This window comes from Orcinus orca, chromosome 19 (genome assembly GCF_937001465.1).
Source record: "Orcinus orca chromosome 19, mOrcOrc1.1, whole genome shotgun sequence".
Classification (NCBI taxonomy): Eukaryota; Metazoa; Chordata; class Mammalia; order Artiodactyla; family Delphinidae; genus Orcinus; species Orcinus orca.
This window is the reverse complement of record NC_064577.1, coordinates 12,902,793-14,033,175: the sequence shown is the minus strand read 5'-3', so window position 1 is coordinate 14,033,175 and position 1,130,383 is coordinate 12,902,793. Positions and strand designations below refer to the sequence as shown.

The 1,130,383-nt window shown below is 48.5% G+C and overlaps 13 protein-coding genes, 7 long non-coding RNA genes, 2 other non-coding genes and 1 pseudogene across 60 annotated transcripts; 13 read left to right on the top strand and 10 right to left on the bottom strand.

Moving 5' to 3' along the window:
* Positions 1-35,170: 35,170 nt before the first annotated feature.
* Positions 35,171-61,008, bottom strand: LOC117200350 (uncharacterized). Its single transcript, XR_004481841.2, has 3 exons — positions 60,598-61,008; positions 52,880-53,025; positions 35,171-36,399 (listed from the first exon to the last, which is right to left on the bottom strand). It is a non-coding gene; the product is annotated as an uncharacterized LOC117200350 (long non-coding RNA).
* A 6,480-nt stretch (positions 61,009-67,488) lies between these two features.
* LOC125962120 (uncharacterized) lies at positions 67,489-69,604 on the top strand. The gene is made up of 3 exons (XR_007473561.1): positions 67,489-67,619; positions 67,841-68,117; positions 69,429-69,604. It is a non-coding gene; the product is annotated as an uncharacterized LOC125962120 (long non-coding RNA).
* Positions 69,605-69,860: 256 nt separating this feature from the next.
* On the top strand, positions 69,861-271,180 carry GAS7 (growth arrest specific 7). 22 transcript variants are annotated; one of them, XR_004481848.2, is made up of 16 exons: positions 159,137-161,297; positions 161,497-161,583; positions 190,946-191,066; positions 191,859-191,954; positions 213,376-213,456; positions 224,170-224,255; positions 233,121-233,174; positions 239,954-240,043; positions 243,908-244,023; positions 246,552-246,626; positions 251,420-251,498; positions 258,397-258,525; positions 259,307-259,430; positions 262,942-263,021; positions 263,221-264,440; positions 265,076-265,123. XR_004481848.2 is itself a non-coding variant. In XM_033422858.2 (15 exons), the coding sequence occupies exons 1-15, from the start codon at positions 70,348-70,350 to the stop codon at positions 265,187-265,189; spliced, it is 1,527 nt and encodes a 508-aa protein (XP_033278749.1). In that variant the 5' UTR covers positions 69,872-70,347; the 3' UTR covers positions 265,190-271,180. The 22 variants fall into 22 exon arrangements, 2 of the variants coding, with proteins under 2 accessions (XP_033278749.1, XP_004266889.1); XR_004481842.2 differs by lacking the exons at positions 159,137-161,297; positions 161,497-161,583 and adding an exon at positions 69,861-70,530; XM_033422858.2 differs by lacking the exons at positions 159,137-161,297; positions 161,497-161,583 and adding an exon at positions 69,872-70,530 and having other exon boundaries at positions 264,342-264,440; positions 265,076-271,180.
* LOC117200353 (uncharacterized) lies at positions 71,349-73,286 on the top strand. Its single transcript, XR_004481861.2, has 2 exons — positions 71,349-71,950; positions 72,064-73,286. It is a non-coding gene; the product is annotated as an uncharacterized LOC117200353 (long non-coding RNA).
* Positions 104,199-111,323, top strand: LOC125962125 (uncharacterized). Its single transcript, XR_007473566.1, has 2 exons — positions 104,199-106,967; positions 107,009-111,323. It is a non-coding gene; the product is annotated as an uncharacterized LOC125962125 (long non-coding RNA).
* On the bottom strand, positions 209,303-209,375 carry TRNAL-UAA (transfer RNA leucine (anticodon UAA)). The gene has a single exon. It is a non-coding gene; the product is annotated as a tRNA-Leu (tRNA).
* LOC117200352 (uncharacterized) lies at positions 269,247-281,733 on the bottom strand. 5 transcript variants are annotated; one of them, XR_004481860.2, is made up of 3 exons: positions 281,593-281,733; positions 272,407-274,012; positions 269,247-271,671 (listed from the first exon to the last, which is right to left on the bottom strand). It is a non-coding gene; the product is annotated as an uncharacterized LOC117200352 (long non-coding RNA). The 5 variants fall into 5 exon arrangements; XR_004481852.2 differs by having other exon boundaries at positions 272,407-275,993; positions 281,593-281,731; XR_004481858.2 differs by having other exon boundaries at positions 272,407-274,009; positions 281,593-281,721.
* RCVRN (recoverin) lies at positions 275,374-281,594 on the top strand. Its single transcript, XM_004266842.4, has 3 exons — positions 275,374-275,754; positions 278,149-278,260; positions 281,211-281,594. Exons 1-3 carry the CDS (start codon positions 275,374-275,376, stop codon positions 281,324-281,326), a joined length of 609 nt encoding a protein of 202 aa, XP_004266890.1. The 3' UTR covers positions 281,327-281,594.
* A 4,381-nt stretch (positions 281,734-286,114) lies between the features above and the next one.
* GLP2R (glucagon like peptide 2 receptor) lies at positions 286,115-336,274 on the bottom strand. The gene is made up of 13 exons (XM_004266843.4): positions 335,985-336,274; positions 329,871-329,958; positions 327,829-327,933; positions 324,957-325,078; positions 319,662-319,768; positions 317,570-317,723; positions 314,983-315,142; positions 313,878-313,938; positions 310,628-310,697; positions 300,419-300,507; positions 292,989-293,127; positions 288,863-288,904; positions 286,115-287,852 (listed from the first exon to the last, which is right to left on the bottom strand). The coding sequence occupies exons 1-13, from the start codon at positions 336,171-336,173 to the stop codon at positions 287,517-287,519; spliced, it is 1,662 nt and encodes a 553-aa protein (XP_004266891.1). The 5' UTR covers positions 336,174-336,274; the 3' UTR covers positions 286,115-287,516.
* Positions 336,275-339,830: 3,556 nt separating this feature from the next.
* GSG1L2 (GSG1 like 2) lies at positions 339,831-354,385 on the top strand. Its single transcript, XM_033422593.2, has 5 exons — positions 339,831-340,125; positions 348,601-348,648; positions 349,680-349,832; positions 351,099-351,210; positions 354,089-354,385. Exons 1-5 carry the CDS (start codon positions 339,831-339,833, stop codon positions 354,345-354,347), a joined length of 867 nt encoding a protein of 288 aa, XP_033278484.1. The 3' UTR covers positions 354,348-354,385.
* Positions 354,386-358,769: 4,384 nt separating this feature from the next.
* Positions 358,770-376,646, top strand: DHRS7C (dehydrogenase/reductase 7C). Of its 2 annotated transcripts, none has more exons than XM_049702039.1 (7): positions 358,770-358,896; positions 359,115-359,274; positions 367,390-367,502; positions 369,732-369,942; positions 371,830-371,922; positions 374,997-375,152; positions 376,384-376,646. In XM_049702039.1, the coding sequence occupies exons 2-7, from the start codon at positions 359,121-359,123 to the stop codon at positions 376,590-376,592; spliced, it is 936 nt and encodes a 311-aa protein (XP_049557996.1). In that variant the 5' UTR covers positions 358,770-358,896; positions 359,115-359,120; the 3' UTR covers positions 376,593-376,646. The 2 variants fall into 2 exon arrangements, with proteins under 2 accessions (XP_049557996.1, XP_012387487.1); XM_012532033.3 differs by having other exon boundaries at positions 369,729-369,942.
* Positions 376,647-383,283: 6,637 nt separating this feature from the next.
* Positions 383,284-445,621, bottom strand: USP43 (ubiquitin specific peptidase 43). 2 transcript variants are annotated; one of them, XM_004266846.3, is made up of 15 exons: positions 444,962-445,621; positions 433,570-433,701; positions 425,757-425,860; positions 417,404-417,496; positions 415,337-415,472; positions 413,120-413,255; positions 411,705-411,840; positions 409,463-409,574; positions 405,650-405,753; positions 404,461-404,538; positions 403,539-403,665; positions 403,083-403,434; positions 400,782-400,940; positions 399,657-399,821; positions 383,284-384,997 (listed from the first exon to the last, which is right to left on the bottom strand). In XM_004266846.3, exons 1-15 carry the CDS (start codon positions 445,463-445,465, stop codon positions 383,952-383,954), a joined length of 3,384 nt encoding a protein of 1,127 aa, XP_004266894.1. In that variant the 5' UTR covers positions 445,466-445,621; the 3' UTR covers positions 383,284-383,951. The 2 variants fall into 2 exon arrangements, with proteins under 2 accessions (XP_004266894.1, XP_004266895.1); XM_004266847.3 differs by having other exon boundaries at positions 403,098-403,434.
* A 1,222-nt stretch (positions 445,622-446,843) lies between these two features.
* CFAP52 (cilia and flagella associated protein 52) lies at positions 446,844-483,648 on the bottom strand. Its single transcript, XM_033422859.2, has 14 exons — positions 483,516-483,648; positions 477,207-477,406; positions 476,684-476,820; positions 473,095-473,223; positions 470,455-470,554; positions 469,303-469,419; positions 465,862-465,962; positions 462,986-463,156; positions 458,377-458,525; positions 455,378-455,523; positions 452,597-452,748; positions 452,009-452,111; positions 448,947-449,058; positions 446,844-448,018 (listed from the first exon to the last, which is right to left on the bottom strand). Exons 1-14 carry the CDS (start codon positions 483,592-483,594, stop codon positions 447,843-447,845), a joined length of 1,872 nt encoding a protein of 623 aa, XP_033278750.1. The 5' UTR covers positions 483,595-483,648; the 3' UTR covers positions 446,844-447,842.
* A 680-nt stretch (positions 483,649-484,328) lies between these two features.
* On the top strand, positions 484,329-724,369 carry STX8 (syntaxin 8). 3 transcript variants are annotated; one of them, XM_033422863.2, is made up of 8 exons: positions 484,329-484,465; positions 491,276-491,375; positions 496,564-496,658; positions 505,568-505,678; positions 527,960-528,084; positions 547,356-547,448; positions 628,113-628,214; positions 695,896-700,217. In XM_033422863.2, the coding sequence occupies exons 1-8, from the start codon at positions 484,449-484,451 to the stop codon at positions 695,943-695,945; spliced, it is 693 nt and encodes a 230-aa protein (XP_033278754.1). In that variant the 5' UTR covers positions 484,329-484,448; the 3' UTR covers positions 695,946-700,217. The 3 variants fall into 3 exon arrangements, with proteins under 3 accessions (XP_033278754.1, XP_049557638.1, XP_004266896.1); XM_049701681.1 differs by lacking the exon at positions 695,896-700,217 and adding an exon at positions 703,393-703,427 and having other exon boundaries at positions 484,330-484,465; XM_004266848.3 differs by lacking the exon at positions 695,896-700,217 and adding an exon at positions 724,198-724,369 and having other exon boundaries at positions 484,331-484,465.
* On the bottom strand, positions 538,080-538,928 carry LOC105747853 (ADP-ribosylation factor 1-like; annotated as a pseudogene).
* A 5,267-nt stretch (positions 724,370-729,636) lies between the features above and the next one.
* Positions 729,637-915,483, bottom strand: NTN1 (netrin 1). Its single transcript, XM_004266849.3, has 7 exons — positions 915,146-915,483; positions 913,607-914,688; positions 796,454-796,642; positions 781,518-781,667; positions 778,205-778,258; positions 746,512-746,586; positions 729,637-733,301 (listed from the first exon to the last, which is right to left on the bottom strand). The coding sequence occupies exons 2-7, from the start codon at positions 914,622-914,624 to the stop codon at positions 732,973-732,975; spliced, it is 1,815 nt and encodes a 604-aa protein (XP_004266897.1). The 5' UTR covers positions 914,625-914,688; positions 915,146-915,483; the 3' UTR covers positions 729,637-732,972.
* LOC117200450 (U6 spliceosomal RNA) lies at positions 898,142-898,248 on the bottom strand. The gene has a single exon (XR_004482027.1). It is a non-coding gene; the product is annotated as a U6 spliceosomal RNA (small nuclear RNA).
* Positions 915,484-948,983: 33,500 nt separating the features above from the next.
* On the bottom strand, positions 948,984-953,923 carry LOC125962045 (uncharacterized). The gene is made up of 2 exons (XR_007473344.1): positions 953,744-953,923; positions 948,984-953,306 (listed from the first exon to the last, which is right to left on the bottom strand). It is a non-coding gene; the product is annotated as an uncharacterized LOC125962045 (long non-coding RNA).
* Positions 953,924-953,973: 50 nt separating this feature from the next.
* Positions 953,974-1,031,457, top strand: PIK3R5 (phosphoinositide-3-kinase regulatory subunit 5). 4 transcript variants are annotated; one of them, XR_007473341.1, is made up of 19 exons: positions 953,995-954,152; positions 998,398-998,513; positions 1,000,248-1,000,348; positions 1,002,753-1,002,821; positions 1,003,618-1,003,756; positions 1,018,996-1,019,065; positions 1,021,758-1,021,932; positions 1,022,524-1,022,677; positions 1,023,321-1,023,404; positions 1,023,682-1,024,375; positions 1,024,494-1,024,650; positions 1,024,945-1,025,070; positions 1,025,589-1,025,717; positions 1,025,875-1,025,968; positions 1,026,151-1,026,227; positions 1,028,516-1,028,609; positions 1,028,717-1,028,799; positions 1,029,486-1,029,593; positions 1,029,698-1,029,808. XR_007473341.1 is itself a non-coding variant. In XM_033422864.2 (19 exons), exons 2-19 carry the CDS (start codon positions 998,411-998,413, stop codon positions 1,029,843-1,029,845), a joined length of 2,607 nt encoding a protein of 868 aa, XP_033278755.1. In that variant the 5' UTR covers positions 953,998-954,152; positions 998,398-998,410; the 3' UTR covers positions 1,029,846-1,031,457. The 4 variants fall into 4 exon arrangements, 3 of the variants coding, with proteins under 3 accessions (XP_033278756.1, XP_033278755.1, XP_004266899.1); XM_033422864.2 differs by having other exon boundaries at positions 953,998-954,152; positions 1,025,592-1,025,717; positions 1,029,481-1,029,593; positions 1,029,698-1,031,457; XM_004266851.4 differs by having other exon boundaries at positions 953,998-954,152; positions 1,029,481-1,029,593; positions 1,029,698-1,031,457.
* A 4,734-nt stretch (positions 1,031,458-1,036,191) lies between these two features.
* Positions 1,036,192-1,038,235, top strand: LOC117200268 (uncharacterized). The gene is made up of 2 exons (XR_007473343.1): positions 1,036,192-1,036,860; positions 1,037,720-1,038,235. It is a non-coding gene; the product is annotated as an uncharacterized LOC117200268 (long non-coding RNA).
* Positions 1,038,236-1,038,501: 266 nt separating this feature from the next.
* PIK3R6 (phosphoinositide-3-kinase regulatory subunit 6) lies at positions 1,038,502-1,104,035 on the top strand. Of its 7 annotated transcripts, XR_007473340.1 has the most exons (22): positions 1,038,502-1,041,921; positions 1,042,581-1,042,689; positions 1,054,174-1,054,275; positions 1,063,257-1,063,340; positions 1,063,937-1,064,028; positions 1,064,698-1,064,766; positions 1,065,233-1,065,365; positions 1,065,511-1,065,580; positions 1,066,578-1,066,761; positions 1,071,530-1,071,695; positions 1,073,791-1,073,889; positions 1,074,969-1,075,392; positions 1,075,744-1,075,822; positions 1,076,447-1,076,569; positions 1,079,455-1,079,565; positions 1,080,796-1,080,886; positions 1,081,175-1,081,245; positions 1,081,953-1,082,043; positions 1,083,244-1,083,359; positions 1,087,500-1,087,612; positions 1,093,329-1,093,486; positions 1,096,468-1,104,035. XR_007473340.1 is itself a non-coding variant. In XM_033422867.2 (21 exons), the coding sequence occupies exons 1-21, from the start codon at positions 1,041,757-1,041,759 to the stop codon at positions 1,093,336-1,093,338; spliced, it is 2,502 nt and encodes an 833-aa protein (XP_033278758.1). In that variant the 5' UTR covers positions 1,038,502-1,041,756; the 3' UTR covers positions 1,093,339-1,095,125. The 7 variants fall into 7 exon arrangements, 6 of the variants coding, with proteins under 6 accessions (XP_033278758.1, XP_012387546.2, XP_012387545.2 ...); XM_033422867.2 differs by lacking the exon at positions 1,096,468-1,104,035 and having other exon boundaries at positions 1,093,329-1,095,125; XM_012532092.3 differs by lacking the exons at positions 1,093,329-1,093,486; positions 1,096,468-1,104,035 and adding an exon at positions 1,088,178-1,088,847 and having other exon boundaries at positions 1,038,504-1,041,921; positions 1,083,250-1,083,359.
* MFSD6L (major facilitator superfamily domain containing 6 like) lies at positions 1,091,037-1,093,223 on the top strand. Its single transcript, XM_004267216.4, has one exon. It carries the CDS (start codon positions 1,091,215-1,091,217, stop codon positions 1,093,000-1,093,002), a length of 1,788 nt encoding a protein of 595 aa, XP_004267264.1. The 5' UTR covers positions 1,091,037-1,091,214; the 3' UTR covers positions 1,093,003-1,093,223.
* Positions 1,104,036-1,115,791: 11,756 nt separating the features above from the next.
* On the top strand, positions 1,115,792-1,129,151 carry CCDC42 (coiled-coil domain containing 42). Its single transcript, XM_004266853.2, has 7 exons — positions 1,115,792-1,116,216; positions 1,116,512-1,116,617; positions 1,116,926-1,117,030; positions 1,119,410-1,119,607; positions 1,123,790-1,124,011; positions 1,124,110-1,124,268; positions 1,128,888-1,129,151. Exons 1-7 carry the CDS (start codon positions 1,116,134-1,116,136, stop codon positions 1,128,963-1,128,965), a joined length of 951 nt encoding a protein of 316 aa, XP_004266901.1. The 5' UTR covers positions 1,115,792-1,116,133; the 3' UTR covers positions 1,128,966-1,129,151.
* Positions 1,129,152-1,130,383: the final 1,232 nt, after the last annotated feature.

Sequence of the window (1,130,383 nt, the reverse complement as noted above, 5' to 3'; positions counted from 1 at the left end):
GTCCCCCACCTCCCCACCCTGGGCCCTCAGATCTCCAGCACATCATACTTTCCAGAAGGCCTTGGGCAAGTAAGGGAAAGTCTCTGAGCCTCAACATGGGATAGGAAGTCCTGGAACTTCCTACCTCAGGATGAAGTTGTTGAAAGATTCCTGCGTGGTGCTGCGCAAGAGATTTCCCCAGAAACGCAGTACTGCGCAAATTGGAGATGTTTTACTAACAAGAATGATAATAATAATGAGATCGTTGTTGTTGTTGTTATTATTATCATTCAGCAGTGAAACCTAGCCACCAAACCTGGGCTTCAAGTTCTGGGGCCTGGGAGAACAGAACCTACCCTGACCCACAGGCCTCTTCAAAACAGAGCTTTGCTGCCACCTCCTGGCTACGGAAAGACATGCTTTTCATTTTGCAAATGACCTAGAGATTGCACCCCTGAAGTCTTGACATTAGACGTTCAGAGTCAGAGGTGTCTTTGGGAATCAGGATCATGCCATCCAGGCCCCTGGTTTTGCAGATGAGAAAATTCAGATTCGTGATAGGATCTGGTAACCCCACAGGATGAAGTGTCAGAGCCAGACGCCCAGGTCTCGGGGCTCCCAGACCAGGGCCCCCTCAACTGAGTGTCCGTAGAAGAGGACCCTGCAGAATCTGAGATGGAGGCCTAGGACCGGACAGGCAGCGAGCGGGCCCCAGCGATGGCCCTGGCAGCAGAGGGTGGGACCATGGCCAAGGGTCTTCTCCCAGACCTCACTGCCCTCATCCCAGGAACCACCAGACTGCAAGAGAAGTGTTGGCCCCAGAGTGGAAGGCAGTGGACCTCCACAAACAGCCCCCTGCCCCTAGCAGGGGTGGGTGATCAGACCCCGGGTTTCTCTGGGACGAAGGTGGCCCGTGGAGTTTCCAAAAGTGAGTCTCTTGGCCCTTTTCCTAGGCCCAAGACAAAGAACCAGGGTGTCCACTCCACAGTGAGATACCCAAGTCAAGACCTTTGCCATCTGATCCTTCACACCCCTCCCACCTTTCTCCTGTCCCAAAAGGGGTCGAAACAACGGGTTTCCTTGCCCTCTGGCCTTTGGGTGGATCCAGCCAACAGGGAGCTGAGACAGAAAAGCAGAGGGGAAGGGGAGAGAGAGGCCCTTCATTCCCCGCATCCCTCCCTGCAGGCAAAGGTCCCATTCCCTTCAGGCATCGCACTCCCCAGCCCTCTCTGTGTCCATCTCCAGTGACCGGTCCCCTCACCCTGCTTGCACCTGGAGCTCTGCCCTACCCCTGTGGCCTCCCTAAACCTGCCCACACCTCCCAAAAGAGTCTCTCCCTCAAACACCCCACACATTATGCTGATCTGAGTGTGTCGCCTGCTTCCTGCCGGAGCCCTGGCTGATACACACCCTGCCCTGCACATCTATTGGCCCTCCTATGGAGCGGGGCCAGCTGACCATGCAATGCACCACTACCTCGCTGCGGCCAGCGTACATCTCCAGGTCATAAATCCCACTCGGATCGCTAATGACCCATTCAGTTTCACTGCACACTTCCACTTGACGCAGACCTCCCCTCAAATGAAGCTTTTAGGATTGCATCCAGGTCCATTTTTTTCATTTAAACTCATAGTTCTTAAACCCAGGAAGAAGCAGTCCTTTCCTGCTGAGATCTAAGTGGCATTGGTGGTGTCCTGGAACCAGCCCGTACCGGTTCGCAAGAGCCAATTATAAAACTTTTTAGGAATTCTGTGAACCAGTTCTTAAAATTAAATTTCATAATTCACTTACTATTAAAATTAAATTTTGTAATATTACAATGAGATAAATTACAGATCTTCCTCGACTTACGATGGAGTCACATCCCAGTAAACCCACTGTAAATTGAAAACACTATTAAGTCAAAAATGCATTTAATACATCAAACCTACCAAACATTGTAGCTTAGCCCAGCCCTCCTTGAACGCGGTCAGAACCCTTACATTAGCCTACAGTTGGGGAAAATCATCTAACACAAAGCCTATTCGATAGTAAAGTGTAGACTGTCTCGTGGAATGTATTGAATACGGTACTGAAAGCGAAAAATACAATACTCGTCTGGGTGCAGAATGGCTGTAAGTGTATCAGTTGTTCCCCCTTGTGACTGCATGGCTGCCTAGGAGCTGTGGCTGCTGCCCTGCCAGCATCACCAGAGGATCCGACTGCATTCCACTAGGCCGGGGAAAAGGTCCAAATTCAAACTTCAAAGCACAGTTTCTACTGAATGCATATTGCTTTCCTAAAGTTGAAAAACTGTGAGTCGAACCATCTTAAGTCAGGGAGGACCTGTATACTAAAAACAAAGGTACTAAAAAGTCAATACATATAACTAATTTACTACATTTTGTTATGAGCTATGATTTATGACTATTACATCCGTGTGGTAGAAATACTCTCCAATGGAGTGCTACTTACATCTCTTCCTGTCTCCGCATTCAGTGATGTCACGGGGGATCCTGAACCTGGCCGTGGTGGAAATATTTACACCACGGAAACTGGCAAACAGGTCAATGCAGGGCTTTTTTTATTTGTTAGCTTGTTAAACATTTACCAGCACACCACTAAGTGGAACCCATGAAACCCAAGTAAAAACAAATGTGCAATTCTGTATATAAAGATATTGGAGTATGTAGGGCCAAGCCCACCCTCCATGTTCCCACAGGTCCTACCAGGTCAACTGATTCAAGGCAGCAAATTGAGAGGATTTCTCGGGGCTAAGAACTGCACCCTGCAGAGTGTAGGGAAGTTGGGGAGGACGGGAAGGCAATGTGGACCTTGCCATCCAAGTCCCAATTCCATGGCTACGGCATAGGAACTCATTCAGCTGTGACAGAAGTTCAGCTTCAATGTCTAGGCAAAAAAGAAGATTTATTGGTTCACCTAAATGAAAATTTCAAGGGTAGTCAATCTTCAGGCTGACTGGGCCCACAGACATGCAGTTGGATCTAGGTTTTCAGATGACTTCTTATTTTTCTCTTTCCATCTCTCCATTCTGCTTTCCTCTAAATTAACTTTATTCCCAGGAAGGCTGCCTCTCTGAGATTACAAAATGGCCAGGCTTATATCCTGTATCTTACCATCTTATGCCAGAGCTTCTCTTGCGCAGTAGTTCCTGCAAAAGCCAAAGGGCTGGTTTTCATTGGCTGTAATTGCCCGGATGGTCAGGCCCCTGGTCGGGAGATGGTAGGAGGATGTGAGGCTTTGACTGCTCAGTTCTCAGTCAAGGGGGACCAGCTGCACCCAAACCCCATGAACCCAGAGTCAGGAGGGGTATTTCCTATTCCTCCTACTAGGTCAAGTGCCTATTCCCAGAAGCAGTGTCGGGGGAAAAAGGGCACCGACTCTTCATTACGAGGACTCACGAGCATAGGGCCACGGGCTTTGCTGAGTCTGCTTCTGCTTTCGGAACTGGGCTGCCTTCCCACAGGGTCACTGTGTGGACAAACCCATACAACAGCTGTAAACCCCCTGGCACAAAGTGCGCTTCTAAAATGCCAGTTGGCATTTTCCTTTCTTCCTTACTTATCGCGTTCCCACCAAAGAGGCACCACTGCTGACACAAGTTTCTCAGTCATAGGGTATGTATAGGATCTCTCTTCACTCGCTGTGGTCCCAGCTGGCACGGCAGACACCCCTCGTCCTTCAACACTCTGCTAGAGTGCAACTTCTCGTAACATCACATCATTTCCTCCCCCACCAGTGACCTGAATTCCACTTAGGGCCTCTTACTGCTGACGGGAGAAGGAAAAGCCCGTAGCTCAGAGGCACTGCCCCAAGGCCAGGAGCTTCCTGTCTCACGCGTCGGGAGGGAGAGCTCTGGGTGGAGCCAGACAAAACATCTGGACCCAGATCAGGACACGGCTGGGATCTGGACCCAGGGCCAGCCCACAGCAGGCTGGTGGCACTGCCGGGGCATTGCTCCTTCTGGAGAGCAAGCGGACAACGCATCCAGCCAACAGTGAATTGACGGAGGGCCTATGACATGCCGGGAGCTGTTCTAAGCTCTGGGAACAAAGTGGGGAAATAAATAACAAGCCTTAGAAGTGCCTTCCTCCCAAAGGTATTACAAGTTCACCTCAAACCTCCAGCGCTCCACTGAGCAGCTCCTGACTCTCACCTGCCCCACTTGCCCTCTCGCATTCCTCTCTGGCCCCTTGAATTACTGTAATCATCCACTTCCTGGTTTCTCAGCATCACTAAACTGCCCTCTCTTCAAGGGCCAGCACCCTCTTCATCATCTTAGAATCCTCTAGTGCAGGTGAGGCAGTCCATAGAGGTTGCTGGAAAGGATGAACATTCATAACAGCATTTCCACAATAATAAAATAACTGCAAATAACCTAAAATGCTTAGTAATCGAGGGCTCCCTGAATACCTTATGGGAATAGTTACAACGGCAGCTGACATTAATTGAGCACATTTTATGTGGTAGACGCTGTTTTAAGAAACTGACATGCATCATCTCATTTAATACTTACAAAACTTCTCTGCTACTGGCTCTTATTTTCTCCTCATTTTACAAGTGTGGCTCAGAGAGGTTAAGAATTTGCTTAATGTCACACAGCTAGTAAGTGGTAGGGCCCGAGCTTGCAATCACCACGCTAGTCTAGGATTACTTGGAGGGTTAGGTATCCTTTAAAAGGCAACAGCACAAACAGCATTTGACTACATGAAGATGTAGATATTAACATATTTACTCAAAGAAGTTAAATGAAAGAAGCTTAAGTTAATATATACATGCTGATGACAGCCCTGTGTCAGACAAGCCCACAATCAGGGTGATGAAATGGAGTTTCTCATATCTTTGAGGTTTCATTTTCTATTAAGCTGTGTATAATTTTTTAAAGTTATCTACCTGTGAGTTTTATGTCCTGGGGGCTGGGCAACCTATTCCCTAATTTGATAGACGAATCCTGGCTGAGATGTTAGGACATGAGACTGACTCAGTTCTGCTCCTTCCCAGCAAACAAGGATCTTCTGAAACAAAGCCCTGGCTGAAGGCCGGCTTTGGGGGGGTCCTGAGAGATGGAGGAGGGGGCTTCCAGGCGGTGGGCGTGGGGGATCCTTGTAGAGAGGGTCACAAAAGTGTCAACTTGGTCACAAAAGCGTCCCCTGGGCGCTCAGAAGTGCAGAATCCCAGGCGCTCCCAGATGCAGTGGATCCAAACGTGCCCCTGAACAGGATCTCCAGGTGATCTGTAAGCACATTCAATTTGAGAAGCACAGATCTGGAGCGATTCGACTCTCGTTGTGGTTCAGAGGCCAGTGCCCATCTCTGAACTGTTTGTTAACGGTCTCCCGCAGGATAAGTACAGAAATTGAGAGTGTTTGCAGGCTTCTAAAGCCATGTGACAACTGCAGTGATATCCAATCTCCTGATCCGCGGACCACACTCTGACCATCTTCGGTGTTGCAGAACCAGGGCGATGAGTTGCATCTGGTGTGAGTGGAGGACTCGTCCTGCCCGGTAGGGCTCAGAATCACCAGGAGGGCTTGTTAAAGTGCAGCCAGCTGAGCCCCATCCCAGCATTTCTGATTCATTAGCTCCAGGGTGAGGCCTGGGAGTCTGCATTTCTAACACACCCCCAGACGATGCTGACACTGCTGGTCCTGGGATCACATAGTGAGAAGACAGGTCCCGACCAGTGGGAAAGAGTTACAGGACCCATATTCTTGCTCAAGAGAAAGAAGTAAGTTCCAACAACGTTGTGTAGCGCAGAAACAGGTGAGCTCACTGTTGACGAAATGCTTTAACATTCCTTACTTCCCTTGGACCTCACGATAGCCCTGTGGGCCAAGTTGTTACATTACCATTTCTATTCTAGAGATGGAGGAAACTGACTTGTCCAAGGTCAAGTGGCAGAACAGGTCCACATCACCTGGTGGTTCAGATGGAGCCTGGGTGGGAGTTTGGGTCTGCTGGTTTTAAGACCCCTCCTACCTTAAAGAAACTGGGGCCTCTTCTTTCATGAATTCTAGCCAACTGGCTTCACTGGAGCTCAGGCAGATTTCTCATCCTTTCTTCCCCAGAGCTGAGGCTCTCCTTTCACTGGGGGTCAGGCTCTGGACTAAAGTGCTCAACCACGGTGAGCCTCAGACCCTACAGGGGTGATTGTTGTTAATGGGTTAATTGTGGTTATTTTAGATGAATTAAATATTTTTAAATGCCTCAGTTTTATTTTCTAGCACAGTAAATATCCCTAGATAGGATCCACATAGACAAAAGCCCTTTGGGGTCCTCAATAATTTTTTAAAGTATAAAAAAAGGTCCAGGGACGTCCCTGGTGGCGCAGTGGTTAAGAATCCACCTGCCAACGCAGGGGACATGGGTTCGAGCCCTGGTCCGGGAAGATCACACATGCCGCGGAGCAACTAAGCCCGTGCGCCACAACTACTGAGCCTGCGCTCTAGAACCCACGAGCCACAACTACTGAGCCTGCGTGCCACAACTACTGAAGCCCGCCTGGAGCCCGTGCTCCTCAACAAGAGAAGCCACCGCAGTGAGAAGGCCGTGCACAGCAACGAAGAGTGGCCACCGCTCGCCGCAAACAGAGAATGCCCGTGCGCAGCAACAAAGACCCAACGCAGCCAAAAATTAATTAATTAATCAATTTTTTTAAAAGGTCCAGAGAACAAGACTTTTGAGAATGGCTAGCATAGAACTTTAGCTAAATCTTCAGGGGTCTGTTGAGGACAGAGCTTTGGAAAGGAAAGTAGATTCTCCTTCTACTCCTCTGCCAGCACAACCTCAATCTGCCTCCAGGACAGCAAACCTCCCCAGGATGCAGGACAGGAAGAGGCAAAAGGAACCCTTCTCTCTTGCTTCCTTTCCTGGAATGTGCCCCGCCAGCCTCCCCACTGGTGTCACACCCTGTCCTTCCAAACAAATGCCCCTGGAGGTTCCCGCATCAAGGAAGATGATACTGAGAATGCCTTGGCCAGTGGGAGAAGAGAGGGTTAAAGGGAGGAAGCGGAGCTGGAGAGCGTGGACGACTGTCTGTCCTCCATGCTTCTACACTGATTCTGCTGCTTCTGGACAAACCTCCAAGGAATAGCTTTGAAGTCAAGGTGAATTTCCCTGCTGCACTGGGTGCCTGGGGCTCTACACCTTGGCTTTCTGTAATACCCCATCTCCTCCCCACCCCCAAAAACACACCCATGGGGGCATCTCCCCCAACCATCACATATCTTCAGCCTAAGGAACGACTGACTGGTGTAAATGATCTGTGATCAGCCCATTGCCTCCAGTGTTGCAAAGCCCAGAGAGGATGAGCCACATATGCTCTCCTCCTGGCTGTAAAGGGTTAGTGTAACTCACGAGGGGTGCTCCAGGGCTCTGGAGAGAAACATACAGCAAAATGGTTGTGAGACACTCAAGTCAGGATCCTGTATTTCCTGGCCGTAGACACTCATGGGAGTGAAATATTTAAGGAAGAAATAATTCCAAACTTACCCAAACCCTTCCAGAGGAAGACACACACACACACACACACACACACACACACACACACACACACACACACACACACACACACACACACACACACACACACACACACACCAGCTCATTTTATGAAGTCAGTGTATAAACTTTGATATCAAAACAAAAATTATAGGTTAATCTCAATCATGAACATGAACACCAATGCAAAAAATTCTAAAACATGTATTATCAAACTGAATCCAGCAACATATAAGAAAGATAGTGTATCCTGGGATGAGACTGGGTTTATTCCAGGATTGTAAATTTGATGGAACGTTATAAAATCAATTAGTGTTAACACTCTACATACACAGATTAAAGGAGAAAAATCATATGATCGTTTCAATGCATGTGGGACAGGAAGGGGGCAGGGCACAAGCGTTAAAAGAATGACAGCCATGGAGGACAGACATAAACTGGTTAGAACCTACTAGGACCAAGACAGCGAACAATCTGACTTCCAGGGGACCTTGAGCCTCATTGTATACTCACTGTAATACAACAGCATGCTAAATGACACACCCACCAGCGCCATGACGGTTCCAAGGCTGACCACAAAAGGCCCAAAAGTGGGCGGTGACCCAATTCCCGGAAATCTCTACCCCTTTCCCAAAATAGTTGGAATAATCTTCCCGCTCATTAGCCTATGAAATTTCCGAGCCCATAAAAACTAACAACCTCGTACCCTGGGGCTTCTTGCCTTCTGAGATGGCCCACGCTCTGTCTATGGAGTGTGTATCTCCCTGAATAAACCTTTCACTTTACTATGGCTCACTCTTGAATTCTTTCCTACTCGAAGCCAAGAACGCACACTGCAGCCCATCCCAGGGACTCGCCAGAGACCTGGGACGTGATCATCCTCTTGCACCCCACCACTTTTCCCTGAAACAGGTGCAGAAAAAAAAAGTGTTTGACAAACATTCAACACCCATTTACCATGTTAAGCATGTGCTATTACTAGTGTCCCTCCATATACCTTTTTTTTAAATGCTTCTTCTTAAACTATAAATAAAAGGGAAGGTCCATGATTGTACAACGAGTTTTTATACATGCTTGTAAAAAAAGTCAGACTTAATGGTAAAATATTGAAAGATTTTCCTTTGAGATCAAGAATAAGACATGTAGGGACTTCCCTGGAGGTCCAGTGGTTAAGATACTTCCATTGCAGGGGGCGAGGGTTCCATCCCTGTTTGGGGAATGAGGATCCTGCATGCCACATGGTGTGACCCCCCCCAAAAAATTAGGGAAAACTGGATGAGGGGTATACAGGAATTCTGTACTATCTTTGCAACCTTTCTCTAAATCTAAAATTAATCCAAAATTAAAAGTTTATTTATAAAAATTTAAAAATAAAAATGCAAAAGTAAATTATACTTGTATATTCCAGCACCAAACAGGTAGAAAATGATTTTTTAATTATCCTATTTATAATTGAAATTTAAAAATCAATTTCCTAGCAGCAAATAAAACAAAGCACATACAAGACCTCTACAGAGAAAATTATAGAACTATTAGACCTTAGATCATTAATAACTACTAAAAAAACCCTAAAACAGAGATACAGCATGTTAACTGATGAGAAGACTCCATAGAATAAAGGTATCATTTCCTTCCAAATCAATTTATAGACTCAGTACAATCCAAAGTAAACATTTCTATAGCCTTCCTTCTTTCTTCCTTCCTCCCTCATACCCTTCCTCTCCCCACCCCCCTTCCTTTGCCAGAAGTTAAGAAGTTAATCCATTTTATAAGGAAATGCAAAAGATCAAGAATCTCCAGTGTATTCTTGAAGAAGAAAAAAAAAGTGAAAAGATTTGCTTGCTCTACCAAAAGGGACCCAAGGGGCATAGGAAAGGATGGATTTCTTAAAAAAGAAGCAGTTTAGAGGGCAGACAGCAGAAGCAAGAAGAACTACAATCCTGCAGCCAGTGGAACAAAAACCACATTTACAAAAAGATAGACAAGATGAAAAGGCAGAGGGCTATGTACCAGCTGAAGGAACAAGATAAAACCCCAGAAAAACAACTACATGAAGTGGAGATAGGAAACCTTCCAGAAAAAGAATTCAAAATAATGATAGTGAAGATGATCCAGGACCCTGGAAAAAGAATGGAGGCAAAGATCGGGAAGATGCAAGAAATGTTTAACAAAGACCTAGAAGAATTAAAGAACAAACAAACAGAGATGAACAATACAATAGCTGAAATGAAGACTACACTAGAAGGAATCAATAACAGAATAACTGAGGCAGAAGAACGGATAAGTGACCTGGAAGACAGAATGGTGGAATTCTCTGCTGTGGAACAGAATAAAGAAAAAAAGAATGAAAAGAAATGAAGACAGCCTAAGAGACTTCCGGGACAACATTAAACACAACAACATTCACATTATAGGGGTCCCAGAAGGAGAAGAGAGAGAGAAAGGACCTGAGAAAATATTTGAAGAGATTATAGTCGAAAACTTCCCTAACATGGGAAAGGAAATAGCCACCCAAGTCCAGGAAGCGCAGAGAGTCCCATACAGGACAAACCCAAGGAGAAACACGCCGAGACACATAGTAATCAAATTGGCAAAAATTAAAGACAAAGAAAAATTACTGAAAGCAGTAAGGGGAAAATGACAACATACAAGGGAACTCCCATAAGGTTAACAGCTGATTTCTCAGCAGAAACTCTACAAGCCAGAAGGGAGTGGCATGATATACTTAAAGTGATGAAAGGGAAGAACCTACAACCAAGATTACTCTACCCAGCAAGGATCTCATTCAGATTTGATGGAGAAATCAAAAACTTTACAGACAGGCAAAAGTTAAGAGAATTCAGCACCACCAAACCAGCTCTACAACAAATGCTAAAGGAACTTCTCTAAGTGGGAAACACAAGACAAGAAAAGGACCTACAAAAATAAGCCCAAAACAATTAAGAAAATGGTCATAGGAACATACATATCAATAATTACCTTAAACGTGAATGGATTAAATGCTCCAACCAAAAGACACAGGCTTGCTGGATGGATACAAAAACAAGGCCCATATATATGCTGCTTACAAGACACCCACTTCAGATCTAGGGACACATTCAGACTGAAAGTGAGGAGATGGAAAAAGATAGTCCATGCAAATGGAAATCAAAAGAAAGCTGGAGTAGCAATACTCATATCAGATAAAATGGACTTTAAAATAAAGAATGTTACAAGAGACAAGGAAGGACACTACATAATGATCAAGGGATCAATCCAAGAAGAAGATATAACAATTATAAATATATATGCACCCAACATAGGAGCACCTCAACATATAAGGCAACTGCTAACAGCTATAAAAGAGGAAATCGATAGTAACACAAAAATAGTGGGGGACTTTAACACCTCACTTACACCAATGGACAGATCATCCAAAATGAAAATAAATAAGAAAACAGAAGATTTAAATGACACAATAGACCAGATAGATTTAATTGATATTTATAGGACATTCCATCCAAAAACAGCAGATTACACTTTCTTCTCAAGTGTGCATGGAACATTCTCCAGGATAGATCACATTTTGGGTGACAAATCAACCCTCACTAAATTTATGAAAATTGAAATCATATCAAGCATCTTTTCTGACCACAATGCTATGAGATTAGAAAGGAATTACAGGGGAAAAAACATAAAAAACACAAACACATGGAGTCTAAACAATACGTTACTAAATAACCAAGAGATCACTGAAGAAATCAAAGAGGAAATCAAAAAATACCTAGAGACAAATGACAATGAAAACACGATGATCCAAAACCTACGGGATGCAGCAAAAGCAGTTCTAAGAGGGAAGTTTATAGCTATACAAGCCTACTTCAAGAAACAAGAAAAATCTCAAATAAACAATCTAACCTTACACCTAGAGGAACTAGAGAAAGAAGAACACACAAAATCCAAAGTTAGCAGAAGAAAAGAAATCATAAAGATCAGAGCAGAAATAAATGAAATAGAAACAAAGAAAACAATAGCAAAGATCAATAAAACTAAAAGCTAAAAACAAAATTGATAAACCATTAGCCAGACTCATCAAGAAAAAGAGGGAAATAAAATTAGAAATGAAAAAGGAGAAGTTACAACAGACACCTCAGAAATACAAAGCATCCTAAGAGACTAGTACAAGCAAATCTAAAACGTACAACCTGGAAGAAATGGACAAATTCTTAGAAAGGTATAACCTTCCAAGACTGAACCAGGAAGAAACAGAAAATATGAACAGACCAATCACAAGTAATGAAATTGAAACTGTGATTAAAAATCTTCCAACATGGGCTTCCCTGGTGGCGCAGTGGTTGAGAGTCTGCCTGCCGATGCAGGGGACACGGGTTCGTGCCCCGGTCCGGGAAGATCCCACGTGCCGCGGAGTGGCTGGGCCCGTGAGCCATGGACGCTGAGCCTGCGTGTCCGGAGCCTGTGCTCTGCAACGGGAGAGGCCACAACAGTGAGAGGCCCGCGTACCGCCAAAAAAAAAAAAAAAATGAAATCTTCCAACAAACAAAAGTCCAGGACCAGATGGCTTCACAGGTGAATTCTATCAAACATTTAGAGAAGAGCTAACACCCATCCTTCTCAAACTCTTCCAAAAAATTGAAGAGGGAGGAACACTCCCAAACTCTTACTATGAGGCCACCATCACCCTGATACAAAAACCAGACAAAGATACTACAAAAAAAGAAAATTACAGACCAATATCACTGATGAATATAAATGCAAAAATCCTCAACAAAATACTAGGAAACATAATCCAACAGCACATTAAAAGGATCATACACCATGATCAAGTGGGATTTATCCCAGAGATGCAAGGATTCTTCAATATACACAAATCAATCAATGTGATACACCATATTAACAAATTGAAGAATAAAAACCATATGATCATCTCAATAGATGCAGAAAAAGCTTTTGACAGAATTCAACACCCATTTATGATAAAAACCCTCCAGAAGGTGGGCATAGAGGGAATGTACCTCAACATAATAAAGGCCATATATGACAAACCCACAGCAAACATCATTTTCAATGGTGAAAAACTGAAAGCATTTCCTCTAAGATCAGGAACGAGACAAGGATGTCCACACTCACCACTATTATTCAACGTAGTTTTGGAAGTCCTAGCCACGGCAATCAGAGAAGAAAAAGAAATAAAAAGAATACAAATTGGAAAAGAAGAAGTAAAACTGTCACTGTTTGCAGATGACATGATACTATACATAGAGAGTCCTAAAGATGCCACCAGAAAACTACTAGAGCTAATCAATGAATTTGGTAAAGTTGCAGGATACAAAATTAATGCACAGAGATCTCTTGCATTCCTATACACTAATGATGAAAAATCTGAAAGAAAAATTAAGGAAACACTCTCATTTATCATTGCAACAAAAAGAATAAAATACCTAGGGATAAACCTACCTAGGGAGACAAAAGACCTGTATGCAGAAAACTATAAGACAATGATGAAAGAAATTAAAGATAATACCAACAGATGGAGAGATATACCATGTTCTTGGATCGGAAGAATCAATATTGTGAAAATGACTACACTACTCAAAGCAATCTACAGATTCAATGCAATCCCTATCAAATTACCAATGGCATTTTTTATGGAACTAGAACAAAATATCTTAAAATTTGTATGGAGACACAAAAGACCCCAAATAGCCAAAGCAGTCTTGAGGGAAAGAAACGGAGGTGGAGTAATCCGACTCCCTGACTTCAGACTATACTACAAAGCTACAATAATCAAGACAGTATGGTACTGGCACAAATACAGAAACATAGATCAATGGAACAAGATAGAAAGCCCAGAGATAAACCCACGCACCTATGGTCAATTAATCTATGACAAAGGAAGCAAGGATATACAATGGAGAAAAGACAGTCTCTTCAATAAGTGGTGCTGGGAAAACTGGAAAGCTACATGTAAAAGAATGAAATTAGAACACTCCCTAACACCATACACAAAAATAAACTCAAAATGGATTAGAGACCTAAATGTAAGACCGGACACTATAAAATTCTTAGAGGAAAACATAGGAAGAACACTCTTTGACATAAATCACAGCAAGATCTTTTTTTCTTCTTTTCTTTAGCAAGATCTTTTTTGATCCACCCTGTAGAGTAATGGAAATAAAAACAAAAATTTAAAAATGGGACCTAATGAAACTTCAAAGCTTTTGCACAGCAAAGGAAACCATAAACAAGATGAAAAGATAACCCTCAGAATGGGAGAAAATATTTGCAAGCGAATCAACGGACAAAGGATTAATCTCCAAAATATATAAACAGCTCATGCAGCTAAATATTAAAAAAAGCAAACAACCCAGTCAAAAAATGGGCAGAAGACCTAAAAAGACATTTCTCCAAAGAAGACATACAGATGGCCAAGAAGCACATGAAAAGCTGCTCAACATAACTAATTATTAGAGAAATGCAAATCAAAACTACAGTGAGGTATCACCTCACACCAGTTGGAATGGGCATCATCAGAAAATCTACAAACAACAAATGCTGGAGAGGGTGTGGAGAAAATGGAACCCTCTTGCACTGTTGGTGGGAATGTAAATTGATACAGCCACTATGGAGCACAGTATGGAGGTTCCTTAAAAAACTAAAAATCGAATTACCTTATGACCCAGCAATCCCACTACTGGGCATATACCCAGAGAAAACCATAATTCAAAAAGACACATGCACCCTGATGTTCATTGCAGCACTATTTACAATAGCCAGGTCATGGAAACAACCTAAGTGCCCATCAACAGACGAATGGGTAAAGAAGATGTGGTATATATATACAATGGAATATTACTCAGCCATAAAAAGGAATGAAATTGGGTCATTTGTAGAGACATGGATGGATCTAGAGACTGTCATGCAGAGCGAAGTAAGTCAGAAAGAGAAAAACAAATATCGTATATTAACGCATATATGTGGAACCTAGAAAAATGGTACAGATGAACCGGTTTGCAGGGCAGAAATAGAGACACAGATGTAGAGAACAAACGTATGGACACCAAGCGGGAAAAGCGGCGGGGGGGTGGGGATGGTGGTGTGCTGAATTGGGCGATTGGGATTGACATGTATACACTGATGTGTATAAAATTGATGACTAATAAGAACCTGCTGTATAAAAAAATAAATAAAATAAAATTCAAAAATTAAAAAAAGCAGTTTACTTTTAACAAATAGTATACTATAGAAAATAGCTAAGATTTGAAGGTTCATATGTGCCAGGCGCTGTCCCAAACCTTTTTTGTGTATATACTCATTCAATCCCCACAACAGTTCAAAGAGGTAGTTACTGTTCCTATCCCATGTACCATTATTAGGAATACCACGGAGAACAAGGCCATGGCCGAGGCCCACAGTGGAATCCCCGGTTCCCAAAGGGCTCTGGCTGCCAACGCACTCCAGAGAGACTGGGACACACACTGAGCTCCCCATCTGAGCGCACCTGCTCTACAAACTCTACCTCTAGCGATGGACCCAGAGATACCACCTGGGACCTCTAAGGGCTCGTTTCAGGCTCAAATTGGCCGCAGGCACTCACTCACAAAGCTCCTGCAAGTGTTAGGAGGAAGGTGGGGGGCGACTGAGACGCAGAGAAAAGCTTCCTAGTGAGTTAAGATTCCTACTGGTGCTAAGAACTAACTGGGAATTTCCAGAATATTTCCTTTTGTTTTTTCATCTTTGGCCTCTGTGCCCTTCAGAAGACCCCTAGCATCTAACAAAAGCTGCCACAATTCTGTTTTCAAATGTTATGCACATAAATCATCCCCACCCCCACCCCGTGCACCCGGAGGGTCAAGGAGAAACTGAGCAGAGAGCAGAGGAAGGGCGAGGGCTGCCCTGGGCAGAGTCTAGAAGGCAGTGTGTGTGTGGGGGGCGGGGGGGCAGCGGTGGGGTGCCCGGGGAACGATTACCACGTCTCCTTAATAAAGTCCAACCTTGGGTGGCAGGAGCAGCTGATGTCCAGATCACCCAGTTCATGTCATCAGCTGTTAGAACTTCTGGGGAGGAATGACGACTGAGCTTGTGTGTTTCCAGGCTGGGTTCCCAGCAGTTCTTAAGCCAGGGTTACACCACCCTGGGAGGCTTCCTCACCGCTGCCCGGGCAGAGGAGAGAAGTGACAGCTAAGAGGTCTGGGACTTCGTTTTAAAGTGTGTCTTTAGACTTCACCCTGTACTGAAAAATGTTGGTTGGCCTTGAAACTAAGGAACAAGGGGAAATGGTATATTCCAAAGAGTGTGTGCCCTTCCCTTGCCAAACAACTCCCAAAGGCAATAACGATGATGATGATAATAATAATAATAATATTATTATTTATATTTATTGAGTGCTTTCTATGTCCTACACACTTTTTAAGCTTTCACTCCCCCTTAAGCCCCATGAGGGAGGTACCACTGTGTCCATTTTGTAGGTGCAGAAACAGGTTAAAATTTGCCTAAAGCCACCCTGGGGCCTGGATTTGACCCTGGGGGTGACCCTGGAGCCCACACGCTTCTGGACCTCAGTACCTGGCTCCTCTGATGGAAGGCAGAAAATCCCAGCCTGGTGTGCTCTGCAGCTCTCCGGTCACTCTCCAGACTTGGCTTGAGCCAGACCGTAGGACCCACCTAACGCTCGGGGTCACAATGGGGGCACCCTCAGGGCAGCTGTGGTCCTGCATTCACTGGCTCTCTGTCTTACCCAGAGGTCCTTGGGGCAGGTTCTCCAGGCTGCAGTCAGTCCCCGCGTCTCCCTGTTGCATCTGCACCCCACCTGATGGGCTCTGGGGCCCCAAAGCAGGGGCTCCATGCCCCGACGCTGATCCAGCAGGGTGGTGCTGGCTCATAGAAAGTCATGTGCTGTGACTCGGACACACAGCGACACCCCAGCCTCCCTACCCCAGGGCCTGGCTGCATCGGGTCCCCACGGGGACAATTCTAGCCCTCTGCTCAGGCAGGTGCAAGATCCAGAAGAGATACCGACCATCATTCTGCGTTTGGGGTTAGAGACTGCTCCCCCAACCCCCAATCTCACATACGCACGCACGCACGCACGCACACACACGCACACACACGCACGTGCACACACACACACACGAGTCCCGGAGCTCCTTATTTCCTGTGTACCTGTGGACCACAATCACCTTCCTTGTCCCACAGAAGAACAAAGCCTTTTTAAGCCTTAGTCTGTACAATCCTCACCAGCCTATTTCCAGGCACTTGTGAGAATCCCTTTCATTACCAGCGACTCCTCTTTGCCCTGACAGAGTTTTAAGGCTTTTATTTTAACCACCTTTCTCTCTGCCTGCAGCTGGAGGTGTGCTCCTCAGACCCCTATTGCTTTTCCTGCTTTGCTCTCCCCTCTTTCGTCCTCCCTTTCATGGTGAAGATTGATCTCTGCCCAGTAGGTGTTATGAAGCTCCCTGCTATGGCTCCTTCATCTTCAGCCTGCCTGTCTGCGGTATTTTAATAGAAGCACCCTCTGGGAGGGTCCACCCCTTCTCCCTCCTCAGACCTGGAAAGTTCTTTTCTGATGCCCAATTTCAGTCAATATTGGTCCATCGATTTCTTTTCTTCTATGATGACTTTACCCTCCCAGGGACCAGACTGTCAACCCAGTGAGGATAGGCACCCATCCTGTCATGTTCGAGACTTACATCCCTGGTACCTGGGATAGCGTCAGGCACACAGTAGAGACTCAGTAAATATCTGCAGAATTTCTTCAACCCACCAATCCAACATCCTTAACTACTCAAGTCATATCTCAACATGAATGCCTTCAAGATGGGGAAAAGGAGGGAAAGGTGACATCACGGACCATCTCAACTTGTCTCTTATATAAGGAAGAAAAATTTTCCCAGAAGTCCCAGGTAGACTTCCTCTTCTTCTCATTGGTCCAAACCAGGTCACATGACTACCTCTGGGAAATTCTGTACTTGTTTTTTCTGTTTCTGAAATTGGAGGCAGCAAGAGCAAAACAGGGGGCCAGAAATGGCTTGTGTAGGCAAACAACACTGTCTGCCAGAAAAGCCTTCGCAGAGGAATCACAAGACATTTGAATGAAGATTGCTCAAGCCATTTTAGGCTGGGAAATTTTTAAAAGCTGAGAAGAAAGGCACATTTCAGACTTAGTCCAAACATTTTGACTTAGACCCGAGTTAGACCTGTCTTAGGAAAAACCCTAGGTTGGAAAGCCCCTCTGCTGGAGGAAAAGCCCATGTGTTCAAAATGCATGGCTCCCGGCTCTGGGGCACAGCCAGAAATTCTATTCCAGGAAGCCAGATGATGGGTTACACTGTGGAGTAGGCAGAAATTTGACCATATTATGCTAATAATGCGGCTTCATCAGTAGTTAGGGATCAAAAGCTAGAGGAGGGGGTCAACTCTCATCTCAAGTTGATCACAAAAGCCCATCGACCTTGGACATGATTATGTCAGGAGTAAGGATGGGACTGAGGGACCAAGTCCATTTTCCTCCCATCAAGAATATCCTTTTCCCAAACTGGCTGAACTGTATCCTTTACCCAAGTTACATAAACACTTGTTATGACCATTATTATGGGTCCAAGTGTCTCATTTATGTTGATTCATGGGCCTTTGGGCTCCCACACATGGGAAGTTGGAAAGTGACAATTCAGTCAAAACAGAAGTTTGGCATAATGCAGTAAAAAGGAAAAGAGAAACCCCAAACAAAGTTCTGTGTATGTCTCTGTACATGTGTTTGTGAGAAAACACACCCACACATAATGTTAAAAGGCCACACTGGTGTGATGACATCCTAAGCCCAGGCCTGTCCATGTAGCTCTGACCACATTCAAATGCTTCAATTCAGCAAGTGATTTGAATATCTCCAATGTCTTTCTTTCATCTGGACAAGCTAAACCAAGTTACTTTGTGAAGAGGATAGAATTCATCATCACGCTGCTGTGTTTGGAGATGTTCTTAGTAAACTGAGTGACAGCCTCTGTGACTTGCAGATTTACCCAGCTATTCATCTATTTATCCAGCCACCCAGCCACTTATCCACCTATCTTTCCAACCTAGATATCTATCTATCCACCCATCCATACCACCATCCTTTCATCCAACAAGTACTCATTCATTTCTGTGGGACTTTCGCTATCCTTTCTTCTTCCTGGCCTCGTAGAGATGTACTTTCTCCCTGTTTAGCCTTCACTTTTCACAGGGTATGCCTTTCCCCCTTCCTCATTTTGTGAAATCCCACTGACACTTAAAATCCAGGGTTGATTCTCTTTTGGAAGATGCACCATGGACCTCCACCATAAGCCCACAGTGTTATCTTAATTCTTATGGTAACTGTGTCTTGTATTCCTCTCTTATTATGTAATAGATTACTGCCTTCAACATCTCTGCACTGTTGTATTGCATTGCTCTTGTCTCTTGTGATTGAAACATTCTGTATTATTTTTTATCTCCCCAAGTAAACTGTAAACTCTGTGAGGAGAGAGACTATGGTTTCTACTTCTTTGCCACCTCCCTCCACAGCTGGCCTTTTGCATAACATTATGCAAATTGCAGGCACTCAACAAATATACTTTGATTGGGTGCGCAGTTCGTCTATGAAGTGGGGATAATACTGGTGTTATAGGAATTCTGTGAGGATTAATTGAGACAGTGTATATTAAAGAGCTTCTTAAACAGCAAAGTCCGAAAGACATTATTATTGATGATAATATTGCTTTATTTCTCATAAAAATAATAAAAAGTTAATAGCCATATGTTAAGTTATCTACAAGCTGAATGAATGAGGATGTATTCAACAAACATTTCATTACTACTTATAGAATCTTTAGGTCCTACGCGAGGTACTGGAGCAACAAGGTGGATGGAACATAGTCCCAGGCTTCAAGGAATTCTTACTTTAGCAAAGGAGCAGAAACAGCAGCGCCTGTGGTTGTGTGTGAGGCTGCATAAAGCTCCATTATATAGACACAAAGTGCTCGGAGACACTTAAAATGTTCCTTAATTCTGCCTGGGGCATTAAGAAAAACTTTAAAGAAGAGCTGTCACTTGAGCTGACCCTGGGAGGTGAACAGAAGTCCAGTAGATGAAAAAGAAAAAGAAGAGAAAAAGTAGAGAAAAAGGAAAAGAACATTCTAGGGAAGAAACAGAGTAGAAGTGCCAGGTGTGTTTGGGAAAAGGAAGCAGGATGATCTGATCACAGCCCAAGGACTTTGTGAACCGTGTTAAGGAACATGAACTTGATTCCAAAGACAATGCAAAAACCACAGAGAAGGGCTTCCCTGGTGGCGCAGTGATTGAGAATCTGCCTGCCAATGCAGGGCACGTGGGTTTGAGCCCTGGTCCGGGAAGATCCCACATGCTGCAGAGCAACAAAGCCCGTGCGCCACAACTACTGAGCCTGCGCTCTAGAGCCCGTGAGCCGCAACTACTGAAGCCCACGTGCCTAGAGCCTGTGCTCTGCAACAAGAGAAGCCACCACAATGAGAAGCCCGTGCACCACAACAAAGAGTAACCCCCCCCCCTCGCCGCAATTAGAGAAAGCCCGTGCGCAGCAACAAAAACCCAACACGGCCAAAAATAAATAAATTAAATAAATAAATTTATTTTTAGAAAACCCACAGAGAAGGGAAATGATTAGATTTGTATTCCGGCTAAATGACTATCACTGATAATGCTTTCCGATGCAAATAAAAGAACTCCAATGAAAACTAGCTTAAACAATAAGGACATTTATTATCTCACCTAACTGGAAATTCAAGGATAGGCAGGCTATAGGCATGGTACAATCAGCCCCCCAAAGACCCATGACCTTTCCATGTCTCCACTGTGCAAACTCTAGTTATTGCCTTATTCAGGGGTGGTGGCAAAATGGCCGTTCCTGTAACACATTCAGGCACAAACAAATCCTAAAGCATCCTCCCAGGAGGCACCCCTCCCCACGTCTCACTGGGTCACACGGCGCTGTCAGAGGAGAGAGGCATGTGCTATGCCTGGCTTGCACCAATCATCTGAGCTGGAATGACACTGGAGCATCCACCGTGATGTCTACCACAGAGACCCTGGCTGCCAGCTTGCAGATGGGCTCCAAGGGGAGACTGAAGACAGGGAGACCCACTGAGGGGAGAGTGCAAGATTACTGGACCAGACACCTGGACCAGAGATGTGGCTATGGGCATGGAGGAGGAGGAGAAATTGAAGACACATCTTGCATGTGAAAAAGAACTTGGCAACTCATCGTATGTGGAGCGAGAAACCAGGAGTTGAGAATGCTCCAAGCTTCCAATCTTAGGTGACAATGGGATTAGTGTCCTATTGCCTGAGATGGGTGTCTGGGTGGTGACTTGGCATGTTTCCTACACCAAGGCCTGTCCGAAAAAGACTGAAAGCGTGAGAAAGAAAGACATTCCACTTCTCTCTTTCCCCAAGAATCAGTACAGCGTAGCAGTTGAAGGACTGACTCTGAAGTCATGCCACCTGCTTCCCATAACTTATGAGCTGAGAACCTCAAGTCAACTTTTACTTCCCCATCTGTGAAATGGGTATAATAACGTCTAGCTTGTAGGGTTGTTGTGTCAAGGGCTAAACATAGTCCTGGCATATAAGAGACACCATGGTATAATAGATAAAGGAGGGGACCCGGGTTCAAGCCCTAGTTAGGTCACTCAGTGACTCTATGACCTCAGACGAGTTACTGAACCTCTCTGAACCTCAACTTATTCATCTATAAAATGGGGGAAATACTTGCTCACGGGATTGCTAAGAAAACTGGATTAGAAAAATATATCAAGTGCTCATAGAAAACAAATTTATGGTTACCAAAGAGGAAAGGGCCAGGGGAGGAATAAATTAGGAGGTTGGGATTAATGTATACACACTACTATATATAAAATAGATAACCAACAAGGACCTACTGTATAGTACAAGGAACCGTACTCAATATTTTATAATAATCTATAAGGGAAAAGAATCTGAAAAAGATATATATATATATATATATATATATATATATATATATATATGTATAACTGAATCACTGTGCTATGCACCTGAAACTAACATGACAGTGTAAATCAACTATACTTCAATCAAGAAAGAGAGAGAAAGAAAGGAAAATATGTCAAGTGCTAAAGTGGACTCTGGTGTTTTTTTGGCTGTCCGAATGAGGGGCAGAGTCCTGCAGTAACTAGATACGTAGAACATTCTGGATCTTCCTCTCCGAGCTCCCGTGAAGCTCAAGCATGGCTGGTGACCTAGACTCTGTCAATCCGACGCACAGGCTCCTATGCTTTGAATGAGCAGAGGGAGGGGAACTGAAGCTAGGAAAGAGGAATGGGGTGGAGCTGGGGGACAGTAGTGTGTGAGTAGTAATGGTGCCAGGCCAGAGGGTTCAGCAGTGCAGCCTCTGATCTCTGGAATTCAGTGGTGCTGGCAGCAGGTTTTATTTTCTATTTTCCCAAACCAGTTCTGTGGCACGATTTTTGCTGTTCTTTGACTGCAAAGCCCTGCTTCGTTCCTGCCTATTTGCTCTGTCTGGTTATCTGATCTTTCTGAGAATTCTGTGAATGACCCAGTAGCCTCAAAATAATGTTTTTCCTGCTTTAATCTGTGTCAGTAATTTTCTGTGCTTATAACTAGGAATCCTGACTACACAAGGGCGTAGCGTGATGCCTGGCACGGAAGGGGAATGTCATATTGGTTCTTTTCTCCTTTGGGCTCCTTATTCCCAGCTTCTTTCCTTCCATGCACGTTTTCTTCTAACTACATGATGCTCTGATCAGTGGGGGGGAAACCTCTCCCATGTAAAGAAAACATAGAGTCCCTCTATGCATAATCATTTGCTCCACTAGGTCCCATAAAAGATCATTCCACGGGCTAATAAATCTGGGGTGGAGGGTAGGGGTGAGCAGCAGGGCCAATTCTAAAATTGCCAATTTTAAAATAAAAGGAGTTTGGGGACTTTCCTGACTGTTCAGTGGTTAGGACTCGGTGCTTTCACTGCTGGGGCCCAGGTTCAATCCCTGGTCAGGAAACTAAGATCCCACAAGCTGCACCGTGGCCCCGCCAAAAAAAAAAAAAAAAGATAAAATGAGTTTTAAGGGCAAACATAAACTTGTTCACTAAACCCCAAAACATGACAATAACAGATACCTATGAATGCAGAATTTGAGGACCAAGAAACAGAAGTACTCATTTATATGGCAATGATCTTTTGGACTTCATAAGCTGATGGACCAATTAAGTACCCAGAAGAGGTAGAGTATAACAAAATATTTGGGTTCACGAAAGGTTTGTTTAACTCATGGGTAATGGAACCATATCAGATGGTAAAGAGGACAGTGGGGAGTTTTAAGAAGTACGTCCTTAACATCCTTGGATGAAAACTGCCACTGGTTTCCGCAAACGCCCTCAGTGTGACTCAGAGATAGAATGTTGGGCTGACTGGGTTACTGAGGGACCACAGAACTCATTTAGTCCACAGCACCCCCTTCCCCAGCCGACAGTTATCAGCCAGTGGCCATTCAGGCTCTGCTTAAAGTCCTTCAGTGATGAAGCAAATGGTTAGCCCAGTAAAATGATGTATTGGCGTTAGTTGTTTGGTCCCTAGAATTCATTCTCTCTTCTTATGGAAACAGTGCTCTCCACCCTGCCCCCACCCTGCCTGTCTCTCTGAAATGATCTCTTACCCACTGTATGAGATCTTAGAGGGACTGTCAATGAAGAGACCCTGCCTTTCCCTGGCCAAGCCAGGCTCATCGGACTCTTCCTCCATGAAGTCTAGGTCTTTGCCAAACCTTTAAAGTAGGGGTAGGGGGTGCTAATTTATCCCAACAGTAGTGTCCTGTTGAGGTGTTCCTTCTGTCTAGGATCCTAGACATCTCTTGCTTCTTCCATGTTTCCAAGCCTGCTTCCCCAGGCTTCTCTCCCTGAGACGTTCCAGCCTCCAATATTTTTTTTTTTCCTGCATATGTGTTAACTGGAGTTTGTTTCTATTGTTTGCAACCAAAGAACCCTGATTTAACTCACTGTGGCAACAGTAACATCCATAGCTGTTAGAAAGCTCTTCCTTATTGCAAACGTAACTCTTCCTCTATGCAACTTCTACCCCATTCGGTTTGCTAGAGCAACTGTTTTCTAGAGCAATTGTTTCCTGTTTCTGGAGAAACTTTGAGCCAATATTCTCTGTGGGATGGACATTCAAATATTTGAGGACAATACACTTTCCATTAGTCACCTATTTTCTGGAATATACAGCCCTGATTTCTCAACAGTTACCTGTAGAACAAATTTCCCAAGTCTATCAACATCCTGGTGCCACCCCTCTGGACGCTTAAAATGTGACCCCCATCCAGGGAACATGAAGGGTATACTAGGATCATTATTTATCTCGTTCTTCTCCTTAATTACATAAATGGTCACTTTTTTTTAGCAGCAGAATTACATTGTTGGATTACATTATAATATATATTCAATTAAAACTAATTTTAGGGCTTCCCTGGTGGCACAGTGGTTAAGAATCTGCCTGCCAATGCAGGGGACACGGGTTTGAGCCCTGGTCTGGGAAGATCCCACATGCCACGGAGCAGCTAAGCCCGTGTGCCACAACTACTGAGCCTGCGCTCTAGAGCCTGCAAGCCACAACTACTGAGCCCGCGTGCCGCAACTACTGAAGCCCGCGTGCCTAGAGCCCGTGCTCTGCAACAAGAGAGAAGCCCACGCACCGCAACAAAGAGTAGCCCCTGCTCCCCACAACTAGAGAAAGCTCACATGCAGCAATGCAGAAGACCCAATGCAGCCAAAAATAAATAAATACATAAAAATAAAGTATAGAATCTTTAGGGAAAAAAACCTAATTTTAAAACTCATTACTTCTCCATCATACAAGCAACACATAATCTTTGAAAATGAGAAAATACAAATAAACAAAAGATACATTTAAGAACTCTCACAACCCACCACCCAGGGATAGTCACTAAAAACATATTCTTGTAAAGCTTCCAGAGTATTTTATCTGCTTATTATATTGTCTTTTCTCTCGGTTGTTTAATATTCCAAGTATGGTATATATTTAAATAGTAGCCTCTGAATGGGTTCTGTACAGTTTTGTTTTGTTTGCTATTGTAAACAGTGCTTTGATAAACACTCTTATACATCCATCTCTGTATACTTCTCTGATGACTTCTTTTATTTCTAGCTTTATTGAGACATAAACTGACATACAACATTGTGTGAGGTTAAGGTGTACAACATGTTGATTTGCTGCACTTAAATATTGCAAAATGATTACCACCATGGAATTAGACAACACCTCCATCCCATCACATATTTACCATTTCTTTTTTGTGGGGGGGAACATTTCAGATCTCCTCTCTTAGCAACTTTCAAGTATGTAATACAGTAGCATTAGCTACAATCACCATGCTATACATTAGATCCCCAGAGCTTGTGAATCTTGTAACTGGATTTTTGTACCCTTTAATCAACATCTCCCCATTCCCCATGCCCCCAGCCCCTGGGAACCACCACTCTACTCTGATTCTCTGAGTTCAGTTGTTTTAGATTCTACATGTAAGTGAGATCATACAGTATTTGTCTTTCTCTATCTGACTCATCTCACTTAGCATATCTGATGATTTCTTAATAATTCCTAGAGGTTGAGTTGCTGGGTCAAAAGACATGTGTTTTCTTGTGAGGCTTTTAATTATCTATCAGCAAGTTACCCTCCAGAATCAATGTACATTCCCATCAGCAGATTATAAAAGCCTTTAAGGCTCCTGGAATTTTCTCACGAGAGCCTGCCAAGCCAGGTGTCTGTAAGTAGTCATTGATTTTAAGCTCAATGATATACTGTATTTATACTTCTTTTTTTTTTAATTATTATTTATTTATTTATTTTTGGCTGCGTTTGGTCTTCATTGTTGCACACGGGCTTTCTTTAGTTGCAGCGAGTGGGGGCTACTCTTCATTGCGGTGCATGGGCTTCTCATTGCAATAGCTTCTCTTGTTGCGGAGCACAGGCTCTAGGCATGCGGGCTTCAGTAGTTGTGGCACATGGGCTCAGTAGTTGTGGCTCGCGGGCTCTAGAGCACAGGCTCAGTAGTCGTGGCGCATGGGCTTAGTTGCTCCACGGCACGTGGGATCTTCCCAGACCAGGGCTCGAACCCATGTCTCCTGCATTAGCAGGCGGATTCGTAACCTCTGCGCCACCAGGGAAGCCCTATACTTCTTTAATTGTACTTTATTGACTCTAGTTTCTCCTTCCCCCGTTGAGATGGTTACATTAGAGATTCAGTCTTGTCTCTTGAGCGTCAAATATGAAATCTTGAGATTGAGTCAAGTATGGGATCTCTCATGAATCCTGGTTTTGCATCACCTGCACATCTGACTAATGTCCCTGCTATGGTTTCATCTGAGTTACAGATAACATTGTTGGATAGAACAGAACCAAGGGCTGGGCCCCATGGCAATCTGCTGATATGTCTCCAGCCTGAGAGATAATCATCTACAAACCTATCTAAAAGCTCTGGTGACAGCTTATGTCTCTCCCAGTCTTTCTCAAGGACCCACCCGCAATCCAGCAACTAACGAGGTGATGGCTGGCACGGCAGGATAGGGTTCCAACCCTGCAGTCAGTGTCACTTCTGGTTATACCCAGGGTGTGTCAGTGGTTAAATATTATTAATATCATTCTTGCATCCATGTTCCCACTACCATGATGAAACAGATGCTAGTAGTTTGCCATATTTGTCTCAGCTATCTTTAAATGAGGTGTCTCAAACACAGCTAAAGCCCCACTCCCATGCCCCTCCCATCCCCAAAAGAAGGAGTATATAATTCCTTTGCCTTTTGTACTTTTAGTGCACTTATATGCATCCATAAACAATGCACATTACTGAGGTATTTTTCATTTGAAAATTTTGTATATTGGTGCAGCCACTATGGAAGACAGTACAGAGACGCCTCAAAAAACTAAGAATAGAACTACTGCCTGATCCAGCTATCCCACTTCTGGGTATTTCTCCAAAGAATACAACAACACCCATTTGAAAAGATATATGTGCACCAATGTTCATCACAGCATTGTTTATGATAGCCAAGATAAGGAAACAACTTAAGTGTCCATCAAAGGAATGGATAAAGGAGATGTGGTATATATACACAATGGAATACTATTCAGCCATAAAAAAGATAAAATCCTGCCAGCTGCGACAACACAGTTGGAGCTTGAAGGTATTATGCTAAGTGAACTACGTCAGACAGAGAAAGACAAATACTGTACGATTTCACTTATATGTGGAATCTAAAAAACAAACAAAAATCAAAATAAATGAACAAAACGAATGAAAACAAACACATAAATACAGAGAACAGAATAGTGGTTACCAGATGGGAAGGGGGAGGGGGGAGGGCAAAACAGGTAAAGAAAGTCAACAGTATGGTGACTGATGGTAATGAAAGTTTTGGTGGTAAGCATTCTGTAGAGTACAATGAAGTAGAAATATAAGGCCGTACACATGAAACATATAATGTTATAACGTTACCTCAATAAAAAATAAATTAAAAAAAAAGAATTTGTTGTGCATTTTTCAGTTTGAAGTTTTGTTCTTCTTTCAGAAGACCGGAGCAAAACGATTATCAAGCAGTACTGCTGACACAATGACCTTATCCCTTCTTGCTTCTTTGATTGCTCCAAACATTGGGATAGGATGTAGACACCAGTCATCCCTTTGGTGGGTCAGCATCTGGACCATTTCTCTATGTCTCGAGAACCTCACACCCCATAAATCACAGCACAAAGCAGAGCTGATCATTGCTGTCACCCACTTCCCCAGCCTCTCCTGCAGCAAGGATGTGAGCACATGACCTAGGATCTGCCAATCAGATACATTCCTCTTGGACTTTGAATGCAGAGAATCACCAGCAATTATGGAGAGTGCTTTTCAAACCTTAGTGTCTTCAAGATCACCTAAAAGTCTTGCTGAGATGCAGATGGCTGGGTCCCACCCTGAGAGAGTCTGACTCAGCAGGTCTGGGGTAGAGCCTGAGAATTTGCATTTCTAATGCTCCCAGGACCACGCTAGTTCCTTGAGTTAGAGCAACCTCTACAATGCTGATTGTGGTTCCCAGGGGCGAGTTTGGGTCCCAGGGCAGCAGAACTGACAGTGTACCCAGTATCAGCAGGGGAAGCTGGGCTAGTTCTGCAGTGGGATTTGGAGCATTGTTTCTTGCTGAGCAGCTGCTGACATCGGTCCTCCAGCCCTCCTGGCAATGCTATGAGCTACTCTGGTCCCGTTTAATAGATTGCCTTGCTGCTTAAATTGGCCAGTTAGTTTCTGGTGCTTGCAACTAAGACTGTTAGCTGATCTAGTACCCATTTTATTGTCTTTTAAAACTTCCTTTGAGCCCTAAACCATTCTCAGCTTTAACCTTCCTGACATTCTTCTTCCAGATTTGCACTAACAGTATTGCATCCCTGGAATATATGCCACTTAATTCACCTTTGGTACATGTCTGTTAAAAATTATGATTTTTTCTTGCTTCCAGAATAATGTATCCTTATTGTAAACATATTTGGAAAATACCAAGAAGCTCAAAGAAGCAAATTCACAATTACTTTTAATCCTACCACCAGAGACAACCATTATGAGTGTTTTGTTATATTACTTTCAGTTTTTTCTACGTACACACACTTTTTATATATTTGAGATTATACTGTATACACTGTTCTGTAACTACTTTTTTCATACCAGCAATATAAGTAAACATTTCCCCCATCAAAAAGTATTGCACAACATAATTTGCCACAGGGACACAGCATTCCAGCATACGATGTCCTGTAACTTATTCAACTAACCCTTGCTATTTGACCTGTAGGTTGATCAAAATTGTTTGCGAATATAAATAACACTGCCAACTTCTGATTCAAAATAGCACATGGTGAGCAATTCCGACTATAGCCTCTCCAAATTCTCAAAGTTTCATTCATCCAACAAATATTTCTTGGGTGTGTACCATGTGTCATGCACTGTTCTAGTTGCTGAGGATAAAGAAATGAACAAGATAGACAAAAATCCTTACCTTCATTGTAGCTTTCATTCCAAAGAGATGAACAGTAATAATACTGCATGTCAATAATATACACACGAACATACAATATACTAATAATATACCAACAATAAAATAGTCATGGCAGCTACACTTATTAAACGTTTGCCGTCTGTCAAACATTACGCTAAGCCCTTTCTGGGCAATTAATCCACAGACACTATTATCATCTCCATTTTTCAGAAAAGACCACATGCACTTAAACCTTCTCCTAGCCCACTATTAACACAGGAAGACCTGGTGTTGAATCAGTTAAATCTGACCCCTCCCCAAAGCCTATGATGGGAGCAAGAAGAAGATGCCACCCCACAGAGCTGTGGAATCCCAAGTGAGAGCCTATTTTAATCAAGGAAATGGACCAGGATCTGTACTGATCAAGCCTCACTTCAGCTGTAGACTGGGAAGGACATGGGACCATTGCCCCCATGAGACCACAGGTGATTTGCCTTCTACCTGTTGACGAGCATCAGATCATGTGTTGTTCAGAGCAAATTAAGAGCACAAAACCAGCATGGGGTCCATGAAAAAATACAGAAAGGAATGAAAAAAAATGCATATGCCTCATTAAAGACTTAGAGGAAGTGCAAGGCATTGATAACCAGCCATTGCCGGATCAGTAGGTAGATTCTGGGAGACTTTTTTGCATCCACCAGAGGATACGAGAAGACACGGCCTTTCTGAAATATAGGATCATAAGGAGAAACAGACTCAGGTGAAAAGGCAACAGACTGAGATAAATAAAAGTAGCATTAAAAGGGGGATAAAGGAAGGAGTATAAGGAAACTAAAAACAATAGCAGATTAAAACTCACATCACCACTCCTTTCACAAATGGTAGAACTGACGTTACCAAAAAATTTTTTGAATCAGACAATGCCATATATTGGTGAAGACCTAAAGCAACTGGAATTTTCCCACATTCCTCGTAAGAAAATGTGTAGAACGGAAGATGCACATAGCCTACAACCTGGCAATTCCACTCCCAGGCAGATACACTAGGGTAATGGCTCCAAACCTGCTTTCTAAGACCCAGATGCTCAAGTCAGACCCTGTACCAATTAAATCAGAATATCTTGGGGGGGGGGGCGCGGGAGGTGAGCCACACATCAATAGGTTGTTTTTTTGTTAATTCCCACGTGATTCCAACGTGCAGCCAAGTTTGGGAATGACTACTCTAGAGAAATCCTTGTGTGTGTGTGCAACAGATGACATCTACTAGAACGTTCCCCGCAGCATTGTTTGTAATTGCAAGAATCCAGAAATTTCCCAATGTCCATGGGCAGAATTGACACAATGGGGTGCATTCACACAATGAAACACTACAGCACAGTAAACATTAATTGCAGCCACACCCATTGGTGTGGATGAGTGTCACAAACATTATGCTGGGAAGGGAGGGGAAGCAATTCACAGCAGAGCATATACAACTTGATTGCACTTGCATCAGAAAAAATGCATTAACTAGACAATGTACTGTATAAAGATACGCATGTTTGGGCTTCCCTGGTGGCGCAGTGGTTGAGAGTCCGCCTGCCGATGCAGGGGACACGGGTTCGTGCCCCGGTCTGGGAAGATCCCACATGCCGCGGAGCGGCTGGGCCCGTGAGCCATGGCCGCTGAGCCTGCGCGTCTGGAGCCTGCGCTCTGCAACGGGAGAGGCCACAACAGTGAGAGGCCCGCGTACCGCAAAAACAAACAAACGAACAAACAAAAAACGATACGCATGTTTGTTGTACGACTATAAAGAAATGCAAGGGAACAACCACAAACTTCAGGATAGCGCTTACCAGAGAGGAGGAAAAAGCATCTAAGATACTGGTATTGTTTGATTTCCTAAGCTGATGGTAGTTTATATCTTATATGTATGTTGTGAATATTATTTTGTCTGCTTTAATTATTTGGTTAAATATTTTTTAAAGAATTTTAAAATTTAAAGAGGGGAATATTCATGTGTAGGGACCATCTTGAAAAAAGTTTTCAAAATTCAGAGAAAAAGAACAAAGAAACAAAAAATGATGACAGAAAAGTGTATCTATGGAGGACACCGAATGGCCATAATTATACCTTTTTTTATTATAACACAAAGAAAGTAGAAAGATTTTTTAAAATCCCACCACTTAAAAATGAATTTACGTAAACTTAGATGAGGATAAGAACTCCCAGAACCAGAAACCATGAGGAAAAAGAAAAAGTCTGAAATACAAACAAATGTAAAACAGCATCAAGATTATTGGGTAAATGTGTTGGATTAAATTGGTTGTATCTAACTCTTTGCTCTCAGCCTTGAATGTTCCCTTAAAGAAATCCTTGGAAGTAGAATTACTGACACATAATTGATGTTCAAAAAATAGTTGTTAAAAGCATGAATGGACAGAAAAGAGTCTGTAAAAGTAACATTCATACAGAAGAAAATTCTGTAAAACTATGTCAGAGTTTACTTTTTTTCTTTTCTTTTTTTTTTTTTTTTTTTTGCGGTACGAGAGTCTCTCACTGTTGTGGCCTTTCCCGCTGCGGAGCACAGACTCCGGACGCGCGGGCTCAGTGGCCATGGCTCACGGGCCCAGCCGCTCCGGGGCATGTGGGATCTTCCCGGACCGGGGCACGAACCCGTGTCCCCTGCATCGGCAGGCGGACTCTCAACCGCTGCGCCACCAGGGAAGCCCCAGAGTTTACTTTTGGAGGGTGAACTAAAAGATGACTTTTATCTTCTTTTTCACTTGTCTGTTTTGTTTTTCCTTTTCAACAATGAATACATGTTACTTATCTAATAAAAACAGATTTTATAAGTAGGTGTATCCACGGTAATTGCAGCAAGGACCCCTCCTGGGTCTTTCCTGGAAAAGCTCATGCATGGTGAAAACAACTTGTCTAATTCTAAAAGAACAAGTTAGGGACTTCCCTGGTGGTCCAGTGGGTAGGACTCTGCACTCCCAATGCCGGGGGCCCGGGTTCAAGCCCCGGTAAGGGAACTAGATCCCTCTAGATCCTGCATGCCGCAACTAAAGATCCCACACATGGCAATGAAGATTCCACACGCGGCAACGAAGATCCCGTGTGCTGCAACTAAGACCTGGCATGGCCAAATAAATAAATATTTTTTTAAAATAAATAAATAAAATAAAAGAACAAGTTAAAAGAGAGCTTGATTTCCAGCTAAATTCTCACACTGGATGAACCTCAACATGGTAGCCAGCCTCCCTCCACCCCCAGCATCCCTACCTTCTGGTTTTCTCACCCTTAGGTAGCTCCCCTTCCACACTGTGTGAGGGTTGGTCTATGAGACCAACAGGATATGACGGGAGAGATGGTATGTCACTTCCGAGATTAGGATATAAAAGACACTTCCATCTTGGTCATTCTCTCTCTTTTGGATCAGCTGGTCTGGGGACAGCCAGCTTCCTTGTCGTGAGCAGCTCCGTGGAGAGGCCCATGTGGGAAGGAACTGAACCTCTTGCCAATGGCCATGTGGGTGCGCCATCTTGGAAGTGGCTCCCCCAGCCCCAGTCAAGCCTTCAGGCGATACAGCTCTGGCTGAGATCCTGACTGAAACCACACAAGACCCCTTGATTCAGAACCACCTAGTTAGGCCACACCTGGATTCCAGACCCTCAGAAACTATGTGAGAGAATAACAGTTTGTTGTTTTCAGCTGCTACGTTTTGGGGTCATTTGATCTGCAGCAATGGGTAACCAACGTACCCTTGTAAACTGAGTTAGTAGCTCTCAGCACCAAGGAGAAGTAAGGAAAAGGGTAGGGGGACAAAGGGGGATGAGGACCCTGGACAGAGACACACTGTCGGGCCACAGCCTGTACCAAGCATCACAGCCAGATCCTCCCTGGGACCCCATGTAGGTGGATCCAGCCAAGTGCACAGCCAGCAGTGGATACTGAGGGCCTGGTCGGGCAGAGAAGCATGGCCTGGCACAGAAAGGAGAGGTCCTGCTTCTCCACCTCCCACGGGGACACCCTTGGAGCCGGCTTGAGGGGCTGCCAGGAGGAAGGGAAGGGAGCGTTAATAAACAAAGCTGTCTTAGGCTTCCCAAGCCCAGGACAGGGGCTCTCAACCGAAATGTGATACAAAATAGCAACATCTGAATGTGATGGAATGTTTCCTTGAAACTATTTTAAACTGGAAGCGGCTGGGCAGAATTGATATTTATAAGATTGGGCTAACTTCAGTTTTTCCACTGGTGAGCGTGAATAGGGTTTCTTGAGAAAAAAGGAAGTAAGTTATAAAAATAAAGCCAACCTCACTGGTGCATGGCTAAGTGGGGGCAGTTCAATCAGAGCAGTTCAAGAAATGAACAATGAGACCTGAGGTGTGTACACCGCTTCCTCTTGAGCGTTAAGCTGGTCAAGTGCCCCACGCAGATGTGTGGCGAACTTTCAAGACCTTCCACCATTATCAATGAAGATATTTTAAAAGTGTTTAGAATCTCCTGCCCTTATATTGATAAATACTATTCCTTCTTAGACCAGCTGCCCAATAGAACTTTCTGGGATGATGGACAGCCACTAACCACACGTGCCTATCAAGCCCTTGAAAGGTGGCCAGTGCAACTGAGGGATGGACTTTCAAATTTTATTTCTTTTTTTTTTTTTTTTTGCAGTACGCGGGCCTCTCACTGTTGTGGCCTCTCCTGTTACGGAGCACAGGCTCCGGACGCGCAGGCTCAGTGGCCATGGCTCACGGGCCCAGTCGCTCCGCGGCATGTAGGATCTTCCCGGACCGGGGCACGAACCCGCGTGCCCTGCGTCGGCAGGCGGACTCCCAACCACTGCGCCACCAGGGAAGTCCATCAAATTTTATTTAATTCTAATTAACGCAAATGTAAATAGCCACGTGTGGTTAGTGGTCCTGCATTGACAGTGCAGTTCAAGATGAAGTTGTACACAATTCTTTCTACTGAACTTTTGGAAATCTGGTTTCCTAAATTTCGGGGGCAACTTTATTTGCTACTGCAAACCCCCAAATGACAGGATCACGTTGGTGCAAGGTTTCTGACACTTCCACACCAGCCGCCAATTCCTACTGATGCATCCTCAGAACCAAATTTAGAATAGCATTTACAGTAATGTTTACACCAGGAAATTTTGAGCGCAGACTGAATATCTGATACTATTAAAGAATTACTAAAATTTCATACTGAAATATTTACAGATAAAATGATGTGACATCTGCAATTTGCTTTAGATAATGGAGTGGGGAGTGGATGGAGAAAACAAGGTGGGTTGATAATTGAGGTTTGTTGTTTTTTTTGCTTTTGATTCGTTAATTGTTGGAGCTGGGTGATGGGTTCACGGGCATCCCTTAGATTAGCCTCCTTACTTTTTTTTTTGGAAAACTTTAATAAGAGTTTTTAACAAAATGGGGAAGTGCTCATATTATAATACCCAGTGGAAGGAAGAAAAGCAAGCTATAAAATGATAAATATACAATCAAACGGGGAATTTATATCAATGGAAGAAATACACAGCATAGTGTAGTGGTTAGGATCCGGACGGCTGAGTTCAGATTCTATGATACCCGCTTGGCTCAGGGGAGTTTTTTAGTTTTGCTAAACCTCAATCTCCTCATCTACAAAATGAGGACCGTACAAGCATGGACCTCTTAAAATTGTTGCGGAGGGCTTCCCTGGTGGCGCAGTGGTTGAGAGCCCGCCTGCCGATGCAGGGGACGCGGGTTCGTGCCCTGGTCTGGGAGGATCCCACATGCTGCGGAGCGGCTGGGCCCGTGAGCCATGGCCGCTGAGCCTGCGCGTCCGGAGCCTGTGCTCCGCAACGGGAGAGGCCACACAGTGAAAGGCCCGCGTAACTCAAAAAAAAAAAAGAAAAGAAAAAACAAAATTGTTGCGGAGATTAAATGAGCCTATTTATGAAATACTCAGCCAGCATCTGGCACACGAGTCCCATCCCTTAACACCTGGAAATAGATTTATAAGTGCTTGCTGTTGGACCACCATATTATCCAATTTTTCATAAAAGGGACGTCTTCCTTTTATATTCAAGGGGGAAATTTTTTTTTAAATAAAAGAACATCTTCTATTACTACTCCTGTGTTCTGAGAAACTGTTAGCAAATAATTATATCAAATATTAGCAATAAAGCTAATAAGTTATCAGATGGTCTAAACTTTAGCAAAAGGAGAATTCCAGTTTATGTCTGAATAAGTGGAATTCCCCATGAAAACCCTGTTTTGTGGCCTTTGTGATATGTGTTAGGAAAGCACGTTCTGGAATTTTCCTCTGGTCTGGGTAGGGGGAGGTGAAGTAGGGCCTTGTTCTGTGGTTCTCCTCATCCTGACCCAAAAGCCCTCCTCCCTGACGGACAGACCTTCTTTGCTGATGACGCTACATAATTTTCCCTTTCTATTAGATTTGCCTTTTTTGAGCAATATATATCCTTCCATTGTTACTTTCTATTTAGGAATCCCCTCCAAGCAAAAGTGATGTTTATGAAATTATATTTCTCTTCTTTGGGTACCATGAAAACTTGCCTTATCCATTCCCTGTACTCTTTGCATTAGGAGATAGACATACAGGACCATAAATAAAGTTCTGGCCCAGTTGTCTTTATTTTTGCTCAAGAATAATGGTACTGTCTCTATTACTGTGTTTCTGTCTATATCACAAACGTTATTTTCCATTTTCTCCTATCAGTGGTAGCAAGTCCACAGAAACTACACTAAACCGGGAGGCAGGGCTGGGGGGCTGGGGGAGAGAATATTGGTTCACATAACTGAGAAGTCCAAGGGGTAGGGCTAGCCGCAAACATGGAACTCTATGTTTTCAGGAATTTCTCTCCATCATTAGACTCGGCTTTCCGCTATGTTGACTCCCTTCTCAGATTCATTTAGACAAGGTAGCATTCAGCAGCTCCAGGCTTATAATGTACCATCTCTAAGCGAGAAAGAAAGCATACCTCATTACCAATCATTTGAGCAAAGTCCTGGCGACCACTCTCGCTGATCCAGATCCGGTCATGTAGCCAAGTTCTGAAACAGCCTTTGAGATTGTGATCGACTTTTTCTGGAGCCAAAGGTTGGGATCAACCCTCTTTAGCCACATGAACTGTGAGTTGAGGATGGATGGTTTCCCTTCAAAGATAAAGAAGCTGTTAAGAGAAGATTGCAAACGGCTGCTGAGCAGACAAAAACAGCAGCTGTCCCCTCCACATCCCATGACCATCTTTTTAAATGCCCTTTGATACCATTTGGAAATTTCCTGCCAAACACATTCTTCCCTGTCTTTGTGACACTCTCTGTCCTTTGCCAGGAGCCTCCTATTCCAGTATCTTGGGTTCTTGCCCAGGAAATGAAACCCTCGTCAACACCATCAACATCACCAGCTGTTCACTCCCAGTATCCTCTCCTTTTTCTTCCAAAGTCACAGCCATCAGCTGGATGAAAAAATGGAATACCGCCTGTATACTCAAAACCTTCCAAGTCCTTCTGAGAACTTTAAAACTTCCAGAGACGTATTCCAGATTTCTTTTTATTGCACCATTTATCTGCACATGAATCACAAGAAGTGGGCCAGGGCTGGAGATGCTGAGCAAATATCCCATCACATCTTGTATCTGTGCTCCATCCAGGGAAAATCCTGTGTCTTGTTTCTCCAAGCATGCCACATCTGGTCTCAGAAGGGAGTCACCTTGTTCTGGGAATGCACAAGTTTTTCGGTTTTTATTGTTGTTGTTTTTTCCCACCCAGCTGTGGCTGCTTCTGTACGTATAGAAGGATAGTACCTGGCACGGTGCTGAGGACACACTAGATGTTTCCACTCTTGCCTTTTCCAAGTGCCCTTTTAAAAAAAAAAAAAAGCTGAAGATGGGATTGGGACGGGAATACCGGGGACTTTATCTGTAATATATTTTTCAAGCTAGGTGATTGGGTATGTGAGTGCTCATTGTATTGGGTTGGCCAAAAAGTGCCTTTGGTTTTTAAGTAAAAATAAAAGACAACTTTTTCATTTTCACCAAGAACTTTATTGAACGACATATTCACCATTTTGTTCCACGACCTCCTGCCATTTTTCAGGCAACTTTGTAATTCCATCTTCCCAAAACTTTTAATCTTTTGAGCAAAGAACTTTTCCAGGTGCCTTTTACAGTCTTCCAGGGAATTTGACATTTTTTCCATTAAGAGAATTTTGTAAAGACCGAAATAAATGGAAATCCGAAGGCACAATGTCTGGTGAATACGGCAGATGAATCAGAACTGCCTGGCTAAGTTGTAACAGTTTTCGCCTGGTCATCAAAGAAACACGCGGTCTTGAGTTATCCTGATGGAAGATTATGCGTCTTCTGTTGGCTAATTCTGGACTTTTTTCATCGAGTGCTGCTTTCATTTGGTCTAACTGGGAGCAGTACTTGTTGGAATAAATCATTTGGTTTTCTGGAAGGAGCTCATGATAGAGGACTCCCTTCCAATCCCACCATATACACAATATCACCTTCTTTGGATGAAGACTGGCCTTTGGTGTGGTTCGTGGTGGTTCATTTTGCTTGCCCCACGATCTCTTCCATCCCACTTTACTGTACAGTATCCACTTTTCATTGCCTGTCACAGTTTGTTTTAGAAACAGAACATTTTCATTATGTTTAAGTAGAGAATCGCATGTGGAAATATGGTCAAGAAGGTTTTTTTCGCTTAACTTATGCAGAACCATAACATCAAAGTGATTAACATAACCGAGCCGGTGCAAATGATTTTCAACACTTGATTTGGATATTCTGAGTATGTTTGCTATCTCCCGAGTGGTATAATATTGATTGTCCTCAATTAATGTCTCCATTTGATCGCTATCAACTTCAACTGGTCTACCCAACCATGGAATATTGTCCGGCGAGAAATCTCCAGCACGAAATTTTGCAAACAGTTTTTTTTAAAACAAATTTATTTATTTTATTTATTTACTTTTGGCTGCGTTGGGTCTTCGTTGCTGTGCGCGGGCTTTCTCTAGTTGCAGCGAGCGGGGGGTTACTCTTTGTTGCAATGCGCGGGCTTCTCATTGCGATGGCTTCTCTTGTTGCGGAGCATGGGTTCTAGACACACGGGTCTCAGTAGTTGTGGTGTGTGGGCTCTAGAGCGCAGGCTCAGTAGTTGAGGCGCACGGGCTTAGCTGCTCCATAGCATGTGGGATCTTCCTGGGCCAGGGCTCAAACCCGTGTCCCCTGCATCGACAGATGGATTCTTAACAACTGTGCCAGCAGGGAAGTCCCTGCAAACCACTTTTGACACGTTCGATCAGTCACAGCACCTTCCCCATACACTGCACAAATCTTTTTTTTGCATTTCAGTTGCATTTTTTACCTTTCTTGAAATAATAAAGCATAATGTGCTGAAAACTTTGCTTTTTTTCTTTCATCTCCAATATGAAATGGCTACACAAAAATTCACCAATTTTGATGTCTTTTTTTAAATGCACACTGATATGACAGCTGTCACATACAATCTAACAAAACTGTTTTGAATGAAGTTAAAGATAATGAAGTACTGCTAGAGCCATCTTAATGGAGCAAACTGAACGAACCTTTTGGCCAGCCCAATACTACTGGCTGGTCTTCTGAAATACTTCATAAATTAAAAAATTTGCAGGTTCCAGCTCAAGCTGACAGAACAAAAAGCTAACCTGATCATGTCACTCCCTGATTGGTTCCCCACAGCCCAGAGGATGACATCCAAGGCAAGGGCCGCCCGGCACACAAGGTCCAAGATGTGGCCCAGTCTTCCTTCCTCCCACCTGTGATGGACTGAATGTTTGTGCCCCTGCCCCCATTCATATGTTGAAGCTCTAACTCCCAATGAGGCGGGGCCTTTAGGAAGTGATTAGGGTTAGAGGAGGTCATGAGGGTGGAAATTATGAAATTAGTGATGAAATTACTAATGAAATTAGTGTCCTTATGAGAAGAGGAGGAGAGACCAGAGCTTCGTCTCCCCACCAAGTGAAAACACAACGAGAAGGCGGCCTTCTGTAAGCCAGGAAGAGAGTTCTCACCAGGAACTGAAGCTACAGGCTCCTTGATCGTAGACTTCCCTGCCTCCAGCATTGTGAGAAATGAGTGTCTGTTGTTTAAGCCATGCAGTCTGAGGTGTTTGATTACAGCCACCACTTCAGGATCTTGAAGTACCACGTCCTCTCTTGACTGGGTGCTTTGGCGTCTGTCTCCCTTTTCCCACATGCCTAGCTCCTGTGGACTTACTGTACTTGGTAGAGTAGGCTAACAAAGACCCCAGAATGCAGCGGCTTAAATAATATAAGTTTCCTTTTGTTCAGGTAGCAGTTCTGAGATGAGCAGTCCAGGTGAGTGGGAAGCTCTACTCCCTGTGGTCATTCAGAAACCCAGGTTCCTTCCAGTCTCCACTCTGCCAACCCCCAGGTCCTCAGGTCATCTGCATGCTGGAAGCTGGGTCACCACCACATGTGGATTCCATGTGGTAAAGGAGGAAGAGAGGCTGGAGAAGGAACCCTGAGATATTTTGCAGTCCAGACCCAGAAGTGGGCCACATCATTTCCACTCATGCTATTGGTGATAACATAGTCATGTGACCACAACTAACTGCCGGGGTTGCTGGGAAATGTAGTCCTTAGTTAAGCAGCCATGTGCCTGCCTGTAGTTCTCTGAGGATAGAGTCATGAATGTCAACAAACAATTGAAGTTCAGACCTTGATTCCTCTGAAGAACCTTCTCTACCTGCTGACTTCTCTGTCTAGGTGAGAGGTCCCTCTTGCAAACAGTGTGCTCCATAGCAGCTCTCTCAGTAGTTTCTTACCTCTCAGCTTTTCCCATCTCTCTGCCCCCAGCTGGAGTATGAACACATTGGGTGTGGCTCTGTATCCTCAATGCCTGGCGCTTGCTAGACAGTGAATACATTTTGAGTAAAAGTATGGAGGACAGGATACTTCATTTGCAGGGCCCATTACAAAATGAAAATGTGGAGTTTCCTGTTCCAAAAGGATTAATAATTTGAAGGAAGAAAGCATCAAGCCAAACATGGGGTCCTCCTGAATGCAGGTCCCTGTGCACCTGCACAGGTCCCATGCCCATGAAACCAGCCCTGAAAGTCTGAATAAATAAATGAATTGAGTTGAAGAGCCTGGATCATCCTCCATAAGAAAAGCCACACATCTGTTGTATACTATACAGTGAGTGGAGAAGAATCTAATCACGCTTGTGAATATCAGGAAGTCAACCTTTGCTGTCGAAACTGACTAGAGGTCATCTCAATGGTGAGGGCATATTCCTTGTCATTGGGAGGGTGGGGACACAGCAGCTGGGGGGCTGCCAGCTCCCTAACAATCCAGATGCAGAGCCCCTTGCGTTCTTTTCATCTCCTTTCAGCGAGTCATCGCAGCAGCAGTAGTCATCGTGGTAATTTTCAGAGATTCCTGGGGTTGGGGAGACCTTAGAAGTCATTGCCAAGCAGTTCTCCAGCATCTGCTCAAACACCTCCAGCAACAGGGAACTTCATACCTCCCCAGGCAGCTCCTTCTGTTTTTGACGGCTCTGCGGATGGAGCTCTTCCTACAGGGGAGCCAAAACCTCCGTGCTCGTGACTTCCACGCACTGGCTCAGAGCCACACAGAGGAAGTGTAATATGGCTCCCATGCCCTTCAGGTGTTTAAAGGGCTCTGACGTTCACCTGAAAGCAGGGGTTGCCAACGAGCAGCACAGAGATGGGATATGGGCCGCAGATGTATTGTGTTTGGCCCAGGCGAAGTTAAATATTTGTTTTGGTTAATTGCCAACACTGAAAAATCTGGAGGGCTCATAAAATGGAGAATCCAAGCCTGTAAAACTTGGAAGCTCTGGCAATACCGAGCTCACGATCCCTCAGTCCTACTTGCCCCTAAGGATGCTGAAGAACAGATACTGGGTAGGCAACTGCCACTCTCCACCATGGCCTTTGCTTTGGCTACTTGATATCTGTGCATACGCAGTTGACTTACCTTCAGAGTCCTTATATTGATGGGTATGCTAAGGTGCCCAGCCTCCCTACCCCAGGAGTCACCAGTGAGATGAAAACCCAAGTTTTTAAATTGGTTTCAGGTGTAGTTATTTAAAGAGCCTTTTTTGCCTTTTTTTTTCCTTCCTGCTCAGAATGCAGAGGTGTTGGCTGGTGTTCCAGCAACTACCCTGTGACCATGAGGTAATCTTGAGGATGGAGGCCACATGTAGGAATGTTGAAACAAACAGATAGCAGGATCTTGGTTCAATGACGATTATAGAACTGCCATATCAGCTGTACCTACTTCTGAACTTCTTTTACCGAAAATAAATAAGTAAAAAAACCCAAACATATCTTGCTGAGGCCACTCTTATTTTAAGTAGTTGTTATTAGCAGCTAAACACAGTTCCTACCTGGTATATGATTTGTCATTGTCTTTTTTTTTTTAATTAATTTTTTATTGTGGAAAACTCTCAATATATACCAACAAAGACTAATATCCACATGCAAAAGAATTAATTGGGGGCTTCCCTGGTGGCGCAGTGGTTGAGAGTCCGCCTGCCGATGCAGGGGACACGGGTTCGTGCCCCAGTCCGGGAAGATCCCACATGCCGTGGAGCGGCTGGGCCCGTGAGCCATGGCCGCTGAGCCTGCACGTCTGGAGCCTGTGCTCCGCAACAGGAGAGGCCACAACAGTGAGATGCCCGCGTACCACACACACACACAAAAGAATTAATTGGGCCCCCCTATGTAACATCATATCTAAAAATTAACCCAAAATAGATCATACACCTAAACTTAAGGCTAAAACTATAAAACTCTTAGGAGAAAACATAAAGTAAATCTTTATGAAGTTGGCTCAGGCAATGATTTCCTAGATATCACACAAAAAGCGTAAGCAATAGAAGAAAAAATAAATTGGAATTCATCAAAATTAAAAACTTTTGTGCTTCAAACAACACCCTCAAGAAAGTGGAAAGGCAACCCACAGAATGAGGGGAAATATTTGCAAATTCTTTTCCTGATAAGGGACTTGCCCTCAGAATATATAAAGAACTATTACAATTCAATTAAAAATATTTTTAAAAACACAATTTTAAAATGTGCAAAGCATGTGAATAGACATTTTCCCCAAAGAAGATATACAAATGACTAATAAGCACACGAAAAGATGCTCAACACCATTAGCCATCAGGGAAATGCAAATCAAAACCACAATAAGATACCACTTCACACCCACTAGGATGGCTAGAATCAAAAATAACAAGTGCTGGCAAGGATGTGGAGAAATTGGAACACTTGTGCATCGCTGGTGGGAAAGTAAAATGGTGCAGCTGCTGTGGAAAACAGTCTGGCAGTCCCTCAAGAAGTTAAACATAGAATTACCATATGATCCAGCAATTCTACTCCTAGGTATATATCCAAAAGAATTGACAGCAGAAACTTAGATATTTTTATACCAATATTCAAAGCAGCATTATTCACAATAGCCAAATGGTGAAAATAACCCAAGTGCCCATCAACAGATGAATGGGTAAACAAAATGTGATGTATACATACAATGGAATATTATTCAACAATTAAAAAATGAAGTACAGATACATGCTACAAACGGATGAATCTAGAAAAACCTCATGTTAAGTGAAAGAAGCCAATCATGAAAGACCACATACTGTATGATTCCATTTATATACAATGTCTAGAATAGGCAAATCTATGGAGACAAAATGAAGATTACAGGTTCCCAGGAGCTGGGAAGAAGAGGAAAGGGGAGTGACAGTTAATGGTATGTGATTTCTTTGGGAGTTGATAAAAATGTTCTAAACTTAGACTGTGGTGATGATTACTCAACTCTGTAAACACACTAAAAATCATTGGATTGTACACTTAAAATGGGTGGTTGTATGGTATGTAAATTATAATGTAAATTATAGCTGACTCTTGTTAACTGCATGGCCTTCAGCAACATACTGGATCTTTCTGGATCTCTGATGCTTCATCTGTGAAATGGGAATAATAACCCATCATTTATGTGAGTTGAAAGGATGGCACGAAGATAATTTATAAGGTACCTCGCTCAATGTCTGACATGGAATAGCCACTCAACAGCTGTAGTTCTCACCATGCCTGCCACATTTGTAAATACGAAATTGTGTTAGACCTTCAAGTGGCATCTTCTCAACCATAAAAGATTCAGCTCTTTTTGTTATTGTTGCTTTGATTTTAAGGAATGAACTCATTTTCCTTTCTAAGCGTACGACTTTTATATAATAATGATAATAACAATAATGAACATTTATTGAGTGCTTGCCCTGCAGCAGATACTGTACTAAGGGTTTTTAGTATCTCACTTCATCTTCTCAGCCTCATTGTGAGTTAGGTATTATCTTAGAGAGGAGAAAACTCAGGTTGAAGTCAATATACTCCCCCCAGGGACTTCCCTGGTAGAGCAGTGGTTAAGAATCCGCCTGCCAATGCAGGGGACATGGGTTCGATCCCTGGTCCGGGAAGATCCCACATGCCGTGGAGCAACTAGGCCCGTGCACCACAACTACTGAGCCCGCATGCCACAACTACTGAAGCCTGTGCACCTAGAGCCCATGCTCTGCCACAAGAGAAGCCACCGCAATGAGAAGCCCGCGCACCGCCACGAAGAGTAGTCCCTTCTCGCCGCAACTAGAGAAAGCCCGCACGCAGCAATTAAGACCCAACACAGCCAAAAATAAATAAAATAAAATAAAATAAATAAATTTATAAAAAAGAAAAATTTACTCTCCCAAGGTCTCACAACAAGCAACAGCTGGGCTAGGATGCAAGGCCCACCAGGTTAGTTCCAGAGCCTTTCCTGTGCTGCTTCCCTGTCTGCTCTGAGCCCTGCCTCTAGCTGCCCAATTCCTCTCCTTCCTAAAGAGCATCACTGCTCCCTGGACCCACCAAGGTCTGGGGGCATCATTATCAGGCAGATGGCGTGTAAGAAGCTTCCCGGCTGAGGTAGCCATCACCAAGTTTTACACATTTCCTGCTGCCCTGCGTCATCTCTGCTGCCTGGGCTGCTTGGGGCCAGGGGAATCCTTCCCAACTTGACCCAACACCTCGATTGGAATTCTGATTCCTGCAGATGCCTGATTCCGGTTCACTCCTCTGGTACTGGCCCGTGGCTTTGCCCTAATAACAGTTCCCGAACTGCTTGCCTGGAATGTTGACCCTCCGCCCTCCCTAGACCACCCACGGCCTGACTTTTGTGACCTGTTTGTTGCCTGATTTCAGCTTGACCCCTGCAGTGGGCAGCTTCTGAAATGGCTCCCAAAGTTTCTGCCTCCTGGGACCCACCCAGTGCCTCCTAAGGAAAAGAGCACCGCAAACGTGATGCTCCTGAGATACAAAGGACTGACTCCTGCTCCGCTCACACACACTCTCTCTCCTGCTTGCCCTCTCCGCCTCTCTCCCTTTGTCTCCCTCCCCCTCTTCCTCTCCCTCCCCCCTCCACCCACCCACTGTCTCCCATGTTATAAGCTGCCCTACGGAAAGGCCCTTACGGCAGGGAACTGAGGGGGGCTTCCAGACAGTAGCCGCTGAGGAACTGAGGTCCTTAGTCCAGTAGGCTGGAAAGAACTGAAGCCTGCCAGTGATCATTCACTAGGGAGCCTGGGTGCAGATCCTTCCCCAGTTGAGCCTGAGATGACTTTGGCCTTGGCCAACATCTTGGCTGAAGCCTGTGGGACACCCCGAGCCGGGTGACCCAGCTAAGCCTCACCGGATTCCCAACCCAAAGAAACCAAAAGGTCATGTGTGTCTTGAGTGGCTTCATTTCAGAGTAATTGTCACGGAGCAACGGATTACCAGCCCAACGACTGGCTACTGTCTTCCTGGGTGTGCCCTTCATCCGCACCTTAACATTCCAGCAGCAGATTAAAGGGCTGTACTACACACCCCTCAGAAAAGACTGAAGGGCTTTACACAAGACACACTGGAGCGTAGCCAAGGACCACCCTATGGCCAATCAGTGGGAAATGGGCTTTTTCTTTTAGGGGTGATTCTGCCAATGAGGGATCAAAAATTGGTTCTCGGGAGGTGGAATAATCTTACCTTTTGTATGTGTAAAGCACAGATATGTGTACAATACATAAGCAGACATACAATATATCTGCAGTATTAAAATTTCATGGGGTGGGGGAGGGGTGGTAATGGTAAAAAGGTTGAGAAAACACTGCTTCGGGATGACAAATCTGGCTGCCCTCTGCAGGCTGGGGTGCTGTAGGGAAGAACAAGCACGAGAAAGCGGGACAGAGATTAGGAAAGCCCTAGTAAGAAGCTTCTAGAAGCCTGTTTGGGACCTGCCCCTCCTGCGGGCACTTCTGGCACCCTGCACTTCCCCGTCCCGGAATTTAGCACACTGTTTTCATTTCCTTTTCACTGGTCAATGAATCTGTAGAGGGCATGGGCTGAGCCAGCCCAGGCCTGGCACAAAATAGGAGGTCAAAGAAAGACCTCTGTCCACAGCTGGTAGTGCCCTGGGCTGTCTCTCCCCAGGCTCAGGGGGCTCCGCGTCAGCACCAGCGGCCCTGCTGCTTTCCAGCCCCCGACGCTGGCCGGCCCTGCTGTGCTCTGCTCTGCCCTGGAATGCTGGGCTGGCTTTTATCTCCAGAACAGCTTGGGAAAGAGCTCTCCTCCTCACTGTCCTGCTCCCCGGCCTGGGATCACGCAGGGTTAGAGATGCTTCTTTACGTTTACAGAAGACCTTCTCCCTCAGGGAAGATCCAGGTGCTGTACCCAGAACCTCAGGCTCCGCGGCTGGGTCCTGCTCCTCAGGCCAGGCTCTCACCCTCTCCCCAGGGCCCCGTGGTCTGTGCTAGGCTCTTCCTTCCAAGCCCAGGTCACAGGACCTTCCTGAGCACAGCTAAAGCCCAGGTGTCCCCCAGCTTGCTGTCCCCATCCCTGGAGACGATCTCTCAGCCCCCAGGTAAAGGGATGAGTGCAAATCCATCCCAGGATGAGTCGGGGTCGCTGACCTCACTGACCCGGTGAATCTAACCAGGAGGTCCCCACCCCCCAATGACCGCCACAATTCAAACATGTAAATTCTGGACAATTTCAAAGATCTCATTGCTTTATGGTAATGCTTCATGAACGTGAGCACTTCTAAGATAGATAAATAGGTAATCCAACAACCACATGACAACTCAAACCCACTGGACCTTGAGGTGAGATGAGGAAAAGCAAGATGTTAGAGGTGAGCTGAGCATCCACCTTGGTCCCGCCGTGAAGACTCAATCTGCTCTGACTCAGATCAACGTCTTGGCCCAACACTCATGTGTTGCGTAGCCTTGGGGAAGTTTATTAACTTCTCTGTGCCTCAGTCTCCACATTTATAAAACAAGAATAATAGCAGTTCCTCCTCATAGGGCTGTTGAGAGGATGGAATGAAGTGATGCATGTATCACTTTGAATGATGCCTAGTATACAGCAAGTACTCCATAAATGCTACCTCCATTTAATGGGTCCCCTCATAGTAAGCACGCTCACGTATGTTACAGTGAAAGGCCCAGAATGTGTGTTTCCTACCCCAAAGTTATTTTTCTCTCCTTTTGTCCTTGCTGGTAGAAGTGGCTTCCCATGTTAGCTTTTGGAAATGCGGACATTCATTTCCCCAGATTCCCTCCCAGCAAGAGATAGCCATGGGCCAGTTCTAGGCAATGAGATGAAAAGGGAAATCTGTGGGTTTAAGAAATGTTTCCTCCTTGATAAGAGAGGTGTCTGAATAGATTCCTCTCCTCTCATGCTTTGGATGTTCTGGTGTGAAGATGTGATGCTTGGCACTGAAGCAGCCATCTTGTCACCATGAGGGGAGAGTCACATGGAGAGCAGAGACTTGGACTCAATGCCTGACATCATTGATCCTACCGTGGAACCACCTACCTCCTGCCTTATCTTTGACTAAAACAATTCAAAACCTTTCATTTTAAAGCTGTTATGTCTCACTTTCTGTTATTTACAACCAAAAGTTTCTTACCTGTCTTAAAAGTAGCTTAAGTAGTATCATAAGCTAAGGAATCCTTACAATGTAACTCAATTCTGTGACAGAAGTATTGTTCATGTTTCATAGGTGAAGAAGCTAAAAGCAATGTTGCAGGAGTTTTGAAGATAAATTACCTAACTTAATCCTCATAAAAACTCTGTGAGGCAGGCTTCCCTGGTAGGGCAGTGGTTAAGAATCAGCCTGCCAATGCAGGGGACATGGGTTCGAGCCCTGGTCCGGGAAGATCCCACATGCCATGGAGCAACTAAGCCCGTGCGCCACAACTACCGAGCCTCCGCCCTAGAGCCCGTGAGCCACAACTACTGAGCCTGTGTGCCACAACTACTGAAGCCCACGCGCCTAGAGCCCATGCACCACAACGAAGAGTAGCCCCTGCTCGCTGCAACTAGAGAAAGCCGGCGCACGGCAACGAAGACCCAATGCAGCCAAAAATAAATTAATTAATTAAATTTTAAAAAGTATTAAAAAAAAAAACTGTGAGGCAAGTCTTATCTCTATTGACATCTTCACAAGTTCAGAAGGTTAAAAAATGCCAATTTCATGCAACTAGTAAATGGAAGAGTCAAGACTTAAACCCAGGTCTCTCAAATGTAAATACAACATTCTTCCCAACGTTCCTTGGGGCTATTGCTCAGCACCCAAATCTTTTCGGACATTGTAGTCCACTGCCAGTGCTGAAGAAGTAAAAATTCAGTAACACTGGGACTTCCCTGGTGGTCCAGTGGTTAAAACTCCACGCTCCCAGTGCAGGGGACCCCCCGTTCGATCCCTGGTCAGGGAACTAGATCCCACATGCTGCAACTAAGAGTTCGCATGCTGCAACTAAAGATCCCACAACTAAGACCCGGCGCAGCCAAATAAATAAATAAATATTTTTAAAAAAAATTCAGTAACCCTAATTCAGGTCATGTCAACCTGAACATAATTATGTTCATTGCTTAGAAAGTGCATTTGCTAACTAAATATTAGCCATAATAAAAAAGAACGGTGGCCACAGCTGGATGAAATTCACAGTCCTAAGACCCACATGCCAATGTATATTTCTGTCTTTAGGCTCTTGGTGAATTTATATTCCCAATCCGCACTTCAATTGGTAATTGTCCAGTGTCTGTTCTTTTTAAATCTTTATTATTTTTTATTCTCTCCCAGATGTTGAGTTGAGCGGCAGTGATTTCAGGATTTCAGTGAGAGGTCCAGCTGCCGGGTTTGGGGAGTGTCCATGTTTTGTTTCTTTTCAGTCCTTCAACTTGAATTTATGATGAGGTTTTGATGAATAGTACCCTTCTCTCGGCCCTGCCCTCTTTGCATGTGTCTGAGTCTGCGATATCGTTGGTCTAATTATGCGGATGTGTCTCTTGTTGGAAAATTTATGTGATGACTGTTGCCAAGAACTAGGAACCAGAACCAGGGACTTGTGGTCTAAACATCCCTGATTCCACTCTTGGCAGTATATCCAAAGTGAAGTTGGGGAGACCAGGTAGCTTGTTAACTTAGGGCTTTAGCAGGTTGCGAGTTTGAGAAAGTGTCAGTCCTGCAAAGAACTGCAAACCTATGATGAGAATCAAGGATTTGGAAGGTCAGTCAAGATAGGAGCAAATATAGGAGCAAGATAGGTGCAAATATAGGAGTAAGATAGGTAGAGGGAGAGAAAATGTGGGGTGCGAGGGTGGCTATATTTACTATATTTACATAGATAGGGCTTTATAGTTTGGGCCTTGGTCATCCAGACTGCTGGCACTGTCTAATAAACTTGGCTAAGTTCACTTACCTCTTGGCTTTTTTCCAACTCGATTTTAAGTTCCTTGAAGTCAAGAGCTATTCTAGTGATCTCCTGCTGTATAACAGACCACTCCAATATTCAGCGGCTTAAAATAAAGATAGTCATTTCTATGAGTCAGGAATTCAGGAAGTTCTCAGCTGCGTGGTTCTGGCCTTGGTCTCATGCAATTGCAATCAGACAGTGGCCAGAGCAGCTGGGGGCTGGCTGGGCCTCTCTCTTCAACTAGTCTCAGGGCCTCTCCATCTATGGGACGTTGGCCTTCCTCACAGCATGGCGGCCTCAGGACAGCTGTGCTGCTTATAGCTGAAAACTTCAGAAGTTTCAGAGTTTTCCACACGGGTGGCAGCTGTATTGCTTGTTACGACCTTTCTGCTCTCTCCAGAAGATCCCTCATTATCAGGACTCAATGAGAGAAGTCGCTTTAACAAAATTCACTGTCCCGTTGGTCACACTGGGGGCTGGCATTTGCCTGTGTCTTCTAAATGTTGGGGGTACAGACTGGTATTCTTCTGGGTCCTGGTGAGTGACCCCCTGGGACTGTACCAACATGGGCTACCTGTGAAGTCTTGGGGGGAGGGTAACCCGTCAGTCCAGTGGGTAGTGGCTCAGGCCACAGCTGATGGGGCTGCAACCAGGGACCCTCTGCCTGGGTGGGAACAGAGGTCAGGAGATACGGGGGCGGGGAGATGCTTTTGTATGTACTTGGGAGGTTTTAATTCTCTTCCGTACCAACCACTTCCAATCTCCTTGACTAACACCATCCTAGTCACCTCCACCTGAATGATAACAGCAGCCCCCTAACGGGACCTTCTGCCCCTGTTCCTGTGCCCTACAGCCCACACAGCAGCCAGAACGACCTAGTCGAAAGTAACATCAGCCTCCGCGGAACGCTTTTGTGACTCCCAGTCTACCGGAGTGAAAGCCTTTGGCCTTTAAGTCAGGGGTCCCCAAGCCGGCACCGGTCCGTGGCCTGTTAGGAAGCAGGGCGCCCAGCAGGGGCGAGCGAGCGAAGCTTCATCTGCACTTACAGCCGCTCCCCGTCACTCGCACGACCGCCTGAGCTCCCCCTCCTGTCAGCATTATGGGGAGTTGTACAATTATTTCGTTATATATTACAATGTAATGATCATAGAAATAAACTGCACAATAAATGTAATGCGGTTGAATCATCCCGAAACCATTCCCCTCACCCTCTGTGGAAAAATTGTCTTCCACGAAACCGGTTCCTGGTGGCAAAAAGGTTGGGGACCGCTGCTTTAAGTGGCCTATAAGCCCTGCTTGGTCTGACCTCCCCTGTCTCTATATATGCATCATAATTGGCTTTGTTAAGGGCTCCTTCTCTCTCCCCTCCCCCACCAGACCGTAAACTCCGAGAGGGCAGGGATTTTTGCTTGTTTTGTAAACTGCCTTCGCCACTGTTGCCAGGCAGACGCCCAAGCTCAGTGCTGCCACAGCTTCTGATTTTTCAAGAGAAATGACATATCTGGATTTTTATGTCAAATCTGATGTTTAAGTATTGGCATGTAATAAAATGTTTCAACAACACTGTGCTGGCCAAGTAAATTAGAGCCCTGGATCTCTAATTTATGGTCTCTGGCCTTGTGTAGCGAGGCAGTGGCCAGGTTGGGAAAACATGCTCAGAAAGGACAAGGCACTGAGAAGGTGGGATGGAGAAGGGGTTGGTGGGGATGACAAACAGCCTCAAGAGGCCCCTGGTTGACATGCTCGGAGATGGCCACTAGGGGGGGCTCCCCACTACCTCCCCTCAGATCACACCTGGCCGGTCTCCACCGCCACAGAGGAAACTGTTGATGGAACCCTAACCAGAAAACACTGGCTGGAGGTCCCCAAAGGGAGGCGCAACTGGTGTAACAAGCAAAGTGTTCCATGGCTCTGGGGTCCATGTGGCCAGGTCTGTTCTGTCCTGTGTTGGGACTTCTCTCGGGCCCTCCCTGTACTGGAATTTTTCTGGCTCTTCTTGTTGGATTCCTGCCTCTCCAACCCTAGGTGCCCAGATGCACCTGGACAGTGTCCACCTGCAAAACCAGTCAGGGGCAGGGTGAGGCCGGGTAGGGAAGGGACAGGAAGGTCCCAGTTGGGATTGGCCACAAGCTTCAGTGAACACACTGGGGGGACTCAATGGCCGCTTCATGAACTGACATCAGGGGGCAGGCCGCTTGTCAGGACTCAGGAACCTGGCTCAGGACTCAGGAACCTGGCCCAATGTCCTTCTGTCTCGTAATTACCAACAACCTCACAAGGGACACGGTATCTCCACTTTTGTGGACAAGGACAAGTGACCAGTGAAGTGACAAACCCAAGACCGCACAGCTGTGAGTAGTGGGATTTGATTCAAACCTGGGCCTGCCGGATGCCACCCCACAGCTCTGCCCAGGAGGAAGGCATGAGAGACTCATAAAAGACTCAGACTCCTAGGACTGGAGGGAATTTTAAAGTCTCTGACCTCATCACCCCACTGGACTTGGGATTTTTTTTTAATATTCTAAGTCAGAAAATAAATTTATTTTATTTAAATGCTGTTTGTTATAAACATGATAGTTTGGAGAACATTTATCCAAAAAAATAATAAGGCAAATTCTATATGCTTCCAGTGGTGTTGGGAAAGTTGGACAGCCGCATGTAGATCATTGAAGTTAGAACACACCCTCACACCATATAAAAAAAAAACTCAAAATGGCTTAAAGATTTCAATATAAGACATGACACCATAAAACTCCTAGATGAGAACATAGGCAAAACATTCTCTGACATAAATCATACCAATGTTTTCTTAAGTCAGTCTCCCAAAGCAATAGAAATAAAAGCAAAAATAAACAAATGGTACCTAATTAAACTTGCAAGCTTTTGTACAGCAAAAGGAAACAATAAACAGAATGAAAAGACAACCTACAGACCGGGAGAAAGTATTTGCAAATGATGTGACCAACAAAGGCTTAATTTCCAGAATATACAAACAGCTCCTACAATTCAATAACAACAACAAAAAACAAAACCCAACTGAAAAATGGGCAGAAGACCTAAATAGAAATTTCTCCAAAGAAGTCACACAGATGGCCAATGGGCACATGGAAAGATGCTCAACATCACTAATTATTAGAGAAATGTAAATCAAAACTACAATGAGGTACCACCTCACACCATTCAGAATGCCATCATTAAAAAGTCTACAAATAACAAATGCTGGAGAGGGTGTGGAGAAAAGGGAACCCTCCTACACTGTTGGTGGGAATGTAAGTTGGGGCAGCCACTACGGAAAACATATGGAGGTTCCTTAAAAAACTAAAAATAGAGTTACCATATGATCCAGCAATCCCACTCCTGGGCATATATCTGGACAAAACTATAATTCAAAAAGATACATGCACCCCTATGTTCATAGCAGCACTATTCACAATGGCCACGACATGGAAGCAACCTAAATGCCCATCGACAGATGCATGGATAAAGAAGATGTGGTACATACATACAATGGAATACTACTCAGCCATAAAAAAGAATGGAATCATGCCATTTGCAGCAACATGGATAGACTTAGAAATTATCGTACTAAGTGAAGTAAGTCAGAAAGAGAAAGACAAATACCATATGATATCACTTATATGTGGAATCTAAAATATTACACAAATAAACCTATCTATGCAACTGAAACAGACTCACAGACATAGGGAACAGATTGTGGTTGCCAAGGGGGAGTGCATGGGGGAGGGATGGATTGGGAGTTGGGGATTAGCTGATGCAAACTACTATATATAGAATGAATAGCACAAGGAACTATATTCAATGTCCTGTGATAAACCATAATGGAAAAGAATATGAAAAAGAATGTATAGGGACTTCCCTGGTGGTCCAGTGGTTAAGACAACACACTTCCAACGCAGGGGGCATGGGTTCGATCCCTGGTCAGGGAACAAAGATCCCACATGCAGCTAGGCCAAAAAAAAAAAAAAGGTAGTATATATATGCATAGCTGAATCACTTTGCTGTGCAGCGGAAATTAACACAACAGTGTAAATCAACTATACTTCAGGTAAAAAAAAAATTCTATATGCTTCCTGCATAATTTATAATGAGATCAATCCCCATTAATTATATGTAAATATGTATATAATGTTCAAGCTTCTTTTTTAAAATTTTATTGTTTGAGGCCTATCTTTATTGCTTCTAACTATTGGTCACTAGTGAAAGGTCCCGTGGATAAATCCAGCAAGATGTCCCTCCCCACGTGTCTCTAACCAGCTGGGATCAGAACTTTGTCTCCCTGTAAGCTAGGACCCCAGCCTCTGTACCACTTCATCCTCTTTGCCTGAGGAGGTCTGCTCTGTGTTTGACCAAAGCCCTCAGGGCCCTCCTATCTTCCTGAACAGCACGTCTTTCATTTAAAAGGACCCTGTGTAGGGAAAAGACCCCACCCTGGGATTTGAATCAGGATCGCTGGGAGCCCCAGGAGCTGAGCAGGAAAACGCGGGGTGTCCGGCGCCAGCATCTCTCACTCACCTGGTAAGCCCCAAGAAGGTCAAGGTCAAAGAAAGGTCATCAGGGGAGTTCCCTGGTGGCCTAGTGGTTAGGATTCCAGGCTTTCACTGCCATGGCCAGGGTTCAATCCCTGGTAGGGGAACTGAGATCCCATAAGCCGTGGGGCGCTGCCAGAAAAAAAAAAAAGAAAGGTCATCTTCAGGCCTCTCACCTTTGGGGGGTTTAGAACAAGCTTCTTCCCTGGCAAGGTTCTCAGTCTTTGCTCTGAGGAAGAGCTAATGCCTAACACTGGTCTGGCTTCCTTCTCGCCAGCTGCAGACCGTCAGGCCTCTGCCCCGGAGCTCCCTGGCTCCTCTGGTCAGCTCTTGTCTGCTTGGCCAAAGGAGACGTCACTTGCTGGTGTCACTGGAGTCAGAGCAGTTACAGGCCCGCGCAGATGCAGATGCCCGGAGGGCGGCGGGGGCATGTGAGTGGGGAGCAGGCCGGATGGGATCAAAGCTGATGGAGACAGAGACTGTCCCTCCCACTTGCCTCGCTTGCACACTTTCACTCAACTTGCTGAATTACGGGAGTTCAGTTGATAAAGCCTCCTTCCAGAAAGGCTCCCAAGAGCAAGCTCTCGCTGTGAACGCACTAATCAGATCTCGCGAGAAGCTGTTCCCACACCTTTCCCTTAAACGCCATCATCCCGTGTCGAATTTACTGATTACGCAATAAGAAGATGTCTTCGTTAATTTCACAAGCCAAGCCCGTTAGCCTGCTTCTAGAGCTCATGCTTCCTTGTGAAATCATGAATAGTATCAGTTCCCGTTAATAAATGGACCGCATAAGGAAAATCAAGAATAATTACTGTGTTATTAACATTCGGTGATTAACATTTCAAAAGCAATTTAAATAAATACAGTGCAAGTCTGAGAGGGGGCCCCAAGGTAGGGATCTGTATGGAGCAAAACCACACTCATTGGAACCTGGGAAATTTTAAAGTCCTATTTTTCAGGGTAGCTGTTGCCGAGGTGTGCACCAGGGAATCTGTCCAAGAATCACAGGCTGTGGGGAATGAATGGGTCCAGGGTTGCCCCCACAAGTGTCTCTTCTCCAAAGGCAACAGGAGCCTGGAGACTGTCCTTCCCCCTGTACATCCCTCTCCTCCAGTGTCCTTAGTGAGAGGGAGATGGGAACAGAGAGCAACATCCATTGCAGCAGGTGCAGACCCGCAGGTGGGTGTATGAATTCTGCAGGCAGGAAGCCTCATTTCTTAACTTGCTCTGTTCCAAATTCCTGTGCCACTGTGATAGGCTTAATAATAGCCCCCTTCCCCCCAAAGATAGCCACACCCTGATCCCTGGTGCTTGTGAATATGTTGCCTTGTTTGGGGGGGGGGAAAAAAAGAAGACTTTTTGTTTGTTTTTTGTTTGGCTGAGCCTCGTGGCTTGTGAGATCTTCATTCCCTGACCAGGGGTCAAGTCTCCGCAGTGAAAGCACTGAGTCCTAACCACTGGACGGCCAGGGAATTCCCAAAAGGCTTTGTAGATGTGATGAAATTCAAGATATTTTTTAAATTGAAGTAGAGTTGATTTACAATGTTGTGTTCGTTTCTGGTGTACAGTAAAGTGATTCAGTTATACATGTACATAGATTCTTTTCCATTATGTTTTATTATAGGATATTGAATCGAGTTCCCTGTGCTATACGGCAGGACCTTCTTGTTTATCCTAAATTCAGGATCTTGAGATGGGGAGATTATCCTGGATTATCCAGGTGGGCCCTAAACGCCATCACATGCATCCTTATAAAAGGAGGGGCAGAGGGAGCATTTGCTACACACAGAAGAGGAAGAGGCAATGTGACCAGAGGGGCAGAGATTGGAGTGATGTGGCCAAAAGTCAGGGAATGTCCACAGCCACCAGAGATGGTGGGAGAGGCAAGGAACAGATTCTCCCCTACAGCCTTTGGAGGCCGTGAAACTGGACCAGGCCAGGGAGACTGATTTCAAACTTCTGGCCTCCACTACTGTGAGAGAAAAAAATGTATGTTCTTGTAAGCCACCGAGCTTGTAGTAGTTTGTTACAGCAGCCATGGGAAATGAATAGAGTCACCTTCATGACTTTTGCCAAGTCTGCACACCAATAGTGTAATTGTTTACTAACATTTGTCTTCAAATAAATTCTGAGCTAATAATATAGCTTTCTACTTTCACCTCGTGCTAGAAAAAAATTTCATGAAATCCTAAGTTTGATACTCATAAAATTTTCAGTTTAACATCATTTTAAATGCTCATCCCATGCCCCCTACAATTATCTGTTAAATCACCAGACCACCAGTAGAAGTGCCTCTCACTTATGAAACACTGACCCAGTTCTGCACAGCTTAGGGAGGATTCACGGTGCAGCTGGGCTTTCAAAACTGCTCCGTTAAATTCAAATTTCACTTGAAAATAATCAGAAAAAAGAAAGAATCAGCCCCTTTAAAAATAGAAGCCATTTCTCCAGCAAATTTTCGCAGAGTCAGGTTTTAAAATGCAGAATTTAGCAGAATCTTAAATCATCCTTGGTAGAGTTACTAACATATAGATAACGACCCTTAAAGGAGAGAGCCATAGAGTGTGCCAGCAGGAGGCTGGATCTGATGGCAGCATCTAGCTACCAGGAATCTTGTTTCTCCAGCTCGAACCGGAATTGCCGGTCTCCATGTGTTGCTCTCTCTTCTCTGCCTCGGGACAGAGGGATACGTAGTGAACCAGGAATTGCTGCGCAAGGGAAGGGGCAAGGATTTTTAACGCTGAGGGATGGTAAGGTGGTAGAATTGATAAGGTCCCCAACTGGAGAAGAATATGTCGATTATGGAAGTTTCCCATGACTCAAGCAGGGGAACAGACAGAGCAGGACAATTTCATCACCAAAGTTGGAACTGCCCACATGGGCGTATCTGGGGAGGTCTCCAACTCCAGAAAGAGAGTCGGGCTCATCTAGCTCATGCCTGGGAGTAGATATGGATGGAGAAGCAGTGGGTACTGACAGTTAAATTCTAAACCGGGCCAGTCCTGGATTTGCACCTATATTTCCCCAGTTTTTTTAAAGCATTGTTTCATCACAAGTTGTCATGGCGAGGAGGAAGCAATTCAAATGTGTTTGATGGAAAAGCTGATAAGTGGATAGATTCTCTCTTTCAGTTTATATGCTACTGTTGGGAAAAGTAATCTGAAAATAAAATTCTCCTTTTTAATTCTAAAAGGTCTGTAGTTTAGATCACAAGCCTATCATCCAGGGTTCCACCAGCCAAGCCTAAGGGAAGTCAAGGCCTCTGACCTCACCTAAGGGAGCAGTCACATGTTTCCTCCTTTACAGCCATATCTCAGCACTAATCTGGCCCATCTTCTGATCATTAGCATCACCCCAAGGCTCCAGGAGGAACACTCTCCTTCCTGATTCAGTCAAATGCTGCCTTGGAGCTATGGAAGACCACTGTGATTTTTACCTTCCCGGCATTATCCCTCCTTTTTCTGGCACCAGCATCCAGCACCTCCTCTTGGGAAGACTTCTTTGAAATTGCTGGATGGAGCTGAGCCTGCCCCCTTAGTTTCTAGGGGTGGCCATATATTACAGATTAAGCCAGCCAGCGAGTCCCATCTCCTTGCCCCCAGCGAATGTTCAAGGGAGGGGTCAAAGAGAGTCAGGGTCAGAAGTTTTATTTCAAATACTTGGAGAATCTCCATACCTAGGCTGAACCTGAGAGTCAGTAAGACTGGAGATGCTGGCTGCCATGATGAGAATAAAGAATAAAGTTGACAGAGTTACATCAAATCAAAAGAAAGCAGAGTTAAGATACAGAGAGGTCAGGACGCTGTTTGAGACCCTGGATCCAGCCGTGCCTGAAGCTTCATATCCCTGCATCCTTCATTTATAGAAATCAATACCATACATTCTTCTTTTTTCTTCTTGTTGTTGTTGTTGTTGGATTTTCTGTTATTTACAATCAAAAGTGTCCTGATAAATTGAGACTGGGGCACAAGCTATACCTTTGTAGGAATAGTGCATGTACCTCTCCTAGAGAGGCACACTGCAAAAAGGCATACCTGCCTGCTCAGGCTGGGGCATGGCCAGCCTATCAGGGTTCAGCCTGGATTGCAATCCCCACTTGTCCCACATGCCTGGTGTCCTTGTGCAGGGATTAAGTTGCACAATATACTCGATAGTCCCATGACTCAGAAAGGATTTTCTCCTTGTTGTAGCCAGCCTCCAAGAGGGCCTCCGGTGAGGCTCCCCTCCTGGTATTCACGCCCTTGTATAATCCCTCCCAGCCCCACGTAGGGCTGTGTAACCAATAAGATAGTGTAGAAATAAGATGAATAACTTCTGAAGCTAGGTCACAAATATTACTGCGGCTCTCTCTTACTGGCTCTTGGATCACTCTCTCTGGGGGAAGCCAGCTGCCACGTCATGAAGACACTCAAGCAGCCCTTTGGAGAGGCTCCATGTGTTGAGAACGGAGGCCTCCTGCCAACGGCCACCACCCACTCGTCAACCACATGAGTGAGTCATCTTGGAAGTTAGTCCTCCAGCCTCAGTCAGGCCTTCAGATGATGCAGCCCCTGCTAGTAGCTTTTTTTTTTTTGCCACACCACACAGCTTGTGGGATCTTAGCTCCCCGACCAGGGATTGAACTTAGGTCCACGGCAGTGAAAGCCCAAGTCTTAACCACTGGACCGTCAGGGAATTTCCCCTGCTAGTATCTTGACTGCAGCCTCATGAGCGACCCCAAGCTAGAAGCACCCAGCTCAGCTGCTTCCGAATTCCTGACCCACAGAAACTGTGAGGTAATAGATATTTATCATTGTTTTTTGGGTTTTTTTGGATTTTTTTTATGGTACACGGGCCTCTCACTGTTGTGGCCTCTCCCGTTGTGGAGCACAGGCTCCAGACGCGCAGGCTCAGCGGTCATGGCTCACGGGCCCAACCACTACGCGGCATGTGGGATCTTCCCGGACCAGGGCACGAACCCGCAGCCCCTGCATCGGCAGGCGGACTCCCAACCACTGCGCCACCAGGGAAGCCCCTATCATTGTTTTAAGATGCTACGTTTTGCAGGAATTGGTCCAGAACAATAGGTAACTAGTGCACACTTCCTTATCAGTCTTCTCTTCTCCAATCCATCTCTTCTTCCTGGCTAAATTCCCTGGTTTCTTCACCAGGTTACCCACCACTGCTCCATGCAGCCCTTCAGTCTCATCCTCTTTCTTCAGCTGCGGTTTTCTCTCTACGGATCCCCCTTCGATGCAGCCCCCATGCCCCCCCTCCTCGCCCTCCATCAATCTCTGCCCTCCTCCTCCACCTGAAGAAATGGCTCTTTCTGCTTCCTACATCCCCACTCGTTTTCCTCTTGACAAACATCCTGGCAGCGGTTACGGTTGACAACCCTTGCTCTAAGAAAGTAGATGTGTTCATATATCCCAAGAGACCAGGAAACCTGGGGTTTTGTTTTGAGGCTGCTGTCCCTTCCCTCATTGCCCCATCTTCCCAAAGCACAGAGGGCAAAAAATCTCCCACATCCCCTTCCTGTGGAGAAGTCCAGGCAGCCTGAAAAGCCCTGTGAATTCTAATTTTTCACAGGGCTTTTACAGTGGCAGAAGGGGCTAGGGAGCAGTATGCCATGATCGCCATGGCAACACGCTCCCTGGCGGGTCCTGGGCTGCACTCCCAGGCAGGGGAAGCAGCTCCCAAACGTGTCTGTCACTGTGGGCATCAGAAGGCGAGCTGCCCGGGGAAATAGAAGGGGCGGAGGCAGCAAGGCTTAGCGGGTATCCCATCTCAAGAGGCATAGAGCCAGGTGACAAAGCCAGCAAGTGCAGCACTAGGTGAACAGGTAAGCTTGACCCAGGCCCTAACCGGAGCCCCACGTAGCCAGGTCTCTGTCCTCCCTGCGCTGTCTTCACTCCCTGACGATATGGTCAGTGCTGGGATGCAGGTGACTCCTGCATCTGCAAATAAAGGTCAGCAAAGCCCATCATTCACTGTGCCAGTGGTTCCCAAACTTAGCCGCCCATTGGCATCCCCTGGAGATCTTTACAAAATGCTGATGCCCGGTTCCCAGATACTGGCTTAAAGGGTATGGAGTGCAGCCTGGCCATCAGGATAGTTGAGATCTCCAGGTGAATCTAATATACAGCAAAGGGTGGGAAGCCTTGCACTAAGCCCAGGGTCTCAGCCAGGTCTGTGCATGCGAACCACCAGGGAACTTAAGCATGCACACACCCCAGACCTCAATGATGAAAGTCTCCATAGTTAATCCCAGGTATTGGAATTTGTCACAAGTTCCCAGTGATTCCAGAGAACTGTTGGCATTTCATATCATGAATCCAGCATAACATCAGGCAAAACTTTGTAGAGTGGAGGGTCAACAAGGAATGTGGGAGGAACGGGATGGATTGGAGACTTCCGTGGGCCTCACATTGCCTCTTGGGGGTAGGTCTGCCTGGGGGATGTGGCACTGCAACTGTGAAGTTAAGATTGCTATTTGTATAGACCAAAGATGATCTGGCATTGTTGTTTCTGTGTAGTTCAATCTAATACCAACTCACTAGGAGACAACTGCTTCCAGAGGCTTGGAATCAAAACTGTCCCTTTTTTCAAACCCTCCTACACTGTTGGTGGGAATGTAAATTGGTATAGCTACTATGGAAAACAGTGTGGACGTTCCTCAAGAAACTAAAAAGAGTTACCATATGATCCAGCAATCCCACTTCTGGGTGTATACTCGGAAAAGACAAAAACTCTAATTTGAAAAGATACATGCACCACAATATTCACAGCAGCACTATTGACAGTAGCCAAGACATGGAAGCAACCATTCATCAACGGATGAATGGATAAGAAGATGTGGTACACATATGCAATGGAATACTACTCAGCCACAAAAAGAATGAAATAGTGCCATTTTGCAGCAACATGGATGGACCTAGAGATTATCATACTAAGTGAAGTAAGTTAAACAGAAAAAGACAAATACCATATGATATCACTTATCTGTGGAATCTAAAAAGATAATACCAGTGAACTTATTTACAAAACAGAAACAGACTCTCAGACATAGAAAACAAACTTATGGTTACCAAAGGGGAAAGGGGAGAGGGAGGGAATAATCAGGAACATGGGATTAACATATACACACTACTGGAGCTTCCCTGGTGGCGCAGTGGTTGAGAGTCTGCCTGCCGATGCAGGGGACGCAGGTTCGTGCCCCAGTCTGGGAAGATCCCACATGCCACGGAGCGGCTGGGCCCATGAGCCATGGCCGCTGAGCCTGCGCGTCCGGAGCCTGTGCTCCGCAACGGGAGAGGCCACAACAGTGAGAGGCCCACGTACCACAGAAAAAAAAAAAAACAGATACACACTACTATATAAAACATAAACAACAAAGATTTACCGTATAGCACAGGGAACTATATTCGATATCTTCTAATAACCTATAATGGAAAAGAATCTGAAAATTTGAATCACCTGAAACATTGTAAATCAACTATACTTCAGTTTAAAGAAAAACCCTGTCCCTTTTACTTGCAAACACTTGAAATAACTTGAGATAGTTTAAGCACTGTGGATGAAGGTTGCCATAGATTGAATGTGCCCTCCCAAAATTCATATGTTGAAACCTACCCCTAGTGTGATGGTGTTAGGAGGTGGGGCCTTTGGGAGGTGAGTAGGTCATGAGGATGGAGCCCTCATGAATGGGATTAATGCACTTACCAGAAAGACCCCACAGAGGTGCCTTGTCCCTTCTGCCCTGTGAGGACACAGTGAGAAGACAGCCATCTATGAACAAAGAAGCGGGTCCCTCACCAGACACTGCATCTGCTGACGCCTTGATCTTGGACCTTGGCCTCCAGCACTGCGAGAAATACATTTCTGATTATAAGCCACCCAGTCTAGGTATTCCGTTATAGCAGCCGAAATGGGCTAAGGTAAAGATCATTCTGGAAAGTAGTACACAGTGCCTTGACTTTGGAAATGGAAGGGCTCAGGGTCATTGTCACTCTTACAAAACTTCATATTGGAGAGTGTTTTATAGTTCAGCAGCCACCTTTCAATGCATTTCCTACTTTGGTTTTTCCGAAGGGACTGTAGGATAAGGCAGACGCCTTTTTTCCTGCAGGATAAGGCAGACACAGATGAGGAAACTGAGGCTCTGGCTAGAAGAGCAGAGCCTGGGCTACCATCCCCATCACTTGCTTTTCAAGCTTAGTTCAGGATATGGTTACTCAGCTCTGCCCCCCCCCCCCCCCCCCCCCCCCGCCCCGCTGTCTGTGCTGCCCTGTGTGTTAATGAACGTCCCTCACCAACGTCTTAGAAACACCTCTGGGCTAAGGCACTCTTTATTTTCTTGAGCCTTTTTTAGTGATTCTCCCAGATCCCTCTCCCCGCCAGTGTCAGCTGTCACCTGGCACTTCCTCCCGCTGCCGAGATACTTGTCCCATATACTATGGACTGAAAAACTAGCGAAGGAAAATTAGTTTGTTAGAATTGTTTGGAAACGGTGTGAATACGCACTCACTGAGATTCTGAAGGACTTTCCTAAGAGTTAGGTATATGGAAGAGGCTCGGGGACTGTACCTCCTTTTTTATTATGGAACTTTTCAAACTTATAAAAAAGGAGAGACTAGAATAATGACACCCCACCCCCACCCCCGCTGAAGCAGCCCGCCTTCTACAATTAACATGGTACATGCATTTCTTGCCTTGTTTGTTCAAAATTCCATTTTGCTCAGTTCTTGTTGAATTATGGATTCCTGAAGTATCTGGATATTCCTGTACCATTCTTATCACTTTGAATACCCAGAGAGGACCCCTGTCATGTACCCTTTCATTTCTTAGCTGTCACTCAAGATGCTGGTATGGGCAGGTCTGAAGGGCAGTTTGCTACAAGGTTCTCAGGAAGCAGTTTGAGTCCTGCCCCATCTCCAGGCTGCACCCAGGGTCCTCACAGAGTAGTTCACACTTCTCAGGCTCTGACCTCCAGATGACCACAGGAGAGCATTTGCCTGACTGGGAAATCCTGCTGGGGAAGTCAGGAGGAATGTAAACCTGTGTTCTGTTTCCTCCCCAAGGTTGTTCTGGAAGGAATTTTTATTAGTCTAGAGAGTAAATAAGTATGAATTCCACCTGCTTATGACACCAAGCCTAGAAGTTTCCACACACCACTCTCTGCCTTCTCAAATCCCAAATTTGGGTAAAGTCTCTTCCAGTCTGAACCCAGCCCAGGGCACACTTGCTAGAGATGGACCCTTGACCGAAAACATTCACCAGATGGCCTCCTGTGAGCCAATCCTTCCCATGATTTTCCGAAACAGGTATCACCACCCACCCCATTTCCCACTCCCGCCGTCTGCAGATGAGGAAATGGAGTTTCTGGGAGGTGAAGTCACTTGTCCCAGCCGTGCAATTAGTAAGCAAAAAAGTTGGGACTCGGATGAGCCTAATAATTATAGTCATTGAAGAGACTGTTCCTTTTCTGTTGTGATTAATTCCGAATTTATTTTTAGTCTTCAAAAGAATGGAGACTCGTGGTGGGGTTTTGTTCTGAGCCAGAAACGTGCTATTCCTGACAGTTTTCCCAGGCCAGCCCCCTTTCCCACGAGGAAACCAACAACCAGCAGCGAGGTGCATTTTTTCAAAGCTCAAGATTCCCCAGGGATTTGTGTCCGCCTAAGCGACTTTGGAGAACTATTTTCACACCTTGATAAGAGCGGCAGCACCTCCAAATGAAAACCCCAGCCTCAGCCACGCTGCTAGGGAAAAGGAATTAGGGTCTAGCTTATCTTTGGGGTAAGAGAAGCAGGCTGGATGGTAATCAAAAGCCTATCGTGCGTGCGTGTGTGTGTGTGTGTGTGTGTGTGTGTGTGTGTGTCTGTGTACTTCAAAGGCAGCAGAGACCAGGAGGGGCAGCAGTTCTCAGAAACCTCTCAAATTTCTTTTCTAAGCTTCCAGAGAGCCCAGCCCACATTGGGTGGATTTTTCCAGGCTTCACATATGTTAATAGCCGCCATCGCGTTAGAGGTGGGTCTTGGCCCTGGAGGCTTGCTGTCTCTTTAATGTGGCTTTGCCTCTCTCTGCTGGGCTCCTCCGTGCATATTTTGTTGTTATTTACTCCCAAAGGGGAATATCACTTCCTTACTTCCAGCTGCCGCCAGGGTCCTGTGGGAATGGGGCAGACACTCCCTTGCCACCCACCTGCCAAGGACCGCTATAAAGATGGACTTCTTCTATTTCTAAATGTTATTTTTGGTCCCACAACTTACGATTTCTCTGTGGCCTTTCTTTTCCTCTCTCCTCCCCTTTCTCTTTTCTTCTCTTCATGCTTCTTTTGCAAATGAATTTCACCAGGGAAGCGGGGTCTGGCCAGAGTCTGCTCTGCCTTCAGAGCCTGGTGGGTGGGTGCATGTGGGTGGTGGACGGAGTGAGGGAAAGCAGGGCTGTCTTTTCTCTTCCGTCCTCCCTCCCTGGTCTCTCTCCCCCTCCCCTTCTCGCTTCTATCCCATCCCTTTTCTCTTATTCTATAGCCTCCGTCTCTCCCATTCCCCACAATGGCTTCCTCTCCTCGTTTATCTATGACGTCTCTGCCTTCCATTTTCTGCCTGCCTCTGGCTCCGCTTCTGCTTCCCTCGACATCTTTTTAATTGGTGGTGTCTGGCCAAATAGGATGCAAATGCAAACGCTTCCGACTTATAAATTATAACGTTCTCCAGTGGTACAAAGACTACCTGAAAATGTCCGGCAACCTTAGTGTTAAGGATGGTGTTTCTCAAAGTACGGTGTAAGGACTCCGGTAGAATAATACAGAGGTTTTATTAAAAACACAGATTTCTGGGTCCTATCATAGACCCAGTAAATGAGAATCTCCAGGAATAGGCATCACTTTTAACATGCTCCTCCATGATTCTTTTTTCTTTCTTTCTTTCTTTCTCTCTTTTTTTTTTGTGGGATCTTCCCTTGCGGCATGCGGGATCTTAGTTCCCTGACCAGGGATCAAAACCGGGCCCCCTGCATTGGGAGTGCAGAGTCTTACCCACTGGACCACCAGGGAAGTCCCCTTGGTGATTCTTATACACACTGAAGTTTCAGAATCTCTGGCTGCACCTCTGGCTCAGACTGCACATGGGAGAAGTGGGGCGAGGAGAGATGGAACTCTGAATGCTTTCTCTTCCTTGTAGGCCCAATGCCAGCTTTTTCCCGGATTCCAAGAGAACTGGGCCCATTTATTTTTTTCCAAAGTCATGATTTCAAAATGCTTATTTTCTGTACACTAACTTTCTTTTCCTTCCCAGTGTCTTCTTAAAGCTGATTCTCAAGATCACCGATTCCCAAGAAATGCACAAAACATCTACTACAATGCAGGAAGACAATGTTAGAATCTCTAATTGTGTATAATATATATTTTAATATAACTTTTTTTGTGTGTGTGTGGAACGCGGGCCTCTCACTGTTGTGGCCTCTCCCGTTGCGGAGCACAGGCTCCGGACGCGCAGGCTCAGCGGCCATGGCTCACGGGCCCAGCCGCTCTGCGGCACGTGGGATCTTCCTGGACCGGGGCATGAACCCGCGACCCCTGCATCGGCAGGCGGACTCTCAACCACTGCGCCGCCAGGGAAGCCCCTAATATAACTTTAAAAATGTTAATCTTGTGTATTATAAGGTACATTAGTTTAATGGTTCATGTATTTAATTTATAAATAATAGAAATACATATATTTGGGAGTTTCACTGATAGAGGTGCACAGTCAATAAAGTTTGGAGAACATCGCTCTAGAATCAAGACACTATATATTCTTTGAGGTCAGGGACTATATTATCTTCTTTAACCAACTGTACTGAAGCATAGCGTCCATACAGAAGAGTGCACAGGTAAGTATACAGCCTGGAGAGTAGCCCTGTGTGACCCACACCCAGATCAACCAGGAGCCCAGATCCCCGCCCTCAATACCCGTCCCTCAAATAACGACTCTCCTGACTGCTAGGAATTTCATATAAATGGAATCATGCTATATGTACTCTTTAGTGGGTTTTTTGGCCAACATTGCATCTGTGGGGTTCACTTACCTGTAGCAATAGTTTGTTCATTCTCGAAGTGTAAAGTTTTCCATTGTATAACTGTGTCATCATTTTACCCAGGCTACTGTAGATGGACACTGGGCTGTTTCAGTTTGGGGCTGTTATGAATAGTGCTGCTGTGCACGTTGTATATGTCTTTCCATGAACATATGACCACAGCTCTCAGTTGGCTCTATACCTGGGAGGGGAATGGATGAGTCATAAAGGATGCTCCCTGCAGCTGTGCTAAATATCGCGTTTTCCAACGGGCTCCTCTCAGCGGTGCATGAGCACCCCATGTGCCTCAGAGCCTCATAATACCTGGTATTTTCTATTTTGTTTTTATATTTACCACCTGGTGAGTGTATATTGTTACTTCCTTTCGATTTTGATTTGCTTTTTTTTGATGATTGATGAAGTTGAGCACCTTTTAATGTTATTGGCCACTTGGATGTCTTCTTTCATGAAATGCCTGTTCAAGTCTTTTCCCTTTCCTCTATTGCGTCATCCATCTTTTTCTTCTTGATTGATAGGAACTCTTTATATATGCTCCATACTTGTCTCTCTATCCCAGGCCCAACACACTGTCCATGTGATAGCACAGCCTTAATAGCTCTTCAGGTCGTTGCTGAATAAACTGGCCCATGGGTATGGAAGAGCATCCTTGTTTTGTTTTTTTAATTTTTAAAATATTTATTTATTATTTATTTTGGCTGCTCCGGGTCTTAGTTGTGGCATGAAGACTTCTTAGCTGCGGTATGCATGAGGGATCTAGTTTCCCGACCAGGGATCGAACCCGGGTCCCCTGCATTGGGAGCATGGAGTCCTACCCACTGGACCACGAGGGAAGTCCCAGGGCATCCCTGTTGAATGAATGAGGCCTTTGCATATTTTTGTTTATTTTTTGGTTTATGTTAGCAGCTTTACTGAAGTATAATTTACATACCAAAAAATTTACTTGTTTTAAGTGTACAATTCAATGATTTCTGGAACTGTGCAGAACCATTACCACAGCCCAATTTTAGAAAGAAACCTTCTGCCCCTTTGCTTACTCCCTATTCCCACTTCCATCCTCAGGCAACTGCTAATCTCTTTGCTGTCTCTATAGATTTGCCCTTTCTGGACATTTTACATAAATGCAACCACACAATACTGGCTTCTTTCACTAGGCATGGTGGGCGTCTTTGAGATGCATCCTGTATCAGTACTCCATTCCTTTTTGTGGCTGAGTGAGTAGTCCATTGTACGGGTATACCACATCTCCTCTGTTCATCAGTTGATGGGCATTTGGATGATTTCCACTGTTTGGCTCTTAGAAATAGTGCTGCTGTGGATGTTCCCTGCGAGTTTTTGTGTGGTTGTCTTCATTTCTCTTACGTAGATACCTAGGACTATTGCTGGGTCATACGGTCAAGTTATGTTTAATTTTTTAAGAAATTGAAATCCTTGTATGTCTCTGCCATCCATAGGCTGCGGGTGCAAGGGCATGTGAGACTGTCTCAAGTAGAAAAGAGATATCCACCAGCACATAGCTATCAAGTGCACAGTGTTGAGAGAAAGCGAAGACAAAGGGAGCAAAGCCTGATCTTGGGAGTTCACAGTCTAATCCAGATGTTCTAACACATGTGTTTATAGAGTAACTTGGCAATATGGAAAATCTGAATCTGCACAAAGGTCCAAACTATCTGTGCAAAACGAATTGAGGAAGTACTGAATGCCTACTTTTTGCAATGTTAGGCTTTAGGAGGGATAGACGGAAATTTAAAACAAACATGGTATCCTTCCCCTGAGTTACTAAGCATCTAATCAGTAATGTAAGACTTAGTTATCAAAGAAGTTAGATAATTAGAGATTTAAATACAAGTTCAAGATAATAACAGAAGATTTGGGTGGGGGAGGAAAGCAAGGAGGAAAATAGATAAGGGAGAAACTCATCTTTCCTTCAAGGTCTTGGGAGAAAACAGAAACCCAGAGTGTGTTCCTTTAAAATTTTTGGCATTCCAAAGATGTAAGGGTTTCCACTTCTATTACTGCCCTGGAAATCTTAGTTCAAAAAGAAGTGTTGGATAATAACTAACCAGGACCATTGGGCCAGGTAGATAATAATGACTGCTAATATTTGAGTACTTAATGTGCCAGCCATTGCTCTAAACAGTTTACATTTTTACTCACTCAATCCTCTTAATAACTCTATGATAGAAATACTACTATCATCTTCTAATGATGAGGAAAACGAGGCTCAAAGAGGTTAAGTACATTGCCCAAGGGCACGCAGCTAGAAAATGGCAGAACTGAACTTTGGATACAGGGAGTCCAGAGCCTACACATTTAACCACCTCAAGTCCTATAGTCCAGCTATTGGATTCAGTCTCCAATCACAGATGGGGAAATAGACCCAGAGGTGTCAGGGGATTTATCTGAGATCAGGGACAGGAGTTCCACTGACTGCTAGTGCAGTCTTACTTGTATCGAGAGTGACATTGGGTATCACCAGAGAGTCCTTTAAGATGCTATTTGTGGATGAGCCACAATGCATTTTCTGACTCTGGCAGAGTGGACCAGAGGAAGCAGTGCTCCATGTACAGTAAGCCAGGTCTGACTTCTGCTGTTGACCAGCCATATAATGGTGGGCAAGTCATGCCCTCTGAGCCCAGTTTTTCTACTTGGAAAAAGTAGTACTTGTAGTTTTTTTTTTTTTTTTTTTTTTTTTGTGGTACGCGGGCCTCTCACCGCTGTGGCCTCTCCCGTCGCGGAGCACAGGCTCCGGACGCGCAGGCTCAGCGGCCATGGCTCACAGGCGCAGCCGCTCCGCGGCATGTGGGATCTTCCCGGACCGGGGCACGAACCCGCGTCCCCTGCATTGGCAGGCGGACTCTCAACCACTGCGCCACCAGGGAAGCCCCAGTAGTTGTAGTTTTTCTACACCAGCTCATAGGACTACAGGAATAAAATGAGAGAACTGAAGAAGTTGACAGCCATGATCAATTTTGGTGCTGCAGAACTGTTTGGGGCCGGTCATTTGGAACTGAAGTGTATGGCATGCTGTGTCAGCTGAAATTTCACAAGTCCAGACTGGATCACAGGTTGTTTACAGGTACCCCAGAGGAGTCTGGATTGCAGGAAGGCTCTGGACCAGCCATCCTAACTTGAACTGGGCCATATCATCAGATATGAAACCTCAGGTCAGCCTGCACAAATGCCCCTGATATAGGGCATTTTAGTCCCGTTTAAGACTTTGATTAGGTCAGTTACTTTTTTAAAAAATTAATTTTTTATTTTATTTTATATTTGGTTGCATTTGGTCTTCGTTGCTGTGCGCGGGCTTTCTCCAGCTTCCGTTGCGGTGCGAGGGTTTCTCATTGAGGTGGCTTCTCTTGTTGCAGAGCATGGGCTCTAGGCATGCGGGCTTCAGTAGTTGTGGCACGCAGGCTCAGTAGTTGTGGATCGCGGGCTCCAGAGTGCAGGCTCAGTAGTTGTGGCGCATGGGCTTAGTTGCTCCGTGGCATGTGGAATCTTCCCAGACTAGGGCTTGAACCCGTGTCCCCTGCATTGACAGGCGGATTCTTAACCACTGCACCACCAGGGAAGCCCTGGTCAGTTACTTTTAGTGACTGTTTTCTGTATCAAATTTTGCAGCTCTGCTTTAAGGGACTCTTAGTGGTGACCGTGGTCAAGAGTTTGTTTCCCCATGATTGTAGACAAGCAAGGGTTTGTGAATTTGCAATTGATGGAATATGATAAACAATCTGCGTTTGTCAACTTGCCCATGGCCAGAGGCCAGGCTGAGGCTGCTAGGGCAGACGGCTTAAAGGCAGAATTTGGCTCAACGGTGATTCTCAAAGCTAGGGTGGGCCTGGCCATGAGCATTTAATATTACTCAGGTGACTCTAATGAGAACCACTGATTCAAAGTGTGGAAAGAGATCTTAAGGCTCTCGTAGCCCAGCTGGGCTGGTTTTGTAAAGGGTATCTACGGAAGCACAGTGAGAGATGAGGGTGGGGGAGGTATTGTGGAGGGCCTGAAATGCACAGGCTGAGAAGTCTAAGTTTAATGTAAAAGGTAATAGGGAGCCATGGAAGGTTACTGAGCAGGATGTAAGGGCAGGCAATTAGGAGTATACAGAGAGATTAAAGGGTTCGGCTATTTACAGTGTAGGAAATGGAATTTAAGTTTTCCTATAGAGTAGGCGAACAAAGAAAGCTTTCTTTTACTTCTAGGCCATCAGTTCAAGGTCAGTTTCCTTCAGCACCCAGGTCCACTGGTACCAGCAGAGCAGAAGCTTGTCCCAAATGAATTTTGTAGGTATCTGGCACATTGTGTGGAACGTGGCAGCCTCCCACTAATGTCTGTTGACTGAGTAAACGAGTGTAGACTCCTCAGCCTGGCCCATCTCGATTTCAGGAGAGCTGGTACCCTGGGCCAGCCTCCCCTTTGCACGCACAAGCGACGGGGCCTGCTCCTCTCACCTTCCCCTCTTCTCCTTTTATCCGTAGTGATCTCCTTCCAATTCTACCAACTCGGATTCCGACTCCGTCGCCTCGCCGCTCGGTCCCTCCGGTGTAACCTGCTGCCACCTGGCTTCCCGGCTCAGGCGCCCGGCTTCAAATCTGTCTCTCACCCATTGTCCAGTTTCCGGTGAGTCAAGTTCAACCCCAGGTTCAACCCCTAGTGACGGCCACAAACACATTCCCTCACAGGCACCCTAGAGGAGGCGCCCGCCCACCACCGGCCACGAGGCCTACAAAACGCGTAGAGTGGTGTTTCTATCCCCGTCGCTTTCGGTGGTGCGGGTGTGAGCCGGGAGACCCCTCCCCAGTGACCCGCCCGCTCGGCTAGGGAGCGCCCGGCCCTCAGAGGGCGTGGCCACCCCGGTCCAGCCCCCGCCCAGTCCCGCCCCCTCGCGCCGAGAGAGCCCCCGGCAGGCTACCCGGCCGCCAGCCCCTTCTCCACGTCCGCCGCCACTCCCTCGCCGCGGAGCGGGGCCGAGGGGGATGCTTCGGATCCCACCTCCGCGGGGAGCTGCGCATTTCCGCGCGCCAGGGCGGCCCCGGCTCTGGCCGGCCCTCGCGGCGGCCGCCCGCGTTCCGCGTCCCCGGGAAGTTGTCTCCGGAGCCCGCGGCGCCTGGGTCTCCTCCCCCTGAGCCCCGCCCCCCCCCCCCGGCCCGAGCTGGGAGCCGCGAGCCGCCCGGCCCGGGGGCGTTGCCGCTCGCTCCGAAGCCAGCAAGTCTCAGCTTCCCTGCGCGGGGCGCGCGTCCCCCGCCTAGCCGGGGACCCCCGCGCACCCCCGAGACGGCGCGCGCCCAGAGCGCGGGAGCCCGGAGCGCCGGGCGCCTGGGACCCCGCGGAACCGCTGCCCAGACTGCGGGGCTCGGCAGGGATGCAGGCTGCGCTGTGAGCCCGGGCGCCAAGGCCATGTCCGGCGCCCGCTGCCGGACCCTGTACCCCTTCTCCGGGGAGCGGCACGGCCAGGGGCTGCGCTTCGCCGCGGGCGAGCTCATCACGCTGCTGCAGGTCCCAGACGGCGGCTGGTGGGAAGGCGAGAAGGAGGACGGGCTCCGCGGCTGGTTCCCGGCGAGCTACGTGCAGTTGCTGGAGGTAAGGGGCGAGGGCCGGGGCTGGGAGACCGGCGCGCTCGCATACCTGTTGCCCGCGCCCGGGAGGCCGGAGCCGCCCCTGCCCGAGGGGCGCCCCGTGGGCCGCCGATGCGCGCCCGACCCAGAGCCGCGCGCTCCTGGGGGTGGCGGAGGCGGCGGGCGCCTCTCCGGGCGTGGGCAGCGCGGGGCTCGCCCTCCGCGCGCTCCCCGTGCCGGGCCTCCCGAGTACATCGAGGCCGCCCTGAGGAAGCGAGAACTTGTTGCCAGTGTGAGTTCGGGAGCTGGCGGGAGCGTTCCGGCGGTGGCCGGGGCCGCAGAAGGGTTGCGGCGTCCGGCGGTCCAGGGAAGACGCACGGAGGATGGGGCTGGGGAAAGTGGCACCGCTTGGGCCCCGGAGCCCCGAGCCTGCCGACCCGTGGACGGTCGTCCTGCCGCGGGTCAGCTGCCTGGCCGCCTCCGGGCCGCCCACTTACTGGTCAGCTGAGCCTGGCTAGTCACCAGCCCGAGCCCCGTCAGCAGGCTTGATCCAGGGGTGCTGCAGCCCCCGGCCAGCGCCCCGTCCCCTGGCCCAGCTCCCCGAGGCCAGGGTTCAGAGCCTGAAAAGTGGCCTGTCCTGGTGTTCTGGCCTGGCCCCGGGCTTCACAGGACCTGCTGAGCCAAGTCGGCTGGCTGTTTATCGTCTGGGTGACAGTTGGGAGGCCTCGATGTCCTCTCGTCGCCGAGCTCATGGTCATAGCCTGAGTGGGATTCTAAGTTCCCCAAGTCCTTTGGTGGCTTGCGGGGTGGGCTTTTACAGGGTGTCCCCTTTAGTGAAAGGCTGCGAGTAGACGGAAGTATTCTGGCAAAACTGTCCAAATCATAGAGACTAAACTGATTAATAATTTACCCTCCCCCCCACCTACTTCACAAAGAACAAAGTAGCAAATTTTGACTGAAAATGCTCTGTGCAACTCAAAAAAGACAGAAAGAAAGCTAGATAGAGGTGAAACGGTTATGGGTGAGTTTGCCTGAGAAATATCCTGTGGAAACCTTATCAAAGTAGAGCCTGGCCTCTTAGAGGTACGTGATGTTTCTTTCAGGTCCAGAGAACAAAATCCCTCCTACATGGATTAGTAGCATTTGGCCAAGTTGAGGCTGGAAGGAGCCTTCCTGGGCTGTCAGCTGAGTATATTCGGGCACCTTCGTGGTTCTGTCATTTGAGAGCCTGGCTGCCTAGGAGAGGTTCAGGTGTTCCTCAGCTTTCGTAGTTCCCTTCCTGAGATTCAGGTGTGGAAGAAAGCAAGTGAATTGCTTCTTATGAAGACCCAGAGCCTCCTTGTTTCTAGCCCAGCAGCCCTGGCAGAGACTCCTGTCGTAGAGTCCTCTGGTGGCCACACTTTTCCAGGAAACACTGATGTGGAAATTTGGCTGTTGGATGTCTGGTGAGGAGTGTCCCTGGCTGGACTCAGCCAGCTGTGTGTTGGGTGGGGGGTGAGACTGGTGGGTTTGTCGGCTGTGTTAGCAAGAGTGAAGTGCCTTTGCTTTTTCTTCCCAGGGGGAAAGGGAGCGTGAATCAGACCACCCAGGGGACAAGCAGAATGATCAGCTAGGACAGCTGTGGGTGTGTCAGTCACAGTTCGTGGCATGTGTGTTGCCTAAGGTGCTTTCAGACAAGTACCCGTCTGTGTGAGTAGTACCCCTAGAGGGGCTTACGTTTGTTAAGCACCTGTTAGGCACCAGGCATGGTCCATACAGTGTCACCAATTCCCCAGACAGCCCTGGGAAGGGGGAGGCACTATCCCCATTTTACAGGCAGGCAAACTGAATGTGAGACAGGTGAAGGCAGTTGGCCAGGGAGTAATGCTTGCGTAGCTGGTTAGCAGCTCAGCTGGCTGAATGCTACCCTCTGTGCCTGTGTCTCTTTTAAACCCAGCTGTACCAGAAGGCAAGTAAAGAAAGGGTCTGGATCCCCGTGGGAAAGGGCCAGTGCAGCTCCCGAGGTCCACCTGCCAGTGACCACATCCATAAGGGAGGCAGGGACGCTGGGGCTCCAATGAGGGCAGCTGCTCCTTCCTACCTGGAGCATCTCTCCTGCGAAGCCTGGAGTTTGATTTCGCTCAGAGCCCGCTGCTTTTCCCACAGGTGGAGACAGGAGTGGGCCTGAGCCCCGCGACTCTTTTCAGGGCCAAAGCAGACGCATCTTCCACAGGGAGGATCATAGATCAGGCCCTTTTGTCTGTGGGAACCTCTTCCCTGAGCAGGCTGGACCTCGAGGCTGAGGCTGGGGAGGGATGGAGGAGATGCAGGTAGGGTCCCTTGGAATGGGGTGACTCCCCAGAGACAGGCTGGGTTAGGGGAGAATGCAGAACTCCTGAGGGGGTTGCCGGCGGTGGGCTGGCCAGCATATGGCACTGGAGGAGTGCCAGCCAGGTGTTAGTGCAGAAGCCAGGAGGCCAGAGAAGGGCCCACTTACTAGAGCTGGGAAGCCTCTGCTAGTGGGTGCCTGGCACTGAGCTTGCTGGGGGCATGGAGTTCAGAAGGCCAGGGGAGCTGTCGCAGATACAAGTACAGACAGGAGGGGCTACACCAGACTCCTGCGGCAGGAATGGGATGGTGGGTGTACAACTGAGAATGGCACTGCCAGCATAACCCCCACCCCAGTGCACCGTTTGCTCTCTGGCGGAAAGAGTGATGTCAGGAAACCCCATCTTGGCAAGAGTGTGCTAAAGATTGAGGGCAGTGTGTGCAAAATGCACACGCCCCAAGGATTTCCTCCTTGTTCATGTGAAAAAAGGGGAACTGAGAGGCCCTGGTTTGCAGGAAGCATACCCCGTGGCGGGGAGTTGCGAGCTAACTGAGACGGTCCAAAGATCCACCCTGGTGGCTTGCCCCTGTGGAGAGGCCAGTTTGGTGGAGGTTCTGGTCCTGGCTCCTGGGGAAATCTCTTTGGTCAAGACCCCAAGGAAATGGGGGGACAGGACAGAGCATACTTGGCTTACAGAGGGCGGCCTCCAGGAAAACTTCTGCCAAGCAGAGCTGGGGGGAGCCCTGATGGGCAAGGACTGGCCACAAGGATCCTGCTATTCAGTGAGTGGGGCAGCCTTCCAGAGGGTGCCAGGTGGAGGGGAGCCAGCTCCTCCCAGAGAAGGGAGGAGGCCTAACAGATAAGACCCACAGCTGCCGAGGAGTTATCAAGGCCCTTAGATAAAAGCAGCCAGGAACATCTTTCTTGAGGGTCTGTTCAGCCACGAAGAGGTCAAGGATCTGAGAGAGACGTGGTCTAGGAGGAGCTGAGGTGATGCTCTTCCCTCGAACGAAGAGAAGAAATTAGGGCTCTGGAAGATACTGTCAGGCATCTGCAAAAACCACCAGAGCTTTTGGGAAATAATTCTGGAGGTTAATAAGACTGGAATGCATACACAACAGAGCTTTCCTTGACAGAGGTGCTGTTCTCTGGATCCACGATCTGGCTGCAAGGTCACTTGCAAGGTACTCAAGAGGTACTAACGGAATATGACACTGCCAGCTGAACTAGTCAGCTGCAGAGGGTCACCCTTGCACCTCCTTCTCTTCACCTTCTGTTCTCCCCTTTTGGGTTCAGGTGATTGTGCTGCAGGAGTTTACAAGGTGCGGCTGGGGCAGAGAGATGTGGGGCTGGGGAGGTGGGCTGTGCCGTGGATCATTAAGGGATAATATTTTATCCATTGCTATGTAACAAGCCACCGCAAAACAACCGTTTGTTATTATCTCACACATTTCTGTGGGTTGACGGGGCTCAGCTGGGCGCTTCTTCTGCCGTCGATCTTGGTGTCTCTCATGCATTTGCAGTTAGATGGTGGCCGCAGCTGGGGTCCTGGAGGCTCAGCTGGGCTGGCACCTCCAAAATGGTGTCTTCACTCACATGCCTGGTGCCTTCCATCTGGCCTTTCTCTCTGCGTGGTGTCATCCTCGGGTGCCTTTCTGCATGGCCTTTCTCTTCAGCAGGGCAGTTGGAGTGCTTAACATTCAGGCTTCTTAACACAAAAGTGCAAGTTGCCAGGTCTTCTTAAGGCGTAGGCTCAGAACTGGCGCATCACTTCTACCACATTCCACGGGTAAAGTGAGTCACAGTGTGGGAGGGAGGTGCACACAGGTGTGTATACAGCGAGGCAAGGTTCATTGAGGCTGTCTTGCAGACTAGCTACCTCAGAAGGGTAGGGAGAACACCCTGGGACAGATGATCCATTAGAGAGGAAGCAGCGCCAGGCCAGACCCTCGAGAGAGCCTGGAGTGGGGGTGGGGGGTAGAACGAACAGATTTGGCCATTCTGCTAGGAAATTCTCCATCGCCATCCTTGCAAGTTTTTGTTGTTGTTGTTGTTGTTCGTTTTTGTTTTTAAAGTCGCCAGGGATTTCTTTATAAAGGCCACACAGTAAATGGTGCAGCTGATTTTGAAACTAGATTTTCCTGTCCCTGAAGCCTGGGTCTGTCCCCTGGGCCACCGACAGACCAGCCCAGCTTTTCCAGGGCGGGGCTGTTTGGTGCTGGTTGTTAATGGACAGGGTGCCTCCGAGCTGCCTGACATCTAGTAGATGCTTGATGTGTTATACAAATTGATTTTAATACAGGGCCTTTCTTTCTGTTACGTGGAAATTACCTAAAATGGGCGTGACCTTGTTCCTCACACCCGTATTTTTTAAGGCGGTCGTCAGCTCTTTCACAAAAGGCATAATTAGGGCTGGTGGTTTGCGGAGCATGTAGCTGTGATCGAAAAGATTACGGTGCTTTCTGCCATCTTCACGAAGTCATCCTGCCCTTTGACTTGGGGGCTGTGGCCCGTGTTTGTGGCTCCTGTGCTGTGTGAAACTCTGCCTTTGGCCCATACTCTGTCTGCCTCTGATCCGGAGGGGCGTCCCCCCTCTGCACTGCTCTGTGCTGGTCTGGTCAACTGGCCACCCCTCAGGACTTCAAAGCAGTCGGCCGGGCTTGTTGGAGTCTCTGGATTCGGGGCATCTTCACAAAAGTTCCCTTAGCAACAAGTCGGCAGGAATCCCTGACATCTGTTAACCACCACATGAATCCCTGCAGTCCATTACCAGCTGGAAACATGAATGGGACGCTGACCCGCTTGTACTCTTCCCAGCCTGAAAAAGCCCAGCTTTTATCTGACAGCCTGGTCGACCTCGTCTACGAGGACGGATGCTGGTCCCTACGTGGCCGGTGAAAGAAGAGGTTTGGTAAACCAGGAAGGCTTGGATACCGGTTAGGTGTCGGGATTTTTGTCGGGCCGCTCCAGGGGATGGTGTTCTCCCAGCTGCCCACTTATCACTCCCAGCAGGCAGGCGGCACGTGACAAGCTTTCCACCAGAATGTCAGCACGGGTCCCCCGGTCCTTAATTGCACAATGAGTAGATTCCGCTCTTGCCTACGGCGGCAAGGCTGCTGGGTGGTGTTTGCCCTGTGGAGAGAAGTAGAAATGGTGGCCAGCAGCTCGGCCTGGCTTGTCCTTTGGAGGACCAGAGCATGGGTGACACTGTGTAGGTTCAGTTGCGACAGCTGTGTGAATTGTGCCAGGTTCGTGTAGATTCCTCAGAGGACTCACCCACCTCCTCCCTCCGCATTTAGTGTCTCTCCTGTCTTCCATCTGGTAAAGATCTGTTTTATTAGGTTAACTTCCCGGTTCACTGTATTCCCCTCGGTTCTTGAGCTGGTCTCCAGACTCAGTCCCCAGGGACTTACATGTCCAAGCTAAACTCTTAATCGCTCCCTTCCTTTCACCCTCTTTTTCCCCCACCCTCCAAACCCTTGTGCATGTCGCCACCATCTCTCTACCGCGTCACCTGACTCTGCCCGCCTCTTACCTTTTCTCTCCTGTTCATTCGGGTGGCAAGCCTGGTCTGCTGTCCCTGAGAAACGTTTCTCAGAGCCTTCTCCTTCTTCACCTGCGTTGGCAAACTTTTTCTGTAAAGGGCCAGGAAACATGTTAGGCTTTGCAGGCCAAGAGGCACACTCGCGTTACAGCTGCATCCCTGCGATGTGTAGTGCGCTGCAGGCAGTGAGAAGCCGTGAGAGCGCCCATATGGTCTCTGTCACAGTGGCTCAGCTCTGCCCGCGGAGCACGAAACAGCTAGAGAGGAGCCCCAAACCGACGGGTGTGGTTGTGTTCCGATAAAACTTTATTTATGGACACTGAGGTTTGAATTTGTGCCATGCAATATCCTTCTTCTTTCGCTTTGTTTTCAACCATTTAAAGATGGATAGGCCATTCTTAGCTTATGGGCTGTGTGTAGTTTGCCAGTCCCTGTTCAAAAGTTGATCGTTCATTCAACAACCCCTAATTGAGTGCCGACGATGGGCTGTGAGCACTGCTGGAGGGGAAGCAGTGATAAGACATAGAAAAGACGCTTACCTTTTAGTTGGGGAGATGGTAAACTAGCAAAAAAAAAAAATATATATATATATATGTATGTATACTTTTAAAGTGGTATGGGGCCAATAAAACAGGGTACGGTGACAAACAAGGGGTGTGGGGTGCAGGAAGGGAGGGGTTCCAGAATGGTTAGAGAGCGGGGAGCGAGGACAAGAGAGGTTGGGATGTGACAGGGAGGCAGGTAAGTTGGATGGCTGCCCCCCCGCCCCATATATGTAGCTTGACTTTTCCCTACGAACTTGTATTTTGCATCGCTATCCTGCGTGGCGGAAGAAATGAACTGTCGCATAATTTGAGGTTGCTTGCCTTTCCCCAGGTTTGCATTTATGGTCTGGGGGCTTAACTGCAAAATCATCATTCCAAGGGCCCAGCTGTTCCTTGATGTCCTTTGGGCATCTGCTGAGCTGTGCTCCCCGCGTGGGTCTCTGTCTATCCATACTTTTGCCAGAGACAGTCTCCCGTCTGAAGGGTCCCTCCCTCTCCTCCTCCTCAGCAGTCTTGCGAGGACAAAATTGGAGTGTCATTCTCTGACACTGACTGAAGCTGCTTTTGCCTCCACTGGTGTGTTGGTAAATGTTTAACAATCAGCTTTGGCGGATGGAGGGTGGGAGGTGAAGTGAGAGAAGTTCTGATTTGTCGCGTTTGCCAATTTCTGGGGTGTAAGTACTCCTGCCATGGCTGATTTGAAGCTACCAGTGGCTTCTTTTAATTGAATACATTTGACATGCCATCTTGTGTAAAGTTAAGGTATACAACGTGTTAATTGGATACATGTATATATTGTAATATGATAGCGATATTTAGCACCTCTGTCACATTCCCTAATTATCCTTCCTTTTTAGTGGTTGGTAGCTTTCGGTTTGATTGATAACTTCGCGTGCTCTGATTTGTTTTGGAAAGCTCACCTGGGCTGTAGTGTGGAGGATGGATTTGCAGAGGGTAGGGAGGGAAGCAAGCAGACGAGTTAGGAAGCTGGGAGCAGGCTGGTGGGAGTGGAGGTGCTGAGAGAGAAGTGGATGGAACTGGAATGTATTTTGAGGGTTGAGTCAAAAGGACTTGCTGGTAGATTGACTGGGGAGGGCGAGGGGGCCTCACCTCTGCAGGTGAGTTGTGATGCACTGTCCCTGTGGTATCGTCCTCATCTGTGAATCGCCCATTCTGCCACCAGAGACCTCTTCCTTTAAAAAAAAAAAAGAGGTAAAAGGCAAATTAAAATTGTGAAAAAGTTAATGTCCTTAATGCAGAAAGTTCTTTTACAAGTTATTTTTAAAAGCCCAAAAGGAACACATCAGTACAAGAATGGGCAATGAACTTGGATAGACACTTTATAGTAGAAGATGCAAAGTCATCAGCATATTCAGTCTCACTAGTAGTCAAAGTATTGCACATTTTTTAAAAAGGTAGCTTTAATGAAAAGTGTCAAAATAAAAAAAGAATGAGTATTGGCAAGGGTGTAAGAAAACTGCCGTGTGCTTCCTGGAGTGTAATTTGGCAATATACCTTAAAACCTTAACAGCGTACGTGCCCTCTGATCCAGCAATTCCACATCTAGAAATGTGGATTCAGAAAGCATCTGGTAGGTAAGCGGTAAGCCTCAGAATACCCATTGCAGCCTGTTTCTAATGTAGCTCAACTGGCCACACCCTACCTGCCTACCAAGAGGAACTGGTTAAAATAAGATTCACCTGTTCTTCACACAAGGCCAGCCACGCAAAAGGGGCTCCACAGAATTTTAAGAAGAAAACATTTTTGTCAGTGATGCTAAGTGTTTTCATGGAGTTAGCATGGTTTGGATTTCACCTTATGACAAGGCAAAAAGAGATGGTGTTTCCAAGAATGAATTGCTTTTTAAGAGCAGAGACTGTGTCCCATGCATCCTTTTGTGCAAAGAACAGGTTGAAGGAATACTTGCCTGGCCCAAGGCCACGTTCTTTTAGATATCCTTAGTAACAGCAAATCTTTGTCTTTCGAGGGGTGAATTTGATTTTTTTGGAAACAGCCAAAATTCATTTGGAGCCACGTCTGGTGTGTCTGTATGTGTGACTGTCTGTCTATCACCTTGTTGAGAAAAGGATGTAAAGCAGCTTACCAAAAAGCATACGGTATGGTAAGATAAAAGCATTAGTATGTGGGGAAATCTGGGGAAAGGAGAAAAGAAGATGATGGTTGGAGTCTGAAGAGTGTAGAAGGTAATCGAGTTAAGTAATGCTGTTTGGGATTTAAAAAGAGGTCCTATCCTCAAGTCATGTTGCGTTTAAGCGGATCTCGATGGGGGAGTAACAGAGATGCTCTGAAGATGGCAGTGTTGGGGGCTTACATGCTGTGTCAGTCAGGATGGGTTAGGAAATGCTGCCATAACAAACAGCCCCCAAATCTCAGTTGGTTTGGGGCTGCAGGACCAGGACCCAAGAAGAGGGAGCAGCCACTGTCTGTAATCTTGCTGCTGATCAACAGCACATGGTTCTTAAAGCGTCTTCCCGGAAGTGACACATGGCACTTGTGCTCAGCTCTCATTGATGAAAGCCCAGCCACACCTAACTTCAAGTGGGTGGGGAAATGCGATCCTGCCATGTGCCCAGAAGGAGAGAAGGAGCGAGCTGAATGTATGTGGACAGCTCTGGTGACCACCAGGTGTGTCCTGACTCGGGGATGCCCCGTTCCTGTTCCAGTTCAATCTCAGTATTTTATGGCCATGCCTAGAGTGGTGCTTCTCAAGCTGATTTTGATGCCTCTAGAGCAAGGCTTCTGGACCTTGTTGGAGGCAGATTCTGGCTCAGTAGGTCTGGGGTGAGGCTTGGGACTCTGCAGCAGTCTGATGACTTCAGCCTCAGCAGGTGCCCATGGCTCCTGAGACCAGGATGAGTGCTTACTGTGCTTTCACATCAGCTCCCCCTCCCGCAAGCTCTCCCGGCATCTAGCATGATGCTGGGCACACCAGTGATACTTGGCCTGATCCCAGACTTCCTGTGATTTTTTTTTTTCTTTGCGGTAAATACATCTGTCAACGTTTGGTTCAACAAAAACAAATATTTATAGTTGAGCACCTACTGTGTATGCCAGGCTCTCAGCAAGTCTCAGGGGATAAGTCGAGACCTGGAGCCAAGGTCTTCTCTGGAGTGTGCCTCGGGGATGCGCCAGCCCCTCCGGGTGACTCTGGCAGGTGATTTCTCTAAGAGACTTCAGTTTCACACTTGTTCTGTTGGAATGAAAGCCCTTCCAGACATTCTGCATCCATTGTTCTTTCTCAAATGCCTTCATTCCTCCACCCTTCTCATTCGCTCCTCAGATGCACAGGGAACTCCCGGATTAGTCAACAAAAAAACCAAATTAAGTTGTAAAAACTCTTTAGAGATGATATTTCAAAAATTCTACAGAAATGAGTCCTTGTCCTAATTTAATCATAACAGAGGCTCCTTATTTTAGCAGTGGTTCATGGAAGAGTGTCATTTGTTTTTGATTCACAATATAATGTAGAAATAGAAATAGGAAGTTGGAGGCCACTGTTCTCATTTAGCAAGTGTTTTATTGATAAATAGCTACAAGCCTTTGTGGTGTTTGGAGTGAAAAATAAAACTCTGTTGAGTTTTGGATAATCAAGGACATACTTCACACAAAATCTACTAATCTGGTAGTCAGTCTAATATTTTCGTATTGTAAAGAAGGTCCTGGAAGCCTGGGGCCTCCCGCTTGGTGTGGGCGCATAGAATCTACCTGTACAACATTACCATGTAGGACATTAAGGACAGCACTTCTCACGTATTAAGGTGCATGCAAATCACATAGGGTTCTTGTTAAAATGCAGATTTGGATTCACTGGCTCTGGGGTGGGGCCTGAGACTCTGCATTGTCTACCTAGCTCCCGGGTGATGCTGATACTGCTGGCCTCTGAGCCACAATTTGAGTAGGAAAGCATTTGAGTACCCTAAGGGGTTTTAAAGTTTGCAAGTCATGATTAAAGTCTGGAATTAGATTGGATTTAGTTTACTTTCTTTTTCCTTCACGGATCATGTGAGGCTACACAGGGTCAGGGAAGGAACACAGGTTTTGGAATTAGACCTCATTTGGAGCCTGTTTCATCCGAGAAGAGAGGTATGGAGATGGTAAAAAGGTAGGATGGGGGAGGGTGGTAGCTGGTGTTCCAGTTTGCCCAGAGGGGTCCCTTGATCACAGTTACCGGGGTGGAGGTGGGGCTCAGGCACGTTTTACCATGGCCAGATGAGGAAGAGAGGTTGCGGGCTGAGTGGTGAGTGACATGGGCATGGTAGTAGGCCCAGGGTCTTGACTGCAGTACGAACTTGATGGCAGAGAGAGAGCCTGGGGTGGTCTTGCCGGATACCGACTGTGTTAAGAAAAACATGCAGTGGGGGTGTGGCCACCGCATCTCAAGGCGGTTTATCGGTTCCAAGGGGATGCTAGATGCACTGTGTGGTTTGGTTTGTGGGCTGGAACGTGAGCCCTGCAGCTACCACTGGTGTGCACTGCTCTGACCGTGTTCAGAGACGGGGGCAGAACCAACCCCCCATGTGTGCCGCAGAGCTCAGGGCAAGAGTCTGGCAGCTCTGGGTTCAAATCCTGCCTCAGCCCCTGCTGCCTGGGCGAGTTGCAGAATCTTCCTAAGTTTCCTAGGGTTCCTGTGAGGGGAGCTGGCATCTCGTATACACTCTGTTAGTGGAGTTTACATCCCACATGTTCTAGGGATCATGCCAAGTTGAATGCTGAGAGCCGCTCGTTAACTGGGCTTCCATGGATGGGGTGCTGCTGGGTGAGAGAAACCTCTTTCCCTGGGCCCCTCTGAGATCAAGCACAAGGCTGCCTGGTTGCAGCGCCGTGGTCAAGGCTTTCTGGACTTCCCTGGCCGTCCAGTGGTTAAGACTCCGCGCTTCCAGTGCAAGGGGCATGGGTTCTGTCCCTGGTTGGGGAACTAAAGATCCCACATGCCGTGCGGCACAGCCAAGAAAATTAAAAAAATAAAAAAAGGCTTTCTGACCCATGGGTACAGATCACCTGAGCATCTTACTAAATGCAGATTTGGATTCTGAGGGTCTGGGGTGAGGCCTGAGAGCCTGCATTTCTCAAAAGGTCTGACAAGGAGATGCTGCTGGTTTGGGCCCACACTTTGAGTAGCACAACTGGAGAGCACCTCTGGGGGTGTTTCAGGAACTGCTGCATGATGGTTGCCACTGCTCAGGCTGGGCTAATTAGTCTTAATTGCTTCTTACCTGGGTCAGATGGGCCTCCGGCTGCCCGGACACACCCCGAAGAGGCTCTTATAATGAGAAAAAGGCTGTTTGTCGGGAGAGGTGACATGCAGGAGGTTGCTGAAGGACTTCGACATTCCTTTTCATCTTTGCTGGTCCTGGGCCAAAGGCAAGGTTTGCTTCAAGGGCCTGGCTGGAAATTCTCTTCTGAAAGCGTTGTTATGGGGCTCAGGACAACAGGGCCGGTGTTCTAGGGCTCGGAACCGGAGATGGTGGTTGGTGCCGCCAAGCAGGCGTCCCCCGCAGCCCCTGGGTGGAGCCCTCCGGTCTACACTGTTCTGCACTTGGCCTCTCTCCTCTTGCCTGGATTACTGCCGTGGTCCCTAACAGCAGTGGCTGCTCCTCTGGTCCCCTGGTGATGTCCATTCTCCGTAGTGACGCCACAGTGATTTTTCTGGCCAGTTTGACCACGGAACGCTCCTGCTGAAGACTTTCCTTAGCTTTTTGGTTGCCTTTATGATATAATATGACTTAGCTTTGCTTACAAGGCCCTTTATAACCTGGCCGCTGCCTCCCTCCCCAGCCGTGTTTTTAGCTGTTTTTAGCATTTCTCCGGATGCGTGATGCTGGGAAGTAGGAGCGTCATCTTGTCCATGAGGCTGAAACAGGAGGGAAGGGGGCAGGGCACAACCGTTAAAACAGTGACGCAGCCGTTGAGGATACGACAGAAACTGGTTAGAACCTACTAGGCCCAAGATGGCGGATGATTGACTTCCGATGCTTAGACCTCGAGCCTCATTATGCACTCATTGTAATATTAGCATGTTAAGGACACGCCCACTGGCACCATGGCAGTTTGAGGCCAAAAGTGGGCGGTGCCCCAATTCCTGGAAATCCCCATCCCTTCTCCAAGATAGAATATTCCTCCCGCTCATTAGCATATGAAATTACCCAGCCCATAAAAACTAACAACCCCATACACCCTGGGGCCTGTCTCATGTTCCAGGATGACCCCATTTTTCTGCAACAATCCTGGAATCCTCCAGTGGGACTGTCCTCAGTTTGTGGACAGTCTGGTGTAATGGTGTTCAGAGCTGAGCTGACCTGGGTTTGGGTGCTGGCTGTGTGAGACTTTGGGCCCCCTTGCTTACCTGACCTTGGACCTCAGTTTCCATATCTTTAAGACCCATATCAGAGAGTCGTTGTGAAAGTTAGAATTGTGTCCTTTGTTGTAAATGCTCTGCAGGGAGCCTGGTGTCAAGGTTCCGGATATGCTGGTGGCCACCCATTACTCATCGTCCTTGCCATTATTTTCTTAGTTAAAAAAAAACCTGTTTCCCCTGATCGTCAGTCCAGACCTCTTGGTCACCATTTCTGGTAGAGACTTTGTCTCTCTGGCTCTTGTCACCTCACGTCAGTTTCCATCTTGGTTCTTCCAAGTAAGTCCCTTTCGGTCAGGTTTTGCATCATCACTGAAGGTGTGTTTGCCAGTGGAAGTCACGGCCCTACTGTGGATGGACCCACGGCTTTGTCGTGGTGTATTTCGACCACAGACTTAAGCCAGAAATTCCTTTTTCTGAAATGTCACAGTTGTCTGAATCTCCTCCCATCCAGACCCTCCCTGAGTGTGATAAACCTGCCTGGGTGTGACCAAGATTAGAATCTTAGCTGCAGGTCAGTAATTGAGGGGAATTTTATCTTAGAGCTTGTGGCAGATAAACCCGCCTGTAAAGGCAGATTTTTCTGCAGAAGATTGCATCCTGAGGCCTTGTGGGTAGGGTACTGCTCAGAGTGAGGTGGGGTCACGGCACCCACGGATATTTTCAAGTTGATGTGTTTGTGATGTGGCCGTGGGGCCCTTGATTCCTTCTTTCAGCCCGCCAGCTGCCGAATTTCTGAGCATGGCTGTTGTAGGTTCTTTGGGGGCAGGAGGGGAGCACAGTAGTGGGAAACTCTGCCTGTGCCCCTGTTCCCCTCTGCCCCGGCCCTAGAATCTGACTGTTCATGGTGGCACTTGTAGGGCTTTCTGCTCGTCCTTGTCCGTCCCCCCTGCCCCCCCACCCACCCACCAACAAGGGCACAGAGGAGAAGTCATCTCTCTGGGCTCACGACAGCCCACCCAGAGGAGAGAGCAGGGAGGGTCTCCTGTTTTTGACTCTCTTGTGAAAAGAGGAGACAGTCTGGTCTTCAGGAAAAAAAAAATATTGGTGTGGATCTTTTAAAGGATTCTTCTTGCTACTGAGGCCAGACGACTGAGGCACGTGGATTGGGTATCTGGGATCAGACAGACAGTGAGCTGGGGTTTGGGGGGGTTCCTACGGACGCCGGTGGTGGGACGAGACCTGCTCCGTGTGTGCCCTTAAGGAGCCCTGCGGTGGGCGTGGCTGCGGAGATGCCGCGGGTGTGGAGGGTTTCAGATGGGCTTCCTCTGCTACCCCCAGGAGAAGATGGCCAGAGTAGAAGCGTAGCCGGCTCTCTTCCTCACCTGGGCAGAGTCCCCAGGGGAGCCATGCCGAGCACCTTTGGCAGGTGGGGAGGCCTGCCAGTGGGGCATGTGTGGCGAATAGCCTGGCCAAAGCATCATCGGCCACCCCGGGGGGGTTGTGGAGCCACCTCTGGCCTGAGCCTCTTGCCCTTTGCTCTTGACTATGTCCCCGGCCCAAGAAGATGGCTTGGATGAGGCGTGAATGGGGGCAGGGGGAAGAGAGCTGGCCTGAAGTCTCCAAATCACCCCGACCCGGGGTCACTGGTGCTATAGCTCCTTGGGGGGGTCTGACACAAGTGCTGCCTTCCTGGCTCCACATGCCCTCCGGGGACCATGGTCGGGGGTGGGTGGGGACCTTGATCACCATCCTGTTCAGATGACTCCGGGGATGCCTCCAGGAAACCCTAGCGCTCTGCGGGGAGACGGTTTAAAAAGCCCAGTATCATGGTCCGCTGAATGCCAGCATTCCTCTTTGCCCGTCAGCATGGCTCTGGGAGATGCCAGCGCGAGTGCCAATCTGGTTTGTTTTGGAATTGAGTGCCAGGGGTTGGTTGGGGTGCTTCGTCACTGTAGGTGCCAGGTCTGCTGTATTATTAGTCTTGGGGAGAGGATTCCTCGGAGAAGCAGCAGAAGGTGTAAATTATGCTTCCCTGCAAGTCATCAGGACTCTATATATTCAGCTACAGTGGCAAGTCTCTTGCAGACGAGGACGGATGTGAAATGCAGGCAAGTTGGAAAGGGTCACCGTGGGGACCTGCAGCTGGCATGGTGGATGGTCACAGAGTCACCTGCACTTGGCTTTCCCCTGGTTTGTCGGGGAGAGAGGAGAGGAGGAGTAACAGCTGTCCTCGGAGGGCTGCACCCCAAGGGGCATGGCTGCAGGGAAGCAGTTTGAAGGTGCCTGATACCCCCCTGGCAGTGGACAAGTTTTCCGTTAACCTGCTTCTTAGTATATATTCCTAAGACAGGAATGCCAGGCTAGGGCCAGTGTCCCCTCTCTCCCCTAGCCTTGCGTGACCGTCCGCAGTGAACTCCTAAAACCTGAGTCTGACAGAGCCCTCCGCTGACTCCCTGTTGTCCTGGTGTCAGGATGCTTCTTGAGGGACAAACACGGGCCTTCACAGACCACACCTGGCCTCCCGGCCTGACCTCCTCACTGCCCCTCTGTTGGCAACACACCTCTACACCCTTGTGCCTTTGCGTGGCTGCCCCTCTGTCTGGGGTCCTTTCCCCCTCCTGCCTGCCTGGGGAATGATAAGCCTCCAGAACCGGCCCAAGCGTGGCCTTTGGTCTCTCCCCTGGCGAGCTGGTCCTTCTTCCTTGGCTTCCATAGGGCCTCCCACTGTGATGGCACTGACCACGTTGGGCTGCAGTCACGTCCCTCCTGCACGCTGAACTCCTCCAGGTCAGGAAACCTGCTTCCCAAATCTCTGCTCGTCCTTGTCCATCCCCCCTGCCCCCCCCCCCCACCAACAAGGGCACAGTGCTTGGCGTCCATGAGGTCTGGCTCGGTAACTGTTGGATGGCCGGCTGGATGGATGGATGAACTAAAAGGATGAAGAGAGAGCTTGCCCTAGAGAATTGGGCACATCTTGCTGTGATTTTGGTTCACGGCCTAAGCAGTCTTTCTCTGAAAAGATGTGAATGGCCTTGTCATGGTGTGAGGACTGGGGTCATGGGGAAGGCCCAGGTTAGAAGGCGGATAGCCAGGTCAGCTCAGCACTGAGCAGCAAAGTCAGGCCACTGGATCCTGGAGAACGAGGCACTTTGGGCCACAGGACAGGACACCCCGGAGTGGCAGGGGGAAGGGTGAGCAGGTGTCCTGTGGGCTGGTCCTCTCTGCCCGTCCCGCTTCTCGGCGGGGCTGCCGCAGGGACAGTTAGGTGTAGCTGAGGGCTCTGTGGACAGTGGTCGCGAGGCCTGGGTTCTAATTGTAGGACCCGCACACACTTCTTGGATCTTTGACCTTGAAAATTCGTTAAAAAATCTTTGACTTTCAGTTTCTTCACCTGTGCAAAAGGGAGGTGACACCCGTTCTGCTGCCTCTTAGGTTGGAAGAATCTTCAAGGTGATGGTGGGTGTGAACATGCTTTAAAACTCAGGGTGAGCTGGTGATGCGTGTGAGGCCTGTTATCAGAGGCTACGCAGGAAGTGGTGGTGACGGGGGAGGGTCTGGAGCTCCTGGACCCCGAAGTCCCGACTCTCCCTTTCGGCCTTGTCCCAACCGCTCAGCCCTCTGCTCTTTCTGCACTGGACCCTTTGAACTTTTTTTTTAAAAATAAATTTATTTATTTATTTGTGGCTGTGTTGGGTCTTCGTTGCTGTGCACAATCTTTCTGTAGTTGCGGCGAGCAGGGGCTACTCTTCATGCAGTGCGCAGGCTTCTCATTGCGGTGGCTTCTCTTGTTGCAGAGCATGGGCTCTAAGCATGCGGGCTTCAGTAGTTGTGGCTCGTGGGCTCTAGAGCGCAGGCTCAGTAGTTGTGGCGCACGCGCTTAGTTGCTTCGCGGCATGTGGGATCTTCCTGGACCGGGGATCGAACCCGTGTCCCCTGCGTTGGCAGGCAGATTCTTAACCACTGCGCCACCAGGGAAGCCCCCTTTGAACTTATTTTTGAAGCCACCTCCTCATCCCCTGCTTGGGTGATTAAAAAAACTGTCAGTATTCTTGTCCCAGACAAGCTTTAAGCATTTGGAGTAAGAGCTTCATCAGGTTCATCCCTGTGGCCTTTAATTGGGCCCCTCCGAGGCACCAGCTGTGCGTGTTCTATAGGCCCTGGGGATGTAGCTGAGAATGAGACTGATTGGCGTCTTGTCCAACACTCACGGGTCCCTGTGGTCAGAGGTCTTGTCACCCATGGGGAACCAGGTGAGTGGCTAGGGAGATATGCCCCGAGGAGTGAGGGGCCCTAGGAGGCAGTCCAGGGTGCTGGGAGCACTTGGGACCTGTGATGGGCTGCATTGTTCCCCGCCCCCCCCACCCCAAACTCATATGTTGAAGTCCTAACCTGCAGTATCTCAGAAGATGACTGTATTTGGAGATAGGGTCTTTTAAGAGGTAATAAGTTAAACGAGGTCATTAGAATGTCTTTAGAAGAAGAGGAGGTTAGGACACAGACACACAGGGGAGACCACATGAAGGCCCAGGGAGAAGATGGCTGTCTGCAAGCCAAGGAGAGAGGTCTCAGGAGAAACCAACCCTGCCGACACCTTGATCTTGGACTTCCGGCCTCCCAAACTGGGACACAACAGATTCCTCTTGTCTCTTCAGCCTGTGGTACTTTGTTCTGGCCGCCAGAGACAACTCCTACAGGGCCCTGAACCTGGATTTGGGTGGGAGACTCATTTGTGTAATAAGTTTGGGGTCAAAACCTTGGACACTGTGCTTGTCCCGTTTTTCTCCTTCACACGTGTTCCTTGTGCATACGTTATGTTCCAGATCCTTCAGTAGACTGTGAGCCCCACGAGGGCAGAGCTGCGCTTCTGGTTTGTTCACTGCAGGGCCCCTAAAATCCAGGACAAGTGAGGGTCCACGTAGGCATTGGAACATGTCTTTGGGATGAATTCTGTCTGAAACAATGGCCTGAAGTCAAATTCCTCACTCAGGGCCTAAAAGAATTTTTAGTTAAAATAGCTGGTTTTCCACGTCCAGGTCTCTGCTTGGAGCCCACCCTGTGAGGTGGCTTCCCGCTCTTTCTACAGACTGTGTCCCTTGTCTCTCTAATGTCTACCCAGCCACCAGATGTGATTAAAATGTATTAAAAAATCAGAGAAGAAGAGTTCATTTATCCGTTTTTCTTTACACTTGGTGGGCTGAGCCACATATTATATTAAGCTGGGTCATACCAGCCAATGGGTTTGAGCGCTGTTACCCCCCAGAGGGTTAACTCTGTGAGGCCAGGGATTTGGTCACTGCAGCATCCCTGACACCGATGACAGTGGCTGGCCCAGCGTTGGGGACTTATATTTGGGGAATCAACAGTTGCATCAGTATAAAGTGCGGATAAATAGTAAATGCTCGGCAGTTCCCGGGGGGATCCAGCTAGTTTTTCTGCAGGAACCTCTCCTCCCCCCGCCCACTGCCTCAAAGCCCCTTTCCTCTCTGCTCACTGCTGTTTTTCTTCTCAGGCTGTTGCTGGTGGTTCTTTGTCTGCAGCCCCTGCTTAAGGCGTCTGTTACCTCCTCAGTGTAAGAAGAGATGTCTCCTTTGATACGGCAGAGTTCCCCTGGTCTGACGAGCAGAGAGGGTCCCTGATTTGGAGAAAATCGTGACTTGCCCAAGAATTTCTGACTACTTTCTGTTCTTCCTACTCTGCATCCAGTTTTCTCATTTTTCTTTTCATATTCCCACCTTTTAAAAAAATTGCGATAAAATTCACATACCACGTCACAATTTACCGTTTTAAAGTATACAGTTCAGTGACATTTAATACATTGACAGTGTTGTGCAGCCATCACTGCTGTCCCGTTCCAGAACATTCTTATCACGCCCCAAAGAAACCCCATACCCATTAAGCAGCCATTTCCCATCCCCTCATCAACCCCCCCGCCCCAGCCCCTGACAACTACTCGTCTCTTTTCTGTCTATGGACTTGCCTATTCTAGGAATTTCATATCAGTGGAGCCAAACAACATGTGACCTTTTGTGTCTGGTTTCTTTCACTTAGCATGATGTCTTCGTGGTTCATCCACGTTGTAACAGGCGTCGGGACTTCATTCCTTTTCATGGCTGAATAATATTCTATCGTAAATATTCTACGTATTCTATCGTAAACGTTTGCTTATGCAGTCATCAGCTGATGGGAGTGTGGGTTGTTTCCACGTTTTGGCTGTCGTGCCTAGTACCATTCACTTCTTTTTCTGTCTCCATTTCTACCTCCAAATGCACTTTAGTTTTACATCCAGGCTGCACAGGTTACTGGTGGTGGAAAAAGCACTTGTAAAATGAGAAGGCAGGTTCCTGGTCCTAGCTCTCCTCCATCTCTGAGGTTTTGTCAAGCCCCAAACGTAAGTTTAAGCCCTTCCGAAGCTGCAAAGTTAGATGTCAAGTGAGAGTTACTGACGTTCCTCATTTTTCCTATGATTTTTCTTGCTTTCTGTTTTTCCCTCTGCTTCCTCTTTTCTCTTTTTACTAATGGCTGCCCTTGGATTCCCTTTTCCTTTCTTATCATTTCCTCTTTCTTCAGCTGGCCTGGGGATGTAGCAGGTGGTCTTCTGTCCAGTGCTATACTGGAGATGAGCAGGATGATGGACGTTGTACGGGCACCCTTGGGAAGGGTGGGATGGGTGACAGGGGCAGGCGGTTGGCAGCCCTGGCTGGGTGATGGGGTGAAGTCAGCCACGGCTGGACCTTAGCGGGAGAACGTGGGCCGAGATGGCCCTGCCATCCCCTTGGGCTTGGCTTTAGAGACTTCATTTACAGTCAGTTTTGAGGCCTTTAGCAGTGCAGGAAGTAGCCAGATTGATGGACACTTAAGCAGATATTAGAATCCAAATAAGCAGACCCAAGGGACAGTTGGAGGAAAGCAGCAGATGGAGGTGTTTGCTTTTCTTGGTGTTTTGCTTTGCAAAGGCTACCTCTTCTGCAGTCCTGTGTGTGTTGTTTTCCCAGGTGAAGTTTAAGCTTCTTGAAGGCAAGGGCGATGGCTGTCTTTTATTTCTCCCCCCCTTGTGCTTGCTCACGGTGCTTGCTCACTTATTCTGGACATAAGTAGTATTGAATGTATGTGATAAGAGCTTCATTTGTTTAGTCCTATAATGGTTGCGATGGGCCTTCCACACGGGAGTTCTTGTCTGTCTTTGCAGCAGGCTGGCAAGGTGGATTCCGTTTCTCAAATCCACAGACTTAAGGCTCAGAGAGGTTGAGGAACTTGCTCTGGACACACAGCCAGCTGGAGGAGCAGCGGGGGGCAGGTCCCTTCTTGGGACCAGCGCTCCCCACTGCTTCCCCCTCCCTCGCAGGGGTTTTACAACCATGTGGCAGCACTTATAAAGGGAGATGAGAAATGAATCCTTGTACAGTTGGACCACTTTCATCTTGGAAATCTTTTTTTTTTTTTTTTGACCTCATAGAATTTTCAAGTCCAGAAGAAGTTCTGTGGAAGTTGCAGGTGGCCTTCCCTATTACTCAATCAGTACAGATTCCTCTTTTCTCAACAGACTTCAGAGAAGCTTCAAGGAAAGCTGATTTCCTTCTATCTTGGTGTGTTCCTCATTTGCTAGCAGAGGGTCTGATTTAAAGAACTGTTGTCATTCCTGGTGACAGGCGTGGGGCCAGCTCTGGATGACATTGCCGCTTGGAACTGGGTTCCGGGTTCACTGCCGGAGCTCTGGGTTGGATGAAGTCGCTGAGAAGTCTGGCTCCTACTGGGTCTTGCGGGAGGGACGGGTTGTGCTGGAGTGAGTGAGCCCAGGGAGAGCGTGCCCGGAGGAAATTGGGTCAAGATGTACGGTTTTAACACCTCTGGTTTTCTTCCAAATCAGAAAAGGAAAATATTCTGACTTAAGGCATGAAGGAAGTTTAAGGGTTTTCCATGAATGGAGCTCAGAGCTCCACGGAGCCTAGATTCTTCGTGGCTCAGGTAAAGCTGTGGAGAGAAAAACAGTGCCTGGCAGTTAGGAGGGGCCCTCTGCTTGTCTGGGCCCTCAGCAAATTGCTGAGCTTAGAAAACATATGAACCAGTGGTGTTTGCTGGCTCAGCCACAGAAAGTGCCCACTGGCCTTTGAGTTGTTCAGGGACCTGTGGGTATGTATTGGTGGGGAGGTGGTGTTTTTAAGCTTAGAGACCTTCCCTGAGGTGACAGAACTGCTGGGTATAATAAAAAGGCACTTCCCTCCCGTTGGAACCGTTTGGCACATGAACAAGATAAGTTCATTCATTGACTGAGAGCTGAACACCTCCAGTGTGTAAGGTGCCACATAAAAGCTGGAGATACAGTAGTAAACAAGGCAGCATAGAGTTTACATCCTAGTTGAAGGCAACAGACCATAAACTAAACTGTGTAGTGATTAAGAAGATTTGTAATTGTAAATGGGATGGGCAGGGAAGGTCTTATTAGGAGAGGACGTTTGAGCAAAGGCCTCTGGAAGAGAGAGTAAGAGTGTAGATTTCTGGGAGAAGAGCGTTCTAGCCAGAAGGCGGAGCCAACAGCCAGTGCAAAGGCCCTGTGGCCCGTGCATACTTTCAGTTCAGAGCGGCAAGATCTGTGTGGCTGGGCCAAGCGAGGGTGTGTGGGGGTGGGGTGGGGAGTATTCGAGGGAGGGGTGGGAGGGGCCCAGGGCCGGAGGACCTTGGAGACCCTCAGGAGATCCTAACTTTTACTTCGTGTGCCAGGGGGAGCCACTGAGCAGAGGATTGGTGTGACCTGATTTATTGTTTGCAAGGGTCACTCTGCCGCTTTGTTAAGAATGGATGTGGGGGATGCAGATGGAGTGGGGGGTGAGGTTGAAAGGAGGAGATGAGTAGAGTGATTATCGCAGTAACATAAGTGAGAGGTGATGGTGGCTTTGACCAGGGTAGTACAGTTGGATCTGGGCTGTATTTTGAAGGTAAAACCAATGGGATCTGGTGAGGGATTGGATGTGTAAGGTTTGAAGAGAACTTGAAGATAATTCCAAAGTTTTCGGGTTAAGCAACTGGAAGGAAGGAGCCGGTGCTAAATGAGAAGGTGAGGATTGGCAGACCTGGGTCTTGGGAGAATGTCGGGAGTTCGTTTTGGCGTGTCAAGTTTCAGATTCCTATATAGAGTCAAGTCATGATATTGAGTAGACATTTGGAAAGAGGATGCTCGAGTTCAGGGGTGAAGTTGGCTGCAGTTAAAATTTTGAAGTCTTTCTGGTGTAGGTCTTCAAGCTGCCATACTGGATGAGGTCACCCACGGAGTCCAGTGGATAGAGAAGAGAAGAGGGCCAGGGTTGGAGCCCAGAGGCAACCCAGAGGGGGCGAGGAGGAAACCAACCGCAAAGAAGATGGTTCAGCCACAGGGTGGGTGGGAGGGAAACCAGAAGACCAGAGCAATCTCACTGGGCTCTGAGACAGCAGCTCAGGGTCATTGGGACATCAGGGCTCTCAAGGACTAGACAGCATTAAGGGACACGAGGTACATCCCAAACAGTAGCTGAGATGAGACTTTCAGTTTATAGGATGGTTAGAATTTTCTTCTGGTTTTTGTATCCTTTTGGGATAAGCACAACCGTCTTAGTATGGCTGAAGTCGTATTTGCATTTCCTGTACTCCCAGGCCTCACTGGCGGCCCCATCTACAAATAGTTTGGGGAAGGAACTTTTAATTATTAATTTTTAAAAAATTTTATAGTGTTTAAAAAAGTTAATTTATTTTTTTATTATTTATTTATTTTTGGCTGCACTGGGTCTTAGTTGTGGCACGCGGGATCTTTGTTGTGGCATGCAGTCTTCTTAGTTGTGGCATGTGGGCTTCTTAGTTGCAGCCTGCATGCAGGAACTAGTTCCCCGACCAGGGATCGAACCCGGTCCCCCATGTTGGGAGCACGGAGTCTTACCCACTGGACGACCAGGGAGGTCCCTAATTATTCATTTTTAACCACACAAGTCACATATGAATTAAACTATACATCCACAGTGGGTGGGAGGGAATTGGTTCTTGGACGGCAAGGATGTCCTGGGTCTTACTTGTGGTTTGTGACCCTCCAAAGGGTCACAATACACATACAGACCAACAAGTATAGCTGAAGTGTTAAAGTTTCATGGTGGTGGGGCAGTGATCAGGAAAGACGTCCTCAAAGGTACCTAAGAGAGGGTGATCCTGAAAAAAAGGGTGAGAAACCGAATCAGACTAAGCGCCCCTCCTTTGATGACCTCCCCAGCCCCTTGTGGAAATAGATGCTAATGATTCGTGGGTTTAGTTCCTCTTTTAAAGAACAAGAGTGTATTAGTTCTTTATTTCTTTTTCATTTCCACTCAATAATACATCTTGAAGGTGTTTTCCTGTTGGTACATATACATCAATGGTTATTTATAAAAGCCGTGTGATATTCTGTAGTATGGATATGGTGTAGTTCATTTTATATTTTGTGTTGATGGATATTCAGGGTGTTTCTGAGTTTCTCTTTCCTTCTCCCCCATCCCCGCCTTGTTTTGGCTATTAAAAATACCATTGTAGGGCTTCCCTGGTGGCGCAGTGGTTGAGAGTCCGCCTGCCGACACAGGGGACACGGGTTCGTGCCCCGGTCCAGGAAGATCCCACATGCCGCAGAGCGGCTGGGCCCGTGAGCCATGGCCGCTGAGCCTGCACGTCCGGAGCCTGTGCTCCGCAGTGGGAGAGGCCACAACAGTGAGAGGCCTGTGTACCGCAAAAAAAAAAAAAAAAAAAAATATATATATATATATATATATATATATATATATATATATATATATATATATGCACCATTGTAATGCTCTTTTTTTGGCGGTGCCTCGAAACTTTCAGGATCTCAATTCCCTGACCAGGGATCGAACCCAGGCCCCGGTGTGACAGCACCGAGTCCTAACCACTGGACCGCCAGGGAATCCCGTCGTAGTGCTCATTTTTTGCACGCGTGCGCATTCTTGATGACTCTCGAGGGTAGCGGAAGACGAGGACTTCCTAGGTGTCAGGACCAATGGTCCTCTCACAGGCTGGAGTCTTAGGGACGAGGGATGGAGAAAGGTAAGACTGAACACCCAGCTGGTGTCAGGCTCAGTACCAGGTCCTTGGAGCACGGTGTCTCCTTATAGCTCTGTGACAACCCCAGAAAGAGAGTCTTTTTCATGGCCTACTCTAGTGACGAGAAAACTGAAGCTTAGAAAAGCGAAATATTGATAACTTGTCTAAAGTCTCACAGCAGGTAGTGGAAATGTGAAGACCTGGGGCTGAGCCCCTGCCCATTTCATGGGCTGGCAGGTGAGAAGGACTCTGGGGTCCTTGGGGTCTGTGATCACCTGCCTGGGGGTGCTGCCCAGGCCAGAGCTCATGGGAGGCTGGGTCCTGGCTTTATCAAGATGCTAGTCTTTTTTGTTCAGTCAGGGGTTCCTTATTTTTTCAGAGATGAGAGTGCTTGAAGTTGTTTTTATTGTCTGATGCTTTTCCCTGACTAAGCAGAATAGGCAACATTTTTCTTCAAAAAAAATTAGTTCACCATATATTAAGTTCACCATATTATAAAAGGCTACCAAATATGTACAGTAAAATTCTAAATTTGTGTAAAAAAAGATGTGTGTGGGTATAAAGTCTGAAAGAAGAGTGATCAAAACGTGAGTGATGGTTATTGCTGGCTGAAGGGAATGGATAGTTGCTTTTTGGTCTTTTTCCAATTAGCCCCTCTCCTCAGTTTCCTTCAGATAACGTGTATGGATATCGTAATCGGAGAAACACCTGAAAATTTATGGAAAGAGAAGTGTCCGTATTTCATTAGAAAGGTAAAGGAAGCTATGTTGAAGAGAGATCTGCACCCCCACGTCCATGGAAGCATTATTTGCAGTAACCAAGACACGGAAACAATCTCAGTGTCCATCGATGGATGACTGGATAAGAGAGATGCAAGACAGACAGACAGACACACACACACACAGGAATATTATTTAGCCATAAAAAAGGAAAACCTGCCATTCTCGACAACGTGGATGAGTCTTGAGGGTGTTATGCTAAGTAAAATAAGAGAAAACCACCTACCGTATGATCTCACTTGTGTAGAACTGAGAAGAACAAAGCAAAACCAAAAAACGAAACTCAAAAGGCGATCAGATTTGTGACTATCAGAGGCAGGGGTTGAGGAAGGGGGAATTGGATGAAGGTGGTCCAAGGGTACACACAGTCATTAGATAAGAAGTAGGGATGTAATGTACAACAGGATAACTATGGTTAACACGACTGTATGATAATAAATGAAAGTTGTTAGTAGATCCTGAGTTCTCATCACAAGGAGAAAAATCTTGTTTCTATTTTTTAAGTTCCGTATCTATATGAGATGATGGACGTTCACTAAACTTATGCGATAATCATTTCATGTATGTAGGTCACATCATTATGCTGTACACCTTAAACTTATACAGTGCAATATGTCAATTCGGTCTCAATAAAACTGAAAAAAATTAAAAGGAAGGAAACCAGAGAAAGGAAAAAGGTATGTCCCTACCTTGGTATGGTGCAAACTCTGGTGCCCATTTGCACAGTTTAAATTCTCCCGGGGAGTGAGATGAAGGGGGTCCCTCAGGACCTCAGCCCCTAGAAAGGAGCCATGGCCCTGTGTTCCTGGGTGCTTTTTGCTCTTAGAGCTCTGGGAGGCTGGCTGAGGGCAGAATGGCCTTTCTGTGTGATATTAGGGTGTCTGGAGCCCCTGGGATGGGACAAGGTGAAAGGATGTCTGACCAGGCCCACCTGGGCGTCCTGTTTCCAGGCCTGGATCGCCACCTTGCTGGGGGCTGCAGTGGGAGGAACTGGAGTTCGGGGGCTCTGTGTGGGAAGGGTAAGTGTAGTACGAAGATGCAAGTGGTAGACCCTTTGGTTGTATTTACTTTGGGAGTGCACTTCAATTTTTTTTTTTTTTTTGCGGTACGCGGGCCTCTCACTGCTGTGGGGTTGCAGAGCACAGGCTCCGGACGCGCAGACTCAGCGGTCATGGCTCACGGGCCTAGCTGCTCCGTGGCATGTGGGATCTTCCCGGACCGGGGCACGAACCCGCGTCCCCTGCATCGGCAGGCGGACTCTCAACCACTGCGCCACCAGGGAAGCCCAGGTTTGACTTTTTAAAGGCACTCTTGGCAAAAACTCATCTGGTGGACAAAGCTTGCCGACGTGATGAGCAGGCTATAGAATCTGATGGCAGAAGGCATTGCTAAGTAACGAGGAGGCTGTGGAGGTCAATGGACGAACTGCGTTGGTGCCACAAGGTCTCTTTAGCTGGGTGAGAACAGAGTGTTTTCCTCTCTAATGCATTTTTTTTATACCTGAATTTTTTTTTTTTTTTTTTTTTTTGCGGTACGCGGGCCTCTCACTGTTGTGGCCTCTCCCGTTGCGGAGCACAGGCTCCGGACGCGCAGGCTCAGCAGCCATGGCTCACGGGCGCAGCCGCTCCGCGGCATGTGGGATCCTCCCGGACCGGGGCACGAACCCGCGTCCCCTGCATCGGCAGGCGGACTCTCAACCACTGCGCCACCAGGGAAGCCCAGGTTTGACTTTTTAAAGGCACTCTTGGCAAAAACTCATCTGGTGGACAAAGCTTGCCGACGTGATGAGCAGGCTATAGAATCTGATGGCAGAAGGCATTGCTAAGTAACGAGGAGGCTGTGGAGGTCAATGGACGAACTGCGTTGGTGCCACAAGGTCTCTTTAGCTGGGTGAGAACAGAGTGTTTTCCTCTCTAATGCATTTTTTTTATACCTGAATATTTTTTTTTTTTTTTTTGCGGTACGCGGGCCTCTCACTGTGTGGCCTCTCCCGTTGCGGAGCACAGGCTCCGGACGCGCAGGCTCAGCAGCCATGGCTCACGGGCGCAGCCGCTCCGCGGCATGTGGGATCCTCCCGGACCGGGGCACGAACCCGTGTCCCCTGCATCGGCAGGCGGACTCTCAACCACTGCGCCACCAGGGAAGCCCCGTGAATATTTTTATTTCTTTAAACCTTGTTCTTGTGTATGTTTTCCTATGTAAAATATTTTTTTCCTTGTCCATTTTTTTTACCCATGAAAAAAAGTGGTACTATATACATAACATGAAATGTACTGTTTTCACCTTTTTAAACAGTTCAGTGGCATTAAGTACCTTCACTTGGTCGCACTGCCATCCTCCGCATCCGTCTCCAGAGCTTTTCACCTTGTAAAACTGAAACTCTGTACCTGTTGAACAATAACTCTCCATCCCCCTTCCCCCCCCAGCCCCTGGCAACCACCGGTCTACTTTCTGTTTCTATGAATTTGATTATTCTAGGAACCCCTTATAAGAGGAATCATAGAGTGTTTGTCCTTTTGCGATGGGCTTATTTCACCTAGCATTCTAAAACATTTTTAGTAGGTAAATAATGGTTAAAAAACAAAATTCAGCTGAGTAAATTTGAAAGTCTCATTGGTTTTATTAAACGATTCATAAATTGGGCAGCATCCTGATAGGTAGCAAATAGAAAAGCACTGTGAAGAGCTGTACAAACGGGGAGGTTTTTATAGGCAGGGCGTGCGTAGGACAAGGAAGCCATAAACGAATGAAAAGGGTTGTTTGGGGGCAAGGTCACCATCCTTTGCCGGGAGGGCTGGGGTCTGTCATGCAGATTACCTCCCTGGTGTTGATCAGGAAATTCCAGACTGATTGGTTGAAAATTCTACTCCTGGGAGAGGCTGCAACTCCAGTTAGGTTAGGCATTATGTTTTGGTTTGTTGCCGTGGGGCTTAGCACAAGTGACTCCATTTTGGACCTGTTTCTTTTTCTTTTTAACATCCTTTGTGCTATTCTTTTATACCACCTTGTGGATTCATAGAAAAATACAGATTTGATCAGGTCTGGCTCTGTTTTTTCTTACTTTGTACCTATCGGGAAAAGCAATGTGACAAATGGTCAAAATGGTCAGTGACATGAAAAGATTGAACTTAAAAAAAAAAAAAAATGACCATGGAGCAAACTGGGACCTTTGCAGTTTTTTGAGTTTTTTTTTCTTCTTAAAAAAAAAAAAACAAAAACAGAAGATATGAACTCCCCCAGGATGTTTGTCAAGAGTGCCTCGGAGGGGGACCCCAGGAAACTTGAAGGGTAAATTAAGCCCTTCAAATAAATTTAGGAAATGACACCGAGGCGTGGTTTCACACCATTCATAAAATATGTAGCTCCTTCCTAGAGAGAGAGGATTCATGGGGTTTTTTTTTCCTTCTGAAACAAGTCCCTCCAGCCCTCTGAACACAGACTGTGTCATTCTAACATGGGGCAGCGCCCGCTCCCTTGGCCCGGCTGCCAGAGTAGGGATGGTCCTCGGCCAAGGCGCTGCATCACTTGCATCCCCAGAGGGACCAGAGTGTGCCTGGGGAGTTAGTGCTCAGAGCGGCAGCCCATGAAAGACTCTGCGGGAGACTGGAAGTTGTAGGAGGCCGATGGGCACATTGCCTGCCTGTCTTGGCTTCCTCATCTATCATTGGATGTTTTTGGCTAACCAGAGGGCATATTTGATTTAAATGTGATACTTAGTCACTGAGTGGATTGACAGCTGAAATGTATGAGCCCCTGGGAAACTCAAGTTCAAAGTCTGAGGGCCATGGTAGAATTTTGCTGTGATGCTTGAGTTAGGGAACAAAGATGCCGGTGACTATGTGCATATCTGTTCTTTGTTGTCTCTTGTTCTTATTCCGGTCACAGCACCTCAGTTTGTCTTTGGAGAACCACAGGTGTAGTGGAGGCATAGAAAACAAATGCTTTTGTTGGAGCTGGTGCTACCCGTGAACCCTAAGAGGAGGGACATGTGAACCAGGCTTGACCTGACTTCCCTGGCCATAGTGACCCAGGAGCGGCCATGTGCCCCAGGCTGGCCCAGGGAGATCCCTCTCTCCCTGGGACCTTTTGCTGTTTTGCTACTTGGAACAGCAGCGTCTGAGTCCCCGTTGCCCCGTGTCCTAGTCTGCGCTGGCCGCGGCCTTTGGACTTTTGGTCATTTGGGGGAGTGTGTAGTAGTCTCATGCTGTGTGTTTTATTTTTACCTTTTAAATTTGAACAGTTTCAGTGTTTTATTATGAAAAATTGTAAACGTACCGGAAAGTTGCCAAGAATTTCATAGCGTGCACTCCTGCACCTTCATCTGGAGTCCGCCATTAGCATTTTATTATGTTTGCTTTATCACGTGTCTATCCTTCTGTACATCTGTCAGTCGTATTCTGGGGGGAAAGCATTTCAGGGTAAGCTGAGAACATCAGGACACCTCCCCCTAAACACCTCAGCATACACAGCACTAACCACAGTACAGTGTTGGCCGTTATTTCATTCTTTTGAGGTTTAATTTACCTACCGTCAAGTGCATATATTGTAAGAGTCATTTGTTGAGTTTTGACAACTGCCTATACCTGTGCAGCCCCAGACCCTATCAAGTTACAGAACATGACTGTCACCCAAAGCCCCTTCCCCTTAGTCCCTGCCCCCACCCGCCAGAAGCAACCATGGCTCTGATCTTTTTTTCCACTCTAGAATCTCATTGTGGTTTTCTTTTTTTTTTTCCCGGTACGCGGGCCTCTCACTGTCGTGGCCTCTCCCGTTGCGGAGCACAGGCTCCGGACGCGCAGGCTCAGTGGCCATGGCTCTCGGGCCCAGCCGCTCTGCGGCATGTGGGATCTTCCCGGACCGGGGCATGAACCCGTGTCCCCTGCATCGGCAGGCGGACTCTTAACCACTGCGCCATCAGGGAAGCCCTCACTGTGGTTTTAATTTGCCTCTTCCTGATGACTAATGATGCTGAGCACCTTTTAATACGCTTACGGGACGTTGGGGTTTCCTCTCTTGTAACATGTCTAAGGATGACTTTTAATTTGGTGGGGGGAGGAAGGGATGAGGGAAAGAGCCCAGTTGATTGGCGGGGGTACCAAGAGTATATTCCTGTAACAATATGATTCCAAGGTGTCTGCCATTAATTGAAGGTCGACTCTCATACCCTGTAAGACTTCCCAATGAGGAAATGCTGATACGTTAAAAACTCATCCAAAAAAAAAAAAAAAAAAAAAAACTCATCCAAACATCGGTTAGAGGAGTGAAAATTTGAAGCATGTCCCTCGAAGCCTTCTCTTCTAATCATTTCCAGTTATATAACTTTCCTTCCAATGAGTGTCAGGCTAGCAGGAGGACTCAAAATCATTAGCAGATTCATAAAGAGATTCGACCAGCAGCTGCCAGAGGAAGTGTGGCTCTGATGGTGTCAGACTTGTCCTCATATTGCAAAGCGAGGGTGCTGGTGCAGGGGTGGAGCTTCTCAGGGAAGTTGACAGAAAGGGTTTTTTAAAAAAAAAAATGAATTTCCCTGGTCAGCTCTTGTCCCACGCTTCGTGGGTGAGGACTCTGTTTTGCTGCAGGCTTGTACGCGGTGGGTATTTCCCCCTCTTCCTCCTTGGCCGCGTCTGTCTAATCCTGCAGCTGGGCACATGTGGCCTTGTCACGAAGAGTGGGCTGGACTGGGGGAGAAGTGAGGTCACCCACATCCTCGGTTAGCTTTTCGTTTCTTATCAGCCATCATTTTGTGAAAGCGGTGGTCACCAAAATGTCCCCCAAGGACCCTGTTCTCGGTGGCACTTGTGTCCGAATTGCGCCATGGGAGGGTGTATCCATCAGGGTCTGGAGGGCAAAGAAACATAATTGTGGAGCTCGAGGGGAATTTAAAGAAGGGACTTTTTCCAGAGGTGTTGGTGGGGTTAGGGGATGGTAAAACAGGCCTAGGGGAGGTAAGGGGGAGGGAGCAGTGACAGGAAGCCGGAGAGAGATTTGTAGCTGGAGGGGTGACTGGTGGAAAGATATTACAGCCAACCGCAGCCTGCAGAGAGGGAGCAGGTGGAAATGCCTGGACCTCGCTCTCCTCCTGAACCCTCACCTCCCGCCTGTCTCCGCCACTGGCCGAACCCACTTGTTAACCGGTGGACAAGGGAGTCCTTAGCTGCAGTCCATGCAGGCCGGCCTCCTGGTGCACAGAGCAGGCAGGAGAAGGGCCGGGTGTAGATCCCCAGGGGCAGATGGAGAGTAACCAGCCCAGAGGTGTTTCCAGAACTTTGTCCCATGTTAAAGTGGCAACATGTTTGCTCTCGGTGGAGGGCATTTAAAAACCCTCTTGGAGAATTTGGAAGGGAGCTTTGGCCTAGGAACCGATGTGAGATCAAGTGCAAATACGGGGGGGACGGGTCTTGAACGTAGAGATCCTTCCTCTGCTTGCCTTTAAGTCAGGAAATGGTGGCAGAGGGGCACTGGTGGGCCATGGCGCCAAGGGGCTGGGAGAAGCAGAGGCACCTCGGAGGAACTGTGGGTCTAGGAGGTGGGGGGGAGCCAGAACGAGCTCCTCGGGGTGGAGGTACCTGGGAAGTATGATCGCATCATCAAAAACAGATGGAGAGGGACTTCCCTGGCGGTCCAGTGGTTAAGACTCGGCGCTTTCACCGCAGGGGGCGCCGCTTCAGTCCCTGGTCGGGGAACTTAGATCCCGCAAGCCGCGCGGCGTGGCCGGAAAAACAACAAAACAAAACAAAACACCAAAAAGAGATGGCGAGGAGGGAGGTCGTGGCAGAGCCTAGGGTGTACCGAACGAGAAGGAAAAGTCAACTCAGAGTGGAGAAGCGGCCAGGTCAGAGGTCGAGAACCCGGTCTAGAGGCTGGCTTGTGGAACAAGAAAGACAAGGGCCGGGAGCACAGGCTGTGGAGTGGACAGAGCTTAAGCCAGTTGCTGGTGGGAAAGGTTATTCCCCAGGATCTCGACTCCGGGTGATGCTTATCCATGGCTGTGGAGGATAATGGTTCAGAATGCTGGGTTCTTCTGCCACGTAGCTGTGGGATCATGGGCAGATTACTTAACCTCTCTGTGTCTCAGACTTCTCATCTGGCAATGAGACCCTTATAATACCCATCTCATAGGGTTGTGTTAAAGTTCCAGTGAGTCAGTAGACATAAACCTTAAAATAATACCCGGCACGGAGTCATCAGGTAATTAGTGTTACCTGTTAATACGATTGTCATTTAAAAAATATCGTTGCTCGGGCCCCGTGAATTAAACCAGCATCCCCTGGAGGTGGAGCCTAGGCATCAGCATATTTTTAAAGCTCCCTGGGTGTTTCTAGTGAGTAGCCAGAAACCGTAAGCCACTGCTTTGTGATTTGGTCTTCAGGTTCTCTGTTGTCCCAAAGGCTGCCTCTGAACTGGAAAGGACCGAGTGGAGCAGTTTTGGGGTGGGGGGGTGGGGAAAAGTGGTCCCACCAGAGAGGGGAGAGCGGGAGGAAGCCGTAATCCAAATTGATCCTTCAGATAGCGGTGGGGAGTGAGCCAAGGGAATTGGCTTGAGTTAGCTTCTGTTTGGAGGCTGATCAGTTGTCACGGAGGCGGCTATTTGAAGCTCAGCAGTCATTTACACTTTAGTATGAAAAGGTACTAGGACCTTCTGGCTCTGAATAGGGTGCAGTTGGGGGACAGCTTGAGGGCATGGGTAACAGAAGGAAGAGTGTTGGGGGGAGGGAGGTGGAGGGAGAGGAAAACTTTTTACTGAGATGTTTTTCTCATCTTGAAGAGTCAGTGGTCAGTAGGATTTAGTGGTAGAGGTTCCCTGAAGCTTTGTGGAGATGGGTATTAGGGGGTGTGTGTGTGTATGAGAGAGAGAGAGAGAGACAGACAGACAGACAGACCTGGGTAGGGGTTGACGGTGACTCCACTTTTATGAAAAAATGAACATCTCTTTTCAGCTGTAACGAAGACGTTTTCTAGGTGGGTTGGAGCATCACGGATCGGCAGCATCTTACAGTTGTTAAAAGCCCCGGGAACTCGAGGGGCTCAAACTGGGTTTGAATCCCTGCTTGGTCCCTCTGGCCTGCGGCAGGCTTTTCAAACCTTTCACTGCGTCCACATCCTCATCTGTAAAATGGGCACAATAATATGGGACTTGTGTCATAGAAGAGTGGGGAGCATTAAATAAAGGAGTTAGTCTATGTAAATAATTTAGCAGTTCATAGATTTTCTTCTGTTATCTTTTTTCCTACTGATTTCTTTTGAGAAAGTTCTGAAGGAGTCTAACAAATGACCTCTCTTGTACCCTGGCTCGGCCTGTCTGGCCCTGCTCGCCATCTCCCTGCATCCTGCAAGGAAGGCCCTCCTCCAGGAAGTCTAGCTGCTCATCCAGCCCTCGAGTCTCTCCTTCCTTGGGAAGGAAGTACCTAAGAGGCATCTTCCATACACCGCCCTGAATTGGCACTTTTAAAGCATGTATGTTAAGATAGAGAGGTCCTCACTTGAAGGCAGAAGCTGACTCTCTCCTGTGATTTTTGATATGGTCTCTTGTACCTGGGCAGTGATGTAGGAAGCCCTGAGATTCGAGGAATTTGTACTTGGGTTCACGTCTTGACTGTGTGACCTGACTGAGTCACTCGGTCTAGGTGGGCCTTATTTTGTTAGGTGTAAAGTTAAACTAATAATACTGAGTGCTGTGAGGGTTAAGAGATCAATGTATGGGAAACCACCTCTTCACTGCGAAGTGAAATTACAGAAATCCAGGGTACTGTTACCCATCCTCCTGTATTCCACCAGGATGCCTCAGCCAGTGCTGAGCATGTAATAGTTTCCCAGTAAAATCCTCTTGAGCAGTTGATTGCTTTCCAAAGTGCATTGCTGAAGCTTTTTTTTTTCCCATATTTCTATTTTTTTTTAACATCTTTATTGGAGTATAATTGCTTTACAATGGTGTGTTAGTTTCTGCTGTATAACAAAGTGAATCAGCTATACGTATACATATATCCCCATATCTCCTCCCTCTTGCGTCTCCCTCCCACCCTCCCTATCCCACCCCTCTAGGTGGTCACAAAGCACCGAGCTGATCTCCCCGTGCTATGCGGCTGCTTCCCACTAGCTATCTATTTTACATGTGGTAGTGTATATATGTCCATGCCACTCTCTCACTTCATCCCAGCTTACCCTTCCCACTCCCCCTTTCCTCAAGTCCGTTCTCTACGTCTGCGTCTTTATTCCTGCCCTGCCTCTGGGTTCATCAGAACAATTTTTTTTTTTAGATTCCATATAGATGCGTTAGCATACGGTATTTGTTTTTCTCTTTCTGACTTACTTCACTCTGTATGACAGACTCTAGGTCCATCCACCTAACGACAAATAAATTTCGTTTCTTTTTATGGCTGAGTAATAGTCCTTTGTATATTTGTGCCACATCTGTAGCGTTGGTTTTGATCTGCCTCTCATGATGCCCTTTCTCTCATCTTTTGGGGGGAGTCATCCCTACTCTCCCCCTCACCCGCAACCCTGTAGTCCTGGTGGGGCTTGTCAACCACTGTAGGTTGCTAAGCAGGAGGAAGTTACCAAGGCCCCCTAAACTAGGGAGAGTCCACCCTCAGAGGAGAGCCAATTAGAGGGGAGAGATGGCGCCCTGTTGACATTGTGTGAGCCCCTGGAGCCAGTCATCCCTGAACTCCACCCAGTAACAGGAGCTTATAAGCCCCGTCCCCCCGACGCCCTCCCCATCCTTTTTGGCTTAAACTTGTGGATTACTGAAAGCCCTGGCTCTCTTTTCCTTCCATCCTAGAAGGCAACGATGGTCTCTCTTGTCCCATTAACAAAAGGGAAAGAGAAAGGGTGTTGCAGGTAAAAAGTCAAAACTGGAAGATTTTATTTAACAGGTTTCTACAATATCTTCCTATAATCAAATGCTATGCTGCCACGGAATGATGTAGAAAAATAGGTAATAAGGCAAAGTATCACCAAGGAACAATGAACACGTGTTAGTTTTGCAATCAGAAAACAGTCTAACTGATGCAAAAGAAGTTTTGCATCAGGAAGAGTGCTTTTAAGTCAGGTCTGGAGAACCTCAGAGCCAGCCCTAGCTGATAGGTTTCTTTCTTTCATTTTCTTATTTATCAGACACTCATAGGGCACTTGCTGCGTGCCAGACATTGTTCTAACTCTTTTAATCCTAACAGAGACTTCATGAAGTAGTTTCTACGATTGCCCCCATTTTACAGGTAAGGAAACTGAGGCCTAGGAGTAAAGTGACTTGTCCACGGTCACAGCGGTGCCTGATTGAAGCCCAGCAGCCTCTCCCCCAAGTCATGCTCATCAGTCCCAGGATGCTGCCTTTCACAGTCATTTATTAACTGCTGTCTAAAAGGAGAGAGTTATTATTATTTTTTTAAGTAGTTATTTATTTATTTTCTTTATTTTTTTGGCTTCGTCGGGTCTTAGTTGCGGCACGCGGGATCTTCATTGAGGCATGTGGGATCTTCCGTTGCAGCATGTGGGCTTCTCTTTAGTTGTGGCGCGCAGGCTCCAGGGCACGTGGCCTCTGTAGTTGCAGCACGCAGGCTCTCTCGTTGAGGTGCGTGCGGGCTCAGTAGTTGTGGCGCGCGGGCTTAGTTGCCCCTTGGCATGTGGGATCTTAGTTACCTGACCAGGGATCGAACCCGTGTCCCCTGAATTGGAAGGTGCATTCTTTACCACTGGACCACCAGGGAAGTCCTGAGAAGTTATTTTTTAAAAAGCCCACTACCACCTAGATTGCATTCAATCATTCAGAAGAAGGGTCCTTTCTTCTTAAGGACGTAACCAGTTAAGGGAGAGAAAGAAATAGAAGAAAAACAGAGAAAGGGAAGAAAAGACAGATGCGGGAGGGAGGAGGTGGGAGGGAGAAAGTGAAAGAAAAGGTTAAACGATGCCCAAGTACACGTGGGGTTAGGAGGTTGAAGGTAAGATGACATCAAGTGTATATGTCACACCTGATTTTCTCTTGGGCAGTAGTGAGTAACTCCTGTTAGGGCTGCCCTTTTACATTTTAATGAGTTGACGAAGCACTATTCCTAGCTCTTTGTTTTTATAATATATTTTTAAAATTGAGATATAATTCACATAACACAGAATTCACCCTTTTAAAGTGTGCACTTCAGTGTATATTCACTGTTCAATTCTAGGACATTTCTGTTACCCCAGAAAGAAACCCTGTACCCAATTCATGGTCACCCCCTTCTTCCTCCTTCCCTCACCCCTGGCAACTGTTAGTGTCCTGTCTCTCCCAATTTGCCTGTTCTGAGCGTTTCATATAAATGGAATCGTACACTGTGGCCTTTTGTGTATGGCTTCTTTCACTTAGCATGATGTCTTCAGGGTTCATCCATGTTGTAGCATGTCAGCACTTCTTTCCTTTTTACGACTGAATAATATTCCCTGTGTGAATAGAATACCTTTTATTTATCCATTCATCCGTTGATGGACATTTGGCTTGTTTTTGATTTGGGGCCATTGTGGATAATGCTGCTGTGAACGTTTGTGTACCGGCTTTTGTGTGGACAGCTTTCATTTCTCTTGGGTGTATACTCAGGAGTGGAATCGTGGGGTCACGTGGCGACTCTTTGCTTAACCTTTTGAGGAATTGCCAAACTTTTCCTAGCTCTTTAACCTCTAATCCTTAACTGTCATTTATGGAAGGTTGTAAAAATGTAGCCTGTACTCTGGCTGCAGTGTCCTAAATTCTATGAGATGGGTTATGGTATGCCCTTTAAAATGGCCCCTCTTCCGTTGAAGCTGACATGCCATGTGCCAACCTTCTGCAGCTGGAGGTTGGCTTGTGGGTTCCTCCAGGCCACCTGGGGATGCAGTCTCCTGAGGGAGGATCACCGCTTCCCCCATGGTGATTCGTGACCAGCAATAAAGAGTCATCAGAGGGATGGAGAAGGGCCCAGGTTAACCCAAAGGGTCATCAGAGGGCTGGAGAAGGGCCCAGGTTAACCCAAACTGACAAAGCTACTCCCCATCCCACAAAAGTGACCCCCCAATACCAAGATGCAACTAAGACATTAAAGAAAACCCTAAAACAGGTGATCCTGACTCTTTCCCAAGCTGCTCAGTCAAAAATGCCTGTTCTTGGCAGTACTGTTAAATCCCCTACGTACAAATGAGTTCCGTTCCAAGAGCACATTTGTAAATCCAATCTGTTCGCTAAGTCCAACAAAGTTAACCTAGGTATCCAACGAATACAATGACTATATAGGACTGTACTGTAATAGGTTTATAATACTTTTCACACAAATAATACATAAAAAACAAACATAAATTAAAAATTTCTTTAAAAGTTTTATTTATTTTTGGCTGCATTGGGTCTTCGTTGCTGCGTGTGGGCTTTCTCTAGTTGCGGTGAGCGGGAGCTACTCTATTGTGGTGTGGTGGCTTCTCGTTGCGGAGCACAGGCTGTAGGCGTGCGGGCTCAGTAGTTGTGGCTCGCAGGCTCAGTAGTTGTGGCGCACAGGCTTAGTTGCTCCGCGGCATGTGGGATCTTCCCCGACCAGGGATCGAACCCGTGTCCCCTACGTTAGCAGGCGGATTCTTAACCACTGCACCACCAGGGAAGTCCCAAGATAAAGCATTTTTAATCTTACAGGACGGTACCTTGAGAAGCACAGCAGTGCAGTACAACAGCTGGCGCTTCTCAGCAGTACCAGCTACATCACCACTGCTTTTACGCATGCTAACGGACAACCTGGGCTTGAAATAAAGATGCTGTACTGCTGTACTCTATACAGCGCTGTACAGTAAAGTACACCAAAACACAACCACTTGTAGAGGATGCACGCACATGACGGTGTACGCCAGACACGTGAACTAATTTACGTGATTGGACATGTGAACGCACGTTCGCATCTTTGAAAGTTCGCAACTTGAAGGTTCGTATGTAGGGGACTTACTGTAATTAAGGTTTGCGTGAGCCTTAAGGTCTATCGTGCTCTCACATGTCACTCACGGTGGGTCCTCAGCAGGACCTTGAACTTGGGCGAGCGGTGACTCCTCGCATCCTCCTGATTTTACAGCCCAGGACACGGGAAGCGAGGAATTTGTGATTTGCTCCAGGTTAGGAAGTGGCCGTTAGTCAAGAACAGAGTTAGCATTCAGACCCTTTGACTCAGAGTTCTGTACTCTTTTATTACGAGCTCTTGGCAGTGTTCACACTCATTTTAAAATCTAGATAAAGGTACTCTGTTTTTTTGTTTTTTTTTTTAAAGAATCAAGTTAGAGAGTTTGAGCTTGGTTTGAGGAAGCTTTGATAAAATTCCGGTTGTATCTTTGGCACGAGGGAGAGGGGTGGCCGTGTGTACCCCCAGTCCCATCCCGTGTGTACAAACACAGTTACCCAATATCTTTTTACAAGTTTATTTTCTATGTTTATGTGTGAGGTTTCTTACCCTGCTTGGCTGGTCTCAGTGTCTCACTTTGAGCTCTAAGAGGAAATAGAAGGATGTTCCTGTTATTTTAACTAGCTAGTAAATTCCGAACTGGGAGATAGGTTCAGCTGGGATCAAACACCGTTTACAGAAACTTTCGGGTTGTTTCCTTTTGTCTGAGTGTTTTAAAAATCTACCTAATTGAGGTTGCCTGGGAGTTTTTGCGGGTTTCAGAGACGCAGCTGTATATTTATACTTTGCTGTGATTAAACACAGGCACACATACAGGGCCCTCCCCTCAAAAAAAAAAAAAACAAAAAAAACAAACCTCACTACTTGGCTTTGCCTGAAAGTGGGATAACAACTATTTATTCATGAGCCAAAACCCAGGCACATAGGGGATCTTGCACAAGTAAGATGAGCAGAATACTTTCAAATGTTTTAAATTGAATTGGGAAGGTATGAATAAGTATTTTGCCATTAACACATTAACAAAAAATGTAAACTGGGTGACTAAGCATTTGAAGAGGGCTTTTTGGTTTCCTCCTTACTTGTAGAAATTCTTGACTTAATAGGGAGATCTCAATTTAGCGTGCCCAAAGGAGCATGGATTCTGAAATAGTAGGTCCTAAAATAAGGAATTTTTACTGTCTCACTGTAGGAAAGGAGTGTTCTTTAGGCTGTTACCCCTTGACCGTGATGTAGCCTGTTACATACCGAGGTGGTCAGTTTCCAGCCGGGGTGCATCAAAGCAGAATGGGGCCTTGGAGCCCGTGGGAGGGCCTGGGAGTCTGCATTGCTGGCAAGTTCCTAGTGAGGCTGGTCTGTGGACCCCACTTTGAGTAGCAGGGAATCCACTTTCTGTCTCTTGAGAGGATTTTGCTTTGTAAAACAAGATGTGAAGGTCAGTCACAACGTGGGAGACTTGGCTAGGACCCCATCCTGGGGCATCTGTTCTCGGCTTGACCCGGGAAGTAGGCTGGGATGGGCAAAACATTCCATTTCTTATCCATCCTTTCTATTTAATACGGGTTTTTGTCACAAAGCCTGCTGGTTCAAAGGGCCTGGGGCCCACACTCTGGGCCCCTGCCAGAAAGTCCTGGCTTTAGACCAGCAGGAGCAAGTTCTATCATCGAGGTGACTGCTCTGCCCCACAGAGACAAAATGTGTCTCTCCACCTCACTGAACCCTGGGGCTTTGCTCCAGGGTTATGCTCCTTTGAGGGCTGGGAGATGGCCCTCATTTCTGGGGGTCTTAGAAGGTGTTGCTCTCACACCCCCTCCCTGAGCCCCGGCCACGCACTGACTCCCTGGCTGCTGGTCCTGACCCAGCCACTGTCTGTCCAGCAGCAGGTGTGATGGTGTCCCCGGCAGGAACAGAGGACCCACGGGTGCCTCTCTTCCCCACACCAGGACCAGGCCGCCGATTGGACTGCTACACCTGTAGGAACTCGGAACTTGGTCCTAGGGGCCCTGGGCCCTGCTTCATCTCAATGCCACCTATGTGATAGACCCCCCAGGGCCAGGGCAGGGCTTCAGCGTCTGGTTTTATGGCCTTGAAGGTTTCTTCCAAGCCTCTGCTGCTTCCTCCCTTAACCAAGTTTTCTAATGATCGGATGGGGGGCCCTTCTGGTCTTCGTGCTGCCTGAGCTTCCCTGGGCACCTTTTCCTTGGACTAAGCTGGGCATGGCTTGCTCCAGAGAAACCTGGGAGTTCTGTCATTCTTTCTGCACCCCCTTCCCAGCACTTCTCTGAAATACAGTTTGTTTTCTTTGCTTTGTGAGTGCCTTTGAACTTTCCTTACCAGTACTTGTCCCCATGCCCCTGGCAGATGGCTCTGGACACCAGGGTGTTTGCAGCCTTCAGCTGAGCAAGGCTTTCTGCCAGGGATGGGCTGAGGGTTTTCTTTTGGTCTCCCACCCTCTGCCTGGGGCAACCAGTGTTTCCTGCGCCATCTGGGTGGAATGGCCGTGGAATGGCCAGCCACAGTTGAGAACTCCCTTTCGAGACCTGGCTGTGCATCTCTGGAAAACACACCTGATCTTTGGTACCAAGTGGCTTCTCTTGCTGCAGAGCACGGGCTCTAGGCACGCGGGCTTCAGTGGTTGTGGCTCACAGGCTCTAGAGCACAGGCTCAGTAGTTGTGGCATACGGGCTTAGTTGCTCCGCAGCATGTGGGATCTTCCTGGACCAGGGCTCGAACCTGTGTCCCCTGCATCGGCAGGCGGAGTCTTAACTACTAAGCCACCAGGGAAGTCCGAAGAAGAGTTATTTTTGAAGCCACAGATAGATGTGGAAATTTATCAAATGATGCCTTATAGCATCTCTCAAGATAATCATATTTTAAAAGGTTTTTGAAATATTAATATGATTAATGATATTAATAGATTTTCTAGCAGGACAGTGTTGAAATCAGAACAACTTGCTGGAAAGAGCATAGGACAGAGTGTCTGGAAAGCCGGATTCTGGCTCTAGTTTGGTTCTTGGTTACAAATTTGACCTTGGACCAGCCCATGTGCTTCCTTATTCCCTCTAACAGTATCCCAGCGTTTCCTTCTCTGTCACGTGGGCATAGTTCTGTTTTCCTCCCTTTCTTGCTAGTGAGTTGGAAGGATCGCAGCGGATCAATAGTTCTTTCCTTTACATTTGTTTAAATGCTTTCTCATCTGAACCATGACACAAGTGTAAAATGAGGGGTATCACGATGTTCCTTACTGGGCCATCATCAACCAGGAATTCACGTGTTCATTCACTCATTCCTCCAACAAATATTTATGGAGCAACTGCAAAGTGCTAGGAATTGTTCCAGATGCTGGGAATACAGCCGTCAACGAAGTAGACCAGTTCCCTGCGCAGTAGAGCTGACATCCCAATAAACACACACTTTCACACGTATGTCAGCTGAGTGATACATAATGTGAAGCTCTATGAAGCAGGGGGAGGGGGTGGAGAGTGAGGCAGATTGAGGGGGGAGGTTTACCTTAAGTGGGGTGGTCAGCGAAGACCTCTCTCATTTGAGCAGAGAATGAAATAAAGATGGGGAATGAGCCACCTGGAGATCTGGGGGAGGGATGTGCAAAGGCCCTGAGGACGGTTAGCCGTGCCCATGGAGCCCGAGTTGGGTGAGCTGGTGGGAGAGGGCGAAGATTTGGGGGCTGAGAGGTCGAGGAAGGTCAGATGATGCAGGACCTTGTGGGTCTGTCATAGATGCTCTGTTTTTTTTTTTTAAAGTAAGATGGGATGCCCCTGGGGGGGTGTGGGTGTTGTGAGCTGTGAGTGACATGGTAAGGCTTTCCATCCAAAAGGGTCACTCTGGCTGCCAGTGGAGGACGGATTGAAGCCGGTTGTGAGTCAAGGCCAGCAGACCTGAGGGGATGGAGGCCCAGCCTGGGCTGATACAGCGGAGGCGGTAAGGAGTGTTAGATTTAGCGTCCACGTCAAAGGAGGCGCTGACGGATTTGCTGATGAATGGCGAGCCTCATCTTAGAGACAGCTCCTTGACTTTTCCTGTGAGAAGGAAGTGTGTCAAGCTCCCCTTCTCCAAGACTGGAAATCTGGCCTGTATTTTCCACAGCAGCATTGTGCTGAGTTGGGAGAAACCCCAGCGACTCTCCAAACTTCTGGCTGGACTGAGAGATGAAAATAACCAAGGGGTTCGGACGTCCCCACGAGAAATCCTGTTCTGAGGCCGAGCCCAGAAACACAGGCTACAGTTTGATCGGATCCGTGGAAGAAGCCTCCGCCTCCCGGAGGGAGGTTCCTTTGGAAAGGAAGTTGAGCAAGCTGGTGCCACGCCCCCTGTCACGGTTGGCGGTGGTCACAGGATACTCCGCCACGGGTGACATCGTGATTAATAAAAGACAGACCGCGTTTGGGAGGCATTTGCTTTAATTCAGGGCGTCTAGTCTTCCTGCAGACGTCCCTTTGTGCTGTCCTGTCTGCAGCCACCCCGTGCTGCTCTGGGGCCAAGTTGCTAATTTATGTCCTTGCCCTTTAAACTCTCCCTGCAACTCTGAACCAGAAAAAGTCTCATCTCTCCTCAAATGTTGCGGCTTCAAGTCTTCCCCCATGGTTTTCTGCTAGCGTTCCTTCCTTTGATCTTCTGTTGGAAATTTATTTCCTTCCCAGAGCTGAGGCATCCAGCTCTGAGCAATGCAGACACCACCTCCCGCCTTGGTTGGCGGACACCCCCATCCCCACCACCAGTTCTGAGCCTACATCTTTTGTGCTAATGGGGCATGGAGCTCGGAAGGTGGTACCAGAGCTGTGGGTGGACGGGAAAGAGAATGGCGTCGTGCCTGCACTGCCGGGCTTGTTCCCGCCACGTGGAGACGGGAAAGCACACGTAAAAATGATTGTGAAAGGCCAAGTCGGAAACATAAACAAACATAAACCAGCAGAGCGTGATGGAATGTTCATAGCTTCCCCCCTGCCTTTATTAGTTTAGGAGAAATCTGGCCAGCTCAGTCCCTGGCCTTCATTGTGGAGAACCTATCTGAGCAATGGGCGGAGAGGGACAGAGTTGGAGCAGTCTGGAAGGGTAGTTTTTAGGAAGAAAAGAGAAAGGACTGACCTTGAGGGCTTGTGTATGAGTGTCTGTCAGTCTGTCTGTCTTTTGGAGAAGGAGGTCTGCAGTGGGGAATGACCCAAGCCATGGGGGCGCGGGAGGAATTTAAAGTCCTCTGGAGAAAGTAGGAAGGAGATTCGGGCATTGGCCGCTGCCCGCGAGTCAGATTGAAAGGGAGGGGAGGGGAAGATTTTAAGTTTTGCTACGTGTTGTGAATGAAGCCCTTTTCTTCCTTTAAAAAGAGACTTTAGTAAAGATCAAATTGCTTTTATAACAGTTTTTCGTTGGCTTGGTGATGTTTCTTCCAATGTGATACCACGGGGAGGTCGTGGCTGTGAAGACAAGGGGTTTGATGGTGAGTGGCGGTTATCTGTGTGTGCACGCAAACATGTACATGGATGCACGTACGCAGCGTGGGTGGGGTGGATAATCAGGAATTCAGAATTGCTGGGTTAGATGGTAACTGTGCTTAACCTTCCGAGGAACTGCCAGAGGATTTTCCAAAGCTGGGGCACAGTTTACATTGCTGTCTGTACAGGGTCTTCCCATCCTTGCCAACACTTGTTATTTGCTTCTTTGTTTTTTGGTTTTTGGGGGTTTTTTTTTGGCCACGTTGGGTCTTCGTTGCTGTTCACAGGCTCTTCGTTGCGGCGCGCGGGCTTCTCATTGCGGTGGCTTCTCTTGTTGCGGAGCATGGGCTCTAGGCACGTGGGCTACAGTAGTTGCCGCACCTGGGCTTCAGTAGTTGTGGCTCACGGGCTCTAGAGCGCCGGCTGTGTAGTTGTGGCGCACGGGCTTAGTTGCTCCGCGGCATGTGGGATCTTCCCGGACCAGGGATCGAACCCGTGTCCCCTGCATGGGCAGGCGGATTCTTAACCATTGCGCTAACCACTGCGCCACCAGGGAAGCCCCAACACTTGTTATTATCTATCTTCTAGCGGGTGTGAAGTGGCTTTGATTTGCATTTCCCTGAAGGCTAATGATGTTGAAGATCTTTTCAAGTGCTTATAGGCTGTTCATCTATCTTCTTAGGAGAAAGGTCTTGTCAGAGCCTTTGCCCATTTTCCTCATATTGAGTGAAATAACAAATGTCTTTTTATTATTGAGTTGTATGTGTTCATGTACTCCAGATAAAAGTCCTTTATCAGAGAGACGATTTGCAAAAAGTTTCTTCCATTCTATGGGTTGTCTTTTCCTTTTCTTTGAGAGTGTCCTTTGAAGCACAAAAAGTTTTAATTTTGATGATGTATGTTTTTTCTCCCTTTGTCCCGTGTGCTTTTGTTGTTTAAGAAACTGGCGTCTAACCCAAGGTCATGAAGATTTACACTGTTGTTTTCTTCTATGAGTATGATAGTTGTAGCTCTTACATTTAGAACTTAGATCTTTTTTTTTTTTTTTTTTTTTGCGGTACGTGGGCCTCTCACTGTTGTGGCTTCTCCCGTTGCGGAGCACAGGCTCCGGACGCGCAGGCTCAGCGGCCATGGCTCACGGGCCCAGCCGCTACGCGGCATGTGGGATCTTCCCAGACCGGGGCACGAACCCGTGTCCCCTGCATCGGCAGGTGGACTCTCAACCACTGCGCCACCAGGGAAGCCCACTTAGATCTGTTTTGAGTTAATTTTTGTAAATGGTGAGAGAAAGGCGGCAGCTTCATTCTTTTGCATGTGGCTGTCTTGTCCCAGCACTGTTTGTTGATAAGACTGTCCCGTCTCTGTTTTATGGTCTTGGCACTTTTGTCATCGAGGCATCTTTTAACCATTTTATGTATTGAAGTCATCGGGTAAGGAAATGTCCCATGTCTGTCTCTTGACCCACAGGGAGAAATTAAATCAGTCAAGGATCACTGACATTAAAAGGTGCCTCTTTTGGAATTTTAAACAAGATTTTGATGAAACCTTTCACTGCAAGTGAAAATAGGCAATAGACAGTGCAGTTGAATAAATATGTCATGAAACGCAGAGTTTGTCTTCTGGCCCGGTTAAGGGTGAACAGGGGAAGCACTGGGCCTCGGCGTACTCTGGAATCCCATGGTCTGTGGACCGAAAATCAGAGCTGACTGCATCAAGTGTGGGTCCGTGAGCACGAGGGGCCCCACGTCCTGCCCCGCCCCAGGCCCCCCCAGTTCCTCCTTAGCTACAGGAGGTCAGGGCAGGGACAGCTGGGCAGCCGTCGTCTGGCGGACTCCGCGCAAGTTGTTTCTTGGCCTTGATTTAGGAAGGGGATTAGGGAATTATTTCCTCTGGAAGCCTCCACCGCAGAATGGAATCCTGGAGCGCTGAGGCCTCCGCCTTCCACGTGTGGGCTGGGCGGTGGAGCCGCCCCGGAACTGCGGGTGTGGGCCAGGAGGATGCATGCATGGCCTTGTGGGGACTCGGGGCCCCGGCTTGGGGCAGGGCCAGGTGCAGGGCTCCCAGGCCTGGCCCAGCTCCCTGGAAACTGGACCCGGATCCCCCTCCGGCTCGGCTGTTTCTGGGAGTCCACCCAAGCTGAAGGCCCCAGAGCCGAGGATTAGCTAAGCCCCAGATGTTTAGAACCCTGGCGCAGTGTTTGTGTGTGCTCTGTGGAGAGCTTATGTGGCCCCGGAGGTGGTCCTGGAATCACTCAGATCTTTGTGTGGTTCTCGTGTTTCATCCCCGTTTCTAGGGAGAGGCTCGCGGGTTCCAGGATTTGCTCAGAGCTTTCTGCCCTGGTCCACTCAGCCTGGTGGGAACTTGCCCAATCTCGGGGGGTTTGGGGCAGGGAGACGGAGGCGCAGGTCTTGGAAGGGAATCCGGTCAGAGCTCTGGGCTTAGGGGACTTCTCTGCTCAGGTCCTGTGTTTCCCAGGGTCAGGTTAGTGTCTTTAAAATCAAAGTTCTCAAGTAAGCGGCATGTCCTCCAGCCTGGAGTCTGTCCCTCTGTGAGCTGACAGCTGAAATGCTTTCGGGGGAGTTGGGTGGAGCTGTTGATGATGAGGGTTCTGGAACAAAGAAAAAGTGAGTATTTCATGTAGTACTTCAAGCCCAGGTCTCCTCAAGACCACGCAGCCAGTAGCAAAAGCCCCCCTACCAACCCTCCCCCTGCAGCCCCCAACTGCGGGCTGTGCAGTCCCCCCACCAACCCCAGGCAACCACGAGTCCCCCTGATGTAAGCTGGAGCTGGGTCCAGAAAGGGGATTATGTACAGGGTGGGGGTCACTGCTGCCTTCTTTCCGGGGCTCCCCGAGTTAACCCCAGTGTTCAGAGCAAACAGGTGCCCACGGTCACGGAATGTTGTGTCATCTCGAGCAGGGGTGACAGATTCAGATGTCGGTAGGTCACTAAGCGCCGAGGAATGACGTGCCGTCGGAAACAGCAGCTACAACCAATCGTAGGGAGCGTGTGCCCAGCTGGAAATTTGAAATCACCCCGTTTTGTAATGTTGGTAATTGACTGTAACCGAAAACAACAGCTAGCAACCCAGTGTGTCGGCCAGAACTTAACCAACCTCTGTCTGCTTGCGGCCGTCTCCCTGCAGAAGATGTTGGGTTCTAGGGACAGGGTGACCCGCCCAAGGTTGCCAGGCTGGTCAGGAGCCTGCACTCACCTGGCTCTAGAAGCCCAGGCTCTGGTCTGTGTCTGGCCAATGAGGTTAAGGAAGATCACCCAGCTTAGGAAGGGGCAGGGCTGGGGTTTGAACCCAGAACTGGCTGGCTCTGGCCATGCTGCTCTCACTGGGATGGGAGGTGGGGTCTTTTGGTCCCGGTCACGTTCTCTTCCCAGAGCTCCACCCTGGGCTTGGTCCTGACCCTCAAAACAGGGCTGCTCTTTGACCAGCGAGCGGCTTCCCTGAATTCTGTGGACTTTTCAGGAACAAGAGGAGATCTTGAGGGTGTGTGTGTGTGTGTGTGTGTGTGTGTGTGTGTGTGTGTGTGTGTGTGTGTGTGTATGTATGTGGGGGGCACGTGAATTCTTTCTCCCTCTTCTCCCTCACACCCATTTATTGTTCCTGGGTTTCCTCCCTGAGAACTCCAAGGAAGAGAACTGGAGAGTTGAAAGAGAAAGGAAATAACAGGTACAGCTCGGGTATTGTGTTCTTGTTTTTGTTTTCGTTTTTTTTTAAACCAATTGAAGGTTTGTGGCCCATTGTCAAATGATGGCTAGCATTTTTTAGCAATAAAGTATCTTAAAATTAAGGTATTTTTTTTTAAGATATAATGCCGTTGCACACTTCATAGACTATAGTGTAAACATCTTTTATTCACACTGGAAAACCAAAAAAGAAAATCCTGTGACTCGTTTTATTGCGGTGGTCTGGAACCGGAACCCACCATCTCTCTGAGGTCTGCTTGTACTTTTTTCTGTCTGGGAAGCGGCTCCCCCTTTGCAGGAAAGGCCCGATTAACTGTGCCCTCCCTGAGTCACTGGGTTGGTCACTACTGGCGAGCTGGTGTCCGGGGAACCCGAGCAGTGTCACCTCAGGGCCTGCTGTGGGTTCCCCGCGGCTGAGAGGACTGCTCTGAGATGGAGAGGCGGGTGTCACGTGAGTCCAGGCCACAGACTGGCAGCACCCTCAGCGGGCAGAGCCTGGGAGCTCACCGCGTCCCCCTTGTCCAGGCCCCTCTGGCTTCGTCCGTGATGGGAACTGAGGTGGAACACCAGGGTGGGAAGGGAGTGGGGGGGGGTAGTATTAATAAGTAAAGCAGGGGGGAGGGGCTTCTAAAAGATTTACTAGTTCAGTATTTTCTGGATGTTTCCTAGTCCTTTAAGACTGGTCCAGAGGAAGGCCAAACAGGAGTTAGTCTAAGTTCTCCACCGGCTCCCACCCTCAGCTGACCCCTCACCCACTGGTTTCGTTCCCAGCACCACCCTGGCTCTCCCACCCCCGCCCCCATCACCCTGTCACCATTCACCCCTCTCTTTCATCCTACTGAGAAAGGAAGAACAATCTCCTTGTTCCCCCGCCCCCTTTTCTAAATAAATTTATTTATTTTTGGCTGCTTTGCGTCTTCGTTGCTGTGCACGAGTTTTCTCTAGTTGCGGCGAGCAGGGGCTACTTATCCTTGCAGTGCCCAGGCTTCTCTCTGCGGTGGCTTCCCTTGTTGCGGAGCACGGGCTCTAGGTGCACAGGCTTCAGTAGTTGTGGCTCGCAGACTCTAGGGCACATGGGCTTCAGTAGTTGTGGTGCACGGGCTTAGTTGCTCCGCGGCCTGTGGGATCTTCCCTGACCAGGGCTTGAACCCGTGTCCCCTTCATTGGCAGGCGGATTCTTAACCACTGCACCACCAGGGAAGCCCTTGTTCCCCCCTTTTAATCATATTATATATGCAATTGTGCAACCTGTTTTTTTTTCTTTTCTTTTTTAAGGCATTTAAAAATGTTTTATTTTTATTTTTGGCTGTGTTGGGTCTTCGTTCCTGCGCACGGGCTTTCTCTAGTTGTGGCGAGCGGGGCTACTCTTCCTTGCAGTGCGCAGGCTTCTCATTGCGGTGGCTTCTCTTGTTGCGGAGCACTGGCTCTAGGTGCGCAGGCTTCAGTAGTTGCGGCACGCGGGCTCAGTAGTTGTGGCGCACGGGCTTAGTTGCTCTGCGGCATTTTTTCTTTAAACTTAATATATGTTAAATATCTTTCTGGATGAGTAGATGTATCTAAAGCATTATTTTTAGTGTTCGCTATTAGTTCATCATTTGGATGAACTAGTTATTATTTATAATCCCCTAGTGATGGACACTGAGCTTGCTTCTTTTTCCTTTTTTTTTTGGCTTTTGTTAAAATCACTGAAGCCAACATTCCTAGTGAGGCATCCTCTCCTGGAAAGAAGCATGCTCTGCAGTTACATCTGTGGTGTACATTTTGACCCATTCTATTGTTGCTCTTCAGAAAGGTGGTACCAATTTACAGCCCTTGAAAATGCCCACCACCCCCTTCACTGGCCGAGACTCGGATCTGCAGGCCTAAAGGAGAAACATGTGAAGGAAAATTGGTGGCAATGCGTTCTGGCAACGCCCTCATGCCTGAGATGCCTTCTCCCTCTCCAACACTGCTGCTGCCCATCCCTGCCACTCCCAGGAAGTGGGCTGCTCTAATGCAAAGAGGGCTGGACTTGAAGGCCTAGATCTGAATCCTGGCTCTGTACATAACTGCTTAAGGAACATCTCTTGACTTCTCAGTGACTCTGTTTTCTAATCTTAAAATTGGGAACTCTGGGACTTCCCTGGTGGCACAGTGGTTAAGAATCTGCCTGCCCCTGCAGGGGACACGGGTTCGATCCCTGGTCCGGGAAGATCCCACATGCCGCGGAGCAACTAAGCCTGTGCACCACAACTACTGAAGCCCATGTGCCCTAGAGTCCGCGAGCCACAGCTACTGAAGCCCGTGCACCTAGAGCCCATGCTCCGCAATAAGAGAAGACACTGCAGGGAGAAACCCATGCACTGCAACGAAGAGTAGCCCCCGCTCACCACAACTAGAGAAAGCCTGCGTGCAGCAACAAAGACCCAACGCAGCCAAAAAAAAAAGGGAATAAAAAAAAAGCTGATACTTGCCTTACAGAATTACATACTTAGCACGTAGTGGGTGATGACTAAATATTCATTTCTTTATTTTTAATCATCCTTCAGTTATTTCAGTGCACGTAACTTCTCTTCCATCCCCCTGACCCCTGGTACCTCCCTTGTCACCCTCATCTGTCACTTCATCCACCACGGGGCGCCTTTATACTTGCAGACTTAAGGTATGAGTGGTTTGAGGCTTTGAGTCCATGGTAGTAACCCAGGCTCTTCAGTGGGTTGTTTTTCCGCCCTCAGACACCTAGAAAGTGGGATGAATACGTGTCAAAATCATTGTGTTTCCTTCTGTCAAACTAAAGGGAGGTCTTAATGAGATCTGTTGCCACCTGCAAATGATGTTTTGGGCTAGGTGAGAGAGGGACCCGTATCTGCCGGAACTTGTGCCTGTGTGTGGGGTGCATAGGATATCTGGACCCTTTCCTTTGGGATTCGGTAAGTAACTGTGTCCAGGAGGCTGTGTTTCCCGCTCGGACCCGTCCTGTTGGGTCTCACTTAGGACCCGTGTGTGCAGGTTTCTGAGTCCTGCCGTCGGTGAGGGCCAGTCTGTGCCGGGCTGTACTTTTCCTTGTCCACCTTCGGCCCGGCCTGTCCTTGTCGGAGGCTCGTGCAAGGCCCTGGCACCAGGGGCCAGTTGGAGCCGGGGGCCAAGTGGGGAGCCCTCTCAGGCACAGTGACGGCCCTGTTTCCTCTCCCACCTCGCCGGGGGGGCCCCCCGTTCACTGCAAGGAGAGTCACGCATTCCCCCCTTGAGATAAGAATAGAGCCCGACTGTGCCCCGGGACAGAGTCCAGCTTCTTCACCGGCCCTCTGAGGCCTGGCAAGGGCTCGAGATGGTACTGGCATGAGTGGGCCCTGGCCGCCTGCCCTGCCGGCCCCTTATGCATTGTGTGGCCGGGACACTGGGTGCAGTGTGCGCGCCTGCCCGGCTCCCCGCTCCTCAGAGCCCACTGTCTCCGGGCTCTGCTCAGGATGGAGGGGCTTGGCCTAGAATCAGCTGCCCCAGGGCCCTGCTGTGCCCCTTCCCTTCCCTGGGGCCTAGGACTCCACCCTCCCAGCCTTGAGACCTCCTGTGCCAGACCTGCCTCTTCCTGGAAGGGAGGAGCTGGGCCCAAGGATAGGATCATCAGGAGGGCTGGGCGGGCCCCCCCCCCCCCCCCCCCCCCCCCCGCCGCCCCCGGGCCAAGGGACAGGAAGCAGGAAGCAGCTGGGGGCCACGCCTCCACCTTAGCCCCGCCTGTGTCTGAGGTGGGAGCTGGAACAGCCTCGCGTCAGGCCGACAGCAGGACTGGACCAGGAGCTGTTAACCAGGCGCGGGGCATGGGGTGTCCCCTGGCTCTTCTGTGGTCGTGTTGGGTGATTCCTGGTGTACCTTCTAGTCTTCAGATTCTAAGGCTGGGCTTCTCAAACTGTGGTCCCTGGACCAGCATCACCCCCCAGACCTGCTCAGTCAAAAAGCAGGAGTGGGGCCCCGATGTCTGTGTTGAACATGCTTTCCAGGGAATTCAGTTGCATGCAGGAACCCCAGGACCCCTGCTCAAAATAGTTTTCAGTGCTTTCCGGGATCCAACAGGTGACTCACGAGTGTTGAGGCTGTGGTAACCTGGGGGGCGTAGCCCCATCTAGAGATATTCGGGTAAAGAGATATTAAAATATGTTTAAATATGGAGTCCCCCATTGAACCCTAAAATGATACAGATCTCAGCCTGCACGTTGACACGTATTTCAGTTAATTTTGCAGCATGTCAGGTCGTGTTTGGGTTTTACCGGGTGAGGAAAGCCAAGGCTGATGGCAATCAGTAACTGGTTTGTGCAGAGGAGACGTGGTCGGGAGCCAGGGTTTTCCACTTTGAGCTGGGGGCTTTCCACTCTCCCCCGCCATGGCTGTTGAGCAAACCTTGCCACACAAGTGTTTGGGACGATGCCTCCAGTGAAGGGTGTCTGGGTCCCTATCTCAACACGTGAGGGTTTCTAAGAGGCTTAGGCACTGGCTGTTTCTCCCAGGAGAAGGCACTATTTGTAAGTCTTCAGCGGGAGGGCAGGATGAGGGCTAACACAGCGGCCTGAACTGCTTGCTAAGCACTGTCCTTGGCAGGGTGGGTCTGGGAGAGCCAGACCACCACAGTTCACAGATGGGAAGGCCCACTCTTGGGGTTTGGGTCACACGGCTCATCATTAAGTGGTGTCCCCTGATGTGTTTTCCCTCCGTCTTGCCACCTGCAAGAGCCATGGTGCTGATGGCCTTTGGAGCACGGGGCTTTGATGGTGCTGGTGGAGGGTAGATGTTGTGTGGCTGTTAGCGTGTCACGCCGTGACACGTGCTTTGGGGGGCTTTGTGTCAGGGGCCCACAGAGCTCCAGGCGGCCCTGGGTCCACTGCCTCCCAAGTCCTCCCCTAAGACAATGGGTCTCCGTGGATTCTGAGATGTCTGTGTTGTGCCCTGGGTGGGAGGGTTGCTGAGTTCCTTGCTGGGGTGCTAGAGGCACCCTGGAATCCCCTGGCCTTCTGAGACTTTGATGGAAAGCATGGGGTTGGAGAAGCCTGGGAGAGGCTGACGAGGAATAAGCAAGCAGTGTCAGTGGTACCCGGTTAGATCGTCAGTACTCTCCCTGTACCTATATTTTCTCAACTAATGAACGGGCCTGTGGCCACACAGGTGGATAGGCTGTTTTTTAATTAATTAATTTAAAATTAATTTATTATTTTGGTCCCTGACCAGGGATCAAACCCGAGCCCCCTGTAGTGGAAGTGTGGAGTCTTAACCACTGGACCGCCAGGGACGTCCCGTGGTTAGTTTATTTTAAAACAGATCTGTCCAATCAAAACTATTTAATAATACTGGACAGCATTTATGTAGCACTTGCTATGTTTTCAGGTGCCATTCCAGATGCTGTATCTTTATGTACTCACTCATTTCATCCTTGCAACAAACCTATGAGTACTACCAGGCCCATTGTACCTATGGGGAAACTGAGTCACAGAGAAGTGAAATCATTTCTTCAGGGTCACCCAGTCAGCGACAGGGTTTGTACCCAGACCATCTCTCTCCAGAGCCTGTGATCTGACCCACTGGTTGCTGTACCGATTCTGTACCGGCCTCCCACAGAGGGCCGTGGAGCCCCCGAAGCTCTGTGCAGCTGTGAGGTGTGGAGAGCTCAGAGCATCTCTGCTGAGCGCCATCTTTGTGGTCTGCGGATTGAGTCCTGGTCTAGCTGAACCATTTAGGGGAGACTCAGTAACACGGCAGGAAGGAAAAGTGATGGTGCCCTATCTTCTCCAGTGACCCCCAGTTTTAGAGGGAAATAAGACTGGAGGGTCTGTGGCAGGGCAGAGGGAGTGAGACAGTGGCTGGGCCAGCTCCTGGTGGCTGCTTCTCCCCATTGGTGGCTGTGTCGTCCACCTGGGCCTGGGGCCAGCACTGGTCCAGCTGGCTCACAGCTGGATGCAGAGTGGGAGGAGAGGGAGGGTCCAGACGCCAAAAGACTGTCAGGGATGTGCCTCAGGGGCCAGCCTTGACTTCCCTCCAAACAGGAAGAGCCTTTGTACTCAGCTCGCTTGTAGTTCCCCAGTGGTTAGCGCCACGGATAAGAGAGTTGCACGTTGTGGTCAGAGGCGTGAGCTGCCCAACACCTTTTGCCCCCAGACAGCCCACATGTGACATCCTCCCCTGTCATCCTCTGCTCCCGGGCCGCCGTGGCTCCGGGAGTGAGCACAGCCGGGCGGGAGGAATCAGAACCTGCCTGCCAGAGGTGCTCAGAGCAGAGGGGAGGGCAGGGCTGGCAGGGCCCCCTTGGGGGGTATTGGGGGGGGGGCGGTGCTCCTCGAGAAGATGTTGAGTCTGAAACATGGAACAGACAAGTTCATCCAGAGGCCCTAAAACCAGCCGATTCTTTGGGATGGTGACCGGGCCAGTGTAAGGACAGTCTGTGGGCAGCTTCCAGAGAGACCACTGAGTTGTGCTTTCTCCTAATCCAGGTCATGGTGGTGATGGGGACATGAAGTAGGAGGGAGGAAGTGGGCTGGGGACTTGGACCAAGAATCAGACACTCTTGGGGGGGTCCCCCATTGTGATGGGCGTGCTTGCAGGAATCCTGGGAGATGGTGAGTTTCTGCTTGTTCGTCACCCTTCTGGAATTACTAGCTGTCTTAACTTCTGTCTCCTTGAATAAAATGTATAATAAAATGTAATAAATTGTAAAATAAAACATCTTCATGAGAGCGGGGAGCACATGGGGCTGCCCTAGGGTGAGCACCCAGTGACTGTTGAAGGGAGGGAAGGAAGGAAGGAAGGGACTGAAGAGCGAGAAAGATTGTCCGCTGTGACTTGGAAGCAGTTGTAACATTTCAAACTGTTTAAAATTGCTGCCCACCCTCCCAGTCTACCCTGACCTCCTGGTTCCCCTTGTTCTATTTTTTTTTTTCCTCCATCACCTTCTAATACTCTTTATAGTTTACTTATTTATTGTTTTTATCGTGTGCTCCCCTTACCCCCTTGCTGAAATCAATGCTCCACAAACGCAGGGGTTTTTTCCCCTTTTATTTGGTCACTGCCGTGCCCCAAATGTCTAGAAGCAGCGCCTGACCCTGGGCAGGTCCTCACTAATATTTGTCGAATGAATGAATGGATGAATGGATGAAAGTGCCCAGAAAGGGCCTGGCTTGTGCCGTTGGGCCATGGGAATCCTGCTTGCAATAGATGTTTCAGCACATTGTCCCCTGGGAGGTGCCCCACAGTCTGGGCACCTGCCCTTGACCTGCTTTGTCCTTCTGATTTACTGGGCCCCTCAGGTAGGACCACGCTGATACCGTCCAGCAGCTTGGACACAGGAAGGCTTTCCGGGACTCACGGGCAGGACAGTGAGTGCCCTCGAGGGCCAGGCAGAGACCGACTGGGTAGTGAGGTGAGCTGTCCACAGCGAAGGATCCTGGAGCCTGGCGTTTGACCCCATTCCTGAATCCCGCCCCGCTCCCCCGACCTTCCCCACGACTAGGATTCCCACCCTCTGGGCTGTGAGAAGTAGGAAAATGCCGGATTGAGCAATCGAGGGCTGAGACGCAATCCCTGCTGATGCAGCCTCTGCCTTCTTGTCTCGCAACTGGTGCCCGACCCACAGAATTAATCCGGGTCATCCTGGCTGACTCCACACCCCGGGCTGCCGTGGGGCCCAGGCGCGTCCCATTACTCTCAGGGTCAAGTCCAGACACCAGTTCTCAACCTGGTGGTGGGACCCCGCCCAGACCCCTGGCAGCGCCCCCGCCGCCCCCATGCCTGCCACAGTGAGAGCCTTCAGCTGTGGTCGGCAAGTCCATTTCCAGTCTTTGCTCAGTTTTGCCCTTGACCTCCTGACCCACATCCAGTTGGCATTGCTGTTCAACCTGTCCAAGCCTCACGCCACCCGCAGCCTGTCCAGCTCAGTAAATGGGAAGTCCGTCCCTCCAGCTGCTGTGGCCAAAAACCTTGACACCCCCCCCCACCGCCTTTTGTCTCACGTCCCATGTTCGGTTTGTCAGGTAAACATGTGGGCTTCTCCTTCCAAATTGATTTTTTAAAAACTCCAACCGCTCGTCACCACCCCCACTGCTGTCATCTTGCCCCGAGCCACAGCCACCAGCCCTGTGCCCTTGAACTAGTGCAGTTGCCTCCTGACGGCTCTGCCGGACCCCAGTCTGTTCTTTTCAAATGATAAGTCCGATCGTATCACGCTGCTCCTCAGAACATCCCGATGGGCCCCCACGATGGCAGAGTAAAAGCCGAAGGAGCCCTCACCGCAGCTGACAAGGTGCGACGTGGTCGGGCCCATGACCTCCCTGCCCTTGGGGGCCTCTCCTCCCCTGCACCTCACTCATCCCTCTGCTGCACACCGGCCTCTCTGGCGTTCCTATGGGTGTTCCAGGCATGCTTCCTCCTTAGGGCCTTGGCAGCCCACGTGGCTAAGCCCTGTGGCGGGCTGAGTAATGGTCCCCCAGAGATGTCCGTGTCCTAAGCCACACAGCCTGTGGATGTTGCCTTACGAGGCAAACAGCATTTTGCAGGTGTGATTAAATTAAGGCTCTTCAGAGGAGGAGGTGATCTTGGATTATTCAGGTGGGTCCAGTGTCCGGACAGAGAGTCCTGATAAGAGGGGGGCAGGAGGGTCAGGTCAGGAGTAGATGTGACAGCAAAAGCAAGAGGTGGAGGATGTGAGGAGGGGGCCGCGAGCCAGGGACTTGCGGGCAGCCTCAAGGAGCTGAACGAGGCAGGGAAGCGGATTCTCTTCCAGGGCCTCTCGAAGGAACCAGCCCTGCTAATACCTTGACTGTAGCCCAGTGAAACCCCTTTTTAGACTTCGGACTCCAGAACCAGAAGACAATACATTTGTGTTGTGACTTTAAGCTTCGTAGTTGGTGATAATTTGGTACAGAGCCGCCAGAAACTAACCCACTCTTTGATCTCTTTTGACTCTCTTGCCCTCCTTGTCATGCCCACCCCTTTACACCGCTCTGCTCTTTTTCTCCATCACTTGTCCCCTTCCAACAAAACTGGGTCGTTTACCCGTCTCTCAGGCTGTGTGTGTCTGTACTCACAGGGGGGGTGTAAGTTCCACTACATTACCTAGCGTTGTCAGAGTCTAAGGGACCCCATGGATCTCTAAATGCAACCTCTTATTTCATCAGAGCAAGATGAAGATGGCCTGGAGACGGGGAGGGTCCTGCTGAAAGCTAGGGCATTTCCATGGTAGTTTCTGGAGCCCCCAGGGCTCAGACCTCCTACTGCTCTGTTCTCCAGCTGCGTTATCTCTTTGGGCCTCCTCCTCCCCCACTGCCACACCCAGGGACAGCAGGGCCTCGCCCAGGAGCAGGTGCTTAGAACTTGAAGGTTGGGAATCAGTCTTGGCTGAGGAGTTGGTGGGTGAGGCCATGTCTTACAGGAAGCTGGGAGGTTCTCCCTAGGGAGCAGGGATGGGGAAGCTGATAGGTTTGTCTTGTCCCCAGCAGCTTGTGTGGAGTATGGGGTGTTTGGAAGAAGGAAAGGAAGAAAAGATATGAAACGGTGGTGATGGGCAAGCAGGTAGGGCAAACGTTGTGTGCCCACGATGGGCACCTAGACTTGAGGACCCCAAAACAGCATGGCTCATGGCCAGGGAGAAGCAAAGAAGGATAAGGGCCTGGGATTTGTTTCCCCGGGACACAGCTGCAGGCTGTAAAGGGTGACTGGTTGGCTGTTAGGAAGACTCCTTGCTGCTGTCTCCTCCGGAGAGGACACATTTTGAAACACTTCCTGAGTTGGGGAGGGGAGGTGACATTTGGCCCCCCTCTCCCCAGGCTGCTGATGAAGTGTGGTTGGTGATGAACTTACAGCTGTGCTTTTGCACTGCTCCCCCCCACCCCCACCCCGGGCTCATCCACCCACCAGTCCCGCCGGGGCTCCCCTCCCTCTGCTGAAGGGTGACTCAACCCTGCTCTTGTGCAACGGCCCGGGCTCTCCGAGCAGAGCTGTTTTCCTCCGTGCCATAGCTCCCCTCCTGATTTATGTCTTTCCATTTGGGTTAATGCTTTCCACATTTGTGTCTGAAGATTAGTGTGTGGTTCATGCCTGCAGCCACCGAAACTCCAGTGCCCAGCTTGGGTCTGGCCTGGGGAAAGCGGCCAGCCAGCCAGCCAGCCAGCTTGGAGCTTCACCTGGAGGCCGTTCTGTCTCCAGCAGGAAGAGGGCAGAGGGAGGAGTGCAGCCCTGTGAAGGGCACACGGCGTGGAGGGTGTGAAGAGGTAATTGCCCGAGCCTGTGACTTCCCGTCAGAGAAGCTGCATCGTCTTGGGGAAGTGAGAGGCACAAGTTGTAGGGCGTGGAGAAGCGTTACGTCTGTGGCTTTGGAGGCTGTTGGACAACACATCGTGTGTGTGTGTGTGTGTGTGTGTGTGTGTGTGCGTGTGTGTGTGTGTGCGTGTGTGTGTGTGTTTCATTTTCTCTTCGTGGAACAATAATATTACCTTCGTTGCTATGGTGGTGTTGCAGGCGTGGCTAATTGGACACAGACCCGATTCAGGCTGGTGTCCATAGTGATTATCAGACGCCGCCCTGCAACTTGCTTGCATTTGCTCCCCTAGCGTGAGAGGCTGGCGGGGTATCACTGCCCGGGCAGTGGGCGCCCTGGGGCGGGGTGGAACCCCGGTCGGAAATGGACCCAGAAGCTGGGCTTTAGGCAGGAGCAGAGCTATTCCTGATCATTTCCAAGGCTGGAACACAGCCCGGCTTTGCTGAGGGCCAGGGCTTTGGGAACTCCTCCTCGGAGGCCCGGGACCACAGGGGAGGTGACACCTGCTACCGGGCGAGGGGACAGAGGCGCCCGTGGCACCCGGGGGCTCGAGGCTGCTGTGCAGCTGGTCCCCTGGGCCCACTCACCTGGCAGGTGCTGTCTTCCCACTGAGGTTGTAGCATCCATGCAGAAGGGTGTTCATGCGGTAAGTTTTAAACTCTTTGTCGAGGGTACATATCCGGAAGCGTATCTTTGTTAATTTTACTCTTACTGAATAGGTCACATATAGATGAATTCTGTCATTTATTAGGCACTAAAAAATAGAGAGTGAACGTTGGCCTGCCTCCCGCCCTTTGTCCTCTGCCTCTTAATTCCCTTCCCCAGAGGTGAGCAAGTTACCAGTTTCTTGTGGGTACAGAGGAAATGGTGCAGATATTTGCGACTATACGTGTGCCTTTATTTCCCTTCACACCTGTGCTGGCTTCCTCTCTCTTCTTCACCTTGCTGCCGCTGCTGCTTTTTAAACCCTGTAACAGTGTATCGTGGAGTTTAGTCAATAGAAGGAGTGTCCTCGTTTTTTTTATACCTTCCTGACTCATTTCACGGATGGGCGTATAGGTTGCTTCTCATCTTTTCCTGTTACCTCTGCCCGCTGTGGATACCCTGTGTGTCCATCGTTCTGCACACGGGGGAGTGTCAGGGAAGGATCCGTTCTTGAAGTTGAAAGCCTGGAGCAAAGAGTGTGTTTGTAAATTTGATACAAAGTGCCAGACAGCCTCCAGCGAGACAGATCTATTTATCCTTCCACCAGCTACATCTACGAGCGCCCATTGACCCACAGCCTCGGCAGCACTGTGCACTTTCCAGTTTTTTTTAAATATAAATTTATTTATTTATTTATTTTTCGGCTGAGTTGGGTCTTCGTTGCTGCGCACGGGCTTTTTCTAGTTGCGGCGAGCGGGGGCTACTCTTCGTTGCGGTGCGCGGGCTTCTCATTGCGGTGACTTCTCTTGTTGAGGAGCACGGGCTCTAGGTACGCGGGCTTCAGTAGTTGTGGCATGCAGGCTCAGTAGTTGTGGTGCGTGGGCTTCGTTGCTCCGCCTCATGTGGGATCTTCCTGGACCAGGGCTCAAATCCGTGTCCCCTGCATTGGCAGGCGGATTCTTAGCCGCTGCACCACCAGGGAAGCCCCCCCACTTTCCAGTTTTTAATTTTCTGTATGGAAAAGTTCTGTGTTTTTGCATTCAGTTGATTTCCTCTCCCCATCTCTCCCCCCACGCTATTGCTGCCCTATGGGGATGGTGAGTGGGTACCAGGGTATCCACGGCAGATGAAGGTCTGTCCTGCAGACCCTTCTCTGAGCAGTGGTCCAGCCCCTCTGCAGGCTGGCTGTTCCTTGACGTGCTTTCAGATCTCCAGGGAGGCCTCCTTTTCGACATTTGAATTTTCTGCTCGTGATCACATCACTAGAGTCCATCTCCTACGTGCTGCTCCCCTTACTTTCCCCTGCTTCTTCCCTCTCTAATCTCCATCCTCCCCACCTCACCCCTGCATGGGTCCGATCTCTCGTTTGCAGTTTCCTCAGCTGCTACTTCTCCTTCTCATTTTCCAACGATAGAGTCTTTTCGACAAAGAAGCAGACTTGGACGAAAATCTCTGGACACCACTCCAAGCTGTGCATCTTAGGACGCACGCTCAAGAAAGAATTCCAGGGTAGAATGGGGTGTGGTGGCTGCATTTCTCTCCCCCTTAGGTTTTCTAGTTTGGGGTCTAGAGCTGGAGCCAAGCGTGTTTGGAGAGATGCTCTCAGACAGCATAGTCCAGTAGAACTTTCTGCGATGGTGGAAATGGTCTCTGTGTGTGCCATCCAATACCGTAGCCACTAACATGTGGCTGGTGAGTGCTTGAGTTGTGGCTAGTGTGACTGGGAGGCTGGGTCTTCATTTTAATTTTTATTTGTATTTAAATCCTTATATGTGCCTAGTGGCTACCATATTGGACAGCACAGCTCTAAGCCACACACTTTTCAGGATGAGAATAAGAGTCTAAGAAGAAGAGTGTATCTGCCTAGGTTTCCTCGAGTCAGAATACAACAGCAGTTCTTCCCCAAGATGTTCAAGCTTGGTGACCTATTTCTGAACTTCATGTATTTCCCTTATGGGAAACACCAATGGGGTTAGGCTGCCAGGCGCATCGGGGAAGGTTCCCAAATTCCAACTTGGAATATCGGCCTTCCTTGAGGATGTGCACGGCAGACCCTGAGCTAGGCCTTGTGGACACAGAGATGAACGAAGCGAGCCCGCCCTGTCTGAATGGAGCTTCTTGTGTCTTTCAATAGTGAGTTAAGTAGAAAATCAGGATGCTTACAGAAAAGGAAGTGAATTAGCTTCCTATTGCCACCAACATAGCAGCTTAAAAGAACGCATCCCCTTCCGTAGATCTGAAGAAGTCTGAGATGAGTCACGAGGTTAAAGTCAGTGTCCCAGGGCTGGCTCCTCCTGGGGGATCTGGGGGGAATCCGTTTCTTTCCTTTCGCATCTTGTAACAGCTCCTTCCGTGGCTCATGGCTGCACATCCTGTGACCTTTTCTCCCCGTTTCGGGTTTCACATTGGCTTTGCTTCCCTCTTTGACCTTGTCTCCTTATAAGGACCCTTGTGATTATAGTTAGGGCCCGTACAGATAATCCAGCAAAGCCTTCTCATCCCCAAATCCTTAGTTTAATTACGCCTGGCAAGTCCCTTTTTGCCATATAAGGTGACAGTTGTAGGCTCCAGGGATTAAGATGTGGCTCCATTGGGAGGGGCCATTTCCCAGCCTGCCCCAGGGGGTAGCTTTCAATACTTGAAGGAGAGCAAGTTGGGTCAGAGAAGGTCATTAACACCTGGCCCTTCCCAGGTGTGCCCGATTGGTGGAAATGGACAAGGCTTGAACCATTCCTGTTGAAGATCTGATGTTGTAAATCGGTGTAGCTCACTAGTTACAGTAGCCAAGACATGGAAACCTAAATGCCCATCGACAGATGAATGGATAAAGAAGATGTGGTACATATATACAATGGAATACTACTCAGCCATAAAAAAGAATGAAATAATGCCATTTGCAGCAACATGGATGGACCTAGCGATTATCATACTAAGTGAAGTAAGTCAGGAAGAGAAAGACAAATACCATATGATATCATTTATATGTGGAATCTAAAATAGGACACAAATGAACCTATCTATGAAACGGAAACAGATGCATAGACGTAGAGAACAGACTTGTGGCTGCCAAAGGGGAGAGGGATGAGGGAGGGATGGAGGGGGAGTTTGGGGATTAGCAGATGCAAACTATTATATATAGAATGGACAAACAACAAGGTCCTACTGTACAGCACAGGGAACTATATTCAATATCCTGTGATAAAACATCATGGAAAAAGAATATGAAACAGGATGTTTATATATGTATAACTGAATCACTTTGCTGTATGGCAGAAATTAACACAACACTGTAAATCAACTATACTTCAATAAAATAAATTTTAAAAGAAAAGCAGTGCAGCTTGTATTTTGGTGGGTCTCTGAGTCACCCGGGGAATGTGGGAAAAGGACAGAGGCCCGATCTTATCCTGCTCCCATAAGCCTTGACCTGTGTGCCCTTTATGAGCTCTCCAGGTGACTCTGCCCCTCAGTACAGCTTGAGAAGCGTTGCTCTTAGGAGTCATCTCGGGGATGGTCTGTGTGTGTGTACGTGGAAGGTGGAACGTCTTGTCCTCTGTGCGTGTGTGAGTGCCAAAGCCGGGCTGCAGACAGGAAGTGCTGGAGGAGGCCGGAGAAGGGGCCAGTGTCTGCAGAGCACCCCCACCTGGGCCACACCTGGGAGACAGGAGAAGGTGCAGCCTCACCGAGAAACGGGGAGGGTGCTCCAGGCAGAGGGAGAGACTTGACAGCAGCGCCGAGGTAGGAACCAGCGCATTGCCGCCTTTGGGGACACGGAGGCCGTTTGGAGCCAGAATGGACAGGGACAGGGAATTGATTTGACAGGAGGAGAACTAACATTCCCCTGCAGGTGTTTGCAGGCTCGAGGCAGGGCAGAGGCAGGATTCTGTTTGTAGTACCGTCGGGGTGGCCTGCATGAAGGCCCAGGCTGGGTGGTGGCAGGGAAGGTGGAGAAAAGGTGATTTCGAAGGAAATATGAATGGCATGGGCCTAACAATCAGTTAATACTAATTGGGCAGGTGTGTCGGGCGCTGGAATGCTGTGAGCCAGACGGACAAGGTCCCTGATCTTGGAAGTTTGCTTTGGCGTGAGGAGGCGTGTGGAGTTGAGCAATAAACAGACAAACCCAAATAAACAAGAAGAGCATTAGCCAGTGGTAAATGCTGTGCAGAATTAAATTGGTTCATGTGTGCTTGGGAGTAACTAAACGGTGGCTTCTTTAGATCGGTGCTTGTGGGGGAACCTCCCATTGAAGCCGATGTCTGGATCCAGCCGTGGGAATGAATTGCTGGGGGGAGGGCACTTTGCGCAGAGGTAACAGTGAATGCCAACGCCATAAGGCAGGACCAGACTTTCCCCATCCAAGGAACAGCTCAAACAGTGCTGTCCAAGCTTTTCCGTAGTGATGGAAATGTTCTATATCTGCACTTGTCACACGGCCAGCAGCCCCGTGTGACAACTCAGCACTTGAAAGGTGCCTGGTAAGACTTGGGAACCGAATTTCACATTTTAGTTGTCATTAATTTAAATCTAACCTTAAAGAGCAAGATACGGCTGTGGTCCACACTGCGTCGAATGGCACAGAGCAAGAAAGTTGGTGTGGCTGGAAGGGAAGTGGTATAAGATGATGGAGGATCAGGTAAATAGGAGGCAGACTTTATTGCTTTGTGAATTAGGCGAAATCGTTCGGAGTCCTTTTTGCAAAGAGGAGTACAATTAGGGATTGCGAACTTCATTCCTTCACCTTTGTGAAGGAGTGCTTTTAATTAGATGCTTTTAATTAGAAGGTGATATAACCTGATTAATGTTTTGCAAGTTCGCTCTGGCTACCATGTTGAGAATGGATTGTAGGGGATGGAGAGGGGAAGTCGTAGACCAATTCAAAGACCATGATAATGATATAGGGAGTGGTGGCGGTGCCTTGGGAACAGGGTGGCAGCAGTGGAAACGGAGAAACGTGGGTGGATTCTGGATGAGCTTTGGAGGCAGATTGACAGGAGTTGAGAGGGGCTGGATTGGGAAGGTGGAGAAGCTGACGATCCTAGATTTGGGGCTTAAGCAACAGGGTGGATCATGGTGCCATTTGCTAAAATGCGGCATGGAGAACAGGTTTGGTTTTGCTTTTTTTGGGGGGGGAGCGAGGAAGATGGGCTCTGTTCTGGATCTGTTAGAGATTCTTCCTGAGCATCGGTGTAGCACTGGCAAGTAGCCAGGTGGACATGGGGAAAGGTCAGGGCTAGAGAAGTGCATTTAGGGTCATCAGGAAATAGAGGGTGTATAAAGCTATGGGACAGGAAGGGTCGGGCCACTACAGAGAATAAGCAGATAGGAAAGAAGGGTAGGGGCAGGAGATGGCTGGAACATTTAAGATTGAGCTTAGGGGAAGATCCAGACAGGCAAGTGCCTGAGAAAACGTGAGATGCCATGGGAGCCATGAGAAGTCACAGTTTCCGGAAGGAGGGAACGTTGAATGCTGCTGCCTGGCCAAGGACTGGCCTAGAAGAGTCCAAGGTGCCCTTGGATTTGGTAACAGCATGAAGGTCATTAGTGATACTGGAGATCAGGCTCAGCGGAGTTGGGCTGGAGAGCATCAGGGGTCAGAAAGCAGGGGTCACGACTATAAGTAAGTCTTTCGGTGAAAATATTCGCTGTGATGAGAAGCAGAGGAATAGGCAGGGCCTGGAGGAGTGGGGTCAAAGGATAGATTTCTCTCTCTTTTTAAAAAATTTTATGTGTTTTAAAATTTATATATTTTAAAATTTATTTGATTGAAGTATAGTTGATTTACAACGTTGTGTTAATTTCTGCTGTACAGCAAAGTGGTTCGGCTATATATATACACACATTCTTTTCCATTATGGTTTATCACAGGATACTGAATATAGTTTCCTGTGCCATACAGTAGGACCTTGTTGTTTATCCTCTCTTTTTTTTTTTTAAAGCCAGGTGTTATATGCTGACAGGTAGAAAGCAGGTAGGTTGCCTTTGATAGGAGGAGGGCCTTTCAGCCACTGTAATGGGAGGGCAGGCTAAGAACATGGGTACCGACGTGGGTAGGATGGAGTTTGGGCACTGGGTTGATGAGCAGTTGCTGTCAGATTGCTCTTGTCTTTCACGAGAAAGAGCGAAATCATTGTTTTGAAGATGGAAAACAAATCATTGCGTAACCATGGTAGGGTTGCTAGATGGCTTGACCTATGCTTCTCAAACACCAATGTGCAAATGAATGACCTGGGGATTTGTTAAAATGCAGACTCTGCGTTTCTAACATGCTTCCAGGTGGTGGTGATGCTCCTGGCTTTGGATCCCACTTTGAGTAGCAAGACTCCATAGCACTTCTGCAGTGGGAAGCTTAAGAAGACAATTTCTTATGTGTCCAGGAGATGCCTAAACTGTTCGCTCATTGAATTTACTTTTAGGGCAGAGCAGCAAGGGTTGAGAACCAGTTTGAGATTTGTGACCATTATTTAAAGTGGGTCTTCTCAACATTAGAATTATCTGTAGGACTTAAAAACAAAACACCAGGGCTTCCCTGGTGGCGCGGTGGCTGAGAGTCTGCCTGCTGATGCAGGGGACACGGGTTCGTGCCCCGGTCCGGGAGGATCCCACGTGCCGCGGAGCGGCTGGCCCGTGAGCCATGGCCGCTGAGCCTGCGTGTCCGGAGCCTGTGCTCCGCAGCGGGAGAGGCCACAACAGTGAGAGGCCCGCGTACCGCAAAAACAAACAAACAAAAAAGCCCACCAGAGCCTGGGTATTTTGATTTTGATTGAGATTCTGAATTAATCTGTGTGGGGTGGATCCCAGGCACCCTACGTTTTAAAAGCTCCCCTGGTGATTCTAGCGTTCATCCAGGCTTGAGAAGCATTGATTTAAAATACCAGGTCAAGGGGATGACCATGGGAGTAGGTGGCCAAAGTGGGGTGGTGGCACAATTGCCCTTAGGACGTGTGGGCCCCGTCTATATAAACAACTTGAGTCACCCCAAATCAGCATGCCAAGGCTATTCTAGTCACCTAGTCTTACATAGTCCCACCAGAGAAATTCCACGTCAGCCAGCAGGAGCAATCTGCTCACCAGGCTGTTCTGGAATCTTCATAGAGTCCTGGGATGACTGTATTGGCACACAGTTCAGAGCTCCTGGGTGCATCTGGTCTACCTCATGTATGTGCTTCATGGGTGGGGGGAGGGACACATTTGGGTATGTAGAGGGTGTTGCTCAAAGCTTCTACCAATCCCTGCTAGTCCCAGGCTCCTTAAAAAATTTCGACAAAGGCACTCAAATGGTGGGGTCCCTTGAGCCATACAGCCTGGTCATGAACAAGAGCAGAGGAGAAAAACAGTTCAAAAACTGAGAGCCCAACTTAAAAGATGAAACCTATCATCCAGTTGCCAAAACTCATAACAGGAGTCATGATGGAAGTCAGGAACTAAAGGATCTCTGCATGTGGCAAGGAACTAAACCTAGACAGCCAGCAAGGACCCCAGGTCTGCAAACACCACCCACACGAATGAACTTGGAAGGGGATTCTCTGCCAGCTGAACCTTGAGATGACCACAGCCCTGGGTTGCAGCCTTGTGAGAAACCCCGGGTGAGGCTCAAAGTCTGGGAAAACTGTACCCAGATCCCTGCCCTGCAGGAACTGAGACCACACATTTGTTGTTTGAAGACCCTGAGCTTTGGACTAACTTGGTACGCAGCAGTAAATAACTAGTAGAAGAGATGAAGGCAGTCTCATCAAAACTCTCCATCTCTTGGCTTTACTTTCCTCTGTGTCGGCGTCATTTTCTAGCTTAGTCACCTCTTCAGAAAGATTCTAGAAACTCAGTAACTCCAAGAGAAAAAAGGAAAATCACTGAGCAGCTTTCCAGTGGAGCCTGGGATGACGTAGTTGAGAGGTGGGGTCATGCTAACCACACAGACTGAGGAAGGGACAAGAGTGGTACCCAGAGGAGGATCAAGGTCAGTTGGTTCCAGAGGGTGGAGAATGGAAATCTACCCCCAAATGGTAACTGACGAGATGTGGCAGTGAGGGAATCCTTGATGTGAGCCTGGATGGGATTTGAGGGAACAGATCCAGCTCTCAGGCAGAGAGAGGACCGAATGGTTAGTGTCACCGACATCAAGGGAAAAATCTCAAGGAGCTTGGGGGAATGAGGTCTGGGAAAAGGCGCTGAGAGATGGTGATCCCCGTTTTAACTGCGAGATTTTAACTGTCCATGCCCGCGTGAGGGCATTAAGAAGAGAACACACTGGTGAGGTGCCGGGCAGGCAGGCAGAGACCATTCTTTTGAGAAGTCCAGCGGCAAGATTTTGCTCCTCTGTTAATAGGAGACAAGGTTGCCGGTTGCAGGGCTAGAAATATAATGAAATTAATCACCAAAGGGCAAGGCTGCCAGGAATCATATAAACCACTCCTTTCATCATCTGTTAAACGTGAGTTATTCCCCCCAAGTCTTCTTTTAACCTAAAGTTTCCATTTCTTCCTTCTGAGCCTTCAGAACTCCTGACAAGGAGAGGACTAGTTGGATCCTAGCCACCTCTTTTCTTCTGTCTTTCCTGGTCTCCTGTGAAGGTGATAAGGAGCTGGATTAATAAGAAGGAGAGAAGAGAAACGTCCTGGCCTGTCCCCGTCCCCATGATACGCCTTTTGGTATGAAATGGAGTCTGATCGTGAGTCTGATCACGCTGTCAGATTTGAGCTATGCTTGGTTTGCAAGAGAATAGCTCTGGAAGGAGGATCTAGCAGAGGTCACCACATGGACTGGTCACCCTTAGGTAGTGCATCCAGGGTGACTCATCTTGCAAAAGTCATGAAGACACAGCTTTCTTTTCAAGACCAGGTGTCGTGTGTGTAGGCATGATGGCGCTGTTGTAACTGCCTGGGATGGCTCGCTCCCCTGTTGTATCAGGTGTATCTCATAGGGCAGGCTTGCAGGGTGTTAGAGGAGTCAGCTCCTGTCTGACCCCACGACTTGGCCACCTGAGCAAGAAAACTGAGGGAAAAATGTGTTGGAGGAGAAATTACGAAATGCTGGAATTCGTTCCTCGCGTCCGGCACCCACATGGGGAAAGCTGGCTGTCTCTACCTAATCCACCCCAGGGCAGTGGAAAGATGCCTCTCTCAGGTCACTTGACACTGTGACCCGGTTTAAACTTTTCACCGGCCAGAGAGATTTAAGACAAAGTGCCCACCTGCTCAGGCTGCCCACTTCAGCATGTGTGGTGGAAACCTAGCAGGGCTTTCTGCATCGCCTTTCCTGGAGCTCCGCAGGAATGCATCCTGACTTTGCAGGGGATGGTAGAGCAGGCGCTGTTTGGTAAACAGGGGTGTGGCGGAGGGGGAGGGCTGGACGGGCGGGTCCCCAGCTCCCTCTGCTTTTTCCGATGACTCACAGGCTGCGATGTTGGAAGGGGCCTCTGAGATAGATCGTCTGATCCAGCAGGCTTATTTCACAAGCATGATTTTGGAAACAGGGCTCAGGGAAGGTCCTGGAGAAGTCAGTGGAAGTGGGGGACACGGGACCCATCGCTCACCTCAACGCCCAGGGCCACACTCTGTCCCTCATATAATCTTCTTTGATTATATATATATATGGCAGGGATGGAGTGGGGAATGGAATTCGGTTTTGGACATGTTGAATTTGAGGTGTCAGTGGCCTGTGTCTCTGAAGCAGAATGTGGTTTGTCACATCAGAACCCGAGTGGGGATCTGGGAGTGGTCCACGAGGATGCAGAGGAAGGGCCTCAAGAGGCTGATCTTGGGCACATTGTCTTCCGTTAGTGATTAGCAGCCTGCGGTCCGTGGGCTGTGTTCTCCTTGGTTTCATGGCTGCTGTTCTGGGCTGTCATCCATACCCTGGAAGGGGAGAGGCAGCCCAGAGTTGTCCCACATTTGCAAGCTGGTTTGATGAGCCCACACGCCCATCCCTTAGTCCATGGGTGAAGGACGTGTTCGCACTTCTCTGCAGAGGCAGAGATTAGAGTGATGTGGCCACAAGCCAAGGAATGCCTGCAGCCACCCGGGAGTCTGGAAGAGTCGAGGAATGAAGCCCCCTAGGACCTGCAGGGTAAGTGCAGCCCTGCTGACACCTTGGTTTTGACACAGTGCAACTGATTTCAGACTTCTGGCCTCCAGAATTGTAAGAGGAAAAAAATGGGTGTTGGTTTAAGCTGCCAGGTTTGTGGTTATTTGTTACAGCAGCTGCAAGAGACTAATACAGTGAGCATTTGTCAAAGTCAGCCTGTCAAGATGCCCCTTGGGGGGAAAAGTGATCCCTGGTCAATGAACTTTGAACCGGGAACAAATGAACGTTCATTCATTCGACACTTTTTTTGAGCACCTGTTGCACTTTAGACCCTGTTCTAAGTGCTGGGCATTTATAACACAGTCCCTGCCGACACTGCTTGGATTCTTCTGGGGAAATCAGACAATAGAAAACAAATATGACATAATACCGGGCTAATGAGGTTCTGTTTTCCTCTCAGAGCAGACGGTAACAGGAGTTGCTATTTTCTATGAGGTCAACAGGAAGAGTCGCTGGTTGCTAATATTTGAACAGAGACCCAAATAAAATAAGGCAACAAGCCTGTGGGTGTCTCAGGAGTGTGTGTCCCAGGGGAAGGAAGAGTTGACACACAGGGTCTGGAATAGAGAGGGAGGAGGGGCTTTCACTCTGAGGAAGGTGGGCATCCACTGGAGAGATTTGATTGGAGGCATGACATGATTTTTTTTTTTAAAGATGGAGATAAAATTCACCTAACCTAAAATTAACCATTTTAAACTATGATTCACTGATATTTTAGTGTGTTTGCAGTATTGTGTGACCGCTGCCTCTGCCTAGTTGCAAAACATTTTCGTCACTCCTGAAGGAGACCTCACGTCCATCGGGCAGTCACTGCCCATGACCTCCCAGGCCCCGCTCCCCCAGCCAAGGGCAATCACCCATCTACTCTCGGTCTCTGTGGATTATCTATTGTGACGTGATCTTTGATGGGTTTTTAAGACAAATCATTGTGACTGCTGGGTAGAGAGTGAGTGGGAGGTGGTGGCCCCAATTAAAAACCAGGAGAGCCGTTGGCTGAGAGAGGTGGCTGGGGTGAGCCGTGGCCGAAAGTAGAGGTGGGGAAGGAAGACGGTGTGTAGGCTTGGATTCAGGATGTTACATCATCACTTCAGGCCTCTGAGAAGGCTCGGGCTAATCTGCGTTTGACAGCAGAACCCCATTTCAGATAGCTATTCAACACGTCGCAGGGTCCGAAAAGACGTGATATAGTGGAGACAGTACTGGGTCGGAACTCTGGAGAAGCAGGCTCTGAGGTTGCCGCCTCATAGTTTTAAGACTTCAGGCCTGTCTCACTTCACATGCGGGCATCCTCGTCCAAAAACCGAGGACAGTGAGTAGCTGCCGGACTCCGCAATTCGGTGATTTCTTGCCCAAGGATAGATCACCGATATTTGTGAAGATGCTCCTGCGTCCGGGGAAGGTGGGTGTCTTTGTGTCAGCACACCTGGATTTCTCCCCACCCCGCTGGCTCTGAAAGCCAAGAATAAACAGAGCTGGCGTAATCGAGCAGGAAGGAGGACTTACCGTTCTTAGGCAAATCGAATTTCTATGAATGCGGAAGAGTCAGGTGTTGGAAGCCTGCCTCGTGGCGGGCATCAGGATTTTATGGGACTGTTAGGAGGAGCGGTCCTCTGATGCGGTTGTGTGATGTGCTTGTGTCTCTCCCGGGTGGGAGGCGAGGTGCACAGAGCTGTTCCTAATAATTCTGAAGTTTGCGGGAGATTTACTTTTGTGTAGAAGTGTTTCTTCTGGCCGCGCAGCCTGCGCGGGAATCTTAGTTGCCCACCCAGGGATCGAACCCGCGCCCCCTGCAGTGGAAGCGCAGAGTCTTAACCACTGGACCGCCAGGGAGGTCGCCGCTTTCGTGTATAAATCTGAGCACACTCAAAGTTATCCCCGTTACAGCACACTCTCGCTGGCCTTGCGTTCTGGTATGCGTTCTTTCCTCATTTTCCATGCTGTACGCTTAAAAGCCTTTGCTTTTATTTGGAGCAAAAGTAATAGCATACATGTGGTTAGAAATAAAAATCAAGTAGTACTGGAAGGCCCAGAGTGCAAAGCAGCACACTCACACCCACGCCTCTCCTTTCCAGTCGCCTTTGATTTTTAGTTCTCCTGGCAGCTACTTCCACAATTTTAAATACAATGCTTACGTGTTGTTTCGGAATTTGTTAACTTCTACCGCTATCTGTTGGTTCCCTGTTATGAAGATGAGGGGTTTTTTACACTCTACCTGCCCTTTTCCCAGGTCTTCACTGACGCCTGGGTGGTAGAAGCTACAGCTGGGAAATGGATACCCAGGGATTGCTTTTTAAGGACCTGGTTCAAACGAAGGGTTAAAATGAACAGCCCTATGAAACTCATGGTCTTTTAAGAATTTTTTTTTTTTTAACTGTCTTCTTTCTCTGAACCCCTTGGAGGAATTTCTTTCGGCTTTAGGGTAGGAATGGCGTTTCCCTTGAGCAGGTGGCTTATTTTATCTTAAGGACACAGAAGACCCTTTAGCCAAACACATTTCCCTCTTTGCTCTGGCTGCAAAGCTCTGTGCCAGATTTGCCCCCTACTCTGCCCCACCCCGTGCCAGGAGGTTGGACTGGAGAGGTCCCTGACCTCAGCCAGACGTCATCTCATTTTTTCTGCTCCTGTTTTCTCTGGATCCAACCTGGCGCTCTCGGGGTCTGCATCAGGGAAATGTGGCTTGGGGACTTTCACTAATTCTCTCTGCTCCGCGCCAGCCTCCCAGCCTCTCCCCGCTCTGAAATCAGACCTGCCGAACTTGACCTCCCTCCTCTGGGTTTTGTGCCCACACTGCACTCCCCCCACCCACCCCACCCCGCTGCCAGCATGGGAAGCAACCACTCCAGAAATAGGACACGGGGCGGCCTGCCCTGGGTCATTAAGGGTGATTTACTTCCCTATTAGAGACACCGGGCTGGATGAGGAGTTACCTGGAGTCCCTTCAGTGCGCCGGGCTGAGCATTGTAAAAAGATGCTCGGTAATCAGGGCCGCGTGGAGCCGCCCTCGGCCGGGCTTGTGCTGGTTTAACGAGAGTCGGCCGGAGGCCAAGGAGCTTCGTGTTGGCGCGCTTGGTCCCCTTCTCCTGAACCCTCGTCGCCTCAGCTGAGGGGCTCAGGGTACCAGACTGTTAGAGGCAGGAAGGATGCCAGCAGCTGGGCTGCCTGGGATCTTGGACCCATCTCCATCATCCTTCCGACCCCAACCCACCTCCCTGGTACCCCTAACGGAGCCGCAGTCAGGCTGGCTCAGTCATTTATTCTTCCTTTTTTCTGTCTTTTGAAGCAGCACATCCCTTTCCCCCCTTTAGTCTTACTAAGTTGTAGCTGGTGCGGTTGCCTCTTGACAGTGAGATGGGGTAAAGCCCCAGCAGCCCCCCTGCCCAGCGGGCTTGTCTGCTCCTGGCACAGCCCGTCAGGACTTTATTCCCTCCCCTCCTTCTGGATATACCCCCTAACAGGGGATGCCTTGCTTTCTTTTCAGTTACCTTCTTTTTGTGGTGGGGGGGGTCGCTTTGGCCCCCGATGCTCAGCTTAGTGGGGACCTTAGTTCCCCGACCGGGGATTGAACCTGGGGCCGCGGCAGTGAAAGAGCTGAGTCCTAACCACTGAATGACCAGGGAGCTCCCTCCGTTACTTTCTTAACAGAGGATGCTTAGGGGCCTGTGGATTTCAGAACTGCGAGGACCTCAGAATTTAGCCCTGCTTCCACTTCTGCGCCATAAAGAAAGGGGCCCTCGTGTCCGAGCTCGGTGGGGGCGCGCTGGCTGCCTTCTGAGACGGTAGAGCTCCCTGAGTCAGTCCTCTTTATGGTAATGAAGTCTTCCGAACTGCTTGAGGGAACCCTTCAGAAAGCCCTCTTCCTTCCATCCATCCATCCATCCATCCATCCATCCATCCATCCATCCATCCATCCATCATGATTCAGTGAACCTTCATTGAATTTCTTCAGTGTGCAAGGCATGTCTGATGGGTGCTGTGGGCAGTGTAGACACCCGGTGTGGACACTTGGCCCCCTGTGTCCCAGGAGCTGACGAGCTCATCGCCAAGCTGGGACAAGCAGGTGCCAAACTCCAGTATAAACCTTTTCCGGCAAGTGCCGTTGACATGGTGGGGGTGATGAATGCCCCTCAGGAAACATCCTGGTCCGCATCTTTACCGGTAATCCCATCTTCCGGGGGAGGGCTGCCTGCTTATCAGATATCGGGATAGTTTATGTGTACAGCCCTCCTGGGGAGGCCAGGCCCAGCTTCCTCTGAAATCTGGGTGGGTGGGTGGGTGGGATGTCTCCTTTCTCTGGACTCTCCCTCCCCAATAGATTTTCCTTTTTGGGTTTTCCCCATGCACACCTGAGCCTCTTGATGAACTCTCCTGAAACTAAGTGGGACCATAGGCGTTCTCTTTACGTTTAGAGGGGAAAAAAACCCTTTCATGTAACCCTTCGCTGTATCTGCTGGTGCCCTGTAGAGGTCCTTTGTTAAACTGATAGGGTCATTTTAGTTACTTGGGAGCCACTGAAGGTTTTCCAGGTTGGTCTGGAGGACTCCTTGTAGTTTCTAGGCCTCCTCTTCCTACAGAGACTCTGGCACTGGGATCTCTTTGGAATCTAGGCTGCAGCTCTTAACCCTGCCCCCCTCGCCAGTCTCTCTTATAGTTCAAGTAGCCGTGGTGCATTCCCAGGAGCTAGGTATCTTCGAAGACTCCTTTTCCTCCTTCCTGGAAACGTGTATGACCGAACCCAAGTCAAGCTGAGATCATGCTCGACCCCCAGCAGGATCGCTCAGGCCACCCTTCCGTATCGATTAACAAGTTTTCGTCTGAAATTGGAATTCTGCACCGACCAGCAGTTCTTACTTATTGCAACAGCTTGTGCAACCCAAGTTGATTCACTTTTCTCATCATGTTTAATTCCCGACCCTTGGTTTTAACTGAAACTCTGCTCCCATCCCCCTCTACTTAGAGAGCCCACAACAAACTCAGGTTCCTTACGATAGTTTGGGAGCAGGGACGGTGCCACGTATTGCAGTCACTGCACAAAACCCAAGGAAATGTGATCCCTGCTCTCGGGGCCTCAGAAGGATATGCAGAAACTCTATTTACCCGCCTCCCCCCCCCCCCGCGCCCCACCCCACCCCAAGAGTGTATGCATTCTCAGCTGATTAGCTAATGACTTAGGACTGGGCTCGTACAATGCCAAAACACGTGAGTCAGTCACTTACAGGTATAGACCACAGTGAGCATGCTCCATTGCCATGGGAACGCGAACATGTATCCATCTCAAGGCAGAAAGAATTCGCTTCTGCTCCTCAGGGATGTGGATGTTTCCCACACTGTTCCCCGGGCACGTGTGTTCTCCCTAAGGCTGCAGGGTCCTCTTCAGCCCCGCACCGCATCACCACCACCACCCCATCCATTGTTATGCTCTCCCGGGTGGGTGTCCTGGCCCACTGCATGCGTTGCCTGCCCCCTCCAAACCCCCCGCTACTTTGTGGGTGCAGCCAGCATCCAGTTGTGCCTCTGATGCCTAATCTGAAGTCCCGGTGACCTAACTGTGAAGTAGGAGGTGCAGAAGACTGAGTGTTTCCTTGGGGCGAGGCAGCCTGATGAAATGACAAAGCCAGGCTTTAAAGTTGAACAGAGTTGGCTCAAGTTTTGACACTGTCACTTACGAGCTCTGTAACCTTGGGAAAGTATTTTTCTTCCTCTTTAGCGTCCTCATAGATAAAGTGGGGTAATCCCTACATTACCAGGCTGTGGGAAGGACGAAATTAAAGCATGTCAGAGTGCTTCACGTATCACTCAGTACGTGATCACTTTCTCATGCTATGTCCCAGCAGCCTCGGGGGGTTGAGACATTGCCGCTGAGGATCCTGAGGCATTAGCTGGGTGGCCGCCACGCCCAGGGACATCTTGGAGAATTCAGAACTCTGCGCTGTGGGCCCCGTCTACCTTGCGCCGGTTGGGTGATGTGTCACGTGGGGTTCTTTCAGAAACCGATTCTGGCTGATGTCAGCCGAGTGGAATTTATTGCAAAGATACTGGAAGCTCACAGCATGGACGGGAGGCTGGGGAGACCTCCTGAAAGCAGATAGAAACTGAGATGCTCAGCTGTGTGGAGCCAGGAGGTAGGACTAATAGGAACAATCGTATAAAGCAAACAGAGTGTAGTCAGGTGTGCTTGGTGATGGAGGAGCATCTCCCCAGGTGTCAGCAGAGACCACCTGGAGGCAGACACACCTTTGCCCTGTGAAAGGGGAGGGGCCCCCGAGACCCCTTAGGGCTTGTAGAGGGAGGGTTGGCACCTGGATTAAGAGATGCGCAGGGCTTCCCTGGTGGTGCAGTGGTTGAGAGGCCGCCTTTCAGTGCAGGGGACATGGGTTCGATCCCTGGTCCGGGAGGATCCCACATGCCGTGGAGCAGCTGGGCCCATGCGCCACAACTACTGAGCCTGTGCTCTGGAGCCCGTGAGCCACAACTGCTGAGCCCGCGTGCCACAGCCACTGAAGCCTGCGCGCCTGGAGCCCGTGCTCCGCAACGGGAGAGGCCACTACAGTGAGAGGCCCGCGCACCGCGGCAAGGAGTGGCCCCCACTCGCCGCAACCAGAGAAAAACCCGCACGCAGCAACGAAGATCCAACGCAGCCAGAAACAATAAATAAATAAAATAAAATAATAAAATAAATAAATTTATTTAAAAAAAAAGAGATGCGCAGAGAAAGGGCCTAGTGGGAGAGAGAGAATTCCCTAAAAAAAGGAGTGGGGCTGTTAAGGTACAGGTAAAGGACACTGGGCAGCCTAAGTCTGCAGCAGGGATCTTGGACAAATCTCACTTTGAGCTGCTTTTCTGAAAATGAAAGACTTGAACTTGATAATCTCAAAGGACCGTTGGGTTTCTAATAAGACTGCTCCAATGATGAAATAGACAGCTCTTCCACTGGGAAGGGTTAGGACTTAGCATTAGTCGCCTTCTTAGTTCTTTATTCTCCCCCTGAAACCTCCTGCTCCACAGTATATGCAATTAATGATCAGTACTTTCTAAAATCCACTTAATTTTTAATAAAATCTGTCTACAAAATACAGGAGATTATAACAAATGTATCTACTATCCCTATTTTAAAAATCAACTGTAATTTATATAGTTTACCATAAAGTATATAATTGACCACAAATAAATAAAAGAAAATTTACCATAAGCTATAATTTACCAGAAAGTAAAATGCCCCCATTCTCAGTGTACAGGTTAGTGACTTGACAAATAGATACACCTGTGCAACTGCTACTGTCATCGGTGGACATCTTTACGGGAAGTTCTGTCTTGCCCATTTGCAGTCACTTTCTCTCTCCTCCCACTCATCTCCTCAGGTCACCTCTGATTTCTACCCTATAGATTAGTTTTGCCTATTCTAGGTTTTCATAGAAACGGATCATGCGGTGTGTACCCTTGAATCTGGCCTCTCTTGCACAGGATAACGTCTGAGACTTATCCGTATTGTTGTATCAGTTGTTGATTCCTTTTTATTGTTAAGTAGAATTCCACTGGTTGAGCATACTAGAATTTGCTTATCCATTTGTCAACTGATGGACATTTGGGTGGTTTCCAGCTTTTAGCTGTTACGAGTAATTCTGTGAACATTTGTGTATGAGTCTTTCGGACATGTTTTCATTTCTCTGGTGTAAATACCTAGGAGTGAAATTGTTGGATCATATGGTGAGTGTATGTTTATATAAGAAATGGCAAAACTATTTTCTGCACCTCACTCGTCGCTCACGGCAGCATATGAGCTTTCAATGATCCTAGCTCCTTGCCAACATTTTTTTTTTTGCCATTCTAGTGAGTATGAAGTAGTTTCTCATTGTGCTTTCAGCTTGTATTTTCCTGAGGATTAATGATGTTGAACATTTTTCATGTGCTTATCACTATCTCTGGATTCCACAAGTATCAACACTTGTCAAATGTCAGTCAAAAATAACACAATTACTCGACATTAAAAAAAAAAATCCCTGAGTGTTCCTCCAGTTCTATTCCCCTTTCTCCTTGTCTCCTCGGAGGTAACCACTGTTCTGTTGTTGGTGTATCTTTCCCATGAGCATGTTTAAAACTTTTAAGAGCATGTATGCATCTAAAATAGCATTCACTAATGTCTTGTATATTTTGAAACTTACATGAAATATATTTCTCTTGTTGGGACTGGCTTTCTTCACAGGTGTTTTTGAAGTTTATCCATGTTGGTACATGTACACCTAGTTCATTTCAACTGCCCTGTAGTTTTCTAGCACATGTGTATCTCATAGTTTCTTTCCTGTGGGTGGACATTTTAGACATTTAGAAACAATTGTGCATTTCTCCTTGTGCACCTGTGTGAGTATTCCTCTGGGGCAGATACCTAGAAGGAGAATATCTGGGTATGAGGATGTACCTTCGGATTTTGCCGCTATATTTTCCAAAGAGGTTTTGCAAATATATAGATACTGCTACCCACAGAGTATTACAATATCCACTCCCCTTGCCAACAAGGCACGCTTATTTTTGCCATCTGAACGTGTAAAATATTGCACCTCAGATTTAACTTGTGTTTGCGTTTCCTTCATTGCTGGTGAGGTTGTGTATATTTCCATATGTGTATTTGCCTTTCAGAATTCCTCTCCTGTGAATTTCATGTTCATACTCTGCTCACTTTTCCGTCACGCTGTCTTTTAAGCATTGCTTTTTCGTTTTTTTTAAATGGTATATTTTGTCATGTGTAATTTTTAAATGGTAGTCTAGTCCAACGTATTTATTACTGCATAGACTGTGCTTTTTATTTCTTATTTAGGAAAACTTTATTGAGGGCATAAGACGGTCCTTCCATCCCCAGGATTTGCTAATGTGTATTTAGGATTTTTATACCTGTGCTCTGTGAGGTTAGGTTAGGCTTTGAATTCTTACATTGTTTTCCTTTGAAGATTGGAATCAGGGTATTATAAAAAGGAACTGATGGTTTTTCTCTCTATTTCTGGGAGAGATTGTATTAAGTGTCGCCTTTTCCTTAAAGGTTTGAGAAAACTTTGTCAGTAAAACCACATAAACCCATTATCGTTTTTCTAAGGTAGCTTTTAGGCTGCAGAATCGATTCCTTTGAAGGTTATAGATCTATGCGGGTTTTCTATTTCTGCCTGAGTCAATTTGAAATTTTTAGTTTTTCTGAAAAATGATCAGTGGCAGGAGATAGCAGAAAACCAGGTAGCCCCAGGACTTGTGGGCAAACAGCCCCTTCCACTGATTCAAACTCCGGACACCTGGAAGGTCACTGGAGGAGATCAAAGTGAAAGCACTGCAGCGTTTTGTATTATTCAGAAGGAGAAAAGAGCTATTGATCAACTTTATGCTTGAAGTCAAGTGTACGTGTTAAAAAACGTCAGTGTAACCACCTAAGTAGTATAAATAGACTCTATAAATACCAAGTTTGTGGGGTTGGAGGGAGAATAAAGAAAATGCAATCAATCCGATAGAATGCAAGACAGGAGGGAGCAGAAACTGCAAAGCGAAAAGCCCGGTAAAGAGAAAGCCATGTGGTTATGATGGTCTGTAGGCAGCATTTCCTCCCACGATGCCTTTGCGGACCCCTTGGTGTTTCCCCTTAGCAGCGCACACATCCGTCACTCTGCACTGTGACTGCCTGTCCGCCATCTTTCTCTCTCTGCGGGAGGCACTCTTCTTCCCAGGACCGGGCCGGGTCGTTTATCTTCTGCTTCTCAGTGCCTGACATATAGTAGGTGCCCACTAAGTGTTTGAATGAGCGCAGCAAACAAGTAAATAAATAAGTGAACAGATGGGCAAATAAATCTGGAAAGGTTACTCTATCAGGTTCAGTGGCTGTGGGGAGACATTTTAATCAGCGATCACCTCAGTTGATCTGTGAGTCGGGAACCGAGGAAGTAGCTGCAGCCTTGAATTTGATGGGAAAAAAGTTCAGTGTAAGATGCCTAAACGGAAACCGCCTATAAAGTTAGCTGTCTGTGCGATTGTTACGTGCTTGATCACGTGGTTAGTGCCCTGAGAGGTACCTTGTGCGGCAGTAAAAGAACCTGTGCTGCAGGTGAGAGCTTCTCAAACCTTAACCGGAGCACAGTTCACCTGGGGTGCTTAGCGAACCGCAGATTCAGACGCTGGAGGTCCGGGGAAGGGCCTGGATGCTACGTTTCTAACAAGCTCACCGTTGCTGGTGCGTGGACCACGCTTTATAGAGCGAGGGTCCGTGCTATCATTTTGTCATCTATACCATGGCTTTCCCCCGGGCCTCGGGGATAGCAGACAGACCCTATACTTAGAGAAGAGGCTCAAATGAAAGCCATTCTGACTTCCGGAATTGTTAACCAGCGACTGTGAAAGACCCCAGCCCACGCTGGCAGGGGAGAGGTATTGCTGGCCTCAAACTGTGTTTCACACTCTGCCCCATTTTCCTGTTTCTCAGGCTGAGCCACCTGGCCTGTTTGGACATGTTGCATCCTGGGAAGCTCTCATCTTTGTGATTCACATGTCACTTGTCACTGTTCTCTGACCCTGTCACACTTTGTGCAATCAAAATCCCATTTCCTTGCCTCATTCCCGCGAGCCTTCGCCTTGCTCTCACTTGGGTCCCCGGGCAGGGAGCGTCTCCTGTTACGTCTCCATCGTGCTTCCTGCCCTGGGCAAGACAGGCGCAGCGTCACTCCGTACACCCAGAATCATAATACAGGCTGGCAAACTGTCACATCCCGACACTGGCTTTCTTCTTTTTAGGCCCTGCTTTTTAGAGAAATGGCACAAAACCAGTGGGCAGCGCCCCAGATTGCCTGTAAGCCAGTAATGCGCCAATCCTAGGGCCAGACAGACCACGGGTGCCAGTCCGTCCCCGAGCCGTTGTCCCTGGCTCTCCCCATCACGTCTCAGAAACAGCGCTGGCAAGCGGTCTGCTCTGTTCCTTCCCTTACGTTCATTATCGACTTCTGTGGATCTGGGAGGCTTGTGGACAGAAGGATCATTCTATCAGTGAGTGATGGAACCTGGGGTTTCTGTGGGCTTGGTCTGGCTCCAGGGCTTTACAGAAAGTGTATTTTAAGACAGAAGAACCTCTTCCCCAGCAGGAAAGTCGAAACCTGAATGCCTTTGGGGCTGTCCCCAGACCTTGGGCAGGGGAAGCCTCCCTATGCGCTTTTCCAGCGCACTCCTGGCCCTCAGTAAGCTTCTGCCTTTGGCTTTTCCCAGGATGGGCAGAGGTGATGCAGCCCTGAGAGGACCCGGGGACCACGCCGGCCAGCATTGCTGCTGTGGAATGACTGACGGTCAGAGCAGGGGCGGCTGGTGGGGTCTGCGTGCTGGCTTTGTGTCCCGGGGCCCCAGCCTTTCCTGTTATTAACCTTGGTTGAACAAGCTGTGGGCCGGGTCGTGTCCGATAGCAGCCCCCGTGAGGCAGGTGGTGGCCGTGAAGACAGTCGGGCAGCCCCGTTGTCCGCATGTTAGAATCACCTATGAGCTTGCAGGGCAGCCACCTCCAGGTCTCTCCCCGGGACATCCTGTTTCATGGGCCGGGGGATTACTGGGCATCCAGGTGGCTTTAACGCTTCCAGATGCGGAGTTCCCTGGTGGTTAGGATTCCGGGCTTTCCCTGCCAGGGCCTGGGTTCAATCCCTGGTCGGGGAACTGAGATCCCACAAGCTGCATGGCGTGGCCAAAAAACAAGAAAAAATCTCCCAGATGATTTTCACGGGCAGCCAGGCTGAAAACCACTGCATCAGAGGGCGGCAGGGAAGATGGCAACGTTTATCCTCACCCTGTCAGGCCAACTTCAGTATGGCCTTGTTGAGTTTTCATGAGATGACTTTATTTTTTCATGGGAAATTTCCTGGTTTTTACATGTAGGCCCCTGACCTGCAGGCTGAGCCCTCACCTGTCTGACACAAACACCTGTGGGGCTGGGCTCCACCTGTCGGGCTGTTCTCTGCACACGGGGGTGAGTACGCCCGCCGTCACACACCCTACCTTCGGCCGTTTCCTATTCTGGCTCTTGGCCTCAGACTCAGAGCCCAGCTCCACAGAAATAATGTTCCTGAGGCCAGACCCTGGGCGCTTCCCGCTACCCCACGACAGGCCTGTGGGGTAGGTATGATTTTGATCCCATGTCTCAGATGTGGAAAGTCACTCAGCCAGGGGGATGGTGGAGTCAGGACTCGGGTCTCTTTGTCTCACAAGCCCCAGCTCTCAGCCATCCCACTGCCTTTCTGTGCTTGGGGGTCTCTGATGCCTTCTGGGCTGCCACCCCTGGATGGCTTCTGAGTGAGACCCTCTGCCTCCGACTGTGTGACTCCTTCGAGCCTGTCCGTGGTGGGGCCGGACCAGAGGGTCATTGGGAAAAGGGGAATCTGGATGTAGTCCCCTGTTTGAGATGAATGGCACATTTCCAACTTCTGATTGCTCTTCCCCCATCCCAGATCCACTCCTACATTCCAGATTATGACTTGCCCCTGAGAGTCCCTCTGCCCTTCTCTCCTGGCCTCCTCTTGATTTAGGAAATGGGCCAGAGGGACAGAGTCTTTGCTGGCATTTTCTCTCCCCAAGGTCAGGCCAGCTGAGTGGAGCCCATGGGAGCAGAAACTAGGAATGAGGACGAACAGGGGGCCAGGCTGGGAGCAGAAGGGGCAGCTGACCCAGGTGGATGCCGATGGCGCGTGACTCCAGGGCACAGTGGCCGCAGAGGCCGGAGAGCAAAGGAGCCAATGGGGAGGAAGGAGCTGGAATATCCTGCCTCCAGATGTGGGATCAGGGGTGGGGCACACAGGTAGCAGGGAGCCCCTGCTTCCCTGTTACCTGACAGTGAGCCCGGCAGGGCAGCTTCCTGTAGTGCGTAGGGTAATCGTGTAGCGTTTCCCAAAAGGCTGGGCAAAGGTGGGTCTCAGTGGTCTATGGGCAAGGCTTTCAGTACCATTGAATCAGAAAAGGAGAAGGGTTTTCCTTCTGCAGTGCTCTCAGTTAAGGAGAGTTTCGGGTGGTGCTGGGTGAGAACAGGCCTCAGCAGGTAGTACTGTCTACCTAGGATTGAATAGCATTGCTTGGTTTTTTGGTTGTAATTATTTTTGTGCTGTGGATTTCTGGCAGGTGTTACTCATTTTCCATTCAGAGAATACTCTAAAATTTTCTGAGAAATAAAATGTTTTTGAAAGTAAAAAGAAGCGAGTCAACTAAAAATATTAAGTAAACAAGAGAAACAGTGGTATGATGTCATGCCGAAAACGATAATGTGGTCAGTGAAAGACAGGCTCCCCGGGGAAGCTATAGGGGCAAATAGAGCATTAAAATGGAAACTTGGGCACGTCCTCACATGCGTCTAAGCCATAGTTGATGCCGTTGTAAACCGTGAATATTATATTAAATGAGCTCATGTGTGTCACGTGCTGGGCCCAGTGCCTGACATAGAGCGATAGTAAGTAGTGGTGGTTATTATATGAAGTGTTCATCAACGAGAAATATTGCACTTGGAGGCCGGTGTTCCTGGGAGAAAAGTGCTGTCGGTGAGCACAGGCCAACCATGGACCAGCACACTTTGTAAGGGAGTGAGCTCTCCATCAGCACAAGCGTTTCAGAGACTTGTCGCCTGCCTAGGCGTCCGTGGCAGGAATCTGCCACTGAATGGGCCAGAGACAGCGGGGGAGGTCCCTTCTAAGGAACATTCTATCACTATACCCAGTGTGCAAAGACCGTTCACAGAGCCGGCCTGAGACCGCTCTCTCTTACAAAGCCCGCTTGCGTTGTTGGTCTTTGGCTGACGTCCGGGACCTTGAAGTCAGGGAGGGTTCCCAGCATTCCCCAAATGACAAGGGTGGCTCTTATGGAAACTGCTCTTAAAGACATTGTGGCCTACGCTGGGCACCTGCTTTTCCTTCTGGGAGTCCGGGGTTTTGCTGTGTGTCAGGCAGAGGGTGCCTATGAGACCAGCCCCCCACAGAGCCCCTGGACTCTGAGTCTCTGAGCGTCCCTGGTAGACACACTTCCTACAGCTGTCACAGCTCATTGCTGGAGGAATTCAGTGCATCCCTTGTGGCTGCACTGGGAGGGGACGCCTGGAAGCTTGCGCCCGGTTTCCTCAGGGCTTGGCCCCAGGCACCCTTTCCCTTTATTGCTTTTTCTTGTATCCTTTTGCTGTAATAGATCATGGCTACATACCCAGCGCTAGGAGTCCTCCTAGTGAATGATCAGACCTGGGTGGCCCTGGGAACCCTGACACAGCCGGTCTCTGCCTTCCAGTTGGAGGAGAGCCCAGGCTCCACTGGCCATTTGAGGGAAGGGGTATGGGGGCACTGATGCCGCTGACAGGAAGAGCTGGGCTATCAAGTGTTGGGGGCTGCCCCTCGGGGGTGCTGGTGTGACGTTACTGCGCTTCTCATGTGGCAGCTCAAGAGGTTTGGGAGGAACTGGTGGGTATCTTCACGTGAGGCCTCAGTCTCAACTGTGGGGTGTGTTAAATTCTGAAGGAAAGATCACAGGCCCAGACTAGTTCTTGCAGAAGTGACCACGGTCAAGACCACTGTTTGGTACAGATAGTGTCAGAGACAACACACCCTGGCTCTTCATAAAATGGGAGGTGACCACATCTCGGGGTCAGCATCAAGGTTAAGGGACATTGCTGTCAGCTTCCCTCAGTTACAGAATCAGCGTCTACTACTTGGGGTCTCTCTAAAGACTTACGGGGGGATGGTTTCTTACCTCGGATGAACGTCACCGCAAGCCAGGGCAGAGCAGGGCAGTATCCAAGTTGTACTCTCAAAGAACTGACATGATTGTGGGTAAACAGACATCCTGGCTTGAGGCTGGTGAGGGTGGCCCGGTCCTCTGTGTGGGTCTCCAGGGAGGTATTCAGCCAGAGATAAACTCGGGGGCGGGGGCACTAGTCTGCATGAAGAAGTAAAGGGGAGGCATTCAGTGAGCCGCCCAAGGAGCCAGTCAAAGCGGATCATTGCTGCCCGTGCAGAATGACGGTGACCACACACTCCGTATGTGCTGGTTGTATATGGGTTTCCCCAATAGTCCTTAAAATGAGTACGACACTGTTTAAAAACGGGCCTCTGAGCCCTGCCAGGTCATCTTGGGCACCACCTACGGGGTCATCTTGGGTGTTGGTAGTGTTATGGGAATGCCTACGCTTTGGGGAACCCTACTTTGCCTCATGAGCCAGGTCTGCAGACCGCAACGGAAGCTCAAAAGTCCCTTTTGCTCATCGTGTTTCCCTAGAGATGTGGGCGTGTCCTGACGCAACTCCCCTCGTGGCGGGAGGCTGCTTCCGCTTGTGGTCAGTGGGGGTGGGAGGACCTTCCCCAGCTGCCCGAGCCCTGTTGGGGGCGGGGGAGGCGGGTGGCAGCAGTGGACACCCCACGTGGATCCCGGTCCACCCAGACACCCTTATGGGCGTGGCCAGCCTCTGTTCTCCTGACAGTGGGGCGCGGGGACACCCCAGAGGCAAGGCCCCACCCTTGCCAGGTTCCGTTCTCTCCAGCTGGTGGTCTTTCCCTTCCTTTTCTCTGGTGCTGGGGCCCCCTGGACAACAGGTACAGGCCAGACTCACTGAAGCTGTGAGAAACAGCCCATCTGGACGTGGCTTCCCGTCACACATCATACTCCCTCATTTTACCTCCATCACTCCTGCTTCCGTTACAGAGGGAACCCCTCCCCCCACGCCGCCCCCATCCCTCCTGCTCACTGGGGACATTGGAGAGCACGTGCGGGGTGTCTTCTCATTATCCTCATCTTGCTCTGAGGTCAAGTTGCATTTTACCCTCAAGCAGACAGGCCCCTGACTCCAGCTGCCCCAAATGTCCCTGAACGGACCTCATCCTGGGGGCCTGGCGCTCTGCTCCCTTGCCTGTCTTCTACTCTGACCCTGTTTTAACGACTCTCTGGTTATTTCTTCTCCCAGTGCCACTTGGTCTGCCGAGCAGACCCTGTGAGGCCTCGGAGCTGTGAATGGTGACCTGTCTCATTCGCATTTCCCATAAGGGTCTGACTTGGCCAGACTGGGGGTGGGGTCTGGGGGAGACAGCTGAGAATGGCTCCCAAAGATGTGTCCATGTTCTAATCCCCAGAACCTGGGAACGTTATCTGATTTGGTAAAAGGGTCTTTGCAGATGTGACCAAGTTGCGGATTTTAAGATGAGGAGATTATCCTGGGTTATCCAGATGGCCCTAAATGCAGTCCCAGTTGCCCTCATTAGAGGGAGGCAGAGATTAGGTTAGATTTTGCTCTGCACGGAAGAGGAGGGGTTTGAGCAGAGGCAGAGTGATGTGACCACAAGCCAAGGGAGGCTGGCAGCCACCAGGAACCGGAAGAGGCAAGGGACGGCTTCTCCCTTAGAACCTCCAGAGGGAACGTGGCCCCTGCCAAAACCTTGAATTCAGTGCAGTAATACGGATTTTGGACTCCTGGCCTCCAGAACTGAGAGAGAATATACTGCTGTTGATTTATGCTACCAAGTCTGTGGTAATTTTTTACAGTGGCCATAGGAAACTAGTACAGAGCATCTTTGGAAATGCATATGTCTTTGGGAGAAGGCTTTACCACAGATGCAGGCTGATGGAAGGGGCTGAATCTCTCATACTCTCTGCTTTACGTCGTTTAAATTTTGCTGCTGTTGATATTATGCTCTGGCCTGTGCCGAGAGAATGTTAGGCACGACTCTTTCTATCACATCTTACAGAAATGCCAATCAGATTGGCTTCAGACAAAAAAGAAATTTATAGGTTGGTGTAACTGAAACAGTCCCAGGATGTCAGCTTCAGGCATGGTTTGATCAAGGGGCTTACACAGTGTCAGCAGTCTGATGTCTCCCCTTCCCCCATCCCCATCTCTTCCCTCTGTCCCTCACCAGCTCCTTTTCTGTGTGGCTTCTATTCTCAGGGAGGTTTTGTGGGGTTTTTTCCTGTAGGGTGTCAAGGTGACCATCAGTAGCTTCAGGCTTATAGTCTATATAACACTGCTGCTTCTCTCCAATAATTCCAACCAGAGTTCAGGGATTTAGCCTCTGGGTCACCTGCCCATCCCAGAGCTCTAGTCACTATGGCCAGGGGGATAGCCTAGGCTCCTTGGAGAGGGGAGGGCTACCTGTCCCCACAAGCCGTGATGACAGAGTGGGGGAAAGGTGCACCCCCCAGAAAAAATCAGGGTGCTCTCACCAGATGCAGGGGTGTGTGTAGCTGCGGGACAGGCACACGGAGTGGGTAACTGTCACGAGTTGCTTCTGGCCTCGTCGTTGCTGAGGCTGGGAAGGTGCCGTTGGAGCCCATGGTGGTTTCCAGGCCCCTAGATCACTGCGCTTGGAGATGCCAGGTCATGCCTTTGAGGCTTTCCCTCTGCCACAAGAATCCAAGTGTGAAAAACAGCCCCACACGTTACAGGAGATGGAAAAGCTGACCCCGGAGGCCCCAAAAGGTGGGGGATCCAGTAAGAGAGTGGAGAAGTTGAGAAGGTCTGGGTCCAGCAGCAGCTGCTGCTTGTATTAGAAAATCCCATTATCAAAGCATCTTTGAACTTCTCTTGGCATTTGCATGACTAATGTTCGATCTGGTGAAAGCCGTGCTTGGGAAATGGAAAAGGGAAGCGGGGGTGGGCGCTCCTGCTACAACAGGGCTCTCTGGTCTGTGGAGGGAGGAGACTGACGGTGGGGACTGAACTACAGAGGAACTGCTGTGGCCGCGTGAAAATAGCACTCCCCCTGGCCCCTCTGCACCCCTTGGAGGTGGGAGCCGTGGGCCCCGGGTCTTGAAGGAGGCTTTTGGCCCGGGAGGATGCCCAGCAGTTGAGCTGTGCTGGGCGGTGCTCAGGAAGCTGCCACAGTGAGCAGGTGAGAGGAAAGCTGACTGGCTAAGAGGTCCAGAGCCAGATGTGCAGGTTCAGCCCTCCCTCAGTGTCATGTCTTGTTCATGGTGCGACCTTGGGCTTGTCACCCTGAGAAAGCCTCAGGGCCACCTGGGGTCCAGTCCCGCCAAGCGCTGCCACTTGGGAGCTGTAAATGCATGCCCACCCCTGGGCAGATGGCTGTTTGAAGCTCAGTTTCCTCTCCTGCCTGTTCCCGCCGGGGAATTGCCAAGAAACCATCACCGACTCGCTCTCTGCTGCCTCTTCTTGACCCACTCTGGAAAACCCAGCTAGCAGATGGCCCACGCGGCGGGGCGGAGGTTGCCTTGGCTGGGGCGCATCCTTTCTGGGTGGCCCCTGCCATCTGCAGGGCTGGATGGGGCCCCCCTGCAGCCTCGCCCATGTGGGGGTCCCCCTGGGTACCCACAGGAGCCCAGGGGCTGGAGGGCATTTGGTGTGGGGGTCTGAGCTCTGCAGCGTCGTTAGGAATCCTCATCAGCTGCTGGTGGCTCAGCCCTCCCTGGGGGGGAGGGGAGAGAGGACCTGGGGCTGTGAGCAGCTCTGGTTTGCTGTTTCAGGGATTTCTGAGACCAAACTGCATCCCCGACAGCAAAGCAGAATTAGCCATGTTGTTTGAAGTTATTTACACAAAGAGACTTACATGATCTACGTCCAGTATGTTCCCGTGTGCCTTCAGTGGGCAAGATGTATTTTATTTGTTTTAAAAGCCTGTGTATTTTCTGTGTATCAAAGAAGAATCATTTGAGGATGATTTTGAAATAGTCACAGAAGCTGCTTTAAAATGTTTAACAGGATGGTAACTATTCCTCCTTAATCATGTGTCAGAGCTTCTCTGTGACCTTCAAAAGTCCTACGGTTAGTCTCTCCGTGGAAATAGACTTGAGTCAGGGTCACTGGGAACCAACTAAGACCCGCTCAGTGGTAGGCTGTACCAGGGTTTCGTAGCCTCGGCGCTATTGGCATTTGGGGATGAATCGTTCTTTGTTGTGGGCCAGGGGGTCCTGTTCATTGTAGGATGTGTAGCAACATCCCTGCCTCTACTCACTAGATGCCCCCCACCCAGGTGTCCACGTCCCTGTTCCTGGAACCTGTGAGTGTGTTAGGTCACATGGTCAGGGGGACTCGAGGTTGCAGGTGGAATTAAGATGGCAAATCAGCTGACTTGGAGGTGAGGAGAGTAGCTTGGATTATCCAGGTGGGCCTAGTATAATCACAAGGGTCCTTATCAATGGAAGAGGGAGACAGAAGAGAGAAAACCAGAGATGGCAGCGTGACAGAGACTCGACACACCATGGCTGGCTTTGAAGATGGAGGAAGGGGCCAGGAGCTAAGGAATGCAGGTGGATTCTAGAAGCTAAAAATCAAGACAGGGAAACAGATTCTTCCCTGGAGCCTCCACAAGGAACGTGGTCCCGCGGACACCTTGATATTAGCACAGTGAGATCCATTTCTGAAATACAGAGCTCTAAGAAATTTGTGTTGTCTCAAGCTACTAAGTTTGCGGTCATTTGTTACAGCAGCGATAGGGAACGGGTACACCTGCCCATCTCTCCCACCCCCATTGTGACCACCAGTAAAGGTTTCCAGACATTGGCAGGTGTCCCCTGTGGGACAAAATCGCCCCTGATGCAGAAACACTGGCTATGGGGACCACCATGCTGTTTCCCTAGAAACTGGGCAAGAGTCTCTGTGATGAGAATGAGGCCAGGAGTGGGTGCACCCAGCACGGTTGGCTGTACACCCAGCATGGTTCTCTCTGGGAGGAAGGAACCCGTGGTGTAAAAGGGAGTGGGGGTAGGGGCCACAGCTGCTCCCCCCCACCCCTCCCCGAGGCTCCCGGCGCTGTCACCCATGGCAGAGTGTGCTTGTGCATATTTGTACGATACTAGAAAAGAAGCTGAACTATCTTCAACTGCACCATAAAAGAGACCATAAAAACTCAATAAATGTCAGCCGAAGCAGCGTTGCTCACAGAGTTCTCGGCAAGGAAGGCCAGCACGCCGGGCACCCCTGGCACTGTTTTTGGGTGTCGTGGGCAGGAACGAGAGGCCGGGGAGCTCAGCCCGTGCTGGGGGCCACCAAGCCCGGGCTCTGGGCCAAACACACAGCCCCCAGGTTTCTTCGTCCCAACCCCGATGCTGTAATTCTGTTTGTTTTGCCGACTGTGAAATCCATATGGTTCCGATTTCTTCTTTGTGATCCGTCATCTCTGTGTGGCTTCGGAGCCAGGATCCACGCGAAGCGGCTTTGAAGTTGTTGTTCTGGGGTAAGTGGGACATGCTGCTTTTCCAGGGTTTGATTCGAGCGGTGCTCTAGGAGTTGAGAGTTGGGAGGCGGGCGGCTGGGTCAGAAGGGAGGAGCGTTTGCAGAACCTGCCGGGGATTTGTGCAGCCCAGGGTTGCTCCCTGGTCCTCAGCTGAGGTCACAGGGACGCTTCCTTCCAGGCATCTCAGCTGAAACAGCACGTGAGTCCATGTCAGTTGCCGCCTCGGGGTGGTCAGACAGAGCTGTGGCCCCTGGCTCCTCCGTTCAGGGCAGCTGCTGGCCTGGGGGCAGAGTAAAGGCAGAGGCAGGGAGAGAAGAAAAAAGAGGGAGAAGTCAGTGAACAAGGGGGGATGTGGAGAAAGACATCGCCTGTATCCATGCTTTTCATATTAAAGGGCCAGACGGTTCCATGATGGGCTGGCCTTAGCTGGGTCTAATGGGTGTATGGAGGCCAGTGGTCCCCAGATTTCAGCCTGCATTGGAATCACTCACCCGGAGGGCTTATTAAAACAGATTGCGGGGCCCCACCCCCAGAGTTTCTGATTCAGGAGGGCTGGGGTGAGGCCCAAAAGTTTGTACTTTCCAACAAATTCCCGGCTGCTGCGGGTGCTGACAGTCCAAGGTTGAGAACCGTTGGTCTAGAACAAGAAGAGGATCTTTGTAATTAAAAGGGGTGCTGGGCTTCCCTGTTGGCGCAGTGGTTGAGAGTCCGCCTGCCGATGCAGGGGACGCGGGTTCGTGCCCCGGTCCGGGAGGATCCCACATGCCGCGGAAAGGCTGGGCCCGTGAGCCATGGCCGCTGAGCCTGTGCGTCCGGAGCCTGTGCTCCGCAACGGGAGAGGCCACAACAGTGAGAGGCCCGCGTATCGCAAAAAAAAAGTGGTACCAATAACTAATAATTATCAGGATTTTACAGTTTATTGGTGAGGACCCCACTTTCTTCATTGAAGTGTAGTTGATTTACAATATTATATTAGTTTGGGGTGTACAACACAGTGATTCACTATTTTTATAGATTATATTCCATTTAAGGTTATCACAAAATAATGGCTGTATTTCTCTGTGCTGTACAGTATATCCTTCTTGCTTGTGAGGACCCAACTTTTGATCTGAATAATCCTATGAGGAGATAGTATCATCATTTGTGGTTTTTTTTTTTTTTACTTTTTGAAGGTGAAAATAGCATTTATTTTCATTTTTGTCACACAGTAAAATTGACCTTTTTGGGTGTACAGTTCTGTGAATTTTAACACATATTATAGATTGATGTAACCACCACCTCAACCAGGACATAGAAGAGTTTCATCACCCCAAGATCCTCCCTCCTACCCTCCCTTTGCCTTCACACCCTCCCTGACCCGACCCTTCATGGGTCCTCCATTCCTGTAGCTTTATCTTTTGGAGAATGTCGTATACAGGGAATCATACAGTAGGTAACCTTCTGAGACTGGCTTCTTAATGTAACGTGTACGGGATGGACCCAGGTTGTGGCCTGTGTCCGTAGTGCGTTCCTTTGTGTTGGTAGGTAGTAGTCCATTGCATGGATGTAGCATCGTTTGTTCCTTAATCCCTGTTGATTTCTTTTGGGTTGTTGCCAGTTTGGGGTCTTTATGAATGAAGCTGCTATGGGCATTCGTGTATAAGACTTGGTGTGGACCTGTATTTTCATTCCTTTTGGGTACCTACCTAGGAGTGGGATGGATTACTGGGGCATATGGTAAGTGTATGTTTAACTTCATAGGAAACTACCAAGCTGCTCTCCAGAGTGACTGTACCATTTTGCATTCCCACCAGCAGTGGACGAGGTTTCCAGTTGCTCTGCAACCTCGCTAGCACGTGGTATAGTCCACCTTTTAAATTTTAGTCACTCTAGGTCATGTCTGATTTTGAAATGTGTGAACGAGTCTCAGAAAGGCTCAGAGGGTTGTCTAAGGCCCCTGGGCTCTTGGTGGCTCCTTGAATAACTAAAATCCAAACCTTTCGACTTGACGGCTGTGTACATTCTGGATGATGGCTGTGCTGAACAGGAACGATAGAGGCTTATTCCACGTGGCAGACTAGGAACCAGTAGCTTCTGCGTGAGGTTGGGGGCTGCAGCAACGTCAGGGCATATGTGGCAGGGTTAAGGCATATGCCCAGGGACTAGGGAAACAAGGAAAGTGAAAAAAAGGGAAACGAAAACAGAGAAAAGATGCACATCCTAGAATCACAGAGGTGGGAGGCACTAGGCTACTTCTCCATCCCTTGTCCCTTCTTATTTTTTTATTTCTGTTTTTATTGGAGTATAGTTGATTTACAGTGTTGTGTTAGTTTCAGGTGTACAGCAAAGTGAGTCAGTTAAACATATACATATATCCATTCTTTTTTAGATTCTTCTCCCATCTAGGCCACTACAGAGTATTGAGTAGAGTTCCCGGTGCTATACAGTAGGTCCTTATTAGTTATCTATTGTATAGATAGTAGTATGCTCCCTTATTTTTAAATTGAGGCTCAGAGAGGGAAAGCAGCCTGCCAAATGTCACTCAGCTCACTGGTGCCTCTTGAGTCTTTGCCTGTGGCCAACGGTTGGCAGAAACCCCCTTTGTTTCCAGAAGCATCCTTGGGAGTAACACCAGGGCCACAGGCTGCTTCCCCTTGGCGCTTGAGGAGTAGAGCTTTTGCAAACTGATACGCCTGGTCAGGGTCATCGTACTCCTTCAGTGTCTTGGCCTCAGGTCTGTTCTGGGTAAGGAGTTGGCTTCAGGAAGGAGCTGGTGCAGGGGGCCATGGCCACAGCTGAAACCAGAGCTGGTGACTTAACAGGGAGGAGGTTTATGGAGGACCAGGCCCACCTACCCTCGCGGGGGAAACGGCGCGGCTGTGCTGGAAAGCTGTGGACATGCTTACCCGATTGCAGAATACTTCTGTCGTTTTGAATATCATTTGTTTGGTTGCCACAGCAACGTCAAGTCTCTATTTTAATGCTAACCTGCGTGGCTGCAACTTTCTATATATAAGTGCTGCTCTGCACAGTGAATTAGCTGATGCTACGGGGGAAGCAGCGGATGTGGAAACGGTGGCAGAAGATGACCAGTGGGTCAGCTCTGCAAGAGGAGGGACTGCGGGGCTGAGGTGAGTGGGCGCCCGGGGCGTGGCCGCTGATCCATAGGGCAGGTTGCTCGAAGCTCATTGGAGCAGGGTGAGAGCGGGAAAGGCAGCCCCACACCTGCGGGCGGGAGGGAGGGAGGGAAGCCCTGCTTGGATGGCCTCCTGCTGGGCCGGAGGGTGATTCTTCTGTTTCCCCACGGGTCGCCTCTCCTCACTCCTTCAGTGCGTCTGGGCCGCCCAGGGACCGGAGGCTCCGGAAAGAGGAGCAAGCCACTGGCCAGGGTGGTGTCTGAAGTGAGCTGAGTGCGGAGTGAGTTTTCCTTGTTTCCTTTGACTTGGTTCCCCGGTCTGGATCTTCGCCTCCTCTGTTTTGCCTTTTCTTCCTTCCCAGGTGTGGCTCCCGGTTGGGGCCAGATGGCTTCACATGGTGCAGATAGAATATTCAGGAGAAGCCTGGAAGGACCTTGGGAGTCGGTAGGTTCAGCTCCCCCGGCTCTAGATGAGGGAGAAGCCCAGAGAGGTACACGCTCTGCCAGATGTCACACAGCCAGCCAGAGAGAGAGTGGGACGGGAACCAGGTCCCCAGGGGACTTCTGATTCGGGCCCCTTTGCCTCATGAGGGCATTTGTGTGGTGGGGTCAGGACAGCCGTGGGTGTACACACTAGACGTACGGGGGCTGCAGAGAGGGTGGCCCACTCGGGGGCGCTCCTTTCTTGCGTCCCAAGTTGGAGGGCGTGTAAGGAACACAGGATTATGTAACAGGATCAGAAGCCATGAAGGCTGCTGGAAAGAGCATGGAATTAGAGTCTGGAAAACGGATTCACGTGGATTCAGCCGCTTCCCGTGTGACAACTGTGTCCACTTCACTGAGGCTCAGTTTCCCCACTGAGTCCTGGAATCTCTTCCCCAGCACTGTGGTGGAGGGTCAGTGTCACAGCCAGTGTGAAACCGTCAGCAGCGGCATTTGGGTCCTGATGGGGGTGTGATGCACCCGAGGGCTTCTCTGGAGACTGGGTTTTGGGTGTGCCTTGAAATGCTACAGTTTTATCATCATTTAGAAAAGTCTCAGTCGGGCCCCCTCTTCTATAATATCAAACATTCGACAGTTATTTTAAGTGCACTGGCTCCAAAGACTTGGACCCAGTTTTTTTTTTTTTCCTTCTCTGACGTGCCACGTGACTTTCGGGATCTTAGTTCCCCAACCCGGGATCAGACTCGGGCCCATAGCAGTGAAGGCGCGGAGTCCTAACCGCTGGATGGCTGGGGAATTCCTAACCCTGTTCTTTTTTTTTTTTTTAATTTTTATTGGAGTATAGTTGCTTTACAATGCTGTGTTAGTTTCTGCTGTACAGCAAAGTGCCGAGCCTGTTCTTGAGAAGAGAAAATGTGTACAGTTGGAATCTAGGGCCTGTGTACAGTCTGTGGGGCTGGAAGATTGGAGATGGGGAGCATTCACCCCTGCCTGGGCGGGCCAAGGAAAGTACAAAGGGAAGGGATCTCTTGCAGGAATTTATGATGGAGAATGGGGGGAGGGGTATAAAGGGGGGAGTTTTAAAAACGGAGATCGGGACCAGGTAAAGTGGTGTTTCTTAAAGCAGGAGTCGCCAGCCACAATGTGTCTATAATCCGTATTAAGCAGCGTGGAAAATAGGGTGGGAAAACAGCAGAGTGCGTTGCCCGTGGTAAAGCACGTATTGCTGCGTGAAACTTTTGCTTTGCACGTATATTGGGTTGTGAAGCAAAATGTGCTTTTTACCGTGGGTCAGACTTTCGAAAGCAAAAAGTGACACCTTCTGGCCTAGAGTGGTGACCCAGTGAGCCTGAAATCTCCTGTGGATGGCTGGGGATTTCCTTTCCAAGAGAAAGCTGGAAGGAGAAAGGAAGGGTTCTCGGTGGGGGAGAGCCTCACGCAAGCACCGTTTTGAGAAGCTGGTGTGATGCAGCGTGCAGCTCGGACAGGGACAAGCAGGCTGGCTGGGAAGCGTGAGGTCTGGGGACCAGAGGGGGCATCCCCTTCTCCCAGGGCCTGTGATTCTTGCAGCGACAGCCTGCTCCCCGTGCACCCTCCCCAGCGGTCCCAAAACACACATTCCCCTGCCCTGGAGCCCTACACTGCTCCGGTGAGGGATGGACCCAGCCGTCCTCCCCCCCAGGCACTGTGCTCCAAGGGTGCTGGCTTCCAGCTGCTCAGCACCGGCAGTCCCGTGGGGATCTCTCTGCTCACTGCGGCAGCTGTGTCATCTCACCTTTACACCCCGTGGATGCGCGTCTGTCCTCCGTGGCTGCTGTGCCCGACCCTCTTTCTCCTTGGTTCCCGCTCTGTGCACGGCTTTGCCTCTGACCACCTTCTCTGCCTCCCTGCCCAGCCGGTGGTGCATGCCTCACTCCTTAAGCTATATCAGCTTCCTCACTACCGCCTCCCCTTCCAAACCTTCTCATCAGCTGTTGAGGCACCACTCTTCCATAGACAGAGTAGGACAGACTCTCCAGGGTCCCTTCTGGCCCCCAAACCTTGTCCTATGCTTCCCTTCCAAGGAAGGTTGGACCCAGGCTGGGGCGCTCAGCTCCGGGGTGAGATGGAGTTGGCCACACATTTGCAGCCCTTGGAGGGTGTGTACTGATACCCGGAAGCTGGTATTCAGCTCACCCACCAGGAGATGTTGGTAGTAAGAGGTCTTAGCAAGAGGATAGTTAATAGAGGGTAAAGGTACTGATTGCACTTTTGGTCTAGGACGGTGGTATTCAATTCTTTAACACGAGGGCGCCCTCTCTTCAAATGACTGCTTATGCAGATCCCCAGCAGTTAACGCCAGGAGCTGTACACTGGTGGCCACTGGGAAAAGTCAAGTGCAAAACTGCAGGGGGTTTGGTGGTGGTTTTGTTTTCGTTTTTGCCCATAGCTTCATTTAAAATTTTTTGAGTTGGTTGCCAACCTCTAAAAATGAGCAGATTTCACATTAAAAATTCAGATTTCCAGCTTCTCTGGCAAAAATGAGTAGCTTTGGTGACACTGAGCCCACTGTCCTGCCCGGCAGCAGTATGCTGACGATGAATGGCGGGCTTTCAGTTTGCTACAGTCCCTACCCATCACCAGCATGGAGAGCAGTGATGGAACCGTCGCCAATATTCGCATGATTCGTGATGTCTTTCTTACGGTCCGGAAATATGAAATAGACCCGGTGCCCATGTCTGTGAAAAGAGGGAAAGTGAGAGGGCTGCAGTTTTCAAGAAGACGTTAAAGAATCTCTTTCTGAAAGTGAATTTGTTGGTCTCCTAAAAACTAAGTTTTAAGGACTAGCAGTAGATTTAGAACAGGTGCTGTGTCTTTTTGTTTGTGTGTTTGTTTTTGCCTTGAAATCAGTGGTTCTCAAAGTGTGATGCCTGAACCTGCAGCAGCATCACTTGGGATCTTGTTAGAAACGCAGACTCTTGGGTGCTACCCACACCTGCTGATTCAGAAATGCGGAAGGTGGGGTCTGGCAGTCTGTGTTCTGATGGCCCTTCTGATGCAGCTGAAGGAGCGAAGGCTGAGAACCACTGCTCTGAGGCTCAGAGCACAGACAGGATGCCGGCACCCTCTGTTGTCCCTTTCCATCCTTTTAAGACCCAGAGGGGAGGAAAGGCGGGGACCCTAGCCAAAGGGGAGTTGAGGTTCTCACCCGACACCACTCCAGGCAGACTTCTGTTCACGCTCTGAGGGCTAGAGAAGTACTTCTGGCTACGGGAGCTCAGCAAATTCCAGTTCGTTTTAGTCCAGTGCTTACATCTGTGGGTCCCATCGGTGCAACAGTGGTGGAGGAGCCCTGGTGTCTCTGACAGTCCTGGGGAGATAGATGGTCACCGGGCTCTCTTCCCAGGGGAGCCGCAGTGTGTGACCCTAGCAAACAAGGCCGGGGAATGCATCACACGGAGAGGGACCAGGTTGGCTGCTCAGGCTTATCAAAGATGACCAGGCATTCATGGGCTAGGAGTTCTTAGATGAAAATAATTACCAGTTTTTAACATACTTAGAGGTGAGAGCCAATCACCTATGTACATTTCAGATCTGCCCTTGGTCACTCAGGCTGCTGTAATCATAGATGATCCCTTGGCTTCCGCCTACTTTCTCTCTGGCTAAAGGCTTTAATGACCTCAGTGGACAGTCTAGGTGAGCCAAGAGAGTACATTTCTTCCGAGTGTATTTACTTGGAGGGCCCTAGGCCCGTGAGAGGTTTGTTTCAGAGACCTCGACCAAGCCATTGATGACCTCCCCTGCCCCACCACGCCCCGGCCCATTTAGTTCATTTGTGATTTGGGGGCCCCCTGAGGGCATTTCGGTATGTAAGACCCCTCCCAGTAAAAACTAGATGAACACGCGGGCTGTGCTTCTGCCTCTACCTTCTTGCCTCTCTCTCTTCCTGTCCTCTCACCTTGGGGCCCCGGTGACCCTGGGAAAGTAAGAAACCCGCTTTCTTAATGGGCTGACAGTGCTACTTGGAGACTGAAGGAACTCCACTGATTCAACACATGCTTGTTGGGTATGTTTTCTGTGTCTGGGGACAGATTTGGGTAGGACACTGTTCGTGTTCTCAGGAAGCTCAGGTGAGCGGGGTGTGAGGACCACTCATCACTGGCCCCCGAACAAGAGCAGCTGTGGAGGTACCAGGGGGAGGGCAGGTGGGGCTGGTGGGGCAGGGGGCTGCATCTCCCAGGGAGACAGCAAGAAGTGAGGAGCCTGGCCCACCAGACAGAGCAAGATGGACCCCCATCCCGGCTGGAGCATCGAACCCAGGCTGAGCCTGGGGTCAGGAGCAAAACCATCAGCCTTGGAGACGGAACACCGGGTTCAAACCAGTTCTGTCTTGCTGGTGGTAAGACCTTGGTTTATTCAATTATAAAATAAAAATGATTTGATTATAAAATGAATACTTCTCTCCCAGTGCTCTTGTAAAGGTCCAATAAGCTCCAACAGATACAAGTTACTGGCCCACAATAGACAGAAAGCACTTCAGCAAGGGAGAACCGCGGAAAAGGTTGGGACTAACGGTGAAGTACAGACAGTGGGCATCGGCTTCGGTGGGAAGAAGAAATCCTGTCCTTTGTCCTCGTGATTATCCAACCTCATTTTTAGGAGCTTGAAGTCAGGGGTGGGAGTGTTCTGTTGGGGTGTCTTTGCTGGGGGCAACGATTCAAATGAAGTCACACGCGGGCTGCTTTAGGAAGGTTGCCAGGCTTTGTGTTGGTTGGTTCACGGCTGTTGTGCATGGCTGTGTCTGTGTCTCGGTCTGGTTTGTAGGGGGTCACCAGCTTCCCAGCAGCCCCGGTGGACGTGGATGTTCTCTGGCCCCTTCTGCTGCTCCCCGAAACCCCAGTCTTGCCCACAGAGTGGCCTGATTCCAAGTCACATGCTGTTCCTCTTTCTCCGGTCTGTGTCAGGAAGGTCAGAAGGTGTCACTCTGAGAGGTTAGCCCGCAGGCCATGCAGCACAAGTGACTCAGCCCCGGGGGCCTCAGCTGATGAGTTTCCTAAAGGCTGCTCAGTGATTTAACGGAGATGGGACGGTATGGAGCACAGCTAATACTTACGGAGTTTCTTCCATCATTTCGGCCCTCGTATTTAGTCTTTGCAAGAATTTTGTGCAGTGGGTGGTGGTATTTCCATTTTTACATGTGGAAAAGAAAAAGAGGTTCAAAGCGGTGAAGTGACTTGCCTGAGATTATATGGCTGGTAAGAGGTAGAACCTGTACCTGAACTTCCTCTGCCCTGGCTGAAGGTGAGAAGCTGGGTTTGGAGACAAGCAAAGGGATGTCTGTGGGCATTCGAGTGGCTAGTGGGGCTCGCCTCTTCTGTTTCTAATCCCCGCCCACATCCCTACGCATCGTGCATACCTTATTTTGGGAGCCCCTGCTGCAGAGCAGAGGCTGTGGTTCCTCGAAGCCTCTGGAATCTTCCAGGCCCCCTTGTTGGAATGGAGCTTTGCATTTCAATGAGTGGAAAAAAAATAAGCAGAAGAGGATTTGCCAAAAGAGAAAATCAAGTGCGTTTATGACTCCTTTCTGTGTGCACAGATGTTTCCTCCCTGGGTCACCCCCGCCCCCCTTCGCGGGGGCTCTCTGGCCACAAACAGATGGGAAGTGGCTCATGGTTGAGCTGAGAGCCAGACTTATTGGCCAAGGTCGCCTTGCACGGAGCCTTGTGGGGGTCAGCCTGGGGAGGGGTCCTAAGTGGGGCTTGGTTTCTGCCGTGCCATCTGGCCAGAGCTACTCCTCCAGCCATGGTGGCAACATCAGCACCAAGGTTTAGGGCCAAAGAGTGAGGAGAAGAAGACTCTGCATTAGGACTGGGAGACTTGGTGTCCAACCAACCCCCGTCTGTCTCTGAGCCTCAGTTTCCCCATCTGTAAAATGGCAACATGGGATCAAGTGATCTCTACGGTCCCTTCCATCCCTCATTTTTGTGTCAGCACTGCATTGGTTAAGTTCTTTACTGTTGATCATTTTGTCTTAATTCAATTCGTTTTCCTAAAAATAAAGCCCCCCCCAGTCTCCCTGCCGTTTGAAAGATAATACAATGAACCTTAATCTGATAAACAGTGTTCATTTTAGGGGATGGCAAGTGAAATGGGATATGTCAAGGGGGATTTTATTAGCAAATATTATCTAAATATTTTACATAAGGCTATATTCATGTATTAGCTCCTAATGGAATCCAAGTTAAAGATTGTTTTAAAAGAATGCACTAAAATGAATATGCTCATTATAGAAAACTTGGAAAATACAGAAAAGCAAAAATAAGAAAAAATATTTAGCATGCTTGTTTTTTTTTTTTTTCGGGGCACATTTGTCTACATAATTGGGATCATATGGTATATTTAGAATTGTCCATGCTGATTCAGGGGAAGGGCAGTGTTTACAAATATATTTTTAAAATAAAGAAAAATTAAAATTTTCATTTTTAAAATTAAGAAAGAACTCAGAAATGTAAACGTGATAAAAGAAATACAATGACAACAGCCAGAGGAATCCCACAGCACAAAGATAACTTTTGTTAACATTTTCGTGTGTTTCCTTCGTGCTTGGCCTGGGGCGGGGAGAGCATTATTTTCCATAGTTGAGATCACGCTGCGTACTCTCGTTTCTAAAACAGGAACCACTCTTAGAAGATGATATAAAAGAGGGTTTAGAAGATGTTATAAAGGAGGGTTTTGATGGCAGAAAGCATTGGCTACTGGGCGGTTGATTAGTCTTTCCTGTTTTGAGGGGGTGGGGGGAAGATTGGTTCATTCAGTATGAGTTTTAAATACACAGAAAATCATCACTCAAGTTCTTTGGCAGAAAAAGTGGCCGCTATGATGTTCTGCATAGTGCAGCATTGCTCGCGTGGACAAAGGAAACAAAGACTTTTTGTTCGGTGACTCTCCCAGCACAGAATCCACAAAGCTTGAACAGTCCCTCCACGGTCGGCATGTTCTTGGACAGAAAAGGAAGCAAGAAGTTACAAGTGCGCCCCACACATGGCTGGAGGCTTCGTCTGTACTGGCCTTGGATGTTGCAGGAGAAACGTGTATCCTGGTTCTAGGATGGGAGGGGAGCAGCAGAGGAGGACCCAGGGAAACACTCGGCACCAGACCTCAACCCTAACCCTAACCCCAGGCAGTACTGTTTGCTGGATACCTGAGTTGGGGGAGTGCACTAAGCAATGCATTTATATGGTTACTTCCCCAGCATCATCTTCCTAATTTTGGTTTCTCTCTCAGTGTCTGAACAGTAAGTGCGTGGTCTCTTCACTTGCATGCCTACAAGAACCTTCCTGTTTCTTTCATGTCAAATAGTACTATGACTTGGCTGGATATGTATGTCTTGGATGTCAACCTTTTTGGACAGAAACTCATGTTTGCAGCTCAGCCTGTTCCATCCTTCAGCAGATGTTTATAGACACCCACAAGGATGAACAAGATGATGGCCATGCCCCTGAAGCTTTGACCTCAGTGGCATTTGTCTTCTAGTGCTTTCAGATGGGCGATGCCCAGTGCTGATGAGCTGTGAGCAAAACAAAGTCCCCGCCTCACAGAGCTTTTATTCTAGTGGGAAGTGCTCTCTAGCTATTAGTAGGAGTAGAGGAAAAGTCTGAGGAAGGAGTGATTTCCTAGATAACTTTTCTCTTTGCCTGTTGGTGTGCATGATTTTTTATTATATTTTATTATTTTTGTCATTAATTGTTGATTTTAGTGTATTTGATCTGGTCTTTTCTAATGGAATACTACTTAAACCTACATTGATTCATTATTTCCTTGCTTTTTTTAGTTTGCAATTTGGGGAGATACTTTTTTTTTTTTTTTTTGCGGTATGTGGGCCTCTCACTGTTGTGGCCTCTCCCGTTGCGGAGCACAGGCTCCGGACGCACAGGCTCAGCGGCCATGGCTCATGGGCCCAGCCGCTCCGCGGCATGTGGGAACTTCCCAGACCGGGGCATGAGCCCGTGTCCCCTGCACTGGCAGGTGGACTCTCAACCACTGCGCCACCAGGGAAGCCCTGGGGAGATATTTTTAAGTTTACTCTGTACTTTACTGATTTAACTTTTAATATTTTTATTTATCCACAACTGTTAATGTAGCTTTAAATGAGCAATTTTCATATAATACTGACCTTATCTATTTTCTTCTTTATATCAACCTTTCTCTTTTGCCTGTTTTTTTCCATTACGAATTTTCTGTTCCTCTAAGAGGTCACAACTTCTTACATTCTAGCAGTTTCCTGACATTTTAAATTATATTCTGAATTACTTTCTGAGATGTGCTCTTCCTTTGAGCCTTTAGGATGGTGTTTCCTCACTCATTTCCCATGTGTTCCGCCCCTCCCCCCCGGCTTTTCAAACTCATTTTTTTTTTTTTTTTTTTGCGGTACGTGGGCCTCTCACTGTTGTGGCCTCTCCCGATGTGGAGCACAGGCTCCGGACGCACAGCCTCAGCGGCCATGGCTCACAGGCCCAGCCGCTCCGCGGCATGTGGGATCTTCCCAGACCAGGGCACGAACCTGTGTCCCCTGCATCCGCAGGTGGACTCTCAACCACTGTGCCACCAGGGAAGCCCCAAACTCATTCTTAACAAGGCAGGATCTACGTAGACACTGCATTATACGAGAAGAGTATAGGTCATCTGTCACTGGCTTTGGCACTCTGTGCACTTGGGGGAAGGTTGAGTCCTTTTCACATTTGCTCACCTGTAGGTTCAATGGTACATACATTTCCCAGTCCTGTTCTTGTTTTCAAATCGACTGTCACCGGGTGCATCGTTCTTTTACTGCCTGGCTCGCTGATATTCCGAATGGGTGAAGTGCGTGAGAAATCACAGTTCTCCTGGCCCCATCCCCACTCACTGCTGTCAGGACATTCTCCAGACTTGACCTGTGGGGTCCGTACCTCTCTGAAGGACTGACACCCCTCCCCAGGCCCTGCACCCACCTGCACTGCCCGCTGGCTTGTTTTCCAGGCATCGCTGTGCAGAAGTGGGTGGTAGGGAGGGAGGGGCAGATCTCAGGCTGCTTCTGAGCCACAGGGGCTGGCTGTTTAGTGCTCGGGTGGGTGCAGATCCTGTATCTCACATCGGGGTCTGAGAAGGGCAAAGGTGCCAAGTGCATCTCAAATTAGGCACGGAGAGCAGTGAAGGTGTGAAGTGCTGTTTCCCCTTTCACAATTAGTCTCCGTTTTGTAAAATTTTCTCTGTTTACTCCACTGGCCTTAAAGGTCCTGGAGGGTTTTTCCCTCAGATTCTGATTGTGCACTATTTTTGCTTTTTTTTGTAGCGTGGTAAGTTTTATCTTTTCCTCTTAGTGCCACTCGAACCGGGATTCGACAGAGGTGTCCACAGGGCTACCGCCCGGTGACCCTTTCCACAGGAAGTCCCTCTGCACCCCTTTAACTGTCCTCTTGGATCTCCCCGTGGTGATTCAGGCCCACACTGGGGACCTCATTCCTGCAGTTGTGGATATGTGGTCAGTAACAAATTCAAGTTTGGTTTTCTGGGATTGAAAAAAGAACCTCGTAAACCATTGCCTGATGCTGCGTGATAGTTTTACACATAGCCTGAGACTGTGTTTCTCCAAGTGGGCTGAGTTTACAACTGAGGATATGTGAGATGATCTTAGAACACGTGGAGATAACAGCTTTTAAGTTCCATTTATTTTCGTGTGTAATAGAAAAAAAAAAAACCCAACCCAATCAAATCCATGGTTTCATAGATATTACTGCTTAGGGCCAGGCTTAATTCAAGTTCCCTGTAAGTCAGTTAAAAAACAAGTAAATCATAGTGTGGCTGACGCATGACAGTGGGAAAGTTCTGAGAGCAGAACGTGAGCGACTGAGGTCTGGGCGACGCTGAGGAGGGGATCCCGTAGGTCTGCAACGGGGCCTGTAAGGAGGCTTTTGAAACCAGGTGCCATTTCTGATATGTCCACTTGATCTTGGGACTCTTTTATGATGGGGACACGTAGAAACCTTATGAGGGGCCTTGGCCCCCACCACATTGAGTGCAAGAAACTGGCTACCAGTCACTTCCCAGGGGCCATCGCTCGGCCTGGTGGGCCAGATCTGGCCACTACGTGCATACAGCCCCGTCCCTTTCTTGCTTTCTTCTGAATGGGCATCTCTCTGAATGTCTTCCCCTGCTTCCCTGTGCCTCTTCACACTCCCCAGCCCCTTGTGCGCTTGGGTTCAGATTTCCACGCCCACCGTACTTCCATATTCCTTTCTGAGATTAGTGGGGAAACCTCCCCTCTGTAGTCAGTAAGGATTTCCTTCATTATCTCATGTGGACACTTAACTATGTATTTCTTCTTACGATCCCATCCTCGTTTGCTTCCTGTGACTGATTCTCAGAACCCACCTCCGTTCATTCCCCATCACGTAGTCCCTGAGTATGACTGGTTTGGAGGGGAAACAGATTAAGACCTGGTTTGTTTGTTTGTTTGTTTGTTTGCCTTTAAAAGTACTGAGAGGGGCCCAGGGGGTGCTGCCTGCATGAATGGAGGGCATGGGGGTGGGATGGATTCACTCTCCTGCTAATTGAATGCACCCACCCCCTCCATAGGTTCCACTGTGCATCCTTTCTGCATGAACTCAGCATTGACCTCTAGGATTTCACCACCATCTCCGTGCAGATGCTCCAGCTCTATGTGTCGAGGGCCAGACTCACCCCAGTTGCCCAGTGATCACTTTGAACTTGGATGTGCAGACAACAGACTCCACCACATCCCCGCAAATGGCTCCCACCATAGCTGGAGCGCTGGGCAACGGGTTCTAGCTTCTCTTGTTCCCTTTGGAGTTGACTTTTACTTTCTCTCATTCCCCGCCCCCCCCCCCCCCCCCACGTCTCACCAGTTGCCAAGGCTTATTCTGCTTCTTACTTAGTGTTCTTCTGCTCTGGTCAAGCCCTTTCTTTTCATCCCTGCTGTCGGGCAAATTCTGTATCTTCTGAGGAACTGCCCCTGCCTGTCCCAACTGAAAGGGCTCTGCCCTCAGGACTCTGAAAGCTTGTTGTCTTCCTACTTAGCAGTCGGCATTCCTTGCAGACCCGTCTGTATGGGTATGGTTATCCTTTTTTTTTTTTTTACACTTGTGTTTATGCCTTATCTTCCAAATTTTAGAAGTCAAGTCATATATATAAGACTTGCCTATACCTTCCACAGCGTTCAGGAAAGCGGTCGTTAGTAACTGGATTCGTTATGAAGTTGATTAGTTGTTAGTTGCTGATTGATTGTGTAGCCAAGGGGCTGCGTATCAGGGGGTGGGGCTGCCTTTGAGACCCTGTACCCTGGAGACTGCACGGGCTGGTGAATAATTTTCCCCTTCATTCCTCTGAAGCATTTAGAAGAAGTGAGTCACCGCCATCCCCAGATGTTCTTTCTTAATTATCATTATAAGACAACGGAGGATGAGGTCCCACAGCAAACGTGGCCTATTTTTGGCTGACAGTTTTCAACTCAACTGAAACAAAGAATAATCAGTCGCAGGAGGGTTGGTTGCATCTGACTCCATTCAACTCGGGAAAATGAAGCTTAGTGGAAATGATTGCCAAGTCTTTTTGCTTTTGGATCATGGGTCTCCTGATGTCTTTTGTTTGTCCACGTGGCCCCGTAGTTAGAAACATACCTGTTTTCAGAGACCAAAAAGGAGGTGAACAAGTTGTGCTTTTCCCCAGCCAACTGTAATGATAGAGTACTATCAGTAAAGCAGAACGGAAGTGACTTGTGGATTAGAGCACTAGGATAACCCCAAACAGTAAACCCATTGGAATGTATATGCGAGTCTTAACAAGCCCAGAAATGTTAACTTGGGTGAATCCTAAAGAATAAAACCTCTGCAGTCCTGGTTTGTTTTGCTTTAGTTCAGGTCAGCGCAGATCAGCCTCCTGGATTGTAATGGCCCAGAAAGGCCCCTTGCCATTGGCTGGAGGCCTTACAGAGAACCACCATGGTGGTGATTTCTGTGCTGCCTACAGCAGGGCATTATTGTCTTTGGTCGTATCTACTCGTCTGTGTGCTGCAGGGTCAGAGTGGTGTCAAGGCTGACCGGCCTGAAAACCGTCCCCTCTTTGCTGTTATTAAAAGCAAGAAGTCATGGGCAGTGAAAGCTTCCATCGCCGTTTTAATTCCACAAAACCAGAGGGCCTGAAGATGAGGGTCTTGGCAGTCTAGATGCAGATGAAGTGTTGTTCTCATCTTCTCCTGGGTGGGAGCCCATTTCCAGGAGCAGAGAAGGACCTTGCTGTGTATTCCAGGGCATGGCTGGTCCCACAGCTCAGGGTGTGAGTTTGCACCTGGCATCCCTTCCCGCACCAGGGAGAAGATAACCCAGCAGCCGCTGGAGGACTCTCGCCTCTGGATCCGTACGGTGCTCACTTCTTCTCTTAGTGGCCGCTTTGGGACCATTTTACAACTGTGGATTTAAGCGTATGTAGAGATCTCTGTATAGACTACATTTTTTTTTAATCCATGCATCCAGTGCTGGACACTTGGGTTGTTTCTACCTTTTGGTTATCGTGAATGATGCTGCTATGAACAGGAGTGTACAAATACCTGTTTGAGTCCTTGCTTTTGATTTTCTTGGGTATATACCCGGAAGTGGAATTGCTGGATCGTATGCTAATTCTATGTTTAATTTTTGGAGGAATTGCCTTACTGTTTTTCATAGCATCTGCACCATTTTACTTTCCCATCAGCAGCGCAGAAGGGCTCCAGTTTTTCCACATCCTCGTCAATATCTGTTCTTTTCTGTTTTTTTTTTGATAGTAACCATCCCAATAGGTGTGACGTATTATCTCATTGTGGTTTGAATTTGCATTTCCCTAATGACTAGTGACACATGACATCTTTTCATGTGCTTATTGGCCATTTGTAAATCTTCTTTGGAGAAACGTCCTTTGCCCATTTTAAAATTGGGTTGTTTGTTTTTGTTCTTGAGTCTAAACTTTTTTGTGTCCAGGGAAACTGCAGCACCTACTCTTTCAGCCCCTGCTGTTAGTAACAGCATCAACAGTAAGAACTCGCATCACCCTCGCACTATACTAAGTGTTTACATGGATTGCTTTTTTCCCCTTTAATCCTCACAACAACGTTTTGGGAAAGATAATCTCCATTTTACACTTGAAGAAACTGAAGCTTAGAGGCCTTGCCCTACGTATCACAGTGGTGAACCAGCAAAGCCCTGACCCTGATCTGACTCTGTCCCTAAATGACAGTACTGATGGCCGGGCCCCCACCCAAGGAGCTGGCATTGAAACCTTCCTAGGTAGACACTTCATCCATGCGTTTGAGAGAAGTGATAGTTTATAGGAAACCACGCAGTCCTCAGGACCTCTGTTCCTCCAGGACACCATGTTTACTTCGATGTAAAGAATCAGTTCCTAAAATCCCAAAGGTTTGCAACTGAAAGCAAACCCAGAAATGCAGGTTTAGCACTTCAAGTGCTAAACCTTCAGCTGCCCCGAAAAGCTTTCTTAGCGGAGGGGTGGGATATATTCACCAAGGAGCCAGGTCCGTGCTGAAACTCATTTCCTTGGTGGAGGCAGTGTTGCGCTCAGGGTCCAGTCCTTTCTTCCCGTGAACCTGACAGTTTTGTGATCCCCAGCCTGTTTTCATCTGAGATGCCCGGCGTTGCCTCCTCTATTCCTGCTGTCTGTCCAGGTTTGGAGGTGACGGGGGCTGAGTGAAGGCAGGGGACCCTCACCTTGCCCTTTTGGGGGCAGCAGTTTTCCAGCCCTGGACGAGTCCAGCACAGTGGTTCTTTGGGGGAGCATTCTCCATCCTTTTTATGTTGGTTTTTATCTGGCCTTGGGTTCGCACAGCTGGGGCCGGAGCCGGGGCCAGAGCTGTGACTTTGGGATGGGAAAAAGTTGGCGGAACATTCCCCAGCAGGGCTTGGGCAGGCCCAGGGAGTCCCGCCTAAAATACAGTGGACAAAGGAGCTCTTGTCCACAGCCCTGGGGGTGGAAGGCATCTGGTCAGTGACACAGGCTTGGCCATTGTATGTCGTGACCTCAGCCAACTTTTTTTAGCTGAGGAAGGAGAAAAAGGGAGCGTGCAAAAAAGAAAAAAGAAAGAGAAAGAAAGGAAGAGAGAAAGAGAGAGAAAGGAAAGAAGAAAGAGTGAAAGAGAAGGAAAGAGAGAGAGAGAGACAGAAAGAAAGCCCCCAGATCCTTTGTATCTGGAAAGTCCAGAAGGCGTCGTTGATTTCCCCACAGGAGCTGGAGCAGATTTGGAAGGAACTGTGCAATGTAGTGGGTTCTTTGTGAAAGTACAGCGATGAGAAAAGCCACAGAAACATCCTCCGGGGTGCCCAGAGCCCTGACCCTGGGGTAGCTGTTCGCCTGGGCCTCATTTCCCGCAGAGGGGCCCGTGGAGAGGAAGCTGGCAGGGGCCTGGCCAGCAGCCCGGGCACTGCAGACAGGACCCACGACTCTGAGTTAGCGGCCCCCAAAGAAGATGAGCCCTCCTCCAATGGTAAGAATCGTTCTGCTTACCTGCCAGCGTGTGTGCAGCTCGCCTTTCTCCGCAGGCTCCCGAGATGGCTTTAGCATTTTAAAGAGGCATTTCTGAGAACCCTCTGAGATACGGGCTCCCAACTGCTGAGCTTACAAAGTCTGGTGTGTCGGGGGCACCTTTCCCGGGCCCGAGGCAAGAGGAGGGGAGAAGATGTGGGCTGATGTTGGAGAAACCAGGAAGGGAGGGGGCAAAAGATTGAAAAGGGGATGTTTGTGGAGGGAAAGGGTCTTGGGTCCCCCTCGGTTACCTGGGGAAGCAGTTAAGTTCAGTGTGACGGAGAAGCAGAGTGGTGACGTGTGGGTTTTCCTATGGTGGGGATTGGAGTCCAGATCTGCCTCTCCCAGTAACTTGTCCCACATCCAAAGCTTGGCTTCTACCCACCCACCTACTTTCTACTCCACGGCCCAGTTCCAGATGGGACACTGGATGGTGAAAGCCCATTAAAGGACACAGTTCCCCAGAAGGTTGTTGAGTATCTGCCCAGTTAACCCAGTGTCTGCACTGGGGTTCCAGGCTGGGCTGGATGTTTCTGTCCAGTTCGGTGGTGGCAGCCGTGGCCGCCCTAAAGATGATGGACGCTCTCTGGAGACTTAAGAGGAGAATAGCCTTATTTTGCCAACCGTCCTGCCTCTGGAAGTTAGCCTCCCCCCTTCTTTGGAAAGAGGAACCAAGAGGGGTCAGCTGAGACTTTAGTGACCTCTCTGTTGAGGTTCTGGACAGCTGAAGGAGGTCCAGTTTCTGTGGAAAGTCCCATCTATCTCTGCACAAAACCTTCCTCCAGGACATTCTATCCCACTGGCTGGGTCAAAATCAGCCTCTCTGATTGTGGCGTGGCTTCTGATCGAGGCCTGAACCTATACCAGGAGCAGAGATGGTACTCACCCTCCTGGAGCATCCTCTGACCAGCCAGGTGACCTAGTTCCCAGCTGGGCTTAAAGAGCCTAACGTGCATCTGAATTGCCCAGAGACCTTTCAGACGAAGAGCCCGGCTCTAGGGTGGGGCTTGGGACCCTGCATTTCAAACCAGCTTGCAGAGGACGCCTGGGCTGCCGGTGCAGGGACCACACTGGGATGATGGCTATTGTAAAGGACCCAGACCAATCAATCCAGTGCTGTCAGTTACAGCTGCCCATGAGCTGACTGCAGAGCACTGGGCAGGTCTGGCCCTGGCTGTGGATGGCGGCAGGGAGGTTTACGGGCAAGATGGGATTAGCAAGGAGGTGAACGCTGAGGGGCATTCGGGGAGCGGGGAGGAGCCCGGGAAGGCTCTTGACAGAGGCTAAGGTGTATGGGGTGCGGGCCGTTGGCGGGGTGCAGCGTGAGTGGTGAGCAGAGGCGCTGTGTGCCAGGAGGTCTGGAACTGTTCTTCCGGAGCCTGCCTTGGGTGCAGGGAGAATTCTAACTTCGGATACAGGGAATCCCAGGACGCCAGGTGGATGTCTGGTTCTTGGCAAAACAGAGAGCAACCGTGTGTGGCTCTAGGGGTGACAGGGAAGGGGCGGACACGGGCCAGCAGGACAGAAGACCTCACCAGAACTCCCCATGGTGAGAGGCGGAGGCACTGAGCTCCAAGGTAGCGAGGCAGAAGCCCAGGTGTTTGGGGCCCAGGCAGCGTCCCAGGACCGCTTCTGAATCCCGTGTCTGCACTTGAATGTGCCTTTTTCCCTCCGACAAAAATGGCACGTCCTTAAGAGAGAGATACTAACATCCAGAATCATTGAGCATTAGGCTATACCTTTAAAACAAAAAATAAACATACAAAAAACACAACCCTGGAGACCATCTGGTCCAACTTCCGTATTCTTGAGATGAGGAAATTCTGTACCAGCAGAGATGAAGTATGTTGCTCAAATTCTCACAGCAAGACAGCGGCAGCTCTTGAGTCCGTGTTCTCTGCGTGGTGCCCCAGAGCAGTGGTAGATCCGGAACCGCGATGGCCATGTCCTCAGCTGTCCCATTTGTCTAAGTTTTATAGGCACCAGGAGCTCAGGCTCCAGAAAGGGCAGCTGACTTGGGTTGGTCAGAATCGCACCCCTTCTGACTCATAGAAACAGTACCAGCCCCTCTTAGCCTTAATCTCCCTCCGGTGTTCATGGTTCAGAGCCAACTAGGGATCTCTGGGAACCAGCTCGCAGAGTCAGAAGTCTTTGATTGGAATCACGGGGAGCCCAGGCCGTTGGCACTGCAGAGTAACTGGAATGCGTCTCCATGGTGAGAAGACTGGCCGCCCCGGGTTTCTTGTGGTGCCTGCAGGCCTGCGAGTAGCATCCGTAAAGCTGGATCAGCTGGATCTCGGCCAGAGACTGGCCGTCAGAGACACCCATCTTTGTGCCCTAGCGAGCTCTAGTCTGCCTCCCTTTAAAACGGTACCCACTCCCCACGAGGAAGCCTGCTTTTAGTCCTGGAGCACCTGTGGACAACAGCTGTGTCACCTGTCTTTGAAGTTCCTTTCTGGCGGGCAGGCTGCTTTCCATGAGGTACCCAAGCCTCTGACTTCCCGGGCTAGCAACTTTCAACGCCCTACCTCACTTCTGAGCTTCTTAAATCCATTGTGAACAGAACAGAATGCTTGGGAAATTTGATTATGGGGTTTTCTTCAGAGTCATAACAACTTCTGTAAGTGCCGGGAATGGCATAGGCATTTGGGGGTTTTGCACCTTAATACTAAAGAAAGGCCGTGTTTCTTTTTCCCCTCCCAATACCAAGTGTTGGCAAAACTCTCTTATTCCCAGCCTTTTTCCTCTGCAAAGGGAAATTGGACTCGGAATCATCTAGAGGGGTCTTCACCCTACCAGGAGCTCCCTGGGGAGAGTGTTTCTGGTGAGTGAGTCTCAAAATGTCCTGCAAAAAGCATCTTCTAGGGCAGGATAATTGATAATCATTATGGAGGTAAACTACTGTAGAAAATCTAGGATGCGTTTTTTTGTTTGTCTTTTTTTTCCTCTCCTAGGATGTATCTTGAGCTCCTTTACAACTATGGACATGGTGAAACTTTACCCCAAGTCCTTCCTCTCACAAATAGGGACATTTCAGCCCTAAGGAGGCCAGAGCAGCGGCCTGGAGCAAAAGGGAGGAGAATTCAGTGTTCAGTCTCCCCACAGTGGTTTGAGGTCTAATGCCCACAATTTTTATAATAGTATCCTGGTTTGGGCATAAACTTAATGATCTACAATTTTTGTTAATCACTTCACTGCTGTCTTTCCCACCAATCCTGAGTCTGGCGTGAATGAAGCGGTATCTCTAGACCAAAAGAGTTTCAGACTGCTTCCTCTTTGGACCCCAAAAGAGTTTGGGGGAATCATGCAGGGAAAAAAAGGGTAATGTTTCATGACCGTTTATGTTCCTCGTCAGGAGGTTTCTGCCACCTCTTTATACAGAAGCTGCTTTTGCAAGTTTGCGCTGGTCATTTAAATGCCTCGAAATTTCCCTTGTGGAAGTTTTGGGTTCTGTTATGAAAGACGTGCCTCAGGTTGTGGAACCCCAGTGGTCTTTTTTATATAAATTTATTTAGTTAGTTTTGGCTGCATTGGATCTTCGTTGCTGCGCGCGGGCTTTCTCTAGTTGCGGCGAGCAGGGGCTACTCTTCGTTGCAGTGCGCGGGCTTCTCATTGCAGTGGCTTCTCTTGTTGCGGAGCACGGGCTCTAGGCACGTGGGCTTCAGTAGTTGTGGCACGCGGGCTCAGTAGTTGTAGCTCGTGGGCTCTAGAGCGCAGGCTCAGTAGTTGGGGCGCACAGGCTTAGTTGCTCCGCAGCATGTGGGATCTTCCCGGACCAGGGCTCGAACCCGCGTCCCCTGCATTGGCAGGCGGATTCTTAACCACTGTGCCACCAGGGAAGTCCGCACCCCAGTGTTTGAGGGCTGGCAGCCTTTGGTTTTATAGACGAGGAGACAGACATTCAGAGAGGCAAAGAGGACTGCGTAAATCACAGCTCGTTGCCTGGGAACACAGTCTCTTTAAGCCTAGACCCTTGTGCTTTCTGCCGACACTCCCGATGGAGGTAGGATGTCAGAACAGCCCCTGCTATTTTTATCTGCTAGGGGAGGGGTAGGAGGAAGGGAGCCAACATTCTCAACAGCCCATCAGGAAGCTGAGTCTGAATAAAAATGTCTTTGTTAATCACAAGTGAGCAGAATCTCTTGGGTTTTTCCTGCTCAGAAGCCAGGAGTTGGAACGGGCTGCTGGGAGCTCACTGCCTCTTCCTTTATAGCTCTGAAGCATCAGGATCAGACACACCTGAGAAACAGGACAAAAGTTAGGGGCTTTCTCTGGGGTTCCCCAAGCCCCTCCAGACTCCAAGGTGGGGAAGCAGCTGTGGCTTCCCATCTTACTCCCGGAGCTGTTCTCTGTATTTCAGGAACATCCACGGGAACCCCTTTCCCCCCGTGGCCCTCAACACGGCCATGAGGCCTCTGAGTACCTGCTCCCAACCTCATAAACAGCAAGAGTGACTGTGATATTCAGTGGCATGTTTATGCTGTTTGGTCAATGTGGAGATTCTCCCGGGAGTTGCTGAAGAGAGCGCACCTCTCAGGTCCCTGTCGTGCTGGATGGTGTCACCAGGAAAAGTACCCGCCATCCAGAGTTCCTCGTTCCTTGCATTGTCTCCTCTTAAACCCTGTTAATTGGCCCTTCTGTCTTATATCTGTATGACGGTGCAACAATAACAAAATCTCTTTCCTCCAGGGTTGGTGAAGTGGGGCCCATGCAGGAATGCGTGCCGGGCCCACGTAGAAACCACTTTCCACCCTCTACTGCTTGGCCCCCAGACACTTCAAGGCCATGAAGTGGCCTCTGAACCAGGAGGGTTCATTCATCCAACGCTTTCTTGTCATTCGCAGTATCACTTGCAAAGCTTTTCTTCCATCCTTGCCCCGCTGGAGACCCCGTGGTTTCCAGTTGAGCAAGTTTTCCTGCTAGGGTTGACTTCCTGTATCCCTGCATGGGCTACATTGTAATTGTGTTAATCAAAATTCCTGGTTCACCAGATCACTCCCTTCCTTTTCACGGTCAGAAAATACAGAGTTTATTGTTCTGTGTCCTCTGCCTGTTCAGTCCTAAGAAACGTGCCCAGTGAGTTGACTGGCCCCCAGGGAGGCACTGGGGGGCTTGCTGATGGATATTCAGAGTGGCCAGGACTCTCGCTGACTCTTCAGGTGCCAGACACGCCTGCAGTGCTCAGAGCAGTTCAGCCTCCAGGCCCAGGGCTGACGGCTTTGTGGGTGCCGGGAGAAAACCCCCATGGCACTGATGTCCACCTCTCGGAGTGGATACCAGTGGCAGCCAGGGTGTGAGGCTTCCTCTAGCAGCGTCATGGATGGAGGACAGTGCTGGAGCCAGTGGGGGGATTGCGAAAGGTCGCTGCTACAGGCAAGGAAAAGCAAGGCAGACGCCCATGGAGAACGGGGCTGGCGAGTCCAGGTGCGTCACCCTCTGGCCACTGGTAGATATCACCCTGGGAGCTTCTCGGGGATGGGGTGGGTACAGGTCTGGCGTGATCAAGCGGGGGAGTCCAGCCAGAGGGATGTGAAAGTTACCCCATCCATCCATCCATCCATCCATTCATCTACCTACTCTGAGCAATGAGGCCTGAGGACACTTGGGTATCAGGTTTAGAAGAGTCCTGGGGGCTTTTGCATTTAAGTGATTAGAGCCTGGTTCGGAAATTTCCTTTAAAATGGACTCAAAGACACAACATTGTAAATCAACTATACTTCAGTAAAAAATTATTTTAAAAAAAAAGTAAATGTGGTGCAATAAAATAAAATAAAATGGACTCAGAGAAGCAGCCCTGCCAACCAGGTGATTTCAGTAAGAGGGGTGTGAGTATACTCATGGAGGGTTCTGGCAAAACCTCTGATGAGTCGGCCACATTTACTGAGAAACTCTGCACATAGAGAAGTGGAAGGGAGAAAGACATCCTGCGGCTCTGTGGCTCCTGACTGGTAAAAGCTAGAGGTGAGCCTTATGGTTTGACCCCCTTTCACACGGGGTCCAACCAGAGTGGATCAAGGGAAGCAGAAAAGCTCAGACTCAGGCTGGGCAGCAGTGACAGTCTTCTCTGAGTGCTGAGCCCGGCTCTGGCTTTGAGGGCTTCCAAAGGCAAACAGAGGAACAAATGAGATCTTCTAGAAGCCCTGGGTTCCTGAACTTTCCCTCATCCAGCAAAGTGCTTTGGGCCCACCCTGTCCGCCTTCATGGATTTCAGGGCTCAGGGCTCCCTGTGGAAGAAGGTTTGTGGTCTCCAGGGACCCTTCCCTTCTGCCGTGGTCCCTCTGGCTGGAAACCCGTCCTTCTCTAGAAAATAGAGGAGGGCAAATACCAGATGCCAGAGGATGGTAGCGAATTGCGCAGGTACCTGAAAGTCTTGGCAGGAGGGAGGAGAGGAAGAAGGGGACTTTCTTTATCAGGATGGGAAGGGAGAGTGGGATTCTGCTTCCTTTCTCTCGGTGTCCACACTTTTTTTCTCCTACCTCCTGATCTTTTCTAGTATTTTCTGGAATTTTTGATCTGGGTTTTTATTTATTTATTTTTTTACACTATGTATTGAGAATAGTCACCCTTACACATGTTCTGTAACTAGGTTTACGATGATTATTTACACATTTTTTATAAGCTGCTTTCAGTGTTCAGCCCTGGTCCTTTTTACCTCCAGGCCTTCATTCTTCACCTGTAATTGTTTTAATCTTTCAGGCAGTTGGAGTACATCTTTCAAGCACTTGATTGGTAAATATCCTGAACCCTTGTCCGTAGAGCAGTGTATTTCGATGGATTTCACTCATGAAAGACAGCTGTGGCCACATAGAATGGGCTTAGCATTTTTGACACCCTCCTCCCACTTAAAGGGTTGTAGGACTTTATCCTTTCTTTGCTGTGTAAATGTATTGTTAGAGGGTGTCAGCTTGTTGTTGGGCTTTTAAAACCCATTTTGCCTGGAGCAGTGCGTGACCTTCCTTTGTGTCTCTTCAAGCTGAGGGAAGTTTTCTTCCCCGGGGGCCCCCCCAATCAACCTATGTTTATAGTTTCTTTTCTGCTATGGCTTTTGTTCTAGTTTCTTCTTCAGGAACACCTAGCATCTCTTCTGTTGATTCCGTTTTCATGTTTTCCCATTTCCTTTGCATTCTGGGAAAAAAATTCTTCAGTTTGTTTTGTACATAACTGACTTTTTTTTTCTTTTTACAATACTGATTTTATATTCTATTGCAACCAATGTGGATATTTCTTTTATCACTACCTTTTAAATTTCCCTACAGTTTTGAGCACATCCTGTCCTTTTTTTATATCATTTTTTTAAACCAGCTTGCCTTTTTTCCATTAGTTCGTTCTCTCCTTATGACTTTGGCGTTTGTATAATAGATGCTGTATCTTCCTGTCCTCTTTTGAGGTTGCTAAATGGTTTCCTGGAATTTTTCTTCTGGAGACCAGATGAGCTCATGAGTAGACGTTTGTGCTGCTCCTGAGGCGTCTGGATGCTGTTCCTCAATTTAATTTCTGCACTTCAAGAAACACTGTATTATCTTGTGTCCCCCACCTCCCTGTACTCAAAGTTGAACAGTCCGTTCAGGCACTCCATGAAGAGCTGGGATTTGTTCACAGGTGGGGCACATGCATTGCTTGGACAGCCATTCTCTGTTTACTTGTTTGGGGAAATAGCCTCTCACATCTGTTTGAAGCCCAGTTTCTATTACAATTCCCAGTTTCCATCCATGCATCCATCCATCCAGTATTCTGGGTACTGAGCTGAGACTAAGAACAAGATGGACATGGCCTTGCCTTCCTGAATCTTACACGCTGTTTCTCTGTTGTGTGGCCCCTCCTCCTCCCCCTCCTCTTCCACTGCCCTGTGGCTGGGTCTCCAAATCTCTCACCCCTAGAAGAACATGAAGATGCTGTCAATGCCCATCCTCTTCCTACCAGCCTATGAAACTACTTGGGAGGACTACATTTCCCAGAATGCACTGTGCTGTTGCCATGGGTCCCCTCCTTCCTCCCTAGCTATTTTCTCTCAGTCACTCTCCATGGATAGAAAGGCTGCCAGAGCCACAGAGAACAATACTTTCACCTGTGAGACAGAGGAGAAGTGCTCAGTATTCTTGTGGACACAGACCCTGAGGCTGGCGGCATCGGTGTGGGAAGTGGGGCCCGGCTTCATGCCTTCTCTCTTACCCTGTAGCCAGAGATGATCTTTCCTTGGGTAGCTCTTCCCAGCTCTGTCTGGGAATCTCTCCACCCTGAACAGGTGTCAGCAGAAAGATGTAGGGTGGACGTGACTCTCCAGTCTCCAGCCCCGCTGGGTCTTGGGCTTCTTTTTTTTGGTCTTTTGTTTCTTTGTTTGTCTTAAGTTTATTTATTTTTGGCTACGTTGAGTCTTCATTTTAGGCTTATCTCTAGTTGAGGCGAGCTGGGGCTACCCTTTGTTGCGGTACACGGGCTTCTCATTGTGGTGGCTTCTCTTGTTGTGAAGCACGGGCTCTAGGTGTGCGGGCTTCAGTAGTTGTGGCAGGTGGTCTCAGTAGCTGTGGCACATGGGCTTCAGTAGTTGTGGCTCGCGGGCTCTAGAGCACAGGCTCAGTAGTTGTGGCGCAAGGGCTTAGTTGCTCTGCGGCATGTGGGATCTTCCCGGACCAGGGCTCGAACCCGTGTGCCCTGCATTGGCAGTCGGATTCTTAACCACTGCGCCACCAGGGAAGCCCCAGGTCTTGGGCTTCTTGGTGGCTCCCTTGCAACCCTGTCCCTAGTTGGTTGACCCATATTGAGTGACAGTGGAAGCCGCTTCTGGCCTCCGGGTCGGGGACTGCTCAGCGCGCCCCTGTAACAAACTGGTTCCCGGGGGCTGATGGCTCCCAGGCACACCTGGCCACGCCCTGGCTGCTCCCCGGTGTCCCAGCTGGCTGTGCCGTTGGGAAGGGAGAACTTGCTGGCGAGTTCTTTATGGAGATGCCTTCAGGCGCTGCCAGTCACGGCACCGGACTCATTAGCAGTCATTGCCATGGCAACGGGTCTGCCAGAAAGTGGCTCGTTAGGCTGACAACTTCAGCGCTGTTATATATAGATCTGGGTGGGGGGGAGGGGGGCTGTGAGGGCCGTGGAAATGCCTTTCTTTAGCGCTCCTATTGCTTCTGGGTTTGGGGTGTGAGAAGACGCGGAATGGGGGGACCTTAAAACCGTCCGATCCGGCTGCAAAATCAAGTGTCTGACGGCCCCCCATTACCACCGGCAAGTACCGTTTGCTCACACCTGCGGAAGGTAAGAACCAGGTGCTTCCGGAAGTCTCGTAAGGGGCAAGGAGTCCTGGGTTGAACTTGAAGAAACTGGAGGGCGTCTGAGTGTGGGGTTCGTACTGCCTGGAGGCTGCAGAGGCAAGATAAGATCTCTTAGAATAGTCTGTCTGAAGGGTCTGGGCTACGGGACAGGAGTGTCTTCTTTATAAGTAAGGCAGCCAAACACTGTCTTTTTATAAATTATTAATTTTCTGTTCCCAGTTTTGATCTCAGAAGTGATGTTTTCTCTCCATCCCTCCTTCTAAAGAAAGCTGCAGACCATCTCTTCTGCGTTCATTGAGCATGAGATTTAAGGGTACATGTTAAAAAGCAGCTTTCTAGGCTCAAGGTTGATTGTGGAGTCAGAGCCCCGGAATCTGCTCTTTAACCCACATCGCTGGTGACGGACGGGGTGTCCCAGGGACCACACTTTGAGAAACACCACTGTAGGGGGATTTGTGTTTAATCTCTAGGTGACTTCCCTTTGTCTGCTCTTATTTTCCCCTCCGAGGAGGGGATCAGTAGCCATCATGAAGAGGAAAATTTCTTTGGTTGTGTTGTTCTATGTAGGGAGACAAGGAAGTCAGCCCACAGACGGGGAACGTGACTGGTTGGACGTGGGTGGTGATATTTCTGCACGTCTCCTGGGAAGGCATATGCTCGTTTGGAGACCGTGAGACAGGCAGGAGAAGCAGGCCTGAGTTGCCATCCTCCTTGCCCGGGTGCTGGGATGTCAGGTGGTCCAGGTGAAGATACAGGGCTGATCACAGACAGCTGGGGAGAGAGGAGCTGAGGGTAACTAGGATTTGGGAAACTGGGTAGAAACAAAGCTAATATTTTTAACTGGTTTCACCAATTAATTAACTGTGCAGTGTTGGGTGAGATATTAAACTCTGTGAGTCTCAGATTCTTCCTTTTAAAATGGGAAAAAAATGGCATCTCTGTGGCAGGCTTGTGGTAATGATTAGAGATGAGTTTGTGAAGCACCTGGCCCAGTCCTTGGTGCACTGTAAACATTTGGTGAAAGTCATTATCAATGAGCGCAAATGGGATCTGAGCTCAGATGTTTCTTGAGGACCTTCTAGACTAGGGTTCTGAAGTGGTCTAGAAATTCTTGATGTTCCGTAGGAGATAGGGTGAGTGAGTAGGTGCACACGTGCCTCCATTTTGGGGGCAGAAGAGCCATAGTTTTCTTTAGATTCTCAGAGGATGGGCTGTCATATACAGTTGAAGAGGTTGTTTACTCAACAAGGGGACCCAGATTGGTGGGGGGCGGGGGGAGTCAGGGACAGCTGAAACCCAGCCTTGCACTCAGGGGTCTGGCCCATCTGGGGAAGAGGCAGCGTTTTCTCATTCCCACAAAGCAGTCCTGTGCATGAGGTTAAGAATTTCTTAGTTGGAAGAAACTGGCTTCATCTCCCCCGATTCATACTCCTTCAGCTCATGTTCATTGTAGGTGGGGCCCCCAACCTCACCCCTCACCCCTGCTTCTAGTTCCTATTCCCATGGGAAAGAGCTGCTGAAATGGGGAGAAGCCACAGGACTAGGGAAGGCAAGGGAAGGATTTAAGTTGGAAGGAAACTAATTAGAAGAATAGGTTTGGCAGAGACCTTAATTACTGGGTAGTTACTCACGCTGAATCCTCTTGTTGGCTGTGGGGCAGCTCTCCCAGGAGGCCTGCCCCTCCATGACCACGAGGAATGAGGTAATGGTGGTGGTTTGGGCCTCTTAGATGAGGGCCTGCAGGTGGGAAGGCCAACTGTGTGTGTGTGTGTGTGTGTGTGTGTGTGTGTGTGTGTGTGTGTGTGTGTGTGTGTGTGTGTGTGTGTGTGTGTGTGTGTGTGTGTGTGTTAAAATACACCTAACATAAAATTTACCGTCAGTGACATTTATACCTTCGCAGTTTTGTGCAACCATCACCACTGTCTAGTTCCAGAACATTCTCATCACCCCAGAAAGGAATCCCTGTCCTCATTTCCCCCTCCCTCCAGCCCCTGGCAACCACGAATCTGCTTTCCGTCTCTACGGACTTTTCTGTCCTGGATATTTCCCATCAGTGAGATTGTACGATATGTGGGGTTTTGTGTCCAGCTTACCTCATGCAGCATGATTTCAGGGTTCATCTGTGTTGTAGTGTGTATCAGTACTTCATTCCTTTGCATGGCTGAATATTCCTTTTTATGGACACACCACATTTCGTTGGTCCGTTCATCAGTTGACGGACACTTGGGTTTTTTCTACCTGTCGGTAATTGTAGAAATGCTGCTGTGAACATGTGCGTACCAATTCTGTGTTGGAGTGTTGTTTTCAGTTCTCTTGGGGATGTAGCCAGCTGTCTGCACGTCTTTATTTTTTTTTAATATTTATTTATTTAGTTGGCTGCTCTGGGTCTTAGATGCGGCATGTGGGATCTTCATTGCCTCACGTGGGCTCTTAGTTGTGTCATGCATGTGGGATCTAGTTCCCTGACCAGGGATTGAACCCGGGCCCCCTGCATTGGGAGCGCGGAGTCTTAACCACTGGACCACCAGGGAAGTCCCTGTCCACGTGTCTTTGACTCCTGACTTACTACAGGCCAGCCAACGGGAGGAACTTCTTTCTGGAAGAGGGGAGAAAACAAGGGGACTGTGGCTGCCTGGGGGGCAGGGCGGAGGCAGAACACAGTCAGATGGTGGGCAGAGCGGGGCCCCGTGGCCATGCTGGAGGGGATGTGGAGACCTCTTTGCCACGTTGGCCAAATTAGGAAATTGGCTGAGTTGGCCCGGGTGCCCCCCTCCCCTCTTTCAGCACCTCTTGGCCCTTCTGGGCTCAGCATCAGGGATGCCTCCCCCAGGTACCTTCCAAAGGGTCCTGCGTTTCCCGGACGGGGGAGACCTCAGAGCCATCGTGGCCCCTACCTGGCCATCAGTGTCCTCAGACGGAAACCCGGGCTTCTTCTGACCCTACAGAGTTAGGCAGGTTAACCAGTCATTCTAAAGAGAAGAGCACCATGCAGCTGTGGAGACAGGACAGATGTCACTGGTGCTATTTCACAAGGGGGACCCAGAGGGGCGGAAGGTCCGGTCCACGCTCTCCACCAGCCCAGCTAAGGAGAGGTCTTTTCACCAGAGTATGTGAGTCGGCATCGTGACCCAGTGGCCTCCCCTGCAGGGTCTGTGTTTGCCTTCTAAGCTGAGGAGTCCTGGAAACAGAAACCTCAGAGGAGGGACTGTTAACGGGGACATTTCAGCCGCAGTGATGGGGCGGGTGGGGCGGAGGCCGGGTGTGTGACCCTGAACTTCACGTTATGGGGGGCAGAGGCTGTGTGAAGCCTGGTCTTGCTCCGCCTTGAACGGCCCCCCATTCCGCTGGGAACGCCCATTGGGCACAACTGGTGACAGGCACTGTCCTAGATGGCCAGTTTGTTATTAATCTCCACGGCATCTGCCACAACTGGGCTGATGTTTCACAGATGTGGCAATAGACACAGCTGGTTGAGTCACTTCCCCAGGTCACGTGGCAGCTCAGGGGCCGTGTCAGGATTGAGTGAGCCTGAGGCGGGCTGGTTTTCACGGTGCTTCTGGGTCCCTCTCTCCTCTGCAACCTATTTCTGGCCACGTCCGTCTCTGAGCCTTGGTTAATACCTCTTAACAATGTCTCATTTCTTACCAGGTTATTTAGACAAGCTGTAATCTGGCCTTCCCTTCTTGGATGCTCTAAGTTACCTGAACTCAAGCAGAAGCAACCTGGTTCTATTGATAGAATGTTCCTCTCTTCAGCCAACCTCCTGAGCTCCCCACTCGTATTTTACTCCCAACTCCACTCAGCCAAAATGTCTGTCTCCTGCCTGTGGGATATGTTATCCACACAGACACTGTACTCATCACAGGGCTTGCGTGTGTTTCGACCGCCTTCCAATCTGGAAGAGGCCGGAGCAGTGTCTGGACGCCTAGGTAAACGTGCACAGCGGTGTGCCTGGGCTCAGTGGACATGCTCTGCTGGTGAGGAGGCCTCCTGGCTGCTCTCTGGCCCCTGGTAGTTCTTTTAGAAGCCAGCGCACGGAATCAGAGAGGAGCCGTAAGCTAACAGGTGTGGGAGACAGAAGCGATCGGGGCGTGGGGGAAAGCTTTTAGTTAAATTGTGAAAATTCATAATGAAACATACACCGCCGTTACTCAGAGGGCCATGGGGTGACTGTGTTTACTCGAAGTCCCAGGAGAAGCTAGGATTGATCCCATCCCACTGAGGGTGTGCAGGGCACCGCAGGAAGCAGAAGCACGTGGCTTTGCAGCTTCAGAAAAGCTGAGAGGAGTCTGGGAGCTGTGTGTCTCTACTGCTCACTTTCAATCTCTTATCTTCCTAAGCGGTGGTCATCAGTGATCAGAACCTGCCTCCGTGGGCATGGCTGGGGGATGCTGAGGGCACTTAGGAGCTGACGCGGTTTAATATGTCTGAACAGGGTCCAGCTTTGTTGAGAAATTCACAGCACCTCTCCTCGTGTGGCTGGAATTCTGATTTTAGTCAATGTACTTTCTTCACAAGGAACAGCAATTGTATGACGGGCTAACTTGGACCTTCTTATTTTTCAATGTTCTTTAGCTAACAACTTTTGCTTTTGTGTTTATTGAAGAAAATTTAGATGAGAGAGAGAAGCAGAAAGAAAAGAATAAAAATTCCCCAGAATCCCACCACCACAGATCGCCTCTGTTTTAGCCTTTGTGTCTGCATCTTGTTTTTCTGTTCTATGCTTTTTCTCTGATTTTTTTTTTCAAAGTACTGCCGTGCATAGTTTAAAGAATTAAACCGCACATCAGTGCGTACGATAGAAAGGAAGTCTGTTTCGACTCAGATTCCCAGCTCTCTTTGCGAGAGTGATTTGGACACTTGACTAGAAAAACCCCACCTAGATCGTCATTGATTCCTGGCTTTATTATGGAAGGTTGAACATCTCGCTCTGCTGAGACTTGCATTAATTACTCCTGGTCAGTTCCCACAGCAGGCCCTGGGCCTTGTCTGCTGCTGTATTTGGTGTTCCTGAGGATTTTCAGATTCCACAGTGGGAGCTGGAGAGTGACCCGCCTCCTCCAGGCAGGTGCAGCGACGCTGTGAGTGGTTTTCTGGGGGCCCGGGAGGAGAAAGCCCAGCTCTTGTGTTAACTGACGGGCATCTCCCCCGTCCTCTGGGGGGTGCTGTCCCTTCTGCGGTGGTTCTGAAAATCAAGGGCTGCTCACACCTCACGCTCAGGCAATCCCGGACATTACACCTGCAGCCCGTAACCTCCCCCAGGGAGGCCCGTGGGCCACACGCCCCCGCCAGTGTCGAGCCATTGCAGGGAGACTTCATCTGCCTCTGACTTCCTGGTTGAAAGACAGTTGCAAAAATGCCACATGTGTGTGACCTTCTCTGTCTTCCTCCACAGAAGCCTGGAATGGTCCCCCCTCCACCGGGAGAGGAAAGCCAGACCGTTGTCCTTCCACCGGGCTGGCAGAGCTACTTGTCCCCTCAGGGCCGGCGCTACTATGTCAACACGGCCACCAATGGTGAGTCCCGCTCTGGGCAGCGTCCTGCGCCAGCCCCGGGGTCCTGTCCGCCTGGAGGGGTGGTTCTCTCCTCCCTCCTTCACCTCCTGGGCTTTAGACTTTTCTTCCCAAAATCTACCTCAGAAGCTGCAGGGGAATCTTGCCTTCTTCACAGGGCTGGGTGGCAGGGGGCTGAGCCTGGGTGGGGAAAGCTGCCCTTCAAAGTTGGGGTCATCCTTGGAACCTCACAACCACCCGGCATCTTTGTGGAACCCAGCCTCATGGTCTGGGGCTGTGTTTTCCAAACTGAGATCGCCAGAGGGTCTGCGGTCCACAGCTGGTTTAAATCAAATCAAACAGGTTACGCTACTGCATGATTTGTTGGAACTTGGAATGCGCTGATTGATACCCAAACAAGGGTTATGAGAGTGGGGTTTCCCTAATTACATCACAACATCGCTCTCTCTTCCCTGAAGTATCTCACTGGCTGGAGTTTCTTAGGATGTTTTCTGGGAAATTCTGGGGCTAGTTATGGATTATTTATTCTAACCGGTAGTTAGAGGTTCCCTGTGCATTTCTGAGTTGGGTCAGGACCACATCTCTTTGCCTCCGATTATTGTAGGCCTCCTGAGCCTTCACAACCACTCCAGGATCCTAGCACGTAGGCTGTAGGATGACCTGCAGGAAGGCTGGAGCAGGGTCGTACAAGGAGGAGTGGCGGCATCTATAACAAGGTGGACAGAGCAGTGTACAGGCTGTGGTCTCGGGCTGGGCAGAGCAAAGCCAGCCATCAGCTCTGTCTCTTGACCCCAGGGAAACTGCCACCAGAGAACGGAGAGGATGGAAACACAGAAAGTGAGATTTGGTGGGAATCACAGATGTGTGTGCCAAGGCAGAACGTGGATTCGGGTAGGATTTCGGCACCTCACTTCCCCCACCTGTGCCTACCTGACTTACGGCTACCTCCTGCCTCCCGACAGCACCATTGATATGGTCTATGTTTATGAACCTGCACTTGGCGGGAGCGGGGTGGGGAACTGGTGACAGGAGAGCCAGCTGCTGTCTAGAGGAAGCAACAGAGAAGGCAGCTGACAGCTGCCACTTGGGGCGTCTGGTTTGTTTATATTGCCTGGCAACCTGGCCTTCTGCTCAAGGAGGGGTGTTCTAGTTGAAGAGGTAACCAGGGGTTTCTAGGAAAAGGGAAGCAGAACTATTTCTGACCATTCTAATCAGAAGCTTCCTCACAATAAGCACAGAGCAGCTTTGTACTGTTATCAGACTTTGAAGTTTCGGAGGTGAGTGTGTTTATGGGCAGTGCCCCATCTGTAAAATGCGGAAGTTGGACCAAATGATCCTGAGATCATCAAGAATTCGGCTCCATTCTTGTCCTGAATTAGCCACTCTGTTGCAAAGGGGCAGAAGGGTAAAAGTAGCTTTCTAAAATCTAACTGATTTTTTAAAAATAGCCGTGTAACAAACAGTCCGTTGCTAGTATATGCTCTCATTCATTTAACTAGCCCTCTCTTTAGTAAGGGGATAGTTAAATCCCATTTTATGTTACCAGGCAGTGTGAATTTCCAATAACTTGCATGTCAAAGAATAGGGTTCTTTTTTCAGCCATTTAAAAATGTAAAAGTCGGGCTTCCCTGGTGGCGCAGTGGTTGAGAGTCCGCCTGCCGATGCAGGGGACACGGGTTCGTGCCCTGGTCCGGGAAGATCCCACATGCCGCGGAGTGGCTGGGCCCATGCGCCATGGCCGCTGAGCCTGCGCATCCGGAGCCTGTGCTCCGCAACGGGAGAGGCCCCAACAGTGAGAGGCCCGTGTACTGCAAAAAAAAAAAAAAAAAATGTAAAAGTCGATCTTAGTTAAGGAGTTCCCAAGCTGTATGATGACATGCATGTGTTGGCCCATGGGCCATATTGGTTGCTGTATTCCTGGCTCCTTGGTCTTGCATTCTAGACACATGCCAGCTTTTTTTTTTAATCAATAATCAAACAATTACATTTACTGTGTATATATTATATGTCGAAATGCACTAAATTACCCATAAATAATTTTACTTTGCCTACTCAACAATCCAGTATAACAGTGGTTCTCAATAGGGACAATTTTGCTCACCAGGGGGCAAGTCTGAAAAGAATTTTGATTGTTCCAACTGGGGAATATACTGGCATCTAGTGAGTAGAGGCCAGGGATGCTGATAAATATCCTACAGGGCACTAGACACATGCCAGTTTTATTCATTCGTTGTTTAATTCATTCTTCATCTGGTTGATTGAATTGTTCAGTCAACAAACATGTGTTGGGCCTCACGTATGTTCCAGGCAGAGTGTTGGATGCTGAGGATATAATAATAAAAAAGAAGCAGCCTCAGCCCTCAAATTACTTCTACTAATGGAAGCAGATTTTATTTTTTTTTATTTTTAGTTTTGGCTGTACTTTTATGTTTTTGGCCATATTTTAAACTTTTGATCCAGCTTGCAGGATCTTAGTTCCCTGACCAGGAATCAAACCTGGGCCCTGACAGTGAAAGCGCCAAGTCCAAACCACTGGACCATCAGGGAATTCCCAGAAGCAGATTTTAAATGAGTCCATATTTGATTGCAGTCGAGAGCAGGGCTGTGAAGGAGGAGTCCACAGTGTTTTGAGAGCATGTCCCAGAGAGACCCTGGGAGGTCAGGGGAGACTTCCTGGAGGAGGAGGTTCCCTTCAGCTGAGATGAGAAGCATGACAACAATATCGGTCATGTTTGGAGGGATCATGCAGACCCTGAACATCACGTTAAAGATTTTGCTTTTTAGTTTTAAGGCACTAGGAAGACCAGATATCTTTCTGATTCTCCTCTGGAATCTTAGCCCCATTTTGTTTGGCTGCTGGGCTACTTTGTAAATTTTTTAATCTGACTGCCTTTCTGCAGGAAGGTGCTTATCAGAGCAGCCTCTTGCTCTTCTCACACCCACGTTTATCTGACCCCTGACTCCTGGAAGCATGTGTCTCCTCACAGCCGGGCCAGCTGCACCCACCTTTCCACCCCAACTCTTGGATCGCTGCTGCCCTGGGACTCTGGCCAGAATCACTCGCCACTGTCCAGGAAGCAGACCCCCTTCTCGCAGGCACCGTGAGCCGTTTCTTTCTTCTTCTTTCTGTCTGTCCACCTTGCTTCCAAGCTCTCCTGGTCTCCCTTAATCCCTAATCGCTGCTTTTGCAGAGGGCGCTGGGGTACCATAGACGTGCTGTCCCCGTTTTTTACACCATGTACAAATGTAAGGAGTTGAAAGCCCAATTTACATTTGTATTACCCTGCTCTGGCTAATCTGCTTATTTTCAAATCCGTTTAGGATTTTCTGCATGGGGATTGTTACAGGGCTGCTGTGCTGGGCTGTGGGGTACGAAATCAAACAGGAGGCCATCTCCGCCTTCAGCGACTGCAGGTGTGATGGAGTCAGAAACACGGAAACCCATGAGTGTTTCGGGTGTTAACGTGGAAACCTGCAGGCCCAAGGAAGGGGGTCGCCAGCTTTATCTGGGTGTCAGACAAGTCTTTGAGAGCAGGGATGCGGGGTCCTTGCCTTGGGCGTTTTCAGCTGCAGTGGCAGCACGAGCAGAGGGGAGGCAGCAGGGGGAAGGCTGATGTGGCTGGCGTGGGTGAGGAACAGAGAGGGGGGGACTTGGGGGTCTGATCCACTAAAGACCCCAATGGGGCACCGTGAAGAGTTGGGGCTTTGCCCTGTGGGCGTGGAAAGCGATGGAAGCGCTGGCTTGACATCCTCAGAATATTGCGGCGATATTGCTCGTGCAGCAGAGTGATGGGTTATAGGATGGTGAGCAGGAACCTGACAGGCTCAATGAGAAGAGAAGTAATGAGGTCAGCTCCGTGTCTGTAGTGTGGCCGGAGAGGAGGAGATACGATCTGTCAGACGGGGTGTGGCAGGTCCAGGAAAGAAGAACGCACAGATTCCTTTTCTGCCTTGTGTGCCGGAGCTGTTCAGTGAGAACAGGGAACTTGGGAGGAATGGCTTTGGAAGAAAGAAGATGATTCCACGTTGAGCATACCGTTCCTTGGGGAACATTCAGGGAGAGATGGGCAGTGTATGTTGGACGGATGGGTCTGTGACTCAGGGGTCGTCATCTGGGCTAAAGATGAGGCACTGGGGAGCTGTGTGGGTGCACGGCATGGTGGGCAGAGAGCAGGCTGGGTTACACCCCCACTTGTCCCTTGGTCTGACTCCGTTGTACAGGGACCGACCTGCACAAGCCCAGGTAGCGGCCCAGAACTTGCATTTCATCAGCAGAGAACTGAAATCAGGAGCGTGCAGGAGGTCACCCAGGGCAAGCCTCCAGGGGAAAGAGAGCCCTGCAGAACCACACTTAAGGGAGGGGCAGAGGGGGCTCGGGAAAGAATCGTCAGAGATGTGAGGCTTCCAGGAGCAGGCAGTGTCCTGAATGGCAAAGGAGAAAAGATTGTCAAGACAGACTGAAATACAGGTCAGATTTATGGTGGGGGAGGGGACATTGTAAGTCTTTGGGGAAAGCACACATTATTTAATAAATGGTGTTGGGCCAGATGGCTAACAGGAAATTTTGTTGGGTAAGTTAATGCAATGACACTATTGTTTTCGTAGAAACTCAGCGAGGCCATCAGAGCATGAGACTTTGGGAGGCATCTTCCCCCCACCCATCTCCCCTTATCTCCTCACAGTTTATGGCTCTCTGGGGCATTTTGTCGGGCAGGGTGGTACTGAGCTCAGGCCCCAGGGTTCTGGTATCAGGAAATTGCTTGTGCTGCAGTGCTCGGGTTCTACCCAAAGTTGACACTATTGCCAAAAATGAGAGTGTGTTTAGTTTCTGGTTATTGAGCTATTATCAGTAGCCAGCCTATTCAGGGACCTAAGCTAGTGTTAAGTGGGACCTCTTATTTGCATAACAAATAACTGCATTTCAAGAAAACAGCACAAAGTTGTTTTGTTCCATTTATCATTGGAAGCTCAGATATGCACATTTAATCACTTAACAGCGATAGGGTCAGAGGTATTCAGGTCTTCTTTTTGGAGAGATGCTGGCTTTTTAGATATTATTTAAGATATATTTTTACAATTTGGACCTCGAAGGGATATTTCAAGCCAGTAACGATGGCCAAGCTTAGTTTTGCTTAGTGTATGAGTCAGTATTTTATCTCTTACATAGATTAATCTTTATATACTTTAAATCTGATAGTTTCATTTATCTGTCTTTCATTTCTAAAGAAAGAGGATCATTTGAAGAGGGTGCCTTAGTCCTGTTTCCCCGAGAAAGCAGAGCCTGAGGCAAGGATTAAGTGTTAACACCTTATTTGGGAGGTATAAGCCCAGAATGGTGAGGGTGGGTGAGGGGGAAGAGAGGCAAAGGAAGATGCTGGCTAGCCTTGACAGTGAACTGACAGCCAGCGGGTTGCTCAGCAAGTGTGTTCGCTTCTCTGGAACCAGGTTTGCAGAGAGGAGTCATGCCTTGGAGTAGTCCACGGGAGAGCAGAGGTGTTTTATCTGCTCCCCTCCTTCTCATCTCCTGTTTCCCACTGGCCACGCTTCTCTGCTTGGAGAGCCGTTTCCCCCCACTTTGGGGTGTAGCATCTGACCCCCAGCAGCCTCTTGGAAAGCCTTATTCCACCCCCACAGAGTGATGCTTCAGCCAAGCCCAAGGCGATGGTCAGTGGAGCGTGGGTGAGGTACCCACCAAAATAGGAGGAGGCAGTCGATGGAAACGTGAGGAAGAGCCCAGTGTCTGTCCCAGCCTGGAGGCTCCTGTCCCACTGTGTGCTGGGCTGTGCATCTCTCTCCACTGTCAGGCCTTGATGACTTGATTATTTACAGGGTTTTGGTGGCCGATGACTTTTACTCAGTCATCCTAGGGGGAACCTTACAAATCATTGAACACAGCAGTCGGCAGTCTACAGCCCTTGGGCCAAATTCAGCTTGCAGCCTGTTTCTGTAAATAGAGTTTAATTGGAACACAGGCGTGCTCTTTTCTTTTCTTTTTTTTTTTTAATATATATTTATTTTAATTTTTGGCTGCGTTGGGTCTTTGTTGCTGTGCGGGTCTCGTTGTGGTGAGCGGGGGCTACTCTTCGTTGCGGTGCGTGGGCTTCTCATTGCCGTGGCTTCTCCTGCTGCAGAGCACGGGCTCTAGGCGTGCGGGCTCCAGAGCGCAGGCTCAGTAGTTGTGGCACAGGGGCTTAGTTGCTCTGCAGCATGTGGGATCTTCCCGGACCAGGGCTCGAACCCACGTCCCCTGCATTGGCAGGTGGACTCTTAACCACTGCACCACCAGGGAAGCCCCTCTTTTATTTTCTTATTGCCTAAGGCTGCTATTGCCCAAAGATGGCAGAGTTGAGTGGGGTCCATATAGCTCACAAAACCAAAAATGTTTACTCTCCGGCCTTTAAAAGAAAAAGTTTGATGATCCCCAGCCTAACAGATAGAACCCGTTCATTTTACACACGAGGAAGGGAGTCCCCCATGGGGTAAAGGGACTCAGTCAAAGTTACCTGCCCATTCAAAGACCAAGCTATGCTTGGATCCCCTGTCTTCTAATCTTTTCCTTTTTACCTCAGTATACAGGAGGATGGGCATGGGGGAGGGCAGTGACTTAATTTGCAATAAGGATAACCGAGTTCATGGATTAGTAGCAAAAACAATCCGAGATAACTTTTATTTTTAAGGGAAACACAACTATCTTCTGAGAGCATCAACTGAAACCCAGGAGAGCTGGGAACTGTTTTTAAGCTCTTTTGACAAAGAATTCATATGTATAAATGTTTTATTATGTTTGTGAGCCAAACGTGGAGGATTAAACCAGGATTTGAGCTTTTGGATTCATTTACCAAATAATAGGCACTTTTCTTGATTTCTGGTTTTAATTTTTCTTTAAATGAGTAGATTCCCATCTAACTTTATTACAGCAGGAGCTAATGTGAGTTTCTGGATAAGTTTTCCAGTAGAACCCTTTTTAAAAGCATTCCTTGAGCTTCTCTTTGTTACAAATAATTGGAATACTTGAGAGAGCAGCCCTGATAATTCTCAGTTAATAAAAGTTGCCCTGAGAAACTTCTGCACCCAAAAACATCAGTCTGTTTTCATCTGTCCATCTGTGTTGAACAAATGTGAGACTAAAACGATGCTTTTATTTGGCACATTCAGTTGATTGAAATAGGTGTGTGTGTGTGTTCATGTTTTTTATTTTAGCTGTATTATTTTTCTTTCATGGACTCTTTCTTAATGGGAAGCTGTGAGACCTTAAATCTTACTATTCATCTGTTTCTGTGGGGTTGCGTTTTTCCCTTCCAGAGAATTCATTTTAATCTGTAATATTAAGGCAACACTTTAGTACACAACACATCTCTCATTTCTCAGCAGTTTTTAAGCAGTTTTAAATTCTCCTGGAATTTTGGCAGGTGCCAAGTGGGTTAGAGAGTCATTCACGCTGCCAGGACGTTGAAGTCCCATAAAAATCAAAACACAAAGCAGACGGAATTTTATTGTTTGCTAGTGTTACTTTGAAAAAGACAACTTATTGGTCAACAGTGTAAGAACTTTCCTCATTGGATGTTAGGTGGGGTCTCCAGTTAGCAGCAAGTGGTTCAGATCTGGAATAAAATAGAATGTATGGCATAGGACCCAGCAGTTCCACTCCTAGATATCTACCCAAGAGAACTGAAAACGTGTCCACACAAAAATTTATACATGAATGTTCATAGCAGCATTATTCATGATGGCCAGAAACAACCCAAACGTCCATCAGCGAATGAGTGGATAAACAAAATGTGGTCTGGGAATTCCCTGGCGGTCCAGTGATTAGGACTCCATGCTCTTACCCACGAGGGCCTGCGTTCAATCCCTGGTTGGGGAACTAAGATCCCACAAGCTGCTCGGTGTGAGCCCCCCCCCCCACCAAAATTAATATCCGAAACAAAATGTGGTCTGTCCCTGCAATGGGAAGTTATTCAACGATAAAAAGGAAGCAAGTACTAATGGATACATGCAACATGCATGGGTGAACCTTGAAAATATCGTGCTAAGTGAAAGAAGCCACACACACAAAGCCATATGTTGTGTGATTCCATTTATATGAAATGCTTAGAACAGGCAAATCCATAGACCCAGATAGTAGATTCGTGGTTCCAGGGACTGGGGAGAAGGGGTAACTTCTCACGGGTAAGGGGTGTCCTTTTGAGGTGATGAAAATGTTCTAAAATTAGATAGTGTTGACGGTTGCACATCTCTGTGAATATACTAAAAGCCCCTGTAATGTATGCTTTTAGAGAGTGAGTTTCATGGTATATGAGTTATATCACAATAAAAACAGGCATATAGAGGTAGGTGGGTGAGTTGGTGACTTTCCTGGTGTCCTTCTAGAACAAGTCCTTTGATGCCTCAGTTGGGCATTCCTTCTGCCCGATTCCCAAACTTTGGTGGGCATTGAAGCACATAGGGAGTTTGTTTAAAAATATCGATACACAGGTCCTGCCGCAGACCTACTGAATTGGAATCTACTATTTGGAGCGAGTAAAAATTTCTGCTTTATATCTTTAATTGTTTTCTGATAGTCACCACCTATTTTTGACGTCTAAGGAGACAACCAGATTGATGATGGCATGGTCAGTGGATCAGATATTCTGACGCTGAAGAGTCCATTGAAATCCAGTTTTTCTCTTGTGGACATTCAATGAGAAAATACAATTTTCTTCGAACAAGTAAACGTGCATTATAGTCCCAAGGTTAAATAAATGGTTTATGGTTATATAACCATAAACGGAAGAACGCGGAAGAACGACTTGAAGACAAATAACTCAATCTCACAGTGACAGGATATAGAATGAGAATAAAATACCAAGAAAGGCCCTTCACCTGGCTTGTGTTTATACTCTTGTGTTGTCAGGGTAGCAGACTTGCAGATATCTCTAGCCTTTATTCTTGTCTACATAACAGGATGCAGTGGCAGTTCTTATCATTTCACAGCTTTTGAGTCAATAGCTCAAAAACCATTTTTTTTTGAATCTCAGTATTTTTGCCATTAAAAAAATAAAAGACGTATGAACTCTGGTTTCAACTTTGTTTCTAGCTGCAACTAAGTCAAAGGATTTGGGGCTCCTACTGTTTTCATTTTCCCATTCTCTGTAGCACTCTGACATCTAGACATCTGAACACCATCCTTGCCTTCAAGGAACTTGGAGTCTAGTGAAAGAGTTCTAGGCCTTGGAGATGTAAGAAAGCTGTAAATGTTTTCTTCCTTCATAGTTCTCTTCTCTGGAGAACGTTATCCCGGAATGTCCTAGCTGGCCTCTGCTTTGCTTAGGACATACGTACCAGTGTAGGGTCACCTTGCCCTCATCATCACTTTGCAGAGCCCAGTGGCCTAGTGAGCGTGGTAGGATCGGATTGTATCCAATGACTAATCCAGCCCTGTCACGCTAATCCATCCATATAAAGCGGTAGGATCTTTACCAGGCATTAGATCGACCTGTATTCATTCCAGGCCAAGAAAAGTACAAGGTGATCGTGAGCTGTGTATCCATAAGGAGTGACGTTTGCTTGGGTTGAACTCTGGTGTGTGATGACTGCATTTCTAGGGCAGTTGTAGTGCCTCTGGTGGCGGTGGGGCAAGGCAGGGTCAGGACTTCTAGATCCAGGTGAGCTGTCCTGCAGAGATTCAGGTAGAGTCGATGTCTCACGGGGGATGGTCTTGAGGCCAGAGGCTGTCCACAGAAGGATTTTATTTTGTGTTCACCATCCTTAAAGATGTTGAATGAGTTGCCAACATTGAAAAATTGGGAAATTTTTCATACCCACCCAGATACTTGTCTCCTTTTGAAAAATTGTGAGGTATGGCCGCATGCGACCCGCCTTCCTGCCTGAACGCCACCGGGTGGATCTGAGCAGGTTGCCACCACTCCTGACTTTTCTTCTACTCGAGTCTGCTTCATGCAAGCATCTTACATGTCCAGTGCTTGTGGGGCCTTGAGCTTTGACCTGTGTTTGGACATAGCCTCATGGCTTGACAGCAAGTATTGCAGGGGAAAATTAGCATTAGGCATAAAATCAGGAATCTATTTTATAAATGCACTTGGAAATAAGAGATTATGAAAGGGGACCAGGCAAGAGATGAAAGAATCGGGAGAAAGGACTGACCGGTCCACTTCAGGAAGAACTTTCAGACTCATCCCATACTCTGCCTTATTCCTGGAGCTTTTATGTGCACCCGACCTATTAGTGCAGGAAGCATTGCCGTTTGGGGGCTTCTGTAAAGCCTGTGTGTGTGCGGGGTGGGGGTGGGGCAGTGGGAGCACGTGGCCGCAGCAGGAAGTTGGGGTCCACAGGGAAGGGCGGTCTGGACAGAGATAGCCATCAATGCTGTTTAAAGAGTTGGGTCCCACGGAGTCAGTGGAACTCCTGGCAAAAATGGAAATTATCCATAGGTTATATTCTGATGAGTGAGTGGGCCAGGACCACGTGAATGGATTATCAAGCCACAAATGTTTGCTCAATGCCTTCTCTGTGCCCGTCTCTCATTATGCACTTGGATGGCTCCTTGCAGGGGTGGTGTGGGCGAACACAATGCAAATGGCTTCGAGAACGCCTCCCAGTGGAGATGAGATTGTTAAAGGAGACTTTCCTCGTGGGTTGCAGTCCATTTTCTTTCCTGCCTGAACAGACCTCTGCAGCTCCCTTCCGGCTCTAAAATCCTGTGCAACAGGGAGTTGCCACACCGCCGTGCTCCTCACCCACCACTGCTGGGGAACGTGCCTCGTACGGAGAGCTGGCGTGGCGTCCCGGCGATCAGATCTTCACTGTTGGAGGAAGGTCTTGGAGCTGAGGAACAGCCTTTTTGTAATTTCAGTCCAAGATGGATTCCGGAGTAGGCAGTGCTCTTCCAAGAGGTGTGGGAGGAGGATGGGGTGAGAAGTTAGTGGCGCGGGATGAGTGTTGATTGCGTGCGCTCCCCGGCAGCGGGGTGCTGGGCTGGGCACGGGGCTCTGGGAGCCTCCCCTGAAGGGTCTTGCTGTCCTTGGAAGGTCATGGGCTGGGCCTTGTACCCGGCGGGGCTCCTGGACATTCCTGTGGAGTGATGCGCTGCCCTCTTGCCGGCTGTGCTTATTAGCACCTGTGTGCCCAGCCCGAGAAGAAATAGCCCCTGTAATGGGTGAGAGCAGAGGAAGTTACCGAGCGGTCCAGCACAGGGATGGACTGCGCGAAGAATGTGCTGGAGGGGGGTTCTGCCCCCCGCCCCCTCCCCAGGCATTCAGCCTTAATGGCCCTCATGGGGATCTAATGGGGGTGGGGCGGTCTCGGGGACTGGGGATACTTGGGGTAGGGAGGTCGGAGCAGAAGCAGTTTTCCAACTGGTACAGACGTTTTTCACTGTTTGAACAACCAGTCTGACGGCACTCGTGCTCTGCGTGGCTGCCTGCTGGGACATGTACTAGGGCTGGGGCTTAGTTGTCCCCTGGTCCCTAGTGGTCCAGTTCCTTGCTCCCCCTCTGGGCCCTGCCACAGACCCGGACCCTCTGCTTCTGAATCCCTGGACTCCTCTGTCCAGACTTTCTGGCCCCCAGATCAACTCCATAGGTTAGCGTGACCTCCATCCCTGCCTCCTACTGTTCCCAGCCAGCTGCAGCCTTTTGAACTGTGTCCCCCCCACCCCCCCAAAGGAAGTTTAAGTCCTAACCCCTAGGACCCTTGAATGTGACCTTGGATATAGGGTCTTTGCAGACGATCAGGTTAAGATCCCGGCGCTTGCTGGGCCCTCATCCAATACGTCGGATCCTTACGAAAAGCGTTTTGGACGCAGAGACAGACACACACAGAGGGAAGACGATGTGAAGACAAAGGGAGCCCATCTATGAGCCACGGAATGACCGAGGCCACCAGAAGCCAGGGAAGAGGCCTAGAGCAGATGCTCACAAGCTCTCAGAAGGAAGCAATCTTGCTGACACCTTGGTCTCAGACTTCCAGCCTCCAGAACTGTGACACAATACATTTCTGTCGTAGTCGAAGCTGCCTAGTTCGTGGTATTTTGTTAGGGCAGCCCCAGGAAACCAATACATTTCCCACGCCCAGAGTAACACGCCATTGTGGTCTCTTCGGGCACTGCTAAAACAAACAAGCGGTGTTTTGTCCTCCGCAATGCTGTGGACAGGAGCAATCTGTCATCTGTGTCTCAGAACACCTGGCCTACGGGGCAGTTAGCACCAGCAGCAGGAAGGGTGGCCCGCCTTCCTGTTACGTTGCCAACCTATCGCCAGCCGATCAGCGAATGTGAGGTATGAGCTCCGGCTTAGGATAGCTGCCAGGGTACCAGAACGCCAGTAATTCCAAGAGATGTGCGTGCAGGAAAGCTTTAATACAAGCTGCAGCAAAGAGACACTTGTTTTCTCTTCCCCATTTAAGTGGATTTCCCACTTCTTCTTTTTTTTTCTTTTTTTTAATTGGAGTAGAGTTGATTTACAATGTTGTGTTAGTTTCAGGTGCACAGCAGTGTGAATTGAGACACTTCATGAAGCAGTTGATTTCCCGGTACTTGTGAGGCTTCTCTTGAACATACCAGAGAGGACTTGGCTGGAGGTCATGTTCATCTCCGGTTTAAGCCAGATTCTAGGTGCATTCCCAGCAATCCTGGTCTCGAGCCCCCATCTTGAAAAGAGAAGGATTGGGCTGCTTTGGAAAGCCTTTCAAGCTTTGTATTTCCTAAGGACAGAGCCCTGTGGCCATGCAGACAGGACCCAGCTCCCGGCCACCACCTCCCTCTGTCCCTGATTCCTGCTGCCTGGGGTGCCCTCCACTCTCATGACACACCATTGCATTTAGATATGGAGGGAGATAACTTGTACGCAGGGGTTCTTCCTGAGCAGTGGGATCAGGGAGGATTTTTATGTTCTCTTTTGACTTTGCCGTTTTCCAGTGTTTTCTCCCTTGGACCTGTATTACTTGTACAAGTAGGTAAAATTAGCTTCTCTGAAATAGAGGAGTGGATGGGAGCTGAGCACCAAGGTTCTCTCTTGCTTCGCCTTCCCCAGCACGACATCCCGCCCTCCTCGGTTCCTCTGGAGAGGTGGTCTCGTGTTCTGGGGATCCTTCTGGGGCTGAGATGCACAAACTGGAGCCTGAAAGGCCCCCGGTCTTTTCTCTATGGCACAAAGGAGCATCCAGGGATGCCGGGCCACGTGATCTCTGCCACAGAAGGAGGTGTGTTCTGGGCTGGGAGTCAAGGAGACCCCCATCCCCTCCTCCCCCTCCCTTCTCTTCCTCTCTGCCACGGGTAGAGACTTCACTTGCTTTCTGCTGCCGGTATGTAAAATTAACATGTGCTGATGGGGGAGACACTGCAGAAAAGGTACGGAGAGGACAGAACAGGGGCACAGTCTTGGGAAATAGGACAGAAGGGGCCAGGGAGCACACAGTGCTTTTGGACACCGCGTCCCCACCCAGCTGGCTCAACTCTCGTGCACAGAGCGTGAATTCCTCTTACCAGGTGTGCAAATGCGAAGCCTTCTTAGTTAGCGGGCTTTAGGGATGGAGAGGAAATCCTCAAGAGGCTTGCATAACAGCCCAAACATTTGTGGTCCCAGAGGATTTCTTCTTTGCTCTCTCAGAGCATCTGCCCTGTGGGGTTCACTTTTCTCTCTCCGCATCTCTCGGGCCAACTTGACTATTTGCCGCAGTTTTCAGCCAACAACACCCGTTCAGAGGAAAGGAGGTGAGCAGTGGATGCTTTCAAGTCAGGAGTAATTCGTGGGTTGGTTTGATTGTTGTACCTTTCAAAAAAAAAATTATTTTTTATAGCCCTACCTCCAGCCGCTGGAGGCAGGGTGAACTGTTGCAGAGAATGCTCTTCGTCCTGTCTTTCTCTACGTCTGTTGTTCTCAAAGTGGGGTCCCTGGACCAGCAGCGTCAGTATCACCTGGGAATTTGTTAGAAATGCTGTCTCTCGGGCCCCACCCTGGCCCTCCTGAATCTGACCCTCTGGGGGTGTGCCCTGCAATCTGTGGTTTAACCAGGCCTCGAGGTGATGCTCATATGCTCTAACGTTGCAGGAGGCTGCCTCTGCCCCCAGCATTTTAGCATTTCCCTAATTGGATGAGGCTTTCAGGCTTCTTTGCAGAGAGGGTTTTGTTTGCTTTTTTTTTTTTTAAACTTACTCATGCACTTTCCTAAGGAATCTTGTTTCATTCAGCTCTACCCATTTCTTCCCCATTTTGTGTAGTCTTCTCTACCCGGAATGCCCTTTCTTAATGTTTGAGGAGAGCTCATTTTGCCCAGCATTTCTATACCTGTTTTGCAGTGTTGGTTCTTTGTGCCTCAGGGGCTGGCCGGCCTTCCTCGGGCATCCAGCGGCCTTGGAAGTGCCTTTGCGGCCGCACCTCAGGGAGATGATTGCCTATTCCTATTTCCCAGAATAACCAGAGCTCTTTCTGACAGTTTCCTCTGGCTTGTGAAAAGCAACACTCTCAGTGATCTTGAGCATTATTTATAAAATGTAAAGTCACGCCTTTTACTGGAAAGTCTTCTAAATCTGGATTAGCAGTGCAGAGCCATTGAAGTCCATAAATGCTGAGTTTCTGAGAAAACAAAACAGAAAGGTGACGTATGGGTGGAAAATACCACTTCGTGGGTAGAGAAGCTTCTGAACCGTTGAGCGGTGTGATTTTTTTCCCCGGGAGAGGTTATGGAAGTCCTACTTCAGAAGTCACAATTCAGCCTGGTCACAGAAGGAGATTCCAGATGTGGATCTGATGGCCTTGGGGCTGGCGTTGACCATTACGGGGCAGTGCATGTGGGAGATTGTCCAAGGGCAGGGAGTACCTTGTTATAGGAATAGAAGCCCACCCAAAGTAGCTTATGAAAAAAGGACCTTTATTAGAAGGATATGGGGCATCTCACAGAAGCCCCCGCTTAAGGACCGGAAGGAAAATCAGGCGCGTTGTTTGTCCTGGGTTTCTGGGATCTCCTGATGTCTTATGCCCATTTCTGGGTCTGTTTCATACATATTTTTCTCTGCAGACTTGCCTTTTTTCTTTAGTAGCCGGTTAGCAGAAAATGATCCAGTGGGTGAAAAAAATAGTGTCCTGTCATCTTCATTTGCACTTCTCCAATTTTTTTTTTTTTTTTTTTTTTTTTTTTTGCGGTACACGGGCCTCTCACCGCTGCGGCCGCTGCCGCTGCAGAACACAGGCTCTGGACGCGCAGGCTCAGCGGCCATGGCTCATGGACCCAGCCGCTCCGCAGCATGTGGGATCTTTCCAGACTGGGGCGCGAACCCACGTCCCCTGCATCGACAGGCGGACTCCCAACCACTGCGCCACCGGGGAAGCCCCACTTCTCCAATTTTGAGTGAGAATCAGCATCTTTTCTTCCTTATTGGTCATCTGCAGTTGTTTTCCTGTGACCCACCTGTGTACGTTCCGGGCTCTTTTTGGATTGGGCAGCTTGCTTGATGTCTACTTCATACTGTGTGAAGGGATTTGGTGACCCGTCTGCTCTCCCTGCCCCTTCTATGTCTTTCTGTTGTCTGTTTATCTTTTTATCTACACACACACGCACGCACGCACGCACGCACGCACGCGCGCTCGCTCGCTCACTCACTCACTCATCTTTAAAGTCAGCCATTGGCAATGTAACTAGACTTGCTTCTGACAGTGCTTTGAATTGAGCCTCCATTCATTCCTCAAACATCTATTGAGTGCCTGCTGTACCGGGGACCAGGGAGACAGAGATACATTTATTTGATACAGTCCCAGCCCTTAGAGCACATCTCTGGGAGGATCGGATTTGAAAGCAGGTGTTACAGCTGACTTAGGGTGACCTCATCCAGCTCCCCAGCTGTCAGCTCCCTGAGGGCAGGGATGACGCTGTGAGCTCTCAGAGCCCCTCCCCAGCCTGGTGCCTGTTCACAGGGCTCAGAAAACATAACTGATGTTGGCGGAGAGCACATAGGGCTGTGAGTGTCCCGGGCTTTGATTTGATAAGATTTCCAGCTGAGAACATCCTGATGGCGCTGACCTGTCAGCTCTGTCCCTGCCAACCACCTGGGACCAGGATTGCATAAAACCCTAAGGACTCAGTTGTGCTAAAGGGTTTGTGACAGTCACTGTAATTCATAAGGCTCCCTCAGACTCTAAAATAGATAACAAAGCCACAAGTCAAAGCAGAGGCTCTTGGGGACGGATGTTATGAACCTGATATTTTTAGAACATTGGGGGAGACATGACATTTTGGAGGGTTCCTTAAGTTCCCCTACGTTGCTCTCACACATCTTGCTTCGTACTATGCCTAATCCCGTGTCTGATCGCTCCCCTGGCGTTTTTTTGTCTCATCCAGGTACCTCCCCCTCTGTGGCTGGTTCCCATCATGGTTTACTATGGACTCTACCCGTTTTTCTTACATCTGGTTAACCCCTGAGCCTGCTTGTTAAAATGCTGACTTCTGGGTTCCACCCAAGACCTGCTAAAGCAGAGTCTTCGGGCGCAAGGTCTGGGAATCTGTAGCTTCAGATCGAATGATCCTGAGGAGAGACCAAGTTTGGGAAACAGACCTGGAGCTTTGCTTAATAGCTGTGCTTAGGGTCTGGGTCCTGAGTGTTCAGGCTTTGATGTGATAAGATTTCCTTCTGGGGACCCATCTACAGTTTTCTCAGCCATACAGCAGGGCTTGTAATATCTGTGAGCTGGCAGTCAGCTGCCCATACTTGCTGGCTCAGTGACACGACCCCCTTTTTCCTGTGTTGCATCAGCCCTCATCATTCCCCAGCCCACGTTCAGGGGTTCCCGGTGTGTTTGACCGAGTCCGCACCCTATGAGGAGGTTGGTATGTCGGGGATCCTAAAGGGGTTGAAGGACAGGCTCGGGGTGTTCCAGGTGGACCACCCTCCCTACTAGAATTTCTCTGGGAGCTCCCCACCCTACTCTTGCAGGCCCTTTGTGCCAGCTGGAGCCAGTCCGAAGCTTGACTCAGGCCAATATCCAACGGCCAGGGCACTGACGGGGCTGCTGCTTCATCCATTGGCATCACCAGCCTCTGTATCATCTGTAGAGCGGGCGTCAGGGCCCCTGCCCCGCCTGGATCACAGGGTTGCATAAGGGTTCTGTGGGCTGCTGTGCGGGGACCCCCCTGCAGCTCAGACATGCTAACGAAGACCTTCTAGCATCTCTTCCCCCCAGCCCCCGAGAGGGAGCCGTGCCCTCCCTCTCCCTTTGGGAGCTGTGTTCTGTGAAGACAGGAAGAGGAGGGTGGGGCAGGGAGGCAGCTGGTGGGGTGGAAGTTGGGAAACAGAGAGGAGGAAAGAGGAAGGAAGGAATGCAGAGGGTTTTGTTTCATTCATATTATTAGTGTTGTTGTTTAATGTGTTTGAGGGCTTCCTCTGTCTCCGAGACTGTGCTGGAAGCTGTATGTGCCCACTGACCGTGCATCCCAGGACCACGAGGCTGCAGTCGTGTCATCCCCACTTTACAGTGAGGAAACCGAGGCCGAGTAGTAAGGGGTGGAGCTGGGATTCGAACCTCTGTCTGTGTGACACCTGAGCTCTTAGGAACATCTCTAGGCTGCCTCAGAATATTTGAGGGGTGTTTTAAACACCCGGTCCAGGTTCCTTTCCACTTCTTGCCTTTCTTGTGCCAGTGGAGTCCTGGTGTCCCCAGCTCTCCTCTCCCGCAGTGCTCAGGGGAGCACCCCAGGGCCGTGTGTGCTGCCTGAAGGCTGGGAGTTGGTGGGGTGTTAGCTGCCACCTACTTACCCCCATCCCCACCCCCCAGGCTTGACTCCAGCCAGCATTTCCTGCTGAAGACCTCAGGTCTCCCAGCCTGGGGTCCATGTTTGCTGAAGCTCAGGAAATAGACTAGATTCTGGGGCCAGTGGCCGTGTTGCAACCCTTCTGGGCTGCCTGAGACTCGGTCTGGCCCAGGCTCAGAAGCCCTCCCGCTGGTGATCAGACCTAGACGATCCTGCAGAGCAGTTCATGCCCCTCCAAGAGGGTGTTGTGTTTTTTCGTTTGTTTGTTTAAATGTACAAGGCTATATTTTATTCAGTTAGGTACAGTATTCTACATATCTCCAGTTTCCATGGAATTTGTTAATCCTGTGTTTCAGTTCTTTGATGTCATTTTAAAAATTTTGTACCTGCTTCCTTTTTCAATTTTGACAGAGGTGCTTTAAAGCCCTAGTTTTGGAGGCATGTCCACTTCTTGCGATTGTGAAAGTTTTCTTGGCCACACCACATGGCTTGCAGGATCTTAGTTCCCTGACCAGGGCTCGAACCCGGGCCCTCTGCAGTTTAAGTGCAGAGTCCTAACCACTGGACCGCCAGGGAATTCCCTGCAAAAGAGTGTTTGCGAGGAGCTTTTGCGTCCTTCTGTTTCCACATGCTCTGTCCCTGCCAAGGGCGTCCGGGGTGTGCGTGATCAGGACCCAAGAACCCAGTTCCTCCTAGGCTGGTACCTGTGGTCATTTCACCTGATAGCCAGTGGGGGCAGCAGAGAGCTACTACTCAACCAAGAAAACTGACCAATCACGAGCCAGGAGTCCACTGGTGGGTGGGGCAGAGTGTGGGAAGGGGAGGGGGAAAAGGGTGGGGGACAAGGCTCACAGATTCCCCCAAGGCAGATGAGGTCCAGGGGCTCACTGACTTTCCCAGTGCAAGCTCGTACCTTGCAAAGCATGAAGGATGTAGTTTTAACAAAGGGAAACGAAGTCTACAAGTGACTCTAAAGTTAATAACTCCTGCCTTGCTTACTGTTTTTTAAAAATAATTATAATAATAATTATTCTTATTTTAAGGAAGGGGCGTCTGTGCTCTGAAATCACATTGACATCACTTTCCACCTTTCAACTATACTCTCTCTTTAAAAGTTTTATTCTACGTGGGCAGCCCCTGTAATCCACTGATGGGGAAATGGAAATTTCTGGCTTCTCACATGGGTGGCTAGAATAGCAACCTCCCTTGGTCCGATCTGATCCACGGTCAGCAGTCAGCTCATTTGTGTGTGTATCTGTCTCCCCTGTTTTCAGCGGAAGAGGTTCGAGTTGAGTTAGAGTTGCCTTTAGGAAACAATGTGTTTCTCCTGAATTGGGTTGGACGGTCAGAGGCTTTCCAAGCACCGGTTTCGCTCCTTCTGCTCTGTCCTCACTGGCCCCCACCCCCCGCCCAGAGCCTTTGGGGCCTGCATGGCAGTGACTGTTAGCAGTCTGGGTGGTCACCTGGAATGACCTAGCCCCCCAGGATGGAAGCCCAGAGAATGCAAGGGGGCCTCAATCCAGGGTAGCCTGAGCCCCGAGCTGCCACTTCAGTTTTGCTTTGGCGCTATCGGGGAGCCTGGTGTGCTGTAAATAGATTAGGGAGTCTTTTATTGAAAAAGACCTGGAAATGGTTTCCTGCCTGTGTGTGGTGTGGTCATCTGGGGTGATTTTTCCTGCTGCCGATGAGGTCACTCAGCCAGAGCCCCGGGGGCTCTCTCCAGATGTCCGCCTGGCCTGCCCCAGGCTCACAGTGGCTTTGTATTTTGGACTGACCAGAGCTGGCTAAGACCAGGAGGTGGGCTGGGCAGAACCCTTCAGGCATCTGCATCGTCCCTGATGGAGTCCTGGCGGAGGTTGGATAGAGAGATGCGATACAGGAGAAGAGATTCCCGCCTCTGAGGGCCTGTGAGTGACCCAGGCCAGCGAATACAGGGCAAGGGGCCTTCCTTCGGGCCCCAGCACCTAGAGCGTGGTTCTGACTGCAGGCAGCATCTCCCTGTGATTTCAGAGCCTTCTCCCGCAGTCCGCTGGGAAGGCTGCATGGAGGAAGAGGCGTTTTAGTTGGAACTTGGCAAACGAACACGATCCTGACATCCAGGGATGGTGGGGGCAGGAGGTGGTGAGGGTGTGTAAACAGTCAGAGCAAAGACATGTTCCGAGACCAGCAAGTGAGTTACCTGGGCTGGAGTGAGGTCAGTGGGAGTCAGTCTGGACAGACAGACAAGGTTGCTGTGCTGGAGCCTCGCTGGCGGAGAGGTGGGCGTGGGGATGACAAAGCTTGGACTTTGTTCTCTGTGCCATGTTGGAAAGGAGGCGCAAGGGGTTCTCCAGGTGAGCGCTGACCCTGAGTGGGGAGACACGTTAGGGGTGAGGTGGAGAGGAGGTGAGGAAAGTGATGGAGGGGCACCTCCAGGCCCCGGGAACTGATTGCATGTGGGTGGTGGGACCCGGGAGGAGCTGGTGAAGCCGTGGAGGTTGGTCCCCTGAGCCCCAGGGGGCTGCGTTGGAGGGGAGAGCCTGAGCTGGGAGCTGTGGATGTGGAGACAGCAGTGTGGCCTCCAGGTGGGGCCGATCCAGCGGACGGAAGAGAGGCCTCTTTAGGGAGGAGATGGAGGCTGCAGGCCGCGTCTGGTCTCTGCTGGAGCCCAGCTCACTTTGTAGGAAGGCTTCTTTCTCATCTGAATCCCCCCCCATTTCTACATCCAGCCTCGCTAGTCTGTTTGTTTTATTTAACTCTGATGAGGCACTTACTGTGTGCCCCTGTCATCCAAAGCACCTTCCATGTACTAACCCATGTCATGCTATTACAGCCCTAATTAGGTACCATTTTTATCCCCATTGTACAGTTGAGAAAAACAAAGCACAGGGTTAGATGGCTTCCAGAGGTCACTCAGCTCCTGAGCGGCCAGGCCTAGGATGCTTCCACTGCCCTCGGCCTCTGAGCGGTCTGGTGGTCTTTATATAGATTCTCCAAGTCTTGGTGCTCTCAGCACGAGCCCAAGCGTCCCTCCTCCTCCAGGGATGCTGCCCTCTGGTCACCCCTCCTGGAAGACCCCTCTGCTCTCTTGTTCCTGGTCACATCCTCCCTGCTGCTTGCCTTTTGCTCACCCTCCTTTTTCTCTCCCTTAAGACATGAAGGGACCGTATTACCACCCGACTCCTAGAGCCATAAGATCCTAAAACCCAAACAGTAGATCTTAAGGTTTTGAGACCCCCAATCAAAGCTGGAGGGCAAGAGTATTGGGGCCTAAAGGACCAGTCAGCCCGACCCTTTCATTTTAGGTGAAGAATCGGAGGACCAGAGAAGTAGCGTCACTTGCCCAGGGCTGCACAGCAGATAAGAGTCGGAACTGAGGGCAAACCCCAGTTCTCTCGAATCTTAATTCACAGAAGCCATTGAAAGATTGTGTTCGTTTTTGCTTTAAATATTTGAGACAATTGAATTTTCAGTAAGAGAATTTTGGACTAAATAGTGTCATATCCATATATTGGACTAACTTTAAAAATAACTTGATGCTAAAAGCTTATAAATGGGCATTTGGCATGAACACAACAGCTGCCATTATTGATCTCATTTTACAGAGGTGGAAACCGAGGCACCCAGGGGACGATTAGCTTGGTCAAGGTTAAACTGGTGGTGAGAGGCAGAGCTGGGATTCAAACCCAGACATCTGGCTCTAGACTCACTGCTGCTAATAGATCCTAACCCCTGTGCTATCCGGCCCTTTTAATGGTTTTGGAAAGATACCCACAGAAGTCCATAGGTGAAGAGAATGTACAGTATGATTTTGTTTTGTTCCAAAGATGTACATAGGCCTAGAAAACAAATCAGCACACAGGTGCCCAAATGTTTAGTGACGGCCTCCGAGCTGTGGGACTACGGACGATACTTTTTCTTCTTTGCACTTCTTTCTACATCATCACGTTGTACGTAGTGAGAAAGTATTATTTTTATCACTAGACAATTTTATGAGAAGTCTCTGCTCACAGCAGTGAGATGGGTAGAGTAGCGTTTGGGGGATGATCGTATAGCTGCAATCTTAGCGTTATTTCTGGCTGGATATTGGAAGAGAGAAGTGTTCAATCAGACACAGCAGCTGTAATTCACACGAGATGTGGAGTTGCAGAACCAGGAAGGAAGTCACCCCCAATCACCCAGGTCTCTGTACAGACCCCCGGCCAGGGCTCCTTCCCCTGGGCTTTGGGGTTTCAGATGACAGTGGGCATTTGGGGAGTGATGCCCGGTTGACAGCTGGGGTTCCAGGACGAGGGACCCAAGTGGAGATGCATGAGTTGGCAGCCTCGCAGGAGGAGAGGGGCAATGGGGGCTGTTTCACAGGATTCCACCCAGAAGGCCACCTCCTTTTGGTCCCAGCTGCATGGAGAAGGGTCCCCAGCAGAGAGAAACTTTGTTGTCATGGGAAGGCAGGAGAGGAGATGGATATGGGAGCAGAAGGCGGACCCCTGCTTCCCGGGTTTAGGGAGGGAGGTGGCCCAGTTCTGCTCTGTGACACTCGGAGCTTCTGCCCTAGCAAATTCTCAGCGCGATTGTGTTTTTTTCTTTCTTTGACCAGAGACCACCTGGGAGCGTCCCAGCAGTTCTCCTGGGATTCCAGCCAGCCCTGGCCCTCACAGAAGCTCTCTGCCTCTGACAGGTACCGTCCACGCACTACTTCGGGGCACCCTGGGGGCCGGCTGGGAACCACACACACCTTCAAGGGGGAGGCCACGGCTCTGGAGCCTGGGTCTGAAACCTGGCTGCGGATCGTACGGGCCAAACCTGGGGAGGGGTCTAGAGGGCTTGGAGGCCCCGTAGCCTGTTGCCCCGTGGGATGGCAACACTCTAGTAGTGCCGGCAGCAGCTCTGGTCCCTCTCACTCGCTCTCAGGTGCTCAGGGAGGTGGCGGGGCATGGCTGGGTGAGGTGAAGCGTCAGAGCTCTTAGCTGTCTGCCAGTGTAGGGACCCAAACCGGGGGCAGACTCGGTCCACGTGGTTCCCGAAGGCCTCAAGGAATAGGAGTTAAGGAGGCAGGTGTTTACAGGGCAGCTTTCAAACAGAATGTCTGGAAAGCAAGTGGATTCCTTGCAAGGATATGAGTTCTCCATCAGCGTAGGTAACGAAGCAGAGGTGGTCAAGGTAGACATTCCTATAATAGGTGGAGGGGTTATTACTCTTAGGATACATCTCATTCTGGGATCCCAGGAGGTGGGTTGCAGGACACGCCAGTGGGGAGAACACCTTCTGACTTCTTGTGGATTTGACCTTGCATTAAATGTCACCTCCTCTGAGAAGCCTTCCTTGATGGCTCAATTTACAGTCCTCTCCCGTCACTCTGGATCCCCGCTTCCTGCTGTTGCACTGTCCTCAGAGTACTCCTCCCTGTTGGTTGTCACTCTCCCACCCCAGACTGTAAGCTCCCTGAGGTGGGGACTCTGTCTCTCCTTTTCTTTTGTGGACTCCTCCGTCTCCAAATGGAGCCTGGCCTCAGCTTTGAGTGAATTCACAAACGGGGTGTGTAGACCTGGAATTTGAACATCAGTAGCATTGACAGTGTGGGACAGAGGAGGGGAGGCATGGGCTGGGGGAGGGGGGTTGGGCAAAAGCAGCAGTGACATCCCCTGCTCACGTGGAGGGGAGGGGAGATGAGAGCCCAGTACCCTTCTCGGAACACGAATAATTTACCGAATGCATCACAGGAAACCAAAGGAAGAGCTGAAAGTCGTAAGAGGACTCTTAAACCCTGGATTGGGAAGGGAGCCGTGCCCAGTGTGAGTGGGTCAGGCCTCACCTTTCCCAGTGGGGTGTCTTTCAGTCTCCTCCACCACTGAGAAATCAAGTGGGATCCAAGCACGTTATTTACGGCTGTGAAGATTGCCAGCCACAGAACTCAGAACCCCAGTGGTGGCAGAACAGACCTGGAGAATTAACTGAGGTCTGGGAGAGGGGACTGGGGGGATGCTTCCCACGGAAAGTTCTTCTAGCCTTTTAAAAGTTTTTGTTTATATTTGTGTGTGTGTATATGCATGTATACACACACACACACACACATTTTTTTTTCATTAAATTTTTTAAAAAGGAACCCCCTGTGGTGCAGGGAAATGGGGCATTTCCTCCCGGTTTCCTAGGGAGGCAGCCAGTGCTGCATTCTCAGACCAAGTCCTCAGAAATGGGGCCGTTCGGCCTTCCTAGCTGTCATATGACAATAGCATTTCCTGGCACGCTGCCTTGTCTTTTGTTGCTGTTCTTGTGATTTTTTTTTTTAACAACAGAAATGGTAGTGTGAATAATGTGAGGTGTGGCCCTCTATCCTGGCTGGCTCCAGGCCACCCAGACGCTAGAAGGAAAACCCAGCTGTCTTTTCCGGCCAGAGGGGGTCCACGGAGCAGGACACAGGCAGGGGGAGGCTGGGTCGTGTGAGATGACAGGTGACAATGGCCCAGCCTGCCACCCTGCACGGCTTGCTATACGGGGCTGCTGGGGCTGGTTAGGGAACTTGCCCTCTGGGTCAGCGGGGTCACCTCTCCAAAGCCTGCTGTCACTGTCACTGGACCCAGCAGCATCCTCTTGGTGGGGCCATCCCCCAGAAGGACTGAAAGAAGCTGGCTCAGGTCACCAGCCCAGAGGCCCCGGCGTGACAAATTCCTGCCTTCACGTCTAGCACGAGAGCCACGATAACCCAGCACTGCGCTGGGTGCCGGGACTCTGAGGGGCTGAGAAAGGTGGGAGATGGTGGAGAGGGTCAGATCCGGGGATGAGAATTGCCAAGGTGGCCAAGGCATCGGACAGACTTAGGTGGACCCCCAGGGGCCGAGGGCACCTGCTTCCCATGTCCCTGGGATCCCAAGTCTGTCCATTTCTCTGTGAGAAAGGGCTTTGTAGTCACAGACAGCTGGAAATCCTGTCTGCTCTCTTCCCCTTTGGAGAGCACACATCAGCTCAGAGAAGGTCTGAACTGAAGCCCCCGTTTAACTTGCTTCTGTCCTTGTGTGTGTTTGTCCGCGTCACGCGTACATACTTGTTAAGGCTCCCTGGCTCTGGTTGTCCACTCAGGGGCGATTTTGCCTTCAGGGGACATTCGTGGCTGTCACCAGTGGGGGGAAGAGCTACAGGCATCTAGTGGGTAGAGGCCAGGGATGGTGCCGAACGTCCTACAATGCACGGGACGGCACAGCCCCCCAGTAAAGGGCCGTCCAGCCGCGCTCGTCAGCAGCGCCGGGGTTAGAAGCTCGGTTCTAGAAGGACTCAGAACCTTGGCTCAGCACCGCTCTCTGTCGGATGATGGACGACAACCCGTGACAGTGAGAAGCGGCCGCAAGACATTCAGGACCCCAGCTCGTTGACTCTCAGACCCACGTTTTGTTTCCCAGTTTTAACATCTTGATAATCAATGGTGTATCCTAGTCTAATTGGAAGCATCTTTTTTTTTTTTTTCTCTTTCTCAGCAGTACTTAAAATAAGGGTGCCTCTAACAGTCAGTGATGTCTTAGGTTTGTGAGATTGCAACTCCTTAGACAGGGGCCTCGGGCACACCCCTTCTCCTTGCCAGACCTCACTTTGTCCATTTGTAAATGGGAGGAAGACCACGGCTGAGGTCCTGTCCAGCCCTCCGTGGTTATGATTTGTGGCCCTCTCTACCCTGGGGCATGAACACACATGTCAACTCTCCATCCACCCTCTGGGATGGAAAGCGAAGAGAACCCACCTGTGAGGGTATAGCAGGATCCGAGGTATTTTGACATCATCTTTTCTGGTTTTTGAACTCAACCTTCTGTCTAAAGAATAGAAGAATAACTGTGTTGGTATTTCTCTCTACAGGAGAGCGCTAGAATTTTTCCAGCCATTCTTTCCTTCAGTTTTAGAAGCAGCTTTCAGGAGATTGAATTTTATTGTGGGGAGAGAAATAGACTTGATGAAGACATGAGGTAGCTTCAAAAACTGACTGTCCCCGTCCTTGGGCTCCCGGGGCTGTGGGCACCTTGCCTGGAGACCACTCAGGGCCCTGGATCTCAGCCTCTTTTGTTCCGCTTCTGCTTCCGCAAAGCAACAGTGGTGGACTTGCAAACCTTTTCATTCAAAAAATATGCCAGACATTGTTCTCAGTACTGGGGATACAGCCATAGACAAGCCAGTCCTTGTGTGGTCCCTGCTCCCGGGAACCTACATTCTAGTGGCAGAGTTGGACAAACAGGCAGACATGGAATACGTCAGATGTTCGTTGCATGGGCAGCAGGACAGAGTGTGTGACTGGGGCGTGAGGGATGGCCTCAGTGAGGAAGTGATGTTTCGGTCAAAGCTTTAAAGACACGGAGAAGACAGTATGTGTGTGGGGTGGTGGTGGAGTGTTCTAGGCCAAGGAACAGCTAGTGCAAAGGCCCTGGGGCAGGAGTGACCTTGGCATGTTTGAGAACAGAAAGCAGACCAGTGTGGCTGGGGGGTGGGGGACAAGAGGGAACGTGGTAGGCGATGATGGGAGGGGAGTCAGCAGGGACCAGAGGAAGGGGTTGGGATTTCATTCTGAGCGTGATGGTTGGGATGGGGGTGAGAGTGAAATGCAGTGGAAGTGTCTTGTCTTCCTGGGAAGCTGCCTTCTTGAAGCAGTTGGTTAGCAGTGGTGGGGTTGGGGGTTCCCTGCAAGGAGGTGGCGGGGGGTAGTGGTAAGGACGATGTGGAAGGAAAACTTGACCACATTTATCGACCACAAGCATCCCATATGGTCGTTCCTGAAGATCATGGACAAACAGGTCAAAGAGAACGTGGGCGGGAACCACAAATGAACCCAGCCAAGGCAAGCTTAGGCAGGTCCCCTTTGAGGCGGCAGAGGGGTGGAGGGTTTACCCGTGGGGCTCAGGGTTACTTTTGAGTCGAGCTTCTGGAGAGAGTTGGAAGGGCCACCCGTGAACAGGACCGGTTCGTTCTTCTCAGTGCAGGTCTGTCAGATGCCTGAAGCACAGCCAGCCAGGTTACCAGCTGGGGAGAGAGATCTGGAAACACAGCCAGTGCCCCCACAAATGGGATTCCACTCTCTGCATGTTGGGGTCAGCACTGGGCCCAGGACTTTCCCTACGTGGCTTCCTCTCAGATCACAGTGGGAGCTGTGTTTGTTCAGTAACTTTATTGGAGTCATTTAATGCCAGCTTTCTGGGGAAGGTCTACGTAAGTCAACTTGAAACCCAAACAGAATACCGAAGGCTCTATTCAGCACGTGTTAAAAACCTTCTTTGGGCCGGTTTAACATACACTGTAACAGTAATGATTTATATGGAGAGAAATAGTAACAGACATATGGAAAGAAAATACGAGTGAAAAATGAGGTTCTGGGATTTTCATGTTGTGCGTTACTGGGTAACACCAGGTGACACCATAGACCAGTTCTGTCCCCTAGAACTTTCTGCGTTAACAGAAATGTTCTACATCTATACCATCCAGTGTGGTAGCCACTGACCAGCGGATGTGTCTACTCTGCCTGAGGAATGAATTTTTAATTTTATTTAACTCAGTACTTTTCAAATTTTGGAATAATTTTAGGTTTACAAAAAAATTGTGAAGGCAGTACAGAGAGTTCTTATATACCCTTTACTCAGTTTCTGCTAACGTTAACGTTTTACATCACCGTGGTCCAGTTGTCAAAACTAAGAAATCATTGTGGTACAGTCTTATTAACTAAACTAGATTTCATTCAATTGCATCAATTCTTCCAGTATTGTCCTCCTTCTGTTCTAGGATCCCATCCTGGGTACCACCCTGCATTTAGATTCTATTTAAATTTCACTTGTTAGAATTTGCATAGCGACCTGTGACTAACGGCTGCCCCATCACACCGGGCTGGGCAGGTGTGGAGAGTAAGATCCTTTCTGAGCTTCTGGGCCTGGACGTGCATTAAGTTTGCATTTGTGTTTCCCTTTGGGATGGAGGAAATCTGTCTCAGTTTACTGTGTTCCCCTGGGAGTGGGGACGTCGGGGAAACCTGGGTTCCTAGGCTGGCTTTGCCTGGCCTGGGGCCTGACTCCGCTGAGGGCTCATGATTGGAGAAACAGCCTGCCTCCAGGGAAGCCAGGTCACAGGGGAGTGAGTTCTGATGTCGGTCAGGGAGGGCCTGCCTTTGAGTCTGGAGTCTGTGCAGACAGACAGCTGTGCTTCCCCTGAGCAGAGCTCCCCAGGAAAGGGGCTCCAGAACCCAGGGCCCTCACCCACATACTTTCTTCTCCAGATCAGGAAGCCCCGGCTACTCCCGCATAGGAGCCAACAGGGACTCTCACCTACTGCAGAATTAGCAAGTTACCAGGCTCAGGGTGGCTGCCATGGCCCTCAACTAGGAATCACTGTTGACCCCAGGGAAGGCCATAGGGGGCCGCCTTTCCCTTTAGGAACATGTGCCTGTTGGCTGAGGCCCCAGGGGTCCTTACAAAGGCCTGTTGAACCTTTGACGCCCTGGAGAATAATAGATGCAGGTTTCCAACTCTCCACACCCACCACGCACACAGGTATTGTGAGTTCTCTTTGGGGGAATACAGTTTACATCTTAGACAACCAGGGAGGCAGCAGGGATTGGGTAGCCAGACAGAAATTTCAAGACCAGAAGGGTTTCCAGACCAGAAGACTGTAAATGTAAAACCACTGCCCTGAGCAGACCCCGGCAGGTGCAGCGCACACCTGGGAAGGTGAAGACGACATAGAGCATCCTTCCAAGGCCCCACAGGGCGTGGTGGGGCAGTGAGGTAGAGACGGTGCCTATTGTGCCTTCAGAGATGCCGAGTACAGATCTGGCTGCGGTGTTTGCCTTGGTAGCCTGACTTCAAAACGTGCTTTCCAACAACCCCGGCTGCGTTTCCCAAAGTGGGTTCCACGGTACCCCCTGCTTTTCCCGCCCCCATCTGGGTTCTTTGTCTACGTAAGTGTGGACTACCACACTGCTTCCTTGACTGAGATTCACAGAGCCTGTCAGCATATTTTAAAAGGCCTTCTGTAAAGAGACCAAGTTAAATCTGAGCAGCGGGGGGCATTTGTCCCAGACTCTTTGGGCCGTCAGACTCTGCCCTTTACTGTCACTGCAGAACACTTGTAAGGAACGTCCTGCAGAATTGGTGGTTGTCGCATCACATGCCTGGGGAGGGGCTCCGTTCCGCCAGGCTTAAATGTTGTAGCAGGGAGGGAAGAAGGATTTCCAGAACAAGGGCCCTGGAGCTCCCAGGTTTCTTCGAGTTGAGGAAGGAAGTTACTCGTCTCTTCCAGAGAGAAGGGAGATGAGGCTGGACCCACAGGAGGCAGAAGGAAGGTGCCCAGAGCTGATTTTCTTGTTTGGAAGAAGAAAGTCTTGTCTTTGGAGTTTTTCAGAGAACAGAACCTAGACAGTGGGGCTTGGAGGATGGACTGTCTTACAGGGCGGATTGGAGCTGGGCGATGGGGTCAGAGCTGTAGGGAGGGTGAGGTCTGGGCAGCGAAAGATGCTGGCAACTCTCTGTTGGTCTTCTTATTTTCCGTTTTTTATCCCTCCCGCCCCCAGCAAATGACTTCTCCTTTCTACCAAATATCTGACGCCTTCTCTCATTTTGTATCTCCCAAGCCCTCTCTTTGTCTGTTTAACTGCCCATAAAGAGGAATGAAATGTGTGCGTGTTTTTATATTTGAACTTACTGAAGTTACTAGATAGAGCTTTCTGTTCTCTTTTCTTATCTTAAAAACAGCTGAATTTGGGATTTTACGTTTTTTTCTTGTATCCCCAACTGAATTATGGTCCTTATGATTATGAGTGATCCTTGACCATATTTTATTTTATCTTTTCCCCTGGGAGGCTGGAGGCCTCTACAGCACCTACCTCTGGCCTTGTTAGTTTTGGGTCTCACCCTCAATAAGCTGAGGGCCCAGCGATGTGGGAGTGCCCATTGGGACCATCGTGGGTGAGCTGTAACTGTTCAGATCCCAACAGAGGACTTTTCCAAAGGTGCCGGAACTGTTGAAGTATAAAGTGCAGGGAGACAGGGTGTCAGGGGAGAGCTGCTGTATGGGGAGAAATGGTTGAATGGAAAATTAGTTTTTCTTTCCCAGTAATTGTTTTGACATGAGCGGTAATTAGCCAGCAGCTGACAGACCAGAACTGAAGTGAGAACAAGAGGATGGATTAGGGGCAAATGCCACTGCGTTAGATGGTTCCCAGCAGCCGTTAGCATGGGGGCCGCCAGGATGGGAGAGGCTGCAAATAAGAGAAGGGTGTGTTGAGGGTGCACTTTTTGAGGTGCTGTGGAAGGAGAGGACGGGGGTCGGAAGGGCAGCCTCTGCCCTCAAGAAGATGGGGACCACCCTGGGTTAGAGGGACCCAGCACCATCAAAGGTAGTGACTGGTTCTAAACTAAGGCCTGTTCAGGTAAGAACTTACGTATTCCATTTTCGTAATCAACTGAACTGTGGTCGCATTTTTTTGGTTGTCGATAGATTTTAGGGTCAGGGCGATGCTGGCTTTGTATAATAAACTGGGAAACTCACCAGGTGTTTCTGTACTGTGCAGTCTGGGCCTATGTATTTCTTTGAAGAGTTTGAACCACTTTGCCTGTAAAACCATCTGGGTCTGGTGCCTTTTGGAGGGGAGGTCATTTTTCAAAGGTTTTACTCATTTTGATGTTTCTGGTATCCTTTGAAACCATTTTGATCATTTGAATCGTATGGAAAGTTTTGTATTTATTAGCATAGAATTATAAATAATATGCTCTTACATTAAAAAAAAAACAACTCAAGTCTGTTTGCCGTGCGTATGTTTGCTCTCTAATTCCTGATTCTAAGCATTTGTGTTTCCTCTCACTCTCAAATTAGGCTGATCTGCCTTTTTTAATCACCGTTAGTCTCCACTCCCCCTCACGACTGACCTGCCCTGAACCAGCCAGGGTTGCAAATGTTATCCTGTCTCCTAATTCATTAATTTCTCTTACCATATTTATATCCTTTTCTCATGTTTTCCTTTGATTTATTTTATTGGCTTAAAATTTTTTTTTTTCTAATTTCTTAAGTTGAATGTTTAGTCTGTTTCTTTTTATCCTCTTGGCTTTGGTAATGAAATAATTAAGGCTATGAATGTTCCTCCAAATATAATTCAGGCCCTATCCCATTTGTTTTGATAGGTTCTTCTTCATTATTTTCAAAATATCGTGTAATTATAGTTTTAAATTCCTCTTGGACCTGAGATTATTTAAGAGGGTATTTTCTTAAATTTTCAAGTGTTTGGGAGTCGGGGGGGATGAGGACCTGGTATATTTTGTCCTTTCATTATTAGTATCTACTTTTATTGCTTTCTGGTCAAAGAATGTGCCTTGTGTTATTTAGGCCTTTTGTAATTTATCAGTACTTTATTTGTGGCTTAAATAGGCCCAACACTTTTTTTTTATGTTGCATGGATTCTTGGTAAAAGATATTATCTCTGTTTATAAGGTATGATGTTTACTCCATCTAGTTCAATCAGCCTTTTAAATTAAATTACTAAGATATTCCACATCCTGACTTTTGGCCATGAATCAGTCCTAGACTGAAAGCAGTATATTAAGATTTCCTACTGTTGTCTTTAGGTTCTCCAGCATCTGTGTTTTATCTATTTCAGCGCTATGCTCCTTGATAAGGGAAGTTTCCCCAATGTTTTGCCTGCCTTGTGGGTTGTATATCAGCAGTCTAGTGCCCTTCCTGGCGTGGCCTGTGCTGACCTGAGTAGATTCCCCTCGGCAGCCACAGCTTCTCTGATGCCCTTGGAATCCTGGCCCTCCCTCCTCACCCCCCTTTTCCCTAGAGGATTCCTGGATAGAATCAGCAGTTGAGCAGCCTCTTGAGGGCCCTGGGTGTAGACCAGGAGCATGGCTGGCCACGTGGGGTTAATTTGTTGTTTCTCCTTGTGTCCCTAAAAGCCACTGCCCTGGGGGCCAGCTCTGTGGCCGGTGTTTTGTTATCCTGGTGTGTCTGTACCCACCCTTCTTCCGGAGTGTCCGGCCAACGGGCAGATCGGGAGAAACCCAGCTACCCACAAGAATCTGCTGAGTGCGCCTCTGTTCACAGGTGGCCCTGGATTCTTCGCTGCAACTGGGGGAGAAGGGGGGGCACTCCCCAGCATGAAAAAGGTTCTGCCTGGGGTGACCTTCATACCCCATTGCTTGCCCGCAGCCCTTGCTCTGTGAATGGGTAGGTGGTAGTAATTTCGGCCTCACCTTCACCTCCTCCCTCCCTGCAGGGTGGTGTCAGCAGGAACCACCAAGAGCTGGACATGGGTCTCTGCATCTTTCTCCAGGCCGACCTGCAGTTGTCTGTGTTGTAGCAAATCCTCCAAGCCTGGGGCATGAGGAAGGCATGCTTTCCTGGTGTCCAGAGATCAGTGCAGGCTTGGGGTTCAAGGCCAGGAGATTTAGGAGCCGAAGTGTGGCCTTCCCTCTCTCCAGCCTTCCCCTCTCTGTTCATAAAGTACTCTATAACTTTACAGATCTCTTTGGCAGTTATTGTCTCGTTGGATTTTCATCCCAACAAAGTAGACAGAGACTAGGTAGAACTGTCCCCATTTTACAGATTCAGAAGCTGAGGCTCACGTAACTATATCCGTGAGAGGGCAGTGCCACCTCTGGGAACTGAGGATGCATGGGCTGCGGTGTGTACGTGTGACGTCAGGACCCGGCAGCAGCGTCGGGGGCTTCAAATCAGCCCCGATGGGAGCCTTGAGGCCACAGAAATTGGCAAATGCTTCCCATCCCCCCCTTGAAGGGCAGGTGTATCAGCTCGTGTTGGGAGCATGAGTGAGTGTCATAGGGATAGAGTTTTAGAGGCTTGAATTTTTTTTTTTTTTTTAGACTTTAGGAAAACTGGGACTCGAGAAGGATGTCATATGATCCCCTGGCTATTAAATGGCAAAACCAAATTTCATGGAAACCAGTGAAGCCCGTTCTCTTTCCATTATACTTATGTTACAGTGGGTGAGGGCGAGAAGGTCCTTGGGGGCAGGGCGGGGACAGGATTTGTAGGAAGCTGTGGGTGGGGCCCTCTGACTCTGCAGAGAGATTGGACCCTTGACCAGCACCGGTGACCACAGCTGATGAGGTATTTTCAGCGATGGTTGGACTGTGATGGCCTCGCCTCCTACTAAGCATCTTTCTTTTTCTTCTCTGGTTGGCAAAGAAACTCTGTCCCCCAAGAGATAGGTAGCTGGGCGCTGGGGATTAGAGAGATGCTCTCAGCCCGCCTCCGGCTCAGCAGATACGGATGAGATCCTAAGAGGTGGTCCTGGCCATGCATGACCCCTCAGAACCAGGCAGTGAGGGGGGAGAAGGCGCTGCAGCTGCCCCTGTGGTCCGCAAGGTCGGAGGGGCCTGTCTGTGGCCAGCGCAACATCTGAGCGGTGTTTCTGTCCCCGCAGTGAATGGATACCACACGTCAGGGACCCCAGCGCACCCTCCTGAGACTGCCCACATGAGTGTCCGAAAATCCACCGGTGATTCCCAGGTAAGGGGTCCTGTTCCGGGATGTAGGGGCAGCCACTTAGGCAGGCCCAGGGAGGTGTCATTTAGGATGGGGATGCCCTGGGGGTCCAGGTGGCTACAGCCCAGTCCTGCCCCGGGTAGAAAGTGGTCGGTATCTGGGTCATTCCAGCGTACCGTGATGTGGGAGAGCAGGCGATTGTGGTTGGGTTTTCTGTAGAAGTTGAAGATCGATTTTTCAGTGGTTTTTTGGCTGCACAGATGGCACGAGGGATCTCAGTTCCCTGACCAGGGATCGAAACTGTGCCCCCTGCAGTGGAAGCACAGAGTCCTAACCACCGGACCGCCAGGGAAGTCCCTAGAAGTTGAGGATGGTTTCGATGGGGTGATGGTGATGGGATTATAACTGTTCTTGGGGCAGAAGGTTCCATCCCGCTGTCTGGATTCCTAATACAGAGTCCAGATTTCCCACCGCTTTAAGAACATGGATGAGGCCGGCCATTTTCCTTTTCTGCACGCCCTTTTCCCACCGTCTGACTTCACCCAGGAGGAAACTGAGTCAGACATTTTACCACATTTAATCATCTAACAGAGGGACAGCTACGGTGTGGAAGGACATGGGAGGGTGTTTTTTATTTATTTTTTGTTTGTTTTTTTACATCTTTATTGGAGTATAATTGCTTTACAATGGTGTGTTAGTTCCTGCTTCATAACAAAGTGAATCAGTTATACGTAGGTTCCCATATCTCTTCCCTCTTGCGTCTCCCTCCCTCCCACCAGGAGGGTGTTTTAAGATTCCCAAACTGCGTTCTCATTTGTCATCTCAGCTGACACTTGTGCAAACGCAGGAGGGAGGTGTCAGTACGATTCCCGTGTTACAGATGAGGTCACGGAGTCTCAGACCGGTTAAGCGACTCATGAGGGTTGACACGATTACCAGGTGGTCAGACTGGACTTGATGCCGAGTTCTTCCGGTGTCATTAAGCTGTGTCTGAGGAGCTGAGGACTGGTCTTATGTGGTCCGTCCATGACTTATCCAGAAGATGTCCCTGAGCAGAAGCTTCCAAACCAGCCCTTTCCAGGAGTGAAAATGCCAGGCCCCAAGGATGGTGGTGGTGGTGATGGTGGTGGTGGTGGTGATGATGATGTGATAACAATAGTTGCTTGTTGTCAACAACAGTGGGTTCTCTGTGCCAGTCACTGAAAGAGAGACCTTGTGGTCTGTGACAGCAGGCGGCTTCCGTGTGACACTTAGCTTTAATGCAGGCAAGAAGGTTAAACCTCAGAAACCTAGTTATGTTCTTGTCTCAGGAGGCTGGGCATGGGGCACAGGTCAGTTCAGGTCAAACTCTGGAAGAGAATTGGGACGTCTGGGTGGGCCAAGGCTCCTTCCATGTTGATGGGTTGACGAATCTCCCGGGCCTCGTGTTAGAATGCAGATTCTGATTCAGGAGGTCTGGGGAGGGGCCGGAGGTTCCCTGTTTCTAATGAGCCCCCTGGGTAATGCTGATGCTGGTGGGGGGGGGGCGTGGACCGTGGCAGGACAGGCGAGGATCCGGGCACGGTTAGTCGTGCCAGCACGCGTGTGTCCCCTTCACCCCCTGCTCATGGCACACGTCACAGCCCTGGCTCCGTGTGTTTCCTGCAGAGCCCCCCTCTCAGCACAGCCTCTTTCAGTCCGTTTGAAAGGAAGCTTCTTTGCCACCTAACTATGGAGTGTTTTCTTAAGATGTCAGCCCAAGCTCTGCTGTGGTCTCCCGGCAACTAGAAAAGCTGGTCTACCCAGGGCAAGAATACTGGAAACAACCCCTTCCTCCCCGCACCCACCCCCCATCATTCTTCTCTCGTTCCCTAATGGAGCATGCTCCCCCATCCCGAAATACTGTGGAGCTGTTTCTTAACCATATAAAACAAAATGTATCCTGATACATAGAACCTCCTGGGAAGCCAGTTGGACAGTGTGCTGCCGTAAGCCTTTGGCCCATGAATTTCCTTTCGTGCATCTGTTCTTGGGATACATTCAGGGATTCTGATCTGTGTGTGAGGCTGTTCACTGAAGCATTATTTACAGCCCCGCCCCCTTGGACCCAACCTGATTATCCAACGACAGGGGATGGGTAAAACGGATGATGGCACTGAACGCCGTCCGGCCAGCGAGACCCCGCAGCCGCGAAGACTCCTTCTTCCGAAGAAAATGTCGTGATTCCGGAAAATGCTGAGACATGATATTGAGTGAGAAAAGCAGAACAAAACTGCATGTATGGTCAGTCTTATCTGGGGGGAGGAAACCTATCCACATGTGAAGAAAAAATAAACCCAAACATTGGTGGCGTTCCTGTCCCGTTCTCAACCAGGGGACGTCTGGCAGTGTTTGGAGATATTTTGGTTGTCACTGCTGGGCAGGGGGTCCTACTGGTATCTAGTCAGTAGGGGCCGGGGATGTCACTAAGCATCCCACAAGGCACACGACAGCCTCCACCACAAAGCATTACCCAGGTTGAAAAGATGATTGGTCTAAGGTGATTTTTATTCTCTTTAGACTTTTGGGTGTTTTTTTTTTTTCTTTTTTAAATTTATTTGTTTATTTATTTTTTAACATCTTTATTGGGGTATAATTGCTTTACAATGGTGTGTTAGTTTCTACTTTATAACAAAGTGAATCAGTTATACATATACATATGTTCCCATATCTCTTCCCTCTTGCGTCTCCCTCCCTCCCACCCTCCCTATCCCACTCTAAAATTTCCTAAAATGAACACATTTTACTGTCATAGAAGGCGTTATAAAACAAGGAGTTCGAGGCGAGGTACTGGGGATGCAGGGAAGGTCAGCTCTGGAGACCCAGGCCAGGCCTGGGCACTGCTTCAGGACAGGTGGAGTCCAGTGCACTGTTTTTGGATGATAACATCGCGAGGGGGGAGGTATCATCAAAGTCACGAGAATACACAATGCGGTGCATGGAGAGAGCAGATATGCATTCGTTCACTAGTTCCCCAGCTGTGAAAGCGTTTGCGAACCTACAGAGCTGGCTGTCCTAAAAGGCGCCAGAGGCCAGTCGTAGAAATGGGTTAAGAAGGGTTGATATTTCCAGAGAGCACTACTGACAGATGGTCCCCAGAGTAGATATAGCACACTTCAGCCTGCATAGTATTTACTACCCCATCCCAGGCTGTCAACTATAATTAGTGACAATTCTCACCTAATAATATTGAAAGAAAGGAAGAGTGAATGAAGGAATGAACGGATGAACAAACACATGGCCATTTGAGAGGCAGGGTTGGGGGTGGATCAGGTAGCTTGTCACACCTCTGGTTGTGTTCGTTTTCTGCTACCTGCCCCCTCCTCCAGCAAGCTGATCAGGAAAATTAGAATGTTGGGCAGGTAGGAAGATTATCTAATCTCCATGGAAACCGGGAGTGTCCGTACCCTCGTGGGTGGGACTGATGGCTGGGTGCCCGGCACCCCAGGGGTGGTGCCCACCCAATTCTGGGAGACCCGGAGGGCCAGGCGCAGGTGATGGTGATCTGGTGCCACTCAGTGGAGGTTTGCAAGCCTGCAGCTCCGGGGCGGGCTGCCTGGGGGCTGGATGCACGGGGCCCGCCTGATCGGAGGCTGGGGGATCACAGGCTGAGGACAGTCTTGCTGGCCGTGGCAGAAGCACATCTGAGCCTGTCCCCTGCCCGCCCGCCCGCCCGGGGCTAGGGTGGTGTGAGCCCCCTCTGCTCCCTGTGCAGGTACTGGGAGGGCAAGGAACCTGCCCACCAGAGCCCAGGCCGTTTAGTGACCCACCTTTCAACTGTTTTAGATTCCCATGAACTGCCCCCCAGGAAGGCTATCTTTAGAGACGGGAGAGGAAAGAGAATGGGACTGCGAGCTTGGAAACTTAAGGAACCCGTTGGCGGTGAGATTCTGAGAGCTCATTTACTTAATTGGGCGCTCCCTCCCCTACTTGGTAAAGAGCACATGTTCTATCGAGCATCTGTTTATTTGCGAGGCACTGAGTCATAGACAGATGTAGCCCTTGTCTTTTTTTTAAATTAATTAATTAATTTTTGGCTGCATTGGGTCTTCGTTACTGTGCGCGGGCTTTCTCTAGTTGTGGCGAGTGGGGTGCTACTCTTGGTTGCGGTGTACGGGCTTCTCATGGCGGTGGCTTCTCTTGTTGCGGAGCACGGGCTCTAGGCGTGCGGGCTTCAGTAGTTGCAGCACGCGGGCTCAGTAGTTGCGGTGCACGGGTAGCCGTTGTCTTGATGGAGTTAATAGCTGGGACTGGAGAAAGAGATAAACGTTTATTTCATTTTGGCAATGATAGGGGCTGGAGGGAATGTGTGCTCTGAGGACATGACCAGGTGGTGGTGGAAACATCGAGATGGGCTTTTTAAGAAAAGCTAAGACTGGAAAGATGAGCAAGGGTTTAGCTTGGTGAAGAGGTGGTGGTAGGGGAACAGCATTCCAGGTGGAGGGAACAGCATATGTGGATGCCTAGAGGCAGGATTTCAAAGAAGCCATGGAGTCCGAGTGGGGCTGTGGTTTACTATGTTAGCAGGTGTGGGGAGGGCACAAGAAGAGGCTGGAGGAGTCCTCAAGGCTGTTGTGAGGAGCTTGGGTTTTGTCCTAACAGTGCTGGGAGCCACTGAGAGGTTTCATACTATGTCCCACTTGCTGAGGGTGTGGGACCCAGACTCTTCACAGGGTAAGGAGACAGGGTCAGGAAGACATTGCAGAGTCCAGGGGCTCGCTGAATTGGCTGGGAATGACACACTGCCTTCTCCCAGGCACTGCCTCGTCTGTCACCACCCTCAGTGGGTCCTCACAGTGACAGCAGAGCAGCCCAGGCGAGGCCAGGAAACCAGGCTGGGGAGGGGTTTTTAAAAAGAGGAGAAAAACCTTCTAGAATCATAGGAAAAGGAAATTAAAAAAAAAAACTTCTGTTATGGACACACGTAAACATTTATAAGAGTAGAAGGACTATTTTAATAAAGGACCATGGACCAATCATTTAACTTCAATTATTCAGCCAATCTTGTTTCATTTAAACTCCCATCACAGGACTTCCCTGGTGGTCCAGTGGTAAAGAATCCACCTTCCAAGGCAGGGGACGCGGGTTCGCTCCCTGGTCGGGGAACTGAGCTCCCACATGCCGCGGGGCAGCTAATCCTGTGCGCCGCAACTACTGAGCTCACGTGCCCCGGAGCCCACACGCCACAACTAGAGAGAAAACCTGCATGCCACAACTAGAGAGAAGCCCACGTGCTGCAACTAAGACCCAGTGCAGCCAAAAATTGAAAAAAATCAGTAAAATAAAATAAATAAAATGAATGGGTTATATATTAAAAAAAAATTTTTTTTAAATAAACTCCCATCACCTCTCCCTAACTTCCCACTGGATTCTTTTAAAGCAAATTCCTCACATATTGTTTTAACTGTAAGTATTTCAGAATGTATGTCTAAGGGCGAAGACATAACATAATACCATCAGTACACTTAAGAAAACGTTAGTTCATTAATATCATCCAATATGTATATATTAGATCTGTGGGGTGAACAGGGTCGGGCCATGTGCACATCGTTTCCTAACAGCCTTTGCGCTCGGAGCTTTGAGCATCCCTGATGATTGGGCCTGAGTCTTTGACATTGGGGTTTGCCAGTGGTGGTTTTCCCAGATTGGCTTGTGGGAGCCTCTTTGAGTTGGCGTCTGTGTCCTTTTGTTATGTCACATCATTTGTTAAGCACTTTCTTACCTCCTGGCACAGATGTTCCAGGTCCACCTGGCATTTGGAATTAGCCAATTCTCCAAGGAGCCTGGGTCCCTTTTAGTGGGAAATCATATTAGAAACCACTTCTACCTAGTAGGTGTTCTCACTGTGACTGAGGTGTCGTTCCTTCTGGGGCCTTTCAGTGGAGTGCTACGGAATGTGTGTGTGTGTGAGTGTGTGAGGGATGTGTGTGTGTGTGTGTGTGTGTGTGTGTGTATATATGATAATGTTTATGTATATGACGTTCGAATAATGGACACAGGTCTTCAGCAGCAAACAGAGCGTGAGAGCACCTGGGAGGAGCCTCTGACCCCCGTGTGCAGCTCTGGCTGAAACTGCACAGCTAGGAGAGCAGCGACTGGCACCCACACTTAGAACATCACCCCCACCCCCACATGCTGTTACTTGCACTCCTGTCTTGACCCAGATTATAGGGAGGAGGGTGACCTCTGTGTCCAGCCTCATTCCAGACAGCCTTGGACACAGTGGCCCCCAGATCAGTGTTTGTGGATGACGGAGATGTTTTCTGGCCCCTGCAGAGATACCTGGAAAAACAAGAGATTGTCCCAGGTCTCCAAGTGGAGAGATAGCGGGAGACAAAGAAAAGAGTCATTCAGGTTTGGGGATCAGTTTCCTCTGTTTACTTGCCTTGTGACCCTGGACACCTTAGTGTCTGCAGGCCTCGGCTTCCTCATCTGTAAAATGAAGACGATGCCAGTAACCTGGTGGGGTTGTGGGGACTCAGTGAGATGACGTGTGTTAAATGCCTGCCTCACGGCTGCCTCACAAGGCAGTACTCAGGGCAGGAGCTCTCCCAGTGTATCCTTCCCCCGGAGTTCCCCCCCCTCCTCCCTGGAAGGCTATTGCCAAGGCTGCCAGAGCACTGGTTGCACTTCCTGGGGGGTGTATGGGAGCACTGTGGTGGTCCTGGTGGTGATGATGTGTGTCTATGGTAGGGAGACCCCTGCAAACTGCAGAATCCACCCCAGGGACGTCCCTAGCTGTCCAGTGGTTAAGACTCTACGCTTCCAATGCAGGGGGCATGGGTTTGATCCCTGGTTGGGAACTAAGATCCTACATGCTACGCGGCCAAAAAGAAAAACGAGGGCTTCCCTGGTGGCGCAGTGGTTGAGAGTCCGCCTGCTGATGCAGGGGACACAGGTTCGTGCCCCGGTCCAGGAAGATCCCACATGCCGTGGAGCGGCTGGGCCCGTGAGCCATGGCCGCTGAGCCTGCGCATCCGGAGCCTGTGCTCCGCAATGGGAGAGGCCGCAACAGTGAGAGGCCCGCGTACTGCAAAAACAAACAAACAAAAAACGAATCCATCCCAAAGGTTCTCCTTGCCCATCCCGGGTGTGTATTTGCATGGACGAACCTGTAGGAAGAGCCCAGCACCTGTCTGTTCTCCTTGGAGACTGGTACCTGGGCCCCTGCCGTGCAGCCTCAGTCTGCCTTTCTCGAAGAAAGCCCCATCTTGGCAAGTGTCCTTGGCAGAATTGCTAGTTTGGGAGGGTCCAGGGTGGGCAGGCTGGATGAGTTGATGCATTTAACACGTCTAAGGAAGCGTGACGTTGCCCCAGAACCTGTTGGGTCTGCTAACAGAAGTGCTGTAGTTAGGGGGGCCTCAGTGCAACGACAGAACAGACATCCTCCATGGAGGCCCCCAGACTCTGCCTTAAAGACCCTGGCCCCCGGAGACCTGCCGGATCAGCCGTTCTGGGAGGTGGGTGGGGGGACCCGATGGGGGAGAGCTAATTCTGATGCACTCCAGAGCCTGAGGACCGTTGGTGACAGATGGTGAAACAGGCTCAAGTTAACTTGGCAGGATGTCAAGGCTGGCGAGTTCATCTTCTTGTCTGTGAAACGATGACACGTAAAGGTCCCTTTTAGCTGAACAGTCCGGGGATGTCAGTTTTCATTAGCCTACTTTACTTACCTGCCAAAGTAGGTCTCGTTGGGAACGAGGGACTGAGGGGGGGTTTGGGGGGGGGAGGCAGGGAATGAGGGGACCATGGGCAGGAAATCATCAAGCTTCTTATTTTGCCTGACGAGCAGCTGACCACCCCCCACCCCCAAAACGCTCATCCTGTTGGGTGGTCCAGAGCTGTGCTGGCCTGGGGATGGGGACTGCTGGTTCCCTGAGGCTTGCTGGAGAAGCCTCTTCGTGCTTCTTCTGGGCCTTTCTCTGTAAAGTCCTAGCAGCCACTTCCTTCCCTCCCACTAGAGACAGAATAAGGCCACGAGTCCCAGGACACACATGCGATGCCACTGCAGTGCCTTAGGGGCGAGCCTGCTTCCCAGCTCGACCTGTGGCTCAGGACAGGAGTGGGCATCCCATGTCCTGCTCAGGGACCCTATAGAGTCCCTGACGTAACTGCTGATGGCACAACAAAGACCCAGAATTGACCCTCCCCTTTAGGGTCATAGGCTCTTAGGACCCATGTGGTGTTTTCATCTGGCAATCCTTACTTTCCATTCCAGGACCATCCTAGGTCTGGGGCAAGCTGCTGAGGTCCTGTGGGCTTGGTGGTCCTTGGGACAGTGGTTTTCTTGCTGGCAAAGGGAAGACCCCCAAAGTCCGAATGGAAGCCGAAACAGAGCCCCCCTGCTCTCGGGGTTGGGAAGGTGACATGTCACGGATGTGGCCGAGCACCCCAGGCCACGTTGCACGTATCTGGGGTGTGATATGTCGGCCCCGGGGGATTTGGAATAAGATGTCATGTTCTGAATCCTCAGTGCGAGGAGGTGGTGGCCTTAACTCTCTGCTCCCCGGGTGGATTCTGCCGGTTAAGGCAGCCAGCAGCGTGCAGAACCACTTACCAGCAGAGGGCCGCTGAGGGGTTAGCTCCCCCAGCCACCGACGGGGAGAAGAGGAGGCAGACCTGCTTTGGAGCAGTTTTCTCAGAGCCTGTGCTGGAGGCTTCCTCCAATTCGTTTTCAAGCCGGGGCGCGGGAGGCTCCTGCCTGCCCTCTCCCAGAATATGGTGACTTGGGGGTTAACGGCAGCCGGAGCATCCCCAAACTTCCCCGGCCCGAGGCTTTTAACCAGTCCCTCCACCTTCAGGGAACCCGAATGAAAGAGGATGTCCGATATGGAGGACAGCTTTGACGATATTTCTTGTGTCTCTCCCCAGAACCTGGGATCCTCGTCACCAGGCAAAAAGCAGAGCAAGGAAAACACCATCACGGTAAGCGGCTCCCGCGGAGCGCGCGCATGTTGGGTGGCAAGCTGGGGCTGTCTCTGGTCCATGGCTCGGCTGTTGCCATGGCAATGCGGACCGCTGAATGGAGGCGATGCCCAGCCTGGTACCCGGGAAGTTCCAAAGCTTGGATGTTGCCGAGGGTTCCCCCCTTGCCTCCCCCCGGCCCTTCTTCTGTTGATTTATTTCACTTTTTCTCTTGGGGCAAACACGTGGAAGGATTGTGGTTGGAATGGTGCAGAAGCCATTTTTGCAGGGCAGGCAGGGGAAGGTACGCGTGCAGGAGTGGGTTGGAGGGGGTGGGCTGTGCTCCTCGCAAGTGACATGACGTGTAAATTACAGCCACGGCAGGGTGGCTTTTGTGCAGGGGAACTTCTGGAAGACATCAAAGTTAAAAGGAAGAGAAAGCGCCCTAAGAATAGAGTTCCTGGGAGTTGCTGATGGGGAAGCAGGCCGCCTCTGCCCAGAGCTGCCAGACAGCCTCCCAGGGCTCTTCCAAAAGCCCGCTGAGTCCCCACGCCACCCTGCCTCCGGCTCCACATCAGCCCTGTGCTCGGGGAAGGCGGGCGCTGGACGTCCCTCCCCCTCCAAGTAGAGAAACAACTCGCCCATCCGCTCAGCTAAGAACTTGGAGCTGGGAGACGTGTGGTCCTAGGTGTGCGGTTTCGACCCAAGTGCAGCAGCTCTGGGGCCGCAGATAGGCTCCCTCAGGCTCTGTCACACAGTTCTCGGAGATGGAAGCCAGACGGGGTCCCCTGCCCCGGCTCATGCAGACTGCAGATCCTGCTTTGACGGATTTGGGGAGGAGAAAGCGGCAGGCAAACAATGGCAACAGTCATAATTGCTGCCCCTGTGTGTCCATTTATTAGGCACCAGGAGGGTTCTGAGCACCCATTTCATTCTCCGTTCACTGCGGGGAGGGCAGGTGGTTGGACCAGGGTAGTGTGGGGACTGGGAACTTGGGCTCTGAAGCCAAGGGGGTCAGCACAGCACCCACCAGCTGGGCAGCGACCCGGCCTCTCTGGGTCTCAGTGTCCACATCTGTACAATGGGGAGACGATGGGCATGTGTGCCCTAGGGATGGTGTGGAAAGCACGTAGAACAGCCTGGCACACAGTAGGTGCTCAGTTCACACTAGTCTCCTCATCACCGTGTTTATAGATGAGGAAACTGAGGCACAGGGCAGGACCTGGCACAGAGCAGGGCCTCGCCCAAGGTCACACAGCTGGGAAGCATCAGGACTTGAGACCTGTGCTCTTACCCACCAGCAATGCCCCAGGTGCAAGTTGCCTCCCGAGGATGGGACCAGGCGGCTCAACCCTGGGCCAGCAGCAGCTTCCTTGTTACTGGAGCTGATGGGGAGGGCGTGGACAGGCCCCTGGGGCAGACGTCCTGAGAACACAGTCCTCACGTTCACAGAAAGCCCCAGAGTACTGGGGCAAAGCAGGAGCTCCCAAAGTTCCCTGAAAGATGGAGAAAGAGGGATAAGAAACTGCATTGTAGAAGGAACGTGAATAAGAGAAATGAAAAGTGAAAAGCTGAGTGTTATGCCTCCCATGGGTGATGGAGCCCAGCTCACGAGGTGCGGCCCGGGTCACCGAGGTGCGGCCCGGGTCACCGCTCTGGTCTACCTTTCGGCCGGAGCCTGGGGCTTTGTCAGCGTGGGCGTGGCCCTGGGTCTCCTGGCAACACACCTCCTCCATCCCTGCCTCACTGCCTTCCCTCCTCCTTCCCGCCGCCCTACAGCAGTGCTTCTCATCTGAAGCCTTGGGGATACTTGTTTAAAATGCAGACTCCTCTGTTGGTCACTCTGGGACAAGGCTGGAAAGTTTGTGTTACAACCGACACCCCCGCACCCCGGAGGTTTTAAATAAGCACTCAAGCCTTGGGGACTTTTTGCTGGGAAAACTGAGAAGGGGCACAGAGTGAGTGAGGACCAGAGCCCCGGACTTGCACCTGGGTCTCCTGACTGCCAGCCCGTGCGGCCCTTCTCCTCTCCAGGCTGGAGATGGGCATCCTTGCCGGCCGGCCGACCAGTGGGGCTGCAGAGCTCTGAACCGTGGCTCTTGCCCTTCCACGGAGCAGTCACTCTCCCACTGCGGCCCCTCCCTGAGTCCTGATCCTGCAGAGCTCGTGGCTTCCCTGGAAGGAGATGCTGGGGGGAACGGTGCGGGGAGGCTGGGGCCCAAGCTTCCCTCGCCCCGGTGTGCGGGGATGGGGTGAGCATCCTCTTACCTGGTCTCACCCGGGCAGCAGAGATTTGCAGGCGGCGTCCGAGTCTGGCTCAGTGTGGCCGAGAAGCAAGGACCGAGCTTGGTTCCGACGCTCCAGCTCCCCGACCCGGGCCTGGAGCAAGTTTTGAAGAGGCCGACACGTGGGCTGCTCGTCAGCCGTGGGGCCCCGGGCAGGGCTGGCAGTGAGTGGGCTGCTTGCTTGATTGGAAGTGACGGGCGCTAATGGCAGTTCACAGCCTCGGCACCAATATGATGCGTCAGAATCTGGAGGATTCCAGAAAAGGTGACAGCAGAGCCACCTAGTCACGCTCCTGTCCTAGAAAGAAGAGTCTGGGGACTCCTCTGATCTTCAGTCTGAGCTTCCCGGCATGGCCCGTCTGGGGGCCGCGGGTGGGAGCTCGGGGACGGTGTGAGTGCTTTGAGGGCATTTCTCTTCCGCTTCCACAGGTCCCGACTCTGGCTTTTGCCTCTCTCACCCCCTCCCAGAGTAGCCTCTCCCACCAGGAGGAAATTCAGGGCCCGCTTGGTTGTGAAACCACCTTCTCTTCTATGTTGCAGGCGGCTGTCAGAGAGGAGGGCACATAGCTGCGGCCTCTGCCTCCAGGGAGGCCTCCGTGCTGTGCTGGGGCCGGGGCTTGCGCCGGGCCTCCCCACGCCAGCCCCCTTGGGTGGGTCACACTTGTGTTCAGGGGCTCTTGTGCCATGGCCAGGCGCCTGAGTGGTGGCTGTAGCCCCCGCAAGAGAGTTTCTGAGGGCAGCTCTTGTGGTTCTGCCTGCCCCCATGCAGGCCGGCCCTGGCAGAACCTCTGCTGCTCAGGGGGCCCCCTGGCCGTCAGGGGCAGAGCGGGTGTTACTCCATTTACTGAGGGCTGGAGAGAGCAGAGTTGGTGCCAGAGCGAAGATGCTGTTGCTTGAGGATGGTGAGCTTGGGAGCGAGAGTGGGAGGGGCTCCTGGAACTTCCCCCAAACAGTACATAGTGGGGGCATTCCCCCATCTCCTGCTTCCTGTCCAGCACCCCTTCCTACCTGAGCCCCTGCCTTGGGTGGGGACATGGCATGGCTACGCCTAAGTGTGTTAGAAGGTAGCATGACATAGATTGAGTGTGACGTAGATTACTGGCTTCTGACCCTGGCTCCACCATTATACACAGAGAATTGCAATTACATATTTACTTGTTTGCCTTCTTCATCGGGCTGTAAAACCGTCGAGGGCAGAGACTACACCTTCTATCTCTAGCCTCCATTCATTGTACCAAGAAACATTTCCAGCTCCCATCACATGGCTGTGCTGGGCCAGGTACTAGGGACACAGTGGGGAGGAGGTGGGCTTCCTCCCCTCCTGGGACAGACTGTCTGGCGAAGGAAGATAGATGCTGAATAAGCAGTCACAAGAAATACAAATGCACCTGTGCAAAGTGCTGGGAAGGTCTAGCCTACCGCGTGGCACCAAGTAGCCGTTCAACAAACGTTTGCATGGACCGAGCACATGTTCCATGGCACAACATCGTGGGTGAGGGCTCGAGCCGTCAGCCCAGACTAGAGGCAAATACTTCTGTGATCCTCAGTTAATCAAATGAGACCAGTGTGACCCAGCTTGTGGGGCTGCCGGAAGGATGAAGTGAAGATGTACGCAAAGCTTTTGCAGAAATTCTCCCAGGATGCCTCCCACGATGGGGCCGGTGAGGTGTAGTTCTCGAGACGCCCACCAGGGGGGTGCAGGGCTCTGCCAGGATTCAGGGAAATTCCTATGGGATTGCCGGGGCTGCGAAATCCCAAAACCAGAGTTGACAGGGTTGGAGACGGGCACCCTGGGGCCACTGGCCAGTCCATCCAAGGGCTGGTGTCCTCAGAGAGTGGCAGGAGCCCCGAGAGGGATGAAGCCTTGTCCTCCCCCAAGCTCTCTCCCCCCAGCCCCTCTAGCTTTCACCTTCAGTGGTTGTTATAGGGCCACTTGTGGTACGCCCCTCCCCTGTCTCCTAGACCCCAGACAAGGCACTCTAGAAGACCTTTGTATCCACTTCTGAGTACCTGCCTCCACGATGCTTAATGCCCAGTGTAATGTCATAGTTAACTTATCATTAAATTTGCTTGAAGTTTTCATGGATTACATTATTAAACCAAATAAAGATAGGCTGTGGTCATCATTGTTTGTTGAGGCAAGAATAGCTGGAACGTGAAATAAGGGGTTTGTCAAACTGTGGAATCCAGCCCTGGTTTCCAGAAGGAGGCTCATCTCTGGACAAACTTGGGGGTGTCAGCCCAAAAAGAGGGTTTGGGGAGACCATTGCCTGAGCTAGGCATTGAGAGGCTGGCCACCCCCAAGCAGACTCCTGCAGGCCAGTGATACCTCGGGTGGCTGGGGGCTGGGGCACTGGGAGAAAACATCTCATCCCAGGGGTTCCGTGGGCCTCTACCTTGACCTTGGTGGAATTCCATGCTCCCTGTCTCCAGGGCTCTCGGGGTCATTCCTGGCCCTGATCCTTCCTCCTGTGTCGTCATGCTTCCCTCCAGAGCGGGAATCCCCGCCCTTACGGCGGCCAGATGCCAGTATCTGGGAGGAGGGGGCCCTTCCCTTGGCTGGGATCTCTCCTGTGTTCTCCCCCCAGGAGTGCAAGCGAGGCCTGTGTCCCCGGGAGCCGGCGGGGCCTGGATTTACTTCTAGCCGCCCCCAAGCACCTGAACCAGAGGCCATGGCTGGGGGCCCACGGGCCTGACTTAGCTAGCAGAGGGCTGCTTTGGCTTACAAGGTGTCATCGTTGTTGTTGTTAATAACCATGAATGAGCTGCTAACATTTAAGCGTTGAGACACTTCACGTACAAATCCTGATCTGCTGCTCTCGTGTCATCGCATAAACTGACAACCCTGGGCTCCTCATTCTGGCTTGGCATCAGTTGGCGGGAGCTGAGAGGAATCTGCCCCCTAGTCAGACGTTCGCAGACACCACCCCGCTTCCCGAAGTGGAGGCTGGTCCCCCCACCAGCCCAAGCTTCAGTTTCCATGATGTGCGGGTCCCTCACTTCTCTGCATGGCTGCCTGGCCCTGGAGTCTGTGGCTTGGATTCAGAACCTCAGGGGTGTTCTGCACTGTTCTCGCCGTGAACGTCTGATGGGTCCCACTTCGGCAGATGCTGGGGCTGTGACGAGGGTTAAAGACTGCCAGGGCTCCGGCCTTGCCTTCCCGAGGCCTTGCGGCTCCCAGAACAAATGAGCGGACTCTCTAGGAGCGGATCTGGGGCTTGAAGTGACATCAGCGGGATCAGCGGCGAGGCCACTTCTGCCGAGCAGGGAAAGCCAGGGGCACCGCGATCGTGCTCAGGCAGAAAAGTCTGAGCAGAGCCCAGGGATCTGTGTGCTGCTCTGTCCCGGGCCAGGGCCAGCCCGCCCCAGGCACGCACCCTGGATTATCACTTAAACTCTGTTCGTAGAATATACATCATGAGGTAAAATTCACAAGGTAACTTCTCACCCAGGATGCTCAGCCACTTCATTCCTTTCCCTGGAAGCGAATGATGTTATCAGTTTCCAGAAACATACCAAACGGGTGTCTGTTCATTCCTCCTCTTTTCTTAAATTTTATTTATTTTTTTAAAGTTTTTTTTTTTTTTTTTTTGGCTGCGTTGGGTCTTCGTTGCTGAGCGCGGGCTTTCTCTAGTTGTGTCGAGCGGGGGCTACTCTTCATTGCGGTGCGCAGGCTTCTCATCACGGTGGCTTCTCTTGTTGCGGAGCACGGACTCTAGGCGCGCGGGCTTCAGTGGTTGTGGCTCGCCGACTCTAGAGCGCAGGCTCAGTAGTTGTGGCGCAGGGGCTTCGTTGCTCCGAGGCATGTGGGATCTTCCCGGACCAGGGCTCAAACTTGTGTCCCCTGCATTGGCAGGTGGATTCTTAACCACTGCACCACCAGGGGAGTCCCCTCCTTTTTTTTTTTTTTTTAAATTTAAAAATATTTTTTTACACTAAGATAGCAAACAGTAAATACTAGTCTACCTTTTCTCCCGCCACCCACCCACTTAACACTGTATCCTGTCATTCCTTCCTTATCAGTACAGAAGAACGTTCTTGCCATGTCTTTCACCATGGATAGGATGCCCATACATGACTGTCTCATACTTTTTAACCATTCCCCTGCTGACAGACCGTGGAGTTGCGTTCCAGCCTTTTGCTACTGCAAACCGAGCCGTGATGAAAACGGCGTGCGTATGTCACTGCACCCGTGTGTAGGTATCTGTAGGATAGAATCTTACAAGTGCAGCCTCTGGGTGGAAGGCTGTGGACATTTGCAGTGTTGCTAGCTTCTGTTGCACAGCTCTCTAGACAGTTTGGACTGATTTCAGCCCCTCTGGGGTGGGGGTGAGTGCCGGTTGCCACTCATTTGAAAGGCCGACTGCCAGAGCATCCCAGGACCCCAGCGCATGTTCTCTATCAAGCTAGCCCTGTAGGGGGACCTCTTCAGTGCCGTGTCCTAGGACCCAAGGCTCTCCAGCTTCTCCCAACCCTCCAGCCAAGCCGTGTTCTTCCCTGTTCTGTGTCCTCCAGATAAACTGCGTGACATTTCCTCACCCAGACACGATGCCGGAGCAGCAGCTGCTCAAACCAACCGAATGGAGCTACTGTGACTATTTCTGGGTAAGTGGTGCCTCAGCGTCCCCGCACTGCGGCCCCGGGGACCAGGAGTGGACACCCGGGAGGGGGGCGGTGGCTTGAGCTCAAAGCAGAGCGGCCTCTCCGGGTGAAACCCAACGGGCTGGCAGTCGATTGAGCACTGGAGGCTGGAAACTTAAGTCCCACTTGGAGTCTCGATCATTCCATAAATCTCAGAAAGTCCACAGGGCAATATGGAAACTCCAGGCAGAATGCAGGTAAGCTGGAGGGTCCCCTTGCCGCTCAGTGGTAGCAGGAGACCAGAATCGGCTCCAACCTGGGCTTCAGACCTGCTCTGTCACTCTTTTTTTTTTTTTTTTTTTTTTTCTGTGCGGTACACGGGCCTCTCACTGTTGTGGTCTCTCCCGTTGTGGAGCACAGGCTCCGGACGCGCAGGCGCAGCGGCCATGGCTCACGGGCCCAGCCGCTCCGTGGCATGTGGGATCTTCCCAGACCGGGGCACGAACCCGTGTCCCCTGCATCGGCAGGCGGACTCTCAACCACTGCGCCACCAGGGAAGCCCCTGCTCTGTCACTCTTGTAGGTGACCCTGGACAGTGTTTCTCCTCCTGGACAGCCTCCCTGTTTCCATCAAAGTCACAAGGAGGTTAGGCACAACCTGTAGGGGACTCCAGTTCGAATAATTCTGTGGTTCCAGGCTTTTGCGTATTGCTCCATGGGTACGGAGTTTCAGTTTTGCAAGATGAGAAAGTTCTGGAGGGGGATGGTGGTGATGTTTGCACAACAGTGCACATGTCCTTAATGCCACTGCACTGTGCACTTAAAAATGGTTAAGATGGTAAATTTTGTGTGAAGTTCTCCAAAATTAAGTATCTTTTGACAGATTCAGAGTCCTACTCAGAAACTCTGGGAGTACTCCTGGACATTTTCATTTTAAAATTCACAATGGCTTTTAAAATGAAATCACCCCGTTCTGGAATCAGACAGTGGTGATCGTTGTACGACCTGTGTATATATTAAAAACCAGTGAATTGTACACCTAAAAAAAGTAAACTTCGGCAAAGGCCCCAAGGAACGAGAAATTTAAAAAATCAAAACTTTTTTTTTAACCACCAGTCAGAATGGATTATCTATCCTTTTTTAGATTTGCTAACCAAGTACTAGACAAAAATGCTGTTGTCTTTCTACCAGATCTCTTGCCCTTCAGAAGGTAGCCAAAGATTCCTGTTGCTGTGTTTCTTCCAGATCTTCCGAGATATGTGCAGAGGCAGCAAATATTGTAGAAAGGGCTCTGGCTTTGGCGGCAGGCACACCTCGGGGGCGGGGGTGAGCCCAGGGGTGAGGGTGAGCAGGGAATCCGAGGGTACGAGACCTCGCAGCCTCCATAAGGATGCTGGGTTTTATTCTGTTTGCAGCGGGAAGGTGGTGGAGGGTTTAAGCAGGAATCGGATGTGATCTGATGTGCCTGTGTCGTGTAAGGAGGGCTGTAAACAGGCAGACGTGCCCGTGAACCTGTGGGAGGCCAGGAAAGATGGTGGCAGCTGTGGAGATGGAGGGGAAGAGCTAGGTTGGAGACATCATCCTTAAGCGGGGTGAGTGCAGGAGAGACGTCATCCATAAAGAGGGGAGCAGGAAACAGCATGCGGGGGAGACCAGCTCAAGCGCCGGGAATGGGCACCCTGGGAGCCGGAGGTCAGCGGGTGGCGGATGGTGGGGGATGGTAGGGAGCCGGGGGAGTGGGTCATCCTGCTGCCGGTCAGCATCACCCAGGTCCCATCTTGATTCAAGCCCTCCTGGGACTCTGATACTTACCCCAGGGTTTTATCTCTCGGACCATCAAGGCCTTTTCCCCTCACAGAAATTTTTCTGCTCACACGGTTATTAAAGCCCACTTCCTCGGGCTGGTTTTCCCAGTGTGGGCAAATCACTCAGCACATACATCCTCTCGGGGAGGCAGATTGGGGCTCAGTATTTCAAATAATTTTTCTTTGGCTTTTTCATCAAGATGTAGCATTCATACAATGGAGGGCACACGTCTTAAATGTACTTGGAGTCACTTTTCAATGGCCAGAGCAGCCCCCTTGTGACATGGTGTGCCCCGTGTGGTGATGATCTCCCCGTCAAGAGAGGTATTACAGTGTGGCTCAGAGGGCCCTGGGTCAGGGCAGCTGAGGAAGGGATCCTGCACTGGGAGGGAGTGGGGAGGTAAGTGGCGTTCTCCAGGCGTCACCAGCCCTTTTCCTTTCCCCTCTCGTAAAACAGCTGCTCTAACGGGATGTTAGAGGTGCAATCCATTCTTATTTTAGGGTGAGTGGTGGGAGACACGCCTAGAATTGGAAGGACCTGACCGCTGTGCCCAGTGGCTGAGCTGAGAGAGAGCCCAGGTCTTTCCAGATCCTGAGACAGGGTTCTCACTGATGCTCCTCTTTGTGGTGGCAAAGGACCTATTTTGTTGTTGTTGTTCTTTTGTTGTTTTTTAAATTAATTTATTTTTGGCTGCATTGGGTCTTCGTTGCGGTGCGCGGGCTTCTCATTGCGGTGGCTTCCCTTGTTGCGGAGCACGGGGGGCTCTAGGTACACAGGCTTCAGTAGTTATAGCACGCGGGCTCAGTAATTGTGGCTCACGGGCTCTAGAGCGCAGGCTCAGTAGTTGCGGCACACGGGCTTAGTTGCTCTGCGGCATGTGGGATCTTCCTGGACCAGGGCTCGAACCCGTGTCCCCTGCATTGGCAGGCGGATTCTTAACCACTGCGCCACCAGGGAAGCCCTATTTTGACCTGTTTCCAACTCCTCCCTTGAAGTATCAAAGCATTTGACTCTGGATCCCTGGTGGGAAAGGCTGCCTTGGAGGGGGGACAGCTCTAGGAGTGGCGCCCGCCAGGGTCCAGGAAGGCTCTGAGGGTTGATCTGCAGCCGTAGCTATGGGAACAGATGCTGGTTGCCTGTCTGGCAGGGAAGGCCCTGCTCGGGGAACCAGGGAGGCAGGGAGGGCCGGGGGAGAGCAGGAGAGAGAATCAGGCGTCTTTGAGGAGGGTCAGGCGAAACAAAACAAAAAGCATTTAATTTTGAAATGTTAATCTTTGCTTGCAAAATGAATTGGGTACTAAATTCCCATTTCAATGACTTGGCCATCTTCCCCGAGTCCTGACGTTTCTTTAAAGTAACTAATTTAAATACCATCCACCGAAGACTTGGTATTTGCTGAACACTAGGCTAAGCTGTTTCCATGTGTCATTTGTCCTGCGATGACCGCGTCAGGTGGTTGCCATTATGTCCCCAGTTTCATGGAATGAGCAGCTCAGATTTAAAGTGAGGGAACTTGCTTGGGATTCCCCGGCTGGGATGTCAAGCCTGGAAGCGGGCCCTTTCCCACTGCGGCTGCCCTTCAATCCAGCTTCTCCCCAGAAGTCACTACGATCTTTTATGCATGTGCGTTGGAGGATGCCACTGCCCAGCCAGTGCAAGAGAGGATGGCATGGCTCAGGGCTGGGGGTACCTGCGCCTGAGGTTACACAGTGTCTCCCAGCTTAGTCAAGATGCCAAGACTCCGCAGAGGGTCTAGCCAGCCCCAGCAGCTGCCTGGTGCCTGTGCTCTTGGCCACATACCCTTCCTCCTCTTCTTTCCCAGGTTGTGGGGTTGAGGGGCACGCACATGGGGTGGCGGCAGCGATCAGGGCTTAAGCATCAGAGAGCACGTGGGGACAGGAGCGCCAGGAGAGGCGTGAGCTGGGGCAGCCAATACTCCTGCCCTTGTGCTGCCTCTGGGGCTGAGGACAGGGTTACCAGGCACATCGGGGTCCCTTCTGGGGTCTGTCTTCCCTGCGCTCCATTCCTTCTGGCTCCAGACGCTGATGTCACCTAAATGCTGCTGCTTCTCTTTCCTTCCTAGGCTGATAAGAAGGACCCCCAAGGCAACGGAACCATGGCTGGGTTTGAACTGCTGCTTCAGAAACAGCTGAAGGGCAAACAGATGCAGAAGGAAATGTCAGAGTTCATCCGGGAAAGGTGAGGCCTGGGCCCTCCCAGCTCCGGGGACTGGTGACAGCACCCACCTCGGTCCCTGAGCCCGAGGGAGTGAGCAGCCAGGGTGAGCACTGCACGCCAGCACTGGGCTTGGTTAGCGCTAAGGGGAGCGCAAGACGGGAGTCACAGGCTTATGGCCCTTGGGACACGTCTGGCCAGCAGATGTGTTGCTTTGGCCTGTGTGATGTTTTTAAAGATATGAACCAACAACAGCAAAAAAAAATTGGTGGATGTTACATTAAAGTCTGCATATCTGGCATCTCTGGGGAAAGAAGAAAGTCTGGCTCCATGGCTTTGCATCCCTCATGCAACAATTGGCTGGAGCTGAAGAGCAGCCGCCCCTGTACAGGGAGTGTGTGTTTCCAGTTTGCCACAGTCCCCACTGCTCCCTAATGTCTCCCCACGCAGACTGCTTGGCCCCTTTGCTTATCTACGCATGCGCTGCCCTCATTTGAAGAGCCGTTCCTTAACGTAACAAAAAAGGAGACTGTTACCTTTCAATTCATCTTTGAGCCAAAGCCATGTCCCAGGCCTGGGCATCCAGAAACCCCCACCCTCCCATTCCTTCTTTCAGGGAGCTCAGCCTACTGGGAGAGTCAGATAAGGTCATTACGGTAAGTGCAGGGATTATAATAGTGGTTTGCCTGCCCGTAGATGAAACAATAAATTCAGCCTAATGGAAGTGGGGAGAGCTACAGAGAGAAGTTCCTTCTTCATCTCCCCCCTCCTCAGTCTCTCCAAGTTCTGAGACCGTGTAAAGCACATACCCACACACCTGCACACTCACACAGGTGCACATACCCCGCCGTTCCACATGTGTGCCGTCTGGAGTTTCCAAGGCACACTGGAAATATTGATAGTAAATGGCAATATATTTTTTAAATGTTTCTCTTTTAATTATAGCCACAATAATCAGTAACAATTCTCTGGCATTTTAAGTATCTGTTTTCCTTAGGAGGCCTATTTTCTGTTGGTATAATCAAATCTTTATTTTATGACCCATTAAACCGGTAGGAGATTGAGAGATTCTGTAGCTCAGGTGTGAGAAAACAACGGTAGGAAACAGGCCAAGAGGAAAATGGCTAGAAAACCCTAGCTTAGGGTTTACACTTTAGTAAAGAGGTCGTGTTAACAAATAACTGGAACCTTCCACATGAGAACACTGGTCTTCCCTGGGACAGGTGGACTCCTGTGACTTTTCTCAGTCCACCTGGGGTCTTGTAGAGGGGGACCTTTCAGAGCCGGGAGGGGTGGGAGCTGAGGTGCAGAGGTGAGAGCTGGGCCGGGGCTAGGGAGTGGGGTGGGGGTGGGGGCATGGCAGACATCCGGTAAACCACGTGGCCACAGCTTAGGGGAGTGATGCCGGCGCTGGAGGGGACGGGCCTCGTGCCCGGTGCATGCGGTGGGCATTGATGAGCCTTTGGAGGTTTGAAGCTGAGAGCGTGACATGGTGAGATCTGCTTTCTCCAGAGAACTCCTGGCTGGAGGCTGGCCGTCCATGTCCTCCTGGGGAGGGGAGGGACTAAAGGCTGAGTGGATGGAGAGGAAGTGATGGAGGCAGGCTTGAGAGTATGTGGAGACGGTGGAGCTGGTAGTGAGAGGAGGAGCGAGACTGAGCCTCTCAGCACCGAAGCAGGAAGTGATCATGACTCAGAACACTGCCCTGGGACTCTGTCAGGCCCCCCTTCAGCTCCTGATCAGCCTGGAAGCAAATGCTGCAGCCCTGGGCACAGCTCTGGGGTTTTATTCATTTGCCCAGTGATGGACCAGGGGCCTCTCTGAGGCCCCAGCCCTCTGGCCAGCTCTGGTTGTCACAAGCACAGCTCCTCGGGGGACCACTTAGGCAGTGACTAATACCATGACAACACATTTTACACGGTTGTGCCAGATAATACTGAACGCTCCCCGGAGAGCTGCCTTGAAAGTGTGTCAAGGGCCTGCCTGCCGGAAGCGAAATCCAAGGCAACTTCCCTCTCTGGGGAAGTGGAATCCACCGCAGAGCTGGCCACTGCTGGTTTCCATGGAAATGTCTGCACCCTGCAGGCTTGGAAGTTGGGGGCCCTGGTGTCTGGGAGAACGTAGAGAGGGGTTCTGTTCCTGCTTCGGAGGGGCCGACGCCACCTTGCAGGCTCTCAGCCCAGAGCTCTGGGGCTGGGAGAGGGGGCAGCCGTGGTCCATCATGAGTTACATTTCTTCGTTTAAGTGTTTGCTGTGTGTCCAGCCCTGTGCTAGGCACTGTGCAAATGACCACTCTTCTCCGCACAGCCTAGGACACCGGTGCCTATGCCTCACTTCGCAGATGAGGTTCAGACAGTTTCGTTCATTTATTCATTCAACATGTATTGATTAAGCACCTACTGTGTGTCAGGTGGACAGACAAGAGCCACGTACTCGCAGAGCTTATGGTCTGGCGGGTTCATTTACACGTTCGTTAATAAGTAGCAGGGCTGCAGGTCAGACCCACAGTCTAGTGCTGGGGAGCCGACATGTTGGATTTTCTCCCTTTGCAGGATAAAGATTGAAGAAGAATATGCAAAGAACTTAGCTAAGCTGTCTCAGAACTCCTTGGCTGCCCAGGAGGAGGGGTGAGTAGGGAGGACCGTGATGGGGGTGGGGAAGGAGAGGGGACACTTGGTGGGGGTCCCTTTTCACTGATCGCTGATCGTTGCTGTGGTCCCATAGGGATGGGGAGGTCTCCATAGACCTGGCTGAAGGGGAGTGCCCATGGTTCAAGGTGGGCATTCATGGTTCAAGGGGAACATTCATGGTTCAAAGTGGGCATTCATGGCTCCAGCTGGCCAGCCGTGACTCCAGGTGTGGGCATTCACCCTCAGGGTTGGTACTTGCGTATTATCTACTGTCTAGCGGCCAAGGGCCTCCTGCCAGATGCTGGAGTATGTCAGGACCCCCTCTGCCCTGTCACCTGGTAGCTGGGAACCAGCCTCCAGATGCCAACCCCTGCTCCCCTTTCGCTGAGAGCAGGCTGGTAGGAAACTAGGTGTGACAGGATTCCACACCCAGCCCCCTTGTTTAGAATTCTCTCCTGTGGGCCTGAGGCCCAGGCTCCCCTCCCCCTCCTGCTGTGACAGTCCAGACCTCCTTGGGTGGGACCCGGGCTGGGAGAGGCTCAGCCCCACCCTCCCAGCCACAGAAAGATCCCTAGTTGGGGAAAGACTGTAGCCTTCTCCGCTCTACCTGTTAACAAAGAGTTTCAACCTGTTGGTGGGAATGCAAAATGAGGCAGCTGCTGTGGAAAACAGTTTGGCAGTGCCTCAGAAAACTAAACATAGGGTTACCTTATGATCCAGCAATTCCACTCCTCGGTTTAAATCCCAAAGAATTAAAAGTAGATATGCAAATACATGTACACGCATGTTCATAGCAGCACAGTTCACTACAGCCAAAAGGTGGAAACAACCCAAATGTCCATCAAAGGACGAATGCATAAACACATTGTGGTCTGTCCACGTGGGATATACGGGTATATGATGGAATATTATTCAGCCATAAAAAGGAATGAAGTACTGATCCACATTACTGTGTGGATGAACCTCGAAAACATTATGTTAAGAGAGAGAAGCAAGACACAAAGGTTGCATACTGTATGATCCATTTATATGAAATGTTCAGAATAGACAAATCCACAGAGACAGAATGAAGATGGGTGATTGCCAGGGGCTGGGAGAAAAGGGGACTGGTAACTGTTTAATGGGTACGAGGTTTCCTTCTGGGGTATGTGTTCATCTGCTTGGGCTGCTGTAACAGAATACCGTAGACTGGGTGGCTTAAGCAACAGAAATGTAATTAATCACGGTTCTGGAGGTTGGGGAGTCCAAGGTCAAGGTGCTGGCAGGGTTGGTGTCCGGTGAGAGCTCCCTCTGCGTTGCAGGTGGCTTTTCCTCGGTGAGGAGAGACAAAGAGCTCTCTGGTGTCACTTCTTCCCCACCCGTATGACCTCATTTAACCCTAATTACTTCCTTAGAGACCCCATTTCCAGATAACAGCCACACCGTGGGTTAGAGCTGCAACGTCTGAATTTGGGGAACACATTCAGTCCATCACAGGGTGATAAAAATGTTTTGAAACTAGAGGTGATGGTTGCACAAGATGGCAAATGTAGTAAATGCTTATCCTCTTTAAAGTGGTTAATTTTGTGTTATGTGAATTTCACCTCAATACTGAAACAAATACAGAGTCTCAGGAGGTTAGAGTTGAAAGGTCCCCCGAGGTCCTCTCTCTAGTCCGACCTCCCTCCAGTGCAGCCTCTGTTCGAATCCCTCCTACAAGGGGAAGTGAGCCCCCGGGGATGGAAGACATCCTGTCATGGGATGGCTGTGGTCGTCAGAGAGCTGTGATGTTGAACAAGGCCAAATCTGCCTGCATGGCTTGAATCCTTCAGGCGATGGGGCTTTGCCAACCAAATGTGGCTTTGATTAGGGCCTCTGTGTGGGCTCGCTGTCTAGCCAAGAGGCCGCCTCTGAATGGTTTTCATTGACCCAGCAGGCCACTGGGTGGTCCTGCGCGGCCAGTGTCTCTTCCAGGGACATAAATGAAGTTGCCTCCGGCTTCCTCCTACTCCCTGCACCGGGCCTGAGACCAGGGCAGGAAGGGAGCTTGTCGGGGAATCTCCCCTCCAGCCTGGGCAGGGGGCTTTCCTAAGTACCCCCATGCCCTGCAATGCAGAGCTGCTCTGGAAGAGGCTTCCACCTCCTCAGCCTGAGCTGCTGCCAGGGACACTCCGTCCGGCCAACACGCACAGCATATGCTCCCAGCTGCACGAGCCAGGAGTCGGCCCTCGCCATCATGCCGTACACACGTGCGCCCCCAAACACGGGGCAGCCCGCCACACGCTCACGTTCCAGCATCGGCGCTGCTCACGTGCAACACAGCCAGGAACACATACCCCCCATCTCCCCTGCGAGCACGCACCACCCCCAGACACACGCTCCTTCCGGAGGCGCCTGGACCCGCCCCTACTCACAACCTGCAGCTACACTGTTTTGCATTCACACACAGCTTTGCACGCCAGCCCGTCCACCTGAAACTTTCCAAGCGCGACGCCGGAGCCTAGAAATGTGGGGCAGCCTAGGAAGGTGCGGACGGGGAGACTTGAGTTGTGCTGTGTCCACATTAGATGCCACAGGGTGTGTGCACATTGGTAAATAAACAGCATCAGGTGATTCGTCCTGCCTCCAGTTCTGCGCTCCTGTGGTAGTTGTGACAGTAACATGTGTTTAGATTCGGCTCAGACGGTCAGCTGGAACCGCGTGAGAAATGATATCTCGGGTTTGGGGTTTTGTTTTGTTTTTTCATTAACCTCTTATCAGATGAAAAAGAATCTCTCTTCAGTGAGAGAATTTCTAAATGGCCTTTTTTTCTAGCTTGTGACGTGTCTCCAAGGCGGCTGGAATATTGGGAGGCGAGAGGCCTGCTCGGGGCTGGACCAGCCCAGACAGGCCCAGCTGGGTGTGTGGAGGGACGTCCTCCTACTAACGAGGGCCCAGCCTGGAGGCGGGGCCGAGGACATTGTCCTGAGCGTGAAGCTGTGCTTTCGCCCTTTCCTCCCGATGACCCTCAGATGACAGTCTCAGGCCACTGTCACTGTCCCTGGGCCAGTTACTGACCACGTGCTCTGCTGACAGCAGACTTACAATCTCTCGGCACCACCAGGGCTTCTGGGCTCTCGTGTGTACCTCCTGCTGGCTGGCGATAGCTCAGCTGCGGGGAGAAGCCCCCTGCAGCCCCCTTTCGTCAAACTCCCCCTCCTCCTGGGACTGCTTCCGTAAGCTTGTTGGCTTTCCCTGTAGCTGTGTGATCCATCTTGAGATCGTCTTTGTTTGTGGCATAGGTCAGGGGCGGGATTCCTTTCTTCCCTGTGGATGTACAGTTGTCTCTGGGCCATTTCTTGAAAGGCTTGTCTGTTCTCCATTGAGATACTTGGCACCTTTGCTGCAAGCGCATCGCCTGCATCTGGGCAAGTCTCTTTCTGGACCTGCTGTTCCGATCCCGTATCTGTATGACTATCGTGACCGCTTCCACTCCCTCCTCCCCCCACCCTGGACCCCCCTACCCGTCCGCCCAGTCAGGTAAGGAGCCAGGCCACCCAGTGTGGGCCCAGCCCAGCTCCCGGGAGCTCAGGCCCTTCAGGCCAAGACAAACGCCAGCAGCTTGGATCGCTCCGATTCTCACTCCATCTCTTCTCGGGTGGCCCCCCAGCTGGGATCACCTGAGGGGACCTTTCTTTGCTGCCAAGATAAAATCCATCAGTCATTTCCCATATACAGCCGCCTCGGCCTGAGCCAGCACCATGACCAGACAGGCCCGGACTCTGACCACAGAGATCGGTTCTGTTCTGTCCTGTTGGGTAATTCTCAGCTGCTGGCCGCTCGGCTCACAACCCAGAAGCCTCGCAGCCTGCTGTCTTTGAATCAGCTTTCTGCCCCTCAAGTGTAATGAATTCTCTGGGGGAAGTGGCTTTTTGATGAAATTAAGTCAACGGACCATTCAGCCCGGGTTTACCAGCTGGGTGGAGAGGTCTCGAGCAGACGTGCAGGAGTGTCGTTTTGAAGGTCATCGAGGTTCAGGAATTCCCAATCAGGGAGACGGGAGCGCGGGGGCTGCGTTCAAGAGTCCGGGGGGCTTAGGAGATTCCTTCTACTTGGAACATCTCCTACCAGTGGAAAAGTTACTTAGCTTAGAGGACGTTGCCCTTCTCTGGTCGGCTGTGGGCAGCACCGCGGTTCACAATCCAGAATAGGTACTAGCGGGGGGCCATGCTCCTGAGGATGGTGTTGGTGAGCCTCCTCTGCTGTGTGGGCATCCCTAAGAGGCTCCTAGACCCAGGTGGTCCATCTTTGCCCTCCTTGGAAGTCAGGCCGCTGGAGGTTCGCCCGCAAGCAGGGCTGCGTGGTGCCTTCTGTTTGAGAAGGGCTTCTCCCTGAAAAGGCATCCGTTCTCCTTCCTTGGCTTGCCAGCGGGCGTTTCCAACCCTCAACAGTAAACCAGGGAGGAGCGACAGGAAGGCCGGAGACAGTAATGGGCCAGGTAGTAGGGTCCTCACGGCACTGTACCCCAGCTCCCTCTCACACCTCCCCAGTCCTCTGGGCTTCTGGGTGTTTCCCCAGGCACTCGACTGTCTGCTGCCGTCTATTCTCTCAGGTTGGTTCGGGAGGGCTCCTCTGCTCACATAGGTCGAGGCGTGGCGCTCAGGTTTCTTTTGTGCCTGGCCTCTGCCTCATCGAAGTCCACGGTCTCTTGTGTCGTACGCTCCCCCGGGACTCGGGGTCAAGACCCACCATCCTGTCTCAGGGAGGGCCGTGGCCTCTGACCTGAGGTCGGTGTGGCCTCCCCGAGCCTCATCGACTCCTTGGTGTTGCAGCTCCCTGGGAGAAGCGTGGGCGCAGGTGAAGAAGAGCCTTGCCGACGAGGCCGAAGTTCACCTCAAGTTCTCCGCCAAGGTAAGCCCTCCCTGGGTTGGTCCTACGCACCGATGTGCTGCTGAACGTCTACCAACGGTCTCTCCAGGGTGTGGTGTTGCACAGTTTCCATGGTGTAAACCTCGAGTCGGGAAGAGATGCTACCATTAGACCGTGCTCCCCCTGTACCAACAAAATAGCATCAGTAATCATAGAGCGTGGATAAGAGTCAGATGGAGTTAGGAGGGTATGAGGATATGTATTACCTTTGTTTTTAATATAGTTTGTTAATTTTAAGTTTAGGTCATTTAATTTTTAATACTGGCTGTCTTTAACAACCAACTCACAAAATTCCTCCAAATTTAACGCTGGGCTCTGATGAGCCAGTGCGAGTAACCCCAGCACACCTCTGCGAGGTGAGGGTAGATGCCCCTCAGTTTCTCGGGTGAGCCCCTGAGTGATGAAACTGCACTTTTGTGTTGCTTGGCTTTCAAAGGAATGCATTGGCATTTTCTATCTCTTCTTAGTGTCGGGAGAGACTAGACTATTTCGAAGGGAGAATTTTTTTGTTTTGTTGTGTCTGTTGTTACACAATGTCAGACTAGGTAGCTGACCCTTCTTTCCATTGGTCCAAAAGACTCTAGCATCGTGCCCTCGGACAGTGATGTTTCTCTCCTACTCACTCTGTCTTCAGGACTCAGAGTGGTGCCTGGTACATAGTAGATGTCAATAAATATTTTCTGAAGTTATGACGATCTCCTCTCGACCCCCTAGTCTTTTGAGGCCTACTTTCTGCCAAGATTTCTCCATGTTTCCAAACAACCCTCTCTTCCCCACTCCCTGTCTCCTGTCTCCAAATTCCCTCTCAGGCTCTTAGCTGCTTTCCAGGTGGAAAATAAACCAAGAGTCTAAGGGGGAAATTCACACTAAAGTGTGCGTGACTGATGGGGCCGCCCGCTAGGATGCTTGCCTTCTAAAGGACGAGAGCCCCTGGAGAGGGGCATCATTCCCGGTGACCTTTGCCTACTGGGTCTACGCTCTTTCTTCTGCCCTCCCACAGTCACCAGCCCAAGAGGACACTGGGACAAAGCACTTAAACCCTCTGAACCCACATTTTTTTTTTTTTTTGCGATACGCGGGCCTCTCACTGCTGTGGCCTCTCCCGTTGCGGAGCACAGGCTCCGGACACGCAGGCTCAGCGGCCATGGCTCACGGGCCCAGCCGCTCCGCGGCATGTGGGATCTTCCCGGACCGGGGCACGAACCCGTGTCCCTTGCATCGGCAGGCGGACTCTCAACCACTGCGCCACCAGGGAAGCCCCTGAGCCCACATTTTAACAGCAGGGTGTACACTACCTCCCTTAACATCAGGGTGTAAAGGAGGAGGATGCCACTTGAACGTGGCATCCCACAAAGATGGCTGCCCCTTCCCACGACTTCCGCACTCAGTGCTCCCAGGTCCTATGTCTTTTCTAGCGCTTCTTCCACAACAGTTGCATTTCTGGGCTTAGTGCACTATTGGAAGCCAGGAAACTGACTTTGTATCCAGGTCTCCACCCCACCCCGTGATGGTTCTCCACACGCCGAGGGCAGGATGAGTGACTCGTACGGCTGAGATGTGTGAAGGAGCTTTATAAAGAGCTGGGCTGGGAGGAAAAACAGTGTGTTACCAGCTGCCTGCTCCTGAAGGATGCTGGAGCCCCAAGACTGAGTTGACACCCAGATGTGAGTGAGAATTCCTGGGCCAGCAGTGGCACACTAACCTCAGACACCGACACTTGGCAAGGAACTTGCCTCTCAAGTACTGGGAGAGAAGGGAGCTCCGTGAATGGGTCTCTTTTGAGCCTTGCGTACAAAGCAGGGAGTTGTTTTTAAGCTGTAGATCACGGTAGTGTTCCCTTTAGGTCTCCCTTCTCCCTCCTAGCCCCCAGCAGCTCCAGCTTCTGCGGTGGTGGAAACTTCCGTTGACTGTGAGATGCATGCAGAGGCTGCCACTGTGATGGGACTGGGAGCCGGGTCTGCGAGCTTCTGAAGGGTCGCCTGCCGCAGCCCCAGGAATCCTGGTGGCATTTACTCTCCATCAGCAGGCCGCCTGATTCTCGATCGTTCGTAAGGTGCCCAGCGGGTGACAGAGCACTCCCCCCCGTGCAGTGTTTTCCTCTAATCTTTCCTTTTACTACTGCTGCTCACAGCAGTACGTCTGGTCACCAAACTGGGTGGGTTTTCCCCACACCAACCAATTCCCTGACCCCAGCTGGGGGTCCTACAATTTAATTCAGTTCTGACACTAACTCCCCCAGGGTCAGCATAGGATCCTGCACGTTAAGGACTCAGTGCTACAGGACCAACCCTACTTCAGATGGCTATCATAAGAAGTGGGTCCCCAGGTTACCCACAACTTCTGTCCAACTTGGCTGCAAATCAGGGGTTCCCGTGACCCCCTCCTCAGGTTTGATTATTTGCTAGAAGAGCTCACGAAACTCAGGGGAACACTTATTAGGTTTACCAGTTTATTATATATTAAAGGATAGGATAAAGGCTAGAGATGTGTGTTCACGTCTGAGTGTGTTTACCAGTCCAGAAGCTCTCTGGGCCCTGTGATTGACAGATTGTTATAGAGGTTTCATCACATAGGCAGAATCAATTATTAACTGAATCTCCAGCCCCTCTCCTCTCCCCCTTACCAAGTGATGGGGAGGGGGCTGAAAGTTACAAGCTTCTAATCATGGCTTGGTCTTTGTGGTGACCAGCCCCCGTCCAGGAGCCCAGGCAGAGGCACCTCATTCGAACAAAAGACCCTCCTATCACCCAGGAAATTCCAAGGGATGTAGGAGCTTGGTATCAGGAACAGTGGGTCAGAGACCAAATATTAGACCAAAGGATGCTCCTGGGACCTTTGTTGTTTAGGAAATTGCAAAGGCTCTAGGAACTCCAGCCAGGAGCTGGGGACAAAAAGCAAAATATATATTGGTTATTATATCACAGTATCACGGTGATGTAAGTGTTAGGTGTAGGATATAATTCATCTCCCTCAATTTTATCAGCTACTGTTCAAGACAGCATCTCCGTTTCACAAATGAGAAGGAACAGAGGGGTTAAATCGCAGCCAGTGGTCACACAGCCAAGTGGGCTCAGCTGCTGAGGAAGCAGAGGAGAGGACTGAGTGAATTGCAGCTTTGACCCCCAGACCTTTTCTCCGGGCGGACCAGTGGCATTTAAAACACAGAACCCTGTTCTGAAGAGCACTCTGCCCTCTCTTAAGGACTGTCCAGGGCCGTGCAGTCCGGCCCTCCAAATGCCGGGATGTTTTAATTCAGGGCTGACTTCAGGTAGCTGACGGGAGGCTTCTGAAGAAGGTTCACACAAAATTCACACATAGATGTTTCTCTAAGAATGTCTGCTGCCTCCAGCCCATCGGGCGGTGTCGGTGCCCTCGGGCAGTCATGGTGGCAGCCCAGTGGTTGTGTGACAATTCCTTGAAAAGGCTCCAAAGAGTATCCGTCCGCCCTGGATAATACGGCTCCGTGTGTGCGACATCCATTCTACCGTCTGCTCCAAAAGGCTCGTTGAAAAATTCCACCCCGCATGTTCTGTGTCGGGGGCGAGAGCTCTTTAAGAAACGCAATTTCATTTCAGGAATCGTTTAGGCTTTTCTATTCTCCTAGCTCGAGCCATTGTTCATAGCAACAGGCTGGTAGAGAAACAAGATTGCTATATATAAAGGAATTTATGCCCGCTTCTGGGTGAAGAAGGGAGAACAGAAAAATGCCTTCTGATGGGAGAAAATCTAATCCTGCAATCGAAGCCATGCATTCAGCCAGAAGATTTTGGGGGACACAGTGAGCCTCAGGAGACATGACTTTTATGTCAGTGCCATCACTAACAAGCTTTATGACCTTGGGCAAGTCACTTAGCATCTCTGAGCTTCCGTTTTTTTCATGTGTGAAATGAAGAGGTTGGACCAGATCAGTGACTTGAACCTTACTTGACTGTGACCCACCGTTATACATTTTCCATGGCCACCTGGAGCACACAGGTATCCACCTCCAGATATCCGCATACAGATACACATGTACGTGGCTAAAACAGCTGTTGGTGAAACTACTTATCCTTCTGCCTAAAATGCACTCTGATATTTTCGTGTCTGGGCTATGCTCATCTAAAAGCAGGTCCTGACCCACTAAAATGATTTCACAACTCTTAGTAACCCACTGGACTAGATACAGGCATACCTTGTTTAATATAGCACTTTGCTTTAGTGTGTGTGTAGTTTGTTTTGTTTTGTTTTAACAAATTGAAGGTGTGCGGCGACCCTGCGTTGTCAGGTGATGGTTAGCATTTTTTTTTAGCAATAAGTATTTTAAAAATTAAGGTATGTGCATTTTTTTAAACAAATTTATTTATTTATTTATGGCTGCGTTGGGTCTTCGTTGCCGTGCGTGGGCTTTCTCTAGTTGCAGCGTGCGGGCTTCTCATCGTGGTGGATTCTCTCTCTTGTTGCGGAGCACGGGCTCTAGGCACACAGGCTTCAGTAGTTGTGGCACGGGGGCTCAGTACTTGTGGCTCGTGGGCTCTAGAGTGCAGGCTCAGTAGTTGTAGCACACGGGCTTAGTTGATCCGTGGCATGTGGGATCTTCCCAGACCAGGGCTCGAACCTGTGTCCCCTGCATTGGCAGGCAAATTCTTAACCACTGTGCCACCAGGGAAGACCTGGTATGTGCATTTTTAAGACATAAAGCTATTACACACTTAGCAGACTACAGTATAGCGTACACATCACTTTTATGTGCACTGGGAAACCAAAAAAATCCATGTGACTATTTATTGCAGTCTTCACTTTATTGTGGTGGTCTGGCCCCAAACCCACAATGTCTCCGAGGTCTCCCTGTGGTCTCTGAAATTCCTGCCAACTTGAGTTTTCTCTTACTCTCTTCTGATGAGTGACACGAAAGGAGGAGACAGGAATTCTGAAAGGCAAACCAAACGGCTTCAATAGCCTGTGGCCTCCAGGCCAGGCCAGCTCAAGTTCATGCGGACAAGCTTCCGGGGAGGGCTTCTGCCTCCTGGTTCGCCAGAGATGCTTAAACGTTAAGAATGAGTATAAAAAAACACCCAGCCAACTTTCTTAAAGAAAAAATTAGCCTTATTTTCAAAGTGCTTAAAATACAGAGGGAGAATCCATGGGTCTGCAATCCATGGGGTTGAATGCTTCTGACAGCCAGTAGCACGATGTTTCCAGAATGTCATTTGGAATTGGGGGAGAGCTTGGGTGTGTTGGCAGGATCCTGGGCCCTTCTCCAGACCACAGAATCTGGGGCCAGCGCCCAGGACTCCTGAGTATTGATAAACCTCTGCGAGGTCACTCCTGGGTACATGAAGTCTGGAAATCCCTCAGAAAGAGACCGCGGAGTTACTGGGTCAACAGGCTGAGTTAACCCACGTAGAGCCCCCGCCAGGAGCCGGTTCCCACGGCAGCCAGTGATGCAGCCCCTCCCCCTCCTCCCTCAAAGCCTAACCTGTGTGGGGAAGGTGTTTTCTTGTTCTCAGCAGCGCTCAAGTTCGTGGCATCTTACAAACTGCCACCAGATGGGGATGTTTTCCTGTGCAAGGAAGCTTCCAAGGGCTCAAAAAAATGATAGCGGACGTTACAACCAACAGGAGGAAGAGAAGGGCGTTTGTGCAGGCCGCTCTCTGTTAGTCTTTGAAGGTTGTCCACCAACAAAGCATCGTCTTGTCACCCGGGGCATTGGGCCCTGAAGATCTAAGTAGAGAAGGGTCACCCACTGTGCACCAGCTCCGGCCGGAGGCTGCGGACACAGCAGTGACCAAGCCGGCGTGGCCCCCACCCTCCTAGAGCTCACAGTGATGTGTAATCGGTGCTTTAGGACCAGGAACACGTCTGTCCTTGAGGTCTCTGAGGAAAAGATAATGTAGGAAGAAGGGGCCTGGTGAAGGGGAGGAGGAGAGCGATCACAGAACCCCCGAGGTGGGATGTCGTCCATCCAGGGAAGTTCAGCTCTGCTTCCCAGAGGGGCGGATGGAGGCTGAGGGACCCTGGAAGGCAGATTGAGGGGGCCCAAGGGGGCCAATGGGTGGGGCTCTGAGAGGCTGAGTCGGGGGGGCTCTAGGCTGTGACTTTGACCACAGCAGGTCCACATTTATCTGTTTTCTTATCAGATACGTCTCATGTTCACAGCCCCCCCGCAAAAGTTTTAAGTAAAAGTTCTCCTTGCAAAGAGAGTGGAGTGGGAGAGAGGGAAGGAATGAAAGAGAAGGGAAAAGCTTGAAAACCATCCTCACCCAGCACCTCTCAGAGCATAAAGGACCCTTCTCTGTCCCTGGGGGTGCAAGGCCAGTTCATTCTGGTGCGGTGGGGTTGCGCCAGCCTCCATGCAGAGACCAGCAGGCACAGTTCAGGAAGGGGGGGGGGTGGCCCTGAGCTCCTAACAAGACCTCCTCGACAACCAGACCGTGAGCAGATCCTCTGCGGTCTCAGCACGTGGCACGTAGTAGCTGTCCAATAAGTAGAGCTGCCCCGAGATCACCTGATTAAATGTCGCCCACGCAGCAGTCCCTGTGTTAAGTGCTTGGGGACACAGAGATGGTGGCTTGGGTTCTGCCCCGAGAAAGCTCCCGGGTTGGAAAGAAAGGGAGTCGGACACCTGAGCAAAGCCCTAGGGGAAGCTCTGGGGACTTAGCGCAGGAAGGGGGTGCCCACAAGGGACTCGAAGGCTCCAGGTGCTAACCCGTCCATTGGTGTGAACGCTGGGACATGGCCAGCTGACGTGACTTCCTCGACCGCTACCAGATCAGCAGCCACTTGTCTCTGACCTTCCGGTGGGAAGGCCCCCCATCCTCGCCTGCAGGGTCAGGGGCAGCGCCCCCTCCCTCCACTTGCAGCTGCTGCCCCGGGGTCCTGAGTGTGTCTTCCCCATCGACAGCTTCACAGTGAGGTGGAGAAGCCCCTCATGAACTTCCGCGAGAACTTCAAGAAGGACATGAAGAAGTGTGACCACCACATTGCAGACCTCCGCAAGCAGCTCGCCAGCCGCTATGCCGCGGTGGAGAAGGTGAGGCCCAGGGTGCCAGGGTGGGAGGGTCCTGCTGGAGGGGAGGGGGCTGGGAACCAGCAGGGGCTCCGTGTGCCGAGGCAGAGGTTTGTCCCCCTGTGATAGGATCTGGAGGGGTGGGGAGTATGAAATCCCCCTCCCCCAGCCAAAGGGTAGGTGGGCCGCTTCCCCCCGGTGCTCAGATTCTGAGTGGGAGTGGGCGTGGCTGCACCTGCCGTGGAGGGCATGGGGGCCTCCATCCGGCACATGAGACAAGGTACACCCTGCTTCTGTGGGTCTCGGAGCCTGGATGTGCTGTCGGTCCACATGGGGCCCCTTTGCCTGCGTCTCACCTGGCAGATTCCCTCCTGACGGAATCCCCACCAGCTGCCACCAAAGGGCCCATCCTGCCCCAGAATGGGGAGCCTGGCACTCCCAGCTGCTAAGCACTGCTGGGAAGTGATGTCGGCCTTTGTGGTTCCTGCCACCCCAGAGAAGCTGTGATTTTAGGACCGCTTGGGTCCCCAGGACGTGTGCATGCTCCAGTGAAAACACGCTCTGAGGGCCTTGCTCTAGGCCAAGAGATGGGGATGAGAGGATGCTTTGCAGCCCCCACGTGGTCCCTAACTGTCTGGGTGATGCTGGTCTAGCTGCTTAGCCTGTCGGAGCCACTGTGGCCTCATCCACAAAAGCAGGGAAAAGAAAGGACTCTTACCTAGAAAAGGGGAAGCCAGGCCCCGTGTGCCCCATAGGCCCTTCCTGGCTCTGAGCCCATGAACAGCTTCACGTCCTTGGACCCCAGGCCCGGAAAGCCCTCACGGAGCGGCAGAGAGACCTGGAGATGAAGACCCAGCAGCTGGAGATAAAGCTGAGCAACAAGACGGAGGAGGACATCAAGAAGGCGCGGAGGAAGTCCACACAGGCGGGTGAGTGAGGCACCGTCGCCCGCTGCCCCCGTCCATCCTCACCTGGTCACAGAAACACAGGAGGGGCTGAGAGATGACGTGCCCGTGAACGTGCATCCCACAGGCTGGGGTGGCGGGGGGACTGTGGAGCGGGGAGCAGACCCGGCTGTGTCCAGGCCGTGGCAGGGGACAGGGCTCCCCACACCCTCCCTTTGGGCCAGAGGGCTCCTTCTGGTCCAAGCCCTGGATCTCTGGCCAGGAGGTGGACAGACTCTTCCAGGCACCCGGAATTCAGGGGTCCTGTCGCTGCGTGGAGCTCCTAGGGGGAGTGCAAACCACACCCACCCAAGCTGTCCCACCTCCCCGGGGAGTGATACTCCAAAGGTTCGCCTCTGGTGATGGGCTTCTGCCCCAGAACAGAAGTCAACATTTTGTTTAAAGAAATAACCGTATTTCAGATTTTCAACAAAAGATTTCCTAATGAGTCGGCTTCTGCTTCCACCTAGAGGTAAAAATTAGCTAATGCACAAGGAAGGGGGAGAAAAACCAGTGAGAGACAGTAATCTAAAAAAGAAAATTGTTAAATATTTCTAAAAAACCAGTTTCATGGTGTACAAGGACAAAACGTTTTGCTGTCTGGGATTAAAATGTGTGCTGTGGGACTAGGGTTTGGATTAGATGGTCTCTAAATCCCTTTCACCCCAACTTCTGGTGGACCTGGTATAATTAGTTCATTACAGGATGAAACAGCCACCTTCGTGACATCTAGAAATAAGGCGGTATAAACATGTCATAACAAAATAGCGTAATATAAATACAGCATTTTATATAAAGATCTTTAATGCACAGTGGTATAGTATTGGATGCAGAAACGGAAGCCACAATATACTTGTTGGGAGTAGGAAAGGGAACCCAAGGATGGGAGAGGCACATTTAAATTAGTTTAATTTATTAAACTATTAAAACATAACATTATATTACAAAGACAATATTGCTGCTTCACAAAAAATTTTAATCAACACGTAAGAATATAAAATCTTATTCCCCAGATATAATCACCATCAACACATCCTAGTGTTTTCATTTTTTTTAATGTTTTTTAATATTTAAATTTATAGGGACTTCCCTGGCGGTCCAGTGATTAAGACTCCGTGCGTCCAATGCAGGGGGCCCGGGTTCGATCCCTGGTCGGGGAACTAAGATCCCACGTGCTGCACAGCGCAGCCCAAAAAAAAAAAAAAAAAAAAAAAAAAAATTCATAGACATAAAATCATATGACACTGTGTTCTGAACTTATATTTTAATTGATATATCTTAGAGCTAGCTCTATTCCATCCCCCATAAATTTATTTCCCCATCCATTCATGTACTTTTTAAGTAGTTGAATAGCGTGCAGGTGTATGATCATATCCAGATTTCTTTCATCATTCCCCTAATTGATTTTTATAAGCCTTTTAAATTGTTTCAGAGTTTTTGCCGATGCCAGCGATGCTGTTACTGTAAATGCACCTCAGGGGTGGGGGGAACAGAACCTGCGTATAGACAGTGTAGAGATGGGGTCGGGCTTTCGGGGTCAGAGGCTTGTATCCATGTTGATAGATGTTTCCAAGTTGCTTTCCAGCGAGGGGCGCCCACCAATAGCTCTGTGAACGCCTGTCCCCTAAACTCTTTGACAGCACGGACTGCTCTCAGATTTTGACATCGTAACTATCTGGTGAAAAATAGTATTTTGTTTCTAATTTAATTTACACGCTTTTTGAGAGGAGTTGAGCATTTTAAAACTAGACTTTTATAAATCATCGTGGCTTTTTTTTTTATGATTCATTCATATGCTCTCCCCATTTTTATGTCAAATGGCTGGTCTTGTTCTTATTGATTGATAAGGAAAATGAACTTTTTGTCATTTGAATTGCAAATATTTTTCGTAAGTTTATCTTTTTATTTTGTTCTTTGTGTTTTCTTTTTCTTTTTTTTGGGGGGGGGTGTGTGCTTATTTAATCTTCACTGTGGCTCTATGAAGGTACCATTATTATCCCCGTTTTACAGATTACGAAACTGAGGCACAGGCAGGGTGAATCAACTTGTCCGAGATTGCACGGCTAGTAAACAGTGGAGCTGTGTGACAGCCCAGATCTGGTTCCAGAATCCATGTCCTTAACCTGTACTGTTCAAAAGGGCCTGATTTCAAACCCTTGGGATGCCTAGAGAAGAGACACACCTACCTTCACCTATACTATTTCCTGATGTTGCAGAAGTTCCTGAAGCATGTTGTCAAAATCAGGATCAACAAATAGGGCTTTGGGAGTTTCACATGGTGCTTATAGGGTGACCCCGCCCACGGTCAGGCACCAGCTCTTGGTGGGAATGCATCTGCAATGAAATATCCACTTTCTTCCCTATAGTTCAGTCTTTCTTGGGATCAAGGGCCCAGTCTTGGCCTTGAACCAAGGGAAAAATGAACAGAGCCTTGATTTGGGGTTCTGTTACTCAAGGCTTAGCTCCCAGCTAATGGTGTATGGTTCACTGGGGAGGGGGCCCTGAGCCAGGCCCTGGGTCATGTGGGCATAACTCTGCCCACTTTCTTTCACTTTCATATCTGAACCCACATGAGCAAGGTGATGCCATTATAGGAATCCCTTTGAAGAGTTCATCATTATCTCTGGGTTCACTCATGAGTTTTCCCATCATGAGCAGAGACCACGATGACTTCCTCTCTCTGGCACCCTGTGATGATCAGGAAATTACATGCAGACCAAGCTGTGCTTCTCCAACTGTGATGTGCACAGGGATCACCTGAGGATCTTGTGGAAATAGTTTCTGATTCACTAGGTCTCGGAAACATCCTGAGATTGCATTTTGAGCAAACTCCCAGGGCGTACTGATGCTGCTGGCCCAGGAACTGTGTTCTGTGTAGCAAGGGTCTGGGACGCTGGGACCTTAGTAATGTTGCAATTACTTGCAGTTTGTTAAATAGTTTGTTTCAGATCTCTCTCTTATGAAATAAAATACTATAGAAAGAGCTCATTCCCTTCCCACCCACCCTTTGCTGCTGCATGTACACACATGCGCGCACACACACATGCACACGCACGCACACACACACGCACACACACACACGTGATTTGCAAACTTCCCTTCTTTAACTCTAACTAGTAGCAAGTTGCTTGGGACACATGTTTCAACCAAGCAGGACTCTCCAATGTGAAATGAAACTCCCATCTTTAGAAGAGGAAGCATTTCTTGGGCTCATGATAGAGTTGGGGGTCCTAGGAGTACCCCCCCACCCCTACCATATATATATTCTTACTGAGAAAACCCCTTCCTGAGTTTTGGTGTCTGGAGTCTAGTTCAGATAGACACTCTGAAGCCAGCCTCTCGTAAGGCTGGGTTGCCCCCTTCTCTTGCTCTGTTCATCCTCTCCACCCCGCAACTTTTCCGGTGGCCTCCATCACCCTGGCTGTGGGGTGCAGGTGGGAGAAGGCGGCCATGGTGAGGACAGGACAGAGTATGACAGTGGCCTTGGCCCTTCCAGGAGATGACCTCATGCGCTGTGTGGACCTCTACAACCAGGCCCAGTCCAAGTGGTTTGAAGAGATGGTGACCACCACGTTGGTGAGTGACCAGAGATGCATACGCTTGTCCGTGCAGGGGCGGGCGCTCAGGAATCCCTGGGTGGATGGTGGTGGATGTGCAGGCAGTGGGGTGGAGGTGACCGTGGAGATGGTCATTAGATCTGCTCTAGTGTTGGGACTGAGACCTCAACTCCGGACCAGCCTGTGTGGACTCAGATCCCTGCCCCGGTACTTCCTAGCTGTGTGAACACGGGCGACAATGTGCTCGTGCTGCATCCTCCGAGGGGTCAGCGTCAACCAAGCAGACAGTGGTCGCTTTAGGAAAAATAACCCAGTTGAGTATTTCTGTGAAGTCAGCACCCGCTGAAGGGGGTGAAGCGGCGTTGGCACATGGGTCGTGGGGCCAGATGAGAAAGGAGGCATCATGCCAGGTGCTTACCACACCATCCCGCTGCCCCCAAGCCACCGCCGTCCATCTGTCTGTCCAGCATGAGACTAACCCTCCGCCTTCCCCAGGTGCCAGTCCACCAGAGCAGATTAGAGGCCTCCCCCGGGCACAGTGACCTCGTTTTCCTCCTGGTTAATCTCCTAATTAAACTCCCTGCTTTACTTCCTGTGCCCAGGTTAATCACCTGAACAGTGACCTAGTTGTGCACAGAAGAGCAGCCAGATCTCCTAAATTCCAAAGATGCGGGGCCACCTAGGACCCAAAGGGCAAACACTCCGCGCTTCCCTTTGACAGTGGCCACCCTGCTCCCGGCCCTCCTGGCTCCCTTGACCTGCCCCTCAGCGCTTGGGGTGGACAGAGGAGACGAGGCCGCTCAGCAGAGGCCCGGGGACAAAGCCCCAAGAGTTGGAGGTGCAGAAGCTTCTGCACGTGTTCCATCTCTCCACGCCATCAGGGGCTGGGGCTGGGGCTGGGCCTGCACCGGTGCAGACGCGTGATTAAGGGCACGACAGACCCTGGTGCAAATGCCGCTGCTCCCATAATTCCCTGTCGCTGTGGGCAAGCGATGTTACCTCTGTAGGTGTTCATTCCCTTGTTTGGAGAATGTGGGTAAGAAGAGAACCTCTTACAGTTATGATGAGGACAATTAAGCAGTGCCCGTAAAGCCCTTAGCACCCACCACGCCTGGCAGAACGAGAGTCAGGAGACAGTAACTGCTGTGCCGTCAGCTACACCTTCACTCCCAGATACGGGGTGGGTTCCTCGTCAGACCCCAGAGGGTCAGGCAGGATGGGGGATAAGCAGGCAGCATCTGTGTTTTGTGTATAGGGGGGTGTGGGACCCGCATGGTGGGGAAGGTCCCCAGGTGGAAGGGACACCCCCAGAGGTCTCTGCCGGTTTCCTCCTCTGCAGGAGCTGGAACGGCTGGAGGTGGAGAGGGTGGAGATGATCCGGCAGCATCTGTGCCAGTACACGCAGCTGCGGCACGAGACGGACATGTTCAACCAAAGCGTGAGTTCCCCGGGCCGAGGCCAGCGGGGCCCCTGGGGGGCATGGGGCCAGGGAGAGCCATGGCCCTGTGCCGTGGTGGCAGGTCAAGGAGCTGCTACAGATGAATCTCTCTGGCAGGTGGGCACGGGCTCGGGCCTGTGGGTGACCTCTTGGGATGGACATGTCAGTTACCCTGGATGTCCACGTGAATCCATCCCGAGTGCATCACATAGATGCGTCACGATAGTTAAAATAGCTGGAGATGTCCTTGCCTCCCCTGGCGAATTTCTTACGATGCTGGAACTATTCAAAACCTCTCAAGCCGACGTTCCATTTGACCTGTTCTCAGGTGGTAAATGTGGAGACTGATGGAAGGAGAAACAGGTCACAGACCCTTGGGCCACCTGCCCTTTCATCCACCCTGACGTCTGGAGGGTCACATGCACGAGGGAAAGCAGGGCAGAGGCCAGAGCTTCAGGCCCCCGGGTCTTCCAGCCCCTGCCACATCTGTCCCTCGCACGGGCCTCCCCGGGGCCTCACAGCCCTCTAGGGAGGCTGCTCTGACGGGCACGAGGGTGTAAGCAGCGTGGTTCAGAGGATATGTCCCTGGCTCGGCCGCTGCCTCTGAAGATATCCCTCTTCTCCATCCCTTGCAGACAGTCGAGCCTGTGGACCAACTGCTTCGAAAAGTGGACCCAGCCAAAGACAGGGAGCTGTGGGTCAGGGAGCACAAGACGGGCAACATCCGCCCCGTGGACATGGAGATCTAGACACACGGCCTGGGGGGTCCTGCCGAGGAGGGGCTGGGGTCCCACGCAGAGGAGGTGGCACTCCTGCCGGGGGGGGACCTGCTCCCAAGCGGGGCTGCCCTCCCACCCGCTCTCCTGGTCCACTGAGGAGAGGGGACAGTGAAGCCAGAAGGGCGGCCCGGATGGCCCCATGGGGAGCTCCCCAGTGTTCCCAGGCTGAGAAGATGGATCCACAGCCCTGCCCTTGTCTCCGAGGTTGAAGCCCCCCCAAGTCCCATGCCGTGCTTGCCACTCCGAGAACAAACCGAGGCTGGAACGTTGTGGTCCCTGCTGAGCACCAGAGAGGTCCCCTCCCCACCCAGAGCCAGCTGTGTCACACGCTCACGCCCCTGGAAGCCCCAAGGCCCTTCCTCCAGCCAGCCCGCTTGTCTCCAGGGCTTTGGAAGGGCGGGGGAGAGAGGTCTCTGTCTCCAAGCCAAGTGTCAGGATCAGAATCGTGGATAGAAGGCACCTTTCAGCTCAACAGCCCGCACCCAGAATCCTTTGCAGCAGCCCTCCCTCTTTGTTTTTCCCCATTGCATATTCTGGGAGCCCACATCCTGGCTCTTCTCTGCTACTTTTCATCACTGGGAGTCTTGGGAAGAATGCCTGCCTCCTGTTTTCCCAGACCGACCCTGCCTGCAGAGGTCAGGAGGGAACTACCTCATTCAGCAAATTCGCCCCAAGTTGGAGCATGGAATCGTGTTTCCTATTAGATCGGGCATCAATGTCACGTGCTGTCTCTGGGCAGCCCCGTCCACCCAGCCCACGGCCGCTTCCTCGGGTGAGCTCCCTCTTCCACCCTCGCTTGTCCTGGGGGCTGGGTCAGTCCCATGTTGGAGATGGGTTGGGGCAAGTGTCTATCGCCCCCCAGATGGCCCCACCTGCCTACGCACAGCGGGGTCGGGACCACCGTCTCGTGTATGGCTCTCACTGGCAGGCACTGTGCAGGCATCGCAGACTCTCGTAGCCGCAGTACGTGTCACCAGGCAGTCTGGCACCTTGGCCTCTCAGCTCCTGCACGTTTCAAATCCCCGCACGGAGCCCCTGCTTGGTGCTGCTACCCCCTTGCCCTTTGCCCACCTCCCCATTCCTGGGAGAGCCTGGTCTGAGTGTGACCTGGGAAGCTTTGGCACCGCCATCGGGTCCTCACTCATCACTTTCTCCCTTACGTGTTAAATCTTGAGAATCAGCTCGAGGCCACGGGAGGAAGAAAAGGGCTGAAGGAACCCGCACCCTGAGAACCCATCTTTCCTGTTAATCTTTCCCTTGATTACTTCGGATTCACAGGACTCACGTGTTTCTCGTGAGGGCAGAAGGTAACTCACTGGTCCTTCTCTCTGCCGTCCATGCTGGTAACCGATGACTTGTTATTCTTGACTCTTTTGGCACCTCTGCCTTTTGGGTCACTGTGGCGGCCTCGTAGTTACGGTAGAAAGAGGCCGTATAGCCTAAAGCAAACCAAGCTTTGCCAGTATTTTTATTGAAACATCCCAACCAGAAAGGTCAGCAGGAAGGCCTTCACCAACATGGAGGCCAGCAGGACGGATGTGTGTCTGGCATGGAGAACCGCTCCTGGTCTGAAGTTGGGCCATGACACCAGCTGCCAGTTTGGGGATTTCATTTCTTTGGTTTCTCTGTCAAAGATCGGTGCTAGTAGTAATTGCTTTGTGGCTTAGTAAACTAATTTGTGGGCGATTTCCCGACATTCAAAGCCAACAGCCTTGTCATTGACGCAGATACTTTGAGTGTGATATCGCTCGTTGATTTTGTTTTCTCATCCCCATCTGAGGATTCCGGAGTCTTCTGTGCTTCCCTGGGGCTCTCTTGCCTCTCTCAGGGTAGCCCAAGTTGGCCCCTTGTGGGCCAGTCTATTTTCTGAAGTCATTCTTTCCCCCTCATCCTTTTCCCTCGGTTTCGTTAGCCCTTCCACATCTTTTTTCTTTTTTCTTCCCTCCTTTATTCATTCATCAGGCATTTAGCTGAGCCTGGGCAATGTGCTAAGATCTAGGGACAAGCTATGGCCCTGTCATCCGGGAAGCCCACAGTCTCTTGTTTGGTATAGACTTGTCTTTTCTCCAGGGGTCTTGCAGGTCAGTAACTTTGGCATTCACATACAGGTACTCTCTGCAGAATTTAGGTTTGCAGAGACACTGTCTGTTGTGCTGATAGCTCTTCTTTCATTCGTTCCCTCATTCACTCATTCATTCATTTAATCGGCAGACACTTGGGGCAAGCCAGGCATTGTGCCGGTACTAGAAATGTAGCTGCGTACCAGACAGGCACTCCGCCCCCGGCCCCCCTCTATTCTCCATGTGGAAGGGGGATGTTTTCAGACCTTTCTGGGGAATGAGAAGCTTGCACCCCTTCCACATTTAACCCACTGGGAGCCTGTAATCATAATACAAACTACTGCCATGCGGCATTTACCCAGGGACAGAGAAACCAGGCAGCAACAAGAGTATAATCACCTGGTCCGCCAGACCCTCCATGGCTCATATCCAACTCAAAGTTCAGAGATATGTTTTAAATAATTCTTCTCACTTTACAAAGAGGAAGAATGAAGCCGGAGGACGGCCAGTGAGAGCCGTGAAATGAACAGCGAATTACAAGCAGGGCTGGAGTCCGTATGTTAACAGGGTTCCGCATGTGGGTGAAATCAGAGTTAGGATGAAGAGTCTGGAATACCTAAAAGCGCGCTTCAGAGGGACCCTCGGCCCCGGCGGTGGTTTGGGTTTGGGTTTGGGCTTTGGCGCGTAGGTTATAGGAGGGTCTGCCTGGCTTGATTCAGGGTGAGTCGCCCCAGGCCATCCTTGAGCACATCCGTTGTTCCATTTCTGAGGACAGGTGAGCCTCTTCTACCTGGGAGACACGGGTGCACTTCGTTTTGTCTGTGATAGCCCTGATTTTTTACAAAACAGTCTCTAAAACAAAAGTGAGTTGCCACGAAAACCTCCAGGAAAAGCTACTTGTTCCTCTCCATTTTTTTTTTCTCTTGCTTTTGATCAGTATTGCAAAGCCCTGGCCAGCTGAGCCACAGGGACGGCTGCCCCGAGGTTCTGCCCGTGGAACCGCCTTGGGCCTCCTTTCACTGGGGCTGATTAATGATCGAAGCAAACTCAGGAACCAGGGGTTTGTTTCTGTTCCCTTTGTGAAAACCAATCCATTACGAGATTAGGGGATGGGTGCAGAGAAATCCTGGTGGAGCCAAAGCCCCCTTCTTGGCAGTTCAAGCCATGAAATTCAAAGGACGTCAAAGACCTCAGCTTGTTTAAGTGATTTTACTTCCAGCTGTGAGTGGCCTTGACAAGGAGAGTTTAAACAGGATTCTGCAGACCTGCTGCTGACTATGTAGGTAGGGAAAGCCTCGGACAAATGTTAAGTGGGGCGCAGACCAGCGGCCGGCTTCCTTAGCCGGCATACTGTCTTATTTCCATAAACCTCCCCGCCCCTACAAGTCCCCCTGCCTTTTCTTTTTACAAGTTTATTGAGATCTTTGACGTTTGGTATCGGGGGTTCATTGACATACAGTATAATTCACCCTTTTGAAGTCTACAGTTCAGTGAATTTTGACAAAGGTACACAGCCTTGTAACCAGCACCGAAATCAACGTGGTATTTCCATCACTCCAGAACATCCCCTCAGGCTCCTTTGATGTCCATCCACTCCTCCCACCCCCAGCACCTGGTGACCACTGATGGATTTTCTGACCCTGCAGATTCGCCTTTTCTAGAATGTCGTAGAAGTGGAGCCACACTGCAGTAGCCTTAGAGTCTGGCCTCCGTCACTCGGCCCGTTGCCTCTGCGTCACCTTGTGGCTGGATGTCAGGAGCTTGTCCCCTTATATCTCCAAGTAGCAGTCCGTTGCATGGGTGCATCCTTGCTTTTAAAATGAGTTGTCTGCCCCCGAAGTTCCTGGCCTGGGGTCTTAAGCTCGTTTGCACGGCTACTTTCAGCCAGCGGCGCCCACGAGCGGTTCTTGGGGCTCACGCCTGCGTTTTCGGATCGTTTTAGGTTTTTGACAATGCAGAAAGCTGCTGGGGTCAGGGGGAGGGGGCGGGCAGGGTCTCCACTGCCCTCCATTTCCGCTGGCATCTCAGCTGGTAGTTCTGCTTGCTTCTGGGGACCCTCCCTTCAACTCGCCCAGTCCCTGCCATTTGGTGAGGGTTAGAGGGTGTGGAAGGTGGGTGGAGGGAGCGTGGATGAGAAGACAGGGAGCCCATCACCACCCTCTCCTGGATCTCTGTTCCTTCATCGGCAGACTGAAGGTGTTCGTTCTAGACGGTCTCCCAGGCCTCCTCCAGCTGCTGCGTTCTGTCTCCTCCCCTTGGCACCTCCAGTTTTGTACCCTGTGCCCACGTCATGCCCAATCTGTGTCCCGTCAGCACGGCTGTGCGTGATGTCACCTAACACCCTCATGAGAGGGATACCCAGGCGCTTCTCTGTTCAGACACAAAAACTTACGAGTTTCGTGAGCTGTTGAGAATGAGGTAGTTCCTCCTTGGACCCCTAAAGAAAGCAGAAGCCATTAATTTTCCTCCACCAAGTTTTGACACCATGTCCTGAAAGTCACTTCCAAGGAGCATAAACAGGCATGAAGACACGGCCCCCTCCCTTCAGGTGCTTGTCGCTGCCGGAACTTTGCTCACCTGGCCTGTGCCCTCACTGTACTGGATGGTGGCAGAGAGAGGGCCACACCCAGCTGACACTGGTCAGCTCTGGGCCTGACCCCCAAGGTAAGAACTCCTCCAGGCACATCCTGATCGTGCCCTGCTCAGTGAAAGTTGAGCCCCGGAAGGCAACCAGCACCTCTCCCAGCAAATGGAAGACATTCTTGGGTCCAGGCCAGGTGAAGGTATGGGCCATGGAACCCAAGTCACAGGGCCCCACGCTGCCAGGGACCACGAAAGACTTTCACACCATGAAAGTCATTCCTGTCGGGCCTTTCCTGAAAGTGAGGGACCCAACTCCCCTTTCCTGGTTTGGGTGAGACCGAGACAAGAGACAAAAACCAATGTTCCATTTCCCCTAACCCCCTAGATGCTGGGGCGTGGCTGTTGGGTGCCTTTGTTGGGAGGTGCCTCTGAGGGAAGAGGGGCTGTGATGAACTTGGATCTCTATGTGCTGTTCAGGGGAATTGACCCTTTGTGTCTGAGGGAAATTCCTAATGGGATTGCAGCGGTGGGATGCAGGGGGTCAGGCACATGCGTGCTCTCCTAGGGACAGTGTGACATGGGGATGAGGAAGGAAAGCATATGGTACCAGGGCAAGAGCACCGGACTGGCCCTGCTCTGCTGTCTCATTTGTCCCATAACCTGAAGTTAAGTCACATCCCCTCCCGGGACCCGTGTGTTACCGAGTGGAGTTGCTCCCCATCCGGCGCCACACGCGGCAGCAGACTGGCTCTCGGGACTGTGGCCTCCAGGCAGCCATGTGGACCCAGGGACAGTCATTCAAAGGGACACGAGCCATCCTTGGTGACAGGGGCCCCAAATTTGCATCTCTGCCCTTAGGAAGGAGATGAAGGGGGTGGGCAGCCCTTTCACAAACGAGCACATCAGCAAACCCCATGAAAGTGGAATTTTCTAACAGACTTGCTTGTTTGCTCTGTTTTCTGTAACTTTTGCTAAATACTTTATACATTTTTAACGTTAAACAGCGGTGTCTCCTCCAGCATTCCTCCTCCCAGAATGAATGTGTTTACTCCACACTGTATATCCTCCCATCCCCTGGCTGCCTAGATCAGTAAATAAAATTGATGTACTATAATTTATAAGTAACACTCTTGAAACTCTGATCCCTATGGAGGCTGTAATCCACCCTTCCCACCCTGTCCCCACCCCACCCGAGCCCCGTAATAGCATTTGTGTGTATTAATGCTGAAAAGTTAAATGTTTAAAGGGTTTAAATTTTGAAGGCGTTTGCTATATATAATTGTTCTGCATTATTATAAAGCATTTTCAGGAAGTTAAATGTTCTCTTTTTTTTTTTTCCTTCGGCGCTGTGTGTACACTTGAGATGCTTAGATTCATCCCATGTAAAATAAACTGTCCAGAGACACTGAGTCGTCCCACTGGGCAACCCTCTTCCCTGGAGGGCTGCCACACTCGCCTTTGTACAAATGGGCTCAGCGTTCCTCCCATACTCCCAGGCTTGGTTATAATTTTACCCCCGATGACTTAGCAGAGGGACAAAGGGCACCTGGGCATTGACCCCCCCCCACCCCCCGATGGGTATCACACTGTCAGACCCACACCCCTGGCCCCAGTCCCCTCCCCTGGAGACTTCTGTACCTGTGAACGGAAGAGGCTCCTGGCTGTTATTTCTTCTCTTACCCATCCATCCATCCATCCATCCAATAATTATTGAACACCACTGTATGTCAGACACTGCTCTCAGTACTGGGAACACATCAGTGATGAAAACAGATCAAGAACCCTGACCTCATGGAACTTATTTTCTAGCTGAAAGAGACAGAGTAATGAAATGATACAGTGTGTGTGAAGATGTTAGGTGTTATGGAGAAAGGGCGGGGGGCGGGGATGGGTAGTTTCAGGGGTGAGGGTGGGTGAGTTGCAACATGAAATAGGGTGATTGGGGTGGCCTCACTGAGAAGGTGACATTTGACCAAAGTCGAGGAGACCTGGGACTTTGAAGTCCCTCCCTGGGAGGAAGCCTGGCAGGTAGCTGGGGGAAGCATGTTCCAGGCAGAGGAGGTAGCCCCTGTAAGGGCCGGAGGCACCTAATGGTTTGAGGCCAGTGTGGCTGGAGGGCGGGGCGGGCAGACTCTGCAGAGCTTGGAAGGCCTTGCAAGGCCTAGGACTTTTACTCTGGGGGCGTGGGGTGGTCCAAGCCGGGTAGCGCGTGCAGCCTAATTTCCTTGCTGTGGGGCTCGCTAGGGGGGGTCAGGGGACCAGGGCAGCCATAACTCGGGCAGAGGGGATGGTGCCTGCAGGGGTGGCCACGTGGAGGTGGGGAGAATGCGCAGGTCCTGGCCGTGCCTTGAAAGTGGAGCCAGCACGATTTCGAGCCAGATTGAAGGGGGGGGTGACGGAAACAGAGGCGCTGGTGATGATGCCGAGGATGTCGGTCCAAGCAACCCGAAGGACGGATCGCTACTTACCGCAATGGGGACGCCCTTGGGAGGGGCGTTCCTTCCCATTCTCGGCCTCCCACCCGCCCTCTCCAAAGCCCCTTACCTCTCTGCTTCCTGGCCGGGGTCGAAGGGTCCGCTTGCCGTTCAGCTCACGCAGGGGAAGGTAGAGGAACGGGATGGGAGCTGGGGGACTCCCAGCTTGGGGTGGGACAGGGCCACCCTCTGGGAAGAGCCTGTGTCTTTCAGTGAAGGCCAGGCCGGGAGGGGGAGACACAGAGTCACTGGCCAGAGACGAGGCCTTCTCCCCAGTGGTCTTAGGGGTTTGGGGAGAGTTTATGGCCCCGGCTCAGACTTAACAAATCCGTTCACAATACATCATCCCCAACAACTTGTTTGGCTAAGGAGCATAAACTCTCCCTCTGATAGAAGATGTTTATTCAGGTTTTCAAACAAACCTCCAGGTCATGACCCCTCTCTCAGCAGCATCAACACAGCTGCCTGTGGTCCCCTCCCACGGTTGGGCCTCTCCTGGGCACAGCAACCTGAAGAATGTGGACAGTACCTGCTCCTTCCTCCTTGCCCTTGGGAAGGGCAGAGGGACTGGGGGAGCTCTGGCTGCCTTCTGTGTTAGGCCGGGGCCCTGCCTCCCTACCCGCCTCTTCCGTCGTCATGGCAACCCAGGTCCTCACCTTCAGAAATGCGGCTTCTTGAGCCCTCTGCTCAGGCCTTCTTGAGAAGGGAGGCGGCTGTAATGTCTTGAAAAGAGCCCTCAGTGGGGAGGCTGCCCTGGGCTTTCCTCCTGGCTTCGCCATTTGGCAACTGTGCGACACAGGCAGGTGGCATCCTTTTGGAGCTTGGTTTCTTCCTGTGACATCGGCCTCGCCTCACCTGCAGTCTCGGTGTGGATACCCAGGAGGCACTTCTAATCACCTCTCATGCCAGGTTCAGAGGCCAGGGTGAAGGCCTCTGGCCTCACTTTCATGGCCTGGCTTTTGTTTGTTTGTTTGTTTTTGAGTCCAGTGACTGTCCTGTTTCCAACTGCTCTGGAGAACAAATGCTGCAAGATAGTGAAAGTCTAGACAGAGAGAAAGGGCTCCTTTCAAGAAATGATATGCTGTCACAAACTGATGGGAAAAAATAATGACACACACATACGCACCCCACCCCCTAACATGAAGGCCTCCTGAGAAACACTCTGGACCCGCAGTGGGTGGGGTGGGCAGGAGGGAGAGGCCAGCACATCTGTGCCTGAACTTCCGGGACCTTTCTGAGCAACACCAGGGGAGGCTGGCAGGGGGCTTTCTCCCAGCAGCGGGGACCTGCTTTCCCCTGCCATTAGCCTGTTATGAAATAGGATAAAAACCCCGACTCACCCGCCTAGACGCTGTGGGCTTTGTTCTTTGTAGTTACCACCCCTGGACAAAGAAGAGACATCTCTCCCGTCCAAGACGGCGATTCTGGGGTTCCAGGCGTTACGCCCAGCCAAGCCAGGGCGCCACCGACCTCTCCTTTGGGTGATGCAATTTCAGGTGTAAACCTACTCACGAGGGCTCTTCCCTGTGGCCTGTTCTGCTGACCGAGCTGACCGCAGCGGTGGACGCCTCCCCTGGTGGAGCTCCCTGTCCCCTGCTTGTCCAGTCACTCACTCAACAAGCATGTTGTCTGCCAGCTCCTGGCACCAGGCTTGGTTGCAAACTGATGACCTGCTGCTGAAACGGAGCCACAGATAAGTTATATTTATCCCACCCTATGTTTTTGAAAATTTTTGAAAATTTGGAAATCACTCTTAAAGTTTGGAAATTGCAGATTTCCAATTTTTCCAAATTTCCAAATTGCAATTTTCAAACCTGAAAATCTGATTTCTGGATTTCTTTTGGCTTACCAAAAAATCTAGTAACACCAGGCCATAATCCCATCTGACCACGTTCAAATGGAGTCAAACACCGGCAGCCCCTGCCATGCAGGCGTGGGCCTCACCATGCCTACTGCCTCCCTGACCCCCGGCTTCACTCACACACTCCACTTGCTGGCCCCTGTAAGCAGTTTAGTTTTTGATCCCTGTCATAGAAGAAGAATGGCAAAAACTAACATGCGTTCAGCTCTTACTACGTGCCAGGCTCTATTCTAAATGCATTGCACGTATTAACTCGTTTCAGCCTCACAATAACAGTGGGAGAGATGCTATTATCATGCCTGTTCACTCAAAGAATAGTCACTGAGGGCCCAAACCCGCCAGATACCCTTCTGTCGATGGAGATGCAGCGGGCAACAAAACAGACAGAATCCCCGCCTTCATGGCGCTTTCATTCTGGTGCGATCCCAGGCAGCAGGCAGAATACGTAAACAGTAAGTCAGAAGGTGCACGGGCGATCAAGGAAGAGCAGTCAAGCAGGATAAACAGCCTGACGGTTGGGGTGCTCTTGTTGACAGAATGGTCACTATAGGCCTGGCTGAGAAGGCGGCATTTAAGGAAAGCCGTGAAGGAGGTGAAAGATTAGGGGAAGAGAATTCTAGGCAGAGAGACGTTAAGAAACGCACCTGGGGTCACACAGCTAGTGAATTGCAAAGCTGAGATTTGAACCTGGGCTGCTTCCAGAGCCTGGCTCCTGACCCCTGCATTACAGGGCCATCCCTGTCGCTGAGACCCTCAGATGTAGGGCAGAAGGCAGGCAGGGAACATCGTTGCTCTTAGAGAGCTAGAGCTGGTGGGCTAAGTTGGCGCAGGGATGGGTGAGGGGCAGTGGGAAAGGCCTCGGCTCAAGGCTTTGGCTCTGAAGATTCGGATCACCTGTCCTATCCTCCCAGAAGGCCAAGAGGGATTGACCTCCTGCTGTCAGCTCTTTATTTTAATCTCAGGGGGCTTCCGGGAGCTCATCTCCCCACTCAAGCTCCGGGCCCCTCCTCCCTCCAAGTACAGGGGTGAACCAGCCACAAATCCTCCTAATCCACCAGCATCTCAGGGTGCAACCGCCTCCAGCAGCACCCAGCTAGGCAGCCCGGAGACCCCATTCCTCCCACACACCCACCCACCCAGCGGCAACAGACCGGCTGGGCCCACACCTGCTCACCCATGGGGAACAGCAAAAGCGGAGCCCTGTCCAAGGAGATCCTGGAGGAGCTGCAGCTGAACACCAGGTTCACAGAGGAAGAGCTGAGTACCTGGTACCAGTCCTTCCTGAAGGAGTGCCCCAGTGGCCGCATCACCCGGCAGGAGTTCCAGACCATCTACTCCAAGTTCTTCCCTGACGCCGACCCCAAGGCCTACGCCCAGCACGTGTTCCGCAGCTTCGATGCCAACAGCGATGGCACCTTGGACTTCAAGGAGTATGTCATCGCCCTGCACATGACCAGCATGTGCAAGACCAACCAGAAGCTGGAGTGGGCCTTCTCCCTCTACGATGTAGATGGCAATGGCAGCATCAGCAAGAACGAAGTGCTGGAGATCGTCACGGTCAGTGGCAGCCTCTGCGCTCCCGGCTCAGCTCCCGGCTGGGCTGCACAGGGCTCACCCGGGATCAGGACCCCCTGCTGCTGCTTCCGCACAGGGGGCCCGGCTGGGGGCGGGGCTGGAGGGGGGAGTGGGGACCCGGGCTTTGGGAGTCAGTGGCTCTGACAGCGTGGCCAGGAGGGGTCTCCAATAGACCAGTATTAATAGAGGTCTGGGCGCGTTCCCACAGCTTCACTTTCCTCCTAAAGAAGAAGAATCTGGGTATTTCCTACTATTTACCTTTATTGTTTCCCTCTTTCCCTCCCACCTTCCTTCCTTTCTTCATTAAAATGTCCTTCAAAACCTTCCACAGGACGTACTCAGATTCTTTCACAAGTCATTATATATATAAATATAAATATAAATATAAATATAAATATATATATAGCCCCAGGGCTTGTGGGATCTTAGTTCCCCAACCAGGGATTGAACCCAGGGCCATGGCAGTGGAAGCACGGAGTCCTAACCACTGGACCGCCAAGGAAGTCCCTCACAAGTCATTTTAAAGACACATGTTTCAAATACATTGGCCCAGGATAAGTATATCCGATAAGATTTTTAGATGTCTGAAAAAGAGTTTCATTTAATATATAAGGAATTCATGCAACTTAGAAACCTACACAAAAGAAAATAAAAATCGCCTTTAATTTCATTATCCAGAGAAGACTACTGTCAACATATGGGCATATACCTTTCCAGTCCTCTCTGTAGATTTAAAAATAATTTTAGAACTATGACATATTCACATATGGTTTTTAGTATACTTTTTTCAGCCACTATTTTATTATGAATGTTTTCAATATCAAACTGTTTTTAATAGCTGCTTAGAATTCCATCTTATGGACATGCCATAAAATTATTTAACCATCCCTATATTTTTGGACAATGAAGACGCTTCTGTTTTTTCCTATTATATCATTTCTATTTCCCTTCATTTAGTATCGTTTTACAGGATCTTTTTTTTGGCCCCACTACCCCATGCCACTAGCTTTATTTCTCTAATTCCATTCCTGTTAAGAGAGAGAATGTTTTTCCTATTTTATATAATTTTGGATGCATTTGCAATCCTGCTTTCATTTGCACAGTTCTTCCACCCTTATTAGGAGAAACCATAAATAAAATAGCTAAGCATGCAGCTTGTGGTAAGTGGACTCTGCTTGGCCTCCCATTAGGGGCAGGTGTGTGTGGGAACCTCGCTGGCCTCTGGCTCAGGACAGACGGAGGAGTTAAGGGAGCCACTGCACTTCAGCGCCGGGAACCTCTGAGCTCCGGGCGCTGTGAGCAAGGCTGCTGCCCCGGCTGCCGGGTTTGGTTTCCTTGCTTCTCTTGTTGCGGCACAGGGGCTGAGAGGGCTTCTAAAGCTGCTGACCCCCCAGGGTAATTTCACAGGCGATACTGCCCCTGCCTGGCTGGCTCCCCGATGTCCCCAAGGCCTGGTGGGATCCTAGCAACCTGGAGCTGAAAGGGCACATCGAGACCACCTTGTCCCCTTCCCTGATCACAGGTCGGGAGGCACCTCCTTCTTTGCTGGATATTGTCCATCCAACTCCTTTATTAATGAGACTAGAGGGAGGTGAGACAGATCCTTGAGCTTTAGGCTAAATCTCTCTGTGGATCCCTCCCTGAGCAGGCGGGTAACTGAGGGGCTTCCCGAGACCTTCCCCAGCGCCTCGAACGCTCTCCAAGACATTCCAGAATGGCACGCGATGCAAGTACAGAGGTTCTGGAACCAAACGTGCCTGGGTTAGAATCTCCACTCTTCTGCTTCTGGCTGGGTGACTTCTAACAAGTTAGTTAACTCAGTTTCTTCCTCTGTGAAACGGGGCCAATAACCCCCACCTCATAAACTTGTCATGAGTCTACAGGTAAAAAGCGCCTAGAAAAGTGGCACACGTTAATCACCTGACAAATATTAGCCCTTACAACCAAGGTACCACCTGGACCCAGAAGAGGCCATTTGATATTCTAAAACTTCTGGGGAGTGGGGTTAAAGGTACCAGTTCCCAAACTGCAGCCTCGGGGCTGCTATGGGATTATCACCAGAAAGTTTTTGATTCTTATTATTTTCTTAATAAGATGAAAGTCATATGTCTACAGGGGCAGGAAATTCAAACCGTGCAGAAAGGGACAAAATAAGAAGGGAAAGCCGTCTTCACCCCTCCCCCACATTCCCTGTCCCTTCTGAGGATCTCAGAAGTACAGATGCCCCTTCCCCACCCCCAGGAACTTGGATTCAGTAGGGCGGGCTGGGGCCTGAGCATCTGCATTTTAACCTCTGCTGTGGGGCATCCTGGTAAGCGACATGGGTTCCCCCAGAATTACTCCCTCTCATGGGTTCTCCCTCTTGATTTGGTGTAGGCTATTTTCAAGATGATCAATCCTGAGGATGTGAAGTGTCTTCCGGAAGATGAGAACACCCCGGAGAAGCGAGCTGAGAAGATCTGGGGGTTCTTTGGCAAGAAGGATGATGGTGAATTACTTCTCCTTCCTAGCCTTTGATTTCACAGTCATGGGCTGTGTCCTAGAGATCCCAGCAAGATTGACCCTTCCGAGTCCAGTGCCCACGCAGGACCGAGGACCCCTCCTCCTGCTGCGGGGCTGTCGGAAGGGCTTCTGTGGGGACTTGCGCAGAATGGTCAGTGGGCAGTTGTGGGACCCCTCTGGAGCTGATGGGAAATGGCACCAGATCCCACCGCTCATAAAACTCCATCCCTGCCTGAGATCTCTGGGGGGAGGGGGAAGGCTCTAAATGATGGTGTGCTTTGGAAGAAAAAAACATCTTTTGTTATGACAGGGTTAACCCACGTTGAAGGAATAGTAAAACGTCAAGGCAACAGCCCATTAGCAGTTTGTATGCAAACATGCAAACGGCAAGTTTAGAGGCTTTGCAAAGCAAACCACTTTCTTTTCCAATGGAGTGCCTGTTGTTTTTAGACACTTTGGTTTACTTGTTTACAAAAATGCCTTCTGCACGGTTGGGACAGGGTAAACCTCACTTCAGAATAATCTGAAAGCATGGAGTCCCAAGTAAGTGGGATCCCAATTTACATGGTTTTTCCTTTAGGAAGTTAGTTTGGGTCCCTTGAGAAGCATGGCCAGATGGGATTAGAGTTCAATTAGATTTCAAGAGATTGATGGGGGGAAGGCGTATGAGGGAAAATGAGGAGGGGTCTGGAAGAGGCAGGGATAAGCCATCAGACTGCAAAGCAGATGAAACGTTTATGCGCAGAGGCAAGGAAAGCAGGTTGGGTAAGAAAAGTCTTAGACTGCAGTGCTGGGCTAGGACAGTCTTGGCAAAGCTGAGGGGGTGTCCTCAAGCCCCCTTCTTCCAGGAGCTGGCCTGTCTTGGCTCCCTGCCCTGTTCGGTCTGGCTGGGAGCAGCCTGTGGGGAGTACGGCCTTGCATTGTAAGCGGAGATGGATTCCACAACTGGGCAGTGAGGGCTGCTGGTGCATGAGGCCCATGTCCAACTTGGGAAAGACACAGGAGAGGGGCTGGTGTCAGATGGGGGCTGCAAGCTTGAATGACCACAGGGGCTGTGATGATGAACGAGAGAGAAGTGGACAGAGGCCCTACTAAGTGATAGATAGGGACTGGCGAACAGTGTGGGGCGTGAGGGCCTGTCTGGTCTTACGGCCTCTGGTCAATTGTTGCCACGCTGGAATACAGCGCCACTGGGGCCCCACCATCTGATTTGTTCAGAAGAGAGGCCAGCAATCGAGATGTTTAAAATCCGAAGTGCCTCAATTGATGAAACACTGCGTGGCCCAAACAAATCTGAGGAACCGGTATTGGCCCCTTTTGTGATCTCTGGGGCAGTCTCTTCCCAAGGTTCCCGGGCACAGGCCTGAGCAGGCTGTTCAATAAGGACCCTGCTAATCTGCGGTCTAGGAAGAAGGCAGATTAGCAACCAGATCTTTGACGTTAGGGCCAGAACTAGGGCGAGGCAAGGGAGGTGCCCTGGCACAAAATTTAAGGAGGCACCATTCTCAGGTGCCAGCCCTGTGCTCGCAGGACCCTAAAAGTGAGAGCCTCCTTAAATTCTGGAGGGTAGGCCCCTCCCTTGCCTCACTCAGATGTCACCTCCCCTTTGAGCGCACCTTTTCTGGGACGCAGACTGGTGGCACCTTACCCCACTGGCTCTTTCACCTGCTTCATGACCCCCTTCTGGGTCTGCCATGTGCTGAGTCCCTTGTTCTGCTACGTGCTAAACTGCAAACTGACCCAGGTGAAACTCACAGGGAGGCTGAGACAGTACTGCTACCACGTGATTTGTGTTTTCACATGGCCCATCTGGAGACAACGCCTCACTCCTAGGAGGAGTTTCAAGCTATGTGTGAGGCTGATAGAGCAGCTGGGACTTCTTCTTCTTTTTTTTTTTTTTTATAAATTTATTTATTTATTTTTGGCTGCATTGGTTCTTTGTTGGTGCGCGCGGGCTTTCTCCAGTTGCCGCGAGCGGGGCCTACTATTCATTGCGGTGCCCGGGCTTCTCAAGGCAGTGGCTTCTCTTTGTTGCAGAGCACGGGCTCTAGGTATGCGGGCTTCAGTAGTTGTGGCTCCCGGGCACAGACTCAATAGTTGTGGCGCACGGGCTTAGTTGCTCCGCGGCATGTGGGATCTTCCCGGACCGGGGCTCGAACCCACGTCCCCTGCATTGGCAGGCAGATTCTTAACCACTACACCACCAGGGAAGTCGGCGGCTGGGACTTTAAAACCCAAATGTCACCATCCTGACCTGCACAGGGAACCAGGCTGGATCCTAATCCAGGAAGGATTAAGGTTGCCGGAAAGGCCTGGAACATAAGCCAATGGCGAAACCCAAATAGCTCAGCCAAGCTTTATTGAGCACCTACTACGTGCAGGACTATGAGCATAGCCATGAGCAGGAAGGAACAGCTGCCTCGTTCTAGGGTCATTTCTACAGGTGACTGTCTCCATCAGACACACAGTTTCCTGGGCCAGGGGATATTATCTCACTCCTTTCCACGCCATACCCTGCCCTCTGCCCCCTGCAATGACCTCAGCCCCAAACACAGTGACTCTGGCACAGAGGAAGGGCTTAGTGAGTGCATTTCACTGGATAGAACTGAATTCAATAGCTGGGGACAAGGATCTCTCTTGTCCTAAATGGGAAGGTAGATCACGGATGGCAGAGACGCCTAGGAAAGGATCACCAGCCAATCAGAAGACACACAGCACACTTCCTCGAGGCCCGGCAGTGCCTGAACTTAACCCTCTTGTTGCTGGTTCCTGGGGAGGTCCAGGGGTCCTAGGGTGGAGTCAGGGGTGGGGTTACCCTCCGGGGCACTGAGACTCAGTATTTTCATAATAGATCCATCCGTACTGGGTATGCTGGCCGACGTCAGCTTTATCGCAGCCTATCCTGACTGTAGTAATTTCTTCCCCCCTGTGCACAGATAAACTTACAGAGAAAGAGTTCATCGAGGGAACCCTAGCCAATATGGAAATTCTACGACTGATCCAATTTGAGCCGCAAAAAGTGAAGGAGAAGCTTAAGGAAAAGAAACCCTAACGTCAACTGCTCAGGTCTCCTCCCCGTCCCCCACGCCCCAACGTAAACACGCACGTGCACACGCGCCCCCGGGGGGCGGGAGAGCCTCCAACCCGCAGCACATTAACCCCGCAGCACGGCTTCCTGCCAAACTGAAGCGTCTTTAGCAATTCACCAAGTCCCAACCACTATACCTGCCTGCCTCCCCTCCCCCTGCCCGCCAGCCCAGGCTTCCGCAGTAATCCCAGGATTAGGTCACAGGAGGCCTAAATATCCCCACCCCGTACCGTGTAAGCTCCTTTGTGGATTGTTGGGTAAGCCGGTTCCAATAAATGCAAGAGGAGCCGGGAACATAGCTGACTGGTCATTCTCAAACTGGAAGAAGAAATTTCTGTCGGCTCAGCCTCAAAGACAAGGATGTGTCGCAGCCGTAGGCCAGGGTGCGGGGACTGTGGTGCTGAAGGAGAGACAGCACAGCCCTGTTCTCGTGCAACTCAGGGCGCAGAGGAGACCACAGACCTTTAAGGAGTCGGTTGAGGTGGTGAGGTTACCATGGAGACACGCAAAGCACTGTGGGAAGACAATGGGAGGGGCCGACTTGCCCAGAGATGGGGAAGGTGTTCCTCATGAAGAGGCATTTCAATTAAGACCCAGTGGACTGCCGTGGGGGAAGGGTGGTGGTGGGGAAGCAGTGTGTCTCAGAGACCCTGAGGCAGGAATGAGCTTTTCGAGTTCTAGGGCCCTGAGAAGGCCAGTGTAGCCAGAGAGCAGAGAGGGAGAGCGGATTGTGAGGTAAGCCTCCAAAGCAGACAGGGGCCAGCGCATGCAAGGCCTTCCCTGCAGCCCAGGGGAGGTGAGGGTGGTGGGTACCGTGTGAGGTTTCAAGTAGGAGGGATTTCTGTTTGTAAGAGGACCCTCTGGCAGGGCAGAAATAAATCAGAGGGGCAAGCCCGAGGCCTGGAGATCACACTCTTACAGTCGCCCAGGTGGCCTGGGCCAGGGGAACAGCAGTGGGATGAAGAGAATGGGACCTGCTCGGGAGATATTTAGGAGGTAGAATCCACCTGACTGGTACAGGGGAGGAGGGAGGAGCAAGGATGGCAGCCAGGTTTGTGGCTTGGGTGCCGGGTGAGTGGTGATGTCATCCACCGAGATGGGAAACACCAGGGAGAGATGCTGGTTTCAGGAGATAATGACAAGTTCAGTTTTGATACGCTGCAAGGTGAAGAGAGATGGCCCTGAGGCCCCTATTTTTAGGGACAAGGAAAAGGAGACGCGGAGACGGCAAGCAGGTCGCCCAGGGTCAGCTAATGAGCAGATGCCAGGCCAGCACTGCCCACTGGCCCACACTGCCTTATCAGAGCTCTAGGGCCTGGAACACCTCAGAGCTCCACTGGCGGGTTCTTGAGAGCATTGTGTCCAGTTTTGAAAGTTCATTTATTCTCCAGGCCTAAGTTCCAAGATGAGGTTAGAAAAATGCAGGACATGCAGATGTCCTGGACACTGGAGCAACCTGTGTGCAACGCTCTGAGGCTGGGGCGTCTCCATCTGCTGGTGTGGAGGGATCACCCCAGCTTTAGCAACAGCAATGGCACAATCACCGCCGCCAGAAAGTGCCACTCTTTGTGGAGGGCGAACTGGAGGGTCATCATAACACTTACGGACGGAGCGTTTCCTATGGGCCTGGCATCCTGCTGGAGGCTCGGCATTATTTCACCGATGGAGGTGTTATTATCCCCATAGTGTAGATGAGGACACCAAGGCCACCAAGTAAGAGTAGGATTTGGTACTCAAACAGGAGTCCCTTTGATTACACCAGGCTGCCTCAACAGTTTTCACCTGGACATGACAGGACAGAGAATTCTGGGATTGTACAGCATCGGAGCTGGAAGTGAGAGGGGGCTACACAGCATCTGGTCCAGTGGTTCTGGGGGGAGGACAGTAATAACCTGCCCAAGATACCCCTCCAGTATCAGACATAGCGGGCCACCCAGGAGCCATGTGGGAGGGAGACGAAAGACCCAGGGTGGTCTAGGGACAGAACCAAAGGGCTCAATGCCTCACTCCAGTGCTCTTTCCACACACACTGCCCTCCATGACTCAATCTGGTTGATTGGGGTGTGAAGTTGGGAGCTTTTCACTTCTCTCTGAGGTCAAGGTATCCTTGTCACTTGAGTCTAAAAGGATAGACACTGCATAATAACCTTGTTGGTTTGTGGTTCAACAAGAGACATAAAGGGGCCACTGGACCTTCTGTTGGCCAATGGAGGACCCAAGGGTCATAACCTAATTAGCACATCTTCTGTTAGCTTGGGGTGGCAGGGCCACTTGGGCTGGGATCCTGTACAGCTCTAGGGCACCCTGTGGGGAAGACGCTAAGAGAACTTAGAGGCAGTGTAAAGTCCGACTTGACTGAAGAGAAGAGAAGGAGGTAGGGGTGGTAATGAGCTATGTCATCAAGACTCTTCCAGATGCAAGGAACGGAAGACCCAACACCAGTTGCTGTGGCACAAATATTATTGACTCATATAACTGAAATTCCAGGAGTAGCACCAACTTTAAGGTCAGGCTTAATCCAGGGGCTCCAGCAAGGTCTCAGGGCTCTTCCTCCATCTCCTGGTTCTGCTCACTGCTGTGGAGTCTCCATTGCCAGCCAGGCTTTTCCCCCAAGAGGGCTACCAGCAGATCCAGGCTTACTTCTTTGTGGTTCCAATTTCAGCAAGAAAGAAAAAATGCTTTTTTTGTCAAGAGTCCCAGGACTGTCTTTCACTGGCTCTGATTGGTTCTATGTCCATCCCTGACCCAATATCTGGTGCCAGGAGGATGTCATGCTCAGACTGGCCAAGCAGATTTTCATGCCCATCCTTGGGGCTGAGGATAGAGTTGGAATGACTCAAACTTCAAGGACTGAGAGTGGGAGATGTGTGATTTCCAAAAGGAAAATTTTGGTGCTGTTAGTATAAGAGGGGTGGGTTGTAAAAATAGATGTCCACTATAGAGACTTTGTGGAGGTCACTTCACATCTCTGAACTTCTGCTTCCTCATGTACATGGAAACTCAAGGGCAGAAACAAGCTCGTCAAGAACAATAACCCAAACTGCTCTCACAGGGTCCCAGCCTCTTGTGCAGTGGCCCTTGGGCATTTCTTAGCATCCCCAGGAGGCACCCCAGACAGATTCATCAATAGGTCCCTCAGTGCCAGGTACCATTGCTGCCACTGGTCACATTTCCACCACAGCCAAGGCTACAGTGCTTCTGATGTGTCCAAGCTGTGTGCTGGGCTGCTGGTGTGCTTTCTGGTCCCACCAGCCATCGATGTTTCTAGAAAGTGTTCCAGGTGATTGCAAAGCCAGGATTGAGACCCATGAGGCTGGATCTTTAAGGCAACAGCAAAGTGAATGATCTAGGGAGTGGTCTAGAAGAAGGCAGACACTTGCCTTCCACCCTTTTGACCTCTGACCTCTGCTTCTCTCTCCGACCTCTCTGCCCACTCTTCTCGGTCCCTGAGACAATAGACCACCCAGGTTCCCAGGCTTAATACAGCAGCTCTTTTTCCCACTTCTGGCCAGGAACAGTGCACCAGATTCTCCAGGGGCAGAGACCTTCAGCTCCAGTGTGAAACCAATGTAAAAGAATCAACAAATCAAATTAAATAAACTTATGTTAATCATTAGCAGAACAAGAGCAAGCAGCAGTGTGTGTGTGTGGTGTGTGTGTGTGCCACCTCATGTGTGGAGTGAGCGGGGAGGGCATACTTACAAGTGCTTGAAAAAAAGTTCCTTCTACTAGTGGCCGGGTCCTGGGTAACTGACCCTCGACAGCATCTGATGCTCCCAAGACGCTTCTGTCTCGTCTCCTTTGATGAATGTGTTCTGAACCTGCTCTGAACTGGCTCTGCTGGATACTAGCTGGGAATACGACACGGCCCTGCTTTCTAGGTGCTAATGGGTTGATGAGAAACGGCAGAGATTTTTGCAGAAAGGAAAAAGTAGGACATATATTTTAATGACTGAATTGTGGACAATCTGGACACCAAAAAACAAACCTTTGCTTTGTTACGTACTTGCCTAATGTCATTGCTTCAGTTTCCCCTGTTGCACAGCAGAGCCAGGACTGGGGGGAGGGGAAGATGGGCACCGGCCTCAGGTGCGAAATTGAAGGTAAGCGACAAAAAGCTCAGTGGTCAAGATAAATAATATTTTCATGCAATTGTTTAAAAATGAAAATTAATGTTAAAACGTCCATGATGAGCAAAATATCAAAATTGTATATAGTCAGGACCAGACCCTTTATTTGCATCTCATGGCCTCACTTACTTCACCCTCATCCCAGCCTTGGTTCCAATGAAATGTCATTTTTATAAATGGCCCGTGGGCTGTAGCTTGCAGATTTGACTTTTTTTAATATTGCATTAAAATATTACTTATCTTGACGACTGTGGGTTTTTAGTACTCTCTTAAATTTTGCACCTGAACTGAGGTCTGCTTGCCTCACCCTGGTCTCTGTCCTGCTGCAAAGTGTCCTTGACAATGGAGTTGCCAGGTGAAACACAGGATGTGCAGTGGATTTGGATTTCACGTAAAGTATATCCCGTGGGATATACTTAGACAATAATAATATTCATTTATCCAAAATTCAAATTTAACTGAGAATTGTGGATTTTTTTAACATCTTTATTGGAGTATAATTGCTTTACATTGTTGTGTTAGTTTCTGCTGTATAACAAAGTGAATCAGCTATACGTATACTTATATCCGAATTGTGTATTTTTAATTGCAAAATCTGGCACCCCTACTTGATAAGTATCATATCGCGCCTCCCCCTAATATAAGGCAGGAGGACTTGGTCCCACAGCATAATACCCCGACCACCCACGTACACATACATTTTACACGCTGTAAAAGTGACGCTCCTGAGAACTGACACCCTGTTTCCATAGAACGTTCCTCCCTTGGCCTTCCTCAGCCTCTTGCCTTACAGCTGCAGCCACTGAGCCTGACCCTAATCGCCTGGGCCCTCCTCAGCCTCCAGAAGCACCCTCCACTCAGGGTCTGGGCACAACTGACTCCCCACCTGCAGACCGGGTCCACAGCCCCGGCCCCCTTGGTGCCTCCTCGGCGTAGCCACAGTCCTCTCGTTTCAGCTGGGTCCCCTCCAGCTCTCACATCCAATTCCATACGAGGAGTGGGACTCTTATCAGTGGGGGACTCAGGGCCGGGAGAACAGTGGGCAAACCTCCCAGAGCAGAAGGTACGGCCATCCAGGTATCAACGGCAAACCAAAAATGGCAGAGAACGGTAGGCAAGTAAGGCTTGAAGAAGCCAAGCTCAGACAGGCAGGTGGAACCAGAAAAGTGAGAAAATGACCAACAGCAACTTTCAGAGGGGCCCTGGGTGCTGGGGCCAACCCTCCGAGGAAGGATGGGCTCGTTACAGATCAAACAGAACTGCTGCTGCCCACGGATGAGAACTGAGATGGAGAGAGGGAGGGAAGACTTGACAAGAGAGGAAGAAGAGAGAAGGGAAGGAGAGGGCTCTGGGGGGCAGAGTGCGGTCCACCCTGTCAGAGGAGGGCAGGCGTGTCACAGCTGAACTGCTGAATGCAGGACTCCGGCGGTCTCTCCCGCCAGCGGCCAGCTCAGGGGGACTTCTGGCTGCTGCCCATCCTGCCCCAGGTTTTCAAAATGTGGGCTCGCATCAGAATTACCTGGGATGCTTGTTACACAATTCCCATCGTCGGCCATCGTCCCAGGTGCACCCTCTTAGAATCTCTGCCATGAGTCAGACTGCATTTAAAACACTTCGCAGGTGGTCCTTGGACACACTGAACCCGACTTCAGATAGACACCTTGTACCATGAAGAGTAAAGGAAGGATAGCGGCTGGCCTCTATTTCAAAGCAGACATCTCTCTGTATCCTAGGGCTCCATTCACTCGAATATGGGCCCAGCCCGGAAGGCTGGTGGTGCTCTGGGAAACACACCTGCGGGGGTGATGAGGATGACAGGGCACGCAGCCTCTGTCGCACAGAGCAGGGCAAGCCGGGAAGAGACGTCCAAAGTAGGCGGGGCGACGTCACGTCGGAGTGGGCGGGGTGCGCGGGAAGTGGGCTGACTTTGCACCCGCAAGGTCAGCAACGTACAGCTTGGCCGCCTCCTCCCTCGCCCATCTCAGGAGTCTCCGGGGAGCGGAGCCAGAGAGGTGGGCTCCTGCCTAGATCTCGCTCTCCTCGAGAATCTCCTCCACGGTGTGGACCAGGGTGAAGTCCCCCTCGCTGCTCTCCGACACGCTGCTGCCCCGGGGCCAGGCTGCGTGGCCTTGGCGGGGCAGGGCGCCCGCCACCCGCAGGCCCTCCTCAGTCGAGTGCAGGAGCTGCCCACCGTGGGGCGAGGGCCGCGCCTTCTGCAGCTTGCTGGAGCTAGTCCCCTCCGAGAGCTTCTTGGGACATTTCTCTAGGAATCGGAAGTTCTTCCCCAGGACCCAGGCTCTGCAGCCCGAGTGGTGGGCTAGCAAAAAGCGGGCCCACTGCTTCCGCAGCTCGGCCTTCACCTGCCAGGTGAGAAGAGGGCGGGGTTACTGCCTGGGAGTCACTGAGTCCAGTGTCCACTCAGCAAATGTGTATTGAGTGGCTACTCCGGACCACCCTTGGGAAACCTACCTTCTCACTAGGGGAAACGAACAAAGAGAAGCAGAGCAGATGACAGTGACACCGCGAGGCCTTTAAGCAGGACAGTGGGGTGAGGAGACTAAAATCTGAGCTAGGGTGTTCAGAAAAGGACTGTGTCGAGGTGACATTTGAAACCTGCCTGGTGGATCATGGGTCCCTGCTTGAAGATACAGAAAAGGCAGCAGTGAGCCAGACGGAAGAGGTTTTGATGTCAAGAGGCTTACATTCTAGCGGAAGGAGACAGAAATCCATATTTAAACCTGGGGTGGGGGGAGGGGAAGATGACAGGGAGCCAGAGATTCCACCAACTCCTCAAGTCTGGAGAAAACTGCTCTGGCCTCTTCCCCTCCCCCTTTCAAGCCTCTTTCTGGGGGAGCAGAGAGTTGGTGGGGGGCTCTGCAATAATATTAACAATAAAAATAATCGTTGTTACCATGCATAGGACCTTTACCATGCATCCCTGGGGTATCACTGCAGGGTAGAGACCACTGTTATTCCCATTTTACGGACGAGGAAACTGAGGCTCAAAGAGCCACGGTGACCTGACTAATGCAGATCTCCTACGTGGGTGAGTCATGGCCTGAATGCAGATTTTTGGACTCCAGAGTTACAGCTGGTAACTGTATGACACTTTGATACTCCCAGGGCGGCTCCAGCGGGGCCACGGTTGGGCTCTGGAAAACTCTGGAAAACTCATCCCAATACCTTTCCCCATCGGTCTGAGATGCCTGCTGCTCTCTCGACTGGATGTCTGTGGTACCCATTTGTCCCAGGACGTGCTGGTCACTGCACACCCCCCCATGGCACCATCATGTAAACCGAGCTCTCCAGGGGCAGTAGGATGCCGGCCCCAGCCTCGCAGGGAGCTGGGATGGCAGCGTGGAAAACGTACCTCTCCATTGGAAAAGCAATACTGCAAGGCCACAAGCAGTCCCTGGAATGAAAGGAAGAGGTGGCGTGAAGCTTGACTCAGTAGAAGGTGTGTCTGACGGTTACTTGGCAAGTCCACAGCCCGGCCCTAGTCCTAGTAGCCCCTACAAGAGGCAGGCAGCTACTCGATTGTACTAACTAGAGTCAGTCATAATGAGTACATTAACTCGGATTTCCACGGGGTCTCTTCCTACTTTGACACTCACCACCCACATCAGCCTAGGCGTTTGCTTACACGCTCATAGGTCAATGGTGATTAAACCCTAAAGGTTCTCCATCATTCATTCAATTATATAAATACTGTACAAGGTGACTGTCCCGTTTCTATTTGTCCATAGTGGGCAATGGCTAATTTTTTTTGCCTGATTTGCATCCTTTCCTGACCCTCCCCTACTCCCTGGGCTTCCGGCAGGGCTGCCAATCATTTGGTCCTCATGTTCTAGGAGGGCCATCACCACAATCAACAGCCCAAATGGTCACGTGACCCAAGCAGGCCCAATCCCAGTTCTTTTCAGCAGGAAAGAAGAGAAAGTTGCACCCTCTTCCCTGCTTTTGCCAACTTTATAGTCAAAGTTAGTCTGGAGACACTCAAGGGCATCTTCCCAGCTACGTGGAGAGCACCCGTCTGAGGATAAAGCCAACATAGAGAAAAGCAGAGGCTGGAGATGGTCAGAGACAGATTTTGATGATATTGTTTGAGTACCTGGATCCAGCTATACCTGATCCTGAAATTTTCATTTTTGTGAGATAGTAAATACCCTTTTCTCATGTCAAAATATTTCTTCTGAAAAGATAGATCATTTCATGCCTGGGGTTTACCATCACACTTAGATTAAAATATAATATCCTAACCGCAGGAGGAGCTAAGGTGATGTGGCCTTGTGTCTGTGTCACTGACCTCACCTTGTACCACGCTTCCCCTCAGCTACTATATTCCAGCCACACAGACCTTCTGGGTGCCTTCAGCATCTCAAGCTAATGGATTAGGTTGCTGTACAACTAAGTGGATCAAAACAATAAAGATTTATCGTCTCACATACTTCCTACGGGCCAAGAATCTGGCCATGGCTTAGCTGGGTATTCCCACTCAGGGTCATTCTTCTGGTTGCAGTCAAGTTGTTGGCTGGAACTTCAGGTATCTGAAGGCTTGACTTGCTTCCAAGACAGCTCACATGCCTGGCAAGTTGGTGCTGGTTGTTGGTAGGAAACCTCCATCTCCCTCCATAGAGCTGCTTATGTGTCCTCAGGACGTGGCCGCTGGCTTCACCCAGAGGGCGTGACCCAAGGGAGCCAGGCGGAGGCTGCAACCCTTTTTATGTCCTAGCCTCAAACATCACACACTTTCATGCCCACAATACTCTAATGGTTGCACAGGTCAACCCTATTCACTCAAGTCAGTGAAAGCCAAGAGGCAAAGATGACCAGGGGGCATGTTGGAGACCGGCTATCAGCTCATTTCTTCCTCAGGTCCCGTTGTCACACTTTCTGTTTTCTGGACCATTCTTTCCTCAAATCTCTGCCTAACTGGCTTCTCAAAATTCAGGTCGTAGCTCAAATATCTCCTAAAAGAGAAGTCTTTCCCCACCACTCAATTTTTGGTAGCCGTTCCAGTCACAGTCACAGTTCTCTATTTCATAGTCTTCAGAATATTAATAACCAGAATTGTTCTTCATTTGTCAACTTGGTTATTATCTGTCCCTCCCCGGCCCCTTCCCCCAACCAGAAGACCACCTTTATCTGGTCTTTTCACTGCCAGATATTGGAAGGGGGTGGGCGTGCTTTCGGCGTGCCGGAAGTCTCACAAATGAGTTGGGTGAAATAGGATTCCTCATCACAAGTGTGTCTTTCACTTCATCAGGTCCTTGAGTCATGGTTGGAGGGACATCCTGGAGTCTGGTTGACTCTCATTCTAGATGAAGCGAGTGTGAAGGGAGCGGTCCCACGAACAGATGGCTCTCACTCCGTGTGTCACCACCACTTGGCGGTCTCTCCAAAGACCCCTTGACAGCAGGAGGCTGGTGAAATTCTCTAAGCAACAGGCCCTTGGGAGAGTGAAGGGTCCCCTAAAGCAGCAAGGAAAGGCAGCTGTTGGGTCCAGTGCTAATTTCTATGGCAGAGTCACTAAGATACGACCCACTGAACGTGCACCTGCACACCTGCCCACCCGTGCTCTCACCTCTGCCTGGCGGGCTGGAGGGGAACAGCGTGGGGGTCTTTAGAAGGTGCATGGCCTCTGTCCAGGCACAAGCTCCTAAGTGTGTTTCTAGCTCCATCTGCAGAGCTGCTCTGATTCCTCGCCTTCCTCGGTGGTGCCTGAGCTCAGGCTGCTGCAGGACCAAACGATCAGTGTGGTAGCTGGTCTCCAGAGATGGCCCCAAGGATTTCTCCCCTCCTGGTAGGCATATGTGACCCTTCACATCAAGAGATGGACCATATCTTCCCTCCCCTTGAATCTGGGATGTCCTTGTGACTCCTTCTACCAGCACAATGTGGTAGAAGTGACGTTCTGGGACTCCCGAGCCTTTGCCTTAAGAGGGTTGGAAGTGTCTGCTTCCTCCCTCTTAGGGCATTTGCTCTTGGGATACTCCTAAGAGTCCAGCTGCCATGCTCTGAGATGCACAAGATACGTGGAGAGGCCACATGGAGAACTTAGGTTCCTAATCGATAGCCCCAGCTGAGCTCCCAGCCAACAGCCCGTGTCAACGTCCATCCGTGTGAATGAGCTGTCTTGGATGTTCTGGCCCAGATCAAGCCTTCAGATGTTTGCAGCCCCATTCAAAGATGACATGTATCAAAAGGTTCACCCTGCTGAGTCCAGACAGCCCAGCTTACAGAATCATTCGAGATTAATAACATAGTTTCTGATTCAAGCCATGAAGTTTGGGGGGAGTCTGCTACACAGTAATGGGTGACCCAAACATGCTCCCTTGCCAGGGAGTCTGGTAGGCTAGGATCTGTCCTACAAAGAAATCTGTCCCACAAAGCTCTGCAGGAGCGTCTTATCTTCAGCTGGCCTCGGGTGTGTGAGATCAGCTGATCAAGGGGTCACATGACCGATCAAGTCCTCAGAGGAAAAAAGGCCACCAAATACTACTGACATCACAGCTGTAATTTTTTGTTTTGTTGTTGTTGTTTCTAATTTGGGATTACTTTTTAAAGAAGATTAAGACCAAGCAACATAGGAAACCCAAGTGACTAAACTTTAGCCTTTGAAATCCCCCAAAAGATTGAAGTAAATTAAACATGGTTTCAAAATGAAAAAAAGTTACCAGTGGGCGCTCTGTCTCCATTCAAAGCCACGTGCAATTCAGCTCTAACAGAAGGTAAAAAGAGCCACTGTCCAGTTGCCCCTACCATACCTCAGGCTCTGTCCCCTGGGCCTTTGGTGAGTGTGGGGATTCGATGAAATTTATTTTGACCCAAATAAAGCCACTCCAGCCAGTCTCAGCCACCTGAGCCTCCACAGCTTAGGCTCCAGACATACGAGTGGAGAAGTCATCTAGAAAGTTCAGCCCCAGCAAGCATCCCTGAAGCAGAGGTGAGACATGCCTACTATGTCCTACCTGGATTCTTGACCCCCAGAATCATGAAAAATAATAAAAATTACTGTCGTTTTAATCTGCTAAGTAATGGATGACAATTGAAGCCATGGATAACCAAAACACCCAGGTACCTGAACCACAGGTGGCCTCCTGTTTCTAGTTTCATCCCCCACACACCTGTCAAAGTCCCGAGAGCCTCCTGGTCTCTACTCACTGTTCATTTTGCACAAACTGTACAGAGAACCCAGCAAAAATAGGCGCTTAATAAAAGGCTTCATGCTGACACGGTGAATGTGATTGTGAGTCACACCAACTATTATAGTGCCGGAAACAAACCACTTTTCCCTTCTTAGTCACCGAGTCACACTGGCAGGATTAAAGCAACATTTCCATCTCCACCCCCTTCTAATGCCAAAGCCGATAAATCCTACTGGTAACCAGAGCTCTCTTTCCCTCTTCGGGCTCTCGCAATTTCGAGCGTGTTTGGATCAAGGGCATTTTGTTTTCTCCAAAGCCAAAGGCATCCTTGTTCAGACATCAACTTACGTGGAAGGAGCTCAGAGTCAACTGAATGAAGAGTCGTATGTATCTGGGAAATCCTTCAACTTGATCGTCAGTGATGAAAGAGAAGAGAATCTCATGAACACCCAATAAAGGAATGAGGACCAGCGTGGACTTGGCCAATCTGCAAACAGCAATCAAATACGTGTCACGAAAGCCACCTTGGGAACAGGCAACATTTCCTGCTCTTCTATGCATCGTTTACTGATAAATAGCTGATTTTCCCTTTTGTCTCCTTGGCTACACGCTGAATGCCTTAAGGGCCAGTGTGGTCCTGTCCACTGATGGCATCCCCACACCTGACTCATGGAAGATGCTCAGAAAACATGAATTGGATGAATGAATGAATGAATGGATTCCTCCATATAATGATATACCTACAGATCTTAATGTTTTGTTTGATGGACAGATTTCCATGCACATGGCTGTCACCATAGGACATTACATCCCTTACCAGGTTTGACAAGTTTCCTATTGCCTAGCTAGCAGGTGCCTCTACCTCTTTCTCTATTTGGGACTTCCAGTGTCAGTGCTTTACGGAGCCTGAGAAGAGAAAGAAAATGACTTGCCCAGGGTCACGCAGCCGCTAAGTGGTACCTCGCAGCCTGGAAGTGGGGCTTCTGACCTCACACTCAGGCCTTGCACACTCCAAGCAGGATTTCATCATCTGCCCCAAGCTGCCCCCAACCCTGGTGATAGCAAGGGCAGCAGGAAATGAGAAACTGATCTTCCTCGTACAAAGCCCTGTGTGGAAGCTTGCTGTTGTATATACACTCTACACAAAAAAGACAAACATTCCTTTGTACCGCCCACGTGCAAATGCACAGCTGGGACCCAAACATTCCATACCGCATACTGGTGGTTCCCAAGTGGACAGACTATTAGAATTCCTTACGGAGATTTTAAAATAGATATATTTTTATTGGTTGGCTCTCTCTCTCTATAGCTTCCTGAGCCTCAGTGTCAACCCCCTGAATCAAAACCTCTGGAGGTTGGATTCTGGGAATGAGAATCTTTAAGGGACTCCCACAGGATACTGACAAGCAACCACGTTTGGGAACAACTGCTCTTCACCATTGAGCTGCCTCTTGATTTCAAACTACATTAGCACAGGTGACCTATTCAGGGCATACACAAAGCTACTGTCTGATACACATTGGGAAAAAAAGAGCTTCAATTTGATGATTTTTTTAGCCCAAGTCCTTGTCTTAAAGGGCCAAACTAGGAGAAGTTTCCTCCCCACTGAATAAAAACCCCGTGGAATTAAAGATGTGGAAACAGAGAGGGTCAGCAGCCCCTCACGGGCAGTATCTTCAAGAAGGTTTAACTTTATGCAGGAGAAAGTGCTTACTATGAAACTTGCATCTGTGAGAGTCATTCAGATGCAGTGTTATCAATGAAACAAAAAAACTCACCTTTGTGCCCTAAAAGGACCTAAAGCCTATAACAGTTGAGTAGGAGTCACCAAGGAGAGGGACTCCCCCGGAGCATATGGGCTGAGCGTCCCAGGGCCTCGATGGTCAAGGGGAGGTCAAGGAGTGGGGAGTCTGAGACACAGGCCCTGGTTACGTGGTTCTCCTGAGCCGAGCTCACACCTACTTGCACACCCACACTCACCCGTGCACACTCACTTAGCTGAGCAACATTAAGGTGTTCCCAAGGAGAGACCATTTCAAGAGTTCTGGGTTTTGCTTGTTTGTCTAATTTCCAGGAGTGTTTTAAAACCCTGTAGCTCAGAGGTTGCCAAGTGGCAACCATGGGTTACAGTTGACCTGCAGACAGTCTTTGCTTATGCTAGGTAGTGATTTTTGCTATTGGAGCCATCCTTAAAAAATAAGGTGGGGCTTCCCTGGTGGCGCAGCGGTTGGGGGTCCGCCTGCCGATGTGGGGGACATGGGTTCGTGCGCCAGTCCGGGAAGATCCCACATGCCGCGGAGCGGCTGGGCCCGTGAGCCATGGCCGCTGAGCCTGCGCGCCCAGAGCCTGTGCTCCGCAACAGGAGAGGCCACAGCAGTGAGAGGCCCGCGTACCACAAAAAAAAAAAAGGTGATTTCAAGCAAAGGGGTCCAGATCTTCAGCTTCCTTTGAAAAATGGGGAGATCTGGCCATGCTAGGCCCCAGTTCCTGCTTGGCAATCGTCGGTTACAGCCTTTAGAGGGAACCCGCATTCTCCAACCCAACCAGCCTCCTTGGCCCTTGCAAGCGTGTGAGTCTGCGACCCTTGCTCTGCGCTATATGGGTTTTAATGACACATACTTACACGCAGACCCACGTCTTACCATCAGCTTATTCTTGGGGCCATGCTACTACATTATGCTTTTAAAATAAACTTTTCATTTTGGCATAATGTTAGATCTACAGAAAAGTAGCAAAGATTATGTAGAGAGTACCCACATACCCTTCACTGAGTTTCTCCTAACGTGAAAACCCTCCAGAACCATGGTACCTTCGGCAACGCTAAGAAGCTAATGTTGGCATATGGCCAATAACCATACTCCAGACTTTAACCAGATTTCACCAGTGTTTCCACAAATGTCCTTTTCACATTCCAGAAGCCAAGATCCCACACTTAGGACAGGAGGATTTTTAAGGAATGATCATCTTTTTATGAGGTTTTGGGCCATTTTAATACCTGCCACCTCTCTGGGTGGATGTCAGAAGGAATTTCCCACTCCTCACCTGATTCTCAATTCTCCTTGGACAAAGGACTATTTGCGTCTCTGTTCAGATGAAAATCCATAAATATCTATAGCAGCATCCTCTTATGAACTGTGTTTATGCCTGTTTCTCATCTTCAGTCATTTGTTTATTTAAATGGTTTAGTTTATTGCCGTCGGTTAGCTCTTCAACAGATATTGGGCATCTGCCCTGGACATATGATCAAGCAGGAGGATCTGGGGCCAAAGGCAATGGGACACGGGGCAGAACCTGGGGCCTGGGTTCAAATCCCAGCTCCGCCAATTACTAGCGATGTGGCCTTGGGAAAATTATTTAACCTCTCTCTCTGTAAAAATGAGGATTATACTACTAATAATATCATCTGAAATGTTAAAATAATTATAAAAATATTAGTAGCAATAACTCCTGACAGTGTCATTGTAAGGGTTAAATAACATGGGCCCAACCCTCAGAATAAATGGTACCCGACACATGATGTGCAGTCAATAACATTTAGCTATCACCGTTTTTAAAGCATCTGTCCCTGTCCTCAAAGTTGCTCACAACCTCAGTGACTTGGATTATTTTTCTTCCATTTGTGACATTTTTCTGAAAGTTCTTTCAGAAAGGGGTCTGGGGTTTAGCATGTTAAGAAATGATTCTCCTTTATAAGTTCCGTAAGAGTTCTGCCCCATGCATCACACGGAAAGTTAAGATTGTTTATCTAGGAGGAGAGAGTCACCTCCATGCCGGGAACCACAAAGAACAGAGAACTCCCTCCCAGCTGAGGGTCCACTGGTGTCTGTCCACAATCCAGGGACATTGCTCTTTCTCCAGGCTTGGCTCAGCTGTCCCTGTCCAGACCAGGCAGGCAGCTGGGCTGGTTACAGTTTCCTTCTTGAATGACAGAAGCCGGGGGCTGAGGGCTAGGACTGCAAAAGGTCTCCAGCTCCTAGCCACTTGCCTCTTTGGCAAGGACTAAGTGTGTTTAATTTAAACTTTCCTAAAATATACTCCTCGGGGCGGGGTGGGGGGCGCAAATCTTGAGAACTACATTCTGAAAGTTTTCAAAATCTGGGAGAGTTGTAGGCTGGGCTGTTCCTACCAGTTAGGACAAAATGCATTTGGGCCCCATTGCCCCTTCCTCCTTCCCCCCTAGCAGGGGGCCCTAATGGAAGGGGACGTGGAAGAGGAGAACCTTTCAACGTGGAGGAGGGCAGTGTGAGCTGGGGGCGCTCATGATCCGTTGGGGTGACGGGAAGCAGCCTTCCCAGAACTTAGAAATGAGCAAGTTAGCACTGCTGTGACAAGGAGATGGGCAAATGTGCTTCTCGACGTTGTAGGATTCCCTGGCCCAGAGAGTAAAATAAGGTGGCCTGGGTGTGTCCTAAGAGACAGAGCCCTGACTTTTTGCTAATTAATAAGCATTAGCTAATCAACTGTATTGCACTCTGCATGGAGAAAGAATAAACAGAAAGCACACGGCCAACCAAAATGGCAGGAAAAGTCACAAAGAAGCAGGACGTTCTCAGTACTCATCCGGCCCTGTGGGTGGAGACTCTGGGGAATGAACCTCCCTCTCACCGGGACGGGTGCACCACAGGGCAGTGGTGGTTTCTCAGGCCACCGTCAGTGATCCTTCAACACCAACCCCTTTACTTTGATGACGTGATCACCAAGCAGCATTCTGGTGACGGCTTTGGCTTTCTGGATCTTCTGGTGTCAACTCTACAGGGAGTGCAGGCACTAGCAGGAACGTCCCACTCCCACTTTTCACAGACTCTAAGAATGAATAGTTGTATAGTCTGGTTTGTAGATCAGTCTCTTGTTCAGTTAGACTTAGTTAGACTTAGTTAGACTAAGTTAGAGTTCAGCTAGACTTAGCCCTCCGAAGTCTCAGCCACTTTGGCCACTCACAGCCAAAGTCTCCCCAGGACAGTCCCCAGGTGGTAGACATCAAACTCGCCAAGGTGAGGTGTCTCACGCTGGGAGGCCTCCAGGTAGGCAGGCACCCAGGTTCCTCTTTTCAAGATTTTACCTTGAAGAAGGATGGGGAGGTTTCCAGACAGATCGTTTATGCCAGGCAGGGTTACTCTGTCTCTCCCCAAAATAGCTGTCCTGAATCACTGCTCAGCCATGAAGGTCTCCCCAGTATATTGAGTTACACTTCCGGAGATAATTGCCTCCTAATTGGGTGTGCACACTTCAGGGCTGTACGAGGAAATCCATTTGGTGTTGGAAGAATACATAATAAGAGAGGAGAATAGAAGTTCTGTGTGTGTTACATTTTTATCTATCCTTTATAATTTTCTTTATTTTGGTGTATCACGTATGTAGTAGTTCAGTAAACCATGTATATATATGATGAGTGACATCATTCTTTACTAATAGACACGTGATCAGAAAAGTTTGAAAGGGGCTTCCCTGGTGGCGCAGTGGTTAAGAATCTGCCTGCCAATGCAGGGGACACGGGTTCAAGCCCTGGTCCTGGGAGATCCCACATGCTGCGGAGCAACTAAGCCCATGCGCTGCAACTACTGAACCTGCGCTCTAGAGCCTGCAAGCCACAACTACTGAGTCCGCGCAACACAACTACTGAAGCCCCGTGCCTAGAGCCCACGCTCCTCAGCAAGAGACGCCACCGCAATGAGAAGCCCGCGCACTGCAACAAAGAGTAGCTCCCGCTCGCCACAACTAAAGAAAGCCCGTGCACAGCAACGAAGACCCCAACATAGCCAAAAATTAATTAATTTTTTAAAAAAAGTTTGAGAGCCACCGTCTTGGATAACTCTAGAGAAGAGCCTGGAAAAGAGGCCGTCAAGCTGCTTAGAAACACATTTGCCACGGCTGACCAGAAAGCTCCATGCGTTATTTCACTAGAACATCTGGCCCCGTGGTGCCCCCACTCTGGCTGTGTATCCGAATCTTCTAGGAACTCTCCTGTAAGAAGTCCCTGTGTGGGGCTCCAACCCTCAGTTACTGAACCAAACATCCAGTAGAAGAGCTCACACATCAGGGCTTTTGGCCGGCTGTCTGGTGATGCTTAAAATAGCCAGGATGGAAAACTATCGTAGGGGCCACTGTGGGTCTGACGCTCGGGGATGGCCCCAGCAGTACCTGGTGGGCTTTGGAGGCACAAAATGGCAGGGTTTAGGCTCTCAGTCTGTGTGGAAAGTGGTGCCTTGGCGTTCGTCTGCCCCATTTCTGTCTCCCGGGAGTGCTGTCCTCTGTTGGGTTTCCACGGTGCCTGGTTAGTGAGAGGATTCCCTCCCTAAATGGACCCAGGCAGGGTAGGTGGGAGAAGCCCTGCTCTTGGCCCTGGACCTCCATCCTCACAGAGTGGTGAGAGGCTGAGCCTTGGGAAAAGGGCCAGAGAGCCTGTCAGCCACTTGCAGGCTCGGCCAGAGGCGCCGAGAAAGACGGCGTAGTTCTGTGTGGTCCAGGCCAGCCCAAGTGTCCCAGGGCCAGGGGCAGGTTACGCAACATTAGAGCCAATACCGTGCATATTTGCCTGGTCCTGAATGGTGTGTTTACCCTTCTGGAACTCCCGGGGGTGGTGGGGGTTAGGTTGACAGGATTTGGGGTCTGGACACCCGGGGCAAATACCACGCACCACATCTGATTAGATTGGGACAGGCGTAACTAGGACCTCCTTTAATCCTGATCACAGGCAGAGGATGGGTCTGGGGTGACGCTCCCATGTGACATACTAGAAAGCAGACCCAGGGAGGCCAAGCAACTTGCCCAAGGTCAGTGTGGGGTCAACGCCAGCATCAGCCCCCCGACTCATGTTCCACACCCACATCCCGGTCCTTGGCGAGTTAGAAAGTGTGCTCCTCACAGATGGGGCCCCCATCCTATTCACCTTTTGTTTGAAGCACAGTGCCAAGCGCATTTTAGACATTCATTCAATGTTTGTCAGATAAATGGACAAACGACCTTCCCGGCACACCTGGCTCGGGGCCCGTTCTGGCCTTAGAGAGGGAGAAGCTGAGGTACAGCCACCCTCACTCACACCTCCACCCCTACCACAAGGACTAAAATCTCTACCATGGGAGAGGAGCTCTGGGTTAAAACCCTCTGTCCCCAAGAAGTGCACACGTCCTACAGAAAGCAGAGTACCTGGGAAAGGTGGGAGGGAGCCCTTTCTCTCTCACTCACTCATCATTTGAGTGACAGCAATGCAGAGCTCAATAAACACCCAGGATCTGACTTACTCTGCGATGGGACCGCTGTCACCATGGAAAGCAGAACACGGGATGCAGCAACGGCAAGTCACAAAGAAAGCGTGACTGTGTGAAGAATGTTCCCTTGGACTCCAAAAGTTTGCAGTTGTCTTACTCAAGATCTTACAAATACCCGAATACTTTCTCCTGAGTTACAACATATCCTTTATTCTGTTGCCTCAACTCCTTCCCGAAGGAAGGCAACTGTCAAACTCCCTTTCGTGTGACTCTTTCCTGTCCCCGTAAAGCACCCGTTCTTAGGAGCATTTTAACAGTGTCCTGCTGGGGAATGTGTGTGCCCTTCACTACTCACCACTGACTTCATTTGCACGGGCTCGGAAGGTCCTCATCTTTGGCAAAAGCCCTACATGATCCCACGGCGCCTTTTTCAGAGGGGCTCTTGCTGACACCCTTGTGTCCGGAGATAAACGTACTAATGCAATGTTACCCCCTTCCTGGGACATTAGCCAGAACGGCCAAAAGCGGTAAAAATAATCTTGGGCTCTTGGGTACTGACCTCAGGCCACTCACCTGTATTTATAATCTCTGAAGCACATTTGATGAGCTTTGAGCTTAGAGATGAGAAGCTTGAGGATTTTCAAGAAGATGAAGAAATTGACCTTGAAAAAAACACAGATATGAGTAAGTGATGTGGCTAGGAATATCAAGGTCACCCTGGACCCGCCATCAGATCCTTGTTCAGGGAAATCAGGGGCAGTCCGGTAGTCAGCTGGTCAGGTGGCAAGTGGTCAGGGTAATCCCCACTCTCCCTAAGGCCATCTCAACTGAGAGCCTAGAAAGGACGCTAAAAAGCCACCTAGTTTATTCTTCTGCCTCCAGGAGACCCAACAGCTGTCTGAGAAAGGCAGATGGACATTTACATTATTATTTTTTTAATTTGTTTTGTTAATGTCTTTATTGGAGTATAATTGCTTTACAATGGTGTGTTAGTTTCTGCTTTATAACAGAGTGAATCAGTTATACATATACATATGTTCCCATATCTCCTCCCTCTTGCATCTCCCTCCCTCCCACCCTCCCTATCCCACCCCTCTAGGTGGTCACAAAGCACCGAGCTGATCTCCCTGTGCTATGCAGCTGCTTCCCACTAGCTATCTATTTTACAGTTGGTAGTGTATATATGTCCATGCCACTCTCTCACTTCGTCCCAGCTTACCCTTCCCACTCCTCATGTCCTCAAGTCCGTTCTCTATGTCTGCGTCTTTATTCCTGCCCTGCCCCTAGGTTCATCAGTACCGTTTTTTTTTTTTTTTTTTAAGATTCCACATATAGGTGTTAGCATACGGTATTTGTTTTCCTCTTTCTGACTTCACTCTGTATGACGGACTCTAGGTCCATCCACCTCATTACAGATAACTCAATTTCGTTCCTTTTTATGGCTGAGTAATATTCCATTGTATATATGTGTCACATCTTTATCCATTTATCTGTCGACGGACACTTAGGTTGCTTCCATGTCCTTCCATGTCCTGTCACAGGGCTGCAGTGAACCTTGTGCAGTGGTACGTATATATATATATTTTTTTAATTAATTAATTTATTTATTTTTGTCAGCATTGGGTCTTCGTTCTGTGCACAGGCTTTTTCTAGTTGTGGTGAGCAGGGGCTACTCTTTGTTGTGGTGCGCGGGCTTCTCATTGCAGTGGCTTCTCTTGTTGCGGAGCACGGGCTCCAGGCGCACGGGCTTCAGTAGTTGTAGCACGTGGGCTCAGTAGTTGTGGCTCGCAGGCTCTAGAGCGCAGGCTCAGTAGTTGTGGTGCACAGGCTTAGTTGCCGCACAGCATGTGGGATCTTCCCGGACCAGGGCTCGAACCCACGTCCCTGCCAATCCCCTGCATTGGCAGGTGGATTCTTAAACACTGTGCCACCAGGGAAGCCCTCATGTGTCTTTTTGATTTATGGTTTTCTCAGGGTATTTGCCCAGTAGTGGGATTGCTGGGTCATATGGTAGTTCTATTTTTAGTTTTTTAAGGAACCTCCATACTGTTCTCCATAGTGGCTGTATCAATTTACATTCCCACCAACAGTGCAAGAGGGTTCTCTTTTCTCCACACCCTCTCCAGCATTTATCGTTTGTAGATTTTTTGATGATGGCCATTCTGACCGTTGTGAGGTGATACCTCATTGTGGTTTTTTTTTTTCAAATAGATTTATTTATATCTATTTTATTTATTTGTTTTTGGCTGTGTTGGGTCTTCGTTGCTGCATGTGGGCTTTCTCTAGTTGTGGCGAGCTGGGGCTACTCTTCGTTGTGGTGTGCAGGCTTCTCATTGTGGTGGCTTCTCTTGTTGCAGAGCAGGGACTCTATCTAGGTGCACTGCCTTCAGTAGGTGTGGCACGTGGGCTCAGTAGTTGTGGCTCACAGGCTCTAGAGCGCAGGCTCAGTAGTTGTGGCACACGGGCTTAGTTGCTCCGCAGCATGTGGGATCTTCCCAGACAAGGGATCGAACCCGTGTCCCCTGCGTTGGCAGGCGGATTCTTAACCACTGCGCCATTGGGGAAGCCCCCTCTTTGTGGTTTTGATTTGCATTTCTCTAATGATTAGTCACGTTGAGCATCCTTTCACGTGTTTGTTGGCCATCTGTATGTCTACTCTGGAGAAATGTCTATTTAGGTCTGCTGCCTATTTTTGGATTGGGTTGTTTTTTGGATATTGAGCTGCATAAGCTGCTTGTATATTTTGGAGATTAATCCTTTGTCAGTTGTTTCATTTGCAAATATTTTCTCCCATTCTGAAGGTTGTCTTTTTGTCTTGTTTATGGTTTCCTTTGCTGTGCAAAAGCTTTTAAGTTTCATTAGGTCCCATTTGTTTATTATTTTATTTCCATTACTCTAGGAGGTGGATCAAAAAGGATCTTGCTGTGATTTATGTCATAGAGTGTTCTGCCTATGTTTTCCTCTAACATAGGCAGAAGTGACGGGTCTTACATTTAGGTCTCTAATCCATTTTGAGTTTATTTTTGCGTTTGGTGTTAGGAAGTGTTCTAATTTCATTCTTTTACATGTAGCTGTCCAGTTTTCCCAGCACCACTTATTGAAGAGGCTGTCTTTTCTGCATTGTATATTCTTGCCCCTTTTGCCAAAGATAAGGTGACCATATGTGCGTGGGTTTACCTCTGGGCTTTCTATCCTGTACCACTGATCTACGTTTCTGTTTTTGTGCCAGTACCATACTGTCTGGATTACTGTAGCTTTGCAGTTTTCTGAAGTCAGGGAGCCTGATTCCTCCAGCTCTGTTTTTCTTTCTCAAGGTTGCTTTGGCTATGCAGGGTCTTTTGTGTTTCCATACAAATTATAAAATTTTTTGTTCTAGTTCTGTGAAAAATGCCAGTGGTAATTTGATAGGGATTGCATTGAATCTGCAGATTGCTTTGGGTAGTATAGCCATTTTCACAATATTGATTCTTCCAATCCAAGAACATGGTGTATCTCTCCATCTGTTTGTATCATCTTTGATTTCTTTCATCGGTGTCTTACAGTTTTCTGCATACAGGTCTTTTGCCTCCTGAGGTAGGTTTATGCCTAGGTATTTTATTCTTTTTGTTGCAATGGTGAATGGGAGTGTTTCCTTAATTTCTCTTTCTCCATTATTATTTGTAATTAACAGGTACTGAGTACTTACCATGCCAGGCACTGGGCTAACTTTCCATACATTATTTTGTTTAATCCTCACAACAGCCCTCTGAGGAAGCCACACTATTTTAATGCCATGATACAATGAGAAAACAGAGGCACAGAGGAGACAAGTACTATTCCCAAGCTTGCACAGCTAGTAAGTGGCTGAGCTGGTAATTAATTAAATTCAGATTTGTCTAATTATAACCCTCCCTTCACTTAAACAGAATCCCACACTGCCTCCCACTGTAAAGAACTCCAGGTCTATTGGTGTTGAACTTGAGGACCTGTTGCTGCCACAGAATTCACTGGAAAGCACACGTTCTCTACTCTCTAGATGACTTTCCACAACTGTCATGAACTGGGAAAATTCGACCCTTGATTATCAGCTTTGGTAGAAAATTTAAAATATGTCTGCATAGGGAGGGGCTTCCCTGGTGGCGCAGTGGTTGGGAGTCAGCCTGCCGATGCAGGGGACGCGGGTTCGTGCCCCGGTCCGGGAAGATCCCACATGCCACAGAATGGCTGGGCCCATGAGCCATGGCTGCTGAGCCTGCGCGTCCGGAGCCTGTGCTCCGCAACGGGAGAGGCCACAGTAGTGAGAGGCCTGCGCACCGCAAAAAACAAAAAACAACAACAACAAAAAAATGTCTGCAGATTCTTCGACACTTCTCCCTTCAAAAGGCAGAGCCTAATTCGCCTTTTCTCTCTGGGATGTGAACTAGTTCAGTTATTTGCATGTAATGAAAAGAATATAGTAGGAGTGATGCTGTGAGTTCTGAGGCTAGGTGCTCAAAAGGATGGCTTCCAGCTGGTTCTCTCTCTCTCCCTCTCCCTCTGGGGAAAACCAGCCACCATGTTGTGAGGACGCCCAAGCAGCCCGTGGAGAGACCCATGTGGGGAGATTGAGTCCTCCGACCAACAACCAGCACCACTTGCCAGCCTTAGAAGCTGATCTTCCAGCCCCAGGCTTCAGATGGCTGCAGCCCTGGCCAACCTCTAGACAGCAACCTCATGAGAGGTCATGGACCACTGGAAACGCAGAACAGCAAGTGGTCAAATGTAAGCAGGGCTTGGAGAACGAGAACAGGGTTTATGAGATGTGAGACTGGAGCGGGAGGGAGGGCCAGGTCCTGCAGAGCTTTTCATGGCCACACTAAGGAGTTTGGGTTTTCTTCTGAAAACAGGGATGATGGATTTCAAGCTGGCAAGTGACCTGATCAGATATGCATTTCTGCATTTCAGAAAGCTCATTTTAGCAGCAAGCGTGGAGACTAGATTGAAGGAAGGCAAAGCTGGAGGAAGGGAGACCAACTGGGAGGCAGTTTCAGAGTTCCTGGGGAGGATGATGGAGAGGTGACGTAAAGAGCAGCCCTGGTGGTTCAGCGATGGAGAGGAGATGGATTAGAAATTATTGAGGAGTTTGAGTCAGATGACCTTTGTGACCGGCTGGATGGGAGATCAAAGATGACCCCAAGGTTTCATGGTAGATCTCAATGTGTGGTCGTGCCATTCCCCAAGAGAATGACCACACAGAGAAGGAAGAGCACTGCGGGGACGAGGACCTAGCAGTTTTGGACACAAGAGATGTCCCAAGGCAGTGAGATATTTATGTCTGGAGCTCAGCAAGGAGGTCCCAGTCAGAGCATGGAGCCATTGGAGTTGGTGAGATTGTCCAGGAAGGCTGTGGAGACTGGGAGAAAAAGAGGGTTCTGAGAATTGCCTTGTAATGAAGGGAAAGGTAGAGGAAGTGGAGACATCAGAGGAGGTTATGAAAGAGGAGCCGGGGCAGTCGGAGTGCACCACAAGGACGTGGTTTCCTGGAAGCTCACAATGGGTAGAATTTTAAAAAGGTTTAAGTGCTACCGTAATCTGAAGGCGAAATAAGACCACACTTAGCGACAGGGAGCTCACTTAAGAGAAGCTGCAGGAGACAAGAGACAGTAAGTGTAGACCACATTGAAGAGACTTGACTGCAAAAGGAAGCAGACGGATAGAACAGTAGTTGGCAAGGGCTGCGGAATGGAGATAATGTCTCTCAACTGAATTGTGGGGCTAATAGTGGTTTGGGGGTACAGTTGTTTTTAAAATTGAAAAGACTTCAAAGTGCCTCTATGCAATGGAGAAAGAGCCCATAGGGACGGTGGTTGGGTGGCAATTAATGGAGTCAAGTCTCTGCAGACATTGAACCAGCACAATACTGATGTCCTGGTCTTAACCCACAGATTGAAACACGAGCTGCAGAATCCAACACGTACCTGTTATTACTTGTCTTATTGGCCTCGGGAGAATCAATGCGCAAAGCTAAGAGGGTAGAGTTTCAGGCAAGAGGCTATTCATCCAATCCACAAGCCAGCGGGGATAATGGAGATCGCCAGCCAAAACTATTTAGTAACGGAACACTTAAATACAAACTAAGTGTAACCAAGCAATTTATCCCATTTAATGGGATGTCTGTTTTTCATCACAAAGAGAAAACGCTGTGTCCTTGGCTTAGTGACTTGTTAAACTCAGGCGTTTTTCTTACAAAGCAAGCCTAACACGGGAAAGGCACATATTTCAGTAAATTAATTTCAACCAGGACTGTCTCCTAGGAAATGAAGGCTTGTGATGAGAAGCGTGTAGATTCCCTGTTCTTTGTGTCTTCCAGAGACCAGACAAGAGAAAATGGGCATCAACCACTGGGCTACATGGAGGAAGCACTTCTTCACTGCCATGGAATGGAACACCAGCCTGGTGGACCACGGAACCTCCATCCATCCAGGTGCCCCAGGAGACAGGGGTCGGCAATCACATTTGGATGGGGCTGTTCGTGATTTGTGTTCCAGCAGGAAAGGGGATGAAGGAGGAAATTTTTTTTTTTCCCAGCAAACAGAGGGTTTATTTGCAAGGCGGCCAAGCAAGGAGATAGGAGAACACATCTCAAATCCATCTCCCCAAGGCAAGAAGCTTGGGGTGTTTATATAGGATAACCAATAAAGAAGCAGGGCGGTCTGAGGACTGGGGAGTGCGCAGAAAGGCGACTGGAAAAAGGTACAAAAATCCTCGTTCTGCGCAAGTGTCGGAAATTTTTAAAGAACCCAGCCAACTCCTCTTGGATTCTGTGACCAGATGTGGGGCACGTAGGACCCCAAACATATAAGGCTCCTTTTCAGGTCCTAGAGGATACAGAATGCATATGATCAGATGTACCAATCTTGGTGACATTTCTTTGGCACCACGCCAGCTGCCATGCTCATATCTGGGTCTACAAGTTGGCAGAGGTGGTTGCCGGCACAGTAGGGACTCGGAGGTAGGTCTCGTGTACCCCTAACTCCTCCATCTTCCCACCAAGCCCCTCCTCCCCTAGCCCGCTATATAGACGAAAATGCCTATATTAGAGCTACTCCTTTGGGTTAAAACCCTCCGTCCCCAAGAGCCCTGCTGAAGGGCACATGCACTTAGCCTTAATAAGGGTTCAGTCTGCAAGGAGGAAGAGCTCACCAGGCAATGTAGGGCCGTCAGGTGGGCATCCCAGGCAGAGAGGCAGCGTGTGCAAAGGCACGGGAGGCATGAACATCAGCATGGATTCGGGGGAACTGTGCATTTCTCCATATAAATGGAGCACGGGGTGCTTGTGGTTGGATGGGAATGACAATACGTACCATATGAAGGAGTTTGGAACCACGCCCAAGGGCAGTAATGAGCCATTAAAAAGTCACACGTAGGGGCTTCCCTGGTGGCGCAGTGGTTGAGAATCTGCCTGCTAATGCAGGGGGCACGGGTTCGAGCCCTGGTCTGGGAGGATCCCACATGCCGCGGAGCAACTAGGCCCGTGAGCCACAGCTGCTGAGCCTGCGTGTCTGGAGCCTGTGCTCTGCAACAAGAGGCCGCCATCGTGAGAGGCCTGCGCACCGCGATGAAGAATGGCCCCCGCTTGCCACAACTAGAGAAAGCCTTCACACAGAAACGAAGACCCAACACAGCCAAAAATAAATAAATAACTTAATAAACTCCTACCCCCAACATCTTCTTTAAAAAAAAAAAAAAAAAAAAAAGTCACACGTAGAAGAGAAACAGCCACACATAGCTCGAGAAAGACCACTCTGGCTGCCATACAGAGGATGCATCGCCAGGGGCAGGAATGAGCAAGGGAGGCCAAATAGGAGGCTTTTGCAAAGGTCTGCATGAGAAACCCCAAGGGGCTGAAGAAGAACAATGACAATGGATTGAGGAGAAGGAGAAAGCCTGGAGGGACCTTCAGAGGAAGAACTGACAGGACTTGAAGTCTGGCTGGAGGCTGTAGTGAGGCAGGAGATAGAAGCTAGGAGGGCGCCCGGGTTTCCGGCTTGGGTGCCTGGTAGGTGGATGGTGGTGTCGTCCACCGTGGGGTGAACAGGAGGAAGAGGGGTTGTGGATGGGAGGACAAGGAACCACCCTGAGCTAAGGTGATTGTGGCCATTTCTGTGGAGCTGGCCACGACTGGGAAGGTCCTTTCATCCAAGAGGAAAAGACAGAGCACATTCTCTAGTCCTGGCAGGAGAAAAGGTGGCTCTAGGAACTAGGAAGCACCTGGAGAAACCAGCACACAGGTCAGCCAGCCATGGACAACCAAGCAGCGAGGTCCAGAGCAATTGTTCCAGCCCTGGCCACGGATTAGAATCACTGCCCAGGTACCACCTCCAGAATTTCGGATGAAATCCTCTGGGGTATGAGCCACCACGATGTTTCTAACGCACAGCCAGTTTTGAGAACCGCTGGTGTGTGGGCACAGAGCTTCCTAAACATTACTGTGTACCCAGTGCCCAGGAATCCTGTTACAATGAAGATTCTGATTCTGCAGGTCCGGGGTGGGGCCTGGGAACCTGAATTCAGAACAAGCACTCAGGAGACCACACCTGAGCTTCTCCTTAGAATCCCTAAGCCACATCTGAGACCAATGAAACACAAATCTCGTGCAAGAAGAACTTTTCAAGATACCCAGGTGATCCCAAGAGCAACCAAGATGGAGAACCAGTGATGCAGCCTCTGGAAGACTGCACGCAGGGTAAGCACCAGGGATCCAGCTGGAGCGAGTCTGAACTCCATCCTAGGGAAGGCCATCCTGCTTCATTCTGCCTGGTGCATGAGAACCTTCCAGTGCCCGGGAGTGTGGGTCACAAGCATTTACTGAGTAAGTTTCTGCAGAGCCTGCCGTATGCTTGGGCTGGCCGCCAGGATGCATAAAACACGGGGCTTATGGTGACAGCACACAGGCTTTAGACAAATACTTGCAATAAAACATTGCTGGGGTCAGAGCAGAAGTTGGTACAGGATCTGGGAAGGACACGGAGGAGGGTGTGACCATCTCTACTTTGTGGGGTGGGTGTCCAGGTAGAGTGGCCAGGAGGATGAGATGGCGGAGGGAGGCGGTTCCAACCTGAGGAGGGGCCAAAGCAAGGTACTAACGCGTGAGAAGCCCACAGTCCTCCAGGCATGGGGGCTGGAGGCAGTAAGTATCTGGGGGCAGCTGCGCGATGCTGTGGTTACAAGTGCCGGTGTCACCCGATCAGGCCGCGGTCTGACCCCCACTGACTAACTCTGTGACAGTCTTCAGCATGCTCACCAATAAAAGCAACACAATAGTAGCGCCTGCCTCGTGGGTTTGTTGGGAGATGAAATGAGTTAACACGCACGGAGCGCTCAGAAGAGCAGGTATGTAGGAGGCACTCAATAACTGTCAGCCGGCTGCAGCGGAGGTGGCCAGCCAGGAGCTGCGGCTGGGACCGCAGCGGGGCAGTGTGGCTGGAGAGGAGAGGATGTGGGGAAGGGAGGCATATGGGGTGGGTGAGGCAGGGCAGGAGGCCGCGCTGGGAGTGGGCGTGGTCAGAGGTCACTTTGAGCATCCGCTCTCAGCTGCGTGTGAAAGGACCGGAGGAGACATCCCCAGTAGCACCCAGGCCACCGCTTAGAGCATCTTCACGCTCTTGGTTTTCCTGCCCTTTCTACGAACATCTTCCCCTCCCAGGCACACTCAACGCTCAGGTATGGGCGGAGAGTGCCCTTCAATTATTGACAAATATTGACATTCTTCTCTAAAAATAAGCCTTTTTGCTTTCACGAAACCACAAATGCCAGGTTATTTCCATAAAATGGCAAAAACGGAATGCCCGGCAACCCCTTGGAGAGGAGAGTGGGCGGTGCCTGGCTGGTGGGCGCCCAGGGCTGCTGGCCCTGCGTCCAGGCAGGAAGACCTCCCGCCTCCTCTGGGATCTTTTTTTTTTGCGGTACGCGGGCCTCTCACTATTGTGGCCGCTCCCGTTGCGGAGCACAGGCTCCGGACGTGCAGGCGCAGCGGCCATGGCTCACGGGCCCAGCAGCTCCTCGGCATGTGGGATCTTCCCGGACCGGGACACGAACCCGTGCCCCCTGCATCGGCAGGCGGACTCTCAACCACTGCGCCACCAGGGAAGCCCTCCTCCGGGACCTTGTTGCTCATCCTTCCAACTGTCTGCTATCTCCCTGCCCCTCCCCCGAACTTCTTTGGCAGATGTCTTCCTCACATGCTACGATCTAAAGGAGCTTTAGGACTCCGGCTTGAGCAGTCTCTCTGCACCCCCCAAATTCTGGGCCTTCCACAAGGTCTCAGAGTAGCATCATCTCCTGACTCGAACCCCCATCACAGCTTTGGGTTAATAGCGACTGCATGCTTTCCTCCTCTAAAAGATGCTTCCTTAGTCTCCCCTCCCTCCTGCTGACGGTGGTAAGTCCAAGCCCATAGCTTTGCTGTCCCCGGGCTCGTCCATGCCCGAAGGCTCCTGCATCCCCAGGCTTTGTGCACATCACAGCCGGTTGACATGAGGTCACTGAGCTGATTACGGGTTTCTCTACATAGTTCGAAAACCCAGAGAGTAGGAGGCTTAGAGTGTAAGCCTGGGTTTAGGTACTGAACCAGAACAAGGAGAAGTTTCTCACTTGCTTCTTCTCATTCAACAGATCTTACTCACAGCTCAGCGTCTCCATCTCAAGGGATCTGGCCCAGGTTCATTCTGAACCAGAGAATCTGGCGGGTGGCAGGGGAGGGGACAGGGTCCTCCACAGCGGCTGAGCTCAGAGAGGAGAAAGGGCGGGTGGGACGGTCCTCACCGTTACACAAAGCAGCATGGGTCCCCGAATGATCCACCAGACATTCTTATTCCTGTTGGTTCCCCAGCACCTACGGCAAAGAGCGAGTAAGAGAAGACTTACGTCTGAAACAAGGCTGAAGGTAAAGGGCCTGCACCCTCGGAAGAAGCAGGCTCACACTCAAGACTCACTTGGGATGGGCGAGGGAGGGCCCAAACCCCTTCCTATTAGGTTGATACCGTGGACTTTTTTTTTTTTAACCAGGAAAGTGGTCTTCATGCTAACAGCTTGGTGTGTAGCCTTCCACATTTTTCTCCGTGTTCGTACAAACACGAATTCTTAATTCCACAGGCACACCTCATTTTACTGTGCTTCACTTTATTGCACTTCGCAGATATTGCGTTTTTTGCAAATTGAAGGTTTGTGCAACCCTGCGTCGGGCAAGTCTGTAGGCGCTATCTACCAACGGCATTTGCTCACTTCGTGTCTCTGTGTCACGTTTTGGTAATTCTTGCAATATTTTAAAGCTTTTCATTGTTACTATAATTGTTATGGTGATCTGTGATCAGCGATCTTTGATGTTACTGTGGTAACTGTTTTGGGGTGCCGTGATCTGTGCCCATATGAGATGGTGAACTTAATCCATGTGTGTGTTCTGACTGCACCGCCAACCGGCTGTTCCCCTATCTCTGTCCCTCTCCTCAGGCCTCCCTAATTCCCCGAGACACAGAAATATTGAAATTAGGCCAATTAGTAACCCTACAAAGGCCTCTAAGTGTTCAAGTGAAAGGAAGAGTGACACACATCCCTCATTTTAAATCAAATGTTAGAAATGATTAAGCTTAGCGAGGAAGGCATGTCGAAAGCCGAGATTGGCTGAAAGCTACGGTCCTTGCACCAAACAGTTCTTGAATATTTTTAGCTCACTGCTGGGAGCAACTGCTCAGAAAAAAAAAAAGATTCCTTTCAAAAATATGACTGCTCATTGACAATGCACTGGTGACCCAAGAGCTCTGATGGAGACGGACAATGAAATTAACGTTGTTTTCATGCCTGCTAACACAACATTCATTCTGTAGCCCATGGATCAAGGAGTAATTGTTACTTTTAAGTCTTACTATCTAACAAATACATTTTGTAAGGCTACAGCTGCCTTAGATGCTGACTCCTCTGATGGATCTGGGTAAAGTAAGTTGAAAACCTTCAGGAAAAGATTCACCATTCTAGACGCTATTGAGAACACTCATGATTCATGGGAAGAGGTCAAAAAGAAACATTAACAGGACTGTGGAAGAAGTTGATTCCAACCCTGATGGATGACCTTGAGGGGTTCAAGACTTCAGTGGATGAACTAACTGCAAATGTGGTGGGAATAGCAAGAGAGCTAGAATTAGAAGTGGATCCTGAAGGTGTGACTGAATTGCTGCCATCTCATCATAAAACTAAACCGATGAGGAGTTTTGCTTCTTATGGATGGAGCAAAGGACGTGGTTTTTTTGAGATGGAATCTACTCCTGGTGAAGATGTTGTGAAGATTGTTGGAAAGACAACAAAGGATTTAGAATATTACATAAAATAAGTTGATAAAGCAGCAGCAGGGTTTGAAAGGATTGACTCCAATCTTGAAAGAAGTTCTTCTGTGGATAAGATGCTATCATAGAGCGTGCATGCTACAGAGAAATCGTTCATAAAAGGAAAAATAGATGTGGCAAACGTCATCATTTTGTCCTATTTTAAGAAACTGCTACAGACACTCCAACCTCCAGCAACCACCACTCTGATCAGTCAGCAGCCATCCAGACCCTCCACCAGCAGAAAGATTATGACTCACTGAAGCCTCAGATGATGGTTAGCATTTTTTTAGCAATAAAGTTTTTTTTTGGCTGTTAAAATTACGATAATTTTATATTTATCAATTTGAAAATTCATCCAAAATGACAAATTCTTAAAAAAATGCAAGCTAACAAGACTAACCCAAGAAAGAAAACATGTCTAAAAAACCTATCTACTCCAGAAGTTGTTTGTATAATTAAGTACCTTTACAGAAAATGATTTCCAGGGATACATGGCTTTCCAAGTAAATCCTTCCAAATATTTAGGGAAGAAATAATGGTAATCTTACATAAAAATCTTCCAGGAAACAGAAAAGTATATATTGCTCAAAATATTTATAAGGCCAACATAAGCTTCAGATCAAAACTAAAAAGAATATGACAAGAATAGAATCACAGGCCAGTTTCTCTTTTGAACATGCATGCAAAATGTGTAAACAGAAGCACAAACTGTATCCACGGTATGTAAAACAATCGTATATCACAATCGAAGTAGCTTTATTCTAGTAATGCAAGGTTGGTTTAATGTTCAAACGTGAAACTGATCCCAGGAATGAATTAGAGTGGGAAAAAAAGTCACTTAGAACAGAAGTCTTGGGAATTGCCTGGTGTAGCAATAAAGTATTTTTAATCGAGATTTTTTTTTTTAAGACATAATGCTACTGCACACTTAATAGTATACAGTAGCCCATGGATCAAGGAGTAATTGCTACTTTCAAGTCTTACTGTTTAACAAATAGTTAACAAATACACAGTATAGTGTAAACATAGCTTTCATACGTACTGGGAAACCAAAACATTCACGTGACTCGCTTTATTGAGATATTCACTTGATTGTGATGCCCTGAACTGAACCCACAATATCTCCAAGGTATGTCTGTGTAGGGGATTTTTGGTGGTAACTATTTGGAGGGAAAAAAATGGAATCACTGACACACATTATTCAGCAGCAAGGTTAACGACACGCTGTTGAGGTTTAGTCCCTAAAAACCAAAAGGTACAGAACTAACTTGTTTTTTCAGTAGCTTTACAGTAGTCCACTATATAGGTATGCCACAATTTGTTTGATGATTCCCCTATTGATGGATGTTCAGGGTTTTTTTTGTTTGATTGGTTTTGCCTTTTTCCCCCACTGTGAATGCAATAAGCATCCTTGTACCTATATTTGTTTATACCCAGGGGTCGCTGCTAACCTAAGCAGCCAATTTTTGTACTAATTTGTGCTAATTTTGTGCTTACCTGCATGTGTAACTAAATTAATAGACAAATTTCTACAAGAAAGGTACTTGATTCTTTTATCTACATACTTAAGTGTATCCTGGATGGCCAAAATGGAAGGGAGTGGATATTCTCTTTGGGAAAATAGTATATTTCCTTACATTGGGGCCTATCTGGGAACGGCTAGCTCACGGAAATGTAAAAAGAGGTGAATTACCTACCCTGTGTTCTCCAGCTGAGCGCGGGCGATGCTCCAGGGTACAACGAAGAGCACCGGGAAAGCTGGGAGAAAACACGGAAATGGAGTCAAGGGCTGGCTGACCAAACTTGCCTACTGCCTACACTACCCCGATGGGCCAAGCACAACTGGTTGAAACTTATACAAACCCAAACATCATAGAACTGTGGACTGTGACAGCTGGAGAGGCCTACAGGGGCACAGGGCCATTGACTGTTTGAGAAACCAGGAAGCAGAGAGGAGGACAGATTTGCCACATGTCACAGAGCAGCTTAGAGTAAATCCAAAGACAACTATCAAACCTCCTGAATCACCGGCCAAAGTTATGCCCTCTGAATGCCGCAGCCTCAACGTCCCCAAGAGTTTGTGGCAACAGGGGTTCCAGACCTCATCTTGGAGACTTAGTTGGCACATGGACTGAATGTTTGTATCCCCTCCAAATTCATATGTTGAAGCCCTAACCCCCAACGTGATGACATTTGGAGACGAGACCTTTGGAGGTAATCAGGTTTAGATGAGGTGTGTGTAGTAGGGGTGGTCATCGTGATAGGATTAGTGTCCATATAAGAGGAGACCGGAGAGCTCTCTTTCTCTCTCTCTCGCTCTCTCTCCCCCCACCGTGATGTGAGGCTACAGCAAGAAGACAGCTGTCTGCAAGCCAGGAAGAGGACCTTCATCAGGACTCAACCATCCTGGCACTGTGATCTCACAGTTCCCAGCCTCCAGAAATAAATATCTGTGTTTCAAGCCACAGAGACTATGGTATTTTGTTATGGCAGCCCTAGTAGATGAATACAGTTGGGGACAGGGTAGGAGGAATGTCATCTGATTCTACCAAAACCTTCCCAAGTGTCGAATGTGTGCATTGGGTCTACAGCACTTATGTCTACATGCATGTACACATGTGCATGGGAGTGCGTGCACACTCACACACACACACCCCTCTTTTCAGAGTCTCTTGTGATTGAGAGGTTATCTGTCCCAGAAACCTCGCTCCAGTTGGCCCCTAACTCCAACCAAAAGCTCTATTGGGCTCCCACGTTCTGATAGGTCCCCAGGAGAAGAGGCTGGGGGTTCAGGTCACTCACCCCAACCCACCAGCAGGTATCTGGGCCACAGCCTTCTTTCCGAAAGCACTATGGGCTCCAGGAGCGTGTGGAGGTAAAGGCCTTCAACCAGCAGCCATGAGTAATTGGCACCCACGAAGTAGTGCAGGAGAACCTGGGCCGAGCGGCAGGAAGTGGACACCTGCAGAGGACAGAGCACATGGGGGTGAGTCCAGGCTCCCTTAATATCTGGACCCCACCAGGGTGGAGAAGGGCCTCCACATGCACAGCCCCTCCCTCTGAGCTCCCCTCTCTCCCAAACCCTTGCTGACCATCTCAGAGAGGTTGGCAATAATATAAAAATATGGGGGCTTCATGTAGGTTTTAAAGCCCAGCTTCTTGACATCCAAGATATTTTTAGACAAAGACAAGTAGAATTCATCATCAGCAATTTCTATAAAGAAAGCACTGAAAAAACTTTTTAAACGTTAAAAAAAGAGTGAAGTAAGTCAGAAAGAGAAAAACAAATACCGTATGCTAATACATATGTATGGAATCTAAGAAAAAAAAAAAAGGTCATGAAGTACCTAGGGGTAAGACGGGAATAAAGACACAGACTTACTAGAGCATGGACTTGAGGACATGGGAAGCGGGAAGGGTAAGCTGGGATGTAGTGAGAGAGTGGCATGGACATATATACACTACCAAACGTAAAATAGATAGCTAGTGGGAAGCAGCCGCATAGCACAGGGAGATCAGGTCGGTGCTTTGTGACCACCTAGAGGGGTGGGACAGGGAGGGTGGGAGGCAGACGCAAGAGGGAGGGGATATGGGGATACGTGTATACGTATAGCTGATTCACTTTGTTATAAAGAAGAAACTAACACACCATTGTAAAGCAATTATACTCCAATAAAGATGTTAAAAAAAAAAAGTTTAAAAAGAAGGCACTGAAAGGTATGTCTTCTGATCTCAGTTCAATTAAGCAAGGTATCAATAATTTAAAAATCTTCATATGACTAGAAATGAGGACATAGACTTCTAAATAATTCATGAATCAAAGAAGAAATGATAATAGAAATTAGAAATTATTCCTGAACGGAATGTATGGAGAATACTGCATATCAAAACTTGGGGCATGCAGCTAGGATGAAGTTTACAACTAGAATGAAATTTACCAACTCAAGTGCATTTATTAAGAAAGAAAAAGGCTGAAAGTGACTTACCTTAAATATGTCAAAAATGTTAGAAAAAGAACAGCAAAATAAAGCCAAAGAAAGTGGGAGGAAATAATAAAAATAGCAGAATTCAATGAAATAGAGGACATAAAATAAAGAGAATCAACAATGCCAAAAGTTCGTTCTTTGAAAAGTCCAGTAAAATTGAGAAACTTTAGCAAGGATTATCAAGGGGCAGAAAAGCGAGTGAGGGTACAAATAATCAGTATCAGGAATGAAAAAAGGAATACCACGATAGATGTAACAGACCTTAAAAAGATCTTAAGGGAATATAAACAATATGTCAATAAATTTGAAAAGCTAAATGAAGTAGACAAATTCCTAGAGAAACACATTACTCCAGCTGACACCAGAAGAAACAGAAAATCTGAATGTAATAGTCCTAATTAATCCATAATTAAAAGCCTTGCAATAAAGAAAACTCTGGGCCCAAATGGCTTCACTAGGGTAATCTATCGAACATTTAAGGAAGAAATAATACCGATCTTAAACAAATTCTTCCAGAGAAGTGAGAAAGAGATCATTTGTCTTGAGAAGTCAGCAGAAGCTTTATGCTGATAAAGGCAGTACAAACATACCTCGTGTATTGTACTCTGCCTTACTGGGCTGCTCAGATACTGTGTTTTTTACAAACTGAAGGTTTGTGGCAACCCCATGTTGTCAGATGATGGTTAGCATTTTTTAGCAATGAAGTATTTTTAAATTAAGGGATGTGCATTATGTTTTTAGACACAACGCTATTGCACACTTAACAGACTATAGTATAGTGTACGCATAACTTTTATATGCACCGGGAAACCGAAACATTCATGTGAGTTGCCTTATTGCGATATTTGCTTCACTATAGTGGTCCGGAACCAAACCACAGTATCTGCAGGGCATGCCTGTACAAGAAAAGAAAATTACTCCTGAATGTAGATGAGGAACTGCTAAACAAAACACAGTGTTAAGCAAACAGTCCAGCAGGATGGGAGAGAGATTACTATATGAGGACCTAGCTGGATTTCTTCCAGGAGTGCAAGGTAGTTTGAGAGGTTACTGCATTCATTATTAACAGGATAAAGGAAAAACCAGCTCAACAGATGTAGAAAAGCTTTACTGCCGTGAAACACAGTAATAATTTTAAAAGGTTGATCTGGTCCATTTCTTTTGTCTACAGGTGAAGAGATTTTCCACCCATTGGGTATAACGCAGCCTCTCGGTGACATTTTCTGCTACTGATTTCCTTTACCTGCCCCATTCTCGGGAGGTTGAATTTTTTTTAAGTTAGCTGATGCATCTCTAACCAGAGAGACTGACACCGCTTTACCTCTCTCTTCTGCCCAGCCTCACCTTCTTGCAGTTCCAGTATTGATCCACCAGGTCGAGGCCAACGGTAAGGAAGGACATACCTCTGACACGTAGGACATCCACTGTTTCTCACTGTCGGGCCTCTTAGAGTAAGAGTTGTAGAAGATGACGTCTTTCACCAGCACAGCCAGGGCTCTCAGGATGAAAGAGGCAAACAAGTTCATGTGGATATAGTTGCGTGTGCAGTGGAGTTTTCTGTGCAAGGAGAAAACCGAGTGTCTTCCCTCAGAAAAGAACGGCTCAGACCGACAGGTGTGTGCCTGAAACCTGTGTATCTGCCACTGAGGGGCACAGGTTCCGAGTGTAGTCTCCAGAGCTGGATAGCTGGCTTGAAGGATCTTTCCTCTCTGTGCCTCATTTTCCTCATGTGTAAGATGGAGAAAATCACAGCTATCATCTATAGAATGCTCAACATGCCAGGCTATGTTCCAAGCTACTTGCCTGTGGGTACTTATGGGTATCCTTACTCCTCACAGCTCCCGACATTACAAACGGGGGAACTGAGGCAGAAAGCTTAAGTCCAAAGTCCCAGGGCAGTAAGTGGCAGAGCTGAGATTTAGACCCAGAAACTCTGAGGTCAGTATATGGCTCTCCGAGACTCTACTCCCTGTAAGAACAAGGGCACTCACCACAAAGGGCTACAGGAGGATTCAACCAGTTAATGGGTGAAAAGTGCTCACACAGTACCTGGCACTTAAGAGCTCTCATGACCTCCCTCACCCAGCTGGAGCCTCCTGTGCCGGCTGATGCAAAACTCCGCATCCGCGGTCTCTCTCGCGAAAGGACGCTCCTCCAGCACTGTGCTCTCACAGCCCTGCCTAGGCCCCTGTGCAGCCTATGTCCGTCCAGTCCTGCCTTGCTTTAGACCTATTATTACTTTTTTAGTTTCCAAAAAGATCTGAGCAGGTTCTTGTGTTTTACTATCTATGCATCCCCAAAGCCAGAGACAAAATGGACACGTGGTCAACCCAGGCTCCGCTAAAGTTACTTCCTCCAGGGCCAGGAAGTTATTTTCTCCTGGCCTGGTTCTGGGACTTTGGGAAGGTGAGTGGAGGAGGTCACAGACAGCAGTGGGCACAGGCCGTGGAATTCTCTCCCCTTGTTCAGTAATTGTTCTCCCAGCGGGGTAACTGGTCATGACTCCGCTCTCTGCTCTAGGGCCTCAAGAGCATCATGGGATTGAGGGGTCAGGTGGGGCCAGCCCTGGGCCTCGCAGAGCCCAGGTGGGAGCTGCTCTGGAATTAGCATCCAGGTCTCCAGGGTCCCCATCCAGGCCTCCGCATCTGCGTGGAACGGTCATTCTGCCACATTACACTCCATTGTGTTCCTGAACGGACCAGGACCAGGAGACGGCCTTGGAGGGCTCCCTAGGGGGTCTATAAATATCTCACTTGGGGCGTTTCTAAAAACGTGATTTAGTAAAATGCCTTCAGGTGTTGGATTCTGAAAGACAGTAGAAGGGAGTGAAAATGCTCAGGCTCCGGACCGCCCGGTTGCGATCCTGGCTCCGTCACCTGCCAGCTGTGTGATGGTAGGCGAGTGACGTCATCTCTCCATATTGCAGTTAACTCGCTTATCAAATGGGGTAATAATGAGGCTAATCTCCTAGGATTAAAATTCATCTCAATTCTGATTAGAAAGAAACTTAAATGACTTAATGCATGTCACGTGCTTAGAACAGTGCCTGGCACTAAGGAAGCACTCCAATGATTGACGGCTAATTGGAGTCCGAGGGCCCTGGATTAAAAGCCCAGCTCTCCCGCTCACTACTTTGTTTTTTAATCGCGTCCATAAAAATAATGCATCTGGTAGAGTTGTGGTGAGAAGGGGCTGTGGTAGTAATGGGTGTAACTAGGAATTTAGACCAGGGCTGGGCAGAGGTCATCTACTCCAAGAGGCAAAAGCAGTTAGGAGTCCCAGATTCCAGCCCTAGCTATGCTTTGCGACCTGGACCTCTGAGATCCCTTTCCTTTGCCTACAAAATGGGATGGATGGACTGGAGACTCTCTCGGATCCCGTCCAGCTCTGAGGAGGCATGAAATCATCCAGCCTAGTCTGCTGCCTTCTAAAGGGAGCCAGTGAGCACATGCCTGCGTACCTGTCTGCACACGGGACAGCAGAAGTTCCACTCACCGCAGAAACAAGAGGAGGGTGAGAGCCAGGAAGAGGGAGACGATGGAGAGGGAGTAGCCCACAGTGTACAACAGCTGCAAGGTCGACAGCAAGGCGCGGTGTTCCACCTGAACGCAGAGAAAGAGCAGGTGTGACCGCCAAGCCAGGCAGCTACGGTGTCCAGCCCCCTCTCCATGCCCCGAACCCTAGCAGACCTGTTTATACCACAGCTCTCTGGCACATCTCAGAGTTCGAGGAACCTTCATGAGTGAAGAGCCCACTGGGGGTCTCACCTCCATGGCTGGTCCCACTGCCCAGCAGTGATGCACTGAGATTCACGATATCATAAGAGCATTGTGCCCAGGACAAGAGGACATCTTGGGAATGAGGACAGGTTCTTTGCCCCCAAGCGTGCTGTCCCTAGGGCATCGGGGTCCCTGTCTCTGGAAGACAGGGCCGGGTTTCCATCTGGATGTGTCTCCTTCCTAAAGTAACTTTTCACAGATGATCTCTTTAACAAAGACCCACTTAAACACTGGAATATTTTCCCTGAGTCCCAGGATACCCTGATTGCGAACAGAGGTTAGTTTACTGGCAATTCTGTTATTAAGTGTGATTTTCCAAAGGACATCCCATCTTCTCACTCAATCCACTGTGCACATAGCCATCAAGATTATGTTTCTGAATAAATTTTTGCCCAAGAACCCACAGTAAATACGTATCACCTGCTAGGTTATGCCTAAACTTCTCTGCATAACTCTTTCATCAGCTTTACTGAAGTGTAATTGGGGGACAATAAGCTGCACATATTTAAAGTACAAACCTTGGTGAATTTGGACATGAATATATCTGTGATTTCATCACCACATTCAAGATCATGAACATTTCCATCACCTCCCGAAAGTTTCCTTGTGACCCTTCGTAATTCACCCCCTCTCACTATCCCTTGCCTTTAGAGGGTAGTTTGCATTTTCTAAAATGTTACATAAATGGAATCTTATAAGTATTCTATTTTTTGTCAGGCTTATTTCCCTCAGAATAATTTTTTAGAGATTCATCCATGTCATAGCACGTACCAATAGTTCATTCCTTGGCTATTATCAAAAAGGCAAGAAATAACAAGTGTTGGTGAGAATGTGGAGAGAAGCAAGCCCTCCTACACTGTTGATGGGAATGCAAACTGGTGCAGCCACTATGGAAAACAGTATGGAGATTCCTTCCAAAAATTAAGACTAGAGCTACCATTTGATCCAGCTATCCCACTTCTTGATATTTATCCAAAGAATACAAAAACACTAATTCAAAAAGATATATACACTCTTATGTTCATTACTTACAACAGCATGGAAACACCCTAAGTGCCCAGCAACAGTTGAGTGGCTAAAGAAGGTATGGCAAATATATACAAGGATACTACTCGGCCATAAAGAAGATGAAATCTTGCCATTTGCAAAAACATGGAGGAATCTTGATGGTATTATGGTGAGTGAGATAAGTCAGACAGAGACAGACAAATACTGTGTGATCTCACTCATACGTGGAATATTAAAAAATGAACCAAAACCCAAACCAAAATAAATGATCAAACCAAACAAAAAGAAACACGTATATACAGAGTAGTGGTTACCGGGGGGGGAGGGGCAGGGGGTGGTGAAAAGAGTAAACGGGATCAACTATATGGCAGCGGATGGAAAGTAAATTTTTGGTAGCGAGCACACTGTAGGGTATACAGAAGTAGCAACAGAATGTTGTCTACATGAAACTTAAATAATGTTGTAGACCAATATTAACTCAATAAAGAGTAAATCTAAAATTTTAAAAAATTTAATAGTTTGGGGCTTCCCTGGTGGCGCAGCGGTTGAGAGTTCGCCTGCCAGTGCAGGGGACACGGGTTCGTGCCCCGGTCCGGGGGAATCCTGCATGCCGCAGAGTGGCTGGGCCCGTGAGCCATGGCCACTGAGCCTGCACGTCTGGAGCCTGTGCTCCGCAACGGGAGAGGCCACAACAGTGAGAGGCCCGCGTACCACCAAAAAAAAAAAAAAAAAATTAATAGTTTATTCCTTTTTTATTGCTGAGTAGTATTCCATTGTGAATACACCGCTATTTATTTACGCACTCACCCACTGTTGGACATTCGGACTGTTTTCAGAGTTTGGCTCTCACACATAAAGTTGCTCTGAGAATTTCTGTACAAGTTTTTATGTGGACATGGGTTTTCACTTCTCTCAGATAAATAGCTAGAAATAGAATGATGCGGTAGCATGTTGTACGTTTTAACTTCTCAAGAAACTGCTAAACTGTTTTCTAAATAAGTTGTATCAACTGACATTCCCACCAGAGGGCCAGCTGCTTGAGGGTCTACGACCATTTCCTACAATCAGTCTTTTAAATTTTAATCATTCTAATGGGTGTGTAGCAGTATCTTATGGTGGCTTTATTTGCACTTCTCTAATGATTAATGATTTGAGAATCACTCCGTGTGCTTATTTGCCGTCTGTACATTTTGTTTAGTACAGTATCTGTTCAAATATTCGGCCGTCTTTTTTTTTTTTGCGGTACACGGGCCTCTCACTGTTGCAGCCTCTCCCGTTGTGGAGCACAGGCTCCGGAAGCGCAGGCTCAGCGGCCATGGCTCACGGGCCCAGCCGCTCCGCGGCATGTGGGATCTTCCCGGACCGGGGCACGAACCCGTGTCCCCTGCATCGGCAGGCGGACTCTCAACCACTGCGCCACCAGGGAAGCCCTTGGCCGTCTTTTAAATTGGATTGTTGATCTTAATTTTGAATTGTAAATCTTCTTTATATATTCTAGATATAAATCTGTTAGATACATGTTTTGCCCGTATTTTCTCTCATTTTGTGGCTTGCCTTTTAATTTTTTTAACAGTGCCTTTAAAAGAGCATAAGTTTTTAATTTTGATAAAGTCCAATTTATCAACTTTTTCTTTTACAGTCATTTCCCATTATCTGCGGTTTTGCTCTCTGTGGTTTCAGTTACCTGCTGTCAACCTTCGATCCAAAAATATTAAAGGGAAAATTTCAAAAATGAACAATTCATGAATTTTAAATTGTGCGCCATCCTGAGTAGCGTGGTGAAATCTCACACTGCCCTGCTCTGTCCTTCCTGAGCCACGAATCATCCCTCTGTCCAGCATATCCTGCCCGTTAGTCACTTAGTACCCCTCTTGGTTATTAGCTAGACTTTCTTGGTACAGCAGTGCTTGTGTTCAAGTGACCCTTATTTTACTTAATAGTGGCCCCAAAGAGTAGTGATGCTGGCAGTTCGGATGTGCCAAAGAGAAGCCACAAAGTGCTTCCTTTAAGTGAAAAGATGAAAGCCCTCGAGCTAATAAGGAAAGAAAAAAAAATCATATGCTGAGGTTGCTAAGATCTACAGTAAGAACCAATCTGCTATCAGTGAAATTTTAGAGAATCGTGCTACTCTTGCTGTCACACCTTAAACTGCAAAAGTTACGGCCACAGTGCATGAGCGCACAGTGAAGACGGAAAAGACATAGTGTGTACAATTTTGAGAGACAGAGACACACACACACACACACACACACACACACATACACAATCTCCTTAAAAAAGCACCAGTTAACATGCATAAGGACCCCCAGTGAGTTGTCAGTTGGAAGAACATAACATATCTTGTTTGCCAAAACTCCAAAGGGCATAGATTTACTAACACTAGCCTTTTTTGGGCAAAAATTCAACCCTCTACTAGAAACACAGGTAAACATGGCCAGAAACTTTTTTTTTAAGTATTTGATTTCTTGGAAATATGGCCATTTGCAGAGAGGGGGAGGCAATGCCCGTGTCCTCACTGCTCTAAAAAGAGAAAACTTTACTTCCTGTCTTGGAAAGTGCAGTTTTCCCATCTTGTTTTGCTGTCCCTGTCGGCAGACCTCAGCCCAGAGCAAGCAGCAGGCGCCTCACACCTGCTGGTGAATTCGTTGTCACCACCTCTGTTTCCAGTCTCTCCAGAGTCACCTGGGGAGCTTTCCCACCAGTACTGACACCTAGACCCCCACCACACGCCCACTGACTCAGAATCTGTGAAACCGTTCATTCAATATTTCCTAGGTGCCCACTGTATGTAAAGGCTTTTGTGCACTTTTAGCAGCACTGGGCCAGGGGGTGGCAAGTATTCTGATATAACTCTGACTTTGTCATTGTTCTCAAGCAGCTTCATCCAGGAGGGAAGATAAGAAATATAAACAAAGTGCCCAGTTCACGGCATGCAGTTAGCATGAGTTTGGCGCTGTGAGAAACGTCAAGACACATCCTTGAGATAAGCTGAACCCAACCCAACCACAGGTATGATTTTAATACCTTTAAGAGGTGTGACCTGTCACATGGTCTAGGGAACACGGACTTCTGCCAACTCAAGGAATAAAGTTAAAAAGAGGTTGAGAAAAAATTCCCTGAGGAGGTAGAGGATCTGATGGAAGGTTCTTCATGCCTGATGGGAAGATGTGATAGACAAGAGAGCCAAGGATGGGCCAGTTCCCACTGGGAAGGAACCACAGACACGATATGACGATTTACTGCCCAGCGAACAGGCTGGATCCTGGGGACGGAGCCAGTACTCTTATTTATGTCGTGGTGACGAGGCGTCAGGCTCTCTCCAGAGAACTGTATGTCTATCAACTCTTTCAACCCTCACACGGTACATGCAATAAATACACTCTGCTGGGGATGGACGGGGAAGCAGAGGCACAGAGCAGTGAAGGGTGGGGTATAAGGAGCGAGGGAGCAAAGACTCTGGACGTGAGTCGGGCTGCCAGGCCCTTGGCCTTGAGCTTGTACCCCGGCTGCTAGGTGTGTGTCCCTCAGGACACACTGTCTCCTGCCACCACCAAGTCTACATTCTAGGAGGGGGCGGATGCCAGAGAATTTCAGAGAGTGACAGGTGCTGTAAAGGCTGGGGGGAGTGGTAGAAAGTGACCATGGAGACCGTTCTCCATGGGGTGGCCTTGGAAGACTTCACCTGGAAGGAGACATTGAGCTTGAAACGTGACTAATGGGAAGGAGGCGCCACAGAAGAGCTGGGGAAAGTGTTCCAGGCGGACGGAACGGCAAGCACAGAGGCTGGGGCGCCTTCCCTGGGAGGTTCACATCTCATCCCAGCAGCAGAAGAGATTCTGTGGCTGCCGTCCGGGTTGCTGTTTTGGGTGACGGAGGACCTTCCCAGGTGAGTCTGGGGCAGGTGCACTGGAAGCAGGCTCTTTGTGTGGCCCCTATTGCGGGGACCCCGGCAGAGGCTGGTTCGGGCCCCAGGGCCCGTCCTCACCGAGCCCAGCTGACTCACTTTTTGTTTGAAGCTGTGGTCCTCAGCGCATTCGGAGTTGTCCTGCCAAATATCTGTGGAGTTCTCCAGCGTCTGCCAAGTGCCCTGAGAAAGGCAGTATCTGTAGGCCCTTCCTGAGTGCTCTGAAAGTAAACACAGCTCTGGGGGAAAGGTCAGAACACGCAGCCCGTTCCCCGAGCACGTGGGAAGGCCCTCATCCTCACCGCAAAGCTGTGGAAAATCCCAGGGAAAAGGAATTTTCACTTCCCCTTCTGGGGGCTCACAGCATCCTTGCTGTTTATTTAGGATGGAAAGAAAAACACGGAAGCCTCTACAACCATCTCATAACAAACCATGTTCTGTTAATGTCTGCTGTGTTTACCCGAAGTCCCTGGAGCTGGAACGGTCCCTGGTGACTCAGAGATGTGACAGCCCCCCAAGGTGTGGCCCAGCTGGGAGACGCAGACCTGGGGCTTCCTGATGCCCAGGAGGCCGTGCCGTGAAGAAGAGAGGGCGCTGGACCAAGCCAGCTCTGCCACCTATGAGCTCTGTGGCCTTGGGCAGGGCCTTACCCCTCTCTGTCCCTCCATTCCTGCCTCTGAGACGAGTCTTGACGATTCTACCTCCAATATTTTTCTTTACTCTTTCTTCTTCTTCCCAAGCTCTTGCCTCTGCCTGTATACACATCCTCATAGCCTCTCTTTTTCTGGACCACTGCAGGAGCTTCCCCGATCCCCCTCCATCCCTCAGTTCATCAGCCACAGGCTACCAACGTCATCTCCCCAAACCACAAACCCTACGACGTCCTTCTCGTGCCTTAACGCCTTCTCTGGCTCCACGTAATCTTTATCTACAGAGGGGAGTTTAAAGCCTGGAGCGTAAAGCACGGTTGGCTTCGCGATCAGGCCCCAGCCTCGTGCTCAGTCTTCTGTGCCTGTATACCCTCTCCCTCCTCATATTCGAATGCTCCTGCTCCTCTAATCTCATCCACAGGAGCTCTGCTCCATCTTTTCTTCTCCAAACTCCCCCACTGGTGCCACGTCCTCCTTTGACGTCAGGCGCCCCACTTGGATTCTAAACACTCGATGCACACAGTGTCGAGGGGAAGAGTAACTTCCTACCTTTTGGGACTCACACTCCCTTGAGTACATTTCAGCAGCCCAGGACCCAAATTTTTTTTAAAAGGCCTTTAACTCAACTTCTTTGTAAGTTTGGATTTTTGATCACTTTTTCTCTTAAAGTGGAATCGACCTGTGTTTTTAGCTCTTGGGAAGGAACAGGTAGACCGTAGAGCTGGGCGATGCTGATCCGTTCCATGTGCGCTCAAGGAGTCGCAGACTTTCGGGTCCTTAAAGCCCTGAAGGAATCCAAGGAGTGTGACCTTAGTGGGGCTCGGCCTCAGCTCCCACTTACGAAGCACCTACTGTGTGGTGGACCCAATGTGTGCCTTCCCATTCATGCCTCAAAATGCCCTTAAGAATCCGCTGTTATTCACTTCACTTTACAAGGAAACCACAGCTTAGAGGGCGCTGGGAACTTTCCCAGAGTCTCAGAGTATAAAGTCCTCCCTTAGGGCTCCTGACTTGAGCAAGCTCTTTCCTCCCCACTGAACTGACCCCGCTGGTCCAGCAAACTCTCCAGTATCTTCCCTTCAGCTTCACATCCTCAGGCCTTCTGGGCTGATTCCCACTGAATTTGCCCCAGATGACAGTTCCATAGAACACGCCACTACTGCTCCCATCCAGAAATGCATCTTCCTTCGAAATTCTCTCTCTTTGCACTGGAGGCATCAAAATATTGAAACCAAATTTTAACTGATGTGATGATTTCTTGGGCTGAAATTAAGTACAAAATATCACCATCTTGGCTTCTCAGAAACCCAGTCTCGGGAATTCCCTGGCGGTCCAGTGGTTAGGACTCCATGCTCTCACTGCTGAGGCCCTGGGTTTGATCCCTGGTCGGGGAACTAAGATCCTGCAAGCCGCGCGGTGTGGCCAAAGAGCAAGCCAGCCAGCCATTCTCATTTTGTTTGGCCTGGAACTTCGTAATCACTGATGTTCCTTGAGAATAGCGGCCCGTTCTTAGATTTGAATTGTTTTACTCCCCACCCTGGTTTCACTCCCAACCAGGAGGCTGGGCTGCTGGGGCAGGTGGAGGTGGGTTCTAAGTCATGGTCACTTCAGGGCAAGCTAAGGGTAAAATTCCCCATCCAAGTCCCATGGGGCTGAAAAGCACCAATTCCTCCCAACGCTATTGCAAGGGTAGTCTTTTTTTTTTTTTTTTTTTTTGCGGTACGCGGGCCTCTCACTGTTGCGACCTCTCCCGTTGCGGAGCACAGGCTCCGGACGCGCAGGCTCAGCGGCCATGGCTCACGGGCCCAGCCGCTCCACGGCATGTGGGATCCTCCCGGACCGGGGCACGAACCCGCGTCCCCTGCATCAGCAGGCGGACTCTCAACCACTGCACCACCAGGGAAGCCCCTGCAGGGGTAGTCTTGATGGCCTTCCTCTCCATCTGGGAAGCAAGAACTGCATGGATGTGAGCGTCCCCGTCTTGCCCCACATCTCTTTCTCCTCTCCATGACGATGATAACTCTTACTCTCACTGCAGCAAAGTCTGTGGTAGCCAGACTTGGACTCTCAGCTCTTCAAAGAAAAGAGGACTCTGATATAAACAGAACCTCCAGACACAGAAGACTTGCAGGAAGACAAGAGAAGACGCAGAGAGGAAAAGGAAGATGTGTTACTGACAGCTTAGAAGGAGACCTTTCGTGGGAGAAGCGGGCTGGAGAAAAGAACCTGGTTGGAGACTTCTAACCACCCCTTGGCTGGGCTGCCCAGGACGGACCGGCCATAAAGGAAATGTTAGAAATTGGTAAAATAAGACTTATTACCTTTGCGCCACCAAGGTAAGTATGAAGGGCAGGGAACAGAGACATTTCCTGCAGTGGAATGAGGCCAGCACACATACTGATCAAAGGTCCCGTTACAAACTGTGCCTGCGGAAAGAAGAGGACAAAATAAACTGATGGAGCCCAGAACCCACCTCCCTGGCATCAGAAGCTGGTGTAGGCTGCACAGGGACCAGCAAGGGGCGTCGCACTCTCCAGACAGGTCAAGGATGAGGAACCACGTGGAGAGGACGGGAATGCTTCATGCAGCCCCACACTGGGGCTCTGTCTACCCAACTTGACCCCTGGCAGTGGTCCAGTCTTTTATGTCAATGTGCACGTCACACTGATTTTGGTTTACTTTACATGAGCTGAACTCTCACAGAAACTCAGGGTCAGGAGGACACTTGGATGTTCAGCCAGCATCTTCTGTCCCATAATTAACTAAATCATTGTCAAACCTTCACCAGTTAGATCCCAGAACACCCTTAATATGAAATGTGCAAAATGACCAGTGGATATAAGGGGATTTGCAGGATCCAGGTTCTTGGTCATGTGTACCTGACGCAAGCACTACCTGGTCAGATTTCTCTGTATGAAGATTAATCCAATGATCATTATGACATATTTGGGCACCTCAAGCTCAGGGTATGATTTACATCCTGGCACTTGGCAATGAGATACTACAAACATTAGCCCCACCCTTATGGGCCCCCAGAGTCAAATGAGGGGTTTCAGGCTGGACCCCAAACATCCGTATTGCAAGCTCCTCACTCCTGGTTACCAAGCAACATTTCCTACCATTGGCTCCCTATTAAGCTAGAACTCGGCGGCCACTCAGGTGAAGAGCCAGGTTGCTGGTATCGGGACCCTGCAAATGCAGATCTGCTGGGTTCTGGGCTGGCTCGGGGCACCCTATGGACCTGGTTGCCAGGTGTCAGCACCCAGTGTGTGGGCGCTCACCTGGCTGAGCTGCCCAAAGCGTGGCACCTGATCAGGAGGACCTGCCCTACTTTGACCTCAGAAAGCAATATTCCTCTAGGTGGGAGTGGTTCCTGCAATGAATCAAGCCTTGGTGGCCGCCCACCTGGCTGAAGGAGGGAGGGGGGCATAGCTTGGAGGCTGGGACTGCCTTCAGGTCAGGAAAACGCAGAGAGAGTTTATAGTGTCCTGTCAACCTCCAGGTCCCTGAATGAAATGATCTGAAAGAAGCCAGGAGAACAAGGAGGAGGTAGCTTTCACCCACAGTCCCCAGTCTCAGAGGCAGTGGGCCAAGGCTCCTTATTCCTTTCTTTTCTTCAAAAAAAAAAAAAAAAAAGAATTTGCATGTACCCAAAGAGTCAGCATGTAGGCAGGAGAGGTTGTGGGCTGACCAAACTATTAATATATTAGCTAGAATGCTCTAAACCTAATGTAGACCAGGATAAGAGAAGTGTTAACACCACGGGAGACGGAAGGACACACCCCTCAACACACAGTAGATTCCTGGGTTAATCTACAACAGCGGCTCATGTCATGTGATTAGGTGGTCAGCGTGCTGTGACAGACGGCTTTTATCAAAGATGGCCACACGCATATATATCCCATCTCGCATGCTCTTTTACAATGGAGGCAGGCAGCCTTTCTAACTGTCTGACCCAACTGAACATGGCAGAAGTGACTTCCAAGGCAAGGTCACAAAAGGCAACGTGGCCTCTGGTCATGCTTGTCCTTGCAACCCAGCCACCGTGCTGTGAGGAAGCCCAGGCCATATGGAGAGACCACATGGAAGTGTTCCGGCCAACAGCCCCAGCTTGGTTCCCAGCATCCACCAGCACACATGGGTGTGGACCAGGCTTCAGATGAATCCAACCCCTGGCCTTTGAGTCTCCCAGCTAAACTCCAGATATTGTAGAGCAGACACAAGCCATCTTCAGTGTGCTCTGTCTGAATTCCTGACCCACAGAAACTGTGAGAGATAATTAATCATTGTTATTACCGTTTTAAGCCACTAAGCTTTGGGGCTATTTGTTATACAGCCATAGATAACTGATACATGTACTTACCAGAAGTTTCCTTGAGTAAGTCTCTCAGACACTTCTCTTTGTACTGAGCCCACTTCCGAGTTGTCTCCTCGAGGAGAGATCCCGTAACCTGAGCAGAGAAAACCATGGAGACCCCCAGTTAGCAGCAAGCACAGAGGTGGCCTTGTTATCATCTCACACCACGATTCTCAAACCTTCCCACTGATGAGTCCATAATGGCCTGCACCTCGAAACAATTTCTTTGGTAACTTATGTCCTACCTTCAAGATACATACACACTTCACATGCACTCCATAATCTAATCATATTGGGTTTGAAACAAACACAAAAGATTTTTTTCAGAATCTTCCATGAGCTTGACATTTCAAGAGGACGCAATGTGCCCATCCTGACGTTTCACAACCAACCAGAAGAATGGCTGCATGCTTCTAAGACCCTGTGCATCTCAAAGAGAGGAGCAGCACACTAAGAGGGCTCAACGGGGGTCAGAGAAGAGCCAGAACAATTGCAGGGCCTGTGCTGTCCCGCCCAGGTGGCTGTGGGCCCAGAGTTGAAGACATTGGGTCGCAGATGCTCTGCTACTGTGCCGAGGCTTCGGGACCTTTTTTCTTTCCAACATCCCATAGAACCTTGGATATACAGCATGCATTTTGCGGGGCTTTCCAGATAACTGGGTTGTCTAACAACTTGTAATTGTGTAGCTGAACCATTTGTTTTGGTTTTAAAGGGTCTTTCCCTTCTTCAACTTACTCATTTGAATTGAGAACTTACTGTGTGCCAGGCTTTCCATTAGGAAGGAATTAAGGGGGTGCAAAGATGGGCAAGACACAGTCTCTGCCCTAAAGGACTCAGCGTCTGCTAAAGATACGGCGATTATATGAGCAGCTGGCCTAAGTCAAGTGACCGTCTCACCCTGTCTTCCTCTGCTTCCAAACAGACCCCTCCCCTAGTGGCTCAGTGCTGGCACCATCGTCCTCTCAGCCACAAACCAGAGGCCAGGAGGCGTCCCCCACCTCTCCCCTCCCCCCCACCCCCATATCCACCTATGCACCCGAGTCTGTCCTCCTGCGTTCCTCTCCTGTCCAAGCCGGCCTCCCGTTCCCTTCACCTCCTCACTGGTGCCACATCCCCCCTCCATGCTGTTCCAGGGGGACAGGTCCCCAGGGCCGACCTGAGAACGGGGGGTCCCCTGCCTAGTCTTCCCCTCAGGACCCCTTGACTCAAGAATGAACTTCTCAGCCACACCCATCCCAAGTCTCTCAACCCCCATCCTGCTCTCCCATGACTTGGGATCGTTGCCCTTCCCGTCGGCACCTCCCTTCCACACTCGCTTCCCCTGGCTCACTCCCAGTTCACGTGTCAATGCTCAACTCAAGCTCGTGGCCGCTGGTCCCACTGGGCCACGTCTCTCACTGAAGCCTGGAGCTAGTAACCCTCTGCGGTGCCCCGGGAGCCCACACACAACCCATCACTTTGTACTGTCATCGGCGGGTCACACGTTCATCTTGCTCACTACGCGTATGTTCTTGGAGGGCCGAGCTAGCCCTTCATCTCTGAACACCAACCCTTAGCACAGGGGCTACTGTCCTCTTTCTCCCGTATTTTCTAGCTAAAGAAACAGAGGCTCAGAGATGGGGCGAGGAGGGGGCTGGGATGAATCCAGCAGGGGTTAAACATGTGATCTGTGCTAAGATCACCCAGCAAATCAGTGAGCTTTGTGGCTTTGTCTCCTCTCACAAGGGGTAACAAACTCAGTGCTTTTCTGGGCCAGGTAGGTAACCTGAAAGAATGAGGTGGGACAGGTGATGGTGGGGCTATTGTAAATTGGGGAGACAGTCCACCAAAAGGCATTCAGACACACACACACACACACACACACACACACAGAACGAAACAAACAAACAAACAAAAACCATCTATGAGCCCCACAGGTAGCTAGTTTTCACCTCCTGAGTAATTAGTCCAATCTACCCCCTCCCTCCTCTGCCCACCATGCCCCCCCTGCCCAACCCCATGGCATTCACATTAGGGTCTGTGAGTAGTTGCTTTGCAATTTTTCCAGAGAATCACATAGCCTTTCTGAAAAAGAGCTAGTATGGCCATCATCGGACAAGAGGTGTCCAAACTTTCTCAGCTCTCAGTGCCTTTCGTGTCTCAATAATTTTTCCACAGCATCCCCAGGCCAAAAGAAATATCTAAAGTTCCACTCATTAAGTAGGTAGGCCCGAACAAACTTAGTGCCTGCGGGGGACTGTAAGACGTCTCAGACCTGAGAAGCAGATTGGCCATCACCACCTGTGCTCCTGTCCCACACTGATTTCTGCGCAGTGCTTGCTTTTTATCACAGCAACTGCAAAGAAGCCCAGCTTTGCAAAGATACGTCATCTGAAGGAATGGATAATAATAATGAAGCGCTGCTTCCCTCAAAAAATTAAAATATCTAACAGCACCCCTGCGAGTTCACAGCGGTGCCCTGGGGCACCTTAGCACACAACCTGGGAACCATGGGATTAGCCAATAAGTAGTCATCAGGATGGTAACGATGATGAAATGATTGGCATTTACCCCTTGGTTTCAGTTTCCAGTGAGTTTTAAATCTCCAGTAATAATCTCTCTCTCAGTTATGGCCCAAGAGGCACAATGGAACAAAAGACCACATTGTTTAAAGAAATACACATCCTAATGGGACCATAACTGACTATATTATTTTTACAAATTCCGCAGAGATGTTGATAACAAAATCATCAGCTTCCACGTTCCTCCACGCCACCAAAGAAAGACCCTTTCTTGGACAAAGTGCTGTTTATATCCACCAGGACCCGGCAGAGGAAGAGATAATAAAATCAATTGTAGACGTGAGCTGTCCCTGGGCTAACATTCTCCTATCCCCCTGCTCTTTGCCATGACTAACAGCCAGGGTCAGAAGAAAAAAATAAAACCTAAGAAGCACTGAATCTGGTCAGTCTAGAAGAGCTGGACAGACTCAGATTGTCTTCCCAGGTATCTGTCCTAACGACACCAAGAACACAGGAGGCAAATCCAAGTTCAATCACAGCCAAACCCAAATAAAGTAATGATGAGTGGGTGTTTTCTAACTGGAAAAGTTCAGCTTGATAGCGATTCCTCTTTTCCTTGCACGGGCAACCAGCATCACAACACAGTTGGCTGAGAAGGGAGCAAGGAAAAGGAGGGAAAAGCCACTGCTGACTTGCTTGAAATAAAACTTCTACTATTCTTTGTTACTGAAGGAACAGACTTCACTGTAAATAAAATAAAAATGAACAGACAAGCAAAACGGGGAGAAGATGGAATCTTAATCTTTTTCGTCAGAAATAACCATCTCCTTCCAGACTCTTCTCTCTGCACTCACATACGTCCTTTTTCTTTCTTCTTTCTTTTCTTTTTCATTTTAACCCAAAAGGAAATCATACTGTTTTGTAGCCTTTTTTCCCACTTGAAGATATATTATGACTATATTTCCATTTCAAGACCTACACTTCTAAAACACCATTTTAAGAGCTCCATAATTTTCTGTGGATGAATGTGATATCATTTATTTTTTAAATCCTCTAGCACTGAACATCTACATTGTTTTAGATGTTTGGTAATATAAACGATGCTGTCATGAAAATAGTCTCAGCTAAAAATTTGAGCACATCTTTGTTTTCTTAGGAAAAATTCTTTGAATTGGAACTTCTGGGTCATAGACTATACATTCTTAAAAGGTTTTGACAATGTACTGCCAAACTATCTATCCTAGCCAAAAGAATAATTTTTATTTAAAAATATTCACCTTTTTACACTCTCATCAGCAAAGTATGAAAGTGCCACACATTCACTTCTTAAAGAGCCTTAGAGAGTTTATATTTTTTGATGCCAAAGCAACTGCTAATTAACTGAGTTGTGGGGAGGGGTAGGAGAAGTGAGAAGATAGCACCGTTTCCCAGCTCGAATTTAGAAACTAAACGATCCCGGAGAATTTCTCATTAAGTGAATTTTATGAAGACTTCCAGGCAAAAGCACATTGCGGTCATTTATATCCATGCAGGGCCAGCGTCGACGAGCAAAACTCATCCTGGCGATCTATGCAAAGATGGGTTTTAAGATGGGTAACCAAGAGGAGGGTCTTCAGGATTACATACACACACCACAGGACAGACAGAGGGTAAGAGGTTCTGAAAACAGATGGGGTGGCAGAGGCGGGGAGGGGACACTGCTCACAGGCACGTTATCAATTATGAAAATACCAAGGTGTGGCTTGGTCAGTGTCATAAGCCGGCCTGAGGCACTGCAGATTCTGCTGTTGTCACATAGAAATATTCGTATGTCAACAGCTTCCAAGGAATGCTGGGGATGAAAGAACACAGGACTGCAAATAGATGGGGGTAGGTGCGACGGCTCCACTACTCACAAGCTATACCATTGCAGGTGATTGTGTAACTCCTGTGAATCTTAACTTCCCCATCTGTGAAATGGGTTCAAAGGCTCATTGTGGGAGTTTGGGCAAGATGATTTAGGATAAAATGCCAAGTGCTGCAGGAGAGCTTGGCACCTAATAGACAGTTGACACATGGTTGTGGATAGGAGGTGAACAAAACCAGGCAATTAGCTGAATATACTCCGTTTGAATATGAGGTAGAGAATTGAAGCAAGGGTGAGAGACCTGTATCAACTCTCCCAACAACGGCCCTGCCACTAAGTAAGTCTCGGGGCAGGCGGCAGGCCAGGCCACGTCCCCTCAGGAAGGTTCCGGTCACTCACGAGAGGCAGCCACCATGGCAAGAATCCCATGAAACCACGGTCTGCGCTCACATCTACCATTTGTGAGGGTTTGAAGCCAGCCTCTGGGAGGACTTGGATACAGAGAATTTGGTAGGGGTTTTCTGCCTGTCTGGTTCTGCACCAGCACCAAAGAAAGTCTGATAAGGTGAACACTTATGAGAGCCGGCACCCAGCCCTCCCTCCATGGGAGCAGTAGGCGTTCAGAATTCCGAGGTTGCAAACAGCCTGACTCTGCCCATGGACCAAAGGAAGAAGAGAAGCATTTCTCAAGACACTTCCTTACTCAGGTGAGTGGAACGGAATTTCCTTCACATCACGGCCCGGTATAAAAAAGGAACCTTGAAAAGGGAAGGGGCAAAGGTCTCGTCTCCTTGGATAAGAATAAAACAAACTACCAAGAACGCCCAACTAAAGAAGATAGTTACATACATTATGATACACCCCTGAAGACCTTAAACATCGTGCCATGGAGCTACATTTTCTGATGTAGGAAGAAAGTTTAACCTCCTTGAGACTCAGTTTTCTCATCTGTAAAATGGGGTTAACAGGAGAACCTCCCTCCCCAGGGTTGCTGAGTGCATGAAATGAGATAATAAGGGCCCCGGACCTGGCACCAGACCTGGGGCATAGTAACTGTTTCATGAAAGTGTTAGTTTGTGATATTAGTGTATTTTGTTAAGAAAAAAAGCATATTGCAGGAAAATATTTATAGGATGAGTCTATGTTTGTTTTAAAAAAGCTATATGTAAATAAATGGTAGAAAAATGTCTTAAGGATAAGTCAAAAAATGTGAATGGGGGTGATCTCTGGGTGGTGGGATTACAGTGGTGTGTAGTTTGTATTTATGCTTTTCTGGATTTGGTAAGTTCCTTTTTGTAAAAAATGAGCATTCTGTATTTTTATAATAGGAAGGAAGAAATGAAGGAAGGAAGGAAGGAAGGAAGGGAAAAAAAAAATCCACCTGTTCAATTTAAATAACTCAAACCTGAAAGAATGATGAAAGTGGACAGGAGGAAACATGCAGGAATTCTAAATGCTCTTTGCAGAGTTCATGCTGACATGGGAAAATGCTTATAATATGATGTAAAGGGGAGACCAGGATACAAAATGTTTTCTGCATCCTAATTCCATCTGTGTAAAAAAAAAATGCATAGAAAAAGGATCTGAGGAACGTATGCCAAAATGTGAACAGTGATTACCTCTGAATGCTTGGATTACAGGGGATCGTTATTGTCTCAATACTGTTTTACATTTTCCAAATTGCCTACAAGAGGCCTGAAGTGCTTCTACGGTCAGAAAATACATACAACTGACAATAATAACAGTAACAATAACAATACAAACGGCTCTTACTTGCTTGATGGAAACCAGAAGCAGCAGGGCCAGGAAGGGCCTCGCAGGGGTCCAGAGAGACCGCTTCCCAGGGGAGGGGGGAGGCCTGGCCCCCCGGGTGGCAGGGATGCCCGCGGGCACTGTGTGGGCTCCGGGCAGGGGTCCCACTCTCCTACTCCTGGGCCCTGCCCGCCTCGGTTCCGGCCTCATCTTCCTCGCTGTGCGGTCACAAGTGCTGGCACATTGCTTGAACGGTCCAAGATGTACCACAGGCGGCCTCCTCTTGCATTCCTCTTCCTACGGCGAGAAAATGTTTGCACAAACCCTCTGGACGCCGCCCCAAGAGCGTCTGCCCCAGTCTAGAGCCATCTACCAGATCTCCAAAGTTTCTCATCTGTGACGACTCATCCCCCGCCCCGGCCCCCCCAAAAAGCAAGGAGATTTTTCCCAGACCTCCCCCAAGTCAGCTGTGCTCCTGGGACTTCCTGGACAGAGGCCGCCCAGGAGAAAAGGCAAAGCGGTCAGTGGGTTCCACCCCCCGAAGCCCCGCTCTGTGCACAGGACCAGGGTGGGACCGGCTTGGGTTCCAGCTGCTGAGGACCCGTGGCAGGGAGGATGGGCCCCTAGCCAGTGCTGAGGTGGGCAGCTTTGTGACGGGGACAATTCTTGCTACGGCTTTAAGTTTGCCCAGGTTGGGCTGAGCCCAGCCACAAAGGCAGAGTCTCCTCTGGGCCCTGTTTATGCCAAGACTTCCAGAAAGACAGCTGCCCAGCCCAGGAGATAGCAGCTCCTGACCCAGGGCCTGAAGCAAAACCTCACTCAGCACCTCGAGTTCCTGCTACACAACAGCCAAAGAACATCCTAAAAATTCAAAAATGTGCACGCCTCTGGGTTGCCCCTACTGGTTGTGAGCAAAGGTTGCTCAGTCCACCTGGCAGATCCTTTGTCAGAACCCATGATCCACGACTGCCAACTAACGTGTGTGTCCTTTCTCACCACACCTCATATATATAAAATCTTTTCGCCTGGCATCCTATTTCATTCATCCTCACGATAACCCTGTGGGGGTATGATGATTTCTCCACTTGACAGCTGCAACACTGAGTTTCAGAGAGGTTAGGCGGCTTGCCCAAGGCCACACAGCAAGTAAATGGCAGAGCCAGGACACCCAGGTCTTCTGACCAGTCACCTGACCACAGCTACTTGGTCAGGTGCCATATCTGACCCAAACCCTCTAGGTGAGTTCCTTTTCTCTAGTAGGCTCAGCACTGTGTCTCTGAGAGGCTCTGCTTGGCCCTTCTCACCCTCCCCTCCCTGTCCAGCTCCCGGCAGCCGCTTGCAAGCTCTTTCCAGCCTCCTGAACTGGAGTCCCAGCAGAAGATGTCCTGACTGGATGAAACGCTGGTCAGCAAGAGACAGGAACACCATGTTTCCATTTAGGGATTTCCCCCCCCCCCCATAAGTTGAACCAGAGGAGCTTAACGTGGTTAACTTACCCAAGTGAGTGAATTCTGAACAGTTGGAGAAAAACAAGTGAGTGTCACTTAATGGAAATCTTAAAAAAAGTGGCAAGACTCTAAGTGTCAGAAGTAAAACGCCCGTAATGAACATAGACGCCACCTCCCGCCAGATGGACTCGTATAATGATGTGAACCCTGGCGTCCATGTGTTCCTCTCTTTGGGGCAGCAGAGAAAGGGATGAAGTGACCGAGAGGAGGAAAACTGCTCACGTGATAGCTCTGATCCTGTGTGGGGCAGTAATGCTAGTCTGTAATGCACTTTGCAGACTATCTTCCAAGTTGCCTGCTGGCAAAGACAGTGCCTGTTTGATAAGAATATTCTATCTGACCTCTTTGAACTTTTTCTCAAAAACATCTTTTTTCTGAAGGGACAGGGGTTGGGGGACTGCACACGACGTCCCAACCTGTTGGATGGATGCCATCTAGTGCTATAACGAGGTAACTCCTCTTCCCACAAGACTGGTTGGCAACCAGGACAAACAGACACAGCTCACAGGCTACCCACAGCACAGACCACAGTCCTCTGTCTTTACCAGCAGGAAAGTCCAGACAGAGTAATATGGACCCAAATGACCCTGGCCTTTTTCTCCTACCTGCCCAGGCTGGCATATTCTCCATTATATCTGAGGGTCTTTGGAGGTGTCTAACATGGGATGGAGAACCTGTGTGCTCCAGATGCCATGTGGAAACTTCTGCTACCCTCCTCTGGCCCTCACTGTTTCATCAACGTCCTCTGCCCAAGAAGCAGCTTAAGTCTCCTCGGCAACGCCACTCCTGCAGGGCCCCCTGGGCAAGGGCATGAGTGATAATGAGACAGGAGGGAAGGGGGCAGGGCACAACCGTTAAAAGAATGCCACAGCCTTTGCGCATACAACAAAAACTGGTTAGGACCAAGATGGTGGAAGACTTTACTTCCCGCAGACTTTGAGCCTTATTATACGCTTATTGTAATATATTAGCATGTTAATGACACGCCCACCAGCGCCATGACAGTTCCGAGGCAGATCATAAGAAGCCACAAAGTGGGCAGTGTCCCAATGCAGGGGAAATCCCCACCCCTTCTCCAAGGTACTTAGAATATCCCTCCCACTCATTAGCATATGAAATTACCCGGCCCATAAAAACTAACAACCCCGCACCCCAAGGCCCTCTCACTTTCTGAGAAGGTCCGCATTGCATCCGGTATGTGTATCCCTCTAAACAAACCCGCTTTCATTTCACTCTGTCTTGCTCTCGAATTCTTTCCTGTGCGAAGCCAAGGACCCTAACTTGGCCGCCCATCCCAGGGACTCCCCTGAGACCTGGGATGTGACCATTCTCTCGCCTCCCCCCCCCCCCGCCCCCGCCCTTCTCCTGCAACAATATGCCAGGGCCCCTGCCTGCCAGCTATGGAGGCCCCAGGGTGGTGCTGAATGCACCCATGTGGGGTGCATGCCCCCCTCCCCTCTGCGTAGCACTCAGGCCCTGAAGCAGGCTGCCTAGACCGGAGCGTCTCAGTCCCTGGGCCAGAAGTTGTTCTCCGCAGCAGTCTCTTTCTCTGTAGAGCTGGGCAGGCCTCAGCCCGAGGACCCTGACCAAAGCAAAAGACAAGGGTGGAGCAGTCTCACCCAGACACCCACCCAAACCACCCTGGACCTCCGTCAGAACCCAGCGTCCTTTATAACAGCCACCAAGCGGAAACCAGTCAAGTGTCTATCCATCAGTGGATGAATGGATAAACAAATTGCGGCGTATCCACACCATGGGACATTAATCAGTCTTTAAAAGGAAGGAGATTCTGATACCTGCTACAACACGAGGAACCTTGAGGACATTATGCTACATGAAAAAAGCCAGTTACAAAAGACAAATTCCACGTATAGCTAGAGTGACCAAATTCATAGAGAGTATCGTGGGTGTTGCCAGGGGCTGGGGGTGGAGGGATGGGCAGTTAGCATCTAATGGGGACAGAGTTTCAGTTTCGTGAGATGAAAAGAGCTCTGGAGATTGGTGGCCGAACGCGAATGTACTTAAGTGTGCACTTAAAAACGGTTAACGTGGTGAATTCTGTGTTATGCGTATTTGCACCACAGTTGAGCAAAAACAGAAAACTGGCACCTCCAGCACCTCTCCATCGTGGGCGGGACAGAAGGGCTGACACTGTTAAAGCGGGGGCGTCCCAGCGCTATGCCTCCTCAGGGTACAGGTGCTCAGAGGATGCTGCACGCTGGAGAGCACCGGTTTCCCAGGGGGATGTGAGGGAAGATGTAAGAATGCCAGATGGCGGGCTGAGGAGGGGCAGGTACCATGACAAGGCAGGGGAGGGGGGCCCCACGGCTCATCCTGCCTCTGCACCCCGCATTCGGCCATGGACCGGGCCAGGCGACAGCGGGTACTGGCCCTCCTCCCCGTCTGCCTCGCCCTCGCCTTCTCCCTCACGGCCGTGGGCAGCAGCTACTGGTGCGAGGGGACCCGGCGGGTGGCAAAGCCGCTGTGCCAGGACCATCCGGAGGTGCTGCACTGCATCCACTACAGCAGTGGCAGCAGGGACAACGGGACCCAGGCCGTCCAGTACATTTGGGAGACGGGAGACGACAGGTTCATCTGGCGCAGGTTCCACCTGGGGCTCTGGCAGTCATGCGAGGAGAGCCTCGACAGCACAGGTGAGCACGGCCTGGGGGGCCCGGGGGGACAGGTGCGGGATGGCCACTAGGGCTTGAACCCCAGCTCTGCCGCTGACTACCTGTGTGTCCTCGAGCAAGGCTCTCCACCTCTCTGAGCCCCAGTTTTCTCACCTATAAAACAGGAACAATAGCTGTACCCATCTCTAGAGTTACCATAAAGATGAAATGAACGAATTCACTAAAACACTGCACCTGATACAGGATAAGTGTTTATTACACATTAGCTTTTACCATTTCCTAGTGTCATTCAGTCTCTGGTGAATCTCAAGTGGCCCCCCACCCAACCCTAAACTGCATCCCCGCACGTTTAAGGGGTCTTGGAACAGAAGGTTCTCTTAGGAAACAAACTCATCATCATTGGTGGGAAGGGAATCCCCTGTACGGAGCACATACCAGAAGTAAAACCATGAACAAGTCAGACCTTTATCTCAGGCAACCTTGAAATAACCCCAGCAAAGTAAATATTGTTTTCTCAGCTCGCAAATGAGGAAACTGAGTTTCAAGCTACACAGGAGCAAGCCCTCCACCACCACCATTACTCAGCCCTGATTCGTTGATGTCTTTTGAACTTCAACGGGCTTGACAGGGTGGTGGTGAGGGAAGTGGTGAAGGAAGAGGACAGAGAAGAGGAAAGAGAAAGTTATAATTTGGAGGACGTATTTCAGAGAACAGTGTTTTTACCTCGTGAGCAACCGAGGAAGGAGGAATTCGGCAGCCTGGCTGCAAACCCAACCCCATGCTCGGGGCCAGGATGTTCTTCCCTTCCTGCTGGGAGAACACGGCCCTCAAGGTGGAAAGGAGAGGACCCCACCCCTCAACATGCCCACCCTGACCTCAGCCTTATTACATTACATCCTTGTACAGTTTTTTGCTTTTCCTGAAGTTTCTAATTGCCTTTTCTTTCCCCATACCCGTAGCATTAGTAGTTTATTCCTGAGGTCTAAGTAAAAGGCAACAAGAAGGAACCCTCTAAGATGCTGTGTGCCCCTCCCCATCACTGCCCCCGTGGTCACTGCAGAGGGGCAGTGCCGAGCCTTGCCCTCCCATGTACACAGGCCAGTGCCTGTGGCCTTTGCTCTAAGTGTGGTGAGGACACTGCAGCAGTACAAGGAGCTAAGGCTACTGGCGGGGCTTTCCCCACCTCTCTCCTCTGGGAAGTGCACTCTCTTCCTATCCGTCCACTCTCTCTACCCTCATGGACAGATGCAGGAGGCTCACGGCCCTGCCTCCTGAAGGGTCCTCAAGATAGTCTCAGGTTTGTGGTTTGGAAAATACAATCATCATACCCCTAGGCAAATTGCTTGAGAATTACCATTCCCTTTCCAAGTCCCCATCTGAGGGTCGCCTATTTCTATTTCCACCGCTGCATATAAAGAAAATATCACACCAGCTATCAAATGGTGCACATCACAATCACCCAGGGAGTTTGTAAAAATCCAGATACCCAGCCCTGGACTTTCTGATTCAGCAGATCTGGGATGCGGTCTATAAACCTGCATTCCCTTTAAAAAAATATTTAACCAAGGTAATATTTACACATAGGTAAGAGATCAAATCATTTTGAAAGGCTTCTAAGAAAAACTAACAGTCTCCTGCCGCTTCCTACTTCATAACCTAGTGCTATATCCAGGGGAAACCACTTTTAGCTTAGTTCTTTCTTCTGGTATTTGCCTCTGCATTTCTAAACAATACGCTGATATAGCTATGTTAGATAGTATCTATTAGATGTTAGATAGTATCATGTTAGATAGTATCTATTGACTTCCTGTCATAATAGACAAGGATAAATTTCTCTCACCACCACATCCCATATCTGCCATCCTTCTAATATAGTTATATTGCTATTTTATTTAAATCAACAAACCAATAATTTATTTACACTATACACATATTGTTCATCACAGAATCAAGAAGGGTGCTATCACTACCTTAAACTTCTTATACAGCTTTTTGCTTTTCCTGTAGTTTCTAATTGCCTTTTATTTCCCCATCCTCATAACATTTTTTTTTTTTTTTTTTTTTTTGCAGTACGCGGGCCTCTCACTGTTGTGGCCTCTCCCTTGGCACTTTTGTCAACACACAGAGTGTTTACTACACACACCCCCGTCTTCTCACGGGTCACATGACTGAAAGGTTTTTCGTATATGATCAGGAAGACGTGCTGAATTCTAAGGAGGGTTGATGTTTTCAGTGATTCATGGACAAAGCCAAGGAAAAGTAAAGAATGTATTTCTTGACCCTTTTCTGATTTACGTTTATCTTATATGTTGATGTCAAACCAGAAGGAGGCTTTACCAAGGGCTTCGCTGGGTTTCCTCAACGATTACTCCACACAGGTGCCTTTTAAGGTACTCTTTGTAAAATTAGATGTGTTGATAGTCACACAAATTTGGAAAATGTCGTAGACTACCTTTCCTTCTTGGAAATTCACAATGCACATTAGCACATTAAAATCTCAATAAAGAAACCTGTTTATTCTTACATATCCCAGTGTTTCCTAAAATTAGTTGAGGTAGTAAAAAAAAATGTCTGTGTAGAATAAGGATTAATATCCTGTGAGACTAGTGTTCAGTGGAACACTCTTTGGAAAAGGCTGATCTAGAACATCAGACTCATTTCACAGATGGGAAAACTGAGTTCCAGAGGTAGACAGGCCCCACTGAGGATTGTATAGCTAGATTCTGATAGAGCTACACATGCAACTCAAACTTCTTAACCCTGAGCCCAGACTTTCCCTACAAACCCACAATACCCAAAACTTAACTGAAGGGCAATGGTCTTATAATTGTCAATGAATAAGTTTGTGCCCATCCATCTAAAAAGAATACTCCACTCACACTTTTATATATTTGGGGTTTTTTTCTTTTTATTTCTTTTTTTTTTTTAAAGGCAGACTGCCACGTGCAGCGCCTCATTTGGATGTGTCTGGAGTCTCGGAAGCTTGACTACCCTACGTTCTCCTATAAATGGACCTTGAGAGCTTGTCTGGAGGTTCTAGCAGGGGAGCACAGCTACTCGTATACCCTCGACCAAAGAACGGTCCTCCTCTATCGGGGAAGGTCGTCCTCTTCGACAGAGCGTGCAGCTTCGGGAGGGACACAGATGGAGCGGTGAGGGAGGAAGGGGACGCCCGCCTAGCCAGCCAGATCAGCTGAATGAACGCTGGCGATGAAAGGGGTGACAGAGGTTGCAGCCAGATCGCCCTCACATCCTACGTATTTCTTGATATAATAAGGTCGTCCAGGTAAACCGAGGTCTTTCAATATTGTCATCACTTTATTAAGAAGGAAGAAAGGAGGCCATTGTCCTCAGAACACCTTCCCCCTCCCCAGAAACGTGATCACTGTGCTACAAGATGCCCCGAAAACAAAAAAGGTTAGAATTAAATGTTTACTAGATAATAACTAAAACAGTAGCAAACGTATAAGGAAATAAAGCAAAAGGCCTACATTAGGTTGCCAATAAATGCCTACAGAAGGTGGTAAGGGCTAGCGGGGAATGCCAGTGACCTTGAAGCCTCAGCCTTAGCTGAAGGGGGCACGTCTTGCTCAGCTCAGCCTTACGGGCTTGCGGGCTTATGAGCTCAATGTCATCAGTTCCTCTGGTTGTTCAAGGGGTGCAAGCTATCTGGCTTTCCATGTGAAAACACATTGCCCAGGCCCAAGAAAGCATGGCTGCAGCGGACCGCAGCCTGGGGCCCCCTCGGGGAGATTACTCCGTACAAATTTCTGCTATTTAGTCTAATTTAGCACAAGTGCCTGGGAGAGTTGGGGGCAAAACAAAGGAAAAGACTGCAACTGGAGGTGGATGGAAGGCACCCATCCGGGGCTTTAGAGAGAGGGTCAGGAGAGGTGAGGGGGGCTGAGTAGATCTGGCCGTAAGGACTCCAGCCTGGGGAGGATGTGCAGGAGAGGAGCCTCGGGCTGTCCGGCCACCCCCAGCTCTGCTGCCCCCTGAGGCTTCCTGGATATTTTCCTTCTGAATCATCTCCATCTCCATCCCCCTAAAAGTTGACCCTCCGGGGATCCCCTACCTGGAGTGCTATTTCCGGTCATCCTCTGTTAAGTCACACCGAATAGCTCTGCACCTTCTTCCTAATGCCTTTAAAGAGAGAGAGCATCCTCCGAAGTGAAGATTTAAAACAAAAACTCCTGGTTGGGGCAGCGCTTCGACTAACTGTTCTTTTTCTTGGACGAATGAATTAGTCAACAAAATGTGTTGATTTCCAATACTATGCTGTTCTGCTAAACTCAGAAAGTTCAAGGACAGAGGGACCTGGGCACCCCATAGTGGGTGGGGGCTTGGGGAGAACAGCAGACAGGTTTCCAGAGTCTGTCCCCAGGACTACGACACCATTTCCTAGGCTGGCTGGCTGTACGGCTTGGCTGGTAAACTTCTGTCCAGCTATGTAACACCTGCCTGTCCGGCTTTGTGGGATTTATAAAGATTTTTCCTTTTAATCCTGCTGGGCTTATTCAAAAGGAACATCATTTCTGAGGATTCATATTAATCAAGGGGTCACTGTGGTCTGACCCTTCGCCCAGGCTAAACTCACCCTCCTAAGCTATTGGGAATTCTCTTAATCTCCTTGGCCGGCCTCCATTTTCACTTTGCCCTGCCCCTGGCTCTGTACCTGGCCTCCTCTTTACTCCTGCTGAGATAAGGCAGCCCTCTTCAGAAGACAAGATAGACCCTTAGGCCTCCGTGTATTAAGTATAAAGACAGCAGGTGGTGATGTTGAAAAAGGCACAGGGTCCCGGGTGAGAAAATCCAGTTTCAACTCCTGATTCTACCAACCTGTTTGAGCCTAGCCTCCAAATCTGTAAGCTACGGATATCTGTACTTGCCTTTATCAATAATTAAACACACCAAAAAGTGGAAGGCTGCTCTCAAGATCCTTTCATAACGTTCTCATTGGAGGACTTTGATAAAACCCATTTTGCAGATGAAGAAAGCGAGGCACAGAGAAGTCAAGGAACTTCCTATGATTCCTGACTGGGGCAGACCTGGCATAGAAGCCAGTCCTGTTGGATTTAAATGCCACATTCTGTCCATGATGTCCATCTGCTACTCTCACTCCAGGCCTGGCTCACAGGGTTCTAGTGAGGAGCTGATGAGATGATGTGAAAAAAGGACCCCCATCAGCCCCAAAGTGCCTTGCAAGAGAGCAGGTGCGAGTGTTGAGATTTCCCCAAGGCTGTAGACCTCCCTAGTAGAACTGGGGCGACCAGGACGAATGTTGAGCTACCGTGGCCATAACACTGCTATCAACCGAAAAAAAAAATGCACAACCTAAAAGCTGAGAATTACGTTTTATCTGGGGCATTACTGAGGACTTAAGCCTGGGAGACAGCCTCTCAGAGAGCTCCGAGGGACCATTCCAAGGAGGAAAGGGGGGAGCCAGGATATATAGGAGTTTTTGCAAAAAAACAGGTAATCAAACATCAAAAGATTACTGCTAATTAAAGAAAAACCAGGCATCTCAAGAAAAGGAGCGCAGCACTTTTCTATGTATGGGAAGACGCAAGAGTCTGGGCTTAATGAAATTCTTCCTTTGATGTGCCTCTTCACTATCTAGGGCCAGTATCCCGGTTTTCCGCAACATCCTTTGTTGACTGATACGGCAAGTGACATTCTCTGTCCACACCACTGCTGCCGCCAAAAGCAGAGAATCAACCAGGAAAAATGTCCCCTTGCACAATCCAAAACGGACTTAATGAGAAGGCTGCAGAGGCCAGTGTGGCTGTAGATTGGCAGCTAGCTCCCTGATTCTGTTGCGCTTGGTCCCAGGCGGTGTAAATACGCTCCTTCGGGCCACTTGTTGTGGACAGTTAGGTGACAGATGAATCCCTGCTTCCGAATCAAGCCCAGCAGGGCAGCTCAGCCAGATGGCGGTATCATAAACCCAAACTTTATTTCTCTTCTTCCTATAGCTCGGCAGAGGGGCAACGCAGAAGCATGAAGGAATGAGGCCCAAGGGTACTTGGAGGTTGAGCATGGCAAATCTCAAGGGTTATGGCCTTTGGGCATCTGTACCTTCAAAACCATGCACCTGGCCCTACATAGCATACTTGATGAAGTAGAAGGTGAATGCTGGCTTGCGCTAAGGAAGCAAAAAATGGGTTCTGCATTGGGAAGTCAGCTTGCTGGAGAGAGGACATGAAAGAAGAAGAGAGATTTAGACGTGAGGCTGGAGGAATGGGGGGAGGCTGTATGAGTTCTTGAATAGGAAAGTGATCTGGAATTTTCTCTTCTATAAGAGAAAACATATTTTCTAAAGTCCAAAGATGCTCCTCAACATTACTTCTCTCCCTGAAAACTTCCAGAAAAGTTAGTTGACATGATCTTTGCCCTCAAGGTGCTTACAGTCTAGTAATAAATAATGATTTATGCTAACCATAAGCAAAAAGGCCCCATTAGAACTCATTTTCAATTAATTAATTAATTAATTTATTTTGGCTGTGTTGAGTCTTCATTGCTGCGCGCGGGCTTTCTCTAGTTGCGGCGAGCGGGGGCTCCTCTTCCCGATGCGGTGCGAGGGCTTCTCATGGCAGTGGCTTCTCTTGTTGCGGAGCATGGGCTCTAGGCACACGGGCTTCAGTAGCTGTGGCACGCGGGCTCAGTAGCTGCGGCTCACGGGCTCTAGAGCACAGGGTCGGTAGTTGTGGTGCACAAGGCTTAGTTGCTCCGCGGCATGGGAGATCTTCCCGGACCAGGGCTCGAACCCGTGTCCCCTGCACTGGCAGGCAGATTCTTAACCACTGAGCCACCAGGGAAGTCCCAGAACTCATTTTATTCCATTAAGGTTTAAGTGCACAGTAACTAGGAGAGCAGCCTTCCTACCTAGTATCTCATTTAATCTTCAAAGCAAGGCTAGTGTGGGGACTGTTGAACAGATTTTAGAAATGGGAAAGCCATTCCTTCGAAGAGTTAATGATCTATGCCCCTAACTTCGCCTCTTTTAGCTCCGACCAGCCCAGACTGGGACAGCAGGATGCATCTCCGCTACAGCCGGCTGGGCTGCATTAAATCAGCGACATGGCTGGACCGCACAGGTGGGGCCCCTGCAAGCCCAGTTCTAATGCTGAAAATGCCTCTACCTGTGTCTTCTTTACCATTCCTTCCTCTCAGATGTCCTTGGACCCACTCTTCCTAACTGTGCAGAGAAGAATCAGGCAATTTCCCAGGCTCCTCCCACTCTGCCACCCATGATTCATTTCGGGGCTGAAGTATGGAGAAATTGGCACACCCACCTGGGACAGGATCCCAGAAGGTGATTTGCTGTGGTCTCAATCATCCATCTGTCACTCACCCCCAAACCAGAATTGGGTGACATTCGTCCACTCAGTAGATATTTAAGGACTTAGCTCCTTCAAAGGGACTACACATCAAAAGTAGCAACGCAAGGTTTTCTAGCCGATCTGCGCAACGTGACAGATGATACAGGCAAAGCACACCCCCCAGAGCACAGAAGAAGCCTGGTGGTGGGTTCTGCCCCGTACCTGGTAGACACATAACAACTGCTTCCTTTCGCTTCCCTCCAGAAAGCAAAATGGAGTACGAGTAATTGGCTCACTCTGTAGCAGAGATAGTTCTGATATCTGCTCTAATTCATTTTTTTTTTTTTTTTTTGCTGTACGCGGGCCTCTCACTGCTGTGGCCTCTCCCGTTGCGGAGCACAGGCTCCGGACGCGCAGGCTCAGCGGCCATGGCTCACGGGCCCAGCCGCTCTGCGGCATGTGGGATCCTCCCAGACCGGGGCACAAACCCGCGTCCCCTGCATCGGCAGGCGGACTCTCAACCACTGCGCCACCAGGGAAGCCCTCTAATTCATTTTTTTAATGATTACGAACATTGTCACTTGCCCTCTACCCAGAAAGAAATTATTTCAGACTCATATCATCGTGGATGCTGTTTGGGAAGTCAAGTACCCCTGGTCTAAGGCTTGCAGCATCAGTCCAGATGGGCTAAGTTATGCTATAATAACAGACAAGCCCCAAGTCCCAGCAGTTTAAGCCAACAAATTCACTTCTAGCTCTTGCTGTTTGTACTTTTCAGGTCGGCGAGCAGTGTCTCCTCACTGGAGCCACTCAGGGATCTAGGCAGACAGAGACTCCATCTGGACTTGGGCTTCTGTGACCATGGAAGCAAGAAGATGAGAACCTTTAGACAAAACACGGGCTCTTAAAACTTCTGACCAGAAGTGACCTCCTCCCCCCATTTCCACTCCCAATTCTTGGCCGAAGAAAGGCACATGGCCTAGCCTGGCTTCACTGAAGCAGACCTTTATCATGATCCCCCAGGGAGGTGCACCACCTGTTGGGGAGCAATAAAGCCACACTCCCCAATCCTTGTTCAAAATGACCTGGATATACTCAAGGGATCTAGAAACACAGTTTGCCCCTAATAGTCAAGGTTCACCCTACTTGGGCTTCTGTCCTCTTTTTCTTCTAGGTGAAAAGTGTAGGAGTTTCCAGAGTCTAATACCAGCTGAAGAACGAGGTAAATACCTTCCTCACGTTCTGACCACCAGCCCTCCTCGCACTTTGGACAATTTCTGTGGTTTTGGTTGGGTTGGGGGAAAAGAGGAAAGAGTTATTTACGGTTTTTCTATGAAGTCAAGTCCAAAAGCCAGAACCACTGGCTCTTTTCATGTGCCCTGCAGTCAGTAATGCTAGAAAATGTTAAACCACCAACTTTGCAGAGGAGAGGGGAAGCCCTGATCGGTAGTGTTTGCAACTTTCCAGGGTGTAAACGCTCCCACCATGGCTGATTTCAAGCTACCGATGTGAGGTGACCACAGAACAGGAAAGAGATGAGTCTAGCTCATCACTTCCTATAGCGTTTTTTCTTTTCTATGACACTCATCAAATTTGTACTTACTTTCTTAGTATCTGTTTTCCCAGCTGGAATATAGCTTTTGTGATGGCATGGACCACATCTGTTCCATTCATTGCTGTGTCTACACAGTACCTAACTACCTTACAGGAGGCCTTTTGCAAATAATAGTTTCTCTCCCTGCCCCCTTTATTCACTCCCTTCCACATCCAACGCAGTTTCTTGAAGCTGCAGATGAGGTCCCACCCAAAGGGTAAATCATAGGCTCACACAGAAGCAAATGAGATCCTGGTATCTCGAATCAGGGCTCCTCAATGCTCAGATTCCTTTGCCCACCCTGGTTAAGTGGATCCTCTCCTTTAAAAGACAAAGATAATGTCTTCTGGTGGAATCAAAATAACACTTTAACTTTTGAACTAGGCCATGGGACCTCCAGTATCCCTCAGCTCCCCACATCAGAATTTTGCTTAGTGCTTTTTCCCTTCCAGCTAACAACAATCTTTACAAACTTCTCTTTCAAGCCCCGGGACCCCCCTTTCACTGTCAGCTTTCCAAGACTCTGCAGAGGTATCTGTGGTTTTTCACCCCGCAGTGCTGGTTTTGTATTTTTTGTTTTAGAAGTGAACTAACTCAAAGGACTAAATATCCTAGTACTTCTAAGTTCCCAGCGTCTCTGTCATCCTTACATTTTGCAGGTGTTTTGTGGCTGTGCATTGGGGCTGAGGTCCTGAATATCCTTCTGACGTTGACAAGCGCCATCGTCCTGGGCTCCAGAGTGAGTTATCACCGCTCTGGATTCCACTGGCTCAAGGTGGATGCCTCTGTAGCCATCCTCATGGTGCTTGCAGGTACTTTCCCCAAGCGCATCATCAGAACAGGCAAATTCCCCACAGCCTGCCCCACAGGGAACTGGCAAAGCTCCAGGCTGGCTCTTCCTGTCGCTCGCCCATTCAGCAGGACATCTGGTCCACGGGAGAAGCTACTGAATTAATCCCATTGGTGGAAGCAATGGGTGACTGATGAAACAAAAGGGGGATAGGCACAAATGGAGAATAAAATTTATCAGTATGTCTCTGTCACAACCCTGGGAAGGGTGTCCACTGGCTCTGAGAACAGAGATTGCTTTGTTTAGTACGATGGTTAAGCATGAGTCTGTGGAGAAATCCTCCCTGCGTTCAGATCTCTCCTACTTAATGGCTGTGTGACCCTGGGCAAGTGGCTTAACTTCTGCAAGCTAGCTACCTCAAAAGGCTATGGTGAAGACTAAATAAGAATGCACCTAGTATATAGTAAGTACTCAAAAACATGGTAGCTTGTTAAGAATGATTATCCAAGTTTGGGGTCAATATCCCACTGAAGATGATCCCCAGTTGGTCACTGCCTGCCATACATTTATTAAATAAAAACATAAATGTAATGGGAGTCCCTGAAAAAGAAAGACAAAACAATAGGACAACTAATATGTAAAAGCAAAATTCAAGGAAATTTTCTGGACCAAAGACCAAAATCTGTATATAGAAAACTCCCTCCAAATACCTGACAAAATGACACAGTACATTCAAGTCCTAGACACATCCCACTAAAACTGTTAAAGGAAAAAAAATCCTCTGGCTCTCCAGGCAAAAAGACCAATTCACCTACAAAGGACAGAAAACCACACTGGCAACTGACTTCGGTTCCCACTAATTATTTGCTATGTAAGTCTACTGTGGCCAGAATATATTCAGATTTTTATGCAAAGTTTTTATGTGTCAGCAAACAACCCACATTCTAAAGAATAACATGACAGAACTCGGTAAAGTATGGCTTAAGGCCAAATGTAGCTCAAGGACCTCCCCTGTGTGCTGGGAAAGAGAGGATAGAAAATCGATGTCTCTGAGCATAGTGACACGGGGACATGATAACATAGAAAGATGTGGTCTTGGGAGGGATGACATGGCAAAGGAACCTATACCACTGCGTAGATCGGTGACTCTAAGAGATTAGTGTACATGTAAAACATGAAGGCTGCTTGGACGGGCTCAAGGAGGATGCTAGTGGGCTCTGGACATCCAACTCATGTACTGTAGAGAAACTACATTCTTCACTGTGGCTCACAAGCTTTCCTTGTGCAGGGCTCCTAGCCATGGTGGCCCACATGATGTACACAACCATTTTTCAAATCACTGTGAACGTTGGACCGGAAGATTGGAAGCCTCAGACGTGGGAGTATGGCTGGTCATACTGGTGAGTTGCTGGCCACGGTGCTCAAGCCCCGAAGGACCAGCAGGGAGGCACACAGGTTTTGTAGGACCACTGACCTTGATCATGGTTCTGCCACCTGCTACTCTTGGATTAGTTTCGTAATCTTTCTGTAGCCCAGTTTCCTCATCTGTAAAATGATGTACCTGTCTCAGTGGTGCTTATGGGAATATAAAGAGGTTATGTTTATAAAGTTCTTGGCACAGAGTAAAGTGCTCAAGAAATAGAGGTGGTGCTGTTACTTTCTTCAACACAGCTTAAGGGGAAAAGTCCTGCTATAATTCCTAATAAATACTTCAATGAGGAGAGACCCAGCCCCTGATTCTAACGGAAAGACAGGCCATGACACAGAAGTTCTAGCTCTACCAGAAAGACTCGACCATGTCACACAAGACCACAGGGGTTCTCTTTGATGTGGACCTCCGAATCCTGGCTGCATCTTAAAATATATATATACATATACTTACATTTTCCTCCTCTATAACAACCTCTTGTGTTACTTTCTCTTTGTAAAACAAGTGTCATGTTCAGGGCTCACTCCCTCATCCTACTGTATACCAGCGTTTGGCAAATACATCTATGTTATGACTAACCATAAACTTCATGATTTATTAGATTTTGAACGCTTCTTCATCTTTGAAATCTGAAGAGGTTAATTTTTACAAATGTTTCTCTTTATACCATTTCCTCCACTTGTCACTTTAGCTGTCTCCCTCTGAGCAGGTGCCATTGGTCCCGAGGTGACCTCACCAGCACTGCAGTCAGGAGTACAGCTGCTCTAGAGCTGAGAGGGATGTCAGGTGGGTCAGGATCTGTGGCCAATTTATATTGAGGTCCTACTGCTGTGGATGTAAAAGCAAATCCCAAACATCATAGGAGTTTGAAAAATGGTCTGTTTGTTTCCAATGCCATTTTGTTTCCTATTGCTTTTAATTTCTTAATTTTCAATAAAAGAAATACATACAACTAGTTTTTAAAACTCAAATGGTACTAAACATAACAATCTCTCAGTCCCATCTCTCCCTGCTCTACTCTTCCAACCCACCAAAACCCTCTGTCTTCCTGCTCTGCTCTGGAATGGAGCTGTCGAGTGGAGATTTCCCTTTGCTAGTCCCTTGTTTCCTTGTGTCCTAGGTCCTGTATCATTATCCTAGTTTACAACCACTTTTTTGTGGGAGCACATCCTCCAGTAGCTTCTGAAGAAAGGATTCAATGAGAGAGAAATTATTTTATTCCTTGCATGTCTGGAAATGTATCTTTTCAATGCTCCACCTTGATTGATAGTTTGGTGGTATGTAAAATTCTTTGTTGAAAGTCATTCTCCCTTAGAATTTTGAAGATGTGTCTGTTTCCTTCTAGAATGTATTGCTTCCATCAAGAGTCCAATACCATTCTGATTCATGTTCTATTACAGGTAATCTATTGTTTTCTACTCATGATAATGTACCTTGAAGGGGATCTTCTTTCCGTCACATTCATTCTTCTTTCATGTGCTTGGTGAGCCCTTAAATTTGAATATTCACGTCCTAGAATTCTGAGAATTCTGTCTTTGATTTGTCCATTCCTCAGTCTTCTGCTCTCTTTTCAGAGAATTTTTATGAGTTAGATATCGGGTCTATTGGATTAATTATCTAGATGTTGTTGCACCTCTTATATCTTCTATCTCTTTTTGGTATTTCTGAAAATTTTCTTTCTATTTGTCTCCAACTTTTCTATTGAATTCTTATTTTGAATCTTATTGGACTTTCCAAGATCTTCCTTGTTTTCCAGTTGTTCCTTTTTCATATACCCTGGTATCGCTTTATTGATGCAATATCTTCTCATATTTCTCTGAGGATATTAATCAAAGAGTTTTCTTTTTGTTGCTGTTTTCTTCTCTTCCTCATTTTATCTTTTTCCTTCAGATTCCTTTCTTTCTTTTTGCGGGGGGGGGGGAGGATTGGGGTTTTTTTTGGCCGTGCCCCATGTCATGTGGGATCTTAGTTCCCCAGCCAGGGATCGAACCCTGTGCCCCCTGCATTGGAAGCATGGAGTGTTAACCCCCGGACCACCAGGGAAGTCCCCAGATTCCTTTCTCTTCTGTTTGTTGTTGGGCCTTTCTCCTAGATCTTGGTATCCTTGATTGTCAAGTCATATTTAAGGATGACTGGAAACCCTGGAGTGGGGTTGGAACTTAATAACTGGTAGGGTTTTTGTAGCTGATTGGATATGGGGCATTTATTTTACCTGGGAATTCCACCCCATGAAACATACACACATGTCAGTTTGCAGAGGTTCTCAGCAGCCACTCTTCTGGGTTCTGTGAAAGATGAAAAGTGTAGACTATCAACTCAGAATGCAATAGGCTTCCAGAGGATAGGGATATAAAAATAACCATGCCCAGTGCCAGTGTCCTGGGTTAGAGACAACAACAAAAAGTAATACATATGTCAGCAGATACTATGCTGAGTACTTCCCATGCCCAGTGCCAGTGTCCTGGGTTAGAGACAACAACAAAAAGTAATACATATGTCAGCAGATACTATGCTGAGTACTTCCCATGCCCATGTGAATTCCTCACAACCATCTGGTGTCCAGCATTGCTATCATTCCGGTTTTGCAGATGAGGAAACTGATCCAGAAAGATGAAGTCGCCGCTTCAAGGTCCCACAGTTAGTAAGAGATGGGTACAAACCCACAGTGCAAACTCAGCACAATGACTCCAGAATCGCTTCTCTTAACCATCAACACGTTGCCTACAACAACACATTGGCTGCTCTCTGAGATCCAAATTGGGTAGAACCAGCAGCTAATGTTCCACCCCAGCAGGAAGCCCTGGAATCATAGCCCTACACCCTTTCCTAACTGTGCCTTTTGTCGACAGCCTCGCATGGGGTTCTTTTGCCCTGTGCATGGTGGCATCGGTCACGGCCACGAGCAGATACACGGCAGCCCGCGTGGAACTGGCAGAGAAGAAAAGCGTGCGGAAGGGCAGTCAGCTCTCTCAACACAACTTCCAGGAACCCGAGTCTTCAGAAAGTGTGTGGGAAACAGAAGCTGCTCCCAGCCCCGCTGGGCGTGCCCTCGTCAACATATCTGAGCACCTGCCATCAGATGCCAAAGGCAAGGTGTCCGTGTGCTAGCCAGGGTTCACGGTTGCCAGATCTGTACAGGCAGACAAGCCAGGCACTTATGTCCACAATGAACATCTTTAGAGCGGGCTTCCCAAAGCTGTGGTCCAAGTAAACCTTCCACCTGCCATCTTACCCTTCACTAAACACCTTTGGCTTCAGTTTCTGATTCCTGTTAACATGTCAGTATCTTTAAGTGACATATTTATAGACTATATCAACCATTGATACTCTAGTATAAATGAGCATCTCACGCTTTCCTGAGAGTTTAATAAGGGTGACAAAAAAAAAAAAAGGAACATGTGGGTGCTAAGAGTAAGAGAAGCTGAAGAAAAGGGAAAACAGGCTTTGACTCCAAAGGATGTAAATTTGTTGCCCACACAGTTTTGTTGATAGAAGAGTCCAGAACGTTTTTTCCTTACCTGACACACACAAATTGATAGTATGTGTGACTATCCCATATTTTCTTTTTTGTTTTAATCCAGAAGAAACGAATTTAAAAATTAGTTTTGTGGTATTTTTAAAACATATTTTCTTCTAAACTTTCTAATTTCCACCTACAGGAAAATCAGTCTGGAAGGATAATCAAATGATAAAACAAAATGAGAACGGTTGAATGGAATGACATCTTGTCACAGTTAAGTGGAACAAATGTTTGAATTGGTGTGCTTAAATGAAATTGCCAGGCGCTTCTGCTTCTAAAAATAAACATTGCAAAACATGCAAGTCTTGTGTGAAACAGTGGTGTGCTTCCTAACTTGTTCAGTTACAATTTTACATAAATTTATCTTGTATTTTAAACTAACATGTTATTGAGGCCACAGGTTGTTAGACACAGAATTTGGGTTGTTGAAAAAAAAAAGGACTGTCATATTCTAACAACCCTAAATGCATCTCAGCTTAGACTCATTTTTCAAAAATGTGTTTATGTTTAGTGACTATATCATTTCTGAAAAAAAAAAACCCTGAATGTTTCAAATAAAATCACTCAATCTGCTTATGCTGAACTGTAACATTTAGATTGTCGTAGAATAAGGGACAGTTCAGCTAACTTCTTCACGTTTGGGGCTCCAGTTGAGTACCTGCCTAATGAATGATGGTCCCGTGGAATTTTGTGTTTTGCTGAATCACGCATATCTGAAGGGATAGTAAACGGATTTGCACTGGAATGAGCCCAGTGCAGAGAAGCCGTGCTGAGAGCCTCTGGAGCAGAAGGGTTTGTACCCAGTGACCCCTGCCCTCCACAGTGTACATGTTCTGTTATGTGATTTGTCACCCCTGGGTGTCTGTGGAGGTAAATCCTGTGCCGCTGATGTCTGGGGCTGGGGGAGTCAGTGATCAGCTAGACCCCGGGCAGGGCAGGAGACGCCTGGTTCCCGAAGCTCAGGTCAAAAAACTGATTCTTTGCTACATTCTGAGTTTCCAAGGCCCTCTGCTTCCTTTTATAGATATATATTTTTTAACATCTTTATTGGAGTATAATTGCTTTACAATGGTGTGTTAGTTTCTGCTTTATAGCAAAGGGAATCAGCTATACGTATACATATGTCCCCGTATCTCCCTTTATATTTTTTGTGTTGATTTTATTCAAGTACAACATATATATACAGAAAAGTACCCAAACCCTAAGTGTGCAGCTTAAGGAACTTTTAGACAATGAACACAGCTGTGTAACCATCCCTCAGTTCAAGGTGTCTCATTTCCATCTATCTTTGCTCTTATAAAACAAATTCGGGTGGATTTTAATTCCTCCGTATATTGAAATAATCTGTTTACAGGTCTGTTCCCCTCTTATGAATTATAAATTATTTCTTTGCAACATGAACTGTCCTCTGTACATTCCAGCATCTAAAACAATCGTTGGCAAATAGAACCCCCAATACACATGTGTGTATAGGTATGTGTATACATACACATGTATGTTTATACAAGTATGTGCACACACATTACCTGACTTAGCCCTGGCATCCTTCACCTCTGAATCCTGTCCAGAGTCCTCAGGAATGGGTCTCGATATGCATTAAGGAAAGGCAACAAGGAAAACCAACACAGACTAGGAAAAAATTGTCAGAAAGAAGAGAGAAACCAAAACCATCGGGCACAGCAATGGAACAGAGCCATCCTGGGTGTTGTCCACACGTCACCTCTCATATTCTAACTCTACGCAGTGGTGCAGCGAGGAAGACAATAGCATTAGTATCCTCATTTCCAGATGATGGCCCTGACATTCAGAAGGTTTATGTGTGTGCCTGAGGCTACACACAAGTCAGAAGCAGAACTGGGGTTCAGACTCAGGGCTGTCCAACTTCAGACCCGTCATGCTGCCTTTCTGGAGGCGCAGTGGGAGCCACGTTCTTTTCTCCCCTTCTCCCTCCCTAAGTGAGGCTGTCAGAGGGCAGGGCGCTGGGGCATTTTATGGAGGAGTAAAGGGGTTGTAAACCCTGAGATGAAGTCATGGAGGGAACACTCTTCTCTGATTCACAGATGGATTAGGGCGAGTGCAAGCTACACTCGGCCTGAAACTAGATGTGGTCCAAGTGTGGCTTCTGCGTGGAACCGAGGAGACTGCAGAGGCCCCCGAGGTGAAGGCAGGCTGGGACTAGCTCTGATCCAGACTGTGACTTTCACACCCCAGGTTTCCCAGAATGGTCCCCGACCCCGTAAATGCATTCATACTGGTCTTAGTTCTCAATTCTTGGACTAGAAAATACCATTATTTCAGGGTTAGGTGAAGCTTCAGGCATCTTTCTTTTTTTTTTTTTAATTTTAATTATGCTTTATTATTTGACCTACATGCTATTTATGATTGTATTGATTAATTTTAAATTCTTTTTTCTTTTTTTCTTTTTAAACCCCACATTTGTTTATTTATTTATTTTTTGGCTGTGTTGGGTCTTCGTTTCTGTGCGAGGGCTTTCTCTAGTTGCGGCGAGCGGGGGCCACTCTTCATCGCGGTGCGTGTGCCTCTCACTATCGCGGCCTCTCTTGTTGCGGAGCACAGGCTCCAGACGCGCAGGCTCAGCAGTTGTGGCTCACGGGCCCAGCCGCTCCACGCCATGTGGGATCTTCCCAGACCAGGGCTCGAACCCGTGTCCCCTGCAGCGGCAGTCGGACTCTCAACCACTGCGCCACCAGGGAAGCCCTTGTTTTTTTAATATAGATGATTTAGAATATTGCATTAGTTTCAGGTATACAGCACAGTGATTCAGTTGTGAGTTTTGTTTTTTTTTTTGCAGATGCTATTTCATTTAGGTTGTTACAAGATATCGAACATAATTCCCTGTGCCATGCAGTAAATCCTCGTTGCTTATCTATTTTATGTATGGTAGTTTGTATCTGTTAATCTCATACTCCTAATTTGTCCCTCCCCGCCTCCTTTGGTAATCACAAGTTTGTTTCCTAGGATTGTAAATCTGTATTGTATATACATTCATTTGTATTATTTTTAAATTCCACATATAAGCGGTATCATATGGTATGGGTCTTTGACTTATTTCACTAAGCATAATAATCTCTAGGTCCAGCCATGTTGCTGCAAATGGCAATATTTCTCTCTCTATATATATCACATCTTCTTAAGCCAGCCGCCTGTTAATGGGAAGTTGGTTTGTTTCCACGTCTTGGCTATTGTAAATAGTGCTGCTATGAATTTTGGGGTGCATGTATCTTTTCAAACTAGTGTTTTCATTTTTTTCTAGAAATATACCCAGGAGTGGGATTGCTGGATCACATGGCAGCTCTATTTTTAGTTTTTTAAGGAACCTCCATACTGTTTTCCATAGTAGCTACTATCTCTCTCCATTTCTAATCCTACTAAGTTTCCTTAAGTAATTAAAATATTTAACATTTGGGACACAGTCTTAGTATTCTCAATCACTAAAGAAAATGAGAGTGATCTTCTCAGAGTCTGTTGTTGAGATGCCGTATATTATTTTGTTCTCCCAACAGTCCTGCAAGATGAGCCCGTTGTGCCCATTTTAGAGATGAGGAAGCTAAGGCTCAGAAACGTGGAAGCACTTGACCAAAGAGGAACAGCTCCAAACTGCTCTTTCCCATAGTTCATGTCACACTTCCAAGTGTTTCATTCTGCAACAGGCTCCATTCCGTTTAACAGATTTTCTGTGCTTTTCACCCCCAACCGGAAAGGGAAGGCCAGACGGCTCACTGCCACACCGGTCTGAGCTACATGGAAGCTACCTGATGGGAGGGTTATAGGAAGAGAAGGCGAGGGTGTTCGTGCTGAAATCCCAGGTCCCAATCCCTAATGCCCAGCCCCAAACTGCAGAGGAATCTCTAATAGTGAGGCACCCGGGAGAGCTTTAAAAGGCTTGGCAGGAACTCTGAAATCAGACCCGGCCAGCATGTGTTCCTGAATATCAGAAGAGACACTATATTTACCCCGCAAGCCCTGCAGTGCACAGAGAGCTATAAATAGCCATTAGGGCCCAGGCAAGTGGCCTTAACACATGGCTTTCCTTCCAAAAATGCAGACCCATTTTAATTAAATTTGTAATTAACCTTTGGGAGGGCAGGCCGGATTCCATCTGCTTCTGGAGACACCGTGAGTAAGTCTCTCTTCATTGGCCGTTTGGGGATTAGCGTGCCGGCCAGGTGTTCTAGGAAGCAGCCCTCTGGGAGTCTGCACAGAGCCCGGCTCCCTGGACAGCGGGCTCCGGGCTCGGGGCATGGGCGCAGCCGGCAGCCTCAGGCCTCCCCCTGCCCCGTGTCCCGATCAGAGTCCCTTTGCAGAGCGGATTCCTTCTTCCCATTTTCCCCCAGCACAAGATGGGAGTCCCAGCTGTCCTCATGCTGCCCCTGGTGCTCTTGGGAATCAGCGGCCTCCTCTTCATCTACCAGGAGGTGTCCAACCTGTGGTCCAAGTCAGCCGTGCAGAACAAGGTGGTGGTCATCACCGATGCCATCTCAGGACTGGGCAAGGGTAAGCAACTTTGCCCCCTCTCGTGCCCACTCCTGCCCTGAAGGATGAGAGGCAACAGGGTGGCGTGTGGGTGAGCCCGCTGGGCAGGTCGGGGGTGGATCGAGGCTGTGTTCTCTCCCAGCGTCTGTCACTAACCAGCAAGTGTCTTCTTTCTTGGAGGCTGCAGCTTTCTTGCCTGAGAAGTGAGGGGACTGGAGTATCTGGGGTTGCAAACTCACAGTCTAAGGGCCAAAATCGGTCTGCAGATTTGTTTTGCCTCCAGGGGGGTTTCTAGAAACTTCGAAATGCAAAGCCCTCAGCTGGGGCAGTGAACTGGTGATGAGGCCAAACTTGGGGGTGGGGTTGGAGTCTTGGCTCCCCCACTTACCAGCTGGTGATGCACTGCTCAGCCTTGGGTTTCTCATCTGAAAGCAAGGATACTAATACTTTCTGCCTCATAATGCTGTTGTGATGAGTAAACGAATTCATAGATGGAGAGCACTTAGAACAGCGCCTGGAACTAGAGTGGGCACCTCTCAAGTGTTAGCAACGGTGATAATTATGCAGAACGTGCAAACACCAGTGTGCCACACACCCCACTAATCCCTATTGTCTCACACTCGGCCTGATTCTCTCAACCACATCACCTCCTGGCCTTGAAGGCATTTACGTTTGCAACTCCTGAATTAGATGGTCTCAGAGGGCCCTTCTGCTGGCGGCATGTGTGACATAAGAGATAGTAAATGCCCTTAGGTTTTTAAGATTCTCTCTCATCCCTAACAATGGTAGCGCAGCCCCATGTGTCACATAGTTTGGGTATCATTTTTGCTGTTGTTTTTGTTATTTTTAATCAAATGTCGAACCCACCAGCCAAACACTCATTAGGTCACTCAACCAGTATCTGTTAAGTCCTCTATATCCTGAAATGAGCACTGCCCCTTCCAAAGAGGCCCGCTGGTGGGCTGGGCACCCACTCCCATGGTGCTACCATTACGAGAACATTTGTAACCTCCCATCTGGGAATTCTCCCGGATTCTCCTTCCCCTGGGCACCCCAACAGCAGCCCATCTGCATGCTTCAAGAATGGGTTCCATTTCAGTGGGTGATCGACCTGGGCTCACCACATGAGATAAAAAAGAAACAGTAAGGCAGTAAAACTAGGTTCTTATGTGGCCCCTAGGTGGGTCCCAGAAGCAGTTCCCAAGGAGGATATCCAGAATCACTAGACTCAACACTCACGAGGGACAGGGGGACACAAATTCCATCTTCCACGGGGACAAACCAGGCACACACGTTTGCCAGTCAGACCAGACACAAGACAACAGGGAGTAGTGGGTGCCCTGGGGAAATGGAGCAAAGACACCCACCCAGAGACATGCAGAGTCAGTCTTTGGGGAAGACCGTTCTTCAAGCAGAACACGCCCACCTAGCATCGGGACAGCTGCCAGCCCGAGACCCCTTCATCACCTTCATTCCCTGGCACCTCCATGGCTCCTCCCTTTTGGATGGTCCCTAATGCGCTGATTTCTGGGTCCCACGGCTCCTCACAGAAATACACTACCGTTAGTGGCGTATCTGGGTATTTGTCAGTTGGTCCGGGGCACGGACTCTCTTGGTGAATGATCCATGGGTGTGTGAAAGGCATGTGCATTCTGCTGCTCATGAATGAAGTGAGTTACAAACGTCGATTCGATCCTGTTGGTTGAGAAGGCTGTTCTATAACTGTCCTGACTTTCTGTCTTACTAGACAGGACTTCTATCTATTGCTGAGAGATGTATATTTGGTTTAGTAGTCTTTTTATTTATTTTTAAAAGTCTCATTCTATTATAAGCAAACACTGTACAAATTAGGTGCCCAGGAAATGTATCTCAGGAGCACAATGGCCTTTTCAGAGGAATATGGTCTAGTCTCTGTCATGACTTGTGTCACTGCTCTTTGTCACTGTCTCTTACGGACTCACCCTAGAAAGAAATGCAAAGCAGAAAAACATAAAGTCCGAGTATTTAGAAGTAGCTTGAGAAGCTGGGCATGGGTGACCTTAAAGAAACGCTTAGCCAGGACATGCTGCTGACCACAGCGATTCTGGGTTCAAAGTGCTCCGTTTCTCAGGTCCAAGGCAAGAAAAAAGTGAGGGGCACCAAGCGGATGATGTAGGCTACACACAGCCCACAGTACGTGCCCAGTCCCACAGAACCTGACTGAACTCAGCAGGTAGCTCTGGACAGCATCAAGGAACCCAGTTCCAAGCTGTCTCCTAGGGAAACCAGACAGATAGAGATCAGGACTTCTAACCCTCACCCCAAACCCACACAATTCGGCCAAGTCAGGGATGGGGTCACCTTGGACTCATTGTGTCTGCAGCAAGAGTGACTCTCAAAATACTTAACCACTGTACTTGAACTGTTTCAGAGACCACAGACCCTGCCTATGTTTCATCACCTCTAAGATGCACGGTTTTTCCCCTTTAAACGTTTCTGAAATTGAGCTAATTGTCTCTCAGTCAACGGCATCTTACAATTGTCACGGGCCATCCTTGTGCATTTTAATATCTCTGAAATCAGAAAGCCTCTTGCAGGCGGGTGGCATCTTAGGTTTGAGGAACTATGGAAGTAAGGGCTCCATGTATTAATATGTTTGCTGAGTGAAAAAGAACAAGCCTGGCGTCCACGTGCTTGATACAAGATATAGGTTGTGCTGAGCTGATAAAGAATAAGAACACCTGGGTATTATACCTAATGCCTGGCCTTGCAGAAAGGACCCATTTGGGAGCGCGCCTTTGGGCTGCACCAAAGCAGTCATGCACCACTGGGCTCCAGCCTCCCGGGTCCACCTGGCAAAGGTGAGGTGTCAGCAGAGAAGTGGGGGAAATGGGTGATGGTAGCAAACACCCATGGCTGCCTCTAAGGAGGTCAAGGCCACGGGTTTGGTCTGGCTCCTGGCCACAGACCCTCACCCTGCCCCAGTGGCCAGCCTGTAAGAGTGCCCGTCATCAGGGACAGTAGAGCCCCAACCTGCTCCTTTGTCAGCAGCGGAACAAGGGACCCAGGGGGAATGTCAGCGCTTGGGGTCCCTCCTGGCTTCACCACTCACCAGCGGCGGGGTGGTGGGTGACTCCGCTCCGCTCACTGAACCACGCCCCTCTGGTTTGTGAAACACGACCTCCACGAATGCCCACACCCGGCGCAGCTGCTGCCGCCACTCAGAATTACAGCCCAAACGCGGGGAGGCTAGGCATTCCCCCCCCAGGTGAAGTTTCTTTTAGCGAATTGTGTCATTATAGGAACTACATATATTAAAGAGGATTTTTCAAGAAAAAAGAACCGAAAACACACCCAGAACCCCACCCACTCGGGAACTCTTCATCCCATTTCCTTCCAGCAACTTTATGATGCTGAGATGTATTACCATCAGGGGGCAAGCACACGTTGGGGGGAGGGGTATAGGGAGACAGCCCACCCCGGGCTCTCATGCAGAAGGGAAAGTCTTCCTTTGCATCTTGATTTAAAAAGAAAAAAATCAGACAGTCTCGTAGCTTTTCTGATCACTATTAGATTATACCAAACCCTTTGGTCACGATAAATTCCCAAACATAGCTTTGATTCAGAAACTGCAGTGCCCAGTCCAATACATTGATAAACGTCTCCGTTTTCGTTGAAGTTCAAGTTTCCTTCTCCCTTCCCATACCTGCCCCCAGCTAGGGCGAGTTGCCGGCCAGTTTGCTGCTCTTTCTGACCCCTCTGCGGGTGGGGGTGCAGGAAGGAGAGGAGAGAAGGAAGACAGGAAAAATTCTCAGCTGACTGACACTCTTAGAAGCCGGCTTCGAGCTCCATGCCTGGCACACATTTAAAACCGAGTGGATTCTTTCTCTCATGGGCTCTATTGTGGGTCCTTCAGAGGCGCCCCCTGGGATATTCACCTGCACTTGCCGCGGGGCAGGTGCACTCCCCTTGCTCAGTTCCCGTGCCACCCCTGGTTTGGGGCAGTCTGTGCACGTACGCCCTGTGTTAGAGTCCCACTGCCCTTCTCAGAGGACTTCTTGGGCAGAATTCAAGAGCTCCCAGCCAGCTCATGATTCACCTCTGGTCCAAGTGGTTGTGGTGGATGGGAGGGTCCTTCAGTAAAGAGACCAACCTCTGGGGCAGCCCCAGCTCTCCTCCCTCTGCTCTGGGATAGTTGGTGACACCCATGAGATTCCCCAGGTGCAACTCAGACATCACTCCGGGCTCCCGGCTGCAGGGAACTCACAGTGTGTGTTCAAATGGTCACTCTCTTCTCTCTAGGATGGAGATAAGGGGCAAAAACTCACCTAACGGTGTTCTCTCCACAAACGCCCTCTTTCCAAGTCCCCTCTCTCCTCTGCCTTATCCGTTTGCATCCTATTAGGAGTAAAGGGTATTCATGAAACAGGGTTTCAGTAATTTTCTTTGAAAATCTGCATCTTGGACTGTCACTTTGGAATTTTATATCTGATCTTGGAAATCCCAATTTTAAACCTTGTTACATAATCATAGGTGCAATTTAACAACCAATAATACACAGAGTCAAGTGTTATGGCACTGTGTTAGACACACTGTTTGAATCTTTTTTAAAAAACTTACTATATTGTGAGATTTCCATGTTGGTAGACCCACTTCTGCAACATCAGTTTTAAAGCCTTTGAAATAACTGATATATAGATACACCATCATCTACCTAACCAACATCTCCAACTCTTTATTATTATGATATTGAGATAAATAATATTTTAACTATTCCATGCATTCTTAATTATCTCCTTAGAATAAATGCCCATAAATAAAATAACTGGGCCATGCTTACTTTTAAGGATTCTTTTAATTTTTCTTCCAAAAGACTGTAGCAATATACACTACAACCAGCAGTGAATATGTGATTATTACCAATTTTGTTTTGATTGTCATCTTTTAATTTGCATTTCTTTATTATTGGCATTGAACTTCTATCTTCTGTGTATTAGCTCTTTGTGTTTTTATGAATTGCTTACACATCTCACTAGCCAATTTCTTTATTAGGGCCTTTATTGATTTACAAGAGTTCTTTGTGGATTAAATAAATGAACCCCTTTTCCACCATATGTATTATAAATAGGTTTCCTCAATTTATCTCCCTCTTAATTTTTATTTATGTTTTCTTCTGTAAGGAAGGATTTTTTTTTTAAGGATAAAAACCTGTAAATAATTTGTATTATTTCTTCCTTCAGTTCTGTGCTTAAAAGATTTTTCCCCAAAGCAATATATCTCTATTTTCTTCTAGGTCTTTTATGGTTCTATTTTTACGTTTAGTTATTTAATACATTTGGTATATTGTACTTAGATTTTTTCCCTCTCAAATAGTTATCCAGTGGGCCAAAAACCTCTTTTAAATAATATGTTCTTTTCCCGCTGATTCAACGTGCTAACTTTACCATATGCTAAATTCTTATGAATACTCGGCTCTATTTTCTTTATATAAATTTATTTATTTTATTACTTTTGGCTGCGTTGAGTCTTCATTGATGCGCGCGGGCTTCCTCTAGTTGTGGCGAGCGGGGGCTACTCTTCATTGCGGCGCGCGGGCTTCTCATCGTGGTGGCTTCTCTTGTTGCAGAGCACAGGCTCTAGGCGCGTGGGCTTCAGTAGTTGTGGCTCGCAGGTTCTAGAGCGCAGGCTCATTAGTTGTGGCGCATGGGCTTAGTTGCTCTGCGGCATGTGGGATCTTCTCGGACCAGGGCTTGAACCCGCGTCCCCTGCATTGGCAGGCGGATTCTTAACCACTGCGCCACCAGGGAAGCCCTTGTAATATATTTTAATAACTGATATTCCACTCCCATTATTGTTTATCAAAATGTCCTTTGGTTTCTTGCATATTTATTATTCCAAGTAAAGTGTGTACCTTATTCCAAATAAAGTTTAGGATCTTTCTGTCACTTTCCAAGACATGCTGGGATCTTGATTTACTGCATCGAATTCACTTGGAGATGGACTGACATCTGTAGTGAATTTTGCCAGCCAGAATCATCAGGGACAGCCCTTTTCTCAATAAAACACCTACATTTAGAGAAATCTTCCATTCTCTATGATCCTAACAATTCCAGGTGACATTGTTCACACAGTTATTTCTTTTTTATAAATTTTATTTATTTATTTATTTATGGCTGCATTGGGTCTTTGTTGCTGCGCACAGGCTTTTCTCTAGTTGCAGCGAGCGGGGGCTACTCTTCGTTGTGGTGCGCGGGCTTCTCATTGTGGTGGCTTCTCTTGCTGCAGAGCACAGGCTCTAGGCGCCTGGGCTTCAGTAGTTGTGGCATGAAGGCTCAGTAGTCGTGGCTCGCGGGCTGTAGAGTGCAGGTTCAGTAGTTGTGGCACACGGGCTTAATTGCTCCGCGGCATGTGGGATCTTCCCAGACTAGGGCTCGAACCCGTGTCCCCTGCATTGGCAGACAGATTCTTAACCACTGCGCCACCAGGGAAGCCCCACACAGTTATTTCTTGATTCAAGTTTCCGTCTGTCAGCAGAACTGACCACAGCTTCCCCCGACCACATCTGTTTCTAGACCTCACTGAGACCTCCCCTCCCTAGAGCCTCCTCCTTTCCTTCTCCATCAGCCCCTCCTGCCTTCACTTCTGCTCTCATCTGGCTTAGACTGAATGGTCCAGCACATCAATTGCTCCCTCTCCAATACCACAATTCCCCTGCCCACAATGCCCACTTCTCAACCCCCTGCCAACTGTCCTGTCCAGCTGGCCCCCTTCTCTCCACCTGCTCCAGCTGTGGAGACTTGCAGGAGAAAGTCACACAAACATAAGATCATTTAGAGCCATGGCACACAGGATTTCCAGCCCCTAGTGGGCACCCAGTACTGCCCAGCTACCCTTTGGCATCCCCAGGCAGCCCGGGTCACCAGTGCTTGGTGTAAAAATGGGACAGTAATAGCTACTCCCCTGTAGTAGGTGTTGTTGGTGCCCCTCCTAGATTCCTCCATCCCCAGGTCCTATGAGTGTTGGTGGCCATGGCTCATAGACTTGCCCTCTGCCAGTGGACGCCCTTTGTACCCACCCCCGGAGGGAGGCAGCCCACCATCAGTGACTGGTTGACACACGTGTACAAAAGACAGTCCCCTTGCCTCCAGGTGGGACAGTCTTGCAGCTGGGTTTACAGTCCAGAGCCTTCCTTGGGTCCAGCCAAAGCTAGACTCTATCCTTCCCCTTCCCCTACCCCATGCCCTTACTCCCTGACAGATTTTCTCTGAAGAACACTCTCCCTGAATTAATCCTGGCCGCCTGAATCCCTGTCTTAGATTCTGCTTTTAGGGAACCCAACCTAAGAAACTGCTGCATGGGATGATTGAGAATTAAATGAGCTAATATATGCGGATCCCTTTCAATAGCTACCCAAGCAAGTAAACTGTCAACATCTGTTAGCTTTTATTGTTCTTAAATATCACTGTTATTGCCACATAAGAATAATTGTATCTACCAACAACTTGCCAGTTAAGAACATTGGGTGAGGGATTTCCCTGGCAGGCCAGTGGTTAAAACTCCACACTTCCACCGTAGAGGGCACAGGTTCAATCCCTGGTTGGGGAACTAAGATCTTGCATGCCGTGCGGTATGGCCAAAAAAAAAAGAACACTGGGACATTGAGTGAGTCAGAAATTCGTCCAGAGTAAAACTTACTAGACAGCAGGCAGGTTTCCTTTCTTAATAAAAAGAACCCTGGCTGGAGTATCGACCCACAGAGAAAATGTGGAGGAAACTAGTGACATTTGGTCTGAAAATACATGGCAGCTGTCTCCAATCCCTTCAGATTGAGATATATTTAGAGCTGTGCTTCTGGGGGTCTCGTTTGATGGAGTCATCTTTCTGTCCAGTTTAAGAAAGGATGTCCTAATAATCAGAACTACCCAATGGAGGAGGGGTTATTTCACACCCCTGTGAGATGCCCTTCACAGGAGGCAACCGTGCTGAGGCTGGAAACAAGAAGAAATTCCAGAGGAAGTTGAATGCAATGAGCTCTAAAGGAACTCATGGCTCTAAGGCTTTTGAATTCTTTGAATCCTTGAATTTGTAAGAAGGAGGGGCTCCCCATCAGTGGTTTCACGCACAGCGTGTCCTGTCCTCCTTCCTTCTTCCCCTCAGAGTGTGCTCGGGTGTTCCATACCAGCGGGGCCAGGCTGGTGCTGTGCGGAAAGAACTGGGAGAGGCTTCAGAGTTTACACGATGCCCTGATCAGTGTGGCTGACCCCAGCAAGGTAAGGCCTTCTGGCAGCCGGCATGGGCAACCCCTGGACACCCTTAGCCGTCGTTGCTTGTTACAGGGCAGCTCTTTCGATGAAATTTGGGTGAAATTTTGCTTTGGAGAAATGTAATTTTTTAATGTATTTTTTAAAATTTAATTTTATTTATTTTGGCTGCGTTGGGTCTTTGTTTCTGCACGGGCTTTCTCTAGTTGCGGCGAGCGGGGGCTACTCTTCATTGCCGTGCACGAGCTTCTCATTGCGGTGGTTTCTCTTGTTGCGGAGCCGGGCTCTAGGCGTGCAGGCTTCAGTAGTTGTGGCACATGGGCTCTAGAGCGCAGGCTCAGTAGTTGTGGCGCAGGGGCTTAGTTGCTCCGAGGCATGTGGGATCTTCCTGGATCGGGGATTGAACCCATGTCCCCTGCATTGGCAGGCGGATTCTTAACCACTGCACTACCAGGGAAGTCCTGGGAAAACGTAATCTTGACACAGGTAAGTCTGCCAACTTGGGAGTTGGCTCATTTTGACCCCTCATCGTACCTCTAGCCTCTGAGCCCCACCCCCCCCGCCCATTCTATTTAAGTCAGACTCAAAGAGGATCCAGAAAATATGGTATGTCACAGATATGGGCTCTGTTTATAAACACTCATGGCTGATTTTTTAAATAATACTTCAAATAATATTTCCTTCAAAGAGGGAATTCCCTGGCAGTCCAGTGGTTAGGACTTGGCGCTTTCACTGCCATGGCCCAGGTTCAATCCCTGGTCAGGGAACTAAGATCCCGCAAGCCAAAAAAAAAAATTTTTTTTTCCTTCAAAGAAATCAGGGATGTGAAGTCCCCTTCCATGAAGTTACACAGGAGGTGAATACATTTCAATGCAGCTGGGGTTTTCAAAGCATTTCTGGAGGATTGTTTAAGAAATTGCTTTCAGGGGCTTCCCTGGTGGAGCAGTGGTTAAGAATCCACCTGCCGATGCAGGGGACACGAGTTCGAGCCCTGGTCCGGGAAGATCCCACATGCCGCGGAGCAACAAAGCCCATGTGCCACAACTACTGAGCCCGCGTGCCACAACTACTGAAGCCCGCACGCCTAGAGCCGGTGCTCCGCAACAAGAGAAGCCAAGGCAATGAGAAGCCCGCACACCACAATGAAGAGTAGCCCCCGCTCGCCGCAACTAGAGAAAGCCTGTGCGCAGCAACGAAAACCCAACGCAGCCAAAAATAAATAAATAAATGAATTTATTTGGAAAAAAGAAAAAGACATTGCCTTCATAGAGTTCTCTTCAGGATTTTTTTTTTTTTTTTTGATCTTTTCCCTTGATGTTGAATTTGACTTTGGAAATAGCCAAAAATCATTCAGAACTAACTCTGGTATTTGAGGAGATGGAGCGTCCAGGGTAACACAACGTACTCCAAGGTATGTTTCTTGGGATCTTATTAGGTATTGGTTATTAAGCAGTAAAAATGAGGTTCTGAAGTCAACTGTGTGGGAAATACTGAGTTAGGCCAAGCTTGTCTGACTAATTTCTTTACTGCAGGACTTTTCAGGGCCTTTGCTATGCAAATGTGCATTGTGTTATCTCCAAGAAGAACATATGATAGTCTGCATTTCCCAAGCAAATTTGACCAGGGAACCTTTTTTTAAGGCCGTATCTCAGGGCTAGTGTTTGTCAAACACTGGGATTGCATTCACCATATGGTAAAATCAATTTTTCCATCTGTATCCCTTCTAACCCATGAGAATCCTGATGATATCAAATGTTTAGGGTTGAACACAAATGCCTGGCACATAGATGGTGTTCCAAAAAAATTGTGTTGACTGTATGATTTTGGCCAAAACTTAAACGTGGCTACAAAGTACTGGGCAGATTCTCTTGTGGCTTGGAAGCCAGTTTGAAAGCGATTTCCAAAAAGGAGCTCAGAAGTGTTATAAGAAATGACATCACCAGCAGAATCAATGCATGGCCTCCACTTGGATTTCTCAGGTCCGGCCCCTTGACCAGAAGTTCAGACTTATGACTGCATGTTTGCGTGTTGGGAATGTTGTTGTTGCTCTGGTCCCCAAGGATGCATTTTCTCCATCAATTTCCTTCCTCCCAGAGTCATCTCTGCTTCTTCCTCATCATTTGTTTGCAGTCATTCCATGAGTTCTGAGTTTCAAGATGGGTGGCTCTCAGATTGAAGGGTCCCAAGGTCTGCGGGGATGTACCCACATGTGTCTTGACTCTCTCATTGGTCCAGCAGACATTCACCCCAAAGCTGGTCCTCTTGGATCTCTCGGACATCAGCTGTGTCCAGGACGTGGCCAAAGAGGTCCTGGATTGCTATGGCTGCGTGGACATCCTCATCAACAACGCCAGCATGAAGGTGAAGGGGCCTGCCCATAAGATTTCTCTGGAACTCGACAAAAAGATCATGGATGCCAATTACTTTGGACCCATCACACTGACCAAAGGTCTCGTGAGTTTGACCTTCCCACTGGCTGCTAGAGAGGGGGGCTCTGTTATATTTCCAGACAGTCACCCAACTCTGGACGGAGCCTCCAGCCCCTCTTTCAGAAAAATCCCTGCTTATTTGGTGAAAGCTTTCAGCATCTGACTGTAAATGTTGATGAAAGAAAAGGGATTGTGAAAGTCTCTGACTGGTATATTCCAACCTTCCTCTCCATTAAGCGCCCTCCCCAAGCCCTGCCCTTTTCTCCTCCTTTCTTACTCATATCCATGGCTCCCCCCTCCAATCCCATCCCACATCTCTGGACCATTGTCTTCATCCCCTGCAGATCTTTTTTTTTTTTTGCGGTACGTGGGCCTCTCACTGTTGTGGCCTCTCCCGTTGCGGAGCACAGGCTCCGGACGCGCAGGCTCAGCGGCCATGGCTCACGGGCCCAGCCGCTCCGCGGCATGTGGGATCTTCCCGGACCGGGGCACGAACCCATGTCCCCTGCATAGGCAGGCGGACTCCCAACCACTGCACCACCAGGGAAGCCCCCCGGCAGATCTTTTACTATATCGACCTTGTGGTTGATCTGCTCCTAATCATGACAGTTGGTCCAAGGTTGAAAAGGAGTTTATCTGCAAGAGACCCAGAATACTGTCAATCCCTTTGCAGAAGCAGGAAGGCAGGAGGATGTCTCCCTTTTAAAGGTAAAATGGTGGTTCCTATGTGGAGATTTCTAAGGGTCAAGTTCAAATGCAGACCTGAAGCTGGGGTTAGGGGTGTTGCTAGAGATGACATGGAATAGATCTAAGAGTTGAAGCCCTCCTCCCACCCCAAATAAAGTTTATCCAAGCAGAAGCACAAAAGGGAGAACATAAGCATGGAGAACGTCTACATGTAGGGAGTAGTGTGTTTGGCAAAGGCTGAGAAAGCATGATCTTAGAGCTGCCTTCTCTACGGCCAGAGTCTCCATGATGATGGGATTCTGAGAGCTGTGACAGCTGAAGGGAAAGAAGTACTGGGAGCAGAAAGATGACTCCCCAGAGCTTCTAAGATGATGCCCCAGAGGTTACAGTTTCCTCCAGCCCAGTCGCTGTGGACACACCAAGCAGGCCAGCCAAGGTGTGTCCTTCACTCAACCTCTGAGAGCTCAGGGTCCCTGGCACCACGGTGAGGAATGCAAACTTAAGTCTTCTGATATTTTCTGCCATCTCCCTATTCAATCTGTGCTATTTTTACTCCATATCTTTTTCTAAATTTCCTCATTTATAAGTTAATTCAATTCAGGAGAAAATCTTTACCATAAATTAAAAACCCCTTTCCCTCTCCATCAATACAAGAAAACCTGAAATCAGAACAAAGCAGTAAGTTCTCCCAAGACAAAGGGCTGAGGTCTTTCCTCTCTTTTTTTAAAAAAGATTAGCACATGCAAGAGTAGTATTAAAGACCCATTGGAACCAACTTTCCTACTGGAAGCGATAGGACAGTTGAAAAGGGATTACCTTTCTCACTATTGAAATCAGTGTCACTCCATGCACAGGGATGGGTCATTTCAAATCACCCAGGGACTCCCCTGGGGGTCCAGTGGTTAGGACTCTGCACTTCCACTGCAGGGGGCCTGGGTTCGATCTCTGGTCAGGGAACTAAGATCCTGCATGCCACATGCAGCGAGGCCAAAAAAAATAATAATAAAATAAAATAACCCAGCAATTCCCCAGTCGAGCCCAGCCCACTCTTAGGAAACACTGGATGAGTGGTAACCAGGGTCCATTCCATCTGTGTCCCACTGTAATCTAACTGTCAGGGAGGTAGGGGAGCCCCCCGTGATGAGGGGAAGGGCTCTGCCTGATGCTGTCTGACTCAGTCTCAGATTTGTAACCGTGATTCTTTGTCCTGTGCTTTCCAGCGCTGCTCCCCAACATGATTTCCCGGAGGACCGGACAAATCGTGTTAGTGAATAACATTCAAGGGAAGCTTGGAATCCCATTCCGTACAGCCTGTAAGTTGCTAAGACAAACATGTTTCGTCCTATGTTATGTGTCTTTTTTTTTTTTTTTTTTTTGCGGTACACGGGCCTCTCACTGTTGTGGCCTCTCCCGTTGCGGAGCACGGGCTCCGGACGTGCAGGCTCAGCGGCCATGGCTCACGGGCCCAGCCGCTCCGCGGCATGTGGGATCTTCCCGGACCAGGGCATGAACCCGTGTCCCCTGCATCGGCAGGCGGACTCTCAACCACTGCGCCACCAGGGAAGCCCTGTTATGTGTCTTGTAAGACAAGAGATGTGTGTCTAGGACTAGGCATGGGGTTACATTGGGGAAGAGGGTCCAGAGATAAAAGCATCTGTTGGCTTTTCTTTCATCCCTTCAGCTCCTATTTTTGACCATCTACAGCACACAGGTGGTGACTGTGGGAGATAAAGATAAGCCCTCCCCTCAGCCCCCAGAAGCTCACGTCTCACAGGCGGTCAGGACACGTCCTGGCTGGATACGATCAATGCCAGATCAAGGTCACGCTCCTGACATGGGTGCACAGCCCCAGCTCAGATGCCCCCTTCACTGTAAAGATGCCCCTGGAGAGACAGGAACGATTACAACTGGGAAAGAAAGGAGGGGTGCACATCCCTAAAGGGGAGAGGGATGGAGAGGTTCTGAGGAAGGAGGAAGGAGAAAAGGAAAGGGACACAATTCCAGGGGAGGCGCGAGAGAGAATTCCAAAGGTGAGACTCCTCTAAAAAGTCCAAGGAGGAGAAGGACTTCTCGGTGTATGTTCCTGGGGCCCAACTGGGAAAATTCTGGAGACATTCCCACCTCCCGTGAGGTAGGATGTGGGAGGGTGGGGGAACGTGTCTCATACGTTTCCTTATGGCCCAAAGTACCATGCACGAAGCCGGAGCTGGGTAAGTAAGTGTCTGGTGGGTAGAAAGGTGAGAGGGAGAGAGGAATGAAGAAAGGGTGGGTGGGGTGGCCTGATGTAGTCTTCTGGGGCCACCACAACAAAATACCCCAGGGACTTCCCTGGCGACACCATGGTTAAGACTCCCCGCTCCCAATGCAGGGGGCCTGGGTTCAATCCCTGGTCAGGGAACTAGATCCCACATGCATGACACAGCTAAGGGTTCACAGGCCACAACTAAGGAGTCGGCGAGCCGCAACTAAGGAGCCCACCTGCCACAACTAAGACCTGGTGCAACCAAATAAATAAATAAATATTAAAAGAAAAAAAAAAGACCAGGTGGCTTAAACGACAGAAATGTGTTTTCTCACAGCTCTGCAGGCTGGAAGTCCAAGATCAAAGTGTGGGCAGACTTGATGTTTCCCGAGGCCTCTCTCCATGGCTTGCTGATGGCCTGCTCCCCGGGTCCTCTCATGGTCTTTGTGTGTGGGCACCCCTGCCGTCTCCTGCTCTTCTTATAAGGACACCAGTCCGACTGGATTAGGGCACCACCCTAACAGCCTCATTTTAACTTAATTACCTTTTAAAGGCCCTTATCTCAAAGTACAGCCACAATGTGAGATGCTGGGGTTAGGACTTCAACGTATGAATTTGGGGGTGGGATACAATTCAGCCCATCACATTCCCCTGATAGTGTTTTACTTTCCTTTTCTCGTTTGCATTAGTTAGGCTAAGCTGACGGTGCTGTAAAGACCTTTACTCCTCCTCCGTATAACTGTCTAAATGGGATGGCCCAGCTCAGCGGGCATCACTGTTCCTCACGCGGTCACTCGGGGGCGCAGAGTCGTGCCAAGTCACAGCTTTGCCATCATTTTCCACGTGGTCAAAGCTAGTTCCCACCCCACGTGGGTTCCTGCTGGCAAGAAGAGGGCGTCGTGCCCATACAGCGCTGTTCACATCCTGTTGTAGAGAAGCCAGTCACATGCTTACCCCCTCACTGCAAGGGATGCTGGGAATTGTAGTCCGCCTGTGGGCCCAGGATGGGGCGAAGAGAGCTGGGTCTGCACAGGGCAGTCTTTGCCACGTACCTCATTCCGTCTCTGCCCCAGCCCATCTAGAACCTCACCACTATTCCTCCTACTCACAAACATACATGTCATTTTCAGCAGGTGGATTACTTTCCACTTGCTCGCTGCCTTCATTCATTCAACAAACAGCAATCGAACGCCTAGAACCAGGTGCTGGGGACACAGCAGTGACATGATACAATGTGGTGTGGGCAACACAAGTGGCCCTTTGGCCTCCAACTAACAGGGATAAATTTATTTATTTATTTTTGGTTGCGTTGGGTCTTCATTGCTGCCCATGGGCTTTCTCTAGTTGCGGAGAGCGGGGGCTACTCCTGGTTGTGATGCATGGGCTTCTCACTGCGTGGGCTTCAGTAGTTGTGGCTCCCGGGCTCTAGAGCACAGGCTCAGTAGTTGTGGCGCACGGGCTTAGTTGTTCCGAGGCACGTGGGATCTTCCCGGACCAGGGCTCGAACCCGTGTCCCCTGAATTGGCAGGCGGATTCTTAACCACTGCGCCACCAGGGAAGTCCTAGCTCCTGCATTCTTAACCCTGATGGCCTCAGGACCCTGGAGAAATCACTCTCTCAGGGAATCAGCCTTCCCGGCTGAAATGTTTTATATACATTTTCTCACTTGGATAGGGTGATATTATCCCCACTTTATTTATTTATTTAGCCCATTTTATCGATTTTTAATTTTACTGAAGTATAGTTGATTTACAACGTTGTGTTAGTTTCTGCTGTACCGAAAAGTGATTCAGTTACACATATACATCCTCTTTTTCATATTCTTTTCCATTATGGTTTATCACAGGATACTGAATATAGTTCCCTGTGTATTATGCCCATTTTAAAGATAAGAAAACTGAGCCTCTTTAGGTAAAAATGAGTCACTTGCCCAAAGTCACACAGCGGGCAAGTGGCTAAGTTGTATTCCGTCTCATCTCTGCATCTGTCCACTGCTTCACAAGGGCTCTCTGTTCTCATCTATGAAGTGAGGGGCAGGTGACTGGAGGCCTCTCCCAACGGAGCTTGCAGGGATGTGTGTCCCCAAGGCCCCTGCTGGGAAGCACAGCGGGACCCACGCCCACCCCCGGATGGTTTCTCTTCCAGACGCCGCCGCCAAGCACGCAGCGCTCGGCTTCTTCGACTGCCTGCGGGCCGAGGTGGAGGAATACGACGTCATCGTCAGCACCGTGAGCCCCTCTTTCATCCGCTCCTACCGCGTTCATCCAGGCCAAGGAAACTGGGAGGACTCCATCTGGAAATGTGAGCTTTCAGAGCGAAGCCAGAGGGACAGGGGCCGCGGAGGGCTCTGGAGGAGGGGGGGGTCCAGGGGGGTGTTCCTGAAGCATGAGACTGGGGACGGTGAGGCCCCTGCACCCAGCTAACAGTGGGGAGGGACCCCAAAACTTAGGTCCTGAGGCACCAGGTAGATGGAATCCTAACCTGCAATCAGCAGACCGAAGCCAGGTTGGGCTCCGTCAGTCACAGGCTCTGTGACCTTGGCCACTGGGACTGCCCGCCTCTGGGCCTCAGTTTCCCATGTGGAATAGCCAGGATTTGGTCTTCGAGAACTTCCTGTTCCCCTTGCTCTAGAAGGCAGCACAGAGAAACTCAGAGTCTGGCCCTAACTGCCTGCATGTGAAGTTCGCCTCAGTCACATATTAAGCAACTCCCTTCATCTCTCTGCCTCTGTTTCCCCTTTGGAAAATGAGGGCTAATGGTAATACCTAACTTGTAGACTCATAAGGAAGACTGAAAGTTCCAGCTCATAGAGGGGTTGGAACAGCAACCAGCACACCCTGAGTGGTCTGTAAATGCACCTATCAGTATTCTAGAATGCTCTACACAGAGCAGCTACCCCCTGCCCGAGGCTCTATCTACATTAGGGAATCAAGATGAATCAAGACGTGGGCAAGGGCTTCCCTGGTGGCGCAGTGGGTGAGAGTCCGCCTGCCGATGCAGGGGACACGGGTTCGTGCCCCGGTCCGGGAAGATCCCACATGCCGCGGAGCGGCTGGGCCCGTGAGCCATGGCCGCTAAGCCTGCGCGTCCGGAGCCTGTGCTCCGCAACGGGAGAGGCCACAACAGTGAGAGGGCCGCGTACCGCAAAAAAAAAAAAAAAGACGTGGGCAAGAGGTTCCAGGAGGCTCTGGACAAACACAGCTTCGCAACAACTGTAAACAACAGCCCCTTCATACATCCGGCAGCTTCCTATCTTCTAAGCTCTTTCTCATCCCCTCCGACGGCTCATAACCATCCTGGGATGTTAACGGGGCAGGAGACTGCGCCTCCGTTACAGATGTGGAAGCTGAGGCGCAGCGGGTAAAGTGCCTCCCCAGGGCGCACGGCTAGCAGACGGCAGAGTTGGTCCCGAGACTGGGACTCCAGAAGCGCACACCCGTCCCCATCCCGGGCGGGGGGGGGGGGGGGGGGGGCTCTGACCACACCCCTCCCCCCGAGGCTATAAGCCCTGCCCCTCCTGGGGGCTTTTCAGTCTTTTTCAGGAGACTGACCTACGGTGTGCACCCCGTGGACGTGGCGGAGGAGGTGATGCGCACGGTGAGACGCAAGAAGCAAGAGGTCTTCCTGGCCAACCCCATCCCCAAGGCCGCCGTGTACCTCCGCACCTTCTTCCCTGAGGTTTTTTTTGCCGTGGTGGCCTGTGGGGTGAAGGAGAAACTCAACGTCCCAGAGGAGGGTTAACTGCAGGGGGCCAAAAGGGTCACCCCGCGGGGAATAAAGGCTTCAGGGGCAGTTGCGGGATCCTCCATTCTCTCGGCACTTGGGGCCCCAAACAATTCCCCAACCTGCCCACCACCTGTGGGAGACGTGCAGCATCCCAGTGAGGATGGCCCTGGGCCCCTGGGTGTCTCCCACGTGACTTTCCCAGGACACACTTCCAGAAGCTTCTCGACCCTATAGAGTGACAGCCCGGCAGAAAAACAGGAACCGTAACGGGTCCAACTCCCAAATACTCGCACTCCCACTGTGGCCATCAGCCTGCCGAGGACCTCAGAAAACCACGTCCATTTTACACAAGGGTGACCTGCCCACTCTGCCCCCAGCCACAAAAGCTGAACTTGGCAACTCCTTAGGGCAGCGCTGTGAAACTGAACTTTCTGGAATGAAGGAAATAGTCTATCATCTGCAGTGTCCAGTATGGCAACCAACTAGCCACGTATGGCTGTTGAATACCTATAATGTGGCCTGTGCAACAGAAGTTTCAATTTTATTTAATTTGAATTAATTTCACTTTAAATAGCTGCATGGGGCCAGCGGTTCCCAGGTTGGCAACACAGAAGAGCTGTAATCCTCGGTCCTGGCAGCCTATCAGAATCAGCCCTTTCCCTGGATTTAATTGGTCCAAAGAGGAGCCCAGGCACAGCTGCTTAAGGTGCAACACATCTTGAGAACTTCTGCCCCGGGGCATCCGGCTCATTCAAGCCTCTTCTTACATTCTCAAAGCAAAATTCATTCAAACCTGCCATCCTTGTTGTTGGTGGGTGTTTCTCTTAGTGTTTCTTAAACAAAACAGTTAATGATTCGTGAAATCTTGGAAAGTGTAGGGTACATTGTTTGCACTAATAATTGTACCTGCTGATTCAAACTTTTCTAATATTTACAGATGAAAGAGGGCTCAAATTTCCTCCCTGAACCCAAGCCATTTACGAAATTAACACACACGGTACATGTCTGCATATATATATATATCCCTGAATTTAAAAAGCAAAATGTCCAGGATCACGTGATCACCAGGGAACCCAGGCTACCTCAGGATAAGGCTGCCGGTCGGGATGCGTCACCAGCATTTAGGAGGGACAGCTGAGGCAGGGCAGGCCTAGGGTCAGCAAGATGACCTTCTATGTTATTACTGCTGTCGGGTGTTGGGATGCTAGAGGTGCTTAGGCCAGAATGATGGAGGGTTGGTAGGGGCTGGGAGGTGGGGGACGGACAACGGCATTGGGAAAACGACTGAAATGTGATAGGTGGCCAGAGACAGAGACGTCAGCTTTGGGGCAAGAAGGGCCGCGGGTAGCCAGTCCTGGGGTCGCACCAGGGCTGGGCTCCAGGTCTAGCTTCGCCACGCCCCAGCCCCGGGCCTGGGGTCCTGACCTGCTCTCTTTGGGGCTCTGCCTCCTCTCAGGTTGGAGCGGGGCTGAGGGGACCATCCTTTGGTGGTGGGAGGAGGGGTGGATGGGCAGAGAGGGGCCGCCTCTGGGAAGCATCCACAGGGGCACCAAGCCAAACGCTGGGAAAGCAAAGACTGGAAGACTCCACGGTGGGGGAAGACCTCAGACTCCTGGGATTTCCCCAAAAAAGCCACGTTGAATGATGGCTCAGGAAGAAGGACCTTCGTGTCAGTGGGTCTGCTCCGCTGTCCCTGCAGCCAAACAGGGTCAGAGACCTGCAGGTGGACGCAGCCACAGCAGGACTGAGTGGCTGGCCCCCCAAGCTCCCTTAAGTTGAATTTCCTGTCCGTGGACTTTGGTCTCCCTTTGGATACCCCCTATTGCCTTTAGGATGTCCCTGTGTCCACACAGGCCCGCTTCCCTCTCAGGATGGGGCATCTCACCAGCCTAGCAAATGAGAAAACCTACAACCCTTAGACTGAAACATATGGAAAATTTTATTTAAGTTGCGGGGGGGTGGGGGGGGAAGCATCATGCAATAAGAGGAATGGCCACCAGGTGTCACTGTGGCTCCAAACCTATTTTATAGCTTCCTCCTCGGAACAGAAATCCAGCACAGCACAGCAGTAACAAGCCCACAGAATTGCATGCAATTCATCATCTTCAACGAGCATTCCCCTCCAAGATCCCATCTGGTCTTCACATCAACCCTGAGTCACTGGAACAGCCGACAAATCCATTTCACGATGAGAAAAATGAGGGTGGTCATGCTCTGTGGGATACTCTTGGCAGAACGAGGGCAGCCTGAAGGCGGTTGGTTAGCCCCTTGGGACACAGAAGGACTGGACCTCAGAGGCCAGTGACCGTCCCAGACCACAGAGTGAACCAAACACTGATTCACCCAAGTAACTAGAAAGTCCTGTTTCAGGTATAGTTAGATCTAGGCGTCCAAAGGATGCCACCAGGATTCAGGGTTTTTGTTTGTTTTGTTTGTTCTTTGTTTTGTTTTGCCATTTCTCAACAACATATTCTACTGGGTGGGCTTCATTCTCAACAGGCTCTCCCCATCCTCACGGCAAGATGGACACCAATACCTCCAGGCTCACATCCTATAGACTGAGAAGCCAGATAGAAAAAGATTCCTCTTTCCGCCTAGTTCCAACACCCACCTCGTCATGTAGCCATCTTGAAACCACCACGTGTGTCTGATTGCTCAAGCCTGGGCCACGTGCCCATTCCAGGGCTGGAGAGGTGGGGCAGCTCTGTCTGATGGACAGAGTGGGGAGGGAGTGATTTCCCAAGAGAAAATCAAGATGCTCTTACAACGGGCTTCCCCGGTGGCACAGTGGTTGAGAATCCGCCTGCCAATGCAGGGGACACGGGTTCAATCCCTAGTCTGGGAAGATCCCACATGCCGCGGAGCAACTAAGCTCGTGTGCCACAACTACTGAGCCTGTGCTCTAGAGCCCGTGAGCCACAACTACTGAGCCCGCGTGCCGCAACTACTAAAGCCTGTGTGCCTAGAGCCCGTGCTCCACAATGAGAGAAGCCACTGCAATGAGAAGCCCGCACACCACAACGAAGAGTAGCCTCCACTCGCCGCAACTAGAGAAAAGCCCGCGTGCAGCAATGAAGACCCAACACAGCCAAAAATAAATAAATAATTTTTAAAAAAAAATTAAAAAAAAGATGCTCTTACAAGAAGAAAGGGAGAACACACTTACGGGCAAAACAAGCCTTTCTTTGTAAACACTTATCTCTGGAGAAGACAAGGGAACTTCTGAGCATTTACCACCTACCTGCTACCTTACGAGGAACTTTAACACGTCACCTTACGCAATGCTACCAGCAAGCCTCCAAGACCGATATTAATGGTTCCATTTCTACTGGTGAAGAAAACAGGCTCAGAAAGCTGGGTAGGTAATTAAGCCCAAATCACAGAGCTGGTCAATGGCAGAGCTGGGACGTGGGTGGAGATGGCTGGAGCCCTTGCAGCTGAAGATGACCAATAACCTATCAGTCCCTTTCGTCTTAGAACTGGGTGAGGTTTCCAAATGTAGGGTCAGATCACCCCCACCTTCCTGGTGTACCCTGGTCAACAGTGGTATTGGGGGAACTCTGGGTTGCAAAGTCAGTCAAGGAGTTTCCATTACAAAGGCTGAGGTACAGTGGGGAAGTTTGGTCTGGATTTGGTGGTGCTCTGTTGCCCAAAAGGGAAATGTCCAAGTATATAAACAGTAGAGGAATCTGGAGGATTTAGCAGATGCTTTTGGTGCCCTGTGACCCATCTCCCCACCCCCGTCCCCAGTGTCAGCGGTAGCTATGATGGAAGGCTCCCACACCTGCCAACAGCAATCCAGCTCACCTCTCCACTTCTCTGCCCTGGGGGGCTTTCTCTAAAGCCTGAGGGTCCCTTCAACCCTTGTAGGTGCAGCCTTGAATTGCACAAGAGTTAATGTCCCTGGGGGGGCATTGTTCACCCAGCAGGGGACAGGAGTTGGTGGGCAACGACCCAACCTCTCACACTTCGGAGGACAAATCGGAAGCACCTTAGAAGAAGTGTTTTGCACACACAGCAGGTGCCATCGAAACGTTCGTTAGCTGCAACTATTACATGTTATCTTTTGCAGTAAGAGATGTAATCAAGTCACGGGAGCTTGGTTAACTCACCATCCCTGTGTCTGTTCACGACAGGTGGTGTCCTGCTGACGGGATCTGGAAAGCAGGATGGGGCTAGCATATACCTCTGTTTGTTCCCAGAACTGTAATTCTGTAACTTGTGTGGATTACGATCTCCTCTCCTCTAGATGTTCGATCTCCTCTGGCCCTTGGAGCTTCTGACACGGCCAGTATGACTTCCCAGCCCAAGATTCTGGACTTGTAAACCCCTCCTTCCGCTAGTGGAAGAGAGTGGAGTGGAGGATAAAGCAAAGTAGTCCCAGACCTGGAGGACACGCTGGGAGTCAGGAGGGAGTTATCACCACCAGACCAGGGTCCAGACCTCAGGAGCAGGGAAAGGTCCAGGCAGGGTACCTGGGCTTCCAGAGGAGGATGGGAGACCATTTCTGCCACGCTGAGCTAACTCAATCGCTGGCCATGCTTGTATCTGACTCAATGGCTTTCAACCTGCCTCAAACTCCAATTTACACATGTCCAAGAGCAGCTCTGTAGTTTGAGAAAAGCATCTAAGTATTTCTGCCATGCTGCCTCCTGAAACATCCCTTGACCAGATGGCCACAGCGTACACTCAGATGCACGGTCAAGGTTGGAACCATGCCCCCAATCTGGGCAGAAATCTAACCCAATCTTTTCCCATGCTGTGTTCTCCCAGCCTTCCCTACCAGGTCCCTGTAGACGGGGAAGCAACCTCAGGGAAAGCGTTACCAAGGAACTTCAGGCATCCTTGTTGAAGACGTGGGATGGCAGATATAACTACCAGCGTCTATGTGTAATTGCCTCTTTCTACTCCAAATTCATAGCCTAGGGCAAATGCTCCAATCTGTGGTGTATTACAGAGAAAGCTGCTAACAGTTGGGACCTGCTCATGATATCCAAGGGTATTCGAAAGGGAGAAGCCTGGGGATGCACATCGGAGTCACAACCCAATGCCTTAGGGGACAAAGAAAGTGAGGCTGGGCTTAGGAAGAGCATGGGAGTGAAAGATGACAAATGAGTGTCAACAGAGGAAAAAGAACCAGATACAGCAGGAGGACTCCTAGACTCCCATCCCCCAAGAGGGCACGGACAGCTACGTCTTCCCCAGCATGAGTTAAGACTTGAAGAAAACACGGACTTCTTTTGAAATGCAAGCACGTGGGTCTACTGATACACACATTGCCCTCTGGGGTCAGGTGGCAGGTCCCCCTGCTTTCTCCTTCTGTCATCTCGGTTCCTTCTATCTTGGAACTGTTGCTCAAAATTACGTAGCCTTTTTCATGGGGAATAAAAAAGAACCTCATTCTTCCTCAAGAAAAGAACAGTAGCAGAGACACACCAATGAGTCATGCCGTGTATACGAGGAAAAACTTAATTTTTGGAGTCGGGTGTCTTAAACAAATGGTTCCTATCAGAAAGGAAGTATTTCTAGAAAATGGACTGTTGAACTACAGACTCACCAGTAACCTCACCTGTCACGCCCCAGGGCTGGGATCAGCCTTAGCAGCTGTTTGGTAAGAAGTGAGGGGATATTTGTTAGAAGAGCTACTGAAAAGTGTGCAAAGCTCTAGGCAACAGGGGACAGTCAACCTGAGACAGGCTGGGACCCGGGACCCTCTACTGCAGGGCTTGCACCTGGACAAACGTCTCCTCTAGCAACAGAATACAAAGAAACTATAAGAGACTAAAAATACCTGCACGCAGGCGCAGTTGGGGCAAATTATGAACAAAAGATACAAAAAGGCCAAAACGCGACTGCCACTTCTGAGGGGCGGGGAGGAAAAGCAGGGTCCTGCACATGACCCCTGCACACGGCATCACCAAGCGGGTGGGCAGACCACCCGAGCCGTCGCTCTGGCCTGACCCACTGATCCGCCCCCAGCCTCCCCCATTTAAGGGAGCAGCCCACCCTCCTCGGAGAGTGAGCAGGGGCACCTGTTGCTTGTTTTCGCTCCCTCCTGCTGCTGCACGGGCCCCAATAAAGCCTTGCCTGAACTCCTCCTCTGGCCTCTCATCAACTTCTATTGATGACGGAGTCCAAGGACCCTAGTCGGTAACAAAGGGATGGTCCGTTGAGACGGGCTCAGGCTCTCTAGTCCTTGAAAGTGCATGCCCTCCAGAGAGAGACCTGGGGAGACTTCTACTTCCTTAGAGAACAGCAAATCATTTTAATTAAAAGTACTTAAAATTCTCAGAGACAACTCAATCGATGGCTTTCTGATATCAACAGCAACGAGGTTAGATAACAAACAAGGACCTACCGTATACACCGGGAACTACACTCAGCATTTTGTAGTAACCTATAAGGGGAAAGAATCTAAAAAAGAATATACCTATCTGTCTACCCACCTGTCTGTCACCTGTCCATCTGCGTAACTGAATCACTGGGCTGTACACCTGAAACTAACATGACACTGTAAATCAGCTATACTCCAATGTTAAAAAATGGTTAAATGGTAAAAAAAAAAAAAAGCAATGAGCTAAGTTTATGCAGCAGAAACAAAACAAGATCATTTGTCCAACGTGAATAATTCAGACAGTCATTTGCATGTTCCACAGATGAGCTTTTATTAAAATTGTACATAGATCCCATAGTTAATTTTTTTAAAAAAAAAGAACTTCCTTTTTTCCCAGTATCAAAATAGTTATCTTTTTTAAATACCTTGAAAAACTTTTAATACAATTATTTTGTTATATATTAAATACTTTCCTAAGATCGGAATCATTTCTCTCCCACCTCATATCCTAGAATCCTGCTTTAGGGTCGCTATCCCTTTTTTTTTTTTTTTGGCATCCTTAATGCTTTATCCCCCAGAAGCGTCAAGAGGAAAAGAAGATGTTCCTGTTAAGTCCGCTATTTCCCAAAAAAAAAGTTTAAATAGGAGAAACCAATAACAATATTTGATTTGATACTGAAGATTCTTATTAACGAGGCTTCCTCACAGAGTTATGCTCTATGTTTTGCCCACATCCGATCACTCCTTAGTAAAAGTACTCAGGCCCTGAAATTTAAACAAAACAGCAGTTCTTGCCTCGAAATGGTTATGCTGACCCACTAAAGCCCTCTTGTGGTCTGGTGGCATAAAGGCAGCCAACAAGGTATTTTTGGAGTTAGGTGTTGGAAATCTAGATGCGGAGACCAAAACATTTTTATTTTCAGGGGTCACAAGACAACTGTCTTCCCCAAATCCCACTCTCAACACAGGCTGCCTACAGGTGCAGCTCAGTGCAGAGTCAACGAGGATGCCAGCTCCACACGTCACTGGAACACACACCGTCAGAAGCTGGACTCGGGCAACGTTTTCTTCCGACCTAAGGAGAGTGTGTGGTACTTCACCTTTGGCAAGGTGCCGAAAGAAGTCTGCTCCCCGGGGACACTCCTCTGTGACGTGCCAAGGGCAGTGGCCCTCGGGAGCCTGCCGGCCTTGCGAGGGAGGCGCAGAGAGCTGGGCGCTGACCGGACGTCCCTCTCCAGGGGGCTGGCGGGGCCCCTGGCCAGGCTCTCTCGAATCCTGAGGGATGGAGACGAGCCCCGGGCCCGCTCATTCACAGCTGGGCTCTGCCTGCCACTCACCACCTCTGCCCTGTCACTCTTCCTGCTCTCCCTCTTCCAAAACACAGACCTCAGAAAGGGGAGGGTTCCCTGTGGGAATCTGTCTGTTGCGGGGTCCCTTCTCTCCACGTTAGCCCTCATCTTGCCAAAGGTATTTGGGCAAATGTCTGCACTGTTCCTAGATAATGTCGCAGCGCTGGGAGCCTTCTTGGGGGAGGGTGTTTGGCCACTGCTCCCCGCCAGGCCACTTCCCTTACAGCTTGTGGTCCTTTGGCCCTCCGGCCGGGCTCGTTTCCCGCCGTCCATTGAGGACATCGCTGTGAGGGGCAGGTCACACTGTCTGGGCAGCCTGATATCCTGACTTGCGTTCTCCTTGAGGTTCCTTGCTGCATTCGGGCCATCTGAGTTGCCAGGGACCGTGCAGCGGCCGGGGTGGCCCGAGGGGCAGGGCGCTTCGGCCAGCACTCTGTCGCCGGCTCGCCCACTATCTTCACCCTTAGCAGAGAGGGTGGCGTCTGACTTCTCATCCCCACCAGCAGTGCCCGTCAGCAGCGGCACGATGGACTGGCTCGTGGACCGAGGTCTCCGTCTGGACTCCAAGTACTCTACCAGCTCGACGGAGGCACCCAGGGGTTTCTCCCTGGAGCCAAAAGACCACCGGAGGGGCATGGTCTTGAAGGTCCCCTGCTTGGCTCGGGAAGGGGTGGGCACCTTCATGCTGATGCTGCGGCCTTGGACACCCCGTGCCAAAGGCCTGGACTCCAAGCCTCCTGAAAGAGACACCAAGAGCATCAGTGCCCTAGTATCCCTCCGGCCGCAGTTAAGAGTAGCTGCAAGGCCAGTCTGTCTAACAAGCACTGACCATGCACCTCTGAGGGATCAGGCACTGTCCTGGGTGCTGGAGACACAGCAGTGAACAAGACGTTATGGTTCCTGCCCTCGGGAGCAACACTGTTTGTACCCACTGTTCCACGGAACCCATTTATATATGTGAAGCCACAGGGCAAGCCAGTGCCAACGAAGGTAGCTGCATGCCAGGCAGTGCAGACTCCCGAGAATACTCAGTCTCTGAGGCAGCTAGCCTAAGATTTAACACCATTTTCATTCATCTTTATATATGGCCGTGAAACAGAACGCTCAGCAAAAGTCCCTGCTTTTTCAGGTCAAATTAGGTGCTTGTACTTATCCAGTGCACAAGTCTCAGATATTCTACCTTGGGCTCAAAATAAGAAAAAGAAAAGAAGAGAAAAAGAAAAGTATTGTGTGTTTAATTCTCTCAGAACTGCCAGCTATACCTCCATTGTGTGTTTTGCAACATCTGTATATAGTTAGAAAGATGTTTTTGATCTATATTGCTAAGGGCGAAATAGAGTCTAGAAAAACACAGAGTAATCCAACTTGCAAAAATATATACACACGTATATGTGTAGATGTGTGTGTATATGCATGACGCGTGCATGTGTAAACATACAAAGAAGTATGGAGAAATAAATACTCCATACTTAAATAAATAAAATGAGAAGGTGTAGAGGGAACCATGGGGGTGCCGTGTATTTCTGATTTTCTTCTCAATTCTTTCCTCAATTTCAACATTTCTAAAGGGAACAGACATATACCCAGGTTGTGTATTTTTTTTTAAGACACAGTCAATCAGTTACCCCCAAAAATTCTATTTACAATAGCATCAAAAAGAATAAAATACTTAGGCATTAACTTAACCAAGGAGGTGACTTGTACACTGAAAACTAGAAAACATTGCCAAAAGAAGCGAAAGATGACGTAAATAAATGGAAGCACATCCTGTGTTCCTGGATCGGAAGATTTAATATTGTTAAAATGCCAATATTACCCAAAGCGATCTATGGATTCGATGCAATCCCTATGAAAATCGCCGTGAGGTTTTGAACAGAAACAGAAAAACCCATCCTAAAATTCATATGGAATCTCAAGGGACCCCAAATAGTCAGTCACCAAAAAGACACATACTATATGATTCCACTCCGTGAAGTATTCTGAGCAGCTAAAATCAGAGAGACAGAAAGTATAAAGGTGGCTGGGGAAGGAGGGAATAGGGAGTTGGTGTTTAACAGGTATAGCGTTCCAGATTTACAGATGAAAAGAGTTACAGGGATGGTGGTGGTTACAGGCCACACGACAACGTGAATGTACTTCATACAACTGAACTGTACACTTAAAGATGGTTAAGATGGCAAACAAAGTCTGGTATGTGTTTTGGGGTGTTTTTTTTTTTCTCCCCTGGCTTGTGGGATCTTAGTTCCCCGACCAGGGATCGAACCCGGGAACCTCAGCAATGAAAGAGCAGAGTGCTAACCACTGGACCGGCAGGGAATTCTCTGTTATGTGTATTTTGACACAATTAAAAAGAAAAAAAAAAGTTAAAAAGTCATTGGCCATTGTACCATTAAGACACTTGATTTATGAGATGCCTGCCACCACTGAGAAAGAAATCTTCAGCTGAATCCCACGTGGCACAAGGACAGTCAGCCTGGGTCAAGGGCACCAGCCTCTCCACTCTCATCACGGAGCACGTGTCAGCTTCCAAAACGAGCCAGGACCACAGCCACCAAAGCCAACCTCTGAGCTGTATGGAGAGGGACCGGGGTCCTCGGAGGCACAGGCGGGGGGCTCAGGAGGTCAAAGGAGCAGGTACAAGGGGTCCCCAAGGCGCCAGCAGGGAAAGCGCACAGACGTCAGCCAGTAGAGGTGCCAAGGAGGCGAGGGCGTGGAAGGCCCATCAGCTCCACGAGGCATCTGATAGCATTTCTGAGGTTCCGAGGATCTTGCCTTTCAGGTTTTTCACAGATAATCTTCGGTATTTTTCTTTTTCTTTAAAGTACTTCTTCAGATTAGCCATCCACAGACACAATCTCACCCCAAACACTTTGTAATTCCAGTCCCAACTGACGTCGTTGCTCCATCATTAAATTCCCACACCTTGGAAGGAAAAGAAAAAAAAAAAAAAACCGTTCTGGGGGCTGAGACACGTGGGAAGGTTTTGTTCCTGGTCCACAGCCCTGGGAAGGGCAGAAAAAGAGCAGCTTTGTGTTAGGAGTCACAAAGCGGTGACGTTCAGCCTTTCAGAACGGGAGGCCCAGCCTGCAGCCCGGGCAGCTGGCAGGTGGCTTGGCCACGGCCTTAACCCGCTCTCCATCCTTCTCCCCGGGCACCCAGCACCGGGCGGCAGCTCATGTCACGGGAAACACAGGTGCCCAGCAGCGCCCAGCTCCTCTTGCGCAAGATGCAGTGAGAAAGCACCTTGGCCATCATGATTTTATTTCATGCTGTTTGTTGGATCTGAGAGGGAGCGAGCGCTTTGGCTACGAGGAGAAATGAATGGGAAAGCACCCAAGCAGACGCAGCACTTACTGTTCACCGAGTACCTGGCTTCTGGGGGGGGGGGGGATGGTAAGCCCTTCCCCTGGGGAGCCAGACCTCCAGGGATGCTGGGAGCTAGAGGCAGAGGTGGAGTTCAGAGACCCCTGAGCTATGCTTCCTTTCCCACCATGGAATCCGTGGCCTTGCTCACCCCGAGTCTGGCTTGAGAACCAGGAAGGGCCTAGAAGCTGAAGCCACATTGGGGACATGAATGGTTAAGTGCTTCCTGAGGTTGTATAAGCCCCAGGGCATACACAGGAGCTTCCCGGGTCCCCCAGAGCCCTGCTCACACAGATGGCTCCGGGGCAGCCTGGGAGCCAGACCCCACCACACAGGGGCCCTGGAGCCGGTGGACGCTGCGCTGGGAAATGCCACATCTGCTCCTCTGTGACTTTTTCTCCTGGGCTAATGAAATCGGTCACCGACCCGGCCTCACTATGTGTGCTGTGAGCAGGGGGTGGGGGCTCTTCTCACCATCCTCAGCCCACCTGCAACAGGACAAGACTTTTCCTCGTCCCGTCAAGGGTGTCCCCGACTTATGCACTCAATAAATATTTAATGAGAGCCTACTGGGTGCCAAGGACTGTCTGCAGTGCTGGGGATACAGCTATGGATAAAGTACAATGTGCCTATTCCTTATTGGGCTTGACAAAAAAGCAAAAATACATCCCATGGGATGTAGAGATAAGAGCTAGGATGAAGAAGAAGACAGGGTAAGGGGGAAATAGAGGGTCCTCAGTGAGGAGAGACCTGACAGAAGGGAGGAAGCTGCGTGGAGATCTGGGGATAACAGGTTCCAGGCAGAGGGAGCAGCAAGTGCAAAGGCCCTGAGGCACAGGCAAGCTCGGCAGGTCAGGGAAGCAGCAAAGAGGCCTCCAGGGCTGTAACCAAGGGAGAAAAGGGCCCTAACTAGGGGCCTTCATTTTCTAAGCCCTAACCTGTATTTGCAGACATCTCTGTCTCTGGTTGCACAGTGCAACCTGGGCAAGCTTGACCCCTAAACTTTTCTCGGGTCCCCCAGAAAGTGAGGAGAAGCGGCACAGAACAGCTGAGCCTTGTCCACTTCTGTGACTGAGCTGGCAGGACAAGGCTGGCGAGGGGAAAGGTTGTCTCAGGAGCCAAGGCCACTGCCCCGTCCATCATTCCAAGAACCACGGCCACTCAGGAGAGGGTGGAAGGAAGCCCCGACAGGCAGAAACAGAAAAATAAAAACACACCTAAGGGGGTCTGGCAGTCAGAGAATAAGAATAAACAGAACCAGGGGCTTCCCTGGTGGTGCAGTGGTCGACAATCTGCCTGCTAATGCAGGGGACATGGGTTCGAGCCCTGGTCTGGGAGGATCCCACATGCCGCAGAGCAACTAGGCCCGTGAGCCACAACTACTGAGCCTGCGCGTCTGGAGCCTGTGCTCCACAACAAGAGAGGCTGCGATAGTGAGACGCCCATGCACTGCGATGAAGAGTGGCTCCCGCTTGCCACAACTAGAGAAAGCCCTCGCACAGAAACGAAGACGCAACACAGCAAAAATGAATAAATTAATAAATAAATTTAAAAATAAATACTCCTGTTCTCTGTTTAAAAAAAAAAAAAGAATGAACGGAACCATCAGAACAGGCCCTTTCGAGCCGTTAAAGAAAAAGAGACAAAATAAAACTGTCAAGGAGATTCAAGTGCAGAACAACAGGAGACTGAAGAATGTGACTTCCAGGTTTTAAAATTCAGTAAATGAACTGAAGGCAGGCAGGGTCACTGTTAAGACTCAAATTAGTGGCCTGAAGCAATCTTGAAATTTATGACATTTGGTAAATTTCACAAATTTTATAATTGTGAAAGCAACGTTTCATGCCATAGAGCAAAATGACAAAGCGATAGAAAATCACAGGGAAAAGCTAAGAGACTTGGAGGACAGATCTAGGAGACCCAAGAGGCAAATAATAGGGATCTGAAAAGCAGGCAAGACAATAATTAAACAAAAACAGCATTTCCCTAAAGAAAAGTCTGCATCTGTAGAAGGAGAGGCCTCCACAAGTCCCAGGCAGGTTTGAGGAAAAAACACAGACCCAGGGATATTCTGGGAGAATTTCTAAACTCCAAGGTCAAAGACAGAATTTTAAAAGCTTCTAGCCAGAAAGAACAAGTGACTCTCATGTGAAAAAGAAGAACTTCTCACCTGCAACCCTGGGGCCTCGTAGGCCGTGGGAAAACATCCACAGATGCCCGAAAGAAAAGGACTGCAACCCAAGAGCCCTTCACCAGTCAATCTGCCATTCACTCCCCGGGAAAAGAAAATATTTCTGGCTCTGCAGAGGAAGAGCATGTTATGCATACCTGAAAAGAATTCTGACCAAACACTAAAAATCAGCACCGAGACCTGAAGATAGAAGGTGATGAAAAGAAGACAGACAGCGGTGTCCAGTGCAATCGTGTACCATCCATCCTCGCAGGGGACAGGTGGTCTTAGGATGTGTTACATGAAGTTAAGTTGGTGTGTTTGGGACAGGAAAGGGACAGCAAGAGTAATTCTGATTACAGTCTGGAACAGAGTTGGAAACCATCTCAGCAAAATCTAAGAACTGGGGACTGACGAGGGGGTGCTGTTGAAACAGACCAGAGAGAGCCTGGGAAAGCGTCTCAAAGCTCTCATCTGGGGGGAATGACACGGAAGCATTAAGAGGTCTCATCAGGGAAAAGAGAAAAGGCAGTGATGAAACAGAATGACTCGCAGGAAACAGCAGGCTTCTCGTATCCATATGATAACTGGAAAATGCCTTTGATTTTAAATATAGGGAAGCATGAGGTAAGAATTAACAAGATGGGAAAGAATAGCACTTCCCGCTGAACCACGGGAAAAAAGGGAACACACAGCAACATGATCACATCAGTAAAAATAAGAAAAAAGAATCGGTGATAGAAATATTTTTTTAATGAAATGAATGTATATACACTACTATATATCAAATAGATAACCAACAAGGCCCTACTGTATAGCACAGGGAGCTATATCAATATTTTGTAATAACCTATAAGGGAAAAGAATCCAAAGAAGAATATATATATATATATATATATATATGTATATATATAGGACTTACCTGGTGGCGCAGCGGTTAAGAATCCGCCTGCCAATGTAGGGGACACAGGTTCGAGCCCTGGTCCAGGAAGATCCCATATGCCGCAGAGCAGCTAAGCCCGTGCATCACAACTACTGAGCCTGGGCTCTACAGCCCAAGAGCCACAACTACTGAGCCCATGTGCCACAACTACTGAAGCCCCCGTGCCTAGAGCTCGTGCTCTGCAACAAGAGAAGCCCACGCACTGCAACGAAGAGTAGCCCCCGCTCGCCGCAACTAGAGAAAACCCACCCGCAGCAATGAAGACCCAAAGCAACCAAAAATAAATAAATAAATTTATTTTTTAAAAAAAGAATATATATATATATAACTGAATCACTGTGCTGTGTATACCTGAAACTAACACGATACCGTAAATCAACTTTACTTAAATAAAAAAAAAGTCTCTGAGAAAATGTACAAAAAAATATAAAATGACATGAAATCAAGTTTGGTAGTTGATTTTAAGTATGAATGGACTGAAGTTTCCCTTGTAAGACAGGCTTTGAATTTTTTACATTTAAAAAACAAAACAAAACACAGCAACATACTGTTTCTCAGAAACCACTTAAAACTAACTCAAAAAGAGAGGTTTATAAAGTAAAAGAGAAGGGCAAAATGACACCAGGCAAATGCAAGCAAGAAGAAAGAAAGAAGGGGTGGAATTATGCATCTCAAACAAAGTAGAATTTATGATTAAAAGCATTAAGCAGGGCTTCCCTGGTGGTGCAGTGGTTGAGAGTCCGCCTGCCGATGCAGGGGACACGGGTTCGTGCCCCGGTCTGGGAAGATCCCACATGCCGCGGAGCGGCTGGGCCTGTAAGCCATGACCCCTGAGCCTGTGCGCCCGGAGCCTGTGCTCCGCAAAGGGAGAGGCCACAGCGGTGAGAGGCCCGCATACCGCAAAAAAAAAAAAAAAAAAAAAGATGCTCAACATCGCTAATTATCAGAGAAATGCAAATCAAAACTACATTCTCACCTCACGCTGGTGAGAATGGCCATCGTTAAAAAGTTAATAAATGCTGGAGAGGGTGTGGAGAAAACGGAACCCTCCTTCACTGTTGGTGGGAATGTAAATTGGTGCAGCCACTACGGAGAACAGTATGGAGGTTCCCTTAAAAACTAAAAACAGAACTACCATATCATCCAGCAATTCCACTCCTGGGCATATACCCTGAGTAAAAGCTAATTTGAAAAGATACATGCATCCTTATGTTCACAGCTGCCCTATTTACAATAGTCAAGACATGGAAACAACCTAAATGTCCATCGACGGATGAATGGATAAAGAAGATGTGGTACATATATACAATAGAATACCACTCAGTCATAAAAAAGAATGAAATAATGCCATTTGCAGCAACATGGATGCACCTAGAGATTATCATACTAAGTGAAGTAAGTCAGACAAAGACAACTATCATATGATATCACTTATATGTGAAATCTAAAATATGACACAAATGAACTTATTTACAAAACAGGAACAGACTCACAGACAGACAATGCAAACTTATGGTTACCAAAGGGGAAAGGGGGTAGGGGAGGGATAAATTAGGAGTTTGGGATTAGCAGATACAAACTACTATATATAAAATAAACAACAAGGTCCTACTTTATAGCACAGGGAACTATATTCAGTATCTTATTCTATATTCAATAATGGAAAAGAATATAAAAAAGAACATATATATATGTATATTTAAAACTGAATCACTCTGCTGTACACCAGAAACTAACACAACATTATAAATCAACTGTACATCAATTAAAAAACAAAAAGACATAGGGAAATGGAATGCAACAATCAACCCACCTAATTTAATAAAGCTCACATTCCTCAGAAGACAATGTACCTTATTTTGTGTATACACAGAACACTGACAAAATAACCATCACGCAGTTACTTATCACAAAAAGGGAATCATTTTTGAAAACCACATTTTTGGATCACAGTCCATAAAATTAGACATAAAGAATAAAAGGGTGACCAAAACCTCTTAAATACTTGACACCCAGATAACCTGTAGATCAAAGAGGAAATCAAAACTGAAACAACATACTATTTGGAAAGCACTGAAAAAGAAAAACAAAACCTTGGAGGCTCAATAAAGCCATAGAGGAAATTTACCATCAGGAGCACTGACACCGAAACGCTTTAGTCTCAGGGCTCCTCCTCTGCAAAGGACTTTAGCAATTGTTTCACATGGTCATGTTTTTATAACAATTGAAAAAGTAAGGTATTTCTTTGTCCTTTTTCTTATGGAGCCTCTCCCAATACCCATCCCCAATTACTTAAGTTGCATACCCCACAAAACTTGGATCTGTTTATTTTTGTTTTAAAATACCTTCGTTATTATGAGGTCCCCATAACCAGAGCTACCAGAAGGATGAAGGTGCCAAGCTATCGGTGTTTCTCTACAGGGGACTGCTGGCTTTGGGAAGGACAGGTCTGTACCACATGGTACCATCCCTGGGCATTGCAAGACATTTAGCATCCCTGCCCCCTGGGGACTAAATGCCAATCATGCCCTCTACTCATTTTGACAGTAAAAAAAAGTCTCCCACATACTCGTGGGGAGAGGAATTAGTACCAATCACTGTTGAAAGCCTATGTGCTGGATTTTGATCTGGCCCCGGGCTTAGTATTAACAGCAAAATAAAGCTGGATTTTCAACCATCTCAGAGCTTCTCAAACAGGTTTCAAATCTATCACCATTATATTCAGACTCCAAGAGGGAATGCTCCCTTTGGAAGGGAGGCTCTGGCAGTGTCCAAAAGGAATAGCCTTGAATTTGGAATTTTTTTTTAACATCTTTATTGGAGTATAATTGCTTTACAATGGTGTGTTAGTTTCTGCTTTATAACAAAGTGAATCAGCTATATGCATACATACATCCCCATATCCCCTCCTTCTTGCGTCTTCCTCCCACCCTCCTTATCCCACCCCTCTAGGTGGTCACAAAGCACCGAGCTGATCTCCCTGTGCTATGCGGCTGCTTCCCACTAGCTGTCTATTTTACGTTTGGTAGTGTATATATGTCCATGCCACTCTCTCACTTTGTCCCAGCTTACCCTTCCCCCTCCCCGTATCCTCAAGTCCATTCTCTAGTAGGTCTGTGTCTTTATTCCCGTCTTACCCCTAGGTTCTTCATGACATTTTTTTTCTTAGATTCCATATATATGTGTTAGCATACGGTATTTGTCTTTCTCTTTCTGACTTACTTCACTCTGTATGACAGACTCTAGGTCCATCCACCTCACTACAATAACTCAGTTTCGTTTCTTTTTATGGCTGAGTAATATTCCATTGTATATATGTGCCACATCTTCTTTATCCATTCATCCAATGATAGACACTTAGGTTGTTTCCATCTCCTGGCTATTGTAAATAGAGCTGCAATGAACATTTTGGTACATGACTCTTTTCGAATTATGGTTTTCTCAGGGTATATGCCCAGTAGTGGGATTCCTGGGTCGTATGGTAGTTCTATTTGTAGTTTTTTAAGGAACCTCCATACTGTTCTCCATATTGGCTGTATCAATTCACATTCCCACCAGCAGTGCAAGAGGGTTCCCTTTTCTCCACACCCTCTCCAGCATTTATTGTTTCTAGATTTTTTGATGATGGCCATTCTGACTGGTGTGAGATGATACCTCATTGTAGTTTTGATTTGCATTTCTCTAATGATTAATGATGTTGAGCATTCTTTCATGTGTTTGTTGGCAGTCTGTATATCTTCTTTGGAGAAAGGTCTATTTAGGTCTTCTGACCATTTTTGGATTGGGTTGTTTGTTTTTCTGTTATTGAGCTGCATGAGCTGCTTGTATATTTTGGAGATTAATCCTTTGTCAGTTGCTTCATTTGCAAATACTTTCTCCCATTCTGAGGGTTGTCTTTTGGTCTTGTTTATGGTTTCCTTTGCTGTGCAAAAGCTAAGAGCCACAGAGCCAGGACTCTGGCAGCCGGAGGGAGCGGGTCTATGTGCAGCCCGGTTACTTCCCAGGTGAGCTTGTGACTGGTTACGTCGTTACGTCCGGGGCTCAGCTTTCTCCTTGGTAAAAGGGCTATCATTTCACCTCTCCCAGAGTTCTGAATGAGTAGGTGAGATAAGTAACATGCCTGCAAGGGTCTGGAGGACAGTTATTCTGCAATATTACTTCTCCTCCCATCCCAGCCCTCTCTGTCTCTCTGGGGAGTTTTCTGGAGCTATGCCTGACGCCTGTCTGAGTACCCTGCTGAAAAGTTGGCCATCTTTTGAAGTTGCCTCCTTAAGGGGTGTGAAACACATTTCTTCTTGGGAGAACTGAGAAATGGCCCAAGGTCCTACGCCTCTGGACAGAACTGGGATGAATTTATGAGCTTGTCAGTGGCTCACGCTGATGGGGGATGGACAAGCTGGGGAAGGAATGCCTTTTTTTGTTCACCAGACACTACCCTAAATGTGCAGTCATAAAAATGTGAAGGGAAAAGAAACGCCCAGACAGGGTGAGTCAGAATATAATGCATGAAATAGTACGCCAACACAGAGCGGATTCTAAGGAAACCAGACCGCTGTGATTTGCAGGGGGCAGTGGTGCAATCAGCCTTCTGTCTAATAGTGAGATATGGGTAGCCAAAATGCTGAACGTGGAGGAATAATTCACCAAAATTTGATACATAAACCATAATAACCAGAGGGTTGGAGTCCATGACAATCTAAAACCACCTGCCGCTTTAAAATTCTATCATCAGGGGAGTTCCCTGGTGGCGCAGTGGTTAAGAATCTGCCTGCCAATGCAGGGAACACGGGTTCAAGCCCTGGTCTGGGAAGATCTCACATGCCGTGGAGCAACTAAGCCTGGGCGCCACAACTACTGAGCCTGTGCTCTAGAGCCTGCATGCCACAACTACTGAAGCCCACGTGACTAGAGCCCGTGCTCCGCAACAAGAGAAGCCACCGCAGTGAGAAGCCCACGCACCGCAACGAAAAGTAGCCCTCGCTCGCCGCAACTAGAGAAAGCCCGCCCGTAGCAATGAAGATCCAACGCAGCCAAAAATAAATAAATAAATAAATTTATAAAAAAGAAATTCTATCATCGTATTTATTCCCTCTCAAATATGTAACAAGAGCCTGGGACACACCAGGAACTGTGTTAGCTACTTTGATAGAACAGTAACTTAAAGTGTAAAGGAATAAGTAGCTGACAAATAAACACACAAACACCCCAACAATTTCACTCCCAGGTAAACAGCCAACAGAAATGCAGACGTACGTACAACAGAAAGGCATGAACAAAAATGGTCACAGCCGTACTACTAGTAATAGCCCCAAACGGAAACAACCCCAATATCCAACCACAATGGAATAAATAAGCAAAATGTAATCTATTCCTACAGTGTGGGAGGTTTTGATTAGGGAAGTGGAGCACCCCATCAGGGTGCAAAAGGACACCAGCAGACGTTTCCCAAAGACAGTCCGTCACGTGTCTTCACCACAAAACGTGTGTAGATTTTTGGAGAATCCACAAATAACTCAAGAATCTGGAAATCTCTAATGACTCAAAGTGCTTCCCCTGACGATCAAGCCAAACTTCTCCAGGTCAGCCTCTGAGATCAAATCCAGCCCATCCGTGAACCCCTCGCACATAAGGTGGTTCTCCCCACCCTACCCATCATGATTTCTTTTCCAAATGCCTGCTTTTGCTTTTTTATTGACAATGGTCAACAGTCAATAGACAACAAGCTCTCTTTCTCTCTCTCTCTGATATGTACAATTAAACTTGCCGTGCACAGAACCTGTAACAGAGAACAAACATGACTCCATGTTGGATCTATTTCTTTAGCTGTAACCCTTATGCTCTGTTGCCTATCTCAGTCACGCTGGCTCTGCACCTTTTGTAAAAGAATGTTGCCTAGAGCCTGAAATATAGCCCATTTTCAAGGCGCTGACCTTTAAAGGTATAACAATTTCCCATTCACGTAGAGATAAAAAGTTGCAGAACAGAAAATAACAATTCTCTTGTTGGAGGTTTATAGGAACATTGTGACCAGACCTACCTGGGCAGCTGCAAGAACAAAGGATTCCTGCCCTGAGAAGTGTGCAAGGACCAGCCACACCCCCTCCCCTTTTAGTATAAGGAAAGCTTGATTTCTACCTTGGGTAGATGGTTCTTTGCGGCACGAACCCACCATCTTCTCGGCCTGCTGGCTTAACAAATAAAGTCGCTATTCCTTGCGCCAACACTATGGTCTCTTGATCTATTGGCCTGTCATGCGGTGAGCAGTACAAGCTTAGACTCGGTAACAAACTTTATGTGTCTGAGTTATTTTGGGTTGGTTTGTGTTTTTTGTTTGTTTGTTTTTGCGGTACGCGGGCCTGTCACCGCTGTGGCCCCTCCCGCCGCGGAGCACAGGCCCCGGACGCGCAGGCTCAGCGGCCATGGCTCACGGGCCCAGCCGCTCCGCGGCACGTGGGATCTTCGCGGACCGGGGCACGAACCCGCGTCCCCTGCATCGGCAGGTGGACTCCCAACCACTGCGCCACCAGGGAAGCCCTGTTTTTTTGTTTCTGATAAATGGAATAAAATGAAAAAGGCATTGATACATACCACAAATATACGTCTCACCAATATAATGTTGAACAAAAGAAGTCAAAGAAAAAAGAATGTGTGGGCTTCCCTGGTGGCGCAGTGGTTGAGAGTCCGCCTGCTGATGCAGGGGACGCGGGTTCGTGCCCCGGTCCGGGAAGATCCCACATGCCGCGGAGCGGCTGGGCCCGTGAGCCATGGCCGCTGAGCCTGTGCGTCCGGGGCCTGTGCTCCGCGGCGGGAGGGGCCACAGCGGTGAGAGGCCCGCGTACCAAAAAAAAAAAAAAAGAATGGGTGACTGCATTTACATAAAGTTTCGAACGAGGCAAAACTAATCAATGTGTTAGAAGTCAGAATAATACTTCCTGCTGGAAAGGAGGGAAACAGTAAAGATTGAGAAGGATACGGGGTTGGGGTCGGGGGAGGTAGAGATGACCTAGAACTTTCTATTGCTTAATCTCAGCGATAGTTACATGGGTATGTTGTATGATAATTCATCAGATGTACACTTGTGATCAGTACACTTTACTGTATATACGTGGTACTTCGATTAAAGTTTTTTTATTTATAAAACCAAATCAGGTGCTAATAGGAAACACGGAAACTAAAAGTAATTAGAATGTGCTGCCACCTTCTGATGGAAGGAACACGGAGGCTAAAGAGGCACAGACGGACGGACAGACACACGTGTGCTTTTCTGAAAACGTGTGTTTCTGTAGTTATTGCCTCTGCCTCCTGCATGATCATCACATTTTCCCTCTAGTCGGGACCATCTGAATGCTAACATGCTCCATGAGTTCTCATTTGGCAAAGAAAACCCCAAAGTGCTGGCAGCCCACATTCCTCTGCAGCTACTGCCTCTTTAATCACAGTCTTTGATGGAACCCATATCCACCGTCAATTCTTTAACCCAGGCTCTTTTCCACCTGTTACTGACAGCTTCCATTCTTTCCAAACCGTGATAGATGCTCTTGGCAAGTCACTGGTGACCTTCCAGCCCGATGGTCACTTACCCATCTTCATCCTACTCAGCCTCTCAACAGTGTGTGACACAGTTGGCTTCTTCCTCCTTGAAAGATTCCCCTTTTTTGCATCTGTGACCCATGTTTGCCCAGTTTTCTTCCTATTTCACAGGCCACTCCTCTGTTTTCTGTGCTGTCCTCTCTGCCTTTGCTCAACCTCTAGATGTAGGAGAGCTCCAGTGTTGGTCTTAGGTCTTTATTTGTTTCTAGCTGTATAATTTCCCTACGAGAGCTCAGCCAGCTCCGTGGCTTTAAAGTCCATCCGTGTGGTGATGACCCTCAAATATTTTTCTCCACTCCTTAGCTATCATCTTGATTTAGAAGTCTTACCGGAGTCTCAAAACGACCATGTCAAACATTGGATTTCCCTCTAAAATAGACCCTGCATCCTAGCCAACCAAGCCCTTCCCACCTGTACTACTACTGGTCACCTAGTTATGTGGACACCAAGCAAAGAGTCCTCCTTGGTTCCTCTCTGCCTCACACCCCAAACCAGCAAATCCCGTTAGCTCTATCCTCAAATATACCCTGGATCTGACCACCTCGTACCTCACCCACTAATCCAAGCCACCACCCGCTCTCGCCTGGAAAACCACAGCCGGACCTCTCAGCTGGCCTTCTGGCTTCCTACCCCTCCTGTGACGCATTCACACAGCAGCTGAAGTAGGCTTTGCGAAAGTATCAGATTGATGACCTGCTGCTCAAATCTCCCAGTAGCTCCCACCCACCCCCGCAACTGGCATACAATGCAGACTTGGTACCATGTGACAAAGGCACGCTCCCAACTACCTCCTGTCACTCTGGCCGCAGCTCTGGTCTCTCCTGCACCCCCCTACCCCCCATCCCACGCTCACTCCCACCTCACAGCCCTCACCCTGACCGTGCGGAGCGCACGCCCAGACTACAGGACTCACTCGCACTCAGGCCTCTGCTCCAAACTCACCTCCTCGGAAAGGCCTTCCCCGCCCGCCCTACCTAACGGGCCCTCTGCATCCCTTCTCCCCCACCCCTGGCCTAGATACCTTCTTCCCTTGATGATTCACCTCCTTGCCCTCATCCCTGCTTTACACCCCGTCATGAAATTCATTCACTCGTTGATGCGCTGTCGGCCCCCTTTAGATGGTCAGCTCCGGGGAGCACAGAGGGTAGTGGGCAGGGGGCGGGCCAGGGCCTGAGAGCCCCGATTTGGGAAATCAATAAACCTCTCGTACCAAGGGACTCTGTACGCTCCGAGCCGTGAAGTGCTAGCACCTTCATAAAGCTGAGGAGTGACGGTCGTTACAGAGAATGAAAGCAAGCTCAGCGAGTTTAACCAACGTGACCGAACGTACCCTTTCCTTGGCTGGGGAGGCTCCTGGTGCAGGAGGCAGGCCCAGGCAGCTGGGGCCGGGCAGGGCCGGGGGTGGGGCTCCAGGACAGCAGGCTGCCCCTCATGCTACCATCACTGCTCCCAAGCCGGAGGAGCCAGTGATCGGACAAGGAGGAACTGGTGGAACCTGTAGGAGCACAGAGAGGGCAGGCTGGACCCAACTCCATCCTTCGGGGCCCCCCGGGCACCTCTCACGGCCAGATTCCCATCCCCGAGCCCGGAGCTACAGAACCAGAGTAGAATTACAGAAACGAGACTGAATCTCTGGAGGAGAACCTATAACTGACGAACCATGAGACCAAGCCTACACACTTAGGGAAAGGCACTCGGGCACAGAAAGGACAGAATGTTGATGAGAACTGAAAGGCTTTTCGTGAAATTACTGGTCGCCAAGTCCAGTTTTCTAAATATGGCATGTTTTTCACTCTCGCCACGTCTACCTTCTGTGAAAAGAAGGCAGACTTTGCATGACGGTGGGTTTAGACCTGCTGGGGCATCTGGTTTTCCTTGGCCATTTTCCAACCATCTGGGTGCAAAAGATCTGAGTCATTTTTTTAAAAATGTTCTTTCGCTCCTAAGTAAGGATGGCTAGTTCACAGAGTGAAATCTGGCACACAAAAAGGTGCGTTTTGACCCTTCTTTTCCATCTCCAGACTGCCAAGCAAGCTGGAGGTTGTCTAATAAACTTATCCCTGGGGTGTGGTTAAGTAACTATTTCCTATGAAGGCCCCTCATCCCTTATAACTGCCCTTCCCTTTCTACCAGGACTAATGCAGGGTTCTACTGCACAACTTTAATTAAGACCTGGCTCAGCATGGGTGGGAGCGGAAATATGGAATCCCATGCTCCCAAGATACAGAATCTTGCCACAGATACAGAATCTTATTCCTTTTCCCGTTCTTGCATTTCAGTATGTCCCTCCCACGTCCTTGCAAACGGGACACTAGTCTGTAGGGCTCTACACGCTCTGTAGCAGCAAAGCTTCCTCTTTCAGATCCTTGCCGACCTCTCCTGGGCCTCGATGTCTGATAGAGCATCCTCCCCGTTCCCAATCCTCCCCTCTCCTGTAAGGACCAGCAAAACCTACCTCTCATGGAGCTGCTGGCTGACCAGGGAGGGATGCTGTTTCTCTTCTGATAAAACAGGATGTAAGCCCCTCGCGTGTTGACCTCATCTTCTAGAAGCGGTTCCACCGTGCTGTCGTCATAACTGTACCACTGGCCATCCAGAGAGTTCCGGCAGTAGGCTGCGAAGGTCCAAACCCCAAGTCCCCATTATTGGAGCCCCCCAAAGCAGGAAGACATTTCCCACTGGCATGGCTGAAAAACGGACGTTTGTAATAGAAACGCTGGACCATTTTTATCCAGAAGTGAATGTGGCAGAATCAGCGAGGATAACCAGTTACACACCCAGATGCTCACTGATCCAGTGAGCTGTTACCACACAAGCTGAATCCTTACGTCGTAGAGCCCGTTCAGGCAAAATCTCCAATAAGAGTGAGTCCCGATTTATAACACTTACGGGAGTCCCAGGCAATAAGGCCAATGTCCACCCCCGTTCTTTTGAGGACCTTCAAAATGGATGTCTCTGACTCAGTACGCAAGGAAAATATGCAGTTGGGATTATGGTACACTTCTTTCCTACCTAAGAACTGCAGTCAAACATTTAAGAAAATGTTCATAAATAAGATTCTCACCACCTTCTAAACAAGTACGAGAAATAGTCCTCTCCTTTCCCTCCACACCTCAGTAAATGGCTCCATAACTATTCCACAACCATTCCATAACCATAATTCGGAAGTCAGCCAACATTTTTCTGTAATGGGCCAAACAGACAACGTTTTAGGCTTTGCAGGTCCCCGATGGCCACATACGGTCTCTGCCATGTATTCTTGTTGTTTTAGTTGGTCTTTTTTAAACCACTTTTTAGAATGTAAAAACCACCTTTAACTCATGGGCTGTACAAATACAGTGCCAGACTGGATGTGGCCCACAAGCCACACTTTCCTGGCTCCTGCACCAGCCCAAGGTGGCACGGAGAAGGTCGTCTCTGCTCCTCCTTTTCTCTTCCACCCCACGCTGAGTCCAAAAGCCAGTCTCACTGATCCTCTTTCCAAAATATGCCTTGAATACCCTGTCATCACCCAAGTCCCAGGCAACACCATCTCTCACTTGAGCCCCAGAAACTTCCTCCTAACTGGAATTCCCACTTCCACTCTTGCGCTACCCAATTCTCTGCTCGAGCTAAGACCTCAGTTTGTGAACTAGATTATGTCTTTATTCCTCTGCCTAAAACCTCTGAATGGCTTCCCTGCCTAAAACCTTTGAATGGCTTCCCATCACCCTCTGAGAAAAGTGCAAACTCTTGTCCGTGGCCCACAGGGCCTCCGGACCCAGCTCCATCTTAGGTCACTTTCCCCTTCAGCCACAATAGGCTTTCATCAATTCTTAAACACGCAAACTCCGCCTCAGGGCCTTCACACAGGCTGGTAGCTCTGCCCATGTTTTCCTCCCATTATTCACACAGCTAGTTCCACCTCATCCTTCAGCTCTAGACCTAAAAAGGTAACATCCTCAGGGAGGCCTTATCTCTATCTCAGACACATCAACCAATCACCTTTTCATGACACCAAGTAAGGAAAGTACTAAAGGGACAAACATCTTTTAATTGTCTGTGTCTGAAATTAGTCCCATGAGGGCAGGACTCCTATCTGTCTTGTTCATCACTGAGACTCCAGCATCTAGCCCAGGGTTTGGCATAGAATGGGACTTCATAAACATTTGTTCAATGAATGAATGAGTGATGATCCTGGATTTTTATACAGTCTGGTGCTTTCCAAATTGCAGGTTCATTAGTGCACTAGGAATAGAGCATTTTTCCCCAAAATGAAATATTCTCAAGCATTTTTTCAAAAATGAAATACTTTATATTATTCTAGAAGAGACCAAGGTACACGATTATGAACAACTGAACGAGCTGCCAAGCTGTTTCTGTCCTTCCAGCCTTCATTCTCTCCAAGTCCCTCCGAGGGATTAACAATTAAAGGTACCCCACAGAAATAAAAGATTCCGAATCTGGTAAGTAGGAGTCCGTGTGCTGAATCACAGACGAGGATCAATGGCACTCTCTGGGTTCCAACAGCTACCCTGTGGTACCCGACACGGTCAAAAACTCGGGCTGTAACTAACTTTCTATTCCAACCCCTCACGGAACTCCGCTGGACGCTTGGACCAGACGCCACCACCCCACCCCCGGCAGGTGCCCGGTGTGCGCCGGGTCAGGGGTCAGCTGGTGCCGAGGGCCCGAGCGAGCTCGGCATCCCAGGGGTGCCCCTTCCCCGGGCACCTGGAGGCCCGGGCCGCAGCCACGGGCCGTGAGGCAGGCTCACCTGTGTAATGCCCACCTTGCAAACTGCCGTGGTGGTTGCAGACCGCGTACAGGTCGTACAGGAAGTCTGGTGGGTAGCTGGTGGGCAGGCAGGCCGGCTGCTTCCAGGAAGGAGGCCAGGGGCCCGGGGAGGCCTTGGGGCCCGTGCTTCTCTGGGCCACATGGGGAGCCATGTCGAGGCCGGCGAGCGGGAACTTCACCAGCGTGGAGAGCTTGTTTCTCCTCTCGCCCACTTGGCAGAACCGTTTGAGGTGGATGATGAGGATGTCGGGCAGGGTCCACAGGCTCAGCTTCACCACGCCCTGCTGCAGGGCCTGGCAGTGGGGACACCGCCACGCATCGTCCTGGGCCAGCTGGAAGGGAAGCCACCGGGACCGTAAGCCACACCCCCCCGGGGTCGTGACCCACCCACTGACAGGCCCCGGGCACGAAGGGGCGTGGACTCCCAGGGCGGGACCTGCTCCTCCTTGGTGTAGAACTGGAAACACTCGTCCAGGCTGCAGCTCTGCTGCTGGTGGGCTTGCTGTTGCCGCCACACGCTGTCCGCGTCCTGGACCCGCTCCTCCTGGATGCTCCCGAACAGGCTGCAGGAGCAGACAGAGGCCACGCGGGGTCTCACCTCTGAGGGGGCCCTACTCCCAGCTAACGGGGTGCAAAGCATCTGCCTGGGAGGCAAAGGCCCCCCTTCCCAGGGCTCCCAGGGCACCCACTCGCTTTTACTGGACTTCTCAGTGCCCCCACGGACCCAGAGAGGGACCGAGCCCTTGGCTTACTCATTTTTGTTTCATGTCGTGGTGCAAGTCCTGGCACCTAGCAGGAGATTAATAAACACTCGCCGGACTGAACAGTGTCCTTTCCCGAAGTCGGGCAGATGCACTCGGTGTTAGAGAAGCAGCCACGCTGAGTGATTAAGAGCATGGACTTGAGGCGACAGTCTGGGTTCAAAGCCCGGCTCTGCCAGGCACGGGCTGTGTGACACTGAGCAACCGTTTAACCTCTCTGTGCCTCAGTTTCCACATCTGATGATGTGGATTAGGGTCGGACCTACCACACAGGAACTGATGCATGAAATAAACTGCATGGATGTAAAGGGCTCGGAGCAGTGGCTGGCACGGGGTGAGTGGGTAAGTGTCACCTCACCATTTCCAACTGTGACTGTTACCACCACTCACACCACCCACAGCCATCGTTATTATTACTCCTGTCGCTGTTGTTTATATACAGACAATTGCCATTGGGGCTTCTCTGAGGAATGGGCCACACGGCATCCGGGGGGCATCATACACCCCACTGTCGCATCAGGGGAACTGGCGCGGGAAGGTCCGTTTGCACGGACAGGCCCTGTCTCCTCTGTCAGAGCTGGGCTCTGCTGGACTCACTGCTCCTTGGTGCCACTGTCCCACTCCACGGCCAGTTTGATGTGCGGGGGGCCTCCCGGCCTCCTGAGGTGCAGAGCCCTGATGAGAGAACAGGGAGCCCATCAAAGGCATGGAGTCTGCTTCCCACTCTCTCCTCCACCCCCAGGACTGATGTTCCCAACAGAAATGTCCAAAGCTGCATGGAAACTGAGGTCGGGGGTCTGGGGAGGTGCTGTCTGCAGAAGACTTGGTCCTCAATCCACCGCTGAAGGCTCTGTCCCAGCTCCCCTGGGAGCTGGCGAGCTCCGAGGATTTGGTGGCTGCAAGGCCACGACTCAGCCCTCCCACTGCAGCCCTAGCCATCTTCTCAGTGTCGAGGAGGCCGTTCTGCTTGAACGTCCTCAGCAAATACCCAGTTCTGATGATGGCTGAAATGAGCTGCTAGGTTTTCCTCCACTGCACAGTGAAAGGAGCACCTTCCAGTCCACCTCCACGACCTAAAAGGTCTTCCCCTTCCAGACCCTCCCATACCCAGAAAATCTCAGTGTGAATCAACCCATCGCTCTTTCCAGCTGCTTGGGCTCAGCCCATCTCAGAAGAGGTTGTCTGGCCTTAATGTGGAAGAGACAGGACAAGGAGAGAGTGGAAGATGTGAAATCAACAAGACACATATGGGGACTTCCCTGGCGGTCCAGTGGTTAGGGCTCCATGCTTCCACTGCATGGGGCATGGGTTCGATCCCTGGTCAGGGAACTAAGATCCTGCAAGCCGCGTGGTGTGGCCAAAAAAAAAAACCAAGACGCATATATACGAGTGACAGACAAGAGGGTCTGCACCTAAAAGAAGGTTTTGAATGTACTGCAAGAAAAAAGTGGAGATGTCACATGTGTCCCTAACTGTCACCAAGATGATTCAAAAACAGGTTTTGAGCTCACGGAAGTACACAGTCCTTAACCAGCCGCATGAATGTGTGTAAATTCACTAATCATTGGGAACCTCAGTGTCTCCCCATCTCTGAAGTGGCCGTCAGTCCCGCTCTAGACATGAGGGTTGAAAGCACAGAATGTGTATAAGGACCTAACCCAGGCGCTGGTGCTGAAGACCAAAGGCAGCTAAGATTGTCATCAGTCTTATTGATACACAGCCTTGAAGGAGTCTAGTCAGGTAGGAACGTATGCATTCTCTTACCACGTCTGGAACATCCCCTTACCTGTCAACTGTCCAGTGATAGAGGGGCTGGCTGTCCTTTGGGGACAAGTAGCTGCAGGCCAGGGACAGCCCTACAACCCGGATGGAGAACAGTGACCCCAGGTTCTGCCAGGCCAAGAACAGGAAGCAGGTCATCCCACATGTTGGTGTGAATCAGACGGTTAAGTGCAAAGAAGTTACTCAAAAAATGTAACCTTTTGCTTATAGTGTATTTTGAATATGCCCTTAATAATTATTCCAAATCCAGAGATATAAAGGCTTCAGTTTTTTTAGAAGATACACCCTATACCTTTTAACATAGTGATCTAATACCGTGTAACACATTAAATTCTCCAAAACAATGAACACAGTGATTTAAAATAACACAGGTTTAATTGGGACAAATGTTAGCACAGTTAATAGGGAATTAAACCAATTCTGTTCATTAATTATTAGCAGCTAATTTACTTTATTAAGATGATTATTGACGTCACCAGATTACCAAAATGAGGCAATTATCTAAAAACAAGTTAGTGTGCATTTTACGTCTCAAATGCTAAATAAGTATTTATACATGTCGAAATAAGCTGCATAAAAGGAATACCACCTATGTTGTTATTCTAAGATGGACACTTTTTTCATATTTTAACTTTTCTGAAATTGAAGTGAGCCTTAAACAGCCTTATTCACAATAGTCAACAGGTAGAAGCAACCCAAGTATCCATCAACAGATGGATGGATAAACAAAATGTGGTATATATGCACAATGGAATATTACTCAACCCTCAAAAGGAAGAAAATTCAGATGCATGATACAACATGGAAGGACCTTGAAAATATTTTGCTTAGTGAAATAAGCCAGACACAGGAGGGCAAATATTGTATGATTCTGTTTATTTTATTTTATTTTACTTTTTTTGTGGTACGCGGGCCTCTCACTGTTGTGGCCTCTCCCGTTGCGGAGCACAGGCTCCGGACGCGCAGGCTCAGCGGCCATGGCTCATGGGCCCAGCCGCCCCGCGGCATGTGGGATCTTCCCAGACCGGGACAGGAACTGCACCACCAGGGAAGCCCTATGATTCTGTTTATATGAGGTCCCTAGAGTAGCCAAATTCATAGAGACAGAAAGCAGAATGGAGGTTCTCACGGGCTAGGGGTTGGGGCAATGGGGAGTTGTTATTTAATGGGTATAATTTTTGTGGGTATGGTGAAAAATCTGGGGAGTATAGTGGTGATGGTTATGCAGCATGGTGAATATAATTAATGTACATTTGTGAACGGTTACAATACACATTACATACATTTTACCACAATATCTAAAAAAAAAAAATCAATGGTCTCTTCAAGCAATGGAAATACAGTTCTTAAAATTGTCACTGATGACCTTGGCCACAACTAGAAAAAAATGAAATGTTCTTACAAAGTCTGACAAAGATAAGTGGCAGAAATCTCTACTTAAAAAACACTGATGACAGCTTCCCTGGTGGTGCAGTGGTTGAGAGTCCGCTTGCCAATGCAGGGGACACGGGTTCGTGCCCCGGTCCGGGAGGATCCCACATGCCGCGGCGCAGCTGGGCCCGTGAGCCATGGCCGCTGAGCCTGCGCGTCTGGAGCCTGTGCTCCACAACGGGAGAGTCCACAACAGTGAGAGGCCCGCGTACCGCAAAAAACAAACAAACAAAAAAAACACTGATGAAATGTAGGTTGAATTCAGGCAGGAGAAGAGAAGGAAAACATTATAATTCAAAGAAACAGTAACAGGGCAAAGACCGTGTGACCCAAAACATAGTCAGGGAGCTCTAAGCCGACTCCTGGGCTGTGGTAGCTGATGGGGGAGGGGCAATAAGTGTGACATTTGGGGAGTGTGGACACCTCACTGGACTATACCTACACTCTAGCTGACCTGCCACTTCAACAAACACAAAACTGATGGCTGGAAGCAAGCTGACTTCAGGGGCTTGGATTCAGGGCTGGCCATGGGAGGGTGTACTTCCCAAGGAGAAGTTAGTTAAATCTGGGGGGGAAAGCTCTTTTTCCTGGCACCCTAATGGAGCCTTGCTGTTTGCATGGCAACATAATAAGGCACCTACACTGCAGAGAAGCAGCTCGCCCTGCCTGCCCACGAAGAAAATTTACAAAGGAACCAGAAAAATTCCTAGGCAATGATCAATCTCTTTTCTTCATAATTCATTGCAAATTAATCCCATAGAGCAAATTGGTCATTTTCGTAAGAGACATTTTCCTGTCCTTCATTCTTGGCTAGGGAAATTCACTTTGGAACCTTCAATGTATGTTCACTGCTTTTAATCTCTTTGGTTCAATGTTGAGAAGGCTGACAGGATTCTTTCCAAATTATTACCAATTCTTTTCAAATTCTTTTCAAACTCTTCAAAATATAAAAGCCTTGGGAATTCCCTGGTGGTCAGGTGGTTAGGCCTCGGCGCTTTCACTGCTGGGGCCAGGGTTCGATCCCTGGTTGGGGAACTAAGATGCCGCAAGCCACGCAGAGCGGCCAAAACAACAACAACAACAAAAACCAAAATATAAAAGCCTGTGGGTTAGATGGGTGAGCTAGCCTGGGAGCCTCACAGCCACTTAGAACACATTATTCTTACATAAAACCATGGGCATCCACACATGTGTCAATGTATCTATGGACAAGCGTCCATAGCTGAGTTGGAGGTTGCCTGTATTCGAATTTTGCAGGCCCCACTGACTGCTTCATCGGTCTCTAAAATTGAAATGACCGGAGAGATGCAGAGGCAAGAGCACATGGGAGACCAGGGGGAGAATAAGAACAGCTGAGTTCAACGTCTGCATGAAAGCCGTTTCATCCACTCTCAACAGCCAGGAGCACAGGGTTTGGGGAAAGCTAAAGCTATTACTAGATATTCTGACCTACTTAGGGAGAAGTTCGAGTTTCTAATTTGGGCACCACGGCAGATATGCTGGGCAGTTCATGAAGCCTTTGGAGATAAAGATTTGGTGCAAATGTAGAAAAGGTCTTAAACAAACTGGTATTTCGTGTAAATCCCAAATCAGATGTACGGTTTTCCCTAAGCAGGAAGGAACATGAATTATGAAGAACGATACAGAAATCCCTCTGAAATGTTTGGTACATCCCCCAAATGAAAAGTTCTTACTTAGAGAGTAGCTGGGCGAAAACAAATTTCTGAGGCTACCGACATGTCCCTAAACATGTTAAAGTCTTCTATGCCAAGCAGCCCTCAGAACAGGTTCTGATACTATCGGGGCTGAAAGGCATGGTTTTAGAATTTGTTGTTTTTATTTGGAAACTACCAGTCTGAGAATAAATAAATGAGCAAGGCAAAAAGGTGTTTCCCCTTGAGTTTTTAACCTGTTTTTCGAAAACTGGACAAAACTGTTTTAATACCTAGGTTTTCATATTTGGACATAAACATCGATTTTAATTTTCCACAGAAGTTATACCTCAAGTCCCTTGAAATTTTTGATCCAAATGTATAAGTTACAGTTTATTACAATAAGCTCCCCTCCAAGAAGAACTATGGGAAGCCATAAATATACGAAACTGAGATGAATGATGTAAATCCCACTCTTTATTCCAATGATGTTTTGAAAGATTTAACGAGCAAAAGCTCCATCCATGAAAGGTATTTTGTAATGCCACAAAGAGAGAAACAGCACAGACCATAAAATGGTGATTTTCTTGCATATAAATCAAAGTTGTTTCATACGACAGTGTGAACACTGTCATTGACAGCAAATGTTTGTCTCTCCTGAGCTACCACTAGATTCCTACATCCCTCTCTCCACACCCCACCCCCCGACAACACACACACACTGACACACTGACCTGTACAGAAGCCTCGCTCTTCATGAGATAGCGGACCTTACTGAGAATGCACTGATGGAGCTGGACCCATGAGATGGCTCTGTCTTCCCTAATCAGGAAAGGTGGCCCAAACCTGGAAATCCAAGGAAATGAGGTTATTTCAGCAATAGAAAAACCAACAATACCCAACAGTCAAGAGCATTGGCTCTACTCATTGGCTTCTCTCAACTGGATAAGAGTTGAGCACAAAACACAATACAAAATTGCCCATCTGAGACCCTCGTTATGAATGGAGACATGGCAGTGTAAAGAGGTGGCTGGGAAGCCCTCTTCCCCAGAGAAAGAGCACAGGACCCAGAGGAAAGCCAGGCAGAGATAAGCCCAGTGGACATATCGATGGCTTTGTGTATCAGGAATATTCTCGCAACTGGGAATGTTTTCCGTATCCTGATCCGAAGAGCACGCAGCAGTGAGCTTGTGGTGCCTAGACTGCCTGCTGTCAATTCCAGCTCTGCCCTGGGTACCTCTGGACAAATCACTGACCTTTGACTGCTCTCTGGCCCCACCTGCAAGGCTGCATGAAGATCCAGTAGGGTAAGAATGTGCTACTGTTGAATTAACTTTGCGAAAGTTAATTACGAGCTGGTGCACTGGATGGGCAAGGGCACTGGGCGTCAATTGTTGAATAGACAGATGGGTTTATTCACCTTATCCTCTATTACTAGGCATTTGGGTTGTTTCCAATTTTTTATTTAAGCAATGCTTGCTCATGGCAGGAACTATACACGTTCTTTTGCCTACGCCTTTGGGTGCACATGACTAAGTGTTTCTTTGGGATAAAGTTCCAGAAGTGGAAATAAGACCAAAGCTATTTATTTCCAACCTGCTCTCTAGAAAAGCCACACCAATTTACCCGTGAAGCATGTGCCCCATTCTCTTGACACTTGCCCAGAATGAGCATTATCAATTTTTTAAAGTTTTTTAATAGTCTGGAAGGTTAAGTATAGCACCTTGCTATTGCCATCAGAATTTCTTCTACGACTAACGAAGCTGAATATTTTAACCTATGCCTGTATTTCTTCTGTGAATTAATGTTCATCTCTGTGGCTCATTTTACTAAAAGAATACTATTTCTGTCCCTAATCTGAGAGCTAGGTTTTATATGACGGATATGCATCCTTCAGCTGTCACATGATGTAAATACTTTTCTTCGTTTGTGCTTTGCCTTTCAAATGTGCTCTTAGCTTAGCATTTTAAATGTATTGAAAACATTAGACTTTTCCTTGATAGCCTCCTGCCTTAGGTGTTCAAACAGCCCCCAACTCAAAGATATAAATATTCCCCTATATTACCTTCAAGTTATTTTATGGTTTCCTTTTCTGTAATTACCTCTCCAATCAATACATACATGAGAATTTATGGCGGGAGTAAAAAAACTGATTATTTAAAATAAAAAGAAAGCGAAGTATCAGTCAGCCCAGGCTTAGTATTAAATAATTCATTCACTCCTTACTAATATGAAATACACCATTTTTATCATCTAACAAATACTGAAGTATGCTTGACCTGTTCCGTGTCATTGATTTAAGTGTATACTCTTCTGCCTATATCACAATATTTTAATAATTAAAACTTTATTCTGTTTTACTAGAAAAATCCCTCTTCCTTCTTTCTCCTGCCCCCAATATTTTCTGGCTACTCTTACGAGTTTGTTCTTCCAGGTAAATTTTACAAACATTTTATCCATCTAAAATTTTTTCATTGGAGTAATATCTTTTACACATTTTATTTGCATTCTGTAAGAAAGCTATCTGGTTTTGTATATTTGTTATGCAACCTGAACTCTTTCATTAGTTCTAATTATTTTCAAGTTCTTGGTTTTCTGGATAGAAAATAATATAATTTGCAAATAGTGGTCATTTTACCTCCTCTTTCCAATAGCCAGTTTCTTTTTCCTTTGTCTTACTGCACTGCCTAGGCCTTACAGCACAGTATAAAATAATGGTGAGAGCAAAAATCATTGTTCCTAAAACCAACAGGGAAAGCTCCGATGCTCAGTTGTTAAGGACAATGTTAGCCATCTGCTTAAGGCCGTTATTTCTGATCCTCTCGATCAGGAAGTACCTTACTCCCTGCTCCTTGTTGATCAACTTTGAGAATGGATATTTATTTTTTTTCAAATTAGAATTATTCTAGCGCAAATTCCAAGTACATGTTGACACAACCCAGACATCATGTAAAAGAAGGATGAAGTTAAACATACCTGCTGGCCTGCTGGCCTGAGCCCACCAAATTACAGAAGAGGATTAGCACCGTGGTCTCACTGTGGACGGGCAGGGATAATCGCTGACCCTCACAGGCTGCCAAGCGTGGGGAGACGGGTAGACCAGATGGACGAGCTGAAGGGCGAGAATTACATTTGTGTTCTTAAAGGAGTTGCTGCGCTGGGTCAGAACCCTGGCTTCTAGCCCCTCTTCTCTTTGATCATCCATTAACCACCCTTGGGAGACACTGGAGGGCTTCAGGGGAAGTGCTATTAAGGTTCACGGCACTTGTTCCATCAGGCACCTGGCATAAGATGATATACATGGTAGTGAATTTGCTGTTGTGGTCAGCCAATTTTAAAGTATAGGCAGGGATTTTAATTAATACTTTTCAAAGCCAATCTGAAAAATACACCAAAATGATTCTGGTTGCTTGTATGCTTTGATCAGAGAGCTGTAGAGTATCCGCTCTCTTAGAACGCCAACGTAAGGGGTACAGAGAGAAGGTAAGAATCTTTATTGTTGAGGAAGTAGAGGAACTGGACCATCCTCAATTTCCAATCAGCTCTGAAACTTTCCTTTTAAGGCACAGATGTGTCCTGTGATTGAATTTGAAATGAGGGCTATTTCACTGAGTTACCACATAATCAAGGCCTGTCAATGTCCTGTTCTCTCTGTTGACTCAGAGCACCTGCAGACACGTGGTTCCCACAGGCTGCCTGCCACCTAGGCTGGCCGAGGATATGGTCCAGGGCATAGGATTCATCTGGGGTATGTGTGTAACAGTGGCACAAGGTTCTCTAAATATGAGCCTTACTGACTGGCTAATTGGACCGAAATGGATACTGACCTACAACGAAAGGCTGTCAGAAACTGGCCATCTTGGCCTATCCAAAGTTTAGGAAAAGTTAACATAGGGAAGCGGGACTGTTAACAAAAAGTCATTTAATCATCTCTTTGGCCATCTATGCTCCAGTTTGTAACAGTTTTACTTCAAGCACTGACCTTGAACCATAAGAGTCCTGAAGACAAAGATTACCCCAGCACCTATTCTGAACAGTGGTTCTCAGAACGTGGTCCCAGGACCAGCAGCATCAGCATCACCTGGGAACTTGCTAGACATGTAATTTCTCAGGCCCCACCCCTGGCCTACGGAGTCAAAAACACCGTGGGCAGGGCTCAGAAATCTGTTTAAACAAGACCTCCAGGTGACTCTGATACTAAGGTTTCAGGAACCCCTGTCTTAGTTGATTAACTTTTATAATCAACCATCTGTACAACAAATATCGGAGAAGATAAGCCTGATATTTCCAAGTACTAAAATGAAGTGTCTTTTGCCTTAGCACCCAATGAGTATCCTCTCAAACCTATAACTCGTAATATCCAAATAACATTATGCAAAGCACTCTTGTACCTGAGAGCATCTCCTGGCCAGGTGACGGAGGGGCTTGGAAGGCATACACATTATCTCCCTCTGCAATAGTATTCAAGTCCTCTTCATCAAAGAAAGACCGCTGGAGTCCAGTGGGATGAAGTTCAACCAAGATCACCTGGAATGAGGAGGATCACTTTCCCTCTAGTTTCTCAAAGGGAACTTAACAAACACATCATGCCTTTATTTATTTATTTATAAGTCTTTTTTTTTAATATTTATTTATTTATTTTTGGCTACGTTGGGTCTTCGTTGCTGCGCGCGGGCTTTCTCTAGTTGTGGCAAGCGGGGGCTGCTCTTCGTTGCGGTGCGCGGGCTTCTCATGGCGGTGGCTTCTCTTGTTGCGGAGCACGGGCTCTAGGTGCACGGGCTTCAGTAGTTGTGGCACGTGGGCTCAGTAGTTGTGGCTCGCAGGCTCTAGAGCGCACGCTCAGTAGTTGTGGTGCACAGGCTTAGTTGCTCCGCGGCATGTGGGATCTTCCCGGACCAGGGATCGAACCCGTGTCCCCTGCACTGGCAGGCGGATTCTTAACCACTGTGCCACCAGGGAAGTCCCCTATAAGTCTTCTTCTTTTTTTTTAATTTAATTTTGGCTGTGTTGGGTCTTCGTTGCTGTGCGTGGGCTTTCTCTAGTTGCGGCGAGCGGGGTCTACTCTTTGTTGTGGTGCGCGGGCTTCTCATTGTGGTGGATTCTCTTATTGCAGAGCATGGGCTCTAGGCACACGGGCTTCAGTAGTTGTGGCACACAGGCTCAGCAGTTGTGGCTCGGGGGTTTTGAAGCACAGGCTCAGTAGTTGTGGCACCCGGGCTTAGCTGCTCCGTGGCATGTGGGATCTTCCCGGACCAGGGCTCAAACCCATGTCCCCTGCATTGGCAGGCAGATTCTTAACCACTGCACCACCAGGGAAGTCCCCATCATGGCTTTTAAATTCCTGACAGTCCTTTTACTCTCTTAAAGTTTCAAACTCTACCTCTCTTAGACTTCTCCCCTTTTGATCTTTTATTACTGCTATTTTTTCCCCCAAGCCTCTCTCACCCACTGTCCTACTCTCTCCCTCACTATAGATTCCCATATAGCACTTTGGGTTTACAAAGCAAGATACACACATTTTTTTTCCCGAGTTGAGATCCTCATTAAAATGGTGAGAGAGGTCAGAGGGATTGACTGGGTGGGGGCAGGAAGGAGTCCACTGGGGTGATGGAAAGCCTCAATAATCATGGTGGTTACATGTATGTACACGCATGCAAAAATTCAAGTTATAACCCTAAGACATGGACACTTTCTTGTACCTATGTTATTCCTTAACAAAATGGTTAAAAATACTCTTTAATTAGAAAACAATCCCACGAGGTCATCAGGGAAGTGTAAAATTTCCATTTTACAGTTAAAGAAACAGAGACCAATTACTTTGTCCAAGTTCAGAAAACTAGAAGGAACTGAATCACAATTAGAACCCCACTGCGAGCCCTTCTCATCATACTGCATTGCTTTTCACCACCATCACTTCTACCCTGTCCTTTCATGGGGGTCCCTGTTAGGAGTCTGCCCTCCAAAGTCAAGTGAATCCAAACTCTTTACCAAGATGCTAAAAAAAAAAAAAAAAAAAAAAATTGGAGCACGTCCATCCCACTCTCTTCCAAATTGCCTCTCTCATATACACACCACAAGTTCCTTCAGTAGTTCCTTATATTTCATTTATTGTCCCTTCAGTCTCCTGGCTTATATTCTCGGGAGTGAAGTATAGAATAGTGGTTGTGAAATCAAACCATCTGCGTTTGATTTCAAATCCTGGCCCAGCCACTTACCAGCTGTGTGACCTCGGGTAAGTCACTCACCTTCTCAGTGCTTGCTGCTAAAATGAGGATAATTGTAATATCTACCTCACAGGATGGTGGTGAGGAGTAAATTAGCTATAAAGTTCATAGAATGGTACTCAGCACTTAGTAGGCCCTACTGAGAGTCAGCTATTGTTGAAATGATGATGATTGATTGTAAGATAAAGGTGGTATCCTTTTCTGGTTATTTTGTGAAAATGCAGGGAGAGGTCAAGGCCCCGTCAGCACAGACACCAGGGACTATTAATCAAACAGAAACTCAGGAGTCACTCAGGAATCACCGCGAGTCAGAAATTAACCTAAACACCCTAGACAGCCGGCCCAGTTAGCATCCATCAATCCCATCACCAGGCCCCATCACACCTCATCCACAGGGATGCCACCTTCCTCTGCAACCATCTTCCTCAGGGCTGCCACCGTGCTGAGGATTGGCACGGCCAGGCCAACCCGCAGGGACCGCTGGCTCTTAGAGGGGAAGACCAAGGTGACGCTCAAGAATCTGGAAAATAGGAAGGAGGCCACATCCTTAAAGGACTGACATGGATTGTTGCCACCATCACTGATAATGGATCAAGTTCAGCACTTAGGCAAAATCTCTTGCTTCCTGGTCGGGTCATTGCCCTTTAAGTATTCTGCCACCAGGTGGCAGTGGAGAGCCAAATCTCCAAGGGTCTCAGCTGAGTGTACTTTTCCAGCAAGTTAAAAATAAAAGATATTTGATTAAGAATCACAATACAGACCTTCCTCAACCTATGATGGGATTACATCCCGACAAACCCATTCACTGTAAATTGAAAACATCTTAAATCGAAAATACATTTAATAAAACTAAACTACCGAACATCACAGCTTAGCCCCGCCTACCTTGAACGTGCTCAGAACACTTACATTAGGCTACAGTTGGACCAGATCATCTAACACAAAGCTTCCGTGCTAATAAGGCGTTGAATCGCTCATGTAATTTATTGAATACTACATGGAAAGTGAAAAACAGTGATTTTAAGTGTATCGGTTGTTTACCCTCGTGATCACCAGGCTGGACTGGGAGCTGTGGTGCTCCCCTGCCCAGCCTCACAAGAGAGGACCACACCTCATACCGCTCATCTGGGAAAAGATCAAAATTCAAAATGTGAAGCACCGTCTCTACTGAATGCTCATCACTTTCGTACCATTGTAAAGTCAAAATATTGTATACCAAACCATCATAAGTCAGGGACCATCTGTACAGATCTATATAGTCTCCAGGTTCTGTTTGTTAAATAGATAATCTTAAGCAAAAAGAAACTCAAAGTCTGAGAAGTAGAGCAGTCAAGCTTCTTCCAGGACAACTCAACACTGTTGATGAGACTCACCTGAAGTTCTCCCTTGGTGATTGGATACAGCCCTTCTGCCCCCCAACCTCTCTGGACTCTCTCTGGTTCTACTTCCTACTACCCCCAGCAGCACACCAGGGCTCACCCCTCCAGCTCCTGTTTCCCCTGCTCTATACTGCAGTAATTATCTAATTCATACAACTAGTTAGCCGAACTGGGACTTGAACCCAGGCAGTCTGGCCCCAGAGTCAGTGGTCCTAACCACTGTGCTATGCTGCATCAGGCCAGGTATCACAGCTCATATCTATCAGTAGCCATCATCTGATGATAGGATAAGCCAGTGTTATATCTGTGGCATAGACAGTCAGCAGCACAGGAATTCAGAGCAGAAAGGGGGATTAAGTTGCCAGGAAAGGCTTTACAAAGCCGTCATGTCTTCACTGCATCCTAAAGATGGAGGATGCCAACAGACAGAGGGCAAGAGAAATGGTTTTTACAAAGGTGAGGAACCCAGGGAAGAAATGCCAGCTTCCATGACAGTGAAGGCGCCCCATATAGTTCGCTAAAATTCCATGAGACTGACACGGGCCATTGCCTTAACAGTCACTGCCAAGCCCTGGACTTCTGGGATGCTTGCACTATATGCTTCTTACTTTTGCAGTGACTACACCTCCTACCTAACCCTGCCTCCTCTTTTCTTTTTTTTCCTCATATCTCCCAACAACCCTTTTCCTTTTTCTTTGCTCCTTAAATAAACCTTTTCCTACACCTTCACTAAGAGGAAAAAGGATTTGGAAATAAAGCAGGGCAAAGCAGAGGGTGACAGATTTTCTGCAGTTCGCCCCTGTCTGATTGAGTGGTACCAACTGGCTGGTGCTGGCTTCTGAATGGGCTAAAGACGTAAGCCTGGCAACGGGGCTGATAAACAAAAGCATGTTTATAATTCCTTCTTCGGCTAAAGAAGGGACTCTGTAACCTTTCACGTTAATTGTCCCATTCAATCCTTGAACGTCCCCAAGCTGCAAACTTGCCTGAGAAGCAAAGGAGAAAATGCAGCTGCAAGCCCAAAAGATTCCCAAGGATGGAAGTCAAGTTCACGGGCATGATGCTCACGTACCTCGTCTGTCGCAATGGGATAGGCAGTGACACACACAGGAAAGGATCGAAGGTGTTGCTCTGTTTCAGGCAGTGGGGACAGGTCAAGGAAGATCTGTGAGGGTAGAGGATACACATGAAAGTTTAATCACACTGAACGGTTTGGCGGTTCCTCAAAAAGTTAATTAGAGAGCCACCATTGCAATTCCACTCGGAGATCTGTACCACCAAGAACTGAAAACAGGTATTCAAACCCTTGTACACAGAGGTTCATGGCAGCATTATTCACAATAGTCAAAGGGTGGATACAACTCAAGTGTCCGTCAATGGGTAAACGGGTAAACAAAATGTGTTACAGACACATAATGATTATTATTCAGCCATGAGGTCCTGACACTTGCTACATGAATGAACCTCGAAAACATCGTGTGAGTAAAAGAAGCCGGGCACCAAAGGCCACACATTTAAGATTCCAATTATGTGAAAAATCCAGAGTGGGTAAAGCCATAGGGACGGAAAGCAGATTGGCGGTTGCCAGGTGCTGAGAAGAGAGACGCCTGGGGAGTGACTGCTTCATGGGTACCAGGTTTTCTTCTGGGGGTGACGAAAATGGTTAGGAACCAGAAAAAACTGGTGGTTGCACACCATGGTGGGTGTACATTCTGCTGAATTGCACACTTAAAAGGGTTAATTTTATGTTATGTGACTCATCTCAATTTCTTAAAAAGGATAAAGTTTAGTCACATGTATGAGTGCACTGAGTATGGGAAGGGAGGCTGTAACCCCTCCAAATAGAAAGATACTGTGACAGCTTTCAAGCTCAAAGGTCTCAGCCTCACTGGGCCCCAGAATCACAAAGGATGCTTTTTTTCAAATGCAGAGGTCCAGGCCCCACTCCTCGAGATTCTGTTTCAAGGGAAGCAGGGAGAGAGAGGCACAGTCATCAGAATGTTAAAAGCTCCCCAGGTGACTCTAGTGTTCAACCAGGCGGAGAACCACTGATGCAATCCACCTGCCTCATTGTACGGCTAAAGGAAACAAAGTTCAGAAAATAGCAGCTAGTGGTAACAGCTAACGGTGAAAGAATTTACTAAAAACTGGGCACTGTGCATGGATTAACCCGTGTGCTAGCCATAAGAACCAGGATGATCCCCATTTTACAGAAGAAAAAACGGAAACACAGAGAGGTTAAGTCACTTGCCCAAGGACACACAGCTCTCAAGTGGCAGAGCTGGCTCAGGTTCCAGAGCCCAAGCCCATCATCATGTCGTGAGTACAAGCAGATCCACATAGTTTATTTATATTCTTTAAGCTCTTTGAAATTTAACACTCCCGTATTTAGCATGCATCTCTGAGAGGGAAAGGCGAGTTTTATATTCCACCCGGGTGCTCTTATTTTATTTCCTTCATCATATAATGCTCCACATTCTTCCAAGATATGAGGGGTTTCTGGATGCTACATTCCTTCTCCTAAAATCTACATGAATTTCCTTGGGAATAGGGGAGCATACTCCGCCACAGGTCCTGCTCTCAGCACTGGACAGCCCTAGGGTAAGTCAGCAAGAAAACCGGAGCTGGGATCAGAATCAGGTTTCCTGAATCTCGACAGAAAGCACCAGTCCTGCTGCATTGGTTTTCCATTGAGCAGACAAAATAGAAAAAGCCAGGGCCCAGCAGGAACCCCTGAGGTTTTCAGGGTGTTGTCCCAGGCAACCCTAAGTGCTCTGCTCATAGCAAGTAGGCTTTCCTGGATACAAGTTAACAGAATGCCAACCATGATTTTAGAAAACAGAACCGAGTACAGACCGGAGTATTTAATGTTCAATCACTCTCTGGTAAATTTCCCTCTGGGAAAACCATCACAATATTTTGGTAAAAAGAAGGCATCAGACATCAAGCTCCCACCAGCAGGGGGACCTGCCATTTGTGGGGGCCCCTCTGCCACCCCAGCTTCTCTCCCTCCCCTCTCCTCCCCTCACCCATCACGTACCGTGGCGTAACATAGGCCTGAAACATGTATTTTTGTCCCTGGGAAATTTCCAAATCCCTGTTTCATATTTAAGTGAACAAATGAGAAGGAATATTTTTCTTTGACTTATTCATTTTTTCTTTAAAGCTACTAAAACTAAGCGAGGCTGCATCTTTCTTGCAGATACATCATAGTCAACTGATTCAGGGATATGGCCTTTAGATTCAGCCATGAATCTCTGGCAGGGAGCAAGAGATGTGTAGTTTGGCGAAATCACAGAATGGTCTAATTTTGTATTTAAAGGATGGGGAAAATGTATTGTTTTCATAATAAACCACGGAGAGGACATGAAATGCACCTGTTCCTCAAAGGATGAGAAATGAGGAAAGTGAGTGCGACCAACAGATCAGGGGGAAGGGCAGTGTCACTTTCACAGAAAACTCCAGATGTTACCAGGCTCCACCTACACCTCAAATGTGGCCTGGGGGTCCTTTCGTCCTTGCCATCTCCCCCAGAGTTTCACGGTCCTGTCCTACTATCTCCCAGGTACTCACAGAGGAAAGAGACAGAAAATCACCCCAATGCCTTTCAATGTTCACTTGCCCATCTCCCTAAGCTATTTCATCCTCCTTGTCAAATTGTTTCTGTTCCAAAGCCAGCCTCTCAGCTGCTGATGAAACTCAGAACTGCTCTTTGCTCTCCACTGGTTACAAATGTCCCGAAATGGCACTGCTCGTTTCACATTCTGGCCTCTCACTGCTACTGAATATACGTCTGACACCTCCAACCTGGCCAGCTTCACCTGCTCGCTGGCTGGCGAGACGGATGTCCAAGTCGGCAAGGTAATTATGGTGACGCACAAGCAAGATGTCACCTCTCCAAGATCTGTTCTGAGGAAGCCTTCCAAAACATACTCTGCCTAAAAGGGAATGCTGCCTGTAACGGGGACCAGATTAGGCTTTCTGTGAATAAAAGCTATGAATGCTGTGAAGAGATGAACACACACACACACACGCACACGCACACGCACACGCACAATCCCACCTGTAGCCCAAACTCCAACGTTGCAACAATCCTTGGCTATTAAACTTGCAGATGTTTTCAGGCTGTGGTAATAATCATATAGAATAACGAATTATTTGTCCTCTAGTTTATAACCTCCAGCACCCCAGTACTATTCTTCCTTCTCTCCTCCAGCCAAAGGCAAAAACTCAGCCCCCTAAAAAGGAGGACAAGGGAGATGGAGGGAGAATCTCGGTGAACAGGGATCTCTGAATTAACCCATAATAACATTTCCAGCTTTCAATTTCATAAAGGCCGATGCCAGGGCGGCCCTCCATCCCAGGCAACCTCCCCCCGAGGAAAAGAGGCTGAAGAGGGTCCAGGACAGCAAGTATCACCCTCAGGGGCTCCAGTGTGGAGCTGGTGCCCACCGATGGCTACAGAAAATCACTTTTCAGACCTCAAAAGTCCTAGCCTAGGTGGACGTCTTTAACTACATTTTTCCTTAACTCTGCTGCAGGCAGAAAGCAGCTATTTTTAGCTGTCACCAGTCTTTTTTTCCAGCATGAATATCTTGCTTCTTACTCATCATTCTATAGTAATCGACAAAGGGTCCCTGCGGTCCTTAGTCTCAGATCAGCTCAAAAGTCACTTCTTCACGAATCCTCCCCTGACTCACGCCTTATGATACTGTGATTTATAATAAGAAATATATAATTGGTCTCCAACAGTTATTCCAGACACAGAGCTCCTACAGCTTTTGGAATTTCCTAAGTGATAAGAGCAAGAATGAAGGTAAAAGGAGCATCTTTTGCTATTCAAAACAAACCCCATCCCATCACACCTGAGTTTATGCTAATGAGGTGATACCTGGAAAGCCCCCAGAGAAAACCACAGGAGGGGGGCTGGTTGCCAGAGGGACCAAGCATGGGATTAGAGGGCTCCACCCCTACCTCCTGGGAAAAAAAGAAGGGGGTCAGAGGTTGAGTTAACCACGTATGGCCGATAATTGGATCAATCATGCCTACATAATGTTGCTTCCATAAAAACCCCAGCAGAAGGGGCTGGGAGAGCTTCCAGGTTGGTGACCGTGGGGAGGTGCTGGGAGGGCGGTGCACCCAGCGAGGGGTGCGGAACCTCGCCCCTTCCCACAGACCTTGCTCTATGAATCTCCCATCTGGCTGTTCCTGAGTTATAGCCTTTCCAAATCAACTGGTAACCTGGTAAGTAAACGGTTTTCCTGAGTTCTGTGAGCCACTCTAGCAAATCATTGAACCTGAGGAGGGGGCCGTGGAAACCTCCAATTTATAGCCAGTCGGTCAGCAGCGCAGGTGACGACCCGGGACTTGCAATTGGTGTCCGGCAGGCAGGCAGTCCGCTGGGACTGAGCCCTTAACCTGCGGGGTCCGTGCCCGCTCTAAGTAGGTAGTGCCGAATTGAGTTAAATTGTAGGACACTCAGTTGGCGTCCAGAGAGAACCGCAGAATTGCTTAGTGTGGGAAAAACACCCACACATCTGGGGTCAGAAGGATTGTGAGTGTGGAAGTAGTCAAGAGTAATGCAAAGGGAAACAAGAGTTTTTTTCCGCTTTCGCATCCATAACGTGCACTTCAAAGCTCCCTCCATTTTTCCATCAAAGCACGTGCCAGTTATACAACTACGTAAAAACCCAGGAGTCACCCTAGATGCTCATTGTTTCCTTGGTCCCTCCGCCCCAACCCTTAAACCCACTGGCAAGTCCTGTTGACTCTGTTCCCCACCAGCCCACGTCCCTCCATCTCCATCACTACCTCATGGTCCAGCCACCACCATTCTCCCACTGAGAGAACAGCACATCACCTGCTGCTCCAGCTCCCAGCCCTGCCTCCCTTCATCACCAAGACAACCAGCCAATTTCTTTCTTTTTTCTTCTTTTTTGTTTTGGCCACACCGCAGGGCACGTGGGATCAGATCCCCGACCAGGGATCGGCCCTGTGCCACCTGCAGTGGAAGTGCAGAGTCTTAACCACTGGACTGCCAGGGAAGTCCCCACCAGCCAATTGCTTAAATGGAAAATTAGACCACACCCTGCCTTAAACTTTGCAGTGGTTCCCTTTGCCCCTGAGGCTACAACCCACACGACCAGGTGCGCGCCCACCTGTCCAGCCTCACCTCCCACCCCTCACTACTCGATGGCCCTCTGTTCCTTGAACTTGCCTGGATCACTCCCACCCCAGACCCTTTGCTGCTTTTCCTGCCTGGAATACCCTGTCCCCAAGTATTTCAACGGCTGGCTCCTTGTCACTCAGTTCTCAGCTCAAATGTCCCCTCTGCAAAGAAGCCTGGCCTGAACACCTTATCTAAGGTTAGCTGCCTACCCCGCCTCCCAGGTGACATTCATCATCATCGCAAATTGTTGCGTGTGTATTTTGTGTGTATTCTCTAACACCTCCCCCAGTAGAATGTGAGCTCCTTGAGAACAGGGGCTGACTCCTTTCACAGCTCAATTCCCAGCACCTAGAAGAGGACCTGGCACGTAGTAGGCATGGATTAAATACCCAGAGAATAAAGGGATCTGCTGGGTTAGTATTTCCTCTTGTGGGCAAGGAGTTACACCCTTCGTTGTAGCCACTGGACCAAGCGCAGTATCAGATGCTCAAGGATGTGCAAGAAGGAAAAGAGGATGTGTGGACAAGAAGGGAAGAAGGTAGAGAGAATGAGTGAGTGGAGAAAGGAGGCAGATCTATGGTACGGGGACACAGAGGAGGGGCAGCTGAAGCCAATCACGGTGACCCTTCCCCAAGCTCTAACCCACCCTTGCCTTATGCCTCCCCCTCCCTCCTTCTAGACTTTCTTCTCCCTCCTCCTCTATTCTTTTCCTCTGTCTCCTTATTTTGCTTTCAAGCAGCCTCTGCTTTGAGTACCTGGAGATAAGACAGATGCCCTGCAAGCAGCTTTCATGGCTAAAAGGTGAGTTAGTAGACACGAAATCTAGGTTTCCTGCATGTAAATCTCGTAGTACATCACCACTTCTCTTAGGAAATCAGTGGGCATTTCTTTTTTTTGGGGGGGGGATTTTATTTTATTTTATTTATTACTTTTTAACATCTTTATTGGAGTATAATTGCTTTACAATGGTGTGTTAGTTTCTGCTTTACAACAAAGTGAATCAGTTATACATATACATATGTTCCCATATCTCCTCCCTCTTGCGTCTCCCTCCCTCCCACCCTCCCTATCCCACCCCTCTAGGTGGTCACAAAGCACCCAGCCGATATCCCTGTGCTATGCGGCTGCTTCCAGTGGGCATTTCTTCATGGACAACGATGAGACAGGGGCTCATCCAGAAGAGATCTGAATTCCCCAATGTGGTAAGCAAGCCAGGGCAGGAGGGGAGTGCCCCAGGGTCACTGTGGCTGTCATTCAAGGTCGTTTGAGGTCCTTCTCCCGGGTGGGGCAGGGTGAGGGAACTTCCCAAGTGCTATGGATTTTCCGTTCCAGTGAGAAAGCAGCTTTGGCATTCTTCCAAAGTGTTTCCGAAACTACTTGCTCTTCCTAAATAAATAATCACCTCAAAGACAGTGATCACGTCCAAATTATATTATGGACGATCCATGAATATAACATAAATCCTAAATTAGCACAATTGCTGGGCAATTTTAAGTCATCTTCTCCTTTCTAAATACAAAGAATACAAATCTCCCAAAAGTATGGAAGTAAACGGCTGTAAGTGAATTCTAGAAGGCTGAATAATCGTTACTTTGTTTGAAGTAAATAAGAGATAAAAAACCAACAGGAAGCTTATGAAAAAGACAACAGGGCAAAGGAAAGAGAAGAGCATGCAGAAGACTCAGAGAAAAGCCCACTTTTGAAAGTGATTTAATGCAACATCCAAAAGAAAAATATAAAAAAATGTTTTGGGGCTTCCCTGGTGGCGCAGTGGTTGAGAGTCCGCCTGCCGATGCAGGGGACGCAGGTTCGTGCCCCGGTCCGGTAAGATTCCACATGCCGCGGAGCGGCTGCGCCCGTGAGCCATGGCCGCTGAGCCTGTGCGTCCGGAGCCTCTGCTCCGCAACGGGAGAGGCCACAGCAGTGAGAGGCCCGCGTACCGCAAAAAAAAAAAAAAAAAAAAAAAGTTTTGGTATCCATAATGGAGAACAGGAAGGCAAAGCTTTTGTGCATGAAGTAACAGCAGAACCTCACAGGAAAAGAACAAGGTCAGATGGAAGAGCCACCCAAGAGGAAGAATTACAAAGAAGCAGAAACAGAGATTTATCAAAGGTCAAATCCTGCTTCTGCCATTTACTATGTGTCCTCGCGAAATGCCTGACCCCAGATTGTACCTCATCTCCTTGGGCTCTTCTAAGTTAAATCAAAAACTATCTGGGCGAACATATATGTAACCAGTGGCTTCCCCTCAATCTTGATCACTGCGCTCATTGCCACCTCGAAGCAGATGTCACTCTCATTGAATATGTTCCCACCCTTTTCAACCCTATTCATCCTGCAGAGCCCGTGGAAAGGCATACCTCCTCCGAGAAGCCCCGGGGGTTAGTGCTTTCACTACAACATTGTCATTCTTGAAAATATTCTGCCTTATGTGAATCTCTGAACTGTCATATATAAAAGCCCAAAGAGAACATATACTTTCTGAAGTCAGAGTCTATATAATTATATATCTTTTATATCCTCCATTATGCTGGGAAATCTTGAACTCGAAATAATGTGTGAAACTTGGCTCTCTGGCAATAAAGAACAAACCAGAAAGATCTCATCCACTTCTCAATGATGGCCTGCTGGGGAGATCCTGGCCTCCACATTCATACTCTGGAGAACCATGCTTGCATCACCTCTCCTTCAAGGGGGGGATGGAAGGCCCAGGAGACAGCAAGAAAGAAAAGAAATACTGAGGGGGCTTCCCTGGTGGCACAGTGGTTAAGAATCCACCTGCCAACGCAGGGGACACGGGTTCAAGCCACGGTCCGGGAAGATCCCACATGCCGTAGAGCAACTAAGCCCATGCATCACAACTACTGAGCCTGCGCTCTAGAGCCCACGAGCCACAAGTACTGAAGCCCACGTGCCTAGAGCCCGTGCTCCGCAACAAGAGAAGCCGCCGCAATGAGAAGCCCGCGCACCGCAATGAAGAGTCGCCCCCGCTCACCGCAACTAGAGAAAGCCCGTGTGCAGCAACGAAGACCCAACACAGCCAAAAATAAAATAAAAAACACAAAAAAATGAAATACTGAGGGTCAGAGACAATAGAAGTTAGTGGTTGATTGGGATTTATAATGGGAGAGAGAAGGGTGTTTATGGTTTCTGTTGTTTTGTAATCTCGGGGTAAACCTGGCAAAGGGAGGTTAGTTACCAGCATAGGAGTTTGCTGAGCCCTTAAGGACAGATTCTAAACACACCCCATTCTTACCTGTACTGTGCTTGAAAGTGGCTTTGCACAAAGCTTTGGCCTAGAGGAAGCTGAGCGGATGGCGATGGGAGGTCCTCGGAGGTCTTCCTGGCTTCAGGCTGAAGCTGCAAAGAAATGAGGAGAGGAAGCAAGGTCAGATGTGCCTCTCATCACTCCACTGCGTTCACACCAGCGAACCTACACCTCCTCCTGGGTCCTCAGCACCATTCTATGGACCTAAACCTGCAGAACCAGGACCTTCCATGTTGTCTTACCGTAATCCGCCTCTCCTTCAATCCCTGGACCTCCCCAATTCCAAGAGAGACAGAGACAGAGACAGACAGAGAGAGAGGAGAGAGAGACAGCGGGAGAGAGACTATGAGAGTGTGTGTGTGTGCGTGTGTGCGCTGAAAGAGCAGGAACCTTGGTGGAGAACCCCGTTCTTTACCTCCATCCTTCTAGGCCCCCTGTGTCTAGATGCCTTCTGTACATTTCACTTGGGTGAGCTGCCATCACTTCAAATACATCCATACCAAATCTGCCCATCTTCCACCTGCTAAGCTGTTTCTGTCCACATTTTCCAGGGAGCCAGTCTTCACACGAGCATTCTCTTTCTCAGACAGACCAGGTTTGCACCTTAGAATAATGGATGCCTGAGCCTCCTCCCTCCACAATCTGTCCTATTGTATCCTTCTCTACATTCCCTTACGTATAAGTGTCCTGTTGCTGCTGTAACAAACGACCACAAACTAGTGGCCTGAAACAACAGAAATGTGTCCCCTCACAGGTCTCGAGACTGGACATCCAAAATCAGCATCACGGAGCCGAAACCAAGGTGTCAGCAAGGCCGCACTCCCTCTGGAGGTTCTGGGGGAAAGTACGTTCCTTGCCTCTTCTACCTTCTGGTAGCTGCGGGAATTCCATGGCTTATGGCCACATCACATCCGTCTTTAAGGCCGGCAAAGAGCCAGGAGAAAGGACCACAGGGGAAGTGTTTGGGGAGAAATGTACTGATGTCTGAAATTTAATTTAAAATGCATCCAAAAAAAAAAGATGAGAAAAAGATGGAGTGATGGGTGGACAGACAAATGGATAGGTAGATAAATACACGATAAAGCAATTTTAGTAAAATGTAAATTATAGAATCTAGGTGGTGGGTAGGAGATATTCGCTGTATAAGGAATTCAACTTTTCCATGTTTGAAATTTTTCATAATAAAATTTTGGTACAAATAAGAGTGACAAATACTAAGAAGAGTCAGTCCCACTATTTCATTAAACCCAATTTGACCAGAATACGGGATGTACAAAGGGGAGTAGAAAACAGAGCTAGAGAGGGAGTCTGATACCATGTTGGATGGGGCCTTAAATGTCCTAAAGAAGATTCCTGGTTCAGTAAACAGCACAGTACCAGGGTTAAGGGTTAGACGCTGGAGTCAGACTGCTGGGGTTCAAATCCCTGCACTGGTACTTAGCTGTGAGAGTTTCTCAACCTCTGATCCAGCTAAATCAATTACTTAAACTCTTTGTTCCATGGTTTTCCAATTTAATAAAGGGGTAATGAACGATAGTACCAATGTGCTAGGGATATTTTGAGATGAAAAGAGTTAATGTATATAAAACACTTAGAATAGGGCCTGGCACACAGCAAGCGCTGTGTAAGTGTTTGCTGTTGTTACACGAAGGCGAGTGTCTAGTGGGTTTTGAACCTAAGCGGTGGCTACATGCACAGAGACACGCTATAACCTGACAGGCGTGGGCACGATGAAGGAGGGGGCGTCTGGAGTTAGGACACAAATCATGAGGCCCAAGGGTCCGGGTGCCAACAGGGTGAACTAGAGTAGGAGCCATGAAAATAAAAAGGAGGTAGGAACTCAATCAAGACACCCTGTGCGCACAGCTCCTAACTGAGCACCTGCTGGGGAAGGAAACGGAGACAGAGGGAGGGAGACACAGGGCCAGCTCCAAGCTTCCAGTCTGATGCCTGGAGAACCACTTTCCGTTAACAGAAGAGGGAAAGGCAAAAGGAGAAGTGGGTCAGGGGAGGAGGGGAGGGCAAGCCAAGTTCGAGGCAGAGACACCTACGGCAGGTAACTGAAGGGCTTGGAGGAGAGACAGAACTTGGGTACAGAGCGGACACTGGCATCTGGGCCTGCTCAGGATTGACCCTTCTTCTTTGGGAGTAGCCTCAGTCCACGGGGAGGTGGGGGAGGCTCTTTCCTCGGGGGTCCTGTCCTCCCTTACCAAGAGACAGGCAGGCACATGACCCAAGCTAGACAGATGAGATGTTCCTGCCCTGCGTGTCAACCATGGGCAGAGTGGCCCAAAGGCTGCAAACACCGACTCTAGTGTCCAGGCTGGAGGACTGAGCTGTTCCTGCCACTGAGACACCCTCACCCCAGAGCTGTCTGGTTCTTGATGGTTCCAAGCCTGGTCTTCAGCCCCCCCTTCGATTCTGCACACTCCCCCTTGGCCTTCCAACTAATCCCCTTCTTGTTTGAGTCATCTGGTTGGCTGCCGTTCCTCGCAACCAAAGACCTCACAATGATCCGGGCTGCTTCTGCACCCAGACGATAAGGCAGCACGCGTGGAGAGAGGCTGTGGACGTGACCATCCAAAGATGGGTATGGAAAGTGAAAATCCCAGACAAGCCTGGGTAAGAGGCAGCAGAGGGTCACTCACAAAGCATGGGCTATCAGGTGAGACCCGGCTGGCGCTACCCGGCTAACCAAGTGACCCTAAAACCCTCCCTGAGCCTCATTCCACATCTAAAAGGAATCGGACTATTACATCCACCTCACGGAGCCATCATTTGAACCAAAAAAGATGTGGGTATCCTGCCTGGCACACAGTAGGTGCTTAATAAATGTTAGCTTCCTGGTCCTCTCCCCACCCTCACCCCTTTCTTAATTCTGCAAGAGTGGCGTTTCCTGTATGATAAACTACCCAAAAGGTTGCTAGTGTCACAGTGTCTACAGGATAGTAAAAAGAGGCCCTATTCACCAGACAAAAACATTTATCGTTGCATTAACAGAGAAGAAAGCGGTCCTTATGTTTTCTATTCTAGTTTCAAATAAATCGAACTACATGGCTTTCATATGTTTTGAAACAGAAATAACCTCAGAAAGAAAAATTGTTCAGAGTTACACAGGGGACAGTCCCTTTCCTTCTTGGAAACAGAAAATCAAGTTTGTGCCAAATAGTCCAATAGCTCTGCTCTTTCACCTTCAAGCGTTCACAGCCAGGCCTCCGCAGGCAGCCCGATTTTCTAAGAGTGAATTTCAGGAGAGGTTTTGACCCCAGACAGAGAAAAAGATCTTTTCTTGTTTCAATCAGATCAAATGAAGAGTGGGCCAAGCTCCTCTCTTCGACCAACAAGCACCCCTGGTCTTGCTGGGTTGTGGTGCCCTCCTGACACCCTTAGCCATTAAAGGAACAGAAAGCAGCCAGCGTGGCTGAGAACGATGAGCAAGGGGCAGAGGGGCCTGAAACCAGGTGGAGTGATTGGTGGGCCAGTCAGGTAGGGCCCCGTCAGCCGCGTAGGAGTCCGGATTCTGTTGTAAGTGCAACAGGAAGCCACCAGGGGAATTTAAGCAGGACAGTGACGTGATCTTATTTCCTTTCTGAAAAGATCACTCTCGCTGCAGCGTGGAGAACATATACATATAGTAGCGGGGCACATTGGAAATTGGAAGACCAATTAGGGCTGCTTTTATGTGGGTTTTGAAGTTGTTATGGATTATTGGCTTAAATAAACTCAAAGGCGTCTTAAAGAAAGGTTTGGGGGTGGTGAACTGTGGTTGGGAGCAAAGGCTCCAGAGCAGAGGTTCTCAATGGGGAAACGCTTTTCCCTCCCCCCACCAGGGGACATTTGGCCATGTCTGGAGACATTTTTGCTTATCAATCACAGTTAGGGGTACCACTGGCATCTGGTAGGTAGAGGGGCGTTACAAATGCTACAACGCACAGGACAACACCCCTCCCAGTAAAGAATTACCCAGCTCCAATGTCAAACGTGCTGAGGCTAAGAAGCCCTGTTCTAGAGTTGAATTTTCTAGATCTGGATCCTTGCTCTCCCACTGACTTGCTGTGTGACTTAGGGCAAGTTACTTAACCTCTCTGTGCTCTTCCTCATCCTTAAGTCCAAAGCCTTTTCCTGCCACAAAGGCACAAAAGAGGAAGACTGAAAGGTAATTGGGAAGGCTGTTTATCCCTCCTACTTTCCAGGTAGGAAGCACTGCCTGGCACAGGACAAAAAGCTTGTTGTTGGTGGTTTGTTTTTTTTTTTTTGGCCACGCCACACGGCTTACGGGATCTCAGTTCCCTGACCAGGGACTGAACCCGGGCCATGGCAGTGAAAGACTGGAATGCTAACCACTAGGCATCCAGGAAACTCCCAAGAAGACTTTTCTAGATGCAGCCAGAAGGAAGAGGCACCCAGGTCTCCTCCCTCCCTCTGGTGGGAAACAGAAGGCACAAGAAACTCGGGATAAGGAAAGGGATCCAGCACACTGGCTTTGAAATAGACAGACTCAGGTTTGATTCTCTTTCCACAGGTAGAAGTTGAAGGACCTTGGACAATTTAACCTAAATTTCCATTAACTGTAATATATGAATTAACCTTATTATGAGTTACTTATTATTATCCTTATTATGAGTTATCAAATATTAAAGCATGATAACTACTTAATTTATTCAACCATTCAGGGGTTTTATTGAGTGTCTCCTATGCATCAGCGAAATAAGTCACGAAAAGCATCACATGAAATGTCTGGCATGTAACACACTTCAATAAACAGTATCTCTTTTTTTTTTTTTTTTTTTGCGGTATGCGGGCCTCTCACTGTTGTGGCCTCTCCCGTTGCGGAGCACAGGCTCCTGACGCGCAGACTCAGTGGCCATGGCTCACGGGCCCAGCCGCTCCGCGGCATGTGGGATCCTCCCGGACCGGGGCATGCACCCGTGTCCCCTGCATCAGCAGGCGGACTCCCAACCACTGCGCCACCAGGGAAGCCCCATCTCTCTCTTTTTAATACATCATTCTGATTTCAAAATGTGTTCATGCTAAGATTATGGAATACAGTGTAGTGACACGTTTGTCATCTCAGCATTCCTTTCCAACATGCCCCAGCTCTACAGAAACCTTCCTTACCCATGCAATTTGGGTGGAGTTCACCCCACAGGCATGGGACCCATGTGCCCAATCAGAATATTCCATCCTGCTGGCCACCTGCCCAGGAGTGGACATGTGAGCCACGCTAAGACAATCGGACTCTTGCCTGGGCTTTTTCTGGAATCCCAAGTGAAAAAGGCTCTGTGAGCATAGCAGGGGCCCCTCCTGCCACTAGATGGGCAGAGTCAGTCTGAGAATGAAGAGAAAGACAAGAGATAAGGAGACCTTGGATCCAGCCTTACCTGAAGCTGGATCAACCCTTGGACTCACAAGTTCTAAAAGACAATAAATGCCCTCTCCTTAAGTTGGACCAAGTTGCAACTAAAAGGGTCTGAATTAGATAAACAGAAAATCATTGTACGTATAAGAAAAATCACCCACAATCCCACAACCCAGAGAAACCACCATAACCTTTAAGTGTCTGGTCCTCCCAGGTTCTGTTTGGTGAAGTTTTTGCTTTGTTTCGTTTGTGTGTTTTGGGGGTGAATGGAGTGGTTCTTTTTATTTTTCTATCTTTTTGGCATGCGGGATCTTAGTTCCCCAACCAGGGATCGAACCTGTGCCCCTTGCAGTGGAAGGTGAAGTCTTAACCACTGGACTACTAGGGAAGTCCTGGGATGGTTCTTTTTAAGGTAAGGAAACAGGCTTTCAAGCCAGACCTCCCTTGGATTTGAATCCTGACTCTACCTCTTCTTAAGCTGTACTGCTTCAGGAAGGTTACACAGCCTCTCTGATTCTTGGTTTACCCATATATAAAATGGGGATAATAACTCTAACACTCCAAGATGTGCTCTGAGGAGTACAGAACACTGTACAATCATTATCTTCCCTGTTCCATGCATTGGGCAACCTGCTGTCTCAGACATGAGTACTCTTTCTGCAGCTCTGTCAAGCTCTTAGCTTCTACATTATATTGCTGTTTAAAAGAGGTCTATTCTTTATTCAAGACATATATGGCTATGCCCTGCTTTTCTTAAAGTTGCCGCTTGTCATTTTTAAAAGGGAAAGAAACAAAGACAACAGCTGGCTGTGTGGACAAGTTAAGAAAAAAAAATGACTCAGCTTCTTGAGCCATTTTATCTTTAAATAAACATCGTATGTATTTAAGGAGTGCAACATGACAATTTGATACACATCTACATGGTGAAATGATTACTTCAGTCAAGCCAATCAACATATCCGTCTCCTCATGTAGTTACCTTTTATTATGTGTGGTGAGAGGGCCTGAAATCCACTCCCTTAGCAAATTTCCAGCACTCAGTATGGTATTCTTAACTACAGTCCTCATGCTGCACATTACGTATCTCGATTCATTCATCCTACAAACTGTGACTGCCATTCAATCTCCCCCCCATTTATTTATTCTTTTATCTTTAAAATTTATTTTATTGAATATAGTTGATTTACAATGCTGTGTTAATTTCTGCTGTACAGCAAAGTGATTCAGTTATACATATATGTCCATTCTTTTTCATATTCCTTTCCATTATGACTTTTCTCAGGATATAGAATATAGTTCCCTGTGCTATACAGTAGGACCTTGTTGTTTATCCATCCTGTATAAACTAGTTTGCATCTGCTAATCCCAAACGCCCAATACTTCCCTCCTCCAACCCCCTCCCCCTTGGCAACCACAAGTCTGTTCTCTACGTCTGGGAGTCTGTTTCTGTTTCGTAGATAGGTCCATTTGTGTCACATTTTTCCATTCAAACTTTATGACTCTAGAACAATGGTCTCTGAGCAGATAATGTAAGGATGGGAAGGTAACGGGGGAAAGATTGAAACACTTCCAAAGGGCTTTTTAATTGATTCACGAGGGGGATGGGAATAAAATGTCCAGAATTCAAACAAACAAACAAAAAACAAGTACCGCCGTTCTTGTAGCTGCATCTGGCTCAGTTTTGAGACACATAAAAAGTAATACGCGACTGATTAATTACCAAAGCTTGTGAAACATTTTTTAAATTATAGCAGATTATTCATGGATATTGTTGTAATAATTCTGCTCACTCATGGAATCGTAACTTCACTCGTCTTTACGTTCTTAAGAGAGAGATAAAAGGATAGGATTAGAGTAGAACCCATCACTGATCTTTATTTAGCAAAGCCCATAGAGAACACAGCTGATTTATCAACTAGCGGTGGCTACGACGAATGATCGTAGGGCTTTCTTACTCCCAAAGGTTTGAGGTTTCATCCAAATCTGGGACTGCTGTGTGCCCACATGTCAAGATCATCCATCCTGTGTCTTGAAAAAAAAGATTGGGAATCGCTTGCTCTGTAGGATAAGTAACTGAAAAAGCAAAGGTGGAGTTAAAATGGAAGCATCTAAAAACAATAAGCAATGGCACCCCTGGCCTCAGGTGACCAAACTTTTTTGACAAAAAGGAGATTTTTTTTTTCAAACTTTAAACCAAACAGAAACCCTATTCACCCTGTCACTGGGATTAAAGAGGATGAGGAACTGCAATGGGAGGAAACGTCTGGTCTAAAACAAAAGGGGCAAAGAGGAAGAAGCAGGGAACGGTACTGTGTGAACAGCGGCCAGAATACACAAACATCTACGGATCTGAATCTCAAGATTGAGTTTTGAAGAGCTGAGTAAATGCGCAAGGGGAAAAAAGAAAATCAAACACCACGTGTTGTTTCGTGGGCGACTGACCTTGTCGGACCCCAGCCCCTGGGCCGCGCCCTCCAAGTCCTCGTGCACACGATCCAGCAACCAGAGCAGGAACTCCAGGGCGTCGTGCTGGGAATTGCCTTGGAACTGAGAGCCATACTTGGAGACAGCGTTCTGAAAGGAACAGAAGAATGTTTACATTAGCCAAGACACGGAAGCAAACTAGGTGCCCATCAACGGACAATTGGGGACTTCCCCGGTGGCGCAGTGGTTAAGAATCTGCCTGCCAATGCAGGGGACACGGGTTCGAGCCCTGGTCAGGGAAGATCCCACGTGCCGCGGAGCAAGTAAGCCCGTGCGCCGCAACTACTGAGCCTGAGCTCTAGAGCCCGCGAGCTACAACTACTGAGCCCACGTGCCGCACCTACTGAGACCACCTGCCACAACTACTGAAGCCCACACGCCTAGAGCCCATGTAGCAAGAGAAGCCACTGCAGTGAGAAGCCCGCACTTTGAGGGGCAATTTGGCCCTTCAAACATCCAAATAAGGACCTGGGAGCACCAAGCCTACCCATGGTCGTGCTTCAGCCTTGACCAGGATGACAAGTCAGAAACAACGTGGGGCGAGAAATGGTCTTTCCTGCTAAAGCCTGTCATTTGGGGGCCAGTGTCCCCAAATGCTGTGAGGGTTCTCTGTATAGGAGGAGGCATCGTTTTTTCCAGAAAGACTACCATTGTGTATCCTGTCCTTTGAAAACCCACAGGGTTGTCTGTTGAATATATGTATATATATATATTTTTTTAATTGAAGTATAGTTGATTTACAATATTGTGTTAGTCTCAGGTGTACAGCGTAGTGATTCAGTATTTTTGCAGATTCTATTCCATTATAGGTTGTTACAATATAATGGGTATAATCCCCTGTGCTATACAGTAAATCCTTGTTGCTTATCTATTTTATGTATGGTAGTTTGTATCTGTTAATCCCATACCCCTAATTTGTCCCTTTCCCCTTTGGTAACCACAAGTTTGTTTTCTATATCTGTGAGTCTGTTTCCGTTTTGTTTTGTTTCTTTTTTATTTTATTTTAAATTTTATTGAAGTATAGTTGATTTACAATGTTGTTAGTTTCTGCTGTACAGCAAAGTAAATCGGTTATACACATATCCACTCTTTTTTAGATTCTTTTGAGTAGAGTTCCCTGTGCTATATGTTTCTGTTTGAATATAGATTCATTTGTATTATTTTTTAGATTCCACATGTAAGTGATATCATATAGTATTTGCCTTTGACTTACTTCACTAAGCATAATATTCTCCAGGTCCATCCACGTTGCTGCAAATGGCAGTATTTCATTCTTTTTTATGGCTGAGAAATGTTCCATTGGATGTTTATACCACATCTTCTTAATCCAATTGTTTTGTTTAATGATTAAGATTTTTTTTAACATTTAATTTTATTTATTTTTGGCTGTGTTGGGTCTTCATTGCTGCGTGCGGGCTTTCTCTGGTTGCAGCAAGCGGGGGTTACTCTTCGTTGCAGTGCGTGGGCTTCTGATTGTGGTGGCTTTGCTTGTTGTGGAGCACAGGCTCTAGGCGTGTGGGCTTCAGTAGTTGTGGCAGGTGGTCTCAGTAGTTGCGGCACGTGGGCTCAGTAGTTGTGGCTTACGGGCTTTAGAGCACAGGCTCAGTAGTTGTGGCACACGGGCTTAGTTGCTCTGCGGCATGTGGGATCTTCCCTGACCAAGGCTCGAACCCGTGTCCCCTGCATTGGCAGGCGGATTCTTAACCACTGAGCCACCAGGGAAGTCCCCAATTGTCCGTTGATGGGCACTTAGTTTGCTTCCATGTCTTGACTAATGTAAATAGCGCTGCTATGAACATTGGGGTGCGTGTATCTTTTCAAACTGGTGTTTTCATTTTTTTCTAGAAATATACCCAGGAGTGGGATTGCTGGATCACATGGTAGACTGTTTTGATAGAGTGATCATCTCTCCTCCCTGAAGCTCTGGTCCTTGGATTGCTGAGGGGCACGCTCACCTGGCTCCCCACCCACACCCTCAGTCTATTTCCACGCTGTCTCTCTCTGTTCACCCCAAAGGTGGACAGCTTCTTGTCCCTCTCTCTCCACAGTGGTTTCCTTCATTCCCACGGCATCAGCTCTCCTCTTTGAGAATGACCACGTGGCCCAGTGAAGTGGGCTTCCTTAAATACCACGCATGTGGTTCCTTCATCGCCTCTTCCTAAAATGAATGAAACTTGAGAAGTGCAAACATCTCCTTCTGTGGTTAGATCACAAAATGTTTGGGCCAGTCCTTAATCCCTTTAATAAATACTTATTGGTTGAGTGCCTACTAGGGGCCAGGCACTAGTCTAGGGCCTGGGGCTACAACACCCACATTCCTGTGCCCTTCATGCTGTCCTGTTAGACAAGGTGACCGCTTTGTCATTTTCTGGGTAAATGCGTGTTCCAGCTTTCAAAAAGTTTATTTCAAAGGGTAATATATGCACCTACTTAAAAAAAAATAATTCAAAATATAAAAAGAACAGTAACGAAAAGTCTTCCCAGGCCTGGGTGCCCCTCCCCTCCCCAGAGGGAGGACACTTTGAACATTTTCTTACGTAGCATCCTTCCAGGGTCTTTTTTGTGCAAGCACGAGCATCTGAATGTAAGCAAATCCCCTTTTCTGTGTGAGTGCACAGGGCAGGCCTTGTCCCCTGTAGGTCTGTCCTCCGTTCATGCCCACCCAAGGTAGCTGTGTGAGCAAAGCTGTGAACCCAGCAGATCTCACCAAGGCCAATCTAAGCAAAGGCCCTGGGCTTTTCTTCTTTTCCTTTTTTTTCATCTTTCCTTGAGACTTAAAGGAAACTTTAGGATGAGCCGAAGCGAAATTCAAGATTTAATTAACTGAAATGCTGGTTCTGAGTCTTTAGTTGAAACACACTAGTCTGGGTGCACTGGAGGGTCTAGGCTTCTCCGCACTTTGACCCCCAAGCAGGGCTGCCCAATTAGCAAATAAAATGAACCTTGAATAAGCAGTAAATAATAGTAATGTTTGTGGTATAAGTATGTCCCAGGCAATATTGGGAATATATTTCTACTAACAAGTTATTGTTTATCTGAAATTCAAACGGAGCTGGGCATCATGTATTTTACCTGGCAACCCTACCTCCCAGCCTCCCTCAAACCTACATCCTTAGTACTAACATTCAAGCCCCTCCGGCTTGAAATCTCTAAAATCAGCTTTTTCTCTTAGTGTCACGGTCCTCTTGCAGGTTCCATCTCACACCCACATCAATCAAGCATTCTGAGTCTGCCTTCCCAACTGTTTCCATCCCACCCCTTCACCAGAGTCCCATTCCCACTGCTGAGTCCTAACTCCCGCTGACCCAGACTGCAATGCCTACCTCGAGGGGAGCCCGGCTCCCAGCACCTCCCCCTGACCACCCACTGCCTGCAGGACAGGACAGACCCTTCTTCCCACAGCCCAGCTGGTAATGTCACATCCCCACCCAAACCCTTCCCGACTCGCTGACTCACCACCTAATAATCCAGATTCCTCCAGTCTGGCCCCATCCATCACTCACCACTCCATCTCATGTTTCAAAGCTCCAGGTAAGTGAGCCACTCGGGTGCCCCAAACATACTTTCCCACTTCTATGGGCTATACCTTTCCTTATTCTTTCTTCCATGGGAGATCCATTCCTCTCCTGCTAATCAGGCTGATCCTTTAAGACGGACACTCTTGTCTTCTTAGTCTGGCCATAAAGCCACACAACCTTTCCAGAAAGAATTTGACAACTTCGAGAAGACAGACAAGATAAGGCCTTAATAATGTCCCTCTTTATAAACACAGTGATTCCACTTTAAGAGGTTTAGCCTAAGGAAATGAGAGATCCAAGCAAAGATATCTCAAAGTTATCTGGGGAGAACTTACTGCACACTTATACCAGATGGCCTTAAAAATTATGCTTCAGGAAATACTAATGAGAAAAGAAGATAAATAATCCTGTCGTTAAAAAAAAAACAGCAAAAATGTATATTTGAGATTTTAAAAATATATTTATAGATAGAAAGGTAAAAGACCAGAAAATGTCTGGCAAAACATTAACAAATGGTTATAGAAAGATGGGACCACAGGTAATTTTCATTTTAACTTGTACATTGTGAATTTTTTTAACAGTGAACACTATTCTTTATTGGTCTTTTCCCAATTATAACAGTATCTGTCAGGTATTTTACAGAGTTTTTTAAGATAACTTTACCTACTGATTCTACAGAAAACATTCCCATAGAAAGTCTATTGAAATGTAACTAGAACTGCATGAAAGCTAAATCCTTGGGATTTAACTTGGGAGAGATGAATGGCAATATTTCTACCCTGCAATATGGCATAGCTCTATCTGTGTGTGTGTGTGTGTGTGTGTGTGTGTGTCTGTGTGTGTGTGTATTTTTTCCTCTCACCACTGATAATTTATAACATACTTGTTTTAAGAAGTATTCCTACTTATTTCATACATTGGGTTGGTTTTAGGTACAAAATCTCATTTTTATATGTTTCTAAATGGGTCTTGCTTTTGACTGTCTATGTGGTACCTGAACCCATTAGCGACAGCAATCATTCTAAAATACGGATTTCTAGAACGATTTAGTAATTTTCCTTCTGTTCAATATATTGTTTTTTCCATTTCCACTTCACGTCTTACTGGTTTTGTCCAGAACTTCCAAAACATACAAGTGATGTAAGTATCCTTGTTTTTAAAAAGCAATGCCTCCGCCGTATCGCTTGAGGCCTACTGTACGTCTAAAATTGTTAGTCTAAAATTGATCCTTAAGCACGTGAGCTACGATAAATTCCAGATGGCTGAAATCCTTAATATAGCCATAGAAAAACTAGAAGTACATAACATAGAATGTTTATCAAAAGGTATGAGATAAATAAATCTAAAACTTTCCGTAGGGAGAAGGAGAGAGTTGGGAGAAAATATGTGCAGCAAATATGACTAGAGTTAAGGAACTTACAGAAACAAGAAAAAAGAACATTAAGACCGAGGCAAAACGGACAGACAAACCACATGAGCAGACAATTCCAAGAGCAGTCTTACAACTAGTAAAAAAAAGCACAGAAAAATCCAACACCTCACTCCTAATCAAAAAAACAAATGTAAAAACAAGATGCTATTTCTTTTTGTTCAATAAATTAATAAGAGAGAATAACCAATACTTAGGAAAATACGCATTGCTGATGTATCTACGACTTGATATAATCATTTGGAAAGAAATCTGTCAATGTGGGTACTAAAAATAATCAAGCCCAACAAAATTGAACTAAAAACTAAAAAACAGGGCTTCCCTGGTGGCGCAGTGGTTGAGAGTCCGCCTGCCGATGCAGGGGACACGGGTTCGTGCCCCGGTCCGGGAAGATCCCACATGCCGCGGAGCGGCTGGGCTCGTGAGCCATGGCCGCTGAGCCTGCGCGTCCGGAGCCTGGGCTCCACAACGGGAGAGGCCACAACAGTGAGAGGCACGCGTACCGCAAAAAAAAAAAAAAAAAAAAACTAAAAAACAATAAATACTTAAAATTGGGATGGTGATTATACAGGTACATACATGTCAAAACTCATCAGATTCTACACTTAAAATTTTTACTCGGCCCCGAGAAAAGAAATTCTGCCACTTGCAACAATGTGGATGGACCTTGAGGGCATTATGCTGAAATAAGTCAGACAGAGAAAGACAGATAGTGTATGATACCTCTTACATGTGGAATCTAAAAAACAATTGAAATTGGAAAAGCAGAAAATAAAACAGTGGTTTATCAGGGGCTGAGGGTGGAGAGATGGGACAGATGGTGTGTAAGGGTACATAGTTGTAACTAGTAGATAAATAAGTCCTGGAGACTAATACACGGTACAGGCAGACCTCAGAGTTATTGTAGGTTCAGTTCCAGACCACCATAATAAAGCAAATATCTCAATAAAGCGAGTCACGTGAATTTTTTGGTTTCCCAGGGCATATAAAATTATATTCACGCTATTCTGTAGTCTCTTAACACTACAGTAGGACAATGTACAATAGCATTGTCTAAAAAAAACAACCTACAGACCTTAATTAAAAAACAATTGATTATAAAATAAAATTCAAAAAAAATAAAATGGCAAAAATAAATAACTAAAACAATATATTGCTAAAAAAATGCTAACCATCATCTGAGCCTTCAGCGAGTCTGATCTGTTGGTGGTGGAGGGTCTGGCCTCCATGTTGGTGGCTGCTGACTGGTCAGGGTAACTGGGGCAATTTCCGAAAATAAGACCACTATGACATTTGCCGCATGGATTGACCTCTCCTTTCACTTGAACTCTTAGAGGTCACTGTGGGGTTATTAATTGGCCTAATTACAATATTGTGTGTCTCAGGGAAGAGGGAGGCCCAAGAACAGGGAGAGAGGTGGGGGAAGAGCCGGGTGGTGGAGCAGTCAGAACACACACATTTATTGAGTTCACTATCTTATATAGGCGCAGTTCACGGCAGCCCAAAACAATTATAATAGTAACATCAAAGATCACTGATCACAGATCACCATAACAAATATAATAACAATGAAAAAGTTGTAGATACTGTGAGAATGACCAAAATGTGACAGAGACACAAAGTGAGCAAAGGCTCTTGGAAAAAGGGCGCTGATAGACTTGACTGACGCAGGGTCGTCACAAACCTTCAATTTGTAAAGAACGCAATATCTGCAAAGTACACTGAAATGAAGTGTACCTGTCCAGTGATTATAGACAACAAAACTGTACTATAAACGATAAACTTGCTAAGACACTAGATCTTAATTGTTCCCAGAGCTAAAAGAAATGATAATTACATGACGAGATAAGGGTGTTAACCAGTGCTACTATTGGCAATCATACTGCAATACAAATGTATCAAACCAATGTATTACATACCCTACACAGTGTTTTATCTCACATATAACTCAATTTTTAAAAATGGGTGCCTTTCACTGTACATAATTTATACCTCGTAAAAATTGATTTAAAAAGCAAGAAACAGGGCTTCCCTGGTGGCGCAGTGGTTGTGAGTCCGCCTGCCGATGCAGGGGACATGGGTTCGTGCCCCGGTCCAGGAAGAACCCCCATGCCGCGGAGTGGCTGGGCCCGTGAGCCATGGCCGCTGAGCCTGTGCGTCCAGAGCCTGTGCTCCGCAACGGGAGAGGCCACAACAGTGAGAGGCCCGCGGACAGCAAAAAAAAAAAAGCAAGAAACATAAAAAGGACAAAACAGTCATCTTTGTTTTGACCATGTCGTTTCACTTCAAGGAATTAAGCTTATGGAAATGATCAGAGCTGAGGACGACGATTTAAATACAAGAATTTTCAATGTAGCATGATAGCTGGAAAATTGTACAGTACATAAACATCTCCCTAGAGATTGGTTCATTTAATGAGATATTACACAATCATTAAAAATTAAGTTTTATAAAACATTTTAATGACCAGGAGAAAGTCTTATGATAATACTTTACTGAAAACAGCAGGATACAAAACTAGAATTTCCAATTGTTTGTACATGATTCGAAGCACATCAACACAGCAGTGATGGTTACCTCCAGGGGGTGCAGTTCCAGATCTTTTTTTTTTTTTTTTTTACATTTTAGCATTTTCCAATTTTTTATAGTTATATACATTGAATTACATCATTAGAAATCAAAGTATTATGGATAATACCATGCACAGGATTTTTAAAATGTATTTATTCATTTGCTCTTAAGTCCTACTATCACTGGGAAGCTGGGTGACTCAGGGCCCAGGGAGGGGGAACACCACAGACCCATCCTTTTTGGGTGGCTGCGCTGGAGTAACTCACTCCAGCCTGCTGGCTGCTTCTCAACTTCCTCCCTTCCTCGGTCTGAAGCTAATAATCCCTCTTAAAGACGAAACTCCTCTACACAACCTTCTGTGGCTTCTCCCAAACCCATTCTCCAGCCCCTCCCCCCAGCCACATAGGCTTTCATCAATTCATTTTATCAGGCATTTATCCTGCCCAGCCCCACCCGCTCAGTGACTGGCAGTTTCAGTCTCAGGAACTATAATGCACTTTCCCACCCTCCCATGTCCTTAGCTGACCCATCATCCTTCAAAACTCAACTCAATGGTTCCCCCTCCTGGGAAGACTTCCTAGCCCACCTCCTCACACCACCTTCCCCAAACAATCACGTCCTTGCCAGAATTGCCATAGAGCATCTTTATTTTTTATTTTTATTTTCCTAACATCTTTATTGGAGTATAATTGCTTTACAATGGTGTGTTAGTTTCTGCTTTATAACAAAGTGAATCAGCTATATGCATACATACAACCCCATATCCCCTCCCTCTTGCGTCTCCCTCCCACCCTCCTTATCCCACCCCTCTAGGTGGTCACAAAGCACAGAGCTGATCTCCCTGTGCCATGCAGCTGCTTCCCACTAGCTGTCTATTTTACATTTGGTAGTATATATATGTCCATGCCACTCTCTCACTTCGTCCCAGCCTACCCTTCCCCCTCCCCGTGTCCTCAAGTCCATTCTCTACGTCTGTGTCTTTATTCCTGTCCTGCCCCTAGGTTCATCAGAACCTTTTTTTTTTTTTTACATTCCATATATATGTGTTAGCATACAGTATTTGTTTTTCTCTTTCTGACTTACTTCACTCTGTATGACAGACTCTAGGTCCATCCACCTCACTATAAATAACTCAATTTTGTTTCCTTTTATGGCTGAGTAATATTCCATTGTATATATGTGTCACATCTTCTTTATCCATTCATCTGTCGATGGACACTTAGGTTGCTTCCATGTCCTGGCTACTGTAAATAGAGCATCTTTATTTTGTAGCACTTGTCACCAGTTCTAATCGTGGGCCCGTGGTATTACTTCACTCACATCCATCTCTCCCACTGGACCGTAAGCTCCAGGAGAGGAGCCCCAGGATCAGGTTTTGCACTCATCACCCCACATGTGTTCCATGCTCCCTGTATAGTATCTAGACACTCAATATTTGTTGAATGAATAAATGTTTCCTCATCTGTAAAATAAAAGGTGCCCACCTAGATTTCAATCCCCAAGGTTTAAAAGCACAGATTCTGGAATCCTTCCCCACTGTCTCCAAGGCTGCCTACCAGGAAAGTTCCAGGAACCCCTGGCTTATAACACCCTTACTAACATATTAACAGTTTGATTATCCTTCAGCTCCCCGAGGCTCACAGGGAGATTCTTGGCTCTAGGGATTTGAGAGCAGGATTTGAGAGAGACAGGAAACGCTGGTGAGTCATGGAAGGTGATTACTAATTTGGAAGACTTTTCAAGCTACTCCCGTCTCTCCCATTCCTGCAGTAACTGGATGAGAATGCATGGAGCAATAGAAAAGGTACACAGGATTACCTCCCTCCCTCCAGGTCTCTGCAAGTGAGGAATTATAATTAGCTCATTTTACCCTCAGAACAACCCTATAAGAAGGTAGGTACCTCTAGAGTCCCATTTTACAGATAAGGAAAGTTGAGGCACAGTTGAGATTTTAGTAACTTGCTCAAGGTAACCAAGACCTTGCTCTGAACCACTAAAGGATACTGCCTCTCACATTTAAAAAGCAAATGATGCCAAAAGGAGATATTACTGACACCCATTTGACCCACTGACGCCTGCAGAACAGTGCTTCACTAGTGGAAGCAGGAGGGAGGACGGTAGGGGTTGGCATCCTCGTGGGTCACATGGCAAGGATTGCTTTCTCAGGCTGAAACTCAAGAGCGGTGATGCTTGTGGAATGAACACTGACAAGTTCCCTCTCCCCCAAGAACAACAATCCCTAGTCTTTGGGGAGCTTCAGCTCTCTGCCCAGAACTGTGGTTTTTTAGCAGGAAGCCAGCCATGCGCGTCAATTATCAGCACTCTTTAATCCAACTGGGACCCCAAACAAATGCCCCGCTTTAATCCTGGGTGAAGTGATACACATAACTTCCAAAGCCTCATGACCCTGCAGCATACCCAGTAAGTAGACCGTGACCCCAGGAACAAAGGATACAAACCCACGCTAAGGCATCCTAGGGGATTTCATTCACACTAAGCAAAAGCATGCCACCTCCAATATAGCACACCCACTGCCTCTCCCAGGCCCTCGGCACAGTACCTGGCACACAGATTCTCAGCTTTCGATGGGCTTAGAATAAAAGCCAAACTCCTTACCGTTGCCTCCCAAACCTTACATGATCTGGCCAACCTCATCTCCTCCCCACTCTACTCTTCTGGGCAAGAGCCACCCGCGTTTTCTTCATGCCTCCAGTTCTCAGCTCCTTCAGGCCTCTGGTCTTTGCAACTGCTGTTCCCTCCCCCTGTGGGGATTACTCCTAGATCTTGGCCTGGCTGCGTCCTTCTCATCATTCACCTCCTTCCTCCTAGACCTTGGCCTTCGAAGTTCGACTCCCCGCACCGCACTGGAAACTAGAGTGGAAACCCTCTATCCCTGGCGTTAGAACAGTCCTCCGATACTTCAACTAATGTTTGCTGAGTGCAGAAATGCTGAATTCGCTCAAATCCACCAGCTCCCTGCACTCACCCGCCTCAAGCGCTGACACACTAATCAACTCAAAACAAAGGCTGTGGGCTTCCCTGGTGGCGCAGTGGTAGTGAGAGAGAGGCATGGACATATATACGCTACCAAACGTAAGGTAGATAGCTAGTGGGAAGCAGCTGCATAGCACAGGGAGATCAGCTCGGTGCTTTGTGACCGCCTGGAGGGGTGGGATAGGGAGGGTGGGAGGGAGACGTAAGAGGGAAGAGATATGGGAACATATGTATAACTGATTCATTTTGTTATAAAGCAGAAACTAACACACCATTGTAAAGCAATTATAGCCCAATAAAGATGTTTAAAAAAAAAACAAAACATGAGACTATTTCCAATAGCATAATACATATGAAACCAGATTGCTTTGAATAAATTTGAATAAACTTAAACGTGTAAAAAAAAAAAAAAAAGAATCCGCCTGCCAATGCAGGGGACGGGGGCCCCAGTCCTGGTCGAGGAAGATCCCACATGCCGAGGAGCAGCTAAGCCCGTGCACCACAACTAATGAGCCTGCGCTCTAGAGCCCGCGTGCTACAACTGCTGAAGCCCGCACACCTAGAGCCCGTGCTCCGCAACAAGAGAAGCCACAGCAATGAGAAGCCCGCGCACCGCAACGAAGACCCAACGCAGACAAAACTAAATAAAAATGTAAAAATAAATTTAATTTTAAAAAGAAGCGATAATCCGAGGCTTAACTGGCAAATGCCATCTAGAGAAGTCCCCAAGAAACCCCTTTCCTGATGGAGCACCCAACGGTCCAGAAGGGAAACCCTAAAGGCCGGAACGTGGCTGCCGCCGAGCGGCCAAGGCTGGAGGCAGCCCGGCGCTGCCTACCTTGAACTCGGCGGAAAGTTGGGGCGTGTATTCGCGCGTCCAGAGCGCGCGCACCAGCGTCGCCAGCTGCTCGGTGACCTCGGCGCGGCCCGGCGCCGCCCGATAGCGCCCCAGCGCCAGGAACTCGGCCAGCAGGTCGGTGTTGCTGAGACACTGCACCACGGCGTTCATGAAACAGGTGTTGCCGTGGTTCTTCAAGCCCTGAGCTCCCGGGATCCGCGCCCCGTCGCCGGCGGAGAGCTGGGGCTGGGGTCGGGGCGGGCGCTCCTCCCCGGGGCTTCCGGGAGCAGCTGGATCCGGGCCCGGGGGGCCAGCAAAGCCTCCCTCCCCGTCGCCATTGCCGTGTCCCGGCTGGGGCTGGGGCCGGGGCGGCGAGTCCCCGGGGCGGGAGCGGCTGCCCAGCGCCAGCAGGAAGCGGCCAAACAGGCGGCGCAGGGAGCGGCGGCGGCGGGGCCGGGGCGCGGGCGGCCCCTCTCCGGTCGCGGCCCCCGCGCCCGGGTCCATGGCTCCCGCCGGCGCCCCTCCCGGAGCGGAGCCCCCAGCCTCCAGGCGCCGGACAGACGAGCAGCCAACAGGCCCTTCCAGGCTCGGAAAGGCACCCGGGAGCCGGCTACCTGCGGGCCAGGTGTGCGGGAATCGGGCGGAGGCGGAGCCAAGGGCGGGGCCGCCCCGCCCCGCGCGGGAATCAGGCCGTAGGGCCCGCCCCGGGCAGCGCCCCGCCGCCCCCACCCCCGTCGGGTCCCGCCCCCGCCGCTCGGACCAGGAATAAAAGCACTGGAGCGCAGAGCTCAGGTTCCCTCCCATTTCCTAACCTCTTCTAAACCTACAGACCTGAATTTAACCTCTGCTCCTAGTCCGCTCCCAGCCTTCAAGCTGTGAAAGTAATAGAGGAATGATAAATGTGAACGCCCTAGTAAATTGCAAAGCCGTGGCTGTTGCTAAATTTCTTGTAATTACCTCCAGACGAAGGTGAAAAGAAGGGAAAGGAAGGTTCCCCAGAGGGCAGCGTCCGGCGTAGCGAGAGACGCGCCCTGGGGGCGGTGAACGGGTGGAGAGTACCTTGGTACCGCTGGTTCCGCCGCAGGCTCAGGTGTGTGCGGACAGATGGCGCCACCTCCTTCCAGCCCGTCTGCCCCGCAGGGGAGGCAGAGCCTTTGCGGGACCCGCCATCCTGGGACCCGAACTGGAAGGCGCGTGTAGAAACACCCGGGATTGGTTGTGGTTTGCTTGTTTAAATTACAGACTAGGTTAGGGCGTTTATCAAAACTTGCAAGCGAGACTTGACCGTCCTCGGTTTATTTGGTGGAGAAACGGGCTCAGAGAAGTTAACGCAATGGGCTGAGGCCACACGACCCGTAAGCAGAGAAGCCGGAACTCGAGCAGGGTCTGTGGACTGACAACCCCGCAGCTTAGATCTTTCCAGCCTCAGTATTTGCTCACCAGGAAGTTTTCCAGCTCCCGGGCGCGCCTCCTAGGAGGTCTCACGTTCACTCCTTAACGCAAAATCCCAGCTGAATTGTTGCCCAATAAGAATTGACTTGGCATTGCCTTGCCCTTGATTCCCTGGGGACCTCCCTCACTTTATCTTGTAACTGTCACGTTAATCCGGCAGTCTCGCAAAGTGAATTTCTCATCAATTTCTAGCTCAACAAGAGATTAGCAGGAGGCTTATCACATGAATGCCCTGAAATGTTACTTATTATCTGATGAATAAAGTGGTCATCATTTATTAAATATCCACCTTGATATGTCAAATAGGGCAGCAGCAGGTTGGTTACCTGATGCAGGGGGGAAAAAAAGCATTAGGTAAAGGATAAAGAATATGCACAGAACAAAAGACTGTCCTGTGAATTAGAGACTTGAAGTGTTTATGGGAAATACCGTTATTTATGCTCCCTGGAAAAGGACACCGTCCCTGGTTGGACGGTCAATACACAAGGTCCATTCCATCGCTCTTCTAATGGTAAGCAGAGGAGAAAGATTTTATGGTTAACTCCAGAAAAACATCTATGAAATTTCACCTTTGATAATTACCCCCAAGATCCCCGACACACATTTTCTTTGAGAAAGCACCATAATTCGTATTGAAGTTTCTACTCTGTCATGAACGCTGCCGACGCTTTAATACATTATTTCACTTAATTCTCACAATCACTTTTTGAGCAGGTATTCTTGCTTTACAAAACGGAGTATCAGAGAGTTCAAACAAAACAAAAACCCTACCCAAGATCTGGATCCAAACCCACGTCTTGCCCCAGGCAGCTTGACCAATGAAATGCTGATTAAGAAGGTAAATTCGGGGCTTCCCTGGTGGCGCAGTGGTTGAGAGTCCGCCTGTCGATGCAGAGGACATGGGTTCGCGCCCCGGTCCGGGAAGATCCCACATGCCGCGGAGCGGCTGGGCTCGTGAGCCATGGCCGCAGAGCCTGTGCGTCTGGAGCCTGTGCTCCGCAACTGGAGAGGCCACAAGAGTGAGAGGCCTGCGTACCGCAAAAAAAAAAAAAAAGAAGGTAAATTCACCTTCCTTATTTTTAGAGACTAACAGCAATGGTTATCTGTGGACAAATTATGAGGAAGGGCTGTGGGTTTTGCAGAGTCATAGAAGGGAGATTATGACAGGAAACCAACAACTGGGAACTTACTCATAATAAAAAAACTTTACAGTCTGGACGAATTATTCTTGAACACGTCTCAGTTTTAATATACAATTCAAGAATGTAAAATGCATTCTATAAAGGAAAGGAGAAACTTGTAGATAAAGTATTTTGACCAAAGCACAGACACACAGGTGTGAGAAAGCAAGACTAGTCGTGGAGTTATCTAAGCTCAGCCTCCAACAGGACGGTATTCAATGCTGTGAATCCAGGAGGTCTCCAACGTTTCATGAGGGAAATGGGTACTTCCATCTCAAAATGGCCCCATCGGCACTCACGCTAATGATGTACTGATTTCCTGGGCTTATCCGGACGCGGGTGATGTTGCCACTGTGTCCCACCCCAACGTGAGTCACTTCACCCTCATTGTAATCCCAAACTTTGACAAGACGGTCATTTCCACCTGAAAATGACAAAGCAGTTACATGGCATTGCTGCAACAGAACAGAGAGAAACAGTCCTGATTTTAAATTACTGGATCGTTTTCAATACATTCCCCATGTGCCGATTTAAAGGAAGAAAAACCTCTTTATAAACACTCTTTTCCTTGATTATAAAAATCTAGATCTGTTGTAGTTAATTTGGGGGGAAAAAATGTAAAGAGGTGACATCACCCCTGATCCCACCATCCAGAAAGAACCACTAGTAACATCTTGGTTTAGTTCCTTCCGGTCTTTTCTCTGTAAGTTACACAGATATACATCTGAATATGTGATTAGGATCATACCATGTCTAATTTTATATCATGCTTTACATAAATGTGTTTGTGAAATTTTATTGATTTGGAACATTAACTGGTTACTGTCCGGAAGAATCAAAGAGGCTGCAAGAAATGGGACTGATGCTGTTGCAATGGGCACATTGTGTGGCAAATGCCCCCTGGAAATGCTGACCGAAAAGCCTGGCATTGAAGACTTCAGTAGGAAATAGCAGAGCAAGGCAGACTGGACAGCCCAGCCCATGTAAAGGCCCATTTCTTTCTTTCTTTCTTTTTTAATTAATTAATTTGTTTAAATTGAAGTATAATTGGTTTACAATATCGTGTAAAGGCCCATTTCTTTCATCGCTGCCCACCACAAAAAGAGCACGCAGTGGAAGCTTAGGTTTATATTTGTGTCCCTAAGGCTCGTGAGCAAATGTTTCCTCTCATTGAAATGTGGCTTCTGGAGTTTTCTTTCCCAGCCACACCGGCTGCAGTGTTCAGGCCTGAATCTAACCACGTTGCCCTTTAGACCCTTTTGTGGTCACTTCCAGTTGCCTCCCGCCTGGGAGTTCCACTTTCCCATTTAAATAAGCTGGGCTTGGCTTTCTTCTCTTATCCCAGGACTGACCTGTGACAAAATGCACTCCTTCCACGGTGATATCCATGCCATTGACGGCCCCGGACAAGGAACCTTCCAACTCTCTGATTACTGACCCATCAAACACTTCCCAGTAAGCAATCTGGAATTCAAGAAAGAAGCATGAGGCGGGGTTCAGCTCAGTGAAATCATCCACACGCATGCTAACAAAAGAAGGTTCTACTTTATATAGCAGATGGCAAAAATACACCCGGGATGATACACCAGCTGAAATTATAAATAGGCTAAAGCAGGGGGTGGAGAAATCATTTTAATATTTTTAGTAGTGGCTTTAAAATTTGCATTCAATTTAAAGAGGTGTTGATATGCTGGTAAACTGGATTGAGACAGAGAGTACTTTCGATCAGATGGCGCAGACTGAGCCTGAAGGGAGCTGTAAAGGAGAGAAGGAAGCGGCCACTGCATCCACTTTCCCAATTCTGCTCTTAGGAGGAGGAAAGTGAAGCTTTCTTTAGGCCTGGCGGGAGGGGAAAGCATTTCCTTCCTCCAGCTTGGGGAATGAGCAGTTCTGGAAAGTTCTGGAGACTGGGCCTTAAAAAGTGAGCTCTCACCGCGGCTGGCCCTCCCTCTTCCTCACCCCACCCTTATTCCAAACCTTCTCTTCTGCCTCAAAGCAACAGAACATTACGCAGGGCTGGGTTTAAACAGAGACTGATCATATATTCCACCCGCATCCTCACACACACACACCCCCCGCCCCCTCCTGGGCCAAGGAACTGGGTTAGGGGTGGAAAGGAGACAGGGGCTCAAGGAAGGAAGATTTTTCTCTGAATATACTGGTTTTATGCTTTTTTTTTTTTTTTTAACTTTGTAAATGTACAACCAATTCACAAATAAAATTTCTTTCTAGGGCTTCCCTGGTGGCGCAGTGGTTGAGAGTCCGCCTGCCGATGCAGGGGACACGGGTTCGTGCCCCGGTCCGGGAGGATCCCACGTGCCGCGGAGCGGCTGGGCTCGTGAGCCATGGCCGCTGAGCCTGCGCGTCCGGAGCCTGTGCTCCGCAACGGGAGAGGCCGCAACAGTGAGAGGCCCGCGTACCGCAAGAAAAAAAAAAAAATTTCTTTCTAAACATAGAGCCCTTGACCAGGAATCAGGAGTGGGAACTCGGGTATTTCACCCAGAACTTTCTCTCTGTTTCATGTTGGTGGCAACTTCCTGTGTTCCCGTCATTACGCCAGGAATCTGTATTCCTCTGAATTTAGCTAGAAATGGTGTCTGCTATTTAAAATTTTTCTTTTCTTTTTATTTATTTATTTTGCTTTATAATTTCTATCGATGCTCGGTCACTTTAACAATAAAGTTCTGATTTCATAGTAAAAACATAAAGGAGTATGAAAGCATGCCAAAATCCTAGTTTCTCAGGAATCCCATCGATGTAAGTCACTGGTGCTTGATGACCAGCTTCCTTGACCAGGGAAGTCAAAGTGAGCCTCCCCTGGGCTTTCCCAAGCGTCCTCTGCCAGGAATGGTCTTCCCTGAGATCAAAGCATGGCTGGGTCCTCCTGGCACTCAGGCCTCAGCTCAAGCGCCACCTCCTTAAGGAGGCCTCGCTGACCATCCTTGCTAAAACAGCTTCCTTCTCCCAGCCATTATCCTATAGCCTGTTCTATATAGTTTTTTAGCTCTTTCACCATCTCGTATCATCTTGTTCACTTATTACTCATTGCTCTTTCATGGACTCATTTACATGTGTACTATCCCATTCCATCCCCTCCCACCCAAAATTAATACAGAAGATAGGTAAGCTCCATGACAGCAGGGACACTGTCATGTCCCCAGCACTTAGAGTAGTTGGACAGATTTGTGATTTATGGTTGGAATATTCTGGTCAAAATTCAAATAAGAGGGAAATAGACTGTTTCAAGCCTCAAAAGCTGAAACCTAGAATATGGCAGACATCACACTAATTTAGAAACAATATGAACCGTCCATCAAAGCATTTATAGTGACGTGGTGATTAACTCCCTAATATCCCTCCCACCCCAGTGCCAAGAGGAAGCCCACTTAGACCACAAGTCAAGCACAGGTTGGGGGATGGGCAGGCATAGGCCAGTTTGGGCAGATGAGACACAAAGAAACCTAACAATCTACAGAGACTGGAACACAGAGGCAGTTCTTCACGCCCTCCCAGAACATTCTGTGTGTGTCGGGCAGATCCTGGTTGGACCAGGCAGCATTCCTTGGGTTTTTATGACAAAGTGTCTCAGGCAGTCGTTCCCAATCACCTGGGAAGCTTAAACAGGAAAAAACCCCACTCCTAGATTCTAATTTGGGGGGTGGAGGTGGGGACGGAAGGTACCTTTTGTATTTTTCCCTCAATACTTTTAACTCCATTAACTTAGCCTGTATCTGGCAAAACAATAAACATGCAAACTCTTCTTCAATCATCTCAAAGTCTACATTAGGGGTATTCAAACCCAGTAATTGGATGTGCAGGTAATCAGGCCAAGATCTGGCTGATCCGATGTGGCTGGCAGGGTGGGAGACACCCCAGCTTCCTTGCCCTTCCATGTGTCTCTCTCCTGAAGCCTCCTGCTTGCTCCAAGGGGGAAATGTTCCCCCCCAAATAATGGCCAATTTTCACTGAAGGACATGGACTCCCTAGCTTAAGAGATTTTTAATATATTGACAAAGTAGGGTGATGAGAGATGAGCTCTATTGTCATTCAATTTGAATTTAATCAAAGTGACAGCTCCTTTGGGCACAACACTTCCAGCCTTAGAAATGTCGTCATAATCAAAACCAGTACTTACTGAGCGCCCGCTCTGTGCCAGGCCCCCTGCTTTTAGCATCATATTCAATCATGACTTTAATCCCCACAGCAACTGCATGAGGTCAGTGGTGTCATCACTTCCATTTTGCAGAAAAGGAAGCAAAGGCACCCCAAAACGTTATGTAGCATTTCCAAACTGACACGGCGGATCACCAGCAAACCCACGGTTTGAACTGGCATGGCCTGACTCCAGGGCCTGTACCCTCAGCCACAAGGCGTCACTGCTCTTCTCTTGTACCAGAAAGATCTTGACTCTTACCTTTCTGTCTGTCCCGCTGGTGATGATCTGGAACTCTTCAGGGTGGTAACAAACACACTGGAATAAGGTGTTAGCCAGGATCATCTGATTCCTCCTAAGACGCCTGAAAAATAGATTCCAGAGCTGTGAAACATGACTTTCTCTTCCTGAGAGAGCTTATTTACTATTTTTAAAATATATATATTTTATTTATTTTTGGCTGCATTGGGTCTTCGTTGCTGCACGCGGGCTTTTCTCTAGTTGCAGTGAGTGGGGTCTACTCTTCTTTGCGGTGCATGGGGCTTCTCATTGTGGGAGCTTCTCTTTTTGCGGAGCACGGGCTCTAGGCGCACAGGCTTCAGTAGTTGTGGCTCACGGGCTCTAGAGCGCAGGCTCAGTAGTTGTGGCTCATGGGCTTAGTTGCTCCGCGGCATGTGGGATCTTCCCGGGCCAGGGCTCGAACCCGTGTCCCGTGCGTCGGCAGGCGGACTCTCAACCACTGCGCCACCAGGGAAGCCCTCTACCCTTTGTTTGAGTCTTCCCTCAAGTTCAATAAAATGCTGGGATTGAGTTCTGCATCACTTGGTCCTCCCCATCACTGGTACCTACACGAGGTCCCATATGATGCAGGTGCCGTCCGTGCTGGCCGTGACGCACTCCTCGTTGCTCTTCTTCACCCTGATACAGGACACGGAGGACTTGTGTTCCTTCAGGGCCTCCTCCAGCTTCTGGGTCTGGTGGCCTATCTGCCACACCCTCACCTGCAAGCCACAAAGCACAGGCTCTCAATTCCACCTTGGGAATTTTTGAAGGGGGTTTAAAAAAAAGTAAAAAGTAAAAGATTCCAAGAGCTTTCTCACCTCCTGGGCTGACTTGCTTTTTCTAATTCCCTGTCCTCATCTCAGTTGAGTGAGGTAGGGATGCCAAGTTGCAGGCTGGGAATATTCTTCCACGGAGCCAGGGAGATGCCTACCAGGGAGCCTACACCTCTTTTTACTTTAGGACTGAGAAATATATCAGACACCCGCTGCTAAAACCAGTAATGCAGGGGCTGCAGCTAAACCGAGTGAAACAACATGTCTGCTCGTTTCTGCTGAGCACTGCTCTCAAAGTCCTGCCTCCATCAGGGAATCTCTTGGGTACCCAGAGCCATATTTAAACTTTCACATCAGCTGCTGTCTCAATCATTTAAAATCAGTGGTTCTCAACTCCACGGAAGCCAACACCCAACTTTCAGTAACAAATATTGTCTAATATCCCTTTGCTATCTTGAAATGAAATGCAGAGGTGATACAACTACCTACACACAAAATTTCAAAACTGGCAAGTATGATCCCCTAACTGTAATACAAAGGGTAAGTAGAAAGGAAAGTTATTTGGTTATAACAGTAGGTCCTGTAATGGATAAACGCTCTGTCACAACTATACCAGAGAACATAATAATGTAGTCAGATGCTTCTTATAATGAGCGTGTTGGACTTCTAAAACATAAGAAGAGCAGAAATTATTTTGTATAAGTGATATAAGACAACAGAGGAGCCACGGTCTAGTTGAACACTAAACTGAAAACTAATGTTGGGATCAGTAATAACAGACTAACTTATTTGCACCTGACAAGAGGAAAATAACCTTAAATGAAGTAAGAAAAACATTCAAAGACACTTTCTTAGTCAAGAAGATGAGGAAGCGTGAGGTTATCCCAAATGAGCCAGGCCATCTTCCTTGCTATGGTGTTCAAATAACTCAGTATGTTTTTTTGTTTTTGTTTTTGTTTTTGTTTTTTGCGATACACAGGTCTCTCACTGTTGTGGCCTCTCCTGTTGCGGAGCACAGGCTCCGGACGCGCAGGCTCAGCGGCCATGGCTCACGGGCCCAGCCGCTCCGCGGCATGTGGGATCTTCCCGGACCAGGGCATGAACCCACGTCCCCTGCATCGGCAGGCGGACTCTCAACCACTGCGCCACCAGGGAAGCCCACTCAGTATGTCTTGACATGGGACAGGGTGATGACTATTGCCAGAGAAAACAAACAGATCCAGAATCTTGAATGTATGGAGGCAGGCAGTGGCTCTCTAGCCAGGGTGAGATGCAGATGTTCTAGCCAGTGTGGTGTGGGCACCAGCCAAACAGCACAGGACGGGAGCCTTGGATGTGCCGGCCATTAGCTGGGGGATGGCAGGGAGGTTTGGGTATAAACTCAGGTAACGGCCAATGAAAGTGGAAATAAAATACTTAAGAGTACCTTAGCAACCCCAGGATTCAGACCGGTGCACCCCTGCGGACCAGCAGCCCTGGTCTCTAGTACTTACAAAGACCTTGAAGACTATGTTCTTGGAAGAAAAGGTCTGGAGTAGCTGTGGGGAATGGGAGCGGGCATTGTGAAAAGACTGCCGATCAGGGCTGGGGGCGACGAATCTGTTTTGTGCGATTCCCTCCTGTAACCCTCCTCAGCAAGGTCGATGCCCCCAAAGGCTGAGGGAGCAAGCAAAGATGCTGTGGGTGTTAGCAACAGCGTGGCTGAAGGGATGAGGGAAGGGAACAGAGCCGCGAGGGTGATAATGGGCAGAGAGCAGGGGGATGGTCTAGGACTAGGTGTGTCTGTGGAGCATCTGCAGGGTTTAGTCCACATGGAGATGTGCTCTGAACGTGAAATGCACACCAGATTCTGAAGACTTCGTACAAAATAAAGAGTGTAAAAAAAATCTCACTAATTGGAGTATTGCTATCTTCACTTTATACTTTACTTTTACAGGAAACTGAAGCACAGAGAGGTTAAAGCACACACCCTAGGTCACACAGCTGGGAAGTGACAGAAGTGAAATCGGAGCCCAGGCAGTGTGGCCCCAGAACCCGAACATTCAGCCACTAACGGGTTTGATCCAAACTCTGCCAAAGGCTACGTGAAGATGCTGTATCTTTCTTCTCCCTAAAAAGATGTTTTAGGCTCCTTGAAATGATGGAACGAAAAGGTCGAGTGTAATAATTTTGAAGTGATGGTCGAAGCATCTGGGTAGATGAAAGAATCAATTCTAAAAATAGCATCTCCTTTACAAGATAAGATAAAGACAATTGATATAACTGGTTTTTGAAGGAGAAAAAAAGTATTCTAAAACTCTGGCAAAACACCAACTTGGATTCCTAGCTCAATTCCCTGTAGAATGATTTCATGTCTGTATCCTAAATGTCCTTTCTGGGAACAAAAATATTGATATGTGTATTTATATTATTAGAACTTTAATTTATGAGGTATTTCAGAGTTTCATCAAAAATCTTAATTTGGTCCTGCTTGATTCCTAGTACAGGTGAAAAAAATCAAATTAGTGGCCTGCTATGAGGCAGTTGCTCTAAACCAAGGGCTATTTTAAAAAGATTCTGCCTTCGAGAATAATACCTCCCCTTCCCCACCGCCGCTGATGACCCTTTTACAGTCACTGGTGGTGGCGATGGCCGTCACTCCAATCCTGTGGGCGTTGTTAATGACGTACATCAGCCGGCCTGTCTCTGGGGCAAAGGCTCGGATCTTACCGTCGTCCCACGCTGGCACGAAAGGGAAACAAAGGCAGGCAGGATGAGTATACTTGTGGTCTCTGCAGACTGCGGCTCTCTTAAATCTTAAGTGAGAGACAGGACTGGGGGCAGTGGTGGTGATGGAGGGAAGAGGCCGATCTCCCACCAGCTGCCAGGAATCATAGCCCCCTTTTCCCTGATTCCCCAAACTGGCCACACCTCCTGAGGGAAATGAGCGACGTGCCTTAGTTGAACCTGCCTCCAGGTGAGCCCCATCCCAGGAGAGAGAAGCGGGAGGCCAGCTCCCACCTCTCCCATGAGCCGCACAACTTGCACATTCAAGCGGCTGGTCGATCATGCCTCTGGGAGGCAGAACTTAACACCTGCAAATAAATGTTGCCTTCCCACCCCTCGCCCCCACTTTAAACCTGATGCTTCTTCTCCCACTCCCATCATCTTCCCCATCTCAATAAGAGTCGCCACCACCCAAACAGCTGCTCAAGCCAAGAACTTCAGAGCCATCCTTGATTCCTCTCTATGCCATCCACCCAACCCAACCCCACCTCCGATCCATCACAAGTCCCATCGGCATTACAATCTGAACACAGTAAATCTGGCCACGTCTCAACCCTTCCCCTGGGACCACCTCTGTCCAAGCCACCAGCATCTTTCTCCTGGATTATTATAACAGCTTTCTCCCTAGCCTGAGACTCTTGCCCTCCTGCAATCAATTATTTATGCAGGGGCCAGGGTGAACTTCTTAAAATCATTTCACCTCCTTGAGGAAGAACTTTCAAAAAGCTTTTCCCCACTGCACTTACAATGAAAACCAGCTCCTTAATTCTCTAGAGTAACTAGTCTCTGCTCCCTCCCTACCCCTTCAATTTCTTCTACTACTACTCTCCCTCAACCCTGACCCCAACCTTACCCTCTAAGCTTCAGACACACTGGTCCTCTTTCTATCCCTCAAACACACCAAGTAATTTCCCACCTCAGGGCCTTTGCACTTGCTGTTCCCTCTTCCTGCTGTGCTCTTTACCCAGCTCTTCACCTGGCTGGCTGCCCCTCATCACCTCCAGCATCAGCTCTGGACCTTAGCAATTTTAAATAGGATGCTCAAGGTGGATCCCATTTCAGCCAAGATTCGAGGCGGTGAGGTGGTGAGGAAATGAGTCATGGGGCTCTCTGGGGAAAGAACATTCCAGGCAGACTGAACAGCTCTAGCAAAGGCCCTATGTGTAATATAGGAAGAGCAAAGAAGCACGTATGGCTCGGGGGGCTGAGCAGTAAGAGACAAAGTCAGAGGTAAGAAGGTGGGGCTTGGGGGGAGAGAAGTCAGGGGGGACCTTGCAGGCAATTGCAGGGACTTTGTCTTTTTTTTTTTAATTAATTAATTTATTTATTATTTTTGGCTGTGTTGGGTCTTCGTCTCTGCGCGAGGGCTTTCTCTAGTTGCAGCGAGCGGGGCCACTCTTCATCGCGGTGCACGGGCCTCTCACTGTCGCGGCCTCTCTTGCTGCAGAGCACAGGCTCCAGACGCGCAGGCTCAGTAGTTGTGGCTCACGGGCCTAGTTGTTCCGCGGTATGTGGGATCTTCCCAGACCAGGGCTCGAACCCGTGTCTCCTGCATTGGCAGGCAGACTCTCAACCACTGCGCCACCAGGGAAGCCCTGTCTTTTATTTTTAAACAGGAAAGGACCGTTGAGCCCTAGAAATGGCACAATCTGACTTACACTTTAAAGAGTTTTCTGGCATCTGTGTTGAGAGCAGATCGGGGGAGAAGAGTAATGGGCAAGAGCAGAGCAGGGAGTCCTGGTAGGAAGCTTCTAGAATAATCTGGGAGAGAGAAGGTGGTGGCTGAGACGAGGGTGGAGATGATGAGATGGATGGGATCTTGGATATACTCTGACGGGGGAGCCATTGGGGGGAAACGGGGGTGGGGTATTAGAGGAAAAGAGCAGGTGATGGGGACTCCAAGATTCTTGACCCCGGGGTTTGTTAGTTCTAAGTGTAATGTAAGTCAAGAGCTTCCGGTGACCGCTCTGTGGAGAAGACACGCCCCAGGGGAGAATCCAACACGAGGAGACAGAACCAAGAAAAGAGGGGATGAGATGGGTTTTATTTTATTTTATTTATTTATCTATTTATTTTTTGGCTGTGTCGCAGCTTGTGGGATCTTAGTTCCCCAGCCAGGGCTCAAACCCCTGCCCCCTGCAGTAGAAGTGCAGAGTCCTAACCACTGGACTGCCAGGGAAGTCTCCTGATATCACTGTTTAAATAGCTGCCCCTAAAGACCCACTTGACTTTTCATTCATGTGAACCAGTGAAGTCACTTTTGACCATTGGGGAAATCTGCATATGGATTGAACATAAACAATATTAAGAAATTAGGATTTTATAGGAAAATATTTTTAGAGATGCATACTGAAGTATTTAGAGGTAGAATATCATGGTGTCTACAATTTATGTTAAAATATTTTGGCATCACATAATCAACTGAATGAAAAAAAAATTCCCTTGGCGCTATAACTTAGTTTAAGTAGTTTTTAATCTCTTGAACAACAAAAAGGGTTCTCATTCAAGTGCCCTGGACTCGCTAAGGCCTCAAATCCACTTTGTAAATGATTGACTGAATTTCCTTGCTAGAGAGAAAGCAACATGCTCTATGCAGCAACGTGGGGGAAGAGAGATTGGGGCTTGGTAATTCCCAGCTCAGAAGGAATCCCAGCTGGACGGGAATTCCAGAGAGAGGCTAGATGAGAAGCCAGTGGACAGTGGGAGTCTGTTCCAGGTCATCCCCGTGTCGCGCCTGGTAGGATAAGAATGACGAGAACCAAAGCCACAGCCGGAGCCCGAAGCCAAACCCCGGCACGCCGACCTTACCAGAAATGATGCTCTTGCCGTCCCTCATGAAATCAATGCCACGGCAGGTCATGTTGGGCACAGTGATCCGCAGCAGCTCCCTGTTGGACAGCGTGTGCCACACCCGGATGTCCTTCTTGGCACAGGTGGCAAAGAGCTCAGCGGTGCCACTGCAAAGAAGCCACCAAGAGGATAAGGGATGCAGCCATACGAGATGCACAGTGTTTCTCAGGTGCCGGTCTGACACTAAAATGGCCTTCGCGAGGATGGAGGGAAGGATGCCTTTAGACACCTATTATCTCAAGCTTGATGGCCTTACAGATTTTTTGTGTAAAATGGCATGTGATGCCCTCAAACCACCTGTGGACCATCGTTCATAGTCTTGGGACTTCCCTGGCAGTCCAGCAATTAGGACTCTGCAATTTCATTGCAGGGGGCACGGGTTCAACCCCCGGTCGGGGAACTAAGATCCTGCAAACCACGCGGTGCGGCCAAAAAAAAAAAAATCTTTCATAGTCTTTTTTCTTACGAAGGGTTGGGACAAAGTTGCTCAAAAGGAAAATGCCAATTTAAAAGTCTTTCAGTGTCCTGTTGATCGCACGTAACACATGAGAAGAAATACATCTGTGGAATATTTATATTAAAAGAGACTAAACAAACCTTTTCCTGTAAAGGAGACAATCTTGTTAAAATTTCAAAGAAGAAAACGACAAGGGTTCTAGAATTCATGTTTGCAGACAACCCAAAATACTTCTTTGCTTAGTTATGAGAAAATATGAGATTGTGAACAAGGAAGAAAAACCCATAGTAATTGGTCTGTTGGGTTTTTTTTTCCCCAATGGACAGCTCGTAAATATAATGAAAAATGTCCCAAAAATTACAGATTATTCCAATTTGAGAAAAAGGAGTCATACCAGGGTACAATAAAGACCATCTGCTTTATAAGTATGCATTTCTAGGGACTTCCCTGGTGGTCCAGTGGTTAAGACTCCCCGCTTCCACTGCAGGGGGCACGGTTGCATCCCTGGCTGGGGGAACTAAATTCCCACATGCCACAGGGCGTGTCCAGAAAAATAAAGTATGCATTTCTAGCTAAAGTCCTTGTGGAGACTGGGCTTTTAGATTTAAATACCTCTCAAGAAATTCCTACCTATCAGCATAAGCACATCCATAAAAAGAGAGTCCCTCTCTCTTAGGTTAAAATCTACTCACTTTGGAATGAATGGAAAAATAAGTGGATCATTTCCACATACTTAGCTTTGGGACTCAGAGGTAAAATTATGATGCTGGACTACCACCTAGAAACAGCAAGCTCTGGGACTCTCCTGGTGGTCCAGAGGTTAGGACTCCACGCTCCCAATGCAGGGGGCCCGGCTGGGTTCGATCCTTGGTCAGGGAACTTGATCCTGCATGCATGCCACAACTAAGACCCGGCACAGCCAAATAAAATAAATAAATAAATATTTTTTTAAAAAAAGAAACAGCAAGTGCTGGAACAGGAAAGCAGGAGCTCCTTGCTCCTGGCAATTCTGATTAACAGAGATCAAATCAAACCAACGTTGGAGTGGTAATATTTATCGAAATAAGAAATGTTTTATGTCAGACACTGCCTTCAGTGAATGAGCTCCTCCTTGGGGGAACATGAGCTCTTTTTTTTTCTTTTTAATTCATTTATTTATTTTTGGCTGTGTTGGGTCTTCGTTGCTGCTCGTGGGCTTTCTCTAGTTGCGACGAGCGGGGGCTACTCTTCGTTGTGGTGCGCGGGCTTCTCATTGCTGTGGCTTCTCTTGTTGCAGAACACGGGCTCTAGGCACTAGGGCTCAGTAGTTGTGGCGCGTGGGCTCTAGAGTGCAGGCTCGGTAGTTGTGGTGCACAGGCTTAGTTGCTCTGCAGCATGTGGGATCTTTCCGGACCAGGGCTCGAACCCGTGTCCCCTGCATTGGCAGGCGGATTCTTAACCACTGTACCACCAGGGAAGTCCCAACATGAGCTCTTAAAGAAGCATATGGACTCCTATGAAAATCAAGTATCATGGAATGAATCTACCTAGAGAACTTTCCAAATTCTCCCTCCCCGAGATGGACAGTCCACTTCCTCAGGAACTAAGCCTAGTCCAAAAACCTCCTGAGTTTAGGATCTGAGAGATTAAGTTCCAAATTGATTGGATCAAGATGGTACACTAAGTATGTGTGCTCCTTCCCACCCAGCTAAAATCCCACTCCTGGGGAGTTCCCTGGCAGTCCAGTGGTTAGGACTCAGAGCTTTCACTGCCGTGGCCCGGCTTCAATCCCTGGTCGCGGAACTAAGATCCCACAAGCTGCGTGGCACAGTCAAAAAATAAAATAAAATAAAATCCTACTCCTGGGCATATATCCAGAAACATATGCTTGTGATGTTGGAGCAGTGAAGTGGTCACACAGACTTCCCACAGATAACGTTTATAAAAGCCAGATAAAATGAACAACAATAAGAACCCAAAATCCTGAAGACGGGGCTTCCCTGGTGACGCAGTGGTTAAGAATCCGCCTGCCAATGCAGGGGACGCGGGCCCGAGCCCTCGTCCGGGAAGATCCCACATGAGGCGGAGCAACTAAGCCCGTGCGCCACAACTGCTGAGCCTGCACTCTAGAGCCCACGAGCCACAGTTACTGAAACCCGCGAACCTAGAGCCCGTGCTCCGCAACAACAGAAACCACCGCAAGAGAAGCCCGTGCACCGCAACGAAGAGTAGCTCTCCGCAACTAGAGGAAGCCCGAGCGCGGCAACGAAGACCCAACGCAGCCATAAATCCATAAATAAATAAATGTATTTATTAAAAAAGAAATGCAGGGACTTCCCTGGCGGTCCAGTGGTTGAGACCCTGCGCTTCCACCACAGAGGGTGTGGGTTCGATTCCTGGCTGGGAAACTAAGATCTTACATGCCGTGTGGTGCAACAAAAAATTAATTAATTAAAATTTAAAAACTGCCCAAATTACTGTGTGCCAGCTGCATTCTACATGTAGGGGGGAAACCTCAAAAGGAAGAAAAAGCAGGCAGAGACCAGAGAGGATATACTATTTTTCTTTTTAAAAATTCTACTGTTTTTCTTCTTTCTTTTTTTAATTTTAAGATTCTGTTTTTGAGGACAGAGCTCAGGGGATCAATTTGAGCGTTTTTTTTTTACCTTTTTAAGAGAGTTTTTTACCTTTAGCTGAGCACAGTACATTCATCAACTGTGCTCAGTTTGGGTGGCTGAAAGCTGAACCTTATAGGCTTAAAGTGACTGCTAGTGTGTTTCTTTGGGGGATATAAAATGTTCTAAAATTAGATTATGGTGATGGTTGCAGAACTCTGTAAATATGCCCCTAGAAAAACCATTGAACTGTACACTCTAATGGGTGAACTTTATGATACGTAAATTATATTTCAATAGAGCTGTTAAAAAAAAAAAGTACAAAACCTAAATAAAGACTCCATAAGAAATTGAAAAGGTATTTAAAAACTTACCCGTACAAAAGGCACCAGGACCAAATAATTTTACAGATTGATTCTACCAAGCTCCTTAGAAAAAGAGAGGAAAAGTGATACAGAAAGGAAATGACCAGTTTTCAAATAAAGATTCACCTAATGGGAGGCACCAGCTATTTTCACTAATAGAAATATTTGGGAGAACCTAATCACAAAGACTCATGGAGGACTTCCCTCGTGGCGCAGTGGTTGGGGGTCCGCCTGCCGATGCAGGGGACGTGGGTTCGTGCCCCGGTCCGGGAGGATCCCACATGCCGCGGAGCGGCTGCGCCCGTGAGCCATGGCCGCTGAGCCTGCGCGTCCGGAGCCTGTGCTCCGCAACGGGAGAGGCCCCAACACTGAGAGGCCCGCGTACCGCAAAAAAAAAAAAAAAAAAAAAAAAAAAACTTGGAAAGACTCATGGAACCAAAACTACATTTTGTGATCTTAAGGATCAAGTTTTCAAAGAGAGTCTTGCTACCTATAGAACAATGACTTTGAGTTTTGTAAATTCAAGTGAAACACTGAGGAAGTTCAGAGCAAAAACTGTGACCAACCTCATGGAACAAATCTCACCAAAGACAAAAGAGGTTTCAAATTCAAATAATGGCAAACTCTGACTGTAGCTCTTTTTGATATTAAAACTGCTGATGGTTATTTGTTTCACTGGGTTTTTGAGGGATTCACCAAGATATACAGCAACGAGATCCAGAAGGACTCAATCTTATGACCACTGCCATCGAGCATGCCAAATCTGGAAGACCCAAGAGGTGCAAACAAATGACTCGAAAGATGTTTGAAAAAAGACACTACTAAGCTTTTCTCCAGACAGCAGTGGGAAAACATAGAAAAGTTTTGCCAGTCTGTTCACCATTTTCATGATGCATTTATTAGAAAAGCCAACATTCTAAAGAGGCCCAAATTTGAATTATGAAACGAAGGTAGCTGCTTGGTAAAGGCAACAGAAAGCCTATTAAAATAATTCGCTACAATAGAAACATTTCAGGAGAAAAAATAATTTATTATGACTTATCATGATCGATTATGTTAGCTGGTATTGAAAGTATATTAATAAAATTACATGTCCTTACACACAGCACCAAATCTCCACGTTCTTATCATTTTTACTGTCTTCTACTTACGATGGAAAGACGATGTCCTCAACAGCTTCAAAGTGACAAGTTGTAATGAGAGTCTCTTTGAAATCTGTGAAGGTGAGACGATAAATGTGTGACTCTTCTGTTCCAACAAAGAACTGGTGTCCTTCCCCTCGAAGTGTGATAGAAGTGATGCCACCTTGTAACTGGATTTTCCTTTAAGGAGAAGCAAGAGGAGAAGCAGATTTCCTCAATCGATGAGTATTTATTAACTGTCCAAAGCATTACAGAGGACACATATCAGGTGTGTGACCTGGGACATGCCTTTGAGGAGGCGGCATAGTTGGAAAGGCAGGGGTTACAATATTAAGTGCCCATGGTCAGCAAAGGGAGAGGCCCACATGGCCTACTATAGTCAGGGGACCTTATCTGTGAAATGTGGTCTGAAATGGGTCATGTAACACAGGTAGGATTTAGATAGAGGGAACATTCTAGGCAAGCAAATGGGCACAAATGACCATGCCAATTAATTAAACACTTTATTAATTCCATTTCTGGGAAATAATCCTAAAATCAGGGGAAAAACCCTTTATGTCAAAGAATGTCAGTATAACCTTATTTAAAAGAGTAAAAAGTTGGAAACAACCTAAGTATCCAATTGTGTTGGAATGGTTAAATGATCTATGGAGCAGTGACTTCAAAAAGTATTTGCCTGGCCACTAAAACCATGTTTAAAATGTTATGGAGGGCTTCCCTGGTGGCGCAGTGGTTGAGAGTCCGCCTGCCGATGTAGGGGACACGGGTTCGTGCCCCGGTCCGGGAGGATCCCACATGCCGCGGAGCGGCTGGGCCCATGAGCCATGGCCGCTGAGCCTGCACATCCGGAGCCTGTGCTCCGCAACGGGAGAGGCCACAATAGTGAGAGGCCCGCGTACCGCAAAAAAAAAAAAAAAAAGGTTATGGAGTATACATGTTTTACCACCATAAAAGATCATGTAGTAATACTGAAACTATTTATGATGTTTGCATTAAGTAAAAGACAAGAATACAAAAGTTTATATATTAAAAAAGTACAATTCTTTTAAAATGTATATGAATAACACGGGCAAGAAGAAATAGCAAAGTGTTAATAGTGGCTATGTTTGCCAGAACTTTCAGGGCTCATTTTTTCTTCTTCCACCTTTCAGGTATTTCAGATTCCCCTGCTCCCCAAATGTTTACTGAGTATGAGCTTTTCTTAAAAAAAGAATATATAAATGAACGAGGCCCTCGAAACCCAACCTTGCTCTGCAACTAACTTAGTTTTGACAATGAAAATACAGTGAGGGTTCTTGTGCAGGGAACGAGCATGGGAAATGCAGTATTTTACAGAGTCATTTGTTGTTGGGACACAGAACAGTTAAGGGGGAAAGGACAGAACCCAAGTCATATCCCAGCTCCTTCACTAACTAGAGCTCTGTGACTCTTGGATAAGTTAGAAACCTCTGGGCCTCAGTTTACTCAACCACGGAATAATTCCTCCTTTACAGGGTTGCAGCTGGAGATAACGGAGGTAACCCTACATGAGCCCATACAGGGCAGCTGAGAAACACTGACCCTTGGCATCTGGGCTGCAAAGAATACAAGGTGCTAGTGTTCCCAGGGCTACAGGGGCAAGGCCAGGACCTCTGACCCCCAGCCGTCTGTACAAGCATCCGAGTTCCCTTTCTAACCTCCATGACCTCTCCTGGGGGCTGCTTCCTCAACCTACAAACCCAAGGAGAAGGAAATCACAGTATCCAATTTGAGCCTTGCTGGTACACAGGGTTATCCTGCAGACATTTATAGCACCGACCCTGTAATCATTACTCTGAGTCTAATTATCTTCATTACAATGGGTCCATTTGTGTATTAAAAACAAGGGGTTAAAAAATGAAAGGGTTAATTTCCTATACTCACTTCATGGGTCCAGAGTCTACCCAACACTGCTCTGAAGCTGCCTCCCCCTTTTTTTATTCCCCTTCATACAAACACAAAACTGGTCCCAATATATTCTCCATAAGACCTACACTGAGCACTGAATTTAAAGTTGCAACCTGTCCCGTCTGCTTCAAAACCTAACCCCCCTCCTCCACAAGCTACTCATTTATCCCCATGGTACTCATCGCTCTCTAATACCATGTACTTTACTTGTTTATTTTGTTTATTATTTATTGTCGTCTCCCTCCTGCTGGAGCGTAGACTCCATGAGGGTAGGGATGGTTTTTTCCTTCTTTTTTCTCTGCTTTATTCATTGATTTCCCAAGCACCTAAAACAGTGCCTGGTACATAGCAAGCGCTCAATACAGATGCATCTGCATGAAAACAGGTGATACTCGTTTCTCCAATGTATATCCATATACATAGAGCTAGAGGCCACGTGGAGCGTGTCTAGGGGTATCTGGCTTCTGCTGAAGCTAAGTTCAAGAGCTGCCTCTGCTCCTCTGGGAAGTGTCTTTCCATCCCAACAAGATCACTCCCTTCTGTAATCTTCTCTGCAACATTCATTATATACTTTACTTTGTTGGGACCATGAGATTGTGTTTATATATCATCTCATATTATAGTGACATTTTCATGTTTGTCTACCTTATCCCCAAACCAGACTGTAAGTTCTGGAAGGGCAAAGACACATCTTATTCTTTCTTTCTTTCTTTTCTTTCTTTCTTTTTTTTTTTTAACATCTTCACTGGAGTATAATTGCTTTACAATGGCGTGTTCGTTTCTGCTTTATAACAAAGTGAATCAGCTATACATATACATATATCCCCATCTCTCCTCCCTCTAAGATGAGATTCTTTAACCAAATATCACTTTGCCAATATCACTTAGTTCCCGGCTTTAAGCAAACCTCCCTCTAGAGGGTCTCTCCCCCTCCAAACCCTGCGGAGTCTGGAACTTACTTGATGGGTTTGTAGCTGGGGCTTTTACAGAAGACCAGCAATCCGGCTCCGGAGCCCACCAATAAACCCCCCATCTTCAGGCACCTGATAGCTGACACTCCCTAGGGGGAGAAAGAGCATTAAGAAAAAGGCCAAACGGTTTCAGCATTAAGAATCTATGCGTGATGGGCTTCCCTGGTGGCGCAGTGGTTGGGAGTCCGCCTGCCGATGCAGGGGACGCGGGTTCGAGCCCCGGTCCGGGAAGATCCCACATGCCGCGGAGCGGCTGGGCCCGTGAGCCATGGCCGCTGAGCCTGCGCGTCCGGAGCCTGTGCTCCGCAACGGGAGAGGTCACAGCGGTGAGCGGCCCGCGTACCGCAAAAAAAAAAAAAAAAAAAAAAAAAAAGAATCTATGTGTGACCTGACACAATGGGCATGGCCAGGGCCACGCTGTTGCTGCCCTGGATGAAGCTAAGCAAGGTGTGGCCTGTGATGTACCCCCAGGCTGGCTAAGACGCCTCGGTGCCAACAACAAGCTCGTGTGCCGGGAAGCAGCAAACACGCTGCACCAAGCTTCTTGCCTTTAAATCCACCTGCGCATTCTGAATATATTAAAAATTAACACTTTACATCCACCCAAATGCAGTTAGCGCAGAGACATAAGCACGACCCCAGCAACATCAGTTCCTCAGGTGCCACCGTTTTCACCAGAACTTAACCCTTAGAATGCAAAGAGACTGTATTTGAAATCCAAAGAAAGCACAGGAGACCCTTTATGGTTTGGTGACTGTATTTTCTGAACTAAAGCATTCCGTCTGTGATCTTACCTGTAATAGGAAACATATTTAAAGTCAAAGCCATCTTCAAAGTCTGGGGACGTATGATGGTCATTTTGTATCACCTTCTATGAAGTTCTAATCTGAAAATGTGCACGACCAATATCTTCTTTTTAAAAAAATTTTTTTTTTGGCCAAGCCACGCAGCATGCAGGATCTTAGTTCCCCGACCAGGGATCGAACCCATGCCCCCTGCAGTGGAAGCGTGGAGTGCTAATCACTGGACCGTCAGGGAAGTCCCCCAATATTTTATTTTAAAACATTCAATAATAATATAGCTAGTGACTTGAGAGGTTTGTGTCTTAATGAAGTTTGGATATTACAAAACAAATATTATGTCCCTTCAAGTTACTTTAAATTGAATTTTGCCTGTTCTGGCTCAAAAGACATTCCATGATGCTTGAGAAGGGAAACCAAGGCTCAGGAATATGAAGGCATGAACCAGAATTGCATGCTGCCCTCTCCTGCATCCCACCCCCAGCTCCAAAAGTGCTGGAGCAGGACCATGGGATGAATGCCTGGCCCATGAGGAGACAACCCTGAATGCTAAATATTTTTAGCATTTGTTTAGGGACTTAGGGAAGCAAGGGATAGAGTTTCACAGAGCTTCGAAGTTACATACGTGTAATTTCTAAATAAACTTTTTTGCAACTATAGATGATACTGTTCAAGTGCACAGGTTCTGGAGCCAGTCTGCTGGGCTTCCAGTAGCAGTTCTACTACTTGTTAGCCATGAGATCTTAAATGGCATGTGCTTTAGTTTTCCTCATCTGTAAAGCACAGTTGCAGTGGTACCTATATCTCATCAGATACTCTCTCCAATGAGAGTACAAGAAAGGTGCTATGCTCCATGTCTGACCCCTCAACATTCACTGTGTACTGTTGTTTAAATTATTATTATAATCATCTTCTTCATTTCAGTGCTGTATGCCTAACAGTGCTGTCTGTCCATTTGAAACCATTCCAGTTCTTTATCTCTCTAACCATAGAGCAAACATTTTTTTGTTTGTTTGTGTTTAGTCTTTTGTTTTTTATTGAAGTATAATTGACTTACAACACATAGAGCAAACATTTCGGTAGAGTTTCAAAATGGGTAACTGCCCGAGATTACTTGATATTCAAACCAAATGTCTTCAGTGATACCTCCTATCCCTTTGTCCTAAAAGAATTCTTTTCTTTCCGCTTGTGTAAAAGGCATCTTGGAAACATCGCTTTATGGAATTTACCATTGGACCTGAATTAGGTATTACAGCATCCACAGGAGACTTAAGTGCCACAGGTTTGAGGAACACTAAGACAGTCAGCATCTTTTCTGGAGAGGCACTTACATCCCAGGTGGTGGGGAGGCAAAAATGTCCAGATCAGAATTTTCACATAGTGTTTTTTTGTGGTACGCGGGCCTCTCACTGTTGTGGCCTCTCCTGTTGCGGAGCACAGGCTCCAGACGCGCAGGCTCAGCAACCATGGCTCAAGGGCCTAGTTGCTCCACGGCATGTGGGATCCTCCCGGACCGGGGCACGAACCCGTATCTCCTGCATCGGCAGGCGGACTCTCAACCACTGCGCCACCAGGGAAGCGCCCCCCATAGTGTTTCATGGAGCCCTTTGGAGGTATCTCAGGAGTCAGAACTGGCAGGGCTCTGAGCCTTTCACTCCTTTAACCTGATCTGCTTTGCTTTCATCTGTTGAATATATTGGAATCCCTCTCCTAAAAATAATTTGAAAAACACTGGCTTGGACTATACCTTGATCTCCTGTGGGGTTATTTCTAGACTCTTCTCTACCTATACTAGAGCTTTCTCTCATTCTTATGCACCTCCTTAAAAGCTGGAATAATAAACAGTTATGTGATTAAGAAAACTCTAACGTCTTCCCGGGAACATGATGCAATATTTCAAAGCTTCTTGGGACTATTGGCTAAGTGGAAATGCATCTAAGCTTAGTTAGAACCTTCTGTTCTATTACTAGACATGAGATAGGCAGGTGCAGAACCTGGCAGCTTTCAAATTCAAAGTTTAGTAGAAACAGCCCTTGTAACTTTCCGGGACACTGGAAATAACAGCACTTATTCTGTCCAATTACCCTTTGATTGTAGGCTTTTTATTTTGGTTTAAATATCAAAATCTCTCACTGGACTTTTAACCTGAATTGTTAGGAATTCTGCAAATATAAACAATGAACAATTTCTACGTCTTGCTCATGATTTAAAATGTCAGCTGAGGCTAAAATCTAAGATCTGGTTATTCGATTAGAAAATAAAATGATATATAGTCTTGTAAATGAAAGAGCACATGTCTCTTACACATGGCAACTAGGCTGCCCAAATGCTGGAACCAACGTGGTTACAAAGCCACAGGCCCTGAGCTTTGAAGATGAGGGAAAAAAAGGTGTGATTCTGATCCCTAATTGAGGACACGTAGGAATACCTCTGCCCTGAATATAAACCAGGGAGGAGGGCTTGAGCGAACTAATCAACTTAACCTTGCAAATTTAGGTGTGGCCTTGGGTCCATCACAGACTCGTCATTTTTTCTCCACAGACACTTAACGGAAGTCTGTGCTCACAGTGGCAGGAAGAAATCACTAGAAAATGTCAGGGCAGAGCAGACTTTGATGGTCTCTACTCACCAGACTGAATCTGTCCTTGGCAGGCCCAGTGTCTGCCAGCAGCTTGGTCCTAGGGTTCATCTTTAGAATATCTCCAGTGGTGGTGCCAACGTAGAAAAAGCTATCATCATGGGCCATCTGGGGATCAGAGGGAAAACGAAATCTGAAGACCTGGTTTTCCCCGGTGATGTGCACGAGCCTCTGATCAGGGAGGGGATGAGCCTTCTCTGAACCCCACTGTGACCTCCAAAGGGCACAGGGAACTCTGCTCAATATTATGTAACAACCTAAATGGGAAAATGTATAACTGAATCACTTTGCTGTACACCTGAAACTATCACAACATTGTTAATCAACTATACTCCAATATAAAATAAAAAGTTAAAAAAAAAAAAGACCTACAAAGGTCCTTATGGCGACTCCTGTTTCCTCAGACTCAAAGATGGGTAAGAACAGCTTCGAGGGGAGCACAATAGGGCCAAACTCAGAACTGGAGGAAACATTAGACTCCAAGCAGCCTGTGCATTTCACCGGAAGTTGACCTGTGTCTGTTGTTAGCCTGCACATCCCGAGACACCTCCGAAGGGCTCCTAGGGAGAAACGGTGCTCCTCCAGAGAGAATGTGCATTTGCTTTATCTCCTATTTCAAAGTCTACATTCATGAGTATGCATTAAAAAGGAGGAAGTGGAGAATGGGGTTATATGCATGAATATTTGAATCCACCTTAAAAACATACGAATAATTCCTCCTTATGGAGGAAACTGCATTTCAACAAGGAGTTTCATTGTCAGAAACTTTATTTCCGATGCAGAAATAACATAAGTGGCAAAGGGAGGTGCTGGGGGCTCTGAGTACCTCCTGGCTACGTTGCTTCCCTCCAGGTGAGGCAGGTTCCTGGGGTCTGATGGCAGTTCAGGTCCCACTGAAACAGATTTCCCCATAGCTGCGTCTAGGCAGCCTCTCCAGTTTCTCACGGGAGCTCCCTCACCTGTGCCTCCTCAGTCAATGTCCCCCATGTCCAGACCTCACCTCCCCACCCCTAAGCCTAGGTACGTGTACCTACACACACGTACACACACATGCGTACACGCACAGACACCTATCTTGGTCGGTACTGTTAATAGGAACTTGTACTAACAGCTACCTAAAATAACACTTAGAGTAATACTCACTGAGATACTCATGACTATTCTTTTCATTTGTCCTGTATGACACTCGGTTGGCCAGATCTTTCTATTTGGGAGATCCAGTTCCCATACTCGAATTGTCCCACTGGAGAAAAGAAACCCGCAATCAAATGGGTACCCATTTAATAGACACTTCGTCTCTTCTCTGTTTTCTGCAGTGCCTTGAAGAAGAAGCTGAAAGGAAGAGAACTAGGCATTTCGGGGGATTTGTTACAGCCTGGTGATCGACCCAAGATACAGTCGTCCCTTGGTATCCACGGGGGATTGGTTCCAGGACCCGCCAGCGGACGCCAAAATTCGCGCATGCTCATAGCCCACAGGTGGTCCTCCTCGGTATCCACGGGTTCTGCATTCGCTATTCCGCACTCGCAGATTCTACCAACTGCAGATCTAAACAGGGTACGTGATCCACAGTTGGTTGAATCTGCGGATGCATAACCCAGGGATACCGAGGGATGATTGTATTCCATTCAATGCTCACAACCACCCTGCGAAGTAGGTTTTAGGATCCCCCACTCTCCAAATGAGGAAACGCAGAGCCTACACACAGCAGAGCAAGGATTCACACCCAGCTCTCTCTCACTTTGAAGCAAATACTCTATCCACTGGTGAAAACAGAGACATAGGAATAAACAAGTAAGCAAAGCAAACCAAAATTCATCAAGTGATGTTTCTTTCAAGGTATGGAGTTGTGAGGAAAAAAAATTTTGTTTTGTTTGCGGTACGCGGGCCTCTCACTGCTGTGGCCTCTCCCATTGCAGAGCACAGGCTCCGGACGCGCAGGCTCAGCGGCCATGGCTCACGGGCCCAGCCGCTCCGCGGCATGTGGGATCTTCCCGGACCGGGGCACGAACCCGTGTCCGCTGCATCGGCAGGCGGACTCTCAACCACTGTGCCACCAGGGAAGCCCTGTGAGGAAAAATTTTAAAGGGAAGGACTACCTTATGGAGAGTCCTGTCTACAAGGAAGGAGAAATGAGACAGGGCAACTAAATGCCAAACAGCGTCGGCACCTCAGATGAGACTCGGCACATACTCGGTATTTAATCACTGTATGTTAAGTTACTCTGAATACCTGTTTAAAAATATCATGGTTAACATCACAAAGACTTCAGCTAATATCTTAAAGCAGAAAAGATTAATGCTAAAATACAGTTCATCAAGTTTACTTTTCCTTTTTTTTTTTTAGCACCCAGAGTCACACACATACTAGTAAGTGCTCAATAGTATTGATATTTTGAATGTACTTTGCAAACTAAGAAAAAAATCAGCTTTTCCATGGCCTCTCTGGTAGATGTCATTTGGATGCTGAAATCCTGGAATTTGCAGGACATCTCATGGGGGTCAGTATAATGGAACACCTGAAATTGGGACCATCACGGAGAATCCAGTGTATATGGGTACATACCAGAAATATTATTTAAGAGTGCTAATTTTTCTCAGGTGCCAATGTCACGAGAAATTAAAGCAGACCTATAATAAAGATTGTCCTAAAAAATTTTTTTTTTTTTTTGGTTTAAATTCAGGTTTTGACTCCTGGAGAAACATTATCAGCAGACATCAGAATTAGCTGATACCTGCTGCTCAATCACCTGTGGAAGAGCAGATAGACCCCCCCATAAAAGTTTTAGGCAAACGACTCTGCAAACCTGAAGGGAGTTGAGCTTCACGGCCACCAGTGACCCCCTGAAGTCAGGGTAGGACGTGGTCAGCCTCTTTAGGATCAGAGAACTGTCCTGATAAGATTCTCTCCTTAGGGGTGGCTTTCATGCCAGCCAGTTAGTTTCATGGCCTCTGAATAAATCCTTCCTCGTAATTAGCCACGGAACAGATGCATGCCGGATGTCACAAGGTGGGGGCAGGAAACAGCACAGATTCTTTATTCTGGCTGGAAAAGTAACGAATGACATGCGCCTTTCACAGATGGGAGACCACAGGTGGGCTGAAAAGGATCGTTCCAACCAACGTATGCTTCAACCCTACCTTCAGATTTCTGACCTGCGAATTGGTATGTGACATGAAAGGGGATGCTTTTATGTAGGTTTAACCTTCATGTCAAACTCCAAACAGGGCTCTGATAGGTGAACCTGTAAATTAACTTCTTCTGTTAGACAGATGCAGGCCTCTGTTCAGACCTTCAGCTTGGTACCCCACCCGCTTAGCTGCTCGATGCTGACCCTACCAGAAATGATCGCATATGGCTGATAGTCAAATGTTTGAAACTTGCTGGTGCAGTTCTTTCGCAAACTCTCATTTCACGAGATCTAAATTAAGCGCAGGTGGTAAGAAACATCAACCAGTAAGTGAATCGGTGCAACTGGGCAAATGACCCTGCGAGCACTGATTGGGGGCAATGTGTTATCTGTCACAAACAGACCAGAGCCTGAAATGGGTTTAGCAGATCAGCAGAACCTTTTCAGTAGGAAGCATAGAATGGTCAAATAACCGTATTTAAAAAGACTTTCAGCTAAAAGGATTTTTAATGATTCCCAAATCATGAAAATTAAGATGGAAGTTCTTTTTCCAGGACGAAAGCCACGTTCACCCTAATTGGAATGACCATGTTTTCTGTGCAAGCAAATGGAGTGATTTACAAATTCTGGACACCTTGACGGCGGATGCGTACTTTCCAGCAGTGACAAACATCTCATCGCAGCAATTGGAGAAGATGACCGTGGTGGCATTCCCGACGTTGGGGCCGGCAGCAGGGCTGCCACAGATGGCGTCTCCCTTGGCTATGCTCCACACCACCACACTGCCCAGACGAAAGGACAAAGAGAGTCAGGGGAAAACAGGCTTTCAAAATAAGAAACGGCTCTTTTAGCGGTTCTAGAAGGAAAAAAATGAAAAGGTTACTTACAGAGGAACAAAAGAATTACACCGCCCCCCTGCCCCCCAGACGTCTCCTCAATCGCACTGGGTTCGAAGATAAATGGGTGACATTTTAAAAGTTTTGAAGGAAAATGATCATGAGGCTGGAAAACCATCAGCCTATCAATCAAGTTTGATGCTAAATCTACAGAGATTTTCAGACAGGCAGGGCGTAAAAGTTTACCACTCATTTATCTCTTGTAAAAAATTTCCTTGGGGAAGTACTCCAGCAAAAAAAAAAAAAAATTCATTAATTAGAAGCAATAAAGGGGATGACATAGGCGTGTTTTCAAACTTGAACATGTAGCTGATTCACTTGGAGGGCTTAGTAAAACAGAGAGTGCTAGGACCTACCCCCAGACTTTCTGATTCAGTAGGTCTGGGGTGGAGGCTGAGAGTCTCAGGTGACACTGATGCTGGTGGTCTGGGGACCACACTTTGAGAAGTGCGGTTGTAGGTTACCTTTCCATCTTTCTGAGTACAGTCATACAACTTAGTCCTAAACTGAGTAGTGTTTGCTTAATGATATCAAAAATGTGTGTGTGGGGTGTTCCATTAAACACTGGGGTCAGAGTATTAAAGAAAAAGAATGCAGATGGTACAAACCTGGTTAATGTAAAAACATGCCTACCTATGTTCCCCAAATTTTCTACATGTGGAATGAATTATCACGGGTGGTCTAAATAAAGGTATAACCAAGATCGCCAGGAAGGGGGAAGGAGATAGTATAAGAGCTATGAATTCTTTTTCTTAGTAGGAAGTTGATAGATACCACCTAACGTGGAAAAATTGAGATGCATGTCTCTTAAAAGTTGTAAAAAACTAGAGGAACCAATATCAAAAAAGACTGTTAAAACCTCGTACCCAAGAGAAATGAAAATGTACATCCACACAAAATCTTGTACGCAAATGTTGCTAACAGCATTATTAATAGTAGCCTAAAAGTGGAAATGACCCAGAAGTCTATACATTAATGAATGGGTAAGGAAAATGTGGTATATCCACACAACGTGAAAACAGTCACAAAAGGCCGCATATTGTATTATTTCATTTACGTGAAACATACAGAGCAGGCAGATCTATACACACAGAAAGTAGGTTAGTGGTTGCCTGAGGCTGGGGCAGGGGCAGTGGTGGAGCAGGAATTGGGAGTGATGGCTGATGGGCACTGGGTTTCTTTTTGAGGTGTTGAAAATGGTCTAAAACCTTTGTGGCAAAGGTTGCACAATATAACACGTAAAAAATGTCCTTGGGGAAGTATTCTGGCAAAAAAAAAAACAAACAAACCCACTCAACTAACCACTATACTAAAAACCACCTGACTGTACATCTTGAATGAGTGGATTTCATGGTATGTGAAATGTATCTCAATAGGGCTGTAAAAAAAAAAAAGAATCCAAGTGCCTCTGGACAGTAGAACTCTTCATGGTGGAGGGGATACAAATTTTGAATCCTTCTGCATAGTAGGACAACACACTTGCTTTGTAAACCATGAACAGGTATAGCTTTAATTTTTCAAAAACAATTTTAAGATTTAAAAATAAATAAAAGGCACCAACATAGATAGCTGGCCAAATAAATTCCAGCATATCCATACAATTGAATAGCATACAGTTGCTGCAAAGAGCGATATGTATTGTCCACATATATACACATAGAAGATATCCTTGGTATAAAGTTAGTCAAAAGCAGGTTGTAGTACAACACTGATAGTACAATAACATTAATGCAAAGGCTTCACAGATAGGTTACAAAATATTCAAAATGTATGCATATGCAAATTCTAGAGTGTCCACTCTAGTTCCCAGCACCCCTTCTGCTTCTCCCCCTCTGTGGAGACGCCAGGTGGTTTGGGTAGAATGGACCCTCCCACACGGTCAGGGTTGACCCATGACTATACAGAAGCAATCAACAGGACCCCATGCTTTTCACCACCGTGACTATTCAGGGATGGGCATATTGCATTTTCCTAGTACAGCAAAATTTGTTTTTCTTTCGAGAAGAAACTTTCTTGAGAATGTTTTTCTCAACATCTCCAGTTTTCCGTAAGCAAATCTTCGAGAGCCTAAAATCAAGCTTAAGATTACAGAGGAGATGACAGTTTTGCAGATTAGTCTCGGTTAAGGAGCCGTTTTATTCTCCCCCCAAGGCCTAGCCTTAGCAACTCTTCAGCAGGGTCTGGGGGTGGGGGGTGATAACTGCCAGGCTTGAAAAGCCTCTGGGGCTGGGACCCAGGCATCAGGGGTCTTATTTCCTCAGGTGATTTCAATGTGCACACAAGACTGAGAACAACTGCCTTAAGTTGAGCTAAGAATGTTGATAGCTGATTTCTGGATGCATTTCTTACCAAAAAAAAAACCCAAAACAGTCAAATGGGGATAAGCCAGGGAAGTCTGATTATTTACACGGCAAGAGAATGACCGTGAAAGGAGGAAATCTCGTGATGATTTTGTTGATTTGCTATATATTAAGAGAACTGTCAATATGCAAGTACACACAGATGTAAATTTCCATTGTAATTAACCTGTGGATCTCAAACAAGAAAATATCTGTGAAAGTGCACCAAAGTATTAAATCCTACACAAACCTCAGGTGTTATTTTTCTTCTATAAATGATGTTCCTTTAGCATTAACACAGGAATAGGTACTACATTGATTTTTATTCCTAATATAAGGCTTTGAAATACTTTTCCCCCCACAATTTCATTTGTATGTATTCTCTCCCTACTAAACTTGACTGTGAGATCCTTGAGCGCCAAGATCATGTCTTGGTGAGGCAAGTTAAAAAATTTAAAATGCCACCTCTGGAGTCACACTGCCAGGGTTTGTCCCCCAGCTCTGCTACTTAGCAGCTGGTGAGTTTAGTTCCTCATCAGTCATATGGTTCCAATAGCTCCCACCTCATGGAGTTGTCATGAGGCTTAAATGAGATAATGAAGTCAAGTGACTCAGCACACACGTGTCCCATAGTAAGTGCGCAATAAAAAAAATCAGCTGTTGTCTATGATGAGAATTATGGTGACAAGATGATGTCATCTTTTACAGCAATGGTTCTCGATTTAGTTGCACATTAGAATCACCTGGGAAGTCTTTCTAACTCTTAAGGCCGAGTGGTCAAAGTCTCTGAAGGTGGAGCCAACCCTCAGTAATTTTCTAAAACTCCCAGTTGATTTCAATGCACTGGCAGGCTTGAGAATCAGCATCCCATAATATTTTCGTCACAGCGTTTTCACACCACACACGCTCTATAGATGGGCAAACAGAGAATGTTAGAAAGGAGAGGGTACTTAACACATCTAGAAATATGCAGGGCGGAAAATAGGTAAGTATGCTTAGTTCATTACCTTCCATCATCTGGGCCTCCTAGTGATACCAAGTACAGATCATTTGGTGAAAAGGCCAGAGCTTCAATTTTGCCCTTGTGAAGCGATAGCCGAGCAATCAGCTCCCTTTTCTTATAATGCCACAAAATGATATCCGCCTGGGAGCAAGAATACACTGTCAGATCACAGACAGGCTTTGAAAGAACTGGAAGAGATAGCTACCCCTCTCGGTGAGAAATAATCATTCGTCACTTTTCTAGAAATTAGAGCAGGTCTTACAAACACGACAGCAACAAGATGGACACAGTTGTAATCAGGGACGTTTGTTTCTGAGCATTACCGGTCACAAGTTGCACCATCGGGTATAAAACCACCAGGTTCCTCCGCTCTCAGCCTGATAGGATGAAAATGAGTTCCGAGAGGGTTCAAAGGAAGAGGAGGAAGGGTGTAAACAGGGTAGCACAGAGCTATTCTGAAGTGGGCAGTTTTTCTTGGGAGGCACTGCTAAATCTATTGAGAATGAATGATTTTTTAGTTTATTCACCTTGAAGCCCATGAATGTGACTTGTCCGGAAGCAAGGTAAACTCCGCTCTTGGAGATGGTCACACAGGAGACATTGTTGCCATGACCGTGTAGGAAATTCTGTTCCTGAGTATTTAGTGCCTGAATGAGGATGGTGCAACCCAGAGGATAAACCAGATGCTCCTGGTCGGGATGGCATTTTAGACCAGCGGGGACATGTCCTAAAAGAGAGATTAAAAATAAGAGTAAAAAATTAAAAAATAAGTCAGGGGCAGAAGTGGCTGGTGGTTTTTATTTAAATTGAGCACAAAAGAACGCTTTTGAAATAAGCCTTAGTTCAACTAAAATGTGTGTGTTGTGTGTGTGTGTGTGTCAGGGAGGGGTGATAGGTAATTTTATTCCACTGACAAGAAGGTTGGTCTAATAATATATAAGCTTCTCAAACTTTAAGGTGCATAAAAGTCCCCAGGGGCTCCGGTTAAAATGCAGATTCTGATTTTAGGTCTGGGGAGGGCCCGAGATACTGCATTTCCGACAAGCTCCCAAGTGATGCTGGTGTTGCTGTTGCTGGTCCAGGAACCTCACTTCAGACCTAGGTCCAGTGTTTGTAATTCTGATAAGCACAGAGCACATGAAGCAGGAGAAGCCTGTCTGGGTGAGCGCATAGCCATAGGGAGAACGTGAATTCACTACCTTGGGCGGAAGTTTGGTAAAGATAAAAATTGGGGTTTTCGTTCTAAGTCTCTGGCAGGCTGAAGAATCCTAGGACTTCTCATAGTGAGACCCCAATCCTCCAGATATTTGCCAAGAACCACCTCAACAATTATAAATCTTTGTAATATGTTCTAATATGAAATAGACATGAGTCCTCCCTTGTTACTCATCTTTGGTCAGAATTGTTTTGGTTATTTTTCATATCTATTTTACAATATACACTTTAAAGTCAGCTTGAGTACTTGAAAAACTCATGTTTGTATTTAGGGGAGTGGCATTAAATGTATAGATTAATTTAAGGAAAAACAATTTTTATAATAATACATTATATGTCCTTTCTAAAAGCAGGGTATGTTTTTCCATGAAGTCTCCTTTTATGCTCCCTGGCGGCATTTCTAATGTTTCTTCATAAAGATCTCACACATTTATTTTGTTTACTTCTTGGTAGTGTAACATCTTTTTTTAATTGCTATTTCCTTCCCCATCAGAAGAGTCACAGATATTTATTAATATAGTTTTCTGGTCCTTAATGAACTCAGCTTTTATATTTAACTCCCTCTGGAATTTAGTTTGATGCATAATGTGATTCCAGTAGCTAGACAGATTTTTTTTCTTCAAACGGCCAAATATATTAATTGAATAAATGATTTCTTTCACTTTCATTGTGATCATCGCTCCTTTTTTCTGCAGTCAGTTCTCATAATACTAAGGTTTGTGTCTGGGGGTGATCTTGTCCTTGTGAAATGTATACTTAGTTTTTCTCATTGCAGCCTCCTTATAAACAATTATATGGCTATCCATAGGGTAAAAGTAAACTTAGATCCCTACTTCACACCATCCATAAACAATACATTCCAGATAGATCACGGACCTAAATGTGAAAAACAAGACTTAATGTACATACAAGTCGTATGAAATGACTAGAACGTGACACAAAAGAGCAAATCCTAACAGCGGAGGCCAATATGTGCATCCAGTTATGTTAAAAATCACAAACTTCCTGGGAGTTCCCTGGTGGCCTAGTGGTTAGAATTCTGGGCTTTCACTGCCGTGGCCCGAGTTCAATCCCTGGTCAGGGAACTGAGATCCTGAAAGCCACATGGCACAGCCAAAAAAATAAATAAATAAAAAACTAATGACAAAAGACAAAATGAAAAGAAAACCCAAACCAGGAGAAGATATTTGCAATGTCCGTAATAACAGACAGAGAATCATACCCAGCAGAATATATAAAGAACTACCATGAAGCAATAAGAAAAATACAAACTGCCCGTCAGAAAAATGAGCAAAGGCTATGAGGAAGCAATTTATGATGGAGGAAATTCAAAAGCCAGAAAACACATAGAAAGATATGCAGCTGCACAAGTGACCAGGGAAATGCAAATTATATCCAAAACGAGATACCATTTCATTTCCATCCTAATGGCTAAAATTAAGTAGGCGGACAGTACCAGGCATTAGTGATGTGCAGCAAAGGCAACGCTCACAGACTGCTTAATGGGAGGGTAAATTGGTAGAATTGCTTTGGAAAATGTGTCTGTATTGAGCATCATTGAATACATGTACGTATCCTAGGACCGAGATCTACTCTTCAGTATATAACCTAGAGAAATACTTGCAGTTGTGCTTATGGGCCATGTACAAAGGTGTTCACTGTGCCGTTGTTTATATTAGTAAAAAGTGGTAAATGAATAAAAACCCATCAACAGGGAAATAGATATTTAAAGCAAATTAAATCATCACCCAAGTAATGTTGGGTGAAAAAAAGCAGGTTTCAAATGTGCAATAAAACAGAAGATTAATCTTTTTAAAAGATTATAAAATATAAGAACATGTAAACATATACAATTTATATATAGTATATCACATATAGTATATTTAATATTTTACATATATAGTGAAATTTTAAAACATAGCTGGGAAGGGTACACTAACTTCAGGATAATGGTTGTCTCTCTAGAGGGAGAAAGAATCAGACAGTGTTATAGGAGAGAGAACTGAAAATGTACAGTACCTGGAAGATTCAAGTACACTTACATATTTACACCCTCAAGTTAAAACTCATAAACTATCATGTAACTCTACAATGAGTGCTAGTGTCACCATGATAAAAGGGGCTTTGCTTTTGCTTCTGATTTGTTTCCATGTGAGAGCTACTAAACTCCATTACCTGGTGTTTAAGGCCTCCAAAATCGAATCCCAGGCTCTCTTTACTGTATTATCCTGCCAGTCCATGACACTGAAGCCAGCCAAGTGTTTGCCATTCCCCAACTGACCCCACACTCTCCCCCTTCCTCCTTGGCTCACCCTATGTCTGTTCCCTGGGATATTTACTCACCGACTCCTACCCAACTTTAAAGACTACTTGAGGGCTTCCCTGGTGGTGCAGTGGTTAAGAATCTGCCTGCCAATGCAGGGGACACGGGCTCCAGCCCTGGTCCAGGAAGATCCCACATGCCACGGAGCGACTAAGTCTGGGCAACACAACTACTGAGCCTGCACTCTAGAGCCCTCAAGCCACAGCTACTGAGCCCACATGCCACAACTACTGAAGCCCGCACGCCTAGAGCCCGGCTCCGCAACCCGCAACAAGAGAAGCCAGGGCAGTGAGAAGCCCACACGCACCGCGATGAAAAGTAGCCCCCGCTGGCCACAACTAGAGAAAGGTGGCGCGCAGCAAGGAAGACCCAATGCAGCCAAAAAAAAAAAAAGAGACTACTTGAATTAACCTTTGACCCCATTCAAACCTAGAATAGAAGCTTTCTCCCACACTTTCATAAAACTTTGGTTATTTTCCGACAAGTAGTATAGACTTTTTACGTAAACGTGTTGCATTGAAGGCAAAATTACAGGAAACTCAGTCACTTTTTACCAACAAACCCATATAACTACAGCCCGGATCAAGAAGCCGATTATAACCACACCCCAGACATTCCCCATCTGCCTTCTCCCAGGCTACATCTCCCCAAAGGTAATTGCTGCTTTGACTTCTATTCCTGTAAATTAATTTTCCTCATCTTAGAACTTTATATGAATGGAATTATACTGTACAGTACGTATTCTGTCACATCTGGCTTTTTTCATTCAACATTATGTTTGTGAAATCTATCCACATTGTTGCGTGTAGCACTACAGCGGTCCCTCTGCATCGGTGGAGGATTGGCTCCAGGAACCCCGCAGATACCAAAACATGCGGATACCAAAACACGCGGATGCGCGAGTTCCTTACACAGAAGTGTGTACTACAGTCGGCCCTCGGCATCCGTGAGTTCTGCCAACCGCGGACAGATTTTTCTGCCCTCTGTATGTAGTTCATTCTTTTTCATTGCTTCAGAGTAATCCATTCTATGAATATACCAATTTATTAGTCCTTTCTACTTTTGATGGACATTTTGGTTGTAGTTTTTAGCTATTTGAAATAATGCTACTATAACCATTCGCATATATGTCTTTTTGGTATACATTTTGTATGGCATTTGGAGGATACATCAAAATTCTTTAAGATGTACTCAGAATTTATCCCAAGGAAAAAGTTAAAGAGTTGAAAGATTTAGCTATGCAGATGTTCTTTGTAGCATTTAAAAATAAATGCAAAAAAATGTAAGGTATACTAAATTTTTAACAGGACATTGGTTAAATAAATTGGGGCATATCTATGCAACAGAATATTATATTAAAATTATGGCATAGAGTATATTTACTGCTAAGGAAAGATTTGCATGGCACCCTACGTGGAAAAAAAATCTGATTATAAGAGAATATATCAGCATGAGACCACTTTTGTGGAAAAAATTTATATGTCAATGTATATTTCAAAGGATCATACCAAAAGTTTAACAGTGATATCTTTAGGATATGCAATGATGGCTGATTTTTTTTCCATTTCGCTGTATTTTTCCAATTTTCTAAATTCTTGTTCTTAAGTATGGCCATGGATTTACCCCTGTATTACACTGTATTCTCGGTGCACAGCATACTATTTGGCACAGAGTAGTTCTAGATAAATGCATATTTGACTCTGAAAAAATATAAATTGTCACAAAATCAAGAAGGTAGAAACAATTCAATTAAGTTTATTCAATTTTGAAAGGCCAAGATAATTGCCATGGGAGACACTGAGGTATAATTGACCATATATTTGGTCTTTGAGTGCCACAAAACAGCACAAATTCAGTAGCAGGGCTCTCTGCTGGTCACCATTGTGACCCTTTGCCCTCATAGCAGGTCATCCACATCCTTTACCAATGACCTGGTGATCAGCTCTAAAGAGGGCCAGTATCTGGATGCACTAAATGCCCACTTTCTATCAGAGACTGTTAACCTAAAACGAAGACTCAAGAGCCAAGTCCTAGAATGTGCTAACACTTTAGCCTTTGATTGTTCTGTGTCTACATTACCACAATTTTAAAGATTTCAGGCATCACAATGCACTTTTTTAAAAGTTTGCTTTTTTTAAAAAAATAGATCTTTATTGCTTCACAATACTGTGTTAGTTTCTGTTGTACAACGAAGTCAATCAGCCGTATGCATACATATATCCCCTCCCTCTTGAGCCTCTATCCCACGACTCTAAGTCATTGCAAAGCACCGAGCTGATCTCCCTGTGCTATGCTGCTGCCTCCCACTAGCTATTTTACATTTGGTAGTGTATATATGTCAATGCTACTCTCACTTTGCCCCAGCTTCCCCTCCCCACTGTGTCCTCAAATCCATTCTCTATGTCTACTTCTTTATTCCTGCCCTGCTACTAGGTTCATCAGTACCATTTTTTATTTTTAGATTCCATATATGTGCGTTAGCATACGGTATTTGTTTCTCTCTTTCTGACTTACCTCACTCTGTATGACAGACTCTAGGTCCATCCACCTCAGTACAAATAATTCAATTTCGTTTCTTGTTATGGCTGAGTAGTAGTCCATCGACAGATGAATGGATAAAGAAGATGTGGCACATATATACAATGGAATATTATTCAGCCATAAAAAGTTTGCTTTTTAAAAAATGCAACCCATTGCTTGTTTTCATCCTTCTCAGAAAACCAAACAGCATTTCCCCCCTTCATGTTGCAAATAGGAGGGGGTCATAAGTCAGATTTAGGCAGAACAACCAGGCCTCCTCTGACCAAAGCATCTCTCCTCTCCAGCTCCCCCTGGCGTCCTCTTCGCCTTCTGTCGTGGACTGAAATCCTCACCATTAGAATCCCCCCTCCCCCCCAGCCCCTTCTCATTAGTACATCAGAAGGTGGTCCCAGGGGCCTACACGGATTCTGTAGGTGGTTACCGAGGGGCAGGCAGTATTGCGGGTTGTGTGGGGCTTAGAGCCAGGGGAGAGCTGACTATTGGGAGAAGGCTTTCAAGTCACACTTACTTATCCTTAAGGAGGAGGAGGCATTTCGTTCCTTTTAGGCAAAACCCATCCCGTTCTTTGAGGCTTGGAGTGAGGATGTGACTCTCTAAGACTTTTGGGGAGGAGGAGCTCTCTGGGTCCCCAGTGCTTCGCCCATGCCAGCGTCCCAAGCTGCCTTCCAGGTGCTACCTGGGGTCTCACTCTCCCTGTTTGCACTACGTGTCCCTGGGGTTCCTAAACCGCCCAACCCAGACGTGCTCTAGGTCTCACCATTGAATCCGATCACGGCCTCAAGCTCCAGCTCGGCCACCTCAGCCACCTCATCCTTGGGCGAAGTTTGGGTCTCCATCACCCGGAGACTCCGCTTACGTTACTCTCAGCCTCCAGAGGTGCAGCGTCTTCCGGTCGTTATGGTAACGGACTTGCGCATGCGCGCCAGATCAACGCCTGCGCTGAAACCCAGCCGAAGGAGTTCGAGTCCTTCTGCTCTCTTGCAAACGGAAAGAGCCGTTCTTTCTACCTTCTAGTATTTCTCTGGAAATTTAAGGGGCACTAAATGCACAGAACTAATTCCCTCCTGTCCCATGTAAAGAGTGTGTGACCTTTGGGGTAACTATATAATTAAGCTCCTAATGGCATTTAAGAATTGAAGAATTGCCTCTGATGGGAAGGCTGCTATAAGACAATATATAATTGATACTTCTTTGGGTCCCATGTTTGAAGCAGGACAAAAAGGTTTTTTTAACTATACTGAGGTATAAATTATATAGAGAATTTACTTAAAGTGGGCTTTAGTAAATTTATATAGTTGTGCAACTATCACCACAATCCATTGTTTGTTTGTTTGTTTGTTTGTTTGTTTTTGTTTTAAGCAGGATAAAATGTTAAGTAACTGCTAGAGGTCTTGAGGTGCTCCCACCTACCTGGGAAAAATGCTTAGATTTTGTTCAAAAACAATTTTATTTTAATTGCACCCAACTGTTCGCGTCTCTTAGTGGGACCCGATTGCTCCAACCTACAGTTCCCCGGGGGAGCGCTTTCCTTTCTTCATCACAGTTTGGAGGCCTTGGGGTACGTATATTCACTGTGCAAACTTCAGGTTCCCGTCGCGCACGGGTCGAGCCGCGGGGTGTGAGCCGCGCGGGCCGCCGTAGTCAGCTGTTGCGAGCAGGAAGTGTCCGAGGAGTGGGTGGAGACTGCACCATGGCCCCGGACCCCTGGTGAGCCCGGGGAGAGGGAGGCTGCACGCGGACCGTCCCGGGGGAGGCCGTGCTGCTGGGGAACGGGCGGTCGCTAGGCATTAGGGCTGGAGGCCTTTCGGGATGAGGGGAGGGGAGCAAGGCCCCTTCCCCTGCTGCCGGGGACGGGGTTTGAGGGGCTGGGCTCTGCCGCATCCCGACACCCTCGGTCTTGACAGGGGTGGCCGGGGCGGGAGACCCGGCGGACCCCTGAGGAGCTGAGTTCCAGTGCCGAATCTCTGAGCATTCCTTTAGCCCTTCTTGGCTGCATCTCCCGGATTCCCGCCCATCGTGGTTGTGGAGATGGCTGATGTAGGCTTCCCTGGACTCCTGCGAAAGTGAAGTCCGAGTGACCTTTTTGTGGAACGCCAGTGTATCTGGTGAACCTTCTTATTTCCCAGGTGGAGAAACCGAGGTTCAGAATTCATGGTCATCAGCGAGTTAGTAACCAGTTGGCGCTAGCATCTAGATCTTGTGGGCCCTTCAAAAAACTTAGAGGAATCTGGGAGGGAAATTATGCCGTTGATAAGGTATTTTAGTACCACGAAGACTTGCTATGGCAGCAACTTCTGCAGTAAAACAATAGGTGATAAGGGCCTTTTATTCAACAGTTAAGTCCCAAGGACTGACTGGATGATGAAAGACACAAGTTCTGATACGAAGAACCTATTCCTATAGTGTATTGGACTTGAGCTTTTTGCTTACTAATTTAAAATGCTATAGCTCAACACGGTTCTTTTGGAGAATATGTCATATTAGTAACTTGTAACATAGTTTATTGTTTAAGTTGCAGATAGTCTGGATATTAAGAGATTAACTTTGAAAAATCAAAGTTAATCTACCTGGGATCTAGATTATCTGGGCCAATGGCTTAATTGATTTAACACTAATTTTTTTTCACCTTATTTTAACACCCCGATAGAAAATTTAGAAAATATTGAAAATTTGCAAAGGAAAAAACCCCCATCTTTAACTCTTATCATTTGGAATAATTGCCACTGTTGATTTTTTTAAATTAATTAATTAATTTTTGGCTGCGCTCTGTCTTTTTTGCTGCGCGTGGGCTTTTCTCTGGTTGTGGCGAGCGGGGGCTACTCGAGGGCTTCTCACTGCGGTGGCTTCTCTTGTTGCAGAGCACGGGCTCTAGGCACGGTCTTCAGTAGTTGTGGCTCGTGGGCCCTAGAGCGCAGGCTTAGTAGTTGCGGTGCACGGGCTTAGCTGCTCCGCGGCATTTGGGATCTTCCCGGACCAGGGCTCGAACCCGTGTCTCCTGCATTGACAGGCGGATTCTCAACCACTGCGTCACCAGGGAAGCCTGGCACTGTTGATTTTTAAAATGAATTCATTACTTTGTATAATATATGTGTGTGTGTCTATATATATGTGTGTATACATATACACACACCCCTGTATATTTTACAAAACAGGGAACATTCCTCCATATCATTAAATATTCACTGAAAACACAATTTTTTTTTTTTTTTTTTTGCGGTACACGGGCCTCTCACTGTTGTGGCCTCTCCGGTTGCAGAGCACAGGCTCCGGACGTGCAGGCTCAGTGGCCATGGCTCATGGGCCCAGCCGCTCCGCAGCATGTGGGATCTTCCCGGACCGGGGCACGAACCCGTGTCCCCTGCATCGGCAGGCGGACTCCCAACCACTGCGCCACCAGGGAAGCCCTGAAGACACAATTTTAATGGTGCTTAATAGTGCATCATATGAATGACCTTGATGCACTATGATTTAATCATTCCCCTCTTTGTACCCTTTAAAAAATGTGAGGGATTTTTTGGGTTTTATTTTTTTTAATTACAAAGACTGCCCTTTTGTTCCATCTCTTATTTCCTTGGCTCACTCCCTAGAAGTGGAACTACTGGGTCCAAGGGCTAAGTTGCCCTCCACTTCCTGGAAGCTAACTCCCTCATTTTACACATAAGGTAGGAAATAAAGCTTAGAAATAAGGTAGAGGCCCCAGGGTATCCATTTAGGTTGGTAGAAGCTATCACTGAACCCTGGGCCTCTTCCACAGTTAATGTTGAAAAAGCACTGATAAGTTTTCCTGTTCCTCTCAAGTAGTTTGACTCAGCAGCTTTCTCATTTGTTGAAAGTGAAACAATGAGGGACTGTGCTGTGCTAGGTCAGCTTCCTTGCAAAGTAGGTTGCTGCTCACGGGAGCAGAAAGGAGTATGGAATAGGACTTGGAAAAATCTATAAAACAGACTTGACTACAGCTTTGCTCTCCTGCTATTGAAATAGCATAGCTCAGTGATGCTTTACTCCTGAGTAGCGTTCTACTGTTTAGAAATGGAATATGGCTGTCACTCTCTTAATGGCATATCAAAGCCAGTGGTAAGCTCACTGTGTAATAGAAATAGCTGGTGGTGACTGTCTCTGAATGGGTTCTTTGCTAAAGTTAATCAGCTTTACCACTTTTTTTCTCTCTGTTCCAGTTCCACAGCCTCTGTCATGGCATCACCATCCTCTTAGGCCTAAAAACTCTAATCATCTACTTTTTCCTCACTCTTCCTATCAGATTGTTCACTAATCTCCAGTATTTTTTTTTCTTTTCTTTTCTGCCGTAGCCCAATCCTTTATAGCCTTATGGCTTACAGAGAGTAAATATTGGTGGCTGGTTACTGCGTTGAGTAGCCGGAGAAGTCTTCTACTGGTCTCTTGCCACTCTTCTCTCATCCCCCCAGTGATTTATGTACGTGGAGTTCAGGTTACTTTTCCTAAACTAGTATTTTAGGTACCTGTGTGCTTGATTCCATCATGAGGTTGCCCATTACAGCTAGGCCAGTGGTTCGCAAGCTTTGCTACAGATTGAAATCACCTGGGGAACTTTACAACTCCTCACGTCCAGGTCAAACCCCGTGCGAATTCAATCAGAATGATGCCTGGGGTAGGAGCCAGGATTTTTTTTTTTTTTTTAGGTCTTTGGTGATTCAACTGTGTAGCAAAGCTTCAGAAATGCTCTTTAGAGCTCAAATGAAAGCGTGAGGATTATGAGGAAGACATCTGGGGTTTGGGCATCAGCGTTTCATGTAACCTCTTCCAGGCCTCACTCTATGTGTACAAGTGTCCCCTACACCTCTCAGATTCTCTGCTAAAAGTCAAAGCTTGTCCTGCTGTTCAAGGCTCTGCAGAAACTAGCTTCGACTCATCAATACCAGTTTATACTTTACCCTCCTACCCAGGACCACCACTCAGCCGACCGTGCCAGGCTCCTACCCTCCCTTTCATCTTTGTTCCCGGTGCCTCTCACCTCGTCTAGAATGTGCTCCTCCCTCTTGTGGGAGTGAGAGGCCTGCTTTGACCTTGTGGTTCAGCCCAAGGTGTAACCTCTTGGCCCAGCCTTATCAGATCTGTCTCGGCCAACAGTAATTTCTCTCATTTCCGAACTCCGGAAATATGCACTCGCCATTTATACTCCGGTCCCAGACCTCAGAACCTCTTTTCATAGATGACAACATGCAGGGAAAAAGAGGAAAATGTGGTAAACCTGGGACCAGGATCCAGTTTTTCTTATCAGCCTCCCTCCTACTTTCTTTTTCTTTCTTTTTTTTTTTTTTTAATATTTATATATTTACTTTTGGCTGCCTCAGGTCTTAGTTGTTGGCCCACGGGCTTAGCTTCCCCACGGCATGGGGGATCTTAATTTCCTGACCAGGGGTCGCACCCGCATCCCCTGCGTTGGAAGGCGGATTCTCAACCACTGGACCACCAGGGAAGTCTCCCCTCCTACTTTCTTAATTGTGTATTGTCTTATATCACCTGCTGTCTTTTGGTATGCATGAATATATGTATATGAATGATGCTACTTTAGATTATAGCGGTGAGTTGCCAAGGATCCTACTGTTAGCGAACCAAACTTGGGTTGACTCGCCCGCATGCAGCAAAGCCAATCTACTGATACAATGTTGCGGTGAAGGAAAGTGCAGCGTTTATCGCAGAGCACCAAGCAAGGAGTCTAGTGCTAGTGCTTAAAACATCTGAATTCCCTGACGGCCTTCAGGGAAAGGTTTTTAAAGACAGGGTGAGGGGGCTTCCCTGGTGGCGCAGTGGTTGAGAGTCCGCCTGCCGATGCGGGAGACACGGGTTCGTGCTCCGGTCCGGGAAGATCCCACATGCCGCGGAGCGGCTGGGCCCGTGAGCCATGGCCACTGAGCCTGCGCGCCCGGAGCCTGTGCTCCGCGACGGGAGAGGCCACACCAGTGAGAGGCCTGCGTACCGCAAAAAAAAAAAAAAGGGTGAGGGAAGGGCGTTGTGGGGTCGTGATCAGCTCGTGGACACTCTTCTGATTGGTTGGTGGACGGGTAATTGGGAGTCACTTTCTGGTTCCCGTTGGTCTGGGGTCTACGTGCCTTTTGGGCAGCATACAGTTACTTCTCCCACCCGGCGGGGGTTTCGGTATCTGCAAAGCAGCTCAAAGGACACGGCTCAGAATATTATCTATAGCCCTTGAGGAGTAACCAAAGGTCCTTGACTTTAATGGCTAAACTATTATTATTTTGTTTTGCTTGACTGTATTCCTGCTTCTCACTTCTCTGATTAAATTTACTCTTTGGAACTCAGGGAAGCCCTAGGAGACTAGAGCTTTTCTATAGATGAGAGGCAGGAGGAGGACAAGGGGATGGGGGTCTGTTCCAGGAAGGCCCCATAGGGTTCTGCTCAGTTACACTACCTCATCGGATCCTTATTAAATTTAAAATGTACAGCTCTTAGCATAGGACCTGGCCCAGATCAGATACTCAGTTGTTAGCCATAGCTGTAATTACTGTAGTAAGACTCCTAAGGGAAACGACTGGAGATTGTTTATTTTTCCTTCATTCAGAGACATTTGCCAGGTCCCCTCATTGTTCAAGTGATATGTGGGAATTCAGAGATTTTAAGAAATGGATTGCTTATTTTTTCAGACAAAAATTGGAACATTAGGTTAAACAGATTTTAATATTTTTTTGAAACTTAAAAATATTTATTAATTCATTTATAATAACAATAATCAACCTATTACATGTCAGTATAAATCATGTTTTTAACAGAAAATATCTGTATTTTCCAAAACAAGAGAAAATAAGTGAGAAGAGTGGCATTGTTTTACATTAAGTTCTTTTTACATAAATTTACATAACATTTTTTTTATTCAAACAGAAAGTCACAAAAATTATAATCATCCTCATCAGTTCACTCAGTCCCATGTAATTAATTCTTTTTTCATCTTTATCTTTTCTTAACACTTTTATGAATTCATCAGTTTCCCATTAGAGTTCTGAAAATGCTTATTCATTCAGTTCAGCAGTATAGTCAGTTACCAGAAACCTGTACTTGTCAGAGTCTTTTCCATGAATTCCTTGAAGATGAAACCCTTTTATAGGAACATTTTTGCAAAAGCATCAGAGTACACCCAGAACTGTCTGTAAATGACAAAAGACTTAAAAATGACCACGGTTAAAGATTTGATGAAAGTTCATAATAATGCAATTGACAATGAAATTTAGTTATTTCTGAGATATACATTTTAAAGTAATAACTAGAATTATGACTTACAACATTATACCAGAACATATAAGATTTTTAGGAATTTCATGTAATGTCTGAAACATTTATATTAACATATTTCCATACAAATAACCCAAAGAAAGTTTAGTATTAGTTTTTAAAAAAATTTTTTAATTTAATTGTATTTATTTTTTTATACAGCAGGTTGTTATTAGTCATCAATTTTATACACATCAGTGTGTACATGTCATTCCCAATCGCCCAATTCAGCACACCACCATCCCCACCCCCACCGTGGCTTTCCCCCCTTGGTGTTTAACATTAGGTTAAACAGCAGATTTTAATATTTTTTACTGGGCACTCCTGGAAAATAGGTTCGTCGTGTATTCATAGTCCCTGCCTTTAGGAGAGATGAAATGTGTGTACACACTTAAGTATTTTCTGTAAAACAGATAAAAAGTAAAAAGGCTGTAAGCGAAGGAAAAAATAAGGGACTATTGGGGATTGATTGTGAATCCTTCAAAACCCCCAACACTGTTGAATAACAAATAGAAGCTCAGGACCTGCTTTGAGAGAATTCTGGTAAGCTTAGGAGTCAGGTGGGTGTGTGTCCTTTGACCCCAGAGCATCGTCTTACCTGCTGATCTGTGTAGCTCTTCCCCAAATAGCTGCTCACCTGGCCTGTCACTCTCCATCCCTTTATCCTGCTTTATTTTCCTTCTTAGCCCATAGCAACACTTGACATACTATGTTTTGGTTTGTTTGATGCCTTTCTCCCTTCGCTAAACTCCTTGAAAGCAGGGACTTCGTCCATTTTGTTCCCTGCTCTATTCTCCAGTGCCTGGATCAGTACTCAGCACAGAGGCGGCCCTCCAGAAATGTTTGCTGAATGTTTTGTGAATGAAGGAATCTGTATGCTTTATCAGCGGTCAGATAGCACAGTGGCTAGGAGCAGAGGCTCAGGGCCAGGCAGCCTTGGTTTGCAGCTGGTGGTACCCATAGGGCAAGTCGCTCTACCTCTTTGTGCCTGATTTTCTCACATGTATGATGGGGATGGTGACCCACCTCCCAGTGTTCTTGTGTGGATTAAGTGAGTTATTACAAAGGAAGCTTTGAGAATTGAGCCCAGCCTGTACTAGGTACCATTCAACCCTGGTTGCCATTACTTTTACAATTTTCATCCTCCCTTCCTGTTTGCATTTGTGACTAGAATTACAAACTGAAACTTAGATTATGCAGAAATTTCCTTTAAAGAACCTTCAACATTTTTCTCCCTTTATGACTTTGATGCAGGTTCTCCACCTACGATTCTACCTGCCAAATTGCACAAGAGATTGCTGAGAAAATTCAACAACGAAATCAGTATGAAAGAAATGGTGAAAATACAACCAAGGTAAGACCAGGAATGAGTACTTCAAATGATTTGTTTGAGCTCTGAGGTCTGAAAACCCTCCCCTTTCTGACTCTGTGTGTATGTGTGTGTGTATGTATAATGGCCTTTATGCTTACACATGTCAAATTGACATTACAACCAATCAGTTAATAGTTATTTAATCACTAGGACTAAATGAAGCATGACATCTCTATAATTTCTCCTACTTTACCTTAAAAAGTTTCTAACAATTTCATAGCGTAGTTCCAAGGTTGGCACACTTTCCCCCAGATGGTAAATCTGTCAGGCTTTGCAGGACAAGAGGCCAAGTTCTCACCTCTTTGAGTACCCATTCTCGACAAAAGGATAATAAACGTTTTTGTTTTTTTACATTTTACATTTAAAAATGTAAAAAATCATCCTTCGCTTGTGGGCTGTAAAAAACAATGGTGGGATTTGGCGAGGAAATATGGTTTTTAGAAAACCGTGAGTCCATGCCAATACTTTTGATTCTAATCCAACATTCACAGGTTTCTTTGTAACTTCCCCATTCTAAATTAGTATTTTCCTTCCTTCTCCTGCAGTGAGAACCCAGGTTTCCAGAAGCATTGATATGTTTTTGCTCATTTGGTCTCTCTTAGAGTTTATAGAAAGTAGTTTCAGAATCATTACACAAGGGCCACTACAGACAATAAGTAAAGTTTGAGTTTGTGTCTTTATTATTATTTTTTTAAAATTTAGAATATCCCCCTAAGGATACTGAGGTTATTCTGTTCTAAAGCTATTAGAATTGTTTCTTTTTTTTCTGTGTCTTATGCTCTCCTTTGTATCTATTGATATTCATTTTCAGGGTTTGCTTTTCTTCCCTACCCTTGCTGATACAATTTTTAATATGTAGAACATTTACATAGTTCAGAAGTCAATATTATATACAAAGGTATACTCAAAGTCTTGTCCCCATCCCACTCTTTTCCATGCCTTCTTCACCTGCTTCTTAGAGGTAACCTTTTTTTAAAATTAATTTCTCATTTATTCTTCCTGTGTGACTTCTTGCAGAAGTAGGCATTCAGGTGTGTGTGTGTGTGTGTGTGTGTGTGTGTGTGTGTGTGTGTGTGTGTGTATTCTCATTTCTGTTCCTTTGACACAAAAGTTACTCTTTTGTATCTTGCTCTTTTCATGTGATAATATATGATAGAGATATTAATGCACTGAGATCTTCTCAGTTTTTCTTAGGGCCTTATAGTCCTCTGTTGTGTATACTCTAGTTCATTAACCTGTCTCCTAAGAATGGGCATTTAGAGTGTTTCCAGTCTTTTGCTGTTATGAATAATGCTGCAATAAATAGCTTTGTGATTTTTTTTTTTTTTGTATTTGTATTTGTGGAGGTTCTTTTAAGGGTGAATTCTCAGAACCAGAGCATATGTGATTTTTTTTTTACCTGTTGCCAAATTCCCCTCCACAGGAGTTGTCACCTTTGGCTTCACAGCCTGGCCAGCAGAGGGCGCTGTCAATTTTCTGAATTTTTGCCAACCCTATATAAGTGAGATAAAATATTTTAGTGTAGTTTTATTGTCTTCATTTTTTTAATTGAAGCATAATTGACTTACAATATTATATTAGTTTTGGGTATACAGCATAGTGATTTGATATTTCTTCTTTTTTTTTTTTTGCGGTACGTGGGCCTCTCACTGTTGTGGCCTCTCCCGTTGCGGAGCACAGGCTCCGGACGCGCAGGCTCAGCGGCCATGGCTCACGGGCCCAGCCGCTCCGCGGCATGCGGGATATTCCCGGACCGGGGCACGAACCCGTGTCCCCTGCATCGGCAGGCGGACTCTCAACCAGTGCGCCACCAGGGAAGCCCGATATGCATTCTTAAAATCACTTATGCCATTGAACATCTTTTCATATATTTATAGGATGTTTGTATTTCTTCCTTTATGAATTGCCTGTTATATACATGTCCTTAACCTAGCTTATTATTTCTTAATTTCCAAGTGTTCCTTATATATATGTTAACTAAGCTTTGATCTGGCATATTTGGTGCAAATATTTTTTCTATTAATTTGGATTTTGATTTTATAAATGACTTTAAAATATATGTATACACTTTTAAAAAATTTTATTTGAAATTATCACTCTTTTTATTTATGGCCTTTTCTTATAGGAGAAGGGGAGATACTGCTTAGAAAGGCCTTTCACACCCAGGGATTATAGAAGTACTTTGCCTAATAATCTAAATTTTCCTCTTTTTTATCTTTTTTTAAAACACATAAATCTTTATAATATTTGAAATTCATTTCGTGTATTGTAGGCATCTAATTTTTTCCCATTTGCTAAATTATTAATCCCCCCAAATATGAAATAGTCCATATTTCATTCACTAAGTTCTTACACAACTGCACTGTTTCTGGACCTTCTGTTCTGTTGCACTAATGAAGCCATTGGTAACTGCCAGCATCATACTCTTGTAGTTTTTTGTAAAGATTTAATATCTAATTGTTTAAGGCCCCCTTAGTTATACATATCCATGATCTTTCTATATTTCCCTTCATTTATCCTCCTTTTAGAGCAATTTTGCATAGCTTTATTAAAAAGAATTTTGGGGGGCTTCCCTGGTGGCGCAGTGGTTGAGAGTCCGCCTGCCGATGCAGGGGACACGGGTTCGTGCCCCGGTCTGGGAAGATCCCACATGCCGCGGAGCGGCTGGGCCCGTGAGCCATGGCCGCTGAGCCTGCGCGTCCGGAGCCTGTGCTCCGCAACGGGAGAGGCCACGGCAGTGAGAGGCCCGCGTACTGCAAAAAAAAAAAAAAAAAAAGAATTTTGTGCTGTGCCTCAGTTACCATCTCCTCTCCAATAAAAGGACTGCAAATAGGATTTGGGGTAGATGTGTAGTATATTTATAGACTAAACTGGGGAGCATTTACATTTTTGCAGTATTGAGTGTTTCCTTTCACTCATTCCATCAGCAGTATTTCCTGCAGTTACTATACACCAGGCACTGTGCTAGATATTTTTTAGATTTTGTTGATATTGTTAATGATGTTTTAAAATCATTTTTAAAGTTCTCCCTATTACTTGAATTTAGGAATGCCCTCGATTTTTTCGTTTTGTGATTGATCACCATCCTGAATTCTTCATCTGTTTCTAGTCATCTTTTAGGTGATCCTCTTAACTTTCCCAAACAGACTGTTATCAGTCTGCAAATAATGATAATTTCATTTCCTTCTTTCCAGCCCTTATGTATTTCTTTAACTTGTCTTATCATGTTGGTTAGAACTTCTAGACCAAAGTTAAATAATATTGTATTTAAGGCAGCACTGACTGATTTTTAGTTTTCTTTGTTTTTGTTTTGTTTTGAATTAATTTCTCCCATGCTGTGTTAATCATATGTTTAGTCTGTTTTTAGTAATTAACACTGTTAGCTTTATTATTAGATTTTCTAACATCAAACTATTCTTAAATTACTCAGATAAATTCTACTTGGTGATGGTATATTGTCATTTTTAATGTAATTCTGAATTTGCTTTGCTAAAATTTTTTAAAGACTTTTACATTTATAATCCTTAAGGGAGATTGGCGAGTAGTTTCTTTTTTTCTGTTATCTCTGTCAGCGCTTGTTCCCAGGGTTGTGTTAGCTTAAAATATGAATTAGGCTTTCCATCCTTTTCTGTGCTTTGGAAAGCTTCTGTTAAATTATCATAATGGGACATTTCTTCTGATTATGAAAGCAATAGTTTTCTTATAAAATATTAAGAAATCCCACTCCTTAGAGATAACTACCCTTGATGTCTTGATGTCTTTAGGTCCTGGGTTGTTTTTTCTCTATGTGGATGACACTTCTTTTTATGACTTGATTTCTTTTTCTTTTAATAAATTATGATGGGTATCTTTCTATGTTAACAAATATAGATTTCAGTCATACTTTTTTTTTTTTTTTTGGCCATGCTGCGCCGCATGTGGGATCTTAGTTCCTCGACCAAGGATTGAACCAGCGCCTTCTGCATGGGAGGCATGGAGTGTCAACCACTGGACCGCCAGGGAGGTCCCCAGTCATACTTTTTAATGGCTACATATTCTTTCATCTGTTGAATGCTTTTGATCTTTAATTTCGTAGATTCTTCTTAGACCTGGGGTGTGTGTGTGTGTGTGTGTGTGTGTGTGTGTGTGTTCTTTTGTTCATTTGTTTGTTTGTTTTGCTGTTTACTTCTTGAGTGAGGAGGGGTCTGCTTTCCTTGGTGTGTCCCCATAAACGTTGTGGGTGGTTTTTCTGTGCTTCCCAGGGGTATTAGAATAGTTAAGGTGAGATTTTTCTTGGCTGCTAATACCTTTGAGGGTTGCTTGATGTGTGTAGCCCTTGGCCAGCCTCTGCTGTTGCGCTGTATTTTCCTTATGTGACCCTGCTAATCTAAGGAGAGAGCCCCTGCTTCCACTGCAGTTGTATAATTGCTTCTTTTAACAAGGTAGCAAACTTGTGAGAGTGCCTTTTTAAACATATCTCCAATTATATCCGCGGTTGACTGTGTTTACTTTACACGGGCGATTCTATTTTTCATATTTTTAAATTCCTAAGAGGCTTCCTCCCCACCTCTCTACCATCCTTTAAAAAGGCAGCACTTAGAGTCACAAACAAAACTTTACTCTGGGTTTGTAAATTGGAGAAAATTCACACCTCCTGGAAAAAGAGTCCCATGCGGTCAACACTCCTCTCGTATAAAAAGGACACCCTGCTATAAAACTTTTAATGGGTTGTAAGTGTACCAGTGTGTTTAGGGAGGAGTGGCCGGGATGGCAGTGGGACTTGACGTCTTGTTCTTTGCAGCATGGTTGAGGGAACCGTGGGGCTTTTGCTGGTGAACAAAGACTGGGGACATTCAGTTTCCTGCGTGGCTCCGAGGTAGACCAATAGGATCCGAGGGTGGATGCTCAAGGGACAGAATTCAGCTGATTGAGAGGGCAAAGTGACAGTTTCCAGTCAATGTCAGGGTTCAGGTGTGGACCGGCTCACCAGCTGGTCAGGTCATAGGTCTGGGTGTGAGCATTAGGTGGGTGGCTGGCCCAAGTGACTGTTAAGATTCCGTACAGCCCTGAGGTTGTCGTTGCAGCCCTTCTTTGATTGAATCATAGTTTGTACAGCAGCGTTTACATGATATTTTTAGGAGACCTCACACCTCTGGACTAGCATTCTCAGGCTGTGTTCTTTTCTTTTCAGCTTACCGTGACAATCAGAGCTTTGTTGCAGAAACTGAAGGAAAAGATCGCCCTTTTGAAGGACTTATTGCTAAGAGCTGTGTCAACACATCAGATGTATCCATGTAAACATTTCCACCTCTTGCTAGAGTGGGAGGACAAGCAGTCTTATTTTAAGAAAGGAAGGAATCTGGGCCACCCAGATTTTTCCACAGCTTGAGGAAGACCTGGTTTCCAAAATATTGCCTATAATCTCAATTTCTATTTTAAGCGTCTGTTACATGTTTTACAGTGAATATGCTGGCGATGCAAGACACGCGGCAGGAGTTAACTTAGTTGGGTGTAACCTTAATAGTGCAGGAAGCTCATGCTTTCTGTCAGTGCTGTATTGACACCGAGCCCCATGTTGCTACCTGTCTAGACTGCCTTGAAGGTGGTCCAGCAGGAGAACTTCCATGACACCCTTGAGTTGTGATTCTGCTTCTGTAGTTCCCAGAGTTTTGAACGATTCGTTTTCTTTTCTGAGAAGCCAGTACCAGTAGAAACGATGCATTTTTTCCCCCAATTATGTAGATTATTGAGATGTTACTTCTTTGCCTTATTGTTCTAGAGGTCCAGACAGTACCCCTGTTTTGGGAGGTAGGAAACACTTGCCTGAAGCAAGTCATGTCATCACCTCAGCCTCCCACCAACAATGTCGAGAATTAAAATATTTCTTTCTTTTTTCTTCGGCCGCGCCATGCAGTGGCTTGTGGGATCTTAGTTCCCTAACCAGGGATCCGACCTGGGCCCCGGCAGTGAAAGTGTGGAGTCCTAACCATTAGACCACCAGAGAACTCCCCAAAATATTTTCTTTCTTTCTTTCTTTCTTTTCTTTTTTTAAGAAATTCATAATCTGATCAATTTAGTAAAATACACTTGACCTGTTACATAAACTAATCCTTTAAATCCGAGTTTAAAACTGACCTCAAACTGGCCCTCTCTTACCTTTTTTGTCTTTAGTTTGTACCAAACTTTGGTGTCTTGGGAAATGGTTGTTATTGCCCAATTTTAAACATGGGAAAATGTAGGACTATAGCTTTTTAGGTAAAACAATAGAAGATGTTTTAAAAAATATTTTTCTCCAAGTATCACCACTGTATGTCACCAGGGAGGGTGGTTTAGATAGTTGCATGATTTCCAGTGTGCACTTATTAAAACACTAAGGTTTTAAATATAAGTTTAATTTCAGTAAACAATTGGGCCCTTATTTTTAACACAGTTGGAATATTCTGATATGTTTCGTTTGTAACTTTACCCTCCATCTGGCATCATTTGTTACTGCACAGTCTATTATATAAGGAGTTTTTATTTTATCAAAATGCACAAGTCTTAATATATAGACCTCAAGTTGGCAGAGCTGTGCTCTCCACTTTCAGTACTAAGTACTTGGAATTCTGCACATGGGATCAAGGTGTGCAAACTCATTTTAATATTACCTAAATCACATGTATTAGAAACGTAGTTAAATATTGTTTCCCAGTGTAATATTAATAACTTTATTTGCTGATAGGTAACTGATTATTATTCATCTTATAATATTTATGTGCTAAACCTATAGGGCAAGAAGATATAAATTAATAACTTTTACTTTTTTCTATTAATAATTTCTGCTAGTTATTAATTATGGGGTGTACCAAGCACGCCACGGTCATAATTGACTTTGTTTTTCTAAATGCTTGCAGTCTGACCATATTTTGAAATTTCATAGACTCTGGTTTTGTGGTGATCTCAGAATTTGCTGAATGAAACACCAGGCATTTGAAAACACCAGAGTTGTTAAATACTCTGAAAATATGAAATATTTATGAAAATATTTAAGGACCATCATGTGAATAATTTAGAATTTCCCAGGAGAAATCAAAAACTCGTCTGGAATATAACAGCTTTCTTTAAAATCTAATTATTTTTTTCAAATAATTGGGTCTATTTCTACTGCAACCAAAACTAGGGATGGAATTCAGATAATCCACCCCATGGGGGCGCTCATAAACCTCTGTATTTTCAGGGAGACCATTTCTTAGATAGAATGGAAAGGAGGCAGCTGAACCTTCTTTACAAAAGAGGTATTGAGGCCAAAGCAAACTTGCACCTCAAGTCACTGATGAAGTTGGAAAGAAAGGACAGCATTGCAGCAGAGTAATTTTTTCACACCGAGGAGCAGAATATTTAAGAGCTTAAGTAACTTGCCCAGACCCCACTGCTAAGAAATGGAAAGCTAGGATTCCAATGCAGGGCTGTCTGAACCCAAAGCCACTTGTTTAAAAGCTGAATTCTACTTCAGTGATAGAATACAGTCCACTGTCACGTGGCCTGTCTTCAACTAGAGTTCCCTATTGCTTGGCATGTTGCTGTAATGCCAAGACAAATCTTGTTTATAATGCAAATCCTCAAGACCCTTCTTAATCATCAGAAAGATTAAACAGTCTTCACTGTGGTTTATTAGGTATACTTTATGATGTTGTAATTCTTAGAAAAATTTGTGTCCATAAATCGCCGGGAGAGTGACTTTTTAATCCTTTTTCTTGAGGCATAATTAATGTTGGGTGACTTTTTTAACGTGAATATTTGAAAGCCACATTTCCTTACTGTGTTGGGTAGTTGAGTTTATGGCACCTTACTTAATAAATTTATGCCTTTCTGCATTCGTGAAGTTTTCCAGAGAACACTAGGAGTTGCCAGAAAGATAAGTCCTATGAAAATGCCTTCCAAACAGTTAAATTCTGGGAGGTTAGGCCTAAGATGTTACTGCTCTTTCCTGAAAAAGTATTTTTCTCTGGCAAGAATAAATGTGAAATTAAAATGAAAGTGGCGTGCTTTCGAATTGGTTAACTTGCAATTCATAATTGAAAGTCCTGCAGCCAGAGAGTTGAAAATTGCTGAAATACATTAACTTCTGTTCACGGTGCTTCTTGGAGATGGGGATTATAATGGCCTCATCAGCTGAGAAAAGGTGGGTTTACAGGAGGGCGCGTAGGAAATTTCAGGGAATGCTAAAATTATTCTTAGAATTAGCTTTAAATGAAGCTTGTCTTTTTGTTGGGTTTTTCAAAGGCAACACTTCTGGTACTTTAAAAAGAATTTTAAAAAATCACTTTACAGAGGGGTTCAGTATCAAAAGGTATTTTGGTCTCTTGGGAGAAGTCCTGTAGAAATAGTAATAATTATTATTTTTTGGTCGTGCCATACATCTTGTGGCATCTTAGTTTCCTGACCAGGGATTGAACCCAGGCCCCCAGCAGTGAAAGCACCAAGTCCTAACCACTGGACAACCAGGGAATTCCCTAGAAATAATTTTTTTAAATCCATAAATAACTCTGCTCCACTTTCTATTTTGGGGGAAAAAAAAGATGCATAGACAGATAGGTAGATGGCAGGATAGATGTCCCAATCACCGTGTAACAAACCTGGATACATGTAGGTGTGGAGAGGCTCACTGGATCGATTTTAGGGATAGCCCCTCGGGGCTCCAGTGGAGGTGAAGTGGTTCTAAAACACTGCACCTGGCCATGACAGTTTTCACTGGTGTCTGCTATTGTGAGAAAAATAAGGACAAGATAATTTTTGTTTCGGTAGAAGTTTTCTGATTCATAGTCTGTTTACATGGCTCCCCCTAGTTCTGGGTATTAACATCTGCTTGCTTTTTCATCGTGATAGTAAAAGTAGGTGAGACTTTTGTCTCTTGCGGGTTTTGGAATGTCCATAGATGGCAAAATTGGCCTATATAAATCCCCCCATCACCATGCCCGCAGTTTGTTTGGAAATACTTGTGCTCCATGAAATCCGAAAGTCTGGGCACCGTTGGAATACTGGGAACAACATTGGCTTTGGAGCCAGACAGAACTGAGGTGGAAGACCAGCTCCATCACTTCCCCAAGGCCAGAGAGCAACGTAGCCTTTCTTGACCTTAGTTTCATTCATCTGTAGAGTAGGAATAATCATACTTGTTTTGCAGGTTGTTGTGAAAGTTGAAGAAAATATATTTAAAGCATCTCACAGGACAAGCCACCCCCATAATTGTGGGTGTTAAATAAAAGATAGTTATTAACGCTTTGTGGGCAAGTTACTTCTTTGTGCCTGTTTTCTCATTTGCGAAATAGGGATAATCAAAGTACACCCGGCTTATGGGATTGTTGGGAGGATTAAATTATATGCATAGAAGGTGTTTCACATAAAGTAAGCCCTCCTCGAGGATTAGCTGCTACTTACTATTTTATCATTGTTAAAATTACAGCCATCTTGGAGAATTTACAGGTAGTCCTTTTATGGAGTTTATAATCAAGTAAGAAGGGTATATCAAAGCACACAGATAGTGATAGTATTAAGATACTACTTGCAAAATGTGATCGATCAGTGCTTTGAGGAAGATAAGGACCTGGTCAGGTACATAATAGATATTCAGCAGAGTTTGTTAACTTAAAAAAAAAAATAGTAAAATGAAAGGGATGAAGTACTATGTGAGCCAGAAAAACCTTCTGGCCTCTGGGACCTTAAACTGTCTCTGTGCAGCCCTTCTTGCAGCAGTGGGAAGTAATTATGCTTCTCCAGAGCAATTAATTTGCACGTAAGACTTGCCTAAATTCTTAAGCCTTCTACCAAATAAGGAGAAACTCCAGGAGCTAGAGTGGGGGTGGGGCGTCCCCTGGGTCCAGCACCATCTTCAGCCCACTCCATCGTAGGTTGGAAGTGCTTCCCAGGTTATAGCAGAGAAACTGGGCTGAGGCACTTTGGTCATGGGTATTGGTGATACGACATCAGGACCCAGTTTCATTTGCAGCATTGCATTGCCATGAACTGGTTATAATTAATTACATGTAACATCAGCCTAGCCGTTGAAAAAGTACTATGGTAGCTAGCTCTTCTGTTTCCTTATTTGTCTGTTCTCTGACCTTCTTCCTTGGTTATTCACCACGTTGGTGGAAGAGGAGGTCCCAGTTCTGGCCACTGAGTGTGTGCCCTGTGTTCTACTTGTCCTTCCTTACCCTGTCGTCGCTTCCCCCAACTACCATGAGACCACATCCATGCAGTGTCACCACTGCCTAGACGATTCTTTGACCTCTCGTTAACAACAACTTCTGTATAGTAAGTGTGCTATGCAGAAGGGCTGTGAATCTATCTATTCTCTTCAACCTCCTCTACCCTCCCCCCCCCACCGTCTCCTTATGCTCTGTTCTCTTAATAGGTTAAAATAAAAACAGAACAAAGAGGTAGAGTGAGTGTTCCTAACTGGACAGTTTTCCAGTTGTCCCGGATTTACAGGGAGTCTCTGGGAATATTCTGAATTAATATTACCAGTATTGTTATTAACAGGATGCTAAGAAGTGGCAAAGTTAAGTGAGCAGTACTGGGGGCCTCAGGGTGGAAGAGCCCCTGGAACGTTTGGTGGTCAAGCCCCACACGAGGCGGTAGGAAAGCCCTGACTTAGACTGGAAAGAGCTGGGCTCTAGCCCACTATTGTCATCACCAGCTGCCCAGGGCCCTGGTTTCCTGGTCAGAAGAACAAGAGACTTGGATATGCCTCTCCTAGCATCAGCTGTCTGTGATTCTGTTCTTCACTTATAATCTTCAAAACATAATCACCAAGTTTTATTGCTCCTAAAATTGATGTTCTTTGTTAATTTATTCTCAACTAGTTTATATCTAATATCTGCTAAATTTAAAACTTGCCTTTATTGTTTTTATTTAAAAAGTACTTTCTACCTGTATAGTTCTTATTTTATTTTATTTTTTTGCGGTACGCGGGCCTCTCACTGTTGTGGCCTCTCCCGTTGCGGAGTACAGGATCCGGACGCGCAGACTCAGCGGCCATGGCTCACGGGCCCAGCCGCTCCGCGGCATGTGGGATCTTCCCAGACAGGGGCATGAACCCATGTCCCCTGCATCGGCAGGTGGACTCTCAACCACTGCGCCACCAGGGAAGCCCTATAGTTCTTATTTTTAACCAATGACTCTTCTCTCTCTTCCCCATCCCCATCCTATTCCAGCTCATTCTTTCATAGTTAATGTGTTAGTGGTTGGTACCTGCCATCACAGACTTTTCTAGGCATGAACAAATATATACACATGTAAATATAAAATGCTTTTGACTACAGAGGGATCATACTATACGTTTGGTTCTGAAATTTTTTGTTAATTAGCATTTGATAGAGTCAAACAATCCAAAACAATATTGGATGGGAAGTAAGTCTCCCTTACACCCTGAATCCCCAGTTCCCTTTCCTTAGAGGCAACTCTTTCTGTATTCTTCCATAAATTTTAAGTGTATATACAAACATATATGTTTCTCTGATTTTTTTTTTTTTTTTTTTTTGCGGTACGCGGGCCTCTCACTGTTATGACCTCTCCCGTTGCGGAGCACAGACTCTGGATGCGCAGGCTCAGCGGCCATGGCTCACGGGCCCAGCCACTCCGTGGCATGTGGGATCTTCCTGGACCGGGGCACGAACCCGTGTCCCCTGCATTGGCAGGCGGACTCTCAACCACTGCGCCACCAGGGAAGCCCTAGATTTTTTTTTTTAATGTATGCAGTGGGAGCATACTATTCACTGTTTAGCTCTTTGCTGCTTCTTTTTGTTTAACACTATTTTGGAGATTATTCCATACCAAATAACTTATGTAGCACTTAGTAAGTGCTCAGAAATGTTAATTATCATTATCATCGATACATAAAGAGCTTTCCTCTTCTCTCTCTCTCTTTTTTTGGGGGCTGCAAAACATACCACTGTAGAGGTGTGCTAGTTCCTTATTGACGGACCTTAGAATGTTTCCAATATTTGGCTATTATAAATAATGCTGCAGTGAACATCTTTGTTCCTACATCTTTGTATAGACATGTGAATATATCTGTAGGAGAAATTCCTGTTGAAAGAATGTGCCTTTTAAATTTTGTTATGTATATAGAAGGCAATGTGGCAATTGGTTGAACCCATTTCCATTCCCACCAAGGATGTCTGAGAGTGCTCGGTTCCTTGCCCCTTTCCAGAACCGCCCTGTCGTAGTTTCTTACCTGATGGGTGAAAGTGATAGCATGGTTCAGTTTGCATTTCTTTTACTAATGTGAAACTGCATTTTTTTTTCATTTGATTAGCATTATTGTTGTTTCTTTTTTCTATGCCCTGTTATATCCTTTGCTGTTTTAAAATTTGCCACTATTAATTTGTCACTTGTAATTTTACTTTGCAGATATTTAAAATTTTTATAGAGCCAGATTTAGTGTTTCCTTCATGGCCTCTGGGTTTTCATTCTTGACTAGAAAGATCTTTCTTACTCTAAGAGTATTAGAAAGTTCTCCAAAGTCATCTTCTAATGATATGTAATTTTACTTTTTATGTTTAAACCCTGAGCCAGTCAGATCTGTGCTTAGTTATAATATTGGATTATCGTTCAGCTTATGCTCGCTTGGATGGTTGGATAACTAAATCCCAACAAAACCACAGATTGCCAGAGTAGGTTGAGTGTAGAACAGAAGACAAGGCTAATCAGCATTGTGATATAGTTAATAGTTTTCCATGATTAAAATTCAGTTTTGTCCTGTATAATTCATGACATAGGTTCTGTCTCTCCCCACCCCCAGGAGCGTTTTTTTAGATAGAAGAGGCTTCTGCTTTATTGACAATTTGCCACTGATTTGAAACACATTGATATTTATTCTTGGTGTTGCATTGATCAGAAGGCTAATATTTGGCCCTTTTATTAGTACAGAGGAAGGACTTAAGTTCACTGTTTCTTAGTTACAGTTACTACTTCACGGTTTCCAAGATGGGTTCTTAATGACTGTAGTCAAGCAGGAAACGGAAAAGCGATGGTAGTCATTTTTCTCAGGAAAGCGTGGCGTTCTGGAATGTAGAGAGAATGTATCCATTATTATTTTTTAAGTAGTCAAAGTCACTAACACTCCTTAGTTACATTGGTTTGGGGGGGATTTATGATTTTTCTAACTAATATCTGCTACTGGGGAACATTTTTGATGGGTTTATTTGCTTTTTTTGCTAGCTGGCCAGCTTTTTCTATTCAAAATGATCAACAAAAGTAGATTCACTGGGCCGTGGTTTTCCCACCCAGGGAAACTTACTTGATTCTGCCAAGTTCTCAAACTTCTGGGGCCTAAATGCAGGGTTTAATATCCCCTCTTGAAAGGACAAGTATCTAGAAATCCGGAAATCCAAAGTAGTGGTCTCACTTTTACTGGAACCAGGAAAACTGTGGCCATGGATCGTGCCGGAGGAGGTGTGAGAGATGATCTGGGTGCCACATGAAGAAACAAATTCAAAAAGGTGAAGTAATTGGTTCAGGATCGTAGGTAAGGATCAAAATAGGACTAGCTGGCCTTTGGACTCCTAGTCGAGCGTGCTTAGTAGATTAACACATAAAAATATGATTATTTCTTTGTAATTCTGTTGAGAATTAAAGCTCATGCAATGTATTTAATGAGCCGATGGTGACAGCTTTTTAGAGCAAATCTGTTGCATGAAGTAGCCCTTTACAAAATATATTCCAGGTGTGTTCGTAGGTGTTCATTAACATGGAAGAAAGGGGGCGACATAGAAAACTTTTCTTTCTCTTTTTCCTTTTTTAGAAGAGTATCTTAGGGTATTAGTGTCCAGGAAAAACGCTTGACCACCGTGACCTAAAACTCAAAGCCTGATGACTCCCTGAGTCACATTGCCCTGTTGAGAGGAAGGACATTTCAGGGGTGGCCGCTGGGAGGAAAATCGTGTTTACCAACTGTGTTTCTCAGTGAAGGATCTCGTGTGGCGGATCTGTGTCAGTGTTTGTTAAGTCCCTCTGTGATGGTTGTGTCCAGGTCCTTTACTGGAAGGATCAGTGAAGTCTGAGGTTAGAGCAGGAGGAGAAGGTTGGTTCAGGCCTCTTCTGGGTAGGATTGATCAGAGCCTATAACAGTCCTTTCTGACTTGGAGAGCTCACTTAACGTAATAGGTCAAATGAGGTAATTCACCTGCTCTTGGACCTTAACGAGATGCCTGCAGAACACAGCTCGAAGGAGACCGAAGACAAAACCTTTTGGATGATCTTGTAACTCGAGAGAGACTACTTCTGACATCCTTTAAGAACGAGGGTGCAGAACCAGATCTCATCAGGTACGATGTTTTCCTTTACAGGGTTTATGTGGTGGGTGAAATTTATTTGCAGAGATTACAGCTATTTCCTGAATGGCTTAATTTCTTTTTCTAAAATTTCTTTAACTAGTAAAATATAGTCTGTTCATTTATAGTGTTTGTCATTTTCTATGCAATGTAGTTTTCATTAAATTTCTAGATTTAGTAAACCAGATATGTTCAGCTGAATCCCATCTTGGAGGAAGGCTATTTAGGTAAAATACAAAGTCAGAAAATGTCTTTTCATTCTTTAGGTTGAGCTTTCTGCTATGTTAGCTGCCTTTTAAACTCTAGAAGTCATGTTCTTATCTGTGTTGGAAAATGATTTTTTAAAGATTTTTTTGCTGTGGACCATTTTTACAGTCGTTATTGAATCTGTTACAGTGTTGCTTCTGTTTTATGTTTTGGTTTTTTGGCCACGAGGCATGTGGGATCTTAGCTCCCCAACTAGGGATCGAACTAACCGGCACCTCCTGCTTTGGAAGGCGAAGTCCTAACCACTGGGCCGCCAGGGAAGTCCCTGAAAATGATTTTTTTTAATTGACTTGTTATAAAAATGTGTCCTAAAGGTTGTAGTCCATGCCTCATGGAATTAGAGGCGTGGGGCCGTTGGATTCTTCTCTCTGTTCTTTGCTGGACAGTAATTCACACTCTACAGAGTTGTCAGCTGCTCTGTACCCGGCTCTGCTGGAAGAACCCAGAGAAGCGGTCCGGCCTTCCCAGCTGAGGTTAATGAAGTATAAATTGTGACATCTTTAGAACTGGCCTCCCCCCGGCTTCTAGAACTCTCTTAACGTCATTGTGGGAACCATCACAGATGAGATGAGGATAAAACCCTCCTCTCCCCGCCTTCCCCACGAGAGGTGATGATGCCTTCATTGTGGGGCGGCAGCTTGTTCCTGGTTAGGAGTCATAGTGCTTCCCAGGGGCGGTGTTTTTTGTTTTTGTTTTTTTAAAGAGGTTTTAACGAGGCTCAGCCTCAGACAATTAAATCCAGGGGCGTGGAGGGCGTGGTCCTAGAGGGGCCCCAGGTGATTCTGATCTGCAGCCAGGCTTGAAAAACCACAGCCCAAGGGCGAGCCGAAGAGGATGAAGCGGCTGCCGGTCGGTTCTAGCTTTCTCTGGAGCGTGGGATCCAAGGTTTGTGCAAAAAAACGTTAAAATTTGGGAAGCTAGATGAAACGTTGGAGCTGTTCGTTTGGAGAAATAAAAGCCAGGAGTTAGGGAAGGAGGAGCTGTGTCCTGGGCAGGGTTTGTAAGCGGACGCTGAAGCCTCCGGTGAGCTGGCTGATTCGTCGTGGTGCCGGACACTGCTCGGGCGGATGCAGGAGTGAAGTGGGAGGGTGAAGGTGGTGATTCAGGGCTGGTGAAAAAGAACCGGTGAGCGAGGGGATCCAGGGCGAGGAGAGAGTGTGCTCTGTCAGGGCGGGTCTTCACATCGAAGTCCAGAAATGTAGTAAAGGTAGCGTGGGGCGGGAGAAGCAAATTTCGTAGGGGAGGAGGGGCCAAGTAGAGGTGATGGTTGGAGGAGGAGAAGACACGGACATCCTTCTCTGTCGTGGAGGTGGCCGTTCTGATGACTAGTGACGGTGACTGTTGGGTGAGAGCCTCCTGTGTGTCAGGCTCTGCTTCTCTTCATTGTTTAATGATATTGAAGGGGCCCACTTGGGCCTTAGGTCTTTTTTCCCCCAGGTTTTAAAACTTGAATATTAAAAAAATTGTGTATTGCAATAACTAGAATCATTTGAACAACAACAAAAAATGGCACCCTGATTAAACTGCATTTTACAGCCCACAGGACACCTTGAGACCAGCTTACTCTTTATTCTAGATTTCACTGCCGTCCCACCCAGCCGCCTCCTTCACCAACATGCAAGTTCTTTTCCTTTCCTGCCAGCCAGACAGGTGGATGGGAGAGGCGGGCGCGGCCTTCGTTGTCAGTAGTTTTCCATTCTTCGATGTGGAAAGGGGCAGCACAGTCATTTAAACTTGATCCAACCTCTTTGCATCTTACAAAGTTAAACAGCTACAAGAAGTAAGATAAGGCAGTGCTTGTGGAATGTACAGTGCATGTTGGCCTCCTTAGGGCGCGCCTGCTTGCTTCTCCTGTTCAGTCGCTTCTTCTGAAGGCAGTGGATTTTTCTCTTTCGTTTCTGTTTTCTTCAATCTCGACTTACCGACTTTCTCAATCTCAGCCCTATCGGGTTTGTCCGACGTGGCTGCAGAGGAAGAGGAGCGAGTTACCAGCGAGCGAAGTCCGGCCTGCACAGTGGTCGCCGCTGAGTCTGGGCCTTAGGTCTTCCTGGGGGGTATGGTTGATTTTTTGGTCCCCCCCCCCTCCACTTGGGTCTACGAAAAATAATAATAGAAGAGTCTTATTGGAGCCAAACTGAGGACTAGCTCGGAAGCCTGCTTCCCAGATCACTCTAAGAAATAGCTCCAGAGAAGCAGGGTTTTTAGCACAGTTTTATATCTTGTCAGAACAGAGTACGTTAAACAAGTCAGGGATACATTTCTTCAAGGTTTCAAAAAAACAGACCAGGATGTATACGTACAGCAGGTACAGGATGAACTTGGCACCTGGGAAGTGAATCTTATCAAAGGAGGATTAACGTTGGCATCCTAGGAAGAGGGGCCTTTAATCTTTATTTTTAACATGGACGGTCTTTACTTCTGGTTAGTGTGCCCTTTCCTTTAGTGATTAAAACAGGTGTACAGTGTATATTTGATAGGCCACAAACAGGCTGTTTCAGGTAGCGTAAAATTCAAGTTAACTCGTCTATAAGCCAGAATGACTTCTCTAGATCTCAGTGTGTCAAAATTACTCCTATTGCTTGTCACCCCCATCTCTTTTTGGTCACCCCTCTTCTCTCCTCTGATAATCTGTTTGCTACTTAAAGCCCTACCTGTTCACGTTCAGCGTCACCTGGGTTTGTGTTTAGAAATGTAGTCTCAGACCCCACCCCCGCCCTACTCAATCGAATCTGCATTTGAACAAGATCCTCAGGTGGTTTGAATGCCCCTTCCAGCTTGAAATAGTGCTTTATATCACCTGTTCTTAATTGTGGGACTCAGCATCAGAATCACCCACGAGGCTTTAAAAAAAAAAAAAAAAAAACAAGCGTCCAGACCATATACTTGCAGAGTCTGAAAGTGTGTCTGGTGGGTGCCCTGGGTAGCCGTAACATGGTGGGGAGCTCCTCGGGGGTGGGTGGCAGGGTGAGAACCACTGCTTTCTCTCACGGGGTCCGAGAGATGAGCGCTAACGGCTTACACCTGCGTGTTTTCTGTGTGCCAGGCACTATGCTAAGCTGTACATGCCTGCGCTCTAGATCTTTATAACATCCCACTTTACAGGAGAGAAGCTGAGGCTTGGAGGGGTCAGGTAACTTGCACATGATTCTAAGCCTAATCAGTCTCAGAGTTTGGATTTCCTCTGGATCTGTGTGTCTTCAGATGGGAACTCTTAACCGTTGCACCATAAGAAGAGCTGGACCAGGAATTGGAAGCGCTTGGCTCTGTTGCCTCCTAGTCAGTCATCTGGGCTTCAGAATCATTGACTTGAAAATGGGGGTGTGTGTTCTGCCTCTTTTTCATTGTTTGGACCAGGTGAGGTGATTGGAACGTGAAGGGCTTTGTAAGCTCTAAAGCCTTTACAACTACAAGATGAGTGCTTGAGGGGGACCTGGCCTCCCTGACCAGTCTCGTTTCATGTTCTGCACCTGGTTCTCCTCCCGCCTATTCTCACCTCCCACGGCTCCTTCTGTGTCCCTTTCCTCAGAGCCCGGCTTGCTGGCTGTGGTCTTGATGGTAAACAGTCGCACATTGATTCTAGCAATGGAATCCATGATGGCAACGACTTACCTTCCTGGACGTATTTTAGCTGAAGCCTCCTTAAGCCCAAAGTAAATGAAGCAGTAGGAAGATTTTAGGGAATTTAGCAGGTCGGTAGCAGAGGTGTGTTGGATGGAGGCCCACCAAGGCCTCTGAAGTCCTGTCACCAGGACGCCCCCTGCTCCTCCTGTTTAATTTAAGGCTGATCCACCTGGTGGGCCTGCAGGTGTTGCTTATGGGTGAATGGTTGGGCTGGCCAGGGACAGAAAGACCAGCCTGAGGGGAAACTGAAGCAGGGGTAACTAATTCCTGAGGGTTTGCAATAATGAAGGTAACCGGCCAGGCTGATTTCCATGCTCTCAAGATGAAACTTTGAGGGAACCATAGATGTTTTATTCAGACACAGAAATCTAGAGTAATTCAAAGTAAGCTTGCAGAAGAGTTGACAAGTGTGTGAGCCCTGTAGAGAGACATGACTTCTGAGGATTGGCTTGATGAGGTAAAATGGATAGAGCAGACCGTGGTGGTCCACTCCAGGCACCGTGGAATGCTCCCAAGAATGAGAAACCAGTGCGGCAATTAGATATCGCTCCCTGTGAAGAAAGTCCGTAAGTCACTGAGGTATGAAAGAGGAAAGACAATGGTAGGTGGCCTGGAAGGTGAATTATTGGTGAATCCTTGTCGGGCTAGGATTGCTTTAGACCCACTGGACCCATGTCTGTATACCTGTCTGTATTCGGTTGCTAGGGCTACTGTAATGAAGTACCACAGACCGGGTGGCTCAAACAACAGAAACGTATTTTCTTACAGTTCTGGTGGCTGGAAGTCCAAGGTTAAGGTGTCACCTTCAGAGTCGGTTCCTCCTGAGGGCCATGACAGCAGGATCTGTTCCAGGCCTCTCTCCTCGGCTTGTAGATGGCCGTTTTCCCCTCTGTCTTCTCCTCTGTCATACCCGCGTGTGTGTCCGTGTCCAAATTTCCTTTTCTTACTGGATTAGGGCCCACCCTCGTGACCTCACTTTAACTGCCTCTTTAAAGAACTTATCTCCAAATATTCCATTCTGGATTACTGGGGGTTAAGACTTCAACGAATGAGTTTTGCCGGGGGTGGGGATTGGGGGGATGGACACAGTTCAGCCCATAATTGTCCAAAAAGTAAGTCCTACACACATTCTAGGAGAATCTGATCGGTAAGGAAATGCATACAAGGTAAAACCATTCTCAAAATTCTTATGTAGAGGAAGCCCTGGGAAATCTACTCAAGGGCTGTGAAATGAACACCTACATAGCACTGCCCAAGCCCAGCTCGTCAGGGAGGATGGCAGCAGTGCAGAGTTGATGGAGGCAGGCAGTGCGTGTGTGGATGAGTGTGTGCACGAACACAGGTTAAACTCAAGGAAATTGCTAGAAGTAGACTGTCTTAGATTTGAGGTCAGAGTTTCCAGTCTTTGATTTCACCCACCTGCCCATGTCAGAGTTACTTTTGCCTTTTTTTTTTTTTTTTAAACCCCGAATCCCCACCTTTGAGGCCTCCCCTTCCTTCCCCAACCTCCCATACCCAAATAACTCTTGCTTGGACCTAGCCTTCTGAGGATCTGAATTCAGTTGTAGACGTGAATTGGATTTGGGTTCCCAGTTCAATCTTGCCCTCCCACCTCCTGACTGTCAGGCTGCCCGGTCATTTCTGAGACCTTGTCGGGGACCTTTCAGCTGTGTCCCTGGAGAAACCTCATTCCCTCCCCTGCCCATCGGTTGCTCTTGGGGTCTCTGGTGACTTGCAAAGATTTCTTCAGTCCTGCAGATTCCTAGTTCTGGGCTCCTCCATCGTTTCTGTTTGCTTCCCTAATCTCTGGATTCCTCCAATAGTTTTGACGGCTTCTGTCATTCTTGATATCATTGTGGGTTGCTTTGTCACTGGGGGAGGCAGGGGGTGGGGGGTGGTTCACGTCTTGCTTTTAGGTCACAACCTACAGAAGCACATTGGTCAGGAAGCCTTATCAGAACTTGAAAATGTTATAGACCTGCTCTCTCTGGCACATCTTGTCATTCATGCTAGACCATCACCACAGGTACTGTTGGAGAACTGGGGGTGATCTGCTAATCGGTAGTTCGAAGCCCCCTAATAACTGGCGGCAACACCGCAAGATCAGTTGACCCAACCAGGACTCCCTGAAAACTGTCGACCCTCCCTGTCCTCCTGAGCTCTTCCCTCTTCTCTGGTTTCCTCTGTGTCCTCCTCTTCTCACCCCAAGTCTTTGCTTTCTCTCTCTCCCCCATCCCCCATTCTCAGGAGTCCTTTTGCCATCCCCTGCCCCCCAAAACTTTCCTCCTCTTTCCTCTTCCTCGTCATATGTGGACTTGTTAAGCAGAGGAGAGTATTGTCAAACTTCAGTTTGGATTAGCATTTCCTTTAAACAGACACGAGTGTAGGAATCCCATAGTTGAATGCGTAGCTGTCATGTGACGGAGTCTGAGTTTTACCTTACGGATTACTGATCTTTATTCTAAAGAAGTAAGCCTTGATGTGAGCCTTGGTCTCAGTAAGCAATGGTTGACTAATTGAGGACATTTGGAAACTTGTTAAAGAAGCCTCTGTAACAATGTCTCTTGGAAGAAGATAAGCCCTAATTTATAAAGCAGTGACACAGCTTCGGATTGAAAACCCCGCTACCCTTTATATTTGAGAGCATTGCCAATTCTCACGATTAGTTAAATCTTTGTAAAGAGAGAAAAAAAAAATCATTGCATACTTCAGTGCTCTGTGACCATCTCAGAGATTATGTGATTAACTCGGCTGTAGTGGGTGGCTAATTGGGTAAGCTTTAATCTTCACACCACCAAGTATATTGAGGATTATAGGAAATAGGAAGTTATTTAGAGGTTGAGATGGTAATGTGTCAGGAATCCTATATTAACAAGCAGACCAACTGCTAACATCAAAAGAATAGAAGAAAATGAAATGTTCACATTTTCTTAGAGTGAGCTTTACATTTAATTTCAGATATTTACTTTTCCTTGGAGCTGCTAAAAATATATATATATATACTTCCAATTTATATATCATTTCACTGTATTGGCAGCCAAGGGAGGCAAAAGAAAAATTTGCATTGAATATTCCATTAAAAGTATTGCCCTTCTACCATTTTAGATCATTGAATGTTTTCTTTCAATTTAAAGCTTGATGTATAAGAAGGATGATTTCCATCTGATAGTACTGAGATTTCCTAAAAAATTATTCGTTTATACTTTGTTGCTTGAAGTTATGAACACATGATGAACCGACTCTTCCAGAAGAGGAAATCTCTGAGGAATATACTCCTGCATCATTAGCTGTGAGACAACGGATAAGCCATAATTTATCCTTTTTACTTATGCCCCAGAAATACACTAACTTTCTGGGTCATCTGGCATGTAAAGGATATGCTGAAATCAGTAAAGATGTGCTTCTCTCTCTCTTTGAGTGACCCCAAGGATAGTTGAACTAAGGTGGTATTAAGTGCAGTCAAGAATATTAAATTTCTCTGATAATTTAATAAACTAGTTAAGGAATAAAAAATGTGGTAAATGGAAGCTTTTCTTCTGAGTGCCTGTTATGAGTGGTGGCAAGAAAACCCTAAACAAAACAAACGAACAAAATCTAGTTTTTACATTTGAGCTCTTTACAGTTCAGCAAGAAAGACATGAATTAAAGATTCATACAAATACGTAAAATCAGTTCAGCAGAAAAATATATTGTGCTTTGAGGGAATATTAGTGGGGAGCTGATTTAGCTAGGGAAGCCATGTGGTTTTAATATATATATATATATTTGCAAGCCTATATTTTGTTTCTCCATCTAAATTTTAAATACCTTGAGGACGGGGACCAAAACCTAACACAATGGTTAATAACTATTTGCTCACTGAATGAAGATCTTTTGTTTTTCCAGTATCTTTTATAAATACCTAGTGGGAGTTTGGTATATAGCAGGCGCTCAGCAGATTTCTGTTGATTGAAAGGTAGACTGAGTCGGGATGTGATAGGCTGGGCTCTGTAAACCTGGGACCCTCAGGGGAATACCAGATGAAAGCATTTTTTGCCTGCCTTATATAAAGTCTGGTGGTTCTCTGGGACAGCTCCCTTCAAAGGGTGATTCAGGGTTTCCCACCATGTGGCTGTGCTGTGTTTGACACGAGACCGCCATGTTCGCTGTGAGAGGAGAAGAGAGAGGGTGTGGAGGCCTCACCCCCTCTCATATGCCATCGCCTAGAAGTTGCGTAGGTAGCAGCCCATTGGCCGTAACCAATCACATGGCTCCAACCTGCCTGCCTGGGAGGCTGGGAAATGTAGTCTTTGACTACGCTGACAAAGAGGCGCATGAAATGGGACTTGGGGCAACCCCTCACTTTTTGTCTCTGCCTCACTGATTATTTGGGGTGGTTTGATGGAAAGATAAGTAACTTTGGTACATAGTCTGTCTACTTTCTTAATTAGCGGAGATTAGAATCAGAAGTTAATAGAGGCACATGAGGTGGGCTGAGAGGCGACCCTGGTGGGGTTTGTTCGCCTTTTATAATGCTCATTCTGAAAGAGTTCAGGCAGGCAGGGGAAACAAGACAAATTCAGTGCAAATGGGTATATACAGTGCAGACTAGAAAGGGAGGTTGTGTCTGCAGCAGTCAGAGGAGAAGGACCAAGGAAAACACCTGAAAGGTCTGGAAAAGAAGGCGGTGTTTATTGTTCTTACCCTCACCAAGGGGGTGCCTGGTTTAGCTCACGCATTAGTATTACAGTCACGATGCCCTCAGCTGCAGGGAACAGATAACCCTACGCAAAACCACTTACATAAGGAAAAATACCTCTGTATAATAAATTCCAAGTTAGAGAATTGAGAGGGATGGTTAATTACACAGTCGGTGATGATCCAGGTTCTGGCCATGTCTTTGTTTTGCCTTCGTCTTCAGACCGACTCCTCTTGGTCGAGAATACCTGTAGAAAGTTCCCAGCCACACTCCAGACTTCAATAGGAGAGGAAAGAGGGTATGTCTTGCATAAGTAATGTATTCACGTGGCTGAGACATTTTTTTTCGAAACTTTCTATTTTTTTTTTTGAAGATGTTGGGGGTAGGAGTTTATTTATTTTTGCTGTGCTGGGTCTTCGTTTCTGTGCGAGGACTTTCTCTAGTTGTGGCAAGCCGGCGCCACTCTTCATCGCGGTGCGCGGGCCTCTCACTATCACGGCCTCTCGTTGCGGAGCACAGACTCCAGACGCGCAGGCTCAGTAGTTGTGGCTCATGGGCCTAGTCGCTCCGCGGCATGTGGGATCCTCCCTGGCCAGGGCTCGAACCCTTGTCCCCTGCATTAGCAGGCAGATTCTCAACCACTGCGCCACCTGGGAAGCCCGTGGCTGAGACATTTTAAAAGCACTTAACAGTGTTCAGTGAAAAGCCTCCCTCCTGTGTGCCCCCCTCCTCAACAAATACCAGTGTTAATAATTTTTGGTATATATTTCCAAGGTTCTCTTGAATATATGCCAGCAAATAGGAATATTTTCTTATTTCCCTCCATCTTTTACACAAACGGTAGCATACTACACAAATTATTCTACAGCATTCTTTTGTCATCTAAATATCCTGGAGATCTTCTCAAACCAGCACATGAGGTTTTGTCATTAGCTTTGAGGTTTTTTTCTTTTTTTGAAATATGAGGGTTGATGTTGTAATTGAATCCTCTGTCATTAGTTTTTTTATAGCCTTATATTTCATTGTATGCACTACTGTAATTTAACTAGTTTCCTATTGGTATGTGTATTGTTTCCACTCTATTACATTTGTGTATATATATTACATAGTTTTTTTTTCTATTACAAAAATATAGTGGTGAATAACCTTATACATAAGGGATTTCATATGTGTGAAGGTCTAGGTCTATCTCTAGATAAGTTCTTAGAAGAAGGATGGCTGGGCCAAAGGATATATGCATTTATAATTTTCATAGAACCAGTTTAACCTTGTGCTAGCAACTTATGTGACTACCTATTTCCATACAGCCTTCTCCAAAGAGTGTTATTAAATTTTGTATCCTGTTCCAATCTAGTATATGAAGATAGTTCTGATGTTAAATTTTTGTTAAATTTGTTTCCTCTGTTAAATATTTGATCCATTTGGAATTTGAAGAGTACGAATCCCACTTTTTCCCTATTTGACTATTTTTGTGACTGACTACATTTTTTTTTTTTTTACTGAGTCATCCATCTTCACAAATTCTGAGATGAGATTTATCGTATAATACATTCGCATACATGTTTGGATCTATTTCTGGACTTCGTAAGGCATTTCATTGATCTCTGCTAATACCATTTTGTGGCTTTATTATAAGTTTTAGTACATGATAGGGCTAGTCTTCTGTCATTGTACTACTTAAACAATTTTCATTTAAAAAAACCATCAAAATCAGCTAATCTAATTCCAAAAAAGAGAAATAACTGTTGGTTTTTTAAAAATTGGGGTTACATGAAATCTTAATCCTTTATAATGTTGAATTTTCCTACCCAAGAATATGGGGTTTTTTTTCTGTTTGTTCAAGCCATCTTTCAGGCCTTTCAGAATGTTTTCTTCAAATACACATTTCTGGTTTAATTTATTTTGAGGTATTTTATAGTTTTGGTGGTAGTTTTAAATTCAGTTTTTCATTTCGTCATGCTTTTTGATGTTTATATGAAAACTGGATATCTGGATGCTATTATATGTAAACAGTCTAATTCTGATTGTTTTCAGTAGTTTTTCTGTTGATTCTCTTGTATTTTCCAGTTATTTTCTAAGAGGGGGAAAAAAACACCTCCTGGAAGCTTCACAGTAGACTTTGGCTCAAAACAGAAGTAGGCTAGGATTGTATCACATGCTATGTTATACCAAGAGCCATGGTGGAATGGAGTTGCCATGATTGGCTTGGTTTATTCAGGATAGATACATCCCTGAACTGAAACTGAGGGCAGGCTTATGTTCCCTGAGCAGTGGAGACTTGAACAAAATTGAATTCTGATAACAAGGGAGAAAGGACATAGAGATGCTGGGTGGGACTGCTGTACCACCCCTCCTCTGTTCCCTTAGCAACAGTGACTCTCTTCATCTTGAAGTTTCTTCTGACACCAGAGACTCCAGGTTCCTCACTACTGTGACCTCAGTAAGTTCTTGAAATCCCAGAGAAGTGGTAGCTCACTGGCCTTCTGGGTTATTTTATTTAGGTTCAAGTGGAACTTGGATAATTGCCTTAAATCTCTAGTTCACTGTTTAAAGAAGCTGGGCTATTTACTCTTACCTGTATTCCTGAAGAGGTTTAGGAGAAGTGCTTTCGAAGTAGAACCCAGTTTCAACAGCAACACATTTATACAGTTTCATAGAACTGGCTGCTTCTGTAGACAGATGATCTTGTGCATTTTGTTAATTATTGTTTAATTCCATTTGGGAGGTAATAGCTTCTGACTTTGTCTCCATGTTCTGGAGAAACATAGGTTAAATAGGTTAATTTGTTGCGGGGACTGATACTTAGGGACAAGAGGGAGTGTTTGAAACATGGACCGACTTGAAAAATCTGGAATATATGTTGCCTTAGCAGTTTTTTTTCTGTATTAACTACTGGTCTGATACTAGCCATGCAAAGTGTACGGTGACCATGTTTTCTTGGGGGAAAAACTGGATATGTCATATGACCAAGTATTTCTTTTGACTTTTCTGGAAGAGGCAGTTTGGTTGATAGTGTCAGGCCAAAATGTTGATGCTTTGGGATGTTCCGGTGGTTAATGGGAACGAATAGAATACTTGCTTTTGAAAAAATGTTAAAACATAAATTTACTTTTAAAGATGTTTATCACATGTAAACACCCAACTGTACAAAAAGGTTATCGATGAAAACTGGAGTGCCCTCCCACTTCTGGCATGCATTTTCCCTTTTCCTCCCTGGAGGCAGCAACTTCTAACAGTTTTGTGTATCCTTCTAGAAAGGTAATACACGTGTATAAGGATACACATACATCTCCAGTGACTCTCACCCTTTCGGTTTTTAATGTGAATTATAGTGTAAAATGTCCTCTTTCCTGTGCGTTATCTTTTTGGTCTAGCAGTATATCTTGGGGCTTATGAAGTAGGATGTTTAAATAGTACTCTTAAATATCTTGAAATTGTCTCAAACTTGACAGAGTAGCTCTTTTGAAGTGTTTCAGTTATGTGTACTAACAAGACTGATTATCACTTGAAGGTCATTTAGCCCAGATTTTTTTTTCTCCGTGGGCTAGGAAAGGAAGCTCTGTTAGCAGCCTGACTTCCAAATAGATACTAATGGTAAAGAAGGATTATCCATTTGGATGACTGATCAAGGGAGTGAACCCAGAGACATTAAGACCTAGGTAAATATCAGTCGTTGCAATCCCACACTGTTGCTCAAGTCAATGAAGGTGGCCAGTTATCGCTGTGTGGATGTGATACAGCATGGTCTGTCCATGAGCTCGCAGCAGCAACCTGGTAGTTCCTCTCCTAGGAAGGTCTTGAAAGCTGGACAACAAAGACATACCAAATGAAAACAAACTTAAAAGGTGCTATTTATAACAGTATTTTAAAAACAGGAGATACGTAGGAATAAGTCAAATGAAAGTATGAAACCTCTATACTAAAAACTATAAAGCATTTAGAGAAAGGAAGGAAAACCTAATAGAGGGATAACCATGTTCACAGATTGGGAGGACTCCGTACTGTAAAGATGTTAGTTCTCTTAAAATTGATCTGTAGATTCAGAGCAAACCCGTTTAGAGTCCCCAGCCAGTTTTTTTTGTTGTCACTTAAGCTGATTCTAAGGTATATATGGTAATTTTGAAGAGCCAAGGCAATTTTGAAGAAAAGAAGTTTTGAACACTCACGTGATCATTTATCAAGACTTAACCGTAAAGCTGCAGTGTGGTGTTGGCACAAGGACAGGCCAGTAAACCAGTGGATCAAAATAGAGTCCAAAAACAGCCCTCCATACACATGTTGTCACATGATTTATGACAGGTGACACTGCAGTGCAGTGGAGAAAAGATCTTTTCAATAAATAGTGTTAGGTCAGCTGAATGTCCACATGGAAAAAAACCAAATCTTAGCCTCTACAGTCAACCTTCCATGAAAATCAATTCCAGAACGATTGTAGACCTAAATGTGAAAGGTAAACTAAAACTTTAAGAAAATGTAGGAAGATATCTTTATGACCTTGAGAATAGGCAAAGATTTCTTAAACAGAACACAAAGACTGAATGTGAAGGAGATGCATGGTAAATTGGATTTCATTAAAATAAATTCTGTGTATCAAAAGATAGCACAGAGAGAGTGAAAGCCAAGCCATAGAATGGGAATCTAGATTTGCAGTGAATATATCTGGCACGTAAGATATATTTGACACGGAATATATAAAGAGCCCCCATAAATCAAGAAAAACTCCTTAGGGAAAAAATAGGCAGACAACTTGATGTTGTACTTGACAAAAGAGGATGTCCAGTGGCTGAACACATGAAAAGGTATTCAGCCTCTCCAGTCATCAGGAAATTGCAAACTAAAACCATGCTGTCATACCATTACGCCTGCCAGATTGGCTAAAATTAAAATTACAGATGTCTCAGGAGTTACTAAGATGTGGAGCCACTGGAGTTCTCATGTCCTGCTGGAGGGACCATCATTTTACAACCACTCTGGAAAGCTCTCTGAAAACTACTAAAGACATGTACGTGTTGATAGCATGCTTCCAAATAGTCCCACCTGGAAACAACCACTGAACACCAACACTGTAGTGGATAAATACATGATGGCGTATTTTATACAATGATCCTAATGAGAGGAAACGATCTACAGCCACACACCACACACTGGATGCATCTCACAAACACAGCACTGGGTGAGATAAGCCAGGCAGAAGCTTGCGCACTGTATGGATTCCATTCCTGCAAAGGCAGGCCTTGTATATGGTGTTATCAGTAATGAAAGTGGTTCCCTTTGGGGGAAGTAGTGACCAGAAGGGGGCATGGGAGGTCCTGGGGTTCTGCTTACGCTGCGTTTCTTATCCTGGGGGGTGTTCACTTTGTGAATTCTTTGAGCTCTACGCTTCGGTTTCTTTGCCTGTATGTTCTACTTGAATTTAAAAATTCGTAAATACACATGTATACACACTTTTATGTAATACATATGTATATATACTTATAAGTATACTTACATATACACGTATACTTACAATATATAGCATAATGTATACTTACGTTACATATATGCTTAGTGTATATATTACATATGTATGTGTATGTATACGTATATAGCCATGTATACTTATGTATAAGTATACATGCATCTATACACTGAGACGCTTGTGTATCTATCCGTACATGTGTGTGTGTATGTATGTATGCACACACATACACAGCTATGTCTTGAACAGGCCACAAGATGGAGATGTAAGTCAATAGAAGGGGAGACATACTCAGACCTTTCCAGTTCCTAGATTTTTAAAAGTTAGGGCTCTCCTCCCTTGAGAGTGAGGAGAGAAGCGTTGATTGCTTGGACTGTCCAACTTTGGAGGAGGAATCGCTTACCGTCCAGTTCTCTTTCATCTTTTCCCCCCTCCTCTGTGTCACCGCGAACCCATTTGTCATGTTTAAACTTCCTCCTCAGGGCCTCTCTGTAGACTTTCCCCGTCCATCTGCAAGCTGCTTATTCTTGTTTCTTTCCCCCTCTTTCATCTTCCTGCCTTTTCCTGTCACATCTTTCTCTTCCATTGCTCTTCTCCCCCTGGAAGAAGATGTTTGGTTTTGGCATTTCTTGGTTTTAGTTTCTGCTTCCCATTCTTAATTTTGAAAGAGAGGAACCCTTTCAGTGCCTTTGATAGTCTTCACTGAAATGGTCTTTACTTTTGTGGGTCTTGGCTGCCTTATCCGCTCTCCTTCCCTGGTTCTCCCTCCCTATGGGGAAATGACTCATCTTTTATTGAATTTAAAACAAATTATCCACACGATACACACTCATGATAACAAGTCAGTCTACACTGAGGTATGACCCAAAGTTAATACCCTCTCCCCCTTCCTTCCCTCCAGTGTCATTCTCCTGATGTAACCTGTGTTAACCTCCCCACATTTATCTGTGCTTGTACAAATATTTACAAGTGTAGTTACATGAATATGCATTTTCCTTTCCTATTTTGTGGAAAAGAATTTTACATATTACTCTGTAATTTAGTGTTTTTCATTTAAATTTGGGCATTCCTCTAACAAACAGATTTAACAAAATTCTCTTCAATAGCTGCATTATTTCACGATAGAAATAGGCAGTCACTTTTCCAGCCACTCCCCATTTGATGAATATTGGGTGGTTTAGTTTTTTGCCATTACAAACAATGACGTGGTAAATATCCATGAAGACTGTGGCGTCTATCTCTATAAGACAGATTTCCCCTAAGTGGGGTTATTGGGACAAAAGGTATGGGTGTTCAAAATGTAACAGGTTCTGCCATGTCTGTTTCTTAAAAGTTATAGTGCTTTACGTTTCCTCTGACGGTATATGGGAGAGCCCATTTCCCTACACCGTAGGTGTCGGCGGGTGTTACAGAACTGGTTGGGTTATGCTGATCTGATGGGTGAGAAATGGTATCTTGTTTTGAATTGCAGTCCTTAACTACTGGTACAGTTGTGACTTTTGATGGGGAAAATAAAAAGATTTCCTACTTCTGCATGATTACTTTTATTATTTGGTTTTTTTTACGGCGTTGGGTCTTCATTTGCTGGGTGTGGGCTTTCTCTAGTTGTGGCGGGCGGGGGCTGCTCTTTGTGGTGCAGTGGCTTCTCGTTGCAGAGCACGGGCTCTAGGGGCGCGGGTTTCAGTAGTTGCGGTGCACAGGCTCAGTAGTTGTGGCTTGTGGGCTTAGTTGCTCCACGGCATGTGGGATCTTCCCGGACCAGGGCTCGAACCCGTGTCCCCTGCATTGGCGGGCAGATTCTTAACAACTCCGCCACCAGGGAAGTCCTCATGCATTACTTTTAAATGATAAAACTCACTTGGGAATTGAAAAAGGAAGCAAATTCTTGGCAGTGAATAAACAGGAAGAAAGGAGTTATCTATACACACTGTATTGTAAGTTATGTTGACTTATTTTTTATAAAACCTCTATAATACTTTCCAGCTTGTGCTTCTTATAAGTGAAAATTGTAAAGAAACTGAAAAAAGAAAATTTTCTTGTCTATTAAAAGAAGGACTTCCCTGGTGGCATAGTGGTTAGGAATCCGCTTGCCAATGCAGGGGACACAGGTTTGAGCCCTAGTCCAGAAGATCCCACGTGCCGCAGACCACGGAGAACAGTCCGTGATGGTTTATAAGTATGTGCTAAATGATGTGGCCTGGGCCATAAATGGTCTAGGAGATTGGAGAAGAGAGAGATCCATGTGAGGTGGAGGAAGTTGAGAAGAACTGGATGGAATGAGACTTGAGATCGCCGTTGTGGAGTGAGTAGGGTTTATACCGCTTACGGTTTCCCTCGTTCTTTAACCCTACTCTTTCCAGACCTGTAATTTCCATACCCATCTGTGTATTGGTGCCTGGGTGGTTGCATAAAAATTCACCTGAGGGAGACTACAGATTTCTGGGCCTTGGCTCCGGAGGGAGAGGATGCCATGGTTATTATGAATTTGAGTTTTTGGATATGAACTAGATTGATAAGGAACAAGGTTATTGAGGTGGAAATGATGACTGTATGGGCAGTACTTTTGTGCATCTCGAGCATATACATTATTCACACCCTTCAACAGTTTCAATGCCAAATTTGGATTTTTGTACATCAGCTGACAAATATAAAATTCTAGCATAGAATTTTTAACACCGTAGAGCACTGTAGTGTTTAATTCTACTCCCTTCCACCAATTTCATTTTACTGGACTTGCATCTTTGTCCAGAGAACAGTGTTAATTTGCACAACTAATTGAATATTTTAGTGCCTTGTATCTTTAAATGAGTGAGAATGGAAACACATATAAAGGGGAAAACAGGTTGAGGCAAAGATGGAAATCACTGGGCACGCCTAATGCCTAAATGCAAATTGTCAGCCTCATTGGGTTCTCAATGGATTTATCATTTAAGTGTGTTTGGTCATGCAGAACAAAGTGAAAGAAGATGTAGAACATTTGTTATTGAAATGAGTGTCGAAAAGGCACAACAGAAACTCCCTTGTAATATGGAAGCATATTGTTGACTTTCAGTCTTTCTCTTTATAAATGTGTTTTCAAGACTTCACTGTGTAATAAAGTAAGGAGCTGCTTGTAATAAATGGTAATTATTGGTTAACATTTATTTTGTACTTTAATCGCTAACCAGCAGATGGCGCTCAGTCACCAGACATCTGGCAGAGCAGCTAATTCATCTTTCACTTAGAATTCTTAGGTTTTTATACACCAAGGTCGTAATATATAGCACAGAAAACTACTTAGTATCCTGTGATAAACGATAATGGAAACATAAAAAGTCTACATGTATATAACTGAGTCACTTTGCTGTACGGCAGAGATGAGCACAACATTGTACGTCAACTATATGTCAATTTAAAAAAAGACAAAACCTAAGAATTCTGTGGTTTTTTTTTTTTCCAATCACCCGTTCCTGTCCTCCTTCGACTTTGCAGGTACCATGACAGTGACATTAAGGTAAAAGTAAAGAATTGTTCCCTTTGGTTTTATTTGCTTGATTTTAGATTGCCTGGATGACTCGAGAATAGCACACAGAGGTTTCTCAAATTCAGGTCAGAGGCCAAAATAATGACTTCTGATGGCCTTTCCCCCCTGCACTTGTGTTCTTCTGTGAGCTGTTTTGTTAAGTTTTACTGTTACATTTAAAACTTCTTACTGGTAACGTTTAGCCAGCAGTGAATAGGGAGAAAAATGAGAGTGGTTTACAATTAAAAAATTATTTGCTTACGGTAGATTTTAAAGATGCTGTTGTGAGACTTGCCTTGAATGACATGTAAGTAAGAGATTTTCCTTGCTTGAGGTCTTACTGTTCTGGACTAATACTAATTAGTCTAAACAAATTGAGTAATCTTCAATTAGTTAACAACAACAAAAATTTGAGTACTTTGCAAAAGGCTCAGTGTTAGGCATTTATTGTCCCTGGAGTACCAGCTTCCTGAGGTCAGGTACTTGTCTCTCTTGTTCTCTTCCAAGCCCATAGATTCATGCTGGCACATAGAAGGGACTCAGTAAGTGTGTGTAGGACGGATGGTTAGATGAATAGGTGGATGGGATACAAAAACAGAATTGGGCAGAGTACTGGACTTAAAGAAGTTAGCTGTCTAGTAAATATGGCCACAAGTAGCCACAAATCCATAGCTTATGATCTTGACAGCAGTTTTACTTTGGGGTTGTTACGGGAGTTATGTCGAAATCTGAGAAAATCCCGAAAGGAAATGAAACATTTCCCTAAGTTGTGTCAATTCTCCAAGTCACCCAGTTTGGAAATCTTGATCCTCTGTCTCCATTCTACTCACCAGCACTTGTGGAGCCTTCCTTTGAATTGCTGGGTGAATCGTCCCTTCCCTGCCATTCCATCTTGGCATTTCCCTCATCCAGACCCCCATCCCCTTCTGCCTAAATTGCACTAGCCTTCTGGTCTACCTCCCCGACTGCGGCCTCTCCTCAGTGTAAGCCAGACTGGATATTGTTGCCAGATTTTGCCTTTAAAGAATGTATGTCAAAGGAAACTATTTCTGATTGAAATTTGAGCCTCTGTGCATCTTTATATTCATGGAAAGAAACTAGCTGAGAAAGCTTTGAGAAGGGAAATCACCCTTTCAGACCATAGCAGCATTTCACATCTACAGGCAAGTCTAGTTACAAAGCTCTGTAGACTCGATCCAGCTCACTGACACCCTAGAAATATCATCTCTAGTCCTGACTGCAAACCTCTCTGTGGCCTGTGAATACTCAAACACCGATGTTTTTTCAGACAAAACAACATGTTTATGGTCACTTTGACATCTTTTGGAAATGCTAAGAAAAGCTGCTTCTTGGAATTCACTGCTTTTTCAATTCTATATTCGGTTGATAAGAACACCCTCCCTGTGAACTCTAACAAGTTTCAACTACATTTGTCAGCAGAAAAACATGGATTAACTGCAACCCCCCCATATTGTCATAATTTAATAATGTGTATCACTTTCTTTTGGGGATAAAAATGAAATCTTTTTACAGTGTCAGAAGGGACTAAAACTTTTTGGTAAAATCTTAAGACAGATATCTAACCTGTTTAGTAATGTGACATTTATTTGATAAGTTCCATTTTATTAGATAAGTTCCATCTTGAAAATATGGGTAAAAATTGATTTATTTTTAAAAACATTTCAAGTCTACCCTAACCTCAGAAGCATAGTATTTAGCATTTCCTTTCTTTAACTGACTTTTCAAAGGAGAAACACTCCTTCATTGTCCTTCCAAAAGTGGGCTTGAGCTGCAAGGTGTTTTAGTGACAGAATTCCCGTTCAAGTTAAAATTCTCTCCATCTGCTCGAACAATGTCAGTCTTTGCTGCTAAACTCCTGAAGGCAGGTGGCAGTTAAGATTTCTTTTGCCTTTTTTTTCTTTTAATCTCAAAATAAATGTTAAATATCCCTCTCATTTTGTCTCTCGCTTAAAAAGCTCAGTGGTTTTCTTAGTTCTGTTTCATAAACACGTACTGAATGCTTCTCCAGCGTACTCAGAGGAACTGTCTTTCTGGTCCTAGGGATATAAACATGACTGTCATGTGGCCTCTTTCCTTCCAGAGCTCATAATTTAGGAAGGGAGACAGGTGAGTAAATAACTAACTACAATCCTGCTTGATAAATGCCACGTTGGAGGTTTTGCACGAAGTGCCGTGAGAGCACCAGGAGTGATGGATTTAAGGGAAGAGGGGGTGGGGACGGGAATCGGGAAAGACTAAACAGCAGAAGTGACATTTGAGTTGAGCCTTGGGGGATGAATAGAATTTTGCCAGATGGACAAAGGGGTGTGGGGGTGGGGACCCTCCAGACTCATACAAAAACATGAGAGTGTGAAAGTTTGTGCCTTTGTCTGAGACGTGGTAAGAGTCTTAAGGCTGAAGGAAGAGTAGGGTTATGGAAGGGGGTGTCGGGAGATGACGTTGCAGAGATCACTGGGGCCATGTTGTAAAGCTTAAGTTTGACCTGTAGCTTCTAGGGAGTCGTGACAGTTTTAAAATAGGGGAGATCTCTGGTCTAGAAAGATCGTTCTGGCAGCAGAGTATAAGGTGCTTTGAATCGGGGTGACTGGGAACAAGGAGACCGGTTGGAGGCTATGAGCTTCTTCTACATGAGAGATGATGAAATGGGGCATGGACTTCAGAACCAGCTCCAAGGGAGGTCTTGGGAATTGATGAGATGTGGCCAGGGGGTGGAGGTGAGGGGGGGTTGGATGACTTGGGAATACAGTGATGCCGCTAGAGAGGATAGGAGAAGAAACAGCTTATGAGGTGAAGGTAGTGAATTTGATTTTGGGTGTGTTGAATTTGGAGTGGAGTTCCCAGCTGGAGAGCCCTAAAGGAAAATCCATAAATGTAGATAGAAGAGCCTGTAGGGAGATGGTGTGGGTAGAGAAATTTGAAAGTCGGTGATTTTTCAATCAGGATGAGGGATGGGAGGACCTGCCTGCCCTGGATTGTGATATGTGGGGTTTCTTTTTAACTATTTGTACGCCGTTCCTCCCCCACCGTCAGATTTCTGATAGTGCCCTGCCAGGGCGGGAGCCCCCAGGTGAGAATCCACCACCATGATGACTCGAGAATATGGCCTGTTTCATTCATACTGGGGAGTAAAAATGGTGTAAGCACTGCTAGCATCTGTCCTTACAGCCTGAAACCACAGGTAAAATTGCCCAGGGAGAGACAGTATAGCAAGAAGAGAAGATCTAACTAGAATCCCTGAGGCACACTTCTATTTAAAGGGCAGATGGAAGAAGAGGTACCTGCAAGTTACAGAGAAGGACCTGCCCGTGGGAGAGAGTGGCATGGAAGGAGCGGAGGGAGGAAGGGTTTCCTGGATACTGGAAGAAGGTCAGCAGTGGCCAGTGAGGCCTGGAGGACGGGGGAAGTGAGAACTGGCACGAGGTTTTGGCAGTAAGGAGGTTATGGTTGAGAAAAGCCTCAGCAGTGTGATGGGGTAGAAGTTGGATCACGGGGGCTGAAGAGTGAACCCCAAGGGTCAAGAAGTGGAGCTGGTGAGCATGGTCCATTCTCTTTTTTTTTTTTTTTTTTTTTTAATATTTGGCTGCTTTGCGTCTTTGTTGCTGCTCACAGGCTCTCTAGTTGTGGCGAGCGGGGGCTACTTTTCGTTGTGGTGCGCGGGCTTCTCATTGCGGTGGCTTCTCTTGTTGCGGAGCACGGGCTTTAGGCACGCGGACTTCGGTAGTTGTGGCTCGCAGGCTTCAGTAGTTGTGGCTCACGGGCTCTAGAGCACAGGCTCAGTAGTTGTGGCGCACGCGCTTAGTTGCTCCGTGGCATGTGGGATCCTCCTGGACCAGGGCTCGAACCCGTGTCCTCTGCATTGGCAGGTGGATTCTTAACCACTGCCCCACCAAGGAAGCCCCTCATTACCATCATTTTAAAAATCCTATGAGTCATACTATAGAGTGAGTGGCTGTTCCCATCTGGGTAGAAATGGTCGGATGTGGTTTCATCCACAAGATGCTCCTCACAGTTTGCACAGAATGTGGGCAGGTGGAGGCAGAAGGGGAGATACCTGGAGTGAGAAGGATCCTGTAAACATGGGACTGAGGCCAGAAGTGTGTGTTCTGTGTTCCTGGGGCAGCAAGGAGCCCAATATGTCTCGTGCAGAAGGAGCCTATGGGCTATGAGAGGGAGTCAAGATTAGGATGGATAATTCAGAATTGGTGTTATAAATGCTATGCTACATTCATAGACTTGGTTTTGAAACCCTGCATGTGTTTCTATCTGAGCAGCCAAATAAGAAAGTAAGTGGTCATTTTTAATGCTGTAACCTGTAGGGGCAACATTATATCTTCTCGAGAAATAATATTTGTGCCTTTGGTGCCACCTGTGAGACAGACTTTGTCCTAATAGAAAGGCCACTTCCATTTGGCCTTGTGTTTTGAAATTTAAGACCTTCATTTATGATTATTGACTCAGATGTCTCATGGAGGATTAGTAAAACTATTATGCGCTGCCACAGTCTCCTTTACAGGCTGTAATTCTCCTGGGGACCAGGCTTGGGCCTTATTTATCTGCGTATCTCTTCCAACACTGAACACAGTTGCTGGCATAAACTAAGCATGCAATAAACTGCAGTCGAATTGAATTTTCAAAGCAGACGAGGCTAGCCCCCTCGGCACTCGTGGGAGTGATTTGCAGCAGAGCTATGTTTTTCGAGCTACGTAACGCCTGTAATCTTGTTCTCAGGTCCAGCCTGATGACTGGAGGGGCCAAGCGAGGAGGACCCAACCCGTGGCTCTTCGAGGAGCCGGAGGAGACCAGAGGCTTGGGTTTTGATGAAATCCGGGAACAGCAGCAGAAAATTATCCAAGGTACTAAATACCCCAAGAGCACGGGCTCAGAAACATTGTCAGATTTGTTACCATAGCCTTGGGGGTATCCCTCATACCCGCTGAAAATCGGAGGTAAGACTGTTGGTCTTGGAGAGCTCTTGGCGCTTTTGTGCCTCAGGGTACCTGAAGATTAGACGAACGCTGTTGTCCATCCAGGTAGCTCATGGAAGTAGGGATTCTCTCCTGGGAGAAGGGCAGAGCAGTTCTGAGTCTGATCAGTCCAGGTGACTCTGAGGCATGTGCCCCCTCCCTGTTCTCCACGATTGGGGATCATTCTCCAAAGAAAGACTCCATTTTTTTCACATATAAGTCAATTTGTTTTATTTTTTACTTTTTAATTTTTTATTGGAGTATGGTTGCTTTACAACGTTGTTAGTTTCTGCTGTACAAAGAAGTGATTTTGGCTTTTACCTTCAAGTTCATCTTGCCCAGTGGCTTTTAAAACTGCTAATTTCTTCTCGTCGTTAATTTCAGAAGTAACGCCTATTTGTTATACAAAGTTCAAACAATATAGGGATATATAAGATGAAAAGTTGTATCTATTTTCTCCGATCTCAAACTGTAAACAGATTAACAGTATATTTCCTCAGGCTTTTTTCTATACATATATACTGTATATTCAGTGTAAGCACACATATATTTTACATAAATGAGATCATGATATAGATAATTCCACAGCTTTTTAAAAAATTTAATACGTGTGATAGACATTTTTCATGTCAGTGTTACAGATGTTCTACTTTTTTAGAAACAGCTTTATGGAGGTGTGGTTGACATCGTAAATAGCACATATGTAAAGTGTATGCTTTAGTAAGTTTTGATACGTGTATACACCTGTGAAACCATCAGTACAATCCAAGTAATAAACATAATCATTACTCCTGACAGTTTTCTTCATGTCTGTCTGTAAATCTTACTGTTGTCCCTCCCACATCCCCAGATAGCTGCTGATCTTTCTGTTGCTATAACTTAGTTTTTTTTATTTTTCTGTATAAATGGAATCATACAGTATGTGCTCTTTTGTTGGGGATGGGGTGGGGTCTGGCCTCTATCTCAGTGTAACTATTTTAAGGTTCATCCAGGTTGTTCCATGGATTAGTATTTCATTCTCTTACATTACAGAATAGTATTCCCTTGCATAAATTGACCACAGTCTGCACATCCATTCACCTGTTGATGCGTATTTTGTATTATACAAATAAAACTGCCATGAACATTCATGTGCAAGTCTTTGTATGGACATACATTTTCATGAATGACTGAGGCGTATGTTTAACTTTATTTTAAACATCCTTATTGGAATATAAGTGCTTTACAATGGTGTGTTAGTTTCTGCTTTATAACAAAGTGAATCAGCTATACATATACATATATCCTCATTATGTTTAACTTTTAAAGACACTGCCAGACTCATTTCAAAAGTGGTTGTACAATTTTACATCGCCACCAGAAGAATTTGTGTCCCAGTTGCTTCAGATCCTTGCCAAAGAGTGTTATAGAAAGTCTTCTTAATTTGAGACATTCAAGTAGGTGTGTAGTTGCATTTCATCGTGGTGTTAATATGTATTTCCCCAATGACAATCTTTGCACGTGCTTATTTGTCATCAGCGTGTCGTCTTCGATGACGTATGTGTTCAAATTGTTTACCTATTTTTAATTGGGTTGTTCATCTTTTGTTATTGAGTTTTAAGAATTTTATAAAACATATCCTTTTATATGTTTGTCAGATATTTATGTTTTAGAAATATTTTCTCCCCATCTGTGGCTTATATTTTTGGTTTTCTTAACAATGTCCTTTAAAGAGCAGAGGTTCTTAATTTTAATGAAGTCCAATTAGAAATCTTTGACTACCTAAAGCCACAAAGATTTACTGCCTTTTTTTTCCTAGGAATTTTATAGTTTTAGGTTTTACAATAGGTGTATGGTCTACGTTGAATTGATTTTTTTGAATATAGCAAGATGAAATGCATTTCTTTTTTTTTCATTTGCATATTTATTTGTTCCAGCACCATTTGAAAGAAAAGAGCATCCTTTCTCTACTGAATTACTTTACTCTTCTTGAAAATCAATTGACCGTATATGGTGTGGGCCTATTTCTGGACTTTCCGTTCTGTTCCATTTGTTTATCTTTACATCAGTGCCACACTGTCTCCATTATTGTATCTTTGCCACAAGTCTTTAAGTCAGGTAGTATAAGTCTTCCAACTTTGTTCTTTTTCAAAATGTGACTGGCTATTCTAGATCTTTTGCATTTCCATATGAATTTCAGAATCTGCTTTCAATTTCTACAAAAAAGCCTCATGGGCTTTTGATTGGGATTACACTGCATCTTTAATTTGGGGAGAATTGACATCTTAACAATATTGAGTCTTCTGATCCATGAATATGGCATATCTCTCCATTTCTTTAGTTCTTTAATTTTTCTCAGCAGTGCTTTGTAGTTTTCACTGTACGTCTTATACATCTTTTATCAGATTTATCCCTAAGTAGTTAATATTTTTTTGTTCTTATTAATGGCATTTATAAATTTCTACTTCTGATTGTGGCTAGTATAAAAATACAATTGATTTTTTGTATACTGACCTTGGATCATGCAGCCTTGCTAATAAACTCACTAATTTATTAACAGCTTTTGGGTAGAATCTATAGGACCATCTATACAATGGTCAGTGCCATCTGTGGATAAAGACAGTTTTACTTTTTTAAAGACTTTTTTTAAGAGCAGTTTTAAGCACACAGCAAAATTTAGAGGAGGGTACAGAGAGTTCCCATATAACCCCTTTCCCCACACATGCATAGTCTTCCTCCATTATCAACCACCAGAATGGTATATTTGTTATGATGAATTAACCTACATTGATATCCTAATCACCCAAAGTCCATAGTTTATTTTAGGGTTCATCTTTGGTGTTGTGCATTCTATGGTTTGGACAAATATAAAATGACACATCCTTCATTACAACATCATACAGAGTATTTCCACTTCCCTAAAAATCTTCTGTGCCCTGCCTGTTTATCTCTCCCTCCTCCCTCAACCCTTGTCAACCTGTGATCTTTTTACCATCTCCATTGCTTTGCCTTTTCCAGAATATCAGTAGTTAAAATAATACAGTACGTGGACTTCAGATTGGCTTCTTTCACTTAGTATGTGTTTAAGGTTCCTCCATGCCTTTTCAAGGCTTGATAGCTAACTTCTTTTTAGCACTGAATAACATTCCACTCTCCGCTTGGACCAAGTTTGTTTATCCATTCACCTTCTGAAAGACATCTTGATTGTTTCCATATTTGGGCAATTATGAAAAAGCTGCTATAAACATCTGTGTGCAGGTTCTTGTGTACATGTAATTTACCAACTCTGGATAAATACCAAGGAGTGCAATTGCTAGATCACATGGTAAGAATGTTTAGTTTTGTAAGAAGCCACCAAATTGTCTTCGAAAGTGACTGTACCACTTTGCCTCCCCACCAGTGATGAATTGAGAGTTCCTATTGCTCTGCATCCTTGTCAGCATTTGATGTTGTCAGTTTCCAGGGTTTGGTCATTCTAATAGATGTGTGGTGGTATCTCTTGCTTTAATTTGCATTTCCCTCATGACTTATGATGTGGAGCATCTTTTCATATGCTTATTTGCCATCTGTATGTTTGTTTTTTGTTTTTTTGCGGTATGCGGGCCTCTCACTGTTGTGGCCTCTCCCGTTGCGGAGCACAGGCTCTGGACGCGCAGGCTCAGCGGCCATGGCTCCCGGGCCCAGCCGCTCCGCGGCATGTGGGATCTTCCCAGACAGGGGCACGAACCCGTGTCCCCTGCATCGGCAGGCGGACTCTCAACCACCGCGCCACCAGGGAAGCCCTGTATTTGTCTTTGGTGAGGTATCTGTTAAGACCTTTGGTCCATTAAGAGTTCTTTGTATATTTTAGGTAACAGTCCTTTATTAGATGTTTCTTGCAAATATTTTCTCCCAGTCTATGATTTGTCTTCTCATTTCCTTGATAGTATCTTTCACAGAGCAGAAGATTTTAATTTTAATGGAGTCCAGCTTATCAATTATTTCTTTCGTGGATTGTACCTTTGGTTTTGTATCTAAAAGTCATTGCCAGACTTCTCGTTTCCTGTTCTGCCTGTAAGGACCTTGGAAGTCACCACTCCATGCTAACAATCAGTAATATAATCTGAACAGACTGAAAAAGTCACCAACTCTTCTTGGATCTGTAAGAGAGGAGGGCACAGGGCAAATCACTTCCTGCAAGATTGGAGAGACAGGAGAATACAGGGAGTCACAGCTTACTGGAGCAGAGACTTCTGAGCAGAAGCCAGTGTGGGAACCAGTTGGGTAGGAAAATCTGAACTGTCATTGATGAGTGGCTGGAGGCTCAGTGTGGACAAATCTGAGCATTAAAAACTCCAGGGGACCCAGTCATAGTGGGGTCCTCACAATTGTGTGAGATTCACCTCTGGGAGCTCTACCAGGTTCTCACAGTAAATACCAGAGAAAAATCCCCTCCTGTTTCTGGTGGAGAGAGGGGAAAAGGAACCATTTTGGAATATGCTAGAGCACTCTGTTCTTAACAAGATTTCATCCTCAGGAGAAACTACCTAACCAGGACCTAACTTGCTAAATAATATCAGTCTAACTGACTTGGGGGAAAGGAAATGCCTAACTCTCTAGCCCACTAGCCATCCTGTCCCACCTAAGTGGCAAGGGGAGGAAAAAACTTTGAAACCCTTGTGACGTTCACAGCCCAGAGACATAGACTCACTAAAGACTGGGACCTAATGATAGGACTGTAGAACACTCCCTTAATGCCCACACTTTACCACCACCTTTTACTAAAAGTCTTTTTACAGCAGTACATTTTACCACATACATCCTGTCTAATAAGAAAAAATTACAAGGCACACCAAAAGGCAAAAAAACATAATTTGAGGAGACAGCAAGCATCAGATCCAGACATGCCAGGGATGTTGGAATTATCAGACCAGGAATTTAAAACAATGATTAACATGCTCAGGATTCTAATAGATAAAGTAGATAGCATTGAAGAACAGATGGGCAATGGAAGCAGAGAGGAGGAGCCAAAAAGAAATGCTAGAGGTCAGAAACACTGTAACAGAAATGAAGAATGCCTTTGATGGCCTTATTAGTAGACTAGACATGGCTGAGGAAAGAATCTATGAGCTTGAGGATATCTCAATAGAAACCTCAAAAAGTGAAAAGCAATAAGAACAAAGATTGATATAAAACAGAACAAAATATCCAAGAACATCGGGACAACTGCAAAAGGTGTAGTAGATGTGTAATGGGAGTACCAGAAGGAGAAAAGAGAGGAAAAAACAAAAAATATTTGAAACAATGGCTGAGAATTTCCCCCAGGTTAATGGCAGACACCAAACCACAGAGTTAGGAAGCTCAGAGAACACCAAGCAGGATAAATACCAAAACATTTACACCTAGGCATGTCATTTTCAAAGTACAGAAAATCACAAAGATAAAAAAAAAAATCCAAAAGAATCTAGAAGTAAAACAACACAAAACAAACAAAAAAGAACCCCTCACTTCTAGAAGAACAAATGTAAAGATGACATCTGACTTCTCAGAAACCATGTAAGCAAGAAAGTGGAGTGCAATCTTTAAAGTGTTGCCAAAAAAACCCCTCCAAAACAATCTCATCAATCTAGAATTCTGTACCTTGTGAAATTATCCCTCAAAACTGAAGGAGAAATACTTTCTTAGACAAATGAAAATTGAGGAAATTTGCCAGTAGATCTGCCTTGCAAAAATGGTTTAAAGGTTATTTAGAGAGAAGGAAAATAATATAGATTAGAAACTTTCTACATAAAAGAGCATGAAGAAGGAATGAAGTGATAAGAAAAAAAGTCATTGCCATACTCAAGGTCATCTAGGTTCTCTCCTATGTGATCTTCTAGTAATTTTATAGCTTTGTTTTACTTTTAGATTTATGATTATTTTGAATTTTTGTCAAGAATGTAGGGTCTAGATTCATTTTTCTCATGTGAATGTCCAGTTGTTCCAGCAACATTTGTTGAAAGACTGTCTTTACTTTGTTGTGTTTTCTTTGCTGTTTTTATCAAAGATTGTTGACTGTATTTATAAAGGTCTGTTTCTCGGCTCTCTGTTCTGTTCCATTGACCAGTACCACACTGTTTTGATTACTATAGCTTTATAGTAAATCTTGAAGTAGAGTAGTGTCAGTCTTCTAACTTTGTTCTTCTCCTTCAATATTGTGTAAGCTCTTCTGGGTCTTTTGCCTCTCCATATAAATTTTAGGATCAGTTGATATACACAAAATAACTTGCTGGGATTTTGATTGAAATTGTGTTGAGTCTATAGATCAAGTTGGGAAGAACTGATACCTTGACAATATTGAGTCTTTCTATGCATGAATATGGAATATTTCTCCATTTATCTAGTTCTTTGCTTCCATTCATCAGTTTTGTAGTTTTTTTCATTTAGATCTTGTATATATTCTGTTTGATTTATACCTAAGTATTTCACTTTTGGGAGTGCTAGTGTAAGTTGTATTGTGTTTAATTTCAAATTCCACCCATTCGTTTCTGGTATGTAGGGAAGAGATTGACTTTTGTATATTAACCTTGTATCCTGCAACCTTGCTATAATGGCTTTTTAGTTCCTGGAGATTTTTTGTCAGTTCTTTTGGATTTTTTACTTAGGTGATCATATAACCTGCAAATGAAGTTTTCTTTTCTTCCCAATCTGTATGCCTTTTCTTTTCGGATTGCATTAGCTAGAACTTCTAGTACAAGGCTGGAAAGAAGTGGCGAGAAGGGACATCCTTGTCTTTTACCTGACCTTAGTGGGAAAGCTTTGAGTTTCACATCATTAAGTATGTTGTTAGCTGTGGGGGGTTTTGTTTTTGTTTTTGTTTTTTTTGGCTGCATTGCATCTTCGTTGCTGTGATCGGGCTTTCTCTAGTTGTGGTGAGTCGGGGCTACTCTTTGTTGCAGTACGTGGGCTTCTTATTGCGGTGGCTCCTCTTGTTGCGGAGCATGTGCTGTAGGCACGTGGGCTTCAGTAGTTGTGGCACGAGGGCTCAGTAGTCATGGCTCACAGGCTCTAGAGTGCAGTCTCAGTAGTTGTGATGCATGGGCTTAGTTGCTCCACGGCATGTGAGATCTTCCTGGACCAGGGCTCGAACCCATGTCCCCTGCATTGGTAGGCAGATTCTTAACCACTGTGCCACCAGGGAAGTCCAGCTGTGGGGGTTTTGTAGGTATGAAGTTGAGGAGCTTCCTCTCTATTCCTAGTTTACTGAGAGTTTTTATTAGTAAGGGACGTTGGATTTTGTCTGATATGTTTTCTGCATCTGGTGATATGATCATGTGATTTTTCTTGTTTATCCTGAAATCCTACGTGTTGGTCCATGGTTTCACCCATTAGCTGTAAACAGTACATCTGTGTCCTAAAAAGCACCACATGTCATAGCTTGATGGTTGATGGGGAAATTCCTTTGATGTGGTACAATTTTGATGAGATGATTTTGGAGACATGAGGATGCCTTAATGACACTGATTTGTCATGGTTGCAGCATTTGAACTTGTTGTATAAAAAGGAAATCTGTAGGTCTATAACCTGGCAATGTTTTATAACCCTGTATATTAAAGATGGCTTTCTCATAAAACCCTGAACCACACAGCCCTATGGTCAAACATTTGTGATGTTTGTGCCTCTGCTTTTAAAGGTGCTGTGACGGACAGTTGGCATGCCAGGGTTCGAGAAGAGTGGATGGTTTGAAGTGCTTGCATATACCTGTGCAAAATCAACTGGCTGCCTCTGTTCCTATTTTACTGTAAATTTTATGGTACTGTTCCTGTTGCATTCTCCAGGGAGCTTCTCTGTAGACAAACACCCCCCACACACTGCCCCCGCAAGTGGTGGAGATGCTGGTGTCTGAGTTTCCTGGTGTATCCAGGAAATCGTTTTAAATCAACTATACTCCAATAAAAATTAATTTTTAAAAGTTGCCAGAAATGAAAAAGTGGACATCAGTGCTGTTTACGATGATGTGTTTCTGCTTGCTTTTTCTTTTCTGATTTTAGTTGTTTGTGTCCTTTCTTTTTTTTCATAGTTGGCCTGACCAGGGGCTTATTGAACTTACTGATCTTTTCAGAGAACCAGCTTTGGTTTCATTGATTTTTTTTCTCTCTTGATTTCCTGTTTTCAGTGTCATTGATTTCTGCTCTAATTCTTAATATTTCTTTCCTTCTGCTTATTTTGGATTTAATTTGCTCTTCTTTTTCTAGTTTCCTGAGGTGGGAACTTAGACTATTGATCTTAATCTTTCTTCTTGTCTAATATATGCATTTGCTGCTATAAATTCTCCTCTATGCCCTGCTTTTGTTGTATCATAAATTTTGATAAGTTGTGTTTTCATTTTCATTTAGTTCAAAATATTTTTAAAGTTCTTTTGAGACTTCTTTGATCATGTGTTATTTAGAAATGTTGTTTAATGTCTACGTATTTGGGAATTTTCCAGCTATCTTTCTGTTGTTGATTTCTAGTTCAATTCCGTTGTATTCCGAGAGCAGAACTGTATGATTTCTGTTCTTTTAAATTTATTAAGGTATGTTTTATGGCCAAGAATGTGGTCTATCTTGGTGAATGTTCCATGTGAGCTTGAGAAAAATGTGTATTCTGCTGTTGTTGGATAAAACAGTCTGTAGATGTCCATTACATCAGCTGATTGATAGTGGTGTTGAGTTTAACTATGCCTGCTAGATCTGTCCATTTCTGATAGAGGGGTGTAGAAGTCTCCAGCTATGATGGTGGATTTATCTCTTCCTCCTTGCATCTCTATCAGTTTTTCGTCTCATGTAGTTTGCTCTGTTAGGTGCATACACATTAAGGATTGTTATGTCATTTTGGAGAATTGACCCCCTTATCATTACATAATACTCTTTAACCCTGATAACTTTACTTGCTTTGAAGTCTGCTCTGTCTGAAATTAATATGGCAACTCCTGCTTTCTTTTGATGACTGTTAGTATGTCTTATCTTTCTCCATCTATTTACCTTTATTTTTTTAATAGTTAAGAGATTTTATTCTAATAGCTGTAATTACACTGCTTGCTTGTCAAAATGAAAACTGAAAACAAGTATACGAAACAGTTGATTACTAATTGTGTATTGAAAGGAGTAAGAGGTTCTGCAACACCAAAGTAAAGCAGTTCTGAGGTTTTCCCCAAGGTAAAGGTTAACAGCTCCAGCTTCTTTAGTGTTTATCAAAATACAAAAGAAAAAAGTAGAGGTTATTTTCGATGGCAAATCTGACCCTTGCAGGCTGAGGGAGTGAAAGCACTGGGGCTCCGAGGGGCTGGGGTTCAAGGATGACCACCTGTGCTCACGCTGGTGGGACCCCAGAGAGCCCGGAGCAGGCGAGCAAGGAGACGGCAGGGCTCCTGCTCCAACCAGAGCGTTCTAGCCAAAGTGCCCATGCTGACCCAAGAAAGGCTGGGATTCCTCCAATGGGTCTGAGAGAAGTGGCTGCAGCCTCCAGCCCATCTCCTGGACGGCCACGTGAGCACAAACGCTATGGGGTGTGGGATGACCCGAGACAGAGCAAATCACAGGGACCTTACTGTGACCATGCAGAATGGATCATGGCTGGTTCTGCCCCACTTCACATTCGCAACAGGAGATAGACCACCGGTGGACTGGACTCAGGCCATTACTACAGAACCTACACTAGGCACGTTTCTCCCTTCTGTGTGTTCAAGTGTTCTCCTTATCTTGTAACTATTTTTAAAAATGCACCGAGTTTGGGTTAAAAACTAACCACCAAAATGGATCTCAACACAGATCTAAAGCCCAAGAGGAGGAGCGTCCGGCTCATCTGCAACAGTGACCCCTGGATGACCCGTGTGCCTAAAATCCCTTCTCAGTACTAAACAGTGGGTTGATTTTCTTTTTACAATTAAAAAAACAAACAAACTGAGTAATATTGCATAGGAGTACCAGAAACTGCCTCATTGGAGACAAAAACTATTTAGATTAAATAAAAACCCAGTTGCAGGCAGCGTCTGCACATGTACAGCACGGTGAAGCACACCGTGACCGACCAGCATGGAGACAGCTTCTGGCACTCTCACCCCAGGGGCACATTTGCCACATGAGAGTAAAGCGAGGGTAGGAGGAGGGAGTGAATGGGGAGGAGAGAGGAGTACAGCTCACTCCTGGTTCTGGAGCTGATTGGACAGCCAGTCCAGTCCCTCATAGAGCCCATCCCCACTGGTGGCACAGGTGGCCTGAGTGTACCAGTTCCTGTGCCTGAGTGTAGACCCAGCTTGTCCGTGACCTCAGCTGCGTTCGTGGCATTGGGGAGGTCCTGTTTGTTAGCCAACACGAGCAGCACAGTGTCCCTGAGCTCGTCTCCTGCCAGCATCCTCATGAGCTCCTCTCGGGCCTCATTCACATGCTCCCTGTCTTTGCTATCAACCACAAAGGTGAGACCTTGTGTGTTCTGGAAGCAGTGGCACACAGAGGCTGGATCTTGTCCTGGCTGCCCACGTCCCACACAGTGAAGCTGATGTGCTCGTATTCCACGGTTTCCACGTTGAAGCCTGTAGTGGGAATGGTGGTCACGATTTCACCCAGCTTCAGTTTGTACAGGATGGTGGTCTTTCCCGCAGCATCTAGGCCCACCATGAGAATAGACGTTCCTTTTTTGCCAGAAAGGTTCTTGAAGAGGTTTGCAAAGATATGCCCTGTGCTGTAGACTGGTGGGAGCAACACGGGGCACAGAAGCCCTTGGCGGCCGTGGCGCAGCTGCTGCTTGAAGGCAGGCATTGGTTTCGCTCCCACTCCGTCCATTTACTTTTAATCCATATATTTCTTTATATTTAAAGTGAGGTTCTTATAGCCAACTATAGTTGACTCTTGTTTTTTGATCCACTCTGACCGTCTTTGTCTTTTAATTGGTGTGGTTTTACTTCTTCATTTCAGTCTGGATGTCTTTTTTCTTTCTTGCCTTATTACACTTGCTACAGCCTCCAGTACAATGTAGGAATTATGAGAGCAGACATCCTTGCCTGGTTTCTAATCTTATGGAGGAAGTATTCATTTGAAAGCCAGATGTGAGTTTTTCTTTGTTCAGTTACTAGATATTTCTTTCTAAAAATATTCTTGAGGTTTTTTTTGTTGTTGTTGTTGGCTGGGATGCAGTTATTTGGGTCTTGCTTTGTCAGGTGGACCACAGCAGTGTTTATTTTAGAGTAAGGGTCAGCAAACCATGACCTGTGGGCCACATCTGGCCCACCACCTGTTTTTGTATGGTCTGCAAGGTAAAAATGGCTTTTCCATTTTTAAATGGTTGAAAAGAGTCAAAGAATATTTCATGACTTGTAAAGACTGTATAATATTCAGAGGTTAGTGTCCATAAATAAAGTTTTATGGAAACACAACCATGCTCATTCATTTATTAGTTATGGATGCTTTCCTGTGACAATGGCAGAGTTGGGTAGCTGCACAGGAGACCATATGAACCAGAAAGCCTAAAGTACTTGCTCTCTTGCCCTTGATAGAAAATGTTTGCAGACCCCAGTCAAGAGGTGATTTCCCTCACTTCTGTGCCAGAGCCATTCTGCATACCCTCTCTGATGCCCTTTGAATTATGAGGTGACCTGGTGGGTAGGGATAGGAATTACGTGTGCAATTCCTGTGAGCTCAGAGACTTATTCCTTCTAAGGCTTTCAGGTGGTTCTTTCCCCAGCCTTAATTTCCTCACACATCTGCCCTGATCAACACTCACCTGAAGTCTCAGGGTGGACCCTGTGCAAATCTCCAGCATTTTCTCTCTGTGCAGCTGTCTGGTACTGTGGCCTACGTACTGTAGCCACCTGGACCTGTTTTTTGGATTCTTAATTCGGGGAGACTGCTGGGCTCTACCTGGGATCTGCCTTCCCCACACCATAGCCTGGGAACTCTCAAGGCGATGGTGTGGGGCAGAGAGCTCCTCTCATCTGTTTCCCATGTCTCGGGGACCACTGTCCTTCATTTCCTCATGTCTGCATCTTGAAACTGTTGTTTTGTATATTTTGCCTGTGGGTTTGTGTTTTGTTCTCCAGTTGTTTGGGGCCAGAAGTAAATCTGGTCCCTGTCAGTCCCTCTTGGCTAGAAGCAGAAGTCTAACTCTGTTTTGAACTCCCTTTTCACAGTGAAAGTATCTAGTGAATGAACACTGTTCCTCCCATGTCACTCTAACTCTACGTATTTCACCCGTTTTCGGAAGTAAAGTGAAGAAATTAAGAACAAGGCCGATTTTACTTTTCAGGATTCATGGTTCCTGAAAGGAATGTCTTACTAGCCAGTACTAATGAATTTTCTGGGCGTGGTTGCTTTGTACCAAGAGAAACTTTTCGGTCAGGAAAAGTATCCCTGCCCCCGAGGAGGTGCCTCATTCAGAGATTGCTGTAGGCTAAGTGTGAGAGGACGGCCGCGTGCAAGTGTTTGTATTGTCTCCAAAACCGAGAGCACCCTTACTGAGAAGCCCACCCTTTGGAAGCCGGCTGGCTTTTGCGGTTTGGTGGCGGGGGGGAGTAAAGGAACGGAGGGAGAGAAGCAGCATATATTATAGGTCAGGATGTTTCTCTACTCTTCCCTTTGTGTTTTGAAATGCTCTGTCCGCCGCCCCCCCCTTGATTTCCTAGCAAGCTGTTTTTCAGGGATAAACACAAAAATGGAAGTCATCTTTACACGAAACCCTCATTAGTCTTTTCTCTGCCCCAGGAACCTTGGTGATGCGCTGAGGTTACCATGGCTTTGCTTCCTGGCCAGGTCCTGCACTGGAAAAAAAATACACAACCACAAAGCGTCGCTTCTGACTTCCTTTTGCCCGTGGAATCTGTTAGCCTTTCTGTACTTTCGTTGACCTTTAGAAAACACTTGGAAAATCATCCTGAATAACAGTTTTTTTGGTAGAGCTTAGACTCGAGGCAATGAATGCCTTCCTTCCCTGACCCGGAAGCTAGGCCTCGTTACAGCCAGTTAGCCGGCCTCAGCTTCTGTGCTGCCTAAGCCATAATTTGAGGCGTGAAGGGACGTTCAGCAGAAGATGGGTGAGGTGATGACAATAACTGGATCACCTCGAAAATCCCTGTGAGAGGGACTTCCCTGGCGGTCCGGGGGTGAGGACCCGGCGCTTCCACTGCTGGGGCCTGGGGTTCAATCCCTGGTCGGGGAACTAAGATCCTGTAAGCTGTGCGTTGCGGCCCAAAAAAAAAAAAAAAAATCCCTGTGCTAAAACAAGGGAAGGTGCTTTTTTGGTCAGTACAGACCCGTTTCTGAGTCAGCTGGCGGGTGGCAAACGTTGGAGAATTGTTCTACCTCTCCCCAGGAAGTCTCTGTTGCTCGGGCTTCTTAATTAGTTCCAACTATTCTTGCCGTAGTCTATAGACGTTCTTTCTAGATTCTAGCAGAAAGTTGTGCATTGGTTCTGGGTTTCTGTGTTCTTAGGTCTCTAAGTATTTTCATAGAAATAGCGGTGGGGAAGGTGGCCGGCCGGGCTGCGTTGTACCCTGGCACGTCTAAGCAACTCATCTTTGAACACTTGCAATCATAACCTCACAGATTTTTCAAGATAACCTTTCTTGCAGCTGTCACCTAGACCAACATTCCTTCCCCCTCAGATCTTAAAAACATCTGTTCCTAGAACTTGCTCTAAGAGTCTTTCCAATATAGTGATTATCTTTACCCAGCTTGACCTTATCTACTTCCCCTTCTTCAAGGAGAGCTCCTATATATCACATGTGGGAATTTCCATCCCTCCTCTCTGGGCACCGGACAACACAGCATCAGCTACTTTTTCTATTACCTAAACTCAGAGAGCTGTCTAGTATTAACGAGGAGTCCTTCCATATATGTGTAGCAGAGACTGTATTTCTTCCTTCTACAGACCTAGAGGGTCTTCTGTGGTCATTCCTTGTTTTAAACACCTTTATTAAATACTTGCTCTGTACCACCAGTTGGGCAAAACCATAGGAAAAGAAGCCCCAGCCCTTGGGGCTCTTGTCATGTGCTCAGTCGGGGGCCTGAGGTTGCAGTTCTTAAGAATGTTCCTGGGTTTTATTTACTTGTTAAAATGTTGGTAACTTGTTGCTTTTGACAGTTTCAAACATATGAAAGTGGAGAAAGTAAGATAATGATTCCGTCTTACCTATCACTTGTTTCAGCAATTATCAACCCATAGCCCATCTCGTTTCATCTATATGTCTACCCACCTACCCATCCCTGGATTGTTTTTGAAGCAAATCCTAGACACTGTACAATTTCATTGGTGAATATTCCAGAATATAACTCTAAAGCATGTCTGCAAAAGATAAGGACTGTTTTTTAAAAACAAAAACATAACCACCATGCCATTATTACCCTTAATAAGTTAACAATTCTTAATCTGAACACCGACTGGATATTTGATTTCCCTGATTGTCCCATGATGGGTTTTTTTCAGGTTGTTCAATTCAGGATCTGAATATGGTCTGAACATTGCAACTAATTGTTGTGTCCCTTAAGTTTCTTTTTTTTTTCTTTTTTTTTTTTTTTTTTTTTTTTTGCGGTACGCGGGCCTCTCACTGTTGTGGCCTCTCCCGTTGCGGAGCACAGGCTCCGCACGCGCAGGCTCAGCGGCCATGGCTCATGGGCCCAGCCGCTCCGCGGCATGTGGGATCTTCCCGGACCGGGGCACGAACCCGCGTCCGCTGCATCGGCAGGCGGGCCCTCAACCACTGCGCCACCAGGGAAGCCCCCCTTAAGTTTCTTTAGTAGGTAGGTGCCTTTGCCAACTCTTTTTTTCTTTGCTGTTTCTTTGTTGACAAAACAAGGGCATTTGCCCTATAGTTTCCCACTATGTAGAATTGCTCTTTGTATCCACACACTTTGTTTAATGTGTCCCTCTGTCCCACATATTTTCTGTAAATTGGTAGTTAGATTCAGTGGCTTGATCAGAATGACGTCTGTTACTTTCGACAAGAATACATTATGATGACTGTCCCTTTATTTTTAATCTACAGCCACCAGATTGTCCTCCCACAATTACATGGTATTCAGTTAGAAGATGGTTTTTCTGCATGTCTTAAGATAGGAAGTAGTCAAACACCTAACTGTTCTGAAGCGATTTTTCCAAAAATGTTTGTATTGGTTTTCTACTGCTGCTATAATAAATTAGCACAGACTTAGGGACTTAAAATACAAGTTTATCATCTTATAGTTCTGTAGCTCAGAAGTTCCGTACAGATGCTACTGGGCTACGATCAAGGTGTTGGCAGGGCTGGGTTCTCTTCTGGAGGCTCCAGGGGAGGATTCATTCCCTTGCCTTTTCCAGCTTTTAGAGGCTACCCACATCTCTTGACTCCTGGACACCTTTCGTCTTCAGTGCCAGCAAGTTGCATCTCTCTGACCCTTCTTCGTGCCTCCCTCTGACCACAGCTGGGAAAGATTCTCTGTTTTTAAGGACTCATGTGATTAAACTGGGCCCACCTGGATAATCCAGAATCCTCTCCCATCTCCAATTCCTTCCCCTTAATCACATCTGCAGGGCTTCTTTTGCCATGTAAGGTCATATATTCACCGGTTCCCGGGATGAGGATGTGGACATCTTTAGGGGTCGTTATTCTATGTAGTGCAGTGGTCATCCAGTTTTTAAAGTCAATACCATTATAAAATTGAAGAATGATTAATAGAGTATGGTATGTTGCAGATGATCTGTTGTGATATCATAATGATTTAGGGTATCGATAAGGTAGGGTAGATTATAGTAATGAGCTGTGATTACAACATCGTAGTAGTTTTACATGGTTCTGGGTGGCTGTCTGCATGGGTCTTGATAATCGTTGATATTTTTGCACGTAGCAGCATTTTCTTTGGTTCACTGGCTCTAAGATGACCACACTGCGTCCCCTTAGAAATGCTGCTTTAAGACTTGTAGAAGCTCAGAAAATGGTACAAATGAACTTATTTACAAAACAAAGAGTCACAGATAACAAACTGTAACAAATTTATGGTTACCAAGGGGGAAAGGGAGCGATAAATTGGGAGACTGGGATTGACATATACACACTACTCTATATAAAATAGATAGCTAATAACAACCTACTGTATGGCAAAGGGAACTCTACTCAATACTCTGTAATGACCTATATGGGAAAAATCTAAAAAGGGGCTTCCCTGGTGGCACGGTGGTTGAGAAGTCCACCTGCCGATGCAGGGGACACGGGTTCGTGCCCCGGTCCGGGAAGATCCCACATGCCGCGGAGCGGCTGGGCCCGTGAGCCATGGCTGCTGAGCCTGCGCGTCCGGAGCCTGTGCTCCGCAATGGGAGAGGCCACAACAGTGAGAGGCCCACGTACAGCAAAAAAAAAAAAAAAAAAAAAAAATTCTAGAAAGGAGTAGATATATGTATATGCATAACTGATTCACTTTGCTGTACAACAAAAACTAAACATTATAAATCAACTATACTGCAATAAAAATTTAAAGACTTGTAGAAGCTCAAGTCATCAATATTATCACATACACAGCATCTCTGTATCTGGACCTTCTGTGTTTCTGAATTATAGGATGAAAATTTATTGTAGCCCTTAAACATAGTGAGGAGGTAGTAAGTTCTTATAGAAATGATTTGAGTAGAGCAGAATTTTTAGCCCTCTTTTTGTTTTGCATTAGCAAGATAACCTTTAGATAGTAAGGCAGATAATGAGTCAGGGTTAAGTGAAGAGTGTAACATAGGTATTTTTCATTCATAATCTATGTCTATACTAGGTAAAGCAACTTCAGGACTTTAATGATTTTTTTCCCTAATTGAAAACCATAGAGGAATCTCCTTTTCTCTTTTTATATTGTTTTACCTTTTAATTCGCATTGACACTTGCCCCTCAGTTCTACAATATATATAGTTTATTTGGGGGATGCATTTGGAATTTTACTGTAACATCGGTCATCCTATAGCAGCACTAGGTTGATGATAGATTTTTCTTGGAGGCCATCCAAGAGGTTGTTACTGAAGACCAAAAGGACCTCATTATAAAGTGATTTTGCTATAAAATGGTCCCTTGGAATGATCCCTAGAGACAGCAGATCATTTGTACAGTTAAAAGAGCATGTAGTGTCAAAAATCGTTACTAAGGGGTCCTTACCGCACACCATTAGTTTAAATAAATTCCAGATGAATTAACAAGTTGTGTAATGGCTTAATCCCATAAAAAGACTAGGAAAAACTATATAAGGAGATGTTAATGTGATCCGGGGCAAGAAGACCTTTATGATTTCTGCTTTTGTAGATAGCCCTTCATGTGAAACAGACATTTAAAAAAAAAAAACAACCCATCAACAAGTGGAGCCACGAATGGCATGTTACCCTCACCCAGCAGAGCACTTGGTGGAAAGAGTCGTTACACTCAGCCTTGGAATGTTCTTTCCAACGCACCTGCAAGCAAAGGGATAAAGTATTTATAAAGAGATTGGGATTGTCTAGAGTTTAAAAAAAATTTTTTTTAAATAAAGGATCTTGAGTAACTTGAGTTCTTTTCTCTTTAAATTTTCAAAAATTTAGAAAGGTAACACATTTTTTAAAACCAAAAATGCTATTTTACTATACATTGTTTTGTATTCTGCTTTCTTTTTTAACCCAATAACGTGTCATGAACTCCTTTTGAAATCAAAATATACCTGTACAATATCACTTTTCACGGCCATATAGTGTTTCCCTCTACGGCTGTACTCTGTGTTTCGCTTGTTTGTTTTGGCCTCACTGCATGGCTTAGTGGGATCTTAGTTCCCCGATCAGGGATTGAACCCGGGCCCCCCGGCCGTGGAAGCGCGGAGTCCTAACCACTGGACTGCCAGGGAAGTCCCTATACTCCGTTTTTAAACCAATCCCTGTGTTTGGGCATTAGGTTGTTTCTAATTCTTCACTATTATAAGTGTATCTATCTGGGTCCAACCAGGAGAAAGAAATTTGAACATGGAAAATGTAGTGTATGGAATTACTAACTATAACGGGGTTAGAGTAATGAGGCGTTAGCCAGCAGGAAGTAAAGAGACAGAAATAGCAGGTAGAAGGTGTAGTCACTCCCCTCCCCTGTGGAGACAGAGCACCCACAGCAGTACCTCCAGGGTTGAGGTGCAGATCAGGTAGAAGAGGGCACAGCTGGGGTTCACTGGATTTCAGAGAAGTCGCTGTGGTGCCGAGCTGGCGGCACTGCCTGGAGATCGGTCCTTAGGGTACTAGGGAATACAGTGCACAGGGAGGCGTCTAATTGGAGGCACTCTATTCCAAAACTGCCCAAGGAGGGGGTGTGTTGGGAGACGTTGCTGGCCTTGGGGTGCTGCTGGCCACTGCACACCAAAGGAGCTGCCAGCATGGCAGGAGTCTGTCAGGAGGGCACTGGAGCCAGGAAGCAAAACCCGTTTCCCCTGCAGTATCTCTGCAGTCTCCTCCACCGCCAAAGCTGGCAAAGGAAAAATTATTTAAAGGACCCAGATCCATTTTCACAGAGCAGTCAGAAGAGGGTGAACCTGGAGCTGAGAGACGATAAATTGAAAAGCGGCGAAGGAAGCAGTGTTTCAAGGAGTATCCTTGTATATACATCATGGCATACCATCCAGATGTTTTGTTGCACACATTTCCTAGACATAGAATTGATCAAGAGGTAGGCACGATTTGCTCTCTAGAAAGATGTGTTAACTATCCTCCTGTGACTTAGCACTTAGAGCTTCTTCACACTTTACTTAACCCTGGGTGTTAGCATTCTTTTTAATGCTTACAAATCTGATAAGTCAGGAAAAAAAACACCTCAGTATTGTTTTTTGTTGATATTTTTAAAAAATTATCGATGTCAGAGCTTTTTCCTTTTTTATTCTTTTGGGCGTTTCCTATCTATATCCTTTGCCCATTTAAAAAATTGGAAGATTGTGTTATTGATTTGTACATGCTCTTTATATATCAAGTATCAGAATGTTTAAATGGTTATATAGTCAAATCTTACATTCATTTGTAATGTTTAAAATGTAATTCATCTGGAAATCATTTTAGTTTAAGGTCTGAGGGTTATAAGTGTTTAACTTTTTAATTTTGTTCCAATTGTTCCAATAATGTTAACTATTTTCTCTCTTTTCCTGCCTGATTTCAAATGTTACTTCGATCATATATTGAATTGTGTCTATTTCTAGACTTTAAATTGTTTTCCTTTGGTTTTTAGTGAGTTGTCTCACTTTTTCTTTCAGAACAGGACGCAGGCCTTGATGCCCTTTCCTCCATCATAAGTCGCCAGAAACAAATGGGGCAGGAAATTGGGAATGAACTGAATGAACAAAATGGTAAGAACACGTCTGAAATTGACCAGATTTGCCATTTAATATAAATGCTAAAGCCTTGTCTAATTGTTAAATGATTTTAATATTACAAAACACCTGAAGTAGTTGAACAACAATGGATTTTTACATTGATAGTTTAATGCAATTGAGGGTGGTTTGTGGCAGATTTAGATTGTAATTACTAAACACTAGGAAAAGAAATTCGGTTAAAAGATGTCCAGTTTTCTGTAGCTGCTTTTAAAAATGCTTTGTTTTGTGATCTGTTTATCCTGTGGGCTCTCCTTATGTGGTCACGGGGTGAAGTGGCTCAGTGCGTCGTACACCAGCACAGAGGCAGGGCACACTGAGTTGTCCTCTACACATCGTGGGGGGGAGGGGGGCGTTGGCTCCTCTTCTGTCATAAATACCAGGCTGCAAGGCGAAAAAATACTTGAAGATTTTTTTATTCAGGGCTTGATGTGACAAACCTGGCTGGAGAAAATTAGTTTGCAAACCCACAAGCAGGATGGCTTGGGAGAGACAGAGCTTTTAGTCAGGAGCCTACCCAGAAGGCTCTTGTGCTTGAGGTATGCGGTTGAGGGTACAGGGGCATGAATGGAAGATGCAGCAGTAGGAGTGGAGAAGAGTGGATGGAGGCAGGGGACTGATGGTGCTTTTACTGCATGGACCCTTTCAGGTGAATGGGGGAGGGGGGGTCGCTGGTTTGTGAGTGGAGATCCTAAGTCCGGTTTGGACTCGTCCAATGAGAGATGCCAGTGAGGAATCCGAGTCACAGCGTCAAGTGGTCAGTGGGAGATAAGGTACTAGAGCTCGGTGAGAGGACAGGACCAAAGGGAAGAGATGTGAGCAGCTTCAGCAGCGAGGTGCTGGGTGGAAGCAGAATAGTTGAGTTTCAGTGAGGCAAGCATTTATCGAAGGCCCCTACTAGGTGCTAAGCCCTTTAATCTGTACCGTTTCATTTAATCAGCGCATAGCACTGTGAAGGTGATGTTATTGCTGTTTGTCAGAGGTGAAGCCCAGAGTGGCTGAGGGACCCCGTAACATCACCTCAGTTGTAAGGGATAGAAATGAAATTTCACACTAACTTCCTCTCTAAGGAAGACAAAATGGGGAGAGAAAAGTAAAAAAAGGTTTCAGCTTGTGTCATAGCATCATGGAGGCTCACGGTGGAACGGCTTTCAAGAAAGGTTACCCTGTATGGGCGAGCATTGGAGCCCTGGGAACAGGCACGTGCTCGCTCCAAAGCGGGGCTGCACCTGTCAGGTTATACAAGTCCCACTTTTCTTCATCTCTACAAAGACTGAGTTCATCTGTTGCCACAGTACTATTCCATTCATCTGTCATAAATGAATAAAAAGTTAATTCTATCCATCTGCCATCTGTCATAAATAAATAGATCACCAAAGCAAATGGAGAAACCCTCTAGCTTTACCATCCCAATAGAGGTTCTTAATGGTTTAAGGGCAGAGAGGAGGACAATTCAGTCCTTTCCTGATGGTGCTGATGTGAATGTACTAATTCATGTACTTGCATCTAACTCAGTTATTGGCCAGTTCCTTCCTTGAAAGACAGTATTCATAAGAAAATTAGCTCTGTAGGAAATCTGCCTGTCAGAGGTATAATTGTTCTTTATCCCAAGGAAATTTAGCCTGTTGAGTGGGTCAGTCTAGAAAGGACGCTAGCCACACACTGGTAAAGCACGTGCATCCTGTGATGTGCTCAGATAAGCCATGTCTAGTAACTGTGGTCCATGGTCAAGGATGGATGGTGCCTACTTTGGTGAGGTGACTTGCTGACTTCCCGGATGAGGTCTCCGTGCATTTTCTTGCATAAGCAATCACACTGGCACGTCCTTATCTTGTTCAGTAAGCACCATACTTTGCTGCGTATTAGAATCGCCTGAGGACCTTCTCAGCCTCCAAAGCCCAGGCCATACCTGAGCTGGTTTTCTGTTGTTGCTGTAACGCATTACCACAAACTTAGTGGCTTCAGACAGTGCAACCCCCTCCTCATAGTTCTGGAGCTCTGAAGTCGGCTATGGGTCTCACTGGGCTAAAACCAGGTGTTGGAAGGGCTGCATCCCTTTCTGGAGGCTGTGGGGGAGAATTAATTTCCTTGCCTTTTCCAGTGTCTAGAGGCTGCCTGCATTCCTTGGCTTGTGGCCCCCTTCTCCACCTTCAAAGCCAGCAACGGTGGATTGAGTCCTTCTCGCATGGCATCACTCTGACTTCTAGCTTCTCTCTCCCTCTTCCTGTTTTAAGGACCTTTGTGATTATGTCTGGCTCACCCAGATAATCCAGAATAGTGTTCCTATTTAAGGTCAACTGATTTAGCAACCTTAATCCATCTGCAACCTAATGCCCCTTGGCCGTGCAACCTAACATTCTCAGGTTCCGGGATGTAGATGTTCTGGGGTGGGGGGTGGGGGGCGCTGTTCTGCCCAAGCATCAGTACTTTTTTAAAGCTCTCCAGATGATTTCAGTAGGCTGCCAGGTTTGGGAACCAGTGCCCCTGTTGAATATGCTGAGAGAATGTATTTAGTACGGTACTGTTCCCTTGCCTCTCGTATGCTCACATGACAGATGGAAAGCCCACCCGTGCACAGACCCTTCGCCTGGTTATATAGTGCACATCTGCCATCCTAGTCACGGAGACTCTCTCTTCCCATCACACGTTCTACCCCCATCCTTTCCACCTCTTCCTCCGTGCCTCCCCGGCCCTCATCTCCGTTCCAGACCCGGATGCACATATGGGTACATAGACAAACATGAGGTATTTTTCCATGAGTTGCCAAGATTAGCTGGGTTTTCTCTGTGGTGGCCTCCCACTGAGATGGCAGCTATGCTGGTGGTTTTCTGTCGTGCACATTTGCTCCTCAGAAATAGGGCAGAGTCAGCCATTTTCGTTCATAGGGACAGAGAGACTCTCTGAGGATAAAAATGATACTCCTGCTAGGACTGTGATCAGCCTTTATTCCTTTTGTCAAAGTCAAGAAGGCCATTATGTCTAGAGGTGTTGAGAACAGGCTTGCAGCCCCATCTGGATTTTTATTGTGACCCGAGCACATAATGAGGCGTCTGGGACCCGGGAGAAGGTTTCCACTTCTGGTTGTAAATATCTCTGCTTGGTTGATTGACCTACTGAATTATCCTTCTGGTTTTCACTAAACGAGAGAAACAATAGGCTAAGATACTGGCCAGCCAGGCCATTTTTGGAATCAAGTATCCAGACCTTACTAACAAAATACAGTACATGGTACTGAGAGCGTAACCACAAAGCCGAAGGGTTGAATTATCATCACTGTAGGAATCTTCTCAGAGAGAGTTAAAAAGGGCCTGGCCCACACCAGTAATTACCCTGTTCCCGTGCCCGTGACCAAGCCTAATGAGGAAGAGGATAGGCAGCTCAGTGAAAAGGCGGGTGATGGGAGACCTGCAGGTCTAGTGGATTTGGGGGGTTGGCATCTGCTGAAGGTGGGGGGATGCAGGAGAGAGGGGTGGGTGGAGGGCCGAGCCAGGGAGATTGCCCCGTGGGACCACGGTCCACAGTGAACCGTACGGGTGGCTGGGGGCGAAGGGTTCGTGTCAGGCTGACTGCCCAGATGCTGTTCCGAAGTGCAGCTGTGGTACAGTTTTACTGAAAAACCCCTTAAAGTTCCTGCTCAAGAGGATGGGGCCTTTGGAAAGGAACACTAAAACAAGAAAATGAATGGGACTGACTTGACTGAAGTGTAGGTCTTTCTGAGACCCGATCTGGGCGTTGGCCAAGCTGTGAAGCCGGTTCCGAGGGAGGAGACAGCACCGGGAACATGCTGCGTCGCTAACCTCTGCCAGTGTGTGCTGGTCCTCCTCATTCTTTCTGATGTTCAAATATCCCCAATTCGGCCAGTCCTTTCGACATTTCTCTGTCCATCTTTAAACCTTTCGTTGCTTTCTGGAAGAATCCACGGTGACAGGGAAGGCCACTCATCTCTACCAACAGCATAAGTACTGGGACTGAGGAGACCAGGGTGTCCTTTGAAAGAGCTAGACAAAATGATCAAAGATTTCACGTACACGTCAGTGAATTACCATTGTAAGGGTCTGTTAGAGCTCCTAGCTGCATTTTCATGTTGAAAGCAATGTGGCAGGCTGAGTAATAGCTCCCAAAGATACCCACATCCTGATCTCTGGAATCTGTGTTTCCTTTTATGACACAAGGGACTTGGCAGGTGTGTTAATCCATTGAGGATCTTGAGACGGAGAGCTTATCCTGGATTATGTGGTTGGGGCCTAAATGTAATCACAGGTGTCCTTCTCAAAGGGGGAGGCCAAGGGACTTCCCCGGCAGTCCAGTGGTTAAGACTCTGCACTTCCACTGCAGGGGCCGTGGGTTCAATCCCTGGTTCCCACATGCCGCCAGGCGCGGCCCCAAAAAGAAAGAGGCCGAGAGAGCTTTGACATGGAAGCGCGGCCATGTAATGACTGAAGCAAGGTGCTATGATACTGGCTTCAAAGATAGAGGCAGGGATGCAGGGAAGACAGCTCTAGAAGGTAGAAAAGGCCAGGAAATGAACTGTCCCCTAGAGCATCTGGAGGGACACCTTGATTTCAGTTGAGTGAAACTGATTTTGGACTTCTGATCTCCAGAACTATAAGAGAGCGATTGTATATTGTTTCAAGCCACTAAGTGTGTAATCATTTGTTAGAACAGCAACAGGAAACTAACGTAGGTAATCATTGTCTTTTTGTCAGTTGTCAGTGAACTCAGGTTAACCCCTCTTATGCTAGAAAACATGGACTCCTTCATGTGTCTAACTCCTCTTCCGTCTTGAGGAGCTTTCTTTGAAGCGGGCTTCACAGAAGGAAGTTTGCAGTTCTGGGGCCCCAGTCAACCTCTCAAACCGCATAGCACTTTAAGAACAGAATTTAATTGCAGACTTTAGTCTTGTACTGGTGAAATGTGTGGGCATTTGGGCGAAAGAATCTCTTTGTGGAATATCTGGTGTCAGAATTTCCCAGAGTCCAGTAGGCCAGCTGATTCGAGGTAGCACGGAGAGAAGCAGTTTAAACTTAAAATATGCAACTATTAAGATATAAGGTGTGGTAGAAATAAAAGTGACTAGCATTTGAAATCTGATTTCACAGCACTACGGAATCTCCTTATTCAGTTAACTTGTGTGAGCAGGAAAATGATAGTGAGTTGATAAGAAGAAAAACATTGAGCAAAAATGGTGCAGGTGAAGCATGAGCACGGCAGAAAGTTATGAAGGGCGGGGCGCTTGAAATGCTGACAGTCGGGAAGCGTCGCTGTAAGAAGACGGCTTGTTCAAGCCAAGGGCGCTGTAGAGTACTTCATTTTGGGCCTTGTCCTGGTTCAGTGCTCTGTGATGTAACACAGGCACCTTCTCCACTTGGCTTTCCTGATGGTGAGATCACATACTAGCCGAGCTCAGGGATCAGAAGATGTGCTGAAACAATGCCTCCCAGCTCTGCCAGTGTGTCAGATGGTGGCTGTGGCGGGGATGATGTCGTCTGATGCTGCACCCCCAGAATTCCAATATGCTTGCCCTTTGGAGGAAGGAAGACAGACAGAAACTGCTTTCCTTTAAAGGAAATGTACCATGGTTTGAGGTCCAGGGAGTTTGTGGTGCTGCTTGGCAAGTGGTAAGTGAGCAGGGCCACACCCCGATCCCACTGCCCAGAGCTCTGTCCCAGGAGAGCTGAGCCTAGGACTTGGAGCGCATGTCTCTGTGCCATCGGACACTTTACGGACCAAGCAGGCTTTTATGAATTGACGAGGGGGCCTGACCGCGGCCCGCCCCGCCCCCAACTTTGGGATATAGACACATACCTGTCTGGTGGGGAACGGTTTTCTCCAAGTGGCTGTGCTGATCTGGGTTCAGATTTCCTGTATTGAGATTTCATTCGGCTGCTGGGATTCGTGGAGTAGCTTCTCAGGCCTGCATTTCATTCATAAAGAGATCTGTGAGTTCCTTAGTCTCAGAGACTCTGAGGATGGAGAGGAGCTTGTGCGGTCACTCCCCTCCCCCGCCCCCTGCCATCTCTTCATCTTTGGGAAGAACTGCACTCAGTCGCCCCGACCTACGGCCATTTCTGCTGCCCCCTGGTCACTTGGAGGCACCGTAAACCCTCCTGTGCAGAAGCAGCGGCAGCCACAGCCCATCTGTACACGCATGTGCACGTTTTACTCATTGGCTCCGTATCTTTCCTTTATCTGGATTAAATAATCTTTTGTTCCTAATAAAAAGAGGCCTCATTAAGCCTAGTGAGGCCTGTCCCCAAATCCAGAGTAATATTTTTCCTTCCTTAGTACATTCTCTATTCATTCAGCAAACACCGAGTGCCGACTATATGCTCAGCTCTGTGCTAGAACCCACGCATCAATCAGCTGTGGTGAGACTCGGTTTCTGCCCTCTGTTCTAGAGGGAGAGGCAGACGTTAGACTAAGTGCACAGATGCCCAGTTAGAGACGTACGGGGCACCATTACAACATAGAACAGAAGACCCTGACGTGGATTAGGATTAGGAAAGCCTTCCCCAAGGACATGATCTATGTACTGAGATTTAAAAGACCATTTCTAACGGAACAGTGTATGCAAAGGCCCTTATATGGAAAGGAGGGTAACACGGTTGAGAAACGTGGGAGAAGACCACTGATCCCAGAGTCCAGAGAGCCGGGGAGATGAGAACTTGTTAGGCTGGAGGGGAAGGTGGGAGTCACTGTGTAGGTGCGACCTTTGACCTATCTATACAGTGACCTAAACATCCATAGGGTTGGTGTCATCTGTTATGTAAAATTACTGTTTTCTACTTTATCAATCCTGTAATTTCGTCTGTATAATTTACTTTTTAAAAGGGAGATACAGCTCTATCTCTATACTGTTTGCATTGTCCCATAGCAGTTAATGCATCTAAACTGAGAGTTTAGCCACTTTTAGGGAGAAGAAGTAAGTACATTGGCAGTGGGGCGTTTATTCTGCAGATGCTGACTGAGTACCAGCTGTGTGTATGGCCCTTTATATGGAAAAGCAACAATTACAACTCAAAACCAGAGCCCTTCCCTTACTGCTCTTAAATCTAGCTGGGAGAGACAGACATGAAACGAACATTCCCCCAGATCACATCGTGGGATGTGCTGTCAAGGCAGAGACCAGGCTGCCCGGGCAGGGGATGACAGGGAGGTCTGGGTTCAGTTGGTGGCTGAGCTTACAGGACCTGGGCCAAGGTGGGCCAGTGAAGCGGGGAGGGCAGGTGAAGCATTCCAGGTAGTGCCAGGACCTTTCACGTGAGGCCGCGGAGAGCCTTGCAAGTTTGAGAAATCCGAAGAAGGCTTTTGTCGCTGGTAGGGTGGGTGATGAGGCAGACGTTCCAAGATGAAGTTGCAGAGAGGGGTTCCGAGCAGGGCTGGGATGCTTCACAGCACGAACACCTAGTAAGCCCTGAAAATTACAGAGAATTTGTGTTTTCCTGGGAAGAACAATCAACAGTCTGAGTCAAGAAACCGTTATGTTAACGGTCATTTTCTTTTCTTTTTTTTTTTTTGGCGACACCATGCGGCTTGTGGGATTTTAATTTTATTTATTTATTTTTGGCCGTGTTGGGTCTTCGTTTCTGTGCGTGGGCTTTTTCTAGTTGCAGCGAGCGGGGGCCACTCTTCATCGCGGTGCGCGGGCCTCTCACTATCATGGGCCTCTCTTGTTGCGGAGCACAGGCTCCAGACGCCCAGGCTTCAGTAGTTGTGGCTCACGGGCCTAGTTGCTCCGCGGCATGTGGGATCTTCCCAGACCAGGGCTCGAACCCGTGTCCTCTGCATCGGCAGGCAGATTCTCAACCACTGCGCCACAGGGAAGCCCGGCTTGTGGGATTTTAGTTCCCCGACCATGGATTGAAGGCCGGGCCCTCAGCAGTGAGGGCATGGAGTCCTAACCACTGGACAGCCAGGGAGCTCCTTGTTAACAGTAATTTTGAACAGCACTATGGCTCCATGCTAATTAATACCATTTCTTTTCAAACATACGAAAGCCTGTGTACATCCTCCTTCAAATGCCACTTTTACCCTCCACAGATATTGATATTTAGTGCTGTTATTTTAATTTACTCCATTACATTTCATAATTGCCATTGATTTTGCTTTTCAACTCATTGTTTCTAAATTTCCAAACATGTTTTTAAATCATCTTCTAAAATATTTTTCCACTTTTATTGAGATATAATTGGTATACAGCACTGTATGAGTTTTAGGTGTACAACGTAATGATTTGACTTACATTCATCATGAAACGATTACCACAATAGGTTTAGTGTACATCCGTCATGTCAGAGAGATGCAACATTAAGGAAGCAGGGAAAAAAATCTTTTCCTTGTGATGAGAACTCTTAAGATCTACTCTTCTAACACCTTTCATATACAGTGCACAGCAGTGCTAATTACCATGTTGTATGTGACATCTCTAGTGCGTACTTAGCTTGTACCTGGAATGACTACCTTAAACCATCTTTTTATTGTTGATTTTCTCATTGAACTGCATAAGGGTCAGAGAATTATGTTCTATATGATACTGGTTCTTCTGAACTTGTTAACATCTCCTCTGAGTCTTAGTAACCATTGTGGCGAGTCACCCCTCTGTGTGCCTGAGGAGAATGGGTGGTCCCCAGTTTGGGGAGACGGGGCTTCCTATACGCTTAATACATCAGGCTTGTGAATTCCTTTGTCCATCTTAGGTGTCTTTACTACCCCTCTGCTTCCTCCAGTCAGTTTCTGAAAGAAGTGTGATGAAATTGCCTTCAGGGTTTGTGAACTTAGCAATTTATCCATGTAACTGGGTCAATTTTTTATTTTATAAATTTCAAGAAAAGGTTATTAGGTACATATATACAGGATTATTTAATCTTATTTTGGTGATTTTATCTGTTTATCTTTATGGAAATATCTCTCTTTATCTCTACTGCTTTTTACCTTTAGGCCTACTGACTAGATAGTAATATCACAATCTAGGCATTTAATTGGTTGGTGTTTACCTCGTCTAGAGATTGCCAGACTTTGTGGTCGAGGGCTGCTTTGTATTCTTAACAATCACCGAGAACTCCTCAGAGCTTTTGTTTATATTGGTTATATCTATCAACACTAATTGCATTAGAAATTTAAAACATTTAAAAAATATTCATTTTGAAAATAACAATAAACCATTACATATTAACAGAAATAAGTTAACTTTTATGAAAAATAACCCCCAAGTATAAGTAGCTTAAAATAGAAAACACGTGTTTTATTTTTTTTATCTTTCGGTATATATCTGTTGCGGGGTCATCGGTGGGCATGGTTACTTAAGATCCCTGATAGATAGAATAGCCACCATTTCAAACATTGATGGTCACTGTGCCAGAGAGTCGGAGAGCTCTAGAGGCTCTTGTTCCTGAAGTTAAGTGCTCTGGCCCAGAAGTGACAAGTCAGTTTCGTTCAGAGCTCCTTGGTCAGAGCTAAAACCACTGGGAGGTGTTATCCTACCCCTGCGTCTGGTTGAAGGGGGGAGGACTGGACACACTGGGTAGATGACACAAATGACCGTCACAGGGGCGCCAAACTGCCTCTGGTACTGACTAGCCATGGGACCCTCCTGTTTCTCTGTCCTTAACTTCCTTGTCTAGAAAATGGGGATTTTAGTGCCTATTTTAGAGTGTTGTGTGAAGGTGAAATGAATGGCCACGTGTGAAGTTCCGAGAGTTGGGCCTCACATTGTAAGGGATCTAAAAGTGTTTTCTGTTATTAACTCTTTATTCACAGTACAGGCTGTCGATCAAAATGGTAGACTGAGCTGATGGGGAGCCCCTCCCTCCCTTTCCCAAACACATGGAAATGTTAGATGAAACATTTTAAAAAATTGATTTATACTTCTTAGCTTGAAAGCAAGAAAGTTTCTCCGGGTGTCAGAAATGAAGGTATTTTATTAACCCACAGCCATGAGCAGAATGGAAGCCTCGTGGCCCTCAGAGGTAACTGAGCGGATATGCACACTGGGGACTAATGTTTCAACACGCACGCAGAGATGGGAGCCGGGGCTGTGGTTCCTGAGGGCCTGAAAACGGGCTCCATACAAAGCCAGGAGCTGAGAAATGACCATTTTATGGGAAAACGGATTTCCCCTATCTCCACCCAAGAATGAGATGCTCAGCGAGGCCACCCACCTTGGGCCACAGCCACTCTTATATTTTTAACATGTAGACTTAAGTTTACGTATTTTTAACAAAGTCTAGAGCAAATAAATATCTCTGAATCAATCAAGTTTAGAATTCTTAACTTTGCTTCAAAGTCTTCCTCTATAATGTTTTAAACTGAAGCTCTCTTTTTTTTCCCCTATGGTCAGTGTTTTTATTTAGATTTACCAACATGTTTTACTGATTTGTTATTTTATCTATTCTATGACTCAGCTCTTCTAACAGATTTTTTTTTAATTTTGAGAACTCTACTTTTAAACACCGTTAAAGCTTATGCTTTAATGCTTACGATTGCTTTTCCCCCACAGAAGTATGTTTTTAAGGTTGTAAAGTCTTTTAAACCTTTTAGTGGTACTAATCAGAACTTTACATTTTCCTTCTGCTCTTTGCAGAGTTTGTGTCCTCCAGGTAAGTTTTGGTTTGTTCATCTCAGTCTTTCTCACGCTGCTCTGGGGCGAATTATGTCCCCTCAAAATTCACAGGTTGAAGTCCCAATTCCTAGAACCTCAGAATGTGATTGTATTTGGAAGTAGGGTCTTTAAAGAGGTGATTAAGTTAAAATGAGGTCATTAGGTTGGGCCCTAATCCTATAAGACTGGTGTCCTTATAAGAGGAGGAAATTAGGACACAGACACACATGGAGGGAAGACCATGTGAGGGCACAGGGAGAAGACGGCCGTCTGCCAGTCAAGGAGAGAGGCCTCATGAGAAACCAGTTCTGCTGACACCTTGATCTCATACTTCTAGGCTCTAGGATTGTGAGAAAATACATGTCTGTTGTCGAAGCCCCCTGCAGTCTTGGTACTTTGTTAAGGCAGGTCCATGAGTCAAGGATCATATTGATGAGTATAGGTAGCTGATGTAGGCTTTGTTGGGATTTCAGCAGGTTTTTTCACCCCCAGATCTTCTCTCTTGAATGTGTTCTATATGGGCAGGCAGGGTATACCAGCAGGCAGCTTTCCCTTTAGGGTGTGTGCTTAGGGTAGAAGAGGACACAGCAGATTCAGGACCTTTTGCTGTATAACCCTTACCCCCAAATCACTAAGGGAAAGGGAACTTTAACCTCAGGGTGACATCTTTTTATGTCTTTTATTTTTTTCACCTCCGTGTCTATCCTAGAGGCTCCTCTTTGACTCATTTGCTAGCCTGGACACCAACACCATGGGCGCTCCTTAGGCAAACCCTCCTCTCTAGAGAGAGCTGTCCTGGGGGCTGCAGCTGGGATCCAGTACTGCAGACTCCAGTCCCCATGGGACAGGGGCAAGGGCCAGGGCCACCTGGCTCAGCTGTTCTCTAGACAGCTCTCCCCTCAGATGCCCTGGCTCCTGCCTCACAGCCATCTCTCTGTAGGCCATTCTTTGGCTCCCAATAGCCATTGACTCCAAGCTCAGAGCTTCTCCAGGGTTCTATCAAGAAGAAAGAGCTCCTATCTGTAGCCCTGAATGTGTATTTCAAGTTGCTTCCCCCCCACCCCCAGTTTTGATTTGTCAATACAGTCCCAGCAGTCTTCTTTTTTGAAAGAAAGCCTTTCAAATGACTTATTCACTGATAGCACTCCTTCGTGTTTTCAGGGCCACCATGGAATGGATTTATTCTTTCAAAAAATATTTTTACTGGCATTTCATTGTGCTCTTGGGAAGGAAGCCATGTGTGCTTGCTCTGCTGTCCTGAGCTCAAAGTCTCTTTTTTATATATATATATTTTTTACAAGGTCTCAGTATCTATAGAAATCGTTTTCCTGAAACAGCTAGTGTTCTGGAAGCTTCAATTAAACAAGTTTTTAATACAGTCTGTGAAAGTTGTTTTCTAGGGCATCTGTGATTGGAGTGATACCTATAAGTTATCATCTGATGTGTTTATAGATGGATTTGCCTAAAGATAAGACAATTAGAGATATGGAAGGAAGGTGATTATTTTCCATGCACTTATGGTATTAAATACTTGGTGAATGTAAGATCAGCTCTTTCTCAGAACATTCATTATTCATCTCTAGGAAGGGGCTAGTTTATAGTAGTGGGGCTAGTTGACGGGCGGCGGGGGGAGAGAGAGAGAGAGAGAGAACACCAGTGAGAGCAAGTATGTCGTTCCAACAATAATTGTCCAACACCAGCTGGGTGTCCAATAATTTAATTCCATTTTGACACTGTTTATGTGGAGTTAACGTCAGACTCAGACTCCACAGGTGTGGGGGCTCCATAGGACTGCCCTCACTTGCACTGAGGATCCCTAACCACTTCTGCCCCATTGGCTGCAAATACAGGGTTCCCACACCCCGCTCCCCCCTTCAGGATTCCATAATTTGCTAGACTGACTCACAGAACTCAGGAAAATGTTGACTTACAATTTCAGTTTTGTTATGGAGGATGCAACTCGGGAAAGCCAATGGAAGAGGGCCAGAGGGGTGTGGGTGGGATGCCCACAGAGCATCCCTGCCCTCTCCAGGCACATCCCCCTCCCAGCACGTCCATGTGTTCACCAGCCCAGAAGCTCTGCAAACCTCATTGCTCAGGAGTGTTTATCGCTGCTTCGTTACATAAGCAGAGACTTGTTAAATAGGTGTGATTGATTAAACCTTCGGCCACGTGAGGAACCCAGATTCTTTGAATTTGCTGGCTCTGCAGAAAGGATACTCAGACACACGCGTGATGTTTGTCACCTGGCTTCGCTGCTAGCTTTAACTCTGGTGAACTGGGCTGGGCCCACTTGGGGTCACAAGGACTTATTTTGTTGACCTCTCTCTGGTCTAGTGCCTCCTTACCCCTTTCTTCTAGGTCAGTGTCTTGGTTTCTACCTGGCCGTGAAGTCAGCTGAGAGGTCATCTGTTGAGAGAGAGGGGCGAGGATTTTCCAAAGGAAAAGCTGTGGAAACAGTTGTCGGGGGAAATGTCATTTATCCTCAGGCCCTAGGACAGCTGGCCCATGTGATTCATCAGGCTTCCCTTCCGCTGGGCTGCACCACAGTTCCTCGTTGACTTCCAAGAGGGGAGGCTGTCGGACCAACATTAGCAGCTGGAGTGGAGAGTAGAGGACAGAAAGGCCAGAACCAGAGACCGCAGAGAATCTCAAAGGGAAGAGCAAAGCAGTCACAGATGCAGGAGCAGGTCACACTGGGAGCTCTGCCTTCTGCCGCTTCGACCCAGTGATCATGCACTTCCTGCTCCCTGGTGCCTCTGCAGGAAAGGGGAACCCAGAGCTCCCTTTGGAGGTTATGCGGGGTTGGGGGGGAGGCCTCCAAGACCACTCCCTCGGGTTTGGTGCTTTGCTAGGACTCACAGGACTCAGCAGATCGTCGGCCGCTCACTAACATTTATGTATACCCCCGCCTCGTCAATACTGGCAGTTAACGGACATGTGTAAAGAGGTGAGAATTTGGGGTTACCTGATGAACACATTCCCAGCCAAGGTCAAACCAGGTGACGCTGTGCCTTTTTATCTCTGCTCGCATGCAGAGGTGGCCAAAGGGTGGAGACTGTGGCTCTGGGGCCAGTGGGATGGGTGTGAATCCCAACTGTGCCTCCTGTTAGTGGGGCAGCCTCAGGCAAGTCACTTGACACTTAGGAACCTCATTTTCTCTCTCTTTTTAAAACTGAAGTGTAGTTGATTTACAATGTTGTGTTTCAGGTGTACAGCACAGTGATTCAGTTACTCAGGTTCCTTTCCCTTATAGGTTATTACAAAATAGTGATTATAGTTCCCTGTGCTATACAGTAGGCCCTTGTTGGTTATCGGTTTCATTTTCTCTTTTGAAAAATAAAATAGAATCTCCCAGGATGAGTTGTTTTCAGGGTTTAAGATACAGTCTGCGTTATATCTATATAGAATATATACACACGCGTACACATTTCCTTTAGGGACAGTGGTTCCGTATTCGTGAATTCAGTGTTCATGGTGACTTTGTAGAACAGAACTACCATGAATAACAAGAATCGACTCTAGTTATACTCATGGTTATCACAGTTGATTACAGTGAAAAGAGTACAAAGCAAAACCAGAGAAAAGCCACAAGGGGCAAAGTCCAGGGGAAACCAGGCACAAGCTTCCCGCGGGCCTCTTCCAGCAGGTGGAGGCGCACAGGATGCGCCTGCGTCCCCCAGTTGTGACAACACCTGTAAAGTGTTGCCAACCAGGAAAGCTCATGAGGAAGTGGGGGCCCAGGGTTTTTCTTGTTTTGTTTAGTTTTGAGGGAGTTGGTACGTTCCCCGGTTCCAGAAGGAAAGCAGGCATTCAGCATAAACCAGACTGTTTATACAGTTTAGGACTAGTGACCACACTTATCAGTTAACGGTGGGAACCCTCCCCGAATCCGAGTTCCCAAACACCAGCCAATTTTGTGAGCAGGCCTTTCCTAAGAAAAGCAGTCGAGCCTGGCATGTTAACTGTTTTCCGCACAGAGGCCTCCACCCAGTGTGGTTTGTCTATCGTATCACTACACTTCTCTTTGATTGGACGATCTGTGGCAGAGTGACGATGCTTGATTTCTGAGTTGGATAGACGTGTGCTCTTCAGAAGGGAAGGGGGTACAGGAAGGAGGTGGAAGCTGCCGGGGACCCTTCCTTGCGCCTCAGTTTCACCTAGAATGTGTGAGACCGGCTCTGATATGGAAGACCTGCTGAGCTTGGCCTGTCTTAGGGGTCGCAGAGAATGTGCTTTTCAAAGTGGAAGTTGTTTAGCATCTGGGGTGGTGAAAAGGATTGAAGCACTTGGGTAATAAAAACCAAAGCAGCAGGAAGGAAGTGGTCTGATTAGAACCAAGTGCTTAGGCTGGGGGAGACCGCAGGAAAGGAACTGAGGTTGCAGGGCGGTGCTTTTAGATGGTTCAGCATCATTAAAGGAGCTGGAGCACGAACGTAGCCCGGTCTGGACTGTGTATTTTGGGGGAGGAACGCGATGTTCTCCTTCCTTCTGGACAGACCCGCCAGGAGAGGAATTTTAGAGGAAACATCCTCTGAATGCAGTGATAAAGACCTTCTATTTTTTAATTGTTATTACAGTAGTTCTAACTATTTTAACGGTAGTTTAGGAACTGGGTTGACATCAAAGGCAAAGTAGCTCTGTCAGCCAGTTTGGTTAGTTTGAAATCCATAAACACAACTTAAAAAAAATTTCTATTGTGTACTGAAGAATTAACCAGCCTTTGAAGCGTGTTTCAGCGTTAAGTGTTGTGTACCCACCAATAAGTGAACTTAAGGAGACCCCAGTGTGTTTCTGTACCCTGGGGGTCGTTCGGGTAGGATCATTTGAGGCCCTGTGTCGAGAAGGGACCCTCACTTCTGTTTCTGGATTCACTCCTGACTCGTGGGATTTGTGCTACTGAACTCATCCTAAGCTTGGCGGGTCTTAGAGGTGGGAGTGAGCTGAATACTCATTTACTGCTTTCTTTCATCATCCAATCAAAGAGCATAAGAGTAGCCATTTTTGTTTTTCTTTGTTTTAAAAAATAATTTAAAAAACTTGTACTTGCGGGAAGTGGGCAGAGAGTCTGGGGAGTAGTTGTGATTGTGAGGGATGTTTCAGCTGGGCTCATGGAGAGATTGGGCTTGAGGTGGTGGTTTGGGATGTAAATTGATGAGGTGATTGTATGTGTGTTTCACTTATGTACATGTAACCTGCCACCACTATAGTTAGGCCTCAGTTTTCCACATGAAGGAAGAGAGACATGGAGTGAGTGTGTGCGTGCATGTCTGTGTACAAGAGAGAAAGACGTGTGGGCTTAGACTCGGATGTGAATAGGAATACGTCTGATGGTCTGGGAGTTCACAGTGTATTATGTACCAGGTGGCAGTACCACTCAGGGGAGTTTGTGGGCCGACCAGGTACCTCAGCTTATCTCGCCCAGAGTTCTGTTGTGCTTCTTGTCTGACTGCAGTAATGCAAGGACCAACCCAGGTAGAGCTGCTCAGTCTTTTTCTAGGCTGGGTTTTAAAGGCCTCTGGAGCATAGGTCACATAGAGGAGGGAAAGTACCAAGGTAATCATGAAAGCTTTTTTCCCAGCTTCTTTTCTTGTGTCACTTACCTTGAGAGTTGGATATCTTTTTCTTATCCATAGAGGTATCGAGTCACAGACTGGATACCGGGCAGCCTCAGGAGGGAGTTTACTATGCAGGATGTGTATTAGGGAGCTCCTGGGGGGTCAGCATCTGTGGGAGCGAGGGAGGCCACAGAAGCCGGATGGGTGGAGGGAGAAGCTGAGTTTTTGAAGACAGCCTCAGCCAACACCGTGGGAAGCTTTGGAGCCTAAATGGCCTGTGAGAGTTGGCCCATGTTGAATTCACGTGACGGGGCCTTTAGACCCCCATCTTGATCAGTCATTGGACGTGGACTGCCCTGGGAGGAGCATGTCCTTGGGCAAGACAGCTCCGTGCCCTTGGGACAATCCCTAAGGAGGCTGATGGCCAAAGGCCACTTGCTGAAAGCACTCCCAGTAGCTGGGGCACCAAGTCCTTCCTTGAAGGAGGACCGAGGTGTGGTACATCTCTGTTGGGTCCACCACACGTTGGATCAGTTTTAAGTCTTTGAAAATTGTTAGGTCTATAGAATAAGAAATGAACGGGTCAGATGGGATGTGTGTTAACTAGAATGCAAGTCTCTGGAGATGACTGACCCATACCTAGCATTTTCAAATGATGTTTATAAGTCTTTGGAATTCAACCAGTATATTGCTTCTACCCTATTTCTAACCATGGCTTTGTTCGTACTTAGGATAAAAATATGGAACATTGTGTCTTTTCACCTTTTGTAGTTAAATGTGTATCATTATGGGAGCTGTATATTTTAGGGCCTTCTGTCTTTAAAAACTGTTGTTCAGTTATAGCTTGTTCAGAAATAACTGGAATCTGTCAGATATAAAGGGTTCTCTTCAAGAACTTGGGAAATAATAAACTCAAACCCAGTAGAAATGGTGATGTGCTTTGTTTTATGTGCACCAATGTCCTATTAACGGCACCTTCAGCATCATACCTCTTTTACTTAAAAAAAGAAAACCAGTTGCAGACTTCATAGTTTTATTCTTTTAAAAATTTCACACTTCTTGGGTAATTCTTACTATTAACTAATTAATTAAGGGAAAGATGAAATGGGCAGATTTTTAATTGGAGAGAGAAACCACTTAAAGAACTCGGCTCTCTCAGTTCCGTGGGAAATAAGATGGTTTTCCTTGGGAATTAGTGTGTATGCTCTCTCTACCTTTTATGGGGCTTGTTTTTGCTTTTGTTTTGGTGGAGATGCTGGGGACCTGCCTTTTAAAATAGAACAAAGTAATAACTCCTTCTCAAGAAGTGTTTTTTCTGTATCTCACATCAACTCAAGCTCCATTCTGAATGAACGTTGGTTAAAAGCGCGAGGGGGCAGTAACGACCGTGTTGGATGAAAGGCCCTGACGTGACCGGGACAGCTGGGAGGGTCAGGGCAGGTGACCCCTGGGCTCCAAGACCTGGAGTGGCTTCCTGGAGCCTTCCCACGCCCTGAGCCCCTCTGGAGAGTGGGGTCAGCACCCCGGCTTCCCCCTGCTCCGGGGAGGGGTGTCCTGCGTTTCAGGGAAGCAAGAGGGAGTGGAACGTGTATCTTTATCTTTCCATTATGGTCGCATCTGGAAGGGTGGGGCTCTTTCACCCCGCAGAGCCTGCAGTGTAGCCTTAGTGATTATGCCAGAGACTTGGGCAAATGACCTAACTCCTCTCTACGCCTCAGTCATCTGGTTTTTAAAGCAGGGAAATAATAGTGCCCACCCCGCAGGGTTTCTGTGAGGATTAAATGGGATAAAACACATGCTGGGCACATTGCCTCGCATATAGCAAGCGCTCAACAGCTGTTCGTCAGTCGTCATTACGATGCCTCATGCTTCATAGGTGGTCAGTGAAGGCTGGTTGAATTGAGTCTCTGTGGGTTCTCATGGAGCCGCCAGGCCACCCTGATTGCTGTCCCCATTACCCCTCAGGCAGAGGAAGATGGGATGAGGGCCGTACTGCACACAGGTCGGTGTCACTTTGTTGTTGGAAACGAGCTGGGGATTTAATCCCCAGTGGCTTTTTAGGATGAAACTGATTAGAAGTCTGTAATACCCCTTTTGAGTTTTCATTGTTTTACCTAGAATTTGAAGAGCTAGCAAATGTCTCTGCAATGCTTGTTTCCACGCTCTCTGTTGAAAGGTCACTGTTAGAACTTCTCAGCAGCCAACATGTCTTTCACCTTGGAAATAGTCCTTAATTTATTGCCCAAGGTGATTAATGTATTTCGTCCATTCTTTAGAAATAGGTGCTCCCCACATATTTTCCAAGACCATTTTGTACAACCTCTATCTGTCCAGGTTTTAATATTTCTTGCATCTAGTTTTCCTCCCCTCCCCTTTTCTACAAACGTCAGGGCATGAGGAAGGGGGAAAGAAAATTGAAGAGTACAGTGGTTAAGAACAAAGGCTTTGGAATTGGAGGGGGAGCCCCCCCTCTAGCTACGGCACCAAGAACAATTTTCTTAATCTTTCCAAGCTTCGTCCCCCATGTGTAGAGAAGGGATGATAACACCTACCTTATGGGCTGTGGGATTAAACTAAATAGGATCCTGCATCAGCGGGGCTTAGCCCAGCGATGGCCCCAAGCTAAGCCCTGGAAGCCCTCAGTCAAGGGCAGCCCTTGTTGCCCCGGCAGCGCTGATACCTCCGCGGGCCGCTCCGTTTTTCATCCTTGGTGATGACAGGCGTGCGGCCTGAAGAAATGTTTGAACTTGCCTTCTTGAAAGTTCAGTTTCTCCAGGTGATCCTGCACACCTGTGATACGGCTGCTCTCAGGGTATAAATTTCTCCAGCGCACAGAATTTCCTTTTCACCACGCACAATTCATTCCCAATATTAGTCATTGAACTTGGAGCCTTCTGGTTTTGATTGGCCAGTCAGGGTTCACTGAGGCAAATTCTTTGCCGAGATCGTTCCATATGTTCTGGAAAGGGAGGGAGTGTTTGCGAGCCGCACGGGCAGTAACGGAGATTCGAAGCCAGAAGACAGCGTTATGTTGCCATTTTCAGCGACTCCCAGTGGACAGCCGGGGAGGATGATTAATATTTGAGCATCTTTGTTCTTGCTGTTCCGTTAGAACACCAGCGCTGTTTAAATCACTCTGAAAATAACACGCCTGACATTTCTACAGTTTAAAAAAGAAAAACAACCTGGAGAAATAATCCTCTGCCTTTTACCGAGGAAGTGTTTTTGGTGAGAAAGGACAGAAAATTGGATGACTTAGGGGAGAAGACTAATTCTGAAGAGCATCGTGGTGGAGAATACATTAAAACCTGTACAGCTCAGAGGCGTGACCCAGCGTGTGTGTTTAAGAGGCTGAGATTGGCATCAGAGGCACTTAGGCTCCATTGCTGGTTCCGGTGTCCGGCCACCGAGCTTGTTTTGAACATTTATTACGCGCCCACTGCTGACACTCTTCGCTTAAGACACGCACTTGAGATTGAGTTTTCGGCACATAGAGCCATCCGGGAATCTCAGTGTTGTACTGAGGCAGTACTGGAGGCCAGAGATCATGGTTTAACTTCATATTTAAGTACTTTTCTTTCCTTCTTGTGCTGCTTTGTAAATCTAAAGGAAAAGTACAACCTACTTTGTGTTAAGGCATGCAGCTAAGTTTGAGACTTGCTTTAAGATCACACCGAGCAGTGGACTTAGAGGTGTAAACATTTGCCTTGTGTCGTAGCTGTGTTCCCAGAATAATTGCACGCCATCATTGAAAGATCAGAATTGCAGATCCTAACTTAAATCCCTCAGCACACCATTCTATTTATAGGAATGCCTTCATTGCTTTAGAAAATGATTTTCTACTCTTTGATAATTGCCTCTCGTAGCTGCTGAGTTTTAAGAATCAGATTTAAGAAAGCTGTGGAGCACATATGATACCTATCTCCAAACACACCGTCCTGGGCTCTCCTTTGTGATGCTGGAGCTGGCACTCTGCGAGCCACATTCTGCCTTGCCAGCTGGCTTCCTGTTAAGCTGTGCCAGTAGGAAGTGCTAGAAGGATGCTGCAAGGTTGGAGGACAAAAAGGGACAGGCCCTGTCCATTTACTTCCTGTCTGTCGCATCACACCAGCTATGCCTCTTCACCCTGGTAGCAGCAGCAGTGCCTTCCTGAAGCAGCAGCTGAATGCAGTTGGCAGTTTTCCCGCAGTCACAGGGTCAGCCTCTTCGGGTGCCCTCCAGACACTTGCACCAGCTGAGGGGCACCTCCTCCGCAGAACTTTGAGTTTCGTTTCCATAGAGCCCACCTCTAGGCTCCTAATTTTAATAATCTTAACTTATTCCTTTTGCTACCGATACTGCTTCCGTGATACCTTAGGGTTGTGCGTTTACCCTTTCAAGTTCCTATTTCACGAGTTTCTATCGTGTTAACAGTTCTCTCTATTAAATTCTCTCTGTTAAAATAGCTGGTATGGTTTCTGTCTCCTGATTGGACTTTGACTGATAGACCTATAGAATTCAGACTTCTGGTGCTTAGCTGAGCTTCTCGTCCTCATGTGCCATCGTCTTCATTCTCTAAGCAGTCTGTAAGGCATGCGCATACCGCATCGGAAATTTCTGACAGCCTTTGAGGAGTGAGAGCATGACAACGGACTCGAAGTTAGGACTTGGAGTCTGGTTTCTAGCAAGCCATAGGGTGAACTTCTTAAAGTCACGGTTACTTTGGACGACACTGTCATAGCATCAAAGTAGAAACACAGATTTCAACTCAACTCTCCTGTCCTTAATAGACAGCAAATCTACATCTACATCTCTATATAAAATAGTATAAACAGAAATATCTATAGTTAGAATAAATAGTAAAATTCAAACTGAGCCTTGGTTTTCTTGGTAAGAATGAGTTAACGCCTACCTCACAGGGTTGATGGGAGATTAAGCTAGGTGACACGTAAAATATCTAGCTCAGGGCTGGACCTTTAGTTATAAGTGTTCTATACATAGTGATTATATTCTCTTCTAGGTATTTGCTACACTGTAGCGAATGTGATGGCTGACTCTGACAGCCATCCCAAATTATCAATCTGTGCCGATTACAGTGAACCCATTCCCCTTGTCAAAAATTGGATTGATAATGGGCCAGTGACCCGTCTCAGTTAAACATGAAGGAGAAGCACTTCTAGGGCCTCTGGCAAAGGTTTTCTCTCCCTTCTAAGAAAGAGGTGGCTCACTCTTTCCTTCCTCTGGAAGGTACCGTCTGCGTGTGATACTTGGAACTGCTCTAATTACCATTCTGTGACTCTGAGAGGAACCGGCTGGAGGCCAAAGCCCTCGCTGAGGCTGGAGGAGCAGAGATTGTGGCAGGCCGAGTAATGGCCCCAAAGATCATGTCCTGGTCCCTGGAACCTAAGACTATGTTACTTTTACACAGAAAAGGGGGACTTGGAGATGTGACTAAGGCTATGGGCCCTGAGATGAGAAGATTATTTTGGACCATCTGGATGGGCCCAGTGTAATTACCAGGGTCCTTAAAAGTAGAAGAGGAGACAAGGGAGCCAGTGTCAGAGTTGTGTGGTGTGACAGGACTCCACCAGCCATTGCTGGAGTTGGAGATGGAAGGGGCCACGAACCAAGGAGTGCAGGCACCTCCAGAAGCTGGCAAAGCTGGGAAATGGGCTCTTCCCCAGAACCCATAGAAACGAACGCAGCCCTGCGGACACACTGATTTTAACCCAGCGAGACCCAGGTCAGACTTCTGACCTCCGGGTCTGTAAGATAATGTGTTGTTTTGAGCCACTAAGTCTGTGGTAACTTGTTACAGCAGAGATAGGAGACTCACACAGAGATGGAAGGGACCTGGTTACTTAGTGACTTCTCTGAACCTCTAATCAGCTGCCCCTGGAGGTACTCCTGAATTTCTCATCACGTGAGACAAGTTTCTGTGTTTAATCCAGTCTGAGTAGGACTTTCTGCCTCTTGCAGCCTGAGCTGTCCTGATTGACACATGCTTCACAGAGTGCTTGTGTATAAGGTAGACTCTAAGTGAGCATTTGTTGAATTGTGAAAAAATGTTGGAGAAAACCCCCAGAATCCACATGTAAAGAAAAGCAGGGCTCTCTTCTGATTCATACTAAGTGTAATAACTTAGAACTTTTTTTTTTAAATAAAAGACACAAAAGATGTTTGGAAGGATGGATGAATTATTTGAATACTGAGAGGGCCTGGAACTTCAGCAGGTGCACTTTCAAATTGCCAGACTCATTTCCTCCTGTGACCTCCGGGCATCCAAATTCTCGTTTCCGAAATAACATTTCAACAGACTCTGTGAACATGCCAAGAAGTGATTATTTTTACAAATCCAGATGACTTCCTAATTTAGGATAGCTCCAGCAGAGGTAAAAATGAAGGGAAACATAGGCTCTTTTTCCATCTCCACAGAGTGGGAACAGCCCCAGTCCTGGCTCTAACCAAATGTTGCTGACAGCTATGAAAAGCGGTTATCGTTGGACAGCTGTTCAGTGGCCCCAGTGAACTCATCTGGGGGCTCAGCCCAGTTTAAGATCAGAGAGGCCAAAGATCAAATGCTATTTCGGTTGGTTTCCCAGCCTTTTCTCCACCACTTCTGGGTTTCAAATTAGTGTTTGTCATTGCTGCTCCCAAGACCATCCTGAGACCCACAACCCTCTGCGCTCGCTTCATCCCCACCCCCGCCAAGTACATGTGCTTCCACATCCCCCCTTCACCAGGGAACTGGTTTTCTATGGCAGATAAATCCATCCACGGGCGAACAGTACTTCTCGTATCATGGAGCCCAGCCCTGCCTGTGTAGCAAGGACCTCCTCTAAAGGTTGCTTGGTTAATATATTCAATACTTCACATCCTCGGTCGTGACAGTCCTTCCCAGGGTCTGGATTCTGTGTGGACCACCGCTGTATTGTTAGGGCAGTGAGGAGGCTGTGCTGGGGATAGTAAACTGTACCCCTAAATCCCAGATGGGGGATGGAGCAGTGTCCCACAGAGGACTCTACCGTTTTTCATATGAGAAATGGTCAGAACCATAATTAGACCTAGTGGTCATAGACTTTCCCTTCTCGTTGCAGGCTGTGAAGTTTTGTGAATAATTTTAAGAGCGTCTTGGATAAAAGGCTGTGTGTGTATAGTTATCCCACTTTGTGAACAGTGTTGTCACGTGGCGTCTGCAGAGTACATTGACTGTGTTACTGGAGTGTCTGTATTCCTGTCCATGTTGGGTTCCTCCTTCCCTATCCTTCCCTTCATGATACCATAGTCAAAATCGTCCTATTTTTTTCTTCAACTACTATTTTAATTCCTTACTACATTGTGTTCTTTTCGTTTGTGCTTTTTTTTTTCCCCCTACCAACAGGTCAAAATATTTTCCTTGCCATGCCTTCTCTGGTGTCCCCCAGAGCTTTCACTCTCATTTATCTATGCTTGTATCCCTGAATATAAGATAATTCCTGTATTTCCAAAAAGAAGACCCCACCTTCCTACCAAATTTCTTGCCCAGCTTGGAATATATATTTTAGGGCTCTAGTTGAAATAATCAGTTGTCTACTTATGATAGTAAATTTATTATATATATGTGAAATAACTTGGAAAAATATTTAGAAATGTCGTCTTTCTCCCTTTAATTTCATGAAACAGTCTTATTCAGGCTTCTCCATTGCATCTTTGACATCAGCGGTTTTGTCACCAAAAACCATATTAGAGCAGTGTCTTTCAGCCAACCCATTCTTCTTCAGTTGCAATTCCCTGTCATCCCTCTTGGTTGGAACTGGTGGATCTTAACAGTAAGTCTTTTCAGGAGAGCAAGAGACTCATGGCACGTTTTATTTATTGACGCGACAAACATTTATCCAACATCCACTAGTCGCACTGTGCTAAGTGCTGGGTACACAGATACATTGGAATATGTCCTTCTGCCCTTCTTACCCACATCCCCTCCAAGGAGTTTACACTCTAGTGGCAAAGGCAGCATTGGGAACAGAGAATTACAGTATTTTCTAAGAAAGGAGAATAATAGAAGTTATAAAGTGCTGTTTGAAGGTTCTGTATAGTGTCCATCTTCCTATCTGCTTCAGATCTGAACATGTATATTTTTCACGGTCTGTATGACCACCAGAGCATCGTCAGTGTTAATAGTGTTGATATTTTCTCCATGGAGTCAACATTTTTTTTTTTTTTTTTTAACTATTGCTGTGGCAGCTAAGCAGATTTACGGTTACCTTTCTTGGTTTTCCCTGAGTTTTACAGTGCTTTGGATGAACCTACATGATGAAACAGTATCAGTGATTTTCAGGGCTTAGGAAATTACCTTTGGATCCCCACCCCCATTTCTAGCCACATTGGGCCCTAGAAATGAGGTCCAGCCCACGCTGCTGGGAACCTTAGTGATTTGAGAGTCCCTGAGTGGATTTTATTTTTTTTTAATTAAAAAAATTTATTTATTTTTGGCTGCGTTGGGTCTTCATTGCGGTGTGCGGGCTTCTCTTGTTGCGGAGCACAGGCTCTAGGCGCACAGGCTTCAGTAGTTGCAGCACACAGTCTCAGTAGTTGCATCACGCGGGTCCTAGAGTGCGCGGGCTTCAGTAGTTGTGGCACGCGAGCTCAGTAGTTTTGGCTCGTGGGCTCTAGAGCGCAGGCTCAGTAGTTGTGGCGCATGGGCTTAGGTGCTCTGTGGCATGTGGGATCTTCCCGGCCCAGGGCTTGAACTCGTGTCCCCTGCATTGGCAGGCGGATTCTTAACCACTGCGCCACCAGGGAAGTCCCCAAGTGGATTTTAAACTTGAAGTCATCGACAGCTGAAGGGGCACAGAAGTTCAGTCATCGGGAATGCTCATCAGGGAACGAGACCTTGTACCAGCTGATCTTTCTACGTGCTCACTTATATCCAATAGGCCCTAGTTGTCTGCCGCTGTCATCCAGAGAGCCACTGTCATCTGGCAGGGCCGTGTGCCCCGTGTGTCCGTTTCTTTGCTTGTACTTCATCAGGCTCAGCATCAACCCCCAAAGTTGGGTACTCCCACCCCTCTGAACCCTTACAGAGCTGCAGTGTGTTTTAAAGGACTAATTCCCTCTCCCAGGAAGCATCATACTTGACTAAGAACCAGTGTTTAGAAATAGAAACATTTATATTTAACTTCTACTTGAGCAGAGACATTTTTTCTTCTTCTGTATTTGGTATCTAAATTCCACTCAAGATTGAAGAGAATTTTTTCCCGTCTTATCCCGCCTTCCTCCAGCATCAGTTTTCTTCCCCACAAGCACTCTTGTGTTTGAAAGAAAGGAAGATAGAGCTAATCGTTTCAGGTATTTCTTGGCAAGACAAAGGCTCCACCAAGAAGCTCTCAGATACAGGAATGTCTGCGGTAAAAATGATTTAAGATACTTAGAATAAAACATCAAAGAAGACACAAGATTGAGTTATATTTACTGCTGAGTAACTAGAATTTGAGTCACATACCAGCCCGGTCATAATGATGAAATTGCCACCAGGACGTATCTTATAGTTACTCATTATTATTTGACCCGCACAGAACAATTCATGCCCCTTGTGTTAAGAGAGATCGCAGTCAGTTGCTTCTGTATTTTAAAGGTGAATCATCAAGGTAACTTAATAGGGTTAAGAGAAAAGCATGAATCAAATAGAGCTTGAATTAAACCAAATAAGAAAAAAGAAGCAAACCATCCAACTCAAATTGTCTAAGCAGTGAAACTTTAGTTTTGTTTTTGTTTTTTTTTTGCAGTACGTGGGCCTCTCACTGTCGTGGCCTCTCCCGTTGCGGAGCACAGGCTCCAGACGCGCAGGCTCAGCGGCCATGGCTCACGGGCCCAGCCGCTCCACAGCATGTGGGATCTTCCCGGACCGGGGCACGAACCCACGTCCCCTGCATCGGCAGGCGGACTCCCAACCACTGCGCCACCAAGGAAGCCCTGAAACTTTAGTTTTTTTAAGAATCCAGGGACTGTGTGTGTATGTATCTGTGAGTGTATGTATGTATGTGTATATTTAAATTATGCATTTGTTTCTTATGAAGTAATCATAAGTCATCGATTTGTTTGGTGGAAAAACCTAACACCTTGGTTATTTTTCCATTCTTCCTTAAATACTCATTTCTCATTGAAAGGAAAACTTAGAGATGGGTTTGTTTATAGAATTATAAAAATAATTTGGACATATATATTATGGGAACTAAATTATAACTCTTGGAATAGAGGTTCTAGTTACTTTTACCTGTCAGAAAGTATATAATATTTTAAGTTCTACAAGCCACTAGAAACCATGAACTCTAGCAGGGGCCAGATACATGTCAGAGGCACCATTTTATTTAGAAAAATTATGAAAACCATTGTACCCAAAGGGAATTAGTGCTTAGTTTGGAGATTCCATCAAACATTAAAATAATACCTTGTGTAAGTTCTCAAACCGGGACTGTCTATCTCCATAGTGACGAAGTGTGAGATGAAAAGATGAGATGACATTGACTTGTGTGACCCTGTTTTTTTCTCCACAAGAAGATGAATTTAACCAGAATCAGCTTGGACTACTTTGAGTCAAACTTTAAGAAGTTAAATGGGATTACAGTGAGAATTAGATCTGGGAAAAGGGAATAATTCAGAAGATAAATGCTGGGGGAGATAGTATAAACAAAGGAGAGATTTCTAAAATCTAACTCACGCCAGAAGTTTTGAGGGATGAAGGTCACCCTTGCTTTAAGATACAGTGAGGGGCTTCCCTGGTGGCACAGTGGTTGAGAGTCCGCCTGCCGATGCCGGGGACACAGGTTCGTGGCCCGGTCCGGGAAGATCCCACATGCCGCGGAGCGGCTGGGCCCGTGAGCCATGGCCGCTGGGCCTGAGCGTCCGGAACCTGTGCTCCGCAACGGGAGAGGCCACAACAGTGAGAGGCCCGCGTACCGCAAAACAAAACAAAAAAAGATACAGTGAGGAAGTGAAAAAGGCAGGCGGTCTGATTCATTCTTGAATCCCCAGTGCTGAGCACAGGCCTGGTACACAGCCTCTGCTTCCAAATGTTTGTTCTGTTGTTGGAAGCAGGGCGAAGGTTTCTCTCATAGTGGAAGGCCCCTAAGAGGCCTTTGTTTCAGGGTGTCAGTTGGGTTTCATCCATTGGCGGTTAAGAGCAGATACATGTACGAAATACTGAGGCCCCCAAGAAATAAAACTGCTTCGTGAGAAGTGCTGCTGCAGGAGCTTAAAAGAGATGTGGATTTGAAGCTGATGAAAGGGGTCTTACCTTGCCGAATCATCATGCTGGTCTTTGCTGGAGTGGCAAAGTGCATCAGATTCTTTTAAAAAAAACAAAGCGTCCATCTGTGTGATGCTAGGTAAAGTGTGCCTGTGAACACTGGTAAAAGTCAGAGGAGAATTTGAAGGAATGTCTAATGTTAAAGCATTATTGTCCTTTGTTACCTTTGTGTGTGTGTTAGGTTTGTTGAGTACTGATTTACATATAGTAAATTTTGTCCTTTTGGGGGCAACAGTTCTTTGAGTTTTGATAAACATGTATAGTCACGACACGGAGCAGGTCCATCACCCCAGAACATTCTCTCGTGCCCCTTTATGGTCAGCTCCTCCTCCCATCCCAGCCCCTGAGCGTCACTGATGTGTTTTCTGTTCTTACAGTGTTGCCTTTTCCAAACTGGAATATAAATGGAATCGTGCAGTGTGTAGCTTCTGTATCTGCTACTTTCACGGAGCGTAAAGGCATTTGAGCTTCCTCCATGCTGTTGCTTGTATCAGTAGTTTGTTCCTTTTCACTGCCGAAGAGTATTCCATTGTATCCCACTGTATCGCTGTACCACAATTTCTCTTTTAAAAAATTTATTTTTATTGAAGTGTAGTTGATATACAATGGTGTGTTAGTTTCAGGTGTACAGCAAAGTGATTCAGTTTTTTATATATATATATATATACACACACACACACATATACATATCTCAGATTATTTTCCATTATAAGTTCTTACAAGATATTGAATATAGTTTCCTATGCTATACAGTGGGTCCTTGTTGTTTTATATATAGTAGTGTATATCTGTTAATCCCAAACTCCTAATTTATCCTTCCCCTCCCCTTTCCCCTTTGGTAACCATAAGTTTGTTTTCTGTCTGTAAGTCTGTTGCTGTTTTGTAAATAACATTTACAAAAATGTATCATATTTTTAGATTCCACATATAAGTGATATATGGTATTTGTCTTTCTCTGATTTACTTAGTATGATAATCTCTAGGTCCATCCATGTTGATGCAAATGGCGTTATTTCCCCTTTTTTATGGCTAAGTAGTATTCATCTGTTGGTGGATGTTTAGGTTGCTTCCCTGTCTTGGCTATGGAATAGTGCTGCTGTGAACACACAGTTTGTTTTTTCATCCACCAGTTGAAGGACATTGGGTTGGTTTGACAACTTTGAATCAAGCTGCTGCAAACATTTGCATTTAGGTTTTTCTGTGAATGAATGTTTTTACTTTTCTTGGGATTTCTAGTTTATACCCTTAAACATATGTTTAGTTTGCAAAGGAACTGACAAGCTGTTTTCCAAAGTGACTGAACCATTTGCCTCCCCACCCACGTGTGTGAATTTCAGTTGCACCTCATTCTTCCCAGCACTTGGTATTGTCTCTTTACAAAAATTTTAACCATTTTTAATGTCTTTAAACGTTGGTTTTGTTAATACTTTTTGTGACGTAGAGCACTTACCCTTACCCTTCAAAGGCAAAACGTTTCTCTTAAAGGTGAACATTTTGTATTAAGATCATTTCTCATTACCGTATTTATGGTGTTTGTGGTCTACAAAGTCACCATGAACACTGAATGGTGATTACGGAACCGTTGCCGCTGGGGGGGGGGGGGGGCGGGATACCAGGTAAGGTTCCCAGGAGACTCTGGTCTCGACATTTTTGTCAGCTGATCAACATGTAATCTTGTCTTCAGTGTGTTTCTGTTTAAAGACACATTATTTAATATATTTTGTTGATTCATTGACATTGAACTCACGGTCAACAGCCCAAACAAAGCTGATCTAATACATTTTCTCCAGAAGGCACATCACAGCCTATGCTTGGGGGCCATATTCCAAACAAGCAGAAACCACCAACAAAAAGTGCAGAACATGTGGAGAACGTGGCACTAGGTAGACCAGGATGCAGACGCTGGTTTACGGTATGAGAGCTGAAACAAGAAGGCGGAATATCGTCTTGTTTCACCTCAGCTGGGGACGTGCATGTCACATGCCTCAAATTTTTCATTCTGTGCATGTCCAGGAGTGACTGGGGACATGCCCTGAATATTGTTTTGGTGCAGGGGGGTTACAAGTAAATTTTAGCAAGTGGGCAGATTCACCTATATTTTTATACTCTAGAAAATGCTTAAATTTAGTTTACTTTGAATAATGATTTGTAGTAATTACCAAACACAACTAAATATTGCTTTAATAATTAACTTGCCAAACCAGGGCCATTCAGCATGAAGGCTGCTTTGAAAACACCTCAAGACCTTCCTAAGATTTTTACCCCCGTTGCGAAGACACACTCTTGATTTATGTTAGATTTTGCACACCATTCGGACACACTTCATTCCTGAAAAGTAATATAAAATGTTGAACTCGGAATTTTATCATAGTTACAGCTAGAGTAGATGTGTTTAAATTCACAGAGACAGATTAATGCACTTACCAAACCCCCATTGCCTAAAAGTAATTATAAGTTTTCTAGATAGACTGCCAATATGATATAGGCCCCAAAGAAAGCACCGCTCTTTACTGAGACAGAACAATAAATTGGTTTTCCCGCATCCAGTGGGTAAAGAATCCAAGTTCCTGACCTTGAATACTTCACTGGTAGTGTTCTATGCAGTAGGGAATGATCAGGATGACATTTGCTGAAATGTTTGAGATTTATAACATAATAGCTTGAGCATATGTGCCAAAAAATAAAAATCTTAAAGCCTAGCCAATCAAGATTAATTACCTATTAAAATGCTCACAAATAGTATAGTACAGGTGGTGTAATAAGCTGTCTCTCTTCATATGTTGTTACAAAACAAACTGTTTGGCGGTGCCATGAAACATCATGTATCTTCTATCTCACTCTCAGTGGGAAAGTGGAAAAAAACGACTCGGTCATTCTCGGTGTGGATTTTGGCATTTCATGAGGAAGTGCTATCACAAAGCTTCTCACTGAAAAGCATATGCAGCTCTCTGGAAACTGCTAAATGTCCTGGCTTTGTACTCCTGCCAGAAAGCTCTTGCTTCTCCCCATCATTAACTACTACATATTTATTCCTCTCTATCTTTGTGCAGAGTAGACCCGTGCAGCACTCCCATGAAAAGGAAAACAGTAGTTTGCTTCCTCCCTCTCCCTAGCTTTGCAGAAATGAATCCCATGGGCTAAATGTCTTCTTTATATTCAGCTTTAATTTAGTAGTTTCAACAGTGGACCAAGCGGTCATAGCAGAAATGGTACGGTCGTGATGGTGTTTTCTTCATTGAGATGGCTTTTGAAATTTGTGGGAAAATTGCTGACGGAATTTTGTTGGTGAACCATCCATTAGTAAGTAATGGTGTTGAAAGTTGGCTTCCAGCAAACAGTCAGTCAGCAAGTATTCAGTGAGGATCTACTCCATGCCAGGCATTCTTCTAGGCTTCAGCCGTACTCTGGTGAACAAGAGAATCCCTACCCCTGTAACGACAGCATTTTTTTGTGCTCATTGTCTTTGGTTAAAATGTCTGTTATTGGAAGCTGATGGAAAACAAGTACAGGAAACAACTCTTGAAATATTAAGGTACCTAAAGTATCATTGTGGTTTAAAAAGTAGTAGGTGGGAAGCATGTGACAGTTTTTTAAAAGCGCAAAATAATTGGAAAATTTAATAAACTTACACAAAATAAAACTCATCAGCAGGTTGCTCTATTTTTCCAGTGTGTCACTTGGGTACCAGTTTTCTTAAACAAGTAAATATGCCTTGCTCGCTTGCTGCGTGGTGCTTTAAAGCTCTCTTTTTTGGGAGTTTGACTCTCCTCCCCATCCTTAAGGAATCACAGCAACGTGTGTGCTTTTTCCAGACCCTCGCTACAAAGGGCATAACAAGCTGTACTTCTTCATTTGTTTTTGCAAAGCAAACTCTTTAACAGGGACATGAAATATCTTGTCTTTTCTTTCTCACTCGCAGTGGGAAAAGGAAAAAAAAAAAAACTGGTCCTTGGTCATTTCTCTTCGTGGATTTTGGCATTTCGTTGGAAAGTGCCAGTAGGTATTCATTTTTTTACGTTGCTCTGGAAGGCTTCGTAAGCAGCCTTCCAAGTCACAAAGCAAACTCAGGCCCTCACGGTTCTCCAAGCCCAGGTCAGAAAGGTGGGGAACTTGCATTTTTCCAGGCAGGGAGTGCGTGAATAATATACTTGCAACCTGCATAGCGTCCCTGAGTTCTCCTCTGTAGCCAGCTTCTCCGCTCAGAGAGTTGCACGTCAATCTGGTCAGCAGAGCAGCAAAGAGCCTAAGTTTTTGTGAACCTACAGCAGAATGACTTGCTTCCCAGCTGGTGATCAATCTGTGTTGGACGGCAGCATGTTTGCCTCTACAAATGAGCTGGACCCCTCTGCCACGTATCTCTGCCAACTTTTGAAAGAGTCTGTTTCCATTCTTTTCGGGGGTGGGGGGAGACAAAAAGTCTGTCTCCCTTTACACAGCCAGCTATTGAAAACTCCAGGCAAATATCCATAGCCGGTATCCTAAGGAAATTGTTCTGAGCTCTCAGGAAGTTACCGTCAAAGAAGAGGAATCCATTTGTGTATGTATTCCCACACCAACGCAGTAAATAACCTCTGTTTTTCTTTTGTCAAGATGATGCGCTCATGGTACTTGTTATAGCATCTCTGGAGACTTCCACTTCAATATAAAAAGATCCTGGGGTTTAAGATTTTAATTAACTTCCCCAGGCTCCAGGTGAAGGCAGGCTTTGTGATAATGCTGTGAAAATGGCTACAAAACTTTTGAGGTTTACTATTATTAATTATTATGATTATTAATTAAGGTGGACTGACCAAGGTGTAGGCAGCAAATAATTCCACTGGATCCGTGCTAATCGAAACGATGTGTGTTAGCAGTTGTGAACTTTTAAGAGACCTTTCTTCAAGTTCACTTGGGCAAAGAGGTGCCAGTGTAGCCCAGAAACCAGGCAGAGGAGCAGGGCTCTGAGTTGGCAGAACTGAAGGAGTAGCTAAGAACGTGGGAAAGGTTATGTGAATGAGGAACAGAGTGAGGACCTGTGGATGGAGAGGGGAAGCGTTAGGAAGGTCTTGTGGGGTTGCACTAGCGATGCTGCGATGCTATGGTGTATTTAGGGTAGGTGTGAGTGAATGAATGATAACAGGGGTGAGGAAAATATTCGTGGATGGGGGAAGCAAAGTGGAAAACTTTGAAGAAGGGTCAAAAACTGTCTATCTTCTGTGGGGGGGAATTTAGTAACACATACTATTGTTCTTTCTTGTCTATGATCATGTTAGCACACTGTGGGATGTTTTGCACCTTGGTCAGTGTAGGTGGGGGTACCTCATTACTCCCTAGAGAGTAGGGCACTCCAGACCCATGGAGGAGCTAGCAAAAACAAGGTAGATGGGATCGAAGGAAGGGGGGAACTCTGGGAAGAGTAGAAATCACTTGGGCCTCCAATTTCTGCTCAGCTGAGCCATTCTCCTTGAGCCGTAGCGGGGCTTCTCGTACGTTCCAGTAGCGTATTCCATGTGAGACTGAAGCAGACTGTACCACGTTGCTCGATCTCACGTTCCTTTAGGGTAGAGACTGTGCGGCCCATCTTTGTTCTCTCCACATACACATAGTGGGCACCCAGTATGTGCTTAATAAATGAGCGAATCAGTCTTTAGTTCTGTTTTGGCCAAGAGAAAAGAATCGAAGACCCTACAGCTGCTTTCAGTAGTTGATTTAATTATTCAAACACGAATATTCCCAACTCATAAGGGTCGTGGTGTTGCCCTCTGGGGTGGGCTATATGACCCTCCCAGCCCCCAAGCCTGCCCTCTGAAGGTGATGTACAAGGATTACAGAAGGGATTGATTGTCTTCTTCAGTATTAACTGCTGGGGTTGTTAGTATCTTAGCAAACATCCAGGTAACTCTCCGTAGCCCCGTTGGCTCTTTCATCTATGGGATTATCTAAACAGTGACCAGTCTATAGCCAGAACATCTCCCAGTTTCACCAGCTTTTGAGTATAAATGAATTTACATGAACATTAATGTCCAAATCTCCCTCACTCCCGTCTTTAAATATTTTGGTGAGTCCCAAGAGGATATTTCATATGTCCTCGGGAATCCGATCCACTAATACACCACCGCTGCCGCTTGCTTATACCACGTGGAGACAATGTGCTTACGTCCCACCACCCTGACTTTATCCCCTCTGTTGCTCCAAGATGACCATAAAGGGAAGATGACTTCCGGGTAGCCTGGATGGTGGGCAGCAGGGGGTCAGGATTATACAAAGGGAAACCAGTTCGGAGATGGTTTAATATCTCCGAATGAGAATGAAATAGTTGAAATAGATTAAACTATGATGAAATAGTTTAATCATGAGCTGAGGTTGGGCTGGCCTGGAATGATTGGGGTTGAGGGAAGATATTGAGAGAAGCGGACAGATTTGAAAGGAGATAAAGTCAGCAGCATTTGACTGGCTTCTGGCTCGTGCAGCTGCAGAGAAGCCGGTACCGTGTGCTCTGATCCAGGGCACACGGGAAGGAGAAGTTTCATGGAGGTAGAGGGAGAAGACATTGCGTGCCAAGGTGCTCGAGTTGCTCTCCAGTTGGGGATGTCAGAAAGAGTATGAGCTTCTCTTGAGTCTGGAGCTCAAGGGAGAGCTATGAACTTGAAATTTACATCTAGGGGGGGTGGTCATTGTATGCGTGGTGATCAAGGTCACGGTACTGAACGTAGATAGGGCAGAGTTCTGAGGATCACCATTACCTGTTGGGTGGACGGTGTGGAGCCGCAGCCAGAGAGGTTTGAGGAAAATCAGGAGAGCGAGGTCCAATGATGATTAAATTTCTTATGTCTTTTCCCTTTTTAAGCTGTTCTATTCTGTCATACCCCTATTAGCATTTGCCTTTCCCTGGTCAGGATTGTTAATTATTTGAATATGTCTTTGTGCCTGCTTTTTGGTCCGAGGTGGAAATGTTGAGCCCAGCTTAGGGGTGAGGGAAGCAAGTGGGAAGGATTGAGGCACAGGAGTGAAATCTGCCCCTGGGTGCTGGAGACGGAGAGGAGGTCAGTCGTAATGCTGTGAAGGAGGACGGGGTGATGGCTTTGGGAAGACTGGAGAGCACCTACGACACGGGGCTAATGTTTTAAGTATTGGGAAACTACTGAAGATTGTTTAGAGTGACAGTGACAGTAAAAAGAAAAAAGGGGTTATTGCGGATTGAATTGGGCAGTGTTGTGAAATACTGTGGACACCAGTGTTCAGTTGGAGACAACTGCAGTAAATTTGGGGTGAAGGATTAACTAGGATGATGGTAAGAATGGAAAGAGGGGTACATTTGAGAGGGAGAAAAAGGAATCCACAAGCTTTGATGATGGATCCGAAGGGAAGTCTAAGGGCAAGGGATGAATAAGAAATCACTCCCAGATTCTAAGCCCGTCTAACTAGATACGTAACAGTACTGGTGTCAAATCCTCACACTTCAGAGTTAGAAAATATCTTTAAAGTCATCCACTGCAGTGTTTCCCCCTTTAGGATCTCATGGAGCAACTCAGGTTGGGAAGCCATTAGATTGTGAAAGTAACTCTCAACTCTTTCCTTCCTGAGGTCCCTTCTGTCCCTTTCCTGCTGAGATTTTCAGGGTTCTGGACATGGGCTAGTTTATGTTTGCACCATACTTAGCCTCCAGCTTTCCCTTATCCATCCTGACCAGGGTGTGAAAAAAATCCCATGTGCAGTGGAACTTAACAGAATACCCTTTGCCATGTGTCTTTACTTTTCATGGACACGGTGCGGGGGGGGGGGGGGCGTTTTGGTGAGAATTTTTTTAATGGTACTGTATGGCAGTACATTCCAGCTCCAGGCCTCCCTCTCATCCCATCAGGAAGGAATATCGATGGTGCTTTCCCGGTAAAAATTATAGAATTTACATGGAGGACAATATAGTCGTGATAGGAACCATCAGTTATTACAGTGTGGCGAAGACATGGCTGTCGAAGATAAGAGTGCATTTTGCAAAATGATAAAAGCCTTTATCGTCCAGCTGTGTTGTATGCTGCTGCGTTAAAATAAGTATTGTGTTGAGCATTGGTCTACATTAGAAGAAATACCTTGTGAGAATCAAAAGAAATAATGGCCTTGCTCTTCTGCCCTGTGTCGTTGACAGAATCGTTCGTTGTATTTGATTGTTACACGTGCCACATCAAGGAACTGAAATGCGTTACCTAGAGCTGGGGGCCACGCCCTGGTGGAAATGGCAAATGATGTGCTGTGAAGCACCAGGGCACAGGGTAAGGCTCAGCAAACCAAGGCCCACTGCCCGTTTTTGTACAGTACACAAGCTAAGAATGTAGGTTTTTATATTTTCAAATGGTCATAAAGACCCAAAAGCAGAATATTCTTTCATGACGTGAAAATTATATGAAATGCAAACTTCCGTGTCTATAAAGTTTTTTCTATTTTGAATACAGCCTTGCTTGCTTGATGACACATTATCTGTGGTTGCTTTTGCGCTATAACTACTCAGAGTCGAGTAGTTCCGACAGAGACATATGGCGTGCACAGCCTAAAATATTTACCATCTGGCCCATTGCAGAAAATGTTGATCGACCCCTGGGCTAAAGCAGTGTCTCCCAAACCTTAACGTGCATGTGGATTACCTGGGAACCTTGTTAAAATTCAGATTCTGAGTCAGGAGGTCTGGGGCGGGGCCTGAGAGTCTGCATCTCTGAGAAGCTTCCAGAGATGCCAAAACTTCTGATCCTTGGATCACACTTTGATTTGCAAGGGCCCACGTATTTAAGGGGGGTGGGGGTGGGGGGAGTGCATTGTGAAGGCGGGATTCTCAACTTTTTAAAGTAGAAATAGGCTTTGTTTTACTTTACTCCAGAAGCCAGGGCAGGACCCACGGGTACCAGCTTTGGTTTTTTACTTAGGAAGCACTTTCTAATGATTAAAGGTAATCATAGAACCATTGCAGTGGCTGCAAGTGGAAAGGAAGCTGGGAGCATTTGAGAGAAGATTCCTAGGTTCGGCAAGTGGCTGGACTTTCCCAAAGTCGCAAAGTGATGACTCAGAGCCCTTCCAGCTGTTTCTTTGATCGACAGTGAAAAGGTGAAGAGAGAATATGGAATTGGAAAGACAGAACTGATTGCTCCTAGGTTCAAGGCCTGGTCTAACAGATACAGCATTCATTGGATTAATACCTCTTAAAGGGCACAGTAGCTAGTTTACCTGTGTAACAGGTGTGACAAACTAACCAGGCCTAACGTGAAATAAATTTGTGAAGAGTAAACGTTTAGCTACGATCTATATAACTTGTACTTAATATTACCTGAGTCAGCTCTGGTGTATGCCGAAAAGGCTGCTGTTTTCAGACTCGCACGGTTTTATTCTTCACTGAAAAAGCAATTAAAAGGTAATCCCCACGCTTCTTACTCTCCACTTGGGCCCATTTCTCCCCACATCCCTTCCCTGTAAACCTTAATACCTTACAAATGAATCCATGCTTGCAATTGGATCTCCCAGCTGCAAGTCATTTGAGGCCCTGACTAGTGAATCCTCTTGTTAATGGCTCCTCTAAGAAGTACTTTAAAAAAAATAAATAGGAAAGAAACTAGCAGTTTTGAGCCAGCGGATAAATGTTGGAGTCTGTAGCACATTTTGACCGATGAGTGAGTCATGGACCGTTGAAGCAACCTGATACTTAGCTATTGAGGAATACCTTCAAAACCATAAAACTCATTAAGTTAATAGTACAGCTCTACGCGCAGAATTTGGTGCTGGGCTGTCGTAGTGGCCTCATTGCATTCTTCAACTTCTAACGCTTTTCATTTCAGCTTGTCACGGGCCTTTACAGACATGATTTATGCTTCCTAATACCCCAGGGAGGTTAAGTCTTTTCATATTTATTGCACGGAAGAGCATTCTGTGCTTGCCTGCCTGTCCTAAAATCAGTTTGGCTGGAAAAGGACGCAAGAATTCTGACCTCAGCTCTATATTCAAACCAGGAGTCAGCCCGTGAAGAATGTGAACCAATATCTCGCGCAGAGAGTACGTTTCATTTCTGCTAACGTGGGGGAGGGACAGATTTTAGGAGGCAGCATCCACGCAATGCCTATTTTTCTTTCACAAATCCGCTTGTATCCCCACGTCCCAGGGCTCGACCGCGGTGATACAGGCCAAACATCTTTCAGCTCTCAGACGTTTCAGACCCTCCTTCATCATCCACCGTGTTATGTTCATTGCCGTCATAATTGTTATCCTGATGATTCAAACCTGTGTAGCACAGAGGGTCTAGCTTCTGTCCTAGGCATGTAGGTGAGCTTACCCTCAGCAGGTGTGTGTGTTGATATTTTTCAACATCGTAATCCTTTTAGATGCCCACCCCCTCTTCCTTCTGTCCGTGTGGGTACCAGGTCTCTCTTGCAGCTAAGCAGATATCCTGTTCCCATGCTTGTTCACCTTTCACGCAGTCCTTGGCTTTATCATGGTTATCTATTCAGTTAACTGGATGGATTATATCCCTTTCGGCTTTAGTTTTCCCCCGGGACCAGTGGCTCCATTCCCACAGTTAATTCCTAATGGGTTCCGTTGCTGCGGAATCTCTATTTTTCTTCCAACCTACTACCCACTCCCTCATAAATCTTTTAAAGATACTATTTTTGTTGCATGACTTCAGTAGTCAAAAAACTTTGCTTTCTTATCATCTGATGGATGACACTAAAATTCCTAAGGTCAATATTTCAGGCCGTTTTTAATCCAAGCCTAATTTTCAACTCCACGTTAGTTTCTTCTGTTTCAACTCTATATGTGTCTTTTACATACCTGTTACTGTTCTGGGCACTCTAAGCAGCGGGTATAAAGCATTATGTTTTTAATCTACTTGGGGAGACAGTATGTTTTCACGCTGCCAATAAATAATGATAAAAGGCAGCATAGAATTGCGTACAGACTGACGCATACAGGTGAGCATCCCTTAAATCCTCGGCTCTTCAGGGTCCTGTCTTTGGTTTTCTCTTACTCTGTGTGCACTTGCTGAGCCTCACCTCCTCTTCCGATTGGCTAATCCGTATCCTCATCCACTCCCGTGGCTTCAGCCTCGCGTAGGTGCTGAGCGTGTTTCAGGCTGTATTTCTCTGCAGTCCCAGATCTGCATTTCCAGCGTCGCACAGCATCTTCACCGGGAGAGGTGCTTCCAGTGTAGTATGTCTGAAACTCAATTCATTTTCCTCCCCCACAAACCTCTTCCACTCCTTACATTCTTTCTTAGTTGTTGTTTTTATCATCCAGCTTATCTTCAAGGTTCGACATCTGCAGCCAGCCACTAAATGCAGTCGATTTCACCTCTGAAACTGTCTCTCACATCTTTTCTTCCCGCCTCTACCACCTCTGCTTTCCTCTGAGGCCCATCTTCTCCCTTTGAGAACAGCGATGGTAGCCCAGTAGGTTTTCCTGCCCCCGGTCTTTCTGTGCTCCAGTCTGCCTGCCCCCTGCTGCCAGAGTTAGCTTCTCAAAAGCAAATCTGAGCGTGTTTTCTTCATGCTAAAAAAAAAAAATCTCTAGTGGCACCTTGTCACACTTAGGATAGAATAGCGACTTTGAGAGGCTGGCACGCTGCAGCCCGTCTCCGGCCCTAGGCAGCCTCACCTGTGGGTACCCACAGTGGCTACAGCAATCCATTTCACACCTCCGCCCTCTCACACATTGTTCCCTCTGCCCGGGGTGCTCTTCCTGCCTTCCTTAGCTACAGGCCACAGTCCTAGTTCAAATGTCATCTTCTCCATAAAACTCTTCCCCGTTGGCACCTTTCTCTGGGGCCCCACGATATTCCCTGCAGCCACTAAAGTATTCACTGTTTTGGATTTCCCCCTCATTTTGGTATCTGCAACCCTCAGAAGCTCTTGGTGTGATCCTCAGCAGAAGGGACCCTACCTGATTTGTCTTTTCCTCTCCAGGAAAGCCAGTAGATGCACTGAGTGAATGAACGGGTGTGTCATGAGCAACATTGTGGGAAAGGCTTTGTCATGGGTGGTCTTTGACTCCCATGTAAAACCACTAGTCAAGCATCTGTTCAGTGCAAGCGCTCGCAGTAAACCCATGAGGTGGCATGATTTCCGCAAAAGTATTTCCATTTTGCAGAGCTGGAAACAAAGCCTTGGGTTAAATGATTTGGTTAAGACTATGTAGCTAATAGTGGTCGTACCATTTGACATTCCCACCAGGGTTGTACAGCAGTTCCAGCTGCCTCACAGCCTTGCCAGCACTCAGTATCTCTAATTTTAACCGTTCTGATGGGTGTCTAGTGGTACCTCATTGTGGTTTTAATTTGCGATTCCCCGATGGCTAGTGATGGTGAGCAGCTTTCGTGTGATTTTTGCCCATTCATATATCTTCTGTGAAGTGGCTGTCAGGCTTTTTTGCCCATTCTCAACTGGGTTGTTTGCCTTCTTATTGAGCTGTGTATTCTAAGCGTGTATTTGTGTATTCTAAACAAAAGTCTTTTGTAAGGTTAAAAAAACCCACACAACTATGTAGCTAATAAGCAAAGGAGTCATGATTTGAACCCAGATTGGTCTGGGGTCCAAGCTCATGTCTTGTCTTCCAACGTCAAAATGCTAGTGTGAAAAGAAAAAAATCTTAGGAGGATGTTCCTAGGCCCTCCACAAGGATAGTGACTCTGCGATGATAAGGCACTGGGAGCTCGCGAAGGAAACCCGTGGTTTTGTAAAGGACTAGAACTCTTTTTACAACTGGTCTCCCTGACTGCATCCATAGCTGTGTGGCCCGAATATTGTTTGACTCCCAAAGGAATATCGTTGATCCAGAGTGAACCAGTTCAGCGGTTCTCCTCCTCCATCTCAAGAGTCTTCCAGGGAGGAAAATGCTTTAAACCTCACCTGAGCTATAAACAATTTATTTTGAAGGTAACAGTGTTAGTATTGCAGTATGTAAGCTTTTAGCTAATAAAAATCAGAGTAGCCTCGTTTGGAAAGTACACAGAAGGTTAGAGGGAAAGCTTGTAAATGTTTTCAAAGACTCTGTATTTAATTCTATCACCAGCTAGCAAAATAAATAGTCCAGCTGCTAGCTCTGAATTGGACACGTGTTGGAAATGAATTGTTAATAGTTTAAATGCATCGGTCATTAGCAATCAAAAGGAACACGAAGTACACTTTCTAGTTTATGAGAAACAAGGTGAAAGTTCCCAAAACAGATTTGCGGTAACTGGGTTTAAAATTGCTTCCTCATCTTTTATTTTAGTGGCTAATACTTACCATGGTGTATGTGTGACTATGAGGGCATTTTTCCCCCTATTTTGATGCAAAGATTTGGAAATAAATGGAGAGTGGAAATCAGGAGATGTTAAATTCCACTTTTCCGCGTGTCCAAGCTGTCTGCTGTAGATTGCAAGCTGCGTGCCAGACTTCTGAGGAATGGGAGGTTACTTTCAATACTGTGCTCAGGTTGACCTGAAATACTTAGCCAACACATCTGCTAGCAAGTGCTGGCCTGGTGTGAGGAGGTTACACTGGAATTAATTACCCCGGTTTGGTACTCTGACATGTTTCCTCCACATCTTGTTTTACCGTAATAAAACTTACAAAAATCAATTGGAACTTCTTTATTTTTCCTTGAGAACTTACGAAAGAAAGGTTGGTGAAAAAAAGAATCTGTAAAGCAGCGTTTTCTTACTTGAAGCAAATGTTGAAGAAGAGCATTAGAATTTGAATTTTATTTCTTCCCATCTTGGTTTTTAGCTTAAAATTAGAGTGGAGTTATATCCCTTTCATCCATTATAGTAATGGCATCTTTAAAACGTTTGATGTTATTGTTAGAAAAGCAGGAGACTGCGTCTAGGGGAGCAGACAATGTGCTGAGGTGCTCGCAGCCTTACAAGACACTTTGTGAAACTAGATCTTATCTTAGGAACTTGCCAGCTTCAGAAAGGGGTAGGAAGGGAGGTTGCTGGGAAATTTCTGCCAGCGCAGTGCAGCACCCCTGGTCCTGACACCATGATGTTCGTGGCAGGATGTTTGGCGTTATTATTGCTGTTAGCCTCTTCATCTGAAGTTGACTTGGCCTTAACACTTTTCTCGGTAAAATGGAGAGGAGGCCTGCCTTCGAGGTGTGATGGTTAGCGTTTCTGTTTGAGGTGATGAACAGACAGTGGTAAGGGTTGTACCACGTTGGGAACGTAATTAATGCCACTGAATTGTACACTGAAAGATGGTTAAAATGGGAAATTTTATGTTTTACCGCAGTTTAAAAAAAAAAGAATAATATACCAAAACCCATTGAATTGTACACTTTAAATAGGTGAATTTATGGTACATAAATTACATCTCGGGCTGTTTAAAAAAAAAAAAACAACACCTGAGTGTGGGAGCGGAGCGTTCTGCTTAACTGCGTGTTCGACGTTAATGAAGGATTAAGTACATTTGCACTGAAAGTAACAAGTGAAAGGTACCCTTTTGTGGGATATAAGAATATGAACTTGACAAACATTTTTTGTTCTTCACTGGGTTGTATATGCTTTTAATTATGTGTCTTTAGAAATAAGTTCTTTATTTTTTTTGTTTTTTTCTTTTGTTTTTCTTTATCATTAGAAACATGACACTTTGCTCTCCACGGAACATCTGAGTAGGACCGTGTTGTCCAATACAGTGGCCACTGACCACCTATGGCCATTGAGCACTTGAGACGCGACTAGTCTGAATTGAGATGTGCTGTATGTGCAGAGTAACAAGGAATTTCGAAGATTTGCTTCGAAAAAAAAGAATGCACGATATCCTGTGAATATTAATTACACATTGAAATGATGATAGTTTTGATATGTTGGGCTATATAAAATATACTGTTAAATTTATTTCTGTTTCTTTTCACTTAATGTGGCTACTCAAAATTTTTGAATTGCCTACGTGGCTCATATTGTATTTTTTTTGTCTTTTTTTTTTTTTTTTTTACTGTTCTACTTCTTTTTTTTAATTGGAGTATAGTTGCTTTACTCATTATGTTTCAATGGGACAGGCTGGTCTGGAAATCACACCTACCCACTTAGGATTTACATGCTTTGAGACAATCACTTCTGATGACTAAGCAGAACGCAGAAGAATTCCCTGAATTGGCATGAGCGTCAAGGGAATTTACCTCCCAAAGGGTGGCTGCCTCTTCTTCAATGCAGAGGTTCTGGAAATGGCAGACCTAGGGAAGGTCCTTCTCCAACCAGGAGGAGAGCGCCGGGGGGTCGGTGAATCCCTGGTCCTAGTACAGTGGATCTGCTCCAGCGTGAGGATCCGTAACACAAGCTCATTCAGTTGAAAAGTAGAGGAGCGATGTCAGTAGACCCTGGAGGATGGATTGGTTCAGAGGCAGTTTTTCTTTGGCCAGAGGAGCAGGAATACCAGGAGAGAAGGGAAAGAGCCCTCACAGCCTGCAGGTGCCTCTCAACTGGATTTTAAGAAAATAAAAAATGAGCACCTGCACCCAGGGCCCCCTCCACAGGGAGGGCCCCCTCGGCCTTGTAGGACGCTGGGCTCCTGGAAGGGGTACCTTCTGCATCCAACTCACCAGTGACCCCCTAACTCCGACCCTCGCTGTGTCTGCCAGCCAACCTCCCCACTCTGCTGTCCTGTGCGGGTTTGATATCCCCTGAGGCAGCTGCAGCCACGGCCGGCTGAGCTGCTTGCCTGGGCTGTCCTAAGTCATTTTCCCCAGGTGTTTGTTCTTCCTCTGCTTAGTGCTCTGGTTACAAAGTGACATGGGTTTCAAGGGCTCTGCCCCAGTGGTGTTTTCCACCATCAGCCCTGTTATTTCGAGAGTGCGATTTTTGCAGGACGTGAGGTTTTCCAGGAACGCCTCCATCACAGTATAGCAGAAACACCCACGTGAACTTTGTCCTGCTCCGTTGGTAGACGAGTCTCAGGATGCCAGGGTGACTGCCACTGCCACACTGGGAAGGTGTGTTTCTGGCGTTTCACAGTAGCCCCAGGTTGAGACCATTGTATACGGCAATCAAGTATGGCAGGATGAGTACCATTCCTCTTAAGATGTGGTGGATGTAAGTCTGTGGGCTGCCTGGGAACCGGTCTTTCAAACACGCATTATCTCTATGGGAAAGTGTATTCTAGCATCCTTGACTTCAGAGCAACCAACTAGCTAATACCCTTTTGGAACTCATTCTCTTTGCAAGTTGGCAAATGCCTGTAAGCCTCTAGAAAACAACACTCACCTCCATCACCACTGAGTAAGGAGAAAATAGGAGATGCGCACTTGGGGAAGCTGAAGGGAGTTGTGAAAATCATAGAAATTAGAAGATCGTCAGTGGTAAAATATGAATTTCAGACTGCCTTCCCCACCTACTAGCTAATAAATACATCGAGACATAACTTACATTGAATTATTCTGTATTCTCAGGTCACAACCTCTGAAAATACTCAGGGAATAGATTTTCCCACCCCAGCTCTTTACTAACGTAGGAGAAATCCTTCAGAATGTCAAAATTCAAGATTTGGGGTGCTTCGGCGCTTTATCAACTTAAGTGACAGCTTGTCTGGGTTCTGCTTAGGGTGGATTTCAGTGGTTGGCTGATCTACTTGAGAAGAGTGGGAACAAGTATTACGGGGTAAAGCCTGTGACCTTGAAGCTGTATTTCAGCTCCGTGTGTGTGTGGAAGTGTAAGAGAAGAGGGGCAGAGATTGAGACTGACTTATCCATAGCAGTGCTGGCCTTTCGGGGGATGTGCTGAGCCTTCCTGCAGGGGCCGACCTGCATCACCCAGGGGCGCTGGGGATCTGAGCTGACAGCCCTAGCACACCGGGCTTAGTAGAGCTCCTGAAGGTGTACCATTTACCTGTCACTTAACCAGAAGGAACAATGAAATCCTGCACTACAATTATGTTGCAAGTATGACTGCAGGTAACAGCTTAAGAAATTAAAACTTTGATCATAATGGATGGTAATGACGTTTTGAAAAACGGTTTACTTTTCACTGTGAGAACCTTCAGGTGGTAATGTTTAGCTGGCAGCTGTTACCATTATTAAGTGCAGTTAAGTGCAGAGTTCCCCCGCCCCAGCCCCATTTCAGGCGCACATCTTTGTTTTCATGACATCCGGAGGAATCACGGCATTTATCATACAGATATTAATAGTGTACATAATTTAAAAATACAATGAATATATGAAATACAGTTAATTAGGCTCTTGAAAAGAAAGAACCCAGATGGGGGAGTGTGTGATACATTGAAAGTTTTTGAGATTTCGTAAAGGGTTGAATGCCAACTCCCTAAAAGATTTTTTTTTTTCCTCTGTGCAACTTCAGATGATAGAGTGTTTCAGCTGATTAGAAAGAACATATCGACAAGAGGCCAGATTGGCTCATTACTTATACACGGGGTTTGAAAAGTAGACTGGGAGAAAGTCTATTTTTCAAATTTTCTTAGAAACAATGGCCTGCATCCCACCCCGTAGAAATCTTGGTCATCCATCAGTATCAACCGCAGAGGCTGCCTCATTCATGAATCTTTTCCTGTGCTTTCCCAGCCTGAGATGATCTCTTCATCCTTTATACCCCATGGCACTTTGCACCTCTCTGTGTCCTGGAGTATGCTTTGTGCTGGGTTATTTATAGTTATTTCTGAATTTGGTGGGGTTTTGTTTGTTTTTTTTTTTTGCTAATTTCCAACTCGTTAAGGGGAAAGGACTGTGTATCTTTGCATCCTTAGAAAGAGATACAAAGTGCCTTGTGCATAGGCAACATCTAGAAAGGTACTATTTTCAGTTTGGGGTTGGTTCCTCAGTTCATTTTATTTGTAACTTTGAAGAAGATACACCACAAGTATCCACGGTGCCCCAGTGACGTGTGCGGAGTGCTTCTGCGAGCAAGCTGATAACCAGGGCTCATTAGGTCTTTCTCCATAATTGGCCAGAATTAATCCAGAGGGAGGAGGAGTAAGGATTCAGAAAGCAGAGTTTCAGTGGGAGGAGAAAGGAGCTCCTAGCTGTAGGCCGAGGGAAGAAGGCCGGCCGCCGTACTTGAGGCCTCTAACAGGGGACCCCAGGCACACAGAGATCCTGGGATGCACGGGCCGTGCAGTGTTGGTCCGTCTGGGCGTCTCTGATGGCTTGACGGTTGACAGGGAGCTTCGGCAGCAAGTTTTGGGGACCTGACCAAAGGGAGCAGACTGGTTGGGAGACCAGGCACAGCTCCCCCCTTGCGGGGACCCAGAACAAAGCAGAAGCTTAAATCCCAGGGAATAAAGATCGGGCAGGCTCCTAACACCGGGGCACAGATAGCCGGGCCATGACAGGTGAGAAAGTGCCCTGCTGCTGGGCTCCACTAATTGTTCTCTCGTCCAGGCTCAGGACTGGCACCCAGTCGGCTTCAAAACTTCGGGGGTGACCCAACCCGGGAGCCCAGGGGCGTTACCGTAGGGATGGGAAAAACAGTCTTGGAGCAGTTCTTTCACAGCCTGTGGTAGGTAGCAGTTTTATGAGGTCAGCACATCTGGAACATGTTTAGGGGCCATCAGCATACAGAGAGAAACCCTACCAACCCACCTGTCAGGGCTGACTTGTGTGCTGCAGCCCAGGTCACCACCGTACCTAGCTCTGTGGCGGTAGAAGATTCCAGTGTCCTGTGTCTGACACATACGGTATGCTTTCCAGTAACAATCAGCGGAAAACTAGCATCAGACCTCGTGGACTGACATGGGCAGCATCTGAAAAGATCATCTCGTGCAGTGTCTAGCTTTCTGGCAGATAAAAAGCCAGCCTGTGGTAGGGTTTTTTTCTTTTTTCTTTGGAGGGTCACTGACCTGCAAGGGGAAAAAAAAAGTGAAATCTCATAAAAAAACATAACTCATAGCAGGTTTTAACATAGTATTTTGTTTTGATTTTTTTTAAAATTTCCTCTTCAGAAACATATTTTTTGATCTTTCATTATAATATGTAAATACAGATTTATCAAGAATAAAAATAAATGGGCCATAATTTCCTCTTTAGGAAATTACTTAGCATCTCTTTTTTTATTGTTATTCCAATTGATTTACAGTGTTGTGTTAGTCTCTGCCGCACAGCCAAGTGAATCAGCCATAGGCATACACACATCCCCTCCCTCTTGGTAGTTAACGTCTATTGACAGTGATGATAAATGCATGTAAAAGGTTGGAAATTTCAGGCAGTACAGGAAGGTACAATATTGGTAAGTGAAAGTTTCTTTCGACTCTCAGGGAAGTTTTATGCAAATATGTATATATATACGTATTTATGGGTTATTTTTTTTTAAGAGAAGGAGAGTATATACTAGACATATTGTAATTCTTTGCTTTTTAACCTAATCGAACCCAGAGATCTTTCCCTGTCAGCATGTATGCGTTTACCTGATCCTTCTGAGGAGGTGCACAGTATTACATAGTATGGATTTACCATAATTACACCAGTCCAATGTCTAACAGTAGACATTTTGTTTCCGGTATTTCTCTGTTCCAAAGTGCTGCAATGACCATTAACAAACTGACTCTCAAAACCACTGCTTCTGAAGCTCAGGGCATGTATAATCCAGGGGTTGGCAAGTTTTTTTTTCTGTAAAGAGCCAGTTAATATTTTCAGCTTTACAGCAGGCCATACAATCTCTTGTAACTACTCACCTCTGCAGTTGTAGTGCACAAGCAGCTCTAGTTGGGTAAACAGATTATAGTGTATGCAATGGAGTATTACTCAGCTATAAAAAGGAACAAAGCATTGATACAAGCTGCCACGTGAATGAACCTCAAGAAAGTTAGGCCAAGTGAAAGAAGCCGACATAAAGGCCTTGTATTACATGATCGAGACGCCTGGAAGAGGCCAATGTAGGGACAGAACTCAGATTGATGGTCGCCAGGGGCCGGGGAGGAGACGGGGCAACAGGAAGCAACTGTGCACGGGGTTTCCTTTTGGGGTGATGGAAGTGCTTTGGCGCTAGGTGGAGTGGTTGCCCAACGGTGTGAACGTGCTAAGAGCCACTGAATTGGTCACTTTTAAATTATTAATTTTGGGTTATATGAATGTCACCTCAATTAAGGAAAAAAATTCACACCTCAGGGGAAAAATGTCACCCTAGTCAGTATATGTGTGAGTGAGCATGGCTGAATTCCAGTACATTGTATTGTAAACTTTATGGTAAGAGCAGGCAGGCCAGATGTGCCAGCCTTTGGTATAATCTGAATAATGATCGTAATGTGAAGGTTGGATTAGGTAGGGATTAGGTAGGTAAAAGGGCTGAGTGGGCGTAAGGACAGGAGGTGGGGAGGCTATTACCATAGTCCAAGAGCGATTCTTCACGTTGTGGGAGGGGCAGGTCATCAAGTCCTGAGAAGCTCGTGAAGCTAGGGGCCTCTCGGTCCCCCTCCCCAGATTTGTTTATGTGCGTGCAGGCGTTTTGTTCATGAAAATGCCTGTTCACAAGCCCATGTTCTGGTTGGAGAAGGCGAGGGCTCAGACTCTCCAGAGAACCGCAGTGAGGAAGTGGGGAGTCCAGGCTTCTGAGAAGTTCACGTTCTGTAGCAAAGTCAATACGGTGAAGACCGAAAAGAAGCCATTGGAATTCTCAGCCCCTTGACTCACCTCAGCAGGAACAGTGTCCCAGGAGTCATGGTACCACAAGCCCAGCTGTGACGGGTTGAGAGCGAGTTACGGGTTCAAGCCGTGGCGGCGGCCCTGTGGATGAACTTCTCGAGAGGGTTGGCAGTAAAGGAAAGAAGGAAGCTTTAAAAGCCTGAGCTGAGAGCTGGTGTTTAATAGGAAGGGAAAGATTTCAGCACGTTCGCAGGCTGCGGAAGGGGCCACCTTCATCTCCTTGAAAGGTGCCGGAGAGAGCTCAGGGTGGGGCACGGTCCAAAGAAGGTGGATATATTGGGATCCAGCAGGCAGGGGGCAGGGCTCTCTTGGAGGAGAGTGGACGTGTAGACAGAACTGATGGGTGCCTCTGGGTAAGCGTAGAGGTAGAGGAGAGAGCTTGGTAGAGGTTTTGCTAAAGGACCTCTCTCTGTGAAGTAATGGGTGAGAACCCCTGCTGAGAACGAGGAAGGAGGTGGGTGTGAGAGCAGGGGCGTAGGAGAGTGGCAGAGGTTAGGGGCAACGGCTGTGGGCAGGAATTTCCCAGCGTCCCTAGCAGCTGATATCCAATTGATGAGTTCTGAGGACTCATCCTGTCAACAGACGTCTGCCGAGTGTGCAATGTGTGCCGCGTGCTTACGCATCTAAGAACACTGGATGCGTGTTCTTACGTGCTTTTCTAATTTTACATCAGAAATGTTGTGAGAGAAAATACAAGAACTGTTAGTAATTCTTCATCCATGCCGCCCAACTCTCTTATCACAGCAAGGGGTTCACTGGGTTGATTCATAATAGTTTAGTTCCTTTGTACAGAACTACCAGAGCTTAGTCAGTGGACAACAGGGCAGCCCTTACACAATTGTGGAAAAGTTCACCTATACTAAAACAAAAGATAATTCCTCATTCACACACAGATAACTCCTGTGCATCTGGAGTTTTGTGAATCCCATGCGACTGAGCAGCTGGAATGCACATGTGTTCCTCTCATCTCTCTCCCTCCCCCCGTTTTGTTTGTTTGTTTGTTTGTTTGTTTGAGCAATAATCAGGTCCCGTAAGAGCGAGACAGATGTCTGTGAGCTCAGAAACCAGTCTTCTCTGTGGAGGTGTGAGTGGCCCTTTAAGTTTGGGGCGCAGCCTGAGGGCCGTTGCCTGTTTAGGGCCCAGTGACCAGATCTCTGATAACAGCAAGGTTTTCATTGCCCAGGGTGAGCATCCTTGGATAGAGCAATCTTGGTGCTGAAGATCCACCCCTGTTTGTTAGCCCTGTTGCTGCTGGAATTGTGTCCTCCCTCCTCCTCCCGCCTATGAATGATCCCAGCTGATGCCACGTATTTCCCATCAAGGGGGGGCAGTGCGTAATCCATAGCACACCCCCCTTGTTAAAAAGGTGATTGATTGGGCTTCGCTGGTGGCGCAGTGGTTGAGAGTCCGCCTGCCGATGCAGGGGACGCGGGTTTGTGCCCCGGTCCGGGAAGATCCCACATGCCGCAGAGCGGCTGGGCCCATGAGCCATGGCCGCTGAGCCTGCACGTGCGGAGCCTGTGCTCCGCAACGGGAGAGACCACAGCAGTGAGAGGCCCGCGTACCGCAAAAAAAAAAAAAAAAGGTGATGATTATTAACAGGCTTTTGTAAAGTAAGCTAGACACTGTTAACACTCAAGACAACTCTCAATTAAAACATTTTCCCATTTTCCAGAAAACTGGGAAGAACGTGGTAAAAGAGAGAGCTCTGAGGAGAAAATAGTCCATCGTGTTTAATTTCTTAAATAACTCCTCTTGGATTTGCCTTTCCTGGTATAGTTCTAGAACCATCTCCTAATGTGGATTTGTCCTGTACATTTTTTTTTTTAGTGCTTCATTTTTCTTTAGAATAATATTTGTTATATTGACTTGATTCTTAGAACTCTGAAAAAGTTGATGCTGCTTAGTGGAGGGAGTGGTCACTTTTATCAATTATGATGTGAAAACTATTTTTCTTTTTCAAAAGAGAGACTTTAGAAATGTCAGATTTCTCTCTGGGCAGGGGGAAGAATATCTACATTAAGATTGCTCTTCTGGATTCTGCAGCCATAGTTAATAAATCTTGATTAGTGTAAAAAAAAAAACCCACAAAGAACCACGATAGCTATCACAGGAGAGAAGAAGTGTTCGGTTCAGTTCTTTCCATCAAGAAATCTTCACATAGCAAAGGATTAGGGGTTAGGTTTAACGCTGCCACCTGAAAAGGGATTTGTAATCGTCAGTATATGCTGAGTACCTGCTGTGTGCCTCGCAGGGTAGTTGATGGCGTGGGTGTTGGGGGAAAATTATAAAACGGGGTCAGAATCTTCCAAAAGCTTCCATTACAGTCAGGGAAGACTAGTACACTTAAAATAATCAGCATGTTATACAGGGCTGTACAGTTAAGCACAAAGTCGCATGGGTACATTAATTTAAACAAGATCACTGTAGCTGGGAAGTTTAGAGTTGAGGCTAAAAGGGAGGATCTCAGTTGGCGTGAAAGGCGAGTTCAGATGTGGCACGTTATCTCAGGCAGTGGTTCTCAACTTTTGCTGTGTATTAGAATCACCTGGTGAGTTGTTTCAAATCCCAGTGTCTAGACTGCATCCAGTACCAACGAGAGGTTTTTCCTCCTGACACAAATACGTGCTGTCTTTCCCAACCCCAGTTCTCGGATTCTCTGACCTGACACCAACTGGGTGTCCTACAGTTCAGTTCTAACACTAATTAGCATCAGACCCCACAGGTTTAAGGGATCCGTCCCACAAGACTGTCCTCACTTTTTTTTTTTTTTGGATTTTTTTGGCTGGGTTCGAATCCCATTTGAGTTGTGCAGTTTTTTTTGTTTTTGTTTTTTTAAAGAAGATGTTGGGGGTAGGAGTTTATTAATTAATTAATTTATTTTTGCTGTGTTGGGTCTTCGTTTCTGTGCGAGGGCTTTCTCTAGTTGTGGCGAGTGGGGGCCACTTGTCGCTGTGCGTGGGCCTCTCACTATCGCGGCCTCTCTGTTGCGGAGCACAGGCTCCAGACGCTCAGGCTCAGTAGTTGTGGCTCACAGGCCTAGTTGCTCCGCGGCATGTGGGATCCTCCCAGACCAGGGCCTGCATTAGCAGGCAGATTCTCAACAACTGCGCCACCAGGGAAGCCCTGTCCTCACTTTTAAGGCACCAATTGCAAGTATCAGATCCCCCGGTGACCAGCACTTCTGTCCAGCTTGGCTTCAAATTCGGGGGATCCCACAACCTCCTCCCACTCAGGTTTGATGATTTGCTAGAAACACTCAGAGAACTCAGGATAAATGCCATACTTGCTATTAGAATTTATTATCAAGGATACAGATGAACAGCCAGCTGAAGAGGTTTGTAGGGTGAGGTTTAGAAGGGTCTTGAGCGCAGTAGCCTCTGTCCCCGTGGAGTTGGGTGTGTCACCCTCCCAGCAGGTGCATGCGTTCACCAATCTGGAAGTTCTCTGAATCCTGTTGTTCAGGGGTTTTTTTTGTTTGTTTGTTTTTGTTTTTTTGCGGTACGCGAGCCTCTCACTGTTGCCTCTCCCGTTGCGGAGCACAGGCTCCGGACGCGCAGGCTCAGCGGCCATGGCTCACGGGCCCAGCCGCTCCGCGGCATGTGGGATCTTCCCAGACCGGGGCACGAACCTGTCTCCCCTGCATCGGCAGGCGGACCCTCAACCACTGCGCCACCAGGGAAGCCCTGTTCAGGGGTTTTTATGGAGGTCCCATTGCATAAGCATGATGGATGAAATCTTTGGCCATTGGTGATTCAGCTTAGTCTCCAGCCCCAACTCCCCCTTCCAAGGGTGGGACTGAAATCTAATCACATGATTCCTTCTGGTGACCCATCCCCATCCTGAAGCTATGGGGGGCCACCAAGAATCACCTCCTTTCTGAACTCTGTGCCAGAAACTGGGGACAAAAACCAAATGTCTTTTTCATTATACTACACCCAATTCATTCAGAATGTGTGGGAGTAGGAACCAGGCATCTTTATTTTTACGGCTCCCCCAGATGATTCCACTGTGTGCAGCCAGGTTTGAGAAGCATTGTTCTCGGACAGTGGTTTTAAAAGCTTAGCGTTAAAGAAAAAAAGCCTAGCCCCACCTCCTGTCCCATTAAATCAGTCGCTGAGTGTGAGACCCAGGGATGGTCTGTCTTCCAAGAGCCCCAGGTGCTTCTAACATGCAACCAGGCCAGCATGTAAGAGGCAACAGTGGCTCCTTCACTTAGACATGACTCCAGAGAGACTTGGAGATAGGGAATCAGAGCTCAAGGGAGAAGACTGCCCGGAGTTTTCCACTGGAGGGCCATTGTCAAGTTGTTAATAAATCCAGGAGAGTCGTTACCATCGCAAACAAGAGGGACCTAGGACACAGACTTGGGGAAACCCCAAAGGAAGAAAAGGTGCCAGTGAAGAAGTTAGAAGGCTAAGGCAGAGGCACAGGTGGTGCGCTCTCAAGGGATTTGTAGAGGATAGGTGGGCAACGTGATTGAAAGGCCGTGGAGAGGCGTGTAAAGTGAGGAAGAAGAGAAACCAGTGCTTTTCTAATAGTTGTATCTCAAGGTGGCTGATGAGGAACCAATTTCACTAGAGTGTGTTGGGGTAGAAGCCGGGTTCGGTTCCTTATCTGAAGAGGCGACAGACGTCACAGGAGTGCACCCCAGGGGCCAGGAACCTGTTAGTGCAAGGAAGGTGCAAACCAGGACAGGAGAGAATGTGAGTGAAGGATATTTGGGGTTTGGTTGATCATAAGATTAAGACAAGGAGGGGAACCCAGACCACGGTGGGCGTCTACAGGCAGAAGGAGAGGTGCCTGGAGAAAGGAAAGGAAGATGAGAGACGCTAGAAAAAGAGGCTGTGGCGCACCAACCTTGTCCCAAGTCTGCACGGAGGCCTCTTGTCTCTCCTCAGGGTGTGGGAAGGGACGGATGCAGAATTCTGGCACCAGGTGACAACACAAGCGTCAAGAGCTGGGACAGGAGAAGATCTCAAAAGACGTAGACAGATTTGTGCCTCACTGGTTCTCACGGTCAACCTTGGTTAGAGCTGTCTGTCCCCATGACGTCAGCCGGAGTTCTAATCGAGCACTTCAGAAGTTACCAAGAGTGTTTTTTGTGTAAACTCGGCTTCAAGCAGGCCACCTCGCCCAAACTGTAGTTACGGGAGCAGAGCCTGTCCTGCAGCTGTTTGTTACCAGTGCACAGTGAGGTTAAGTACAGGAATTCAGACTTACAGCACTTTGGCATTGCCATGACCTCCAAATGCTCTACTAGTGGGCTTGCACTTTGTGGATTTAAAAAAATTTTCATTTTACTTGTAATTCAGTTTTATTGTATTTTATACAAGCATTGGTCTGTGACAGACTGGAAATTAAAAAAATTTTAAAAATCCTACACCCCAGGGAGTTTGAGAAGCAGAGTCCCAGCCCCCCTGCTCCAGTCTGACTGATGCTCTTATGCCCCTTTTATGGAAACTCTGTAGCTATCACCTATGTCGAGGAATCTGTGCTGAATTTTCACCACTTCTTGGATGTTGGCATTTGCTTTCATAGATAGATGGATGGATGGGTGGTGGATAGGTGGATGGGTGGGTAGATGGATGGAGGGCTGGATGGAAGGAAGGACAGGGGCATGGCCCTCTGTCTACGTTGGCAGCCCCCTTCCCACAGGCCCACGGCCCCGTCCTCACTCTTGTCCTTGGGCTGCTTTGTATTCATCTGTTCATTCAGCAGGTATTCCACGGATAGATGTGGTGTTGGGGTAGTTTAGTTGGAGCCATTGGAGACTTGGTGGTGGTTGCTTTGGGACTGAGGCTTGTTTCTTTGGGTCTGGGAAGGCCCTGGCCGAGGTAGATAGGAACAGTAAAGAAAACAGTGGAGAGACCAAGGCTACCTTCCAAAACCCTCAGCTCCGGCCTGTGGAATTACAGTTTGAGGTTCCAGAAGGCCCTTTCTGGGTGCTTGGATGTGACTGACTTCCAGATCTCTGGAAGCAGGTCTCCAGCGACACCCACGCTTCCGAGATCACGGCTCCGAATCTAATCCGCCACGCCGCCCACACCCGCCCTTTGGACAGCGCTCAGTAGTTGACGTACAGCCACAGTGTAAGCGTTCCCAGTGCCTGGAAAAGATCCACTTAGCTTTGGTCAGTCTGCCTTTGAGCAGAGACTTTCTTCCCATTGTGACGGGGGGGTGAGTTCTGCTCCCCATTCATTGGCCCTCCTCCCCCGTTGCACGCCACTGGCCCGGTTCAGCCCCCGTTACTTCTCAGGGCTCTTGCTCAGCCTCCTTGCTGGTCTGCTGCTCTCCAGGATAGACTGTAAGCTTCCTGAGGGCAGGGGTTGTGTCCGCCCCGGTCACTCTTGTAGTCCTAGACCTCAGTCCAGTGTCTGACACGTCGTTGGGGTCCAACACCTATTTATTGTTCAGGTGCCGTTTGTCCTGGTGTCTTTTGTTTTTCCCCCTAGAACAAACATCTCATCACGTCCTGAAACCCCTTCATGAGCTCTTCCATGATTGTGCCCTCTCCCTACTTCCTCTACACCCCTTAGTCTGTGGTTCAGCTGCTCTCAACCTCCTTTTGTCACCTTCTGTCGAAACTCCAAAGACAAATCATGTTTGCATGCAAAGAGCACTCTACGAGCAGACATCGATTTTGGCAGAAGCTCTCAGAATGCTCAGGGAAGTGGAGCTCTGAGATAACACTAAATTGCCCCCGTGAAGGATGCATTGGTTACGGTGATCCGTGGCACAGAAGGGAAACACTGGGTGTTAGGAAATGCAAGGAAGTGGGCCGCTTAAGGGCTAACCTCCACTCTGCTTTATGTAAAGTAATTTGCAAATTTTGGTGCTGTGATTAGTTACAAATCACTCTTATTTTAAGTGTTTTGTCTTCCACTAATTTTAGATTTATAGAAAAGTTGTAAAAACAATGCAAAGAGTTTCCTTAGATCCCTCACTCCACTTTCTCTAATATAACATCTTCCCACTGTATTCCTTAGACCGTGTATTTGTGTGGTTTTTAACTCAAGTTCACCGAATGCTCAGTTATTACTTTGAGAACTTATTTAATGTTTTCTTGAATAAGGCAAAGATGTTGAACTTTTAGACTCTTGGGTTACATATACTTGTATTCTTTTATAGGTAATCTACAATACATTGCTCTGAACGCAGTGGCCTCCAACGTTTTTAGATCATGCATTGCATTAGGAAAAATCATGAGCAACCCTCCAGAATTCGTTTTAATAACTGCATTTATAAAATTATATATACTTCCGTTCTCCATAAATATGGCTCCTAAAATTAGAAATTAGAAAAGGTTGAGATTAAATCCAGCATATTCATAGAAGTTTTAGTTTTTCCTTTCTACATTCTAACGAGTTGTTTTGTGCTCCCCGGTTTGTAGATTATTGGCTAAAATTACGGTCCTGGCTTAAATTTCTCCCTCCTTTCCCAACAGAAATGGAACCCAGTGCGAAGGCGATGCGGTTATGTATATTTTTTTAACATTGACTATCTGGGACTGTGTAACGTAGGAATTTTCTGATGCACGATTTGGAAACAGCTGAACTGCTTCTGAGAATCGCACAAACCGAGAACTTTGAACTTGAGAACTTTGTGATTAATAAGGTAGAACTATTTCTCTTGAAGCAGAGCTATGGATTAAGTCTTTCTTAGGGTTAAGAGAACATTCGTCTTACAACCAGGGATTTCAGTGTCTTTATACCGGAACAAATGCTTTTTTTCAGATCTAGACACAGTATGAAAAATAAGACTCTTTGCAAGGTGCTTGGGAAAGTTCTAAGTAGTTCCCAAGCGGGGGAGGCCTTTGTTCTGGAGGAAGAGGCCTAACTTCAGGGGTGAATCGGAGGGACGCTGGGCCCATCATTCACTGCTGGTGTAGGTCAGAGAGAAAAGTTCACATCTGGGTGTTACTGACCACCAAGCCCTTTCCTGTGGTCCTTTCAGAAGTGATATATTGTCCAGCATCCCAAGAGCACAAACCTCTAGTATAGATTTATTAGAGGAAAATGCCCCTTGTCCATATGATAAAGTTATATATTTATTTTCTTTGAAACTCAAGGTAGGTAACAGTTGAAGACTTTGTGGTAGTTATTTGAAGAAATCTACTAGCTGAAGGGTTTAAATTTGCACATAACACAGTGCCTGGCATATAGTTTGTTGGTTGCCTGGTTGAGTGAGTGGCTTTAGATTTCTCTGAGGTTGATGGGTATAGTATTGGGCGAGTATTTGAAGGTGATACAGTTTTTGCTTTGTAACTGTTAAACTGTACATGTCAGTCAGTTGCTTCTTCTCTTTGTACATGGCGTTTCAGGATAAAAATGTTTTTAAACACTTGAGGAGAAAATGTCATGAAGTAAATAACCATACGTGGACTTTGTTTCCTTTAGAGGTTTCTGGGTACGTGCTTCAATTTCCCTTGTCAAGTTGAAGCATAAACATTAGAGTGTTTGCTTGTCAACACGTGGAATTTGGTAATTAATTTATATTTAGAAAACCCTTTCCAATTATGAACATTTTAGGGAACAGGGTTTCCAAGTGTATCTCGCTAACAGCCAAGAACAGCTGCATTTATGCAGTTTTCGAACGGCTTCTCTGTGACATCTGTAAAAATAGACAGCTTCAGTAACTACGCATGCCGTGATCGCATGGCACGTAACAGCGTTTTATGATATAAGGGGGGGGCAGAGACCCTCTGTAGCTGGACAGTATGCTGACCTGTACAAAAATACTTAATTTGACTTCCACCTGAATTCTAAATTGACCTGTGTTAAATCAACGGTAAGGTTGGAAACTTCAATTTTAACAAGAAGTGTAAACTACAGTACTTAATTTTGGTTTTTATGTGCTTAATTTGGAGAATAAAAAGATGATTCCTTAGCAATAAATCTGATTTGGAATGGGAGTTAACAAATCAGTAATAAACAATGATGGCTTACCTGGCAGCATTGTTATGACCAGTATCAGAAATACAAGAGAAGTTCAGAGTCAGTGCTAGTCACGCAGGCGTGAAGCAGAACTGAAGGTATTTGGGTGCAAGGGCGGCGGGGAGCAACACCTCCACACCAACCGCTTGGGTCTGTTCGCCTGCCAAAGTGTTTTTGGATTTCTTTCACTCGAGTTCCGCTTCTCCCTCCCCTAACCCCAGTCCTTCTGTATGTACACTTCCCAGGAAAAGACAAGATCAGTCTTTTAACGATCGGTTAGTTAATTAGGGGCGATCACGGGACAGTTTGTCAGTTTATAGATGTTCAGATTAAATGTGGCAAAGGAGATTTTCTCTGGCTCTTGTACAGACTCTCTTAGTTTTTACTAATAAAAAGCATTCACTGGAGAGAAACCACGGACCGATTCCACACACCCCCGCCCCGCCCCCCACCCCACCCCCGCCGTGCTTCCAATTAGGGATCTATTATCTCATTCCAGATAATTGGAAAAGGAGATTCAAAATACTGCTTCGTGTAAATATGGCTTTTGCCTGCATTCTGTTACTAGGAGTTCCGAACACATCTGGAGTGAAGGCGGCCCCAGGGGCATTGAAGTGCGCTGTTTGGGTTGGCACAGTGACATTGTAGTATATGCCAATTTGTAATGGCTTTTGGAAGCAGGCAGTTTTAAACTCTCCCTGAACTATTCCCCCGAGAAATTATTCAATTAAGTACAACTAAAATTAATGTTTAGCAATTTTTGCTTAAATAAAAGAGGCAGCTATAAAGGGAAATCTGTGGTTCATGCTTGTGTGTTTATTTTAGTCTAAAATCCAGCGGCTAAGAAATAATCGAGTGGCCGGGAATCGGTGCATTTTCTAGAAGAGATGTAGTTGCCAGGCCCTTTTTACCGCTTTTGCACTGCACACGTGTCTCTGTTGCTGCCTGGGTGGGTTTAGACACCCATCCAGCACCAGCCAGGGAACCATGGGGAATACAAAGCCAGAAGGACTCTATCTTCCTAACCTTTGCTTCTCAAACCTTAAATGGGCATAAGTATCACTGGGGGTCCTGTTAAAACGCAGGTTTTTGATTCATTAGTTACGAGGTGGGGCCTGAGCTTCTGCATGTCTAACAGTTCCCAGGGGAGGATGCCCTGACTGCTGGCCGGAGCACCACACCTGGAGTAGCCAGGTTCTAAGCAGCAGTGGGGTGTATATTGGGGGTAGGATGCCTGGACTTGACTTTGATTTCTGCTTGTTGGCTTGGCTCTGTGTGTGTTCGGCAGGTATGACTCTTACTTTTCTTCTTGGTATATTCTTACTTATTTCTCAGAATCCCTGATTCTCCTGGACTTCCCTAGGGCCGCCCCTCCTCCCCGGACTGTTATGTGAAATAGGAAACATTTCTGATTGATTAATCGCAGGAGATAATAGCTTCAGTTCTTCTGTCATGTGTCTTCCTGAAATCCAGGTATGTTGTCTACCTGGTCTTCTCCAGTCCATCTTTTTGTAGCCATGTTACAAAGAAGGGGAAAAAAAAAAAGTTAACCTGATGTTCTTTGGTCTCTGTCCCTAAACATGGAGGCCAGAGCCCTGGTGAGTGAAATGGTGTATGAATAAGTGGCTTTGTGGTTTTTAACCAGGCATTGTTACTTTCAAGGTTTGGTCCCTCAGGCTCTGAGGTTCAGGGCTTTGATGGTCGGCTTTTAAGGGTGGTCTGATTGGGGCATGGTTAAAATCCACACTAGGTGAAATCTCCTGAAAGACTGATTCATAACCCAGGGTGGTTCTTTATCCTTATATGAGAGGGTGTTCTACAAGGAGGACTATAATATTCACATCTAGTGGACTGCCTCATCCCTTCCTTGTGTTGAATGCTAATTTATAGTCATAACTACCAGATAGAAAAGAATTGAGACATCCTTGTAGTGGTCACCACTTACACCCTTCTGATCTTCCTACTGCAAACGGAGCCCAGAGTGCTAGTATGGGTGTCTATCAGAAATTTCTCACTTTTTTTTTTTTTTTAATCTTAAAACTCTCCCTCTTTCAGTCCATCCTTGGTTTTTTCTATCTCAATAACTTTCTTTGTACAGTTCCGATCATGTCACTTCCTTGCTAAAACCCTCCAGTGGTTCTTTGCCTAAACAGTGTTTCCAGAACCTTCAGAAAATTTGTCATATTCACCTGTAGTGTTAGTCATTTAAAGTTCTTCTTTGGACTTAATCTTTTTAAGTAAATTTTTATTTTTATCAAAATAATAAATTTTGATTTAAAAATCAGAATTAGAAGGCTTTAAGAGAAGCGGGACTCCTCCCCATCTGCCTTCCTCGCCTCAAAGTTCTATCCCCCAGATGCAGTGCTTCTAATTCTTTTAGGGGTTTATGTGTCAATATCTATAGTACAATACCTATATTTCAAAATAATGTGCTCCTGTTTCTTTTCAATCTTAGCCCCTGTCGACATCCTCCTGAGGAAGATGTTAATTGAAGCCACAACAATCCTGTACATACACACGTCCCCTCCCCCATCGCTCACACATTTTAGTTAAGTCAGTGTTGATGGAATCATGACTATGTAATTGTTGTTCGTGACCGAACCACAGTGGGTTCTAGAATTAGATTTTATTTCATTACACCCTTTTCCTCTAAAGTCGCCAATTGCCTCTTTTTTATTTGCTTAGTTGTCTTTATTGATGCTTTTTCATCCCTGCCCCCAGTTAACAGAATTTTGAAATTCCTTTCAATATAGACAAACTCTGTTGGTAGCTGTCTTAGTCTGTTCCAGCTGCTGTAACAAAACAGCACAGACTGGGAGGCTTATAGACCACAGAAATGTATTTCTCACACTTCTAGAGGCTGGAAATCTGAGATCAGGGTGCCAGCAGGGTCAGTGAGGGCCCTCCTCTGGGTCACAGACTTCTTGTGTCCTCAAGTGGCAGAAGGGCCCAGGGAGCTCTGTGGGGTCTCTTTTATAAGGCACTAATCCCGTTCAGGAGGCTTTTGTCCTCATGGCTTAAGCATCTCCCAAAGGCCCCACCTCCTAATACCATCCTGTTGGGAGTTAGGATTTCAGCATATGAATTTTGGGGGGACACTACTGTTCAGCGGCCTGTCAGTTTCCTCTTTTGATTGGAGCCCCTTTGTCTCCCTGCTCTGATCTGGGCTGGCTGTGCTCAGGATGCGTCCACATTGTTCTGGGGTGCCCTGCATCTCCACACTGGGAGCGCAGCGCCCTCTGCCCCTCCTTGATGTGTGTTCCCTGCTTCCTGGATCTCAAGTCATCCTCTTTCTTCCCCCACCCGCTTTTTGGTGCAGCTCTTTCTCCAGGAACTTCCAAGCAAGGGCGCATGGGAGGTTAAAAAAAAAAAAAGTAAGACCGTATACATTTGAAAATCACTTCATTCTCCCTTCATGTCTGATTGGAAGAATGACTGCATCCTGGGTTGGAGTTTGTTCTCTCGGCATTTTCAAGGCCTGCCTCCTTTAGCCTCCAGCCTTCAGCGTTGCTTTGGGAAGATCTGCCATTCTGATTCCCATTGTATATGAGCTATTTGTTTTACTCTCATCTCTGAAAGCTTTTAGAATCTTTTCATGTATAGTGTTCTGAAATTTCACAATGATAAGGATGTGACTTTTTAAAAAAAAATAAATTCATTTATTTATTTTTGGCTGCATTGGGTCTTCGTTGCTGCATGCGGGATTTCTCTGGTTGCGGCGAGCAGGGGCTACTCTTCGTTGCGGTGAACGGGCTTCTCATTGCGGTGGCTTCTCGTTGCAGAGCACGGGCTCTAGGTGCGTGGGCTTCAGTAGTTGTGGTGTGCGGGCTCAGTAGTTGTGGCGTGCGGGCTCAGTAGTTGTGGCGCACAGGCTTAGTTGCTCTGCGGCATGTGGGATCTTTCCGGACCAGGGCTCAAACCTGTGTCCCCTGCATTGGCAGGCGGATTCTTAACCACTGTGCCACCAAGGAAGTCCCTTTTTAAAAAACAAACAAAAAAATCATTGCTCTGAGCACTTGGTACTCACTTTTCATCTGGAAACTTGTCCTTAAATTCTGGGAAACCTTATTGTATTATTTCCTCCACTTGATTTCTCCTCTCTCTCTCTCCCCCTCCCCCTCCCCCTCCCCCTCCCCCTCCCCCTCCCCCTCCTCCCCCTCCCCCTCCTCCCCCTCCCCCCCTTCCCTCTGTCTCCCTCTCTCTCTCCCTCTTTCTCTCTCTCTCTGTTCCTATTGTCAGTGTTGGGCCACAAGAATTAATCCTCCATTTAATTTAAATTTTTTCTCTCATTTTTCATTGCTTTATCTGTTTGCTTGATTTCTTTTTTTTTGTTTGTTTGCTTGATTTCTTGAATAATGTCCTCAGCTCTGTCTTCCTTCTGTTTCTTTCCCGTCTTCCTCTCTCACTATCCTGTCTTTTTTCATTTTGAAAAAATGAAATTGTAAAGATAGTGCAGAGGTCCCATGTCCTTCACCCAGCTTATCTCAGCTGTTACCGCTTATATGATTATAGTGCAATATCAAAACCAGGGATTTGACATTGGTACAGTGTGTGTCTGGTTCTGTATCATTTTATCACAAGTGTAGATTCATGTAACCATTACCATAACCAAGAATCCGAACTATTATGGCTCTCCTAATTTCTGAGAACTCTTTCTTCTTCCCTGAAAGTTCCTATTTTACCCTGTGTGTTATAGTTTTGTACATACATTGTCTTCTTTTAACTCTCTAAGGAGGTGTGTGCGTGTGTTTTGTTTGCTCCAAGAAAGATTTGCTTTGGAATCATTTTTCAAATGCCTGATGATTCTAAATGTTCATGTTTGAAGGTGAGGCACCAAAAGTTGATTGGAAGGACTTTATGTTGGCTGAAGTTTAACTGGTGGGCCTTACTTGAGGGCAGTGGAGGGGGGGACCCAAACATTTCATTATAGGAGTTTCAAGTATCAGAGTATATGCATCTTTTCTCTTGGACCCTCCAGTCTCCTCTTGGGGGATATCTGCAGCTGGAGCCTCCAGATGCTGGCTGGGGAGAGATTCAGGGAGAAGGGGTGGTGGGCTGGAGCTCATATCTCAGTAGGCACACTTTTATTCAGTACTCCTCTTTTTACTACACCACACCCACTTCCTCAGTGGGGCCCAGCATCCCGGTCCCAGAGCTCCCCAAATGGGATTCAGGCCTCCCTGGAGAAGGTGTGGGCTTCTCCACAGCCTGCTGGATGGCAGAGGGAGCCCACTGGTTGCCAGAGCTGGTCCACAGAAAACGTTGCTCTTGGGGCCAGCAGAGAGGAACCACAGTGAAGCTGGGCAATTAGGAAACACCCCTCAGGGCTGGGGGCTGGGGGGTGGACACAGAGGAGTCAGGGCATTGGGAGTGGCTCCCTGGCAGGATGGTATGTGGTGTCCGACTCTGGAGGCCGGGACTCTGAGCTCACTTGAGGGGACGTTTGCTCTGGGCTCACAGCTGGGACCCAGCACCACTGGATGTTGTCCGTATCCATGGTCACTGGGACAGGAGCAGCAGCAGGAAGAAGAAAAGACACTAGCACACCTGATCCTGGAGTGGCACTTGCCTCTGGCTTTGTCCCTCCAGCGCCCTCTGCCGATAAGGCTTAACATCACATGAACTACAAAGGAGAGATGCTTAGAGTTTAGCCCGCGAGTGCAGAGTTAGCACTGAAGGGTGAATCTGGAGCTGAGAGGCAGTGCATTGGTAACTGGCATAAAGGAGTAAAATATGATGCAGAGTATCAGTCTACTGACACATTGTATAAAATTGGGACATTTTCCGTTTTAAGCTGTTATTTAATTAACAGGACTCCCCCACCCCCCATTTTCAGTTGTATTGTGCTTTATACAGTACTTTGCATTTGGATTTCTTTTCTGTACTTGGAGAGTTTAAAAATACATATAAGGTAAAACATAAGGATTCTTAAAAATGTCTATATAATCAGATAGCAAAGATAAATGGGTGAACTGTGGCTCCAGGGGACCTGTCTGTAGATACCTGCCTTGGACCTTTACACCCCCTTTTAAGAATGGAAACGCACACCTCAAATAGGTCCAAAGTGTTAAAACTGATTGGAATAAAGGGAGGTAATTTTTTTGTGAACGAGGAATGTTCTCTTCTAAAGTGGAAACATGTTTCTTTTTCAAGTTATTTGTTTTTTTAAAACAAGAGGGCATGGTTAGTTTCAGCTTTCTGACTGATAGATGTCATGGTACCGAATCTCTCGGAATCTATGTCTTAACCTCCTCTCTGGGCTTCATCAGACATCTCCTATAAGAAAGGGAAACACAGAGAAATCAAGGTGATGGTCCTCTGGAATGGGAAAAATGCAGACTATGTTTAGTCTGGAGGTAGACACAGACCTGAAATTTGAGACATAAGAGGCATGAGCTACCAAGTAAAGCTTTTGAATTGAAATCCAGAGACCCGTCTTTGTGTCCTACTACTTATTCGTGGGGTAACTTAGGCAAGTGGCATAATCTGTGTGGGCCTGTTTGGACATCTATAAAATACTCTGACAGTTTCCCTATCTACCTTTCAGGATTGTCAGGAGGATCAGACGAGATAATAAATGGTTACGGTTCTTTAAAACTGTATTACCATCATTAATACAGTATTTTTAAAACTCTTCATTTATATGAAATCAGACTGAAACAGGGAATGTAAGCCCTAACTTAGAAATAATGCCGTTTTATGGATTTCATAAAAAGCTCGTCTGTTTTGTTGAGCTCTAAGAGGAAGAACCCAGAAACAGTGTTTCAGACTTTCTCCATTCCTCACGTTTTCTTTTTGGATTTATCTATTTTGTGCTTACTGTGTTATAAGAACTTGAACATGCTGTAAATACTCAGTAGCTGGGGCAGATATGGAAATGCAAGGCTGTGATCCTGTTAGCATTTTTGAGTCCCAGAGGAAAAGTAATTGCTCAGGCAGGCAAATCCTGTTGGATTTGAAAGGTAGGCTGTTCTCAAACGGAGCAAAAATCTAATGGTTTGGGTCTAGATATTTCATGAGAGACTGTCTAGAAGCTTAAGTGATAAAACGGAGGTAGGTAAAAATTATCCATGATTTTCTGTAATCACTTGTGAAAGAGGAAATGTTGGCAATGGCCTCGGCTCCCAGTTGGAGGTTATATTCTCCACCAAAGTCATGACATTGTCTGTGTCATGTCTGTCATGACATAGACAATCATGATTATGACCGACAACATACAGCATCACAAGTAAGAACTGTACATTCTTATAACAGTTACAAATAAGATTACATTTTTAGTTTTATAGTATTAAATAATTCCACCGACTATGCAGAAAGCTGTAGTGTCTGTAACATAGCATAAAGGAACACTCAACTGGATCATAGATTTGGCTTAAGAAATTCAGATACTCATTGTACTAAATAATGAACATTTACTCAACAATAGTTTAGAAGGTATTTATAGGGAAAATTTGAATGATCTCATCTTCAAACAAAACAGAACAAACAAGGCAGTCTTGGACTGTTTGATCTGCTGTCCCCCTTTTCCTTTCTGAATGTTACGAAAAACATAACTCTGGAATCAGACAGACTGCAGGTCCGACCGGCTTTGCCACTTACCCGCTGCGTAACTTTGGACACATCATTTCACCTCTTTGACCTTTGCCTCTAGGAAGACTTGCCTCATGGGGTTGTCATAAGGATGAGCAGAAATAGTACCTGCCTGTCAGGAGCCAGTGGAGAATTCGTATGTTCACTTAATATGTTCTCACGCTTGCATATAAGTAGGGATCCTAAGAAAATTGAAAAAAATAGGCCTGCTGACATTCTTATGGGATCTGAGGCTTGTGTGGATATCCTTTGTGGAAACTCAGTTGGCCATCTGTGTGAATCTGTTTCTGGACTCTTTTCTGTTCCGTTGATCTTTTGTCCATTCCAAACCCTCTTGATGGCTTGAAATCAGATCGTATGACTTTTCCAACTCTGGGGTTTTTTTTCCCCCCAAAACATTGATTAGACGTGGCAAAACTAATAGAGGTCTTTGTCTTGTTCCTGATCTTAGGGGAAAGTGTTTAATGAGTCCTCTTTAAATATGATGTTAGCTATTGGCTTTTTAAAAATAAGACTTTATTCTTTAGAACAGTTTCAGATTTACAGAAAAATTGAGAAGATAATACTAGAGGGTTCCCATGTACCCCGTGCCTAGTTTCTTACGTTAGTGTGGTATATGTTTTACTTTTAATGAACCAGCATCGATACATACTGAAGTCCACAGTTTATGCAGATTTCCTTAGTTTTGACCTGATGTCCCTTCTCTGCTCCAGGGTCTTATCCAGGATACCCCGTTACATTCCAGTGTCATGTCTCTTTGGGCTTCTTTTGGCTGTGGTGGCAGTTTCTCAGACTCCTTGTTTTTGGTGACGTTGACAGTTCTGGGGGATACTGGCCAGGTATTCTGTAAGATACTACACAGCTAGACTGTCTGATGTTTTCCTCATGATAAGACTGGAGTTCTCAGTTATTAGGACGAAGTCCGCAGAGGTCAAGTGCCGTTCGCATCATACCAGATCAAGGGTGCCTACGGTCCACATGATCTGCGACCATTCACCTTAACCTTGATCATCTGGCTGAGGTAGTGTCTGTTGGGCTTCTCCCCTGTAAAGGTGCTCCCTCCCCTTCCTTTATTTCCATGCTCAGCTCCTCGGGAGGAAGTCAGTACCTGCAGCCCGCACCTAAGGGGTGAAGACATATACTCCCCCCTCCTTGAAGACGGACTGGCTACCTAAACTATTGGGAATTTCTCATGGGAGATTTGGCTCTTCTCCCTCATTTATGAACTTATTCAATCAAGTGTTTTTATCAGAGTATATGTCAGATATTTATATTTAGTATAAAATTAATGGATATTTACTATGGATATTATTTTTTTATTTTTTATTTTTTTGCGGTACGCGGGCTTCTCGCTGTTGTGGCCTCTCCCGTTGCGGAGCACAGGCTCCGGACGCGCAGGCGCAGCGGCCATGGCTCACGGGCTCAGCCGCTCCGCGGCATGTGGGATCTTCCCGGACCGGGGCACGAACCCGTGTCCCCTGCATCGGCAGGCGGACTCTCAACCACTGCGCCACCAGGGAAGCCCTATGGATATTATTTTATACTTTTGGCTACTTTATTTTGTTCAAATTATTCCAGCTTTGGCCATGGGGAGCTCTGTCGGTTGGCTCCTATGCTCCTTTGACATATCCCCACTGGTGAGGTTGTTGTGTTGTTGTTGTTTGTCTTTTAAAGCACTTCCTCAGTTTCTGGTCCTACCAGATACTTCAGGCTCCTCTTGTATATTTCCTGTGCCAGTCCGAGAGTCATCTATTTTCTTTTACTAGAGAATGGCCTTAAAACCAAGATTTGGGTGCCAAGTGTGCTTGTTGCTCCTGGGGTATTGGTTTTTTCAACGCCTTCTCAGTTGACAAAGCATAGAAATGCATGTCTGTTTACTAAGCTGTGTATATACACATATTCCTATGTAACCGTCTTTATGTTAAGGTCAGACCGCTGTCTCTAACTCTCATCTGTTAACCACATGGATTGTCCTAGCCTCCTCTTCTTGCTTATCTTTAAATTTCCAGTCCAGCAGTGAGAATCTGGCCCTTACCATCCATCATCCATTTCCATAATTGCTCACTTCCATGTACGTGTGTAAGCCCTATTGTAATTAACTCGTACCACCAGGGAAATCCACTTCATCAACTAGAATTCTGTGCTTATATGCAGTGCTTTTGCCTGAGTCTTACAGACTCCACTCATTCCCAGAGTAACTTATGTCAGCACCTGTTCTTTCCACCCTTTTCAGGGATGTTGTTTGATACATTTACAGTACAGATAGATGCTCGTATCACACTCTATGTTCCTTCCTGGAATCCCCAGCCTCCTAAATGATTTTTGTTTTCTTAATTTACAGCACAAAAAGTGAACCTTAATGAATGTAAAGTTCTACGGGTTTTGACAAATGCATAATGTCACATATTCACCATTACAGTATCATACAGAATTTTGTACTGCCCTAAAAATCCCTGCGCTTCACCTGTTCATCCCTTCCCTATTCCTTCTAAACTCCTGGCAAACACTGATCACTGTGTTCTCTATAGTTTTGCCTCATCCAGGATGTCATATGATTAGATTCATACAGTATATAGACTTTTTATTCAAGGTGCAAAGAAACGTGTTGATTATCTTGAAATTATTCAGTCAGAGCTGAGCACATTATCACCAGGATTCCAGTTTTCTAAAATAACGGGAAGTGTATTTTTATTGTTACATTATTAGCAAGGGTTCTAATATGGCTTAACCTTTTTTTTAAACATCTTTATTGGAGTATAATTGCTTTACAATTGTGTCTTAGTTTCTGCCGTATAACAAAGTGAATCAGCTACACATACACATATATCCCTATATCTCCTCCCTCTTGTGTCTCCCTCCCACCCTCCCTATCCCACCCGTCTAGGTGGACACAAAGCACCGAGCAGATCTCCTTGTGCTATGCGGCTGCTTCCTACTAGTTGTCTATTTTACATTTGGTAGTGTATATATGTCCATGCCACTCTCTCACTTTGTCCCAGCTTACCCTTCCCACTCCCCGTGTTCTCAAGTCCATTCTCTACATCTTCGTCTTTATTCCTGTCCTGCCCTTAGGTTCTTCGGAAACATTTTTTCTATTTTTTAGATTCCATATATATGTGTTAGCATATGGTATTCTTTTTTCTCTTTCTGACTTACTTCACTCTGTATGACAGTCTCTAGTCCATCCACCTCAGTACAAATAACTCAATTTTATTTCTTTTTATAGCTGAGTAATATTCCATTGTATATATGTGCCACATCTTCTTTATCCATTCATCTGTCGATGGACACTTTTTGGTTGCTTCCATGTCCTGGCTATTGTAAATAGTGCTGCAATGAGCACTGTGGTACATGACTCTTTTTGAATTATGGTTTTCTCAGGGTATATGCCCAGTAGTGGGATTGCTAGGTCATATGGTAGTTCTATTTTTAGTTTTTTAAGGAGCCTCCATACTGTTCTCCATAGTGGCTGTATCAATTTACATTCCCACCAACAGTACAAGAGGGTTCCCTTTTCATCATACTCTCTCCAGCATTTACTGTATGTAGATTTTTTTATGATGGCCATTCTAACTGGTGTGAGGTGATATCTCATTGTAGTTTTGATTTACATTTCTCTAAGGATTAGTGATGTTGAGCATCCTTTCATGTGTTTGTTGGCAGTCTGTATATCTTCTTTGGAGAAATGTCTATTTAGGTCTTCTGTCCATTTTGGATTGGGTTGTTTGTTTATTTGATATTGAGCTGCTTGTATATTTTGCAGATTAACCCTTTGTCAATTGCTTCGTTTGCAAATATTTTCTCACATTCTGAGGGTTGTCTTTTTGTCTCATTGATGGTTTCCCTTGCTGTGCAAAAGCTTTTAAGTTTCATTAGGTCCCATTTGTTTATTTTTGTTTTTATTTCCATTTCTCTAGGAGGTGGGTCAAAAAGGATCTTGCTATGATTTATGTCATAGAGTGTTCTGCCTGTGTTTTCCTCTAAGAGTTGTATAGTGTCTGGCCTTACATTTAAGTCTTTAATCCGTTTTGAGTTTATTTTTGTGTATGGTGTTAGGGAGTGTTCTAATTTCATTCTTTTATATGTAGCTGTCCAGTTTTCCCAGCACCACTTATTGAAGAGGCTGTCTTTTCTCCATTGTATATTCTTGCCTCCTTTATCAAAGATAAGGTGACCATATGTGCGTGGGTTTATCTCTGGGCTTTCTATCCTGTTCCATTGATCTGTATTTCTGTTTTTGTGCCAGTACCATGCTGTCTTGATTACTGTAGCTTTGTAGTATAGTCTGAAGTCAGGGAGCCTGATTCCTCCAGCTCCATTTTTCTTTCTCAAGATTGCTTTGGCTATTCGGGGTCTTCTGTGTTTCCATACAAATTGTGAAATGTTTTGTTCTAGTTCTGTGAAAATGCCATTGGTAGTTTGATAGGAATTGCATTGAATCTGTAGATGGCTTTGGGTAGTAGAGTCATTTTCACAATGTTGATTCTTCCAGTCCAAGAACATGGTATATCTCTCTATCTGTTTGTATCATCTTTAATTTTTTTTCATCAGTGTCATAGTATTCTGCATACAGGTCTTTTGTCTCCTTAGGTAGGTTTATTCCTAGGTATTTTATTCTTTTAGTTTCAGTGGTTAGTGGGCATGTTTCCTTAATTTCTCTTTCAGATTTTTCATCATTACTGTATAGGAATGCCAGAGATTTCTGTGCATTAATTTTGTATCCTGCTACTTTACCAAATTCATTGATTAGCTCTAGTAGTTTTCTGGTAGCATCTTTAGGATTCTCTATGTATAGTATCATGTGACAGACAGCTTTACTACTTCTTTTCCGATTTGGATTCCTTTTCTTTTTCGTCTCTGATTGCTGTGGCTAAAACTTCCAAAACTTTGTTGAATAATAGTGGTGAGAGTGACAATCTTGTCTTGTTCCTGGTCTTAAGTGGAAATGGTTTCAGTTCTTCACCACTGAGAACGATGTTGGCTATGGGTTTGTCATATATGGCCTTTATTATGTTGAGGTAGGTTCCCTCTGTGCCTGCTTTCTGGAGGGTTTTTATCATAAATTGGCGTTGAATTTTGTCGATAGTTTTTCTGCATCTATTGAGATGATCATATGGTTTTTCTCCTTCAATTTGTTAATATGATTTATCACATTGAGTTGCGTATATTGAAGAATCCTTGCATTCCTGGGATAAACCCCACTTGATCATGGTGTATCATCCTTTTAATGTGCTGCTGGATTCTGTTTGCTAGTATTTTGTTGAGGATTTTTGCATCTATGTTCCTCAGTGATATTGGCCAGTAGTTTTCTTTCTTTGTGACATCTTTGTGTGGTTTTGGTATCAGGGTAATGGTGGCCTCATAGAATAAGTTCGGGAGTGTTCCTCCCTCTGATCTATTTTGGAAGAGCTTGAGAAGGATAGGTGCTAGCTCTTCTCTGAATGTTTGGTAGAGTTCACCTGTGAAGCCATCTGGTCCTGGGCTTTTGTTTGTTGGAAGATTTTTAATCACAGTCTCAATTTCAGTGCTTGTGATTGGTCTGTTTATACTTTCTATTTCTTCCTGGTTCAGTCTCGGAAGGTTGTGCTTTTCTAAGAATTTGTTTCTTCCAGGTTGTCCATTTTATTGACATATAGTTGCTTGTAGTAATCTCTCATGATCCTTTGGATTTCTGCAGTGTCAGTTGTTACTTCTCCTTTTTCATTTCTAATTTTACTGATTTGAGTCTTCTCCCTTTTTTTCCTGATGAGTCTGGCTAATGGTTTATCAATTTTGTTTATCTTCTCAAAGAACCAGCTTTTAGTTTTATTGATCTTTGCCATGGTTTCCTTCATTTCTTTTTCATTTATTTGTGATTTGATCTTTATGATTTCTTTCCTTCTGCTAACTGGCATTTTTGGTTCTTCTTTCTCTAATTGCTTTAGGTGTAAGGTTAGGTTGTTTGAGATGTTTCTTGTTTCTTGAGGTAGGATTGTATTGCTGTAAATTTGCCTCTTAGAACTGCTTTTGCTGCATCCCATAGGTTTTGGGTTGTCATGTTTTCATTGTCATTTGTTTCTAGGTATTTTTTTATTTCCTCTTTGGTTTCTTCAGTGATCTCTTGGTTATTTAGTAGTGTATTGTTTAGCTTCCATTTGTTTGTATTTTTTACAGATTTTTTTCCTGTAATTGATATCTAGTCTCTTAGCATTGTAGTCAGAAAAGATACTTGATACTGTTTTCTTTTCCCCTACCCAGGTACATGGGGAGTTTCTTGCCTTTTGGGAAGTCTGAGGTCTTCTGCCACTGTTCAGTAGGTGTTCTATAGGAGTTGTTCCACATGTAGATGTATTTCTGATGTACTTGTGGGGAGGAAGGTAATCTCCACGTCTTACTCCTGCCATCTTGAAGGTCTCCTCCTTAACATTTTTTTCAAGTAGATGTTTTTCTTGAAGGGCTAGGAAAACTGGTGAGGCAATATTTTTATGCCTATTATAGAGCTGTTTAATGAGTAACTTAAGGTAAGAAATGTTATGCTTTTAGCATTCTATATTGAAATTAGGAACGATGGTACCTTCTCTGAGCTCTGTGGGACTCTTTTTTTTTTTTAATGACTTTTAAAATTTTGTCTCTCTCTACTGTTGATAATCCAGAAAATCCTTTTGATTTTTAATTATTTTCGGGATGACCACTGTATTGTGTGTTGCCATGCAATTCTAGCCCACATTTGTATTTGTAATTGTCTTAGTAATCCTTGGCTGTTGAGAGAAGAAGGTATACTTAATATGTAATGATATATTTGCTTGCAAGAGAAGGCCAAAGGCTGTCACTGTGCAATGTCTAAAAGGTGTCTCCACAATTGGAAGAAAGAATAGCAGGACCACCCTAAAGGACCCATACTTCAGTCTGTATCATATTCGTGTTTCAAGCAGCAATTTACTACTCAGAAAACAGGCTGTCTCTATCAGCATGAAATTATTATTAAACAGAATTTTAGTTTTTATTTTTAATATGAATATATATTTTTAGAACTATGGAATAAAGAAATATAAACATAAATAATATATACTACCATTGATGTTTATATTTAATTAAGTAATTTAAATAGAATAACATATTAATACTGTGGGGTATAGAAGAATTGTTTTTCACTTTATACTGAACTAGATACAACTCAAGATTAAAAAACAGTGATTTAGCACCTGGCAAGTTTTCAGTAAATATTAGTATTTAGTGTTTTGGTTTTACATTGTAGGAGTTTTCAGTAACACACTAGGGTCCTCTTACCATCTTCCTTTCCCCACACTTCGGCTGCATTCAGTCCTGCAACTCAGGCAAATTGCCCCCTTCTTCCCCCACCCAAAGCGGCTCTCAGCACAGTCCACAGCAATGGCCCGATTCTCAGTCCATACACATGGTATGTGCCACCCTCTTTTCTGCAAGTGCTGCCCTCTAGGACAGCATTCTCTTCTTCTTTTTCACCCTCCTCCTTGTTTCTAGTTTTTGTTCCTCTTGTTCTTTAAACACTAGCGTTCTCTGATGTTCTTCCTTTACCCATACCTCTCTTTGTTCATTATATCTTTTTTCATTTGAATTTTTGAATTAACATACAGAAAAATCGACTGTGTGTTTGTGTAGTGCTGTGGATTTTAACACATGTATAGATTTGTGTAACCACTACCACAGACAGGACACAGAACAGTTCCATCACCCCTTGTGCTGTTCATTTGCCGTCGTTCCTTCCCCCATCCCTAACCCTTGGTGATCACCAACTGGCTTGTTCTCCATCAGTATAGTTTTGTCTTTTGGAGACTGTCATATAAATGGAATCACACATATGAACTTCTGTAGTATTCCATTTTAATTTTTCTGTTGTGCTTTTTGCTGTATATCTTTGTACAGATTGTATTTGTGGTTACTAGGGATGACAATATATATACTTAACATTCTACAGTCTGCTTAGAATCAATATTTTATCATGTCTAGTGGGGTATAGTAACCATACCACCATAAAGGTCCCTTTACCCTTGCCTCCCGTCAGTATGGTGTATGATACTTATGTTCATTGAAAACCAGATGTTGTAAGTTTTGCTTTCAACTGTCAGATAATTAAAGAACTTAATTGGAGAAGGATCTATTATATTTACCCAAACGTTTTTCATTCTGTTGCTCTTCATTTCTGATGTACCAGATTTTCTGCTGGTGTGATTTCCTTTCTGTCTGAAAAAGTGCCTTCAGTTTTTTTGTGTGGGGTCTGTAAATTCTCTTAGCACTTCATCTGAGAATACCTTTCTTTCACCTTGATTCCCAAAGGATATTTTTGCTGGATATAAACTTCTGTGTTGACAGTTTTCTTTCAGCATTTTAAAAATGTTGTTATACATTCTTCTGGCCTCCATGATTTCTGGTGAGAAATCCACAGTCTTTCAAATCTTCGTTTTCCTAGAAGTAATATGTCGTTTTGGGGGGTGGTTTTCAAGATTTTTTCCTTTGTTTTTAGTGTTCAGTGGTTTGGGTTTGATGTGTCCAGACATGGACTTCTCTGTGTTTATCTTTTTGGGGGTTTTCCGAGCTTCTTGAATGTATAGGTTTATGTTTTTTGTCAAACTTAAGAATTTCAGCCGTATTTCTTCAAATATTTTTGTGCCTCACACTCTTTTCCTCTCCTTCTGGGCCTCTGATGACATGAATGCTTGACCTTTGGCCATTGTCCCGTAGGTCCCTTAGGCTATGGTCATCCCCCTGCCTTTTCTCCTCATTGTTCAGATTTGATTGTTTCTGTTGACTTGTCTTCCAGTTCACTGCCTCTTTCCTCTGTCATCTCCATTCCGCTATTGAGCCCATCCAGTGAGTTCTTCTAATTTTGATTCTTGTAGTTTTCAGTTTTGCAATTCACATTTGGTTCTTCTCTGTATTTTCTGCTTTTTTTAAAAAAAATTTTTTCTGAAACTTTTGTTTCAAGAGTGTTCACTTGTACTTGTTGGGGCATTTATATTATAGCTGCTTTAAAGTCTTCGTCAGATAATTCCAACAGCTGTGTCGTTTCAGCCCTGGCATCTGCCGATTGTCTTTTCTGATGCATCTTGAGGTTTTCTGGTGCTTCGTATACTGAGTAATTTTGGATTTGATCTTGATTATTATGAGACTCGGGTTCTGGTTTAAGAGGAAAATGTATTATTTACTTGGCCACTGTTTCTCCTTCTGTTTTCCTGGGTGTTTATCCCAGTCTCTTATTTTTTCCTTCCATATTTTGTCCTCTGTAACCTCCTTCTGTGGCTTCTGGGAGACTATTCCAGTTTGTTTTCTAACTAAATCGTTTATTTAGATTACAATCTGTTTAACTGCCTTCACTGCGGTTTTTAATTTGACAAGTGTGTTTCTACCTGGGGCACTGTTTCTAGTAACTTAGGCCGGTCCCTCATCGTGGCTCTCTGTTCTGTTGTATTGATTTAGTGTCCTCTTGAATCTTGTTTTAAAAACAGAAACCAGTTTCTCAAGTTTTGTCCTTTTCTGGAAGGAATTGTGTTTTCTAGGGCAAAAGGGGTGAGGGAGGGGGAGCAGATGCTCCCTCTTTATTTACACCTGTTGGCTCTTTGCTCATCTTCACACACACATGTCAGTGTCTGTCTGTGGTTAGAAGTTGGGAAGGGTTCTAACTCAGCATAGGCCTCTGTTACACACGTTTCAGCCTGGAGGAAGGAAGACTGAAAGGCCATGGGATTGCTGGTGGGGAGGAAGAAGGAAAGGAGCCTGTGCTTTCTGCCCAGCCTGGCCCACCTGTTCCTGCTTAAAATGGGAGCAGGTACGGCCAAGGGGCTTTCTCCTAGGCCTCCGAAGCTTGAGTGCTCCCAGAGGCTCTGCTTGGGTGTGCGGGGACTCCCTGCCAGCTGCCCTGCCATAGGGTGCCTTGGCCAACGTGTTACTTTTCCTTTGCTGAGTCACAGATTGGTCTATCCTTCTGTTCCTGGTTTCCTAGTGTACAGAAAAGTGTATCATTAGAGGTTATCACCCACCCCATGTTTAGTTTCCATTGTAGGGAATAAAGGGAGTTTAAAGTAATGCCCTCAAGAAAAGCTCTTTATTCACCGTTTGGTTTTTTTAATGCTTGTCTTCAAATGTCATTAGCAATTAAGTGAAAGGCATAACAACATAATGACTTTGCAAGTGCCAGGATCCATTTTGAGTGCAGAAGGCACCAAATTTATCTGAAAATACGCAGCACACTCTCTGCCCTTATACAGATTTTACTGAGACTGTAACTGAGCCTAGAAGAAAATTAAATATATTTGGATCCAGCTGTGTTGGCACTGTATAATATTTCTCACCGCTTTTTGATGAGAGAATACTTTCTATTGTCCACATGTGATAGAAACATAAGTTCCTTCTCGAAACCAAGTGCAAATACTTACTGGGAAGTAAAATACCAGTTGCTCTTTGGAGGCTGTACTTGGAGGGATCTGAAAGAGTCAGCTGGTTCTTTCTTAACCTGTATTCTGAAACCTGTGTTTAATTTGCTCGTAACTGACTGTGGTTGGGGAAATTCCCCCCTTAGAAGCTACTAGGCTGCAAGGTGGGAATTCTCTCAGGCTCCCTGCCCTTGGAAATCGCCTTCTGAGGTCATATTGACGAGTGAATTTGATCAAACCAACCAACAGCAGTGGCAGTGCAAACCTTTTAAAAACTGACTTGGCGGTATGTTTCAAAGTCCATGTGGCAGTCAGAATCACGCTTAATTAAGAAAACGATAGAAAAGAAGGAAGATGATAATGGAGGAAAGAATTCATTGACTCATTATGTGGAAATATAGAAGCATTCTACATATCCCATAATGGGCTATTTTTAATGAATGTTTATTTTAATGGAATGAATATTTTGTAACCATTAGAAATTATAACTGTGAAGACTGTGTAACAACATGAAAGCGTACAAATGATACGTTAACGGGGGCAAAAGGCTCATATATTGCAATTATATAAAAATACAGGGCTTCCCTGGTAGCGCAGTGGTTGAGAGTCCGCCTGCCAATGCAGGGGACACGGGTTTGTGCCCCGGTCCGGGAAGATGCCACGTGCCGCGGAGCGGCTGGGCCCGTGAGCCATGGCCGCTGCGCCTGCGCGTCCAGAGCCTGTGCTCCGCAACGGGAGAGGCCACAACAGTGAGAGGCCCGTGTACCGCTAAAAAAAAAAAAAAAAAAAAAAAAAAATGTTTATGTCAAATCTTAGAAGGGAATCCATAGGAGTGGTTACTGGGGTGTGTGGATAATCTTGTACTTTTACCCCTCTCATTTATAAACTGCTATTAAATGATTTTTATCACCTAAAAATAGAGGGGTTTTTGTTTGTTTGTTTTTTAAAGCAAACAAACTAGTAATCAGATGAGGTTTACCAACCAATATGAAAAACTCTGTGTTTGGGCTGAGATGAAAACATTAACCCCTTCATTGTTGACTACTGATTTTTGCTTAGCTAATCTTCTACCAATTTTGTATTTACCTCTGTTATGAATATTTACAAATTTAATGAGAACTCTATCCAGAAACCCAGTTAACATATAACAGCTGACATATTGTATTTAGTATCTGACAAGGAGTATTTTGCACTTGACTTTCTTATAGTGCTAGAAGCTTATTAAGTCTAAATTTTATATTACATGTTGAGACATTAAAACATCATTTGCATGAGAACAATGGACCAAGCAACTCTAGGAAGCATAGCTGTTACTATGGAATATCCTGATAGGACATGAGGAATGGAACTTAAAAATACTGACTTTTATATGTGCTACTCTGTCTAAACTCAGTGTGTTCTGTGCTGACTGGACAGAACCTGAAACGATGGATCCAAGTCCTCGCGTCACATTTTAGGATGAATACAGTGTCCAGTGCATCAAGATGTCACGAGATCTAGAAATCGCTTCCTCTGAACAATCTGTTAATGTTCAGAGCTAAGTGTCTGTAGCTGAGAAGACAAGACTAAGGAGTTATACGAGGAGAATTGTCTTCTGGAAGGAAGAACACTGGAATTGTGTTGTTCTAGAAATAGAAGGTGAAAGTTAAAAGCAGGCAGATTTTCAGCTCGAAATATAGAAACTTATAATTACAGGCACCCTCCAGCTCAGCCATGAAATTGATTTTCTCACGAGCTTCCGTGTTACTGGCACGGGGTTGGGTGGGGAGCTGGGTGGGAGGGGGATTGTTACGGGGGAGGAGCTACGAGATGATCCCCTGACTTCTTGCAGCTGGAAAATTTTGTTATTCTAAGTCATTTGCTTTGTCTTCGCAGCAGGTCTCCCTGCCTGCCCGCCTTCCTCCCTCCCTCCCTTTTTTCTTCCTTTCTGGAAAATCCTACAAGTATCATGATATTGTAAGCTTCAATTTTTTTTTTCTAATTTATATATATATGTATTTTTTTCAAACAACTTTTAATTGAAGTATAGTTGATTTACAATGTTGTGTTAGTTTCAAGTGTATAGCAAAGTGATTCAGTTTTATATTTTTTTTTTCAGATTCTTTTCCATTGTAGGTTATTACAAGGTATTCAGTATAGTTCCCTGTGCCATACAGCAGGTCCTTGTTGTTTCTGCTTTACATTTTTAATTGAGGTATAATTTACATACAACAGAGTGTACAGACCTTAGTGTTCAGTTCATGCATTTTGACAACTGCATACGTTTGTGAGAATATTTAGAACATTTCCATCATCCCAGAAAATTCCCTCTTCTCCCTTTCCAGTCAGTCCCCTCCATCCCCACCCCAGAGGCAACTGCTTTCTGATTTCTATCTAGTAGATTAGGTTTGTCCTCGTACTTTATATAAATGAAATTATTAAGTATATATTACTTTCTTATTTTTGCCAACAAAATGCTTTTGAGATTTATTTTTTATTTAGCCAACAAAGTAACAGTTGTTACAGTTATAAGAAGCTCTTTGTTTTTTTTACTGAACAGTACAGATACCACAGTTTGCTTATCCATTCCCCTATTGATGGATATTAGGTGGTTCCTAGTTTTGGGTTCTCATGAGTATCGCTGTTGGGTATATTTTTGTACAGGTCTTTTTTTTTTTTTTTCTTTTTGCGGTACGTGGGCCTCTCACTGTTGTGGCCTCTCCCATTGCGGAGCACAGGCTCTGGACGCGCAGGCTCAGCGGCCATGGCTCATGGGCCCAGCCGCTCCGTGGCATGTGGGATCTTCCCGGACCGGGGCACAAACCTGTGTCCCCTGCATCGGCAGGCGGACTCTCAACCACTGTGCCACCAGGGAAGGCCTGTACAGGTCTTTTTGAGAAACATGTTTCTATTCCTGTTTGGTAAATTCCTAAGGGTGAAATTTCTGGGTCATAGAGTAGATATATGCTTAGCTGGAGTAGAACAGACAAATATTTCTTCAGTTAACTTTGTGCCAAATCATCCCCAACAATTAGTATTGTCAATTTTTTAAAATAGAAATTTATTTATTTATATTTGGCTGCATTGGGTCTTTGTTGCTATGCACAGGCTTTTTCTAGTTGCGGCGAGCGGGGGCTACTGATTGCGGTGCACAGTGGTTAAGAATCCGCCTGCCAATGCATCCGGGAAGATCCCACATGCTGCAGAGCAACTAAGCCTGTGCGCCACAACTGCTGAAGCCTACGTGCCCTAGAGCCTGCGCGCTACCACTACTGAGCCCGTTTGCTGCAACTACTGAGACCCGTGCACCTAGAGCCCGTGATCTGCAACAAGAGAAGCCATCACAATGAGAAGCCCATGCACTGCAACGAAGAGTTAGCCCCCGCTTGCTGCAACTAGAGAAAGCCTGTGCATAGCAGTGAAGACCCAACACAGCGGGAAAAAAAAAAAGATTTCCATCTTGGGCAAGCAAAAATGAATGGTGGTGCCGTTAACTGAGGCAGTGAAGATAGGGGAGTCCAGTTTGAGGGAAGATGAAGAGTTTAGTTTTAGAGACCTTGAGAGTCAGATATTTGTAGGAATTTCAAGGTAGAGATAAGTAGTAAGCAGTTGGCTATATGAGTCAAGGAGTTTTGGAGAGCTATGTAGAGCAGAAAATTTTTTTTTAATTTAAAAATATTTAAATTAAAATTTTAATATTAAAAATATTTAAATTTAAATATTTTAAATTTAAATATTAAAATTTTAAGTTTAAAACTAAAATAGAATAGAAATATACAGAATTCTGGGGATCACCAACATTTAAGAGGAAGAGGAGACTAGACAGAGCTTACAGATAAGTGAAAGGGAAACTGGGAGAGTATGTCATTGAATACAAGGAAATAGTTATGAATGGATCGTTAAATAATAGTGAAATATTTTCTAGGCAGGTGTTGTACAGATAATATTGGGCAAATTTGACTTAGTTCCACTTTTCTAAGAAGCAGCAAATTATTCAATGCTTTGAAATTATTCAATGCTTTTATCTTTTACACTCCATTCATTCACGGCCTTTATCTTTTAGTGTTTATCTTGCTGTATATTAGGCACTCTCCTACGGATAGGAGATACAGAGATGAATAAAAGTTAGTGTCTGTCATACTCTTTCTGTAAAAGACATGCAAACAGATACTTCAGTACAAACAAAAAGGGTCTCTAAGTAAAAAGATTGTAGGAAGTGCTGTAGGAGCTGGAAGAAAGACCTCCCAGCTCTTCTGTGCCTTTCACATGCTACTCTTTTTACATGAGTCGCACTATTCCTGCTTCTTCACCCACATACATGGCCGTCAAAACTGAGCTCAAACAACTTTCTGAAAGCTTTCTTTGACTTCCTTGTGGGTTTTATTTCATTCTTTAAGAAAAATGGTAACGTATTGGACAACATATCTCTAAAGCAATCACTAAAAAGGGAGAGAGGGAAGGAGGGAGGAAAAAGAACCAAAATTGAAAAAAAATAGTATATAGAGCTCATTATAAGAAATTCAAATAAAACAGATAATACAAGGAAGATCACCCAGGATCACACCACCTAGAAATAGTCATTATTAACATTAGGTTAACACTGTCTGGATATATCCTTACAGGTTCATATGTATAAAAGGAGGGATAGAAATAATTTTACATAATTAGGGTCATATTATATATGCTATTTTAATATTAAGTGCTTAATTTCACTTTTAAAAGATAAACTTCAGGGGCTTCCCTGGTGGCGCAGTGGTTGAGAGTCCGCCTGCCGATGCAGGGGACACGGGTTTGCGCCCCGGTCCGGGAAGATGCCACGTGCCGCGGAGCGGCTGGGCCCGTGAGCCATGGCTGCTGAGCCTGTGCATCCGGAGCCTGTGCTCCGCAACGGGAGAGGCCACAACAGTGAGAGGCCCGGGTACCGGAAAAACAAACAAACAAACAAAAGCTTCACATGAAGAGTTCTCTCCAAGAGGTAGTAATTACTAAAAGATCCATTTAAGGTTAACAAAATAATAACATAAAACATTGAAGCTTTAGTGATTTTTACAAGCTGTAAGTCTCTATATGTTTTACTTTCCAACAGCTTGATGTGACTCTGCTGAGAGTGATGAAGAAATTAACATCTTAGCTGCTGCCTTACCTTTCTTGCCACCGCCCCCCAACTGCTTCCTGATTTTCACCTATAATTCCATTGTCACTGTTTATTATGTTTGTCTACTTTTCTGTAACCTAATCCATATTTGTTCTCAGCTCAGTATTTACATGGATTCAGTTCTCGCTGTCATCTCTAATGTCATGGCCTCTGGCTTCTCCAGCCCAGAGTTCTGTATTTTTATTCACCTCTTGGTTGCCTAGATTTCATCATCAAGTAGTTTTCTTAAGAAGGATCCCAGTGGTCCCTGAAGTCCTCTATACCGTCTGTCTGCCGTCTTTATACTCCAATGACAACTTGGCTGGGCATAAATTTGTTGGGTCATGCTTTCTTTCCCCTGAACTTTTGACATTTCTCCTCTGTCTCCTGGAATTGTGTTGAACTCAAAGTAGTTTTTTTCTTTACTACTCCTTCCCTCCCGACCCCACCCCCAACCTTTAATGAATCAGAATTGCAGTTTTCAGAGAATATACATGAGTTCTTTAAAACCTTCTCACTCACTGCAGTTGAGAGAATTATTACTAGGAAGGACCACCACAGCTATGAGACTCTGATGTGAGCCAAGGTATTTTTGGAGTATTAACCATGCATCTTTGTTTTCCTTTATAGAGATAATTGATGACCTTGCCAACCTGGTGGAGAATACCGATGAGAAACTTCGCACCGAAACCAGGCGTGTGAATCTGGTGGACAGGAAGTCCACGTCTTGTGGTAAGAGATTGCTTACCACAATTAAGCAAAAAAGTAGTTATAGCTCTGCCTCTCTAATCATTTGCGGATAAGCTTCCCACGTTGGTCTCATTTCACCGCAGGGATTTGGTTGCTCTTCTAGTACAGGCAGTTTCATGTGATGAAGCATTGAAATTGCTAGAAGATCCCTAAATCTTGTTAAAATGAAATGAATTGTTATGAGGGCAGGGGAAGTATAATGCGTTGTTAATTTTTTTTTAATTTAAAGTAAGAAACCTTCCTGTATGCTTACCGAGAATAATAGTTTGGGAAGTTCTATGACATCCTGCAGACTGGTGGTGGCAGATCTCATGGGTTTTAAAGGCGATCTTGCTTGTTTTGTGCCTGTTTTAGTCACAGGCTTCATTGTTGAAGCTCGAGCCATAGAGCAGGTAGGAGCACAGATTCTAAAGTCCAAATGAGTGTATATCCTGTTATTTAGTGAAGTTATCATTTCTTAATACCTTGTACGTAAAATGAGGAAACACGGGCCAAAATAAGAATCACTGGGAATGACTCTTAAAGTGCTGATTCCCTGGCCCTCCCGTCGAGATTCTGATTGAGTAGGGCTAGATTGGGGTTCAAGAGTGTTAATCATTTAACAAGTGCACCAGGCAATCCCGATGTGGGTCCTTGCTCTTCGGCAGAAGTTCTGATGCACGTGTTTGTTGGGGTTTCAATGATCTATTGCTTGTGCACAGTGCCTTGCCCACAGGTAAGTGACATTGGATGGTGGTGACACTAGCAGTAATCACAGTCATGGTTATTTGATGCTTCATGTCACAAAGATGCACCACATTTATAAGGCTAATAACTTTGTTATAAATAGAAGTGCAGTAGCACTAAAAAAAACTAATGATCTGAGCACATGCTTTGCCTGACTTTTAGCCCTCTCAGTATGAAAAATATACTGGATCCCTCCCATCTATCCAGTTTTAGAACAAGGATCTCTGTGTGAGGTTCATCTGGGATGCACAGCTTGAGAAGTGTTACCTTCCTTGCCTGTGTGTGTGGTTAAACAGAAATCTAGAGCAACAGGGTGATGGAGGACCGGGCAAATATGGACTCTGGAATCTCAGAGGAAGTGGAACTTGGAGGCGCCCACCTGCTGCCCTTTTATCACCTGTCTCCTCCCTGTAACCTGGCAGTTCTCATCCACCAGATAGCAAGCCACTCTGTGCTTCTGCGCCTGTAGGCATGTGCTTCTTTCTACTTCCTGCGCAAAGCAAAGCCTCCTTGATTTTGCTTTACCGGCCTTCTCATAACTTCTAACCACAGGGATGTTGTTCTTTGCACCAGATCCTGAAACTTTGGCGACAGAGATAGATGGGTTCACTCCCACCTCCATCTGTTATTATCTTTGATTCTTATATAAACTTATTCTTTCTGAACTTTAGTTTCCTTGACTGTTAAAAAAAAAAATAGATGACCTGGTTGTAAAAATGAAATTGTATAAAATATGTAAAGTGTCCGACACTCGCCATCGTCCCTGAATTTCCATATTTTATGCAGACAGGCAGTAGAGCACGATAGTTAAGAGCCTGGGCCCCAGAGCCTGGGCTCAAATCCCAGCTCTGCCATTCACTGGCTGTGTGACCTTGTGAAAACCCGCTCCCCTTTGCCTCGATTTTCCCATCTCTGAAATGGGAATAATAATGGTACATATCTTGGAGGGTTGTTGTAAGGAATAAATGAGTTAATGTAGGTAAAGATATAGATGATATAGAGGTAGGTAGGTAAGTAGATAGATAGGTAGGGATATACAGCCCTTACAGCAGTTCTTAGCAAATAATAAGCAGTGAGCAAGTATTAGCCATTATTTTTATATGTTGAAAGTAGGAAGAATCTTCCAATTAAGAGACAACATTCCTGAGGTCTTTTTCATGCACTAAGCAATCATGCACTAAGCAAGTAAGATTTTTGTATTTGCAACATAGAGGCCCTCACCACATGCCATTCATGACGTCATAATGAAAAATATGGCTTCTACTGTTGCCAAGTTTTTATTTTGTAGTTTTACCTGGTGTTGCTCTTTATAGCCATAAATGTCCATAAAATCTTCTGAGCTGAGCTGTTTAATTTTTTTTTTGAAAACAGGAGAAATTTAGAGATGCCCAGAATTACTAAAATGCATGTTTTTTAAACATGTGTTGGTATCTTAAAATGTGTTAAGTGTGAATTGATCTCCTGCCCCCTTTATATTTACTTATAAGTATATATATTATCTGTATTAGAATTACATGTAGTGATTCAGAAGGGGGAGGTACAACAGTACAACAGATGCTGAAAGAAGAAATTTCTCCAATTTTTTTCAATGGAAATACTTTAGAGAATTCTTTCTCTTATCTCTTCAATTTCCCCCCTAATATTTATTTAGCAGTTCTATCGATAGTATAGCAACACCACATAACTATCCTTATATCATTTGTGGTGCCTGATAACTTTAAAGAAAAATGTTTTGCATTTGCATTTGTTCAAGGGACCTTTGCAATTGTGTATGTGTTTGTCGACAAGCAGTGCTAGTTTTGCATATTGATGGAGGTTCAGCGTGTGGCTCCAAAGGTCTAGGGAGGTTAGACTTGTATTCATGACCCCCATTAATTAACTTCTAAGTCTTCCCCTGATGAGTATTAAGCCTTGGAACTCAGGGTATATTGTGCAATTTACTGATTAGGTCTAGCAGCCCTTAGCAACATTAGCCTGACCTTTTAAAAAAAAAAAAAAAAAAAGTTTTTATTTTGGTAAAGTATACCTAACATAAACTTTACCCTTGTAAGTCTTTTTAAGCATGCAGTTCAGTGGCGTTAAATACATTCACATTGTTGTGCATTTACCACCACCATCCATGCATCTCCAGAACTTCTTCATCTTCCCAAACTGCAAGTCTGCACCCATTAAACACTAACTCCCCATTCCTCGCCCAGCAGCCCCTGTTAGCCACCACTCTGCTTCCTGTCTCTACAAACATGACTACTCTAGGTACCTCATATAAGTGGAACCGTACAGTATCTGTCCTTTTGTATCTGGCTTATTTCACGTAGTGTAATGTCTTCAATATTCCTCTTTGTTGTACCATGTGTCGGGAATTTCCTTCCTTTTTTAGGCTGAATACTATTCCATTGTTATGTTTATGCCACATTTTGTTTATCCATTTATCTGTCAGTGGATTCTTGGGTTGTTTCCACCTTTTGGCTGTTGTGAACATGGGTGTATGGCATCAGTTCCAGTCCCTGCTTTTTTGTGTACATGCCCAGAAATGGAATTGCTGAATCAAATTGTAATTCAGTTTTAATTTTCGTGGGGTAGCTACAGTACTGACCTCACCTTTTGTTTTGCTTTCAGCCTTTAAACTCTTAGGTACTTTCTAGTAGTTTCTCTTTCTTTAATCTAATAAAGCCCACTTGCAGGCATGAGTCAGGGGCTTCTGCAGCCTGAGAGGGGTAGGCAAGTGGAGTTGGAAGGTAAGGTCCTGGGCCCACCCTAGTTGGGAAGTGTAATAGGAGACCCTTTTCCCATTAAAGTGGGGTCCCAAACCCTTGGGATAAAAGTGTACCAGAAATAAATTGTCCTTGGGGATTGTGGAGAAGGCAGCCTTGGCACTGAACAGATGAGAAGAAGAAAAAGGAAAAACTATCGTTCCTGACAAGTTGTGGTCACAGAAAGGCTTTCCTGTGCATTTGTATCCTGGGTAGCTGTATTTACCTGTTGTAGCTCAAGGTGCCTGGCAGAAGTAATTGAATACCTCTCTGGAGGGGAGAGCATGTTTATCCTTGGTCTCTAGGAATCAACCAAAAAAAAATTTTCAAGGCAATGACCAGCACACACTCAAAGATAACGTGGCATATTGGGAAAACACACAAGACGAGCAAGGATTAGCAACAGACCACAGAAACCGTTCTGCGTAGACTTGCAGTGTTAGGATTATCGGATGCAGATTATAAAATCAATTATGATTATATTTAAAGAAGGACATGACAAGTTTGAAAGTATCTTCAGAGAATAGGAGCTATAAAGAACAACCTAGAAAATTTGAAAGGGGATCAAACAGAATTTCTATAAATAAAAGGTAACAAACTCAAGTCTCAGTGGGCATATTTGGTACCAGCAGGAGAGAAACTCAACCAGAGGACATGTAAGAAGAAAACAAACCATATTCCCTTTCCATAAATGCTAACATTTACGAAAGGATGTCCAGACGCCATGGAAGTTAAATTATGGTCTGGGGGCAAAGGCTTGGTCCAAGAGCCTCACGACATAGCAAAGAGTTAATCACTTGCTCTTCCCTAGTGCAAGGCCAGGTTGATCACTGATATGTAAACACATACACATAGTACATGATACTGCAAGCAGGGTATGTTTTAACTATTTGGGGGGTGGGGATTAAGCACCTCACTCAGGGTAACTCGGTTACTGTTAACTCCATGGCTGTTTAACTAAGAGAACTTGCGTAAGCGGAGAATAGCAGCGGCACATCATCATTTTACTTAAGGGAGTGCAAAACTAGGCTGTGAACCGTGAAATGGTCTTTTGTTTTCCTTCCGCCACCATATCGTCCTCGCCCATCTGATATATCAGTCCTAGATGCTTTCCCAGTGAGGAAATTTCTTGTTAAAAGGACAGACCCAATTGCAAGGGGGCCACACAGCACGGCCCGATGATGAATTTGTTTGTTCAGTTGTTAACAAAGGATTCAAGCACCTCTTTGTGAACCTTTCACTCGGAAGCCTGGGCTTTAAAATTTTTTTTACTGGGATCTTTGGGTGGTTTTTCCTCCCTTTTCTTCTCCTGCCCCCACCCCAATAATAGCATCAAGTAGAAAACAGTATTATTGTCTGTCTCCAGCTTCTAAACGCAAACTAGACTGATGTCTTCCATCGGCACCTATGCATACTTTCAGATCTGTTATTTGTGTTAAGGACATGCGCATAAAAGCGGGATCTTTGTAATTGCAGTTTAAATATTCATTGTGCCTCGTCCTCATTAGAATTCAAAATAGAGCCTCGTCTGAGTCTGAGGGACGCAGCCAATTGTGAAAGGCCAGACGAAGGGTTCTGAATGACTCGGGTTGAGGGACAGTACTGCTTCTCAGTATACTGACTGTTACATAATGTTGTCGAAGCAGAGTTACTGTGATTTTAGCAGCGTCTCATTGATGTGGTTAGGAATCAGCCCAACTGACATTGCATTGACAAGGTCTCTCTCTGGAACCATTGGATTTGCCTCCCACTCCTTGGAATGGGGTCGTCTTAAGGAGGTGGAAGAGTTCAGTGGTTGAGAAAGGACAGCGCACCGCACAGGCGTGGAGCCAGGCGAAGGGGGGGTCACCATTGGGGCTCAGCCACTTACAACCTGGGTGACTTGGAGAGCCACTTGCCCTCTCCGTGGCTCAAAATGAGGGTCCCATGGCTCTTCTGCAGACTGCATGAGAACAATCTGGGCGGTATCGTGACTGCTAGTGAGTCCTCAGTAAATGCCAGCCGACGTTAAAATGTGGCTTTAAATTGGTCGTCGAGAGCCACCTTAATAAGTAAGGCTCAGAGGCTCTTACCTCTCTTTGCAGCCAGCTTAGAAAGGTCTTTAAGGAGAATAGTGATGATCTGAGTAAGTTATGCAGGAATATTACGGAGCTAGGAGGTTTGCATCCTCATTTAATCAGAAATGGAGTCGATTTTTTTTTTTTTCAAATAAACTGAAATTTATAATCTTGTGGCTGAAGCCATTACCAGTCATGAAGTTAGTCAAAACCACCTCTAGTGCATATGCGGGATGGTGGTGAGGCTGCCTTACTTTTGTATTGCACAAAACCCACTTTTTCTTATGTTAGCTGTTTTGAACTGAACACAAAATAGGTAAGAAACTGAATTCCAGGTTGTCTGGCTTATTGAACTGACCTTAGAGACAACTTAATCTCTCAAGGAATTGTTTTCAAAACCTTACCACAAACACAAACAGTTAATCTGGAGCAAGAGAATAACTCTGCGAGTTCTTTTATTTATCTTACTGTTTATCAAGAATATTCTTAGCTATTGTTTCCTTCCTTCTTACCCTTCTTCGTTGAGATAAGCTAGTTGAATTCCTCAGCTCCCTTATTCCGTTGCGGAGCACAGGCTCTGGACAGGCTCAGTGGCCATGGCTCACAGGCCCAGCCGCTCCGCGGCACGTGGGATCTTCCCGGACCGGGGCACGAACCCGTGTCCCCTGCATCGGCAGGCGGACTCTCAACCACTGCGCCACCAGGGAAGCCCGCTCCCTTATTCTTTACATACGTGTGTGCCTGACTCTGTACCCCCGTGTCACCTTCCATTTGGTCTCTGGAGAAACGCCCAGTCCTTCACTAATGCGTATCTGCCCCCAGAGCCCTCTGATCCTTCACCTTACTGCTGCCTTTCCCATTCATTCATTCACTCTTTTCTCCCTCCATGCCAACACAGTTACTGGGCTTGGATTTTAGAAGCAGGTCTCCCAAGAATTTTATGCTCTATGGTTTCACTGCCTGGTATCTATTATCTCCGTAATGGAGAAAAGTCATTTCTCTAAAATCTATAGCAGATATGTCTTGGGAGGGAAACAGTTTTAAATCAACTGAAAAGGGCATGTTTACAAAATAAGGGAGCCCTACAGAGAGGGACTCATTTATCTTGGTAATACTGGTAGCCAGGTAAACGTTAGCTGCATTCCGACACCAGATTCACAGGATGGGAGCAACGGCTTACATAAATACGATCAACGTTACAATCACGCACATTTACTCTGTGTGCCAGGCACTGGGCTCGGTACTGGAGCTGAAAGGTACCTGGGGCACACAATTCCTGCCCTCGGGGAACTTGGAGCGTAGTGGGGGGGGGACACACACTGTAAATCACTAGTGACTGCAGTAGCGCAGGCAGAAAAGGCTCTCAATCAGCCTAGGGGCCCAGAGGTTTCCAGGAGGACACAATACGGGAGCAGACGTCTGAAGGATGAGTAGGAGAAGCTTCTTCTGGGTCCGGTCAAGTGACAAACCAAAATAAGCAGGATGTGTACACTGTGATGCCATTTAAAGGAGAAAGGGAGGGAGAGAGGGAAACAGGGAAAGACAGAAGGATCCACATAGGTGCTGTGTAGACTTGTTGATTAGAGCGTGACAACAGGTGTGGAGGAGCAGGTGCAGGTGACTTCGGTTACTTCAGAGATGTGCACGGGGGCCAGGCTTGGAGCTGGGTGATGTGAGCTTGTTGATGTTTTCTTTACAGAGCTTTAGAAGTTTTCATGATAAGCCTGTATTACTTTGTAATTTGAGAATTAATTAAAATTTTAAGGAAAATGTACTTTTACTATTAATATTTTGGTACTCTTTTAATAAACTTAAAAAAATTTATTTTTGGCTGCATTGGGTCTTCGTTGCTGCGCACGGGCTTTCTCTAGTTGCAGCAAGTGGGGCCTGCTCTTGTTGCAGAGCATGGGTTCTAGGCGTGTGGGCTTCAGTAGCTGTGGTGCACGGGCTTAGTTGCTCCGCAGCATGTGAGATCTTCCCGGACCAGCACTTGAACCTGTGTCCCCTGCATTGGCAGGCGGATTCTTAACCACTGCGCCACCAGGGAAGTCCCTTAATATCTTGGTACTTCTAGTCATTTTTTCTGTACATAGTATTTTGACAAGATTATGATAATCTTGTATTTTTAACCGTTTTTTACAGTTAAAACGGTATTTTTAACCGTTCTTTTTAATGTTTTATTATGTATTTTTTAAACTTTTTAAGTTGAAGAACAGTTTTACAATGTTTCAGGTGTACAGCAAAGTGATTCATATATAGATATATACACATGCATATATATTCTCTTTCAGACTCTTTTCAGCTATAGCTAATGTCTTATAAACCTATTTTTCTTTTAATACTATTAGTACCGTCCCATCATTTACTTAAATACTCTTGTTTGGGGGCTTTTAGATTATTAGACGCATAGAGCTTTTTTCCACGTTTAGGACTTTTGGGTATTGGTTCGGATGCTTCCAGGGTCAGAATCAGAGACCAGCTCTGCCGTCTTATATCAACAGTCTCCTTCGTATATCAGCGGGCTCCTGAGTGGAGGATTGTTTGAGGCCCAGAGCAGTGACAGGGAGCTGGAGGGCCGGGGGCAGAGCTGCCGTCCCTGGGCAGGGAGAGCGAGGTCAGGATGCCACCGCCAGAGCTGCCGAGCGACGCCGCTGCCTCTGACCGTCTCTGCCTCTCTGGGTCAGTGGAAGAGTGCCGCGCTGGCCAGGCCTGGCTGCCAAGGCTGGGCAGAGGAAGAGTCTGGCTGTGTTAGACTTCACAGGATGGGCATTCCCTCAGAATGGAAATGGGGGTTGGATCTGGACATCCAGGGGAAAAAACAAAACAAAGCACGTTATCTATTACAGATGTATTTCTCACGTAGACTTATTTAGACCCAAGGTGGGAGCAGCGTTAAGCTTTTCTCAGCGTACAGGCGTACATCATTTTATTGCGCTTTGCTCTTACTGTACGTCACAGATGATGTGGATGTTTTTTTGGTTGGTTTGTTGTTTTTTTTTTGTTTTTTGTTTTTTTTTTTTTACAAACTGAAGGTTCGTGGCAATCCTGCGTTGTCAGATGATGGTTAGCTTTTTTTTTTAATTAAGTTATGTACATTGTTTTTGTAGACATAATGCTATTGCACACTTAATAGATTACAGTATAGGGTAAACATAACTCATCTGCACCGGCAAACCAAAAATGTGCGTGACTCGCTTGGTTGTGATATTCCCTAGAGCAGCTCTTCGGGCAGGATGGGACCAGCTCGCGGAAAGCCAAGGGACTAATCCCGTCCCCCTTCGTCTTTCTTTTTTTCCTCTTCCATCTTCTATGGAAGACACTCAGGGCTCAGTCCTTTGCTCTTTTTTGTGTGGTGGGGGGTAGTTCTTCTTTGACCTACTGTGTCGACTCTTGGATGGTTTCATGGGCACCTCACAACTCTCCATCTCAGACCCCAACTTCACCTGAATCGCAAGGTCTCTGTCTTCTTCCACTACCACTCAGTTTCTCTTGACTGCCCCCAACATGCTCTCAATTTGTGTATGCTCTTCATAGGCTCATTATCTTCGGCCCCACATAAGCTCCCTCTTCCCATTGCTTCCCATTGCTTCCGGCTAAAAACTTCCTTCATCCCCTCAGACGCTTTTGGAGGCCAGACAGGAAACCTTCGTGACTGAAGCGGGCCCCTGTGATTCTCTCCAGTGGCAAACAAGAGAGGAAACAGCAGAGCTTTGCCGAGTGGGAATGCAACACCAGATCATCTCTGTGTTTATTTTTTTATGGGAAGCCTGGAATCTGGATCTTTTAAGTGAAATCTCCCAGTATTTTAGTGTTGACAATAAATGAACCTTGTTAAAAATTCCATGTGGGCCAAATAAAACATGTGGCGATGTCCTACACTTTGGGGCCTCTCTTTCACCTCTCTCTGGTCAGTCCCTAGGCCTGTTTGAGAATAACTCTGCAGTAAATCTCTCTCTTCCCTGTTCATCACTTTGTGTTCTCACCACTCTGTCTCAGGCTCTCGTCACGCTTATGTAGCCATTACAAATGATAATGAAGAAGTCTGTTTATTGGGTACAGAAACATGTGCGTGATTGTAACGTTGATCATATTTATGTAAGCCGCTGCTCCCATCTTGTGAATTTGGTGGCGGAATGCAGCTAACGTCTACCTGGCTACCAGTATTACCAAGATAAATGAGTCCGTCTCTGTAGGGCTCCCTTATTTTGTAAACATGCCCTTTTCAGTTGATTTAAAACTGTTTCCCTCCCAAGACATATCTGCTATAGATTTTAGAGAAATGACTTTTCTCCATTACGGAGATAATAGATACCAGGCAGTGAAACCATAGAGCATAAAATTCTTAGGAGACCTGCTTCTAAAATCCAAGCAAGTACTGGGGCGCTCCGATGAATATATTGGAATTGCTCGATATTCCTTTTAGGAGCTAAAATGACAGCTCGCAGACCTGCCCTTCTCTTGGCACTCCTGAACACCCCCCTCCTGGACCCTGTGGGTGCTCGTGGCCTTTGTATTATGCAGGTGTGACACGTTTGTGGTCAGATGTCTTTTATATGTGACCACATCACTGTCGTTGCTTTGGTTTTGAGCTCCTACCGTGGAAAAGCCTGGCTTTCTGCTAACAGCATTTATTTGGGGAGTCAGAATAGGAGCAGGAGGTTCCAATGTTGATGCTTTGACTTAATCCAGGCAAAATGAAGCCTTTGAGAGAAGCACCAAATTGGAAAAGCTTTAATGGAAAGTGATTGATAAGGGCTGACAGCCTCAGCACTGTCACCATGACCGCCTCTGGGGCTGCCACACTTCTTCTAATCCGTTACGAGGCAGTGACTTTTGCAATCATCAAGGGGTCAGAAATGATCACAAAGGAGAATCGTTTTTTGATTATTGTTTTTGCTCGGTGTGGTTTGGAAAGATAAGGTGTGATTTCCAAGAGCAGCTTCTGTTGTTACGGAGTAATAATTACGCTGAGCAGACTTGGCCGATACCACTCCCCCGTACGTGTTCCTGCGTGTTTTCTGGTAATATGTGTTCGCCACTGCATTCATCTGCTTTCAACCGGCTGTGTGGGACCAGCAAGTATCGGCTAGGGTTAGAAGGCCCGTCAGTGGGCTTGGGACAGAGCATGTTTTGCTTACTCTACGTATACTTCACCTCTGTTGTGTGTCCACTGCTTAAGCGAGCCAGAGCCCCAATGCGTCCTCAAGGTGTTTTGCCACCCCAGCCTGATTCTTCAGGAGTTCACCATTATACTCCAGTACTTCTCATTCATACATTGATTTGATTGTATTTGTAAATTGAAGTGAAGAATGGGATTCTAGTTGTGACCGAAATTACCCAAATTGGGAAGTTGCTTGATACCTTTTTCACATGTGAAATCAATGGCTTGGTAATGTTGACCATAAACTAATTGGAGTCCAATGAGTTTATGGTCAACATTACAAGGGTTTATAATTGGACTGTAACCCAATTCTAATTGGACTTCCTCAAAAGAAGTTGGGCATTTTCCTTTTAGCTAATAAATTCATCCACATCTTCATGAGGTCAGTATGGAAAGGCAGGGGGAAAATGGTTAATGGCTTAGACTAGATGGTCTTTGAGGTTCCATCCAACGCTGTTATCGTCTTTTCATACCCCTTTGAAGAGAATTAGACACTTCCTTCTACCCTGCACACGCACACCCCCCAAATATGAGTCAGGGGTCTAGGCCAGAACTTTGTTGATCTCATTTCAAACAGGGTGGTTGGCACCAGGTTAGATACTTGCAGAGTTAAATCCTACCTGAACAGGGACCTTGACCTTCAGTGTTACGTATTCCTGTTTGATTGAAAACAATTTTAACAGACATGTGTTAGAACAAAAACAAGGAAAATAGAGAAAAGTTTTAATGGGAGATACAGAGAACGTTTGTTGGGTTTTAGTGTGTGTTTCTTTAGGAAAATAAAGAAATGTGGTTATTGAGCGTAACTCCTGGGTTCTTTGTTCATAAGTAGTTGGTAGAGATGCCTCGCACTTTTCTCTCAAGTTGGTGTTACAGCTCTAGGGCTATTTTTAATTAGTTAATTTTTTTTTTTTAAGTGGGCTGTATTTTTTGGAAAACATCCCTACAATTTACATTTTGGGTACAGGTTTTCGTGCCTCTCGCCCATCAAAAATTGTAACTATAAAATGGAGTAAATGGGCACGTAGCTGGTTTTAGGGTTATTTAAAGTCACAATGGTTCACAAGTGGATTATCTTCTCTGTGTATTATCACAATGGAAATTCAGAGATCAGCTGGCCTTCCTGAGCATCTAGTGCTTGCTACTCTGTTGAAGAGGCGCCCTAGCCCAGGCCAGTTACTGGTGTGTGCTCAGAGAATGAGATCGTTTTACTTCGACAGCAGCTGCGATGCCCAGTGTGCACGCTTCTGAGAAACAATAACCACTGGTAAATAAAGTTGAATAGAAACAAGCAAAATTAAAGGAGTTGTCATACCTTGGGAAATCATAATAATTAATACCTGGCTGCAGCCATTTCTCAGTGTGCAAAGCATCTCTGTCAGCCCCATCTGCCGGTCTGTCCACGGGTAGGTCCCTGCCCGTACTTCTCACCTTACAGCGCACTTCACAGTGGCGCCAGTGTGCAAAGCTGCTCGGTCGCAGGGCAGTGCTTCCAGTCCAGAGCCCTGACATTTTTTAAAGAACCTGACTCTGGACCTTGTTCCATTCATGAAAGTTTTTATCAGCCCTAGGGATCCATTCATCGGCTCCAAGAGAACCTCATCAGCCCCACGGTTTTTATTTTTCGGCTCACCTTTTCTATCTCTCTCAGAGCCAAGCAGTCACGACACTTTGGAGTCATTGAACCAGCGTTAAATTCCTAAGAAAAATTGATTTGGGGCTCATCTGAAATCACTGTTGGGTTTTTTCTGTCCGAGGGTGTGAACACTGAGATCAATTTCTCCGGATTAGCAGCAAAATGATCTCTGTATTGGACTTGGGCATCAGTGGTCCACGACACTGACCTCTGCGCATGCCCAGTACAAAGGCTCTCCTGCGTCTCCCATTTTGCTGCTCCGAGCCGCCTGCAGCCAGCAGGACGCACTTCGGTGGCCTCGGGAGGGCACGTGTCTGCTGAACGGCTCCCCCCGCCTCCCCCCCACCCCATTCTTCCACCAGTTGATTTATGGTGATAGAGCCCTTCTTTCTCTTTTGGCCCTCCAAGCGATCGTTCCTTTCAAAATGACTTGGATTTCTGAAAAGTCTTATTTTTTAAAAAAATTTTTGCAAATGTGGAGCCAAGATTCTTTGTCATTGTGTTGGCATTTGTCTGGTAACTTCTTACCTGTAAAGCCACAGAGAAATGGAAATAAAATTGAAAAGGGTCACTTTTTTCTTTTTTTTTGGCCACACAACACGTGGCATGTGGAACTTCCTCAACCAGGGATGGAACCCATACTCCTTCAGTGGAAGTGCAGAGTCTTAACCACTGAACCACCAGGGAAGTACGAAATGGGTCACTTTTTTTTTTTTTTTTTTTTTTTTTTTGCGGCACGCGGGCCTCTCACTGCTGTGGCCTCTCCCGTTGCGGAGCACAGGCTCCGGACGCGCAGGCTCAGCGGCCATGGCTCACGGGCCCAGCCGCTCTGCGGCGTGTGGGATCTTCCTGGACCGGGGCACGAACCCGTGTTCCCTGCATCGGCAGGCGGACTCTCAACCACTGCGCCACCAGGGAAGCCCGAAAAGGGTCACTTTTAAAAATGAATGAATACAGTGGTGGTAGCAGCACAATAATGTGAAATAATATTGAATGCCACTGAACTGTACGCTTAAAATTAAGGTGGTAAATTTTATGTGTATTTACCACAGTAAAAAAATGTTTTTTCTATTTAAAAGATGAGTAAATACTTGGTGTACCCCTTCCCGGTAAATTATGGCAAAGTTAGAATAAAGTTCCTTGGCATCTTTGTAAAATAACGTGCAGGATTGTTCCATACAACCATTTTTCGTGTGATGTGGTAACAGAAGCTTAATTATATCTATATAGATTTGCCCAGGCAAAATAGAAATAGGAGCAAAGATAGCTTCAGAAACTAGAGGGCATCTCAAAAATAAATATAAGTGAATTCAGCATTATGGTTGCTATATCTTACTCTTGCCATTCTTAGTAATACTAGTAAAGCACAGTTAACTGATCACTGATATATTCCTACGTCCAAAATATTGGCAGTTTACTTTTGAAACCTGGAAGGAGAGTCACATGCTTGGAATATTTGATTTGCAGAGACTTCTCTATTCCTGTCATCAGCTTTCTGACACTATACTTTTTGTATAACTTCAGTAACATCTACTCTTTTTAGCATATTTATACCCATGATGAATCAGGTCCATTTTAATCCATTTCACTAGTCCTATTTCCATTTTGTTTAGAGGTAATGAAGCCTCTAATAGTCCCTCTAGGGGGCGTGCTTTTCATTTTAGGTAGACAGCAGGCACATCTTCCTGTGATACTGGACTTGTTTTATACTTTCTGTTCCTTAGAAAGGAAGGCTGAGCTCCCAGTCTTTCCCAAAAATGGTTCTTCCCTTTGCGATCCACATTTACATCTCTTTTCCCTGTTTTTCAACTCTGCTTTTCTTTCTTTTTTAAAAAAATGTGATCCGGGACTGCTTCTTAGGTACTTCTTCAGCCGTGTCTTGCATGGATATTTTTGGTGGCATGTGACGGCTGCAATCAGTTTAGTAGTCAGAATGTGCCAGTGGTGTCAAACGCCGTACCTTGGGCCCATTTTTCAGAACTAAAGCCCCTTTAGCCTGTCAGTAGTAAATAAATGTATTTCTAAGCATTTTGCAAAGTGAACACTATGATTACGATATAATTTTATATGTAAAGGGAGTGGGAAAAGGAGAACAACCCACTTGTTACAATACTGTTGGAAGGATCGAGAGAATAAAAAGAGGAGGGCAGAGTGATCCAGACGTGAGTAGCTGTGTGAAGCAGCTACCACCCATAGACCTGAGGGAAGGAAGTGCGTTCCAGAGCCCCCGGGAGCATAGTCACTGCTGCGCTCCTGGGACCGCCACTCAGCCAGTGCCGGAGCTGCCTCGGAGGGGCCCCCTGGGCTGGTGTTTCGACCACATGGAGATGCCCCCAGACCAGAGGAGGCCTGCCTTGCTGGTTCTGGGATGGCCAAAGAGAGGCAGTCGTGGCTGCAGCCGGGATCACTGAGGGAATGTAGACACTTGCAGAGACCCTGCTCGAAGTACAGGGGGGAAGAACAGCTTCATCCTCCATCTGGCCTTCTGAACTCCTACCAGGACCTTCGCCTGGCAGACCGTAACAGGGAGCTAGCTGGCGAGGGAGCCTGGGAAAAGTAGTTTGCAGACTCCAAGCCCCAGAATGCCAGAGCAGAGAAGGGCAGGTGTGGAGCTGGGAGATAGCAGGTAGTACCTGGTACACAGCTCTTCACAGGGGGACCATTGAGATGTTCTGTATATATTTCACTGGAGATCATCTGAGATGTTACCCCAGCCTTTGCTGTTTCTTTCAGAATTATTAGGTTCCTCATGAACTTGTTGAACTGGGAAAGGGTTGTACGTACTCTAAAGGACTGTTTGGTTAGAGCTGTTTATCCCAGGCAATATGAGCCTTAGAAAACCCAAAACATATAGTTTGTCACTAACAGAAGAAACAGGGCCGTTGTCACCTTGAACCACTGGAAGAAATGATGCCGTTTCCCCTGACTGGCCAATGGACTTACCACCTTCGCAGTAAATGATTACAGATACGAACAAGTGTGCGACAGTTGGACTTAGTATTTGATAATTAGATTGACTTCCGGCCTTCAATTGGCTCCTATCCTTCTGTGAAAGAAAGAACTATGAGAAGTCACCTGTGAAAAAAAGTGACAAATAGAAAGGGCCACTGGGCACCCCTGCAGTTTTAAAGTTTGGGAGGTAAGTTGAAGAAATCTTCCAGAAATTAGAACCAAAAGACAAGGGAGGATATAAAAATTAGAGAATTGGTTCAAGATCCAAACAATAGGACTGTCACGGTGAGAAAAACAGGACCAAGGACACTTTCAAAGGAAACAATGCAAATTTCTCTAGAACTGAGGGACGGAAGTGACCGTATTGAAAGAGTCCATTATGTACCCAGCTTAATAGATGAAAAAAGACCCATTCAAGTAGTGGAGGGTAGTGGAGTATTGCAGGAAGCTCCTAGCAGATGTACTTTCCCTAAATGAGAAAGTAACTCTAGAAAAGAGATCTGTGATGCCAGAAATGAGAGACAGAAGTAAAGAGAATTCCCTGGATGATAGCAGTGGGAAGACCCAGGATATCAATTGTGCAACCGATTGAGAGAACCACCATTCCCCAATAGAGCTGGAAGTTAGGGGAGAAAATAAAATGAAATGTTTTCCTGCAGAAAAAACTGCACTGAGAGGCTCTTGGAGAGAATGAGACTTAGTAGGAGGAAATCTAAACAATGAAAAAAGAAAGGCAATTATAACCTCCAGGAAAACAAAAAGTAACACAAATGAGGAAACATAATTATAACACATTACTGAATATGTAGATAGCCAAGGTAATGTAGACATTAGTTACTTAGTTGTTAAGATCTAGCTATAAGGAAGACGGGAGAAGGAAGAGGTAGAAAGAGGAAATGACAGTGTAAAATAGATGGAATTGAGAGATCACAGTGTGAGCAAGTCGTTTTAAAATGGGGAAGGGTTAGTGATGCAGTAGTCAGAAGGGGAGGGCAGAGATTCCTGTTTAGTAATTATTATAAACCTTTCTAGAATTATTTGAATGTTTGTCATGAATCATTTTGATGCAATAATTTTCTCTAATGTTGAGTTCTTTAGGTTTGTAGGTTCTGTTACAACTTGAGGGATAAGCTTGTAAATAGTAAACAGAAATCTGTGAATTGAAATAATAGTTTATTCAGTAAAAAAGAATTTGAGTAACTTTTAAGTTTCTTTGTGCGTACCTTTAGTTGTATGTATTCCCGAGATGATGAACTGCAGAAATCTCTAACACTACTAAGCAGGTCTGTTGTCCGGAACGGTACGGGTAGAGAAATGCTGAATCGAGTGTGTGTTAAGTAGGAGAGGGTAAGTGAGTAAACATATTGGTGGTCTTAGGAACGAAGGAGAAACATAGCAAATGGGAAAAGTGAGAACGAACTTTATGGTGTTAGATCTGAATCAGAAGTATCATTGTAGATTTATGATTAAAAAATATCTTACCTTTAACCACTGAAAGAGCCTGGAAGCAATGATGCTCCAGTATTTGAGCACCGTTAGTACCCAGATCTTACGTTCTAAATACTATTCACCACGAAAGAGAACCAAGGTTCCTTGCAGAAACAACTGATTCCAGGTCTGGGGCAGAGAAATTATAAGGCAAGACCAGAACTTCTTGTGTCAGAAGTCAAGCATGTAAACAATGGTGCAGGCATAGCAAAAGGACACAGGTGCTGGCTTGGAGAGATTCTTGGTCAAATTTGGGGCAATTGAAGCAATAAAAATAATGATGATGGTAATAAACACTGAATATTTAAAAAGGCATTGATGAGTCCACATCAGTAGTGAAATAAAGGCAGAGGTGAGGCTGAGGGAGAGGATCATCTTGCCAATAAATGTGGAAGAGTGATAAAAATGATAAAATCATTTTGCAACCACCAGTGTGATTTTTCAGAATCATCAGTGGATACTAAATTGTTGGGTGGAAGGTTGTGGGCAGTAGGATACTCACAGTCTCAAATTATCAAATTACTCATTACAAAGGAGGGAAGAAACTTGAACAAAGTGATCACACTCAGCATCACCAGCGTGAGTGACAACCTCGCATTGTAGAGCTCCAAACATGAAGCGACACATCATCACCTCCAGATCTAATCGAGAGAAACGATCAGACTGGTTCCGATTGATGGACAGTATATGAGACAACGTCCCGGGCCCTTTGAAAGTGTCAGTGAAGAAAGAAAAAGATGGAAGGACTGTTGTAGATTAAAGGGGACTGAAGAGACATGACAACCAGATGTCTGTGGTTTTGACTGGCTTCTGGATCAAAGTACACCCAGCCCTAAGGATGTTATCGGGATAATCAGGGGTGTTTTTTCCTACTTTTCTGTAGGTTTTAAATCTTTCAAAATAAAAGGTTGGGATGGGGGAAAATATAAACAGTGACGTTTCCCCTGGATTAGTGTCTTAGTTCACATTGTAATGTGTTGTCGAAGGAGGGGATGAAAACCTGGTGAAACGTCTGGGCGTGCCACTACTAAGCTCTCTCCAGTCAAGTACGAAACCATAGGAAGATCTTGAAAGATGAAGGCGTCTTAGTGTGAGCAAGATGGTGCATTAGGCGAACATGGTAGGTGCTGCACATACAGGATCGTGAGGCTCCAGCTACGCGGGAAAGCAACGCTGGTCTCATTGTGGCTTTTCTCTGAAGACCCAGGCCATCAAGGAGGTGAGAAGCAAAACCGAAGCATCGCCTACCTGCATATTAAGCTCATGTGCTTCCTCAGCTGGAGTACTTGGTGAACTTGAAGCACCACAGTTTAGCTTCCCGTCCTGAAAGTCATCACGCTGTGGTGAAGCTGTTTGGATGTTTATCTTCTCACTAGACCTTGAGCTTCCTGAGCCCTTTTGACTGTATCTTTAAATTCTGATTCCCAGCAAGTAGCGCAGTGATGGACTTTGAATGGGATTTATTTGAAGGGGAACTGAAGTCATGTGGAGGAGGATTTTCTTTAGTTTTTTTTTTTTTATTGAAGTGTAGTTGATAACTATGTTGTGTTAGTTTCCGGTCTGTTTTGATGTCTAGAGCTATTAAAACGACATGCCACCTGTCACATAGGTCCTTAAGTTTAGTAGCTCGCAGCCACAGGCTACCCAGCCACCATTATCCAGTTTGCAGAAGGTCCCCCACACACCGTACAATGGAATAGTATTCAACCAGAAACAGGAATGAAGTACTGATACATACTACACTGTGGATGAACCTGGAAACATTACGTTAAGGGACAGAAGCCAGACCCCGAAGACCATTTATGTGAAATGTCTAGAACAGGCAAATACATAGAGACAAACCGCAGATTAGTGGTTGCCAGGGGTTCAGGATTTGGGAGGAAGTGGGAGAGATTGCTTGATGGGTATGAGGTTAACTTCTGGGGTGGTGAAAATGTTCCGGAAGAAGATAGTAGCAGTGGTGGTTAGAACATAGTGAATGTAATTAATGCCAACGAATATACATGTTAAAATGGTAAATGTTATTTCACCACGATTCTTTTTTTTAAAAAAACCATTAAAGATAAGGAGTAATTTCTCTGGAATCATGGTTGCAAGCAGCACAGGCAATTTGGCAAGGCTGAGGGTTTCCTGCTTTTCTATAAAATGACAGTAAGTTATTAAAGTAAACTAGGGTAAGGTGGGGCACAGTTAACTTTTTTTTTTTAACATCTTTATTGGAGTATAATTGCTTCATAGCGGTGTGTTAGTTTCTGCTGTATAACAAAGTGAATCAGCTGTACATATACATATATCCCCATATCTCCTCCCTCGATTCTCCCTCCCACTCTTCCTATCCCACCCCTCTAGGTGGACACAAAGCACTGAGCTGATCTCCTGTGTGATGCAGCTGCTTCCCACTAGCTATCTATTTTACATTTGGTAGTGTATATATGGCCATGCCACTCTCGCACTTCATCCCAGCTTACCCTTCCCCCTCCCCATGTCCTCATGTCCATTCTCTACATCTGTGTCTTTATTCCTGTCCTGCCCTAGGTTCTTCAGAACCTTTTTTTTTTTTAAGATTCCATATATATGTGTTAGCACACGGTATTTTTCTCTTTCTGACTTAACGTCACTCTGTATGACAGTCTCTAGTCCATCCACCTCACTACAAATAACTCAATTTCGTTTCTTTTTATGGCTGAGTAATATTCCATTGTATATATGTGCCACATCTTCTTTATCCATTCATCTGTTGATGGACACTTAGGTTGCTTCCATGTCCTGGCTATTGTAAATAGAGCTGCAATGAACATTGTGGTACATGACTCTTTTTGAGTTATGTTTTTCTCAGGGTATATGCCCAGTAGTGGGATTGCTGAGTCATATGGGAGTTCTATTATTGGTTTTTTAAGGAACCTCCATACTGTTCTCCATAGTGGCTGTATCAATTTACATTCCCACCAACAGTGCAAGAGGGTTCCCTTTTCTCCACACCCTCTCCAGCATTATTGTTTGTAGACTTTTTGATGCTGGCCATTCTGACCAGTATGAGGTGATACCTCATTGTAGTTTTGATTTGCATTTCTCTAATGATTAGTGATGTTGGGCATCCTTTCATATGTTTGTTGGCAATCTGTATATCTTCTTTGGAGAAATGTCTGTTTAGGTCTTCTGTCCTTTTTTGGATTGGGTTGTTTGTTTATTTGATATCGAGCTGCTTGTATATTTTGCAGATTAACCCTTTGTCAGTTGCTTCGTTTGCAAACACTTTCTCTCATTCTGAGGGTTGTCTTTTCATCTCGTTGATGGTTTCCTTTGCTGTGCAAAAGCTTTTAAGTTTCATTAGGTCCCATTTGTATATTTTTGTTTTTATTTCCATTTCTCTAGGAGGTGGGTCAGAAAGGATCTTGCTGTGATTTATGTCATAGTGTTCTGCCTCTGTTTTCCTCTAAGAGTTTTGTAGTGTCTGGCCTTACCTTTAGGTCTTTAATCCGTTTTGAGTTTATTTTTGTGTATGGTATTAGGGAGTGTTCTAATTTCATTCTTTTACATGTAGCTGTCCAGTTTTCCCAGCACCACTTATTGAAGAGGCTGTCTTTTCTCCATTGTATATTCTTACCTCCTTTATCCAAGATAAGATGACCATATGTGCGTGGGTTTATCTCTGTGCTTTCTATCCTGTTCCATTGATCTGTATTTGTATTTTGTGCCAGTACCATACTGTCTTGATTACTGTAGCTTTGTAGTATAGTCTGAAGTCAGGGAGTCTGATTCCTCCAGCGCCGTTTTTCTTTCTCAAGATTTCTTTGGCTCTTCAGGGTCTTCTGTGTTTTCATACAAAGTGTGAAATATTTTGTTCTAGTTCTGTGAAAAATGCCATTGGTAGTTTGATAGGGATTGCATTGAATCTGTAGATGGCTTTGGGTAGTAGAGTCATTTTCACAATGTTGATTCTTCCAGTCCAAGAACATGGTATATCTCTCTATCTGTTTGTATCATCATTAATTTATTTCATCAGTGTCTTATAGTTTTCTGCATACAGGTCTTTTGTCTCCCTACGTAGGTTTATTCCTACGTATTTTATTCTTTTTGTTGCAGTGGTTAGTGGGCATGTTTCCTTAATTTCTCTTTCAGATTTTTTATCATCACTGTATAGGAATGCCAGAAATTTCTGTGCATTAATTTTGTATCCTGCTACTTTACCAAATTCATTGATTAGCTCTAGTAGTTTTCTGGTAGCATCTTTAGGATTCTCTATATATAGTATCATGTCATCTGCAAACAGTGACAGTTCTACTTCTTTTCTGATTTGGATTCCTTTTATTTCTTTTTCGTATCTAATTGCTGTGGCTAAAACTTCCAAAACTGTGTTGAGTAATAGTGGTGAGAGTGGGCAACCTTGTCTTGTTCCTGATCTTAGTAGAAATGGTTTCAGTTTTTCACCATTAAGAACGATGTTGGCTGTGGGTTTGTCATATGTGGCCTTTATTATGTTGAGGTAAGTTCCCTCTATGTCCACTTTCTGGAGAGTTTTTATCATAAATGGGTGTTGAATTTTGTTGAAAGCTTTTTCTGCATCTATTGAGATGATCATATGGTTTTTCTCCTTCAATTTTTTAACATGGTGTATCACATTGATTGATTTGCGTGTACTGAAGAATCCTTGCATTCCTGGGTTAAACCCCACTTGATCATGGTGTATGATCCTTTTAATGTGTTGTTGGATTCTGTTTGCTAGTATTTTGTTGAGGATTTTGCAGCTATGTTCCTCAGTGATACTGGCCTGTAGTTTTCTTTTTTTGTGACATCTTATTGTGGTTTTGGTATCAGGGTGATGGTGGCCTTGTAGAATGAGTTTGGGAGGTTCCTCCCTCTGCTATATTTTGGAAGAGTTTGAGAAGGATAGATGTTAGCTCTTCTCTGAATGTTTGGTATAATTCACCTGTGAAGCCATCTGGTCCTGGGCTTTTGTTTCATGGAAGATTTTTAATCCCAGTTTCAATTTCAGTGCTTGTGATTGGTCTGTTTATGTTTTCTGTTTCTTCCTGGTTCAGTCTTGGAAGGTTGTGCTTTTCTAAGAATTTGTTTATTTCTTCTAGGTTGTCCATTTTATTGGCATAGAGTTGCTTGGAGTAATCTCTCATCATCCTTTGTATTTCTGCAGTGTCAGTTGTTACTTCTTTTTCACTTCTAATTCTATTGATTTGAGTCTTCTCCCTTTTTTTTCTTGTTGAGTCTGGCTAATGGTTTATCAATTTTATCTTCTCAAAGAACTGGCTTTTAGTTATTGATCTTTGCTATCATTTCCTTTATTTCTGTTTCATTTATTTCTGATCTGATCTTTATGATTCCTTTCCTTCTGCTAAATTTGGGGTCTTTTTGTTCTTCTTTCTCTAATTGCTTTAGGTGTAAGATTAGGTTGTTTATTTGAGATGTTTCTTGTTTCTTAGGTAGGATCGTATTGCTATAAACTTCCCTCTTTAAAACTGCTTTTGCTGCATCCCATAGGTTTTGGGTTGTCGTGATTTCATTGTCATTTGTTTCTAGGTATATTTGGATTTCCTCTTTGATTTCTTCAGTGATCTCTTGGTTATTTAGTAGTGTATTGTTTAGCCTCCAGGTGTTTGTATTTTTTACAGATATTTTTCCCTGTGATTGATACCTAGTCTCATAGCGTTGTGGTCGGAAAAGATACTTGATACAATTTCAATTTTCTTAAATTTACCAAGGCTTGATTTGTGACCCAAGATACGATCTGTCCTGGAGAATGTTCCATGAGCACTTGAGAAGAAAGTGTATTCTGTTGTTTTGGGATGGAATGTCCTATAAATATCAATTAAGTCCATCTTGTTTAGTGTATCATTTAAAGCTTGTGTTTCCTTATTTATTTTCATTTTGGATGATCTGTCCATTGAGGAAAGTGGGGTGTTAAAGTCCCCTACTGTTACTGTGTTGCTGTCGATTTCCCCTTTTATGGCTGTTAGCATTTGCCTTATGTGTTGAGGTGCTCCCATGTTGGGTGCATAAATATTTAGAATTGTTATATCTTCTTCTTGGATTGATCCCATGATCATTATGTAGTGTCCTTCTTTGTCTCTTATAATAGTCTTTATTTTAAGGTCTATTTTGTCTGATACGAGAATTGCTACTCCAGCTTTCTTTTCATTTCCGTTTGCATGGAATATCTTTTTCCATCCCCTCACTTTCAGTCTGTATGTGTCCCTAGGTCTGAAGTGGGTCTCTTGTAGGCAGCATATATACGGGTCTTGTTTTTGTATCCATTCAGCCAGTCTGTGTCTTTTGGTTGAAGCATTTGATCCTTTACATTTAAGGTAATTATTGATATGTACGTTCCTGTTACCATTTTCTTAATTGTTTTGGGTTTGGTATTGTAGGTCTTTTCCTTCTCTTGTGTCTCCTGCCTAGAGAAGTTTCTTTAGCATTAGTTGTAAAGCTGGTTTGGTGCTGCTGAATTCTCTTAGCTTTTGCTTGTCTGTAAAGGTTTGAATTTCTCCATAGAATCTGAGTGAGATCCTTGCTTGGTAGAGTAATCTTGGTTGTAGGTCTTTCCCTTTCATCACTTTAAATGTGTCCTGCCACTCCCTTCTGGCTTGTAGAGTTTATGCTGAAAAAGCAGCTGTTAACCTTATGGGGATTCCCTTGTATGTTATTTGTTGCTTTTCCCTTGCTGCTTTTAATATTTTTTCTTTGTATTTAATTTTTGATAGTTTGATTAATATGTGTCTTGGCATGTTTCTCCTTGGATTTATCCTGTATGGGACTCTCTGCACTTCCTGGACTTGATTGACTGTTTCCTTTCCCATATTAGGGAAGTTTTCAAATGTAATTTCTTCAAATATTTTCTCAGTCCCTTTTTTTTTCTCTTCTTCTTCTGGAATCCCTATAATTCGAATGTTGGTGCGTTTAATGTTGTCCCAGAGGTCTCTGAGACTGTCCTCAGTTCTTTTCATTTATTTTTCTTTATTCTGCTCTGCAGTAGTTATTTCCACTATTTTATCTTCCAGGTCACTTATCCGTTCTTCTGTCTCAGTTATTCTGCTATTGATCCCTTCTAGAGTATTTTGAATTTCATTTATTGTGTTGTTCATCATTGCTTGTTTCCTCTTTAGTTCTTCTAGGTCCTTGTTAAACATTTCTTGTATTTTCTGCATTCTATTTCCAAGATTTTGGATCATCTTTACTATCATTATTCTGAATTCTTTTTCAGGTAGACTGCCTGTTTCCTCTTCATTTGTTTGGTCTGGTGGGTTTTTACCTTCATCTGCTGTGTGTTTCTCTATCTTCTCATTTTGCTTAACTTATCGCGTTTGGGTTCTCCTTTTCGCAGCCTGCAGGTTCATAGTTCCCATTGTTTTTGGTGTCTGCCCCCAGTGGGTAAGGTTGGTTCAGTGGGTTGTGTAGGCTTCCTGGTGAAGGGGACTGGTGCCTGTGTTCTGGTGGATGAGGCTGGATCTTGTCTTTCTGGTGGGCAAGACCACATCCAGTGGTGTGTTTTGGGGTGTCTGTGACCTTATTATGGTTTTAGGCAGCCTCTTTGCTAATGGGTGGGCTTGTGTTCCTGTCTTGCTAGTTGTTTGGCATGGGGTGTCCAGCACTGGAGCTTGCTGGTCGTTGAGTGGAGCTGGGTCATAGTGTTGAGATGGAGATCTCTGGGAGACCTTTCACTGTTTGATATCATGTGGGGCTGGTAGGTCTCTAGTGGACCAAAGTCCTGAACTCAGCTCTCCCACCTCAGAGGCTCAGGCCTGACACCTGGCTGGAGCACCACAACCCTGTCAGCCACACGGCTCAGAAGAAAAGGGAGGGAAAAGAAAGAAAGAAAGAAAAAATAAAATAAAGTTATTAAAATTAAAAAATTATTATTAAAAGTAAAAAGTAATTTAAAAAAAAGAAAGAAAGAAGAGAGCAACCAAACCAAAAAACCAATCCACCAATGATGACAAGCACGCACATTTAACTTTTGAAGCTGCTCACGAGGAGAGGCATTTCTTTCTGAGGACATTCCTCCTTGTCAGTCAGAACATTGGGTCCAACTCAGGCCGTTCCTATGGTGTCACCATTGCCAGTCAGCAAGTTTAGAAGCTCCGGGGAGCCTGTTTACTTCCTGGCCTCCTGGTTTCTGAGTTTGTTTTCTTTCTCCTAAAATCCTGGATTTGGAGGCATGTGAAATCCACCCTTAGACCCGCATCCGCTAGAAGGCCCCCAGTGAGTGTGTCATAAAGCTTTTGAGTTTTGCAGAGAACAGCAACCAAGTGCAGCTAGTGTTAGTGGTTTGTGTTCAGTGCTTGCTAAACTTTTTCTTCCCGCGGTGCTTCTCATAAGTTCTTCATTTTCCATGACATACCAGAGTGCTGAGGTTGAGGTTCAGTGCTGAGATTGAAGTTCAGTAGGAGGGATGGGCAGACTGCTCCTGCGGCAGTGCAGGCTCGAGTCAAGGTGAGGGAGGGGGAGGGGAGAGGGCGAGGGGGGAGAGAGATGGGGAGGGCAGGGTAAAAGGAGAGGCGAAAGAAAGGAAATTTAAGAGATGAGGCGTAGGAAAGAGTGGTATTGAAAGGCCAAGTAGAGAGATCCCCTGTTTGGAAAGCCTCCCGTGCACCCCTTTGGAATCCACTTCCTGACCGTGATTCCTTTTCTTTGTTTTAGTAGTGGAGGAACCAACCGTTGTTTGTAGATTCCCTGAATCAATTGTAAATGTAAAAAACATGGATGTTTAGATGAGGCATTGCAGATGGCCAAGTCTGTAGCAGAAACTAGGAAAGATGGACCTCAAAATCTTCTCAGTTTCCGTGAAATCCTTTCATTAGTTGTGCCATCACTTAGAATGCCATGAAGGCCACGTGTCACAAATCCAAACTCCAGACAGGTAAAGAAAATGAGAGCTGCAGTCCAGGTTATGTAACAGTTGGGAGTGACAGGTACCACCATGTGCTGGAGCACATGTGCCTGTCCGGACATCTCTCCCTCCCCCTCCCCCTCCCCCTCCCCCTCCCCTCCCCCTCCCCCTCCCCTCCCCCTCCCCCTCCCCCTCCCCTCCCCCTCCCCCTCCCCCTCCCCCTCCCCCTCCCCCTCCCCCTCCCCCTCCCCCTCCCCTCCCCTCCCCCTCCCCTCCCCTCCCCTCCCCTCCCCTCCCCTCCCCTCCCCTCCCCTCCCCTCCCCTCCCCCCTCCCCTCCCCCCTCCCCTCCCCTCCCCTCCCCCTCCCCTCCCCTCCCCCTCCCTCCCCTCCCCTCCCCTCCCCCTCCCCTCCCCTCCCCTCCCCCCTCCCCTCCCCCTCCCCTCCCCCTCCCCCCTCCCCCTCTTTTAAAGAAAAATAGAAACTAATTTTATGTGAAATCTGCCAATTTTAAAACCTCTGCCCAGGTCAGAGCATAACTGCAGACCAGACTTGGCTCCCTGGCTGCTGAGTTATGGCCGGTGATTTAAGTCCACAGATTGCTAATATTATCAGGTGCAAAGGCTGGATATGATGGTGGCGGGGAGGGGAGATCAAAGAGTTCATTGCTCACCTTTCAGAATAACATAATTTGATTTTTTTAAAAAATCACCAGAAGTTACCCATTTTAGGGAAATTAGCACTTTGATGGAGAAATAATTTTGTACCCTGGGTGGGGGAGGGTGGGTGGAGTGGGCAGGCCTGGATGCGGTGGGACACTACAGACCTTAACAGGCCAGGGACAACAGCGTTGGGGTCTCAGGATGCCTGGTGCTAGGCAGAGGACCAGATGGTGGGAACAGAGTACAGAAAGGAAGAAGTTTGGTATCAAAGACAGACTGTCGGACTTCGCGTTTTACCTGGAACCTCCTCGTCATCCAGACTCCTGCTCCACCATTCCCCCAGTCAAGTGGGAAACACACCCTTTGCTTAAAGGTGAAACCTACACAGAAGTGCAAGGGAGAGCCCTAGCCTTATAGCTGTGCAGCACAAATCCCTGGGCATGAACAAGTAGGCTAACTCTGCTTTTAATTGTTATTTTTACATTGTATAAGTTATTTCGTTGTGGCACTAATCAGTTCTTGTGTTGGGCCTCATCATTTGTTGCTCATGTATGTTTATCTGCTCCTGAAAAAAAAAAATTTTTTTAAAACGTTAAGGGAACCCCAGTGAACATTCACTTCATTTTTTAATTAGATAGCATTGATTGTGATATTGTTCAAAAAAGAACCCAAACCAAGATGAAACAGGAGTGGAAGCATCGTTCCCCCAACACAGGAGTGAGCAGAGCTAGAAGTTGGTAGAGAGGCCTGGAGTTGGCAGATGGAGAAGGGAGGGAGGGAGGGACGGTCGGTCGCTGGGTGAGTGAGAATCTGCGGTGTGTGTGCTTATCTGTTCCCAGTTGGGGACCACACTTTGCTCTTCCCACCCCTGGTCTGACATCCATCACCACCAGGCCTGTCTCTCCTGATCTGATGGCAGAATTTATAGTTAAGTTCTGAAAATGTGGAAAGGGCATGGAAAGGGGGGTGGTGCATGGGAACCAGTTGTAAAATGATACATCAGGGCCTCTTTAAGGTCTAGGATTATTTTTGGCATCTTTCACTTTGGGGTTCTTTACATGAGGGGCTTTGAGAAGCAGGAATATGGCTTAAAATGTGTGGAGTTCCCCCCCCCCCCAAGAGAAAAAACCAGTTACAGTGATCAACTTGGCTGTTTAAATAGTCAACGCTTCATCACGGCCTCATGGTAGCTGTTTTGCACCCAGCAGTAGAGAGCACAGCTGTCATTAACCCCTTTCATCTGATTTCACCGTCTCTGGGTAAACTGAGCCCCACCCAGCATGCCAGAGGCTCGGTTAAAAACCTAGAGTGGTTTGGAGTCTCCAGCAGTTTGATTCGGTTTGTAAGGCTGCATAGGCAAGAAGTGAATCTCCAGTGTTCCTTGAAATGGAGCAGAGACAGTACACGATCCGTGGTGGAGATCGTCCTCAGACCCCTGTGCTCCTTTCTCAGACATCACCTCTGCCCCTCGGTCGCAGTGGTCCGCGCCACTCCGTGCCTCCGGCGTGCGGCCCCTTTATCCAAGCCCCTCCCGCCTCTCGACGGCCCTGTCATTTCCTGGCACTTCACGTCTCAGACCACACGCTCATAATTTACGACCTCGTACCCGCCACCTCCAACACACACCGCACACACACTTAGATACACTTGACACCAAAACAAAGAGCCGACCTCTCTCCAGTACTCGTGGTCGGCACCACTGCTCCTCAGCGGCTCAAGTGGACAGTCGCTTTCCTATTTGAGCCCTTCTACTTCCTCCCGGGCCATCTGCTCCGCAGGCCACGGCCTTTCTCACGTGCTCGGTCGCCCCCTTCTGCGTTCTCACCATCACTGCTCGCCTGCAGGCCGAGCTGCTGCCGCGGTACCTTCTTGCGTAGGGCCCCCAGCGTCCCCGCCTCTGCCCTCACCTCTCTCCTATGCGGCTTAAACTCGGCCACCCACTTGATCACTCTGAAACACCGCTCTCGTTTTCGCCAGGCCCTTGGTAGGAAACCTTCCAGAGCCCCAGCCTGCCCCCAAGAACATAGCACGCCGTCCTCAGCCCAGGACCTCGGGCCCTCCACAGTCTGTCTGCCCTTCGTGTCGTCTGCGCCTTCATCCTGTTCCCCTTGGGAACCATCCACTCCAGCCAAACCAGTTACCTTCCCTTCTCTAGGCCTCGCTTGTCGGTTTCTGCCTCTGGGCACTCGCACTGGTGGCCTTCCCTGGCTGCTGTCCTCCTTCCAAGCATCTTCCTCCAGCTCCACTTAAGACCTGGGTCTGATTATAGCCAATACTCTATTTCCCCTTTAGGGCACGCATGTTTTGTTTTGTTTGTTTGTTTTTGGGCTGCGTTGGGTCTTCGTTGCTGTGCGCGGGCTTTCTCTAGTTGCGGTGAGCGGGGTCTACTCTTGGTTGTGCGCGGGTTTCTCGTTGCGGTGGCTTCTCTTGTTGCAGAGCACGGGCTCTAGGTGCGTGGGCTCAGTAGTTGTGACTCGTGGGCTCTAGAGCGCAGGCTTAGTGGTTGTGGTGTACGGGCTTAGTTGCTCCGCGGCACGTGGGATCTCCCCGGACCAGGGTTCGAACCCATGTCCCCTGCGTTGGCAGGTGGATGCTTAACCACTGTGCTACCAGGGAAGTCCCCACGCATGTATTTTTCTCTTCAATTTGTGAACATAAGTCTCTTTGGGGAAGGGGCCATCCCTTCCTGTGTGTGGTCACCACGCGGCAGCGGGATCAGGCCGCTGCAGAAGGGAGCGAGCCTGGGCTGGAAGGGCTCTCTCAGAGGGCTTGGTGCAGGCCGAGACTGTGAGGTGGCCAGGTGGGCCCACCTTGATTTTTTTTAAGGAAAGCCAGAAGCCCCAATTTTCCATGTGAAATTGCTTCATTATCATTTTTCACATCATGCTTTAAAGGAGGTGCCTACCAGGGGAACATAGTCCCTTAAAATGACAATTTAAAGGCTATTTCACATGCAAAATGGTTATGAAACAGTAATACATTCTGCGTACAAATACAAGATGGAGTTGACAGTTCTGCTTTTCAGGATGGCTTTGGGATCTGTAAAGGAGATTTTCTGGGAAATCAGGAATTGGGATCTGTAAAAGTATTGAATGTTCATCCATTGAACTTGGGATTTAAACGATAGGAGAAAAATATGACAGTGGTTTCACTCGTTTCTTTTACAGATGAATTTAGTAATGTAACATTTCTGTTAATTAACGTAACCCGATGCCTTTCAGAGCCCCTGGTTATGTTCATTTTATGAAAATATTCCAGCGCAACAGAGTTTTACATGGAATTTTTCCAGATCGACCTTGAAGGAGCCAGGTCTGTTGAGGGGCGTTATTCTGTGTCGAGAGTGTCGGTATCCTGGGGAAAATCACAGCCCCTTCTAGGTTAGATGAATGAGGGAAGGTCACAGGCAGGGATGAAGCAGCTGCCCTGATTCATAGGCTGAGAAAACAGGAGTAGCCGGCCTCGGCAGGTGTTCGGAGAATTCCCACACAGGTGCAGATTCCAAGTGAACCATGATGTATTGCATTGGGGCTCCTGTGACATAGTCATCTGTCATCCATCTGTCACGTTTTTATTGAGTCCCTTCAGCGATGCTGAGCTACAGGGAGGATCCCGAGATGTGTCAGCCATAGTCCGGCCTGCAAGTTGCTTAAAGTCTAGTGGGAGTGATAAAGAAACCTTACAACCACAGTAGTACAAGAGAGAATGTGTTTAGTGTTTCTTAGTTCCTAAATGCCCAATTTAAAAAGTTAATAGTAATAGGAGGGAGAAGTTTCCACAGTGCTCTCAAAGATACGTAATCTCTCGTAAACTCCTTATGTCACCTCTGTGGGGAACTTTGATCCCAGTCTTGTCTCTCTTAGATCCATGATGAGAGAACCCAGACACATTCCTGGCTCTTGGGGAAAAAGCCCTTCCGAGCATTGACCAACAGAATGAGTACAAATCAGGAAGGAAGGGGTACTTCTCTACTGTATTTAATTAAGTTCCAGTAAGTTTTCTTGGTTTGTTGTTTCATCGTGAACCAGCAGACAGGGGAAGCGAAGACGCTTCATTTACTCATCCTCCTGACTCATGGCATGCCAAGGCTGTACGCAGAGGTGCAGAGTCAGGTGCTAGGATTCCTGAGATGGCCCCGGATCTCAAGGAGACCGTAGTCTTATACTCCGATTCTCACCTCCGATGTCCTGAAATAGGTGGTCCTTGGGAACTGTTCTTTGAAAAGCTTTGGTCTACAAGTACAATGGAAGAGATAAGACAGTAGACAAAATGGAACTGCAGAAACAGCAGCTGTGATAAGGGCCAAATGGTGGTCCATCCATGGTGCTGTAGAAGGTTGAGGGTGGAGAGAGAGCTCATTTTCAGCCTCGGTGCCTGGAAGGCATTTGGGTTAGTGCAGAAAAGATGGGTGGGATTCTGATGACTTGCAGTGAGTTAAGGAACTTCAGGCTAAGGGAGTAGAATGGCTGGAGCACTGAGGCGGGGAGAGCAGTGGGTCTTCAGGGGAATCTGATCAAGTCTCTCCCCAGCTTATGACCCTTCAGTGGCACCTGGGCCTTCAGGATAAAGTCCAGACTCCAGAGCATGATTTCGTAGCCTAGCAGATCTGGTCCCAGGCCTTCAACCACCGTGCTCCCGCCCCCGCCCCAAGCACACGTGCGCGCGCACTCTCTCCCCCACGGAATACGTGCTCCTTCCTCTTCCTCGTTCCCCTTTGCTAGCTCGTTAGGCCTTCAGCACTCAGTGTTGATCGCGCGTCCTCCAGAGCAGCTCATATGTAGCCCCTGGGGATCTCCTGAAAAATGCAGATTCTGACTCCGTGGGTATGGAGAAGGGCTCGAGAGTCTGCATGTCTAACTCACTCCCGGGAGATGTGGACGCTGCTTCTCCAAGGACCACGCACTGAGCAGGACGGGTCTAGAACAGCAGTTCCTGACTCAGCTACACATCAGAATCATCTGGAGAGTTTCAAAACTCCCAGTGCCTGGGTTCGCCTTCCCTATAAATTCTGATTTAATTGCTCTGGAACATAGAACATAGGGATTTTCAAGTTTTCCAGGGGATTCTAATGTTCAAGTTGAGAACCCGTACGACTAGAAAGTCTTCCCTGACTCCCCAGGTCTGCGTTATGATGGACACCCACCGCGTGCTCGTCCTCAATCTCGTACCCACTGTGTCCCTCCTCCGGACACTTAGCTGCCTGAGAGAGCAGGGGTTGTGTTGTTTGTTCTTTCATCCGTCCGTTTGTTCAGGAAGGGGCATCCGTTCTGTACTCTACACTGTGCAAGGTACCCAAGATAAAAAACGGACCTGGTCCCTGGACTCAGAGAATCTACAGTATAGAAGGAAAACCATCATTCAGCACAGTGCGTGGCATGGTGGGCCCTTCATAAGTATTGGGTTGGCCCAAAAGTTCGTTTGGGTTTTTGCAAGATGTTACAGAAAAAAACCCGAACCTAATATTTATTGAATGAAAGAACGATGGCAGGGGGCTGCCTGGTTTGAAGTAGACATTTCATCGTTCTGGATTCATCTCCCTGCCTCCCGTTGTAGGAATGAGTGGAAATGAACAAACAAGTGATGCTGAAGGGGAAAAACCTTGATGAGCAAATATTATCAAATGTCCCATTTCGCCCTCATGCTCTTTGCACCAGATATGGTCCCTGCCCCTCTAAGTGCCCAATTAGACATTTAAAGCAGTGTTCTTCCTACTTCCTGACACGGTAGTGTGGGACCTGTAGGACTCTCTTTTTGCAGCTGGGTCTTTAACGTCCCTTTTGGTTACCACTCCCTAACAGAAAAGGGTTTTCACCCTGGTTTGCACTCAGCCTTTGCTTTTCTGCAAGGTGCTGAATCCTACTGAAGAAGTTAGAAGGGTTTTGAAATGCTAATGCACAGCTGTTGACAGGTATGAATACCCATCACCCTGGAATGTCACACCTATTCAAAGTAATTGAGCATCCTTGAATATAATCTCTTTTAAAACCCAGAAATGTGACACCAGGTTGCTTCCAGCTGAGAGAGAGCAGTTCTTCCAGACTCCTATAGCAATTTTGTCTCAAACTCAAAAATAAATAAATAACCACAGCCCCTCGCCCAGCACACACACAACACACACACACACACACACACACAATGTTTTTGTATAGCTCCAGGCATGTACATCTAGGGAGCGTGTATGTGGGTGTGTGGGTGTGTGTGTTAAGACACACCAATTAGGTGCCTGCTATATTAATTTATAACTTATTTTTCAAAACTCTTCAGGCAGATTTAGCTCATTTACTGATATATTTCCTTTTAAAAAATGCTTATTGAAGGTTTTTTTCTGATTTTAACTTTAATAGATTTACTGTAGCAAAATGGTAAAATAGAGAACACTAAACAAAATAAAAACCCACCACCTGCAAACCATCACTATTAACATTTTGGGTATATCTTTCCAGTCATTTTTCTGTGCATACATGTAATATGTATACATGTATTACTTTTTTTTTTTTTTTTTTTTGCGGTACACGGGCCTCTCACTGCTGTGGCCTCTCCCGTTGCAGAGCACAGGCTGCGGACGTGCAGGCTCAGCAGCCATGGCTCACGGGCCCAGCCGCTCCGCGGCATGTGGGATCCTCCCGGACCGGGGCACGAACCCGCGTCCCCTGCATCGGCAGGCGGACTCTCAACCACTGCGCCACCAGGGAAGCCCCATGTATTACTTTTTTAACCCATCTGGGATTATATTTTACATGCCACGTAACTTGCTTTTCACTTCCCAGAGTCTGAAAAATTTCCCTGTCTTTACATAGTTTCCAAAACAACTCTGATGACTGTATAACTTTTTGAAAAACTGTGTGTATTATCTTTTTACATGACCTCCTGCTTTTTAAGCAAGAGTAAAGATTTCTAGTACTTACATTATTATATATTATCATGCACTTGTATGTATTATAAGATACATTTTGATTTGGAATTTGGGAACCACAGGAAAACAAACTCTTGTATTCATTCTCAGTGGAGAAATACTGCCCTTGAGGAAGTTTTGCATCTCATTCCTTTGGGGAGTGGCAGCTGAAAGGTTTTAAAGATATGGTGTATTTTCCCAAAGGCAGACAAAAAATAATATCACCTCGTTCGGCAAGAGTCTTGGACTCTGGATGCTGTGCTGGGTGAGACAGGATAGGACGGTAGTCCTTTCCTCCGGGAGCTTATGTTGCATTTGTAGTGGGTGGGGGTGTGGGGGAGGAGAGACAGTAACCAGTCAACAGACACATAAATGCAATAACTACCATTTGTGATAGTCTAGACAGCCAGAAGTCCCTCTGAATCGAAAGGCTCTGAAAAAGGATCCAGTTCTGCATTACTGATTTTATTAGCATCACTAAGATTGTCACCAGAGAGTGGTTTGGACACCACAAGTGCGTTTAGGTAATTATGACAGGTGAATGAAATCCAGTACCATTAGCTCCGTTTGAACGTGTCATCAAATTGTCTTCAGTTCCTTGTCAACGTGAGCAAGTGGAATGTCGCTGAAGATCTATAATAGATCGCTAGCAGAAGAAAGCTCATTTTGTTCTTCCCTTTTGTGAGCCTTGTCCCCCTGCCTTCGTGGATGATGCTGGTTAAGTTAACCCAAGCTAGCAGCGCCTTGAATTGACGACATGTAAAATCGGTCCTCATCGTCCATTGGTGCTTTGGATGAAGGAAAAATGATGCGATCTGAGTCGCATTCTCCCTGACTCCAGCCCAACCCGTATTCCAATTCACCCTGTTCCCATTATGAAGCAGAAAAGACTGCTTAAGGCCTGGTTTATTTACCTAATAAACTGGCTCTTGTATTGCCTGGGAAATGCTAAAATTTTTCAGCCAAGAAATCCTAGTAACAAGCAAACAGAGGTCCAGCAGTCAGGTTCTGAAGCAACAACAAAATGAAGGTCAGCTAATATGGCCATTATTCTCCTTCCTGGTGGCCATGACAGCGCTGGGGTTTATTTGAAGATCCCAGACTTCGAATCCTTGCTCGCATTGTTAGCTGCCCAAGTATTTCAGGCTGTGCCAACAGTTTCAGATATTAATGTATTCGAGAGATCAGTGAATGAAGAATTCCTCTGCACTTTTTTTCCTCTTTAATTTTTTTTTTCCCCCTTGCCATACACTTTGTTTGTAGTGTCTTTGTCTGCCAGACGTTGCCGGGCATTTCTAATGAGAGAGCAAAGAATTGCAGAAGGAAAAAGGCAAGGGGCGGGGGGAGGGGGGGCGGTGTAGGGAGAAGAAAACAGGCGTGGAGAGGAAAACAGGAGAGGAAACACAGGGCGTGTTTAGCACTTTAACGGCAAGGTGACATTTTTACAAGCTAGTCAGGTGCACGGGACTCGTCGGGGACAACAGCGTCCGGGATGCAAATGCGGAGTGGAACGAGCAGTTTTGGGAACAGCCAACTCATTGATTAGCTTCTTGCCACAAAAACGCACTTTTATTTCTGAGCCTAATTTCCCCGCAGGACACCCAGCCTCAGTGCCGCTTTAGGCATTCATCCCAGCTGCATTATTGCGGCCACCTTACTTACCCACCCCGGGCAGCTGCTACCGGGGGGAAAGAATTAGAGCCGTTCCTACTCCCGGTGACTTAACTGCTGCCGGATAATTGGTTGCCGTTTGCAAAGAACATTATCACAGCACAGCCCGGAAAGCAGAAAAGTCTGTCTGAGAGAGGGTCGCTGAGCCTAGGCTAGAAAGTGGGGAGTGGGGAGGGCTGTGAAAATCACAGTTCTGCAAAGGCAGTGAGCTAATAATTAAGTTTTTAGTATCACTCGATCCACGGACTCGTCCTCCCTGCTGTCCGTACCGGGGCTGGTTTTGCAGCTCGTCCTTTGATACCTCATGGAAATGTTAATGAGACGAAACCAGCTAAAGGGGCTCTTTAGACAGCAGCGCTTGCGGGAAGGCCGAATGAAATGCAGACCCTCGGAGGGCTTCTCCTCCACACAAGAAGTCCCTTTGTTTCCTGTCTTATAAACCAGAGGCCTGTCTAAAATTGCAGGGAAAAGTGAGAGGGGCCGGAGAGTGGGCTCCCGAGGCTCGGCTTTCTATATTTAAAGAGAGGAAAAAATGGTTCTCCAGTTCTTCGCGCCCTGATTTGATAGGCAGCGCAGGGTGTTTTTGAAGTTCCGAAGGAAGGTTCTCTGAAGATGTGAGCGGGATCTGTCTTTCACTTGGGCTTAATTAAGAAACTTGCTGGCTTTGTCTGCAGGGGGCCCATTACGCGCAAGCTGCAGCCCCCTCTGAATAGGGGCTCAGCCTGGAAAGTGTATACACGCCACGCCGCCTTTGTGTCGTGTTGCCAAACTGGAGGCTGGAGCGAGTGGGGACGGGGCTCTGCCAGAGGCCATCCCTTGTTGCCCTGCGAGTGCAGTGCGCTGGCATCCCTTGGGGACCTGGACCAAACGAGCCTCTTACAGGGTGAATCTCGTGAGCAGACAGGTGGCTGGAGCCCTGATGACGGGCTGGAGGGCGAACGCGGGAGGCAGAAGGCGTCCTGGGAACGAGCGCTGGGTCTGCAAAGCCGGACTGGCGAGAGCCCGGCTTCGGGCACCACCTCTCCCCGGCTTGCTTCCACCCAGCCCCGGGAAGAAAGTCGGCCTGGTCGCTGTTCTCGTAACCTTGAGAATAATTTCTCCCTGGTGGGCTACTGTGGCCGACCCTATTTAGAACAAAGTTACTGAATGCTGGAGGATAAAGAACAGTGGGAAGGCTGTGAGCAGTGGTTAATCAGCTAATTCGCATTTCAAAGGACACTAATAAGAGGTGATCAATTCAAATAAAGCCCCGGGTATGAGTACTTTCCTCACCCTGGAAAGCCTGCCGAGCGGCTCTCCCTCCTGTTTCTCTCTCCCTGCCCGTCTCCTCCCTTTCCCTTTGAAGCTGTCGGGACCTCCCAGGGTACCTGCACCTCCACCCTCGTCTTCCCTCTGAGCAGAGCCCTGCAGACCTTCACCTTCCTCTGGAACGTGGCCAGCTGCGCCCTCTGTGGCAGGAGCGGGCACCGCTGGGGCTTTGCTGCTCCCAGTAACCCCAGCCCTGGCCCTCGTCTGCCTGGACCCTCTGTCCTCGCTGTCCCGCACCTTATCGACTTGATGAGAGCCCGTCTCTTCTCTCCCAAATGCCTGATAACCGCCTTATTCATCCATCTCCGCCTCTCCTGATCTGTGACAGCTGGCAGCCTTCGGCCAACTCTGTCCAGTTGCCACTTGCTTGGCTGTGATGGGAGGGGCCCTCCTCATGACTCTGGCATTAGGTGTCCTGCCCCGACACCCACTTTGTGATGACCTGAGTGGTCTGATGGGCCTCGAAGTGGCTCTGCATCTTCCCCACATCTCTCTCCCTGCAGCCCCTCTGCCCCCTCCTCCCATGCCTGCTGTTCACACACAGCTGGGTGGGCTGCATCTCGGGCTTTCTAGTGAGGCTCCTCATAACTGGGCCTTTCTGCTGTCGCAGACTAATGGCCCTGTCCTGGAACCAGTGTCACTCACGCAGTGACTGGAAAATCACGCAGACAGCCAAGTGGCGCTGTAGAAATAGAGCTGTAGTGCCGGCGATCACGTGATTTTGCTGCAGCCGGGAGTTCAGGTCAAGTGTTGGGAAATAAGCTTGTTAGAGCTTTCTTTACGCCTCGTCTCCCAACCCGTGGCAGAATGTAGAATATTGTTGCCGTTGATAGAACACACCTGTAAACGCGGGGGAAATGTCCCGGAGCATCCTTGACTCGCATGCAGGAAGCAGCATCACCACGTTCGACACTTCTGTGTTTTTCTGCAGCCGTCATGTTTGTATGGGGTCTTCCGAATGTGGTCCTTGGTGTTAGGAATCCCAGAGCACTTTAGGCCCATCGTGCTCCAGGACTCCATTAGGAACTCAGCTGCCATCTTAATTACATCCTCTGAATGAATGACATTTCATCTTCTGGCCACGAGTGATACGGAATTTCCCTGAACTCCGTCCCTGACAATTTGACGACAGTTAGGGATATCCTAGGAAGCCCCAAGAGGACCACTGACCTGCAAAGGTAGGGGAGGTGGCCAGTCTCAAGGTTTGTCACCCCATGATAGAGGCGTCCTGCTTAGCATACCCTCTGGTTATCAGGAGCATCTTCATTTGCATCTTATTTTGACTCTGAATCATTCTGAAAGGATCCCTGCTTGCAGAAGGAGTGTGGACCACATGACCTGCGAGGTCCCTTCCATGTGGGCAGGCCCCAGCACTCCTGTCACCACCAGGGGCACGTGTTCCCACAGGCTTTGCCTTGGGACACAGGACTCATTTGCTCTGTCAGCTGAGGGGGCATCGGGGTAGACTCCATGACGGAGTCTAGCTCTACAACAGAAAAAGCTCTTGGTCATGAGCAACGGAAACCATCTCTGATGACTGAAGTACAAAAGGAATTTATTAAAAAAGGATATTGAGTAGTCTGAAAAATCAGTCATGGAGAAGGCTGAAAATCAGGCTAGAACGTGGGGAGAAACCACAAGTGGCTGGAACCATCACCACAATCCCACCACATAACCATCTAGTAGAAGATCTCATTGCCGCAACTGCTGGACGGCTCCCCATTAGCTAGCCCAGCTGGTGCTGGTCAGCAGAGGCTGTAGCTACGAGGGCTGCCTCTGATGTCCCTGGAGTATTGAAGTTGCTGCCACCACTACCAAAATGAGCCTGGCTGTGCACTGGTGCTCTCAGGCAGGGCAATGCCAACGTTTGGCCCTTCTGGCCTCGCCTCCTACCAAGACTCCTATAGCTAAGAATTCGTCCCTTGTTTTTTTTTTTTTTTGTTTTTTTTAAAGAACAAAAAAGAAGGGTTCAGATGCTGAGCAGCTGAGAAACTAACTTGTATCCACTGCAGACTTCCAGCTCCACTGGGAGTTATTTGCCAAAGATGGATGTCTTCTCCTGGACTCCTCTCATTGATCCACGGAGCTTTATCCAAGACAAGCTGTGTAATTTGTGGGGTCCAGTGAGAAATGAAAATGCAGGGCCCCTTGTTTTGAGATTATTAAGAATCTCAAGATGGAGACAGCATGGAGGCCCTTCTAAGCATGGGGCCCTGTGTTACTGCTCAGGTGGCTTTACGTGAACAGGGCCATGGGTCCACGGTTGGGTCTTGGGGCCCTTGTTAAGGTTTTGTAAATGGATTCTGATTAGTCAGTGTTATTTTATTTCCTACCCACAACTTGAGGTGTGATTATGATTTCCCCCATTTTCCAGTTAGAGCAGATGGGGCTGGATAACAGTAGAGCTGTGTTTCCAACCCAGGTCTTCTGACTCTTAAGCTCCCCTTTCTCTATGCCGTGTCACACTGTGTACCAGGAGCTCACCAAGTGGAGAGCTGTGTGGCATTCCCTGGAATATATGCCCTTGGGGCATCGTCTCCAGAATTAATGTGGAAGAAAGGCCACTAACTCAACGTAAAATAAAATTTGGTTTTTCACTTTCAAGAACTGCATTATAGGAAGGAAGGGAGGAAGGAAGGAGAGCAGTGCCCACCAGCCAGTAGCCAGACCACCACTGTGCGCCAGTTCCTCAATTAAAACAAACACACCCAGGCTTTCTTTTACATACAAGTACATCTGTGTGTGTGTGTGTGTGAGAGAGAGAGAGAGAGAGAGAGAGAGAGAGATTGATGCCGTAGGACCTTGAGCAAGTCATTTACTCAGCTTCCCAGGGCTTCAGTTTTCTCATCTCTGAAAATCCTTGACCTTCTTTCACAAGGTAGGGTTGATGCCTCTCTGCCCTGCTTGCCCAGCAGACATCTCATTCTTGGGATCAGCGCCCCCTCCAGGGCCCACGTGCCCTCCCACTCTTCCCTCTCCCATTCTGCCACCTGCTCTGGCCCTCAGTGTGCCCCTTGGGTCCAACCCCTTGAATGCCCAGCCTGTACTACCTGCGAGCTCCTACCGGGACCGCCCCAGTGCCCCGTCTGTCCGTAAAGTACTTGGTGCAGGCTTCCTGCGTTCACAGCCCTGATGAACACGGTCTCTTCCAGCTTCCTCCGCCTTCTCCCTTTCTCTCCAGCGTTGTGTGTGTGTCCTTTCCCCTCCTGGTTCTGGGAGAGCCTGCCGCGGTGCCTTCTACAGAGCGGGGTCGATCCCACCGTGCTTATTGCTGTCTCCTCCACTGTCTCTTTCTCCTTTTCTGTTTTTTTCTGCTCCTTTCTCAGTTCCCTTCCCTGGACACAATGTGAGATCAAGGCATTTTTTTTTTTAAAGAATATTTATCACGTTTATAAAAATACAAGATTATTTGACGTGTTTTTAATTTAAAGATCATAGCTCTCAAACAAAATATAGCTCTTTAAAAAGCTATTATGAATTTGTTTTTTATTGCTATGTAGTCTTTAATTGATTTTTTTTTCCTCTTAAAGGATTTTTTTTTTTCTATTTTAAACCCAGGGAAGGAGAAATTTCCAAGGATTATTAGTTCATTAGCTGTTAGAAGGAATAATTGATCTGTCAACTCAAAGGATTTATAAGGATTTGGCTCACAGGATTCATGAAAGCGGTAGCATATGTTTAAGTTCTGCCTCAAAAGAAAAACATTTCAGAAGGGGCTTCCCCTTACTTTCCATGAGATAAAAATTAGCATCTCTCTAGTGATGAAAAGGCCCACGATTTTTTAAGATCCTCCCGATCTTAAGGCGCTGCAGCTGCGGCATTTGCACCTATACCTGAGATAATTGGATGTGTATTTCAACCAACCAAAAGGATGGATTATAAATAAATAGTATAAAGTTTTAAGTTTCTTCCAGTGGTTTTTTCCCCCCCCCCAGTAAAAGGAATGGAACACAACTAACATTTCTTCAACCTCAAATGGGGTTTTGCTTTTTTTTTAAAGCAAATGCACCCAAATTGCGTTTGGTTCACAAAGGAAAGACTGACTGCAGAGCTAACAGACCCATCATTAGCCGTCCCTGCCCTCTCAAATGGCCCGTCCATTCCTCCGCTCACAATATGGGGCGAAGGCCGTAAACAAGGGATCCAAGAGAGCTCTGGACAAGAAACATACAATGGAGTGGGATAAATTTCTTTAGCACAAATAGCAGTCTCCAAGGGTGACTGGTGTGAATGGATTCCTGCTGTGAGGGTCTCTGTGCCTACAGAGGAGATCTGTGGCTTTAAGAGCTATGGTCCCACCCCCTGGGCTGTGGAAGTGCTCGCTCAGTCTCCCCTGCTGGGCATGGTCCGAAGGCCCCCTGTGGGCCTCCTCTTTCCTTTCAAGCTGTGAGTCCTAAGGAACTCCGTGACAGCTCCTCTTTCATTCTGCTGTGCAAATCCTTGAGCTGTTCCTAGTGCTTTCAAAAGGGAAATATAAGACATTTTACTTATTCTGTCCAGCAGGAGCATTGGAAGTCTGGTAAGACCCAGGGTTATTCCGGCAGTAAGCCTGGGGGAGATCTTCCTCTTTGTAATGACTCGAAATTCCCTAAAATGACCAGTAATCCACAGTTTATACTTCCTACCTCCTTTACATCGTGCCCTGTGGGATGCCATCTGTGTTCTGTTCCCCCCGCCCTCCACTGCCCGGAACTCGTGTACTGCTAGCCAATGTCTGGATACCCAGACAGAAACGAGTAGAATTAAGTGTATCCAGCAGTACATGTCAAAGGTTAATTTCTTAGCGGCCATGAGCCAAAATATTCAGGTTCCAGAGTAAATAATTACTTTAAAAGAATTAAATAGTGCATGTACACAGTTAAAAAACAAAACAAAAAAACAGTGTCCTGATTCGTCCATTCTTATCTCCTGTCCTGATCCCAAGAACGTTTTTTGCTTGTCCTTCTTCAGGTGATTACTTGCATATTACTAAATGATGTATTGATACACACCATTTTTTATTTCTAAACTTCAGACATTACCTATTGATTTCCTGATCTGATACATAGGGTTTCACTCCCTCTGTACGCACCTCTCTGTTTCTAATATCACTGTTTTAATTCCTCTGTGTATTACTATCGTAACTTTCAGTAATGTACTTACATCTCCATTTCCAGTTCCATTGATCATAGACAGTATGTTTGCCTCACCTTTTTTCGACCTCTTCTCATCTCACGGCCCTTCACTTCTGTCAGGTGTTGATAGTTTACTTTCCATTTTGACCACAATTAAGATTTCTAAACTGTGATTTGAGGTTGTTTCTAAGTTAAAGGTGAGTAAATAGCTTTCAGATTATTATATCTGCATGAATACTGTACACTGAAAAACCAGGAAGTGCACTGCAGTTGATTATATTTCCATCTCTAATTCCTAACTCATAATCCATGTGCTAGTCAAAGAAGAAAGTTCAAGTCTGTTCTTTTTTCTGACATTCCATCATTGCTTTAAAACCATGCCACGTTTTGGCTTGCTAAAAATTTTTTTCAGATTTTTCTTTCTGGTTATTTTTGTAATTCTTCTGATTGTTTTTTCTTTTTTCTTGTCAGGAGAAGAAGCCTGTCTTTTTCACCATACCCCTGATATCTTTTGAATCCATTCTTCTAAAAGCCCACAAACTTCCTGTTTTAATTGCTTATTCTAAATTTCTTCTTACCTGCACCAAACAAAATTAATACTGCCCTTCATATCTCCTGGAGTTTCTAATTGCCTTTTCTTTTTTCCTTACATTCTTTCTCTTTATTTGTCTTGAAGTTTTTCTAAACCGAATCTCCCTTTTTTCCTGGAAACCTACATCCTCAAGCCCTCAGGCTTCCTGTTCCAATCTGGATAGGATTATGACTCTATAAGTAGTGTTTACTGCTGAATCAAGTGGTATGCCACTGCTCTATTTTCTGTTTTATATATAACTTTTTGATTTCCCAGATAATTGGTAATTTCCCTTTTTTGTTCACTTTTCAATGCACTTGCGGATAATTCTTCCCAATGTGTCAACATCTCTTTAAAATGCCTCACAATACTAATTTCCACGATGGAAAATTCACCAGATAATCTCTCAAGGTTTTTGTTTATTTATCTTTTGGTTTGTTGTTTGCTTTTTGTTTGTTGTTTTTCCTGGAGGTTTTCCTTCTGAAAGACCCCCTTTCTGCTTTAATCTAAGCTAAGTTATTTTTGTTTTTTTCTGGGCTTTTTGCACTGTTTGCCATCATGGTATTTCTATTTGCTGTTATTCTGTGTTCGTATACTGTTTCTCTGATCTCTGTCTCTCTCGAAAATTTTAGCCCTCGTTTTGCTGAACAACCGTCAACTTTCTAAGAAAAGGGGCAAAAATGGTATGCCTTATAAATTCTCACATGTAAAAATGCTTTATTCCATCTTCATGCTCAAATGGTAGCTTGTCTGGGTGTAGAATTCTAAATTCTAAATTACTTGAGAATTCACTTTAACATCTAGTAATACCCACTGTTGCTGATGAGAAGTCCACCCAGTCTATTCTTGTTCCTTTGTTCATGACCTGCTTTTATTTATCTTGTCATTGACATAGCGTTTATTACTCTGGAAGCTTTTAGGGTCTGTCTTTTACTGTTGCTAACAGAACAGTGCATCTGGTTGTGGGTCTTTTAGTTTGTAAAAGCTCTTTCTCGATTGTTCCTTTTTTGTTGGATTCTGTTCTTGTTTTTATGGGTGCAATATTTTCCCCAAATCTCTTCAAGAATACTAACTAGAGTCTTTCATCATGTTGTGTTTCATTTTTAAGTTCTCTTCTCTTATCAGAATTATCTCTGTATCCTCTCGGGTCAGTTTTTCTGTTTATCTGTGCTTCCTTTGTCATGCTATGGGCTTTGTTTAAATGCTTGATGAGTCTTGGGGATGAGTTTGTATGAATCTGGAAGTAGAAAGGCTGCTGGGAAGCTCTCTGTAAGTGGATGGACCTGGTTGACAGCCCTCATAGCCAGGTTGCTGGGGACCCCCCCCAACCCCCCACAATATGCCAAAAAGCAGAGGACTCTACTCTAGGACAGCAGCACCCACACTAGCAGCTCTGGTGCCCCAGAGAGCGTTTGCTTGATTTCTTTCGAGAAAACACTCCACTTTTTTACGTAGGTGAAAACACTTGGCTGCTGGTGGTTTTGTCCGTTGGTAAGTGGGAGGGTCCGTATAAAGCTCTTCAGTGCGTCCTGTCTTCAGTTCCGTTTCTCACTCTCTTGCTGTTTCTCTGCCTGGAGCCTCCCGGGAGTTGTGCTTCGCAGGTTGGCACCCTCTTCAGTTCTGCCGCCTCCTCATGGCTTCTAAGCCACTGCTTCCCCCTCAGTTTGAGTAGTTAGCCCTTCCGCATTTGTCTTCTGTCATCCAGAAGTTTGTGGAAAGCTGTCTCTCACCAGTGGTTCCTCTCCATTTCTCCTCATTGTGGCGGAGCTGTGCCTCTCTTACGCCTCTCCTCTTAAAAGCGTCTCCTCCAGAGTAAATCCGATCTGGTATCTGTTGTTGCTATTCATCTGCCCAAATATATCATACAGAGATCTTAGCAGGAAGACATCCCGAGTAAGATAAAGTTCAGGGCCCATCCACATCTGGGACTTAGGCCAGCAAGCATTCTTTGAGTGTGTACCACAGTAGGGGTCATGGGGTATATAAAGATGTAAAAGGTATATTCCCCATCTCATAGTCCAGTGGGAAGCCCATAGTTCAGGTAGGGCAAGGCCCAGAATTATGGGCATCTGTAGGCATTTTGCATTTTGGTCAAAATGAACCTCAAAGGCTTGCCAGGATCAAACCCGGCAATCCTTTTCCTCATAGAAATTGGGAGTCATCAAATGGTATACACTGAAGGGCATGTGATAGCTCATTCCTTCTTCATTCATCCAAGATTTTTAGAGTGTAAGGAACTGTACTAGAAGTTCATCAGATACATACCTGCCTCAAGGAGAGCTCGGACATGGATCTCAATAGTTCAGTAGAGGAGATAAGACACATATCTAAGTTAACTCTTTAATACACAGCGAAATGAGGTAAATGGTATAAGAGGAATACAGGTAAAACGTCACAGGAATTTAAAGTAAAAGCTAGAGAGATTACTTCCTGCACATGGGCATGTAAAGGAAATTAAAACAGGCTCATTGAAAAATGGCTCATTGAAAGACCACAGGTTTAGACAATGGAGATGAAGGGGAGGAGAGGGAATTACTCGGATGAGTCCAGGGTACAAGGAGAAATTCATCTCGACTGGAGCCAGAATTTCAAAGATGCTCGTAAAATGTCATCATGAAGTAATATCCCTTCCATAGAACATTGCTTCTTAATTGAAGCATAGATTTCTGCTGACCACACCTTGTTCAGTTGAGGGTCTTTATTCTTCCACCAACTTCATGTCTCAGAACCATAAAAATACAGCCCTCCCGCCCCCGCCCCGGTCCTCCTGTTACTCCACCCAGGAGGTCCACGCCGAGTCAGGTCAGCATCTCCTTCCCAGCCTCCTCCCTGCCACCTCCAGCAGGTAGTTTGGATGGGCTTCCTCACCACCCACTTCAGCCCCCTCCTAACTTTCCTCCCTGAATTACAGAGGTTGGAAAGTTAAAAGGGACATTTCTCAGAGATTCCACACGTGGCCTGGCTTCCACCTTAGAAGACGTGGAGATGGCAGTGACCACCGTGAGGTGTCAGCAAAGCACAGGGAGACCAGGTCTTCTGGTGGGCGCAGGGGTTGGGAGCGTGTGGCTGTTGACGGGGAGCTCAGCGAAGGTTGTAGCACCAGTTCCTGTTGTCCTGCGTGTCACGTGGCAGGCCACTGCCGCAGTGGTCCCCAGCTGTCCCCTTGTGTGCTTGGCTCTGTTGGTTCTGGTTGTGCTGAAGATTTGCTAAGCTCCCCAGGACCCTTTTTTTAAAAATCCCCCTTTGCCTCACGTAGCTTGACTGGATGTTGTCATCAACAGCTGAAACCCCACTGACGTGATGTGCTTGGACTTTCCAGTCACCCACCCTTGTTGCTTGAGGATTTGGATGCTCGATTCCCAGTTCCCACACACTCTGCTTCCTACCATCCTGAGAGGGGATCAAAGACTCTGCCTTGGTGATCCATCCAACATTATAGCTTCATGCTTTCTCCGTCTCCGTGGCTACAGCCCAGAGTCCACATATCTGGAGCTGATCACCTCTAAAAGTTCCTCTGTCTGACTCCAGCCTCCTCTTATCCCACGTTCCCACTCCATTCAGACCTGCCCTGTAACCCCAGAGCGACCTTCAGTCTCACCAACCCTCTCTGTTCCGACAAGAGAGGGGAGGCTTCCTTGCCCTGGAAGCCTCAACCCAACGGGTATTCATTTCGACTGCACTCTCACCAGTGCGCAGTTTCTCTCCCTTTGGACCTACTTGTACGTTTATTGTCTCTTACAATAACCTTGAAAATGTGCCCAGCTGGTATAGGCTCCCCAGTGCATATTTACTAACAAGAATACCATATCAGTTAATGCTTAGAAAGTGCTTACCATGTTCCAGGCACTGTTCCAAGCACTTTAATATATTAACTCATTGAATCCACACAACAGTCCAAGGAGACGGGGACATTTAATGTCCACATTGTAGAGATGAAGAAACCAAAGCACAGAAAGGTTAAGTGATTCACCCAGGGCCACACAGCTAGTAACTGGTTGAGCTGGGGTTCAGACTGTCCGTGTTCTTAATAACCATACTCTGTTTGCATTCCCTTAGTCTGTTTTAAAGGATGCCAAGATATCTGTGCATCTTAACATGGATATCAAGAACAGTTTTTTCTATTTAACCATAAGCGTGATTACTATCTCAATGTTAATACCACAAATTGTGGTTTCCAAAAGCTGCATCCCATTAATATATCTGCCAGGTTTTTTTTTGGTTTTTGGTTTTTGGTGTTTCTTTTGCGGTACGCGGGCCTCTCACTGTTGTGGCCTCTCCCGCTGCGGAGCGCAGGCTCAGCGGCCATGGCTCACGGGCCCAGCCCCTCCGCGGCATGTGGGATATTCCCGGACCGGGGCACGAACCCGTGTCCCCTGCATCGGCAGTCGGCCTCTCAACCACTGCGCCACCAGGGAAGCCCCTGCCAGGATTTTTTTTTTTTTTTTTTGTGGTATGCAGGCCTTTCACTGTTATGGCCTCTCCAGTTGCAGAGCACAGATCATCCAGACGCGCAGGCTCAGCGGCTATGCCTTACGGGCCCAGCCGCTCCGCGGCATGTGGGATCTTCCCGGACCGGGGCACGAACCCGCGTCCCCTGCGTCGGCAGGCGGACTCCCAACCACTGCGCCACCAGGGAAGCCCTGCCAGGATTTTTTTAATGAAAAAATTTCCTTTTTCTCTCCCATGTTATTTCCTTGCTGTGTATTTTGAGTCTCAATTCTGTTGTGAAATCTGGTGTCATACTACTGCGGATAAAAGTTTGGGGCAGCTGTTGAATAGCTAGGGTGATGGATTGTCTATACGACCCTACTGACTCCTCTTCTTTCAGAATACCAATTCTGCTACAACCAGCAACGCATTCTCTTATAAATGAAATACAGCAATTTGGGATATCAACTAGTACTTCTTTCCCCTACTGTCTTCAAGATAAGTCTAGTGTAGTCGGATTAGTCTTTGGGTTCCAAAATCAGACAGTGGAGATTTGAACGCCAGCTCAAGCATTGAGACACCTTGGGCAAGCTACTTAACGTCTCCAAGCTCCAAGTGTTCCATCTATAAAAATGGGGGTAGCCCTATTGTAAATTGCATGTGAACAGATCACCATGGTACAGCCATCCCCAGCCCACACACAGTTAATCCCAACACATCATACTACACTCTTCTCCCCCAAACAAGCACATACCCATCACACACACACACATAACAGCTTCAAGAACTTTGATAAATTATAGAATTTACTGAAGGTTTCCGGTTGAGACAGAAGGACAGGTTGCATTGCACTCCGCAAAGCAGATCTTACCTTAAAAAAAAAAAAAAAAGGCACTGCTTTGTCATCCACTGCTCTTTCCCCAGAAGCCCCCTTGGGCTCCTTGGTCGTCACCCTCCTGGCTCACCCTGGCTCAGGCAGAATCTCTCCAGACAGGTGGGAGGGAACCTAAATTCCCGGGAGTCAATGACGATTCATTGATAATAGGGTGAAATACTTCTTAAGTTATTCCACTGGAAGCTTGACTGAGAGAGTTCATAGTTCCTTGACTGTTTCCAGGAGTAAAGATGAGTGAGTACACTGCTCTGGTTTGGAATGCCTCTGGTTGCAGCTGTACTCCTCAAAGGGAAATGTCATGCCTGTTTATACCGGCCGTTCACAGTTCAGTTGCTGGGAGCAGAAAGTCAGTACCGATGCTAACAGCCTCCGCCGCCAAGTTCTCTTATTTAGATTTTGGTTATCAGAGCTCCCGGTCGGTGTGTTGGTTGGTTCGTTTTTCCCTCCTGCCAGACAATAAGGGTTCATTTTTGGCCTCCAGCTCATGGTTACATTTATTTACATTACTTTCCTGGGCAATTTTTTCTGAAACATCATTTCAGGCTCTTCATCAACTTGACTAATAAGAGTCAACTTGGTTATTGACTAGTGTGTGCTGGAAGGAATACTTCCAACAGGGAAGGTGTATCTTGTCACAGTAGACGTGAACATGGCTATTCATGGCTATTAATTGAATATGAAATAACTTCTACCGATATGGAGTTTATGAAGTTAATGCAAGGAGGTCAGGGAGACCGTATTCTCCTAGAGTAATCATTCCATTGGCTTTAGTGTCTGTCTCTACTATTTTAGAAATTTTTAAAAATCTTACAAGTCTGATAACCTATCCCCCTTTCCTTTCATTTGCTTCCTATATGGTGAATCTCCCCTATCAAAACTAAAGAACTCACTGTTTGGAAAGTTAAATGAAAATTCAGCAGAGTCGGAGTATGTACTGCTTCCAGAGAAGGTTCTTCATTGTCGATTATCCGGGAGCCAGTAATGAATGTGTACTATCAGAGGCCAGGGATTTCAGGGGATGAATTTCCCAGGGTTTAATCATTTCATAAGCCCTCTGAGTGTGACTTTTTCCCCAATAATCTACTTATCTCAGTAATTTACCCCTCCTACTGCCTTGCAAGGAAAATGAGTCTCCCAGGTTGTTTGCATGATAAGTAGCTGGGAATTGTGTGAGCCTTTCAAGAAGCAGCCCTGAGTTAATTGTAGCAGCCTGAGCTAATGGTTTCCCATGTTAGTTGGCAGGTTAAGTGAAGAAGAGGGCTTGAAAACACCCTTTATCACAAGTACCACGCATCTGAAAAGCTGAAATCTTAAAAATGTTTGCTTCGTGGAAGATATTTTCCCTTGCCGTATAAATGGGTGAGAAAAATGTCCTTCCAAAGATAGGACTAGCAGTTTTGCACATAGCTCTGGAGGTTGGCGACTGGGAGGGCTTGGGAGGTTTTTGGTTTTGTTTTTCCAATGGATCCCGCTCATCTGCCCCCACCCCCTCTGTTTTTAGTTAAGTCAGAATTGAAGAATAAGCTGCTCGCTGCAAGCGAACAACTAGAAAAAGAATCACTTGGGAAAAAGTAAAATGCGCGTCCTAGTATTTTCTGGTTGTATTTTTTAAGGTATGTTTCACATTTATCATTTGAAGTTTTTAGTATCATAACACATCGACCAGCAAGTACAAAATGGATTTTCTATTTAGGAAAAAAGTTACAATACATTTTCGAAAGGAGGGGACCAGGAGGTTCCGCACAGTATTCTCAGGACAGAGAGGGTTGCACGCCGTCTTACTGAAGGTCTGGAATTGTGATGGGATTGAATCAGACTTGGGTCAGAGCAAAGATACTGTGTTTCTCACATTACATGACCACGAAAACTACATAACTACAGGAAGTTTAGATGGAGGAGGGCAAGTTCCTGGTGAAAAGAAGTCCCCGGAAGAGGGTAGAACCAGAAACACCTGCTCTGCGCTCTGCGCACCTGCTCTGCTTGGTCAGTGCCCTCCCATCCTTGAGATCTCTCTCTCACATCACTTCCTCCAGGAAGTCCTTTCTGATTCCCAGACTAGGGAGTCTTGTGTGCTCTTCCGTCTTTCTTTTATAGCATTTTCACAGTTGTAATTGCACATTTCTTTGTATGGTCAAATTATTATCTCTTTGTCTCCACAAAGTTTAACCTCCCATGAGTACGTAAGGACCATGTCTGTCTTTTACGTACCATTATAATCTCAGTATCTGAATTCTCAAAAAATATTTGCTGCATGAATGGCTGGATGAATAAGAGTACAGTCGTTAGAAGTATTTCAGTGAAGGGACTTTCCTGGTGGCACAGTGGTTAAGAATCCACCTGCCAGTGCAGGGGACACGGGTTCAATCCCTGGTCCGGGAAGATCCCACATGCCGCGGAGCAACTAAGCCCGTGCGCCACAACTACTGAGCCTGCGCTCTAGAGCCTGCGAGCCACAACTACTGAAGCTCGCACACCGCAACTACTGAAGTCTGCGTGCCTAGAGCCCGTGCTCTGCAACAAGAGAAGCCACCGCAATGAGAAGCCCGCACACCGCAACGAAGAGTAGCCCCTGCTCGCTGCAACTAGAGGAAGCCTGCGCACAGCAATGAAGACCCAACACAGCCAAAAATTAATTACTTTTTTAAAAATCTTACTTAAAAAAAAAGAAGTATTTCAGTGAAGGTTCTCCGGGTGAGTCCACGGGTTAACTGATGACTATACAGGAAGCATTTAAGAGGCTTGTTAAGAGGAAGCAAAGAATCACAAACCTCAAAAGTAGAAAGATACTTGGGGGCAAAAGAAGTGTGTGTGTGTGTGTGTGTGTGTGTGTGTGTGTGTGTGAGAGAGAGAGAGAGAGAGAGTGACATATTCCATGAATAAACTGGCCTTGGGATATAAAGATGAAAAAAGAACTCACTTGAGTGGTCTAAGAAACAGAGGACTGGATGTATCCGCCAGGTTTCCAGCATGAAACAGATGGCATACTCCTCTGGGTGATTTACAGGGGTGTAGGTGGGGATGAGGGAACCAGCAAGAGGTACTGGGGCACCTAGGGACCAGCACTAGTGGAAAACTATTACCCACACCCACTGACTCCCATCCCAAAGGAGCGAGGGGAGCGAACAGTGTTCCTGAAGCGTACTGAGTAAGAGCCAGAACCGTGGAAGAGGGCAGCAGAGGAGTGTGGCTCTAGGGGGATACCGCCATTGCCAGAACCGCAGTGCTGAAGCCAGGAGAAATACGCCAGCCTCTGTCTCCCCTGACCTCGGATCCAGCCAGTGCCTCCGTCGGCCAAACCCAACAGGAAGCCAGAAGACAGGAGAGCCCAGGTGATGTGGTATGTGGAGATCAGCGCCCCCAACCCCCCAATCCAGAGTGCAGAGAAGAGGTGGGAAAGGGATCCAGAGAGGCAAGTGGAAAATAACCAGCCTGGTGAGGGAATTTAGACTCATGGTTTTTTGTTGACGTTGTTGGTAGTGGTAAAGATCTTTGTAAGTTCAGAATTATATATTGTAGTGACATTGATTATTTAGGACTGTGTCAAATGAGTTGTTTTTATAAAGGTCAACTTTTCCAAATACCTACCTGCAATTTTACTTTTTAACTCTTCAATTTACTTTTTCTTTTGAATATATATTTTAACCACCAGTACAATGAACAAGGTGTACCGTTAGAAATTTCACTCTTCTATCTGTTTCACTCCCCACTTCCCCACAGAGGTAACCACTTTCACCTGCTTCTTCCCATGTCTCCTCCTAGTGTGTCTTTCTGCAGGTACAAGCAAATATGAAAAAAAATATATATATATGGGATATCCCTAGTTCCCCCAATGTCTAGTGCACCTAACACATACATTGTTTTATTTGTGTATAGGTATATCTGTAAGGACTGTGTGGTTCAGTCTTTCCAGCAGTGTTGTACGAGAGCATTTACCCACAGCCTTGCTGAAAGCGTGTGTTTTGGAATTTTGCTCAACTTTTGGAATTTTGCCAATCTGATCGACTGGGGCAAAACAAATTCATTGTGTTAGGTTGAACAACGTGAAACTGCAACTTGTGTAGGTCAGAAATGGTAGTCCATCAGTAATTTCATATGGTTCGACCTAACAGCTTTATTGTGTATTTTTCTTATGAGTGAAACAACATATTTTGATATATTTTAACTACGGTTGTATTTCTTTTTCTTCTGACAGTCTGTTGATGATTTGGTGCATTTTTCTATTGCTGGTCTGTTTCTTATCAATTTTAAGGAGCCCTTTATGCATTAGGGAAAAGAATCTTTTGTGATAATGAGTTTCAAATATTTTCCCTAATTTATTTGTCTTTTGACTTTGCTTAGGACTTTTTTGCCACTATAAAAGTTTCTAATTTTTATGTAACTAAATATCAATCTTTTATGACATTTATATTTTGAGTCTTGGTAAGGTTATCTTCACTCCAGTGACATGAAGGAATTCTATGGATTTTTTTCCTAGAACTTTAATGGTTTTGTTTGTTGCATTTAAACTTTTGATCCTCTGGTTTATCCTGTTAAGAGGTATAGGTTTAACTTTTTCTTTTTCCAGATGGCTACTCGGTTGTTTCAAAACCATTTATTTAATAAGTCCGTCCTTAATCCTACTGATTATGGAGGTCATCATGATCATATACTAACTTGGAAGATTAATTTTAAATCCTAGCAATTTATTTTAACGTTTTGGCGCTATATATATATATATATATATATATTTTTTTTTTTTTTTTTTTTTGCGGTACGCGGACCTCTCACTGTTGTGGCCTCTCCCGTTGCGGAGCACAGGCTCCCGACGCGCAGGCTCAGCGGCCATGGCTCACGGGCCCGGCCGCTCCGCGGCATGTGGTATCTTCCCGGACCGGGGCACGAAGCCGTGTCCCCTGCATCGGCAGGCGGACTCCCAACCACTGCGCCACTAGGGAAGCCCCTGGCTAGAAATATTTTAAGGAATGCCACAGAATTTATATATATATATATATCTTATTTTACATGTTGTAAAATTAATATGTTTGAAAGAATTAATACATATTTACTGAATAAATAAGATGAACAAAACTTAGAAAATGAAATAACCCTAATTCTATTATTTACCAATGTTCATATTTTTATATGTATATGATATACAGGTACACATGCACACACACATGAAGTAAAGCTACTAGACAACCGTATTGGAAGAATATAGTGGCTTATACAACATAGAACTGTGTTTCTGTTTCATGAAACAGCCCCTGAGTTGAGCAGTCTAGCTTAGAAAGGGAGGTCTCTTCTCCATTGGGTCATTCTTCTTTTGTTTTTGTTTTTGTTTGGTTTTTTGTTTGTTTTCTGTTTTTTAGTCAATTACATTGAGGCTTAACTTACGTTAAAATTAAACATTTTATGTGACCAGTTCTATGAGTTTTGACAAACATAATATAGCTGTGTAACCACCATCACAATCAAAATACCAAATATTCCCACCACTCCGAATAGTTCCCGCATACTTCTCAGTGGTCAGTCCTCCCCCACACCCCACTCCCAATCACTGATCTGAATTCTGTCCCTAGTGGTGTTTTCTTTTCATGGGGTCATTCTCGGCCCCCTCCCTCTGTCTTGTCTCCCCTATGCTGTATGGATCCTCACCCATGTGGTCAAAGCAAGGTCATGGGCACATCAGGCTACACTTCAGAAGGAGAAAAGAGCATTAACATGCATCACTAATTTCAGGCCTGGAAATGGGACCCATCACTTCTACTCGTTTTCCATTAGTGAGAATTTAGCTGATGCCCACCTACCTGGGAAATGTACTCTGTTACTATTGAAGAAAAGGAAAATGACTTCTAATGGGCTGATCTAGCAGTCGCCCTGCAGCCTGGCCACCCACATGTCCACAGCCATCTGTTGTCCACACAGAGGACACACCCTCCCCCCAAGGAGATGACCCCAGACCCCATCCAGTTACTGCATCCAACTCAAAGACCAGGGTTTCTCAAAGGCCAGTGATGGAGAGTCTTCTCCAGTAGGTTCGAGGTGGCTCCCCGTGGTCTTATGACCTCAAAACTAAAACACAAGCTATTTGTCTCTCCCCCAACTGTCTCCTTCCCAGGATTATGGTTTGTTTCAAAATTGATGGGACTCTCGTTCATTGTGCCAGGAACCACATCCAAGTTCCACTTCTGTACATAGTTCTGGCTGATTTTCTTTTTTTTTAAATAAATTTACTTGTTTATTTATTTTTTTGGCTGCATTGGGTCTTTGTTGCTGCACGCGGGCTTTCTCTAGTTGCGGTGAATGGGGTCTACTCTTCATTGCGGTGTGTGGGCTTCTCACTGAGGTGCCTTCTCTTGTGGAGCACGGGCTCTAGGGCACGCCGACTTCAGTAGTTGTGGCTCGTTGGTTCTAGAGTACAGGCTCAGTAGTTGTGGCTCATGGGCTTAGTTGCTCCGCAGCATGTGGGATCTTCCCGGACCTGGGCTCGAACCCGTGTCCCCTGCATTGGCAGGCAGATTCTTAACCACTGCGCCACCAGGGAAGTCCGTGGCTGATCTGACTTCCAACTAGACTCGTACGGTCTTCCCCATTTGAAAAGCAGCTGCTTTGGGGTTAGCTGAAATGATAGATTTAGGAGGGAGGACAGTAAACGTTGTCTCTGCCATGGGGCTCAGCCCCTTTCTTTGGCTTCATGGGAAAGAAAGTTTCTGAACACCCCTGGCCTCATCTCCTGCTGTTTGAGGTACAGCGGTACTTGGCTTTTCCAACCAGTTTTCTAGACTTTTTCCTTCTGTGTCTGCTCGTAAATTGGCCAGTTCTTGCCTGAGTTCATCCCTTCCTTGTAATGGCTTGCTAAAAGTTAACAAATTAGGAATAAGCATTTATCTCTTTAACTACTGCATGTGCGTTACCTCGAAACATATAAATATGTATTATTACAGCTATTTTAATAGAGAACTGTTAAGTAATTCCTACCACCTAATTTTCAGGATTAAGTTGGGTGGGTGTGAATCAATTCCTTAAAAAGCAGACCTGTAAAATCAAACCTATAAGGGAATGTTGTGAACAGCAGAAAAATCAGCACTGCCAGCACTGTTGGTGGGGGGAAAGGGATATAGAATATTGACAGAGTGGTATAAATGCACTATAAAAATGGGTGAAGACAGAGAAGGTACAGTATTTACCAAGTCTTTTTTCTTTAGAGATTAGTATTAGAATAGGTCAGATGAGATACAACAGCATGGAGAATGTAAACATAATAATCCTCAGTCAGAAAAGGCTAATTGAATAGCACAGAGAGATCAGCTCTGTGCTTCGTGACCACCTGGAGGGGTGGGATAGGGAGGGTGGGAGGGAGGGAGATGCAAGAGGGAAGAGATATGGGGACATATGTATACATATAACTGATTCACTTTGTTATAAAGCAGAAACTAACACACCATTGTAAAGCAATTATACTCCACTAAAGATGGTTAAAAAAAAAAAGAAAAAGGCTAATTGATAGCTTTTAAGGAGCGTGACCATTCAGTGCATTAGAAAACATATAAATAGTAAATTTGTTAATATCAAACCTGTCTATTTGAAAAGGCTAATTAAATAGGTAAATGTATGTCACGTGTAATGGCAGAAGAGAAAAAGCATATCTCCTGAAAGATGCTAGGCAGTTTTGTAGGCACATTCTTTCCAACTTCTCAGGAGAAATAACTTTCATGTTAGGTAACCTGTTTAAGAATACGGAAAAGAAGGAAAGCTTCCCGTTTCACTTTATGAAGTTAAAATAACTCTGATGTCAAAACCCAACAAAGATATCGTATACTCACAATTCCGTTGGTCAGTCTTGCTTATGAATATAATTATCCTAAAAAGAAAAACCCGAAGTAAAACACAAGCAAATTGAATCCAGTTCTCTACTAAGAGAGCGAAGCGACGTGCCCAAGACAAGTGAATCTCAAGGATGCAAAGAGAGGTTAGTATTAGGAAATATATTAACATGATTCATCACATTAATAAATGGAGAAAAGCCATATGATTACCTTAGTAGACTCTAAGAAGGCATTTAGTAGAACTCAGTGTCTGCAGATTTTTTAAAAAGCAACTCTTCAAACTATAAATTAAAGGGTACTTCATTATCCTGCTAAATAATAACCATCACAAGCTAAAGGCTACCGTTTTGCTAGAGGATAAAAAGTTAGAAGGTCTGGTCGGTGATAAAATCAGAATGTCGCCTCTCACTGCTGATACACATCATTAATTTTGAAGACCTAACCTCTGCAGTATGCAAATTAGTTATAAGGAGAAATTTAAATGACCATCATGTTTGTGAATATTTACAGTCTTCTACGTGGAACCTGCAAGAGAATGAACTGGAAAACTAAAAAGAAAGCCAAGCCCTTTGCCCATTATAAAATAAATATGCCAAAGTTATTTTCTCATACAGCACCCATAACCAGTTAGAAAATGTCAGCGAACAGAGAAAAGGTCACATTAACAAAAACTCAACAGGAAGTAGAACCTATGAAGAAAACTATAAAACATTACTAAGGTTCAACACCTAACTCTAACTAGCTTAAGCAAAAGGGGAGGAGGTATTATAATTCTAATTGGGGGAAGTCACAATCCAAAAGAAGAACTGTAGGAATCAGGTCAGCCCTGAGGCCTTAAGCAGTAGCACATGATTCTCAAAGCTCCCAGGACTCTTTCCGTTAGGACTGCAAGGTTCAGTTGTTCAGAGCGTGCACTGAGCAAGTCTAAACCTCCGGGCTTGCAATTCATAGGCAGTCATCACAGATTTATTTAGGACAGCAGATTTATGGCATGTTGTCATAGGAAGGAGCACTTGTTTCTAACACACACAAAGCCACCATTCGGATTAGTGACGGGGCTGCATCCCACCCCTCCTTCATCTCTGTTTTGGCTTCATCTTTCCAGCCACAGACTGGCTTTTTCCTCCTGGCGGAGAACATGGCCACCAAGCGCCACATTCAAGTCCTTCTCGCTCTGTGGAAGGGTTCCTTCCTTAGAACGATGAGGAAAGTCGTGGGGAAAGTGTCTCTTTGATCTAGTCTTGTATCTGTCCCCGAAACATGGGTTATTATGTCTGACTTAGCCCATGGTCCAGAGAGCACAGGCAGGCTGTTTTCTCTGAAGGGTGTAGAGGTTGGTTGGGGTGACTCTTGCTAGGCAGGAAAAATGATAGCTACAGACAGAGAAGATTTGAATAAATGGAGGAATAGCTGTAGTCCCACGTCGGTTGGCTTAAATTAAATTGCAGATGTAGCTTTTCCCCCAAGTCGATATATAAATTCCACATAATTTGATTCAGAATTCCAAAGGGAGTTTTGGGGCTCCTTGACATCACGATTCTCAAGTTTGTCTGGAAAAACAGACATACGTGGTGAGAATAGCTAGGAAAATTCTGCCCAGTGAAAGGGAATCACCTTAATTTATATGTTTTCTTCAGTATTATTTTATCATCTATCCTGGGCTTTCAATATGATCCCGTGTTGACCCCAAATTTTTAAAGCTTTCTCCCTGAACAATTTTTATACAACCCAGGGAACTCTGAATGAGGTATCCAGAGATCTAATACATGATAGTCTTAACGTCACTCAGATTATTTTGTGTATCCGCTGTGCACGAGGTGCTGTGGGGTTGCATTAGACCCACCCACCACTACTTATATTAGTCTTTTCCAACCAAAGAAGGGTATTAGACATTTAAGTTTGTCATTCTTCAATACGATTCAGGGAATAAGTTTGCCAAAATGAAAAGAGCAGAAAGAAGGTGGAAAGGATCCAGTATGAAATTACAAGTAGACAAAAAACTTGGGGGTTGGTTGGTGAAGAGCTTTAGCTACTGCACACCGTGGAGTGGGGGGGGGGGTGGATAACGTGGGTTTTAAACAAAGATATCTGTGGAATAGTAATAAGAACCTGAAGTTGGACAAAAGTTTCAAAGATGCTGGAGCTGACTTGAGCCGGAGAGCATGTACTGATCACCCTAGCCAAAGGAGGGATGAAGAGATGGAGAGGAAATGTCAGTTCAAAAAGTGTTTGCCTGGGAAATAAATGCCGGTCAGAAAACCTGACATTTGTGATTTTGTTTTGCATTTACACACGGTGCTTTCTTGGGAAAGTAAACCCATGATTGAAAAGGAAAGCGGATGTGTAATACATGAAAATGCCTTTGTAAATACATGTCAGGTCTCATTTCTTTGGCTCTTGAAACCATTGGGGACTTTTCAACTCTGGAAATTTGTAAAAATAGGCAGGATAAATGTTTATCTTGTGCGGTTTATGTTCATACCGTGCCTGGGTTCAAAGTTCTCAACTAGATAACCACTTCAGGGTCTCTTCATCTCCAGGTGTTGGCAAAGTAAAGGAGTTTACATTACATTCAGGGCAACAAAGAACCTGAAAGGAGGGCTTCTAGAAAGAGAAGTAACCCTGCTCCACTGACTGGAAGCAGAAGTAGTATAATCAGTGTTAAACAGCGTTAAGAATGAATACAGAAACGCGCAGCCCCCCTCCTCTTCCCAAACCCTGGGGGGGTTCGCAGCTAAAACTCAGTTCCTCCGTTGTAAAGGAAGGGCAGATATGGTAAGATTCCGCATTTCTGTGGAGCATATGTTTGGAATTAATCATGTAACCACATTTGCCCCGGCCTCAAGTTGGAGATCAGGAAAATGTGGACAACCCTGGTGAGATTCTGAATCCAGGAGAAAAGGTCACGGGGCCTGTTCTGAAACGCACATCGGAGAAAGCCCTTCCCGGCCACCAGGCCACCTGAAGTCCCAGTGCAGATGTGAACGCAAGGTGGTCTCAGACAGTGAACCCCCAGGCCCAAGGGAAGTGACTTTCTTCAGCTAATGGGGAGCGAATGAAAGTAGGAGAGAGCTCGCAAAACACGGACCAGAGAAAAAACCAGGTGGGGAGGTGAGCCCATCTGGCTAATTGGTCACAGGCTGTAAATTCCCGGCAAGCATCTTTCTCTTAAGCCGCATCTGCCCTCGCTCCTGAGAAGGACCTGGATCTTCAGAGGAGTGGCAGAGAGATGTTTGCAGGGATGGGTGCCGTTGAGGCTTGGGGGGCTTTTTGGTTTTTTTAAGTTGATAAACAGAAGTATGTCTGCTCACAGAGAGGTACTTAGAAGGAAAAAATGGCAGGAGTGGGGCGGGGTGAGGGAGATGTCGGAAAGGCACTTAGGAAAAGCTGGGTCCGTTGCTCCACCCGCCTTTCCACGGCCAGATACTCTCCTGTGACCCTGGGTTCCAGGGCTGGCCCAGGGCCAAGGACAGAGCAGGAGGTTCCTCTCCTGCATCCAGCCGGTCCCCACACCCCTCCACTCACCCACAGACGCTCCTCTGTCAGCCGTTTCAGCCTGAGCTGTCCACCCTCTTCTGCTCTGGAGCACAGGACTCCTCTGAGTTCATTCACGCTCAGATTGTGGGGACGGAAAGTGTTTTCCTAGTTCAGATGGGAGCAGAGTGAGAGAATGACCATGACATAAACGACAACCCTCTGGTGGTGGGATTTCGGGTACCCTGACCTGGGCCGAGAAGACAGCTGAGAGCAGAAAGGACTCTTTACTCATCAGCCTCTCCACGGTCGGGTGACCCTTCGCCCTGACCTTGTTAGGGACGTGAAGGTAGCTTTGTCGATAGGGGTGCTGCTGAACATACACTGGGGTCCCAATGGCCCTTCCTTCGGAAGGTGTCTCTGATCACCTCCCTGCTAGTAGGCGTGGCTGAGGACCTTGCCCGGCACTGGAAGCCTTGCTCTCGGGGGCTGAGAAGTCACGTGTGCTGAAATTGAAAGGGTTTTCCTCTCTCACACACATACCAGCCGAGGAGGATGTTCCAAGCCTATTCCATTGCCTCCTTTAGTGCCGTTTATAGCTCTCAGCTTGCTTGACATTTTAAGCAGCTGAAGAATCCCTCCACTAAACTGGAGTGGCAGGTCGGGTGGCAGGCGTGAGATTCTGGTGCTCAGTTCTGCTGGTGAATTTCTCTACTGACAAGCGTATTGGAAGCAGTATTCACTTTGCCCCCCTTACGTCCAGGTATATACTATCAGGCGGTATGAAAAATGATACAAGGTTTGAGCATCTCTGAATCAAGGGTAGAATTCCGGTAAGCGAGGCGCCCATAACCGAAGGAGAGCTGGCGCTGTGGAGGCTCTCTGTGTCCCGGGCACCTGGCTGCGTGCTGCAGGAGTGTTTTGTCATTAAACCCTCACACCTACCCTGCGTGACAGATACTGTTATTATCCCCCACTGACAAGCTAGGACAACTAGAAAATTCAGTGAGTGCTTAACAACTTGGGTATTTTTCTGTATATGTTATACTTCAGCAGAATTCGTGTTTAAAAAAAGGAGGCCATTTCAGCCCAGAGAAGTGAAGTAACTTTCCCAAGGTCGCCTAAGTGGTGTTTGCAGAAGCAGGGTTCAGCCCCCACATCTCACCTTGGAGTCCACTCAGCCCCTGCCCTCCACCACCCTTCACATTTCATTGTAGGTGGTAATCATGCCACCTGGTAAATAGTTCACGCAAATAACTGCTATCTGCCTGCTCTCACACAGCTAATCTTTTTTTCCCCCACAATTTATAATTTTTACTTACTGTCTTCCACAAGCGTACACTCTTTTCCATAGTTACAATCACGGTGAACCTAACCATTTTTGGAACTTTCCACTCCCTTTTTGGATGAGGTTTTGAAGTAAGTCTCCTTTGGTTCTTAGAGACCACCATGCCCCTGGTCCTGTATACTTATTAACATCAGCACTTTCTGGAAGCCAGAGGTGCCTCCCTGAGGGCTGGTTTCTTTCCAGGCAATATTTTTTTCCCCTAAACTCTTCAGATTTGCCCCACTCAAAGTAGACTTTTCTCTGGGAAGGAGCGGGGCTGGTCTTAAAGCAGCAGGACCTCCCACCACTCACCCATCTACTCCAGCTCTCTCCACTCCTCCCGGGAGCACCCTCCTTAGAATCCTCTTATCTCCATCACAGAATCCCTCTCCTGCCTTCACTCTGGCATGGGTGGGGCGGGGGTTTGCCCCAGGTGAGGGGAAAGAGAGGTTAACACAGTTTAGCCCCGTAATCCACGCATCTTACTTGGTTGCTTTCCTTAGTCCCCCAAAGACAGCTAATCCTTCATTTGGTCATTTCTTCGTTATCTAAGAAATGTCTCTTCTTTCAAGGGGTTCAGAGTCTAGTAGGGGCAGACAGACTTAAAAAAAAAAATTAAGTCAATAAAATGTTACGGGTTCTAAGATGAAATCAATTTAGGTAGGGGGCACATCAAGGGGAGGAAGTGGCCAGGGTAGAGGAGCAAGACCTCACAGAAGAGGTAACTCTTGAGTGTTGAAAGGTGAATAAGTGCTGGCCGAGGGCCAGGGCGTGGCAAGGTCAAGGCTCCCTGTATCAGTCTGCTTGGGCTGCCATAACAAAACTCCACAGACTGGGTGGCTTAGACAACCAAAGTGTGTGGTCTCATGGTTCTGGAGACAGGAAGTCCAAGGTCAGGGTGCCAGCAGAGTTGGTGTTTGCTGAGGGCTCTCTTCTAGAGTTGCAGACAGCTGCCTTCCTGCTGTATCTTCACGTGGCCTGTCCTCTGTGAGCGAGCGGGGAGAGAGAGCAAAGTCCTCTTCTTCTAAGGACGTCAGCCCTGTGAGATTAGGGCCCCACCCTATGACCTCATTTAACCCTAATTATCTTCTTAATTTGGCCCGATCTCCAAATTTGGTCACGTTGGGGGTTAGGGTTTCAACATGTGAACAAGGGTGTGTGACACAATTCAGTCCATACCACCACTACCCACACATTCCCTGGCCCCCCAGTTCCCCCTGAGCCCTCCTCACTGAGGTACCCCACATTCCCTCTATCCATGCCTTTTAGGAGTCCTTTCCCATGCATCCTGCCTGCCCCAAGAAGTCTTTAAGGAGCAGTGCAATGTTTCCAGTCTGCTCCTTGACGTCTGTTCTAAAGAGCATGAAACTGCTGAAACTCTTATTTACAAAACATTGGCCTTCAAATGTTCCGCCACCATCTGACCAGGAGGGAGAAGCAGCAGCTGCCCTTCCACCCAGGAGTCCTCTCTTTCAGGGATTCTGTTCTATCTCTGGCTCTCCTGAGCCATAGGGCCCAGCAGAGAGTTTGCACGTAGCAAAAACCTGAGCTCTCCTCCCCTTTCTCCTGTCACACCCCTAGGCCCTCCAGTTGGAGTTCTGGGCCCTTGTTTCTTGTGTTATGTCAGCCCCTCACTCACAGTTCTTTGCTGGCCCTGGGGTCAGGTCAGTGAGCCATAGTGGCCAATAGCGCACTGCACTAGATGTCAGAAGACCAAACCCTGGTCCACCTCGGCCACATGATCTTCGTCTGTCAGACAAAAGACTTGCAACAAGAGGCTGTGACAAATTAAAGAGTTAAACGTGACATCCTGGAGTGACCGCAGAGCTCAAAATGGATAATATAGGTGAAGTAGAAAGTGCAGTATTCATTTCAAAATAATCCTAATGTTTTATTTTTATAAGAACATTTTTGGGGTGGGTTGCCGGAGCTTCTCACGTCTCCTGTGTCACTGCAGTTATATCGCGGGCTGCTGAGAATTCTCTGAAGCTGCCTCAGAACCGTAAACCATCCTTCTCCCATGCCCAGGTTTTCACGCTCTCGTTTTTTACAAGAGTCCCTATAATTCCAGGCCTCCTATGAAGGGTTCCTACGCTGAGTAGAGAGTAGTGGACGCCTTCCCTGGGAGACGGTGCAACGTGGTGGTTATGGGTGAAGGTCCTGTGGTCTCTTCCTGGGTTTGACCTCAGCTCTGGGACCTTAGGTATTCCTGCATTCGGTTTCCTACCTGGAAACGGAGGATATTAATGATACCCTAATACTGGGAGATTTGTGGGGAATTAAGTGAGTTAAACGTGTAGCCCTTGGAACAAGGCTTGTCATGTAACAGGTGCTGACTGTTCCTTGTTATTTTCCCCCTTCTGTCCGGTAGACATGGAGGCCTGTGGCTACTGTCCCCCAACGGTTATTTAGGGATTTGACTCAATCCAATAATGTTGGGGAATTGAATGTGAGTTTGCTTAACCCACCAGTACTCAACATGAAAGCTATCAGACATTCATGTTTGATTCCACTCTGTGTCGGATTACTTTCATCTGTCTTGAAAATAGTCTCCAAAGAGCTTGCTGGCCAAGGGTAAGGGCATGTGCTTGGGGAGGGGGCGGGGGGTGGGGGGGCGGCATTTGAATACCTAGCGGTGTCCGAGGATTTGGGGCATAGGAACTGAGGAGAGAATTCTGGGAAAAAAAAAAAAAAAAAAAAGCCCGAGGATGGCCAGCGAGGGGAAGCTTTGCTGGCTCAGAAGGAAATTCTGCCGTTTCCAGACCAGCTTGGGGTACGTTAAGCGTGATGATTTTGCAAGCCCTGGTCAGCTGAAGCCAGCAGTGAGAACTGTGCTCCCGAGGGGTTCAGTGGCCAAGTTAAGAAGTGGGGGGGATTCTTTCTGGCTGGGGATGGGAGGAGGAAACTTCTTCCTGTAGGCCTCAGCCTAAAGCACGAAGAGCTTAGCCTTCGCAGGTAGCTCGAGAACCCTCTGAGTGCCTTCTCTTTATTGCGTCTGCTACATGATTATCTTTCTGAAGTCTGTGTTGTGTTATGAAAGAGACAAGTTGAATAAACAGACTCTATTTTCGTCCGGAGCCACGGCTTGGGCAAGCGTTCTGAAATCTCTAAACCAGGATCCATCTCTGTCCTGCGCGCCTGTGAGTCTCTCTTCCGCCACACGGTGGTGACACACCTAAGCCACGGGGCAGGTCTCAAAGCCAGTTAACTCGGAAGCCCCAGCACTGGGCACCGAGGGTGAGAGTGTGTCGCTGACTGTCAAGATGCTTTTTGCTCTTACCCTTCTAAGATTCGCGATCAGTGCCCAGTTATTTGTCTGATGTTCTCCTTTGACCCCGTAGAGGAATTGCCCAGTGGGCAGGGGCAGCCTCCACCCCCCGCTGGCCTGGTCCTGCAGCTCCTGGATTCACACTGCCTCTGCCCCCAACTCTAAGGCCCGTTCCCGGATTCTGGTTCTGGTCTGCTCAGCTGGCAGCACCCGGCACTCAGGAACGCGTAGACATGTGAGCAAAACAACCCTGCTTCCCCTGAGTTCAACTAAGGCAAGGCTGGAGGATTTCAAAAAGAACTCTTCCTTGGAGACAACAGCATAATATACACAACAGCTTAAAGAGGTGGATAAGTTCAGAGATTGGCCTGCAGACCAAGACTTGGGTGTAAAATAGCAAAAGAGAGAGCAGTTAAGACCGGCTGGCAAGGCTTGCAGGCGATCCAAAGCCTGATTTCTTCCCCACCTTGGAATCTAAGAATCTCGCAGAGCAGACTCGAGCAAGGATAGCCCAGCTTCTGTCCCAGGATAGATTTTATGTATAATTTGTAACCTCTGTTCCGAAGAAGATGTGGAGTGGCTTACGATAAAATGGTGTACGCAGCTGTGTGAAATCTCAAAGCTGCTAAAGAAGAAATTAAAAATGTGCAAATGTAGACGAGAATATAAATAGGATATATCAGATTGATAAACAAAGACCATGTTTGAGCCTCAAATTTAGCACCCAGACCAGAATCCAGGGAAACCAACACAAAAAGGGAGACAGGATGTGTGACACATGGACGCCATCTAATAGAAAAGAAACAGACTTTTTCCAAGAAAGGCAAGCTTGCTCCTGGTACGGAATATTTATCACAGTAACCGGAGAATATAATTCAACCGTGACTTTACAGAACACACAGAAACTCTTCCATTCGGTTGATAACTTAGATCTGACGAAATCCTCACATCTTCCTGGAATTTGTTTCCATACCCACCACACCGTGTAGCATCTCCTTCTTGAGATCGCAGGTAAAGTGGGGAAACCCCCCGAACCTCCGCAGCAGAGGACCCTAGAGAGGGATGCCCGGGAAGAGTTAGCACAGCCTGACAAGGGTGTGTGTTCCGGACTGTTTCCCATCCCCCCTTTCCCAAATGGGAGCTTTCGGTAGACGGTCAAGGTGTTTATCTACAAGTATACGTTGGACGTATGGGAGGTGATTAATTACAAGTCACAATATGGAGAACTGTGTACGGCCAGAAATCCGGGACTCGTAGAGCAGAGCTTCCACGACTGCTCCTCTGTGCACAGTAGCAAGATGTGATTTGAGATTTTTCTCCCTTTGGGAGGGAATTGAATGCAGGTTGGGTTGCACTTGGGAGGCTCGTATTGTGACGTGTGTGGTGTTAGATTATTGTGATTTTAGAGATGTGTGTGGATCTGTGTGCACAGGCACACGTGTGGCAGCTGAGCAGCCCAGGGGAGGCTGTCATGGACCTGTGTTCCTCTTCTCTCTCTCGCCCCCGATACCTGCTTATTCCATGTGGTCCAGATGCCGGTGACACTCATCCCCGGTGCATCCGCACCTGCCCTCGATCCCCGTGCCAGGCCACAGTGGGAGGCATTTAACACAGACTCCGGCCTGGCGATGAGTCAAAATAACACCTAAGCGTAGTTTACAAAGACAAATAGTGGTACAGGGTGCGTTTCACAGCAGGAAAGGACACCCCCCACTGCCCGCCCTGCTGGCCTTCCCACTCTTCTGAGGAAAGTACTTTCCGCTCTCTCACTTGTTTCTTGGGGATTTTACTTTCTCATTTCTAAACAATGTGCTTATACTAATATGACTTGAGTCTATTGCAGTGTCGGGTGTTATCTGTTAACTTCCTGCTGTGGAAGACCTTGCACTTACGCTTTCCCTCTATGCTACCAATAGAGTCAAATCACAATGGTTAAGTCGTTACTCAGCATTTTCATTTTGACTATATCAATATTTTTAGCTGAGCCATGTAGCTTACTAGAATCAGATTTCCTTTCTCACACAGTAGTTTGTTCTTCCTAAACTTACTGTCATTTGTTTCCCTTTGCTTATCATAATTCTTGCCCTAACTTAGTTCAGAGCTAAGAAATTCCTGTGGGTATGGTGAAAAGCACATGAAATGCTCTGTCTTTATAATGTTTTCCTTGGGGGTCGGCCCTCCTGGAGCTGAAAAATATCTTTATTCTACTTGCAGCGGAGTGATTGCATATATAGAATTTTAGGTTGGAAACAATTTGTGATCAGAATTTTGAAGGCATTTTTCATCGTCTTCTAGCTTTCCTTGTTGATATTGAGAAGTCCAGTGCCATTTTGATTCCCGAACTTTTTTATATGTCCTGCTTTGCTTTTGAGAGAGCTTCCCTTCAGCTTCAATAGTCTAAATTTCACAAAGAGGAACCATCTAGTAACTTCTCCGCTCACCCTACACTATTGTGTTGGGTACTTTGTAGACCCTTCAGTCTGGAAATCATTTCCTTTAGTTCTGGGCATTTTTCCTTACATGAAAGCTTTGATAATTACCCCCTCTGTTTTCTCTCTTCTTTTCTTATGGTACATTCCTTAGTTGGAAATTGGGCTTTCTGGTTTAGTCCTCTCTCTCCTGTTTTTCCTCTGTCTTTTTGTTCATTTGGGGGACATTTCTTCGGTTGCATCTTCAAATCCTCCCATTGAATTTCTTTATTGCTGCTGTCTTATTTTTAAACTCTCAAGTTTTCTGATTTTTTTTCTTGTTTTTTTTTCTGGTACGCGGGCCTCTCACTGTTGTGGCCTCTCCTGCTGCGGAGCACAGGCTCCAGACGCGCAGGCTCAGCGGCCATGGCTCACGGGCCCAGCCGCTCCGCGGCATGTGGGATCTTCCCGGACCGGGACACGAACCCGTGTCCCCTGCATAGGCAGGCGGCCTCTCAACCACTGCGCCACCAGGGAAGCCCAAGTTTTCTGATTTTTAAAAGTTATTCTGGGGACTTCTCTCGTGGCGCAGTGGTTAAGAATCAGCCTGCCAGTGCAGGGGAAATGGGTTCGAGCCCTGGTCCAGGAAGATCCCACATGCTGCAGAGCAACTAAGCCCGTGCACCACAACTACTGAGCCCACGTGCCACAACTACTGAAGCCTGCACACCTAGAGCCCATGCTCCGCAGCAAGAGAAGCCACCGCAATGAGAAGCCCGTGCACCGCAATGAAGAGTAGCCCCTGCTCGCCACAACTAGAGAAAGCCAGTGCACAGCAACAAAGACCCAATGCACCCAAAAATAAATTAAAAAAAAAAAGTTACTCTGTTCTAGTTTTATAGATACAAAACATTTTATATCTCTGAGCATATTAGTGTTTCTTTGAAGTTTTCTTGTTTGCATTGTATCTTTTTGCTGAATTCTTTTTTTTTTTGTGGGGGGTTTGATTGGGGGGTTTTCTTCTTTTTGGTCAAATATCCAGTGATGCTTGGCTACCCATTAATTTTTTAAGAATGAAGCACTAAGGAGACATCTGAAAGTTCTATACGCATGGGTAGGATGTGTTGAGTTGTAGGTTTCACAAGCGATTATCAGACAGGAAGGACCTAGTCATTTTATTGGGGGCCCCAAATGCTAGTGTCTGTAGGCCTTTTCTCTTTGGTTAGTCCCTTTCTGCTGAGAAGGGGTCCTGTGGTCTCCTGCCTGGAGAATAGAGGCTTAGCTGCTAGCATTTGGGAGCCTAATGCAGGAGGGGGCAGCAAACTCACCATCCCATGTGAAAATGTGTATTTAGTCTCCTATTTTCAGCCTCTCACCTTATCCCTTCCTAATTCTGCACCTGTTGCCCCATGTTCAGAACTCCTCTGGTCCCGTTCCTCCACTGACCCTCTTTCCTGAGAGGACAGTGCACAGGTAGCGTGGCTGGTTGTGTGGGGCGATGGAGGAGGTCTGAGGTGTAATTGGTCCTCATGTAGTCTTTAAGCAGTTCCCCTGTTTTTGGCTCTGCTTTCAGAAGTACCTGGTGCCTCCCATCCCTGAGCCTTGCCGAAGGTCTGGCCCAACAGCCAAAGCCCTCTTGGATTCCCTCCCCCCAATTTGTTTGTTTCAGCACCTACTCTCACTCATCCATCATTTACCCCTGTGCTTTCTGTCTTCCAACACTGTATTGATACGTCTGTTTGGATATCATTTTCTCCCCTATTCTTTTGGGTTATGGGTTTATACCATTTGTCCCCCTCGAGGTGGAGTCGGGGAAGGGGCAGAGGTAACCACGGGTGTTTGATTTGCTGTGTTTAACGGAACCAGCAGGTCGCATAATCGCACCCTACAGTCTTCATTACAGCCCTGAGGTCGGTAGTGTTATTCCCATAAGGCAGATAGGGAACCAGGAAACCCCAGAGGCGAAGGCCCTTTGTCACGGTCACTTAGCTAGTCAGTAGCCGAGCAGAGATTTCAACCCAGGTGAGCCTCTGAACCTCACACTCCTCCGCCCACATCACACTTCTTCTGATTCTCCAGGATTGCTCGGGGATTCCTTCTTAGCACACTGAACAATATTCATCAGGACTGCATACCACGCACAATCCCAAGGGACAATGTAGTTCAGTTAACGGGGCTTTTTTTTTCCTCCTTCCCTTTGTTCCCCGAAGCAATTATTTCTTTATTTCATTTAAAGACTCGGCCTCTGCAGCTGCTGCGGACAGCTTAGAGTTGTCTGAAGGTTGAAGACAAGAACCAAGCCGCGAGCTTACGAGCCATCAAACTTGAAAGATGTATTGAGGTGAAATACTGCTGCACAGCCTCCCCACCAAACCTTTTTTTTTTTTCTTTCCAAAATGAAAAAGAACCATTTGTACTATACATGCATTAAAAAACCCTGCAGCTCACGCACATAAAAATCTTCAGCTCTGGCGCTGTTCAAGACAAGATTGTTTTGGTAACTGCCCACCCCACCCCAATAGAGCAAACAGTATAGTCTTCCAAAGCCAAAGTAATTGCGTGTCGTACACTGGTATTTAGAGTCAAAGATCAGTATATGTGTGTGGGCCCAAACACCCCTTCCTTCTCTCCTTCGGAGAAGAATCCTGTGCTAACGGTTAAATAACTTTGTTTTCATACCGAATATTTAAGTTGCAGATGTGAGCCACACGGGCAGAGGTTTGAAATCAAGACAGCTGAACTGCCAAAGGTACTTTTGGAGTTCACGTTCAGCCGTTTGGATGAAACGGAAACTAACTTCCCGGGGAAGCATTCAAGTGGAGTTTTTCATCCCACGTATGATCTTGCCCTATTTATTTATTGACTTTTACTTCCAAGCCTTACCTGGGTCTGGCATTTCCCTTGGCATCCTCAAAGAGGTCCGGATCGTTATTGGCCTGTGTGAAGCACGGTGATGCGGGGATTACAGAAGAAGTTGGTTGCAACTTTTCAGTAGGGAGCACGTTAGTCACTTTTGAAGGGAAAATGTGAAGGTATTGTTTGTGTTTAAAGTGTTTGTTTTTCTAAGCACAAATGCCTTAGCAACTGTACGTGAAGACAGGTTTATTTCGGCAGAATTTGTGGTAAACAGGGATGTTCGTTTATGACCAGGCGATGGTACGTGGAATGGTCTCATTTGCAATTCACAGGCATGATATAAGCAGGCCACGACCTTCCTGAGAGAGAGTTTGCCACTGTGTGTTTCCCTGAGGTGATTCCTGCTGCAGAGTGCCAGAGGTACACCGGTAGGTGTCCTCGCTCTGCCTCATCTAGGGACAGGCGGGCACCCTGTGGTCCAGAGTGCTTTGGGCTGAACCTTGGGTCCTGGAGGCAGGCCTTTGAGAAATGGCCCATCAGGGTAGATCAGGAAGCAGCCTGGGCCCGGGGAGACCGAGATGTCCCCGATATCCCCCTTTGAATCGTTACTTTGGTGTCTCCTGATTCTGGTTGTTTTTTATGTTCATCCAGAGTCCAGTTTGGCAACTTTAGCAACCAGAGAGATGTTTCTGTTGACCAGATGTTGCCTGAGGTGCTCATTAAAAATGCAGATTTCTGAGTGCAACCCCATGCTTTCCTGAACCTGGCTGGCTCTCTGGATCCTGGGGCCTGGGAACCTGCTTATCCCTCCCAGCTCCAACGACCTCCACCCAGGTTCTTAGGCAAATCCTATTATCCAGGGCCATATTTTCCAATTTTCCTTGATGATAAGGGTCACATGATGCTCTTACTAAAAATACAAGTTCCTGGGCCCCATCCTGGAACCACTGAATCAGGATCGCCGGGGGGTGGGGCCTGGGAAGCAGGGAGAGCGGAACCTAGTATTCCAGAAAACTTCAAATCCTAAGGCCAAAGTTGCCTGCTGGAAACCATGAGAGGGAAGAAACCAAGTCCCATCCGTGCCTTTGAAAGACTTTGCATCTGTTCATTAAAACATAAAACCAGCATGGGGAATTCCCTGTGGCGGTCCAGTGGTTAGGACTCGGTACTTTCAGTGCCAGGTCCGGGTTCAGTCCCAGGTTGGGAAACTAAGACCCTGCAAGCCATGCAATGCAGGAAAAAAAAAAAAATTCAAAACAAAACCAGCGAAAGACTGAGGGCGACCCAGGGTCTTTGGGCCCCAGGCAAGTCACGTCGGAAATTTTCATAAGTTACGTTTACCTGTCCCATTTCTAAGAACTTCTGAAGCTTTCTAATTCTGCTAAGTTGAAGTCAGGATCTAAAATCAGTCCTTATTCTCCTGGTTAAAAGATTAGGGGCAACTTTAAATTTCTTTTCTTTTCACGAATTATTTCAAAAAGTATGTTTCGTTTGCTATGATTCTTCAAAAGCAAGCCTCGCTTTTTATGCTTTTAAAGGAAAAAACTTTTTCTATACCTGTCATCTCTCGTATCTTCTGATGTCTTCGACTTCATCAATATGTAAACCGTGAGCTTCTAAGTTTATTTTCTTTAGCTAATACTATCACAGTTAACCTTTTTTTTTTGGTGAGACCTCTGACATGTGGTTGATTATTGGTTTCTTAATTTGAAGATTTATGGGTGGCAAAATGCTGATTTTTCTTTTAAAAGAACGTAAAACTGAGAGACAAAACACAGAATTGTATATACCTGAAAAGAGATGTCCAGATCCCCTGTATCCTGCTGAGGAAATTTCATTGCATAAATGGGTTACTATTAGTTGATGGAAAAACTAAGTTAACTGGAATCCCCAATTCACCAATCGTGCCAGTTACCTGAGGTATTAGTGTCCTGTTTAAACTCTCAGAGCTATTAAATTAAATGGTCATGACACGAAACCTCAGAAAAGTCTTATTGTTGTCTAGAAAGATTGTGTACAGGTGTTACTAGCCTGCTTTAGAATAAAAAAGGCTTCAGTATTCTCAAAAATCATTTCCTCTGCTGAGGAAATGCACCATAGTAAAATAGCCTTCTCCAGTGCGGTAATTGCTGGCTTTCCGCTTCAAAAGAAAAATCCTTGAATGTTATTCAGGTTGCAGTTTCCATCAGACTTTTCTGAATAGATGATAATAATTTTGTGTTGGATTAATAAAATAATTCCAGAAAATAAAAGGAACCGTAACCCCTACAGACGGAAGTTGTGGGAAACATCTAGTTGCTTAAGAACATCGTTTTTAATTTTAAAAGACTAGTACAGTTGAAGCTTAGGAAGTGAAAAGCGTATATTCTATCCATTATAAAAGCTCTACATTTGAAGCTGGTCTGGTGAATACTTTTCTTGCGTTTACACTTTAACACCATGAAATGAAAACTGAGAATTCTGTTTCAAACACAGAAGGTTGACTATTGATCGAAAGGAAAAAACCTCCTTCATGTAAGAGAAGTCATTTCTCTTTATCCACAACTTGTTGTCAGAGTAAAAGATATTATTTGATGGCAGCGGGTTTAGGAGTTACTACAGGCAGTCATGTGAGCTTCATAAAATACATTCTCTCAGATGCTGATCACTCGGGGTCACGTTCCATTTGGGGGTCTGACTGTGCACCCCTTTTTCCCTATTGAGGAGACCTGTCTGATTTCCTGGACTACCTTATCCCCTGACACCCCTAAGTAGTTTCTACATCAAGCACCTAAGCTCTCTTGCTTCAGCCTGTGCTGGTTGGTGTCTTAGACATCCCTTAGGTACATGCAGTTCTTTATTTGGGTAAAGAAAGACAGATTCATCTCTATAAAGCTACTTTCTCATTTCATGTATTCAAATTTGCATTTCCTCTCCGAATCTCTCGTTTACCTGGGTAGGCTGCCATAGGTGAGCCAGGGGATCTCAGCTCTGCTCTTCTTGGCCAGAGAAGTTGGCCAGAGGCATGTGGAATAGAGAAAACAGCTTTCCTCTGGCTGACCTTTCTTCCTTTTTTTTTTTATAAATTTATTTTATTTTTGGCTGCATTGCTGCATGCGGGCTTTCTCTAGTTGCGGCAAGCGGGGGCTACTCTTCGTTGCAGTGCGTGGGCTTCTCATTGCGGTGGCTTCTCGTTGCGGAGCATGGGCTCTAGGCACGCAGGCTTCAGTAGTTGTGGCTCGCAGGCTCTAGAGCACAGGCTCAGTAGTTGTGGCGCACGGGCTTAGTTGCTCCGTGGCATGTGGGATGTTCCCGGACCAGGGTTCGAACCCGTGTACCCTGCATTGGCAGGCGGATTCTTAACCACTGCCCCACCGGCTAAGCCCCCGGCTGACCTTTCTTCACACTCTGATCAACAGCTAAGTCTAAGGATCAGGGAAATGTGGTGGATCGTTACGTTAATAAAACAGACACCTGGAGACACTTTCATTAATTTAAAAAAAGGATAGGGCTTCCCTGGTGGCGCAGTGGTTGAGAGTCCGCCTGCCGATGCAGGGGACACGGGTTCGTGCCCCGGTCCAGGAAGATCCCACATGCCGCGGAGCGGCTGGGCCCGTGAGCCATGGCCGCTGAGCCTGCGCATCCGGAGCCTGTGCTCCGCAACGGGAGAGGCCACAGCAGTGAGAGGCCCGCGTACCGCAAAAAAAAAAAAAAAAAAAAGGGTAGCTTCCAGTTACATGCCTTCCTGTTGAAAACTTTCTTACCAGGCTTTAAAACAATGTAATGTTTGAAGGCATGTAATGGAATGAATGTGCGTAGCCTAGGATGTCAAAGAGGAGGAATTATAGTGAGAAAATATCAAGAACCAACCGAAATATTCTTAAATGTACAAAAACGTACAATAAATGTGTGGGAGTCTTGGGGTAGAGGGGAGAAAAGGGGGAAGCAGCGTGGGGCTTAGTTTCTGATGCGAGTGTGGGCAGGACCCCAGAGAGGGCTTTGCCAGGGGAAGGGGGTGGAGCTCTACCAGCCATCTATGCGAGACCCATACCTGAGCCTTTTTACCACTGTTACAATCGCTCCAACAGACTGTCTGCTTCATATTTGCCAGCCTTAAAGTAGATTGTCGGTCCGCCTCCAAACGCCCCACCAAAATAGGGAATTTCCCCATTACTGGCGAGTCCAACAGACAAGTTTTATATAATCCCAGTGGAAGAAAAGCAAATATTATGCTGTCAAAACTTGCTTGAAATAATACCCAAGATGTCCAGAACCAGGCTCGTGGTCTTCTCCAGCCCTGCGCTTCTTTCTCTGTTTTCTAATTTGATGAGCAAGACCACCAAGTGCTCAGCTGCTCCAGCCAAATCCTCAGGAGTCGTGGCTGGCTCTTCCCTCCCGCCCCCCTGCATCCAATCTGATGCCCGGCCCTGTCGATTCTGCCTCCTGAGCGTCTGTGGAAAAGCCGTGCACATTTCCTGCAGATACCTGCCGTCCTCTGGGTCCCTCCTGTTGTTTCCTGACCCATCTCCCCGTCTCCCTCCCAACCTACCCTTCACACACTGAAGCCAGGGCGCGCTTTGGAAACATGGGATCTTGCTTTTACCAACCCTTCCGCTTCACCACCACTTCTCTCCAAGGAAACCTTTCGGAGACTCTCTCCATTGCCCGGATTCCTCGTGACGACACTCAGGGCCCTCTGTGACCTACTGTTCCCTCATCTCCTGCACGTGCGGGAGCACGCGCGCGCGCGCACACACACACACACAGCTCTGCAGCAGCAGATGTCGGGTGATGATGGTTTGTGCCTCCACACTGATTGCCTTAGACATGTTTCTTCACCTGTCTAAGCCCTGGTTTCCTTACCTGCAAAATAGGGATGGTCCTGGTGGCCTCGCAGTAATCTGGCAGATTCCTGAAGCGTCTGTTGCTGTTTTTATTGTAACCGAATTAAATGTTTATATTGATTTGGAGAGAGGGGCCATGCACACGGCATGGGATCTTCCCATCCAGGCATATGATTGTGGCTCCTTTATTCCAATCTTCCTTTCATGTCCCCTCAATGTTATGGCATTTTCAAGATAGCAGTCCTGTCCATTTTTATGAATTTCTTTGTCCTCTGTTTATTAGCTTAGTTATTAACCAGCTTTCTTCATTGTGTTTTCTGACTGACTGTGACTGGTTCATTACGAAAGGGTTGGTGTCAGTGTCTTTGTTAACTGGCCTCGTTCCTTTAGTTCATAGAGGTTTTCTGTTGGCTGTTTAGTAATTTGCAGGTTAGGCGTCCTCATTTTCTGCAGGTGATCATTTTGTCTCCTTTAGTTCTTGAAGGGAAATCAAGGAACATGTGTGGTTAGGCTTTGAATTCACGGTTAAGAGGAGGGTTGACTTGGGCAGCAAAGGGCGACTGTTGACCCTGGGTAGTTCTGGAGCGGGGGAGACAGCAAGGCATCCGCGGTTTTTTGGTTTTTTTTTTTCCCCCCGCACCACACGGCTTGCGGCATCTTAGCTCCCTGACCAGGGATCGAACCCCGGGCCTTCAGCAGTGAGATCGCAGAGTCCTAACCACTGGACTGCCAGGGAAGTCCCACGATAGGTTAGTCTTGAACCGGGCAACTGGCTGTGGAAGCAGAGAAGATGGTGTGGAAGTTGTGTTGTCGGTATTCTTAGGTCCTTCTGTACTTCTGTACAGTCTTAACCTTATTGCAAACTTTTTACCATGACCATTGGACAGTCAAACCTGGGTTCATGCCCAAGGCCCAACACCCAGGAACCTTGAAGCCTTAGATACGTTGCTTCACCTTTCCGGGCTTCGGGTTCTGTCACCGTCAGCATTGTCGTCACGATAATAATATCAGTTGACAGGGTTGTTACGGGGCTTTGCGTGTTGTACAGAAGACGGTGAGTGGGGTGCCTGGCACACGGTAGACCCTCAGCCGACGCTCCCCGTGGCTGCTGCCGCCCCGTCCTCATCAGATCGAGGCAGAGCCAGACTTCCCCTCTGGTCCCCCTTCTCCGGCCCTCGTCCCTCGTCTGAGAAGTCCCTAAACCCGGAGTCCCCTTCCCCGCCCCCACCCGTCCTAACCCCCTCCTGCGGCTGCTGCCCTGCCCTCACCTCCCAGGATCTTTCCTCTCTCAGCCTCCCTCTGGCCTCTCACCCTGTAACCATCGCTGCCTTGCCGACCAAGACCATCTTCTGAGCTCCAGGTCCAGCTGCTTATTTGGTATCTCAGTTCAAACCGCTCTGCGGTGTATCGAACCGACCCCGCCCCCCGTTTCCTCTGTCTCAGTAAACGATACCACTGACCCAGTTATTCAAGTAGAAATCTTGTTTCCTCTCCTTGTGCCACCCCAGCCCCCTTTCTCATCAACAAGGAAGCCCTGATAATCCTGTTCTAAAGTGTAGCTCCGACCCCTCCACCTCCACTGCCGCCACCCCATTCCCCCTCACCGTATTGCCTGGGTGCCGTGATAGTTCTCTCGAAAAGGACGTGTTGGCTTTACTTGTCCCTGGAGACTGGACCCTCCCGTCCAGTCTCCACACGGTGGTGTAAATGTCTGTGTAACGTAAATGACATATCACTGCTCCCTGCTTAAACCCATCAGTGGTTCTCCTATAAAATCCAGCTCCTTGCCGTGACCCCCAAGGCCCTACAGAACTTAGCTCTTGGTTCCGTCACTAAACTCATCTTGATTTCTCTCCTTCTCATTGGCCAGCCTAGCTACTGCGGCTCTCTTTCCACTCTGTGAAATCCCCAAGTGCTCTGTGCTCACTGCTCTCTCCAACTGGAATGGTCTTTGCCCAATTTTTAAGACTGAATCCATAACTTTTAGGTCACCAGAAGGAGGCGCTGCAGTAAAGCAGTTCGGATCCTAGCACCTTGTTTGTTTGTTTCCTTAGCACTTATCCATGGTTTGTAATTGTCTCATTGTGTGATCACTTCGATCTGTCTCCTCCATTAGCACGTAAGTTCCGCGGCGCGAGGTATCACGTCTGTCTTGACCGTTGTTGTATTCCCAGCATCTGACGTGGTATCCGGTACAGTGTAGGTTCGTGATGGAGGGAGGACGACTGGCTTCTCCTGTCTTTGCTCAGCCGAGACCCGGTCATGAGCCACGTTAAGTCCTGCCCTCGCTGGCCTGCAGCAGCTCTTCCTTCTCTCCAGAAAGCTCCATGATTTCTCGTTTGAGAAATAGTGGTTAGGGATATTCTCCAGAGTGACAAGGAAGTTAACCAGAAAAGAGTGTGCTCTTTATTCACCTTAAGTCACGAAGACTTTAGTCCTGATTATACCCGCAGACCCTGAGAACCTGGATTTGAAATGGGGGTGGATGTTAAAAGGTGACTCTGATGAAAACCAGTTTTGTTCATGTCTTAGATAGCTCACTGATGGCCTAAAAAGTCTAATTTCAAAAAGGACAGAAAGCCTTCCAGCCATCTTGTTGGTGACCCAGAATGTTTCAACTAGAAATGTATTCCTTTAGTCAAACTCCGTCCTTTGTTTAAAGTGCATATATCTTTCGCATGAGACATCAGTAATTCAAACTTATGTTCTTTGGGAGATCTTTTGGTTGGGAGAAAAAAACAGAATCACTGACATTATCACAATAATAAATCCAGGTGAGTTTATCGTAAGGACCTGGGTTACTATTGTTAGGAAGAAAGGCAGACCTGGGGAGCCTGTATTGCTCCCGATTTCCTAGTGTAGCTCCAGAGAAAAGAACCTGTTTCCCAACTCAGCTTCATGTGCTGGGCTAAAGTGGGTTAGGGGCTGCCGGCCAGCCGGCGAGTTGGCTGACCTCTCTGTATGCCCATGCCACCGTGGTTTGATGTGTGGGAGCATGGGGTATACACAGCTGACTTGGGCTACCCTTCCACCAGAGCTTTGGTCTAAACAGATCCTGTTTGAAGGGGCTCTGGGCACACCAGGAAACTTGTCTGGTAAATCCACAATGAAAGAAAAAGTGAATGTTTATCGTGCACTTACTGTGTTGCAGATACTCTTCCCAGGGCATTGTATATACTACTCTGAATCTCATTTTACGGGTGAGACCCAGACTGGTTAAGTAGCTTGCCCGCAATCACACAGATGAGAAGTGGAGCGGCCAGGATTTGAACCCAAGCAGTGTGGCTCTAAAGCCGCGGGCTTAACTGTCCTTCCGTGTCACTGACACCGTGGGTAGATACAAGGAGATATGGGGCACATAAATGGGGAAGGGTGGCAAGGCAGAATGACCAGGGAGAGGGCACTGAAGGAGGAGGCCTGGTGATGCCGTGGTTAAGAATCCACCTACCAGTGCAGGGGACACGGGTTCAGTCCCTGGTCCGGGAAGATCCCACATGCCGTGGAGCAACTAAACCCGTGCTCCACAACTACTGAGCCTGCGTGCCACAACTACGGAAGCCCGTGCATCTAGAGCCCGTGCTCCACAACAAGAGAAGCCACTGCAGCAAGAATCCCGTGTACCTCAATGAAGACCCAACACAGCCAAAAATAAGTAAATGAAAAATAAATAAATTTATTTTAAAAAAGGAGTAGACAGAGGGTAGTGGTGGGTCCCAGCGTCATGGGGCCAGGCCTCTGTTGAGGAGTGACAGGGGAGGAGTTCAGCCCAGGAGGTCAGAGCTGAGGTCCCCGCAGATGCCTGCAGTGAGAGTGGGCTGTACTGAGGAAGAGACCCCGGGCATCTGGGTCAACCATTCAGTCCCGATACACTGGAGTAAAGAGGATGTCTGATCACCAGAAGCTGAAGAAATGGACGTTGTAAACAGCCCATTGACTGTAACAGTCAAGTAATGAAGGTTTTGGTGGTTCCTGACCTAGGGACCTTATAGATAAATTGTTGTGCTTTAGAGGACTTTGAACAATGTGGATCTCATGCATAAATTTGTTTTTGTTTTCCTTTGGACACTTACTGGCAGAAGTGATGAACAAAGCAAAGCTGGTGTCAGATCCCTTCTAACGCGTTGGTCGAGACCTTAACGTCATTCGGTCCAGCGAGCAGGTGTGACACATCTGAACAGGAAGGCATTTCTGTCCTATAACAAAACCCAGTTAGGTTGAAATGCAAAACGGTAGAGTGACAAAGTGAGATCAGTGGGCAAGTTTGACAATATTAATGAGAAAAGTTACTCTCTTGCCCGACTTTCTCGTACAAAAGTCTCACGAGCAGCCGCTCGCGGTCGTTTCCCCGGAGCCAGCGTGAGGCCGTGAGGATGAACGTGTGGGCTGGGGTTCATTTACTCTAGTCTTACGCTCGGTACCCGAATTCAGCAAGAACAGAAGAACAGCGTCTCATATCCAGAAAACTGTCCGAAGGGACCCCTTGGAGCAGATGGCAGAGGCTGCCAGACGGCACACAGGCCGCCTGGAGGTCCAGCCACGTGAACCCCCAGCGGCTCCGCAGCCCGAGCCGCTGAGGTTTCCATCGTGAGCTGAACAGGGCCCCGCCCAAGCAGAAAGGCCTCAGGCCAATTACGCAACTAGCCAAGAGCCTCTGGCGGCCTCCGCATTTGTTTAGATAAAACTTGAAATCATCAGCGAGCTCTTGAGCCAAAGTCTGTCTCTGTGAGGAGAAAGTCAGACTGTGTAAACCTGCCTAGAGCCACGCTGTGTGGCCTGGGGATAAGTCCCGCCACTCCACCCCCAGGGGCGGGAGCAGCGTCGTCCTTAGAGAGACCTCTGGCTGTGTGTGGCCTGGTGCGGTCCTCACTGGCGGGAGGAAGGGTCACACTGAGGGTGGCCACCGGAGCCGGACCCAGTGGCCCAGCTGCCTTAATCTCACTGCCTGCCCGGGGGGGGCCCCAGCCCCACGTCAAGCCCCACCCCGCCCTTGAACCTGTAGAGGGGACGCTGATTGGCGGAGACTGGAGCTCAGGAGAGAAGGGGCGCTGCTAGCCTCTCCTTTCCAAGAAGATGACCTTTTGGACCCAGAAAGGGTAACTGGGCTCCAGCTGCCTTTATTCAAGGTGCTCAGAGTGCTTCCCACGTATCTCGTTTATCCTCATGATGCCCCGAGAGGTAAGTTTGTTTGAGATTTCTGCACAGTTATGATTATGCCTATAGATTCGAGTTCCTGGCTCCATGTCATTCTAAACCTGGAGTCTCATCCCCATCTCACTTTTCCTAACATAACTAAACCCTTCGGGGAATGAAATGTCTCAGGCCTTAGCCTAGCCAAAGGGTGATTTTCCCCCCCTCCCTTTTTTTGTTGTTGTTAAGTTTGATTTATTACTTCGCCTTCTAGCCAGGCTCAATGGATGGTCAGAATATTATAAATAATGTGGATTGAAAAGATCGTGCTGAAATGTTTATTGCATTTTTAGAGCACAGGGGATGGCGTGGAGAGCGTGGCCGTGGGGAAGGAGGGGCGTGAGGAGGGGGTGGGAAGGCAAATCCTGTTCTGAGGCCGTGTTGGTGTGTCCAGAAAAGACAGTGCTCTGAAGGGAAGGCTCGTATATTGCAAGCCGGCAATCAGAATGCAGAACTGTTCCAGCGGGTGTAAAGCATATTCCTCAAGAATGCCAGGACCATAAGGAACTAATCATTAGACGTCCCCCCCTCATCTCCTCACCCACAGTTCTCGAAGGGGGCTGCTAACAGAGCAGCCACCATGCTTTGTAAGTAGCTCCCCAGCATCCTGGCTTTGGGGCGCCCTCCAGGATGGGGCAGCTGTGTGTGCCTGAGAAAGTGCCTCCTTTGACTGACTCAGCATCCAGTGCTTTAGCATCTTGAATCTCTGTGCTTCGGGTCCACTAGAAATACAAATGTTATCCGAGGTCAGGACCCCCCCCGCACACGGGAAATTAATGTCACATCGGCCCATTGGCATCCAGTGGTCACATGTGAAGCTGAAATCACACCAGGCTCTTCTTCCTCTCTCGGGCCTTTCCTCAGGCTTCTGTGAAGAAGAAGGAGGGTCGAAGCTCCTTAGCAGTTAACGCCATCTGGGTCAACCTGATTCTAGATAGAAAAGTCTGGCAAACCAGTGAGATGGTGCTTTGAGTTGTTCTCTATTCTGAGCAAGGTCGTCTTTGGGCCACTCCAGGTGTGGTCCCACAGATCTCAGAACGTGGCGCTCTCTGTCAGGAGGAAAGGAGGCCGAGTAATATTGGTGCGGGACTGTGGGCAAGTGGGACTGGTGCGTCAGATACATCCCAGGCTGCACCCCTTCTCCACGAGGCTGTGTGTCGTCAGCTGGGCACCCCGACCCATCATCTTTGCGGTACCCAGAGAAGGCCATGGCTCTTCCTGTGCTGTTAACAGATGACACTTGATTTTGTGGCGTGGAGAACTTCCAGCGAGCTTTTAATCCTGATCTCTAAGCCAGTGGTTCTCAAATGTGAGCGCCGGAAGAATCACGTGCGGGGCTTGTTCACATCCAGCTTCCCGCCCCCCCCCACCACCACCACCAGAGACCCAGACTCAGTAGGCGCAAGGTGGGGCCCCTGAAATTGCATTTCTAACCAGCTCTCGGTGATGCTCCTGAGATCACGCCACGAGTGGCCCTGCTCTAAACAGAAACGCAGCATTTCCAGCGTTAGGTAGTTTTTGGTAATAACTCTCTCAGGAATATCTACAAATGGCAGCTGAATCAAAGTTCCAGGGCATGAAGGAAATGTGAACTGGGGCTGTTCAGTGTGAAAGAAAGAGGGTCCACTTGGTTGAAAACTGAGTCTAAATCATCTGTGTTGAAAGAAACCCATGAGCATCTGGTAAAATCCCAACATTTCACCAAAATGTACCTCTGTTCATTTACTTGAAAGATAAGTATAGGATCTATTCTCTCCTAGAAGTTTATATTCAGATCACTGACCACTGATGGGCGATATATTGATTTTGAGTTTGGCAGTACCGACTGTACTTACTTGTACCCCCTTGGAGTTCTTTAGAACCAATATTTTATAATAGCCTGTTTTATTGAGTTTATACCCTTTCATGCATTCATTCACTCATTTCTTTTCAACACGCGTTGATCACTTACTATATGCCAAGTACTGTTGTAGCTGCTAAAATGTCCACGTTAGCTACCACCAAGTAAAAATGCATTTGAAATCCTTACTACTGACGCTTAAAATACCAAGCAGTATTTGAATCTAAACAGTGAGGTGCTATCCAGTCAACCAAAACCAAAAATACGTACGTGTCGAGCACGTATTACATGACATCTGTCCTGGGCATCCGTGGATAGCATGCTGGGGACACAGACATGGAAACACAGGATCTGTCCTCTCAAAGCATTTCAGACCATCAGGGAGGTAAACCCTGAACCCAATCAGTTGTGAATTTCCCCAAGTATTAAGTCAATTTCTCTAAGGCACGTGTTCGATATGCAGGAGCCGCCCAGGAAAAGCGGTCCACAGACCGCCTTGGGCACGGGAGAGGTGGTGTCCCTGGGGGAGGGGATGGTTTTGAGCTGAGGCCCAGCACCGGTGTTGGGGTGCTGGCGGTGTGGAAGGCGGCGGAGGGCTCCGAAGCGATGCGAACGGTCCCTGCCAAGGCGCGGAGGTGTGAGCGAGGGCGGCATGTTGAGTGAGAGGCCAGGGTGGGAAAACCGGATCGTTTCTTTGGGAGTGTGTCAGAATTCCACTTTTTTATTTTGCTTTGAAATGGTTTCTGAAGTATCTGACAGACCATGTTGCACACAAGCCAACAAACATTTCAAAGCCAAATCCGACATTTTGAATGGCCTCTTCTACTTCTTTTCAGAAGAGTGGAGAAGGAGAAGTTGATGACATCATTTCAGTATTGTCCTCAAACACCTTTTATCATCTGCGCTCACAACACACAACTGAAAGGCAGACACCCTGTGTGTTTGTGGACAGTGTGTGAGAGGCAGACACCCTGTGTGTTTGTGGACAGTGTGTGAGAGGCAGACACCCGGCGCTGGCGTGAACACACTCATGACACTCCGTGGCCATCAGGGTGCCTTTCTGTGGACTGCAGTTTTGTGGTCTCCTTAAGCCCCTTACACCCTGACCACCTTCAGAGGAAGAAAGAAGGCAAGGACTTCTACCTGGATTGCCGGGCTCCTGGGTTCCCTTATCCCTGAAAGGGCCTTGGGCCACATGTCGTAGGCCACCCCTGCAGGCCGGTCCTGCAGATGAGCCGGTTCCCAATCTTTGGGCTCTACCGCCCTGATTCCTTGGGCCTAGATACTCCTGTTCATTCTTCTTGCCAATAGAATCCTTGCTCAACAGTTTTTAGGCGGACCGTATTCTAGAACGTATGGCTGGGAATCTTGCCCATTTGTTTTTTGAGAAGTAGGATCTTTTCTTTATTTTTGGCTGCATTGGGCTGTGTTGCTGCTCACGGGCTTTCTCTAGTTGCGGTGAGCGGGGGCTACTCTTCGCTGCGGTGCACAGGCTTCTCACTGCGGTGGCTTCTCTTGTTGCGGAGCACGGGCAGTAGTTGCAACAACTACAAGTAGTCTTAGTAGTTGTGGCTCGCGGGCTCTAGAGCGCAGACTCAGTAGTTGTGGCGCACGGGCTTAGTTGCTCTGCGGCATGTGGGATCTTCCCAGACCAGGGCTCGAACCCATGTCCCCTGCTTTGGCAGGCAGATTCTTAACTACTGTGCCACCAGGGAAGTCCCGCCCGTTTTTGTTTTTTGTTTTTCAGTCGGCTCATTGGTGACCTCATTGACCCTGGGCACCTGTCAGAGCTGCATAGGGGCTTGGAGGGCACCAGTGACCACCTCATGTGTTCACGTAGGAACCCATGGTTTCCTGCCTCACTGACAGTTGGCACTACTGAGATGGCGCCTTCCATCTATGAAGGTCAAGTTTTATGGCTCCTCAGATGATACGCTGTCCTTAGAAGGATGTCTTGGTCGTGAAGAATGTTAGAGAACAGTCCTGGGTGGAGGGGGCATCGTTGCAGGGGTCCCCAAGACGGCGGGAAGGGCACCTTCACTCCACAGAGTGAAGAGTCCTATGGTGAGACTGTGCCTTGGGTGTGTGAGCTGTGCATCCTGACCGGTCCTGGGTATTTCCTACCTTGAACTGCAAGCCCGCTGCTGCTTTGGGGAAGGGGCCCTTTTCCATGACCCAGTGCAGAGTGGCTCCCAAGTGTTTGTGGTCCTTACCCCACCCATCCTGGTGATGCCCGTGGGCTCACAACTCTCCTTCTACTAACGAGAAGCTAGCAGCTGACCCGGGTGCTGGATAGTTTCCACCCCATCCCTGCAGCCACGCATCTCATGCAGCGATAATTCATTCAATTCACGTCCCAGAGCTGAACGAGGAGGCCGTTGGGGCGCTCTGGGTGGAAGACGCACATCCCTTCTGATAGAGCGAATATGACGTACATTTTATCAAAGAGCTCTTAATCTATTATTTGTTAATAAGTGTATTTTTCTGTTTGTGCATATAGGCACGCACGCTGTTGGAGAATTTTGCATAAGCATAAATTTCAAAATCTGTTTTCCTGGTAGATTCTCTGAAGAGTGACGTAGAGAAGATTTTCAAGAATGGTGTGGGAGCCGTATGTGGGTCTCCCTGAGTGGTCATGCCTGAGGGCAGGTGGCTGGCCACATACCCCTTGGAGGCCCCTTTCTCCTGCGTGTTGGTGGCGTGCATTGGTGGGGGGATGTGGACAGCACTGGAGGCTTCAGGGGTCACGGACGGGGCAGGCCAGAGGGCCTTCTGTCCAAAGGTTGAGGACCGCGAGTGCCACATTTGTAGCGAAGCCAGTCTCCAGTAGGTGACAACAGCAAGCAGTGTCAATTGAGAACATGCCATGGGCCAGGTCGCGCTCAGCACTAAACGTTTTTACCTTGTTGCGTCTCCATGACAACTCGGGGAGCTCAGGGTTAGCATTCTCCTGATTCCAGGCTCAGAGAATTGGGTTCCTTCCCCAAGTGACAGACCTGCGATTTGAACGCAAGCCATCTGGCGTCTCAGCCCACGTGCAGCTCTGGCTGTTACATTCTGCGGCCTCCCAAGGAGGGAAAGCGTGTGTTCACGCACACGCGTGTACACACTCGTCTTACATCCCTTTGCTGCACCACTGGGAAGTGACGCGCACGGTGCTGGGGGGTAATGGAGCAGAGAGCTTATGATCACTTAGCGGTGATCACTTGAAAGTCAGATCACAGTAGGGCTCGTTTTTCTGCCTTGATGTTGGGGACAGGCTTTACAGCCAAACTGAGGAACCAGGACATATGTTCTGGTTCTCTGGTAAAAGACTCAGCTCTTCAAGCTAAAGGACCACGTCTGCTGCTCTCCTCAGCCCTTCTTTTTCTTTTCTGCCACGGCTCTTAGCAGTCATCTTCCTTCTGTCCTCCCCACTGTGGCTCTTGGTTATATATAGTCCCTGTCACCTTGGGGGCCAAAGGAATGCTGAGACTAGGCAGGGGGCCGATACGGCCTCCAAGACACAGAGTGACTCTCCACCCAGAGCCCCAGGAACAGTGCTAGCCATCCCCACGTCAGCCAAAGTGGGTTGAACCGGCTCCTCCCAAACTTTGGGTGACATCTTGTGTCTACTCTGTCATCCGATTCCTACCACCACCCCCTGGCTTCCTCTCGACTTCAGCCCCCAGCTGGTGGCCAGCACTCTGTAAAGTGAGAGGGCCCCTGGTCAAGGCAACAGCCCTCTGTTTAAGAAGCACACTTTCCACTGGGGCGTGGAATTGTCAAAACCGGCCCCCCCGAGGACGCTTGGCCACCCAAGCAGCAGTGCGCTGCCTCGTCACCCGGACCACACTTCCCCGCAGACCAAGCAGTGACGGAGCACACTGGCCGGGGTCCCCCTGCCCTGGCAAGTCCTTCCTCTCCAGCTCGCCTTTTCTACACTCCACAATAAGTCCCCTTTCTGTTTCCACTTGTCATTACATCACCCTTCATTCCAGCAAACTCTCGTCATGTGTTATTTCTAAGCTTACATATTATTAACATTCAAGGATAGCAGTTTCCTGATGCCATGTAGGAAGGCACCTTAATCTCACCCGCAATGTGTTTCCAGATCCCACCATGGATGGCCGGTTTCTGGAAGGTATCAGTACCCCCTCCCCCATGTGCTCCTGGAAGCTGAGGGAGAGGAGGGTATGCCTTTGAGCCCCCCCTTAGCCTGTAGGATAGGAAGATGGGCTGTGTTCCCTTTCTAGCACTTAACCCTTTCTAGCTTTGGGGTTTTGTCTGTCTTCACCTGCTGCGCCCCCGACACACACACACACTCACACACTCACACACACACACTCACTCTCACAGATAGCAACTCAGTGAAGGCAGGAACGTCTGTCTGTCTTGTTCATTGCTGTATCCCCAGTGCCTGGTACCCTGCACATGTTCTATCAATGTTTGTTAAATAAATCAGAAGCCGAGAGAGAGAGAACCCAGAGGGCATCGGCGTTGTTTCTGCTTTCCTCGCCAAATCGGGAGCAGGGACCATCTGTTTCATTTGCGGATTAAACACTGACGGAGCCGGCTCCATGTGTAACGTGTGTAAAGGGTACGCGTGCCCAGCAGCAGTAATGGTGGCACAGGTGGCTCTTGTTAGGACTGTGGTGGCAGGAACAATGTGTGCTCGCCTGGGACCTGCTGGATCCAGACAGCCCATGGGCCCTACACGGTGTGTCTGGGGAGGAGGGGTCCCCAAGGGGGAGGCTCTGAACACCTAGTTCGCCCCATCCACGGTGTCCTTGTTAGCCTTGTTTACAGCGGGGCCTCTCCTGCCCTGACCTTTGCTCTAAATACCTCTTGCCCGAGAACTTGAGGGCAGCTTTTCTTCCCTTCAATTCCTCGGGACATCTCTAGCGAATCAGAGGATACTTGCAAGGTGATAGGATGTGTGACTGTGAAAGAGAAGAGTTTGGTCTCTTAATGGTGACAGCTGTTTCAAGTGGGACCTCGGCCCATTCAGAGTAAGGCGCTAGATGCAGCACGAGACGGTAGGCTCCCGGGAGCTATGCCTCTGCACCGTCCTTCCAGCGCTCAGCCAGTAAGGCGAAATCGTTCTCGTGTGACTCTGATACTTTTACAAATAATTAGAGACGAACAGTTGTTCTTGCTGATGGTGTCTTTACTGAAGGAATTTGGTTACAAGTAAGGGGAAATGATTCTGGCTCGTTTAGGTTAAAGAACATGTAATTTATTTGAACGACGTTGGGTTACTTGCAAGAATCTAAGGGATGATGGGGCTAACCAAGTCTCAGGAAGGGTCAGAAGATGGGCAGGCCTGGGACCTTCCAGCCGGAGTTGGTAGAGAACCCCTCCGGAGCGTCCCCTTGACCATGGCTGAACCCCAACTCTGTCAGTCCAAAGTCACAAAATTCCTGGAGAAGAAAGCCTGGTTCGCCTCACTGGCTCCACCGCTAGACCCACCAGCTGTGTCTGTAGGAGCACGTTGAACAGACATGGCCGCTGCTTCCTCCCCTGCCAATAATATGTTCCTTTGAGGTTTGAGACGCAGACACTCAGTTCAGATCTACCACCGAGTAGCCTTTGCATCTTGGCCAAATGATTTGCTTTAAACAAAACACAGCAGATGTGTAAGCATTTGATGTATTGAGAAAGCGTCCTCCTGCTGGCCGCCCCTCCCTGCGTTTCTCTACCTGAGTTAGGACGTCAGCAGCAGCGCCTTCCTGTCACCTTGCCCGTTGTCCCTAATTGATGCCAGGTGATGCCTCCCAGTCCGTAGGGCCCAAACGAAGGGGTTTGCAATGGTGAATCCGTAGCCTGACTGGAGCCATCCAGAAACCTTCTGATCCTTCGTCGAGAGGGAATTGTCAGAACAAGGTGTCCATAACCGAGCTCCTGACCGTGTTTTCAGAGACACTTGAGTTTCTACCAGACTCTCGCCGGATTCACATTCCCAGGGGTACCAGTGCAGCACAGTGAGAGGGTGTCGCTTAGCGAATGTCGGTGCGCCGGAGAATTGGCATTAAGTGATTGACTCGACAACTCACAATCTGCTGATATGAAGGGTTATCTGCTTACAGTTGAATCCTGTTGAATTATGGCCGGGCAATTGCCGGGCTGAACTTATCTCAGGGACGGGAAATGAGTAACGCTTTAAGAACAAAGATGGGACCTAGAAACTAGTCAGCACTTTCTGTGCAGGAAGCAACAGTAATGGCTGAGTTTTTACGCAGCCCCTCCAGGGAACGGTGTCTTCTGCGGGGGGGTTTAGTTTTGTTTTGGGGAGGCAGGGGTGGGTCGATTTTCTGCCTTTCTCATGAGACCGGGAGACCCGTAAAGAGACGACGTGTATCTTTGCCCTGTCGGACCTGACCCGCAACGAGGACTCAGTAGATTGTGTTGAGTTTGGTTCTGGTGTGGGTAAATCTAACTCGCTTGGGCGGTGCCCTCGGCTAGGGCACTTGACCAGCAAGTCTGACCCCTCCGTTGGGACCTGATTTGCCCCGGGCCAGGGAGATGAGCTCTCAGGTCCTCATGCTGGGTGTCCATGAGCCGCGTGTCAGCCTTACCACTTCCATGGCTGTGACAGGGCCACCTGACGCCCAGCAAGGCCCTCATTCCTGGAGCCCAGACCCCGTGAGCCCGCCTTTCACTGGGCCTCCATCCGGCTCCTCTGCCCTGTCTCTTGCAGTCCTAATTCTTTTTAATTTCCTGTTTCTAGGCAAGTCCTTTTTCCCTCCTCCCCACACCTCCTCTCGGGTCACCCTCCCTGCCTCCTGCTGAGAACCGCGCTGCCTCTGGCCCCCAGATGTGTCTCTGCACCGCTCTCCTCGCCCCAGTCAGCTTCCTACTCTTCAGAGTTGCTTCTTGTCGAGTTTTTCTATTTACACAAAGCAGGGCCTCCTGTCCGCATTGAAATGGGGTGCCCATCCGGGGCCTGGGGGGGATGACCGCTCCCCACGGGGCCTGGGCCCTCAGAGGACAGGGGTGAGATGCCAGCGCCAGGAGGGTGCCTCTCCCCTTCCCACGTCACCCCAGCACAAATCCAGCCCAGGCACACTCAGGGGGACCAGGTTCATCCCTCCAAAAACTCATTTCGGAGAAGACCCCAGCTCTCACCCTCAGGAAGCTGGTACTTTCCAGAATGGAGGCAGTGTCAGCACCCGTGTGTGCCAGGCCCTTGGCCGGGGAACGTCATGTAACCCTCCCGCAGCCTGGGGACACGTGTGTCGGCCCTGTGGACGTGGAACACGGAGGCATCGAGCGGCCGGCTCGTACGGGCCAGCAAGGGGCCGGGCTGGGGTCGGCAAGTCCTCCCTGTGCCCGGCGCCGTGTGCGTAGGCTGTGACCTTGTCGAAAGGCAGAGACACAAACGCCGTCACAGACACATTCCGTCGGCGTGACATAAAGCCCTGGGAAAGTTAAGATCTGTGCAATTCCAGTTTTCTTTGTTTTCAGTCAGAACCAAAACATAGGCACATCCTGGGCATGTTCTTTGCCCTCTGATGTATTTCTCTGAGGGGTTGTGCCGTCACGGCTGGCTCACAAGCCCTGGCATTCCCCCTCGCACGGCAGGCCCTCCGAGGGCCCCCAGGTTGCCTCCTCCCACCCTGGTGCTCCATCCCAGCCGGTACTGCGGCTCCTCCCGCCCTCACGGGCTCTCATTCACCCCTGAGCCCCGACTTTCTCACGCAGAGACTGGGGGAAATTGTTGTTCTACCACCTGACTGCCCGACGGTGAGAATAATATTGGGATCTGAGCACGTGTGCCCTGTGGCAGAACGGGAGCTCTGACGTTTGTACTTCTTGCCATGCTGTCATTTTCATCATCATCATCATCATCATTCGTGCCACCACAGCGAGAGTGCCCAGGCTCCCCGGCCCCCGAGTCCCGCTCTGCCCATCCCCCCGCGTGGCGGGATGTCTCCCGATGTCGGGCACGTCTCTGGAGCTCCCTTGGGCCCCCTGCACACCGTCTGGGTCCCCCTCTGGGTGTGCTTTCACCGTCTCCCTCCGCTGCCGGCAACCCTGTCCTCAGCGCACACCCTTGCCCTGCCCTTCCTCCAAGGCCTTTCACATTTCACTTTCCCGTGGCTTCTCTCGCCTGGTGCCCACAGCCAGTGTTTCGCCCGGCACAGCCGCCCTTCCTGTGGCTAATAACCGACACGGATGCTGCCAGATACTCGCGTCCCACCTTTCCTGGATGCCCCCGTCATCGCCCCCGGGCCTCGGCTAGAGTTGGGCTGGTTCTCAACTAAATGCCACCCGGCGTTCCCCTGTTTCTGCCCCTCTTCCTTCTCTTCTGGAACGAATGGCTTTTTATTTCTGTTGTTAAGCCAGGGGGCCGGCTTGCTCATCGGACGCACGCAAGGCACCGGTCGGGGGCCGTGGGTTGTACAAGGGGTCAAGATCACTGTCATCACAGCCGCCATTTATGGAGCGCCAGTTATGATCTAGAAGTTTTATATCCTTCATTTTATTGAATCCTCGCAGCAAGCTTAGGAAGTTGATATTTTTAGGCTTGTTCTACAGATGGTGGAACCGAACTCAGAGTTAAGGAACTTTCCCGACATTTCATAGCTAGAAAGTGGACATGTTTGAAGTCAGGTCTCCCTGAGTCCCCAAACCAGTGCCCCTTCTGCCACATCAGACCGCACGGTGCCTGCTTTTGGAGATCCTGTGACCTAAGGAAAGAAGCGTGAATAAGTAAGATAAGAATTGAAAGATGGAGGCCAGTCATTGGAGAGCAGTGGCCTGGCTGTGAGCGCCTCTCTGACCCCAGGGAGGCGAGGTCTCTGTGGGTGGAGAGGTCTCTGTGGAGGAAGTGGACTCCGCCCTGGGGTGGGGTGCGAAAGGGATGAGGGTGCAAGCAGAGGGAGCAGGAGGATGGGTGGAAGGTCTGTTGAGGGGATGGGGAAGCCCGCTGGAGCCGCAGAGGAAGGTTTACCGAGCCGAGAAAGGAGAGCCTGGCGGGATGGGCTGAGTGCCAGATAAGAAAAGAACCAGAATCAGCAAATCAGAGATGACTTTTGCACAGTATTTTGATGAAAGCACAGTTTGGGGAAAATTCAGATGTGGAACTGTGGTGTGAAATAGATTCACGAGCAGGGAGGGAACAGAGGCTGGTCTCCGCACTGTGTCTGTGCAAACGCGGGCCCCCAGCCCGGCCGAGTCGCCAGGTGGGCTGGAGGAAGGCGGCCCGTGCCCGCGCCCCGCGGCCGACTAGACGCAAACACGGCTCCCGAGTGGGCAGGTGTGGGCCGAGGGGGGAGCTCAAGGGGAACTGCCACTCTTCAGCCCTTCAGTTAGAAAGTCAGAATGTCAATATGTTCACCGTCTCTGCACGGCCTCTACTCTTTTCTCAGCTTATTTGCCTAGTAAGGGGATTAAAGGGAACATTTACATGAACTTTTGAAAGCCAATATTCCAGTTTTGTCTCTTCTTCTGCGATTCCCTCCCTCAGCTCAGGAGCCTGCTGCAGAAAGATCTGTGTGATCAGTGAGAACCCGGTCAATACACACGCAAATGCCACGTATTGATGGGCACAGCTGGCGAAAACAGCTCGGGGGCCTTTCCTAAATGTCCTCTGTGGGTCCTCAGAGGCTGCGTGAGAGCTGTTTGTGGGCCCTGATCCTTCCAGTGTGAAGAACAAAGCAGACAATAGGAGGATATACAGTTTGGTTCCAAACAGCCAACCACAGCTGGCAGCCAGTATGGCTTTCCTTGTGATGAGCAAAAACCAGATAAAAAGGCTTCCATAAAACTGGCCTTTGTATCCCCCTCCCTCCCGCCACCTCGCCCCTCCCTCCCCCACTCCTCGCCCCTCCCTCCCCCACTCCTCTCCCCTCCATCCCCCCTCCTCTCCCCTCCCTCCCCCCTCCTCTCCCTCCCTCCCTCCTCTCCCCTCCCTCCCCCACTCCTCTCCCCTCCCTCCCCCACTCCTCTCCCCTCCCTCCCCCACTCCTCTCCCCTCCCTCCCCCACTCCTCTCCCCTCCCTCCCCCACTCCTCTCCCCTCCCTCCCCCACTCCTCTCCCCTCCCTCCCCCACTCCTCTCCCCTCCATCCCCCACTCCTCCCCTCCATCCCCCCACTCCTCTCCCCTCCCTCCCCCACTCCTCTCCTCTCCATCCCCCACTCCTCCCCTCCATCCCCCACTCCTCTTCCCCTCTATCCTCCCTCCTCTCCTCTCCATCCCCCTCCCTCCTCCTCCTCCCCTCCCTCTCCCCTCCCTCACTCCTCTCCCCTCCTCCCCCCCATCATCAGTGAGCATTAGGAGCCGTTACCCATGCTCCACTGTGGCAGAGGTGTTGGCATCACAGCCTCCGTAATTTGCTGGTTTCCAGTGTTTCACTGGAAAAAATATGGACCACGAATCCCGATGGACAATCTTCAGCAAACACAACACTGTCCCTGAGAGACCGTGTTTCACATCCTTTCCCCGTTTGCGAAGGAGTTTTTCTTACATCTTTTGGTAATTGCCATGAGCTGAACTTGTAAATATTATAAGTGGTTGAGTAATACTCATCTGGTAAACTGACCAAAGGAAACCGACGGTTTTTTTCCACTCTTGGAAGTCTGGCATCCCAGGCCTGCCCCTGAAAGGAGCACTTGGGGATTGGAAGGGAAAATCTGCCCTGCCAGGTGCCAGCAGGCCCCGCGCAGAGCTGAGTGGTGTGTGCAGGAAGGCTGCCCGCGTCCGCAGCCTCGCCCGGTGTTTGTGTGCTGGGTTTGGGGGCAAAGAGCATTCATTGTTTCAGAAGTTGGTAGGTTCCCAGAAGTTCCACTGTCTTTCCTGGGTCTGAAATGTCCAACATTTCCGTAGCCAGGGGCGGGGGCGGGGGATGGATGACTAGACCCCCTGAGGTTTAAGCCCTACTCTGAGGCAAGAGAAAGAGGTTCTCTCTGTCATGACGGAATGCTTTTCCTGTTCTTCCCGTGGCCAGTGGCCATCGGTGGCTTGGTCTCCCTCGTCCTCTAAGCTGGAACTACCTTTCTATATCTGAAGTGTTGGGGGCTCTTCCCTGCCTCTGTCTTTAAGGAATAGCAACCCCTCTGTGTTTTGCGTGGTGGTGGTGTGGTGGATTTTCTGATGATGCCTTTTGGTGATACTTACTGAAGTATCTGTAGATGGAACGTGTGGGAGTTGCTTCCAAAACATACACCAGGGACAGGGAACGGGTGAGGGTATAGATGAAACCAGATCGGCCACGAACCCACCCCTGTTAAAGCTGAGTGGTGAGAGTTCATCACAGCTCCTTAGACTCTCCCGTCTGCTCTTGTATTTGTTTCAATTTTCCCACTATAAAAAGTTGCCCAAAGGAAGAAGGAAAGAAATGGGAAAAGGAAAAAAAAAAAGAGAAGAAACTCTTTATCTCAGTTTTCCAGCCCAAAGACACCTGGGCCTCTCTCTCTCCGATAAACCCCGTGCTGTGTCGGGAATCAGGATCCCCACCCCCACCCCCGAGACAGGCCCCAGGGGTAAGAAAGGGTAAGAGCCTGGCCCGAGGGCTCCATCCCACCTGGATTCCAATCCCAGCTCTTCCTCTCACCAGCTGTGGGGCATTAAGTAAGAGTTTTCTAGAACTTCAGTTTCCTCATAAAAAAACAGATAAGAATTAACCTGTTGCTGAGACTCGAGCAAGGCGACCTGGCCCGCTTTGAACAGTCCACGCACGCCGTGGCTCAGCTCTCCCTGGCTTTGAAAAGACCCTTGGTTTCTCTTTCCGAAGCATCCTTCGGAGGGGAGAGACTCCATTCAAGGAAGGTTCTAGAGCTGTGTTCACATTCCAGAAAAGCCCAAGTTCTACTCTTTGACCCAAAAGAATCCACAGGGCTGCAGCTGGCTTTGGCTCATCCCTGTCACCTGCCTCCTCAGAATAACTTCCTCAGTTGACCCTGCGCGCACCCCGGTTTACTTAAACCTGCTGGAAACCTCCTACCCAGAGGACCCCTGTTTGCTCCGAAAGGGTTTGAAATGTCAGTCTTATTTGTCGTTGATCTCAAAGTCCCACTTTTCATCTTTGGACAAGAAACCAAGTTTATCACATATTATCAAGTTACAGTCTCTGGTGTCAGCAGGTGAAGGGCGTTTCATTTTTCACAGGTCTTGTGGACCCCGTCGTACCTTTCCTGTGGCACCATTTGTAGAACTCACGGTTTCCGTGGTAGAATAATCAGCGGCTGAAAGAGGAATCGCCGTATTGACGATGGTTCCCATAGGGCCGCCACACTCTGCCCACGCGGCGCTGTGAACCGTCTCCGAAGTGCGGGAGCTTTTCCCCATCCCCCTGGGGTCTCTGCGGGGTTTGTAATTGGGATTGACCATCTTTCTCTTGGACTCGACGCATTTTCCTAGCTCCTCTTGGACTCTTTTGGGATTGACCATCTTTCTCTTGGACTCGACGCATTTTCCTAGCTCCGCTCTGCCCGTTGCTTTACCTCTTCTGTGTCCTTCTCGTTGGTGCCTGACGTCCCTTCCAGATACTCAATGCATTTATTCGTTTACAGCAAAAAGAATGTCTCGTGCCTCTGTCGTGTGCCAGGCCCTGCCCCAGGCACAGGGGACGTGGTGGTGAACACAGTCCCTGCCATAGACGCTCACGTGCCAGTGGCGGATGTAGATAGTAACTGACTGAGGACGCAAATCGTGGTTGAAGAAGGCTCACTGCAGAGACAGAAGGAACACGGTCCATTGCAGGTCACGAAGGAGTTCCTGGAGGATGGGAAACTGATGCTGAGTTTTGGAGGATGAACAGGGATTAGACTGAGAGGGGCAGGAAAGACAGCACGGGTCCAGGCCGGGAGGCAGGAGGGTGCAGGGCACGTTGGAAGAACCGAAGTCAGGATGGCCCGAGCACAGGACACCGTGTGGCTTCACGGGTTGCAGGGGGCAGATGACACGGGGCCTTCAAATGCCATGAGGAGTGGGGATTCTAAGCCGTTGGACCGTTTTGAGCCAGGAAGCAACCTGATCTGATTTCCATTCCAGCTCAATTGTGGGGAAAGGATTGGGTAAAGGGAGCAGCTGGTCAGTCCTTGCAGTGACCCAAGCAGGAGATGGTGGTGACTATGGTGCCTGAGGCTGCTTCCATCGGACCATGCGTAGAAACTCAAACCCCATGTATGGTTTCTCCTTCCCAGCCAGTTACCGCTCTTGATTTCTTTGTCCTGCTTTTCTCATAATCGCCCTGATTTGAAAATTCACGGCCACTCATATGGGCCTCCCCTTGGGCCATCGCAGCCTTGGTCCAGAACCCGGGCCGCACAGGCAGCCTCTCAGCCCCACGCGCCCTCCCAGCCCCAATCCTGGCTGAGCGTCGGCGGCAGGACTTCTTCCTGAGCCACCACTCAGTCCGTCTTCTCCCCTTTCCTCAGAAACGCAGTCCTCCCCCTTGGCTTTAGGATAAGCCTGGGCTCCGGAGGGCCAGCAGTGGCCCCTGACGCTTCACCTAGGTCTGTCTGCTTCCCTCATTTTCACTGTTTTTTAAGGAAAAAGGTTGCACAATATAAACCTTTCCCCCGGCCAAGAAGCAGTGGGATTCCTGCCCAGGTGGAGCCTTCGGTCAGCCTGGAGATGTTTCTGGAGGCAGAAATGAATGAAAAGATGTGTTCTTCTGCTCTGGCAAGAAGGTGGACTGAGAGAATGTTCACTCAACAGCCACACACACCCCCACCGCCTTACTACAAGCATCTTGAAATGCTAGATGAAATATTACAACCCCCCCCCCCAGAGTGTTAACGGATGGCTGAATTTACAAGGAAGAAAGGAAATCCCAGATGAAAGAAATGGAGGGAGAGCCAGAGACCAGCACCTAAGTGAGACCATCCGTGGCCACAGTGACACAGAACAGGGTCGGCAGATTCTGTGAAAGGCCAGCCAGTGAATGCGTTAGGCTTTGCAGACCCCAGACAGTGTGACGCATCTCCTTTTTCTTTTTTGACAACCCAGTAAAAATACAAAAAGCCACTCTTAGCTCATGGGTTATATAAAGCAGACCACAAGGGACTTCCCTGGTGGCGCAGTGGTTGAGAATCCGCCTGCCAATGCAGGGGACGTGGGTTTGAGCCCTGGTCCGGGAAGATCCCACATGCCGTGGAGCCCGTGCGCCACAACTGCTGAGCCTGCGTGCCACAACTACTGAAGCCTGCATGCCTAGAGCCCGTGCTCCGCAACAAGAGAAGCCACTGCATATGAGAAGCCTGAGCACTGTGATGAAGAGTAGCCCCCGCTCGCTGCAACTAGAGAAGGCCCACGTGCAGCAACGAAGGCCCAATGTAGCCCAAAATAAATAAATATTTTTAAGAAAGAGGCACACTTGTGGCAAGGCTAGAGGAAAAAAATGGATGCATGAACAGGTGGTGTGAGAAATAAAAAGGACTGAGATACAGCAGTGTTTAAATTATAGGAGAATATAATGAACAATCTTATACCAGTACTTTTGGACACGCAGAAAAAATGGGCAATTTCCCAGAAAAATATAATTTAACAAAACTGACTCAAGAAGAAGGGGAAGCAGAATTCCCAACGTGGGGAGCTGTCCAAGTGTGGCGTGAGTGTCGAAAACACCTTGAGCGGCTGTTCACTCATTCTTTCAACGATTGTGTCTTAAGTCTCCACACCAGGCACCGTTGCAGAAAGCTGGCGATGCAGCCGTAAATAAAATCATCCGAACTCCACAGGCTGTGTCCATTCTGTCCAGCAGAACTTTCTGTGAAGATGGAGATGTTCTCTGGTGTCTGTCTGATAGGGTAGCCGTTGGCCACATGTGGCTCTTATGCTCTGGAAGCCTGACGTGGCCAGTGGTTATCTGGTAGCCAATAAGATCAATAACGTGTTAACGGCTTCCTATAAGAGAATAAGCTGCTGAACTCTGGCGACCCTGAGCTTTCCCGAAACAGCTCCTCAGTCTGAGGTGGGCAGTCCTGGGGGCCAAACCGCCACGTGACCCTGACTCCCCTGTTACTCGCAGAGCATTTTCACGTGCTTCACCTCATCTCCTCACTCCCCTCTCGGGGCCTTCATTTAGCGAGCGCTTGCGCCATCGTGGCCGGGCCCTGTGTCTGATACGCCACCACCGTGCTGGCCTCCGGGGTGTAGGAGGCACTCATCACCCACCAGGGAAGTCAGCGTGGAAGGCAGTGAGCGCGTCGGGTGAAGGGGCCGAGTCCTCCTGGGCCCTCCCTCTTCGTCAGCGGTGCAGGGATGGGCGTTGTGAGTCCAGCCGCGTCAGCTGGGGGAGACGGGGCGGGCTTGGCGGGCAGAGCTGGACACAGGGAGCAGACTGGCCAGGAGGGCCGATGCTCTCCTTTGTGGTCCGCAGACAAGAAGTTGAGGAAGTCAAACTAGAAAGTGTTAATATAAAAAAACTTAAAGAAAAAGTCTGTCTCAGAATTTTTTACAGAGGGGTGCCAAGTATCTTGGGCTCAAGAAGGAAAGCTAAAGCCATGTGGATAGGGGAGAAAATGGCTTCTAGAATCAGTATTTCTTCATAGACACCAAGCCCTTTGCTTTATCAAGGCCTCGTCAATGCACACAGAAAACGGGGCCGAGCTGTGCACAGAAGCCGGAGCGGGGGGCTGGAAGGGGAGGCCCCAGCAGGTCAGGAACGCGGGGACTTTTCCGGCACAGCTCTCGAGGTGGCGAGATGGCAACTCTCCGGTGTCCCTGGAGCCCCTCCCTTCCGCAGCCTCCAGCCTGCAAAACCAGAGGCCGCTGACAGCCCCCCCACACCGGGGCTCCCTGGAGAGCTGCATCCACTGTCTCCCAGAAGAGACCTCACGGGATGGGTGATGCTCGTCTGGTGTGAGTCCTCATAGGGGGTCTCGTATGCTTCTGTTTTTCAGGGATGATAATGGTGATTCTGTTGCTGCTCGTGGCTATTGTGGTCGTTGCAGTCTGGCCTACTGACTAGTGGCCGTCAGGGGACCACAGCCGGGACACCTGCCGGTGATGGAGTCAAGTTCAGCATCCTTTTGCTGCCCGAAAGCCACTCAATAAACTCCCCCAAAGCTCTGACCTCCTGACGTGCGTTGCTTCAGCAAAGGCAGATCGCGTGGCAGCTCCAGAGAGCTGCCGGGGTATTGGGCAGTGTGGCCCTCGTGGGTTCTGCCTTGGTCATTGGGCTGCTAGCCCAGGGTCCCTCAGTGGTCACTGCCCTGTGGCTGCTGATGGAGTCCGGCCACCCCACAGAGTGCTGGGCGCCCTGGGGGGACGATGGCGAATTCCTACGCAGCTTGTGACCTCGAGTGTCTAGTCTGCTCGGGGAAGTCATGTGCCCATGTGGGAGACAGTGAACAGACAAGGCCACGCGTGTCCGAGAGGGAGGAAGGAGTGACATGAGGAAGGAGACACGCGCAGGCACGTGTCTCTGGGCAACTGCCGCCCGCCTCACTGCCCGCGTCCCCCCCCCGAGGCTTGCCACTCCTGCTGGTGAAATAGCTCAGGACTCTACTCTAGGAACCACCTTCAGACCCAGAAGCACGTTCTTGTTTCCTCCCTGGGTGTAGTAAACCCATCTTCCCAGGCTGAAACGTCCTGTACGCAGCCGGAATCGAGTCTGATGAATCTGATCGGGCAGGAAGGTACCGTTTAGGGCTCAGGGGAAGGTGTGATTCATTATGCAGGGAGGAGAACAGTACCTTTATTTGGCTCCTAAACTGGCCCTGACAACCTTGTGTGTGTGTGTGTACTGCACGCGTTGCACACGTGTGCACGTGCGTGATGGCAAGGGCAGACGCGTGGGCTAGGCCCGCGAAGGGTGCCAGGCCCGCGGGAGCGGCGGTGAGTCTGGGTTGGAAGGGGCAGAGGGCCAAGCTTCGTGCCCTCCCTCCTGGCCAAGCGGAAGGCGGGCCGGCGGGCCATGCTTTGCGCTCTGTGGCTCCAGGGGAAAGAATTGGTGATGAAAAACTAGGGTAGTTTCCAAGCACAAGATTTCTCTGGAAGAGGAGAGATCGGGCAGCTGGGAGGGGAGTCCTGGGGGGTCTCCTGTGGATTTCCTAGAGACTGTGGGCGGCTGCTCTCCAGAAGGCGTGACCTGACCCATCTCACCGCATCCTCCCTCCCCGGGGAGCTGAGATAGGCACCAGGAGGACCGCGCTGCAGCCTGGCGACCCGGAGACTCCAGCGCACAGTGAAGACCTGGCTCCAGACCCCAGGCCTCCGTCAGGGGAGTCAAGGTTCTGTGCTTGGTCAGTTGTTAAGTCGCCGCAAAGGCTGGGTGACCCTATTCCCAGCAGCTCCCCGCTAGAGGGGCCAGGTCACTACCAGGCCACCTGGGCAGCCCCGCTGCCACCTGGTGTGTGTGTGGCGGTGACACGCGGCACTCTTCTGGGAGGTGGTCTAGCCCTGGACTCCGCTCCGGGCCAGCTGGGACGGCGCTGCAGTCACAGTCACCCAAATCCGAACAACCTCACTCCATCTCCAGCGTCGGTGCCTCCCTCCTGCTGCCCGTCCACGCAAGTCGGCTGGGGGCCCAGACCCGGGCTGCTGGGACAGCCACGCGGGCTGCGGCAGAAGAAAGGGGACTCTGGGAACGCTCTGCCCAGAAGGGAAGCCGTCGCCTCTGCTCGCAGCTCCCTGGCTGGACTCAGCTGATCTGCTCAGCGAGAGGACCGGGAGGCACCCAGAGGCAGAGAGCCTGAACTAGGCAGTGCCGCCCGCTGACAGCCACGCCCCTCGCCAGCAGTGCGAGCGCGAGCCAGATACCCTTTCGTGCCTCCGTTTCCTCCTCTAGAAAATGGAGAGACCACAGCTTCCTGCCTCCGGGGCTGACTGCGAGGGTCGGGTGAGCCAGCACGTGGCAGCACGGAGCACCCCGAGGGCCTCAGCTGACAGCGGGTTCTCCCTCTACCCCAACCCTATAGCCGCCCCCCGGCCCGGGTGGCCTCCGCATCCAGGGCTCGAGGATCCTACCCCCTGCTTCCGACCCGGTGCCCGCTGACCTCCAGGGCTGCCAGCACGTGCAGAGCAGGCGAGGCCCTGGGAGCCGTGTTCAGACTGGCAGTGGCCCAGGGACGAGGGCAGGAGCGGGGCAGCCGTGAGCAGGAGACACGCTGCCGGGGGTCGGGACGGGGAAGCACAGGAGAGAACACGGAGGCAGGCTTGTGTCGGGAACCAAGGCGCTGTGCTCCCGAAGGAGCCGGGCCGGATGGGGGCCAGGCGCCTGCGCACCCTAAGGCGCCCTGGGAGGCACTTTCCGCGGGGCCAGGGCGGTTGCTAACGGATCCCCCAGTGGAAGATCAGGCATCCGCAGAGCACATCGTTCAGTCTTGTGCCAAACCCCAAATCTGTATGAACAGCGTCTCCTTGGAGCCCCCCACTTTGGGGCTCACCGGAGGGGGCGCTGAAGGGCTGTTTGACTTTCTCACCTCCCCTTGCTCAGCATGGAGCCCCGGCAACTCGTGGGGGGTCTCTGAACCAGAGCCACGGCGGCCTGGCTCGGCCACACGGAAAGGCCTTTCCGAGCCAAACGCTCAGCTGATGTGCGCACACGGCGGCTTCTCTCCTTTTGACTGAGTGGGCTGTGGGCGTGGCCCAGCCCTTCCTAGCCGGGTGACCTGGACCTGCAGGCAGGGGAGGGGTAAGAAGCTGGTCGGGTGAGACCCTGAGGACCTGCCGTCCAGGCCTGGGGTGGTGCCGGGCAGGGAGGCTCCCCCTTTTGGGAGAACCCACCCCACTCTGAACTGAGGGGCAGCCCCAAATTGCCGAGGCATCCCGAGCGGCTGGGATGGGCCACTGGGGGTCTGTTGTTACATCAGGAGCCACCCTGGGGTCCTGTGGCGTTTTCCAGCTGGGTTTGGCCAGGCCTGGTTTCCCCCTTCAATGGCGTCAGGCCCAAGGTGCCAGGCGGCCGGCAGGGCTCTGGATCGGTGGTGTGAGCAGTTAGTTAGTAGTACCCCAAGCGCAGGGAAGAGAGGCACGACCCGTCACCTTGGGTGCGTTTTCGATGAAAGTAAACTTTATTAAAATAACGTCGTAAGTACTGTTTAACTGAACTGATGATTAATTAGAAGCATTTAAAGTCTGGATACTATATAAAGAAATCCAGATACCTGGTTACGACGGGTACTTTTGTTCCACTGAAATGTCATTATAATTAATAACTGTAACCAAACCTTAGTTTTCATTAGCCCCAGGACACTCCGCTGCGCTCCCGGCAGAGCCCTGGACCCTCCTCGCACGGGGCTGCTGCAGGATTCCCGACTGTCCCTCTGCTCCAAGGACTGTCAGGTTCTCTCCTGACCAGTGCGCTCTGAGAACCACCAGCCGGCCTGTAGCTGGTACTCCTGCCTCTCCAGTTCCGGGCTTATACCGAGAGTTCTTTGTGTAGATTAGTGAAAGATCATCTTTTATCTAGTTGGGTTTTCTAGCCTAGCCCTGCTGAAGGTAAGTGCGGTTTTCCCCCCTTTATTTTGAAAAGTGGGCCAAGACTCGTCTTTCCTCTAATTGCTTCTTATGGCTTCAGAGTTCTCCCACCTCCATGCCAGTAACAGAAAGCATTTGCCTCTTTCCGGAAGTGACTTGGTGTCCTGTTGAGTCTCCAGTCCGATAGAGTATTTGGATGGATTAACTCATTGCTTTATTTCTCACACTGGCTCTGTCCATCCTTTTTTTAAATTTTATTTTTGGGTGCGTTGGGTCTTCGTCGCTGTGCACGGGCTTTCTCTAGTTGCGGCGAGCAGGGGCTACTCTTCTTTGCAGCTCACAGGCTTAGTTGCTCTGCGGCACGTGGGATCTTCCTGGACCAGGGCTCGAACCCCTGTCGCCTGTGCTGGCAGGCGGATTCTTAACCACTGCGCCACCAGGGAAGTCCCTGTCCGTCCTTCCACGCCTAGTTTTTCTTGGCGTATTTCTTAAACGTCTTTATTTAGTCTCAAAAGAATATAGACAGAGCTATCTGTTCAACAGAATCGGAAACCTAGGTGCGTCTCTGCCGTGAGCCGGCAGCCCCCATCCCCAGGCGCTGTCTCTGGCCAGAGGGTAGGGATTTACGAATGCGGGAGCCTCCCCGAGAGCCAGCCAGACGCCGGGGAACTCTCCTCCAGCGGGGTCTGGATTTTTGACTAGACTCTGCTGGCCCCCGGGTCCCTGATGGGAGTCTCTCGGTTTCCTCGTACCTCGGCATTCCGGTCTCTAAAGTGGGCTTTTCCAACCACCTTGGGTCAGGACTTGGCAGCAAGCTGGCTGATTTCCTGTTTTGGCAGATGTCTTAAATCCTGCAAATAGTCCAGCTGGGTCTGAACTGGCTTTGAGGGGAGCCCGAGGCTGCAGAAAAGGCTCGCTTTCGCCTCCGCCTGTCCAGCCACCTGAGGCCTGTAGCCTGTCCCTGCCCACCCAGCGTCCGGTGCTGCCGCCCCTGGGTCTACCCACCCGGGTTTTGACTCCTGGTTCCGAGAGCACACCTCCCGTTCCTAGAGCCGGGCCCCCTGAGGAGGCTGGGCTAGCCCTGTTCCCTCCTGCGCCGCAGGAACAGCGTCTCGGCCTGCTCTCCACGCAGCGGGAACAGGCTTTCCGTGCCTTCCGGGGGCGGGCTGCGTGGCCGAGACTTGTCTTCGAAACAGCTGGGTGCAGAAATTATAGCTTCCTGGTGACGATCGGCTCCACTTTGCATGGTAACGCAACATGTTCCTAATGACTGAATTGTTTATTTAATAGAGAAATCACAACCATTTGGAAGTTTAAATATAGCCTCCAGAAAGCCAGCGAGCTCAGCTCCTGGTGGCTGCGTGGCGCCAGCCCCGGCCCCATCCCTGCGCCGAACGAAGCCTCAGCGATGGCTTGAGAAAAGTCTTGAACGTCACTAACCCTGTTGTCTCTGCTGGTGAGTCTCCCCTTAGTTGTGCATAGAAGAAACTGGTTACGTGCAAGGCAGAAACTCTACTTGCAGGTTCTGAGTCAGATGGGGAGGTTCAGAGGTGCACTCTGCCCCACCCCTGGAGGCCCCCTGACCCGGAGCCCTGGGGACTGGCCAGGATGGACCCCAGGGATGGTCTCTTGGGGACTGAACTAGAGACTGTCCAAATCGCACTTGGAGCCAGCCCGCCCCTAGGACCTTCCAAGCAAAGCTGCCCTTTTCCTGTTTTTGTTTCTGTTTTAATTTTTTTTATTTTAGTGGGTTGTTAGGGCACCATCTCAGGCTTTGTGAAAACCCCAGGGCTCTGTCGTGCTGGGGAGTTTTTAGACCAGAAGCCATATTCCTTAAATGGCCTGAGGACTCACCATCCTCTCTCCCCACAGGCCGACCACCCGTAGCTCAGGCCACCAATAAAGACTGGGAGACAGAACAGTGTACAAGAGTTTATTTAATTGATATCTGAATTTAGTTCTATCATGTGGGGCCCATGTTACAAGTTCCATCTGGGTCCATTACAACTCTAACCAAAAAAAAAAGAAAAAAAAAAACTTAAAAAATCCACAACTTTCTCCTTGTCATTAAATATATTCATATATAATAACCATAATATATTAGTATGCATTGGAGAGGAACACCGACCCAAACAATATGTCATGGTCACAACTAAACATGTACAATTCTGAGTGAACAGAACTCCGAACGTAGGAGGGAGTCGGGGGGAGGACGGGAGGTGCCCTGGGGAGGGGGGCTGGCTTCGTTCTGGCAGGGCCAAGGCCCCACGAGCACACATTCCGATACCCCTAGGGTATGGCCTGGCTGTGGCCATAAACCGTGGCCCGGTAACCCCATCCATGGGTCTGGTTTGTCCACTCTCCAGTCGTCCTTTGAGCATTGAAACCCTAACATTTTTCAGTTTCTTAAAGGAACCATCTCCCGATCCCTCAGGGTCTCCTTGATTTCAGTCTCATTCCCACCTGGGGCAACCCCAAGCCAGTCTGTGCCCATTTCCTGCAGCTACTGCGGAGGCAGAGTGCCAGGCGGGCGCGAGGGGCCTCCCACTGACCAGGACCTGAGGATGCTGGCTCAGGACAGAAGCCCCAGCCTGCAGGTGAGTCCAGGGGCGGGCCCCCATCCACCCCGCTTCCCTCTGCCCCAATAGCATTACTGTGTGTCAGAAACGCAGGGACCCTGCTGTCAGGGGCTCCAGACCACCCAGCAGGTAAGAAAGTGGGCAACCTGGAAATTTTTTTTTTTTTCTAAAAAGACTATTCTGGTATGTTTTTCTTCAAACACCTACAATATCACAACTCTGGTTAATACACTCTTCAAAATCTAGTTCCATTTTATATCCTTTCCTAACTGTACAAGCCGGAGCACCTCAATTCCTATTTCCATCTCCTCCCGGGGAGGGGGGCGAGGGGAGGAAGAGGGGTGCTTTCCCAAGGATGGGTCCTCACCCCCAATTGGTGGCTGGATTCAGAGGAGCAGTGGGCTGGCTCTGGCTGGATCCGTGAAGTGGGGAGGGCAGCCGGCAAGGACTGATACCCCAACAGCGTCCTCACCCCACGCTGGATGATCTGGTCACCCTGGCATTCCCTAACATTTCCTAGAGACCAAGCTACGTTGCTCTCGGGGTGGCAAGCAGGAGGGCGAGGCTGGAGGCTGGTTGAATTTAAAGCAAGATGCAGTGCTGCTTGGCAGGCCGCTGGCTCCAGCGCCTGAGGGGCCTCAGAGACGACCAGTGCAGGCCCCTGATGATGGGGGCTGAGACTCGGGCCCACTCGGGTGGGAGGTGGTGAGGCTGCCGTGGCCCTTCTGGGCGGAGGGCAGAGAAGCCGGGCCAGTATGAATAGACGCTGGGTAACTGGGCAGGGCAGGGCCTCTCCAGGCCTGTGGGCCAACTAAGTGCACTCGGACAACCCTGGGTAGCGTTGGAGGGCCAACTGCGTGGAGTGGTCCCTACGCTCCCAGCCTGGGGCTTGGATTCAGGCAAGGCAGATACCCCTTCCCAGGGCAGTTCTGTCTTCCCCCTGCCCCTGGGGGCATCTCTGGAATCCCTCCAAACACCCCCAGGCAGCCTTTCTCCCTCCACCTTAGGATCAGCCATGGCCTGCCTGCCCGCCATCTGGGGCGTCCAGGGGCTGCCCCGGGGTCACTTTACACCCGGCCTCACCCATGGCCCTGGCTGCCACCTCTGAAGATGTAACCGTGCCCATCCCTGCCCCCACTTCCTGATCTCTGTGCTCCAGGCCTGATGCCATCACCAGGGCCAGCATCTCAGGGGTGACTCACCCAGAAGCACCCCCTGTGGCCTGCGAGGGAACCGCGGAGGGTCAGACAGCCCGGCTCTGCCACTCATCTGCACGGGGACACTGGGGGTGAGAACCCGTCTCAGGGCTGCTACGAAGCTAACAGGAGCTCCCAAGGCTAAAGTGCCTGGCACAGGGCGGGTGCGCGGTAAACGGCAGGGGCGATGGGGGCCGAAGCAGGGAAGCCAGACCACGGGGCCCGAGCGTCATCCTTGGTGTGACCCCTCTGAGCGGCCAGACTCCAGCAGGGAAGATGAAACCCAATTCCTGACAGAGGAGCCGGGCCTCGACTGCAGTGTGCGGCCAGTGCAGCGGGCGCCCCCAGGCGACAGGCCATCTTCGGGGGCCACCAGAAAGCAGTGGGCAAGGTGCTGCCGGGCAGTACCAGGACAGCCAGGTAGGCAGCCCCGGCGGGTGGCCCCAGCAGGCTTCCCCAGCTTAGCGGCCTCTGTCCCTACTCTGGGGGAGCCAGGAGTGAGGGCCGCAGCAGGCACTGGCCACGGCTTCCTCGGCCCCCGCACCCTAGCGGTTCTGCCCCTGCCAGCCCGCGGCTCGGGCACGCCAGCCCCCTCCCCCGCCGGGCGCAACGGCCTTGCTCCAGGCCCTGCCCAGCTGTGGACACTGCTCGGGGCCTTGTGGGAGCTGAGGTCATCACACAATAGCGTCACTGCCGTAAACCCCGCCCGTGCCCCTTCCCCGGAAAATGTCATGAAGGGGCCGCTTCCAGCTTGCCAGAAAGGAGGCTCTCTGGGAGGTTTCGCGTGCGCGATGCCGCCTCCGTCAGGCACCTCCGCGGGCTTCTCAGGGGTGGCCCTGGGCCCACCCGTCAGCTGGGCGGGGGCTTCCCAGCCGGGGGGGGGGGGGGGGGGGACCGAGGCGGCGCGGTGGAGACCACAGGCCGCCCGGGGAAGGCTGCTGGGACAGACTCCTGCCGCCCCCCCCCGCATGCCCCCAGGGCCCCTGCACAGGGGGCCCCAGTTGTCACAAGCAGGGCTCCCGTGGGAATTCCCGAAGAAGGGTGTGGGTTTTTCTGTGTTGGGGGAGGGGGATGGGGGGTGGCCAGGCGGTGGGCCTGGGGGGTTCACAGTTCTCCTCGTGTGCTCTTCTCTACCCATCGCTGTGGGCCACCTGCGCGCTGCTGCGCCCGCCTGCCGCGGCCCCCCTCCCGGCCCCGGGGGGAGCGCCTCTCTGCTCTGGAGGGAACCCGTGAGGTAGCTAAATCTCGTCCTCAATCCGCCGGGGCCCGGGCGCGCGAGGAGTGGGGCGGGGCTGGGGGCGGGGCCGCCGAGGGCCCCGCGCCAGCCCCGCCCCGCCCCCACCCTCCCCCCAGCTGGAAAAGCCCTCACGGGCCAAGTCCACGCCGCCGCGGTGGCGGGGCGCCCGCTCCCGCTCCCGCTCGCCGGCCCCGGCGCCCAGCCCGCCCGGCGCGCCGCTGCCCCCCCCCCGCACCCGCCGCGCTAGGCCTTCTTGCACTTGCCCTTCTTCTCGCGCTGCTGGAACTTGCGCAGCCGCCGCGCCCACGTGTCCCGCCACTGGATCACCAGGCTGCTCTTGTCCGCCACGATGCCGCTCTGGTCGGGCGAGTCCTCCGCGTTGCCCAGCAGTAGGTACTTCTTGAGGGGCTTGATTTTGGGGCACTTGCAGGCGATGTCCCGCGAGCGGATCCACAGATTCTGGTCACCGCGGCGGATGCGGCTGGTGCCCTGCTTGTACACGGAGATGATGTTCACCGTAAACTTCCACCAGTCCCCTGCCTTGTCCGCCTTCAGGATGTGGATCTGGACGGCTGCAAGGAAGCACAGGCAGGAGGGTGGGCCACGGGTGCCGCCTGGACCCCGAGCTCCTGCGACCAGGAGGGCCAGGGATGGGGCAGCCTGTTTGATGGAGAAGGGAAAGAAGACCCGGAAAGAAGACCCGGAGCAGTGAAGTGACTGCATGGGGTACCCGACTAGGAATGGGTGTGTGGTGGCAAAGCTGATACTGGGGCCAAGGCCGCTGTTCCAGGAAGCCGTATGTCCTGTGTTTTAGGTGCCACCCAGCACTGTCTTTGGGGACAAGCCCCTTTAGGGTCCAGGAAGGTGCTCTAGGTTCTTACCACATCCCCAGAACTCTGGGCAGAATCCAGCTGCCGGGGTAGGTGCCCTCCATGAGCATAGCACTGGCCACTCGGCACAGGCTCTGGGGAACCTCCTCAGGTGGTACCCCCTGGGCATTTCCAAAGGCCCCGTCACTTAACATCAAGCCTCATGACACCCCTAGACATACAGCCTTGCCCTTGATCCAATCTCAGAAAACCAGAATGGGGTCTCAGTGCCCAGGTGCAGTGCACGCTGAACAGCCCTTCCAGAGTCCAGGGTCCTTGTACTGCCCCGCCTCCCATCCCTGCCAGACTGCCTCGTCTCCCTGGCCTCCTGATCCTCCCCCAGTCCTCAGGCCCTTCCCCTCCCTTTCAATTCTCTGCTCCTCCTTCCCTGAGTAGAAGGGGTTCTCAAGCTGGAGCAGGCATCAGAAACTTCTGGAGGGGTCGTCAAACACATGGCTGGCCTCACCCCAATTTCCTATTCCATAGATGTGGACTGGGGCCCAGGACCGCACACCTCACACATTCCCAGATGCTGTGGGTCCAGGGAACACACTTTGAGAATCAGTGCTCTAGTAAACGTTAACAGGTGTTCTTTCTGCAGGATATTAAGAGATACTTCATAAAAGGAGGACATACTTTTTTAAGGGGGGGGGATTTTGCTCAAATATGTGAAAATACTGGCTTAAACAAAGGAAGTCGCCTTAGTGCAGGACTTTTCTGAGCCTTTAATCTACAAAGCGTGTGCAGACACGCGTGTGTTTGCTTCCCAAACAACTGACTGCAGGACCCTTTGGCTGGTGCATCTCAAGGCACCAGAGCCCCATGGAGCCTACCTGGGGAACTTCTGGTGGTGGTGGTGATGGTGGGAGAGACACACAACCATTCCAGGGGTAAGTGCAGAGGTCTCTGCTGTACTAACCCCCGTCCGAGGGAAACTTGGACTCCTTCCCCCCCCCGTCAGAACATGGCGCCTTCCCCTTGCCACCACGTCCTGTATACCCCTGGACAGGCTGAAGATCTGGACCTGAGCCCGCCTGAGAATGAGAAAGGAGCTTGTCTCCCCAGATTACAGGTGAAGGGACCGAGATAAGGTGCGCTCCAGCCACGAGGACATGTCCCCAGGGAATGCCATGAGGTAATCACCTGCCCACTTCGCTCTGGGCACTGGGCCCACCCACAGCTTGGCCTGGCTGGCCTCTCTCAAGGTCTCCCCAGGCCCTCCCCGTTCCCCTCCTGTGCCCACACTGAGCCCCGGGGTGATGGGAAGGGGCAGGGACGGCTGGGCCCTCCACCGAACGCCCTCTGACTCATCCTTCTGGGCGAGGGAAGTGGTGCATTTTCCCATATTTTCATTTCAGCTGTTCCTGGGCATCCTCAACTTTGCACTCCAGTCTGAGGGCTCCAAAGAATGGCTGCCATGGCAACCGTTTCCATGTTTCTGTCACCAAGGGACTCAACACTCAGTGTGAACTCTGAGGTGGGGGTGGGGAGCCCTCCAGCCTGGAGAAGTGGCTGGGCTCTGTATGTGTTTGACTGCGCAAGATAGAGGTCACCGTGGCAACTGCGTGCCCCTCAGCTAAGCAAACGGGGAGCCGTCCCCAGCATCCCCGAGAGCCCCGGTTTCCTCTCCTTGGGACTGAGCTGAATACAGAATGAGCCTCCCCCAGGATGCAGCTGTTTGCCTGTGCGGGACCTCAGACCCCCGGCCCAGCCACAGTGTCCCCCCAGCCAGGGTGGGCTGGGGTGGCCAACAAGGATGCTGCAGAAGGCACCTCTGGTGAGAACGTGGCTTTGATCACATGTTGGTGTTAAGAGCTGAACTGTGTATCTCCCCCCCACACCCCGCCGGCAAAATTAATACATTGAAGTCCTAACCCCCAGTGCCTCAGAATGTGGCAGTATTTGGAGATAATTACCTCTTAACGCCTTTAAGAGGAAGTTATAAAGGGTGGGCCCTAATCCACTATGACTGGAGTCCTCCTAAGAAGAGATTAGGACAGACACGCACGGAGGGACGACCACGTGAAGACACAGCAAGAAGACGGCCGCCTACGAGCCCAGGAGAGAGGCCTCAGAGGAAACCAACCCTGACGACACCTTGATCCAGTACTTCCAAACTCCCAAACTGGGAGAAAATGAGTTTCTGTTGTTTGAGCCCCTCAGTCTAGGGTACTTTGTTCTGGCCGCGTGAGCAAACTCGTGTCACTGGAATCAGAGACTCGGGGTCTTGGGCCTCAGCTCAGGGCCAGGTGGGAAGGCAGAGCTGGTGAGGCCAGAGAGCTCTCTGGACAAGCTCAGGCCCCGGGCTGGCCCCCAGAGGCCCTTCTCCCTCCCCAGCCCAAGGGGGACCCACCTAGCACTGAGGACGCAGCCCGGAGGGGGATCTGGCCCTGGACACCTTGCTGTCCTCAAGCATCCAGGGGCCGAAGCAGTGGACACAGGTCGATGGGGACGAAGCACGGGTCCTTGTCGTCCTCCCACCCCAGCAGCGCCCTGGCAGCGGGCTGGGACAGCACGGGGCCGGGGGCAGGGGCGGGTGGTGGTAGATTCATGGGATTATGCTGGAAAAAGGCCACATTTCCGCTGCCCTTGGCAACGCCTCTGCATATTACACAGCCCACCAAGTATGAGCTGCACACACAGTGCGCAGGCCAAGTCCCCGCAGTGCACACACGGCTGAAAATACTCGAAATACACATTGAAACTGTGACCTCAGGCAGACCCACTCGGCCCCCTCGGGGAGCACGCAGGGCTCGGCTGCCACCTCTGATCCCTGCTGCCTGGGAGCCAGGAATGACCGGGGTCTCCTGGGGGCCTGTGGCACCGCCCAACCGGGGTTGCGGGGGGCACTGGACCCATGCAGCGGCCGTGGACCCATGGTCCCCGAGGGTGTGCCCCTTACACCCACACGACGCTCACTCCAGGCCAACGACCCTCAGTCCTAAGTCCCCATCCCTGCACCGCTGTCCTAAACTGGCCTCACAGGGAGGATCCCCCATCCCTCATTCAGAAACGAGGCAGATGAGACGACCCTCAGAAAGACAAACGGTGAGATCAGACCATATCAGACCGAACGGTAAGAGGCGTGCCGAGACCCCCCACAGGAAGAGGGAGGGTCCCAGCACAAAGCCACCGGGGCCAGACTCTGAAGCGCAGACGAGGGACTGGCCGGGAGGGGAGGCTGCCCCCGCCTGCTGGTGCCGGGGCCCCGCACTCAGGATGAACATCCCCGTCTCAGGTCCACACCTACATGCCTGCCCGCCCTCCCTCTGAGCCCTGCGCACCCAAACACTGAGAGCTCAGGATGGAGCGGGCGCCCAAGGAAAGCAAGGGGCGCGCACCTCTCCAGCCCTAGGCGCTACTAGGGGCACGCACCTCTCCAGCCCTAGGCAGAGGCCTGGCCCTCGAGGGCGAGCCGTGACTCCAAGGGGGAGAGGGGGGGACAGAGGGCCAGGCCCCGGGGGCCAACGAGAACGGCCTGTGCCCACACCGGGCTGGTCCTGGCCACGGGGTGGGGGGCGGGGAGGCAGGCCGCAGGCCTCAGCCAGCCCGGGGGGTCCTCTCAGCCCCATTCGTGGCTCAGCCCGAGGCCCCCGTGTGTCCTTCCGTAGGCGCAGACCTCTGGCCATCCTTCCCGGGGTGCCTCAACCTCCACTGAGTCCCAGCGCCGGCAGAGGCAAGCTGAGAAGTGGGGCACTCCAGGGCCCAAAGGGGGCCACGCGGCCCCATGGCAGCCCCCTCCTCAGTCCAGAGCCCCTGTCCTTTCAAATCCTCCCTCCCTCCCCAGCTCCGGCCCAGGAGACCGAGAGTCTGTCAGCTCTGGGCCCTTCGAGGACCTGGCGTTGCCACCACCTTGGACAGTGTGTGACAGGCGGCGGCACTGGGCTGACTGATGCCCACGCCCGCTTGCAGGTCTCGGGGACGTCCTGCCGGGATCAGAGATCCTGGCCAGCCAGGTTCTAGGCCAGCTACTAGGGCAGCGAGGAGTACACAGTTAGTGCACATCCATGGGGCGCAGCCCGAGACGATGACCTGCTGGGTGGGGCCTGGGGCCGTGGCCGAGGCTCAGACCCCGGGGGGATGGGGGGACGGCGTGAGGGGGGCGCCCGTCTCCTCTCCCCTCCAGCTTGGGACACCTCTGCATGGAGGCTTCCTGCCTCCTGGAGGTCTCCCAGATTTATGGGCTGCTCGGCGTGGGTCCCCGGGGGCTTCCCAGCAGCTGCCCCTCCCAAGGAGGCTTGGGTGGTCAGCCGTACCTTCCTGTTGGGCCCGTGCAGCCAGGGAAAGCTTGTCGCCCATCTGCCTCTGAGACAGCAGCCAGGACGAAGTGGGGGAGGACACTAGCCCCACAGAAACCATTAAAACCACGCGGCCCCATAAATCTCCCGGCACGGAAAGCGTGTCATGAGTTGCAGCTGCTTTCATGAAGTGCAGCTCTGACCACATGTTTCCCAGCCCCCTGTGAAGGTCAGAAACGGGCGAGCAGGGCCAAGCCTTGTTCGCAGGGACGCTAACCTGTGGCGGGGGCACGGCAGCCCCGCCCGGTGGAGGGCTGGAGGCGTGCTGTGGTCAGACCCCCCCCAGTCGGAGTCCTCAGGAACCCCGGGGCTGCCCCGCCCACCAAGGCCCCACCCTCAGACCTTAAGTGCGGACACCCAGCTCGGGGCTGGTGAAGGCTCCCCCTTTCCCTCCTCAGCCTAAGAAGCAATGGTATGCCCCTCTCTCTAAGACCACCAGCAACACAGAGGCGGCCTCAGCTTCCCCTGCTGGGTCCCAGTGCTTGGGCTCTGTTCTGGGGAGGGGAGGGGGTGAGGTGCCTGGGACTGATGCCGGGGGCTCCCTGGAGAGGGGGCCCTCAGGAGAGCTGGGAATCAGAGAGCCGGGCTCCGGGGAGGCTACTGGCCCTCTGCCCTAGGAGATGGTCCTGGTCTGACCCTGCCAACACCCCCGGCCCCCAGGCGAAATGCGCTCAGGAGACTGGCTGCCCGGCTTTGCGAGAGGCTCAGGCAGGAGAGTGGAGCTGGGCCCTGCCCTGCCCCAGGGGGATGCCCTCCTCGTGGAGGCAGGTCTCCCCTGCAGTCAGCCCGAGGGAGAACGCCCCGGGTGCCCCCTCCCAGCCAGAAGCAACCGAAACGGCCCAGGCAACTCCTGATCCGGTGCATGTGCCCACACCCATCATGGGCACGGCCCCAGCTGTCACAGTGCCACCCTGGAGAACGGCCGAGGCTCCCCGCCCTCCCCCGTGGGCCTCACACGCCTCAAGAGATGCCCCACCTCCCACACCTGCCCCCCATGCCGCACACGCACGCGCACACGCACACACACACAGCAACGGTGGGGCTGGGGAAGTCCCCCAGGTCGGTTCCCACCATCAGTGGAGTTCGGCCTCTGGAGGAGGACAGGCAAGAGAGTCAGCCTCCCCACCGTGGCCTCAGCCCAGACCCCGCGCCTCCAGGTCTCACATCCTGGCTGCAAGTTCGTACCCACTCCTCAGCGGGGCCCCCACGCAACGGTTCTGCCACAGCCGTCGGCAGCAAACCCTCTACACAGAGCAGCCCCTCCTCCCGCGCTGGGCCGGCACCCAGGACACCGTGCATGGAGCCCTGTCCTGGAGGGCGGGCGTCCAGCAGCAACTTTGGTCCCCTTGCACCCTCTGAACACGGCACTCGCTCAGCTCCGAAGAGTCAAACCACCCTCAAGGGATGGAAGCTGCTTCCCCAAGAACACCCAGAGAGGGGGCCTCAGGCCCGGAAACAGGGGCCAAAGCAGGATCCTAACCAGAGCCCTGCTGGCGGAGGCGCCCACTCCGGGGGTGACCCTGCGCGAGCCTCTGAAAAGCTGTTCTGACCTCAGGCCAGGCCTGCCTCCCGCAGGTAGCCCAGGCTGCTCAGAGGCGGGGGAACTCTCGGGGCGTCCCCACCTCCTGTCAGCCTGAGCCTCACACAAGCAGGTGAAGCGGCAGGTGTGGGAAGACCCCAGGAATAGCGACGGTACTGGAGTCCTCGTGCCAAAGGCTCTAACCCCAGGGAAGTAGGGTGTCAAGACCCCCGAGATCCATCCCACTGGGGAAAGGTGCCCATCCGAGCCCCACGTGAGTGGGAGAAGTGCTCTGTGATCCTGGAGACAGGTGGCTGGTGAGCGGGGACAAGACAAGTGTTGCCTGTCTGTAGGGGAAGGCGGCCCGTGTCCCCGGGCACCTTGGACAGATCCCCGCCTTCCCCCCACCCCCGACTTCGAGCCTCGGTGTCCCAGTCTGTGAGATGGGAGAAGACACCTTCCATCAGACAGCCTTCCCTACCCACACCTCCTTTCTAAAAACAGGATGTTCAGAGGAGAGGATGCTCCAGGGAGGGGAACAGACAGGGCCCCAGCAGGTCCCTCTGGAGCCTGGCAAGCTGCAGCTGCTGGGGCGGCAGAGGTTGGAGGCCCAGGCTCTGGGCTCCCATCTGTGTCTCCACACAGATGGGGAGGGCTGCGGCCCGTCATCCGCTTCGCGCGGCAGGAGGCCCCGATGGGTGCAGCGCCTTGCGGGCTCAGGGGCCTCTGTCGAGCTGTCACTGGGGCCCACTGGCCCTCGCTGCCAAACCTGGTGGTCACCCGCATTCTGCAACCTCAGGCTGCCTCATGCTGACCTGGCTCCACATCTGGCCTCCATATGGGGCTGGCACTCTGAGGGGGGAGGTCACATCTGGCTGGGGAAATCGGAGGATCCCCAAGGGGCTGGTGACCCTCGGGGAAGGGTCAGTGAGCCCCTGAAACGCCATGCCACGTGCGGCCGGCTGGGCTGCGTCCCGCTCCCCGGAGCTGGGGACAGTGCTGGGGCAGCTGGCCCCTCCCAGCCATCACCACCAGCTGCCTCCCGGCCCCTGCTAACTGCCCTGAGGGGGACAGCCCCCAGGGTGCCCCTCTACCATCTGCCCACCCCCAGGCCCTGATGTCACGGCCCGCTGCAGACACGGGAGCCGGGCCCCCAGGACGGGGTTGATAACCGGGCCCGTGTTCCCTACTCGAAGGGACTGATCCTGACCAGGAATAGCTATTGACCCCAAGGTCGAGAAAAGGAAGGGCAGGGGGTGTCAAGAGGGGGAGAGGCCACCGTTTGCCTAGAGGCCCCGTGTCCCTGTCCAGGCCTGAGCTGTGAGGCTCTCCCCATCACCCCCGCTCACCTCATCCCGGCCTGAGCAGCCAGACGAGAGCCCACAAGGGCCGTGCCCACCGCCTACACCTGCTCCACACGAATCCGCGGTCACTCCGCCACCAGCATCGTCTCCACTGCCGGCTCGGCCTCCCCAGCCTCCATCACGGACCCGCCCGTGACCTCCCTCCACCGCACGGGCTGAGCCCGCGGCTGAATGGCCACGCCCACCCTGCCACTGTGCCCGACGTCTCGTCTCCGACAGCCCCGCTTGCCCGACGCTCACCCCAACACCGCGGTGACCACGCCTGCTCATCCCCACGGAGACGTCTTTGCAGCTTCTCAGGAGCCAAGAGTCAAGGGTCCCGTGGGGGAACCAGTCCATGAGCCTTCGAAGGGGGGCTGCACCCGCTCTGCTGCCCAAGGCTCAGCGCCCTGGCACGGGGGGCAGGCTGGGAGCACAAGGGCCTCAGGCCTCGGAGGCCCCGGTCTGGGGCGTGTTCTTTACCTCGTTGAGTCTCAGCATCCCAACAGCAGGAGTGAAAAGCCCTCCCTCACAGGCGTTTCTGAGGATTCGCTAAGGGTGAGAATGAAGGCTGTGAGGTGCCCACCCGGGGCCTGCAGGGCAGGGACAGACACCGGCCTGGCAAGGCCTCTTCTCTGGGGTTTCCACTGCCCCAGGAGGTACGGGGTTCTCGGGGGCGGGGATCCGCTTAGGTCCCCAGGCCCACCTCTGCCGGGGCCCCCAAGAAAGCACACGCGTGCACGCATGTGCACACGCACAACCTCATGAACCCAGCTCCTCCCCACAGATGCCAACAGAACTTCCGCTTCGAGCTGTATCCTCAGAAACCATCCTTGAGGGATCGCGGGAGGAATGCTCGAGACAAACCATCTCATGAGAAGCATCCTGATTTTCCATCTGCTGGTGCCAAAATGTCGTTCAACAAAAGGGGTGACTAATAAACATTTCTGGGAACGAATCCTTTTTCCAAGAATTGGCAAAAGTGAGATGATCTCACCTTTCAGAATGCGAGCTGTCTGTCTCCTCCCGCCTCCCCCCACCGCCCCACTTCTGCATCCCAGGGAGGAAGAAGAGACGGGTGGCAGTCCCCGTGTGCCAACGTGAGCGGCACTGGCTCTCGGTGGCCTCAGAGTGGCTCCTGCACGCGGACGAGAGCCCGGCTGCCGAGGCCCACAGCAGCGTCTCGCCCAGCCTCCTTGGCCTCCAGCCCTGCACCCAGCACCTCCACACTCCCTCTTCTCCTGTTTCCCCAGCCTGCTCCTCCCTCTGTGCTCAGACACTTTGCTCCCTCTGCCTGGGAGCCCTGCTTTGCCCCGTGAGCACTGGCTACCTGCGCTCCCTCCTCCAGGAAGCCCTCCCTCTACACCCTCCCTGGAGGAGGGACCAGGCCCCACTCTCGTCCCACCCCAGGCCGGACCCTGGCCACACGTCTCCCGTCCATGCTGTCATTTGTGTGCGCATCTCCCCTCTGATTCTGGAAACTCCTGGAGGGCTGAGCCTGTGTCTCCTCCATCTCTGTAAGCCCAGCACCCGGGACGGGATGGGGCACGCAGCAGGCGCCTAATGAGTGTCCGAGGAGGGACTGGCTGAGGTGGGGACGCCCTGTGAGGGGGCAGGACCTCCTGGGACGTGTGTGCGGTGCCCACGCAGAGGGGCCACGGGAGCCGAGGGGAGGTCGCAAACACCAGGAGGTGAGCGGGGACCAGACAGTGGCGCCTCCCGAGGAGCACAGGGACCAGCGAAGAGGAAGTGGGGGGAGGGAGGCTGAGGGGCAGGGGCAGGCCGGCCCCTCTTCCACGCGGGCCAGGGGTTAGAAAGTCCACTCCCCACACCAGCCGAGGGGTGTCTCGGCCTGAAGTCATTGCCAGGCCTCAGCCAAGAGTGCACCATCCCTACGGTAAACGCCCCGGGGACGGCGTCACCTGCGTGCCTTGCCTGACTCTGTACACACCCACCGAGGTTCTGGAGCCCCAGGCTTCTGGGTAGACGCGCCGCGGAGCCAGCGACTCCGGGAGGGACGCACGCGCTCTGCCTGCGTGGGCGCCGCCGAGCGGATGCGGGCTTCGTGGATATGCTCACGCGTGCACGCTCATGCACGCACACACACGCACACACCTACGCATGCTTGCTGGGAGCATTTACGCCAAGGAAGGGCCCCTCTAGGCTAGGTTTTCCTGGAAAGTCGGCAGGAAATGCTAACACGCTAGGAAATAACAAACACCGTCTTCCATGTGCAACTGCCCCGCCCCGAGCCTTCCCACAGGCGCTTCCTCAGCATCTGCAAGGTGAGCCGGAATCCCCTAGAGGGCAACAGAGGACTGAGGTGGGCCCAGGAGAGGGGGGCCGTCAACGACAGCACCACCACGGACCCCTGCCCCTTGGAGATGGCCCGGTGAGGCCACCATCCTCGCCACGTCTAGAAGGACGTCGGGTCCCCTTGATCTCACCACCACGGGACAGATCAGGAAACAGGCCCAGCCTGGTCCAAAGTCACAGAGCAAGTGTGGAATCTGCCCCCGAATTCTGGGGCCAGTGCCCCATTCCCTACAGATGGGACTGGAACAGCTACCCTTCCCTGTCCCGGGGTCTCCCCAGAGCAGAGAGACAAGGCGGCTCGGCCCCGAGGCCTCCCCCCACCTACTGGGCTGTCTCACCAGGAACACGGGCAGGACCAGCAGACCCCAAGCCAGCCGGGGTGATTCCTTACCCCCTGCTCCCCACGGCCTCCCGCCCACTGGCCACCGCCCGGCTCAGCAGAGACCCAGACCCAGGTCCTCCCGCTGTACAACACCAAGACTCCTGAGCTGGCCTCAGAGGAGGAAAGGGGCCCGGGGCCCGCTCTCCACTACCCCCTCCCCCACCAGGTTCTAATTAGCAGCTTCTAGAACGTCCAAGTGCCCTGGCTGTAAAGTGAAGGAAATGTGTTTCCTAATTGGCTCCCTGCCGGGGTGTCAGTCAGAGAGCAGGGATTATGCGGCCCCTGCAGCCTCCCTCCCGGCCTTCCTGGGCCCGCCGGCTCCCTTCGCCATCCTCCCTCACCTGCCCCAGGTCTGCTCTGGCGTGGAAGGCACACCTCCACTCACACCTCATCCAGGGGCCCAGCAGGATGCGAGGAAGATTCTCCACAAGGTCCGTGGACCCCGGTGGGAGACCTGGCCTCCGGCCTCAGAGCAAGGCCTGCGGCTGCTGCCGGGCTGAGCCCCCGATGCCCCCTGCCCAGCCCCTGTGGGTGCCACTCACTCCTTCCTCCACAAGCCTCTCCCTGCCTGCCCCCACCCTGCTGGGGTCTGCCAAGCCCTGCCTGGAAGGCCCTGTGATCCCCTTCCTGGCATCTCTTTGTCCTGTCTTCTGCCTGAACACGCAGGCCTAGTTGCTGAGCTGGGGTGGGCTGCTCCCCAACTCTGAGGCAACCCCGAGAGCATCACGGACGGTGCTAGGGACCAGAACGCGCCCCCGAGAGCCTCTGGGGGATGGGCGGGGGCAATGGGCCGGGGGTCAGTGACGAGGACATCAAAGCTCCGGACCCTGTCGGCGCCCTGCGGGGGCACCCCGCTTCTCCCCTGCACCTGCTCTCCTCAAATCTCGCCCCGCAGCAGAAACGTGGACGCCTGGGCGGTGTGCTGGTAGCAGCGCAGGGCCAGGAGCTGGGGGGGAAGGTGGCGTGAAGCCGCCATGAAGTCTGGGAAGGTGGGCATGCCGGGCTGCTTCTCAGCCCTCTTGGTTTGGGGACACGTGGGGCCCTGGGGATAAACGTGATGGGGGAGGGGCGGCCAGGGAGGCCGGGCCTCTGCTGGGCAAGTCACCTCAGCCAGCTGGGCCAGGGGCCGTACCTAGGACACCAGCTTCCCTCGGATAATCCAGGATGGAGTCAGGCAGCAGAGGACAAGAGGAGGCCAGAGGCCGAGCCCCCGCGCCACCGCCCTTGTTCCCTGGGGGGCCCATAGCAGGGGCAGGGCTCGGGGGGCCCCTCTGGGAATATAACAAGAGGGGGCCAGGCCCCCTCCTGCAGAAAGAGGGACCTGCCTGCTGCTGGGGGTGGGTGGAGACAGGAGCGCTCAGAGGGGGCCGAAGTGTCCCCCACAACCTCAGGGGTAGGGGAGGCAGAATTCAACGGAGGAAAACAAGTCAGAGAGAGCAAAACGAGTCCCACAGAACCAGGAGGCAGACGGAGCCATTGGGTAACTGTTAACAAAGGTCCTACCTTCCCTTTCTTCACGGGAAGAGCAGAACGGGGGTAGGGGGAGCTGCAGGCAACACCTCACACGAAGTCTGCGCGGCGCCCCTCCTCCCAGGCCCCTTCCCCAGCGTCTGCAGAGAGGATGCTTCAAGACCCAATTCAAACCACCCTCCCCCCAGGCGGCCCACCTGTTCCTTCCCCACACCCCCACCCCCACCCCAGCTCTGCGGGGGAAGGGAGCAGCGGTGGCAGAGTGACAGGCCCAGGGCTCTCCTCTGTCACCCTGGCTCTCTGGGCCTGGACAGCCTCGATGGGCCCCCAGCCCTAAGCCTGGGACACCGCACGACCCTTGGGTCCTCCCACCCTTGTCCCACCCGAGTCCCACCTCCCGTCCCTGGCAGACGCTGAGGGTCCCAGGCCAGGAGCATGGACCACACAAGCCTAATCCAATGCCACCTGGGGCCTCTGGGGGCTGCTGTCACCCTGGGTCAGAGACAACACTTCCTTTATCTTTACACCAGCTCGACGTTTGCTTTCAAAATCAAAGTTGGTTTTCCCGTGAAAGTCAGAAGTTTCTGCACCGCCTGGGGACGCAAGCACTTAGAAGAGGCTTTTTAGGAATTCACCGTGGACCCAGAGGGCTCCGGGACGGGATGCCCACGGCCCGGCCGCTTCGGAACTGACACGCCAAACCCACCGGCCGCTCCGACCCCATCCTGAGGGGAGTGCAGCTGGATCGTGGTGCCTGGCCAGCCCAGGCCTCCAGCGGGCCGGACACTCTCAGGGCCCAGAAACCACAAAGCCAGATCCTCACCGCGCGGTGCAGGCCTGGCGACGCGGATTCAGAGAAGGGGTGCAGGGGTCCCCACCCCCAGTGCCAGGGTGGACGGCGCCCGGGGAGACTGGGGGACGGACTGGACACCCTCTTCCCAGGAAGGGAGCCTGAGGCCTCCGGTGACAGGGACTCTCTGCAGCTCCCCAGCTCCCGGCTGAAAAAGGCCCTCAGGGATCGCGAGGCTGTGTTCACACTTCACAGTTACCAGCGAGCCGTTTTAAATGCAGATTCTCGACCCAGCTCCACCTTGTGGAGTCAACCCTCGGAAGGAGCTGGCTTCTGGAATCGGCATCTTAAACACACCATGGAAGCGCCCTCCCTTTCTCCAATGCCCGGAGGACCTCTCTTCGAGCTACAGAGCCTCAGGCTGAACGCCCATGAGTACGGACGATGGCACCGAAGACCAGAGAGGTAAAGTGACTGGCCTACAGCCACACGGCCCCTCGGGGCAGAGCGAAGCCTGGGAATCCCAGGCCTGTCAGGCCCCACTGGCCAGGATGCCTCCCTGCAGGGCCAGGGGGAGAACCCTGCCCACACACCTATGACCCCTCACACCACCTGCCGCCAAGGGGGAAGAGCTGGGACATTCCTGGGCGTGGGACCCATCCCACTCGGCTCCCGTCGAGTCCCAGGGACTCTGTGAGCAACACCCACGCAGGGCCACCTGCGCCCCAACCCAGCCCCTCGCTGGTCACGTGGTGCCCTCCCCTCCCCCTCCCCAGACAAGGGGCTCTCACTCACCGTAGTCCTTCTTGCAGTATTTTTTCATGTTAATCTTCAGCTTCCCTTTGGAGGCCTTGCAGTACGAATCACAGTCTGCAGGGGAGGGGAGAGCACAGACAAAACCTAATTAGGCGGGCGAAGAATAGGCTGCCAGGCCGGGTGGGAGGCCACCTCCCTAAATACCCAGCGGCCTGCGATACCCAAGGGGCCAGGCCGCGCGGGCGGCCATTCAGGGCGTCCTGGCCTTCTCGAGAGGCGCTGGGACAAAGGGCCCCCGCCTGACCACCCCCGCCGGCCCCCTGCCTCCGTGAGGGACTCTGGGGGCTCCCGTATTGTGCCACCCAGGGCTTTGGAGCGCCACACAAATTCCCCCTGTTCTTAAGATGCACCCGGAGCCTGATTAAAGCCAATAGAGGCCTCATTGTCACCCCGCACCCCGGGTCTGTGTCAGGCGCTGGCTTCCGTGGCGAGCAGCCTCTGGTTGGGGTCAGGCCCCAACAAAAGAGGTCACAGAGGAAATTAGCAGCCCATGAAGCATTAGAAAACCCCTTTGGTGTCCACTCTACTGGAGTGTGCAAATAAAATGCCCCACGAAGAAGAGTTCAGTTCTAATGGGCCCTACTGCTGAGAGGCAGGGCCGCCGGGCCCGCGTCTGCCGGGTATCAGTTCGGGGACGTCCCAGTGCGAGCCGGGCAGGATGTGTGACGCCCTGGGGCCTGCCTCCCCTGAGGGTGGCCTCTGTCGGCCCAGCAGATGCGAACCTCCAACGCCGGTCCCCCGGGGCCGCCTCCCTGCCAGCTCTTCCTTCTCTTCAGATAAGGTGATGCAAGTCCTTTGCCATATCTGTGTTCACACGTCAGCTTTTGGCGTGACGGCCAGCCCACGACAGAGGCCCCATAAATCACTCCAGCCCGCCCTGCACCACCACTCAACGTGCTGGCTCTCACTGAATTCTCACAACCGTTCTTTGATCTGCGGGCATTATTCCCATTCTACAGACTAGGAAACGGAGGCCGCCTGCCCAGTGCATCCCAGACAGCTAGCAAGTGGCGAGGCTGGGCCTTGCACTCGAGTCTGAGATGCCAAGATCACTGTACTCGTGGTTATGCTACGCTCAATCTCGGTAAACACCGATGGGTTCTCCCTCGACAAGCACGAGGCGTTCAGCTCAGAGCTGGGGACGCACAACGCCTGGCATTCCAGCAACTCCCAGACTGCCGGCACGGAGAAGCGGCCAGGCCAGCCCCGGGGCTGCGGAGGGCCCAGCCTGTCCTAGGAGTAGTGACGGTGCAAACGGGCTGGGTGTGTGTCCTGGCAAGGGGACGGGAAACACACACACACACACACACACACACACACACACACACACACACACACACACACACACACACACACACACACACACACACACACACACACACACACACGACTGCTCCAGGAGCAGGTACCAGCCCCCCATCCTGCAAAGGGGAAAACCAAGGCCAGGGTGGGGGTGAGGAGTGGTCTGTGTGGGAGTACAGGACAAGGCCAGGGCAGGAGGCCGCCTGTCCCCCGAACCATCACTCAGACCTGCAGGGAATATTCAGAGATCACCCCAGAGTCAGCCTCTGGCCCATGGGAGGCGGCTGCCTCCTTCAAGGTCCTAACTAAAGCTGAGACAGCTCCATCCTGTCGCCCTGGGAGCCGCAGGCCTGGCAGCCCTCTGCTGCCCCCCGAGCCAGCTTCCTGGGGCACCCCACTAGGAACCAGTCTCCGGAAGTGGGGAAGAACAGCCCCCCGTCCTGCCCCCAGGGGTCAGAGTCCTTGGACCTCTCCCCCCCACACCCGGATGCCCTGCCTGGGGGCAATGGAGTCCACAGTACCAGCCCCTCCTGCCAGCTAGTGGCTTACTGGAGTCAGGACCTCGTGGAAGGCAGGGGCTGGGGCAGCCAGGGAGAGCGGCCTGGATTCCACTGGGGCCAAGCCCGAGGGGTCGACACACGAGGTGACAGTGAGTGGAGTGGCCCAAACCCACAGGCAGTGGCACCGCCCCCCGCTCCCCTGCCCCGCATGGCACTGCACACTTCACTGCTGGGAACGGCCGCTCTCGGCCACATCTCTGCCATCCCAGGGGCAGATGGCGCTCACGGCAAAGCCACTACGGGGGCTGAACGCAGGCCGTACCTAAGTCCTGGCGTCCCCCAGCAAGCTGGCGGGGATCCCTGCCTGCTGTCTTCCACTCGGGACAGAACTAGAATGCCAGTGGTGCCGGTGATGTCACTGCAGGGACGGCCTTGAACTCACTCTCATCGCTTTCTCATTATTTTTCCTTTTGGCCCTCGTCAGTACTTGCATTCCGGTCAATCACCTGCCCTGTCTCCTCTGTGGTGTGGAGACTCAGCCCTGGAGAGAGCCCCTAACAGCACGTCAGCTCCTCCAAGCCTGCAGGCAGCCCTGTAAGCAAGGCACCGTGATTCCCATCCTCAGACAGGACAGCAGAGCTGACAAAGGTGCCAGGGTGCCAGGCCCAAGTGCACTGTGGGCTGGAGGGGAGGTGGCCCCTGGGAGGACCGGGCCCTGCACCTCCAGCCCTCCCTTCCCTCTCCATCACTCCCTCCTAGCCGCGTCCACAGCTCTTCTTTTCAGAGCCAAGTATCCACCTGGGCCAGAAGCCATCCTCGAATGCGTGCCGTCCATCACTGCCTGGTTAGATCCGGCTCCAGACCCCATGTGACAATCACAGTTGCCCCCATGAATACCAAGTCTGCCCCTCAACAACGAGCGCCACTCACAGGGCACTAAAGAGGCATGTGGCACTGCTCTCAACCCTGCCCGTGCTCCTCACGGCCTGGTTCCCAGCCCAGGCTTCTGGAATGACCCAGAAGCATTCTGATTTCACTGGTTTAGGGGGCAGCCTGCGTGTCCAGATGTTTAAAGTTCCCCAGGTGAGTCTAATGTGCAACCAGGCTCAGAACCACTGTCTGAGCCAACTGTAGCCATAGGAGGTGGAGACAGTCTCTGCACCCAAGACCCGTATGGAGGACCCAGGCTGGCAGAGGAAAGGCTCAGAGGGGTGATGGCTGACTCACACTGGGGTCACAGGGCAACCTCCAGCCGCTCGTCCCTGCGGGAAATGGTACCAGCCTCAACCTGTGCACATCTACAGCTGTATTCGGTTTGCTGTGGTGGTTGTTCATTTTTTATGTGGGTCTTACGTCTTTCCTTTCTGTCAGCCAGCAATTCTCATCAGGTCAGTGTGCTTGCTGTAAACTGTCCCCTCTCCCTTCCAATTTGCTGATTCTGATTTAGTTGTGAGCTAGGAAAACAGAAAGACTAAGGTTATTCGAACTGTAGGTAAAGCATGGGTCAACAGGCCTGGAATGAGAGACTGAACTGCTCCTTCAGGGCACGGACACCATGGCAGCTCTCTGGCTGCGTGCTGACTCTTTGGGTGTATTCCAGAGAACTGAGGTCACTGGACAAGAGGTCCCTGGATAAGGAAAGTGTTCCTGAATTTTCATCTTTCATCAAACACACACACAGCTACGGAGGCTGCCTCCAGATGGACCAAACGCAGCTTTAAAATGCATCTCTGACTCCTTCAGAATGGCATCTACTTGCAGCTACCCACGTTTCCTCTCCTTGTTTTGTTCCAAAATAGCTATACAGACAATGAAGAAAAAAAAAAAAGAAAATTCACACTAATGCCAAAAACTAAACTGACAGATGACCCAACGCTGGAATCTGGGAGCAATCTCTATTAATTAAAGGCAGATGGTGGTAGAACAAGCAAAACCTGTCCAGGTCTTACCTCAGGACAGAGCTCTTTGTCTGATGAACAGAAAAATCCTGGAAAAAAAAAAGGGAAGATGACAGGGAGACAACAACCAGAGAAAGAATGGGCAGGAAGTGGGTGGGGGCCCCAGGGTGGAGCCAGATCCGGAGAAGGGAGGCTTAAGGAAGGGGATGGATGGACGGGAAGGACTGTGTTTTGCAGTGGGTACATGAACTCACGTTTTTATCTAAATGACTGATGCAGAGAACAAGGAAGTCAGGCAGTGGAGACAGAAGGACACCACCTCCACAGAGCAGAAGCGGATTGAGGAGAAAGGCTGGGAGGGATTAGGAACTGCAGAGGGAGCTGGATGCGTTCCCTTGCCATCCAGCTTGGGGCTGGAGTGGGAATCCAGCTGTCACACTAGGCCAGGGATCTGCAAATCTTTTTGCAAAGTCCCAAACAGTAAATATTTCAGGCTTTGCAGGCCATACGGTCTCTGTCTCAACTATTCAAACTGTCGCCGTAGCTCAAAAACAGCCGTAGACGATATGAAACTGAATGGGTGTGTCAGGCTCAAAAAAAATTCTAAAAAGACACAGCCCCTATGAAGTAGGAGAGAAAAAGCCGTATGGGAAAACGAGGCCGAGCTGAAAAGGCCACGTGATGATACAAAAAGGGTGACACACGAAAGAAAGAAGAGCTGGAAAAACCTAAATCTAAAAGCCTAGGAGCACAATTAAAATCGACTTTGGAAGCAGTCAAGAGAAATAATACTGTAGAAAACAGATTCCAAAACATGGAGAGTAAACTGGAGAGATTCTCACAAAATTTAGAGGAAAAGGATAAAGACGTGGAAACTGTGAAAAAGAAAATGATAGGGATAGAAGAGGGAAAGTGGAGAGATGGCATATAATTGGGAGAAAACTGCAGCAGAGACCAAAGATAGGATCCCTCAGCTGAAGGCCAACCTATGTAGGAAGGAAAGGATGAGCTGAATTTTTGGGAAAAAAACAAGGATAAAAGACCAACACACCCACGTACATCTTTGCAAAACATATGAAATACCAGGATGAGGAAAAAATCGATTCAGATTTAAAATCAACAAGCAGCTGGCCAGATGACAATGGAGCAGTGTCTATAGGTTGTGAGGAGAGAAAACTTTGAGATCCAAGATTTTTATACCTAGCTAGACTGTCTTCTATGTATGAAGGTCACAGTAAACCAAAGACATTCTCTAGTGTGCAAGCTTTCAACCATGTATCCTTTTTGAGAGGAACACTGGAGAATGTTTTCCAACCAACTATGAAATGGATCAAAAATAAGAATGTAAGAGGGGAAAGTCATGGAATGAACACACTGGTGATGAGCACGGAAACCAGCGGACATAGAGGTTTCCAATTTGGTTCTAAGAGTGAAGGCAAAGATCAAAATAATTTTAAAATGTTTGAAAGGGAGCATCAGACAATGTATAGGTATGTATAAATAGGTATACAAATTTAACCTGCAACTTTAAATGATATTAAAAAAAACTGAGAACGAGGCGGGGAATACAACTTTTGTCTTAAGTAAGCAGAACACAAAAGATGCCATTTGATGCTTGACTCTGATAAATAAGAGCTATTAGATCCAACAGTGCTTTTGAAAAACCCAAAGATAACCACAAAACACCAGAGAAGAGAAGAAACAGGGTAGAGGCAACTGGGATAAATTCAAATCACAGAAGAGCCACGATCTCAAAGCAAAACAATGAATGTAAATGGATTCAACACCTCTACTGAAAAACTGATTGTAAAATATTAGACTGTTTAAGAGAGACAACGAAATAAAGCAAGTTTTTAAAAGCTTACAACTTTTAAAGAAGTTTTAAGTTTGTCATTAGGTGACAAAGAAGTTCAAAAGTAATAAAAAAAATTTGTGTGGAATAACGTTTTATTGAAACACATTATGCAAAAAACTGTGAGAAAGACAAAAAGGAACAGACAGAAACACATAACCAGTAAAAGAATGCTAAATTAATTCCAAGGAGCTAAAATTACACAGGCCACATTTCCTGACCACAGTGTAATAAATATTATTATTAAACAAAAGGGAATGAAAATAAATGAAGTGCATTCAATTCTAGAATTTAGAAAATAAGGAAAATAAAACCCAAAGAAAGCAGGAAGAAAGAATTAATAACAGGAGTAGAAATTAATAAAGTGGGATACTGAAAAAAACTCAAAAGTTATAAATACATCCAAGAATTGATTCTCAGTAAAGCCCCCAAACCAACACACACACACACACACACACACACACACACGCACACACACACACACAGACAAAACACTGTCATGTCTAACTATGAATGAAAGAGAGAAAACAGACCCATTAGGAACTAATGAGAAAGGGGTGTAACCACAATCTAAAGAAGATTTTATAAATTACAAGGCTATTGTATACAGCTTTAGACTGAAATCTTGGACATCTGAATGAAATGCATTCCTTCTGAGGGAATCATAAGGGACCAAAGTGAACTAAAGAGATATCAAATCTGAACAGATAAAGAATCTTAAGCATCTCTGGATCCAGATGGTTTCAGAGGCTGGCTCCATGTAAACACTGAAAGGATGTTTCACGCTATTTGATCTGGTTAGAAAACAGAAAAAGAAGGAACACTAATAGGATGAACCACATAAAAGTACCTAAAATCGATCATTCTTCAACTTTAAAAGAAAAAAGCAGTTTCATATGGTCTGATCTTAAACAAGTGCTGGCATGAGCTTAGACACACACACACACCCTGTGGACCAGTTGGTCAGCCTCACTGACTAATCGGATCCGATATTTTATGCCCCGAAGGTCCCCATCCTCCCTGGACCCAGGGCCCCCGCAGAGGAGGAAGGGGTGAGCAGGAAGCTGGCCCTGCTCTCTCAGGAGACCCTGTGGGGCTAGAATTGAACGTCTGCTGGGGCCCCTGCACCAGGCTCACCCTCCAGCTCACCCTCCTCCCCAGCGAGAGGGGAGCTGCCAGGGATGGACGCTGGCACTGCCTGGCTGCCCACCTGGATGCACTCTGTCCCGGGGAGAGTGCAGAGACCCGAGGCCGCCATCTGCGACTCGCAGCAGGCCCATCCTGGCTGGCTGGCATCCTGGCTCCTCCTGGGAGCAGCCAGCCCTCCCTTTATTCCCCCCACCTGCTCCCCTGACCAACCCGAAGCCAAGAGCCGACCCCCCCGCAGGCCTGATCCCAGCGGCCAAGCCCCTCCCTCCTCTTCCTCCACCTTGGGTAGCTTGCCCTCTGCTCTGCCTCCTGTGCCCCAGGTGCCAAAAGTCCTGCTGGGCGGGCCTGCTCGGCCGATCGAGGCTCGGCTCCGAGCATATGGCAGGCGGGGCCCAGCGTCCCCTGGTCGGAGCCAGGGGCGCTGCATCTGGTGCCTCCCCTGGAGCAGGGCGGGGAGCTGGCCAGGGTCTCACTCCCGGCGGCACCCCAGCCTCTCTGCTTCTGGGCTGTCGGCTCGGGAAGGTGGGGCAGTGGGAATAAAGAACGAGGGACATCCAGCCACGGAGGTCCTTCTCAGGGCAGAGACCTGGAGGCTGGGGGAGTTTCCGGTTCCACTGGCTGGGCACAGGGTAGGGGCTCCTGGAACCCCTCACCCCAACCCTGCCGGGTGAAGAGCTCAAGGGGGTGGAGCCAGGAAGGACACCCAGCCGGCTCTGTCCACTTCGGCTGGGCCACCCTGCCCACCAGCAGGTGACAGATGACAGGTGAGGCCACTCTGCCCAGAGCGTCCTGGCTTTCCCTGACCCAGATCCACAAAGCCACTTGGAACTCCTCAGGCCAGAGGCCAGCTTTCCATGTGTGTCACTTTCACACACGGTGGGTCTCCGTGGATTTCATGATGAGCATGTTAAAGATCGAGGAGGCACGCCCCACTAAGCCAACCCCCACCTCCTGGTCCTAGGCTGTAGGTGACGGACCCACTCCCGCTGCTGAAACACCTTCTTCGAACCCCCATCATAAGCACTTCGCCCAGGAGAGAGCCAGGGTCCACAGGCAGCTCCCAAGTGCCCACGCGTCTCTCCAGGCCTGTGCTGGTCTCACCCACCCCATCACCTCCCAGTCCTCCTTGCCTCCACGGCATGACGTCCATTCAGCTCTGGGCTCTGGGGCAGAAAGGCCAAGGTCACCCCAAATGAGGCAGCCCCAAGCAAGGATGGGCACGAGGTACCTTGTAAAACTTTTGGGAGCAAAGCCAAAAGTGTTTGCAACATAGAGAGCAAAGGGTGGGTGTCTTTAATATATAAAGAACTCTTCTGAATCAATAAGACAAGCACCCTAACATTCAAAGAAGACAAACAGGCAATTCACAAAAGAGGGAAGAAGGCGGACACGGAGATGTAACAATGCTCAACCTCAAATAAGCAAAGAAACGCAACTTAAATCAACAGGAGGGACTTCCCTGGTGGTCCAGTGGCTAAGAGCAGCGGATGGGGTTCAATCCCTGGTCAGGGAACTAGATTCCACATGCCGCAACTAAGACCCAGTGCAGCCAAATAAATATTTTTTTTTAAAAATCAACAGGGGTCTTCCCTGGTGGCGCAGTGGTTAAGAACATGCCTGCCAACGCAGGGGACACGGGTTCGATCCCTGCTCCAGGAAGATCCTACATGCGGAGCAACTAAGCCCGTGCACGACAGCTACTGAGCCTGCACTCTAGAGCCCGCGCGCCTCAACTACCGAAGCCACCGTGCCTAGAGCCTGTGCTCTGCAACAAGAGAAGCCACCGCAGTGAGAAGCCCACACACTGCAACCAAGAGTAGCCCCCGCTCGCCGCAACTAGAGAAAGCCCGTGCACAGCAACGAAGACCCAACGCAGCCAAAAATAAAAATAAATAAGTAAACTTATTTTAAAAAATCAACAAGAATGTAGGGCTTTTGCCTGGGGAAGTGTCAAAGCACACACACACACTCAGACAATGCAGTCGGGGTGCAAATCAATGCCAACTTTCCTGAGTGCAACTGGCTTCGAAGGTCGAAACCCTGGAGAACACACACCTTGCTGGAACACCCCGACTTCTAGGAATTTATCACCCCTTCATCCACTTAAGTTTTGCTACAAGATTTCCACGTGGCTGGCTCTGGGAGGTGTGGGTGGACCCTGGGGCTCACGGAACAGATAGGGTGGCTTTATAGCAGGAGGGGACACGTCAATGATACGAGTGTAACCACACTCACCAAAGAGTGACACTCACAAAATGAAGACACAGGCCAGCATGCGCTGGTAGAGGATGGGGATGGGGGTGCAGGTGGGGACCTCTTAGATGGGAAGGCCAGTCTGAGGAGGAAGCTCTGGGAAGCAGCCGGGGCAGGAACAAGCCGGGCAGGTGTGAGGAACCAACAGAAGAGGGGCCTGGAGCTGGCGGAGGGGAGGGGTGGCCAGAGATGAGGCTGCATGGTTCATGGGGGCCCCTGGGTTCTTCTCAACCATGGCAGGGGTTTGAATTTTATTCTCGAAGAATATACTGTGCACCGAAATGTGGGGTGGAGGAAGTGTGGCTGGTTTTTATACTCTTGCTTTGTCTTGTCTGTATATTTAATTTTACTATAATGCATATACCATTCTTGTATTAAAAGGAGAAAAACAGGGACTCCCTGGCGGTCCAGCGGTTGAGACTCCACGCTTCCACGGCAGGGGGCGCGGGTTCGATCCCTGGTCGGGGAACTAAGATCCCGCGTGCCGCATGGCACAGCCAAAAAAAAAAGGAGAAAAACACTAAAAATATTCTGAGGAAGTCTCTTCTTCAGTGAGCATGGGGACTGAATGGGGGGCTCCCATAATGAGACGACGTTCCTATTCAGTGAGGTGACATTTGCATGCCTAATCCATGGGGCTTCTGCTCCTAGGAAGGACTACATCTTCCTAGGAGATGGGTGTGTGTGTGTGTGTGTGTGTGTGTGTGTGTGTGTGTGTGTGTGTGTGTGTGTGTGTGTGTGTGTGTGTGTGTGTGTGTGTGTGTGTGTGTGTGTGTGCGCGCGCGCGCTAGGAGATGGGTGTGTGTGTGTGTGTGTGTGTGTGTGTGTTTGTTTACATCCTCTCCCAATCCCACAAACATTAATACCAAGGGACAAAGGAAGAGTGAGTGGTCAGCAAACTGTGTGTGTGGTGACGTGGCTAGGAGACACGGTGCTGCTCTCTCGAGGGTCCGGGAAAGCTCCCTGAGGAGGTAACACAGCGCTGAGACCTAAACAGTGCGAGGGAGGCAGGGCAAGAAGATCTGCGGGAAGAGGGTTCCCGGCAGAAGAACGGCCCATGCAAAGGCCCTGAGGCAGGATCGAGCCTGGCAGAGTCCAGGGCTGAATGCAGGCCAGGGAGCCTCACGTAGAGTTGAGGTTGGGGAGGAGCAGAAACAAAAACGCACACCAGCCAGATGGGCCAGGATAAGGTGTGGAGTCTGTTTCAATGTAATGCAAAGCCACCCGAGGGTTCTAGCCAGGCCTGGGTCACCCCCAGAGAAGCCCTGTCCTTTCTTTCTGCTCCTCCCCAGTACGGCCACCTTCACTCAGAGCTTCCCACGTGGCTCGCCTTGCCGTGCCAGCCGGGGCGGAGGCAAGTTCCTGCAGGACGGCGTGCTGTCGCAGCCCACCAAGGGCCCCCTCTCCCACCCCCTTTCTCCTAAAGAGCCCCCGCTGTGGTAGCTCCACCACCATCAGGCCTGGGTCTGACAGATCTGCTGAGGCCACCCCAGTATCCATCTTTCTTCTTCCCCAAGTAGCAAACCCCAGTGTTTCCTACTTCAAATCTTCTTCCAACACTCCCCTGCAGCTCACACGGCCACGTCCCTCACTTCTCGCCCCGAGGGTGTGAGCCGAAGTCGCCTGCGAAGGGCTCCAGGGGAAGCAGCTGTGTCCTGTAAAAAGGGATCCCACCACCCGCGCTCTGATCTGCGGCCCTTAACCATTCCAAGCCTCAGTTTCCCCATCAGTAACATGGGGCAGTGATGCCGATAGTAACTGTCCTGCCCCTTCATAGGGGTCAGGAGGAAATAACCTTGGTGCGGTGAGACAGGTGAGGGATGCTGGCGGTGGTCTCTCAAGGAGATGACCTTGCAGCTGGAACCTGAAGGATAAGAAGGGGCTGCCAACAGGGTATGCCAGGCTCCAGGCGGCCTCAGAGGCCCCGGCTCAGTGACCGCAAAGAGGGGGTGAATGACGGCGGAGCAGTGGGAAAGTGGGGGCCTCGTGAGGAGAGGAGGAGAGCTCAGACCTGAGGCGGAGTGAGCCGGCTCTGGTCCTTGGCAGAATCTATACAGCTGACCGAGATACGGGCGGCGGAGCCCTGTCTCCCAACAGGAGCACGTCTGCCTCCAAGACCCCTTCTTGGGCTGTACTACGGACCCAGAGCCGGGCAGAGGGAGAAGGCGCCTGGATGCAGAGGGTATCGGGGCCCAAAGCTAGGGCCTTGTTTTTGCCCGAGGCCCACAGTCTGGGGACATTTACTCCATTCTCTGTAACGTCTTCTCCTCCACGTGAGTGCAAGTGGGTAAACCCTATTACGCGCAGAGGATCTGGAGAGAACAAGACCTAACCCCACAGATGCTGGAGAAGCCAGAGGCTCCGCAGGGGGCCACTCACAGGTTCGGTCCCCTCGGCCAACTTCCTTGGACCCCACTCCTGGGTCACCTCCCCGTGTGGCCTTCCTCTAGGCCCCCAAGCACAGCGGGGCACCCTCTACCCTCTCAGAACCCAGGCCATGGTCCAGAGTTATCCGTCTGCCCCCTCACCCAGTGGGGAATCGGACCTGGGTCCCAGCACCTGGCGCAGGATGGGTCACCACTGAACACCCGAGGAACACGCTGGAACGTAAACTCTGGGTCCCCCCGTGGCCAAAAACATAGTGTAAAACAAGCCCTGTGAGATACCAAGACCGCTCAGACAGACCTACAGATCAGGCTCCCCAAACCAAAGACACAGCCTCCCTCACGATTATTCTGGTGACGCCCGTGAGGAAGCCTGGGTAAAGCGCTCAGGCATCTTCTCAATCTGCTAAGCTCTCTGGCAAGAACGAGGGCGTGATTTGGGCTGGAGGGGGTTTGAGTGGCACCAGAAATCAGGGTGCCTCCGTGGGGACTCGCAGCTGACACCTGGAAGCAGCACCCCGACCTCTCGACGTGCGGGCTTTTCTCAAGGTCTTTGCCTGCTTGCGTTGGGGTGTGGAGTGTCCGTGGGACAGACTGCCCCCCCCGGACGCTGGGATACAATCTGGTACACTGGTGGGAATGGCCTACCTCAAAACATGGATGGGAACACGGATGGGCTTCAGGGCTGTGGGATGGGGGAGCAGTTGGCAGGTAGGCTACAGAGGGACTCAAAACACTGGCTTCTCGACTCTTAAGCTGTGTGTCCTTGGGCTTATGACTGCACGTCTCTGAACCTCAGATTCCTCGTTTATTAAATGGGGAAAGAACGTGTAATCCTTTGACGTTCTAGTGAGATGAAGCCTGACAAACTAAAAAATGTCAGCTGTCATTATTTTTCCTATAATTCAGGAGCCATGACAAAACCAATCTCACTATATTCCTGGCATACCGATTTTTAAAAAAATTGCTTTTTAATTTCTCACTCGATGTACTGCATGTACCAACTGATGGCTGGCTGTTCCCAAAAGCAAACTCATCTTTGGGGATCTGGTTTCCTTCCTAGCACCTTGTCACAGGGCAGTTTTACATTTTTTCAGCATTGTTTGTTTATTGTCTGCTTCCCTCCCTGACGACAAGGGCCATTGCCCTGTCCATCGCTCTCCCCAGGGCCCAGGACACTTACAAGCTCTCAATACGTATTTGTCGAATGAAAGGGGGACAAAGCTGCCCCCACCGTGTGGCAAAGTGACCCGAGGCCCCGACAATTCCCGCACCCCTCCCCCAGTCCAAGGGCGGAAGACCCCAGGCCCAGAGGAGCAAATCTGTGTAAACAGCGGGAAAGCAAAGGCCTGAAGCAGGATTCAGAAGGGTGGAAAAAGAATTCTGGAAAATGCTGCGAAACACAGAAAGCCGCAGCTTGGCGAGAACGGCTCCTCGCCTGGGGAGGACAGCGGGAGCCGGCAAATCTTCCCTCTCCAGGGATGTGTGCAGGGCTTTGGTGTTTTGTTTGGACTTTAATAACAGAGATTCGAAATCTGCTTCCTTATTATGAAAATGCATTTGCAGACTGAACATCCCGGGCCTGGGATTCTGAGGGCAGCCCCTGCTGGAGAAGCCAGGGATGCTGAGCTGGGTGGGGAGGGCCCTGTAGGAAGGAGCAGCCTCGTCCCAGGTCACTGCCTTGGAAGCCGCTCCTCTTTCTGTCCTGCCTGGAGCACCGGGACCCCCAAAGGGCATGGGCTGTGGAGCGGGGCGTGGAACAGGCAGGCTGGGCTGGGCGTTCATGAGGGGGACCCGCAAGCCGGGCTTTTTCCCCTCCCGCACCCGGCGAAAGCGGTCGACCCACCCAAGCTCCCTTCCTGCCGGCCAGGGCTGCCTGCAGCCTGTTTGGGGGTGGGGTGGCCGGGCTGGGGAGGTCGGGGCGCTGCACCGGCCACGTGAGGACAGCAGCTTCTCTTCCCCACTTGGAACAAGACGGTGCCAGGAGTCCCCAGCACGCTCTTTCTTCTTGCTGAACAAGATGGATTGGAAAACAAATTGGCTCAAATAAAGCATGTAATTAGATTAAAGCCTCTTGCCCAGAGCCTTGGGGACTGCAAAAGCCCTCCCGACTGGGGGCGGGAGACCTCGGCTGGCTCAACCAGTGCCTGGCCATCCAGAATCTTCTCTTGACCCTCAGCTGCCCATCCTCAGTCCTTCCCAGCTGGGGTAAACTAGGCCGAGGGAATTCATTGTGCCCTGGAGATGGTCCCAGGCCCTGCTCTGCCACCAGCTCCACAGGCCTTGGGGTCCCCCTCTCCCCTGCGTGCAGATCCCGCCTCAGCCTCAGAGGGCGGGTGTGTCCAATCCATGAGCTCCCACCAGAGCTCAGCATCAACAGCTGCGACGGTGAAGTATACACCTGGGCAGCTCCAGCCAAAGCACTTTCCACCCACAACCCCATCTGAGCTGCACAATGACCGGTAAGGAGGCCGGGTAGGTAGCATTAGGACCGCCATTTCCATCACACACATGAGAAAACAGGACCACAATGTTCAGTGTCCCAAGTCATGGCCACTGGGGACGCTTTCCCTGTCACCACTGGTCCCACTTCTTAGCCTCTCTGTTCCTCAGCCGTCTGATGTGAGAACTGAAGAGGCAAGTCCAGTTTACTTTACGGACATCTATGCTGAGTGTGGAAATGCTTCCAGACGGTAAGACCCTACCTACCTGGAGGTCCCTTGTCTGTTTCTTTCAGTTCTCTGGGATACAGGTGAGAAGCAGGAAGGAAGAGGTTAGAAGCAGCCAAGTATCTATCACAAAGGAAATCCCTTTAGATCTTCATTCACAGCTTAATTATCTTTTATTTATAAACACTGATAACAAATGTCATTCTCACCATTCCCAGAACATAGTACACCGGGACCTGTATTTAGGTGGGGGGACCTTCTGGTGAGCTACCCATTGGCAGGAAGAAGGAATGGCTAGCAGAGAGCAAGGAAGAGGCAGACAACTATGAAACTGTGAAAAGCAGATGTAGAATACCTAAGGACCATTCTGAAGAGAGACCAACAGTCCTAAAACGGCTGCAAAAGCTTGTTTACAGTATAATCCCTTTTTTGCAATGGCTGCATTATCCTGAGGAGCTGAATCACGCTCAATGTGCGTTACTTAATATGGCAGGAAAGCTGGCAATACACTCGGGAAAGATTTCCATCCAAAACGGTTAAAAGTTACGGAGCATTATAACAAACTATGGCATCTGAAAGCCGTATTTATGGTGGCCACTCATTCCACAAAAATGCAAGGACCACTGCAGATACGGAGACCCTCCCTGTCAAGCCCAGACTCCCTACCCTCTCAAGTGGAGAACGAAGGTACCACGTTTGCTTTGGGGAAGGAAAGAATTCTGGATGTACTTCGGGTCAGCATAGAGCCCGTGTCCCCCAGGGAAGGGGCTGGAGTCTTCACGTTCCAGGCAGAGGCACGGCTGTCCTCCCCAAGAGCCACTGCAGGGCCCAGAGGATGACGGTCACCAAAAGGCCCGTGGACTTCACCCCTGCCCTGCCCTCCCCACCTGGACATGTCTAGGTTTTAACAAGACAGCCAAGGTCATCTTTTATACCAGGCTTCTGTTTCTTACTCATCTCTTCTGTCTCCAGGAGCCCCCCAGACACAAGGTTCCCAGCTGGAGCTCCACATCTGTTTCACCATTTTACAGGGCACCCTCTGAAACTGTACTGCCCGAACTCGCACCTATCGTCCACAGACCAAAGGGTACTGGAGCCACAGAAGGGTGTGTCTCAGGGGCTCGAGCCAGGCAGTGCCTCCCACACATCCCCCCAGGGCTGCCCTGACCCACCCCTGGGAAGTTCACACCGGGAGAAGCTTCCCGCACAATTCTGGTGGTCAACGGACTAACCAGCTCTCACCTGCAGGCGAGGCCATATCTGTGGGAGGCACCCCTCAGCTGTGTTCCCGGCCCCCGCAAGCACCAGCTCCTGGTAGAAGCTGGGAAACGGCTACCTGGGCCCTGGGACAAGTTAACTCAGAACCTTCTAATCTCATGTGCCTGCACCCTTGGACATCAGGCTTTACCGTAGCCCTGAGGTCCCAACCACCCCCTTCCTTCTCTCCCCGCTACAATGTGCACGTTGAAACCCCGAGCCACGTAACAAGTTCCAACATCTTTTGTCAAAGACCCACACGCTTGCAGGAGGTGAAGCCTGTAAAGCCCGGTGGAGAGCACAGGTAGAGGTTTCTGCCGGCTGGCAGATGCGCTGCCCCGCTGGATGAGGGATGTCTGACTGGGACAGATGGGGGCAGGGTCCCCATCGCTATGAGGGAAAGACATGGAAACCACACCGTCATCAGAGCCAGAGGCACACAGCCCCGGGCCATTTTCCAAGATGCAAGCTCTGCCTGGTGAGATGGACCTTCCAGAGGTTTTGCCTGAGGACCTCACACTTCTAGCTACGTCACCATCACCGGTTCTCCTTATCTGCTCTCGGGGCCACTAGGAAACAGCAGCCCATCCGGAGGGCTGACGAGCCGCCTGGGACTTGAGGCTTTGCATGGGTACAGAACAGACCCAGCAGGCTCTTAGCAAAGTCTGACACTGGGGGGCCTGGAGACAGCCACGGGGCTATCTGCTGACACAGGCACACCTGGCTCTGCTCTAACAGGTAACCGTCTGACTTAGAATCATCTATGCGGGCATCTTCCTCACCTAGTAAACCGTGGTCCCTTGAACTCAGGACGCCATGTTCTATCGTCTCTGGAACCCCAGCCCCCAAACCAGGCCCTCAGTCAATGTGCATCTGATGAATGAATGAAAATGCATAAACGGACAAGTGCGCAAATCCTCACGTCGGAATTCCCAAGGAACGCTAGGAGCTGGGGGTGGGGTGGGAGACTCAAAACCGCTCCCAAGCCTGGCTGAACAAGAAATCCCCATTTTCAGGCTGTAGCCCGGATGAGGCCAAGAGAAGGATTTATTGAGCACGGGATCAGTATTTCATAAACCCCTCCAAACTGCAGAAAAGGCTGCACCTGCCTCCGTCAGTCTGCGGCCGCTAATCCGCTGTAACAGCTCTGTGCCCTCCTTTCTGTCTCCCGCCCGGAGGGCAGGGTTAGCCTGTGTATTCGCCTTTAATAAGCTGAAGCCACTGGGGCGCTGCATTCACTGCTCTCTGCTCCCACAGGGCCGGCCCCACAGGGTCTCCTTGTCGGCTCTCCGAGTGAACAGGGGATTTTGTGTTCGGCAGGGGAAACAAAGCTGTCCCAACGGGGATCCAGTTGGCTATGGACACGCTTCTCCAGCAAGAGCCAGCAGTGGTCACAGCCTGGCGCTGCCGTCGGCGCTGCAGGGTGATTCAGTGGCACGGGGGAAGGAGGCGAAGCTGGGCTTCCTGGGAAAGTCATGAAAGAGAGGGAAGCTGGTGGCCCTGCAGTGTCCACCCCACTGGCTGGTTGGCCGGTGAGCCCAGTGCCGACGAGGTCACGCCTCTGCTGAGTTCCCGGGGTGGGCTACAACCCAACCTGGGCAGCTGTCGGGCAGGATGGCCACCCCCCGGCCAAGACTGCGCTAAACGGCTTCCTAGATAGAGAAAAGGCCCTCAAAGCTCACCATCACTTTCTGATGCCAGTTAACTGTGGCACCGTGATGACAGGTGGCCACAGACACCCCGAAGTCAGCAGAGTGAACAAAAGGCCTATGGCGAAGACCGTATATAGTTTCCAAACCCCATTTTAGTTTCCTCCTGGGCTTCGAGACTACATTACTCAGCACCCCTTGTGTGAGGTGTGGTCATGTGACCGAGTCCGGCCACGGGACGTGGGTAGAAGCGATGCAGACGCTTTCAGTCCCGCCCGGAAAAGGGCTCCCACAGGCACTCTCTTTCCAAACCAATGACTCCAAGGCCCCAGGGGATGGCGGAGCCACATGACTGAAGGAGCCCAGGCCCCTGCTCACTGCCTGGAAGGGAGCCACCCCGCCAGGAACACCTGCGATGGACTCGGGATGCTTCTTACAGCACGAAGCCTTCCCTGACCAATACAGCATTGGTGAGAAGTAAATAGAGTCTGACTTAGGACAGCAGCAGCGTGTGTACGTGGCAGAGAAGAGAGATAACAGGAGAGATCACAATACTGTCTTTACTAAGTGACTGGCTTGGCGTCAGAGGGAGGACATGGGCCCCAGAGAAAAACCACCAGGCCTTTCCACAGCACAGGGCTGTGGGGGAGTGAACAGAAATCCACAGGGGGTTCCCAAATCCCAGTAAAACTTGCCTTCCCCCCAAGTAACTTACAGTACAGCAGACGTGGTGGGTGCCTGGCCCAAAGCCCCTTTCCTGGACCAGTACAGCCACCTAGAGCTGCTGTGGGAGGTGGCGGCCACCAGCTCACACTTGCACTTCCTCTGAAGGCCTGCCCCTGGCTCATGGAAACTGCTCTGCTTGGAAACGTCCACACGCCCCATCCCAGCGAGCAGTCCACAGCCAATGGCCAGCTACGTGGGCAGGCACCCAGCCCTTCTGCTTGTAAGCAGGGCAACTTCTTTGGGGTGATTCACTGTCTAGACCGCCCATGGAAACAGGCTGAGGCCAGACTTGTGAACCCACACATTTTCCTAGCTTCTTCCCCTGCCCTGCCCACCTCACCCCCTCACTAGTTTCTCCTGAGAACATCCTCTCAATAAATCATGTCACAAGAATCCCTGTCTTGGGGCCCCTGACAACCCAAATGAACGGCTGGCACTGCACCTCTTCCCCCATCCACAGCAGTACCTTTGCCACAAAGGGGGGGAAGGACAGGGATGAAGTTCAGACCCAAGACAATCCTAGATTATCGGGCCTAAGAGTAGATCGCCACCTTCTCCGAGGTCTCTCCATCTGGTGAAGATGTCCTCGCCTGCAGGGAGATTTTAGATGAAGTACAACTTTCCAACCCTGGGACTGAAGGAGGTGACCTCACGGGACAGAAGGAATGCCAGGAAACTAAGGCTGTGTCCCACCTGCTGGGGGAGCGGGCAGGATGGCAATGACTGGAAATCTAACCCAGCCCGGCTTGGAGGAAATTTTAAGGCAGCTTTCACTACATCTGCTGCCCCAAACACTTAGGAATTTCTCACCTCTCTTCAGCAAGAGGAATCTTTTCCAAGTCCCCATGTCTGATTTCTCTCCACAGCTTACCGCTTGGAAGGATGCTGGCTTGAGGCACCATGGTCCACGGAAACTTGGGAGATGGGAGACCTGAGTCCTCACCTAGGTTCTGCCATCAACCCACTGTGTGACCTCGGCCAAGTCGCTCTCCTCTGGGCCTCAGTCTTCCCATCTGTCCAATGTGGAGGCCAGATCGGATGAGCTATCTCTAGGTTTCCTACTGGTATCAAGAGACAAAATTCCACTCCCAGGAGGCCTTTCAGGAGAAACACTGAGCAATGTGTAACCACCTGCTCTCTGGGAAGAAAAAGCCTTGATTCGTAGCTTGTGCCAATTTCCAAGGTGTAAATATTCCCAGCGTGGCCAATTTCAAACCGCCAGCAGGATGCCCTGAGCACAGAGTTGGGAAGAGATACCCACAGTCAGCTCTTGGGAGCAGGTGTGCGCCAGCCCCAGCGCACCACCAATTTTCAGATACCTCTTAGCACAGAATAAATTTGTTTCAGACCCCAATTCATTTCCCATCTCTGCAAAAGAAACAGCTCTCTCCTTTCCTCGATCCTACAACACACTTTACTCTTGAGCAGAGCCCACAAAACAGTGCAAATCACACTGGCCATCATCTTCGCTGGGGAGAAGCTGACCTCTCCCATGGAAGGAACTGGAAGGGGGCAGTGCCCCACTGCGCCTCCCCAGATGCAGATCCACTGCTCTGAGATAAAGCCCTGCCCTGGGGGAAAAGGACACAAGGCCCCTGATCTGTGTGGTCACGCCTCAGGGCAGAGTGGGCCTAGTTTCATAGGCCACACCCATAGCTTTAGGAGCAGCAAGAGAGTCCTGCTTGACAGGAGGTAGGTTGGGGGGTGGGGACAGTCTGTGCTACGTATCAGACGGTAGGGGGCAGCTGGTAGCCTCGTCCACCTCAAGGCCACGTTGGTCCTTCCAACACTGAAGGTCCATGTCCACAGAAGGGAGGACGCCTGCCTAAGTGGGCAGACAACATGCCCCACCCATCCTCCTCTTCGCCTTCCCTCCCCTGGGTCTGGACACCATTCCTGGTCCAAATCCCTCAGGGTCCCCTCAACACAGCCCTGAAAGAGCCCCCAAAGCAACCACCCGGGTTCTATGACCAGAAGGCCCCGCGATCACAGTCTCCCAACTAGCTGGGACCTGGAAATACTGAGCGGGAAGGGGCCGAACAGACCATTAGCCCAACACCTTCATTTCACTGAGAAGACTGAGCCCAAAGCTATCAAGCGGCCTGCAGGACACTTTAACTGGGTCACTGGGGTGGGGGGAGGGTCATGAGAAACTCAAAATCCCTGCTCTTAACGATGGCATTTAACATTGTTGCCAGCATCACTTGCCATGGACGGAACTGTGTCCCACCAACATTCCCATGTTGAAGTCCTAACCCCCAAAGTGATGGTGTTTGGAGGTGGAGCCCTTGAGGGGTAAATAAGGTTCTATGAGGTCATGGGGGTGGGGGCCATGAGGATGGAATTAGGGCCCTTATAAGAAGAGACACCAGGGCTTCCCTGGTGGTGCAGTGGTTGGGAGTCCGCCTGCTGATGCAGGGGACGCGGGTTTGTGCCCCGGTCCGGGAGGATCCCGCGTGCTGCGGAGCGGCTGGGCCCATGAGCCATGGCCGCTGAGCCTGCACGGGAGAGGCCACAGCAGTGAGAGGCCTGCGTACCGCAGAAAAAAAAAAAAAGAAAGAAAGAAGAGACACTAGAGAGCTCTCTCCCCGCCAGGTGAGGACACAGTAAGAAGTCGACAGTCTGCAAGCCAGAAGGGGCTCCTTGCCAAAACCCAACCATGTTGGCACCCCGATCTTGGACTTAACGCACTCCAGAACTTTAAGAAAATAAATTTCTGTTGTTTAAGCCACCATTCTACGGTCTTTTGTTACGGCAGCCCAAGTGGGCTAATGCATTACTACTATTATTATCAAGTCTGGAGTAGTTTTAAATCCGGCAGGGTATTTAATAAATCAAAGGGACCACCCCTGGGGTTGGGGGCGGCGGTATTAACTAACTGCAGTAGCATCTGAGGTTCTGCACGGGCCGAGCCCAACAGCAATCCAGAGAGGGGACGGACTGTGACGCCGGCACAGTGTGTTACTGTGCGTCCCCTCCCACCAGCGCCCAGCCCACGACCTGGACGGGAATCCCAAGGGAGGTTCCGGGCACGGCTTTGGGCAGGGGGCCACCCTGCAGGGTGGGGATGGGGTCTCGGCGTCCACCCTGCCTCAGCCTAGCTCTGCAGCCTGCACGCCCCCAACCCCCAGCCTCTGCAGTCAGGGACCCTGTGATGTCCTCATGACACAGGGCGGGTCCTGGGGATTCCAATCCTCTCACTGACACCTGTCACTTGCCCCATTCCCATCTGCCATCCCTCTTGAGTCCCCGGTGGGAAGAGCTCCCAGAAGGGCTAAATATTCCTCCCCCAGGCTTCTCTGGTCTCCCAGCTCATCCCTTTATCCTCCTCCAAGGCTGGTGGCAGCTCCACCTGCAAAAGCCCAGCCACAGGGGAACAATGCGGGTCCTGAAACCCCCCATGCAAATGGCTTCCTTTGTGCTCCCCGGGGGAGGCCCCCAGTAGCTCTCTCCCAGCCCTGCTCACCCCAGCCTGACCTCTGCCCTGGCCCTTTGTGCAAGCCCCAAAGAGGGGAGGGGAGGGAAGGGAAGGGTGAGGGGGGAGGAGATGGGGAAAGTGAGGGAATAAGGAAGGCGGTGGGGAAGAGAGACAGAGACAAAGGCAGAGGGAAGACCCAGAGATAGAGAGACAGTCTCGAAAATCAGAGTGAGACAGGCAGACAGACTGACAGAGGGAGAAACTGGTTCATGCAGGCCACCCAGAGCAGGGTCTCCTGGCTGAGCGGATGGAAAGAGTAAGTCGTACCATGTGAAACCGCCATTTCTGTGGGTCACAAATGGTCGAATAAAATGACAATTCCGTTTGGTCCAACCCAACACGTACGGATCCGTCTGGTCTCCAGCCAGGGCGGGTGGAGTGGGCAGGTCCCGCTCGAGAGAAGAGCCCCCATGTGCCCTGGCTCAGCCTCTGGTTCCTTTCCTGGAGGGTTCTGGGGAACTGGGCTTGATGTCAGGAAATCCGGGCTTAACAACCAGAGGCTGTTTTGCCCCCAGAGCGCATCTGATGAATGCAACCGTCTGGAGGACAGGCCAAGAATGCCGTGCCACACCAGCAACAGAAGACAGCTCCACAACCGAGAATTCTCCAGCCCCGCCGGCACCTAAGTCGCAGCTGACCGGCCTTTAGCTCCAGCACCCTCTGCTTCCCACGGAGGGAAGTGGCAAGGATTTATGATGGTGACTGGCTCCCTTGTCCCCTCTGTGGGGCTGTGGAGGTGCCCCTTCCTTGGGGACACTCCCCTAAAGGAGGCCCGGAGCTCTCACCCCACCCCCAGCCCCAAAGCCCAAAGTTCAGGCCTGACGTGGCCATGCCTTTTCCTTTAGACCACGAACAATGACGATAGGTAACACCTGGGTAGCACTTTTCATCCCACACATCACTCCACATGCGTTCTAGCCGCAGAAGCAGCCCAAGCCTCCCCACCACGAGGACTCTGATGCGCTTCTAAATATAATACTTTGTGTAGCTCATGACTGCATACGTTTTAATAATTAAACCACTGAGTAGACCAGCTGTAAAAGACATTTCGGGGACGACCAAGAAAGTTGGAAGGTGGACTGGGCATCAGATGATATTAAAGAATTTTTGTTAGTTTTGTTAGGTGTAATAATGCTGTTGAGAAGATGTAAGAAATGTTCTTCTTTTTCAGAAGAGGAATTCTGAAATATTTAGGGGTGAAATGTCATAACGTCTAAGCTTTTCCTGGAAGATATTTCAGCAAAAAAAAAAAAAATTGTTGAAGTAAATGGGACACAATGTTAAATCGAAGTGATACGAATGTGGAGGTCTAACCACTCTATTCTCACCACTGCTCCGAGAGTTTTCATGATAAAAATTTTAATACACAATTAAACCACACTAATTGAAAATATAGTAATATATAGTAAAGCTCAGAGTTTTGGATAAACGTCGTATTAGGCTGGGCTAAAATTCACCATAGAGAAAGGACCAGGCAAACACTTGGCTACATGTGAGCACAGCACTTCCTGTGATCAGGCAGGAAACGTCAGCTGACTCCAGAAAACTTCACTTTCTAAGCCCTCAGCAGCATCTACTTCAATACGATGCGTAACTAATAAACGAGCGGGTCCAAGGCAGCAGTAGCATCCTGCCTTAATACTTTTGGACAGAGCACATGGATGTCATCCTGTAAAAATACACCAGGGTTTCTCAACCTCGGCACTACTATTAGCATTTGGGGCTGGATAATTCATTGCCATGGGGGCTGCCCTGTGCGATGCAGGACGCTTAACAGCGTCCCTGGCCTCAACCCACTAGATGCCAGTAGCACCCTCCCCCTAGTTGTGACAACCAGAAGTATCTCCAGTAATGTCCAAATGTCCCATGGGGGCAAAGCAGCCCCAGGCTGAGAACTACCGGAATATATGAGCACAATGAAATAGTTTCTTTGAAATGCTCTGTAAGCCAGGCTTTTCACCAAAGTTGACCCTCCGTGTGTAATTAGATGTATAATCTGCTTCGGACATATACCGTATCTTTTCATTTCATACTCAAAAATTCTCCTACAACATTATTATACAGATATCCCATAAGTGAGTCACTAAAATGCTACTGAAAGACATTTGGTCGTTTCCCTCTTTGTTATTATGAACAACGCTGCAATAAGCTACCTCGGAGCAAAGTCCTGCGACACATCACTATTCCCTTAGGCTAAATGCCTAGATGTGAAAGGATGAAGCTAAAGATACAATTTGATACGTGATGCTAGATCACCCTTCATAAACTTGGCACCTCGTTGCCCTCCCATCACCAGAGCAGGTAGATGCCTGTTTCCCTAACCCTTTCAACACTGGGAATTACTTTTCGTTTTCTAAATAGTGTCGATTTAATGAGGTTTTTAAAATGGTATTCTTGTTAATATTATTGCTTTATTAGTAGCAAGTGTAATACTTCAGATGCTTTATTGCCATTTGTACAAATTCTCTGAATTTCTAGTTCATTTTCTCAGCTCAGTTTTGTATTAGGATCTCTTTTTCAGTGAATTGTAAAAGTTATTTATTGAGGATATTAATCTCTGGTCATCCATGTTAAAAATTTATATTTTTCAGCTTTTAGTTTGCCTCATGTTGCCTATAGAGATTTTTGAAGTATAGACGTTTTCTATTTTTATCTAGTTAAAATCTTTCCCTTTATGATTTCTTGCTTTTGTATCCTATCTAGAAAGCCTTCTTCACCCCAAGATTACACTGATACTGACATGCTTTATTCTAGAACTTTTAAGATTTTTTAAAATTATTATTATTTTTTGGCCACGCCCCACAGCATGTGGGATCTTAGCTCCCCAACCAGATATTGAACCCATGCCCCCTGCATCAGAAGCGCAGAGTCTTAACCACTGGACCACCAGGGAAGTCCCAAGAATTCATTTTAAAGATACATTTCATACCTTGGGATTTATGAGTTCACAGCATGAAGTAGAAATTTATTATTATTTTAAAATAGCCATTTTCCCAGCACCGTTTACCGATTGACTCATCCCTTTTCTCACTGATTTACGATCACAACTTTATCATACACAAGTTCTTATGTTTACATCTGAGTGTATTTCTGGACTTTCTACTCAGCTTTCGTGATTTCTCTATTCCTATGCCAGGATCACACTAACGTAAATATCCTGTTTACAATATTTAAAAAATCTGTTAGGGCAAGTCACCCTTCATCACTCTTCTTTTTTAAAAACATTCTTGGCTATTAAAAATCACATCCTATCCAACTGAGATTTTTTGAGTAGAATTATGCTAAACTTACAGATTTCAGGGAGAATTGACATTTTACAATTCTGAATCTTGCCCTCCCGGAACATGGTAAATCTTTAGTGTCCCTTGGGAAAGTTTTACCCTTTAAAAAAAATACCGTCTGTACTTTTACTGCTACATTTATTTCTGTGTAGTTTTTTTTGTTGCTGTTCTAATTGGGAGTTTGTTTCCATTATCATTAAAAAACTGACACTCATTGAACACTTAACTACAGGCCAGATATCCCATTCTATGCTTTTCACTTGCTATGACATGGTTCTGTAATGGCTGATACACAGGAAAAGTTACTGACCTTTGTATGCTAATTCTGTAATGGTCTCCCTGCAGAATTCCGTCACCAGTTTTAACAGTTTTCAGCTGATTCTCTACAGGCACATGTTATGACACAGGCTCTGAGGAACGCACAGAGGCCCTCCCACCTCTACCCGCCACCTGTTTTCAGGTATCAGCTGATCCGTGTGCCCGTCTCCCTCGGCTGCCTTGGGACCAAAGGGACGGGTCACTGCTAACTGGTTCTCCCAAGCCCAGACCCTGTGGCCTCAGCCACGCCAGCGCCCCTAGCCAACCACCCTCCTTCCCAAGGGCCACTTTAACGGGCACCTGTGGAAGACAGTGGCTTTTAACTGGCTGAAACTCCATCTCTACCTTGGTTTCAGGTCCCCTGCGGACACACAAGTTTGTCTTCTCTCTTGGTAGGATGTTACCACACAGTCAGGTGTGTGTGTGTATACACTTAAGTGTGTGTATATAATATATATATATATTTATATATTTTTAAATTACCCTAAAGTGACCACCCAGCATGACTACTGAGAGGCAGAATGATGATGGGGAGGTTAATGTCACTAGCGGACCCTGAGGCCAGGAGACCTTGGCTGGAATCCCAGCTCACTGACCGCTCTGTGCCTCAGTTTCTCCTATGTAAAATGGGGTAACAGCAGTATCTAGCTCATCTGGGTGGAAGAAATGATTAAATGGCTAAGAATCAGGAAGAGCGCTGAGCACATAGCAAGCATTATATAAATGTCGTCTCCTCCTTCATGTAGCCAGAATCGATCTATCTTTACTTATGGGTCTGGTCCAAACACTTCCTGGGATAATACTTATCTGACAGCCATTTCCTCATACAGCTGATCCCGGACAGCCCTACATCCTGTGTCACACCATCTTTTGAAAACCAATCAGCACTCAGTCAATTAACAGACCTCCTTCTTACAAGTGGCACGAGCTGCTTACAAGTGTTACGGTCGGTGATCCTAGCTCCCCCCCCAATGGACGCACAGGTCCCTCTCTCCTATACCAGGAGTACCAATGGCTCCCTTACCTGGGGCCCAGGGAACCACACCCTCCTCAGATGACTCTAAAAGCGTGCAGGCTGTGAGGTCAGACCTTTTCAACGTAACACTAGGCAACACGGCCACTGCCATACGTCTGGAAGGCAACAGAGGGCGTCCGCCATTCCCCCATGTTGGCGGAACTATTTCTGCTTGGAGGCGAAGTGGGGAGGTGCTAAGTGGCCCCGCAGCCTCAAAAGTCTCCCAGGGAGCAAGAGATCAGGAAGGCAAGCATGTCCCCCACGGCCGCCCGAGCCCCAGCGCCCTGTCCCCAGGGCTCCTGCTCTCCACCCAGTCCACCCCAAATCAACCAGATTCCCTGCACCCTTGCACTCTGACCTCAAAAACTCAACTTTTAAAAAACTGTAGTAAGGGACTTCCCTGGTGTTGCAGTGGTTGAAAGTCCGCCTGCCGATGCAGGGGACACGGGTTTGTGCCCCGGTCTGGGAAGATCCCACATGCCACGGAGCAGCTGGGCCCGTGAGCCATGGCCGCTGAGCCTGCGCGTCTGGAGCCTGTGCTCCGCAGCGGGAGAGGCCACAACAGTGAGACGCCCGTGTACCGCAAAAAAAAAAAAAAATTGTAGTAAAACACATAAAATTTACGATTTTTAAATGTACAATTCAGTGGCATCAAGTATATTCGCAATGTTACCCATCACCACTCTCTAGTTTCAGAATTTTCTGTCACCCCAAAAGGAAAGCATGTACCCATCAGACAGTCACTCCCCATCCCTCCCGCCTCCCGGTCCTGGGCAACCACTAATCTTCTGTCTCTGGATTTGCTTATTCTGGGCATTTCATATAAATGGAATCATACGCTGTGTGGCCTTTTGTGTCTGCCTTCTTTCACTTAGCATAATATTTTCAAGGTTCATCCAAGTTATAGCATGTGTCAGTACTTATTCCTTTTTATGGCTGCCTGATATTCCATTGTCTGGATATACCGCATGGAGTTTATCCATCCTGCCACCATCCATTCTGTCCCAAAGGTAGACATTGGGCTGTTTCCACCTTTTGGCTATTGTGAAGTCAAGCCCTTTAACTGATTTCCAGTCTTTAACAGGGTCTTACAGTCTGTGAGGCCACCTTCTGCCTTGGGCAGCCCCACCTGTTCCCAATCAAGTTCTTCTCACAAGCCCTCCCTCTGGCTGACTGTCTACACCTGTCCTCATGCAAACCCACATCCCTGGTGAGGAGCTACGAGACTTCAGCTCAGCTCAACCCTTCCATACACTGCAGTGTTTGTATTTTCCATGGCGTTCCATTGCTTTAAAAAAATATTTTTTCTTTCTTTTTGGCTGCATTGAGTCTTCATTGCTGTGTGCAGGCTTTTCTCTAGTTGCAGCGAGCAGGGGCTACTCTTTGTTGTGGTGCACAGGCTTCTCACTGCAGTGGCTTCTCTTGTTGCGGAGCACGGGCTCTAGGCACACGGGCTTCAGTAGCTGTGGCTCGCGGGCTCTAGAGCGCAGGCTCAGTAGTTGCGGTGCACGGGCTTAGTTGCTCTGCGGCATGTGGGATCTTCCCCGGCTAGGGCTCAAACCCGCGTCCCCTGCACTGGCAGGCGGCTGCTTAACCACTGCGCCACCAGGGAAGTCCCTCCATTCCTTTTTTTTTTTTTTTTTGCGGTACGCGGGCCTCTCACTGTTGTGGCCTCTCCCGTTGTGGAGCACAGGCTCCGGACACGCAGGCTCAGCGGCCATGGCTCACGGGCCCAGCCGCTCCACGGCATGTGGGATCCTCCCGGACCGGGGCACAAACCCGCGTCCCCTGCATCGGCAGGCGGACTCTCAACCACTGCGCCACCAGGGAAGCCCCCTCCATTGCTTTTTTACTGAGCACTTAGGATAAGCCCGCCACTGAACCAAAGGCTTTACCCAGAGCATCTCATTTAATCCCCACAACAACCGTACACAACAGGGTTATCATGACCCCGGTTCACAGGGGAGGAAACAAGATCAAGCAGAACTCCTAGTTCACTGCCCTTCCCCCCCCCCACAGCCCGAACACTCGGCCAGTACTGCGTTCAACTCTTATCAGCTCGTTTCCTCTACTCACCCAACCTACCCCCTACCCTGGAAAACCAAAGCCTAAAACGAGAACACTCCAAGCTTATCCAGCGGCAGGTCTATAAAAACCCAAGTCTTCCATGAAACAAATGGAGGTGCTGCGAGGCCACCAGAGGTGACATCTCTCAGCCCACTCCCACCCCACACCTGGGAGCACCTGGGGCGGGGCAGCTCCCGTAGGTTCAGCCGCCAGGCTCCCCCGAACGGCTGCCGGGGGGCCTCAGAAGCCACCCCCACCCCCCGCTGGACCACTGGAGCAGCTGGCAAAGGGCACCACTCGGGGCCCCAAAGGGGGTGAGTGCAACTGGGCCAAAGGGTGGCCCCCAGACCCAGGTAGGTGGGGGCGGAGGAGAGGGGCCGGTTGTTCGCTCTCGTACCTGCATCCTGGGTCCAGCTTCTACTCGGACGACAGCGGTACCCCTTCCAGCCCAGGAGGCCAGCGGAAGTCAACGTCTTTCTGGCCCCGCCCAGAGGCGGCCCTTCCTCCCTCACGCGTCTCCGGGGGAGGCTCACGTGGGGTCTCACGTGGGAGCCGTTTACACCAGGGAAAGCAGCAAATGCTATACATCAGGCCCCGCCCCAGCCAGGTGTTAACTGTTTACCGCGTGCCTCTGCTCATGAGGACCCGCAAGGCCCGTGGAAGAAGCTGGTCAGCAGAGGGGGGAGGGGTGCAAGCAGGCATTTACAAGTAAGGAGAAAGCTTATTAGCAGAAGTTCAATCCTCCCAGGAGAGGCAGGGCGGGGAGGGCCCTGGACCGTTGGTCCCACCTCGTCATCTTTCAAGGAAGCAGAAGAGAGAAGTCTTTGCTCTGTCCAAGGCCTCACAGCCAGGGGAGAATCAACCCCAGATCTCCCGGCTCCAAGACGGTACTGCTGCTATACCAAGGGGTCCCCACGAACCAAACAATATGCCCCCCACAAACGAAACTCCGACAGCTACCTCGGAGTTGGTGCAGGGCAAGGGAAGGCAGGCGGTGGAGGCCTCTACAACCACAAGTAGATAGGTTTAGAGTCGGTTTGCCCCATCTCCCTCCTGGCCCCAGGGTTCCTCGCCTCCCTGCCCCGAGACGGGGTACCAGCCAGCTTAGCGAGCAGGTGGACAGCATTCCCGGAGTGAGCTGGCCCTTCAAGGGGATGGGTTCAGGGTGAGGTTATGTCCGTCAGCTTTCAGGACAAATTCTTGCCTTATTAATTCTCCTCTGTTCCGCAGGCAAAAGTAAACAAGCTTTTCTCAGGCAGCCCAGCACGGAGGCCTTCCCTATTCAAACACTGCAAGAATCGACAGGCTTGGAAGTACTGAGCTCCCAGGCCCCGCTTCCCAGGGGGCCCCCTGGCCTCCTGCCCACAACGTCCCTCCTGCTGAGATGAGGAGAGCAGGGCCTCTTTGTGGTGGCAGACCCCAGAGTCCCAGCGCCTGTAGTCTAGACCTGGCCCGAGTTCTCCAGAAAAAGCAGCACAGATCCTGACCATTCGGAGACCCAGAGAAGGTCACAAAGGGTCCGGCCAAGGACCCAGCATCCCAGCAAGCATCACACCTGCTCACTTAGCCCCTCTGTGGAGAAAGCACTTTGTCAAAGGGTGTTCATTTACTGTTTGCATCCATTTAAACCATGTTTTTAAACATCCAGAAAGAAGAAAGGAAATAAACAGTGATCAAATCAAAAGGAGTCCGAAAAGTTAACTGGGAGTTGATAAACACTTTTCAAAGAAAAATGCTACAAGTGTTTGTTAGTTGCCCAGGAATCTTTTGTCTGGTTGAGCGGAGATCATTGCATGTTTTATACCAGCTTCTTGTGGTGTGTACAGAAATCTCATGAGTTGTTTTTTGCTTCTCCTCTATTGTTGTTTCCATTTGCCCATTTCTAAGGTGGAATGAAAAAGCCAAAACCACTGCAAGAAACAAAGACAAGGTTGCAAGGCCCAGAAAGATGGGAGGTGAGAGAGAGAGAGAGAGAGGGTGAAGATATGCCTTGTCCTTGCATGAGCTGTGTTCTCAGCCCCGGTGAGTTCTGATGGGACTCATGTCACAGCAAGGAAGCAAGAATCGCGACTACATTAACTGGAAGTGTCTTCTCGCTTCAAAACTGCTCTACCCGAGAGCTGAACTGGGCTGTTCCTTTTATTGTGTTTTTACCAAAGAGCTTCCTCATCCTGCCTCCCAGGCACCCGTCATGCTGCTTCCTTCATCCCCTTCCCAGCACTATTTCTCCTGTAAGTGTCCCCCGGGGCTCAACCAAAGGTGACAGAAGACTCTGCCCAACAACCCAAGACCAAAGTATCTTTGGTTTTCCCCAGTGTAGCCTCCAGCACTCCCTGAAGTTTTCTGTCCTTTCCTCTTTGAGGGCTGTTTGGTGATGGTGCACATCCAAGTTCTGAATCCGTTTTCTCTCAAGTTCCCAGCGCATGGCCAATATTCAAAAAAAATCCAGTCTATTCTAATGTATTCAGGTGGGGACTTCCCTGGCGGTCCAGTGGCTTAAGACTCTGCACTTCCACTGCAGGGGGCACAGGTTCGATCCCTGGTCAGGCTGTGCCACGTAGCCAAAAATAAAAATTTAAAAATTTAAAAACTAAAGTATTCAGGTGACCACATGGGTGCACAGACCTCCCCAACAGGTGGATCTGGGGAGGAGCAAAGGGGTTCCCAGAGCTGACACTGATGTCCCTGCAGGGCCCCACTGTCACCATTCCTGCCCCCCATTCCCACTCCAAGTACCAGTACACAAAAGCCCCATGTGACCGCAGGCCCAGGGCGCTGGGTACAGCATGGCCTGCTCTCCTGGTGCCCCCTCCAGCCAGGCTCCGAGCCCTCTCTGTACCCAAAGCCAGGACTGGGTGACCCTTCTTGTACCAAGGACTGGTGACGTCCACGGACGTCACAGTGACATTTTTACTTTCTCACAGTAATGTTTTTAAATGCAGAAATAAAATCCATAGGACTACAAAGGAAACTGATCAATACTGAAATACACTTAACCCAAATCTTTCCAAAACCCCAGATTTAGGGTACAGTTACGTAATGTATGTGTTTCTTTATTAATGATTATAAATCAGGACCTAGCAGCAGGTCTGGTAACTTCCATCACTCTGAAGCAATTTAGTGAGCGTAATACTATTCCATTATAGCTGCACCAACTCTAACGTGATGTGAAAACGGCTGGGATTTCTGCTGGTGGCCAAATCACTGATGTTGCTGGCCTGGCTATGGTTTGTGGCCCATCTTTGCAATAAAGGAAACTCTTTTTTTTTTTTTTTTTAGCTCGCACCACACAGCAGGCAGGGTCTTAGTTCCTCGACCAGGGATCGAACCCGCACCCCCTGCAGTGGAAGTGCAGACTCCTAACCACTGGACCACCAGGAAAGTCTTTTTTTTTTTTTTTTTTTCCAGGAAACTCTTGATTTCAGTTAGAAGGAAGGGACAGTGAGGGGGTGAGTCTCTTCCTGTCCCGATTCATGCCCTCCCCCAATTGTTTGTGGACCCCAGTGCTCTAGAATGCCTTTTTCATCCCCACCACCCGTCTCCTTCCTCCTCTGCAACCCCGAAGGGAGTCACCCCCAGCTCAGGTGGCCCTGGACTGGAAGGCAGCTTCCTACCCTCGCTGGCTGAGCAAGAGGAATGTGGCTTTGAGGGTCCCAGGCTTGGGAGACAGGCTAGCCTTAGGCACCATTCTTGGAAGGGACATCGCAGAAAAATGCCCTGTGGCTCCATCATCCTCAGTCCAGCCCAGGGGCACCACTCACACCAACCAGCACCCCGATGCTGGTTCAGAGGAGTCTGGCCCCTCTAACCCCCTTCCCCAGGCCCCACCCCACCCCACGGCAAAAGCAGGAAGGCAGCAAAGGGGGAAGCCTACCTTCGGGCTCCTCCACGCTGCTGGCTGCAGTGGTCGGCGGTGCCACGGGGATCTCTTTGTGGGGTTCAGGATGGGAGGAAGGGGAAACAATAAGAACATGTTAGAGAAGAACAAGCACAGTGCAGACTCCTCCCAACCTTCCTGGGCCCTCCCTCCCAGCCCCACTCCTCGCCCCAGCAGAGGATGGTCAGGGAGGAAGGGAAAGCCGGCGTGAGGGCCCGGGCACCCTACCTGTTCTCTTCCGGAAGCCATCCCTCCACCTGGCAGGAACAGGAGCGAGGGGAAGGCAGGACCCTGACCCATCTGCTGTCTGCGTGTTATTGACTCACCTCGGCCCCTGGGGCAGAGAGAGGGGTCCCCAGGGCCCCCTGCTCATCACAATGGGGCTGCGTGGCCCGGTCTGACCTTGACTCACTGGTGGGGAAGGGGGTCCATGGCAGGGGTGGCATGTGAGGGGCTGGGAGGTGTCTTCCATGTGCAGAGAGGGGCCTGCACCCCTGGCCCAAGTTCCCCCGGGCTCACATCTCGCATCTCACAAGCTAAGGCATTTTCTCGGTGGGCAGAAAAGACTGACAGTACAGAAGACCGTAGGGCCTGACAGAAGCATGTGCTTTTTCGTGACCATTCCTCTCCTACCTAGAAGGGCAACTAGCTTCTCTACAAGCTCCCGCCCGGTGCTCAGAAAAGGTGAGGAACTTCAGCCAGACTCCGGGAAGACCCAGGCTTCACGTCTCCGGCTTCCTTTCTAGACAAGGCCAAACCACAAGCCGAAAGTCCCTGAGGGACAGGGGCTCACCTCCCCTGCTGAGTGACCCATGTGAACAGGGGGGTCACAGAGGCCTCCACGAATCCCACTGATTCTGGCCACCATCTGACCATTAGGGGTAAGACCTCCCTCGGACCCCCAGACTCTAGATCAGCTGCGATCTGAGGCTTGGGGGGGTCGAGATGGAATACCCGGGCCTGGGGGCAAACGTGAGGGTCACCCACAGAAGCCAGCCTCTGCACCTTCAGAAGGAACAGGCAGAAGACCCAGCCCTCGATTCGGAGGCAAATCTTGCTCTCGGGTGATTTTATCAGCGACAAGCGACAGGTGCCCCGTCACAGCAGCTCGTTAAGAAGCCGGGCCTCCTAGCAGGCCCTCTCTGAGCCTTCCTGAGCTACCTGGCCCAGCAGGAACATTCCAGAGAGAAATCCAGACAGCCCAGCCTAATCTTACAAGTCCAGGAATGGGGCTGGGGCCAGTGGCCATGGAGGCACCCTGGCTGCCCAAGCCCAGCTCCTTAGGCCTGGCTCTGGGACGTGAGCAGAGGGCCCCGGGGCTCCCAGAGCTGTTGCGAATCAGACACAAGCGTCCGAGGCACTGTCTGGGCACCTGTAGCCTGATGCCGGCAGATGGAGACCCGGGTCCTCAGGTCCTTGGTGGGAACGCTCTCCCCAGCATCAGCCCGCCCTTTGCGAGAGGAAGGGAGACGGTACAGAGCATGTTGGAAAGGGACAGTTCCAGTCTCCCAAGGTTTCTGTCCCTAATTCTGAAACATCAGCTCCATGTCAAGGCCTTTCCCCCTGGGGATTTGAAATGTTGGTTTCAGCCATTTCTGGGAAACCCAACAGCTCCTGACTCCCTTTAAAAGGGAGACCTCACTTGCTCCCTTCATGTTTTCGTAAGCCCAGATGGTGGTGCTAATTTCCTCCCAGCTTTCTAAAAATGTTCACCGTGCAGCTTTTTGGATGGACGGAAAAGAAAGACTCTTGCAAGCTGTGAGACCCTGACAATTAGATGTCGTGAAAACTCATTTCAACCTTCTCTGCCCTGGATGGATACAAGCTCAATTTCCCGTGGCTTGAATTTACGTTATCCGCTGTTACTGGACCCCTGCCAACAAGGAAACATCTCCTGATGTAGAAACTGGTCAGAAAAGCTGCTGGAACCCACACGGCTCGTCGTGTCCTGGACCTGAGGCCGCACCCGAATCGGGCAGCTGAGGTGCTGGGGGTTTAAGGCTCCTGCCCGGTGTGAGAACATTCCCCGCAAGATCTAGGGGGTCACTCCAAGAACCCCAAGCAGCTGCCGGGCTGAGGGGTCCCCACCCTCCTGCTTCTGCCTCGGGTTGTCTGTTCCAAGCCCCTCGTGCCTGACCTGAGAAGCCAGTGCCCACCCAGAGCTGCAGGACGCTGGAGAACCACAAGCAGGAGTCGGCCGACTTCTCCTGCCAAGGGCCAGCTCGCAAAGATTTCAGGCCCTGCAGGTCGTAGGGTCTCTGTTGCAACTACTCAATTCTGCCGTTAGACCCCCAAAGCAGCCACAGGTAGCACGGGCACAAGTGGGCATGGCTGGTCCCATAAAACTTTATTTATGGACACTGAACTTTTCCTTTCATATCATTTTCGCATGTCATAAACTAGTCATCTTTTCATTTCTGTTTCAATCATTTTAAAAAGGTTAACAAGAAACCCAAAACCCCATCGAGCCACATAAAAACAGGCAGTGGGCCAAATCCCCGAGCAGAGCGTGCTAACCCCTGCTCCAGAAAAAAAGCCTTATCCTTGGTGTCTGCCTAGTAGGCTAGGATTCACGCGTTCTTCCCCCTCCTCTCTGGGTGCGGGTCAGCCCTGCACACGGAATCAACGAGGCTGAGGCCGGGGGCCAGCACCCAGCCAGGCCTAACTTCCATCCAGGGCTGATCTAGCTCATAACACCTGCGCAATCCTGCCAGTTGTAAGATGTTAAAACTCTTCCGAGCCAAGGCCCCTGAGCGACCCCCCCACATCTTGCTCACGCCCCGCCTCAAGTTCCAGCAACTAAGGGGCCGACAGCTGGCCTGCCAGGGCCTCTAGGACCCTCATGGAGGGCTGCCACCCTTCCGAAGGGCGCATGGGAGCCGTGCCGGCTTCTCTCAGAGGCCTTGTGGAGTCCGTCCTTTCAGTTCTGAATCTGCCAGGGGCTGGGGATCCTGGAATTCCCGCAGCAGCAGTGGCAGCCCCTGACCCAGGCCCCCCAACCCAGGCCCAGGCCCAGGGTCAAGGTGGAACATGGGAACAGGACCTGGGCTGAGGAGAGGGGCTTGCTCCCCCCCCTCATCCCACACCCTGGGACCGGGAGACTGTCTTTTCAGGACAGAGAGCCACAAATGGGCTGGCTCTGCGGAGACCCCCGCAGCCTTGGGGGTCTCACACGGGCTCGCCGAGCGCAGAGGGCCACCTCAGGGAGCACTACCCCCACTGGATGCGGGTGACCCGTGTCCGGGAAGGGCCCCCCAGCCCCGAGCCCGCACCCGACCCCAGCCTGCAGGAGGAGGGCGCCCTGGCATACTTATGCAGGGGGCGATGGGGGAGCGGCTCTGTTGGTAGCCCTTGGCACAGCGGTTGCAGGTGATGCCGGTCACACCATCCTTGCAGGGGCACTGGCCTGTGGTCTGGTTGCAGGTTTTGCCAGCGGCGCCCACAGGGTGGCAATCGCAGGCTGTGGAGAACACACGACAGGGGGGTCAGAGGCAGGGGTGGGGGTGGGGAGCGGCCAGAGCACACCCTCCTCCCAGGGTCCTCCCCACCCAGTGGCGCCCCGGACCCCATCCCAGGGGAAGAGCAGGGCTGGGGTAGCCAAGCCTGCACACATTCCAGAAGCTCCGATGCCTGACCACCTGCCTACCTGGAAACAGGGGAATGAGAATCAGAAGGGGCCAACTTGAAAGGACCGTCTGGGGGGCAAGGGTGAAGTGGGGGAGCCCTTCCGAAGCCCCGGGAGGAAGGTGTACACAGCCCACGGGCTGAGCGTGAGTGCAGGAGTCAGAACTGGGGGTACGCCTGCCCCTCACAGGCTGCTTTGTGCCCCGTCACTCCTCTGCCCCAGCCAGCTCCTGACCCTCTGGGTGGGAAGGACAGAGTGTGGGGCGTGATGGAGCCCTGGGGCTTGCCAGGTCAGGGGAGTCACCGAGGGGGTGTGACCTCCCCCGCAGGCTGCGGCCTCCACTCTGCTCTGTCCATCCACCCTGACTGGCAGCCAGGCGGAGTCTGAGACACAGGCTTCTGGACCACAAAGCCCGTCAACTGTAGCGCTAGGAAGAGTCACAGCGATCATGGAAAGACCCCGATTTAATGCGAAGACTCGAAGGTGAAGGAACCCCCAGGACCTTGCAGCAAAGGAATGGCCAAGCTGGGAGGTGCCGCGAGGCCCTGATTCTTAGGCCAGCCGCTGCTGTACCCCACACCCCTCCTCCTAATTTGGACCGGGCTGAAGAGCTGGGATTGCCCACCCTATCACACCGCGCCCTGAGGCTCCCTCCCTGTGTTCCAAGGACCCAATCCCAGTGACGAAATGGCCAGAGGAGTTTGAGGGAACATCCCCCCCATTACGGACTGAATGACTGTGTCCCCACCTGCAGATTCATATGCTGAAGCCCTAACTCTCAATGTGATGGCATTAGGAGGTGGGCCCTTCCCTTGGGAGGTAATTAGGTTTATTTATTTTATTTAAAAAAGTATTTATTTATTTTTGGTCGCTTTGGGTCTTCATCGCTGCGTGCGGGCCTTCTCTAGTTGCATTGAGCAGGGGCTACTCTTCGTGTGCGGGCTTCTCACTGTCGTGGTGGTTTCTCTTGTTGCGGAGCACGGGCTCTAGGCACGTGAGCTCAGTAGTTGCGGCACACAGGCTCTAGAGTGCAGGCTCAGCAGCTGTGGCGCACGGGCTTAGTTGCTCCACGGCATGTGGGATCTTCCTGGACCAGGGCTTGAACCCGTGTCCCCTGCATCGGCAGGTGGATTCTTAACCACTGCGCCACCAGGGAAGTCCCTGGTAATTAGCTTTAGATGAGGTCATGATGGGATTAGCACCCTTACGAGAAGAGGAAGGAGAAAAGATCTCTCTCTAAACAGCAAGAAGGCAGTGGTCTGCAAACCAGGAAGCAACTGTCGTCAGACACTAAATCCGCAGGCACATCGATCTTGGACTCTCCGCCTCCAAAACTGTGAGAAATACCTGTTGTCGAAGTCACCGGTCTATGGTGTCTTGCTACGTCAGCTAGTGGAGTAAGACTGCCACCAACTCCACGATACCCGGGCAAGAACTGTGGGACCTGCAGACACAGGTCACCTGCCGCCCTGGACCTAGGAGGTGGACTCAGCGCGGGCAGGGAAGTGGGGGCAGGATGAAGGAGGCCAAAGTTCTCCCTGGATCCCTGGGGCCCCCCTTGCCCTCCCCACTCCCCCTCCCCAGGGAAGCCTGGGGAGGGTGGAGAGCCGTCTGCAGGAGGGCATCCTGCAACAACTTCACTTGGTGCCAGAGTTGCTGTTTCTATTCCCAATGGGAAAAAAATATGCTAGGGAAGAAGTGAGAGCAGAGCTCCCCAAAGAGCTAAACTAGCACCTCCCCAGCTGCACTGCTCAGCGTGAGGGCAGGAGGCGTGGGTGAAGATGTGGCCTCTCCCAGCCGGCCTCGGGGCTGAGGAGAAGAGTTAGTGAGAGAAAGGAGGAGTGGGGAGGGGGCAGAAAGGAGAGGAATGTGAGGAATTGTTTGTCAAAGTTGTGTCTGGACACGTGAGAGCTTCTGGAAACTCTGGGAGCTGGGGGGGGGGGCGGTCCTGGCCGCGGGGTGCTCCGTGTCAGGTGAGAGGATGGCAGGGACCACAGGCCTGGGGGAGGACGTGGAACTGTCCCAATCCTGCCCTTGTAGACAGCAGCAAATCCTTCTGTTAGAAACTTGCCTGAAATCTACGCTAAATTCAAGTTCATTTCCTATTGGTTTTTTCTTCTTCTTCTTCCCTTTTTTCATTCAGTCCTGATGCATGTTGTGAATGATAATGTGAGGAGCGGATGGTGGGAGACGACCTCTGACCTTAGATCCATCCCTGTGATGGGAAGGGTGACGGGGCACGGACAGCGTCTCTGAGCTGGCCTGGCGACAGCAGAGGGCCACAGCACAGGACCCTGGCTTCCCAAGCCCCTGCCGCGGCTGTGGGCACCAGGCAGATGTGGAGTCCCGAGGCTCCTGCCAGCTGACCTCGCTTGGCCGGGCTCGCAAGCCTGTTGGTAATCCTAAAACCCGGGCCAAAACGTCCTCCCCTCCGTGCTGACAGAGCACAGCTGCGTGCCAGTAACTTCTGGGCCTTGGACTTGGCTGGGAGGAGATCACCAAAGGTTGCTTGGTCCCTGGAGGGTCAGAGCCAAGTCACCCGCAGGCCCAGGTCGTCTTTACCGAGGCAGGAGCCAGCCCGGAGCAGAATCTGGGGGGAGCAGCGTGCATCGCCCTCACCCGAGGCCCTTCGAAGCTGGTGACCCCTTAACCGCCCAGGCTGGTGGGCTGCCGGGCACCAGCTGAGGTCAGCAGGGCTGGGGGCCACCCGGGTGATGGCAAGGCAGGGCGTCTGCTTCATGGAGCAGGCGCATCCTTAGGGCCATCCTCTGGGCATTGCGCTGTGTGGTTTCCACATCTTTCTCCCAGGATTCCGCAAAGACGCTGACTGACTGGCCCTTGGTCTCACAGAGGCAGCAGGCTGACTGTGCTTCCTCGAAAACCACTGTTCCAGGAAGAGAAGCCAGCGGGGTCCCACAGGGTGGGGGGCCTCAGGAGGCTACTCAGGTCACCTCCAGGGCGGTGGGACCATCCCCAGGGGTGGAGCGCTCCTGCAGCACTGGCCTGCCACCCGGACGCCTGGGAACACCTGAGCACATCCACTCTCCCATATGTAATGCTTCTGGCCCTCACACCAGCCTGTGAAATCAACAAGACCCTACAGAGGCGGCCACGGACCGGGAGACAGGAAGCACCTGACCTCTGAGCACGTCACCGAGGGCCCTCACCCTCTAGGCTGCCCCTCTGCGCTTCTTGTTCTGCAAGGAGAAACACACAACACACTTCCCTGTTAAAACCCAGGCCAGGTGACATCCCTTACGGGCAGCCGAATGCAGTCCCAACACAGAGACTTGCATTGCACTCATTCTCAATTCCAAGCGAAACGGCCCCAAAGTAAAGACTTTTCCCAAAAGCCCATGAATAAGGAAAGCCTAACTTATACCCTCTGTGCAAAGAAGGGTGAGCTTCAAGGTGTGAGGAGAACTGATGGATGACAACAGCCCACAGAGGATCCTCTACAGCCTTGGACCAGGGAATCCAGCTAGCGGTGTCACAGGAAGGGGGCCTGAGCTGCCCACATAGGAGGCCCCAGCCCTGGTCCTTAGGGAGAGAAAGGCAAAGGGATCCTGCCATATCCCTACAACCCCCAAACACACCCAGACACACAAACACACGTAGATTCCCACAGGCTCTCACGCACACACGCACGCACACACAGCGCCACAGTGGGCAGGGGAGCGGACGGGGACAAGCTGAGCTGGGAGGATGCAGATGTGAGGCAAGTGGAAGTCTCTTCCTTGGCAGGGGTCTGGTTAAGGGGACAAAGTGAGAGCCTCTCTGATTCTTCCGAGAACGAGGTCTGGGTCCGAATGTCTTTTGCCACAAGAAGCCCATTTGGTGACTCCCGTTTCCTGGGAAGTCAGCAACTCCTTTACGGAAGAGGTCAGGCCCTTCCCCGGCAGGTCACCCGTGTGCACGCAGCAGGCAGCACCTGGTCCTGGGAAACAATCTACTGGAGGGTTTTTCCATGAAGAGGAAGGTGAGACCCAGCGGAAGCCCAGGCCCCTGAGAAGGTGGCCGGATTAGGTTTCTCACGAACACGTGGGCTGGAGGGCCTCCTGGCGCAGAGGAGACAGACTGTCCTTGCTCTGGGTCATCGGCCAGAAACGGACAGCTCAGGACACACAGATGGTTTCAGATGAGTGTCAAGAGACCCAGGTCTGACCCTGCCCTGCCAGTAACGCTGTGTGACCCTGAGCTAGCGCCTCACTCTTTCTGAGCCTCGGGTGACTCACCTCTAAGGCAGGAGGTCTATAGCTTGCACTAAAGTTGCTTCCAGCTCAACAGGCTAAGATCCAGGGCAGTGGCCTGTCCCCTGGGCCCGTCACCCCGACTGCCACAGTCCATTGCAGTGTCCTGGCCCAGGAGTCTAGGAAAGTGCTCTTGCTGCCGGGCACACACCAGGCCCTGCCTCCACACCCATGGGCCACCCCACCCGACACCATGACCTGCTGCACTCTGAGCAGCAGAATCTCTGAGATTCGGGTCGTCAGCTATGAGAAGTGTACCAGGGTTGCCGAGAGCCCCTGCAAAGCTGACCTGGAAGGCAGGCCGGTGGAGCAGTTATCAGGACCCCCGTGATGGCCAGGGTCCCTCTCAGCTCTGATCCCTGGTTGCTGGTCCCGAGCAGATGCCTTTCCTGCTCTCTCTGACACTCTGTCCTGGATCCCTGAAGGCCCACAGCTCCCATAAGGAGGAGAGGCATGCCTGGGGCTGGCCCCTCTCCACTGCAGCTCAAGCCCTGGCTCTGGAAACCCATCCTGGGTTCCTATCAGGACATCTACCTGCTTTTCCTGAGGACCTGGCTCCAGGGGCCCTCAAATGGCAGTGATCCCAGGACACATGCGTGTGGAGGAGAGGGGAGTGGGCCTGGCACCCAGACCCTCTGGAGCAGCTCCAGACAGGAGGGGGAGAGAAAACCACCACAGCACCAAACCTCACCTCAGAGGTCTTCACGGCCACCGCCCAGACCTCCAGCCACTTGTGAACTCGTGTTATGAGCTGAATGACGTCCCCCCCAGAATTCAAATGCTGGAGTCCTAACCCCAGTCCCTCAGGATGTGACTGTACTCGCAGACAGGCTCTTTAAAGGGGGGATTAAGGTAACATTCAGTCACTGGAGTGGGCCTCAATCCAGCATGACTGGTGTCCTCGTAAGAAGAGGAGATGAGAACACAGACACACCCAGAGGGAAGGCCACACGAGGACACAGGGAGAAGACGGCTGTCTTCAAGCCAAGGAGAGGCCTCAGGAGGAAACAGCCCTGCGGCCACCTTGGTCTTGTGCTTCCAGCCTCCAGAGCAGTGAGAAATCAATGTCTGCTGTTTGAGCTCCAGGCCTGTGGGACATTGCTCTGGGCCCCTGAGCACGCTCACAGCTTGTGTGCAGCCTCAGGAAAGCGTCTTCTTCCCGAGGGGCTCTGCCCAGGTGCGTCCCGGGCCTCAGGAGAAGGCAGACTGTCCCGCCACTCGACCAACCAGCCTGGGGGCCCTCTCACGCCTCAGCTCCCCTGTGGAAGTCGCTGCCTCTGCTGGGGGATGGAAGCTTTCTCCAGGTAGGCCGCGTCTCTGAGGGCCCCTGACATCCCAGCAGGCCGGCGGAGCAGACATCAGGACCTCCGTGACGGCTAGGGTCCTTCCCAGCTCAGATCCCACAACAGTTCCTCACTGACCCATCCACCTGAGGGCCATCTGCAAAAGGGCGGCCCACGCGGGCCTCAGGCGGGGAGCGTGCTGGGTGCCCGGGCTGAGCGGGAGGCTGGCACAGCGTCAGAGGAGCGAGGCTGCACCGTGAGCTTCTCCAGGGGCCCTGCCCATGGGCGGCCTCGTCCTCGCCCGCCCCGTGCATGCGGGGAGCCTGCCATTCCCGTCCTTTAAGAGGAAAGTGCAGAACGCCAGGTGCTGGATGCAGCCCTTCCCAGCCAGGGTCTGACGGAAAGGCCCCTTCCAGTGCCCACAAGGCCTCGGGGCTGCAGAGGAGCGTGTCAGGGAGAGAAACCGCCCGGCCCTGAATCGGGGACACTGCCGTCAGTGAGCATCGTTAGAGACGGTCAGGGGGTCCCTGGGACTCCAAGGTCTGCAGCCTATAGGCCCGAGGTCCTCCTCTGCCCGTGGCACTGGGTTAGGGTGAAACACCCTTCTCTGCTTGGACTGACACTTGTCTGTGTACCTGGACACCATCCACAAAGAAAGCGGGGGCGGGCGGGGCCCTGTTACGTGGACCAGGCTGAGCTCCTGCTGCCGTGGGGGGAGGCGGGGTCGGGGGGGGGGGGAGGTGGAGGGAGGGGAAGGGAGAGCAGCGTGCTCTGTGCCGGTGAGGGTTTGTGCGTGAAGACAGAAAGGGCCAGAATCTTCAGAGAAAATCAAGTTCAGATACAAAGGCTTCCCATGTCTCTTGCACGTGTGCTGGGCCTCTTTGGGGAAGCCTGGTGGGACCCCCCCCCCAGAGGTGGCGCTTGGGGGAAGGACACATGTCAGGCACTAAGGGGTGTTCTCCGCTCCCCAGCAGGGTAAGGAGGATGGACCCCAAGAAGAGCAACGTGGAGGCTGGCCGAGATGGCTGGGGACTTCCGAAGGGAAGGGCCTCGGGTAAGGTGCAGACAGTGGGTGGGGCTCAGAGAGGCGGGCTGGGGGTGGGGCAGGGAGGAGGAGTGAATGCTGACCCCAGGGGGACTGGTCCCTTTGTGAGCTCAGAGCCATGAGGAACGGGAGACAGGGGACCAGGAGGTCCAAAGTCAGCATCACAGAGCCCTACGGAAGCAGCTCGTCATCGCCGTCATCATCACCCTTTCATTCACACACGGTCAAGTTCGCTTTCTGTGGTGTCCAGTCCTACGGGCTTTATCACATGCACAGGGTCCTGTAGCCACTACCACACTCAGGACACAAAACGGCCCAAGTCTCCCATGCATCCCCTGTGCTCCTCCTTTGCAGTGAGGCCCCCGTCCCTACTCCTGGCGGCCCAGGATCTATTCTCGGTCCCTACAGCTTTTCAGACCGTCTTACTCTGGGATGTACCCTATGTAAAGTATATGGCGGTACCGTACGTTCGGTGAGGTCACACAGTAGGTAATCTTTTGAGCTTGGCCTCCTTTACACCCAATGAATTTGAGATGCGTCCATGTTGCTGTGTCGGTCAACAGCACGTTCACTTGCATCGCCGAGTCGGATTTCACGGCACGGGTGCACCGCTGGCTGTCCATTCACGCACTGAAGCACAGTTGGGTTGTTTCCAGTTTGGGGCAGTTGCGAGTAGCGCGGTTATCAACATCCATGTGCAGGTTTTGGTGTGAACACAGATTTCGTTTGTCTGGAATAAATACCTAGGGGAGGCATTGCTGAGTATCACGGCAGGTCTATGCTTAACTTTGGAAGACGCTGACAAATGTTTTCCGCAGCAGCTGTGCCATTCTGAATTCCCCAGCCGTGTGCGAGAGTTCCGGCTGCTACACACCCGCACCAGTGCTTGGGGCTGTCAGGGCTTTTTATTTTCAACATTCTAACGGGCGGGTAGTGGCATCTCGCTGTGGTTTTAATCTGCATTTCCCTAATGCAGACAAATGATGGTCTGGGTATTCATTTGCCATCCCTGGATCTTTGCTAAGTAGCTGTGCAAGTATTCTGCCCCTTTCTAGCTCAGTGGTTGGCTGCCTTATCGCGGAGTTCTGAGAGTCCTCTACACAGCCTGCATTCAAGTCCTTGGTCGGATATGCGATGCACAAATATTTTCTCCCATCTGCGGCATGTCTCACAGCAGGAGCTTCTTACAAGGTAAGCCAGACGCATCACTCCAGTCACTTGATCCTCAGCCCTCCAGTGGCACCCACGGCTCTTGGAATGGGCCCCCTCCTCTCTGCCCTCGTCGCCTCCCTTCTCACAGAGAGCCCTCCAAGCCTCACCTGCTTCCAGGCAATGGTACTGCTCCTCCCTCAGTGCCCCCCTGGCTGTTTGTTCCTCACACCCCAGGTCTCATCTCAAAGTCCATCCCATCCCCAGAGGTCCTCCCGGGATGCCCCTCCCCTCCCCTGCCGCCAGTTACACTCTCTGCTTCCACCTTATTTATTTCCTCCACGTACCTCCCCACAGTCTGTAATCATCCTCTGCTTACTTTTTCTTCTCTATCATCAACCTCCCTCCAGAACACAAGCTCCAGGGGTACGCGTCTGTCCTGGTCACCACCGTACCCCCAGTTCCACGTGGAGCAGGCGATCCATGAACGTGGGCTGAATCAACGCACACGCTCAGAGCCAATGTGCCGCCCTCTCCGTGGGGAAGAGGCCGTTTCACGGGCCCTGTGGCTCTGGAGGAAAGTAGGAGGGGCACAAAGCAAAGACCTTCCCCTCACAACCGAGGTCACTCCCCACTCCTAAATTCTCCGTGCTAATGAGGGGGCGAGGATAATTTAAATCCACAGATTAATCCACAAGCTTCATCTCAGCTGTCTGGGTCCGCCTCCTCCGAGGCTCTGCTTTTCTTTCTCCCAGCAGTTGCTAACGAGGCACAAAAGAAGAAACGTTTCAAGCTGCACGACCTCTCTTTCAGATCAAGGTGCAGACGGCAGGAAGTGGAAGGGGGGCGCCCCATCATCCCAAACTGGATTACGACCCTCCGTGATCTAGCTAACTACAGTCCTCCTGCACCTGATCTACAGCTGAGGCGAAAGGCACAGGTCCTACAGGTCGTTCCGTGCGTGTGTGTGTGTGTGTGTGTGTGTGTGTGTGTGTGTGTGTGTGTGTGTGTGGTCTGCATGCACAGGCTCAGGTAGGCGGGCAGGGGCTGGACAACGCAGTCGGGGAGGTGCTGGAGCACCTGATGGCCAACAGTGAGGACCAGTTCGGGCCTCGCATCCACCTTTCAGCCCCAGACCCATCGGGAGCCCCTCAGATGCTGCAGGTCTTTCTTAGCAGCACCTTCAGAACTGCGTCCGGATGCACGCAGCCCTTCCCCACCTTCTCCGCTCAGGGCCTCCGCCTGCTGGCTGCCGGACACCCATCTCTGCCATTCCAGTCGTTTGTCAGTTTTGCTCCCAAAGCGTGTAAATCCTTTATCAAGGGTGTGCAACGGCGTTAGGGCAAATGCCTGGGGCCCTGCCCAGTCTGGTGGGAATCGGTCTTCAAGTGCACGTGTCCCAGGGCTGAGACTCTCAGGGGAGAGGGGCCGGCTGTCCTGTGCACCACACTCACCGAAAGAACTAAGGCCACAGGGAGCCAAAGGAATGGTCTCCATCCACTTGGTGTGCACACTAGCAATGGCAGGGGCTCCGGTTACTCTCTTTTTCTCCTCTTGTACTAATAATCAGTACAGCTCACCAGTATGGCGTGCACGCCATGTGCTGGGGACCTCCTCTGCATCATCTCATTTAATCGACACCATAACCCTAGGAGGGAGGAGGGACTATTATTATCCCCATTTTCAGATGGGAAAACTGAGGCACCGAAGACTAAATACCTTGCCTTGACGTGGAATCTGCACCCTGGTCTCAATAACTCCAAGTTCCATGCTTTTAAAAGCTCTTCATCCCTAGCCTGTGGCTGGGGTAACCTGCTGCTCTTCCAGTAGCAGAAGGTATTTCCCAAGTAAAATGCCCCTGTTAACTGGGGGCCTGCAAACATCAGAAGGCTTTTCTGTTCGGACCGGGGACCCCGGGCATCCTCTAGGAGAGTTCATGTAAAATCAGGATGAGAGCAAGCTTCAGAGACAAGGAGACTGACACCCAGGGAGGTGAAGAAACTGGCCAAGTAGGCCCAGGGGAATGAGACCCCACTTCAGAGCAGGGCACCGCAAGGGCCAAGTCACAAGATGGGAGACTCTCTTCATTTGTAAAGACCTTAGGAGAAAACCACCTCCACCCGATTTCCTGGCTCTGCCAGCTTTCCCAAGTTCCCGGGTCACAAACTTCACTTACACAAGACATTGTCCTATTGGATCAGGGACCCATAAATGTTTTTTAATTTATGATTTTTTTTTTTTAAAAAAAGAGGATGTGTTATGTGGAATGTCAAAGCTGTATGGGGCTCAGAGACCGTAAATCTGAATATGATTTCATAGATGAGGAGACCGAGGTCCAGGGAGGTCCCATGACTTGCGTGATGCTCTCCGGGCTTTGAGCCTGGAGCAAATCTGGAGATCAGGATCCTGACCCCCACGTGCCCAGGGAACAAGAAAGGCTGCACCAACACAGGCCACAGCTGGAGCTGAGCCCTTCCATGAGGATTTCCTCTCCTCTGACTGCCTCTCTCGCTGTGGGTGCTGGCTTTGTGGTCCCTGCCCTGTAAGCTGGGAGCCGCTCCAGCCACTGAGAACCTTCTTGCCAAGATGACCAAACCTTTTCCCTGTACCTCCCAAGATGATGCTAGGAAAAGGAAATGTGACGAGGAGCCCACACATCGAAAGGACATCTCTGAGGCTTTTAGGCTTTTGTCCACTGCATGGACACTAGCTTAGAGTCAGGAAGGGGTGGAGGTCCCAGGCTCCTAGCTGTGCAGTGACTAAATCCTCAGACCACCAGATCGACACATACACACATGTATACACACACACACACTATGAAGCAGTAATGACTGTCCAGTCCCAGCCTTCATCTGGACACTGGAGCATCAGACTGTATAACTAAGCTCCCAGCCGTACCAGCAAGATTTAAATTTTCACAATTTTAAACACACACCCCCCCTCTGCCCAGTTTTCATCAAGAGAGCCATTATAACATAAGGCTCTCCCCTCTAAAGGATAAATCCTAGGTCACCTGTGAATATCCCCTTTCTCAGCACAAGAGCAGGTCACTGTACTCATTTCTTTTTCTCCCACCGCCCTGGTTCTCAGCCTTGGCTACACATCAGAGTGGCTGGGGAGGCCAGGGCGTGGCCCAAAATGATCGATTCCTCCCCAACCCTTGGCAGAGCTGCTGGAAGAAACGGGTGGATGGGAGCGGCCAGCAAGCCCTGGCAAAGCTGGTGTGGACCATCTCAGGCTCTGCCCACTGCCACCCGCATCTTCCGAGGACTCGGGCACCTTCTTAGCAGCATGCGATCAGCCATGGTGACCGTGGACTTGAAGGGGGCAGGTCAACGAGGGAAGGAAGCAGGCCGCTCTGAGCGGGGGCGCTAGATGCGGTGGGTAATTTCTTCATTCTCATCACAATGCGGTTCACGGGAGACTCCTGGAATGTCTTTATCCATCACAGATGGTTTGGGGAGATGATAAATTAATATCGTTTAAAGGGAGGCATGGCTGAAATGGTTAAATGGTAACGTCTTCTTTGCCGGCTCTAAAGAGAAAGGGGCCCAAGTCCATAAAGAAGACAAATGGTAAACAAAACCGCCTATCTTTTGACAGATTCCAGAACGAGTATCATTCACACACCCTTCCGCAGAGAAAGGGGAGAAATTCATCTCGTCTGACTTTGTATAGGACAACAGCCCACGCCATAATGAGGCCTTCCCAGTGCTGTGAAATCGCGCTGAATAGCGGAGAGTGCAGCCGCCTGCTCCCTGGGCATGTTGATTACAGCCCTTTGTGTGCACCGGCCCTGCCAGCCCCAGTCTGGTAAGCTAGGGGAGGGGAGAAAGTACCCAGCAAATTTGTTGCTATGAAACTTCCCAAATGGGGGAACGGCATAATGACGTTTGGGATGGAATACCCTTGCTCCAAGCTGTCCTTGTCTGGGTCCACCCTGCTCTCAACTGAACAAGGTCGGGAGTCAGCCAATCACCAGCAGTGTATGGGTGGCCTCAGCCCCTGCCCGGGGCTCCTCCCAGACCCTGGGAAGTCGGGTCGGGGGTGGGGGTAAAGGGGCCCCAATAGCCATTCCCAAGCACCCTCAGGTCAACGGCCAACTTGAGTCAAGAGGCGCTGCTGGTTTGTCCCATTTCCCCATGAAATGCATCTGAAACAGAGCAAAGAAGTACAGCCTTCACCCGAGAGCTACAATGGGGCCAGGGCTGGGGGTGACTCCACATCTCCATGATTTTGGAAGCCCCTGAGAGCAAATCATGCTGGGACCAAATGCTTCCACTAAGGGAACCATTTCCTTAAACCATCCGGCCCTGGGAAGACAAGACAGTGGACTCCTCGGGGGCAGGGTGATGGAGAGACACTTGTCTGAAGATCTCAAGGGTACACATCCCCCTGCCGGCATCTGAACTCCTACAGCTGGTTCCCACCAAGATCTCAGGGTCTTTCTTTGGTGGGGGAACTGTGGGTTCAAAGTTCCCACATCCCCTAAGGGGGTGACACCAGGAAAAAAAGAGCTGAGGGGAAAGAGCTGGAACTTTCAACAGATGACTTCCCTCGCCAATGAAATGGCAAGACCTTTCAGGTCACATTCTTCTTCTCACCAATCACAAAGCAGGGCCCTTCAGGCAATGCTCTGCCTCACCAATCAGGAGGCAGAATCCTTGAAGCACTGTCTTTCCTCACCAATCAGTAGGCACTGAGAGTCCCACCCTTTCCTGCCACATTTCCCCAGAAGGATAAGCAAGTGTCCTTCTGAGCAGATTCCATCCTTACATTTTCTCCTCTTCCATGGGTTCTTCTCCCAGCGTTACCACCAAAGTAGTTGCTGTCCAGGGCTGGGAAAAAGGACCCAGCCACCGAGGCTGGCCAAAGCATTTGGAATAAGACAGGACCACACCCTCATCTGCCTGCATCTGTCCCTCCTGGAAACCAGCAAAGGAAGCCGGCAGCTCCACACCATTTAACTAGAGTGGCAGAGCCCTGTAGGATGATCTGCAGGTTCCCAGGACCCTGTGGCCTCCTGACAGCTGGCTCCCAGCAGTGAAGGGCCACACGCGGCCCTCATCCCTCCCCACGGCAAGAGAGGAAAGGGAGAGCAGGCAGATGGCAAGATGACCAAGGCCCTGCTCCTTCCTGACTCTCCAGGGGACGTGCCTTTCCTGCTCTGACAGAAGAAACTGGGATGGCAGGAAGTGACCACTGCCTTTCCAGACACAGCCCAGACCTTCTCATCCGCGGGCACAGGGCTGCCCACCCGACTGGCCCCTGTTGATTAAATTTTCTTGGCCAAATCCCCACGAAATCTTTGTGCAACCAGTTGTTTACAAGACCCTGACTTCAGTTTCTTCAGTAGGAGAGACAACAAACACTTGGGCACAAGGCGTTGGCTACCTTCCAACTACATTCTCTGAAAACCCAAAGCCCTCCTTCCACGGTGCCCCTGCCTTCCTGCCACCGCAGACGTTTCTTGGATTCCCTTTGCCCAGGTCACTTTCTCAGTCCCTGCTCAAAGCCTCCTGGGGGATTCTCACCTGATCAGTTGTTCTTTAATGTGGAAACAGCCCAGCTACCTTTACGCTTAAATTTCTCTCGGCAACCACCAGAGGCAGCCTTAAGCCCACGGATCTGGAAGGAGAGCTTGCTTGTGTGTTGGAAGCCATCCTATTCATCTCTGCTCATTTGGAATCCAAGGGATTTCTCTAGGAGGAGACAGACTGGGAAGCTGTTTTTTGGAGAACAGCGTCCTGCACAAGCAGGGCCGGCTCACGGGCCCCACACTCAGAAGGGCACGCGCTTGGTTGAAACTCCGCTTGCCATTTTGAAATTCTTAGCAATTCCTGAACAAGAAGCCCCGTATTTTCATTTTGCACCGGGGCCCACGAATTATGTAATCGGTCCTGCACACAAGTGCCCAACATCTGGTGGATTTCCTGTTAAGAGGACGATACTTTGGCTTCATCCAAGGCTAAGCAGTGGCCATAGGAGAGTTACCCTGCTGCAGCTCATCATCTGGGCATCAGTCTCCCATGGCTTGTGTCTCTCCGGTGTCAGGGTCTTTACAGACCCATGTGAGGACCCCAGCCATGCTGGCTTGTGGCCCAAGAGCCCTAGAAGATAAATATGTTCTCAGAAAGCCATGCTCACAGGAAGCCGTGGCGCTAGGCCTCGCGTTTTGGACCCGGAGAGTCCTGGTTCCTGGAATTCCCAAAAGCAAATGGGGGTGGGGGGAGAGCACTTCTCCCCTCCCCCAATGTCACTAAATTCCCTGGCATTTTTATCAGTTCCTCTGAGTCATCCGACCATCGCTTCATTTTTGTTAGTGGGAGAAAACAAACAGCAGAAAGTTAACACATTACTGCTTGCTTCAGTGAACAAAAAATAGAGTCCCCCACCTCCCTTTAATTTTTTGTCCTGAGAAGTGAAACTATTTGCAGGTGGATTAAATGTTCCTTCTGAGCCCCGCCCCCCCCCAGCCCCCCAGTTGCCGACATCACAGTGAAGGTGCGCATCTGTGTGAGCGTTGGGGGCTGGAGGCGGGGGGAGCGGTGCGCACACATCCAAAGAAATGCATCTGCTTGGTTTTGGTGAAAGAGAGTCCTTTGTGCCGACGGTAAGCCCGTTGAACATGACCCCCGCCCTGTGGTATGCGGCACACCTGTGCCGACGGAGGGGGCGGGGCGGGGCCCGGGAGCCCTGCACCCTCGCGGGGACCCCACCTCCTTTCTTCTCCTGGAGCCGTTTCTCCACCGCCCCTTTGTTCCGACTTACACCTCCAGATACCTGGGAGGCGTGCGTGCGTGCGTGAGATGATCTCAGCGTGGGGACTAGAAAAAAGAAACACCGGAGGAGAAGGGTTGGGGGGGAGGGGCGGCCCAGGCCCGCCCCGCCTACCTTTGCAGGCCTTGCGGTGGGTGATGGGCTTGCCCAGGTCGCGGTAGTAGCCCTCCTTGCAGTAGTGGCAGTGGCGGCCGGCCGTGTTGTGGCGACAGTTGAGGCAGACGCCTCCGCTCTTGCGCCCCGACAGCTTGTAAAGCTCCATGTTGAAGCGGCAGCGCCGGGCGTGAAGGTTGCAGTTACAGGCTACGGGAGACAGGGACGCGGGTCAGGAGCGGAGTCGGGAGGGGCGCCGGAGACCCCGTCCCCCCAGCTGCCCCTCCTCCACTGCCGACCCTGAGACAGCCTTTCTTCCGGGAGCTTTTTCCTTGGCTCCCCTGTTTGCATTCATCAGCGGGTACTGACCACCTGGCAGTACCTGAACCGTCGCCAGCCCGCTGCTTCCCTCTCCAGTGGAGAGGGTTCATTTCCTTCAAAGGATCCCCACTCCCCCCGGCCCACACACCCATCACACGAGTCAGAGCTGGGAGATGCGGCTGGCATCCTCCTTGTGCCCAAATCCTGCTTGCTGTGGGCTGAACTGTGTCTCCCCCCACCCCATTCATGTGCTGAAGCCCGAACCCCAGAACCTTGGAACGGGGCTGTATTGGGAGACATCTTGGTAGAGGACCTATCTTGGAAATGGGGTCTTTAAGGAAACGATTACATTAAAATAAGGACATAAGGGCTTCCCTGGTGGCGCAGTGGTTGAGAGTCCGCCTGCCGATGCAGGGCACGCCGGTTCGTGCCCCGGTCCGGGAAGATCCCACATGCCGTGGAGCGGCTGGGCCCGTGACCCATGGCCGCTGAGCCTGCGCGTCCGGAGCCTGTGCTCCGCAACGGGAGAGGCCGCAACAGTGAGAGGCCCGCGTACCGCAAAAAAAAACCCAAAGGACATAAGGGTGGGCCCCCGTCCCATCTGACTGGCGTCCTCTTTTTATAAAGAGGAAGTCTGGACACGCAGAGAGCTGGCAGGGGTGCAAGTCAAGGAGAGAGGCCTCAGGAGAAACCAACCCTGCCCACACTTTGCTCTTGACTCCAGCCTCCGAATTATGAGAAATAAACGTGTGTTGGTTAAGCACCCCGGAGGCTGCCAACTTATCACCGCAGCCGGAGCAGACACTTGCACTGCTTCTGAGCAGCGCCTCTACCCACGCACGCTCCCCACTTCCCTGAGCTGCTGGGTCCTCTGGACAGGCCCTTAGCATCCTCCCCCCGGCCCTCCTCCTGACTAATCCTGCTTCCCTCTGCCTGTTCCCCACATGCTCCTCTGGACTCAGCACCCTTTTCCCTCTACTCTGACGCTGTCCCCAGTCTGCCTCGTCCACCCCTCACGGCAGTGCCCACCTCTGTGCTCCTGTCTCCCAAATCCACATTGCCGGCTTCTGCTTTGGGGACTCTATGTGGACCCTAAGGCGCCTTCCCCAGACCCATTCACTGCTCTCCATCCATCAGGCCTTGGCCCCTCTGTCACCTGAGCTGAGCCCTCCAAGCTCCCGACACTGTAAGCAGAGCAGGAGTTCTAAGCACGTATCTGAAGATGTCCAGCACCTGTGTAAAATCTTTCAGTGGTTCCCCACTGAATAAAACCTAAATCATTTAACACGGCCTCCCGGGCTCTGAATAAACGGGTCCTGCTTCTCCCCCCGCCCCTCTGCCGTCGTTCTGATCACTCCCCTTTCTCCTCTTATGCTTCAAGCTGTATCAAACTCTGTCAGTTTCTGGAGCATGCCACGTGTGAGGACCCCTCACCTGTCCGCTCTGTGGCTTTGCATTTGCCGTTCCTTGCCTCCTTGGACCCTCTGCTCTCAAGCCCCTTCCTCATCTGCCTGCATCCTTCCCAACCTCCGTGTCTTGGTTTCAATGTCACGTCCAGGCCCATCTTCGCCTCCGGCCAGCCTGGCTTGCACTCAGGGGGGTCTGAGCTCCCTAGGGATCCAGCACAGCCCCTACACAGCCCTCTTCATATCACCCTGTGACACTGTTCCCTGCTTCCCCTTTAGGCTTCTGACTCCAGGATGCCTCCAGCTTAAATCTGGCCTAATCTCACTCACTCTACAACACGATTTGCCCTTGCTTTTGTGCTAAGCTTGTTTTAAATCGCATTTTATGTAATTGTTAAAGAAACACACGCTTAATACCAGACACTTGAAAAACAAAAGCAGAAAGGTAAAAAAAAAAAAAAAAACCACACTCAAATCTCCACCCACTGCTGTTAATACTGGGCCTCTCGCAGGCTTTAATTAACATTTGCTCAGCTGTGGAGCTATTTAATTCTTTCCTACACACGTGTATCGTACTTGTACCTCTCGCTTCCAAGCCAATCTTCTCATAATGATGAACATTTTTTTTTATGTCAGATAATGTCCTTCATAGTTTTGAAAGTCCTCCACTGTATGCATACACGAAATGGGCTCCTTGGAATCAGAAGCTGATGCAGTTAAAAGTACGGTCTTCCCAGGTTGGGTAGTTATTTCCAGTTTTTCACTATTACAAACAACACAGTGGTAACCACCTGTGAACATGCACATCTGTACTCTGCTCTGATGACTGTCGTACGGTAAATTTCTCAGGGCAGAATCGCCAGGTTAAATTTTGGTGTTCTCAACTCGGGATCTCAATTGCCCTCAGGAAACGCTGTCCTAGTTTACTCTCCCACCAGCAGGATATGAGAGTTCCTATTTCTCCACACCCTAGAAGAGAATAACAGTATGCATTTGGTATCAGCATTCTTTTTTTTTTTTTTAGCCTTTGCCCATTCATCTGGAAAACACACACACACGATTTTAATTTGCATGGCATGTCTTTGATTACCAGTGAGACTGGATTTCTCCGTGTGTTTGTTTTTCTATTTATATCTTTTTGTGTGTGTATGCATTGCCTGTTCATGCCATTTGCCCAAATTGCAAAAAAAGGTGGGTTCTTTTCTCACGATGTCTAGTGCTCTTATAGACGATGGATTAAAAACCATTTGTCTTTTTTATATCCGAGCTGCAACTATTTCTACCCGTTTCTTATTCACATATTACTTTTGTGATTTAAAAAAATTTTGCCTCTGTCATTTTTCTCTCTGTTATGACAAGCTTCTTTAAATATTCTTCCTAGAATCACCCTCCAAATCACACACAGTTTACAAGCAGAGATGGATGAGGGCTCCGGAGGAGATGCTGTGATACAAGAGAAAAGACCTCAGCTTATGCCTGAAGTCTGGAAGAAGCATCCAGGAGCCAAATTAAGCCAGAGAATGACCCCCAAGAGCCTTACAAGTGTCCCCTCATCACCTCCAGCCCTAGAGGCTGAGTTCAGTCAGGTGCAAAGAAAGTTCAGCTACGCCCTGCCCACCAGCACGGGGAAAGATGCAAGTTCACTGTCACTGTGGAATCACTCAGCCAGACTAGGGTGAGAGGGGGCTGCTCAGAGGGACCAAGCGACCTAGGACCACCGCGCCAGTGAACAGGGGTCCAGGACAAGAACCCAGGTCTCCTGGCTCCTGGCCCACTGCCGCAGAGGAAAGGACCCACATCACTGGAAGGAACAGCTGGCCCTAGACGACAGCTTAGAAGCTGGATCTTTCCTACGAGGACAGAAGTCGCAGGGATCTGGAAGAATCACCGGGGCGTCACTTCCTCAGGCCTTTCGGCTACGGGAAAGGCCTCAGTAGCTGCATCTTCTGACCCTTCTCGGAGGCAGATGCTAAGCCTGCATCCGCATCTGTAAAGTCAGTCCAGCTGTTCCCCATTCCCTCCTCGGAGCTCAGCACCCCCCCTTCCCCACCCCAGGGGGAACCTCTGGCTGGTATCTCTCTTCCATATGCACCTTACACCGGCAAAAGCTCTTCCCAAACAACTGGTCATACAAAAGACAGCTCAGAGGCCGAACATCAAAAGACAGGGCTCCCCCCGCCCCCGCCCTGTCCCCCTCTTCTCGGAGCTGTCAGGGGACATCAGTGGCAATTGCCCACACTCAGCCTCCTGCAAAGTATTTTACGGCTTGTTTTCTTTTCTCTTTGTTTTATTTTCTCTGCACAAATGGAAAAATGCGTCAGGCAAAGCAGCTCACATCTGGATCTCCTGGCTCCACACAGGGTGTCGCCCAGCTCCCAGCCTGTCCCCTGCCCCTTCCTTGGAAAGACACCTTAATCCCTCACGCCTTCCTGTTTATCTCCTGCCTCTCTTGGAGGCAAAAATATTGGGTATTAGTTTCATTATCAGATTTCAAGGCGGGAAGGAAAGGGCAGCTTTGTGAGAACGAAGAGGTCAGCCCGGGAGAGAAGGGAGGGCAGAGGGCAGCACAGCTTATAAGGAGCCCCTCGAGGTGCTGCGTCCTGTCCAGGGGTCTCCCAGCCACCCAGAGGGAGCTGATCTGGCCTGGCCCCCAAGCTCTGTGCCCTCCCCTTCAGCTGTCACGTGGGGATCACCAAGGACACATCACATCACTGAAATGGCTGCATTTCAGACCCAGGGGCAAAACGTGGGTCAGGAGAGAGGGAAGCGAGCGCCCCATCCCCCCAACCAGAAACCTGGCAGGGAAAGGGGCCCAGGAGACTTTCCTCTCCCCTCAAAAGTCCTCTAAGTCTTCTTTTAACATATGCCTGTCACCACCATTCCTTAAGAGTCTACGAACTTCTCCCACCTACCTGGACTGTCCAACCCCCTCACTACCCCCAGGGAGTTCAAGCAACACACATGCAGGTGCTCCGGCTTCGTGCCAGGTCCTGTGCCACAGGCCGTGACGGAGACGGGGGCTCCCAGTCTCACAGAGGGGAGGGAGGGGCACTCTCAGAAGCAGCTCTTAGATAAAATGGGACAGATGCTCCCCTCAGCCGTGTTGGTTCCTGGAGGACAGGGACAGTGTTTGCCCTTATATCCTCCAGGCCAGAGCAGACCTCGATATATTTTCATTATACAAATGAGAGAGAGAGAGTGCAAAAATAAGAAAGCAGGAGAGAAGATGGATGGATGGATGGATGGATGGATGGATGGATGGATGGACGGGTGGATGGGGGAGTGGGTGGCTGAGTAGATGGATAAATGGATGATGGGTGGGTGGGAGGATAGACGGATGATGGGTAGATGAATGGGTGAGTGCATGGGTGGATGCGTGGACGGATGAACGGGTGGGTGGGTGGACAGATTAGGTAGGTAGATAGGTAGAAACGTAGGACAGATGGAGGGTTGTGTGGTCTGCCAGGATGGCACCCTCCACCAAGGCACAGTCTCGTGGCATCTGTGACTTTTTTTTTTTTTTTTTTTGCTTTGAACTACTTTAAACTTGTCCTGCTGCTTTAACTCCTTGATTTAGCTCCTGTCTGCTCAAGCGGACTGCAGGAGAAGAAGCCACATTAGGATGCCCTGGACTCCTCCTGGGACCCCGTACACAATGGGGACTGAATCCGCATCCACTGGTTTGATGAGTTTACCAGACACAGATGCTGGCCCTCTCCTGAAAGGCCTGATGAGCTACCCCCAAATCCCGCCAGGGCTCTCCCAGGCCCAGAAAGAATCGGCAGACATTGCTAAGCCGGATCCTGGCCCCGTCTCTCAGCCACTCGGGTCCTGACTCCCCTGAACTTCACGTGGCTCAGGGGCTCTTCTGTAACAGGACGGGCCTTAGGCAATGGGCCCCCTCAGAGCTCTGGGCTTCGTGCAGGGTCCTGCCCACCCTCCCCGCACACAGGATCGATCCTAACATTCTCCCCTGCCTTCTAGGCCAATTCTTTCAAGAAGGTCGCCCAGGTTAGTTCTGCCGCCCAGCAGGGAACTTTGGACTTCTATATCTGCAGCCGAACCGCCCCACATAACTGGCCCACGTTTGCTCCATCTGCAGGCTTGGGGGCTTTGTAGGCAAGAAACCAGCCCCCAGCCCTGGACTGCCCGAGTGCCCGGGTAAGCGCAGCTCTCAGACCTACCGTGATCAGCGATGCATTGCCACAAGTCCAGGCCACCGGGGCGGGTGGGGACACGAGGGGAGCTTACAGGGTGGGGGACAGGGGCCGCTTCTCTCACCAATTCCTTTGCTAATTCGGTCTGTGGCTGCCGGATGAGGACCACAAGACCTCCTCAACCACACACAGAATGTTCAGAACATTCTGGGTGAGGGATCAGAGCAGCGGCTCTCAACCACGGGCAGCTCCGTCCCCCAGCAGACATTTGACAATGTCTCTACAGACATCTTTGGTTGCCACAACTGCCAAAGGAGGTGCTACCGGCATCTCGGCGACAGAGACCAGGGGTGCTGCCGAACACCCTACCAGGCACAGAACAGCCCACACGAGTTACCCCGCCCCAAATGTTAATAGTGCCAAGTTGGAGAAAGCCTGGGTTAGAGAGATCATGACTCCCCCCCGCAGGGTAGGCAAAGCTTTACACCCTTTGCTGCTGCCTCTAAGGGCAAACTCAGCAGCTTCAAATGCTGCCCAGGGAGTGACAGACCATTTGTTTCTTCAACAAACACCAGTTGAAGCCTTTAAAAGGGCCAGATTCTGGGAATTCCCTGGCGGCCCAGTGGTTAAGACTCTGCGCTTTCATTGCCGAGGACGCGGGTTCAATCCCTGGTCGGGGAACTAAGATCCCCCAAGCTGTGCGGGGCGGCCAAAAAAATAAAAATAAAAATAAATGAAAGGACCAGATTCTGGTGTGTGCGTGCAGGGGATATGGCGGCAGACAAGACAGACACTTGCCCTCAGGGTGCTTCTGTCTCAGAAGGGAGATGGACAGCCGTCTGGTAATCACACAGTAGACCTGGAATTTCCAACTGTGCCCAGAGCTGTAGGGACTGACGGTCGGGAGGCGGTTCTGCTGGGACCAGGTGGACAAGGCAGGGCCTGAGAAGAGAACCAGAGCACAGACAAATATTCTTGCTGGCCTTGCTCCAACTGCAACATGCAGATGGCACCCCTAGGAAACCTGTTCCAATGCAGATTCTGATTCAGAAGGGCTAGAGCAGGGGCCTGGGAGTCTGCATTTCTAACAGGCATCCAGGCGCTGCCACTGGTGGTCCACAGGTCAGCAGCAAAGGTTGGTGGAATTGGCACTAAATTGAAAAGAAATCAGTTGGAATGGAAGGCACTTTGGAGAGAGAGCCCATGGGGAGGTAAAGGGGAGAGTTTACGGTGGGGCGTACGTGATGGAGCAGTGGGGAGAGGTCTGGTTTCAAAAGAGACTTCTGAAACGATTGGTTCAGAATAACAAAAATATTTGAGTTATTTTTAAGAGTTTGGGGCAGTTTGTATTTCCTTTTGTTTATTATTTTGCTACTCTACTTGGTATATACTGTTTATTTAGAAGTTGTTTGACCCTTGTTTATAAATGTTAAGTATTCCGCCCCAGTGGTGGCTTCTCTGAGCCCAGTTTCAGCGTCTAGTGAGATGACCAGGCTGAGATGTCACCGCTCCCCACACACCTGGCTCCCGCCAGCACCTGCGGACACTGAACTGGGCTCTCAGAGGGCTCCTTTTGGGACAGGGGCTGAGGCAGGACCCACCCAAGCATTTCTGGGGTGTCTTTTCATGTCTTACAGGTGAGCTGGGCATAAGAGAAATGATCGCTCATGTGGATAGATCTGCAAAACAATCAAATCCCCGACTGTAGGTTTCATTTTACTAATGACAAATCTGGTAGCTCATGGTTTATTTATTCACTCAGCTGATATTTACTGAGTGCCTACTACGTTCCAAGCACCAGGCAAGGCATTGGAATAGAACAGTGGGCAGGACAGAGGTGGTCCCCACCCTCGCAGAGATACCTGGTATGAAAAAGTCTGGTTAATGCTGCTGTCACTGTCACTTCACTCCAAGGACTACCCCTTTCCCCTGAAAATAGGGCTTAAAGGTTGTCACCAGAGACATCAGCTCCCATATAACACAGCGGTGACCAGCAGGGGTGAGCCAGAGAGACTGGGCGGCCACTAAGAGACTAGAAGCATCTCACAGGAGCCATTAGGTTCCAGCCAAGGCTCAAGGGCTTGCAATCACTTGTGGAGTGCCTTGTGTCAACTTCAATCTGAAACAGTGTTGGAATGCACCACCTACACATGGCCAGGAGAACTGGACAACTCGCTTGTCTAGAAGAAAAGTCAACAAGTCCATGCTGGGTGTGACGGTGCCCAGGTGAGGTGAGGGTGTGCCATGGGACTCCAGGGAATTCCCCGAGAGAACACGAGAGGGATGACGTGACACCTCAAGGCATAAGACAGGGCCACCAATGATACCCCCCGACGTTGCACGCTTCGCACGATCGCTTGTTCATCTCTTCATTCAACGAATATTAACAGAGCTCCTTCGATGTGACAGCCTGAGCCGGGAAGCACAGCCGGTACAGGGTTGATGTCACTGCACTTCACTCTCTCAAGACTATGCCCGCCTCCTCCTTCTCTCCACTTCTGGTTTTCAATCCAAGCCACCAATCCCCTCCCGAGACCCCAACATGGGATGGTTCTCAAACATGGGTGCGGAGAATCACCGGATTGCCTGCCAAAAGAGAGACAGCTGAGCCCCAGGCCCACGGGTTTCTGATTCAGTAGGCTGTAGGTGGGGCTTGAACACCTGCACTGCTAACAAGTTCCCAGATGACGCTGACGCTGCCTGTCCCAGGGCCACACTTTGAGGACCACTGGTCCAGAACGTGCAGAGGAGAAAAAAGATGTGTGAAGGCAAGGACCTAGAGTCTCACACGTGACTGTTGTTACGATTAAACTCAAATGGCACACAACTGATACAACACCACAAGGCTGCAAGGATGAGAAGCAAGAGAACTGGACCTGGTGTGGGAGAGCTGGGACCTAAGCGCTAGTCCTGGCTCTGCGGCTCACCCAGGTGTGTGCCCCTGGAAAGCCCACTTGGCCTCTCTGAGCCTCCGTGCTCTCATTGGAAAATGAGGACATTGGGTCTGATGATCTCTGAGTTCTTTCCTGGCCCTAAAAGTCTATGGCTGTGTGACACCAAAACTCCTGGAGATAAGGGGCAGATTCTACCCAGCAGGGAAGCTTTCAGGAGTTCAGGAGGAGTGTGCTCCAGCTGCAAACTAGCCACAGGTGTGGGACTGAGTGGGGCGGGTGGCAGGGTGGCAGGAAGGGCAGTAAGACCATTCTCAGCTGGCGGGCAGGTCACAGATGGGGCATGATGGGACCACAGCCCTGAGGGGTCATCCTGCAGATTTCCACAAGTTCAAGGTAGAGAGGATGGGGGCCTTCAGCAGGGGAGCGGCCTCAGAAGGGGACTAGCTGATAGGAGTGCTGACCACCTGGCCCAGAAGGACTGAACCTCCAGGGTACTGGGCAGAGGAAACCATTCTGAGGGAGAAGGTGGTCCACTTCGGGGCATGTGGGTTGGGTGGTGGGTTGATGGGGGGACCTTGGTGAAAAAACTTCCAGGAGGGTAGTTAGCAAGAGGGAACTTCCCTGGAGGGTGGCCAAGAGCCCCCCCGAAGCCAAGTTCTCACAGGGAGGGGCCCACCGACCTCTCTGGAAGTCTGTTTGGTGGTACCTCCTCTTGGGAGACAGAAGGCCTGCAAAGCCACAGCATTTTTTTTTTTGGCGATACGCGGGCCTTTCACTGCTGTGGCCTCTCCTGTTGCGGAGCACAGGCTCCGGACGCGCAGGCTCAGCGGCCATGGCTCACGGGCCCAGCTGCTCCGCGGCACGCGGGATCCTCCCGGACCAGAGCACGAACCCGTGTCCCCTGCATCGGCAGGCGGACTCCCAACCACCACGCCACCAGGGAAGCCCAACACTTTTTTTTTTTAAGCTCCAACTTGAAAACAAACTCTCTGACTCCAGACCTGTGCTTTATCTCTGATATCAGAAACAGAATGGACAAGAGGTGGATCAAGGTGGTAGGAAAAATGAAAAGGAAAGAAAAACTGGGAAATGCTTTCAAAACCCAGTCCCCGGTGTCCGTCCAGGAGGCTGGAGTTCCTAGCAGCCAAGGAAGGCTTTAGATGGTTCCTGATAAAGTCCCGGGAGAGAAGTGGCCTGTGTTTGTCAAGGGCTTAGAGAGCTTTAGCCGAGCCTGCACACAAAGGGACCCTCTGTCAACAGTCCTTCAGGCCACTAATAGGGCTGAACAAACACCAGGGTAACAAGCTCTTCACACCTGTGGGGCTTGGGAAAGTCCAGGCCCCTTTGTCAAGACGGCAGACAAAAGAGCTGCTGGGAGCTGTCGTCCCCACCCAGCCAGACCCTCCTGGGCTTCTGGAGCAGGGCCTGGGGCGGGAGCCAGGGGCGGCGGGGGAGGGGGGATGGGGGGATGGGGGAGTGGACTGCATCTGAGGTCTGCGAGCAGAAATGTGAACTCCAGTTCACAGCGAGACGGCGGATGAACAGAATCCCCGCGCACAGGCTGATGGTGAGCGGACGGGAGGGGGCGTTTCGTGGGCTGGGCTGGGGCCCCGGCGGGATGCGGGGTCACAGGGTGAGAGGCCTGGTGGCTTTCTCCCCCGAGGTCTGTGCAGGCGACCGGCCCCTCCCGAGGGGACCGCACAGGGCCATCCCCCGAATCAGCTTGACCTCTCCGTCATTTTTTCCACTGACTTTTTTTCTCTGTAAACATCGTAGCTTTTTCTTTCCCCTGCCCTTTTTTGGCCGCCGCACCTCCCCCGAAGGCTTTGAAACGATCCCTCCCAACGTCTCCCAGGCTTTTTGCTGCCGAGGGATAACTCAGGGCTCCTGCCGCACAAACATCCTTCTCTCGGTGGAGGAAATGCCGGGGACGCTTTGGTGAGCCGGGAGGAGTCGTCTCAGTTCTTTGTCTGCAGCCCAGTTCCTCACATCCTCCCTTCCCAAGGCCCCGCCCCGGGCCGCTCCCCCAGGCCCACTGTGTGGCCTTCCCAACCCCAGATCCCTCTTCCAACCCTCCTCTCACCTTGTCACTACCCTGTTCTGGAACCTTCCGCGGCTGCCCACTGACTACAAGATGCCAGCTCCCTTGCCCTCAGGAGTACTGGTTTCCAAAGAAAGGTCCAGAGACTAAGAGTCTTGCTTCTCCCTTCTAACAGGGCCGGCCCTGCATGAACACCTCACCACCACACCCCCGGCCATGCCCAAGATCCAGCAGCCCAGTAGGGAAAGGAGATGTCATCCTCCGAAGGGCTGCTGGGGGCTTCCAAGTTTTACTCGTTTACCCTCTTGTCGCAGAAGAAATGAGAAAAACGAGGCCTCAACAGGCAGAGAGACCTTGCCAAGGACCTGGAACTCGTTAGGGAGCGCTTTCCAGACCTCCAGTGCTGTGAGGTGGCATGGCCGTGGGCAGGAAGAAGCCCGATAAACCCCGTGGTTGCTGGAATTCATTCCCCAAGGCCGAGACTTTTCAAAGGCGGAGAGAGTGAGCAAAACTCCCCCAGCTTGCTGAGGGGGGCTCTCTTTCCTCGTGGCCTCCCCACCCTGCCCAGATGCCTGTCTAGCAGCACGGGGGCTGCCTTCCAACCCATGTTCCCCAGAGGTGGTGTACGCTGTCCTTTACTAAACAGACATACGAGGGGTGATTCGCCGGCCGCGCCAGCCAAGCCTGGCCCCCACTGCCCGGGGTCATTTCCCATCTGTAATGGGTCCCATCGCCGAGTCTGGCACATGCCAGGCTGCAGACTCCAGCGGCTGGCAGCAAGGCGGTTTAATGACTTGCAGCCGATTCTGTTCCCCCGACACCAGGCGGGAAAACACGCGATTCCCGGTGTACCTTTCCCACTTCCTTCCCCACCGTGCCACGGCCGTGCACTTCTCTGCCGGACCAGTTACTGAATTCAACTCTGCAGTGAACTTTGACCTGGGCTAGAAGCTCCGGAGACCAGCCTCGGCTGCAGCCTACCCTGCTCCCGGGGATGCGACACCGCACGTGTGAGCCCAAGAGATGGAGGTTCCAGTTCATGGATGGATGGGGACAGGCTGAAGCCGGGGCCCCCGTGGGCCCCTTCTGGTCAACACAAACGTGACTTCTCGTTTCCTAATGCACTCTCCAATGAGGGTTGCCAGATTTAGCAAATAAAAACACAGGACGCCCAGTTCCATTGAATTTCAACAAGCCCTTTTGAGTGAAAGTCTGTGCCAAGTATTGCAGGGTGGTCCTATCCCTGTCACCTTCTGGAGCCCCGTCAGACTTGTGCTTTGCCCAAGATGTGTGATTCGGCACAAGAGCTTTTTATCAAAGGTAGCTCTGATCTTCTCGGCACCTGAAAATCTAGGAAGAGGTTAAGAGGGTCCCTCAATTCATCAGGACCAGGAGGGAGGGGGGCTGTTCGGGCTTTTCTGAACTCCAAGGGTTGTCTGATTCTCCAGTTCCTGTGTGGTCTGTGCCAGCCTGTCCTGCCCTAACCACTTCTCTTTCTCCATCAGCTCCGTGAGAACAGAAATCCCCTGCCTGAGTCCATGTGGAGATGTGAGAGAAGGGAAAGACCCTGCCCACCTGAACCCCTACCAGGCTTCTTGGCCTCCTTAATCAATAGAATTTGATAAGAAGCCAGACAAGAAATTCAGGCAAGGCATAGCACAGGGAGATCAGCTCGGTGCTTTGTGACCACCTAGAGGGGTGGGATAGGGAGGGTGGGAGGGAGACGCAAGAGGGAGGAGATATGGGGGTATATGTATATGTATAGCTGATTCACTTTGTTATACAGCAGAAACTAACACACCATTGTAGAGCAATTATACTCCAATAAAGATGTTTAAAAAAAGAAATTCAGGCAAGGCTTTATTGGGACACATGCTGCAGCACAAGGGATCGAAAACTAGTAACAAGTGCCCTTGTTCGCTCCCCGAGGGGGAGGGCTGGCCGGTTCCTCATACGGGGTGAGGGTGGGGATGGGCCCAGGGGTCGGGCCAGAGGGGTGGCTTAGGTAGTCTGCCCATCCCTTTGGGGTGCTGTGTGGAGGGGGCTTGCGCAGTGCCCTGCTTTTGCTCCCCACTCTTCAGAAGCGGCAGTTGGGTTCTTTCGGTCTTTTTGTATCTTACTGTCCATAATTTGCCCCAGCTGTGCATTCGTGCAGTTATTTTTAGTTCCTTAGAGTTTCTTTGTATTTTGTTGCTTGAGGAGTCCAGATGCAAGCACTGCAGCAAAGGGTCCCAGGTCCCAGGTCCCCACCTGTCTCATGATGACCCAGAAAGTGTTCTTGGTGGACACCACCACCAATGCTGAGCAGACAGGCCACCGCTCTGTCCCCACCGGGCTCTCCAGGGGCCCGGTGGTCCCCAGCATGCCCCGATATCATATGCAAAGATCCCACGTGGAATCTCGCCACCGTCCAGGGAAAAACAGGAGGAGAAGGCAGTTATGATCAGAATGGCCCAAACTCTTTACCCAAAAAAGTCCGTTTTCATCAGGACATGCTTTGTGGTAGAACCGATTAAACTCTGGACCCCAATTCTGAATCCAGTTATTTTAATCAAACCAGTGGGTATCATTGGTTTAGATACCAATCAAGAGTTGACGAGATCACAATTAAAGACTTTAAATAAACACCAGGTCACTGGAGAATGTAGGTGGCCTACCACAGGACAGAGAGAGTGACAGGAAACAGCTGATTCCAGCTGACCTAGAATGGGCCGCCCCCAGGAGGGAGTGATCTTGCCGTTTCAAGGCAAGTAGAGGCATTCAAGCAGAGGGACACAGTACAGGAGACTCTGGCTCTGAGAAGGGGGGCGAACCAGGTAAAGTCCCTTCCGACTCAGCAACCCTAAACAGAGACGCAGTTCCACCTCTGGGCTTGGGAGATGCTTCCAGGTTTGAGGCTCCAGCTGGACTTGTTAACATTCTTATGTGTGAGTTAGTGGAAGGGGTGTCCTGAGAAATCCTCCAGTCTGTAACTGATCCTGAGTCAGAAGGAGGCAGCAGAAGAACTTCCAGCAAACGTGGGGGATTTATTTGCAGAAAACAAATCCCAATGGTCCTTCTGGAATGAGGTCCCACGTTATCAGCTCTAGCTAGGGAGAACAGCCTGGGGATGACGGCCACCTCTTCCTCATGGACGGATGACGGCTCCACAGCTGAGCACCCTTCTGAGAGGCTCTCGGATCAGCACAGCGACAGCAGGACAACGGCTCATCTAAAAACCAGCCACTCTTTCGGGGTTGCAAAGGCTTTAGGGCAGACCGATCTTCTGCAGAAAGGCACCAATGCAGCTGTGTGCAGCTGGCATCTCTGTGACGGCTGGTGCCAGGAAGTGCTGGCTGTTGTGCATTTTAAACACCTCCCCTGGATTTAGGAATAGTCCATCCCAGTGGCTTGCTGGCTCTGTCGTACCGAGGCTCCCAAGCAAGAATGACACAAGAGACTGGCCCTCACAGGAAAAGGGAGGCTGCTGTGGCAAGTGAGCCCCTTCGCTCTCCTCCTCCAAATGGTTTCCAGCGCCCGTAGTGTGGCCGAATGCCTAGCTCACTAACAAGCAGAGAGGTTCTGCTGCACGGCTCTGGCTCAGCACCCAGCGGGCACGGCTGCGGAGGGTCCCCCGGATGCGTCGAAAACCCCGTGGGAACTCCAGCCCCGCTAACCGGCAGGGTACAGGAAGCAGGAGGTGGCTGGACTCTCTTTTGCTGTTTGGCTTCAGGACGGAGTCCCACAGTGTTCACACAAAAGGCTGTCCCCTCCTTCAGGCCTCACCCCCAAGTGGGGCAGGAACGAGGGTGCTAGGGCACTGATGTGTCCAGAAGGGGTGAGGGACCCCTGGGAGCTCCAGAGAACAAATGCCAGGCCACGGCCTGAAGGATGAGGCGCGCTGGCAGAGGGGCACAGGGGGCAGGAGGCAGGAGTTGAGGGCCGTACTCAAAAGACGGAACGGTTTCCACCTGGCCATCGAGAAGCACTTTGGCCACTATGACAGTGACAGGGGAGTCGCCTGGGCTGTGTCTATGCACCAAAGTAGCACCAGACACCCACGCTGTCACGACTCTTCCCAACGTCCCCCGAGGCAGGGATCATGAAGTCCCTCCTGGCACCTTACTAAGCTGTGTCTCCCTCACTTCCTCATCCGTGAAGCAGCAACACTGCCCTCAAGGCATGCCATGGAGGTGAGGGATGCGCGTGCAGGGGTGTGGAGGCCTCCAGAAGGGGCCCCAGCCCTAGACAGCCCAAGCTGCCCGACTAGTGACTTAGGAAACCATCTCCCTGAAAAGGGGACCCTCCAACACTGTTGGTGGGAATGCAAATTGGTGCAGTCACGATGGAAAACAATATGGAGGGTCCTCAAAAAACTAAAGATTGAGTTGCCATGTGATCCAGCAATCCCACTCCTGGGCATATACCTAGACAAAACTATAATTCAAAAAGATACAGCCCCCTTATGTTCATAGCAGCTCTATTTACAATAGCCAAGACATAAAAGCAACCTAAGTGCCCATCAATAGATGAATGGATAAAGAAGATGTGGCACATATATACAATGGAATATTACTCAGCCATAAAAAAGAATGAAATCATTCCATTTGCAGCAACATGGATGGACCTAGAGATTATCATAGTAAACAAAGTAAGCCAGAAAGAGAAAGACAAATACCATATAATATCACTTATATGTGGAATCTAAAATAACGACACAAACGAACTTATTCACAAAACAGAAACAGACTCACAGACATAGAGAACAGACTGTGGTTGCCAAGGGGGAGGGGAGGTGGGGGAGGGAAGGATGGGGAGTTTGGTGATTAGTAGATGCAAACTATTATATATAGGATGGATAAACAACAAGGTCCTACTGTGTAGCACAGGGAACTATATTCAATATCCCGTGATAAACCATAGTGGAAAAGAATAGAAAAAGGAATGTATATATATATATATATGTATAACTGAATCACTTTGCTGTAGAGCAGAAATTCACACAACATTGTAAATCAACTATACTTCAATAAAATTCTTTTCAAAAGAAAGAAACCATCTCTTTACCCCCCTTCCTCTCCACAGGAGGCACAGATGGAAAACTAACACAAACCTGCTTGCTCTTCAAAACGCCCCACCATGTACACAAGGAAGTCACAGAATAAAAAAGTGAAGGACCAGGTCCCTGATCTTACAAACTTTATCCACCTGACATCTCACAAAGAGCACATGAGTCAGGGCCTTTCATGCCCATTTTACAGGTGAGGACGTCGAGGCTCCAGGCTGAGCCCCCATGGCTCCCAGGGGGCAACTGGACGGGAACTCTGATTGGCTCCAGCTCGGAATCCCGGCATCGTCCTGCTTTCCCAGCTGCAAACCGTGGGGTTTAGCTCTGCCCCCTGGACCTCCACCAGTGACTTGTAACCAGAAGAGAACTATTTAAGGCACAAGCTGGGCTGGGCTGGGCAGGGGTTGTTTGATGACGGTAGTTCCCCTCAGGTAAAGTCTTTGGATGTTTCTTCTTGCCTTAAAATTAGGGGGTTTGGGAACCAGACAGGTTTCTTGTTCAAGTGGGAGGGGGACCTGCACGTAAACGCCCCACATTTCTTGGCGCTGGTGCTTCTGGCTGCTTCGGATTTGGCTAATTCCCCAGGCGTCCTCTGTAATTCCACAGTAATGTGGCTTTAATTGTCCCCAAAGCAGGGCATTCTTCCTTTATTGTGCAGTAAATTTCCCTCCAGAGTTCGGATTTCATGCGCCCGCTCCAGCCGGGGAGCTGGGCGCCCCCTCGGCCCCCAGGGGAGGCCGCTGTCCTCACACAGGCCCCTCATCCTGGCCACCAGCCCTTCTCCTGCCTCAGCTGAGCCGGGGGCTGGAGGCGGCCCGGGGCGGCTGTCAGACCCCCGGGATGGACACACTGGCAAGGAGGCAGGGACACTGGTCTGTGGTTCTGTCTGGAAAACGAATTAACTAACAAATGCAAACAAGCTGTCACACCGCGATTCGTTAGGCCGGGGTTGAGACTGGGTTTCCACCCGTTTGTCTCATCAGCACGGAGGCAGGAGCTTGGGGTGCTAAGAAGGGGCTCGGGGTCTGCTCGAATCTTCCACATGGACCACCTGGGCCAGACGCCTGCATCCTTCCCGGCCAGCTTTGTGGCGTCTGTAATGAACAGTAATTATGAGCATCCCCTTATCAGATGAGATAAGGCTCATAAAACACGGTGAGGAGGGTGAGATGCAGGAGGTCAAATCCCGCCTGTCACACGCTAGCACGTGTACTTGACAGTGGGCATGTTTGTTAAGCGCTCTGTCTCAGTTTCCTTACCTGGATGAGGACAATAACGGTGCCCACCTGTCAACAGCAGCTGACACAGAGGGCCCAGTAACTGAAGTCACCATTATCGTTCTGACAAACTGTTCCAGGCGCCCATAAAAGATCTGGATGCAGGGACACAGGTTAAGAGACGGTCAGAGCCCTGGGTGGGCTCCTCGTGGGGAGACAGAAACAAAAGCAGAGAGCAATATGCTCACAAACGGGGTCACCTCAGGGGAGACCCTGTCCCTCGAGAAGCAAGGCCGGCTCTTCTCCAAGGGCCCTTGCAGTTTAAGGTACAACTGTTCTAGCAGTGGCCCGACATGGTGTGTGCCCAGAGTTTTAAGGGATTCTCATTGTGACCATCTTTCCTCTCCAGAACCTAAACCATCTAGAACAGAGCCAAGAACGATACAGAAGGGGAAAAAAATTCTCTCAGCAGCCAAAACGGCGGTCACCACTTTTCTCCACTAAGAAGGATGCTCTCTAGTTCCAGAAGGTCCCATCTCCACATTCTCCTCTCTCTCTTGTTTACACGGAATTCTATCACAGCACGAAGATGAGGGAGCTGGAGTTTGGCAGGGAGGCGGAAGACAGAACAACAGTCAAGGCAAGAACCCAAAGCAACATGAGGTGTGAGGGCAACAGAGGGGCGCTGTGGTACAGATGTACCACATCTTCCTTATCCACTCATCTGTCGAGGGGCACTTAGGTCGCTTCCATGTCTTGGCTACTGTAAATAGTGCTATGAACTCTGGGGCCACACGTATCTTTTCGAATTAGAGTTTTCTCCAGATACATGCCCAGGAGTGGAACTGTAGGCTCATACGGTAGCTCTAGTTTTAGTTTTCTAAGGAACCTCCACACTGTTCTCCATAGTGGCTGCACCAACTTATATTCCCACCAGCAATCTCATACTTTACATATCGATTCTGCTTATTATATCATCTTACAGCACGTAGATGCTTTACATGTTCATTCATTTACCATGTTTCCCACATCTAAAAGGTAAGCTCCATGAGGGCAGGGATTTTTTTTTTCCTTTTTTGTTCACCGAGGTATCCCCAGGGCCTAGAACACAGTGCCTGGTACAGAGTCGACACACAGCCATATTTGTCAAGCCAATAACGAAATGAATGAATGGATGGATGGATGAATGAATGGGCCCTAGAGATAGGTCAACCCTCTCTCCCACCCCTTGGAATGACTCCCTTTTCCAAACACTCCCCACAGTCTTTAAACCTCCAGCCCCCACTATCTCCTTCCTCACCTCCACACGTGCAGTCGGTGGCCTCTCCTCCTGCTTCTCAGAGGAGATGGAAGCAAGAACTCTCACAACCCACTGCCCCCAACCTGGAAGCACCCCTCCATCAGGGCCGACATCCTCCCTCCTCCCGCTGTGTCAAGCCAGTCACTGCGTTTTGGACCCTAACCCTTGGTGCCTCTGCAGGAAACACACACCATCACGAGTCCCTTCTCTCTCAGATACTCAGCCTCTCCCTTCTGTCCGCCCCGTCCTCCCATCCTCCTGGCAATGACGCTCACATCCCTCCCCCTCGAAAGCCCTCCCTCCAGCCCACATCTCCCCGCAGCCGCTCTGCCTCTGGCCTTCGCAGCTCAGCCCACCGGCGCCTCACCTCCCTCTCACTCTCCATCTGCCTTCTCTGTCCCCTTGTCCCACGGGAACACCCATGCTAAGGCCACCCACAACTGCGATACTGCAAATGCAATCGATGTTTCCATCTCTCCTATTCGACCTCTCAGCAGTTTTTTTGTTTGCTTTTTGTTTTTGTTTCTGTTTTTGTTTTGGCCGCACCTCGCGGCATGTGGGATCCTAGTTCCCCGACCAGGGATCGAACCCGTGCCCCCCACAGTGGAAGCGCAGAGTCTTAACAGTGGGCACCAGGGAAGTCCCGATCTCTCAGCAGTTTTTTTTTTTTTTTTTTTTTTTGCGGTACGCGGGCCTCTCACTGCTGTGGCCTCTCCCATCGCGAAGCACAGGCTCCGGACGCGCAGGCCCAGCGGCCACGGCTCACGGGCCCAGCCGCTCTGCGGCATGTGGGATCTTCCCGGACCGGGGCACGAACCCACGTCCCCTGCACTGGCAGGCGGACTCTCAACCACTGTGCCACCAGGGAAGCCCTCTCAGCAGTTTTGACAGCCCTCGCCACGTCTTCCCTGCAACCCTCTCTTTCTCGGATGTTCACGGCAGCATCCGCGCCTGGCTTTTCTCCTCCTCGACCTGTCTCCCTTCCAGGCTTGCCCTGAGTCAAAGCTGGAGCTCTTCTAGGAGAAGTGGGCCTTCTCTCCTCTCACTTGACTATTCTATCTCCCTTGATAATTTTGCCCGACTCAATGATCATCTTCTTGGAGAGACGGCTCCCAGATTTATAGTTCTGGCCCAGAAACCTTTGAGCGTCGGATACATATATCTAACTCTACACCCCACATCTTGGACCTCTTAAAGGCAATTCAAACTTAGCGTGGTCCAAGATTAAAGTCTTCATATTCCCTCCCAAATCCAGTTGTCTTCCAAGACACAATGCTGTCATCCACCCACCAAGGCAAGCAAGACACGCAAAAGGCACCTTTGTCACCTCCCGTTTCCTCAACGCACAGTCTAATCCACCACCGAGTCCTGTTTACTTTTGAATTTCCAAATCTCCCCCAGATCCCTCCGCTTCATTCCTTAGTCCAAGTCACCATCCTCCTTGACCTGCCCGGGGTCATGAATTTGGGCTTTAAACCCACCTGGGAGCTGGTGTGGGGTTACGAATTCTCTGGAGGGACCATCTTTCCCCTCCATCCAATGAAAAGGTCCAAACAGTCTGGTCTCCTGGGCTCTCCCCTCTGCACAGCAGGCCTGTGTCTCGTGGGCCTTTACACCGAGAGTGTAGCCCTACAGGGTCTGAGCTTCACGTGCATCTCCTGTTAGACTCCCTGCCGGCATCTCTGGTCCCGAGTCCCATGAAGCCGAGGCTCCAGGTCACCAGGTTTTGACCTACACCTTCCATCCAGAGACACCTCCATGATTCCACTTTCACTCTGTGGGCCTCAGCAGATGCCTTTTTCCTCTTGCCAGCTCAGTGGTGCATTTTTTTTTTAAGTTTGTGTTTTCGTTTATTCCTTATTTTTTTATTTTTTTGCGGTACGCGGGCCTCTCACTGTTGTGTCCTCTCCCGTTGCGGAGCACAGGCTCTGGACGCGCAGGCTCAGCGGCCATGGCTCATGGGCCCAGCCGCTCCGCGGCATGTGGGATCTTCCCGGACCAGGGCCCGAACCCGCATCCCCTGAATCCGCAGGCGGACTCTCAACCACTGCGCCACCAGGGAAGCCCCTCGTTTGTTCCTTTAAAAAATATTCCATCCTGTACTTGTTTCCGTCGCCTTCAGAGGCAGGGTGTCCGTTCCACCATATGCAGTGCAGATACGCTGATGGACGGGATGCCACCATGTGTCCAGCGAGGACCTTCCCTTTCCTGGTGACCCAGAGCGCACACAGTCCGCCCCGCCAGACGGATCTTTTAAGAAGCGCGCCACTCTCCTGGACTCCTAACACGCTGATGTTACAACCCGTTAGCGCATCACAAGATGGGCTTAGTGGGTTGTGGGACAGGGTTACAGAAACAAAAGCGAATAGAAAATATCAGGGTGGACTGCTCATAGCCAGCGTCCATTAAAGTTTTCTTTTGGATGGACGGGTGGATGGATGGATAGAGGTATTGGGTCATGATTCATTTGGTAAATGTATTTTCACCGTGTGTCACAGTCCAAAAATGTTTCATTTAAATTCCGTTGAATGTGGTCATGCTTAGTCTGTGAGGACGAGGGCCGTGTTTTCCTTCTTTCCTATTATCTTGCTGGGCATAGAAGCATGCTGGGTTCATTGGGGACTCTTGGCAAACACAGAGAGACATGGGATTGAGTGAGTCTCTGGACAGAGCGAGGGAATCACTGGGAAACCGACGCCCCGAAGTGTAACATGGACCATTTTTCTCTTGGAACTAGAATCTGCTCGGTCCCAGAAAGCCTTGCACCTGGACCTTGCCAGGTGAAGGCCAAGTCCAACCTTGCAACAGCTTCACCTTTGACCCCAAAGCCAGGGTTCAGTGGAAACTGAAACCTGGGGAGGGTGATAAATGTGGGCACAGGTGGAAGATCTGAGAGGTCGGGGCTGCCCATGGGGGGGGAGGGTCTCCCTCTGCCCTCATTCTGCTCACTTCTCACCCCCGTGGCATCAGGCCTGGGCTCCTGCCACCCCGCTTCCTCCTGTACCCACTGCCTGACCGACAGGTCTATTAGTGGCTCTTTTATCAGGCCTCTTGTCTGATCAGAAACCTGCCCGGTTCCACAGAACCTAAAGGACAAGTCTGGACTCCTTAGTGCGGCGTTCGAGGCTCCTCGCCACCTCCCCGATCCCTGTGCCGGTGTCACCCCACGACTCCCCACTACTGCAAAGCTGGGTGCCAGTGCTGCCCACACTACTTACTCCCTCTGAAGACCCCTCCCTCTGACTGAACCTCCTCCTCTGTGATGGCCACACACTTGACCCAGAGCAGCTGCTCAAACTCCTCCACCACGCGCCACATGAAGAAACAGGACAGTCAGGTACCGGAGGGGGCTGGAGCCCCGGACGCGTCTGCCCATCCGTGGGAGGCCAGCTGGGGCTCCCAGCCACCCGCCGCCTGGGGCACACCTGGTGGGAAACTCAGCCCTACAGGGTTCCTGGCTCTTCAACCTTCAAGACCCTCTTCAAGTCCCCAGCTTCACCCCCCAGGTCCCGAGTTCTCTCCCCCCAACCCCCCACACTGCCCCCCAAAGCTCCGACAGCCCGGCCCCGGCCCTGGCACCTAACACAGCTGCCTCGTCCTGTCCGCACCGCCCCCCACTCAAGGGTCTTATCTCCTTGCGTCTTTCGTTCCGCCGTCTCCCGGCGGCAGTACCCAGCGCCTGGCCGTCAGTATGACAGTCTCAATAAGTCCGTGCGGACGGATTGACTGATGGGGCGGGGATGCCAGGGCCCAGGTGGGAGTGAGGGTCCATCTGGCCTCTGCCTCCCTCCCGGGCAGGGCCTTGGGTGACCGTGTGCAGAGAGAGCGGGACAGGCCAAGGTCAGGGACGGGCGGGGCTGAGCCTCCTTCCTCGGCCACTCTTGCAGGAGCTGGAAGGACCCGGCCTGAGAAAATCGGCAGACACACGTCTCGGCCAGACCGAGACCCTGCCGCTCGTCTCTGCTGCCCCACCACGAGGTCTGTTTGAGCTTCCCAGGCCTGGGGCAGTATCTCACCGCTAAAATTTATGCAAATGAAATAACAACCAAATCGGGGAAAGGAATGAAATGCCTAGCGGGATCCAAATCACCTCAGAAACGCGCCTGCAGGGGTCTGCGAGTGGAGCAGTCATTTTAAAGATGGTTTAAACCCACTCACTGGGGGAAAAACACACCGGCATTCCTGCAAACCAGCAAGCCCTGTGGCTTCAGGGGGCCACTGGCCTCACTGTGGGGAGTGGGGGAGGCTGGGCTGGGAGGGGACGGGGAGCTGGACTTCAAGGGGGACCGCTGTGAGTTAACTACAGGGACATGGCCCCGGCCCAGGCATCCCACAACGCCCGACTCCTTCCAGAATCAGACCCGGGGAAAGATCCAGGTCCAGCTCCGAATATGCCAGAAATGCTCACCAAATCCTGCCCGTGGAGACAAGCCCGCCCCAGGGATAGGGCACTCTGAGTGTTCGTTCATTCATTCATTTACTCGCTCAACAAATCTTCATGCACTGCCCACCAGGTGCAGGATCTGCTCTCAGTGCTGGGGACCCCTCAGGAAACAAATATTCACTCAGCAAACATTCCCTGCGCTCCAGTTTCACGTCATAACTGATCTGGGCTGGTGGTGGTGTGGGGGGGGGGCGGCGGATAAAAAAAAAAGTGAACAGGAGACACTGTCACTGGCCTCCAGAAGCCTACAGTCTGGTGGGAAGGGGACAAAGCGTGGATGAAACTCAGATTCCTGGCACCGATTATGCGCAAAGAGGGCTTAGAAAACGCAGAGATGATTTCCGACGGGCCGGCTGAGAATCTTCCTGGAGGAGGTGTCATACGAGCTAGGTCTGAAGGAATGGATAGGAGCTGGGTGTATGGGGGAGGGGAGGAAAGCTCTCCAGGCAGAGGAAATGGTACAGGAAAAATATAAAACAACGTGGGGAGTCTGGACCACTGGCCTCTCTCCTGACCCCTGAAGCAGAGAATTAGATGGAGCCAGGAGTCACTGTATTTTTTTCTTACCATCCACGTATATTCCTTTTTGCACACTAAAGAGATGGGGTCTCCCTTTGCACTCACCCTGCCCACTTTCTGCCCACAAGTGAGGAGCAGCGCAGGGATGAGCTGGGAAGGAAGGGTTATAGGGAGCTGGGCCGCCACTGCAGAAGAACCCTGCATTCTCTAAGGCAGGACTAGAGGGGAGCGCCTGCCCGCTGGTTCTGGGTCCTCACCCTCACCCCACAGTGCACGCCCCCAGCTTCCAAGGCTGGAGTCGGGGGTGAACGTGGGGGCTTTATCAAGACCAAATGCTTTTTTTAAACAAAGGGATAAAGCAAAAAAAAAAGCACAATGTTGCAATTTGATAAAGTTGGAGGGTGGGCACATAGGCATTTATCATAGCATCCTCTATTCCTAACAGTGATATTATCCTCTTAACTATTTCGGAAAAAAAATACATTTCGGTTCGGTTGGTTTGGTTTTGTAAAGACTGCAGCACGGAGGTGAGTGATTATTCCACTGACCTCAGCCGGTGGCCTGGAGCTGGAAAACTTCCTGCCCCTCTTTTCAGGGAAAGCTGTCCCTTCCAGGGTCTACGATAGCTTCTCCTCAGGGGGATCTGGCTCTAGGGAGATTCCAGAAAGCAGCATTGGTCAGAGCAGCAGGAAGATGTGAAGAAACAGGCTCAGAGCTTGCAGGAGGGAGTGAAGAGAAAGGTTGCATGCACATATCCATGAAAACTCTGGAAGCCAAATCGATTGTCAAGGGGCGTGATCTACAGGCAAGGGCTCCAAGCGAGTACCCCAGGGGCCTGCAGAACCTCAACTGTGGGTGGGACAATGGTGCCAGAACAAATCAGTCTTGTCTCCACAGACAGAATGGGCTCCACTAACTCCACCTAACCCAGCAGTGCCAGGGGTCTGTACCCCAAAGGAAGTGTAATGACTCCAAGGAATCCTCTGCTTTGGGGTCAGGAGGGAGTCTGACGGTCGTCGGGAAGGACTGTGTATCAATAGTTGGCCCCTGTGAGTTGCTAAGGAACTAACTACTTCTGCGAGCAGGGGACAAGCTAAGTCTTCCAAGAAGTCGGGTGGGGGCAGGGAGGGGCGAGGGGTGACTGCGCCAAAGGCTCAGAAGCAAAAAGCAGCCACGCGTGAGAAGGATGTCCGTGCTGTGTGTCAGCAGGAAGGCTGCATGGGGGCAGCGGCTGGAGACCGGCACAGAGGTAGGAAAAGGGGTACTGGGGCCCGGGCACATTCAGGCCCAGGTGGTAGCAGCTGTCACACACTTTCTGCTGCAACTGGTGCTCTGGTGATGAGTAAAGGCCAGATCAGGTGGGTGATGTGGGTGGAGACGAAAAGACCTGGCAAAGGTGAACCATGATGAAGACCTGAGCTCAAGGAGCGGGGACGGAGAGAGAGGAGGGACCAGGGAGAGTCAGGAGTGGGGGACATCGTGCTCTCCTGGGTCCCCATAGTGGATATGGGGTCACCAGTGTCCAGGTGGAGAACTGGGTGGGTTTGGTTCAGGCTTTGAGGCTTAGAGGTGTTGGAAGGGAGCATGTGGGTGCAGTGCCCATTCAGGAGACAGCACCCCCTGAGCCTGGAGCCCCCCACACTCGGCTGTCAAGTCCTGGAACAAGTTTTCTCACCTCTCTCAGGACCCAGCACTGAGCGGTCCTGGCAAGATTCATTTCAGGTCTGCAAAGAGCCAGCAAGCAGACACCATGAGAAAGACCCCAGGCCTCAGGCTTAACCTCTGGGCGCTGTGATGTAGGGACCGGCGTGCATGCTCCCCTCACACCCGGAACAGTCCAGGCAGGGCAATGGGCGCGAGCATCTGTGCACCGACGGGGACGCCTGAAAGCTCAGGGCTGCATGGAAGGAGTAACTGGGTTTTGGAGGAAAGCGATCATCTATTCCGATGGTTCTCCAGTTCTGCTGCATATTACCATCACCTGGAAAGCTTTGTTTTTTAAGTGTGGTTTCCCCACCCCCAGAGACTCTGATTAATTAGTCCAAGTGTGGCCCCGGCATGGGTAGTTTTTAAAAGCTCCCAGGTGGGCTTCCCTGGTGGCGCAGTGGTTGAGAGTCCGCCTGCTGATGCAGGGGACACGGGTTCGCGCCCCGGTCCGGGAAGATCCCACATGCCGCGGAGAGGCTGGGCCCGTGAGCCAGGGCCACTGAGCCTGCGTGTCCAGAGCCTGTGCTCCACAACGGGAGAGGCCACAGCAGTGAGAGGCCCACGTACCGCAAAAAAAAAAAAATAATAATAATAATAAAAGCTCCCAGGTAATTTTAAAATACAGGGAGTGAGACCCCCTGATCATCCAACCTTTGTTTCTCAAATGTGATCCAGAGAGATTGGTCCGCGGGAGAGGTGGATGCCACCCCTAGCGGTGCAGAGCCCAGGGAGCAGGGCGTGCACACAGTGATCGGTCGCCAGGAAGGGGCTAGCAAGAAATCAGTCATTTGAGGGAGAGAGGAAAGCTCTTTTCGGGAACAAAGAGGTCCTGGTAAACGTATTTTAGGGAGATCTCTGTTTCCGGGATTGGTGGGGCTTTAAAAACATTCACTAGGAAGCCAGGGCCCAGCTCACAGGCCCCCACGATCACCTGGAGTCCAGAGGAAACCTGTGGAATAAACCTAAGGCCCAGGCCCAGACACAGCCAAAGGCCTGGGGATGAGGGGGGACGGCCCTGCCCCTGCTGGGCTGCCCGGGGCCTCCGGCACCAGGTCCTCGGGCGGGCACACGACTCAACAGGCCTGGCGAGTGAGCACTGCAGCCAGACCACCTCCCCAGAAGCCGAGTCGGCACAGAAAGACACCACAGCTGCCAGCTCAGTGCCTGCACCTGCCTTCGCAGAGGCCCCCAGAGGATGCAATCCGCTGTATCCCTTGGACTCCGACTTCCCCACTGGAGAGGTGCGGTCTCAGAGGCTCCTGGGGGGACGGGAAGGGACTAAACAGTTGTCCAGGGCTTGGGAGAAGCTGGCACCCCCCTTGATGGTGAGCGTGTAGTCAGCGGTATGGGAGGAGGGAAACTCCTCTCTGGCTGTGAGCATTTATAATGTTGCAGGGATTCGGCCAGATGCCTTAACCAATGGCATTTCAAATAATCCAGGAATAAAGAAGATGTGGTACATGTATACAATGGAATACTACTCAGCCACAAAAAAGAACAAAATAATGCCATTTGCAGCAACATGGATGCAACTAGAGATTATACTAAGTGAAGTAAGTCAGAGAGGGAAACACAAATACCATATGATATCACTTCCACGTGGAACCTAACGTATGACACAAATGTACTTATCTATGAAACAGAAACAGAAAAACGGACATAGAGAACAGACGAGTGGTTGCCAAGGGGGAGGGGTTTGGGGAGGGATGGAGTGGGGGGTTGGGATTAGCAGATGCAAACTATTATGTATAGAATGGATAAACAACAAGGTCCTACTGTTCAGCACAGAGAACTATATTCAATATTCTGTGATAAACCATAATGGAAAAGAATATTTAAAAAAAGAATGTATAACTGAATCACCCTGCTGTACAGTAGTAATTAACACAACACTGTAAATCAACTATACGTCAATAAAAATAATAATAATTAAAATACTCCAGGCGTCGGGTGCGACCACACTCATTCTGACCCTCGGTCACATGGAGCTTTGTGTTATCAATGTGGACGCATCATTCATTTCTTTGCGGATTCACTAAACATGCAGGTCAGCCTCATGCCAGATACTGCGCCAGGCCCAAGGGCACAAAGGGGCACGGGATGTGGCAGCTGGCTTGAAGAGTTCATATTCTAGCAAAGGAGGGAGGCATGATCTAGGGAGTGGGTCCCTGCTGGGGGGACGGACGCACCGGAAAGAAGGGTTCAAAGCAAGTGAGGGATGCCTAGGAGTTTGCCAGGAGGCCAAGGGCAACGGCATTCCCAGCAAATGGAACAGCAGGAACCAGGGCTTGGAGGTGGGAAATTATCACGTCCGTGAAAGCACACGGCTTTATCGGTGGGCAGAGTGAGAGCATGACGAGCCCCGAGTGTGAGTGTGGGGTGCTGGGGGTGAGGGAAGCAGGTACCCAGCCGCGGCTAGGTGACAAGGGACTGGGTGGGTATACAGAAACCACCCAAAAAGTAAGCCTTTCAAAGGCCAAAGTGGCATGCTCAGAATTCTATTCAGAGAGAGAATTCCGACGGAGGCTGCAACAATCATTCATCCATCAAAAAGGCACCAGGGAAATACGATGGCCACAACGAACAGAACGAGGCCCTGCCCTTCACGAGGCCAGAATCTAGTAGAGAGGCCAAAATGGACCATTTAAACATGGGCTAAACGCACGACATTCATTCATTCATTTAGCAAATATCTGTTGAAAGCCCACGTGCTAGGCACAGGGTCAGCCGTGAACACACAAAATCCCCGCCACCAGGGATTCAGGAGACACAACCCACAAGGCACACGAGAGATCGTGCGGAGTGTGAGAAAATGGTAACTCTTATGAAGGAAAATAAAGCAGGAAAGGAGGACAGGGTGTCGGAGAGAAGCACTGCTAGCGCCACAGAGATGGTCGTGGAGGCCTCACCCAGTAGGTGACATGTGAGTGGAGACCTTGAGACAGCTGGTGCATGAGCCATGTAGCTGCACAGGGGAAGAGCACTGCAGGAAAAGCAGCAGCCTGTGCAAAGGCCCTGAGGCAGGAGTGCGCCTGGCAGTTTGGAGGAACGGCAAGGAGGCCACAATTGGAAAACACCCAAGGGATTCCAGCAGGGACAGAGGAGGGGTACCCAGCCCAGCCCCACGCAGAGGGAGAACAGAGAAAACTCCTCAGTGGTTGTGAGCCTAGATTCAATATTCATGGGAAAATAAAGAGTTCAAGACACTGAGATAATGGGGATAACACGCCCACGACAGGTGAGAACAACCACTGTGCCACAAGGCCCTGCAAACTTGGGTGGGATGGTGCGGGCTGGGGGCCTGAATGAGGGTGGGACAATGGGGAATGGGGAAGGACGGCCACCGTAGGGGTGGTTAAGCAGCACTGGCATTGGATGTCAGCGTGTGAAGAAGGGGGAGGATCTGGGACGCCCTGAGGTCTTCAGGGACCAAGAGAAAACCCAGAGTGGGGGCAGGTCTGGGGCAGCAGGCGGATTCAGCCCTGAGTGGCTGAGTTTGGGAGGCAGCAGTGGGAGGCCTGCCCAGGAGGCAGGTGGCCACCCCAGCTATGAGTCTGGGGGACAGACAGGTCTCCAAACAGGATCAGAAACTCCTGGAGGACGGGCACCTGCCCAATCTGTCACCACCTCCCCCAGAACCTAGGAAAGTAAGGGGAGGATGCACACGGCCCTCGTGAGCTATTACCTGTGAGCAACGCACGGGGCTCCCTGCCACGTCCCGTAGTCCTCAGGGTAACCTCCGTCTATAGCCAAGGGGACAAGCACACAGAGAGCTGACCTGTGGGAATGGCAGGGCGGGGAGGAAACCCAGGTCTGTCCCACCCCAGCCCCTGCCTCCCAGAGGTGAGAAATCCAAACTTGCTGGCTCGACTCATGTCAAGATAGGGAACGGCAGAGACAGCCATCGACCGGCCTGACCCAGGAGTCCCCAGGCCCCCACTGTGGGTGTCCGAGCCAGCCCCCGACAGCTTTCAGGCACAAAGACATAACTTCCCCGGGACCCTGAGCACCTGCACAAATATGAACCTCCTCACAAATAAGGCATCTTCTTCTAGGACCCCCCAAGCAGCGGGGTCACTGAAGGAGGGGTAGACACCACTGCTGGTCCAGTCAAGTCACAGCTTCCAACTCTTGTTGGACCGAGATTTTCTGTATTTCGACAAGCTGAGATGCACACTTTTCTACATTTTGGCATCTTTGGAGCCGTCGATCAGGCAGGAGGGGCGACTCCACAGTCACAGGCCACACGTGAGCGTCCAAACATGCCGGGTGGTAGGAAGGTGATGGTGTAGAAGATGGGGGTACCAAAGACCTGAAGTCACTGGAGACTGGGGGAGACAGACGCTGAGCATGACGCTGTTTGGGGGGGTTCCCGACTGCATTTGCATTTTCCTGATCGCTCACGCACAAACCTTAGACCCAAGAGAACCTTAGGCGTGGTGAAATTCACAAGGTCACTCCGTGCTGGGGCTTGAAGGGACCGTTTCCTCCCAGAGAGGAAAAGCGGGCAGGGGAATGAAAGTAACCAGAGAGCAGCAGCGCGGGGGACCTGGGGGCACACCTGAAACCCACAATGCGGCATTCTTTCCACTGCGCCCGCCCACAGGCGGCGGGCGGCTCCACCTTCTTTTTTTTTTTTTTTTTTTTTTTTTTTTTTTTTTTTTTTTTTGCGGTACGTGGGCCTCTCACTGCTGTGGCTTCTCCCGTTGCGGAGCACAGGCTCCAGACGCGCAGGCTCAGCGGCCATGGCTCACGGGCCCAGCCGCTCCGCGGCACGTGGGATCTTCCCGGACCGGGGCACGAACCCGTGTCCCCTGCATCGGCAGGCGGACTCTCAACCACCGCACCACCAGGGAAGCCCTCCACCTTCATTTCTGACTCTGCTCTTCCCTCCTCAAGGACGGGCTTCCTGGGGTCTTCCAGGTAAAGTGCCTTTTAACGAGGCCCAGGCTCCCCGGCCGCTCTGGAGCCTTATAAGTCATGATCCCCTGAATGGTTTCTCCAGTGGACCCACTGTAAACCCTGTTCCACGCTGGCTGGAGTGTTTTTCCATTTCCTCAAGTCTGGGTTCTGCAGAGACGTAACTGAGGGTGTTCACCTCGGCGCTCGTTTTATGTGGCGCCAGGTAACAAGAGCGGGGACGGCATCGGGCAGCGTTACTGCCAGAAGGGGCTGGGGGATCACAGAGCCAGCACCCTGATCTTTCAAAGCGAAGAAACCAAGCCCTGGCCGGGGTCTCACAGGGCACCATCCAAGACGGGGCTGCAGGCCCTTGGTTAAGTTTTAGATTCTTTTCCTTCTGGTCTAGAGCATCTCTGAAAGTGTCAAATGGGATTTTGGTTGTTTTGCTCTATTTCTTTCAGTGCCTGGACATTCCAGGAAGATTCTGATTTTGGTCACGACTCTGCACTCGGTTTACGTAAACGTCAGCCACACCGCCTTGGGAAGAGGGTGGAAATGGAACATTCTAGAGGCTCTGTGGGATGGGTAAGAGGACTCCCTGGTGGTATACCAAAGGGACCAGGCATGCCAAGGCCCCTGGGCTCTACCTCCTCCCAAGATTTGAATCCGAGGAAAACAAGCAGGTGCAGCCTTAGGTTTAGATGGAGAAAATTAGTCCCAAAGCAAGAGTCTAAGGTGGGGGGATGTGAGAGAGGAAGAGAAGTATTTCCTCTGCCTTGCACTAGGGGACAAGCGGAAAATTCATGGCCAAGTTGAGATGCCAGGCTAGGGAGCCACCTTCACCTCTGCTCCCCTCCCGCTGGCTCCCTCGGTCCAGGGTGGTGGCCAGCAGCACCACGTTCACGGCCCATCCTTAAACATCCTCCCACTTCATCGGTGAACCGCAGGAACAGTTCTGGAGTGGGTGGACTGGATCAGAAGCTCCTGCTGCTGGACCACAGAGGCCAGGGCAGGCTGGGATACCCTTAGATGAACTTGGGCTTTCTCCTCCTGATTCTGAAAATTAACTCCGTCCCAAGCCACTCTTGTCTCACTCATCAAAAAATCATGGGTGGCACATTTTCTCAGGAGACTTTCCACCGTTCCCCAGGGCCGGGCTGCAGAAAGCCTGGGGTCCCCGAGACTTGCCTCTCCACCCCTGGAGCCCACAGTGGTTTTTAAGGTCAAGTGTGCCCAGTGGAGGCTAAGCACAGCCAGAGAAACTGGGTGACAAGGTCTGGTCTTCCTTCTCTGCATCTGCTGCCCCCTCTAACATCCTGCTCCCCAGCCTGCACGATGTTCCCAGGGCCACAAAATGGGGACAAAGACACCAATACTCTTGCCCTTCTGCATGGGACCCACATCCTCTGACAAGTGGCACCGGAGTCACAAGCTCCGGAGTCACACAAACGCTTGAGAAGGACTCACGCACGGGTCCTTCTCTTTCCTTTTGCTCCCACAAGCAACCCGCCAAGTCCTGGTGGCATGACCGCCAAATGGACACGGGTCCCAAATGTGTCCACTTCTCCCTATCATCCTTTCTACACCCCTAGCCTCCATCATCTCTCACCTGGAAACCCCCAAGGCCTCTCCCCTGATTCCTCCAAAGCAGCTAGGTGATCTTACGAAAATGCAAACAGGATCTGATCACCTCTCAGCTCCACACACACCCTGAGCTTCCCTCCACACTTGGAATGAAACCCAAACGCCTTCTCTGGCCTCCCATCACCCAGCCCCTGCCCACCACTCTGACCCTGTCCCCCTGCCTGCCCTCCTTCTACCTGCTGCACCCGTGGCTGTCGTGTCCAGCTCCTCCAGGGTGTACGTGGGATGCACGCAGCCTGCTACACGGCCCCATCCCCCCGGGGGAAAAGGAGCCCCTCCGAACCTCACCCAAACACCCACCCTGGCTTCGCACTGCCTAAGCACAAGCTTCCTCATCTAGCTGAGATCTGTGGCCTCTGCAGCGGGAAGCTCTTGGGGCTGCGACACCCTGATGTCCCCTCCTTCCCCCCGTGTGAGCTTGCCTCCTGTGGCTCCCGCCTTCCCGTCTGACCCCAGATCTCCTGTCAGTCATCTGAGCCCAACTCCGAGCTGTCCTCCAACCTCTCACCCCGCTACAGCCCCCATTCCCAAGCCAGACAAGCCCAAGTGGGGGCCAAAGTCACCGTCCAAGCCCCTTGTCATGCCAAGCTCTTTGCACACCCCTCGCTGTTCACTTCCCAAGCAAACCAAACGACGTGAGGTCCACACACCTCCCCTCCTGACTGCCCACTAGCCCTTCACCCCTGTGACACCCACTTCACTAGATCCTATAAAATTCCTTCAATGAACATCATTCTCTACCTCTTTCAAACGTGTCTCCCTTGCTCCTCCCCCGCCCACCCCGCCCCTGTGCCATTCATCACCCATCCTTTCACCCTGACTCTGCTGTGGAACCAGGCTGACCACAGACGACTCCTGGCCCTGCCACGTGTCAGCTGGACAACCTCTGGCCGGTGACTTAAGACCCTCCTGAGCCTCAGGCTTCTCATCTGTAGAACAGATGCAAACTTAATTTAAACACTTTGTGAAGATTGGATCAGATAATGTGATGAGCCCAGCACACTAAGGGATGCCAATAACTGGCATTAGTGTCATCATTCATAGATACTTGCTGAGCAGCTACCCTGCGGCAGGCTGTGTGATGGCGAATACGAGACACAACAGAGGATATGATCCAGCAATCCCACTCCTGGGCATACACCCAGGCAAAACTCTCATTTGAAAAGATACATGCCCCCGCTATGTGCACAGCAGCACTATTCACAATAGCCAAGACGTGGAATCGACCTAAATGCCCATCGACAGATGAATGGATAAAGAAGATGTGGTGCATATATACAATGGAATACTACTCAGCCATAAAAACGAGTGAAATAATGCCATCTGCAGCAACATGGATGGACCTAGGGATTATCCAATTAAGCAAAGTGAGTCAGAAAGAGAAAGACAAATACCATATGATATCACTTATATGTGGAATCTAAAATATGACACAAATGAACTTATCTACGAAACAAACAGACTCACAGACATAGAGAACAGATTTGTGGCTGCCAAGGGGGAGGGGTGGGTGGGGGAGAGATGGATTGGGAGTGTGGGATTAGCAGATGCAAACTAGTATATATAAAATGCATAAACAACAAGGTCCTACTGTGTAGCACAGGGAACTATACTCAGTATTCTGTGATAAACCATAATGGAAAAGAATATGAAAAAGTGTGTGTGTGTGTGTGTGTGTGTGTGTGTGTGTATATATATATATATGTATATATGAATCACCTTGCTGTAGAGCAGAAATTAACACATTACAAATCAACTCTACTTCAATAAAGTTTTTAAAATACAAAAAAATAAAGGACAAAGGCTCTCACAGAGCCTGCAGTAGCTAGAAGTGTAGGAAAGACAGGCATATACACAACGACCACAATAATACTAACTGTAGACACGAACTGTGTGCCAGGTGCCGGAAAACGTCCACATAGACCAACTCATTTAATCCTCACATCACCCCTGTTTTACAGATGAAGAAACTGAGGCACAGAAAAGTGAAGTCATCCGTCTGAGTATCACAGCAGAGGCAGAGTCAGGGTTCACGCCGCAGCAGCCAGGCCCCAGGGTCTGGTTGTAGCTAGCAGGACCAGGCACTGTACAAGCAGGTTTCTTTAACTCCCCACCACGTCTCTCACTGTTAAGGGCACAGGGTGGTGCTCAGTCATTAAACTATGATCTGTGAACAGGAGGCCTCCGCAGGATTTCCTCTTCATCATCCGGGCTACTGCCCGGTCGTCACTGAGGTCACTGTCATCGTCAGCATCATTGTCGGAAAAGAAAGCCGGGCTGAGCGTAGTCTGAGTATGACCCAGGCCCACATTAGGCCCTGCCCAAGGTGTGGCCACGGAGCTCTTGGGAGTCTGGGCAAACCACCCAGCAGGCTTCCACCCACAAGCTCCCTGCAGCTCAGGAAGTGGAATCCGGAGGGAGGCTGTTGGGGAGGAGGGCACCAGGGGACGGTCTGTCCTGCCGACTGTCAGGGCAACGGCCCAGGGAGGGGAGCGGGGAAGGGGCATCCTTCACTCGCTGGACCTCCGTGTCCTCCATCACATCCCCACCCTGGATTCCCTACCTCGGGAAGGTAAAAGCAAGGATGGTGCCCGGCACACCCGGTTATGGAAGAGAAGCATCTAAGAGTCGGAGACCATGAGTCAGCAGAGTGGGACTGCTGACTTTTAAGAAAAACGGATGTGATTATGAGATGTGGGAACTGAGGGACCTGGGGTGATGCAGACCCGCCTGTCCTGGGGATCAGGCGCTGGGCGAGGCTGAGGGGCAGGGGACCAAGCGCTGCCAACACATTCGAGCCCTCGCTGCTCAAAAGACAAAGTCACTGTACTCAGAATCCCTGGAGACTAGCTTTAAAAAACTACAGATGTTTACTCTCACCAGCAAGGTTGGCGACTGTAAGTATATTCAAAAACTTGGTACAACAACGTGAATAATCCTTTGCTTCCTGGTGCTGGTGTACAGGTCACCAAGCCTCCCGAAGTCCTAAAGTGTATTGTGAGCCCCGAGAGTCAAAATGGTAATGAACTGGCATAAGAATAGAGAAGAAAAACTAATCAAATAGAAAGTCTAAAATAAGATCTGTTTATATCCAAAAAACGGGGAGAAAGTCGAGGCAAAAAAGACAGATTAGGGAGTGAGTGGTGTTGAGGCAACTGGTTGACCATCCAGGAAGTGTAACGGCTACACTCTACTCCCTTTCCTTCTACCAAGGTATCTCAGACAGATTAAGTTTACATGTAAGAAATGAGGCTGCAAAAATTACTGGAAGAAAAAGTAAGTAGTTATATACTCTTGGGGTCAAGATCACTTTTCTACAGGATGACACGAAAAGCAAACACTGCAAAACATGTATCTGACTATGTGACAATTTTAAACGCGATGTCAAAAGGCACCACAAATTTTAAAATTTCAATAACAATAAAATCAATAACAACCTGAGAGGAATATCTATAAGACAAAAGATGGACTAAACGTTACAATCTTTCGCATATAAAGAGTACATTAAGGAAAAAGATGAACTCTTACTGAAAAATGTATGAATGCCCCAATAGGTAATCCACAAAGTATAAACTTAGGGAAAATGTTCAACCTTTCTTGTAAGTTTTTGAAGACATACAAATTAAAACAATCAAATACCACTTTTCGTCTTCCAGGTTGGCCAATATATTTTAGAGTAATCGGTGCCCAATACATACAAGGAAATAAGGACGAGCACTCCACACGCTGTAAACTGGGATGATTTGGGGGACATCTATGACACAGCACGTATTAAAACAACACGTGCTACAACATGTACTTACTGTGGCCCATCCGGGAATTTCTCCTAAGGGAACACTGAGAGTGGCACAGAGATCCACTTAGAAGGATACTCAACGCAGTAAAGCTTAGAGTGCAAAAAATCTGAAAACAGCCCCAAAGTCCAACTTTAATGCCTGATTAAGTCGTGGTACATCCACAGATACCAATACTATGCAGCCACACAGAACTACAGAGTATAGGACTATTCAACAGCATAGAAAGACAGCAACAACATATGAACTAAAAAGCAGTATGACTGCGTAGTACAGAAACATACATGCGTAGATAAAGGTCTACAAGGTGACAGACGCTCTGGGATGTTAAGTCGCTCGGGCTGGTGGGATTAACTGTCCCTTGCATGTCCTTCTTCTTTTCCTAGTCTCTGTCTTCCAAGTTTTCTACCATGAAGAGGCATTGCCTTCGTAACATGAATAAGTAAAACAAATAGCTTAATCAGAAACAACAGCACAAGATTGGGAGGCTGGGGTTATGCCCTGACAACCCGACCACTGCTTGGTGTGTAAGGCTCCCCTGGACCCTCTCGCCTGCTCTCCGTCAAAGGTCACAGCATCCTCATAGTCTGATCAGGAGGCCCACTGGGAGATAAAAGCCACTGTCCCGTCGAAGTCACCATTTGCTAGTTATGAACCAAACCTGAGAGGATTTCGGGGTGTGGGGAGAGTGAGTGTTGCTGCTAAAAGAATGTAATTCTGAAACTCCTGAGGAACCCAAATGCATACAGAACAAGAAAGACAACACGCCCTTGACCCTGACGGGGTCGGTCGTATTCCAGCTCTGCCGTATCAAGAGAGGCACCGACACGTTAGGAGGTGTCAGGGGAGGTGACTGAGACCACGAAAGGTCTGGAAATGGTCACACACAGGAGGGTTGGTTTGAGGAAGTAGGTGTGATCATGGAGGGTGGGGAAGCAGAAAAGCCTGGGGCGGTGGAGGGGAGGATGTCTTGTGAAAGCAGAAGCAGCTGTTCCGAAGTGTCCAGGGAAAGACGGTTCCTGACCAGAACTGCCAATCCTGGGCTGGGTCCTGGTGAGGCGGACCAGAGGGGTGGGACGCTGTAGACCGCGTTCCTATAAAGGGATGGGGGGTGGTGCTGGCTGAATGACTCAAGGGCACAAGGAGGAGTGGGGGGAGGCAGCAGAGCCTCTGCAGAGCACACGTGAGCGAGCACAGATTATCCCGGTGCCAGAATCATCATGATCATGAAAATGCCGAGAGGTCCCAGAGAGAAAATGAGGGCCTGAACGGAGCGGGGGGAAATCACAGAGGAAGCACGCTTGGAATAGGCACAGATGAACAGAGAAGATGGGGGAGGAAACCAAAAATAGGATGAGACACAACTGTCAGATATTATACTGTGGAATGAAAAATTAACTCTCCCCAGCACGGCGGCGCAGGAAGGGAGCGGCTGCTGCGGAGGTGCTAGTTCAAAGGGAAAAGGAGTGAAAGCCACGGGGAACTAGAATCTAAATAGACATGGCCTCTAGGAAAAGAAGGAGAAAACCATCCTTTGGAGCAGACAGGAGTTTTATCACCGGTGGGGTCATTAACAAGCTGGCTGTGGGGACCTGGTTCACTCATGGGAATTTTAATTACGACATCCAGCTCTCTGCCCGATGTGTCCATCTGGACCATTGGTGTCCTAATTTCCCCTAGCCCCACGTGGCCCTGTACTGAAACAGGACCGACCTCCTTCCTGGTCCCACCACCTGGGATGACGTATAGCCTGGGGGCTTAATCCTCAAGGTCCCCAGTGGGCTCCTCCCTTGAGGTTCACACAGGTCTCCAGGGAGGCACAGAGGATGTACTTGAAGTGCTGAGGTCAAACCAAACCTGAGTTCCATCATCACCAAGGATGGATCAACTCTCGGAAAAACCTGAGTATTTTTAAGCAAGAAGAAAAGGAAAAGGAAAGCTTACACAGAGCCCAGCGGCCACCTGAGCGGCCAGCAGCTGGCACACAACAGCACGGGGATAACGTGATGTGATGGACGGGGACGGGGCATCTTGATGGGGCGCCCATCACTGCCAACACCCCTACCAGCAGCCTCCTGGGGGCTTGAGGATGAACAGAATCCAAAACCAGAGCAGCAAGGAAGTCACTGCCAAAGGCAGCAAGTGTGGGCAGCCAGGTGCCCTGCCAGAGGGATGTGGGAAAACCAAGTCAGAAAGGGGCAGGTGGGTATGTGGCCCGTGGCGAGTTGCAAATGTTCCAGCCTCTCCCCAAGTGGGGGAATATTTGAAGGAAACAGAAAGCCACCCACTACTGCACACCCGGCCACTGATGCAGCGTCACCACCCGCCTTCCGTCCCCAAATCCTGCTCGCAGGTAGGTGAGGAGTCTGGCATGCCAAGCCCCGGGGACTCCCCCTAACGATAACTTCCGTAAACTTCCTCCAAGCACGTCTAAGAGCTAACTTACCAATTGAAAATGGGCAAAGGATCTGAACAGACACTTCTCCAAAGAAAATGTACAAATGACCAATAAGCCCATGAAAAGAGGCTTAACATCGCCGGCCATCAGGGAAATGCAAACCCAAACCACAATGAGATACCACTGCATAGCCACCCGGATGAGGCAAATATTAACAAGTGCTGGCAAGGATAAGGAGAAAGTGGAAGCCTCCTGCATTCCTCCTTGTGGGCATGTAAAATGGTGCAGCCACTGTGGAAAACAGTCTGGCAGTTCCTTCAAAAGTTAAACATAGAGTTATCATGTGACCCAGCAATTCCACTCCTGGGTATATACCCCAGAGAAATGAAAACACATGTCCGCACAAAAATCTATTCGCAAATGTTCATAAGTAGCCAAAAAAGTGGAAACAGGGCTCCCCTGGTGGCGCAGTGGTTGAGAGTCCGCCTGCCGATGCAGGGGACACGGGTTCGTGCCCCGGTCCGGGAAGATCCCACATGCCGCGGAGCGGCTGGGCCCGTGAGCCATGGCCGCTGACCCTGCGCGTCCAGAGCCTGTGCTCCGCAACGGGAGAGGCCACAACAGTGAGAGGCCCGCATACCTCAAAAAAAAAAAAGTGGACACAACCCAAATATCCATCAACTGATAAACAGATAAATAAAATATGGCATGTCCGTACAATGGAATATCACTTGGCCGTAGGAAGGAATGAAGTTCTAATACATGCTACTATACGGATGAACCTGGAAATCAGGATGGGAAATGAAAGAGGCCAGTCACAAAGGACCACACACTATATAATTCCATTCATATGAAATTTGTCCAGAATAGGCAAACCTATAGACAGAAAGTAGATCAGTGGTTGCCTAGGGCTGGGAAAGGGGGTTGATGGATGGGAGAAAAAGAGGAGTGACAGCTGGTGAGCACAGTATTTCTTTCTGGGGTGACGAAAGTTGACCGGAGTGGTTGCACAACTCTGAATATACTAGAAGCCATTGAACTATGGACTTCAAATGGGCTCATTCTACGGTATGTGAATTATGCCTCAGCAAAGCTGTTTTTAAAAAGAATTCACTTAATCCTCACGTCCTTTTGAAGGAGGCACTATTATTAACCCCCTTGTACAGGTGAGGAAACTGAGGCATAAAGCTTAACCTGCCCACCCACCCTGGTCACTTGGCAAGTGGCAGCAGGATTTGGAGCCGGGGATATGACCCCGTGATCCTCCCTCTCAGAAACTGCTGGAAGCTGCCTGCAGCCTGAGATGTGACACCTACCCCTCTTCAGCTGCAACATGGAGGGTACAAAGGGGGGCAGAGTCCAGCCTTCTCAGTCCCTTCCAAAGGGGGTCTTGGGCAAGATGGCTCCCTTCTGTGGACCCTGTTCCCCACCCCAAAGGTTTGGGGGTCGAGGGGCACAACAAGCCCTGCACAGGGAGGCTTGCCAAGGCCACAGTCACTCCTCTGGGCACAGACCAAAGGCCAGTGGCTCTGTCTGAGGCTCTGCCAGTCCTCATGCTTCAGAAATGCAGAGCCTGACTCCTGGCATCACCGGCTATCCTGCAACCGCTCTACCGCGATGTCCGGCCTTCCCTCGGGGAGCAGAGTGCCCTTTACCACTTCCCCTCCAGGCAGCAGCCCCGGCCCCTGCTTCCAGGCAGCACCCTTCCTCAGCTCCCTGATGACAATCTGCTTTATGTCCTCTCCGCCTCCCTGCCCTGTCCCCCGGCTTTCTCTCTATTCACGCGCTGTTTCCTTAGACGCTGCATTTTTTCCTATAACATCATGTCTGATCCAGACTTTCCGAAAAGCACCCTTTCAGGCCTTGCAGCTTCCCCAGTGTGGCTCCTGGCTGGTCTGGACCGAGGCCCCTCCTCTGTCAAGTGAGGGGGCCGCCCTAGCCTCTCTCCCACACCCCATTCGGGGAGTCACAAAACACATTCTCATATCAAAAGCCACCCCTTGCACCTCGGCCACAAATCCTTCCTGAAAGCAGACAAGATATCCTCCATCCACAATAAATAAATAGGATGCACTCAACACTTAAAAATATTTATATCCCATCCTTGTATTTTAATATATTGGAATGTTCTCTCCGCTTCTACCTCTTGTCTAGCTTCAAAATAATACATTTCTAACACCTTTTCTGGGGAAGACAAGGGGTATTTTTCCACCAGCCCTGTGAAAGGCAGTCCCCCAGGCAATACAAATAAGACTCTGTACTGAGGGGCGATTGGAAGCTGACCTTCTGGGACTTTCTAACGTGACAACGGGAATGTGATGGATGGGGAGTGTTTCCTGGCCCCGGTTTTCAAGCTGAGGCAGAGGCACCGTCTTCCTCGCCTCCACAGAACAGCCTGGGATTTCAGCTTCGGAAATAAAACAGGGGAAAGTCGGAGAGATGGGTTAGAGAAAGGGGGGCAGGGGAGGAGGGGGGCTCAGGAGGAAGCCCCCACCATCCCAGCGGCCCCCGCAATGGTTCAGGGAAGCAGACAGCCAGCAGAGATGCCAGAGACCATCTAGCTGGACCTTATGGAGCAAAAGCAGGGCCGCCAAGGCCCAGTGAAGTGAAGGACCGCAGAGGCCACACAGCTAGTTGGTGGGCAGGTGGGTCACAACTCAGGGATGCTTCCCGACCCTGCAGGGGCCCTGCCCGCCACACCTCACGGCCTGCCCTCACCAGGAAGCACCTGCTCCCTCGCTCCGAGCTCTGCAGGGCCGCTTGCCTGCGCGGACAAGGGTCTGAAAGGCTCACAGCCTCTTCTCCAAAAACAACAGAGCCCTCGCCAGCACCAAGAGGCCATGGCGCTCGGTTAACCAAATAAGATGATCCAAATGGGATGATGAGACCCACAGGCGGCTTTCCAGGCCTCTGAGAAGCTTCCACGATCTGCCCCCCCAGAAAAACAAATGCAGAGGTTGAAGGAAGGGCCACCCAGCCTGTCCCTGGGGCCTCCACCCATCAGCCCCTGTTTGTTTTGTTTACGGGAGGAAAATTCTCCCACTGTCCAGGGAGAGGAGGACAGGGGTCCCTCCAGGGCTTAGGGCTCAGTGGGTACCTGGCCCCCACTTGCCCCGCCGGCTCTCCTCCATCACTCCATCAGAGGCTGCTGGGCCCAGAACCTCAGCACAGCCAGGCCTGCTGTCTCTGGGGGCTGCGGCCGCGGGAAATGTCAGAGCCGTGTGTCACCACCCCTGGGAGGAGATGAGTCAGCACGCAGACCTCACTCCCGCCCGCCTTCTCTCCCTCAGAGGCGTCCTGACTGTGTTTGTGAAGCTGGTTTTTAACTGAACTCCAGCACACACGAGTGGGAGCATTTAGAGCATTTATCAAACCCTGCTCCAGATTTCAGCGGGATCTGTCCAGCTCCAGGAACCTCTGTGGACAAGGACACCCTTTCAGCATGACCTTCTGCTGAAGGTCATGACCTTCTCTCGGAAGCTCTGGGACAGGTGAGCAGGGTGCCCGGTACCTGGGGAGGCAGGCTGAGCCGACACCGACACAGTGGACCTTTGGACAATCCCACCACACTACCTCCAGTTCCCACACTCCATCCAAAACTCCAAAGGTTTTCTCAAAAACCTTGAAGCAGCCTCTACACGACTTCTGGTCACCAGAATGAATGAGCTCGAGTCATTAGTTCTTCATCTTCCCACTTTCACTGGACCCGCCCAGGTGCTCCCACTTGGAAGAAGCTCAGGCTGGCGGAGGGAGGGAGGGCTGGCTGTTGAGGCCGAGGCAGCCTGCAGCATCAGGAGGACGCGGTGGGGGGAGCGGGGGGGGGGGCTCCTCCCCCAGGAAGAATGTCCTGAGCATCCTACGTGAGCTGCCCAGTGTGTCGGCTTCTAGAAATACAAAGACTGCCCCCTTAAGTGAATCACTGTCTAAAGAGGGAGACGGGCACAGACACAGATGGTTCAGCCATGGGATAAACACTGCCAATCAAGTGGGAACCAAGAGATAACAGAGGATGAAGTGCTTCCCAGCTTTAATCTTTTAACCCAAGTTAATTAACCCAATACATTTATTTGCAATAAATCAAACACTACAGAAACATATGCATGTTATATACTAAAAGTAACCTTTATCCTACCATAAATACCTTAATATAGTCACCCAGACCTTTATAAATAAGTACATATACATCTTAAAAAAAATTAAGAATTATCATATGCTTATACTATTTTAAATACTCTCTTTTCCCCTTACTCCTTTTAAGTCAATAAGTAATATGATATAGTGTAATTAAATTATATTATATATATTATACAACAATACCTTAATAGCTGAATCATACACATTTCACTTTATAGGTGTAGGAGAGTTTCTTAACTCATCCATTGTTGGACACATGTTTTTCTCCTTACTGCATGCTAAACGGATTTGGATCCTGCAATGAACATTTCAGTTTTCTCATCATCATTCCCTATATTCCATCTCTACGTCCATCTTATCCTGCTGCCTTTTAATCTCAGACTGTCCCCGACTGAGAAGTGTTGGCTTTGGTTGCACAGAGAGTATCTCCTTGCCATTTGAGGGTGCCAACTTCCTGACATTTGCTCCCGGATCTTGTGGTTTGATCCTTTTCAGAGGCGGGCTTTTCAGATACAATTGACTCTCTTCTTCACGGCGGTCACGCTCTGTAAGGTTGCGGGAACACTCAATGTGCAAACACTGAACCATTGCTCCTAAGGGAAACACAGCGTTAGGTTCCTACGGGCCTCTGGCCGCAGCGTTATCGTAGATCCGTCAATGCTGAACCTTGTTGCATGCGTGTACCTGTTTAAAGACACCTATTGAATATATAGTTGAGTCATTAGCCTGGAACTCACAGCCAACAGCACCGTAACTCATGCCTGAAGGAAGCTTATTCAACACACAGATTTTCTCCATGAGGCTCATCTTGCACTTACGACGCTAGACAGCACTTCAGCCCTACACTTGGGGGCCATTTTAAACAGTGAAATCGTCAACAAAAAGCACAAAAATGCAAAAAATGTGGCACCAAGTAGACCGCAAGAAGGACGATGTTTACAGCATGAGCTGAAACAGGAAGGCGGTGCGTAGCCTTGTGCAACCTCAGCTGGGAATGTGCCCTCGGGGTGACTCAGACTCCTCCCCACTCTGCTCATCCCAGGGTGACTGTGAAAGGGCCGTGAGGACTGTTTCTGGGGGTACAAACAAATTTTAGCAAGTAGGTAATAAGGAATCCACAAACAACGAAGGTCGATCAATGGTACCCTTTTTTTCCCTTGGTTCTGCTCTGTATTTTCTATGGGGCCTGTTTGTTTCCTTTGATCTTCAAAAGGGCAGGATCTGGACAAGTTCGATATCTGTTAATGGTCAGAGTAACCCGCGCTGGGTCCCGTCTCAGCCCACTTTTGCAGGGGTGTGGCCACCTGCTCAGCTCTGTTGTGGGCCAGGTTTTGATGCTCAGCCAGGGGGCATCCTCCTTTATACCCACTGCCTGTTTTCTGGGACTCTGAACACACAGAAAATGTGATAAACTACGATGTCCGACATGTACGGCCACTCCTCTCTGGGGAATGGTACCTCACAGAATATACTGCTCCTCTGGGCATGTACTTTTCGTCTCCTGTGTCCTCCCAACACTGCACCCTCTTACACACACACACACACACACACACACACACACACACACACACACACACTGACCTTAACCTCTTAACCTAGCTGTTCTCTGAGATGTAGTGGATTGAATAGCCCCCCAAAGATATGTTCCTATCCTAATTCCCAGTCCCTGTGAATATGACCTCATTTAGAAGCAGGGTCTTTGCAGATGTAACAAAGTTAAGGGTCTTGATATGAGATCATCCTGGATTTAGGGTGGGCCAGTGACAGGTGTCCTTATAAGAAACAGAAAAGGAACAGACACAGAGTCACACAGAAAAGAAGGCTATGTGAAGACAGAGGCAGAGACCAGAATGACGTGGCCACAAGTCAAGGAACACCAAAGGTCTCCAGCAGCCACCAGAAGCTAGGAGACAGTCAGGAACCGAATCCTCCCTCAGAGCCTCCAGAAGGAACCAACCCTGCCAACACCTGGATTTCAGACTTCTGTCCTCCTGAGCTGTGAGAAAATTAATTTCTGCTGTTCTAAGTCACCCAGTTTGTGGTAATTTGTTAGGGCAGCCCTGGAAAACGAATACAGCTAGACAGAGAAAGCTGTAGGGGGTGGGAAGGAGGGAAAGGAATTCTGCTTCCCCCACCTCAAGGGGCAGCTCCTAAAGGGATTTCAGGTTTTCTCACTGATATAGACACTGAGGTTCTGAGCCAGGGAGCAGCCAGTATGGAAACATCAGTCTGCCCTCATTCAAGCATTTGCATGTGGCAAAACCACATCAGAGGATACAAAGGACAGAAGCAGAGAAGGACCACGACAGACTGGGGGAAAACAATGGCAGCACACATAACAAAGGATTGGTATCCCGAATATATAAAGAACTCAACAAATAAACAAGAAAAAGACAAACCAATAGATCACACACATACACACAAGAGCTATGAATATGCATGTTAAAGAAAAGGAAACCTGAACAGCCAAAAAAGCATATGAAAAGATGCTCAACCTCACTAATAAGCAGGCATATGCAAATTAAAGAACGATGCAAATGCAAATTTAAACAATACACCCATCGGACTGGCAAAAATATACAAGTCTGACAATATCAAGTGTTAGCTACGGCAGGGAGAAATGAAATCCTCCCTGTAGAGCTGGCGGAAATTGGTGCAATCATCTTGAACAGCTATTGGGCAGCATCTAGTAGTGTTGGAAAGAGCCAAATAATTATGGGTTTTGGTGTCCATCCTAGAAAAATCCCACACATGACTCCAGGAAGTACAGACAAAGCTGCTTACTGCAGCAACGTTTATAATAGGAGAAAACAGGGGGAAAGGCTAAATGGCCACAATAGGAAATGGATCAATGAATTGTAGCTCGTTTATACAATGTCATATCACATAACCCTTAAAGTGAATGAGGTAGGACTTCCCTGGTGGCACCGTGGTTAAGAATCCGCCTGCCAACGCAGGGGACACGGGTTTGAGCCCTGGTCCAGGATCCCACATGTCGCGGAGCAACTAAGCCCGTGCGCCACAACTACTGAGCCTGTGCTCTAGAGCCCGTGTGCCACAACTACTGAAGCCCGCATGCCTAGAGCCCACGCTCCGCAACAAGAGAAGCCACTGCAATGAGAAGCCTGTGCACCGCAACGAAGAGTAGCCCCCTCTCGCCACAACTAGAGAAAGCCTGTGTGCAGCAATGAAGACCCAATGCAGCCAAAAATTAATTAATTAATTAATTTTTTAAAAAATGAAGTAGAGCCCAAGGAAGCAACATGGATCTATCTCGAAAACATAGCGAGTTATAAAATGATACATCTAGCATTTAGATAAACTCATTAACTCATAAAACAACGCTCTGTATTGTGTGTAGATACTTACATGTAGTAGAAGTTGAAAAAACATGGAAAGACAAATCAACTATACAATTTGTCTCTGGGAGGAATGGAGTTTAATGGAACTAAATAGGAGAATGAAAGGTACTTCAAAGGTACTGTATCAGCAATATTCTCTTATTTAAAAAATAAAGTCAAAAAGAAAGACATGGAAGAAAAAACTTGGAAGCACATTAACTATCAAATAAAGGAGACTATCATAACTTCCTAGAGAGTGGGCAGATAAAGTGTTCTGAGAATGCAGAGGATAGAGACCTCCACCTTGGGAGGAAGGCTTCCTGGAGGAGGTGGCACAGAGCCTTGAAAGAGGGACGGTTGAGATTTGGAGATGGGTCTGAGAATGTTTTCCATACTACCCTAGGCCTGCTCTCTTGGGCACTCTGGGTCAGTCTATTTGCTGTATTTACTGAATAATGTCTTAAGTTCTCAAATTTAATATAAAAAGTGACAGACTTGGACACTTTCTGTTTATCTTTCAAGGCAAAGTTACCAAGGTGGTGGCTGTAAATCTTCTGATCCACAGTCAGGGGCTGGAGAACAGGAACCCTTCCCTGACTCCCTTGCAGCTAGGCCTGTGTGTGATTTAAGCTCTGCCAGTTAGGCTCCCGTATGAATCTGCAGGGAGAGAGCCAGGGCAGGGGGCATCCTTCCCTGGGGTGGGCAGTGCAGGGGAGGTGTGGTTCTGGGGCTGCAGCAATGCCTCCACTGCCTGATTCTGCAACTTCCTGATTGTGGCAGAGACAGTGGCTCCCTGGTGGCTTGTTCTGGGAGAGATTTGGGGTCTTTGTCCCTGAAAGTCCACTTAGAATCTTTTCTTCAGCCCTCCCAACAATTCTGAGAGTTATCTAAACTCTTTAATGAATCCCTTTGTGCTTGAGTAGTGGATTCTGTTATTTGCAACTAAGAACCCTGCCCAATGCCAAGTTCACCAAATGTTTCTTGGTATCAAGCCTAAGGACTTAGTTTGCCAACCGACCTCACCATAGGCTACAAATACAACAAACTGATCAGCCCAACCTGTGGAGAAGTTGAGAGAAGTCAGTCATACCCTGGGCATCGATGTCCAGCTGAACGGGTCATAAATCTAATCCAATGTCTCCATGTTCACACAGGGCTCCCCGCACCCCCAGACCCCCAACTTTCTCTTTTTCTTAAAATGTATAATCTGGAAACAGTCATAACTAGGGACATAGTACTCACATGTCCGTCACATTTTTTTTGGCAACAGCATAAATCACATTTTTTTTGAGCACTTAGGATTCTTTTCTCTCAACTAACTGAGATATATAGAATTTCCATTTCAGTCTGTAATTAAAATACAATTAAAATTGCATTTGGAAACTTAAACCAACATAGACATTTGTGTTTATATTATAAAATGTCTTGATACACTTTAACATATGGTAATAATAACAAAACAAATTTGGCACTTACAGGATAACTTCTGCCCCAGAATCACAGAATTTGGAGTATGTCACAAATACAAAAACATACTACAGTTTTACCTAACCTCCTGAGTTTGTAAATAAGTGTGATGTTGGAGTCACATGGGCCCCAGTCCAAATTCCATCTCTTCTATTTTACAGACGAGTGACTGTGAGCACATTACGTATATATCTTTCTGAGCCTCAGTTTCCTCAGTTTTAAATGAGATTAGTACGTGGTTGGTGTGACAGGTGAGATAACCTGTGTGTTAAGCGCAGAGGGCATGGATCCCAGTGAGTGCTTGATAAAGGGTCAGTGCTGTGATGATGATGGTGGTGCTGGTGGTGATGATGATGATGATAGTGGTAGTGGTGATGATGACGACGATGATGGTGATTGGTGGTGGTGGTGGTGGTGGTGGTGGTGGTGGTGGTGGTGGTGGTGGTGGTGGTGATGGTGATGATGGTGATGATGACAGTGGTAGTGGTGATGATGATGACGATGATGGGGTGGTGGTGGTGGTGGTGGTGGTGATGGTGACGATGATGGTGATGATGATGATGATGATGATGATGATGGCGGTGATGACAGTGATGATGGTAGTGGTGTTGGTAATGACGATGATGAAAGAACAAAGTATGTTTTGAAATGTCAGTGACTGGATGTCAAATCAAGGATCAAAACCAAGCCCACAGCCCTTAGGGTATTCAGCTCTGTGTGTTAACTCAGAAGCAGGTCTCCTACTTCAAAACTTTTGTCCCCAAGACACAAAATGCAAATGGATTCATCCAGGTGCGGAATCCTTTGCACCAAACGTGAGATACTACTGCCCCATCTCATCTAAACAGCAGGGAGAAAGTCCCATCTCTGCGGTTAACCACCATTTCACATCTCTGGGCCAGGAAATGTGGCCCAGTTAGTGTTCCCCCCAAACTTCAAGGCACATATGAATCACCTGGAGAATCTTGTTAAAATGCAGGTTCTGATTCAGTGGGTCTGAGAAGGTGCCCAATAGTCTGCATTGCTAACAAGTTCCCAGGTGCTGCTCCTGCAGCCTGAGACCACGCTTTGGGAAACAATGGCCTAGAAGATTTCTCGGTTCCCCCACCCCCAGACTAGCAAGCTTTGATCAGAACACAAGGGCCCATCTGCTCACCATTCATTCTTTCCTTTTTCCTTCTCTCCAGCCCACTCCCCTCCACCTTTGGGCTGCCTCCTTTTCTACCCCACTCATGCGTTTGGGGGGGTGAGGGGAGGATTCCCACAGTTCCTAAAGAACCAGAGATAGGTTATCTGTTCCCTAACAACAGCATGAATAGAAAAAGAGAGAGAGAGATACCAGATCCCAAGGAACCAAAAAAAAAAAAAATCTTTTAGGTGCAAATCCTGTTTCTCCTTAGCATGGAGCCCTCACTCCCAGCCACTTTCCACACAGAAGCCAGGGATAATGTCACGAGCACCGAGGACCTCCCACTTCTCCATAGATTTATAACAAAACCATCTCAGCAGGAAAAAGTATTCTGGATTTATGCCTCCTACATCCACCTGCTGGCTGAGTGCGTTCTTTTGTATTCCAGAAACGTTCCTAAGCCTTTCCAGGCCACCAATGCCATACCCCTGGCTCCAGAGACCCCCCAGAAAAGGCCGTGGAGAGGCAGCTGTCCTGGGACCGGGAGAGTGGCCTGAGCTGACCTGCCAGGCTGGCCCCAGAAATCCAGGTGTCGGGACGCAGCTCTTCTGGGAACCCTGTCCCTGCTGGTGAACGAGTTATCACCACGCCTTCCCATTGCAAAGCGGACACTCAAAACTAAACACCTGCCCATGGCTCCCCAGGGTTCTGGCCCAGACGGAAAGCAGGAGTTCTGCCCCCAGTGGGCCCCCCAGCTCAGACCCACACGGTCAGCAGGGCCTCTGTCCCACAGTGAGACCCAGTGATGGGTCACCGCAGCCCTGTCCCACTTGGAGGCACTCACTGTGACCGGGGCCTGGGCCTGGCACGGTCCAGCCCTGGGGTGGAAGAACTTGACTCTGAAATGTCCTGTGGGCAGCAGGCCCTGGCTACCACATCAGGACTGTGGTTCCAACCTCTCACTCCACAGAATAAAGCCCACGTGGGAAATCCTGCCCTGCCACGGCCCAGATCACCTTCTCTGAGGTCTCCCAGTCTCCAGGACCTACTGGGAATGCTACACTGAGGTCAGAACACGGCCAGACCCGGGCGCCGTGGGGGCCGACACTGGGCCAGATGTGCCAGCGAGAGAGACGTTTCACTCAGGCTGGCACAAGCACCCTCGAGTGTGCCAGTTTCAACATGTCAGCCTGCTTGCCCGGCGGCTCTGACCCTACTGCCACCTCCAAGGTCATGTCAGGCCTTCCCCACCCCGGGAGCACTTTCCCAAGTCCCTCTGCGCTCAGAACTCCCTTCCTGGGCTTCTCACAGGCCCCTCAGCTAAGCCAGCTTTGTACTGTCAATCGTTATTTGCATCTATTTTTTTTTTACTGCGGTAAAATTGCCCACCTTGACCATCTCTGAGTGCACAGTTCAGTGGCGTTAAATACATTCTTAATGTTGTGCAACCATCACTAACCATCCCTCTCCAGAATGTTTGCACCTTCCCGAACTGAAACTCAAAACCCGTGAAACGGTAACTCTCCAAACCCGCCTTGTCCCCGTAGCCCCTGGCAGCCATCCTTCTAACTTCTGTCTCTAGGAATCTGACTATGCTGGGCACCTCACAGAAGTGCAACCGTACAGTATTTGTCGTCTTGTGTCTGGCTTATTTTACTCAGCATAATGTCTTCAAGATTCCTCCAAGCTGCAGCATGTGTCACAAATGCCTCCTTTTTTAAGACTGAATAACATCCCAGTATATATAGAGACATTTTGCTTACCCATCCGTCCATCAACAGACACTGGGGTTGCTTCTACTTTTTGGCTAGTGTCAATAACGCTGCTATGAACATAGGGGCACAAATATCAATCTGAGTCCCTGCTTTCAATTCTTTGGGGGGTATATACCCTGTCAATTACGTTTTAACTTGTTCCTGACATACAATATTTGTCAGAAAATTGCTCAGGGCTTCCCTGGTGGCACAGTGGTTGAGAGTCCGCCTGCCGATGCAGGGGACACGGGTTCATGCCCCGGTCCGGGAAGATCCCACATCCCACATGCCACGGAGCAGCTGAGCCCGTGAGCCATGGCTGCTGAGCCTGCGCGTCCAGAGCCTGCGCTCCGCAACGGGAGAGGCCACAGCAGTGAGAGGCCCACCTACCGCAAAAAAAAAAAAAAAAAAAAAGGAAAATTGCTCAGATAAGCATACAGCTCCGGGAATTTTCTCAAACTGAAAACTCTGTGTAAACAGCACTCAGACAGAGAACCAGAACACCACCCCCCTCCTTAGAAGCCCCCCCCCCGGTTGCGCCCCCTCCCACAGTCACTACCCCCCAACTCAACCAGGGTAACCAATATCCTGACAGCATACATTAGCTTTCCCCGTTTTTCCACTTGACACAAGTAGAATCCTATAGTATGTGTGTGACTTCTCTTCAACATTGTGTTTTCGTGACTGCTGCGTGCAGTTGTGAGTTACTCACACTCACTCTTGTATGACATTCCACTATATAATATATCACAATTGATTTTTCTATTTCATTGTCAATGGGGGTTTATGGCCAGTGTCCAGATTGGGACTATCACAGACAGTGTTGCTATGTACATCTAACATGTCTCTAGGTGAGCATACGTACACATTTCTGATGATTATATACCTAGGACTATTGCTAGGAGTGGAATTGCTGGGTCACAGGGCATACACATATCAGCTTTTGTAGACAAAGCCAAACAGTTTTCCAAAATGATTAGACCAGTCTATACTCCTGCCACCAGAGTACTTTGCCAACACTTGGTAGTCTCTTCTTTATTTTAGCCATTTTGGTGGCTATGTAGTGGGAGTGCCTTGTGGCTTTAATTTGCATTTCCCTGATGACTAATGAAACTGAGCACCCTGTCATATGTACTCTTCCGCCTTATGTTTTAGGGACAGGTCACAACCCCCAACGAGAAGACACAGCAGGGATCTCAACGTCTTACATGGCTGGGTCTCCAAGCCTCCCATCTAGCCAGGGCTCATGATGAAATCCAGGCTTGATCTGTGTTACATAAGGTAAGGCTAAGTTCACCACTCACCTGGCCAGGTCACTGTCATGGGCCATGGGCTGGATTAGACACGGCTGGCCCGCTCCTCAATCACTGTTTGCTCATAACAGTGTCCCAAGGGCCAGGCCTCTTGCCAAACGTGCCAGATGTCACTGGGTTGGCACTGGCTGATGCAAAAAGCCAACAAATATAAATGCGCAATTCTTAGGAACAATGAGTTCCTCTTCGGAACACACACCACAAATATGGAGAATTCCGCAATCAGTAAAGGAACTAAAAGTAACCCATGTCTGGTCTTGCTTAAGAGTCATTCCAGCCAACTCCCTGAGCTAGACCTGCTCTCTGTTGGTCCACCCAAATTCAACTTGATTCAATCTAGCAAGTATTATTGAGGCCCTACTACGCACCAAGCACTGAGATCATGATGCTAGGGTCACAGACGTGGGAGATGGTTGCAGCCTTCAGACAGATTATAGTCTACAGGAACATAACTATACCATAAGGCAGAATATGATAAATGTCCTAAGTAAGGTATGTACAGAATGCAGATGGGATCATGGCTGGAAACACCCAGCATCATCTCACGAGCTGCTCCAGCCCAGGTCCTGTGAAGACGTCTTCCGACCCCACGTCTTCGTAGATGAGGTTCCTGCCTGATGCTCTGGCTCCACCCGAGTCTCTCTGTTTGCACCTGCTGCATCAGGTGGGATACTCTGCAATGACTCTTCCCACGTCCTTCAAGACATACTCCACAGTTTCCCCTTCATCCCGCGTCGCTCAAGGTTCAGCGCACTGTGATTCGCGACCCTCCGACTGCACAGGTGCCTCCCAGGGCACCCAGCTGCCTCGCTGGGGATGCTGCACGGCCAGGTAAGGCTCATCTCGCCTTGTATATAATGCTGACGGAACTGAGAATAAATGACAAATATGATGGATGCAGGTCACATCCTGGTTGGGTCAAGATCGACCTCATCTTTGGGGATGGGGGTGGGAGGGATGACTTAACTGGCAAACTCAGAAGTAAACAATGCCGGGTGACAATTTAACACATGAGCACAACATCCATTTCATAGTCACAACGAACAATACAAAGTCCTTGACTAAAATCTATTCACTTTGCTCAACAGACTCATCAGACCCTCATTCAGAACCTATTTATTCTCAGTTTACATTCAGTGTTGAATAGTTCATCTATTTCCTTTCCTGACGGGGTCAGAGTAAGTCAATTAAGAGCAGAAAATCAGGAAAGGAGAGAAAAGGCTTATATTTATACAGATGTTCACTGTAGCTGTTTTTGTTACAGCAAAAGACTGGGAAAACCTAGGTACATCAGGGACTATCTAAATAAATTATATCACCTGCATTCAGTGGCATAATAAGGGATCCATATGTGCTGGTTTGGAAATATTGTCACAACATATTAAGTGAAAAAGGGCACTTAATTGTATGAATAGTGTACTGCTATTTGTATTAAAAATACGAAGATATATATTCATATATCTCTTAGTACATGCATCAAACATATCTGTAAGGATACAAAACATTGCCTTTTTTGGAGTGAACAAGCATTTGCTGTGAGGGGGAGACACTTTTTATTGCAGTGTTTAAAACTTTTGCTTTTGAATTTTTACTTTTGTAGCGCTGGGAATGTTATTCCATGCTCATGGATTATGACTGCAATTAAAACAATGGTTTAAAAAAAGAAAGAAGGGGAGATGGATAACTTTTGGAAGCAGAGCCAGTGACAGCAGAAATAATTGATAACAGACAGCTTGGAAACAAGGGGAGAGAGCCAAGGAAAGTTTCAGTAAGTCAGTAAAGCAAAAGAAAGAGAATGAAGGTAAGAGAAAAGTAGAAGTTTGGGACCCACAAGTCAAATAGATAAGTAAGATCCATTGACCCCAGGTGATATTACTGTATTAGAAGACGATTTTTAGTTATGTACTAACAATGCCACTGAAACATCAAAATAAGATTAGGTTGCATTTAACACTCTTTAGGCAGAGAAATTCGAAACACTAGCGACATTCCCATTTATGTCAGAATAAAGACAAGGATGCCTGCTACCATCCTTACTGTTTAAAGTTGTTTTGGATAGTGTAGCCAATGCAAAAAGACAAGAAAAGAGATTGAACAGCAGAAATGCTGGAAAGAAAGAGACAAAAGATGCTATGAAGGCGCTATGATGATCTACCTGTAAAAACCAGGAAGAGAGACTCTCTGTTCAGTGAACAGACCAATTACTACATAAATATATGAAAATCAATTTCTTTTATATACACCAACAGCAAACAATTAGAAAATAACTGGAAAACGATACCATTCACCTTTCCTGCAAACAATTCAAAATACCCAAGAATACGCTTAAGAAATGTTCAGGGACCTACGTGAGAAAACCATGTGAACTGCTGACGGACAAACTGAACTTCCAGATGAGAAGATCCAATTTTACAAAGATTCCAGTTCCCTCAGCATTTATCTATAAACTTAATGCAATTTCAATCAGAATCACAGAGGAATTTTTTTCCAAGTTGACCAAATCATTCTAGAGTTCATTTGGAAATAAAATGCAAGCGCACAGCCAAAGAAATTTTATAATTGTGGGAATCATGCCCTAAAATAATTAAAAGATTAAAACAGTGTGGCACTGGCAAAAGAACATAGATTCCTATCATTGGACAGAAAACTCCAGAAACAGAACCAAGAATATGTGAGAATTAACACATGACATAGGTAGTGTATGGAAGCAACAGGAAAAGGACAATGTTCAGATAACGTAAGGCTGAATTCTTTACCTTACACTAGACATCAGATCATTGTAGGAATGGATTCAAGATTTAATTAAGCTATGAAAGTGCTAGAATAAACTAAAATGTAGATGAGTATCTGTAACACTGTACATTGCTAAGAATGACACCAAAGACAGAAGTTAAAAAGAAAACACTTAGACATGTCTCTATATGAAAGTAAAAAGCTTTTTCTTAGTATCAACAAGCACTAAAAGCAAAACTTAGAACCAAACGGCAAACTGGGGTAAAACTGTTTGCAATTGATATAACAAACAATTTACATCTTTGATATACAAAGATTCTTACAAATTAATAAGAAAATATTAATCCCCCCCATGGAAAAAAATACACAAAGGCCATGAGTAAGCAATTCCCCAGGGAAGAAACACAAATGGCTAACAGATATATAAATAAAAAACGTTCAAAGAAATGCATGCTTTTTAAACCAAGATGCTGTTTTTCACCGTTCAAGCTGACAAAGATATTTTTAAAGGACGATACTCAGTGTCAGTGAGGGTATGGGGAAACCCTCTTCAGTGCTGCTGATGAAAATACAGATAAGCAAAACTCATCCGGCAAGCAATTTGCCAATACACGTAAATGACTCAGAAGATTGAAAAAACATGAACACCCTCTAACCCACCAACTGTGGTTGTAAGAATCTACTCCAAAGAAAGAATTAAACACGTGTGCAGGGACTTCCCTGGCAGCTCACTGGTTAAGAATCCACCTGCCAATTCAGGGGACACGGGTTCAAATCCTGGTCCAGGAAGATCCCACACGCCGTGGATCAACTAAGCCCATGCGCCACAACTACTGAGCCTGCGCTCTAGAGCCCAAGAGTCACAACTACTGAGCGTGCACTCTAGAGCCCATGAGCCACAACTACTGAAGCCTGAACACCTAGAGCCTGTGCTCCGCAACAAGAGAAGCCACCGCAATGAGAAGCCCGCGCACCACAACGAAGAGTAGCCCCCGCCTGCCGCAACTAGAGAAACCCCACGTGCAGCAACGAAGACCCAATGCAGCCATAAATAAATAAATAAATATAAATATTTATTTATTTATTTATATATTTATTTATTTATTGGGGGGGGAAAAACACGTGTGCCGAGGTTTGGCTCCAAGGATGCATGTCGCAGGCTGCTGGAAACAGGCAAAAAGTGGAAAAGTAGCAGGAAACTGGTTGGAATCTGTGGCACATTCATGTACTTAAAATGCTCAGCAATCGTGAAAATTATGTTGCAGCCAGAGTCAAGATAGCAGTAAGTTTAAAAAAGCAAGTTACGAAATAGCTTACGTTTCAATATAAGATCCTGTTTTTAGAAACAATGTGTATATGCATTAATACGTGAAACAGAAGTACATATACTAAAATGTATACAGATGTACACCAAAGATTTCCCTGGATTATGAAATTATGAGTGATTTTTTTTCTTTTAACTTGTCTACATTTTGTTAAAGTTTTAAATGAATATATTTCTGAAAGAAGAAAAAAGATTTTTTTAAGGTTTTTTTTTTTTTTAATTTGTAAAAGAAAGCTTGAGTACACTCATATTCACAGCAGCACTATTCCCAGTAGCCAAAAAGGTGGAAGCAACCCAAGTGTCCATCGACGGAGGGATGGATAAATAAAATGTTGTATGAACGTACAAGAGGATATTATTCAGCCTTAAAAAGGAAGGAGATTCTGACACCTCCTACAACATGGATGAACCTGAAGGACGTTATGCTGAGTGAAATAAGCCGGTCACAAAAGGACAAATACTGTATGATTCCATTCATACGTTCCTATGAGATACTGGAGCCGTCAAATTCACAGGGACAGAAAGGAGAGCTGGTGGTTGCCAGGGGCTGGGGGAGGGGAATGGAGAGTTACTGTTTAATGGGGACAGAGTTTCTATTTGGGAAGGTGACAAAACTTCTGGAGACGGATGGTGGTGATGGTTGCTCAGCAATGTGAATGCACGTTAACACTACTGAAAGTACACTTAAAAACGGTTAGGATGGTAGGCTTCCCTGGTGGCACAGTGGTTAAGAATCCGCCTGCCAATGCAGGGGACACGGGTTCGAGCCCTGGTCCGGGAAGATCCCACATGCCGCGGAGCAACTAAGCCCGTGCACCACAACTACTGAGCCCGAGTGCCGCAACTACTGAAGCCTGTGCGCCTAGAGCCCGTGCTCCGCAACAAGAGAAGCCACCGCCACGAGAAGCCCGCGCACCACGACGAAGAGTAGCCCTGCTCGCTGCAACCAGAGAAAGCCAGTGCGCAGCCAGTGCGCAGCAACGAAGACCCAATGCGGCCAAAAATAAATAAATACATTTATGTAAAAAAACAAAAACAAACGGTTAGGATGGTAACTTTTATGTGATGGGTACTTTAGCACAGTTTTTTTTTAAAAAAACTTGACACACAAAATAGTTCAATTTTTAAAGTTTGGGGGAGGCGCTTCCGTGCTTTAGAAAAGTCGCTTAGGAAGAATAGCTCACGCTCTGATAATGCCAAATAAAGGAGGTGTTATTATAGAAAGTGAGACATAACCAACACTCCAGAGACCTTTAATTTGGCACCGATGACTCCTCCGCCTGGCACCAAGTGCCCTGCTCGAGCTGGCATTTCTTCAACCCATTTCCCTCCGGTCAGCCCCGCCCCACTGGACTGGGGCTGAGAGGTCCCACTGGAGAGCAGGGACCCCCGCCCCCCTCCCTGCAGCAGCCTCAGGATGGGCACCCCCCCCAGCACCCCCTCCCCCGCCCCCGGTGTGGCTGAGCCTCCGCCAGGCCCCACCAGCCTCCCTGCCCCCTTCTCTTGGCTCCCAGTGCATAGGAGCATTTGACTTTCTAATTCTTTCCTCCTCACAACAAAAAGCTAAATGTTCCCCAGGCACTTGGCCTGGTTTCTGTCCCCGGGCAGAGATGGCCGATGGCCGGAGAAGACAGGCAGCAAGAAGCCAGCCCCAGTGAGTTCCCAAGAGCAGCGGGCCTCGCACGCCATCCGCCTTCCTAAACCAGCACCGACAGGCCCATCCTCCGGCTCATCAAGGCCAGAGACATTAAGTGACCTCCTTGCTCAGTGACCCCGAGCGAGTCCTTCCCCTGCTTGGGAAAGGGAGAGAAATCAAGTCAGCCTAGGGCAGCGGCCCCCGGTTCCTACAAGAAGATGAATCAGCACCTGACAGTTGGAAGGAGGCAGGTATTACCACCACCCTCTGCTCATGACCCTGGCCCATCCTGTGGCCTGGGCAGGTCCCCGCTGTGTCCTCAAATGCCCACCTCCCCACTGGGCCTCAAAAGGATGGGCGGGCACGTGGGCTGCAGGATTTCTCGGCACAGAAGGAAGCAGTGTTCGTCTTGCTTAGTAACTAGTGCCTGTATCCACATAGCTTTGTTAGTGTTAAAAAAAAATCTGTTTGGTCACTCTAACAAGTGCTTGCCGGAAATGGCAGGAGGCTGGTTGCGGGGAGCCAGGTTCTAAAAGGGAGATGAAACCCCCAACTGGAAAAAGATGATCACAGGCAAGCGGCTTGCAGCTGTGAACAGAGGCCCCCTCTCCAGCGCTGTGGCATTTGGGGTGAGCAGAGGGAGAGGGTCCCGGCGTGGCTGAGGCAGGGGGGTGACACAGCAGGACTTCCCAGAGGGGGTGATTAACACTTAGGGTCAACCAGCAGCGAGCAACCCACCAGGGACATGGAAGGAGGAGCACATGAGAAAGACTTCGGCAAAAATTTCATTCCAGGGTGTGTTCTCGACAAGGAAGGATCATCTTCAGAACTGGCTGCTGCAATGTGTTTATCAAGGCATAAAACTGCAGAGTAACCCAAGTATGTATATTAATTCAATTATAAAGAATTGGAGCGCAAATCGGACTCCTTGTGCCTGGTTTTCTCGGTCCTCCACAACGGAGGAGAGCCTGTCCCCCGGGCTGAGGGCCCTGACTCCACATCTGTCACCACCTTTCCGGTGGCAGCCACCCAAGATCCAGGCATGGGGCTGCAGAGAAATTAATCAGTAAACCCAACCGTTTAAAATAATTCAGACACATCCCGCTTTGCAGGGTGAACAGGTGCGAGAGAGGGTTTCACGATGGTTGGCCACACGGAACCCGGAGAGAGGTCATTTCTCTGGATTTGAAATCGTTCAAACTCTCGGAAGGACAAGAGCAGATTTGCAACCCTGAGGTCCTCCACTCTGCTCCCAGCCAGCTGAGAAACAGTCACCGTGGCTCAGTCAAGCTGCCAGCCGGCCTGAAAACCCAAAACCTGCAAAGAGGGTCACTGAAGCAGAAAAAGCTTCCATCTGCGACGTCTGAACGTGGTCCAGGCTTGCGGGCCCGCCCTGAGGTCTCAGTCCTCAAATGCGCATCCCCCCCTCACCCCGAGAGTGGTGAAGCGGTCCGACCAGAAGCCTGTCCACCCATCTGTCTGGGGGCACCTACCTGGGATGGTCACTGGAGTGCTAGGAGCTCCAGAGAGCCTCAGAGGACTTCTACAGCCAACCCTTTGTTTCTCAAAAAGGCGGCTGAGGCCCAGAGAGCCGAAGGGTTGGCCCAGTATTACCCAGTCAGCCAGGATATAGCCTGGCCTGGGACCCGGAACTCCTGACCCCAGCTTCCTAGGGATCCCTCCAAATCGTCAAGAGCAGGACGCCAGGAAATTTCAAGTCGCAGAACAGGTGGCTCTGGAGGCCGGCCTGCAGATGGACACCCACCTGGGGCCCGCGGGACCCCCTCGGCACGGCCTTCAGCTGTCCCCTTCCCCCTGCCTCCCACTGGGGCTGCCTGTTCACCACCAACGCCAGCCTGACGGAGCTGGGGTTCTGCTCACCCATCCAGCGAGGCTGTGCAGCCCTCAGCTCTGGACACAGCAGCTTCCATGCTCCTGCAGAGTCAGCCAAAGCCATGCTGCAGCCTCAGGGGTAGAGGGGACAGTGGCAGACAGCAAGGGGCAAAGTGGCTTCGTGCAGCCTCCTGGTGCAGTGGGGGGGTTGCTACATCTGCTCCTGGGTAGAGGGTAAGCTCCCTGGGGCAGGATGTCCAAGGAGCCGTCATTATGACCTGGGACCCCGGGGACCCTGCTGGCTCCTCCCGGGCCAGACCCTCAGCCTTCAGAGGAGGGGCTCAGACGCGCTGCCCTCTCCCGGGACCCAGGACCAGGTTCAAGGGTCACATGACCACAGCACAGGAGTAGTAGGGAAGTACCCGGATCTAAACCCTTCTATCCCGTGTTCTACGAGGTCACCATCCTCAAAACGGTCAACTCTATAGGAAGCTCACGTCTGGCTTAATGTGGACCCTTTCCTCAGCCTTCACGAAGGAAGTTACATAGAAGGCAGAGCTATGGCTTTCTTCATCAGATGGTGAATTCATTGGAAAGCTTACTGGGCAAACAGGGCACAGGCCCAGAGCCCCATACAAAGGGAGGGGCCGCTGCCCTGAGAGAGGAGAGTGGCGACTGGGACTCCCCAGCGTGGGGAAGGACACCTAGAGGGACTCTGAGGACGACCGCCTACTCAGAGGGGTGCCCCCTCTTTCAGCTCCAGGACTCTGGCATGTGGCAGGTAGACAACTTCAGACGCTCCCCCGACTGCCATCTCCCTGCCCTGGTCCCCCCATCCTCGGCTCCACTGTTCACTTTGCGACCAGGGTGGTCCTTTCAACAGCACAAAGCCGGTCATGACGCCCTCTCGTTTAAAACTCTTCAATACCTTCCGCCTGCTGTCATCAGATAAAATCCAGATGCCAGACACGGCCAAGAAGGGCTTGCGGATTGGACCCTGCCCTTCCGTGCAGCCCCATCTCTCATCCAGCCACACAGAGTCTCTGTGAGTCCTCACTGCCCCCAGCTCTCTGTCATCTCCGCACCCTGTGCCTGTGACTCCCTCTCCCTGCAATGCTCCTGACCCCATCCCACCTGGCCAACTCCCACTCGTCCTCCGAGCATGGAGGGTCAGATAAGACCCCGGGGCAGACAGCCTGGGCTTGAACGCTGAGTCTGACACTGACAAACTCACTGTGTGACCTTGGTCAAGCTGCTTAACCTGTATGGGTCTCATTATCCCCACCTCTGACGTAAGAATAATAACTTCTTAGGGTGACAGTGAACATGAAATGAGACAATGCCTGCAAAGAGCACAGTGCCAGGCACGCAGAAGATGCTCAATGAATGCTAGCTGCCATGGTGATGGGGAATGTGATGGGGAGTGTGATGATGGTGATGAGGAGGAGGACACTGATGACGATGATGGTGAAGGTGATGATGAAGAGGACAGTGATGATGGTGATGATGGTGGTGATCGTGACGATGAAGAGGACAGTGATGATGGTGATGATGGTGGTGATGGTGATGAAGAGGACAGTGATGATGGTGATGATGGTGGTGATGGTGATGATGAAGAGGACAGTGGTGATGATGATGATGGGGAGAGTGATGATGGTGATGATGAGGACAGTGATGATGATGATGATGATAGTGATGGTGATGAAGAGGACAGTGATGATGATGATGGTGATGGTGATGATGAAGAGGAGAGTGATGATGATGATGACGGGGAGTGTGATGATGGTGAAGGTGATGATGAGGACAGTGATGATGATGATGATGGTGATGATGATGGTGAAGGTGATGAGGACGAGAACAGTGATGATGATGATGACGGGGAGTGTGATGATGGTGAAGGTGATGATGAGGACAGTGATGATGGTGATGATGACGGGCAGTGTGATGATGGTGATGGTGATGAGGAGGACAGTGATGATGATGATGGTGATGATGATGGTGAAGGTGATGATGAGGAGGAGAGTGATGATGATGACGGGGAGTGTGATGATGGTGATGGTGATGAGGAGGACAGTGATGATGATGATGATGATGGTGAAGGTGATGATGAGGAGGACAGTGATGATGATGATGGTGATGGTGATGATGAAGAGGAGAGTGATGATGGTGATGAGGAGGACAGTGATGATGATAGTGATAGTGGTGATGTTCACAGTGAGTGTGATGGTGGTGATGACAACGATGGTGATAATGAACATGGTGATGGTGATGATTTGTTTCATTATGCTTTCACTTCCTCCTGGAAGCCTTCCCTGATCCTGCCTCACAACTGGCCCAGGTGCCTCCTCTTCCTACTTCCACAGTGCCTGTTCTAACTCCTCCTGTGACACTTATCACCCTCTACTGTAACTGCTGGCACGCATGCCCCTCTAGAGTGTGACTCCCATGAGGGCAGGCCCCATGTGGTGGTCTCCACTGTATTCCCATCACTTAGCACAGAGACTAATGCATGAGACAGATGCTTAAGAAATAGTAACTGAATGATTTTAATGTTTGTTTGTTTGTATGTATGCAAATACCATGACAATTCATCTCCTTACATCTACTTTCTCTTGCTACCATTAAAACATAAAAATAGCCCTCATAAAAAGAATGAGGAAAATAGTGATTTTTTAAAATGAATACAAATGGGGTGCTACCCGGTTTTTATGAAATGGCTTTAATAAATTATCAGCAGAAATGCATCTCACGTGGGCTCTATTACTAACTGCAAAAAACCACCTGGAAGACTCTTACAAGGAGCCCTGACTTGGATACACGGTGTTTGGTAACAGCGAGAGCCAGGAAGGAGTGTGGTTAGAAGAGCTGACAATTCTCCCCGCGTGGGCACCACTATCATGCCACTAGCGTGTGAGCTCCCGAGGACTGGGCTTCTGTCAGGTTTGTTGACTGATGAATATCTAGAACCTGAAACAGAGAGTAAGCACTCCAAACCTATTTGTTGATTGGCTGAATGAAAACAGCTGTAATGGCAGCTCCCTTCTGAGTACCCAACTGTGCGTGGGCACTGGGCAAAGTGCTTTCCCATGTGTCATTGAGGTCGGCACTTTTTTGTTATTCCCATTTCACAGATGAAGGTACTGAGGCTCAGAGGAGTTGAGGCAAGGGCTGGAGGGACTGTGAGTGCTCCTGTGGACCCTGTGGATGCAGGAACTGGGGCTCTGTAGCAGAGAAACCAACTGCCCTCAGTACCCATTCTGCCCCTTTTGTCATAGAGGCACATGGCCACCCAGCTAGAGACCCTGCTTCTCAGAATACCTTGCAGCTATGTGTGGCCATCTGACAGAGTCTGACGAGCTGGGAGTTGAGTGGAAATGGTACATAGACAGGGTGCTGGGGGACTGGTTCCCACCATGAAGGTGAGGGCAACACCCCACAGGAAGGTGGAGCAGCGAGACAGAAGGCTGGGTCCTGTCCTGGATGACGCCATGGAGCAGAGCTGCCTGCTCAACCTGGCTCACCCGCTACCTCCAAGCAATTAAGTGAAAGAGAAACATCCGCTCTGCTTGAGTCAGTGTGTGCTGAGCTCTCTGTGCTACGGAAACCAAGCTCACAGCTAACCAGGAGGTCCCTCTCCAGGTCACGTAGCTCATCCGTCTCGCGCGCCTCCACAGCACCCTGATACAAGCAGCCACGCTGCTCTAAAGGGAGCATCGAAGTGCCGAGAACAAGACCGAAGCCACAGAAGCCCACAGGAAGCCTGAGGAATGAGCTGTAGGACATTTAGCGGTCTCCTCCCACCAATGCTCTGTAGCATGGCGGGAAAGAAGAGCCAGTGGTCCAGGGATGCTACTCCCCAGGTGGAGATCTCCAGAACCAGTCACTCCCCGCTCCCTCAAGGGCCACACGCTGACAGCATCTTGTGAAAGCAACACTCTGGTGGCTGTTTCTACACTAGAATGATGACAGTTTGGGCTTTGGGCTTCCCTCCCACAAAATGACTAGACGAGACAGCTTCTTTTCATTCAAATCATCCCATGCCTTTGTGAAAACGTTCTCTTGCTATTCCCGGCATGTTCCTGGAGGCTACAAGTACATCTTGTCTCATGCAACACATGTTCTCTCGAAAAGCTAACAATTCCGTGTTGCTACAAAACCTTATCCTTTCAAAAACTGTACGTGGTGAGCTTTCCATTGAAAGAAGTGTTATTAGGAATCTATACATAAAAGTGCATTGTCACCCCCGTTGTATATGCTTTTTAAACCTGGATTCCACATCCCTTCCCCAGCCTAGAAGCTCTCTATAAGCCACTCTGCAGTTCCTCAATGTGCCTCTGAAAGACCAAGGCCCAGAAGCCAATGCAATATTCCACACATATGTGTCACCCCTGTAGGAAGCAAGGGCTCTCATCTCCATGGCAACTGAGATTCTCCATGTGCCAACTCAACGAAACTCAAAATGGCTTAAGAGAATGTTATGGGTTTGGGTGACTGAAAGGTCAGGAGGTAGAGCTGGTTTCACTCAGGGATGTCATCAGAGACTATTTTCCTCTATCTGTTCTCTTGGCCTTTGTGATACCAGTATCATCCTTGGGTGGGTTTCCCTCATGGTGACAAAAAAGATGCAGCAGTTCCGGGCTTCACAACCACACATCATACCATCCAAGGTAAGAGAGAGGGCCAGCTTCCAGAATCTCTTCCAGAAGAGGATAAGAGAAACAGGAGTAACCTATTTTATAAATGCCTCCAGCCAATGTCCTCCCATGCTTCTTCAGACCAAACCAGATCACCTATACATTCCTGAACCAATTCCTACAGGCAGGGAAATTTTTTGGGCTGATGGATTATGTACCAAGAAGGATGGAGTCACCCAGATTGGATTAGACAAAGCATGGACAATCTCCCCAGGGCTGCATGGCTGTACAGAGAGGAAGAGGGATGAAAAGGTACTGGGGAGATGGTCGGTGACCGAAGATTACATTAGCTTCCTGGGGCAGCCACATCCCATGGGTGACTCACGTCAACCTTTCCTTCAACTAAAATGCTTAAGTCTCCCTGATAACATAAGGATCCGTCCCAATGTAATGATGCCATTCATTTTTTGGACCTATGGCAAAGCCTTCAGATTTATCCCCCAGATGTTCCATCTGAGCAGGTTGTCTCAGTTGGTTGTCATCCAAACAGAAAACAGAAAACCTCTCACGACCCATCTCGACTCGGTGCACTCGCCGGCGTAGCTTACACTTTGCGCTCTCTCCGTGCGACCCTCCAACCAGCGTCCACGGCAAGGTGAGCGCCGCTCACGGTGGCCTGGTTCTCACCGGCCAGATGTGCAGGTTCCCCGCCCACTGAAAACAGCATGAGAAGGGCCGTGAACAACTCAACTGGGAAGACTCACCGAAAGTAAGCCGCTACTTTACAAGAGAAGTGCTGTCAACTGAGCTGTGCAGGAGATATTTGGAAAAGACCGGGGAGCAGTTATGAAAAACAGGAGATGCTGAACTCAGATAACTGCACAAGCTTCTCTAAGGAATCCCTTCACTTTAATGAAACTGGAGATGAGGTACCACGGGCAACGTCCACGCCAGAAAGAACGCAGGACCAGCAGACGCACCCTCAAAGAAAACGTCTTGGCCTCGCATCAAAAGCTTGGCAAATGGACGTACATTTACGAGTCTGAAGTTAAAATCAAATATTTAAAAGTTTATCTGACTTACTTGATTATCCAGCCAACTTCTGCCTTCCACTGTGGGACATTAAAGGACTTCCCCTATGGCCATCCCACCCCCAACACCCCGGCTTCCTGCCATTCATAACTTTACCAGCCTGTCATCCATCTTCTCCTCAAAGGAGTAAAAACCTTGAGAAAAGGCAGGCTGAGCCTGGAACTCTGTGCCAGCACGTCTGCTTCCTCGTTGATGTCTCATGATGGAAGGAGGTGCTTTATGACCGTGAGTGTGGATGCGGGGCCCGTGGGATTTGGTGGGATGCAGGGGGTGGGACTCAGGGGAGCAGATAAAGAGACTAGCTGGGGGAGGAGTAGTCACATGTCCAGTAAACAGAGCTTGGGTGATGGCAGTGTGAGGGGAAAGGAACAGGTGCAGATGGGACATTGCAAAGAGATAATCAACAAGATCTGGGGATTGCTTGAGGGGTCAAAGACCAACATGGGGCTCCTGGGTGACTCTCGTTGGCAAAAATGGAGACGACCACAGAGGAAGTATGTTTTGGTTTATGGATGAGATCTCAAACGTTCTAAGTTCAAGACAGCAATTTCTTATGTTTCAAGAGAGGCCAGAACATGGATGGAGAGTTCGGAACCATTTCTGTCTCAGCTCTAAGGATAAACGGAGTCTTGGCAATAAGAAGTATGGAGGGCTAGGTGGGAAGCAGGACTGACCTCAGGACACACCCAGGGGTTAAGGAACGAGGGCGACAAGGAGGGAGAGAGACAGGCCTGAGCAGGGGTGTGGGGAGAGACCGTGGTCATGAGGCCAAGGGTGGGGAGTTTCAAAGGGGTCGGAGAGGTCAAGCAGGGCCACCTGGTTTAGTCATCAAGGTCACTGGATACCTCGGTTGGATCCAGGGGTCACGGCTGCCTGGGGGAACCACTCCTTCACCGCCCAGAAGCAGCTAGAAGGTGTGAGGGGAAGGGGATGGTGTTCACGGAAAAAGAAACACTGCTTACCCTGCAGCCATGAACATGGCAGGAGAAGCCACGCTCCCCAGCCAACCTCACTATGCAGGACACTCTTTGGAGGCCTTGGAACAGGACCAGAGCTCGAGGAGAAGCATCTCAGACACTGAAGAGGCAGCTGGGGTGGGGAGGGGTGGGAGGTGGCGGGGGTGCCCAGTCGCCCTTGGCTCACCCCCGGGCCCCTGCTGACCCGAAGACGACGATCCCACCATCCTCCAGCAGGAGTGAGCAGCCCCAGCAAGGCGGTGGGGGCCTGCAGGGGAGGCCCTTCCATCAGGACCTCACTTCCAGCAGCACAAAGGATTCCACGAGCTGCTTTGCCATTTCAGGCCCTGCTTTGGGTGGCAGGTCTCCTCTCCCAGGGCCTGAGGCTGGTGTGTGGTGGTGGGGACGCTGGGGAGCCATTAAGACCACAGAAGCCACCAGAAGCATCCCTAGATGTGCAATTTCTTTCCAGCTGGATGCACCCCAGACCTCCTCAAGTCAGTTTCTATGTACCCCCAAGAAAGGGTTCACAGGGAAACAGGAAGGGAGGGAGGGAGGGAAGGGCAAAAGTACAAACAGAATACTGAGTGTTGACAAGGAGAGCCTAACCACTGTCTGGGAATGGGCATGCAGAGTTGAGTAATGATACTAAAACCTGTTATGGAAAACATCTTCCTTGGGATGACTTTCACACTCCTCATACGGAGCCCAGGGCCCCAAAAGCCTCCACAAATACTAACCACCTACAGCCCAGGGCGGGGCTGCCGCAGCCCTGCCACACCCGCTCTCCTGTATGGGGGAGGGTTTGGATGACTTGTCTAAGACCAGAGAAATGGGTGGTTTATACATCATTTCTTCTGCCTCAGATTTTCTCCAATGACCCCTCCGCCATCTTACCAACCTTCCTGGATATTCTACCAGCCGTTTAAGCTCGTCTGCCCAACCTTTCCCCACTTCGTTTCTACCAGATACATTGTCATTATTATTACTATTATTCACGTAACACCTTAAAAATAAAGTGCGTCTTCTTCGTCTTCTCCCTCATGAAGGAGCTGCGGGTTCTTATCTCCATCTCACAGGTGAGGCCCCTGAGGCTCAGGAGGGTGAAGTGACTTTCTCAAAATGCTAACATGAGCTGGTGGTGTGGCCTGAGTCAGAAACCAAGTCTTCTGACTCCCAGCCCAGGGCTCTACCTCCAATACCATGTTGCCTCTGGATGCCCTCCCCGTCACCTCGAATGCATCTGAACTTATGTTCTCCTGGGCCTGCTCCTCGCACAGCATGGAGCCCAAACCTTGTCCCCCTTCCTGGCCAAAATCTACCTCATTTCTTCCACTTCTGTTCTTTTTTTTTTTTCCATTTCCAACTCAAGAGTTGGAGCTGGTTGCCCACATTTCGGAGACAATTGATCTCCAGCTGTTATCAGTTCTTTCCTCTGGTCTCTCCCTTTGTTAATTCCAAGATGCCCAAAACAGGAAAGAAAATGATAACACCGCCTATCCTCTGTTCACCCAACTGTCTGACCATTGCCTACCGCAGAACAGAGCAGGGAGCACTTCCAGGAAAGAGGGGGAGAAGCAGCAGTGTGGCCAGCATTTCAGCTTCAAAAATGCCGCCTGCCCCCAACCCGAGTTCTATGCAATGTGAACAAAATGCTGAGACCCGCACCTGGGACACAAAACTCTGACCTGGGTACTTGAAATCACCACCGTTCGGGAAAATATGATGGGTCCACACCGGATCTCCTAGAACAAACGCAGGCGAGCCTCATTCCCCAGCAAGAAAGCACCTCTGACAGCGTGAAGCCACGACACCTGAGCCCTAGCTTAGGGAGGCCCCGCCCTGGATGGTGGCAGGTGGTTGATAAAGTCACACAGGAGATGAAAATATCTGATTGTCAAAATACCCTAAAAAAATCACTTGTATCACCAATAATAGCACAAAACGCACGGTGCTGTGTATTCGTTTTGGACTCTATTTGTCAGATGCGCTGAAGGATGAGTAACTGTGAACTAGTCTAAAGTAAAGGGGATGGGTCTGAGCACTCCCATTGCTATGCCTGGAAGGAATTCCCAGCTGAGGCCAGTGCATGTGCATGTGAGGTGGGGTGGACAGGGGACTCTGCAGGCCGCTCACCAGGGCTGATTCCATTCCACTTCGATATGAAGGACCCCTTTCATTCATGGAGGATGTGGCCCTTGCGAGAATCAAAGCACACAGTGGGGTCAGGCACCATCCACAGTGTCAGGCTCTCCCATCAGCCCCCGTGAGTGAGGCGAGCTGAGTGACCCGGGGAATCATTTCATCGCTTTGACCAGCAGTTTCTAGAATACCTCCAGGGGCCCCAGGATTTGCTGGCATCACCCTGAGGGCTACTCTGGGGTTGAGGGATGGCCCAGCCCAGGGGGTCTCCCTAACTTCAACCCAAGGAACTCTGAGTCACCTACCAAGGCCAACTCATCCTAATACCAACCAGATGGGACCTCATTCTATATGATGGAAACACTAAGGCACAGAGAGAGTAGATACCTTGCCCAAGGTCATGACCATCATTAAGTGATGGGGCTGGGATGTGAACTCAGGCCGTCCGGCTCCGGAGTCCACATCCTTAATCACTGTGCTACACTGCCCCTCAGTGCGATTCTTGGTACACAAACCAACTAGGCCTGACCTCAACACGGTGAGGCCTTTTTAACAAGCCGGAAGATTCTACAATCACACATTCCTTTGAGTAAGACCCTTGGAGGCTGGGGGAGACAGAGTGAGGACTGCTCATTTATTCCAACACTTGTCTCAGGGAGCTGCCCTCGGGGCTTCTGAATATCCCAGGTAGCAGCAGCTTCAACCCCGGGAGCTGGACAGCATTTTCACATCCAGCCCCGAGCTTTGGGTGTCAAACCTAGTGAACGGGCTCAGGGACCAAGCTTGGGTGAAGTTGCTGTTGGATAAAAACTGTGGGGCTTCCCTGGTGGCGCAGTGGTTGAGAGTCCGCCTGCCAATGCAGGGGACGCGGGTTCGTGCCCCGGTCCGGGAGGATCCCACGTGCCACGGAGCGGCTGGGCCCGTGGGCCATGGCCGCTGGGCCTGCGCTTCCGGAGCACAGGCTCCGCAACGGGAGAGGCCACAGTGGTGCGGGGCCCGCGTACCGCAAAAAAAAAAAAAGAAAAAAAAACCTAACTGTGACTATAAAGGTGCGAAATTGGCTTTGCCCCATGGGGCTGGTAAACGGCTCTCCGGGCCAGTGGAAGAAGTGTGACTCCTCCTGGGGGGACCACTCCAGTGGACAGGACACTCCTCTGGACCTGTCAGCTCAGGTCTGCTTGGTGCAAAACAAAAAAGTCGGCTCCCTCCTTAACAGTCACACCTCTGAGGCCAACGAGTCATGAACTTGGAGTTGTTTTTCCAGCACCAGAGATGAATTTCCACTGATGTGCACACCCACTCACCAGCTCCACGCCTCGGCCTCGTAAGGAATGACACATTTTTGAGAAGGCCGGCCAGGTGAGGGGTTCAGCCCAAGGCCGTGTGCAGAGAGACACTCGGTGACCCTTGACGGGAATGAGTCACAGCCCCGAGCTCCGACCAGAGTGAGCTGGCCGAGTCCCATCCCGAATCCTTCTGGAAAATGCAACTGCTAACTTACATGCCACCACTGTCGCCAGCCTCCTTCCTTCCTGTGCTGGTTCGACGTCAATGTCGCGAGCGAGCAGCCGGCACGACTACCTTCTCTCTGATGCTCCCCTTGGTGCCCCAGCGTTGCCCTCTGGCTCTCGGTGCCAGCAGACCCATCTGAAGTCTTCACTCAACATTTCCACCCACTCCTGGGCCTCTCGAGCTGGTCACCGTCCCCGAACAAAGAACTCAGGGTCCTGGGCCCCTGGCAACGTGAATCAGGAGTCTTCCAGGTCCTGTTTCCAAATGGCTTCCCTCTTTTCTGTTTCCCTTGCAAGACCGATGAAAAATGAGGGAGAAGCAGCTTAGGAAAACAGCCAGGGTGGGGAGTGAGGGAGCTGAACCCACCGCACCAAGGAAAACTGAGAACCCCAACAGGCTGGTACACAGAAGACAAAGCGCGGCCACGTTCACGGCAAGCACCGACTTGCCAAGCACCTCCTTGGTGTCAGTCCCTGATCACCCTGGACCACTGCGCCCCACGTTCCCGGAAGGCACGCCCGAACCAACAGGTGCAATTCGCAGAATCTCTCTCCAAGAACTGGCCTCGGAAGAGGGCACACACGCACCCCTGGAGGGGAGGAAGCAAAGCCTGAGCGTTCCTCGTCGGGGTTAAATGCAAAGTGGGTTCCTGCAGTGAGTGCGAGGTCAGACGCTGGAGAATCTGGAGCAACCTCTCCACCCCTAAAGTGTGACGAGTCTGTGAAAATCTAACCCAAGCAAAGACACATACGTGCCCCCAGCCTAACACCAACGGGACATCAGCACCTTTCTTGAGAAGACTGAGATTTCCATGCCAGGCTCTCCCGGTGGGAAAGCTGCCCTCAAATCTGTGCCCTGATCTAATGAACTCCCAGGGCAGGAGGTGATGGAGAAGCCTCACGGGGGCTTGCTGTAAGAGTTCAGTTTCTTCCCAGATGACTCACTCTCGGGTTCAGCTCTCCGAACCAGCCCACAGGCTCCTTCGGCCTCTCCCGCCCCCGTTCCCTGCACTCGGGAGGCAGGTGCCGGGGACCCAGGTGGGAGAGCTGGCCCCTCCAGGCCACTGTTTGCAGAGCCGGGCCCCGTGCACGGCCACTGCAGCCTCCTCCTCGCCCGGCCTCCCGAGCAAAGCGCCGCTGCCAGCCTGCTTTCAATATCCGTTCGTCCCTCGCTGGCCTACCAGCCAGACGGTCCCCCCACCCGTTTCTCTTTGAAGAAAAGATTTAATTTCATGAGACTTTGGGGTAATCATGTTATGATCTTCAACATTAACCAGAACCAACTCCCTGCTATGGGAGGGTGGGGAAGGAAAGGGGAAGAAAAAAGTAAACAGTCCCACTCGGGATTGCCAGAAAGGAGAGGAAAAAGAAAATCACAGCAGCTGCCTCGCCGGTTCCTCTGATGGGGACGGGCTTCTGCCAGAAACGGGGCCTCTGTGTCAAGGTTTCTGGAAACAAGGAAGTTGGGCTTGGCGGGGCCTCCATTTCTACAGGTTAATCAGCTCAATTCTGGGAGGGGGGAAGACTGGTTTTCACTCCTAACCTTCCTCTTATTCCCACCCCACCCCCCCCTCCACTCATTCCCTGGTGCTCCGCACCGACCCCTCCCCTGAAACCACCTGACATCCTTCTCTGCCTGACTGCAGAGCTTCTCTGGAGCCCAGGTCAAGCAGCCACTTTAGGTTTCCCTGGAGGGCTTCACCTCCACACCCCTGCCTGCCTCTTAAAGCTTTTCGGACAACCAGAGGAGGCTTGATGAGACGTCAGGTTGCGGAGAAGGTAAGTCAGGAAGAGGGGGGCTTAGGAAAGACAAGGAATAACTCAGGGCCCAACCCCAGAACAGTGCATCTAAGGGTTAGCTGGAACTCGCAAAGAATTCTCATGAACAATGGTCCTTCTTGGCAGACAGTCCAAGGGTGTGGTGCTAGCTTGAAAAAACAGCAAAGAACCCAGGCTCCAGGGCCACTGGGAGGTGGCGGTGAGAGGCTGGAGAGCTGGAAAGCTGGGGTGAGGGTGCAGACACCCAGGAAGTAACGGGTCACACGGAAAGGTGCTCCCCTTGGGGCCAAGAGACACAGACCTTGGCTGGGTGAAGGGCAGACAGCTCCGGGTCTGCCCTGGCTTCCTTCCCATCTTTCAGAGTTGCCTGTCTGCTCAGACCACACACACGCCCAGCCCCAAGGCCTCTCCAGGTTCTCTGATCCCTCCTCAGGGATGCTGAAATGGCAACATCTTCTAGGGGCTGTGACACGGAGGGACCACATAAGGCAACCTCTCACACCCCACCACTCGGTCAAACCCCAGTACCCATTCAGATTTCAAGCCGGGACTCAGAGTGTCTCAGGAATTCTGGAGGGAAACAAGGCCCAGACGTGACCTTGGAGACATATGTTTGCAGTTTATGTCCCTTTCAAGGGTGTAGGGAAAACAACACAAGTGAAATCGGCCCCCGTGTGACTGCCACATCGCCCCCAAACCTCCATACCAGGCTGCTGGCTGAAGCGCACCCATGGGGGTCTCCCTCCGCCTTGGCAAGCAGGTGGGCACATCCTTAGACCGCGAGTCGGGGCTAAGCGAAGTCTTTTGGCCTCTGTGAGGTATGACAGTGCCGGACATAGAAACTATCATTCATTTTAATACATTTTTGTCTTTGCAGGCACCTCAAAGGGGCTTTGTTTGTCTTCCCACCTCACAGAAAAATTTTAATTTAAGATAAAGGTCAAACAGAGTAGAACAGAGGGATTACGAAGTCTAATTAGTGAGAATGTGAAGATATCACTATATTAGAAAAGTGATCAAAACAGGCTTAGAGCAAACCTTGGACCATGTCCGGAGCTTAATGTGGTGGTTCCAGAGACTGCCCTTCACATGCTTGAGAAATACTAAAGAAAAATCACTCCGTCCGAGGGTATCTGTGTTCAGTCAATCCATGTTACATCAAAATGAGATCTGTGTCCCCCGAGAGCAGACTCCTTCCGGCAGCTGACGGAGGTGGAAAAGAGCTGGGTCCATGAGCCCTACAGCCATAGTGGTTTGTGGCAATTCTCTCCATACGGAAAGTTCCAAGAGGTTGGAGGAGCTGAGGTCTGTGGGGTGCGGGGTAAGCAGAGGACCACAGGAGAGCGCTCAGGGGAAGCCATGTGGCTGTCACATACAGCAGGAACATTTTGAAACAGAGCATCCCAGAAGTCTGGCGAAGCCCCGATGGTGGGTCTAGCCTCCACCAAGTGATACACAAAGCACCCTTCTCTGAAAAGTGAGCTCCAAATCCGTGGCAGCTCAGATCAGTGGTAAACACGCTGGACGAGGAGGTAAGAGATTCAGGTTCTAATTCCAACTTTTCATCACAAGGCACTTTTCCAAAGTTGCAGGGGGTCGGGCTAAAGGGGCCGGGATTGCTGCGTGTCAATCCCCCTGTCTCTGTGACCTCTCTAAAGAGTGAAGTGAGTTAAGACAAAACCTCCTTTCTGGAAGGGGGGAAACAACCACAGACGAAATTTTCTGAGTCGTCCTAACCAACGGCTCAAGTAAAATCCACCCAGAAGTCTCATCGCCAACATTTACTGAACGCTCGCTGTGAACCAAATACTGTCCCAAGCAGTAACCCACTTAACTCACAGCAACCATCTGAGGGGGGCATTACTATCGCCTCCAATAGACAGAAGGAGAACCTGAGCCACAGCAAAGCTGAGACACTGGCCCAACATCACAGAGCTAGTACGTGACAGAAGTAAGGTTCGAGCCTAGACATTCTGGCACAGAAGTCCTACCTCTAAGCCCAAGAGACCACACAGCCTACTAAGAAGATGCAAGTATAACATTCCCCATGTGCTTTGGCCGTAACAGCTCTCGACCACGTGTGTGGAAACATAGCTAGGCTAGCTCACTCTTTTCTCCCGAAAGGCTGCCGGCTTCTATCTGGGTTACCCACCAATCCCCTCCCGGGAGGATGGTCCATTTTGCCGGTGGCATGACACAGGGTTTGGTGCACTTAGCCAGGGAGGCAATGGTGGAACATATTAGGGCCATAAATAGGGGAGCAAACTTCAAACGTTTTCTTAACGTTGGGGGGGTCAACCTCACCAGTCTTTCTTCCTCAGGAGTAACTGGGAGCCCCGTGCAATACTTCTGCTTGGATTCTTAGACATTCTTTTTTTTTTTTTCTATGTTAAGTAATTTATTTAAGACCATCTGTAAAGAAAACCAAAATATTCAACCTCTAGTACCTATCTTAGGCTTACTCTTTTCCTGCAGTTACTGGCATTTTTACAAATTGGTTCCAGCTTAAGAGCTAATACCTGAATTAGTTTGGCTTTCCAAGAGTTCATGCATTTATTTTTTCTGTTAATATGTTTATTAATATTCCACAAAAGAAAAAAGAATCAATGTTCATCTGTTATAAGCAACACATTAAGCCTCATTACTAAGTAAGTGATTTTTGTCACTATCCTTAACATGTGGGGGGGGACTGAATTCATGCTAGTAATTAAGAGTAGTATTTGACTTTCATAATTTTTTTATTTCATACTTTAAAAAAATTATTTTATTCATTTTTTATTGAAGTCTAGTTAATTTACAATGTTGTGTTAGTTTCAAGCGTGCAGCAAAGTGATTCAGTTATATATATGTGTGTATATATATACACATATACGTATATACGTATATACATACATACTCGTTTTCAGATTCTTTTCCATTATAGACATTCTTACTTCAAGATGCCTTTTGGGGAATCCCCTGGCGATCCAGTGGTTAAGACTCTGCACTTCCACTGCAGAGGGTGTGGGTTCGATCCCTGGTTGGGGAAGTTCCACATGCTGCACAGTGTAGCCAAAAAAAAAAAAAAAGATGCCTTTTGGCCCTTCTGTCCCCAAATCCCTGCTGGTAACAAGAAGCTAGGTTCCTGAGATGCAGACAAGGCAAGACCTCCAACAAGGAGAACGTGAGAAGTTTCAGGAAGGATGCCACGCAGAAGATTCAAACTCTTCTCAAAAAGGAAATGACCTCCTTGGCTCCATTATTTTGTTTGTAACAAAGTGAAAGTGATTAATCCATACTCAAACCAAAACAGTTTATAGGCAGAGTCTGCTGAGGGCTTTTGAATTATGAAATATGAAAGAAAAAGAATGTTCATTCTTCTGCTTTGGAATAACAAGTCAGTAAAGTGGAAATTCAACTGATCTTTCAAGAAGACCAGAAAGAAATCTCCCGAAAACTTAATTTCCACTCTTTTTTTTTGTCCATATTATTATCCCATTTTATGTTTTTAAAGTGATTTTTATTGGAGTATAGTTGCTTTACAAGGTTGTGTTAGTTTCTTGCTGTACAGAAAAGTGAATCAGTCATACGTATACCTATATCCACTCTTTTCTAGATTTCTCCACTCACTTTTTAAAAAATTCCCATAACTATAACCTAGTTGAATACCCCTTTCAAACGTTTTAATAGGAAATTTCCTGGGAGAGGAAGTGAGGTTTTGGCGTCTAAGAGGTTCAAATTTAACAGTTGAAAAAAGTGTCAGCAGCCTAAAATTCCTAAAGGATTGTGAAATCCATCAACGTGGAGCTCTTGGTATGGGGTCTTCCCAAGCAGTGGAAGAAGCCAGGCTGGGAAGCCAGAGGCTGTTTGTTTGTTTATTTGTTTTATTGGCGTATAGTTGATTTTCAATGTTGTGTTAATTTCTGCTGTACAGCAAAGTGATTCAGATATATATATCTCCATTCTTTTTCATATTCTTTTCCATTATGGTTTATCACAGGGTATCGACTATAGTTCCCTGTGCTACACAGCAGGACCTTGTTGTCAGAGGCTGTTTCTGAAGATAGGAAAAGTCAGCGTCCTACTCTGAAAGGCAGACTCACTTACACCTCTAGTCACAGAGAGGTGGGTACTTGTCCACATGTGGGGCATCAGCCAGAGAGAGAACTAGGCATCTGTCTGTATTGCAGCCACGTGATCTGGAAACCAGCCACTCCCCCTTCCTGCATCTCAGATCACCCTCTGAAAACTTGAGGTTGACACACTGTTCTCTCCCAAGGCTCTAGAGTAAGAAAAGGCCTAGGGCTTCCCTGGTGGCGCAGTGGTTGAGAGTCCACCTGCCGATGCAGGGGACACGGATTCGTGCCCCAGTCCGGGAAGATCCCACATGCCGCGGAGCGGCTGGGCCCGTGAGCCATGGCCGCTGAGCCTGTGCGTCCCGAGTCTGTGCTCCACAACGGGAGAGGCCACAACAGTGAGAGGCCCGCGTACCGCGAAAAAAAAAAGAAAGAAAAGGCCTATTAAAAAAGGCCTTAACTAGGGAATAAATCTGACTCTATTCACACCAAAGAGGTATTAACATAAGCTCATCAATCCCTTTTTACCTTGGCCTTTATCCAACCAATATGCCTTTATTACGTGCCTCCAATGAAACACTAAGACTTTGCGCTGGGAAGAGGACCTTCAAGATGGTAGAGGAGTAAGACGTGGAGATCACCTTCCTCCCCACAAATACATCAGAAATACATCTACATGTGGAACAACTCCTACAGAACACCTACTGAACGCTGGCAGAAGACCTCAGACTTCCCAAAAGACACCAGAGGGTGACCTACCTGCAGAGGCGGGGCCAAATCCAAAGCTGAACCCCAGAAGCTCTGTGAACAAAGAAGAGGAAGGGAAGTCTCTCCCAGCAGCCTCAGAAGCAGCAGGTTAAATCTCCACAGTCAACTTGAGCCGTGTGGCTGACAGGGTCTTGGTGCTCTGGCCAGGTGTCAGGCCTGAGCCTCTGAGGTGGGAGAGCCGAGTTCAGGACACTGGACCACCAGAGACCTCCCAGCCCCACGTAATATCAATAGGCGAGAGCTCTCCCAGAGATCTCGTCTCAAGGCTAAGACCCAACTCCACTCAATGACCAGCAAGCTCCAGTGCTGGACACCCCATATGCCAAACACCTAGCAAGACAGGAACACAAGCCCACCCATCAGCAGAGAGGCGGCATAAAATCATAATAAGTTCACAGACACCCCAAAACACACCACTGGACGTGGTCCTGCCCACCAGAAAGACAAGATCCAGCCTCATCCACCAGAACACAGGCACCAGTCCCCTCCACCAGGAAGCCTACACAACCCACTGAACCAACCATACCCACTGCGGGCAGACACCAAAAACAACAGGAACGAACCTGCAGCCTGCAAAAAGGAGAACTCAAACACAGTAAGTTAAGCAAAGTGAGAAGACAGAGAAATACACAGCAGATGAAGGAGCAAAGTAAAAACCCACCAGACCAAACAAATGAAGAGGAAATAGGCAGTCTACCTGAAAAAGAATTCAGAGTAACGATAGTAAAGATGATCAAAAATCTTAGAAACAGAATGGAGAAAATACAAGAAACATTTAACTAGGACCTAGAAGAACTAAAGAGCAAACAAACAATGATGAACAACACAATAAATGAAATTAAAAATTCTCTAGAAGGAATCAATAGCAGAATAACTGAGGGAGAAGAACGGATAAGTGACCAGGAAGATAAATAGTGGAAATAACTACCACAGAGCAGAATAAAGAAAAATAAATGAAAAGAACTGAGGACAGTCTCAGAGACCTCTGGGACAACATTAAACGCACCAACATTCAAATTATAGGGGTCCCAGAAGAAGAAGAGAAAAAGAAAGGGACTGAGAAAATATTTGAAGAGATTATAGTTGAAAATGTCCCTAATATGGGAAAGGAAATAGTCAATCAAGTCCAGGAAACGCAGAGAGTCCCATACAGGATAAATCCAAGGAGAAACATGCCAAGACACATATTAATCAAACTATCAAAAATTAAATACAAAGAAAAAATATTAAAAGCAGCAAGGGAAAAATAACACACAAGGGAATCCCATAAGATTAACAGCTGATCTTTCAGCAGAAACTCTGCAAGCCAGAGGGGAGTGGCAGGACATATTTAACGCAATGAGAGGGAAAAACCTACAACCAAGATTACTCTACGCAGCAAGGATCTCATTCACATTCAATGGAGAAATTAAAACCTTTACAGACAAGCAAAAGCTAGAGAATTCAGCAGCACCAAACCAGCTCTACAAAAAATGCTAAAGGCACTTCTCTAGGCAGGAAACACAAGAGAAGGAAAAGATCTACAATAACAAACCCAAAACAATTAAGAAAATGGTAATAGGAACATACATATCGATAATTATCTTACAGGTAAAAGGATTAAATGCTCCAACCAAATGACATAGACTGGCTGAATGGATACAAAAATAAGACCCGTATATATGCTGTCTACAAGAGACCCACTTCAGACCTAGGGACACATACAGACTGAAAGTGAGGGGATGGAAAAAGATATTCCATGCAAGTGGAAATCAAAAGAAAGCTGGAGTAGCAATTCTCATATCAGACAAAATAGACTTTAAAATAAAGACTATTACAAGAGACAAAGAAGGACACTATATAATGATCAAGGGATCAATCCAAGAAGAAGATATAACAATTCTAAATATTTATGCACCCAACATGGGAGTACCTCAACACATAAGGCAAATGCTAACAGCCATAAAAGGGGAAATGGACGGTAACACAATAATAGTAGGGGACTTTAACACCCCACTTTCCCTAATGGACAGATCATCCAAAATGAAAATAAATAAGGAAACACAAGCTTTAAATGACACAATGAACAAGATGGACTTAATTGATATTTATAGGACATTCCATCCAAAAACAACAGAATACACATTCTTCTCAAGTGCTCATGGAACATTCTCCAGGATAGACCATATCTTGGGTCAGAAATCAAGCCTTGGTAAATTTAAGAAAATTGAAATTGTATCAAGTATCTTTTCCGACCACAGTACTATGAGACTAGATATCAATTACAGGAAAAAAACTGTAAAAAATACAAACACCTGGAGGCTAAACAATACACTACTAAATAACCAAGAGATCACTGGAGAAATCAAAGAGGAAATTAAAAAATACCTAGAAACAAATGACAATGAAAACACGAGGGGCTTCCCTGGTGGCTCAGTGGTTAAGAATCTGCCTGCCAATGCAGGGGACACAGGTTCGAGCCCTGGTCCAGGAAGATCCCACATGCTGCGGAGCAATGAAGCATGTGTGCCACAACTACTGAGGCCTGTGCTCTAGAGCCAGGAGCCACAACTAATGAGCCTGCGTGCCACAACTACTGAAGCCCATGCTCCTAGAGCCTGTGCTCTGCAACAAGAGAGGTCACCGCAATGAGAAGCCTGTGCACCACAACGAAGAGTAGCCCCCGCTCACCGCAACTAGAGAAACAACGCACACAGCAACGAACACCCAACACAGCCAAAAATAAATAAATAAAATAAATTTATTAAAAAAAAAGAAAACATGACAACCCAAAACCTGTGGGATGCAGCAAAAGCTGTTCTAAGAGGGAAGTTTAAAGCAATACAACCCTGCCTCAAGAAACAAGAAAAATCTCAAATAAACAACCTAACTGTTGGGCTTCCCTGGTGGCGCAGTGGTTGAGAGTCCGCCTGCCAATGCAGGGGACATGGGTTCGTGCCCCAGTCCAGGAAGATCCCACATGCCACGGAGCGGCTGGGCCCATGTGATACACCATATTAACAAACTGAAGGAGAAAAACCATATGATAATCTCAACAGATGCAGAAAAAGCTTTCAAAAAATTCAACACCCATTTATGATAAAAACCCTCCAGAAAGCAGGCATAGAGGGCGCTTACCTCAACATAATAAAGGTCATATATGAAAAACCCACAGCCAACATCATTCTCAATGGTGAAGCAATGAAACCATTTCCACTAAGATCAGGAACAAGACAAGGCTGCCCACTCTCACCACTATTATTCAACACAGTTTTGGAAGTTTTAGCCAAAGCAATCAGAGAAGCAAAAGAAATAAAAGGAATTAAAATCGGAAAAGAAGAAAAACTGTCATTGTTTGCAGATGACATGATACTATACACAGAGAATCCTAAAGATGCTACCAGGAAATTATTAGAGCTAATCAATGAATTTGGTAAAGTAGCAGGATACAAAATTAATGCACAGAAATCTCTTGCATTCCTATACACTAATGATGAAAAATCTGAAAGAGAAATTAAGGAAACACTCCCACTAACCACTGCAACAAAAAGAATAAAATACCTAGGAATAAACCTACCTAAGGAGACAAAAGACCTGTATGCAGAAAACTATAAGACACTGATGAAAGAAATTAAAGATTATACAAGCAGATGGAGGGATATACCATGTTCTTAGATTGGAAGAATCAACATTGTGAAAATGACTCTACTACCCAAAGCCATCTACAGATTCAATGCAATCCCTATCGAACTACCAATGGCATTTTTCACAGAACCAGAACAAAAAAATTCACAATTTGTATGGAAACACAAAAGACCCCGAATAGCCAAAGCAATCTTGAGAAAGAAAAACGGAGCTGGAGGGATCAGGCTCCCCGACTTCAAACTATACTACAAAGCTACAGTAATCAAGACAGTATGGTACTGGCACAAAAACAAAAATATAGATCAATGGAATAGGATAGAAAGCCCAGAGATAAACCCATGCACATATGGTCACCTTATATTTGATAAAGGAGGCAAGAATATACAGTGGAGAAAAGACAGCCTCTTCAGTAAGTGGTGCTGGGAAAACTGGACAACTACATGTAAAAGAAGGAAATTAGAACACTCCTTAACACCATACACAAAGATAAACTCAAAACGGATTAAAGACCTAAATGTAAGACCAGACACTATAAAACTTTTAGAGGAAAACAAAGGCAGAACACTCTATGACATAATCAGAGCAAGATCCTTTTTGACCCACCTCCTAGAGAAATGGAAATAAAAACAAAAATAAACAAATGGGACCTAATGAAACTTAAAAGCTTTTGCACAGCAAAGGAAACCATCAACAAGATGAAAAGACAACCCTCAGAATGGGAGAAAATATTTGCAAATGAAGCAACTGACAAAGGATTAATCTCCAAAATATACAAGCAGCTCATGCAGCTCAACATCAAAAAAACAAACAACGCAATCCAAAAATGGTCAGAAGACCTAAACAGACATTTCTCCAAAGAAGATATACAGATTGCCAACACACGAAAGGATGCTCAACATCACTAATCATTAGAGAAATGCAAATCAAAACAATAAAAAGGTGTCACCTCACACCGGTCAGAATGGCCATCATCAAAAAATCTACAAACAATAAATGCTGGAGAGGGTGTGGAGAAAAGGGAACCCTCTTGCACTATTGGTGGGAATGTAAGTTGATACAGCCACTATGGAGAACAGTATGGAGGTTCCTTAAAAAACTAAAAACAGAACTACCATATGACCCAGCAATCCCACTCCTGGGCATATGCCCTGAGAAACCATAATTCAAAAAGAGTCATGTACCACAATGTTCATTGCAGCTCTATTTACAGTAGCCAGGACATGGAAGCAACCTAAGTGTCCGTCGACAGATGAATGGATAAAGAAGATGTGGCACATATATGCAATGGAATGTTACTCAGCCATGAAAAGAAACGAAATTGAGTTATTTGTAGTGAGGTGGATGGACCTAGAGTCTGTCATACAGAGTGAAGTAAGTCAGAAAGAGAAAATCAAATACCGTATGCTAACACATATATATAGAATCTAAAAAAAAAAAAAAAAAAGGTTCTGAAGAACCATGGGGCAGGACAGGAATAAAGACGCAGACGTAGAGAATGGACTTGAGGACACGGGGAGGGGGAAGGGTAAGCTGGAACGAAGCGAAAGAGTGGCATGGACATATATACACTACCACATGTAAAATAGATAGCTAGTGGGAAGCAGCTGCATCACACGGGAGATCAGCTCAGTGCTTTGTGACCACCTAGAGGGGTGGGATAGGGAGTGTGGGAGGGAGACACAAGAGGGAGGGGATATGGGGATATATGTATACGTATAGCTGATTTACTTTGTTTTACAGCAGAAAGTAAGACAACATTGTAAAGCAATTATACTCCAGTAAAAATGTTAAAAACAAAAAAGATTTTGTGCTGGAAGACATAATCTGAGCTCCACGGAGGCAAGAAAGTGAGTGCGTTTGCACCGGAGCATCTAGCACCTGGGCAGGAGCATCCTGGCTGAGGGGCCATGGACATCACGTTCTTCCCCCTCCCGCATCTCTCCTGTTGAGGGGCTATAGCCAGGCAGAGCCGCCTGGAAGAACTCCAGACCCAGGACCAAGGGGGCCTGTGCAGCACAAGCCCAGTGGGACACAGGAGGTAGTTAATGAAGTTAGAAAGATGGGCATTTGGGAAAGACTGGAAAGGGCTTCCAATTCCACACAAAAGACTTTGGACGTGATTCTGTAAAAGACTGGGATGGAGAATCAGAATCTCAGAAGAAGGCAACTCAGGTGGCAGTGTGCCAGTGCACAGCGGGTGTGTGAATGAATGCACGCAGCATGTGATTCACTCGAACGTGCCTTACTCCGCTAACAAACGTCTTTATTATAATGAAAACCCTAAGAGTCACTGCCACGTCCACCTGCGGCCCTGCCAACACTCCATTCTCCAGACTATTGCCTTACACGATGCATGGGTTCGATTCAACCATTCTGAATATCTGCTATTGCATTTCCTCTGTTTGAGCCACACGGAACGCAACCAACATCAGTGCAAGCTTGTGAGGTCTTTAATACAACGAGCGATTTTCTTAATCAGACAATAAAATATCTCACGGCACTCTACCCGTTTTTAAGGGCTCATGCATACCTCCACATTAAGGTGTCTGTTGTCCTGCACTCCTCTGCAGGTATATATATGTTCTCTCCCTTTCTCCAGACACAGACGAATGTACATAATCTGAGGCTAAAGGTAGATAACTGAGCAGAGAAGCTGGGATTAGCAAAATGATAAATGAGAAGTTTGTGCATTTATGGTCAACTTTGTATATTGTCATGATTTGTTTAAATCAGGCTCTCACACCTTGGTTGGAACTTGGCAGTAAATGATAAAGTGTTTAAATGCCCACATACTTCCCTAGCACTTGGGCACAATCCACAGGTTGGCAGGCGCCCAGCGCAGCGTCCTGCTCGTGGCCATGCACATCTTCCTTCCTTCGGTGAGCGCAGATTTTTACTGAGCTCACACGCTGCACCCAGGCCTGGTCCCAGGACGAGGACAGAGAGACCTCGAAGTAGACTCAGCGGCTGCCCTGACAGCACTTTCAGTCTAGTGTCAGGAGACAGGCATCAAATGAACAAATATGAAAATGAGATAATTTCAGATGGTGAAAACGAGACACCCTGACAATCTGGGTGCGTGGGGGTCAGGGAAGGCCTCTCTTACTAAGGCATCTGAGCTGAAATCCAAGGAATAAGAAAAAACAGCCAAAGGGAGAGAGAAAACGGCAGGTTGGAGCTCAGCGAGTCTAAAGACGGGAGGCCAGCCTGGCTGCAGTGAGGGGAAGGCACAAGCAGACGGAGGCTGGCATCACACCAGCAGGGAAGGGGTCTGAATGGCAGTGCCACGGCGGCCACTCAGGGGTTAAAGCAGAGGGTTCACATTTTCCCTGCTGCAATTGTAGAAACGGATCGAACCAGGGCAGGAGAGGAAGCAGGAGAACAAGGAAGAGGCTTTGGGCGTAGCCTGAGAGACGACATGAAATAGACGGCTTAGAAATATTTTGGAAAGTACTGATCAGACTCAGTGCTGACTTGATTGGAGGGTGTGGGGTGAGAGAGAAAGAGGAATTGAGATTTTTCTTTTTTTTTTTTTTGCTGTACCTTGTGGCTTATGGGACCTTAGTTCCCCAACGAGGGATTGAACCCGGGCCCTCGGCAGTGAGAGCACGAAGTCCTAACCACTGGACTACCAGGGAATTCCCAGGAATTGAGAACTGAGAATAACTCTCCTATGTAGTCTGAGCGACCTGAGGTCCCTATCAGATAGCCAAGTGGAGGTGAGAAAAAGGGGTTGGTGGGGTTTGAAGCTTGGAAGAGAAGCCAGGCCAGAGAGGTGAAACAGAGGCTTTACACGGCTTGCTGTAAGGCCAAGAGAAAGGAGGAGGTCACCTATAGAGAGAAGGCGTGGCACACAGAGAGGAGAGAACTCTGGGGTGAACTCCTAGACGTGGAGGACAGTTAGAGGAGGAGTAGCCAGGAGAGACGGCTAGGCAGGAAACGGATGGATGGATGCATGGATTTATATGCAAACAGCCCTAACCCATTACTGTAATCAGCAAGGTAAACAGGATTATTTACTCAGTACACTCATTTTCCTCCCCAATGACTTGGTTTCTACATCCCTACAAGACAACATAACCCCTCTTTCCTACTCAACCAAGGGCAGCAACAAACCACAACTACCCACTAGATCCTGAACAAGAAACAGCCCAATGAGGGGTCTTGTAACTTACGATGCTCTGTATTACATCCCATTAATGACTGAAAGCAATACTTAAATCATACTGGAAACCCCTGGGCAAAGTGACCAGATGGATTTCTCTCGTTCCCATGAGCACTGGGCTATGACAATGGCTCCTTCAGTCTTGGCTAAAAGAGATTCTTGGGACTTCCCTGGCGGTCCAGTGGCTAAGACTCCACACTCCCAATGCCGGGGGCCCGGGTTCGATCGCTGGTCAGGGAACTAGATCCCACATGCCGCAACTAAGACCCAGTGCGGCCAAATAAATAAATAAATATTAAAAAAAAAATAGAGAGAGAGTCTTTACTCCGCTAAACACACAGGCTAACTTCCTTCACAGCAGAGCATGGAACCTTTAGATTGTGGACTAAATCCCGCCTTTGAGCTTGGACCATACAGAAACACCATTTTGTACTTTTTGTGGCAAAATATCAAAAAGCTTTAAAAGGCATTAATGACATCTATAAAAGGCATTAATGACATCTATAAAAGGCTGCAGGATGCATGAAAATTAGAGTCTTTCCTTTAAAAAAAAAAAAAAAAAAAAGGCCCTGATAGCCTCATCTCTGGAACAGAATTTCTCAGTGGAAATAGAAAAGTAGTTCAAAAAGATGCGCTTTCGGATTTTAGATAGAACGTGGAACAAATTCTGAAAATGTTCGTCACAACCCTGTATCTTTTTTCTAACAGAAAGGCAACGCTGGCAAATCTATTAGATTTCTACTATGAGCTGACACTGTCACACCTACGGATACACTGGGTGTCAGATATCCTCATCACGTGATACCTGAAATGTAATGCCTGCACATAATTTTATGTGCTATTTTCCTGAGCTTTCTCATGAAAAGTAGGGTGACTTCCTGGGTAGCAGCAATTTACCTTTCATACTACTGTAAGAAATCAAGGTGCCTGATGGCCCTGAATAAGGCTGTCAGAATATTTCAGGGCTGCGAATTAGCATTTCAAAACCTTTCGAAACCAAGGGTAGGACGGCTTTTTCCCTTAGCTACAGACTCGGCTGGCTGCAAAGAAGCAAGCGTTCGATGCACACCTGGAGAAGCTGTATTTCTGTAGGAGGATATCGGATGGGGGGTGGGGGTCTTAAAAATGTGTCCAGAGTTCGAGAAACATTCTGACCCAATAATCACTGACATTTCCGGAAAGGATCTGAGTTCAAATGTCTCAGCACTTTAAGCACAGAAACAACATTTTTCTAGACTGCTTCTTCAGCCCTGGAAGGGACATAAAAATCTCTTGTGAGACTAGAGCCCCTAATGTGGAGTTGGGGAAACTTCATACCAAGAAAGGCTGTGGTCGTCAAAATATAACAATGGCCTCGAAGATTTTTTTCATTAGCAGGTTGAGCATCTGGGGGCTAAAGATCTACTGAGACTTGAGATTGATCGAGCAGTAAAACCACCTGATTTAACAAGTAACTGCTCTCACAGCCATACCCAGTGGTCACCAGTGGTTCCCAAGTTTATCCCCTACTAACAATGGGTCCTGGTTCCACACCGCCTGTCATTGGTTCTCTAAGTGCGGTACCCAGACCAGCAGTACCAGCATCAACTGGGAGCTTGTTAGAAATGCAAATTCTCAGGCCCCACCCCAGACCTACAGAATCCCGGGGAGGGCTCCAGCCATCTGTGAGTCCGATGCCTGCTGACACGTGGCAACCACTTGCCCAGGTAAATCCCACATTCCTTAACCTGGCCTCCATCTTGCGCCATCTTGCCTGTGCCACCTCTCTGCTCTCAGCCCTACTGCTCTCCCACTCCCAGCTAGGTGCTATAGCTGGACTCTCTCACTGACTGGATGTTTCCTGAAACTGCCAGCTCCACCTTTTCCCTTGGGGCCATCCCCATTCACTGCACTCACCTGCCTAGAATCCGCCACCTTCCACAGCCCATTCTCCCACTGCCGCTCAAGTCTTCCATGTTCGAGGAAAGGGAACTCAGTCACCAGACTGAGCCCTTCCCAGGGCTTCTCCCGGGCCTTCTCCACTTCCCTGAGAAGCGTGAGGCTCTCCTGGTTGGCCCGGGGCGGGGGGGGGTGTCTTTCCTCAGTGCAAAGCAACCTAAGGTGACTCAGTTAAGGTAAATGCAGCAGAGTAATTAGTTGCAAATGAATTTTCTCCATTTTATGCTTTGAATATGACTTTCTCTGAAACCTTTGTTGCCTGCTCCTCACTTCCCCACTTGAAGGCTGGCTAGCTGACAACAAAACACATGAGCAACCCGGGGTTCTGCAAAGAGTACTGTGATGGGACTTCCCTGGTGGTCCAGTGGGTAAGACTCCATGCTCCCAATGCAGGGGGCCTGGGTTCGATCCCTGGTCGGGGAACTAGATCCTGCATGCGTGCCACAACTAAGGAGCCTGCATGCCACAACTAAGAAGCCCGCGTGCCGGTGCAGCCTAAAAAAATAAATATTAAAAACAAAACAAAACTGAGAAGTATCCAAGAGTAGACAAGTTTAAAAAAAAAAAAAGCACTGTGACACCCTATGTTGTCGGTGGCACGTGTCCCAAAGCCCATTGCTGGTACCATTCACTTGGCAGTTAACAAACTGTGGACAGAGAATGTTACCTGCCATATCAGTAAACAAAGGATATTGCGGCCATCAAGCCATCAGGCACTGCAGCCACCCGCCCCATCCTGACTGCACCATGAGGGGATTCAGATTGGAGAAAAACAGAATAGTGGGGACTTCCCTGGTGGCACAGTGGTTAAGAATCCGCCTGCCAATGCAGGGGACGTGGGTTCGAGCCCTGGTCCGGGAAGATCCCACATGCTGCGGAGCAACTAAGCCCGTGTGCCACAACAACTGAGCCCACGTGCCGCAACTACTGAAGCCCACGCGCCTAGAGCCTGTGCTCCGCAACAAGAAAAGCCACCGCAAGGAGAAGCCCGCGCACCACAGCAAAGAGTAGCCCCCGCTCGCCGCAACTAGAGAAAGCCAGCGCACAGCAACAAAGACCCAACTCAGCCAAAAATTAATTAATTAATTAATTAATTAATTTAAAAAAAAACAGAATACTGGCCCTAGATGGTTAAGGTGAATATCAAACGAATGACTTCAATGAGCCCAGACTCTTGCATCTTCCCGTGCATAGAAAAGTGCTAAATTCATTAAGTTCAGGTGTCTGTTTTTTCTTTAATTAGCAGTTATCTTTTGATGTTCAGACTACCAGTTTGTTTGGGGTTTCTTTTGCAAAAACTCCTATATATTCCTGAGTCCTCCTTTACCTCTTTGGACTAGTCACTCAGAACTGTCTGAGAGGATGTCTCCTGGGCTTAAATCCTTAGACAGTCCACCGAAAAAAACCCATAATTCTCAACTTTTAGGTTGTGCATTTTTTTCAATTGACATCTTCCGCATTAAAATATAGTTTTTCCTTATCTATCCTATCCTAATCCGAATGGCTAGTATTTTATATAAATACACACATACACATTGACACACGTGCACTCTGAGTGCAGTGTGTCCCGTTTCCTCTGACCAATGTCATTCTGCCACCCTGCCACTCACTCCCCTCCCTGGGCCTCAGTGCTCACAGACACACTCACTGAGTGGCACACAGCCCTGGAGGTTTGGACTTACCCTCTGGGGTCCTCCCATCTGCATGAATCTTTTTTTAATTGAGGTGTAATTCATATAATATATAACGAACCACTTAAAGTATACGATTCAGTGGCATTTGGAACGTTAGCAATATTGCACAACCATCACCTCTGTCTAGTTCCAAACATTTTCAACACGCCCAAAGGAGACCCCATACCCATTAAGCAGTCACTTCCCATTTTACCCTCCCTCCCTCCAGCCCCTGGCAACCACTAATCTGCCTTCTGTCTCTATGGATATTTCTCATAAATGTAATCATATAATATGTGACCTTTTGTATCTGGTTTCTTTCACTTGGCAGAATGTTTGTGGTTCAATCCACATTACAGCGTGTGTCAAGACTTCATTCTTTTTTGTGGTTGAATAACTTTCCATTGTGTATGTGTGTGTATATATATATATATATATATATATATATACACACACCACATTGTGTTTATCCATTTATCCACTAATGGACATTTGGGTTGTTTCCTCCTTTTTGGCTATTGTGAATAATGTTATAAACTTCAGTGTATAAGATTCTGTTTGATTCCCTGCTTTCAATTCTTTGGGGTACAGACCTAGGAATGGAATTGCTGGGTTGCATGGTAATTCTGTTTATCGTTTGAGATATCTGCATGAGTTCCTCAATCTGGACCTGCTCCGTTTCCCCCAGGGTTATTTGCGGACAGGAACAATGCCTCAGACAGCATATTCTACCCAGTGGGGCCTGGGCCTGCCACATAGTAGGTAGGCATTACCACACAGTAGCTAGGCATTACAATGAATGGTGATACAGAGGCCTTACTATGTGCCAAGTGCTTTGATAACTGCTTTATGTGTATTACCAAATTTAATGCTCATAATAGCCCTGCCAGGTAGGTACTATTATTATCCCCATTTTTCAGATGGGTAAACTGAGACGCAGAGAAATTAAGAAACCTGCTCAAAGCCACACATCCAGGAAGTGACACGGCCAGGACTAGAACTCAGGGAGTCAGACTCCAAAGTGTGGGCTCTTAAGCCACTACACCATCAACCTGTCTCACATCCACTTGCCCTCAACTCCTAAAAGACAAACACTTTGGGATTGGGTTGGGGTTCCTGATACCTGGAGCTCAAAAAAAAAATCAGGTCAAACACAGTAAAATGGAAAACCAGTAAGTTGGTTTTCACAACGGAAGACATCTAGCCTCCTTAGCATCTCTTGCCATTCGTTTCTTTTTATTTAATAAATTTATTTATTTTATTTTTGGCTACATTGGGTCTTCGTTGCTGCACACGGGCTTTCTCTACTTGTGGCAAGCGGGGGCTACTCTTATTGTGTGCACGGGCTTCTCATTGCAGTGGCTTCTCTTGTTGCAGAGCACAGGCTCTAGAGCTCCGGCTCAGTAGTGGTGCGAGGGCTTAGTTGCTCCACTGTATGTGGGATCTTCCCGGACCAGGGCTCGAGCTGGTGTCCCCTGAATTGGCAGGCAGATTCTTAACCACTGTGCCACCAGGGAAGTCCCTCTTGCCATTCTTTATTCTTTTTTTTAAGCTTCGTTTCTTTTTTTTTTTTTGAGTGCCTACCATGGGTCAAGTATCCTATATGGGCTCTAATCCTCACAAAAATCCTGTAAGTCAGGTATAAATATACCTATTTTATGGATCGGAAAAGTGAGGCTTTTAACATACAACGCTAACTCTTAAGACTTGGCCATCCAGGGCTTCCCTGCTGGCGCAGTGGTTAAGAATCCACCTGCCAATGCAGGAGACACGAGTTCGAGCCCCGGTCTGGGAAGATCCCACATGCTGCAGAGCAACTAAGCCCATGTGCCACAACTACTGAGCCTGCACTCTAGAGCCTGTGAGCCACAACTACTGAGCCCGTGTGCCGCAACTACTGAAGCCCGTGTGCCCTAGAGCCTGTGCTCTGCAACAAGAGAAGCCACTGCAATGAGAGGCCTATGCACTGCAACGAAGAGTAGCCCCCGCTCTCAACTAGAGAACGCGCAGCAACGAAGACCCGACGCAGCCATACGTACATACATACACACATAAAAGACTTGGCCATCCAGGACCTTTTAGGGTCCAACACGCTTCCGTACACTGCATTCAACATAAAGCAATAAACAACATCTGTGCAGATGACCTGAGTCATTAGGAAAAGCTAGATTATGTTTGGGGGGCTCTGTCCAAGAAGGCAGATGAATATAAGATGCATTTCAGAAAGACTGTTATTCAAAATGATTAAGATGAAATTAAAAGTGTTGCACTTAAAGGGGCCGTGTGTAATTTTCCAGAAAATTTTCCTACATGGGTCCTCTCAAACCTCATCATGGCAAGTTGGTCGTGAGCCTGCCTGTCCACCTGATGGCTTCGTGGAGATGTTTTGTAAACTGCAATCAGCAGGTGAACTGTAAAAACAAGGAAGGAACAGCAGGCCAAGCATTCTGGAATGGAAAATACCCAAGAAATCAATGAAGGCGGGGAGATGAAGGGAGATGTGTTAAGCAGAGTGAAAACGGGTCACCCAGAAAGAGGCGGACAGGTCACACTACTGTCCCTGGAAAGCAGATCCTACCCCGACAAGAAAAGCAAAGAGCAAGCAAGACAGTGATACCCCTGGGAAATCACTAGGAAACAGACTCGAGGGTCGCCAGGGATCTGTGCGCAACCAAACCAGTCACACGTCAAATCGAGGATCGAGTGCCGAAATGATTTCAGCCAACATACCCCAGGGCCTGTTTACGCAGTAAATTCAGCGAGGTCGAAATTAAACGGTTGTATAAGTTGCTCCCGGGCGGGCCTCTCTTTACAAACTATACCCCCCAGGGCCCTACATGTCCTTTGGTCCTTTGGGAGGGGGGAATGGGGGGGAGGGGAAATGAGGATGATACACCCCAGCCCCCCCTTCACCAACACCTCCTTCAACCAGAGCAGCTCAACTTTTACACGGTTTCCACACTGTGTTTCCACATGAGATTTTGTATGAAGAAAGAATCCTGGGAAATTCCCTGGTAGGTCCAGTGGTTAGGACTCTGCCATTTCACTGCCGAGGGCCTGGGTTCAATCCCTAGTCAGGGAACTGAGATCCCACAGGCCGCTTGGCACGGCCAAAAGCAGGTGTGGAAAGAAGGCAAAACCTATCATATCTCAGAGGGTCTTTGCTTGACGGCCGAGTGGCCGTGGCCGCAGCAAGAACCCTGCTCTGTCCCAGTTCTCTGGACTGTCTTGCCAGCTTCTCCATCCTTGATACTGGACTGGCCCCAAATCCTAGCAGTTCCTCTTCAAAAGACCACATGTCTTCCTTCCCAGCCCTTCTGCCGCTGACCCAGGCCAGCCTGGCCCATCTCCTGGACCCCAGCCTTCCTGCTGCGAGCTCTCCCGGCCTCCCATCTAGCCTCCATGCTCCTCACTTGCCTGAAGCGTGCTTTCCTGATGTCACGAGTGACCCAAAGGGTCAAAGCATCCTCACTGACCTCAGAGAGGGTCCCAGGGCACCAGGACCAGGCTAACTCCTTAACAACCATCTGGCCAAGAGCAGAGGTGTTCCGAGTATTCCCACATCTCAGAGAGCTGTGTTTTTTTTTTTTTTTTTTGGCCACGCCACACAGCATGTGGGATCCTAGTTCCCCAACCACGGATTGAACCCGGGGCCTCTGCATCTGAAGCAGAGTTTTAACCACTGGACCGCCAGGGAAGTGCAGCTGAGCATTTTCTTTCTCCCAGGTGCCCCACACTGAAACTGATGAAAGGCCAATGAAGAGAACGTGTCCAAGTTACATTCTGAGGCTCCACGAAGCGCCCTGAGCCCCTCCCTACTGGCCCATGCGGGTGCCCTGTAGGGCAGGGGGTGTCTGATAGAAACAGGGGCTGAGGTGTGAAGAGAGAGTTGGACGGGGCTTCGGGCTGGATCTGCAGGTGGGATCACCCTGCCCTTCACTTTCAGCAAAAGGGTTCCCTCCATCAATGCTTGATAACTGCTCCTACCAAGTCTTCCCTGGGGGCTCTGGCCCCAGCGGCTGCTTCTCACGGGGTGGGAATCCTATTTCTGGACTCTGGGCAGAGCCTAGGCAAGCTGGGTTAAGTGCTCGCCTGTCTCAAACTCCGTGATCAAGAGCATGTTCCCGATGAGCTGAGCTAATGGCCTCACTCCTCCTCTAGATGGTGCCCCGAGCCACGAGCGATGGTGCCCCACGCCGGCCCCGGCATCACTTGCCCCCCTCCACCCTCCACCTCAGGCTGAGCAGCCCCTGGTTCAGAGCCATCGGACTGTCCAGCCCAGGTCCCTTCCCTGCTTCTCCTTTGCCCTCCTCCTCCCCCAGCAGCTACCTGAAACCCTCCAAGAGCTTCCCACAGCCCTCAGAATAAACTCCAGGCTTCTGACCACAAAGCCCACCTGATGGCGGCTCTCCTGCCTTCCGCTCCCACCCCACCCCCTTCCTTCCCGCTGGTCTTTTCTCTGCTCCTCAAACATGGCAAGTTCCTGCCCGAATTCTCTCTTCACGTGGAATGCTCTTACCGCCAATCTCCGCAAGGCTGCCTCCTCTTACTCAGGTCTCAGCTCAAACGTTCCTGCTCTGGAGGCCTCCCCAGGCACCGCCCTGCACGCACTCCCTGCCATGATCTCCCATCATTTACTTCTTTGCCGTCTGCCTCTCCCATAGACCATTCACTTCACGAGAGCAGAGACCCTGCTTGTCCACTGTGGTTTTTGCAGCCTTCAGAACCGCCTGTGTTACCGAGTCCAAGCTCGTTCTGTCTGCCGCACGACAGGCCAATGAATCGGAGACGAGCTGTTGAGGCAAGGAAGACGAGTTTATTCGGAAAGCCGGCAGACCCAAGAAGATGGCAGACTACTGTCTCCAAAAAACCATCTTATCAGGGTCTGGACGCCAGTTTCTTTTACAGAGTTAGAGAGGGAGAGGCGGTGAGGAAGTAAAGTAGAAGGGCCATCAGTCTTGCAAAACATCTCCTGGAATGACCAGCCTCGGTGAGAGTAAGTGTTAGTTTCTTCTTTCTTGCAGCCATCCACAGGTGGGCAGGGTCAGAGCGGTACAGCAGAGGGGCAGGGTTCCCGGCCATTATGTATGATTTCAATAACAAAAGCAATGAGAAGCAAAGGTTAAAGTCAAAGAAACAGATCCCTCGTGGAGTCCGATTTAGCTCTTCCCTGTTATACCTGGACACAGCGTTCAGCAACTAATCATTGGCCAATGAATGAAGGAGCAGATGAGTGAATGGGAAAATGAATAAGTGAGGGAATGGGCAGAATGAACACGTGCATGCATGGGTGGCTGCCTGCATGAATGCAGCGAGGCAGGGAGAAGGGCCTCAGATCAGGCGGGCACCCACCCAGTGGTCCTCAGCTCAACCCGCTGCCCTGCGCTAGGGGTAGGGGAGGGGGTCCCTGATACCCAGCAAACTCGGCTCCAGCCTCTGCTGATCCGCGTTGGTACTCGCTTAACCCAACCGAGATGCTGCCAAGAGGACATGTGCCCTTGATTCCTCCTTTTTCACAGCACAGATCAAACTTGTACGCTGTCCATTTAAACCCTCACTGGTCCTCCCCCAAGGAAACTTCAAAACTAAAATTTCTTTCTCCGCTCATTTTGCCCCTTCGTGGAGACCGAAATGCTCCATTTAGCATTCCTAAAGGGCTATTAGCATCCCAAAGCTCTTGTGTGCTGCCCGGCTGGAGGTGGTCCCCGGGGAAGGGGGGCCGTGAGCTGCTGCCTCGGGGCCGGGCCTGCCACTCGGGCTGAAACACAGCCCCCGAACCCCCAGCCACTTGACAGAATCTCCCTCCTCCCTTCCCAAACCCTGCTGGTGCTCTCATTTCAGATATGCAGCGTGTATTCTCCTTCTCCCACTCTAGTTCCGAAGAATTTCTCTCTCCTCCGCTTTCTTTTGATAAATACTGCACAGGGAAACTTTTTCATCCCAATGAAAGACCCCCCCACCCCGCCCCGCCAAGGCAAGATGAATATCCTCATTATAGAACAAACGGGGGTGAGGGGATTAATCCTTCTCTCGCCGCCCCCTTACTGCGCCCTCCGTCCCCGTTCCAAGAGAAAGCAGAAGCCACGTCCCCGCGAGGCAGGTGGGACAGACCTGGGCGGGAGGCACACGTAGCAGTGTCTCCAGGCTCCAGAGATGTCTGAGTAAGTGACTCCTCCCGAAGTTGACATGTCAGCTCATCAGGGATGTCACTCCGCATGGCCCATTGTTCTGAAAGTAGCCTGAGAATCGGACAAACACCCTTCTGCAAAGGCTACCCCAGTGGCTAGCTTCTCGGGGAGAGAGGCTCGTTCGTGGTCAGTCCCTCAGCTCCCATCCAGTGGGGTTCCCCTTTCTCATGGCAGCCTCACATTTTCTGTATCCGGCCTAAAACATCAGGATGTCAGGTGCCTGACGGGGATTCCTGCTAAAACAAGCAGGTGACCACAGGTCCCTGGAGAAAGCACGGCCGCAGCCTTGAAGAACATGATAGCCTGTGTGTCCTGGACCTGGGGGGGGGGGGGGCAAGGCATTCATGGCAAGACGGGCCTGCTTCCGCCTTCATCTGCCCCCCGGGGAGAGGAGGCAAAACGCTTCTTTTTTTACCCAGGAAGCACTAGCCCTGTGAGCCATTTGCTTGGTCATTTCATTTAGGGGAACAGATTTCCTTAATTTCTGCTGAACGCACTCAGAATAGGCCACCCCAGGGGCAAGAGACTGAAGATGATTATTTTTTTAACACTTTTCATTGATAATTTATCCACTATAAATTTATTAAGCACCTGCAATGTGCCAGCATCCTGCTGGGCCCTGAGGACACAAAGATAACAGCTAAAGGCCTGTCCTTGGGGGAGGGATCGAGTCTGCTTCAAGGGGCTACCCAGGAAACAGTGCATTTCAGAAGTCCTATAGCTAATGCCCACTGAGGACCTACACTGGATAAGGCGTTGCTGCAGGGCTGTGTGTGCTGGAGAGGCGAGGGGATGCAGTGACTTTCGTAATGATTAATTCATAATAAAGTATCCATTAGTCTAGGCTTCTACAAACAGCTCTTCCAAACCCCACTGAGTTATACAGCAGCAGCGGGAAGGGCCAATTCCTTTCAATATCCCCCAGGTCGTGGAAGAAATGGGGTGGTCTGGGATAAGGGTTTAGGATAAGGTTCAACAAACTTTCTCTGTGAAAGGGCCAGATAATAACTATTTGAGGCTTGGCGGGCTGCAGGGTCTCTGCTGCAACTACTCAACTCTGCCGTTGTCCCGAAAGCAGCCACAGATAACTTGTAACCAATGGGCGTAGCTGTGTTCCAATGAGAATTTATTTACAAAACAGGCAACAGGCCCACAGGCTGCAGTTCGCCAATGACATTGTCCAGTTCAGCACCGAGAAAGAATCACCTCCGGGCCTGGTTCTTCATTAATTTAATAAATTAAATTAATAATCCACATAATAACAACAAACTCAATTAAGTCACAAATTTCCTGAAACCAGTGCTATTCTAAAAGCGCCAGAGCTATGACAGGGCTAGACAGAGGAGGAGGTACCCACACTTCAGAGGTGGATGAGGCAGGATCTTGTTTTGATACCTAAGTGGTATCATACCGTATATTATGCAGTCCTGTCCCTGGGCGCATGCATACATTTATGATTTCACCCACAGCATTACATTCTAGGGTGTGAACAGACCAGTTTATTTAGCCATTTCCTTACTGATAGACATGCAGGCTGTGTTCTCTCTCTCTGTCTCTCTCTTTGTGTGTACGTAGAAACAGACATAAAGAAAGGAAGGGAGGGAGGGAGGGAAGGAAGGAAGGAAGAAAGAAAGAAAGAAAGAAATAGATATAGATTAGATATATACAATAGATATATAGAGATTAAAATAATAAAGATAGAGATAATGATAGATAGATGGATAGATGATAGATAGATATGAGAGACAGGTAGAGATGCAGATCTAGATAAATCTGGGACAAACACTTGCAGGTACCTTTCTGCGCCCCTGTGTGTTTCTCTAGGGTGGGCATAGAGAGGTGGAATTGCCAGGTCACAGGGAGAGCACATTTCAAATGTCCTCAGTCCTTCCAATGTTCTCTGATGGTGCCTTTAACTCTAGCTCACCTGTAGGGGACCCAAGTGACAGACCACGGAGGATTCTATGTAAAAACAGGGACTGAAAAACTACCTAAAGTTCCCGACCCAATGGGAGACTAACACGACCTGCTTTGTTTTATTTTAAAATAAGCCATTAAGAAAACCATGCCAGCACAACCCACCCACGTGCTGCAAAGTGGGGAGAGTCAGAGACGGAGGCAGGTGGAAGGGGCACCACCTTTGGGCCTGTGGCCAGGTCTCAGCTGTCAGCAGAATAAACGCCTGCAGGGAACCAGCTCTTACTTTACTCTAATTAATTTGGACCGGGGGGTCAATGATGGGAGCAGGCCTGGGAGGGGAGCTCTCTGGAAGGTTCTTGGCATTCCTGGAGTGGGGGCAGAGCTACTGGGATGGTCTGGCCTGTCTGTGAGCTCTGAGGACTTGGATTTCTGAATTCGAATGCCAAGCCAGGCCTGGCACTGGCCAGGTTGAGCCTTCCTTTGTGTCTGAAAACCCTTTGTGTTTGAAGTTGGTTGTAACTTTAAGCAGCCTGCCAAGGGGAGCCTGTGAGAAAGCTCCCCAGGCCGACTCCTTCCCCATCTCACCCTTAGTCGAACCCCCAGCCTCCTCCCGTGATGCACCTTTTCTCAGGTGCCCGGCCAGGGTGCTTAGACGCCCTGCCCGGCCAAACAGCCCAGCCCAGAGGAACGATTCTCTCGCTCCAAGTCCAGAGAAGGACTTGAGGCTGACTGAGTGGGAGAATCACTCTGAACCGTGGGGGGAGGGCTGGCATTTCCTGAGCAGCTGATACAGGCTGGGGCTGTACTTAGTATTTTGCTTACATCCTTTCATTGAACCCTCCAACAATCCTAGGGCATGGACGTGATTAATCCCATTTCTCAGATGACAGGCTGACACTGAGAGGCTCAAGATCTAGATGGCAGGTGATGGTAAGGGTATTCAGCTGGGGCCTGTCTGATTCCAAAGCCAGAACTCTTCCTGCTACACCAATGGCTTTCAAACTGAGAATCATGACACTCCAGGATGGTGGTTTCTTGTTAATTTCTCAATTTGAATTAATTCTAGACTTACAAAAAAGTTGTAAAACAGGGCTTCCCTGGTGGCACAGTGGTTGAGAGTCCACCTGCCGATGCAGGGGACACGGGTTCGTGCCCCGGTCGGGGAAGATCCCACATGCCGCGGAGTGGCTGGGCCCGTGAGCCGTGGCCACTGAGCTCCCCGTTACCCGGCTCCCCCAAATGTTAATTTCTTACATACCCATCCCATAATGATCAAAACCAGGAAACTGAAATCTAATCTATAAACTTTATTCAAACTTAACCAACTGCCCCACTAATGTCCTTTTCTGGTCCAGGATGGATCTGATCCAGCATCGGACACTGCATTTAGGTCTCCTGTCTTCTTTTTCTCCTCCAGCATATGCCAGTCCTCCAGTTTTGCTCTGTCCTTAATGACCTTGATACTCTTGAAGAGTACTGGCCAGTTACGTTGTAGAATGGCTATTGTTCAGGATTATTTGATGTTTCTTCAGGATGAAATTCAGGTTACATATTTTTAGCAAGATCCCATGGAAGCAATGTTGTTTCCCTCTCAGTGTGTATTGGGTGACACATGATGTCAGTCTGTCCCACTATTGGTTCTCTTAGTTCTGATAACTTGGTTAAAGTGATGTCTGCCCGATTTCTTCACTATAACGTTACTATTTTTCCTTTTAAGATTGTGGAGAGATACTTTGACACTATGTAAATTTTCTATGTCTCAACATACTTTCACTCAGTAACTGTAGCAGACATCGGGATTCTCTATGACTATTACAGGGATTTTTTTTCCCAAGGAGTGATTTTCTATTTCCATCACTCTTTTTTACATTTATTAATGGGAATTCTACTAAAAGTAAAAGCGGACAGTGATTCTTAAACCTCTCTGTGCACTGGTTGCATCTAAAGTACTGCAGATTTCTAGACCCTACACCCAGAGATGTGACTTCATTAATCCAGGGAAATGCTTGGAAATACACACTTTAATAAACATTTCCCACTCCACACAAGTTTTTTTTTAATAAAAATATCATTCCCATACCATACAATTTACCCTTTCAAAGTGTACAATTCACAAGGTTGTACATCACCATTATCTAATTCTAGAACATTTTCATCACCCCAACAAGAACCCCACACCCATTTAACTCCCCACTCACCCCTCCCTTCAATCTCTGGCAACCACTAATCTGCTTCCTATATGGATTTGCTTATCCTGGACATTTCATATAAGGAGAATCATACAGTATGTGGTCTTCTATGACTGGCTTTCAATTATCATGACGTTTTCAAGGTATATCCATGTTTAAGCATGTATCAGTACTCCATTCCTTCACATGGCTGAGTAATATTGCTTTGTATGGGTACACCAAACTTTATCCATTCATCAGTTGATAGATATTTGGGTTGTTTCCACTTTTTGGCTATTATGAATAATGCTGCTATGAACATCTGTGTACAGTCTTTTGTGTGGATCCGTATTTTTATTTCTCTTGAGTATATATCTAGGAGTGGAATTGCTGGGTTGTATGGTAACTCATATGTTTAACCTTTTCAGGAACTATTTTCTAATGCAGCTATATCACTTTACATTCCCACCAGCAGTGTATGCATGAGAGTTCCAATTTCTTCACATTCTTTTCAACACTTGTTATTATTCTTTTGATTCTAGCCACCCAAGTGGGTGTGAAGTGGTCCTGATTTATATTTCTCTGATGGCCAATGATGCTGACATCTTTTCATGTGCTTATTGGCCATGTGTATATATATCTTCTTTGGAGAAATAGCTATTCAAGTGCTTTGCCTGTTTTTAAATTTATTTTGCCTTTTTGTTGTTGAGTTCTAAGATTTCTTTATATATGATACTCTTTATACATTCTGGACCCTTTCAGATAGTTGATTGGCAAATATTTTCTCCCATACTGTGGGCTGTCTTTTCATTTTCCTGATGGTGTCCTTCGAAGCACAACTTTCAAATTCTGATGAAGTCTATTTTTTCTGTTTTTGATTTGGTTCCATAGAAGACTGTGATGCAGGTCGTCTAGTTACAATTCTATGAGAAATGCTCCAAGGGTTTGGATCAAGATGCTAGAGGTTACACTTTTAAAATGTATTAGCATAAAGTTGTTCATAGTATTACCTTATTTGTTTTGTCTCTGCCAGATCTCTAGTTATGCCTCTTTTTCATTCCTAATGTTGTTTATTTGTGCCTTCTCTCTTTTTTCCCTCTACCAATCTTTCCAGATATTTGTTTATTTTATGAGTCTTCCCAAACAACCAACTTTTGGCTTTGGTTCTCTCTGTTGAATATCTGTTTTCTAGTTCATTGACTTCTGCTCTTGTTTTTAATCTCCTCCCCACCCCCACTTTGTTCTGGCTTATTCTGTTCATTTTTCCCTAACTTCTTAAATTAGATACTTAACTCATTAATTTTCAGCCTTTCTCATGGTCCTGGTATCCTGTGGAACACATGCCTCTCCTCACCTTCCCCTCTTTGTTCAATGAATTAATCATCTCTTGGCTAGAGGATGAGGGGACACAGAGGCAGGCATGGAGCTGGGTAACCTGCCCGTTTCCTGCAGGTAGCTGTCTATGGAAATGCTCTTTGCGAGAGCTGAGAGCTCCCGGGGGTGGGGGAAGGGGGCATATTCCAGAGCCAAACCCAGCCATCAGGGTCATATTTCATTACAGGAGGTGGCACCCCATGTCAGGGAGTCCTTGTGGCCTCACCATCTTGTCCTTGCAGACTGATTTCTATTTTAGCACATCTCCTTTGCCAGGCCAAGAGGCAATGAGGCAGATGCTCCTGTAAAGACAGGAATAAGCCAAAGCAATAAACCCAGCCCCAGCTGTCAGCTCAAACTGCTCCAGTCTCAACTAGGAATCATCCTGTTCTATTCTTTGCTTCTAGTCATTAACTCCCGGTTAATTCCCTTCCTGACACCACTTAGGAGGGAACCCCAAACCGTCCTCATGGAATGAGAGTGCTGGAGGAGACTAGGAATCATCTGCTGAAAAATCATCTCTTTTCACCACCGAAACCAAGGCCCAGGTGATTTCCATTCAAGTTCAATGATATGGTGCAGTTTTTCTGGTATCAGTATAAAGCAACCAGCTTTACCTTACTAATGCATTCTGCTCAGAACTCTACATTTCAGACACTATTTTGTGACCCCTGCTTTTACTTTGTGTTCAAAGCCTTATATGGCTTCGCCCACCTCTTAATTTTTAAAAGGTTGGATGACTTTGTCACTTAATTTGTTAAACGCTTAGGGTGGTATGTCAGTCTCCCACTAATACTGGCTTTTTGCTCCAAGTAGGCAAAAATAAAACAAGGATACAGAGTATCTGAAGAATATAATCAGTAAGATGGATTTTAATAAATATATTGAACTCTGTACCCTAAAAACAGAGTTCTCTTCCAGTTCCCATGGAACAGCAACAGAAGGGACCTCAGGTACACACATGAGATTATTTAAAAATGAAACAAAACAAAAATTGTATTCGTTGCAATAAAATGAAATTGGACATTAATAACAAAATATATATTCTGAGGACTTAATACCCTGGAAATGAAAAGCCAATTCATAAATAACTCCAGAAACAAAAAGAGTATCACAACTACAATGACACAGTCACTGGAAAAATAGTGACAATGAGAGCAGTACAAATCAAAACCAAGGGTAAGTGGTCAAAGCTACTATAGAAATGAAAAGTCATTGCCTAAATTGTTGTATAGTTGAACTGAGCATTCAACTAAAAATATTAGTAGGACCACAAAAGCCTAAATAAGAAATTAATAAAGATAAAACAGGAATTAGAAACAATTTTAAAAAACCATTAGGGCTTCCCTGGTGGCGCAGTGGTTGAGAGTCCGCCTGCCGATGCAGGAGACACGGGTTCGTGCCCCGGTCCGGGAGGATCCCACATGCCGCAGAGCGGCTGGGCCCATGAGCCGTGGCCGCTGAGCCTGCGCATCCGGAGCCTGTGCTCCGCAACGGGAGAGGCCACAACAGTGAGAGGCCCGCGTACCACAAAAAAAAAAAAAAAATTAATAAGTAAGTGGCAGACTAAAATAGCATATAAGAGCTCTGACTGAGAATAGAGAGATCCTGTTTGAATTACAACTCTGGGCTTTGTAACTGTGTGACATCAGGCACGTTAAATGTCTGAACTTCTTAACCACCTGTAAATGTGAATAACAGTACTCAACTCACAAAGTTGTCAAGATTCTGAACATTAGACAGTGCATACAAAGTACTCAGCACAGGGCCTGGCACACAGTGAGTGTTCAACGGATATTATCAGATATTATTATCATCATTTTCAAAAATGTCAAACAAAGAAATCTAGGCAAAGAGAGAGTGAGAATATTTCATTGTTAGAAATTAGAACGGTGACATAGCCATATATGAAAGTTTTAAAAAACATTTTTAGTGATTACTATATACAACTATGCTTAAAAAATGAAAATCTGGGTAAATCATCATTTTCTTGGAAAATAAATTACCAGATTTGACTCAGAAAGCAGTTGAAAAATTCCTGAATAAACATAAGCATGGAAGAAACTGAAATGGTTATCAAATAACTCTTTCCAAAAATGGCACAGGGCCCAGATGGGCTAATTCTAGCAAATCTTCAAGGAACAGTTATTTCTCACGCTACTTAAATGATACCACAGCATGGAAGAGAATAGAAACTTCTCACTTCATTTTATGAGGTCAGAACAGCCCTGATACAAAAGGCAATATACGGAGAAAAAAGTTCAGACAAATTACACTTTTGAACAGATACAAAAATCAAAAATAAAATATTAGCAAAGAATAATATATAACCAAATAAACTTTATTCCACGAATGCTAGAATAGTTCCAATTTAGAAAATCACAAAACCACAATGAGATAGCACCTCACACTCACAAGAACAGCTATCATCAAAAAGAAAGAGTATAAGTATAGATGAGGGTGTGGGGAAATTGGAATCTTCATACATTACAGGTAAGAATGTAAAATGGAATAGCTGCTTTGGTAAACAGTCTGGCAGTTCCTTCAAAAGTTAAATATAGAGTTACCATATGACCCAGCATTTCCACTCCTACGTACATACATAAGAGAAATGAAAACGCATGTTCATACAAAAACCTGTACATCAATGTTCGTAGGAGCATTATTCCTAGTAGCCAAAAGGTGGAAACAATCCAAATGTCCACTAACTGAAGAATGAATAAATAAAATGTGACATGTCTATACACTGAAATATTATTCAGCCATAAAAAGGAATGAAGTACTGACACATGCTATAACATGGATGAACCATGAAAACATGCTAGCTGAAATCAGTCAGTCACAAAAGGCCACATATTGTATGATTCCATTTATATGAAATGTACAGAACAGACAAATCCACAGAGATCAAAAGTAGATTAGTGGTCGCTTAGGGCTGGGACAGTGGTAAGAGGGAGGGAATGGAAAGTGACTGCTATGGGTACAAGGTTTCTTCTGGTGATGACAAAAATGCTCTGGGATTAATTTTAGTGATGGTTGCACCACTTTATAAACACACTAAAAACCACTGAATTGTATGCGTTAAATGGGTGACTTGTATAGTATGTAAATTATATTTCAATAAAGCTATTAAAAATTTTATAAAACAATAAATGTAATTCATTATTTAATATAATGAAGGAGAAATATTATATGATCATTTTGATTGATATCTAAAGGGTTAACATTCCACATATTTTTTTTTTTAATAAAAATTAAAATTCCTTTAAAAATATGGAACGCTTCACGAATTTGCGTGTCATTCTTGCGCAGGGGCCATGCTAATCTTCTCTGTACCGTTCCAATTTTAGTATATGTGCTGCCGAAGCGAGCACTCCACATATTCTTGATTTAAAACAACAAAAAGGGGCTTCCCTGGTGCGCAGTGGTTGAGAGTCCGCCTGCCGATGCAGGGGACACGGGTTCGTGCCCCGGTCCGGGAAGATCCCACATGCTGCAGAGCGGCTGGGCCCGTGAGCCATGGCCGCTGAGCCTGCGCGTCCGGAGCCTGTGCTCCGCAACGGGAGAGGCCACAACAGTGAGAGGCCCGCGTAACGCAAAAAAAAAAAAAAAAGTTAAACATCCATTACCATATCACACAGTCATTCTGCTCCTAGGGACTTACTCAAGAGAGATGAAAGCATATGTCCGTGCAAAAATGTGTACAAGAATGTTCACAGCTGCTAATTTCCCTGTAAAAGCCAAAAACTGCAAACAACCCAATGTCTATCAGCAGATGAATAGATGAGTTTTGGTATTTCCATACAATGGACTACTATCCAGCAGAAAAAAGGAGTGAACTATTGAGGTACGTAACATCATGGATAAGTCTCAAAATAATCCTGAAAACTGAGGAAAACCAGACAAAAAAAAATACATACCGTATTAGTCCATTTATATAAAACTCTAGAAAAAGCAAACTAATATAAAATGATAGAAAGCACAGTGACGGAAACAGCAGAAGGTATGCAAGGAATTACCCAGGAGCATTAGGAAACACTTGAGGCTGGTGGATACGTTCTTTATCTTGATTGTGGTTATGGTTTCATAGGTAAATACATATGTCAAACTTTCCAAACTACATTCCTTAAATATGTGCAATTTATTGAATTTCAACTAATACTGTTTTAAAAATTTATCCAGCAGAGAGTCAATCTATGATTTTATTTAGACTTAACATCCTACCCTTTTGGCATCCTAACAACCCTAATGGAGACATTTAAATAACGAAATCATTAAGTACAACAGTCATGTTGATTACAGTCACAATTTTTAAAATGCAGGGACTTCCCCAGTGGTCCAGTGGTTAAGACTCCGTGCTTGCACTGCAGGGGGCACGGGTTCGATCCCTGGTCAGGGAACTAAAATCCTGCATGCCATGCGGTGTGACCAAAAAAAAAAAAAAAAGTTATCAACTATCACCAACTTCATTTTAACTACAGTGCCACCAAATTAGCAATGGTGTCTGTACTGAAACTTGATAAACTCATCTAAAGCCTATACATGCATGCATACATACGTAAATACATAAGAATAGCAACGAGAATAACCAAAAGGAACAAATGAAAAAGAATAAATGAGTAAATGCTGAGCCCACCAGAAATGAAACGCACTATCCAAACAGATAGGCAGTGGAAGGAAAAGAGATCAGTGAAACAAAATGGGAAATCTAGAAAATAGATCCAAGTTTATATAATACTTAAGCATTTAATAATATGGCATCTCAAATGGCTGAGAATAATTTTTTTTTCAGCAACTGTCATTGAATAACTGGCTAAATGTTTGCTGGAAAAAAAGGGATCCTTACCTCACACCGTATGTCACAATTAATTCCAGGTGGACGAAGATTAAAAGATAGGACTTTGAGTTCTGGCAACAAGGTATACTGAGCTAATGCAGACGCCCGACCACTGCAGAAATACTAGATGAAAATAATTTTTAAGAATATGTAATGCATGGTATATCTCACAAGCAATAAAAGGAAATTCCCAAGTGCTGGAGGAACCATGGGGTGTTTGTGAGTAAGGAGGGAAGGGAAGGAGGAGAGAGATAAGGGGAAAGGAAGACTGGCTATCAGACCTGGAGACAGGCCTTAATGGCTTTGGCCTTGAGTTTTTAACACCTGCACACATGAGATGAGACCTTGGGTCTTAAAAGGCCAGGAGTTAGAAAGGAGGCCTTGCATTCTTTTTCTTCACCATATTTAATGAGCACCTACTATATGCCAGGCTCCCTGTGAACAAGAGACAAGGATTCCTGCCCTTATGTAAATTAACAAGTGCCTTAGAACAGAGCAAGTGGCAGGATGCGAAGATAGTTAATAAACACAATAGATAACTAAATCAAATATTGGGCTGGCCAAGAAGTTCGTTTGGGTTTTTCGTAATATCTTACAGAAAAAACCAAACAAACTTTTTGGCCAACCCCATAGTATGTCAGAAGGATATAAGCATTGTGGGGGGAAGAAAGGAGAAAGTAGCGCAGGATAAAGGTGACGAGAAGTATAAGTGTGTGTGTTTGTGAGTGTGTGTGTGTTTGAAAGAGACAGACACGGATGAGGGGGCTATTTTAGGATCATTAAATAGGATAGTCAGGCTGCACTGAGGAATGACAGCTGACCAAAGATTTGAAGGAGTCAGGGAAGTCATCCATTGGGATATCTGGGCAGAGGGAACTACCAGTAAGAGCTTGGGGGACAAGGATAGAGGCAGGGAGACCCGTTAGGGTCAGTAATCCAGGTGGCAAAAGCCTGGACCTTCCAAATGCACCCTAAGTGAAAAGGGGACTAAAAATCTGACAGCACAAGTGTGTCTCTACCCAAAACTTTTTTTTTTTTTGGCTGTGTCGGGTCTTAGTTGCGGCACGCGGGATCTTCACTGCAGCACACAGGCTTCTCTAGTTGTGGTGCGCGGGCTTAGCTGCCCTGCGGCACGTGGGATCTTAGTTCCCCGACCAGGGATCAAACCTACATCCCATGCATTGGAAGGCGGCTTCTTAACAACTGGACCACCGGGGAAGTCCCCTCAAAACTCCTGAGTAAAGGGAGAAAGAGTCTTCAGTGAGAAAATGAAACCCCAGGTCTGAAAACGATTGGAATCAAAATACATACTCCTCATTTGATAGAGGAATTTCTAAGATAATTAATTAATGGAAAAAGCGGTCCCAAGCCAATGATACCTCCAGGATGTCTGGCAAAATCAAATGCAAAATCACTCAGAAGGGACATTTCCAGAACTAAGACCCGTGGGAATTCCACAAAATCCCAGATAAAGAAAAGCTCACCGTCAGTGCCAAATACATGAGGAAAGTCATTCACCATGAGCAAAGGTGAGCAGACTGAACAAGCAGAAGGATCAGTACCTCCAAGAAACTGCGCTCACCCAGCAAACTAAAAAGGACCAGAGGATAAGTTATGATTACGACTACTTACGAGGAAATACTGCTGAGCAAAAGAAGCCAGGTATTAAAGAAAACACACAGTCTGATTTCACGGATGTGACGTCCGAGAACAGGCAAAACGAAATCTATGGTGTTAGCAGTCAAGATGGTGGCTACACAATGCGGTGGTGGCGTGAAAGGCATAAAGAGGCCTTCTGGAAATATCTTCTTTTTTTTTTTTTTTGCGGTACGCGGGCCTCTCACTGTTGTGGCCCCTCCCGTTGCGAAGCAACAAGCTCCGGATGCGCAGGCTCAGTGGCCATGGCTCACGGGCACAGCCGCTCCACGGCATGTGGGATCTTCCCGGACTGGGGCACGAACTCGTGTCCCCTGCATCGGCAGGCGGACTCTCAACCACTGCACCACCAGGGAAGCCCAATATCTTATTTCTTGATGGCTGCGCTAGTTACACAAGTGAGTTGATTTTGTGAACGTTCATTCAGCTGAACACGCATGACTGAAAAGAGAAGGCTGGGTGGCTGACATGCCAGAGGGCAAAGATGGAACAAAGGTCCCATGTCTCCCCCTCCCCCTTCCTGGAAATTCCAGGAAGTCCTGAAGGGCAGGCCCAAGTGAGTCCTCCAATCAGAGCCTGCGCGGTCTCCTGAGGGCACCCCAATGGAATGGAGGTGGTGGGAAATAACATCGCTCACACTGTAGAGCTGCCTCTGGTGGAGATGGGAATGGAAGGGGTGGGTCACGTAGCTGGAAAAAGTCCTCAGGAAGGAGGTGCGTCCACTGGAGCACAGAAATGTGAGTGCTCAAGATGGTCTTTGTGGCCCAACCCCTCATTTTACAGAAGAGAAAACCAAGGCCCAGACAAGTGAAGGGACTGGCCCAAAGTCACCTTTGCCCCCAGTATTAACGGTTTTCCTTGACAGGGTACATACAGGTGAAAGAGAGAGGCAGTCAGGCACAGTGGTGGAAAACAAGACGCCAGAACCACACTGCCTAGATTCTAACCCCAACTCCACCACTGCCGGCTGTGAGACCCTGGGCGAGGCATGTACCCTGTGTGCGCCCCCTTTCTTCACCTGTAAAATGGTGCATAAATGTAAACGCGTACAACCACTTTCTACAAAACGTGTGACCAGCGGATAAACACAGTGTACTAGAGCTGAACGGATACCTACCTACCCTAGGGCACAAGATTCCACTTCTAGACACATCCCCAACAGAAATGCATTCAAATAGGCATCAAAAGACATGGGTAAGTACAGCCACGGCAGCACTATTTTTAATAGCTAAAATGTGGAAACAACCCAAACGTCCACCGTCAATGGAACAAATCAATAAATGTATCCATGGGTATCACGGAACACTACAGCATAGCAATGAAAACGAATAAAACTACTACCACCCATGGCTAAATACCACAAATGTCCTACTTGAGCCTAAGCCGCCAGAATATGATTCCATTTACGTGAAGTTCAAAAACAGTCAATTCAGCGCATGGCGGGTAAGGGGCGTGGTGACTGGAGGGGCCCTCGGCAGCATCTGGGGTGCTGTATGCAGGTGTGTCTACATCATGAAAAGTTCTGAGCTGTGCACTAAGCATTCGTGTGCTTTTCTGTACATTATGTTATACTTCAGTGAAGAAACTGACTTAATTATACTCATAACAGAACACACCTCATAAGGCTGTTATGAGGACGAAACAAGATAATATTTGCAGAATGTTTCGAACAGAGCATGGCAGTAGTGAGGGTGCTGATAAAAAGCCCCAAGTCTAATTTTTCCAAAGAGGAAATGCAGGTGGCCAACAGGTACGTGAAAAGATGCTCAACGGCGCTAATCATCGGGGAAATGCAAATCAGAACCACAATGAGCTATCGCCTCACACCTGCCAGAATGGTTATCATCAAAAAGAACACAAATAACAAGTGTCGGTGAGGATGTGGAGAAAAGGGAACCCTTGTACGCTGTTGGTGGGAATGTAAATTGGTGCAGTCACTGTAGAACACAGTATAGAGGTTTCTCAAAAAACTAAAAGTAGAACTACCCTATAACCCAGGAACGCCACTCCCGGGTATATATCCAAAAAAACCAAAAACACTAACTTGAAAAGATACATGCACCCCAATGCTCATAGCAGCATTATTTACAATTGCCAAGGTATGGAAGCAACCTAAGTGTCCATCACCAGATAGATGAATAAATATATGTATACATACAATGGAATATTACTCAGCCATAGAAAAGAATGAAATTTTGCCATTTGCAGCAACATGGATGGACTTGGAGGGCATCGTGCTGAATGAAATAAGCCAGACAGAGAAAGACAAATACTGTATGAGATCCCTTATATGTGGAATCTACAAAAATACAACCAACTAGTGAATATAACGAAACAAAACAAAGCAGACTCACAGATATAGAGAACAAACTAGTGGTTACCAGTGGGGAGAGGGAAGGGGAGGGGCAATTTGGAGGTGAGGGATTAAGAGGTACATATTATTAGTTATAAAATAAGCTACAAGGATATCTTGTACGACATGGGGAACATAGCCAATATTTTATAATAACTACAAATGGAATATAACCTTTAAAATTGTGACTCACTATACGTACACCTGTAACTTATATAATATTGTATAGCAACTATGCTTCAATTAAAAAAATTTTTTTTTAAGTAAAAAGAAAAAAGAAAGCCCCTAGTCTAGAAGGAGCATCCTGCCTCGGGGGTCTCCTTCTTATGCCCCTCCTCTGAGCCCCTCCCCAGCACAATGCAAGGGCCCCTCTCACTCGGCACTGTACCCCATATACCAGCGTGGTCTTCAGTGGAGCCCCCCAGGGCACAGAAGGCATTGAAAGCACTGAGAACTTCAATAACACGCCCAAGGTCACACTGCCAGGGTGGAGCCAGGACTTCAACCCAAGCAGTCTGAAGCTGGAGGTGAGTTCTCTCAACCATAGCGCCTAATACACACATCTTGGTATTTCATATATTATTAAGTAGAACGCTGTGCTCTCTGATCTTGATTTTAGAACTGAACCATTTCTATGCAGCAGGAAAATCAGAGCTTGCCTTCCACTTCAACGTGGGTCACATTCTTCCGCAGACACCTTCGATTTAAAACAAGAAACAGGGAATTCCCTGGCGGCCTAGTGCTTAGGATTTGGCACTTCCACTGCGGAGGCCCAGGTTTGATCCCTATTTGGGGAACCATCCCGCGTGCCGCACGGTGTGGCCAAAATACAAAAAACAAATAAAATCAGATAAAACAAGAAACAGCTCCCTCACCTCGGTTCCAACAACAAACTGGGGTGAGAAATACAGAGGATGTCCAGTCCCATTCTCCCCTGGCATGTCTGGGTAGCAATGATGGCAGATCTGCCCCCACTCCTGGTTTAAGCCCCATGGGTTTCTGTGGATTGGAGTGAGAAGCAATTTCCTTCCTCGTGGTAGCTGGGCAGGTCGAGCACTTTCTCACAATGAATTCTCCCCAGCTCTGAGCTGTGGAGTGAGACAGGGCTGGGTCTGGGAAGAAAGAGTTGGCTTCGATCGACCTGCCCACCTCTGAGGTCTGGCTGTGGAGAGAGGAAACGCGTTGGCCGCAGGACTCAAAGCAGGGGGGCCGCCGTCCAACAGCCCTGCCCTGGGGCACCCGATCCAAAGGTACTTTCTCGTTTCGGAGGCCAAGCTCCGTATCTGTAAACACAATGTGTTTCCTTTTTCATGCCGAGACTGGCGCTGTTATCGTTCAGCACTTTCTGTGTCAGCCCAAATGTAAGCAGAGCCCTTGCCTGTGTAGAGTTCTGTCTCCCGATGCCACGCAGACCTGGTGTGGGGTCCAGGGCCTGACTTCTAGGGTGGGAAGAGCCTCAGGCCCGATGAGGCTGCATCCCACCTGTGGGGAGGGCATCACTTCCCACTGCTTTACATCCCCAGACCCAACAGAGTCACCTGACCACTGATTGCTCCAGAAACGTCCACTTACAGTATACTTCTCTGCCTGCAGGCTGGGGGAGCAGGGGAAGGTCTCCCGGGACCAAAACTGTCTTAGTTTTTATCTCCTAGGCTAACTCTAAGGAGTAACGGCTGCCTAGGGTATTGTATTGAAAAGGAGTCTAATACCCTAAGACCATTTCTGGACTTAGGAGAAAAGAGTGCTGTGATTGATTAGTGATGTCTGCCCTGGTTTCAGAATTGGAGAGGGGTGATGCGTTTGCCAAGTACTCACCACAGCCACTCCAAGCAGGAACAGATGAAATCAGAAGCCGCAACAACCATAATCAGGCAGTGGGAAGTGTCCATCGCTTTGGGATGTTCCATCAAATATGGGACGTAATGCAACATATTGGTGCTCAGGAAACTAAAAGAGAATCTACCTTATTTCCTTGTTACCTAACACTCATTTATTCAAACCCAGCCCCTTTAAAGGTGCCTGCGGTCCTACAGATGGTCTAACTTTGGTGTGGAGCCTCTGGAATGTGTGAAAAATTGGACATGACAACCAAAAATCTCTCTTATCTGGAGGCAGTAAAGGACCGGGGAAAATTTAGAAAATCTAGTCATAGCACCAGCCAGGAAGGGGCATGAATGGGCCCTCAACTAAAACTGGACCACCTGCACAGAAGGCTGATACCTCGCACATCTTACATGGGCTAGTCCTGAATCCCCCCCAGAGACAGCCTTCTAGAGCCCCCTTCTAGGCTGGGTTGGGAGGATTCATTGATTATCAGTTGATATAGTGACCTTCCTGTTCCTCTCAGTGTTACTTTCTACCTTTCAAGGTTCTCACCCAACAAATTTACTTTGACCTCTGAAAAACCACTCACCCCTTCAAATAACCTAGAAGCCCGCCACACCTACAAGGAAATCTTTCTTCTGGATCGTCTTTATATGCACAAATGCACTGCAACATGATCATGACCTTACCTCTAGCTAATACAATGACCCTGATGGCAGAAGACTCAGGATCTCCAGGAATGACCCCGCCAGAGGCAAAGGCAGACCACACTTCTCCATTCCTTGGCACTACTTCTGAACGACTGGTACACCTGTCTCCTTGATGACATCTTCCCTGGTTCTCTGAGTGCCAGTGGATGCAGCAGATAGAAACATCCATCTCAAAGGAGGCTCGGGGCAGGCGCTTAAATGTTGGAAAAGGCTCGGACAAGAGGCATTTCACTTCTCATCCATCCCATGACCACAGTCCCTTCTCTCTGTCAGAGAGCAGAACTGGCACAAAATAATATAGTCAGGGCTGAACACACACCCAGCCAAGGCCTCCCAGGAGCTGGGGATGGGAAGGAAGTATTATCTCTACAGGCAAGGAACTGACAAGTGGAATGGGTCTCTGCCTTCTGACTTAGGGGAAATTCACATAAATTATATAATGTTCCAAAGGCAAATGAAAATCTAATTCCGAGTTTATAAGAGAGCTACATTTTTGAAATAAGACCACAGAAATGCGATCCTGAACTCCCCACGTGCTGTACACATCAAACCTCAAGACAGCAGACAGCGTGGAGGCAGATAGCCCTGTGTCCAAGGACTGTCGCAGGCAGCTCAATGATTTCAGGCACCGTTCGGAACCATCCCTCGGAGATGGTTACAATAGGACATGGCTTTTATGTAATCAGCCCTTGAAACAAGTGCCACTGATACCCCTTGCTCTCTGTGTATGCAACAGCGCCACTGAACGAGCCAAGATGTACCCCGTCTACATTCAGTTTTGTTTGTGTGAAAACTGCCCTTTGGTGGCAGCGACATCGGGTTTCGAAAGGCTTCCTTCGTGGAAATCTGATTCACTGACATAAAGCACATGTAAAGCACCTAGTACGATGCCTGGCACTTAGTAGGGGTTTGTGGTCTGCCTTCAGGATGCAACCCAACACCCCCCGGACAGGCATTCTAACTCCTGGGCCGCCCAAACCAATGCCACATCTTCCGAGGCTTCGGAGACCACAAGGGCTGATGTGTGTCTTTCCAGATGACAGGCAAAATGCTGTAGGCCACTCTGCAAGTATTAGGCTTAAAACCTGAGCATTTCAAAAGCTCTCCGAGACCTCCAGTCTTCCTCTAATGAAAGGCACTGCAGAAACCCAAGGTATGATTATCACTTCTGAAAGGAAGAGAAAGAAAAAATACTGGCTCACAAAATACCCGTACTAGAGCATCGACAGATAAGACCGTTTTATAATCCAGTTCCCTAGAGAGCCATTTATTTTGGTGAGGCCAGTGTGCATAGCAGACGCTGTGGAAGCCATCAAGATAACACGAATAACAACCCAGTGGACTTTTGAAGTGTAAACATAAAAGTCTATTAAGAATACAATGTTGGTTTAATCCCAAGACAAAAAATTTACTTAATGAAAAGCACAACTCATCTCAAGAAGGAAATATCGATACCAGCTGTGAGCAGAAAATGAGGGGATTCCTTCCAGGGAACATCTGAATTTCAACCCACTGCCTTTCCAATGTTTACTCTGGCCATAAAGTCTCAAATACTTTTCCGAGGATCTCATTTTTCTACAGGAGAAGGAAGTCAGGGAGAAGTCTGGGCAGGGCCAAAGGAGACCTTGGCAAAGCCTTGGAAAGGCACAGACGCACCCCAGAAGGTGCACGTTGACACGGCTCTGTCTGGCTTCTCTGGGTAGAGCGGGGAGCAGCCTCCGGGCCCACCAGGTGCTAATGAGGACCCCAGCAGAGACCCTCACTCCAGCCGCCACGGGGCCAACAGCGATAAATGACAGTCCTGTGCCGCTGACACACATGCCCGGCACCGACCAGCACCACGCCGGCAACCAGGATACGCCACTAAACCCCCCTCTTTAACAACAACACTCCCTAGCCACTTCCTAGACTTTTTTCAGTGTGTTCCAGAGAAACAACGGGATACTGAACACTAGGGACAAAGGAGAAGGGCTTCTTAGAAAGGATTTTCTGATTACGAGCTCTCTTCCACCACCTTTGAGAGGGATCATGGGCCCTGAAATCAAGAAAGACTTGGCCAGGACTTCCCTGGAGGTCCAGTGGTTTAGACTCCACGCTTCCAGTGCAGGTTCGATCCCTGGTCCGGAACTAAGATCCCACATGCTTTTCGGCGCGGCCAAAAAGTAAAAAAAAGAAAAGAAAAGAAAAAAAGAAAGACTTGGCCATAAGCAACACCTGTGCACGCTGAGAACCCACACAAAGGTGCTTAAACCCTCTTCACTTACATTCCTAAAAACTCCCAGCTCCAGGCTTCCCTGGTGGCACAGTGGTTGAGAGTCCGCCTGCCGATGCAGGGGACGCGGGTTCGTGCCCCGGTCCGGGAAGATCCCACGTGCCGCAGAGCGGCTGGGCCCGTGAGCCATGGCCGCTAAGCCTGCGCGTCCGGAGCCTGTGCTCCGCAACGGGAGAGGCCACAACAGTGAGAGGCCCGCGTACCGCAAAAAAAAAAAAACAAACAACTCCCAGCTCCCACTAGGCCTGATGGCTACAATCAAGGACGACTTCTTATATACAATTTCATATTTAAATATGTATGAACATAATAAATATGAGTATGATATATGATATCATATGACATAACGTCATGCAATACAACACACCTCCAATTCTAGCAAGAGGTAACAAGCTTGCTAGGTAACAGGCTGTTCTGACTAGTCTCCTCGAATTCTCCTCTACCGGCAGACCTCACTTTACCGCACTTTGCTTTACTGAACTTCGCAGATACTGTGTTTCTTACAACTTGAAGGTGTGAGGCAACCCAGCCTCGAGCAGGTCTGTTGGCGCTGTTTTTGCAACAGCATTTGCTCACTTCATACCTCTGTGTCACATTTTGGTCATTCTTTGCAATATTTCAAACTTTTTCATTATTATTATATGTGCTATGGTGATCTGTCATCGGTGATTTCTGACGTTACTACTGTGACTCTCAGAAGGCTCAGACGATGGTTAGCATTTGTTAGCCATGAGGTATTTTTTAATTAAGGTACGTACATTCTTTTAGACATAATGCTATTGCACACTTGATAGACTACAGTATGGCGTGAACAGCTTTTACAGGCACTGGGAAACCGAGAAATTCGTGTGACTCGCCTTATTGCCGCGGTCTGGAACTGAACCCGCAATATCTCTGAGGTCGGCCTGTACATGTAACTGCCGTGCATTTATCCATCCATCCGTTCTACGGGGAGGCAGCACAGAGGATGCAATAAAACCAAGCACAAAGCATCTGACTGGAGTCTTAGCTCCACCACCTACTAGCTATGTGGCTTTGGGTAAACCATTTAATATCTCTCAGTTATGGTTTCCTCCTCTGTAAAATAAGGACAATGATAGGGCCTATTACTAGCATAGTCACAGTGATTAAATGACTAAATTAATCTGAGTGTTTGGCAAAAAATAAGCCCTCAAGGGTTAATCATAATTAACATTATGATTATTGAGGGTTAATCATAATTAACATTATGATTACATTATGTAATCATTATGACAATAATTACTAGGACTCTAAAAGCATTCACTTATCTATCCCTATGTACCAGACTGGGCAGCAAATCACTTTAGCCTTCTGATTTCGCAAGAGTCTTTATCGGGGCATTAGATTTCTCAGGGCAACGCCTCCCATATAACCTCCCTCTCCTGCCGGGGAAGATGATGGTAGGCCCAAGCACCAGGGCCATTTACAGCCTGAGGAACCCCTTCCCAAAGCCATGTTTAAACAATTACGAGCATTATGTTGCAGGTACCCATGACCATAGGAGGCCAGCCCAGCACGGTGCTCATCTTGCAGAGACGTCTTTTGTGTGGGTTTTGGGTTTCAGCTGGGCAACGCCAAGCCATAGAGTGAGTCGCAAAACGAGTTTTCATAAGCTCACCCTGTCACAAACCAGGCAGGGGTTCATGCTGACATCCCCACAGTAAGATTAAACAGCATGCTTCGTCAGGCACTAAATACTAACACAGCTCCGACGTCAGGGGGACACTGATTAAAACTGATGTCAATAATTTATGAAACACAATATGGTCTTCAGATGCTCTTTTTTAAAAAAAAGGAAGAGGGGTAAAAGGGCCTAGCAACCCAGGTGGTTTAAAACTGTTCATGCATTTTCTCTTGAACGTACACCCCCACCACCATGCACGGATGCTTCTTTACACAATGAATATAAATGCACATGTGTGTAAGAGCATGTGAACGCTGCTGATACATATGGGCGGAAGAAAGTATTTAGTTATTCCACGGAGAGCTGTCGAGGCCGTAACGTTATACATAGTCTTCTCTTTCATATTGTTTTGGGTTTTTTCTTCTCCGGAAGAAGTCCAAAATTGCATTTAAAATAAAATTGGACCTTACAAAAGTTCATGTTTATTCCATAGAGAACTTAACCTTGAAACAACCCCAAAAAGAAAGTTGGACCAAAGAAAACCGATAGGATATATGCATTTCTTAGTAAACCGAAAGCACCTCAGCCCTGTGTAGAACCATTTAGTCAAATAATAATATCGACTTTTTTCCAAGTTTTAGGACTGGGGGAGGGAGCGGGGATGAGAGGGTTAACCTAGGGAACGATGCCACTTTGTTATGTCATGTCTTTTTATTTTAGAAAGGCAAAGACCGTGATAATGCTTCATTTTTAATCAAAACTCATTTTGAGAATTAAAAATAGACTTTGCCTTAGTTGTAAATAATCTGGGTAGCTTGACTTAATATGTCAACAGTGTGAAATTCACAAGATGGGATTATGTTGGGGAAAAAAATCTGAGCCGCTGAGAGTACAAAAGTTAGTGTTTGAAGGATTCATTAATGCTTTTTCCTAGCACAGTGCCCTGTAGTGTCTCAGAACACCTGTCAAATACTAATTCATTCACATATCTCCACTTCAGGGCCTTTTCATAAAAAGCTCGACCTTTAATTGTAAATCACTTCTAAATTGTCTTTGCTGGCTTTCTCTTTTGCGGAATGATGGAAAAATCACTAAGACTTCAATTAAGACTTTATGGGAAGTCAACCTGACATTCCCGAGGCTATATCTACAAGGTATCAGAACATCTATTCAAAAAGGAAACTATAAATAACTTTAACATCGTTGAATTGGCTTGGCTTTTATGAGATGACTGAATAATTGGCAAGATTTAAAGATACTTTAACTACTGAGAATTAAAATAACTTCAGTAAAAACCAGAAAATATTGCTAGCCGATTATTTGTCATGTAGATTATGTACTTATTAGGCCTAATTAAACTTTTTGAACAAAAAGGCTTACTAATTACGTTAGTTAATATGTTGATTGCTCAATTTGGTTTAAAAAAAAAAAAAACCCGGTCAATCCAATTTGTGCACAGAGTTAGTGCTTTGGTCAAAAGACAAAATCCTCGACTATAGAAATTATTTCAAGTACGTGGCCATTGTTATAACAATTGCGGGTTACATAAACTGACAGGGAGAGATGGGGGTGGGTGGTATCTGAACAATACCACCCCTGCTAAGAGGAATCTTCAAGCCAGTAAAATGCTACCGTCATAGCCAGTTTATCTGCCTCGATGTATTCACTTGTGTTTTTTCCAATCAGACCCTGCTGGTGACAATGAGAAGTTATCTTTCATATGCACATACATACTAAAACTGATAGCAAAACCCTGGGAGGCCTTTTAAATCTCAATAAAAGGTTTTTACGCACAAAAGGAAGAAAAGAAAAGAGGAAAGGGGAGAAGAAAGAGAAGAAATGGGAAAAACCAACAGTTCTGAAGGAATGGAGCAGATCAAAGGAGTTTTAATTCTCCAAGACAACTAAGCCGGGGTGTAACCACTATCTCGCCACCGAATCCTGAAAAGTCTCTTCCAACAGGCAACCAGTTCCGTCCCTTAAAGGAGGGGGAAGGACAATTAGGTCTGCAAAAGCTTACACTTGGAGTGCAAAGATGGAGGCCCCGCCACGCAACAGGAGAACAGCCCTCTTCAGACCAGGACGCCTGCCTGGGCCTCAGCGCCGACCGGGCTTCTCCAAAACATGTTTTCCATTCCGAAAGTCTACATCCACAGTCATGAGGCACAAACTATTCGACAACAACATGACACAATTAATCAGAACCAGACCTCAAAACGTGTGTTTGTGGGGACCAGCAAACTTTGTAATGTGCCTCAGAGGCCGAAGCAATTGAAGAGACTCACACCGGCTGTGTGGGGCTGGGGGGAGGGTGAGGAAACATCTATATTCCACGCAAGATGAACACCCAAGGGCGTACTGACCAACTATATTGACGATTGACGTTGATGATTTTCATTAAAATAAAACATGAGATTTGGGCATTTACATCTCATACTGGAAAAGCAGAGTATGGTCTTACTACCTTTCCCCTCCTTTTTTTTTTTTTTTTTTGTCCTCCTGGGGAGAAACTGATGCCGCAGAGTTTCTACAGCAGCAAAGTCGTATGATTCAGAAACAGAACGGATCTTTTTTTTTTTTTTTTTTTTTTTTTTTTAAGCCTCATTTCCAACCCAACAGTATCCACCAGTGCCGGTTTTGTCAGATTTCTCTTTCAGGAACTGAAACGCCATGAAATCGAGAATCTGGGCCCTTAGTTAATTCGGAACTGTTTAATTTCACCGAACCCTGACGCTAACAACAACAAAAAAATCTGGTATACTTCTTTTCTGGAGCGGGATTGAATTAGTTTAAAATAATTAGTGAACTCTCTTTTGTAATCTGTAGATAGTAATTAATTTAAATCACATCATTCTTTTGCTAACACAAACAGGCTGTCCAAAAGAAAAATATGTATCTATTTTCAAACCATAAAAGACAAATGGAGAACGCAGGAGTGACAGTCGCCGTGTACCGAATTGGCCCCAAACTGCAAATCTCTTTGCCATCTCCCAAGGGATTTGTGGTCGTGGAGCTGGAACTTCCCGGGAACCGGGCCGGGTTCCCCAACAGCGCGCGCAGCTGCAGCCCTAGAGGAGGGGGGGTGGGGCGGAGGTGGACGCCAGGGTCCCGCCAAACTGAGGGGAAGGCACAGAGTGTGTGCCTTTGGATCTGGGGTTAGGGGGACCGGTCGGCAAATTTTCTGCAAAGCCCCCTCCCCGCATCTTGGCTTCGCACAGCGCAGTGAACGCAAATCCGAGCGTCCACAGCCGGCGCCACGAGCGCGAGCGGACCAGCTCTCTGCGCTCCGCGGTGCAGGATTTCCACGTACGCGCCTCCCACCATCCCCACCACATCAACGAAGCGGGCGATCCTCGGGAACCTTCGGTCTCGAGGTCCGGGAGCAGCCGCCCGGGTCCCCGCCCGCCGCCCACGTCCCCGCGGTGCCCCACTCACCGACGCACTCGTTGGCCTCACGGGCTGTGGCGCGCTGCCAGGGCCGGTCGTAGTGAAAGGGCTTGCAACGGTCGCACTCCGGCCCGGCCGTGTTGTGCCTGCAGTCGCACACCAAGCTGTCGTCGCGGTCGCGCACGCAGCGGGCCGCGTGGCCATTGCACTTGCAGCGGCCGCCCACCTGCAGGTCGGACACGGCGTAGAAGTACGAGTCGCGCGCCAGCTCTGAGTCGTCCTCGTTCTCGTCGCCGAACGTGTGCAGGCGGCTGAAGGCCACGCGGATGTCGGTGGCCGTTACCCAGTCTTGCAGCACGGGCGAGTTGTCGAAGTCGTGCGCCGAGGGCCGCCCGTCCAGCGTGCTGAAGGCGATGAGGCCGCCCGAGAGCGGGCGCATGTCCGTGTGCGAGTCGGTGCACACGGCCTCCTGCTCGTTCTGCTTGGTGATGGGCGCACGGTGCGGCCGGTTGTACATCTTGCGGCACTGAGTGGAGTAGAACTGGAAGGGCACCCACGTGCGCCCGTAGTCCATGGACTTGTAGATGGCCATGGACTCGGGCCGTGGCGAGCAGAACTGCAGGCTCACATAGGTCACCTCGAACTTCTTGCCGAGCGACAGCGTGAGCGTGACGTTGTGCGGGAACTGCAGGTAGTTCTCGGACTGCCAGCACGTCAGGTTGTGCGGGTTGTTCAGATCCGTGAGGAAGGCGGGCGGGTGCGCCTTCTTGGGGTCCGACGCGTTGCAGAGGTGGCAGGAGCGCAGCCGCTCCTCGCCGCGCTCGCTCACCACGCAGTAGCGCCCGGCGGGCCGGCCGCAGGTGCTGGACACGCGCACGTCCTTGCCGAAGGCCGCGTTGACAAAGTCCGGGATGCAGCGGCGCGGGTGGCCGTTCTCGTCCGAGCAGGGGTCGGGCTGCGCCGCCTGGCCGGCGAACATGCTGAGCCCGGGCCCGCCGCGCACCGCGCCCACCAGGCACGCCACCGCCGCCAGCGCCGCCAGCGCCTCCCACACTGCGCGCATCATGCTGCGTCCAGCCTGCCCCGGCCCCGCCGCGCCGAGGAGTCGGTCCGCCCGCCGCAGAAGGCGCCTGCGGAGAGAGAGGAGCCGCGCTCAGCCAGGCCGCCCCGCGCCCTCCACCCCGCGGCGGGGCGGCGAGCGGGGGCGCGGGCGAGTGCCCGGCTTCCCCCGCACCAAGCCCGCGGCCGAACGAACTCCCGCCTCGCTCCCCCGCGTCCCGGGGGGGCAGGCGAATCCGGGGGCCCCAAGCCCGCACCACCCGCGCCTCTCTTTCCCGGCCGGCGGCGAGCCGGGGCCGCGGGCCATCGCTCGGCTTCCCCGCCGCCGCCTCCACGCCGCCCGAGGGTCCGGCCCGCGCCCGTCCGCCCGTCCGCGGCCGGCCTGCCAGCACCCCAAACTCGGACGCAGGACAGCTCGTGGGCCCCCCCGAGCCCGCACGGCCCGAGCCCCCTCCTCCCGCAGCCCGGGGTCCCGCTCAGCAGTCCCATATCGCACCCCCGCCGGCGAGTCCGCGTTCGGGACTTTACCTCAGGAGAGGGCAAAAGAGAAAGAAAAGTTTGCCCGGCCCCGGCCGGGGAGCCTGCGCGCCGGACGGCGGAGAGCCTCTCGCTGGCTGCTAGCAGGAGCGCCCTGCCTCAGCGCGGGCTTGCCAGCTCCATGCCCGGCGCGGCCGCCGCTGCCCCAGCCCCGGCCCGGCCGCCGCCGCCGCCTCTCCCGCCCGAGTGACGACGCGGCCGCCCGGCTCCCGGCGCTCCCGCCGCGGTGCGAGTGCCGCCCAGCCCGCGCCCGGGGCGCACACACACTCCCGCTGGCTGGCGCGCACTCACACACGCACGCACGCCCCCGAAGGCTCCGCCGCCGCCGCCGCCGCCGCCGCCGCCACTCGCGCAAGGAGTGGGGGGCGGAGGGGAGCGCGGGGGCGGGGGGCGGGGCCGCCGGGCGGGGCGCCGGCCAATAACGTCGGCGAGCAGCCGCCCGCTCGCTAGCAAAGTTTTAACCCCGGGAAAGAAGAAAGTTAAAGGGAAGCGGCCCGGGACCCGGAGAGGCCGAGGACACGAGCCGGTGGGAACCGGGGCGCCCGAGAAGGAGAAGCAGAGACAAAGGGAAAGCAAGGAGAGCGCCCGGGGAAACCCCGGAGAGGGGGCTGGGCCCGGCGCGCACCCCGCGGAGGGAGGAGGGGCCGGCCGCGGTCTGTCCGCGTCGCCCCGGCCCCGAGCTGCGCGGAGGGCCCCGCAGGTTTCCGCCGGCCCCACGCCCGGGGGAGCGCGCAGGCCGGGGGGAGGGGGCGATTTACTCCCTCTTGGTCCCAGGCAAACACATCTGTGTTTGTTTTCTTTGCTGCGCCGGGGTCGGGCCTTCCTCTAACCCGGCCTGATGGCCCCGGTGGCACCGCGCACAGGGCCGTGCCCCGTGGGCAGACAGCCCAGGATCGTAAGGAAGAGCCGAGGAAGATGGAGCCTCCGCTGGCTCACCCCTCCCGCCCGAAGCCCCTGGGGTCCGGAGAGAAAGAGCTGCTCCCCCGCCCCCCTCCCCACAGTTGTCACCGTGCGGTGGGCCTATCTGTCGGGAAAGCTGCCCTTTTCCTGCCCGGGGAGCTGTGGTGGGCTGGAGGGTGAAGAGGGAAAAAAGCGGGACGGCACCTGGGCACTGGCCAACGCCCCTCCCAGACGGCTCTGTCAGGCTCAGGCTGGGGGCAGCCTAGCCCTCCCCAGATCCAGAGGCAGCCCTGTAGGTACTTGCTGGCTCAGTGTTGAAGGGTGCTGTGGCCCATACTATCTTGTGGGAGCCCACAACAGCTTTGCAGAGTAGGTATTAAGCTTCATTTTGCAGATGAGGAAACTGAGGTCTCAGGAGGTGAAGGAACTTGCCTAAGATCTGCCAGCTAGTAAACATCAAATCCAGGCATAGAAACTTGGCTTCTTCCTCTCCTCACATTTGTCAAATGGATAATCCCACCCAATTCGAGTCTCGTGGGGCATCCTCGGGGCCACCCAGCTTCTCCTTGCCTCCTTCTCTGCCACCTTAACGAAAGGGGGGAAGACAGTAATAGCATCCTTTGACCATCTTGCAGCAGCAGCCAAAGCACTTTGGGAAAAGAATACACGGGGCTGAGAGTTTGGAACTGAATTGCGGTTGTTACTTTTAGATGAGTGAGCTAGTAATAGACCTGGCTTGAAAGCCCAGGGTCCTGGTTCTGGCCCAACAGCTAGCTTGCTGCATTCACTCCATTGAGTGCCTCATTTTGTCTTACTGGTATTCTCATAAACTCTGGGAATCTAAAAAGGGGCCTCAGGGCTAGCCTGGCCCAGCTCAGTCTCTTTGGACCACGGCCTTCCCCAGCCTCCCTGAGAGACAGCCACCCTAGTTCACCGCACCCTTGGGCTGTGGTGAACTTCCAGGGATGGGAGTTCACCGCAGCCCAAAGAAAGAAATCCACTCCATTGCAGGACAGCCTGGACTCATCCCCTCCCCTGGGGTAACATTTTAACTTTGCCTTCTTGTGCCGTGTACCACTCTCTACACTATTTATCTATGCCTTGCCTTGTGGCAGAGGGGGATTTCAGGTGACTTACAAGGTACTTAAAACAAGGCAAAATAACATAAATTAGAAAGTGAGGTGGAAGGAGATAAACGTTTCTTTTTTTTTTAATGTTTAACCCTGTGGACTGTGAAATCCCAATGGCGTACTGAAAGGCAACACAGCAGTCAAGGAGCACAGGCTTTGGAGCCAGAGTGTGACCTTGACAAGTTTTGCATCTTTCTGTGCCTTGGTTTCCTCATTTGTAAAAGGGGGACAACAATCTCTATCTCACAGGGTAGTGAGCATCAAATGAGTTAACACATAAGAATATTATAGCTTATAATATGTGTACATAAATATTGTACTTAGATCATCTACATGGGTGTACTGTCGTATAAATTTATATGTGAATGTACATAAAACCAGGCACACAGTAAGGGGATGTAGAAATGTTCATTGGTAGTATTAAATTGCTAGCTCTTCAGAGAAATTTCAAGTTATTTAAAGAAGAACATTTAATCACATGGAAAGACGTTCGTGACATATTATAAAATGAAAAAAGGAAATTACAAAACACTATGCCCCCCAAAAAACACTAGGCACAGTATACTCTCATTTTTATTTTTTTTAAAATATGCATAAAAAGACAACATTGCTAATTGTGGGTATCTCTGGATAGTGAGATTACTGGTGATTTTTGTTTATTTTTGCTTCCTGTTCTTGATCATGTACAGTAAAATAAGGAGAGCTAAGAGGAGAAAAACCAAGATGAAGGCAAAGTAGAGATGGGAATAAAGGTGAGACCCTCCCTGGGATGCCCTATTCAACTTCTGGGAGTGGGCCACAAATTTGTCCCTAAGCTTTCCCACAGCCAAAGTGAAAAGGAGACTATGTCAGTTACACAATTCCAAGTGTCCATGAGTTAAAAACAGACCTATTACTCAAGAGAATTACTACTCTTGGTACTAAAATCAGACAGGAATTTCTCCTGGGGGGCCTCATAAAGAGAACACAGTGTGAGGTAACAAGCAAACATCCTCACCATCCCTAAACCTCTCGGAGGGTTTCTGTGATGGGCCATAATGTAAGCCAATGGCATCACAACAAAACACAAGTCAGGAAGACATCCTGACAAGGATGGGTCTGAAACAGGTACACTGGGGTACCCCACTAACTGCCCACCCAACTTGGTCTACTTTGGAGTATCTTCAAGACTGGATTGCCCAGCGTTCTGAAGCCTTTTTCTTGCTATGTTGTTTCTGTCCCAGAGCTTTTGATGGACATTGTGTGGCAAGTTCGAAATTATCCTCCCTGGGGTGCACCTCGCCAGCTGAGCTTAGGTCAGTGGTCTTCAGGAAGCATGTGCGTATGGGGGTGGGGCACTTTCCACTTTTATTGTGATCACTTAGGTCTAAGCTTATCTTCCGCAGTGGATCCTGGTGGGTAGGACTGTCACCTTGCATCGTGGAGGTCCACAACGTTCTGGGAAAACCCTCCTCCCTGCCACTTGTACAGTTGGTTCCATTCCAATTCCACACAGCCGCCTTGACCAAGGCTCTACCTCTTCACCTCTTCAAATGTTGGAAATCAGCCATCTATCATCCCTCAGTTTTCTTTCTTCTAGGTAAAATGTTCCCAGTTCTTTTTTTTTTTTTTTTTTTGGCCACACCGTGCGACATGTGGGATCTTAGTTCCCCAACCAGGGATTGAACCCGTGCCCCCTGCAGTGGAAGCATGGAGTCTTAACCACTGGACCGCCAGAGAAGTCCCCCAGTTCTTTTTTTTTTTTTTTTTGCGGTACGCGGGCCTCTCACTGTTGTGGCCTCTCCCGTTGCGGAGCATAGGCTCCGGATGCGCAGGCTCAGCGGCCATGGCCCACGGGCCCAGCCGCTCCACGGCATATGAGATCTTCCCGGACCGGGGCACGAACCCGTGTCCCCTGAATCGGCAGGCGGACTCAACCACTGCGCCACCAGGGAAGCCCCCGCAGTTCTTTTAATGAGTTCTTGCAGGATACTTTGCCAACCGCTCTGCAGCCTCTCTTGACGCCTTCTAATTCGTCAGTGTCCCTATAGCATATTGCCCTTTGAGGGGACAAATGCAAAAAAACAGATGTCCAAGTGTGGTGAGAGCTTCTCAAAGTGGGGGTTATAAATACACACCCAAAATGGCGTGTCAGGCTCTGAGTGGCAGGATTCACAGTACAAACTGGTGTTTCAAAACACAACAGTGAGGCTCTTGGGTGAGAAAACACATTCCCAGGTGTTTGGGCCAGGAATGCGATCAGGAGGCGGAGCCAGCGTTCTTGGCACCAAGCCTTACGTGGGAAGCCTGAGGATCGCCTATGCGAGACAAAAATGTGGCCGTTTCATGAAAACTTAGAAGTAGCCAGAGTAGGGGCTTCCCTGGTGGTGCAGTGGTTGGGAGTCCGCCTGCCGATGCAGGGGACACGGGTTCGTGCCCCGGTCCGGGAAGATCCCACATGCCGTGGAGCGGCTGGGCCCGTGAACCATGGCCGCTGAGTCTCCACGTCCGGAGCCTGTGCTCCGCAACGGGAGGGGCCACAGCAGTGAGGCCCGCGTACCGCAAAAAAAAAACAAAAAACAAAGAAGTAGCCAGAGTAGGAGGGAGAAAACGGGGAGACTCAGGCGTCCTAGACACTAACGGGCAAGTTCCAAGGAAGGAGGGGCGGTGAGCGGTGTTGCATGCCTTCAAGGTCAAGATAAGATCTGAAAGAGTACTTTGGATTGAACTACAAGGAAGTCCTTGGTGACCTTGCCTGGTAGTGGCAGAGGAGTGGTGGGGACAGAAGCCAGACCACCCCAGGTTATAGAGTGAATGGGAGGTGAGAAAGTGGAGATAGCAAGGATAGACAACTTTCCAGAAGTGTGAAAACAAGTGGTAGGAAAGAGATAGGGTGATTGGAAGGTGACATGGGATTGAGGGAAGGTTGGGATTTTTTTTTTATTGTTGTTTATAAGATAAGGCTATTTGAACAGGCCTGAATGTTGATAGGAAGCAGAAGGAGGTTGAAGACGGATAAAAACTAGCCTTGTAAAACAGGTGGTCAGGTGGTCCGAAAGCGTCTCTTGTTACAAAAGAATAGGAAGTAATGCCACCTGCCGAGAGCGAGGGAGCAGATTTGGAAAGGCAGGAAGTCTTGATTGGGTCATTATGGAGAAGGGGATAATGCTTGCTGGGCAGAATTCAAAGACCTATCGCAGTTGGTGACCATCTACAAGAAAGAATGCCACCCAGCAAAGTCATGCCCCAGCAGTGCTCAGCGGCCCCTGTGCAGACCTGGAGAAAGCAGAACCATTGGATTAATCCAGAGTTGAAGGTTTTTTCCAGGAGGTGGGACAGAGGGACAATGTGGCTGATGTGATGGACCATGGAGACAAAGCTCAAGAGATAAGGTGGTGAAGACAGGCCACTGATGGGAGAAGAAACAGAGAGGCCGGGGTCCAGAGCCCATGCTGTTCAAGACAGTAGCCAATAACCACATGTCACATGTTCCATTTCAGCTTGAATGAGTTAAAATTCAATAAAATGTAAAGCTAAGTTCCTCCGTTGCCCCTGACTTGGACAGCACCAGTAAAGAACTTTTCCATTGGGACGTCCCTGGTGGTCCAGATGTTAAGACTCCGTGCTTCCAATGCAGGGGGCACAGGTTCAATCCCTGGTCAGGGAACTAAGATCCCATGTGCTGTGTGGACAAAAAAAATTTTTTTAATTAAAAAAAAAAAGATCATTTCCCATCATCACAGGAAGTTCTGTTAGACAGAGCTGGTCTAGAGGGTCAGAAAGATAGAAGGGATGAGGTGGGAATAACTGAGGAGACCGTGGTCCCAAACTGGATGCCTGCACCGAGGATTCCAGAGGTGGAACAAAGCTGAGCTGTGGGTGATGACAAGCCCCGCCAAGGGCAAGAGGGGGGTTTCTGCTGGGAAGCAGAGGGGGAGGTGTCTGAAGATGGGGAGGTTGACCAGATGGCCTGCCCACCGGGGATAAAAGCTCCTCAGGACCAGCATCTGGGCTTGCTGACCCAGATGCTGATCTTGAAACCGAGCAGCACCCTGTGGGGCTCCTGGGCGCGAGAGCCTTTCTGTTCAGCCTCCATGACCTCTGAGTTCCAAAGGGCAGGTTCAAACAGTTGCTAATCAGGGAAGGGAGGGGATGCAGAGACAAGGGGGTAGCAGTCAAGAAAAAATAGTGCAGCCTTGGGACAGGTTCCTGGTTTCGCCTCAAGGGATACACAGAACAATATCTTCGCTCTTTGGCAGAACTAAACCCCCAACAAATGGAAGATGCTAACTACTTGATGAAGCATTCTTCAGAGATCAGATCACCTGAGGCCAGATTGAAGGAATACAGGCCCTGCACAGAGGCTGATCCCCGCCCTCGAACCATTGCTGTAAAACTCGTCACCATATTCCCCCGGTTGGGACACACAGTTCTTGAAGGGTACGAACCCGCTATGTCCCCCTTCGCCTGGCAAAGCAATAAAGCTATTCTTTGCTACTTCACCCAGAACTCTGTCTCCGAGATTCGATTCGGCACCAGTGCACAGAGGCCGAGCTTTCGGCATCAACCTCTTCAAAGAAAGAGAAGAGTGACCTCGATGGGGAGGAGATGGCACGGATGAGATGTGGTTGGGGGGACAACTGTGTGGTTCTGGCCTTAAAGGAGCAGGGGTTGCCGTCGTTTTCATGAAGATGGAAAGAGTAATGGGGATTGAAGAGGAAAACGGTTCCCCCTGCCTGGGCACTGGGTGTGTGTGGTGTGGGTGAAGAACACAGCCCCACTGAACAGCGTGAGTGGGGCCTCAGGGGAGGGCCAGGCTTGGGGGTAAGCATGAAGGCGGCGGGGGAATTGGGGACAACCAGTGAACAGGGTGAGGATGCAGGGGAGGGAACATCCCATAATGGGGGCGGGGGGGCACCAGATGGCACGGGCTAATGGTTTGCAAGGGAGGAGGACAGGAGGAGAGTCCGGGCTTTGGAGAAATGAGATGACCTGAGGGACCCTCACCTTGGGCATGACTGAGGGTTTTACTTTTGAAGTCAAACATTTATATAAGGCTTGCTGTGTGCCAAGCCCTCTTCTGAGCACTTTGTCAGTCATGAACTCATAATCCTTGTAAGAACCTTATGAGATAGGGATATTGTTAGCTCCATTTTACAGAGGAGGAAACTAAGACTCAGGAAAGTAACTTGCTGAAGCTCATATCACTGATGAGTAGAAGAGCAGGGATTTGAACTGAAATGGTCTGGTTCCAGTGTGTGCAGCTCTTAGTCAGCACCTGTGGGTAAGACGGGCTTGGCTGACATTATCTGATACAAATGGGTCTCAGCCATCTCTAGACAGGAGAGGGGATCCAGGTCTACCAGAAGTATGAGCTGTGACCTGGCTGGACAGTGCTTCTGAGCACACCTGGCCCAGTTAAGAGAACACACGTTAAATGAAGTGGTTCCCAGGACTTCCAACACAGACTGGAAATCGTAGCAGCAGAGGAAATTGCTACAGGCACCTGGCCTCCCCAGAAGGTTCAATGGAGTCTGGATTGATTGTGTTACTTTCGGAAACAGAAAGAACTTGACTTCGACAAACCTTGATTCCAATTCAAACTTAATTGTGTGACCCTGAGCAAGTTGCTTCAGCCATCGAGGAGGAAACCCATCCGTTTTCTCACGGTGAAATGGGGGTCATCACACTTACCTTATAGGCTTGACAGGGTGATTAGAAAGATGTACCTGTAAAAAGAAAGAAGCTGGCAGAGTAGATGCTCAATATATGACGGTTGAGGGTGTTTGAGATTTTTTTTAGTCTTCTACTAACTCATAATCCTCAGATCACTCACCCTGGAAGAGTTTAGGGGCCTCCTCTCATTTCGGGGCTTTGAGAGCCCAGCTCCCCTGATCAGCCTCATGGAGATTGCTCAAGGGATCCCAGGTTCCTCGATAGGAACGTCAGATGTGACTGTTCCGGAAAGGGTTTTAGAGCATGTAAGAGCGAGCAGGTATAGCGTGTAGGTTTCCTGGGGGGTTTGTCCGTTGCGTCAGCGCTGTTTATCTGCATCTTCGCTCAGGCCCTCCCCTATTGCCGGCTTCTTGGTTGAGAATTCCAGAGTTGGGCAGAGAAACCCATACAAACCCCAAATCCGCCAAATCCTTTCATCTATCAGAGCTCTTTGAAGGGGTGAAAAATGCCTGTGGATAAGGGGAACCAGCAGATGTAATTTATTTTCATTTGCGCAAAGCTTTTGACAAGGTCCCACCCTGAACACTGTTACAATAAAGAAAATGGGTCACCGTCCGGGGAAGCTTTGTCCTGGGTGGAAGACTGGCCTTGGAGGAGGGAAACAAAGGGTGCAAATGAAAGGATGATTCTCTGGGTGGGGAAAATCGTGGGGGACCTCTGAGCCCAGAGTTGGGGCTTGGCTCACTGAACATTTACACAAAATCTGAAGGAGGGGGTCCCCTCAGTGAAACCAGCAAATGTAGAGGTGGGCCTGGAGTGACATCAGGAGGAGGACGGTGAATTGCAGGATCTCTAGAAGTTGTGCACGTGGTACGTGGGACACAGACAGGTTTAGCAGAAGGTGATGTACTGGGGGAGAAATAATTTGAAATACTCTTCTAGGGTGAAAGGTTATCAAGTACAATTGAAAAGTACTATTTTAGGACTCAAATACAAACTCTTTCCCTAAGACAGTTTCTCCGCAGAGGTGCTGTTGGCATTTGGGGCAGAATAGTCATTCAGCATCCCTGATTCCTGTCCACTACATGCCACTCGGTCACATCCCACCGCCCCCCTACACACACACACACGTCATTGTGACAAATGAAAAATGGCTCCTTTCATTTACAATTTCCTCCTAGAAGAGGCCCCACCCCAGCCCCAGCCCCAGCCCAATGCACTTGAAATTTAGCTCAATGTCTCACTAAGGCCAAAAAAGTAAGACAACTGGCAATACGAACAGGATGCATTTGGGTTTAGGATCTTCTGGGAAGTTCTGGTCATCACAACTCAAAATGCTTGTGGAGGTGGCGATAAGAGCTAGGGACACAAATAAAGCAAGGGAGGCGACAGAGTGCCAGGAGGGGAGGTGGATTTTAGACAAGGTTCTTGGGGGTGGGGGGGCTCTCTGAGAAGGATCCAGTAGAGTGATGAAGGGAGCTTTGGGGATATGGTGGGGGGACAGGGGAACCATGCGTTCCAGGGAAAGGAAACAGCAAGTGCAAAGGTCCTGAGGCAGAGCTTGACTTGTGTAAGGAACGGGAGGAAGGTCAGTTTGGTGGGGGCTTGGTGAGCGAGATGGGGAGTGGTGGGAGGTAAGGTCAGAGAGGTCAGTACAGGCCAGAGTATGCAGAGCCTTGTAGACTTTGATAAGGAATCTGAACTCTTAATGATGAATTCTGGGTATGTCCAAGGCCTTGGAGGCTTTTCCTATAGCTCTTAATATCATATTGTTTCCCTGACGAATCCGTAAGCTTCTTGAGACAGGAACTGTGTCTTTTCCCTTTGAATCCCCAGTGTTTAACAGACTGCCTGGCACAGAATAGGAGTGCACTACAGATTCATTAAAATTAATCAAAGCACAAAATTATGGACAGTTGATATGACCAACTGCAGTAGGCTGAAAAATGTTCCCCACCCCCCACCCCAAGATATCTATGCCTTAATTCCTGGAACATTTGAGTGTTACCTTATGTGGCAAAAAGGGGTCTTTGCAGATGTGATTAAGGTAAGGATCTTGAGATGGGAAGATCACAGTGGATTGTCTGGGTGGGCCCTAAATGCCATCACATGTCCTTATAAGAGGGAGGGAAAGGGAGATCCGAAACGATAGAAGAGGGAAGGCCATGTGAAGACAGAGGCAGAAATTAGAGCGATGTGGCCACAAGCCAAGGAATATTGGCAGCTACCAGGAGCTGAAAGAAGCAAGGAACTGATTCTCCTCCAGAGCCTCTGGAGAAACCACAGCCCTTGATTTTAATCCAGTGATACTGATTTCAAATTTCCGGCCTCCAGAACTGTGAGAGAATAAATTTCTGTTGTTTTAAGCCACCAAAGTTCATGGGAATTTGGTACAGTGGCCATAGGAACTAATACACCACTGAATTCTAGGAATGCCAGGATTCAGCGGGTCTCTTGCAAATCTTAAAAGGCGAGCTTGGGTTAAATGAAAGGAACAAAAAGAGGGAGCGCTAACAGTGTGGTTTTGAAACATTCCTGAAGTTTTCCTTTGGCATCCTCTTTTTTTTTTTTTTTTTTTCAGTACGCGGGCCTCTTACGGCTGTGGCTTCTCCCATTGCGGAGCACAGGCTCTGGACATGCAGGCTCAGTGGCCATGGTTCACGGGCCCAGCCAATCCGCGGCATGTGGGATCTTCCCGGACCGGGGCACGAACCCGCATCCCCTGCATCGGCAGGCGGACTCTCAACCACTGCGCCACCAGGGAATCCCCTGAAGTCTTCCTTTGGGTCTTCTTCCCATGGGCTGTGTGACCACTTCGCCCTGTTCTTTACCGCCCACAAGGCTGAGTTCAGTGCCTCCAACATAAGCTTGCCAGGTGCTTGCCGTCTGTATTAACGTAGCATAAACCCCCCTTTCTGGAGGCCAGGGTTGCGGCATCCCTTTACGATTCAGAATGGCTGTGGTTGTGTTAATAGTCTCCCGGGCCTTTGAGAGAAGAGTTGCCATGATATCCGGGGATTTCAGTCTGCAGTGAAGCCAGAGTTCTTCACTTAGAAGTATTTATGAGGTCAGGCATCTTCAGTTCTTCCAGGGTCACAGAGAGCCACAGACCAGGATCCTAGGGGAATGGGTGACTGGGGGACACTGACACACTGAGAAGTGACAGCTGACAGTAGAATTCATCCCAGCCACCACCCAGGGGTCAGGGCAGGTCTTACAACCACCCAACTTAGCAAGGGCATTACTGTCTGAGAGCCCAGTGGAGTTAGGAAAGCGTGGGAGCAGCTCTCAGAGAGCATCCACCCGTGTTCCCCTGTTTACAAGTAAGGAGACTGAGGCAGAGAGGCTGAGTGAATTGCCCAGGAGCCAATACTCCAAAAGACGTCTTCTGAATGACTCCTCAGAATGGACTGTGGGTCACCCCTTCAACCACACCTAGGGAACACCTGCTAAATTCAGTTCTGCTAAATTAGGTGGGAAAAAAAATCATGGTTTTGTTTTGTTTGTTTTTTGGCTGTGCCGCACACATGGGATATTAGTTCCCCAATCGGGGATGGAACTGGCGCCCCCTGCATTGGAAGCCCAGAGTCTTAACCACTGGACCACCAGGGAAGTGACAAAAAATTCATGATTGTGGAGGGGGAAATGATTACAAAGAAAAGTTTCTATGCTTCAAGGAGTAAGCTTCTGTTATCTACAAAAATCAATGATGTGGAACACCTTGTTTTCCCCAAATGTCAGTAAAATGAGGTATTACTGGTCTACACGTCACACAGGGAGAAAACTTAGGGGACTAATTCCAAGAGGCAGTGCGGGATGAAAACAGATATGGACTATTGATTCCAAACAGATTGAGTAAGCGCGTGGATTATTGAACTAAAATAAGGTATTAAAGGAAAGTAGGAGTGGCGGGGAAGGAGGTGACCTCTCCTCCACCGATGCTACCATCAGGCAGGGAGTACCACCATGCTAGCCCCCAGAATGATGCCAGAAACTAGACACAAGGCTGGATGGACATGACCTAGCCTAGGGAGCTACCTCTTTGCCTCTGGCTGAGCACCTGGCTTATGAGGCACCCCAGGGATCCCAGGTCCCTAGACCTGTTTGCCAGGAGCTGCTTGGGTAGGCGGTAGGGTGGTGCAGGCTTGGACTGTGCGCCAGGCATACACACTTCCTGACCTTCACACCTCTGTGACAGTGGTTGCTAGGGACTGAATGGTTCTGTCCCTCCCCACAAATTCATTTGAAGTCCTAATCCCGAATGTGATAGCATTTGGAGGTGGGGCCTTTGGGAGGTAATTAGGTCATGAAGATGGAGCTCTCATGATAGGATTAGTGTCCTTATGAAAGAGACACGAAACTAATATAATGTGACATGTGAATTATATCTAAATTTTTAAAATTTAATTTAATTACCAAAATTTTTTTAAAGAGACATGAGAAACATGACCTGTCTCTCCACCATGTCAGAACACAGCAAGAAGGCAGCCATCTGCAAACCAAGAAGAGAGCCCTCACCAGTAACCAAATTGGCCGGCACCTTGATCTTGGACTTTCCAGCCTCCAGAACTGGGAGAAATGAACATATGTTGCTCTAGCCACCCAGTCTACGTTGTTCTGTTTATAGCAGCCTGAACTGACAGTGGGCAAATCATTTCACCCCTCTGAGCTTTGACTTCCTCTTCTGAAAAATGTGGATGGTAAAATTATTTGTCCCTTTCCTCCCTTCCTTCCTCCCTTCCTTCCTTCCTTCCTTCCTTCCTTCCTTCCATCTCTTCCATAGATATCAAAGCATATACAAAAGACCCTGGGGGCTTCCCCGGTGGCACAGCGGTTGGGAGTCCACCTGCCGATGCAGGGCATGCGGGTTCGTGCCCCGGTCCGGGAGGATCCCGTGTGCCACGGAGCGGCTGGGCCCGTGGGCTGTGGCCGCTGGGCCTGTGCGTCCGGAGCCTGTGTTCTGCAACGGGAGAGGCCACGGCAGTGGAAGGCCCGCGTACGGCAAAAAAAAAAAAAAAAAAAAAGACCCTGAAGTGTCCAAAGCCCTAGACAAATATAATTTTCATAAAGTCCTGTGGAACCAGTTAACCCAGTGCCTCTACCATCACCATGGTTACGACAGGGATGCTACCCTCTTGAGAGGATGACAAACTGCCCCGGGCAACAGAAGCTCACGTATAGGACGGTGACAACTAGCACTACAGAAAGACTGGACTTTGGTATTAATGCACATCAATAATCCTTTCCTAATTACCAATTAATATTCATAATAAGTCAACAAGCATGAATAATAAGTATCAATAAAAAGTATCCACTTCAGCTTGGGGTCAAGGTAGATCCCTCGAGAGTGGAGTCTCGTAACGGCAACCACAGTCGTAATCACAACCATAATCACAGCCACAGCCATAATGACAACCACAGCCATCGTCAAGACCACAGTCATAATCACCATCAGGATGGCAGCTCACACTTACGGAACACTGTGCTCGCTGCCAGGCCTGGCCTGGGAACTGGTCTGCGGGGTCTCAGCCAGGGAGCTTGTTGAGGCGATGGTGGTGGTGGAGAGGCTAGAAGGGAAACTGTGAGAAGATTCTATTCTTGGGGAATACGGGGGAGGGAGGGAAAGGCAGACCGTAGGCTCCACGACTGGGGGTAACATCTTTCTCGCTCACTACTATTTGCCCAACACCTAGCACAGAGCTTGGCACAGAGTAGACACTCAAGAAACGTTTGCTAAAGGAACACTGAGGGGCCCGGACAGGGCGTCCCTGGGGAAGGAGTGGACACTTCTTGGTGTCCAGGAGCCTGTCTGGACCTGAGGTCAGAGGATCGAATTCTCTCTCCATGAGCCTTTGATTCCCAGTAACTCTCCACCCACCTGAAGAAGATTCACACTGCAGGCCACGTTGGCCTTGCTCAAGAACTCAGATGATGCTGGCATCGTCGACATTGCCTAACCTGTGACACACACACACACACACACACACACACACACACCACGTCTCCTGGCTGCAGAGCTGGAGCCAGGCCTCTGCAGCGGGAACCAAGGGCCCTCCCTGGGCTGGGTGCCCTCACCCTGGATCCGAAGGGCTCAGGAGGCGCTGCCTTCTGCCCGGGCCCCTCGGCCTCTGCAGCGGGAACCAAGGGCCCTCCCTGGGCCGGGTGCCCTCACCCTGGATCCAAAGGGCTCAGGAGGCGCTGCCTTCTGCCTGGGCCCCTCGGCCAGGATCTGATTTTCTCATCATCTGGATAGTCTCAGCAGCTCGCAGCACAGGGATGAACCAGCCTGACCTTTCTGGAGGTTTGTTTAAAGCAGAACAATGTTTGTCTTGTCCAAACACTATGAATTACTCCAGAGAATCCTGACCAGTTTTACAGTCCGCAGCTACAAACGGCTTACATAAATAGGGACTCGGCCCCTCCCCGGCCCCCCTCTGTTCCTAACAGCTTCTCCCCCGCCCCCCACCCCCGACTTTCCTCCACTCTTCCAGGCCTTCCCCCTGTGCCCCTTCACACCTTCTCTCCTCTGAGCCCCAGCCTGGTGAAGGGCAGGTGTTGGCTGTTCTGGGCCACGGCTCGCACCTGGGTTATTGCTGGCACAGCTGCGGACGGCTCAGGACGGGCTGCTTTGGCCCTGGCGTGGGCCGGGTTTGCCCGGCTAAGAGGGGCCCCTGGGCACATTGGTACTGTCTGTGTGGGGCCTGCCATGCACAGAGTTGGGTCCAGCTGTGAAAGCGCGTTGGTTAGAGGAGCCCCCTAGGATTGGGGGTCCAACGCCCAGTCAGCCCGTGGCCCACTTGGACCATTCCTCGTCTGGCGGGGTACTCAGCTCCCCCGCAGCTGATGCCGCATGGGCTGCACATTCAGGGGATCCCGAGGCATCTCCTAGAGGTACACCCCACCCACCACGGGCCTCCAGTGGGGGGTGGGAGACAGTAAAGGCTGTTCTGCCCATTGAATATGAGCCACAGAAAGCGGGGGGGGGGGGGGGGGGGGCTGCGGTCCCGGGAGGGAAAGGGCTGCTGAGGAAAGAGCGCAGTTTGGGCTGGATTTCCCTAAATATAGTTTCTATCCCACCAGTGTGGAAAGGCTTTGGGAAGCTTGTGGAAAATGTAGATTTCTGGGCCCCTCCCCAGGCCTACAGAAGCTTGCGGGTGGGGATGGGGGAGCTGATGCTCAAGGTTTGAGATTCACTTCTCTGCGTGAAAATCCTCACCCATTCAAGTCCTCTGACTGACTAGCTGGATGACACCTGCCAGCCACTCTGGGTCTCAGTACCCCCATCTGTACAATGGCCCGAGAATCTTTGAAAGGCCCCTTCCAGCTCTTAGAATGCGTGGTCTCAAGGAGAGTTGGCTACCAGAACCCAGAAGCAGCAAAGGTGGGAGCAGCCCGAGAAAAAATCGACGGAGTCCTTAAACTCCGAGGAGAGGTGTTGGTGAATACTTGGGGAGGCGCCCGGGGAGCTGTGAGTGGTGTGTGGAACCCTTCCACCGAGGGCCCTACACTTGGCGCCAAGTGTGATCTCATTTCATCCTTGCTTTGCAGACAAGGAAACTGAGACTCAGAAGGGAGGAGGGACTGCTGAGAAGTTGGTGAGTGGCCGGGATTCGATCCCAGACACACCCTGGGACACCCATCTGGCCATTCCAGAAACGTCTCTTCCCGCGCTAGCTACTTCCCTTGTTGTTCCAGCCTCTCAACCCCGCTGAGGTTGGACCTTAGGGCCAGAGCTCCTTCTCTTCCCCCGACGGGAAAGTCCCACTGGGCGGAAGGGCCCAAGGCCAAATCGGCCCCGCGAGCTGGACGCGCGGTGAGCCCCCCCCACCGCAGGAAAATCAAGCGCCAGGAGCTTCACCCTGGAGAGAGCCAAGTCCACCCTGCCCACCCCGAGGCTCCGCAGCCGGGCTGGGGGCGCCGTCGGGGCGCCGTCGTCGCGGTTAGAGCTGCGTCTGCAGCGCACAATCCTCCTTCGCCGGAAGGAAGGGGGCGCCGCCAGGAGGAGGCTCCAGCTTTCAGAGCGCGCAGACGTTTGTGCCCAACATTCGCCGGGGCGACTCATGGTGAGAGGATAAAGCCGCCGTCACCCGCTCAGCTGATGCTCCGGGGCAGACCCTAGGGTCCCATTAGGAGTGGCAAGCTGGAGGCGGGGGAGGGCACGGTGTCACATCCCCAGCCCCGCAGGCGAAGAGCTGTTGTCGCGGGGAACCCGAAATCAAACGTCTGGTGAGGGTCCGGACTGCAGCAGCGGGCCCTGTCTCTAGGATCTCGGCTTGTGCACTGGATTCCATTTGCAATTTGGGATCCAGAAACTTGCTGTGTGACCTCAGGCAGCCGCGGACGGCTCTGGACCGCGGGTCCTCTTTTGCGAACCTCGGGGTTTGGGACGGACGCTCTCCCAGCTCAGCTCCAAAGTCCGCGCCTCGGATTAGCTGCGCCTCCTTCTAGTTTAGCATTTGATTTTCTAATCAAGCTCTTTGTCCCCTGCGGCCTTAACCCGAACCCCCTGCTTCCCCGTTTCCCCTAGGGCCCCGCCTGGGTCTCGCTCTCGCTCGACTTTCCCGTCGAAGGCAGTCGAGTGAGTGATTCCCGGGAGCCGAGGCCGAGGCCGGCGGGTCCGCGGCGCGGGCCGGGCTGTATGGAAATGGCCAGAGGAACCGGCGGGCGCGGCGGCGATTTATTCAGGGAGTGACAGCCCCTTTGAGCGCTCAGCGAATGGCATTTTCTGTCTGTGAAAGCCTTTCTTCCCACCTCTGTTCAGATTAGCCCAGGGGATGAATGCGCCCATTATCCAGCCCGCTGACCATTCTGAAACGCCAAATTAATTACTAAGCACTGAATCAGGCGCCGGGGCCGGGGCACCGGGAGGTGTGAAAATAGCGAGCGACTGGAGCTGGGGAAGGCGAGGGGCGCAGCGCCGAGAGGCCGGGCGGGGTGGCCCGGGGCGCAGGCGCTGGCGCGGGCGCGGCGGGGCCGGGGAGGGCTTGGCCGGCCGCCGAGCGCGACCTGCCGGCGTGACCGGGCGCGACCGCGGGGCGAGCGGGCTGCCGGGGCCCGGGGCGTGCGGCAAGGCGCGGAGCGGGGGTGGCGGCTCCAGCGGGCTGGGCTCGCCGGGGGCGCGGCCGGAGCGCGCCAAGTGAGCGGGGCGCGGGGCCGAGGCTGGAACGTGCGCCGCGCGCCGGTAACTCCCCGGCATCATCGCCAGGGACGGCCGCCCCCAGACGGCCCCGGCCCGAGGCCGCCCCTCCGTCCCCTACCAGGCGCTCGTCGCTCCAGCTGCCCTCCGAGGCCTTCAAGCAACTTGGGTACCGCCCGGCCACCGTGGCCCCGGCCGAAGCTTCCCGAGCGCGGAGGCCCGGGCACCCCACCGGGCCCCGACTCCGGCTCTGCGGACCGCACTTACCTCCCGAGGCGCCGGGCGGGAGAGGTAGGCGAGCTCTCGGCGGCTCCAGCTGGAGTGCGCTGGGCGCGGAGAGCGCGCGCCTTTAAGACTCCTCCCCGAGACTCCGCCAGGTGGTGTCAAGCCGGCCGGGCCCTCCCGGCTCCCTGCTCCCCAGCCCGCCCCGGTCAGAGCCCAGCCGCTCGCTCCCACTCGGCGCCCCGCCGCGCCCGCTCCAGCGGAGAACAGGATGGGTGTGATTTGGGACCCAAGGATGCTCAAGAGGAAGGCACCCATCCTACCCACTCCAGCTTTGGTGGATGGAGGAATCTCTCTTTGGCCGGATGCTGAGGGTGGGGGAGGGAGAGGCGAGGACTGAGAAGTCTTGTCCGAGGACTTCCGATTCGGTCCCCACTGTCATCACGCCAGGACGCGCCTTAAGTCCGAGCGAAACTGGTCCTCTCGCCCTTGATCCAAGATGGCGAGTGACACGCCTCCCCCAGTCACCGCTGAAATGACTGAAGCGATAAAATAGAGAACTGTCGCCACTTGAAACTAGGGAAATGTGATATTCACACTCCTGAAACAAAAGTTTAAGAGGACCCGAGGGAAGGTTGAAGGAACTCCACCTTCAGCAGGCGAGAAGCAGGGGTCGGCCCGGGACGCGCAGAGAGTAACCCCCTCTCCCGGTGCCTCCTCCGAGCTCAGGGGGGCGAGTTCACGCGCGCGGCCGGCACCTGGGGACCCTCCGCCGACCTCACCGCCGCTGCAGGGCACACGTTTGCAGGCATAAACTGCGATTCTAGCTTCAGGCCATTATTAAAATTTTACATCATGTGTCTTCTCTTTCAAAAATTATTTTTTGACATTTGTTGAGATTTCAAACTGCATTAGTAGTTAACTCAGGTTTTCTGTCTTCGTTATTTTATGTAAACGTCTTCCTCATTCCTGAGTTGCTTATTTTGATTAATTTCTCACACAACTGAAACCGATTCATCATCTTCTGATTTTTATAGTTGCAGAAATTTCTCCTAGGTTTTAGAGACTAACATCATTCAGAGCCTTTCATCTTTGGGGGGCCAGCTGGCTTTAGTTTACTTTCTTAAAAAAAATATATGGGCTGTATTACTGCCTTCTTTACGAATTGTGCCCTAGGATTAGTCCCTTCTCTCTTCACATTCACTGTGTCACCTGTAAAATGAACAAATTGGGCTACATGATTGCTGTGGTCCCATCCAGCTTCAACGACCCGGGAGTCTACAAAGCAATGGTCCTACCACAGTGAGCTACCACTTCACACCAACTAGGATGCTATAAAAGAAAAGACAGATAATGACAAGTGTGGGCAAGGATGTGGAGAAACTGGAACCCTCATGCATCCCTGGTGGGAATGGAAAAAATTGGTGCAGCCATTGGAAAAGTCCTGGCAGCTCCTCAAAAGGTTAAACAGACAGTTACCATAGGATCCAGCAATTCAACTCCCAGGTATATACTCAAGAGAAAGGAAAACATACATCCACACAGAAACCTGTACACAAATATTCATAGTAGCATTATTCACAGTAGCCCCAAAGTGGAAACAATCCAAATGTTCATCACCTAATGAACGGACAAATAAAATGTGGCATATAATAATACAATACATAATACAATATTATTCAGCCATAGAAAGAAGGAAGTACTAATACATGCGACAACATGGATGAAGACAGTATGCCAAATGAAAGAAATGTCACCAAAGGTGACATATTATATGGTTCCATTTACTATGAGATGTCTAGAATAGGCAAGTCCATAGAGGCAGAAAATAGATTTGTGATTGCCTGGGGCTGGGGGGAGTGCTAATGGGAGTGGGCTTTCTTTTGGGGATAAAAATTGATTGTGGTGATGGTTACACAGCTCTGTGAATACACTAAAAGCACTGTATGGTACACTTTAAATGGATGAATTTTATGGTATGTGAATTGTATCTCAATACAGATGTTCTATTACAAAATACTTACCGTGCCTGTGTTCTCACGAAGCTTACAGTATAATTGGGGGATTCAGAGCCCTACAATCTGCCCAAGGAACGAGGCACCCTCTTCACACTTACGCACCAAGATTTCCGTGGCCCAGACAAAGGTAAGACTTTTCTGGATCTGTCCTCAGACAGGTATTAACTTTCTATTCTTCTTCCTCTCTTTCGGAAATCCTCCAAATGGCTGCAGGTAGCCCTGCAGACTCAGTAGTCTGACTCTCAGATTAGGGTCTCCCAAGAGAGCAGTCACTTGCAAGGCCATAGCACAGTTATTAAGAGTAGCAACTGTAGGGCTTCCCTGGTGGTGCAGTGGTTAAGAATCTGCCTGCCAATGCGGGGGACACGGGTTCGAGCCCTGGTCCTGGAAGATCCCACATGCTGTGGAGCAACTAAGCCCGTGCGCCACAACTACTGAGCCCGCGTGCCTAGAGCCCATGCTCCACAACTACAAGAGAAGCCTGCGCACCGCAACAAAGAGTAGCCCCCGCTCACTGCAGCTAGAGAAAGCCCACAAGCATCAACGAAGACCCAATGCAGCCAAAAATAAATTAAAAAAAAAAAAAGGTAGCAACTGTAGAGCCAGGCCTCCAGGGTTCAAATCCCAGCCCTGCCTCTCACTATCTACCCGACATAGTCAATTCACTTACCTTCCGTGTTCCTCAGTTTCCCCCTGTGCACAATGGGGATAACAGTGCCTATTTAATTAGGATTATGGCAGGATTAAATGAGTTAATATATGTAAAATGATAGCACGTGGTAGACTATCATAAGTGTTAGCTGATGATACTACTGGGGTATTATTGTTATCCATCGGCAGGGTCAAGCACAGACCTGCTACTTTCCTATGTCACACTAGGTGGCGCAATCGCACCACTTCGGACAACGAAAGTGGACCCCTGGGTCCCTTGCACGGTTAACTCTGGACTTTGATAAACCACGCAAGGAGAGCTGCGCTTGCGATTCCATCTGTGAACTGTACATAGTAATATCACCTACAGTGCGGCAAATTTCTCTAATCAGTGCCACTCACTGGAAAAAAATTCTCTCCTATCCAGAGAAACCAGCGCATGTGTACAAATAAAATGCATGGTCTGGGTAAAATGTTAGATCCGTATCAGCTCAGGTGCTGCCATCCAACCAAGGCGGTGAGGCCCATGTGTGTTTGCCCACAGCATCCTCCTCCTTTTTATTACACATATCTGGTAACAGTCCCCCTTATCATCCTGAAATGAAATTTCTAGACAATACAAATAACACATAATTTCTCCTCTGTGTCAATACCATGCCCTGATGGTAATATAAGGAAGAAAGAAAAAGAAAGTCAGGTAGAGTCAAATAACTGCATTTCAATAGGCAAATGCTCTGAATAGAATTACCAAGAGGACCGCGGGAACAAACATTATCCCAATACACCTGATAGGGGTGTATTGCTCCGGTGGTTCAAACACCTAGAGTGGCGTTGCCCTGGGCAGCGTGATTTTCCGAAGTGGTCAGCAGTTGTGGGTCAAGTTGCCTTCCTGGAAATGTTAGTATGTGTAAAAATTGTGAATCAAGACAAAACAAAACAAATCCTTTGTGTTCAAAGACAAAATAAAATTAGGCTCGGGGCACAGATGGTTTTTCGTCTTTATGAACGTCCAGTGGGACATTTAAAAGTTGTACGGGAAGTTGTGTTGTGATTGTCCCCAGTGTGCAGTGCAGATGTCTGCACCTCTGGCTTCTGACTACTAAACAGGAGTAGTGTCCCCCATCACTGTGACAGCCAAAACCACTTCACCACAAATTTTCAATTGAACAATAGCATCTCCACTGAGAACCACTGGTCCAGGGTCAAAATTGCTTTGGGCATTTCCAGCAAAGCTAGCACTCGATCTGCTTAGGGCTCAACTTGTCAAAGGCATTGGCTTTTCTCTAGTCTACACAAATACACTTGTCTGGGACCAGAGTGGGGACTCGAAGGGGGTTCCAGAGAGAGGGAGGCTATGGGAGGTGGCTGTTTCCTCTGAGAGTCTCCCTTCCTTGTCCAGGAAGAGGAGGCCTGAGGAGGAAGGTTGGTCTTGCCTGCCAATCTCGGGCACAACCCAGCGGTCTGTTTGAGGCTTTTCCTAAAATCCAGCTGGGAAGTAAATCAGCAGAGACATAATCCTGATTTTAGCCACAGGGGCCAGGGCCTCTGAGCAAACCCCTGGCTTATGAGAACTTCCTGCTGTACATTTGCTTGGCATGTCAATCTCAAGCTATTCTTGTTCTGCTTTCTCAGGGATGGGGCCAGCAAGCCCAGGGCTCCTGGGGACAAGCTTTTGACATACTGGCATGTACAGGCTTGCTCGCTAGCTCCATTAATTATGTCCACCTCCACCTGCTACGGGGCATTTTCCGGTCCTTGCATCTGGCCCTTCCTTTCTCTCCGCAGCTATGGCATCAGCCCCCGCCTCCCCACCCCGGCTTTCAGCTTGTTTGTCTCAAGAGGCAGGTAAGACATGACCCAATCCCCCTGCTGGTATTCCTGGAATTCAGCTGGTTTAGCAAAGCAGGACTGGATCTCTCCTGAGCAGGGCAGCTGCATCTTTCCGTACACATTCCATCACTCCTGCCGATTGATGTCTCGGGGCCAGCTGGTCATCTACGACACAGGTTTTGACGCCTCAAGAATTCCCTCCCAGACTCTCTGGTCTTAAAAGGGCAGCTGAAGGGCCCAGGAGCCTTCCCGTCATCAAACGAAACTGTCAGAAGCCTGTAACTCGGTGTATTTCTGCTCTGCAGAAAACAGTCCAGATGGCTCCTCGCTGAGGCATCCGTACACCTGCAGCCGTAAGCCTTCATGGTGTATCCAGTGACTAGACATTCGGTGACCACCTCCTGTATGCCAGGCATTCTGGGTGCAGTGGGAACCTGGCAGACACAGTTCCTGTTCTCCTAAGATGTACAGTCTATGAGGACAAGATAGGCATTCAGTAAACAATAACACAGACAGCGATGGGATTGCAGCTGAGATCAGCATTACAAGTAATACAGGACCCACGTGAAGGAGTATATCACAAAGGCTGGGGTGGGACAGGGGACTGGGGACTGGGGCATCACGGAGGAGGTGACATCATGTTGAAACCTGAGGGATGAGAAGGTGTTAGCCAGGTGAAGAGAGCGGGGAAGAGCTTTCCCAGGGGCGGAAACAGCCCAGGTGAAGGCCTGAAGTCAGAGAGCAGGTTGGAGTGGTCAGAAAATCCTAACAATAGCCAACACTTACGGATCATTCACTGCGCCCAGCCTGTTCTAAGAACTTTACTACAGGGATTGGTTCTTCTAATGCCCACAATGCTATGAAATAAGGTATTGTCAGCCCCGTTTCACAAAGGAGGCCACGGAGGCATAGAGAGGTTAAGTCATTATCCCGAAGTCCCACAGCTACAAAGTGGCAGAGCCAGCATTTAGACTCGGGTCATTTGACTCAGAAAACTGTATTCTTTTTTTTTTTAATAGATCTTTATTGGAATATAATTACTTCACCATACTGTGTTAGTTTCTGTTGCACAACAAAGCGAATCAGCATATGCATACATATGTCTCCATATCCCCTCCCTCTTTTTTTTTTTTTTTTTTGCGGTACGTGGGCCTCTCACTGTTGTGGCCTCTCCCGTTGCGGAGCACAGGCTCCGGACGCGCAGGCTCAGCGGCCATGGCTCACGGGCCCAGCCGCTCCGCGGCATGTGGGATCTTCCCGGACCAGGGCACGAACCCGTGTCCCCTGCATCGGCAGGCGGCCTCTCAACCACTGCGCCACCAGGGAAGCCCATATGCCCTCCCTCTTGAGCCTCCCTCCCACCCTCCCTATCCCACCCCTCTAGGTCATCGCAAAGCACGGAGCCAATCTCCCTGTGCTATGCGGCTGCTTCCCACGAGCCAACTATTTTACATTAGGTAGTGTACGTATGTCGATGCTATTCTCACTTCACCCCAGCTTCACCCTCCCACCCCATGTCCTCAAGTCCATTTTCTATGTCTATCTCTTTATTCCTGCCTTGCAAATAGGTTCATCAGTACCATTGTTTTTTTTTAGATTCCATATATATGTGTTAGCGTATGGTATTTGTTTCTCTCTTTCTGACTTACTTCACTCTGTATGACAGACTCTAGGTCTATCCACCTCACTACAAATAACTCAATTTTGTTTCTTTTTATGGCTGAGTAATATTCCATTGTATATATGTGCCACATCTACTTTATCCATTCATCTGTCTATGGACATTTAGGTTGGTTCCATGTCCTGGCTATTGTAAATAGTGCTGCAGTGAACATTGTAGTGCATGTCTCTTTTTGAATTATGGTTTTCTCAGGGTATATGCCCAGGAGTTGGATTGCTGGGTCATATGGTAGTTCTATTTTTAGTTTTTTAAGGAACTTCCATACTGTTCTCCATAGTGACTGTATCAATTTACATTCCCACCAACAGTGCAGGAGGGTTCCCTTTTCACCACACCCTTTCCAGCATTTATTGTTTCTAGATTTTTTGATAATGGCCATGCTCACTGGCATGAGGTGATACCTCATTGCAGTTTTGATTTGCATTTCTCTAATAATTAGTGATGTTGAGCATCTTTTCATGTGCCTCTTGGCCACCTGTATGTCTATCTTGGTGAAATGTCTATTTAGGTGTTCCACCCATTTTTTAACTGGATTGTTTTTTTCATATTGAGCACCATGAGCTGTTTGTATATTTTGGAGATTAGTCCTTTTTCTGTTGTTTCATTAGCAAATATTTTCTCCCATTCTGAGGGTTGTCTTTTTGTCTTGTTTATGGTTTCCTTTGCTGTGCAAAAGCTTGTAAGTTTAATTAAGTCCCATTTGTTTATTTTTATTTCCGTTACTGTAGGAGGTGGGTCAAAAAAGATCTAGCTGTGGTTTATGTCAAAGTGTTTTTCCTACGTTTTCCTCTAAGAGTTGTATCTTTTTTTTTTTTTTGCAGTACGCAGGACTCTCACTGTTGTGGCCTCTCCTGTTGCGGAGCACAGGCCCAGCCGCTCCGCAGCATGTGGGATCTTCCCGGACCGGGGCACGAACCCGTGTCCCCTGCATCGGCAGGCGGACTCTCAACCACTGTGCCACCAGGGAAACCTGAGTTGTATCCTTTTTTAAAAAAATTAATTTTCCCACAGCTTTATTGAGATATAACTGACATACAATATTGTGTAAGTTTAAGGTGTACAATGTGATGGTCTGATACATGTACGTCATGAAATACTTATCACAATAAGGTTAGTTAACACACCCTTCATCTCACACAATTACCGTTTTGTTGCTATTATTGTTGTTGTTATGATGAGAAAATTAAAGCTCTACTCTCCTAACAACTTTCAAGTATATGATAAAGTATTGAGAACTATAGTCACCTTGCCCTACCTTAGATTCCCAGAATACATTTATCATATATTGAAAGTTTGTACCCTTAGACGAAAATCTCATTTCCCCCACCCCTCACATAGTACTTTTATTTCTAATTTTTTGAATACTGTTTTCCATAGTGGCTGTACCAATTTAAATTTCCACCAACAGTACACCAGGGTTGCCTTTTCTCCACATTCTCCCCATTTGTTATCTCTTATCTCTTTGACAGTAGCCATTCTGACAGATGAGGGGTGCTATCTCACTGCGGTTTTGATTTGCATTTCCCTGACGATTAGTGATGTTGAACGTCTTTTCATATACCTGTTGCCCATTTATATGTCTTCTCTGGAGAAATGTCTATCCAAGTCTTCTGCGTATTTAAAAAATCTGCTTGTTTATTGCTATTGAGTTGTATGAGTTCCTTGGATATTTTGGACATTAGCCCCTTTAAAGATGGGTGGTTTGCAAATATTTTGTCCCATTTTGTAGGTTGCCCTTTATTTTTGTTGTTGTTGCTGTTTCTTTTGCTGGGCTTTTTAGTTTGATGTAGTCCCACTTGTTGATTTTTGCTTTGGTGTTTATACTTTTAATGTCATATCTAAAAAATCATCCAAAAATTTCCAAAAATCCAAGACTGATGTCAAGGAGCTTTCTCCTATGCTTTCTTCTAGGAGTTGTATGGTATCAGGTCTTACGTTTAAGCCTTTAATCCATTTGGAGTTAATTTTTGTGTGTAGTGAAAGACAGGAGTCCAATTTCATTCTTCTGCATGTGAATATCCAGCTTTTCCAGCACTATTATTGAAGAAACTATCCTTTCCTTATTGATTATTCTTGGCTCCCTTGTCAAACAGTAGTTGACCATATGTGTGTGTGTTTATTTCTGAGCTCTCTGTTTCATTCATCCACGTGTCTGTTTTTATGCCAGTACCATACTGTTTTGATTATTATACCTTTGTAATACATTTTGAGATCAGGAATTGTGATGCCTCCAGCTTCATTCTCCTTTCTCAAGATTGCTTTGGCTATTTGGAGTTTTTTGCAGGTCCATAAGAATTTTAGTATTTTTTTTTCTATTTCTGTGAAAAATGCCATTGGTATTTTGATAGGGATTGCACTGAATCTATAGATGGCTTTAGGTATTATGGATATTGAAACAATATTAACTTTTCCGATCTGTGAACACAGGATATCTTTCCACTTATTTGTGTTTTCTTCAATTTCTTTCTTTTCTTCTAGTATCCCTGTCTGGATTTGGTATTAAGGTAATGCTGGCCTCGTAAAATGAGTTTGAGAAGGACTGGCATTAATTCTTCCTTAAATGTTTGGTAGAGTTCACCCATGAAGCCATCTGGTCCTAGGTTTTTTTTGTTGGGAGGTTTTTAATTACTGCTTAAATCTCCTTACTAGTTATTGGTCTGTTCAGATTTTCTACTTCTTCATGATTCAGACTTGGTAGGTTGTATGTTTCTAGAAATTTATTTATGAATTCTAGGCTGTTCAATTTGTTCATCATAGTCTCTTATGAGACTTTGTATTTCTGTAGTATCAACTGTAATGTCTCATCTTTCATTTATAATTTTGAGTCCTCTCTCTTTTTTTTCTTGGTAAGTCTAACTAAGCAGTCTTGTTTATCTTTTTAAAAAAACAACTCTTAGTTTTGTTGATCTTTTCTATTGCTTTCCTAGTTAATTTATTTAACTCTACTCTGATTTTTGTTGTCTCCTTCCTTCTGATTACTTTGGGCTTAGTTTGTAAAGTTAGGCTGTTTATTTGAGCTTTTATAAAATGTAGGCATTTATCACTATAAAATTCCCTCTTATCACTGCTTTTGCTGCATCCCATCACTTTTGGCATGTTGTGTTTCCATTTTCATTTGTTTCAATATTTTTTATTTCCCTTTTGATTTTATCATGACCCACTGATTGTTCAGGAGTGTGCTGTTTAATTTCCACATATTTGTGAGTTTTCCAGTTTTCTTTCTGTTAGTAATTTCTAGTTTCATACCACTGTAGTTGGAAATGATACTTGGTATGATATCAGTCTTTTAAAATTTGGTAAGTCTTGTTTTGTAACATAACATCCTGGAGAATGTTTTATGGGTACTTGAGAAGAATTTGCATTCTGCTGCTGTTGAATGGAATGTTCTGTATATGACTGTTAGGTCTATTTGGTTTAAAGTATAGCTCAAGTCCAATGTTTCCTTACTGATTTTCTGTCTAGATGATTGATCCATTGTTGAAAGTGGGGTACTGAAGTCCCCTACTATTATTGTATTCTTTCCTACTACTCCTTTCAGGTCTGTTAATATTTACTTAATATACTTAGGTGCTCTGATGTTGGGTGCACATATATTTAACAATTGTTAAATCCTCTTGATGAACTGACTTCTTTGTTATTTTATAATGATCTTCTTTGTCTCTTGTTACAGTTTTTGACTTAAAATCCATTTTGTCTGATATAAGTTTGACTACCCCTGCTCTCTTTTGGTTTCCATTTGCATGAAATATCTTTCTCCATCCCTGCACTTTGAGCTTATGTGTGTCCTTAAAGCAGAAGTGAGTCCCTTATAGGCAGAATAGAGTTGTTTTTTTTTAATCCATCCAGCCACTCTATTCCTTTTGATTAGAGAATTTAATCCATTTATATTTAAAGTAATTATTGATAGGTAAGGACTTACTATTACCATCTTGTTAATTGTTTTCTGGCTGTTTTGTAGGTCTTTTGTTCTTCTTCCTTTCTTGCTGTCTTCCTTTGTGAATTGATGATTTTTTTGGAGTAGTATACTTTGATTTCCTTCTCTTTATCTTGCATGCATCTACTATAGGATTTTGTTTTGTGGTTACCTTGAGGCTTACTTGAAACATCTTACAGATATAGCTGTCTATTTTAAGCTGTTAACAATTTACCTTTAAATGCATACAAAAACTCTACCCTTTTACTTCCCTCCCCCCATTTTAGTTTTCGATTTCCTCGTTTACATATTGTAATATTCTGTATTCATCAACAAAGTATTGTAGCCACAGCTATCTTAAATACTTTCATCCTTTAACCTTTATACTAGAATTAAGTGGTTAACACACCACCATATTACAGTATTAGAGTATCCTAAATCTGACTATTTATTTTACCAGTGTGTTATACATTTTCACATGTTCTCATGTTACCAATTAGTGTCCTTTTGTTTTGACTTAAAGAACTCCTTTTAGCATTTCTTGTAAGGCAGATATAGTGGTGATAAACACTCTAAGTTTATGTTTTTTGAGGAAAGTCTTTATCTTGCCTTTATCAGCTTTGAAATCATTTGAGAGGCAGTGTGAGTAGTTAAGGAACAGACCCCAGCCCACCTACTTTAGAAACCCCAGCCCTGCCAGGTACTTAACATTTGAATCTAGGCAAGTTATTTAGCCTCTGGACGTCCATTTCCTCATCTCTAAAGTGGAGATAATAATAGTACTGACTTTTTAAGGTTGTTAGTGGATTAAATGACATGTTACACAGAAAACACTTAGCAGGCTACTGGTCCTCCTTAGATTTCATCAGATGCTGCCCCTGTGGGGCCTGGCACCCCACCAGCCACAGATGGATAGATGGCAGGGCCTGAGCAGCTGGCACTGGAACCAGAGACTGTGATATTCCTATGGGTTATTTTTTGGCCCTGCTGGCCTGAAGTCAGGACTATCATTACAGCCAAGGACCTAGACCCAGGCAGCCTTGAGTGGCACCCACTGTGTTGGCAAACCCCTCTGAGTGCTGGCTGGCAGGTGGTTCATGCCCAGGAAGCCTCTGTGTATGTCACAGACAATTACACCAAGAGTTATACCTCCACTGTCAACAGAGTGTGCCTGTGAGGGTTTGGAGGTGGGTGGAAGGCGAGGAGGAGGTGGTCTGAGGCTGTGAGGTCTGGGCAGAGAAAAGGGCAGGAGACTCTGTCATGGGTAGTTTATACTCTCCCTCGGCTAAAGGCATAAACTCCTCTTTCTAAAATACCAGCACCCTCTAGTGGGAGTAAGTCTCATTCACACTTCAGGGTTCTTAACCTGGAGTTGCTGAATTTAGAGGGGAAAAATATACATCTTCATTTTCAATCACTGCCAACTGAAATCGAGCATTTCCTTCAATAATGGATGTAGGCAACAAACTACAGGGGTGCCAATAAACAGAAACTGTGACTTTATCACCAATAAATTAACAAGTATTTTTATATCACGTTACAGTTGTTGCAGATAACATTACAGTTGTTGCAGAAATATCATTTACAGTTATCACTACTTTGAAACTATGCCAGCAATTATCTCTGCCCCGGAGCATGTTATTTAGCACATTAATAAAGAAGCACATATGTTATCAGACTTCCAATTTGTTTTTATTTTTATTGAAGCTGTAATACAATATAATTGTTTTCTTTTGAGTCCTATGTGTTCTATTTTATGCACTTAAAAACATTATCCTGAAATAGGGTCCATAGGCTTCACTGGGCTGCCAAAAGGGTCCATGTTTTGCAGATTCTATTCCATTATAGGTTATTACAAAATAATGGGTACAATTCCCTGTTGCTTATCTATACCTGATTCTTTTTTTCTGAATCCAGATGTTTTTATTTCAAATTTACTGTTCTTGGCAACATCCGATAACTCATTAACTACTCTTTCAAAAACAGCTTTACTGAGATAAAGTTCACATGCTATACAACTCACCTATTTAAAGTATACAGCTAAATGTTTTTTTTGTATAGTCAGAGAGGTGCAACCATTACTAAAATAGACATTTTCATCACCCCCAAAGAGAAACCCCATACCCATCAGCAGTCAATTCCCATTTTCCCAACCATCCTACCCTTAAGCAACCACCAATTTACTATTTTCTGTCTCTATGAATTTGCCCATTCTGAACATTTCATATAAATAGGATCACACAATATGGGATCCTTTGTAAATGGTTTCTTTCACTTAGAATAAAGTTTTCAAGGTTCATCTATGTTGTAGCTTGTGCCTGTTTAAAGAGGATGCTTCCAATATTTTCTTATTAAAACTGTTTGTTTATTATAGGTATTTGATAGATACCTTATTTCAGGTTAAGGAAGTTCTATTCCTAGTTTTCTAAGACCTTTTTTTTTTTCCCCATAAATTGAGAATTTTACCAAATGCCTTCTCAGTATCCAATCAGATAATTACACAATGTTTCTCCTTTTACACTGTTTAGATCATGAATGACACCACAGAATTTTCTAGTGTCAAATTACCCTTGCATTCCTGGGATAAACCCAAGTGGTCATCATACGTAGTCATTTTCAGCCTCCTAATATCTCTGCATCTAGATTCACAAATAAAATTGGCCTGTAATTTTTGGTTTTTCTACTATCTTTATTGAGTTTGGATATCAAGGTTATGGTGCCCTTATACAATGACTTGGGGACTATTCCTTCTTCTTCAGTTGTCTGAAACAGTCAGTATACATTTGGAATGAACTGTTCCTTGGAAGTTTGCTAGAACTCACCTGTAAAGTCACCTGGGTCTGAGACTGTTTTTGTGAAAAGGTCTTAGATTTACTGCTTCAATGTTTCAATAAATTACGGAATTGTAGGCCTTCTATTTCTTCTTAAGTTGGTTTTATTACTTTTTCTAGGAAAAAAATTCCCATTTCATCTAAGTTTTAAAATGCATTAGCATGAAGTTACTGAACAATTGTATCATATTATAATTTTCATAACCTTCACTGTGTCTGTAGTTACATCTCCTTTTACAACCCTAATATTATTTTCCTGTGCTTTCTATTTCTTATCTCTCTTGCCAGATGTGTGTTTGTCTTTTCAAAGAACCATCTTTTGGTTTTATTTGGTTCTCCCTGTTTTCTATTTGATTTTGGCTTTTATTTTTATCTCCCTTTCTAGGGGCAGGGTGGGGACTTATTCTATTATCCTTTTTATAACTTCTTAGAAACTTAGCTAATGAATTTCAGCCTTTCTTCTTTTCAGATTAGCATTTACTATAAATTTCCTTCTATTTACCACTTCTACTGTATCCCACAAGTTTTGATATGTAATATTTTCTATTATCATTCAGTTCTAAATATTAAAAAAAGTTTTCCATTGTGATTTTTTTTTTCTGACCAAAGGGCTATTCAGAAATATCAAGGCTTATGGTAATTTTAAACTGTCTTCGTTGTTGATATCTAACTTAATGGCACTGTGGTCTGGGAATGTGGTCTGCATGACATCAGTTCTTTGAAATTTGTGAAGACTTGCTTTGTGGTCTTGCATATGATGATTTCAGTCATTGCTGCATGTGTGCTTGAGAAGAATGTGATTTTTAAATTACTGAGTGCAGGGTTCTGTGTTCATCAAATCCAGTTTGTTTTTGATTAAATCCTCTACAGCTTTATTACATTTTATCTTTTGAAGTAGTAATAACTCAGAGAGGCTTGCTGAACTCTCCCACAATGATGGTACATTTCTCAATTTCTCCATGAGGTTGAATTAATTACTGCTTTATATATTATTTAGATTTTTAAGATTAGTTTTGTACAGGTTTAGATTTATCTGTTGGTGAATGAAACGACCAGAATGTATCACTCTAATAATACTTAAGTCTATTTTAATCTGAATTTAAGATAACTAACCACCTTTCTTTTAGTTTGTATTTGCTTGGTATTTCTTTTTTCATCCTTTTACTTTCAACCTTGGTGTCTTCATACCTCAGATATTAATATAAGCTGCAAGTAACTGGATTTTATTTCATCCAATCCAACAAGTCTCTGACTGTTAATAGTCACCTTGTTCCACTTACATTCGTTATGGTTACTGATATCTTTTAACTTGTTTCTACCATTTTAGCTTGGTTTCTATTTGTCTCACTTTCTCTATGCTGCTTTTTTCCTCTTTCTTGTAGTGTGTGTGAGTTCTATTTTGTTTTGTTTTCTTTTGTTTTGTTTGTATGTTTGTTCACCTGGGAGATTTCATTTTATTGGTTTTCAGTTTGGCTTTGTATTTAAATTGTTTGCTGTTAGACTTTACCCAGTATTTCTTTGAAAAAAAAATATTTATTTATTTTTGGCTGAGTTGGGTCTTCGTTGCTGCATGCGGGCTTTCTCTAGCTGTGGCAAGCAGGGGCTACTCTCTGTTGCTGCACGTGAGCCTCTCATTGTGGTGGCTTCTCTCGTTGCGGAACTCGGGCTCTAGGTTCGCGGGCTTCAGTAGTTGTGGCACGTAGGCTCAGTAGTTGTGGCTCGCAGGCTCTAGAGTGAAGGCTCTGTAGTTGTGGCTCACAGGCTTAGTTGCTCCGCGGCATGTGGGATCTTCCCGGACCAGGGATCGAACCCGTGTCCCCTGCATTGGCAGGCAGATTCTTAACCACTGTGCCACCAGGGAAGTCCTTACCCAGTATTTCTGTATTATTTAAAAGGGAGGAACTATTTCCTTTATCAGTATTGTCTGCCATTTTTATCTAGAAGCCTATATATGTATGTACACACACACACCCACACACATTCTCTCTCTCTCTCTCATATACAAGAATTTTTGTGAGACTGATTCCCAGAAATGTAATCTTTAGCTCAAAAAGTTACATACTATTTTGAAACTACATTTTAAACTTAATATTTCATGGACACCTTTTCATGTCATTAAATATTTTTCTATAATACTATTATTTAATTGCTCACAATATTTTACTATTGTAAAATTAATCATATTTAAAACTAATTCCCTATTTTTAAACACTAATTTTGCTTATAATTTATCACTTCTTATAATTATAAACAAACTGATGATTAATATTCCTGGGCATACAAGAATGACTTATTTATTTTTTTCTTCAGATAAAATCCTACAAGCAGAATTACTGAATACTCTTTAGAGTACATGTACTTTAATATGTTTCAATACCAAATTTATACTTACAGTGAAAGTTTATGAGAATTTGGGGTCTCCAAATGTTTGAAAACTCTGGGTAATATAATTTCTCTTATCTGTGCCTGGTTGTCAGATGGAAGTTTATATCTCATTGTTTAAATTTACATTTTTTCCTTATAAAGTTAAACATTTTTCACGTGCTTACAGCTACTTGTATATCTTTGGTGAATTGTCTAATCTGCTCAGACCACTTTTATTTGGGGTATGTAACTTTTTAATGTAAAAAAATGTATTTTACATTTAAGATGGTATGCTTTACACTTGCTGCAAACATTTTGCCCTAGTATATCATTTGCCTTTCAATTTCATGTTTATGTGATTTTTCATGTACAGACGTTATTTTTCTATATGCAAATCAATCTTTTCCTTCATAATTTCTGATTTTGGCATCACACTTTAAAAGGCCAGCTACAATTCCAAGGATGTATACATATTTCCTTTTTTTCTTCTGGACTTCCCTTGTTTTAACTTTTACATACGGATCTTTAATTAGGACTGGGGGGAGGTATAAGATTTGCGGTAGAAACCACACTTGCCTTTTTTCTCCTAATGTTTCATTAGTCATCCTAGCTGATTTATTGGATAATTGATCCTATCTTCTTTATCATATATTAAATTCATCCAGATACTTGTGTTTGTTTCTAACTGATCAATTTGGCCCCACGGATTTCTTTACTTCCTGCATCAGTTCATCTGGGAGATTTCACTTTATTGGTTTTTAGTTTGGCTTTGTATTTAAATTTTTTGCTGTAGATTTTGACCAGTATTTCTGTATTATTAAAAAGGGAGGGGCTTCCCTGGTGGCGCAGTGGTTGAGAGTCCGCATGCCGACGCAGGGGACACGCGTTCGTGCCCCGGTCCAGGAAGATCCCACATGCCGCGGAGCAGCTGGGCCCGTGAGCCATGGCCGCTGAGCCTGCGCGTCTGGAGCCTGTGCTCTGCAACGGGAGAGGCCACAACAGTGAGAGGCCCACGTACCACAAAAAAAAAAGAAAAAAAGGGAGGAACTATTTCCTTTATCAGTACCGTCTGCCAATTTTTATCTAGAAGCCTATGTATGTATGTACACACACAGGTGCGCGTGCACACACACACTCTCTCTCTCTCTCATATACAAGAATTTTTGTGAGACTGATTCCTAGAAATGTAATCTCTTTCACTCTGTGGTACATGGGACATCTTCATATCTCAGATGGCAACTCCTCCCTCAAGACTGAACTTTTGAGGGAGTTTCTTGGCTATTCTCACACAATTATTCTTCATGATGAAATGTGAAGTCATTTTGTCAATCTCCTTCTCTTCCCACCAAAAGCTTTATTTTGATTGAAACCGTGTTATGCTTATATACTCCGTCGGGTAAGAATGGATATCTTTTATAGTATCATTTTCCAATCCCAGAACATAAAATGTTCTTCTGTTCATCAAGGCTTCTTTTGTATCCCATAATAAAGTCTATAGTTTTAAAAAAATAACAGCTTTATTGAAATATAATTCACATACCATACAATTCACCCATTTAAAGTGTACAATTCAACAGTTTTTAGTATATTCAGAGTTGTGCAATCATCATTGCGGTCAATTTTTAAACATTTTTCCACCACAACAAAGAAATCCCATACCCGTTAGCATTCTCTCGCTCATTTTCCTCCAATATCCCTGTACTAGGCAACCACCAATTTGCCTTGTCTCCACGGATTTGCCTGTTCTGAACATTTCATATACATGAAACCATTCAGAATGTGCTCCTTGATAGCTGGCTTCTTTCACCTAGCATGTTCTCAAGGTTCATCTCCTTATGGTCAAATAATATTCCACTTTGTGAATATGCAACATTTTATTTATCCATTCATCAGCTGATAGACATTTGTGTTGCTTCCACCTTTTGGCTAATAAATAATGCTGCTATAGATGTTTGTACATATGTTTTCGTGTGCACGTTTTCACTTTCCTTTGGTATATACCCAGGCGTGGAATTGCTGGATCATATGGTAGCTTACCTTTTGAGGAATTGTCAGACTGTTTTCCAAAGCATCTGCACCATTTTACATCCCCACCAGCAGTGTAGGTATGAGGGTTCCAAATTCTCCACATTCCTGTCAACATTTGTTATAGTCTTTCTTTTTGATGGGTGTGAAGTGGTGTTTCCACTGTGGTTTTGATTTGCCTTTCTCTGATGACTAATGATGTTGAGCAATTTTCACATGCTTGTTGGTCATTTATATATCTTCTTTGGAGAATATCTATTCTTATCCGTTGCTCATTTTTCAATTGTTTTTTTTATTATTGATTTATAGGAGTTCTTTATATATTCTAGATTAAAGTCTCTTATCATATATACGATTTGCAAAAATTTTCTCCCATTCTGTGAGTTGTCTTTTGTTTCTTTTTTTTTAAATATTTATTTATTTATTTGGTTGCACCAGGTCTTAGTTGCAGCAGGCAGGCTCCTTAGTTGCAGCTCCAGGGCTCCTTAGTTGTGGCTCACCAGCTCCTTAGTTATGGCACATGGGCTCCTTAGTTGTGGCATGCATGTGGGATCTAGTTCCCTGACCAGGGATCTAACTTGGGCCCCCTGCATTGGGAGCAGGGAGTCTTATCCACTGTGCCACCAGGGAAGTCCCCGTCTTTTGTTTCTTGATGGTGTCCTTGAAGCACAAAAGTTTTAAATTTTGATAATGTCCACCTTATCTGTTTTTTTCTTTGGTTGTTTGTGCTTTTGATGTCATATCTTAAAAACCATTGCCTGGTCCAAGGTGATGAAGATTTACACCTATGTTTTCTTATAAGAGTTTTATTGTTTTAACTCTTACATTCAGGTCTTTGATTCATTTTGAGTTAATTTCCATGTGAAGTGTGAAGTAGGGATTCAGTTTCTTTCTTTCATTCTTTGCTTTTTTTTCTTTCTCTTCTTCTCTTTTTTTTTTTTGGATATGGGTATCCAATTGCCTTAGCACCATTTTTGAAAAAACAATTCTTTCCCCCTTTGAATTGTTTTGGCACCCTCATCAAAAATTGATTGTAAATGTGAGAGTTTATTTCCAGACTTACGATTTTATTCCACTGATATATAAATATATCTGTAGCTTTGTGGTAAGTTTTGAAATCAGGGAGCTTGAGTCCTCCAACTTTTTTCTTCTTTTTCAAGATTGTTTGGGCTATTCTGGGTCCCTTGAATTTCCTATTCTCAGGCTTTTTTGCTGCTGGGATGAACGAGCTCTCTTTTCGATTTGGTCAATGCTGTGTACAGAAAACTACTGAATGTCATATATTTATTTTTGTGTCCAGCTACTTTACTCTGCTCTCCCATAAGTTCCAAATGTTCCTCAGTCCATTAGCCAGTGTTTCTCAGCTAGACAATCATATCTTTTGTAAGTAATAGTAAGCTTGACTCTTCCTCCCCAAGTTTATGTCTCATTTATTTTTCTTCTCATTGTTTTTCCTTGAATTTCAGAATATGGTTGACACTATTCACAGTGTGACATTCTTGTTTTGCTCCTCGTTTTCATAGGATTGCCTGTTATTAAGGACTATATTATCCATTCCAGGTCATCACTAGATATCACACTATCTGTTGAATTGGAATAAACACATTTATCATCTTGAAAAAGTCTTTTTACTCGCAGTCACTAAGTTTTCATCAGGTCGCATCACATTAGGATAATTATATGGTTTTTCTCCTCTGTCCTATTCATATGATGAACAATATTAATAAACTCTTAACATTGACAGCCCCCTGCACCGGCCCCTTGTGTAAACTGTATCTCCTGAGCCAGTAGGAACAAATTAGCTCACACTAACGGGAATAACTCAGGTCTTACTGGTGCAGCTCCCACCTGTATAATATAGAACAGATGTCATAAACTGAAAGTCAGTAGGTCATGTCTGGTTTGGCCTACAAAGCAGTTTAAAATACTGTTTTGAATTAGTTTCCAGCATTTAAAAATCAGGAGATTTCAGATTAAGAGTTCCAGTTTTTGGTTTCTCTTTACAAATTATAAAATCTGATCGCACTAGCCCTGCATTCTCACATGATCACAGTGAGCTGAAGTTGCCCCCCTCAGTGGGGGGTATTTTAGAGGTCTCCTCATTTGCATCCTTTCCACACTCTATTGTCTCCATACTGTATTGTCCCCAGACATCAAGGTCAAGGGTCGGTTGCCATGTTCTGTATTTGTGCAGTAGTTTTTCTTATAACAGAATTGCGTAAAAGTGAAATATGTCTTGTAATCATGTCTCTAGCAAATGTGGAAAAATAAAAGGGGCCAAGAGGGAGATGTGCTTCGGGAGACATGGGAGCATGCATATTTCTTGGCAGAAGTGAAGAATATTCCTATAATGTTTAATACACAAAGTGTGCCTGTTGAAAGGATACAATGTGAGATGCCACCAGATAAAAAACTCATAAGAAGAATATGGAAAAGATGTGTAGGGGAAAGAAAACCTTACTGAACTGGAAGAAAAAAAAAAAAGACTGAAATGTCAATAGGGTTTGTTTCAGGAGGCACAGACCATCAACAATACTATTGTGAAATGCCGTAATCTAGTAAATGAACACCATCTCCCCAGTTCTGTCCCTGAGTCTGAGCTGTTAGGCTCTTGGAGACATTTGAGTGTCTGACCCCTGCTCCAGTCCTGGGTGGCTGCAGTTCTAAGTCCTGGATAATAGGTGTCAGGTGCTGATCATATCTCCCAGTTGGTCTGCCCTCTTGGGACAGGGAGACACAGGTGGAGCTGAGTGGGACAGTAGGGGTGGGGTGGGGGTGGATAACAGGCAAGCTTAACACCTGGGTCACACCTGCTGGTGGAGAAAGAGAATGTCCACTTTTGATGTGGGATGGGACCAGGTGGTCTTCATGGGACGCTCAGCTCCCTGGTAGTGAACCCTAATGGGCACCTCTGTTTCGGTTTTCCTCCACCTTCAGTTTTAGGAACACCAAAGACATGGAAGAAGGCAAGGATGCCATAACTTCTCTAGCACTCTCTGTAGCTTTCAAAGTGCTCTCAGAAGCCACCATGTCAATCTGGCACACGCCATGTCATTCTCACTACTCAGTTCCTGCTTCCAGAGCCTGCTTCCTGCTTCCCCTTCTTCCCTACTTGGCCACGTCTGGGCTGTCTCCATCTTCCCCCTTCTCCTTGCTTTGTGGTGGAAAAAGTAAGGACAGGGGAGACCAGAGTCCTTGGCCACCCTTCTCAAGTCGTACGACCTCAGGCACATCCTCTCACAGCCTTTGTGGCTCTGTTTCCTTATTTGTAAAATGGTGGGTGTGAAGGTCCGGGTGGCGGGTGAGGAGTAGAAGTACTAGATGGTTCTGGGCGCCTTCCCATCTCTAACTGTAGGCTGGAACCAATTCTCTGCGTTCATCCAAGAGTACTTTCTGTTTCTATGTTTTTGGGGAAGTTGCTTTTTCTTGGTATTTAGCGAGTCAGGAAAAGAAAAATCATTGGCGTTCACATCTCTCAACGCCTCAGGTAGGGCTGTGGCTTTTGACCAGCAATAACGACTGATCTTGCGGCCAATTTTGAACGCCTCTAACAGATATTGTGACACAGAGTCCCGTTCAAGAGTGGAAATGGAAATTCCAGCCTTGCCCTTTGCGAACTCTGACATAAACTGCGATTCTTTCATTGCCAGGGCTGTCAGCACAGTAGCCAACTTCTCATTCCCAGTTTGCAATGAGAAAACGGAGGCACAGGGAAGTGCAGTGACTTCCTGCAGTGACTTCCGGGATCCCGCGAAGAGTTCTTCCAGCTCCGGTAAAACTACATCTGCCGCGTGGCCTGTGGGGGGAAAGGGGGCGGCCAGAAAAGGGCCTCGACTCTGGAGACTACCCCAACCCGCCTTCAGGAGCCGAGAAATGGCTAAGTCACAGCCACTGGTGGTGGAAGGCGAGAAAGTCAGACCAGAGGCTGGAGCAGCAGTGCGCAAAGTCTGGATCGGCTGGTATTTCTAGGAAGGTTTCTGCCGAAGGGTGAGGGTCACGGCACCCGTCTGCACAGCAGGGGTGCAGACATTTTAAATGTTAACAGCACCCAAAGAAAATAGAAGTAGGAGGAGGAAGTGGGGCGCTCGGTCGCAGTGAGAGAAGGAAGCAGCTCGTCGGAGCTTCCCCTTTCTCCTCCTTCCCCGAAGCCCTCACCCCAGGCCCCTCTCCTGCTCCGCCCACCCATCCAGCCCCGGCCAAAGCCGCGCTTCCGCTCCCCCGGCCTCACCTCACCTCACCTCATTCCTGGGGGGGTCGCTGGCGTCCCTTCTGCCGTGCCCGCCCCCTGCCAGGGCTGTTCCTTCCGAGGGCAGACGGGCTCAGAGATGGGGCTGCTTCTCAGGCGCGCGGCTAGCTCGGGCCAGACTCCGAGGACGCTTGGGTCAGGCCGGCGCCTCGCCGACGCTGCCCGGCCACCAGGTGGCGCTAGAGGCCGGCTGGGTGGTCAGCCCCGCCCCGCTCCCGTCCCGAGCAGGCCCGGCCCCGGCGTGGCCCCGCCCCCAGCCCGCCGTCGGAGCGGAGCCCGGATAGATGCTGGGACTTACCGCGCTCGTCTCCAGCTCGGGCGTGGTGGTCCCGACCGTACCCGGAGTCGCAGCGAGTCGCCGCTGGAGAGGGGCTCGGTGCCCAGCGGGGACTGCAGGTGTGTGGCCGGGGCGCGGGGGCGCGGAGGGCACGCGTGGGGGCCCGAGGCCGAGACAGAGTTGCCCGCGGACCGTCGGGGAGCCGTGCGCCCTAAGAGCGTCAGCTGCAGCGGGTGGGCTGGACAGAGCCTGCTGTCTTCTGGCTCCGTGAATAGGGTCCACTGCTGGGGACGGGATCCGCACACAAGCGTGCCCAGTAATCCCGGAGATAGAAGGGCGTTTCGGCGACTGTCCATCCTTATCTAGGTAGCCACTGCTGGCCGTGTCTGTGCGGTCCGAGCGTGGCCGCAGCCTTCTACTGCCTCTTTTAAGGCCGCCCTTTGTCGTGGGGTCAAAGAGTCTGCCCTCCCGTCTGAGAGCTCTCTCGGTGAGCCTTCGCATAAGGGGTCCTTAGCCACCAGGACCGCTAGCGAGCGTGGGTTCCCAGACAGTGGCTGCTGTCAGCGGATTCGTGTTTACACCCCGGGTGTCCCTGTGTGACTCTGTGTGCGTGTGTGCATGTGTGTGCGCGTGGGCGTGCGTGCTGGCCTATCCCAGGCCTGGGGTAGATAAGCAAGAGGTTCAGGTCAGTAGGAGGAAGGAGATTGTTCAGAGGGAAAAGGAAGGCGACATGAAAGCAGCAGGATGTGGTATCAAGTGAGTTGCAAGCCTCCTGCAGAGAGGAGGAGTGGGTTTAGGCGAAATGAGGGCCAGAAGTAGGCCAGGTCTGCCTCCAGGGTCCTGTCTGGATCCCCTTCTCTTCCTGCCGGTGTGGTCGTTCTGTCTTCTCCTCCACAGCTCCCTTCCTCCTGGCCTGGGACCACCCAGTAGGGCACTGGTTCCCAGAACTTGTTAAAACACACATTCTCCAGGCACCCCCTACAGCACAGCTTTCCAAGGGTGGGGTCTGGAATCTGTATTTTTCTAAAATTTGAATAAGCTCCTGAAGTGATGGGGCTGGTGCCGTTGCTTGGGAACCCTGTGTGGTGTGGAAAGGTGGCCTGGGGCTCCAGCCGGGCCCGGCTGGCACTGGGTGTTTGCAGAACAAGGGAGTGGACGTCTTGTGCTTACCTGCTTCCTCAGTGTGGCCATCGCGGTGTGGGTCCAGGAAGACAGTTTCAAACGGTCCAGCTCTCTCTTCCTGCTTCAGGGTACCCTCCTCTGCTTTCTGGAGAATAACTAGCTGGGACGCTGGGTAGGGACAGCTCAGGGTCTTTGTATGCTGGGCCTCACTGGGGTTTTAAGACCCCTGCCAATCTCTTAGGTGAGGGACGACAAACTATCTTCTCTCCACAAGCTGTAGGGGAAGAGGACCTTCTGCCTCCCCTCCCTGTCCCTCCCGCCCTCCCTCCCATGCACCCCTTTTCGTTTCTTTGGAGAAGAATCAAGTGGAAGCTAACTGGGTGAAAAGCATGTTTGGGGTTACTGGAGGGGTCGCGATGGGGAGGTTCCACAGTGGAGGCTGCTCCGTAGTCCCAGGTTAGTGGTTGATCACAAGTTTACTGGCTGAGAAGTGGGAGAAGGAGAGCCAGTCGCCTTTGCCTGGGCAGCCCAGCATCGGAGGCCCCAGCTTGGGTTCAGACAAGCGCTCAACTAGTGTTGACTTGGTATTAGTTCAGAGAGGCTCACCCCAAGAAGCCGAGCTGGCCAGCCCTGTGGGACCTCTGAACCAGAAGACTTGTCTGGTGCAGCTGTGGGTGGGCTGAAAGCCTGGATCAGCTTCTTAAGAGAGGAAGCTTCTGGAGGGGCAAGATAGGGTGGTCGCCAGCAGCTCAAGGGAGAGGCGTGAAGTTTTGAGCTTTGAGCTTCTGTCATAGATGGGGTGGGAGGCGGACAAAGGAAAGACTACATCTGACCTCTGCCCAAAGGCAAGATGAGACACTCCCACAGCAAACATATATTACATATTAGAATATTCCATCATTTCGAAGATGTACATATTTTCACTTCTTTTTAACAATTCTGAAATCAAGATGCATCTTAGCATCAATGGTATCCTACCATTATAACAGGCAGCAATATTTCTTTCTTAATGGCGCACAAAATAATGGTGCATCTTACAATCGATGGTATCTTTTTTTAAAAAATTTATTTACTAAATCAGAGTTTCTAAAACTATTCCATCTGTCCTGCAAGATGTTCCACGAAAAAGAAAAGAACTCCTGTCTAAAAGTTCATGAAATAGGAAACCCTATTCCTTCCTTAGAGATTTATCAAGCACGCTCGCACACTAAAGTCTGTGAGAAGTCCTATAGTCGAAAAAGTGATTTAATTTTTTTTTAACATCTTTATTGGAGTATAATTGCTTTACAATGGTGTGTTAGTTTCTGCTTTATAACAAAGTGAATCAGTTATACATATACATATGTCCCCATATCTCTTCCCTCTTGCGTCTCCCTCCCTCCCACCCTCCCTATCCCACCCCTCAAGGTAGTCACAAAGCACCGAGCTGATCTCCCTGTGCTATGCGGCTGCTTCCCACTAGCTATCTGTTTTACATTTGGTAGTGTATATATGTCCATGCCACTCTGTCACTTCGTCCCAGCTTACCCTTCCCCCTCCCCGTATCCTCAAGTCCATTCTCTAGTAGGTCTGCATCTTTATTCCCGTCATGCCCCTAGGTTCTTCTGATCATTTTTTTTCTTTTCTTTTTTTTTTTTTTAGATTCCATATATGTTAGTATATGGTATTTTTTTTTTCTCTTTCTGACTTACTTCACTCTGTATGACAGTCTCTAGGTCCAACTGATGGCATCTTATTCAATTCTGTTAAACACGATGTGTGTTTTACAGATATGGGGGGATGCTTTCGAGGTACACAGGTACACACAGAATTATGTCATTCTTGTAAGTGAATTTGCACACATCACTTTTTCCAGTAGCTCTACCTTCTAAACACCAAAACTTTTCGTGGTATCCAGTTTTAAAGGAAATCTTTGTCAAATGTGTTGCTTGCCTTTGTCAATCTAGCACGTGTAAATCACGGTATGTGATTTAATAATTTCTTGAAAATATCAAACGGTTCTACCTGCCATATTGTACCTTGGGTCTGCTCGGGGCAAAATTTCCGTCATCTTTCTTTTTGTCCTTTCCCCCTTTAGCTATAACTTCATGGTGTTGGGCAGTGGGCTAAGTACTTCTCCATTTCCTTTAATCTTCACAGCCACACTCTGAGGTCCCTACAGCTGTTATCTTTATTTCATGTTGGGGGGAAACTGGGGGCCGAGACCACACTGCTAGGAAGCACCAGAGCTGGGCTGATGACCAGAGATGACCCAGCCCACGTGGCAGCCTGTCTGTGCCTGTGGAGATCGTGGCTTGTAGGGCATGACTTTGGGGGCCTGAATCGTGGCCGTCTCCAGGTCTTTTCTGTTTGCTTCCAGGCTAGTGGCTGGGAGGTTACGGATAGTTGGGTTATCAGCTAAGTGACTTCCGGATACGCGAGGTATAGCTGTAGCAAGGTGCATGCGATTGGAGGGTGGGGGCCGATGAATGGGAAAAAGTGGGTGACTGGTGGCACAGAGCAGACACTGGCTCCTTCTTGTGTCTAGCGGGTCTAGCAGTCAGGGCACATGGCTTTGAGCTTTAGAGTTTGTCCGCAGTGGGAGACGCCTGCCTCCAGCCTTCCCCAACTCCCAGCCCAGCCTCTTTCCTGTTGCCACGGTGATGTAAGGCAGCCAATCTGAACAAGTCGCTTTTCAGCTGCAGACCCTTCAGAGCTGCTCTTGCCCTCTGGAGAAGGTCCGTACCCCTTAGCGTGGCTAGCAAGGCCCCCTGCCCCCCAGCCCAGGTCACCCTGCCTGCTCTGTACCTTTGCACGTGTTCTTCCTTCCCTCCACGTTGCCCTTCCCTTCCTCTGCCTGCCTGGTGGACCGGGAATGCATCCTTGGATGCCCAGCTCCAACCTCATCGCCTTTAAAGTCTTTCCCAGTCCCCTCCTCACTCCATAGCACTGGCCACCCCGTCCTTCCGTCCTCACCGTGCCTTTCACGTCCTACCAGAGCGCTGGCCCGTCTGGCCTGCAGGGTCTGAGCATCAGTGACCGGCCGCCTGTTGCTCAGCCTGGCTCTTCAGCCATCACCACCGCAGGATCTCTCCCCAGGATGTCTCAGGTGAGAAATCCCCGCGTAGCAGCAGCGGAGGATGTGAGTACAGGGTGGTGCGAGGGGCAGAGGGTGGGGTGCAGAGGGAGTGGTGCACTTTTCATTTTCGTGTCCTCCAGTCTTTCTGCTGTTGTTGTTGACCCAGGCAAATGAGTCTGTGTGGTTTCCTCGTGGGGGGCAGGGCTGGGCTGTGAAGACTAAAGGCAGCTTCCAGGCTTCTGCCTCTTGTGGAGTCAAGGGACCGTGTTCCTGCCTGACTCCTCCGCTCCCAGCCCTGTGACCCTGGGTGAGTCCGTGTTCGTCTCTGGGTGTCAGTTTCCCCGTCTCCCTCCAAGTGCACACGAGATGCTTTCCACGGCCCCTTCCTCACCTCCAACGTGCCGTTCCTTGTCTTAGCACTTCTGCACGGAGCACCTTCCGGGTGCCGGGCACGTGCCGGGCTCTGAGGGTCCTGAGTGCGACAGATAATGTTCCTGCCTCGTGGAAGTTAGTCTGGTGGGCAGGACACTAGACACATATCACGTAATGACAGTCGTGACAATGATGGGGTCCTCTGAGTGTACAGAAAGGGAGCCCAGTATAGTTTGGGGGTTAGGGAGAGGCTTCCTTGAAGAAGTCACATTCGAGTTGAGACTTGAGAGATACAAAATAGAAGAAAATAGCAATGCTTACAAAACTAATTCCTAACACTGAGCAGACATGTGCTAAGCGCTCTTCGGGTGCACCCTCCCAGGTATTCCTTTCGGCATCTCTGTGGGGTGTGCGAGAACGAGGTGAGATAACTCTGGCCTAGACCAGGGGCTCATCCCCTGTGCCCCATCTCCTCCTTCCTTGCCCCTCCCCCATACTCCAAGGTCTGGCTTTGCGGCATTAAGGCCATAAGCGCTGTTAGGGGGCGCCTCCCTTTTCCTTTGCACTGATCGTCGCCAGAGAACGTGTTTCGTTGCTGCTGCCGGGGCTCCCTGCAGGAGTCCCCTGCATTTGTGCTTTTCTGTTGGCCATCCACGGAAAGCCACCGCGCCGTCTGCTGGTCCTTCCTTTCGTCTGTCTTGGAGCTGCTGTCCTTGCAGGGTTAAGCAACCCGATTTTGTGTATTCTCTAAGAAGTCACCTCTTCAGCCTTCACATCCTTCTTCTTCATCCCAAGTTTTCTTCCCAGGACCATGAGATCTCTGCGGACGTACCTCTGGCTTTTGGGTCTGAGCATTTGTTCCTGAATGGCCTGGTGGTTTTGATTCGTGTCAGGCAGTTCTCCCCACAGCCATTTCCATGCAGCCGGGCTGAGGCCACCCACCTCCTCAGTGCATTTTCTGGGTGAGATCACGTCCACATCTGCAGCTCTTACGGAAGAGTTGCGAACCCTCTGTCAATGACGGGCCTCTTTGAAAAACTGATAAAGTGATAGATCATCTCCTCCACCCCCTACCCCCCTGGCAAAAGGCACACGTGTGCACACACACACACGCTCTTGCAAAGTTTTGCAGAAAACCTCAGGGTCTTCTCAGACCTCTGCTGTCCACCACGGAACCCAGGTGAATAGCCTCTGTTCTGGAAAACAGGACTTTGTCTTCACTGATTTCTTTGGCTAACCCCCAGCACAGCTCCACGCGGGAGTCGGCTGTTGTCAGAGGCAAGGTGGGGTGATGATGGGTAGTGAACACATGCGGGCTGCAGAGGAGGCCGCTGGTGCCTCCCTGGGGTGCTCTCGGGGCTCCGTGCAGGGACCGGTCCTGAGCCACATGGGCGCTTTCTGGGTTTATTGTCAAGTCTTGAATTCAGTCCGTTTCCAAGATGATTAAAGAACATTACTTTGGCTAGTGGTGTCTGATCCGCTCCCCCCAACCAGGGAGCTAGATTTAAGGCTCCAGGGAAGCCAGAGACCACGAGACCAGAGAAGGTGTGTGTTTGTGCCTCTTCGCACGAATAGACGCTGTCCAGGAAGCAGAGAGGCAGCCACTGCTGCCGTTTTTGCCGTCTATATTCTCACGGCCTCCCGCATGCCCAGGGACTGGCGGGAGCCTGAGGCTTTGTTTCACTGATGTGGTCACAGCTCCTTAAGGGCCGATGCCTTGAAGTCAAGTGTCACGCGTGAAGGAAGTTTTCTTCAATTCCTCATTTGTAAGGATGTGTTAAAGCATGAATGGAAGTTAGGTTTGTCCATTACAACTTGAAGCATCTACTGGGAAACGCTTGTGTTCTTTCACCTTGAGGTAGATTTGCGTGACATGTTATATTATTAACTTCCTTCTGCTCTGCTTGCGCTTCCGGAATAAACTCCACTTGGTCAAGGAGTTTTGTTCTTTCCGTACAGCGCTAGGCTTGATTTGCTGCGATTCCCTTTAGGATTTTTGCATCTATGCTCGCAAGTCAGGTCGGCCTATATTTTCCTTTCCCGTACTGCCGTTGCCAGGTTGTGATGTGCTGGTTTTGTGACGTGCTGGGTTTGGAGGCATTTCATCTCCTCCTGCACCCTGCGGACAGCTTGTAGAGCTGGGAATGATCTGTTCCTTGGAGGCTGGGAGAACAACTCTGGTCTTAGGTCTTCCACTGCTGGATTCTTGGTTTCCCACCCCCCCCAAGCCTTCCTCTCCTTTTCTCTCTTCCTCAGTCCTCCCACGTACACACCTAGCACCTCAGTGCTCCCAAGCTGGAACCTGAGAGTCATCTTTGATTCTTGGGCCTCCAACAGTCAGCCAGTAATTCCCATGAGTCCCAACTTTCTCTGCCCTTTGGCTAAGGGAAGGCCCATTTCCACTCTTAGATGCTTCCATCCATCTGGAGAGCAGTTCAAGGCCAGGTGCTGCGTTTAGCGGGGATGCAGATAAACTACCTTATACCTGGAGAAAGGTAACCAAGATAGTGGTGGCATAATACAAAACGTTTACAGAAGGAGAGATGTTCTTCTCTACGAAGAGGATGTAAGGGAGAAGTCATGTCCATCTTTAGATGTTTGAAGGGCAGCATCCTTTGGAAAAGGTGAAGACCTGCCCTGTGGAGGTCATTCTCCAAGAAGGAAAAGGGACTAATGAAGGGAAAGTATAAGGAAATAGACCTCAGCTCTCCACAAGGAAGATCTTGAAGAAAGTCAGACCGGATTAACAATGGAATGGGCGGCCTTGTGGTAGTGAGTTCCCCATTGGGAGATGTATTCGGGGGAAATACATGTCAGATGTAGAAACTAAAGCCGTGAGAATGGAGACGGAGATCACTTCATTTCTAAGAGTTGGTAGCTCTCCAGATCACAGTGGCCGTGTCATACTGTCTGTAGAAAAGTTGGTTGTTCTGAGGACGTGATTTGAATTTAAGAAATTCAATGGCCTTGAATAAACAGATCCCAAAGCTGGGCAGTCCCCTTACGAATCCCACAGCCCCACTTCACAGCCCGTTTCCCCAGGGCAGGAGCCTGTTGGCGGTTAGAAAACCAGAGCCGTCCATGGTGAGACCCTGGAAGCATGAGTGGACACCGGGCTGCTTGCCCATATCCTGTGCTGGAGAAGGGGCTTTTGTGATGGTGGTGGGGGTCTCTCGTTCTTGCCTCCTTCCAACACCTGGTGAAGTAGACTACTTCAGAGTCACCTTCCTGTGTGGCTGTCGCAGATAAACTCTCAGGGCCAACCCCCCCCAACCAGGTTGCGCTGGAAATTACTGGCCTCTTGTTCTTGGGGTTTTCGAGCCAACGTTTTGTGGGCCTTTGCATCTTGCATTCACTTCTGTACTGACATCTTGGGAGTTTCATTTTGAGAAAACCCAAAACTCAGAGCTCTCCTTGGCCTGTTGTTGTGCTTAAGAGAACACGGGGGGCTGTGGTGTGATGTTAAGGCTCCAGGATGGGGATAGAAGATGAGTTGTCTCATCCTAGCTGTCCCCCACTCACCTCCTTGTCTGTCTGAGCCTGTTCCCTCTTGGATCAATGGGCTCTATATTCTGACACCCCATGAGTTTTCAAAGTCTGCTGTCCAAGAATACATCAGTAGGAGCTGCTCTGACGGGCTGAGCAGAGAGGGGACCCGCTCCTTCCTTCGTGGTACCCGTGTCATGGCGGGACTCGCAGAGACTAAAGTCCTTCTGATCACGGTGGTGCCCTGCCTCCCTCTGCCCAGGCTTCTCTACTGGATGGCTTCCTCTAAGGTCATTGGTGGCCTTGTAATAGCAGATTCCAATGGCCTCCTCCCAATTGCATCTCTCTCTGCAGCGTCTGTAGCATTTGCTGCCCAGCACCCCTTCCTAGAGCCTCTTCCTCACCGTGTGCACCTCCTGGCGTTCCTCTGCACATTTCTCTTCTTGCCGGCCGTGGACGTGCTTAGCTCCCTCACCCCAGACCCTTGTCTCCAAGCCCACGCTGGTCATTTTCACCATTTCAACATCCACACACGCCCAGAGCCCAGCTCTTCATCCCCAGAGCAGGCTTCCTCTCCAGACTTCCCCATTTGGGGGTCTCTAGTGAAACCAGACTCCTGGTCTGGAGATGTCGCAGTCACCTCTGAGTCCTTCCTCCCTCTTCCTGTCCCCGCTCTCCAGCCAGCTTCGACGGTGCTTCCTTTCCCCAGCGTTCTTACTTCTTCTCATTTCCCCATCGTCCTCCCGGCCACACCACTCAGCTTCGTCACCGTCACCACAGGCCTGCTCATGGGCCTTCCGGGCCCTGCTCTCTTCCTTGCTTCCCCAGGAGATTCTTCTCCGTCGTCATCATACTCAGAAGCCTTTGGTGCCACCCGCCTCCTAGGGAAAGTCCAAAGTCCAAGGTCTTGTGTTCTAGTTTCAAAGCTGAGTCCCGCTATCTTCTCCATGAATCCACACCCTCTCCTCCAGCCTGACTCAGGTCCCCCAAGACCTGATGGGTGTTCTTACCTCTCGCCTCCCCCTCCCGATGAGGAGAACTTCCCAACCATCGTGTTCAGTGCCAGCTCCCCACTGCAGGGCCGGCATCTGGTGATGCTCAGCTCGTGTTCGGGGCATGAATGATTGCCTGGTAGCAGCCAGCACAGAGGAGGCCTGGGTCAGCCCCGGGGGCTGATGACTCGGTGTCTGAGATCTTTGTGGGGTTCAGTCATCCTCTGGGGACGCACCCTCCAGGCACCTCCCTGGATTCTGTGGGCATCTGAAGGGGCAAAGCCCTGTGTCTTGGCAGTCCAGTACGGGCGAGACAAGGCAGATGTCCTCCTCTGGGGGGCTTCAGACCCCGGAGCCCCTGGCAAAGTCCAGCTGCTAAGCCCTGGCTCCTTGGGAACTTCCGTCCCACCCTCCAAGTTACTCAGATTCAAGGCAGCAGCTCTCTAAGTCAGGGAGCTGGGAAGCCCTGGGGAGCTGCCCCGGGGACAAGCCACTCCCAGGCGGGTGACCCCGCCTTACACGAGCCTGGGGAAGTGTCTGTTTGCAACATGGTGTTTACAAGGCAGAGGGGCTTCCTGTCTGCCTACCAGGCAGGCTGTGGGGCAATCAGGAGCTGTGTCTTAAGGGGAGTGGGGCAATGAAATGCTTGGAGGATTTCTGAGGATTCTTCAGACATCCCAGGGGGTGCCTGGCCGTGCTGACCCTGGAAGACGCCAAGGGTGAAGTGGAACGAGCTCCAGTTTTTAAACTGGGAGAAAATTAAGTATGACTGATAATTATTATTAATTTGCACGTTGCCCTTTACAGAAAGCATTGTTAACAATCGTGGCCCTGCTCGTCTAATGTGCGGCCCATCAGAGTGAAAAGCGATACCCTTCCGTCACTCCCAAGCAGGGATGAGCTTCTTTTTCCCTTCCTTTTTTTTTTTTGAAAGGGAGTTATGCTTTGGGGAGGAAAGAAGGCTTTCTGGGGGAAGGAGAGAGTAGTGGAAAGGCCTCCCCAGGAGAGAGAAGCTTTCCATTCTACTTCCGAGTCCATCCAAGGTGGAGAGTGACGCGCCTCTCTGTGCCCACCTGAGAAATGGGCTGAGACTGGCCCACCCACCAACCTGGAACCAACCGGCATGGCGCCCACAAGAACACGGGCCTGTGTCCAGGGCCCCTGGCTATCTCTGGTTTCCCACATAAGCACCTGAAAAGGTCTGGGAACGTGCCTCATGATCTCTTGGCTCTGGGGACAGGAATATTCCAGGTGCTCTCTCTAGAGAGTGGGTGATCCAAAGATGGGGCTCACCCTCTTTACATGACTTCTGAGGACCTGAGATTGTTTACTGTGGTGAATTCTTTCTCTGAACCCGTTAGAAAAAAGATGCAGAATATGAGCTGCCCCTCCCCCCGCAGGGCAGAGGTGCGAGGGACACCTGTGCCGCCAACACGTTAGCCTGCCGGTCATGGTGCGATAATCTTGGTTTGTGTAGGGAGGTTTGCTGTAAAGTGCAAAGGAAGAAAACAGTAAGGGAACAGCCCTTGAAGAATCTGATACTCAAACCTCCTACTTGAAAGCGGCAGAGGTTGGCCTGAGGGCTGGGGTTGAGAAGGGAGGTGAGAAGTTGAGTTGAGCAGGGACTAGCCTTGTGTGGCATCAGGAAAACACACTTCTGAACAAGTGAGGCTATAGAACTCAGGTCCAAGGCATGTGAGCTGTTCCGGGGTCGGGAGAGGAGGTCGTTCTAGAAGGCACCTGAGTCAGCTGGAAAAACAAGATGGCGGGGACGTGTGGGAATTGACAGAAGCAAGCCCTCAGTACTGGGCCAAGTACTGGATGCAATGGATGCAGAAGGAAAGACCACCAACTTCCCACTCCCCTTATCCTCCCTCCCCGGCCCAGGTGCTATCACTGTCCCACATTCTCCCTGAGATGGGTGTAGCGGCTGAGAACGCCCCTTCTTGCGCCAGCCCTCATCCCTGCTGGGTTCCCGTCAAGGCTCCTGTAGAGGGAATGTTGGAGGGATTGGGTTGGCCTCATGGTTGGGTCCAGAGCTCAGTCCTCTCAGAGAGTCCTGTTGCCCCTCCTCCCCCTACCCATCCAGTGCTTTTGAAGATGAGATTACTTCCCATTGACTGTGTTACTCCTAAGACCTGCTCAGTAGATGGAGGTGGGAACATTATTATTTTTTTAATTAAAGACTTAATTTTTTAGAGCAACTGTAGGGTTACGACAAGACTGAGAGGAAGGTGCGGAGATTTCTGCACATGCATAGCCTCTCCCATTATCAACATCACTCACCAAAATGACACTTCTTTTTTAACCAAGGAGGAACCTACATTAAAAAAAAAACTTTTATTTTATATTGGAGTATAGTTGATTGACAGTGATGTGTTAGTTACAGGCGTAGAGCAAAGTGATTCAGTTATACCCACACAAGTATCCATTCTTTTTCAAATTCTTTTCCCATTTAGGTTATTACAGAATACTGAGCTGAGTTCCCTGTGCTATACAGCAGGTCCTCGTTGGTTATCTATTTTAAATATAGTAGTGTGCACATGTCAATCCCAAACTCCCAGTCTATCCCTCCCCCCCCACACCCTTTCCACCTGGTAACCATAAAGAATGAACCTACATTGATACATCATAATCTTCCAACGTCCATAGTTTACCGTAGGGTTCACTCTTGGTATTATACATTCTATGGGTCTTATAAATGTATAATGACATATATCTATTATTATAATATTATACAGAGTATTGTCAATATCCTAAAATTCCTCTGGGCTTTGTCTGTTCATCTCTCCCCCTCCCCCTCCCCCAGGAAAGCACTGATCTTTTTATTATCTCCATAGTTTCATTTGGAGGACGTAATTTTTCACTAAACTATTTGATCTTGTCTAGGGAGGAAGAGTTTTGTAATACCCATACTTTATTCTCATGGTACCTTCTTATCAACCCATAAACGATTATCTCCAATTCATTTACCAAAACAGTACCCTCTCAACCTGAATGGCTTCAGTGCTGGGCAGTTAATCCAGTTTGCTCTGAAGAATGTCTGACCTTTAAATAACTCAGTCACGGCTGCTCCCCACAGAGCGGGATACACAGAGGTGGGCACACCATATGGGAAATATATGCTGCTTCTCTAGAGGATGACTTCGGCTTTCCAAGGGAATTTTGGGTACATCATGTAGTCTCTATTTAAGGTCAGACCATAAGACATAGTCTACGAATTTGAGGAAAATCCCACCCGCTGTATCTAAATGACACAGTAATGGACAAACAAAAACATAATTTTGCTTCTTAGATAACTCAGTGTTGGCTGAAATATTAGTTAGTATATTGGTGTTTTTTATTTCGGAGAGACCCAAAATGGTAGTAGCTTAAACAAGATAGAGCTTTATTTCTCCTTCAGGTAACAACAGTCTGAGCATAAGTGGTCCAGACTTTACATGACAACGTCGTAGGCTGGGAACCTATGCTCCTTCTATCTTGTTTTTGTCTTCCTCAACATGTAGCTTTCATCTCACGGTGCATGATGGCTACTCTAGCAATTGCCGTCACATCTGCCTTCTAGCTAGCAAGAGGAAGGAAGCAGCGTGCTTATTCCTTTTAAAAGCATGATTTGGAAATTACACTTATCAACGTCTACTTATATTCCATTGGCCGGAAGGTAATCAGGTGGCCACACTTAGCTACAAGGGGATCTGGGAAATATAATCTAAATTTTCAAAAAATTATGTTACTATAGAAGAAGGGAGAATGGATATGGAAAGACAGTTATGAGTCTTATCCACATTTGAACTTTACTAGTTAGAGATCTTTCTGAATCTTCACTGTCATATAACAGTTCTTTATCCCTTCCATTGTGCAGTAGCCTACCTCCTAAGCCCTATTGAAAACTGTTAATAAAAAAATGACATCCTGGGCTTCCCTGGTGGCGCAGTGGTTGAGAGTCCACCTGCTGATGCAGGGGACACAGGTTCGTGCCCCGGTCCGGGAAGATCCCACATGCCGCGGAGCGGCTGGGCCCATGAGCCATGGCCGCTGAGCCTGCGCGTCCGGAGCCTGTGCTCTGCAACGGGAGAGGCCGCAACAGTGAGAGGCCCGCGTATCGCAAAAAAAAAAAAAAGGCATCCTATACCTAAAGGTGGAATCAGCCCACATGTCTATCTACAGACAAATGAGTAAACCAAACGGGATCTGTACGTACAATGGAATAGTATTTAGCCTCAATAAGGAATGCAGTTCTGATATATGTTATAGTATGGATAAACCTTGAGGACAGTCTGCTAAGTGAAATAAGCCCATCACAGAAAGACAGTATTGTCTGATTCGGCTTCTATGAGGTACCTAGCGTAGTCGTACTCATAGGGACAGGAAGTAGAATGGCGGTTATCGGGGTCTGGGGAAAGAGTGAAGTGGGAAACTAGTGTTTAATGGGGACAGAATTTCAGTTTGGGAAGATGAAGAAGTTCAGGAGGTGATGGTGGTGATGGTCACACAACAATGTAAATGTACTTAATGCCACTGAGCTGTATATTTTGAAATGGTTAAAATGGTAAATTTTATGTTATTTATATTTTACCACAATTTTTACCATGGCATGCTCTAAAGGATCAAAAGCAGAGTTCGCCAGCATTTTAGGAGAGGTGACCCCCAGATGAAGACCCTTGGCTCTCTCTTTTTTTTTTTTTTTTTTTTTTTTTTTTTTGCGATACGCGGGCCTCTCACTGTTGTGGCCTCTCCCGTTGCAGAGCACAGGCTCCGGACGCGCAGGCTCAGCGGCCATGGCTCACGGGCCCAGCCGCTCCGCGGCATGTGGGATCTTCCCGGACCGGGGCACGAACCCACGTCCCCTGCATCGGCAGGCGGACTCTCACCCACTGCGCCACCAGGGAAGCCCTCCTTGTCTCTTTTGAGTGAGGTTCTTAAGCCAGTGGTGAATCCATTTATCTTGTGGTCATTCTGCTCACAGTTTTCTTTACGCTGTCAGGGGCCTGTAGCAGGATTTGCTAAAGTTCAGATGTGCGGTTTCTGTGCATTTTCTTGTATCACCTGTTTCGTCGGTGAATTCCATTCTAGCCCCCGGTGGTCCCTGGACCCTTTCCTGAATGTTGTCAGGGGGACTGGCAGACTCAGAGACTGTAGTTTCCAAGATTCTACCTTTTGTAAAGTTTTCCAAAATTGGGACAGCCTCTTCTAGGGTTTGTCCCCGTCTTTCTCTGTCTGTCTCACCCTCCGTCTTTGTCTCGTACGTCTTTCATTTTCTCTGATCCTTCAAAGATTATTGGTAGCAGTTCCCTTTCACAACCTCAAGTTTCCTTATGACTCTGAGAGGTATTTATACTCATGTGTAATCCTCAACTCATTTTAAGCAACTCAGCTCTATTTGACTTTAAAGCCCTCTGTGTCGGCGGACCCTTCTCCTCCCAGGCTCCCCCGACCCCCTTGCTGGTGTGATCATCTAATTCCCAAGGCCAGAGTGACACTCACCCATTGAAAATTTTGCAGTAGCTCCACAGGACCCTGGAGTAAACGCTTAAGCACTTCACTTGGCATGTAAGGCCATTCTCAGTCTGACACCCCAGCCCGGGCATCTTCATCTCCCGACGCCCGTGTCATGCTTTATCCTCCGGTAGTTCTGAATGCCTGGTTGTTCCCTGCAGGAACCAAGCTGTCTCACATCTCTTGCCTCTGTCCATTTTCCCACCCCCGTGCCTGAATCCCAGGGCAGCTTCTTCCTGTAGACTTACCTTGGGAGTTACCTTCTTGGAGAAGCTTTGCTAATTGACCTTCTCCCTCCTCCATCACACCTGTCCCATGTTAACTTCTGCGGGGATGCCTCGCCCATTGGGGAGGGTCTAGTTGGAGGTTATTTTGAAAGGTGCTGCTCTGAACTTTCTGGTGCATGTCTTTTTTTGTTGGGTTTTTTTTTGTGGTACGCGGGCCTCTCACCGCTGTGGCCTCTCCCGTTGCGGAGCACAGGCTCCGGACGCGCAGGCTCAGCGGCCATGGTTCACGGACCCAGCCGCTCCGCGGCATGTGGGATCCTCCCGGACCAGGGCACGAACCCGCGTCCCCTGCATCGGCAGGCGGACTCTCAACCACTGCGCCACCAGGGAAGCCCTGGTGCATGTCTTTTGAGCATGTACCCGGGGATGGAATTGCTGTGTCATGGGGCAGGTTGTGCTGTGGTGGGTACCGCTAAACGGATTTCCATTTGGAAAGTGGCTGGACCAATTCACGCCCCACCTGCAATCATGAGGGTCCAGGTGTTTCACATCCTCACAGTGTTCTCCATCTTTTTCGTTTCAGCCATTCTGGTGCATGTCTAGTAGCGTCGCATCGTGGTTTGAATTTGCATTTCCCTGGTGACTGATGAAATTGAGCACCTTGGCATGTTTATTGGCCACTTGGAGATCCTCTTCTGTGAAGGGTCTACTCACGTCTTTTGGGTGATCTGTCTTTTTCACATTTTTTTTTTTTTTCCTTGGTGGTGGTCCTACCACATTGCTTGGTGACCTTCAGAAGCCCATCTTCCCCTCTGACCATGAACTCCTTGAGATTTCTGGACCACCCCCCCTCAGCCGCAGTACCTAGTAAGACCCTCAGGTAACAGACACTCAGTACATGTTTGCTGTTGACTAAACAAACGGTCTTTGATCCATCCTTCCTGGTAGGATAACCGTTCTCCTTGAGAAAAAAGATGGAGGAGGGCTTCTCTGGTGGCGCAGTGGTTGAGAGTCCGCCTGCCGATGCAGGGGACACGGGTTCGTGCCCCGGTCCGGGAAGATCCCACATGCCACGGAGCGCCTCGGCCCGTGAGCCATGGCCGCTGGGCCTGCGCGTCCGGAGCCTGTGCTCCGCAACGGGAGAGGCCACAACAGTGAGAGGCCCGCGTACCGCAAAAGAAAAAAAAAAAAAAAAAAAGATGGAGGAAATAGCCACGGAGCAGTTCTGCTTTCTCTCCTGCGTCTGTAACTGTGCTGCCATCTTTCGTGAGTGGCTAGCCTAATCTCTCCAGGTTTAGGCTCTGAAGTAGCTCTGTGGGCCCTTTTTGATGTCTTCTGTGTTTTTCTCAAGTCTCCCTTTTGTGACATGCTCACTCCCACTCTTTTGTGATTTTTCTTGGGGACCTCACTTCCCACTTCTATGCACACCCCACGAAGTCACGCTGGCCCCTGACATCCCCCCTCTTTTCTCTTTCATGAGACTCTGTAGCTAGCCTCCAGAATTTAATTTTCTGAGTTTCTTTCCCTGCTAAGCCATCCTCTCCGATTCCTGGCCTCTTAGGAGTCTGCTTCCTTAACGTCTAAGACGGGGGTCTGACTGTCCAGCATTTTCTTCTGGGATTAGTCCACACTTTGAGATGAGGTGGTCATTTCCCCCTGTTTTCCCCTCACTCCTATTTTACAAACCTTCCGTTATTCTCGGTCAGAATTAAAGACACAAGATAGAATAGTAGTTTTCCTCTTTGCTTCCTTGCCCTTCCAAGAGATGAGATGATCAGAGGAGCAAGGCTTTCTCAGGTGGCCTGGTTTTCACCTAAGTCTCTAAGGAGACATCCAGCTGCCGTCCAGGTGAAGCACGCAGCCATCCCTAGCCTTGCAGTGGCTCAGTTCTGGGATTCACACGAGGAAAGCGGCATCCTCATCTCAGTCAAGCTAGTGTGCGATCCCACGTGCTTCTCTCTTCTGTTTTCTTTCTTCAAACCTCTTGGTCATCCACTTATTCATTCATTATTCATTCATTCATCCAGCAAATACATGCCAGGCACTCTTCCAAGTCCTCATGGAATGACATTCTGATGGGACTGGAGGAGAGAGACAATAAGCACGTTATCGTTTATTATTTATATAATAAGTAACATGAGTAGTGTGTCAGCTGGTGATAAGAGAGGTGGAAAGGGCTTCCCTGGTGGCGCAGTGGTTGAGAGTCCGCCTGCCGATGCAGGGGACGCGGGTTCGTGCCCCGGTCCAGGAGGACCCCACATGCCGCGGAGTGGCTGGGCCCCTGAGCCATGGCCGCTGGGCCTGCGCGTCCGGAGCCTGTGCTCCGCAATGGGAGAGGCCACGACAGTGAGAGGCCCGCATACCGCAAAAAAAAAGAAAGGTGGAAAAATAAAGCAGAGGTGCCAGAGGTTTACCAGAAGATTGCATTAAGAGCATAACATAAAGACCGGAAATAGTGAGGGAGTTAGTCAAGCAGACATCTGGGAGCAGAGCACTCCAGTCAGAGGGAACAGCAGGTGTAAAGGTCCTGAGGCAGGTGTGTGCCTGGCGTGTTGCCCTGGTCATTCTAGTCCACGGAATGTGGCAGCCACCATGCTGGTGTCAGCATAACTCAGTATCTGAAATGAAGGACAGTGTATCAGTCATGTTTGTATCTACCACAGCATCCAGCAAAGTATCTTGTGGTCATATATACTCCATAAGAGAAGTTTCTATTCGAATAAGTGAATTTAGGTTGGACACCATCAAGGACCCTTTCATCTCTGAATGGCTGTGATCATCTTAGTTGCCTGGTGGCTTGCACCCATCTCTGAGTAGCTTGCTTTCTAGCTGTCCCATCTGGGCTCTTCTGAACACATGGTCCGGTGGCGTCTGGTCATGTCGCCTGGTCTCTGTCAGGGTGTGGGGTCTACACTGGATATGTATGTTCCAGATACTATTGCTTGTAACAAACTACTCCAAAACAGAGCGGTAGAAGACTCTAACCATTTTAATATGCTCACGGATTCTGTGGGCCAGGAATTTGGGCAGGGTACGACGGGGATGGCTCGTCTGTGTTCAGCGATGTCTGAGGCCTCAGCTGGGAAGGCCTGAACAGCTGGGGCCTGGGACTCTATATCAGAGTGCCTGCAAAGTGGCCACTCCCCAGGGCTTGGGCTTCCTCACATCATGGCGACCCCAAGTGGGTAGCTAGATTTCTGACGCAATGACTCAGAGCTCCAAGTGCAAGGCTTCTAGTACATGAGGCAGTCGCTGCATCACCTTCACAGCACAGCTTGGGAAGCCACACAGGGTCACCTTCACCGTCATCTATCGGCTGAAGCAGTCACTTCGAGCCTGCCCATGTTTAAGGGAGGGAATTAGATTCCACCTCTTGCTTGGGGAAGTGGCAGGGCTGCATTGTAGAAGAGGCCGTGGGATGGGAGAGGTTGTGGCCATCTTTGGAAAATACAACCTTACGATGTGCCTTCTACTTCCCTGGGGAGGAATTCTCGTTTTGTGTTGTCACTGGGCTGTGGTGGATTTTCAGATGTCTGCTTTGTACCCTGTCCAGTGTAAACTCCCAGTGTAAGAGGGTTGCTAGGACCGGCAACCTTCCTCCTCCCACTTTTAGCCCCTGGGCGGACGAGGCTCCCCAAGGCGCCGGGGTGGGGGGTAGTCAGGCACGGAGCAGGTGCTCTGCAAGAGTATACACACCCCTGGGGCGTAGCAGACGAACCCGTGTAACTGTCATTCCTTTGCTCAGTCTGATAATGGTCTCAGGTCGGAGAATGTCCTTGTCCTTAAGGGATGCATGCTAAAATATTAGATGGAACCGTAGGAACTCGCTGATATCTGCTCGCGTTTAATATGGTTCAATCTAATATTGAGGTGTGATTTGTCGTGATATCCGCAACCTGCACCTTACTTTCAAATGGTTTAGCAAAATATGTACGTGTATGGTGTCGACCTGAGAATTGGGTCTACCCGCTGGAGTGCAGCCTAGTAGGAGGAGTAAAGGCTGGGAGCAGAGGGAGGCTGGGGCACTTCTGTCCCCCTTCCTCCATCCACAACCCCTACTGGTAGCCTCCTTCCCAGCCCTGCCTCTGGGGGGAGAAGGGGTGAGGGGGGTGTTTCTGGTGGGGCTCAGTGGGATCTCTGCAGGGGTGGGGGAGGGATGGCAGCCTGGGGGCTCTTGAGTTGTCTGCTCCCTGGAACACCCCACATGCTCCTGACCGGAAATTCTCAAGGATTCAGACCTGCATGGGAGCAGCCCATCCACGTGCATCCTCCGAAAGGGTCCTCTGAGCCCCACGGACCTTCTGCTTCCCTGTTTCCCAGGCAGCATCCTGCTCCCGAGTGTCCTCGAGCTGCGACGTTTCGGGTGGCTCTGTCACATCCTGTGCCCGGGTACCATTCTCGAAGCACAGCCAGATGTGCAAATTCTGCGGCTGTGCCCGGGGCCGAGCGCAGCACAGCTTGCTTTTCTTGGAAGTCATTGGTGATTTGTTAGAAAAACAGGAAACATTGGGGCTGCTGGTGTACATTCTGCCTTTTTTGTTTTTGTTTTCGAACCGCTTTCATCCGTCTCAGTCTCAGGACGTTTTAAGGGCATTTATGCTCTACCCGGCCCTTCAGGCCTCCTCCTTGACATTCCTCCCCACCTGTGCATCCTCTTTCTCTCTCCCTCTCGCCTTCTGCCGCCACCCTCCACCCCACCCCCAATCACTGCTACGGGGAGGAGGCAGGTCTAGGGAGCCACGGACACAGGTGCCGCATCTCGGTGATGTCTGTAACTTCGGGCACGTGCTTTGGGGAGTCTGGCTTCCCTGCACCTGCCCTTCTCCTCCTACCCGTCCCCCACCTTTATCACGGTGGTTAGACAGGAAGCAGAGTGGTCTCTGCCCACCAGGACCTGCTGGGGTAGCTTCCTGCTGCTGACACACGGGGGCAATGCGGCTGGGATGGGAAATCCTTCATCCCTCCTGGGTCAGACTGGAGCTGGAGGTGTCCTCAGAAATCACTTTATCTCTCTGGGGACACAGAGGCCCCAGGTTGGATGCCTTGATTAAAAAGGAGGGACGGGAGGGGGTGAAGAGGTCTGGGTCCGGCTCTGGCCTTGCCCCAGATCATCCCCTCCCTGGCCGTGTCCCAGAAATGCAGGGGTGGGGCCTGTGGTCATTCTGTGCACTGAGCATTGGTTAAAGTGCCCGAAAGTGCTGCTGCTTCTTGGTGTCCCTTGGCGAGATTTTCTTGGGTCTCATCTTGTCAGGGGTGAGCTCTGAGCATGCCCGGTGCTTGGCTTGGGGGTGTACTCGAGCCTTCTTGCTGTCTGTTCCCCACCCCATAAGGTATCATGATGGAGGGGCCCGTTTCCCATTTTATGGATGGAGAAACTGAGGTCCAGAGAGGCTTAACCACTGTTCTCCGCTCCGCAGGCAGCCCCACGAGGTGAGGCCTCTCTGCCCAGGGAGCCCCCCCTGGCTGGGCTTTGCCCTGGGTTCTCACCCAGTGCCTCTGCACCACGCCTGCAGCAGGGGCCTCCCCCTCTCCAGGGGGAAGCGAGCTTAGGGGCTGCCCTTCTGAAGTCATATGAGAAGTGTTATATGAGAGATGAGAAACTCCCCAAACCTCTCAGGGGCGATGTTTGAAAAAGGCATTAAACTGTCCGGAGAGAGATACGCGTGGTAAGACAGAGACTAAGATGGGAACCAGCCCAAGACACTGAAACACTGTTTAGGGAGCTTCCCAGAAAAGATGTGGTTTTGAGGAATTCTGGGCTAGGGACGGAGAGTGGGTGGGAAGGCAACCCCTCCTCGCACCGGGACTCCTGAACGTCCAGGGCAACAACAGGTTCCGGGAGGGTGGGGGCAGGGGCAGGAGGCGTGGGCCCTCCCTCCTCTCCTGCCCACATTCCCATTTCTCCTGGTCCCACAGCTTCTGGGGAGCAGAGACTCTCACCCAGGGGTCTGTGAGCTTGGATGGGAAAGATGTGACATCTTTATTGTCACCCACCTCTAACCGAAGTTGAGTGTTTCCTGCCATGAGCAATGTAGGCAACAAACCAGTTACACTATTAGTAGCACCTGTGAACTGATCACCAGTAGAAATCCAGATGTTTTCCTATCACTTTGCAGTTGTTATGTACTGCAAACATCACTTATGCCTTTTATTACTTCAAAGCGATGCTAATGATTAGACCCACTGCTGGATTTTGTTATTTAATGTGTAATGAGAAGAACAGATATTACCATGTTGAAAGTCTGATTACTGCAAACAATTGATAATTATATTTCAGTGTAATTCATTTCCTCTGCAGTCCCATGCATTTTATTTCGTGCGTTTAAAACATTATTCTGAACGGGGGGGTCTGTAGACTTCTCCAGTGGGTCTAGGGCATAACGAGGTTAAGAATACCCACTATTGGAGCATTTAGGTAAAAAAATTCTAGGTGTTACCTGACAGCTGAGGAGGGCTTTGGTGTTAGGCAGACCTGAGTTGGCATCCTTGCTGCAGACCCTGAGAAAGTGGCTTTATCTCTCAGACCTATAGTTTCCTTATGGTATATAGAGATAAAAGAAGGTCTATCTTGAAGGACTGTTCCATGTGCAAGTGCCGGGCAGGCGTTGGGAACCATGGTGGGTAGTAGCTGGGGGTAGTGGCAGTGGTTTATTCAAGCCCATGAGACTCAAGCAGGATTCTTTTTTATTACAGAGGAAACTCCAAGCTAAGTTCATTTCTTACCATCCCTCATACAGAAGGGAAAACTGTATACCTGGATAATGCCTGTCATCTTTTTCTTTTGCTCTGGACTGGGAGCAGCTAGCCCCCAGGTATCCAGTGTGAATCTTGGTCCATAAATTGAAGTATTTAAGAAATAACCACGTCCATGCAATGGAATAGTATTGAGTCATAAAAAGGAATAAGTACTGTTACATGCTACAACGTGGATGCACCTAGAAAACAGGCTAAGTGGAAAAAGCCAGATGCCAAAGACCACATACTGTATGATTACATTTCTATGAAATGTCTAGAATAAGGAAATTCATAGAAACAGAGAGTGGATTAGTGGTTTTCAGATGATGGGGGAAGGAGAATGGGGAGTGACTGCTAATAGCTATGAGGTTTCTTTTTTGCGGTGTTAAAAATGTTCTCGATGTAGGTCGTGTTGATGGGCATACACTATCATGAATATGCTAAAAACCACCGAAGTGTGCCCTTTAAAATGATGAAGTTTTTTTTCCATGTTTTATTTTATTTATTTATTTATTGGGCTGCACCAGGTCTTAGTCGCGGCATGTGGGATCTAGTTCCCTGACCAGGGATCGAATCTGGGCCCACTGCATTGGGAGCATGGAGACTTAGCCACTGGACCACCAGGGAAGTCCCAAAATGATGAATTTTATGTTATGTAAATTATATACTATGACGAAGTGGGATTTATTGCTGGTATGCAGGCTGGTTCCACACGTGAAGATCAGTTAATGTAATTCATTACACTGATAGGCTAAAGAAGAAAAATCATATCATCAGTAGATCATCAGTAGATACAGAAAAAGTATTCGACAAAATCTAACACCCATTCATGATAAGTTCTCTTAGCAAACTAGGAATAGAGGGGGAATGTCCTCAACTAGGTGAAGAATTATCTACAAAAACCCTACAGCTAGCATCATACTTAATGGTGAAAAAGTAGATGCTTTCTCCCTAAAATTAGGAATGAGGTAAGGCTGTCCCCTCTTATTCTTCCTATTCACCATTGTACTAGAAGTCATAGCTAATGCAATAAGACAAAAAAAAAAAAAAAGGGAAATGAAAGCTACACAAATTGGGAAGGAAGAAATAAAACTGTCTTTGTTTACACATGACATGATTGCCCATGTAGAAAATGCCAAAGAATTAAGAAACTCTTGGAACTAATAAGCTATTATGGGAAGGTTGCAGGATACAAGATTTATTCAAAGAAATCTATTGTTTTCCTATGTACCAGCAATGAGCTATGGGAATTTGGAATTAAAAATACAACATTATTTACATTAGCACCAAAAAATTTTGCACAAGATCTACATGAGGAAAACTACAACACTCTGACGAATGAAGTAAGGAAACATCTAACTAAATGGAAAGATATTCCATGTTCATGGATAGGCAGACTCAATATGCCAGTTCTTCCCAACTTGATCTATAGATTTAATGCCATTCCAATCAAAATTCCAACAAATTACTGATTCTAAAGTTTATATGGAAATGCAAAAGACCCAGAATAGCCAACACAGTATAGAAGAAAAAGAACAAAGTAGGAGAACTGAACTACCTGACTAAAAGCCTTACTCTAAAGCTGCAATAATTAAAACAGTGTGATACAGGTGAAAGAACAGGCAAACAGATCAATGAAACAGAATAGAGAGCCCAGAGATAGACCCACACAAATATAATCAACTGATTTTTGACAAAGGAACAAAGGCAATTCAATGGAGAAAGGATAGTTTTTAAACAAATGGTGCTGGAACAATTGGACATCCACATACAAAAGGGAAAAAAAAGAATCTATATACATACCTTAAACCTTTCCAAAAAATTAACTCAAAATGATCATATACCTAAAGGCAAAATGCAAAACTATAAAACTCCTAGACGATAACAAGAGAAAACCTAGATGACCTTGGCAATGAGTGTTTAGATATAATACCAAAAGCATGACACATGAAAGAAAAATTTGATGAGCTGGACTTCATTAAAATTCAAAACAGTGAAGTATTTGCAAAATGTTTATCTGATAAAGGACTTATGTCCAAAATATACAAAGAATTCTTAAAACTCAACAAAAGAAAGTAAATAACCCATTTAAAAAGTAGGCAAAAGATCTGAACTGCTCACCGAAGAAGATAAACAGATGACAAATAAGCATATAAAAAGATGCTCGACATCATAGATCATTAGGGGATTGGAAGTTAAAACAATAAGGAGATACCAGTATATACCTATTAGAATGGCTCAAATCCAAAAAACTGACAGCACCAAATGCTGGCAAGGATGTGGAGCAACAGGGACTCTGATTCATTTCCGGTAGGAATGCAAAATAGCACAGCTACTTTGGAAGACAGTTTGGTCGTTCCTTAGAAAGTCAAGACTTAGAAAGCTAAGTCTTGCAGTCGTGCTTCTAGATATTTACCCAAATGAGTTGAAAACTTATGTCCACCTACAAACCTGCACATGAATGTTTATAACAGCTGTATTCTGATTGCCAAAAACTGGAAGCAACCAAGATGTCCCTCGGTAGGTGAATGGGTAGACAGCCCAGGGTACATCCACAGAATGGAATCTCTTTTAGCAGTAGAAAGAAATGAGCCATGAAGCCACAAAAAGACTTGGAGGCGCCTCAGATGCATATTACTATGTAAAAGAAGCCAGTCTGAAAAGTCTACGTCATGTAAAATACCAACTGCATGACATTCTGGAAAAGGCAAAACTATAGAGACAGTAAAAAGATCAGTGGTTGTCAAGGGGTGGAGGGAGGGGAAGGGATGAGAGCATTGGGGATTTCTAGGGCAATGAAACTGTTCTGTATGATATTATGATGGTAGATACATGACATTTTTGTGTTTGGCAGAACCCATAGAATGTACAACACAAAGAGTGAACCTTAATGCAAACTGTGGACTTTAGTTAATACTATTGTATCGATATAGGTTCATAAATTGTGACAAATATACCGCTCTAGTGGAAGATATTAATAATAGGGGAAACCCTGGGTTGTGGGGGGAAGGGGGGCAGGGGGGTATATGGGAACTCTCTGTACTTTCTGTTCAATTTTTCTGTAAACCTACAACTACTCTAAGAAAGTTAAAGTTTATAAAAAGAAGAAAAAAAATAACTATTTCTTCATCTTCTTACATCAGTTGAAATCCGGCTCTGAGCCCCACCTATTCTGCCAGGAGCTGTCCGGGAGCTCAGAGTTTTAAACTTTCCTGCCACGAACTTTCCCCAAGGTGGTTGCTTTATTAGCATGGGGACAGAGCCAGGGGAGGGTACAATGTCCAGAAAGAAAGAAATGAATAGCACCATAAATTGTCCTGTATTTGTACCCTGTGGCCTGAAGAACAGCTCCTGGAAAGCTTGGGTTCTGGCCTGAATCTCTTTTGGTCTCTGGCAGAAGACTTACAGGAGGAAGCAGGTCTCTAAGGCAACGTGCCCCACACCGTGGGTGGCTAGAATGACTCGATCAACACGCCCCTCCCAGGACTGACTCATTGAGAAGTTACAAGAGATGTGATTTCCCCTCGAGGCCTGAGGAATATCCCCTGTTGCTCGTAGGGTCACAGCGTCATTGCTACACATTTGGGTGGGGCTTTGGGTTGTAGTACATTTGCAAACTCACCTAACTGTCCAGGGAGACTCCGCCTGGGTCTTGCGCCAGGCGCTGGGGTTGGAACCGTGTGCATGGTGGACGAGCCACTGTCGTCAAAGCTGAAAGTCCAGCGGAGGAAGCAGTCACAGCGCAGGTGAAGGTGAAGCAGAGTCGGAGGGGGTGGGCACCCAACCCAGCCTGGGAGTCTGGAGGCCTTCCCTAAAGAAGTGACCAAAAGAATGTGTATTAAGAGCCTAAGAGCCATATTGTAACGGAAAAGAATCTGAAAAAGAATAGATACGTATGTGTGTATAACTGAATCACTTTGCTGTGCACTTGTAACTAATGCAACATTGTAAGTCTTCAGTTTAAAGAAAAAAAAAGAATCTCTAGGAGGGAAAAAAAAAGATACAGTTAAAAAAAAGAAAGCCAGATCAAAAGCAGGAGGATGGTGGAAATGTTTCAGGCCGAGGGAGCATGGGCAGGAAGAAGTCTCTAATGGACAAGGAAGGTAGGGGTGTGAGACTGGCCAGGGAGGAAGGGCCGGGACTTCCCGGTGCCTTATAAGCAGGGTTAGGGGGTCGAACTTTGTCCTAAGGCAAGGGAAAACCATTAGAAAGCTTTAAGAGGCAGGGAGGTAATGACAGTCAGATGTGCTTTTTCAGAGACAGTTCTGCATAGAACAACGTCTATGTTCTGATGCTGTGCATGTAAGAAGAGAATGTGTGTGGGGGGAGGGATGGGGTATGTTACGTAGGCCTGTAAATGCATTAACAAGACTGGAAGGATAACAGGCCAAACTGAGTGGAGAGTGTGTGTTTGAAAAGGGAAAGTGGGGTGCAGGTAGATGGTCAGGCTAAGAAAACCTTTCAAGGTTTATTCTGTACACTTATGTATTATGTGAGTCTTTAAAAAACCATTTTTATTGGGGTGTGGTTTACATACAGTGAAATGCACAAGTTTTATTGTACAGTTTGATGGGTTACGGAAAATGTGTAACCTTGTAACTCCTATCAAGATATAGAATATTTCCATCATCCCAGGAAGTTCTCTCAGGCCCATTCCTGGTCGTCTCTCCTTGTACATTCCAGGGATAACTACCGTTCTGATTTATTTCACCATAGATTCGTTTTGCCTGTTCTAGAACTTCTTGTAAATGGTACCACAGAGTATCTATTTTTTGGGGGGTCCAGCTTATTTGCACATACACGTTTTGGGTATTCATCCATGTTGTCGCACACATTCAAAGTTTGCTCTTTTTAATTCCTTCCATCACCTAGTAGTCATGGCTTATGTGAATACACCAGATAGGTTTATTCACTCACCTATTCATGGATTGGGTTGTTTCCGGTTTGGGGCTATGACGAATAAAGCTTCCATGAACATTTTTGCACAAAGTTTTTTGTTGACGCGTGTTTTCATTTATTTTGGGTAAAGAGGTGGAATTATTGGGTCAAAATGGTAGGGATTTGTTAACTTTATGTACCTGCCAAGCTGATTTTCAGAGTAGTTACACCAATAATGTATGGTTGCCCTATATCCTCACCAATTTGCTAGTGTTAATCATTTTACTTTTAGGTATTCTAATATAGTATAATCTCATTGCGATTTGAAATCTGCATTTTCCTGATGACTGATAATGATAAACATCTTTTCATGTGTTTATTGACCATTTGGATATCTTTTGTGAAGTGTCTGTACTTATTTGTTCCATTCTGGAATATAAGTCATTTATCAGATATATGGATTGTGAATATTTTCTCCCAGGCTGTGGCCATTCTATAATTTTGTCATTTAAAAATATTACATAATTGGAATCATACATTAGATAATCTTTGGCTTTTTGATTCAGCATAATTTTCTGGAAATGCATCCAGGTTTTTGTGTGTATCAATGACTGTTTCCTTTTTATTGCTGAAGAGTGTTCCATGGTATAGATGTACCATCATTTGTTTAACTATTCGCTCACTAAAGGACATGTGGGTTGTTTCCAGTTTGGGGATATTATGTGCAAAGCTGCTGTAAACAGGCACGTGCAGGTTTTTGTGTGAACACAAGTTTTCATTTCTCTGAGACAAATGTGCAGGAGTGCAGTTGCTTGGCCATATGTTAGTTCTAATGTATGTATTTACTGCTGTAGATTTCCCTCTCAGAACTGCTTTAGCCGTGTCCCACAAATTTTGATATGTTGTATATCCATTTTCATTCTGTTCAATGAATTTTTGGATTTCCCTTGAGACTTCCTCTCTGATCTATGAATTATTTAGATGTGTGTTTCATTTTCAAGTGTTTGGAGATTTTCCTGGTATAGTTGTTACTGCTTTCTAGTTTGATTTCATTGTGGTCATAGAACGTACTCTGTGTTATTTCAGTTCTTTTAAATGTGTTGAGGTTGGTTTTATGGCCCAGGATATTGTCTGTCTTGGTATAGATTCCATGGATAATTGAAAAGAATGTATACTTTGCTGTTGTTGGGTGGCATGTTCTATAAATTGATGAGATCCTGTTGGTTGATTGTGTTATTGCGTTTCTACGTGGTTGTTCTATCAGTTGTTGAGAGAGGGATGTTGAAGTCTCTAAGTATATAGATTTGTCAGTCTCTCCTTTCCATTTTATCATTTTTTCCTCCACAGATTTTGTAACTCTGTTGTTTGATGAAAGCACGTTTAGGATTGCTGTGTCTTCTCGGTGGACTGACCTTTTTGTCATTATATAACATTCCTCTCTGTCTGTGGTATTTTCTTTCCTCTGAAGTCTGCTTTATCTGATATTAATATAGCCACTTCTGCTTCCTTTTGATAAACGTTTAAATGATATATCTTTACCTAATTACTACTTTCAACTTGTCTGTATCATTATATTTGGAAGTGAGTTTATGATAGACAACAAATAGTTGAGTCATGATTTGTAATCCACTACCAATCTCTGTCTTTTTTTTGTTTTGTTTTGTTTTGTTTTCCGGTACACGGGCCTCTCACTGTTGTGGCCTCTCCCGTTGCGGAGCACAGGCTCCGGACGTGCAGGCTCAGCGGCCACGGCTCATGGGCCCAGCCGTTCCGCGGCATGTGGGATCTTCCCGGACCGGGGCACGAACCCGTGTCCCCTGCATCGGCAGGCGGACTCTCAACCACTGCGCCACCAGGGAAGCCCCAATCTCTGTCTTTTAATTGGTGCATTTAGCCCAATTAAATTTAATGTAATTACTGATATGTTAGGGCTTAAGTCTGCTATTTTATTATTTGTTTCGTGGGTTTTTTTCTGTGTTTTTGTTGTTGTTTCTGGGTTTTTCCTATGCCTTTCTATAGATTACTTGAACTTTTTTTGAGAAATCATTTTGATTTATCTATAATGTTTCTATATGTATCTCTTATATAGCTTTCTAAGTGGTTGCTCTCGATATTATTTTATATACATAACTTATCGCAGTTTAATTATGTCATAATTTTACCAGTTCTGATAAAATATAGAAATCTTACTTCTTTTTAGGCCCCTTTACCTTTTTCCCATTTATTATAAAATCGTCTTAAATATTTACTCTGCATTTATTTATTTATTATCTGCATACATTTAGCACTATATGAGACAAGTGTTATAAGTTGTTATTCGCCATCAAACATAATTTAGAAAACTCAAGAGAAGGGAAGTCTATTGTATTTACCCAGATTTTTGCTTGCCACGTTCTTTCTTCAATCCTGATATTGCAAAAGATATTTTTCTTTCATCATCTTCTTTCTGTTTAGAGAATTTCCTTTAGCCATTCTTTTAGAGTAGGTCTGCTGGCTACAAATTCTCTTAGTTTTTCTTCATCTGAGAACGTTTTGGTTTCCCCTTCATTCCTGAAAGATATTTGCACTGGATATAGGATTCTAGGTTGAGAGTTCTTTTCTTTCAGCACTTGGAAAACTGCTGCTCCATTCCTTTTGGCCTTCATGAATTCTGATAAAAAATCCACTGTCGTCTGAATTATTTTTCGTCTAAGAGAAGATGTTGTTCCTCTATTGCTGCTTTCAAGATTTTTCCTTTGTCTTTAGTTTTTATAAGTTTGACTGTGATGTATCTTGGTGTGTATTTCTTGGATTTATTTTGTTTGGGATTCATACAACTTCTTGAATCTGTAGTTTTATGCATTTTGCCAAATTTTGCCAAGTTTTCAGCCATTATTTCTTTGAGTAGTTTTTTTTAGCTCTGTCTTCTCTCAGTGGGACTCAGATGACACGCATGTTAAACCTATTTGTTATAGCCCCACATTTCCTTGAGGCTCTGTTCATTTTTCTTCATTTGATTTTCTCTCTGTTGTTCAGATTGGATAATGTTATTGTTGTGTGTTCAAGTTCATTGATTCTCTCCTCTGTGCCCTCCATTCTTTTTTTTTTAAATTCTTTTTAAAATTTATTATTTTTGGCTGCATTGGATCTTTGTTGCTGCACGCAGGCTTGGGGCTTCTCTTGTTGCAGAGCACAGGCTCTAGACATGCAGGCTTCAGTAGTTGCAGCATACAGTCTCAGTAGTTGCGGCACACGGGCTCAGTAGTTGTGGCACACGGGCTTAGTTGCTCCGCAGAATGTGGAATCTTCCCAGACCAGGGATCGAACCCATGTCCCCTGCACTGGCAGGCAGATTCTTAACCACTGTGCCACCAGGGAAGTCCTGTCCCCTCCATTCTGCTGTTGAACTCATCCACTGAATTTTTTATTTCAGTTATTATATTTTTCAGTTCTAAAATTTCCATTTGGTACTTATTTGTGTCTTCTATTTCTTTGCTGAGACTTTTCTAGTTTTCATGTGTTTATAGTCATTCATTGAAGCATTTTAAATAATGGTTGCTTGAAAGTCTTTTTCAGATATTTTTAACCATCTGTCATTTTGGTGTTGGCATCTACTGATTGCATTTTTTCATTCAGTTTAAGATCTTCCTTATTCTTGATATGACTAGTTATTTTCTACTGAAATCTGGACATTTGGGGTATTTTGTTATAAGAGTTTTAAGGCTCTGCATCTTATTTAAACCTCTGCTTTGCTGAGGTTCTCCAACACGTCCCTGAAAGGGAGAGTGGGGCAGGGGGTGGGGAGGGGGAACTGCCTTTTTACTGCCAGGTGAGGGTGTAAATCCAGGTTCCATTCTCAGCTTCCACTGATACTGAGGAGATGCTCCTTATTACTGCTGGGTGGATGGAGTGGGAATTCTGGCTTCACACTAGGCCTCCACCGATACCTCCCTGGCTGGGAGGGACAGGAGTGCCTCATTACTGCCCCATTGACACCATGGGGTAGAGGAGGTGACCTCATTACTGCTGGGCAGCCGTGAAAGCCCTGACTCTCACTACACTTCCTCTGACACCGCCCCAGAGTGGGGGGAGTGCTCTTTACTGTCTGGTGGGGCTGGACATGCAGGCATCCCAGTGGTCTCCGTTGAGACTGCACGGTGGAAGGGGGCTTATCACTGCCAGTGTGCATGGAACGCCTGGCTCCCTACTAGGCTTTCTCAGACACCGTCTACGTTTGGGGGAGGGGTTGGGCACCTCATTATAGCCTGGCCAGAGCTAATGAATGGTATTCATGAACGGGACAGAGAGAGAGAGAAGGCGAGAGGTTTTTCTTATATAACTGGGCAAGAGCTGAAAGAGAGTGAAAAAGAGACCAAAGAAGATGGACACGCTGGTGTCTGAGAACAATCACCTGCTGTTGGATTAATGGAGGGAAGATGGATGGTGAACTGTCTTCACTGTGGGAGGGAGGAAACGATAGTCAAGGTCAGAGATCATGAATTAGGCAGTCTGTCTCAAATTTATTCCAATGGCAAAGCATCTATCTGGAAGTCTCAGTGCTCCATAGAATCTTCTTTGCCTAAAACTATGAAATATTCTTGTCTGTCTCACAAACTGGAAATGGTTCTGCAGAAAGTGAGCAGCTATAACGAATGCAGTTTGTCAGAACCACAGTCTTTTTCCACATCCAGAAAAATCAGAAAGCTGCCAGTATATGTGTAATTGGCCTTCCTGGAGTTTCTACATTTGCATTCATTTGCTGTTTTATTACTCCGTGAGCATTTGCTGGCAAACAAGACAGGCTCTAAATTTGAAAGTTGGCGAGATTAAACAGCCTCCAGTGCCAGGTGCCGGGGTTTGGCCCAGGGGCCCATAGAATTTGGTTGCTGCCTGCAGTTTATATCTCGGTAAATTCTTAGAGTCTTTCTCTGGTTCCCCATCTTCACAGTCATTTCATTTTGCCCATCTCTGGCTCCATTATGGTTTCCTTTATGTACACAGAGAAGCTAAATTGCCTAGGTCCTGCCAAGAAAGGACATGCCTCACTTACCAGCTGAGAGAATGCTCTGTGCCTCAGTCTTCTCATCTGTAAAATGGGAAAATGGAGATAAGAGAGTGTCTACCTCATATGGGTTGAATGAGTTAATTCATAGAGAGCACCTAGACAGTGCCTGGCACATAGTAAGCCCTCAATTAGCATTAGCTGCTGTTATTATAATTATTACATACAAAGGCAACATGATGCCTCCCGTTGTCTTTCAATCTAACATGCATACATGTTAGCATCTTTCTCCTTCCCCTTTTCCTCACGTCTGCTTCATCCGCTCCCTACCGTCCCACGCCATCACCACCCACCTTTTCACATGTCCTACCTCTCCTGGCCCTGGAGTCGTTCCACTGCCCACTAGCCACTGTCACTGCCGTCACAGACCTGTTTGTTAAACGTCCCTCCAGGAATCTTATATCTTGAAAAATAAGCTAGGACAGAGGAAGTGAGCCACCCTAACCCAGGGAGATTGAATCACTGACAGTGAGGATTGAGGCAATTTTTGTGCACGATGTCTTCCCGGGAAGCCTCAAATGATAACACCGAGGTAAGACCACATACTCAGCCTTTTGGGTGTCTAGAACACAGTAGAGATAACTTCCTGTGAACATGGTGTAAGTGAGAACGTGGGATTTGGGAGTCAGGCCAACTTAGGATGTGCGTCCAGCTCAGGCCATAAGAACTATGACCACAGGAATTTGGCCAAATAAATGGCACACCCTCCCTGAACTTCAGGAATTGTACACAACTGTGAGTGTGTCATGGGGTCATTATGATCATGAAATTAGACAATCAGGGGCTTCCCTAGTGGCACAGTGGTTGAGAATCTGCCTGCCAATGCAGGGGACACGGGTTCGAGCCCTGGTCTGGGAAGATCCCACATGCTGCGGAGCAGCTAAGCCCGTGTGCCACAACTACTGAGCCTGCGCACCTAGAGCCTGTGCTCTGCAACAAGAGAAGCCACAGCTATGAGAACCCCTCACACCGCAACGAAGAGTAGCCCCCGCTCGCCGCAACTAGAGAAAGCCCGCACACAGCAACAAAGACCCAGCCCAGGGTCAAAAATACCCAGCCCGGTGCGGCCAAAAAAATAAGTAAATAAATAAAATAAATCTATTAAAAAAAAGCAAAACTAGACAATCAAGTGGAAGTACCCAGCCCAGGACCTGATGTGGACCGGCCACCCTGTATTAAGCAGTCTGTCCTCTTTCCTTACCTCCTGTTCTCTAGGCTGAAACTGATAGAGAATTGACATTCCTATGTAATATCCCACAGATGTTGATTAATTCTTCTTTTGTTTTTTACTCTTTTTAAAAGTTGAGATAAAATACCTATGACATAAAGTTTACCATCTTAACTGTTTTGAAGTGTACAGTTCAGTAGTGTTTTTCACATTGTTATGCAACTAACCTCCAGAACTCTTTTCATCTTGTAAAACTAAGACTCTGTACCCATTAAACAACTCCCCGTTCCCTTCTCCACCAAAACCTGGCAACACCGTTCAGCTTTCTGTCTCTATGACTCTGACTACTTCGGGTGCCTCATAGAAGTGAAATCATACAGTATTTGTCTTTTTGTGACTGGCTACGTCACTTAGCATAATGTCCTCAAGATTCCTCCACGTTGGAGCGTGTAACAGGACTTCTTTCATTTTAAAGGCTGAATAATATCCCCTTGTATGTATAGAGCACATTTTGTTTATCCATTCATCTGTCAGTGGACACTTGGGTTGCTTCTACGTTTTGCCTGTTGCGAATGCTGCAGTGAACATGGGTGTATAAAAATACGTTCAGGTCTCTGCTTTCAATTCTTTTGGGTATATGCCAAGAAGTGGAGTTGCTGGATCCTGTGGTAATTCTGTTTTTAATATTCTGAGGAATCACCATACTGTTTTCCACAGTGGCTGACCCATTTTACATTCCCACCAGCAGTGCACAAGGGTTCCATTTTCTTCCCATCCTCACTAACACTTATTTCTGTTTTATTTTGTTTTTCATAATAACCATGCTAATGTGTGTGCAGTGGTACCTCACTGTGGTTTTGATGTGCATTTCCCTAATGATTAGAGCTGTTAAGCATCTTTTTATGTGCTTATTGGCCAATTATATATCTTTGTGGAGAAATGGTTATTGAAGTCCTTTGACCATTTTTCTTTTTTATTTGCCTGCAGTGGGTCCTAGTTGCAGCACATGGGTTCTTTAGTTGCGGCATGAGGGGTCTTTAGTTGTGGCATGCAGGGTCTTTTAGTTGCGGTGTGCGGGATCTAGTTCCCTGACCAGGGATCAAACCCGGGCCCCCAGCATCGGGGGTGCGGAGTCTTAGCCACTGGACCACCAGGGAAGTCCCACTTTGACCTTTTTTTTAAAAAAATAAATTTATTTGTTTATTTATTTTTGGCTGCATTGGGTCTTTGTTGCTGCTAGCAGGCTTTCTCTAGTTGCGGTGAGCGAGGCTACTCTTCATTGTGGTGTGCGGGCTTCTCACTGCAGTGGCTCCTCTTGTTGTGGAGCAAGGGCTCTAAGTGCGTGGGCTTCAGCGGTTGTGGCTCACGGGCTCTAGAGCACAGGCTCAGTAGTTGTGGTGCACGGGCTTAGTTGCTCCGTGGCATGTGGGATCTTCCCAGACCAGGGCTTGAACCCATGTCCCCGCAGACAGATTCTCCACCACTGTGCCACCAAGGAAGCCCTTTGACTATTTTTAAATTGGGTTTCTTTGTTGTTGTTGAGTTGTAGGAGTTCTTTATATATTCTGTATATTACGTCCTTGTCAGACATATGATCTGCAAATATTTTCTCCCTTTCTGTAGGTTGCCTTTTCACTCTCTTGATGGTTTCCTTCGATGCAGTTTTAAATTTTGATGTAGTCAAGTTTCTCTATTTTTTCTTCTGTTGCCTGTGCTTTGGTGTCTTTTCCAAGAAATCATTGACACATCTGATGGGATGAAGCTTTCCTCCTGTTTTCTTCTGAGTTCTGTAGTTAAGCTCTTTATGTTTAGGTCTCTGATTCATTTTGAATTAATTCGTTATGGTATTGAATCTTCCTGTCTACCAACAGGGTGTGCATTTCCATTTATCTGCCTTCCTTTGTGTCCCTCGAAAGTTTTATTTCATTAAAATCCTACAGATTTTAAAAGTTTATTTTCTTTTCTTTTATTCTTTTTGTTGTTATGTATGTGGGTCTTTTTTTTTCCAACACCATTTCTGTTTTTCTTCTGTAGGACTGAACGATATTAATTTCTATCCAGCCACCTTACCTAATTCTCTTCTTTGTGAGAGCCATTTTTCAGTGGATTATTTTGGCTTTCTATAAACATTTTGAGGGTGGAAAAACGGTGAATTATGCCAAATCTATAATTGGCAAAGCCGTAATTCATAGTGAGCCTCCATGAATAACACACGACACGTAAAGTCTCAGAAAGTACTTCACCCTCACACTGTTCTTGGAGTTACTCGAAATACCCTGGCTGAGCAAGAAATGAATTAAAATAAAGAACTCTTAAATAGGGACGACATGGTACAAAACAGCAAGCAATGAAATAAATGAAACTTAAAACCACTGTCCAGAAAAAACTATTATTACCATAGTTATGATGTTTACTGTTAATTTCAAAAATAATCATTTCAGGAATTGTAATGCAGTGTAAAATTATTTAACACAAATACAAATATTTTATCTGTATTTTAAAAGAGGATGTAATGTCACAACATTCAGATTAAGAGAGGGGCTAAAATCACAGATTAAAAAATAACTTCAAGAAGTATATAGGAATTCTAGGGACTTCCCTGGTGGCCCAGTGGGTAAGACTCCGCACTCCCAATGCAGGGGGCCTGGGTTCGAACCCTGGTCGGGGAACTAGATCCCGCATGCATGCCGCAACTAAGAAGTCCACATGCCGCAACTAAAGATCCCGCGTGCCACAACTAAGACCCGGCACAGCCAAAATAGATAAATAAAATAAATAAATATCTAAAAAAATTATATAGGAATTCTAGATCCAGATTCTCGCTAAGAATTTTAAAAATCTGACTCAAATCAATGATACTGTCAGAAAACCTAAATTTACAAAGTTGGCATGTGAAGAAGTTGAATACCTACACAGCCCAAAAGCTCTGGAAGAAATTTGAAAAAGTATTGAATCTTGAGGAGAGGAGCTGAGGTCACTCACTTCCGGGCAGTGGTGTCTGATTCTCACCCAAGCCAGAGGGTGCCGTGACTGTCCTGTGGTTCTAGACTGAGATTCTAGTTATAGATTTGCCACTTTCTTTTTAAAAAATTTATTTTATTGAAATATAGTTGATTTACAATGTGGTGCTGATTTCTGCTGTACAGCAAAGTGATTCAGTTATGCATATATGTATTCTTTTTCATATTCCTTTCTATTATGGCTTATTACAGGATATGGAATATAGTTCCCTGTGCTCTACAGTAGGACCTTGTTGCTTGTCCATTCCATATATATTAGTTTGCATCTGTTGATTCCAAACTCCCAATCCATCCCTCCCCCACTACCTTCCCCCTTGGCAACCACAAATCTATTCTCTATACCTGTGAATCTGTTTAGATTCCACATATAAGTGATATCGTATGATATCTGTCTTTCTCTTTCTGACTTACTTCACTTAGTATGATAATCTCTAGGTCCATCCATGTTGCTGCAAATAGCATGACTTCATTCTTGTTTATGACTGAGTAAATTCCATTGTATAGATACACATCTTCTTTATTCATTCATCCATCGACGGACATTTAGGTTGTTTCCACGTCTTGGCTATTGTAAATAGTGCTGCTATGAACATCTGGGTGCATGTATCTTTTCAAATTATGGTTTTGTCTGGATATATGCCCAGGAGAGGGATTGCTGGATCATATGAAATTTGCCACTTTCTAATCTGAACAAGTCCTTCATTGCTTGGAGCCTCCATTTTCCTCTCTGTAGAATGGGAGAGTTGCACTAGATGGTCTCTAAGGTGCTTTCCTAGTCTTATAGTCTAGTGTATAGTCTAGCATGTGTGTGGTGGGGATTTGGGTGTGAGTGTATTTGTAAAATAGAAAACGCTACTATGCATCAGAGTCATCCAGGGAGTGTTTTATTTCTTGGCCTGATCTCAAAGCCACCTGGAGTTGAAATGTATACATTAAGAAGGCACCCCGATAGCTAATAGATAGCATTTATTGAGTGCTTATTATGTACCAGGCACTATTCTAAACATTTTCCCACTTATTAACTCATTCTGCTCAACCTTCAGCTCTCGCAGACCCCAGGAACACACCTGGCATGCCCTGTCCTTTTAGGGGACACCAAATTGGTGATAGATGCAAATACATCAACATTTTATGGTAACATTGGGTCATAGTGTTATCAAGATACTCCAGAATGTATTAACTGCTAACTTTTCCCAGATTGCCATCAAAATGAATATACGGTTCAAACATTCTTCCAGAAAGCCCTCAGAGGCCCTCTAAAAGCCCCAGAGATTCTCAACCCCAGGTTAGGAACATGGGGTTCGGGGATCTTGAGGCAGCCAGCTCTGTGCTGGTCCACCCGCCCGTAATTAGGAACTGTGACTCCTCATTAAATAACAATTAAATCAAGTTCATGAAGGGCAGTGAAACCACCTGGAAAGATACAGAAAGGGTATATAAGGCTATGTAACTATATGAAGGGTTATATAGATCCAGATATATACCCTTCACCGAGCTTCCCCTAATGTTACAATTTATATGACATTGTACAGTTATCCAAACCAGGAAATGATCATTGGTACAAATCCTTATTTAGATTTTAGCCAGTGTCCCCCTAACGTCCCCTTTCAGTTCCAGAATCCAGTCCAGGATCCCACATTGCATTTAGTTTCTGAGTCGTCTTAGTCTCTCCTCCAGGCCGTGACAGTTCCTCAGTCTTGCCTTATTTTTTATGACCTTGACTCTTCGGTGAGTTACTGGTGAGTTATTTTATAGAATTTCTCTCCATTCAGTTTTGAATGATTTCTCATGATTAGATTGTGTGGTTAGGAATTTTTGGCAAGAATCCCACAGAAGTGATGTTATGTCCCTTTCAGTGCAGCATATCAGGATATCAGGGGATATGTGATGTTGATATGTCTTATTATCGGTGCTATTAAGTTTGGTCATGAAGTTACGGCAGTGCTGGATTTCTCCACTGTGAAGTTATTGTTTTCTTTTTTTTTTTTTGTAATTGATCAGTTTCTTGGGGGAAATACTCTGAGACCATGAAATCTCTCATTTTCTCTCAGATTTTCACTCACAGATTTTAGCATCCACTGGTGGATCTGGCCTGCAGTAATTATTACCGTGGTGTTTGTCTAATGGTCATTTTGTATTTCTCTCATTCCTCCCGCATTTACTAATTGGAATTCTTTTGTAAAGAAGACCTGTCCCTTCCCCTCCATTTATGTTTTTTAGTTTATTATTTATGACATTAGTGTAAACTCATGGGTATTGATTTTATCCTATGAATTATAATCCAACATTTTCATTATTTAGTTGTTCAAATTGTCCTGGCTTTGGCCATTGGAAGCTCCTTTAAGCTGGCTCCCATGTCTTTTTGACATTCCCCATCCTTTTTCAAGTACTGACTTATTTTCTGACTCTACAAGATGTTCCAGGTCTTCAGGTTTAACTTCTGTATTTCCTGTCCCAGTCCTAGAATCAGCCATTTCTCTAAGGAGCCCGGGTTCCTTTGATTGGAGAATGGTATTTAGAAACGAGGGTCTGGGCACTAGGTGTGCTCATCGTTACTGGGAAGTCGTTGTTTCTAGGCTCTCTCCGCAGACAGAGCTAGAAAATATATGTATGCATGTTAATCCAAGCTCACACACATCTTTTTTCCACTTCTGTATGTATCTATCTGAATATGCATGAAAAACCATGAGTCGATACTGATTTCTCCAGTTCCAGTCCAACACCATAAGGTGGTTCAGTCTAGACTTCTCACTTTTCCTTGTCTGTAACTTCTTTCTCCAACAGTGAGAAACTGGCTCTCATTATCTGTGATCTGTTTACTTATTTGTTCAGTCCTAGCATACACATGAAGAAGTTGCAGGATTTTTAACGCACATCCCTATAAGAAACAGATTTAGTAACTAGAACACAGTATTTGTATGTGGTTCTTTTTGTCTTTAGCCTTACAGTATCCAGTGAAAATACTACTTTCCAGAGTTACTCAAGGTGGTTCCTGTGTTCCCCATTCCTTTCAGTGCGGTTATGCTAATCATTTATAGTACCGTCAATTTGTTGTTTGTTTCCCATTTTTGTCCCCCGTGCCTCCCCATATCCTGGCCGATTTATTTCATTTGGGGTATGTAAAATATTGTTGTGGTTCTAAGAGTCAAAGCCATATATGGGGCTTCCCTGGTGGCGCAGTGGTTGAGAGTCCGCCTGCCGATGCAGGGGACACGGGTTCGTGCCCCGGTCCGGGAAGATCCCACATGCCGCGGAGCGGCTGGGCCCGTGAGCCATGGCCGCTGAGCCTGCGCGTCCGGAGCCTGTGCTCCGCAACGGGAGAGGCCACAACAGTGAGAGGCCCGCGTACCGCAAAAAAAAAAAAAACCCAAAAATTAGTTTGTAGAAGAGATTCTGCCTTACGAGGAGGAGAGTGGTGACCGAGAAGGGAGGACGATAGGAAGGGGGAGAGGGAGGAGTGACCCAGGACTGAGGCGAGCGGGGTCAGCACGGGACCACATGCCTTAGTGCTTCTCTTACGTCCACCTGTGGGACTGATTCTTCAAAGAATGGGCCTGGAATATTCCAGAACACCAGGGAAGCATTGTGGGGTGCCGCCAGACCCTGGCCCATACTTCCGTCCCTAGGAGATGTGGACCCTCCAGTTCTGCCGTTTTGCACTAAGTCCCCCAAGAAAAGAAGCTTTCTTCCCAGCTGCATGGGGGGCTGCATCAGGAAGCTGGACCCAGGCAGGCCCTGCCCCTCTGACTAGCCCTGCCCAGGAGGGGAGATGACCCCTGTCTTGCATCACAGGTCATGTCAACGTGTGAAGAGGCGGTCTCCCTCTGCCCTTGGGCACCCCCTTCCCCCAACCCCCTCCCCCTCCAGCTCCAGGACTCACTGTCCTGTTCAGGGTCCCCAGTAAGGGCTCATCCTTACTGGCTCAGAGGAGGAAGTTGGAGGTGGCAGCAGGCCCCGTTGTGGAATGTCTCAACACTACCCCACTGTGGCGGGGGGGCATTCCCATTCCTGGCAGCAGCTGGAATTTCACAACTCGAGCTCCTTTTAGTAAGGTGGCAACGGGGGTTGGGAGGGGGATGCCAGGGGAAACCAGGCCTTGCCCACCAAGGCTTTGAGAAAAGGCATCAGCCTTGGGGAGGGAGGGGTGCCACCTCTTCCCCATTCATCTCCGCCCCAAAGCCACGGGGGTTCTGCTGACAGAAGCGGCTGATGACTGACTCATCAAACAGAAATGAGCGTGCCAGCGGGCCAGGTGGCGAGCCGCGGGGGGCTGGCTTTACCCCCAGGACAGCTCAGCTGAGGATCCCCGGCCAGGCTCCCAGCCCTCGGCTCCCACGGCCCAGCGCCTTGGGCAAGTCCAGCCTCTCTGAAGACCCAGGGCAAGCTGTAGATGGCCTCAGGATGCCAGGGAGGCGGGGGCACACCGGGAACTCTGCCCAAGGGTAAGGTCTTGATCGTCTCCAATGAACGGCAGAGGACACTGAGGCCAGGAGATGGGAATGTTGCTCGGGGCCCAGAGAAGGGAAGATGCGTGGGCCACGGGCCTTGGGGCGCGTGCTGGGGAGCAGCCCTTAGCCTGTACAGGCTGCTCGCAGCGGCCCCAGGACGCTGCTCTAAGGAGAGGGCTGCAGCAGAAGTGACATCGTCTGAGGATGTGCATTTGCATCTTGCCTTTGTATCAGTTACACTGCGACACAATAGGGCAGGGTGACTCATTCCTGCTTTGTGACACAGCCAACTTGTCTGTCGCAGCAGAGACCGGGCAGAGGGATCTTTAAACCTAGTTCACAGGGTTCAGCCCTCGCTCTGAGCTAGAGAATGACTGGGCCCCTCAAGCCACCATGGTCATCGCCTGGTCCAGCCTAGATTGTTGCTTCTGTGGGCCCTGGTCCTCTTTCTGGAGGAGGCAGGGCTGCAGTGGACAGCTGGCATAGACAGACATGGCGGGCTCAAGATTCCCGGCAACTGGGAATGCAGGGCTCCTAATTAATGTTGGTTGATTGAGCCTGCACTCGCTGGGGTAGAAACATGAATTAGTTTTACTTGTCTCCCAGGAACTGCATCTGACTGTGCCAAGCGGCAGGCAGAGCCAGACTCCCTGCGTTGCCGCCTCCTAGCTGTGTGACCTTAGGCAAGTTGTTTAACCTCTCTGTGCCACAGAGTGCCCACGCGCCCTCCAGCTTCCCCCAAAGGTGGTCCGACCTTCAGCCTCTTACTGCTACGTTTCCCTCACCCGGCTGGGGGCCCTCCTGGTGAAGAATCAACAAAACAGCTCAAGTCTAGCTTTTCATCCAAGTATCTACCGCCACCTCCACCCTTCCGCAAGGCGCTCACATCTTTGCCTTGCCCAGCAGGGAGCCTGCCAGCCGCGCCTTCCGCTCCTCTTAGCCCTCCCGCGGCTCCCAGGTAGCCCAGAAGTAGGTTTGCTGGCTGGATAGAGAGTGAGCTGAGAACAAAAGGGCAGCATCCCCTCCTGGCAGGTGTCCCGTCTGAATAAGGGATTCTTTTTAAGCTCCTCTGCCCTTGGCCTTGGGGAGAGAAAGGAGGACCCTCTGGAATGGTCGACAAGCCCTCCTCTCTTCCCGGTCCTCTTGTATTGACGGGGGTTGCGGAGTGGGCAGCTGTACCAGTTCTGGACCCGTACCTCCCGGCAAGCCCCCCAGCGTGGTCGCCGGCCCCCGGCCCTGACAGCTCACGGTGACTCTTAGCACTTTAGCAGGTGGGTCGTTGAGCACCTTCCCTGCCATTTGGGATTTCGGAAGTCCTGCTTTATATCCTCGTCGATTTTTTCTGACGTTGATTCTCCCAGCCCCGCCCGGACCCGGGGTTGCCCCTTAGGCTCTCTGGGTCTCACCTCCTCCTCTGAGCACCGCCCCTGGGGCTGATCGGGGATGAATCAACCTGTGGGGACCAAGGCCTGCTGATGACATCTGGGCCAGCCACTCACGCTCCAAACTCATCCTTTTGAAGGTGCCTGGTCTTCTAGCTCCTCCAGTGGGTGCCGTCGGCCCTGAGCCTGCACAGGACCGAGCTCAAGAGTGTCTTGCACTTGGGTGTCCACTGCAGGCAGACGGACGAGGCCGCATCCTGAGTGTTCATGCCCAGGGACACGCATCCATGCTGGGCACCGGCACACCCGGGGAGGAGGGGCCTGATGTCTGCCTGGTGTGGCTCAGGGTCCACAGACCCCCTGTCTGGACTGCACACAAAGAGTTGGCACACAAAAGGCCCTAAGGTGACCACGAAAGTTGCCCTAGAAGGGCCCAAGGACGTCTTTGGACATCCAGGTGCCACTAATGGAAACACCCAAGGTCCATGGGCCTGACTCACCAGTGAAAGTGTTTCTGATCTCAGTCTGCCACCTCAGCCGCAGAAGGGTGGGTGGCCTGGGGGGCTGGTCCGTCCTGGGCCCCGTGCTCCAGGTCTCAGCCCGTGGCAGGTCCATTCCTGCACCCAGACCTTTGCACCTGCTGCCTCCTCTTTCTGGAACATTCTTCCCCCTCACTTCTCTCCTGGCCTCCTCATCCAGCTAAAAGGTCCCTTCTGAGAGGCTCTCCTGACCTCCCAACGACCTGGAGGGGGCCCCCCACTTGGCCCCCTCCCAGCACCATCACTTTCTTCTCAGCGTATATCCCCCTCTGCCGTGACCTCTTTCTTCGTCTGTTAGGTCGTCCCCTGTCTCTGTCTCCTACCACGGGGCACGCCTGCTTCATTCACTGCTGTGTCGTTAGTGCCCGGCACATAGTAAGGAGTTAGTAAATCCATGGAAGAATGAACGCATGCGTGCTGCTTTCCGTGTACCCACCCCCGTGCCATCCCAGGGATATCACCGAAGTGAAGTGATGCTGGGCAGCTCACAAAGGGCTTCTGTTTCTCTGGGTGCCTGGTTCCTCCCTGGCTGGGGAAGTAGGAGGTTTTGCCTACTGGGTCCGGGGTAGGATTTCCTAGCTCTTTGCATGTCGTTTGCATGGCTCAGCTCTGAGCTCTGTGCTTCTGCTTGTGGTTTCCTGGTCCATCCCCTGTTCCACAGAGCTGGACCACTGCTTCCTCGACTTCCTTCTATGACCTGGCCTGACCGGCCAGCCATGGGAGTCTGCCTGGACGGGGTGAACGCAGTGAAATTCCCAAGGGAAAGTGGGCTTGTGGCAAAGACTGTAACAGGAGACCTTTCGTGTCTTCTTTTCTTTTTTTTAATTTATTTATTTTTGGCTGCGTTGGGTCCTCATTGCTGCGCGCGGGCTTTCTCTAGTTGCGGTGAGCGGGGGCTACTTTTCGTTGCAGTGCGCGGGCTTCTGATTGCAGAGGCTTCTCTTGTTGCGGAGCACGGGCTCTAAGCGCACGGGCTTCAGTAGTTGTGGCTCACAGGCTCTAGAGCGCAGGCTCAGTAGTTGTGGCGCATGGGCTTAGCTGCTCCGCGGCATGTGGGATCTTCCTGGACCAGGACTCGAATCCGTGTCCCCTGCATTGGCAGGCGGATTCTTAACTACTGTGCCACCAGGGAAGTCCCAGCTTTCGTGTCTTGAAAGCTCGCTCAGCACATCCACTGTGGCATTTAATCTTCCCAACAGCCCTGGGGGGTTAGTACCATCGTCACACCCATTTTACAGATCAGTCAACTGAGGTTCAGAAAAGTTTAAAGAAACTGCCCATTTGCATGGCTAGCAAATACCAGAGTTGAGATCTGAATCCAAGTCTGTTGATGCCAGAGGCCAGGATTATTTGCTGCACTGCACTACCTGTCACAGCTTCCTGAGGGACCAAGGAGCCCTGACACATCACTGTGAAGCTGGGCTGGCCCTGCTGGAGGCTTTCAGAATGTGGCCCTTGGCATGGTTCCCTACCTGGTGCTAAAACCCCTTCTTAGATCTCCTCCACAGCAGCCCTCCAGCCTGAGCTAAACACCCCGGCTCTCTCCTCAGTAGGACGGGGGAAAGAAGGGGGTTCTTTTTTTTTTTTTTTTTTTTTTGGCTGTGCCTCGTGGCTTCTGGGATTTCAGTTCCCCAGTCAGGGATTGAACCCGGGCCCTCGGCAGCGAGAGCGTGGCGTCCTCTAACCACTGGACCGCCAGGGAGTTCCCAGAGGAATTCCCAGAAGGGGGTTCTTTGAAAGACCAAGCCAAGCAAGGTCTTTGAATAACTGGTAACGTTGCTAAGCCTCGGAGACAGCAAAGAAAAATGGCCGAAGTGGAGATGAGGGCAGAAAAGGACCAGGGGCCTGTGGCCTGGGCACCCAAGCAGAGGATGTGGCGGGGTGGAGGTGTGGCATGTGTGAATGCAGCCCCTGCCGGGCCCGAGCATCAGAGCCCCCGGCGCACTGGCGGGGAGCTCTGTGACCAGGCTCCCTGGCCATCCCTGAGGGGTGGGGCACGCAGGCCTGGAAATTCAGAGAAAGTCCCCCACGTGATCCTGATTTTTCCTTTGAGGTCCTCCTGCCCAGCACGGGGGTCTGGTCACGCCACGGGCACTCCCTGGGCTGTTGCAGCCACTCACCCCTGCCGGGGGTGGGGGCGGGGAGGGAGGGAGGGCTGCACCTCTCCACTCCCCCCGCCACCCCTCACTTCCCGTAGCCTGTGCTGGTGGGCCACAGGCGTGCCCCGTCCTGCCGTTCTGAGCCGCACCGCCAGGAGCCCAGGAGCCGGTCCAGCCCCGGAGGCAGCTGGCTCACGGCACCGGCTGTGAGTGCCCACTGTCTCTGCCGGCTGCCCTGCTAGGCCATGTGCTTCTCGAGTCCGGGGTTCTCCAGGCTGACCGGCGTCTGTCCCCCATGCAGGCGATGACTCAGGATGCAGCCAGGGGCCACGACATGCACGGAGGACCGCATCCAGCACGCCCTGGAGCGCTGCTTGCACGGGCTCAGCCTCAGTCGCCGCTCCACCTCCTGGTCAGGTAGGTCCCAGGGAGCCGGGGAGGCGCATCTGGGGCCCGGGGGAGCTGCAGGGGCTGTGGTGAGCACTGGTTCAGGCACGGAACTGGCAGGTTCTGGTTCCAGCCCTGCGTGTGTGACTCCGCGGACCTCACTTGGGCAGGTGCTCAGCACAGCAGCTGATGCAGAGTGGCCCCCGGTGGGTGGCAGTTTCTCCTTTCCCCCAGGCAGCCTTCCTCATCCTCCTCGTGAGCTAGAAGCTTAGCTCCCTGAAGAAGGCACTGGACCAGCTTAAAAATGCCACACTGCTGATTTCAGAAGAGCAGCTGGGTATCTCTAGACAGTTCTCCCCAGAATTCTCCTGTTTTCCTGGTATCTCGTTTTCTCCACAGCCCCATCCTCCTCTTCCCCATAGAACAAAGGAGAATCTCAGCAGAACTTCAGGGGATAGGAGGCCTCCGTGTTCCGTGATCCCCAGGACTGAGAAACAGGGGTATCTGCAGGCTGGGGCCATTGTCTCCAAGGCTAGAGATTAACTTAGTAACTCCTTATGCTCAAAAAGATTTTCCGCGCCTCGCTTGCCTCCCTAACTACCCCACGAGGTAGATACCCATGCTCCTTGAACATAACTGGTTCCTTCCTACCTCAGGACCTTTGCACTTGCTGCCTGGAATTCTTCCCTCAGAATGACGCAGAGCTGGCTCCTTCTCATTCAGGTCTCAACTCAAATGTCACCTCCCCTCAGAGGCTTTCCTTGGCCACTGGAATTAAGCGGATCTGACTTAAAACTGTCTCTCACTGGCTGTAGGAACTTGTGCAAGTCCCTTAGCCTCTCAGGACTCACCTGCCTTGCCTGTAAAATGAGAATAATAACAGCAGGAACCACCTTCCTGAGGGGGGGATGGGAGATTCAATGGAGGTGATGTGTGAAAGGCCTGGCACCTTAGAGGTACATAGTAGGTGGTCACTAAATGACAGTTTTCTCCCTTCTGGCCTCCTACCCAGGTTTTAAGGAGACTAAGCTTCTAGAATTGAGGGGCCATCAAGTCAAAGAATACAAAAATATCTGACTATAGCAAATTTTACTAAAACCCGTGACCATATGAACACACTGCTTGGGGCCTGAAGCACCTCAGAAGGAGCTCGTGCACATGAGGGGGCCACTTCCACCCCCACTGTTCTCATTCCCCATCACACACATACACACACACACACACACACACACAGACCACAGACCTCTGTGACTGCCCCTTTAATTTGGGGGGAGTTTACCCATGCTGACTGCAGGGAAGCAGAGATTGACAAAATAAGAAAGTCTGGGGAAGTTACAGAGTGACAAAGTGCTCCTCATAGCTTTCAAAATTCCCGGGCTCCACTGCCCAGCAGTTCCGGGAGGTCCCGTGGCTGTTGCAGACTCAGCCTTGTGTCCTGGGGTGGCGATCTCTGCTTCTGTGCCCCTTCCCTGCATCTCGGAGGATGTGGGAAAGCTGGTGCTCTCCAGAGGCACAGGGAGCAGAGTCGTGGCCAGTCCTTGGCTTCTGAGGGAGATCCCAGCCCCTCTCTGTGGCTCTCGAGCCTCCTGTCTATGCAGGAAGAAGAAACTTATCATTATCTTGATGGGGCATCATAGGGTCGGGTGTGTTGATCCAGAATTTCCTGAGACTCTTACTTCAGAAGGGAATGCCCCAGTGCAGCCCCAGGAATTGCCACTTCCCTCCAACCCACAACTGACCCCTGGCCTCTCCCTCCCTTTGCAGCTGGGCTGTGTCTCAACTGCTGGAGCCTGCAGGAGCTGGTCAGCAGGGATCCAGGCCACTTCCTTATCCTCCTGGAGCAGATCCTGCAGAAAACCCGCGAGGTGAGGGCTCGGCCTGGGTTTGAAGGGCAGCACTGGGATCAGTCTCATAGAGTCGAGAAATAGGTCCCCACAGAATGGCAGTTCTGGGGTGCCTGGACCACCAGGGGGGCTTGGTGGAAGCACTGGCAGCCTGAGTTCTCTGCTTCGATGGTGTTTGTGGATTGAAGGCCTCAGGAAGGGGCGTGGTCCTTTTGCTATGAACATGTGCTGGGTGAGCCAGGGTCCCCAGTTTAAGCTGCTTTTTAAGACAGACATTGCTTGTAAGTCAAGGTGTCTACTACAAGGGAGGGAGGACACACTTCCGAATTCCTTTCCCCCCAAAGACGCAGATGCAAAGAGAAAACAAAGATGCAAAAGAGAAAACTGATTGGAGAGGTAAACCGAGACCTCCTCTAACAGTTCAGTAAACAGGCCTTTATGACTCAGAAGAAGAGCGTGTTGAAAGCAGATCTGGGGGACTTCCCAGGCCGTCCAGTGGTCAGGACTCTGCACTTCCACTGCCGGGGGCACGGGTTCAATCGCTGGTCAGGGAACTAAGCTCCCACATGCCGCATGGCCAAAAGAAATTAAAAAACAACAACAAGAAAACAAACTTGATTTGGGCTGGGGTTCCAGAACAGGCACGAGTCCCTAAAGATGTTTTATCTTTATTTTTAAATACATGACTGAGTTGGAAAACGCACGTCTTTCTCAGCTGTCCCTTTACCTCTAAGAAAAAAGTCTTGGTTTATCAAGACACCCAAGGTTTCAGTTCTGGCGCCAGCACTTACCTGGTGCTTTTATACACTGATCACAAGGAGACCAACTCAGAAGAGCTAAAGCACCTCTGAAGTGCTTACCTTATAAACCCAAATATAAAGGAACAACTACTGTATAGCAACAGGGGAGGGTTTTATAGAAGGGGCCAAGCAGCAAGTGTACGGGACACGTGGTCTATTCAGGACCTTGAAGGAGAATTCTATTTGATCCTGCTGCCGTCACCAGGCACAGCAGAGGTGGTAGGGCTTTCTCTGCTTCTTCAACACCCATGAATTCCAGCATGGGTTGGGAGACCGCTAGTATTTTAACCAAAGAATTCTAACTTGTGTCTATACGTGCTCGTTTGTGGTGTGGTGGGTGAGCTTTATCAAAGAGATGATTCACAAAAGAATAAATAGAACTTTTAAACAATATGGAAAATGTTGCTTCAGTTATAGTAAAAGAAATGTAAATGAAAACCATAATGACACAGCTTTTGCCTAGCAAATTCGCAAAAACATTAGAATAACCACTGCAGGGAAGGGTGTAGTGAGATGGCATTTTCATACATACACAGTATGATAAATGGCAAAATTCTTTTGGAAAGCAACTTGGCGATACATTTCGAAGATCGTAAATATGTTTACAGTCTTGTATCCACTCATTCCACTTCTTGAGCTCTATCCAAGGTAAATAATCCAAATTATAGAAAAAGGAGTGAACACAAAGATTTTCACTGCACGGGTACTTAAAATGCAAGAAAATAATCTCAAGTGTCTACAGCTAATAAATTATGGAGATCTACCAGAGGGAGTATTATATAGGTAATAAAAATGATGGATAGTATCCAAGGGTAGAAACAAAATTTAATATATTAAAAAATTGCGGGGAATTCCCTGGTGGTCTAGTGGTTAGGACTCAGCACTTTCACTGCTGGGGCCCGGGTTCTGTCCCTGGTTGGGGAACTAAGCTCCTGCAAGCCTGCAGAGCCGCCAAAACAAATTCCACCGTTAAAATGTATTAAATGGTTTAGGGAAAATTGATTAAACGTTTCCAAAAATATGGAGTGAAATTCCGAATTCATATTATACAGAACTCTAGGTGGACTAAAGGTTTAAATTTAAGAAAATGAAGCTTCCAAGAAAAGAACAAAAACCATATATGAATATTTACTTGAACCTTGCATGCAAAAGTGAAAATCCATGAAGGAAAAAGCTAACGCTTGTAAGTTATGTACATAAAACAATCCGGAAAATTCAAAGACCAACAACAAACTGGAAAGCATATTTACAATACAAATAATAGATAAATGTGTAACTAGGAGGGGGGGAAATATGGTCTTAGAGATGATGTAGCAAAGCAGAAATCCATTTATAATATTGTACGTAAAAGACATGAAGAGTAAAAATATACAACTTTGCAGAGGAAACTACGCAGAGAAAAATGGTGTAAGGAGAAGTACACTGAGATATTAGTTGTGGCTGAGTTTGGAAGGGGGATATCGTGGGTTTTTTTTTTTTTTACTTCTATTTTCTAAATGTTTGTCTTGTGATTACATTACTTTTCACTTAAAAAAAAAAGAAAAAGAAAAGAAAGAAATAGAGAAGAGAGCAGTGCTTGGTTGTCCACCTGTGATGAGCCTGCCCCCCTCCTGTCCCCCTCACAGGTCCAAGAGAAGGGCACCTATGACCTCCTCGCCCCCCTGGCTCTGCTCTTCTACTCCACTGTCCTCTGTGTAAGTTCCGACTGGGCCAGGCTGCGGGAGGTTGGGGAGGAGAGGGAGAACAGCCTCCATGGAGGGGGCAGAGCCCTCACAGCTCAGAAGATAAACACACAGAGAGAGAAACTGTCCACCAGTGACACTTCAGGTGGGTGTCACTCCTCTGATGGCTTCAGATGAGCCATTTGAGAGGCCTCCAGTAAGTCCACGTGGATGCCATCACGCCTGGAGTATCTGGGCACCCACGGAGGGGATATGGTCACAGCCCTTTCACAAACCACAGGAGAGATTCTGTTAAAGACATGTGATGTCCACCTCCGTTTGTACCGCAGTGGTCAGTTTCCCCCAGTGCCGTCACCCCCTGTTCACCAGACCAGTGGCATCAAATGACTCCCACTGAGTCGGTCCACTTCAAAGAATAAACACTGTCCTCTTGTGAGGATATTTAAGTAAAGGCGGTTTAGGCGTTGAAGACCATTCCTCGAAAGGAGTGGCAGCAGTGGCACCATTTAGGATGACCTCCAAGGTGACAGCTTTTCAGAGAGGCCCTCTTGTGTATTTGGTAAATTGTTAGGTTTGGTGAAAACAAGGCCCCTGTAGTAGAGACATCCTTGGGCACCATCTTGCCCATCTGTAACTCACTTCCTGTGGGTAACTTTCAATTCTGCCTGCCCTCGTCCTGGGACACACTGCTGCCAGGAAAAGTGTGCCCTTTGTGGAACATTCCAGAAAGGAGCAGGGTCTGCTCTGGAATATCAGCGAGCTTTCTCTGACCCGGACCTCTCTGCTTGCCGCTCCCTCTCTATCCCAGACTCCACACTTCCCACCAGACTCAGATCTCCTTCTGAAAGCAGCCAAAACCTACCACCGATTCTTGACCTGGCCCGTTCCTTACTGTAGCATCTGCCAGGAGCTGCTCACCTTCATCGATGCTGAACTGAAGGCCCCAGGTAAGTGTGGAGGTGGCACGCATGTGGGGCAGGGACCATGCGGTCAGGAGGTTTCCGGCTTTTCTGTGACCCCCCTCACTTCATATCATGCAGCTCGTCTCTGCCCGTGGCCTGCTTCACAAGCCTGGAGTCCCTTTTCATGGTTCTAGTGCTCTGTGTCTGCATCAGCATCAGATGGCTGACGGCAGCAAACACCGGCAGTAACCCAAGGAGGGACTCTTAGGGGTAGCTGAGCAGGGGTTCAGGGCAAGGAGACCCCGCCTCCTGGCCTGTGCCTCTGCTCTGGTTAGCCAGGGGGGTCTCTGAGGCTGCCCAGGTCAGACAGAGAAGCCCACACACAATGTTGACAAGAGGCCCTTGTTTGTTCTCTTTACCCCGGAACACGTAGCGGGATGCATGTGTGAATGGACTCAGTTCTGGCCGGGGAAGGTGGCTGGTACCAGGAATGAACAGGTAGATGGGCACCACGACAAGTGTGGGCGAGGGCCAGGTACTGTCCAAGTTTTCATATGTGGATGCTGAAAAGTAGTTCTTGAGAAGTTGCAGGTGCTATAGCAGACGTGAAAATGAGGTCTAAGAGAACTATTGTAGAGCCAGAAAAACACAATCAGGTATGATTTACTGAGAGGTGGTCCCGTAGTAGAGTAATTCATCCCATCAGTAGCTCAAAGGAATAAAGTCACACAAACATCCCAGTAGATGCCTCTGAAATGTTTGATAAAATTCAACTTCCATCCATTCCAAATAAAAATATTTAAGGTAAAAAAAAAAAATGAAAAAAAAATTCAACATCCATTCCTGATATTCAAAGCCCCTCTAATATGTGGAAACTATTAATATATGGAAGGGTCCTTAATAAGGTAACAACCTTAATAAGGTAACAACTAGCAGCGTTTCCATTATTAAGTCAATAATCTTCCTCTTCGTGCTTGTAGGTATTTTGCCCATGAAAAAGAAAGAAAGAAAGAAAGAATATTTCCTCTTTCAGGAAGATAAAATTTTAATTAGATAGAGATCAAACAATTGCTTTTCTGTCAAGACTAAGAGAATAACCCAAAGCACTGTCAGACTAGTAATCAGGTAGCTAAGAGCTTTCTTCTATAATAGCATCAACCAGTAAGAAAACATAATGTGGAAAAAAAAATTTACAATAGCAACTAAAAATATAAGATAAAGACGTGAATAACCTACATAGAGAAAACAAACTTTACTGAAGGATAAAAAGTTTAAGAGACATTGCTGGGTTGAATCAATATTATAATAACATCAGGTATTATGGAAATAAATGTAAGTGCAGTCAAAAATACCAATAATATTTTTTTAATTTAACAAAATAAAGTCTATTGGACAGAATAAATGCTCTACAGTAGGATTTATTAGGTACTTATGTATGCTTAAGGAAGAGCAAGAATGGGATGGTTCTCTACTAGGTCTTTAAAAGTACTGTAAGGCTATAGTTATTAAAATAGTACACTGTTGGTATAAGAATAGAAAATTAATGGAACTAAATAAAATAGCAAGGAACAGATTAAATGTATAAAAATGTATTATATGCAAAGCAGCATCCTCAAATCAGTGATGTAAACAATTGGTCATTTTATAAATGGTATCAAGGTAATTGACAGACCAAAAAAAGGAGGGGTTTAAAATTCTATCTCAAAAAAAAATTGAGTTCTATTGCAAACATAAAAATAAATTTCAGATGGATTAAATGTTTAAGTGTGGAAATCAAGACCATAAAATTTAAAAAAAAAAAGACCATAAAAGTAATGGAAGAAAAATAGGTTACATGAGCCTAGCTACAAGGATGTTCATTGCTGCATTCTTTTTAATAACCAATTCCAAAAAACTTAAATATTGTACATAGTTGAATATATCGTAGCAAAGTCATTTGGTGGAATCCGCCTCACTTATTAAAAATGAGATCATACAAAGAAGGACACTACATAATGATCAAGGGATCGATCCAAGAGGAAGATATAACAATTGTAAATATTTATGCACCCAACATAGGTGCACCTCAATACATAAGGCAAATACTGACAACCATAAAAGGGGAAATCGACAGTAACACATTCATAGTAGGGGACTTTAACACCCCACTTTCACCAATGGACAGATCATCCAAAATGAAAATAAATAAGGAAACACAAGCTTTAAATGATACATTAAACGAGATGGAGTTAATTGATATTTATAGGACATTCCATCCAAAAACAACAGAATACACATTTTTCTCAAGTGCTCATGGAACATTCTCCAGGATAGATCATATCTTGGGTCACAAATCAAGCCTTGGTAAATTTAAGAAAATTGAAATTGTATCAAGTATTTTTTCTGACCACAACGCCATGAGACTAGATATCAATTACAGGAAAAGGTCTGTAAAAAATACAAACACATGGAGGCTAAACAATACACTACTTAATAATGAAGTGATCACTGAAGAAATCAAAGAGGAAATCAAAAAATACCTAGAAACAAATGACAATGGAGACACAACAACCCAAAACCTGTGGGATGCAGCAAAAGCAGTTCTAAGGGGGAAGTTTATAGCAATACAAGCCCACCTTAAGAAGCAGGAAACATCTCGAATAAACAACCTAACCTTGCACCTCAAGCAATTAGAGAAAGAAGAACAAAAAAACCCCAAAGCTAGCAGAAGGAAAGAAATCATAAAAATCAGATCAGAAATAAATGAAAAAGAAATGAAGGAAACAATAGCAAAGATCAATAAAACTAAAAGCTGGTTCTTTGAGAAGATAAACAAAATAGATAAACCACTAGCCAGACTGATCAAGAAAAAAAGGGAGAAGACTCAAATCAATAGAATTAGAAATGAAAAAGGAGAGGTAACAACTGACACTGCAGAAATAAAAGAGATCATGAGAGATTACTACAAGCAACTCTATGCCAATAAAATGGACAATCTGGAAGAAATGGACAAATTCTTAGAAATGCACAATCTGCCAAGACTGAATCAGGAAGAAATAGAAAATATGAACAGACCAATCACAAGCACTGAAATTGAAACTGTGATTAAAAATCTTCCAACAAAGAAAAGCCCAGGACCAGATGGCTTCACAGGCGAATTCTATCAAACATTTAGAGAAGAGCTAACACCTATCCTTCTCAAACTCTTCCAAAATATAGCAGAGGGAGGAACACTCCCAAACTCCTTCTACGAGGCCACCATCACCTTGATACCAAAACCAGACAAGGATGTCACAAAGAAAGAAAACTACAGGCCAATATCACTGATGAACATAGATGCAAAAATCCTCAACAAAATACTAGCAAACAGAATCCAACAGCACATTAAAAGGATCATACACCATGATCAAGTGGGGTTTATTCCAGGAATGCAAGGATTCTTCAATATACGCAAATCTATCAATGTGATAAACCATATTAACAAACTGAAGGAGAAAAACCATATGATCATCTCAATAGATGCAGAGAAAGCTTTTGACAAAATTCAACACCCATTTATGATAAAAACCCTGCAGAAAGTAGGCATAGAGGGAACTTTCCTCAACATAATAAAGGCCATATATGACAAGCCCACAGCAAACATCATCCTCAATGGTGAAAAACTGAAAGCATTTCCACTAAGATCAGGAACAAGACAAGGTTGCCCACTCTCACCACTCTTATTCAACATAGTTTTGGAAGTTTTAGCCACAGCAATCAGAGAAGAAACGGAAATAAAAGGAATCCAAATCGGAAAAGAAGAAGTAAAGCTGTCACTGTTTGCAGATGACATGATCCTATACATAGAGAACCCTAAAGATGCTACCAGAAAACTACTAGAGATAATCAATGAATTTGGTAAAGTGGCAGGATACAAAATTAATGCACAGAAATCTCTGGCATTCCTATATACTAATGATGAAAAATCTGAAAGTGAAATCAAGAAAACACTCCCATTTACCATTGCAACAAAAAGAATAAAATATCTAGGAATAAACCTACCTAAGGAGACAAAAGATCTGTATGCAGAAAATTATAAGACACTGATGAAAGAAATTAAAGATGATACAAATAGATGGAGAGATATACCATGTTCTTGGATTGGAAGAATCAACATTGTGAAAATGACTCTACTACCCAAAGCAATCTATAGATTCAATGCAATCCCTATCAAACTACCACTGGCATTTCTCACAGAACTAGAACAAAAAATTTTGCAATTTGTATGGAAACACAAAAGACCCCGAATAGCCAAAGCAATCTTGAGAACGAAAGAAGGAACTGGAGGAATCAGGCTCCCTGACTTCAGACTATACTACAAAGCTACAGTTATCAAGACGGTATGGTACTGGCACAAAAACAGAAAGATAGATCAATGGAACAGGATAGAAAGCCCAGAGATAAACCCATGCACATATGGTCACCTTATCTTTGACAAAGGAGGCAGAAATGTACAGTGGAGAAAGGACAGCCTATTCAATAAGTGGTGCTGGGAAAACTGGACAGCTACATGTAAAAGTATGAGATTAGATCACTCCCTAACACCATACACAAAAATAAGCTCAAAATGGATTAAAGACCTAAATGTAAGGCCAGAAACTATCAAACTCTTAGAGGAAAACATAGGCAGAACACTCTATGACATAAATCACAGCAAGGTCCTTTTTGACCCACCTCCTAGAGAAATGGAAATAAAAACAAAAGTAAACAAATGGGACCTAATGAAACTTAAAAGCTTTTGCGCAGCAAAGGAAACCATAAAGAAGACCAAAAGACAACCCTCAGAATGGGAGAAAATATTTGCAAATGAAGCAACGGACAAAGGATTAATCTCCAAAATTTATAAGCAGCTCATGCAGCTTAATAACAGAAAAACAAACAACCCAATCCAAAAATGGGCAGAAGACCTAAATAGACATTTCTCCAAAGAAGATATACAGACTGCCAACAAACACATGAAAGAATGCTCAACATCACTAATCATTAGAGAAATGCAAATCAAAACTACAATGAGATATCATCTCACACCAGTCAGAATGGCCATCATCAAAAAATCTAGAAACAGTAAATGCTGGAGAGGGTGTGGAGAAAAGGGAACCCTCTTACACTGTTGGTGGGAATGTAAATTGATACAGCCACTGTGGAGAACAGTATGGAGGTTCCTTAAAAAGCTACAAATAGAACTACCATATGACCCAGCAATCCCACTACTGGGCATATACCCTGAGAAAACCATAATTCAAAAAGAGTCATGTACCAAAATGTTCATTGCAGCTCTCTTTACAATAGCCCAGAGATGGAAACAACCTAAGTGTCCATCATCGGATGAATGGATAAAGAAGATGTGGCACATATATACAATGGAATATTACTCAGCCATAAAAAGAGACGAAATTGAGCTATTTGTAATGAGGTGGATAGACCTAGAGTCTGTCATACAGAGTGAAGTAAGTCAGAAAGAGAGAGACAAATACCGTATGGTAACACATATATATGGAATTAAAAAAAAAAATGTCATGAAAAACCTAGGGGTGAAACAGGAATAAAGACACAGACTTACTAGAGAATGGACTTGAGGCTATGGGGAGGGGGAAGGGTAAACGGTGACAAAGTGATAAAGAGGCATGGACATGTATACACTACCAAACGTAAGGTAGATAGCTAGTGGGAAGCAGCCGCATAGCACAGGGAGATCAGCTCGGTGCTTTGCGACCGCCTGGAGGGGTGGGATAGGGAGGGTGGGAGGGAGGGAGACGCAAGCGGGAAGAGATATGGGAATATATGTATATATATAACTGATTCATTTTGTTGTGAAGCTGAAACTAACATACCATTGTAAAGCAATTATACTCCAATAAAGATGTTAAAAAAAAAAAAAAAAATGAGATCATAGAAATAAGGTTACTGAGATGAAAAGATGTTGAGTAACGTGTTGAGTAAAAAAGCAGGACCGGGGTTTCCCTGATGGCGCAGTGGTTGGGAGTCCGCCTGCCAGTGCAGGCGACACGGGTTCGTGCCCCCGTCCGGGAAGATCCCACATGCCGCGGAGCGGCTGGGCCCGTGAGCCACGGCCGCTGAGCCTGCGCGTCCGGAGCCTGTGCTCCGCAACGGGAGAGGCCACAACAGTGAGAGGCCCGCGTACCGCAAAAAAAAAAAAAAAAAGGCAGCCCCCCACCCCCCACCATACTAAGTATGTTGTAATCCCGTTTTTTTTTTTCTTTTAAATCTGTGTATGCACCAGACCCTGTTTAGTATTGGGAGTGTCTAAGTCTCATCATGTGCATTAAATACACACAGGACAGAAGTACCAAATCTTATTCCCTAATGATTCAGGGACCCTAGAAAGCACAGGACTGAAGCTTTATATGAAAATTCCTTTGGAGAGGTTTATGACTTCCTTCCCCAACTGATCATCTGATTTGTCTGCCCAACCAATCAGCTGATCTGTTTGCCTAACCAATCAGCTGATCTGTCTTCCCCCAGCCAGTCAGCTGTCCGTTGTTATAGGCTCTAAGAGCTGAACAGGCATAGGCTAGGGTAGCCAAAGTCTACCCATTACATGGACCTTACCTCCTGGTAGAGACTTGGGTGGAAGCATTAAGAAATCAGGAAGGCCTTCAGGAGAAGGGGTTGGACTAGGAAAGGTGCTGAGACACATGGTGAATAGACAAGTCAGGCAACCTAGCTTTCCCAGGCACCCTAAATGAACAAACCAATTTAATCTCTTTCATTCCCTTGCTCCCCGCTACCCACCCCCCCAAACAAACAGATCTAGATCACTTCTGGGCTTCTTGCTGGTGACCAGAATTCCTTTAACAAGAACGCAAAGCTTTTCTTCCTTTCTATAATGAGACAGAAAGGATTTAAAATGCAAATGCCTTGGCAGGACCTTCAGTCTCTACCAAAGATCTAAATGAGTTTACTTTGAAATGGGTAAAGGAGAGGTTGTCCTGGGGGAGGGCTGTCTGTCACCTGCGTGCAGGGGGACCGCTTCCCAGTTTCAAGTGGAACCAGCTGTCTCCCCTCAGCTGGATGCACGCTATGCCTTGAGATGTTTTTGTGGGCAGCTAAGCAGGAACTCAGCTCCGAGCAGCCCCCAGCGAGCAGATGTGGGGCCAAGGGGCGGATGCGGGCTGTGGGGAGGCCCGGACTCGGGGACGTGGGGTTCTAGGCTTGGGGGACATGAGCCAGGCAGAGCAGCAACTGGAGATGGAAATGGAGTGAGGGTCCTTGGACTCAGAGCAGGGAGGACTCCTGGCACCCTAGTCGTTCACTGCTGAGGGTCTTCCCCTGGACCTTGCCCCTGGGACCATGTGAGGGCTCAGGTATGCTGGGGACCGAAGCAAATGCCTGGAGGGGGACGCTCAGGCCAGGCTGTTCATGCCAGGAACGCCTCCTCTTCCAGGGAAAGCAGAACCGAAATAGGAAACCATTAGCTCTTTCTTGTGTCAGAGAGTCATTTTCAAACAGTTAAAAAAAAAAACCTAGCACTCGTACAAATGTATAGCGAGCCTGTGTCAAAACGCATTCAGTTCGTTACTGAGGGGACCAGCAAGGTGGGAGGGCTGGTTTAAAGGAGGGTATGAGAAACTGAAATAAATTTCTCATGTAAGCCACAAAAAGATGGCAGAATTAGATACAAAATTAGTTAACATCATATGGGGGAATAAAACATCATACAGGGGAAAAAAATCCTTTGAAGTTATCCTTTATAGTGAGCAAAAATTACTCATCTCACATCCACAAGTGAACCTCTAACTTCACAGAACCTGAGCCCTCATGAATAGCAAGTAGTAAATTAAACCAAATTAGCTCCTTTTACATAACCCTTAAGTGGGCTAGTTAGGAAGTGCTTTGGTGTGAGTTTTGTAAAGGCACGTGGTAATCGTTTTGCCTTGTTGCTGAGTAGCTCCATCTCCAGTAACCCCAGCTGAGAGAGGCAATAGGAGAAAGGGAGAGGGGCGGGGATGGAGGCCCCGCGACGAGCTCTTGGGGAGAGGCTGAGGCAGAATCACTTGGTGGTTACCAGCACTTTGTACTAGCCCATCGCCGTGTCAAATCCTGGGGCTGTGGGGCCTCTGGCAAGACATTTACCGTCATAGGAACCTCAGTTTCCTCATCTGTAACAATGGGCGTATATGATTGTCTCCCTCTCAGCCGTTTGTGAGGATGAATGCTGGCCTATAGTGATTTCCCATTGCCGGGGACAGTAGGGTTTGGGGTGGTATTCGCTTCATAGATGGATTTTGGCACGGTCACAGGGAGAAGATGACAAGGGACCTGGGGAGCTGGGCCCTCCACCCATGGAGCCTTGGGGAGTCAGTTGCCATGGAGATGAGGGAAACAGTTTATCCCACTTTGATGTGGCTGGGTGGCAGAGGAAGCGGGCAGGTTATCAAGCCTGAGGGCCTCCCCCTTCTTCCTGACTCCACCCCAAGTAGGGTCGCCTACTGCCTCCATCTGGGGGTGGCAGGAAACCTCACGTCAGTGCTTCCGGGTCCTGCCCACCACACCCCTCTTGGGTTCAGCCCGTATGTTTGTTGAGTATTTACTCTATGCCCACACAGCTGTGCAGACCATAATACTTGTCTGCAGAGAACTGGTCTGTCATCCTGAGGGGAGACAGTGAGCATCGTATGTGTGAGTCTCTCTGCAGTTTTCAAAGCACCCAAACCTCCATGATTCTATCTCACCCAGACCACAGCCCTGTGGAGTAAGAGGGAAAAGCAACATTCCTCCCATCTTGTGCGTGAGACAACCGAGACCCAGGAAAGTTTGATGGTTCTTGCTTTAGCTATAAAGTCAAATGTGAGAGAAGGAACACGGGCTTTCGGATAACAAAGACCTGTGCTTTGTCACTTACTAGCTGATGACCTTGGACAGGTTACATAAGCTCTCTGAGCCTCCTTGGCCAAAGTAGGACTGCGTTCATAGTAGCTCTATTTACAGTAGCCAAGACACGGAAGCAACCCAAGTGTCCATCAACAGATGAATGGCTAAGGAAAATGTGATACACACACACACACACACACACACACACACACACACACATACACACACACACTGGAATATTACTCAGCTATAAAAAAGAATGAAATAATGCCATTTGCAGCAACATGAGTGCACCTAGAGATTGTCATACTAAGTGAAGTCAGACAAACACCAATATCACATGATATCACTTAATGTGGAATCTAAAAAAAGGATACAAATGAACTTATTTACAAAACAGAAACGGACCCACAGACATAGAAAACAAACTTATGGTTACCAAAGGGGAGGGGGGTGGGGAGGGATAAATTAGGAGTTTGGAGTTAGCAGATACAAACTACTATCTATTAAATAAACAACAAGGATCTACTGTGTAGCACATGGAACTATATTCAGTATCTTATAATAACCTATAATGGAAAAGAATCCAAATCACTTTGCTGTACACCTGAAACTAACACCACATTGTAAACCAACTACATTTCAAGTTTAAAAAATAGGGCTGCAGTTGTTGGTGATGGTGACGTTGATGCTGAGGAGGAGGGTGTGATGAGGATGATGTCGATGCTGAGGAGGAGGATATGATGAGGAGGATGAGGATGAGGATGTGATGAGGATGAGGATGTTGAGGATGATGTTGATGAAGATGAGGATGACGGTGTTGATGACGATGAGGATGTTGATGAGGATGAGGATGCTGATGCTGATGATAATGATGATGGGGATGTTGATGATGATGTTGATGAGGATGATGAGGATGAGGATGGAGATGAGGATGATGATGCTGATGATGATGAGGTTGATGCTGCTGCTGGTGATGATGATGATGAGGATGAAGATGAGGAGGATGATGCTGATGCTAATGATGATGAGGATGTTGATGATGATGAGGATGTTGATGGCAGTGATGGCGTTGGTTGCCTTCACTGAGGGCTGACAGTGCATTCAGCACTGCTAAGGGTCAGTGTCATCTATCCTCAGAACATCCCCCTGGGGAGTTACTATTATTCCCATCTTTCAGGCGATGAAACTGAAGGCCAGACAGTTTAGCTGGCCCATAGTCACATAGCTAACAAGAGTTCTACCACTTGAACTCATGTCCATTTGATTCCAGAAACCATATTCTTTGACTCCAAACACCACATTCTCATGTTCACGTGAAGCTGTGTTTCTACCAAGAGGCATAGGCAGGGGACTGTGTGTGATGAAAGGCCCTGGGTGGTCCCAGCTGGTGAGCACTCTCCCCCCTTGGGCAACTTCTCCTGCCCTTTTTCCTTTCACTGAGCAGGTGCCCACCCTTTGACCTCCTTTCAAAGCAGGAACAAGCCTGGATTAGTCAGTTTTGTCTCTTAGCTGGTGGCAGGTGAATTCTGAATGTTCTTCAGTGGCAGTATGTTTCTCTGGGACATGATTGATCAAAGAATTTCCATTTTATACTTTTTATCTGTGATTATGGAATGAAAGGTTTACACCCCTTGAAAGAACGTCAAACGTCATTGGCTGTAGGTGGGCCTCTGTGCCGTCGTTACAGAACGAACACTCTGACACCAGATGCGTGGGGTTCCCCCACCCACCAAACGGCTCTCCAGGCCCCAGCTGGGTATCCAGCAATTCAGTTCAGTTCCGACCCAAACTACCTGGAGTCTGGCAGACCGTACAGGCTGAGGGCTCAGTGCCACAGACCACCCCCATTTCAGATGCCAAGTCTCTTACTTCTGACTGTCCAGCTATAAATTGGGGATTCCCATGACCTCCTCCTCAGGTTCTTTAATTTGCTAGAATGGCTCACAGAGCTCAGGAAAACACTTTACTTCCACTGACTGATTTGTTATAAAGGATATGATAAAAGATACAGATGGATAGCCAGATGAAGAAGTACATAGGGCGAGGTCCGGAAGGGTCACGAGTGTAGGGGCTTCTGTCCCTGTGGTGTTGGGGTGCATGACCCTCATGGCACATGGATGCACTCACCTACCCAGAAGCCCTCCCAACCCCATAGCTTGAGGTTTTTATGGAGGTTCTATTATGGAGGCATGATCAATTAACTCTTGGCCATTGGTGGTTAACTCAGCCTCCAGCTCCTCCTGGAGGGAGGAGGGGAAGGCAATCACGCGGTTGGCTCCTTCAGGCACCCAGCCCCCATCTAGAAGCTACCTCGGGGCCCACCAAGTGCTACCTCATTGGCATAAACTCAGGTCTGGTTTAAGGGGACTCGTGGTGAATAACAAAAGACACTCCTCTCACTCGTCATCACTCACCTTCCTCAGGAAAACAAGCTTTAGGAGCTCTGTCTGAGGAACTGGGATGAAGACCACATATATTTTTCTTATCGTATCGCAGTATCACAGGGAGGTTTGAGGAAAAGAGTGGAGGACACCTCTTCCAGAAATCACAGGCTGTGGTTGGTTAGGAGTTAGCCAGCTGCCTATAACAGCCCACAATAACAGTGGCTTAAACTCATGAGGGTTTGTTTTTCTCTTACATTAAAAAAAATCTGGAAGAAGGCAGTCCAGGGTTGACACAGTGGTCCCACGAACATTCTGGACCGGCCTCCTCCCATCTTTCTGCTCCACCATCCTTAGCAGGAAACATTGTCCTCAAGTCACTTCATGGTCTAAGATGGCTGCTGGAGCTCTGGCCGTCATGCCCCCATTCCAGTTAACAGAAAGGAAGAAGTGAGGGGGGGTTGCAAAGAGGGGTCTTCCAGAGGCACCACCCAACTCCTTCTGCAAGGGAGGTTGAGAAACGTGAGTTATCAGCCGGGCACATTGCCCCGTGTCCGGTTGGTCAAGAGGGGGTGGGTGTTGGGTAGATGCCCAGAAGTCTACCACGTGTGACTTCCTAGTAAGAGGAGCTGGAAGACCTGGACTGATCCTGCTGGGTGACTATCAGCAGGGTGCTGAGAGGGCTGGGGCGGCAGGCCTCGCCTCCCCCACCCCCAGGCCTGGAGACTGTGCCAGGCTGAGGCCTCGTCCATCCCACGGGCTGTTTGGGGGGGGGGGGTCACTGCAGCATGTGTTTTTTTTTTTTTTTTACGTTGGCCTATTTATGCCAAGAACCAAATGCCCCCCTGCATGCGTGTAGTTCTGCCCAGTGGTTTCCTTCCCCTGTGTTTTCCTCTCGCCTTCCTGACCTGGCTCAGGCCACACCCCTTCCCACCCTCCACATCCTCCCCGCCCGGGGTTTATTCACACCTGAGGCCGGGCCTCACCTTCCTGCCCAGGGCCTGCTGAGGCCTCACGGCCTGAGTCCCCGATTCCCACAGACTCTCTAGAACCCAGGCCCGTCGCAGAGATGAAGGTCAGGATACTGCTGCCCAGGGGACCCCAGAAGGGAGGAAAGCATAAGAGGAAGCCAGCTGTTGGGCGGGTTTAAGTCAGGGTCCGATGTGGGTCGGGACAGGAACACAGCATCGTCTCCTGCTGGGACTGACATGCAGCTAAGGCGGGGCCTCTCCTGTCTCGTGCCAGCCCTGAGGACTCTGTGGAATCGTGGCGCTCGCCTTCTCAGGGGAAGACAGCCAGCAAACCCGGACAACGTTCTTGTTGCCCGCCGCACGGATGCCCCGGCACCGTGTCATGCCCTCAGCGTGGACGTTCTGTGAGAGTGTCGTTAATGTGGTACCAGTTCCTGCTCCGTGGCACCAGGGTGATTGTCACGCATCCTCTGTCTTCCTAGTCAGCTGTCCTGAGCAGAATGGCCATTTCTAGTCACCACTTTAAAAAAGGGAAAGTGGGGGGAGGGATAAATTAGGAGTTTGGGATTAACAGATGCACACTACTATGTATAAAATGGATAAACAACAAGGACCTACTGTATAGCACAGGGAACCATAGTCAATATCTTGTAATAACCTATAATGGAAAAGAATCTGAAAAAGAATATATATATATATATACATATATAATTGAATGACTTTGCTGTACACAACACGAAGTTATGTACAACTGAAACTAACACAACATTGTAAATCAACTATACTTCCATCAAAAATAAAATAAATAAAACAATTTTAAAAATTAAAAAGAGGAGAAGCTCAGGAGGATAAACGAAGCTCGGTTACGAAGGGGCTCACGTGCCTGGGCAAGGCGTTTGACCTTCACCGTGGCTGCCCACCATCGGCTCCCAACTGCCGGGACCCATCCCTCGCCCGTATGAGGGGACCCTTTCCATTTCCTACATATTAGGACCTGACACGGAACTGCCTAGGTGGGTTTTTTGTTCAGCCCTTGGGCCAGCCTTGGTCTAAGAAAGCCAGTCCCAGAAAAGTGTTCCCGTCTGCCGAGATGCCCAGGGCAGGAGGAGTGAAGGTCAAAGGGGGAGAGGCGCCCAGTGCCCTGAGGCTCCCCAATAAGTGGAGGTCCGTTATCAAGAGAAGCCAAGGGGGCTTTCCTGGTGGCGCAGTGGTTGAGAGTCCGCCTGCCGATGCAGGGGACGCGGGTTCGTGCCCCGGTCCGGGAGGATCCCACGTGCCGCGGAGCGGCTGGGCCCGTGAGCCGTGGCCGCTGAGCCTGCGCGTCCGGAGCCTGTGCTCCGCAACGGGAGAGGCCACAACAGAGAGGCCCACATACCACAAAAAAAAAAAAAATCCAAGGAGCGGGGAATTTGATGGGTGTCTCTGGGAGAGGGGTAGAGAGTTTCAGCTGATGCTGCTGGAATCCGGGCTGTTCAGCACCGGCCAACCAGCTCTGGAAACAACGCCCTCTGGGTCCCCCACTAATACAACAAAGTCAAGCAAACAGCAGCTCCCAGCGCTAATGATGCCATAATCCCCAGATGACACCATTAAAGCATCCTAAGATACGCAGGTGGAGAGATAGAGGATGTTAGAGGATGTTCCTCGTCATGGAGACTAAAGGGAAGAGCAGGTTTCAAGGAGAAAGTGGTCAACAGCACCCCCGGGAGTGTGGCCCCGGCCTGCTCTAAGTTTACAGGGGTCAGAAATGGGGGCGGGGCGTTTACAGGGTCAGAAATGGGGGCGGGGCGTTCACAGGGTCAGAAATGGGGCGGGGCCGGCAGCGGGTCAGCAGGGCGTGCGTTACCCGTTAAAACCATTAGCTGGTAAAAGAAAAGTGTGACGGGTCAAGAGAAGACTTTGCTCTCTGTGTGTTTTGGGGGGTAGGGAGACCTGGGGTGCGGGGGACACTCCTGCAGCACTTTGTTGGGCGTTGAAGGGGCCACGAGGGGACTTTTCTCTCTCGTGTCTGTGAGCGGCCACCAGATGGCGTCCTGATTCCTCATAGTAATCCCTGTTTCAGGGACTTTCCTGTCAAAATAGACGTAACATTAACATCTAAACATGTGACAATTACCTGGAAGACACACCAAGTGAAAGGCCCCCAAAGCAAAGCAATTAGGCCCTAAGTTGGAATACTGTAAATTGGAAATGTTCGGCCATTTACTAAACAAAAGACACGGCCCTTCTGTTCACAGCCGTCTCTAACCCCGGTCTTGGCTTTCACTCCTCCGAGGGGCAGCCTTTCTGCTCCCAGCTCACACCCCGGTCCACACCCGGCAGGGCCCCTGTGACGATGTCCAGACTCTAACAAGGAGGCTGCCTGCCCCCCTGAATCCCAGCCTCATCAGTGAGGAGCGCAAGCCATTGTGTAACAGCCTCAGCATAGTTGACACAGAACTGAATACGTACTTCTCCAGCTACAGAATTGAGTCAAGTTGCAGGGAAAAAGGGAAAGCTCTGGCTAGTTTCTTCTCAGCACGTTTGAATCAGAGGTGACAGAGAGGTGGATGAGGCCAGAGAGGAAGGCGGGGAGGGGGTCTTTGGTGCAGAGGCTCAGCCCTAGAGAGGGACAGCGCCGGGCAGGACCACGGGCCCCTGAGGGCCCCCCAAGAGCATGTAGGAAGCGGAGCCGGGAGGCCGAGGGGGAGGCTGGGGGTTGGCCGGAGCTGAGGCTGAACTGAGGGGTGCCTGGCACACCCACTGCAGGAGGTCACCCGGGACAGGGTCTGCGGGGACGGAACCAGGACCAGATGGATAGCAGGAGACCCGGCCGCTTCAGGGGCCTCGTTCTCCTCCCAGGGTGCCCTGCCCCGTAGTCTCTGAAGAGTGAAGCTTTGCAGGGCAGGTGGGGCCTGGGAATCAGACAGTTAAAGACCCTGGTGGCAATGGGCCTGATCTGCCCCTTGTCCTGACCCTCATCCGGGAACTCCCAGCCAGATTCTGCAGGGCCAGGCTCCTGCGAGGTGCAGGGCCATGGCTGCTGAAGGAACAGGTAAGTCCGTGAGCTGTTCTTTTGTGTTTGTTCTTTTGGCCGCAGGAATCTCCTACCAGCGACTGGTGAGGGCCGAGCAGGGCCTGTCCACTAGGAGTCATCGCAGCTCCACTGTGTGAGTGCTCTTGGGGAGGGAGGAGTTTGGGGGGTGGGGTCATGTTTTGTGCACAGCCTCTTTTTTCAGGGCTAAGGGTCTTTCGTCAGGTTCCTAATTGGGTCTGAGACTTTAAAAAAAAAAAATGGAAAAGGTTAAAACCACCTGCCTTGGGCTTCCCTGGTGGCGCAATGGTTGAGAGTCCGCCTGCCGATGCAGGGGACACGGGTTCGCGCCCCGGTCCGGGAAGATCCCACATGCCGCGGAGCGGCTGGGCCCGTGAGCCATGGCCGCTGAGCCTGCGCTGCGCAACGGGAGAGGCCACAACAGTGAGAGGCCCACATAACGCAAAAAAAAAAAAAAAAAAAACCCACCTGCCTTGATTGTGCCAGGTGCTGAGCGAACATACATTACCTTACTTTACCCCCAATTTTCAGATGAGGAAACTGAAGGTCAGAGAGGCCAAGTAACTTCCCCAAGGACACTCAGATAGTAAGTGTCTGAGTCAGGATTTGAGCCTTAGACTTCCTCAAAAGCCAAGGCTCTTTCCATAATGTCTTTCTGCCTGTTAGTAAAACAGCGTTTTTCCAAACTTTTTTGACTGGGACCTACAATAAAAAATGCATTTTATATGGAAGCCTGGTGTGTGTACACACACACACACACACACACACACACACACACAGAGCTGAGACAAGTTTTAGGAAATGAAAGTCACCTTCTCCCAAGGATGAGCTCTGATCTCTTCTAGTCCATTTCACTTAAAAGGCTGTTCTGGTTGTGAATCCCTGAAGTGATTTAGTTACCCACTCTTGGGTCCCCGCCTGTTGGAAAAGCATTAGAGAGGAAGCCTCCATTCCAAGGACCCTCCGGCAAGCCTCCAAGCACGTGGGTGCCTGAAGACCCCAGCCTCCACCAGCTCAGAAGTTCTAGTCACCCCACCCCCCATCCTCAGTCTGAGGGTTTCACAGCACATTCACTGAGCAAACGTTGGTTGAGTTCCTTCTCGGTAAAAACAAACAGAAAAGCTAGTGGTAGATTTTGAGAGAGACGGAAAGGGCATAAAAAATGTCTTGTAAATGTTGGCTTAGTAAGGAAGCAGGACCCTGCCGGAGGGCTGAGGCAGGTGAACTGGTGGATTCTCGCCAACGCCCTTCTAGGTACTTCCTGAGCCCCGGGCACTGTTGCAGGCATCACTCCATCATACAGGCCTTTTGTTAACCCTGTGAGAAAGGTAGTTTTTAGATCAGGAAACGGAGGCACGGACAGGTTCATAGAAAGAGCTACGAGCAGAGAGTCGGTCTCACTTTGGTTTTCTGTAGGTTGGGAACAGGCGTGCAGAGGAGGTGCGAGTGGTGAGGGCCCGGGTGTGGCTGGCCTGGTCCTGTATACAGTGGAGCTCAATGCATGTCCATGAGGGGATGATCCAGCAGTCGGTGAAGGAGGAGGGCTCAGTGAGGGACCGTTTACTTGAGCCCGATCCCTTTTTCTTACAAATAGAGAAATCAAAATGAGATCCTTCCTAAACCCTGGGAACTCTGACAGAGCCTGGTCCCATTCCTGAACCCTGGCCACAGGGCCGGCTCTGGGACCTCTGTCCACAGACACTGGCAGGAAGGCCACCTGCCTGGTGCTTCTTGGCACTGGGTTTAAACACAGCACAGATTTGTGAGAGAACGAGAGCAAGTGTGAGCAGTTCATACTAAAAGCCTTTACAGGTATAATACCGCGATGGCTGGAATACCTTCGAGAAAATGCAGTGATGGGGGTTGGCCGGGGTGAAATGCGAACAGACGTACGTTAACTGTTAACTGAGTGATGGATCCTCAGGGTTCACGATTCTCTTAACATTTGTGTATGTTTGAAATTTTCTGTGATGAAGACATTTAAACACTGGGATCAAGAGGGAGCCCAGGGTCCAGGGGAAGAGGAGGCGGGGGTGGGGCGTGGCTGGGTGCACACTCCCTCCCCCAGCCCGATGCTGGCCTGCATGAGGGCTTTGGCAAGTTAGAAAGGGCATCCCCTGTAAGCAGAGGAATCAGATGCGGCCCTGGCTTCGCTCTCCTTCCTCCTGGCAGATGCCACCCCACACCCCGACCCTTGGCTTGAGGAGCAGGGCTCGGGCTGAAATTTCAGGCCACACCACACGACGGCATGTGGCTGTCCCGCTGTCCCCTCCCAAAATGACCGCCTGACTTCCAGTCAGCTCACCTAAAATACAATCCTTTTCTGCGTCATCTCGCATCTGTTCAAATATCCTGTAGGAAAAATGTTTTATGTAAAAATTAAGGTAGAATTTATTTGTGAAAATTGGGTTCAGTTTTTTAAGATTTTTTTGATGTGGACCATTTTTAAAGTCTTTATTTAATTTGTTACAGTATTGCTTCTGTGGTTTTTTTTGGGCGGGGGACGGGTTTTGGCCCCAAGGCATGTGGGATCTTAGCTCCCTGACCAGGGATCGAACCCTCACCCCCTGCACTGGGAGGAGAAGTCTTAACCACTGGACCGCCGGGAAGTCCCAAGTTCAATTTTTAAAAGGTCTTTGAAGACCCCAGCTGAAAACTACTCAAAAGTAGATCATAAGCTTTTCCCTTGGCACTGGGACCCCTGAGCCCCCAGCCTCTCTCCTGGCCTCCGGGCCCACGTGGGCTCTGTGGCTGCCCTTCCCCGCCCCTGCGCCCAGTACCCATGGCCGGTCCTCCGTGTCCCCCAGCACCGTACTGTTGCTGAACCCGGTGGAGGTACAGGCCGAGTTCCTCACCGTGGCCGACAAGCTGAGCACGCCTGGGCACTCCCCGCACAGCGCCTACACCACCCTGCTCCTGCACGCCTTCCAGGCCACCTTTGGGGCCCACTGCGACCTCCCGGGTCTGCACTGCCAGCTGCAGGTATGTGTCTGGGACCCCGGGCTCAGCACCGCCCCCTCCCGGCAGAGCACCTCTCTGCAAAGGCAGGGTCCCCTCTCTGGTCCCTCTCCGCGGCCCGGGTCCATTGGCCTCCCTCGCCCCGAGTGACGTGGCGGGGAAGTCGCTGGAGGGCTGGCCTCATTGATTGAGAGGTTTCTATTGTGCTGGGTCCTAACCCAGGTGGGTGGCACCCTAGACAGTGGGGCTGGACACAGCCTCCGAATCCAGCGTGGGCTGGGTGGTACAGGACTGAGCTTTAGGCTGAAGCTGGAAGCCCTGGGGTCTAGTCCGAGCTCTGTGACAGGTCAGCTGTGTGGCCCTGGGCAGCGCCCTCCCCTCTCTGTGCCACAGCGGTGAGCTCTGAAGTCCCTCCCAACTCTGCAGGGCTCTGGCTCTGGGCCTTTCTTTCTGACCACTTCTGGAGAATAGGGACCGAGTGAGAGGCCTGGCTCCCTGCTCCGCCGTGGGTGGTGGCAGGCGATGAGGCTGGGGACGGACTGGTCACCGGGAGCTCGAGAAGTCGGGCAGCCGAGCCGTGGTTCGGGAGCAAGCCTGCCTCCCCCTGGGTTTCAGTCCAAGACCCTGGCAGAGCTCGAGGACATCTTCACGGAGACGGCCGAAGCACAGGAACTGGCGTCTGGCATCGGGGACGCAGCGGAGGCCCGGCAGTGGCTCAGAACCAAGCTGCAGGCAGTGGGGGAGAAAGCCGGCTTCCCTGGGGCCTTAGGTGAGGCTCTGGGGGGTGAGGCCCATTTCCCCTGTGGCCCTGGTAGCCCCCCAGGTGAGCAGCCCCGGTCGGCCTGGTGCTTCTGTTTCCCGTAATCATTCAGGGACCCAGGTTCTCTGATACCTCCTGGCTCCAGCATCCCCGAGGGTGCAGCTCCCGTCTGCAGGGTTAGGGTTGGGCTGCCAAGATCGCCACTGGGGCGGCCTGGGAGAGGAGGAAAAGAGTGCCGATCAAGGGCAAGGGGCTTCGTTTTCACAATGAAGACAGCGTACCCCTTTGAGCCACCTCAGTCACATGGCCCACCTTGCCCCGGTGGGTCTGGGAAACGTCTACTGTAGAAGAAGGGATGCCTGATGAGACGGCGCCATGGTCCTCCTGTTCGAACCAGAGGCGCGGAGGCTGAGACTGGGCCACATTCGTGCAGCTCACGAAAGGGCGTCTGCCTGCTGGGCTTGAGAGAAGCCCTCTGGCCGCGGGCCAGGCATCCCAGCTTCCACCTCAGCCTCGGCCCACCCGGCTGCGTGTCCTGTACCGGTCCTCTCCCAACTCTGGCCTCTCCTCCAAGACGGGGGGTCTGGGCTGGCCCATCTCAAGGCCTCTACCCAGCCCTCACCTCCTGCCCCTCCCTCCCTCGTTCCTGCAGACACTGCACAACCTGGCAAGCTCCGTACCATCCCCATCCCTGTCGCCAGGTGCTACACCTACAGCTGGAGCCAGGACAGCTTCGGTAAGCAGCCCGCTGGGGCCCTCGTGGTGCCCACCCCCCAGACTGCCCGGGCTCTCTTCCTCTGCAGCTGCCCCTCACCCCACCCCCCTGCCAGCCCTCCCACCTGAGCAGGCTCTGAGCAGAGCAGGGGGCAGGGCACTGGGCTGCCCTCTGCCCTCCTTCTGCCCTCTGCTCCCCAAGTTCATTCTGTCTCAGCCTGTCACCCCGCCCAAGGGTGTGCAAGAGGGGTTCCAAGGGCTCGGACACCCAGACGGCATCTCCCCTTGCTTGCCTGCAGACATCCTGCAGGAGATCCTGCTCAAGGAACAGGAGCTGCTCCAACCAGGAATCCTGGGGGACGAGGAGGACGTGGAGACCGAGGGGCATCGTGCCGAGAGGGACTCGCTGCTCTCCACCAGCTCGGCAGCCTTGCACGACTCCACCCTGTCCCTTGCCTCGTCCCAGGCCTCGGGACCCAGCCTCTCCCACCAACTGCTGAGCTCCTTCGTCTCGGGCCTCTCTGACGGCGTGGACAGCGGCTACGTGGAGGACAGCCAGGACGGCTCGTTCGAGTGGCCCAAGAGGCCTGGCAGCCAGGAGCGCCGGGCCCACCGCAGGCCCGGGCAGTTCAACAGGATCTATAAACTCTTCAAGAGCACCAGCCAGCTGGTGCTGCGCAGGGACTCCCGGACCCCGGAGGGCGGCCCGGACGGCGCCCCGCCCCTGCGGCGGGCCGGCAGCCTCTGCAGCCCCTGCAGCCCCCTGGCTGGCCCGGCGCAGCCCCCGTCCCGGGCCCAGCGTTCCCGCTCCCTGCCCCAGCACAAGCTCGGCTCCCAGCTGCCCGGCTGGGCCCTGGCCCCCGCCTCCCGTCACCAGCGCCGCTGCCCCTTCCTGAGCGGGGACGAGGACCCCGGGGCCTCCACGCTGCGAGTCGTGGTCTTCGGCTCCGATCGGATCTCGGGGAAGGTGGCCCGGGCGTACAGCAAGCTGCGGTGAGAGCCGAGACGGGGCATCGGTCTGCCCTGGGCAGCAGGGGCGGCGTGCTGCCGGCGGCATCTGGGCTCCCAGAGGGACCAAGGGCCTCCCTTCTCACCATCTTCCTCCCGGCAGGCGGCTGGAGAGCAACCGTCCGCTCCTCACGCGGTTTTTCAAGCTTCAGTTCTTCTACGTGCCCGTGAAGCGCAGCTGCGGGCCCAGCGCCAGCCCAGCCCCTCGGAGCCGGACGCCGCCGCTCCCCACAGACTCCCCGAGGCACCCCGGCCCTGTGGTAGGTCCCCGGCCCTGGGCCCGGCAGGGCGGCAAAGCGAGGAGGTGTAAGCAGGCCCCAGTCCCCGGAAGGGGGTGTTTAGGGGCTGCCGCCTCCTGCCTGGGCCTGCGTCCCGGGCGTGGTCCCTGCCCTGCACTTGGCCCGACGGTGGGCGGGGGCACGTTTTGCTGTGTGACATGGACTGAGAGTTGTCAGACCTCTCCAAGGGCGCAGAGAAGCTCAGGGTGGGGCTGCAGGTGCCACCCAGGGCCCCGAAGCTAGGGTGGCTGGGAATGACTCTCGCCCTTGCCCCAGGAGCTGGGTGCAGCCCCCTGGGAGGAAAGCACCAATGACATCTCGCACTACCTCGGCATGCTCGACCCCTGGTATGAGCGCAACGTGCTGGGCCTCATGCACCTGCCCCCTGAAGTCCTGTGCCAGGTAAGCGGCCCCTTTCCTGGGTGCAGGTGGAGGGCCCTGTCTGTGGTCACCCAGCCTCGCTTTGAAGGCCCTAGTTTGGGAGATCCAGCTTGCGGCCCCACTGGAGGACCAGGGCTCACGTGAGACCGAGCAAGGAGGGTGGGCGGGAGCAGGGCTGAGCTGAACCCAGGGCTCGGGGGCCCAGGGAGGGGTCACCACACCGAGAGGGAGGGGCCCTAGAGGGTCCAGTTGCCTTAGGCTTCAGCTCCCTTCCTCAGCTCCCAGCTTTGTCTAGCTCGGCCGGAGCTCCCTGGAGGCCCATGGGCCAGTGAGGGAGGGGCGGAGGCCAGGCTGTGGGTCCTCCCTTGACCATTCTGTTTCCTGCTCCCGTCTCACCGTGCCCCTCCCTGGCCCTGTCTGCCTCGGGATCTCTCCTCTGTGTGTCTGCACGTCTGTCTCTCTTCCTCTCATCCTCCCTTTCTCTCTCCCTCTCTGTCCACCTGTCCCTCGGGCTCGGGCTCGCCCCTCCCAACCCACAGCAGTCCCTGAAGGCTGAGTCCCGGCCCCTGGAGGGCTCTCCTGCCCAGCTGCCCATCCTGGCGGACATGCTGCTCTATTACTGCCGCTTCGCTGCCCGACCGGTGCTGCTGCAGGTCTATCAGACCGAGGTAAGGCCTGCCCTGCCGCCTGGCCCCACCTCTTCCCCCAGACTAGCTGCGGGGCTGCTCCCACACCCGGGCAGCCAGCAGCCCTGTGCTGGAGGAGCCTGTGCCGGGGGCCCCTCCTGGAGGTCCACGCTGACGCCCACGCTCCTGCCCTCTCCAGCTGACCTTCATCACCGGGGAGAAGACGACAGAGATCTTCATCCACTCCCTGGAGCTGGGTCACTCTGCTGCCACACGCGCCATCAAGGCTTCGGGTGGGCTGAGCCCCAGTGGAGGCGGAGCTGGGGGCTGACACAGCGGAGAGGGCGCCCTGGGGAGGAGGGGTCCCAGGGCGGTGGGGCAGGAGGGACAAGAAGCGGGCAGGGAGGCAGAGCCCAGGGTCTGTGAAGGGCACTGGAATTAGAAGGAGCAGAGGGTCTGTCTGTGTGTGGCACAGGTCCTGGCAGCAAGCGACTGGGCATCGATGGTGACCGGGAGGCCATCCCTCTAACACTACAGATTATTTACAGCAAGGTGAGACTGATGCTGGCCCCGCCCCTCCGGGATCTGCTCCCCATGCCGCCTCCCCAGAGCCAGCCCCCTGTGTTCCCCAGGTGGTCTTTAAGCTGGAAGGCTCTCCTGGATGCTGAGAGAAGGCGGAAGGAGAGGCGGTGGACCTTCCTCTCCCGCTCTGCCTCCAAAGCTGCCCCCGCCCCGGGGTTCTCCCCACTGCTGAACGTGCTCAGCCCTTCTGTGAAGCGCTGGGGCCTGGCCTCAGGGCTGGGGGTGAGAATGGGGCAGAGTGAGGGACAGGGCAGGGACTGCTGTGCCTGGTGGGGGGAGCTGGGGGGGTAGCCCATGAGCACACCCCGGCTCTGGGCCACGACAGGCCCCCCTCCCGGACGGGCAGCCTCCTACCTTCTTCCCTGCCTCCCTCCCTCCCTCAGCAATTTGAAAGATATTTATTGAGCACCTACTCATGTCAGGTTCTGTGCGGGGCCAGGCCCTCCCTCTTAACTTCTCTCGAGGAGGGAGACAGACAATAAACGAGAAAACAAAAAGTGCCCAAGGTAATATTAAAGAGTGGCAAGTGATGACAAGGCAACAAAAGGGCTGGTGGGATAGAGACAATAGGATTCTTTCCATGTAGTGGACAAGGAGGTGGGCAGGGACACTGACACTCACTGGGTGCTGCGTTCCGGGTGTTTGTTAAACACCCACTGTGTCCCGGGTGTTGTTCATGGCACAGGAGCGTTCACGAGAGTGAGCGAAGCTCTTACAGTCTGGAGGGGTTAGATGATGCCACAACATGTATAATTACAACTGTGACGAACAGATGAAGGAGAGGTAAAGGGTTCTGTGAGAACCCTTAAGGGGATTGTTCAACCCAGTGAGGAAAGTTAGACAAGGTTCCTTAAGGAGGGCCATCGAGTCAATGTTGGAAAGAAAACCAGGAGTTAGTTAAGTAGGAAAAGAAGAGAGATGTGCCCTCCAGGTAGAGGTAATGGCATGTGCAAAGGCCCTGTGGTGAGGGAGAACATGAACATCAAAGGGCACACTGTAGGAGGACCAGAGGGGCTGGAGCAGAGACAGTGTGGGGGGAAAGGATGATGAGGTGAAGCTAAAGAAATGGGCAGGGCTGGAATGCCAAGGGCCTTGGTTCAATGAGAGGAGTTTTGTCCTCGTCCTAAGAGCAATGGGTATCCTGTGAAGGGCTTTCAGTTTGGGGTGTGGCAGGATCAGATTTGAGGTTTGGAAGCCCCCTGTGGTGGCTTTGTGGGGAATATCGGAGTGGACCCCAGCGGGTGTGGGAAAGCCAAGTCAGAGGCTCCCGTGGTTGTCCAGGCGAGAGACATGGGCAGCCTGCACTAGGGAGGAAAGGAATGGGGGTTATATGTGACTCACACGAGCAGCAGGGCTTAGGGGTGGATCAGAAAAGGAGAGACTCCAACTCCTGGATTTCAGCCTTCTGCGACTGACAGGACCATTTTCTCAGAAGAAGCCCAGCTCCAGTGGGGGAGTGGGTGTGGGGCATAGTGGGTTCGAGAGGGAAGGAGAGACCAGAACAGGCAGTGGGAGGGTGGGCCTGAGCTCAGAGGTGAAATGTGGAGATGGGTGTGTAGGTGGTCATGGAGAAAGGGCCACGGGTGAGGCCCCCTCAAGGAGAAAGTAGGAATAACAGAGCGGAGGCCCCAGGAGAAGCTCCTGACACCTGCGTCCTGTGATGGGGGCAGAGGAGGGTGATCGCGCAAAGCAGAGGCCCCAGCCAGGCTGGCGGTGGGGAAGCCAGGAGCGTGCCGCCACGGACGCCCAGGAGAGGGGAGGAGTGAACGGGATGCATTCTCCTGTAAGGTCAGGCGAGCCGAGGACTGAGGGTGCTTGTGGGTTTGGCAACGTGGAGGTCCCTGATGAGACAGACATTCAGACAAAGACCCAAAGAGGGGGCTCTGGCCCAGCTCTGCCTGGGACCCCCTGCCCGTGAGCCTGTCTCTCCCTCACTCGGGGTTCAGAAGATCCTCAGACCACCCCTCGAGACGTTCTCAGCACTCGCACCCTACGACCCAGTCGCCAGGCTGACCTGTGGACCAAGCCAGTGACCTGATGCTCCTCCCTGGAGCCAGTGAGGTCTATATAGGGGTCAAGGGGCTCTTGGTGAAGAAGCCGGCAGGCTCGGGTGAATGAGAGCGAGGAGCTTCCTGGGTGTGCTGGCTGCAGGCGGCGCCCTGTCGCTGGCCGGCCTGGAGCCGCTTCTTCAAAGAGAAGGCAGGAGGCACGGGGTGCGGGCATGCCGCTGAGAGGGTCTGGCTTTGCTGCCTCCCCAGGGGGCCATCAGTGGACGCAGTCGCTGGAGTAACATGGAGAAGGTCTGCACCTCCGTCAACCTCAGCAAGGCCTGCCGGCAGCAGGAGGACCTGGGTGAGGGGGCAGGGGGAGGGGGAGGGGAGGGGAGGGGGACAGGAAAGGGGAGGAGGGGGAGGGGGGGTGAGTCCCTGAGCCTGGCCTGAGCCACCCTTGCCCTTCAGACTCCAGCACGGAGGCCCTGACGCTAAACCTGACAGAAGTGGTGAAAAGGCAGAACCCTAAATCCAAGAAGGGCTTCAACCAGGTAAGAGCTTTCCTCTCCTCTCTGTCATCCCCTCAGGAGACTTACTGGGCGTGTGCGTGTGTGTGCGTGTGTATGGGGGGGTGTCCAAGGCCTGTGCTGGGGCCTGTGGGTGGGAGGGTGCACACCTGTGGGGCTCCGTGGTGGCCCCCAGGGCAGCCCCGAGTCCAAGGTGCAGTGGCCTCTGTGTCAGGGAACCCGGGCTGTCACGGTGAGGACAGTGGGGTTTCTCCTCCCAGGACACTTGCTCCTTCCAGACTCAAGAAAGGGCAGTGGGCTTCCCTGGTGGCGCAGTGGTTGAGAGTCCGCCTGCCGATGCAGGGGACAAGGGTTCATGCCCCGGTCCGGGAAGATCCCACATGCCGCGGAGCGGCTGGGCCCGTGAGCCATGGCCGCTGAGCCTGCGCGTCCGGAGCCTGTGCTCCGCAACGGGAGAGGCCACAACAGTGAGAGGCCCGCATATCACAAAAAAAACCAAAACAAAAAACAACAACAAAAGAAAGGGCAGAGGCTGGGGAGGAAGCAGGGCCCGATGGAGGGACCAGTCCCCTGCACGCCCAGCGCACCTGGAGCGCTGGCAGCCGAGCTCCTGCCCCACCCCCTGGGCCCCGTCGGGCGGTTCCAAGGGAGGAGGCTGGCAGCTCTGGGGCCGGGGCTCCTGGCTGACCCGGGCCTTCCTTCTAGATTAGCGTGTCGCGGATCAAAGTGGACAAGGTGCAGATAATCGGCTCTAACGGCTGCCCCTTTGCCGTGTGCCTGGACCAGGACGAGAGGAAGATCCTGCAGAGTGTGGTCAGGTAGGAAAGCGGGGGCCCCCCGGCTCTGCTGCAGCACCCACCCAGAGGCCTGGAGGGAGCTGGAGGGGTGGGAGGCCTGCCCTGACACCTGCCCTGCCCCACAGGTGTGAGGTCTCCCCCTGCTACAAGCCGGAGACGAGCAGCCTCTGCCCCCCACCCCAGAGGCCCTCCTACCTGCAGGCGCAGACGGCACCCGACCTCTGCTCCCTGCTCTGTCTGCCCATCATGACTTTCAGTGGAGCTCTGCCCTAGCGGCCCGGCACCGGCCTGGACAGCAAGCCCGGGGGCAGCCTCCTCGGAGCCCCTCCCTCTTGGAGGGCCTCGCTCCCCGTGGAGAACTGGACGACCCTGTGCTGGGTCAGGGTCCCGCTGTGGGCCCTGCAGCAGGCAGGGGGCAGGGGGTTGGTGGCGCCTCCGGGCTCTGTTTGGGAAAGAAACAGGCATTAGGGGGAGGGGCCTGGCCCTGCAGCCCCTCAGATCCCTCAGGTAGAAAGGAGAAGGATGGGCGGGCCTGGCCTCTAGTGTGGTCTAGGATCCTTTCTAGAAGAAGGATCTGAGGCTCTGGTGCTCTGGGGTGTGGTTTAGGCCTCCTCCCCCAACCCTTGGCCAGGCCCACCCCTTACTTTGTCAGGGACTTGGGGAGCCCTTGGAGTCTGGGATTTCAGTCCCCCTACTCAGGGGTTCAGGTGGTAGAAACGCAGATGCGACTCTTCTGACCTCAGTGCCGTCGCCCCCATCCCACGCCCCTGTCTCACACACACACACACACACACATACACACACACACCCTTTCTCTCTCTCTGGAGCCTCTTTCTGGATCGAGATCCTTGGGAGACAGGACGAGCTTAGATTCAGGGGCGGCTCAGTTACCTTCTAGCTAAATGACCAGAAGGAAGTGAATTAGCTTCTGCGAGCGTCCCTTTCCTGAGCACTAAGATGGGGGATATAAGACCTCCTTAAAAGGCTGAGACAAAATTGTCTGCAAAGGCCTGGCTCAGCCGCAGGCTCGTAGCAGGTCCTCAGTAAAGGTCAGCGGCGTCGCCCCTTCAGCCTGACTCACCTGTCGGGCGGGGGCTGGGGAGGGGATGCTCTCGCTGCTCTCGCGATGCTCTTCATTCCCTCCTTTCCAATTCACCGATGGGGCAGGACCCAGACCGAGGGGGTAAGGAGCCCTCAGTTCTACCCTCTGAAGGAGGAATTGCCTTCGCCAGGGTGAGAGGAGGGTTGCACACGTGCCTTCACCTCCTCGTCTCCCAGGTTGGCCCCTGTGCCCCACTTCCCACCTCACTCCATTGTGTGGGAAATCTTCCAGCCCCACAGTTCACTGGCACCATTGTGCCTGGGCAAGTTCCCAGAGGAGTAGGGGATGGACAGCTGAGGGGAAGACGGCTGATACAACGTGAGAGCCCAAAGGTTTAACTACGGGGTTGCAGTGGTTTGAGAAGCTGGAAGCTGATGTGGGCTAGGGTGGTAGGCGGAGGGCGGAGGGCGGGCCCGGGCCCGGGATTTGGACTCGTAGAGGTGGAGAAAGTCACCACGGAAGCGAGACAATTGTATTCCTCACAGAACCCCTCCTTCCCGTCCTGCTCCGGCTTCATCTGCTCCAAAGGTTCTGGGCTTCCAGGAGCCCACGAAAGCCCAGCCCAGAGTACTCAGGACTTGAGAGAAGTGGACAGAGCGTCTCTGACCACATATGGTCGCCCGTCTGCTGTCAAGGCCATCTGTCCTTGCTTCAGGCGCCAGACAGCGGCTGGCAATATACCTTCAATATTTTTGGTTGTGTGAGCTGGTTGTCTGACAGCTGTTCAAGAATAGACGAGTGGAATTTAATATTATTGTCAAATAAAACTTGATTCCTCTTGGATTTAATGACTTACGGTTATTTTCCCGCTAGCTGGCTAGTTCACGTCAATCACTTCACATAGAGTGGAAATAAGATTCTTGGGGGGTTGTTTTTATCTTTTTGTAATTTTCCTCTCTATCAAAAATACACTTGTGCCGAAATCTTCTGCGTAAGCCTCATCGTGCTGCCGAGAGGAAGGGAAGTGAGATCCTTGCTGACCCTCTGGACCTGGGGCTGTTATTAGACTTGGCTCACAGGTAGGGAGAGGAAAGGAGGTGAAGGGATGGTGGAGGACACCTGTGACCTGGGAGAAGTAGGGAAGCACCAGGCTTCCAGCACAACCACGTGAGACGGGGGAAGAAGGAACCGTGAGAGACTTCAGCTCTGTATCAGCTAGCTGTTGCAAACAGGAAAGCACACCTAATGCTCGGTGGACTACAGCTGTGATCATTTATTCTTGCTCGTACATCTACAGAACATCTGGGGATCGAGGTGGCGCTCAGAGTGGCTTGGCTCCAAGCTGCAGGTTGGGTTCAGGTCTGCTCTATGGGTTCCTCGGGTACCTTGGGTCAGCCTGTTAGCATAGGAGGGGTAAGCAGAGACATGTGATGCCTCCTAGGGCCTGAGCCTGGAACTGGCACAGTATCTGTTCTGCCAACATTCAGCTGGCCAAAATCGATGAAGGACATCAGCCCACAGAGTCAATAAGCTCAGGAAACCTCACACAAGAGAAAAATAAAACTACATGAGAAGAGCACTGCACCTCTGATACTCTTTCCAAAACCCTGTGACCCAAGACTAATAATGAGGAAAATGCCAGACAAACCCAGATTTGGGGACATTCTACCGGATAATCTGACCAGTACTCTCTCCAGTGTCATGAAATACAAGGAAGGACTGAAAAATTCACAGACTGAAGGAGACCGAGGAAACCTGAAAACTAAGTGCAATGTGGGATCCTGAAACAGAAAGAGAATCTTAATGGAAAAACGACTGAATTCCCAATGAAGTCTGGAGTTTAGTTTAAACACACACACACACACACACACACACACACACACACACACAGAGGTACCTCCTTGTCAAACTTCTGAGGGAAAAAAGGTAATGAGAAAATCTTAAAGACAGCCAGAGGAAAAAAATACACTTAATCTTCAAAGGAGCAACAACTAAACTGAGAGCTCCCTTCTCTACGGAAACAGTGGAAGCCAGGATACAATGAAATGACATAGTTAAAGTGCTGAAAAGAAAAAAAACAAAACCTGTCAACTTAGAATTCTATACCTACAATTGTTCAATGATTTTTTAAAAATTATACACTGCTCACAAGAGAAATGCTTTGAATGTAAGAACCCAGAAAGGCTGAAAGCAAAAGGATGGAAAGGATAACACCGTGCACACATGTCCCCAAAAGATGGTGGTGTTACACCAATATCAGACAAATATTTTAATGTCAGAAGCATTACAGAAGATGAAGAGGGACATTTTATACATTTAAACTATAAAGCAAAAATTGACAGAATTAACATCTCCACAACCATAGTGAAGGACTTTAACACATTTCTCTCAGTAGCTGATAGAACAAATAGACCAAAAAAAAAAAATCAGTAGAGTTATAGAAGATCTGGACAACACAATTAACAAATTTGATCTCATTGAAATAGAACGCTGTGCTCAACAACAATAGAATTCACATTGTTTTCAAGTACGAGTAGAATATCAAATTTCAAATGATTGAAATCAAACTGAGTATATTCCCTGACTACATTGAAATTAAACTATCAATAAGGTAAATTTTACTAGAAAATCCCAACTGCTTGTAAATCAGGCACTACATCTCTAAATAATCCAGGGGTCAAGAAAGAAAGAAAAGTGGAAACTAGAAAATATATTGAAGTGGTTGATAATGAGTATATGTTTTTGAAACTCTCAGGATGCTTAAGCAATATTAGGAGAAAATTTATTGCCATAAAAAAGCATATCTGGGGCTTCCCCGGTGGCGCAGTGGTTGAGAGTCCACCTGCCGATGCAGGGGACACGGGTTCGTGCCCCGGTCCAGGAAGATCCCACATGCCGCGGAGCGGCTGGGCCCGTGAGCCATGGCCGCTGAGCCTGCGCGTCCGGAGCCTGTGCTCCGCAACGGGAGAGGCCACAACGGCGAGAGGCCCGCATACTGCAAAAAAAAAAAAAAAGCATATCTTATAATAGAGCAAAAGCTAAAAATCAGTTATTTACATCTCAGAAAGCTAGAGAAAGAATAGTAGATCAATCCTAAAGAAAGTAGAAGGAAGGAAATAAGTGTAATAGCAGAAATCTATGAATTAGAAAACCAACATACTAATTGAAAACCCCCTAACAAGACTGATGAGAGAGAGAACAAATTATCAATATCATGAATGAAAAAGAAGACATCTCTACAGATCCTATACACACTCAAAGGGTAATAAAGGGATATTATAGATTTACCAATACATTTGGTAATTTGGATAAGACGGAGAAATTTCTCAAAAATACAGTTTGCCTATCTGACAGAAGAAATGGATATCCCAAATAGGCTAATAGAATTAAAGAAATTGAAACCATTATTTTCTTAAGTAGACGGGCAGCCAATCATCTCTTTACTGTCTCCATAGTTACAAATTTTCCAGAATATCATATAGTTGGAGCCATACAGCATGTAGCTTTTTCAGACGGGCTTCTTTCACTTAGCAATATGCACTGAAGATTCCTCCATGTCTTCGTGGTCTCATAGCTCATTTCTTTTTGTTTGCCGAATGTTTCATTTTATTGATGTACCACAGTTTGTTTATTCGTTCACCTACTGAAGGACATCTTGGTTGATACCATTTTTTGGCAATTCTGAATAAAACTGCCGTAAACATTTGTGTGCTGGTTTTTGTTCGGACGTACGTACGTTTTCAACTCATTTGGGTAAATACCAAGGAGCACAATTGCTTGATCGTATGGTACAAATATATTTAGGTTTTTCTGTTTTATTTTGTTTTCTAAATGCCAAACTGTCTTCCAATGTGGCTGGGCCCTTTTTTCATTCTCACCAGCCATGAATGAGCGTTCCTGTAGCTCCACATCCTTAGTAGCATTAGGTATTGTCAGTGCTATGGGTTTTATCTACTCTAATGGGTGTGTAGTGATATGTCATTGTGGGGTTTTTTTTGTTTTTTTTTTTTGCGGTACGCGGGCCTCTCACTGCTGTGGCCTCTCCCGTTGCGGAGCACAGGCTCCGGACGCGCAGGCTTAGCGGCCATGGCTCACGGGCCCAGCCGCTCCGCGGCATGTGGGATCTTCCCAGACCGGGGCACGAACCCGTGTCCCCTGCATCGGCAGGCGGACTCTCAACCACTGCGCCACCAGGGAAGCCCCTCATTGTTGTTTTAGCTTGCAGTCCCCTAAAGACTATGATGTTGAGCGTCTTTTCATGTGTTTATTTGCCATATGTATATTTTCTTTGGTGAGGTGTCTGTTCAGATCTCTTGCCCTTTTTTTCTTTTTAACATCTTTATTGGAGTATAATTGCTTTCAGCGGTGTGGTTTTGCCTATGTTTTAATTGAGTTGTTTCCTTATTGTTGAATTTTAAGAGTTTTTTATATATCTTGGATACCAGTCCTTTATTGGATATGCGTTTTGCGAATATTTTCTGCCAATCTATGGCTTGTGTTTCCATTCTCTTAACAGTGCCTTTTGCGGAGCAGATGGTCTTAATTTTAACGAAGTCCGATTTGGCTTCCTCTGGGGCCCAGGCCATAGTGGTCTGGTACCCTCCTCAGACCTCCTCCTATGGTCCCTGACATCCAAGTCATGCCTCCTCCAGAGGGACGGCTCTCCCACAACCCCTGTGTCAAGGAACGCGTGGAGCCGCCTCAGTCTGCTCAAAGCAGAGGCATCAGAGAGTTTTCCAGCCCCTGCAGCTTCACCCACACGGGAGACGTGTGTGGACCTGGATGGCTTGGCACCTGCCCTGGGGCTTCAGACTTCCCTTCCCCCACTGTCACGCCTACCCCACCCTCGCTCACTGGGAGGATGGCCGCTGCCCTGGGAAGAGAGATTCTTGGTTTTCTTGGGGAAGAAGCTACTCCCTCCTTTACCCAAGTCTCTGAATCCCTCTTTTCACTCCCCTAACCCTAACCAGCAAATCAGGGTAAAGGGAGCCAGCTCCCCTGGGAAGGAGTGCCCACCCCATCCCCCTGGAGCCAAGACAGGCAGCTGGCAGGCTATCCCCATCTGTGCCCTTTATTTCTCTCTGTCCCGGGCACCAGGCACACCTGTGTCCTGGGCCAGTCCACAGCCCCCAGGATCTCAGTCCGCTTGGGCTGCTATAACAAAATACCATAGAGTGGGTGGTTTAAACAACAGACATTTACTTCTCATAATTCTGGAGGCTGGGAAGTCCAGGGCCAAGGTGCTGCCAGGTTTAGTGAGGGCTCTCTTCCTGGGTTGCAGACAGCTGTCTCTCACTGTGTCTTCACAAGGTGGAGAGAGGAAGCTCTGGTATCTCTTCCTCTTCTTATAAAGACGCTAATCCCATCATGGGGTCCCCACCCTCAGGACCTCATCTAAACCTAATTACCTCCCAGAGGTCCCACCTCTTAACACCATCACATTGGGGGTTCAACATACGAATCTGGGGAGGACACAGACATTTAGTCCATAATACCTGGCAATTCTGAGCATGTGGTCCCTGGAGAGGCGGCTGTGGTCACGGCAGCCACACGCGTGTGCCCCTCTCTGCACAGGGCGAGTGGGAAGAAACAGGACCCATTCAGGGGATCTCAGAAATTTAGAGCTGGAGGCCAAGCCTCGGAGTCACTGCAGCCTGACCAGGTAATCTCCCCTGAACATCAAGGTAGCACAAACCGAGATACTAGCCAACACTGACCGTGCACGGGCCCAGCACTGTCCACGTGCTTTACGTGCTTATGTCATCTCACTGATGCTTCCCGACGTCACCACTGTTGCCGACCAGGGTTCCTGGACTCTTTAATCAATAGAAATTGATGAGAGGCCAGAGGAGGAATTCAGGCGAGTCTTTACTGGGACTCGTGCTGCAGCAGGAGGGAGCGAAAACAAGCAACAGGTGCCCTTGCTCGCTCCCTGAGGTGGGGCGAGCTGGTCCCTTAAATGGGGTGAGGGGGGGTTGGGCCGGAGGGACGGCTCAGGTGGTCTGCCCACCCCTTTGGTGGTGCCGTGTGCAGGGATCATGTGCAGGACCCTGCTTTTCCTCCCCGCCCCTCAGAAGCGGCAGTTGGGTTTTGACCTTTTTGTATCTTCTTGTTCATAATTTGCCTAAACTGCGCATGCGTGCAAGTCCCTTTTCATTTCTTTGTATTCTGTTGCTGGAAGAGACGTTTGTCCAGGTGCAAGCCCTGCAGTAGAGGGTCCGAGGTCCCAGCCTGCCTCATCATGAGGTAGGTACTATTGTGCCCCATTTTACAGATGGGGAAACTGAGACAGAGAAGCTAAGGAACTTGCCCCAAGGTCACAGAGACAGTGAAAAGGGGAAGTCAGGACTCAGCCAGGCACCAGAGTCCCTGCTCTTAAGCTCTGCTGCTCCCTCAATCCCCTCATGTGAGCTGTGGGGAAACTGAGGCCCAGAAAAGTAAAGTTCACACAGATCTGAGGGGGATGGCTTCATCCTAATGGAATTCCAGAGGAGCCCTGCTGGTTTCACAGCTACCCTCTTCACACTCCCTGGGGATGGTGGTGGGGCAGGGTGTGGAGAAGTGGAAGTGGGGGGGGGGCGGTGAGGGAGGAGAGTAAAGGGTTGGCGGGGCTCCAGGCGAGTCTGTGTGGCCACTGCTGGGGGGCGGGGCAGGGGAGTCAGGAAGGAAGCCCTTGTGAATGAATGTCGCTTCAGCCCCCAAAGCTGGCCCTGACCCCAAAAGGGTCCCCTGAGACATCGGGAGAGAGGAAAGTGTGGGGAGGGAAGGGAGCAGAGCAGCCTTCCCCATGCCCAACCCCTCCCCCACCAAGGAAAGGGACCTCTCTGAGCAAAACTGTAGCCGCAGGTCTACAGAAGCAGGACTGCCTGGGAAAGAAGCCGGAGAAAGCTAGGAAGGCTTTGCAAACACACTCTCCAATCCCTTGGGTTACAGATGGGCACACTGAGACCCAGAGAGGAGGGGACGGAGCAGAGGCAGCTAGGACCAGAGCCCGGCCGGGACGCTCTGTCTCCTGCCCCAGTGCGTGTGCACGCAGGTGCACAGGCCAGGCAATTTGCCCTTGGGCTCTTCGGGTTTTCTCACTGACGTTCTGCTGGATCCTCAGCCTTCGAGGTGCGAATTTTATGCCGACAAGCGCCTCCAGCTCTTCCTCCACACTCTGCGAAGCTTGCAGACCTGCCCTGGAGGAACCTGCCTTATTAGGAAGGTAAAGGGGGGGCGGTGCGAGGGTGCCGGGGCAGGGAAGGATGGTCTCCAGGCTGACCTGAGAACAGGGTGAGTAAGAGTATTCCGGGCCCTGCCCTCCAGGGCAGCCGCAGGTTCTCTCTGCCCTTGACCCCGTTTCAGAGGGGCGTGAGCAGCTTGGAGGGGGCACAGGTGCAGAGGGAGGCCTGGGCAGAGAAGTTTTCCTCACCAACTTGAAGGATGGCTTGTGCAAGAAGGAATGGTCTGGGTTTCTCTGTATCTTTCCCGTCTTGATCCATGTAAATGTGTTACTAGTCCAGAACATACGGACATTTAAATTTAAGAAAGAATGTGGTTGGTCCTTAGGTACTGATAATGATTTCCAAGAAAGAAAGCTGAAAAACAATTTGTATAAATCACCCCAAGCTATGGACAATGGTGGTCACTGGGAGAGGAGGGAAAAGAAACTGGGAAGGGGGAGGAGGATTGCCTTTTTTTTTTGCCGTACGCGGGCCTCTCACTGTTCTGGCCTCTCCCACTGCGGAGCTCAGGCTCTGGACGCGCAGGCTCAGCGGCCATGGCTCATGGGCCCAGCCGCTCCGTGGCATGTGGGATCTTCCCGGACCGGGGCACGAACCCGTGTCCCCTGCATCGGCAGGCGGACTCTCAACCACTGCGCCACCAGGGAAGCCCTGCTTTTTTATTCTGTATACTGCTGTATAATGTTTGTTATTACAATGAAAATGTATTTTTGAATTGCTTGAGCAATTTCTTAAACACGAAAATTTAAAAAAATGTTGCCAGCATTTAAAATGAAAATTCCTTCTCCCCCCAAAATAAGAGTGGCTGAAAGGTGAGGGAATGGATAAAAACATAAATCAGCTTCCTACACATGTCACCCCATTAGCCCTAACTCTGCACTCTCTCACACAACCAACAAAACCACACTGCTGGAAGTAAAGGGTGGAGAATCCCCGGTACGCATACTGTTCCTCGGCAGACAGTACTAGTTGCTAACAAGGTCCCAGATGATATCGATACTCCTGGTCCAGGAGCCATACTTGGCGAAACGCTGGTTTAGGGCATGATGTTGTTCTGCTGCCCTGGAGGGAATTCACTAGAAGCAGAGGTGCCCACCAGGTGAGTGCCAGCCTTGCCACTGCCTTGGTCTCCCTGCAGTAGAGTTGAGAGCCAAGGAACACAGGCCAGGCTTCAGGCTGGCTCAGCCTGCAGGTCCTCCCTGTGGTCCTACAATGAACTCGCTGGACTAGGTGTTTCCTGGTTCAAGTCCCAGCACCTGCCGGTTATACGAGCCTTTAAACTCAAGTTTACCCATCTCCATAATTGTCCTAACTCTTGAAGTGATTGTATAGATAAAGTAAAATGTGTTTCTATAACAGCTATTTTCTGGTTTATTACCTCTCACTGCTTTCTAAGGATGGGTCCTACCAACCAGAGAACCATTTGTTTTTTGGTGGTTGTTAATGAGTTCGGGGTATAAAAACTGGCAGGCAAGATTAGAATGGAGTGGAGGTGCTCTGAATGCACTTCAAGAGTCCTTTGATGTGTTTGTGAAAACATCTGGGTGGGAGGAGCCAGGAGTTAGTGAGTTGGGGTCACGGGGAGAAAAGAGAAAGGAAAAAAAACACTCTACCAGTGCCACGGCATGGCCTGGAGGAGGGCGTCCGGACAACGGAAGATTTTTAAATAGCTTGTTAAGAGATGAGTGATATCCACTTCTTCTCCATCCTCCTAATGTAACCGTCAGTAAACTCTACATTGCTGATTAGGATTTTCTGAGAGCGAACTCCTTAGAAAACTCAAAGAGATGATGAATTCTGCATCGGCTTCTGAATGATCCCAGAGGGGAGCCCTGCAGAAGATGGGGCTGCAGCAACGCACAGGTGGCCCTGGGTTTCCTGTATCCAAAACAAATAATTCTTCCCTGCCTCCAATACCCTGGCCCTCTAGAGTGCCCTGATCACAGCACTCATCTCCTTACCACCACAGTTACAAGAGGATTTAATTGGTTTTAATTTGTTTAAAAATTTAAAGCTTCATTTGTTTAAACCTCTCAGCGGCTTAGTAATAGACAGGGAAATAAGTAAGACATATCTTTCTGAATAAAGGGGACTGGAAAGAGGGATGAGGATGGAACAGAAGCAGTGGATTGTCTGCAGGGAAGATAAGTGACGTGGCAGCTCCAAGGTGTATTAGTGAACAGACTTCCAAACGCCCAGGCTGGGATAGAGGAACCTGGGAAGCTATCACAGCTCTGCCCAAAGGGGCCATAGATGTCGAGCCTCTGCTTCTGTGTCTTGGGCGTTGGTCACTCCAGAGTGGCTTTTCAACCATTAGCTAACCAGGTGATCTAGGAACCGGAGCAGTAAGTGCAGGGAACCCTAACCCTCTCGAGTCTGATGCTTACGGATCATGTGGTCTTGTTGGGGGAAAGGGCTGTTGCTGAGAGATCGGTGCAGATGGGAAACTTGGCAACAGACGGCCTGAAAAGCCCAGATTAAACAAACACTAAGAGCATCTGGAGGGACACGGCGTCACTGGGAACAATCAGAGGGGCAACGCCACCCCCTCGGTGATGGTAGGCGTGGTGCGCTGGGGGCAGGTGTGGGGCCTTGGTCTTTCCTCCGTCCACCTCCTTCACTCTCTCTTTGTCTCCTGGCTGGCTGTCAGCTGCGTGCCCACAAAATGAGGGTACCTCAGCTCCTCCTTGCAGGGCCCAGCTCCCAGGCTGTCCGCGGTCACCAAGCAGCCCCTTCCGTGGCTACCACACCCACGGTAGTTGCAGAGACATCAGCCGATGATAAGAGGAGCAGGGCAGCCACAAGAGGCTGACATCAACTTGTGATTTCCGACTCAGGCCAAAGCTGATAAGGAGAAGGGGCCGCCCGTGATGGCCACACTGCTGGCTGCTGCTGAGTCCTGAACCTGCAGGGGCTGAGTTCTCGGTCCTTCATCCTGTCCTGGACTTACTCACTTCACTCATTCATTCCCTCATTCATTCGTTCATCCATTCATCCCTTTGTTTTATTTACTGAGCCAGACTGTCTCTTAACATTCTCTTATCCTGTGGTGGATAGAATAATGAATAAGACCTAGCCTCTGCTTTCTCAGAACTCACAGGGGGAGGGAGGCGGCAGACGTGTGACCTAAGAATACAAAGATGTAAGATAAAATGTGAGTTCAGTCACGTGAGTGGGACCGAAAAGAAGTAGCCATGAGAGGGAAGCTGAGCTCTAGAGCAAATGGTTCAAATTTCTGGACTTCTTTCTTCTCTTCAAATGGCCTCTTCTACAAAAGGAAGGGATGGAACAGAGCCCACTCGGCCCTTGCAGAGAAAGGTCAGCAGCTTCTCCTTTGGTTGCAAAGGAGAAACCCAAGCGACAGAAACCCAGTGCAAACAGTCTTAATCGAAAAGGAGGGAGCATTTATTGGATCACATAGTTGAACAATTAAGAGAAGATCTAGACATCAGGGTTTCAGGCACAGCTGAATCCAGGCGTTCATGCTGTCTGCAATCTGCCTCTCTCCAGAGCCATTTAGGCATTAGGCCATATCGGATGACAGCATAGAGTGTGTGAGTTTTTCAAAGGTCTAGAAATGTGTTGGAGATTCCCCCAAAATCTTGCTTGGCTTCAAAAAATAAAAAAAAGAAAGAATATGACAAACTAGCAAACATGTCACCGTGGAGGTGATCTGCTCCCCAGCACTGCTCTCTCCTAATCATCAAGGTCAGCAGATGCTTTTTGGTGTTCATCCGTGTCCTGTCTGCAGTCTTGGACACCGTTGACCATCAAGTCCTTGACACTGTCCCACCCCCAGCTTCCATGGTACTCCACTTTTCCTCCTGACCTGTTTTTGCCTCTTCTGTACCAAAGGAAGGATGGTTAGGAGTGAGCCAGGAGAAGGGTTGGGAAGAGAATCCCAACTTCACTGCACATGCGAAGGCCTGGAGGTGGGACACGGCCTGGATCATTAAGGAACTGCAGTCGTTCTGGAAGGCGTCAGAGCGAGGGGATAAAGCCTGAGGTTGGGGGTCAAGGAAGGACCAGATCAAGAAGGGCCTTGCAAGTCATGCTAAGGAATTTGGCCATTCTTTTGAAGGTAATAGGGAGCTATTGAAGGTTGTAACAAGGTGTAACGCGATCAGATTTGTGTTTCACTATCAGAAAGAGACCTTTGGCTATGAGGCGGAGGCAGGGAGACATCAGGCAGTTGTAATAATTTAGGAGAAAAACAGTGGTGACCTCATGACCACCATGGGGGATGGAAAAAAAAAAATGGGACAGTTCATGAGACAGTGACAAGATTTGGTGCTGTTTAGGTGTAACAGTTGAGGGAGGGGGAGATGTGAAGAATGACACCCAGGTTTCTGATTCTGAGACGAGCAGCAGAGAGGTGGGTTTAGAAGGTGAAATGAGGAACTGGCTTTGCACCTGTTGAGTCGGAAGAACTTGGGGCCATCTGGCTGATGGTGTCGGGGGTGGGGGTGCGGTTCTTGGTGTGTCTGGAGCTCGAGAAAGAAGTCAGGGCTCCCTGCATTGCTGCCCAGGCAGCACCAGCGGGGGGCCCACGGAGGTACCACCGTCCCACCCAGTCAGAATAAAGAACCTCCAGTGGCCAGTGGCTGACCACAGACACTTCTCTAGAAAGCAACGTCGCAGCAGGATGTGCTCTGGGAGGAGCTTTGAGGGCCATGGGGAAGGGGAAGGAAGAGGAGGGGACAGAGCCAGGCCTGTGCGACACTGGGCTTTTCTCTGCAGGTCTGGAGGCTGCAGACACCGGTCAGGGCTCGTCTAAGACATCAGGTGGTCCCGGGCTGGAGGCCTCCCTGGGCAGGACTGTGGACAGCCGAGCTGCAGCTGAGCCAAGGTAGGCGCTGGCTGGGGGTGGGGTCTCCAGGGAGGGAGCCGGGAGAGGCAGACCTGAGCAGAGCAGATCGAGGGTCCGGGAGGAGGGATGCTGGAAGGGGAGCCCGTGAGGGGCAAGACACCCCTGGAGCTTGTGAATACACGCCCAGCCTTTCTGAGACGGGTTGCCCAGATGTGGTGGCTACTATGACCATTCTGCCAAGTTAAGATTATCCAACCTGGGCTGTCCAGTGGTTAGGACTCCGCACTTCCGATGCAAGCGGCACGGGTTCGATCCCTGGTGAGGGAACTAAGATCCCACATGCCTCGAGGTGCAGCCAAAAAAAAATTAGAAAAAGATTATTCAATCCATCTTCACAAGAAGAAAGGACGCAGGACCCTGTGAGAAGACCCCTCCTTTCTTCTCCGAATCCTGTAAATGCCAGTAATAACAGGACTAATTATTCACGCCTGGTGCTATAGGATACATTCATTAGCCCATTGGATTCTCACGGGCAATTGGAGGAAGGCTGGGTATGTTTATAATGCCCGTTTATAGGTCAGGAGACAGGCAACTTACTTGCCAAAGTGCAGAGTGGGTAAGCAAGGCACAGGGCTCAGAGAGAATCTTCTGGGTCCTCATCGGTGCCCCTCCTGGGACATCATCTGTCCACCTCTGTCCCGGATCTTGGCCATTCTCTACACACACACACACACACATACACTCACACACACACGGATCCAGCATCTTCTACGTGTGCAGCCGGCACCAGAGTCCAACCAGAGCCGTGTCTCCATCCTTGAGAAGCTGCCCGGCTGGTGTGGGGTTGAGACGTGGCTGTGAGTGACTAACACAGACAGTAACAGGCGCCGGGGCCGCTGGCGAGGCGAGGTGTGCGCGCAGGTGGAGAGGGCCCCGCAGGTGTGGGGTCAGGGAGGGCTCCGCGCAAAGTGGCACCTGGGTCTTGAGGGAGACAGAGGGCTTGTTGCAGAGGTGGAGCAGCGGGCGTCCCGGTGAGGGGGACAAAGTGCGCAAACCCAGAATAGGAGAGCGGGTGTGAACAGCGAGAAAGAAAAGCTAGAGATTCAGTTTGGCTGCTAACGTGGGGTTTGTGGAGAACTTAGCAGCGTGGGCCTGGCCTGTTTCTTTATTTAGCTCTAAGTAAGTGGCTTTTGAATGTCATCTCATTGAGTCCTCACAGTAATCTTATGAGGTAGGTGCTAATATTAGGTCTCCTTTAAAGATAGGGAAACTGAGGCACAAGGGCTCTAAGCAACATGTTGCCATAGCAACAGAGAGGCTTGGAACCCGGGCAGTCCAGCGCCAAATGCTACCCGCCCGGCCACTCTGCCACTTTCCTCTGTCACCTCCTCGGCTCTTATGGTGGATGTGAACGCCAGGCTGGCTCGTGGCTTCCTGGTCTGCATCCAGGCCCTGTCACATTCCTCCCAGGCTCCCCCTGCCCACCCCCCCCAGGAACAATGCTCTCCTCCTCCCCCCTCGACCAGCCCTCTCGCATCCAGGTGTTTCCTTCCCAGCCAGAGGCAGACTCAGCGAGGAAGTGGGCCTACCCGGTCCTCAGGGGACAGCTGGGGAGCAGGGCCCTCGGGAATCTGGAAAGCCCAGCGGGCCTCGTGGGATGAGGGTTGACAGGGGCCCCCTCAGAACCCCAAGCTCTGCATTTCCACCCCCCACTAATCACAAGCTCTAAACCAAAGAGCTGGGTGTGTCATCTGGCAAGTCTGTCTCTACAGAGAGAAGAACTCAGAGTCCTGGAAATGGCATCTGACCCAATACCCTGGGGGCAGCCGGCTGGCAACGCGGGTGGGAGGAGAGGGGAGTGGCTCGGTGGTGGGGGGTCCCTTCTCTCTGTGCCAGGGCGGTGGGCGCAGGACAGGAGGGAGGCGGGAAGGAGGACCCAGGTGGTCCTGGGAAACTCCGTGTCTTTCTTCCCGAGGGGTGGCTTCTCCTGTCTGAAGAGTCTGGCCCGGGAGCCAGCCATGGGGCAGGCAGGGGATCTTCCAAAGCTGGGATCTTCACGGCCAGACACTGACCCGGAGCCAGGCCTCCTCAGTCCTGCTCTCTGCAGCCCTTGCTCCAGCAGGGAAGTCCTTCCCACGATCTCTTGCACAGAGAATGGGCAGCCGCAGCTACGAACAGGGCCGCATCTGCTTCTTCCTGCTGCGTGTCACAGAACCGCCTCTGTGGCTCTGTGGCTGGTCCTGTGGCCTATTTTATCCCAAGGCAGTGAACGGCCATGTGTTCGCACCCGCCCTGAGGACTGTTCATTGCTAATGTTCTGTGTTTAAGGAGGAACGTCCTCTGAATCCCAATTCATTCATTCACTCATTCGTTCTTTGTTTCTGGTCTCGCCCCTCTGCTGGAAAGGGTCTAAGATTTTACCCTCCTTGTGACTAACAGGTTAGCGTACCACAATTTTAGGGATGCTGGCAGAAAACACGAGATTCTAGAGTCACAGACCCGGGTGTTTATCACTCACGGTGCACCAGGCAGTGTGAGCGTCCTGCCCCCAAGTCCCCTGGGAGAGCGGGGAGGTGGCCCCAAGTGCGTGCTGTGCGTCACGGCTGAGATTAGCCCTGAGCTAAGGAAACCCCCAGTGTTCACCGTGGGCTGCGAGCAAACCTGCCATCTTTGCCCTGGAAGGAGACATCGTCTCTATCATACTGGTCGGCAGAGAAATCCACCCTTGGCCCCGGAGGAGATCCTTGCTGTCTGTTCCAAGGCTGTTCACGATACAAACCTTCTTGAAGAAATGATCTGGAACAAAAGCTCACCAGACAGGCACAAACCCGGGAGGACTGTCTGCCAGCATCCTCCTACTGTCCCCTCGCCGACTGCACCCCAGCTGCACTGTCCCTTGAAAACCCTCGGGCACCTCCCTCCTCAGCGCTTGGGTGGCTGTTCCCTTCGTATGGAACATGTTTCCTGCAGACATTGGCTTGCTCCTTTCCTCCCGCAGGCTTCTACTCAGATGTCACCTCCTTAGGGAGACCTTTTAACATCGCACCCCCGACGCTGGAACCTCACGATCCCCTTCTCAGCCGTATTCCTATAGCACTTCTCAGCATCTCATATACAACTTAATTATGGAATTTATTGTCTTCCCCCACTCCCACCCTCACTACATACCCTCAGGAGTGCAACCTTTATGAGAGCAGGTGTTTTTGCCTACTTGATTGCCACATCCCCAGGAACTGGAACAGTGTCTCACACTTAGAAGGGGCTCGAAACATATTCGTTGCGTGAATGAATGAATCCATCCACTTCTATGATCTTCAATTGAAGACCTGGTTCTCCTACCTTGAGTCTGTAGGACAGATAAGGCTCAATCACTATTGAGCAAATGAGACAAGGAACGAATAGCACTGGCCAGGGATGGGGGTGGGGGATGTATGAGAGGCCGCAGTGCCGTGACCGTGGGGCTGCCCCCAGGTGGCTGGGATTCGCCCCTTGGCCGCTTTCCGCGCTGCTTGTACCAGCTGCTGGGAATCTTCCCAACTGGTGGCAGAGGCTGGTGTGTTTCTATCCTGTGATGTCGCATTCTCGCTATGACGGGGGGAACTGGGGGAGGGCAGGGGCTTGGGAGCTGAGCTTGGACGTGCCGTTCGCCTGGTTAGCAGCACAAAAGCCACAGTCGGTCATCCGAGACGGAGCCGGAGACCAATGCCCCGCACAAGTGGCAGAGCAGCATCCTTACCACTGTGTCTGGGACCCCCTTCCCATGGGACCGCTGCCTCTTCACCAGTGTTTTCAGCATCAGTATCATCTCTGTTTCCTGTGCCAGTTGCCATAGCAACCATGCTGAACAGACTTGATTCCATTCCCTAGCCTGAGAGCGGCTTGGGGACAGGGACCCTGTCTTGTCTTCGGACAAGTGCTTGACATTCACGATGCAGTGCATCAGGGGCTACGGAGAAGTAGAGAAGTGTACCGTAAATGCTTGTCGAATGACTCACATGGCATCTCGGGGCAACTGCAACGCCCAGCTCACATCAGGCGTGTCTGCAATTAACTCTCCTCTCTGAGAACTGGGACCTGGGCCACAGTGGACAGTCCCCAGCTTACAATGGTTTGACTTAAGACTTTTCGACTTTACGATGGTGGGAAAGCAGCGTGCATTCCGTAGAAACCGTACTTCAAATTCTGATCTTTTCCCAGGCTAGCGATATGGGGTTCGATATGCTGGGCAGGGCAGCTCCTAGCCAGCCACGTGATCACAGGAATCAACAACTAATACGCTTACAGCCGTTCTGCGCCCAGACGATCATTCTGGTTTTCACTTTCAGTAGAGTATTCAATCCATTACGTGAGATAGTCAGCCGTTGATTATCAAGTAGGCTTTGCGTTAGAAGATTTTGCCCAACTGTAGGCTAATGGAAGGGTTCTGAGCAGGTTTAAGGTAGGCAGGGCCAAGCTGTGATGTGCTGTAAGGGTAGGTGTGTTCAGTGCATTTTCGACTTACAATATTTTCAACATACAATGGGTTTATCGGGGTGTAACCCCGTCACAAATCAAGAAAGATCTATATAGCTTGTGGGTTGCCAGCTTGTCTGCCTCAAAGAGCCCAGCAGGAAGCATGAACAATGCCACAGACCAGCTGACAGTGGTGGATGCAGTAGGAGGGGCGGGTGCCTGGCCCTTCCAGGGGGGCAGCTGCAGTCCAAGCCCACTGATTGTTGCCACGTGGAATTATGGGCCCATTGTTTGCAGATCTTCCAGTTATTCCTTCTAAGTAAAAGTTGAGAATCTTGATTTTTATGTGAAATCTAACGTTTAAATGTGGGCTACAGAGTCAGATTTTCTAGAACGGCGGCTTCTAGGGAAGGAGGACGCTTGCTGTTTCGCTGTATAGCATGTGTACCTTCCAGGCATTTGCCATGGGCAGAGTTTTTAGCGTGGGCAGTAAATTCTAACAATGTACCAGGCACAGCAAGTCTCTGGCTCCCCGTGCAAATGTTACCAAACACGTTTGGTCTGCCCGAGTCGCAGTGAGTCAAATGCTGAGATGCTGAGGTTTGCAACAGAGAAAGGGTTTATTCGTGAGGCAGCCCATCGAAGAGAAGGGAGAACAACTCTCAGATCTGCCTTCCTGACGGCGAGGGGGCGAGGGGTACTTACGAGATAAAGATGAAGCGTGTGGAGCAGGGGGAAAGGTGATGGGGATAAGAAAAGGTGAGGTAATCATCGTTCTGTGCAGGTGCAACTAAGCTACAGGCTTCTTCATGGGACGCATGCTCAGAAAATGGTGCCGTTAGCGTGTTCTGAGGGTGGAGGTATTGGGCCCCTGACGCCAAATGGTCACCAAGTGGACATTTGCGCCTGCCCAGATGGAGGGTTTCAACCAGTCTTAATGGGCTCAAACTCAAACTGGACACAGCTTTGAGTTCCCAAAAAACCACTTGGGCAAATGTCTTATTGTTCAGGCTTCATGACACTTGGAGGACACGCAAGTTTTTGTAAAAATAATTAAAGCAAGCCTGGTCAGCAAAGGCAGTAGTTATTAATGGCTAACTGATGACTACCCTTGGTCTCCGTGTAACATGTGTGTCATCAAGCTTGCCGTGGGCATGGACACCAGTGTGCCAATCGTGGGCCGAGAACGTGGCGAGTAGGGCCACACTGCAGTCAGTGAGAAGTCATGGGCTGGTAGGCCCCCAGCTCCTAAGGGCAAGGACTGTGTCTCATTTATTTACCTCTAAACGTTCAGGCCTGGTGCACTTTCTGCCACGTGAACAGTGTTCCATAGATGCTGTTTGATTTACTCAGCAATCTCAGTCCCTCGAAACACTGCCAGGAGCTAGGAAGAGAGCCAGAGGGCCTCGGAGCAGCCCAGATAGATGTTCCAAGAGCATGGGAGTTCCATGCTCTTTTTTCATAGACCAGTTTCTCGGGCTTTGTCTCCCTATTTTACATACAAGACAATGCCATGTGTTTATCTGGCTCCCCAGCGTTCAGCAAATTGGCAGTCTGGTGAAAGAGCAGAGACAGCAACAGGGCAGCCACCCGCACAGAGGAGCCTTTGTTCCAGTTTAAGAGAGGCGTCCCCTCTGAACAGACAGATGACAGCAAGCACCCTTTTGGATGGACTACGGAGCCTCGCCCTTCCTGGCTGGGAGGGCCAGTGAGGCGGTGGGCCAGACGGCAGCCCCGTCCACCCACTTTGTGCGAGGTGCAGTCCCCACTGCTGAAACGGGATTCATACCTGAGAAAGTAGGAGCCTTTCAGCGTAGGATGGAGGCTTCCTTCACCTACCAGCAGCCCCTGAAATCTTCACTGTGTTACGGTGAGGTACGTGCAGTCAACTCCCATGAGATTCATCGAGGAAACCTCAGAGGCAAGTTTGGGTGCTTAAAAGGGCAAGGTTTATTTCCTGAGAAATTCACATCATCCTGAAGTGAGACAACTGAGATGTTGCTGCGTTTTGGCAGAATGACGTGGGTTCTGCCTGTTTCCATTTCCCGTCTGGTGCAGGCTTGACCCCTGAGGGCTCTGCCCCATACTGGTGTGGTTAGCAGCCCCAAAGGACAGGAAATAGATTACAGAGGTCCCCTGCAGAGGAACAAGGGGGTGACACAGCATATACCCAGGACCTGCACAAATGCATACGGGCACCGAATACATGGTTGATGAGTGAATAAGTGAGCGAATGAATGAATAGAAGAATGAAGGAGGCTTTCTGACAGCGATTGTTCAAACTTCTTAGAATTTTGCTTTCCATTAAACATCATCCCAGACCGAACCCGGGCCGCCTGCATTGGGAGTGCAGAGTCTTGACCACTGGACCACCAGGGAAGTCCCTACTTCTCTTTTTTTTTATTGAAGTGTACTTGGTTTACAATGTCGTGTAAGTTTCAGGTGTACAACACAGCAATTCAGCTACATATATTCTTTTTCAGATTCTTTTCCCTTATAGGTTATTATGTAATATTGAGTATAGTTCCCTGTGCTATGCAGTAGGTCCTTGTTGGTTATCTATTTTATACATAAGCCCTAGTGTGTATATGTTAATCCCAAGCCTCCTAATTTATCCCTCCCCCGACCCGACCTACGCTTCTCTTTTAATCTATATCTTTGTGGTTTCTTTTCCTTTAAGTCTGCTCAATGGTCATTATTAGCTGATTCCTCCCCGACAAAAGTTTAACTGTGTGTGTATTTTATTTTCCTCGGGCAGAGGGTGCTCTGTGAGGTTTGGAGCAGGGGAAGAACGGGTACGAAGGGAAGGGAGGGGGCCATGACTGGGCACCCCAGGCTGAGATCTGAGCTCTAGCCCTGGTTCATCATTCACTGGACATGTGACTTCAACTATTTCTCCAAAATATTTATTCACTGTCTCCTGGGTGCCGATAACTGCCTTAGGCACTGGGCGTGCTGCGGTGAATAAGAGACACTGGAACCCACTGTTTGTGGAGCTCACATTCTAATGAAGAGCCCAGAAAACTGATCATTACATGGGAAAATTCTGATCCTGATGAAAGCTATGAATAAAATAAAAGAGTATGCTAGAGCATGACTGGGAAAGCTAGTTTAGAAAGACTGCTCAAGGGAAGGCCTCTCTACGGAGGTGACATTTCAAATGAGACCTGAGTGTTGAGAAGGAGCCGGCTGTGAGGAAGGTTTGGGAGAAAGGTGTTCCGGGCAGAGGTGTGCAAAGGCCCTGAGGTAGGACTGAGCTTGGCAAGTTAGAGGAGCACAAAGAGCCATGAGGTGAGATCCTGGTGAGCCAGAGGGAGAGCGGGATGAGATGCAGCTGGAGAGAAGCACTGAGGCCAGATCGGGCAAGATTTAGGCAGGGTGAGGAGGGTGGACTTTATGATAAGGTCTAAGGGAAGTCATTGGAGGGCTTCAGTCAGGGGCTAGGCTGTAGGGGGAAGAGTGGAAGCTGGGAGACCCACTGGGGGCACTGCCGTAATTTGCACAAGAAATGATGGTGGCTTGGACCTGGTGGGGCGGTGGGGTTGGAGCAGAGGTTATTACCATCCTTCTTCACAACCACATAACCGATAGAGGGGGACTTGAGAACACAACTTCTGGGCTCCCACTTGGGAAGCTTCTCTTTGTCTCCCTCCACCCCTGGATTTGGGGATCTGCCCTGTTCCCACTGCCTGTCCACCTTGGGCGGTGGCTCTGACTGTGTTGCCATTTTCCAGCTCCTCCGTGTAGACTGGGAACACCCACAAGGTCTTCCACTCACAGTCGAACTTTCATGTTTGAAGTTTCATAGTTCATTTAGATTTCAGTGTCAAGTCTTGCCCACCAAAACATGCCACTGCACATTTTTAGAGAGAACTAACAGCATGAATGCCTGACACCTTCCTCTCTTGAGTGGAGTTTTAGTTCCCCGACCTGCATGCCTAGCCCGTGATCAAAATGTCATCATGAAATAGTCTGACATTCTAGCTGGTTCTTCTGGGTGTCCATCTCACAAAGAGAGGAGGAGACTGCAGCTCAGAGAGGCCCCCAGTGGGCCCCCTGGGGATGGGGGTGCTGGGACTTGAGCCGGATTCCTCAGACTCCAGAAGTTACGCCCACAGCTCAGCACGGTCAACCTTACAGTACAGCAGTCCCAGAGACCCAGGGAGGAAGAGAAGAGCAATTATTTTAATAGTTTTATTGTTTTTTCCCTGAGATTATAAGTTACACGCACAGTGTAATTCAATGGCCATGTGCTTGAGTGATGAGCTCACAGATGTCTATTTTATTATGCTTCCCAACTTACATACCTGTCATCTCTCTCTTTTGTGTGCCCTCTGCCACATAATAAAAATAAAGTCAAACCTATTTCATATTAAGACATCAGATGTAGAAATGTATTAAAAATGAAAACCAGTGCCTATGGGTAAGGGATACCACTTTTTTTTTTATAGTTTAGTGTGTATCATTAAAAGATAAAGGACTCACACACATACACACCAGGGAAATCTGAATAAAAAGGTATCAGTGTCAATATCCTGGTAATGATACTTGCACTGCAGTTTCACAAGGTGTTACCACAGTGGGAAACTGGTAAAGCACACATGAGATCTCTCTGTGTTATTTCTTACAACTGCGTGTAAATCTACAGTTACCTCAACATTGAATGTTTAATTTAAGAAAAGACAACAGCTGTTATTTTTTTTCAAACAGAACTACAAAACTATTATCTCCCTCCACCCAAATTTCTGTGGTGTTCAAATTCCCAGTTGCCTCGAATGTCATAGTTTTTTGGGGTTTTTTTGCGGTACGCGGGCCTCTCACTGTCGCGGCATCTCCCGTTGCGGAGCACAGGCTCCGGACGCGCAGGCTCAGCGGCCATGGCTCACGGGCCCAGCCGCTCCGCGGCATGTGGGATCTTCCCGGACCGGGGCACGAACCGGCGTCCCCTGCATCGGCAGACGGACTCCCAACCACTGCGCCACCAGGAAAGCCCCTAACCCCATAGTTTCTTGTAATAGTTTGAATTAGGATCGAAATAAGAGTCACTTGGTTGATAATGTCTCTTAAACCCTGTTAATCTGTAGCCCCCACCTTCCTTTGGCTTTACGTCTCCCCTCCTCACCTTCACCGCATCTTCCCTGCAATTTATTTGTTAAAGAAAACAGAATGTTCGTCCTGTAGTTTCTCAAGTGCTGGATTTTGCATCCCGGTAATCTCCGTATTTCCTATAAATTGGTAATTAGATATAGAGGCTCATTTGCATTTAGAGTATATAAAACATGCACAAGCTTAAAAAAATTAAACTGGTAAAAAAAAGAAAAGGGTGTATATTAAAATACGTCAATTATTTTCCACTCCAGTTCCTCGGATGTTTCTCAAGAGGTAGCTGTGCCTTGTGTGTCAATGACCTGGTGTTTTAAAGCTGTGAGAGCACCATTGAACAAACATGCCTTTCTCTTGGTAAATTCTAGAATTTGGTCAAAGCCTACTGAGCACCCAAGCACGGGATCCCAGTTACCAATTCAGATGTGGGTTTCTTTCTTTGTTTAATACCTTTTTATTTTCTATATTTACATACAGTAAAATTGACTCTTACTGCTATGCAGTTCAATGAGTTTTAACACATATATCGATTTTACCACAGGGTACAGAGCAAATCCGTCACCCCAAAAGTTCCCTGTTGCCCCTCTGTAGTCACCCCCTCTCCCTATCCCAAACCCTTACAACCACTGATCTATTTTCTTTCTTTGTTTTTGGTAATAAATTTATTTATTTATGGCTGCGTTGGGTCTTCGTTGCTACACACGGGCTTTCTCTAGTTGCGGCGAGCGGGGGCTACTCTTCGTTGCGGTGTGCGGGCTTCTCATTGCCGTGGCTTCTCGTTGTGGAGCCGGGCTCTAGGCGTGCAGGCTTCAGTAGTTGTGGCACGTGGGCTCAGTAGTTGTGGCACACGGGCTTAGTTGCTCCGCAGCATGTGGGATCTCCGCGGACCAGGGCTCGAACCCGTGTGCCCTGCATTGGCAGGCGGATTCTTAGCCACTGCACCACCAGGGAAGTCCCTAGCAGGCAGATTCTTAATCACTTCGCCACCAGGGAAGTCCCTTCTGTTGTATTTCTTTTTTTAGTAGCTATCCCAGTGGATGTGAAGTGCTTGCTCTATTTTTTTAAACTATCCTCATTCGATTTTTGGTACCAAGGGTAGGCTGGCTTTTTCAGAGAATCTTTTCTTTTTTCTCTATTCTTTGGGACAGTAAACTCTGTGCTAAGTAACATAAAAACTTGCTTCACTCTGTAGGTTTGAGAGAACTTATCAAAGGAACCATCTGAGCCAGACACCACTTTTTAAGAGCCAGTTACCTGATGGCTTTCTCTGTTTCCTCACTGGTTACTAATATAAGCAGTTTTTCTAACTCTTCTAGAGCCTTTTGAGTCATTTTTATTTCCCTAGAAAACTGTGTATGATACAGAGGGTTCAGACTTTCTTTATACAGATAAATGTCATATGGGATGTTTATCATTCCTAATATTGTCTCTTTGTTTTCTCTTTCTCAATTAGCTTTCCCAGGTGTGTGTGTGTATGTGTGTATCTTTTTTTTCTTCAAAGAACAAGCTCTTGGATTCTTTCAGAGTTCCTCTGCTTTTCAGTTGTGGAGTGTGTTGCCCTGGGAAGCAGACTTTGGGTGTCCCTCCCTCTGGGGTCACAGTGGGGCAGCCTGTGGTCATGATTGAGGGCATGAGCTCTAGAGCCAGATGGTCTGAGTTCAAGGGCTCATTCCTTTACTTACTAGCTATTTGACCTTGAATCGTTATTTGTCTCTGTGTTTCAATTTCCCCATCTGTGGAATGGGGAGAAAATAGTGCCTACCTCATAAGGTTAATATTAAAGAGTTGATAGTTTTTAAGTGTTTAGAAGAGTGTCTGGCACATAGCAAGCACCGTAGCACTTCTTAAATAAATCTAGACTCCCTCCCCTCCAGTTTGAGAGAAGCCTCGTTCCCCCGGGAGCCTCTCCATTCCACAAATATACTTTGTACACGTCCCACCCACCACTAACTGTCTCTTCTTTTGCAGAACCAGCTCTTTGCAGGAAAACAAGCACCTTACTTTCCATTCTGCTGCCTGAGACAGTCACACCCTCCTCACACTTACCCCAGGCCCCCATGGAGAGCTCAGGTCAGTATGGTCCGGGAGAGAGGGGTCTGGTGTGCCTGTTTGCAGAGTGGGGAAGGCCCATCTGGCAGGTGAGGTTGCCCCCAGGGCTGGCAGGACCACCTCTACCCAGCGGGGCTGAGAGACCCGCACTCAGCTCCCCGAACGCGAGACCATCTTGAGAGATGGACATCTACACGCTTGTACGAGCCCCAGCTGCCGGCAGATCACTGAGCTGGACATTGGGAGTAATGACAATAATAGCAACATATATTGCCAAACACTTGCATTTATTTAACAGAAATCTCTATGGCACTCACAATATATCAAGTAGTGGGAAAAGCACCTGACAAATGTTAATTTGTTTAGTCTTCATAAAGACCCCATAAGATAGATATTATTATTACTTCCATTTTACAGAATATGGGAGGGGCTTCTCTGGTGGCGCAGTGGTTGAGAGTCCGCCTGCCGATGCAGGGGACACGGGTTCGTGCCCCGGTCCGGGAAGATCCCACATGCCGCGTAGCAGCTGGGCCCGTGAGCCATGGCCACTGAGCCTGCGCGTCCGGAGCCCGTGCTCCGCAGCGGGAGAGGCCACAACAGTGAGAGGCCCGCATACCGCAAAAAAAAAAAAAAAAAAGAATATGGGAAAGTGAGAGAAGACAGGTATTGTCCCAAGGTCCCATAGATATTATATGGTCAAATCAGGATTTGAACCCAGCAATCTAGCTCCAGCATCTGTGCTGTGAATGACTTCTCTACGGGCTGCCTCATGCAAAACATCAGAAGGATTCTGCGAGGTAGGGATATCAGTACAATTGTCCTCATTTTACTAAAAGGGAAACAGGCTCAGAGAGGTTAGGTAATTTGCTCAAAGCTACGGAGCTAGTAAGTGGCAGATCCAGGATTGGAACCCACGTCTGGCTGACTCCAAAACCTAGACTTTTCTCCCTACACCGTCCTGGGACAACAAACAGAGATGACCCTTCCCCCAAGATGTGTATCAACGAATGTTCACCTGGCAAGTCAGAAACCACTCCTCCGGCCACCAGGCATAGACTCCAATGCCGTTGAAGATCCCTGTCCCAGGGAAGGGTAGGGGACACCCCGAGGCAGGCACAGCCACCAGCCTGTTATCATTCCTAACAGCATCCTTTCCACACCCCACTCACCCTCAGAGAGCCTCACGCAATCAGAAGAAGCTTCAACCAGTGAATCTTGGTGTCACAAGGTTCCTGGTCACCTTTAACCAGCTGGGGTTTGGGCTGGGAGGATAAGGGTGGGGACAGCACTGTGAAAATCTCCTACTGAACATTTCAAAACCAACTTACTTTGCACTCACTTTAATTACAACAATTAAGACACATCGGTATCATGTTTTAGGAAGGGAGGTATACCCATAAAGCTTCTTTGGATACAAGCAATAGAAGCCCATATGGTTCATTTAATATTCAAAGATGAAAAGTGGCTGAGCATTGAAGGAACAGCTGAAGCATCCGGCACCAGAAAGGGCAGGGAACAGGGTGGATCTGCCGCCAGGACAGGAAGAGGGAGGCTCTCTCCACTCCGGGCTGTCACCCACACAAAGGTCACCCAGAGGGAGAGAGAGTCCGTTGGCCAGCTTGGTCCCATGCCACTCCAAGGCCAGGTCAAAGCAGGGCACCTGGGTCACAGTGCCACCAGGATTATAGTGAGCAGGGAAGGCTACAGGGCAAGAAAGACCACCAACATCCAAATGACCCCCTGACCCAAAATCCAGTGGGTGAGAGAAGCATCCCCAAATTAGGATGCTGGCCCTGAAAACTCCCAAAGGGAGTTTTTCCATCAGGACCAGGGACTGCAGTTGTCCTGGCTGGCTTTCCAAATTATAGTTGTTTTTAACTTTTCCCACCTTCCTACAGCCCTTAGAGACCTCTCTTCCTAGAGTCAAGAAGAGGGGCCCCTGAAAAGTAAGACGTTTATTTGGAGGGCTGCAAAGAGCAATGTTTCAAGGTCACCAAAGGTATTGTTATTTTGCCACTCCTGCAAACAGGGGCAAGATTGCAAACCTTTTTAGAAACATCTGAGCCTTTGTACCACATGGGGGGAAGGTGGGAGTCAGGCACGGGATGGAAGAAAGAGGAGCACATGAGCGTGTCACTCACTCCAGCCAACGGTGCATCTGGGTGCTGAGCACATGATTTCAGTGAGCAGCTGAGATGCTCAGACAGTGCTGTCTGTTCACCAGGGGATTCCCAGACAAGTCCTCGCCCCTGGTAGGAAGGGTAGTCGGCAAGGTCCAGGTGGTCAGCGTGTTGGGGCCCCATGGGCTCGAGGAAAATGGAGCCCAGCTCAAAGGTCAAGGTCAGGAAAAGGTCATCCTCCAAAACGGAAACTAGTAAACACAACATGTACCACATGACATTCACCGGTACAGAGCTAAGCTGCCTCGGGTAGTCCAAGGCTGAATTGGAACACACACAAACAAACCATATTCTTCTCAATTGTATTATGGCTCACCCGGCATGAGGTAGTGGGACCCCTAGGTTAGTGATTTTATTGTGATTTTAAAGGGAAGGGACCAGAAAGAGTTCATTGGTGTGTTTCCATTTCCATTCCAGGGAGGGGGTTCTGATTCTGATGGCTGATACCCAGAGAGTGGAAAAGGACAATTCTCCACAACATCCTAGTTTGAGGGAAACATCCCTTGGGAATTATGAATTCAACTCTTCCGTAGTAATTTTGTGTCCCCTGTAACCCTCTCATCTGGGTGGCTATGTGCAGCGGCTGGAGCAGGCTGAGGGAATTTTAAGTTTGATTATTCCACCAGCTTTCCCCATACTGATGCCAGGGTCCTCTCTGGGCATGTTTGTCGGGGTTCTCCAGAGGAACAGAACCAGTAGGATGTATATACGTATAGAGAATGAGGTTTATTATAAGGAGTTGGCTTACACGATTATGGAGGCTGACAAGTACCAAGACCTGCAGTCAGGACAGCCCATGGTGTAAATTCCATTCCAGAAGCCAGCAGGCTCGAGACTCAGGAAGAGCCAGTGTTTCAGTTCAAGTCCAGAGGCAGGGGAAAACCAGTGTTCCAGCTGGAAGGCAGGCAGGCAGGAGGAATTCCCTCTTCCTTGGGGGAGGGTCAGCCTTTTGCTCTATTCAGGCCACCACTGATTAGATGGGGCCCACCCACATTAGGGAGGGCAATCTGCTTTACTTGATCTATCGATTTAAATATTAAACTCATCTAAAACACCATCACAGACGCAACCAAAATAACATCTGACCAAATATCTGGGTGCCCTGTTGCCCAGTCAAGTTGACACGTAAAATTAACCATCACAAGAGGGTATGGGACAACTTCAAGAAGACAAAGACTGGTCTGCTTGAAAAAAATCTTAGGAGATTTTATTCCCGTCATGGCTGGACCCAAAGAGTGTCAGAGCACTGGTGTCTATAAGGGTTACATTTCTAAACAAAGGTTATATCTTTTGCAAACAAGCTAATGGACAACAACAAAAATAATAGTAATAATAATAAACTTTCTCCAATTGTATTATTTTAAATAAATTTATTTATTTTTGGCTGCGTTGGGTCTTCGTTGCTGCGCTTGGGCTTTCTGTAGTTGCGGTGAGCGGGGGCTACTCTTCGTTGCAGTGCATGGGCTTCTCATCGCGGTGGCTTCTCTTGTTGCGGAGCATGGACTCTAGGTGCGCAGGCTTCAGTAGTTGTGGCTCACGGGCTCTAGAGCACAGGCTCAGTAGTTGTGGCGCACGGGCTTAGCTGCTCCACGGCATGTGGGATCTTCCCAGACTAGGGATCGAACCTGTGTCCCCTGTGTTGGCAGGTGGATTCTCAACCACTATGCCACCAGGGAAGCCCCTAATTGTATTCTTTTAAATCTCCTCCCACCACCGTGAGAGCCAGGACTATGGCCAGGGAGGGGCCATCCTGACCCTGTGACTTAATTCAGGGACGATTGTCCTCTGTGAACTGAGCATCTTGTCACTTCAGGGCTTCTCTAACAGATCAGTTACTCATACCTCCAAACTTATCGCTGAAGGCAATAATTCTCACTGAATTAGATTAGTTCTGCAATCCTGTACATTAGATTCTCCTGGGGAGATATTTTTAAAAAATTGATGATTGGGCCCCACCCTCAGATATCTGATTTATTTGGTTTGGGGTAGGCTCTGCATTGGTATTTTTTTAAATCTTTCCAGGTGATTCTAATATGAGCCAAGGGTGGGACGTAGGGGAAAAGCAAACATCTAAGAGGGGGTTGGGGAGAGATTTGACTGTCTAGAATCGCAGGACAATGGAGAGCTGACATTGCCAAGTCCTGGGTCAGCTTTGAGTGGCCGGAAGTAGAGGAGCAAACCCTGAACTATGGGTGTCCTGCCACAGCAGGACCCTGTCAGCCTTTGTTCTCCCTTCCTTCCTCCCTATTGTCTCTTTAGCTGTAATAACATCTACCCTGGTTGGAGAGCGGGGAACCCTTTTTCAGGCAACTTTATCAGGGGCGTTTTTTTCTGCATTCAAGCCCCAGGCACACATAGGTAGACACGCGCTCACAGTCTCACCTGGGTGTCCCCTCTTCCCTTTCCCCAGTAAAGAGGTGAATGGTCACAAGTAAGATGACAGCTTTAGAGGAAGTGCATTTTGGCAAACAGAAAGCTCTGCTCCAACAAAAAGCTCTGTGACCTTGCGGAAATCCCTCTCCCCTCTGACCCTCATTTCCCCCTCTGTGAAATGGGAAGAGAGCCAGCCTCCGAGATCCCTCTGGGTCTGACCTTCTGTGGTTGGAGAGGCGAGATGGGGTGACTTTCAATCTAGATTCCACAAAACAGGGAGAACAGTAATTGTTCTGCCAAACTCACAGGGCTCTGCTCAGAATCCAGTGAGACAACACACACCGTTTGTGTGTCCCTGAGTCAGAGAACAGTGGCTGCCGTAACAGATGACCCCAGTGTCGGTAGATCAACACAACAACTGCTTCTTACTCATGTCACCACTCAATCTGGGCTACAGTCTTTCAGGGACAGAGGCTTCCTTCCTCTCAGGGCACCATCATCTTCCACATATATATTCCAAGCTCATGGAGGATAGGGTGGAGGGTTTTATGGCCACGCCTGAAGGTGGCACATACCACCTCCACCACGTGCCATTGGCCAGAACTCAGTCACATGGCTCCTGTGAAACAGCAAGGGAGTCTGGGAAATGTAGTCTTCTCATCTACCTGCAACAAAAATGAACTTGGTTTGATGAACACGTACCATTGTCTTGCTATGCCTACGTAAGACTCTCTACACGTGTACCATTCAAGTGCTATTTATTTTATTATTATTTTTAATGTATTTATTTATTTTTGACTGCGTTGGGTCTTTGTTGCTGCGCGTGGGCTTTCTCTAGTTGTGGCAAGCAGGGGCTACTACTCTTCGTTGCAGTGCGTGGGCTTCTCATTGTGGTGGCTTCTCTTGTCGCGCAGCACGGGCTCTAGGCACGCGGGCTTCAGTAGTTGTGGCGCACCGGCTTAGCTGCTTTGCAGCATGTGGGATCTTCCTGGACCAGGGCTCGAACCTGTGTCCCCTGCGTTGGCAGGCGGATTCTTAACCACTGTGCCACCGGGGAAGCCCTCAAGTGCTATTTAAATGTTAGGTATTAATAGTAATCTGGATACCAGATAGTTATATCATATTCCTGGATGGAGGGGTAGATAATGAATGTTATTTATTTAGTGGGTGTTCTGGACCAAGAATTCTGTTAGACATTGCATATCATGTATAAACGACCCTGAGATACTTGAGGCACGAGAACTATTATTTCTTTGGCTTAATTAAATCAAATCCAGCTTCAAGCTCTTGTTTTCCAAGGTCCGTACAAATTCCAATGTCATTCACTTGCGGTACCCACCTCCTCTCCTTGGGATCCTGTGAGAAGGCCAGGGGTTACAAAGTCTGCATGATGGGAAGTGTCAGTGGTCTTCAGTCCACTATGGCTACAGCCCCCAGAACAGCTTGCATGGTCCATAAGGAGACAGGGGGCTCCTCTGGGGACATTCTTGTGCTCTGGCAAAGGTGGCCCAGGAGACCACAGCAGTGGCACTCAAGCACACAGAGTTTAGCGCTTAGCTGCCCTCATCTGAGATCTTTGCCACCACCGTTCAGCTATGTCCCAGCCAACTCTGGTCTTCCTCCTTCCTGGGTCCCCATAACCCTCGTACCCTCACAGTCTTGGGAATCCAAGCTTCCGCCCTTGAATCGCCACTCCCCTCTTTAACTAAAAGCATCAGCCTTCACCCCCATCCGTTGGAGACAATCCAGGTTGATTGTCTCAATCAGACAGCCAGGGGTCTCAAAGTCAAGGGGCTGGGGAGAGGATGTAAGTGAGGGAAACAAGGAGAGCGACCACTCTGAAGCCCTAGGGGAGCTGTGCCCTGTCTCAAGGGGCAGCTGCTCCCCAGCCCCTGTCACTGTCACATGTAAGAAGAACGCACGCCCAGTGTCGACAGACATTCAGGAGATGCCAGAAATCTGAACTTTGATGCAAAATCTCACTGATTTGTGAATGTTGGCAACTAGTTCATATTTTTAATTTTTTCCAAAACGCTCTACAAGCCCAAACAAGACACGTCTGCAAGCCAGATGTGGACCAAAGCCTGAGAGTTTGTTCCAGCTGCCCAGACTTTTGAAAACAAAGTTTATTTGGGGTTGTCTCCCGGGGCTACTGGCAGAGTCTAACTTCTCCATTTTTCTCTGAAACATAAAAACTTAACTCCCTCTGCAAAGCAGGAGAACCTAGGGCTCAGAAGACAAAGGTTTGGCTGCCCTTCTAATGAGGGGGCAGGGAGGAAATCACAGTTATCACAGTTTTAAGTCTTTTGTGTAGTCCATGGCGGGAAGGTGGGCAGAAGAAGGGAGGGGAGAAGGAAGAAAGAAGGAAAGAAGAAATAGGACATAGCATTATTTTTTAATAACCCACCCTGCGTTAACTCATTTATCTTCATGCCAGGTGGAGCTCGGTAGATGGAAGGATGGCTTGTGACAAGACTTCTTGCCAGGCTAAATCATTTCCTTGCTAGTTTTGGGAGATGCTGCACTGCCCAACAGAGTGGCCGGGTGGGCAAACGTGCACTGTAACACCTGCCCACTTCCTGCCCGCTCTGAGCCTGAAGGAGACTCAGATTCAGACCTGGACCTGGTCTGGGCAGGGGAACAAGTGAGAGGCAGGAGGAAAGTGAGGGTTTCAGAGATGCTGGGTGGCCCCAGCAGACGTACAAGGGCCCACGCCAGAGCCACGGAAGGGCCAGTCCATGAGCACCAGGGCATGGGGTGCCTTGACCTAAACCAATTCTAACTCCTGGGCTGCAACCTGCTGGGTTTTTAGATTTGTCCTCTCTACCCTACCTATTTCCAAAGGAATCTGAGGCAATTAAGATGTATGTTGAGTAGAACATGAAGCAAGCACATCTGAAAAGGAGCAAAGGAGAGAGGTCTCTGTCACTTGAGATGAGCTGATTTTTGAGACGGGGCCCCAGTTTGGCTGTAACTTTCCTGACCGCCAAGGCAAAAGGGGAACCTCTGAGGCATGTGGTTTGTACTGTCTGACAACAAGAGACTGCACCCTCGCCTGTAAAAACAGCCTCTTGGTTGGAGCTGATCATAAAGGGGAATTGATGGTACAGGGAGTGTCTCCCGTACTTCCTGTGTTGGTCCAGATCCTCTAAGAAGCAGATAGCTAGACAAGATTAGACATGCAAGGCTTCATGTGGGGAAACGCCTGTGGGACAGAAAATGGAGACGGAGGGAGCTGGTGAGAGCTGGGAGAGCGAGCGTCCAGACTGTGATGAAAATCCAACTCTGAGAGAAGGAGGAAGGGAGGAAGGGTTGGGTGGAAATGTGCTAGACTGACGGACGGATCTTGGGTTGGGGAATCCCTGAGCCGCAGAGTCAGCCGCCTACAAAGCTTCCCGAGCTGGCTTTAGAATTCCTGCTGCTGCCCCTATTGGCTGGGAAGTGTGGCCTCGGCAGGAGGTGATGGATTTCACAGCCCAACAGCACAAAGCTCTTACACTCGTTGTAGCGGGAGATCAGTGAGGTGCATTCTCACGGCTGCCGTGCTTTCCAAGTGTCAGTTACTGATTCGTGTACCCACCTCCACAGCTCTGCAGTGTCAATGCTCTGCTGTTAAAGACAATAATTATTTTGACACTTGTTAAACCCTAAAGAAGACTTTATTCAAGATTATTGCAATAGAGGAGAGAGATGGGCCTCTGCTCTGAATAAGGCAAAGACAGCTGGGGATTTACAGCCAACCAACAGAGGGAGGGGTCAGTAGATGGAAAATTCCTAAGAGGGGACCTCAGGGGTGGGAGATTCTTCCTAAAGTGACCTAACAGGATTCTTGCCGGACACAGGTCAAGAACTTACACATCAAAGGTGGGGAATAGAGAGCTTGGTCAGATATCAGGGAGAGGGACTTCTATCGACCGACAGCAGGCTCCTTGCTAAAACTGGGCTTGGAGACCAAAGACAGGACAGGGGCTACGCTGAGGGCCTAGTGGAGAACAGGGCTCTGAGGATCCCGAGTGAATTTTGTCAGGGAGAGAGTTCTTGTCACCTCCTGGTGTCTATCTGATATGTTTCTTTAAATTGACTTTAAATTTTAGCTTCATACGAGTTGAGGAACCAGTTATATATTTTTTTCTATACATTAAAATAAGTGCATAATTACTCAAATTTTAGAATCATCTGGGTACCATCTAAAATTGTCTCGCATGTCACTGGCAATATACGTACCGCACTCTGGGGAATGTGGATTTTACAAAGAACAGAGAAATGCCGATTGAAAGGCTGTATTGCAGTCCTGGCCGGGACGCAGGCTGCCAGCTCTAAGTTGATTACTTCCGGGCACCTCTTGAGGCTCAGAGAAGACGCTAAGGACATTCTCAGGGAGAGTGGAGGTGGGAGCGAGGGTAAGGCCAGGGGCTCCCGGCCTCAAAGCTTCCCCACCCTGCCGCCCAGATGTGGATCCGGACCTCCAGCGGAGCGTGCACGCTGTGCTCCGAGAGCTCAGTGCCCAGGCCCCCGCCCTGCCGAGCAACCAAGGTAAGAGCCGGCAGGCATCGTCCGCTCTCTGCTTGCCCCGCCCCAGCGCAGCCAACTCCGCCCACGTGTTCTCGGGAAGAAAGCGCCCCAGCCTGGAGCTCACAGAATGAGGGGCTTCCCGCCAAGCCCCCGTCCTCCTGGGAATCCTTGGAGCCCGAAGGACCCAGAAGGTCTTCTCTGCCCCCGGCTCACCCTCCAGGGACTGTGGCACAGCCCATCGGGGGTCTGCCGCCCTCTTTCTTAACCGCCTTCTCCAACTTGCCTTGCAAATAAAAGTCCCCTGGCACTCCAGGCCCGCATGACTCCCAGGAACGTGGCTCGGGGTGCTGAGCTGTAAACATCGCTGCTCCAGAAGGCACGTGCGCACACCTGTCCCCGCTAGCGTCCCGCCTCCCTCCTTTCTGCCCTGGATTCACCGCTCATGGGGCCTGCGGATCAGAGAAACCCACCCCCATGGGCGCGGAGCCCAGCACCTGGCAGTAGGGGCGGGGGTCAGACCTGGGACTCCAGGGCTCAGGGTCCTGCTCAGAGGGGTCCCCTTTCAGAGGCCCCCCCTCCCCCCTGGCTGGGCTGGACACCCCTTTCTCCTGACCCAGGCATGTGGAGATGGTCCCTGCACAAGAAGGTCGAGCGGGATCCTGGTAAGAGTCCGGCACTGGTCCGCATACTGCTCAGAGAACTGGAGAAGGTGAGTCCTCGGGCTTCGGGCAGGGGGCAGACGGGGACGAGAGGAAGAGGGGCCGTTCCCGCCGGGGACTCGGGCCCATCCACCCCGCGTCTCACACACTCTGGTCGTTTGATTTCTACCGTATTTCTCCCTTTCCAGTACTTTGCTATAAGCAATTTTATCTTTACGTTGACTCCCACTCTTTGACCTGAGTTAACGTCTTTCAAAAAGGATCTCTACAACACGACCGTAAATGGAAAACCCGTATCACTGGACAGAAATGGAAAGTACCTGGAAACGTAAATGCCTAACTACTAAAAATGTTCAAAATTATCCTCGTAATTACCCTCCACACCACCCAGTGCTCTACGTTTGGGAAACGCTGCACTCAGGGGAGCCTCCAAGCTGGCGCCTCACCTGTCGCTTCGCTACCAGCTCCTGCCCTGAGTCAGTGCCGCCCCTCCCTCAGGGAGTTCCCTGCACCCCTCCCACACGCCCTCACACCTGGGCTCCCGCACCTGTGCCCCCCACCCCCGCTCTTCTACCAGGGCAGGCTGTGGCCCTTTTCCACTCCCCTCGGCCTGCTGGGACACTGCCTTCCACCACATCTCCCGCTAGGATGTGGCGAGACCCCTGCGACCCCCCGCACCTGTGCGCCCCATCCATGTCCTGTGATCTCCTGTTTTCCAGGCAGAAAGTGAGGACGCCCGGCATGTCATCATTCCCTTGCTGCACACGCTAATGTACGTGCTCACTAAGGTGAGCGGGGACTGAGGGTGAAGGGGGTCGGGGTGACCCACGGGTGACGGGGCTGGACACTCAGGAGACGACCGGTCTCTGCCTGGCGAGCGAGCCTAGAGGAGCTCGAGGAGCACCTGCCCCTAACTGGCTTCTCCCCATAGCCCTGCCCTCGCCCTGATACACGAAGAGATGAAACTGGGGAGGTAGTGGCGGTAAATTTGCGACCCCGACAGAGCAGAAGGGCTGCGAGGGGAGTTGATGTGCTGGCAAAACAGGATGGGGATGAGTTTCCATCTTGAGAGGCCTGAACGTGGTGTAGGAGGGGAGATGTCTTAAGATGCTGGGAGAAGAGGCTGAAGGTGTAGATTTGGGAGAGAGTGTGAGCCCAGGTCTGGCTGCTCTCCCCGCCCCCCATCACCCCGCACCACCCAGGACCCTGCGAGACCTAGGGCTCCGGGCACCCTGATTCCCCCGTCTCACCCAGGCCACGGGCATCACAGAGGAGCTCCACCGGAGAACCTATGCCTTCTGCACGAGGTTGCTGACCCTGCCCGCCCCCTACTGCACCATCGCCCTGGACTGCGCCATAAGGCTGAAAACGGAGACGGCCGTCCCAGGTAAGAGCCAGTCCAGCTCTACCCAAGGCCTTGCCTTCCTCTCCAGGATTCCAGGGAGCTCAAAAGCCCCAGCACCTTCTGGGAAAGTAGGGAAATGGGGGTCAGAGACTCAGACGCTGGTTGGCTGAAGTGGTCTGCCCCGCAGGGACGCTGTACCAGAGGCTGGTCATTGCCGAGCAGAACCTGAGGAGTGAGCTGTACCCCTACCGGGAGAGGTGAGTGGCCCCAGCGAGGGTGCTGCCCGCAGGACAAGTGAGGAGTCTGCGTGGGGAGCATCCCCTCCCATCCATGGCGTTTGTGCAGCAGCGGGACGTCCTCAGGGTGGAGAGGGCGTGTCCTTCCCTGGAGATCCCTGAAAGCAGTTAGGACTTTCTTCTTGGGCTGGATTCAGAGCTCGCCCGCTCACATGCAGAACGTGGACACGAGCACCGGGCCATTCTGCAGATCCATGGTTCCACCTCCATTCTGCCCTTGGCCATGGTGTTGCGTCAAGCAGCCAGAGGCACCTCTAGAATATCAGTAATTCAGGCCACAGTCACACCATGAGATCTGGGGTCTTTCATCTGTGTGTGTGTAAGACTGAGGACACGTCCGCTGCTCGTGCTGGGGAGAGAGGCTGATGGAGTCGGGGGTGAAGCAGGGGGTGCGTAGCCTCCTGCCCTGCAGGTACCTCTGCTCGCCTGGTACTGAAAGGTGTAGCCTGGGGCTCTGTGTTCGTGGAGGGTGCAGGGAGGGGAAGGGATCCGGAGGACTTGGCATTGGAGAGGTTGAAATGACAGTTGAGTACGGAAGAGAGGGTGGGTGAGGTTGGTTTTCTGCTGTGATGAGGGGGATGAGAGAAGAAGGGGCTCACTTAGGGTTCGGAGCTCGTTTCAGCAGGAAGGATTTAGGGTCCCTCCTAGAGGGCTACGGGGTCAACGGGCCACGACGCTGAGGGAGGGAGGGGCATTTCAGCTGGAACTTACCTAGACATGAGAGGGACCCAGAGGGACTAGCTGCCCCCCTGGAAGGGCCGTGCCTGCTCTTCTTTGCTGCAATCCCCACCACTCCCTAGCGTTGTCCCCCAATAGAATTTTGAATTTGAGGCTCCTGTTTTTGGAGGAAGTAAATAACTTGGGGGTGGGGGGTGGGGGGTGCTGCAAGGCTCTGAGGGTGGCCCTTCCCCCCGTGGTCCTCGTCATCAGCTCCCGGTCCCCCCATCTTTGCCCTCAGAGTGTTCCTCTTCGTGGATCCTGAGCTGGTGTCTCCCTCCGTGTGCAGTGCCCTGCTGCTGGAGATTGAGGCGGCCCAGGGGCAGCAGACACCAGAGGCCTGCATGCGCCACGTGGTCTCCCACGCCCTGCAGGCGGCGCTGGGGGAGGCCTGCGAGGCAGGTGTGCTGCAAAGGAAGCTTCAGGTAAGGTCACTGCCCTGCCCCCCCATACCAGCGCTCACTCTCCTGGGCTTCCCCCTTCTCCTGTTTCCACATCACCTTTTTCCCCAAACCAAAGATAAAGACACATTCACTAAGGAAAATTTGAAAAACAATGCAGGAGAGCCAAGAAAGAAAATAAAAATCACTCACACCCCTCTACCCACACGCATTAGCAATTAACATTTGGTATGTTTCCTGAATAATATCGACAGTGACCATCACAAGAGCCACTGTTTATTGAACGTCTGCTGTGTTCCAGGCACCGTGTTCAACACTTTACAGGTATCACCTTAAAAAACTCTCACCACAACATTGTGAAATGGATGTACTTACCAAAACAAAGGCACAGAGAAGCCGGTAACCTACCTGTGGTGACACAGATAGGAAGTGGCTGTGCCTGGATTTGAACCCAGGTCTATCTGACGTCAAGCCTGTGTTCAATCGCCTTCCAGCCCCATCCGCAGCCCCACTCCTTTTTAACAACTGAGCTATCAGACTCTGTATACAGTTTATATACTGCCTCTGTATGTGCATAAATGTAATATCTATTTTTCCTTGCCACTGGAAATATGCCATATGGAAATATTTTCCTTGGAATACATGTGCTTCCGCTGGTGCAGAGAATTCTCTCTCGTGAATGTGCTGTTATTTCTTTATCCCCTGCTCCTGTTGTGGGCATTTAGTTTGTTTCCAACACTTGCCCACCTATTTCCTAGCTTTTCTCTCTGACTCAGCCTCACCCCTGTCCACAGCCAAGACTGCATAAGGTTGCAGATTCTCTGGCCGCGGTGGCCCCAGGCGCTGGATTTCTTGGGTGGGGGAGGATGCCAGTCGGAGTCTGCACAGTAGGCAGAAAGGCGCCTGCCCTTCGGGAAGGGGGGTTGGAGGGTCGCTCAGGGCTGTGGTGCCCTAGGAGGGGCCGGCTCCAGAACGGGGTGCGCCCTTGAGGGGTCCACGATCCCCTGCCCGTCCTGCCCCAGGAAGTGGGTGTCTGTCCTTTCTCCAGCCTGAGTCTTAGGCCCTGCTTTGCTCATCAAAATGCACTGGAGCCGTTGCTCTTCCTTCTCTTGTTTCCATCTGGAATTCTCCACACCCTGAGCCCTAGGTCTTGGATCCTTCCTTTGATGGGTGTCTTTTATGTGCGGCTGGGTTCCTTCTTTTTTTTTTTTTTTTTTTTTGCGGTACGCGGGCCTCTCACTGTTGTGGCCTCTCCCGTTGCGGAGCACAGGCTCCGGACGCGCAGGCTCAGCGGCCATGGCCCACGGGCCCAGCCGCTCCGCGGCATGTGGGATCTTCCCAGACTAGGGCACGAAGCCGTGTCCCCTGCATCGGCAGGCGGACTCTCAACCACTGCGCCACCAGGGAAGCCCTGGGTTCCTTCTTAAACCATGTTGGTCGTTTTCTGTCATTCCTTTTCTCTAAAAGGACCATCCCCACCATTCCTTTGTGGTTGCCCACCTGCTTGGACCCACTGAGGGTTCTCGACTCCCTTCCCCCATGCCGCCATCCGGGACATCCCTCCTTCCATAACAGCCCCTTTGGGGGCTCACAGCACACAGACGCGTGATGGAGGAATGCCCCTCCCCGCCGGACTCGTACCTAAGCCCCAGGCTGGGTTTAGCACAGGCACCTATGGCCCCTAATGTGTCTCATGTGTCTGTCCTAACGTGGGCTCCTGTCCCCTCTCCCTGCGCTTGGCCGTGGCTCTCGGGAAGGGAGGAGGGTAGTCGCCTTCCTGACCAGAGTTTGTCAGCTGACCCGGCAGCCCCCGTGTGGCCACCTGCGGCTCTGGAGGTTGTTTCTGGCTCCCCAAACAGCCCACGGTCAAGGCGCCGTTTTCACACAACAATGCCAAACATGTAAGTGTTGCAGGAAGGGGGACCGCTTCCAGGGCCTGAGAGTGGGCTCTTGTCTCACACTCGGAAATGAATTGTCCAAGGAGACACACGGGCTGACAAAGCAAGAGACTTTATTGCGAAAGGTTTCCCGGGCGGAGAGCAGGAGGGTGAGGGAACCCAGGGGAACTGCTCCGCCACGTGGCTCGCAGTCTCGGGTTTCGTGGTGATGGGGTTAGTTTCCGGGTTGTCTCTGGCCAATCATCTTGCTCGGTCCATAGTCTGACTCAGGGTCCTTCCTGGTGGCGTATCTCTCAGCCAAGGTGGATTCCAGTGCGAAGGATTCTGGGAGGTTGGTCATCTCCTCCCTCTTTTGGCCCCTCCTGAATTCTCGGGACCTCCTGTTGTGAGACAGCTTAGGCAAGCGGTGATCATCGTGCCTGGCCCAAGTGGGTGGTTTTGGTCAACAATTCCCTAACGTCTTAAGCGCATTGATTTTTGTTTCTCAGTGATGCAGGCATTAGAGGATCCCCAGCCTCACTCCATCCCCGAGTTGGATGTGTCTGGAGTTCAGGGGTTGGCTTGAGAGTGAGGCTGGGCTGGGTTTGAGGGCATCAGGAATGGGGCAGGATTGGGAGGTGCTGGGTCAAGAATGGGGTGAGGTTCAGGGCTGAAATTAATGGGTCTGATGCGTGCACTACTTCGCTATAGAAGAAAGAAATGCCGAAAGTGAAAGCTGTATTTTTTTAAACATAGTCAAAATCTTATGCACCCTCTGCTACCTCGCTTTATCCGGAGCTCACGGCTGAGTCTCCATGTTTGTGAAAAGAGAATTGGGGGGGTGGGGAGGGACCAAAGAAGAGCCAGGAGAGACCCAGGGAATGCGTCACTGATCTGAAGTTAGAGACCCTCGGAAGCTTGGAGTTAAGGGGTCCTCAGTGGTCCCCCCGGCACCCCCCTCCCCTTTTGGGTGCTGGGGCTCCTAGACCTCAGCCCGGCCTGGGGCTCCCCACCCCCTGAGACCCCAGCCTCCTTATCTGGAATTCTGCTTGAGGGGTGCCGTTCCCAGTCATACCTGCTGGCTTGAGGGCCGGTGGGGCCTGGGAGAAGTGGCCCAGCCAACGATGGTCTGGTGGGTAGGCCTTTTCTAGCCACCAGCCCACACCCTGTCTGCTGAGGGCCTGGTCCGAGGCCCAGGTAGGAGTTGGGGTCGTAGACTGGTCTCCCCACATGTCCACAGGATCTGACAAGGTCTCGAGACTGGGAGGGCAGCCTGGGACAACCCGGCCCTCGGACCCTCTGCTCTGTGTTCCAGATGCTAGAGATGGTGTCCAGGTGGGGCTGCCCCGTGGCAGGTACCCACATGACTCGACCCTTCACTTCCTTTAAACTTTTAGTCAAAAGTCACCTTTCAGTGAGGCTCCTCTGGTCTCACTATCTAAAACTTCAGCCCCTCCCCCAGATTGCACATCCTCCTTCCCTGCTTTATATTCTTTTCATCACTTTACTGTTATTTATCATACTATAAATTTCACTTATCTTGTTTATTATTTCCCCCCACACACACACACACACAAAGAGATACACTATAATATAAGCTGCATGCAGACAGGAATTTTTGTCTGTTTTGTTCACAGCGCTTAGAACAGTGCCTGGAACCTAGTGGGTACTTGATAACTATTTAATTAATTCACTTATAATCGATTTATAAAATGAAGCAACAAGACGAGATGGTCCCCGTGGCCCCTTCCGACTCTGATTCCTTGTCCCTCTAATTGCTGGTCATTCAGCAAATATTTACTGGAGCCCTAGCTAGTCAGAATGACCCACTCGCCCTCAGCCCAGGAAGTTAAGACCCTGCTCAGCGGACCCCTAGCGCAAAAAAGAGATCAGAGCAAGCCCTGCTGTGCCTGCCCGTGTCACTTGTTTGGGCCCCGCATCCTCAGTCATGAGCTGGGATTAGCTGGTGGTGAGTGGGGGTGAGGGGACACAGCCAGAGAACAGTGATCCAGGGGAGTTCTCAAGGTGTCAGAGAGGTACCCGTGGAGACAGGAGGCTTCGGTGCTGGAGAGCATGGTGAAACTCAAAGAGTGAGAAGCTCTTCAAAACCTGTTTGCGTTAAGGAGAAAGGCTCAGCTTGGTGCGTTACCCTTAACCTCTTGAACACTTGCTAATCTGCCTTTTTTAAAAGAAAAAGCAAGCTTCCAGCTCTAAAGCGTTGGCAGAGGCCATAGTACCTGCTACAATTTAATAATAGAGTTTTGTGATCATTATTTTCATCTTAGTTATTTTCTGCTTATGACAAGTGACACTAGCCGTTTTACTTAGAGCAGCAATATAAAATTTGCTTTTGAAATAATTTTGAACCAAAAAAGTGCAATGATTTAAAGAAAAATAATGATTTCTAGGTGGTATGTCAAGGCAGTATAGGAGTGATGGACGTTTAGGAAATATTCAACAAATATTTATCGAGCACTTACTATGAGCCAGCAGATGTTCTAGGTGTTGGGGATGCAGCTGTAAATGAAACAGACGAAACCGCTACCATCCTGAGTTTACATCCGAGTGATGGCAGAAGAGTGATCCAGATACTTAGTGACATCCCAAGGAGGGTGGGCGCCAGAGGCCATCCCTGCCCCCCGGGTTTCCCGACATTGCCGGGCACCAGCTGTCCCCCTGCACCACGGTGTGAGGGGCCGAGGGGACCCCCCGCTGCAGGCGGCATCGGGCAGCAGCTATGGCAGGGCAGGAGCGGAGCCCTGGACGTGGGAAGGCCTTCATGGGGAAGCTCCTACCGGAGTCCCGGGCAGAGGGGAGGTGCCGCTGGGCTCTCCGTGCACCTGCAGGCTTGGCGTTGGAGCAGGGGTGGGTGGGTGCAGAGCCGGAACTCAAGCTCTGATGCTCCTCCCCGGCAGACCAGCTCCCCCCGCGCCCTGGAGCACTATTTCCACGCCGTGGTGGCAGCCGTGGAGCAGATGGCCAGCGAGCCCAGCCCGAGCCGAGAGGGCCACCTGGAGAGGCTGGAGGAGATTTACTGCTCGCTGCTGGGGCCGGCGGCCGCCGCCAGGGGCCGCTGCGGCGGTAAGCGTCAGGCGCGGTGAGCTGCGGTCCGGGTACCCTGCAGGGGGCGCCAGAGACCAGCGCTGTACCTGCTCAGAGTATGCGCGCGTGGCTGAAGCGGGGTGGGACACACAGCGGCTCCCGAGAGCTTGAAGGTCCCGGGCTAATTAGAAGGTGGGTAATTAGGGTCATGATAACAGCTGACACCTACTGGGCACCTACTATACCCCAGTTGCTGTTCTCAGCAGTTTACATATATTAAATCAATTAATCCTCACAGTACTTATGAGGTAGAAAGCATTGACCCCATTTTGCAGGTGAGAAAACAGAGTTAGAAAGAGGCTATAAATCTTGCCCAAGATCACCCAGTTAGTAAGTAGCAGAGCTGAGATTCAAACCCAGGCTGTCTAGTTCTTAACCACCATACTATAGTAACCAAGGGATCCAATGGTCCACGGATTCCCTAAAGAGCATCTACATCACTTACACCTGGTCTCACAGATTTTTATTCCAACGCTTCCCTTCTGCTTGCCTTTTTATAAGACGATGCCACACACTGATGGGAAGCAAGCCCGTGTGTGTTGCAGAAACTCCAAAGAGCCCAGAGAAGTGTCTGGAACATATATTTTCTGGCTACTGGAGGACGGTTCTGATTTGTGTCCTGTTTCATGGCCACTCAAAGCACCCGTGGAGTTTGTCAGCCTGCATGCCCCGAACACACGGTGCACCTGTAGGTACACAGCACTTGCCTGAGGACTGGAAACCACGGGCAGAGGCCAGTGTGCCGGCCCTCCCTGGGCTTGACCTCGGCAGCCCAGGGAGGGTGGAGACTGCCGAAGTCAGGGTGAGGCAGGCAGGTTGGGCACCTGCTTAAAACTTCCTCCTTCTTCTCAGCCTCCTCTTATTTTGCTTTAATATTCTACACTGCCTCTGATTGCCATGTGGAAATGTCTGTTCATGAAGCCTGTCCCCTCCCAAAGCTGGGCCAAACCCTGGGGCAAATCTGGCTTTGCTCTCCTTGGGTACCACTTGCTAACTCAGCAGTAAATCTGCGTGGGCAGGACAAGACCACTCTGGGCTGCCCCCACCATCCCAGACACATCCAGGCACCTGCCTCCCGCCCAGACTTGCCCTGTGCATCTTAATGGCCAGCCAGCACCCCCGTTGAGCCACTGCTGCTGGGGGGCAGCATGGAACAGTGGTTATGGGCACCCTGTCATGGGTAAAAGCATGGACTCTGTAGCCGGGCTGCCTGGGCTCAAATTCTGGCTCTGCCACTTACTGTGTGACCTCAGCCCAGTTACTTAACCTCTCTGTGCCCCTGACTCCTCCTCTATAGTGAAGATAATATTACCTGTGCCCCAGGGTCGCTGGTAGGACCCGGTGAGATGATAGCACTGTGGGCACGGTGAGAACAGTAGTAAGTGTTCAGTGACCGTGGGTTGCTCTCCCCTAAAGAAGCTTGCAGCTTTGTTCAGGAGGGAGCTGTGCTATGTGGAAATTAAATCCTAAGGCTACATGTTAGGTGTGCCCAGTGTGCCGCCAATAAGGTCTGGGGAGGGGATGACTCCCAGGCTGGAGTGTCAGAAAGGCTTCTGGAAGGAGGAGAGGGGGGTTGGCTGGCCCTGCTCTCTCCCCTGGATGCAGGCTTCCTGCTGCCCTTCGTACTTGGCCGTGACTCTTTTCAGCACCAGGAGCAAACGTTAATTGAGCATCTACTGTGTGCAAGCTCCTGGAGGAGGCCCTGAGAAATACGGAGGCCTTTCCCCTGGTCTGCATGTGGCCAGGATGTCTCTGAACAGTGGGAAAGGCAGCATGGCTGCAGCGGGGCCGGGGGAGGGAGAAAAGGTTGGGGATGATGCAGTGAACTGGCTTGTGAAGGGTCTTGAAGGCCCAGCTGGGAAGTTTGTAGGAAACTGGGAGCCGCTAGGCATCCTTGGGCAGGTGTTAGGCCCTGGATGAGCTGATGGTGGCAGAGAGGCAGAGGAACTCGGCAGGGCCAGATACGGGAGGGCGAGGGTCTCTGCCACCCACCCCCATAGGCCCCACACAGGAGCTGGGGGTGGGGAGAGGGCAGAGGAGAATCCCACAGTCCTCTCCTCCGTGGTCTCCACAGCCTGTCCTTCAGGTGAGCCCCCCCAGGACCGGCTTCCAAGCATCCCTCTGCCCAGCCCCCATATCACCTTCCACCTGTGGACCAATGAGGAACAGCTCTGTAAGTGCAGTGCCTTTGACCCCTCTGGGGGGAGCGGGCTGGAAATAGTGGTGTATGCGTGTGTGTGTGTGTGCATCTGTGTGTGTTTGTGTGTATGTCTTTTGGTGTGTGTGCAGGTGTCTTTGTGTGTCTGTGTCTACATGTTTGCGTCTGTGTGTGCACTGTGTGTGTGTCTATCTCTGTATATTTATTGTGTATCTGTGTGTATGTCTATGTCTGTGTCTCTATGCGTGCCTGTGTGTATCTTTGTGCGTCTCTGTTGTGTCTTTGTGTCTGCCTGTGTATCTGCTGTGTGTGTGTCTGTGTGTGCTCCTTGTTCCCTGAGTTGTTTGCAGCATCTGAAAAGAGGATACATTTGCTCTATGTCAGAACACTCCGTGCATTAGCCACTGGCCACATGTGTCTAGAAAGTGTCTAGAAAGTGTCACATGCCATGATGATGCCAACAGACAATACACGTCCCCAAGGAGGCAGGCACAAAAAAGTTATGGTTTCCAGAGCAGGAGGGGGCCACACTTCCCCTCCACGCTGATGTCTGTGCCCCAGTCCCCCTGGCTCTTCTCAAGGGAGGGGGGGAAGATAGAGCGGCAGGTTGTGGTGGGACGTGCCAGACTGGTGAACCGGGTTCAAGGCCCACGTGTCCTTTCACGTGCTGGGTCACCCTAGACAGCAGCTCCCTGGGGGCCTCAGTTTCCTCAGGAGCAATAAAATGAAGGTCGATTAGAAAAGCCAGGAGCTGATGCTCTGTTATCTGTGTCCCGGGGGAAACTATGGGGGGGCTGGAGAATGGAGGATGCCAATGAGCAAATATGGAGAAGAGGGCTCCAGAGTCAGAAGGCACTGCATTAAGCTACAGGACTTCTCAGAGCCTTTAAAATGTTTACTTGTGGCAGGAGTGTGTGGGGTTCTTAGTCTCTGTTGGCCACAGAACCTCTGTTCCTTCACGGAGCATCTCATGGGGCTTCTGTTCAGCTAACCGTGTGTGGGAAACACGGAACCACTGGCCTTGCCAGGGTGGGGCCCTGCCAGCCTCGCGTCCGCTCTCCGCCCTGATGGTCCCCTTTGTCTCCGCGTCCCAGGGAAGGAGCTGGTTCTCTTCCTGCGCCCGCGATCCCAGCTGCGCCTCAGTGCAGACTTGGAAGCCTTGGATCTGCAGGGCCTCCTGCCAGACGGGGAGTTGGCCCGGGCGTCCATGCTGTCCACCGACAGCGGCATTGAGCGGGACCTTCCTTGGGGGGCCGACGAGCCGCCCACACCTGGCAGCCCCGAGGTGGAGCGAGCCAGGCTGAGGCGCAAAGGGGGCATCAAGAAGCGGGTGTGGCCCCCGGACATCCTGATGCCCGGCAGCTGGGATGGGCCCCCGGGGCTGCACCAGAGGACTGGCAGTCCCAGCGGGGATAGGGGGCTGCTGCCTGGGGTCTCCCGGCTGCACACGGCCCGGGTGCTGGTGCTAGGGGACGACCGGATGCTGGGGCGTCTGGCCCGGGCCTACCACAGCCTCAGGTAGGGCCCCGAGGGGCGGCTGGGGATGGTCGGGGCACAGGTGGGCCCAGCCTGTGCTGGTGAAGGATGGAAGGGTGCGGGGGTGGGGGGGCGCTCAGGAGGCCGAGGCCAGGCTGGGATGGCAGAGGATGGTGCACAGTAATCCCCCTGCCCCCGCACCCGGCCACCACGGAGCACTGTGCTTCCTGCTTTACTGCACCCATTCTACAGATGAGAAGACAGAGGTTCAGAGAGAGTAGGTCAATTGCCCAGAGTCAAGAGATAATAAATAGCAGAGCCAGGATGTGGAACCAAGTCTGTCTGAAGTCAAAACCCCTGCCCTCATGCCTGTGCTCTGCTCCCCCTTGCCAGGAAGCGAGAGACCCAGAAGTTCTGCCTCACCCCCAGACTCAGCCTGCAGCTCTACTACATCCCTGTGCTGGCATCTGAGGTGGCTGGATGGGGGGGCGGGGGACGTGGGGGAAGAGATGGAAGGTGTCAGGAGCGGGAACTGGGATCGTTCTTCCTTAGGATGTGGAGCTGGGAGAGACCTGGAGGCTTTCTGTCCCAGAAGCCACAGACGTGGGCCCTGGGGGCTGCATGTGGCCAGAGAGAGACGCTCTCTCACTGGGAGCATCGTTTTGCTTTTCTAACGGAATTAATGGCAATCTTCTCAAACGGGGCTCTCTCGCACACACACACCCCCTCAGCCACATACACACCACCCTTCCCGGGGGGCCGGGAATGAAGCCGTACCGGCAATTTTTCTTTTCTGTTGCCCACTCTGCTTCTGATTGGAAAGCATTAAATTCAAGGCAATACTCGTCTCTCCCCTTTCAAGGCTGATGATCATTTTTCAGTGTCCCTGGCGGGCATCCTCAGGGAAGGGGATTCCAGCTTCATCTCAGGTGTAAAACAAGTCTTCACAAATCGACGCCCAAAAGAGGTTGAGTGATTTGGCCATATTCCCAGAGCTAGTTTGCCCGGGACTGGTACCTGGGGACCCTCCGATAGGAAGAGCGTGCCAGAGAGGGCCTGACGGGTCTGCCCTGTCCCCTTGTCCCTCTGTCCCCAGAAGCCCACAGCATCCAGGCGTTCGGAGCTCGGAGAGGTGGCTGCGTTCCTGGGCCGTGCAGACCCGTGGTACGAGAGCATCGTCAACACCCTGTGCCCCGCCATCCACAAGCTGGCAGAGATGGTAGGGCAGCGAGGGTAGGAGGGCGGCAGGGAGGTGGTAGGGGGTGTTTTCTTGACCCTTGACCTCAAGAGTCAGCCCAGGGAGCCCCATGAGGGGTGAGGCAGGAAGGAATACAGAAGAGGAGCCCTAACCAGCTAGTGGCTGGAATTCACTCGGAGCACGTACCAGGCACCTACGGGAACGCTATGGAGAAGATAACGTAAAACATTCTTAAGTGTGTAGGCCAATTATATGCCTTCTTCTGTGAGTTTCTTGTGCTATTTTCTCTCCAACTGCAACAGTTCATGCTTCCTGAGCACTGCCCCATGCCAGGCACTGTTCTAAGCACTTATACGCAGCAGCCCTACCAACCAGGTACTCCTGTCTGTCTACAGGCGCTATTGCCACTGCATCCCCATTTTAAAGATCAAGCAGCTGAGGCGGTCACTTGCCCAAAGAAACAGAAGGAGTCCCACCTGGAATCAGGCAGCTTGATTCCAGAGCATGTTCTCTTAACCACAAGCCATAGTGCCAATCCCCCACCCCAGGCAGCGGGTTGGGGGGCAAGGAGAGCTCATCTTTTACTGATTTGAAAGGCCTTCCCTTTCTGCTGTCATATGTGCTGCAGACATTTTCCCCCACTTTTTTATTTGCTTAACAATTTTGTCAGAGTGGTTTTTTTTTTGACTTACAGAATTTCAATATGTTTACCCTTTATGATTTTTCCCTTTGGAGCCATGCTTTGAAAGGCCTGCTCCACTCCAAGATTAAGTAAATATTTACTGATAATTTCTCTAACCATCTTATGGTCTCAGTTTTTACATGTAAATAACCTATCTGCCGTTAATTTTAGTATGTAATTTTATTTTTTCCAAGTGTTTAGCCAGTTGTCCTAAAGCTATTTATTGCATAAACCATCTTGCCCCATCAATTTGAAATGCCACTTTTTTTTTGTTCGTTTGTTTTTTGTTTTTTTTTTGCGGTACGTGGGCCTCTCACTGTTAAGGCCTCTCCCGTTGCGGAGCACAGGCTCTGGACGCGCAGGCTCAGCGGCCATGGCTCACGGGCCCAGCCACTCCGCCGCATGTGGGATCTTCCCGGACCAGGGCACGAACCCGTGTCCCCTGCATCGGCAGGCAGACTCTCAACCACTGCGCCACCAGGGAAGCCCTGAAATGCCACTTTTATCATTTACTAAATTGTCACACATGCTTGAGTTGATTTCTGGAGACCTGTTCTTTCTGATTCATCTATTCATTTTTGTATAAATTAGCACTTTTTAATGTCAATGTTTGGCACGGTACGTCTACCCCATTACTCGTTCAAAACTTTCCAGAATTGGAAAGTCTTGTTTCTTTATATTTCCAGATAAATTTTAGAATCCCTTTGTCGAGTTTTATTTTTAATTCCCTTGGGATCTCGATTGAAGTTTGGAGAATTAACACCTTTAGCACATTATGTTACACTCTCTGGGGGTGAGGTATAACTTCACTTATTAAAGTCTTCTTGTATCTCCCTCAGGTGAGTTGTACAGTTTTCATCATATAGATTTTACCCATTTCCTGCTAAATTTATTCCCTATGTTTGACGGTTTTTTCTTATAGTTGTGGATTTTTCTCCCATTATATTTGGGTAGTAGTCACTGCTAGTATAAAAGGAGGTTATTGATTTTTACATAATTACTTTCTAACTGGCCACATTTTGCTTCATTGCCTGATTGATTAGGCATCTTCTTATATTCTAATAAAGATATTGGAGATAGGCATCCTTTCTGAATTATTACTTATCTGAAAATGTCTTTGCCTATATATGAAAGACTGTTTAGCTGGGTATTAAAATACCTTTTCCTCGAAACCTGGAGGATACTAACAGGAGAAACATCTGATGCAGGGTCTCATTTATACTCCTTTGTTGGTAGCTGTTTTCCCTGCCAAGACACAGGTAGGATTTTTATTTTCCCCTGCTATCTTTCCCCTTATAATTAGCAATTTATGTGACCCTTACACTTAACTCCAAAAGCAGTTTCCACATGAAGAAAATGGAAATAGTGTGAACAGTGGCGGCACTATTAGAATAAGTGCATAGTTCCTCAGTGCGAGCTTTTTGAAAGGAACGAGATTTCAATAGACCAGATGTGAAAGTTAGAAGAGATATTATAAGATTGGATATGGATGAAATACGCTGAGCTGCTTTCCAACTCTGATACTATCAGACATTATATAGACGTTCTGTTTACCTGAAAAACCCATTATGCTTTATAATCGTATGGGGTTGGGGAAGGCCTGTAGGACACAGCACTACTCATTTCCCAATAGCATGTAAACATTAGCTCATTTATTAATATAGTCAGATGCCACAAGAACTCAAAGAGACATCAGATCATCTGGTTCCAGCTCTCATGCCCAAGCTTACCTGGCTAGTGAGTAGCTAATGCAAACTAGAACCCACTCCAGTGTCTCTCATCATTACTTACATTCTCAAGCATCTTGTCTACCCCAAGCACCCAGCACAGTGCCTTATACACAGAGCTGCCCAGTATGTCTGTGTGTGATTGAAGTGAATCAGAGTCCCTGAGATGGGGATTTAGACAGTCATCTTTTGATTAGGAGCAGAAATCAGGTGGTCGGAAAGGCTTGGACTGTTGAAGGACCAGCTGGGTTCGTGTATCACAGAGGGCACGTGGGGGCTTTGGAGTTTCTCTGTTAAGAAAGTGGTGGGAATTCCCTGGTAGTCCAGTGGTTTGGACTCAGCACTTTCAGTGCCAGAGCTCGGGTTCCATCCCTGGTCGGGGAACTAAGATCCTGCAAGCCATGCAGCATGGCGAGAAAGAAAAGAAAAGAAAGAGTCAGCTCCCACAGTAGGATGGAGGAAGCTGGCTGAAGACAGTACCTTTCCCTCACTCACAGCCTCTCTCCCTGGACACGTCCCAGCCCGTAGACCCCTTCATCCTGGATGCCATCACCTACTATGTTCGCATGGGCACCCAACCCATCTATTTCCAGATCTACGCAGTCAAGGTAAGCTTCCCACCTGCGGCTCCAAGGAGACCATGGCAGCCTGCTGGACCCCAGGACCCCACAACCTAAATACCCTGGCTCCAGGGAAACAGGGGGCCAGGATGCAAGTCATAAACTCATCCAGACATTCTTGCTTGTTAACTTTCTCTTCTTACTCTCTGGATGAGTCAGATAATTATTAACTCCTAAGGCCTCAAGTTCAAGCAGAAGCAGGTCTTCTTCATGTGGAAGGTTCTCTCCCTTACCTCACGTCCTCTCCTTCATCCTTGCTAGCCCTCACGTCCTACAGCAAAACTGCCCTCATCTCTGCTCCTCTCAGCCCGATTGGGTGCTTCTCCTGGGTGCCCCTGTGATGCCCTGGGCATCCCTCTGACACCTCACTGCCACTTTGTCGTATATCTGCAGACACCTGTCTCTCCCCACCAAGACTCTGAGTCCCCTGAGATAAGAGACTGTCCTTTGTTTATCTTTGAATGTCCTGCTATTAACACCATGAAGTGTGTGTGTGTGTGTGTGTGTGTGTGTGTGTGTGTGTGTGTGTAAACCAAAGAGCGGGTCAGTGTGGGACCGGCTGGGTGCAGTGGGTGGAAAGTTAGAGCCTGTGTGCGGTGCTAAGAAGTTCATGGCTTTGCCTCCTGGTCCCCCCACCTGCTCACTGTGGGATCGCGGTACCTCTACGTCTCTAACATTCATTTTCCCCATCTTCAAAATGGGAATAGGGACTTCCCTGGTGGTCCAGTGGTTAAGACTCCGCGCTCCCAATGCAGGGGGCCCAGGTTCGATCCCTGATCAGGGGACTAGATCCCACACGCATGCCGCAACTAAGAGTTTGCAGGCCGCAACTAAAGATCCTGCGTGCCACAACTAAGACCCAGCACAGCCTAAATAAAGGCAGAAAGAAATATTAAAAAAAAAAAAAAAAAAGGTGGGGCTGTCTCAATTGGCACAAGCCTTTCTCCTTTCTGGAAGGCAGGTGCAATGTAGGAGGTGGGGCAACCATTTAAAATAGGAATAATCTTCACCACAGGGTTCCTGTGAGAATTCAAATGAGTAGAAAAATAAATTAAAAGATAGGGGAAGATAAGGGCAAGGAAGTCGGCCCATGGAGGATCTGAGGGCGGCGGTGGGCACTTGGGTTAGAAGCCCGCATCCCGGGCTGCGGGGGTTGGGGGGAGCTGCCTCTGCTGGGGACGGCCTCCTCCAGCCTCCCTCCTCCCCGCCTCCCTCCAGATCTTCCTCAGTGACCTGAGCCAGGACCCTGCAGAGGACATCTTCCTCACCGAGCTCAAAGTCAAGATCCAGGATTCCAAGTTCCCCAGAGGTGGGCATCTGTCTCCCCTTTCCCAAAGCTTGCCCTGGCTCAGCTCCTCAAGGCCCGCTTCCAGAAAGTCCCCCCACCTCTCACCTAATGGTTCCCCCCAAGCCCCGTCCCACCTCTGCTGAATACCGGGGGGCTTTGCCCTACTGAAGGGCAGCCTGGCCCCCCTAGGGTGCTGCCTTTCCATCCCGGGACAGATGCAGCTTCAGGTCCACCTCAGGGAGGTGGGGAGCCAGGGCGGGAGGGACGGGGACCTCCCGCCTTCATTCAGCCTCTTCTCGTCCCCTGCAGAGAGCCTTTCACCCCGGAGGAGGGGCGTGGCCGAGGGCCCAGGGGCTGAGCTCTCTGTTCGCTACCAGAAGGTCAGTGTGTGTGGCATGGTCAGCAGGTGGCCCGGAGGTTCAACTGGGGGGAAGCAGTTGTCAGGGGCATCACGGGGAGCGGATAGAGCCAGAGGAAACTTCTGCCCTTTTCTCGTGGCTGCCCCCAGAGTTTCCCAGCCTCCAGGGAGTTTTACAGGGATGGGGGGGTTACAGTTGGCCTTCCACACAGCCAAGGAGGCGATCTGACCTAAGGAACAAGGCGCTGTCGCCTTGCTCAAAAATACCCTCCTCGGGCTTCCCCGGTGGCGCAGTGGTTGAGAGTCCGCCTGCCGATGCAGGGGACACGGGTTCATGCCCCGGTCCGGGAAGATCCCACATGCCGCGGAGCGGCTGGGCCCGTGAGCCATGGCCGCTGAGCCTGCGTGTCTGGAGCCTGTGCTCCGCAACGGGAGAGGCCACAGCAGTGAGAGGCCCGCGTACCACAAAAAAAATAAATAAATAAAATACCCTCCTCGCTAGCTGACCCGATGTATGGGGGCGTAGTCCTTGGTCTGGAAGGCTCCCTGGGCTGAGTGTTCTGAGCCTGCATCCTCTAGCTCCTTACTGGACATTAGTGACACGGCCAACACTCAGGGCAGGGGCGGGAAGCGGGGGATGGGGGGAAGGGGACAGAAGCAGGACTGTTGACGTGGTGTCGTGTACCTTGTCCTGAGGACCCCCCTCTGTCCCCGCACCCCCCTCCCCAGGCCCTGCTCAGCCACCGCACCCGAGAGGTCACCGTCTCCCTGCGGGCCACCGGGCTGGTCCTAAAGGCCCTTCCAGCCGGTGACACTGAAGGTGAGGGGCTGGGCACGCAGAGCAGAGACAGGGAAGGACACGCACGGGAAAGCAGGGGCGCGGAGGAGAGAGGGCGGAGAGAGAAGGAGACGGGCTGAGCCAGGGAAGGAGCCTCCCTCCCTGTCCCTGGGATCACAGAACGTGGTCGAACTCCTACCCGTGCTGGGCCCGGAGCTGGGCACCAGGCTGCCCGGGTGAGGACCCGCCTGGCCTTCAGGTTGGTCAGCATCGAGCAGCGCTGGGTGATGCTTCTGCCGCCGGATGAGCCTGAGCTGGAAGGTGGAGGGACCACGCGGAGGGGTGTACGTGGCCTCCTGTACGTGAAGGAGACGTGTGACTTTGGCAATACCTCTAAGACAAGAGGCGGTCACAGAGCAGTGGGGCAGGAGCACAGATTCTAGAACCAGATGGGCGGGCGTCGAAGCCCAGCTCTGCCTCGTTTCCATCTGTGTGACCTCGGGTTACTTGTGACCTCTCTACCTGTTTGTTCATTTCTAAAATAGAGACAAGATGCTAATGTATGTGCACACGGTAAACTGTAGCGTCAGCCCTATTGTGAAACTTTGATTTCTTCTGTTTCCCTTACAAAACTCCCACCCCATCCACCCCCGCTCTAACTCCTGAATCTCCTCCAACTTTTCCATCACACAGTCCTATCCGAACTGTTCTTAGATCTCTAAGAACCCTCCTTCGTCGGCAGGGAGGGGTATAGCCAGGCAGCAGTCACACAATAATGGTTTTTGACACATTATACGCTGTGAGGAAAGTCAAAGAAATGCTCTCGACATGTTGGGACAGATGCCCTCCTACAGCCCCTCTGTCTTACACACCATCCTGGGCTAGGTGTTCCTGCCATTCTGAGCATGCCCAGTGGCTGCGGAAGAGCTTCTTCCCATTGGAAACGGGTACAGGAGAAGGTGAAAGAAAGGATTTAGGTTGGTGATGTCTGCTATGCCTCAGGATATAGAAATGTGGATTCTCCAGGGGACCGAGACGGATGATCTGGAGGGAACTGAGGCCTGGCGGGGACCGAGGTGGAGTCAGGAAGTAGGGGCTGCGCAGGGTGTGGGGAGGGGTTAAAAGGGGGTGGGGCAGTAGTCAAGGTGGGTTCGCGTCCTTCTTGGGAGGTGGAGTCTCGAGCTCCCCTCCTTCCCTAGAGGCCCATTCACAGCCCCTCACCCACCATCTCATTCTTCCCAGTTTCAGGGCCCACCCACTGCCCCCCAACTGCTGCTCCCGAGACAGACCACACATGCCTGAATATTAGCGTGACAGAGGTTGTCAAGACCTCCAACTTGGCAGGAAGGTCCTTCTCTGTAAGTACTGGGGAGATTCATGCAGGGTAGGTGGCGGGGAGCCCAGGGGGAGGGTTTCAGCGAAGGGGGAATGGACTCTTGAGCCTTTCTGAGCCTTTGCTGTTGAAGTGGGTCATCCTGTTGGAAAGAATCTGCTTTCCAGTCAGTCTGTTTGAAATACTGAGCACCAACTGGCATAAGTAAGGCACTGGAAGAGTTAAGGCCCCGCCCTCCACCTCCACCTGGACCACCTGAGGAACTAAGACGTACCCAGATAGTACAAAATGCATCCGGGTTCTGGCGTCCCCTGCACACAGCAGCTAGACTCCCAAACAGCAATGGCCCGGCCTTTGACCACATCAAACCAGCTCTTTCAACCTCATCACCCTACCGCCGCCCTTTGCCCTTTGCCTTAACCCTTACCGATACTCATAGAGAGTCCCTTATTGATACAGACATAGGACCCGCCCATTTTCTCCCTATCTCATGGCCTCTCTGGACTTCACTGCCCTACTCGGCTGGGCTTGGAGCCCGTGATCATACCTGAACCACGTTCTCAAGACAGCCTCAGCTTCCCCACATCGCCTGTCAGGCAGACACTACCTTTAGGTCAAGCCGCCCACTCGGTCTGATGCTCAGGTGTCTGAGTGCTTCCGCGATACCCTGCATCCACGAGGTCAGGGCCGTGACCTTCCACCTCATCCCAAGCCTTGGCATCACTCAGCCCTTTTCTCTGGACTCTTTTTCCTAAGCCGATTCCTTAAATAGCCACTGTTCTCCACTTCAGTCCATGGCCCACTTCTTTTCTTATTCCCTGGACTCTCAAAACCACGTCCATGGCTTTAGTCCAAGTTGTTAAGGGTGCCCAAACCTTTATCTCCTGCTCTGACATTCATCCCTGAGTGTCTGACTCCTGCATTCAACTAAGTTAGCATGACCTCCGTGTCCCACGACACCCCAAACTCAAGATATTCAAAACCAGAGCCAGTGCTTTCTAGTAGTTAAGAGCTCTCTGGAGCCAGACTGCCTGGGCTCAGATCTGAGCTGTCATTTACCAGCCACGTGATTTAGGCAAGACACTCCAGCTCTCTGTCCCTCAGTCTCATTATCTGGAAAACGGGGACAGTAATGGTACCTACCTGTCCGGTTGTTGTGAGGATTAAATGATGGTGACGTGTCAAGCTCCTAGAAGAGTGCTTGGCCAAGTCACAGCTATATATGTATTAGCGGCTGTTTTTATTTCATCCCCTCCTCCCCTGTGTCTTGTCTCTCATTCAGCGGGACCATCATTAACCAGTCACCTGTCCCGGCAACTTTGGAGTCAGCTCAGATGCCTCCCCTCTCTCACCTCCCCGTGTCCACTGGTTTTCTCTCTCAAACACTCTCACACCTCTCTCTTCCTCTCCATGCTCCTTCTTGTGGTTCAGTGAGGTTGACCATCTGTCCCAATGTGCCAGGGACTAAGGGGTTTCCTGGGACGAATTGGTCACCCTTGGGCCAGACCTTCATCCACCCCCTTCTCCTGGACAAACGCTACAGCCTCCCAGCCGGTCTCCCCGATGTCATTCCAGTACTCCTGCAATCCACCCTCCATACCTCTGCCTGCATGATCTTTCTAAAACAGAACTCGGACACATGACTCTGTGCTTAAAATCCCTCGACCATTTCCTACTCTCCAGGGCAGAAGGGCTGAGAAACTTCAGCGTTGCATAGCTTGGTTCCGCTTTCTCTCCATCTGCAACCCTGGCCACCCCTGCGTGCACTTTACACGGGGGTATCTGTGATACCGAACCAAACCTGGGTCCTCTCGCCTGCACTCAGCAAAACCAATACGCTGACACCGGGTCGTGGCGAAGGAAAGTGCAGTGTTTATTGCAGGGTGCCAAGCAAGGAGTCCAGGGCAGCTGGTGCTCAAAACCACCAAAGTCCCCGATGGGTTTCAGCAAAGCGCTTTTGAAGGCCAGGTGAGGGAAGGGCGTCCCAGTGCATGTGATCAGCTGTGCACGGTTCTCTGATTGGTTGATGGCGAGGTAACAGGGTGGTGTCACAGCGGTTAACGTTATCAATCCTTAGGCGCCAGTAGGTCTGGGGGCTACGTGCTCATGGCCATCAAGTAGTTAATTTCTTCCATTTGGTGGTGGTTTTAGCATCTGTAAAACAGCTCAGGAAATGTGCATCAGATACTGTTATCTAGGTACTTGGAGAGGAGCTACAGCAGAGGATATGGGGGAGGGGTCTGTCCGGGGAAGCTCCCATAGTATCCTGCTCGGTTCCATTTGGAAGTGTACTGGCAGACCTTCCTCTGTGCCTTTGTTCACGCGCTTTGCTTGGCCTGAAACCCCGTGCCTCCCTTTCTCTTCCCCATCTTCCTTTCATAACCCCTATTTCTCTTTCAGGATGAAACTCAGGTGTTATCTCCCCCAGGAGGCCCTTCCCTCCACCTCCTCCACCACACTCCCCATTCCCCACTCCCCGGAGAGCTAGGGACCCCACCCCTGTGCTTCCCCAGAGCCCTGGGGACAGAGCCACTGAAGCATTTGCAAAACTTGTCAATGACGTGATCTCGTGGCTCAGGCCCTATCTCCGTCTTTCCAGCGCCCACCGTGGGAATGGCCCACAGCAGGAGCAGGCTAGATGTTCCCTGATCATCTGATCTGATCCACCTATGCAGGATCTCACCTCTAACCAGAGTTCATCTTTTCTGGGGCAGCCTGTGCACTGGAGGAGTGCTCTGACGGGCTGAGAGCTTTGTACTGAGCTAAGATCTTCCAACAGGACAGCTCTGTATTTGAGCTTCAGGTTCCAGGGTGGACCTATTTACCTTTATGTATTTCCCCTTTCAAAGTCAGTTCCTTACCACGGTTTCTATTTTTAATGACCTCTTTAAATAACCTGGTTGTGAGCTTTTTGAAAATCTAAACTTACCACCCCAGCGAGTTCCCTTTTACCTCTGTACTGTCTCGCTACCTACAAGGTAGTTGCAAAGGTGAGAAACAAAAGCACAGAGTGATTAAGAATCATATCCAAGGTCACACGGCTAATAAGTGGCAGAGCCAGGATGAGAACCCCGGTGGTCTGGGTGTAGAGTCTCCCGGGAGATTCCTGCACACTCTGCCCATAGACTCCTGGCCGCCAAGCCCAACTTCCACCCCACAAAAGTCCAGCAGAAATGCCTGGACATGCTTGACCCCCCGCCCCAGGTTGAGGCTCTGTTTGTCCCTCTGCTGTTTGACAGTAGGAAGGTGGATCAGCCCTGCCTGCAACAGGGAGCTTATGAAAAATGCCCAGGCCGGGGCTGGACTCCAGACCACTTAGGTCAGAATTTCTAATTTTATGCTTTGGAAAGGTGACTCCAGGGGTTGAGAATACTTGAATGAGATGGAGGCTAAGGCTCTAGAAACTCCAGTGCTCTGTGGTGGTGAGTCATGCAAAGCTGCCATCCACGTGTGCTATGGGCCAGTGACCGGAAAGGCCCTCAGTGCCCCACCTGGAGCCCAGGATGCTCTACGTTCTCTGGCCAGGGGGAGGGGTCTCTCGGGAGCAGCCCCCTCAGGTCACGGGTTGGAGGGCTGCCTCGGGGCTGTTTTCCGGTGCTCCTGGGTACTTTCTGGAGAAGCTGCGCAGGGCTGTGGGTGTGGAAGGTGGGAACACCATGACCCGGGTTCCCCGTGCAGAGGACGTAACTAGCCCCGTGGTACAAACTGGTACAGGCTTAGTCTGAGTCATGGGGATAGGTGGCTGTTTTCCAGACCCTCTGTCTCTGCCCCAGGGAAATAATTTTGTATGCAATCCAACACTGAGTACAGGGGTCAGGGCTTATAAAAACCCTGAAGTAGCCCCAAATTACATACATAACATGCCTGTCAAAAAGGAGGTGCTCAGGTCACTTCAGCACCTGGCAAGCTCTAGCTGTAGCATCCCAGGTTGTGTTTGAAATTAAGGACAACAGGTGGGAAAAAGACCTGTGGAAATGATGGGAGAGCCAAGGACCAAGGCTGCCTAGAAGCATCTTATGCAGGCTTGACACTACTCAGGGTCACTTGCAAGAAGAGAGGCGGGACCCTTGGGTACTGAACTGAAACACACAGGATTCCAGGGTAGGAGGTGTTGGCCGGGCCATCTGTTACCAAGGTGATGCTCCCCAAGCTGTCTCTGTTGCAGACGGTGACAAACACCTTCCGGTCGGCTAACGTCCAGATCCAAAGCCAGGACCAGAGGCTGCTGACACTGTTGCTGGACAAGGACAGTTGCCGCGCGTACAGGGATGTGGCCAGGTGTGGCTGGGCTCCGTGCCCCTGGGGCAAAGCTTCCCGGCTGCCGGCCCCGCCCCCGCTCTTGCCTGAGCCCTGAACGCCTTGTTGGGGTGGATCGTGGGCCAGGCAGGCATCCCTGATGGGTGTGGACTCAGGTGATGACTTAAATCCAGGAAGAAGAGCAAATGACGGCTGACCTTGGGCAGTAGCTGAAATTCAGTTCTCCCGAGATTCTCCTACAAATGCTCAGCCTGCAGCCCTCCCGATCCAACCTCCTGTGCTGGCACTGCCCCCAACACAGGCTGCCCTTCTGTGGCAGCTACGACCCAGTTAACACGACACTTACTGGTGTCCCCTAGGGAGGTGTTTTTGGGTCAGGCAGGCGCACAGGGTGACCCGTTCAGGCGTATCCTCCTCTCTGTGCGTTCGCCCCAGGCTCAGGGTACCCTTTCTCCTTCTGACTCTTCCTCTTCCCTCTGCGGAGCCCCCTTGTCTATACCCGACGGTAAAGGGGCTACGGTTAAAAGGCCCAGGCAGATCTGACCCCTGAGATGGGTCTCCCGAGCTGGCCTCTCTCCGCCCACAGGTTCGAGGTTGCTCCCTGCCCAGAGCCGTGTTCTGGGGCCCAGAAATCCAAGGTGCTGGGACTCAGCTCACACCAGGAGGAGATAGAAAGGACCAAAGCCAAGGCCAAGCCCCTTCGAATGCCCATCAACACGTTCTCTGGCATCGTGCAGTGAGCCCAAAGGGGCTGCAGAATCGCTGAGTCTGAGAGCAGAGGGCCCGAGAGGAAGGATACACTACCCCACCTGCCCCAAACACTCACAGCAACGACTAGAACAAGGCTCCCTGGGGCGGCCTCCAGCCACATCTGAAAGCCAGCAAGTCCCAGGAGCACAGGGAGCTGGCCGTGGCGGGTGCGGTGGGGCAGAGCCCACACGAAGGGCCGAGGAGGCCCTGGCCAAGCTGTGCGCACGAAGCCCAGCTCCTTGCGCCTGTGTCCACTCCTTCGTTGATTTCCAATCCCTGCCTCTCCCACTCAAGCTCCCCACCCGGCCCTTAAAACCAAGGTGAGAGCTGCTGTCCCGTGGCCTGGGGCCCCGTGGCCTGGGGCAAACAGGACGTGGGCAGCGGCAGCCCCTCCCACCCAGTCTGTTCCCTTCCCTCTAGCGGGCCACTGCCCACCTCGCCCACTCCCAGGCGGGCGTCCCTCCCGGTTGAGAGGAAATGTCAGATTCAATAAATGCACACTAAAGTCTTTCTGCTCTCATCTATATCGAGCAATACTTGTGTTTTAGTAGAGAGCAGAGGCACTACGTAGTCTAACCTAATGACTCTGCGTAGGCCCAGGTAAGAGCTTGGTGAAACATTCACTGGTGTGTTCTGTCCACCTGCCCGGCCCCCTCCTCGTTCACGTTCACTGAGGGCCTCCTGATCAGAGATGTCCCCAGAACCGAGGTGGGAATGCAGGCTCATTTCAGAGGAGCCAGAGATTAAAGACATCAAAATTCTTGGCTTTTGAGTCCAGATGTTAAGTCCATACCCATCCCCTGGGCAATCCCAGGGGATGGTGGCAGTGGGATGGAAGAGTCCCTTCCAAGTTCGGGACCCAAGAGTGGAGAGGTAAGCACTTCACTTTTGGCCTTATTGCCCTGGGAGTGGGGGCAGGTCTCAGAGCACGTTCTCAGAGCCTACGGGCATGGTGTAAGAGGGGCTGCCTAGGCAGATGGGCCCAAGAGCAAGCTTAAAGAGAGTCCCCGCGCCTCTGTGGGCACGGGAAGCAGGTACGGTTTTCCCCAGGTAGTTGAAAGCAAACAAACCCAAGGTAAGAGGTGCAGCCGTGAGTGGCTACAGGGACCACAGAACCTAAAGCCTGGATGTGGACCGCAGGCACCTTGATGGACACTACGTGGCAAAATCCCTGCCCCTCAGTGGCGATCCACCCTGGACAGGTGAAGACCGAGAAGTTGATGGATGTGCGGTCCTCCACCGAAGCTGCCCCTGCGGAGCCCGGGGAGGACAGGGACTAGGGACAGCCCTGAATGTAACGGAGATGGTTTTAAAAGGAAGTGACTGATATCACTGAATTTGAGTGAGTTTATCTGAACATGGCTAGACTTTCTTTTTCTGTCGTTGGGGTTATGTAAATTGATTCATATCAATTTGGGCAACAAGTACTAGGTTCGTGAAATAAACAGCTGCAGGGTTTACCAGCTGTTAGAGTTAGGTGAGGGCTCTGGGTCTTCTCCCCCAACAATCTCTCCACCAGCTTACAAAGAAAGTACGTCATAGACCAAATTCTGCTGCCCACTCAGGTATGCATCCCCACCCCCAGTCAAATTCGGTGCTCCGAACAAACCTTGCTTGAAACCTTCACGCAAGGACACTGGGTGGCTGGACATGTAAAGTCCATCTCAAAGTAAAGTCTTCCCTTCCAAAGGGTCTGGACTGCTGGAATCTCCGGATTCTTAATCCTGTTCACCAAGGGAGGAGATGCCTCCAAAAATTATAAACAATCCATGTGACTTGGACACCACGAATTTCACCAGCGAAATGTTGCCAATATCTCTCGGGATGATTAATGAATCCACTTCCGTTGATCTGAGATCATTAACGTGCTTATATTCACTGCCTCTGGAGTGTGACTTGGATGAAGTGTTAGCTAACCACCTCTGGCCTGTGTATTCCCCACATGGACAACTAAGCGCTCTCAGGTGTCGATTAAAGCGATCCGGTACATGCATAACGTTGGCCGGGGGTGGGGCTGAGGGTGGGTGCTGCACGGGGCTGCCTGGAGGAGCTCCCGTCTCAAGACCACCCTCAGCTGTCAGTCCCTCTCGGGGGATTGTCTCCACTGAAGAAAACTGTGTCACCTAAGGTCGTGCCTCTTCCAGAGGCAGCTCACATCCAATCAAACAGTTCTAGGCCCTGGGGACAAAAATAGCACTTGATTCCAATGGAGACAGACAATCAACAAGATAGACCCGTGAAACAGAAACCGGTAGTGTGTCTGACAGCGATGCGTACCACGGAGGAAAACAAGCAGGGAAGGGGAGAGTGTGAGTCTGGGGAGGGGGCGGGGTTTGTCAGCGAGGGTAGACAGGGACGGTCCCTGAGGGAAACAGGGTCGTCCTTGATGGGGGGCCCATGAGCAAAGACCTAAAGAACACGGGGCAGGGGGGCATATCATGAGTTCCACTCTCGCGCCTCCCCAGCCAAGTTTTACTTGCCTGAAGCAGTTCAGGGATCTAACTCAGCACCGTGGGCTACGCGGGGGCCCTGGGGGTGGCCTCGAGCGCACCCAGCAGGCCTCAGCCCGCGACCCTCCTGCACCTGCGCACGTCTGGCTGGTGCGGCGGCGAAGGCCGTGGGGGGTGGCAGGTGCGGCCCGCAGGTGCGCCGGCACCGCCCCTTAGGGGCGGGGCCCTCCGGGCGGGGCCACTTCCGGGTCGGTGGCCGGACGTGGGGCGGTGGGCGGCCGTTGACCCGGTGACCGCGGCGCCGCCGGAGGCTGGAGCTGCCGTGCGGCTCGCTCCCGCCTCCCTTCAAGGGACATGGCGCCGCGCCCGCCCCGCGCCCCGCCGCGCCCTCCGTCCGCCCGGGTCTGACGGAGCCGGGCAGCCATGAGCGCCAACCCCCAGTGGGACACCAGCAGGGCGCTGGGGGTGGCCAGGTTCTTCCATCTGCTGTGCGGGGTCCGGGATGCCTGCGTGACCCCGTTCCTGACCCTCTACCTGCGGCAGCTGGGCTTGGCCGCGCCCTGGGTGGGCATCCTCATGGGAACCAAGCACCTGATCGCAGCCTTCTGGGCTCCCTTCTGTGCCTTCCTGGCCAAAAGCTACCAGAAGCGGAGGGTGCTTCTGATAGGCTCGCTGCTCGGCTCGGTGGGAGCCAGCCTGTTGATGGTCCTGGTGCCGCCCTTGGACAGAGACCCAGGGTACCGCTCGTGTAACGGAAGCCACAGTGTGACCGCCACGGTCCCACCACCGGCGGTCGCACTCACCGTGAACGTCACCTCCGCCCCCGAGCCAGCTCCAAACTACCCAGCGCCCAGCCTCCCAGCCGAGAGGAGTACTGGGGTCGGCCCAGGCGATGGCTTCAGAGAAGGGCCTGGGGAAAGTGGCCAAGAACCTTTCAGTCGTCTGCACAGCTCCTTTGTGGGCTCCATCCAAGGAACCAGGACCACATCCCGAGTTCTCCTCCATCCTATTACTTCAAGAGTGAAAGATACTCCCCAGGAAGGTGCTTTTAGGGTGGTCAGTCCTGCCCATCCTTTGCTTGCTGGGGGTACGGCGTTGGCAAGTCCGGCCAACCAGTCGGCAGCCAGGGGGATGGCGGGGGCCCTCGACCTCTCCTCGGAAGGGTTGCGGTGGACTTTCATCCTCTCCCTGGGCTCCATGGTGGTCTGGGAGCTGCTGACATCCCCTGTGGAGCAGGTGGCCGATGACAGCCTTTATGAATACCTGGATTTTGTGGACGCCACTGACGGCTACAGAAGCCTGTGGATCTGGAGGCTGCTGGGCATGTCGGCAGGCGTGTGCGGCATCTCAGCCTTGGTGGGGCAGCTGGACTGCTTCCTGATGACAAATGGCCCCCGGGGTGTAGTGCACTTCTACGGCTACTCACTGGTCAGCACCCTGGCTTTATTGGTGAGCATTGCCTTTCCCGTCCCCGTCTGCAGGCGGTGGGAGCCCAGCTACAAAATGGTCAAAGCCCTGTCTCTTGTAGGCGGTGACCCCCGCCTCATCACCCTCGCCCTCACTGTCTTCTTGATAGGAACCGCCACCAGCACCGTGCAGAACTTCCTGTTCTGGCACATGAAAGACCACGAGAGCACCGAACCGGTCATGGGCGTCTCAGTGGCCCTGGGCTTGCTGGGGGAAATTCTACTTCATCCTCTCAAAACTCCGTTGCTTAGGAAGCTGTCCAGGGTGGGCACGGTGGGGCTAGGGCTGGGCTGCCTGGCGGGGCAGCTTCTGTATTTCTCTTTCCTCTGGAGCTGGTGGTCTGTCCTCCCCGCTCAGCTCTTGAGCGCCGTCAGCCACGGGGCTCTGTGGTGGGCAGTCGGGGCCTCCATAGAGGATCTGGCCACTCCCGGAACAGAGAGGCCTCTGAGTGCCGTGTTCCGAGACCACTTTTACGGGGTCGGGGCCAGCCTGGGCAGCTTCGTGGGGGGCTTCGTGGTGATGCACTTCAGCTTAGCTGTGCTCTACCAGTCCTGCTGTGTGGTCCTGTTGCTCTGGCTGGCCTTGTTCCTGTCCATCCAGTCCAGACTGCCCCAGGAGCGGGCAATCAACTACTCTAAGCTGCTGGCCATGGAGGCCAGTGACACGAGTGATTCTGAGCAGGGGACCGAACGGGACTGGCTTGTGAAGGCCATGAGAGACGAGCACTCAGACTGGAGGGGCTGAGAGACAGTCAGGATGCGCTGATCTGGGGAGGAGCCAAAGGGATGGACAGCACTTAGCCTGCTGGGGACAAACCCCACGAGTCCTGCCAGGAGTGCAGGGAGCCTGCGGAGACAAAAGCATGTCTGTGCCAAAGCCCCACGGGAGCATCTCATCGCATGATTTTCTTTACTTTTGTAGTAAAAGGAGATTTAACTTTTGGCTGTTCAGTCTTTTTAAAATAATGGAGCAAGAATACATTTGCTAAAAAACAAAAAATTTCCCTCTGTGGTCACTCTTTTTTGGCGTATGCGGTTTGCAAGAGCTTTGCGTGGTGCTGTTGATTTCAGCCACGACTGAACTGCTCAGGTGAAACCGACGGGGCTGGGAAGGCGATGGAACTGCAGGACTCAGTCGGCGGAGGGGGCAGCAGGCTTCGATGAGTCGTGCACTTTCCTGTGGATCTTAAGGCTTGAGCCCGAGCCGATAAAAGCCATGCCGTGGGCAGGTAAGGATGGTCATGAGAACCGAAACTCTTCTCTCTGTCTCTCTCTCTCTCTCGCGCCACTAATGTACAGTGCCCACAGTCACACCCAGGGACTTAAGTCTCCAATAAGAGAAAATGATGGGAAGTGTAATGTGTGTTTGGGGGGATGGGGGTGGAGGTGAACAGGTTTTCATTCTTACTCTCAGACGTGTGCGTCACCAAAATGGGGTCCTTAGACTCGTCTTCCATGCTTAGATGAGGGCAAGAGCCGTTTCACGTCCCCTGGACTCCCATTTTGCAGGCTCCACCTCTCAAGAGCACATGGAGACTTTCTGCATCTGCTCCGTGAGGGTGCGGCAGCCTCCTTAGGGCTAGGATGCTAGTACCTGTGCCATTGGACCTCCCACAACAAACCTATGAATAAATCAAAGTTGTTCACTGCATTTTACAAGCAAGAAAACAGAGTCTTAGGAAAGTCACACATTGGGTCACTGTCGGAAACACCTCCAGAGCCCTGATCTCCTTCCCGCAAATCTGGTGCATTTTCCGCTATGCCAGTAGTTCCCAAGGCTGGATTCAGACACCAGCCACAAATTCGGGGGTCCCCAGGGCTACCCTCACTTCTGACCAACTGGCTACAAATTTGGGGTTCCCACTTTCCCCCTCAGGTTCAATAATTCACTAGGATGACTCACAGGACCTATGAAGGTACTACACGAATGATTACAGTTTTATTAGAGCCAAAAGAAGAGACACATAGAGTGAGGCCTGGAGGGTCCCAAACGTGAAGCGGCCATGTCCTCTCTCCACGGAGTCGGAATCCACCACCTCTGAGCCACGGATGTGTGCAAATACACGGAGCATCGCCATCCCGGGAGACTCTGGCATCCGTGGTCTCCGTTACATCAGCATATGGTTCACTGAGTCATTGGTCTGAGACTCAGTCTTCAGCCCCTGTCCCCTTCAGTCCCAACAGAAGCCAGGCCGTTGTCACATGGCTCACAGCCCCAAACTTCTATTTAATCACGTGGTTGGTCTTTCTGGCACAGCAGTCCCTCCCCAGTTATCTCATTAGCATTAGGGTCCCTCACTAGTTACTTCATTAACATAAACCAGGGGCCCTCCCGGAGTCACGCATTAGCATAAACACGGGTGTGGTCCAGAGAGACCCACCAAAAATAACAAAGACACTCTTACAACTCAGGCTGCCTTCCAGGAACCGGGGACAAGGGGCAGCCCGCAGGCCCAACAGAAAACACATACACAGAACAAGACAAGCTGAATGTCAAGTGAGAAGTTCAAACAGTGTTTCAGGAAGTGTGGGGCAGGCGTGATGGTTGAATGCTGGGCGAAAACCTCATGGAGATGATGAAATAGGCCTGCATATTGAAGGAAGGATCGGGTCACAAAGACTTAGACCTCAGAGGTGTGACTTTTACGCTAGCAACCAGCCACTAGATCGGTTCAGCATCATAAAGTTAAAAGCAAATGAAATCCTCAGCTCGCAGCCTCATGGCTATCAGAGATACTGAGTTCTAACACATCTTAGTTCCGGCTAAGAGGAAAGTAAATATTGGATGAGCCATTAACCTTTCTGCTCAGCCTTACTTAAACCTTCATTTCCCAGGTGAGTTTGCAGAAAACTTGATCCTAGCAGGGAGGGGGGTGGGGGCATTAAAAAAGAATTCTGTGCCAAACAATTTAAGAAATTATGTAAATGACGTCACCTCTTAGAAACTTACAATACGTATTAGCAATGAAAGATTCTGGAAAGCCCTATAACCAACAAATCTGTTTAACTTTGTTGGCCCTGTAATTCCCCTGACATAATACGTATCACAACCTTCTTCCAGGTACACAAATCAGTATCTTTCAGAGCTAGTGTTCCCTAGAAGAGGCTTGGAAAACACCAATGTTGGTAGTTTTCTGTGTGACCTTTGTGACTCAGGGACACATCTGGGCTCCCACACCCAGACTGGCAAGAATCGAGGGTATCTGTGCTACAAAGCTACCTCATTACGTCAGCGCATCCACTCATTTTACGGGTGAAGCAACGAAGGCTCAGAAGGTTAAAACTCAAAACCAGATCTGTTTGAGCCCATCTGCTCAAGCTGTGTGTTGAAACTGGCTCAGATAAGTGGAGAGGCTGTTCTACAAGGGTAGCGGGTGATAACCAGGCAGGGGCATGGCGGGGACAAGACACTAAACTTGCTTGTGGATTTTGTATGAGGAGTTGTGGAAAATAGGCTGGAGACATGGGTTGGAGTCAGACTGTGGACACCCTCAATATCACCCTAAGGGAAAGGGAATTCACACAGGTTCAACCATGCCCGCCCCCTCTGTGCCTGACACCTGCACATGTCACACTCATAATCCTCACCACACAGATGCTCATTTTACAGCAGGGGAAACTGAGGCTCAGAGAGGTTAACCGACTTAGCTGCTCAGGGTCATGACTATTGGATGGTGGAACATAGCTTGAACCCGGATCTGACCACTGCCAATCTCATGGTCCTTCCTCTGAATATTCACGCTGCTTCCCGGAAGTGAAGATTTTACCAGCCAGCTGAGAGGCACTGAAAGCTTATACTCTGTCTTGCGGGTTGCACTGTGAACAACGGGTCTGGGTTGTGGGAGCTCCATCAGGGCTGGGACGTCTGTTTTGGACAGACCATTGCAATTGTCTGGGCAGGAAGGGGGCTGCATCTCAGAAGCATGTGATGATCTAATGATGTGACAACGTATGTGCCACGGATTGAATTGTGTCCCCTCCAAAGTCATATGTTGAAGCCCTAACTGCCAATGTGATGGTATTTGGAGATAGGGCATTTGGGAGGTAATTAGGGTTAAAAGTGGTCATAGGGTGGGGCCCTAATCCGATGGGATTGGTGTCTTTATAAGAGGAAAAGGAGACACCTGAGAGCTTTCTCTCCCTCTCCCTCCCTCCCTCCATCTCTCCCTCCCTCTTTCTTTCTCTCTCTCTCTCCCTCTCCCGCCACCAGTGCAAGAAGAAGGGCCGTGTGAGGACACATCGAGAAGGCCACTGTCTCCAAGCCAGGAAGAGAGGCCTCACCAGAAATTGAATTTGCCAGCAATTTGACCACGGACTTCTAGCCTCCAGAACTGTGAGAAAATAAATGTCTGTGGTTTAAACCACCCAGCCCATGGTATTTTATTATGGCAGCCGGAGAAGACTAGTGCAGTGTGCAAGGGAGTTTCAGAGATGCAATCAACAATATAGCCCTTGGTTATTGATTGACTAACGATGTGGAGGTTAGGGAAGAAGGAGATATCAAGGATCACAGATGATTTTGCAATTTTGAACCCATGTGTTGAGGGAAAAAGTCTGTAGAAATGGCAGAGTCCAGAATGACAGAAAACCAGTGCCTATATCATAAAAATGAAAGACAATACAGAAAAGACATTACTCCTAAGCCTGCTAGGTCCCTTCCACAATGGATGACTGCCACCGAGACCAGGGATATGGCTGTTTGGTGATACTTGTGATGTGGGGCAGAGCAGAAGACATTTCCAAAATCAGAGGGCTTTTCCAGAGCAATGTTCAGGAAACCTGACTCTCTTTTCAAGTCTGGTTGGGAAATAGCTTGGAGACATGAGTTTGGACTGGACTGCAGTTCCTCTGGACCCTGGGAGCCTGTGATCTGTGATGGGAGGGTGATGTGGTGAGGTGCCTTCTGTTACAGAAGTGAAGCTTAAGATGTGACCCCTCGGGCAAACCACTTACCCTTCCAAGGTCTCACCTTCCAAGTCTGAAAAACAAGGGCCTTGGCCTCCATGATCTTCCAAATTGTGCCGTTTGATTGGACATGATCCGTTCCTTTGAGCCTCGGCCCTTCTCACCTGGCAGAACGGCATGGCGTCCTGGAACCCGAGGGATGTACTGAATGAATGTTTATTTCCTTCCCTGAACCTGGCACTGTGCCCCTGGTCTGCTGTGCAGTGTGGCCACATGGAGCCCCAAGTCCCAGCCCTAGACTGACCCTCTGCCCTCAAAACCAGGGCTCCAGGGGAGTGATGGGATGAACCCGAGGGGCAGTCCCTGGGGGCTGGAATTGCGAGCCTGTGGTTGGGGGTCTGCGGTGGAAGGGGGAGCCCCAGGCAGGCACCTTTAGCTCCGGGAACTCCCTCCTAGCGGCATCCGAATTCCCGCTCTGCACATGTCAACCATCATAGGCTGCAACCTTGGACTCCTGCATCCCCTCTACCCTGTGCCAGGGATGAGGGCATCCTCTCGGGCCAGAGAGGCCATTTTCTACCTCCACATGGAGTGCGAGGGCCATAAGCTGAGGGCCAGGAGCTGGGACCGCGGAGAACAAACCAGGACCGGAAGGGAGGAAGGGAGTCGGCCCGCAATTCAGAAGTGTTCCACCAGGGGGCACCAAACACACGGGGAAACACCCGCCTGGCTTCCTTTGGCAAACATGGGCCCGGGCCCTTCCCAAAGCTCCAGTTCAGGGTGAGGCCAGCTCCCTGAGGACCCTTTAGATCTTGAAGCTGGGAACTACAGGGGGAAAAAAAAAAACAACAACGAGGATCAGGTGCCACTGTTGAACTGGCTTTGAGTGAGAGATAGGACTCCTCCGGGAGAAGGACTTGGGAGCGGGGATGCTGTAGGGTTTGCAGTGGACTTGGCAGGTAAGAGACACGGGTACCAGCGGCCCTGCCAGCTCAGAGCAGCCGCTGGTATTTCTTCCTGAGGAGACAAGCTACCCTTATGCTGCTTTGGTCTTGGTCAGCGTGGGTGGGAGTCCCTGTAAGTGTGAAAGAAACAGGACAAATGGCTGCATGTACCTCTTGAAGGTCCCAGGGCTGATGGGGGCCATATGGGGTCAGAGCCTTGATAGGAATAGCGTCAGCTTCACAGGTCCTCACCTCCTGCTTCTCAGCCCCCATCCGTCCAACCCTGGCTGCCCCTCGAGTCTCACCTGTTTATATTTGGGTGCCTGCAGTGAGGGCCTCACCAGCGTTTACCAATTACCCTGTTTTCACCAGCCTTCACCCCCTACCGATGGAAAAAGATGGGAGGATTTGTCACCTCTGGGAAAACCCTGAGACCCTCTGATACCGCCATGATACGACCTTTCTCTCCGGAAGCAGATGGCATCGACAAACTGCCTCTGTTGTTCTTCGCAAGATATATTAAAACCTGTGTGCCCTTTTCCCAGAAAAGAGACTAGACTTCCAGTAAGGAGAGAATCTTTTTTTTTTTAAATTAATTAATTTAGTTAGTTAGTTAGTTTTGGCTGTGTTGAGTCTTCATTGCTGTGCGCGGGCTTTCTCTAGTTAGGGCGAGCGGGGGCTACTCTTTGTTGCGGTGCATGGGCTTCTCATTGCCGTGGCTTCTCTAGTTGTGGAGCACGGGCTCTAGGCTCGCAGGCTTCAGTAGTTGTGGCACGTGGGCTCAGTAGTTGTGGCTCGCGGGCTCTAGAGCGCAGGCTCAGTAGTTGTGGCGTGCGGGCTTAGTTGCTCCGTGGCATGTGGGATCTTCCCGGACCAGGGCTTGAACCCGTGTCCGTCCCCTGTATTGGCAGGCGGATTCTTAACCACTGCGCCACCAGGGAAGTCCCAGGAGAGAATCTTTTGCTTGGAGGTTGTAGAGGCTTTCAAGGTTTCCATTGGAGAATAGTGAGATGCTTGCCCTCCACGGGGTGAATTAGGTGAGAGAGCTATGGTTGGGTGGTGTCACTACTGAACCTGCCATAAATAATGGCCACGGGGGGCCAGTATTTCTAAGGAAAGTTGTGAGAGGGATCTGAATGCCTTCCCCCCTCACAACAGCTGCCACCAGGCCAGTTGTGGGCAGCAAACCTACCTGGCTGTGTCTGTCCCAGGGGCTGGTGAGCCAGACCAGCTCGGGCGCTTAGGATATTTAAAGAAATACTGTCTTTCACAGAGGGGGTAATATCTGAATATGCTTGGCATTTTCCTGGATAGAGACTAAAGAAGCATTTAGAAAACAAAACCATTTTTTCAAATGAACTCTTCTGTGTTACTTGGTGCCCAGAAATCTTTGCCTTACTACAATCAAAAGAATCTAAGCAAGGTGACCTGGGAGAGGAGAGAAGAGATACCAGGTACCATTACTACATCCAAACTGGGGCCCACCACCAGCATCATGACGTCCACCAATGGAAACATGATGGGGTTTACAGGTGGAGGACAAAGTTGGCAAACAGGCACGTGTAGCATCGAAGCATACAATCAACAGAGCAAAAGGCAACCTATGGAATGGGAGAGAATATCTGCAAATCCTACATCAGACAAGGGGTTAATATCCAGTATAAAGAACGAACTCCTACAACTTAACAACAAAAAACAAACAACCCAATTATAAATATAGGCAAAGGACTTGAATAGACATTTCTCCTAAGAGGATATACAAATGGCCAACAAACACATGAAAAGATGCTCCACGTTTATAATCATTAGGGAAACGCAAACCGAAACCATGATGAGATACCCATTGTGGATGGCGGCTATCAAAAAAACAAAAACAAAAAAACAAAAGACCAGAAACAAAAAACCCAGAAAATAACAGGTGTTGACAAAGATATGGAGAAATCGGAACCCTTGTACACTGTTAGAGGAAACGAAAAATCCTGCCTTTTTCTGAACATACATCTCATGAGGAAGCCTGTAACTTAGCTGCACCTGCACCAGCACAGGATGACTGCCTCACCTTTTTCTTATTTCCAATCCCCTTTCCCCACGCTTCCCACACCTCAGACCACCCTGCTTCTTTATCCCATAAATACCTCGAGGCCCTTGCCTTCAAGGAGGTGGAGCTTAGATCAGTTCTCCCATCTCCCGGCCTCATGAATAAACCCTTTCTCTGGTGCAAACCTCAGCGTCTCAGCGTTTGGCTCGCTGCACGTCGGGCAAACAAACCTGGCTTGGTGACAACATGAGGTACCTACAGTGGTCAAACTCATACAGACAGAAAGTAGAACGGTTGTTACCAGGGCTGGGGGCAGGGGGAAATGGGAGGTGGTGTTTTGGGTTTTAGTTGGTGGTTATAGGGTTTTAGGGTTTTAGTTTTCCAAGATGAAGGAGTCTGGAGGTTGGTTGCACAACCATGTGAATGGATTTAACGCTACTGAACTGTATACTTACAAATGTTTGAGATGGTCAATTTTATGTTTCACCACAATTAAAAAAAATTTGTTTTAAAAAGAGGCAGGCCGGGGCTTCCCTGGTGGCGCAGTGGTTAAGAATTCCCCTGTCAATGCAGGGGACACGGGTTCGAGCCCTGGTCCGGGAAGATCCCACATGCCGCGGAGCAACTAAGTCCATGCGCCACAACTACTGAAGGCCTTGCACCTACAGCCCGTGCTCTGCAACAGGAGAAGCCACCGCAATGAGAAGCCCGCGCACCGCAATGAAGAGTAGCCCCTGCTCAGCGCAACTAGAGAAAGCCTGCGCGCAGCAACGAAGACCCAACGCAGCCTAAAATAAATAAATTAAATAAATAAAAATAAAAAAAGAGGCAGGTCTAATGGAGGAAGGCTCTGTCTCTTCCTGAGTTTAGCTCTTGGAGCTGAGGGTTCTAGGGTAGGGAGTAGGGGTCCCAGCTCTGCACCTTTAGCGCTAAGAGAGCTTGAGGTTCCCCTGGGGGTGGGGGTGGATATTGCCTCCTTCCTTCAGCAAAGAAGCTGCTACCTTGTTCTCCAGCTACCAAAAGACTTAGCAAGGCCCAAGCAATTGTAGGGCCAGCAGAGCCATTCTTCTCCACGGCTGTGAGCACTTTGAACTGTTTGGGAAATGAAAGGATTTCAGGGGACTCAGCCTGGCTACACTTATCTCCAGGGCTGTGAGCCAGGATCATGCCTTGCATTTTCAAAAGTATTTTCCTTCCAAGATATTCAAGTTGTCGTCTGTGACCTTTGGTTCCAACTATAATTTTAGCCAAGGTTAAATCAAAACGTTTGAAGCTCACAGCTCATATTTCCACAATATACTTTGTGAAGTGTTCTGTCTGGTGTCCTGTCTTTTTTCTTTTCTTAAAGAATTTTTATTTTATATTGGACTATAGTTGATTTACAATGTTGTGTGAGTTTCAGATGTACAGCAAAGTGATTCAGTTACATGTACACATATATCTATTCTTTTTCAGATCCTTTTCCCATATGGGTTATTACAGAGTATTGAGTAGAGTTCCCTGTGCTATACAGCAGGTCCTTGTTGCTTATCTATTTCATAATAATGTGTATATGTTAATCCCAACCTCTTAATTTATCCCTCCCCTGCCACCTCTCCCCTTTGGTAACCAAAAGTTTGTTTTCTGAGTCTGTGAGTTTGTTTCTGATTTGTAAATAAGTTCATTTGTGTCCTTTTTTTTAAGATTCCACATATATTCCACATATAAGTGATAGTGTATGATATTTGTCTTTCTCTGTCTGACTGGCTTCACTTAGTATGATAATCTCTAGCTCCATCCATGTTGCAGCAAGTGACATGATTTCATTCCTTTTCAGGGCTGAGTAATACTCCATTGTATATATGTACCACAACTTCTTTATCTGTTCCTCTGTTGATGGACATTTAGGTTGCTTTCATGTCTTGGCTATTGTAAATAGTGCTACAATGAACATTGGGGTGCATGTATCTTTTTGAATTATGGTTTTCTGTGGATATATCCCCAGGAGTGGGATTGCTAGATCATATAGTAGCTCTATTTTTAGTTTTTTAAGGAACCTCCATTCTGTTCTCCATAGTGGCTGTATCAATTTACATTCCCACCAACAGTGTAGGAGAGTCCCCTTTTCTCCACACCCTCTCCAGCATTTATTGTTTGTAGACTTTTTGACGATAGCCATCCTGACTGGTGTGAAGTGATACCACATTGTAGTTTTGATTTGCATTTCCCTAATAATCCTGTCTTTTTTCTTCTTGTTCTGTAGGAATGTCTTCTACATTCTAGATATTCACCCTTTGTTGATTTTCATGCAGAAAATATCTCTGTTCAGTCTGTCACCATCTTTTAACTTTGGTGTCCTTTTTTGAACAGGAAGCCTTGATTTGTGATGTAATCAAACTTAAAAATTTTTCCCCTTACAATTTGTTTTGAGGATCGTGTTTAAGTATCTACTACCCCTGACTACCAGGTTACAAAGATATGTCTTACATTTTTCAATATTAGATCCACAGTTTTAGTCTCTCACATTAAGGTCTTTAATCCATTTGGGGTTTCCTTCACATATGCTTAAGATAGGCACCCACCTTTATATTTCTCCATCTAGCCAATTGTTAAAATACCATATATTAAACAGCCCACCTTTTCCTCCACTGATTTATGGTACTGCCTCTGTATACCTAGACCTGCCTTTGAGTTCTCTGTTTAGTTTCTTTAATCTATTTATTCCTGCACAATGTCACACTGTTTTTAGCACTTGGCTTTGTAATATGTCTCAGTATTCAGTGTGTTCTTCCTCTTTGCTCTTCTTTTTCAAGTTTCATTTCCCCTTATAAATTTGGAGTTAGTTTGCACCATCTCCACCCAAAGTCTGGAATTTTTATTGGAATTACATTGAATTTGTACATTAATTTGGAGGAATTTGGCATCTTTACAATTGCTAAGTCACATTATCCATGAATATGGTATATCTCTCCATTTGTTCAGGTCTTTTTTATATCCTTTAATAAAGTTTTAAATTTTACTTCAAAAAGATCTTATGTAGTTTTCATTATATAAGATCATAAATACTTGATAGTTTCTGATGCTATTGTGAAAGGTAATTTTATTTTCTCTTATATTTTCAATTGGTATTGACTACTGCTGTCAAAACAAACCCTATTGGTTATTGTATGCAGGGCACCATCTCCAGTTATCTTGCTGAACCCTCTTTAGTTCTCTGTCTCTTGACTCAGTTGGGTTTGCTATGTAAAAGAGCATGTCATCTGCAACTAATATCAGTTTTGTCTTTACCCTGTTGACACTTGAACATTTTGTTGTCAGTGGTGATGGTGGTGATGAGGTTCATTGTCTTGGTTAGTGAGGACTTCTAATGCCATACTGAATAGTTATGGTTAAATAACCATATTTGTTTTGTTCCAGACCTTGAAAAGAATGTATGTAAAGGTTTAAGTATGATGTTTGCTGAAGGTTTTATTAAGTTAAAGAAACTCCCTTTTTTTCCTAGTTTTCTAACATTTCATCATAAACTATGTCAAGAATTTCCTGCATGTATGGAGAAGATGAGGTGATTTTTCTTCTCTACTCCATTTGTGTGATGAATTTTACATCAATATATCAATACTTTGGATTTTTAACTACCCATGAAATCTTAGATAGCCCCTATCTGATCCTTATAAGTTATGTTTTTTAAAAACACACCATTGAATTTGACTGGCCAATATTTAATTGATTTGTTAATTAATTAATTAATTTTGCATTAATGTTCACTTTGTTTTCTTTCACTTTCCTTAATCAGTTTTGTCATTATGGTTATACTAGCCTCTAAAATAAGTAAAGCAGCTTTCCCTCTCTCTTATGTTTTCTATCGTATGGGACAACTTGTATAAGACAAACCTCAATAAATGGTAAAAACTGGTTGTGCTTGAAGGTCTGTAGAACAGGGGTTCTTTTGTACATCCAAGCGTTTATACACTTAGTTTTCTATTTGGTCATATGAAATTTTACATTTTTCTAGAAATTTATCCTTTTTACCCAAGTTTTCAGATGCATTGATGTATAATTATTGAGGCAGAAACTTCTGCTCGCCTACCCAATATCCATTCTTCCCTCTTCTTCACCCAAATCGTGTTCCTGGCAGCAACTGTGTTCCAGTGACATGTTTAGCTTCCCAGATACCCTTGCAGGTGGGGAAAGCAAAAACTTTCCCAGACACAGGTTCCACCTCCTACATAAGCTTCATCCCCTCCTCTTCCCCTTTCCTTAGAGGAGAAACAGCCATCTTGCAGCCATAAGGCAAGAAACATGAGCAAGAAAATCCCACACTCAGCTGAACACAGTCCTTTTTGCTTAGTTACTCTTTTCTGAAGTTTGCATGTAGTGTTTCTAAAGGACCTGTGTTTGGTCTTGTTAATTTTTTTTTTTTTTTTTTTTTTTTTTTTGCGGTACGCGGGCCTCTCACTGTTGTGGCCTCTCCCGTTGCGGAGCACAGGCTCCGGTTGCGCAGGCTCAGCGGCCATGGCTCACGGGCCCAGCCGCTCCGCGGCATGTGGAATCTTCCCGGACCGGAGCACGAACCCGTGTCCCCTGCATCGGCAGGTAGACTCTCAACCACTGCGCCACCAGGGCAGCCTGAGGTACTTTTTTAAAAAAATGCTTTCAAGGGAGATCAACTTCTAGAACAGTAAAGTGAGGATCTTGGTGAACCACTCTCCCATAAAAACAACAAAAACACTGGCAATACAACTAAAGTCAACCATCTGAGTACTCTAGATGTACCAAAGCCACTGACTGAACTGAAAATTATCTAGCCAAGAGAAACTACTGAACTTCAACAAGACAGTGGTGTCCAGCCCTCTGTCCCTCCCCAGCTTGGTGGGCCAGTAGCCATGAAAAGTTAGCAGTCTCAAAGCTGATGGAGCAGTCTGATTTCTCTTGGAGTTCTGTTAAAAGCCCATTCCTAGAGCACAGTCAATATTTTTTCCAAGTTAGAAGCTACCCGAAAAATCTCCATTCCCAAGGTGTTATGGCTATTCGATTTGATTCACAGCTGGGGGTGGCGGGAGAGGGAAGGTGGTATCCCTAGGGCATTACCAAAAACAATAGCAATCTTCTAATAATATCTCAGCTGCCTAAGGTTGTGATGTTGGTTGGAACAAACAGAAGCCTGGCCAACAACAACAAAAGTTTTAAAGGAAGCCCTGGAGAACTAGAAAACCACAGGGAACTTTGAAAAGCTCCACCATATTCCTAGGGATCTAGAAGGCTGGGCACACGCACGTGGTTAGGAAAGGCCTTTGGAAAAAGGCTGCAGGCACTCACCTCTGACTGACCTTTAGGCCCTGTGTACTCAGGAAGTGAAAGCTAAGTCTGTTCTGTTAACTGCCTGAAGTTTGAATGTGTGTCTTCAGACACAGATCTCCTTGTCCAAGGGTAGAAGACATACAAGCAAGGCATTTAGCGAAATCTTTAGACCGATCATTGGCTTACCGCTAAATTATACTGAACCAGGAGTGAACCCTAGGAAACCAGACTTTAAAATACGAAGTTAAAAAAAGGGGGGGGGGTGATGCGTAACAGAGAACTCAAGTGCTGTACCCTTCAGGGAATACAGAATCTATAGAATTAATTGAGGAAAGTCACTAACAAGCAGCAACTAGAAAAACAATAACAAAAAAACAGCAGCAACAACAAATCTGGGGAGAAAGAATCTGATTTCAAGTTGTTACAATATATTCTTTTAAATATCTAATTTCTGACAAAAATTTACAAGACATGCAAAGAAACAGAAAAATTTGCCACATAATAGTAAAGTAAACAGCCGGCAGAAAATATCTCTGAGAGGGCACAAAGGTTTAATTTAGTAGACAAAGACTTTAAACCAGCTGCTACAAATATGTTTAAAGACCTAAAGAATACCATGCCTAAAGAATTAAAGTATGACAACAATGTCTCACCACATAGAGACGATCAATAACAACAACAAAAACAGAAATTACAAAGAAGAATCAAATAGAAATTCTGGAGTTCAAAAGCATAGTTACTGAAATGAAAAATTTGCTAAAGGGTCTCAATAGCAAATCTGGGCTGTAAGAAGAAAGAATCAGCAACTTCAAGGTAGGTGAATAGAAATGATCCAATCTAAGGAATAAAAATGAACAGAGCCTCAGAGACCTATAGGATATCATTCAGCATACTAACACACGCATAATAGGAGTCCCAGAAGAAGAGAAAAATAAAGGAAAACAAGAATAGTTTTAAACATAATGACTAAAATCTTCCCAAATTTGATGAAAAGAATTAGTTTTGTTGTACTATGTCTAGGTGTGGTTGAGTTTTTGGTTTTTGGGTTTTGTTTGTTTTTTGTTTTCTCCTTCTTAGATATGAACTTTTTTCAATTTGAGGTCTCTTCTGGAAATTCTTGGTCATTTTTTTTCTTCAAATATTTCATCCTTCTCCATTTTCTTCTTTTTTTTTTTTTTTTACATCTTTATTGGAGTATAATTGCTTTACAATGGTGTGTTAGTTTCTGCTTTATAACAAAGTGAATCAGTTATACATACACATATGTTCCCATATCTCTTCCCTCTTGCATCTCCCTCCCTCCCACCCTCCTATCCCACCCCTCCAGGCGGTCACAAAGCACCGAGCTGATCTCCCTGTGCTATGCGGCTGCTTCCCGCTAGCTATCTGTTTTACGTTTGGTAGTGTATATATGTCCATGCCTCTCTCTCGCTTTGTCACAGCTTGCCCTTCCCCCTCCCCACGTTTTTTTCTTCTTATGAAATTTCCATTACTACTTTAGATTTTCTATTTTTACTTCAATCCTCTGTATCTTAGCTTATTTTCCATATCTTTCTGATGCCTTCTGGGAGAGTTGCTAAAAATGGTCTTCCACCTACTAATTGCTCTTTGTCTATATGCATCTGCTCTTCAATGCATCCATTAAGTAATTCTCTCAGTTTTCATATCCAGCACGTCCTTTGAATTCGTTCATCCTTTATGCTTGCTTCCAGCTTCATGTTTCTGATATCTTCCCTCCTCTCTCTGAGTATATTTGTTACGTTTATTTTAAATGCTTATTCCTTTAATCCATTCGTTCTCTTTCCCTTGGTACAGGGAAACAGGTTCTTCTGTCTGTTGCCTTTCTTTTATAACAGTTACCCTCCTCAGACATCCCATTATTTTCCCCTCTGAACTCATGTGTCCTTGGAACCACCAATGACCTTGGCCTGGCGGTGTGTACTTGGGCAGTCAGAGAGTCTCTGTGTTGCTGTCTGAAAGCAACCACTCCCCCTTCCGTCTCCCAACCAGGCAATATTCTTTCTCAGTAAATCTTCCAGAACCTCCTCCCCAGACATTGCTCTTTTCCAGGGGCTACCTCCCTCTTGCAACTCTCTGTCCCTTGCAAGAGGGAACATTTAAGTGTGTCCAGCCTGGGTGCCCCTGTATCTGCTCCAAGGCTGCCTCCCCCTCACCTCACTGCTCCGGGCTGGTATCACATTGGCACTGGGCTGATGCTATTTTCTTGCCAAACAGTGGAAATAGGGTGTGCAGTGATCTTCCCAGCAATGTAAAGGAGAGAAATGGCATGGTCCGAGCCCCTCTGACTTTTTTTTTCTTTTTCTTTTGGTATCTGGCCCTCTTCTGCTCTAGGCTACCATTAGAGAGAGAGAGAGAGATAGAGAGAGAAATCCAACCACTTTCTGTTTCCCTAGGGTTTTCTTCTTAGTTTTTATGTTCGGTTCTGGTATCCCTCAACCTCCCTCCCATCTCTGCAGCATCTCAGGACAGGAGCAAAGAACCTCTCCTGGTTTTCAATCTTGTGGGAAACCTGAAGTCAGCCTCATGTGTTGTGGCTGAAGATGAATTTTAATCTCCAAGCCTCCATTCTTTTCTTCTCTGTAATGAGAAGTTTGGAACAAATGATCTCAAGTTGTCCTAGCTCTAAAATTCTGTGATTCCATGCAGTACACGCAGAGGCGGCAGGTAAGAGACATTGAGATATTTTAAGACCACACAATTTCCAAGGTGATATAGAGACATAAGGGGGGGGACACCCAACGAGAGAGAGTTATTAACGAAAATGAATGTCAAGTTAGAGGGTGGAATGTCAGTCAAGTTTCAAGGAATGAGAAGGGGAGGGTATTGACAGAGAAGGAGAAAGGTGTCACAAGAGAAAGGGAAAACCACTGATTGGGAAACGGTTTGGAGGAGAATCGGCAAGTGTTGAGAATGACAAATGCAATTAACCCACCATGGGAGCAGATGCCATCTTTTCTTTCTAATTTATTAGGAAATATTTCTGACTTACCAATAGTACACAGAATAACATAATGAACACTTGTGTGCCCAGTGCCCAATCTAAAAGATTACTCACGACCCATATATAGCAACCTTCTCTCCACCATCACCAAGAGGTAGTAGCCATTATCCTAATTCAGTGTTTATCATTCTCAGTGGTTCTTTATACTTTTACTTCATATACGTATGCAAGGCAATATTTTGTCTTTGAAAAATCAGTTTTCATGTTTGAAGACAGAAGTATGATGACTATGTATTGAAAGACTTGTTTGAGGTTAAAAAAAAAAAAAAGTGTCAATGCTGAAGGAGTCCCAGGAGAGGAGAATAATAAAATAGATGGAATAACTTGGATCAGAGCATGAGAAACTTCTTTCTGCTCATTAGGTCTCTCCAAGGCGATGACACAGTGACTGGCAGAAGCTCCCGTAGCTGGACCGAGAGTGTTGGCCCCCTTCCTGATGGAGAGCCACACTCCTAGGACATCAAGAGCAGAAGGAAAGGGATGGTTTCAGCTGCTGCCTAGCAGAGCCGTTCATTTGGATCAGTGGTAGTTCACTTCTCAGAAACACCAGCGTTGGGAAATCAGGCATCAGAACACAGCAGGGAGTCATTTATCATTTCAGAGACAAGCCCCGGAGCAGGCTGAGGTTTGGGGCCAGGCACCAAGGTCAGAGTTGGCCCATGACTATTCATTGAGATGAATACAACCAAGGTTCTGCCTCATCCTTTCCCTGTAAGAAGCCCTTGAAACTGCCTCTGAAGGGGCCTGTCATCCTCAGCCTCAGCAGACTGCTGAAAGGGAATAAGAGAACCATTCTGTGAAAAGATGGCTGGGGTCAGGGAGGCCCTGGCTTTGCACGATCCTACTAGTGACAACCCAACTGGGCCATCTGTAGACAACCCAACCCTGCTGGGTACATCACTCAGCCCTTAACCCTGCTGCAACAAACAGATTAAAAACACACTCCCACTAAGTATAAACGCACTCGACACTAAGTATAATTTGCATCGACACTAAATATAATTTTGGGGAAAAAAATGTTAGAGGATTTTTGTAAACACACTTTTGAAATTTTTGTCTATAAATAACTCATTTAATTCGCAATTTGCTTTGATTTTTTTCCAAAAATCTGTGCATAATTGGGAATTTTTGAGAAATGAAGAAATCAAATCCACAGATTACTTGCAAATGTGTGAAACACTGTATGAATGCTAAAATTAACACTTCATGAAGTTGGAATACCATGTTTGTATGCATTTAATTAAACATTTATTCTTTATTTTTCATTCTGTATTCTCGAGCCAACAATCACTTCCAGGCTTCAAACATTGTCGCAAGCTCTTGAAAAGCTCATAGACCCTGGGCCCTGGGCCCACAGGGCCTGGAGGATAAACAACCCAGCTGGGGAGATTTTATGGGAGGTGCCTGGGTCTGTGGGCCTTGATTGGCTCCTTTGTCCCAACTCCCTACTCCTCCCTACTCATGGTCACTTGTGGTGGTAGTAGGGGCAGCATCTTGAAGACAACATTCTCAGATGTAGTCACCAGAGTTTATTTCCTATTTTCTCCCCCAATCACCGTAAGACTGGGAACCTTGTTTTGTTCACTGCTGTACCCCCAGCCTAGAATAGTGTCAGGCACATCACAGATACTCAACGTAAGTATTTGTTGAATGCATGCTCATTTCTGGGAAATGGGATTGGATGCTGGATCAATAGGGCTCCAGCTGTATCAATTTTGTTTGAATGATGGACAGTGAGAATATATTCACTCATTACCCTTCTAATTCAAAAATAACATATTTTCACAATGAGATATCACTTCATACCCATCAGGATAGCTTCTTTCAAAAAACCCCAGAAATAACAGGTGTTGGTAAGGATGTGGAGAAATTGTAACTCCTGTGCTCTGCTGGTGGGGATGTTACATGGTACAGCCGATATGGAAAACAGTGTGATGGTTCCTCAAAACTGAAAATAGAACTACCATATCAATCATTCCAGCAATCCCTCTTCTGGGTATATACCCAAAGGAAATGAAATGAGTACCTCAAAGAGATATCCGTACTCTTATGCTAATTGCAACATAAACACAGTAGTCAAGATATGGAAACAACCTACGTGTCCGTCAGCCAACGAATGGGTATAGAAGATGTGGTGTATATGTGAACGACGGAATATTATTCAGCCTTCAAAAAGGAAGGAGATCCTGCCTTTTGCAACAACATGGGTGAACCTCAAGGACACTACACCACATGAAGCAAGCCAGGCACTGAAAGATAAAAACAGCATGATCTGATGGATATATGGAACCTAAAACAGTGGAATACAGAGGAGCAGAGAGTAGAATGGTGGTTCGAGCAGTGGGGATCTGAGGGGAGTAGGGAGATGTTGATCTAAAGGTACAAAGTTGCAGCTGTGTGGGATGAATAAGCCTAGAGATCTAGCATACAGCATGACGACTATAGTTAATAATACTGTCTTGAATGCCGGAAACTTGCTAAGAGAGTAGATTTCAGGTGCTCTCACCAGACACACAAAAAATGGTAACTATGTGAGGTAGCTATGTTAATTAGCTTGACTGTGGTTACCATTTTCACTATGTAGATGTATATCAAATCATCGTGTTGTGCTCCCTAAGTATATACGATTCTTACTTGAAAAATAAAATAAATTTGTATATATTTTTCTTTTTTCCAAATAATCAGCTAGTTACCCCAATACCATTTGTTTAATAATCCACACTTTCTCCACTGGTTGAATGCCACATTAGCATACAACGCATCCTTATATAAACTTGGGTCTATTTCTGGGCTTTCTATTCTGATTCAGTGTAGCAAGGATCACAAACTGTGGCACTGTGGGCTCAACAGACCTCCAGATGTGTGTTTCAACTTGTTTTGGTTTTGGCCGGAGGTGTTTTTGTTTTTTTGTTTGTTTTTTTTTTTTTTTTGCAGTACGCGGGCCTCTCACTGTTGTGGCTTCTCCCGTTGCGGAGCACAGGCTCCGGACGCGCAGGCTCAGCGGCCATGGCTCACGGGCCCAGCCGCTCCGCGGCATGTGGGATCTTCCCGGACCGGGGCACGAACCCGTATCCCCTGCATCGGCAGGCGGACTCTCAACCACAGCGCCACCAGGGAAGCCCCGGAGGTGTTTTTTAAGCCTGTGAATTTTAATACCTTTAGGGCAGTGGTCCCTAACCTTTTTGGCACCAGGGACCGGTTTCGTGGAAGACAATTTTTCCACAGACGGCAACGCGAGCAATGGGGAGCGGCAGGTGAAGTGTCGCTCACTCGCTCGCCCCTGCTCACCCGCTGCTGTGCAGCCCGGTTCCTAACAGGCCGCGGACCGGTACTAGTCCGTGGCCCAGGGGTTGGGGACCCCTGCTTTAGGGGGTCTAGAGAGTCAGTTCTGTCTTAGACCAAGTTACTCGCCCAAGCTCTTAGGTTATTGAGTTTTTTCTGTCTCGAGTGACACTAGCAACATTAATATTTTATCTTTATAACATATTTTAGTATGGAGCAGTGGACATTCAGTCTTGTTATTCTTCTTTTTCAATATTTAAGTGCTCTAATTCTCCAAATAATTTAGACATTATTTTGTCAGCTTCTGGGGAAAAAAAAATCTCTCTGGGATTTTGATTGCAAGTACGTCAAGTTCCTAAATCCATTTGGACAGAATTTACCTCTTTACAATATTGAGTCATTATTCAGAAGTGTAAGTCTCTACTCAGTTCTTTTATATCACTGAGTAAAAATTGAAAAATTTCTTTTTGAAGATCCTGCATATTTCTCGCTAAATTTATTTATTTCTTAGAATTTCTTTTGTTGCTGCCTGCCAAGACGGATGGATATCTTTTTCTCATTTTTTTTCAAGATTACAAAAATAACATGTGGTCATTGTACAAAAACAAATTAAACAGTATAGGAATATAAAGAACCGTCACCCCACCCCCATGTCATTCTGTCCCCAGAAATATGGTGCTATCCTTCTAGGGCCGTGCTTAACTATACACACACCGCAGGCACACATGCATGCACGCGTGCGCGCGCGCACACACACACACACACACACACACACACACACACACACAGACTACACATTCTGTTCTGCATCTTGCTTTTGTCTCATAGCAATTTATCACAGAAACCTCTACATGTCCATGCATATAAATGAACCTCAATCTTCTTATAAATAGCGTAGAATTACATTAACTTCTAATTGTTTTTCACTAATTAACCGTTCTCTTGGATTTTCACAGTACATGATCACAGCATCTGTCATTACGAAAAAAAGAAAAAGAAAAAAATAGAAAACTTTTTTTTGTCTTTTTGCAATAGACAGAGCATCTAAAACAATGTCCAATGATTGTAGTGACAGAAGAAAACCTGTCATGTCTCTAATTTTAACAAAAATGTCTTTAATGGAAATTATAACGTTATCTGTTGGGTTCAGATATTTTTTATCATGTTGATAAAGTGTCTTTGTGTACTAATAATTTGGAATTTTTAAAATCAGGATGGATGTTGAATTTTCCAATGCATTGTTGGCGTATATCCCAATGATCATGTCTTTTCTCCTGAGACATATTTACAGAATTAATTTTATTAATAGACTTCTAATATTAAACCATTTTTGTATTCATGGTCCTGGTGAATTATTCTTTTAAACTCACACTAAATTAAATTTGATAATGTTTTCATTAAGATTTTCTTTTTTTTTAAATTGAAGTATAGTTGATTTACAAGGATTTTCATACTTGAGATTGTGTCTGGCCTGTTTTTTTCTTTCTTTGTCTACAATTAGTTCTTCTATAAAGCTCTGCTTTCAGCTTACAGCCAAACATTCTTTTAATTCTCAAAAGAAGTACAGCACAAACTGGTTTAATGCTCCTGGGAACACAGCTAAACCACATCGCTAGCCCCTTGCAACATAACTAGTCATGTGACCGGTTCCCACCAGAGGTCAGTGAATGGACATGGCGATGGGTTTGTTAAGAGCAGAAGGGCCTTTGCTTTCTTTCTTTCCCTTCCGTAGCGACCTTGGAGGTCATGGAGCTGCGAGATGGAAGGGGCTTACACTTTTCACTGCTTGGAAGAGAATCTCCCAGGAGAGCTGCCCCACTGAGAAAATCCATATTGGACCTTGGTAAGCTATTGAGACTTGTTACAGCAACTAACATCAACATAGTTGACCAATACAAGGAATTTCCAGAACGTCCATTTTGAAATGTATTTAATATAGTTTATCTGTGTGATTCCACTTACATGGAATCTAAGACATGGAAAATAACATAGACAAAAAGTGGTTTCCTCACACCCAGTACTCTGTGTGTACCTAGCACTGTGCTGGCCTATATGGCAGGAAATATTTTTTGAGACATTAACCTAGATCTTTCTTCCTCCTGATATTTTTCCCCCCTCTCCCTTTTCAAACAGGTAATTGTCTCAGAGGGAGGATGGGACAGGATAGAAAACAGAAAATATTATGCCTATTGGTTCCCAACAACCTAAATCCATCAGGTTTTCCTAGATGCCTCAGAGGCAAATATCAAGATGGAAAAGTGGAGGTAGGGGGTGAAGGGTGGTAAGAAAGCTGGGCTCACCCAAGGAGGGAAGAGGAGAGGAGTGGGGGAGAGCACAGACTTCTGTGAATCCCAGACAGCCCTGCATCTTGACCCACAGCTCTGGAAAAGGCAGTGAGACCCCAGGGAGGGATGGTGGGTGATGGGGATGAAGATTCTCATGACTTTCCCACAAGGTACAGAAGCAACAGAAACGCTACATGGGCACGTACACCGGCGGGAGAAGAAGATGCCTTGACAGCCGCCTGTATGCACCAACCCGGCCCTGGACCACCCGATTCGTAGATGCAACCAAGGACGTGTCAAAATACCAGGGCAGGGGCTTCCCTGGTGGCGTAGTGGCTGAGAGTCCGCCTGCCGATGCAGGGGACACGGGTTCGTGCCCCGGTCCGGGAAGATCCCACGTGCCGCGGCGCGGCTGGGCCCGTGAGCCATGGCCGCTGAGCCTGCGCGTCCGGAGCCTGTGCTCCGCAGCGGGAGAGGCCACAACAGTGAGAGGCCCGCGTACCGCCAAAAAAAACAGGGGAAGCAGGTGATTCGAGAAACAGAGAGTCTCCTCCTCAAGGCCGGGCGTTACACACACACCCTCTTGGGGGAAACGGGAGGCAGACCCCCGCTGTGCCAAACTCTAGGGAGTAAAAAGGAGAGGGTCTGTTTCTTGCGGGTGCTCCCGATGGAGAACCCTCTCGGGTGGGGGCGCTGAGGGTGGAGTGGGGTGGTGAGGGGGTGTTTGGGTGGGGTGGGGGCCGTCAGGCTGCCTCTGCAGATCCCGCCGGGCTGGCTCTGGAGGCGAGACTTGGGGGAGGGAATGGGAAAGGGCGGGGTGGGCCGCGCCCCGCCACGTCTCCTCCTCCTCCCCGGCCGGGATTGAGGGCGGGCTCGGGTGGCCAGCAGGGGGCGCCAGAGGACAGGCACTGCCTCGCGGAGGACTTGCCGGGCTTGGGACGCTGCCCCGCCCGAGACCCCCGCCCCACCCCGGCTCCGCATCCCAGACCCGGAGGGGACCCGGGCCGCGCGGCCGGCGTGCGCGGGGGAAGCAGGGAGAACCCAGCGGAGCCCGGAAGCCTGTGCCCGGCAGCGCGGGCGCGAGGTCACGGCTGTTAACCTCCGGGCGGGGGTCCCAGGGTGTCCGCCTCACACACAGGGTCTCAGATTTAGACGCTGGACCTCGGGCCAGATGAGCTGATGCACAATGCCTTGATGGGATCAAGGAAGGCAGGCGTCATAAAGCAGACATGTAAAATATCTGACATTTATGTTAACACATTTCGGCATTTCTTCCTATTTCAATACTCCGCCAACCTCAAAACATGGCACTGGCCCTGAGCCTCTTATCCTACGAGGGGCCTCGTCCTGGGCCTCCTCCATCTCTCCAGGGGACGGCCTCTTTGGTCCCCAGGCTTATCGCCTATCTGCACCCCGTCCCAGCCCCCCCCCAACACATACACCCCTACACATCCTTCACCCACTACTTGTCTCTCAACTTCGGGCCTTCTCCCCTCCTCCCACGGGCCCCATGCGCCTCTGTCCACCCCTACCCCTGCCTCAGCTAAACAGCTTCCTTCAGTTCTTTCCTCCTCAACCATCTGTCCCAGCCCCAGCCCCCTGCCTCGCCCTCACACACACACCTGAGCCCAGGAGGGAGCCCCCCCCACCCCGGGCAGGGCTGCCCTGCAAAAACACGCCTCTACCAAAACCCCCCTTTCGCAGCCATGGACGCCAAGCCCCTGCCTCCCCGGCCCCCCGCACCAGCATCAAATCAGGCCTCAAATCAGGCCGAACTTCTTCCCAGAGTTCCTGAGGGATAAATGAAGGAGCAGAGAGCCAGACCCCAGCCAGAGTGGGGTCAGTGTGGACAGGGGTCAAAGGGCAAAGTTTGGGTTCCGCTTGTGGTTCACAGAACCCAGAGACCTGTTGCTAGGCAACCAGATCTCCCAGCCGACACATCCTGAGCTGCCTGCCGATAGGCAGCCTCCAGCCATCTTCCCTGAATCTCTCAGACACCCACCCTCTGTGGGACCCTGAAAAGCAGGAGGAGGGGAGAAGCAAGCCCTGCCACCACCCCTGAGCTCCGCCACCCCCGTTTCACTGTGACGGTTCGGCCGCTGGGCCGTCAGGTCACGGCCGCCATGAGTCTGGGCACCATGGAGGGGGAGGATCTGGCCGAGTACTTCCGCTTGCAGTATGGGCAAAGGCTGCTGCAGCTGCTGCAGTGAGTGTCGGAGGGCCTGGGAGCGCCGTACCCACCCGTTGCCCCACCTTCCCACCTGTCCCCCTGCTCCTATAACCCAGCACCGCAAATCACACTGGCACCAATCCCGCCCGTCCCCGGCCCCAGCTTGCTCCCCAGCACGGCCCTCTCTCCCTCTGAGCACACCGTTCTTTTCGCTCAGATGGGGTAGGGCGCCTTCCCTCCCCGTGGGTGCCTGTCTCCATGGGTTCCTCCCGGTCCCGGGCTGCCCCAGGCGCTCAGAGTCCACAGTCCCTATTGCCTGTGTCTTGGGCAGGAAGTTCCCCAGCACTGAGGACCACTCAGACTCCCCATCCATCCGGCTGCTGGAGAAGAAGAAAGAGGCCAAGCTCATGCACCATGCCATGGAGCAGAAGAAGGAGGTGGGAGACGCAAGGGTTGGATGCGGGGAGGGCCACGGCTCAGGGAGAGCCTGAGGACGGCCCTCTGTTTTGTGGGTGGTGGTGGCTAGAGCCAGGCATCGTGGGTGTTGATCCTGTGTTTCCTCTGCACAGCACAGAAGGGATCCGAGTCTTGGGGTACCAGTGTCCTGCGATGCTCTGCTCTGAACCAGACGTGGGGTGGAAAGTGGGCACCTGGGGACAGGGGCTCTAGGGCAGGGGATGCTGGGGCCTTCCTTGGTTTCCATTCAGGGGTCCTCTTGACCTCTCTGCTCCCCCCTCCCCCCTAGATATTTCAGCGCAGAATGGAAACCCTGAACCTGCGCTGGGAGGAGCTGGGAGTCAAGGAGGCCCAGCTGAAAGCCCACATACAGAAGTTTGAGCAGTTCATCCGGGTACGAAGGGGTGTGGCCTGCTGCAGCAGGGCTGCCACGCTCTGCAGTTGGTCAGCTTGCCCCTCTTCCCACTCCCTACCTCTTCCCCCTCCCTCCTCAGCCTCCATTTCCCCGACTCCTCGCCCTGGGTTAGAGGTCTACTTGGTGCTCACCAGTGCCTGGGGCTTGCCCCTTTATCTCCCCCTCCTACTGCTCCGTTTGCATTGATAGTTTCCTGCTGCCCTGTCCGTCTCTGCCCCCTCTAGATTGCTGTTTCCTATTTCCTTGCCTGTGGTTGGCACATCCAGTTTATCCAGTGAATGAATGAATGATGGATGATGAATAAATGAATGAATGTGCCACGGTTAGGGCCAGGCACTTGGGGATACAAAGATGAATCAGACAGGGTTTTATTTTTTAAATAAATTTTTATTTATTTTATTTATTTATTTCTGGCTGCGTTGGGGCTTCGCTGCTGCGCGCGGGCTTTCTCTAGTTGCGGGGAGCAGGGGCTACTCTTCGTTGCGGTGCGCGGGCTTCTCGTTGCGGTGCGCGGGCTTCTCATCGCGGTGGCTTCTCATTGCGGAGCACGGGCTCTAGGTGTGCAGGCTTCAGTAGTTGCAGCACATGGGCTCAGTAGTTGTGGCACATGGGCTTAGTTGCTCTGCAGCATGTGGGATCTTCCTGGACCAGGGACTGAACCCGTGTCCCCTGCATTGGCAGGCGGATCCTCAACCACTGCGCCACCAGGGAAGCCCCCAGACAGGGTTTTAGTCCCCCCAGCTCACCCTACCCCTCCATCCTTGCACTGAAGGCCCAGGCAGGGGGCATTGAAGAACCAGGTACTGGAGTCCCCTACGAGACAACCCCTCTCAGTGTGTCCTGAGAGGAGGGATTTAACCGTTTTAAAATCCAGATTTCTCCAGGCTGGCTCCAACCGGGTACCTGCCGAGCCTTGAAGGGCTGGCCCAGCCCCAGGGGGTAACCTCTGGCCTCTGCTACAGGGCAGTCCTGTTCTCAAGCATCTTTGTCTCTCTCTCTGCCTAAACCAGGTGGGAAAGGAAGCTGATGGACCAGGCATTATTCTCCAGAGGTCCAGTCTTTCTTACTGGACAGAGAAAAGCTCATGGAGTGCTTGGGGTGGCAGGAGATTTGGGGGTGAGGGGTTCTGCAAATCGTCGGAATCCTGGAGAGCTTGTTACAGATACAGACCCTGGGCCCCTCCCCTCTCCTTGCTTTCAGCAGGCCTGAGGTCAGGCCCAGTCGACTGTATTGTTAAAAATATCCCCAGGGGATTGTGATGCCCGGCTGGACTTGGAAACCACTGGTTTGGGGCCCCTCTGTCCTCTCCTGGACCCACAGGGCAGAATGCAAATCCCCCGGGTGCCTTCTTCCGTGTCTTCCAAATGCCACCACCACAGGCACCCATCTGGGTGGAATCACCACAGCCCCTGAAGGGGGAAAGGAGCCACACACAGGCAGTGTGAGAGGTCTGCCCCTCATCTTGGGAGGAGAGCTTGTCCTCCCGAGGAAGGAAGGAGGACGGGACCAGCCCACTTGCAGCAGCTGAGCCTCGTGTCTTTCTTTCTGGGCATTGAATTCCCTGCATCATCTCCTCCTGTCCCCACCTGATGCCAGTCTTGAGCTACAGGAACATCCCCTCCGGAATGGCCTTGCCCCACCAGGCCCTCCGGACTAGGCCCACCTCCTAGCTCGTCTCCCTAGAGCTCCAGCAGGGTTGCCCCAGCTTTTGAAAGGAAGAGAGGGGCTCCTGCCTCTCATTTCTACAATTGGAGAAGGTGAGGCACCAAATCAGGAGAAAATTTGGGCTTCCCAGGTCTGGGCCCAGGACTCTGTCCTGTGACAAATGGCCATCACTAAGGATAGAGATGAGGGACTTCCCTGGTGGTCCAGCGGTTAGGACTCCGCGCTTCCACTGCAGGGGGCTCCGGTTCGATCCCTGATCGGGGACCTAGGATCCCGCGAGAGGAGTGGTGCGGCCAAAAAAAAAAAAGAATAGAGATGGAAACTTTATCAGAAGATTTTCCCAGCCTTTCCCAGGGTTTGAGTTCTCTCCAGACACTGAGCCCAGTGGGGCGTGGGGCTTCCGGAGCTCAGATTCCGCAGAGTCAGGATCACGTCCTGTCTCGTCCCCATAAGGCCACCTTCTGATGTTGGATTAAATCTCTGTCCTCTCAGCCTCCTCAGTCCACAGAAAACCCCTCAACCAGCTTCAGATAACCCTGGAGACGCGCTTCCTTTCACCTCATCGGCCACGTGGGCAGCCTGGCCACCGCCGTCCACCCTCAGGGTGGATAGAGGCCTTGTGGGAGCCCCACCAGCCTGGGCACCAGGGAGGGCAGGACCCACGCCCGATTGGCGTCATCTCCCTGGCCCCAGGAGAACGACCAGAAACGGATCCGGGCCCTGAAGAAGGCCAACAAGGAGCGAGAACTCAAGAGGCAGTGCACGCAAGAGCTGACCAAGGCCAAGCAGGAGATGGCGGCCCTGCGGCTGGAGCACCAGAGGCTGAGCGCCAAGCTGCAGGAATACTCCATCTTCAACAAGTACCTGGAGAAGGTGGTGGAGAACTCCGAGGTGCGTGGAGGGCCGAGGGGGGTGGGAGGTTCCTCAGACCCACCTACTCTTCCCCAGGGGCCTGGGCTGTGAGGGGACTGGGGCAGGGACGGTCACCTGCTCTGGGGAAAGGCCTCCAGCCAAGGAGGGCAGCTGGCAGAGGCCCCTGGCGAGGCTGGACTCATTTCTCAAGGGTGGGAACCTGGCGGTGTATTTGTGCGCGTATGACATCTGTGGACCTGTCTCTATATGGGTCCCGTGTCTGTGTCTAGGAGCGAGGTTTTGTTTTGGAGCACCAACGATCAGCTTGGCCTGCGTCGGATGTGACCCACGCTCTCCCTGCTTCCCCTCCTCCCTGGTGTTCTTCAGTTTACTTGAGAGTAGATGGGCAGAGAAAGCGCCAGCCTTGCGCAGAGCTGGGCACTTAGCATGTGCTGGGCCCTGGGCTGGGTGGGTGCTGCAAGCATAGCCTTGCTCAGTCCACTCACTAGCCCCCAGAGGAAAGCCATCATTTCACCCTGTTACGAGGAAGAAGCGGAGGCTCAGAGAGGTTAGGTAACCTGCTCAGGGAGGCACAGCTTATAAGTGGCAGAGCCCTTGCTTCTAACCACCCTTCGGTGGGCCCCACAAAGCCACTGACAACTGCTCTTCATAAAGTTGCCTTGTTGCCAGAGCTAAGGGAACTTGTTTGCCCTCTGCCCACCCATGCTTTCTGGAGCGTTTGACACTGTCCATGCTCCTGCTTGAAATATACCTGTGCCCTTTCCTCTGGGACTCCTCCCTCCTTCTACTTTCAGGCTACCTCTGGCCCTTCCTCCTCAGGCTCCTCTGGGGCTCCTCTTCCTCAAGTTCCTCGGGTCTTTGTCCCACACCCTGTACTTCTCTCCCTGAGGAATTCCCTGGGCCTCTGATGGATGTCACCCATGTCAACGGCCATCCACCTATGTCCCCCATCCTCCCATGTGACAGCAGCAGGGCCCTTCACCAGGGTGGAGAGAGGTATGAGGTATGCCCTCTGGGGTGTGAACCCATGTCCTGTGGGGGGCACAGGGAGACAAAGGATGCACCACTTTTTAAAAAGTCCTGGCAATTTCCATATAGAACCACTAACCTAATTTATTTATGCATGAGTCCCAAGTCCGTGTTACTTCCTGCATTCTAAGGCACTACCTACTGTATGATAAATTGTTCATTTAATAATTGGGTTTGGGGGGAGGTGGGGGAGTGAGAGAAGACTAGTATATTAAAGCAGCAGATAGATTATAGGACACGACTCAAATTTAGAGCTAGTAAAATGTGTCTTAGAATGGAGGAGATTGGCCTGGATCTCTCTGGCCTGGAGCTCCCTCCTAAGCGTCAGGCCCGTACATCTAATTTATTGAGTCCACGACTGCTTCCTGCCACCCCCGGGCCAGCGCTGCTGCGGGTGGGTCCGGTGCTGGTGAAGGGCAAGACCACCCACCCACAGCCTCGCCACAACTCCAGCTTCTTCCTGGACTCCTCCTCCTTCTCCCCCACTCCCCGCAGCCATCCATCAGCAGATCTGGTCTATTCCGCCTCCTAAGTATTTCTGGAATCCAGCCCCTGCCCCTTCCTCATCCAGACCACCAGTGTACCTCATCAGGAGTCCAGCTCTGCGTTATGCCTCGCCACCAGTCTGTCCAGCGTTCTACAGCCAGTGGGGTCCCCATCTCTCATTCTCTTTCCTCGTCCTTTAGTTCTTGCAAAATATTTTAAGTGTACTGAAAAGTATACATAAATATATGACAGCACCCAAGTACTCTCCACAGCTTCGTCACATCTTAATATTTCCCCCAATTTGCCCCTTTTTTTTCTAAAATAAAACACGACTGGTCATTGAAACCCCCAGTGTGCCCCCCTTCCAAACACCGTTCTTCTCCTCTCCTCAGGGGTAACCAGTAATCCAGATTTTTAAGCTTCTCATTCTCAGGCTTGTTATTATTTGGGGCCACAGTTTACATTATCCATAAACTATGTCCTTTTATGGCTTTTTTCCAATCAATGATTTAAAGAGAAAAAAAAGCTTTGTATCATGGGAAATTTCAGCCGTATACAAAAGCAGAGAAAATAGTCTATTGAATGCCCATTACTCATCACCTAATTCCAGCCATCATCAGCTCATTGTCAGATCCCCATCGCTGCCATTTTGAAGCAAATGATATTGTTTTCATCTATAAGTATTTCATTATATGGCTCTAAAAGAGCTCTTTTTCACATAGCCACAATACCTACATCCAGCCGACGTCAAAATTTCCCCAGTTATTGCACAAATGCTTTTTGTACAGCTGGTTTGTCCCAATCGGGGTCCAAATAAGGTCCCCAAACTGCATTTGGTTGATGTGTTTCTCAAGTGTCCCAGACGTTATTACTATGCTGATCAAAAGAAGCCAGACATGAAAGAGGACATACTGTATGATTCCACTGATATGTTTCAAAACAGGTGAAATGAATCATGGGGGATAGAAGTCATAATTCTGGTTTCCTCGGGGCAGATACTGACTGAAAGGGGGCCAAAGATTCTCCTAGGGTGCTGGAAGTGTCCTAAGTCCCCCTCTTCACATATTAGCTAGAATACTACCATCTGGAAAAGGGCTTCATACTTCCCTTCATCAACTAGTTGATGACTAGGTGGGCCTTAAAGAAAAATCTCGTTAAATGCTTGGTTCTTCATTACAGTCTTCAGAATAATGAGCTGGTTCTCCAGCATCCTCCGAAAGTGCCCTGTAATGTTGTTAGTATCACCGCGAGCAACACATTTGATATGGTTCAATCCTTTGCACTTATTCTTACTGATGTTCAAAGGGTCCCATCTTTGGACAGTGGGAGCTTCTTCAAGTTGGCACCTGGGACCTTTTGACATCAGCGTTCAGTTTTGGAGAGGTGCTCCTGGGTGCTCTGATGTATCCCATTCGTTTTAGCTGTTGTATACCATTGCATCTCTCAGAAATGCAGACAGGAAGTTCTCTCTCTGCTCTCTCCTTCAGTGGACGAAGTTCACACTCCTCAGGGTTTACTGGGCACTTTTTTAACTTCTCCAGGGTGATCTCTCCCTCCCCATCTTGAACCCAGGCCATTCATATTAAACTCTCTTGCTCATCCTGGATATGCCACACGTACACCATCATCTTTACCCAGGCTGTTCCGTCTACCTGTACTACTTCCTCGCTTTCCCCCACCTGCCTTTGCCTGCCCGTCTTCTCGTCATACCTCTGGTCTCATTTTAACCATCCTTTTCCTGAGGAAGCCTTTTCTGGCTGTCCCCATTTCCTCTAATGCTGGGTTAAGTGGCCCTTGCCCACAGAGGATGTATTTGGGGAGAGGCCAGTTCCCAGAACACCAGTCTGTCACTGGAAGTGTCATGAGATGGAGAGACAACTCAGGGAGTGTCCCCTGGGTGGCTGGAAGTCACGTGCTGATAACCCCCCCACACCCCGGGGACGTGAGTTGGCATCCTGGAGCTGGTACTCAGAGCGCCTTCTAGAGAGGGAGGGTTACAGGGCTTCTGTTCTGCTGAGTTAGGGCCAGAGCAGCGTGGCCCTGCACTGTGGCAGACGGGGCAGCTGAGCCTGGCCAGCCACCTGCCCCACTGGTACCCACCCTCTCCAGACCCCGCCGGAGGTAGGCCTCAGCCCCTGTTGAACAAATACCAGAGAGCACCAGGCTGAAGATACTACCCAACGGTCGCCTGCAGCCCATCCCCCAGTCACCGAGAGGTCTTATCACTCTGTGTTGTAACTGACTATTTACTTGTCTGTCTGTCCTACCCCACCACCGCAAGTTGTAAGGCTTCCTAAAAGCAGGGTCTGGCTTTCTTATCTCCTGTTCAGCTGGGGAACCTTCAGAGCGGTTTATTAATCCGGGTCTCTGAGGGTGGAGGCTGGCACGTAGCTTTGTTAAAGCTCCCAGGTGATTCTAATAACCAGCAGTCAAGACTGAGAGCCCAGGGTCTAGATGCACGTGCTCCCAACACGTGGCCCACGGCCCATACCAACTCAGGAGGAGCACAGGGGGACTCCAAGGGCCTCACAGCCTCTGCCCCTTGGCCCAGGGCCTCACTGCCGGGCAGAGGCATCAAGGCTGGGAGTGGAGGGCGCAGAGTGGGGTCGGACCCCTTGGGCGGCGGTGCACTGGTCCGAGTCCGTCCCTCCCCTCTCCCCCACCCCCGCCCATCCCCTCCCGCAGTTCGAAGAGATCCACGAGGTGATCGCGCGCTACAAGACGCTGGTGAGCATGCACCACGACCTCATGCAGTCGGCGCAGGAGGGCCAGGAGAAGGTGGAGCGCGCCAAGGCCCGGCTGGCGCGCTACAAGGAGGAGAAGGACGACGAGATCCTGCAGCACAACAACGAGCTGGCGCGCCTGCAGATGCGCTTCGACCGCGCCCGCAGCGACGTCATCATCTGGGTGAGCGCCCCGGGTGGGTAAGGGACACACACACACACACACACACACACGCACACACACTCCTAGCGCTCACGCCCCGCCCTCATTCTCGTCCCCAGGAATCTCGCTGGGCACACATCCAGAACACCGCCGCCAAGAAGACCCTCTTGCTTGGCACCATTAAGATGGCAACGCTGAACCTCTTCCAGATCGTGAGCAAGCAGCTGAAGGAGGCGAGCTCCGTGTCCCTGGAGGACACGCACAAACAGCTGGACACGGTAAGAGGAAGCCCGAGTGCCTGGCCAGCTGGCTCGAGTGAGCCACGATGGTTCTCCCTGGGTTGGGCAGAGGCGTGATTCCTACAGAGTAGTGGTTCTCAAATTTTCACAGAATCAGCATCACCTGGGGGCTGAGGCGTATCACTGAATCCCACCCCCAGAGTCTCAGACTCGGTGGGTCTGAGATGAAAAGCCACGAATTTCCATTTTCAGCAAGTTTCCAGGTGATGGTGCTGGTCTGGGTTCCACACTTTGAGAACCACTGCATTAGCGCTAAGGCTCTGTTGGCCCCAGTCAGCACGGGCAGTAGCAGGGACCCGCTACTGCATTCATTAGTTACACAAAACAGTCTTATTAAGTTCTAGTGAGATGCTGAAGGCTTGTGACTGACCCCCACGCTTGGGGAAAAGAGAAAATTGGCGGGTGGTGCGGGGAGGGAAATCAGCAAGGGCAGGGAAGGGTCAGAGTCATATTAGTACCATTCTGAGATTTTTCTCTTTGAAGTAATTGAAAGGAAATGACTTTTTCACTGTATGATTCAAAGCTATGGGATGCCATGTCCGTGTGCCGCCTGAAATTGTCTCACTTCTGACCAAAGGTACCCGCATCCCGCTGTTTGGGAAGCTACGCCAGCAGATGCAGTAGCCGTGCTTCTTGTAACATGCAGAGAACCATGATTAATTATTTATCCTTTTTGGCAAAAGCCTTTAGCTCGCCATGAAATAGTAGAAAGTAGGCTCCCAAAGGCTGGGATTTCTGTTTGCTTTTTTCCTGCTGTATACCCAGCATCTAGAACAATGCCAGGCAGATAGCAGGCACTCTGTAAGTATTTGGTGAATGAATATGGAACAGAAGCCGATAAAAGCAATTGACTGAGAGCTGCTTCCTCTGTTTAAAAAAAAAAAAAAAAAAAAAAGGTGAAACTCATGAAATGTAAAGAATTTCACCCACTGACCAGCCGGGAAGTAGGATTTCCTTAAACCCAAGAATCAGCCTGCATTGTAAGGCTTATTAGAGCAGAATTATTAACAGTCCAAAGACTGTAAAGGGAATTTGTAAGAAAAGTTGTTCTGAAATAGCGATCCTCAAACTTTTTTGGTAGCAGGATACCTTTACACTCATAAAATTTATTGAAGACCCTCAAAGAGCTTTTGTTTATATGGCTTCTATCAATTGATGTTTCCTTATTAGAAACTCAAGCAGAAAAATTAAAAATAATTCATTTAGAAATGACAGTAAGAAGCACATTAAGAGAAATAGCATTTTTTTAGAATATTTATTTATTTATTTATTTTTGGCTGTGTTGGGTCTTCGTTTCTGTGCGAGGGCTTTCTCTAGTTGTGGCCAGTGGGGGCCACTCTTCTTCGCGGTGCGCGGGCCTCTCACTGTCGCGGCCTCTCTCGTTGCGGAGCACAGGCTCCAGACGTGCAGGCTCAGTAGTTGTGGCTCACGGGTCCAGTTGCTCCGCGGCATGTGGGATCCTCCCAGACCAGGGCTCGAACCCGTGTCCCCTGCATTGGCAGGCGGATTCTCAACCACTGCGCCACCAGGGAAGCCCCACAAATAGCATTTTTAATGAAAAACACGTTTTCAAGAAGTACTTTATGGGACGAGCGGCATTATTTGATACTTGCAAACCGCTTGAATGCGTGGCTTCCTGGAGGACAGGTGGATTGCCACACCTGCTTCTGCATTCAGCCTGTCGTGCTAGCCTACGTCACGGGAACATCCCGCTCTGGGAAAAGCCCCTGTAGACTCTCAAGAAAATAAGAGCAAAAAAGACAAGTAACATCTTAGTATTATTATAAAAAGAGTTTTGGCCTCGTAGACCCTTCTCCCCGGCAGTAGGGTCTCAGGACGCCCAGCCGTCCTCAGATCCCTCTCCTTTAGCCGTTGTAAAGAAAGATGGGGCAGGAGGTGGTGGGCGAGCATCCCCTGCTCAGACCGTAGCTTACAGTCCATCCACTCCAAATTCTGAGCTTTCGGACTCCCTCTCAACCTCTTTTTTTTTTTTTTTTTTGGCTGCACGGCTTGTGGGATCTTAGTTCCCCCACCAAAGATCGAACCCAGGCCCCCAGCATCGAGCAGTGAACGTGCCAAGTCCTAACCACTGGACTACCAGGGAATTCCTGTTCTCAACCTTGATTTGCTTCGATAGGAATTCCTCATATTGCCCAAATGTTACTTTTAAATATTCCACTTCATTCCTGTAGGATATGAGCCTACACACACGTGATTAAGTAGCCTGAAAAAAGAAAAATAAAGACCTGGGAAAATACAAGTTAAAATCTGAGGTCAAAGGCGAGAGAGAGATGTATGGACTCTGGATTCTTGGATTATAGAGGACAGTAGTTCAACAGGGACAGTAGTTGGCTCTGAGCTTCCTGGTAACCAGAAGCAAAAGCAACACATAGTTCTTGTACCAAAATAAGAAAACACATGGTTTCTTCAGAAAGAGCAAAACGTTCCCAGCACTTAACCTCTAGCTGAACATTTTCAAGGAGGCTTCAGAGACACGCAGTGAAATGATGTTCTCAGCAGTGTCCCTCCAACAGATCCACGCATGGGCTTCAGAAAGCAGCCACTTAGAATCAGGAACGAGGTACCACTCAGGGAAAGTGATTTTGCAAAAGGCCAAGACGATTTGCGTTCAGTATAGTGTGTGTAGAAGGTCGAGCATTATTGTTTCTGAATAAAGCCCAAACTGGAGCAGCATTTTCCAAATCGTGCTTGGCAAACCCTAGAATCCCAGGATGGCAGTAAGTCTCCTCCAGGGAAATAAACGGGTTCTATGGGCTACAAAATTTAGAAAACTCAAGTTAAACAAAGGTGGCTGGTTTTAAAATACAGGACTTCACAGTGCCTTTGCTCTGGTTCTGCCCTGAGACTCTCCCAGCAGATAAAGTTTCTAAAACTTACTTGACCACAGACCTTTTTTGGGGTAGGTGATTACTTACTACAAGAACATAGTTTGGGAAATACTGGACTTGTCATCTCTGTAACCTTGGGAAAGTTGCTCGAATTCAGTCACTGTTTGTTTCTCTCCTCTCTTGCAAAATAGGAATTGTGCTGGTAATAGTAACAGTATTAGCAACTAACTGGGCTTTTGAGAGTGTTGGACAGTCTGTGTAGCCCCATCTTTAGGAACATTCTTGAAAAGGAGAAATTTTAGGACTGAGATCTTAAAGGCCATCTAGGCCAACCTTTTCTCCCTCTTCCCTTTTTAAAGATAAACTGAGTCCCAGAAAGATGAAGTGATTTCCCCAGAGCTGCATCAGGACCCCAGGTCGTCATCCTTTTTTAAAGTGAAGTATAGTTGGTTTACAATATTGTAAATTGTAAATATTGTAGTCTCAGATGAACAACAAAGTGATTCATTTATACATATGTATGTATATATCCATATTCTTTTATTTTCAATTCTTTTCCATTATAGTTTTTTTTTTTTTTTTTTTTTGTGGTACACGGGCCTCTCACCACTGTGGTCTCTCCCGTTGCGGAGCACAGGCTCAGTGCAGAGGTGCAGGCTCAGTGGCCATGGCCCACAGGCCCAGCCGCTCTGCGGCATATGGGATCTTCCCGGACCGGGGCATGAACCCGCGTCCCCTGCATCGGCAGGCGGACTCTCAACCACTGCGCCACCAGGGAAGCCCTCCATTATAGTTTTTTATAAGATATTGAATATAGTTTCCTGTGCTCTACAGTAAATCCTTATTGTTTCTCTGTTTTATATATGATAGTGTGCATCTATTAATCCCATACGCCCAATTCATCCCTCCCCCCACTTTCCACTTCGTTAACCATAGTTTGTTTTCTATGTCTGTGAGTCTGTTTCTGTTTTGTAAATAAGTTCATTTGTACTAGTTTTTAGATTCCACATATAAGTGATATCATATAATATTTGTCTTTGTCTGACTTACTTCACTTAGTATGATAATCTCTAGGTCCATCCATGTTGCTTCAAATGACATTATTTCATTCTTTTTTATGGCAAGTAATATTCCATTGTGTGTGTGTGTGTGTGTGTGTGTGTGTGTGTATGTATGTGTATGTATACATACCACATCTTCTTTATCCCATCTGCTGATGGGTGCTTAGATTGCAGGACCCCAGGTCTTCTGACTTGTGAGGCTGTGCTTTTTCCACTGTGTCATACTGATTGCATGTTCTTTACAACAAAAGTTAGTGAATAGAATTTAAACTTCCCTTGATGACTCAAGATTATCATAACGAGCATCAGTTCTGGGTTTCAAGCAAATGACCTCCTTGAAGGCTTTTAAATAGTGGAGAGCCGTCTGCCCTGACCCTGGCTGACCCCTTCCTGCTAAGTGCGTGTAGCCTGAGTCCGCTTAGGATCCTCCCTTTGTCTCCCTTTGTTAGACTGTCAGCCTGTACTTCATCCTCTCATTGCGTCTTCCTCTAGGGGTTCCCAGCTCCGTCCATGTTCATCACTTCTAGTCTGCTAAGCCTCATTCTCCATGTCAACTAGAATAATTGTCAAATGAGGGAAAGTCGGTCACAGGAGATGGGGACTCCTCACGAGCAGATTATGCCAGGACATTTCTGGATGGGTGGCTTGTGGCCTGCTGGGATTAACTGCGGTCCCCTGGCCTTGCTAGATCCAGCAGTTTATCCAGGACCTGTCAGACATCTGGGCAGAGGTGAAGAAGAAGGAGCAACAGCAAGTCCGGGTTTAAGGAGCAGCCATGGTTCCAGAATGTTCTGAGACAGAGAAGGGAGAGAGAAAGTACCTGGTGACCTTGCCGTCCAGTCAGCCCAGTCCAGCCCTCTGGGACCGCTGTGCCTTTCGGAAATCCCTGTTTATCCCCTCAGGCCGCAGCCCGTCCCATCCCTGAAAACATTAAATTCTATTAGAAGTTTGTTCCTAAGTCCTCTTTCTCTTTTTGGTGGTTTATTCATGGGGAAGAGGGTCCACTGAGGGGAGAATCCCCCAAGGCACCCCCTTTTGAAGCTGCCCAGGTCTGGTATCTCTTAGGCTTTGCAGTTTACACAGGAAGTATCCGCGTGGCAACACACACCAGGGTGAGTGCACAGGACCCTTCTTTCCTCTACCACTTCCATTTTTTTTTTTAAGTTGGTGTTTCCAGTTGGGGTGCAAAGACTCAGTAGAAACCATGAAGGCAGCTTCCTGGGTCCGAGCGCTGGAAGCGGTAAGTTAGGAACTGTTTCTTCCCTGACGTCGGGAGGAAGCCCTGCTGTCCTGCCCCCGCTGGACCCTAAGACATGCAATGTGGTATCAGGAATGCTGATGTAGGAATAGCAGGCAGGCTGCCAGGCAACGGCATCTTAGCAGGCTGGAATGATGGCTTCAAACCGACAAAACTAAACTGAGTGGAGGTGAATGTGAAGTCTTGCACTTAACGGTCAAAAACTCAACGGCACTGTTATCCGTCGTCAGTGGCAAAAGGCAGGTCAGGGACTGGACTGAAAGAGCAGCATTTATTGAGCGTATGTTTTATATACATCACCCCAGTGAGAACCGTGTGGCACCATTAACACCTGAATTACCAAACAGGACACTTGGCCGAGGACACTGGCTCCAGCGACAGGGTCGGGAGTCGCATTGGGTCTGCCTGCCCCCAGCCTGTGCTCCCTCCACCAGGCTGCTTTCTCCTCCAGGGGCAGCCCGAGGGGGCGGCCTGAACAGGGCTCCCTGTTTCTCCTTGGCCCTGTGATCCCAGAGGCCCTGCGGGGAGACCACCACCTCCAGGAGAGTCTGCTGCAGCACCCCTGCCCGGATCCTGCTGTGGGCCGCCGTCACCCCTCACCTTTGTGTTCACCATCTTCCAGCAGCGTCAACAGCCCCTGGGAGTTTATTGGAAAGGCGAATTCTCGGGCCCCATCCCAGACCCAAGCACTGGAAGCTCTGGAGGTGGGGCGAAGCCCTCTGGGTTTTAACACGGCCTCCAGGTGATTCGGATACAAGCTCAAGTTTGAGAACCACCCCTTTAGGGTAAACCAGACACTTTCAAGGACCTGGGATCCTACCATGTGAGGTCAAACCTATCCGTAACCCCACCTGTAGAGTCCGCGTGCAGTCAGAGGAACAGAACCAGCAGAAGGGGGATGCAGATGGGCATCCGTGGCTTTGCTC

What these genes read in the sequence shown, in the direction of transcription:
- GAS7 (XM_033422858.2), top strand. Translation starts at nt 70,348, where the DNA reads ATGTCCGGCGCCCGCTGCCGGACCCTGTACCCCTTCTCCGGGGAGCGG. An exon ending in GCTACGTGCAGTTGCTGGAG is followed by an intron (nt 70,531 to 190,945) that starts GTAAGGGGCGAG and finishes CTTCCTCCACAG; the next exon opens with AAGCCTGGAATGGTCCCCCC. An exon ending in CGGACATGTTCAACCAAAGC is followed by an intron (nt 264,441 to 265,075) that starts GTGAGTTCCCCG and finishes CATCCCTTGCAG; the next exon opens with ACAGTCGAGCCTGTGGACCA.
- RCVRN (XM_004266842.4), top strand. Translation starts at nt 275,374, where the DNA reads ATGGGGAACAGCAAAAGCGGAGCCCTGTCCAAGGAGATCCTGGAGGAG. An exon ending in AAGTGCTGGAGATCGTCACG is followed by an intron (nt 275,755 to 278,148) that starts GTCAGTGGCAGC and finishes GATTTGGTGTAG; the next exon opens with GCTATTTTCAAGATGATCAA. An exon ending in CTTTGGCAAGAAGGATGATG is followed by an intron (nt 278,261 to 281,210) that starts GTGAATTACTTC and finishes CCCTGTGCACAG; the next exon opens with ATAAACTTACAGAGAAAGAG.
- CFAP52 (XM_033422859.2), bottom strand. Translation starts at nt 483,594, where the DNA reads ATGGAGACCCAAACTTCGCCCAAGGATGAGGTGGCTGAGGTGGCCGAG. An exon ending in GGCCGTGATCGGATTCAATG is followed by an intron (nt 477,407 to 483,515) that starts GTGAGACCTAGA and finishes TCTCTCTTTTAG; the next exon opens with GACATGTCCCCGCTGGTCTA. An exon ending in GAATAGTCATGAGTATCTCA is followed by an intron (nt 469,420 to 470,454) that starts GTGAGTATTACT and finishes TCTGATCCCCAG; the next exon opens with ATGGCCCATGATGATAGCTT.
- PIK3R5 (XM_004266851.4), top strand. Translation starts at nt 998,411, where the DNA reads ATGCAGCCAGGGGCCACGACATGCACGGAGGACCGCATCCAGCACGCC. An exon ending in AGTCATCGCAGCTCCACTGT is followed by an intron (nt 1,019,066 to 1,021,757) that starts GTGAGTGCTCTT and finishes CGTGTCCCCCAG; the next exon opens with CACCGTACTGTTGCTGAACC. An exon ending in GTCTGCACTGCCAGCTGCAG is followed by an intron (nt 1,021,933 to 1,022,523) that starts GTATGTGTCTGG and finishes CCTGGGTTTCAG; the next exon opens with TCCAAGACCCTGGCAGAGCT.
- STX8 (XM_004266848.3), top strand. An exon ending in GCAGAACCAGATCTCATCAG is followed by an intron (nt 505,679 to 527,959) that starts GTACGATGTTTT and finishes TCTTGTTCTCAG; the next exon opens with GTCCAGCCTGATGACTGGAG. An exon ending in GCAGCAGAAAATTATCCAAG is followed by an intron (nt 528,085 to 547,355) that starts GTACTAAATACC and finishes TTTTTCTTTCAG; the next exon opens with AACAGGACGCAGGCCTTGAT.
- NTN1 (XM_004266849.3), bottom strand. Translation starts at nt 914,624, where the DNA reads ATGATGCGCGCAGTGTGGGAGGCGCTGGCGGCGCTGGCGGCGGTGGCG. An exon ending in CAGCGTGGAGGAGCCCGAAG is followed by an intron (nt 746,587 to 778,204) that starts GTAGGCTTCCCC and finishes CCTCCCCTGCAG; the next exon opens with ACTGTGATTCGTACTGCAAG. An exon ending in ATACTGCAAGAAGGACTACG is followed by an intron (nt 733,302 to 746,511) that starts GTGAGTGAGAGC and finishes GCTTCCTTGCAG; the next exon opens with CCGTCCAGATCCACATCCTG.
- GSG1L2 (XM_033422593.2), top strand. Translation starts at nt 339,831, where the DNA reads ATGGACCGGGCCAGGCGACAGCGGGTACTGGCCCTCCTCCCCGTCTGC. An exon ending in GGAGAGCCTCGACAGCACAG is followed by an intron (nt 340,126 to 348,600) that starts GTGAGCACGGCC and finishes TTTTTCTTCTAG; the next exon opens with GTGAAAAGTGTAGGAGTTTC. An exon ending in AATACCAGCTGAAGAACGAG is followed by an intron (nt 348,649 to 349,679) that starts GTAAATACCTTC and finishes TACATTTTGCAG; the next exon opens with GTGTTTTGTGGCTGTGCATT.
- DHRS7C (XM_012532033.3), top strand. Translation starts at nt 359,121, where the DNA reads ATGGGAGTCCCAGCTGTCCTCATGCTGCCCCTGGTGCTCTTGGGAATC. An exon ending in GTGTGGCTGACCCCAGCAAG is followed by an intron (nt 367,503 to 369,728) that starts GTAAGGCCTTCT and finishes TCATTGGTCCAG; the next exon opens with CAGACATTCACCCCAAAGCT. An exon ending in ACCCATCACACTGACCAAAG is followed by an intron (nt 369,943 to 371,829) that starts GTCTCGTGAGTT and finishes TGTGCTTTCCAG; the next exon opens with CGCTGCTCCCCAACATGATT.
- MFSD6L (XM_004267216.4), top strand. Translation starts at nt 1,091,215, where the DNA reads ATGAGCGCCAACCCCCAGTGGGACACCAGCAGGGCGCTGGGGGTGGCC.
- GLP2R (XM_004266843.4), bottom strand. Translation starts at nt 336,173, where the DNA reads ATGAGGCCGGAACCGAGGCGGGCAGGGCCCAGGAGTAGGAGAGTGGGA. An exon ending in CTTACTCAAGGAAACTTCTG is followed by an intron (nt 327,934 to 329,870) that starts GTAAGTACATGT and finishes TTCTTTCCGCAG; the next exon opens with GCACAGTTTGTAACGGGACC. An exon ending in TGACTCTGAGCTCCTTCCAC is followed by an intron (nt 288,905 to 292,988) that starts GTAAGTTGATGT and finishes CTTTCATTCCAG; the next exon opens with GGACTGCTTGTGGCCTTGCA.
- PIK3R6 (XM_012532091.3), top strand. Translation starts at nt 1,041,757, where the DNA reads ATGCGAAGGCCTGGAGGTGGGACACGGCCTGGATCATTAAGGAACTGC. An exon ending in CGCCCTGCCGAGCAACCAAG is followed by an intron (nt 1,063,341 to 1,063,936) that starts GTAAGAGCCGGC and finishes CTCCTGACCCAG; the next exon opens with GCATGTGGAGATGGTCCCTG. An exon ending in TCCCTGTGCTGGCATCTGAG is followed by an intron (nt 1,075,823 to 1,076,446) that starts GTGGCTGGATGG and finishes CTCTGTCCCCAG; the next exon opens with AAGCCCACAGCATCCAGGCG.
- CCDC42 (XM_004266853.2), top strand. Translation starts at nt 1,116,134, where the DNA reads ATGAGTCTGGGCACCATGGAGGGGGAGGATCTGGCCGAGTACTTCCGC. An exon ending in AGTTTGAGCAGTTCATCCGG is followed by an intron (nt 1,117,031 to 1,119,409) that starts GTACGAAGGGGT and finishes CCCTGGCCCCAG; the next exon opens with GAGAACGACCAGAAACGGAT. An exon ending in AGGTGGTGGAGAACTCCGAG is followed by an intron (nt 1,119,608 to 1,123,789) that starts GTGCGTGGAGGG and finishes CCCCTCCCGCAG; the next exon opens with TTCGAAGAGATCCACGAGGT.
- USP43 (XM_004266846.3), bottom strand. Translation starts at nt 445,465, where the DNA reads ATGGACCCGGGCGCGGGGGCCGCGACCGGAGAGGGGCCGCCCGCGCCC. An exon ending in AACTTTCCGCCGAGTTCAAG is followed by an intron (nt 433,702 to 444,961) that starts GTAGGCAGCGCC and finishes TGTTCCTTTCAG; the next exon opens with AACGCTGTCTCCAAGTATGG. An exon ending in GACAGTGGCACCAAGGAGCA is followed by an intron (nt 403,666 to 404,460) that starts GTGAGTCCAGCA and finishes CTGCTCCTGCAG; the next exon opens with CCTGTTCGGGAGCATCCAGG.